The 1,153,433-nt window shown below is 42.4% G+C and overlaps 1 protein-coding gene, 1 non-coding gene and 4 pseudogenes across 4 annotated transcripts; 2 read left to right on the top strand and 4 right to left on the bottom strand.

Annotated features, from left to right (window-relative positions):
* Positions 1-257,878: 257,878 nt before the first annotated feature.
* On the top strand, positions 257,879-257,996 carry LOC126472093 (5S ribosomal RNA; annotated as a pseudogene).
* A 5,447-nt stretch (positions 257,997-263,443) lies between these two features.
* Positions 263,444-263,561, bottom strand: LOC126471805 (5S ribosomal RNA; annotated as a pseudogene).
* Positions 263,562-346,575: 83,014 nt separating this feature from the next.
* LOC126471858 (5S ribosomal RNA) lies at positions 346,576-346,693 on the bottom strand (annotated as a pseudogene).
* A 10,944-nt stretch (positions 346,694-357,637) lies between these two features.
* On the top strand, positions 357,638-974,905 carry LOC126470047 (ecdysone-induced protein 74EF-like). Of its 3 annotated transcripts, none has more exons than XM_050097548.1 (13): positions 357,638-357,756; positions 397,231-397,259; positions 485,595-485,655; positions 531,908-532,041; positions 534,840-535,010; positions 543,773-543,890; positions 582,521-582,700; positions 941,510-941,665; positions 947,609-947,716; positions 961,985-962,149; positions 970,322-970,576; positions 971,141-971,333; positions 971,576-974,905. In XM_050097548.1, exons 4-13 carry the CDS (start codon positions 531,967-531,969, stop codon positions 971,682-971,684), a joined length of 1,530 nt encoding a protein of 509 aa, XP_049953505.1. In that variant the 5' UTR covers positions 357,638-357,756; positions 397,231-397,259; positions 485,595-485,655; positions 531,908-531,966; the 3' UTR covers positions 971,685-974,905. The 3 variants fall into 3 exon arrangements, with proteins under 3 accessions (XP_049953505.1, XP_049953503.1, XP_049953504.1); XM_050097546.1 differs by having other exon boundaries at positions 582,497-582,700; XM_050097547.1 differs by lacking the exon at positions 397,231-397,259 and having other exon boundaries at positions 357,692-357,756; positions 582,497-582,700.
* LOC126471759 (5S ribosomal RNA) lies at positions 364,782-364,899 on the bottom strand (annotated as a pseudogene).
* Trnav-cac (transfer RNA valine (anticodon CAC)) lies at positions 756,535-756,612 on the bottom strand. Its single transcript has one exon. It is a non-coding gene; the product is annotated as a tRNA-Val (tRNA).
* Positions 974,906-1,153,433: the final 178,528 nt, after the last annotated feature.

Here is a 1,153,433-nt window from a genome sequence, read left to right as displayed (position 1 = left end):
TTGCGTTGTTTACCGACAAGTGCACCTTCCATCTGAATGGCCTTTACAGCACTCTAAACGTTCATTACTGGGCAAGGGGAAATCCTCACGACACGTACGTCCACGGACACCAGGAACGATTTTCGCTCAACATTCGGGCAGGCATTGTGAATGGCCATCTGACTGGGCCGGTTCGTCTACCTTTTCGACTTACCGGATCAAATTACCTTCACTTTTCGCAAGAAACACTACCTGGCCTGCTGGAAGATGCTCCGCTGGACATACGGCTATGCATGTAGTTGCAGCATGATGGGGCGCCCGCACATAACAGTCGTGCTACGCGCAGATATTTAAGTGAAGTCTTCGACTGTCGGATAAATGGCAGAGGTGCTCGTAGGACATGGCCCCCGCGATAACGAGACCGCACACCACCGAAATTTTTCCTGCGGAGATTGTTCAAGGTTCTAGTTCACACACCCGGACGCGACCCACCTATAAACGAAGAGGGATTAATGGATCGCATTCAACATGCCGCCGCTCACATCAAGGCAATGCCAGGAATCTTTGAAAGATTTCGGCAAAACACTGTTCGGCGTTGTCAAGCCTGTGTCGCGTTAGAGGGTCGTGATTTCGAGTACCTGCTTTAAGTAAACAATGTCCTAGCTACAAAAAAGGCCCTTTTCAGGGCGTACACAATTTGTAAAAGACTTTCTGTTCTCGAACTAACAGCTATTGACGGGTTTGTTCCCGGTACGTCTTAACATGAAAGTACAATTGACGTTCGGGACCCCGGCAGGTTCGCCCCCAGGCCCCTAGAGTGGAAGGCTGACGCGCTACCACCGAGCGTGCTGGCCGCCTTGGATACACCGCGATCTCCGGGCAAAGCATTCGCGGTCGTGCGTTGTCCAGAGCATCCAGCAACAGGGCAATCCCGTGGCCAATCGGAGCGCATGGCGCCATGTTACCGTAGCATAAAAATGGTCCATTGTCGACCTACACAACATTAATAGTTTTGGTTCCTACTGGCATCGGCCATGCAGGGTTAAAATTTCGTGTTAGAATTTCTCTTCACCCCGTATACGAAATAGCAGTGCATGTGTTATTAAAAAGTACGATGCAGTTATTGCTGTGCGTCTATCCTTGTGGACAATATCCACTCCTAAACACAATTTATTTTTCCTCAGGACGATGGCATCTACCAGCAAGACAATGCAACGTGTATCACAGCTCACAGTGTACGTGCTTGTTTCGAAGAGCACCAAGATGCACTGAAGAGCAGTAAGCATGGATACATGAAACGGGCTCCTGCTGTGGAACCCATACGCTGAACGGTCATTGAGGAGACACCCTTGGTAGCTACTCGGTTCATGTGAGCGTCTATGGAGCGTAGTGCAACCCCGTTGCCTCGGCGCCGGTTTTGGATAGCACCATTTTGCCATACGCAGTGTACTTTAAACATGGCAGCAAGCCAATGATCATGCCCTTTTGGACGTCAGATAAATCGCTTCGTTTCTGCTTTACCACAAAAACGCTACACTGTATTTCCGCCCCACTCCCCCCCCCCCCTTGACACGTTTTATATACCTTCCATTGCTACTGCTGCCACCTACCGCCTGTAAGTGGTTATTGCACGTTGACTCGGACATAGGCAATGGTCACATCTATACAGTGTAATAAGATAATATCTAGTGAGGTCAGTGTCGATTCCGAATGCGAAATAATTTGGGTTAAGCGTTAAATGTGGATCAGACATTATAATGGGATCCTTTCACAGACACTGCCTCAGGAGCAGTATTGGCGGAACATCTGAGGAGAAACTCGTGAAATTTCTGGTCGTGTTATAGTGGTAGAGGGAGTGAAATTTATCAACTACAGACTGGGAGACGCAGGTGACTGGGACGGATAGTAGGGACAGGGAATAGCGAGAAATTGCCTTATCTGAAAATTACTTTTAGCAGTTAATCAGAGAACTGACACCTGAAGGCAATATCTTATGTCGCGTGGTTACAAACGGGCCCGAGCTTTTCGACTCATTTAATGTAGGTCTCGGAATCAGTGATAATAATACAATAGTAATATCACTGGATACGGGTGTAAATAGGAATGTAGACAAAGGTATAAGATGTTTCTTCATAGAAGTGCGACACGTATCTCAAGTTATCTGAGCTATCAACATGAAACGTTCATCTCCGAGACTGAAAATGTTGAGTATGAACGGAGAAAGTCCAGGAGTATTGTGTACTGCCGGCCGAGGTGGCCGAGCGGTTCTCGGCGCTACAGTCTGGAACCGCGCGACCGCTACGGTCGCAGGTTCGAATCCTGCCTCGGGTATGGATGTGTGTGATGTCCTTAGGCTAGTTAGGTTTAAGTAGTTCAAAGTTCTAGGGGACTGATGACCTCAGATGTTAAGTCCCATAGTGCTCAGAGCCATTATTGTGTACTATGCCTTAGACAGGTATGTGCTGAGAAGAGATGTGAGGTACAGGTACGACCAGTCATGGTTCAACAACCATAAAAGGAAAGAGAGCTTTGCTGCAGATTTAAACGTAGACCAAATCTCACAGAAGAACAAAAACCGAACAAAACCAAAATTAGCCGGCCGCGGTGGCCGTACGGTTCTAGGCGCTACAGTCTGGAACCGCGTGGCCGCTACGGTCGCAGGTTCGAATCCTGCCTCGGGCATGGATGTGTGTGATGTCCTTAGGTTAGTTAGGTTTAAGTAGTTCTAAGTTCTAGGGGACTGATGACCTTAGAAGTTAAGTCCCATAGTGCTCAGAGCCATTTGAACCATTTGAACCAAACCAAAATTAGATTAAGAAAAGCGTTGAACGAATTCGAAAGTAAAGTTCTGGTTTCTGATCTGGCAGGAAATCCTAAAAAGTTTTGGTCCTGCGTTAAATTAGAAAATGGATCAAAGCCATCTGTCGCGACACCATGTCACCATAATGGCATAGAAGTAGAGGTTGACAGAAGGCCGAAATACTAAATTCCTTTTTCCGAAACTATTTCACCGAGGAACATCGTACTGCAGTTCTTTCTTTACATCGTCAGATGAAAGTAAAAATGGTAGATACCGAAATAAGTGACTGCAGGACAGAAAATCAACTGAAATTGTTCAACAGAGTAAAGGTGACAGACGAATGGACCTGCTGGAATACTTATATGCTTCTACATAGAATACGCAAAAATACTTGTTCCTCTTCTTGCAGCTGTGTACTGTAGATCGCTGCAGCAGGGAAGCTTTCCCACTGATTGGAAAAACGAGCAGGTCATTCCTGTATGGACTATAGGTCTATATCAGTGACGTCAGCATACTGTAGAATTTTCAATCACGTATTACGCTCACGTATTATGACGTTTCTGGAGATCGAAAATCTTTGTAGAAATCATTCCATACAGTTCCGCACTCCCGCCTAGTGAACAAAAAACGAGCGTACGGAATATCAGACCAGATTTGTGTTTTGATTGGAAACTTAATAGTAAACAGATTAAAAAATGCCATTCTTAACCAACTTCGTGATTTAATTGAAAACTACCTACCAAGCAGAATACCGACATGTTATGCTTAACGGAGAGAAATCTTCAGGCATAAAAGTAATTTCGTACATACCCTTCGTCCACAGGACCACTGCTTTTCACAATAAGTTTTAATGTATTAGTGGATAACGCCACAAGTTGCACAACATTTGTTGCTGATGATGCTGTTGTATACAGTGAAGACGAAAAGATAGAAAATTCTAGTGAAATGTAAGGAGACCTGCAGAGGATCGACGTTTGGTGCAGGAATTAGCAGTTGACCTTCAACATAAATAAATGTAACGTATTGCGAACAAATATTCTATGACTAAACTACTGCAGAAAAGTCATTGTTAGCATCCATTTAATATCGGGAGTTGCATGCGGAGGTACTTCATGTGGAACTATGCCATAAAACAAATCGCAGATGAGGCAGACGCCGAACTGAGATTCATCGCAAGACGTTTTTCAAAGTACTCGTATTGTGTTCCCTGAAAATGAACTCTTCCTAAATTTAGAGGAAACACACTGCAATCAATTCTGTACATCAAACAGAGTCTTACAAATTACTGATGTAGCACATGAACAGTGAACAAGGATGAGTGCTCCAAATTATTGGGTGTACATGTTGATAAAACCTTGATGCGGGGCCGGCCGATATGGCCGAACGGTTCTAGGCGCTTCAGTCTCGAACCACGCGACCGCTACGGTCGCTGGTTCGAATCCTGCCTCGGGCATGGGTGTGTGTGATGTCCTGAGTTTAGTTAGGTTTACGTAGTTCTAAGTTCTAGGGGACTGATGACCTCAGATGTTAAGTCCCATAGCGCTCAGATCCATTTGAACCATTTGAATCTTGAACCGGAAGAAGCGCAGTACCTAGCTGTACAAAATTTTGTAACGTATATTTCCCCTCAGTAACGTCTTATGGAATAATTTTATGGGAAACCTCATCACTTAGAAAGGCGGTATTGATTATACAAAAACGAGAGTAAGCGAATTTTTTGTATGTAGAAGCAACTAAGAAACGATGGAAAACAAAAAAAATTACTATATATATATATATATATATATATATATATATATATATATATATATATATATATATATATATACACACATCATATTCACCCTTAGTCATACCGCAGATACCTTTTCAAGCCGTTAGTCATCTTAAATGCGCCATCAACACATAAAGGGTAAACGTTAATTAAACCGACAAACTGCAGTGATGGATTCCTGACTGAAAATGGAGGAAAAAAGGTCCTATGAGCATGTATCCGGAAATACATCGTTGGCATGGTAGATGGCACTGACGAATGAAAGTACCTCTGACCTCGTGCCGTGTTTTCTTTGTGTGTTGCTGGTTGTGTGATTGACGCAGCGTGCTGCAAGCTGCAGAATGGTCCTCCATTCCTGTCGGGAACAAGTCGAGATGCTGTTTGTGTACGGCCAAGTAGATGGAAACGCTCGAGAGGCAGCACGGCTATACCAAAACAAGTATCTCCACAGACACCAACCACATCACACAACATTTCAAGCCCTTTTTTTGGCGTTTGTGTGATCATGGGTCCTTCTGTTGTGACTTGGCTAGACAGCCAAGCCACTCGGAGGTAGTCGAAAGGCACGCGTTTAAGATCACGCAGACTGGCGTGAGGTCTGGAACAATTAAAGGAGTTTATAGTAGCAAATAAAGTACGTAGTTGATGTAATACTTAACTTTAATCCATAATTGGAGAACATCGCTCTTGTTGATACATTAATAACAATCTCAATATAAACTGGTAATGGCGCCTTGCTAGGTCGTAGCAAATGACGTAGCTGAAGGCTATGCTAACTATCGTCTCGGCAAATGAGAGCGTATTTGTCAGTGTAGCATCGCTAGCAAAGTCGTCTGTACAACTGGGGAGAGTGCTAGGAAGTCTCTCTAGACCTGCCGTGTGGCGGTGCTCGGTCTGCAATAACTGACAGTGGCAACACGCGGGTCCGACGTATACTAGCGGACCGCGGCCGATTTAAAGGCTACCACCTAGCAAGTGTGGTGTCTGGCGGTGACACCACATTCCTCCCCCGCAAATCGGCGTACGGTTGTGTTATAAGGCTTCCGCCTGCCGTGGGGAGGACCCCATGTTGACGTATGAGACGAGGTGGGGAGCCTAACAACAGGCGAGTCTGTGCCACCCGCACCCGGCCATTCGGTCCGAGGGGAGCTAGGAAACGCCTGAAAACCTAGTCCACAGTGCACGCCAACATGCGGTGTATGCGCCCGTAAAGAGACAGGAGGGGCCGAAGGGTCGACCTCCATCGTGTCGGGGCACCCGACGGGCGAAGACGACATCTGGTCCGGAGCGGGCAAGAGGTCCATGTCGGAGGACAGCTGGTCACGGGAAGCGATCGGCGGCGCGTGACCCAGGGAGGCGCCCGGCGGCTGCAGCGACGCGTCCACTGCGGGCGGCGCCGGCGGTAGGACCTGCGGCGGCGGCGGCGGCGGCGCGTCACTATGGGGCAAAATGGAAGGCATCGTCGGTAACACCTGGGGATGAGGCGAGCCAGTAGATGGGTCCCCAGGGCGCTGACCTGACGGCACCGTCGCTGAAAGCAGACGGGGAGCGGCAGAACCCGTGCGACGACAGAGGCGCAGCTGATTGAGATGCCGACGCACCTCACCAGAGGCCCCCAAAACCAGATACATAGCGCGGCCGAGGCAGCGAAGAATGCGCCCTGCGAGCCAACGCCGTGAACCTCGATAGTTGCGATAGGATACAACGTCGCCTGGAGCAAAAGCAGGTGGCTGCCGCTGCACAGGAACCTGATGCGGCGGATGTAGCAAAGACATCAAGGTTCGATGAGGACGACCGTGGAGCAACTCAGTCGGCGAGCGACCATCTCGGAGCTGAGAGCAATACGAAGACAAAAAGAGCAACAACGCGTCCTCCCGAGAATGCGACTTTCAACTTCAACATCTGTGACTTGAAAGTCCGGACCAATCGTTCAGCGGCATCGTTTGACTGAGGCGAAAACGGCGCGGATGTCAGATGTTGAATACCATTGGCCGTGCAGAATGACTGAAATTCTTCGGACATGAATTGTGGGCCATTGTCGGAAACAATAGTCTGTGGAAGACCTTCAATACAAAAGATAGCGGTTAACGCTGGGAAGGTAGCAGATGACGTCGTGGAAGACATCCGGACAACAAAAGGAAAATTACTGAAAGAATCGACACAACCAACCATCGAGCATTCCAGAATGGACCAGCAAAATAGATGTCTAAGCGTTGCCAAGGGGAAGTGGCTTTCGGCCATGCAAAGAATTTCCGCGGAGGTGCGGATTGTTGTTCGGCACACGCCATGCAAGAAGAGCACATATTCGTAATCGCAGCATCGATTCCGAACCAAGTACAGTGCTGACGAGCAAGTTGTTTCGTGCGCACTATACCCCAATGTCCTTGGTGGAGAAGCCGTAAGACAGAGGACTGTAACGAACGTGGGACCACGACCCTGGACTGATCATTATCAGAACGCAACAGCAAAACACCACGTCGTACAAAAAGTCTCTCCTTGTGAGCAAAAAATCGGCGAACCAACGGGTCCTCGATCCGTGACTTTGACAAGGGCTACTGCATAGCAACAAAACGCAGAACGGTAGCAAGGACAGGGTCAGCAGCTGTGGCCGTAGCTACATGACGAAAATCAATCGGAAACGATTCGACCACGTCATCGGTTTCCGCATCAATGAACATGCAAGCAAGTTCGGAGGAATCGAATGTTCTATCCTCAGCAACAGGCAAACGGGACAACGCATCAGCGTTTCTGTGCTTAGCAGTGGACCGACACAAGATATCGTAGCGGTACTGCGAGAGGAAAATAGACCAGCGAATGAATTTCTGCGCTGTACGTGGAGGTACAGGCTTGGTCGGATGAAAAAGCGATGTCAAAGGTTTGTGGTCTGTGATGATGGTAAAATGACGACCATACAAGAAACCATGAAACTTAGTAACACCAAATACGAGAGCCAAAGCTTCTTTCTCTAGCTGTGAATAATTTCTTTGCGCAGACGAGAGCAATTTGGGCGCAAAGGCAATAGGGCGATCGTGTGAACCATCTTTGTGCGCAAGCACAGCACCGATCCCGAAATCCGATGCATCCACCATCAACAAAAGGGGTTTCTGGGGATCGAATGGCGTAAGGCAAGTATTAGAAAGCAACGCCGATTTCAACTGGCGAAAAGCGCGTTCGCATTCCGTCGTCCAGACGAACGGAACACCTTTACGGCGTAAGCGATGAAGCGGAGCTGAAATGAAAGAGGCGTGGCGCACATATTTATTATAGTAATTGATTTTTCCCAGCACACTCTGTAGCTGCTTCAAATTCTGCGGCGAAGGCAAGTCCTGTATGGCACGGAGGTGCTCGGGACTGGGATGTATGCCTTGGGCATTGATTACATGTCCCAGATAGGGTAAGTCACGAGCAAAAACCACACATTTGTCCTTCCGCAAGCGAAGACCATTTTGTCGCAAGACCTGAAATAATGTTCTGAGATTGGCTAAATGTTCTTCTTCCGTCTTTCCGGAGATCACAATATCGTCTAGATAGTTTGCTGCAGTAGGGACCGAGGTACAAACAGTTTGCAGATATTGCTGAAACAAGGCAGGGGCGGATGCACACCTGAATGGCAGTCTTTTGAATCGGTACAAACCCAGATGCGTGTTAACCACCAAAACGTGCTGGGATTCTTCGTTCACCGGTATTTGCAAGTACGCATCTGTGAGGTCCAACTTCGAAAAACATTTACCCGGGCACTGTTTGTCAAAAAGATCTTCTGGGCGGGGTAAAGGAAAAGTTGCAATCACTAGTTGTGGATTCACTGTAGCCTTGAAGTCCACACAAAGTCTCAACTTTCCGGAAGGTTTTGGCAAAATTACTAAGGGCGAAGCCCAGAGAGAAGCCTGCACACGTTCAATCACACCTTGTGATTCCGAATCGTGTAATGTTCTTGCGACCTCATCACGCAATGCGTGGGGAACATTGCACGCTCTGAGAAATTTCGGTTGCGCGTTTACTTTCAGTTCCAAATGCGCCTCATAGTTCTTAGCGCAACCAAGGCCCAGTGCAAAAATGTCTGCAAACTCTTCACATAGACGAGAAACACTGGCTGAAGGCACAGTCTGGTTCACTGATAGGACCTGATTGACTATAGACAAGTTAAACAACTGAAATAAATCTAAACCAAACAAGTTCACTGCAGAAGAAGAACGAAGAACGTAAAATGACACAAGTTTTGTTTGTCCCTTGTATGTTGCAAGAAGGCTGCACTGTCCTAACAAAGGGATATCCTGACCGGAATAGCTAGTTAACTTAACATTTGCAGCACGCAATGGAGGTGTGCCCAGCTGTTTGTACGTGTCGTGATTGATCAGAGAAACTGCAGCTCCGGTATCGAGCTGGAATGGTAGGACCTTGCCATTAATGTCCAAGTCTACAAAAAAGTTTGTCCTGCTGACGACAAGAGCGACTGTCTCGTGCAACGTGAACTGACACTGGTACAGAATCACCTGCGACTTGACGGGATTTCCTGCGACGTCCACGCACACTATTTGTGGGACAAACACAGTCACTGTTAGAGAGAGTGGCACTGGGCGGAGTGGAATTAACTACATGAATGCCCATGGGTGAAGGTTCACGAGCCTGAGTATTCTTGGTTCGATTCCGATGCCGGCACGAAGCAAAGGGCCTGGAATGGTTGTGAGTGTCCATTCTGAGCTTTTTCTGGCAAACACTTTGAACATGTCCATTTTTATTACAGAAAAAGCAAATAGCTTGGCGTGACGAGCAATTCTCACGCGAATGTCGAGTAGCACACCGCGGGCAAGATTTTAGCACTGCATGTGCTTGCTTGCGCGGCACACGGGGCGGAGAGCTTGGCGGCAGCTGCCCGGACGGGCGTGAGGGCTGTTTACTGTTCCGAGCAGCTCGCCCGGCGGGCCGGTTAATGTGACACATGGCTGGCGAAGTTTCAAATGATTCCTGAGCAAAGTCAAGTGTGTCCTGCCTATCCAATATGTCCATCACTTGTTGAAGGAAGGGATTGACTAGTTTCAAAATCTGTTCCCTTATACAAACATCAGAAACGTTCTGTGCAATTGCATCATGTACCATTGTATCTGAATAAGGGAGTCCACATTCACACTCAAAAGCACAATCCGTAGTAAGGCCTTGCAAAGTTGCAACCCACTCCCGATTAGTTTGACTGCCGAAAGAACGTATACCGTTTGGCAACGACATTGACTGATTCTTTGAAATATGCATCTAATGCAGACAAAATTTCATTGTATGACAGAGTTGCTACGTCGCGTTGGGGAAATAATTTCACTATCACACGGTACATGGACACTCCGACGCATGCCAACGAAAACGGCTGCCGCTCGTTACCTTGAATTCTGTAGGCGGCGAGATGGAATCCAAATTGGCGTGACCACTCCGTCCAGCTTTCCAGTGCCGCATTAAAAGGACGAAAAGGTGGTGCAACTGCGTGTTGTGGCTGCGGGAGCGGTGGAGCGGCGGCGGCCGCATCGTTTTGCATTGCACATTGACCCTGGACGAGCTGTCCAAGGGCATCCAATAAGGCCTGCGTCTGCTGATTCTGCAAGCGATAAAATTCGGACAGTACATCTGGAGATTGTGGCGAAGCCATGACACAAGTAATTTAAGCAAGTATAAAGAAGAAGACCGTTTTGACACTCGTCGCCATGTGTTGTGAATTGGCAGGAGCCAATTCACGGAGTTTGGAGGAAGCCGAAATGCACGCTTTTAAGATCACGCAGACTGGCGTGAGGTCTGGAACAATTAAAGGAGTTTATAGTAGCAAATAAAGTACGTAGTTGATGTAATACTTAACTTTAATCCATAATTGGAGAACATCGCTCTTGTTGATACATTTATAACAATCTCAATATAAACTGGTAATGGCGCCTTGCTAGGTCGTAGCAAATGACATAGCTGAAGGCTATGCTAACTATCGTCTCGGCAAATGAGAGCGTATTTGTCAGTGTAGCATCGCTATCAAAGTCGTCTGTACAACTGGGGAGAGTGCTAGGAAGTCTCTCTAGACCTGCCATGTGGCGGCGCTCGGTCTGCAATCACTGACAGTGGCGACACGCGGGTCCGACGTATACTAGTGGACCGCGGCCGATTTAAAGGCTACCACCTAGCAAGTGTGGTGTCTGGCGGTGACACCACACCTTCCAGAAAGACGAACGTGCAGGGAGGAGGCAGATTGTGCGTACATCAGCTTTGGAGGACCGGGGTCTACAGGATATTGAGACGAACGCTAGTACAAGCACTGGGCAAATGGCCCACCAACATGGTGTTAGCCAAAGTACGACCATGTGTATCCAGCATGACAACCGCTACTATCCCTATCACTTGCAACGAGTGCATGGATCGTCAGCAACGGATTTACCTCCAGGGGAAAGATTTCGTCGATGGTTTTTGCACCAGAACATCACAATTATGGGATTTCTGTCATCTGTCCTCTTTAGCGACGAAGCATTCTTTACCAGAACTGGTTTCATCAATCTATATAATCGTCACCTGTGGGCTGCAGAGACAGGGTGTATACAGGACGAACCAGAACTCTACAATCTTTCACAGGTGGTAGTATAGACCAGAACTAGAAAAAAAGTAAATATGGGCTCTAAGCGCATACCTTAAGAGCTACGAGTACTTGTTCATTTTAGCTACTGTGAAATACTCCTCTTTTATTGAACAAGTGATTAAAGCTCTTAAAATATACATTATAGAGTTCAAGTTTACGAGATTTTTTTCTTGCTTTGGTCCATACTACCTGCTCCAAAAATATAGAAAGTTAAGAGCTGTCACTGAAATAGATTGTGTTCCGAAGTATCGAAAATGAACATGTGCTCATAGTTCCAGAGGTATGAACTTTAGATCGTATGTTTGCTATACATTTTTTTCTTGTTTCGGTCCATACTACCACCTCTGAAAGTCTATCGGTGTTCTAGTTCACTCTCTATATTCACTAACGAAATTCATTATAAATAATCCACCACAATGTGAGAAAAACAATGACGTCCATACCTACACTAGAAGAAAAATGATTTATAGCCCATCATTAAAGTTGTCAGTAGCTCAAAAAGGAGTTCAATGTGCTTAAAAAGAAATTTTGATCATTTTCTCAGTGACATATATTGTTTGGCAGATAGCAAAGAAAGTTTAAAATTTAACATAATATCAGTTCTGATTACAAATTTATCTATTCCATATACAATTTTTATTAAAATTCGGTAGCCTGAAAAAAAAATTCATTTGCATGAGTAGGGTTGAAAAATAATATGTTCATTTACATCAGAATTAATCATGTGTACATATTCTGTAAACTGACTCAGTCCACATCATTTTGATAAATATATTGTTGAAACGATCTACGGCACATGCAAGTAACTAACTCCTAATGAAATGTGTTCCACCTACGACGGAGATAGCTTACAAAACACGCATACGATCAATATTCAAATATTGCTCATCAGTCCTGGAACCGTACCAATAGAATTAATGGATGAAATAGAGAAGATCCAAAGAAGAACAGTGCGTTTCGTTACAGGTTAATTTAGCGAGCGCAAGCGTCACGGAGATGCTCATCCAATGTATACGCATGGCTTGAATTTTCGTCGTTGAAGTCGGATCTCGATTTTTAAGTTTCAATGAATAAGCACGTCAAAGTCTATAATTACCACAGTTTAATACAACATAGCTGTATATTCTAGATACTTTCCAAAAATTACAACGTACTGTCTAATTACTAACTTCGATTTTGTGAATTTTTTCGGCAACATTAGGAAATGAAACGAACTCGTTACAAGTAAGTGTTCGTCACGTATTGCATAGCGTTCTCTGTCTGTAATGGAGTTCGTCTATCAAATGCACGTTAATTCACCATAATATTAAACTACGTTAACCATCTACGCAACTCAGTGTAAAGAGCATTATGTGTAATTGTAAGCATACGTAAGAGAAATGTTGAGATATACGTTAATTTTATACCGTACATTATTTATTCATATGTGAAACGCAAACATGAGTCAGAACATGGAGCGAAGTTTCCTAACTATGGCGTGTCTTAGAAGAGTCATGACTTCGCTTTGTGGTAGTATTCGGTTACTGCTTAAGTGGGAGCTCTTCGTGCAAACGAAACAGGCCTAACTCGCCATAGAGCAGCTGCTGGTACGATGGAAACAGGATGTACGTGTAACTGTGTGGAAAACAGGAAGGAGGTCACGTTGCCACCTCATACCTCCTTAGGGACTCCAATAAGTAAGTTACACATGCCGTCCACGTTAAGGCCATGTCGTAACAAGAGAAGTGCATTCTCAAAAGAAAACGCATTTCCCGGATTTCCCGTGGACACAGTTCTTCTGTGATGAAGGGAAAAGCTGATTCGCAGTCTGCGATTGAAATGACACGCCAGCTGCCGGCCGGAGTGGCCGTGCGGTTCTAGGCGCTACAGTCTGGAACCGAGCGACCGCTACGGTCGCAGGTTCGAATCCTGCCTCGGACATGGATGTGTGCGATGTCCTTAGGTTAGTTAGGTTTAATTAGTTCTAAGTTCTAGGCGACAGATGACCTCAGAAGTTAAGTCGCATAGTGCTCAGAGCCATTTGAACCATTCGACACGACAGCTGGAAACCCACGCGAAAGTTGAAACAGGTGGGACAGTACGATTCTTCTAGCGGTATATGGAGCAAATACAATGTCGCGTCCAACCATAGTAAAATGGTGCCGGGAATTTGACCAATGTCACACAGACGTTGGTGATGATGATGGGGGCTTCCCGCGCCCGGGTTCCCGGGTTCGATTCCAGGCGGGGTCAGGGATTTTTCTCTGCCTCGTGATGACTGGGTGTTGTGTGATGTCCTTAGGTTAGTTAGGTTTAAGTAGTTCTAAGTTCTAGGGGACTGATGACCATAGATGTTAAGTCCCATAGTGCTCAGAACCATTTTTTTGATGATGATGGGGAAGTCCAGATCTTGCACCATGGGATTTCAATCTTTGCGGAAAGCTGAAAATCTTGGAAGTAAGAGATTTTCCAACGATGAGAACGTGGCCACAGTGGTTCTCGAATGGCTCCGTTACCAAGGAGAGGTTTTTGTCGTCCAGAAATTGAACGACTGGTAGAACTTTTCGGCTGTGGTTTACAGAGACTGTTGACAATGTTGAAAAATGGTGTATGCATCTGCCTCACATTGTAATGTAGCTCAGGATTCAATAAAAATTACTTGGCCTGACATAATAATGTATAACTTACTTTTTGAAGGCCCCACGCACATCTGTATTATCTCTTGCACTTATTCATAACGTGTCTGTCCTCTCCAAGACACCGTGCGTTACAGCCAACATAATGACACTTCGTCCCGAATGGGTAATAATGACAATTTAAAACAACAATAATTATTACTATCGACCTATGTAAACTATTCGTAAATAGACGAAAGTAGCAATGTTGATACCAGGCGCGCCTCGTGGTGTCCATATTGGGTAAGGCTGTGACATTCACCGATCGAAATAACCTTAAACTCGGGCTATGTTACAGTGTCCGTATTGATAGGAATTAAAACTGGAAAAAGCAGATTTTGGGACTCCTAAGACAACTTAGTTCAACAACATTTGCACTTAGACTCATTGCAAATTTTGGGGAGAGACAAATCAGTAAGTTGACATATTTTGCATAATTTCATTTAATATTGTTATATGTAATAATATTCTGAGGTAACTCATCTTTAAGAGAGAAAATCTTCATTGCTCAAAAATGTGCCATAAGAATAATATGTGGTGCTTATCTACCATCATCTTGTAGACATCTGTTAAAGAGTTGGACATCCTGATTACTGCTTCACAGTATATTTATTCCATTATGAAGTTTGTTGTAAATAATCCAATACAGTTCGACCGGAGCGATGATGTACATAATTACAATACCAGAAGGAAAAATAACATTCATTATTCCACTTTGTCTTTAGCACAAAAAGGGGTGCGCAATGCTGTAACAAAAATTTTTGATCACTTACCTATTGACATAAAATGTGTGACAGACATCAACGTAAAATATTAAAACAAACTGAGAAAGCTTCTCCTTGAAAACTTCTTGTATTCCGTAGAGAATTTCTGTTATTGTAATGCATAAGAGGTGGAGGGTACGAATTACTAACTCACATATACACATTAAAAAAATAAAAAAATAAACTAAAAAACTTGTAGATGTTCAGCGTGTAGCCATATTTACAAACTAATTTGCGATGTGAATGTAATATGAATCGTTTCACGTATAAATATGGTTAAAATGCTGATAGGCTGCTGAAATGGAGGTCTAGATGGTAGTAAATCCTTTATTGTGCAGACGCGTTTCGGGAACTTAGAAAAGAAGTTAAAGTGGACGCATTATGACGTCCATACAAATCTGACAAACAAAATTTGTTGTCGAATACAGTAAATGGAGTAGATAAGTTGAAACCAAAACGACTGATCCACATTACTTACAGTATTCTACAATAAATGTTGTTTGTCAGATTTGTATGGATGTCATTATGCGTCCATTTTAACGTCTTTTGCTAGAAGTGGCGGTCTGATGATAGACTTTGCACGAAATGCGTCAGCTCAGTAAAGGATTTACTACCATCTAGATCTCCTTCGCTTCACCAGCCTATCAGCATTTTTTGAGCCATACTTATAGTGATTATGATTATGGCTGCATACCTCCATCAACACTTTAACTCTCATCTACGACCCGTTTCACGTCATCCATGAAACATGAAACTAGCTGACTAACTAACTAACTTTCTAACACTGCGCGCATGGATACACGCTCGCCTTCGCGATTCATAGCATATCTCCAACCATACCCGGCGCACTCGAACAAGACAGGCTGTTTCAAAGCAAACCGCAAGCATGTACTAAAAATGGTTCAAATGGCTCTGAGCACTATGGGACTTAACATCTATGGTCATCAGTCCCCTAGAACTTAGAACTACTTAAACCTAACTAACCTAAGGACAGCACACAACACCCAGCCATCACGAGGCAGAGAAAATCCCTGACCCCGCCGGGAATCGAAACCGGGAACCCGGGCGTGGGAAGCGAGAACGCTACCGCACGACCACGAGCTGCGGACCCCCGGTCTTCCCACAGTATCTTAACCACTGAGCCACTTCGCTCGATCAGTTGTGTTCGACTGTACTACCCAAAGATTTGCAAAAATATCCGTGATTTAGTCAAACATCTACTTCACTCGAATCTTATTCTGTAAAATGGGACTTCATTGTATGAAATCAAACGTTTTTCTAACACACTGACTTATATTTGTCACTCTATGCCCTTTATACTGCACGTGCATATGTTTCTATGAATTCAGTGCGCGAATAATTCTGTCCGTGGCACTTATCAATTTGCGAATGGAGGTTTTCATTGCCTTTTAAAGAGCATTTTTTTGTTTTTGTTTCCCACTTGCCGTCATCATCAGTAAAGGCCGGTTAAAGAGGCGTTTTTCAGGAAGAATTGGCGGACCAAAATGCACATGGTTAACAAAATAATGACAAGAAGGGAGCGAACATGATTTTTACGGTACTGAATAGCCTTCAGTCTGAAGTAACAACGTCGCTGCAATACAATACAATTGGTCTCATGAAAGCTCTGTACAGCCTTTCGCTGTAATTGATGTTGGAGAGTAACAATAGGACAGGCGGGGTATGTAAAACTGCAGTCCACACTGTTACAGAGCCACACCTCTTTCGTAATGTGGAATGCAGGCGTTCAAACGTTAAAGAATTTATGTGCGTCTACAGTACATAAAGGCCACCTGCTGTTGGAAATAGGGTGAGAGTCATTCATCCGAAATAGCTATTTCCTTTCGGTCTCTGCATCTTTTCGGTGCCATTTACGTGGTGATTAAAAATATGGAAATGTTTTTCCAGAGGTGGAAATCCTGTAGATGCAGTTCCCATTAGTCTTTGATTGAAGAAGCACGAGTAAAGGAGTCTATCACACATTTCACATGCAAGAAGGGATAAAAAATATAAATATAAATGTCGTTCGGAATTCTTGCCTGAGATATCCCACGGGTGTGTTCACATGTCTCTGGTAACGGACGTCCTTCCTCGGCGCATGACGTTCCCCTTCCTTGAGAATATTTGACAGTTTTGTCGTGCGTGTAGCCCGCATCTCGTGGTCGTGCGGTAGCGTTATCGCTTCCCACGCCCGGGTTCTCGGGTTCGATTCCCGGCGGGGTCAGGGATTTTCTCTGCCTCGTGATGGCTGGGTGTTGTGTGCTGTCCTTAGGTTAGTTAGGTTTAAGTAGTTATAAGTTCTAGGGGACTGATGACCATAGATATTAAGTCCCATAGTGCTCAGAGCCATTTGAACCATCGTGCGTGTATTTGTTAGTGTAGGTGTGTGTAAACGATGAGTGTAGTGTTATGTTCGTGTTGTGTGATAATGATGAGAGAAGGGGCGGTGTGAAGTCTGGTGCATAGACTACTCCTCTCGAATAGCACCAAGGGGCCGCCGAGCTCAGCATCTTGACCCGACGGTCACATCACTATCAGCAGTGTCACATGACCTCGCATCTTGAGACACGGCGAAGCGGTTTGGAATTAAATCTAGGTCATTGGTGAAATGATCGGTCATCAAGACCCTTACGCCACCACCTCTTCTTCTCTTGCCAGCCAAAAACTGGCAGTGAAAATTTTATTCACCACTACGCTTCGAATCGGCTTGCCTTCGAGTAGAGCGTCACCTCATAAGCGTGCGCTAGCGACGTCGGCTACGTAGGCAGCAATAATCAATACATTTTGATTATATGTCTGCTGGAAGTTATCATACGGATAAAAATTCGGAGTTGACAAAAGCCTTAGCATTTACTAAATTGCATACATTCCGTATACTGGAATACTGACTTGTTACAATACGTCCTTCATCACACGCTGAGCAACAGACTAATAAATTATATAGCATCGAGGTGGTCCCATAGATTCTCGATTGGGTTTAAATCTGGTGATTTTAGTAGCCAGGGGAGTACGGCAAACTCTTCCTGGTGCTCTTCGAATCGTGCAAGTGACTGCGAACTGTGTGGCAAGTCGCATTGTCCTGGTAGATTCAATCGTGCCGATGAGAAAGCCGGCCGCTGTGGCCGAGCTGTTCTAGGCGCTTCAGTCCGGAACCGTGCTGCTGCTACGGTCGCAGGCTCCAATCCTGCCTCGGGCATGGATGTGTGTGATGTCCTTAGGTTAGTTAGGTTTAAGTAGTTCTAAGTCTAGGGGACTGCTGGCCTCAGATGTTAAGTATCATAGTGCTTAGAGCCATTTGGACCGACTAGAAACAAACTGCATGTGGGGATAAACATGGTCCGCTAGAATAGATGCATACTTGTGTTGATCGCCAGCCGTGGTGGCCGAGCGGTTCTAGGCGCTTCAGTCCGGAACCGCGCTGCTGCTACCGCCGCAGGGTCGAATCCTGCCTCGGGTATGAATGTGTGTGATGACCTTAGGTTAGTTAGGTTTAAGTAGTTCTATGTCTAGGGGACTGATGACCTCAGATGTTAAGTCCCATAGTGCTTAGAGCCATTTGAACCGACTAGAAACAAACTGCATGTGGGGATAAACATGGTCCGCAAGAATAGATGCATACTTGTGTTGATCGCCGGCCGTGGTGGCCGAGCGGTTCTAGGCGCTACAGTCTGGAACCGCGCGACCGCTACGGACGCAGGTTCGAATCCTGCCTCGGGCATGGATGTGTGTGATGTCCTTAGGTTAGTTAGGTTTAAGTAGTTCTACGTTCTAGGGGACTGATGACCTCAGAAGTCCCATAGTGCTCAGAGCCATTTTTTGAACTTGTGTTGATCCACTGTGCCTTCCTGAAGGACGAGATCACACAGAGAATGCCACGAAAGCATTCCAAAGACCATAACGCTCCCTCCTCCACCCTGGACCCTCTGTTTTCAGACTTTCACGCCACACACACCAACGGCCATAAAATGTGATTCATCAAAATGGATCACTGTCGCTACTCTGTGGATGTCCAGTAGCGGTACCGACGTGCAAAGTCCAGCCTTCGTCACCGATAAATAGCAGTCAGCATGGGAGCATGAATCAGGCGCCAGCCGTGGAGGCCTATTCGCAGCAACTTTCGCTGAACGATTGTTGAGGAAGACACCCTCGGTAGCGCCTTGGCTCATCTGGGCCATCAGTTGCACAACAATTGCACGTCTATTCGCCCGTACACATCTCCGCAGCTGCCGTTCAGCCCTGTTATCTATGGCCCGTCGTGCACGAGAATTGCGTCGGCGCCGGTTTTGGATAGCGCCATTTTGCCATGCACGGCATTCTTTAACCATGGCCGTACGGTAAGAGTTTTCAGACTTAGCCGTTTCGGAAATGCTTCCACTCTTGGCCCGAAAGCAAATAATCATGCACTTTTGGAGGGCTGATAAATAGACCCTTTAATGCATTACAATAACTACTGCTCTGTTTACCGCGCCCCTCCGTCACGCTTTATACCACTAGCCGTCTGTTAGTGGTTATTGCATGTTGACGTTTAACGTAGGCGGTGGTCACATTCATGTGACGGGACCATGCATGTGGTTCAGACTATAGGCATTGTTAAAGAACGTAGCAGTGAATACAACTACTGCACTCACATTTTGCGATCTTCTAGTTGCCCAAGCACTGTATCTCTACGGGACATTTAACGGAATATGACAAAACAATAATTTTGACTACTGCAGTACTATTTCGGGAATCTATTATTAAAGATTCCATAAAGATAGGTGTTCTCAGCGTAGACAGCAGAAGACGGCGAACTCCAGGCGAGTTTCGCACTTACACTATCGATAGCGTTGCCCGTGTCAGGAGGTAGTGAGGGTGGGCTTGTCATAACGATACCGATGGTTTTGTGAAATGCAAGAGGGAGTGGGTCCACTCTTGTGAAGATAACTGATAGGTCTCCAGTTGAAATATGACAATTGCATTGAAATTAAATGACAACCAGCTGTAATTCCAAAACAATATCGTGTGTACAGGATGAACCCGAACTCACTCGACAAATTTTCAGAGGTTGTTTAGGGATATTTACTGAGTATATTGGTATAAGGAGCCCTGGGTCTCCAGTGGTTCGTCGTAGAGTGAGAATGTAATTATGATTAATTCGGTTTGTTACTCCAATTACGTTTAGTACAACAACCGTAGCACGAAACGCGTACACTTTTAATGCAGTGTTTTGAGCATAGACTCGTTGTTCGGCTCCTATATTGCATTCTGTGAACCCGTACACGATTTGCATATCGACCATCACTTCATCAGGAGACCTATCCATACTACTGCCGCTGTTAATTTTTTTTCTTTTTACTCTATTCAGCCATCTAAAACATATGAAACGTTCTGGCAGACTAAAAATGTAAGCCGGACCGAGACTCGAATTCGAGACCTTCACCTTCCGTGGGCAAGTGCTCTAGCAACTTTTTATTTTTATTTGGGAACAAGGAATAGAAAAATCTTTGTTAACAACGTATGGGTACAATAAACATACGTCCATCCGTAAATAAGGACAAATGAAAGTAAGCTAAGAGGTGTGACGCCTCAGAAAAAGAGGTGACAAGGGAAGAAGGGACGGGAACGGGGTAAGACTTGCAGGCATGTTTCTGCTCGGCTGGCGAGATGTGGGGGCAGAATGGGGACTAGGGAGGGGTCAACATGCAAGGCCTGGCCACGGTGTGCAGACACCACTACCGGGCAGCAGCTCGAAAGGAGATCGGAGTCCAAAGAGGAGGGACAGCAGAATTGGGGAAATGCCCGGTTTGGCCTGGTATAATGCATAACAGAAATCGATACGTTTCCATGCGCCTACTCTCTGTGAGGTACGATATACAGGGCGAACATAAATAAAACCGAAATTCAGGAACGAATTCCTGACTGGAAATAGAGGAAAAAACGTCCTTTGAACATGTATCGTTGCCACGGGAGATAGCGCTGACGAATGAAAGTTCCTCTGACGACCTGCCGTCTGTTCCTTGTGTGTTGCAGGCTGTGTGATTGACACTGTATACTGTAAGCAGCAGAATGGTCCGGTATTCGTGCCGAGTCAAGAAGAAATGGTGTTTGCGTACGGCCAAGCAGCTGAAAACTATCAAAAGGCAGCACGGCTGTACCAAAACGAGTACCCTCACAAACACCAATCACATCACACAACATTTCAAGCTGTTTTTGGGCGTTTGTGTCTACATCTAAATCTAAATCTACATGATTACTCTGCAATTCACATTTAAGTGCTTGGCAGAGGGTTCATCGAACCACAATCATACTATCTCTCTACCATTCCACTCCCGAACAGCGCGCGGGAAAAACGAACACCTAAAGCTTTCTGTTCGAGCTCTGATTTCTCTTATTTTATTTTGATGATCATTCCTACCTATGTAGGTTGGGCTCAACAAAATATTTTCGCATTCGGAAGAGAAAGTTGGTGACTGAAATTTCTTAAATAGATCTCGCCGCGACGAAAAACGTCTTTGCTTTAATGACTTCCATCCCAACTCGCGTATCATATCTGCCACACTCTCTCCCCTATTACGTGATAACACAAAACGAGCTGCCTTTTTTGCACCCTTTCGATGTCCTCCGTCAATCCCACCTGGTAAGGATCCCACACCGCGCAGCAGTATTCTAACAGAGGACGAACGAGTGTAGTGTAAGCTGTCTCTTTAGTGGACTTGTTGCATCTTGTAAGTGTCCTGCCAATGAAACGCAACCTTTGGCTCGCCTTCCCCACAATATTATCTATGTGGTCTTTCCAACTGAAGTTGTTCGTAATTTTAACACTCTGGTACTTAGTTGAATTGACAGCCTTGAAAATTGTACTATTTATCGAGTAATAGAATTCCAACGGATTTCTTTTGGAACTCATGTGGATCACCTCACACTTTTCGTTATTTAGCGTCAACTGTCACCTGCCACACCATACAGAAATCTTTTCTAAATCGCTTTGCAACTGATACTGGTCTTCGGATGACCTTACTTGACGGTAAATTACAACATCATCTGCGAACAACCTAAGAGAACTGCTCAGATTGTCACCCAGGTCATTTATATAGATCAGGAACATCAGAGGTCCCAGGACGCTTCCCTGGGGATCATCTGATATCACTTCAGTCTTACTCGATGATTTTCCGTCTATTACTACGAACTGCGACCTTCCTGACAGGAAGTCACGAATCCAGTTGCACAACTGAGACGATACCCCGTAGGCCCGCAGCTTGATTAGTAGTTGCTTGTGAGGAACGGTCTCAAAACCTTTCCGGAAATCTAGAAATACGGAATCAACTTGAGATCCCCTGTCGATACCGGCCATTACTTCGTGCGAATAAAGAGCTAGCTGCGTTGGACAAGAACGATGTTTTCTGAAACCATGCTGATTACGTATCAACAGATCGTTCCCTTCGAGGTGATTCATTATGTTTGAATACAGTATATGCTCCAAAACCCTACTGCAAACCGACGTCAATGATATAGGTCTGTAGTTTGATGGATTACTCCTACTACCCTTCTTAAACACTGGTGCGACCTGCGCAATTTTCCAATCTGTAGGTACAGACCTACCGGTGAGCGAGCGGTTGTATATGATTGCTAAGTAGGGAGCTATTGTATCAGCGTAATCTGAAAGCAACCTAATCGGTATACAATTTGGACCTGAAGACTTGCCCGTATCAAGCGATTTGAGTTGCTTCTAAGAAACTCATGCTAGCAGCTGTTCGTGTTTCAAATTCTGGAATATTCCATTCGTCTTCCCTGGTGAAGGAAATTCGGAAAACTGCGTTCAATAACTCCGCTTTAGCGGCACAGTCGTCGGTAACAGTACCATCGGCACTGCGCAGCGAAGGTATTGACTGCGTCTTGCCGCTTGTGTACTTTACATACGACCAGAATTTCTTCGGATTTTCTACCAAATTTCGAGACATTGTTTCGTTGTGGCATCTCGGATTGTAATCGTGGGTCCTTCCAGACAGACGAACGTCCAGGGAGACGGCGGATTGTGCGTACACCATATTTGGAGGATATTGGGACAAACTCTAGTACAAGTTACAGGCAAGTGGTCCACCAACATAGTGTCAGCCAGAGTACGATTATGTGTATCCTTCTTGGCAACCGCTACTATCCCTATCGCCTGCAACGAGTGCAAGGATTATCAGCAGGATATTTCCCTCAACAGGAAGAATTTTGTCGATGGCTTTTGAACCAGACCATCACCATTATGGTATTTCTAAGCCCTCTTCACGAAACGATCTTTACCAGAACTGGCCTCACCAATCAACATAATCGTCATCTCTGGATTGCAGACAATCCACGAGGAATGGTTGTGATGTCTCATCAACATCGGTTCAGCATCGGCGTGTGGGCAGGGAGTATTGGCGAATCTGTATTTCGACTGGTTGTTATTCCACGACGCCTCGATGGAGGACCGTACCTGGACCTCCTGCGGAACACTCTGCCAGGCCTGCTTGAGAATGTTCCTTTGGCAATACGACATGTTTCTGTATAACGGCGCACCACACCACTTCCACATTACAGTTCGCCGATTCCTCAACTTAATCTTCCCTGGAAGTTGGATAGGACGCGGAAGTCCTGTAGCATGGCCTGCTATATCACCAAACTTAAGCCCCATGGATTTTTACCTCTGTGGGCATCTGAAAAGCGCTGTGTATGCTGAACCAGACCCTTCTACAGCGTGTTCAAGACACTTGTGATGCTATTTGGACAGAGGCTGGAACCGGCACAAGAGTGTGGCAATCCATGATGTGACATGTGAACGTGTGCATTGCAACCCAAGAAGGCCACTTTGAAAATCTGGTGTGATTTGGATACGATGCAGCTCTGTAGTGTGTTCCGGGACAATTTCTCATCGTTGCACGGACACCGTTCATTTGCGGAAATATGTTCGTAGGACCTTTTTTCCTCCATTTCCAGTCGAGGATCCGTCCCTGCAGTCTGTTCGTTTTATTAATGTTCACCGACTAGAAATATAGCGTTGGGAGTTTCAGGTGTCAGCCTGAGCAACCCAAGCACTTCACACGACTCGTCATCAAGCTTCGCTACCGCCAGTAGCTCGTCTCCTACCTTCCACGCTTGACAGAAGTTCTCCAGCGGATTTTGCGGGGCTAGCATTAAAACACAAATTTACATTGTTTGTTTGACTAACCGCAGAGAATACATAAATGCGTATTTGCGGATATAATTAAACCTGTTACAATTTTACCATACTAAATTATTAACAGTTAATATGAGTACTATTAAAAGGTACAGATTTTTTCCTATACTCTCAAGGAAATCAACAGTCACTATATAAAGACAAATATATTCATAAGCAAAAGAGAAGAAGTTGACAGAGAGGTGATATTCCATACTCATCAATGTATTCAAAAATCTGTTCTAGGCGCTTCAGTCCGGAACCGCGCTGCTGCTACGGTCGCAGGTTCGAATCCTGCCTCGGGCATGGATGTGTGTGATGTCCTTAGGTTAGTTAGGTTTAAGTAGTTCTAAGTCTAGGGGACTGATGGCCTCAGATGTTAAGTCCCATAGTGCTTAGAGCCATTTGAACCATATTCAAAAATTTCAATCTTTCACAGTCACATTTCTGACACCAAAATAAAATGTGGTTTACATCAGCATCCAACACATAATCGCACTCACATGCAGGAGGATCGTTAACGTTGATTGTATGTAGATATAGAGGAACAGAGGTGTGGCTAAAGCGGAGTCGAATGATGGTGGAAATCGTTGATTTGTCCAAATGTGCCCTCGTTTCGACTAGGCTGCATAAGTTTCGTTGGGAAGCCCTTACACATCCTCCACACAGTCCATATCTTCCCCGTAAGATTTACATATTTTTGGAGCCCTGAAAAAACACATTCGCAGAAGTCGATTTGATTCAGAGGAGGAAGTGTACACCTTGCTACAATCATGGTTCCGTAGGCAACTGCAAACATTTTTCCATGAAGGCATTGTCCTTCTTGTCTCACAGTGGGATAAATGTATTAAGAGCTATGGCGATTACTTGTTAAATAATAAATAGTTTACTTGCTTACTTACTTACGTTTTCACTTGACGTCTCCTTATCTTTCGAGAGTGGCTTGCTGAATATAAATGCCTTTTCTACGTGTAGTAAATCTTACCATCAGTGCTTGTTGCAGCTACGACGTCACCGAATTTTTATATGAAAACTCTTACAGCTTTTTAAATAAAACAAACTTTATTATCATTCTAAATCTTTATTCTTCGTGCCTACTTATTTATTTCTCAACATAGTCAACCCGGCGACGAACACAGTTCTCCCAACGAGAGGCCACTTTGTTGATACTGTCACAGTAGAATGTTTGATTTTCTTGACGGAGCTAGAATCTCACCTCTGCTTACATCGCTTCATCGCTATCAAAGTGAACTCCTCGAAGGTGTTTGTTAAATTTTGGAAACAGATGAGAATCGGATGGGGCCATCTCCGGACCGTATGAGGATGATAAATGACAGCGACCCCAAGGCATCGGATTATTGCAGGTGTCACAGCGCTCGTGTGTGGTCTAGCATTGTCATGCTGAAGGAGTGAGTGTTCCATGTGTGGACGAACTCTTCTGCCGTTAAAAATTCGGTTACAGCACGCTGTTTCTCACGCATCGTTCAAATTCAAATGGCTCTAAGCACTATGGGACTTAACATCGGAGGTCATCAGTCCCCTAGACTTAAAACTACCTAAACCTAACTAACCTAAGGACAGCACACACGTCCATGCCCGAGGCAGGATTCGAGCTTGCGACCGTAGCAGTAGCGCGGTTCCGGACTGAAATGCCTAGACCCGCTCGGCCACAGCGGCCGGCCACGCACCGTCATAGTTACGTTACACATTGCCATATTACACGCTACAGTTCGGAGCCCTCTCGTGGCAGAGGGTTGCAACTTGCGTCACCGAAGCGGGTAGGCGGATAGAGTAATATACTTAGTTGATTTGTGGTGGTGGTGGGGGGTGGGGCGGGGGGGGGGGGGGACCAGACAGCGAGATCATCGGTCCCATCGGATTAGGGAAGGATGGGGAAGGAAGTCGGCCGTGTCCTTTTAAAGGACCCATCATATCATTTGAATGAATCGATTTAGGAAAATGGCGGAATACCTAAATCTGGATGGCCGGACGAGGGTTTGAACTGTCGTCCTCCCGAATGCGAGTCCAGTGTGCTAACCGCTGCTCCACCTCGCTCGGTCGAGTAATGCATAAAATGTGATACATCAACCGATAATGAGAACAGAATTAAAAATTTTGAGGCATTAATTTTCAGCACGCCCTCGTAGAAGTACAGGCAGCATCGAGATCTTTAGACCAGTTCACTTCTGGTAAGAAAGGATGGCCAGGTTCAACTTTTTTTAGAGATACTGCTCATGGCACTTGTGAAGTAATGGAGGGTGTTCAGATTTTAACCAATCAAGACAACGGTTACGTGAATCAACGACGCCGGCCGGTATGGCCGAGTGGTTCTAGACACTTCAGTCTGGAACCGCGCGACCGCTACGGTCGCAGGTTCGAATCCTGCCTCGGGCATGGATGTGTGTGGTGTCTTTGGGTTAGTTAGGTTTAAGTAGTTCTAAGTTCTAGGGGACTGATGACCTCAGATGTTAAGTCCCATAGCGCTCAGAGCGCCCGCGTCTCGTGGTCGTGCGGTAGCGTTCTCGCTTTCCACGCCCGGGTTCCCGGGTTCGATTCCCGGCCGGGTCAGGGATTTTCTCTGCCTCGTGATGGCTGGGTGTTGTGTGATGTCCTTAGGTTAGTTAGGTTTAAGTAGTTCTAAGTTCTAGGGGACTGATGACCATAGATGTTAAGTCCCATAGTGCTCAGAGCCATTTGAACCATTTTGAACGCTCAGAGCCATTTCAACCATTTTTGAATCAACGACCATCTTTGTGGTCAACAACGTAACCGGAAATCATATCATTGATACGGATGTGTGCCAAACGAAGTTTAAACGATGACTAATACTACGTTGATTCATCGCTAAGCTCTGAGTAATTATTTATTTTCCATAAACTTGCTGCTCTCTTAGTCAAAGATTCCTTCCCACCATAAAATTAGTTTTACTAAAGGTGGTGCTAAGGACATATTTAGGTCGCTTTCTATATATTTCGCTGATTTGTCCCACGAGATCCTTCATGTCGTCACATATCATAAAGTCAAAGATCAAAGTGATCCATACAGAGCAAATGAGCGCAAAGGAACAGAAGCTGGAATCCTCCATCACCGCTCTTGGCAAGTTCCTAGCGGAGGTGGTTTGCCGTTGCCTTCCTCCTACTTGTTGTGAAGAGTCAAGTGTGTACCGGTGTCGGGTGGACGACTGTGACGGGTGCCTGTTCAGTATAGCGTTGGGTGCGTGTTGTTATGGTCCGCCTACTTAGCTGAGTGGTAAAGTGTTTGCTTACCATGTAGCGGGAGCGGGTTCGATTCCCGCGCGGGTTGGAGGTTTTCTCCGCTTGTGAATTGGGTGTTGTGTTGTCCTCATCATCATGAACGACATGCATATCGTCTAATGTGGCGTCACCTGAAATAATACTTGCAACTCCGTAGTCGAACTTTTCATTTTTTGAGGTGTTAAGGGTATATGAAGTGAGACTGTGAAAAACGGTGCTGGCATATAGCCTACTTCTCTTGAATAGCACCGAAGGGGTCACTGAGCTTAACGTACCAATCCGACAGGCGGATCAGCGTTGAGTATCACATGCCTCCACTTCATGAGAAATGTTTGGAATTCAATCCCGGGCTTTGGCGCAAAGCCTGGGGATCAGAAACCACGCCAACACCTTTTCTCTCCTTTATGGTCAAATAATGGCAGTGAACAGTTTCCATCACCAGGATTCGAACCAGCTAGATTGAGTCGAGCGCCACTGCAGAGTCTTGCGTTAGCGCCCTCGGCTAAGGAGGTGGGTACTCTATGAAACAGAAGAAAGCATGTCCTCATACATTTAATTGGATGCGATTGATTAGAAAAAAATCCTTAAAACGACTTTTAGACTTTAGTCTAACACCCTGTGACTATAATTGCGAAAACGATACTCTCTGACAAATATTGTTAAATTCACTGTTACTAGACTTCTCTATACTTACACATACATTTATGTTGTTTGTCTGCAGCACAGATCTCTGTTTATTCCAGTATACTTGCATACAAGCACTATTTCAATATTTTGGTAGCCGTGCATCGTACCATATATACAACAGCACACTTGCATTCATAGACGTAGCGTGCGTGGCGGAGCTTATTTGGGGTAGAATTATTATTTCCCACTTTTTGCTATCAAATTAGTGTATGGTGCACCTGAAAAACAGCTGTCGGTAGCCCTCAGTATGAACCATAATTCTCTGATTTTTCCGTATCAGTAATTTCACGAGAAGCGTGTGGGAAAACGTAATACAAGGTGCATCTGAAAAGGTCGGTGAATGGTCTCAGAAACTAGAGGAAATAAGAGTTACGAACAAAACACCTTTACTAGCCTTCAGGGTAATCACCATTAGCTACGACACACTTCAGACATCAGTTTTTAAGCTGTTGGAAACAGTCAGGACACCATTCTTGTGGAATTGCTCGAAACATCGTTTTCAATCGTTGATGGATATCCGCAGCACTGCAGGAGATCAGACCTGGTGCTACAAAAGTATTATGTTCTTGCGTTGTTGTGTTGGCAGTACTCTTTGCACGCAATCACAACAGAGCAACGCATATAAAAGTGTCACTCCATCAAGAGCTTCACGCCGCTGTGGTTACATATGTAGTAAACAAGCACGTTCATACAATAATACTGTAAGTATATACACACATCAAAAAAAGTTTTGCATCAACTCGGTTCCGAGAGTTTGGGAACCTGTACTGAAAACTGGTATAGAGATCAACATAAACATCATCTAGGCCCTTTTTATTGCTCATGAAAACCACACATTGCATGTTGTACCACCATACAGCGAGAGCTTCAGAGGTGTCCGTTCAGATTGCTGTACACACCGGTACATCTAATATCCAGTAGCACGTCCTCTTGCATTGATGTACGCCTGTATTCGTCGTGGCATACTATCCACATGTTAATCAAGGCACTGTTGGTCCAGATTGTCCCACTCCTCAACGGCGAATTGGCGTAGATCCCTCGGAGTGGTTGGTGCGTCACGTCGTCCATAAACAGCCCTTTTCAATCTATCCCAGGCATGTTTGATAGGGTGCATGTATGGAGAATATGCTGGCCACTCTAGTCGAGCGATGTTGTTATCCTGAAGGAAGCCATTTACAATATGTACACGATGCGGGCGCTAATTGTCTTCCATGAAGACTAATGCCTCGCCAATATGCTGCCGACATATTTGTACTATCGATCGGAGGATGGCATTCACGTACTGTACAGCCGTTACGGCACCTTCCGTGATCACCAACGAACCTCCACCAAGCTTCACTCGCTGGACAGTGTGTCCAAGCCGTTCATCTTGACCGGGTTGCCTCCAAACAGGTCTCCGACGATTGTCTGGTTGAAGGCATATGCGACACTCATCGGTGAAGAGAACTTGATGCCAATCCTGAACGGTCTATTCGGCATGTTGTTGGACCAATCTGTACTGCACTGCATGGTGTCGTGCTTGCAAAGATGGATCTCGCCATGGACGTCGGGAGTGAAATTGCTCGTCATGTAGCCTATTGTGCACAGTTTGAGTCGTAACACGACGCCCTGTGGCGTTGCTGTCAGGGTTCCTCCGAGCCATAATCCGTAGGTAGCGGTCATCCACTGTAGTAGTAGCCCTTGGGCGGCCTGAGCGGGACATATCATCGACAGTTCCTGCCTCTCTGTATCTCCTCCATGTCCGAACAACATCGCTTTGGTTCACTTCGAGACGCCTGGACACTTCCCTTGTTGAGAGTCCTTCCTGTCACAAAGTAACAATGCGGACGCGATCGAAAGCGGTATTGGCCGTCTAGGCATGGTTGAACTACAGACAACACGAGCCGTGTACCTCCTTCCTGGTGGAATGACAGGAACTGATCGGCTGTGGGACACCCTTCGTTTAATAGGCGCTGCTTATGCATGGTTGTTTACATCTTTGGGAGGGCTTAGTAACAGCTCTGAACAGTCAAATGGACTATGCCTGTGATACGATATACACAGTCAACTTCTGTCTGGTTCTGGGAACCTGGGTGATGTAAAACTTTTTTTTGATGTGTGTATTACTTTAGCTCAAAAGTATTTTTTAATTTGCTTTTTTGGTGCAGTATTCATTAACTATTGTTATTCTGTTATTCAAGGATTCAGACTGTGTTTATTTGTAGAGACAACGAGAAGTATGTCAAAACACAAAGAATACTCGGTTAATGTGATTCAAGCTGTTCTGCATTCTTTGAAGAAAGGAAAGTCTCAGTCTAGCATTGCTAGAGAATATGGCACATCACAACACTTTATGCATAGAGTCGACGGCAAAAACTGGAACGTACAGAAGCCAATAAACCAATGTCAGGTATCCTCGAAAAAAAAAAGAGGGAGGACAGAATGATTTTTAAGCAGTCGACTGAATATCAAAGAAAATCGGCTCAACAGATTTGGGATGATCGAGAACAACAGCAAGGATTGAACCTACGTGTGTCTACTGTAAAACGTCGCTTGGTAGCAGCTGATTTATGAGGTAGACGAACATCACTTAAGCCACTCGTAAATTAAAAAATAGGAAAGCCAGGGCAAAGTTTGCAAAGAAACATCAAGCGTGGAATGCCATAGATTGATCTAACGTTTTATGGAGAAATGAAAGTAAATTTCATGTATTTCCTTCTGATGGTATGCAGTATATAAGTCGACCAAACAACCAAAGGCACAAGGAAAAGTATCGGGTACCGACCATTGAGAACGGTAGTGACAGCGTCATAGTGTGGGAATGATTTTCTAGACGTTGGGTTGGTCCTCTAGTCTAAATGGAGGGCAAAATAGACCGCTTCGTGTACAGCGACATTTTAGAAAAGAATACGTTTCTACATGGAAGAAAGAAAATGCCACGTAATTGGATATTTCAACAGGACAATGATTCAAAACACATCTAGGGCCATTTTAAAAAAATATTTTCAGGTAAAAATATTCAAACTTTTGGTGTGGCCAGATCCAATTGAACATCTCTGGGATGCGTTGGATCGATGCGTTCGTCGTAGAAGTTACTGAAAGAAGGATCAGTTTGCTGCTACCTTACTGAGCGAATGGCCAAAACTCCCACTTGACTTATAAGAAAAGCATGTGTTCAAAGCCCATGGTTATGCAACGAAATACTGTTTTGTTCTTCAGATTCCAAAATAGTTTTGTTTTATTCTTATATACTTAGACCTACAAATTACTTTTCAGCCATAAGAACTGTTATTTCTGTTTTGATATAATTTTGTTTAAAGTAAATCTATTTTTGTACTTATTGAATTATAATTACGTATTTCTCAATTATTCAGTGACTGTTTTTTCTGTTACACACTTATCCTCATATAATTGTAACTAACGCGTTCTACGATATACTTAAGAGCGCTGATGTACTAGTACGATCCGGAGAGCAAGTGACAGTAAATGGTATGGCGTTAATGGTCTTCCCCACCTCCCTCCTGTAGAAATTCATGAAGGCCTAAGTCCCTGCTGATTGTCTTAATCTTGGATTTTTGTCAGCCGGCTATTTTTTGAAGGAGGGAAATAACAATGAACACCATGCCACTGATTGTCGCTTGGTCTCAGGATCGCATTGGTACCATCAGGTCTCATCTCATGTAATGATGCGGATATCCAACAACGTGTGACTACGGTGTTTCGAGCGATTCCACAAGAAAGGTTTACTGACAGTTTCCGAAAGGTTTGCAACCGATGTCAGAAGTGTGTTGTAGCTAATTGTGATTAATTTGAAGGCCAGTAAATGTATTTTGTTTGTAACACTTGTCTCCTTTATTCTCTGAGACCATTTACCGAACTTTTAAGTTACACCCGTATGTTGACAGACTCTTCGTGGAATGTACGCTCTCTGGATGTTAACGGTTGGGTGGTTAGTTTTGGGGAAAGGGACGAAACAGCGGATTAGGGAAAGATGGGGAAGGAAGTCAGCTGTGCATTTTCGAAGAAAGCATCCCGGCATTTGCCTGAGGCGAATTAGGGAAATCACGGAAAACCGAAATCAGGATGGCCCTACGGGGGTTTGAACTGTCTTCCTCCCGAATGCGAGTCCTGTGTGCTAATCACTGCGCTACCTCGCTCGACGATTTTAACGGTAAACCTCTCTTGTAGCTTCTGGCACTTGAGTTTGACGAGCATGCCAGAGACGCTTTAGCGCAAGCTAATCGAACCGATGGCGAAACGCGCCGTTCTTCTATCGATTTTCTCTCTTAAGCCTAGCTGACGAGAGTCCCAGAATAACGAGCAATACTCGAGAACCGGTCGAAAGAGTGTTTCGTAAGGTACCTGTTTCGTGTGAAAATTACATCTAGTTGAATTCTTCCAATGAATCTAATTCCGCCATTGACTTTCCTACAATTAGATTCCTGTGGTCGTTCCACTTCAAGCCACGTTGGACGGTTACAACTAGACACTGGCGATCTATCAGTACATACATATGCAACCAGTCGCTTACACACCATTTTTACGACTAACCAGTTTTCGAGCCAATGTAGGCTCATCACTTGATGGAGGTGTTACAGGAACATTATATGGTGCACCAAGTGTAGCTAGACGCTGTGGTGATGTGGCTGGCGAAAATGACGGGAATTTTCTACGGAAATGTTGTTGCGTTTTCGGTACTTACAGAGCATTACATCGTGGTACCCATAGAAAATCCATTCCCATAACGTACATTATCACGTGCACATACAAATATACACAGATTTAGCTGCACTGGGTTCACACTTATCCACAGAATGTAAACGTTGGCTGTAGATACAAAGAATGTGTTTAGGCTCTACAATAGATATTATATATATATATCGGTTCATGACATCCAGTCTTACAAATTTACTGTCTGATGGACACACGTCCAGATCATCCGCTCTCAAACCTCCGCCACCTCACTCCCCACATCCACCACTGCTGGCGGCTCACCTCCAACTGTGCAACGCTACGCGCTGTTAACAGCCCAGCTGCCGCTGCCCAACACTACAATGGCAGACAACAATGCAAACTAGCCACAGACTGCACACAACACAGCCAGTGATTTTCATACAGAGGTGGCGTTACCAATAAAAAACCTAAACAGCCTACTTACATAGAGAAAACATAAACAGCCTACTTACATAGAGAAAACATAAACAGCCTACTTACATAGAGAAAACATAAACAGCCTACTTACAATATAACACTTTGCTACAATTGGTTCAATTGGCTCTGAGCACTATGGGACTCAACTGCTGTGGTCATAAGTCCCCTAGAACTTAGAACTACTTAAACCTAACTAACCTAACGACGTCACACACATCCATGCCCGAGGCAGGATTCGAACCTGCGACTGTAGCGGTCGTGCGGTTCCAGACTGTAGCGCCTTTAACCGCTAGGCCACTCTGGCCGGCCACTTTGCTACATCTTGGTCTTAGGTTTGAGATGCATTGTACTACAAAACAAATATTTACAAGTACAGATGGTACAGTAATAAACCAAAACATTATGACCACTGCTCACCGCAACGCTGGTGGGATTGTGGGCACGTGACGTAGTAACGAAAGTATGTGAGCGGAGCAGACACGGGTGGGGGATCACTCTGCCGAAGATACGGGTTGCAAATGTGGAAATCCATGGAGATAAGCTACTTTAACGAAGGGCAGATTATTGTTACGCACAGCCTGTGAACGAGTATCTTGAAAACGGCGAAGGTTTTCAAATGTTCACGTGCTACTGTCGTAAGCATCTACGGAATGAGGTAAGACAGTGAAACTACCACTATGCGCTAAATGGTTGAACGTCCACGGCTCTTCACAGAACGTGGGGTTCGGAGATTTATCTGCTCTGTAAAGTAGGACAGATCTGTGGCATCTCTGCTGAAAGAGCACAACCGTGGTGCACGCACAAGTGTTTCGGAGCACACAGTTAAATTGGTTCAAATGGCTCTGAGCACTATGGGACTTAACTTCTGTGGTCATCAGTCCCCTACAACTTAGAACTACTTAAACCTAACTAACCTAAGGACATCACACACATCCATGCCCGAGGCAGGATTCGAACCTGCGACCGTAGCTGTCACGCGGTTCCAGACTGTAACGTCTTGAACCGCTCGGCCACTTCGGCCGGCGAGCACACAGTTCGTCGTACATTGTTAAACATGGAGCTCCGCAGCAGACCACCCCTACGCGTTCACATGTTGACGCAGCGACATCGTCAATTACGATTTCAGTGGGAACGAGACCACCAGGATTCGACCGTCGATCAATGGAAACGTGTCTGTCCTTCGGGTGAATCACATTTTTGCTACACTAGGTCGATGGTCGTCTCTAGAAACGCTGTCATCGACGCGAACGGCGGTTCGAAACGTGCAGCGCACCACAGTCCACGCTGGTGGGAGCAGTAATATGCTATGGGAGACATTCTCCTGTGCCTGCGTGGGGCTTGTGGTGGTAATAGAAGACACGTTGACAGCTGCGAACCACCTGTGTCCCTTCATGTTCGATGTCTTCCCCGACGGCAACGTCACCTTTCGGCAGTATTAAATGTCCGTGTCTCGGAGCCAGAACTGTGCTGCAGTGATTTGAGCAGCATTGTAGTGAACTCATGTTGATATCTCGGGGACCAAATTCGCCTGATGTAAATCCTATAGAACCCATCTGTTTCGCTATCGGGAGCAAATCAGTGGCCTATTATTTACGCGAATTACATGACCTGTGCGTAGACATCTAATGTTACATACCTCCAAATACCTACCAACAAACTGCCGGATCCCTGATACGCAGAATCACTTATGTGTTTCGCTCCAAAGGCCGACAAACAAGCTATTATGCAGGTGGTCATAATGTTTTTACTCATCAGTGAATATTTAACTGAATCTTGCCAGCTGCAGGTGTGTTCTCAAAAAAATGGTTCAAATGGCTCTGAGCACTATGGGACTCAACTGCTGAGGTCATTAGTCCCCTAGAACTTAGAACTAGTTAAACCTAACTAACCTAAGGACATCACAAACATCCATGCCCGAGGCAGGATTCGAACCTGCGACCGTTGCGGTCTTGCGGTTCCAGACTGCAGCGCCTTTAACCGCACGGCCACTTCGGCCGGCAGGTGTGTTCTTATATTGACAGTATACAAGTAATATGGATTAGTAAGTTACAGCATATAGTAGTTGTTATATAACCAAGAGAGTGAAATATTTGGTATGTACTTCGAGAGTGAATGAGCTACAGAATGCCATAGTTGTTACAAGATTGAGAGAATATAATTTATGCAGGAGGATGAATAACTTCTTTTGTGTTCTGGTGCCAGGTTGTCTTGGAAATTATGGAAGAAAAAGTTCTGCATTTTTCAGTTTGTTCGTTAAACATTTTTTGAAACGATTTTAGCTCGTGAATGTAAATCTCTTATTGTTCAAGGAGATCCAGCTGTAACCATTTTCCAGCAACATGCAGAACAGAAATATTGTTGTTATCACCAACAGCGTGTTCATGATGAGCTATATGTGATGCAAAGCTGGACTTATTTAAGTTTTTGAGTCGAAGGGCATCCATATGTTCTTTGTAGCAGATTGCAAAATTTCTGTCTCTTCGGCATATAAAGAAGCAAGAGCGGAAAATGTGTGCCGGCCGGAGTGGCCGAGCGGTTCTTGGCGCTACAGTCTGGAACGGCAGGACCGCTACGGTCGCAGGTTCGAATCCTGCCTCGGGCATGGATGTGTGTGATGTCCATAGGTTAGTTAGGTTTACGTAGTTCTACATTCTAGGGGACTGATGACCTCAGATGTTAAGTCCCATAGTGCTCAGAACCATTTGAATCAGAAAATGTGACTTTGTATACGATAGACTTTTGATGCCATTCTTCAGTGGATTTGCTATTGTGAAAAATTTTATTTTGTTCAAAATCAAATGGCTCTGAGCACTATGCGACTTAGCTTCTGAGGTCATCAGTCGCCTAGAACTTAGAACTACGTAAACCACACATCCATGCCCGAGGCAGGATTCGAACCTGCGACCGTAGCGGTCGCTCGGTTCCAGACTGTAGCGCCTAGAACAGCACGGCCACTCCGGCCGGCTTTTACTTTGTAATTTATTGTCTGTCTATGACTTGGTGTCACTCATTCACTCGTTAATTACATAATAAATAGTTCACTCTATTTGTTTACCTTTTGTGTACCTTTTTAATCCATGTCACTTGTATATAGTCAATAGAAGAAACACCTGCAGCCAGCAAGATTCACTTAAATATATTATATGTGCTTGTAAATATTTATTTTACAATAATGCGTCTCATGACAAAGATCATGATGTAGCAGTGTTAAATCTATTGTATACATATTCTTTGTATTTACATCCAGTGTTTACATTCTGTGAATAAGTGTGAAACCGCATGCAGCTAAATAGTGTGTATATTTGTGTGTACACCTGACAATGTACATTACGAGAATGGATTTGCTATGGATACCACGATGCAGTGCACCGTAAGTAGCCAAAACGTAACAAAATTTTGGTACAAAATTTTTTTCATAGCACCATCCCCGTAACCACAGCGTCCAGCTACACTTGGTTCACGGTATGCACTGATCAGCCAGAATATTATGACCACCGAGCTATTATCGATATAAACCCGTCCAGATGATAGCAGCGTCACATGACGACTGCTAGTCAGACACACGCATAGTGTATACATCAGTGAGCGCGCTGTCCGTGTGTCGAGTGGGAAAGCGCGCGATCTATCTGAGTTTGACGGGGGAAGATTGTGATGGCCCGGAGACTCGGCACGAGCACTTCGGAAACTGCACGACTTGTCGGGAGTTCGAGGAGCGCTGTGGTGAGTGTCTTCAACACGTGGTGAAACTACGACAAGAAGTCGGGGGTTGGGCGGCTACTTCTCATTACATGTGTCGGACGTTATAGGCTGGGCAGACAGGTGAAACAGGATAGCAAGCCAACGGTGGCGGAATTAACATCAGATATTAATGCTGGACAGAGTACAAGTGTGCCTGAATACATAGAGCATCGAACACTCCTAACGACGGGCCTCCACAGCTGGCGACACATGCATGTGCCAATGTCAACATCTGTTAATCGGCAACTGCGTTTGAAATGGACAAGTATTGGCGCAATGACAGAGCGCTGCATGGTCTGATGAATCCCGATGCCTTCTTCATCATGCCGATGGGAGTCCGCGAATCCGTCGTCTTCAGGGGAACAGCTCCTTCAGACCTGTACTACGGGGTGAAGACAAGCTACGGCAAGAAAGGAAGAATGAAATGATTGTTGATGTTAATAACGATCATCCTCCTTTACCTCCTATGCATTACTGCAGATGACGTGTCACTGAGCACATTTGTTCTGTGCATACAGTACACGTGAAGCGCCTAGTTGCTTCCACTGCACTGTGTGGAATATGGAGGTTCTGTTATAGTTCACTAACGTGCTGTCTTCAAGTTGATGTCCCCAGCGCATAAAACAGCACGCAGGTCGTAGGTTCTGTATCTTGAGGCTGAAACTGGCTTTTAGTGAGGTTCTGTTCTGAAATAATGTATCACTTCTTTGGGATTCCACTCGCGTATTTTAAAACAGCCACACGAGAAGACTACATGATCTTAATACAACACCTTCTGATACAGCAAAGTACACGATAAAACACAATGTTTACGAAAATGTATTTTTACACTATTTGTGGCACGTGTCTGTACCTCATGACTACCGGAGTGAATCTTTTAATACTGAATACTGGAAAACACATCCTGCCACAGACAGCATGACTGTACATCTCGACTGCCTAATCCAGAGTGATGAACAGGAACTTAAATAAAAATTGGAAACACATCCTACGACAGAAAACATGTCTGTTCTTCACGACTGCCTAATCCAGAGTGACGAACAGCCCGAAACACTTGTGCGCCATGCCAGAAAAGGCATGACCCGAACGCTTCCGAAGTGCTTCGTCTGCAATTTCGTCAGTCTTTTGTTTTTGATTTAAATTATTTTTAATAATTCTAAAATGACTGATCGATCGTCAGCTGTTGAGAGATATTTATATTAAAAAGTGAAGTCATTCCAATGAGTAGTTTAACTAATAATAATAACTATACTTTAACGTTTTGGCGCCCTTGTTCCGAACACAGCAGCCAATCACAGAGCAGTAGCATTATGCAGGCGGTCTTTCTCACGGGAATGGTACCGAATGTAACATCTGTCACAGGTACCTCACACCACATTTCGTCATTTATATACTTCTTGCATCTGCACTGCTCTGGGAACAGCTTCTTGGAGCCTAACATGATGGCTGACTAAGCCAGAAATATTACAAAGCTGGCGGCGACTCCAGTGTGGTCTGAGAAACATTTACGCGGGCATCCATGGGTCCAGTGGATCTCGTGCAAGGCTCCATGATGACCAAGGAGTATCGTACACTGGTTGCAGACCACGTACCCCCTCCGACGGTGGCGACATTTTTCAACAAGATAGTGCGGCATGATACAACGCCAGGCGTGTGATGGAGTGGTTTGAGGAACACAGTGGCGAGTTCTAAATTATGTGCCCCCCCCCCCCCCCACCCGCAACTTGACAGATCTGAACCCAGTCGAACACATCCGGGATGTGACTGAACATAGCGTCAGAACCCATCGCCCTCTCCCCGGAATTTATGGGAAATAGGTGAGTTGTGTGTGCACGTGTGGTGCCGACTCCCTCCAGCGACATACAGAGGCCTCTTTACTTCTATGACACAATGTGTCGCCGCTGTTATCCGTGCCAAAGGTGGACATACCGGCTGCTAGGTCTGTTGTCATAACGTTCTGGTTGATCAGTGTAATGCTCCTGTTACTAGAGATGTCCACCGAGCATGTGCGTCCCGCACGGGATCGTAGCCTCGCTTCCCCGGCCTACGCCGTGCCCCGCCAAAACCCGAGTGCGCCAGGGCGCACGCGCGGCTCGGTTGCTCGTCAAATCGCGCCTGTCAGCAGCTACCCTGTTGCGGGCACGAAACGAAATCTCTGAAGCTCGTTTTCAAGCAGTTCTTTACCTCGCGCGGTATTTACCGACACAGTACTTCACCTCCGGTCTTATATTAAAATAACTGAAAGCTGTAACATCAGCAACAAGATGATTACTTAAATAGCCACCGTTGCTCGTAATTGTTAAATCAATTTATTATTACGTGCATGTAAAAATCCCCTGTATCTCAGGATGCAGTGAAAACACTTAATTTTATTAATTGTTATCCTAATAATTAGCGAATTTTTGTAATAATAACTTCAGTTTTTAAAAGTTTTTATTGACTCACAAGGATGTAAGATGGTTATATCACGGAAGAATTGTTCTCATTCTGTATGACGTTTATCTTTTTCCATCGAGGTAGGCAAAGTCTGTATTCCGACTGTAGCTTATCTGACGGAGATTTTGTTAAAAATCAACAGTTTAAGTTTATTACTTCAGGGACCAGACGCAATCCTGTGTTATGTGCAAGGCTGTATCGAATCTTTCACTGAAAGCCTTATAGTTTCGGGAATCTGTCTAAATTTCAATCAAATTCAGTACTTCGATACTCATCACGATTTCCTAGTAGCAATTCATCTTACTTGCCGGCCCCAGTGGCCGTGCGGTCCTAGGCGCTACAGTCTGGAACCGAGCGACCGCTACGGTCGCAGGTTCGAATCCTGCCTCGGGCAAGGATGTGTGTGATGTCCTTAGGTTAGTTAGGTTTAATTAGTTCTAAGTTCTAGGCGACTGATGACCTCAGAAGTTAAGTCGCATAGTGCTCAGAGCCATTTGAACCATTTGAATCATCTTATTTGGGACAAAAATGTCAAGGATAAAATTGAGCAACATTTTAAGGGATTTGGAAATAATTTCAAAAACTATTTCCTTGCTCTATCTAGTAATAACAGCTGGATTCGCAATCACTTGGAAAAGACAATAATTTTGTAATCCACATAAAATGTAAATTGAAACGAGCAGCTACTCGAAACTTCTAGTGACTAAGGTACTGAAAATAAATCTTTGTCACCAATAAGATTCTGGTTAAGCTTAGAGACGAAGTTTCCAATTCTATCAAATGAAGCGGTAACAAGTTTATTACCTGTTAGTAAAGAGCCGCTCACATGGTTGCAGATGACAAGATGTTAGCTAAGTAAAAAACGGCAACAGAAAAAAAGCGCAAAGAAAATATGTCACAGACAGCGACAATAATTGTTTAAAACATGCTGTAACATACAATAAATAAGGTAGTGTAGTATAAAAGTGTCCACAGAAAACTATATTTCAAAAAACGAATAGTTAAAATGGCTCTGAGCACTATGGGACTTAGCTTCTGAGGTCATCAGACCCCTAGAACTTAGGACTACTTAAACCTAACTAACCTAAGGACATCACACACATCCATGCCCCAGTCAAGATTCGAACCTGCGACCGTAGCGGTCGCGCGGTTCCAGACTGTAGCGTCTAGAACCGCTAAGCCACACCGGCCGGCAAAACGAATAGTAAAAATGTAATAATGTGCTACTGTGTTTGTATGTTGTTGTTGTTGTCTTCAGTCCTGAGACTGGTCTGATGCAGGTCTCCATGCTACTCTATCCTGTGCAAGCTTCTTCATCTTCCAGTACTTACTGCAACCTGCATCCTTCTGAATCTGCTTAGTGTATTCATTTCTTGGTCTCCCTCTACGATTTTTACCTTCCACGCTGCCCTCCAACGCTAAATTTGTGATCTCTTGATGTCTCAGAACATGTCCTACCAACCGGTCCCATCTTCTTGTCAAGTTGTGCCACAAACTCCTCTTCTCCCCAATTCTATTCAATACCACCTCATTAGTTATGTGATCTACCCATCTAATCTTCAGCATTCTTCTGTAGCACCACATTTCGAAAGGTTCTATTCTCTTCTTAACCATGCTATTTTCTGCATGTTTTAGATTTTAAAAAACCCACTGATGGTGATATTTGTCGCCGAAACTAGTTTGGGAAAATAAAGAAATAAACGAACAACAAGGTGTTTTGCATCAAGGCGGATTCAATTTTCTGATATTACTGTACTTCAATATCGTATACTAGACCTACCCATTGTGCAAAAGCTTCATCAACCCTTTTGATATGGTTACGAGTGAAATGTAAAGCGTTACAAAAGGATTAGGACTATTAAACCATTTCAATTGAATTCAGTTACTTCCAAGTTACAGTGAATACTTTTTGTGTTACATGCATTCTTTTACAATACGCGTTATTTTTCTTCGTAAACGATCAAGAATGCCCTGTTCCTAGCATATCAAACCTTCACGATTCTCAAAGGAATACGGACGATTCAGGAAGCAGTTCTCCACATGTGTGGCCAGTTATTACCGCCTTCCCAGCGCTACCTGTTTCCCTGTTGCATCGAGCCCTGTTGACGCCCGGGTTCGGCCGGGTACCCTAACGAGCCGCGGGTCTCGACGGCACATCGCGGCCCGCGCACTCCGTAGCCAGTACAGCTGAGTTCGGCTACCTACGGTGGGGGCAACATGACGGATCGGTCGGATGCAGCCGGGCTCGGGTTGGTATATGTGGTGCGAGGCACCGCTCTGCCTGTAACACCTCCATCTAATGATGAGCCTGCAATGGCTCGGAAACTAGTTACCGGTAAAATTAATAGTATCTAAAATCCAAAAAGCGACTGGTTGTACGTGTATACCCAACTGAATAGTCAGAATGGTTCAAATGGCTCTAAGCACTATCGGACTTAACATCTGAGGTCATCAGTCCCCTAGACTTAGAACTACGTAAACCTAACTAACCTAAGGACATCACACACATCCATGCCCGAGGCAGGATTCGAACCTGCGACCGCAGCAGCAGTGCGGTTCCGGACTGAAGCGCCTAGAACCGCTCGACCACAGCGGCCGGCAACTGAATAATCAATTTAAATCACAGTTGCAGTTTGTCATCCACAATGGATATACTGGAGATATTTTACAGTTTCTACTGCATCCAATGTTTGATCGCCACCAGAGTAAACGAATAACAACTGATCTCTTCACCTACACTATGCGATCAAAAGTATCCCAACACCTGGCTGGCCCTCCATCGGTAATGCTGGAATTCAATATGGTGTTGGCCCGCCCTTGGCCTTGATGACAGCTTCCACTCTTGCAGGCATACGTTCAGTCAGGTGCTGGAAGGTTTCTTGGGGAATGGCAGGCCATTCTTCATAGAGTGCTGCACTGAGGAAAGGTTTCGATGTCAGTCGGTGAGGCCCGGTACGAAGTCGGCGTTCCATGCATCCCAGAGGTGTTCTGTAGGTTTCAGGTCAGGACTCTGTGCAGGCCTATGCATTACAGGGATGCTATTGTCGTGTAACCACTCCGCCCGTGCGTTATGAACAAGTGTTGAAAGATGCAGTCACCATCTCTGAATTGTTCTTCAACGGTGGGAAGCAAGAAGGTGCTTAAAACATCAATGTAGGCCTGTCCTGTGATAGTGCCATGCAAAACAACAAAGGGTGGAAGCCCCCTCCATGAAAACACGACCACACTATAACACCACTGCCTCCGAATTTTATTGTTTGCACTACACACGCTGGCAGATGAAGTTCACCGAGCATTCGCCATACCCACACCCAGTCATGGGATCGCCACATTGTGTACCGTGATTCGCCATTCCACACAACGTTTTTCCACTATTCAATCGTCCAATGTTTACGCTCCTTACACCCAGCGAGGCGTCGTTTGCCATTTACCGGCTTATGAGCAGCCGCCCGACCATGAAATCCAAGTTTTCTCACCTCTCATAGTACTTGCAGTGGATCCTGATGCAGTTTGGAATTCCTGTGTGATTGTCTAGATAGCTGTCTGCCTATTACACATTACGTCCGTCTTCAACTGTCGGCGGTCTGTCAGTCAAAGACGAGGTCTGCCTGTTCGCTTTTGTGCTGTACATGTCCCTTCATGTTTCCACTTCACTGTCACATCGGAAACAGTAGACCTAGGGATGTTTAGGAGTGTGGAAATCTGAAAAACGTATGTTTTTGGTGGTGTCGGATACTTTTGATCACATTGTGTACATGGTGATTCCGTGATGATATTATAAACTTTCTAGAATGATAGAGAAGAATATGTGAATACATTTAAAGTAGAGGTCCCCGCACCAGAAACGAACGAGTCGAAACATAGCAAAAACCCTCCTGATATCTCTGACAGTGGAGCAAATGTACTGAAACTAATACTGTAGGGCAGGCGACTACATAGATGGCAGTATGGAACAAAACAAGAAAAATTGTCTAGTAAAAATGGGCTCTAAAATGCATACCTTAAGAGCTATGAGCACTTGTTCAATAGTGGATATGTGTTACACAGTAGCAAAGATGACCAACTGCTCATAGCTCCTCAAGTATACATTTTAGAGCCCATGTTTACTGGACATTTTTGTTGTTGTTTTGGTCTTTATTACCATCTCCGAAGGTTGCCTATCCTACAGTCTTAGCAACAACAGTAGCAGTACATGTATTTCACTACCAGAGGTATCAGAACGGTTTTTGCTTATAGCTTTCGACTCGTTCGTGTTTGGTACAGGGACCCTTACCTCAAATTGATATATTTATCCTTCTCCATCATCCTATAAAGCTTTTAATTTCATCACGCAATCACGGTGTATATAGATACATTTACAGGTGCCGCCGCCTTTAGCTTTGACGTTCTGTAGTATCATTGGATGACGTTTCCGGACATGGGTGCCTATTCAGAATATTATGTACTCACTCCCCTATACAAGTCCTAGATATTTGTAACGTGAATTTCCGAACGCCCTGTAGCTATGAACATATGTGTGACGACCATTCTTGGAAACAGGAATGACGTGAACCGTTTGTAAACGTCTTCAAACACTTCTTTCCGCCAATGTTGCTCTAAAGGAAACAAGTCCTTTCCCATTATCAAGAGGACCATGTGGCGAATTTAGTTTCGGACGCTAGTGATTTTTAACTTTTGTAGCTTTCGAAGTACAACACTACCTTTCTTTCTTTTTTTTTTTTAAAAAAAAAAAGGAGCTATATTCTTCTCTTTGTTGTTTTGGAAAGGCCTTCGAAGAGGACTTCAAAAACATAAGATTCGTCGAACGTGTAGTATCGTCTGTACGAAATAGTTTTATGCAATGAATGAATGCTTCAGGGCAGCTATTTAAGCACTGGATATGATACTAACAATAATAATGAACAGAAGAACTGTAACTGAGTTAACGTGTTTTTTTACATCCGGTATAGTAGAGCAGACGCTTGTGGAACCTCTCTTTCTGACGGCGTTACAATTGTTGGCGGCGCTGTTATTGTGGTGCCGTTGCAATCGATACCAGGAAGGCGGCGCCCGGTGATAGAAGGTAACACATTGCGAGAATTTCGCGGACACCGATAATGGTCGCGCAAGTCAACGCCACGGCTACAGATGTGCGCCCGCTTGGTCCGGCGTCCACCAGCTTCCGGCAAGAGCCACCTCTGCGGATTGAATAGAGGACAGCCACGTGGCAGCTAAACTTCAGCTCAGCTGGAGATCAGACTACAAGTCTGGGGAACGGACAGGCCAATCCATTCGCCGAATATCCTCTCCTTCCAAGAGCTGCTCCACCTGCGCAGTTCGATGCGGTCGCGCATTGTCATCCGTACAAATAAAGTCAGGACCGAATGTACCCCAAGGAAGACACACGTGGGGAGGGAACACAGTGTCGCAATAACGTTAACCTGTGAGTGTGTCGTGTTGAAAGATCTGAAAATCAGTACGTCCATGCAACATTAAGCCTGTCCACATGATAACACCTGTAACACAAAAACGATCATCTTCGACAATGTTCGCCGGCCAGTGTGGCCGAGCGGTTCTAGGCGCTTCAGTCTGGAACCGCGCGATCGCTACGGTCTCAGGTTCGAATCCTGCCTCGGGCATGGATGTGTGTGATGTCCTTCGGTTAGTTAGGTTTAAGTAGTTCTAAGTTCTAGGGGACTGATGACCTAAGGTGTTAAGTCCCATAGTGCTCAGAGCCATTTGAACCGTTTTTTCGACAATGTTACAAGTTGCATTACGTTTTCCCACCTCTCGCCATATGAGAGTACGTCTAACACTGTCAACCATGATCGTTTTGATGGTCCAGGTATTACGGTATGAAGAGGCATATTGATCCATGGGCGTAGTGACTTCCAAATCGCCGGCCGGAGTGGCCGAGCGGTTCTAGGCGCTACAGTCTGGAACCGAGCGACGGCTCCGGTCGCAGGTTCGAACCCTGCCTCGGGCATGGATGTGTATGATGTCCTTAGGTTAGTTAGGTTTAAGTAGTTCCAAGTTCTAGGGGACTGATGACCACAGCAGTTAAGTCCCATAGTGCTTAAAAAAAAAAAAAACCTTCCAAATCTTTGAACAGGGTACACTTGCCAGTCAACATTATTGTGAAACTGTAGTCCATCCCCGCGTGCGTCTTTTCAGGGACGCATTCCACCATGACTTCATACTGATTGATGACAATGCCCGACCATATCGAATGCGCAGGTAGAGGGCTCTTGGAACGAGAGAATATTAGACGACTGGATGGGCCTGCCCGTTTCTTACAAGGGAACCTCCTCATCGCACCCCCCTCAGATTTAGTTATAAGTTGGCACAGTCGACAGGCCTTGAAAAACTGAACCCATATCAATAGAGAAAACAGGAAGAAGTTGTGTGGAACTATGACAAAAATAAGCAAAATATACAAACTGAGTAGTCCATCCGCAAGATAGGCAACATCAAGGATTATATGAGCTCAGGAGCGCCGTGGTCCCGTGGTTAGCGTGAGCAGCTGCGGAACGAGAGGTCCTTGCTTCAAGTCCTCCCTCGAGTGAAAAGTTCGCTTTCTTTATTTTCGCAAAGTTATGATCTGTCCGTTCGTTCATTGACGTTTCTGTTCATTGCAATAAGTTTAGTGTCTGTGTTTTGCAACCGCACCGCAAAACCGTGCGATTAGTATAAAGGACGTGCCTCTCCAATGGGAACCGAAAACATTTGATCGCAAGGTCATAGGTCAACCGATTCCTCCACAGGAAAACACGTCTGATATATTCTATACGACACTGGTGACGGCATGTGCGTCACGTGGCAGGAATATGTTGTCGACCCACCTAACTTGTACACTTGGCGAATGGGTAAAAAGATTCTTCTACTTTGCCCGATTTAGGTTTTCTTGTGGATGTGATACTCACTCCCAAAAAAGTGATGAAAGCATAAGAGCTTGTCACATAAACTGAAAACAAAAAATTAAACTTTTCACTCGAGGGAAGACTTGAACCAAGGACTTTTCGTTCGGCAGCTTCTCACGCTAACCACGGTACTAAGGCGCTCCTGAGCTCACACGTACCCCTTGATGTTGCCTATCTTGCACATGGACTACTCAGTTTGTATATTTTGCTTATTTTTTCATAGTTCCACACAACTTCTTCCTGTTTTCTCGATTGATCTGTGGTCAGTTTTTCGAGTCCTATCCACTGTGCCAACTTATAACTTAATCTGAGGGGGGTGCGATGGGGAGGTTCCCTTGTTAGACTTAAATCCAATCAAGAATATATGGTATGAGTTGGGAAGGTGTATTACAGTTCGTCCATATGCACCAAAGCAATTGCCAGTCGCGCTAGTTTTGGAAGTGATCACATTCCCTATTAAGAACCATATGGCGTTGTTTGTAATGTGCAGACGGCCATCATGAATCGCGGTGACTTCAGTTTAATTACTGTCATTGAATAGAAGTGTCATTTCTGTTCGTCTGATTGCGTATTTCTTTCAGATACTTTCTGTACAATATTGTAGCTGTTCTTTCTGTGTATGGTCCAAGTTTCATTGTGCTATGTTAGTTAGCAGTGACACATCAGGCGAAAGTTACTTTTGTTCTTATGTTTTACACCCCAGTGTATATTAAAAATTGCTTGCGTACGTCAGAATATTCATAATATTGAAGACTAAAACTTGGCGAAAGCAATACCTCGATGTATTTATTTGTTCTAGATATATGTTGGGTAACTCCGCTTGGTTACCACACCCTATACAGGGTTTAACGGTAAAAAAAAAAAAAAAAAAAAAATCCGACAAACTGCAGGAACGGATTCGTTGCTGGAAATGGAGAAAAAAAAGGTTCTGTGAACATGTGACCGGAAATGCATCGTTGCCACAGTAAATGGCGCTGACGAATGAAAGTTCCTCTAACCAGGTGCCGTGTGTTCTTTGTTGCAGGCTGTGTGTTGGCGCGGTGTACAGTAAGCAGCAGAATGGTCCGGTATTCACGTCGGAAACAAGCTGAGATGGTGTTTGTGTACGGCCAAGCAGATGGAAGCGGTCGAGAGGCAGCACGGCTATACCGAAACATGTACCCTCACAGACACCAGCCACATCACATAACATTTCAAGCCCTTTTTTGTGCGTTTGTGTGATCATGGGTCCTTTCAGACAGACGAACGTGCAGCGAGGCGGCGGACAATGCGTACACCAGATTTATAGGACCAGGTTATACAAGATACTGAGACGAACAGCTCTAGGCAAGTGAACCACCAATGTGGTGTAACCTATGATCATACAAACGCCCAAAAAGAGCTTGAAATGCTGTATGATGTGAGTGGTCTCTCTGAGGGTACTTGCTTTGGTATAGCTGTGCTACTTCTCGAACATTTCCATCTACTTAGCCGTAGACAAACACCATCTTGGCTTCTCCCCGACATGAATACCGGACCGTTCTACTGCTTACAGTACGCTCCGTCAATCACAAAGCCTGCAAAACAGAAGGAACACACAGCACGCGGTCAGAGGAAATTCCATTCGTCAGCGCCACCTACTGTGGCAACGATGAATTTCCGGCTACGTGTTCAAAGGACGCTTTTTCCTCCATTTCTAGCAAGGAATCCGTCCCTGCACTTTGTCATTTCTACTATATTTGCCCTTTATATAGAACCGTACAGGTATCTCATCAGATCCATATTCCTTTACTCTACTGTGTCATTTTACTTTATTTCTTATTCTACGATTACTTATGTCAGTACCATACGTTTGGCGTTCATGCGATAAAACGAGGAACGTTTTAAAAAAAATAGTAAAGGAGACGAAAATATTTTTATAGGTATGGAACCATGAATAAAAGTAGGATGCATATAGTATTTAACCGGCGGGCAAGGAGAACGCGGGAGAAACAACAAGACACGTTGAGATATTACTGGGATCTAACGTTGTAGGCTGTGGTTGGTAGAGTAAGTACACGTCGGAACGATTTCGTGGTTGAGAAGTGGGAGTTGGTTGAAGTTCCGTCGAGAGTGGATGGCAACATACGAAGGTGCACGAGAGGTAGATTTTGGGTTTAATGGCGCAGCATGACACTTGAACTGTAGGTAACACGGTAGAAAATAAGGTGCTGTGATTAACTTTTGTGGTTTACGTATCGGGTTCTAGATACTTTAAGATCAGATAAAGGTGTGGGAACTGGATTAAAGAGTATAGGATGCCAGTGAAGGAATAGTAGATAGATACAGAAGGCGAGGCGGAGTGTATGTCACGCTATGATTCCAAGGAATTTGTAGACTTTTAGGAGGGGGACACTGTTCCCTCACGTGTTAGATATCTTTGGTAATGAAGTAAGCCTCCCATAACCTAAACGTTAAGCGGGATGAGCGTAAGCCCAGAAATTGTCCAGATAAGCTCAGATGAGCTACCATCGTGCCAATGTCATCCACAGATGATCCAAGCAATGAGTTTCAACCCGAGTAGAGTTTACAAATCGGTACGCAGTGCAATGAGCAGAAAGCACTTTTCCGTTTATTTATTTTTACATACGAGAGACAATGTTTACATGAGGTAGCATCTTCAACAGTCCGAATTTAGAAAGCCTCACTCGTGTGGGACTTAGTTCGCCTTTTACTTCCACAATATTCTGTGGTTCCCTTAAATTCCCTGTATATAGGGAAGCGGTCATTTTAGGTCGTACAAAATGATTATTCGTGTCTGTTTGTTCTCTACTTTTATTTTAACTTTTGATATATTCTGTGGAGGGTCATTACACATTTTATTTTGATGTCTATGCTAGTAGACACATTAAAATTATTTGTATTTTGATGGTTGTCTCAATTTTCTATTTTAAAGACTAAATTATTTACATCATAGGCTGGGCTGACGAGAATAATATTATTTTTTTTTATTTTTGCTTTCCAAATCAGCCATGCTAAAGTGCGAGCGCTGTCGTCTTGGTATTTGGAAATGTTTACAACGAACGCGATCTGTGCCGGTAGCTGGCCTAATCAATTGTACATATTGTCACTGAAAAGGAATTGTCCCTTTCTTCTGGCTACTCTTTCATAGATAATGAAAATCTAGTAATGCAGATCCATGTATTTGAGTATTTTGAGAATGTTTATGCTATCGGATAATACGAGTAGAACGTAGACGTGCCCACAGAGGCTTAGATTTGATTTGGATTAATTACAGACGCATAATCATACGGAATTTCAGTAAAGTTAAAGCATTTTTAAAGGATTTATTAAATGTTTTAATCAAGTAATCACACCAGTTTGAGTAAGTCAACTGCGTATTTAGATTATTTTCTCCATAAATGTCGCTTTTTGTGTAATTTCTTGGAGCTGAAATGGATGCCTTGAGAATATTCTAAGTATGAATATAATAAATGTCGTTGAGACAGAAGAGCTTCTATCCGCAAATCAACACGAATTTAGAAAGCATCACTCGTGCTGGACATAGTTCGCCTTTTTTTACTTCCACAATATTCTGTGAACTATGAAGTAAGGACAATAGACATTCCATATTCCTAGATTTCCGGAAAGCGTTTGACGCAGCGCCACACTGCAGTGTATTAACGATAGACCGAGAGCACGAAATGGATTCTAAGATATGAGAGTGGTTAGAAGACTTTTTAACTAATACAAGCCAGAACGTTCTCGTGGACGGCGAGTGTTCTTCAGAGACAAGAGTATCGTCACTAGCGCATCAGGGAAGTGTGTTACAGCCACTTTTGTTCTCTATATGCAATAAAAGATCTGATAGGGTGACGAGCAATCTGCGACTGTTTGCTGATGACGCTGTAGTGTACGGGGAAGTGTTGTAGATGAGTGATTATTGGGGTATTCAGGATGACTTACACAGAATATTTATTTGATGTATGACTAACAACTTGCTCTAAATGTAATAAAATGTAAGTTAATGTAAGTTAATGTCGATGAGTACGAAAAACAATATGTGGTTATCGAATGCAGTATTACTGGTGTACAGCTTGACAGAAGCAAAGCGGTAAGAAATGCAAAAAGCAATTTGTAGGGCAGTCCAGTGGTCGACTTCTGTTTATTAGGAGAATTCTAGGAAAGTATAGCTCGTGCACACTTGTGCGACCCATTCCTGAGTACTACTCGAGTGTTTGGGATCCTCACCAGATCGAAGCAATTTAGAGGCGCGCTGCTAGATTTGTTACTGGTAGGTTCGATCAACACGCAATTATCACGGAAATTCTCCGCAAACTCAAATGGGAATAGATGGATAGAAGCAGACGCTCTTTCGCTATCGAGAAAGTTTAGAGAACCGACAGGACGGTTTTTTTGCCACAAACGGACTCCTTGAGTAAAGACCGAGAAAACGAGATAAGTTAGGGTTCGCACTCATATGGATTGTCATTTTTCTCTCGCTTCATTTGCGAGTGGAGAGCATAGGGAACGGCCCTGAGCCGGCCGCGGTGGCCGTGCGGTTCTAGGCGCTTCAGTCCGGAACCGCGTGACTGCTACGGTCGCAGGTTCGAATCCTGCCTCGGGCATGGGTGTGTGTGATGTCCTTAGGTTAGTTAGGTTTAAGTAGTTCTAAGTTCTAGGGGACTGATGACCTCAGATGTTAAGTCCCATAGTGCTCAGAGCCATTTGAACCATTTTTGAACGACCCTGAGCCATGCACCAAATGGTGACTTCCAGAGTAAGTAAATACATTAACAGACTGACAATTATTGAACCAAAAGGAAAAGAAAACGTAAATTAGTTACAAACTACGGCGTGCACAGACGTTATTCGACATGCAAACGTCACTACAGATTTTCGGATTTAGGTTATGACATGTTCGATATGCCTGCCATCAATTGTGATGTGGAGCAGACGAATAGCGAAATTCTGCATGACCTGCTGAAGTGTCGGAACATCGATGCTATCGATTACCTCATGAATGGCTGTTTTCACCTCAGCAATAGTTTTGGGGGTATAGCAGAACATCTTGTCTTTAATATAGCCCGGTAACAAGGAGTCGCATGTGTTCAGATCCGGACGATATGGCAGCCAAACGAGGCCCATGCCAGTGGCATCTGGGTACCCCAGAGCCAGAATGCGTTCCACAAACTGCTCCTCCAGGACATCAACCACTCTTCTGCTTCGATGGGGTCGAGCTCCATCTTGCGTGAGCCACATCTTGTCGAAATAAGTGTCACTTTGGATAACGGGGATAGAATCATCTTCCAAAACCTTCACGTACCGTTCGGTAGTTACCATGCCATCAAGGAATATCGCACCGATTATTCCGTGACTGGACGTTGCACACCACCCAGTCACATACAGAGGGTTAAGAGCCTTCTCTATAGCGAAATGCGGATTCTCAGTTCCCCAAATGCGCCAATTTTGCTTATTGACGAATCCATCCAAATGAAAGTGGGCTTCGTTGCTAAACCAAACTACACGCACATACTAATTCCCAACATGTCCCGTGACCAACCGTGCAGTTCGAACGTCCTAGCCCAAACCGCTCAGAAGTTATGACGATTTTATTTCATATAGTTCAATAATTGTCACGCTGTAGATGTAGATGTAAATGTAAGTGGATGTTAATTCGACGTAACATGTTCAATAGTGTTAATCGTGTAACAGGCTCAGAAGGACTATCGTTTGAAGGAGAGGTACCAAGACTCAGCACTACGCACTCCTGACTTGAGCACTTTGTGTGAAATTGAGATTTTCTTGAGGTTGTACGTAACTAAATACACGTCTGCTCAATGAGAAAAGTCAAAGCTCTCGACCAGTTATTTCGTAACTTATTTCTTATCAAGAATACTGAAGCAAGAATACGATATTAGTGATAGGCTAGGAATTGTCGTAAAGAGGCCATGGCCGATACCGTCACCTCATATGATTCCAATGGACAAGCTCTTATGAGGGTATGGAGGAGCCAGTCTTACGAGATTATAGTCGACTCTAACATTGTTCTGGCTGCCACAATCTCTGAAGTGCCTTTCAGTCATGATCTCGAAACATGTAAATATGTGTACTGTTAATGCTCAATGGTTATTCAATAAATCATACATTTTACTAGACTGTTAAATGATAAACTTCACCCTGAAATACCGATCACATGCCGAACTGAGACAGCCTATGTAAGTATCTGAAAATAAGAACTCTCCTTGTCGAACAACGATATACTCCGGGATCTTGTCAAAAATGTTCAAATGTGTGTGAAATCTTATGGGACTTAACTGCTAAGGTCATCAGTCCCTAAGCTTACACACTACTTAACGTATACTGTCCTAAGGACAAACACACACACCCATGCCCGATGGCGGACTCGAACCTCCGCCGGGACCAGCCGCACAGTCCATGACTGCAGGGCCCTAGACCGCTCTGCTAATCCCGCGCGGCAGATCTTGTCACTCCAGTAAAAAGTTACAAGTAAACTTTGATATAGGCCAGAAGGATAAAGAATAAAAATGAGCTTTATTAATCGTCCCAAAGCTTTTGAATTATCTTAGGTGGCACCCCGCCCAACACAGTGTCAACACATGTCCAGATCCAACATAGACGTGATTCCAATGATAACGTGTTAGACGATAGGTTTATGTGCGTACAAAAAATCGTTTCTCTTATCACGTTCTTATGGCCATTCTGCGAGAGATACTACGGAATCAGTGGAATCTAGTTACTGTCTCTATTGGTCTCTTAAAATAGCCAAATTCTGTCCGTTTATTTATTTATTCATTTATTTTCCGCAAGAACCTTATTTTCTACGATAGCTAAGACGAGCGTAATACGTTAATGACGAAACATACAAAAGCGTCATATACAATCATGACATACAGGATGATTCCATGATTACAGACTTCCAGGGACAATGGAGAAAGGTAAATGTATCAATTTGAGGTAAAGGACCCTGGTCCAGAAACGACCGAGTCATAAGCGAAAGTCGTTTTGATTCCTCTGACAGTGGAATACATGTACCGGTGCTGTTGTTATTAAGATTTGAGGGAAGGCAACTTTCAGAAGAGGTAGTATGGACCAAACAAGAAAAAAAAAGTCCATTAAACATGGGCTCTAAAATGTATACCTTAAGAGCTATGAGCACTTGTTCATCTACGCTACTGTGAAAAAGGTCTTCTACTGAGCAAGTATGCATTTTTTACTGTAATTTTTTTTCTTGTACTTTCATAAAGCCTCTTACCCTAAAATCTTAGCAGCACTAATATTGATAAATGTATTCCATTCTAAGAGATATCAGGAAGGTTTTCACCTATAACGTTCAGCTCGGTCGTTTCTGGACCAGGATCTCTTACTTCAAATTGATACAGTTACCCTCCTCCACCATAAAAAAAAATGGTTCAAATGGCTCTGAGCACTATGGGACTTAACATCGGAGGTCGTCAGTCCCCTAGAACTTAGAACTACTTAAACCTAACTAACCTAAGGACATCACACACATCCATGCCCGAGGCAGGATTCGAACCTGCGACCGTAGCGGTCGCGCGGTTCCAGACTGAAGCGCCTAGAACCGCTCGGCCACTCCGGCCAGCCCTCCACCATCCCTGGGAGTTTGTAGCACATCAAGGAATCAACTGTCCAATCACAATTCATACACAACATATAGTCGTTGGGAGACTTCGAGCAGTAGTGGTTTGGAGACGTTCGTTGCCAGTTACACAGCATACTATTAATCGGTGTTGACTGCTTTGTCGCGATGGTTTCTAAAAGGAGTGACGAGGCGGTTATTTGACATGTCAATACAAGCAGCAATCTCAGTTTCGATAACACACAGTATTAAACTGATCATTACCTCCGCTGCGCACATTGTTGTTTCGTGGAAGCTCGAAAACAGATGCTTGTGTTGCCTACTGCAGGCGGAGCTTGATCATCCCCGCATCGTACACTACACCTCATCTCGCAGCAAACTCCAAACGCTCTGCCCGCTCACCGTAACCCCTGCTCACAAAGCGCCACGTTGACAGTTGGTGAGTAGTAACATCAGCACGCAGGACGTATGACTGTTGTTTGGCGTGAGCATTAAAGGCTGTGAAACGCAGATGGAGACGCAAGAGGAGCAGACAGGGTTGTCAGATTTACCGCCTACAAATACCATGCGAAACACTCATTGTCAAGAGACTGGTCGTCTACAAAAACAGTTCATTTAAACAGATTCCAGGCAAACGTTTTGAAAGATTGGCTCATGAAGCTATGGAGATCGCGATCGACGGGTTGATCACCACTGATGTATACAACGGTGTCTGGCAGGTTAATAGTTTGAAGAACAAAGGTATCAGGAAAGATACGAACCAATCGCATTTTGTGATGGTAGGTATTTTTTATGTTTCGAGTCGCATAGCGCCTAATCATCAGACTATGCAGTTTTTAATGTTTGTTTGTAGCATTGTTCAGGTCGATGTATGGGCTTGACAAGACAGATAAATTAGAAACAAGTAAGAAGTGAATGTGGGTAAGTATTCAGAATTAGCTACCTCATGATGTCTTGTCTGGAATTAGTTACATCACGATGTTGACTTGATGGTATTACTTACAGTTATCTGCATCTAAGAGATTAACGTAGGTGCACAACTCACTATGTAAAACATAGGTTATGTTGTCGAATTATAATAACTGCACAAAACAAAGACGTCGAAAGTCGCCCGTTCGAAATTGTGGAGATGCATGTCAGATAATTAAAGTTGTAAAACTACCGTAGGCTACCGCAAGCAAGCGTAGACTACGGTAGTTTTCCTAGTAGCTTTGGTCAGTTAAGATCGTAGCCGCGTTACTTGTATGTTAGGTGTGATGCATATCGGACGTTAACTTATTTTGATCGCTTTGTTTGTGCATGGCGTCACTGTCTTACTAGATTCTCCCAGAAACCGGAAGCACCTATCAGTTTTTACTTATTAAATGCAATTTACATTTTGTAAGGATATAAAATACACAATGGACTAAGACTGAACAATGTGCGGTTCTAATTATCTACAAAAGAAACGAACAATAAACAGTCTCTTTATCACACATTCATTTATGTTTCTTTCCTTACCAATGCTACCGGTAATCCTACGATTTACTGCGTCGTTTGTGTACTGTACCAAAACTACCGAACCGTAGTTTTGGCAGAGTGCAACTCTACAGATAATCATCCGAGGAAAGAGGAAGAAGTCAATGGACGCTATGTCAGAAGAATATGGGAAGGTGTGGGGAGTTGGGGGCGGGCGAGAGGCAAACTTTGATAGCCCTGGGATGCAGGCTGTGTGAATGTATCCTGTACAGATTGAGTGGAGGCGTTATCGTGGAGCAAAAACACCCCCTTGGACAAGCTGATGCGATGTTTCGTCTTGCGGCTTACCATAACCTTGTCAGAGGATTCTGGTAGTAGTATGCTCCTGTGAAGTTTGCCATTTACGGCCATAATCTGTTATTTCTACACCATGGCGTTCCCAAAAGACGCTTAGCAACACCTTGTCCAATGATGGTTGGTTTTCGCCTGCTCGCTTTGCCCCTCTGTCTCGAGGTGACACTGATACAGCCAGCACTCGTCCATGTTGATTACGTGGATGAAGAAGCCATCTGGATTGGCTAGACACAGCTACAACATTTCTGCTGCTGCCTCAGGTCGGCGGGCTTTTAAAATGCGTGTGACCAATTGCGGAACCCAGCGCATGGCGGCATTTGTCATATTCAGAGAGTGGTGCAAGATGGTGAAAACTGATCCATGACTGAATTTTATTGTTTCCACTATGGTCTCGATTGTGATACGCAAGTGTTCAAGCACCAGGGTTTCCACTGCTCTTTCCATTGTCGGAAGGATGCTCTGCCACTTCTTCGTTATTTTAGACTCGTTTGACCACAATGGAATAACCTGCACCACCATATGATGATGCATTGTTACCGTAGACTTGCAAAAACTCAGGAAGGATTTCTCCATCGTTGTTTCCCTTCAGACGCAGAGAACGAGTGCCCTAATGATGCACCACTTTTGTTTTGGTTACCCTGGCGGAGTGCTATGGTGCTGTGGTGCAAGACTTTCAGTATGTACCAATATTGGTGATATATAACTGGAAACATAGAAAAAATTTAATTATCTAACTTCATTTTTGCGAGGAGCTAATTACAACATTATGATTACCCTTAGAATGACTAAATTATGTATTGCTAAAATTATTTGTTTCTTGCAAAGATTGTTGTTTAGAATCTTTAAGCATCTAAATTACACGCTGTTACTAATTGACTGTTAGCAAGCATCTCGATTTCTTTAGTTCGAACTGGTGAGGTTCTGAGTTGAGTTTCTTATTACTTCACCACTGCCCTCTGTGACATGGAAAAGATTAGACAAGAGGGATTTCCTGTGTAGACAACACCAGTATATGGTTTAACAGTAGGACTACACGTAATTTTTTCAAGGGCACCCACAACAGAAAAGTGTTCTCCATAATGGCTCTTAGCTATACTTTTGGTTAGATATAAAATGGTTCAAATGGCTCTGAGCACTATGGGACTTAACAGCTGTGGTCATCAGTCCCCTAGAACTTAGAACTACCTAAACCTAACCAACCTAAGGACATCACACACATCCATGCCCGAGGCAGGATTCGAACCTGCGACCGTAGCAGTCACACGGTTTCGGACTGCGCGCCTAGAACCGCGAGACCACCGCGGCCGGCAGTTAGATATACCTTTTGTTCGATATACCCATAGTGAAGAGATGATTCTATGAACCGAGCTGTTGGTTGGGAAGAGTTATACCCGTTATTTGTGACAAAACCCATTGTGAAATAAATGTGTTAGGAAGCAGGTATTAATATCCCCAGTTCCTTGAAGAGGTCTTTCAGGACGTTCATTTGTACATATCACAAATAATTCATATTACGTATTTTTTACTCAGAATACTTTAGCTTTTTCTAGGGGACTGATGACCATAGACGTCCCATAGTGCTCAGAGCCAATACTTTAACTTTGCTTGACGAGTTACCCAAAGAGCAGTTAATTACGATATTACGGAATGAAAGCAAGCGATGTTTGCCATCTTTTTGATTTTTATACCACCTACGTCTGAGAACACTGGAATTGCACACAAAGATCTGTTCAGCCGTTTCAGAAGTTCTGTGGTATGTTCCTCCCAACTGAACTTATTAGCAAGTTGTAATACGAAGAATTTTATACTGCCGAGTTCTTCTATCTGCTTAATCCATATGGACACCCGTGCGTGCCGGCCGAAGTGGCCGTGCGGTTAAAGGCGCTGTAGTCTGGAACCGCAAGACCACTACGGTCGCAGGTTCGAATCCTGCCTCGGGCATGGATGTTTGTGATGTCCTTAGGTTAGTTAGGTTTAAGTAGTTCTAAGTTCTAGGGGACTAATGACCTCAGCAGTTGAGTCCCATAGTGCTCAGAGCCATTTGAACCATTTGAACACCCGTGCGTGTTAAGGCGCCTCTTTCGGGACTGGGAGATGCGCCGGGCGCGCATAAGATCCGCCTTGGCGGATTAACGACGGGGATCGGTGTGTCGGCCAGCCTGGGTGTGGTATTTAGGTGGTTTCCCCCATCCCACTAGGAGAATACCGGGCTGTTACCCAAGTCCCACCTCAATTAATGATTCGCAGGCATTTAGAAAGTTTTACTCATTTTCACATGATTGGCGCTACACGCAGACGATTGTGGTACACATATTCCGCCCCGAGGGTAACAGGTGACGACAGGAAGGGCATTTGCCCACTTCTTAATTAACCACGCCAGATCCGTTAATAACCATGCCGACCCTGCGCCGATGCGTGATAAAGGCACAAGAAAAAGAACCTCCTCTATCTGCCTGTCAGGAGACGTAACACGGCATTTGCAGAAATGGAAGCAGAACTTGGACGGTCGATATTATTATTATTATTCTCGTCTCAGAAAAATACCAGCACACAGTCAGATCAGGAAATAGCCAAATTAGACTGGGAAAATAGAACACACGTGGTGAACTTGTTTCTTCATAACACATGTGCTCATAACTTTGCAACCTCCGAGAATCTCGGGAGGATATAAATGACAGCTATCCTCCGGGGATGATGTCGGGCACAGACGTCATTGAAGCATGCGGCTTGTGGTTCGGTCATGTCTGCATTCACAATTTGTGTCATCAACATTAAAGCCACATTTCCTCATATTGTCCTTGGAACTTGCCACTCCAGATATTAGTCTCTTTAGCGACTTCCATACCAACCAGCTTTCACTGGAAAATGGCAGGAATGAAGGCTAAATCCTCCACACGCGAAACAGTATCTGGATCCTTTTCAGTACCATAGCTGACTATCTCAGTGTATATAGGAGGTATGTAAAGGTTTTTCAGAGACCACAACAGTCACAAAGTTTGTAGACATTCTTAAACCATATAACGTAGCAACAAATTTAGAGCTTCTGGCTACAGTGTTAATACGAAAACGTTTAACAAAAGTGGGCATAGATATTGAAGTCGTTTTGTACAGTCTTGGCATGTTCTGTGCTCTCTTGCGGAGAATGAGAAGGGATACGTAATACGAGGGAATATTTACTTCGTTTATTGGTCTGCTGTTCACATGAAAAATCTGAAATACTCACCCAGTGTGTTTATATGAAATGGCAGTCAGGTAGCTCCACTTTTATGGCTTCTGCATCTTGTTAACCACTGGTCGTAAACTTGCAAGGGACACTTAAAACACGACAGCACCATCAACTCTATTGTACAATAGAAACAAGATGACCGTCAAATCAAATCTTGTTTCGATTTAACTATCGATGTGTCGATCCTGGTGTTAGCATTCACTTTCACTGTCTTCTGCACTTCTTGCTGTCCCATTTCTGGTGTTGATCAACGACATGTATTACAATACCAGCTTCAGTTCCCCACGTTGCCCGGAATGTTTAATATCCGCTACACAAAGTGATCGACCCTGTGCCATGTTGATACTCACAGTGAATGCAGACCCCATGGGAAACTGTAATCGCTTTAAATCGAAGGGCATATTTCAACCACTGAGTATCCACGGGACGCGAAGAATGAATATGTCTTCACCTGCGGCATATTCCGTGAAGTTTACTTTTGGCAATAGTTTTTAACGACCAGCCTGTTCCGCTGTAAATGTAACAACGGCAACTAATCAATAAATAAGAGTTGGCAAATCGTTTTTCTGTTCACTTTTCGAGCTGTCGCTCGTCCCGCGGTTAGTGACGTCTGATGCTACGATCGTTTGTTTGGAAGTTTAATTTTTCATGAATTTTCTTCACTGCTTCATCTGAATGTAGAAATCTGAAGTAAATCGGCCAAGGCCTTTGAAGTAAATCGGTCGAATGCTTTTCGAGATGTTTGATAACAAAGTTTCTCCTTTATACATACAGGGTGGCAATTATTGAACTACACTCCTGGAAATTGAAATAAGAACACCGTGAATTCATTGTCCCAGGAAGGGGAAACTTTATTGACACATTCCTGGGGTCAGATACATCACATGATCACACTGACAGAACCACAGGCACATAGACACAGGCAACAGAGCATGCACAATGTCGGCACTAGTACAGTGTATATCCACATTTCGCAGCAATGCAGGCTGCTATTCTCCCATGGAGACGATCGTAGAGATGCTGGATATAGTCCTGTGGAACAGCTTGCCATGCCATTTCTACCTGGCGCCTCAGTTGGACCAGCGTTCGTGCTGGACGTGCAGACCGCGTGAGACGACGCTTCATCCAGTCCCAAACATGCTCAATGGGGGACAGATCCGGAGATCTTGCTGGCCAGGGTAGTTGACTTACACCTTCTAGAGCACGTTGGGTGGCACGGGATACATGCGGACGTGCATTGTCCTGTTGGAACAGCAAGTTCCCTTGCCGGTCTAGGAATGGTAGAACGATGGGTTCGATGACGGTTTGGATGTACCGTGCACTATTCAGTGTCCCCTCGACGATCACCAATGGTGTACGGCCAGTGTAGGAGATCGCTCCCCACACCATGATGCCGGGTGTTGGCCCTGTGTGCCTCGGTCGTATGCAGTCCTGATTGTGGCGCTCACCTGCACGGCGCCAAACACGCATACGACCATCATTGGCACCAAGGCAGAAGCGACTCTCATCGCTGAAGACGACACGTCTCCATTCGTCCCTCCATTCACGCCTGTCGCGACACCACTGGAGGCGGGCTGCACGATGTTGGGGCGTGAGCGGAAGACGGCCTAACGGTGTGCGGGACCGTAGCCCAGCTTCATGGAGACGGTTGCGAATGGTCCTCGCCGATACCCCAGGAGCAAGTGTCCCTAATTTGCTGGGAAGTGGCGGTGCGGTCCCCTACGGCACTGCGTAGGATCCTACGGTCTTGGCGTGCATCCGTGCGTCGCTGCGGTCCGGTCCCAGGTCGACGGGCACGTGCACCTTCCGCCGACCACTGGCGACAACATCGATGTACTGTGGAGACCTCACGCCCCACGTGTTGAGCAATTCGGCGGTACGTCCACCCGGCCTCCCGCATGCCCACTATACGCCCTCGCTCAAAGTCCGTCAACTGCACATACGGTTCACGTCCACGCTGTCGCGGCATGCTACCAGTGTTAAAGACTGCGATGGAGCTCCGTATGCCACGGCAAACTGGCTGACACTGACGGCGGCGGTGCACAAATGCTGCGCAGCTAGCGCCATTCGACGGCCAACACTGCGGTTCCTGGTGTGTCCGCTGTGCCGTGCGTGTGATAATTGCTTGTACCGCCCTCTCGCAGTGTCCGGAGCAAGTATGGTGGGTCTGATACACCGGTGTCAATGTGTTCTTTTTTCCATTTCCAGGAGTGTATATGAAATAAAATCGTCATAACTTCTGAGCGGTTTGCGTTAGGATGTTTCAAATAGCACGGTTGTTCGCAGGGCATGATGGGAATTGGTATATCTATGTATGGATTGGTTTAGCGACGAAGCCCACTTTCATTTGGATGGGTTCGTCAATAAGCAAAATTGGCGCATTTGGGGGACTGAGAATCCGGATTTCGCGGTCGAGATGTCTCTTCACTCTCAATGGTGACTGTGTGATGTGCATGTCCAGTCACGGAATAACTGATGCGATACTGCTTGATGGCAAGGTGACTACCGAACGGTACGTGAAGATTTTGAAAGATGATTTCATCCCCATTATCCAAAGTGACCCTGATTTCGACAAGATGTGGTTCATTCAACACGGCCCTCGACCCTACCGAAGCAAGAGGATGCTTGATGTCCTGGAGGTCCGTTTTGGGGACCGCATTCTGGCGCTCTAGGGTACCCAGAGGCGACTAGCATGGGCCTCGTTTGGCTGCCATATTCTCATCTGAACACATGCGACTCCTTCTTTTTTGGGCTATATTGAAGATAAGGTGTACAGCAATAGCCCCAAAACCATTGCTGAAGTGAAAACAGCCATTCAGGAGGTCATCGGCAGCATCGAAGTTCCGATACCTCAGCGGGTCACGCAGAGTTTCGCTATTCGTCTGCGCCACATCATCGCCAATGATGGCATGCATATCGCACATAAATATCTGTTGTGACGTTTACATGTCAAATAAAGTGTGTGCACGCTGTACTTTATAACTAATTTACAATTTTTCATATAGTTCAGTAACTGGCACCCCGTATATTGCGTATATTAAAAATATGTAACCTATGCTCTCCCAAATGTTCATTAGGGGATCGAGTAGAAATCTGAAGTAAATCGACCGAGAACTGTTAGAGATTTTTGGTAACAACCTTTCTCCTTTATATATTGCATACCCATTATGTTTTAGTCAGATTACGAAATATTATGTAGACGGTGATCATCTTCTTGCCTTGAAGGTCGCAAAATTTCATCAAGATCGGAATAAAACTACACATTTGTTTGAATTACAAACAAACAAGCAAACGGGCACTCTTTTTTTATATGTAGAGGAGAGGCGGTGACAATCTGATGTTAGAATGACAATATAAAAATTATTTTAAAGTATTACAAAGATATTGGTATTGGAGCCCAAATTTAAATGGTTCAGATGGCTCTAAGCACTATGGGTCTCAACGTCTGAGGTCATCAGTCGCCTAGACTTACAACTACTTAACCCAACTAACCTAAGGACATCACACACATCCATGCCTGCGGCAGGATTCGAACCTGGGACCGTAGCAGCAGAGCGGTTCCAAACTGAAGCGCCTAGAACCGCCCGGCCATACGGCCGGCCTCAAATTTATATATATGCTGTTAATTTCTCCGTATTTTCTGTTTCAACAGTTCAGTTTGGTGAAGAAATGTGAGTTCTTAAAATCTATGATTTCACTGAGGCTGTCGTTTTTCCAGTTTTGGCTCTAGATTGAAAAATTCCATTTCCTTCAAGATGTAAATTTTCCAGCTTTCTTCTAAAGTATGCAGTACTTTGACGTCGTTGTCTACTTCAACACTGTGTCATGTCCCGTCTATATTCTTCGCTATAGCCACAGGAGCTTGAAGAATGAAAATTATATTTTGAAAATTTGATTCATTAAACACTTTCAGTAAGTCAACATATTTTCCATGGTTTTGAAACAGTCACTGTCCATTGACAGCCAATATGGCTTTAAATTGTAATACAAAAGGAATTTCACCGTCAAAAGACGTGCGGAGGCAGAGTAAACGCTGTAGTCGACGAGCCTGATATTGAGATGCAATATAGTGAATAGCGCACGGCCCCACATATACTCAGTGCACGCACGAAACAGCGCAAACCTGTAAAGGTGAGGGTCAGACCAAGACCGACACCCACAGCGCGCGAGATGCGACGCACCCTGAGCAGAGGCCAGTGCGCGCGCCGGCCGAGGAAACCAGAAGGACACTGCGTGACGACACGGCCGCCGGCGCATTATTAATAGAGCGGGAATCAGTCATTGCTCTCGAATCGATGCGTGCGCGTTCTAAAACAGCTGAGTGTCGGTGGCGGCGGCAGCGGCGGCGGGCGGAGCGGCCCCTCCCCTTCGCCCCCCTCCCCCCTTCACCAGCCGCGCGGCCCCCCTCCCCCGCCACCACCTCCGCCGAGGTGAATGACTGAAATGTCAAAGTTTGGTGACGTCACGGCGAGCCGGGCAGCTGTAGAGGGAGCGCGGGCGCAGTCTGTTGGCAGAGTGTGTACGGTGTGTATGTGCGGCGCGGCGCGCTCCACGCTCCACGCTCCGGTAAGTTCGCGGCACGCAATTTTTCTGTTTTCCGCCGGCCGCGGCCGATGACCCGCGCTCCTTCCCGAGCGCTTTTTCTTATCGGCCGCCGCCAGATAACGCCCGAATATATGTATTCGCGTCGCCGGCTCGACACGCAGCGCGTCCCGACCTCGGCCGTTTATTTATTTTGTGTGCTACTGCGCGACAGTGTTTTGCCGCCGCTGAAATAACGTGCGCGTCCGCCGGTGTGAAAGTCGCGGTGCGCGCACGTGACTCGGCGTGCGTCCTCGGTGCACGCATAAAGCACGCACTATTACCGACTGCGTTACGCTGCGCTTGCAGTGAACGCGTCTAGAACTTACGTCTGTGCCTCGATTGCGCGATTGACAATTGCGCGGCACCGCGACCACTAATCCCTAAACGTATTGTCACGCGGTGTCAATGACCCGGACGGCCGTTTAAAGCGGGACAGTCCGCGCCGATTAATGTTTGGGATACACTGAGCATCATTCTGCCTTCCCAACCAGTGCCCAAGAAGTGGGGAATCGTTCGCACACAAGTTAAAGCAAACTGAGCTTTCACTGTGGGCGATAGACAAAAGACGCTTCCACGTAGAATCCTGTGCGGGTCACGTGGTCGTCGTACGTTACTTTTTGAAGCTCGGGCGTCTGTACGCCTTAGCCCTGGCTGCAAGCTACAGTTTTAGTCGGCACGTGGAATGTTCTACGAACGCTGTTGCCATGCCGGTCCTCTAATGTAAAAGCAGAGGTTCTATTTACAGCCATTGTTTATAATAACAATGTTTACTCTTCCCTCTCGATTCGCACAACCGCATGGCGACTGTGAGCAACAGCAGCCGGGAAATCTTCTCAACGCATCGCTTTAAATCAACTGACTTAACGTACGTGAAAGAAAAACGAAAAATTATTTGCACCGAGTGTTTTTCTTGCAAGTCTTCCGCCTCGCATTCTCGTCTTTACTTGGCAGCGCCTGGCAAATTTTCTCTGCCTCGTAATGACTGGGTGTTGTGTGCTGTCCTTAGGTTAGTTAGGTTTAAGTAGTTCTAAGTTCTAGGGGACTGATGACCATAGATGTTAAGTCCCATAGTAGTCAGAGCCATTTTTGAACCTGGAAAATTAACGAATCTCTACAAACGCTGCACGTCCCTGTCTATCGCTGTGCACAAACGAGAGAGCTTTCGATAATATCCGAGCAGAGAAAGCTGCCTTTCGCACAGCGAGGTAGCACGCGGGGTATTTGTTATCTCGTAGCGCGCGCGTCTGACCTCCGAAGGAATGACCTCGGCGGCTGCGTCGTTGCTGGCTTGTAATTTTTCCGTGGAATTCCGGCAACTCGCCGTTGCGTCAGAGAAGTCTGCTAAGTGATGCGCCTGTAACGACTAGCCGCAATGAATGCAGCCAGAAGCCCCTCGCCGGCTTAACCCAAATCACCTTGCAAATCGGATTATTTCGTCCTTATCTCAAGGTCACGGTGAGATTCCATGCTCCTGGGTTGTCTCTCTGAGATTCCCTGCTCCTGGGTTGCCTTGCGAGTGAGTCGTGATACATTCATAAATTTCTTTTTTGTCTCGGTTACTTCTACTTAGACATCGCATTTGTGCTTAGTGCAATAAATAAGTTCAGTTCCATACAATTTGCGCATCTATTAGCAATTTTTCTCTGCTACATTATTTCAGTTACTCTCGTCAACAACATTCAAATGTCATTCGAAAGACTGTCCGTGGACGACGAACGGAGTTGTACACTAAGCAACCTTCACAGTGCCATCGAAAGGCAAAGATAACTGCGAAGTAAACTCCTGAAAAAGAACTCCGCATTCGTCTCAGGCTAGTGCGCCTTTGCTTCGAAACCTCACCACTTTCGTATATAACGCTTTCAGTGTGTGTACAGTTGTTGCAACGTAAGAAATGAAACAGCAGCCGTAGGCATGCGAGCGAGAGCATAGGCGGCTGGCTATACCTGTGTTGTAGCGCTGGCGCGCTGCCGGGTCAACGCCCTAGCTAGCGCTCATGTCAGCTTCTACAGTCTATCTCTTTAAAGCGGCCTTACGTTGCATCGAACGCTATTTATAAGGCACGACTTTTCTCTCCCGCGCCAACAATTCCTGATCCTGCGACCTGCCGACAATACTAAACGCGCCCGAAGTTTACCGTGCGACGCTGTTCGTTTTGTATACGACGCTGCGCAGATCGCGTCGCTGTCGCCGCGGAAACGCATTACGCAATTGGCGGGCAAGCTGTGCTGCAAAATCACCTAGCATGCCTGTTGCTGACGTCAGTATTTTCGTTTCGTTGCCTCAGGAGATATTTCAGGCAGGTGCGATCTTTTGCTAATGCAATTAACGCTGGTACGCAACGCAACAGTTCATGAACCCGAAGTACATTCTGTATCCCCATGCGTTAATGCGTTTCACTCACCGCCTTCTAAAATTCGTGTCTAGTCATCACAACAGACGAACTGCTCTGGTTCGCCTGTGATAGTTGTATTCGAGACAAATGCTTCGAAAATAACCACTCGGTTTACATGTCAGTAGAAAGAGCATCACATCGAAGCGGAAGCTACCAAGCTGCAGAGAAAGAAACAACATAACATAATCGTACTGTTTATTAACATTTCCTATAGCTCTTTTCTGTTTCTAATACAGTCTTGACTAAATTTCCCCAATAGAAGTTCTCGCTGTGTTCAGTTTGTACAGGAAACTGAATTAGTAATTGTAATTAAGAAATTTATCACTATCATTGACGTAATATGGTTAAAGAAAGCTATGTACAAATCAGATTCCGCTTAAAGTTTGATTTTACCAAACTCTTTCGTGTACGAGAGAAGAATTAGAGTCTGGTGTATAATGAGGAATTACACCAAATGAAATTTGAAATCTAGTTGTTAGATACCGGCAATCGCATTTCCAACATATGATGGAAACTGTACTACAGATGCTTCCCAGAAGAGACGCTGAAACAAAAAACTGCAACGTACCTTCAGTGTTACGCACGGCAACAATAACTGTTTGACGAATCCAATAACAGGAGTGTGGAAGAGACCAACACGGTCTAGTAAGCACGATACGTGAAGAGCAAAACCACAATGCAGATTTCGACGCGATACGCGTATAGCACCCGCGAAGTGGTGCTGGTCGCAATAACAATAAAGCTGCTAGCTTTATTTGAGTCTGCAGCTCCCGGAAGACTAGCTTCCGGGTAGCAATCGAGCACCGAACGAGAATAGTTTTGTAGCACTCTGATCAGGTTATCGGCGTGGGGCGAAGCTCTTGACAGTGGCTGCGCGGTTCGGGCGATTAGCTTTAAAGTGTCATTCACCTAGCGCTGTTTCAGTTGCCAGCTCGCTTCCGCCTCGGCTGTGTTTCTCCCTCGCGCCGCTGCTCCCACCTCCAGCTCTGTATTAATGCATCACAACGATGAAACACTGCTATGGTCCAGCTAACGCTTACCTTAGGAACATCGCAGCTAGTAAATAATTAAAGCTCTCTGCTTTTCTCTTAAAGTGGCTGTCGAATCTTATGACAGATTCGTTGTTCTATTATATACGTGTGAGAGAGTCTTTCACTGCTGGATAAATGGTTAACGTGTACATTCGCACTGTTTGCCTTGGTTTAATTACCACGTCTATAATATAGTAATCCGTCTCACGTCATTTGTGAACCTGAATCAAAGTTTTGTTCCAAGATTTTTGATACTATAGTCTTCAGACGAACACTGACCCCGAGCCCTCTCGAAAGTTAGTAACCGTATCGTCGAGGAAAAAAATTGTGCAATCATTACTTTTGCTCCAAAGTGATGACGGTGCATTTGATTCATTCTGTACATTCGTGTTCCGTTATCAGTATGATACAACGTTTTCATTAATTAAGAAATGAATACCAGTATACATTCTTGCAAAATTTAATAATGAGTCTGATTAGATTTACTGAAATATTAAATTTTAAATGCTGAGGTCACTGCACGTCATCACATTTCCTTTTGTTCCGAATACTTCAACCACTTTGATAGCCTATGCATAGGCGGTGCGCAGCTGTTTTTGATTTCCGAAATCTGAGACAAAAACAGCGCGTACACTGCCTAGCTGAAAACTTGATATACATTCTCATCGGTATTTGATGCAATGTTAACTATCACATATAATTTTAGAAATATGTAATTATGTGCCACAGGTACAATTCTTTTCTTCAAAATAGTCGAACAATAGCACAATGATCCAAATTTTTCAATTTTTTTTTGCTGTCGGCATTAATCTAAAAGTGTATCTTCAGCTCTCAGTATTCACTTGTGAGATAGTGGACAACGTCGTCCGCAAGCTAAATAGTCGTTCTCGATCCATCTAACAGAATTAATTTTTTCTCTGATGCGAAGTGTGCGCTGATGAGCAGTTTAAAATTGTGTACCGAACCATGAATGGAATCTGGGACTTTTGCTTTTCATGAACAACTGCTCTAGCGACTGAGCTACAACGGAGGTAAAGCTGTGAGACCTGGTCCTGAGTCGTGTTTGGCTAGCTCTGTCGGTAGAGCACTTGCCCGCGGAAGGCAAGGGTTCCGCGTTCGCGGCCCGGACCGGCACGCAGTTATAATTTGCCAGGAAGTCTCAATACAGTTTGTTATCCATACATTTGGAAGGTGCATCTCACGTCAGAGAGCGACGCTTCTAGGGTGAAAAGAAAAGGAAGGATTTATGCAATAGAAAGAGCGTCACAAATTGAACAAGTCAATAACGCGTTGGTCCAAATGGTTCAAATGGCTCTGAGCATTGTGGGACTTAACTTCTGAGGTCATCAGTCCCCTAGAACTTAGAACTAGTTAAACCTAACTAACCTAAGGACATGACACACATCCAAGCCCGAGGCAGGATTCGAACCTGCGACCGTAGCGGTCGCGCGGGCGTTGGTCCACCTCTTGCCCCTGTGCAGGCAGTTTATCGATTTGGGATTGATAGACAGAGTTGTTGGATGTCTTCCTGGCGGCTATTGTGCCAAATTATGTCCAATTGGCGGGTTAGATCACCAAGACACCTAGCTGATTGGAGGGCCCTGCCCATAATGATCCAAATGTTCTCAAATGGGGATAGATCCAGCAACCTTACTGGCCAAGGTAGGGTTTGGCAAGCACGGATACAAACAGCAGAAGCTCTCGCCTTGTGTGGGCAGGAATTATCTTGCTGGAACATAAGCCCAGGATGGCTTACCATGAGGGGCAACATAAAGTACCGGAACTTCAAGCACTGATAGAAAGCACCGAAGCTGAAATCGTTATAGGTACAGAAAGCTGGCTGAAGCCAGAGATAAATTCTGCCGAAATTTTTACAAAGGTACAGACGGTGTTTAGAAAGGACAGATTGCATGCAACCGGTGGTGGAGTGTTCGTCGCTGTTAGTAGTAGTTTATCCTGTAGTGAAGTAGAAGTGGATAGTTCCTGTGAATTATTATGGGTGGAGGTTACACTCAACAACCGAGCTAGGTTAATAATTGGCTCCTTTTACCGACCTCCCGACTCAGCAGCATTAGTGGCAGAACAACTGAGAGAAAATTTGGAATACATTTCACATAAATTTTCTCAGCATGTTATAGTCTTAGGTGGAGATTTCAATTTACCAGATATAGACTGGGACACTCAGATGTTTAGGACGGGTGGTAGGGACAGAGCATCGAGTGACATTATACTGAGTGCACTACCCGAAAATTACCTCGAGCAATTAAACAGAAAACCGACTCGTGGAGATAACATCTTGGACCTACTGATAACAAACAGACCCGAACTTTTCGACTCTGTATGTGCAGAATAGAGAATCAGTGATAATAAGGCCGTTGCAGCATCCCTGAATATGGAAGTTAATAGGAATATAAAAAAAGGGAGGAAGGTTTATCTGTTTAGCAAGAGTAATAGAAGGCAGATTTCAGACTACCTAACAGATCAAAACGAAAATTTCTGTTCCGACACTGACAATGTTGAGTGTTTATGGAAAAAGTTCAAGGCAATCGTAAAATGCGTTTTAGACAGGTACGTGCCGAGTAAAACTGTGAGGGACGGGAAAAACCCACCGTGGTACAACAACAAAGTTAGGAAACTACTGCGAAAGCAAAGAGAGCTCCACTCCAAGTTTAAACGAAGCCAAAACCTCTCAGACAAACAGAAGCTAAACGATGTCAAAGTTAGCGTAAGGAGGGCTATGCGTGAAGCGTTCAGTGAATTCGAAAGTAAAATTCTATGTACCGACTTGACAGAAAATCCTAGGAAGTTCTGGTCTTACGTTAAATCAGTAAGTGGCTCGAAACAGCATATCCAGACACTCCGGGATGATGATGGCATTGAAACAGAGGATGACACGCGTAAAGCTGAAATACTAAACACCTTTTTCCAAAGCTGTTTCATAGAGGAAGACCGCACTGCAGTTCCTTCTCTAAATCCTCGCACAAACGAAAAAATGGCTGACATCGAAATAAGTGTCCAAGGAATAGAAAAGCAACTGGAATCACTCAACAGAGGAAAGTCCACTGGACCTGACGGGATACCAATTCGATTCTACACAGAGTATGCGAAAGAACTTGTCCCCCTTCTAACAGCCGTGTACCGCAAGTCTCTAGAGGAACGGAGGGTTCCAAATGATTGGAAAAGAGCACAGGTAGTCCCAGTCTTCAAGAAGGGTCGTCGAGCAGATGCGCAAAACTATAGACCTATATCTCTTACGTCGATCTCTTGTAGAATTTTAGAACATGTTTTTTGCTCGAGTATCATGTCGTTTCTGGAAACCCAGAATCCACTCTGTAGGAATCAACATTGATTCCGGAAACAGCGATCGTGTGAGACCCAACTCGCTTTATTTGTTCGTGAGACCCAGAAAATATTAGATACAGGCTCCCAGGTAGATGCTATTTTTCTTGACTTCCGGAAGGCGTTTGATACAGTTCCGCACTGTCGCCTGATAAACAAAGTAAGAGCCTACGGAATATCAGAACAGCTGTGTGGCTGGATTGAAGAGTTTTTAGCAAACAGAACACAGCATGTTGTTATCAATGGAGAGACGTCTACAGACGTTAAAGTAACCTCTGGCGTGCCACAGGGGAGTGTTATGGGACCATTGCTTTTCACAATATATATAAATGACCTAGTAGATAGTGTCGGAAGTTCCATGCGGCTTTTCGCGGATGATGCTGTAGTAAACAGAGAAGTTGCAGCATTAGAAAATTGCAGCGAAATGCAGGAAGATCTGCAGCGGATAGGCACTTGGTGCAGGGAGTGGCAACTGACCCTTAACATAGACAAATGTAATTTATTGCGAATACATAGAAAGAAGGATCCTTTATTGTATGATTATAAGATAGCGGAACAAACACTGGTAGCAGTTACTTCTGTAAAATATCTTGGAGTATGCGTGCGGAACAATTTGAAGTGGAATGATCATATAAAATTAATTGTTGGTAAGGCGGGTACCAGGTTGAGATTCATTGGGAGAGTCCTTAGAAAATGTAGTCCATCAACAAAGGAGGTAGCTTACAAAACACTCGTTCGACCTATACTTGAGTATTGCTCATCAGTGTGGGATCCGTACCAGATGGGGTTGACGGAGGAGATAGAGAAGATCCAAAGAAGAGCGGCGCGTTTCGTCACAGGGTTATTTGGTAACCGTGATAGCGTTACGGAGATGTTTAACAAACTCAAGTGGCAGACTCTGCAAGAGAGACGCTCTGCATCGCGGTGTAGCTTGCTCGCCAGGTTTCGAGAGGGTGCGTTTTTGGATGAGGTATCGAATATATTGCTTCCCCCCACTTATACCTCCCGAGGAGATCACGAATGTAAAATTAGAGAGATTAGAGCGTGCACGGAGGCTTTCAGACAGTCGTTCTTCCCGCGAACCATACGCGACTGGAACAGGAAAGGGAGGTAATGACAGTGGCACGTAAAGTGCCCCCCGCCACACACCGTTGGGTGGCTTGCGGAGTATAAATGTAGATGTAGATGTAGAACGGGGATTAGAATATCGTCGACGTGCCGCTGTGCTGTAAGGGTGCTGCGAATGACAACCAAAGAGGTCCTGCTATCAAAAGAAGTGATACCGCAAACCATCACTCCTGGTTGTTGTCCGTATGGCGGGCGACAGTAAGGTTAATATCCCACCGCTATCTAGGGCTTCACGAGACATATCTTCGCAGCTCATTGGGCTCAGTTAGAAGCGGGACTAATCACTGAAGAAAATTCTACTCCAGTCAATGAGATTCCAGGCCGAAGACGTGTCTTTGCGTCAGGTAGACAGAATTTGGCACGATACCCCTCAGTAGGATCTCTAACAACTCTATCAATCAATGTTTGCATAAGGGCCAGAGGTAGATTAACACGTTATTGACTTGCTCAATTTGTGAAGCTCCTATTTTTTCTGAAATATTAATCATTTGTTTGACTCTACATGTACATCACATCTATTGATTTTCCTCCCATTCGGATAATTTCTTCGAGGTGCGTCTTTCTTTTCTTTTTCTTTTTTGTCTTAGCGTGCAGAGAATACAAATGTTATTGAATTGCTACAAGATGTAATGTCTGTTAAATTAAGCTGTCGAATGTGAAATCAAGGCAAACAGTGCGTATGTTGCGCAATAGACATTATATACTGTGAATAGATAGGCTGCATTATTTCGCAATAAATTAAGGTTCAGCCAGACTGGGACGTAGTTTGTACGTTTTAAACAATATTTTGTAGACAGCAGGGTTTCAGTCCGTGTGAACGCTACCTTTGGTTTTTTCGAATGCCATAGAGAGTCCAGTATTATGAGTGATTCCTCCTCACTTACTGCACAAGTTCGTTATCCGAGTACTCACAGGTCATCATGCACTCTGAGTCCTATGGCTCACAGTCAGAAGAGCAGCAAACCGGAAACAAACAGCGTGCGTGTTTGCTGCAGATGTGAATCTTGAAAGAATGACGTAGAGTTATGAACTGTCGTCGAACTTCTAGAGGCGCTATCAACGACTCTAACTCTTCTCTATACGAGCTGTTCCTTTCTATTCTGTCTTGCAGTTTTGGTGAAACATTGCTATAACTAGTATATGGAGCATTACCAAAATAACACCTCAACTAACATGATTCAAACGACAGTGAACCACTTTCAGTGGGACGTACATTTGCGATTCATCAGCCGTTGGATACATATAACTCGCGAGTTTTTCTCAGGGCAATAGTGTCCCGTTCGTCTGCAGTGTAACATATACTTCCATCAACAATGACAGGGGATAACATCCTCACCGATATCTATGGTCTAAGTTGGAACTCAGACGGATATGAGTGTTCATGTCGGGCGATTAGGTTGGCAAGGGGATATATAAAAGCCCATCCGTGTGGTCGACAAATTACTCCTCAGCAGAGGTAGTAAAATGGATTGAGACACCGCTATCACTGTTCTTGTCAGGGGATCTCTCCAACCTGTCTACAGAAACAGTGGTCGTAATTTATCTGTGGACAGAAGCCATGAGACACATGATGTACCAAGAAACAGCTGCGCACACCATCGCAGAGCTTCCCTTGTGCTTAACAACACGAAGTAGACTGTCAACACATAATGGTATTTGGGCGTCCGGCACATATATACAAGACCAGTTGCCTTCTATTTGTTATTAGTTCAAGTGATATGGTCTCGGCACCACGTGTGATACGCTCTAGATGGCGGCCATAAACTTTGAGAACGGTACATGGCTGTAGATATGAAGCTACGCAGTTTACGTAGGAATATCATTGCGGAGATGTGTTTCCTGTAATGTTCAGTAAGTTATGAGGACTCTTGTTACGCTTTCGCTCTTCAGTTACTTGTGATTATCCTCTTCATTGTTTGGCAGTATCGGTTGCTGGTGACTAGATTTCGACAACTATTAGATTCCGCCGATAATATCTTTTTTCAGCTGTAGCGAACATCACTGTCATCACCTTGGACATTGATGACTTCTATATAACCAACACACAGTGAGTCCACGAAGAAATTGACAAAGAGGTTCCCATATTGTATCCGTAGTTCGGGCCGATTCCATAGTCGAATATTCAGGGTGTCCCAGGAGGAATAGTCAATATTCAGGGAAGTGACAGGAACGATCATTAGAATCACAAAAGTCTAGTAAATATAGGCTCTAAAATGGTACCTTAAGATCTATGAGCATTTCTTCAACTTCGATACTGTGAAACAAATCTCTTCTACTAAAAGCTTTTTACTTTCCATATTTCTGGAGGAGGTATTATGGACCAAAACAAGAAGAAATTGTCTTGTGCAGATGGTCTCCATACTACTACCTCTCAAAATATGGAAAGCAAAGAGCTTGCAGAAGAAGCCATTTGTTTCAAAGTGTCGAAGCTGAAGAAATGCTCATAGATCTTAAAGGTATGCATTTTAGACCATATGTGTATTAACCTTTTTGGCTTCCTGTGATCGTTCCTGTCATTTCCACTAATATTGACAATTCCTCTTGGGACACTCTGTATAATATACCCCCTGAACGTGTCAACTCATATTATTTCAACAGCCGTTTGTAAGAGAATTTTATTCAGGTTCAGTGCAACTTATTTACATCATAATCAAGAATAAACGTTAAGGCTCATGTCTTACGACAAATAGCTATTAATTTATAAGCTCGATATTTGAACCAAAAGAAAATGGATAAAACCGAAATAGGGAGAGACAGTGAAGTTTCCTGTTATCGTAATAGAACTAACGGAAACTATGTAATCGGAAAGACCAGCTAACCAAATAGTGTTCATAACAATATCTTCGGTTTTTGTGACCCACGAAGGCGCGTGGCTAATGTTACAAATAATTTACGTTTTCGACATAGGGTATCAACTGTAGCACTGTTGACCTGGAAACATTACTAGCTCATGCAATTCCAACTAGTACTACAACACGAGCGGCATGTCCATATAGTTGGCGAACGAATGAGAACAACTAACGTATTGTTTAGTTAATTTACCACAGATTGTAGGTGCTGATACCAAGTCTTATTTCCGCATCTGCAGCAAAATTTCAGATTTGCTGATTGTTCCGGTATTCTCGTCATTAGGTCATGGTCTCAATGTCTCAATTGCTAAAATATGGAGACTGAAATGGAGTACTACCAGCAGAGAAGTAGATCCATAGAATTTCTTCTATTATACCGCTGCTTTCATAACCCATCTACCCAACGAATTTTCCTATAGCCCAATGTTAATGGCGTTTCCATATTTTTATCCTCAGTTGAATAAGTCAAAAACAAAAAAACAGAAAATTCTCTAAGGGGACCAAACACCGAGCGAGTTGGCGCATTGATAACGCACTGGACTCACATTCGCTGTTTTAAATTCTCGTCTGCCCATCCAGATTTAGTTTTCCATAGTTTCCCTACATCATTTAAGAGAAATAAGACTTTCAGAACTGCTGTCCTCACTGAAATACTATCAAATGAAGTTTTCAGCATAACATCTGCCTTAAACGTTAGGTGAATACACAACTTTGTGAAAAAAAAATTCTTGTGTTATTTACGTAAAATTGTTTCCTCTGTGTTGCAACCTTCTTTACGAGGAATAACTATCATGATTCAGATTTTTTTCACAGCTGTTTCGACAGAATATTCTCGATTCCACAGAATGTGCTGGATTGTGTCTTAATTGTCTTAACTACGTGTAGGAATATGGGATAAGTATTTCTTCAACGCTCGGAGCATAGCCCCCATGGCAAGTTTTTGATCCTTTCATTTCTGTAATCTGCCCATCTCTCATACTCCGTGGATATGAAAAAGCACATTCCACATTTTTTGTGTTCCGGACTCCAATCTCGCAGCCACAGGACAGACTGTACCGATCTTTCCCTGTTGTAATATGCCCTTCCTTCTCGTCTTAGGTTTTCCATGATTCTCTTCCACACAGGTTGGCGCCGCAATTTGAGAATTTTATTGCTCAGTCATTAATGATTGTATTACACACGAATGACATCATTCTACTTCTTTACCACTTTACATAGAACAATTAGTCGTTCTTATTAGGACATATACTTATCACTGTTCTCTGTTGTTATACACAACTGATTAGATCAAACAATACGTGAAGATGCACCACAAATCGCCCACTTGCTGTTTCTCGCGTCTGCATCAGATGCAAATATAAAATACAATATTGCAAAATAATTATAATACTCAAGATCGCAAGACACATTTGTTGAAAGGCGACCAATTTCGATCATAACATGATCATCTTCAGCCTCCAACTTTAGTATAAAACATGATATAAATTAGAGAGATATATTAAAAGCACTTAAAATTAGCTATAAAATCAAAAAGAAAACGTGGATATACTCATTTTGATGGACAATGGCTGTGAATGGAGCGGGAGCTGCTGAATAACGATAGTCAGCTGCTGGAGAGAACAGTACAACTATTTCTTAAATACTGGTAGTTCCGCCTACAGCTGACAGCGTGATGTCAGCGTTAGCCAATCAGGTTTAAGTCGAGAGAATTATGAACAAAAAGATGTACTTATTAGTAGATAAAACGCCAGAAATACGTAAAATAATCTCTGTATATAAAAGGCAATTTCCTGACTGACTGACTTATCATCGCCCAGCCCAAATCCCTAAGGACAGAAACTTGAAGGGAGAAGGCGTGAATGTAGGGCCTAATACTGGTGGCGCCGTTTAAGAAGGGATTTTACGAAATTCCAATCCTAAGGGAGTGAAATGGGGGATGACGGGTTGTTTTGAAAAATGTCGCTATTAAGGCAATTTCGAAGCTAGACCCCTGTGGGGGTGAAATAGTAGTTGAAAGCATTTTTTGAAAATATATCATTATTAAAGAACTACTAAAGTACATTTAAAGCTACATCTATGTAGACTAATATTTGACTTCTCGGTTACGAATAAAAAAGACGTGTTTCACTGTTTTAGGAATGGAACCTCCAATGCTATGAAACAGGGGATTTGAATACTTTATTATGAAAAAAAAATTAAGAATAATTCTATGAAAATTTAAATTTGGCTTCTGAGTTACAAATAAAAACATACGTGTTTCACTGTTTTTGGAAATTCATCCCAATGGGGGTGAAACGAGGGATGTAAGCTTTTATGGAAATATTTCATTGTACAATGTTTTTGAAACCAAATCTATGAAAATTTGTATTTGGCTTCTCTGTTAGAAATAAAACATTCGCATGTCACTGTTTTAGGGAATTCAGTACCTAAGGGGGTGAAGTAGGGAGTGAAACGTTTTATGAAAATATTTAATTGCAAATGCATTTTTAAAGCTAAATCCTTGAAAATTGGTGTTTGGCTTCTCGATAAAATAAAAAATACGCATTTCAGCATTTTTGGAAATGTAACCACTAAGGAGGTAAAATAGTGGGCGAAAAATTTTTTGAAAATAAATAATTACTGAAGAACTAGTAAAGGAGTTTTATGGTTACATCTATGACAATTGGTATTTGACTTCTCGGTTAGAAATAAAAAAAAAAAAAAATATGTGTTCCGATGTTCCTGGAAATTCAACCCCGAAGGAAGTATAATACAGGATGAAAATTTTAAAGAAAATATTTCGTTGCATACAAAATTTTTAAGGCAAAATTTATGAAAATTGGTTTTACGTTTCTCGGTTACATATAAAGAAATATCTGTTAGGGGATGAAAGTTTCTGTGGAAATATCTCCACAAGAACGCAAAAGGCATGATTAACGGAAACTTTGGACTGCAGCTACTAAAATCGCTTTTTGGTCAGAAGCACATTCGAAAAACGCCATGTTTATATGGCCTTAATTAGTATGAAAAACTTAGAAGGTATTTCAATTTGTGAACAATATAAAAATTCGATTAAATAAAAAGAATTCTGCTGGTCATACAGTCTACGCGAGCGAAGCGGCGAACGCTAAAGTAGCTTTACAATAAAGAAAAAAAAGGCTTCTTAAGACATATGTTGTTAAATAAATAGAAAAAAGCTTTAAAAAGGAAGCAAATAAACATCACATTAGTTGTGTATAGATTGCCCTCTAGGGAAATAATTAAGATATTGTTGGTTTCTATGGAGATGGTGTACTCTGTACCAAAGTTGTAGCATCAGGGCGATTTACAAAGAGATGGCTGTGAATATCGATAGGTGATGTCCAACAGCCGACCTTCTGTGTACGTAATTCTCTCGACTTAAACCTCATTGGCTAACGCTGACATCATGCTGTCAGCTGCAGGCGGAACTTCCAGTATTTAAGAAATAGCTGTACTTCTCTCTCCAGCAGTTGACTATTGTCATTCAGCAGTTCCTGGTCCATAGCCACTGTCCATCAAAATAGGTATATCTACGTTTTGTAATTTTATAACTAATTTTAAGCTCTTTTAATGTACCCCTATAATTTATATCCAGTGGTAGTGACATAAGTTGTAGGTCTGAAGATGATCATGTGATGAACGAAACCGGTCTCCTTTCAATAAATGTGCCTTGCGATCTAGACTGTTGTAATTATTTCCAAATATTATATTTGGATCGCTGATATCTCCAGTAATGTTTTCAAAAATAATATAAATTTGAGATTATTTTTATCTATATTGGTCCACACTGCCATATACATCTCGAGAATGGCTGAAAATGGCTCTGAGCACTATGCGACTTAACATCTGAGGTCATCAGTCGCCTAGAACTTAGAACTAATTAAACCTAACTAACCTAAGGACATCACACACATCCATGCCCCAGGCAGGATTCGAACCTGCGACCGTTGCGGTCACGCGGTTCCAGACTGAAGCGCCTTTAACCGCACGGCCACACCGGCCGGCATCCCGAGAATATATGGTTGTAAAAATGGCACATGATTTACATTGAGCTCGATGGCAATTACTTACTGTTTTCACAAAGTCGACGAAAAATTTATTTATTATTATGTAAATGATGAGACAAAATACTGTCCACAGTGAGACTGAATGCTGACTGGTGGCGTTACGGGCACGTGACGTGGTAAAGAAAGTATAACAGTATATAAGAGGATCAGAGACGAATGGTAAATCATTTTAGAGATCAAAAATAAGGATTTCCACTGACATAAAAAAGAATGGTTCAAATGGCTCTAAGCACTAGGAGACTTAACATCTGATGTCATCAGTCCCCAAGACTTAGTATTACTTAAATCTGACTAACCTCAGGACAACACACACAACCATGCCCGAGGCAGGATTCGAACCTGCGACCGTAGCAGCAGTGCGGTTCCGGGCTTGAAGGGCCTAGAACCGTTCGGTCACAGCGGCCGGTTCAGTGACATAAGCGACTCCTACAAGATACAGATTATTTTCTCCCGGCACATGGGAACAAGTATATCGGAAACGGCGAGGCTAGTCGGCTGTTCGTGTTCTGCTGTCGACAGCATCCATGGAAAGTGGTTCAAAGACTATGAAACCACGACAAGTTCTCAAGGTGTTGAATTTCCACGTCTCAACACAGAACGTGGAGGTCTGAGGCAATCCAGCTCTGTGAAGAGGACAGGAAGATCTGACGACAGAATACATAGCTAGTACAACCAAAAATGTCTCAGAGCACACCGCTCAGAACAAGCTGTTGAACGTATAGCTCTGCAGCAGACGACCCCTACTGGTTCCCACGATGACCCATGTACATAATTAATTACTACTGCAGTGGGCACGGGATCATCGAGACTGGATGTCACTTGGTCGGATGAAACACATTTTTTCTTACGCTAGGTCGATGGTCGCATTCAGATAGGTCGTCGTCCAGGCGAAGGTTTGCTCGAAACATGCACCACGCCACGGGTGCAGGTTGATGGGAGCAGTATTATGTGATTGGGAGACTTCAACCTGATCTTCCCTGGGATATGTGGTAGCAATCGAAGGTACCCTGACAGGTATGGACTACATCAACATTATCACGGACCACCTGCACCCCTTCATGCGACGGCATGGTATCTTCCAGCAGGTTAACTGCCCATCTCACAAGGCCCTGCCGGCCGAGCGGTTCTAGGCGCTACAGTCTGGAACCGCGCGACAGCTTCGATCGCAGGTTCGAATCCTGCCTCGGGCATGGGTGTGTGTGATGTCCTTAGGTTAGTTAGGTTTACGTAGTTCTAAGTTCTTGGAGACTGATGACCTCAGAAGTTGAGTCCCATAGTGCTCAGAGCCATTTGAGCCATTTCACAAGACCGTAATTGTGCTACAAAGGTTTGAGGAGCATGATAGTGAAAGCACGTTGATATCTTGGCACCATATTTACTTGATCAGAACCCGCTGGAATACTTCTGGGTCGTCATTGGGCGGCAGCTCCCCACCCTCAGACCACCGACCTCTAATTTACGAAAATGTTCAAGTGTGTGTGAATTCCCAAGGGACCAAACCGCTTAGGTCATCGGTCCCTAGACTTACACACTACTTAAAGTAACTTAAACTAACTTATGCGAAGAATAACACACACACCCATGCCCGAGGGAGGACTCGAACCTGCGGCGGGAGGGGCCGCGCAGTCTGTGACACGACGCCTCACACTGCGCGGCCACTCCACGTGGCTCGTAATTTACGAGTATTGAGTGACCTGTGCGTAAGCATCTGGCGTCGCATACTTCCGGAAACCTTGTGGCGTCCATGCCTCGAAGAGTCGCTCCGTCTCAACAGCATATGTGAATGTGGTTAGACGTGAGGACAAATGGTTCAAAAAATGGTTCAAATGGCTCTGAGCACTATGGGACTTAACTTCTGAGGTCATCAGCCCATAGAACGTAGAACTACTGAAACCTAACTAACCTAAGGACGTCACACACATCCATGTTCGAGGCACGACTCGAACCTGCGACCGTAGCGGTTTCTCGGTTCCAGACTGTAGCGCCTAGAACCGCTCGGCCATCCCGGCCAGCAGACGTGAGGACAATGTTCTGTTAACAGTAAATGGTACGCTTTGACGCACTACATATTGCATTATTACTTGCAAATGACACACACGCTAAAATCACGATTGTGAGATAAAATAAATCCAGTAACAGGTAGGCGGCACATGTCATTTCTGAAACATTTATTTTCGATTTTCACACGTTTTACAGAAAAAGACTCAAGTGAAGAAATTCGCAGTGCTCCAAACGTGCTGCGACTACTGCTTCTCGAACGTAAGCTCCAGCGGGTCTGTGCGAGACTTTCACTCCTTTCTATTTCTGTTGCTCGACGCAGCAAAGTCAACACTAAGCGCTCAGCTAAGCTCCTTCTCTCATTTATACAACTCCAATAATTTTGGCATTCAGATTTGTAGTAGATAATAAATATCTCGGTCGGTGGTAATACATGCAATTGAAGAAGTTAGGGTAATTTTCAGTCGACCGTTTTAATTTACGTTTCCTTCTAGTTTTCGTAATTGTTCATCTTCATAGTCAGTTCATTTCCAACAAATTATCAAATAGACCCACAGTTCATGATTATTCCGTCTGACAGATCATAACAATTAATAAAACAAATTTTGTACTACCAATTTGTGATTTTCATTCTAAGTCGATGAAGCAAAAACTTCTGCCCACCTAGAACTTCACAAGAAGTTCATCAAAGTTCTTGACACAAAACAAACAAAATGTTAGTGGGCTGCACAGTATATACGTATATGTAAAACGAAACACATAAATATCGCTGTTTTATTTAGCTGAGAAGAACTGTACAGAATACTTGAGAAATCTTACTCCGCTGGCTATGTATTTCAGTCACTAATAACCATCCATCCCAATGACAGGTTACATATCTTTATATATTCACTTGTGCAGCGTTGGGGGTAATTAATAACGCAACTTCATGACTGCATGGCATAATCTGAAGAATTTGTGACTTAGGTGTTTTCGGTTTCTTATGTAAATAGTAAAGATAGTTGAACGTATCATGTGCTAAAGAGGATTACACACGACAGGAAACACTTATCTAACAGTATAAAATGGCTGGAAATCAGCCAATCAACTTTAGAAATACATCATATAAATGGTTAAAATGATAAAGACCTAAAGCTTTAGTAGTACTTTCTCGGAAGACTTCGAATTTAATTTGTCGTTCTATCAGTGCTGATCCTTTAAAACTGGCTAACTGTATTTCAGAACGCGCCACACATAATGTTATATCTGTAGTAATACTGTTTGTACCACAATCCTCAAATGATCCATTTACGCTTGTATGACAGGTGGGTGTCTGCCTAGTGCAGTTAGTTCGCTTGCTCGTTCATTACCCAGTATGGTCAAGTCGAGATAGCAACAATAAGCGTTCTGAGTCCTCCGTTTCAACAGGTGCAGTTCAGTGTGACGTGATAATCATTGAAAGTACGGCACTGCACCTTCTCCAGTTCAAAGCAGTCGACGATGGCATATTCTGCGGGCCTTATAGTACAGCATTGGCTTCCACGGTCACCTGATTCCACTGTCTCTGATATATTCGTCGGTCATTGTGAAGGACTCCGTCTATGTACCTCCCCTTCCAAAAATTTTGGTTGAACTGCGACCCTGCTGGAGTTTCTTTATGGTCTGGATGTTTGTCGTGCGCCCGATGGAGTGAACTTGAATAAACTAAATGCAAAGATTGATCCTAAAAATAATTGCGAAAAGTACGCCAAGACTACGTGCTTGCATGTGCAAGAAATTCCCTTGTTAAGTCTGATGGCTCTTATGAAAATAACGATTTTGTAGTCCTATGCGTAAGTTAAAATATATCCTAAGTTTCTATGTTCAGTGCCGGCCGGAGTGGCCGTGCGGTTCTAGGCGCTGCAGTCTGGAGCCGAGCGACCGCTACGGTCGCAGGTTCGAATCCTGCCTCGGGCATGGATGTGTGTGATGTCTTTAGGTTAGTTAGGTTTAATTAGTCCTAAGTTCTAGGCGAGTGATGACCTCAGAAGTTAAGTCGCATAGTGCTCAGAGCCATTTGAAGCATTCTATGTTCAGTCATGTATACGACATAGTCTTGCTAATTCGGATGAATTTTTGTACGGGTAAAATTACAAGTTATTTTAATCCTACAGTGTCATAGTGTGGAAGAATAGACTGTCGCGTCCGACAACAACTGACAATCCTAAAAATCAGTAAATCTCAAAGCTGTGTGTTTATTTACTTATTTACTTATTAATCTACCCATTCATCCAGGGATCACCATACAGTGTCATGTCATCATGATACAATGAAAATAAATAGTTCAAAAATATATACAGGGTATTTGTTTTAACTGGAAACAACTAAATATCTCGAAAAATATGCGTGGTACAAAAAAAGTTCCTGATGAAAAGTTAATATTTTCAAAGGGAACATCTGGCCACCCTCTTGCACCATTTCTGTTTTAAAATGGGGAATCCCCCATTTTTATTACAGATTTGCATTCGAGGCTAAAAAGAAATAACTTATTTTTTCCATTCGTGATAGATGTCCTGTGATCGACAGTTGGTAACAGTATTGCAAATTTGACTGTACAGTAAAACTTGAACGGTCTATTGTTTTTGGTGAAGAATCCGAATCTGCAGTAAAATGGGAGTGGGAGGATAGGGGATCTCCCATTTGTGAATAAAATGTTGAGGCCCCATGTTGGGGGCAGGGAGGGGGGTAGGTTAGAGCGTGGCAAGTTTTAACACAGACACATGTCCCCTTTGAAAATATTAACTTTTTATCCGGAACACTTTTTTCTTACTTTGCATATTTCTCAAGATATTTACGAGTAGTTATTCGAAGTTAAAACAAACTCAAAAATGGTTCAAATGGCTCTGAGCACTATGGGACTTAACATCTCAGGTCATCAGTCCCCTAGAACTTAGAACTACTTAAACCTAACTAACCTAAGGACATCACACACATCCATGCCCGAGGCAGGATTCGAACCTGCGACCGTAGCGGTCGCGCGGTTCCAGACTGAAGCGCCTAGAACCGCTCGGTCACCAGCGGCCGGCAAAACAAACTCCCTGTATACACACAGAATATTTAAGTACGCTTGTTGAAAAAAATGGTTCAAATGGCTCTGAGCACTATGGGACTCAACTGCTGTGGTCATAAGTCCCCTAGAACTTAGAACTACTTAAACCTAACCAACCTAAGGACATCACACACATCCATGCCCGAGGCAGGATTCGAACCTGCGACCGTAACAGTCGTGCGGTTCAAGACTGTAGCGCCTTTAACCGCTCGGTCACTCCGGCCGGCTACGCTTGTTGAAGGTAGAACATGTGGTCAGCCGTGGCGTTGATGAAAGAACCATTTCAGTATTTACCTGAAATAATTTAGGAAAACCACGGAAAACCTAAATAAAGTTGGCCGTATAGAGCAAACTCCACCGTCCCGAATATTGGGTCAGCGTCTTAACAACTACACTGCCTTATTCGGTTAGTTGCTATTCTACAATGTTGTTTGACTTAAAAAATGGTTTACTCATCGTCACTGCACACGTCAATGACACTCAGTGGTGACTGCGGAACCACGAACTTGCTGCTATTCCCCTTACACGCTGCAGTCCAATCGATAAACTGATTCCAGACCAGTAAACATTCAACTATTCTTCGTGTACGTTTTGCATGTCTCCATCCAGCGCACCTGAAAAAGTGAGTCAGTATATGTTTCAGACAAATTGTTAAGACAGTTTGTCCGAGGAGCAAATGAACCTCCATTCGGACAGTACGTTGTGTTGTCAAGCAACGTACGCGTAATTTGCTTACTGAGCTGAGTAGTACGCGGGGAATGTGTCAAGGTTGTTGCAGGTGCGACGTAAGGGAATCCTCAATCGTGATTAACCACCGAAGACGGTAAAGGCAAACGTGAAAAGCCTGGGGTTTTATCGACGCTGAAAGCGAGAAGAGTGGAGAGGAGGCTGTTTTGTTTTGACGAGTGCGTCACGTGGTGCGGCTTTCTCGCTGCGCGGCGCGGCGCGGCGCTGGCGTGGGCTGCGGCCGGGTCACTGCACGGAGAAAGTCCGGCCCGCCTCTGCCACGTCGGCGCGCGCGCTCCGCTCGTGCGCTACTGCAACGGTCGAGCCTCTCCTCCTCCTTACCAGCTACACTCTCACACCTTACGAGTCCACCGCAAATGCACCACACTCGCCCCATAAGAGCTGGGACGTCGCGGAAGAAGGGGGCGCAGAACACAGCATGCCTTTCAACGGAAAGAAACCTCCAGACGCGGAAGTAACACTGGCCGTACCCCGAGGGAGTTTTATACGACTATTACTTTTCGCAATATATACAACGTGTTCTAGAAGGAATGGTCAGTATTCAGTGGTATGACAGGAATGATCATTAGAAGCAAAAAACTTCCAGTGGACATATACTCTATTCCGAAGGGTTTCCGCAGTAGAGCGCTTTGATTCACATTGTTATTTGTTTTCTGTATTAATCAATACATTATCATGTTTACACATGTACACTTATACAACATGGATTTTACAAAGTTTCAATCGAAAAAAACGTAGTTTTAGCACATTCACCTCTAAGCATTAAGGAAATCGATGGGTCGGAAAGCGCCGCCGGCACTCTCCGACAGCAGCAGAAGCACTATCATCGTAAAAGCTGCAAACATAAACCATATCTGCATATTCGTCACTAGTGCAGATGTGTGGCATTTTAGCCAGCGTGTGTACGAACACAGTTCATCGATGTATCTCTCTGGTACACTGTCAGTCCCCCGCACTCCTTCACACAACTGCGCGTTTAACGAGCTAGCTTAATGACAGAAAGACATCCCGAGCAAAGAGGTTGAAAGCAACGAAATAGATTAGGCTATAGGGAAACGTCAAAGAGGCCGGTTGGGTATGACAAATACGTACGGGCCAATAGGCTAAAAGCAAATGTCTTCTACCTCGGAAGCCATTTGGAATGGAGCATACGTCCATACGAAGTTTTTTGTTTCAAATGAGCCGTCTTGCCATGTTCCTGTATACTGACCATTCTGTGATACACCCTGCATAAATGACCTGCAAGTAGGCAGAGATAAATATGCTCGACAGCACTTCACAGCTGACGTAGGTAAGCTCAATACTGTTGACCAGTTCAAGTACAAGAGATTGTGCGACAATTTTTTCCATAATAGATACCCATTGCTGCAGGTGAAAAAATTTCTGCTGGCTTAGTAACTCTGTGTACCCTCAGAGACACGTTCAAATCCTGATCCATATCATCATCATCATCACCATCAGTTTTCTGCTATACTGGCAGGTACCTCTGCGTCTCCGTTTCCTTCGATCCATTGCTTCCATCTTAAGAATGTTGCGTGTACTACCGTCCATCACATCATCCAGTATCTGAAATGTATTCCTTCCTCGCCTCCTCTTCCTTTTCACGTACCCCTCCTTCTTTAATATATGTCCAGTCCAGTTTCTTTTCCATCTTTTTATTACATTTAGTAATTGTCTTTGCACTCACACTCTTCTTAATATCTCTTCATTTTTCGCTCTATTCAGCAAACATATTCTTTCCATCCTCTGGCATGCCCACATCTCAAAAGCCTTCAGCCTTGCTCTATCTGGTCCCTTCAACCCCCCACAAACCAACCAACCAACCAACCTTACTCTATCTATCTTTCCGTTTCAGCACCATACACCAGGACACACCATACGAAATATGTCATTAATCTTTCCCTCAAATCTTTGTCCATACTGCTGCAGAAAATTCTCATTTTCTTATAAAATGCGTCTTTCGCCATTGTTATCCTGGTTTTAATTTCTGTGCTGCTGCTCCACTAGACTTATATCCTGCTTCCGAGTTATTTGAAGCTTTCCACATGTTCTAATACTTCTGCATTCGACATTATCTTTACCCTTTTATATCCACCTAGTGCTATTGCTTTTGTTTTCTTTGTATGATATTCATTCTATAAATATCTGCCTTACCTTCAATGGTATCCACCATATCCTGTAATTGTTTTCATCTGTTTCTAGAAGGATCATGTTGTCTGCAAATCTCAAACACCATATTTCCTTCCTCCAATTTTTTCCCCATTGCCATCTAGTGAGCGGTGGTCAATCGTATTTTCTAAGTAAAGTCTTAAAAGGGTATGAGACAGGCAACAATCTTGTCTTACTCCTTTTCCTATTTCTGTTCACTACGTACTCTCACCTCTCACTTTATATCACATTCTGCAAAAACGAATATCTATAATTCCGCTTTACGAATAATTGTCTTCAGTGGCTCAGAAAGCAGAACACTAATTAAAGGCGAGATGGAAAAGCTTCTAACATTTGAAAGAAAGGCGATGAGAAGAATCTGGGGCCCGGTGAGTGACGAAGGTACTTGGAAAACAAGAAAGAATAATCAAATTTATGAAATCGTGAACCACCCAACATTTTACAATATCAAAAGAGCAGACGACTCTTGTGGACGAGTCACGTAATCCGTATCCCAGAGACCCCATTTCCTAAGCAAGGTTCCATTGTCCACATTACAACAAAAAGACTCTCTGAGGTCATCCACAAGTGTGAGATCATCCACACGAACACTAAAATGAATCTGTTAAATTTTGGTTACACACTAAATCACATAAATAGAGCCAAACCGAAGAATGCATTTTATTGGCAGAACAGTTAGAACATGCAACAAATCCACTAAAACGATTGCCTACAATACGTTTGTCCATTCTTTCTTGGTGGATTGCTACTCAGTATGGGATCCTTACCAGATGCGACTGACAGAGGACGTATTATCGCGAAACATGGGAGAGTGTGTCACGTATGCTATGCGACCTGGGAAGGCAAACGTTAAAACAAAGACGTTTTTCGTTGTGGCGAGATTTTTTCACGAAATTTGAGTCTACAACTTTATCCTCTGAATGGGAAAATATTTTGTTGGCGCCACCTGCAAAGGCAGAAACGATCGTCGCAATAAAACAAGAGATACAAGAGCTCGTACGGAAAGATTAAGTGTTCGCTCTTCCAGCAGGCTGTTAGAGAGTGGATCGCCGGCCGGTGTGGCCGTGCGGTTCTAGGCGCTTCAGTATGGAACCGCGTGACTGCTACGGTCGCAGGTTCGAATCCTACCTCGGGCATGGATGTGTGTGATGTCCTTAGGTTAGTTAGGTTTAAGTAGTTCTAAGTTCTGGGGGACTAATGACCATAGATGTTAAGTCCCATAGTGCTCAGAGCCATTTGAGAGTGGATCGGTAGAGAAACAGTATGAAAGTAGTTAAAGTGATTCGAAGAATACTCTGCCAGGTACTTAAGTGTGAATTGCTGAGTAGTCATGTAGATGTAGATGGGAACAAGACGTAAAGAATGATGCGGCAGTATTGAATTTAGCCAGTTGGGAGGAAACTGCAACGGACAGAATGGAGTTGAGGTTGAGTGTTGGTGCGGAGCATGGTCTACAGCGCCGTTGAAAGCTGGATAAACAAGTAAGTGGTTAACGTCGAAAACCCCTCGAAACTTTTCGCAGATGATTCTGTTACAGAGGGTGGTCAGAAACAATGTGAAAAGATACGTTACGCCATTTCAGGTTCAATTAGCACTAAAGTTAGTCAACCAGGCTGTTGCAAGCGCAAATTCAACTGGCACGCTACAGACGGTGTCGCCAATCGTGTTCTCTAAAACCAAAGAAGAGAAAGATACAAAAATCGGACATGAGTCGGTAGTAAGGATCTAGCCAGAGCCATAGGCTGAGCAGTCTCATGAGCTATCATCTACGTTATGAGAACAACTGACACTAATTGTATGTGGCGGGCCCCTTGAATTTGCGCTCAAAACGGCCTGATTGGTTAACTTCAATGCTAATTAACTTGGAAACCGTGCAACATATCGAATTTTTTGATAACAATTATTTCTCAGCACAACCTACCCTGCAACACCCTTACAAGCTTTTCAGACTGTTTCTGACCACCCTCTGCGCCGGGTGTCCTTCCTAAGAGTCGGCAGGCGCATTTTCTCTGGTATCTGCAATTTCGTTTTTGCAACGTGCAGCTATAGTGTCGACAAAACCATTGGTTTGTTTCTCGTTACAGGCAGGTTTATTTTTAAAGCAGCATTTTACATACCCATTCGATAGACAGATCCAAAATTAGTCTAGTGTGCTATTCGTTTTATCGATATATATAAAGAGGAACAGTAAAACAGCAGAGACAGCACCGTCCTGTCCCTGCTGACTGATAGCGCCATGGAGCAGAGCTGTTCGTCGTGTTTTACTGTCCCTATTTATAGATATCGATAAAACAGACATCGCATTATACTCATATGGGACCGTTTTATTGAATGAACAAAAAAAATTCCGCTTTCAAAATCATTTTGTTTATAATAGGAAACACACTGGCGCTTTCCGTCAACACTGGGTGTCACATGAAAGACGTGATGGGCAATATATGTTTTGGCTGACTCCAGCTACACATCGCAGAAACAAAATTGCAAGTATCTGCCGAAACACCAGAGAATATACTCCTGTCGTTTATTTGGAGGGACACACTGTATACAACTCTCTCTCTCTCTCTCTCTCTCTCTCTCTCTCTCTCTCTCTCTCTCTCTCTCTCTCCCTCTCTCTCTCACCCTCTCTCTCTCTCTCTCTCTCTCTCTCTCTCTCTCTCATACGTGTATGTGTGTGTGTGTGTGTGTGTGTGTGTGTGTGTGTGTGTGTGTGTGTGTGTGTGTGTGTGTGTGTGTGTGTGTGTTTTCAAAAATGGTTCAAATGGCTCTGAGCACTATGGGACTTAAAATTTGAGGTCATCAGTCCCCTAGAACTTAGAACTACTTAAACCTAACTAACCTAAGGACATCACACAGGCATGATTCGAACCTGCGATCGTAGCAGTCGCGCAGTTCCGGACTGAAGCGCCTATAACCGCTCTGCCACCGCGGCCGGCTGTGTGTACGCGTGCGCATGGGCAGTTGATCTACATAGGAGATACGGATGTAGATAGGTGTTTCAGTAGTATGAAGTGTGTTTTGAGTAGGAACGTTATGTACTTTCTGCTGGCGAATGTATTGAGAATATGTTTGATCTGTTGTCAGATATGCTTCTCCGTAACGTAAACAAGTCATAGACGCGGCGTTACGCTGGGCGAGCGAATGTCCTCCCCTGAGCCGGCCGGTGTGGCCGTGCGGTTCTAGGAGCTTCAGTCTGGAACCGCGTGACCGCTACGGTCGCAGATTCGAATCCTGCCTCGGGCATGGATTGTGTGATATCCTTAGGTTAGTTAGGTTTAAGTAGTTCTAAGTTCTAGGGTACTGATGATCTCAGATGTTAAGTCCCATAGTACTCAGAGCCATTTGAACCATTTTATGATGTCATCAGTCCCCTAGAACTTAGAACTACTTAAACCTAACTAACCTAAGGACATCACACACATCCATGCCCGAGGCAGGATTCGAACCTGCCACCGTAGCGGTCGCGCGGTTCCAGACTGTAGCGCATAGAACCGCTCGGCCACCCCGGCCGGCACATCTTAGCAAGTACGATATATTTTCATTGATGGAATAAAAGTATCTGTGGCATATTTAATTTCCTTTCGATGTATCATTAGTTCAAATATTGTTTAGCGCCTCATATGTGTTTGATCCTTTACGGCATTTCTATCTTACGTTGCTACGTTTTCTAGTTAGTGGTTTTCCTGCAGTGATGGAGCGTGTTATTCGTTTATTGTTATGACTTCAGCAATTTTTTGCAGTGATAGGATGTGCTGTTTGTTTACTGTTATATCTACCTTCGTCTCAGTTTCTTTTATGGTTGGGTAGTGATTCTGTTTCTGGAGATGCTCCGCAGATATTCGAGTGGCGAGAGAGCCGGCCGCGGTGGCCGAGCGGTTCTAGGCACTCAGTCCGGAACTGCGCGACTGCTACGGTCGCAGTTTCGAATCCTGCCTCGGGCATGGATGTGTGTGATGTCCTTAGGTTAGTTAGGTTTAAGTAGTTCTAAGTTCTAGGGGACTGATGACCACAGCTGTTAAGTCCCATAGTGCTCAGAGCCAGAGTGGCGAGAGAGACTTGCCACGAACCTTGACATTTGTTATCGAACGAGGTGGCACGGTGGTAAGACAGTGGACTCGAATATGGGAGGACAGTGATTCAAATCGCCGTTTGACAATCCAGATGTAGGTTTCCCATAATTTCTCTACATAGCTTAAGGCGAAAGCCGGTATGGTTCATTTGGAAGGGCACGGCCTATTCCCTTCCGAATATGAGACTCTTCTCCGTCGTTGGCGGGACGTTAAATCTAAGTTTTCATCATTTTTTTATGTTTCCTGCACCTGGTGTCAGATGTTCTGCTTGCTGGCTCTAAACACAGTTGCAGCGTATTACTGGATAAATCAAATTGTACTCCAGAATGTTGCACGACCTAGGTTTGGTCATGTGAGCAGTTATATCTGCGTTCCAGCCTCAGGCGGTACGCGCTGTTACTTTGTGGTACCGTATATGCACAGAACGCAGTAATAGAAAATGCCTTCACGGACAGGTGCACTGTTTACTGTTAATTTTACTAAGTTAGTACCAGCAGAAGGGAAAAGGGAGGAAGGATGAAAAAGGCGATGGAATATACTTCCAAAAATATGGAATAGAGTACACCACGCGATGGTAAGTGCAATTTCAGTATCGTCTCCAAAACGGAAAACAAAGAAGTTTGTTTTATGAACATCTCTATAACACGGTAGACTCTCAGGGCTTTGAACGCTGGAAGCTTTACAACATTTGACTCACAGAGCTAGACTTTACGGATAGAAAGGACAGAAACAGAGAGTTCATTTTGCCAGAGCTATATCATGTTAAAAGTTTGCAGAACTGGCCAAGTGAGAACACAGGAAATAATTTAATGGTGAACATAAGATTCCAAATCGTTATTTTTATTTTCGCAGAGTGCCCCAAAACTTTAGGGACAAAATTGTATGAAACCACGCATTCATATAACTGACTCCCCTAGATGAGCAACAGCTCCACCCTCTCAGTGTGGATGCAAAACTACGTCCGGCCTCCTTCCGGAATCCCAGAGTAGCGAACATGGAAGACATGGACAGGGACTGCGGATAAGTGGGAGTGTGGGTCGACCGAGAGGCGTAAAGAGATAGTCCGCGCAGTGGCGATAAAAACACCGTGTTCCGGGTGGCGCATAAGTTAACGCAAGTGCCTAGTGAGCAGGAGATCCCGGGTTCGAATACCGGTCTGGCACACATTTTCACTCCTCGTCGCTGATTCCGCATTAACTCTCGACGCAGCTGACATCACTAGTTCCTTTCCTTTCCTTTCGTTATTCACCAATCCACATTCAGTTTACATATCGAAATTATACTGTCAGCAGAGGATTCTAAACTGAGTATCCTGTGACAAGTAACCACTGGCCATTTATTAATATTTCAGACGATAGAAGGTCCTGAGAGAGACAAGAGTTTGTAAAATGCCTACGTCTCATAATAAACAGCTGCCTACAGCATCGACGTTGGTGCTGTTCCTCGCAAACCAGCGCGCAATTGTCTGTGAAATTTTCACTGTTCGCAGTTTCCAACCAGCGTTACTTATTACAGGAACTTACATATTGCATTAACGCGTAGTGCAGCAGAACGCAGAATCAAATTGGTAAGTTTTACAATAAGCGCCATCCAAATAAGAAGAAACTCATCAGCATTTAGAAACATAGGAGAAACTGAATCGAGCAAGTCAGAGTGCTAGTCAACCAAGATGAGGACAAAGAATAGATTTTGCTCAGTGTAATTTGAGTAGGTGATACTGGATAACGCGGGAGGAGATTCATCGCCGGCCTGTGTGGCCGTGCGGTTCTAGGCGCGTCAGTCTGGAGCCGCGTGAGCGCTACGGTCGCAGGTTCGAAGCCTGCCTCGGGCATGGATGTGTGTGATGTCCTTAGGTTAGTTAGGTTTAAGTAGTTCTAAGTTCTAGGGGACTGATGACCACAGATGTTGAGTCCCATAGTGCTCAGAGCCATTTGAACAATTTTTGGAGATTCATCAACAAGCGTCTGTCAACTTGCCCGTGAAATATTCATTTCGAAGAATACACTGTCGATAGTATTGGTGCAGCACCAATTACACCCAATCATAAACAACGTGTGCAAGCAATGGAGCGAAAAGATTTCGAAGAAACAGTTCAGTTCTGTCAATGGATTCCGTTGTCATGGCTGCAAAGAGCTTGTTAAAATAAAGTGTAAGATGTTTATGCCAATAAAAGGTATACATTTCCGACCATTAGTTTCTTATTTCAAAGTACTCAGTTTAAGTCTCTGTGGCGTTCGTACAACTTTGACCCTGAATGTTGTGTAATCGTCACTCTCTTCTTCGAATATTAAAACGTCGGTAGTGCCACTCTGGCGTGGAATGAATTTTGTCTTGTCGGATATAAGATAGCAGATATAATACTTGCTGTATCGGCGACGCGTTGCACGACCTCTACGGAACTATTTGGTTAGTTCCGCGTTTGTGATAAAAAAAAAAAAAATGACGGCGGTGTCTGGGTCAAACATTTTAGTAATGCACAGAGACATCCCTTCGTACTACAAATAAAAATTAAACGTATGATAAGTTTCAGTTCTCATTTGAACAAACAGTGAGTTAAACCAAAAGCGTCATAGCGATCACTGATAATGCATAGTGCCTGAAGATTATGAAAATATATCTAACATCTATGTATCAGCAGCTCTTGACAGTTTTAGTACACTAATTTTTTCCTAGATATTACCGATGATATGGTGATTCTGTCAAGACAGCAATGGACATACACTATGTGATCAAAAGTATCCGGACACCTGGCTGAAAATGACTTACAAGTACATGGCGCATTTCATCGGTAATGCTGGAATTCAGTATGGTGTTCGCCCACCCTTAGCCTTGATGACAGCTTCCACTCTCGCAGGCATACGTTCAATCATGTGCTGGAAGGTTTCTTTGGGAATGGCAGCCCATTCTTCACGGAGTGCTGCACTGAGGAGAGGTATCGATGTCGGTCGGTGAGGATTGGCACGAATTCGGCGTTCCTAAACATCCCAAAGGTGTCTATAGGATTCAGGTCAGGGCTCTGTGCAGGCCAGTCCATTACAGATATGTTATTGTCATGTAACTACTCCGCCACAGACCGTACATTATGAACAGGTGCTCGATCGTGTTGAAAGATGCAGTCGCCATCCCCGAATTGCTCTTCTACAGTGGGATGTAAGAACGTGCTTAAAACATCAATGTAGGCCTGTGCTGTGATAGCGCCACGCAAAACAACAAAGGGTTCAAGCCCCCTTCATGAAAAACACGACCACACCATAACACCACAGGCTCCGAATTTTACTGTTGACACTACACACGCTGGTAGATGACGCTCACCGTGGATTCGCCATACCCACACCCTGCCACATCGTGTACCGTGATTCGTCACTCCACACAACGTTTTTCCACTGTTCAATCGTCCAATGTTTACGCTCCTTACACCAAGCGAGGCGTCGTTTGCCACTTATCGGCGTGATGTGTGGCTTATGAGCAGCCGCTCGACCATGAAATCCAAGTTTTCTCACCTCCCGCCTAACTGTCATAGCACTTGCAGTGGATCCTGATGCAGTTTGGAATTCCTGTGTGATGGTCTGGATACATGTCTGCCTATTAGACTGTACCACCATCTTTGACTATCGGCGGTCTCTGTCAGTCAACAGACGAGGTCGGCCTGTAGGCTTTTGTGCTGTACGTGCCCCTTCACGTTTCCACTCAACTATCACATCGGAAACAGTGGACGTAGGGATGTTTAGGAGTGTGGAAATCTCGCGTACAGACGTATGACACAAGTGACACACAATCACCTGACCACTTTCGAAGTCCGTGATTTCCGCGGAGGGCCCCATTCTGTTCTCTCACGATATCTCACGACTACTGAGGTCGCTGACATGGAGTACCTCGCAGTAGGTAGCAGCACAATCCACCTAATATGAAAAACGTATCTTTTGTGGGTGTCCGGATACTTTTGATCACATAGCTTAGCTCGCGTCTTGAGAAGATGTTAGATGAACACCAACAAATGTAAAAACGAGTAATGGAACGTAATCGACTTAAATTAGACGGTTGTGACAGATTTAATTTATGAAATTAGACACTTAAAATAGTAGCTATCTGGGTAGAAAAATAACTAGTGATGATCGAAATAGAGAGGATATAAAATGGAGATGGGCTATAGCACCAAGATCAGTTCTGAAAAAGTGAAATTCGTTAATATTGAATACAGATTTCATTGTTAGGAAGCATTTTCTGTAGGTATTTGTATGGAGTGCATCACTGTATGCATGTGAAACGCGAACGATAAGCAGAGAACGGAACAGAAGCTTTTGAAATGCGGTACCGCAGAAGTATGCTGAAGATTAGAAGGGTAGATCGAGTAACTAATGAGAGGTAGTCAATCGAATTGGAGGTAAGAATAAATGTATGGGCTAATTTGAGTAAATGAAAAAATCAGTTGATAGGACATAACATGAGGCATGAAGGAATAATCAATTTGGTAACGCAAAGAATTAAGGAGATAAAAAGTGTAGAGGAAGACCAGAGATAAATATAGTACACAGGTTAAAATGGATGTAGGTTGCAATAGTTATTCGGTGATGAAAAGTCTAGCAACAGGATAAAGAAGCGTGGAGAACTGCACCAGACTAGTTTTTGGACTGAAGACTACTGTGGTGTCACCGCCAGACACCACACTTGCTAGGTGGTAGCCAAATCGGCCGCGGTCCGGTAGTATACGTCGGACCTGCGTGTCGCTACTGTCAGTGATTGCAGACCGAGCGCCACCACACGGCAGATCTGGAGAGACTTCCTAGCACTCTCCCCAGTTGTACAGCCGACTTTGCTAGCCATGCTACACTGACCAATACGCTCTCATTTGCCGAGACGATAGTTAGCATAGCCTTCAGCTACGTCATTTGCTACGACCTAGCAAGGCGCCATAGCATTTGATATTTATCTTAAGAAGCATGTACAAATCAAGAGCGATGTTCTACAATTGTGGATTAAAGTTAAGTATGGCATCAGCTACGTACTTTATTTGCTACTATTAATTCCTTTAACTGTTCCAGACCTCACGCCAATCTGCGTGAGCTTAACGCGTGCCTTTCGGCTTCCTCTCATTGTGACTTGGCTGTCTTGCCAAGTCACAACAACTACAGTAACAAAAACAACAACATATTCCATTTTAACTGCAAATATTGACTTATATCGCAAAAAAATGAATAAATAACAATAATGATACCACGTATTTCGTATAGTCTGATCCGTATTGAATGTCATGGGCTTCATTCTTATTGGTGGCGTGTTTACGAGGTGGTGTCTGTTTGATGATTGGACATCTGTGGCGCAGCAGCGGTTCGCAGCGACCTGCAGCGTCGGCCGTCACATTAAGCGAAGGCCGTAGCGAGGACGCGCCGCGCTAGCGGCCGGCTTCTCTCTCCTCGCTCCTTGTCCGGTCTCCCAGGGCAACACTTACCAACAATCTGTTTCCTTCTGCTCACGGCCGTGCACAGATTCCACTGTTACGTAGCTCGTTTATTGCTAAGTCTTCTTCTCTCGTGCTGCAAGGACTGCAATCGCTGTGGTCGTTAGATATTTAGCCAAGCATTTAAACAGAATAAATAAATACATTTTTAATTGATTTCAGTTACAGCTTTTGGAACCATAATCTGTCTGTTTATAGATTACATTATAATTAGGTGCTTTACTTGTTGTCGTTTTTGTGGTCTTCTTACTCTACTCTATCCTGTTGAAGGCTCTTCATTTCCGAATAACTACTGCGATCTTCATACTTCTGAATCTGCTTACTGTATTCACTCTTGGTCTCCCTCTGCGATTTTTTTACCTCACCCTCCACACACACACTTCCCTCCAATACTAAACTTCTGATCCTTTGATGGCCGGCCGGAGTGGGCGAGCAGTTCTAGGCGCTTCAGTCTGGAACCGCGCTACCGCTACGGTCGCAGGTTCGAATCCTGCCTCGGGCATGGATGTGTGTGATGTCCTTAGGTTGGTTAGGTTTAAGTAGTTTTAAGTTCTAGGGGACTGATGACCTCAGCAGTTAGGTCGCATAGTGCTCAGAGCCATTTGAACCATCTTTTTTTTTTTTTTTTTTTTTTTTGATCCTTTGATATTTCAGGACGAGTCCTGTCAAAAGATCCCTTCCTTTCGTCAAATTCTACCACAAATTTCTTTTCTCTCCAATTCTATCTAGTACCTCCTCATGAGTTACGCGATCTACCCATCTAATCTTTAGGATTCTTCTGTAGCATTACATTTCAAAAACTTCTATTCGCTTCTTGTCTAAACTGTTTATCATCAACGTTTCGCTTCCATACATGGCTACACTCCGTACAAATACCTTCAGAAAAGACTTTCCAACATTTAAATCTATATTCGATGTCAACAAACTTCTCTTCTTCAGAAACGCTTTTCTTGTCGTTGCCAGCCTACATTTGTATACTCTCTACTTCGAGTATTATGAGTTATTTTGCTGCCTGAATAGCAAAACTCATCTACAACTTTAAGATTCTCGTTTCCTAATCTCATACCCTTAGCATCACCTGATTTAATTCGACTACATTCCATTATCCTTGTTTTGCTTTTGTTAATATTCATCTTATATCCTCCTTTCAAGACACTGTCCGTTCCATTTTTACTTAATTTTTTATGTTATCACAATGTGGTGCTTTTCATTATTCGAAGGAGGAAATTGGTGACTTGTTTGTTTTCTGAGAAAGACCTGCACTGGAGGTGTAGATAATTGGGAAGAAGGAGAAAATGACGCAATGGTAAAGTAATGTGTAGGATAGGATGTAAACCCTAGAGGAATGGATGGCTTTGAATGGAGCTGTCAGCAACATGAAGGTTGGTTTGGATACCACTTTTCTTTACTAGGCATAATTCCATTGGAGGTGGCGTATGCCTGCCTCCCTCCGACGTTTTGATTGACTTGTCCAGCTACTTACAGAGGAAGCTAGTGTCTAACGTGGACTTCGAGGGTTGGTACATCTTGGCATTTTTCAGTGAACCAATAATTATCAAACGCGAAAGAAGAGGTGGAAACTTTCAGGAATGACTGAATATTGAACACCAGGCGTTTCGTTTTCGGAACTGACATTTACTCCCTTATCCAAAGAGCTATGGACGTTATTTAGGATTTCGGAGCGAAGGGCTTAGAATAGATTAGACACGGATCAAGAAACAAGGTTTGGAACAGATAAGGAGGAGACTCTTCACACAGAAAAAATGGTTAAAATGGCTCTAAGTACTATGGGACTTAACATCTGAGGTCATCAATCCCCTAGACTTAGAACTAATTATACCTAACTAACCCAAGGCCATCACACACAGCCATGCCCGAGGCAGGATTCGAACCTGCGACCGTAGCAACAGCGCGGTTCCGGACTGAAGCGCCTAGAACCGCTCGGCGTCAGCGGCCGGCTCTTCATACAGAAGGAAGGCTGAAGTTTAGCATCTTGTCTACATCAGAATGATTAGACATTTAGAAGCCAATCAGTTGGATTGGAGAAGGGTGGGTTGAGGAAACGATCGTGACCTCTTGAGGGAACAGACTAAAGTGATTTAGGGAAAAAACCTAGGACCTAAATCAGATAGGCTAGAGTGGACTTTGACTGGGGCTCGTACTGAATCTGAGTATAGTTTCTTAACCAGCGCACTATCTTGCTTGTTCCCTGGTATAGAAGACAAGTTCATTAGATATGTTTAGCTGGTCTGATGTCAGAATGAACTTCGTGGAGAGCAGAGTTTGAATTTTGGTTGGGAAGGGATGTGGAGAGTGCCTAGTCGTGGCATTCGGAGTTGCGGGTGGGGAGGTGGATATGTCCCTTTATTAGGGGAATAAGACTACACTATTACTATGTTGTCTGTCTCCGGTTGTGTGACTGATATGATAGATCACCGCATGTACATCCAGTTAATGTAATCCAGCATATGCAATACATTGGAGTTTAACGTCTCGCCAACAATGTCGTCTTTTAGACATTCTATCTTTGGCTTTTGAATGTTCAACTTGCTGCTTTAGATAAACTTGTCAGTCTTTTAGTAACCACGCCACACCACATTAACCAAATACACCTACTGTAGAATGTCACATCAATCACAAAGCGCCTGCAGATGAAGCTGTAGTGCTTAGAAATCTATAACAAAGGAACAAAAAACAATAAATACAGCTAAGTTGAAAAAATTGTAAGAGAATAGTCTTTACTTCCCACAATAAAATATTGAATAGCTAATGACATAATTTCCTGCACTATGGAAGTAACGAGGGACATTCGCCGCATAGCCGCGGGAAGGTACCTTTATTGACATCAGAAGCGACACGGTGGGGCTGTTTACAGCACCCATAGGATAAGGGTAAACTTGTGGGAAATAGCAAACGGCTGATAGTTGCGGCGACTGGTATGTGCCAACAGCAATAGTACTTTGGTGGAGTTGACAGTACAGTACAGGACAGTACAGTATAATACATTACAATACAACAATGATCGAATCGACAATCTATTGGCCATGTGGCAGCGACTGGTATGTGCCAAAGTCATAGCTCTTCGGTGGAGCTGACAATCAAAAACTACACAATACAACACAACAGTGATCAAATCAACAATCTATTGACCATTCACCACAAACGTGCTTGATAAGTGGTTATCTTGTGATTAGAAAAGGGTGTGTATTTGAAAAGTCGGATTTTTCTACACTCCACGGGCTGGCGTCGAAAGCTTTACACTATGACGACATTATACATTATGTACACGTCAACGGCGGGTGGAGGACGGTTGTGTGGTGTGCTTATTCCCTATTTGACAGAAATTAGGATTTCTCGTTCTTACAAGCGAACTCACGACTGGTTTCCGACATCGCAGTTTCCTTACTAATCGGTATTCTAAAAAATAAATTTTTTTTTTTTTTTACTTTTCAAACGGCAACAGCATCTTCAAGGATAACAACATATCTAGTCATCATGTACGCTCTAGAAACGAGTGATTGAATGGACCCAGCACAGGTTGTTGGTATTATCTTGAGGAGTCTAGACATTCACCATTTTTCAATCTTATCGGACATCTTTGGATTCCATGCAGTGGTCAGTTGGTCATTCAACGTGGTCACAACCTCTAAGTTGACATTTAAGACGTTACAGTGTGTCAGACAAACAATGACACAAACTGGGATCAAGAAGAGAAGTCTAAATAACGGTCTGGCCAAGTCCTGAACTATTTCGAAATAACAGCACTTGGAATAATGTGTTGAGGCGTGGATACGCATGGCAAAATCTTGAGGTGAAACGTGTATGCATGTATCAAGTCATGAAATGTGGTTTAGTTCGAAAAGTGACGTCGAAGTGCGCAGTTTGAGTACTACCTGTGTGTTAGCCGGAGAGAGAATAAGCCACAATCAATGGAAACATAAGGAATGTGATGACAACATGGTTCGAGTGAACAACAACACGGTAAACTATTATGATTTGTAGGATGTGATGCAATATGATTCGTGTACTATGGAACATCAGGCTGTTTCCTTCGTAAAATGTTACGATATGGACTAATTTTTACTACCACTGTTTTTTAGATCGCGATAAGCCTGTAACTCACTCACCGGAATTCAGTATCATGGATCTTTTCTTGTGAGGACCACAGTGTGGTCGATATCTGAACTGGGCTAGCCACGCATTATCGGGACCCGTAATAAGCCTAGAAACCTGGCAAGAATAAGGCAGCCAATGTAACGACGTTGAAAACTTTGTACTGAAATGTTTCATCTATCTTTTGAATGAGTGTATCTAAGATATGAAATTGAAAGAAGTATGGATTTTTCACAATTATATCAAGAAGATTTTCTCAAAATGGAGGCAGTTTTGAGCCATATGTTTGCATAGACTATTCGTCGCCTTTAGATCCCAGTTTTATACCATAATTTATCTGATAACCTGTGCAAGGACGAACTGAATGTTTCTTAGCTTGACAGTGAAATAATAAACTTTTAAGCCAAAAATGCAGATATTTTTCTGTATTGTCACCTTTTAGGTCAATGAACAATGTCCGATGTTTTTACAGTGAATACATTGCATCAGTGATGAGCTACTCTGGAATATCTGCAAACCAACCATGCACAGCAGACACATTTTCTTCACTGGACTCAAAACGTCTTCCATACACACATTTCACTATGTGTGTGAATAGGTCAAAGTGTGAGAATTCCAACTGTGGCGAATAAGATAGATGTTTCAACAATTCGTATATAAAATCCCTCTAATTTTCTGTTACTAAAACCATTTTTTATCTGCTACGTCATCCTGAAAAAAGTGATTCTTTTCTGTTGCAGCCTAGTCACTTTTCACATATTTTCACACCTACTTTATCTAGAAAACTTATACCTCATACACTAGTTATTATACAGCACTTTTCAAAGTATTAAATAAGGACAATAATTGCGGCAGCGCTGAAGACATTTGTCATAATTTACACGGCTAACTTCTTGCTTGGTGCAGTTTCACGGTTTTCAGCCACTATTCATCCCTGGCGTGAAATGGTGTGGTGTGCGTACTGTAAGACCTTCGGTACACACACCATCAGATTGTTTGACTTGTCGCTTTAACGAAGTAGGCGAGTGTCAGCAATATGTCTCGTGGTCTTATCGTGGCGTGTTTATCTTCTGCCGTTAGGTCAGACGATAGAAATGCCACTGGCACGCTTAGAGTAGCAGATTGACGGTGACCAACTTTAAACAGAACATGATTAATTTTCACACACATTTATTAAAATAATAATAAGCATAAGAATAACTTGACAATTGACAATCTGAAGTTCCTTTGGTCTTGGTACGTTAATCTTATTCTCACATATCTCTGATACTTGACAAAGTGTCTATACATTTATCTTCATGGCTATGTACAGGAATAGGATAACCTTATTAGGCACAGACTGAAACATGACTATAGACTGGTACAGACTAATGCAGACTAATGAAGACTGATGCAGACTGACTAATCGGAGATCTATACACTCGTTATAATACCTCGAGCGTTCAGGTATCACTGTGCGAGTGTGATCCGCGAGGAGAAAAGGTTCTACGTTAGCAGAAATCTCATTGGCTGCGTTACATATTAATACGCGGATCGGCGGAAGCAGAATTTGGTCCGTCTTTATGGCAGCGCCATCTCGTAGTGCGGAGACGGACGAGCGCTGCGCCTGCGCTGTTGTGCTTAGCGGGGCGCGCTGTATTGGGAAAGTTGTGAACGCGCTGACTACGCGGAACTATGTACACAACAAATGGTGAACCCATACCTTATCCACAGTAGCAAATGAGAGCACAACGTTCGTTGAAATGCGTTTAAAACGGCCCAAATGATGGTGACAAAGTTGTTTTCGTATTTGATTTTGGTCAGCATTCAAGAAATACTATACGCATCTGACACAAAGCTTCCTCATAGTTAAGTCTGATGCAGACTGACTAATCGGAGATCTATACACTCGTTATAATACCTCGAGCGTTCAGGTATCACTGTGCGAGTGTGATCCGCGAGGAGAAAAGGTTCTACGTTAGCAGAAATCTCATTGGCTGCGTTACATATTAATACGCGGATCGGCGGAAGCAGAATTTGGTCCGTCTTTATGGCAGCGCCATCTCGTAGTGCGGAGACGGACGAGCGCTGCGCCTGCGCTGTTGTGCTTAGCGGGGCGCGCTGTATTGGGAAAGTTGTGAACGCGCTGACTACGCGGAACTATGTACACAACAAATGGTGAACCCATACCTTATCCACAGTAGCAAATGAGAGCACAACGTTCGTTGAAATGCGTTTAAAACGGCCCAAACGATGGTGACAAAGTTGTTTTCGTATTTGATTTTGGTCAGCATTCAAGAAATACTATACGCATCTGACACAAAGCTTCCTCATAGTTAAGTCTTCATATAAAATGAACCGCTGTCTTTCTTCTGACTTGCTATTTCTTCAGCTGTTCGATACACTTTCAATCGAAGAGCTTCTAGCACCATATTATATAATTTCTCGAAGTTATGAACGCTTCGTCTGTGGTTGCATTCTTGGCATGTCCTTTATGTGAATCATAGTCAAGAGAAGAACGTTTGAATTCAGTCCCCTCTTTCTTAACTGCTTAAAACTGACGGATCACACTGTTGCGAAACATATGTCCCAGTACTCCGCTTTATCCCTTGGATCTATACATACACTATTTTAAATAACTGTAAAAGTAGAACTGTTACGCTGTTCAAATTCACACGTAACTTATTGTTATTGCGCAAGATGTACAAACACAATAGAAACTAAATCTAATTTAACTGCACGACTCCTCCGATCAGGCCGATAATATTTCAATTTGCTCTCCCATAAGAGCGAGTTATAATCAACTTCCTAGTGATCATGCGTGGAGAAAGTATAGGTGGCCAGAGCTTGATAAATGAGAGGCTTGTATGTATACTGACGAAAACAATCACAACACCAAGATGGAGTTGTGCGACATAAACGGTAGTTGGTAAGCGTGTTTCTACATCTGAAAGATAATGTCTATTCATACACTCCTGGAAATTGAAATAAGAACACCGTGAATTCATTGTCCCAGGAAGGGGAATCTTTATTGACACATTCCTTGGGTCAGATACATCACATGATCACACTGACAGAACCACAGGCACATAGACACAGGCAACAGAGCATGCACAATGTCGGCACTAGTACAGTGTATATCCACCTTTCGCAGCAATGCAGGCTGCTATTCTCCCATGGAGACGATCGTAGAGATGCTGGATGTAGTCCTGTGGAACGGCTTGCCATGCCATTTCCACCTGGCGCCTCAGTTGGACCAGCGTTCGTGCTGGACGTGCAGACCGCGTGAGACGACGCTTCATCCAGTCTCAAACATGCTCAATGGAGGACAGATCCGGAGATCTTGCTGGCCAGGGTAGTTGACTTACACCTTCTAGAGCACGTTGGGTGGCACGGGATACGTGCGGACGTGCATTGTCCTGTTGGAACAGCAAGTTCCCTTGCCGGTCTAGGAATGGTAGAACGATGGGTTCGATGACGGTTTGGATGTACCGTGCACTATTCAGTGTCCCCTCGACGATCACCAGTGGTGTACGGCCAGTGTAGGAGATCGCTCCCCACACCATGATGGCGGGTGTTGGCCCTGTGTGCCTCGGTCGTATGCAGTCCTGATTGTGGCGCTCACCTGCACGGGGCCAAACACGCATATGACCATCATTGGCACCAAGGCAGAAGTGACTCTCATCGCTGAAGACGACACGTCTCCATTCGTCCCTCCATTCACGCCTGTCGCGACACCACTGGAGGCGGGCTGCACGATGTTGGGGCGTGAGCGGAAGACGGCCTAACGGTGTGCGGGACCGTAGCCCAGCTTCATGGAGACGGTTGCGAATGGTCCTCGCCGATACCCCAGGAGCAACAGTGTCCCTAATTTTCTGGGAAGTGGCGGTGCGGTCCCCTACGGCACTGCGTAAGATCCTACGGTCTTGGCGTGCATCCGTGCGTCGCTGCGGTCCGGTCCCAGGTCGACGGGCACGTGCACCTTCCGCCGACCACTGGCGACAACATCGATATACTGTGGAGACCTCACGCCCCACGTGTTGAGCAATTCGGCGGTACGTCCACCCGGCCTCCCGCATGCCCACTATACGCCCTCGCTCAAAGTCCGTCAACTGCACATACGGTTCACGTCCACGCTGTCGCGGCATGCTACCAGTGTTAAAGACTGCGATGGAGCTCCGTATGCCACGGCAAACTGGCTGACACTGACGGCGGCGGTGCACAAATGCTGCGCAGCTAGCGCCATTCGACGGCCAACACCGCGGTTCCTGGTGTGTCCGCTGTGCCGTGCGTGTGATCATTGCTTGTACAGCCCTCTCGCAGTGTCCGGAGCAAGTATGGTAGGTCTGACACACCGGTGTCAATGTGTTCTTTTTTCCATTTCCAGGAGTGTATTTCGCTAGTAGCGCCACTATGAGGATGAAAATCAGGTTTGTTTTAAATAGACGCCCTAACGGTCGTGAGCGTTGGTCTTGTTTGAGATTGAACATGATACATGGAAATGGCGTGTGGCTAGGGCCTCCCTTTGGGTAGACTATTCGCCTGGTGCAAGGCTTTCGAGTTGACGCCACTTCGGCGACTTGCGTGTCGATGGGGATGAAACTATGATGATGATAAGGACAACACAACACCCAGTCCCTGAGAGGAGAAAATCTCCGACCCAGCCGGGAATCGAACCTGGGCCGTTAGGCATGACATTCCGTCGCGCTGACCACTCAGCTACCAGGGGCGGACATTGAACATGATGAATTGATGTTTGTGAAGAATGCCTTTAACGTAGCAAAGACGCCATTATCAGCACCTCACTGAGTTTGAAAGAGATCGTGTAATAAGGCTATGAGAAGCTGGATGTTACTTGTGAGATACTACAGAAAGACTTGGCAGCAATATAGCCATTGTACATGTTTGCTGTAGCGGTGGTCACGAGAATGTACGATCGCAAGAAGACCGGGCTCTGGACAGCCACGTGGCACCACCAAGAGGGAAGACCATCGTGTTCGGCGTATCATGCTGCATCTGTTGCAGCAATCTGAACAGCAGTTGGCACCACACTGATACAACGAACTGTCACAAATCGGTTACTTCAAGGACAGCTCCGAGCCAGACACCCTGTAGCGTGCATTCCACTTACCTCCAACCACCGCCATTTGCAATTTCAATGATGTCAAGAGAGGGCTCATAGGAAGGCGGGGTGGAGGTCCGTTGTGTTTTGCGATGAAAGCTGGTTATGCCTCGGTGCCAGTGATGGTACTGTGTTGGTTAGAAGTAGGCCAGTTGAGGGCCCGCAACCAACCTGTCTGAGTCCTAGACACACTGGACCTACAGCCGGAGTTATGGTCTGCCGTGCGATTTCGTATGACAGCAGGAGCACTCTCTCGTGTTTATCCCATGCACCCTGACTGCTAATTTGTACGTCAGTCTGGTGATTCGACTTGTTGTGCAACCGTTCATGAATAGCAATCCAGGGGGTGTTTTCCAGCAGGATAACACTAGCCCTCATACCGCTGTTGTAATTCACCATGCTCTACAGACTGTCGAGATGTTGCCTTGGCCTGCTTTATCACCAGATCTGTCTCCAGTCGAGCAAATATGGGGACATCATCGGACGACAGCTCCAGCGTCATCCTCAAACGGTATTGACCGTTCCCGCATTAATCGACAAAATGCAACAGGCATGGAACTCCATCCCACAAACTGATATCCGGCACCAATACAACACAATTCACGCACCTAAATTCAACACTCTGGCTGTTACACCGGTTATTAATGTACCAGCATTTCACATTTACGATGACTTTCCTCTCGCTTACATTAATCTGTGACCTTGCAATGTGAACTACTTAAATATGTTACCCAAACAAATATATCTCCGAAATTTCATTACATCTACACCTACATCTACAGTTATACTCCGCAAGCCACTCAACGGTGTGTGGTGGAGGGCACTTTACGTGCCACTGTCATTACCTCCCTTTTCTGTTCCAGTCGCGTATGGTTCGCGGGAAGAACGACTGTCTGAAAGCCTCCGTGCGCGCTCGAATCTCTCTAATTCTACATTCGTGATCTCCTCGGGAGGTATAAGTAGGGGGAAGCAATTTATTCGATACCTCATCCAGAAACGCACCCTTTCGAAACCTGGCGGGCAAGCTACACCGCGATGCAGAGCGCCTCTCTTGCAGAGTCTGCCACTTGAGTTTGCTAAACATCTCCATAACGCTATCACGGTTACCAAATAACCCTGTGACGAAACGCGCCGCTCTTCTTTGGATCTTCTCTATCTCCTCCGTCAACCCGATCTGGTACGGATCCCACACCGATGAGCAATAGTCAAGTATAGGTCGAACGATTGTTTTGTAAGCCACCTCCTTTGTTGATGGACTACATTTCCTATGGACTCTCTCAATGAATCTCAACCTGGTACCCGCCTTACCAACAATTAATTTTATATGATCATTCCACTTCAAATCGTTCCGCACGCATAATCCAAGATATTTTACAGAAGTAACTGCTACCAGTATTTGTTCCGCTATCATGTAATCATACAATAAAGGATCCTTCTTTCTATGTATTCGCAATACATTACATTTGTCTATGTTAAGGGTCAGTTGCCACTCCCTGCACCAAGTGCCTATCCGCTGTAGATCTTCCTGCATTTCGCTACAATTTTCTAATGCTGCAACTCCTCTGTATACTACAGCATCATCCGCGAAAAGCCGCATGGAACTTCCGACACTATCTACTAGGTCATTTATATATATTGTGAAAAGCAATGGTCCCATAACACTCCCCTGTGGCACGCCAGAGGTTACTTTAACGTCTGTAGACGTCTCTCCATTGATAACAACATGCTGTGTCCTGTTTGCAAAAAATTCTTCAATCCAGCCACACAGCTGGTCTGATATTCCGTAGGCTCTTACTTTGTTTATCAGGCGACAGTGCGGAACTGGATCGAACGCCTTCCGGAAGTCAAGAAAAATAGCATCTACCTGGGAGCCTGTATCTAATATTTTCTGGGTCTCACGAACAAATAAAGCGAGTTGGGTGTCACACGATCGCTGTTTCCGGAATCCATGTTGATCCCTATAGAGTAGGTTCCGGGTTTCCAAAAACGACATGATACTCGAGCAAAAAACATGTTCTAAAATTCTACAACAGATCGACGTCAGAGATATAGGTCTATAGTTTTGCGCATCTGCTCGACGACCCTTCTTGAAGACTGGGACTACCTGTGCTCTTTTCCAATCATCTGGAACCTTCCGTTCCTCTAGAGACTTGCGGTACACGGCTGTTAGAATGGGGGAAAGTTCTTTCGCGTACTCTGTGTAGAATCGAATTGGTATCCCGTCAGGTCCAGTGGACTTTCCTCTGTTGAGTCATTCCAGTTGCTTTTCTATTCCTTGGACACTTATTTCGATGTCAGCCATTTTTTCGTTTGTGCGAGGATTTAGAGAAGGAACTGCAGTGCGATCTTCCTCTGTGAAACAGCTTTGGAAAAAGGTGTTTAGTATTTCAGCTTTACGCGTGTCATCCTCTGTTTCAATGCCATCATCATCCCGGAGTGTCTGGATATGCTGTTTCGAGCGAGTTACTGATTTAACGTAAGACCAGAACTTCCTAGGATTTTCTGTCAAGTCGGTACATAGAATTTTACTTTCGAATTCACTGAACGCCTCACGCATAGCCCTCCTTACGCTAACTTTGACATACTCTACATTAATTATTTTTTGGCATTGCGATTTTTTCCCACCAGTATATCATAACCTTATACAATATCGCCGTTCCTATTTTCGTCGAACTACTGCATTAAAAATTCAGTACAGTGACTCGTATTTTGAAATGTAAAGTTTCCAGTTTTGGGTACAGTGGTTAGTATCAGGCGATAAACAAGGGGAGCGCAACAACTCCATACCCTTGAGAATACGTTTGGAGACCAAGCGCGGCTGCATGCATGTGGGCGTATAGAGGCCCAGCCGGGCCTGCTAACAATTATGCAGGATGGGAGAAGCCAGGTGGTTCATTCGCTGTGGCAACTTGCGTGTGTAGAGCCGAACAAAACATGATACAGGCTTACATACGAATATTCTAAACAGATCGCCAGAGAAACTCGGAGACGGAAGTTGCACGTTGGCGTTACTTAATAAGGCGTTAGAAACAGTTTTTTTCCCTAGACAGGACGAAAATAAAAAGTATTTTATACGCAGCTGTATATTGCCAGCTACCAAAATTTATTACTTAATTACTACGGGTTATGTCCATAGTACCGATAATTTTCGTCAGTGTGGTTCGGCAGATGTAGAAATAAATCTGTGACTTACGAAACATTTTAAAAATAATGTCATTTCTCACTAATTATTGAGCTGTTTGCGAGGCGATATGGAACTCCTTTTCAAGTGGACTTGATGAATTGCAGCAGACACTAATAGAGCCATGGCGTAATTTTATGCGACAGGAATGTTTTATTTGAGATTTCTTAACAACTACACTGTATTTGTTCTACTGATTTCTTTATTTTAAACTAGTTTTCGGCTTATTGGACCACCTTCAGGAAACAACTGACTAGCTTCTGGAAGGGACACTAGTTCTTCGTTAACCAAACATTATAAGCAAAGACACAATCCAATTGCTTCAAACTTGTTCCTTAATCTTTAAATCACTCTTTACCCAATGAACAATATTAAGCATAATAAATAATTAAAGTACCCAATATTACAGGTAAAATGGTTGCAACGCTGAAGTTTGTGAGGTCTTCAAATTGGCTGAGAAACTATTAAACTTAGCATTCTTTATTTATGTTGTGCAACAAATATGATTTACAGTGTGAATTGCATTTTATACACCAGGCAATATTAAAGACAGTACATGTTTAAATTAAACAATATTACAGTTTTACAGATTGTGCTATAGAAGCTTGTGGGGCGCATAAGGTAAATAATAAGAAATTTTAATATTGTGATGCAGTATATGTCATTGTGGTGGTTTGTGGGTATGTGTCTGGTTGACTGCATCAAGTGAAGCTAAAAAATAAGGACGTGCACAGTTATAATTGATCATTTATAACTAGCTGGAGATTTTGAGCTAAATATTTCTTTACTTCAATTTCTCCTAACAGGGTTTGTTTTCTTCCTTTGTTGGCTATAGGTAGTACTTCTGAATGGATATGGTATCTATGTCCTTCCTTCAGCACATGTTCAGCAAAGTTGGCATCTGATATACTTAATCTCTTGCTGCGTTCATATTCAATCATCTAGGAAGAAACCTAAGTATGTTACAAGCATCTGAGGTAAACAAATACTAGTATTTAGCTTAAAATCCCCGGCTGGTTCTAAATGATCAATTGCATCTGAGCACATGCCCACCTTTAAGCTTCGCTTGATGCAATCAATCAGCCACATACCAACAAACCAGCACAATGACACGTACTGCTACACAAAATTCACAAAATTAAAACACAATGAAATTTCCGATTCTTTACCTTGTGAACCCCACAAAGCAAATATAAATTGTGATACTGTAACACTGTGCTTTTTAACCAAATACTGTGTTTAATATTGCCCAGTGTATAAAACGTAATTTTCAATGTAAAATATGTTTGTTGCATAACATAAGTGACCAGTCCTCAGTTAGACAATTCTCAGCGAATGTCATAACCTCACAAATTATGGCGTCATAACCATATAACCTGTAATACCGTAAGAGTGTTCATTTTAATTATTGTATATAAAATTGTTGATTACCTAAAGTTTAATTTACAATGTTAAAAAACAAGTTGATGTCAGTGGATTGTGTATTTGTTGAAATGTTTGGTTACCTAAGAACTAGTGTCTTCTCAAGACGCTAGTCAGTTGTTTCCCGAAGATGACCCAGTAAGCCGAAAACTAGTTTAAAAGAAACAAAAATCAGTAGAGCAAAAAAAGGGTATTTATTATTTAACCTTAAATATGGAATTGTTTTACTAAGAAGTAACGGAAGAATCCATAAATAAGAGATACTTTAATAAAGGTCGTCACCATAGCTGTGAATTTATTAAATGTTAAAGTCATTGTTGCCGCCTTGGCTGTTTATTGGTTTATCTGCGCATTTTTAAAATGCTTAATATACACGCATGGCCAATTTAGACGTAATGTGTGATTTTCAAAATCGACAGTTTGTTGATTGAAGCGTAAGTAAAGACGTCGAAAACAAGGCAAAAGTTTTAATAATACAAGTAACGGTAGTTACCATATATCGTGGCTTTTGTGCATCAACCTGCCATGGTGGATACTGAGAGCCATTATTTCTAATGTCCTTAGATGCTCTCCTGGATTCTTTATACCTATTGTACTTGAAAATGGTCTCTTAGTCAGAAACCAGACAGTCGTGTGTAAATACTGAACAAAATTCGACAAATAAAGCAACGAACGACTGAGACAGAAACGATGACTTTAAAATTTAAGGGATAATTTTGTTCGAACATTTCTAAAGACTGGCTTGTATTCCTAGGAAGGCCAACTGTTCAGCTACAAAAGTTAATGCAACCATTTTGTAACAAAGGATTGCAAATGAAAATCCTTGAAGCCAACGAGTTGGTCTTCAAGCACTTACTAGTTTTGTTGTTTGAAGTGGTGATACCTAAATAAAAGTAGAAGCATCTGATACCTATTGTAACCAGGTTGGCAAATAATGAAAATCTTGAAGTTTTCAGCCGGCCGCGGTGGTCTAGCGGTTCTAGGCGCTCAGTCCGGAACCGCGCGACTGCTACGGTCGCAGGTTCGAATCCTGCCTCGGGCATGGATGTGTGTGATGTCCTTAGGTTAGTTAGGTTTAAGTAGTTCTGAGTTCTAGGGGACTGATGACCACAGATGTTAAGTCCCATAGTGCCCAGAGCCATTTGAACCTTTTTTTTTTTTAAGTTTTCATTTATTTCTTACTGTGGGACACATAATACAAACACAGACAGAATTTATTTCGTTGTTGTAAGATATTTAGAGATTTACTATGAATTTTTACGAAGACTGATCGTTGAGTAAGGGAACAAAAGGAGGAAGCGTTGTAAATATTGACACTTGATAAAAAGTTCGTTACAAGTAATTGCATGGTGTAATATTTTTTTCTCGATTATTCTTGTTATTTTGCAAACTAGTTGTCTAGCTTTGGTGTATCTATTTACAGCACCTCAGATGTTGGATGGATTCACAACAGCGGCACATAAATAGATCATGCTAGTCTTTAACGAAGTCTTGTGCTCTTACGCTTGGAACGTGTACCCCCAGGATTCGTTCACCTGACTTCTTTCATAACAGCCTACACTAAGTGTGTCAGTTCGTCCTTATTAATGATGAAAATGTTCCTTTAGTTCGACTTTATAAAACGTGACATTTAACACCCAACTTACATATCCTCTAAATACTTCATACAAGCCAAGAATATGATTAATTAATTGGTTTATTGTATCTACAATGTTGGCAATTGGCTCAAAATGGTTCAAATGGCTCTGAGCACTATGGGACTCAACATCTGAGGTCATCAGTCCCCTAGAACTTAGAACTACTTAAACCTAACTAACCTAAGGACATCACACACATCCATGTCCGAGGCAGGATTCGAACCTGCGACCGTAGCGGTCAGGCGGTTCCACACTGAAGCGCTTAGAACCGCACGGCCACACCGGCCGGCTGTTGGCAATTAAGTTATGGAAACATGTAGAGTTCAGTTATCTATATCTCAATTTTTTTTTTTTCAGATTACTAACTTCCATCACAACAGCACCTACTCTTCAAATTTTCTAACTTGGCAACTCTAGCGGAGGATGCAAATTATAATAAAGATATTTTCGCGGCTATTGATCTACACTATTGTGCGGAATGGTATGTAAGATGACATTTGTTGCAGACGTACTCACAGGGCAATGCAGGTAAATACACTCATCCCCTGCCGATGACCGATAGTATTTTCTTCTGCACAGAACAGTTTAATCGTGAGGCCGACTGTGGTGACATTGTGGTCAAGACAATGTACGCCGGAGGCATAAGGTGTAAATCCCCGTCCAGCCATCTATAAGAGGCAGTCAAATGAAAACCGAACACCTGCCACAACAGGACCATGGAATGGATTCTTTTAAAAGTAATCACCACATGTGCTAAGACATTTGTCCCACTTGGAGGTGGGACAATCAATTCCTGTTTCGTAGGACGCGGTTAGCCGCTGACGGGTCCCGTTTCGACTGCCCGAGGGTAAACGGCAAAGCCAACAGTGGAAATGCCCCACACCATCCCCCGCCAAAGAAATCCAAAGCTGTTCACACAAGTTCCAGTAAGGTCTTGACGACCTCCTTCTTCGATTGCAGGAGCCCTCTGGTCGTCGAGTTGCACCGTGTGGTTTTCACATTTTTGGCGACCTTAAGAAAGATATGCGTGGACGTCGGTTTCATTCGGAAGATGAAACGCAAGATTGAGAGCAGTTGTGGATCCGAGAGCAGCTGACAGCGTTCTGACGTTGATTGTCTCTTCACCCAGTGGGATAAATGTCTTAACAAGTGTGGTGTCCCGTCTGGCTAGGGCCTCCCGTCTGGCTAGGGCCTCCCGTCGGGTAGACTGTTCGCCTGGTGCAAGACTTTCAAGTTGACGCCACTTCGGCGACTTGCGTGTCGCTGAGGATGAAAGGTTGATGATAAGGACAACACAACTACCAGTCCCTGAGCGGAGAAAATCTCCGACCCAGCCGGGAATCGAACCCGGGCCGTTAGGTATGACATTCTGTCGCGCTTACCACTCAGCTACCAGGGGCGGACAACAAGTGTGGTGAATACTTTTGAATGGAGCTATTCCACGGTCCCGCTGTGATGGGTGTTCGGTTTTCATTTTGAAACGTCCCCTTTGGAAAATTATGGTTCAAAAATGGCTCTGAGCACTATGGGACTCAACTGCTGTGGTCATAAGTCCCCTAGAACTTAGAACTACTTAAACCTAACTAACCTAAGGACAGCACACAACACCCAGCCATCACGAGGCAGAGAAAATCCCTGACCCCGCCGGGAATCGAACCCGGGAACCCGGGCGTGGGAAGCGAGAACGCTACCGCACGACCACGAGATGCGGGCAGGAAAATTATGAATTACTGTGCTGGTAAACTTCTTACGTTGTTTGATTTTCAAACAACTGAACAAAACTGAACGTACTCAGACATTTCACTCTTTACTTATTCTGATCATCACTAAACTGACACAATATTTTTAGCGCAACGCAATCTGACTTTCAATAATCCCCACAAAAGAATGGCCATGACTAACAATAACCTATATCTTTCATGATTCACTTACCTCACAAAAACCATCGTTACTCGAACTACTGCAATACAGCGAGCGCCAATACTGCCAGCCAAATAAAAGATTCTAACTACTGAAGGCACTAACTACTGATAGGCATAGTTAGCAAATGAAAGATTTTGGTAGAGAACAGCCAATGTATTTTCCTTAATAGTGTTCAAAAGGCATAATATGTATAGCAGTTCATGACATCCAGTCTTAAAAATTTCCTTTTTCTGACGGACACATGTCCAGATCGCCCGCTCTCAAAATTCTGCCATCTCTCTCCCCACATCCACCACTGCTGGCGGCTCAGCTCCAACTGCACAATGCTACGCGCTGTTCACATCCAACTGCCCAACACTACAATTGCAAATATTCCAACAATGCAAATCAGCTAGAGACTGCACACAGCACAGTCAGTGATTTTCATACAGAGCGTTACGTGGCGTTACCAACATAAAAACATAAACAGCCTACTTACGTAGAAAACCTAAACAGCCTACTTACAATTTGACTAACCCTCATAGCCATAGGCTGTCCATGCTTTGCCTAAATCAGTTCGTTATGGCTGATGGCGGCAAATCACTTCAGATGAAAGCAAGTATGATTCCTTCGAACACGCACTACCGGTTTCCGTCTACATCCTTGGTCAACTGAGCAGCTGTTCAGTCTTGAACCAGCAGTTCGCCACTAGAACTTTTAAACTCTTGCCTCCCTCCTTCTCTATCTTTCTCCCAATAGTGACAACTATGCTTGCCACCTTGCCGGCTACACAAATACTAATACCATTAATTTTACTGAATCAAAATACATATCTAAACACTAACAGAAAATAGGCAAGGAAAAGTATGGAACTACAGATGCCAGTGTAATGGTACAAGTCACACCAGAATGAACAAGAGTTTTGACAATGGCGTAAAACTCTCAGAAAAAATCATTTTTCTAGCAATTATTTATAAAGAAATTTGTGCTAAATATATCACTTTCCACTGGCGACTGTGTTTTAAAAGTTTCATATGCTGAGAACATTTACAGGGTTAAGCAGAAAACTGCAAAAATATCAGTCATTGTCAATACGAATAGTGGTTGGAATGCCACAGTATTTTACTAATAGAGGTGGTGCGTCTCGCCTTCCACCGTCCTTTGAAGTGACTTATCCAAAAATCGTTGCCAGAGGCGAATGAACCGATTAGTGACAAAATAACACTAAGAACGACTGAAGTTCTACTGTTCTATTCACATGCAAATCATGTTTATAATACAGTGGTTGAACCAGATTGACATGTGTGGGCAAGGGTAAAATATGTACTAAACGAAAATCACTACAAAAATGTCAAAAACAAAATTTAACGTTTGGTGCATATGTATATCTAGAGATTATATTTTAATTATAGGTTACAAATCTGGACTTGGATTTTCCAAATAAAAAGTATTTCCACAAAGAGGTTTTTTATGGGGCAGCTGCAGATTTACATTTTGAAAAATGGAGAAACCGCAGGACAGTTGCTCAGGATTGTGGATTGAGCAACTTTCCTGCGTTTCTCCATTTTTCAAAAAGTTTGTGGAAAGTTACCGATTCATCTGTACAGATATTTCGATTAATTTGTATTTTGGACGAAACTAATTCCCTGTATCGCGGTATTTCGATCTTGTACATCGACTGTGATTCTTCCAATGCTTCAAAAGGCTTTTCAAAGAAAAGTTGAAAAGTAAGTTAAGCAGTGCACTCCTAACAGGCTTTTCTGGATTACTTTAGAAATTAATTCACTGACTGCGAATTCCATCACATCAGCTGTATTAGGTATAGATCTACGACCCAATAGTGACATAAGAAAATTTATACTGGACCAGGCCCGGCAAAATTTTCATATGTCACTATTGGGTAGCACATCTACACCTAATACAGCTGATGTCAAGGAATTCGCAAGACTCGCATGTATGTTTTCTGGATTGGTTCATGGAAGTTATCCCAAACAAAACTCTTTATCTCATTGCGAATAAAATGCAGTTCTGAATTCCAATAAAAGTTAGTATTCATTTTGTTTTAATCATTAGTCTTCCGACTGGTTTGACGCGGCCCGCCACGAATTCCTCTACTGTGCCAAACTCTTCATCTCAGAGTAACACTTGCAACGACACCCTCAGTTATCTGCTGGAAGTATTCCAATCTCTTTCATTATCTACAGTTTTTGCCCTCTACAGCTCCCTCTAGTGCCATGGAAGTTATTCCATGATGTCTTAACAGATGTTCTATCATCGCCGGCCGGTGTGGCCGAGCTGTTCTAGGCGCTTCAGTCTGGAACCGCGCGACCGCTACGATTGCAAGTTCGAATCCTGCCTCGGGCATGGATGTGTGTGATGTCCGTAGTTTAGTTAGTTTTAAGTAGTTCTAAGTTCTAGGGGACTGATGACCTCAGAAGTTAAGTCCCATAGTGCTCAGAGCCATTTGTCCTTTCATTCTGTCCCTCTTCTTGTCAGTGTTCTCCACATATTCCTGTCGTCTCCGATTCTACGCAGAACCTCTTATTCTTTACCTTACAGTCCACCTAATTTTCAACATTTGTCCTTAACACCACATCTTAAATGCTTAGATTCTCTTCTGTTCCGGTTTTCCCACAATCCATGTTTCACTACCATACAGTGCTGTGCTCCAAACGTATATTCTCAGAAATCTCTTTCTCAAATTAAGGCCTATGTTTGATACTAGTATACTTCTCTTGGACAGGAATGGCCCTTTTGACAATGCTTTTGATGTCCTCTTTGCTCCGTCCATGACGGGCTATGTTGCAGACTAGGTAGCAGAATTCCTTAACTTCATCTATTTCGTGATCACCAATTCCGATGTTAAGTTTGCCGGCTGCTGTGACCGAGCAGTTCTAGGCGCTTCAGTCTGGAACCGCGCTGCTGCTACGGTCGCAAGTTCGATTCCTGCCTCGGGCAGGATGTGTGTGATGTTCTTAGGTTTAAGTAGTTCTAAGTCTAAGGGACCGCTGACCTCAGATGTTAAATCCCATAGTGCTCAGAGCCATTTGATGTTAAGTTTCTCACTGTTCTTATTTCTGCTGCTCTTCATTACTTTCGCCTTTCTTCGATTTACTCTCAATCCATATTTTGTACTCATTATACTGTTCATTCCATTCAGTAGATCCTGTAATTGTTCTTCACTTTCACTGAGGTTCGCAATGCCATCAACGAATCTTATCATTGACATCCTTCCACCTTGAATTTTGGCAAATGGTTCAAATGGCTCTGAGCACTATGGGACTTAACTGCTGTGGTCATCAGTCCCCTAGAACTTAGAACTACTTAAACCTAACCAACCTAAGGACATCACACACGTCCATGCCCGAAGCGGGATTCGAACCTGCGACCGTAGTGGTCGCGCGGCTCCAGACTGTAGCGCCTAGAACCGCTCGGTCACTCCGGCCGGCCTTGAATTTTAATTCCACTCTTGAACCTTTCTTTTATTTCCCTCACTGTTTCTTCGATATATAGATTGAACAGTAGGGGCGAAAGACTACATCCCAGTCTTATTCCCTTTTGAATCCGAGCCCTTCGTTCTTGGTATTGCGCTCTTACTATTTCCTCTTGGCTCTTGTACATGTTGTGTATTACCCGTCTCTTCATATAGCTTACCCCTATTTTCCTCAGAATTTCGAACATCTTGCATCATTTTACAGTGTCGAGCGCTTTTTCGAGGTAGACAAACCCCATGAACGTCTCTCCATTTTTCTTTAGTCTTGCTTCCATTATCAACTGCAACGTCAGAACTGCCTCTCCGATGCCTTTGCCTTTCCTAAAGCCAAACTGATCGTCAGTTAGTATTGCTGAGGATAATTTCTAAAAGGGAAATCGAAAGCAGAAACATAAATCACAAGAAGTCCGATAAAGTAAATACAACTTGAGAGACGAGTAAGAAAGAGACGGATAAATTCAAGCAGCTTATGTAGTAGCCGAAAGTATCTGTCATGTTACATCGGAATCCATTTTTATTATACGAAAATTTAAGTTATGACAAACAAAGCGCCATCTTCTGATGCGATTGATTAGGTACGGATCTTGCTCTCTCAATCTAATTTTTATTTACCAAAACAGCCGAGCATTCGATAGAGCTTATCAAAATGTTACGCAACGAAAAAGTTAGATTTTACGGGGTAAGGCGACAGTGGAACGTGTCGTGATGTGGCAGCTCGGCTCCAGGCAAAGGAGCGGGAGGGCTGCAAGCGGGGTCAGCCACGCAGCGCTTCCATTCATACACAGCGGCCACCATAATAGCTCTTTTAATGTCCACAACGAGCGTAGCACGACAGCTGTGCTGCGCCGCGCCGGCTGGTATGCCACGGTCTCCAGTGCCAACTACTGGGCCTGCATTTCAAGTCAGACACTTGTACACGCGCGGGAAGTCTTCGGCAACTGCTAGTTGAGATCTATTTTGCCGCAGTCTGTTACGTGCAGAGTTTCGCAGGAGAGCTACGTAATACAAGGTATTTGAGAAACAGTCACCCGATTTCACAAGACTGTTCGCTATCTGATCGAAAGTACGTGACCATCCCTACGTAATGCGCAATTTACCGCTAGATGTCAGGAGAGACGGACTTGCCAGTGTAAAAGGCGGCGGGGCATATGCGGTATCTAACTGTTTTCTAGAAATCGTCTTAAATATTTAATAATGCCATTTTGTGCTTCTAACATGCTTTTTCTCCCATTGAATTTCAGTATTCGTTTATAAAAATGGGAATGAAATAAAATAATTTAAAATCCCGCTAAAACGGTCCATTCTAGTCATGTGATGCCTATGACGTCACTGGCTAGCACGCTGCTCCTGTGTCATAATGCTAATTCATAGTGACGCATTGTTTTGGAATTTCCGTTCCGGAAAATGGATTACTAATGGTTTGTAGTACCATACTGTATAAAAACATCTACAGGGTGTTACAAAAAGGTACGGCCAAACTTTCAGGAAACATTCCTCACACACAAAGAAAGAAAATATGTTATGTGGACATGTGTCCGGAAACGCTTACTTTCCATGTTATAGCTTATTTTATTACTTCTCTTCAAACCACATTAATCATGGAATGGAAACACACAGCAACAGAACGTACGAGCCTGACTTCAAACACTTTGTTACAGGAAATGTTCAAAATGTCCTCCGTTAGCGAGGATACATGCATCCACCCTCCGTCGCATGGGATCCCTGATGCGCTAATGCAGCCCTGGAGAATGGCGTATTGTATCACAGCCGTCCACAATACGAGCACGAAGGGTCTCTACATTTGGTACCGGGGTTGCGTAGACAAGAGCTTTCAAATGCCCCCATAAATGAAAAAGTCAAGAGGGTTGAGGTCAGGGGAGCGTGGAGGCCATGTAATTCGTCCGCCTCTACCAATCCATCGGTCACCGAATCTGTTGTAGAGAAGCGTACGAACACTTCGACTGAAATGTGCAGGAGCTCCATCGTGCATGAACCACACGTTGTGTAGTACTTGTAAAGGCACATGTTCTAGCATCACAGGTAGAGTATCCCGTATGAAATCATGATAACGTGCTCCATTGAGCGTAGGTGGAAGAACGAAACTAAAATGAGCTCTAACATGGAAATTAAGCGTTTCCGGACACATGTCCACATAACATCTTTTCTTTATTTGTGTGTGAGGAATGTTTCCTGAAAGTTTGGCCGTACCTTTTTGTAACACCCTGTATAAAATCTCATGAAAAGTAGCTTTTGAGTGTTCCAGACAATGAGACGTTGCGTAAAATGTTGCTCCACTGCACTGGAAAATTGCCACCACATCGGCACGCAAGTTCACTATCTTAATTAAAAATGCGTTGCACTATGAAGTTAACATTCATTTACCTCCGAGATATGATTTCCCATTGTTACATGGAAGGATAGCGTCATTCAACGAAATTAACCTCTTACTGAAAACTTCGTTATACCTACCTTTAGAAAAATTATTCAGTAGCTCAGTTGTTAAAGCAGTTGACAGTCGAATTTTAGATGATTATATCCATAAATCGTTGGTTCGAATCCCACGCGAAACAATATCTGAACTCAACTATAAAACGACACGACATTTCTCCTATGAAAACCAAATCACAGGTACAAAACTTCACAGCACTGATCAGAAAAAGGATATTATTGCGTTTTTCATGCTGCTTACATACGCTTACATCTGCAATGGCTGTTCACACATGCCACGTTGAAAAAGATATTTTCTACTTAATGCGACCACGCACTTTTTACTTTATTAGAAACAATGCTTTTATCATCGTACTGTTCAGCTAGGATCCTTATTGTTTAAGCTTTTGAAGTTTCATCATCTTACATAAAGAAGATGTAAATCTGCTTCAGACACTGACGTTAGTGAACACACACACAAACTTCACAGCTGCTACGTTTGTTTTACTTGCATGTTGTACATGCTTTATATCTCTCCGTATAGGAGAGTACACCTCGTTGTACTGTGGGAATATGGTGGTATCTTCACTACTAGCAAAGCCCTCCAAAAGAAGAGAACTGTTTGGCAGGCCGTTGTGGCCGAGCGTTTCTACTTTCTAGGCGCTTCAGTCTGTAACCGCGCGACCGCTACGGTCACAGGTTCGAATCCTGCCTCTGGCATGGATGAGTGTGATGTCCTTGCGTTAGTTAGGTTTAAGTAGTTCTAAGTTCTAGGTGACTGATGACCTCAGATGTTAAGTCACATCGTGCTCAGAGCCATTTGAAGAACTATTTGTTTGCAAAGTAAATGCATTTATGCTCTGTTGTCCATTTCTCAGACTAAGGTCAATGTGAAGCTATATATAATAGATCCCTCTACGAAACGACAGCTGCTATCAGTTATTGCTAACGCTATTTTCGTTTTCGTGTAAAATTTTTAAAAACGTGTGACACTTGCAGGATTCGCACTTACAACCTCTTTTTCTGTAGTTATTTGCCCTATTCGTAGCGCCACCGCGCGCCTGCTCAAGGATGTCCCTCTGCTGAGCGTCTTCTTGTTATATAGAGGAAATCAGTACTAAGATTTGCCAACAATAATTTTTTGTGCTTTGGACCGTAGCTCATGACTAACAGTCGACAATCTAGTTATAATATACCAATGTATTTCCAAAAGGTCTACAGTTCCTTAGTTTAGAGCGAGTTTAATTATGTTGCAGGGAGCAGGGAAAAGAATGTCCGTCGTTGCATATATCGCCGATCTAAATGGGTGGACCATTAACGCAACAACTTTCGCAAAGTTAATACTATCAGCGTACGCAAAATTCCTTTCTATTATTAATTAAAAATTGCAATTGCGTTTTCCAGCACTAAATAGCTAAACTGAATGCAGAAAAACTATGTAAAAACCTACTATATTAGGCTAAAACTCCTACAACACACAAATAGCTTCGACTTACTCCTAGTCTGTGACGTCACCAGAGCTTCAGCCAATAACAGAGCGTTTTAGATCATGTGACCAAGCCTTGAGATTTAATGATTTCTAAGCTTTAATTACACAAAAATAACATATTTTGTGAGAATATTGACCGTAAATGCTATTTAAATGTTTTAATCAGAATAACAGCAATCCGAACCGCATTTTTAACATAGGAAAACAGGCTATGAGTGGTCGGCAGAGAAGCAGTAATAGCAGAATGGATCTGTCAGGGGATCTCAGTTACTTCGAACGAAGACTAGTCACCGGATATCATCTGAGTAACAAATCCATCAGGTAAGTTTCAACTCTTCTAATGCCGCTCATGTCAACTGATGGTGATGTGGTAATGAAGTGGAAACACGAAGGAAGAACCACTGCTAAACTGAGACCAAACAGACTTAATGCAAAGGCGGACTGGGACGTTCGATCACTGGGAGGGCAGTAATAAACTCAGCGGAAGCAATCACTTGCGAGTTCCAAAGCGCTGCCATCAGTAAGTGTAGACCAGATGTGGCTTGAATTCAAAGAAATAGTATCGACAGCAATCGAGAGATTTATAACAAATAAATTAACAAACGACAGAACTGATCCCCTTTGGTACACGAAATGGGTCAGAACACTGTTGCAGAAACAACGAAAAAAAATATACAAAATTTAAACTAACCAAAATTCCCAAGAATATTGATCTTTTACAGAAGCTCGTAATTTAGCGCGGTCATCAATGCGAGATGCTGATAGCAGTTTCCACAACGAAACTTTATCTGAAAACCCGTCAGAAAATCCAAAGTGTTTCTGGTCGTACGTAAAGTATGCTAGCAGCAAGATCAGTCAGTGCCTTCTTGCGCGATAGCAATTGAAATACTATCGACGACAGTTCTACGAAAGCAGAGTTACTTAACACAGCCTTTCGAAATTCCTCCATCACAGAAGACGAAGTAAATATTCCAGAATTCGAATCAAAAACAGCTGCCAACGTGAGTAACTTAGAAGTAGATATCATCATGGTAGTGAAGCAACTTAAATCACTTGATAAAAGCAAGTCTTCTGGTCCAGATTGTATACCAATAAGGTTCCTTTCGGTTCGGAGTATGCTGATGCAGTAGCTACATACTTAACGATTATATAAAACTGCTCGCTCGACTAAAGATCCGTACTCAAAGACTGGAAAACTAGACAGGTCACACCAATATTCAAGAAAGGTAGTAGGAGTGATCCACTAAATTACAGGCTCTTATCATTAACGTTGATATGCAGCAGGATTCTGGAGCATATATTATGTTGGAACATCGTGAATTACCTCGAAGGGAATGGTCTGTTGACAAACAGTCAACAGAGATTTAGAAAACATCGTTCTTGTGATACACAACAAGCTCTTTACACACACGAAGAGTTGAATGCTATTGAAAAGTAATTTCAAATTGATTCCGTATTTCTAGATTTCCAAGAGGCGTTTGACACTGTACCACATCCTGGCGCTCTGGCCGAAGCGGTCCTAGGCGCTTCAGTCCGGAACCGTGCTGCTGCTACGGTCGCAGGTTCGAATCCTGCATCGGGCATGGATGTGTGTGATGTCCTTACGTTAGTTAGGTTTCAGTAGTTCTAAGTCTAGAGGACTGATGACCTCAGATGTTAAGTCCCATAGTGCTCAGAGCCACTTGAACTGTACCACACAAGCGGCTTGTAATGGAATTGCGTGCTTATGGAATACCGTCTCAGTTATGGGACTGGATTCGTGACTTCCTGTCAGTGAGGTTACAGTTCTAGTAGCTGCTGGAAAGTCGTCGACTAAAACAGAAGTTATTTCTGGCTTTCCCCAAGGTAGTGTTATAGGCCCTCTTCTGTTCCTTATCTATATAAATGATTCAGGAGACAATCTGAGCAGCCGTCTTAGGTTGTTTGCAGATGATGTTGTCATTTATCGTCTAGTAAACTCATCAGAAGATCAGAACAAATTGCAAAACGATTTATAAAAGATATCTGAATGGTGCGAAAATTGGCAATTGGTCCTCATAACGAAAAGTGTGAGGTCATCCACATGAGTGCTATAGGGAATTCGTTAAACTTCGGTGACATTATAAATCAGTCTGAACTAAAGGCTGTAAATTCAAGTAAATGCCTAGGAATTACAATTACGAACAATTTAAATTGGAAAGAACACGTAGAAAATGTTGTGGGGAAAGCTAAACAAAGGCTGCGTTTTATTGGCAGAACACTTAGAAAATGTAACAGGTCTACTAAAGAGACTGCCTACACTATGCTTCTCCGTCCTCTTTTGGACTACTGCTGCGCGGTCTGGTATCCTTACCAGATAAGATTGACGGAGTACATCGAGAAAGTTCAACGAAGAGCAGTACGTTTTGTATTATAGCGAAATAGGGGAGAGAATGTCACGGACATTATACTGGGTTTGGGAGGGACACCATTGAAACAAAGGCGTTTTTCTTTGCGGCGGACCTTCTCGTGTAATTCCAATCACTAACTTTCTCCTCCGAAAGCATAAATATTTATTTGATGCCGACCTACATAGGGAGAAACGATGTAGGTGTTCCTTTTTTCCGTGCGCTGTCCGAAAGTGAATAATAGAGTATTACTGTGATAGCGGTGAGATGAACCCTCTGCCAGACACTTAAATGTAGTTTGCAGACTATCAGCGTGGATGTAGATCAGTCCAGCTAGCACAGTGACTGTTTGTAGGGAGTCAGAATGAGTGTGGTATAATGATCGAGCAGTTGTTTAGAAGCCGCACATTTCTGTGGTCAGTCCTAAGTTACATTTGACGTGGAGTAAAGGACGACGTCACTGGACGGTAGATAACTGCAAACAAGCTATTTGGAGTGATGAATAATGCTATACCCCGTGGCAATCCGAGGGAAAGCTTTGGATTTGGTGAATGTCTGGAGAACGTTACCTGCCACCACTTGTAGCACCAACAGTGAATTATGGAGGAAATTCTGTTATGGTATGGAGGAGATTTTTGTGGTTTGGGTTTAGTCCCCCTAGCAAACTTCCGAAAACGCTAAAAGCGGGTTTACAGCATTGTGTGGTGTGTACAGTAGAGGAACGGTTCGAAGACGATGGCAGTACATCCTGTCATAAATAATCATCTGTTGTGGACAATTACATTTCTAAAACGGACAGACCTCTCCCGAGTCCTGACCTGACGCCAATGGAACACCTTTGGGATGAGTTAGAACGTCGACTTCGCTACAGACCCCTTCGTCCAATATCGCTACCGTTTCTTGTTTCGGCAGCTGAAGGAGAGTGGGCTGCCATTCCTACACAGATATTCAGACACCTCACTGAAAGTCTCATCGAAGAGTTCAAGCCTTCATAACAGCGTAGGGTGGACACATCCCATATTGATATGCTTCAATAGATCTCACGATACTTTTGATCAGATAGTGTACAACTCTCGCCTGTGGGCTGTCGGATTAGTTGTTCAATGTATTTGTCTAATAATACCATCAGAAATACTTCCCAAGAATGTTATTCTTCACTTTCGGTACCGTATGCATAATTTTTCCAGTAAATCTTAGACAAATTATTGACATAGCGCCACGCAAATAACACAGCAACTGAAACAACATGTTCTTAACAAAAATGTTCAGTTGATTCTTAGACTTCAGTATTTGTAGTATTATTTTACAAAAACGAAATTATTAGATGAACTCTTCTGCCAGACGATTAACGTGTAGCAGAATCGAATCGTTGCCTTTTAAGGTACAACTTCCATTATACATTGAAGAGCCAAAGAAACTGGTTCACCTGCCTAATATCGTGTAGGGCCCTCGCGAGCACGCAGAAGTGCCACAACTTGACGTACCATGGATTTGACTAAAAGTAGTGCTAGAGGAAACTGACACCATGAATCCTGCAGGACTGTCCATAAATCTGTAAGAGTACGATGGTGTGGAGATCTCTTCGGAACAGCACATTCCAAAGCATCCCAGATATGCTCAATAATGATCATGTATGGGGAGTTTGTGGCCAGCGGAAGTGTTTAAACTCAGAAGTGTGTTCCTCGAGCCACCCTGTACCAATTTTGGACGTGTGCGGTGTCGCATTGTCCTGCTGGGATTACCCAAGTCCGTCGAAATAAACAATAGACAAGACTTGATGCAGGTGATCGGACAGGTTGCTTACGTATGTGTCACCTGTCAGAGTCGTATCTAGACGTATCATTGTAGCAGCAGCAACCGATCTAACAACTGCGATAGACACTTGTTGTCTTATATACGAGGGCAGTTCAATAAGTAATGCAACACATTTTTTTTCTCGGCCAATTTTGGTTGAAAATACCGGAAATTTCTTGTGGAATATTTTCAAACATTCCCGCTTCGTCTCGTTTAGTTTCATTGACTTCCGACAGGTGGCAGCGCTGTACGGAGCTGTTAAAATGGCGTCTGTAATGGATGTGCGTTGCAAACAACGGGCAGTGATCGAGTTTCTTTTGGCGGAAAACCAGGGCATCTCAGATATTCATAGGCGCTTGCAGACTGTCTACGGTGATCTGGCAGTGGACAAAAGCACGGTAAGTCGTTGGGCAAAGCGTGTGTCATCATCGCCGCAAGGTCAAGCAAGACTGTCTGACCTCCCGCATGCGGGCCGGCCATGCACAGCTGTGACTCCTGCAATGGCGGAGCGTGCGAACACACTCGTCCGAGATGATCGACGGATCACCATCAAACAACTCAGTGCTCAACTTGACATCTCTGTTGGTAGTGCTGTCACAATTGTTCACCAGTTGGGATATTCAAAGGTTTGTTCCCGCTGGGTCCTCGTTGTCTAACCGAACACCATAAAGAGCAAAGGAGAACCATCTGTGCGGAATTGCTTGCTCGTCATGTGGCTGAGGGTGGCAATTTCTTGTCAAAGATTGTTACAGGCGATGAAACATGGGTTCATCACTTCGAACCTGAAACAAAACGGCAATCAATGGAGTGGCGCCACACCCACTCCCCTACCAAGAAAAAGTTTAAAGCCATACCCTCAGCCGGTAAAGTCATGGTTACAGTCTTCTGGACGCTGAAGGGGTTATTCTGTTCGATGTCCTTCCCCATGGTCAAACGATCAACTCTGAAGTGTATTGTGCTACTCTTCAGAAATTGAAGAAACGACTTCAGCGTGTTCGTAGGCACAAAAATCTGAACGAACTTCTCCTTCTTCATGACAACGCAAGACCTCACACAAGTCTTCGCACCCGAGAGGAGCTCACAAAACTTCAGTGGACTGTTCTTCCTCATGCACCCTACAGCCCCGATCTCGCACCGTCGGATTTCCATATGTTTGGCGCAATGAAGGACGCAATCCGTGGGAGGCACTACGCGGATGATGAAGAAGTTATTGATGCAGTACGACGTTGGCTCCGACATCGACCAGTGGAATGGTACCGTGCAGGCATACAGGCCCTCATTTCAAGGTGGCGTAAGGCCGTAGCATTGAATGGAGATTACGTTGAAAAATAGTGTTGTGTAGCTAAAAGATTGGGGAATAACCTGGTGTATTTCAATGCTGAATAAAACAACCCCTGTTTCAGAAAAAAAATGTGTTGCATTACTTATTGAACTGCCCTCGTACACTGTGTAATCAAAAGTATCCGGACACCCCCAAAAACATACGTTTTTCATATTAGGTGCATTGTGCTGCCATCTACTGCCAGGTACTCCATATCAGCGACGTCAGTAGCCATTGGACATCGTGAGAGAGCAGAATGGGGCACTCCACGGAACCCACGGACTTGGAACGTGGTCAGGTGATTGGGTGTAACTTGTGCCATACGCCTGGGATTTCCACCCTCCTAAACATCCCTAGGTCCACTGTTTCCGATGTGATAGTGAACTGGAAACGTGAAGGGACACGTACAGCACAAAAGCGTGCAGGCCGACCTCATCTGTTGACTGAAATAGACCGCCGACAGTTGAAGAGGGTCGTAATGTGTAATAGGAAGACATCTATCCAGACCATCACACAGGAATTCCAAACTGCATCAGGATCCATTGCAAGTACTACGACAGTTAGACGGAAGGTGAGAAAAGTTGGATTTCATTGTCAAGCGACTGCTCCTAAGCCACACATCACGCCGATAAGTGGCAAACGACGCCTCTCTTGGTGTAAGGAGCGTAAACATTGGACGATTGAACAGTGGAAAAATGTTGTGTGGAATGACGAATCAAGGTACACAATGTGGCGATCCGATGGCAGGATATGGGTATGGCGAATGGCCGGTGATCGTCACCTGCCAGCGTGTGTAGTGCCAACAGTAAAATTCGAAGGCGGTAGTGTTATGGTGTGGTCGTGTTTTTCATGGAGGGGGCTTGCACCCCTTGTTGTTTTGCGTGACACTATCACAGCACAGGCCTACATTGATGTTTTAAGCACCTTCTTGCTTCCCACTGTTGAAGATCCATTCGGGGATGGTGATTGCATCTTTCAACACGATCGAGCAACTCTGCATAATGCACAGCCTGTGACGGAGTGGTTACACGACAATAACATCCCTGTAATGAACTGGCCTGCACAGAGTCCTGACCTGAATCCTACAGAACACCTTTGCGATGTTTTGGAACCCCGACTTCGTGCCAGGCCTCACCGACCGACATGGGTACCTCTCCTCAGTGCACCACTCCATGAAAAATGGGCTGCCATTCCCCAAGGAACCTTTGCAGCACCTAATTGAACGTATGCTTGCGAGAGTGGAAGCTGTCATCAGGGCTAAGGGTGGGCCAACACCATAATGAATTCCAGCATTACCGAAGGAAGGCGCCACGAACTTGTAAGTCATTTTCAGCCAGGTGTCCGGGCACTTTTGATCACATAGTGTAGGCGTTTCTGACCGCAGCACAGTATTCTGCCTGTTCATATATCTCTGTATTTGAATACGCATGCCAACACCAGCTTCTTTCGCGCTTCATTTTATAAGAGATCTGAGTGTACTTCACAGGCTGCAGTATAAAGAGTGTGGAACTTAGAATGGTACTGGCGTCTTCTAATCGGCGACACGTGGCTACATACCTCACATGATAAGACTATTAACAGTGGAGTAGAAGTATTTGTCCTATATACAGGCTTAGTGGGACAGCAAGTTTCATTGGTGCACAAACATAGCAGAAGAGTGGGAGCTTTATTTTTGTAGCCATAAGTGAAGAGCGTGATCACTAGATTAATGTTTTTGAGTCTTCAGATGGTTCAAATGGCTCTGAGCACTATGCGACTTAACTTCTGAGGTCATCAGTCGCCTAGAACTTGGAACTAATTAAACCTAACTAACCTAAGGACATCACACACATCCATGCCCGAGGCAGGATTCGAACCTGCGACCGTAGCGGTCGCTCGGTTCCAGACTGTAGCGCCTAGAACCGCACGGCTACTCCGGCCGGGTTTTGAGTCTTCGACCATGTGCAGACTTTTAAGTCATGATAGACAAAGAAACTAGTAGTTATAGGAGACGAAGGATCTTAAGGATTAATTTTGTTGACGTAGAGACGCATGACAAATGTTTTATTCCATTGACAATGCAACTCTCATTAGGTATTACGGATTACCGACTTAAAATTTGTTGCGTGTTCATCGTGCTTTACGAGCCAAAACGCTTTTACAAGTATTAAGTTGTACGAACATCTGTTATACAGTTACAAAGCGTTGTTCGTTAAATACGTAGATTCTTCTTTTACGACCTCAAGTCGACAAATAGTAAGTGCAGTCACTACCGCTTCCCTCTTTTCTTTGTGTACAGTTGTAGATAAAATAATACCTGCTTATTGCAGTTATCAAGCAAAAGAATTCAAAGCCTGTGCTCGTTACAGGATTCACTATCTGCAATTTCTCAGTGGTGAAACAATCGCCGGGTAATAGTCAACAGCGGCAGTCGTTGCCGTCTTTGCGAATCCCGGAATAGTTCCCTCAACAAGTGACGTCCGACTGCTTTTTCCATCCTCATCGAATCCGAGCTAATTCTCCTCATCCAGCAACTGCATTGTTGTCAGAGCGTTAAACCCTACAGGAGGATTTAGATTAGAAACCCTAGATGAGCAATCACATTAGCTGCACAGCAGCAGGAGGCTATGTATCGTCACAGATCTTAACCCTGCAGCAAGTAATTATTCTCATCGTGCGTTTTTCGGTGAACGTATTATATTCATAGAAAAGAGTTGGGTTACTCCACTGTACCCGTTCTATCTAACAGCTCGCAGTACAAACCATGTTTAATTTTCTTATAAAACGTTGTAAAAATTCGTGTAGGGCTATTTTGTCAGGTTATGTGTTTCACGGGACATCTGGAGATGATTTTTTCATTTATTTATTAGTTGCAGTTTTTATGTATTATGTGCATCGTAGAAGCAACTGCACACCGTGTTTCGCAGTTAATACCATAATAGTTGAAATCCATAGTACACTGATAACATTATTTCCTCCTTCTCTACAGATCCCTGAAACTCAATACCACATTACACGACTGAACTATATAAAAGGAGAAAAAGAATTTAAGGAAAGTGATATACAGTAGAGACCGAGGAAAGATGGAAGGGAAGCAGAGAATGAAATTGATAAAATCTCAGTGCTATGTAACTACAGAAAAGTTAGAAATAATGAAAATAAGTTGCCAGCTATGATAAAACTACTTCTAGAGACGAGTTCTATAGACGATAACTACGACTACCTAAACGCCGGCCGCGGTGGCCGTGCGGTTCTGGCGCTGCAGTCCGGAACCGCGGGACTGCTACGGTCGCAGGTTCGAATCCTGCCTCGGGCATGGGTGTATGTGATGTCCTTAGGTTAGTTAGGTTTAAGTAGTTCTAAGTTCTAGGGGACTTATGACCTAAGAAGTTGAGTCCCATAGTGCTCAGAGCCATTTTTGAACTACCTAAACAACTGACAAGACAAATTTTGTAAGCAGTGTGAAAACCACATAATTATTCTTTTTTCCTGGAGACCATACAGCCAAAACCCACATTTATACTACCACACCCCCTACGAACTGAATCTGCAATTACCAGTGGCGCCAATGTAGTATCTAATCTATCATTCAATCAAATTCAGATGGTGAATTCCTGATAAAAATAAAGTGCTGACATGGTCTGCATCCGTTCTTGTTTATCTCTTTCCTCCTTCTCCCCTCCCCCTCCCCCCCCCCCCTCCTTCCACGCTCCTGCCCATTTTTCCTTCTGTCTAAACGTAAATTGTGTTTCTGCGAAAGATTTAGCTATCTCGAGAAAGTAATGCGCTGGCTTCTCCTTGCATTCCACACCCCAATACTACGGCAATTTAGGCTGTTATTAGCAAGTCGTGCCAGCGCACTTCACCTCCGAGTGGTTCCGACTCCTGTGATTTAGAGTTTTCTGCTCCGTTTTCTCTCTCGCGTTAATTGCATGAAGCAGCACGTGGCGGCCTCTCCTGCTGTTTCCGCCTCGAACCCACGGGGTTCGTTTTTCCAAAGCGAGACTCCTTTCCCTTAATTGGCTGTGTGTTCACGATTCATCTCTCAGCTTTACGCTAGGTCGAAATACTGTGTGAAGGTGAGTGATATACTTCCTGTGAGACTCGGTGAGAATAGTCCTCAGTTTATTTAAAAAGGCAGTTAAAACGTACCTATTAAACAATACATTCGATACATCGAAGAATTACGTTGGGAACACAGTAGGGGTTTGGTAAAGAACTTAACACAAATAGATAATAATAACGTTTATAAAACATCTATCATCCCGTATGACTCTTTCACACTATATTTTTCATTCTTTTTTTTCTGGTAAAACTATGTAATGTATAATACTAACATCTTATCCTCTTCCTGAACTCTACATCTCACTCGTTGTAAAAGGATGCTGACTCAGTTTTTCAGGCTGGCAAATGGGGAGCTGCGGTACACAAACTGGTCCTAACATCAGCGGACCGCGTGTATTGTGTGTGCAGTGTTACGAAACAATGGTGTATAGTGTGCTCAGTGACTGCGATTGAGCAATTAATGGACAGTGTAGCATTAACCTTTTACATTATAATTTGATAACTTATTTGCAAAACAGTGCTGTACATTACGGATAAACCGAATGAGGTAGCACTGTTTTAAACAGAGTGACCGTATATTCGGGAGGGTAGGGGCACCAATCTTCATACAACCATCCTGATTTAGTTTTTCCATGGTTCCCCTAAATTACTTCAGGCAAATGCCGCAATGGTTCCCACTATAAGGCCACGGCCAACTACCTGTTTCATCCTTGTCATACTAGATCTGTAAGTATGTGAATGTCTGTATATGTGAATTACTTTATTTTTGTTGTTCTTCGATTGTAATACAAGTCATGTCCAGTGTCCTGGTAAAAGACATATACGGATGCATAAAATTTCTACTACTACTACTACTTCACGATACTTTTGCCTGTCTTGTCACAGTTGAAAGGTGTTTCTTCTTTGTGTGATTCTTTCCTCAATATACAGTGGCGGAAATGGAAAGCGTTGCGCCATGAATCACTACTCCGACATTTGTCAGTCTTTGTGAAGATGTTCATCAGATGATTAGTATTAAGTGATTAAAGTTTCATTCCATTCGGAATTTATGTCCATCATCAACCTCAGTATGAAGCGTTACCCGCAGGAGCACGACTAAACTTTCCTATTCGCTGTGGCGTGGAAACAGACAGCCGGCAAGTGTGGCCACGCGGTTAAAGGCGCTTCAGTCTGGAACCGCGCGACTGCTACGGTCGCAGGTTCGAATCCTGCCTCGGGCATGGATGTGTGTGATGTCCTTAGGTTAGTTAGGTTTAAGTAGTTCTAAGTTCTAGGGGACTGATGACCTCAGATGTTTGTCCCATAGTGCTCAGAGCCATTTGAACCATTTTTTTTGGAAACAGACAGCTTCGGAATACTATCTTGAGGAATTTCTTGTCATGCCTGAACCACATTCTGTGTCAGTTTGTGCCATTTTCTGGGCAGCGGCTGTGCTGAAAGTATATATTTCCCCATCTCATCCCACACACCCTCTATAAGTGACAAATCGTGGCCTGGGAGGCCAGTCAATGATCCCTATATTCGTCAAGGAGTTTGTGGCGTGAACTGCGATGTGGGGTCTTGCAGTATCTTGCTTGAATATGCCATTTAGAACCTTCGTCATGAAAGGTATGGCAACAGAGTTTACCATTTCCCTCAGATATTGGCGAGTGCACAGCCTCCCCTTAACAATGGCAAATGAGTCGTGTTGCCGTATACAATAGCTCCCAACACCATGAATCATAGGAGTTGGAGAGGTATAGGTCACGAGAACTGCTGCTTCCTGTGACCTTTCATCGGGTCGTCTACGCCACACGTTGGTATCGATCTGACCTCCACAAACAGAAGCGAGGCTCTTCGCCGAACACCACTGAACGGCACTCGTCGACATCACGCAAGTCTCTCTTGTCTGCGGTATTGTGTCAGCGGTAAACGACGCATGGTAGCTTGAAATCTCAACCCTGCTTCCTGCAACAATTCTCCTCGGTTAGTGGTGGTGCTGCCTGTAACTTCCGCCCAGATTTCACCTGCTGACATCCAGCTGTCCGTCACAGCCAGTCGACCAATCCTACGAGCTTCTCGTGGTGTAGAGCTTGAGGAAGGACCCGTTCCCCTCTGTTGGCCTGAGTCACCTCGTTACCACTCGATCTGCAGTCAATTCAATACAGTCAGATGCCTGTGGGATAACTCGTACTACGCTACTATGTCCCACGTATCAATCAGTCAATCTTTCTAAGAGTCCAAAAGATTGCGATAAGCTGCTCGTATAAGTCCTGTGGGCATGTTGTGATGTGATTTCCAACTGATACGTTCCAGTAACGTTACACACACTTAACAGCCATCCAGTGCTTACACTACACCGAGGTGGAAAAAAGTCGTGGGATTCTTCCCAACAGCGTGTCACCCGGCATAGTGTAGTATTTTGACGTGACATAGCCTCAACAAGTCTCAGAAGAAATAGTGAGTCATATTGCCTCTATAGCTGTCCATAAGTGCGAAAGTGTTGCCTGTACTGGATATTGTGCGCGGACTGGCCTCTCGATTATGTCCAATAAATGTTGGATGGTATTCATATCCGGGGATCTGGGTGATCAAATCAATCGCTCCAACTGTCCAGAATGTTCTTCAAACAAATCGCGAACTAACGTGGCACAGTGACATGACACATTGGCATCTATAAAAATTCCACAGTTTTTTGGGAACATGAAGTCCATGAATTGCTGCATATGGTCTCAAAGTAGCCGAACATAACCCTTTTCAGTCAATTATCGGTTCATCTGGATCAGAGGACCAAGTCAATTCCATGTAAACACAGTCCACACCATTATGGAGCCACCGCACAATGTATTGTTGACAACTTGGGTACATGGCTCCGTGAGGTCTACGCCACTATCGAACCCTACCATCAGGTCTTACCAACTGAAAAAGGGGCTCATCTGACCAGCCACAATTTTCCATTTGTCAAGCCTCCAACCGTCATGCTGCCGAGCCCAGAAAAAGCACTGCAGGCAATGTCGTGCTGTTAGCAAAGGCACTCTTGTCGGTCGTCTGCTGCAATAATTAGCACCAAACTTAGCAGCACTGTCCGACCGGATACGTTCGTCGTACGTCCCTCATTGATTTCTGTCGTAATTTCACTCAGTGTTGCTTGTCTGTTAGCATTGACAACTCTACGCAGACGCCGCTGCTGTCGGTCGTTAAGTGAAGTCCGTCGTCCACCGCGTTGCCGTGGTGAGAGGTAATGCCTGAAATTTGGTATTTTCGGTACACTCTTGACACAATGGATCTTGGAATATTGAATTCCCTAACGATTTCCGAAACGTAATATCCCATGCTTCCAGCTCCCAAGTACCATTCAACGTTCAATGCCTGTTACTTCCCATCGTGTGGCCATAATAACTTCAGAAAACTTTTCATGTGGATCACCTGAGTACAATGAACTGCACTTCTATACCTTGTGTATGCGATACTACCGCCATCTGTATATGTGCATATCGCTATCCCATGGGTTTTGCCATGTCATTTTATAGTTCATCTGTAGAATTGGATTTTTTTGTTCTATACTGAAAATGATGAGAATAACTTCGCATGAGGGTGAAATTTTAATCAACAAACCTCACGGGTATTAAATACTGGAGTACCAATTCGTTAACGTTGATGAAGATGTTCATAGTATAAGATAACACTTCCCATTTTCGCCTGTGTAATTTGAAATCTGTTTTCATGTCGATGAAGTAGTAGTCGATGAGTATTCTAATGACCCGTTTGCAGTCTAGATAGCTTTCTGGCAAAGTATCAGATCTCTGTTAACTCGGTTTACAGGTCGGAACGACAGATACTAGTCGTAAGTGCTGTATCATTGCTCTGCTGCTTCATGAGTGAGCAAGGTGGTGCAGTGGTTAGCATACAGGACTCGCAGGGGAGGACGACGGTTCAATTCCGCGTCCGGCAAGCTAGATTTAGGTTTCCTGTGATTCCCCTAAATCGGTCCAGGCAAACGCTGGGTTGGCGTTGAAAAGGGCACGGCCAACTTCATTCTCTGTCCATTCGTAATTAGAGCTTGTGCAACTATACTGAAATTTTGTGCTTGTATCCCTAAGGGTTCACATCGGCCCTCCGTAGTAGTGTCGCGAAAGATAGTTACTAAATTGTCTGGACATTGTTAGTCCCGAATGGACACGATCGACAATCTCCGTAACCAGTCCCAAATTAGCTTTTTATTACTGTACGATGCGTTTCTGCTTCTAATATCTCATTTTCATGTACGCTTGGACAAAAAGTCATATTTTGTGCATGGAATGTACACGAAGATGAGATACAGGATCTGGACTGGTTTGGTGTTTGTGACTGGTTACGGATTTTTACTTGTTGTTCTTTTAGACTGTTGTGGTAGATTTAACTTCAAAACACCTGCTTTCGAGCCAAACGTTTTGCCATATCTACCGCTTCAATTCACACAATGATATTATAATCCCTTTCTTCACTGTAAAGCTGAATAATAGATCATTCTTTTGTTCTTGTCTTTAATTTTGCCGAGAAGCTTCTATATTTCCTAAGGGTTGCCCCAGTATTGTAATCACATGGTCATCTGTGGCAACTCCAAAGAAGTCAGAGCTGAAAAACAGATGTATTTTCGCGTTTGGGTGATGACAGTTAAAAGGCTTGGGAAACCTCCGGTTAGATGTGTGTTAATTTGTAGGTAACACGTTTAAAGAAGTCAGGTAGACTCAGATTATGATCATTATTGTTACATATTAAACACACCATGCGTGTCCTAACGTATTCCAAAAACAATGGCTCTGAGCACTATGGGACTTAACTGCTGTGGTCATCAGTCCCCTAGAACTTACAACTACTTAAACCTAACTAACGTAAGGACATCACACACATCCATTCCCGAGGCAGGATTCGAACCTGTGACCGTAGCGGTCGCGCGGTTCCAGACTGTAGCGCCTAGAACCGCTCGGCCACTCCGGCCGGCCTAACGTATTCCACTTACCACCAATGTCCACTGATAACTTGCACGAACTGTCACTGGTTCCCTGACCTTCGGATTTTCGGGATTCCACAATCGCACGTCCTTCATGCGCCATAATCTAATCTGTGAGCTACAAACGGGAATTTTAGTGTGTCATACAAACCATGCACAAAGGCCGCTTTCGTTGCGTTGGAATTGGAGGACATTTAAGCGGCTCTGCTTTCCTCATGACACTACAATTTTTAAAAGACTGTTGAAAAAAAATCTGGAACCAACCACAATTTGTTTGCCTCACTGCAATTCATTTTCGAACCAAAACCCATCCTCACATGGTTATATGTGTATTTCTATCTCTCTTCTGCGACCTTATGGGTATTGCTAACAATTACAGCTGAGGTCAGATATATCTTCGACTGCACGTTTCCTCTATAACATAGATTGCGAAGCAAGTGTTGAGCTCACTGCCTGCCAGTGACGTATTTTAGAAGTATATGGAATGGAAACACTGTGAAATCAGTGCGAATTCAGTATGACGGGAGGTAACTAAATAGCATGATGCAATGATCGAACATGAGGCACTGAAAAGAATAGTTGTTTGTTATACAGCGCACTTTCATAATACTTGTCGCGTGCCTCAATTGCTGGTCACTTAAGATATCGCGAAAAAATTGTGTAAGTCCCACGTAACCATCTGTTAATGGTCTTCAGCCGGAACTTAATTATGGCGACTCAATAAAAGATTTTCCGGTTTCGTGTTTCCAACAATTTTTAACTGGTAAATAATCTCAGAGATCGGAGGATCCACCATGGATAAAATAAAATCTTCTATATTTTATTTTTCTGTGCGTAACTGAGTCAAATTTCCAACAAAAGTAATTACTGGTCATTGTTGTTGTACGTACACAGTGAGGCCAGCAGTGAGCTAGAGTAATACAAAGGCATCAAGATATATCTACTTCTAGATTTCTTCTACGTTATCTGTCTGAAGTGTAGGTGGCAGTTACGGATGTAATTTCCGCCGCAGTGAAAGTCTCTGTCTTGATCCTCGTTCTAACCACAACACATCTGATTAGCCATTCATTTACAAGTGTACCCCGAAAACGTGTTATACGTTGTGTGGTGAAAGCAACCTAGTGTGTTCGTATCCGTTATCCCCATCCTGTTCCATTTGCAAATTACTTAGTGAGAAGAACGACTGCCGAAACGAGTCTGTGAAATTCCTTTTCTTCTTCTGTCAATTCTAGCATCATAATCATTATACTCTGAAAGGCCAATGAAACTGGTATAGGCATGCGTATTCAAATACAGAAATATGTAAACAGGCAGAATACGGCGCCGCAGTTGGCAACGCCTATAAAAGCCAACAAGTGTCTGGCGCAGTTGTTAGATCGGTTACTGCTGCAACAATGGAAGGTTATCAAGATTCAAGTGAGTTTGAACCTTGTGTTACTATCGGCGCACGAGTGATGGGACACAGCATCTCCGAGGTAGCAACGAAGTAGGGATTTTCCCGCACGATCAGTTCACGAGTGTACCGTGAATATCAAGAAACCGGTAAAGCATCAAATCTCCGACAGCGCTGCGGTCGGAAAAAGATCCTGCAAGAACGGGAGCAACGACGACTGAAGAAAATCGTTCAATGTTACGGAAGTGCAACCCTTCTGCAAATTGCTGCAGATTTCAATGCTGGGCCATCAACAAGTGTCAGCGTGCGAACCATTCAACGGAACTTCATCGAAACGGGCTTTCGGAGCCGAAGGCCCACTCGTGTACCATTGATGACTGCACGACACAAGGCTTTATGCCTAATCTGGATCCATCAACATCGACATTGGACTTTTGACGACTGGAAACATGTTGCCTCGTCGGACGATTCTCGTTCCAAATTTTATCGGGCGGATGGACGTGTAAGGGTATGGAGACAAAATGTTTCAAATGGATCTAAGCACCATGGGACTTAACATCTGAGGTCATCAGTCCCCTAGACTTAGAACTACTTAAACCTAAGGACATCACACTCATCCATGCCCGAGGCAGGATTCGAACCTGCTACCGTAGCAGCAGCCCGGTTCCGGACTGAAGCGTCTAGAACCGCTCGGCCACAGCGGCCGGCGGTATGGAGACAACCTCATGAATCAATGGACCCTGCATGTCAGCAGAGGACTGTTCAAGTTGGTAGAGGCTCTGTAAAGGTGTGGGGCGTTCGCAATAGGAGTGATACGTTACCCTTGATACGTCTGGGTACGACTCTGACAGGTGACACGTACGTAAGCATCCTGTCTGATCACCTGCATCAATTCATGTCTATTGTGCATTCCGACAGACTTGGGCAATTCCAGCAGGACAATGCGACACCCCACACGTCCAGAATTGCTACAGAATGGCTCCAGGACCACTCTTCTGTGTTTAAACACTTCCGCTGGCCACCAAACTCCCCAGACATGAATATTATTGAGCATATCTGGGATGCATTGCAATGTGCTCTCACAGATTTACGGATAGCCCTGCATAATACATGGTGTCAGTTCCCTTCAGCACTACTTCAGACTTTAGTCGAGTCCATGCCACGCGTGCTCGCGGGGCCCTACACGATATGAGGCAGGTGTACCAGTTTCTTTAGCTCTTCAGTGTAATAGACGTCTATGGGAGAAAACATTACATTTCTCATCTCTTCTGGGAACTCGTGCTATCTGAATCTTGAGAATAAGCTCTTTCGCGACGGGCAACATCTTTCTAGCACCGTCTCATACTAGAGATTTTTAGCATACCTGTGTCGCTCTAGCTATTATTAAACAAATCCGTGCTTATACATACACTGCTTCGCCCGAGTGCAACCAGCCGTTCGAGATGGCGTGATGCTAAGGCAATGAACTCGTAACCGGGAGAAAGGCCACCCAGAATCAGATTTTTCTTTGTTTCCACTAAACCGCTGAAGGCAAGTACCAGGATGGTTGGTTTGAAAAGCACTCGGCCGACTTTCGTCTAAGTCCCTCGTCGTCAACGAGATATCTACATCTACATATACATCAACATCTACATAGATACTCCGCAAGCCACCGTACGGTCAGTTCAAGCACACACAGCACACTAAATGTGCACATGTAAAAAAAAAAAAAAAAAAAATCCGAATTTTGAATCGTGTGCAATTTTACTCCTATTCATTTCCTTTTTCATATGATCAGTTTGAATATAACAGTTTTAAAATTGGCATTTATTTGCTGAATATTCTTCTGTTATTTGTACGTCAAATACTAAAACTTTCGAAATGAATTAAAATCATTACAGATTGAAATAGTGAAGTTTTAACTAACGAATTTGTGAACTGATTTGTAAAAGAACATTTAGTGAAGTACACATATTTGCTTAATTTCAATAGCTGCACTCACAGTCGTGGTCATTCTAAGTTAGTTGTGCTTGCCGTCGTGCACCACCTTTGAATAACACAAATGTATCATAACTTTAAAAGGTTTATCTCCGATTTACTGGAATGACTCTTTCCAATAATAACAATAATAACGGTAATAATAATATTGTTGTTGTTGTAACTCTTAGTTGCAATAATTAGAAGTAAACAGGCATTGAGGGCCATTTTTGTATCAAGTATGAGAAGTGTTGAGGAAGGAAACCAAAGCGGGGGGGAGGATGGGTTAAAATAAATTTTGTTTCAGAAGAGCAGTGCGACGGAATAAGTTTGAGAACCCCTGCTCTAATGCACTGGAGAAAGCGCGACACCAATTCGGATATGAGATCAAGTCACTAGAAGCTCAGGGTGGAAACACAGCAGTCCGGCGTGTTGATTAGCGAGTGAATGACAGTACTCGTCGCCGCGGCCGTGCGCCTTGCAGCCTTTAATTACCCGCGTCGCTGAGCTTCTGACGACTCCGCTGGTGAAAGTCCCCGGGGCGTCTAGCGAAGATTCGCAACTAATTCGTCTCGAAATTCGAGAGACTTTCCCCCATTCGTGTTGCTAGCGATGTCTGAGAGCCCAAGTCATTTCAACTTTCACTGTGTCATTTGGTAGCTCGTGGCATTGGCACGGTCTAGGCGCACCCGTTTCTACGGCTGCACTGCACCAGCTTGGGACACTCAGAAGCCGTTGAACTTCGCCCATGACAGAGACCGCCCCGGCGCCTGGCGGTAGCGCAACCGCATCCATTACTAAAGTCCAACTCACATATTAGGTTTAGGATTTTAGCTGCGATCTGCATAACAGGGAATGATTCACAACACTGTTTGCCAATACATTCCGAACAACAAGGGAGAATAAAGATCCATATAAAAGCAAAGGTGTGTTCCTCATTTTTCATATACAGGGCGTTTCAAAAAGATTCATCCGATATCACAAGATTATAATTCTATTCGACTGAATATATAAACCTTGGGTCAGTTATAACTTACGCATAGGACTACGAAGCTTTTACTTGTTTCGCTTACATGTAAATGACATTCCATCTAATATACAAGCAGAATTACTTCTTTGCAGACGATACAGGTATTGCAATCAATCCAAACATACTTGTACGTACAGTAACAGAATTAGTGGTAAACGATGTTCCGCGAATGGTCTTACTATCAGTTTCAGTAACTCATGACATATTCAGTTCTGCACATCTAGATATATTACATCAATGATAAGTGTAACACATGGTGAGGAAATAACTAGCGTGAAACATCAAATCTTTGGGTGTCCGTATTAATGGTAATTTAAGCTGTAAAAAAACACATATTGGACACCCTAAAAGAACTTAGTTCAGCCAGATTTGCACTATGAGTAATTGCAGATCTTGGAGAGAGACAAATCAGTAAGGTGGCATATTAGGCTATTTTTATTCAACAGTGTAATATGGAATAATGTTTTGCCGTAACTCTTCTTTAGGAAAGAAAGTCTTCATTGCTCAATAACGTGCTGTAAGAATGTGGTACTCACTCACGATAGTGTTGTAGACATCTGTTTGAGGAGTTGGGCATTCTGACTACCGTCTCACAGTATATTTATTGTCTGATTAATTTTGCTGCTAAATGAAATGAAATGTCGTGTGACGAGGGCCTCCCGTTGGGTAGACCGTTCGCCTGGTGCAAGTCTTTCGATTTGACGCCACTTCGGCAACTTTCGTGTCGATGGGGATGAAATGATAATGATTAGGACAACACAACACCCAGTCCCTGAGCGGAGAAAATCTCCGACCCAGCCGGGAATCGAACCCGGGCCCTTTGGATTGACAGTCTGTCGCGCTGACCATTCAGCTACCAGGGGCGGACTTTGCTGCTAAAAATTCAATGCAGTTCAAAAGGGATAATGGTGGACATAACTGCAATATCAGAAGAAAAAATTACATTCACTAATCCACATCAAGGTTGTCTTGCAGCAAAATGGAATGCACAATGCTGTCCCCAAACATTTCAATCACTTACCAAACGAACTGAAAATTTATCCTTGACAAGTCATTATACTGCGCAGAAAAATTTCTATTTTTGTAATGTGTAAGGTGGTGAGTAGGAATTACTAACTTATTAACCATTTCCATATTAAAAAATAAAAGAACCAACACTTGTAGCCGGCCGGGGTGGCCGAGAGGTTCTAGGCGCTACAGTCTGGAATCGCACGACGGCTACGGTCGCAGGTTCGAATCCTGCCTCGGGCATGGGTGTGTGTGATGTCCTTAGGTTAGTTAGGTTTAAGTAGTTCTAAGTCTAGGGGACTGATGACCTCAGATGTTAAGCACCATAGTGCTTAGAGCCATTTGAACCTTTTTTGATATTTACGGGATATCTAAACAAAAGAATGTATTGTAAAATGTAAGCTTTCACGGTTGAAAAGTCACCCTTCATTAAATTAAAATATTCTGAGCTATTATGCCGTGGTCGAATGAATTTCTCGTTCCAATCCAACGTTTCGTTCCCGTCTTTAGAGGACATCTTCAAGGGATGTTGCAGCTTTTTCGAAGGTTCAGTGCACACCCTGTTGATGGTGACCCCGAAACATCGGGTAGTTCAACACGGCTCTTCCTTGGTGTTATACGAGAGCAGTAGGCGTGCCTGAACGTGCACTGAATCTTTGAAAACGTTACAGGTCTCCCCCCCCCCCCCCCCCCCACATACCCTTCCTTGAAGATGTTCTCCGCAGATGGGGAGGAAACGTTGGCCTTCAACAAGAAACTCCTCCGGCTACAGCATATTAGCACGAAATAATTTAATGTGTCTGAATGTGTTCCAACACTAAAAATTTATGAGAATATTGATGAAATTTTCATCGAATTTTGTGTTTTTTCAAGTCAGTTCGTTGAAAATAATATCAGCATGTTCGTTAAATATATGAGAATTTATATTCCTTCTAAAATATGTAACACGCTTCGTTTTCCGGTGACGAGTAAGACCAACAGGCGTTGTGTTATGTTGCTGGCTGTGTGTTTCTGTTCTTCTAGGTGTGAGATAAATGAAGATAAGTTCATGCCTTCGTTGCTGTTGCTCTGCATTACCGCAGTTCAGCCAAAATCATTGGAAGGACACGTAGACGGAGAGTTTCACAAACCACCACAAAAGCATCACATAAAGTGAGATCAGGAGATCTTCGGGGGCCTATGGTGCAATGCGAAATCTGAACACATCTTACGGTAAAATACACTACTGGCCATTAAAATTGCTACACCACGAAGATGACGTGCTACAGACGCGAAATTTAACCGACAGGAAGAAGATGCTATGATATACAAATGATTAGCTTTTCTGAGCATTCACACAATGTTGGCGCCGGTGGCGACACCTACAACGTGCTCACATGAGGAAAGTTTCCAGTCGATTTCTCATACACAAACAGCAGTTGACCGGTGTTGCCTGGTGAAACGTTGTTGTGATGCCTCGTGTAAGGAGGAGAAATGCGTACCATCACGTTTCCGACTTTGATAAAGGTCGGATTGTAGCCTATCGCGATTGCGGTTCATCGTATCGCGACATTGCTGCTCGCGTTGGTTGAGATCCAATGACTGTTAACAGAATATGGAATCAGTGGGTTCATGAGGGTAATACGGAACGCCGTGCTGGATCTCAACGACATCGTATCACTAGCAGTCGAGATGACAGGCATCTTATCCTCATGGCTGTAACGGATCGTGCAGCCACGTCTCGATCCCTGAGTCAACAAATGGGGACATTTGCAAGACAACAACCACCTGCACGAACAGCTCGAAGACGTTTGCAGCAGCGTGGACTATCAGCTCGGAGACCATGGCTGTGGTTACCCTTGACGCTGCATCACAGACAAGAGCGCCTGCGATGGTGTACTCAACGACGAAAGGCAAAACGTCATTTTTTCGGATGAATCCAGGTTCTGTTTACAGCATCATGATAGTTACATCCATGTTTGGCGACATCGTGGTGAACACACACTGGAAGCGTGTATTCGTCATCGCCATACTGCCGTATCACCCGGCGTGATGGTATGGGGTGCCATTTGATGCACGTCTCGGTCACCCCTTGTTCGCATTGACGGCAGTCTGAACAGTGGACGTTAAATTTCAGATGTATTTACCCGTGGCTCTACCCTTCATTCGATCCCTGCGAAACCCTACATTTCAGCAGGATAATGCACGACCGCATGTTGCAGGTCCTGTACGGGCCTTTCTGGATACATAAAATGTTGGACTGCTGCTCTGGACAGCACATTCCCCAGATCTCTCAGTAATTGAAGAGGTCTGGTCAATGGTGGCCGAGCAACTGGCTCGTCACAATACGACAGTCACAACTCTTGATGAACTGCGGTATCGTGTTGAAGCTGCATGGGCAGCTGTACCTGTTCACGCCATCCAAGCTCTGTTTGACTCAATGCTCAGGCGTATCGAGGCCGTTATTACAGTCAGAGGTGGCTCTTCTGTGTACTGATTTCTCAGGATCTATGCACCCAAATTGCGTGAAAATGTAATCACATGTCACTTCAAGTAAAATATATTTGTTCAATGAATACCCGTTCATCATCTGCATATCTCATTGGTGTAGCAATTTTAATGGCCAGTAGTGGATTTGTTATTTTTCATTGAGACACGTTCTGTCTGCTCAAAAGTACATTCAAGTTTGCCGTATCAAAGTTCACTGCTTGCATCAGTTGACGATGAACAGAAAACGGTATTCAGACCCAACATTTTCAAACCACAAGATTTGGTTGAGAAGACATCCACAACTGAGCTTCATGGTAGAATCAGACAATCAACCGCTTCAGTTGTAAATAGTTTCATTGGTTCAATCACGACCTGTTTCGGGAGATTACAATACGATCTTCAGGTGTACATGAACCGTGAGGTCCGTGGTCACCATGCACTGAACGCTGGGCTACGGGCGGCTAACAGCCGCACGTGACGCCGATCTACGAAATTCCATAGCTCGGCTTCAGGTGCGCCTGTCACCTGACCGCAGCCCGAAGTTCAGTGTGCACCGACCACACGTCTCACGGTTGCAATGTGTCACACAGCTCGCAGTGTAGTTGTGTGGTTCGAAGAGCACCAGGAAACGGCGGAGGTTCGAGTCCTCCCTCGGACATGGGTGTGTTTGTTTGTCCTTAGGATAATTTAGGTTAAGTAATGAGTAAGCTTAGGGACTGATGACCTTAGCAGTTAAGTCCCATAAGATTTCACACACATCTGAACATTTTGAGCACCAGGAAGAATTTACCTTACTCCCTTGGCCACCATACTCGCCAGATTTAAACCCAGTCGAGATCTATGGGATCACCTCTATCGGGCTGATCCTCAACTGAGAAACCTAGTGCAGCTGGCTGGCCACGGCGTTGGAGTCGGCATAGTTCCACATCCCTGTCGATACCTTGGAGAATCTCTGACTCATTCTGCACGTCTCGCAGCTGCCCGGATTGTAAAAGGCGGTTATTCAGGCTTCTGACAGGTGGCCACGTTAACGGGACTGGACAATGTATTATCTATAGTTCCGACTAAACATCACGAGTATGGCGAATAATGAAGAATTAGGATCTCACATCGATACTAGCCGACATATTCCCTTCCGGCCGTATGAAGAGAGCAAACCGTAATACAACTTCCAACTCCCAGCCAATGGCGTAAGCAACATGCCGTGCCCGATAAATGAGCCCGTTGTTCTTGCAGGGGTTTTCCCTCGCAACTGCGATAACCACTTCCGATAACACAACACTGTCTAATTAAGACGAACGATAGTCTCTTTGCTCTGTAAGGTAGTAGTGTTTTCCAGGCATACTGCGCGTCCAAGTCAAGGTCTTTGTACGAGATGTTATCTAACACTGTGTCCCTGAATACCGATTTCTTAAATCAAGAAAAAAGCTTACAGTTTTGTGTGACACCAAGGAAAATAGCCATTTTGAAAGGATCGTGTATACGTTCCTCTGAAGTGACTTATCAAATCCGAGTGAACCTCCAGTTAGGCGAGTGGAGAGGAATTTGAATATCCCTCTTTCACAGTAGTCGTCCAATGCCATTATCATTGTGGCACTTCGTCTAGATGTTTGGATCGTCTTTTCTTTTAATGAGAAATGGTGGAGGAACAATATCTCTGCTACTAAAACTTGTGAAGCTGTGTTGCGCACTTACATAATCTGCTGGTGTAGAGCAACGAGTAAAGCAGTGATTAGTAGGACAAGGAGATGTATTGAAAATGCTCGCCGCATTAACGGCCGTTAGCCTAGCACACCCGCCAGCATAGGTGGGCTTTCTATGTGGTTCCGATACACACACACACACACACACACACACACACACACACACACACACACACACACACACACACACCTAGACAAATGCGGGCTGGTTTTCATCTCTGGGACAAAACTCACAAAGAGTTACAGACAAAAACATACAGAACAAAGTTGACCTAATTATGTGGTGTAATGGTGTTTCTACGGTCACAATGAGGTGGCTACCGCGTAGTTTTAGTCTCACATAGACACAAGTCTGTCCATAGACACAAGTGACAGACAGGGATGGTCAAAGAGCATCAGATGGCCTTTTAAATGGGGAAAGATGTAACATATCAAAAGACATAATGAAGTAATTCACTTCGAATGTATTGTACATCGATACCTACTGTGCCTGAAAAGGCATGTAAGGCCGAAAACGACCAATCGTGCAAGATGTAATAAAGTGAATACTTGTTAAATCAGCCATGGTGGAGTACTTCAATATGTCTTTCAACAAACATATGGCTGCGGTAGCCCACATGACGAAAATCTTGTAAGAATTCATTCTTGGCCGCGTATGTAAGCTACCGAGGACTCCAGTGGCAATTTCTGGAATCCTGTGGAAGGGGACCTTCCTTCAGTGTGGAGATGAGGGGCTAGTTTTCCATAATCATTCTAAGGAGGCCATGGTCGAGGCATGTTATCCAAGCTTAGTGGCCAGTTCCTTTTTCCATTATGATAGATGATTTTCCCGCATCGTTTGGAAATAAATTTTTAAATAGTCGCAGTAAGAACCAACATATTCCAGAGGAATTTTTGTGGGGGCAGGAATTAACCAATCACATGGTTGAATTGTGCTACTGAGATTGATTGGCTGAAAGGTGTGGAATTAAGATAACACTGCGAAGCGCCTTGGTGCTCACTAAATTGGGAAGAAGTTACAGACTTGGTGAGGTGTAATTGAAGGCAATAAACGACATTCGAAGAGCGGAAATGTCAAACGTTCTAAGTGCCCTTTTTTACAAAACGCGTTTTCAATGGTACTTTTTTCTCGGTACTCTGTTGCATGTCCACAGACTTGTTCCGAGTGCCAAATCATGGAGGAAATATTTCAAACATTTATTATTATATGATGCATGGACTTTGTGGCAAGCACTACTTCTTCCTGAAGTTTCAAATGCTGTGGTTCAGAGTCTTTGTCCTGCAAGATTTACACAGAATTGTTGAGTCAGTCAACGCTATGAACCCATTTCAGTGTTACAACTGAGTTCCTTCGTTTTAAAGATGCGGCTGGAAATGTAGTGTCAATGCAGATGCTTAATGTCTCCAAATACAGTATGATCAAAGTGTCTCATATTCATCCATCTCAAGTAGCTGTCAAAAACTCTTACTCTGAAAAAGAAGAATCGGAAAATGTCAATATATTCAAAAAAGAAAGACTATTGTTGTACTTCATCTGAAAGACAACCCATGTTTACCCGTTACGAAATAGAAAGAAATATTGACGATGTTGACACTTCTGTTTTAACAGCACAGTGAGTTCTATAGTGAACTTTGCAACACCTGACCCCAAGGATGGAGATGTGCAAGAAACAAAAGTCAATACTGAAAGATTTTTTCTTTAAATTAATTTTGTTTTTCTCCTGTAAAAAATTTAAAATAATTGAGAAATGGTTTATGATGACTTCAGTCATCCTAATTAAAATATGACTGCTGTATTTTTGTACGTGTATTATCACAAATAAAACTTAGTGCCTCAGTATTAATGGCACTTTAAACGAAAATTTTCCTATTCACTTAGAACAAGTCATTTGCTTGTCTTTGCACCTGGAACGTTCTTAATAATTTATTTATTTTCTAATTTGTTTATTTGGATTGCTACGGGATATTTAATAGTGACATCGGAGTAGTAGAATTTTAAATCTGCCCCACGGGCCAGAGAGAGGCTGGTGACCTCTGTTTTAAGAGGTTTTAATACCGTAGCAGTGCTGAAGATTAATCCGGGTCCGCCAGTAATCATTTCCTATTATATTTGCGGAGTAATATGTAGCGTAATTTGTCTGCTGCGCCGTACACCGTCAAGAGAGGGAGGATTTTGCCCACGGTCGTGGATGGGACGCCGCGGTAACTCCGAGCGTAAAACGGACGGAATGTTTCAAGGGAATTCACGCAGCAGTGTCGAAACTACGATTTAATTCCTTCATCCGCTTACAATGTGAGGAGACGTCATTGATTCCTCCAGAACTTTTGGTTGAAATTACGTCTCAAAATATTAGTCATTGCTTCACCGAGAACACCGACTATTAATTTTATCGCTTCTACTTTGTACTTCCTTTCTTTGTAAATGTCAGAAAATGGTTACAGTGCACTATTTACTTTTTGTGTAGATAACTTGAAATGGCTTAAAACATCATTGACAGTATTCTTGCTCCTACTCCTCACACCGGATATCCCTTTTGATACAAACAATTACGATGCAGTAGTAAGTTATGCCCAGAGTGTGGGCAATGTGCAGCCATTAACTTTGAGTGTAGCTATCATCAGTAGTGGGTGGCTGTGCATCTTCGTTCTATAGCCCAGTTACTCAACACAATAATGTTTATGCCAGAACCTTATACTAGCAGTCTGACACATTAACGAATAATTTCATAAAAAATGAACAAGGTTGAACCTGTTGGTTGAAAGCCCGAATAATAATATTACTCAAGACAGATTGATTTTAGCTTTGATACAAAGCCCTTTATTTTTCAGAAATTCTCAATTTACGCGAATGTAACTCATTGAATAATTCCATCTTCCGTCGGCAGAGTACAATTCTGGAATTACTTTGTGCAGACATAGCACTTACACCCAGCAGCGTGCGCTAAATAATAAAGTACGACAGTGCAGGAAACTCTCGAAAACATGATCTAGCTCTAAACGAGCTAAAGTCGCTCATGCGAGATCTTGTCACTAACTAATCTGCCTCTAAATATTGAAATCGGAATCGTGAGATTTGCGAATTGTCACACATGATAGTAACATTCGTGGAATAGACACCGCCCATAGCATTACTGACTCCAGATGAAACCAGGGTGAAATTCCTCACAAAAATATCTCCAGACGCAAGACGATGGATCAAAAAAGACCTCGAGCTCTAACCTGTACGCTTATTTAAAGATTCCGTCACATTACCACTCTTTGATTTAGTGCAGGTAATTTCATCCTGACCACCATTTATAATTTTTACAAAAATTAATGTAAATACTTGTGATAAGACATGTAGAAAACCTCTGTGGTCAGTTTGCCACCTCATACTGAAATTATTTTTAAGCATATTAGACAAATCTCAAACATATAAATCGCCGCATACGGCTCTCGAGTTAAACACTGACTTGAATAACTTCATAAATCAAAACTAAAATTAAATATTCATTGAAAGTTATTGGAATATTAAAAAAGGAATCTCAAGCTGATAAGATCAGTTGTGTCTATATAGAGGATTCCATAGTTATGGCATTATTTACGTAAATAAACTAAATTGTTTAAAATTTTTCTTATATTTGTTCAATTACAAAAATATTCTGTTCATTATATTGCTGGCATTATCTTCTTCTTTTGGTATACCGTGTGACTTTCTTGATGAGCTCTGTTGTTACAACTTATTATAAACAATAATGCTAATAATGTCAATAATTATTTAACTATTTTAACTATTAAAGCTTCAGGCATGGATTTATGTTCAATGAGCTCGCGCTATTGTCGTCGCTCCAAAGCTGTCGTTTGTTTCTTTCTAGCATGCTTGTAAGGAATTTTACGTATTTTCATTAAAATAATATTAGTGACCATATTCCAAGTCACATGCCCGTCCATCTTAGCTCATCCTGCGACCAGGCTGTAGGAACACTCCTGTTTCCGCACGTGTAAACCACGACGACCGCCGCGCCTCGCAACTTGCTAGCCCCCTTCTCCTGCGCTCAGCTCGCTGTCCGTCTGACAGCTGGCCGCCCCAAAAAATATTCACGCCGGCCCACAGCCGACCTGTCAGATTCAGAACTCCCCGCAGCAATCGAACCAGCTGCTTGCAACGTTGAAGATTGATCCTGAGTTACGAAACGTAAATAAATGACGTGCAGTCTAGAGGTAAATGTGAGCAAATATGCTCGGAAGAAATGACGGTGATATAACTGCAAATGATAACCAGCTGTCTACCAAAGTGGATTCATATTTCACTTTGATTTGGAGAAAGGTCGCTTCAGTAAGTACTATTACAGTGCAGTGAAACGGAAACAGGAAAAAGGCAATGGCTGCCGACTGTTTAGCGAGTCGCGAAAAGAGCTATACTATATATAAACATAATCGGAAACGCATAAAAACGGTTAGTATGCCTCATATGTTGCGGGAATCTTGGCAGCCACGCTGTTGCCAGCGCACTCAATGCAAATTGTCTGCACCTGAAGCGTGAACAATATTGCAAAACTGTGTCTTCTACGGAGAATCGAATAACAAGGAAATTAAGATCGTTATCTCCATTATTATCATGTTACAAAACAGTCATCGATGTCAACGACATAGACGAAAGTGTAGTAGTTCTGGAAATAAGTTGAAGGCGTGACTGATGGCAGCTGGTCGCGGCGGAGGTTCGAGTCCTCTCTCGGGCATGGGTGTGCGTGTTTGACCTTAGGATAATTTAGGTTAAGTAGTGTGTTAGCTTAGGGACTGATGACCTTAGCAGTTAAGTCCCATAAGATTTCACACACATTTAAACATTTTTTTAGTGACTGATGGGTAGCACACAGATTACGATAACTGACAGTTACTGGTATGTCTAACTTCAGGGAGCCAACTTCACAACGTACACTTACTAGCAAAAAAAGATACTGTGCAGTACAACACTGGATTATTAATAACATAGGTAAGAATAATCCTAGATAAACATTCGATTTGTTCGTTTTCTTCCCTATTGAAATCCAATAAGGAACGCCTGCTAACCAACAGACATCAAGAAACACTATGTAGGGCTGTGTGTAGAGGGCTATACGCGGTGCAAGCACATTAATGTGACCACTGCTTATGTTCGACGTCAATGTACAAAAACAACTCACAGGCGGCTAGTGGTAGCACTGGCAGTTGAGGGTAAAATAAAGCGCATTGGGGGACCTGGAAAAGGATGCAGTCTTTTTCGCAATGAGGCAACGGGGTGATTTATTTGACGACCAAAAGGGCATGATCATTGGCTTTCGGGACAAGAGTGGAAGCATTTCCGAAACAGCTAAGTTTGTAAACTGTTTACGTGCCGCTGTACACGGTAAAATGGCGCTACCCAAAACAGAGGCTGAAGCAACTATGGCGCATCAAATGGTTCAAATGGCTCTGCGCACTATGAGACTTAACTTCTGAGGTCATCAGTCCCCTAGAACGTAGAACTACTTAAACCTAACAAACCTAAGGACATCACACGCATCCATGCCCGAGGCAGGATTCGAACCTGCGACCGTAGCGGTCGCGCGGTTCCAGACTGAAGCGCCTAGAACCGCTCGGCCACACCGGCCGCTTATGGCGCATCACGGGCCATATGTGACAAGAGTTAACGACGACTGGGGAGATGTGTACGGTGGAATAGACGTGCAGCTGTTGAGCAACTGATAGCCCAGATGAACCAAGGGGCTACCAGCAGTGTCTCCTCAATGACTGTACAGAGAACATTGCTGCGTATGGGCCTCCGCTGGTTAATGCACCCATACTGACTGCTATTCGTCGGCGACGAAGGCTGGAATGTCTACGTCAGTAACGGAACTGGACGCCCACCGAGTGGCGCCAGGTGGGCTTTTAAGATGAATCACGTCTTATGCTGCATCGGATGGATGTCAGTTGGCCTTTACGGAGCTACAATTGTCGGGAGGGTCCAGGCCAGAGGAGGGAGCATTTGGGGAATGTTTTCGTGGCATTCCCTGGGTAATCTCGTCGTTCTAGAAGACACATTGGATCAACACAAGTATCCATCTATCGTTGGTGGCCACGTCCAACCCCACAGGCAATTTACTTTTTCCTCGGCACGAGGGCACCTACCAGCTGGGCAATGCAACATGTAACACAGGTCACAATGTACGACGTACGTGCGTGGTTCGAAGAGCGCTAGGATGAGTTTACCGTCCACCCCTAGCCACAAAATTCGCCAGATTTTTAAACTCATTCGAGAATCTGTGCGACCACCTCGATCGGGCTGTACGCACCATGGGTTCTCAGTCGAGAAACCTAGCGCACCTGGCCACGCCACTGCACTCCATAGCCTCAATGACCCTCTTCTTGCACGTTCGCGCTGTGAAAGGTAGTTATTCCGGCTTTTGACAGGTGTTCGCATTAATGTGACTGGATCGTGTAAAAATAGCTTTCTTTTGTTCCCAGACTCCACAATTTTTAACATAACATAATTGAACTGACGTCGGTACGTTCTAATGGCTTTCTTCTATAAATGTTACTGTAAATTTTCCCCTCCCCCCGTGTTTCTGTCTTTATGTGAAGGGTAATATCAGGAACTACTGTAGGGATTTTGATATGGTTTTTCTAATAGATAGACTGATTTATTACCATTGTGCCAAACAACGCATGCGGTAGTAGATAGGCCATCTTGGTGCTACCTGTGCGAAGCTAGAGCGGACCGATAGTTGTTGTGTAATTCAGTTTGAACAGAACTGGTTACGGAAGAAAATGGACAGAATAAATAAGTATTTCATCGTACAATGTATTTTAAGTATAACGACCTACCCTCCTTCCTTGTTAGAGAGAGATGTGGGGAGAAACAGGAAACATAAGAATATATATTATCATTCCGTTCTTGGAATTTCTACCTTTATTATCCGGGTAGCTACTCTTCCACTCCGTTCTCTCTACTTCGTTCCGTTTGTTCTCCATGCAGTCATTCCTGGTTAACATTGCACTGTTGTACTGGTGTTGCAGTATTCTTCTCCCTAATTTCTGCTCAACTTATAATTATGACTAATTATAGAGCAATCAATACCCAGCAGTAATTCTCCTCGAAGACTGTAGATCCAGTTGGAGACTACGTCTAGGTACAGAACAGTGCTCCAGTCATTCATAGCACTCAAAGCAATTTGTTAAAAATTTATGTCAGAGTGACTGTACAGTGAAATGAAATGAAGTACTTATTCATAGAGACTTCAGAAACAGTCATGCTCTCCGTCCGAACAGGCCTTGGATGGCCCAACGGGTACCGACCGGTCGCCGTGTCATCCTCAGCCCGCAGGCGTCACCGGATGTGGATATGGAGGGGCATGTGGTCAGCATACCGCTCTCCCAGCCGTATGTCAGTTTACGAGACCGGGGCCGCTACTTCTCAATCAAGCAGCTCCTCAGTTTCCCTCACAAGGGCTGAGTGCACCCCTCTTGCCACCAGCGCTCGGCAGACCGGATGGTCACCCATCCAAGTGCATAGTCATGCTCATTATTGCAGTAATGCTTGTGAAAATTAAAGAAGCCAAATCAATAACCTGGAAAAATATAAATTCTGAGAATATGTGAAACAGTTTATTAGTAATAATTGATAAACTTGAGAGAGATGGCAACCATATATACCGAGCGAAGTAGCGCAGTGCTAAGCACACTGAACTCACGTTCGGGAGGACAACGGTTCAACCTGTGTTTGGCCACACAGATTTTGGTTTTCCTTGATTTTCCTAAATCGCTCCAGGCAAATGCCGGGATGACTCCTCTGTATGGCCAAGGCCGATTTCCTTCCCCATTCTTGACACAATCCGACCTTGTACTCCGTCTCTAATGACCTCCAATCTTCCTACCTTCCTGGCAGCCACATAAGCCCAGTACCAGCCTCTTTGACGCAAAGGTCAGTGTTACATCAATCTAGGACAGCGAAGGGCAGATATGTGAAAGCAAGTTTCAATTACAGATCAGAAATGAGCTTCGCATACTCACTTTAAATTCGCCAGAGAGTCCTGTGACGTCATCTTCGAACTCGCCCTCTCCATGGGCCGTAGACACGACTCGTGAGTCTCTGCCACAGCTCACTCGTCATCTGAGTCTGTTGTCGGTTACAAGTGGATGCGACTCGTTCAGAAAAGAGAGCAAGTACACGAGCTGGCAAGTATAACAGCGGACTCGCGCCATTTGCGCTACTTACGCAACCGTTTTGAAAGACCTTCCCGGGACTGTAAACTGTAACTCATTATTTCACACAATTATGATTTACATCTCAAGTGCAAGTTGAAATGTCACAAAATGTCCGACCTGACTAAGTGACAGAAGCAAGCTATATACCAATACAACGACTCATCGGTTAGCAGTCAATATTTATCCGTTTATACATACATTTATACAGATAAAAACTTTTGCGTATTCTGCTGTAAATTTATTTTAATATTTAATATCTATTCAGAAAAGTCTAATAATACGTTGACACATACACCTTCGAGACGTTACCATGTCTGTAACGACAATGCCAGAAAACATGAGATGAAGATGACGTGCAATCTCTAAATGATGATTAATTATTAAAATAAAGTACGTTAAGCTATACGACTTGCTGTTAGCCCACATGCACAAGTTGTCATGACCAAATGCATGCAGAAATAGCGCGCTTTTTTGTCACAGGTACTCGTAGATAACAGTGACACTGCTCCGTAACAAGTTTACGTTTGACGCAGCACATATGTAGGTGGAATAAACAAGAATACAACCATTTTGTTTGGTTCAAATGGTTCAAATGGCTCTCAGCACTATGGGACTTAAAAATGGTTCAAATGGCTCTGAGCAATATGGGACTTAACATCTATGGTCATCAGTCCCCTAGAACTTAGAACTACTTAAACCTAACTAACCTAAGGACATCACACACATCCATGCCCCAGGCAGGATTCGAACCTGCGACCGTAGCGGTCACGCGGTTCCAGACTGAAGCGCCTAGAACCGCACGGCCACACCGGCCGGCCAACCATTTTGTTTCCGTTGGACGAAATTTGTATGGTTTTCGTCTGAAGCGTGGAATATAGCGTATCACTCGTCCTCTAATGGGTCAAATTTACAATTGTATACTTTGCGTCAGTTAATTTTCATCTTGCACCCTCTACAGTCTTACAACACACAGTTCAGTTAAAAGCCATCTGATTCTGACGGTCGGTCATTTCGTCTTGTCGTTGCTACTTTACAGCAGAAAAACCGTGTACTAATCTTGTGTACTAACTTTAAGTCATGACTAGCCTTACACTTCTGCATGCCTCAGTAAGAGAGAAGTAGTCGTCGTGTATGAAGCGACCGCAGCGTCTCTGTTATCAGACTCGTCATACTCGAGGAACGACGGCGAGAACGAAGGAAGCCCGTTACTACTGATGTAACAGCGGCGCCTTGATTTGTGAAGTATGCAACCCGAACATTAAACCCGCACTCCCCAGTTTCTGATCTCTAGGGTCAATATGTCACGCCCACGTCCCAGAGGCCAATACTGGCATGCAAGTGAGTGCGAGTAGAGCAACATGGAAAGTCTCCAAGAAATGACTTCTGCTCGTTCTGGGAACACTGAATAGGTATTGATGAATCTGGGGAACATATACACAGGAGGTGGCCGTACGAAGCAATGGATGGATACCAGACTGCGCTATGTTATCACAGCATGGGTTGTCCAATAGAGCACTGAAGCCACACGAGTGGCTCTCGCTTCCCACCACTCACTTTTCAAGCAGCTAGGCTTCGCTCGAGCGGCAGTTCCCCCATTCGCCTGCACGCGAACGTACACTCGCCCAGTGCGACGTAACAGGCGCGTGGCCCAACCACGTAGCAAACGAAACAACGTCGTGCAACGTGTACTGATGAGCAAAGTAAGCACTTAGTACAAGCACACTTAGAGGCTTCGTAACCTACACTCCTGGAAATTGAAATAAGAACACCGTGAATTCATTGTCCCAGGAAGGGGAAACTTTATTGACACATTCCTGGGGTCAGATACATCACATGATCACACTGACAGAACCACAGGCACATAGACACAGGCAACAGAGCATGCACAATGTCGGCACTAGTACAGTGTATATCCACCTTTCGCAGCAATGCAGGCTGCTATTCTCCCATGGAGACGATCGTAGAGATGCTGGATGTAGTCCTGTGGAACGGCTTGCCATGCCATTTCCACCTGGCGCCTCAGTTGGACCAGCGTTCGTGCTGGACGTGCAGACCGCGTGAGACGACGCTTCATCCAGTCCCAAACATGCTCAATGGGGGACAGATCCGGAGATCTTGCTGGCCAGGGTAGTTGACTTACACCTTCTAGAGCACGTTGGGTGGCACGGGATACATGCGGACGTGCATTGTCCTGTTGGAACAGCAAGTTCCCTTGCCGGTCTAGGAATGGTAGAACGATGGGTTCGATGACGGTTTGGATGTACCGTGCACTATTCAGTGTCCCCTCGACGATCACCAGTGGTGTACGGCCAGTGTAGGAGATCGCTCCCCACACCATGATGCCGGGTGTTGGCCCTGTGTGCCCCGGTCGTATGCAGTCCTGATTGTGGCGCTCACCTGCACGGCGCCAAACACGCATACGACCATCATTGGCACCAAGGCAGAAGCGACTCTCATCGCTGAAGACGACACGTCTCCATTCGTCCCTCCATTCACGCCTGTCGCGACACCACTGGAGGCGGGCTGCACGATGTTGGGGCGTGAGCGGAAGACGGCCTAACGGTGTGCGGGACCGTAGCCCAGCTTCATGGAGACGGTTGCGAATGGTCCTCGCCGATACCCCAGGAGCAACAGTGTCCCTAATTTGCTGGGAAGTGGCGGTACGGTCCCCTACGGCACTGCGTAGGATCCTACGGTCTTGGCGTGCATCCGTGCGTCGCTGCGGTCCGGTCCCAGGTCGACGGGCACGTGCACCTTCCGCCGACCACTGGCGACAACATCGATGTACAGTGGAGACCTCACGCCCCACGTGTTGAGCAATTCGGCGGTACGTCCACCCGGCCTCCCGCATGCCCACTATACGCCCTCGCTCAAAGTCCGTCAACTGCACATACGGTTCACGTCCACGCTGTCGCGGCATGCTACCAGTGTTAAAGACTGCGATGGAGCTCCGTATGCCACGGCAAACTGGCTGACACTGACGGCGGCGGTGCACAAATGCTGCGCAGCTAGCGCCATTCGACGGCCAACACCGCGGTTCCTGGTGTGTCCGCTGTGCCGTGCGTGTGATCATTGCTTGTACAGCCCTCTCACAGTGTCCGGAGCAAGTATAGTGGGTCTGACACACCGGTGTCAATGTGTTCTTTTTTCCATTTCCAGGAGTGTATGTGCAAGCGGGCACAACCCCGTGAAACACACGCCGAGCAGGAAGGTGTGTTATTAGGCGAGGTAGTATTGGTCATCTTCGACAACTTCCGTCAGCTACGCGACATTTGTTCGCCCTCTCTCTCGCTTGCACCACTGTGAAGAGTGAAGTCCACTCGAACGGCCACTTGCCTGTAGTGCTCTAATGTCCCAGTATTGTCTGCATAGCCGTAAGAAACGTACATCTTCGCGCACAGCCTCGGTTGGACGTTGGAGCGCTGCAGCACCTGTGGAAGCTGCCTGTTATGCGGTAGGACGACGTCCGCTGCGGACTAGAGTTGCGCTCTACCAAAACACCTGTTAGGTAGGTTTGGTAGCGTACGTAGTAAATGGTGGAATTACCGGTAGCATTGATAGTGTGTGAGAGAGAAACTGGGAGCCGACTACTCTCTTTTTGTTTGTTTGTTTTGCAAATAATTAGAACAGCACGTTGTTCAGTGTTAATTCATTGGGTATTTTATATCCTTACAAAACATGAACTGCATTTTAAAAGCAATAAAAAGTAGTCGATCGTGTAGCTTCCGCGCTTTGATGTAACCAAAGCAGTTAGCTTTGATGCAAGTACTGTTTACATACACAAACATAAAAAATCTATATAATTATTGTTTTGATTTTGTCCTTAATAGAACATTCTTCATCATGGTGTAAGTCAAGAGTTTGCTGTTATAACTGATAACTAAGAGAGCTGTTTAGCGTTAAGAGAAACATGTTTCATACACTCTTTACGAAGTATTCAAACGATTTTTGATATGTTTGTGTATTCTTCTATCAACTTTTTTCAGTTTATTAGTTGTTGCTGGAGTGTTTAAATAGCGTTCCACTTGCATATGTTGCCTCTGGTTTAACAACGGAGGAATAATGCCGAAGTTTAGAGTTTATTGAAAGAGATCGTTTTTTGTAAGTTGGTCACGTAGTTCTCCGTGCTCGATGTAGTTTTAATCTTCTACTATCTATAGAAGCTCGTTCATTGACATTCCAAGTAATAATCTCTACAATATATTCAAACTTTTTTTACCACCTTAATTTTGGAGCACTGCTGAGTTTAATATGGACTGTGTCGACGGGAAGGTGGGCATCATTTCTGTTTTCTCAAAAGAAATTTGCAGCTAATCGTTCTAGTTCTTATATCTGAAACTATGCTTCAGCGATACTTTTTGATTATAAGGCCAAATCATCTGCAAATGCAAGACAGTTAAGTCGAATCTTTCTTCCAGTCTTATCAGATGATGTACATATCTCATTCGCGCGTGATTTTCTCCAGCACATAATTGAACAACAATGGAGACGATTTATCAACTTGTTCAAGACCAGGTCGAATCTCAAAAGGTTCAGAAAATACGTTTCTATAGATTTAGTATCTCGAAGAATGACTGCACTGAGACTGACAAGTTTCTGATGTAAACCAAATTCTGCAAGGATAGACAGGAGAGGTTCACGATGGATACTATCATATACTTTTTTTTTAAATCGACGAAGATGATCCCTAGTTTCTTGTTCCTGACTCTTTGGTATTTCATTATCCATGTAAGATTAATAATTTTGTCAGGACAGCTTCATCCTGGTCTAAAACGTCCTAGGTCATATAATATATTTTCCTTCACTATTTACAACGGTCTGGCAACGCTGGGGTAACTTCTCTATTCCGCGACTGTAGAAGTCACGCGGTTTTGAGGAGAACAACTCGTCGATCCATGTTCGGAGCGCATTTTCATCAATAAAGGAAGTGCCTTGAAGATTGTTCAGTAGAGAACGGGAGAGGTGAAAATCTGAGGGTGGAAGGTCAGGTGAATAAGATGGATGCGGACGGACTTCTCAACCCAGCTCCAGAATAGTGTTATCTGTTTGTCTATCAGAATGCGGGAATCACTTCACGCAGTCTTCCTGGCCCTTGTTCTTAGATTGCGTTGCAGGTCTGCAAGACGTCTCAGTTGTTGACAATAAATGTCAGCAGTGATGGTTACACCTTGGGGAAGCAATTCGTAGAACACATCACACCGTCACTGTTCCAAGAGATGCATAACATTACCTTTTGTGGATGCGCGGAGTGTGGTGTCACCGCCAGACACCACACTTGCTAGGTGGTAGCTTAAATCGGCCGCGGTCCATGTAGTACATGTCGGACCCGCGTGTCGCCACTGTGATCGCAGACCTAGCGCCACCACCAAGGCAGGTCTCGTGATACGAGAGAGCACTCGCCCCAGTTGTACGAGAACCAAGCTACCGCCCAGTTGTACGAGAACCAAGCTACCGCCCAGTTGTACGAGAACCAAGCTACCGACCAGATGTACGAAGCCTTTCTCTCTCATTAGCCGAGAGACAGAATAGCCATCAGCTAAGTTAATGGCTACGAACTAGCAAGGCGCCATTTGTATCAGTGCCTATAGCTTACGAGTATTCAAGAGAGATGTATTCCAAGGACTAATAAAAAGATAAGTAATAAGCATCTACATACTTTTCTTCTTATTCAATTATAAGTTCTCATGTTCCAGACTTCACGCCCGTCGGCGTAGCCTTGCGTGCCCTATCGGCTACCGCGTTAGTCTAGAGTTCATTTTCAGCCATCTCAACTTCACGGTGTCGGCCCAGCTACCGACACAACACGGAGGTCTTTGCTCAGGGATTTGCTACTTTTTTTTGGACTCAGCCACCCCTTCCTTTTCCCTACGTTAGTATCAAGATATAATTTCTCTTCACCAGTAACGATACAGGATAGCAATGGTGGTTGTTGTTCACGAGACAATTGATGACGAACAAGCAAATGAAATGTTTCAAATAGCTCTGAGCACTATGCGACTTAACTTCTGAAGTCATCAGTCGCCTAGAATTTGGAACTAATTAAACCTAACTAACCTAAGGACATCACTCACATCCATGCCCGAGGCAGTATTCGAACCTGCGACCGTAGCGGTAGCCCGGTTCCAGACTGTAGCGCCTAGAACCGCATGGCCACTCCGGCCGGCACGAACAAGCAGAGATGCACATGTGGCCACCTGCTCATTCGTTTTTATTTTGGTTTAGAGCATGTGGTACCTATGCTCCCGATTTTTGAACCTTCCCCATTACGTGCAAATGTCGCACGGTTGTGAAATGATCACAGTTCATCACATATGCCCGAAGATCGTCCTGAACGTGGGAATCACTTACGCCAAAACGACTCTCCTTAAAACAAGAAATCCATTTTCTTGCCATGCTCTGTCCAAGGGCATTATCCGCATACATGGTGCAAATATTTGTAGCTGACTGAGTTGCTGTCACCCCTTTGTTGAACTCGGAAGACTATGTCGGAAATGTTCCGATATCTCCACTTGGCACTCTACTTTCTACAAAATGAGAATATGTAAAGTCAAATAGCACCAATGAGCTACAAATAAAAAATAACATCCGATAAATAAACCCATAGCAATCAGAATATCAACATGCTAAACAAAAACGTTACGAACTTATGTACCAACGTTATACACGGTAATGAGAGTACCGTCTCCCATATACTCTATAGTAATTTCTAGAGGGCAGATGCGAATGTGAGTGTAGATGCAGCTGTGACGCAGTAGAGGATATGCCAATTTTCTTACAACGCCAGAGCTATTAACGTAGCGAACGTAAATTTTTGTGTTACTAGAATCTACTGTTTTAAATATTTAAGTAGCTGATAATATGGAACTACACGTCGTTAATAACGAGCACGTGATCAGTGTCGGCAAATCCATGGCGGCCACCAGATGACTGACACCAGTTTCCTGTGTGTATTTTACCGTAACTTGGGAAAGGATTACTTCGAAAGCTAGCAAGTTTTTTTTTTCTTTTGTGTGTGCCTATAGGCGACTTAGTGCGTCTGCTTATCGGAGAGTGGTCTCCTTTGAGCCAAAAGTATTTACATTCTACCAAAACTATCCACACCAGTTAGTGTATGCTACTAATATTTGTTTGTCTGGTTCCTTGAGTTCTTGCCCGCAGCAGATGTGATATTAGTGTATGTAAAACTTCATTTTTCTGCATTGATACACACCTCGTGCAATTTGAAGACGCGTCGTTATCAACTTCCGGTAGTTTGACCGCAAGAGCAATTCCCGTTCTCTCGGGTCTCTTCCCGTCTACAACTAAACACCATTCCCGAAGAAAGGATCATAAAATTTTTATGTCCTGCTACATCTGCATATTTATGGTGAAATTTGTCAACAACACTTGCTGGCGAAATACTGTTATACAATGAAAACTTGTTGCTCTTGAGAATAAAGCACATCTGCCATGCCACCCGAAACGCAGCTCGCTGTTAGTATGACTACAGCGTAATACAGGGACATAAGATGCAGTCATTGCCACTGTAATTCAATCTAAATAACACGTTAGACCGACGTGATGACTTTTTGATCGCCCTGTGATGTATCCCGAGGTAAGATCTTGACATTATTGGATGCTGATTCTTTAGCGTCACCTTTTTATCGTGAAATTCTTCTGGCGGCACTTCTTCTTTGTTTGTGCTTGTCGCTGTTACATTTCTCGACTTCCTATAACCTGGAGAGTTGACACAGTTTTCAGAACCAATCAGCCGTCCTATACATAAAAGTCGATATCAGACGCTCCTCATTTTTTAATGTGGGGAGTAATTTGTTAAGGCAATCAATTCCTCGTGCCGAGGAAACCGATGTGTACTTCGGCTGTTATGAAGTTGTTACAAAGCTATGCCCCGAAACGTAGCGCATACGTATTAACCAGTAGGGTTCGTGTCAGCGCCGCTCTCTTGAGTTAACACAAAACCTCCAAAAAATGTACGCCATTCCACAGGGGCTCGTCATACGTGTCAAGAAAAACAGAAAGATCTCGTCGAATGAAAGCTCGTGTTAGTGCATGCGGAAATATTCCCAGAGCGAAGTCAATGACTCCTACTGCCTGAGGTCCTCCTCCTTACTTTCTTCTCATCAGAGAGAAAGGCTTCTGGTTTTACGCAGCTTTGTGGGAAAATAAGTGTTTAAGTGAATCATAACTGTGGAAAATTAATCCAAGGCCGATGAGTTACGCTGCCGACACATTGCCTTGAACTGCGCTAGACGATCAAGTTCGATGCTTGTTTTCGACGAAGATGCGGAATTAAAAAAAAAAATTGAACACTTCAATATGCGTATTAGGTATACAAAACAAAAACTTTCACTCGTACATGCAGATTTTCACGACTAGTATTTACATTATTGTTGATTTTTATTTTATGGACAATAGGCAAATTTCTCTGCCTAACGTTCGTTTCCTAATGTTGGAAACATCGTCATGGGCTTTAAATATGTATTTAGGTGATTGTGAAACTTTAAAAAGCTCATCAAGCCGAACTGTTTATACGTAACCACACAAAGGTCGGATCGTGAAGTCATCCGATCGCTACCAAACATCACGGAGATGAGACGACATGGAGCTTGTACCGCAGAAAAGTTTTAAATGCTGTCACTATCTAATCATTAAGTGGTATAATGTTATATTGAAGGTTTAACATAATAAGTCAAATATTTCAGTTAGAAACTGTGTATATGTTTTGAGGTAACGTAACTTACGGCATGTAAATTACCCAAACTATATTCATCCAGTATTTGAGAACGGGAGCACTCTGCTGTTCCTAACAAACTTTACACACAATTTCAACGTTTTCTAAACTTTTTATCGCTAATATGGATGACGTCAAATATTTAACGCATCAGCTCATTTGTAAAGTACTCAGACACCTTAAGCTTTTCTATAGATCGGAGTTCGATCCCTTAAAGAATGTGGTTTAATGGTTTAACACTGAGGTCCACATCTTGTCTACCTTCGGCCTTCTTCATTTCTGGTGGAATCGGTTTTGTGTTCTTAAATTTCTAGGGCCGCTCTGTAAATCCTAACGTAGTAATGACTGGACCTTGATTAGGCTATAGGAGAACTGATTTTTTTTTCTGTTAGTAGTTTCTCTTCCTGACTGGACAGGTCTTCTGCATTCCTTGCTGGAGTGGCCACTCCTGGAAGAATGGATGCAGCGGAGCATGATTTAGCCACCCAGGAATGAAAGACGAATGCACGCTGAAATGTTAATCCCTTGCACATTGAAATTAAATGTTAGATCGGGACTACTAGCCGGAATAGAACTTTTACCTTTCATGGGTACACGATAAGCTCCACTCCAACACGCAATTTGTATTGTCTGATGGTTGTTGGCACACTAAGTGCTCTCGTACCGGCGTATCATGTACGTTACTAGTTTCTGTGTTTCCTCACCGCAATTCAGTCTGAGTAGTGTCGCCAAGACACAGTGCTTTTTCATGGCTCTCTGAAATCCTTTTACCTAAAGACATGAGTGTACAAAGACAGATGTTGCCAAATTGGCATTACCAAAAATAATTTCTACTTATTCTGTTTCCTTGCGATAAGCACTCTACAGAACTAACCTTTAATATACTTAACAGCCATTTGTTGTACCTGCCTCGAATATATTCTGAGCTAAATGTAATGTGGTTTCTGCAACAGAATGACCTTCTCCATGCCAATCAGCAAGGGTTCTGAAGACATCGACCAAATCTTCTCGCATGACATCCTGAAACCTGTGGATCAAGGCAGCGTTTCTTGACTCTTAACTTCCGAAAAGCACTTGACTCAGTACCACATCTACGGATATTGTCAAAAGTTCGATCGTACGGGGTGACAAGCTAAATTTGTGTCTGTGTCTGGAGTGAGGTTTTCTTTGCATCGAGAGCACGGAGCATGTTGTTATGGATGGAAGGCCACTGGCAAATCTGGAAGTAACTTTAGGTGTGCCCCAGAAAAGTGTGATACGATCCTTGATGTTCATGATTTATATTGATCACCTTGCTGGTAATATGAACAGTAACTTCAGACTTCTTGCAAATGATGCAGTTATCTGTAATGAAGTACTGTCTGAAAAAAAGCTATTCAAATATTCAGTCAGATCTGGATGAAATTTAAGACCGACGTAAGTATTGGCAGTCAGTTTTATATATTCAGAAACGTCAAATTTTACACTTCAAAAACGAAAAACGTAGTATCCTATGGCTGTGACAATTAGTCACAGCTAGAAGCGGTCAATTCACATAAATAACTGGATGTAACAATTTGCAGCGATATGAAATGCGACAGTCACATAGGTTCAGTTTTAGGTAAGGCAGGTGGCAGACTTGAGTTCATTCGTAGACTACTAGGTTCAGTCTACAAAAGAGACTGCCTACAAAACACTCGTGCTACCCATCATAGACTGCTGCTCAAGCGTGTGTGCCCCTTACTAAACAGGAGTAACAAGGGATTTGGAACGTATAGAAAAAAAGGGAACACGATGGTCACATGTTTGTTTGGCCAATGTTAGAGCTCCATGGAGATACTGAAAAAACTGAACTGACAGACGCTTGAAGATAGACACAAACTAACCCGTGAAAGTTTACCAAGTAAATTTCAACCAGTTGTAAGTGCTGAATCTAAGACTGTATAACAACCCCCTGCGTATCGCTCCGTAGAGATCGAGAAGACTAGATTAGACTAATTAAAGCGCGCGTAGAGCTGTTTAAGCAATCATTCTTCCAGCGCTCCATACATGAGCGGAACGGAAAGAAGCCTTAATAACTGGTAGAATGTAAGTGCCCACTCCACAGTGGTTTGCAAATGATGGATGCAACTGTAGATATAGATGTAGATGCATGTCAGAGATAAATCTGAAACCACTTATTTTCCGCTTCCCTAACGAGTTCGTCCAGTACTGCAGAGTCACGTACGGCACCATTTGCAAGATGTATGTTTTGATATGGTGAGAAATTCATTGTAAGTTTGTTTTTGTTATTATCTAATTTAGAGTTGTCCGTTGTCACTGTGGTCGGTGGCATCTGTGGATGATTATTGTGAATGGCATCAGAAATGAGGGCTCATGGGCCGGGTAACACATCACAGTAACTGGAAGTAGTCGCCTGTAGTAGTTATTATGCAGAGAATACACGTGTTTTCACATCTCTGCCAAATCCCTGTGAATAATTGTTTATTCCCGTATACACTCTGACCTAATCGCGACTTTTCGATTTTTGAGTAAACAGGCTCCTCGTCCAGTGTTTCGCGACTCTACGACTGCGTCAGCCTCACTGCTTGTGAAACTGTGGTCTCTTCATCTTAATCCATCATATCTGGGAGCCACTGCCAATTACGCTATCTGATCAAAAGTATCCAGACACCTATTAGTTCATATTAATATGTCGTGTGTCCACCCTTCGCAGCCGGCCTCTGTGGCCAAGTGGTTCTAGGCGCTTCAGTCCGGAACCGCGCTGCTGCTGCGGTCGCAGGTTCGAATCCTGCCTCGGGCATGGATGTGTGTGATGTCCTTAGGTTAAGTTAAGTTTAAGTAGTTCTAAGTTCTAGGGGACTGATGATCTCAGATGTTAAGTCCCATAGTGTTCAGAGTCATTTGAAAAACTGAATCAGTATGATCCATTTTACTTTTAAGTCTGTCAGGCTCTAGATACTGGCTCCCAGGTTGATGCCATATTCCTCGACATTCGAAGGGCGTTCGACTCAGTTTCGCACTGTCACTTGCTCCAAAAACTGAACCCTTATGGTCTATCCAATGACATATGCTGTTGGATAGAAAGTTCTCTAACAGACAGAGAGCAGTATGACGTCCTGAATGGAGTGACTTCAACAGAAACAAGCCTAACTTCAGGTGTGTCCTGGTCAGCGTAATAGGTCCGCTGCTTTTTACGATTTACATAAACGATCTGGTTGATGGTACTGACAGCGGCATTAGACTGTTTGCCGATGGTGCTGTAGTCTACAGGAACGTAGTATCACACGAAAGTTGTGAACAAATCAATAAGGATTTGCAGATAATAAATGCGTGATGTAATGACTGGTAGTTATCTCTCAATATTAGCAAGTGTAACCTACTGCGTATAACAAGGCGAAAATCCCCATTAATGTGCGAGTACAAAATAAATGCTCAGTCTTTGGAAGCGGTAACATCCGGTATCTGGGTGTGACTATCCGAAATTATCTCAAATGGACTGATCAGCGCCGAGTGGTTCTAGGCGCTTCAGTCTGGAACCGCACGACTTCTACGGTCGCAGGTTCGAATCCTGCCCCGGGCATGGATGTGTGTGATGTCCTTGGGTTAGTTAGGTTTAAGTAGTTCTAATTTATAGGGGACTGATGACCTCAGATGTAAAGTCCCATAGTGCTGAGAGCCATTTGAACCATTTTATAGACAGGCCGTTCCATTTCAGGAATATTGTTGTCCACAAATCATTGCCTCATAGATGCTGCTTTACGACAGGGAGCACTGTCATACTGACACAAGAAATCATCGACTCCAAACTGTTCCTCAACTGCGTGCAGTTCACAACGCTATATAATATGTTCACATCTATCCAAATTTAACGTTTTCTTAAGTACAACGTAGGGTCAACGCCCTAAAAAACGGTAACACCACCTCTTTCGTACCTCACTGTTGCCCCTACCATCGAGAACAAGCAATGATGGCCGGTAATGTACACCGGGCATTCGGCAAACTCTAACCCTTTCATCGGACTGACACAACGTACAGTGAGATTTCTCAACCCAAATGACGCATTTAGAGTCACGCACTGTCCAGTAGCGTCACTCTTTACAGCACCTCAAGCGTCGCTTAACACCGACGTCAGGAATACGTGGTTTATGAGGAGCTGCTCGACTGTTGTACCCCATTCATTTTAATTCCCCAGGCACTGTCATTCTACTAGATGACTTGCCGGTAGCGCTTTCGAAATCACAACTGATTGCTTCCGCTGATTTCAAGCGATTTTTTAGAACCAGTCTTCGCAAACTTCAATTGTCCCTGTCCGTCAGAACTTGAGGTCTCCCTTTGTTTTGGTTAAGCTGTGGATATTCTTTCGCGTTTCTGCTTCTCAATCACATCACCAACAGTCTACCTGAGTAAGCTGTAGAAGGAGTGAAATATCCGTGGCGAATTTCTTACTCAGGTGATATCCAGTGATTCGTTCACATTCAAAGTCACTGAGCTCTCCTGATCGACCCAGTCTGCTGTTATAGCTTCTCTACCGACAACGCAATACTTCACGCCTCCTTCTATACTCATGCTCGTAAATTAAGGATAATGCTGATATATGATAAAGCAGCGCTCAGGCGGGCGGTTTGCGGGTTTAAATCACCTCGGAGTATGACCATGCGGTGCATCTGGCTTGCGGTCGTCGCACGGTGGCGCTGGCAGCAGTCCACATACGCAGAGGTGTGTTGGTGCATGTCAGAGTACGATGCAGCGAGTTAGTATGCAGACGTTTTCAGACGTGCTGATGGTGACTGTGTGGTGAAAATGGCTCAAAGAACACCTATTGATGACGTTATGAGGGGTAGAATACTAGGGCCACTGGAGGCTGGTCAAACACAACAGGTCGTAGCACGGGCCCTCCGTGTGCCAAAAAAGTGTGATCTCAAGATTGTGGCACCGATTCCAGCAGACAGGAAATGTGTCCAGGTGCTACAGTACGGGACGTCCACAGTTTACAACACTACAAGAAGACCGATATCTCACCATTAGTGCCCGCAGACGGCCACGGGGTACTGCAGGTAGCCTTGCTCGGGACCTTACCGCAGCCACTGGAACAGTTGTCTCAAGACACAATCTACAGATGACTGAACAGACATGGTTTATTCACCTGGAGACTTGCAAGGTGCATTCCACTGACCCGTGGTCACAGAAGAGCCCGTAAAGTCTGGTGTCAAGAACACAGTACATGGTCATTGGAACAGTGGTACCAGGTTATGTTCACGGACGAGTCCAGGTATAGTCTGAACAGTGATTCTCTCCGGGTTTTCATCTGGCGTGAACCAGGAACCAGATACCAACCCCTTAATGTTCTTGAAAGGGGCCTGTATGGAGGTCGTGGTTTGATGGTGTGGGGTGGGATTACGATTGGTGCAAGTACATCCCTGCATGTCTTTGACAGAGGAACTGTAACATGTCAGGTATACCGGGACGTTATTTTGCAGCAGTATGTCCGCCTTTTCAGGGATGCAGTGGGTCCCACCTTGATGCTGATGGATGACAACGCACGTCCCCACCGAGTTGCCATCATGGAGGAGTACCTTTAAACGTAAGATATCAGGCGAATGGAGTGGCCTGCTTGTTCTCCAGATCTAAACCCCATCGAGCAGGTCTGGAATGCTCTCGGTTGACGTATCGCTACACGTCTTCAAACCACTTGGACACTTCGGGAGCTCTGACAGGCACTGGTGCAAGAATGAGAGGCTATACCCCAGCACCTGATCCAGAATATGCCAACCCGTAGTGAGCATGTTGATCATATCCGATATTGATGTCAGGGTACATGCGCAGGAAACAGTGGTGTTTTGTAGCACATGTGTTTCGGGACGGTTTTCTCAACTTATCGAGATTACAGATTACAGATCTGTGTCGAGTGTGTTCCCTATGTGCCTATGCTATTAGCGCCAGTTTTATGTAGTGCCACGTTGTGTGGCACCACATTCTGCAATTATCCTTAATTTATGAGCATGAGTGTATATGGCGCGTCCACCTGTCGTAACATCTAGTGGTCAACTCCACATTACGCAGGGATGTCTGGATACTTCTGATCAGACAGCGTATAAACGTACGCTATGTCAACCAGGCTATCGGTCAAATAACGCTTTCTCGGCTTCTCAAAGCCTGTGACTCCAAAAGTGCTGAAGGACACGTCGCAGCTGGGTTAGAGACCCTGCTAGCAGAGTTTCACGAAGAAAGACACATTCAGACCTGTACGTGAGAAACTCCCATCAACCCGTAAGTTGGCCCCACAGCAGGGTACCAGGCATATACCAGATGGCATAGTCTTTGCCTTCCTTCGATCTCTAAGCTGCTTTACCCACTCAGTTATACGCAAACCTACAGTTCAATGTGTAAATACCAGATAAAATCGTCTTCACCATTACCTTATTAGCAAGACTCTACGTAGATAACGACAACTCAAGTTATGACTTAATACTGAAGCCTGCTACGTAATAAATTCGCCATGCATGTTGATATGAAGTGAAATAATCAGCTGGTCGTTTTGTTGGTATTCTGCCAGACAAAAAAGTGAAGCAGAAAGGAAGGAGGAAATAAAATGAAATTTGACGACTTGACAGAAAATTGGAAAATTTGGAAATTTGTGGTAAGGACTTATGGGACCAAACTTCTGAGGTCATCGGTCCCTAAGCTTACGCACTACTTAATCTAACTTAAACTAACTTAGGCTAAGGACGACACATTCACCCATGCCAGAGGGTGGACTCGAACCTCCGACGGGTGAAGCCTCGCGGACCGTGAGAAGACGCCCTAGACCGCGCGGCTATCCCACGCGGCAGTTGAGAGAGTATGTTATGTTACTGCAGTGATTACGATATGGACCCAAATTTACAGAGAACCTGGCCGTATGAGCCCGCTTATCAGTATGATGTTGCACCCCTTTGGGGTTGGATACATCCGCTGATTCGACTGCCAACCCTGAGGCAAGCTGACCCGTAACTGTTGTAACTAGTTCTTCATATCCTGAATACTGGCAATGGGAGGGGGTTGACTTCCGAGCTGGTCGCCCTTATGTTCTACCTTGCACGGATCTGGGGACCTTGCTGCCCACTGGACTACCTCAACATCATGCAGACACACATGTGCCACGTGTGGAAGGGCACTGTACTATTAAAAAATATCACTACCGCACCGTCGCATGACAACAAACACCATTGACCAGACGTTTTCAATTGGTGAGAGATCTGGAGAATGTGCTGGCCAGGGCAGCAGTCGAACATTTTCTGTATCCAGAAAGGCCGTACAGGACCTGCAACATGCGGTCGTGCATTATCCTGCTGAAATGTAGGGTTTCGCAGGGATCGAATGAAGGGTAGAGCCACGGGTAAATACATCTGAAATTTAACGTCCACTGTTCAGACTGCCGTCAATGCGAACAAGGGGTGACCGAGACGTGCATCAAATGGCACCCCATACCATCACGCCGGGTGATACGCCAGGATGGCGATGACGAATACACGCTTCCAATGTGCGTTCACCGCGATGTCTCCAAACACGGATGCTACCATCATGATGCTGTAAACAGTACCTGGATTCATCCGAAAAAATGACGTTTTGCCATTCGTGCACCCAGGTTTGTCGTTGAGTACACCATCGCAGGCGCTCCTGTCTGTGATGCAGCGTCAAGGGTAACAGAAGCCATGATCTCCGGGCTGATAGTCCATGCTGCTGCAAACGTCGTCGAACTGTTCGTGCAGATGGATGTTGTCTTGCAAACGTCCCTATTTGTTGACTCAGGGATCGAGACGTGGCTGCACGATCCGTTACAGCCATGCGGATAAGATACCTGTCATCTCGACTGCTAGTGATACGACGCCGTTGGGATCCAGCACGGCGTTCCGTATTACTCTCCTGAACTCACCGATTCCATATTGTGCTAAGTCATAGGATCTCGACCAACGCGAGCAGCAATGTCGTGATACGATAAACCGCAAAAGTCGGAAACGTGATGGTACGCATTTCTCCTCCTTACACGAGGCATCACAACAACGTTTCACCAGGCAACGCTGGTCAACTGCTGTTTGTGTATGAGAAATCGGTTGGAAACTTTCCTCATGTCAGCACGTTTTAGGTGTCGCCACCGGCGCCAACCTTGTGTGAATGCTCTGAAAAGCTAATCATTTGCATATCACAGCATCTTCTTCCTGTCGGTTAAATATCGCATCTGCAGCACGTCATCTTCATGGTATAGCAATTTTAATGGTCAGTAGTGTATTTCTTCCTTCTACTGTGTGTCCGTATATATCACCATGAATGTACGTTTCGAGCCGCCGTTCACCTCGATGACGGCGATTGTGGAGGCGACCATACACCTAGTGGAGCAAAAAAGTGAATCACCGGAAGAGCCTACACGTTTCCATTGATAGATGGTCGAATCCCTATGGTCCCGTGCCAACTGCAATCGTAACTGACGATGTCGTTGTGTCAACATGTGATCACGTATGGGTGGTCTGCTGCGGAGCTCCATGTTCAACAATGCGCGATAAACGGTGTGCTCCGAAACACTTCGTGCGTGCACCAGGATTGGGCTCTTTCAGCAGAGATACCACAGATCACCATCTATCCTACTTTACAGATCAGACAAGCCTCCGAATCCCACGTTCTGTGAAGTGTCGTGGACGTCCAACTATTTAGCCCCTAGTGGTAGTTTCACTGTCCTACCTATTTCCGAAGGTGCTCACGACAGTAGCTAGTAAACATTCGACCAGTTTCGCCGTTTTAGAGATATTCGTTCACTAGCTCTTTATACTCATGAAGTAATAAGTGCTGTCGACAGGGGACGTCAAATTGATGCGATATTTTTAGATTTTCAGAAGGTTTTCGACACCCTTCCTCACAAGCGTCTTCTAACCAAACTGCATGTCTACGGAGTATCGCCTCCGTTGTGCGGCTGGATTCGTGATTTCCTGTCAGAAAGGTCACAGTTCGTAGTAATAGACGGAAAGTCATCGAGTAAAACAGAAGTAATATCCGGCGTTCCCCAAGCAAGTGTTATAGGCCCTCTATTGTTCCTGATCTATAATAACGACATAGCAGACAATCTGAGTAACCGTCTTAGATTGTTTGCAGATGATGCTGTCATTTACCGTCTTGTAAAGTCATCAGATGATCAAAACGACTTGCAAAATGATTTAGATAAGACATCTGTATGGTGCGAAAAGTGGCAATTGACCCTGAATGAGGAAAAGTGTGAAGTTATTCACATGAGTACTAAAAGAAATCAGCTAAATTTCGATTACACGATAAGTCACACAAATCTGTAGTCTTTAAATTCAACTAAATACTTAGAGATTACAATTACAAATAACCTAAATTGGAACGATCACATAGATAATATTGTGGGTAGAGCAAACCAAAGACTGCAATTCATTGGCAAAACACTTAAAAGGTGCTACAGGTCTACTAAAGAGACTGCTTATACCACGCTTGTACTCCCTGTCCTGGAGTATTGCTGTGCGGTGTGGGATCCGCATCAGGTGGGACTGACGGATTACATCGAAATACGTAGAACAAAGAAGGCCAGCTCGTTTTGTATTATCGCGAAATAGGGGAGATAGTGTCACAGACATGATACATGAATTGGAGTGGCAATCATTTTTCGTTGCGACGGGATCTTCTCATGAATTTTCAATCACCAGTTTTCACCTCCGATTGCGTAAACATTCTGTTGGCACCCACCTACATAGGGAGAAATAATCATCACGACAAAATGAGAGAAATCAGGGCTCGCACAGAAAAATTTAAGTGGTCGTTTTTCCCGCGTGCCGTTCGAGAGTGGAACGGTAGAGAGACAGCTTGAAGGTGGTTCATTGAATCCTTTGCCAGGCACTTTACTGTGAATGGTAGAGTAATCACGTAGATGTAGATAATAATCTGCCCTTTATCAAAGTCACTTATCTCAATATATTTCCCCTTTTGCAAGCCATATCTTTGCTAGGGTGATGCCCCGCGCACGTCTGCTCCGTTTGCGTACATTTCTCACCGCATCACGTGCCCGCAAAGCCACCAGGAGGCATCCAACCTCTTGGTGGGCAGTGGTCATAATGTTTTGGCTTATCAGTGTATTGACGTATGATTAATACAACAATATTTTCTTAAATGTAACTACGTGGATTTGTATCGACACGTAAGAGCTCATGAGAAAAAAAAAAAACGTCAATGTGATTCTCATTCATTTTTGTAATAAAATATATAGCAAAAAGTAGCCGGGGCCTAAGCAAAACGAAACGCCGAAGTCGGATGACATGGTCATATTTCAGTTTCGTTACACGATGTTTTGCGTGACAGTGCACCTGAAATTCTAAATTTACAGCCAGCCATGGCTATCATCGATAGAATACATCTCACCCATTTCTGAAGAACTTTCAATTTAAATGTTGGTTGGGGTGGGTTGTTTGGGGGAAGAGACCAAACTGCGAGGTCATCGGTCTCATCGGATTAAGGAAGGACGGGGAAGGAAGCCGGCCGTGCCCTTTCAAAGGAACCATCCTGGCATTTGCCTGGAGTCATTTAGGGAAATCACGGAAAATCTAAATCAGGATGGCAGGACGCGGGATTGAACCGTCGTCCTCCCGAATGCGAGTCTAGTGTATTTAAATGTTGAGTAGTATATCTCTACACCGCTTTTCAGTGGTATGCCCTTAAAACGTGTGAGGTTCCCTTAGAAAATTGTAGCGTCAGGTTTGATTTGTCAGGTAGAAAAGGTGCTGTCTTAACCACACGGAAAACTACCCGCAAGTTGTGTACTAGCACTTACCAATATCCTTGCGCGGTTTATAGAGGGATTTGAACGTTACGTGGGGTATCGTATCTATATATAACGGGAAAATGACAGTAACAAAATCAGAGCTACATTGCAGACAGAAAGTTGTTATTTATGTGTTCCGTCCCTGAGGTACAGCCATAACCTGGCCGAGCGCTGAGCGACGGAGGGTGGTCCGGCCGCAGCGTACAGATGCAACAGGTGTTCCTCTCCCTGTCACCAGGGGGACACTCCTGTTTGCAAACGCGTCACAGCTGCTAGCTCCCACAGCGCTGCGCTGAAAGCTTACACATTTACTTTGTGCAAATAGTCTTAACTGCGTTACTCTTCTAAAATATCTTCATTAACCCTTTAAAAGTATATTCACTAACTAGATGCAATATGCGTTGTGGTCACGATGCTAACACGCCAGTCGAATTTATCAGGGCAACATATCACGAGACGTTTCATATACAGAGTGTTTCAATAAGATTCATTTGGTTTCACAAGACTATCTTTTACATGAATCGAGATAGAAACTACGGAGGAATTTTTAACTTAGGACTACAATTTTTTTTCTCAAAAGGATCATCCGATTTGCAAGGGCACATCTTTTACACGCACGTACACATAATCTTTTTGGACCTTTACAATTAAATTTAGGACATAAATTTTGATTTACTTTTCACAAGTGTTTAGTCTGTTTTTCACTAGACGCACGACATACATCCAGACGATAGTAAAACTCATTCTATACTTTTGCGAGCACGCCAGGAGCTACTGCTCTCTATGTGCCGTCGCAGTTCACCGATATCGTTGGATGGGGAAGCACGTAGGTGGACTTTTTCACATTCCGTGAATCAGGCGACGATAGAGGTCTGTGGCGCAATGCGATATTCGTACTACCTTGCGAGGTGCCGGGGCTAGCAGTGCATTTAACACTAAATTCTTCTATAATCTACATATGGAAATGATGCTCTAAGCCCCCCCCCCCCCCTTTTCTAACTCCGACTTTTGCTGTTGCACATGGATTAAGAAGAAACGCGAACTGACTGTAATCGACCCTGCAAGTGGAGTAGAAAAGAGTTGAGCACCTGCAATAATTTTAATTTGATAGAAATTAATTTGATAAAGTAAAGTTTCATGAACGTAGTGAGAAATGAAAGGGTTGCTTTACCGATCCACGGAATGAAAGTTCTGTCCAAAATAACAAAAAAATGGTTCAAATGGCTCTGAGCACTATGGGACTCAACTGCTGTTGTTATCAGTCCCCTAGAACTTAGAATTACTTAAACCTAACTAACCTAAGAACATCACACACATCCATGCCCGAGGTAGGATTCGAACCTGCGGCCGTAGCAGTCGCACGGTTCCGGACTGCGCGCCTAGAACCGCGCCAAAATAACAATTTGATTTATTATGACTAAACTCAAAATAATAAACAAAACACATGAAACATTTACAATACGTCAAATTGGATATTCAAATAAATGCTGTGAAGGTGAAGTTGTCCATAAACTAGCTTGTGACGTTTATGACCAAATGGTATGTGGAGCCAATTCCTTGCAGCTCATATCTTAAGAGAAACACCCAGCCAACCCAACATTAATTGCTGCTACAGTAGTGAGAACTCAGACAATGTACATCCAAGACAGAACCACGTAAGAAAAGACGGAAAACGGCGCGCTCTGCTGAGCTCTGATTATCACAGAGCAAAATTCCCTAGTCTGCCGGTGCTGTGGACATACATTACCAATCTGTCTTCTTAACTGCAAGGACACGATCTGGCGTACCGGAGGCGATGGCTGGTTGCTTCGACGTCCCGTTGTGGTGATGATAATGTCGCGAGTATAGCTCGAACCAAATTATCCTGGTCTGGTTGTTCGAGACTAAAGACTTGCTATCAATACAAATGCGCCTCTGAGGGAGACGAAGAAGGCTCGCCTCACAATCACTGATGGTACAGTGATTGATTTTAACAAGCGAAGTCACACAGTAACTCCGATACAGTCAACTTTAGCCAAAACTGCTCAAGACGGACAACATAGGCCGCTTGTACGCAGAACGCTCAATTGCCAACTGTACTCGGAAAGTTACGTTGAAGTCGAAACTTCAGCAACTTCGTCAAACAGTTACAATTAAATGAAAGTATATTAGACAGCCAACGGAAGGCAGGCTGTCCAAAGCAGCGAGAGCTCAGTCTTGTAACCTACTCCGACCGAAAGGCGAGAGCCGACCCCTCAAGAGCACCCGTACAAGCTGAACACAGAACATTCCCGCCCCCACGACAGTGGCCGTGGTTAAACGTTCCAATCAGCAACTCGAAAACCGGCGGAAAATTCCACTCTATTGCCGACGCACTACTATTCCACCAATGGAGATACTTGGCGCCAATTTCTGCGCCGATTTTGCTACGTCACGGAGCTATCCCCTGTGCAAGCCAATCACAGTTATGATTTTGCAGCTCACTGTTAAACGCTCCTACGTGCAGAAGTCTGTGCGGTGGTACTCCGTCCTGCTGAAAAACTAAATTTCCGGGATGTTCTCGTAGTTATCGTCATTCATATAACTGTCTTTTCAGCAAAAAGATATTATCCGTAAATCTTTCGTCGTGTAACAAGAACACATGAACCTTTCGATATTCACTCTCGTGCAAGACTATGGTATTTAGCTGTTGTGTGCCCATATTCTTACCTCGTGTTGGTTCACTTTTCCACTGAAAAGGAATTTAGCGAATTTGTTGAATACCAAACATGAAATGCTATTGTTATCTTCCATCTCATCGTCAAGAATGCATTCACAAAACTTTACCGTGGGTCTGTAGTTATCATATGGCAGTGAAACTTTGTATATACGCTAATGCGTTAATGCGGAGCCGATTTACTCTGGACAAATTAGTTCCAATTTTGGCCGACACGTGCAAATCTGGCGCTGTGAATATAAGAAAGACGTACAGAAATGTTTCCATGTGTAATGGATTACGAACGGGGCATGGTCAGAAAAGGTCAAACAAGAAAGAAAGGCATGTGGTGTCACCGCCAGACACCACACTTGCTAGGTGGTAGCTTTTAAATCGGCCGCGGTCCGGTAGTATACGACGGACCCGCATGTCGCCACTGTCAGTAATTGCAGACCGAGCGCCGCCACACGGCAGGTCTAGAGAGACGTACTAGCACTCGCCCCAGTTGTACAGCCGACGTTGCTAGGAAAGGTTCAGAGAATTACGCTCTCATTTGCCGAGACGATAGTTAGCATAGCCTTCAGCTAAGTCAAAAGCTACCACCTAGCAAGTGTGGTGTCTGGCGGTGACACCACAAGGCATAATGTTGATTTTATTACTAACCACCAACAGCCGCTTACACAATTTATTTAATATGAGAACTGGAGACGCCAACGAGATGCTGCATCCGCAAAACGACGTGATCACTAATTGCTCACAGCTGTTTCGGTGGAATCCGAGCAACGTATTTCTATATACTGACCTTCAGATCAGGTATAGACCCAACGTGTCCCTAGTGAAACGCGTTCTTTTAGGTATCCCCAGAGCCAAAAGTCACAGGGATTCAGATCAGGTGATTTTGCAGGACATGCACCTCGAAAACCTCTGGAGATAACACGTTTGTGAAAGGTTGCATTAAGCAGATCTTTCACTGGGCATGCGACATGAGGTGTTACCCCATCTTGCATGAAGACAGTGGTTTCCACACAGTTGCGCTTTTCCCTAGCAGGAATCACATTCTGCAAAAGGACGCCTCGATAACGTGCAGACTTCACGCTTCGCGTGACAGGCTCTCTATGTGTATTCTCTTCAAAGAAGAACGGACCGAGAATAAAGGTGCTTGTGAATCCACACCTCATGGTCACATGCAGCGATTGTAATGGCTTTTCGTGCGTTAATGCCCGGCCACGTATCATCAACTTCGATCCGTGCCAGAAACCGAAGAGCAAATTCAGAACGTTGCTCAGATGATAAAGTTTCAGTTGCTGCACGGTCTGGATCTTGCACGGGTATCAGTGTAAAATAGACTGCAAAACGTTCCGTACTGTTGACCATAGCATAGACAATTCTCATTAATCTTCACGAGAACTAGTACTACTCGATGCACGTGCTGACTAATCAGTTACAGCAACAGCAACCTCGTCAGTGACTTCCACGGGGATAGGTCGCATTCCTCTACCAGATACCACACCAAGCTTACCCGAGTTTTATAATTTCATTATCATCCTCCTTAAACCATTTAATGACATCAGACCTCTCCCAGGCCTTTCAGTTGGCGATACTCTCTCAATTCAGCACTTTAACTGATGCGCTTCACATAAAATAGTTTCAGTAACAGCGCACGGTCTCTCTTCTCGATAGCCATGCTGTTCACTCACGTTATGGCTTGTCAAATGACAGTGCGGATGTCATACCGTCATATAAACAGTGTACAGCGCCAGATTTGCAACTAGTGGCCAAAACTGGAACTAATTTTTTTCCAGCTTAAATCGATTCCTCATTAACGCATTAGCATATTTGCTACGTTTCGCTGCTGAAAGATAATTACAGCCACACTAGACGGCAGCGAGTACCTGCACTTTAATTATAATCACCCAGTATGTCAATTTCAAGCTTTTGATGACTGCCTCCGTCTTCGTAGTTACAAGAGTAGATTTTAGTAGGCCTCTAGGTACTTCGTCCACTGCTGCAGCTGAGTGGTCAGCATACATGACAGCCATGTGGAGGACCCAAAAATGGTTCAAATGGCTCTGAGCACTATGGAACTCAACTGCTGTGGTCATTAGTCCCCTAGAACTTAGAACTACTTAAACCTAACTAACCTAAGGACATCACACACACCCATGCCCGAGGCAGGATTCGAACCTGCGACCGTAGCAGCAGCGCGGCTCCGGACTGGAGCGCCTAGAACTGCACGGCCACCTCGGCGGCTGTGGAGGACCCGGCTTCGATCCCCGATATTGCCAAGGATTTTTCCTTGGGGGGGGGGGGGGGGGGGAGGGGAGGAGAGGGGGATGGGGCAGGTACAGGGTGCACTCAGCCTCGTGATGCCAACTGAAGAGCTACCTGAATGAGAAGTAGCGGTTGCACAATACGGAAATTCGTCAAAACGGCTGGGAGAGCGGTGTGCTGACCATATGTCCCTCCATACTGCATCCGCATGACGCCGAAAGGCAGAGGATGACACGGTCGACATTTTTTGGGCCTTCAAGGCCTGGACGAGAAGTTCATTAGGTACTTACGTTGGTCGAACTACGTGATGAAGTCACGGAACTTACATACGCTACGAGAAATTATCTCCATGTCTGTGACTGAAGAACACTGGTAGCTTTGCTGATTTCGTTAGCTGGTGAGAGACTTAACATATTTCTCTGTTGCCGTTCAGCATCAAGCGCTCGTTTCCATGCATCAATAAGGGTGTACCAACTGTCAAGGCTACAGTTGCCGCTCATTTTGATTTCAGCGCCTTCGTTGATGACAAAATACCAATAGGTAGACGCATGGGATAATACTTCAGTTTTATCAAATAATCGTATGTTTGTTCATGAGGATGTGTTTGATAATAGCAGATATATCGAAATCGCGACATTTAATATGCCGTTGGTGTTCTGTGCAGCTTTCTGAAATTGCTCTTGTCTGACAAATGTAACTACTACCACAGTCACAGGGTACTTAATAAATTCCATGAATACCAAGACCAAGGCTATCTTTTACTATGCGCAGCAGCTCTTTAAATTTCTTGGATGGTCGCGAAAAGGACTGAATATCGTGTCCGCCCAGGAATCTGCCTCTCTTATTTGTTGTAGTTCCAAAGCAAGGAAGGACTCCTGTGGGCTGATCATCTTTTGGTGACTGAGTACGTCTATGTTTTTGTTTCTTATAGATGGCTAACTTCATATCTCGATCGCAATAGCCGTTCTTTCTGAATACGGTTCTTAGTTAGCCATCTGCAAAATACTGAAACATAGAAATAATCGTCAGAACAACTTCGTCACACGTTGTTGTTTATCTCAGTCAAGAATGGCTTGTAACAACTGAATCCTGCATGTTTTGAAACATAAACGTGGTCGCAAAACACGCCAGACAGACACAATCGTAATGGCTAACTCGCGGCTGGTGCGTCTTGTAGACTTGTGTGGACTACGTGCAAAATTCAGTCGGACGCGCTCTACGTCTTGAACGAGAACACGTGAGCAACCTGTGGATTTCGTCTCACACGAACAACCAGTGCTATCAACTGTTGGTACCCTCGTCGAAAGTTCTGAGATATAATAGGTGCAGTGCTCTGCTCTCAACGAATATCATGCCGCAGAGTTTCAACTGAATTGCACCTGTTGAAACGGAGCATGTAAAACACCGTTGTTGCTACGCTGTCACCAGCTTACCTCGACGTACATTGGATAATTAACATGCTAGTCAGCGAGCTGGTTGCATCAGGCAGATCCTTACCAGCGATGACGTGAACCGGAAACTTACCGAACTTTTAATTTTGATGGATAAGTTAAAATTTACTCCAAGTTTCTATCTTTATTGATTCAAATGGCTCTGAGCACTATGCGACTTAACTTCTGAGGAGGTCATCAGTCGCCTAGAACTTAGAACTAATTAAACCTAACTAACCTAAGGACATCACACACATCCATGCCCGAGGCAGGATTCGAAACTGCGACCGTAGCGGTCGCTCGGTTCCAGACTGTAGTGCCTAGAACCGCACGGCCACTACGGCCGGCGTCTATCTTCATTCGTATGGACGATACAGTCTAGTGAAATCGGATAAATCTTTTTGAAATACCTCGTATACTGAGAACGTTTCAAATCAGCAGCTTCTGTAAGAGTAAACCTACCAACGTAATAAAAATTGTAGAAAGTATAATTACTTTTCATGTCATCGAACTGGTCAAACACGTTGATTAATGCTTCACAATTAACAACTCACTTGTTTCATAACACAAAATTTATTTAAAATACATTATATATTTAATATAGTACAAATACGGTCCTTATTAACCTGTTAACTACGGTACCCAGTGTCATTGCTCGTAGGAAAAGCGACAAAAAATGGTTCAAATGGCTCTGCGCACTATGGGACTTAACTTCTGAGGTCATCAGTCCCATAGAACTTAGAACTACTTAAACCTAATTAACCTAAGGACATAACACACATCCATGCCCGAGGCAGGATTCGAACCTGCGACCGTAGCGGTCGCGCGGTTCCAGACTGTAGCGCCTAAAACCGCTCGGCCACACCGGCCGGCGGGAAAGCGACAGGATGAGTCAATATACACTGCTGACAAAAATTGAAGTACGTAGAAGATTAGCCCGCCCGGTTGGCCGTGCGGTCTAACGCACTGCTTTCCGGTCGGGAAGGAGCCCGGCGGATTTGTGTCGCGGTCCGGTGATCCGGCCAATCTGTGGTTGGTTTTTAGGCGGTTTTCCATCTGCCTCGGCAAATGCGGGCTGGTTCCCCTTATTCCGCCTCAGCTACACTATGTCGGCGATTGCTGCGCAACCAAGTTCTCCACGTACGCGTACACCACCATTACTCTACCACGCAAACATAGGGGTTACACTCGTCTGGTGTGAGACGTTCCCTGGGGGGGTCCACCGGGGACCGAACCGCACAATAACCCTGGGTTCGGTGTGGGGCGGCGGAGGGGTGAAGTGGACTGCGGTAGTCGTCGTGTAGTTGCGGACCACCGCGGCTGCGGCGGGGACGGAGCCTCTCCGTCGTTTCTAGGTCCCCGGTTAACATAACATAACCTAGAAGACTTGGTCGGATGGTACTGTAACTCTGCACACATACACAACATCGGTGGGTACGCGAATGATTAGAGTTGCACTTCCCTGTGAAAGATAGAAGGGCTACCCGAATGTGTAACTGTTATTCGTGTTTAGTGTTATCAGGCTTGTTAGGGTATGTAAGGGACGTGAAAGGCGTTAAATGTTGAGTGCTCACTGTGAAGGACACTGAGATGCTGCTTACTCAAAAGAGACAGAGTTATCAGCACTTCATAAAATTTGAAACAGGCCCCATTGATGTTCGCCATTTGGTCGGCTGGTCGAATCGTGCAATATCCAGACTTGTGGGCCTTTCGGATGCGACAGTGGCTTCATGTTTGCCTGCATGGAAACGTGAGGGCAGACATACTAGTGAAAACGCTCCTGTCGACCACATCTGACCACCACAAGGTAAAATCGTCTTACTGGTCACCCAATATATCTCAACCCTTTCCATCTGCGCCTGCCATCCGGGAACAAGTTATGGAATCCCTGCAACATTCTGCGTCATCCTGTAACATTGGTCGAAGACTAGCCACACCCGAACTAAGGAATAGCCGTCCATGGGTAGGTTGCTGTTAACACACAAGACAAGCGGCTGCGTTTAGAGTGGTGCAGCGACCAGGAAGTATGCACTGCTGGTGAAAGGCGTCGCACTGCATTCAGCGGTGAATCGCAATTCTGCACTACCTCGGATGACTACTGTCAGCGAGTATGTAGGTGACTGAGGGAAAAGTCTCTCTTCTCAACTCTTTACATAGGCACAGTGGTGTCAGTCGTGAAGTCTTACTGTGGAAAGCCATTTGGTATGATGACTTTAGGCCATGGCTAGTAGTGATTTAGGAAACTCTTACGGCACAACGGCACGTAATGGACATCCTGCATTCCCATGTACGCCTCTCATGCGACAGTATCCTGGTGCCATTTTTCAACAGGACAATGCTCGTCCTTACATGGCACATTTATTATGAACTATCAGGGTGATGCTGAACGTACCACCGTGGTTAGCAAGAACCCCAGGTCAGTCGCCGATAGAACACGTTTGGGACCAGCTCAGACATCAAATCCACCCCAGTGCCACTATCTACGTTATCAAACACCATTTACATCAGTTGTGATACAGACTGCCTCAGGAGAGGAGGCAACGGCTTCATGGCATCCATCCCAACCGAATCACTGCATGCATCCAGGCCAGAGGGGATGAAACGTGATACTCATAAGCGGGCTCATACTGCCAAGTTCTTCATAAATTTAGGTCGGTATTGTAATCGCTGAAATAACATCAAACACCTCAGTCCATCAAGTTTGATTTCGTTTCCTTCTCTCATCTGGTTGTTTCACTTCTTTTGTCGAGCAGTGTTTAAAATGTCAACTGCCATATCTAAATGCTCACTCTCGAGTTATGTACATTATCGGTTTAAGCGCCTACTAATCGACGTAAAAGTGCAAGACTTGCAAGACAATGTACATTTGCACAGGATTATTTGAAGGAGAATGGGAAAGGATGTCTCAGTTGCCTGCTTGAAATCTTTCTGGCATTCACCTGCCCTGTTTTCAGGGATAGTGTGGAAAAAGCTAATCAGAAAAACTGAATCCCATTTCTCCCGAACACGAGTCGAATCTAGTGCGTACATCGGTAGATGCGCTTTATAAACAATGCACTAAGACGGTGCTAGGATTATGGAGGTATACAGAGAAGAGTAGAAAAAGTTCTCCACACATTACATAGGATGAACATCGACCAGTTCACGAGCAGGGTAAATGCAAATATGTAGAGACAGCAAACTATATTAGCGTGTTCAGAACCAAGTGGCCTTCACGTTGTTTATCGGTATCAGCTGTCACGTCTCTGTTGCGTTCGCAGACGACAATATGTTATCGTTCTAAGCGTTATCGAAAAAAAAGAAGGCTGTGGTCGTCGTCCAACTTGCAAACTTGCGATACTTCCCACGTGGCGTTGAAGCGGCTGCTACTAATCCAATCGTTGAGCTAGATCTGGCTCCCAGATACTGTCCGACAAGCCATATGCTCACGGACTATCAAAGAAACATGCAGCACTGCGTGCAGGCCCTTTTTGTAGAAAAAAATGAGTGTGAATTTCTAAGGGACCAAACTGCTCAGGTCATCGGTCCCTAGATTTACACACTACTTACACTAATTTATGCTAAGAACAACACACACACCCATCCGCGAGGGAGGACTCGAACCTCCGGCGGGAAGGGCCGTGCAGTCCGCGACATGGCGCTTCCATCCGCGCAGCCACTCCTCTTGGTTCCTTTCTGTAGAACCTAGTAGGAAATTTCTAGTCGTGATAGGAATATCGCGTCGTCGTAAGACAATTTAGGTAGTGGAATCAGTGGGTCTCGGAAACTGTTTTAGGAAAACTGACACGCAGCTAAAATCTTGAGACATTTATTCACCGATCTGAAGGTCCGCCGGCCGCTGTGGCCGAGCGGTTCTAGACGCTTCAGTCAGGAACAGCGCTGCTGCTACGGTCGCAGGTTCGAATCCAGCCTAGGGCATGGATGTGTGTGGTGTCCTTAGGTTACTTAGGTTTAAGTAGTTCTAACTCTAGGGGACTGATGACCTCAGATGTTAAGTCCCATAGTGCTTAGAGCCATTCGAATTATTCTGAAGTTCCAAGAAACAAGTAAGATAATTTTAAAAGCATATTAAAATCAAATCTGCCCAACATCTATTTCGACTCCTCAGAATAAAATTTTAAGGATGATAGTATAATGATTCCTCAGAACAAAATTTTAAGAATGATAGTAAAATGATCAAGCTTTGTTTGGTTTTTTGCCCTGCAATGGTAGTCATAATACCGGGGAAAGTATGCTGCAGTACAACCACGATGTAAAGGCCACCATTATCTCATAAATGTATTCGAATTAGGTTGCTAATATATTAACTTTGTAACATATTAACAAGTTACACGGCACAAGAAAGTGTAGTGCATATGATCCATTCGAATGGACTAAACAACACTAATCCGCTTTGGTATCCACCTACCTACTATTCAGCTTTTCATATGAGGATTGTAGTTAAAAAAAAACCTCCCTCCATCTCCCCCCCCCCCCCCCCTCTCTCTCTCTCTCTCTCTCTCTCTCTCTCTCTCTCTCTCTCTCTCTCTCTCTCTCTGTGTGTGTGTGTGTGTGTGTGTGTGTGTGTGTGTGTGTGTGTGTGTGTGTGTGTGTGTGTATCAATCAGGCTCACTCAGGACTGTCTCTGTCCCTATCCGTAGGAAAGGCTAGTGAAAGTCTGTGAATTAGTGGAAGAAAGATTACAGTTAAACGTCTCTCCGACACCGATGTTATTAGAGATGGGGAAATGGGGCGCCTACCCCGACTAGGCAAGTCTTTTCAAGAAATCGGCCGTGATCTTGTTGAAGGAGTGAAGGGAAAGGAGAGGGTGAAGCCTCGTCCCTACACTATCTGATCAATGTCAACAGATGCAGATTCGCTAGTATACAAGGAGACGGGGAGTATTGTGTTCTCAGTGGAGGAACAGTAACAGCGGAATGGGTTCAATGATTTCGAACGTGAACTAGTCATCGGCTGTCACCTAAGTAAGTCAGGGATATTAACCATTCTAACGTTGTCCAAGTCGAGGGCTGGTGATGTGATTGTAAAGTGGAAACCGAAGGGACAAACACAGCTAGACCAAGCCCAGGGAGATCTGTGAGGGACCGTCGAACATTGCGGAGGGTGGTTATTAAATTCGCATGACAACAGCGGAGGAAAATACTCGTGAGTTTCCAAATGATGCCAGCAGTGCATCTAGCGCAATGACCGTGCGTAGGGAGTTAAATATATTGGGGTACAACGGTCGAGCACCTCTTCATATGCCACACATTTCTCTAGTAAATGCTAAGTAACGTTCGAGGTGGTATAAAGAGAGTAGCTAATGGACAGTGAATGAGTGGAAATTAATGACTTGGAGTGATGAATCACGCCATACTTTGTGGCAATACGATGGAAGTTTATGGGTTTGGCAAATGGCAGTAGAACGTTACTTGCCATCATGTGTAGTGCCAATAGTGAAGTACAGAGGAGGTAGTGTTACAGTTTTTCGTGGTTAAGGTGTGGTCTCCTCACTCTACTTGAGAAAACGCCGAATACTGAGACATGTGAACACATTTTATAGCACTGTGTACAGTAGAGGAACAGTCCGAAGACGATGACAATGCAATGCATCCAGTCACAAAGCAGCAGCTATGAGGCAATGGTTTGTGGACAACGACGTTCCTGAAACGGACAGGCCTGTCCATAGGCCTCACCTGAACTCAGTGGAACACCTTTTGGATGAGTTAGAATGTCGAATTCGCTCCAGACCCCAGCGTCTAATATTACTATCTTCTCCGGTTTCGGATTTTGAGGAAGAACGGGATGTCATTCCTCTACAGACATTGCGACGCCTCATGAAAGTCTTTCCAGCAGATTTCAAGCCGTTATGAAGGCGAATGGTGGACATATCACATATTAATGTCCACTAATACTTTTAATCAGATAGTCTACTCCTATCGAATACCACCAAGAACAGAACGAACAGACGAACCATTGACAACTTTCTAATTGCCCTCTCCATACTAGACACTACGAGGAGTTTAACAATGCAAGCTAAGGCGCAGGTAACCAGTGTCTTTGTCAGAAACTTAATGATAATAGCTCTTCTCAAAATGATGCTAAAATATTGCAGACTGGATTATGGCTGCTAAATCTTGATACGCGATGCTACCACGATTCGAAATGAGGATTTCAGTACATCATGATACACGAGCGTAGAGGCATTTAATGTGTTTCTGCTGTAGTGCATGTTATGCTGTTTGATGCAAATCCATGGCTGGTTGGTTCTCTCCACCGACGGCTAATTACGCAGTTCCCATGAGCCATAAATGAGACATAACTGACAAATGAAAAGTAACAGGAATTAATGATTTTCTCTTTTTCACTTTCAGTAGAATTCGCCACGATAAGAAAAATGTGTAAGGATGGCAAGCATACTACAGATACACGTCCCGTCAAGGTCATCCTCGAAAGGAGACGGGCTGTTTCCCACTTGGAACAGGATGTGGTAGGAAGTCTGCTGTCGCATTTTCCGGGAATCCTTCTAAAGTGATTTAAAAAAAAAATAACTGAATGAGAATGATCAGATGAAGATTTGAACCTCACTCCTTCTGAATGCTGGGCCAATTTGTTAGCCTATACGCTATCTCAACGATGTGTATTTAGACGTTTGTAACTTTTCTCCATAACACAATTTATATAGTTTTGATGTCAGATACTATTTTCGAAATTAGCTGCACTTCCAGTGGTGTCAAGTATGCGGGAATGTACTCGGGTTTTGGTAACATTCGCTATTGTGGCACGGAGCAACACAGTTTGTTAAATTATAGTACGTAGTACACATTCCCCCCTTGGACAGTACAATTTTCTAAAAGAGCGATTTTTGTCAAGCATACGTTTCCAAATCTCTGACAGCGGTGAGAGAACCACTTAGTGGCGGGTTAATTGGAGCTTGGAAACAGATGCTTGGCATCAGAAACGGTCCGTTTAATAAATTTTACCGTGCAAGGAAGCTGTGTACTACGAGGGCATGTTGGAAAGTGATACCTCCGAATATTTTACGTGAAAACCCTTAAAGCTTTTTAAACAAAACAAACGTTATTAACATCCTACATCTTTGTTTTTCATGTCTACATAATTATTCCTCAACATAGTCGTCCTGGCGACGAACACATTTCTCCCAAAGAGAGACCACTTTGTTGATACTATCACTGTAGAATGTTTGAGTTTGTTAACGAGCCACAACCTCACCTCTGTTTGTACGGCTTCATCGCTATCAAAGTGAGGTCCTCGAAGGCCTTCTTTAAGTTTTGGAAATAGATGAAAATCGGATAGGGTCAAGTCGGTATTGTATGGAGGATGATCAATAACAATGAAACCAAGGCATCGGATTGTTGCAGATATTGTACTCTTCGTGTGAGGTCTGGCATTGCCGTCTTAAAGGAGAAGGTGCTCCATATGTGGACGAACTCTACGAATTCGTTGTTTCAGTTTTCTGAGGCTTTGCAGCACACCTATATAGTTAAGTTACACATCGCCATGTTACACGCTACAATTCGGAGCCCTCTAGCGGTAGAGGGTTGCAACTTGCGGCAGCGAAGCGGGAAAGTCGACCGAGTAATATGCGTGACACTTAATACCACAGCCGATCTTGAAAGCAGAATAAAAAGTACGGAGGCATTACTTTTCAGCGCGCCTCGTACATATTGTGCTCGTGCTGGGTTTCCGCGTTACTGCGCCTTGCAAGAGTAAATATCGACTATCGTTTATCGATAGTGTGTCTAGGCGCTGCAAGATCACAGGCTAGTTACAAGTTCTAATTAATGTGCAGAACATTTGTACTGTCGATAATTATCAGTGCGTAAAATCTTCCCAGTATGTCGTCAATGTAGCCTCTAAATGGTTTACGCAGTCACAAGACACAGTATGAAATTCCTTAATTCGTCTTTCGTCAAAAAATAAACGCCCTGTATCACAGTACCGTATGTCAGTTAATCGTTGCTTCGCCATCTGATGTGAAACGAGAGTGAAGTAGTAGACGAAGCCTCTTTATATTGTTGTTGTTGTGGTCATCAGTCCTGAGACTGGTTTGATGCAGCTCTTCATGCTATTCTATCCTGTGCAAGCTTCTTCAACTCACAGTACTTACTGCAACCTATATCCTTCTGTATCTGCTTAGTGTATTCATCTCTTGGTCTCCCTCTACGGTTTTTACCCTTCACGCTGCCCTCCAATGCTAACTTTGTGATCACTTGATGCCTCAGAACATGTCCTACGAACCGGTCCCTTCTTCTTGTCAAGTTGTGCCACAAACTCCTCTTCTCCCCAATTCTAATCAATACCTCCTCATTAGTTATGTGATCTACCCATCTAACCTTCAGCATTCTTCTGTAGCACCACATTTCGAAAGCTTCAATTCTCTTCTTGTCCAAACTATTTATCTTCCATGTTTCACTTCCATACATGGCTACACTCCATACAAATACTATCAGAAGCGACTTCCTGACACTTAAACCTATACTCGATGTTAACAAATTTCCCTTCTTCAGAAACGCTTTCCTTGCCATTGCCAGTCTACATTTTATATCCTCTCTACTTCGACCATCATCAGTTAGTTTGCTCCAGTATTCTTTATATTACAATTGTCATTTCTTAACAATGTGCTGGGAATGGTTCCATAGAAGCGTAAGACTTCCCTTTTAAATTTGGTTCCATCTAAGCAACATCTTGCTCTATTTCCTGACAGCGCTTGGTAACACTGATTTGGCCGAGCGATTCCAGGCGCTTCAGTCCGGAATCGCGCTGGTGCTACGGTCGCACGTTCGAATCCTGCCTCGGGCATGGATGTGTGTGATGTCCTTAGGTTAGTTAAGTTTAAGTAGTTCTAAGTCTAGGGGACTGATGACCTCAGATGTTAAGTCCCATAGCGCTTAGAACCATTTGCAACACTGATTACTTTTCTTCTGGGACCATTTAGTTCTTGTCGTTGGTTGGTAGTTTATCCTCTTCACCTCTGGGTGACTACTGCTACCAACACCCTCTTGAACTTCTTAATTTTTGTCATCCTTGGTCGTCCTCCACAAATTTTAACTCCGATAGGGCTCGCCATAACCATATCAACTATTCATCGAAGACACAGTTTCAGCAAAAAAGAGGCTCAGGTTGGGAAGACACAAATTGTGCCATAAATCTCGTTTCTGTCAGGTCTGATTCAGTTCTTCTCCATTTTTAAAACTTTTGTTGGGAGACTGTCTACGGCTGTTCAGTATTTTGAAGAAAGAAAGACATATTTGCGCCATTATTTATTCCCTATGTATTTCAGTTTAACAGCCATCTTCACGGGAGAAAAACACTGTACGTCCATGTATCAAAAATATATTTTCATCAAATACGACAAAATGAAATGTGAAGCATACATAACTGTCATAAGTCTGCCTGAACATAATCCAGATAAACGTGCTGTAATGTATACGTAGAGAGGACTTCACATTTAATAACTTTAGCTAAGTTTTTAATTTGAAGTTTTCACTAAGCATGAAGTTATTAAGTGTGAATTCCCACCACGTGTATATTACTCCAATTGTGCTAATGCACAGCACGTCTATATGGATTACGTTCAGATGGACTGCTGATGGTGCAAATATTTTTTTTTTTTTTTTTAAAGTAAGCTTCATTAGTCAACCGATCTACCCATTTAATCTCCAGTATTCTTCTATAGCATCACATCTCAAAAGTTTGTATTCTCCTCTTGTCTACATTGATTATTGTCCCCGTTTAAATTCCTTATAAGATTACATGCCAGACAAATACTTGCAGAAAAGGCTAAAATGTATAATCACTATTAACATTCTTCTCTTTTTCTGATGAGCATTCCTTTCTTGCCAATCTCCATTTTATACCCTTTTTATTCCTCTTCTTTCCCGGGCCCTATCCCGTATCTTCACGAATGTCGGAGAAATGCGGACGCGGAGATAGGCGGACAGCAGGGTTTGACAGAGAAGGGCGGACACCATCTGCCCTGGGTACTTCGGGCACCCATCCCTCGGGACGAGGGGATGCGTGCGTCGAGGGTGCTGTGTCCACAAATCTCGCCTTTCAAGTCGCCGTCGTGTTCGCATCTTTCACGATACCGCCAGTACACAAGGGGCCTCCAGACGTTCACCGTTTATTGACAATACTGTATAGTCAGTCCCATGATATATTGAAGCCACCATCACGTCATCAATAATTCTGTCAGTATTTCCATTTGGAAACGCGATTTCAAGAAACCAAGATGTCGAAGAACGATTAAGAGTTTGTCACTATTTTATTAACTATGACTGTCAAAAAACAATAACAAAAAATGAATACGTGAATAGTTGCGAAAAAGAACGACATAATCCACGTTAATTTGCTCACTGTAATACGGTGTCTCCCGCTGCTTACGAAAAAGTTTTGATTATGTCACGGGAACGAAAGAAAACATAATAATTAGAGAAGAAATTGCACTTGAAAAACGGTTAGTAGTTACTGATGACAAGAAGGTCATTTGATTGAGGTTTATTATTGTAGCCTAATATGTATGATAGTCATGAGGACCTACACAGCAATTATATTCGTCCTGCAATAACGTTTTTTGTAAAATAACGAAAGGTAAAGAAACTTTTTTTGTGTTTTATGATTATTATTTTGTATGAGATGAAGATCGATTCTGCTGTGGAATAATATGCAAATATAAACAAATCCGGATGAAAAACAAATACCTGTTCCGAAGTAATCAGTATATCAGTATCCTATCTCTACCCTATCCCTCAAGAGCGGTGTGACCTTCGCGCTGGCAGAAACACAAAATCCTGTGCTTGCTTTGCATTCGAGACAAGAGAAGGATATAGTGGTGTTTAAATGAAAAAGGCAAATTGTGCAAGTAATAGTCCAGGGTTTCTAGTCTATAAACAAGCAGAAAATATTGTTTGGTCTCAAAATACGCCAGAAATAGCAACATATGTAGCCATGCATGCCCATCCTGCCTCCTGCCTTCCCCCCTGCTGCCCCCCCCCCCCCCCAAACAGAACGGAATTTGTGCACCCCTTCTGTTTTTTGAACTGTTTGCGAAACGCGTAACTGAGTTGGGACATGGGTACCACCTTTGCATTCACCTGGTCGGATGTGGGAATTCGCTTAAAAATCCCATGCCAGCTGACCGGCATACCGGAAATAGTCGTTAAGGTCGGGTGGTTTCGATCCAGGACTTTCGCTGCATCCCGAATCCGGGAAGCGGCGTGCTAACGCAAGCGGCTATCCAAGCGATTATCCTCTTTTTTTTTTTACTGTCGTCAGTTATTCAGCTGCCCAAACAGGGAAAGCTCCTGTACTATTTTTATTGTCTTTCTTCACCTGATTTAATTCGACTGCATTACCCCTATTTTACTTTTGCTGAAATTCATCTTATGACCTCTTTTCTAGACATTAACCATTCGGTCAACTGATCTGATCGAATATTTTGCCGTCTGTACAAGAATTACATTGTTGCAGACCTTACAATTTCTGTATCTTCTACCTGAAATTTTATCCCTTTTCCAGATTTCTTTTTCGTTTCCTATACTATTTGCTCGGTGTACAGTTGCAATAAACTGAGGGGTGAATTACAATAATACTTCAGTCTCGTCTCAGCTACTGCCTTCTTTTTATCTCCTTAGACTCTTAGAACTGCAGTCTGACTTCTGTAAAAGTTGTAAAAATTCCTTCGTTCCCTGTACTTCACGACTGATAATTTTAGAATTTGATAGTAATTGTTTCATTACGAGAGGAAAAGTTTATTTGTTTATAAATTTTTTACCTAACTAGATTGGGGCAATGTATGCTGATTTATAAAAAAATAATAATAATAATGCAAGGTGTTGATCAAAATGTCTGCTTGTTGCACACGCAACTCGTCCTCTGCAAACACAACCCAGCGAGATTCGTATTCATATCTGTGCTGCACACAAAAATTTTATTTCTGCGTTGTTAATTTGGTTACAGTAAAAACTTAATGAAACTACGGGTGCGTGAAACATAGCGAAGTTTTTATATAAAATGGCCACCTAGTAAATTCATTGTATGGACGCGAAGAGATCTATTTTTCGTGGAAAATGTGGATGAACACATTAAGATTCTTCGAAAAAATAAAGTCAGCTTCTTTTTACCCGTCTCTGTAAACGAGGTTCCTAATGCCCGGGAGTTTGGGGCACTCGACCCGAAGGTATTCCTTTTGAGTCTTGGTGATACAAGAAATGTTCACACCAACAATCAACTGGCGAGACAGTGCACTTATATCTCCCTGTAATCTCAGACCTTTCCTTAGCGTATTTTAGGGAAAGGGTATTTGAAACTGGAGATCCATCACTCCGTTGTGGGTGTTATGCATCTTCAATAATGCGTAGTATGGGTGTTTTCCTTGAGTTAATCTACGATGACTTGGCCATCTATGATGATTATGATAGAACTGCAGGTTCATTATTGCCTAGAATGTGCGCACAAGCCATTGTGGACAATATTCTCCGCTTTTCAAATTCCACCTCCTTGCTCTGTCCTCAGACATCCTAACATAGTTTACATTTCAACCTTTTAATTTCAGACAACTTCAAGCAACGTCTGTCTCCCCATTGCTTGAAATTATATCGATTTTTCTGTGACAGAGTCTGGAGTCTGCGTATGCAGGGTTTTGAAGGACAATGAATGATGTCTTACAGTCCCCTTCGATAGAAAATCTTACCGAAAATCTGAGAGGCAGTTCAAAATTGCGTCTTCCGTTTTCTGGGTCATAGCTTGGCCATTAGGTGAAACTTGATCATAGTGATAAATTTTATGGGCGTTCTTTAGACGTACTAAAATACTAAGGCAGACAGGAATAATTTGTTAAGCGTGTATCTGCCACATGTATGATTTAAAACTGTAGTACGCAAGCACTTGTTTACGTTTGCGCCGATGTTAAAGATTAAAAGAGTGCAAGGAAGAAGAGGGGTGAAGTCACTGCCGGTAGCTTGCTTTCCTTAAATGCCACCAAAGGGGGAACTGAGTTTAATGGCCACACCCGATGGATAGGTCATAATGAACTGCGTCGTATGGCCCCACTCTATGAAACACAGAGGGATAGCTTAGGATTTAGCATCGGAGTGTGATGTACTATCGAAAACCGGGGATGAAAGTTTCTTGCACCGCTAGGATTCGATTCTGCTGCACCGCGATGTAGCACCACCTCTATGGCGTGCGTTACCAACATTATCTATGTAAGTGGGTATCCTGGGCTATACGTAAGACAGTGGTTCTAACATCGCTAGTATGAGAGCGTGAGAGGATTACGGAGAGATACGGTGGAGAGGGGAAGGACACTGAGTAGCCGGCCGAAGTGGCCGTGCGGTTAAAGGCGCTGCAGTCTGGAACCGCAAGACCGCTGCGGTCGCAGGTTCGAATCCTGCCTCGGGCATGGATGTTTGTGATGTCCTTAGGTTAGTTAGGTTTAACTAGTTCTAAGTTCTAGGGGACTAATGACCTCAGTAGTTGAGTCCCATAGTGCTCAGAGCCATTTGAACCATTTTTGACACTGAGTAGCAGGAGAAAGTACTGAAAGCGCTCGTCTCAGGCGTAACAGAATCACGGTATATCGCGGATTGAACGTCTACCGCACTTGTTGTCATGTTTTATTCCTAGTTCAGGGAACTTTCGCTACAAATAACCCCTGCATGTTTTTGAAATCACATTATTTTCAACAGAAGCAAACTACTACGTCTGCGTGAGTATGATCTCTCCCTACATTTACGTCTACAGGGTGTAACGATAACTGTCTACAACGTACCACAGTGGTGTAGAGAAAGTCCAGACAAGCAGTTTTATATAGGACACTTGTGGTCCATTAAGTCTGAAAACTGTCTCAAATCGGTCTACAAAATCCATCTTAGCTACAGCGTACGCGGTTCGCGCAAGATTTTCAGTATTCTCTTCCTTTCTTTGCATAAATTATTAAATGGCTCTGAGCACTATGGGACTCAACTGCTGAGGTCATTAGTCCCCTAGAACTTAGAACTAGTTAAACCTAACTAACCTAAGGACATCACAAACATCCATGCCCGAGGCAGGATGCGAACCTGCGACCGTAGCGGTCTTGCGGTTCCAGACTGCAGCGCTTTTAACCGCACGGCCACTTCGGCCGACTCATAAATTATTAGTCCAATAGAAAAAATGCATAGGATAATTTTTGTAGCCCACCTCAACTCCCTATCATTCAGGAATTCTAATATGTTGTTCATGGAATTCCCTCCTACCATTGTACAAAAATTTATGACTACGCGAATTACTTTCCACATTCGACCTCTTTTTGTACTCGTTGACTGGGCTATTAGGTCACCGGCCTATTCGTGCACTTACAAACTGTAAAACTGGCTTCTCTGAAAATTTTTACCTCACAGTTTTGCGACTTTTAACAGCATAAAATTAACAATTAAATCTTTTTCTTTGTCCGGCCTTCTTACGACTGAACTACTGTGCTTGTAAGTGATAGGTTTAGATCGAATTGTAAAATTAACTACTTTTTGCATAACGTTTACAAAAGTCTTTTTTCTTTTATTCCCCTTACGGCAAAGATTAAATTAATAATGTCAACGAAATAACTGACAAAGCCGGTGGCGTAACAGCCCAACCAATGAAGAACAGAAAACGTCGAATATGGGAAATAATTCTTATAGTCGAAAATTTTCGTACAGTGGTAGAACGGAGTAGTTTGAAAGTCACTTCTGTAAGTTTTTCTTGAATGACCTGAAAATCGCGGCCTCTAGCGGAAACGTATCCCATTACAAAATCAAACTACATTAAATTTCCTACAGGAAAGATCCTATTTATTTTGTGTTCTAAGTCTTACAGTTCGTGCGAAGAGAGCAAGAGAATACTGAAGACCGACTGTCGGTATACGGCGCCTGAGTTCGAATTTTTCCGATTTCTACAGTCATGGTAATTTAGTGAGATGTATGTAAAGGACGTAAGCTGTTGTCTGACTCTTCTTGACGCTTATGTTCTCCGAATTTTAGCAGCAAATCTCTCCGTGGCCCACTAATATGGAGAGCACACGGCAATTATATTTATGGTACTTGAAGTTCAGAATTCAAATATCAGTTGCCCAGAGCAAATCGATTCAGCACTCATAAAATTCTCTAGAAAATCGACTTTGAAGTTTCCCGAGAGTGTTTAATTACTTAAATCGCCGTCAATTCCTTTTTTTAGGCTCAGCATTGCTCTTTGCTAGGATGGTTGCTTGCCAAGCGGCCTGTTCTCCATTCACCGACCTATTTTTAAACAAAAGCCCATGTTCTGGGAGCATTTTCCTGAAGCATAAAGCACATATAGGTAAAAAAAAAGGATCAGTAGTGGTCAAGACTGGTAATCGCTGGATCAGTGGTTCGAGTCTCATTTCGGTAATTTTTTTGTCGATTTCGAATATCTGTCATTTAAATATACAATTCATGAAGCATATGCTAATTAACACATATAAGTTGTCATTTTTCTGAGAATGCACATCGTGTTTATAATGACAAACCACACACCAAAATCCGTTTTTCATTCTTAATTACCGAACTTCTACAAAAGATTGTTTAAATTTTTAAAAAAGCACTAAAATTTTTTCATATTTATGTATTTTACGGTTCATGTGCTCGTAGAAGGTGCACGTTTGTTTCAAAATTTGCGTTGGCCAGGAATCGAACTTAGGCCAGACACGTGGCAGGAAACTATTCTGCCCCAGAACCACACAACATGTCGATAAGGCAGGAATTAAACACGCTCGGAAAACTTCGAAGTCGTTTTTCTCGAGAAGGTTTGAGAGTTGCATTGAACTGCTCTGCAAAATATATGTCTGAATTCTGAACTTCACGTCTCCTAAATACAAAAAAATACAGAACTCCGCCTGCCGTATGACCTCCTTGTAAGCCTGTCTTGTAACAGCTGGCACCGGAGTTTGATGAGAAATTCCGGGACGTTCCCAAGTGTCTTATTCTCAGATCTCCTCTATCTCATTCATTAGTCATACCTCTACAGGTTCCAAAATGACGTCGAATATTCAAGAATTGGTCGACCTACTGTTTCGCAAGTTACTCCTTTCGTGGATCAATTACATTTCCTTAAGATTCTTCCAATGAATCTCAGTTCGCTTTCTGGTTTTCCTACAAGTGGTTTCGTATGGTCGTTTCAATTTAGGTCGCTAAGGACACACATTCCTAGATATTTTGATTCTTGTATTATTTTCACTAACAGATCGCCAATCGTGTGAGCCAGCAATAACGGATCTTTCCAACAATTTTTTCACGATACGTTACATTTGTTTACGTTGAGAGACAACTATCAAGTTTCAGACTTCTAATGGATCTTCAGATATTATGCCACAAATTTCACGAGTTGCTACGTTCCTATAAATAACGGTCACACGCACGAAGAGCTTCACGGATCTTGTGACGCTGTCCATTAGCTCACTTAAATGCATTATCTGATCAATAGTCCCCAGCCACTACCATGTAATGCAGAACTGACCACTACATGTCACGAGAGGTGGATCCACCAGTATAATAGGAGCCGGAGAGTTTTGCGTTGTCAGTAGAGAAACAGTCAGCAGAAGTCAGTGACTTCACACGTGGACTGGTCATTGGATCTCACTTGAGTAATAAGTCCACCACAAACATTTCAACCCATCTATAGTTGTTCTAGTCGATGCTGGTGGTGCGATTGTAAAGAGGAATCGCGACGGAACAAACACAGTTGGACCAAGACCAGGCAGATCTCATGTACCGAGGGACAGAGACCGTGGAACATTGCGGAGGATGCTTGAAAAAAAAATCGCATAAAATCAGCGAAAAGAATCACTCGTGAGTTCAAGAGTCTACCAGCAGTCCACCTGGTACAATGACTGTGCTTAGGAGTGAAACAGAACGGGGTGCAACGGTACAACAGCTTCTCATAAGTCACATTTCTGTAGTCAAAACTAAGTGACGCTTCTACATCTACATACATCTACATATATACTCCGCTAGCCACCAAGCGGTGTGTGGCGGAGAGCACAATTCGCGCCAAAGTCATATTCCCCCCCACCCCTTGTTCCACTCGCGGATCGCACGAGGGGGAAACGACTGTCTGAACGCCTCAGTACGAGCTCTGATTCCCCTTATCTTTGAATGGTGATTATTGCGCGAAGATCGGATTTCGGAATTTAGTGAGCAGTCCCTTCCGTTTAGCGCGTCGTCTATCTGCAAGTCTATCCCACTTCAAACTTTCTACGAGATTTGTAACGCTCTCGCGATGGCTAAATATACCAGTCACAAATCTTGCTGCTCTTCTTTGTACCTTTTCAGTCTCTTACCCAACTGGTAAGAGTGACGAACAATACTCTAAGACTGGACGAACTAACGTATTGTAAACAATTTCCTTTGTTGAAGGACTGCATCGCTTCATGATTCTACCAATATACCGCAATCTAGAGTTCGCCTTGCCCGTTACTTGTGTAATCTGATCGTTACGTTTGAGACAATTTCGGATGGTCACAACCAGATACTTGACGGATGTTACCGCTTCCGAAGACTGGGCATTTATTTTGTACATAAATTAATGGGGATTTTCGCATGGTTATACGCAGTAGGGTACACTTGCTAATATTGAGATAACTGCCAGTCATTACACCAGCCATTTATTTTCTGCAAATCCTCTTTGGTCTGTTCACAACTTTCGTGTGATACTACTTTCCTGTAGACTACAGCATCATCGGCAAACAGTCTAATGCCGCTGTCAATACCATCAACCAGATCGTTTATGTAGATCGTAAAAAGCAGCGGACCTATTACGCTGACCAGGGCACACCTGAAGTTAGGCTTGTTTCTGTTGAAGTCACCGCATACAGGACGTCATACCGCTCTCTGTCTGTTAGAAAACTTTCTATCCAACTGCATATGTCATCGGATACACCGTAATCTCGCACTTTATGGAGCAAGTGACAGTGCGGAACTGAGTTGAACGCCTTTCGAAAGTTGAGGGTGCGGTAACGTTCTCGCTTCCCACGCCCGGGTTCTCGGGTTCGATTCACGGCGGGGTCAGGGATTTTCTTTGCCTCGTGATGACTGGGTGTTGTGTGCTGTCCTTAGGTTAGTTAGGTTTAAGTAGTTCTAAGTTCTAGGGGACTGATGACCTCAGAAGTTAAGTCCCATAGTGCTCAGAGCCATTTGAACCATTTGAAAGTTGAGGAATATGGCATCAACCTGGGAGCCAGTATCTAGAGCCTGTTGTATATCATGCACAATGACGGCCAGCTGTGTCTCGCATGACCGCTGTTTCCTAAAACCGTGCCGGTTTCTGCAGATGAGCTTCTCAGAGTCTAGAAAGGTCATTATGTCTGAACACAAAATATGTTCCATGATTCCACAACAAATCGATGTCAGTGAAATTGGCCGGTAATTATTGCATCCGGTTTTCTACCCTTTTTATAGATTTCTTGGGGTTGTATAACCAGCGACAGCAGTGGACAGCGGATGACTGGAGTCGAATGATTTGGAGTGATTAATGACGCTATACCCGGTGTACATCCGTGGAAGGATTTGGGTTTGGCGAATGCCTGGAGGACATTAGCTGCCAGCATGTGTAATGCCAAGAGTGAAGTACGGAGGAGGTGGTGTTACGGTGTGCGGGTAGTTTTCGTGGTTAGGGTGTGGTCCCCTTATTTAGCTTGAGAAACCGTTAAATGTGGAAGGATATGAGCACATTTTACAGTATTGTTTATTGCGTACGGTAGAGGAACAGCCCGGAGACGATGATTGCTTATATCAGCATAACAGTGCACTCTGTCAAAGCACCATTTGTGAGGCAATGGTTTCTGGACAGTATCATTCCTGAAATGGACTGGCCTGCCCAAAGTCCTAACCTGAAACCAATTTAATGCCTTCGGGATGAGTCAGAACGACTTCGCTCCATATCCCGGAGTGCAGCATCATTACCTACTCTGGTTTCGGCTCTTGAGGAAGAATGAGGTGCCATTTCTTCACAGATATTTAGATAGCTCATTGAAAGTGCCCCCAGCATATTTCATGCCGGTATATAGGCAAAGGGAGGACACATCCCGTAGTAATGTCTACTAATAGGTGTTAAGGTACATTTGATCAGATAGTGTATTTCGTGAACTATATCAAGCCCATAACAATCCCTTGTGATAAGCCCGTAGTTACTATTAAGTCTATCAGTTTCGCCCCGTTAAGAATGACGTGTTAAGATCTAGCCGATAAGGATTGAATGGATTCATAAAAACTGTCTGATTTCCCCCTAAGCTCGTAATCTGTTCATCAGGTGCGAAGCTGTACCGAATACCTTCCGGATGTCGGGATACCGGTATGGACTCAGACACCGTTGTATACTGGCTACAAAATCTCATGGAGGGACACGCTAGCGTAAAACGAATTTCACAGTTCTGCAACAGATTGACCTAAGTGAAACAAGCCTATACGTACTATACTAGCACCTGTCCTATAACATTTCTTGAAAATTGGAATGACATGTGCCTTTCTCCAGTCTCTTGGAACGCCTCGTTGGTCCCGCGACCTACGATAAAATTTGTTGAAGGTAAGCCAGTTCTTTCATGTAATCAGTTATAGAACATCTGGAATATTTCTCGAAGGCCAGCCGCTTTTTTTCTGTTCAGCGATTGTTATTGATTTCCCATCACGTGATCACTTGTCTCAATATCCGTTATTTCTATGTTCGTGTGATAATTGAAAGGAAGAACCGTTTTACTATCTTCTGCAGTGGAATACTATCGGAAAACTGAATTCAGCATTTAGGGGTTTTCAATGATATTCTCGATATCGTTCCCATTACGGTCACTGGAACGCCGTTTAAATGATTTTAATCCGTTGATTAATTTCAAGTAATATCAAAAGTGTCTTAGGATTTTTGTCACATACATCCAGAGAACCTTTCTTTCAGATTTACTTAACTCTTCTCGTGTTTCTGTGTTTTCTCTCACTTTGGCTTCTCTCACCATTGGTTTGTCAATATGGCTTTGGTTTAATTGAAAGCTGCGATGAAGCTTTCTTTGCTTTTATAGCAAAACTTTAAAACGGGTATTGAACTACGGCAGCTAGTTGATTAAAACTTTTGAATTTTAGTCAGTAATATCACACGTTTTCATCCCTAGAGATGAATCTTAATGTTGACTGATAATCTGCAGTCATATTTGTTAAGCAGAAATATTTTACTACCTTTCTTTTAAGTCACATTTGCTATGAAGAGATATTTCGAAACAGGTGAAGATGTCTAATCTGAAAATGTATATGATGATACTTCCTGGCAGATTAAAAGTGTGTGCAGGACTAGGAGCCTAAGCACTTGCCCGCGAAAGGCAAAGATCGCAGGTTCGAATCCCGGGGGCACACTGTTTTAGTCTGCCAGTAAGTTTCAAACCAGTGCACCTCCTGCTGCAAAGTAAAAATTCAATCTGGGTTCATGATGATGATGATAACGATGATGATGATGATGAGGAGGATGAGGATGATCTTCCAGTTTATTGTGTCGCTGTATGTAACTGAGATAGAAAAGTTTCACGTGGGATTAAGTTTCTCCACCCCCGAACGCACCGACGCCAGGATGTTGACGGCCACCAAAATGTGGGAACGGTTGCTGTCTCTACAGTAATATCATTCTGTACATGAGTCCTCTTCAAGCAAGGCCCCTCCCACCGTAGGTTCGAGTCCTCCCTCGGGCATGGATGTGTGTGTTGTTCTTAGCACAAGCTAGTTTAAGTTAGTTAAAATAGTGTGTAAATCTACGGACCGATGACCTTAGCAGTTTGGTCCCTTAGGAATTCGCAAACACTTGAACATTCCTATTCAAGCTCATACGGTACTAGAGAGAATTAAAGAGAAATACATTTTTAAAAAAACCCGCTTACCCCGAAACATCACACTATGAATCCGAAAAAACTTTGGCGTTTTTCTAATTTTTTCTTCGCTCATCTCTTTCTGTGTATAGCTAGCACTGACAGCTAGTTAATAAGCTGTCTCGCTCGTTTCAGGTAAATAAACACACATTTTTCTACTTCTTGGTTGATGACAAGCGTAAGTGTTTGCAATTCCACAGTAGCACCTCGATAAGCGTAATTTTTGTTTTTCGTACTGCTGCTCATAAAGTGACTGTGCCGGGAGAGATGCAACAGATTGCACTCTATAAAAGGTTACTTTGTTCGCTAAATTAACACATCACTATGCAGCATTATTTTTAGTTTGCCATAAAGATAGTATTTTTTTTTTTTTTTTTTTTTTTTTACAGAAACAATATCGGCTCAAAACAGAAATGGTCTGATAATAGCAAGGAAGAAAAAAACTTTTATGTCAGTTTTGGATGAAATTTAGGACTGTTAGTTGATGAAGTGCACTATTACTTATATTTGTGAATGTACTTTTTTGGGTGTGTGGTAGTACTGAAGCCTTATCGTCGTCAGCGGTTTCTGCTTCTAGGATAGATGGTAAAAGGAAATTTTCTATTTATTTGGCGCTTTCAGAGGGGGGTGGGCACTCAAGTGTGTCCTTTCCACATCTGGAATCGTAAATGTAAAACGATTGAACACTGAACTGCACTAAGAATGAACGTAGCTGAACATCTCGGTGGGCGTAGGGCAGGGCAGGGCAGATTCTTGCGTTAACAGTCCATCAGTTGTTGGGGGATATTGTATCTATACCAAGGACGTGTATCGATGGTATCTGAGTGTTCAAGTTGCCGGATAACATGACGTAAGTTGTATATTAGAGTTGCAGGTCGTCCCCCATGCGGCATTGCCGTATAGGAGGGTGGGCTGTACCACCGCGTTGCATCTCCGTTGGCGTGTTGAGATCTTTACTCAGAAAGATTGGAATCAGGGCATGTAACATATTTAGTCTCATCTTTTTCTTCTCCATAACATGTGTTTTGAAGAGAAGTCCCGTAGTTTCACTAAAACCGACATAGAATAAAAAGTGTATTTTTTCAAAAAGTCTCTGTTACTGTTCGAGAACTCAGTTCAGAGGCCTTTTGAGGAGAACTACTGGGATGTTTTTCTCTCCGTGTAATGCTGTCGTTACTAAGGAATCCCGTGTAGCAGAAGAAAATACTCTGTTACTGGCCACGTGAGGCGAGAAAATCCAGCCCGAATGGCGTACTTACATAACCGACCACAGAAATAGCACAGTTCACGTACAGTCCGTGGGAAAGAAATAGGTGTCGCCCCATTGACGTGAACTTATTAGGGGAACGTTTTCACTATGGTGTTAAACTGAAACTAACACCTATTCGTGGTTGGGCGGCGGAAGTTTGTAACAGGGCATTCGCTTGGTCGGGGGCTATTTTGTGTCTCGAAGCAAAGTGGATCTCTTATTGTGAACAAACCTTGGACAACGGCTCGCTGCGTGAGATGCAGCTAAAAATAGAGGCGTTCGCAGCGCACCTCGTGGCGACGACCGCAAGCAGTGCTTCCGCGTTGCTGGCACCCGCCTGGCTAAACATCGGCCAGGCAGCGCGAATCAAAGCTAACGGCCTCTGCCGAGCAGCACGCCGCCGTACACTAGCGCGCTCTTTGCACCACTCGCACGTTTACCATAACAGTGTCTTTGAGGGAAGCCCTTGTATTTTCTTAACTAGTATCGTTTGAGGTTCTTCGAAATCTCAAAGTAAAAACTTTGAAATTTTGTTAGATGTCAGGTATTAAACGTACGCAGTGTGTTGCACAAAGTGCGTTCGCAGCAATAAAGCCTTCGGCACACGGACCGTGCATCCGAAAGATGAGCGTTGAACGTGCCGAGTTTCTGACGTCATGGCGTGGAATAGCACGCTTGGGAGTCTTCCCGAACGTGCAGAGCAGTATCTGGCATATCAGATATTCTGAGCGTGCGTCTGAGCGTTGACCAATGAGATGGCACAACGTCACCTACGTCACAAGCACGCTGTCTCCCTTCAGTACAGAGTTGTGAGGCGCCATATTGGCATTCATTTCAAGCCTATATGTATATATGCCGTTTCTGAGCACCAGCAAATTGATAATCACTGGAAACGTATTGTTCTTGGTGCAATTTGTTATAATTAAATTTCAATTAGTAACATAACTACGATTAAGGATTTCACCAAGGGTGAATATAATATGATTATGTACATGTACCATGGTGTTGGTGTAGCGTAATGTGTAGCGTCACTGTCTTCTATGGAGTTGGTACTTATGACTAGAGTTCGCGTATTGGCAATACCAAATTTTTTTTCCTAACATTCGCGTTTTTATTAGGTTCTGATACTTTATTATTAGTTTAATATAAATATATACTATAATATTTGATGTTATGTAAATATAAGTTCACCTTTTTTTGAGGGCTGACTTTGTTCTATTGGCTTAATCTACAGGACAGCTTGCGCTACTTGTATAAAGATATTTTGCTCCTTTTTCTTTTACGCTTCGTAATTCTCATGTTGCAAAGATTCTGCTACTGGGCGGGAACAGTGATCAAACCTTGGGGTTTTACTAAAAAGGGGGAGTGATGAAATAATGTATATCTCATGCGGAGAAGTATTTCAAATTTGTAATTCACTGTTTGTAGCGGAACTTTTATAAGCCTGTGTCCTTATTGATTGGACAAGGTACTTTCCTCTTCGTGGACGATGGAGGAAATGAGCGTTTTAATACAGATAACGTGGGAAATTTACGTGCGCCCGTTGAGTGAACAGTGTGATCTACGAACTAGAAACATCCCTCAACCGCCGCTGGAGTGCGTTGCGATCGCGTATACCACGTTGGGGCCCACGTACCGTATACACAAGTCGCATCGCTCTGAGCGTTCAGGAGCACGTTGAACTTGGCACGCTCAACGTTAATGTTCGACAGCACGATCCGTGTGCCGATGGCTTAACACACTGTCAACCTTGTGAAGCGGTGTAGTTGGTAAGTATAGCGCTGTATTCGAAGGGTCAATGAACTGCCTTTTTAATATGGTTACAAATGTTGCGTGTTTGAGTGCCTACTAGACACAACCTTTTATTTTAATAACAGTGTAGTGTACAGTATCGCCGTTGCTACTGACCCTCGTATCGTACAGGCTTTTGTTTGTTTGGTTAGAACAGCTCAGTGTCGGTTAGACCGTCAGTGAGAGAGCACTTCGATTTCCTGCTACTAATAAGGCGAGTACACCGTTCGCTTGTAGGGTAAACATAGTCATGTGTAGGGACTGTGGTTGTTGTGAGCGGACGCAAGGAGAATTGGCCACTCTTCGGGGGCAGGTGGAGGCTTTGTCTGTTAGGCTCATCGAGTTCGAGGCGCAGGCGTCGGCTCGTAGTGGCGTTGGGGCAACTGTGGTGAGACCTATGCCTACTTCAGTGGCCTTGGAATCGCATGGAACCCCTGATGTCGCTGCGTCTTCCGGCAGTGAGCATCTTACCGGTCAGCCATCACTCCAGGGTGAATGGGGGACAGTGGTGGGCTCGCGCGTGCCTGGCCGAAAGGCGAAGGTGGGATCTGGCCGCGTGGCAGCTGCCTTACCCCTTTCCAACAGGTACGGGGTGCTTCCTAGTGGTGATGACATCGTTTCCGAGCCACCACAGGATGCCTCGCCTGTTGGGCCAGTGGCCGATTCTCCGGCAAGGTCCCGACAGTCACAGAGGGCGGGCCTATTAGTTATAGGGAGCTCCAACGTTAGGCGGGTTATGGAGCCCCTCAGGAAAATAGCGGGTAGGTCGGGGAAGAATGCCAGTGTGCACTCGGTGTGCTTGCCGGGGGGTCTCGTCCGTAATGTGGAGGAGGCCCTTCCGGCAGCTATTGAACGCACTGGGTGTGACCGGCTGCAGATAGTAGCACATGTCGGAACGAATGACGCCTGCCGCTTGGGTTCTGAGGCCATCCTTGGTTCCTTCCGGCGGCTGGCTGATTTGGTGAAGACAACCAGCATCGCACGCGGAGTGCAAGCTGAGCTTAATATCTGCAGCATAGTGCCCAGAGTCGATCGCGGTCCTCTGGTTTGGAGCCGTGTGGAGGGTCTAAACCAGAGGCTCAGACGACTCTGCGACTATAATGGTTGCAAATTCATCGACCTCCGTTATTGGGTGGAGAACTGTAGGGCCCCCCTAGACAGGTCAGGCGTGCACTACACACCGGAAGCAGCTACTAGGGTAGCAGAGTACGTGTGGCGTGCACACGGGGGTTTTTTAGGTTAGAGGGACCCCCCCTTGGGCGAAACGATAAAATACCTGACGGCTTACCAGAGAGGACATTATCATCGTTGATAAAGAACGTCCGTCCTCAGAGACCAAAAACAGGAAAAGTCAACGTAATATTGGTAAACTGCAGGAGTATCCAGGGCAAGGTTCCTGAATTAGTATCTCTTATTGAAGGAAATAGTGCGCATATAGTATTAGGAACGGAAAGTTGGTTAAAACCGGAAGTGAACAGTAACGAAATCCTAGACACAGAATGGAATATATACCGCAAGGATAGGATAAACGCCAATGGTGGAGGAGTATTTATAGCAGTAAAGAATTCAATAATATCCAGTGAAGTTATTAGCGAATGCGAATGTGAAATAATCTGGGTTAAGTTAAGTATCAAAGGTGGGTCAGATATGATAGTCGGATGCTTCTATAGACCACCTGCATCAGCAACCGTAGTAGTTGAGCGCCTCAGAGAGAATCTGCAGAACGTCGTGAAGAAGTTTCGTGATCATACTATTGTAATAGGGGGAGACTTCAATCTACCAGGTATAGAATGGGATAGTCACACAATCAGAACTGGAGCCAGGGACAGAGACTCTTGTGACATTATCCTGACTGCCTTGTCCGAGAATTACTTCGAGCAGATAGTTAGAGAACCAACTCGTGAAGCTAACGTTTTAGACCTCATAGCAACAAATAGACCGGAACTTTTCGACTCCGTGAATGTAGAAGAGGGTATCAGTGATCATAAGTCAGTGGTTGCATCAATGACTACAAGTGTAATAAGAAATGCCAAGAAAGGAAGGAAAATATATTTGCTTAACAAGAGTGATAGGACACAAATCGCAGAATATCTGAGTGACCACCATCAAACGTTCATTTCTGAGGAAGAGGATGTGGAACAAAAATGGAAAAAATTCAGAAACATCGTCCAGTACGCCTTAGATAAGTTCGTACCGACTAAGGTCCAAAGCGAGGGGAAAGATCCACCGTGGTATAACAATCATGTACGAAAGGTACTACGGAAACAAAGAAAGCTTCATCATAGGTTTAAGAGTAGTCGAATCATAGCTGATAAGGAAAAGCTGAACGAAGCGAAAAAGAGCGTAAAGAGAGCAATAAGAGAAGCATTCAACGAATTCGAACATAAAACATTGGCAAACAATCCAAACAAGAACCCTAAAAAGTTTTGGTCATATGTAAAATCGGTAAGCGGATCTAAATCCCCTATTCAGTCACTCGTTGACCACGATGGAACCGAAACAGAGGACGACCGAAGAAAGGCAGAAATACTGAATTCAGTGTTCCGAAACTGTTTCACTGCGGAAAATCGTAACACGGTCCCTGACTTCAGCCGTCGCACGGACGCCAAAATGGAAAATATTGAAATAAACGATATCGGAATTGAAAAACAACTGCTATCACTTAGTAGCGGAAAAGCATCCGGACCAGACGAGATACCCTTAAGATTCTACAGTGATTATGCTAAAGAACTTGCCCCCTTTCTATCAGCAATTTATCGTAGATCGCTGGAAGAACGTAAAGTACCTAGCGACTGGAAGAAAGCGCAGGTCGTTCCCATTTTCAAGAAGGGTCATAAATCAGATGCGAATAATTATAGGCCTATTTCGCTTACGTCAGTCTGTTGTAGAATAATGGAACATGTTTTGTGTTCTCGTATTATGACGTTCTTAGATAATACAAATCTCCTTCATCATAACCAACATGGATTCCGCAAACAGAGATCATGTGAAACTCAGCTCGCCCTATTTGCCCAAGAAATTCACAGTGCCGTAGACACTGGCGAGCAGATTGATGCCGTATTCCTGGACTTCAGGAAGGCATTTGATACGGTTCCGCACTTACGTTTAGTGAAAAAAATACGAGCTTACGGAATATCGGACCAGGTTTGTGATTGGATTCAGGATTTCCTAGAAGAAAGAACACAACATGTCATTCTTAACGGTTCAAAATCTGCAGATGTAGAGGTAATTTCGGGAGTACCGCAGGGAAGCGTGATAGGACCTTTATTGTTTACAATATACATAAATGACTTAGTTGACAACATCGGTAGCTCCGTGAGGCTATTTGCAGATGACACGGTTGTCTACAAGAAAGTAGCAACATCAGAAGACTCGTACGTACTCCAGGAGGACCTGCAGAGGATTAATGCATGGTGCGACAGCTGGCAGCTTTCCCTAAACGTAGATAAATGTAATATAATGCGCATACATAGGGGCAGAAATCCATTCCAGTACGATTATGCCATAGGTGGTAAATCATTGGAAGCGGTAACGACCGTAAAATACTTAGGAGTTACTATCCGGAGCGATCTGAAGTGGAATGATCACATAAAACAAATAGTGGGAAAAGCAGGCGCCAGGTTGAGATTCATAGGAAGAATTCTAAGAAAATGTGACTCATCGACGAAAGAGGTGGCTTACAAAACGCTTGTTCGTCCGATTCTTGAGTATTGCTCATCAGTATGGGAACCATACCAGGTTGGATTAATAGAGGAGATAGACATGATCCAGCGAAAAGCGGCGCGATTCGTCATGGGGACATTTAGTCAGCGCGAGAGCGTTACGGAGATGCTGAACAAGCTCCAGTGGCGGACACTTCAAGAAAGGCGTTACGCAATACGGAGAGGTTTATTATCGAAATTACGAGAGAGCACATTCCGGGAAGAGATGGGCAACATATTACTACCGCCCACATATATCTCGCGTAATGATCACAACGAAAAGATCCGAGAAATTAGAGCAAATACGGAGACTTACAAGCAGTCGTTCTTCCCACGCACAATTCGTGAATGGAACAGGGAAGGGGGGATCAGATAGTGGTACAATAAGTACCCTCCGCCACACACCGTAAGGTGGCTCGCGGAGTATAGATGTAGATGTAGATGTACTATTTCCAGGCATGTACTTTGTTCAAGTGAATCAGGAAAACTAATTGAGGCTCTTTAACACAGTTGTGTGATTAGTTTCAGTAAAGTAATTCGTGCCCGGATTTATTGCGATCTCAACAATACAGTAAATATGTATTTTATTTATCGGGATTTCGGGAGTACTTTAAACATGGAATAATGACATATAGCCTCTAGCAAATATTAGCTTTTGTTCACGAACGGTATCTACTACATAGAGATTTGATGATCGAGTCTTCGAGAGAAATAATTTACTTTACAATGATGAAATGCGAAGTGAATGACTCTATAAAACAAATATTACATCTTAAAATCTTATTCCATTATTTTAATCTAAAAACAAGGAACATCATCATTACCAAAGCACCGAAAAAGCAAGACTCAAATGACGAAGTTGCCATCTGAAAACAGCTGCCGTTCCAGCCATTCGCTCGCTTCCCGCGCCCGGGTCCCCGGGTTCGATTCCCGGCGGGGTCAGGGATTATCTCTGCCTCGTGATGACTGGGTGTTGTGTGATGTCCTTACGTTAGTTAGGTTTAAGTAGTTCTAAGTTCTAGGGGACTGATGACCTCAGAAGTTAAGTCCCATAGTGCTCAGAGCCATTTCAACCATTTTAAACGTCTCCAAATGAAATTATTTACTGAATGGAAGTATACTAATCGTAGTCACCACTATAATTTTTATTACGAAGCCGCGCGGGGTAGCAGCTTGGTCCTAGGCGCCTTGTCACGCTTCGCGCGGTTGCCCCGGAAGGAGGTTCGAGTCCTCCCGCGGGCATGAGTGTGTGTATTGTCCTTAGCGCATGTTAGTTTAAGTTGGATTAAGTAGTGTGTAAGCCTAGGGACCGATGACATCAGCAGTTTGCTCCCACAGGAACTTACCACAAATTTCCAAATTTTATTACGATCTCATCATTATGCGTTTCGCGATATCCCTATAATCAGATCTGTGGTATAAACGTACAATGTAAGGCAAGAAATAAATTTTAAAAGTACATATTTCAACAACATAGGAAAGCTGACAACTATACCCATCAAAAACCATACCTAGTCCTATGTCTCCTCCTACTATATTCCATCAGGCCATCTGTGCCCAAACTGACAGAAGCTCAAAAATGGTTCAAATGGCTCTGAGCACTATGGGACTTAACATCTGTGCTCATCAGTCCCCTAGAACTTAGAACTACTTAAACCTAACTAACCTAAGGACAGCACACAACACCCAGTCATCACGAGGCAGAGAAAATCCCTGACCCCGCCGGGAATCGAACCCGGGAACCCGGGCGTGGGAAGCGAGAACGCTACCGCACGACCGGGAGCTGCGGACCTGACAGAAGCATTTACTGTTTTCTAATGCGTATTTTTAAAATTCATTTCTTGTCTTGTATTGTATGTTTATACCTGACATCTGATGATGGAGACATCTCAAAATGCGTAATGATCAGATGTCAATAAAAATTACTTTGGTGACCAAGACCAGTGAATTTCTGTTCATTGCTTAAGATGGTCGTAGATCTCCTAAGAGACTTCTTGTCAAAAGTGATGAAATTTTTTACTGTTTATTCCCCCACTGATTTCTGTTTAACTAATAGTAAATTCTATAGGATTTTACAACAGATGCCAAAGGCATAGTTAACTTTCTTGGAAGCGTATCGTCGCCTTTTTTAGATAGTAATTACGTACTTGGTTTGCTAGTGGTTTTCAGATCTGATGTGACTGCCTGTCGTTATAATTGAGGCATTTTTCGGAAAAAAGGCTCATAAGATAAAATGGTTGTTTAAGACAGGTCAGCTTAAATACTTTCTACATATTTGAATAACAACCCAATTCTAATACACAAGTATATTTGAATAGGATGTGTACTACTATTAAGTAAATCTTCTCATAATACTAGATGTTTTAACCCATGTTTTTACTGAAAATAATGTTTCCTTTAAACATTTACAGGTCCTTTTCCCATAAATCAGCGTCATTAAGTTATAATTAGCAAAAATTTCTTTCCTCAAAATACAGTAAAACATAACAGTAATATTTTTAATAATACCTACGATCAAGAAACCCCCAGAAAGATGCAAAAATAAAATAACAGAAAGTAAATTGATGACGAAACACAACAATACAAATAAATTACTACGACTTTGTCCTGCTTTCCGTACATTATGATGGGCAGTTTCTCTACTATGGTTTCCGGTTTCTGGAGGAACTTTTGTTTCTCTTCTTGTTCTTCCTGTCCTGCACAGATGTCTATTTTGGTGACTACCTTTAAGCCTATTGTGTAACCACGAAATACTTTCATCATCCATGAACGTAAATAAATCTCTGACAACCTTTTCTTTTTCTGGCTTCACTGCATTAAAGACCACTGTTGAGTGTCAGGTTTTTCAATACTCCACTACTATACTTCTGTTTCCGAAGTCATAATGATGTATATGGACCTTTGTATGTTAGTGAGCCTAGTACTGAACCATCTACTTTGTATTTCAGGACAAAATACTTCTGGATTTTAAGCACGTAAGCACTCTCTACATTATACTGACTGAGAAGTTTTCCGGAAAATACCCCAATCCATATAACGCTTCAATTGAGGACATATAACTCACACCCGGAGCTTATGCCTTTGTTATTATCTCCGTTTGGACAGAGGGAGTCTGTACAAGCGCGTCCACAGAGTAATTTTGTTTGCCGTAGTCTTTGTCCTACGCGTCTTACCGTTCCAAGAACACGGTGCCATACGCCCCTCTTCGTGCTTTGCGATCGACTTTTCTTCGACACCGAAGACATCAGAACTGAATTATCGAACAGGCCTTTAACGGCGTAAGCTGACAGAAATATATGGTGTTATTCTTGTCTCAGCTGAACAGAATACCTTAACCCGGTTACACCTTGCATTATATGGTGAAGTTGGGCAGCAAGCAACAGCTAAAGAAGCAATGGACTGCAGCTATTGGAGGCCTTGCATGACCGGGTGCTGTGCTTTTACCGTCATATCTTAAGCTTCCACCCGCTTTATAATTCCTTCTGTTTAAAGCTTAGAAGAAAGATTTAGGGACTTGTCTTCATATTGCTCTCAGTTATCCATAACAAATCTTTCGATCTGTAGCAGTGTGTGCGCAAACTTCTTGACGGATTAAAACTGTGTTATAAAGTTCTATTTATTTTTGACAGAATCACTTTTTATGACACAGTCATAGGCGGTTTCGGCTCACAGTAGTCATCTTCAGATGCAGAACACAGCAGATAAGACTGCAGTGGAATTCAGTAGGTCACAGTCGTCCAGCGCCATGCATTTTCAAACTGCATTGACCACGCTGCTTGTTTGTGTCGGAGGAGATTCAAAATTTTGAAAAAAGTAGCGCCATGCTAGTGACTTTGTGAAACTAACATTCATCTTCATCACTTTCAAAATTTGGTCAAAAAGGATTAATTTCTTTTCGACTTGAAGATGTATGGAGCTAAACTACTGTGACCTACATAATTTCGTTGTAGGTATATCTGCTGTGTTTCACATCTGAAGGAGGTCATTGTAGGACGATACCGATTATGGTTGTGCCATATAAACTGATTGTGTCAGAAATAAAGAGAATTTTATGATGAGTGAATCGTCAATCTCCTAAAACGGAGTCCGCCGCTCGTGGTCTAGTGGCTAGCATTGCTGCCTCTGGATCAAGGTGTCCCAGGTTCGATTCTCAGCCGGGTTGGAGATTTTCCCTGCTCGGGGACTGGCTGTTTGTGTTGTCATCATCATCATCATCATCCGTGACAGTGGCTCGACTGGACTGGGAAAAAATTGGACTGTGTAAAAATTGGAACTTTGTACGGGCGCTGATGTCCGCACAGTTGAGTGCCCCACAAACCAAACATCATCATCCTGAAACGGAATGTCGTTTCCTAAAACTGTGTGACTGACCAGGACTTGAAACTTTAGGCGCTGGCCGAACCATTTATCGGTGATACTCTTCCTTCTAGGAGCAATAGTCTAACGAAGCATAGAGCAGAACTTCTTTGCAGTTTCGAAAGCAGGTTGAAGGTACTGGCAGAACTGAAGCTGCAAAGTCGGGTTGTGAGATGTACGTGTATAGCACGCTTATTAGAAATCCAAGGCACCGGCTTCGAGTCCCCGTCCGTCACATTGTTTTATCTGTGACGAAGTTTCGTCTTCGCTGATGTTTCCGGTGAGTTCCTTGTATAACTTCAGGTAGTTGCCGATACGATCCTTTTAAAAAGGCTATTGACAAGTCTTTATTGCATCCGTTTCCTTCTCCAAATAAGCTACAGCTAAATACACTTGCTAAGAAAAAGAATGGAAGTAGGAAACGAAATGAAACTTCGAGGGTTGAGAAGGTATGTGATATTATTGCAAAGATTACAACATCGGCTCAAATTTACAAAGAACATGGCAGTATGAGAGCACTTTTGTGTATGACGTTTCACACCCTCTGGCCTGTATGTATGTATGTACTATTTCGGATGAAACGGATGTATCCTCTCCTGAGGTAAGCTGCCCCATAACGGATGTAAACGGTGCTTGATAGCGTGTATACCAGCCCAGTTCGGAATTGACGTCCGAGATGGCCCTGCACACTTTCTATCGGGGCCACATCTGCTGGTATTGCTACCCACAGAAGTACTTCAACATCACGCAGACACTTCATAGAGACATGTACCTTGTGTGGACGAGCATTGTCCTATTGAAAAATGGCACCACCATACTGTCTCATGAGGGCTAACGCATGAAGAGGCAGAATGTCCGTGACTTACTGTTGTGCTATCAGAGTTCCCTCAGTCACTACCAGCTTGACCGGAAGTCATCCCGATGACACTCCACACCATGACCCTAGGAATAACACCGCTGTTCTTCTCCAAAACATTAGAAGAACAGGATCTCTCACCAAATCGCCGCCATACTGACGTTGGTCATCCGAGGTATTTCAGAACAGCGATTCATCGCTGAACACAATGCAACACCATTAATCAGCAGAACTTCTTTGCAGTTTCGAAAGCAGGTTGAAGGCATGCTTCCGATCACGGCACAACTACAAACGCAGCAATTTGTGTTAATAGCAACTTACGCATCAGACGCTAACTCAGTAGTCCAGCTGCTATTCGTCAGCGACCTATGGTTTGGGATGACACAGAATGTTGCAGCGAGTCCATTACTTACTGTTAACCGTTGCAGATGTCAAAGGATTACGATGTGCCTGGAGCATAATACTGCGATCCTTGCTTGTGGTGGTCAGATGTTGTCGATCGGAACCTTGACGATGAGCAAGCCTGCCCTGATATTCCCATGCAGTCCAATTTTGGGGCCAGTATCACATACGAACGCCCTACCAATCTGGATACTTCGCGATTCGACCAGCCAACCAATTGCAGATTCACAATGAAACCCCTTACAGACGCTGTATTCAGTCAACATCTGATGCTGTGGACGCCCCTTTTATACCCTACCAAGCCTGACAACACTACACACTAATGCACGCTGGTGGACACAGAGAATTGGAAAAAAAAGGTTCAAATGGCTCTGAGCACTATGGGACATAACAGCTGAGGTCATCAGTCCGCTAGAACTTAGAACTACTTAAACCTAACTAACGTAAGGACATCACACACATCCATGCCTGAGGCAGGATTCGAACCTGCGACCGTAGCCGTCGCGCGGTGCCAGACTGAAGCGCCTAGAACCGCTCGGCCACACACAGAGAATTGCAACTCTAAATCATTTTCATACCCACCGAAAGTGTGTTCGTGTACGAAGTTGTATTGTATTGTATTATATTGTATTGTATGTTAAGCGGGGACCTAGAAACGAGAAAGAGTCTCCGTCCCCGCCACAGCCGCAGTGGTCCACCACCCCACGACGACTACTGCAGTCCACTTCACCCTTCCGCCGCCCCACACCGAACCCAGGGTTATTGTGCGGTTCGGCCCCCGGTGGACCCCCCAGGGAACGTCTCACACCAGTCGAATGTAACCCCTATGTTTGCGTGGTAGAGTAATGGTGGTGTACGCGTACGTGGAGAACTTGGTTGCGCAGCAATCGCCGACATAGTGTAGCTGAGGCGGAATAAAGGGAACCAGCCAGCATTCGGCGACGCAGATGGAAAACCGCCTGAAAACCACCCACAGACTGGCCGGTTCACCGGACATCGACACAAATCCGCCGGACGGATTCGTGCCGGGGACCAGGCGCTCCTTCCCGCCCGGAAAACCGTGCGTTAGACCGCACGGCCAACCGGGCGGGCTCGTGTACGAAGTTACTTCGACATCCAACCATGTCTTCTATGTACTTTAATTTCTTTATCAGGCAGTGTATCTATGAATTCGGACACCAACGGAATTGTAAACAGACAGGAAAGGATACAACTGTCAAATATCTGATAACATGCACCATTAGTGACAAAGTGAAACGACCCAATAAAATAAGTTTCAGGAGAGGAATATGCCCGATAAACCTATTGCATCTTAAGGAAATACAAATCACTAACAATGCCTTCGTTCAATCAATTCTTGCGGTTTCCTCGTCAGTGTGAGACATTAACCAGTTAGGAATAGTAGAGAAACTATAGACATCCAAAGAAGTGCAGCAAGTTTCTTCTTTAAACGCGGGAGCGTCAGGGAGATTCTCGTCCAAATTAAGTGGCAGACATACGAAAGGACTTCAGAGAGTAAGTTACGTAAAATGTCGTCCCACGCTAAGATCATTGCGCAACAAGGGTAGCGCATAGTCAGATCAGAGTACATGTTCTAGATTTCCTGCAGACCCAATTATGATCTGGTACAGATAAAAGGTGAATCACTGTGTGCAAATGAAATTGTGCACCTATTGAAACCGTACTCGAAAATTGAAGTAAGCGGGACAGTACGATCCTTACAGGCAAAACATCTAAATTTCAAACAGATTCACCGTGAAATGATGGCTGTATATGGACAAAATGCAATATCGCGCAAGCCGCAGTGAAATTGGGCCAACGGTTTGACGAATGCCTCCTGGACGTGGGTGGTGCTGATCGAACAGAAAGGCCATCAACATCGATTACTTATGACTGTGTCCAGACAATCTCTTCGGCAAAGCTGAAAGAATATCAGGTGGAAGCAGCTCTTCCACAGCTTTACTCGAGTGGCTCCGCGACCAAGAAGAGGATTTATGTTGTCGAGGAACTGAAAGATTGGTGGAGCGTTCCCTCGTTTTTTACAGAGACCTGGCGACTATTGAAAACTGGTGTCATCTATCTGTGTCACTCTGAAGTGTACTGCAGCGTTCTATAATAGTTACTTGGTCTGCCATAATAATGTGTAACTTACTTTTGAAGTTCCTCGTAATAAGAGAGCGGTGGAGAGTCACTTAGAGATTTACTGCTAACAATTTCGAGAACACGTGTTCCAAGAAGAGTCAAAGGGCATGTTCTCACTCTCCACCCCACCCGCTCTCCACACCCTTCGTAAATCACAGGGAATCTCTGCGCCTGTAAAAACCGGGAAATTCGGGCTCATACGGAGTGTTTCTAACGAACGTTGTTCACTGGCATCATTAGCGGATTTAACAGGAAAAGGAGGGCTTCATTAGTGTAGATGAAGATACAGATTCCAAGAACAAAATCTCTGCACTGCGAAGCACAAGAAACTTAGCTATTACATCTACATCTACATGATGACTCTACAGTTCACAATTTAGTGCTTAGCAGAGGATTCATAGAACCACTTTCAAGCTATTTCTCTACCGTTCCACTCTCGAACAGCATACGGGGAAAACTAACACGTAAATCTTCCCTTGCGAGCTGTTATTTCTTTTAATTACAATAATTGTTTCTCCCTATGTAGGTGGGTGCAAACAAAATATTTTCGCGTTTGGAGGAGAGAGTTTGTGACTGAAATTTCATGAAAAGATCTTGCCGCAACGGGAAAAAAGCCTTTGCTTTAATGACTGCCATCCCATTTCGCGTATCATATTCGTGGCACTCTCCTCTATTTCGCGATAATACACAACGAGCTGCCCTTCTTTGAACTTTTTCTGTGTCCCACGTTGGAAAAAAGACATGCCATTGGAGAAACCGTTCCATTTAGTATAACCCAGAGACTAGTTGCCAACGTTTCTCGTATCATCAATTTCTTCTGTTCTGTAAGTGAATGAGATAGATGTATAACTGATGTGACTGCAAGAAACTACGAAAAATTATCTGAGGATGGAAATACCATAAATTATTGTTATGAAATGATTACGATCTGCCGACCAACTAATAACTTCTGTTTCGTAAATATTTTGTTTAATTAGAAGACCAAAAGGAATGTATCAACTGGAAACTGAAACAGCCTCACACATTTTATTGATAACAAGTGTAAACACTCTTCCGTCAAGTACTGCGACGTTAAGAAACCGTCTCTATATTCTTCACAAACCACAAGAGCATTATCATTCATGAACTATAACAAGGGCATTGCCCACATATACAGCATCTATAAATATGTACAGAATTGTTTGAAATACTTGTATTACACAGACAAGTGGCAATTGCAATCTCGTTTGATTCAGACATCAGAGATGCGAATGATAGTCATTTCTTTGAGTTAGATATGTATCAAAACGAACTGCGTCAACTTCAGGGTGGACTATCTCTATATCCACACTAGACACATGTTTAAACGGATTTTTTAATCTAAAGTTTCCATACCGCTGCTTCCTTGAATATTTATTATTTCTCCTGAAATATCATACGTAATTTTGTCAATACTGAACATTGTATGGAACTTCGTAATTGCAGCAAATAAGTAGTTATGTGCGATGGTTCCACAACCTTTATGTAATTATTAAACATGGTAATTTCCCCTTGCGGCTGTCAAGTTTTCAATTAATAGTAATTACGAGCATTTCTCATTTAAAGGCAAATAAAGTGATTGGCAATTATGTACAATACTAGTCACTTGAAAACAGCTTTTATTTATATGGTTACATCTTGTCGTTACTAGTTTGTAGCTTTTATGATCAGCATACTGTCTGCATAGACATAAAAATGTGATAGCAGTCCAAGTGATGAACGTAAAAGAACGAAAATCGTAAACAGTAAGATTTAACTGCGTAAATAAATGCCATTTTAAAGTGAATGTGTGCTGTGCTTATTCAGCAGTCATTCAGTTTTGCTATATTTTTGTCGGCAAGCGGTATTATTTGTTGCTCTCTCCTGCTGTAAAGAAAAGAGGTTGTTCGTTAATCTTTCTTAGAATGTTCTGACCGTTGGCTACAGTGCCTGAAGAATGTTCAGGAAGTGCTGCAGTTTTAGTACCAAGTCCCAACATTGAAGAATTCTCTGCTGCCATTACTACCAGAAGGAAAATGGCATGACCTAAGAGGTGCTAGCGTGTGTCATTCTGAAGAGAGAACATCTTATAAAAATATGCTCTCTTCTCAGTGGTTCCCGAGATACAGCAGTTTGAAGTTGCCGGGAACGGAAAACATACAATCGATAGTGATTTTACAGATTGTTACTTGCTATATGTTAAAATCAATTTACATTTACAAATCATGTTAAAGAAAAGTCAGTGCATCTTGCATCTCAAATAGACAGGTTCAGCGTTACTGATCGGAGACAGTTTCTGTCCTCCTATGACGTGTTCATGAGCATTAAAAATCCTAGAAATCAATTTCCACACTGATTGCATTTTTTCTCTGTGTACTTCTGTCCTTAATCAACCCCAGCAAACAATATTCCATTTGAGCCCATAGACATATCACGGCACTGCACTGAACAGATATTTGAATGTTCTGTAGGGGCAGTTGAATTTAATGAAACTAAACTTCTAATTTTTGTTGTTTATAGGTCCCCTAACCCTGACTTCAGAGGATTTCTGCTCAAGATAGAGAAATAGGAAGTACCAGAAACTAGTTATATGCGGCGACTTCCATATCAATTTTGTATATGGTTGTGCAAGAAAAAGGATGTTGGTAGATCTCCTAAATTCATATGATCTGATGCAGACAATGTTTTTTTCCAACTAGAGTATAGGGGAACAGTAGCACAGCCATAGACAATATTTTTATTCATTCTTTATTACTAGACGGGAATTTTGTTAGTGAAAGGGTGAATGGCCTTTGTGACCATGATGCACAAGTTTTAACACTAACAGGCTTTTGTACTCAAATAAATGTCACGTATAATTACAAACTATGTAGGAAAGTTAATCCAACGGCATTAGAGAGTTTTTTTAAAACTCGTCAAGGAACAAGAGTGGCAGGATGTTTATAGTGCCGATAACATAGATGACAAATATAGTACTTTCCTTCAAACATTTATCGTGCTCTTTGAAAGTTGCTTTCCATTAGATCGTTCTACATCTACATCTACATCCATAGTCCGCAAGTCACCTGACGGTATGTGGCGGAGGGTACCTTGAGTACCTCTATCGGTTCTCCCTTCTATTCCAGTCTCGTATAGTTCGTGGAAAAGAGGACTGTCGGTATGCCTCTGTGTGGGCTCTAATCTCTCTGATTTTATCCTCATGGTCCCTTCGCGAGATATACGTAGGTGGAAGCAATATACTGCTTGACTCCTTGGTGAAGGTATGTTCTCGAAACTTCAACAAAAGTCCGTACCGAGCTACTGAGCGTCTCTCCTGCAGAGTCTTCCACTGGAGTTTATCTATCACCTCCGTAACGCTTTCGCGATTACTAAATGATCCTGTAACGAAGCGCGCTGCTCTCCGTTGGATCTTCTCTATCTCTTCTATCAACCCTATCTGGTACGGATCCCACACTGGTGAGCAGTATTCAAGCAGTGGGCGAACAAGTGTACTGTAACCTACTTCCTTTGTTTTCGGACTGCATTTCCTTATGATTCTTCCAATGAATCTCAGTCTGGTTCTGCTTTACCGACGAACAATTTTATATGATCATTCCATTTTGAATCACTCCTAATGCGTACTCCCATATAATTTATGGAATCATCTGCTTCCAGTTGCTGACCTGCTACATCGTAGTTAAACGATAAGGGATCTTTCTTTCTATGTATTCGCAGCACATTACACTTGTCTACATTGAGATTCAATTACAATTCCCTGCACCATGCGTCAATTCGCTGCAGATCCTCCTGCATTTCAGTACAATTTTCCATTGTTATATCCTCTCGATATACCACAGCATCATCCGCAAAAAGCCTCAGTGAACTTCCGATGTTATCCACAAGGTCATTTATGTATATCGTGAATAGCAACGGTCCTACGACACTGCCCTGGGGCACACCTGAAATCACTCTTACTTCGGAAGACTTCTCTCCATTGAGAATGACATGCTGCGTTCTCTTATCTAGGAACTCTTCAATCCAATTACACAATTGGTCTGATAGTCCATATGCTCTTACTTTGTTCATTAAACGACTGTGGGGAACTGATCGAACGCCTTGCGGAAGTCAAGAACACGGCATCTACCTGTGAACCCGTGTCTATGGCCCTCTGAGTCTCGTGGACCAATAACGCGAGCTGGGTTTCACATGATCGTCTTTTTCGAAACTCATGCTGATTCCTACAGAGTAGATTTCTAGTCTCCAGAAAAGTCATTATACTCGAACATAATACGTGTTCCAAAATTCTACAACTGATAGACTTTAGTGATATAGGTCTATAGTTCTGCACATCTGTTGGACGTCCCTTCTTGAAAACTGGGATGACCTGTGCCCTTTTCCAATCCTTTGGAACGCTACGCTCTTCTAGAGACCTACGAAACACTGCTGCAAGAAGGCGGGCAAGTTCCTTCGCGTACTCTGTGTAAAATCGAACTGGTATCCCATCAGGTCCTGCGGCCTTTCCTCTTTTGAGCGATTTTAATTGTTTCTCTATCCCTCTGTCGTCTGTTTCGATATCTACCATTTTGTCATCTGTGCGACAATCTAGAGATGGAGCTACAGTGCAGTCTTCCTCTGTGAAACAGAATGGGGTTTTTTTGGTCATCAGTCTACTGACTGGTTTGATGCGGCCCGCCACGAATTCCTTCCCTATGCTAACCTCTTCATCTCAGAGTAGCACTTGCAACCTACGTCCTCAATTATTTGCTTGTCGTATTCCAATCTCTGTCTTCCTCTACAGTTTTTGCCCTCTACAGCTCTCTCTAGTACCATGGAAGTCACTCCCTCATGTCTTAGCAGATGTCCTATCATCCTGTCCCTTCTCATTATCAGTGTTTTCCACATATTCCTTTCCTCTCCGATTCTGCGTAGAACCTCCTCATTCCTTACCTTATCAGTCCACCTAATTTTCAATATTCGTCTATAGCACCACATCTCAAATGCTTCGATTCTCTTCTGTTCCGGTTTTCCCACAGTCCATGTTTCACTACCATACAATGCTGTACTCCAGACGTACATCCTCAGAAATTTCTTCCTCAAATTAAGGCCGGTATTTGATATAAGTAGACTTCTCTTGGCCAGAAATGCCTTTTTTGCCATAGCGAGTCTGCTTTTGATGTCCTCCTTGCTCCGTCCGTCATTGGTTATTTTACTGCCTAGGTAGCAGAATTCCGTAACTTCATTGACTTCGTGACCCTCAATCCTGATGTTAAGTTTCTCGCTGTTCTCATTTCTACTACTTCTCATTACCTTCGTCTTTCCCCGATTTACTTTCAAACCATACTGTGTACTCATTAGACTGTTCATTCCGTTCAGCAGATCATTTAATTCTTCTTCACTTTCACTCAGGATAGCAATGTCATCAGCGAATCGTATCATTGATATCCTTTCACCTTGTATTTTAATTCCACTCCTGAACCTTTCTTTTATTTCCATCATTGCTTCCTCGATGTACAGAATGAAGAGTAGGGGCGAAAGGCTACAGCCTTGTCTTACACCCTTCTTAATACGAGCACTTCGTTCTTGATGGTCCACTCTCATTATTCCCTCCTGGTTGTTGTACATATTGTATATGACCCGTCTCTCCCTATAGCTTACCCCTACTTTTTTCAGAATCTCGAACAGCTTGCACCATTTTATATTGTCGAACGCTTTTTCTAGATCGACAAATCCTATAAAAGTGTCTTGATTTTTCTTTAGCCTTGCTTCCATTATTAGCCGTAACGTCAGAATTGCCTCTTTCGTCCCTTTACTTTTCCTAAAGCCAAACTGATCGTCACCTAGCGCATTCTCAATTTTCTTTTCCATTCTTCTGTATATTATTCTTGTGAGCAGCTTCGATGCATGAGCTGTTAAGCTGATTGTGCGATAATTCTCGCACTTGTCAACTCTTGCCGTCTTCGGAATTGTGTGGATGATGCTTTTCCGAAAGTCAGATGGTATATCGCCAGACTCATATATTCTACACACCAACGTGAATAGTCGTTTTGTTGCCACTTCCCCCAATGATTTTAGAAATTCTGATGGAATGTTATCTATCCCTTCTGCCTTCTTTGGCCGTAAGGCCTCCAAAACTCTTTTAAATTCCGATTCTAATACTGGATCCCCTCTCTCTTCTAAATCGACTCCTGTTTCTTCTTCTATCACATCAGACAAATCTTCACCCTCATAGAGGCTTTCAATGTATTCTTTCCACCTATCTGCTCTCTCCTCTGCATTTAGCAGTGGAATTCCCGTTGCACTCTTAATGTTACCATAGTTGCTTTTAATGTCACCAAAGGTTGTTTTGACTTTCCTGTCTGCTGAGTCTGTCCTTCCGACAATCATGTCTTTTTCGATGTCTTCACATTTTTCCTCAAGCCATTTCGTCTTAGCTTCCCTGCACTTCCTATTTATTTCATTCCTCAGCGACTTGTATTTCTGTATTCCTGATTTTCCCGAAACATGTTTGTACTTCCTCCTTTCATCAATCAACTGAAGTATTTCTTCTGTTACCCATGGTTTCTTCGCAGCTACCTTCTTTGTACCTATGTTTTCCTTCCCAACTTCTGTGATGGTCCTTTTTAGAGATGTCCATTGCTCTTCAACTGTACTGCCTACTGCGCTATTCCTTATTGCTGTATCTATAGCGTTAGAGAACTTCAAACGTATCTCGTCATTCCTTAGTACTTCCGTATCCCACTTCATTGCGTATTGATTCTTCCTGACTAATGTCTTTAACTCCAGCCTACTCTTAATCACTACTAGAATGGGGTACTAGCAGTAAAAGGCAGCTTACTAGTGGGATAAGGATATGATGTAGGACGAAGTGGGAATTATATCAAAATGTTAGAAGAAGTTACAATGAAGCTACAGTTTCCCATTACAAACGGTATTGTAAGGTGCTTAAAAATGTTATTAGGAGGGGAAAGAGTATGTGATGCGCAAATAGAATACCTAATTCACAATATAAAATTAAAACCATGTGGTCATTCGTGAAGCAAGTGTCTGGTCAACAGCACAAGGTCGACGATATAAAGTCAGTTCGTAGTAAGAATATTTCTGTTACTGATAAATCAGAATATGTACAGTATTTAGCAGTCATTTTCTGAGCACTGCTGGTGAGTTAAATAAAAGCTTAGTCTCTACAGGGAATCATATAACTCTCTCAACAAATGCATTTCCGAGATTGATGTCTGAAATATTCGTCTGTGATACAGAGAAGTCAATAATTAAATCGCTGAAGACTAAGGAATCTCATGGATATGATGAAGTGCGTAGCAGAACATCAAAGTACTGTGCTGCACATGTTAGCCCAGTACTTATCCATATTTGTAATTTTCCCTTTAGGAATGGTCAGTTTCCTGAACGATTAAATTACTCAGTAGTAAAGACGCTTTAGAAAAGGGAGAAGCGATAATGTAGACCATTTTAGACCTATTTCTATGTCATCAGTGTTTGCTAAAGTTATTGAAAAGGCTGTGTATGTAAGGATAATTGATCATTTTATAGCACATAATTTGCTATCAAATGTACAGTTCGGCTTTAGAAGTCGTTTAGCAACTGGAAATGCTATATTCTCTTTTCTCTGTGAGGTACTGGAGGGGTTAAACAAAAGGTTTCGAACGCTGGGCATATTTTTTTATTCAACTAAGGGGTTTGATTGTGTTGATCACAAAATATTGCTCCAGAAGTTGGGCAATTACGGAACACAGTGAGTAGCTCACAAGTGGTTCACAACTTACTTTAACAACAGACAGCACAGTGTTGAGAATGGCTGTGATGTGGGGTCTGTGTGATGTATGGTCAAATGGGGGGATCCCCCAGCGATCAGTGTTGGGGCCACTCCTGTTCCTTATTTATATAAGTGATATGCCCTCTAGAATTATGAGTAATTCTAAAATATTTCTGTGTGCTGAAGACACTAGCTTTGTAGTAAATGTTGATGTGTGCTGCATTGACTCGGTTTCAAATAATGCAGTTCATGAGATAAGTTCATGGCTTGTAGAAAATAAACTAATGCTAAATCACAGTAAGATTCAGTTTTCACAGTTTCTAATACACAATTCAACAAAACCCGACATTTTAGTTTCACAGGTTGGGCATATGATTAGTGGAACTAAACAGTTCAAATTTCTAGGTCCTCAGATAGATAGTAAACTGTCGTGGAAAGCCCACGTTCAGGATCTTGTTCAAAGACTTAATGCTCCCATTTGTATTATTCGAACGGTATCTGACGTAAGTGATGTTTCCACACGAAAACTAGTCTACTTTGCTTATTTTCATTTCTTATGTCGTATGGTATTATATGCTGAGGTAACTCTTCCCATTCTAAAAGGATATTTTTGGCTCAAACGGGCGATTCGGGCAATAAGTGATGCAAGTTCGCGAATCTCTTGTTGATCCCTTTTCACTAGTCTGGGTACTTTGGCATTGGTCTCTCACTGTATATATTCTTTACTGTCGTTTCTTGTTAACGATATGAGCTTATTCCTAAGATTTAGTAGCTTTCACTCAGTTAATTCTCGGCAGGAATCCAGCATGAATTTGTATCGGACTTCCTTAACTCTTGTGCAGAAAGGTGTGAAGTATACTGCTGCATCCATTTTCAATAAGCTACCATAAGAATTCAAAAATCTTAGCAGTAATCGACGCGCATTCACATCGAAGTAGAAGAGTTTCCTCATGGGTCATTCCTTCTATTCTGCTGAGGAGTTCCTTGGAAAATTAAGCTGATTCTTATGTTATATTGTTGTCTGCGTTTACTTGAACTTATGGCTTGACTTTTTTGCGTCCATAAATATCTGTTATTACTTTTATGATGTAATTTCATGTGTTGACACGTGCCATGATCTTGGAGATTTGCTTCACAATTTGTCCCTACTCAATTTGACGTGCAAATAAATAAAGGTGGTGAAAGGCCGTGCAACGTTGATGGTTGAGCAACAACGCGGCCCAAGAAAGGTCTGACTGAAGTAGTGTTCTACTGACTGGACTAATGTCAAGGGGTTTCCCTTAAAGTGCTCTAGCTACATATTCTGTAGGTATTACAGACATCTTTCTCCAATTGTATGTTAATTGGAGCAATGAGTTCCTCATTAACGCTGGTGCAGCACGAGTTAAACGAGATGTGACGTTGAAAATCACTGTTTACTGTAGCGTTGTAACTTTAACCCACCTATGTCTGACAGTTGAGGGTTGCGACGATGCGGGAAACAGCTGAAAGTAGAGTGAGGTATCTGTATTCAGCAGGAAGGAAGTACAAATCCTCGATGCTTCATTCTGATTAATATTTTTTTATTTTACTTCTTTTTCCTCCCAAAAACGATTGGGGCGGGTGCCGGAATGTTTACTTGGGAAAGGACACGCCCTATTGCCTTCCGTAGCGTCACACACTTCACAGCTTCCAAAGGAACGTCTGTATATAGGGTGTTTCAAAAATGACCGGTATATTTGAAACGGCAATAAAAACTAAACGAGCAGCGATAGAAATACACCGTTTGTTGCAATATGCTTGGGACAACAGTACATTTTCAGGCAGACAAACTTTCGAAGTTACAGTAGTTACAATTTTCAACAACAGATGGCGCTGCGGTCTGGGAAACTATAGTACGATATTTTCCACATATCCACCATGCGTAGCAATAATATGGCGTAGTCTCTGAATGAAATTACCCGAAATCTTTGACAACGTGTCTGGCGGAATGGCTTCACATGCAGATGAGATGTACTGCTTCAGCTGTTCAATTGTTTCTGGATTCTGGCGGTACACCTGGTCTTTCAAGTGTCCCCACAGAAAGAAGTCACAGGGGTTCATGTCTGGCGAATAGGGAGGCCAATCCACGCCGCCTCCTGTATGTTTCGGATAGCCCAAAGCAATCACACGATCATCGAAATATTCATTCAGGAAATTAAAGACGTCGGCCGTGCGATGTGGCCGGGCACCACCTTGCATAAACCACGAGGTGTTCGCAGTGTCGTCTAAGGCAGTTTGTACCGCCACAAATTCACGAAGAATGTCCAGATAGCGTGATGCAGTAATCGTTTCGGATCTGAAAAATGGGCCAATGATTCCTTTGGAAGAAATGGCGCCTCAGACCAGTACTTTTTGAGGATACAGGGACGATGGGACTGCAACATGGGGCTTTTCGGTTCCCCATATGCGCCAGTTCTGTTTATTGACGAAGCCGTCCACGTAAAAATAAGCTTCGTCAGTAAACCAATTGCTGCCCACATGCATATCGCCGTCATCAATCCTGTGCACTATATCGTTAGCGAATGTCTCTCGTGCAGCAATGGTAGCGGCGCTGAGGGGTTGCCGCGTTTGAAATTTGTATGGATAGAGGTGTAAACTCTGGCGCATGAGACGATACGTGGACGTTGGCGTCATTTGGACCGCAGCTGCAACACGGCGAACGGAAACCCGAGGCCGCTGTTGGATCACCTGCTGCACTAGCTGCGCGTTGCCCTCTGTGGTTGCCGTACGCGGTCGCCCTACCTTTCCAGCACGATCATCCGTCACGTTCCCAGTCCGTTGAAATTTTTCAAACAGATCCTTTATTGTATCGCTTTTCGGTCCTTTGGTTACATTAAACCTTCGTTGAAAACTTCGTCTTGTTGCAACAACACTGTGTTCTAGGCGGTGGAATTCCAACACCAGAAAAATCCTCTGTTCCAAGGAATAAACCATGTTGTCTACAGCACACGCTTACAGCAGAAAGACGACGTACAGAATGGCGCACCCACAGACTGTGTTGTCTTCTATATCTTTCACATCACTTGCAGCGCCATCTGTTGTTGAAAATTGTAACTACTGTAATTTCGAAAGTTTGTCCGCCTGAAAATGTACTGTTGTCCCAAGCATATTGCAACAAACGGTGTATTTCTATCGCTGCTCGTTTAGTTTTTATTGCCGTTTCAAATATACCGGTCATTTTTTAAACACCCTGTATATGCTCTTGTTAAAAGATTATAGAATCAAGAAGTCCCTGGTATAGAGCCCTGCATGAAGGGAGGAAGCAACGTACCCCGGTAAGTTGCGGAGACAGCGATACAGTTTGCAGGAATGACTAAGCAATGTTGTTTGTCGTCATAGTATCGAAGGAATCGTAGTACGACCTTATAACCAATGTGAAATGTCACCAGGTTGGATATGATGTAATCAAAAACGGGAAGAAAGTTAGCTGTCTGTCGCAGTTCAATCTGTGCTGTACTGCAGACCTTAATTTCAGCTGCATAATAGCTATCATCAGTGGTAAAAATATAAGAAATCCAAAGGACTCAGACACTAAATGGCACAAAGCGACATCCATATCACAGCTATACGGATCTGGTGTCTCCGTAGTAACGTACTGTTCAAAGTGGGTCTGTAGACAGGTATATAACTGCACATGTTATTACAAGACCTTACCATGTACATATCTTAACTCAATCTCTTGCGTACCTATACCACGAGTCACAGTGCACGTCATAGAGGATGAACAGCGCCCTGTGTACCGTTGAAATCTATCTGTAACCAGCAGTTCAAACAAATTTTGTGTTATATATACCAAAACAGACAGATAATTATAATAAAATAACAGTTTTGCATTAAATGAATTATAATGTGACGTAAACCAGATATAATGACATCCTGAATATAATTTTAAACAAAAATTGTATACAGAGCAATGTGTTTTGTTTTCTCTCTAGCAGTCCGCTTTAACTGAATCATGTAACAAATTTTAGTCATGTTTGTCCGATGTAGAATATGTCACAGTTGCTGCAAATAATTCTGTATGTTCCTGACTGATCGTATTTTTAAGCTTTGTCTATTCTGTGTATTATCTTCATCTCTAGTTTATCCTATGTGGAGAAGCTATTTTTAACATTTGTATTAAAAATGTGTGACTTATTTTTCGAGAAATACTTCCCATGTACACGGTTCTCTGCAGTAGACATAACCATTAACCTAACCATTCTTCACACAGCCGAAAAAGAGAGCTAAATGGACAAATTAGAGGAAATAGAAATCTATATTTGGCAAGAAATCCGAATAACGTTTCTACATCTACATCTACATTTATACTCCGCAAGCCACCCAACGGTGTGTGGAGTAGGGCATTTTACGTGCCACTGTCATTACCTACCTTTCCTGTTCCAGTCGCGTATGGTTCGCGGGAAGAACGACTGACGGAAAGCCTCCGTGCGCGCTCGAATCTCTCTAATTTTACATTCGTGACTTCTTCGGGAGGTATAACTAGGGGGAAGCAATATATTCGATACCTCATCCAGAAACGCACCCTCTCGAAACCTGGACAGCAAGCTACACCGCGATGCAGAGCGCCTCTCTTGCAGAGTCTGCCACTTGAGTTTGCTAAACATCTCCGTAACGCTATCGTGCTTACCAAACGCGCCGCTCTTCTTTGGATCTTCTCTATCTCCTCTGTCAACCCGACCTGGTACGGATCCCACACTGATGAGCAATACTAAAGTTAGGTCAGAAACAGTGTGAAAAGCTTGCAAGGATGATGCAGGGTAGTCTGTGCTGAGAAATAATGGTTAAGAAAAAAATTCGATACGTTGCACCGTTTCCGAGTTAATTAGCATTAAAGTTAGCCAAATACATAGAACTTAAAAATAGAAACGTATTTAAAACTTCGAAAAAATTCTTCTCGGTCAGAGATAATTCAGAAAAAAACAATCCTAAATTTTACATACCATATAAATCGATTTTCGTCAAAGATATAAATTTCATAACAAAACTTATCTGTGATATATAAATCGATATTGTAACAACCATGACAAAGCAAACGTAGATCATATTTGATATCATTTCAGATATTACAACATAAGTAAATATTAAAACACAACCAAAAATTGTACACCCACCCACACACCCACACACACACACACACACACACACACACACACACACACACACACACACACACACACACACGAGCGCGTGCGCGATCTGTCAAAACGATATATAGACTGACTGTAAAGGTACCACTTGAGCCATCGCTCAAAACCGGTAGTGGCAAATAAAACAAAACAAAATGCTCATTTCATCGAATTATGCACCTAGAAAGTGTGTATGTGTGTCATCAAAATCAATCGGTTATGTTACAGTGGATGAACATGTGAAAACCTAGAGGAAATTGCAACTCATAGTGTTAGCGGAAGGACATGAATGTGAGACGATTTCATGTGGCGTGAAGGAGACAAATGTGGAATTGAGGGCGCGGCTAGAGACCGTTGTATCGCGGTCCGCTGTCAAAACAGAGTCCGGCTGCGCCGGCCAAGGACCACGGCTTCCGTCAGCCAAGCAGGGGACGCATCAGCGTTCTGGGAACTGTCCCGCAGAAAATAGACTGCGGCCTCCAGCTGGGTGGTCTCCTGCACCTGGGACTCTTGTTCGAATCCAGACATTTCCATGAACGACACTTTTCTCTTCAGCACCCCTGCTCCTGCTCCCCCGTTCCTTGCCGTCTTTAAATCTGCTTCACCTTCTCTATCCACTCTCTTTCTTTTCCTTCCTCTCTCTGTTTATGGAGCTGACCATTGTGATGCTTTCTATGTGGCCAAATGCTAATTCATAGTACCATAAAACCGTGCAACTTACACAGACTTACACAAATATGTGCTGCGACCTTTAATTTCCACATTCATCCAATACCTTGAATCGTAAATTTTTCTATGTTTTTCGCAATAAAGCCTCGAATTTCGAGAAAAAACAGCGGAAGCAAAGTTGTAGACCTAATAATTTCACAAAGCTGCCCCAGGCCTATGGAAACATTGTGATATGAACTCTAAGCCAAAGAAAACAGAGTTAAATTCATCTGTCATAACGGTGGGCTGACCTAGTGCTTTTTATGGCACAGTTACAACTTCGTTACAAATTTGCCCAATTTTATGAGTGTTGTGTTATTCATGCACAGAAAAAATTTGTGGCAAAGTTTGCCAATTTGGTGAGTTTTATTTTTCTAACTTTCTTAAAATCCAAATAATTATAGGCCCATCCTCACTGAAACAAAATAAGAACGAAAAAAGTATACTTCATTAAACAAGGTAAATAAAACTTTTACACACTTGTTTACGCTTCTGCTCGGTTTCAACCGTATGAGAGAAAACAGGTCCGAGCACTTGTATTTAACACAATATCCTCCAAAAAAGACAGTTAGTTGAAGCTGTTAGACACTTATAAGTTCACTGATATAACAAAAAGAAGTCACGATATCTCCAATACAATAGTCTGAGCAACTGTATGTCGTATTTAGAAACAAAGTTAAAATGCGAAATAAAAGTTTGTCGTTTCTACTAAACTGTTCACAAAGGTCCCTAATTTCATTAATGAGACTTGTTTTCTACAGTTTCAGTTGTCACTTTTGTTTCTGCAAGTACGTGTGGTGTCACGAAGTTACACCAATAATCTGCCGAAATAAATTTCTTGCTTTCGAATGGCTGAATAAAATTTTTGTAAAATTTAACTCTCATACCAAATGATCTTCACACAACTTTTTTATATCAACTTACATTCATTGTGTCAGCTCTTCAAAGTTGCCAGGAGTACCAGAAAGTTTCCACGAAAGCTACAAACGCAGTTTTCTACCAGCCAACAAAATGTCTTTGTAATCAGGTCAGTGTAATGCACGTACCTGTAGCTCCCACCATTAATGGTAGTACTGTACAAGAACACACTGGGGCAGAGCTGTATGTTCGATGTTGACTACAGTATTTAAGTGTAAAAAGCGGGAGCGCGCTGTTGTCACAAAGTAGTACCTCAGTCAGAGTTGTTTCACGGTACGTATCTGGCAAAAAGACCGGCTATTTATCCGCACTCGCCTACGCACGTGCTGTGGACATTGTTCTTGTGGTATTACCTACTACTAAACTGGTACAATTTGACTTTTCATACGCTGACGGAAATGGAAACCGTTACACTATGAACTTCTTTTCCGAACGGTTCCAAAGTGACACTTCATTTTCATGAGTGTGGGATATGATGATTACTATTTCATCATTACGCAGGCATGTTTTCGGTTCAGAAAAAAAGCGTCTCTACAGATTCGAGTTGCGTTCTACCAAAACTATGGTTCGTTAGTTCTGATCCAGTGCAGAATGACGTAGTAAATGATAGGATTACCGGTAGTATTGGTTGCATTGGTAGGGAAAGAAGCAAAAGAATGTGTGAGAGGAACTATTTTTGCTTGTTCTGTGCATAATTAAAACCACACATCGTTCAGTGTTAGTCCATTGGGTATTTTATATCCCTACAACATATAAATTGCATTTTATAAGCAATAATAATTAGCAGCTCACGTAACTTCTGCGCTTTTATGTAAACAAAACAATCACTTTTGATGGAAGTACAGTTTACAAACACAAATACAACAGAACATGTTTTATATATGATCGACGAAGCATTCAAACGATGTTTGATATGTCTTTGTTTTGCATTTTTTCTTTTAAATTTTACCTTGTTTGAGGAAATTGCGATTTTTAGCGCTAGATGATAAATGTGTATTTTTTTATTCTTACTACAACATCTCTGTGTTAATATCACAAATCTACAATTTTCGACTAAAACCTGTATTAAACAATGAAAATTTCAATTTAAAAAAAATTGTTCAAATGGCTCTGAGCACTATGCTACTTAACTTCTGAGGTCATTAGCAGCCTAGAACTTAGAACTAATTAAGCATAACTAAGCTAAGGACATCACACACATCCATGCCCGAGGCAGGAGTCGAACCTGCGACCGTAGCGGTCGCACGGTTCCAGACTGTAGCGCCTAGAACCGCACAGCCACTCCGGCCGGCAAAATTTCAATTTCGATGTACATACTGTTTTTCTTTAAGTAACAGACAGGAGGATAACTATGTAGAACAAAACTGCTCCGTAAGTTACGTTGCTCTTTATATATTCAGTCACTGTTTCTAGACGGTTCACCGATTCTGTTTCTAGGGGAATCTACTAAGACGCTGATCACATACGCGAAGTGATCGAAATGAGGTAGCGCCTGATATGTATGCAACACACCTAACTCACTGGTTACGCAGTTGCTGTCTTAACTGACCAAAGTTACTAGGAAAGTTACGGTAGTCTACGCTTGCTTACGGTAGTTTTACAACTCTGCTACAGATCGTGACTGCTGAGTGTGTCTAACTTTTGCTGGAAACTCTCGAGTGGAGCTCTCAACACAGCATGTCCCGAGGATGTGAACGAGCAGCTTGTCGCCATAATTCGCAGTTTGAGAAAGGTCTACACACTGGCACGAAGGACATGGGAGCATCATACCGACTTATTTAGCAGACTGGCTGTAGTGCAGTGCCTGGTAACCAGTGATGACGAGATTGACTAAGAACAGTAGAAAGACGACACCATGGGCAGATCGTAGGATTATTCGACTGTCTCTAATAAACAGACATACAACAGCTGAACTATGGGTATAAAGGTTATAGGCAGAGTGCCACCGCGAAAGGTCGGGGACAGGTTACAGGAAGTTAGGTTGTGATCTCTAGTCAGCATGCGTCGTGTACGACCCACACCCTACCATAGGCTACAGAGACTTGCATGGTGTAGTCGGCGTCAACTCGGACATTGGACGCTGTTCAGTGGTAATCAGCGATGAGTTTCACTTCAGTTGGTGGCGATCAGACCGACACCAATGTATCCGCAGACGACCTGGTAACAGACCACGTGTAGCAACGATTCTCTAGAGCCATATTTGTCCAACATCTGGAATCATCTTGTGGGGAGCTATTGGATACGACAATTGGAATGATTTGGTAATTGTTCAAGTGAAACTGAATACCTGCCAGTATGAGGTTAAAATTGTAATCTCTGTTGTCATACCCTTCATGATCATGATACCAACCGGCATATTCTAGCAGGATAACGCTAGGTTCACGCTGCAAATGCCTTGAGGAATGTATAGATGCTGGTCCACTCTGTCTCCTGATTTGTCACCCATAGGGCATTCCTGGGATGCCATGTTAAACACATACTTTCATCCGATCCGCCAGCCAGCAAACGTCATGAACTGGCACAGGATGTGTTTCACGCATGGCAAGAAATTCCATGCCACGATGAATAAGATAGCGTATTTGCGCCCGTGGGGATCACATCTCGTACTGGTGTTAATGATGGGCATCAATTCTGAATGAAATGAACTTTCATGATTTAATACCCGTTATGTAATCGAAGTCGCCACAAATTTTGATAAATACCGACTATAGAGTCTCACACTTCCCATTTCCGTCAGTATAGGTGGTTGCTGACAGTATCTCGAGAACTATGTACATTCTATTTATTCATCTCAAAAAATATTATCGCTTTCAACAATTTGTTGAATCTATAGAAATCATGCATTTGTCTGCCAGCCGTAACTAAATTCCATGCCAACGTCAATCCGTTGCAAGTCTCAGCAGATTACCGAAAATAGCTTCTATCAGTATCAAGAATATCTTAAGTTTAATTGCAGAAAGCTGTAGCTTATCAGATCTGGTTCCACTCTGAGCATCACTCTACCGAAAGTCAAGAGCAGCTATGTGCCCTTCCAAACAAAAAAGTTGAATGCCGAAAAGACATGGTCGGATGTTAAGGTTCGTAAATGTAGAATCCATTGGGAGGTATGTGAATGATTAGAGTTGTAATTCTCTGTGACAGGTAGAACGCCCACTAAAACGCATTACGATTGTTCGTGTTGAGTGTTGTTACCAGCCATGGTGGGATATAGAAGAGGTGCGAACAGCATTTGATGCTACGTGATCACTCTGAACGACACTGAGATACCGCGTACTCATGCGAGACAGCGTAGTTAGCATCTGAGAGAGTTTCAAAGGGGCTTAAGGTGGGTCTCCAGGCCCGCCCGACTAGCCGTGCGGTCTATCGCGCTGCTTCCCGAGCGGGAAGGCGAGCCGGTCCCCGGCACGAACCTACCTGGCGGATTAGTACCGAGGTCCGGTGTGCCGGCCAGCCGGTTTTTAAGGCTGTTTTCCATCTGCCTCGGTGAATGCGGGCTGGTTCCTCTTATTCTGCCTCAGTTACACTATGTCAGCGATTGCTGCGCAAACACTGTCCCCATGTACGCGTACACCATAACTGCTCTACCACACCAACTTTTGGGGTTACACTCGTCTAGTATGCGAAACACAAAGGTCCCGAATTCGAGTCTCGGACCGGCACACAGTTTTAATTTGCTAGGAAGTTCCTTGTTTGTAATTGTAATCCCTAAGCATTTAGTTGAATTTACGGCCTTTAGATTAGACTGATTTATCGTGTAACCGAAGTTTAGCGGACTCCTTTTAGCACTCATGTGGATGACCTCACACTTTTCATTATTTAGGGTCAAATGCCAATTTTAACGCCATTCAGATATATTTTCTAAATCGTTTTGCTATTTTTTTTTTTTGTCTTCTGACGACTTTACTCGACAATGACGACAGCATTATCAGCAAACAACCTAAGACGGCTGCTCAGATTGTTTCCTAAATAGTTTATATAGATAAAGAACAGCAGAGGGCCTGTAACACTACCTTGGGAAAAGCCAGAAATCACTTCTGCTTTACTCAACGACTTTCCGCCAATTACTACGAACTGTGACCTCTCTGATAGGAAATCACGAATCCAGACACATAACTGAGACGATATTCCATAAGCATGAAATTTGACTACAAGCCGCTTGTGTGGTACAAACGAAAATATCAGGAAATGCACAATATGTTGTTGGAAGGTCGGTGATTAAAGTTATAGGCAAGTGCTGAAGGCATAAAAATTATAGAAAAAATTAGTGCATTACATTGTACATGGAGAAATAACTTGGAACCAATGTAGCCGATGTGGCTAACCCACGCCTGTGCAGTGGCACACGGCTCGGATTGTGAATCAAATTTTCGCTGCCAGTATTTGGCCTGAAAGCGGAGGAGAGTTCCTGATCACCAGTCTTTGCGTCAATGCCCTGGATTAAATTCGAAGCCTCTCTGTAGTGTCTAATGGAGTGAGGTTGATGGTGATCCGTCCGTCGGATGGGGACATTAAGCTTGGCAGCCGCCAAGACGCTATTCGAGAGGACCAGGCTACATGCAGGCGTCGAGTTTCATTCTCTCTCTTTTCTCGTCACCATCACACAACAAAGATACAATACTACACTGTACACATATGTATTATACTCACCTACACTCCACTACTACACATACGACAAAACTCACATACCCGCAATAAAAGCGGCCAATATGCGCGGAGGAAAAACACCCTTTCCGACAGGCAGCTGAACCTACCCTGTGAGATTTCCAGTCAACAACGCCATACTACATTTACATTTTTAATTAAATAGTATTAAAAATTACTAAGTGGTGAATCTCAAGCAAAGTTTGTGGAGAAACCGGATGAAAATATATGCGAGGAAAGAAAAGTCCATCCTTATTCTCACAAACACACTTCGGTAATGAAAAGCGAGGGATGAGAAGTACGAATTGTCCGAATATCCAGCTTATTCACTATATTACACAACCTTTGACTTTTTGCTGTTGCCATATCTATAGAAAGTTGTGGTTCAAAGACATTTAGGGTTGAAGAAGATATGGCAGCCGCAGGTGGCTGTTTTACGTATCGTCCTGAATACCACTTCAAGAATGGAATCTACTCATTACAAAAACTTGGACACATTTTGCTGACCTCACTCGGGAGTACATCGAGGAGCAAGTGCGTTTACTTATCTGGAAAGCACTACTTTTATTGTCAGACCGAGAAATTACATATGACTACTGTCGCAACTGCTGACCCGGTGTAGTTCTCTCTCTCTCTCTCTCTCTCTCTCTCTCTCTCTCTCTCTCTCTCTTGTACAAAAAATGCGAGCAAAACCTCTCAAATATTGTGCACCTGTGTCACAAATAAAACATGCATCATAATTACACGGCCGTTTGTAAGGCTGAGCACTGCAGCTATCTAACGTTCGGAACAGAGAAAACTACTAATGCAAGCATGAGGCTCTCAGAGATAGAGAAGCCTCATCGAAAGATACTTGTGTTCTCTATCTGCACCCATAATCTGAAGAAGTTAGCATTTGTGAAAATGTTGTATATGTAATTAGCAGCGCCCACCAGTCAAAACAGAGGGTGTAACGGGGTAAGTACAGATATTTTTACTGGGGACTGAGGTCGGTGTACTTAACATTACACCAGTATTTACGTCATTTGCAGGCCAATAATTATTGTTATTGCAAATTTTGTGTTTTTAGGTTGGTTTGTACCTCCAAGTACAAAAGGAAGCCATTACTGTTTGTTTTCCCTGGGTAGCAGGTCAGGCACTGAAGTGTGGACGTATGGGCACGAAATGATTATTTTGTTTGATCTGCATTTTTATAGCCAGCGAATCCAATATTTGGTCTGGCTGCAGATTCTTTCTAGCTACCTGTGGTGCACATGTAGTATTCCATTACGGACGCGACCTAGTTCACGCCCCCGCGAAATGGTAAGGCTGTACTGACAGGTGTAGTCCACTTAGTTGTGCAGTAACGACCGTACAGAAGACATCAGGTAGCAAACTATATGACTTGTTTCCGGGAAGACTGTTGGACACAGAGGAAAAAACTACTAACACTGTGATGTGCGTATGTCTTAAGGTACCACATACAAAAATATTTGCTCTTATATCCGTTATACCCTGCATTGGTCACACCCTTGAAGGAGCGCCTTGGATTCAAGAATAAATTTTCACTCTGCTGCGGAATGTGTGCTGATTTGAAACTTTCTGGCAGATTAAAACTGTATGCTGACCGGGACTCGAACTTGATGGGACCTTTGCCTTTCGTGAGCAGGGGATCTATAGGCTGAGCTATCCAAGTACGACTCACGACCCTTCCTCACAGCTATACTTTCGCAAGTACCCCTTATCCTACTTTCCAAACTGTATGGCAGGCGAATATCTCACTCAATAGAGCACTTCCCATCGCAGGGCAAACGCCCCAGGTTCGAGTTTCAGTAAGGGACACAATTTTAATCTACCAGCAAGTTTAAAACCAGTGCACACGCCGCTACAGAGAGAAAGTTCATTCTGGAAAGACCCCCCCCCCCCCCCCCCCCCTTAGCTACAGCTAATCCATCTGTCCACAATGGTCCTCTTCTTTTCCGGTGCGATAGTCCCGCAGGAGAACGCGCGGAAGTTTGGAAGGTAGGAGATGAGATACTGTCAGCAGCTAAGTTTTGTGGGCAGATCGTGGGTCCTGTTTGAATAGATCAGGCACTTGCCTGAGAAAGATAACGGCGCAAGGTTCGGGTCCCGGTCAGGCACACAGTTATAATCTGCCAGGTAATTTCAGAAACCTGGTCGATTCGGAACGTTGTAGGCACAAAACTGGTACCAGGCGGTTATACGACCCTCCCCAGCCGACACTAGTCCTGGCAGTGGCATGCTGTGTATGTGCCTGTCCATGGTATGGAAATAGCGCATTAAGATCCTGCCTATTTTCAAATGATCTATGGCGTCGAGTGGACCGATGGCTCAAGGACATGTTACGCTGCAGCATGTGGACTGTTTAGTTCAGACCGAAAGTGATTCTGTGATGTTCTGGGGATGATTTTCGTACCATGACTTGGGCCCATTCATTCAGCTTGACGTAAACATGAACAAGGACGTTTATTTTACCATTCTCGATGACCAAGTGCCACAATTTTCCTACATCTTCACGACGAGTATGGTGTGGACACTCCTGTCTTCCAAGAGCACAAGAGTATTGTTCACAAGCCTGCACGCATACATTCCCGATTTGACAAAAATTAAGGTGTACTATCGCAACTCTGACCCGCTAAGCCATCTGACCTTAATCCCATGGTAATAATGTCGTGTGACGAGGGCCTCCCGACGGGTAGACCGTTCGCCTGGTGCAAGTCTTTCGATTTGACGCCACTTCAACGACTTGCGCGTCGATGGGGATGAAATGATGATGATTAGGACAACACCCAGTTCGACCCCGCTGGGAATCGAACCCGGGCCCTCTGGATTGACAGTCTGTCGCGCTGACTACTCAGCTACCGGGGGCGGACAGTCCCATGGTGAAAGTCTGGGACTGTTTATAACAGTGGGTGAAAAGTATCAGTCAACGTATCCACAATTTGGCAGCTCTACGGGATCTAATCGCCAACGAGTGGCTTCAGTTGGACATGGCATACCTGAAGAAACTGGTGACCGTTTCACATCCTCGAACTGAGGCTGTTTTGAGGACTAGAGGCGGTGTTACACAATATTAGCAGGATTTCTCTTGCGGGTAACTTTTTTTTTTAGCTGGTGTGCTCAGCATCAACCAGAAAAACCTCCAAATCCGATTCTTTATAGCACAGGTGGGCAAGCGACGGCCCGCAGGCCGGTTGCGGTCAGCGATTGCTTTTAATCCGACCCGCGGAAAAATTCGCGTAACGTAGTCAGGTGCTCGCATTTTACCTACTCCACCCGGGATGTATTAGAACACTGCAACTATTGAAACTGAATGTCATTTATAATGAATTAGCTGCAACTAATTGCTTTTATCGGAGTTAATTTTTCCTTGATGACATTTCAAGATGCCTGGCATCCGACCTTCAGATGTTTACATTCATTTACGTTGTTTCTTTACTAATGGCGTTTAGAAGACACATTTTATAAAACGTCGTAAGTAAAGAAACAACGTTCACGACGAGTAAATAAATGTAAACGTCTGAAGATGTGGTGAATATAAAATGGGAATACTGTCAAAAACGCGTATTTTTAAACATAATTTGTTGGCGTGGCTTGTCGGTTAAGGGGCGCCATTCATATCGTTGCGTTATTCTATAGACAATATCACAGACGCTAACGTTTTGACTTTATGCGCTACGAGTGCTGCTGTCCCATTACGTGACGATGTGGTTCTCTGTCTTGTGTGAATCAAGCCTGCGGGTACCCAAAGGTTACCCATGCCTGCTTTAATGAATCTAACTCCCCGTGTACAACGAAGATTTCGGTCAAGCGGTAAGTGTCTAGGCCATGAAAATATTTAACAAAACTAAACAGTCCCTTTATTGATCCCTGAGAATATTAAATACATCCAGCACAAGTGAATCAGTTAACAAAGAGGGCAACATCTCATTACCAAATTTAGCATTTCGTAACAGGAAGAACTCTTCAAATTTAATTTTACAGTGATGCAGTTCCGGTCCATAGGGAACGGATTCTGAGATTGGTCTCTTGGACTGCATCACAGAGGAGTATTTCAGACACCAGTCTCGGAAAGGTATTTTCCGAGAGAGATATATATGATTCCCTGAGGAAACAAAGTTTTTATTTTACTCAACAGCAATGCTCAGAAAATTATTTTTAAAAACATACATCTGACTTATGAGTAACAGAAGCATTTTTACTACGAACTGATTTTATATCGTTACCCTTGTGCTGCTGACCAGACACTTCCTTCACGACTGACCACAGTATTTTAATTTTATCCTGTGAATTAGCTATCTTATTTGTGTTGCACATACTCTTTGCTTTCCTAATAACATTTTAAGCACCTTAAAATACTGTCTGTAATGGGCTACTATAGCTCTGTTGTGACTTTTTCTAAAATTTTGATATAATTCCCACTTTGTTCTACATGATATCCTTATCCCACTAGTCAGCCACCCAGGCTGCCGTTTACTGCTAGTACCCTGTTTATTTCTTTGCAGAAGCACCTGCAGTCCGTCAAACGAAACTGTGTCGCATGAGGAAGGAATGAACAGGAATTAAAAGCTGGTCACTGCATTGCGATGGATGGTGAGGGGAATGGGGTGGAGGGAGGGATATGTTTATCTTAATCCTGCATCATCACTCACCTTTCAGCGGCTATGGTACAAAACGGCACACGGAAGTAAAGTTCCGAGAGAGTGTGTTGTAGGGAGTCTCATGTTCAAATGAGATACTGATCTGTAGTAATGAATTTTATCCTGATGGGCCACAAATAGCTTCATCGCTAATTGCTTTATTAGGTACTATCTGGCACACATTCACATAGAAGCTATATAAAGTACCACAATTGTTTTCGTGCAGTTTCTGGCTGCGGTAGAAAACATGGCGTCAAAGTCGCGAAGACTCCGGACGTGTACCAATATATGTTGATCACACAATGGGAGCAAAGCGACTCTGTTACATCAACAGACTTTACATGTTACAAAATCTACTACACTTCACACACGTGAGCAGTGAGTTAATAAGATAAGAAAGGGACTCAAGTAGTGTAATGAACGTAATCGGATTAAAATTATGGTTAAGGCACACGTGTAGGGTGCCACACTTCACGGCGTCCTACGCCCACAACTTGGCAGCCTGATAATATTCAACGATCGAGACTGGTTGTAACACAATAAATGTGTAATAATATAGCTGAGGTGGTTTTCATTAAGCATTATCATTAACTAATGTGTATTTCATTCAGTATACTGGCATTGATTGAATCTGTCTTCTTTATCAAGGTTTTTTTTTTTGTACAGATTGTGTGAGAAGCTTTCTTAACGTTTATAAATCCTAGGTAAATTGATAATTTTTACTCAGTACTCCGTTCTACGATTTCTAGCTTTCTACAAGTTTTTACCTTTTATGTTACAAGTTTATGATCAGAAAATTTCAGTGGCTGAACAGGTGTTTCTGGACACCCGACATCTTGGTGTTTAACATTCACTGACTCCCTAAACGGTTGAATGTTATCACCTCTTTTATAAGTTCCTTGTTATATGGGATAAAATACTGTAATTCTCATTTTATTTCTCTTTACTCCTTGCAAAGGTCATTTTCTATTTGTTTTCTTCCTTAAGAACGAGTTAAGAACAATCATGTTGTTCCTTTCACCATATTGTACTGATGCACGATGTGTCATTTCTACTATCACACAGAAAATTTCCTATTGAAGACCTTTCTTTAGTTTTAGTACTACTTCAACATCTTGTAGAGACGTATTCTACTTTGTCATCAGAATTTGAAAACGTTGCTAGTAAATAGACCAGAATGATTTACATTTTTGTTTATTTTCAAAACAAGCATCACAATTCTGTTTGAGATCCCGTCAATGCCCAAAATCTTATTTACAAAAAATCCTTCATCAGAATATCTTTCAGTCTTGTTACTCTGTAGTGAAATATATGTTGTGATTTTAAATCTCTTTGCTCTTCGGGTTTTTCGTAGACGATTGATAATCCTACTAATCAGGGTGAAAACCAAAAACTTGCACCGCAGATACTGCGGTAATAGAAAGCGCTATTGATGTCAGCACATCACAGAATCGACTGGTAGTCAGGGGCTCATATTGTTGGCCAATCAACAGAGTGTAATAATTCTTAGAAAGTGTATTTTTGTGCAAGCGTACATGTTTTTTAAATGGAACCTATTGACACTAACAAATTAAAATTAGGATAAGTTATAGCGTCAGTGGTGTTTGTTTCAGGATTCAAGTGAGAGTCGTTTACAAGACGTATTTTGGAAAGTTCCCACACCGACACTTGTACAATACCTGCGGTAGCACTCACTAAAGAACAACACGAGTGCATACGCTAATTATGTGTATTCTGACCAGTATCGAGACAACCGACCATGACAGGTTGTGTTCAAAATGACCACCGGCAGCGACAATACACTTTTCCAGTCTGATATGGAGCGACTGCTGCACACATGCTAGCATTTAAGCAAAGTTGTCGGAGCAGGCTGTAGTCATACGTCGCTGCATATCATCGTGTGCAGTTGGTATGTCCTTGTTGACAGCATCTGTCAGCTTTCCCCACAGAAAAATGTCTACAGGCGTCAAACCCGGTCAACGGGCCGACCATGATAGAGCCTACAAGTCCTCTGAATTCAATCCAACGATCTGGAAATAATTCGTGAAGACATGCTGTCGCACTTCGTGCACTATGAGCTGAACAGCCATTATGTTGTTAATACAGGTTCCTCCTAGTCTGCAGAGCAACGTCTTCTAGCAATTGTGGAAGATGGTCTATTAGGAGGCTGCGATAGTTGTGCGCGTTCAGTCTTCCGTCTATGAGAAACGGGCCTATTAGCTGACGGTTCACTATCCCACAACACACTTTTAGACTCGATGGACGCTGACGTTCCGGCTGACGAAGCCGACGGATATTGTCAACAGACCTATAGTGTATGTTTCGACAATTTATCTGGCCATGATAGGTACATGCGGCTTCATCAAAAATGGCTCTGAGCACTATGGGACTCAACTGCTGAGGTCATTAGTCCGCTAGAACTTAGAACTAGTTAAACCTAACTAACCTAAGGACATCACAAACATCCATGCCCGAGGCAGGATTCGAACCTGCGACCGTAGCGGTCTTGCGGTTCCAGACTGCAGCGCCTTTAACCGCACGGCCACTTCGGCCGGCTGGCTTCATCACTAAACAAGATACATGATACACCTGTAGTATCCTGTCTTAATGCCCATGTACAGAAGTTAACACGATTCTCATAATCGTTTCCATGCAGCTCCTGATTAGGAAAGATATGATAAAGATGGAATCTATGTCGATGTAGAATGCTTAGTACACTTGCCCCACTCACGCCACGCCCTCGTGCTATTGAGCGGGAGCTAACGTGCGGATCAACTGCAACAGCAGTGAGAACATTAAGTTCCCCCTCTTCTGTAGTCACCTATTTCCTTCTGTTACGTTTTCTGTGTGTTACACTACCATTTTCACATATCTGGTTGAAGAGGTTGATAAATAATTTCCGAGATGGTTGACGTCTATTGGGATATCTTGCCACATACACCATACAAGGACGAACTGCTTTCTTCCTACACTCTTCACACACCATGAGCATGTCGGCTTTTTCTGCATTGGGAAATCCTATCGTCCACTCACGAACTATTGCAAGGTCTATCACAACTAACTGAATAGCAAGTATCATTGCACTCAAGAAACACACATACACGCTGTAAGCAAACATAACAACATTGTACCCAGTAACTACGTAGGTTGACTGGCACGAACAAGTGTTGGAGTGTAAACTTTTCAAAATACAATATCTCGTAAACGACTCACACTAGAATCCTGGAACAAACGCCACTAACATTCTAATGTACTCTACTTTTAGTCTGCTAATGTCAACAGACATTGTTCCATTAAAAAGTGCATGATTGCACAAAAAACACATTTGCATAAGTTTTATTACGATCTTTGTATTGCCTAACAATAAGAGCCCCTGACTACCTATCCATTGCACGAAAACCGCACATCAATAGCGCTTTCCATTTCCGCAACATTTTCAGTGCAAGTCTTACATGATTCACCCTGTACATCCTTTAATCTTGTTTCAGTTCTTACAGCTCCCCTAACCTATCTTCTGATACTAAAGTGATAAATGGTAGAAGAAGCTGGGTCTCTAAGGTCCACAGTACTGTTTATTCATCCAAACTTCCTGCAGCGAGATCCCCGTAAAGAGGTAGGTGGGCGTGTCCCATAACCTAAGCCATTGCTTGAGTTCCCTTAGTCCATTACTTGCAATATTCTTTCACCCGGACCAAAATACCGACGACCGATATACTCGCACTCGGCGGAAATAACAGCCGTGGTGCACCAGCCTGCCAAGGCCGAAGAGTTTAGAGAGACACGTCAACAGGGCTAATCCCTGCATGAGCTATGCTCGCAGCGGTCTTCGCGCACTCTTGATTGCTTCTGAATCTCAAAATATGACACAGCAACACCAGTACCCATTCCAGCCGACCCCTCAAGTCTCCAGACAAAGTTGTCATTTAATTTAGGTATTTTTCATTAATGACGTTAGAGATTCATTATTGCGCTGTTAAATTTTGCCATTGAGGTATTCTCTGTAAATGGACATTATGCATTCTCAAACATCTCAGGTACAGTCTGATTATCATTAAGCTTTCGTTTCTCGAAGGGTTCCCCAGGTAACGAGCGAGGGTAGGACAATGTAACATTGCGGAACCATCTGTAAGGATATGAGAAAGGGAAATAACGAATTAATCATTGAAAGAAAAATATTTTAATTTCCACATGAGAGATTATTTGTTAATTGCGTACCGTGTTTGCGTTCCAGGTTACAAATGTTTCTCAGTGTGACGATCATCTACATCCGCAACAGCCTGGTTAACATTCCATAATTGTTAGTAGCACTTTCCGAATGGTGAACCACGGAATGTTCAGCTGTTGTGAAACAGCTCGTACACAGCTTGTAGATGGCACATTGCGTCCAGAATTCTCAGCCATGGCAACAGTAACTGTGTCAACAATTTGTGGCGCAATTTGACGTCGGCCTCTTCCAGGAGCAATTCCCAAATCGTAATCTAATTCGAACTTCCAAATCGTGATCTTCAATCCCGTACGGAAAGAAAACCTCTCCGTGTTCCTTCAATGCGTCGACGGTCGCGTGAGAGCAACAGCACTATTGCTGTTGTTTTGATAAAACAGCTTTAAAATTAAAGCCGTGCTCACCTTGTCCAGACCCATGTTGACTGTCTGAAAATGTAATGCACACTGATGCTTGTGTTTCAACCCTACGTCGCCGTATCAGCACAGCCGCCTAATGGCAAGTCATGACCCTGACACTACTAACAACGCAAATCCTGCAGCACACAGTCTGAACATCATTCCTATGGAGCTGGGTACCACACAGTAAATAGTTTTCCATTTACACCGGCTCAAGCAGCGAAAGTTTAATTATAACCAACCTGTGCATGTAGCCCCGTTTCGCATTGTTTCGATAGAAATCGTGCAAATAATTTATGGAATACATAGCTAACTAACTACGAAATCAGAAGGCCACAAAAACATACACCACGGTTGTAATGACGTAGTCTCTAAATTCATTCTACATAGTCATAACTTGTCGCAAGGCGAAAGGCAATGAATGAACAAATAAATGATTATTGTAACAGTAGTTAGTTTTTCTTAATAGCTTAAGTGTTACTGAGCAGCGAATATTATAGTAGCATTTGTTACGTTCTGTGATGTAAATTAATAGTCAGCTTTGTTTCAACAGTAAATTTAACATATAACCCGACGTACAAAAGTTTAATTTGCATCGTCAAGGAACAGAGTTAATGAAGGCCCAGTATTAGTTTCATGTCTGTCAGTCAGTTATCAATTTGGCTTTAAGTGTTTTAGGAGAATACTTATTAGGGACCCATAAAATAATGATCACCACATTTTTGTAACCTTGTTTACCACCATGACAGAAACAACTCTTTTCATTAATCTGGGGCTGTATTAGTTTCTTGGGTGGAGCAAAGCAGCTCTCGATTATATAAATTCAATGAATAAGTATTTTGCAGGTCTGATAAGAAATTCCAGATTAAAATGTATTTATAATTGAAATTTCTGATATTCTTCTGCATGTTCAATTTGGCAAAAGACAACGTCAGTATCTTTATCTGGGTAGTTAATGTAAATACAAAAGCTCAGTGATTGTTCTACGTGCCCTTTGTGTTGTTTATATTGGTGAAAATTGATTAGTAACAAATGGTTCAAATGGCTCTGAGTGCTATGGGACTTAACATCTGAGGTCATCAGTCCCCTAGAACTTAGAACTACTTAAACCTAACTAACCTAACGACTTCACACACACACCCATGCCCGAGGCCGGATTCGAACCTGCGACCGTAGCGGTCGCGCGGTTCCAGACTGTAGCGCCTAGAACCGCTCGGCCACACCGGCCGGCGATTAGTAACATATTTGATGTATTAAAAGTTATTTAAAGTTTAAACGGCAGGACCTCATTTTCCACATTCTTGACTTTGAGCTGCGAAAAACTCTTCTATGTACGCAACGTCGTTATTAGGGTCTTCGAGCACTGAAGTTAAGTAACTTACCTCCCCAGTCATTTGTCACATCATAGTGGAGTGTACCTTACCACATATCTTATCTTTGTCCGAGACCAGCAACCCCCGCGCTAAATAAAAGAGAAAAACGGTGGCGTTCACTGGATACCACATTGTAGTATTTATGGTGCACAAAACCGATAACTACAATCCGGTGCTTTTCTGCGGAAAGGGTCTTGTTACTGTTTCCAATAATAAAATCACAGAAACGGAATTTTAGCGCTATTTCGGGTTCCCCACCTAAATCGGTAACAACTGAATCCTTAATAGAATCATTTTGTTGTCCGCCTGTCTGTCCATCTGTAAAGATGCGTTTTTCTCCGGAACATGTAGAGGTATCAAGTTGAAATGCATGTCAAGTACTGAGATCAAGAGTTCCTTGGAGAGCAAAAAAAAGGTTAAGCTTCTGTATCATTGTAATCAAAACGTACGGCCATTTATATCACAAATTCTGACAGTCCCAAACACACTCATCAAAATTTATGGGGTACTTCCCGTTGACCTAGACTCATGAAATTTGCCAAAAATCAAGGTTTCACGGCACAAGTAAGGCAAAAATCTGAAAATTGTTAATTTGTAATTGTATCACAAAGAAAACGTGTTTTGCCTTTTTTTGTCCGTCTATCTACTCGACCGTCTGTTAAGAGGGGTAGGATGTCAAACGGGCCGACTTGGAGCAGGAGAGGCACCACAGGACATTTTAATTTCCACTGTCTATACTTTTACAAATAAATTCATAAAAATTTGTCAGTATGACCAGGGAGAATTCAGGATTTACACTAATAGCAGCGTAAGTTCAAAAACATACAAAATATTTTTTTTACATGTGAAATTTCATCATTTTCTCACTATTGGCTGCATTTGTTGCTATAGGTACACTTTTCTACATAAGTAAGAGAGATTCTTCGATGATTTTTGTGTAACATACAAACCATACTTACAGGTGTATGAAAGTCTAGAATTTATTTAATTTAGAAAAAATGAATGAACTGTTATATTTTAAACTTCATATTTAGAAAAAACTCAAATTTTATAGTTATTTACCTCAATTTTTACCACAGTTTTAATGGATTTGGAAAATTCTAGAGTTTTGCATTAAGGAGTTTGTGTTTAATAAGCATACCAGTTTGAACGTAAGAGGATATTTATTTTGAACGTTACATGTACCTAAGTACAGAAATCTGTGTTTTGCGGAAAATGGTCCTTAAAGTTTCTGCTTGTATTTGGCATTCTTTTAGAACTCTCCAGCACCATAAGCAGGTTATTTTTCATTTTCTAAATCAGTTTTGTTCCTTTTCACATCCCTATGATGCACTCTTCTTCATTTTATCACCTCCAAAAATGATTTGTCAGCTTTCACTACACGCTCTCTGTCTATTGCATACGAAGCTTTGATGCAGTTCACTCCGCGATTGATTCCCATTTTGTCTAAAACATATTTCCTGCTTTGCACACCATCATTAAAACATGAAACTGCATCAAAACACGAATAGCATGTGCATCTCTTCCCACAAAAATGGTTTTTGGCAATCTTTCCCATAAACATTGGTTAAAGATTTCATTTGGGTTTTGGGTAGGGCCATGAAGACATTTCTTCAATCAGTTTTCACTTGCAAGGTCCCTGAATATAGATTTGATGGCAAATATAAACATTCGAACTCTACAGAGCGAAATACACTTGCGTATGACAGAAGAATGCCCTGCAAAAGGGTGTGGCACTGCATCTTGTTACACTTAAGACCAAATAACGTGCCTCATAATGTCTCATATATATATGTTTTATACACCAAACTATTCAGGAAGATGTGCGCTACAAAACAGGCATATTTTTGAAAAATTGAATTTTTTTGAATTTTTGACGTCCTAACCCCCTTAAGACTTCTTTTTCTCGAGAAGGGATAAAGGTATCAAGTTGAAATTTATGTCAAATCCTAAAGTCTACGATCCCATGGGGGTGAAAATAATTTAAACTTAAGTTATATGTTAATGCATTTAAAAGGTACGGCCATTTATGTGACATACTTTGATACTCGGAAACTTACTCTTCAAAGCCTGTTGATGAAGTATCTGTATTGGTAATTAAGTTCACACGGTACCATTACTGCGCGAGTCCTACTTGAACTTTCCCAGTTTTTAAAAATGTCATACTCATTCGCAAAACGAAATGAATGGTTCAACAGATTAAAAATTACTGTACTTGTTGTTTTCTGAAGCAGTGTTGTGTGAATTTGTAACTTCATCGAAAAACAACCTTTTAAATTGCGAGATACGTGCAGAAGGACAAAGAATAGCCGCTTCATGTCGACTAACCAGATATAGTACCCGACGTACTGTTATTACTTGGTACCAGTGGTGAATAGCGTATAATTTCTATATTGAGTAAATTGAAATCTTACGTTGTTAAGAAGAGTAGCGGCCGACACGTGTCATCATTTTACGAGATGGAGCAGTGAAACAGACGTGGTGCAAATTCATACGTGTGCTGTGGGTGGCAGGCGGCGGATGATTGCGTGTGCAGACGCGGGCGCGGTGGGGGAAAGGAGGGGCGCCAGCCGGAGATGTGATGCGCGTGGGCTATGGCAGTGGGTCAAGTTCGCACCACAAGTGTGTCACAGTCAATACCTAAGGCCGGCCCCGCCGAGCTAACCGTGTCACGGGTACTCTTGCTGTCTGCCTTCCCGCTTTACTTTAGCTCTCACTCCAGCCACCTGCGCGCTCAAAAGCGTGGCTCCTATATCGTGAAAGGGAACTGCACCAATGCCGCACTGTAAACACGTGACCGATATAGAGAACTACACGTTGGAGGAGGTATAATGTGGACGAGCATAGAGTGAACAGCTCATTTACTTTATTCACAAACGCCTGCCGTTGCGGAGCACAGAAAAATCGATGTCTTTAGACCGCTACAATGCCTCGAGGAAAGCCGTAAACGTGGCTTTTCCAGGAAACAGGACTGAATACACCAGAGCAGGGGAAAAACCGAATAAGTGCGACTACGACTCGCACTCTCACGGTTCCATACAAACTTAATTATGGATATAGATAGTTCATATACAGGTCTTGGTGAGTGAGTTTGTCAGTGTCAAACTTTGTGACATAAATGGCCGTATCTTTTGACTGCATTGACTTAAAAGTTTAAATTTTTTACACGGTCAAGGAACCGTAGCCTTCAGTATTTGACAAAAATGTCAGCTTGATACATCCACCCATTCCTGGGAAAAAGGTGTCTAACAAACGGACAAAGACGAACAACGAAGTTATCCTATTAGATTATCAATGATAAAATCCGCTACAGTTATAAAAATTATTTATTTCTGAAAGGGAAAGCACTCTCCAGTTTCAGGTCATATGTCCCATCTTCAGGTGCATATTAAAATGTACGTGCATAAAGAATGTGTAACTAAGGTTAAAATAAAGTGTGCCTGGTACATGGCATGCAAGAGAATATCTTCTTCAATACTAGGTCTTCCAGAAAACCTCCACGCCGCGGAGAACAACGGTCCTTTTAACCTATTTTAACCTTAGTAATGCATCCTTTGTGGATTCACATTTTAATAGGAACCTGAAATGGGACATATGTCCCGAAACCAGGCAGTGATTTCCTTTTTAGAAATAAATACTTTTTATAGCTATAGCTGATTTTATCGTAACAATGAATAACCCGTCAAGAGAAACGCGTATGCTATTACAGTTTCGTTGTTACCGACTGAAGTACGGTACCCTGGTGAGGAACACTAATGGGCCTTTCGGAACAGTAGACTACTTCGTCTCGAGACGAAAACTTCATGAGTTTCACTCTACCTCCGTAGATCGCAGGCTGCAAAGGAATTACAACTGTGCGTGATCCAATATGCATTTAAAGTTAAAAGATCTCACACGCACCGTTGAAGGGAAGTTGAATTCAACAATATAAGGGTACCACTAGAATACAGGGCGTTTGAAAAAGATCCATCAGATTTCAAGTGACTGTATCCTCTACGGTGAATTATGTTAGAAACTTGAGACAAATTTCGACTACCCGTTAAATTCAAAGCAGTGCTGGCGGAATCAGAAGAGGAGCTACAGGAGATGTTGAGGAGTTTTGCAAGACGGGGCGAGGAGTATGGGATGAAGATAAAGCTAAGAAAGATAAAAGTGATGAGTATAACTAAGAAGGAAGCTCCAGTAAACATATTCTTAGATTGAAAAAGAAAGAACAAGCAAAATCCTTTCTGTACCCTGGAAGTTTAATGACATGGAACGGAAGCTATGTAGAAGAAATAAGGTGCAGGATACCTATGAAAAAATAACATTTCAAAAGGTGAAGCAGTTACTAACATTTAGAAGAATTCCAACGGAGCTGAGGATAAGATCTGCTAAATTTCATGTCTGGAGTGCAGTGTTACACAGCAGTGGATGATGGACAGTTAAAAAGAAAGAAGAAAGACATTTAAAAAGTTTTGAAATGTAGGTGTGGAGAAGAAGTCTTAACGTTAAGTGAACTGACAAGCTTAGGAATGAAGAAAATAGAGAAGAAAGAGGATTGGAAGTGATCAGAAAGAGGAAAAAGTCTTGTCTGAAACAGACTGCGCAGGAATTATCTCCTGCAAAGAATTGTAGAGGAAAAGGTAGAAGATGAGAGGAAGCTGTAGGAACAGAATCAGAATAATGGACGACGTTAGAAGAGGATAAACACATGAACACGTGATGTAAAATGCTCACAACAGGACACGATGGAGAACGTACAGTTGAAACCTGTCAGAAGATAGATACGTCAACGAAGAAGAATTAGATACAAAGCATTTATTTTCAAAAGAACCATCTGTTTTTACAAGTGTGTATATTTTATATGCATGCACATAAAACCTTGGAGTGATTTTTAAAATTGCGTTTAGGATAAAAGTTTTCATTTGCCTTTCACGAGCGTTCAATGGGCCCTCCACCGCATGCAATGCCCGTAAGATGTCACAGATTCTTTCCTGAGAGAGCTGTACGGTTGCCAGCAATTCTCTCGCCTCCACCTCTCCCTCCTAACACATCCTTCTCTCTTATCTATCCCGTCTCTTTTTTCGTTCCCAGCCGTACGGGCAATAAATGAACGACGCAGTAATTATATATATTTTCCATCAACTAGTGGTCTAAGCAGTCTATGAACATAATCGAATGTAATGCATTTCTCAGAAAAAAGTACCGTTTTCTTTCATGACCTTAATTCTTGTATGAACATTAATGTCTCCATCTATTTTCTCTTTCAGAGATAGCCATTGTTTGAAGGCTCAGAGGCATGACTTCGTTCTAGCTGTGACGCTAGGACGCTTTCAGTCTCGTTTTGTAGCTTATTTTCTCGAGCCCCTAACAGACGTGTTTTGTGATGTACAACACCACAACCATACAAAAACACCCGTGATTATTTATTAAATCAAATTTTTATTTATTTCATGACACAGTACTACTTGTATTCTCGGTCTCAACCGTATAAAGCTGTCATCTTCTGGTCGATAGGCAGTAATAATTGTTCAGTTGTTTCATCTCGTCTCGAATACACTAAGCGAAACGTCAATGGGCATTAGCGAAGTATTGTGCCAGTATCCCGACAAATAAAAAAATGTGGATACTACATAAAATCTAAAACACTAGACAGTTAGTTTAGCAGCGTTCATTGGTGCCTTGTCCACACGAAACTAGTTTCCCACTGCCGTTACTGTAAGACGGGAAAGTTTTGCAGAGTCCCAGTGAAAACAATGGATGTACGAACATCGCCGAAAACTGATGAACGCCAATCATCGTTGGCTGGTGTTATTCCGCGTCCTCAACGGTGTCATCTCGTCTGAAGATGATCTTCGATTCTTCCGCATTAAACATTAGTAATCTTTTACTCTAGCTACGAGACACAGTAAGTGTAGCGAAACTCTACAATAAAGTACGAAATGCTCTTATATGGAAGTAATAAAAACATTAACTTGAAATTTCTCTACCCATAAAATGACCAGTATCTCAATCCTCCTGACGATTGCCCATTCCAGACCACGCAGGCATTTCCCTTTCCCTAAAAAAGCCTTGTGAACTGCAGTTCTTCATAATTCCTTCCATCAGTTCATCAAGCTTGAATTAAGCACTAAATTTTGAGGTTGGTAAAGTTTTGCGAAAACTAGTCTTCAATGGGAAGCGACTGCAACTGAAATTAGATTTGCTGTTCGAACGTGATATTTTTCTTCAGTGCTTGACCAGTTACTTCTTCCGACTGGGTATCCCACTCATCAACAAAACTGTACTGCTTCCTGTCGTGTACTTGCAAATTTGGCTTGAATGGGAAAAAAATTAGGTCACTCAATCACCGCCAAGCAGAATAGTGATTAAAAAAGAATTTGCCTCGTTTCATACCTTTCGGATGATGACCATAGATGGAATTACAATTTTAAATCACCGTTAGCTACGTTTTCCTGAGCTATATCTCGGTGACCTATTTTCTGGCTCCGAAGCACATAATCATTTAGCGTGACAGGCCCATAATACTTAGCAGTTTATAGCGACAAAGCTGCCTTTTGCTACTTCCATATTATGAAACATTTTTTCGCAGTGAGCGTTGGTGTTTTATGGCTGGTAGTCGCCACGAGGTGCCAGATTTGGCGGTGGCAGAGGTGAGCGGCGCGCGCATCAAGGTCTCGTCGAGGCCCCGGCCTCTGCGGCCCAATGGAAACAACCTCCAGCACCAGCTCGAAGGATCTCTGCTTCTGGACTCCAGCACATTTGCTCCAGTCACTCTGTTAACCAACACCGTGTGCCCGCTCATATTTGATATAACCGACATGTCAGAAGCGAGAGCGCGCCTACCTAATTACTGGCGGTTTTGGAACAATTCTGTGTTTTCATGAAGAAACAAGTGGCGATCACAAGGATCCGGGGTGTCCGTTAGCGAACTTCGAGTAGATTGCTATTTAAGTGTCTCGGAAAAATGGTTCAAATGGCTCTGAGCACTATGGGACTTGAAACGACCCCTTAGAAAAATTAAGAATGACAGTGCTGGTAAACGTCTTACATTATTTGATTTTCAAACAGCTGAGCAAAACTGAACGTACTCACACATTTCTCTCTTTACTTATTTTGATCAACACTAAACTGACAAACAATATTTTTATCGCAACGCAATCTGACTTTCAAAAATCCCTACAAAAGAATGGCCCTGACTAACAATAACCTATACCTTTAATGAATCATTTACCTCAAAAAAATCTTCGTTAGTCGAACTACTGCAATACAGGGAGCGCCAATACTGCCAGCTAAATAAAAGATTCTAACTACTGAAGGCACTGACTACTGATCGGCAAACTTAGCAAATGAAGGATTTTGATAGAGAACAAACAATGTATTTACCTTAATAGTGTTCAAAAGTCATAATATACGGGGTGTTACAAAAAGGTACGGCCAAACTTTCAGGAAACATTCCTCACACACAAAGAAAGAAAATATGTTATGTGGGCATGTGTCCGGAAACGCTTACTTTCCATGTTAGAGCTCATTTTATTACTTCTCTTCAAACCATATTAATCATGGAATGGAAACACACAGCAACGGAACGTATCAGCGTGACTTCAAACACTTTGTTACAGGAAATGTTCAAAATGTCCTCCGTTAGCGAGGATACATGCATCCACCCTCCGTCGCATGGAATCCCTGATGCACTGATGCAGCCCTGGAGAATGGCGTATTGTATCACAGCCGTCCACAATACGAGCACGAAGAGTCTCTACATTTGGTACCGGGGTTGCGTAGACAAGAGCTTTCAAATGCCCCCATAAATGAAAGTCAAGAGGGCTGAGGTCAGGAGAGCGTGGAGGCCATGGAATTGGTCCGCCTCTACCAATCCATCGGTCACTGAATCTGTTGTTGAGAAGCGTACGAACACTTCGACTGAAATGTGCAGGAGCTCCATCGTGCATGAGCCACATGTTGTGTCGTAATTGTAAAGGCACATGTTCTAGCAGCACAGGTAGAGTATCCCGTATGAAATCATGATAACGTGCTCCATTGAGCGTAGGTGGAAGAACATGGGGCCCAATCAAGACATCACCTACAATGCCTGTCCAAACGTTCACAGAAAATCTGAGTTGATGACGTGATTGCACAATTGCGTGCGGATTCTCGTCAGCCCACACATGTTGATCGTGAAAATTTACAATTTGATCACGTTGGAATGAAGCCTCATCCGTAAAGAGAACATTTGCACTGAAATGAGGATTGACACATTGTTGGATGAACCATTCGCAGAAGTGTACCCGTGGAGGCCAATCAGCTGCTGATAGTGCCTGCACACGCTGTACATGGTACGGAAACAACTGGTTCTCCCGTAGCACTCTCCATACAGTGACGTGGTCAACGTTACCTTGTACAGCAGCAACTTCTCTGACGCTGACATTAGGGTTATCGTCAACTGCACAAAGAATTGCCTCGACCATTGCAGGTGTCCTCGTCGTTCTAGGTCTTCCCCAGTCGCGAGTCATAGGCTGGAATGTTCCGTGCTCCCTAAGACGCCGATCAATTGCTTCGAACGTCTTCCCGTCGGGACACCTTCGTTCTGGAAATCTGTCTCGATACAAACGTACCGCGCCACGGCTATTGGCCCGTGCTAATCCATACATCAAATGGGCATCTGCCAACTCCGCATTTGTAAACATTGCACTGACTGCAAAACCACGTTCGTGATGAACACTAACCTGTTGATGCTACGTACTGATGTGTTTGATGCTAGTACTGTAGAGCAATGAGTCGCATGTCAACACGAGCACCGAAGTCAACATTACCTTTCTTCAATTGGGCCAACTGGCGGTGAATCGAGGAAGTACAGTACATACTGACGAAACTAAAATGAGCTCTAACATGGAAATTAAGCGTTTCCGGACACATGTCCACATAACATCTTTTCTTTATTTGTGTGTGAGGAATATTTCCTGAAGGTTTGGCCGTACCTTTTTGTAACACCCTGTATATGACATCCAGTCTTACAGATTTACTGTCTCTGATGGACACACGTCCAGATCATCCGCTCTCAAAACTCCGCCATCTCTCTCCCCACATCCACCATTGCTGGCGGTTCACCTCCAACTGCCCAAAAGTACAATGGTGAATATTCCAACAATGCCAACCAGCCACAGACTGCACACAGCACAGCCAGTGATTTTCATACAGAGCGCTACCTGACGTTACCCACATAAAAACCTAAACAGCCTACTTACATACTTAACATCGGAGGTCATCAGTCCACTACTCGTAGAACTTAGAACTACTTAAATCTAACTAACCTAAGGATATCACATCCATGCCCGAGGCAGGATTCGAACCTGCGACCGTAAGTGTCTCGGACTTCTGCTTTTGTCATCCCTGTAAATATATTCCATTCCAGGTTATGTGGTTAATAAACTGAATTTATTCAGAAGAAAGTGCATATTCACTTACCGAACAAAAGGCAGAGAAACACAAGGAAAGGTGCGCACTACTCTACACTTACCATTTCCAGTATGGTTCCAGTAGAATGGTTAAATGTGAATGGTAAATCCAAGATTCAGTTGAAGTTGAAAGTCTCCCTTGTGGCACCCTCCTCTTATTCTATGTAACTGTTACTTGCATTCGTTCACTACTGCAAATTTCTTCATCTACATTTACATTTTCAATGGTGAGAAATCTTCAGACGTAAAACCCCCAAGGGACTGTTACAGGTGCATTATTTTCACAATATACAGGGTGTCCCAGGAGGAATGGTCAATATTCAGGGATATGATACAAACTATCATTAGAAGAAAAAAAGTCTAGTGAACATGGGGTCTAAAACGCATACCTTAAAAGGTGTGAACACCAATTCATCTTCGACAGTGTGAAACAAATCTCTTCTATTGCAAGCTCTTGCCTTTCCGTATTTTGAGACGTGTTAGTATGAACCAAAACAAAAACAAAAAATCCAGTAAACGTAAGTTAAGTATATAATTTAAGACATGGCCGGCCACGGTGTGCCAAATTTCACGTGTGCAGCATATGCGGTCCGTGTGCGGGCCAAGGCCCGAACTGTCACTCAGCTTTGCTCGGTCTTTCTGGGAAGTTCCCGTACTGCGCGACATTTCGTTTAGCAATGAGGTGCGGCATTTTGCGGTCGGCACATCTCTCTGAGTTCGGCAGAACGGTGGTGTCAGCGCTGTTGTTAGTGGTATGAAGGACGTTCATAAGTCCAGTGGCTGTTTGCACAAAAATAGGCAGTCTAGCGATCTGTCATCACAATCCTTTAAAGTGAATAGGAATGACAGATGAGAGGGATGATAATTCTAAATTCACATAAGCGACGGGTACTACTTATTTGCTACGAAACTGCATTACAGTACCATGCAGAAAAAATTTAAATTTTTAGATGACAACGAAAGAGCAAAAAATCACAACGATTGACAGACGGGATTCATTGTTCTGTATGTCAAGAAACACTTGGTGCTAAATTTGCAGGCATGGAGCACTTGAAGAAACTGGTGGTACAAATAGTAAAATTTCTGAAGTCGCCCCCATTATTCTATTTTCAGTTGCAACAGTTTTTAATGGAAATGAGCGAAGAGTGTAGAGACTTCTTTATTACAGCAAAGTGCGTTGGTTAAGTCAAGAGGCATGCCTGGAACAATTTGTCGATTTAAATCTCGCTATTGTTGAATTTATAAAGGAAAAATGAGTGCAGGAACGAAAATTAGAACATCCGAAATAGATTGCAGACTTCGTATTTTAAGTGGACTTTACTGTACTTTGTCCACAGTAAGACACGGCAAGTTAACTTATTTCTATTGTGATGGGGACATATTAAAAAGAAAATCTTGTTGTAGAAGGGACCTGTTCTGACAAAGGCAATCCAGTCTTCCAAGCTCACTGGCTTTAAGGAAAATACTAGGTTTGAAGAATTCATTGTGACGTTGTAAGAATTACAACGATAGTTTTATGAAGGTTTTGATCACACTGTCAGTCTTACATCTATTTTCGAGTTGTTTTAGAGACCTTTTGCCATTTCAGTGAAAGCGCCCCTGTGCATGTGCAGATGTAACTGACTGACCTGCAGGGTAATTCCAGTTTTAATTACAAATCTTTATACATTAAAACTGTCCAGAACGTCTACCTTGCTTTTCTCAGGTAGATTTCCCATGTCTGCATGATGAAGTTGCGAAAGTGCGACAATATTTCGATCCACATATTTGTGTGAAAGACCTTCATCGATTATGAAACTAAATAAGTCACGATTACGTGGCTGTTTGAGTGCAACTCTCTGTGAAATTTTCTGCGTCTGTTCGCATGCCGACGGTTTGTACCAGATAAAAATTATATTTTCAGCACGCCAAAAATAATTAATTAATACAAAAAACGTGTTTTGTTTGTGATCTGTGTTGTTGAGAAATGTGAAACAGAAAACCAAGTCACATGCTGCACGACTACACTACCGTTTAAATGAGGCGCGTTCGCTGTTTTCCCCTGTTCCCCCTCCTTGCGCTCAGACAGCGCAGCGTCGCTTGGTGGTGGGGGAAATGTGAAGCGAGGCTGAGCGATTTGGCATTCGGGTCCGGGCATCGTCCGCAAGCCGAAATCTTCGTCATCCCTGCCTTAAGAGCTACGACCCCTTTTTCATCTACGCTACTGTGACAATTTTTTTCCATTGAAGAAGTGCCCATGTCTCTTAAGACTTGAGGTATGCACTTTAGAGCCCTTGTTTACTAGAAAATTTTTGCTTTTTTGGTCCATACTTCCTCCTTTCAAAATATGGAAAGCAAAGCGCTTGCAGTAAAAAGAGGTTTGTTTCACAGTATCGAAGATGAACAACTTCGAATGATCATTCCTGCCATACCCCTGAATATTGACCATCGCTCCTCGGATGCACTGTATATAAATGACATAGACAACGCTGGAAGTTCCATGAGGCTTTTGCGGATGATTCTGATGTGCACAGAGAAGTCGCGACGCTAGAAAATTGTACGAAATGCAGGAAGGGCTTCAGAGGGCCGATGCTTGACTGGAGAGGCAACTGACCTTCAGCGTAACTTACTGCATATACGTAGACAGGAAGCCCTTTTGTTATACTATCACACAATTGCAGAACAATCACTGGAAACAGTTAATTTCATGCAGTATCTATGAGTATGTGTACGGAGTGATTTAAACTGGAACGACCACATAAAACTAATCGCAGGAAAGACATATGCCAGACAGATTCATTCGGAGAATCCTCACGAAATATGATCGGTCAACAAAAGAGGTAGTTTAAAAGACCCTCGTTCGACCAGTACTTGGATACTGCTCGGCTGTATGGGATCCGTACCAGAAAGGATTGATAGAAGAAATAGAAAAGGTCCAAAAAAGAGCAGCGCTTTTCGTTACAGGTTCATCTAGTGTGCACGAAAGCGTCACGGAGATGCCCAACCATCTACAGTGGCAGATGCTGCAAGATGGCTATCTGCATCACCATGTGGTCTACTGTTAAAGTTCCGAGAGTGTACGTTCCTAGATAAACTACAGACATATTGCTTCCTCCTACATATATGTCGCGGAAAGACCATGAGGATGAAATTAGAGAGGTTCGAGCCCACTCGGAGGGTTACCGGCAATCATTCTTCCCGCGAACCATTCGCGACTGGAACAGGAAAGTGGAAAAGTGACAGTGGTACACAAAGTACCCTCAGCCACACACCGCAGAATGGGTTGCAGAGTATAGATGCAGATGTATATGTAAATGTATATCAACACTCCAAAAGCCATGTTACTGAGTGTGGTATGGAGTACTTGTGGTATCACTGTTAGTCTCCCCTTTCCTGTTCCCTTCGCGAATGGTGTTTGGGAAGGACACCGGACGATTAAGACTCTATATGAGCTCTAATGCCTACAGTTTTTCAAGTCGTGGTCATTTCGCGAGGCATATGTGGGAGCAAGTAATATGTCGAATGACACTTCTCAGAACGCATGCTCTCAGACTCTTAGCCGTAAACTTCTACTTGAAGCTCTTGTTTTAACACGTATTTTTTACCAGTTTTGTGTGAATTGCATATACAGTGACTCGTTCTATTTCCAGGTAGCTTCGGCTCAAATGATACCGAGGAACCAGAAAAAATAAATAGACGAAATATATGTCGATGACAAAGTATGAGGCAACACTTGTGCCAACGTCACTGGCCACCCTTACAAGAGACTGGAGCGACCTCGCCGCCGAATATCACCGACGCCATCCTTCGCTGTTGTATTGTACATGTCTACACAGGCTATAACGCGTTTGGACTGTCATGAACAGTCCTCCTCGTGCCGAATGCCACCGATGTTTCACAGTGAAGTACCTCGGCGATTCGATGGAGCTATCAAGATTACTTCCGATAGTCCACTGTATGAACGCCTGTCACGTTAGATAAGTAGCTGTACATTGTATTTCTGATAGGTTTTAGACTTTCTCGGTAATGCGAGATCTCTTCAAGTAAAAACATACAAGTAAAAATATAGCTAAGCGAAAGAAAGTGTTCTTGCCAAGTCAGCTAAATTAAACTGTGTAACCCTGTAATTTCCTTTATCAATTAAGCCGTTCACCAACGAATGCCTCATAAAAGTATACGACGGGTGCCTCTCCGCATTGCCGGTGTTAGCTTATCGCATGTTGTTAATAGACTATCTGATTAAAAGTATACGGACATTAAGATGGGGTGTGTCCACGCTTTGTCTTTATGACTGCTTGAACTCTGCTGGGGACACTTTCAATAATGTGTCTGCATGTCTGTGGAAGAGCCCGTTCTTCTATGAGAGCCGAAACCAGAGAGGGAAATGAGCTTGGGCGCTGAGATACAAAGCGAAATCTTTCTAACTCATCCCAAAGATGTTCTACTGGGTTCATGTCGGGACTCTGGACAGGCTAGTCTACTTCAGGAATGTTATTGTCCACAAATCATTGCTTCACAGATCCTACTTTCTGAAAGATGCATTGTCATTCCGACACTAAGTAACCGTCTTCGAACTATTCCTCTACTATCAGCGGTACACAGTGCTGTAAAATTTGTCCATGACGGTACCACACCCCAGCCACGGAAAACAATCCCATTCCGTAATCCCACCTCCTTCGTACTCCACTGTTGGAGTTACACATGATGGCAGGTAACGTTCTCCAGGCGTTACCCAAAACTAAAGCCTTCCATAGGATTTCCACAGGGTATCGTGTGATTCTCACTCCAAATCACTTGTTTCCAGGTCACTCACTGCCCAGTGGCGTCTCTCTGCCCACTGCGTGAAGCGTCGCTTAGCATTGACTACAGGAATATGTGACTGATGAGGGGCTGCTCTACCATAGTACCCCATTTTTTTTAACTCCCTATGTACAGTCATTGTTCTAGCTGGACTGACATTCGTAACTCACAAGTGTTCCCTCCGTTAATTTCATACGATCTTTTACAACCACTGCCAACGGTCTTGCCGCAGTGGTAACACCGGTTCCCGTCAGATCACCGAAATTAAGGACTGTCGGGCTGGGCTAGCACTTGGATGGGTGACCATCCGGTCTGCCGAGCGCTGTTGGCAAGCGGGGTGCACTCAGTCCTTGTGAGGCAAACTGAGGAGCTACTTGATTGAGAAGTAGCGGCTCCGGTCTCGTAAACTGACATACGGCCGGGAGTGCGGTGTGCTGATCACATGCCCCTCCACATCCGCATCCAGTGACGCCTGTGGGCTGCGGATGACACGGCGGCTAGTCGGTACCTTTGGGCCTTCATGGCCTGTGCTGGAGGAGTTTTTACAACCACTCTCCGCAATGCTCGACGTTCCCTGTCCACCACTACAGGAGATCTACCCAGTCTTGATTTAGCTTTGATTGATCCTCAGCGTTTCCACTGCACAATAACATCGTTAACAGTCGATTTGGCTAGCTTTAGAACAATTGAAATGTGCCTGATGAATTTGTTAATCAGGTGACATCCTGATATACACTGAAAAGTCCATGCTCGAAGTCACCGAGCTCTCCTGATCTACCCATTCTGCTGTTACCGTTCCTCTGCTGACAACAAACCACTTGACTTTTGGAGATCGCTTGACCTCGTTTGTTTGTGGTATTGACACTCGCAGTGCCTTGCTTACTTAATTCCTGCTTGTTCATTTGTTTTTCTCCTCGTTTTAGTACGTCAGTTCTTGTTGTCATCCATGTTTCTGTTAACTGCGGTTACTAGGTACTTCTACTCACGTAGTAGGCCTGGCCACCGTGTGATCGGACGCCAATGTAGTTGGACACCCAGACTGCCGATGAGCAGATTCTCCGACCGCTTCGCCAATTCATAGATTTGGCGAGCGGTCTGTCTGTTGATGCATTTTCTCAGCAGGGTGACGCTTGCCTGCTATTGAAGCTCGTTTGTGGGGTAGCACTTGGGCAAGTGCACAGCAAGACGCATTTCTCTGTTCTGCGCTTTCTGCAGTCGTTCCATATAGACATGGGCAGCCTTGCACCAGAGAACTGGCCCATACTCTATCATTGGCCGAATGAGCGCCAGGTATAATGTGACTCCACAGTGTCCGGGAGCGTTGAAACTGGATTTAGAAGTGGGTGAAGCGTTTGTGGACGACCCAATGCTTTACCTCTCACCTCGCGGACGTGAGGTCCCCAGGTCATATGTCTGTCTAGGGTGACGCTGAGGTAGTTCCCGGTTCGTGACGATGGGACGTGGCCTCCCACGATACGAGGCAGGACTAAATCTTCTGGAAGACTTCTTCTAGTAATAACCAGAGCTTGACTCTTGGCCGCATTCGTATTGAGCCTCCACTTGGTAGCCCAAGATACTAAGTTGTCACATGGTTCTTGCATACGACTTCTCATAATTTGCGCGCTTAAGCTACGTGGCCAATTACGTAAGGCTGGCGTGGACACCGGTACTCCCAATGCGAAAAGTTTGAATAGGAGGCCGTCATGTCACACGCCGTCAAATGCCTTGGACACGTCTAGGATTACCGCACCAAGGTGCTCTCGATGGTCCAGCACTCCCATTGCCTGCTCAGCTAACCTAAGGAGTTACTGCTGACATCCTCCGAAATCGGAACGCTCCTCTCATCTGGTAAGAGGCGCTCCTCCCTGACATGCCTGTGCGGTCGTTAGGCTGTAACCTTTCAAATATTTTTGAGTGTGCTATTTAAGACTTTCCCAACGTAGTAACTGCATCATTGGTTCGCGGGCGTCGGATAATATCGTACAGATTCCACAACATTATCCGACGCGATGCCCGTGAACCAACGAAAAATGTTTGAAAGTGTCAGCAGAACGCTTATAGGCCGACAGTGATGTGCAAGTCTCAGATCCTTGGAAATTGCAACTACCTCCACGAGTTTCCACACGGAGAGGAATCTGCCGGTCCGTAGAATGCTGTTACATATCGCAGTCAGAATCCGGACTGCTCCTGGCGGCATTTGTTTATGATAATCTTTTCTAGTTGGTCAACACCGCCTTCCTTACGTTGATTAAGGTGGGAGAGCTGGTTTTGTACTTCCTCCTCTACGATTTCATCAATGAAGTCATCCTCATCCCGATTGCCCATAAACACAGGTAATCTCTCCTCCACTAGTGTAACGTGCTTGTCAACTACGGCGTCCATAGGCGTGAAATTCTTCGCGAACGCATCCACCAAGGAATTTGCCTTGGTATCCGGCTCGCAGACAATTTCACGCCCGACTTGCAGCGGTGGAATGCCGTGTTTCGTCAGTAGAAACTGTTCTCTCACGAACCACGCACTGTTTTCGTCCAGTCTGAGGCTGGCAATTTTTTCCCCCGAGTCCCGATTTCTGTGTTGATCGACAACGACTTTTATTTCGCGCGAAGGCGATTTAGACGTCGTTTCGTCGCAGGTTTTCGTGTCAGCTGCCATTCTCTAAATAATCGGTTTTTTTTCGTAATGATTTTGAGGATGTTTGGTGGAAATTCTCTGGAGAAATCTCTCGGTTTATGCGGATGCCCCGGAATGGCTGCGTCAACAGCTTGCAATGTGAGGTGTGTGAACACTGTCAGCTTGTCATCCACTCCGGCTTCATCGGGATTTGGGATAACAGCAAGGGTGTCTGCTACACGCCCTTGAAAGTGATCCCAGTCCACATTCCATAGTTGTTGGCGGTCGTTCGCTTTGGTATGTCGGTCCAGGTCTAGATCAAAAATTACTGGAACGTGATCAGACGAGAGTGCACATCTGGTCGATGCATGCGTCTGATGTCCCGCCCCCTTTAAGATGGCTGTGTCTAAGACATCGGGGCGACCACGGGGAGGGTAGATAGTCGGGTCGTAGGGCCCAACTGCTACCTCGTCGTGCGCTTCCGTTGCTCACATTTGGTGACGACCACTAAAGTCGAATTCCACTCAGAGGGCTTTGTGTTAAAGTCATCACCAGTAAAGATTCGACTGCGTGTAGAGAGAAGCTTGTTGATTTCTCTTGGTATTAAGTTCCCTCTTACTGGGAATAATCCCAGTCTTTTTACAGTGATGGGTCCGCATCTCGTGCCATGTAGTGGTCAATTCCGATACTTCTGACCAGAGCGTGTTTATGAGGACGAAGACAAAAAATGAAAGCGAAAAAATTAAAATTGCAAGTAAACAAATCTTTCATTAGATTCAAACTATATTGTATGTTGTTGATCGTCCTTCTACTTATCTCGTTTCCCATGAGAAGGCACACTTCTCCTATACTGCCACTCAAATGAAAGATACGTTAAGGTTTACGAGATATTAAATACGGAGCACAAAGGACCCATCCCGGCATTCGCATTAAGCAATTTAGGAAAACCGCGGAAAACCTTAAGTTATATGAATGGAGACGAATTTGAGTACCTGTCCTTCCTAAAGTGAGTCCGGTATTTACTTACTACAGCGTAACATCTTTCGGTTTCTGACACTCGGCATTCATACTCATCACAGTTTCCGGTTTCTCATGCCTTGCCTCTGTGATACTCATTTTTAGTGTTTTACTTTATGCGCACGTATACCCTACAAGATACGTTTTTTTCCAGAGCGTAGGTCCATCTCAATGTAACTCAAATTACTTTCTACATACACACCCTTTTGTTTTCGTTAATTTCAATACAACTGCAATTTTTAACATCATCCTACATAATTTTACAAGTTAAACAGAACTGTTTGCTTTGTTAATAAACATGTGATTTATTTATATCTCAAGCTGAAAAGTAGCAGTAAATAAATTCTAATGTGGATATGACACACTTGGCCCTAAACGCACCTTCATTATCCCGCGTAAAGTAGATTCCTTAGCGAATAAATTCTTTCGTTTGTAGTATATCATTGTTTTGTTATGTTGGTTCACGTGCATGAAAGCTGTGTGTTGACGTGCTAATTTACATTACATGTGTTGACAGAAAAATAATACATTTTGTTTTTCTTTTAGGACCGTTTCGGACAACAAGCACCTGCTTAGAGAGCAGAAAGCTAACATTCCGTTTGATGGAAACAGGCCTCTACGCCCAACGCAGGCGTGGCCACAGTGCTCAGGTTGGTGGACTCAATATCTCAATTATTGTTGTAGCGGATTTTTATGTCCGTGTACTTGTGTGTGTGTGTGTGTGTGTGTGTGTGTGTGTGTGTGTGTGTGTGTTTCTAAAACTCGTTACTGTCTTTAAAGGTGAGACCGTGAGACAAGGAGAGGTAGCTAGTTTCTCAGCTCTAAGTGATGGCAAAGGCCTCCAACAGGTCTGCCTTCAGCAAGCGCCTAGCGTCCTCGCGCCGGGCGTCCGGTATCCTTAGACACCGACCACGTTTGCATCTGTGCAGATCCCTCACACGCTCCGATAGAGTCGTCATATATTGTGAACTTAGCTGTGACCTATAAGTGACAGCCAGATGAAAACGAGACAAACGGAAAAAGTAAATAAATTGTTTATTATTTCAAAAGTAATCACCATAACTGTTGATATACTTATCCCACTGTGAGACAAAACGGTTAATCCCTTCATGCAAAAATGTTTGCCGTTGCCTTCCGAACCTTGATTGTACCCTGCAACACTTCGTCCGATGCAAATCGGCGGCCACGAATATCTCTATTGAGGGCTCCAAAAATATGGAAATCACAAGGGGAGACATTGAGACTATGTGGAGGATGTGTAAGGGCTTCCCACTGAAACTTCTGCAGCGTAGAGGAAACAACATTGGCGACATGTGGACAGGCATCATCCTACAACAGACTAATGCCGCAGTCAACATTTCTGGGCGTTTGGACCCCATGACGCGCTTCATATTTGCTAAGTATCACTCACTCATCGTCCACACAATCCTGATCTCTCCTCATGAAATTTTCATATCTTTGGAGCCCTGAAGAAAGACATTCGTGACCGTCGATTTGCTTCGGTTACCCTTGGATACAATCGTGGTTCCGCAGACAGTCGCAAAAATTTTTCCATCAAGGCACTGATCGTCTTCTCCCACATTGGTATAAATGTATTAACAGTTATGACAATTAATTTTGAAACAATTAACAGTTTGTATAACTGCTTATGCTTCCGCGGCCAGTCAGGTGAGATAAAAGTTTTCTAACAAGGGAAACGCCCAATCGCAACCCCTCAGATTTAAGGATAAGTTGGTCCATTGGATAGCCCGTCAAAAACTGAACACAGATATAGCACGAAAACAGGGAGAAGGTGTAGTAAACTGTGGAAAAAAGAAGAAAAATGGAAACAGTGAACGGCACAAAATTTAATATGTGCAATATCGAGCACCGTGAATGACCATCGTGTCGTGGTTGTGTGGTCATGGTGCTGGACAACGACAGAGGAAGAAACTAAACTAAACTCCTCCCGAACAGGCCATGAAGACCCAACGGTACTGACCGGCCCCCGTGTCATCCTCAGCTCATAGGCGTCACTGGATGCGGATATGGAGAGGCATGTGGTCAGCACCCCGCTCTCCCGGCTCATGTCAGTTTACGAGACCGGAGCCGCTCTACTTCTCAGTCAAGTAGCTCCTCAGTTTGCCTCAGAAGGGCTGAGTGCACCCCACTTGCCAACAGCGCTCGGCAGACCGGATGGTCACCCATCCAAGTGCTAGCCCAGCCCAACAGCGCTTAACTTCGGTGATCTGACGGGAACCGGTGTTACCACTGCGGCAAGGCCGTTGGCAACGACTCAGTTCCAATTTTCTACTGTATTTTTTTTTTAGAAAAATCACAAACTTGCCGTTCGGTCATCGACGTTTCCGCTCGCTGTCTTCAAATTTGTGTATGTGTCATGGTGTAATGTCAGTTTGCAACGTGTAGCGAAGGGACCTCCAGGCGTACGTACTTCCTATTTGTTCTACACATATACCGCATGTTATTCCTCTTGCGTTCCGTTTTGGAAGTTTTGACTCTTGAATTCCGTCGCTGTAACATAAATGACACTGGTTTATTTGTTATGTTCATTTCTGACCCAAGGTGTATGTGGCATCTCGCCTGTTCTCACTGTTCATCACAGAATATCAGTTGCAAGTAAATGTGATGAATAGTGATAGCAGTCGAGATGCCGTATAGACCCCTCACAGAAATGGACATAACAAATAAACGGGCGTGAACTGTGTTACAAGGAAGGAATTCAAGAGTCAAAACTTCCAAAACGGAAAGCAAGAGGCATAGCACGTGGTATATGTGCGTATGTGCGCACACACACACACACACACACACACACACACACACACACACACACACACACACACACACACACACACACACAAATTTGAATACAGCCAACAGGCACGTCGATGACCGAACGGAAAATTCGTAATTTTGTGAAAAAAATGGGACTGAGTGAGATTTGAACGCAGATCTCCCTTCTCACAGTCCTTCACCATGACCACACAACCACGACACGACGGTCATTCGCGTTCCTGGACATTGCATATATTAAATGTGGACCGTCCATTGTTCCTATTTTTCTTCTTTCTCCCACAATTCATTACACCTCCTTCCTGTTTTCGTGCTTAATCTGTGTGTAAGTTTTGATGGACTATCCAGTGGGCCAGCTTACAACTAAATCTGAGGGGTAGTGCGATGGCGTGTTTCCCCTGTAAATATGGTACTGTAAAAAACTATACTGGACAAACCGAAGTTTCTCACACTGTTACAGTGGCCATCTTCTGGGACTACTGCTGTGTTTTAGTTGTGAAGGGTCACTTATACATGTATTATTACTGCTCACTGAGCATGACATAACGCCACAGTTTAAAAAAAAAGCCTTGTTACGATTGGTTCTTGAGGGGGAAGGAGAGGGAATTTTATGGTAATACTACGGTGGACGGAGTGGGGATCTGCTGTTGTCCTGCTTCTTGCATTGTGTGGCATGATTGGTGGTTATCAGCAAATGAGACATGGGGTCATGTGTTGCTTCGGCAGTAACTTACCGGTAGCGCTCGCTTCTCGTGTTATTGGACCCTCTAGGATGGGGCCAGTCTGAGTCCATTCTCTCTGTTCATGTTGTTAGGGTGTTTTAGTATTTCAGTGGCTTCTCTGATCTTGCGTTTTATCACACTCGTCTGCTTTCCAAGTATCCAGGTATCGTTATACTTTATTTTCTTGCCGTTGTCTTGTTAGTATTCCACAACTGCATATTTGCTGTGTTCCCGTTTGCACTTTGCAATTACCCTCCCGGCCTCACCGATGTACACTTCTCCACACTGAGATTCCACCTGGTACACACCTGCAGTGTGTAAAGCATCTACCTTTTCCTTGGAGTAGCCTAGCGCATCATGGATCTTCAGGCTACTGAGGAAGACAGGCTGGACACCAATCCTACGAAAATGTTTACGAGTCCAGTCTGTGACATTTTTCATTTATGGTAAGCACTCTTCTGGGTGCAGTTTGTCAATTTGTTGCCTCTCTCGCTTTCTGTTGCTCTTTGCAATGGCTGTTTGGGTCGACTTATGGTTGTCACCATTAGTCATCAATGTGGCTCGCAGCCTTTTGAGCTGGCGTGTTATATTTTGAGCATCGCTAGGCGCTGCGCACGGATAGCCAAAGAACGGCTAACTGAGTTCTTATGTGCTGGGTTGTGGTTGGATTGGCCGCGCAAAGAAATGGCTTTCAGCACTATGGGACTTAACTTCTGAGGTCATCAGTCCCCTAGAACTTCGAACTACTTAAACCTAACTAACCTAAGGACATCACACACATCCGTGCCCGAGGCAGGATTCGAACCTGCGACCGTAGAGGTCGCGTGGTTCCATACTGTAGCGCCTAGAACCGCTCGGCCACCCCGGCCGGCTTAGCGGTGCAAAACCTGTCCATATGTGTAGGTTTCCACCCAGTGTCCTAGTGTGCCCTCCGTTGTCCTATATACTTGCACGTCTAGGAATGGAATTGCGCCATTCTTCTCTTCCTCGAGTGCGAACTGCACCTTCCCGTGCATTTCATTCAAATATTGGTGAAACCTGTGTAGCTCCGTTTCACCATGAGGCCGTAAAGCGAACGTATCGTCCACATACACTGAGTAGGCCGCTGTGGCGAGCAGTTCTAGGCGCTTCAGTCCGGAACCGCGCTGCTGCTACGGTCGCAGGTTCGAATCCTGCCTCGGGCATGGATGTGTGTGATGTTCTTAGGTTAGTTAGGTTTAAGGAGTTCTAAGTCTAGGGGACTGATGACTTCTGATGTTAAGTACCACAGTGCTTAGAGCCATTTGAACCATTTTGAACTGATGAGCCAAAACACTATGACCATAATATATTGTTTGTCCATCTTTCGAATGAAATACGTGACTGATTCTGCTGTGCGGCCATTAACATTGAGTGTAGCTATCATCAGTAGTGGGTGGCTGTACATCCTCGTTCTATAGCCCAGTTACTCAACACAATAATGTTCATGTCAGAAACTTATACTAGCAGTCTGACACATAAACGAATAATTTAATAAGAAATGAACGAGGCTGAACCTGTTGGTTGAAACCCCGAATAATAATAATATTACTCAAGACAGATTGATTTTAACTTTATTTTTCAGAAATTCGCAATGTAACTCATTGAATAACTTCATGATCTATCGGCAGAGCACAATTGTAGAATTACTTTGTGCAGACATAGCACTTATACCCAGCAGCGTGCGCTAAATTATAAAGTACGACAGTGCAGTAAACTGTCGAAAGCGTGATCTATCTCTCAACGAGCTAAAGTCGCTCACGCGAGATCTTGTCACAAGCGAATCTGCCTCGAAAGACTGAAATCGGATTCGTGAGCTCTGCAAATTATCACACATGAAAGTAACATTCGTGGAATACAAACCGCCCATAGCTTTACTGACTCCAGATGAAACCAGGGTGAAATTCCTCACAAAAAAAAAAATCTCCAGTCGCAAGACGACAGACCAAAAAAGGCCTCAACCTGTACGCTCATTTAAAGATTCTGTCACTTAACCAATCTTCGATTTAGTGCAGGTACTTTCATCCTGACCACCATTTATAATTTTTACAAAAAATTCATATAAATACTTGTGATAAGACATGTAGAAAATCACTGCGGTCAGTTTGCGACCTTATTATAAACAATAATGCTAATAATGTCAATTATTTAACTATTAAAGCTTCAGGCATGGATTTATGTTCAATGAGCTCACGCTATTGCCGCCGCCCAAAGCTGTCGTTGGTTTCTTTCTAGCATGCTTGTAAGGAATTTTACGTATTTTCTTTGAAATAATATTAGTGACGATATTCCAAGTCACAGGTCCCTCCATCTTAGCTCATCCTGCGACCATGCTGTCGGAACACTCCTGTTTCCGCACGTGCAAACCACGACGGGCGCTGCGCCTCGCAGCTTGCTAGCCCGCTTTTCCTGCTCTCAGCTCGCTGTCCGTCTGACAGCTGGCCGCCCCAAAAAATATTCACGCCGGCCCACAGCCGACCTGTCAGATTCAGAACTCCCCGCAGCAATCGAACCAGCTGCTTGCAACGTTGAAGGCTGATCCTGAGTTACGAAACGTAAATAAATGACGTGCAGTCTAGAGGTAAATGTGAGCAAATATACTCGGAGGAAATGACGGTTATATAACTGCAAATGATAACAAACTGTCTACCAAAACAGATTCATATTTCACTTTAATTTGGAGAAAGGTCGCTTCAGTAAGTACTATTACGGTGCAGTGGAACGAAAATAGGAAAAAGGCAATGGCTGCTGACTGGTTAGCGAAAAGAGCTACGCTATATATAAACATAATCGGAAACGCATAAAAACGGTTCGTATGCCTCATATGTTGCGGGAATCTTGGCAGCCACGCTGTTGCCAGCGTACTCAACGCAAACTGTCCACCCCTGAAGCGTGAACAATATTGCAAAAATGTGTCTTCTTCTAGGGAGAAACGAATAACAAGGAAATTAAGATCGTTATCTCCATTATTATCGCCGGCCGAAGTGGCCGTGCGGTTCTAGGCGCTACAGTCTGGAACCGCGAGACCGCTACGGTCGCAGGTTCGAATCCTGCCTCGGGCATGGATTTGTGTAATGTCCTTAGGTTAGTTAGGTTTAACTAGTTCTAAGTTCTAGGGGACTAATGACCTCAGAAGTTGAGTCCCATAGTGCTCAGAGCCATTTGAACCATTTTTTCCATTATAATCATATTACAAAACAGTCATCGATGTCAACGACATAGACGAAAGTGTAGTAGTTCTGGGAATAAGTTGAAGGCGTGCCTGATGGGCAGCACACAGCTTACGATAACTGACAGTAACTGCGTTAAATTTCTACGTACCTTGGTTTTCGCTAACAAATGCTATGTCTAACTCCCGGAAGCCGACTTCGCAACGTGCACTTACTACCAAATAAATATACTGTGCAATACAACACTGGATTATTAATAACATAGGTAAGAATAATCCTAGATAATTCGATTTGTTCGTTTTCTTCTCTAGTGAATTCCAATAAGGAACGCCTGCTAACCAATAGACATCGAGAAACACTATATAGGGCTGTGTGTAGAGGGTTATACGCTGTCCAGTCACATTAATGTGACCACTGCTTATGTTCGACGTCAACGTACAAAAACAACTCACAGGTGGCAGCACTGGCAGTTGAGGGTACAATAAAGCGTATCGGGGGACCTGGAAAACAACGCAGTCTTTGTCGTAATGCGGCAACGGAGTGATTTATTTGACGACCAAAAGGGCATGATCATTGGCTTTCGGGCCAAGAGTGGAAGCATTTCCGAAACAGCTAAGTTTGTAAACTGCGTACGTGCTGCTGTACACGGTAAAATGGCGCTATCCAAAACCGAGGCTGAGGCAACTATGGCGCACCACGGGCCATGTATGACAGGGGTGAACGACGGCTGCGGAGATGTGTACGGACGAATAGACGTGCAGCTGTTGAACAACTGACCGCCCAGATGAACCAAGGGTCTACCAACAGTGCCTCCTCAACGTTCAGCAAATGTTGCTGCGTACGGGCCTTCGCAGCAGTCGCCTGGTTCATACACATATGCTGGATGCTGTTCGTTGGCGACGAAGGCTGAATTTCACTGCAGTATGGCTAGAGGTGTCATTTTCAGACGAATAACGTTTTATACTCCATTGTACAGATGCAACTGTTGTCGGAATGGTCCAGATCCGAGAGCATTCCCTGAGTGATCTCGCCGTTCTTGAAGGCAGATTGGATCAAAACAACTATGCATCTATCCTCTGGTGCCATGTCCACCGCTACATGCAGTTTGTTTTCCCTCATCGTGATGGCACCTACCACGAGAACAATACGACGTGTCACACATCTCACAGCGTACGTCCATGGTTCGAAGAGCATCAGGATGAGTTTACCGTACTCACCTGGCCACCAAACTCTCCAAATTTAAACCTAATCGAGACTCTGTCTGTTAGCGACAGCCGGCGCGGTGGTCGAGCGGTTCTAGGCCCTTCAGTCCGGAACCGCGTGACTGCTACGGTCGCAGGTTCGAATCCTGCCTCGGGCATGGATGCGTGTGATGTCTTTAGGTTAGTTAGGTTTAAGTAGTTCTAAGTTATAGGGGACTGATGACCTCAGATGTTAAGTCCCATAGTACTCAGAGCCATTTTGTTAGAGACACGGATTGTCAACCGACAAACCTAACGCAGCTGGCCACGGCACTGAAATCGGCATGGCGGCGCATCCCTGTCTGTGCCTTCCTCAACCTCACTGTCTCCCTTCCTGCACGTCTCGCAGTAGTCCACGATGGAAAATATGATTATTCAGGCTTCTAACAAGTGGTCACATTAATGTGACGATCCTGTAGAAGCGATACCTGAAATGCAGATTGGTCTGCACAGTGTATTCTGTAATATCTAAATGGTTCGAATGGCTCTGAGCACTATGGGACTTAACAGCTGTCGTCATCAGTCCCCTAGAACTTAGAACTACTTAAACCTAACTACCCTAAGGACATCACACACATCCATGCCCGAGGCAGGATTCGAACCTGCGACCGTAGCAGTCGCGCTGTAATATCTAACAAACTGAGAATGACTAATTTAAAGGCAAGGGCTCGACGTCTTCATGGCTGCAAAATACTTGCCGTGAAGACCCAGTGCGTCCCACACTTACCTTATTTGCTTAAATTTTCGTTTACAATTAGTGAAATGTTGTCTCTGCTAAAGGCAATTTAAGTTCTCCTATGTTTAAATATACTTTCACGAACAAGGTTTAAGTCAGCACATGCAAGGAGTTCGAACAACGAACAGATGACTGAAAAATAATTCCGTAAGAGAGCCAACTTATTTGAGAACTGAATTTAAGCTGTTGTAGTGTTCGGAAAGTGGATATAAAAGCTCATAATAATACACACAATTGTCCTTCAAGCGGCCACGTGTCCTTACAAAACCATGCAGTTACGAAAGACAGAAAATACTCCAGATTCATGTTACTGCCAGTAACATTATTTAATGGGCGGGAGGATTATGAGATAAGCGACTTGTACGCTCGGATGACCGAATGGAAATTATATATCTATCTCCATGTATTCTAACAAAGATGTGAGTTGAAACGAATAGCGTTGGTCATATGAAAATACGACAGTTAAGTACCTCCGGTAAATAAACCTGAAATATCGCATATCGTATAATTATACAAAGGTTACGCAAACAAGCAACAACCTCACCAGAAATCATGGAGGATGTAGTTTCAGTGGGCCAATTTAAATATCACAAGACAAGCGTCATAATTTACTAGACTACACGTTCACGGCAGCAGGCGGAAGACGGAAGTTTCTGTATACACCAAGCCACACCGGCCTAGCTAACCGAGTTATCCACATAAAGCAATACAACTGACTACCTAGATTCAGGGTTCAAGTTACTTGCAAGAGACATGCCTAGCAGCTTCTAACCACAGATAAAGCTAATTTAGCAGAGGGGAATATTGACTATAGGTTCTTTGATACACACATGTGAGCATCGACTCACGTAAGAATTCCGAACACGAAATTGGTTAATAGCAGACGGCTTTCAACACACACAAATAACTGTAACCACTCACTTCCACTTGTCTTTCTATTCTCCGTCATCACGCACCAATAAAATCGCATGTACGATCATTTAAATAAGTCTACTAATGACGGAGGAAGAAAGAAGAAAGATTAGGCTTTAACGTCCCATCGACATCGAGATCATTAGAGATGAAAATGGAGGAGCATTCCTTCAAAATACACAGTGAAAATATAAATAAAAGTGACAGATTCGAGTTATTTATGTATTGCGACTGGTTATTGTCAATCTTTTTAGCGAAGCATTTTGAAAAAAAAAAGTAGGTTAGTACGCCTGAGGCAATAACACTGAAAATCGCTCAATTAGAAAAGAAACGGATGCACGTCACGCGCTGTAAATGACGCCGTTCGACTCAAGAAAACATTTCAGTGCCAGATATGAGACACCAAAATATCTCTCGCTGGGATGCCGACAGACGTGAAGGTATCAGGATGCAGCAAGTACAGTCGACAAGAGGCAGTAGCAATAACGAGCCTTCGCAATAGAAAACGAAACTTGAGAACCGATTATTACCACCAGTGTGCCACAATAGTTTGGAAACCACTGACAAGACTAGCAGGAAATAGCGAAACAGTAAATCTTAGCATTTGTTGATAAATATTAACCTTTTGTTTTTTTGGAAATATTGTGTACGATGAGTTCGGAAAATCAGAGCAACGAGATGAGGCAGGTTGCGTCATACAGTCACTTTCTGTTGCCTCTATAGCTGCCACGGTATAGATAGAATATAGAATAAAGACTTGAGGAGGGATAACCCTGCGAGGCCCTGTCGGTGGAGGGGTGCCTGATGTGAGCGTTAGCTGTAACACTTGAGGAGTGAACTCGCGTCAGCGCGATCGTAAAACGCTAGCCATGGCGAAAATACGACGCCGTTAAAGTGGCCAGCGACCTCGCCTAACTGGGACTAACGCCGTTCTAGCGCGGTCCTGGCCACTCTCAGCTTTCTATTCCCTCGTAATGGCCCTCATCACAATTACCAACACCATCGGGCTTTGCCTTAGAAATAGACAAGCCTGAGTTTGCTTTGGCCCCAGGCTTAGCATTCCACAGAACACTCCCACCAAAGTAACTTACGCAACACGAGCAGTATTTCACGCTGTTCACTGCATCGCGCTCAACTCACTTTACTGCCTACTGTGGCTGTTGAACTGCAGTGCCTTGGAAAAGAAGGTGAAGCTCCCGGAAAACATGGTCGGATGTCAATGTAACTCCGTTCACGTTCACACCATCGGTGAGTATGTACAGGGTCACAATTATTGAACTATATGAAAAAAACGTAAATTAGTTAGAAACTGCGGCGTGCACGTACGTTATTCAACATGTAAATGTCACTACAGATATTCACATTTAGGTTATGACATGTTCGATATGCCTGCCACCATTGACGATGATGTGGCGCAGACGAATAGCGAAATTCTGCATGACCCGCTTGAACATCGACGCTGTCGATGGCCTCCAGAATGGCTGTTTTCAGCTCAGCAATGGTTTGGGGTTATTGCTGTACACCTTGTTTTTAACATAGCTTCATAACAAGGAGCCGGAGAACATGGCGACCAATCGAAGCGATTGCCAGTGGCGTCTGTGTACCCCAGAGCCAGAATGCGGTCCCGAAAGTGCTCCTCCAGGACATCAAACACCTTCCTGCTTCGATGGGGTCGGGCTCCGTCTTGCATGAACTACATCTTGTCGAATCATGTCAACCTGTATAATGGGGATGAAATCGTCTTCCAAAATCTTCACGTACCGTTCGGTAGTCACCGCACCATCAAGGAACATCGCACCGATTATTCCGTGACTGGACATTGCACACCACACAGTCACCCGTTGAGAATGAAGGGACCTCTCGATCGCGAAATGCGGATTCTCAGTCCCCCAGATGGGTCCAACTTTGCTTATTGACGAACTCATCCAAATGAAAGTAGGCTTCGTCGCTAAACCAAACCATGAGTGCGCGTACTAATTCCCCTCATGCCCCGCCCGCCAACCGTGCAGCTTTAACATCCTAACGCGAACTGTTCAGACGTTATGATGATTTTATTTCATATAGTTCAATAACCCTCACTCTGTAAATGATTGGAGTTGCCATTCGCTGTGACAGGTACGACAACCACCAGAGTAGCTTAGTGCTGTTCGTATGTAGCTTTGTCATCAGGCCCGTCCGCAGCTCGTGGTCGTGCGGTAGCGTTCTCGCTTCCCACGCCCGGGTTCCCGGGCTCGATTCCCGGCGGGGTCAGGGATTTTCTCTGGCTCGTGATGACTGGGTGTTGTGTGATGTCCTTAGGTTAGTTAGGTTTAAGTAGTTCTAAGTTCTAGGGGACTGATGACCATAGATGTTAAGTCCCATAGTGCTCAGAGCCATTTGAACCATTTTCATCAGGCCTAATAGGGTATATAACGTGAGTGAACAAAAAAATCAAATGTGTGTAAAATCTTATGGGACGTAACTGTTAAGGTCATCAGTCCCTAAGCTTACACACTACTTAACCTAAATTATCCTAAGGACAAACACACACACCCATGCCCGAGGGAGGACTCGAACCTCCGCCGGGATCAGCCGCACGGTCCATGACTGCAGCGCCTGAGACCGCTCGGCCAGGGAGTGAACGGCGTCGGATGTTAAATGGACACATCTGAGACTGCGTCATGAGCACCTGATAAAGTTTGATAGCGCCTCATTGCGAGAGTCCATTTGGCCGGCTAGTCGAATCGTGCAGTATCTAGATTTTTGGGGCATTCAGGTGTGACAGTGGCCCGATATGGGACTGCATGTGAACGTGAAGGCAGTCACACTCATCGTCAAGGTTCTGGTCAACCACGTCTATCCACCACAAGAGAAGATCGCCGTATTGTGCACCGTGCACATCATTCATTATTCCTTCACATCTGCGCCAGTCATACGAGAACAAGTAATGTGTGTCATCCTGCGTCATACATCCGATACTACTTTGTACAAGTAGTGGAAAAGGAACTTACCCTCCACGCGCAGGCTGACAGTAACATAACAACAAAAGCGGTTCCGTTGATTTTAGTACCGCGACCGGGAAGCGCTGACTACTGACGAATTGCGTCACACTGCGTTCAGCGATGAATCGTTATTCTGCAATACCCCCGGATGACCATCGTCGGCGAGTATGGCGACGACCTAGATATGGGACCAATTCTTCCAATGTTTCGGAGAGGCACAGCGGTTTTACTCGTGGTGCCGTTGTGTGGTGAGCCATCGAGTATGACTTCAGATAACAGCTGCTAGTGTTCTCACAGCACAACCGTACGTCCCGGACATCCTGCGTCCTCATTTGTTACATTTTATGCGACAGTGCCGGCCGCGGTGGCCGTGCGGTTCTAGGCGCTTCAGTCCGGAACCGCGTGACTGATACGGTCGCAGGTTCGAATCCTGCCTCGGGCATGGATGTGTGTGATGTGCTTAGGTTAGTTAGGTTTAAGTAGTTCTAAGTTCTAGGGGACTGATGACCTAAGATGTTAAGTCCCATAGTGCTCAGAGCCATTTTTATGCGACAGTATTGTGGTCCAGAATGAGATTTTCACTCTGCAGCGGAGTGGGCGCTGATATGAAACTTCCTGGCAGATTAAAACTGTGTGCCGGACCGAGACTCGAACTCGGGACCGTTGCCTTCGCGGGCAAGTGCTCTAACCGTCTGAGCTACCCAAGCACGACTCACGACCCGTCCTCACAGCTTTAATTCCGCCAGTACCTCGTCTCCTACCTTCCAAACTTCACAGAAGCTCTCCTGCATATCTGCAGCTATGAAGACGGGTCGTGAGTCGTGCTTGGGTAGCTCAGATGGTTAGAGCAGTTGCCCGCCAAGGCAAAGGTCCCGAGTTCGAGTCTCGGTCCGGCGCACAGTTTTAACTGCCAGGAAGTTTCAGTATTGTGTTTTTTTTTTCTTCAACAGGTAATATTCGTTTACACGTGGCATGTGTCTCTATGAACTGTATGCGTGATGTTGAGGTACTCCTGTAGCCAGAAAGATCGCCAGATCTGTCGCCGATAGAACATGTATCGGATCAGCTCGGGCTTCAACTCCAAGCCAGTGCCTGTATGCAGGATATCGAGACTATTTACAACAAGTGTGAGCCATGTTGCCTCTGGAGAGGATACGACGGCTTTGTGACATCTTTCCCGACCGAATCGGTGCATGCATCCACGCGAGAAGGGGTGCAACATGATGCTGATAAGTAGGCTCATACTGCCAACCTCTTCGTCAATTTAAATCTATATTGTAATCACTGAAATAACATCACATACCCTCTCAAACTGTGAAGTTTCGTGTCGTTCTCCCCTCCTTTTGAAGGTTCTTCATTTCTTTGCCGAACAGCGTAGTTATAAGACACTCTAAGACCCACTAATTCCCTCATTCAATGATTGGAATTTTCCTCAATGCCAACATAATTCCACACTTTTTGTTTGTATGTTTCCAGTTCTTGATGTAAACGTTATACTGGGCGATCCACCTAAAACTCGCAGCACCTGTACTTCGTGGACTCAGAGATATTGAAAGGAGGTTTTCGGGAAAAAACAAAGGGACACGTAACCGTGTTATATGCTCAATCGACTTGACTCTTGAATCAACTGAGAAACTGAAGGACGTTTGTGTTTTTTAAAATGGAACTACATACTTTTTTGCGGCATTAAAAAGCTCTTGAAAAGACGATTACAGTGACATAGCTGTTGTTAATGCTGATGTTGAAACTTTGGCAAAGGCATCCAAGAAGTGAGCAAAAACTGAAATGTGAGGCCGTCCGAATTGGCTATTGTGGTGTAAACAGTGCCTAGTTGAGCCCTGTTCAAGTAATTGTGAATACGTACATATATCTGAAATCGTTTTCCTAAGCTCCTATTGTGATATTAGAAATTAGCATTATTATGAGTTACAACAACCGTAGCTGACATTCTACCTTATTCCAAGAGGAATTATGTTTAATCTTAGCAGCATAGGCCGACTTACTTGCTCCAAACAACGACGGAACCTGGCATTACAGGCTAAATTGGCTGTGTTTACATCGCCATAGGCGATATCGGTCCCTAGCGTGTCAGTTTCAGCTCATTTCACCGATACTTTTTCGAAAACTTTCAACGTCAAATTAATATCTACCATTCTGCATATTATTGTATGGTCATAACCTCGTTTCGGTATCTCGATCGGGTCACGAAATGAAGGGTGTCCGCGAAGTCTCGCTATCGTTTCAAAAAATCATAATTAGGAAACTATTAGAGACTTTTAGCAAGTCTCAATTTTTTCTCTGTTATGTCAGAATTACAGTGTGTGCCCCACTCGCCACTCGTAGAACAGCAAGACGATATTCGAGCTCTGCCCAATTACAGTCAGCATTGCAGCATCAACTATTCTATGCACGATCGGTAGTAATGTCGCTGGAGTTTTGTACACGCGATCTTTGACGTAACCCCGCAAAGAGAAGTCTAATGACGTGACACCTGGCGTGTGAAGAAGCTATGCGACGGGACCATTGCGGCCCATCCACCTCTTAAGAAATGTGTAATACGGCACACCCCCTCACGTTTAAACTCCAATTTGGAGGTACATAATCATGCTGGAATATGATGGACGACTCCAAATCTTTGATCTGCGGTAGCAAGAAATATGTTCGGGCACGTTCGGGTAAACACCTTCCAGTATGGTTTTCTCTGCGAAGAAAAATGGGCCTGTTACCATATCGTGCCTTAGGCCACACCAAACAATCTTCGGGCTATAACGGATGCGATCACGTGTGTTTTGCTGGTTTTCGGAGCCCCCAAATCCTAATGTTGCTCCGATTCACATGGCCAGAAAGGTGGAACGTTGCTTCACCTGGAAACATTCACTTTTTCAGGCAGTCATTGTCAGTATCTATGGAGGCTAAATGGAACCGAACCTGTCAAAACCTGCGTAATACTGATTTTTAAATAATTTTCTTGAAAGAAAAACATCTGACTGCACTATATGTTTTCCTTTTCCTGAAAGCTGGGCAGGTGGGGGAGGTGGGTCGGGGGTGTCACGGCGTATGATGGCCGCGCCTGGCAGAGGACGATCGTTTGCCTCAACGCTTGAATCATTTGTACTTTGCAGTCTATGATTCTATGGACCGTTACATCGTTTTCTTCAATTCGCGTGCTGCACGACGAACTGAATTCTAGGGGCTGCGTTGAAATGCATCTTGCACTCTGTCGACTCGTGCTTTTGACGAGAGGGGACATCCACTTGAGGAAGTTCTTTGACACTGTCTGTCTCTTTAAAGTTTTTAGCAAGCTCGTTATGCTTGTTTTTGTCAGTGGTGCCCCCTCATTCTGACGTCAATAATTCCGTAGTACCGTTGTCACAGATTAGGATCCTACGTACTTATTGGCACATTGCGCCTTCGGCTGGTCTGTCACTATTTAGACGCACTCCAAGTCAAAGTTGTAACAGAGGACAAAGGGAAGAAACCTTCGAGGGATACTAAACGTTTTTACAATAAGCAACGATTCTCTGTCTCTAATAGTTTCCAAGTCGATTTTTAGAAACGACAGCGGGACCTTGCGTACGTCCTGTAATGGGGCTCATCAAAACGTATGTGAATGAAAGTGTGGGTTTTGACGGAAGAATAAAAGAGTAACGCAATGGTTTCGAATGTGACCCAAGAAGTCAAAGAATAAAATTGTAATTAGTAATACTAATGCACGTGTAAATACCAAATAGCAAATATAAATATAGCAAAGTTTTCATTACTAGAAACTCCTTATTTAGAGATTCTGCCGACGTTTTTAGTTGAACTTTTATTTATTTATTAGCCGCTCAGAACCTTGATCTTTTATGTACCTAAAGTAAATTTATAATACGTACACTGCATTTAAATACCTCTACATAATGGTACGCATGACGAACCCGAATTTCACCAACAAAATTTCAGAGTTTTTCAAGGATATTACAGAGTAATTGCTTTTCGTCTGGTTTCGTAACCCATTTATCTTTGTTTGTGTATTACACTTAAAATATCGCCGGCCTGTGTGGCCGTGCGGTTCTAGGCGCTTCAGTCTGGAACCGCGTGACCGCTACGGTCGCAGGTTCGAATCCTGCCTCGGGCATGGATGTGTGTGTGATGTCCTTAGGTTAGTTAGGTTTAAGTAGTTCTCTAAGTTCTAGGGGACTGATGACCACCGATGTTAAGCCCCATAGTGCTCAGAGCCATTTGAACCATTTTTTGAACTTAAAATATCTACAGAACAGTGCAAATGTCGCTGGTATGCACTATGTTTCTTGTATGGAAATGAACTTGTACCATTCACTCACGGTATTTGCTTGACAATTATAATTCCCATTTTACTCTTCGCCCTCGAACTTACGTAGAGTGCTGTTCGGTCATGCCTTGGGTTTGTTTTTCGGCAGTGTTATAGCTTTGTGTCACTATTATTGTACCTGTGCCTGGAAACACAGGAAACCCACGCTCATGATTAATTCAAGCGTAAACCAACAGCCAGAACAAAGCAAATCCTCCTGTAGCGAAAAATAAAATCTCTTGTTAATATACCATCTTGCAGACTTTTATGAATTAATTGTGGAAAAAGGAAGTAGTTAGACTTGCCTGTGCGAGTCCCCTATCACTGTGAATGAAATAATTTAGACCGCTTAACGTAAGACTATTTGTAACGACGGTTCGGCTACTGCAATCGTCAGTTATGTCATTAAGATTGAGGAACATAAAGAACGAGAGGCATTTGTTATACATTACACCAAGCTATAAAAAATGAAAAATTAGGGAGTAAACAGAGTTTTAAAAAGTTCACACACCAAAACTTAGAGCCTCCAAAACAAGGCTCGGTGTCGATATCAATAAAACCCGTACCTAATCGGAGAGTCAACTGTCAACTTGGCTCAAAATTTTTTTACAAATATTTAAGTTCTAGCCGACAAGTAGCGCTAGTGTGTGTGATGTTGCCTTTTATTTTTTTTCGTTCATACTTATAAAATGGCAGTGAGTCTTTAAATTGTGAACATTCATAGTCAAATTATATTAAATATAATACATTTATATGAGTATAGTTGTTCATTCATAAAATTAGCTGTTCAGATGGCGGCAATTAGTCCACTTGCTGTGAATATTTTGTGAATGTGGGCCATGTTGAATGCTGACTCTCCAGTGAGACATAGGTTCTATTGATACTGATACTGAATGTAGTTTCACACGCTCTAAGTTTTGGTGAGCGAATTTCTTCAAATTTTTGGAGCTTTTTAAATTTTCATCTTCTGTAGCTTCATGTAATACATAACAAAAGCCTCTCCTCCTTCGTATTCCCTTACTCCTAATTACAAATATGTTGATGGCAGTGGCCTGAACGTAGTTATAAGTGAAGGAATATATCAAGCGATCTAAACGGTTTTAGTCACAAGAAGCTAGATTTAAGCCACGATATTTAGGACACTAGAGACAGAGCTATAGCTTAGTTGAACAAAGGTAGTCAGAGGAAACTGGCGATCGGGTTTTTGAAGGAGCCATTCCGGCATTTTTTTGAAGTGATGTAAGAAAACCATAACTACAAACTGTCGCCACTCGTGGGACAAACATAAGCTCTCAATTTGTTTCAGAAAGTTATCGAAATCATGCAACGTTATACCGTCTGGAAATAGCACAACGAACACAAGTGATATGAATCGTAACCTACAATTTTCTGTGCATTTGTGTGTGTGTGTGTGTGTGTGTGTGTGTGTGTGTGTGCGCGCGCGCGTGTTCATACACTGTTTCTGGAGGCTGCTACAGCGCATGCCCAGGGACGCAAAGGAGCGAACGTATCTCGATTAGAATTTCGGTGTCAGCGGATGGAGAATGTAAGGTTATTGTTTGCAGACTGGAGAAGAGAAAGTGGCCAAGGCCTCGCTGGAGCGGCGCGGTACTGCTCAGTTGCCTCCCGTGATGACCCTGTGCTGCTAGCTATCTGCTCTGCTGACCAGCCTAAGTCTCATCTGCTCCACAGGGCGTATGTCACTACCCTACGTGGCTGGGCACTATTTAGAAATCGTTTGCTGGACTGCAGTCGCCGCTGGTTCCTAGCTTTTCATTAAGGAACACTGCTTTTATAAAACGCCACATTCGAAGTCAAATGGGAGCTCTTTAGGCTCTCAGTTGACCTCTAGATTTGCTAGTGAACTGCGTCACACCTTCCACAATGGAAAATTTTATTAGGTGGTTGCCGCGAATCAAGGAATCTCACCTTTAGTATCCAGCTTTGCTATGAACTGGAGCACAGAGAGGTCGATGTGTTGAAATTGCCACAGCTGACAGGAACATAGCAACATCGGACCAAGACCGACTACTAAATTAATTTAACCATCACATTCCTTACCATAGGGATTACTAATGCTATTCCGCTTCTAAATTTGACGGACAACTGTTTAGCCATCTGATTACGACGTCATTTCTATGACGAAAATATCCTCCGGGAATTACAGATTTTTTATCAATAGGACGCTTAATTCCATTAATGGAACAACGTTCGTTGGCTGACTGTTTTAATACGGTTCATCCATGGCATCCCGTTCCTCGTCGCCTTTAATTTGATGTTAAAATTTTAGACAGACAGTGTATAAATGGTTTTTGATTTTAAAGGGAACGCAACTACTCATTGTATTCTGATGACTGTAATAATATGTATACAGAAACAGGTAACGAGATCACTCAAAAAAATTAAATGGTTAATCTAAGAATTAATTTTAATTTAATTTAACTTAGTTCAGTAGGTTCCGATAGACCGTGTGAGTCAAAACTACGTGATTGTGGAAAGGCACTACTTCCTTCACACAAACCTAACAAAAAAATTAAAAACCAAGAAAGGAAAACAAAAATAAAAAATACAAAAAATTTCAGATTAGTACATAGTACGTTTCAATGCAAGGCTCTCCTCAAGTCCTCGGATACAACACGAATACAATGGTTTCAGTACGGCTAACTTTTAGGCAAATGCCGCTATGGTTCCTTTGAAAGGGCACGGCCGACTTCCTTCCCCATCCTTACCTAATCCGATGAGACCGATGACATCACTGTCTGGTCTCTTCCCCCAAACAACCCAACCCAACCCCCTCACGGCTAACTTTTTTTTGCATTAGCCTATTGAATCGTTGCTTTGAAGAAGTTATATTTTTATTTTGCAAAAATCGATCTCTATGGTTCTGACAGAATCTGTAGCGACGCGCCGGCCGGAGTGGCCGAGCGGTTCTAGGCTCTACAGTCTGGGACCGCGCGGCCGCTACGGTCGCAGGTTCGAATCCTGACTCGGACATGAATGTGTGTGATATTCTTAGGTTAGTTAGGTTTAAGTAGTTCTAAGTTCTGGGGGACTGATGACCTCAGATGTTAAGTCCCATAGTGCTCAGAGCCATTTTGTAGCGACGCCTCACAGACTATCAAACTGGTTAAGCATACAAAGAATTAGCGCACAACGTAAGCAGCTGCTGCAGCCCTTGCCACTATGTCCACGTGATTGATTCGTTAACTAATTTCTTCATGTGACCTCATAAAAAGTCACACGACGTTGCTTGAGTTGACCAAACTGGTGATGAAACAAGACCACAACACAAAACAGTGCTAAGCAATACAGAGGTTACGGCTGGAAGCGAGAGAGAAACAGAGTCATTGAACTTTGTTGTCAACAACGAGTTCCACGAATAAATGGAAACGTTTTGCTCGCAAGCACGTACGTATTCATTGTAAACATATCGAAAGGTAGTTGGAATAACAATTCAAACGAAATGCAGTTACGAGCCACCTCATACCATAGGTTGCTTACTCAAACCACACAGAGGATTCTCAATAATCTCTTAAATTTAGTTAACAGTCCACACAAATAGTCTACACTATAAATATCACCATACGATACTAGTTGCGAAATGTTTGCAGAGAGTACCAAGGCATCATTCATATTTCTTTTCTACATGTCTTCATTCTTTAGATTTCCTTTTCTTTTGTTTCTCTGTAGAAATTTCTTTTCTTGACTTGCTACAATTTTCGTCCCTGTCAGTATCGTACAACTTCACAGTAAGTATTCACGTAGATTCTAGAGCGTGCCGTGAGTATTGGTTTTAAAATCCTTGGTTGCGTTATCAGAAGAACAGACTTAAAAGTAAAATGGATCATACTGATTCAGTTTTTCAATGGTTTCTCTAGACAGGTGCAGGTAAAAGTTGAGCTTGTACAAGGTGTACAACTTTGCTTCCACCGTTTTCCCCCAATATTTGAGGCTTTAATGAAACAAATTGGTTACACATGTGTCATTCAAAGTATTTTCCATCGCTGGCCATTACTTTCTCCCATATCTCGGGCAGTGTACGAATCCCGTGTCGAAAAAATTGTTCAACTTTTGAAGCTATCCACGAATCGATCCAATTTGTGACTTCTTTACGAGATCGGAAGTGTTGGTCAGTCAGGTCATGCGCCATTGATCTAAACAGGAAGAAATGTCTGGAGAATACGGCGGGTGGGGTAGGACTTCCCATTTTAACGTTTCCAAGTACGTTTTGACCTCTTTTGCAACGTGGGGTCGAGCGTTGTCGTGCTGCAAAATCACTTTATCGTGCCTCTCGCTGTATTGCGGTCGTTTGTCTTTTAATGCTCTGCTCAAACGCATTAATTGCGTTCGACAAAAAGCACCTGTGATTGTTTCACTTGTCGGTAAATATCTGTATGAGCTCTACTCCTCTGGATGCCTCGTCATAGCCATTCGGGAGGAAATAATATGTTGCCAGACTTTTCTTCGAAAACACGCTTTCGAAAATTCGCATTTAACCACTCCCACTTCGCGCTGCACGACGGCTGAACATACCCGTAACTCTCTGACGCTTACTAAACGATCTCGTGACACAATGGACATATCGTTGTTCGTTTGCATCTTCTCTGGCTCTTCTATTAATGATCAATACCCGTGAATGAGTCTTGAAAGTGTTAGATTCTTCTAATGAAACTCAGCATTGCATCCACTTTTCCTATGTCACTTCCCCACCTCTACTCTTCCATTGCCCCTTATTCGCGTTTCTTCTTCTTTCCGACGTCTACTTGTACTTTACTGGGTCGCTTGCATTCTTTTAAATTCCGCAAATCAAGTGATTTGGTCTGAGGAAATTTACTTGAATCGCAAATATTTTGTTTGCCAGTTAAGTCATACACTTTATAGGATAACTGGAAACATATCTTCGAGAAAAGCAAAATAATGAACTCAGGCAGCACACATATCGAACTACATTAGCTTTAAGTAACTCTTCTAGTATCAATAAATTTTTAATATGATATCTATCCGTAGAGAATCAGATTTGATTCGACTTAAGCTACCGACGAACCATACAGGTTCAACATAATGTTGTATTGGTCTCCCACCACATTATTGTTGAAGAGGTCTACAGAACTCTAAGTCTTAAATCACCGTACCAACGTCTAATACAAAAGGAAAAGGTTGGTGTGCGTCCAATTCTAACGAACTAATTCGTACTATTGCCGGTATTTGCTTTATCATTGACACCAGTTGAAAAGTTTACCTTTAACTGTATCCTGTAATACTGTTTTCCCTGACGTTGCAAACATTTCAAGTAATATAATTATGTGATGAAGGATTTAGAATTACGCATCCATTCACTCAGCATCTCTTGCGAAATCAATCTTTTTGTACAAAAGATAAACACAGTGTGAGCTAACTCTTTTACGCTATTCTCAGATAGCAGGAAAATATAATACGTAACTGAGAAATCATAATCGTAATCGTATTTCCTATACTCAAAATCTATTGTGAATAATTTACAGAATAACGGAGCTACATTACTGCCATACAACTATGTCGTCTTGTGACATTTTACAAAAATTTAGCTTATGCTAGTATTTTTACGATTTTCGCCGGGACACATAATACATAATTTAATAAATGAAATACATCATTTACCCTTTGTCCTGTTTGTTCGGCTCCTTGCCTCTCTCTCTCTCTCTCTCTCTCTCTCTCTCTCTCTCTCTCTCTCTCTCTCTCTCCCTCTCTCTCTCTAATTGTGTGTGTTTTTTAAGTGAATGGAATCGAGAACTCATATCGAGCCTTCACTGAATATCTTATTTACGTTTTATATAGAAGAATTGTGTAAGATTTTCAATCTTGTTATACACACATTACCTTCCATACTTAGCCATTGCTTAATTAGGCAGGAGGTAGATATATACGTGACGACACTATCAGGGGTCCGTAAAATAATTCCTAGTTTTCTTCTCGGAAGGAAAAGCTTTCATCGACACTGTGAAATACAGAACATAAGGTTCTTATGTGAATATCTTCTTTGTTCCTCCTTCGTAACTGGGCAGTCTTGTCTCATATCAGTCACGTCACATCCGGTGACCCCTGTTACCCATGTCGCTCGAAAATACTTTCCATGATTGACGTTTTAGTGAACGGAATGTACATGGGTAAGATATCAGTGTTGTGTGGACTTAGAACCGAATTCATCGCCTTGGTTTTGCAAGCGATTCAACGAGTATTGATTACACATATGTCTACGGATTAATTGCCGGCCGCGGTGGCCGTGCGGTTCTGGCGCTGCAGTCCGGAACCGCGGGACTGCTACGGTCGCAGGTTCGAATCCTGCCTCGGCCATGGGTGTGTGTGATGTCCTTAGGTTAGTTAAGTTTAAGTAGTTCTAAGTTCTAGGGGACTTATGACCTAAGATGTTGAGTCCCATAGTGCTCAGAGCCATTTCTACGGATTAATTTTCGTCGGTTTATCAGATGAAGCTGCTTCTAAGCATTATGCATTATTTACTGTTCACTTTTTTCCTGTTCCTTTAGCGCGCTAAAAGATTAAATGCACCTAGAGTGGTTCGCCAACTGTCTTAATGAGTGCCTAAGTATTTGCGAAATTTTCCATTCACACTTCTGCTCTCCACAGACCGCTGCTGTTTGCAATTGCGAAGGAAAGTAGAAGTATTACTATTGTTGATGCAGTTACCGTAGTTCTCGAAAATATCTGCACGAAATGAACGTGCTTATTCTTTACACGCGTAAAAAATGACCAGAAATGCGGTACGTGAATATTTATGAATAAAATCACATGTAACTCGTAACTTTTTCGTATAAGTCTTAGTAGTTTCTTAGAACTAACTCTGAAAATTATTCTTGTTTCCAATACCGCTTCTTTAAAAAATAACAGTTGTTTCCCTACAAGGTGGAAAATACGACCAAGCCAAGGAACGTGAGCTTGAATTTTATCTCTCTGTGAATGGGCAACACATCATTCCTTCATTACAAGGTTGACTGTTCGCTATTTACATATTCAGTGCTCAGCTACTCCATCTCCGAATGTTATCACATTTTCTGGGTGAACAATGAAGTATTCCGGCGTAAACATAAGAGAATATACACGCATCAAAAAAAGTTTTGCATCACCTCTGTTCCGAGAGTTCCGGAACCTGTACAAAAAATTGGAATAGAGATCAACATAAACCTCATTTCCGCCGTTTTTATTGCTTATGAAAACCACACATTGCATGTTGTACCACCAAACAGTGAGACCTTCAGAGGTGGTGGTCCAGATTTCTGTACACACCGGTACCTCTAATACCCAGTAGCACATCCTCTTGCATTGATGCGTGCCTGTATTCTTCGTGGCATACTATCCACAAGTTCAGCAAGGCACTGTTGGTCCAGATTGTCCCACCTCAACGGTGATTCGCCGTAGATCCTGCAGAGTGGTTGGTGGGTCACGTCGTCCATAAACAACCCTTTTCAATCTATCCCAGGCATGTTCTATACGGTTCATGTCTGGAGAACATACTGGGCACTTTAATCGAGCGATGTCGTTATCCTGAAGGATGTCATTTACAAGGTGTCCACGATGGGGGCGCGAATTGTCGTCCATGAAGACGGATGTCTCGCCAATATGCTGCTGATATGGTTGCACTATCGGTCGGAGGATGACATTCATGCATCGTACAGTCGTTACGGCGCCTTCCGTGATCACCAGCAGCGTACGACGGCGCCACATAATGCCGCCCAAAGCAGCAGGGAAACTCCACTTTGCTTCACTCGCGGGACAGTGTGTCTAAGGCGTACAACCTGACCGGGTTGCATCCAAACACGTCTCCGACGATTGTCTGGTTGAAGGCATATGCGACTCTCAAAGGTGAAGAGAACGTGATGCCAATCCTGAGCAGTCCATTCGGCATGTTTTTGGGCCCATCTGTACCGCGCTGCACGGTGTCGTGGTTGCAAAGATGGACCCCGCCATGGACGTCGGCAGTGATGTGGTGCATCATGCAGCCTATTGCGCACAGTTCCAGTCGTAACACGGCGCCCTATGGCTGCACGAAAAGCAGTATTCTACATGGTGGCGTTGCTGTCAGGGTTCCTCTGGGCCATAATCCGTAGGTAGCGGTCATACAACGCAGTAGTAGCCATTGGGCGGCCTGAGCGATGCATGTCATCGACAGTTCCTGTCACTCTGTATCTCTTCCATGTCCGAACAATATCGCTTTGGTTCACTCGGAGACGTCTGGACACTTCCCTTGTTGAGAGTCCGTCCTGGCACAAAGTAATTATGCGGACGCGGTCGAACTACGGTACTGACCATGTAGGCATGGTTGAACTACAGACAACGCGAGCCGTATACCTCCTTCCTGGTGGAATGACGAACTGATCGGCTGTCGGACCCCCTCCGTCTAATAGGCGCTACTCATGCATTGTTGTTTACATATTTGGACGGGTTTACTGACATCTATGAACAGTCAAAGGGACTGGTTGTGTGATGCAGTATCCACAGTCAACGTGCATTTTCAGGAGTTCTGGAAACCGAAGTGATGCAAAACTTCTTTTGATGTGTGTAGAAGAAATTCTGTTTTCGACTTTGCCGCTGCTTTGGGAAACCTTATATAACAGAAAAAAGCTGTTTTAAAGTGCATTATTTGCGTCTATATGCATCAATCGACGGAAGCCTAAGTGCCTTCATAGCGATAACAGCTAAAAGAGAGGAACTTTATTCACCTTGTTTTCATTCAAAAGAATCACACGGAGAATGTTTTGTTGTTGAACTGAGAGTTTTGTTGTACCCTTTGCGTACGGATTCGGTTTTCTTTCCATAAAGCTATAAGTTTTTTATATCTGGAGCTCTACGTCTATTCCCATTACGTCCAATAACTTTCCAACAGGAAATCTTCTCTTGGAACATTTCTTCTTCTTTATTGTATCTGTCTTATGACAAGTTTAAACTGGAGACTGTTCATTGTGTCCTGTTCTGAGCATCTTCCTTCATCGTTTGAATGGTCGTCCTCTTCTAATGACGTCTATCACTCCAATTCTCTCCCGTCCATTTCCTCTTATTTCTCCCACTATTCCCTCTTTAATTATTTGTTGCGTATGATTCCTATGCAATATATGTCCCAGGTCAGATTTTTCCATATTCCTGATTGCTTTCAATAATCTCCTGTTTTCTTCATTACTTTTTCATTCTTAAGTCTGCCAGTCCAATTCACTTTAGCATTCTTCTTTACAGCGTCATTTCAAAACTATCTAAATATATTTCTTCTTTCTTTTTAACTGTCCGTGATTCACAGCTGTATAACACTACATTCCAGACACTACATTTAGCAGATCTTTTTCTCAGCTCCGTTGGGATTCTTCTAGATGTCAGTAACAGCTCCACATTTTCAAAAGCTCCCTTTTGCCGTAGATACCATCCGCCTTATTTCTTCTGCACAGATTCTGTTCCATGTCATTAAAGTGCTCAGATATAGAAACTGTTTGACGTGTTCTGTGCATTCCCCGTCTAAGAATGTGTTAACCAGAGCTTACTTATATTTTATTCTCATCACTTTGTCTTTCATATATTTATCTTCATTCCATTCTCCTCGACCTTCCAGCAATACTGTTCAACGTCTGCCATAGCTGCTGTTCCGATTCCGTCAGCACTGCTTGATCATCCGTACTGTGACGCGACATGCTCCTCTAGCATTTTTTGAATTTTGGACAGGTCAGTATTATCTCAGTTGCTTTTCTGAAAGCTTTCATATAATTTTATACACAGTACGTTATATGTCAAGCTAAAATTTATGAAAATGAATTACTTTATTTTCGATGTTACAATCAAAAAGTACTAGTTCTGAATGTACAGTTAAAAAAATTTATTTTTTTTAGAAACATTAGAAATTACGAATTATTGGCACACTTAAAAGTTCTATTATTAATTACGCAATACTGTACTGGTTACTACGTTTATTTTTGGATTCATTTATGAAATAATAATCTAAAGTAATAATGTAACAAAAACTTTTAGAAATTCATTTGTTAAGAAAAATTGTAAACCCTTTGGAATGTGGTTATTGCCGCAGATTGAGAGAGTCGTAAGCATAACACTGATGTGAGCGGACGTATTTTTGTATTTTGTGCGAACAATGTAATTTCGGCTTCGTTAATGTGAAAAGTCAAAAGACTGTATGAAGTACTAAAATGTGAGACAATGCATTTACATAAAAACAAAAATTCTGCAATACAAGTCTTCATATTTATTTAGATCAATCCAACCGTGAGGACCTAAAATGTGACATTTTCAGCTTCAAGAATCAGACCTCTAGACAAGAAGAACTGAAGCCAACTCTACATGAAAAGCTTAGTAAACTAGAAAGTTTATTGTAATCTTCGCTCCTCTCAGATCATCATGAAAGACTAATGTGGACAATAGATGGGATTAGGAAGGAGAGGGGAGATTACAGCACGTCTTATAGTCTTTATCCTTTCTCCACCAAATACAATGCCTCTTGCGCCCTCTATGGCCTTACATACCAGTTTTCCACATATTTTTTATAGCTTTGGTGACAGGAAGCATCCCCGCCAAACACCCCTTCCATTGCTCATCTCTTCGTGTCCTCATTCCCTACTCTGTCACTTTTCTCTTTGTGTACATCTCGTTTATTATCTTTCTATCTTTTCAGTATATACCAACACATTTTAAATTGTTGGCGGTGCACTCGAGTTTATCTTACTGAATCCCTTCCACCAGTCGATAACACAAACGCAGTTCAGTCGTTCTAAACGTGGTTTGGCACGTGTAGGACAACATAATTCTGTTTGGTAAGCATTGCATAAAATATGAGACCAGTGGAACATTTCGTATCTGAGTTAGAAAACTACTTTTTCTTTGGTGTTATTGATTTGTAGAATTTAGGTGAAAACTTTTATATTGATCGGGTAGTACGTAACTTCATTGAAAGCTGTTCTTTTGAGACTCGCTCAAAAATATCGGAAGGTATCATGCATGCACAAAGTCATTGTTGGGCGGAATTTCGAATAGGGATAATGACTGCGAAGATGACTATGACAAACTGTAGCAGAGCTAGTTCTCATGGTTCGTTTTGAGATTTTCTAGAACGTCATCCCTGAGTTGGTTCACCGTGGTTTGGAAACTCGGGTAAGACTTCTTAATGGGATCAGTCGTGTATTTGCAACAAGGGCTTTCTCTTGTAGATTTGGTATATTAGTTCACTTTATATTGCATAGTGATCACATGGTGGATCAAAATAAAGAAACTGAATCTGAAAATTTTCTCTCATTAGTTTCAAGGAATGCGATGGGAGTGACGTTACGAAGAATTTACACTCCCTCACAGTGAGTTACACATTCTTCGAAGATGATTGGTTTGGGTTCTGGAGAAATGTTGGGACATGTGAGGCAATACTGACCCTATCTTAGAACACAGGCCAAGGAAAGAGAAACCTGCTTTTATAGCAATTGTAGATTTCGATGAAGCTCATTACAGTGCTGACTGGAATAGACTCTTGGAAGTTCTGAAGGCAGTGACGATAAAATACAGGGAGCAAAAGGTAGAGTCGAAGGGCATGAAAGGGAAGCAGTACTTGAGTAGGGGTTGAGACAAGGTTGCAGCCTATCCGCAATGTTATTCAACCTGTATACTGAGCAAGCTGTGAATGAAAGGAAGGAGAAACTTGGAAAGGAAGCTAAAATTTAAGGAAAGGAAGTAAACACTTTGCTGTTTGTCGATGACATTGTAATTCTGTCAGAAACAGCAAAGGACTTGGAGGTGCAATTGAACGATATGGCCAGTATCTTAAAAGTAGGATGTAAATTTAACATTAACAAAAGAAAAACAAGGGTAATGGAATGTAACATAATTAAATCAGGAAATACTGAGGGATTTAGGTTAAGAAGTAGGGCATTAACTGAAGTAGATCAGTTTTGCTATTTGGACAGGAAAATAACTTATGCCGACCGAAGTGTAGAGGATATAAAATGTAGGTTTCTAATTTAAAGAAAAACTTTTCTCAAGAAGAGAACATAGAATATAAATTCAAGTGGTAGGAAACATTTTCTGAAGGCATTTATCTGGAGTGTAGCCTTATACGGAAGTGAAACGTGAACTATAAGCAATTCAAGAAAGAAGAGAACAGAAATTTTGGAAATGTGGCGCTATAGAAGAATGCTGAAGATTAAATGAGTAGATCGCTTAACTGATGAAGTACCAAATACAACTGCGGAGAAAAGAAATTTGTGGCATAACGTGACTAAAGGAATGGATAGGTATACAGGAAACTTTCTGAGACGTTAAGGAATCGTCAATTTAGTAATGGAAGAAAGTGTTGTTAAAAACTGCGGAGGAAGACCAAGAGACAAGCATAGTAGGCAGGTTAAATTAATGGATGAGGGTTGCAGTAATTATTAGTAAATGAAGAGACTCGCGCAGGAAATAGTAGCATAGAGAACAGCATAAAACCAACAAAAGATGATCAAGTGTAATACAGCTCTCTGTTATCACAACTCTCATGTAGTGCTGTGGCAGAATGTAGTTCCCCCGTACTTGTTGAGCGACGTTAGTATCATTTCAGAAGACGTACAGTGGATCACAGAGTACTAACGTAACTGTAAGGGCTTGTGCAGATAACTGTACGGTGCACTGGTAGTACCATTGTTTAGCGAGGAGGCGCCAGTGTACGAAACGCCGTGGGTGGTTATCTAACAAGCGACCTGCAGCATGCAAGAATAGCTCGTCCCGTTCCCGTTTGTATAACACAGGTCGCGAGTCGCCGCATAATGATGCAGCTGAAGTATACATCAGCCCGTAGCGGAAGCGATCGCTACCGGCACGCTAGATCACGCAGACTCCTCCAGCATTCATCACATTCAGCAGCCGGTATCGCTACTCACACAGAGGCACAGGGAAAAGATGGTTTCCGAATGTCATTTGCCATGTCAGCTGACAAGGCAGTCGCTGCTGAGAAAACCGAATTGTCAGAGAGAACTATTGAAAATTAACTTCACATCGTAAAAAACAGAAAAGACGTCAAACTGTAAAATTAATCTCATTCGATGTTACAAATCTATACATCAAAGAACCAGTAGCGGAAACAGTAGATGTTATATAAAAAAAGGCAACATTCTTCAGTGTAGAAAAACATCTGTCATAGCAGCCCACGTATTCATAGACCTCCTAAAGCTTACGCTCTTTCAAAATTATTCTGAATTTAATAAGAAATTTTGTGCACACGCAGATGGGGTTCCAATGGGCACTCCATAGCCGGAACGTTTGCAGAAACTCCTAAATACACGAGAAGAAATTCTTTTTGTACCAACAGCCAATTAATTGGAAAAATTGTCTATTACTTCAGATAAATAGACGATACCATACTGCTAATATATGATAACAATGCTGACATCCAAGAAATACGTCAAAAATTTAACAACTTAAATCCAAAAATAAACTACCTTATAAACTGAAATCAACAACTCTGTAAATTTCCTTGACCTGAAAATTAAGTAAAATAAACAACAAATATGCATTCGAGATATATAGAAAATCAACCACTACAGACAACATCATTAATAAAAATTCTTGTCACCCGACTGCACATAAATACGCATTTTTTAAATCAATGATCAACAAAATTGTAAGTTTTCCCCTAGACGAACATACAATACAAAAAGAAATTACAACACTACAATACGTAGCACAGAAAAATAATTTACACCCAGATATAGTGCTCAGAACGTACAACCAACAAACAAAACCTAAAATACGAATCATACATTAGTATAAAACACTGAAAAAACAACCTGCAACTAGAACAAAAATAACATATGTGCCAACAAATTGTCTGGGCAACGTAACGAATAAAATGAACGAACTTTTACGTAAGACAAATGTAAAATTAGCATCTTGCAGGACCAGTAATCTGAAAACACGAATTCGACCAGGAAAAGCCAAAAATCTCAGAATTTTCGAACTGGGGAGTCTACAAAATTTCTTGTGCAAACTGTACGAAATTCTGTATCCTACAAAAAGGAAGGAAAATCAACTTTGGATTCAAAGAATATACGAGAGCATGTGAAAGCAATAAATCAACTGTCTACCTACATATTAAAAATGGAACCCACAGAGCAAAACACATTGAAAACCAGTGTACAAATTTTACACAAAATATCTAAAGGACGTACTATGGATATTTTGGAAGAATTAGAGATGAAACTTCCTGGCAGATTAAAACTGAGCTTGGTAGAGCACTTGCCCGCGAAAGGCAAAGGTCTCGAGTTCGAGTCTCGGTCCGGCACACAGTTTTAATCTGCCAGGAAGTTTCATATCAGCGCACACTCCGCTGCAGAGTGAAAATCTCATTCTAGAATTAGAGATACACACATACGAGAAGTTTCCCGGACTTCTTACTCAATGAACACACTGACCTGTAACTCAAGTCCTACGTAGAAAATTTCATTGAGATTTTCGATCACGAGAAAATGAACATATGAAATCATAGATAACCCATGTACAAAAAATTTTAAGCAAGTAATATCTATGCAACAAAGATGAAAATTCTGTGAACATACAGCACAAATAGTTGTCAAACAATTATCACGAAAGCCGGCCGAAGTGGCCGTGCGGTTCTAGGCGTTACCGTCTGGTGTCGGGCAACCGCCACGTATATTAATCGCAAAATCTCTTAACAGTACCTAACATCCGAATTTACAGTAGTGTATCCAGAAGAAAACAGAAAGAACAGTCAAATGGAGTAAGCATTATCATTTAGACAATTCTACATGACAGTGACTCCTAATAAGATAATTGCAAGACGATAACAGATTATCTGTCAAGTCAGTTCGCGGAGACCAGAATGGCAACAAATTAGTGTCGACGTTTGGTTGCGACCTCTGTTGTTACCAAATTAGGACGAACGTCGCGACGAATGCTGCCTGACGATGGCAACGGATTATTTTTCTTCCAGGATGTATATTTGTCGACAGTTTGCAGCTCAACGTGAAATTGTCTTCCTGTGAATTTAATTTCGATTCGAGCTTAAAAACAAATTACTAAATATTTCGATGAAACGTCATGAATTTGGGTGTCAGCTAAGCACGAACCGTAGCATCACTGGCCTTAAATGACGGAAAGAGAAGTCGTATCAGTCGTGTGGGAAGCCGCTACACCACCATTAGTTGTATTTTTCAACTATAAACTCCAACAAATATTTCTGCATTGAATATTTTATAAGTAAACGATCTATATCACTAGGTTCTATTACATGTAATCGGCTTTGATCTAAACAAACCATCATTGGACATCTGAGTAACATCATTGAATAAAAACTAGTTACAAGCAATAAAAACTACCTCTTTTGATTGACTCATAATATGATATTTCATTGTAAAAATACAGCAACCAGCCACTTTTTAATGCGTTTTATTTATGCCAATATGCATTTCGGGTTTGCACCCATCTCCAGCTGGCAAATTACATGGATCTTCAGTTACTACAGTAGTACAATCTCGACAGCAGTTTGGATGCTGCAACAGGCCTGTGCAAAAGCTTTTGCACAGGCCTGTTGCAGCATCCAAACTGCTGTCGAGATTGTACTACTGTAGTAACTGAAGATCCATGTAATTTGCCAGCTGGAGATGGGTGCAAACCCGAAATGCATATTGGCATAAATAAAACGCATTAAAAAGTGGCTGGTTCCTGTATTTTTACAATGAAATATCATTATCCACGGCCACGGAGCTCAACAGTCCAAATATAATGGACAAATTGTCATAATATGATATTTGTTTAGTATCAATCTCTGTATTTTCTGCACGACATTATGCTTAAAGCCATTCAATATTCGTATTAACTACCAACTTGCATCACATGAAACGACGGATTTGTGTCCGCTATTTTATCTTCTTCGTTAACCATGTAGCTTAACCCCCAAGCGCAAGTTTATATTGTGCCGCAAACTGCAATAATTCTTGCTCCTGTTTACAACAGAGGTGTGAGGTAAGGCGAATGGTAAGCAATGTCAGTCTTTGTTATGATGAATTAAAGAAGTATTTACTTATCAGAACTAATACATTTCTTTACTTACATCTCTGCCTCAGTGTAACGAAGACAAAATTCGTTGTAGGCAGAAATATGCCTCATTATCTATTAGGGAAGGTCTCACATTAAAAAAAGGAAAAACGTTCGGTAGTCAAGTTAGTAATTGGCAGTTATAAAATGAAAGTGTCAGTTATGGTACATATTTCTCTTTATAACTACATAAGCTTGACGGCATGGTATGTATGTACTGAGTAACCATAACGCGAGCGTAACTATGCGGATTGTCACATGCTACGAAATCCCTTAGACTTTAAAGCTGCTACATCGGGTTTGCTAATCTGTTTCGCTAAGTTTGCTAGAAATTTGTTCTCCTCTACCATGTCACTTCGATAATAGCGTGCACATCGCGTTGACGGGAGATGCTACCACACTTCACAGTCATTAATTATCATCTTCATTTGCACTTTACTCAAATGTATTCAGTCACCATATCTGTCACTTCTGCAGCTGATGTAGTTTATCGGTCAACATTGTCAAAGTAAACTAAAACAAAGTACAAAGAAGTAATAGTAAGTAATAATAAAGTAAGTATAACAAATAGTAAGTAAATAGTAAGTAATAATAAAAAGTAAAAATAGTGATTCTGTTCACGGGGAGCACAAATGAGGTTGTTTGTGGTCTTCACTTCGGTTTCTGTGAGATAAAGTATCCCTGACACATCGCTCTCTGATCCATTGTTTCAGTTCATCACTTGAGACGAAACCTGCGGCGCTTATAGTTCTTTTTAATTTATATACTGTACTAAGTTCTCATAAAGTGCGCGTGAATATTGTGATTATACTTAATGTTTATTACTTCGAGATATATATATATATATATATATATATATATAATCTTGACGTGATATATTTATCTATTGTACTTATTTTTGATTCTGATGATCGTCTGTATAGGGTGATATAATCAATGTTCAGAGTAGATGGCAATTTATTATACACTACGTGATCAGAAGTATCGGGACACGTATATGAAAATGACTTACAAATTCGTCGAGCCCTCCATCGGTAATACTGCAGTAAATGTGGTGTTGGCCCACCCTTAGCCTTGATGACAGCTTCCACTCTCGCAGGCATACGTTCAATAGGTACTGGAAGGTTTCTTCGGGAATGGCAGCCCATTCTTCACGGAGTGCTGCACTGAGGAGAGCTATCGATGTCGGTCGGTGAGGCCTGGCACGAAGCCAGTGAACTAAAACATCCCAAAGGTGTTCTATAGGATTCAAGTCAGGACTCTGTGCAGGCCAGTCCATTACAGGGATGTTATTGCCGTCTAACCACTCCGCCACGGGCCGTGCTTTCTGAACAGGTGCTCGATCATGTTGAAAGATGCAACCGCCATTCCTGAATTGCTCTTCAACAGTGGGAAGCAAGAAAGTGCTTAAAACATCAATGTAGGCCTGTGCAATGATAGCGCCACCCAAAACAACAAGGGGTGCAAGCCCCCTCCATGAAAAACACTACCACACCATAACACCACCGCCTCTGAATTTTATTGTTGGCACAACACGCTGGCAAGTTATGTTCACTGGGCATTTGCCATTCCCACACCCTGCCATCGGATCGCCGCATTGTGTACCGTGATTCGTCACTCTGCCCACCGTTTTTCCACTGTTCAATCGTTCAACATTTACGCTCCTTACAGCAAGCTAGGCGTCGTTTGGCATTTACCGGCGTGATGTGGGGCTTATGAGCAGCCGCTCGACCATGAAATCCAAGTTTTCTCACCTCCTGCCTAACTAAGTATGTGCAGTGAATCCTGATGCAGTGAATCCCTGTGTGATGGTCTGGATAGATGTCTGCCTATTACACATTACGACCCTCTTCAACAGTCGGCGGCCTCTGTCAGTCAACAGACGAGGTCGGCCTGTACGGTTTTGTGCTGTAAGTGTCCCTTCACGTTTCCACTTCAGTATCGCATCGGAAACAGTTGACCTAGATATGTTTATGAGTGTGGAAATCTCGCGTACAGACGTGTGTCACAAGTGACACCCAATCACCTGACCACGTTCGAAGTCCGTGAGTTTTGCGGAGCGCCTCATTCTGCTCTCTCACGATGTCTAATGACTACTGAGGTCGCTGATATGGAGTACCTGGCAGTAGGTGGCAGTACAATGAATCTAGTATGAAAAACGTATATTTTTGGGGGTGTCCGGATACTTTTGATCACATAGTGTAATATACATCTCTATATCTATTCTCATCATGTCACCTTACGGTGTGAGATTGAAGTCATTCTCGTACCACCAACCTGATCGCTAACCTCTATAAGGAATTTTTACCCTACTTGTGAAACCAGCGCAGCGGCCTAGACAAAGAAGAGCTTAGAGTTGAATGACACGAAATGAGCGTTATTTCTGAATTCCACTCATCTCCACGTTCGCTTGTTCTGCTCGATCTGCTCTCACTGAATGCCAGGTTTCGAATACATGGCCTCACCACCTAATAAATGCCATACAACCTGTAATTGAATTAAAAATCGGAAATTTTAGAAAATAATGTTACAAATCTGTTGCAAATCACAAATTTGCAAAAAAAAATTAATAAAAATTTCAAATTCTTAGAATAAAACTATATTGATACGTCATCCCACATTCAAAGACCTTTACCAATATTCGATATCAAATTAATAGCATAAGCTCTAGCTTTCTCGGCATGTCTCTATTTCTCATATTATCTTCTATTGGAGCACTGTAGGACGACGCGCTCCACTGTTTGCTCTATTGCTCCGGGGTCGCATTCAGGGCTGTCGATGATGCCTCATCTGCATGGGGTATCCCTGGCTATGGCGTCGTCTATTTGGATTTTTTTTTTTTTAGGCCGCACCTAATCTTCCTGGGTATTTCGGAACAGGTGCTGGTATAGTGGATCTTCGTTACGATGGAACTTTTTGTTATAATTTGTTTTATTATAATTCCCTGCTGCTTCCAGAAGGGGTTGACTCTTCAACAGGCCATCAGCTTTCCACACAGGCCTGCGGGACTTTAGGCATGGAGTGTGGAGCTTTATCCAGTACAGCGTGGATTAGAAGTATGGTTGGGAGGATGGGATCATAAAGGTTGTTCCATTCGCTAATTGTGGCCTGTTGCCGTCTCGGGTCTGGCGGAGCGATGTCTGCAAGGTGTCTATGTGGATTTCAGCGTTCTAGTTACAATGCACATTGACTTATTTACATGTACATCTAGTTCGTTGATGTATCTGTTTCTGCACCATATTGGCGCTCAATACTCTGCAGCTGAATACACTAGTGATTGTGTTACGATGTGAAGGATACTTGCCTGCGCTCCGCAGGCTGTATCTACCAATTTCTTTACTATGTTATTTCTGGTCTTTAGTTTTTGTGCAATTAGCTGTAAGTTTTTATGTGTTAGGGAACATCCAAGTTTGATACCAAGGTATTGTGGACAAAATTTTTATTTATTACGAGTAGTATGTTGAAAACTGTGACAACTTCAACGATGGTGATCCTGGGACACACACTGCAAGAGAAGAAAGGCAATGAGTACATTTATACGGCGACTGCATTAGACATACGATCCCTCATAATCATAAAGATCTACAAGAGCCTTAAAGAGGTGACGTTAGAATTGTCACTAAAGCTTAACTTCGTTATTCATTTATGTGGCGACACAGTACAGTCACCTGCTATCAGATTCATATGTCGCCAAACTCAGATGTCAATTTTTAGTAGTCATCGACACCCCGCACATTGTAACCACCAGGAATTGTATTTTTACATGAATGGTGTGGCCAGATAACGAGTAAAATGTATGGGTGATAAACGCCATGCAAAATGGAAGAAACAGCAGGAGCCCTTCTGAATGGATCACCTTGGCATTTGTCTGCTGTGATTTAAGGAAACCACAAAGAACGGACGAGTGAAAGGAATCGAAATGAAAGTGGCACTAGCCTAGTGATTACAACTGAAAATTTCCGGTTCGAGAAATCCATCATGCATATTGTAGCTATCGCCTACCTGTAATTCATTCTGCCTGTCGGTACGAGTACGTCCCATTCTAGGCATTGTGAACTGCGGAAAATACCGAGGAGGAGCGGATTTAGTTCCACATTTAACGCTCACATAATATATGCCGAAGATAGAGTTGGTGAACGTCAATAAATCTGTATGGGAATTTCTACATTAAGCTAAACAGTGCATCCTGTTACCCGACATCGAAGAATTACTCGTATATTCTCAGCGAGAAGAAGACCACCCTGCATAGCAATCTACATTTTTGCTCTATCGATTTAAATCTCGTTTTCATTTTGACTTTGTGCTCATCCCTGTTAGAAGGACAAATTAAAACACTCTTAGAGCGTTTTAACTTGGAGATGCCTCAATAGCTGCGTTCACTTTTACGAAAGAGATTACTCGTGTTACGCCTTTTGCTACACACGGCATATTTCCGTAACTAAACTTACATACAATCATTACAAACCAGCTAAACAGACAACTGTGACTGAGTGATTTAATTCAAATTTCTATACAGCGTAGAAAGTTGGATGTAAAATGGTAAGACCTTTTCTATACTCCCCACTATATTTGTGTTGTGTTCTGTTTACACAAGTTTTACTTGCTCGTTTGCTTCGATTTATGTTACTACCGCTCTTACCACTCTTCCTGTCTTCTAGAATTGCAGACTCACTTCAGTACCCATAGAAGAGATATAGTAAGCTATCTTTCATATAGATAAGATTTTACACAGAAACTGGATATTCATTCTATGTCCCAGACATTTTGGTCGCGTTATTGTATGACTATCAACAAGGAATTGTAGTAATGTTCTTTTCTGAGCATCGTAAGGAACGTGGCTTCTCAAGCTGTAGCACTCGAAGCTTCGGTACTGGATTTTTCTGAGTTTTTGTCAAAATACCTAAATATTAGTATAAAATTATTGTAATATTTTATGTAAGAAAGTCTAATCCGTATTCATTCCATTTCCTGATGTTCTGACTAACATTATGTACATACTTTATGAACTGATTATATGGAAGTAAGCAACAAATTTACATGACATCTTCATTACTAATGAAATGACTTCCTATCTCTTAACAATAAAATTCTCATGAACTGTCGACATATTTTATAATGCCAGAATTACGCTTTTGACTGTTGTGTGATTATTTCTGTTTGTTCTGAAGTCTTGGAACACATTTGCAGAAGTGATACACGAATAATGAGAAACTTCTCCGTAACTTCTGTTACACGATGTCGTTGCTGCCTCTGATTTTTGGTGACACAAAGAATCCGGGCCCGAGGATTAACCCTCGGTACACTCGTATCTTGCTTTCGATACTTTGAGTCAGATGGAAGCTGCACAGAAAGAACTCAACGCAGCCCAATACCACGGCAATTATGACTTAAAGGTGAACCTTGATATGCAACTATTCAGACCGGATGAAGTTACTGTGAAGGTCGTTGATAAATTTGTAATTGTAGGAGATAAACACGAGAAGAGGCAGGACCAGTATTGATCTGTTTCAAGGAGTTTCGCTCGTCATTACTTAATACCGAAAGACGCTAATACAGACAAAATAGCATTACATTTTCTTCACATGGTGTACTTCGCATTGTTGCGCCGAGAATAAAGCAGTGCCTATGCCGGACATAAATGAGAGGATATCGCCTATAGTAATACAATCTGCATCAGCGTAAAACAAGTTCGAGAACCTTCATAGGTTGAGCGGTGGGAACAGCTGCAGATGAAGAAACATCATACAAGTAAAGGGGGAAACAAAATTTGTGCTCCAGGACTGTAGTAGCAGTCTGTGTAAAGACAATGCATTTGTGTATAAAACTTGAGATTTTTTTCCCCCTGTAGAAGACTTTAAAATGGTTCAAATGGCTCTGAGCACTATGGGACTTAACATCCATGGTCATCAGTCCCCTAGAACTTAGAACTACTTAAACCTAACTAACCTAAGGACATCACACAACACCCAGCCATCACGAGGCAGAGAAAATCCCTGACCCCGCCGGGAATCGAACCCGGGAACCCGGGCGTGGGAAGCGAGAACGCTACCGCACGACCACGAGATGCGGGCAGAAGACTTTATTTCATCAATTTTTTATCTACATCAGTACTCCACAATCCACCTGACGCTATATGGAAGAGAGTAATTCTGGAACCACGGTGCACATAATTTGCTAAATAATCGCTATGATAGACGGTTAAGCTCACAGAGCATAATTGTTTCGCAAGAGTAGAACAGTGTCCGTAAGCAAGGCAGGACAGCTCGGTAAGAAGTAAAACTTTACCAGATAAGCAGATAGCGAACAACTTTGAAACGGAAGTCTGTTGCGAACTGGAAACGCCGGCCTTGTGTTGGAGCATATGCACGAAAGCCGCTGTTCGACTCGGTCGCTGAAACTGTGTCAATGTTGATGATAAGTGCCTCAGCCTGTGCGTTCATATCTGCACAACTTGCAGCGAACTGCAAGAGGAAGGCCATCCGGCTTCACTCGCAAAAGGCAGGGACATGTTTGTCCTGTTTTTAATTATTTTCGTTGCATTGTCACGTGGTCGGTTCTTCGCTGATCGATGCTACCTGAAACGTGTTATTGTCACCGGAACCTTTTTCTCTTCCTCTAGCCTGCCTCCTTATACGGTATCACGTAGAGTAACGAGATCAGTGAGTTGTTTACTTATCATACTTTCCTTCATAGCTTTTAGCTTTCAGTTCTCATTTAATCATTAGTTGTAAGCCACTAGCCTAGTCAGGAAACTACTGGGAAGGAATCTATTGTGTCCTTGTTAAACGAAGAATCGAGACGTAGACTAGAAATGGTATACAGAAATAACAGGAAACCTCTTTCCAGTTCGGATCCCCTCGATAACGAGTTCTGTGCTTTTTTGCTTCTGTCAGCGATTCGTCATCCCTGAATGTAAAATCAGTTTTTGCATTTGTACTCTCTAAGCTCTCTAAGCCCTAGAACGATATGTAACGGAGGACACAGATTATACTAATATCGTTTCCCATCCTTTCTGTTGCTATCGTGGTTGGAGCGTGCAAAGAAAAATGGCTCTGAGCACTATGCGACTTAACTTCTGATGTCATCAGTCGCCTAGAACTTAGAACTAATTAAACCTAACTAACCTAAGGACATCACACACATCCATGCCCGAGGCAGGATTCGATCCTGCGACCGTAGCGGTCGCTCGGTTCCAGACTGTAGCACCTAGAACCGCACGGCCACTCCGGCCTGCGTGCAAAGAAAGATTGACGCTACCCTTCTGTATTAATTCGCTGTTTCCCAACTTCACCATTGTGGTCATAACTAGAGATGTTTGTTGAAGAGGAAATGTGTTTCTTGGCTAATTTTTAAACTTGAGCTTTCGGTGTTTTGAGAAGCTATACGTCATGTACAACACCTTCTTGCAGCGTTTCCGACTAGGATTTGCCAAGTATACCTGTGAGGCTTTGGATCTGGCTAGACCGAACCGTGACGAATCACGTTGATTCAAGTTCAATTTTTGCTGTCTTCCGTTAACCATCTTGGTAATGGACCCAGACCAAAGTGGAAAATTCAAGGATTCGTCGAACGAGGGATTACAGTTACACCAAAGACCGCATTTCATTAACAGAGCACTAAGAAGATACAACAGGTCTTCTGAAGAGACTGCCTACACTCCGCTTATCCGTCCTCTGCTAAAGTACTGCTGTACAGTATGGGATCCTTACCAGATAGGATTACTGATAACATAAGATCAGCTCATTTGGTATTATCGCAAAATAGGAGAGAGAATATCAAGGATATGATAAGAAATTTGCCAGCCGAGCGGTTCTAGGTGCTACAGTCTGGAGCCGCGCGACCGCTACGGTCGCAGGTTCGAATCCTGCCTCGGGCATGGATGTTTGTGATGTCCTTAAGTTAGTTGGGTTTAATTAGTTCTAAGTTCTAGGCGACTGATGACCTCAGAAGTTAAGTCCCATAGTGCTCAGAGCCATTTGAACCATAAGAAATTTGGGATGCCTATCATTAAAACAAAGGCGTTTCTTATTGTGGCGAGGTCTTTTCACGAAATTTGAGTCGTCGATTTTCTCCCATGAATGCGAAAATATTTTATTAATTCCCACCTCCGGCCGAACAGGCCTTGGAAGGCCCAACGGTACCGACCGGCCGCCGTGTCATCCGCAGCTCACAGGCGTCACTGGATGCGTATATGGATGTGCATGTGATCAGCACACCGCTCTTCCGGCCGTGTGTCAGTTTACGAGACCGGAGCCGCTACTTCTCAATCAAGTAGCCCCTCAGTTTGCCTCACAAGGGCTGAGTGCACCCCGCTTGCCAACAGCGCTCGGCAGACGGGATTGTCACTCATCCAAGTGCTAGCCCAGCCCGACAGCTCTTAACTTCAGTGATCTGGCGGGAACCGATGTTACCAGCGCGGCAAAGCCGTTGGCATAACTCCCACCTACATAGTGAGAAATAATCATCGCAATAAAATAATAAAAATTAGAGTTTACATGGACAGATTAGTTGTCCATTTTTCGTACTATTCGAGAGCGGAACGGTCGAGAAATAGTCAAAAAGTGTTCATTGAAGCTTCTGTCAGACATTTAATTATAAATTGCAGAGTAGTCATGTAGAGCCGGCCACGGTGGCCGAGCGGTTCTAGGCGCTCAGTCCGGAACCGCGCGACTGCTGCGGTCGCAGGTTCGAATCCTGCCTCGGGCATGGATGTGTGTGATGTCCTTAGGTTAGTTAGGTTTAAGTAGTTCTAAGTTCTAGGGGACTGATGACCATAGATGTTGAGTCCCATAGTGCTCCGAGCCAAAAGTCATGTAGATGTAGAACGAAGATTTCGTTAGTGCCCTCCTACGGGCGTCGATTATATTTACTAAGGATTCTTCTGATAAATCTCTGGCTTCTTCAAGGCTAGATTTATGTGGTGGTTTCGCCTGAAGTCTCTCTCCGGAGGGATACTCTAAAATACTTGATAACTGTGGCTGATTACACTGATTAATCGTCGATTGTATGATCAAACGATATCAGATATTTTCATCTACTGACGCGCATCGCATTGGTTTGCACTTCTTTTACTTATTTTTTATGAAGATATGCCAGAGACATTTCAGTAAGTCTGGTTATACTGATGATTGGTTGATAGCAACACAGCACAAACAAATCGAGATCGCTGAAGATATATTAACAAGAGACCTAAGTACAATAGGACACTATTCTCGTACGTGGGGACTTCAACAGAACCATAACAGAACTGATCCTACATGCTTTTATCTGAATAATATAATAGATAACCATGAAACGGACATACATTTCGAGGTTGATCCTCTGACCCATAGCAAACACGCGCAGTAGCTTGGAGTTATACTTGAGGGAACGCTGTCATTTAAACAGCATCTAACGAAGACTGCAGCTGTATTGAGGTCAAGAAAAAACGTTTTGTAAAAATTATGTGCTACAACATGGGATTCTGCAGCTCCGACCTTACGATTATCTGCCCTCGGCCTTGTCTACTCACTGGCAGATTACTCCTGCTCCGTCTGGGTGAACAGTAGCCACACGGAGCTGGCAGATGCACAACGAAATCGAAGAATACGGATTGTTACTGGTAGGATTAAGTTCACCCCAGTTCTGTGGTAAACTGAGAAGAAAGAGTATAATTCTGAGGAAATTTGAGAAAATCTGCGCCGGCCGAAGTGGCCGTGCGGTTAAAGGCGCTGCAGTCTGGAACCGCAAGACCGCTACGGTCGCAGGTTCGAATCCTGCCTCGGGTATGGATGTTTGTGAAGTCCTTAGGTTAGTTAGGTTTAACTAGTCCTAAGTTCTAGGGGACTAATGACCTCAGCAGTTGAGTCCCATAGTGCTCAGAGCCATTTGAACCATTTTGAGAAAATCTGCAACAACCAGCAGCGGCCATTTCATGAGGACATACCTGCTATCTGGATCGACGGAGTGCCCTCTAGACACCCCCTACTGGAACAACTAGCAAACTGGTCAACCATAACTCCAGTCTCCACGAAGCTTGGACTCAAAAATGGTATCTTAACACTCCCACACAGCTGCACAGTTTTTACAAACTATAGGAACTTGATCTACCCTATTAGTGCACTCAACCTGATCAGGACGAACCATGGGAATTGCGTTGACCTGTTATGCAGATGGAGATAGAACACCACTGCGTAATGAGCCAAGACAGACTGTCAGACATAACGTTGAACCGCGCCCTCGAAATCCGTACCCTGGAAACCGCTCGGACTTCATGGACACAACAGCAAATGTGATCAATTAAATTTTGTAAGTTGTGTACATGTTTTATTCGTTGTTCTAAAGTGATGCCTAGTTGCCATATAATTAATAGAAATTTGTTTAGGCATTGGTTATCTGCACACCACCTTGCATTTTGCAACTATTTTCTAACGACAAGATCTCCCTATACACAACTGCCTTATCTGCAACCAGCCGCAGAACTGCTAGCGAGCGAGGTGGTGCCGTGGTTAGCACCCTGGACTCGCATGCGGGAGGACGACGATTCAAACCAGCATCCGGCCATCCTGATTTAGGTTTTCCGTGATTTCCCTGAATCACTTCAGCTCAATGCCGGGATGGTTCCTTTGAAAGGGCATGGCCAACTTGCTTCCCAATCCGTCCCTAATCCGGCGGACCGATGACGTCGCTGTTTGATCCCCTCCCGTGAACCAACCAGTCAACCAACCAACCAACCAAGAACTACTGTACAAACGTTGTCTCGCAGTCCTTTGGATACACAGGGTGTAATGGATGTGTGTTCACATATTTCTATTTGTGACCGAGGACGGTGTACTGAACAACATTACGTCAGTACTGCGTCATAATAATTATAACTATTACAAATCGTACAATTTTAGGTTGGTTATTACCTCCAAGCACATGTGGCATAAGCAAGCCATTAATGCTTATTTTCCCTTGGGCAGCAGGTCAGGTGTTGAAATGTGGAACCTTGGATGCGAAACGGCTAATCTATACTGACAGGTGTAGTCCACTTAGTGGTGCACTTACAACTGTGCGTAAAACATCACATCGTAAATTACGTAACGTGTTTGATGGGAGACTGTTCGACACAGAGAAAGAAACAAAAAACACACTGATGTGTGTACATATTATGGTACCACATATAAGAATACCAGCGCTTATACATGAACAACTGTTTGTATTGTCATCATCAAACAGAAATGTTTCGGTGTAATTCCTTTCGTTGATGTCATAAAGATAAAAACTTAATTTTCTTATCCATTGTCTCATCATATCAACAGTATCAAAAACTAAAAAGAATCGTAGAGAAACTGCACTCATGTCTTACTCACAAATTTGTCCGGGCCTTAGATTTTCCATTTTCTACAATGGAGATTTCTGATATTTGATGCTTGCTTTCTACTACCTTTATTACGTGTAGAGTTCTTCCTCTTTTGCACATAGTCTCCCAAAGCTTTTATCTAATTTACTTTATCGAAAGCTTTGACACAGTCTATGAATAATAAATGTGTCTCTATACTGAACTCAGGGTAGCCGTGCAGTCTAAGGCGCCTCGCCACGGTTCGCGCTGCTCCCCACGTCGGAGGTTCGACTCCTCCCTCGGGCGTGTGTGTGTGTGTGTGTGTGTGTGTGTGTGTGTGTGTTGTCCTTAGTGTAAGTTAGATTAAGTAGTGTGTAAGCCTAGGGACCGATAACCTCAGCAATTTGATCCCACAGAACTTACCACAAATTTCCAATTTTTGTATTGAACTCGCTGTGTTTCTCGACGATTTGTCTATTAGCAAACTTATTGTCTGTGCACTATCTACCTTTCCTAAAGTCTGTTTGCTGTTCTAGCAGTCCGCAGTTCGTGGTCTAGTGGCTAGCGTTGCTGCCTCAGGGTTCGATTCCCGACCAGGTTGGGGATTTTCTTCGCTCCGCGACTGGGTGTTTGTGTTGTCCTCATCATTTCATCATCATTCATGACTGTGGCGAGATTGGACTGAGTAACGCTTGGGAATTTGTACGGGCGCTGATAACTGCGCAGTTGAGCGCCCCACAAACCAAACATCATCATCATTATCTTCTAGCAGAATATTTTCAACACAATTACTCTTGCTCTATGGTACTATTTTACAATACATTTTATACCCTTTTTTCCGGGAGGTACCTCTCTAGTTTTCACAATTACTTCTGTCTCCTTTCTTGTAAACAGTTAATGTTGTAGCTAATATCTAGTGCTTTGCAAGTATTTTATTTATGCAGCATCTGTGAATATAGTTGAGAAATCTAGATTTCAGTGTGGGAGATTTATATTTAAATAGTTCTGTGTTAATTCCATCAGTGCCCAGTGTTTTCCTATTTTTCATTTTCCCCATTGGATCTTCTAATTCCTTCATTTCTATTTGATTAATTGTGGACATGCTGGCTACGTTTGAGAAGCGTGGCTTTGTGGAATAATTATTTATTAGTGTTTTCTGCTACCAGGCATTTATTTGTTTTACGTTTAATTTAACATAACGCAACACTTTTCTGTCTATCTTCAGGCTTTACGTGTACATAAAACTGTTATCGAAAAGTAAATAGTCTTACACTAGAATAAAATAGAAAGTTTGTTTACTGTTCGCTGCTGGAGGGGCTGTTGGAGTGTTTTGAAGGAAGGAGTGTGGGGGTGTTTTGGTTGGCCAGAAACTGATATTCAGTAATTTCTTCTGTTTGTGTGGAGCTGTCTCTCGTTGCTTATTGTGACTGTGGTCACAGCCTGTGTGGGATGCAAAGGTATCTGCGTCACACACAGACTCTGGTGTCAATCATAATAAACAATGAGACATAGCTCCACATAAGCAGAAGGAATCACTGGAAATCAATTTCTGTCCAACCACTGCTTCCCTCCCTCTCTTAAAATACACCTACCACCCTTCCAGCAGCTTATAGTAAACAAAATGTTCCATGGTAATGTAGTGTAAGACGACATTTAAAGAAAGAATGTTCTGTTTACATAAACGTCAGAAGACGGGCAGAACACGTTCAAAACGCTTTGCGTTATGTTAAATTAAACATTAAAACCAATGAAAGTGACTGGTAGTACAAAATACAGATAAATAATCCTTCATTTCTATTCTATTTAATGTCGATTCCTCCTCTACTTCGTGAGCATCGCTTTCGCCCAGATTTTTATTTACATCTTTTAATCGGAAGGACGGATCCTGAACTTGGAGAAAGTTATGATGATGCTAAGCATTCCCGACTGCAAGGTATAAGTGTGTCGAGCTCGTTTGTAAGTCGGGGCGTGACTGCGGCAGCCGGCTGCGTGGAGTGGCCTTCTCAGGAAGTTCAAACGATGTGGCGAGCGCCGGGCGGCTCCCGGGCACGTCACACTCCTCCGAAATCATGTCGAGGCTACTGCTCCCGGCCGAGGTCAATTCCATCGGATGCCGATACTAACGTCGCGAAGCGCGACGTAACGGGCCACGCACAGACTCTCGCAGGCGCCGTCTTTGAAAAAGAGGGTGGTTAGCGCTCTCTGCAAGCCAGCTCAGCCCAACAAATGCCACAATTGTTCTTTTTCAGACTAAACTGTCACCCCTGTGCCCTCAAGCAAAAGATGCGTAAGGATTCGTACACACTGCCTCACAATCTCTCAGTCTCCATGTTTACTCAGACTCATAGGTAGAGATGGAAGACATGGGAGACTACAAATTGAATGACGTAGGTGCCATTATTTTAAATATTTAGCGAACAGTTAGTGGATAACGTCGAAAGTTCTACACTACTGGCCATTAAAATTGCTACACCACGAAGATGACGTCCTACAGACGCGAAATTTAACCGACAGGAAGAAGAAGCTGTGATGTGCAAATCATTAGCTTTTCAGAGCATTCACACAAGATTGGCGCCGGCGGTGACACCTACAACGTGCTGACATGAGGAACGTTTCCAACCGATTTCTCATACACAAACAGCAGTTGAACGGCGTTGCCTGGTGAAACGTTGTTTTGATGCTTCGTGTAAGGAGGAAAAATGCGTACCATCACGTTTCCGACTTTGATATAGGTCGGATTGCGGTTTATCGTATCGCCACATTGCTGCTCGCGTTGGTCGAAATCCAATGACTGTTAGCAGACTATGGAATCGGTGGGTTCAGGAGGATAATACGGAACGCTGTGCTGGACCTCAACGTCCTCGAATCACTAGCAGTCGAGATGACAGGCATCTTATCCGCATAGCTGTAACGGATGGTGCCGCCACGTCTCGATCCCTGAGTCAACAGATGGGGATGCATGCAAGACAACAACTATCTGCACGAAGAGTTCGACGACGTTTGCAGCAGCACGGACTATCAGCTCGGAGTCCATGGCTGCCGCTACCCTTGACGCTGCATCATAGACAGGAGCGCCTGCGATGGTGTACTCAACGACGAACATGGGTGCACGAATGGCAAAACTTCAGTTTTTCGGATGAATCCAGGTTCATTTCAGATATGTTACGACCCGTGGCTCTACCCTTCATTCGATCCCTGCGAAACCCTACATTTCAGCAGGATAATGCACGGCCGGATGTTGCAGGTCCTGTACGGGCCCTTTCTGGATACAGAAAATGTTCGACTGCTGCCCTAGCCGGCACGTTCTCCAGATCTCTCACCAATTGAAAACGTCTGGTCAATGGTGGCCGAGCAACTGGCTCGTCACAATACGCCAGTCACTACTCTTGATGAACTGTGGTATCGTGTTGAAGCTGCATGGGCAGCTGCACATGTACATGCCATCCAAGCTCTGTTTGACTCAATGCCCAGGCGTGTCAAGGCCGTTATTACGGCCAGAGGTGATTGTTCTGGGTACTGATTTCTCAGGATCTATGCACCCAAATTGCGTGAAAATGTAATCACATGTCAGTTCTAGTATAATATATTTGTCCAATGAATATCCGTTTATCATCTGCATTTCTTCTGGTTGTAGCAATTTTTAATGGCCAGTAGTGTATGAGACATTTTGCGGACAATGGTGCAGCCTGTAGAACGGCTGCAACGATTGAAGACCGCAGCCGATCTACAACGGTGCAAGGGCTGGTACTTGAAACCGAACGCAAATAATTATAACGTAGTGCACCCAATATGCGAAGAGATCCACTAATTTTTGAATGAAATCATGCTGCCATTTGACTGTAAATTTTTACTATTTATTTCACCATCATGATTTCGGCTGTAGAGCCATTTTTGAGGCCAATGTTGAAAACTCCATTGTAAAACTCCATTCCACTAGTAATGGAGTTTTCGCCGTTGCCTCTGAAAATGGCCCTGCACCTGAAATCGTGATATTGACATAAATCCATATATAAAAATATTCAGCCTGGTATGTTCGTGTTCGCAAAACTTGAAAATTTGTCTGTCAATTGACTTTAAGTTTTAAACAACGTTGTATGCGAAAACGCATGAGTTTTGTTTATATATATAAACTTAATAAATATGTAATAGGGAAACACTGTTACCAAAAATTTCGGAAAGTTCTTCAGCGATTTAATTCTAGTTTTTGCATAATCCTCTAATGAACATTCGGAAGGACATAAAAACGTACTAAGCAAAAGACTCTAAATGTTCTTAACCGTTTCACTTCAAATTTTAAACAATGTTCTATAAAACATTCAGACGATTATCGATGATATATTTTGAAACAATGTACAAATTTTCTCTTAAAACCGACAGCGAGAAAGAAAATGCTCTGCTGTGAAAATGTGCGGTTTGTTTCCTTTGTAGCATACAGTTTCAACAACGATAGTGGGGATTTTAAACCGTTAGGGGAATTGTTTCTCCCATATAAATTGTTTCTCATTATATGTATTTGTAATTCTGGCTTGTGTGCCTCTGGTTAGACTGCTGCTACAGAGTCTAAATTTGCAATAACAACAAACAAAGCTTAAGGCGCTCAGTCCGGAACCGCGCGACTGCTACGGTCGCAGGTTCGAATCCTGCCTCGGGCATGGATGTGTGTGATGTCCTTAGGTTAGTTAGGTTTAAGTAGTTCTAAGTTCTAGGGGACTGATGACCACAGAAGTTAAGTCCCATAGTGCTCAGAGCCATTTGAACCATTTTGAACAAACAAAGCTCATGGTCAGAGGTGGGGGGGAGAGGAAATGAACACAGAGGTGGGAGGTGATGAACAGAGAGAGGGGGAAGGAGGAGGACATGGACAGTGGGACTTATCTTTAGCACAAAAAGGCTGCCCAAATCATCACATTTCTATCACCAAAATTTCTACTCGTTCTTACCTGCTACTCTGTTCTCAGATCATTCCAATAATACTGCCCATCTAAAAAACCTCCTCTCATCTCTGAACATCACTTTATCCCATCCTGAAGTCCATGACATGTTTTTCAGCAAACTCCAGTCTAACCTGTTTATGTTTGGGAGTTAGAGCGGGTTTCTGCAGTCGTTTCTTAATTGCAAGATGTTTGCCATGTGACAAAATGTATCGTACACGTCTCGTAGTTAGTAGGTACTGTAAATCAGCAACAAGTTGAGAAGAATAACTGTTCCCTCACTGCTGTAAAGACAAGTACCCACTCACTAACACAGTGCAGATCCGACTGCATTTATACTGAGTTCATCCATCTGCCACCTAAAGCGTTGATGCCCTGTTATGCATGTAGTGTACTACTCACATAAAAGGCGATCCCATTTGACTGCATTTGTCGGTACACTCAATTTCATACTATTGCATACACATTATGCACAACTATTCCAACCAACAATGTTAATTTTCTTCCAAATACCCATGCCTCTTTACCGATTTCCACTACTGTGGAACGGATCCACTACGAAGCCATCACAAACTCGTTAGAGGACTACAAGAAGAGGGGAAGAGCTATTAGGAGGTTCATCGAAGAATAAAGCTATGTAAAGCACGATCTATTCACGAGAACAACAAGAAAGAAGTGATGTATTATAGTTTTAGAAACTATCTGTCAGCTTTTATCATAATGTTCAATAACGCTAACCACAGTATCATACACTAATGTATTTGCGTTACTGAACTTTGTTGTTGAAACTGACAACTTTCAAACACGCTACAACCATGACCTTTCATGCAGTAAAAAGTGATACCGTTAAAAATAAATAACGGATTGAAGCAACCTTCGCCAGGCTCCATACAGTGTCTTGCGGGATATTTGCATAGATGTACTAGAGAAGTGCGCTATAAAACAGTTAGTATATGTCAAGCGTTATTAATGTTATGGCACTGAGTTAATACGTTATAAACAATAACATAATTCTTTAAAACATACTGCAGTGAGTTCCACACAGCAGGTAACTGCTAGTTATCACATCCACACATCCAGTATGTTTTAAATTCTTTATATGAAAGACATTAGTCTTGCCGGAGTGGCATAATGTATGACACTTATCAACTGTTTTATAGCAACTTGCAGTGTAGTGCGGAAAATCGGCTACAGCAGAGGAACAAATCGAGATGTACATCTCAGAGTAATGTAAAAACTCAAAACGCTCGAAATGTGGCGAATATAATAATAAAAATAACATGACCGACATAAATAATTCTTTCATTTTGTACGAATTACAGGTAATAAAAAACGGTTTTACTGATAGCCTACTGGCGCCATAACTGGTGTTCACAGAAATTCTGATGAAGATGAGGTGACAAACTGTATAGCCATGACTTACTTACTTTTTATTAATTTATTTCTCAAGTAAAGACCTGCTGCTTATTGTTATATAGCAGGTCGTACATTTTGTGATTTGACATGTTGTTGTTGCCGTTGTTGTGGTGGTCTGCAGCCCAGAGACTGGTTTGGTGCGGCTCTCCATGATACTCTATCCTGTGCCATCCTCTTAATCTCCAAATAACTACACAAACCTACCTCCTTCTGAATCACCGAGCGAGGTGGCGCAGTGGTTAGCACACTGGACTCGCATTCGGAAGGACAACAGTTCAATCCCGTCTCCGGCCATCCTGATTTAGGTTTTCCGTGATTTCCCTAAATCACTCCAGGCAAATGCCGGGATGGTTCCTCTGAAAGGGCACTGCCGACTTCCTTCCCCATCCTTCCCTAATCCGATGAGACCGATGACCCCGCTGTCTGGTCTCCTTCCCCAAACCAACCAACCAACCAACCCTCCACACTTCCCTTCATCACTAAATTGGTGATCCCTTGATGCCTCAGAACATGTCCTAGCAACCGATCCTTTATCCTAGTCAATTTGACATGTTACATCATACACATTCAGTTTTATTACTCGTAAATTTTGATATAGAAAAGTACAAGTGCATATATACAATTTTCTTTAAACTTGTTACTAACTTAGATAACGATAATAATAAATATGATACATAATAGGATGTGGATGTATTTTAAATTTAAATTAAAGGTGTATGTAATTGAAGAAATAAAAGATGGGAATTTAACTTAGATATGAGTGACAGTTCTTTCCTTTATACCTTCTGTTTGTGGCTACATCTGTTACATATGTTGCCTTGACTTTGCTAATAATTAATTAATAATGTATTGATTAATTAGGTTACAGTGTGTTTCCGAGCGTAAGGCTACGTTGGAGATTGGGAAATGGTTTAATATGTCACAGTCAGCTGCATCAGGTGCGAGGGGACTCAAATATAGCTACTTTGTTAATGTGACTACATACTTAACAGAAATACCGTCTCTAACGACAGCGCTGTAGACGGGACGTTAAACCCTAATCTTCCTTCGACAGAAATATGGACACCATAAAAAACTGAAAGTAGGAGAACCAAGGCGATGGGTATGTTACGCAAGAGATAAGTTCACAGTAATGACAAAGACAAGAAAGAAAACCCGAATAGGGCGTAGAGTGAGATAATGTTATGGTAATGAAAACAACTCTTATCTTAAAACAACATAGTCAGTTTGCACTTAGGAGAATAGAATAAAGGTACAGCAAAGTAAAATATTTCGTGACTTGATGCTGCCGGATATTATGTCGATGTTTGTGATGCTAGTGGCGTCACCATTCCAGCTGGAACTTAAAACATCTCGACAAATTTCTCTGCAGCATCTCAAAGTCGAGAGCCCGCTTCTATGCGCCACTAAAATTATAGACGCTGTCCAGGTTTTTTGTTGTTTACTGACAAATTTAAATAAACTTTTATTTTATTCAACTCAAATCTTGTCCCATGTATCAACCTATTAAGAGGCCGCAGAAATCAAAATATATTGAGCACATCTCCAAGAAGCCATCATGAACCATGACTGAGCAGCAAAAAGTTGGTGCATTCCTGTAGACCAGGGGTCTCCAAACGTTTTAGTCCGCGGGCCACATTGACTCCTCCACGAAGTCATAAGGGCCAAGATCTACCTAGTGGGGTTAAAGCACCCTAGCATTCCATGATCACCGTAATGTAAGGCTAAAGGAAAAATGAAATGACAAAAATCTAAGGTTGTGGGAATTGCTAGCACTGAAACGAAGTACGATTTTTATTTAATTACATAATTTTGATTGGTGGACGTACCTGACCGAAATTCTGGCGTATTTTATTCTGGCGAATTTCACCAACAATAAAGTATGTCACTGCACATTCTTCACGAAAGCGTCCTGCAAAGTTAACGAAATCTCAAAATGATTGTTAGCAACACTATTACTGCAAGACGTAACAGAGGTAGAGTATGTCAACGCATTGTTATTTCGAGCGGCGCAAAAATAAGTTTAGTTATGTAGTCTTGTAGCGAGTAGCAGAGCCAATGTCGCGGTGTATTGGTCGCGATAGGCCTCGAAACTCAATTGTTGGCAGTATAGGTGCCACCTCAAATATCTGGCGGGCCGGACATCGGGGATGTCCGACCAGGTAACGCGGGCCGGTTTGCCGCCATCGCGGGCCTGTTTCGGCCCGCGGGCCGTTGTTTGATTACATATTTATTCATGATATTCGGAAACTTGGCCATGCAGTCAACTCGTTATGTTTATATGGGGACCTCGACAATTTTTTTAAAGTACACGTTACATATTAACCTTTATTGTTCGACTAATCTTTATGATTAAGTTTGCAAACGTCACGGATACGTTTCAACGTTGTGCTCAGAGAGCACATAGATAATAACGGCACGTTTAGAAACCACATTGTCTGAAACTGTGACCCCAGCCTTACGAGGCAGCCAGGCTGTCCCGAGACCGCAGATATCTGCTTTTAAATGAATAGTTTTAATAAAGTGTGGCATGATCACAATGAAGGGAAGCGATCCAGCCTTTGAAATTGTAGAATTTCTGTCTTTGATCGCAATGGTTTTTTTAATATTTTTTACCAAGTAAAATATAAAACATTCTTGTGATCACAGACTGCTAACAATTCTACAATTGTTACGTTTAAAACTATTGCCAGGTCTCCATATTAATTTTGTATTCTATTCGATATAATAGAAGAAATATTGCAGAGGATCAACACAGTCGTAGAATAAGTTTACCCCTCTTCCGCTCCGTAATTATAGTGTTGTGGGCAATCGGACTATTAGGATGACAATCTTAAGTAAATAGGCCGCTTTTGCTTGGCATATTTAAAGTCTCATAAAACTTCGAGGCGTCTAATGTATTAACAGTTCCTTACTCTCATTACATGATACTTAGGTAGTAAGACTAACGTTATTAAAACACTTCACTACTATTAAATAACTCAGATATATCTACAACGGATAGTCGATATCTGCAGCTGGTTTTTATCGACATCATCGCCATATGCACCCATGCTTACTGTTACTGCACTCACAGCTCTGTATCCACAATGAAATAATGCATAATTTTTCTTGGTGTTGAATCATTAACAAATACACTTCACTGCTCTGTATGCAGTTGATCTTTTATCTTGCATTACTAATCGATAGAGAAATACTTCCCGCCACGTGCATATATCTGAAATACAGTAACTTCACCGTTATTAATCTCACTTTTTTCAGAATTACATCCATTCGGCACCATGCCCAGAATCTTCATCGTGACATTTCTATAAAGTAAAGCTTTCTTCAACAAGTAGGTTAGTTTGAATATCACAGTGCTTTACTACATATGGTCCTGTTGAGAGTGGTATGCTCTGCCATGCCTTCTTCCGACCTTTGGCCCGATGTGCCCACCAAATTATAGACGGACCTACAGTTTAACGTGGACTACGAAACACAGTCCCACTTCTCATTTTTTCACACTAAAAATCATTGCCAGAGGTGAAAGAAGCAATGGCAGAAATGTTCTAGGGTCACTGAAAAATAGTACGTTCACTCTGCAGGCATATGTCTGCTCGTTCTTCCAACCTTCCCAGAAGAGACCACGCGACACTCTTGCTGGCCGAGTAGCCTTCAATTACTGGATTGTTGTGACGAGCTTGATGACGCTTTTGCTCCGAATGGTGTTAAATTACTCGAGATGCACCCAGAAAAATTAACGCTACGTCAAGAATTTATCTTGCTGGCCGACTAGCCTTCAATTACTGGATTGTTGTGACGAGCTTGATAACGCTTTTGCTCCTAATAGTGTTAAATTACTCGAGATACACCCAGAAAAATTAACGCTACGTCAAGAATTTACTCGACGCGGGGTATAAGTCTATTATATGGCATGATCCAGCAGAATGCATTGTATATAGTTTAATACGATAGCCAGGAGTAGAAACAAATATCATATCCTACTAACGTCGAGTCATTTTTGGGATGGGGGAGGTGTGACATTGCGTGCAACGCCCCTGAGCATTGAACGCGCACGTGTTTGTTTCAAAGGAATAGAGCGAAAGGCGAAAGAGGGAGAGCTGTGCTTCACTGGGCAACAAAACGTGGTAAAAAAAAAAATGTACAATTTTTCTATTACAATTGACTGCGAGAAAGAAAATGATGTGCTGTGAAAATATGCTGTTTCGGTATCTTTCTCACTGACAGTTTCAACTGGGATAGGTGGGAATATAAACCATTAGACAGTTTGTTTCTCCCATACATATTCTTTCTGCTTATACATATTATCGCAAGTAATTATACACACAACAACGTGCCGTTTTCTTTCTATCCGTCGGTTTTAAAGAAAAATGGAAACTAGTATTTAGATTAGAATACTACTACTACTACTACTACTACTACTACTACCACCGAATCGTCTGAAACTTTGTAATCCTATCCAATCACAGATTAAAACTATACGAAATACTGTCATTGAAGTTACTATCCTCACAGATCTAGCAGCTGAAGACGCGTCTCTCATGTAGCAATGATCCCAACCGATTGAAACATTCATCTTAAGGGACTTCAGTTCCCAATGAAGGTTTATTTAGAAAGAACAACAAGGATCAATGTCAGAGAGACGGTAACGGGACAGAGGGGTGGGGGCAATGAACTGGACATAGAGAGGGGGCAGGAGGAGATGGACGAAGAGAGGTGGGAGGAGGTGATGCATAGAGAGAGGGGGGGAGGAGAAGATGGACAATGTGAAGGGGGAGGGAGAGAGAAGGAGAGAACGAGTTTATGATGTATATCTAGTTGCCGTATATATTTAGCAATTTCCGGGGTCGTTAGAAAATAATAATTCTTTATTACATCATAATTCTGAAGAGCGTTATAATACGAAGCATAGTCTAAAGTTTTAAAGAATAAAGTTACATAATCAGTTTTTTGTTGTTTGCAGGTAAATGTTCGCAGTTTTGGTGCACACTGAAATCTCCATGGCACAGTTCTGTAGCATGCCGCTAGAGGAGCCAAACCGATGTGGTACAGTCCAGAAGTGGAGATGGGCTACGCCATTTTGTTTTGGCAGTTCTAGAGGAGATCAGTGTTTAATGTCCTGTCGACAACGAGGTCACTTTAGAGGAGGAGGAGATTAGTGTTTAACGTCCCGTCGACAACGAGGTCATTAGAGACGGAGCGCAAGCTCGGATTAGGGAAGGACGGGGAAGGAAATCGGCCGTGCCCTTTCAAAGGAACCATCCCGGCATTTGCCTGAAAGGATTTAGGGAAATCACGGAAAACCTAAATCAGGATGGCCGGAGACGGGATTGAACCGTCGTCCTCCTGAATGCGAGTCCAGTGTGCTCACTGCGCCACCTCGCTCGGTGAGGTCACTTTAGATGCGGCACAAGCTCGGACTAGGGAAGGGCGGAGAAGGGAAGCGGCCATGCCCTTTCGAAGAAGCTATCCCGGCATTTGCCTTAAGCGATTCAGGGAAATCACGGAAAAGCTAAATCAGGATGGCCGAACGCGGGTTTGAATCGACGTCCTCCCGAATGCGAGTCCAGGGTGCTAACCACAACGCCACCTCGTTCAGTTTTAGATCACACCCAGCGAAGGGGAAAGCGAGAAATAGGGAGAGTGGGGAGATGCAGAATTCATTGTTGATCCGAAAAAGTCTCCACCACTAGTTTCTAGTGAATATCGGAATGTGTCAAAATACACAGTCGAGGATACTTGTCAAGTTATTTATCCTATAACAGACAGAATACCTTTCATACTTTTTTATCCAGTACGTAGAGAAGTATGCCTTTCTGTTTTCTATTTTAAATTGCTGTTGAGAATGAACTTCGGAGAGACAAAGTTATCCCTAGTTATATAAACGTGTTGTGGCTCTTCATAAGAGCAAAGCTCTTAGAGCGTCACCTGTTATGAGATGGAAGGCACAGTTTCTCGCGGTGTCTGTAAACAGAACAAGTGCGGCTGTGCTCTGGAACAAGTACAAGATTCATCTCGATGAATTTAGAAGAGAGCCAAAACGTAAAACCAGGTGAGGTCATGCAGTGGTTATCACAACGGACTCGCATTCGGGAGGACGTTGATATAAACCTCCGTCCGAACATCCAGACTTCGGTTTTCCAAGTATTCCCTAGATCGATTTAAGCAATACTGGGATGGTTCCCTTCAAAAGGACGCGACAGACTTCCTTCCCTATCCTTTCTACATCTACATCTAAATTTATACTCCGCAAGCCACCCAATGGTGTGTGGCGGAGGGCACTTTACGTGCCACTGTCATTACCTCCCTTTACTGTTCCACTCGCGTATTGTTCGCGGGAAGAACGACTGCCGGAAAGCCTCCGTGCGCGCTCGAATCTCTCTAATTTTACATTTGTGATCTCCTCGGGAGGTATAAGTAGGGGAAGCAATATATTCGATACCTCATCCAGAAACACACCTTCTCGAAACCTGGCGAGCAAGCTACACCGCGATGCAGAGCGCCTCTCTGGCAGAGTCTGCCACTTGAGTTTGCTAAACATCTCCGTAACGCTATCACGCTTACCAAATAACTCTGTGACGAAACGCGCCGCTCTTCTTTGGATCTTCTCTATCTCCTCTGTCAACCCGACCTGGTACGGATCCCACACTGATGAGCAATACTCAAGTATAGGCCGAGCGAGTGTTTTGTAAGCCACCTCCTTTGTTGAAGGACTACATTTTCTAAGGACTCTCCCAATGAATCTCAACCTGGGACCCGCCTTACCAACAATTAATTTTATACGATCATTCCACTTCAAATCGTTCCGTTCTCATACTCCCACGTATTTTACAGAAGTAACTGCTACCAGTGTTTATTCCGCTATCATATAGCCATACAATGAAGGATCCTTCTTTCTATGAATTCGCAATACATTACATTTATCTATGTTAAGGGTCAGTGTCCACTCCCTGCACCAAGTGCTATCCGCTGCAGATCTTCCCGCATTTCGCTGCAATTTTCTAATACTGTAACTTCTCTGTATACTACAGCATCATCCGCGAAAAGTCGCATGGAACTTCCGACACTATCTACTAGGTCATTTATATATATTGTGAAAATCAATGGTCCCATAACACTCCCCTGTGGTACGCCAGAGGCTACTTTAACGTCTGTAGACGTCTCTCCATTGAGAGCCTGTACTCCGAATGCAATGATGTCGTTGTCGACAGGGCGTAAAACCTAGATTTTCCTTCTCTCCTAACAGGTAAAATTCCGGTTGACCGGTCACTCTGGTACCACATAGGGTGCATCAGAACGATACAGCAAACCTGACTGCAACGACAACCGCCGGCCTAGAGGGCACCCGAGACATTCCCTGCCGGGACTATTCCGCTGGTCGCAGTGCCATATTGCACCTGAGACGCTCCGTTCCCGATATCGATGTACGATCTGTTTGAGAAGCGGTTGGGGGTGAACAACCCGGTGGCAACACAGCGAGTATAAATAACGCTATAAGAGAGCGACAGCAGCGCAGCGTGCAGCTGCAGTTATGAACGCGGCGTATATCAGAATGGAAAGAGAGAGGAGCTTTCCTCGGCCGGCGCTTTCCACGAGGAGAAAGTTGATTGCTCGCGTTATGAGTGTTTCCTTTTTTTCTGTGATGCTGCGAACCGTGCAAGCCAAGAAAGTAAAAGCGGCCGACACTTTCTCTGGTCCGCCCTCGGAGAGGCCGCTTTCATCGCGGGCCCGCAGCGTTTCCACAAACCACCAGCTCCGCCAGCAAAATGCCAAGTAGCTTCCCTTATCTCGGCTTTTACCCTCCTGCCATAGTCTTCACATGCAGCGCATATCCTACTACCCCACACACACGGCGTCCCGGGAGAAATGTACAGGGACATGACAGCAATGATCATTCGAAGCAAAAAAGTCGAGTAAATGTGGTCTCTAAAATGCACAGGCCTCTTTTAAGGGGTACTGTGAAATAAATCTCTTCTAGTGCAAACTCTTTGCTTTCTAGATTTTGGGACGAGGTGTTATTAATCAAAAAAGAAAAAAATGTTCGTAAACAGGGGCACATTTCAGTGTAAACCTTAAGAGCTATGATCAGTTGTGTGTCACATTAGCAAAAATGAACAAGCGCTCATGCGTAGCTCTTAAGGTAGGCAGTTCAGAACCCATGTTTACTGCACGTTTTTTACTTGTTTTGATCCATACTACCACCTCTCAAAATATGGAAAGCAAGGTGCTTGCAGTAGAAAAGGTTTGTTTCACAGTACCGAAAATAAAGTTGTGCTCATAGCTCTTAAGGTATACATTTTAGATCCCACGTTAACTAGACTTTTTTGCTTCAAATGATCGTTCCTGTCAAACCCCTGAATACTGACCACTCCCCCTGAGACACACAGTGCACATACTGCGCCAAGTACTGCTTAATGACGCAACAGATGCAAGGAGCGTATCTGCCTATTCAATTGAAGGATACCACCTTTAGTTGCGCGGTCAAGAAACGTCAGTGTACGAGATGTGCCGATAAGCTACGTGTGTCCAGAATTTGAGAGATTCTTCGTCGTGTAGCCTCGTAAATTGCCAACTTCTGAGAGCTTTTATGAGTTAAATTCGTTAGCTACCTGTATTCCTTTTCTTTTATTCAAAGATACATACTTTACGTCAACTACCTGCATTCCCTTTTTTTATTTTTTATTTTTACTGTATATTTTCAGAGCGAAATCTCCATCTCCAGTTGCGACGGTGCCTATCTGCATTACCCATTAAGCCCTTGAGTCTCGATGATTAATGTCTCGTAGAACAACTGTAAACTCTCTAAAGGACATCATATTCGACGTTGCCTGTATAAGTTATTTATTTCGCAATTGAAATTTCGACGTTGAGCCATTTTCAAGTGGTACTGCACTGTAGATGAAATTTCTCTCTCAAATCAAGGTGATCTTTAGACGTTGGTATCGGTAAGTGCCACATCCATAGTGGTCAAAAAGTTATAAGTTGCTTACCCTGCAACGATAGCAGGATAGTAACAGAAGAAAAAAAAGTGTTCTCATACTTCGACTGAAATTTAGGTCGCCCGAAGACGTATCATTTACATATTTAGGAAATAATGTTCCGTCAGTATTGGATGCATTAAAGGGATTGGAGACATATGGGGAAGGAAACCGAAAGTGTCCATCTTAGCACAAAAAAAAAAAAAAAAAACAGTGGCTGGACGTGGATCCGAAATATGTTGACCTCAACTTCCGCTATCCAAATTCGTAGCTTTCTTGTAGTGCTTTAGAGGACCTTTATTGTTCTTCTCCTGTCTTTGCATGTGGGTGAGTCATTTGTTGGCTAAAATGGCTCTGAGCACTATGGGACTTAACATCTAGGTCCCCTAGAACTTAGAACTACTTAAATCAAACTAACCTAAGGACATCACACACATCCATGCCCGAGGCAGTATTCGAACCTGCGACCGTAGCAGTCGCGCGGTTCCGGACTGAAGCGCCTAGAACAGCTCAGCCACCGCGGCCGGCGGAGTCATATGTTACCAACAAATGAATTTTCTAGAAGTCACCTGAAAATACGCTTGTTACAGTTAATGGCACAAATTTGGCAGACCCGACCGCTGTGTCTAAAGCAATGAGGGGATACTGGAGTTAAGTATCAACGTCGACAACTATGGCACTATAAACTGAACACAAGCTTATTTGGGCAATGTAAGAGAGGACATTGGCCGTGTCCTTCATTTGAAATGATTTATAGAAACAATGATAAGAATTTCCAGCCATGAGTTTCAACCTCTCTCCTCCAGCTTTCTAATCCACTGAGCTTCATTTTTCGACTTTTGCTGGAGGGGAAGTCGGATATACGTTTCGTGAATGGGTTGGCTTTGTGAGCATTACTGAGTACGTTTCAAGAGATGATCTCTGAGAGGATTCGCACAGGGAACTGGTGGCAATATGAAGTGGAGACTCTATACTGATGAACTACTCCATTATTTTCGGAAGAGAATTTTATGTGTGGGTCCGTAACTGATACGATATTTGTGTGGAAGTAACGAGTCCATAGCCACACTTTTATTTTTTATTTATACTTGTTTCTTCGCTAATAGTTTTGGGGCCGCAACTCCGTTCTCAAGAAACAAATATCAATTCAAAGCAAAAAACAAAGATCAATAAAAAATGAAGTGTAGGTGTGGAACAACTGTTTTCAGAAAAGTACATAAATATTCAACCTCTAATAAAGGGAAATAGCTCTGAAAACTCTGAAATATAAGAAACTGAAGAGAGAAACTGCGAGTTCCCAAGAATGTCCCTGCCCCATTGCAGACAGTAAGGCCAAAGTTAGTAAGTACCATGTACTTAATCTGCAATGGCCACGAGGTTACTACACATAAAATTCAATCTCCAACTGATGCATTCGAGCTTGGTAAGTGTGACGGAGTCGGGGCGAATATACGACCGCAGTGCGCCCTTCGCCAGTGCATTGTTGCAGGAGGCTCCTGTTGCGATGTGCGTGACGCGAGCATTACGAGCAAAGCTGCGGTAACAGAGCCCCGTGTGCAGCCGGGAAAGTGCATAGGAAGTGCAACAGTGGAAAGTAGGCGCTGCGCTTTCACTGCGGCTCAGCTCCCTCCGTTACGTGTGCCGTGCGCTTTTCCTAGCCAGCTCCTGTAACAGCCTAGCATTGTTCTAAAATTCGCGGCCTCAACTATTCCTTTTGTGCTCTGGTCTTCTAGCAAACTTCGGAAACAATTCAATCATGTGATCCTAATATCGAAGTTTCAAACGCGCACTTCTTTCCTTGTCTGCCGCACTGATCTAATGCTCAATTTTAAATCGGAAGACTTCGGACAAATTGCGTTTTTAACCACATATATAGTTAAATAAACATCATTTAAAGGTTGCTTTTCTCCAAATGGAGTATTGTCACTGGGGTGCGTGGCCTGAGCGCCGTTTCCATTGGAGCGCAGTTTTGTGACACGAAAAAAATGAAGAGCAAAAAGAGAAAACTGGGAAGAGGAAAAATAAATGAGAGAGACAAAAGAAGAAATAGAACAAGAAATGGAAGAAAGAGAAGGTGTAGCAGAAGGAAAAAGATGTGATGGTGATAAAAAAAATGTGTGACTAGGGCCTCTCGTCGGGTAGACCGTTCGCCGGATGCAGGTTTTTCGATTTGACGCCACTTCGGCGACTTGCACTTCGATGGGAATGAAATGATGATTAGGAAACACAACACCCAGTCCCTGAGCGGCGAAAATCTCCGACCCCGCCGTGAATCGAACCCGGGCCCTTAGGATTGACATTCTGTCGCGCTGACCACTCAGCTACCGGGGATGGACATGGTGGTGATGATGATGATGATGAAGAGAATGCATTTGAGCGCAGTAAAATGCAGAGGGGACTGAGCTGAATGAAATGGAATTGCGAGAAGATTTGAATTCGACTGTGCTGAGCAACAGTTTTATAAGACCGAATTTTGCGTAGTACAGAGACGCTTGTTTATTGGTTTAGACTACTACATGGAGCCCCTCTCATGCTGAGTGAGCCAACGTTATGAACGTGTAAAGAGTTGGTTCAAATGGCTCTGGGCAATATGAGACTTAATATACGAGGTCATCAGTCCTCTAGACTTAGAACTACTTAAACCTAATTAACCTAAGGACATCACACACATCCATGCCCGAGGCAGGATTCGAACCTGCGACCGTAGCGGTCGCGCGGTTCCAGACTGAAGCACCTAGAACCGCTCGGCAATATCGGCCGGCGTGTAAAGAGTGTTTCTTCGTTTTTAGTTTCGTTTGTTACTGCTTTCCATTGACCGATAATGAAAGAATGAAAAAGAACCGCTTTACTGTTATAAGCAGTGCGACTTTGGACTATGTGTTGTTCCATGTTTTGAATCGTACCTTACAAAAAAAAATTACTAAAATGTGTTTCTTTTACTTCACTGTAAAGTTATACTAATCCCAATAAAAGGATAAACAGGCTAAACAGCTTTGAAAATTGAGTGACATCACAGTGGGCGAGGAGAAAGACAATTTCAAGTTTGTCCCTGGTGCCAGTTATCCTAGTTACTCCGACGTACGTGTGATAGTTTCAGCTTCTATTAAGCACGAAACGCAGGCAGCATTCACCACGTTACCACAGTTAAGCCCTTCCCTCCCTGTTACCTTGCTATATGAAGCGTACCCTTCTTCCTTCAGTATCAAAGGACACTCCACCCCGGCAGAAATCGCTAGATATTCGCACTTCCAGCGGAGGGGCCAAGGTCAAAACTCTGTGGAAGTACTAATTTAAACAATTTGAGCAAGATAATGACAGACATCGTCTATTCGAATTTTTTATAATAACGTCACATTCCTGTCTACTCCCGAAGTCCAGCCTGGATGCACATCTTTAGTACCAAGCCTTTTACCATACGTCTGTTTCTATCACTCGGGATGCTGACCTGCGAACACCCCAAATAATCTGTGTTCCCCAATTCTTTTATTTCAAGTCTTGGCTTCACTATAATGAAATTAATATTGTCTGCAAAACTTTTTTGAAGTTAATGCTTTAATTAATCAAAGTAATCTTAGAAACGAACAGTAAACTCTTATTCCCGCTACCTGTAACAATATGAAGAAGAAAGAACGGAAAACCGAACGAGTGCGTGTAGTGTTATACAAAGTGAGGAACAAAGAATACAATTGTCTTTGAACATCATCAACTTCTTCTGAAATTTAGAAGTTTGAACTTTGTTTCTGTTTATAGTGTTCCAAAAATAGATTCTTTACTCTCACGACACGCAAGTCAATGTCACTCTTAAAACGTAATATTCGGGAAATACGCTAGATGATGTCAATTTATATTGAGCTCCAATGATCAGATGTACAATACTTAGGCACAGAATCTGATATACCAATCATAACCTTTGCGCTTCAGAAAGTAAGTTCGACGCAGCACAACTCAGTGTCGATCGTGCGAGCACCCTAATATGGCAAAACACTGCCAAAATATAACATGCCGAGCTCATTTCGGTAGTGCAAGGGTCTGAAGACACAAATGGGTCTAGCATTGTAAAAATTCCTTGTTCCTAACTATTGACCAAGAGGTATCGAAATGCGTCGAACACTACAAACAATGGACTCTGAATAATTCTGTGCCTACATAGATAACAATACCACAAGATAATCTTCATACTAATAATGGCTTGTGTTGGGAATTGACGGTACAGCTGCTTTACAGTCAGGGCCGTAATCCGTAGCTCGTTTCTTCAACAGTTTTTCATATGTGCCTTGATTTTCGTGTCTGGAAACCTTGTTTATGCGTAAAGTTTGGTAGCGTAATAAAGTACGTAGAAATCAAGTAATGCGATTAGAAGCAAATGTTAATGTAATGCCGCCCCATCCCCTCCAGATTACTAACCCTCACATCCACTAATTGTAGGTCGGAGGAAAAGAGCGCATTCCATCGGCAATACGGCAAAATCTAATAAATCTCTCTGGTCTTTAGATTAACATTCTGACAGGTGACTGTAATTTTAAAATTCATTCTGTGAAAGAAAAAGCAGTAACCTGTCGCCCTTCGGTAAAGGTAGCTGGCATAATTGAAAACTGAGATGGCGCTAAAATACGTAAAGCTTTGTAGAGCACGTAGCGAGTTAGACAGGTGAAGATGTTTCCACATCCGTAGACGCTTCGATTTGCCTAATCTCGGCTTGGTGAATAAGATCCTCTACAAAATTTGTCTCGCTTAAAATACTGAAAACAACGAGTCCGCCATTGCGTTAGTAGCAAGATCTTGTGCGTCTCCGTCGTTCAAAATGGTTCAAATGGCTCTAAGCACTATGGGACTTAACATCTGAGGTCATCAGTTCCCTAGACTTAGAATTACTTAAGCCTAACTAACCTAAAGGCATCACACACATCTTTGACCGAGGCAGGATTCGAACCTGCTACCGTAGCAGCAGTGCGGTTCCGGACTGAAGCGCCTAGAACTGCTCGGTCACAGCGGCCGGCCTCGCTGTCGTCGATGCCCACTGTCTCCGGAGACCGAAAAGGCAAAGACAGAGCGATCGGTGTTCCCATCTGCAAAGGATTCCCCATTAGATGAATCTCGAAGAATAGAGAAAAACAGCCGAATAAATAAGCCAGCGATTTACGGCGGTGCGACGAGAAAGCGTAAAATGTCTTTCGAAGAACATAAAGTCTTAAGCTGAAAACATGCTGAAGAAATTATACGCTGATAAAGGAGTAGTAGTAGCAGCGATACGTCGGGATGTGGCCTTCGTCTTGTTCCGCTTATCAGTTTATGCACTGAGATGCCCTACATCTCTTATCGTAGTCTTGCGACGCGTCTTCCGTAAACAGTTTCTTGTAAGACACTTGCAGTGAGCGCACTGGGGGATGTGCTGATGGAGGGAACATTACGAAATCAGCAGAAATGTCGTCTATTATCTTCTAGCAGGCACAGCTTTCGTATCTCCTTAACGTAGCAGTATTTCAGACAAAGTAACGTTCACGAAACGTTGCTTAACGTGAGACAAAGGAAGTGAGACTGTACTGTTCTGTCAATTCTGTCAATTCTCCACTTCACGTTAGATATGTTTTGCTGGTGTTTTCGTTGGGAAATTTTCCACTTCTGTAGAAACGACTGAATTTGTGCCTGGCCTTTGAAGGAACAAATCACGGAAAGAAGGACAGACAGGCAGTTTAACATCTCCTCGACATCGAGGTGTAGGAGACAGATCACAAGACCTGGTGGTGGAACATGAGAAAATGTTTCATTACCTATCTAAAGAAACCGATCTCAAATCTGTCTAAACATTGCTTCTTAGATGATAATCAGTTTGTTTCAGACTTCTTCTTAGAGTTTTTTGTATTGTCATCATGCAGAATCAATTGCATTTCGACAAAAAATATACACAATTGCTTCAGTGTACAATCGCACTTACTGTATATTTTGTCAAATGTCTACCGGTTTCGGCACCAAGTACTATCATCAGGCCATCCTATAATCAAAAGATCACAGTGTTCGATTAAAATACTGCTTAGGAAACATTAAAAACATTAATAAAATATTTTCTATATGATAGCTAAAGTATGGTAGAAAGAGTAATCTTAAAATACAGACGGCCTCTTGTACCTGGAGCGCAGTCGTCAACATCGCTACTCGAGTTGGTGTGTCATTATACTAATGAGTAAAGGTCAATACTATGTGTTAAACGGGCACATATTGCCGCCAGATGTGACAAAGGAGCCTGCTCTGTATTGTGTTCTTTTTTTAAGAGTCACAATGTATATACATAACAAAACATCGCATAAAATGGAATTGTTGGAGAACATATAATATTACTTCAACGCGGCTATTTAATGCCAGAAGATAAATAATATGTTTTACTTTCTATGTATTTTCTACCATGTGACTTTTTAAAATTTGTACTTACAGGGCTTTCCTTCTTGGATGGAGATTTTGACTACTCCGCTCCAGAGGTCAGGAATTGCTTATATTTTAAGACTGCACTTTCTACCATACTTAACCTATCAATAGAAACATATTTGATGAATGTTTCTGTAAAACAGAAGTAATACCTGGTGTTCACTAAGGAGGTGTTATAGGCCCTCTGCTATCCCTGATCTATATAAACGATTTGGGAGACAATATGAGCAGCCCAGTAGATGGTGCCGTATTGTAAAGTCATCAGATGATGGAAACCAAATACAAAATGATTCTTACGAGATATTTGTGTGCTACGAAAAGTGACGACTAACTCTAAATAAAGAAAACTGTGAAGTCATCCACATGAGTATTAAAGGAAATCCGCCAAATTTCGGCTACATGATAAATCTCACACATCCAAAGGCTGTGAATTCAGCTAAATATTAGAGATTACACTTACGGATAACATAAATTGGAACTACCTCATAGTTAATGTCATGGGGAAAGCAAACCAAAGATTGCGATTTATTGGCAGAACACCTAGAAAATGCAACAAGCCTACTAAAGAGACTGCTTACACTACGCTTGTCCGTCCTTTTCTGAAGTACTGCTGTGCGATGTGGGATCCGCAAGAGATGGGATTGACTGAGGACGTCGAAAAAGTTCAAAGAAGGGCAGCTCATTTTGTATTATCACGAAATGAGAGAGAGAATGCCATGAATATGATACACGAATTGGGGTGGCAATCATTAAAATAAACGGGTTTTTCGTTACGGCAGGATCTTCTTATGAAATTTCCATCACCAACTCTCTTCTCAGAGAGCCGGCCGAAGTGGCCGTGCGGTTAAAGGCGCTGCAGTCTGGAACCGCAAGACCGCTACGGTCGCAGGTTCGAATCCTGCCTCGGGCATGGATGTTTGTGATGTCCTAAGGTTAGTTAGGTTTAACTGGTTCTAAGTTCTAGGGGACTAATGACCTCAGCAGTTGAGTCCCATAGTGCTCAGAGCCATTTGAACCATTTTCTCTCCTCAGAGTGTGAAAATATTTTGTTGGCACCCATCTACATAGGGAGAAATGATCATCATAATAAAATAAGAGAAATAAGAGTTCACACGGAAAATTTTAAGTGTTCGCTTTTCCCGCACGCTTTTCGAGAGTGGAACGGTAAAGAAATGATTTGAAGGTGGTTCGATGGACCTTCTGCCACGCACTGATTTGTAGAGTTCAAATGGTTCAAAAGGCTCGAAACACTATGGGACTTAACATCTGAGGACATCAGTCCCCTAGACTTAGAACTACTTAAACTGGACTAACATAAGGACATCACACACATCTATGCCTGTGGCAGGATTCGAACCTGTGATCGTAGCAGCAGCGCGGTTCCGGACTGAAGAGCCTAGAATCGCTCGGCCACAGAGGCCGGCATTTGTAGAGTAATGATATAGATGTAGAAAGAATATTTTCAATGAACAATGTGATATTTTGATAGTGGGATGCGCTGATGCTGGTACTTGGTTCCGAAATCAATAGTAATTTGACAAAATTGAAGTGCAACTGTAAATTAAAAAAAATGATTGTGTTGGTCTCTGTAACAACCAATAGTATGTAGGGAATACGCAAATGCGTTTAAATACGAATTGACAAAGAAAATAGTTTTTCAGTATAATATTCAGCAAGTCGCTTACGTCATGTTGATTCATAGCATTTTAAAAACTGTACTCGGGTGGTACTTCTCTTTAAAATAACAGAAGCCGGATGAACTGCGTTTTCCATAAATCCTTATGTTCCTACTTGTTAGATTCGCAAATCAGTTGATATATTAATTAAGAAACTTAAAAATCTGCCGACATAATCCTGTTCTGTACTTTGAAATTACATCCTTTACACTCGGTACAGCTTTTACTTTCAACTCTTATCCTCCACGAAGAACTGATTCCTTTTGCGGGGAAGAAACTGACGCTAACCACAAAGACGTGACAGTGGCAGTGCCACTATAGGGGGAAGTGTAACAAATACAAGATAGTGGCAGTCGTCTTCCTTTCTAGGATGGACAGGACCGTCATTATCAGGTGCACGAGGCTGTGGACCTTCTTTACCTTCTTTGTTTTCAGCTTTGTGGAGAAAGCCGCTTAAGCGAAAGCTGCAAGGTGAGCCGGAGAAAGTGAAGTGCAGCGGATCCACCACTCGCAGGTCGTTGAGCCCAGCCGGTTGTTAGAGGCATAGAAACGTTCTGATGGGAACTCAGTAATGATATCTAGAGTATCCTTTGTTAAAGACGTCTGCTACCGCCCACGTCAGAGCGCCTAGGCAGCGCAACTGGCACGGAACTAAACCAAATTCGCACGCAAACTAAGGCAATATTATTACGCCATATTTCCCGACCGACAGATATGTCACTAATACACTATATACACTAATACACTATATAAATTTATGCCAGCAGACTCAGCTTCCCTTTACGGAAATAAAGGTCGCTCCCTTCTTTGACTGAGCTTTCTTTGTACGTGTCATTGACATTCTAGCGTGTGTACTGTGTATACTGTAGCGAATTGTTATTACCGGCGTGTTTCCAGACTGTAGTTCGTTCTGTGTAACACTGTAGCTAGGAAACGCGTAAAGAATCGGTAAACGCAGTGATGCAGCTGACAACTGAGACGCTTAGCTTTGTCCGTTTCATCGCGGAGCAACGGACTCACGGAAGTGGCCTTACGTAACATATGCATGAACTGAAGACCTTCCCTTGCACTTCCGCCTCAGCTTATGCATCGTATTGACCCACATCGCTTGCTCAGCACCGCGCAGATACTTCTGTCGGTCAGCCTTCTTCTGTAGGCAGTTTTTTTGTCAATCGAGCTACACTGTTCGCTGTGTTTCAGCTCCGAGGAATAGCGGACCTATCGACAGAACAGAGTTTCGCGTGTGTTATTTTTCTCGCGGCACACTCGACATCACTCCGATAGTCACCTGAAAAACTTCACGCTACACATTGTCAATAAAGGAGCATCCTTCTTATCGAACAGTAAAAATTCTCATTCTGAAAGCGAATAAACCGAACCTGCTAGCTTGTTTCTCAAGATTTCCACGCATAGCTGTCGACGTTTACAAATTTTGTGTGATATGCATTGGCGATTCATTGTAAAGTCAAACATTTTCAAACAAGACGGAATAGTGGATGAGGCCCTCTTAAAATTTGCTATCCTAATTACCTAACAGCGTCTAGCAGTCAGTTCGGCTTAGATGTTATTTTCAGATATTTTTACTTACCTATTCAAACAAATTTACAGGTTTGTTTCCCACAAAACATGAAAATGTATACTAGACCCTCTAAATACAACACACTTTATTGCAGAAGCATATTCGTCATTAGAGGTGGGTTACGTGATTATTTACATTTGAAAATGTTATGTGAATTTTCTCGAAACAGCCAAATTGAACCATTTATTTAAGCCTATCTACTTCCGAGATTTAATCTCTCATTTTAAACTATGAGCACATGCTTACGACGGTGCATTTGGACATTTAAGTGCCAACGTTACAAGTCCTGGTGTGTGTGACTAGGGCGTCCCGTCGGGTAGACCGTTCGCCGGGTGCAAGTTTTTCGATTTGACGCCACTTCGGCGACTTGCGCGATGAGGATGAAGTGATGATGAGTAGGACAACACAGCCGGCCGGAGTGGCCGTGCGGTTCTAGGCGCTGCAGTCTGGAATCGAGCGACAGCTACGGTCGCAGGTTCGAATCCTGCCTCGGGCATGGATGTGTGTGATGTCCTTAGGTTAGTTAGGTTTAATTAGTTCTAAGTTCTAGGCGACTGATGACCTCAGAAGTTAAGTCGCATAGTGCTCAGAGCCATTTGAACCATTTTTTTTAGGACAACACCACAACCCAGTCCCTGAACGGAGAAAATCTCCGACCCAGCCGGGAATCGAACCCGGGCCCTTAGGATTGACATTCTGTCGCACTGACCACTCAGCTGCCGGGAGCGAACACAAGTTCCGCTAATCAATCGCCTAATCTAGGCGTCAAGTAGTCGAACATATTAAACAAAGTGCATTCGATTGCTAGGTGCCTGATTACTATTGTTCGAAGAGTCTGCTGTTTCATATCAGCCATGATCTTCATGTAAATACTGACCATTGAAAATGAAAACTGAATTTTCGTAGCGTGTTATGTCCTATATAAATATCTCAGTGGAGGCTTTTTTGGCTGTCTGGAGAACCTTTAAATAAAATTTACACACTTCGTTCTTTTCTGCAGGCTGCAACAATGTAAGTGGCATGTTCCGCCAAGACTGCAAGATGACAGTAAACAGTATAAACCCACTGACAACAAGAGCACACACTGTAGTCAGCACAGTCGCCTCTGTAGAGGAATATTCAATTGTTCCTGTATCTGTATCACGCTACTTCTTTACAACAGTGACACATATGAAGATGAAACAGGACTAATATTAATTTCTCCAAACCGTCGAACACCGAATTATTAACTGTAAATTTCAGTGCTGATCGTAATGGCGAATGAACTCCACCTTAAAAGAACTGTCACCCATCTGCGGATAACTGCATACGCAAGCGCAGAGGGACTGTAACTACAATTAATTATTGACGCTGGAGTATAGAGCCCATCGGCTATCTCAAAGAGTCACTTCTTTAAGGAAGACCTCGTCCTGTACGCTAGTGGGTTATTGGGAGTCGTTACTGATGACAGGACGATCTGGTCGCTAAGTTCACACAATTTGTGCTGTGTGTTTACCCAGTCCACGGCTGCACTAATATCGTGCTATTCTTGGAAGATACGTCTAGAATTAGCAACTTCAGTCCAGAATCAACGAAAGTTATGATTTACCTTTCTTCGCAAATGTTAGATATTTTCAAATAATTCCATGCCTGGAGCCGAGAACTTCAAATTTCTGCAGCCTTTTAGAATGTAACATAAATTACATCTTATCAGCTATTATCATTTTAGTTCAAACAGATAAATTGTGAGTTTAATTTCTTTTCTTAAGATACAGGATTCCCATTTATGTTGACCACCCAAAATACGTATTTTAATTTTGTTTCCGGGAAAAAGTTATCAAATGAATGTTGTTTAGGTAACAGGAGAGCGTTAAACAGGATGAGTGCCTTTCTTTTAATTCTGTTCGTTGCACAGACATGAAGAGCAGTACGTCTTTTTATGCGATTGCAGTCTTTCTCGGCGTATTCCACTGATGAATTCTTCTCGGGTTGTCAGCCGAGTGGTGGCGTCGTCTTGTCGCAACGTTTCAATCAGTTTCGTACCCATCATCTCCTGGAGAAGATGATGGATACGATGATGGGTACGAAACTGATTGAAACGTTGCGACAAGACGACGCCACCACTCGGCTGACAACCCGAGAAGAATTCATCAGTACGTCTTTTATTTTAATAGCATCCTATATTCTTAATTCTGGGATTCACTTCATTTCGACAAAACTTATTCAGACATGTATGGCAATGTTCCATTCACGTAAACGTGAAATGCTTAAAAAACGTAACACAAAAACTGACTTTCTCGCACTAGCATACAGTGCAATTTGCAGGGTACTCTACCACTTGCTGGAGCGATATTAAACAAATTGAAAAGGCAAGGAAAATGCATTCCGGCCATTCAGTTGAAAGTATGTGTGAGTCCAGTGCACACTAATGAAGAGAAGGTAGAAATGGTACTCATCTAAAGAGAATGCAAGTGAACAGAACAGCAATGGCAATAATGTTTTCTTAATTACAATACGGATACATGGAGTAGAGTATTGTAGTACTTTTACACGACGCATTGACAAAAAACTACATTTTAACTGTTCTTTATTGTCGATTGAATGACCCGAATACATTTTTCTTATGTTTCACTTAGTTCATTACCAGCTGCAACAAGTGGACGAGGTACTGAACCCCGGATACACGCAATGCATGCTAGGACGGGAGAGTAAAAGTCACTTCAAAAAATGGCTCTGAGCACTGTGGGACTTAACATCTGAGGTCATCAATCCCCTAGAACTTAGAACTACTTACACCTGACTAACCTAAGGACATTACACACATACATGCCCGAGGCAGCATTCGAACCTGCGACCGTAGCGGTAGCGCGGTTCCAGGCTGAAGCCCCTAGAACCGCTCGGCCACAGCAACCGGCAAAGTCACTTCTTTGTTACGTTTTTGATAATGCTAACTTTACATGAACGGTATACTGTGATACGTTTTTGAACAGATCTTGAGGAGGGCGAGTGGATTACCGAATAAAAGATATGGGGTGCTAACTAAAAAAGACATGCTGGTCTTCACATCTTCGTAACTAACCAAGCTACAACAAAGGCATTCATGCTGTTTAATAACGCTCTGGTGACTAAACAACATGTACTTGATATATTTCTTATTTTGTTTCTGGACAAAAAGTTATTTGAGGTGAGCAAGAGAAAAGGGACACTATTTGCCATGAAGATACGGTTTAGTAGTCAGCACACACGTCTAAATCTAGTACAATAACATCACGCCTAGCGCTTTATCCAACTTGGGTGAAGCGGCGCAGTAGTTAAGACGTTGGACGTGAACTCGAGAGGCGTCGGGTTCAGCTTCTAATTTCTCTCAGCCATTCTCATTTCTCTAAGCCACTTCAGGCGAATGGTTCCTTCAAGATTGCCCAAGCTGATAACTTTCTCCATCCTTCTCTACGAATCAAAGATTTCGTCTTTGATGCTCTCGACGTCGACGGCATGTAATTCTCTATCCAACCTTTCGTTAATGTTCTAAGCTACCTAGCCACCGTTCGATACATAATAGCGTATTCCTGTAGTAGTGTACCAGTGGTCAGCAAAGTTTAACCGCTATTTCCGTTACTTGATATAGAAATACTTCCATACTATAGGCAGGTGACCATTCAGATTTGGCACAACTTTGAAATATAGAAAAGTCTTGATCGCACAGTTCTTTATTAAGCGTTACGCCTTTCAAAATTTCATCGTCAGACTGAAGCTATGGAATGAAGTGTGCAGGACATTAATGACAAACATACATAAGTGTGTATCTAATTATTCCAACATACATAAATTCCAAATAGTATCGTACCTACATAAAAATCAAATTTTAGGGCAAAGCTCACGAAAGTGAGCACATAAACTCAACACAGTACAAACCCCATGTCTGACAATGCCACCGTTTATCGAATAGAACCAGTACCAAACTGAGTGTGCCGCTTGAACTGTCAAAGAGGTAAGCGACGGCCAGTAGGTGGCGCTTGTGTTGACCATAGAAAGCAAATCAAATAGTAACTTCACAAACTTCTGTACACTACGATTAAGTACGTGTCAGCATCTCGTGAACAAATTTGACAAAACATTTTTGCTACTTTTAAAGAAGAAAAACTGCATATTGGAATACTTAGATACATGTTTATGTATATTTTCTGTCATTAATTTCTTGTACACTTCATTCCACAGCTTCAGTCTGACGATTAAATTTTGAAACGCGTTACGCTTAATAAAGAACTGTGCAATCAACACTTTTCTATATTTCAAAGTTGTGCCTTAACCACTACTAACGGCAGGAATTGCGAATAAGTGCGAGAAACAGCACCTAAGCTGCTGTACATTTGCCTACCGCGTCCCAGGTTATCGTCTAGACCTGTCGCGGTTCGGCAATATGTTGTTGTTGTTGTCTTCAGTCCTGAGACTGGTTTGATGCAGCTCTCCATGCTAATCTATCCTGTACAAGCTCCTTCATCTCCCAGTACCTACTGCAACCTACATCCTTCTGAATCTGCTTAGTGTATTCATCTCTTGGTCTCCCTCTACGATTTTTACGCTCCACGCTGCCCTCCAATGCTAAATTTGTGATCCCTTGATGCCTCAGGACATATCCTACAAACCGATCCCTTCTTCTAGTCAAGTTGTGCCACAAATTTCTCTTCTCCCCAATCCTATTCAATACCTCCTCATTAGTTACATGATCTACACACCTTATCGTCAGCATTCTTCTGTAGCACCACATTTCGAAAGCTTCTATTCTCTTCTTGTCCAAACTATTTATCGTCCATGTTTCACTTCCATACATGGCTACACTCCATACAAATACTTTCAGAAACAACTTCCTGACATTTAAATCTATGCTCGATGTTAACAAATTTTTCTTCTTCAGAAACGCTTTCCTTGCCTTTGCCAGTCTACATTTTATATCCTCTCTACTTCGACCATCATCAGTTATTTTGCTCCCCAAATAGCAAAACTCCTTTACTACTTTAAGTGCCTCATTTCCTAATCTAATTCCCTCAGCATCACCCGACTTAATTCGACTACATTCCATTATCCTTGTTTTGCTTTTATTGATGTTCATCTTATATCCTCCTTTCAAGACACTGTCCATTCCATTCAACTGCTCTTCCAAGTCCTTTGCTGTCTCTGACAGAATTACAATGTCATCGGCGAACCTCAAAGTTTTTATTTCTTCTCCCTGGATTTTAATACCTACTCCAAATTTTTCTTTTGTTTCCTTTACTGCTTGCTCAATATACAGATTGAACAACATCGGGGAGAGGCTACAACCCTGTCTCACTCCCTTCCCAACCACTGCTTCCCTTTCATGTCCCTCGACTCATATAACTGCCATCTGGTGTCTGTACAAATTGTAAATAGCCTTTCGCTCCCTGTATTTTACCCCTGCCACCTTTAGAATTTGAAAGACAGTATTTCAGTCAACATTGTCAAAAGTTTTCTCTAAGTCTACAAATGCTAGGAATGTAGGTTTGCCTTTCCTTAATTTTTCTTCTAAGATAAGTCGTAAGGTCAGTATTGCCTCACGTGTTCCAACATTTCTACGGAATCCAAACTGATCTTCCCCGAGGTCGGCTTCTACCAGTTTTTCCATTAGTCTGTAAATAATTCGTGTTAGTATTTTGCAGCTGTGACTTATTAAACTGATAGTTTGGTAATTTTCACATCTGTCAACACCTGCTTTCTTTGGGATTGGAATTATTATATTCTTCTTGAAGTCTGAAGGTATTTCGCCTGTCTCGTACATCTTGCTCACGAGATGGTAGAGTTTTGTCAGGACTGGCTCTCCCAAGGCCGTCAGTAATTCTAACGGAATGTTGTCTACTTCCGGGGCCTTGTTTCGACTCAGGTCTTTCAGTGCTCTGTCAAACTCTTCACGCAGTATCGTATCTCCCATTTCCTCTTCATCTACATCCTCTTCCATTTCCAGAATATTGTCCTCAAGTACATCGCCCTTGTATAGACCCTCTATATACCCCTTCCACCTATCTGCTTTCCCCTCTTTGCTTAGAACTGGGTTTCCATCTGAGCTCTTGATATTCATTCAAGTGGCTCTCTTTCCTCCAAAGGTCTCTTTAATTTTCCTGTAGGCAGTTTCTATCTTACCCCTAGTGAGATAAGCCTCCACATTCTTACATTTGTCCTCTAGCCATGCCTGCTTAGCCATTTTGCACTTCCTGTCGATCTCATTTTTGAGACGTTTGTATTCCTTTTTGCCTGCTTCATTTACTGCATTTTTATATTTTCTCCTTTCATCAATTAAATTCAATATTTCTTCTGTTACCCAAGGATTTCTACTAGCCCTCGTCTTTTTACCTACTTGATCCTCTGCTGCCTTCAATACTTCATCCCTCAGAGCTACCCATTCTTCTTCTGCTGTATTTCTTTCCCCCATTCCTGTCAATTGTTCCCTTATGCTCTCCCTGAAACTCTGTACAACCTCTGGTTTAGTCAGTTTATCCAGGTCCCATCTCCTTAAATTCCCACCTTTTTGCAATTTCTTCAGTTTTAATCTACAGTTCATAACCAACAGATTGTGGTCAGAGTCCAAATCTGCCCCTGAAAATGTCCTACAATTTAAAACCTGGTTCCTAAATCTCTGTCTTACCATTATATAATCTATCTGATACCTTTTAGTATCTCCAGGATTCTTCCATGTATACAACCTTCTTTTATGATTCTTGAACCAAGTGTTAGCTATGATTAAGTTATGCTCTGTGCAAAATTCTACAAGGCGGCTTCCTCTCTCATTTCTTAGCCCCAATCCATATTCACCTACTATGTTTCCTTCTCTCCCTTTCCCTACTGTCGAATTCCAGTCACTCATGAGTATTAAATTTTCGTCTTCCTTCACTACCTGAATAATTTCTTTTATCTCATCATACATTTCTTTAGTTTCTTCGTCATCTCCAGAGCTAGTTGGCATATAAACTTGAACTACTGTAGTAGGCATGGGCTTCGTGTCTATCTTGGCCACTATAATACGTTCACTAAGCTTACCCGCACTCCTACTTTTTTATTCATTATTAAACCTACTCCTGCGTTACCCCTATTTGATTTTGTATTTATAACCCTGTATTCACCTGACCAGAAGTCTTGTTCCTCCTGCCACCGAACTTCACTAATTCCCACTATATCTAACTTTAACCTATCCATTTCCCTTTTTAAATTTTCTAACCTACCTGCCCGATTAAGGGATCTGACATTCCACGCTCCGATCCGTAGAATGCCAGTTTTCTTTCTCCTGATAACGACGTCCTCCTGAGTAGTCCCCGCCCGGAGATCCGAATGGGGGACTATTTTACCTCCGGAATATTTTACCCAAGAGGACGCCATCATCATTTAACCATACAGTAAAGCTGCATGCCCTCAGGAAAAATTACGGCTGTAGTTTCACCTTGCTTTCAGCCGTTCGCAGTACCAGCACAGCAAGGCAGTTTTGGTTATTGTTACAAGGCCAGATTAGTCAATCATCCAGACTGTTGCCCATGCAACTACTGAAAAGGCTGCTGCCCCTCTTCAGGAACCACACGTTTGTCTGGCCTCTCAACAGATACCCCTCCGTTGTGGTTGCACCTACGGTACGGTTATCTGTATCGTTGAGGCACGCAAGCCTCCCCACCAACGGCAAGGTCCATGGTTCATGGGGGGTCGGCAATATAGAAGCGTAAAATTTTCCATTAAAAATGAAGTAACGCCACCCTCAGTCCTATGGTTTGTTGGAACATCACAGTGCTTTACTAGGCCTGGTTTACTGAAGGTGATACTCCATTTCTTTCTTCCGAGCTGGGAACGGACTTCGCCATCTATTTACTGGGTGACCCACAGTCTAATGCGGACACTGAATCACGCTGCACTTCAATGTTTTTCACTCACGACAAATTATTGCCTCAAATGAGAAAAGCTATAAATGAGAGGAAAAAATCTTAGGACCCACCCAGAATCGAAACCCGAGTTTCCGGATTTGTATTCTTAGGCGAAACCATTGATTCACCGAGACACTTTATTAAATGGTTCAAATGGCTCTGAGCACTATGGGACTCAACTGCTGTGGTCATAAGTCCCCCTAGAACTTAGAACTACTTAAACCTAACTAACCTAAGGACATCACACACATCCATGCCCGAGGCAGGATTCGAACCTGCGACCGTAGCGGTCGTGCGGTTCCAGACTGTAGCGCCTTTAACCGCTCGGCCACTCCGGCCGGCTTTATTAAATGTCAGTGGTTTTCATTGCTAGCGACAGGTTATTCGTTGCTTTCACATGCACTCTACGAAAAGACAGACTGAAAACATTGGCAGATTTGCTGTCCTTGTCTCGTAGTTGTCCTGAGGACGGTGTAAAAGAGCAGCCCTTGGTGTAAGGTCACCCACTGGCCGCTGCTTTCACGGCTAGGCTGACAAACACCGGTACTGGCTTAGCGAACTGCGTGGCCGCTAGACACTCAATATAACTACTCAAAAAGACTACCGCATTGATACGAGATGCCTGCAAGTTTCTTTAGCTCTGCTTGCTAGATAAAGCTACAATGCTAATGGACATGACAAGAGGAAGTATCTAAGATCTGATATGTACCTTTTGGAAAATACACTGAATACCCAAACGAACTGCTACACCTGCCTAATATCGTGTAGGACCCCCGAGAGCACACAGAAGTGCCGCAACACGACGTGGCATGGACTCGACTAATGTCTCAAGTAGTGCTGGAGGGGATTGACACCATGAATCCTGCAGGGCTGTCCATAAATCCGTAAGAGTACGTGGTGGTGGAGCTCTCTTCTGAACAGCACCTTATAAGTCATCCCAGATGTGTTCAATAATGTTCATGTCTGGGAAGTTTGGTGGCCAGAAGAATTGTTTAAACTCAAAAGAGTTATCCTGGAACCACTCTGCAGCAATTGTGGACCTTTAGGGTGTCGCATTGTCCTGCTGGAATTGCCCAAGTCCGTCGGAATGCACAATGGACATGAATGGATACAGCTGATCAGACAGGATGCTTACGTACGTGTTACCTGTCAGAGTCGTATCTAGACGTATCAGGGGTCCCATATCACTCCAACTGCACTCTGACCACACCATCACAGAGCCTCCACTAGCTTGATCAGTCCCCCGCTGACATGCGGGGTCCATGGATTCATGAGGTTGTCTCCATACCCGTACACGTCCATCAGCACGATATAATTTGAACCGAAACTCGTTCGCCCAGGCAATATCTTTCATCAACAGTGCAATGTCGGTGTTGACGGGCCCAGGCGAGGCGTAAGGCTTTGTGTCGTGCAGTCATCAAGGGTACACGAGTGGGCCTTCGGCTTCGAAAGCCCACATCGATGATGTTTCGTTGAACGGTTTGCGGGCTGACACTTGTTGGTGGCCCAGCGTTGAAATCTGCAAGCAATTTGCCGAAGGGTTGCACCTCTGTCCCATTGAACGATTCTCTTCAGTCGTCGTTGGTCCCTTTCTTTTCGGATCCTTCAACCGCCGTAGCAATATCGGAAGTTTGATGTTTTACCGGATTCCTGATATTCACGGTACAGTCGTGAAATGGTCGTACGGGAAAATTCCCACTTCATCACTATCTCGGAGACGCTGTGTGCCATCGCTCGTGCGCCGACTTTAACACCACGTTCAAACCCACTTAAATCTTGATAACCTGCCATTGCAGCAGCAGTAATTGGTCTAACAACTGCGCCAGACTCTTGTTGTCTTATGTAGGAGTTGCCGGTCGCAGCGCCATATTCTGCCTGTTTACATATCTCTGTATTTGAATACGCATAACTATACCAGTTTCTTTGGCGCTTCAGTGTAAATTCACTCATTAAATGTTACGTGCTTTCGCGAAACCTCGTTTTTTTCGAGAACGAAGCACGAGATTCGTCTTTTAACGTTTTTTAAGTTTTGAAAACCGCTGAAAATCGGATGGGACCAAAACGGGACTGTATGAAGGATGATCGATGAAAGTGGACCCAAGGCGTCGGATTGTTGCCGATGTTGGAGCGCTCGTGGATGGTCTGGCATTGTCATGATGAACGAGAGAGTGCTCCATGTGTGAACGAACTCTTTGAATTTGGAACTCTGTTACAGCACGCCATTTCTCACGCACCGACGTAGTTACACCGTTATACACTACTGTCCATTAAAATTGCTACACCAAGAAGAAATGCAGATGATAAACGGGTACTCATTGGACAAAGATATATATACTAGAACTGGCATGTAATTACATTTTCACGCAATTTGGGTGCATAGATCCTGAGGAATCAGTACCCAGAACAACCACCTATTGCCGTAATAACGGCCTTGATACGCCTGGACGTTGAGTCAAACAGAGCTTGGATGGCGTGTACAGGTACAGCTGCCCATGCAGCTTCAACACAATACCACAGTTCATCAAGAGTAGTGACTGGCGTATTGTGACGAGCCAGTTGCTCGGCCACCATTGACCAGACGTTTTCAATTGGTGAGAGATCTGGAGAATGTACTGGCCAGGGCAGCAGTCGAACATTTTCTGTATCCAGAAAGGCCCGTACAGGACCTGCAACATGCGGTCGTGTACTATCCTGTTGAAATGTAGGTTTTTGCAGGGATCGATTGAAGGATAGGGCCACGGGTCATAACACATCTGAAATGTAAGGTTCACTGTTCAAAGTGCCGTCAATGCGAACAAGAGGTGACCGAGACGTGTAACCAATGGCACGCCATACCATCACGCCGGGTGATACGCCAGGATGGCGATGACGAATACACGCTTCCAATGTGCGGTCACCGCGATGTCGCCAACCACGGATACGACCATCATGATGCTGTAAACAGAACCTGGATTCATCCGAAAAACTGAAGTTTTGCCATTCGTGCAGATGGTTGTTGTCTTGCAAACTTCCCCATCTGTTGACTCAGGGATCGAGACGTGGCTGCACGATCCGTTACAGCCATGCGGATAAGGAGCCTGTCATCTCGACTGCTAGTAATACGAGGCCGTTGGGTCCAGCACGGCGTTCCATATTACCCTCCTGAACCCACCGATTCCATATTCTGCTAACAGTCATTGGATCTCGACCAAATCCAGCAGCAATGTCGCGATACGATAAACCGCAATCGCGATAGGCTACAATCTGACCTTTATCAAAGGCTGAAACGTGATGGTACGCATTTCTCCTCCTTACACGAGGCATCACAACAACATTTCACCCGGTGAACTGCTGTTTGTGTATGAGAAATCGGTTGGAAACTTTCCTCATGTCAGCACATTGTAGGTGTCGCCTCTGGCGCCAACCTTGTGTGAATTCTCTGAAAAGCTAATCATTTGCATATCACAGCATCTTCTTCCTGTCGGTTAAATTTCACGTCTGTAGCACGTCAGCTTCGTGGTGAAGCAATTTTAATGGCCAGTAGTGTATTACACGCTCCAGTTAGAGGGTTATTAGCGGCAGATGGCTGCAAATGTGCAGACATACAGAATAAAAATGTAGAATGTTAATAACGTTTGTTTTTCTTTAAAAAAACTTAAAGAGAGCTCACCTTACAAATTCGAAGGCATTTTTTTTCAGCATTCCCTCGTACTAAAACTTTATAAAGTTTGAATCCCTGTGTTACTTGTGATACATATAGTTTCTGTCTGAGCTCAGAGTCATTATTCATGTCCTGGGCTATAGCGAAAGATATAAAATGGAAAATTGTATTATCGTGGAGAATACCTGGAAGCTATGATTTTTCTGCTCCGCTCTGTAGCTGTCAGCACGATATACACACGTATTTTTCCTGCGTCCCCGTAGCGCTATCACTCTACAAAGTTCGAAGAACATTGTTCCTTCTCTTTTAAAATTATGCTAGATACTTTTTCCTGTCAACAGATGAATGTAGATGCTTCAGTTACAAAAATTTAGAGCTCAAACTGGGTAACTTACATACTTTGCAGACAGTGTGTGGCAGCGATTATTGATGAATTATAAAGAATAATTCAAGCAATTTAAATTATGTGTGTGTGTCCGGTAGATAATGTTTCATACTGATATAGCTGAATGTTTTCACTGTATTTCATTTCAAATACACTCTTGAATATTACGATTTGAGCACCAAAATATTTCTTCGGATATAGGCGGTAATTTATTTGTAGCAAATACGCCTGGTACCTCTCCGAATTATGTCTGACGATCCCGCTGCTAAGATTTAGTCTATACGCTCAACGCTGATAAAAATAATGTTACTGCGTCAGCGCTTGTTTTCCTTTAGGGTCAGTGCTCCGTGTGGGCTGATCGATCATGTAACATCCAACTGCGTTACGTCTCGTAAGGGCTTCAGGTATGGTCTACCCGGAAGTTTTGGACCGTCAACACGAAAATATATTATTTTCCCTCACTGAAGTTCCTTAGGTCAGTTCGTGAACAGTGGGCTGGAAAGTCGGAAAGAAAAACATAACTTAGTTTCGTTTGTGCATCCTCAGCCACCAACCCACTTCCTGAATTAATTGTCGGCTGGTGTGGCCGAGCGGTTCTAGGCGCTTCAGTCTGGAACCGCGCGACCGCTATGGTCGCAGGTTCGAATCCTGCCTCGGGCATGGATGTGTGTGATGTCCTTAGGTTAGTTAGGTTTAAGTAGTTCTAAGATCTAGGGGACTGATGACCTCAGATGTTAAGTCCCATTGTGCTCCGAGCTATTTGAACCATTTGAATTAATTCGCAGCTTCGTTGCGGAAGAAAGTCGAAAACAAGCCTCATCTGTGCATAGAGGCGCTAACGTGTTGAGAAACTAGACTGTAGTAACTGCAGTCAGTGAACTAGAGCCGACAGGATACCGGTTCGATTAGATGGCGGAAATTACGTAACATACAGCGCGAAAAGTAGTAGCACGAGTGTGCATTAGACACGGGGCACGGTACAGCACTGCCCTCCCACTGAGAGTGAATCATCGCTGATGGATGGCTCGTCGCCAATCCCCACCAGTTTGTTTCTTCTCTGATTTTCCCGAGAGTTGGACAGCAAAACAATTCAACACCTATGAATTAAGAGACATACTTGAAATTTTTGACATTATTTCCAGTAAGTACTGTAGCACATCTGCAAAAGTAGCACTTTAGTATCTACTTCTCCTGTCATCTTACATCTACAATTCGTTCTTTCATCTCTTTACAATGAATCTTTTATCTTGCGGAATATATTGCTTAAAACTTAGTGATAATCTTAGACTACTTCAAAAAAAAGTGTTCAAATGTGTGTGAAATCTTATGGGACTTAACTGCTAAGGTCATCAGTCCCTAAGCTTGCACACTACTTAATCTAGATTATCCTAAGGACAAACACACACATCCATGCCCGAGGGAGGACTCGAACCTCCGATGGGACCAGGTGCACATAGACTTCTTCGTTCGCAACGGATGGGAGATCCATTTTTACCTATTTTGTTCACTTTATTCATTTAAATCAAATATTTTCCATACCTCCCTAATATCTGCATTTCCTTTGTAATCTGACTCTGTGTATGCTGCTATTTTACTGGGGAATTTCAGTTCATTGGCCAGTAATCTTATTTTATGCTGGAGAGATTACGATCAATAGCACCAGGCCCATGTTGAGAGATTTTGCAAATTTTAACATTTACAGAGTCTTGAATTCTTTCTAAAACACAAAGATATTCACAAGAGCACATTGTCCGCCATAGGATCTAGAACTATAACTGACTTTCAGTACTCTACGTCGGAAATTAATCGATCAGTTTGTTCGTCGTCCATCTGTTGTGACCATCTATGCATCCAGGATCTGCGTTCTACTGACTTGCGATGCTCCTGTCCCTTCCTAAAACGGGTACCGAGGCGTTCGGTAAGGATCCAGCAAAAATTATTGCTAAGGAAACATGATCAATCAGTTCTAGATCTTGATGTATGAAAAGTGATTTCTAAATCCTTTTTTAAGCTACATGAAGTAATCTTCTGTATTTATCTTACCACTACATCTCCAATACACGGTTCTCGTGTTTCATTATTTCAAAGTGCCGTTTTCTAGTGCTCGGCGTTGGAAAGTTTTCTGAATAATTTCTTCCCGTAAGAAAAGTCTTACATGCACACTGATAACAATTTTGTGCACATCATATACAGTGCAGCTTGCTTCTCACATTCGCCATGTACTTTTTTTTTAATCAGGTATTTTCTAGTTTAGCCGGCCGGGGTGACCGAGCGATTCTAGGCGCTGCAGTCTGGAACCGCGCGATCACTACGGTCACAGGTTCGAATCCAGCCTCGGGCATGGGTGTGTGTGATGTGCTTAGGTTAGTTAGGTTTAAGTAGTGCTAAGTTCTAGGGGACTGATGATCTTAGAAGTTACGTCCAATAGTGCTCAGATCCATTTGAACCATTTTTTCTAGTTTAGATTTTATTAATATTTATCTCTAGGCGTCTGAGAAATACCCGAACTAAATTATACCTTGCCATCTCTCAGGATTTCTTGGCGTGATTAATTAATGGTGTACTTCTGGGAGTTCAGTAGAGTTTGTATTTCCATTTTCGATGACCGACCCACTCGTCTTCTTCAGGTGCTGCGAGGTATGTTATATGTGCTCGCTGCCACAACTCGAAAGTAGAGAGTACAAGCAACACCAGAAATCGCAGCCACTGAAGAAGACGACTGTGTCCGTCGCTGAAATATAGTGCGAAAATGGAAATAAAACCTCGTCTGCACACCCAGAAGTTCACCATTAAATTATAGAAGGAATCACTGTGTCAGGAAATGAATGGGAGTCAATACTCAGGAATGTAATATGCCTCTTCAGTGCCACATATTCAGTGACTAGTCCGCAGACCTAACGTTAATCATTGTTTTGAGGTGAGCTGCATCGAAGGAGATATTCGCATACAAAGATACGAAATTTTACGTAGCTGATTGTCGTGATGTTGGCTTAGTTGTCTTGTTTAGAATCATTATAACGTCTGCAAGCTGATCTGTTATCTAGAAAATTAACTGATGAAAGGGTTACGAAAAACTGGTTCAAATGGCTCTGAGCACTATGGGACAGCTGTGGTCATCAGTCCCCTAGAACTTAGAACTACTTAAACCTAACTAACCTAAGAAAAACACACACATCCATGCCCGAGGCAGGATTCGAACCTGCGACCGTAGCGGTCGCACGGTTCCAGACTGAAGCGCCTAGAACCGCTCGGCCACCGCGGCCGGCGAAAAACTGGTAACTCTCAAATTACGAAATTAAGTCAAGTATCCGAACCTCTCAACGTTTGTATTCCGAAACTTTTGACGCGTTGTAGTGACACAATTTGAGCTAAGAATTCGAACAATACGCCTGCTTTCTGCAGCCTCACAGAAAGACTTGACTATCATTCATCACAATTTGCTGCCATGTCTGTACACGATGAAGAAGAAACAGAGTTACTATACAAATCTTTGTATCTTTGTCAGATACAAATGCTGGTATTTTTATGGGCACAGTTTTTTATATAAACTTTTTACTTTTGTAAATGAAGATATTGATACCTGTTGATATTATAGGATTCCTCATGTGTCATGGATTTTATTACATTAGAGGAGGTAGGTTCCACCCGCCGTTTCCTTTACATGGACATACGTTTACAAAAGACAAAGAAAATCAGACAATGTTGACCTACTGGACTCGCATTCGGAAAGGGACGGCTGAAACCCGCGTCCGGCCATCCTGAGTTAGGCTCTCCGTGATTTCCCTAGATCACTTGCGACAAATGTCAGGATGGTTCCTTTGAAAGGCCTCTGCCTATTTTCTACCGCAGCCTTCCCTAATTCGAGGTTCTGCTCCGTCTCTAATGACCTCGTTGTTGACGGGTCGTTAAACACTAATTACCTGCTATATTCACGTAAAAAACTGAACTAAACTCCGCCCGAACACGCCGTGAAGACCCAACGGCACCGACCGGCCGCCGTGTCATCCTCAGCCCACAGGCGTCACTGGATGAGAATATGGAGGGACACGTGGTCAGCACTCCCGGCCGTACGTCAGTTTACGAGACCGGAGCCGCTACATCTCTCTCAAGTAGCTCCTTAGTTTTGACTCACCCCGCTTGCCAACAGCGCTTGGCAGACCGGATGGTCACCCATCCAAGTGCTAGCCCAGTCCGACAGCGCTTAACTTCGGTGATCTGATGGGAACCGGTGTTACCATTGCGGCAAGGCCGCTGGTTGTATTCACATAAACAACCATAATATTGTTCTATGAAAGGAAAAACAATAAGGTAAGCAACTTGCAACTCTCGGTGACTGAAAGGAAATTGGATATTGAGTCTCGCTTGCTCTAACAAAGGTGAACTCGGACAAAGAACTGATGCTACTCTCGTTGAATACGACTGCAAAGTATTTCGCGCGAATCAGTCTGATGTTCCACAAAGTACATCGCAAGTGCAGCACAAGCAAACAATCTTCTCACCATAATCCGCAACGATGTCGCTTCAAATGCCTGTTTGTTTATTTCAAGACAAAGCTCCAATACTGAAAAGATCAGCAGCAAGCAAACGAGACCTCTTAACTTGGTCCAGGGGCCATGCGGCCCTCTCTAGCCGTTTCTGCCCGCGATGCAATTATATTGCCCTACTCACGTCAAGAATATAGGTGACTTGCTTAAGGCCTGCATTGTAGTTCGCAGCCAAAGATAACCCACTCTAGCAGACGAATAAATGACTATAAATTTTTTGAGACAGGCAAGTCCTTATCCATATACGCAGGAATATATTGCATGAAATGTGTCTAGTCGACTTTCACTTTTTACGAGCAAAAATACATCCATTGCCTTCCATAAAAGCCAGAAAATATACTTTAACTAATAAGGAGGGAAGAAAATTGTGGTATAACGGCCCATCGACAGCGATTCCATTAGTGGAGGAGCACATATGCAGACTGAACAAGGCTGAGGCAGAAATTCAGCCCTCTTCCCACATGCGAATCTAGTACCCTATATACTGCGCCAACCTGCTGGGTGCCTTTGACTAGAAGCACTCTTGAAGTTGCGGCTAACGCCAGCTTCGCCTCCGTCTTTAGTCTTACGTTGTGGTACAGCCTTTACTACCTAACGCATCTATATACTCGCAGTTTAGCTGTCTTTTGGTAGTTGAAGTATTAGGAGTGGTATCTTCGGAATGACTAGAATCTATAATTAAGTCTACGCGTATAATAGATGAGAACCATCCAGAGTGTAAAAGTGCAATTCGGGTGCAAAGGTTTGTTAGCCTAAATAAGAAGATAGCTTCGTTTTCGACAATCAGTTAAGCTTCTGCAGATCGATACAACCCTCGAAAGAGTCATACACACATCAAAAGAATATTTGATGAAATAGGAGTGATGTTCTGCATGTATACTGGAAGCTTATTGTTTTCGCTTCTAGTCAATCTTTCAGTCTCTAGTACATACTGTGAACAGAGAACACGTATATCATTCGCCGATAGATGATTAGGAAAGAACAGTGCTCTTATAGACATTGTCACAAGGAAACAATTTGTCCTTTTCTTTCTCCGATGCCGTAATGAGCACGTTAATTCAGCATGGAGATGGCTAAAATCTTATGTAAGACATGAGTCATGGAGCGACTTGTGATTCCTCATGTCAAAAACTCGTTCAAGAAGAGAACACAGTAGAGGGTAGTAACATTATTTCAATACTACTGGGATCGCAGAGGGAAGGAAAGTGCTCGGTAATAAGATTTCAGTGCTTAATTTAACATAACTCGATAGTATGGGGTAGAAAGATATAATGGTTTAAGACGGTAGCAGTATTATTTATTTATAGTTTAGGTATCAATAGATCACGCAACAAGCAAACTTCCGTCGACAATCATTCAGACACTAAACATAACAGTTTGAAATGTCTATAGTTAAGTGAACTGTCATTATATGAAGCCATTTCGACAGACGTATTCACCTTGTTGTTAAGAAAAGACATTACACAAATTACTCCTATTTACCGTCCAAGTCCCAGAGGTTGCTGTTCGGTTCGAATAGAGTAGAGTCAGTTGAAATCTTCTAATCCGAACATTGTATCATCGTTGCAAGAGACGCCCGATCTCTGTATAATATGAGAAGTTAAACTTGGACCCTGTAAAATATTCTTCAATGGAGTATGACGTATTACAAAAAGTTGAGTTAATAGAAAAAGGGCATTAGCTCTGCTGATGCGGTGAGGTAGTGAAGTGCCTATGGCTCGTATTCGCTAGAAGGGGATTCTGATTATGAACAACAGAAACATGTTTTATGTAAGTTCGACGAAGTATTGAAGCGTCGATGTAAGATTTCCGTGGTCCCAGAAATGTCGGAATGGCTTCTTCAATAAAGGTTTAGCACACTGGACTCGCATTCGGGAGGACGACGGTTCAATCCCGTCTCCGGCCATCCTGATTTAGGTTTTCCGTGATTTCCCTAAATCGCTTCAGGCAAATGCCGGGATGGTTCCTTTGAAAGGGCACGGCCGATTTTCTTCCCCATCCTTCCCTCACCCGAGCTTGCGCTCCGTCTCTAATGACCTCGTTGTCGACGGGACGTTAAACACTAATCTCCTCCTCCTCCTTCAACAAAGCTACAAGCGTTACCTTCTACCAACCTTATCTTGTTGAACAAGCATGTCGTGGCGTGGAAGGTAAACCACTGTAAAAACAGTAAAAATTACCTAGTTCGTAGTATGTAACGGCCAGTCAGTCGATGAGACATTAAAGTGAAAAAAAAAGCAGCGGTCTGTCGGCAGCAGAAGAGCCTAACGGCCCTGCTCCTACGTGCTGGCAAAGTGCTGAGGCGCCGCGGCGGGCCGTGCTGTGCTCAGCAGCACAGGCACAGCCACAGCACCACCCACGCAGCTCAATGCAAACGCCGCTAAAATCACTGCTGCTTTCGCGATCTTATGCTCGTCTTCTTGAATCACGAGTACAATATATCACCTGCAGCCTTGTTTCGTCGTAAGGACTCTGCAGGATGTTTCGTAGGGAAGTACTGCTAAAAACTAAACTCCGCGATCAGGCCCTAAGACAACGCGGTGTCGATCGATTATAGTGCGGACAAAACTCAAATGTCAGTGCATCGACAAAAATTGTGAAATATCTGTGTCTGTATTGTAAGACAGTTAAAAATCACTATTAAACTGTCCAGACACATTAATGTGACCACCTGTCAAAAGCCTGAGTATGGTCCCCAAGCATAGATCATACATACGTTGATGCATTGAGAATTACAGAATGACGAGATCACCCAGGGAATGCCACAAAAATATTTCCCGAAGCATAACGCCCCGTCTTCCAGCCTGGTTCTTCTGACGATTGTTGCAGGGCCGTAGACGCCAACGACCATCTGTCCGATGTAGCACAAAACGTCATTCATCTGAAAAGGCCACCTGTGAACGTCCAGTTGTGGTACTGGCTTGCAAATTCCATCGTACGTTGCGAATGAACGGCAGTCACCGGAAGTGCGTGAACCAGGCACCTGCTGCGGAAGCCTATATGCAGCAACGTTCGCTGAAAGGTCGTTGAAGAGACACAGTTGGTAGCCCCTTGGTTCATCTGTGGAGCGGGGAAGGGGGGGGGGGCGTTGTTCAACAGTTGCACGTCTGTTCGGCTGTACACATCTCAGCAGCCGTGGTTCACCCGTGTCATCTACGGCCCGTGGTGCACCACAGATGCCTAGGCGCCGGCTTTGGATAGTGCCATTTTCCCATGGACATCACTCTTTAACCACGGCACCACGCGAACAGTTTACAAACTTCGCCTTTTCGGAAATGCTTTCGGCCTTAGCCCGCAAGCCTTGCCCATTTGGATGTCAGATGACTAGGTGGTAACATCAATGTGACTGGGCCTTGTAAAATGCAAACTTATACCGATAGCCAAAAGTAGCTAAAGCTCTAGATGACTTACGTGGTCTTAGGACATCTGTCTGCCCAGTCCTTAGTTCCAGTTTTATGGTCGCCGTTTCCGTGGAGGCGCATTTTTGAGACAGATGAAAAAAAATCAGGAAGGGCAGAAGAAACGGGGAAAAGAGAAGGGTGAAAAAGGAAGGGCAAGAAAAAGAAGGAGGAGACTGAATGGAGAGTTTTAAATCAGGCGCGGTACCAGGATTCGGTTCTGTGTTGGGAGGTGGTCGGGGGGCACCGTTTGTTACGTTACTCTTTCTCTCACCCTCCTCCCCCCCTCCCCCCCAATCTCCCGGCTCTCCGAAATATAGGCTGCCGTCGTGTTTCGTATTAGTATAAAATAGATGCCTAAGGTTTTAGTAATAAACTCAATGAAATGCATAACGTTTTAATAGAACAATAATAATAATTTGTTTACGCAGGTGCGTAATAGATCGTTGCAGCGTTATGTCCAAGAAACTATAATTCAGAAAAATATAGCATCTGAAAGACACTCTTCCGAAAATTTGAGAAGTCTGTGTATCATATAAGCGCTTTAAGAACCCTACCAGCAACAAACTACAGCATTTACAACATCATAATAAAATGGCTCTGAGCACTATGGGACTTAACTTCTGAGGTCATCAGTCCCCTAGAACTTAGAACTACTGAAACCTAACTAACCTAAGGACATCACACACATCCATGCCCGAGGCAGGATTCGAACCTGCGACCGTAGCGGTCGCGCGGTTCCAGACTGAAGCGCCTAGAACCACTCGGCCACCCCGGCCGGCTACAACATCATAATTTATACGCGATAAAATTGAAGTGTGCACGCACTTTAGCAGTTTTTCACAACGGACTACGATTATGAACACAGGTCTGCAGGCTATGGTTATACGAGAGTGTAAATGAGCGGCTTCTGCCTAGGTTCGGAAAGTCAGTTTTTCTGTCATTTTTTGTATTAGTAGAGACTCTTTCCAATCTGTCTTTCTTTATTCAGCTTCACGTATTTCCCGGCTTTACTTGTGGACTCGCGAATTGTGTCGGATTTGTTGTTGACAGCAGATGAGGCCAGCCTGGGATTGTGTGCATTTACTTGCTTGAAGTGTTCCCGGTCAGGACGAAATACCATCTTCGTGAACAGGTCTTCACTCAAGCAACTAAATAGTGTCCCGTGTGAAACGTAGCTTGTAACTCATAAACTCCTCACCATTTTCGAGACACTTTAGTTTTCGTGCTAGCTTGTTCTCCGAAAGTTAGCGTGAAATTTGGAAATTAACGTATGTACACATACGAAGGCTTCTACTAAAATGTTGTGGCGACACCCATCACTTCCACCCCCACCTTTTTAAATCTACGCCCGCTTTATCATGGGAAGGTGATGGAGATGTATGAAAGAGAATCGTGACAGATTCAGACTAGACAGTGTTTCTGTAAGAACTACCTTTCCATGATACAGGGACGCTTCATTCTTGACTTCGCCTGCTAGATGTAATTATATTTTGCCCCTGTTGATTTTTGTTTACATCTTTGCATTAATTGATACCGAAACGGTGATAAAGGACTCGTTAGTTTTTGCACGCACCGCGGCTTTGGACTGTGTGTTGTTGGCTGTTTCAAATTGTATCATATAAGAAATAGTGACTGAAATGTGTGCTTTTTATTTCATTGTGAAGTCGTGGTGATCTCGGTAAAGGAATTAATTACGGAAAGCAGCATGAGAATAAATATTAATTGAAAGGGACGGGGGGGGGGGGGGGGGCGGGGGCAAGACGGGATATGTGGGGGCCAGTGGTGGGAAGGCAAACTCGATGTCTGCCATATGGATGCCAGTTTCTATAGTTACGTCACTAGTCATTTCGAACTCTGCTGTTCTGATCCCTTTTAACAGATGTTTTCATCGTAGCGTAATTGTACCCTGACACAGGACTCTCCTCTGTCCTCAGAGTACCGTGTGCAGTGTGTGTCCTGTAAACGGTTGTGAGCAGCCCTAATGCAAACCAATGGGTGACTACAAAAGTGGATGGAAGGATGAAGCTGGAACTCTTTATCAGTATATAGTCCCTACTTGTGAACACATCTGGACCGCTGGGCTTAACTTCTTTGTCCGACGAACAGAAGACCATCTACGCTATCAAATGCTTTCGCTCCGTAAAACAGCACTTAACAAAGGCAGGCAGTGCCTATTACGACGTGTTTACGTGCTTCTTAGTTCTGCCAGTTTGTCTCTCTTTATGTGTTACATCCTTACAAAGTAGCAGACTCTTTAAGCCACTAGAATCGCGTTCAGAATAGCGGGGCTGAAGTAACAGTGCAGCCACTAATTTAAGTTGCAGATGGCTTTGTTAAATCTCTTCAAGGGGAGAATGCGATTGTGAAATTGTATTAGCGATTCTGATGTTATTTTTGTGAACAACGGGATAAAAGCAGTTTCTGTTTTACCACATTTGTTTCGTCTATGGTAACTCCTTCAACAAGTCCACATGCCCCAATGCCGAATGTCATTAAAATGAAATAAAAATAAGAAATCATTATATTACAGATATAGAATAGATTTTTGTTCAGTATTGTTTGTCATTTTTTGTCCTTTTTGTTGTCTCTACTATGTTTCACTGAGTCACGAAAGGAGAAGCTTTTGTTACTTACTCAACTAGGTAGGAACAACGCATCGGACTGCCTCTATTGCTTGGCCTTACATGATATTGCCGGAAAGTGTCACATGTCTGCGCATCATGTCTGGAGGACCATAGCAGGATGTAGGAGTCCGTATATTCTAAGTATATACCTGCTCATCGGTACTCGCCATGGCGCGTTTCCACTCACGTATGGGTATCGGGATCGCGTTCTGAGGCGTGCATAGATGTCGATTTTAACCGGTGGACCCTTCGTCTGCCTAATGTTCTGTTCTGTATTTTGGTTGATACTGTATTGAATGCTGAGCTCGTCAGTAGGAGATACCATCGATACATAGGTGACCAGTATTGTCCGCAAGGGTTCTCAAGAACTTCGCAATGAACATGACGAACTTGCTTTTGTTCTGAGGCCTAATTCATGTACACTGAGGTGACAAGAGCCACGGCATAGCGATATGCACATGTGCAGAGGGCGGTAATATCGCGTACGCAAGGTATAAAAGGGCAAGGCATTGGCGGAGCAGTCATTTGTACTCGAGTGATTCATGTGAAAACGTTTCCGGTGTGGCTATGGCCGCCGACAGGAATTAACTAACTTTGAACGCGGAATGATAGTTGTAGTTAGACTCATGGAACATTCCAGTTTAGGAAACCTTTAGGGAATTCAACATTCCGAGACCTACAGTGTCAATAATGTGCCGACAATACCAAATTCCAGGCTTTACCTCTCACTACGAACAATTCAGTGGCCAACGGTCTTCACTTAACGACCAAGCCAATCGGCGTTTGCGTAGAGTTCTCAGTGCAAACAGACGAGCAATACTGTGTGAAACAACCGCGCAAATTGATGTGGGACGTACGACGAACGTATCCGTTAGGACATTACGGCGAAATTTGGCGTTAATGGGCTATGGCAAGCCGACCGGAGTGACCGTGCTGTTCTAGGCGCTACAGTCTGCAACCGAGCGACCGCTACGGTCGCAGGTTCGAATCCTGCCTCGGGCATGGATGTGTGCGATGTCCTTAGGTTAGTTAGGTTTAAGTAGTTCTAAGTTCTAGGCGACTGATGACCTCAGAAGATAAGTCGCATAGTGCTCAGAGCCATTTGAACCATTTGGCTATGGCAACAGATGACCGGTGCGAGTGCCTTTGCTTGCAGCATGGCATCGCCTCTCCTAGGCTCGTGACCATATCGGTTGGACCTTAGCCGACAGCAAAACTGTAGCCTGGCCAGATGAGTCCATATTTCAGTCGATAAGAGCTGTTGGTAGGTTTCAAGTGTGACGCAAACCCCACGAAGTCATGGACTCAAGTTGTCAACAAGGCACTGTGCAAGCTGGTGATAGCTCCATAATGGTATGGGCTGTGTTTACATGGAAAGGACGGGGTCCTGTGGTCCAGCTGAACAGATCAGTGACTGTAAATGTGTACGTTCGACTACTTGGAGGCCATTGGCGCCGGCCGCGGTGGCCGTGCGGTTCTGGCGCTGCAGTCCGGAACCGCGGGACTGCTACGGTCGCAGGTTCGAATCCTGCCTCGGGCATGGGTGTGTGTGATGTCCTTAGGTTAGTTAGGTTTAAGTAGTTCTAAGTTCTATGGGACTTATGACCTAAGATGTTGAGTCCCATAGTGCTCAGAGCCATTTGAACCATTTTTTTTTTTTTTTTTTTTTTTTTTTTGAGGCCATTGGCAGCCAGTCATGGACTTCACGTTCTCAAACAATGATGCGCCGTGTCATCGGGCAACAACTGTTCGCGATAGGTTTGAAGAACATTCTGGACAATTCCAGCGAATAATTTGGCCACGCAGATGGCCCAACACAAATCCCGTGGAACATTTATGGGACGTAATCGAGAGGTCAGTTTGTGCACAAAATCCTGCACCAGCAACACTTTCGCAATTATGGACGGCCATGGAGGCAGCAAGGCTCAAAATTTATGCTAGGGACTTCCAACGATTTATTGAGTCCATACCACGTCGAGTTGCTTCACCATGCCAGGCAAAAGGAGGTCCGACGTGATGTTATGAGGTATCCCAAGACTTTTGTCACTTTAGTGTATGTAAATACTGGCTTTTACCGCGGCTGCGCTCGCGTAGCATTAGTTTTGTTATGATGAGTGATGGTGAATAAATAAGCTACTGTATGTGCAATAACGTCAGCTTGCGAGCGCTGCGCGCGTGCGGAGAGACGTGGTCAGGAGCGTGCATCTATGCATCGCACTATTGAAGTAACTACACATTATGCGACGTATACATTATACAAGTAATTTAATAACTTTCATCGTGGTTTATGTTCACTGATTTTCAAAGAAGTCTGCCCCACTATCCCATTCCCTACTTCACTCTCTTGGGGGTCTTTTTCTTGACACCAACATTCATCATAATCGTTTCCATGGTTTGGTCGTCAAAAGGCAACAGACAAACACACTTTCACATTTATGATATTAATGTGGAAGTATGGATTTACTTTTTTACAACTTTGTTTGGAGTGAAAATATTGTCTTCTCAGCCGAAATTCATAGAGATAACAGTTATTAAAGAATTTCGCATTATTATGGCGTGTTCGAACGACGTTTTGGCGGGAACCAACGTTTCGTCTCCACCTGCAGAGGGTATCTTCAAGTGAAATTGTACCTTCTTCGAACTTCCCATTCACACACTGGTTGCTACGGTTACTACGAGAGGCTATACACAGAGGCGATATAGACTGTTAAGCAAGAAAATAAATATAACAAGAAGGAGGAGGTAGGGAAAATGAATGACATTTGGATTCCAGTGTTGGGAGAGATGTATACTAGTAGTCCATCGGGGAGCGATAACAATAGAGGACAACAGCTATCGACAACGGCCAATAGAAGGAGTTGGCGGAAGAAAATGCTGACCTCAATTGAGTAAGGATTAGACTGACCACTTCATTTGCTATGTTTTCGAACGTACCACATGCTCTTAGGTAGTAGTTCCCTATGTATCGCTAGAAAGAACTGTCTGTTATATTAATTATTTCGTCTAATCGTACTTATGTTCTCAGTAGGAAGAAACAGCCCAGGCTGCGAAAATAGTAAGCTTTATTGATGCGTTTCGTCTTTTTGAGGCATCTTCAGAAATCGTATAGAAACTGCAACTAACGCATTAATCATAAGAAGCCGAAATTTTCGTGTGCACCTTCGGCGAAGACATGCAGCTATGCCGAAGATGCACAGCAGAATTTCGACTGCCTATGACTAACGCGTTACCCGCAGTATCTATACGATTTCTGAAGATGCCTCAAAAAGACGAAACGCGTCAATAAAGCTTATGCTATATTTGTAACCTAGACTATTTTTTGCTACTGAAAATATGTCACAGTTGCTGCATCATGGCCACAGGGTCGGAGGATTTATGTATTTATTTTCTTGTCTTTGAATCTAATCAAACATATAACATACAAGATCTCAAAATACGCTCTTGTGGGTTAGCACTCATTTCCCTTAGATAGCGTTTGGATAATGGAAACAAATTTTACCGTGTGCACTCTCCCACAGGCTAACCCCACAAGCGCGTATCTTGAGATACTGTACATTACACGTTTGATCAGATGCAAAGACAAGAACATAAATAAAATAACGAAATATAATTTATGTAACCGAAAGTGCTATCTAACAATAATACGGAAACGAAATTTTACTTAAGTTAGTAGCAAGAATCGAAGATTCACAGAAGTTACAATCCGCTCGAAAATATTCTCCACAGATGGAGACGAAACATAGGATTCATGCGAGAAATTCATTCGCCCACAGCGTTATAGCCCAAAATATTTTAATGAGTGTGACATTTTCAGCCGTGAATGTTTAAATTTTAAATCCATATTTCTACATTACATGTTTTTCTTGCCACAATGGCTGACTGAAAATTAAGAGGCAAGTTTATAGCTCTGTTACGGTCAGTATTCGGCTGTTTCCATTTAAACACTTCATTTGCTATTTATGCTTCGTCTTAAATAATTTAGAGTCAAATACTTTCAATTTGTTAGCAAGGAGTCGTTTTGACAAACTCTGTTAACACGTGAGGAGATTTATTTCCCACAAAGACCGGGTTACAGGCATGCTGAACAATTCTGAGGCAGATAAATTTCCCAGCGTCCCTGTGGGATTTGAAGTGTTTTACTTGTCAGTGCCAGCTTGATTGACTCTTGAGGAAACAGGACTACAGTCGAGAAATGCGATATAACACCGAGTTATTAGTCAGCTATCGGTCCAGTCCTCGCTCTCCGTGTAAGCGAAGGGTTTGCAGCCGCACGTCGTCGGGACTTCGGGGCTGTGACGGGAAGCGACCGCGAACCGCGTGGCGTGGGCAGCGGCAGATCGCAGACTTCGGCGCACGCGCAGTGGCAGAGATAACAACTGACCTGCGGGAGCGCGCAGGCTCTGGCGGCCAGATCAAGCCGAAGCGGCCGAGGCGCCGCGTGATAGCGCAGATAAGCAGGCGACGTGACCCGACGCATTGGACGGCGCGGAGTGGCGGCAGGAGTTTTTTCTACTCAGTTTCTCTGCCCGCCGCCGCCGACGCTGCTGTCGCCGCCGAATGAGGGCAGCCGAGGGGAACCCCCACTCCTGCGCGCGCACCGCCGAGCGGGAAAGTGAACTCCATTTCAATGCCGACTGCGGCTGTGTGCGGAGCGTAGAGCGCTGAGCGTGTGTTGTGCCGTGTCCCTCCCGTTCTTGTTCATGGATTACGTTCATGGATTACCGTCGTCGCGTCTGCCCGCAACTGGCAGGTAAGCAGTGCAATCGTCGTGCGCACTTGCGCTCCTTTTTTGAGTGTTGTTAAACTGTTTTGCCGTGCGAGTGTTGTGTGTTGTCAAAGCAGAAGACACGTGCGCCCGCGGGTTCCAATAGTGGAAGTACTCGATACGTCACTTTCAAATGTGTGTGTTGGCTGTCATCGTTTGAGAGCTATACTTAGAGACTTTTGCATTTTCTCCCCACTCTAATAGTCTTTGAACAAAATTGATTGAGCCAAAGACGACAAAAGAGTAAATCGATTCAGTGCAACAAGAAAGAAAACGTTCCGACGACATCTCCGACAGTGAGTCTTATGATTTACATAAGTGAGAATAACATTTTATATTTTGTTGTGATTTTTAAATTAAAAGAATGTGAGCCCGTACAAGAAAATTTATAGAATGGGCGCCACACGAAGTTTTTATACATTTGAACAAAAAAAAGAAGATAGTGTCACAACAATCAAACATTCACCGATAGAATCTTGGAAACTTTCACAGCACTGTTACTTATAGGACTTGTCTGGTGTGAACAGTGGTAAGGGCGACGAAGTTAGGAACTAAACTAGCGCGATCCTTGGGAAGTGAGTGGAGTGCAGCCTGGTGCATAGACGCGCGGCTAGACAAATAGCTAGCAGACCTTGATCGCCAAGGTTCTTCCAACGTTGCAATAGCCAGCCCTTGTGCAACATTGACAAACGAGACGCGACGCGCAGATGTGGATCTTGGTTTCTATATTAGACTCTGGCTTCTGCGAAAGCTGCCCAAATTCTGCATCTCCCGCCGAATTGTTTCATCGCTGTCCGGAAGTTTCCAAATGCCTAGGAACAAAGTACAGCTCTCAACCATTTCCTACACCATCGTTTTGCTTCCGTGTGCTTGAATAATGTGCAGCAGATACTGTATGCAGCTACTCGATGATCCTTTGAAGTTCCGCCTGATCAAATGCTGCAGATAAGGCAGTAGGATTGCGTCCTTTCGTGAGTAAGCGTAATAGTGATCGGTCTGACAGAGCAGTGAACTTCCCGCAGCTAATCATATGCAAGAGTCCATCAACAAATATTTTAAATCGAGCTGTGGTAGAAAACGACGTACCTCTTAACACTAACGCGTAGGAAAGTAAGAGTTATCAGATGGTTATTTCGGAAGCAGGGCCAAGCATTGCTGCTACTACATTTTATTTATTTATTAGGGAAGTAATTTACAATCTATCGGTGAAGCTCAAATACAGTAAAACTGTTGTGGACGCGACCATTGAGATGTTTGTCCACCGTTTATCCGTTGAAAGAAAGTAGATTATATTATTCAGATCATTCATATTCCAAAGATGTTACACCCCTAATTAATGAACAGTGTGGTACTGCATGCAGTCTTCGTCCAATATGAAGAATTGGAGTAGCGCAAAACGATCTCATGTCACCAAGTCGTACAGTGTGTCAAATGTGAAGTTGTATTTAAAAACGGGTGGGAAGCATATCTTCAAGGTAACAGCACGTAAAATGTGGCACCTGCGCCGGCGATGAGTCAGCAATGTAAACTCAGTGCAGTTCTCTGACCTCGCAAGGTGTATGGCACAACGGTTTTTCACGATAAGTACTTTTGACACCTCAGTGAACATAATATGGCGGTTTAAGGCGATTGCCTCTTAGAGTAATCCTATTTAACGCATTTTTATTGTTGTGTTATTGTCGTGAACGTGTAAGCAACGTAACGTGATTGATCTGCATAATTTTAATTAAATATTAATAATTTTGTAGCAGACATTTCGCACCTGATGCCTTGAATTGGTCATCATCGCTATGAGGAAATTTATACACGTTACTGCTCGCCCAGCGACAGCTGCTAAATATTTGTAACATAGCCGTACCGTTGATATCTTCCAATTTGTTGACGATACTCACAGATGCAGAGATGAATCTAGAATGGCTGATATGAGCTTAGCATTTTCTTTTAGAAAAAAGGACTGAGAATCTGATACTATTGTGTAACACTGAGTACGAATTATTTTACAAACCTTGCTACTGAATTCGATAATACTGTATACAATAAGTTTTCCATTGGAAAAATATCATTTGACTGTGCACTATCTGCCGAAACGTCAAGGATCTTACGTTACTCTGCGGAAAGGACATAGAGGCTTACTGAGGGACTGAAAGCTGACTAAACCTTATTTTCAAAACTAAATTTGGCCTTCGTAGCTTAGTAGTACAGCCAGGTTATAAGAATTTTTGTGAATTTCTCTGTTAACAATTGTAAAGACGCAAAATACGCACAGGATACACTGCACACCAAGCTCCAACCTAGAATCCAACATTTTGAAAGCATTTCATTCTAGGAGACATATACATACACGGCACATCTAAATCCACTCCCATGTCCGAGGTTTGTGTGTGTGTGTGTGTGTGTGTGTGTGTGTGTGTGTGTGTGTGTGTGTGAGAGAGAGAGAGAGAGAGAGAGAGAGAGAGAGAAATTTATGTGTAGTTTGTATTATCGCATGTGAGATTTGGTGTACATTTCTTTTGGAAAGGAAAGCACAGTTTACTTTCTGTATTTAATGTTTTAACTTCTCTGAACTGAAAATTTCCGTAGACACATATGAATAGTTGAGTGTATCTTTGAGATTTGGAGAGGTGGAGGCAGAAAGATCGTCGTTTGTTAAGCTCCTATCTACATTTGACCAGAAGCTCAGCTTTTTCTACAACCCTGTAAAAAGACATCATCTTGGTGTGATCATCTAGTTTAGAAGTACTATGTAATCTGAATCACTCTCACCTGGTAACTACATGAGTGCGGATTCAGTGGAATGCTAGTTCCCTGTTTCATTATGCGCCACCTGTTCTCCAGAGAAGGTAAGATTGGACTTAAGATCATCTCAGACTTTGCCTACACAAGTAAGAAAAATGTTGCGGAATATACGATATCTTGGCATCTTATCTTTGCCTCCGTGCGTTTGTTTGGTTGATTATTTATTGACATTTTGTCGCTTAGCTGTACAGTCAAGTGTAACGCACATATTTGCATAATGTACTAACTGAGCATAATAAATTACTGTAGTAATCAAATTGGGTTGCTGCCGGGAGAGACGGTATAAACAGTGCACGCGAACGAATCTCAGTGTGGCCGGCGTGTGCCGCAGTTCACTTTCGGAGGTGGTCACGTTCTCTCTTCGCTCCTCACACCCGAGCGCAGCATTCACTGGACGGTTGTATTCGAAAGCGTAGGCTGTAAAGTTTTCTGTGCGTGGTTTTAACCACAGATTGTTGTCTGCCAGGAAATTATTCTTATAGAGCTGTGTGGATGGGCCAGAAATGTGGAAGGCTTCCAGCCGGAAAGGAAAAATTTTGGAAATTTGTGATAAGTTCCTATGGGACCAAACTGCTAAGATCATCGGTCCCTAGGCTCACACACTACTTAACCTAACTTAAACTAACTTGCACTAAGGTCAACACACACACCCATGCCCGAGGGAGGACTCGAACCTCCGATGGGGGGAGCCGCGCGAACCGTGGAAAGGCGCCATAGACCGCGCGGCTACCCCGCGCAGCTGGAAAAGAAAAGAATGCAAGGTTTCGAAATGTGATGCTGGAGGATAATTCTGAAAATACCGTGGTATGATATAATCTCAAACGAAAGAAGTGCTGAGAAGAGTACCAGATACAAAGAGATTACTGAAAACGGTCGCTGCTAGCAGAAATAACATGTTTAACCACCTACTCCGCCATTCGCACCAGTTAACTGTTCTGGTCCACGGAACGAGGGAGGGGACAAAGACAGAGAGGATGACAGATACAGGAGGGAAGGAAGATTGGTGTTTAAAATGTTTAAATGTGTGTGAATTCCTAATGGACCAAACTGCTGAGGTCATCGGTCCCTAGACTTAGACACAAACTATCTTATGCTAAGGACAACACACACATTCATGTCTGACGGAGGACTCTAAGTTCCGGCGGGAGGGGACGCGCAATCCGTGACATGGCGCCTCGACCCGCGCGGCCGCTCCGCGCGGCAAGATTAGGGTTTAACGCTCCGTCGACATGGAGGTCATTAGAGACAGAGCAAGAGCTTTGATGTTTCAAGGATGGGGAAGCAAAGTGGCTATGCCCTTTCAAATAAATCATCCCAGAATTTACCAGGAACGATTTAGAAAAATCACGTAATTCCTAAATCTGGATGGCCGGACGCAGCTTCGAACCGTCGTCCTCCCAAATGCAAGTCCAGTATACTAACCAATCGATGAGGGGATTCATGGATGATTTTATAGCTGGCAGACGTTAGGAGAGCATCAAGAAGGTAGGAGGTATGTGTGAGTCCACCAGCTATCGGACTGAGGAGGAAAATTGCTGGATAAGTGCGAGTAGCACTCACGCTCCAAGGGTTCCGCAGAAACTTGTGTATATATTGTTCATCTATAGGTTTTGATGAGTGTGTTTGCGGGTATTAAAATATGTGACATAAATGATTGCATTGACTTAGAAGCTTAAATTTTTACAGCGCAACCGGCCGTGGTGGTCGAGCGGTTCTAGGCGCTACAGTCTGGAACCGCGCGACCGCTACTGTCGCAGGTTCGAATCCTGCCTCCGGCATGGATGTGTGTGATGTCCTTAGGTTAGTTAGGTTTAAGTAGTTCTAAGTTCTAGGGGACTGATGACCTAAGAAGTTAAGTCCCATAGTGCTCAGAGCCATTTGAACCATTTTTTTACAGCTCAAAGTAACCGTGGAATTTAGTGTTTGACAGAAATTTCAGGATTGTACCTCAGCTTGTTCCTGAGTAAAAGGGACCTTAACAAACGGACAGCAAAGTGTTTCTACGGGATTCCGTTATTCGCCAAGAATCATTGACTGTAGACGCAGCATACCTTGAAATGAAGTCCCATGCTACTTGAAAGAGCGAAGGGGAACGATGTGGGAGACCCGCACAGCCGTACTAGGCAACGTCCTAATGCTGGTGCCTTGCCGTTGCCTTCCTCCAACCGTAATGGGGATGAATGATGATAATGAAGACGACACAACACCACCCAGTCATCTCGGGGCAGGTAAAAAATCCCTGATCCCGGCGGGAATCGAACCCGGAACCACGTGCTCGGGAAGTGAGAACGCTACCGCGAGACCACGAGCACAGACCATTATACATTACAGATTGTAATTCGATGCAAAAGTGTTTATTTACCTGCAAACAGCGGCACTATGCAACATTATTATGCTGCTCCTATGCGTTTCGACTACCCGCGAAGGGCAAATTTCTGTTCCTTTATCCTTGATTTAAGGACAGCCAAAGTCAGTCTGTGTCCCGAGTTAAATGGGTGTACGTGCACTTGGCCGATAGCAGGCGGAGCCGGCGAGCACGAATCGACGTTAGTCAGCGCGAGTGTGGCAATGAGGAGTCGGTAGCATGACATATGATGCCCTTGTGAATCATTTCTTCGCGGCTGAGCGAACTACCCGACGCGGCCAGTTTTGCCCACTAGAAATTACAATAGTTCCACTTCCGCAACTCACAATCGGCCCCTTCGTTACGGGAACACATGCGACTCCACAGTCGCATGCACTGTAGCGCACTCCCTTTCTTTCATCTATAACAGGCGCGCAGCTCTTCCTCGTATTTCTAGTCCCACGCAGACCAAATGGTTCTTTGTAACATCAGTGCTGCAGCTCTTCGAATGCATTCGCTATGCCATCTGCTATTGAGTGTCTGCATTTCTACCTTTCCCCTTGTAGTTGCGTAGTAACCTGATTCCAACAGTTTCTATTTATTTGCTCAATTGTCTGCCCTTTTGACGGAAACTGACGTAATACAGAAGGCCTTGTTTTCAGTTGCAGCGTCAATCGTGTTTTATTCATGGTTAACTGCGTTAGCACATGTCTTACATGTGCCATCCTAGCAACCCTGGTTTCGACTTTCTTCGGCGTAAGACTTCGCAGCTCAAAAAATGGTTCAAATGGCTCTGAGCACGATGGGACTTAACTGCTGAGGTCATCAGTCCCCTAGAACTTAGAATTACTTAAACCTAACTAAGCTGAGGGCATCACACACACATCCATGCCCGAAGCAGGATTCGAACCTGCGATCGTAGACGTGCAGCTCATTTTGAGTTGTTAATCAAGTGAGATTTTTGTCGCATAGTCTTGTACTTTCCTACAAAAAATTTCGGCATTGTGTAAGCAAAATCACACACTTGAAATGCAAGAGAGGGGGAGCAGTTGAACATTCTGCTCGTAGAAAGAAAATATTATGCAGGGTGTCTCGTAAGAATCGTCAAGCGAGTTTTCTCTGGTGTTTCGGCAGATATTTGCTGTTTTGTTTTTGTAACGTGTAGCTGGAGTCAGGCCAAACAAATACTGTCGATCACGTCGGTTTGTTTCTCGTTACCAACAAAATGATTTTTAAAGTGGAATTTTAGTAATTTTACGTGCCTATTCGACATGCGGTCCCAAACTAGTCCGGTGCGATATTCGTTTTACCGATATGTATTAGCAGGGACAGTGAAACACGAGGAATAACGAGTACTCCAGCATCGATAGCACCGGCCTGGCTGATGCTGACCGCTGCCGCCATGCACAAACACGCTGCTCTGTCCCTGCTAGACTACTGGTTATTCTTCGTGTTTTACTGTTCATGTTAATACATATCGGTAAAGAAAATATCGCACTAGACTAACCTGGTAGCAGTCTATCGAATGGGCACGAAAAATTCCGATTTAAAAATAATTTTGTGTAAATCGGGAAATGAACCGAAGCATTCCATTCGCGCTGGGCGTCGTGTCAACGACGTATGAGCAGAATTTGTTTGGGCTGACACCAGCTACGCGTTACAAAAAAAGCACTCCGTCTGCAGGCCACAAGTGGCCCATCGGGACCATCCGACCGCCGTGTCATCCTCAGATGAGGATGCGGATAGGAGGGGCGTGTGGTCAGCACACCGCTCTCCCGGTCGTTATGAATGTTTTCTGTGACCGGAGCCGCTATTATTCGGTCGAGTAGCTCTTCAATTGGCATCACGAGGTTGAGTGCACCCCGAAAAATGGCAACAGCGCATGGCGGCCGGTATGGTCACCCATCCAAGTGCCGGCCACGCTCCACAGCGCTTAACTTCGGTGATCTGACGGGAACCGGTGTATCCACTACGGCAAGGCCGTTGCCCGTTACAAAAACAAAACTGCAAATATTTGCCGAAACACCAGAGAAAATGCCTTGACAACCCATAGGAGAGATACTCGGTATAGTAGCCCAAACCCGAGTCAACTCTTCCAAAGTTATCTACTTGACACCGACAGCTTTCTCCTTCCATGACCTTTTCTGTTATACGAATCGATCTACGAGAGCCTCAAGTCGGCTCATAATTGTATAAATACCCTGAAATAACGCTCTCTCTTTCTGTTTGAACTAAACTGCATCTAGAACGACTAAATTGTAAGAGGAGGAGTAGCTCAGTTGGACCGAAAAAGATATATGTGACCTCGGGAAAAGGATCCTTGTGGAGTGATTTTGGGAAACATGACAGATCTGAACAGGCTGGCTGGATTGGAATTAGAGCGCACTTTCTCTATAATATGAGTCCATTATCTATCATCTTGCCCCTTTACTTGATACTAGAAGAAAGATCACTTCGCAGATGTGCCCTGCACCGACTTACGTGCCATTACTCCGCAGCCTGTGCTAAGAGATCGAATCCCACTATTGAAAATTATATGAGGAAGAAATGTTGCTCACGCACCTCTTTGCTAAGCACGGTCATCATTGCTCCTCTCTGTTCTTTGACTTGAAGTGCGCTGAGGTTGAGAAAATACGCTACAACATTCGTTTCGGAATGCTCAACCTGCTGTGAGCTCGTCTTGTAAAATAGACGTGTCAGTTGCACTGCAATTTTTTTTCCAGGCGTTATCCCGCTTTTCAGGGTCAAAGGCTAGCGAATTTTTGCGCACAGTTGACTTGACATTATTTTTTGTGGCTGGAGGACATTCCGAATGTCTTGTACAGAATTTGTATATAGTTAGGGTGAATTCTGTCCTGTTTGTTTCCGTGTTCTGTTTCGGTGTCACATTTCTAAATCGCAGCTCAGCATTCCCATAAACAGAAGTGCGAAACGCCACACACACGCTGGTCAATGTACCAGACTAACGACTCTTAATCCGACACGCTAATTCGATCCGCTTGTGGATTACCTCTCAGTCTCGCAGCGCAATGTTCTACGCTTTACGTTACTCGAGGTTATCCGCAGAGAAAGTTTATTGTTCAAAACAGGCACGTCCTCCTCCGTGGCTCACTTGTAGAGGCTTGATGATCTCAACATTGATCGAAGGTACGCATGGATTCGGGTCGTGTAGCTGAATTAGTGCACTTCAGCGTCTGTATTATAACCATTAAACTCCAGCTGAAATTTAAATTAATCCTGCCTCGCATGTAAGTAATCTATGTTAAGAATTTTTATTGCTTCCTGTTTCTCTTTTTGCTACTATACAGGCTCTTCCGAGTTGTTGAATACCAACGCAATTTAGGGACTTGCACTACTGCAGCTGAGCACTACACTGCATGACTGTTATTTCTTGCAGGGAAACGAGAGCCAGTCTGTTTCATGGGAAATAACAGCGGAGCTGTGTCTAGCGCCAGATGTAGATAGTACTTTGACGTCCGGGGAGGAATGGAAGACAGCACATCGAGGACGTAGATGGCCCACCCGCAGACAGTGCAGGATGCTTCTGTAAGGAAGACCGGGGAAAAGCAAACGCCGTGTTTATTTGCGAGTGTCAGCTGACCGAATTGTAGCGGCGCGGTGCGCAGAGCGGCTCGGTTCGGTTTGTCGTAGCGCAGGCGGACTGGTTGTGAGTCAGTGGCCTTGCGGCGTAGTAGCTTGGCATTGGCCACAGGGTCGGCCGTACCTGCACTCACTTCCGACTTGGCAGGCTGTGCACTTGCCGCTGCTCGCTGCGCCCATCCTCTTCCAGTTTCCTTAAACATCTCCTGTCAGCCTCGCCAGCCCGCTCATCGCCCGAAACCTCTCAAACTCGCCCTGAGAACAACTCTACGTGAGGAAGAAGGGGGCTCGTGCACTCGTTTTCGTTCGTCTCTGTGCGCACTTCTACGTCTACCTCAAGAGCATTGCATTGTATTAGGAAGAATACTTTCTTCATACCACTCCGTGTCACTTAACATGAAATATTATTGCATTTCTCTGCGGTTATCTTTCAGCGCGGCGGATTACTAAGGGAAGGGTCCCGGGTTCGATTCCCGCTCGGGTCAGAGGTTTTCTCCTGTCGGGGACTGTGTGTTGGGTTGTCATTACGTTCGTATCGTCATAAATGACATTCCACTGTTGAGATGGATGTATTGGCACGTCCCGAAAGCCAATTAAAAAATTTGGTTTTTTGCATATGTACAGCGGGCTTAAAAATATTCCTTTTTCTTTCCATATTATAGTAAACACTACGGGTAGCTACACCAATGATAGTGACATTTATCAGCGAAAAATCTCGTGTCACTTTCCTGGGATGGGAAATGCAGTTAAAGAACTAGTTACCCTGTTGTCGAGAAATTAAAACCCGCTTATTTCGTTATTATTAAAGAAATAAATTTTTAACGATTTAAATAATACTGCATCATTTACGTTTTCTTCGTGCGTAGAACGACGCATTTCAGGACTTTATTCTCATTTTAAGAGTAAGCATATATCCTTATTACATATTATGTCTGTGTGTGTGTTGTTCTGCTTCTCTTTCCCTGAAGTCGTCATTGTTGGCTTTATTGCGCTCGTAAAATATTTATCTTCGCATTTTTGACACACTAACGTTACAGAATACTATTTCTTGTGTATCAGTTCACAGGTAATCTGCCTTCTTCGTTACGCAGAAATTCACATACATGCAAAGAAGCATCATTCACGCTGTTTAAGTGAAATCAAAACATGGTACGACAGTTTGATGACTGCATCCAAACTCTTTGGGAAGCAATAATGTCGGAATATTTTTCTACTTCGCTGATAAAATTACTGGAGTTGTTTTCATAACAGCTAGATTTAATTTCCAGTTCTTCTAATACCGGCCAAACGTAAACAACAGCTTCCACAGAATGGTGAGCATATGCATTAGGCCTTTACCCTACATCTCAGATACTTGACGTTAGATGCCCTACCACTTCCGGACCTTTCTTCCACCATGTAATTCTGACACAGCCTTGAGATAGACCCCTGATGTATTTTAACCTACAAAAATGCGTAACCGTCTTCTTACATTACCGAAAGAATACGCAGGTAAACTAATTTATCTTACTTCGTATGAGTCCGCACATTGCATACGAATACAGACTATGAAAGGCGCAACAGCTTGTTAGATGATGATGATGATGATGATAATGAAAACATCGAAGACAGTTATAGCGCTACCAAAAAGTCGGCTCTGTTCGTACTCCACAGAAAGTCTCGTGCTTTTCTTCTGTACGTCCCTACCAAGGAGTAAATCATGGAGACGTCCTGCTGCTGTTTGCTACGAAGATGGGGAAATGTCACGAAGAAAAAATCATTCATCCTCTGTTTTTAATGCCCACGAGCAGCAGAATCCCTGGTCCCCGGAGCATTTCCCCATGGGAGATATTCAAGGTCAGATGGCAGAAAGTTAGCCGCGAGCGTGTGCGACGTGTTTTGAAAAACTGTTCTCATGGTGTTTAGACACACAGGGTGTCTGAGATTAATCCTCGTCACAAAACTTTATAAGTAGCTGAATCATTCTGGAAACAATAAGCACAAGTTAAGGCTTCTTTGACTCACGCTTGAGTTCCAAGGTTCCTTTTATGTTAATTATTAGAGGTTCCTCACGTAAGTATGATTTCGTCGATTTTTACGCGCACAAGTTGTTTACTATACATGATGTCCGGGGAGGAATGGTCAATATTCAGGGATAAGACAGAAACGATTATTCGTAGCAAAGAAGTCTATAAAACATGCGTGCCTTAAGAGCTATGAGCACTTCTTCGTCTTAGATACTAAGAAACAAATCTTTTCTTCTGCAAGCTAATTGCTTTCCAAATTCTGAGAGGTGGTGGCACGAACCAATCAAGAGAAAAATATACAGTAAATATGGGTTCTAAAGTGCATACCTTAAGAGTAATAAGCATTTACTCATAGTCACTACTTTGAAAGACATTTATTCTACTGAGCAAATGCTCATGATTCTTAATTTAATTATTTTCGAGCCCATGTTTAGCACATTTTTTTGATTCGAGTGGTAGTTCCTGTCACATCCCTGAATGTTAAGCATTCCTCCTGGAACAGCCTACATAATCTGTCTTATTAATACGTAACTTTTTTATTTAAAAGTACACAATATAAAATGTAATATGAAAGCTCGCACCACTTAAATAGTGGACTGTTTTGTGAAGGTTGCTCAACCAGAGGAATAGAAACTTTTCGTGGAGTAGGGGAGTGTGTTGTATCTCCGTACAGTTTTCAAAGTTTCGCCTCTAGTCAGCCTTGTAATTGAAGTTTAGTATATTTTCTTACTGCATTTTTAAATTATTGCATTCTTTTTTATATGCTACAATCTTTTCCTGAAATTACAAAAAGTACTCCGGAAAATTAAGCTTTACCCAAATGAGAAAACGTGGTCCTGTACCTAGGACCAAATATTCAGTTGAAATTAAAAAGCGTTGAGTCGAGAAAATTTTGTTAGTACTGTATTTAATAGTCTATCTGGTACAGCATTACTCTACTACACACCAGTAATAATATGTAAGTGAAAGCAAATTGAGCGGAAGTATTATCAAAAACCAGTTACGATTTGAAATAGGATCTATTAGAATTTAACACAAATTTCCATTTTCAAGACAGGTAAAATTGTTGAGACACAAAACAACTCACTTCAATTGCAAGTATCACATGTTCCATGGTAAAAGACCTTCTTCTGTTTCAAAGTGCAAAGTAGCACTCTACCGACGAAGTATGGTGTGACTTACAGAGCGCAGCAATCAGTCGTCCTTTTTAGATTTTTAGATTTTATTATGCAAATCCAGATTTCGGCTAGTAGCTAGCCATTCTCAATGCGCTATTTTTTATTCTCGTTGCATGTAAGTCCCTGTTGTTCGGGCGTCAGTCACAGTTCTTTGAGTAGTATTCAAAGAACTGTGACTGACGCCCGAACAACAGGGACTTACATCCATTGAGAATAAAAAATAGCGCATTGAGAATGGCTAGCTACTAGCCGAAATCTGGATTTGCATAATAAAATCTAAAAAGGATGACTGATTGCTGTATTCTATAATTTATAAGTCACATACAGTCGCTGAGGGTACCCACTTCCGAATGGAAGGTAACCTGATGTGGCGTAACTGTTCACATGTTATATAAATAGTTCTAAAAATATACAGAATTTTAGCTACGGTCGCAGGTTCGAATCCTGCCTCCGGCATGGATGTGTGTGATGTCCTTAGGTTAGTTAGGTTTAAGTAGTTCTAAGTTATAGTGGACTGATGACCTCAGAAGTTAAGTCCCATAGTGCTCAGAGCCAATTACAGAATTTTACTGACCGATTGTGTAGCTGAACAGTCAATAATATATGCCAAAAAATGGTTCAAATGGCTCTGAGCACTATGGGACTTAACATCTATGTTCATCAGTCCCCTAGAACTTAGAACTACTTAAACCTAACTAACCTAAGGACAGCACACAACACCCAGTCATCACGAGGCAGAGAAAACACAATACATAGCTTTAATATATGATACGTACTGGAATGTGTAGAACTCAGAATGCTTACAATGCTGCGCGAAACACTAACGCATGTCTAACAACAAGAACAAAACCTGCAGAAAATGATGGAAACTGCTAATGGTGGTCTCTAGTGGTCATTCCTTCATACGATTCTAAAATCAGTCACAAGAACAAAAAGCACCGCGTGTTCCTAGGTACTCTATCCTCTACATCTATGTCTACATCTGCACAGATGCAAGCCACCGTATGGTGCGTGGCGAAGGGTGCCCTGTACTACCAGTAATTTCCTTTCCTGTTCCACCCACAAAATAGATCGAGGGAAAAGCGACCATCTATATGCCTCTGTACGAGCCCTAATTTCTCGTATCATATCTTCGTGATTCTTACGCGCAATATATGTTGGCGGCAGTAGAATCGTTCGGCAGTCAGCTTCAAATGCCGGTTCTCTAATTTTTCTCGATATCGTTCCTCGAAAAGAACGTCGCCTCCTCTCCAGTGACTTCCATTTGAACTACCGAAGTATCTCCGTAACATTTACATATAGTTCGAACCTATCGGTGACAAATCTAGCACTCTCCCCCACTGACTGAATTCTTGGGTGCCTCTGTACTGATGCTTTCTAATTGATGTGCAAATGTACAATATTTGCCCCAGTAACGGAAGTATGTAATGAAAGTAATCCTTGCAGAGTGACGGAAGCCAAAGTATTATAGAAATTTAATTTATCGCATGTTAAGGCAACCGTAGTCGTGTAGTCTTTACCTCTGCGCATACAATAACGGACGCGAGAGTCGCATATAGCAGCATGAAAGATTTATACGTTGTTGATGCCACTTACCGAGAGAAGTTATTGGAAAACAGCTTATATGCTATACACGTGTCGAGAGTTAGGAGGAGGGGGCGCAGCAAAGTACCTCACAGAGCGCCACCCACACTGCGGCCCCGGCAGACGCGTGGGCGCCGGATTCGTCGGCACTCTTCTATCCCTGCGCCACTTGGCGTTGCCCTGCACTGCACCGTACCAAGATTGCTGTTAGTCATTAGAGGCCGCACAGAAAGAGCCATGCGAGAGTTCTCTTAATTTTATTTATAGAAACTACAAAAACCCTAAATGAGAGGCTTCGGGTCCCGCGCCTCCTGAATACGAAACCAGTAGTTTAACTGCATCACCACCTCGCCCTGCAATTCCCTGAAGAGCATGTAACGGTCATATAGTCGATTCCCGAATCCTTTATTCACGAGTGATTCCCATAATTCCGCCAGCTGCTATTCGCTAGATAATTTTAGCCTCACGTTATTGAGTATCTGTTGCAAACAGTTGGCTACGATGCCGCACAGCATCTCATCTGTCTTAGTCCTCTAAAACTGTATTTTTCAAACAAAAAAAAAATGGCTCTGAGCACTATGGGACTTAAGTCCTGAGGTCATCAGTCCCGTAGAACTTAGAACTACTTAAACCTAACTAACCTAAGGACATCACACACATCCATGCCCGAGTCAGGATTCGAACCTGCAAACGTAGCGGTCGCGCGGTTCCAGACTGTAGCGCCTAGAACCTCTCGGCCACTCCGGCCGGCTGTATTTTTCAGTCGGATAAAAGACACCTCACAGTATTTCCCGCTGGAACCGTCTGTCTCAAATATTTGCTTTTTATCAGTGAAATTATTCCACCTCGTATCACGCATGAGGGCGTGCTAAAATGTAATGCCTCCAAATTTCATATTTGAATAATCTTAAAGTTTTTCAAATAAAACAAATTTTATTAATATTCTACATCTGATACCATCACTATAGAATGTTTGACTTTGTTGACAGAGTCACAATATCACCTCTGCTTGCATCACTTCATCACTAGTACTGAAGTCCTCGAAGGTGTTCCTAAAGTTTTGGAAACGGATGAAAATCGGATGGGGCAAAGTCGGGACTGTATGGAGGATGATCGCTGACAGTGAACCTAACACTCGTGTGTGGTCTGGTATGGTTATCCTGAAGGAGAAGGCGCTCCATGTACGGAAGAACCCTTCGAATTCGAAACTCGAATACAGCACGCTGTTTCTGATGCATCGACAATGTTGCACTACACGCCGCCATGTTATAGTCTACAATTCGGAGTCCTCTATCGGCAAAAGGCTGCTGATATGTAGAAATGAAGAATAAAAATGTAAAATGTTAACAAAGTTTGTTTTATTTGAGTATCTTTAAGAGTTTTCACAAAAAAATTTCATAAACACTACTTTTCAGCGCGTCTTCGTAATACGGCTATGTGCTTCTAATGTCCACTTGCGAGACTCAAGCGGTCAGAACGGGTGGTTGCCGATGGATATGGTCTTGACCCACAGTACCGTCAAGAGGGATTGTAAAGGCCTCGCAATTAATATCGAAAAGTTAGTTGTACGAGACAGATGCTTTTTTTAAAAAAAAGAAACTATATTCAATTCTGTACAACGAATAAAGTCCTACCAACCATTGACGTAGCACATGAGCAGGAGTCAGTAAATAGGGTAGAATGCTCTCAGTTTTTGGGTGTAGATACTGATGAAAACTTGCACTGTGAGAATCATATTACTGACCTCTCCAGACAATGAAGTTTCTATTCGTATAATTGCTAATCTTCGAATAAATCGAAGTAACCTCCTGACATATTTCGCATATTTCCACTCAATGTCTTATGGAATAATTTTCTGGGGTAACTCATCACTTAGAAACAAATTATTGATTGCACTAAAGAGAGCAGTTTGAAAATATGTGGTATTCACCCACAGACGTCATGTAGGTACCTCGTCAAGGAGATAGGCATAAATAATCTACCACAACTTGAGAACAGTGATGTTCGTACCTACAACACTAGAAAGAAAAATACCTATATTACTCATTAATGAGGCTGTCAGTGACTTAGAAAGGAGTTCAGTATGCAACAACAAAAAGCTTTGATCATTTGTCCAATACTATTAAATGTCTGACGGGTAGCAAACCAAGTTTTTAAAACTGACTTAAAATCATTTGTCCTGGTCAACTCCTATTTCCTCCTGCTCCATTGACGAATTTCTGTTTAAGAACTGATAGCCAGTAAAAAAAGAACACTTTGCTTTAAGTGTACTGTCATGAGTAGGACTGAAAAATGTGTTCGTTAATCTTAACACTAATACCTGAAAACCTACTCATTCCACATCGGTTAGATAAAAGAAGCGTTCAAATGATCTATATAACACGTGATTAACTACCGAAAACTGACAACGGCTGGGAGAGCGGTGTGCTGATCCCATCTCCCTCCATACCGCATTCAATGACGCCATTGGCGGGGGGTGACACGGCGGTCGGTCTGTAACGATGGACCTCCTAGGGCCTGTGAATGGAGTTTACTTTTAGGAGAAGAAGTGGCTCTGCTTTCGAAGGCCACCATTAAGGGACCGGAATGACCGATTACTGACCATATAATATTGTGACATTAGTGGGTACAACAATGTACTTTGCGTGGAAGTACCACATAATTTTTTTAGTTTGCTTCATTCAAGTTTTAATCGTCTTCGCGCTTATTTACAAGCTTTGCTGGACTGGTCACATCAAATGAATACTTATAGATACCATTTTGTTAGAGAGTACTGAGTGGAATCCGTGGCTCTGCTCGTTAACACGGTGCTGTTAAAATGCTGGCTTATGCATGGGAATGAAGTTTCTCGCGACGACAACTTTATGAAATATTTTTGGCATTATTGTCGAGAATAAAGACTCTAACATCTCACAATAATCTCCATTTTCCTCGTCAGGAAGTTGTCCTGGCGAGTATGGTGGAGGTTATCGTTGGAATATAGATTTTTTTTATTAATTTGATGCTGCGAGAATGCTCGGAACAAGTGACACACCGGTTTATTCTGTTTGTCTGAGCCTGTTGCAGTGCGATACCTGAAGCAGTTACTATTGAAAGATTTCAAGTATTCTGCAGGTACTTATGGCGTGCTTGTATAGTACCATTGAGAGATTAGCAGAACTGTAACACAAGTGTACCTTCTCAGGCAGTATAAGGTATTTCGTAGCAACTTACTCGTTGTTAGAAGTACATTCCATTATACAGGAACATATTTCTCGTCAGTAGTTTACACAAGAGCAACTAGAATAACGAAATTTGTCGGCAGTGGCATATTTTAACAATATTATTACACTGTTCGTACGTATTGGTACTAATGGAAGGCTGCAAAAGCATTTTTACAGTAAAATAAGAGAATATTTGGCCGTTTTCGACAGTGCGTAGAACGATGCTTAACTGCTTGGTAAAAGGTAGGAACTAAATACTGCTATAACATTTTGCACTGTGGAATTGAGGTATTTAGCGAAAGCAGCCATGATTCGAATTGGTTCTGTACTGTTAAAAAAGTAAATTCCGTAGAATTCCAGTCCATACTATCCCACGTATTGTGTAAACAGGTCCTGCTTGGGGAATTACCGCATACCTTGTTAATACCTTTTTAGGAAGACAAACACTTCTGTTATACGCAGGAAATAGTAAATAATTACGTTTGTGTTTTGCTACAGTCTGCAGAAGAATTTCCTGGTCACTTCAGTAGAGCACATTAATGTTTATGAAAAGAGAAAAGCGTGTTGAACTTCCTTCAGATTTTTGGCATTCTTTTGGCTTTTTTTGGGGCTGATCGTACATTATGTTATTATTATTATTATTATTATTATAACGAACTTATCTAAGTACAGTATTTCAGGAGTAGTGACGGTGTTGGCTAGTGTTTTTCTTATCCCAAGTGTTTTAGCCGTGGGTTAAATTTTTTGTAGGACTTCCGAAGTCCTGCCTCCTACCCCTCGCTCGCGCTCTTGAAGGGATCGGGCTCTTAATGAGAGCGTTTCTGAGCAGTCCTTGGGCGCTACATAAGCTCTCTAATGAATCTCCGAACTCTAGTATTTTGTTTTTCTTGACTCGAGCAGTTACTAAGGGGTCTTGGCATTAAGAAGTACACACAGCCTGTCTGCTCGAAATCTGTTATCAGACATTTATTACTTTATTCTGATACAAATCGTACTGCGTCGAGGTCCATAATATGATTAGTCAGAGTTGCTACAGTTGAAATTGTCGTTAATCAAAAGAAAATCCAAGTCACGGAGCGGAGGAGAGTGTGTCTGACTATCAGCATGTGAATGGACTGCGGAATGTAACGGTGGACTACGTAATTGTGATTAGAGAAGGAGCGCTTTAACCACGTTAACATTTTGCAAACGTTCGTCAGGCTTTAACCGAGCCAACATTTTCCAGAAACGTTCCCCTTGCCGAATTCGAGCTGCAGCTAGTCACAAAGACTACAACGTCAGCCCGAGCAACTTATTAAAAGCATAAGGAAAACGAGTGTAATGTATAAAAATATAAGAAGATACGGAGCCATGTACAGTTGAAGCTTCAGCAATGCGCATCTAGTACCAACGGTTGGAGCTGTAGAGAACTACACACTTGTTATAAAACTATAGAGACGAGCCTTATAGTTTCCCGTTTTGTCAACGAAGAGGCTAAGGTGGCGGACGTGTATGCCACGCTGTGCCACTTTCCTTTACAGAAAAGTGCTTTATGAGTTCCATATATTAACAGAGCGAGATGGCGGAGTCGTTAGCCAACAGAACGTACATTCATGAATACTGGTATTCGTATCACCGGCCAGACATTCTGGTTCAGTGTTCCATAGTTTCTCCAATTTGACTAAGGCGGATGCGGATATGATTTATTCTTCTTCTTTCCTTACCGACGCTTGCTCTATCCAATCCGAGCTAGTGTTCCGTCTCTAATGACCTCGTTGTTAAATCCTAATTTCCCTCCCTTAATTCCAGTCTATAACACTTGTTCTTGTATTTGTGCGATGGAAAAGCGTAAAGGAAGAAATTATCTACATGTTTAAAATACACTGCGATCTTTCTACGTAGTTTCAGCACCTGTTAATAAATGATTTGCCGTTATTTTCATCTTCAGCTGTGCTACTTAAACAAGTTACACGTTGTTTTTATTTCACGTGTCGCGTTTTATTCTCACAGCAGAATCGTTTGTTGCTTGGAGACAGTTTCTTTCGTTTGTGAAGGGTCTTTCTTAGTTTTGTATCGGTGTAGTCCGATACTCAGGTAAATGAGTCTAGGGGAGCAGATTCAGGACTCTTGCATCGCCGTTCTAGGCAAGAAGCCAACGGAGTTGCCTTTATCCCACTCATGATGAAGTTTCAAGTGTATCATCTGTGCCGTGCGGGTAACTGTATAGTGCTGAATTTGTGTTTTTATGGATGAAGGGAACGGAGAGGGTGAAACTCGGTGCCGGTACATAGCGAATAGCACGAAGGGGATCGTTGAACTTCACGTCCTCATTCAACTGTGTCACGAGTCGCTGCGGAGTGGTATGGAATTTAACCCCCCACCACCACATCTTCTCCGCTTGCCGGCCAAATACTGGCAGTGTAAATTTTCCACCACCATGATTTGACCCGGCTAACTTCCAAGTCGAGTGCTATCGCACTGGCGTGTGTTCGCGACTTTGTCTACGGGTGAGGGTTAGTTTTGTATACATGATATCTAAAAATAGTTACCGAAAATGTAGGTGCCTAGCTTTCTCAAGAATGTAAATAGAGTATTTGATGTATATTGGTTACTAATGTATTTCGTTCATGACCAGCTGCTTCATATCACGTGGATCCTGTAAAATACTGCTGTGCTTATTAGTTTCTCCCTGTTCAGAAATGATCAGAACTTCTATTAGTGAGCCGCGCACAGCTAGGAGCACACCGCTATCATATTAAGTCACTTGCTTATGCCATTCGATTCATGATTTGACATCGTTTATAAATGGCGAAGTGTGATGTGCATCACGATATGTACTGTAACACATGGACCAGTTTTATCAAGTTAATATCTGATATCGACTTGCTGTACAGATTGATACAGAAGTTTGCTACTGATCTTTGTGGCGAGTTTTCACATGGCAGACGCAATCAACGAAGTAGAATGCTGTCTTTAAATTTCCACGTCTGACGTTCAGATATGCTCTATACTGTATAGACGTAAATATAACGAAATTCACGAAACCACAAAAGACTATTCATTAGCTAAGGGCAGGGCGTTTGCCGAATTAAAAATCGAGACGTCTTGAAAAGCTCGAAGGCAGACCCAATCTTCTTTCACTGGTGCTTTTATCCCACGGTTTCGCAGGGTCGGCATGGTTGGGAACGTATTTGGCAAGGTTAATGTTAAGGGGTGGCCAGATGCCCTTCCTGCCGCCACCCCGTACCCCCCGGGACGAAATTAGTGTACCCCAGCTGTCCGCGTCTAGTGTAATTCATGGAAAAGTGCGAAATGTTCAGATGTTTGCGAGTCTTGTAACTGAGGCGGGAAGTGGGGACCAGACCGATATTCACCTAGTGGTATGTGGAAAATCGCCTAAAAATCACATCCAGGCTGATCGACACACCGGTCCTCGTCGTTAATCCGTCGGGTGGATTCGATCCCGGGCCGGCGCACCTACCCGAGTCCAGAAAGCACATTAGCGCTCTCGGCTAACCTGGAGGGGGGGGGGGGGGGGGGTCTCTAAGACAGACCCAATCCTGTTGATAAAATACGCATTTCGTGTGTTTAGCTGAAATCTCGGCCTGCAGAGTCTCGGCTCTGCATCTGGAGCTAGCTGCGGTGCGTGAAGGCAAGGTCTCCCAGGAAGTAGGAATTATCAAGGTGCGCGCATGTGGGCCACGGTCATGAGCTGTCCACCTCGGTGAAAGTGGACGGAGGTCGGCTGCCCTCCTCTCGAAATCCGTGCGCTGCTGCCTCACACAACGATCTCGCTCTCGGTGGATGGAGAGCAACGCGATAGCTATACTCTCACCCCACATCTATATTACAAAAGCTGTTTCCCCTTTACATGTGCTACTCTTTCCTTTCAGGCACCTTTGAATACATCTAAACTGAGTTCCGATGTTAACTGCTTTTATTCAAGCGACCCCGGCATTGCTTCGGGATTGCTAAATATGTATTGGAATTTGACATACATCCTTACCTCCTCCTCGCCTCTCTCTCTGTCCATCTGCTCCTTCCCCCACTCTCTGTCCATAACCTCCTCCCACTCTCTCTGTCCATCGTATCCTCCACCTCTCTCTTTCCAGCTCCTCCCTCCCCCCCCCCCCTCTCTCTCTCTATAAAAATTTGAAGTAAATCGGCCAAGTTTTCGAGGTTTCTGCTAACCTGAGCTAGTATATATTTAAAATATATAGCCTATGACCGTCCAAACGTTTACTAGAGTATCATATAAAAATGGCTCTGAGCACTATGGGACTCAACTTCTGTGGTCATCAGTCCCCTAGAACTTAGAACTACTTAAACCTAACTAACCTAAGGACATCACACACATCCATGCCCGAGGCAGGATTCGAACCTGCGACCGTAGCAATCGCACGGTTCCGGACTGCGCGCCTAGAACCGCGAGACCACCGCGGCCGGCTATCATATAAAAAATGTAAGTAAATCGGTCAAGAACTTTTCGAGATTTTCGGTAGCAATGCTTTGTCTTTGCATAGTAGTATAGATTAGAAATCTCTTACCTCTGTTATGCTGTACCGAACGGAAATCGGTTCCCGTCCTTATATGACCACCCGTTGCATACTGGGAGACTATCCTCGCAGGTCGGTATTACAAGCAATGACGCCAGTATCAAAAGATTTCATTAAATTCATCTCTGACTGCCTCGCCAGTGACAGTAAACGTAAAACTTACAGTGTCAGGGCTACAAATGCGGAGTGAGAGACTATAAGTGGACGTGGCTAGTTTGTACTCTTTACCTTGCCGGAACATTTAACAGTGTTGAGCTTGTTATACGGACAAAGTGGCACAGCTCAGTAGGCGACCTTGCACCTCTTAGCGACTTGCCCATGAACAGCGCTGGATTCCTTTTCGGCAATGCTCGAAGTCCTCAGTAGTTTGTTATGGCGTAAATATTATATGTTACCTTGGCAGTCATTACCACCTGCTGGATAGGGGCTGTTCAGGTTGCACGGTTTGCTGAAGTGGAACCGTTTACAAATGAACTGTGGGATCAGCTTTAATAAAAATAAAGAAAAAAATTAAAACATATTTTTTCAGTGTCAAGTTACAGTCACCTATAGTTACTGATAAGAACGGGGAGAAGTTACTATCGTCCAATATTACGTAATCTGACTACAGATATCAAATCAATAGCAATGGAACTGAAATTTTCACCTTCTTGTTTGAAGCAAAATTATTTAGAGTCGTGTCTTTTGTACACGACTGAATCAAGTGAGAAACAGCGAAACAACTTCTATAAATAAATTCTAAATTACAAAAATGAAGAGCAGGCTTAGCGTAGTTTTGAGACAGACATTCTAGATTGTGAACTATCGTCGACTTCAGAATGGACACAAGTTGATTTGAGAGCCTTTTCACTCGAGAAAATCCAGTTTCTTAACTGTCGCAACACCTCACTCGGTTTATACGTGGACTAATCGTGAAATTTCCAAATTTACAAAAAATAAAAGAAAAAAAAAGAAACAGGAAGTACAGTGAAAGAAGATGGCAAATCGCCGAGAAGGATTTGCAGTCGTCGACAACGTTCTAATCAGCGTCGTCTCTCAAAGCAGTCAAAAACTTAACACTTTGGATGCTGCGTATATGAGATGAAATTTTTAGCTGTTGCCTTCTAGGCACTTTGACAACAGCACGACTTGCAGACTCAGTGCTCGTTGGAAAACGTTCTCTTGGTTCGACTCCAAAGCAGGCAGGATTGTAACTTTCGCGTCTTCCACTTTTCCTTAGCCCTCCGTTTGGCTGATCTTTCAGAGTCAATGGTGCAAATCTTTCCAAAGCACAGCTCGTTCTTCCGTACCAACAACTCTCAAACGAATGTCGGTAGCATTGAATGGAACGAGCCAGGTGCATAGGGAAAAAAGGCGAATTCGTATCAGACAGGATGTTGACTCTATTTTTGCACGGGTCATCCTCGTCATCTGTTATCGTCTTGGAGCTACGCAGCTGTTTCAAACAGCCCGCGGTGTTGTCGTGGAACTGTGTGAAGTTCGTACGCACTAGTGAGCTATTCTCACTGCACAGTCGTGCCTCCTCTCGAGGTCATAGGCAGCAAACAACCTTCAGTTCACGGGTACTGCCAACGGTGGTTATATGTAGCACCGCGCTACCCGAAATCTGATATCGTTTGTAAATTTATGTATATGGAAAAAACTATCAAAATATAATGAAATGAACTAAGTTACTTATTGTCAACAACAGCATACTTTTCAGTAGAAAAGTCTCTCTCTCTCTCTCTCTCTCTCTCTCTCTCTCTCTCTCTCTCACACACACACACACACACACACACACACACACACACACACACACACACACACACAAAATGAGCTCTAAAATGGGTACCCTAAGAGGTTACAGTGAAACACATCTCTCCTCCTGAAAGTTCTTTGCTTTCCGTGTTTTGAGAGGTGGTAATATGGACCACAACAAGAAAAAAAATTCCGAATAAACATGGACTCCAACATGCATATCTCAAGAGCTATGAGTACTTGTTCATCTTCGCTACTGTGAAACACATCTCTTCTACTGAATAAGTGCTGCAAACTCTTTGCTGTTACGAACGATCTACAGGATGGAGTAAACAAATGAGAACACGTATTCTGTTACTATAAAGCAGGAAAGCATCTGATGTAATCTGTTTCCTGTTACACATGATCTGCACTTGTAAGCCATCGCTAAAGGAGGTGCTCAATATGGTGTCCATTCGCCGTATGGAATAACAGGCTTCCATTGTGCTGGTAAGTGCAAAGATAAAACTGCAGTGGAAAAGCAGTTCACAAGCGTATCAAAACACAGACTGGTTCCATAAGGCTATTGTATGTTCTGCTCTTACTCAGAACTGCGACAGCGGTTTAATGTAAGAACATTAACAGATGTTTATAACATGCTGTATCCATGGACAGTAGAAGGAGAATGTGACCTTATTTGTTTATCGCATTATGCAGGTCGTTCGTAATAGCGAAGAGCTTGCAGTAGAGCAGATGTGTTCCACAGAAGAGAAGATGAATAAGTGCTCATAGCTGTTAAGGTGTGAATTTTAGAACGCATGAGTACTGGACGAATGTTCAAATGTGTGTGAATTCCTAAGAGACCAAACTGCTAAGGTCATCGGTCCCTAGACTTACACACTACTTAAACTAACTTATGCTAAGAACAACATACACACCCACGCCCGAGGGAGGATTCGAACCTCCGGCGAGAGCGTCTGCGCAGTCCGTGACATGGCGCCTCAAACTGCGCGGCTAGTACTGGACGTTTTTGTCTTGTTTTGATCCGTACTACCACCTTGAAAAATATGGAATACCTTTTTTAATAGGCCGGCCGTTGTGGCCGAGCGGTGCTAGGCGCTTCAGTCTGGAACCGCGCGACCGCTACGGTCGCAGGTTCGAATCCTGCCTCGGGCATGGATGTCCTTAGGTTAGTTAGGTTTAAGTAGTTCTAAGTTCTAGGGGACTGATGACCTCAGATGTTAAGTCCTATAGTGCTCAGAGCCATATGAACTTTTCTTCTTTTTTTGTTTTTTAATAGATCCTTCTGGACAATGTGAATATGTGTGTGTGTGTGTGTGTGTGTGTGTGTGTGTGTGTGTGTGTGTGTGTGTGTGGTGTGTGGGTGTGTGTGTGCGTGGGTGTGGGTGTGCGTGTGCGTGGGTGTGCGCGCGCGAGCGAGAGAGGGACAGAGAGAGGGTGAATTAGAGAGACAGTAACAGAGACACACACACACACACACACACACACACACACACACACACACACACACACACACACACACAGAGAGAGAGAGAGAGAGAGAGAGAGAGAGAGAGAGAGAGAGAGAGAGAGACGACGGGACGAGAGACCTAGCAGCTACTCTTGTGGAGCTGCAAGGCAAAGGTTGACTCCCGTCAGATCGGCCCAGGAAATACTACTTGTGCACGCACTTTTTCGTCGGCGAGGCTCGTGACAGAAAATATAAAACAGTCACTTTCTTCCATTTAACTGTGTTTCATAGATTTGCAATAACAACTAACACATTATAGCACTTCAAGCGGATCCCGGCACGGTTCCTTGCAGAAAGAGCTCAAATTTCTTCCCTCCTTTTGTCCTATCAAAGCTAGTGTTTCATGTCAAATACGCTCCAGTGGATGAGACGCTTAACTCCAATCCCCTTTAACTTGAACAAAAAATACTACTCCAAGGGCGGATGTTTTTGCGAGAGGTAACAACGCTCTCTTCCATCTCAAGCTTAAGCGCTTAGGCAAACTGTGACGACAGTACCAGAAGACGCCCCCTCCTGCATTCTACCTTAGACAATGGAGAAACTAACATGTAGAGGCCTATAAGTTGTGAACAGAAATGCGTACCATAGGGCAGGAAAAAGGGGAAAGGTAACTGTTACTGCGACTGACCATGTAATCGTTGGTCACGAGTAAAGCTCTTTCTAGCTCTTAACAATATGTAAATTCTCGCAATCTTCTTGACGTCATCATGACGTGTTTGAACCAATCATATACTTACCACAGTTCACAAAGAATATCTAAGTGTGTTTCTGACATTCACTAGCTCTTTCCTACTGATCTCCCTCTTGTGGCTAAATGTGTAACGCGATAGCTTGCTATCAAGTCACCGAGACATGAATCGGATTCGGAATAACCATCGCTGATCCTGAAAACTTGTCACAGAACTGCATTCATACGAGTCACACACAGGGGTCAAAATTACGTACTTACTTCAGCTTAGATTAAAATGCCGAGGTCACAGTGGGAACGGTGTCTGACCACATAAACGGTTTCGTACACGTTGAGGCACTGAAGTCGTATTTTTGAGGATCAGTATTCCAGCTCATGCCCGACCATCCCAATGCAGCTTACCTAAGGAACTTCAAGCGTGTGTCGTTACGGTTCCTTCGTAAATGTCGCGGCTGATTTGCTTCTACTTGCGCGTGCAACTCGAGCTTGTGTTCGGTAATTAACCCTAGCAATACCAACGTATTTTCCATAACACGTACTATCAAGGGGGGGGGGGCTACATTATGCCAACAACAAAAAGGTTCAGTAACAACAAATTTCGTTATTGTTTACTTTCAGTAACAACACACTTTTAAAATACGAACTGATGCGTAAGTAGAACGATCTTAGCAATAGAACAATCTTAGCAATACCAAACCAAGGATCGATACTTCATGACCACAAAAAAAAAAATAAAAATAAAAAAAAATAAAAAAATAAAAAGCTACAAATTCCGTTAACTGTCGCTGACTTTTATTCGCAACATATTTTATGTAGATATATTGATGGGTAAAAGATTTCTGACCGTGAAAAAATGAATATGAAATTTTCTGTGAAACGTCACATCACTAGTAAGACTTAAATTGTTTGGGACTCGGAAGTTCTTTTTTCAGGCCACAGATCTACTACGGTATTAATAAATCCACTCTGGGCAAGTTCCCATCATATGCAAGCTACAACTCTAAAAGAGAGAAAGTTGATTGCCCATGAGGAAGTTTGTTTTTTTAATTACCTGCTACTTACATTCCCAAGGTACGGGAGGAATACAGAAGCCATGTTGCTACTCTTCAGTTCTGAACAAAACAATTAAAAACACGTAGACGACTTGTAGTTTTGGATCGTGTGAGAATGATGGTTTTATCGGCTCCTGGCAACATTTTATAGGTAAGGGGTTTGGATGTAGATAGGGTAGGAGGGAGGAGTAAGTAATATGAAAAAATGATGTGGAAAGAGTATTGAGAGGGGCCGAGAAACGGGACGTAGGTGGTAGAAGGTATGAAGCGTTGCAGTAATGCAAAAAATGAGCGGAAGGAGTCTTCATTAGAAATGGAAAGGGGTAAAGTAGCTTATAGTTGATAGAATGGATAGATTTCAGCAATTACTTCCTGGTCTGGGAGCTGACGGCTGGTCCCGGCGGAGGTTCGAGTCCTCCCTTGGGCATGGATGTGTGTGTTTGTCCATAGGATAATTTAGCTTAAGTAGTGTGTAAGCTTAGGGACTGATGACCTTAACAGTTAAGTCCCATAAGATTTCACACACATTTGAACTTCCTGGTCTGGGAGCTGAAAAACGGTTGAAATTACTCTGGGAAAAGTGTGGATTTGTAAAGAAGGTGACACGTGGAGCCAGGAGCGTGGCAGCATGGTAGAAATCATCTAAGGCTCGAGAAATTATCTAAATTTGATATGGGGAGAGAAGCGAGAACGTTTTATACTAAATCCAGCCAATTCAACTACATTGACAGTGTAAGAAATTATGCCAGTCAGGCTCATTTCAACGTGATTTGACACGTGAATTGGATATCTTCGCTCAGTTGTTCCCAGTTTTAGTCACATCTCTTCTATCTCTGTTCCTCTCTGATGAACACAAAAAAAACCTTACAATCCTCAGAATTAGAGAGACAGAGAGAGAAACACAGAAAGGTAGATATAAGGGGAATGTTCGGTGTTTACCGAGGCTCTTAGGCCAAGGTCGTCGAACTCGTTATTGGGCCGGTGACCAGACACATGCCAGCGGAGGCGCCCGCTGCTGGGAGAGGAGGGGCGTATGCCGGCTGCAGCTCACTGTTTGTTGGAAGGCGCGACGCAGCCGGAGTCGTAAGAAGCGGCCTCGCAGCGTTCGATTGGCTGACCTCGCGCCGGAAGGAGAGTCCAAGCGGTCACCGCCAGCCACAGCCGTAGCCGGTATTCAAATTCATCTGGCAGCCTTCGGCCGCGATTACAAGTAATAGGCCAAGGTCGCGTTTTCTCTTCGCGATTGTCGCAGCGGCAAGGCCGCCGGCCGACTCGGCAGCTGCGCTCGCGCAGACCACCAAATGCGAGAACAGTCCTCCGGGCAAACGAGTGCCTTACAGAGAATTCTATTTTCAATGAAGCGCAAGTTGCCCAGAAGCTGCGGAGACGGTGAAATCAACAGGTCACCGCGCACCTGTTACGAGGGGCGTTCGATAAGTAATGAGACACATTTTTTTCTCGGCCGTTCTCGGTTGAAAAAATTAGGAATTTGTTGTGGGGCCTCGTGTGCCGCTTTAGACCTATGTAGTTTCGATACGTAGCGGCGACATACATATCCTTCAAAATAGCGTCTGTAACAGAGGTGCGTTCCAAGCAGACAACTGTCACTGCGTTTCTTTTGGCGGAAAACCGGAGCATCGAAGACAGTGAACAAAAGCACGGTGAGTCGTTGGACGAGGCATCTTTCATCATCGCAACAAGTTCGCGCAAACCTGTTCGATCTCCAGCGTGCGAGCCGGCACACACAGTTGTGACTCCTGCAGTGTTGGATCGTGAGGACACTCTCGTTCGAGGTAATCGACTGATCACAATCAAAAACCTCGCTGCTCCAGTGGACGTTTCTGTTGGTAGCGTTGACACACTCGTCCACTCAAAGGTGTCTGTCCACTGGGTTCCTCGCCGCCTAACAGAAGACCATAAAGAGAAGTGAAGGACCGTCTGCGCGGAATTGATTGCGCGTTACGATAGTGACAATGTTTTGTCAAACATCGTCACAGGCGACGGAAACAAAACGACAATGCACGGAGTCGCGCCACACCACATATCCTCCGTCGAAAAAGTTCAAACCCGGAGTGGCCGAGCGGTTCTAGGCGCTACAGTCTGGAACCGCGCGACCGCTACGGTCCCAGGTTCGAATCCTGCCTCGGGCATGGATGTGTGCGATGTCCTTAGGTTAGTTAGGTTTAAGTAGTTCTAAGTTCTAGGGGACTGATGACCACAGCAGTTAAGTCCCATAGTCCTCAGAGACATTTTGAACCGTACCGTCAGCCGGTAAAGTCATGGCTACGGTCTACTGGGATCCTGAAGGAGTTATTCTATTTGATGGCCTCCCTCTTGGTGCAACGATCGACTCTGAATCTCAATGTGCTGCCCTCAAAAAACTGAGGAAATGACTTCAGCGTGTTCGTCGCCACAAAAATGAAAAGGAACTTCTCCTTCTTCATGACAACGCAAGGCCTCGCACGAGTCTGCGCACCCGAGAAGAGCTCACAAAACTTCATTGTTCATTGGACTGTCTTTCCTCATCCAATATACAGCCCGGATCTAGCACCTTCCGATTTCCAACTGCTTGGTCCAATGAAGGATACACTCGGCGGGAAGCAGTACGTAGATGGTGGCGAGGTTATTGATGCATCAAGATATTCGCTCCGACGTCGACCAATAGAGCGGTAACAAGCGGGTACACAGGCCCTCCCAGTAAAGTGGCTAAAGCCGTCACATTGAACGTAGATTATGTTTAAAAACATGTTCAAATGGCTCTGAGCACTATGGGACTCCACATCGGAGGTCGTCATCAGTCCCCTAGAACTTAGAACTACTTAAACCTAACTAACCTAACGACATCACATACATCCATGCCCGAGGCAGGATTCGAACCTGCGACCGTAGCAGTCACGCGGTTCCGGACTGCAGCGCCTAGAACAGCTCGGCCACCGCGGCCGGCTTAAAAACGGGGTTTTGTAGCCAAAAGAGGAGGGAATAATATGTTGTATCGGAATCCTGAATAAAGCCAACCTGCTTTTAGAAAAAAATGTTGCATTACCTATTGAACGCCCCTCTTAGATTGATCGCACGCAACAAACGTCGCCCGGTTCTCCTACACCCTACATAATGCCAATTTTCAGAGGTTAAGCTTCAATTGCTCTTGTCGCAAATGCAGATAACAAACCCTAAGCACCACCGGAGTCTTGGCGTTGGTTTCACACTTGGTACCTGCCCAGATAGCCGAGCGCGTTAAAGCGTCGCTTCTGAGACACAGGGAGGCGAGCCTATCCCAGATCGAATTCGCCCAGGGGATTGATGACTAGGACTAGCGAGCCAGCCAGCCTGGATGTGCGATTTAGGCTGTTTCTCACATCCCGCTAGGTAAATACCGTTCTGATACCCACATTGATCCTTAGAGGCACGCTAAGCAATTATTTACAACTCATTCTCACACTTGCGTAATTTATTCTAGACAGAGACACATGGTGTCCTGAGTGGCGGGAATATGTCCTGAAGGGGGGGGGGGGGGAATGAAAGACTGTTTACCAATATACAGTATTATCTTTAGTCTCTTTAAAACCGTAATCATCATCCTCATCGCCATCGCAGTTGGCGTCACTGTTACTTATTTATCTTACAGCTCATACAGCTTATCACTTCGATCACTAGTTTAGGAAAGAGGGGAATGCGCCAGTCGCATATGGAAGGAGGGAAGATTAGATTTTAATGTCCCGTCGACAGCGCGGTCATTAGAGACGGAGCACAAATTCGGGCATTTTCCTGGGACGAAATAGGGAAATCACGGAAAACGTAAACCTGGATGGCGGGACTGGAATTTTAACCGTGGTCCTGCCGAATGCACCACCTCGCTCTGTCTGTTGCAGGTGGAAACCCGGCAGCCGACCGAGAATAGGTATCTCGTACTGCATCTCAGACCGTTTCTTACATCAGTTGGGTAAACTCTAGGGTTCTTCAACACCTCTACTTCAAAAACACAATTTAAAACGAACCTGCGAGGTGTGTTATGGCCATGGGTATAAGTTAACGGTCATTCCGTGCTCTATCCTAGTGCCCACTCGGCGCTGCGCAAGGCCCTATTCCAGCCTCATCCGCTTAGGAGCAGGACCTGTACTAGCCCATATGTTATAGTACGACAGGCACGTTTCATGGATACCGAATGTCAACTTAGTTCAGTGACGTAATAATATTCTGGCATGTGGCGTTGCACGAGTACAAACAGAAAGTGAACAGAACACTGCCAAAATATTTTTAGTGTAGGTTGTGGTGACAGGCTGATCTGTAACGCGGCTCTAAGTATAGGTTAGACTGAAAGGTGACAATCTGGTTGTGAGTTGCCGAAGTAGTGTCGAAGGCTACAGTTAACCTGATCATTCTGAATCTTTCGTACTCACTCATACTCCGGTCTGGCACCAACATGAAATCAAGGTAGCATACTGTCACTTGCTTTCGTGTCTCCTCTTCTCTTAACAGTCCTTTGTCTACTGAGGTTGACATAATACTGGCATCGCCATCTGTCTGCTTTCGTATCCACTGTCTCATGTTGGGATTTTCATTCAGTAGTGCCACTGGCAAAACCATCAGTCATTGTCCAAATGAGCCTGATATCTATCTCTAGTGACTTGAGTGTCACCTGTATGTACAATCTCAGCAACATAAAATTTTACTGTCTAGCAATTTCCTTGAGTGTTAATAGCAAAATAGGATAGCCCGTCAAAGCTGATGCTGGGAGCCCTAGTTGATTGTTACTTATACAGTATTGTTAAAGAGATTTTAAAACTCTGTGAATGATACAGATATTGTCCGATTTTTCTAGTCTCAGAAGGAAAGATGGCAGATTGGAGTTTATGTCCCATTGACGAACAGGTAATTTGAGACACAGCACACGCGGGAATGGGGGAAAGAAATCGACTATGGCAGTTGTTTTAAACGATTCAGGGAAACCACGACGAACTTAAATATGGTTTGCGGACGCCACCTCTTTTAGCTCTAGTCGTAGGTCAAGGTTTGATTGCACTTATCCACATCCCTTTATTAAAATTCTCACCAATTTACTACTTGGATTCAGTTAAATGTTTTTCTAAGAAATGAATTGAGGTAACAGTGTTTACGGGTTCCACTATCGACATGAGGGACAGATTGGATACACACGGTGATTTACACTGCAGTGTAATGGTGAGTGCGGGAAAGGGGAAAAGATTTTAATCTTGCTCCAAAGACCATGCCTAACCTGCCCCCCCCCCCACCCCCGTACCCCTCCTCACTTCCCTACACCCAGACCACTGTCTCGTTAGCCTCCCTTCAAGGTGGGAAAAGGGCTACGGATAAGAGAAAGTGCATTTTACTGCGTCTCGTACCCTGTGTCCAGTAAATTCAGTCGACGAGATGCTATTAACTTTAGAAAGGAAAGTTCTACTTTCATCGTCGGCGGTTGGAAACCGATAACATAATAACCACGTTCTCCCAACGCTCACTCTTCCTGGGAAAGGACAAATAAAGTGTGTCTCGTACGTAAACGTACATTCCGTGCACTGGCCCTGGCGGGCCGTCGGTACCGACCGACTACTTTGTTATCTTCTGCCAATGGCGTCTTTGGATGCGATCTGAAAGAGCGGGGGTCAACACACCGCTCTCTAGCAGTTATGTTTCCGTGATCTGGAGCGGCTACCACTCGTCAAGTAGTTCCCCAGTTGCCATCTCGAGGCTGAACACACTCCTTACGAGTCCTCTCACCAAGGAAGGATCCCTGGCAGTACCGGGAATCGAACGCGGGTCCTCCGCATGGCAGTCATCTGCGCTGACTACTCAGTTACAGAAGTGGACGTATCTCTGTTGACGGAGGATTTGTGTTTTCAAAACATAACGCGCCGAATGAGGATGTCTCACATCAAATGGCTGCTTTGGGTATGGATGAGGGCTTTGAATGTGGCAATACTGTGTGTGTCTTACGTAGGTAAAGATCAAATTTTACAAAAGCGAACAAATCTGTAATAGGTGCGTACCGACGGAAAACATTACGGTGTAATGTGTAGAATACTTAGCATTCAGTCGTCGCATTTCGAAACAGGCCGTTTGGATGAAAATCCAAATCACAAATTAGAAGAAAATTAAATAGAAAATTCTTCGAGAATGGAAACCTCAGAAGAAGGTTCAAATGGTTCAAATGGCTCGGAGCACTATGCGACTTAACTTCTGAGGTCATCAGTCGCCCAGAACTTAGAACTAATTAAACCTAACTAACCTAAGGACATCACACACATCCATGCCCGAGGCAGGATTCGAACCTGCGACCGTAGCGGTCGCTCGGCTCCAGATGTAGCGCCTAGAACCGCACGGCCACTCCGGCCGGTTCAGAAGAAGGAGCTGTGCTATGTTGGGTATATATTTACGTACAGTGTTATCATAAGTAGAGCTATCTTACGGTATTTCCATTTCTAACGAATGAATCTGTTGTCTTTGCTCGTAATTGCTGCATGCACTTCTATACCTCCTGACAGTGTAGATCGTTTGTAGGTGTCGCACTGAAAGAGCTAGGTCGATCCTGATTGAAGGTAACAATTGTGACGAATGATGGCACCGCAGTAGCCATGCACAGCTGTTTCACTAGGTGGACGTAGAATATCACAGTGAAGCATCATTTTTTGAACGAAAATCGTTTCAATCGTTTCTGCTCCGCGCTTCGATACCGTACATTGCTTTTTTCTTGAGCGCAGCCAAAGTCTCAATGTAACTGCTACATCATTCAGACGAAATTATTAACGGAATATTACAAACCAAATTTATTCTGAGCAGTCAGATATCGGAAATGCTCTCAACCGAAGCAAACTGGCTATTACAGACCCCAGTATTTAATTGCTAAATAGCGCTCATGTCTAAGATTCTGCACACACGGACTCCAAGCCTGCCCCGACAACAGGTCAGAGCAACAGTATTCGGTGCTAATTTATCACTACCGTAGTTTCCGTAGCGTATCTGGTAGCAACTTGCTATGAAAGACGAACGTCAGAGATCGCCTGCACTCTGGAGCCCACAACCTTGCGGTTATTTTCCGTAGCATCCTTTCAGAGATCCCCAACAAACGAGAAGATACAGCACTTAATAACTAGATTCTTATTCTGGAGGAACCGATTTCATTTCTCTATCCGGCACTCCACTGTTTCGCTGTGTCATTATTAGTTAAGGCGCCTGCTCTTCATAGCACTTTACGTCTACAGACACTACAAGAAATTATCTCAAGTTACGCCTGTGCGGTAATACTGTTGATAGGAACTGGTTTCAACTTATGCAATACCGCTTATCTTCGCTGTTGTGTTTCTAATGCCCACAAACGCGATGCTGATTCTGAGGCGTCTTGCATGCAAACTTTTTGTTGCGCTTCCTGTGTATCGGCTAAAATATCAGTTACAGACTGTACTTCCTTTTTAGTGAGTACCAGTAAACTTTAATCTCTGATTCCTTAAAAAATCGAACTCCCGTGTACAAAACAGCTTCAAACATCTGATTACTTTACAAATGACTTAATGTGTTAAACATTTCATGCTAAGCATATACACGAGAAAAAGTTTAGAAAATGTTAGAAATTACGTCTAATGTTAGTTGAAATTCGGTACGTGCTCTCATTATTAAACACTGGAAGAGTATAGTAGTTGTAATTTGCACTCCGTTTTGAGCAAAAGCTAGTTTTCCACGCATCTCAGTGTGCTATTAATAAATTCTTTGCTGTTAACTTGTAAGTATTGGGAATGACTACGAAAATAATTAAAATGGTTATACGACATCTGAGAACGCTGCGCGGACTCATTTAGTTCACATGCCATGCGGATAGCAGTAGGGTGGAACGACCACATAAAAACAGTGCCATTTAGAGCAGATAGTCCTGTAGAAGAGCAAAGTACGTTTCTGTATGCTCTCAGTTAGCAGAAAACCTATCTTATTAGTGCTCAGTTCCTCTGCTGGTAGCACGGGGTGCTTCTTCTGACCTTTTTTGTACACATCTGGAATGGTTACAAAGTTAACTAGTAATCGAACTGTCTGATTCCACGAAATGCAAATCTCGACGAGTATTTTCGATAAGAAATTTTAGAACGAATTGTAAGCAGCAGATGAAAACTTAAACAGCAAAAAGCAAGCTGAAATAGGCGGCACGGTGACAGAAGGCCATTTGCCTAATCAGTTTTCTGACTTTTGAATGTATCCCATTGCTCTTGCTCATAACGTTATAGAAACGATGAATGATGGCACATTGCCTTCAGTCTCTTTCTGATTCCCTCCGTGCAAGATTATGATGAAAAATGTGCAACGTTACTCTTCGTAAATCTCTGTGGACGACACATTTTTAATTATGCTTCACATTGATTGCACAGGGTAACAAAATTTAACCAAATGTACCTTTATCGTAAACTTTTATTGTTTATATTAGTCTTTTCCATGCTAATGAAGAATATAAAGCTATTTTTCTCTAATTGTAGGTATAATTTCAAAATATTCACTTGTAATGGCGCTAGACTAACGTAACTACTGTGTTCAACGAACAACAATAATATATTAAAAATGGTTCAAATGGCTCTGAGCACTATGGGACTTAACATCTATGGCCATCAGTCCCCTAGAACTGAGAACTACTTAAACCTAACTAACCCAAGGACATCACACAACACCCAGTCATCACGAATATATTAAAAAGCTAATAGTTATGAGCATAGCTGTTCTCATGATATACAACAAACATTCCAAAAGGGATGTTCGTGACTTTGGTGGGAATTTAAATGAAAAACGAACATCACAACGGCTTCTTAGTTTGTGCGGTGCTCTTTTAGTTTCACGTGCTGAATCCAAACATAGTCCCTATCTTAGCTGTATCCCACCATCTTTGGTATTCTTTTTTCCCCTCCACAGACCGAATGTCTGTATTTAAACTTTCACCACGTCATTCGATCACATCTCGACAATACTGTCTAAATAAATCAATAGGTGAATATAAGTAGCGCATTTGAATTGACATTTTGCATCAATCTTTAAGTCCTGCGTAATTCTCACTTTACTTCTTTTCTTGCCTATAAACCAACGCATCAGCATTCTAAATGACTCCCATGCATTACATTCTTCTGGATTCATTGCTTCCTCCTGTTCTTTTGATTGTAACATGAGCCGAATTTGGGGCGCGGTAAATATTCCACCTTTCACTTTTGTATCAGATATCTGGAGAAACACTTATCTTACAAAGTGAAGAGCTGCAGAAGCTCTGGCCAAGCCTTTAATGAGCTGTTTAATTAGTCCCACTTTAATACGCAGAGGGATAACAAAATTTTTCCCCAGCTACAAGAGGCTGTGCCTGGAATTAACTCTTCCCTCACAGGCCATTCTTTCCTAATTGGGATGTTGCGCTGCTGTCCCGAAGGCAGAGCAAGCATGAGTATTTTGTCATGTCCTAGAAGAAATCCATTTATCTTAAAATCTCCATACAATAATTTAGAAAACAGTGAAATAATTCTGCACTTGAATGTTATCTAATGCTAACATACGGTACTAACAAAAAAAAAAGGAGCTAAAATTACCAACCAACATGGAATTGGTTGATGTCTAGTGATTATTTATCGAAGTATATGGATGCATGATTTTCTACTCTAGGTTTTCTAAAAACAATGATATCTTAAGTATTTACAAAGAAAATTTTACTTGAGCAAAACTATGGTTATTTACGTGTTCAGCAGCTCAGTTTTAATCAGAAAGTGTTGTTAAGTTTACATAAACAATTTCTTGTTACATAGTGTTATAGGCTATAGCTACAGCTGTAGACACAGAAATAACACCCATCCCAGCATGAATTTTAAAATTTTCCCGTCGAATTGAATGTTCAAACAAATTTCGTGCTTGCAGCCGGTCGTTGTTTAATTCACCTCACGATATTTCGACTGGACACCTGCCAGTCATCTTCACATCGATGGATCACCTGAAGATGACTGGCACGTGCCCAGTCAAAATATTGTGGGATGAATTAAACGACGACCGGCGGCAAGCCTGAAATTTGATTAAACACCCATCCCAGCATTCGCCCCAATTGATTTAGGTAGACCGCGGGAAACTCAGATCAGGGCGTCCGAACAGGAATTCGAATGGCGCTTCTCCAGTGCTAAACCACAGCACTATCTCGCTTGGTGTTCCGACACAGAGATGCGTTTCTAACAAACGTCTCGAAATTCTATGTTTCTAATGCACACTGGAAATCGCCATTTCTTTTCAGATTGAGTTAAGATCGAAAAATAAGCACATTAGAGGAATAAATAACGGACTTCTGAAGGATCAGATCACAGATTTAGCCTTCACTGCAACTAAGGGGGAGAGCAATCCTGTAATGATACAGCTTTTCTTGGCTGTATATGTACTGGAGGACTGTTTACTCGGTGAGTTACGAGCTTCTATCCGTGATCGTGAGTAAAATATACTGTCGTTTCTTGATAAATAGAGAAATACCCAGCAGGTGCAAAAATCTGGGTTTGAGACGCAGTCTGGTACAGTTTAAATATTTTATAAAGTTTCATTTTACCACAACCTCTCCTTCAGAGTTCGAAATTTCATTCTGTAAATCATCCACATATACAAAACTATTTGTATGATTTGTCTACCATAGCTAGTGTGTAAATGGTGAATAGGCAAACCGAATCGTCGTGGTGAAACTTTGGGTCGAAGTACAGTCTTAGAAGCATAAATTTTGAAGCTTTCTGCATCATAAGGAGTCTACGATTGTTTTTTTTTTTTCCAGAAAACAGTGCCGCACAAACTATGTGCGACTGTTGCAAATTTGACCTTGCTGTTGCGTAAAGACTGTTACGTATGCAAGACGCTTGCAGATTTCTTATAAATGCGAAGTTATGTCACCAGCAAATACGATTAGTTAATACTATTTGCTTTGCGGATTACTGGGCGCGTCCACAGGTTGCCAGTGAGAAGCCAGAAGTAGCCGATGCACAGCAGCCAACCCGTGCACTACTATTTAGCTTTGTTCTGAAATGAACATAAGTTGGTGTTTTCCTTCCGCCACCACGTCAGTCAGTAAAACTTTCGTCACTTCGTGAGTAACCGGGAGGGTCGAAAGTTTCCTCTGATTAGGGAAGCTGTGGTTTTTCAGACTTTCAGAGGGAACGTGGACGTGTTAACTTCTGACTGACTTTGTACAAGCTCTGATCTTGCTGGCAATTGGGGTATTGTTTATGAAAATACGTTTCATTTGTAAATTATAAATACACAAATCGCCAATTACAAACATCTGATTTAGCACTCCCGAGGACCGCACCTAATATCATATCACAACAACTGCAGCTGTTTTAGATGTAAACATCTTGCTATGAGCTGATTCATACCATACTTGCCGTATGCCTTCAGTGACGGAACAAGCATTTTTCAAAGTTGCGCAATAAACTTGCATGAGAAAATTATTCTTGAACTACAGGATTTTTTTTACCGCGACGTTAACTTCATCGAATATAATATAAACCTACGTAGTGCTGGTACTCTCCTACAAAGTACAAGTGTAGAGAACTAAATAATGTGGATGAATACTTAATAAGGAATGATTAATGCAGGTGTTCAGAATCGGTAAATAGGGAAGCATCTTGGTACAGCTTCTCGATATATCAATATTATCATGGCAGAGCTGATAATATTATGCGCAGAGCTGACTTGATCCATCGAACTTAAATTGCATATGCAATGATATGTATAGGCTGTTTAGTGTTTCTTCTCTGAACTCTGTTGCATTTGACTATTTTTGTATTAGAGATGTGCAGAAAACATAGTAACATTTCCGGCACAACATGCCGAGAACATAAGAAGCGTTGTGTAGTCGAAGTTGGACGCTAGGACGACTAACTCACGGTTCAAATTTCCTTAAATGATTAGCTGAGACGGAAAGTAGAGCAAGGGCAATTTTTTGATGTTATGTGACGCCACATGGCTCTGGTTTTTCAGTAACATGCAATCCAAAGATCAAGATCCAATTTCCAGTAGCTTGTAATTTTCTTTCAGGCGGTCAGGGTAACCTTCAACTATGATAGAACTTGGCACGTATGGAGAACGCCTCTAGATTATATGTAAAGTGTTAGTTCGTCACGTAACTATCTCTTAGAGTCGGTTGACAGTTACACGACCTAGTCCAGTATAGTCCGTCAAATGTGATCCGCCTCTTAGCAGTTGTTTTTGTGTTTGTTCTTAGAGGGAAGTGACATAACTACATAGAAAGTAGCTGTTGTAATCTCTGTGTTTAATTTTCTTCTTTCAGCATGTGTTCATTCCATGTACTGGACAGATATCGCGCTGTGTTATGTAGCCAAGGTCGGGGATTCAAGAGGAACTTGCACATTCCGTTTCTCGATAGTACTGAAAGCGGGTCTTCTATGAAAAAACTTCTGGGAAGTTCTCGGGCCTGACAAAACACGTTGAACCACTTGCTGACTTGTCAGATGAAGATTAGAATGCTTCTGATAAATTTCATAACTGAAATACTTTCCATTACATTTGTGTTGGGATGTGGCATACGACTATATTTATGTGGGAGCCAACAAACAATTTTGAACAAGAACTTTAAAACACTCAATAATTTCTGAAATCGTGTACTAGTCACTGAGAGTATTTCATTTTAGAAACAGAGATAATGAATTAACTCTATTTTCTTAGTTCAGAATTGGTTACAGTGGCTACTATAACAATTTATAGTTGTTGCTTTTATATTTGTGAATGCCGTACCGAGAGCCACCATCTAGGACTTTCGCTCAGCTATCCTGAAAAACATTTTTCTGAACATTGACTAATGCAAATTTTGTGCAGACTCTAATCTTGCATATAGATGAGCATCATTATTCAGGATTAAATGTAATTTCGTTGATTGTGTGAGCGATTCAGCATCGTTTGCCATGCGTTTCCTCTATCGCTAGTACCTTCCTCGGAAACATAAGGATGCAAAACTCTGTGTAATGATATAATTTATGGAAATGAGACGTGAAAGTATTGTGTGCCAGTGTTATGATGGGTCTGTCCCAACACACTCCGCCTGAAGCTGGCAGCGTACACAGACAACAGTGAATACCGTGATACATCTTGATACGTCTGCTGTTCCGATTTTGTAGCACGCCCATTGGCCAAATGAGCACATGTTACATCACAAAGTGTAGTAGCGGCGTGTGTTTTGCATTCCAGAGCGTGTTGTTAACGAGAATTCTTTCTGCTTGCAGACGGGTGCCGTGCAGCTAAACTTGTGCAGGTAAGCTTCCGTCGTAGTCTGGCGTTGTCGACTGAGCCAGCTGTCTCCAGCAGGTGGGGTTACCTTTGTTTGCAGTCGTGACCCTTCTACCCGCTTTTTTATACGAAAGCTTTGCTGTAATACGTAGTTACTTTTTTCTGCTTTTCCTTGCCATTTTGTATTTCTTACCCGCGAGGCCTGCATTTTTTTCCAGTCTTTGAATAAAAAATGAGGATAATACGACCTCTACAATCTTCTGTAAAGTAGTTGGAGAACCCGTACGTTAGAAATTAAGTTTTGAAAAAGTATCTGTTCCTCAAATCGTTCGCAGTGTGGTGCATTTTGCTGGATGAACTGGTGGCAGATAATTGTAGCGTTTCTGTCGTCATATGAAAGTGGAAATCGGTTCATTCAGTTTCGCTGGAGTCTTTCGACAGGAGCGCGATACATGCTACGTGCCGGCGTCGCTGCGCAGGAAGCGTTACACAATGGGAGTCCGGAACGCGCTCGCACGTGCGTGCTACTCGCGACGGACGCGAGGAAACAGTCCAAGAACGACGCAACAGGAGATACTAACAATGATGACACTCTGGGGGAAACAAATGTGTAATAAGACTCGTGCAGTCTAAACAGCGACAAGTAACATATTTCGCCGTGCCAAAGAGCTTGACGGTTCAATTCATTCCGACACTGCAGAAATCAGCACTGCTACTGCCGCATCCGACGCAAATCGCTTTGGGATAAGACGAATGTGGATATGTGACGAAAGGCCAAATCTTGCATATTCGTAGGACAGTGCTCTGTTTAGAGTATGAAACGTTCGTTTCTTCCGTGCCTCGGAGCTTCCATGGCGTCGTGCGAAATCACACTCGCGGTCGCTGCCAGAATCGACGCCTACTGATCTGCAGATTTAATTTGAAGCGGTAACTGACGGGATCAGATTAATTCTCTGTTCTGTTAAACTATCAAATCATCCAAAATAAGGGCCGCTGGTCTTCGACCCGCAAGACAGGGTTAAACATCTCACTGCTCCAGTGTCTATAATAGAAAGCCCTTAGCTAATCTAATTACTCTCACGGAAGAAGGCTTGGGTATCGATGTTGCGTGTGGAAAGCGAGCGATATATATCGAATACCTCACTGATCAGGCGGCGAATTTGGATGTTGTTTTTTTGCGTTGCCGAGGGAATATCATACAACTCTGCAAACAGTAGTGGATGAAAGTCTTGATATCTAGCGAAAGTTTACTTTCGTGAGGGAAGTTAATTTCTCGAATATGTACAATGGAAAGGTAGTTGGAGTTTTGGTGGAAATAGAGCTTGTTGCTAAATGCGGAACAAAAAAAGAAAGTGCGTTTTATGTCACGGCCAGTCATGCGCTAAACCGTACAAGAAAACCTATTATATCGAGTTCCCCTTCGAGCTGTATTGCACAAAATATAAGAAAAAGACGTCAATAAGAAGGAATACTAGGCCTGACACGTCTAAATTGAGCACTGAAAAGAGCTGTTACCGTTTCCTGCTGAGTGAGAAGCTATACACTAGAAGGCACTTCTTCTGAAACTGTCAAGAGTGTGTGTGACTATTACGGGGTCTGTTGCGAAGCGTGATATGTCATTGTCACAAACGAAAGTGTAACCATCGATGATCAGAACTGAATCGTAGAAATTGACGAGTCGCACCTCACGACTCGTAAGCAAATGACGTCCCCTGAAAAGCGAAATCGAACATATTTGTGTCTTTGGGGGCACAGACAGAGAATTGAAGAAGCACTTCGTCGTTCGTATTTACTATCGGGGAAAGGCAAATTTCGTGCCCCCGATAAGGCATTTTATTTTACCTTATACGAGAGCCATAACAGATGATTGGGAGTCGTATCGTAATTTGCGAAAAGCAAGTATCGACCAAGATTTCGTGAACCACACTATCGAGTTCGTTCACGAGCTGTACACGAACCAGAAGTACAGAGTGAGCTGTAGCTATCAAATAGGTTTATTACATCGTACAAACACGATTTGCAAGTTCTCGTATTCCTCTGGCAATGTTGTCCCACAACAATTCCGGCTTCGTAACTTCTGATTCAGACGTTTCCGGATCAAAATGGTTCAAATGGATCTGAGCACTATGGGACTTAACATCTGTGGTCATCAGTCCCCTAGAACTTAGAACTACTTAAACCTAACTAACCTAAGGACATCACACACATCCATGCCCGAGGCAGGATTCGAACCTGCGACCGTAGCAGTCGCGCGGTTCCGGACTGAGCGCCTTAACCGCGAGACCACCGCGGCCGGCGTTTCCGGATCACGGTTCCCTAACTTAGTTTAACGAGCTAGGTGGGTCAGTGCTAAGACGCTTGAGGGCGGTTGTTCTAAACCCAGCCCGGCCATCCGCCATTAGTTTTTCCGCATTTTCTGTAAATCCTTTAAGTCTAATGACGATACTGTTTCTCTTTCCGTCCCAAATCCGACCTTATGCTTCGTCTCTCATTACCATGTCGTTTACGGGAGCTTAATCCCTAATATTCCTTTCTTAGCTCAAATTCATCATTTGTTCTTCTCTTTCATCCCTGAATTAAAAAAGGAAAATCCTGTATGGATGGTATTTTTAGTATAAAACGACAGGTAGAGAAACGGAAATAATGTACGTTAAAGAAGCACTTAGCATTTGTAGATAATGAAAAAGCTTTTCACAAAGTCAAAAGATACCTACTGGGCAGATTATGAAAAAAACACGCTTCGCAACGCATCCAATTAACTCTGTAAAAGCTCTTTACTAAGAGACGAAAATTATAATCGAAAATGCAATGATGTGGTCTGTCTCCACCTTCATTCAACGTCTCCGTAGATGACCTAGTCAGGGCTTGGAAACAAAATATCACCTATGGCGTAAATATCAATAGAGAGAAATGTTTTAGTGGTGTACTGTACGCAGATGATCAAATAGCAATCCAGGAATATTAAAACAATCATCAAGAAGCCCTTTTACATCTTAATTTGTTGGCTTCTAACTATAACAGAAACGTCTCCACTCATAAAACGAAGTTAATGGCATTTAGAGGAAAATCACCTATAAAATCTAAAATTACAATACATAATGTAATACTGGAACGGGTATCCTGCTTTTAGTATCTCGACTGTGATATAAGAAGAAATTTCGACAGTGAAGTTCATAGCAAGATCCTAAAATTTAACGCAGTATCTGGAACAGTCAGAAATACGCTAAAAAAGCCAGAGAAGAGACACAGATGAATTTTTACAAAGCCAAGGCAGTTCCTACTATGCTCTATGGACGTGGAACCTGGCTTCCCACGCAAAAGGATAGGAGCAAGATCCAGGCAGCTGAAATGAAATTTCTCTGTAGTGTTAAAGGGTGTCCTAGAGAAGATCGCTTCAGAAACGACGACATTAAAAATGAATTAGAAACTAATTCAATGCACAAGGAAATAGATGCAGATGGTGGGAACATGTAGGTAGAATGCATTCCAAAACGAATTCTTGACTACAAACCTAGAGGGACAAGACAGAGTGGAAGACCACGGACCTTGTTGACCGGAACAGATGAAAACATGTAATCCATGAAACGAGCAGAAGCACTGTGTAATATATTTCAGCAGATACTTGGATGGCGAGACAAGGAGGAGGATTTTATTAGCTTTCCTGTGTTGTGGGCTCTCCGCGAAGGTACACGTAACACGCTTCTGGCACCTTAGTTGTTTGACAGAGCTGACGACGGACCGCAAAGGAATTCGAGAAGCTGCAACACCAGCGGTGTAGCCATTAACATGACAATTCCAGCATGCACTGGTATAGCTCGTATGTCAATTGCAACCGTTTGCGTGCCATGCAGTGATGGTACACAAATACTGCGTTCACCGACAGTATATAACTCAGTGATGGGGACCCGACAGTTATCGCCTACACACAACGTCATAAGACCGTACGCCTAGCGAGATTATAATTTAATATCTATAAGATTTTTCTGCTTAAAATAAGATAATGACTGTTCTACAATAGAATATTTTGTAGAATAAAGCTTGCATATAAATCTGGAATCTTTATTAAGTGCCAAGAATTTAAAGACAACGGTTAGGAATTTTACTCGCTTCACTCCAGAAGAGCCTTATTATAAAATTTGGATATATCTGGTTGTGTCCAATACATTACTTAGAGGCTAAAGTACCTGAGATGATTACCTCTTGGTATGTTGAGTACTTTCGAACGAAATTTTTAACACCAAACTTCTGCGAACAATGTATCTGAAGATATATCCAGTATTGATCCGTGAATTTTAACGCGGATGGGGACAGTGAATGTTTGTTTGTTCTCAGTGGTTCCAATCCTTAAATTAGGAGTCTTATTGCATGGCAACAGTCTTCTCGAGGAACCAATGTGCCATGGATTGACTGTTACGGCGACCGTTAAAACAAAAATCGGCACGGCTACAAAACTGCCCCTACAGTTTATTGAGTGAATAAGTAGGAATTTAAAGCTACGAATGTTTTCCGGTGAATGGGTAAATTATAATTCCAAATTATAAATACTATGAAAATAAAAATCCGTTTGTCAAAATCAAAGAGTTAAGATCTGAATCTGTCCTAACTTTACTTGAAAACATGTCCAGCAGGAATGTCTGAAGAAGTAACTATTACCAACAGTTACAAAACTACGCTATCTGGAATTAAATGACACGAAAAATACGTCTCACATGGAAGCTTCGCCTGCGAATTGTAGAAGAAATGAGTAATCTGCGTGCCGAACGGATGGATCAGTTGAGCGACATCGCCGCTGACACCTACAGACATCGATACAGACGACATATTTGTAAGAAGTATTGCTACCGTTGTCATACATCCTTCCTGCCTTTACAGGCAGTTGTGCTGTACCACTTCACCAGACTGTAACCGAAACATATAATATTTTAAACACGAAATAAGTTAGGGGCTGAATTTTATGCGCACCTTGAAATAGTGACATATAGCCTGCTCCATAGTAACAGAACTAAATTGTCATAGCCTCACATCCCCGGTAGAGTATACGGTTCTGAGGATAAATTCGAAGCTTGAAGTCGACTGTCGACGATTCGAAGTGCAGAGAAAGTCTGTAGCTTTCTCTACAGCCCATAGGACGATCAGCAGCGCTTCAATTACGTAAAATAAGTGAAATCTCTGGAAAGCAAGTGCGGAGCTATTTACTGTCTCGTGAGAAAGTTATCTGGCTGAGCGCTCACACCGAGATGCTACCTGTTTTCCAGTCTAGGTCAACAATTACGTGAAGAGGGAAACACCCTTCGAATTCCACTGTCGAGTCATGAAATGAAACCATCATGTGTGGAACTCGGTTGCACGTGCCTCAAAAAGCTGACTCCTCACGATGCCTACAGCAACAACGCCTTATTATGTTCAATCCGTGTTTTTCTAAGTTTCAGATATACACACTACATTTTCTGCCACACACCTTTAGATCCTTAATTGACAAGGAAAAATCCTCAGCGACCAGAAATTAAAAAGAATACACACACAGCTTACAACCTCTATTTGCTTTTAATTTTAGAATGGAGTTCCTGTATGCCACAGTCACTGTACTGTAAGACATATAGAATTAATTGATGTTGTAAATAACGTTAAAGAAAGACATAGTTTCCACTAGGTTGTTGTTTTAAATTAATGCAAGAAGACTTCAAAAAATAAGTTACACATCATTGTAACATATTAACTGATTCTTCCGTCGCTTCTTGTTGAACAACATAATTATAAATGGAAAACAAAAGTATGATGATGGTCTTGTAAGCCGAAAGCCGGTTAACTCAATAAATTAATCCTGTAGAACATAAAAAAATATTGTGTTTTCCACTTATAATTATTACAAAAGCCCAAGTAACGTTTATTGAATTCTGCACTGCATTTCAAAGTGACACAGATCTGTAGCACTATGTTTGAACATAGTCACGAAGCCTCTAAACAACAATCTGAAAGTTCTACCAATCTTTCGACTATTCGACAGTAGAAATGCACTGATTGGTCACGGAGCCACTCGAAAATCGCTTTGTGACCGTCCTCATGGTCGGAAAATGTCTTTGCCCCCAGATGTTCTTCGTCGATTGCTTGGACATCGCTATCTGTTGCTGATGTCGATGGCATTCCTTCCCGGTCAGCACGACCCACGTGTGTATGGCCTCGGCCAAATTGTTGGGATCATTTCACTATAACTGGACGTGGCATTGTATTTGATCCATATAACGCCAGAAATGCACGGTGAGTGCGTGTGAAATCTAGATCTTTTGGCCTCAAGAATCGTACTGTCCCGCGTCCTTCAACTCTGGAGTACGTTTCCAGTTGCCGTGCTATTTCACTCGCACACTGTGATGCTTCTATTATCCATCCTGCAGCAGATCTGTAACCGCAGGAAACGCGGAATGTGTATTCTTGTTGCGAAATGGTGTATACGTATAACTTGCTTTTTGAAGTACCGTCGTACTTTATTTAGCACTAATTGCTGATTTAGAGGGTGAGCTCGGTCTCAGGTGCACCTCAAGCACCCAGTAGAAGTCAGATAAATCAGGCAGTTGAAAATATCACTCGTAGTGTGGGTCATACGCAGTTCAATCCGGTGCTTTACGCGGCTGCATCAGTACTCCTTGAGTTGTCCTTTGTTAGATGGCGTAGTATGCATTATGTAGTAATATCTGTCGTTTGTCTTACCGTCCTCAGTAGCATGTAATAATATGTTAATAATTGTCACAGTAGATCCCTCTATGTGCAAATGAACAGAACAGTTTTATGATGCCATATGCGTTTCGCCATTTTTTTCGAAAGGCATCATTAGTGACCAGAAATGTGTACATTTTAATGTGTGTACTATCTTTTTATATACTACACGCTGTACTTTCAGGTTAGAAACAGTTCTGACACTTTCAAGCTTACCATAATGTAATAAATCTAAAGTTTTTAATTACAAGGTATTTTGCTGCTGCTGTACATGAATGCCCACTTTGCTGGTTATAAATCAGAAAGTGGCAAAACTGTTCCTGACCTGAAAATACAGTATTAGCAGTTTGCTGCTGAACGCAAAATGGTTCAAATGGCTCTGAGCACTACGCGACTTAACTTCTGAGGTCATCAGTCGCCTAGAACTTATAACTAATTAAACCTAACTGACCTAAGGACATCACACACATCCATGCCCGAGGCAGGATTCGAACATGCGACCGCAGCGGTCACGCGGTTCCAGCCTGAAGCGCCTAGAACCGCACGGCCACAACGGCCGGCGCTGCTGAACGCAGTTACGTCGATTAAATATCTAGGCGAAATGTTGCAAAGTGACATGAAATGGAATGAGCATCAGTGGTCAGTTGTTGAGAACGTGAATGGTCGACTTTGGTTTATTGGGAGAATTGTATGAATGTGTAGCTAATCTGTAAAGGAAACAGCGTACAGAACATTCGTGCGATCCATTCTTGAGTACTGCTGGAGTGTTTGGGATCCCCACCAGGTCGTACTGAAGGAAAACATCGAAGCAAACCAGAGACGTGTTGATAGTATTTTGGTGAACTATTTAATCTCAAAAGATAACCTGTGAAGCTAGGTAGACGTTCTTTTCATGAAACGCTGTTGTGATAGTTTAAAGAACCAGCATTTGCGGCAGACTGCAGGACGATCCTACTGCCACCAAAATACACCTTGCATATGGACTGCGAGGAAAAAATAAGAGAAATCAGGGATCATATGGATGCAAATTAACAATCATTCCTCCTTTGCTCCATTTGCGAACGGCACAGGACGGGAAATGACTAACAGATGTACAGGCCATGCACCCTGTGCTGACTTGCAGAATATATACCCAGTCAGTCTTTAAAGTTTCGAGACTAGATCAATAAAAAGCAGAGAAAAGCAAGATGCTTCGGGTGTTCTACATATTCTCCCTCCACTTTAGTACAACACGCAGAGCGTTCATGCAACCATGTGTGGAATGCTGTTCAACTCGTGCGTCACATTGGCTTCGATATCGGTTATGTCGTCAAAGCGTTGAACATTCATCAGAATTTTTGCATTTCGTCGTTTTGTGGTAGGTTTATACTGATAACACAAACTCTCATCTGTACAGATTTTTTCTAGAAAACAGTTGTCCACCTTTTGCATTTAAATCAAGTAGCGATAGGCATCGTCGTTTTTGTTTGGAAGTCAGGGTGTGCGGAATAAACTTTGGACACACTTTCCTGTTCTTCAGAACATTCTGGTGAACGTCTTGAACATTTTTGTGTTATTATTTGCTTTCGGGACGTGCCCGTTCAGCCATTTCAATACTGGATTTCCAGTTATGGCGATACAAACGTAAGGACAACACAACACACAATCACCGAGCGAAGAAAAATCTTTGACGCGGCTGGGAATCGAACTCTTCGCTTAGCAATCCGCTGTGCTGATCGCGCAGCTACCGTGGCGAACAATTTGTATACCTGGTATGGACAACACTGCCTACTCAGAACTGATTGATCAAATGCGCATCTGTTGTTTACAGTTATTAATTCAAACTGAACCTTAGTTAGCGCACTGATGTCGCTTGTACACCAGCATAAAATAAACCTTGGAACTTTTTGGACGGACTGTGCATGCATAAAGATTTAGATTACGAGAGGATTTTGATGATAGGAACAACGGGCCAGGGCGTACAGTAATTGCAGCCTGGATACGTGGGTACTAGTTTCCGCGAAACGCCGCTTCAGCGCTTGCGTCGTTCGCGGAACGTCCTGTAGTGTAGACGACCTACCTTGCAGTATGACACTGGATGCCGACGAAGAAAGATTATTAGTGAAACGTCCAGGTATTTCGGTAAAGAAATAAAGGGGTTGTGACAGCTCGAAGTTGGGGGCGAGAAGGGAGCAGCAGCCGTGTCATTGTCCGCACGGCCGCCGTGGGCGGACTGATGCCGCGATACGACGCGGAAGTGACGTCAGCAGATGTTCGCGTAAATGTTTAGAGTTTGCTGGTAGGCGGCGCTTCCGGGTCGCCGGCAGATGGCCTGTGTGCGCTCAAATGGCCGCCCTGCCGTTTCGGTTCGAACAGCTCGCACCTCGCGTGCCATTGCGTGACTCCCAACTCTTTATATTCAATTAACTCTTCTGTGCGGGATGGCGCGCATAACCGAATACTGAACTTCCGACTGCTGAACTGTTTTTAGATCGGAGGCAAGGTCTGGAGTTAAAAGAGTTGTTTACCAGACATCGGTGAACTCTGTCCCCTGTTACCGAGGTACATAAGCTGTTTCTGGTATCTATCAGCGTCCGTCCAAAAAGTTCCGAGACCGATTTTATTCCTGGCGTATAAGCAACGTCAGCGCTGTAACTACGGTAGAAGACTGAACCAACAGTCGTAAACAAAAGATGGGCATTCTACCGGGCAGGCAGTGTTAAGTTGTGGACGTGCAGCTGCTGTGTGTCACCGTCGTTATGTCACAAATCGCAACGGAGCTACATCTCTAAATCAAATATTCGGGACATTCTCTAGAATGTTTTGAAGAGAAAAGTGTGTGCAAAGTATGTCCAGCAGACCCAGACTCCCAGACAAAAACAAATACGTGTGGACGCCTGCTGTGACTTGATTGAAATGACAAATGCCGTCATTTCATTTCTGGAAAAAGTCGTCATGAGAGACTTACTGATATCAATATGAACTTACCACAAAACGAACAATTGCAAAATTCGCACCAAGGTTCAATGCGTTGACGATTTAACCGATATTGAAGCCAATGTGACGCACGAGTTGAGCGCTATGTCCTGGTTGTATGAACGTTCTGTGCGTTGTACTCAAGTTGGGTGGTACTATGTAGAACACCTGAAGCATCTTGTGTTTTCTCTAATTTTTATTAATCCAGTCTCGAAATTTTTTGAACTGACGGCGTATGTTCCACGACAGTCTTATTCTTTATCTGGTGGAGTTCGCGTTACTTTCTGGATCCATTGATGGGTATCCTTCTTCTGGATTCTGCGTTATTTTATTTCTGTAACCATATGCCATTTCTGTTGCGACTTTAATCTGAAATTTAAGGGAAGGTCACTTACTACTGCATCTGTTGGCGACTCGCGTGGATTTTATCGTTTGTGTTTTAGCCGATAGGTGTTGTCCGAAAGGGAAACGCTTGGATGGACGTGGGAAATGGGCTAGAGCCCGACTTCAAGCTTGTCTGTGTGCCACGCCAAATGTTATTCTGACGCGCGGATTCAATCTGGATCTAGCTCACCGTGCTATCCGACACGCTAGCGTTACCTTGTACAATCACGTAAATGTTTTGTTCTGGTAGCGTGCTAGAGAACTACCCAGATATATCATCAGAAATTGCCTTACCTCATTATGTAACATAATACGACATCCTTACCGTCACTGAATTCTATTTTAAATGTACTGCTTTAGAGGAATATCTATTCACGTATATATTCCAATCCTGTAACATATTTTAAATTGACAACTGGCGTATAAAAGTACCGTTTTGCTACATTCATCAAACTTCATTAAAATAGATGACAGTAAAGCATGTTTTAATTGATATAAAAAATGTCAGATTTGTGAAGTCAGGACCAGTTCCCTCCTCGTCCTTATCGTAAGCACACTGTTTCTAATGACAGACGTTGATTGGTGTGAAAATCATTAAACAGACAAAATTAACTCGAGAGTTAACATTTCGACATCTCATCAGCCTCACGCCAACTTCTACCGAAAATCTCCCTCAACGTTCACCCACATGATCCAGGTAAAGCAGCTGCCTATTAATCGCGTTCGATAGCTCTGTTCGTCAACAAATTTCGGATGCCGTAAGAAATTCGTTCGGAGTTACTTCTTAGACTCGTTACGTTCGCTGTAATACAGTGCGAAATTACCGATTTCTTCCCAACTGCTTCTGAGTGATGTGCGCCAATGAACCGTCGCCCTCAGCTCAGTCACTAACATCTTAACCTCCTAGACGTGTCGTATTAGCTTCTTCTCCCTTCCATGTGTGAACATCAGAGTGCCTGCAGTCCGCTAATAACTTTCTCGAGCTTTCCTTAAGGAGCGATGTCCTTAACGGTAATCAGCCACTGTTGCCACGCCTTCTCCGTGGCAGATTTCACAGTGCCCTAATCCATCTTCTTCATCATTACAGAGCGTGGCAGTGAACTGATTAGAACAATGGACCCGTATTCGAGAGGAGCAGCGTTCAAATCTCTGTTCAGCCATTTTGAAATACGTTCTCCTTAATTTCTCCAAAATGACTTCAAGCTAATGCCAGAGTGGTCTTTACGGCCATGCCCGCTCTGCATCTGGGATAGTAATATGTCTCTGATGACGTCGACGACACGTTGAATTCCAAACCTTCTTTCCTGCTTTCGTATCCGATATAAAATCAACAGCCAGAAGAAATTAAGAACAGTCACATTGAAATTAGTATACTGCAGCTGTAAACCCGAAGGTGGACTTTGCAAACACAAAAACATCTATGTCATTTGGGAGCAGTTCGCAACACAGTTTGGTTGATGTTGCGAGAGCACGGGCTACCAATAAAATTCGAGCTGTCCCTATATTTCTGGAAAGTAATCAAATATTAATGGCAGGGTTAGGACTTCTCCCATTTCTTTATGTGAATATTATGAGGTGGACTACAAAAGCTGGCTGGAGTGGCCGACCGGTTCTAGGCGCTTCAGTCTGGAACCGCGCGACCGCTACTGTCGCAGGTTCGAATCCTGCCTCGGATATGGATGTGTGTGATGTCCTTAGGTTAGGTTAGGTTTAAGTAGTTCTAAGTTCTAGGGGAGCCATTTGAACTACAAGTCTTACCTCGTCCATTATATTTACAAATCGTATAAATCATTTGTTTGTCAAAAGCATTACTTGTATCATTAACAGGGCACAACGCTCCTTTACACGTTTGGGAAGTCTTGTTCCTAACGCTACTCCTCTGTAAGATACTTCTGCCAACGAAGAATTTAGTTAGCGCTGGAGAACTCCCAGCATGGGCACCGAATTCGGAATCTGTGTCTCGGTAACTACGATCACTAACGACTACGGCACACAGGTGGTTCTTCGCCTGCTAGCCGAGTCTTGCAGATAGTAATGTAACTGCTACGTCTTCTTCGTAATTCGTGCCACCGAACGACAGTCTGTTGCTTTTTTGGTTACATCAATTTTCCTGGAAACTCAGTGAAGCTCCGAGAGTCAGCATTACCACTTTTTTCGTGTGCTTTACTCGAAGTTTGTCAATAGTTCAGCAAATTCTCTAATAGTGTCGGCATTGCAAGGATGGTCGCACGAAATCGAACTTGCAGCGAGAGATTGGTATTTGGCACACGAAGGCTAGCAATGCCTCAGGAAGGCCTTCCAGCAGCCAAGTCGGGGACGGGCGCGCGTCTCGCGCCAGAGGACTGCCTCAAGGTTCCTCGTCTTCTCCATGGCTCCTTCCGCAGTTGTCACTGCTTAGAAAAGCGGCACACGCGTAGGAAAAATATTATCAAAATCTGATATTCTGCATCTCAAGAACATCGTGTGACTTCAGTGACGCTGCGGATATGGAGAGGAAATGTAAAAAATCACTATTCTGGTAGGTTTTGTGTATAGTGCAGTGCTTAACTGAATAATTCCTTTATCGTGTGGAGTTCCTTACTTATGGACGAGGTACTGCACTAACTATTTGGCCATAATTTCATTTACTAAATGTTGCTACGTCGCCGCATGTCAGCATTAGAAAATAGTTTTCGCTCATAGGAAAATGGCGTATTTACGTATCTATTTCGTTCTGTTGCGAAAAAATAACCTAGCGAAAGGGAATACTAAAACTAAATCAACATATTGTAGTGATGTGACATCGTCGTCTATTAGTCATTAGCGACTAATGAATTTCGCGTATCCCAGGTGTGACAGAAACAGAGTTGCACTGCTGGTCGTGGAAACTGTAACACCATGAAAACCGCGTGCGACAAACGTCAAACTGGCATGAATTGTACTACATATTTAGAGAAGCAAATTATTAGCATTCCAAGACAACCGCAATAAGTAGGTCGGACGAACCCTACTTACATTTTGTGTATAATGAAAGACTAAGCGCTGGTCCCGGTGGCCGTGCGGTTCTAGGCGCGTCAGTCCGGAGCCACGCTGCTGCTATGGCCGCAGGTTCGGATCCTGCCTCGGGCATGGGTGTGTATGATGTCCTTAGGTTAGTTAGGTTTAACTAGTTCTAGGCTCTATGGGACTGAAAGACTAAGCGCTGGCCCCGGTGACCGTGCGGTTCTAGGCGCGTCAGTCCGGAGCCGCGCTGCTGCTATGGCCGCAGGTTCGGATCCTGCCTCGGGCATGGGTGTGTATGATGTCCTTAGGTTAGTTAGATTTAAGTAGTTCTAAGTTCTAGGGGACTGATGACCACAGCAGTTGAGTCCCATAGTGCTCAGAGCCAGCCAAAGACTAAGCAGAGCTATTCTTATTAAGAAATCGCATTTAAATGTTATTTGTCTGTGGGAAGATTCTGTTACACCCGTTGCAAGAAGGAGCAACCTCTATTATCACGTGTCTGAATTCGACAGCGTCGTGATTCTGGCCTATCCAGAGTGTAATTTGTTGTTCTCCAATAATGCTGCTCGGGTTGGTCGGAGTCCCACGACCGTTTTGCGAATGTGGAATCGATAGGTTCAAGAGCGCCGTACCCAACGCCACGCAGGACATCAACGGCCGCACGCGTCTAGCGCCCGAGGGGACAGGCGTATTGCTCGCTCGGCCATGCAGAACCATACAGCCACGTCACGTACCTAGGGTCAGGAAATGGACTTCTTTGCAGAAAGACAAGTTCCAACACGGACAGTGCGACGCCTGGAGAACCAAGGACTGTCAACATTGAGGTCATTGTTACGGCTTCCCTTGACAAGGCAGAAGAGAGGGGCGTGCTGCCAGTGATGTGCAGGAGTGGCACCACGCCGCCTGTTTCTGAGTACACCACCACGATGGACGTATCTGTGAGGGGAGATTCCGGGGAGAACGAAGGTTGCCAGGTTGCATTCCACATCGTTATACAGCCGCAGCAGACGTTACAATGGTATTGGATGCCATTGGGTACACAACACGATCACCTCGGGTTCGCATAGCTTAGACAGCAGCCGTTATATTTCTAACCTGTCCTATCTTCAGGGTCTCCCCGACAATATATATGGTAAATTCACATTAATGTGACCATACTATGTTCGACGTCAACGTGCAATAACAACTCACAGACGGCAGGTGGCAGCACTAGCAGTGGAGGTTATATAAAGCGTGTCGATGGGGTTCGGAAAACAGTGCAGTCGTTGTCGTAATGCGGAAACGGAGCGATTTATCTGACGTCCAAAGGAGCATGATCGTTGTCTTTTGGGTCAAGGGTGGAAGCATTCCCGAAACAGATAGGTTTGTAAGCTATTCACGTGGCGCAGTGGTAAAGTATACCGTGCATGGCAAAATAGCACTGCCCAAAAGCAGCGCCAAAGCAACTGTGGTACACCATAGGCCATTGATGACAAGGGTGAACGATGGCTGCGGAGAATTGGACAAAAGAATAGACATGTAACTGTTGAGCAACTGGCCGCCCAGATGAAACAAGGGGCTACCAACAGCGTCTCCTCAGCGTCCGTTCAGCGAATGTTGCTGCGTATGGGCCTCTACAGCAGGCACCTGGTTCGTACACCCGTGCTGACTACTGGTTGGAGCCGGCCGAATTGACCGAGCGGTTCTAGGTCGCTTCAGTCCGGAACCGCGCTGCTGCTACGGTCGCAGGTTCGAATCCTGCCGCGGGCATGGATGTGTGTGATGTGCTTAGGTTAGTTAGGTTTAAGTAGTTTCTAAGTCTAGGGGACTGATGACCTCAGATGTTAAGTCCCATAGTGCTTAGAGCCATTTGAACCATTTGAATTTTTGACTGCTGGTCATTCGCGACGAAGGGTGTAATTTGCACACCCTTACTGCAAATGGACCTCCACTCAGTGGCAACGGGTGGTCTTTTCAGATGAATCACGCTTTATGCTCCATCGGACAGATGGCCGTTGGCGCGTACAGTGTGAAACGTCTGAAAGAATACACTTTACAAACAGGAGGGAACGTTATGGTCTGGGGAATGCGTTCGTGGCATTCACAGGGTGATCTCGTCATTCTGGAAGGAAAAATGGATCAAAAGAAATGAGCATCTATCCTTGTGGACCATGTCCTCCCCTACTGGCAGTTTGTTTTTCCACGCCATGTCGGCATCTACCAGCAGGACAATGCAACTTGTCACAAAGCTCGTGGTGTACGTGCGTGGTTCGAAGAACACCAGGATGAGTTTATCATACTCCACTGGACACCAAGTTCCCCTCGATATAAACCCAATCGAGAATCTGTGGGACCATCTCGATCGGTCTGTTCGTGCCATGGAGTCGTCATGGCTCCACATCCCCGGCGGTTCCTTCCAGAACCTCATTGACTCTGTTGCTGCACGTCCACGCTGCAGAAGGTGGCTATTGTGACCACATTAATGGGGCTGGACAGTGTATTTCAACAAGATAACGCCGGCCGCGGTGGTCTTGCGGTTCTAGGCGCTCAGTCCGGAACCGCGCGACTGCTGCGGTCGCAGGTTCGAATCCTGCCTCGGGCATGGATGTGTGTGATGTCCTTAGGTTAGTTAGGTTTAAGTAGTTCTAAGTTCTAGGGGACTGATGACCTCAGATGTTAAGTCCCATAGTGCTCAGAACCATTTGAACCATTTTTTGGGGTTGCCGAGAGACCGGCATGGTAGCGCATTTGAGCCACTAGCATTGATGAACTCTAGCATAGAGCTTAAGCAGCGTGGAATATCGTACCCGTATTTGCCATCGACACTCAGCTCCACTGGATGTCCAACCCATCTAGAGCCGTGTGTTCAAAATGTTCAAATGTGTGTGAAATCTTATGGGACTTAAGTGCTAAGGTCATGAGTCTCTAAGCTTACACACTACTTAACCTAAATTATCCAAAGGACAAACACACACACCCATGCCCGAGGGAGGACTCGAACCTCCGCCGGGACCAGCCGCACATCCCATGACTGCAGCGCCCAAGACCGCTCGGCTAATCCCTAGCGGCAGAGCCGTCGTTGCTTGCAGGTGTAGCAGCTGTGTGCTATATTCCGCACCCTGTATACCTCCAAACCACGTACAAATTTAATCATATATCCTACATAATATACTGAGTACGCATAATATAAAAGATTTCGTTATTTGCTATCCTTCCTTGTGTTGCACTTCTAACATCTAACAGTGACCCTGCAGTTAACATTAGTTGAAATTCTTGTGAAGTTGCACGTGAAAGATTTTAGCAATCGAATGGCCACGATGACAGCTGATTCCCTGTTGTCAGTCTAATGTACGGAGCTCGCAAGTGAGGAAGCGAGTAGGTGACACAAGGACGTAAGCACCGTGAGAAGGTATTGGCAGGAGGAAGTGGACTCGTACGCGAGCGAGCCCGCCACGTCAGGGGGACACGGGCTCCGCGGTGCCGCATATTTCATTCATGACTGAAGGCGGACGGCGGACAGCGCGCTGCGAATGTCGGTTCAAGGCCGTCGCTCGCAGAACCTGCGCTGCGGCCGGCGTCTATCTTGCTTTTTACGCCTGTTATGTAGGCGCTACCCCGCTACTATGAACATCTTCGCTACATCCGGCTCCCTTGCTGGTTCGAGTCTTCCGCAATTTCTTTTAAACCGATTCGGACGGATGTCTGCGTTTCAGAGACTACAATTTCTCCGCACCTGAGCGGAACTCCTCAACGTCAGACGACCTTGCTGCCCACAGTGTGTACTACTACAAAACGATGATGCCAGTTCTTTTCATTCTGCTACTATCGCAAGCATTGTGCCGGTTACGAGGGCCCGCGAATCTAAAGCAATATCAGGTTGGTAGTACGACCTTTTCGCACTAAACATTGAAAAACGTCATAGCTTCCAGAAACTGTTATGAGTGCAAACAAATCAAGACGGGCATCTAAAGATTGGTAGATTTCTATGCTAACAAACGAACAGGTAGCAGCTAGGACATAAGAATGGCCACGCGTTTATACGCAGTAACTGTTTATGTTACAAAGCTGAAACGAACCTCCTTCTGCATTGCAGTTCAGGCGCGTTAACGATTGGTGCAGTGAGCATACGACGTGTTGCAATAAGGATATTAATGTTTATCGTTTTACAAATGGTTCAAATGGCTCTGAGCACTGTGGGACTTAACTTCTGAGGTTCAAATGGTTCAAATGGCTCTGAGCACTATGGGACTCAACTGCTGTGGTCATAAGTCCCCTAGAACTTAGAACTACTTAAACCTAACTAACCTAAGGACATCACATACATCCATGCTCGAGGCAGGATTCGAACCTGTGACCGTAGCGGTCGTGCGGTTCCAGACTGTAGCGCCTGTAACCGCTCGGCCACTCCGGCCGGCCTAACTTCTGAGGTCATCAGTCCCCTAGAACTTAGAACTACTTAAAGCTAACTAACCTAAGGACATCACACACATGCATGCCCGGAGCAGGGTTCGAACCTGCGACCGTATCGATCGCGCGGTTCCGGACTGTAGCGCCTAGAACCGCTCGGCCACTCCGGCCGGCATCGTTCCACAAGAACTGTTATTTTCGTGAGTATCCTCTAAGTTACGTCCTGTGTTTCTTTAAATTGTATAAGGTGGAGATGTTCCACGTTAACGATTGTAGAATATGCGATCTACCTAAAGTTTTTTGGCAAATATTTCGGACACGAGTGAATACCCAGATCGAAAGATACTCGACTTCGGTGGGTATGTACTGGTACTAACAAGGTAAACCTGTCAGCTCGCTGTCTCTTTTCTACATCCAGGTTTTAAGGTTCTTTCTTTATCCTGTGGTTGCAAAATAAATTAAATTGTAGACTTGCGTAATACATTTGTTTGTGTATCACTTGCAAACCAAAAGCGTGCTAACACAACATCGGCTGAACATTCAATATAGCTAAAAACAATGCTGCCAACATAAAAATCTGTGTCACAGGAACACAATGACAGCTACATACGTAATGTGTTTGGCACTCATCGTCAAACTGTATTTGCCCACCGTCTCCCCCCCCCCTTTTTCCTGTGTAATGTGTTTCATAATATAAAAGGGAATTCCTCGCAATGTGCCAGCTCTATATGCATGAAAATTATATTTATAAGATGTTTATTAAACCAGATTGACGCGTGCGTAGTAGTGCTAGGAACATAAAACAATGAAATTTACCATAGACTTACCCTAATACAAAAAATAAATGGAATTCTATCGACGTCGATATCAAACGACTGCATTTGATCTAAGGAATACGAATATGGTATCAGTTTCGTCGAGAGCAGTAATCCATGTTTCTGTATTTTTTTAAATTTATTCAATTGAAGCGTGGTCCTATATGGTAAAATTGATGTTAAAATCGGGGTATTGCGACCTCCTTCTTCAACTGAGATACCTCAAGAATTCTAAAGGCTGTTTCTAAAAAATATCTAAAACCAATTTCTGCGGTGCTTACATATCAGGTTTGGTGAGAATAGCTCGTTGAAACTATTTCCCACAAAATCCATTATCTCACTGAGAATAAAAGGTTCTGACTACAAATAAATATTAGCTCCTTTTGGCATAATTTTTAAGAAGGAAGCAAAAAGCAAAAATATAACCATATGATAGCAACTGACAAAGTAAATACGTTTAAAATGACTTATATGGAAAGAAACAGGTAATTTAAATGTTGTAGTCGAAAGTTTATGTTGCTTTTCATTAGAACTCTCTTAATATATGAAAATTTAGATTAGTGAATCCAAGAGCTCTTAGTCATGGCAATCGATCAGATATAGACAGACTCCTTCATATCGATCTTTAAATGTTGAGAAACTTAGCTTCGTGTGAATCATATTACAAACACCAGATGAATATCTTTCTTACTGGATGGTGCTCCATGTCATATGCCGTTCACTCAGCAAGTAGGTTCAGTGTGCTTCACCTCCTGGTCTCTGAAGCAAGGATATGGCGCACCATATCTGATCCAACGACTGGAACTGAATTGTAAAACACATATCGAACGCTAATATATATATATATATATATATATATATATATATATATATATATATATATGTGTGTGTGTGTAAAACATGGCGCAGTTTTCCGAAGTCAAGACGGATTCCTTTTCCTTATGTGAACAATGGCCCATTCCTCCGTTAGCCTCTCTACACCTCCGATGTAACACACATTGTGTAATGCAAACATGTCAGACGTTTACCTGCGGGATAGGCAATGCGTCGTTACATGAAATTATTGATAATATTTGAATAACTCTTTTTTTTTTTTTTTAAATCACTAACTCAAAAATCGCAACAACTGGCGACCAATCGCGTAGGCATGCCAAAGGAAGGTATACGTAGGTCACAGCAGTTGCCCCTTCGATTTATTTCCGATTCTGTTTTGTGGTAGCTTTTGTTGATAAAACATTTACCGGGTGACCTCACCGCTCGTCGGATGGCCCATTACGCGTGTTGTCACGGTAAACAACGGCTAAACGTGCGACGCGTGTTGTGACGATATTTGTTTCAGAATTTACGCAACAACGATTCGCGTAATGGTGGTGCGTTGTTCTGACGAAATGAGACGCTGTGTAAACGATTGCGGCTGTAAAGCGCTGCTGCCGAAACGCGAAACCTAACACTGCCTGCCGTTCTTTTTTAACCTTACGGTAAGCACACGCTGCTTCCAAAACATGACTTTTTGTCATCGTCATTTTATTTGCTGTATTTGCTGACTCTGGTCGGGATCTGATTCACACAGCGACCACAGACAATATAATAGAACAGAAACACGATTCCGTGGACATATGCTCTTCTCTAGCTGTCTGACAATGTATCACTAGCTTCTTATTCAATGCACACGAACGAAATGTGAAAAAATTGGATAGTCTGGGTTCCCTAACCGAAAGGGCAACACGAATTATCTGAATCGTCAATATACGGTGCAACACTAATGGACTGTCGTTACATTTTGACAAGAATCAATCGATACAGTTCCGTATTACCAATACAACTCCTCAAGCTATAAAAATTGTTTACCAAAACAATAAAACCAAGAAGTAGTGTTAAATTTTAGGGGCTGAAGGTATGTCACAACTTTAATTGAAAAAAAAAAACACTCTTTGTAACTAATGAAGCGCCCCAGATCAGCTATAGTTGCAGTTCACAATAGTATTATTACAGGTGATTTAAAAATGGAGATAGTTTATTCTGCGTATTTCCTTTCTTTAACGTATTATGGATGTCCCAGGAGGACATCATAGCTCTCAGGGTATGGATTTTATTTCCCACGTTTACTAGACATTTTTGCTTCGAATGGTCGTTCCTACAATATCTTTGAATAATGACCATTCCTCATGGGACCCAAAAAACCCTCTCCACACACACATGAATACGAGTAATCTAATATAAATGTATTCCCTAAACGATGCGTATGTCGGGAGCAGTATACTGTTCGAAGTCAGTGTTGGAGAAAGGCAAACCGAACATTCGGAGATATTTTCTCAAATTGTATACCGGTGCGGCATCTTCATTGTAGAGGCAGCCATCTGCGCCATTAAGCATCTGACTAAAATTCCATACGAATCGCGCTCCGCTCCTCTGTGTAGCATCTAACTTGGCAAGTGTTGTTCAAGCAGCGAGGGGGCTGAATGGTTAAGACACTGATTGCTCGTTCGGGTGGAACGGGGTTCAAATCCCCGGTTGCCATTAAGGAGTTAGTTATGCATGGTTTGCTTAAACTAGTTAAGGCACTGCTATTAAAAAGACATGACCGTATGCGTTTTCAGTGCTTTCCAGTTCTGTACAACTACACTACCGGAGTTCAAAAAATGGTTCAAATGGCTCTGATCATTATGGGACTTAACTTCTGAGGTCATCAGTCCCCTAGAACTTAAAACTACTTAAACCTAACTAACCTAAGGACATCACACACATCCATGCCCGAGGCAGGATTCGAACCTGCGACCGGAGCGGTCGCGCGGTTCCAGACTGTAGCGCCTAGAACCGCTCGGCCACCCCGGCCGGCGCTACCGAAGTTCGTACAGTAATTACTACGATGACGACACTATTCTCGCATTCGGGCAGGGCTGTGCTCAAAACCATGTTCAAGCAAGGTTAGAGCTTAATGACTCGCCTACGTTAAGTTAATTATAGATTGAGTACTATCTCTGATTGGACGATGATGATGATAAGAAAAGAAACTGATAGTGGCCTTGGAGGTATTGGTCCAGCGTGGACCTGAAATGTTTTAGGAAAAACACTAAAAGAAAAATCTGTATGGCCAGACGTTGATTGGACCAGATTACTGTCGAGTAGGTCTACATGGTCTTAGTTATTGTTTTACTTGTCTCAGTGGCATAGTTTGTCGGCCAGAAGCCTCGCCGCATCAGAATACAGACGACAGGAGAAAGTGCGCGTGATTCATTCTGCTTCGCCATCACGAGAGTGCTACGGAAATGCTTAATGGCTCTGATGGGTGTCACTGTGACAAAGACGTAGTGGTTTATTTGAAAAAATTCCGTACAATTTCTCCAAACCCTCTACTGTTAGTGTATGCCGAGCTACTGCTTTCCCGTAGTCTCGCATCTGGGGAATGTTTTTGTGGCATTCCCAGGGTGATCTCATGGACCATTCCCACCCCTACAGGCATTTTGTTTTTCCACAGCACGGTGGCATCTACCAGCAGGATAATGCAACGTGTCACACAGCTCGCAGTGTACGTGCGTCTTTCGAAGAGCACCAGGATGAGTTTACCGTACTTCCCTGGCCACAAATCTTCTTGTATTAAAACCCAATCGAGAATCTGTGGGATCATCTCGATCTGGCTGTTCGCGCTATGGATCGTCAACTGGAGTCTGTATGGCTCCACATCCCTGCTGGTACATTTCAGAAGATCATTAACTCTCTTTCTGGTTATTCATGCTTTTGACAGGTGATCACATTAATGTGACTGGACCGTGTTTAACGAAACACACTGTATCGGCGTTAGTCCGCTGTCTTTTGGTAAACGACCGCCTCATTCGTGCCCTCGTCGCTTCCTAGGTTAGAACCATAGATAACCTGAGGGAGAGCATCTGTTGGAAACTCCGATTTACTCTACTGTCAAAGGTATCCGCTAGTTATACGCCAGTGAAATGACAGTTCCTTTGTTTGCTCTGTCCTGGCTCCGGTCTTTCTTCAGTCTCTACGGTAGTATCGTACGTTGCCACTACTCGGGTTTCCGACCCGCACTCCGGTTAGCCTGCTCTATTGTCGCAGTATTCGTCTAAATTGATTTAGATCTCTGGCCAAAAAGTCAGGCGGATGTGGTCAGCAGTGTGATATTCATGAGGGTCGTCACTCGCGTTCTGGGGTAGCTATCAGGGGCACAGAAGGCGGCGGTACAGACGCGTCACCGCTGCCAGTTTCTCCATCAGCGCCTCCACTGTGTAATTAACAGAGAGATCTCGCGCACCTGGATCCAAGGACGGCTGTAAGCGGCGAATTTTGGGTTAAGAACTCATTAAAGGAGAGGGTTAAGGTTAGTGGGACGCGCTATTCCGCAATTCCCAGGCGAGTCGCTTTATCGCGTTGTGTCAGCTCGCCTCGCCCTTTCTCGGTCGTGTTGTTTGATCAGCAGCGAGCACGAAAACAGGCGCGCACAGGCTACCAGTCCCCGAATGTGGTCCGTACCTACACAAAGCGAATGCAGAGGACCGGGGATACAAGAAAGAGAAAAGAATAAGGCAAAGAATCGTGAACCAATGCGTTGGCGCTCACTTAGTATCTGCTGGGTATTCATGTATATACATGTTGCTTTTAATTGAGAGGCAGGATATATGCTAAAAAACGAACATCAACGTCTGTGCCTAGAATTAATACCTTTTATTCAGTATCAAAATACAGAAAAATCAGAGCGAGATATTTGAGGAAAAATAAGAGCAACATAAAAAGGGGCTTCTATACAATTATCTACGGTATTTATCTTTAGGAAATCGCGCTGTTATCGATGTCATATTCACCCGAGACGCTAGTATGCATTCAATATTATTTCTTCTGAAGTTGACTGTTTGCAGGGAGGTGCGAATTCATAACGCAGTCTATCAGGTTTAGAAGAAATTGTGTGACATGGGTCATGGCGTCTGGATGTGAACAAATGAAGTTCGAAATGGCTAAATTTAAATAAAACAAATAACGCAGTAACGATGACTAACAGCTGTTTTTATTACAATAAAATATGAAACTCATTTTTGGCCGAGCGGCTCTAGGCGCTACAGTCTGGAACCGCGCGACCGCTACAGTCACAGGTTCGAATCCTGCTTCGGGTATGGATGTGTGTGATGTCCTTAGGTTAGTTAGGTTTAAGTAGTTCTAAGTTCTAGGGGACTGATGACCTTAGAAGTTAAGTCCCATAGTGCTCAGAGCCATTTGAACCATTTTTTTGAAACGCATTTACAAATAGCCACGGTATCTTATTTATCGACAAGACAGCATGAATCAGAGCAAGTTATTTCATTTCATGAAAGATGTTGTGGGGGAAAAATAAGAACCGATGTTCTTCCTGTGACAGTAAAGGATTTTTTCGTCAGTGCTTATAAACAGACCAACGAATATAACATTAATCGGATACTAGACTCCTGCATTCCACACCTTTGGCCGATTTCAAGGATATTTATAGGTGCTATGCAACTTGATGTGCGCCATTCGTACTCCAACTCGTCAGTTCCACATTCGTCCTTGGATCATTAACACATTTCTGTCCAGCAAAAGGGCCGTTTGGTTTTTATTGTTAGCGTTCATAATTTGACAGAACTGTCGCATGGTACACATTTGTGGTTTCTTCAGCGAAGAAAGGGATAATGTACTAAGATGTAATAATAAAACTCGACAAAAGCTGCATGTAGTAACTCCCCTTCCCTTTCTGTCACTTAAAAAATAAAAGTCAGTTACAATCTTCCGTTCAGGGAACAATAACTGAGTCACTGTGAACAACGAAACGCAAACCATTTCTGACTCAGGATTTTAATTTGACAATTCGTCAGTATTAAATCACAACTGGTCATCTGTAATCAGGAAAATTAAACCGTTATGTGTCAGGGTTTTTTCCTTTATTGCTGATGTTATGAATATCATAGACGTATTTATAATCTTCTCGTGAACTTGTAGTACGTATACCCTACTCATGTTCCAATTACCTGCTTAGCGATGACATTCAATGAATGCAATGTACAATCAGCTCCAGTAGCACTATGGCTAGTAAAGCAGTGTGGAGTTCAAACCAATCTACGGGTTGATGACAGTATTATTTATTTATTTATTTATTTATTACTGTACAGATCTATAAACTGAATATTTTTCTAACACATCCGCGATCAAGAGAAGTATTGTTAACTTGAAGAAAGTTGTCCAAATCAGTCAAGTTATCGGGCTCTTGCGTAGGATAAACCATTTTTACAAATGACTTCAGAGTTACAACGAAAAGTTGTGTGCTTGGAACTGCAGATACCAAGGTTTCGTGTTCGATCCCTAGTCAGGATTTTTCTGTCTGTAACCACCTCGTTAGCCTATGGATATGTTTGTTAACGTGAAAAATGACGAGCTGCATCGTGATTCAGAGTCCTCATTGAACAGTAGGTCTCTCTATAAGTTGCTGGATAAGTCAGTTCAAAAGACCGAAGGCAAGGGTATTCAAACTAACCTGCGGTCCAATAACAGCGTAACCTCGTTGTTTAATCTGAGAACAAGATTAAAAATTCTTGTAGCGTTCCCTAGTTTTACATGATCGATATGCAAGAGTCATGTCGGTTTGTTTTTGCTCCACAGGCATCAGGTGTGTCTGCGCGCGCGCGCGCGCGCGTGTATGTGTGTGTATGTGATAATAATCGTGAAATAACTCATGATTTTATGGGTATCAGGAATATGATGTTTCCATCCATTTATCAGCCAGAATATTGTATTATTTTCCTCTCGTGATATGGCAAAACCCCTCTAGTTTTTTGGTTTTGATTGTGTTCTCTAAATTCTTGTCCTTACTGATTCACGTAGAACGTCGTCGTTGGTAAATGCTTGTGTCCAAGATATTTTTAACACTCGTCGATACAGCCTCATTTCAAATGCCTCAGTCATCTTCATTTTTGCTTTGTTAAGCGTCCACGTCGTTTCGATATAAGAGTACTGGGATTAGACGATATTTAGTCATTCGGACTCTTGGTTGCAAGTTTAAATAACGATTTAAAAAAAAAAAAAGCAACACCATCAAAATAGAGCAGTTCTAACTTGTTCAATTCTGTTGTTGATTTCCAGGGTCTGAGCGACTTCATCATTAATCCAAGTGCCGAGATATTTATAATGTGAGACTCTTTCAATGGGTGCGGTATTAATAGTAATACCTGATGAGATCTTCGGGATTTTGCTAATAATCATGTGATTTTGCTAAAATTCATTTTGAGGCTAAAGTCGTTGCTGACTCTATTGATTTCTTCAGATAGAGTCTTTAGCTACAGTGCATTTTCCACCAGTAGTAGTGTGTCGTCAACATAGCTTCTATTATTAAACTATTTCCAACAACTTTTATAACTATTTCTATGTTTGATATAGCTTGCCTGAAGGTTTTCTCCAAATAACACTTAAATAGGGCCAGCCGGAGTGGCCGTGCGGTTCTAGGCGCTACAGTCTGGAGCCGAGCGACCGCTACGGTTGCAGGTTCGAATCCTCGGGCATGGGTGTGTGTGATGTCCTTAGGTTTAATTAGTTCTAAGTTCTAGGCGACTGATGACCTCAGAAGTTAAGTTGCATAGTGCTCAGAGCCATTTGAACCATTTTGAACTTAAATAGGAGTGGGAACAGAACAGAGCTTGTCTTATTCCTCGCATTGTCTTATTATTTTCTAATATTTCTCCGTCGCCACTGGTACTAGCGATTTGTTGCCAGTATAAGTTTTTAATTATTCTAATATTCTGGCACCGGAAAAGTTGTGGGAAAAACCATTACTATAGCCAACCTCTGAAGAGACACGGCAACTTAAGAAGAAGAAGAAGAAGAAGAAGAAGAAGAAGAAGGCGTAAGCTAGCCAGGAAGCATAGCAATAGACAGGCACCAGAGTGTCGCAATAGATGCAGTCAGACGCGTCGTAAGGAAGTGTTCCGGTGCGCGTGGCACATTCCCGTGCGACGCCGTTAATTAGTTAATCCGAGGAAATGGAAGGCCGAGTGGCGGCGGGCAGAGCGTGCGCCGGGCTTTCGGATGGGCCCTGCAGCCGCCGACCGCGTGAAAGTCGAGCCGAGTGAAAGTCCTGCAGAGAAAGTGGGCCGCAACTTTCACGCTCACTCCTGACGTACTGTACGTTACCCGGCCGGTCCCGCTGTACCACCGCATCCCTGCACTCACCACCTCAGTGCTCCGTTCTCAAACAATACAAATGCTGGTCTGTTGTCACAGGAACGAGCTCACATACCTGACGGTAGCTAGGTCGTTGCAGGAAAATCTCCAGTGTAGTTACTACAAAGTACGAGGTGCATTCAAGTTCTAAGGCCTCCGATTTTTTTTCTAATTAACTACTCATCCGAAATCGATGAAACTGGCATTACTTCTCGACGTAATCGCCCTGCAGACGTACACATTTTTCACAACGCTGACGCCATGATTCCATGGCAGCGGCGAAGGCTTCTTTAGGAGTCTGTTTTGACCACTGGAAAATCGCTGAGGCAATAGCAGCACGGCTGGTGAATGTGCGGCAACGGAGAGTGTCTTTCATCGTTGGAAAAAGCCAAAAGTCACTAGGAGCCAGGTCAGGTGAGTAGGGAGCATGAGGAATCACTTCAAAGTTGTTATCGCGAAGAAACTGTTGCGTAACGTTAGCTCGATGTGCAGGTGCGTTGTCTTGGTGAAACAGCACACGCGCAGCCCTTCTCGGACGTTTTTGTTGCAGTGCAGGAAGGACTTCGTTCTTCAAAACATTTTCGTAGGATGCACCTGTTACCGTAGTGCCCTTTGGAACGCAATGGGTAAGGATTACGCCCTCGCTGTCCCAGAACATGGACACCATTTTTTCAGCACTGGCGGTTACCCGAAATTTTTTTGGTGGCGGTGAATCTGTGTGCTTCCATTGAGCTGACTGGCGCTTTGTTTCTGGATTGAAAAATGACATCCACGTCTCATCCATTGTCACAACCGACGAAAAGAAAGTCCCATTCATGCTGTCGTTGCGCGTCAACATTGATTGGCAACATGCCACACGGGCAGCCATGTGGTCGTCTGTCAGCATTCGTGGCACCCACCTGGATGACACGTTTCGCATTTTCAGGTCGTCATGCAGGATTGTGTGCACAGAACCCACAGAAATGCCAACTCTGGAGGCGATCTGTTCAACAGTCATTCGGCGATCCCCCAAAACAATTCTCTCCACTTTCTCGATCATGTCGTCAAACCGGCTTGTGTGAGCCCGAGGTTGTTTCGGTTTGTTGTCACACGATGTTCTGCCTTCATTAAACTGTCGCACCCACGAACGCACTTTCGACACATCCATAACTCCATCACCACATGTCTCCTTCAATTGTCGATGAATTTCAATTGGTTTCACAACACGCAAATTCAGAAAACGAATGATTGCATGCTGTTCAAGTAAGGAAAACGCCGCCATTTTAAGTATTTAAAACAGTTCTCATTCTCGCCGCTGGCGGTAAAATTCCATCTGCCGTACGGTGCTGCCATCTCTGGGACGTATTGACAATGAACGCGGCCTCATTTTAAAACAATGCGGATGTTTCTATCTCTTTCCAGTCCGGAGAAAAAAAATCGGAGGCCTTAGAACTTGAATGCACCTCGTAAGGAGGGAAATCTTCAGACGTAAAAGTAACTTCTGCCATACCCAAGTGTCTGTTGTGGGACCATTACTTTTCACAATACAGGGTGTTAAAAGGAAGTATTCCATATTTCGAGAGATGGTAGTATCGACCAAAACAGGACAAAAATGTCCCGTAAATGTGAACTCTAAAATGCATACCTTAAGAGGTATGATCACTTGCTTATCTTCACTGCTGTCAAAAACATCAATTCTACTGCAAGCTCTTTGCTATTACGAACAACCTACAGCATGCAGTTAACAAATGAATAAACAAATAAGAACTCATTATCCGGTTACTGCGAAACATCAATGCTTGCTAATACATACGACTTGCACTTGTGAGTTAGGAGGTATTCTATGTAGAGTCCGTTCATATTAAGCCATGCATTTGTCTGACATCTTAGGGTGCAAAAATGGTTCAAATGGCTCTGAGCACTATGCGACTTAACTTCTGAGGTCATCAGTCGCCTAGAACTTAGAACTAATTAAACCTAACTAACCTAAGCACATCACACACATCCATGCCCGAGGCAGGATTCGATGCTGCGACCGTAGCGGTCGCTCGGTTCCAGACTGTAGCGCCTAGAACCGCACGGCCACTCCGGCCGGCCGACGTCTTAGGGAGTCACGCACTCTCTGGAAAACTCCAGGCTGGTCACCGCGTTCTGGATATTTGCAGCGTACCGGACACGGTCTCGACGGTAGCTTCTATTTTGCAGGCCGTGATAACAGATCACATCTGTCTCTGCCCATGTGGAATAATAGGCCTGCGTAGTGCTGGTATATGAAAAGATAAAACTACAATGTAAAGGCACTTCATAAACTTATCAAATTACAAACTGGTTCCATCAGAAACAATATTCGCTTTGCACTTACCCAGAACTGGGAATAAGGTTTGCAATAACAACTCTAAGGTGTGTTCACTGCATTCTGTGTCCGTGGACAATAACAGAGGAATGTGTCCACATTTGTATACTGCATTCTGCAGATCTTTCGCAATAGCAAAAGTGGTTCAAATGGCTCTAAGCACTGTGGGACTTAACATCTGAGGTCATCAGTCCCGTAGACTTATAACGACTTAAACCTAACCAACCTAAGGACATCACACACATCCATGCCCGAGGCAGGATTCGAACCTGCTACCGTAGCGGCCGGATCAATACGAATAAAATAAACTTCATTTACCGGTTGTAAGAACGACACTTTTTCTTTTATGTTACTATAGGAGGTATAATTCAAGGCTTCTAGTGTTCAAAAAGGCGTTGGCTCAGTTCTGTTTGTGCTAACCATTACAAACAGAGTTTATCTCCTAATCGTCTTCGAACTACAGTTCATTTCTAGCAAATTTTTTATCTGAAGCGTGAGTATGTTATGGGTGTTGAGATTAAGGCAACAACTAACGAAAACAGAAGAATTATGAGCTTGATAAAGCTTGCGCAAAACGAATTGTTCGCTGCAGGGGCAAGATTGGCGCTATAGGCATAGGAATGAGGGACCTAGTATACAGATCAAAGTGAAGATGAGTGATCAGTGCGAGAATTACGACGAACAGAAGAAAAGTATAGAATACTTTTAGGTTAGAGCAAGCAATTTCATTATGGCAAGATGTACTGCAATCTTTGGTCGCTCTAGACGGCTAACAAGACTTCGGAAGTAATGAGGATGCTAAATGCGTCTCTTTATTAACCTAAGCTAGCATATCAGAGTTCGCTTTTCGTAAGTAAGTGCTATGGCTTGGTACGAAAGCAAATGGTCAAAAACAGAAACGCTAACACAAGGATTCCTCAACCACAGTAATAGATAGAACAACTAACAAAGTAAAAAAAAAAAAAAAAGAGATAATATATGTTACTTTGCCATTCTTAGTACTTGGTTGACAGTTTTCTAGTTAATATAGGCACATCGTACAATCCGTTTTTGTAAATTATTTTCCAGTCATCTGTGCTCGCGCGCGCGCGCGCACACACACACACACACACACACACACACACACACACACATACACACACACACACACACGAGCGCTTATTGTAAGAGGCTTTTATACATCTTACAAACATCGACTGCATAACATGGTCAAATATGAAATTTGCAGTTAATTACACAGTCGACACCAAGCTGCTGGTTGGCGTAATGCCGTAAATGAACACCTTCATAAAAGAAAATTTGTTATATCAGCAACTGTTCTGAAGTCAGAGGAACAGATGCTAGAACTCGTTTCGCACGTAAACCCTGTGATGCAGACCAGCGGTTAGCACAATTGAATTCCTGATTGTTACGCGTCGACAAGTTAGCTGATTGCTTAGTCGGCTGATACAGAAGTCCAGCGTGAATTTCTGCCCGTCTGCAGCACCAGCATTCCACGCAAGCGAGTTTCGGATACTCCACAGTATTTTCAGTCCACAGCAGGCTGTCTATAAAACCGGTTTCCTTTACATCTCTGAGATCTTATGATTGTATCGTCTGTGGAAGATACCTTAGGTTGTTACACATATACGAATTTCCTTACGTTGTCTGCAGAATTCGGATAAGTGATAAATTAGAAGCATTGGTAAATTGCTTCTCTCGTTCTTTTATTTCTCATGTTGAATCCAGAAAAGTTTCCTTTTTTGTTGAATAAGCTTACCATTTTTTTCATCGTTCTCCTCTTTTAATCGCTTGAGATAGTATTTGAACCTTGCACATTTTCTCTATTTGTATTTTGTAGCCCAGCTGAGACGTATCCACGCTAGTAGTGTGGAAAGTGGATAAAGCGAGGTTATTTATTATCTCCTGGAAGGAACTTCAAATGGTTCAAATGGCTCTGGCCACTATGGGACTTAACATCTGTGGTCATCACTCCCCTAGAACTTAGAACTACTTAAACCTAACTAACCTAAGGACAGCACACACATCCATGCCCGAGGCAGGATTCGAACCTGCGACCGTAGCGGTCACGCGGTTGCAGACTGAAGCGCCAGAACCGCACGGCCACATCGGCCGGCCTGGAAGGAACTATACTGTCATAATACTATACCAATAAACTAGTCTCCGGTTCTCATATTCTGCTGTCTGTGTTATACTATCCGCTTGTTTGAAATGATGTGCGATGATGACGAGAATCTCTTTCAGATATGTAAGTATAAATAATCTCTCTCGTACAGCAAATTACTATACTTCATATCTTTAGAACTGTATTTTGAAATTGGTTAAATACTTGCGGCGTAGCCTAGTCCGTTAACTTTTCTTATAACGGAACGAAGTCAACTATCAGAATGGCAGTCAAATGAAAACGAAATAGGTAGCGAGAAAGGAAACAAACTATCTATTATTTCAAAAATAACCGCCATAACTGTTAATACATTTATCCCACAGTGAGGCAAGACGGTCAGTGCCTTCATGGAAGAACATTTCCGGTTATCTGAGGAATCGTGATTGTACCCAGGCCTGCACCTCTTCGCCCGAAGCAAACTGACAGTCAGGAATGTCTTTCATCAGGCTCCAAAAATATGGGAATCGCATGGGGAGAGATCGTGACTGTAAGGAGGAAGTGTAAGGGCTTTCCAGCGAAACTTCTGCAGCGTATTCTAAACAACCTCAACAACACGTGGACCCACTCGTACTATAATGCAGCCAAATAAAGTTAGTTCCTCACCGCTAGTAGAATGACTACCATCTTAAACTATCGCTAATGGAAAAATCACCAATTTAGTATTGGAAGGCAGCGTGGAGGGTAAAAATCGTAGGGGGAGACCAAGAGATGAATACACTAAGCAGATTCAGAAGGATGTGGGTTGCAGTAAGTACTGGGAGATGAAAAAGCTTGCACAGGATAGAGTAGCATGGAGAGCTGCATCAAACCAGTCTCAGGACTGAAGACCACAACAACAACAACAACAATGGAAAAATACAAGCATTCTTTACCTTATACCGAATTCCTGGCTCCGCATTAGGTACAACTAGCACTTCTTTAAGGTAGCACCTTGCTGAAGACTGCAGTTCTTTAATAACAGAGCCAGCGCTCAGTTTCGTCTGCTTCCCATGTCGATAATCGTATTTGAAATCGGTCTATTTCTTGCTAGGAGAGATGATGGTAGTCATTGGTCTCTCATAAATAGATATACGTGTTTTATGGCAAGCAGACACATTTTGGCTGCCACCTGTTTCAAGTGGTGTGTGAAAACAACAAAAGTAATATAGACAGACACAGAGTTGGAGTCACATTACCCGAAACATGAGCCACCATAATAATAACGTAGTAATCGGCGAGAAAAACGCAATAACTACTCCATGATTTAGCGAACAAGATGGCACAGTGGGTAATTTACGCTGGATTCGCATTTAGGAGGAGCGGGATTCAGATTCCTGCCATGCTGTTTTCCGTGGTTTCCCTAAATTGCTTTAGGCGAGTGCAGACACGATTCCTTCAAAAAAGAAACTGCCGATTTGTTTTCACATCCTTGTTCAATTTGAATATGCGTTCCGTCTATAACAACTTCGTCGATGAGTTGTTGAACCCTAATCTTCCGTCCTTCCTTGCTGGTTGATTCAGACAATCATTTTCCGCAGGTTTAAAACCACATTTCGTGTGCCAGTATGGAAGCACGAGATCATTTCTTTCTCTTCTGTGCTGTAAGGTATTTCCACAAATCTTTGATATTCCCTGGCATATCCACGACGCCTCGATACCGACGCAGATGCGGAAGCAACTAAAAACATGTCTTAGTGGCAATCGCTGATACTTGTTTTCAATGTTGTTGCTAGTACATGTTATCAATAATGGTAGCCAGCACCGCTGTTCCTCGTGAGTCGTGGGTTAACATAATCCTCAATACAGCTTCTGTAAGTCCTGCAACTACCGCAAAAAATATTACTGATTACAGCCTTTCGCACCAAGTGGCTGATTTCTCATTTTGTTCAAGATATGACATCAGTCTACTGCTGCAAGAAAACTCCAGTGATAACATGTAGTGAAAAAGACACCATATTATGCTTAAATGGATCCCCGAATTGCTCTTCAATATCGGGAAGCAAGAAGGTGGTTAAAACATCAATGTAGGCCTGTGCCGTGATAGTGCCACGCAAAACAACAAGGAGTGCAAGCCTCCCGCCCCCCCCCCCCCCCCCATCCATGAAAAACACGACCACACCATAACACCACCGCCTCCGAATGTTACTGTTGACACTGCACACCCTGGCAGATGACGCTCAATGGGCATTCGCCATACCCGCACCCTGCCATCGGATCGCCACATTGTGTACAGTGATTCGTCCGTCACTCCACACAACGTTTTTCCACTGCTCAATGTCCAACATTTACGCCCCTTATACCAAGCGAGGCATCGTTTGGCACTGACTGGCGCGATGTGTGACTTATGAGCGGCCAAGTTTTCTCACTTCCCGCCTAACTGTCATAGTACTTGCAGTGGATCCTGATGCAATTTGGAATTCCTGTGTGGTGGTCTGGATAGAAGTCTGCCTATTACACATTACGACCCTCTTCAACTGTCGGCGGTCTCTTTCAGTCAACAGACGAAGTCGGCCTTTACGCTTTTGTGCTGTACGTGTCCCTTCACGTTTCCACCACTATCACATCGTAAATAGTGGACCTAGGGATGTTTAGGAGTGTGAAAATCTCGCGTACAGACGTATGACGCAAGTGACACCCAATCACCTGATCACATCCGAAGACCGTGAGTTCCGCGGAGGGCCCCATTCTGCTCTCTCACGATGTCTAATGACTACTGAGGTCGCTTATATGGAGTACCTGGCAGTAGGTGACAGCACATGCTCCTAATATGAAAAACATATGTTTCTGGGGGTGACCGGAAACTTTTGATCACATAGTATACCTTCTTTCTGAAATTAGTACGTGTACATTTTACTAAATTAAAGTCCTCCGTCTCGTTTTTAGGTCAGTATGTGGAGGCTAATCTCAGGAGCTACTGCAGGGATTTTGATACATTTTTTACTAATACACTGAAAAGCCAAAGAAACTAGTACGTCTGCCTAATATCGTGTAGGGTCCCCGCAAGCACTTGAAGTGCCGCAACACGACGTGGCATGCACTCGACTAATATCTGAAGTAGTGCTGGAGGAAACTGACACCATGAATCCTGCAGGGCTGTCCATAAATCCGTAAGAGTACGGGAGGGTGGAGATCTCTTCTGAAGCGAACGTTGCAAGGCGTCCAGGATATGCTCAATATTGTTCATGTCTGGGGAGTTTGGCGGCCGGCGGAAGTGTTTAAACCCAGAAGAGAGTTCCTGGAGCTACTCTGTAGCAGTTCTGGACACGTGGGGTGTCACATTGTTCTGCTGAAATTCCCCAAATCCGTCGGAAAGCACAATGGATACGAATGGATGCAGGTGATCAGACAGGATGCTTACATACGTGTCACCTGTCAGAGTCGTAAACGTAACAGGGGTCCCATATCACTCCAGCTGCACACGTCCCACACCATTACAGAGTCTCCACTAGCTTGAACAGTCCCTTGCTGATACGCAGGGTCCATGGATTCATGACGTTGTCTCCATACCCATACACATCCATCCGGTGGATACAATTTCAAACGAGACTCGTCATACGAGGTAACACGTTTCCAGTCAACAGTGCAATGTAGGCGTTGATGGGCCCGGGCGAGGCGTAAGGCTTTGTGTCGTACAGTCATCAAGGGTACATGAGTGGACTTTCGGCTTCGAAAGCCCATATCGATGATGTTTCGTTGAATGTTTCGCATACTGACTCTTGTTGATGGCCCAGCATTGAGTTCTACAGCAATTTGCGGAAGGGTTGCACTTCTGTCACGTTGATTGATTCTCTTCAGTCACCGTTGGTCCCGTTCTTGCAGGATCGTTTTCCGGCCGCAACGATGTTGGAGATTTGATGTTTTACCAGATTCCTGATATTCACGGTAAACTAGTGAAATTGTCATACGGGAAAATCCCCACTTCATCCCTACCTCGGAGACGCTGTGTTCCATCGCTCGTGCGCCGACTATAACACCACGTTCAAAGTCACTTAAGTCTTGATAACCTGCCATTGTAGCGGCAGTAACCGATCTAACAACTGCGCCACACACCTGTTGTCTTATACAGGCTTTGCCGACCGCAGCGCCGTATTCATGTTGTTTACATATCCCTGTATTGAATACGCATGCCTATACCGGTTCCTTTGGCGCTTCAGTGTATTAGGGCTACGCGTGACAAGTCGTCTGGCCGTAAAAATTTAGATCTCTGCGTTGCGAATCTGGGCCAGGTCGCTAGTTGACTTCTGTTCTGACGACTTTCGTTTGAACCTTCCGAATTCCAAGTCTCTCCATCAGCTCCGAACGTCTCTCCAAGCATGATAGCACTTTCTACAGTACACTGGTTTTTTCTTCAGCTAAATTTTTGACTGTCTGTTTTCACTAAATCCTTTTCCTACTTTAGTGAGTAGCCGGAATGGCTGCACTACAGAAATCCAGCAGCGGAAATAATTCAGTTGACATGTTATTGCCTTGAACTGGAGGTAACAACATTGAGACGAAGTGGCTCAGTTTTAAGGCACTCCGCCCGCTTTCTGAAGGAGTGAGTTTAAGATCCAGTTCCACGATATCCGTCTTTCCCTAAAACATTTACAGTGGATTCCAGAACGGTTCCTTCAACCACATCACGACCTGTATCCACCACCACCTTTGCCCAAATCAGCTATATGTTCGGCTCTAATGGACTCGTTTTTGACATGATGTTAAATCCTCTTTTTTCCCTTTCCTCCAACCTTATTGCCTTACCCTTTCTCAGACTGGCGAATCGCTACGTTAATCTATCTTTTCTGATGAACTGTTATGGTTACTTCTCAAACTGATCACATGATTTCAGTGAATGATTTATTCCCGTCAGTAAAGTAAATAAGTAAAACTTTGTGGCTCATAGCTTAGAACAAGGCTTTGGACTCGGCACAGTTTTGGCAACTCGTGCGTCTATATCACTGCTTATTTAGCCAAGCATTTCCCCAGTTGCCCACTAAATGCTGATTATAAATCTTTAGAGATTTCCCCCAAGAAAACCCAATGGGACAGACATCGGAGGAAAAGTACCTCCTCATCGACACTTAGCAACAGAGATGCTTTGTGGCGACATCAGATGATTCTCATATCTCTGTAAGGCTGTCCATACTCCGGGAGGGGTCATCTCGGGTCATTCTTCCTCGTTCATTCTTTGGTCGTGGTTATCGTCTTGGATGACAGCTACAGCACAAAGGTAGCTGAAAAAAAAACCGCCCTCACGTTTCCACTTGAAATGCTTCTTCGAGTGTCATCTTTGTGTTTTCACCTAAAGCCATTGAACCAAGGACAGCATATTAAACCAAATGCAAAATAATTTGTAGAAGGTATTTGTATGGTGCGAAAAGTGGCGTAGTGTAGGCAGCTTCTTTAGTAGACTTGGTGTATCATACACGTGTTCTGCATGTAAAACGCACCCTTTTATTTCGCCTTCTGCACAGTATTTTCTATGTGGTCGTTCCAATTTAAGTTAATAGTAATTGTAATCCCTAGGTATTTAGTTCAATTGACAGCCTTTAGAAATGTGTGATTAATCGTGTAACCGGAATTTAACACTTTCCTTTTAGTACTCATGCGAATGACTTCACGCTTTCCATTATTTAGAAGTAATTGAAAGCGTTAAGTCATCGGCATGAGTACTACAAGGGATGTGTTAAATTCCGGTTACACGATTAATCACACATTTCTAAATGCTGTTAATTGAACTAAATACCTAGGGATTACATTTACTATAAACTTAAACTGGAACGATCACATAGAAAATACTGTGCGAAGGGCGAAATAAAAGGGTGCGTTTTACAGGCAGAACACGTGTAAGATGCACCAAGTCTACTAAAGAAGCTGCCTACACAACACAAGTTCGCCTTCTTCTGGAGCATTGCTGCGCAGTATGTGATCTTTTGTCAGATAGGATTGACGGAGGACATGGAAAATCTTTAAAGAATGACAGCTCGTTTTGTATTATCGCGAATTTGGGAGAGAGTGTCGCGGATATGACACGCGAATTAGGGTGGCAGTCATTAAAACAAAGGCGTTTTTCGTTGCGGTGAGATCTTTGCACGAAATTTCAATCACCAACTTTCTTTCCTGAAAGGGAAAGCCGGCCGGAGTGGCCGTGCGGTTCTAGGAGCTAAAGTCTGGAGCCGCGTGACTGCTACGGTCGCAGGTTCGAATCCTGCCTCGGGCATGGATGTGTGTGACGTCCTTAGGTTAGTTAGATTTAAGTAGTTCTAAGTTCTAGGGGACTGATGACCACAGCAGTTAAGTCCCATAGTGCTCAGAGCCATTTGAACCATTTTGAAAGGGAAAATATTTTGCTCTCGCCCACTTATACAGTGAGGTGACGAAAGTCATGGGATACCTCCTAATATCGTGTCGGACTTGGTTTTGCCCGGCGTAGTGCAGCATTCGACGTGGCATGGACTCAACAAATCGTTGGAAGTCCCCTGCAGAAGTATAAAGCAATGTTGCCTGTATAGCAAACCATAATTGCGAAAGCGTTGCCGGTGCAGGATTTTGTGCACGAATTGACCTCTGGATAATGTCCCATAAATGTCCGATGGGATTCGTGTCGGGTGATCCGGGTGGCCAAACCAACTGTCAAGAATGTTCTTCAAACCAATTGCGAAAAGAGTGGGTGCCATAGCACACTGTCATCCATAAGAATTCCATCGTTGTTTGGGAACATGACTTCCATCAATGGCTGCAAGTGGTCTCGAACCCTACCGTCAGTTCTTACCAACGGAAATCGGGACTCATATGACCAGGCCTCGGTATTCCAGTCCTACAGGCTCCAACCGACAAGGTCACGATCCCAGGAGAGGCAATGCAGGCGATGTCTTGCTGGTAGCAAAAGCACTCGCGTCGGTCTTCTGCTGCCGTAGCCCATTAACGCCACAATTCGCCGCACTGTCCTAACGGATACGTGCGTCGTGCGTCTCACATTGATTTCTGCGGTAATTTCACGCAGTGTTGCGTGTCTGTTAGCACTGACAACTGCACGCAAACGCCGCACCTCGCGGCTCATGAAGCGAAGGTCGTCGGCCACTGTCCGTGCTGAGAAGTAATATCTGAAATTTGGTATTTCGGCACAGTCTTGACACTGTTTATCTCGGAATATTGAATTTCCTATCGATGTCTGAAATGGAATGTCCCATGCGTCTAGCTCCAATTACCATTCCGCGTTCAACGTCTGTTAATTCCCGTCGTGCAGCCATAATCAAGTCGGAAACATTTATACATGAATCATGTTGTTGTTGTGTTATGGTCTTCAGTCCTGAGACTGGTTTGATACAGCTCTCCATGCTACTGTATCCTGTGCAAGCTTCATCTCCCAGTACGTACTGCAGCCTACATCCTTCTGAATCTGCTTAGTGTATTCATCTCTTGGTCTCTCTCTACGATTTTTACCCTCCACGCTGCCCTCCAGTACTAAATTGGTGATCCCTTGGTGCCTCAGAACATGTCCTACCAACCGATCCCTTCTTCTAGTCAAGTTGTGCCACAAACTCCTCTTCTCCCCAATTCTATTCAATACCTCCTCATTAGTTATGTGATCTACCCATCTAATCTTCAGCGTTTTTCTGTATCACCACATTTCGAAAGCTTCTATTCTCTTCTTGTCTTAACTATTTATCGTCCATGTTTCACTTCCATACATGGGTACACTCAATACAAATACTTTCAGAAACGACTTCCTGACACCGAAATCAATACTCGATGTTAACAAATTACTCTTCTTCAGAAACGCTTTCCTTGCCATTGCCAGTCTACATTTTATATCCTCTCTACTTCGACCATCATCAGTTATTTTGCTCCCCAAATATCAAAACTTCTTTACTACTTTACGTGTCTCATTTCCTAATCTAATTTCCTCAACATCACCCGACTTAATTCGACTACATTCCGTTATCCTCGTTTTGCTTTTGTTGATGTTCATCTTATATCCTCCTTTCAAGACGCTGTCCATTCCGTTCAACTGCTCTTCCAAGTCCTTTGCTGTCTCTGACAGAATTACAATGTCATCGGCGAAACTCAAGGTTTTTATTTCTTCTCCATGGATTTTAATACTTATTCCGAACTTTTCTTTTGTTTCCTTTACTGCTTGCTCAATATACAGATTGAATACATGAATCATCTGAGTACAAATGAGAGTTCCGCGAATTTACTGTCCTCTTATACCTTGTGTACGCGATACTACTGCCATTTGTATATGAACATATCGCTGTCGCATGACTTTTGTGACCTCAGTGTATAGGGAGAAATGATGGTCGTATAAAATGAATCCGATCTCGCATGAAAGATTTAAGTGTTCATTTTTGTTCCCGCGCGATGTTCGTGAGTGAAACATCTAACAAATCCACCACTTGCAAAGTAGATTAGAAATCAGATGAATAATGTTGCTCACGTAGCATATGTTCGCTTTATCGGGCAACAACAAATCTATTGACTGTGGATGGTATCGTCAGAATCGAAATAATGAGGTCACTGTAAAGAAGTCATTAATTTGGCACTAGTCTTGAATGGATTCCCACGTAGATTTCGTCGAAGTCGTTATGGCTCATCTTGTTGATTCTAGGGTGATTCCACTTTGGCTGCTAGAAGGTCCGGATTTGTATTTTAGCAATATTTGAAGACCTAACAAATGCGTTTTTCAGGAAATTCTTAATGATCAAACAATCCCAGATCAGAATAATGGCATGGTAGAAATAATTTTTAACTTTGTATTCACGATCCACATTTTAATAAACTTCTTGTAAATTCACATATACTTCTTCTTAGTTGTCCCATCATCAGGAAAACAGTTTTGTATCAATCTTCAAATATTTAATTTCCACTTTAACCAAACACAAGACTTGACTGTTCTTTTACAAAGCGAAATAATAACATAACTTCTGCAAAGTGAAACTAAGACTGCTCTGTGCGCATTTACGCCCAAAACGATTACACGTAAGTCAAAGATTATGACAGTCTCACGGAAATGAATACACACAAGAACCATATCACTGTAATATATCGATACATCGGAGTACCTATACATTAATAAAACCAAATGTGAATATTGTCACAAAAATATGTCTCTTACTTCGCAGAAAAGCTGTTCGATATTACTGGTATCGAGAACTGGGGTTGTAGTGCCGTAATGGTCACGTAAATAAAGAACCATTACAAACAGTAGAGAACTAGTCTGAAGGTGGATGGACGAACCCTCTGACAGGCACTTCGGTGTGAATTGCAGAGTTGTCATATAGATGTCGAAGGCGACTACTTTGTGAAAGAGGATGCGAGCGTTGGGTATCTGAGGCAAAAATGGGATTCATTTCACGTATTGTAGTAGAGTCGAACTATTCGCAGATACAGCTTAATATTGGACTGTAGCGTGCGCCGGTCGTCTTAGGTGCAGTTGCACGCGATGGCGCCGTATTGCATAAAAGCTGGAGAGAAACGCCTCGTAGGGAGCGGATTTGGCGCGGAGTCTGCGAGTGCAAAGCGAGCGGCCGTAGGCGCGCGGCTGTGCGCACGCCGGAGAAGTAACGGTAGCGGGCTCGGGCGCGGGCAGCGCAGCGCGGGCTGTGGAGATGTCCGCGGGTCAAAGACCGGGGCCGGCCCGGGGTGAACGTCCGCGCGCCGCGCCGCCAGCGAGCAGCACAGCCGAGCCGCGCCGCCAGCCTGCACCGCCTAGCGCCCAGCGCCCACCCCTCACACCTATTTGCATTTATACACTCACTAAACACTCATCTGCGTCCCGACTACAATTTTTATCATCAACCGCGGAGCGCCCCGACGCCTCGCAACAACATTGTCGGGTAGGTACGCTAGGAATTTGGATAAAACCTTACGACTAGCCGTCCTCACTCTGACCTCCACGAGTGTATTGGAACGCCTGTCACGAGCGACCACGGGAAGTTTTGGGAGTAGCTGATTTGTATCTACATCTACATATATACTCCGCTAGCCACCAAGCGCTGTGTGCTGGAGGACACTATTCGCACCAAAGTCATATCTCCCCCCCCCCCCCCCCCCCCTTCTGTTCCACTTGCGGATCGCGCGAGTGAAAAACGAGTGTCTGAACACCTCAGTACGAGCTCTAATTTCCCTTATCTTTGAATGGTGATCATTGTGCGATTTGAGAGTTCGTGCTAATAATATATGTTCTACATTGTAATGGTACTTGAATTACGTAACCATTACGGCACCTCAACTCAACCTCTCGATACAAGCAATATTCTACTGTGTTTCTGTTAAGTAGTTAACATATTTCTGAGACAACATTCAGATTTGATTTCATTTTTGATACATCGATATGTTTATATTGCGATGATATTATTCTTGTGTGTATTCTTTCTTTTGTCACTATGATCTTTGACGTACTTGTAACTCTGATTTTTGGGCGCGTAAGCGATTATTAGTTACAGTTAGAGTTAGAGAGTCGGACCTTGAGAAAGTCAAGTCTTGGACGTCATGATGAACAGACGCATATTGTAGTCAGCTTATAAAATGTGAACTTTAACAGTGAGGAAGATATTTTCAAGTATGTTTTGTATTGTGAAGTGATGTTTTGTGTGTTACGTGATACTGAAACAAAAGCAATAAAAAGGAAGTGTAACTTAAATTCGGAGTGCTGATCATTTTTTTTACATCGCCATTGTGCTAACTTTCAAAGGTTTAATCTTCAAGAATGGTTTGTGAAACACATCTATTAAACTTTTGAATATATCAGAATAAAACCTAGGCCTCTTTGCATCCGAGCTTGGAATCATCACCACCTAGATTTTCGACGATTGAGCCATGATTTTACGAGACCAGCGTGGGAAACATGAAAAGATGAGTGCCTAGTTTATTCATTATTACATGAAATGACTTTATTAGCTGTGCTCTAATGACACCTGCCACATAATAACTTTGTTGTTGCCCGAAAATGCAGTATATAGGAGCGTGAGCAACACCAGAATCATTATTAAATTTTGACCTTTTTTGTGGTAGAGTTGTTAGAACATCCTCGGCGGAGATCGGATTTTGGAATTTAGTAAGCAGCCCCTTCCGTTTAGCGCGTCGTCTACCTGCAAGTGTGTCCCACTTCAAACTTTCTGTGAGATTTGTAACGCTCTCGCGATGGCTAAATGTACCAGTCACGAATTTTGCCGCTCTTCTTTGGTCCTTCTCAATCTCTTGAATCAGACCCAACTGGTAAGTATCCCATACAGACGAACAATACTCTAAGACTGGACGAACTAAAGTATTGTAAGCAATTTCCTTTGTTGAAGGACTGCATCGCTTCAGGATTCTACCAATAAACTGAAATCAGAGTTCTCCATACCCGTTACTTGTGTAATCTGATCGTACCATTTGAGATTATTTCGAATAGTCACACTTCGATACTTGATGGATATCACCGCTTCCAAAGACTGGACATTTATTTTGTACTCGTACATTAATAGGGATTTTCGCTTTGTTATACGCAGTAGGTTACACTAACTAATTTTGAGAGATAACTGCCAGCCAGTGACGTAACGATGTTTTCGTTTCGATTGTGGGAGAGATAGCAAGTACCTAACTTAACAATCACCTTAACATACCGGATGCTAGTGTACGCTCAGTTTGAATTTTCGGAGGAAAAAACTTCGTTTTCTAGGGGAAAATACACAAAAACATGTGTTAACCAGATTGAATTTTCTCGTGTTGGGAAATCAGAATGAGCGATCTGTTTTACTTGGCAAAAACGTTCTAAAGCCAAGATCGCATAAATATTTCTTTATTTATAACAACTGGTTTCGACAGCCTTTGTTATTAGCTTCAGACCTACAAAATTTTTTGTTAGAAAACGTGTTTGAGTTGTGACCTCACACCAAGTTGTCATCTTAGTGAATAGAGTTTAGCACATTATACAACGGTTTGTCATAAATAAAACATTAAAAATCGAAAAGCGTCCAGATATGTGACGCTCACAGGTGGCTGTTATGTCATAAAAATCACAGTACACAATCAAATGCACTGCATAACATCTGTGTACGTTAGCTGGACATGTTCTAATAATTGAAGATCCACCTTAGACGGCGTATAAGGTGCAACTGTCGCACCTTATACACCATCTAAGGTGGATTTTCGTCTGTTACTGTGAAACAGCAGAGCTTCTGATGTACCAAAGTGCATGAAATACCTTGCGAACATAAACATCGGGCTACGTAACAGATTAGTCTGTTATCACAACCATTATTTCGCATTCACGTCCATTTTTTCCCTAGTTCACATTTATCGTGCCCTCATTTCCTTACAGAATTCTGTAGGTAGTTCGTAATAGCAAATAGCTTGCAGTCTATGCTTCACAGAGGCGAAAAGAACACATGTTTGTTGCTCTTAAAGTATGCATTTTGGGGCAAACGTTTACTAGACATTTTTGTCTATTTTTTGGTCCATACGACCACCTCTCAAAATACACAGTCCAGTCACGTTGATATGACCATCGCTTATGTTCGACATTAAGGTGGTCGGCAGGTGGCACCACTAGCAGTGGAGGATATATAAATACATCTCATCTGACATCCAAAAGGACATGATCATTTCCTCCTTCGGGCCAACTGTGGAAGCATTTCAGAAATAGCTGGGTTTGTAATTTATTGGCATGGCAATGTCGCGCTACCCACAACCGATGCCGAGGCAGCTGTGTGCACGTCGGGCCATAGATAATAGGGACGATTTGGATTGTTTGGGGGAGGGGACCAGACAGCGAGGTCATCGGTCTCATTGGATTAGGGAAGGACTGGGAAGGAAGTCGGCCGTGCCCTTTCAAAGAAAATTCCCGGTATTTGCCTGCAGCGATTTAGGGAAATCACGGAAAACCTAAATCAGGATCGCCGGACGCGGGATTGAACCGTCGCCCTCCCGAATGCGAGTCCAGTGTGCTAGCCACTGCGCCACCTCGCTCAGTAATAATATGGATGAACGACACCTGGTGAGATGTATATAAGCGAATAGATCTGCAACTATTGAGCAACTGACCGCCAGGGTGAACCAAGGAGCTACCAACAGTGCCTCCTCAACGACCGTTCAGCGAACGTTGCTGCGTATAGGCTTACGCTGCAGGCGTCTGATTCGTGCGCTCATACTAACTGTTGTTCATCGGCGACGAAGGCTGTAATTTGCACAGCGGTGCTGGAACTGGACGTCCAACGAGTGGCAACAGGTGGCTTTTCCAGATGAATCACGTTTCATGCTCCATTGGACAGATGGCCGTTGGCGTGCACGGCGAGAAATGACTGAAAGCAAACACAGTGCAACAGTCGTCGGATGTTATGGGGGATGTTTTTGTGGCATTCGCTGGTTCATCGCAACGTTCTGGAAAGCACAGTGGAACAACACAATTATGAATCTATCCTCGGCGACCATGTCCACCCCAACATGCAATTTGTTTCACGTCGGGGCGATGGCATCTACCATCAGGACAATGCAATTTGTCATACACGTCAAAGAGCACCAGGAAGAGTCTACCGTACTCCCAGGCCCCCAAACACTCCCCAGATTTAAACCCAATTGAGAATCTGTAGGGCCACCTCGATTGGGTTGTACGCTCCATGGGTACTCAACCGAGAAATCTAGGCATTGGAGTCGGCATGGCTCCACATCCTTGTCGGTACCTTCCACAACGTTAATGACTCTCTTACTGCACGTCCGCGCTGCAAAAAGTGGTTGGTTATTCAGGCTTTCGACAGGTGGTCACATTAATGTGACTGGACAGTGTAAGTTAGTCACTCTCGGGAGTGTGACATTGTATGTGGTGCTGATAATGGCTTCACTTCGGTGCGGAAGACTGTCCACAAGTTTTGTCACGTATGTCATATACGCTGATCAGCCATAACATTATGACCATCTACCTAATAGCCTGTATGTCCACCTTTGGCACGGATAATAGCGGCGACTCGCTGATAGGTCGTTGGAATGAGTTGGATCCACATCTAGAAATACAAGTCACCTGCTTCCCGTAAATTACTGGGAGGCTGGCGATGAGCTCTGCCACCACATTGAATCACATCCCAGATGTGTTCGGTCAGTTCAGATCTGTCGAGTAGGGGGTCAGCAGATCAACTGGAACTCGCATTATCTTTTTGAAAAATGTCACTGCCATCCGGAAACATGATCGTCATTAAGGGGTGTACGTAGTATGCAACCAGTGTACGATGCTACTTGGCCTTCAAGGTGCCTATTACAACCTCCACTGTACCCATGGGTGCCCACGTGAATGTTCGCCAGAACATAATGGATCCGCCGCCGGCTTGTCTCCGTCCTGCAGTACAGGTGTCAAGGACCTGTTCCCCTGGAAGACGACGGATTGGCGCCCTCCCGTGGGCATAACGAAAAAGATATCGAGATTCATCAGGCCATGCAACGCTCTACCACTGTGCCAACGTCCAGTGCCGATGGTGACGTTCCCATTTCAGTCGTAGTTGCCGATGTTGCATTGGCACATGCGTGGGTCATGGGTCATCAGTGCACTGTGCGTTCAGACAAGCTTGTACTCCACTGGGAGCCAAACCGCACAATAACCCTGGGTTGACCGAGCGAGGTGGCGCAGTGGTTAGACACTGGACTCTCATTCGGGAGGACGACGGTTCAATCCCGCGTCCGACCATCCTGATTTAGGTTTTCCGTGATTTCCCTAAATCACTCCAGGCAAATGCCGCGATGGTTCCTCTGAAAGGGCACGGCCGACTTCCTTCCCCATCCTTCCCTAATCCGATGAGACCGATGACCACGCTGTCTGGTCTCCTTCCCCAAAACAACCAACCAACCAACCAACCCTGGGTTGGGTGTGGGGTGGCGGTGGGGTGGGTGGCTTGTTGTGGGGCTGTGAACCACTGAGGGCTATGGCGGGACGAAGCCTATCCGTCGTTCCTTGGTTCCCGGTTCAATACACAATACATACACCAGATATCATTATTGTTGAGCCTTTGTGGTGTACTTTGGAGAGAACGGTGCGTGATCACTATCCACCCCCACCATCGTTACCTGAACATGCTACTACTTTTCAGGAACAGTGGTATAAGGCTCCCTTAAAAACCATACAGTACGAGACGACTGGAAGCTGTTTTGAATGCTAACGGTTTTCCTGCACCGCATTAGGCTTGGTAATGTGTTGTGTTTTTGGTATTGCTATATCTTTGTCCACCACTGTATGTGACTTTTGTGTTTTGCTCTCTGCGTCCCATTAAGAAAATTCTCATAGATTTAGAGAATCTGGAAACATATTTGTGTAAACGTGAATTATATGTGTGTGTTAAATCTTATGTGACTTAACTGCCAAGGTCATCAGTCCCTAAGCTTACACACTGCTTAACCTAAATTATCCAAAGGATAATCCTGCCCGAGGCAGGATTCGAACCTGCGACCGTAGCAGTCGCGCGGTTTGACTGAAGCGCCTAAAACCGCTCGGCCAACCCGGCCGGCCAAGCTTTTTCCTTACCAAACCCAGTAACATTTTCAGCAGAACGGATCGACATATATGCATATTCCCGATATTCTATAAGACGTGGTGTGTTGTTTGACGTTTTACTCTCTTTCTAGTCTTTGTAAAGAAAAAGCGGAACTATCTTTCATGAGATCATTTACAAAGAATGTGTGTGTTTTCGAAATATTGTTTACATCCTGCTACTAGACACGGTTTTGCTACTAGCACTTACAGAACTGCCAAATTTGTAATTTTTTTGGTCAAATTTCTTATCGTGACCGACAGTGAATAGTGTTTTTTCGCCAAACTGGTTTCAGTAGAATTTTTCATGTCGCTTTTCGGAACGTACACAGGAAAGGATAAACGACGCATAGCCTCTCCAAGACTTTGTATTTACCGTTAGGTTGCTACAAATTTAGTGTTGTAACGAGAGTAAATATTATTTTGCTCGTTTTCATGCACCTTTCCCTTACTCATCACACGTTCCAAAAACAAAAAAAAAAAAGTGTTAAGTATCACCATCCCTGCTGGGTACCTTCAATCCATATTTTACCCAACATAGAGGGCTTTTTACGTGACGTGCTAGTATAGTTTACACAGTCAGGACGGTGGTTCAAATCCCATTCAGTCACTCAGATTTATTATATGGCTTGTTTTCCCCAAATCGCTTAGGATAAATGCTGGGGTGGTACTTTTGAAAAGGATACGGCCAGTATTTTTCCCCGTCATTCCCAAATTCGAGCTTCTACTCCATCTCTGATGAACTCGTCATCGACGGAACGTTAAGCCGTAATCTCCCTGACTTCTTTCATATAGTTAAAAGTGCAATGCACTGGCTTGCTAAACAGCTACAATGGTTTTTAGTTTTCTCGGTCAATAATGTTCCACTATATATTGTGTCAGCTGTATTTACATCTATACTCCGCAAGCTGTTTTACGGTGTGAGGAGGAGGGTACTTTGGGTTCCACTGTCACTTCTCCCTTATCCTGTTCCAGTCGCAAGTGGTTCGCGGGAAGACACGATTGCTGGTAAACCTGTACGTGAGTTGCAATCCCGTTAATATTACCGTCATGGTCTTTCTGCGAGACATGCGTAGGAGGAAGCAGTATATTGGCCGATTCTTCTAGGGACGAATGGTCTCGGAACTTTAATATTAAACCATACCGTGACGCAGAACGGCTCTCTTGGAGTGTTTGTTACTGGAATTGGCTGAGCATCTGTGTGACGCTTTCGTGCTTACTGTATGAACCTGTAACAAAACGCGCTGCTCTTCGATTTTCTCTATTACCTGTATCAAACCTATCTGGTACAGATCCCAGATTGAATATACGAGGGCAGTTCAATAAGTAATGCAACACATTTTTTTTCTCGGCCAATTTTGGTTGAAAAAACCGGAAATTTCTTGTGGAATATTTTCAAACATTCCCGCTTCGTCTCGTATAGTTTCATTGACTTCCGACAGGTGGCAGCGCTATACGGAGCTGTTAAAATGGCGTCTGTAACGGATGTGCGTTGCAAACAACGGGCAGTGATCGAGTTTCTTTTGGCGGAAAACCAGGGCATCTCAGATATTCATAGGCGCTTGCAGAATGTCTACGGTGATCTGGCAGTGGACAAAAGCACGGTGAGTCGTTGGGCAAAGCGTGTGTCATCATCGCCGCAAGGTCAAGCAAGACTATCTGATCTCCCGCGAGCGGGCCGGCCGTGCACAGCTGTGACTCCTGCAATAGCGGAGCGTGCGAACACACTCGTTCGAGATGATCGACGGATCACCATCAAACAACTCAGTGCTCAACTTGACATCTCTGTTGGTAGTGCTGTCACAATTGTTCACCAGTTGGGATATTCAAAGGTTTGTTCCCGCTGGGTCCCTCGTTGTCTAACCGAACACCATAAAGAGCAAAGGAGAACCATCTGTGCGGAATTGCTTGCTCGTCATGTGGCTGAGGGTGACAATTTCTTGTCAAAGATTGTTACAGGCGATGAAACATGGGTTCATTACTTCGAACCTGAAACAAAACGGCAATCAATGCAGTGGCGCCACACCCACTCCCCTACCAAGAAAAAGTTTAAAGCCATACCCTCAGCCGGTAAAGTCATGGTTACAGTCTTCTGGGACGCTGAAGGGGTTATTCTGTTCGATGTCCTTCCTCATGGTCAAACGATCAACTCTGAAGTGTATTGTGCTACTCTTCAGAAATTGAAGAAACGACTTCAGCGTGTTAGTAGGCACAAAAATCTGAACGAACTTCTCCTTCTTCATGACAACGCAAGACCTCACACAAGTCTTCGCACCCGAGAGGAGCTCACAAAACTTCAGTGGACTGTTCTTCCTCATGCACCCTACAGCCCCGATCTCGCACCGTCGGATTTCCATATGTTTGGCCCAATGAAGGACGCAATCCGTGGGAGGCCCTACGCGAATGATGAAGTTATTGATGCAGTACGACGTTGGCTCCGACATCGACCAGTGGAATGGTACCGTGCAGGCATACAGGCCCTCATTTCAAGGTGGCGTAAGGCCGTAGCATTGAATGGAGATTACGTTGAAAAATAGTGTTGTGTAGCTAAAAGATTGGGGAATAACCTGGTGTATTTCAATGCTGAATAAAACAACCCCTGTTTCAGAAAAAAAATGTGTTGCATTACTTATAGAACTGCCCTCGTATTTAAGTACTGATCGAACGAAGGTTTTGTAAGTTATCTCCTTTGTGGGTGAAATAAAATGATAGTATGGCATTGATGGCCGGGAGTCCCCACCTGGGGAAGTTCGGCCACCGGATTGTAAATCTTTTCCGTTGACGCCACATTGGGTGACTTGTGTGTCGATGAAGATGAAATGACGATGAGGACAACACAACACCCAGTCCCTGAGCGGAGAAAGTCCCCGACACGGCCGGTAATCGAACCTGGGCCCGCTACACGGCAGTCAGAAGCGATGACCACTCAGCTAAGAGGGTTGACTTTGTTCTGACTTACATTTTCTAAGGATTTTTCCAATGAATCTAGGTCTGTCATCTGCCTTACCTGCGATTAGTTTCATGATGTCGTTCCACTTTAACTCGCCCCGTAAGCCTACTCCTAGATATTTCTTGAATGTTACTGCTTCCGGTGATTGTTCTCAATACTGTAATCATACAGTAATAGACCCTTCTACCTCATAGTGGACCTATTTAGTACATTCGTTTATGTTGAAGGATTAATCCTCTGCAATGTTGATCGTGTGCAGGTCTTCCTACATTTCGCTGATATTTTCTAACGTTGCAAGCTTTTCTGTATACGGTTGCATCATCCTCGAAAAGCCTCATGGAATTTCCGACTTAATCCACTATGTCATTTGTATATATCGTCAAAAGTAATGATCCTCTAACACTTCCTTTGGATGCGCCAGAAGTTACTTTCACATTTCAAGATTTATCTCCATTGAGAATGGCATGCTGCGTTCTGTTTGCTAGACACCTTTCAATCTAATCACACAGATAGTCTGTTATTCCTTAAGCTCGTTTTTTTTTTTTTTAACATTCACTTGTATAGGCAGCGGACCTTCCTTACATTAGTCGATCACAGATAAGTTTCTGGCCGGCCGCGGTGGCCGTGCGGTTCTAGGCGCTCCAGTCCGGAGCCGCGCTGCTGCTACGGTCGCAGGTTTGAATCCTGCTTCGGGCATGGGTGTGTGTGGTGTCCTTAGGTTAGTTAGGTTTAAGTAGTTCTACGTTCTAGGGGACTGATGGTCACAGCAGTTGAGTCCCATAGTGCTCAGAGCCATTTGAACCATTTTTTAAGTTTCTATCAAAAGTAGTTATTCACTTGTTTTCCACGAGAGATGCTGGAGACAACTTCGCAATATGTAAATCGACATGTGCGATGGGAGAATGAAATGTGTGTGAAATACGTAGTTGTGTTTCTTGGGGTTAGGTAGTGAAGTACGGAAAAAGTCGAAAGCGGCATCGCCATACATGTATATGTTAATCACAAGGCTCCGTAGTAGAAAGAAAAAAAGAAAAAAAAGGACAGGCATTGTGCTAAATTATCGCCAGATTATTTCCTAACATCGTGCACATACACGTTGGTAACGACGTGGAGACCAACACCTGAACACTTACCGCATGCATTCTGCGCGACTGCTGACTCACCGCAGTTGCTGCTACGCTCTCCGCCTCATTACCGTATGCCACACTGCAATCTACTAACGTCATCGCTCTTTGTCATACTGTAGTCACAGGAACAATAATTGCTATGACGTATTCGCGAGCACTCGTGTATTCGGAGGCTCTGGGACGACGACTCTGCGGTATTGTAACTGAAAAATTGAATGGTGGTGAATAATGAAACCCAATCAACTAAATTTATCGTGGCCATTGTAAACGCTATTGACCGCTGAGGAAGTGGCTTAAGTGAGGAATTCCTTAAGTCATCAGAACATTTTCCACGCTCTTCTCATTTCTACATTTCATTAGGAGTAATAGCGACTCTGCTACAAAAGTGGGGGAGTGTCACACTGAAATCCAAATGTCGAGGGCTCTTTCCTCAGTTGGCTCTGGGTTGTTTTTTTCTATCGCTTATAATGATGACGATATGTTAATGTGAAAAATACCGACTTACACTGTGGTTCGAAGATCACGTGGAGCGTAGTAGGTCTCACTAAAACTAGCTAGTTACGTCAGTTCAGTGGTTGGCGGAAGGTAACGGAATTACACCTGTAATAGGACCAATTCTCGAAGTCAAGATGATAAATAAACACTCTGTCTGTCATTCATTTCTGTTACGTAATAACTTTGACTGTAGATGTGATAAAAAGACTGCCGCGCGGGGTAGCCGCGTGGTCTTAGGCGCCTTGCCACGGTTCGTGCGGCTCCCCCGTCGGAAGTTCGACTCCTCCCTCGGGCATGGGTGTGTGTGTGTGTGTGTGTGTGTGTGTGTGTGTGTGTGTTTGTGTGTGTGTGTGTTGTCCTTAGCGTAAATTAGTTTAAGTTAGATCAAGTAGCGTGTAAGCCTAGGGACCAGTGACCTCAGCAGTTTGGTCCCATAGGAACGTACCACCAAATTTGTAATAAAAAGACTGTAAGACAGTTGCGTGATGTCTTGTTTGTTAATTCGTTATATGTGACATTTTGGCGAAACCGATGACGCGATGGAGTGGAAGTGACGTAGCAAAAGGAAAAACGACGTCCGCTTGTTCCACGTCATCGAATAGAGGTAAGAGCGGAGACAGCATATAACACTGCAGCCTGCAGACACATAACATCGGCACTGCAGTTAAGTAGTGTGCTTTATTATTTGGGGAAATGCATATTAAATAAGCTCTGCAAGTATTGTGAAGTTCGTATATTGTCAGAGCTCACACTACTGTTGCTATAGTAGTATAGTGGAAAATCAATAACAGTAGTAGCGACGGTTTAAGGTTATAAGATTTTGAACCGCAAGCAACGTCATCTATCGTTAGTTTACACTACTGCAACTTTTAACTGTTTCCACGTAATGGTAATCTCCGGCAGCGCGAACTATTGACAGTTCTTAGTACTACGTTGGTTGGTTCGTTGATTTGGGGTAAGGGACCAAACAGCGCGGTCATGGGTCCCATCGGATTAGGAGAGGACGGGAAAGGAAGTCGGCCGTGACCTTCCAAAGGAACCATCCCAGCATTTGCCTGAGACGATTTAGGTAAAACAGGGAAAACCTGAATCAGGTTGGCCGAATGCGGGTTTGAACCGTTGTGCGAATGCGAATACATTCTACTAACCACTGCGCCACCTCTCTCGGTAGCACTACGTCCTTTGATTATTAAGCGCCCCGTACACAATCAAATAATTTGTCAATATTTACTAGATTTGTCAAGTATTTGACCGTGTTCGTTGTTGTTTGACGTGTTTGTCAAACAAAGAGCGTGTTTGACTTGTTTGAAAGAAATTTTGATTTACAGTATATTGACAAGATGGGGGACATCGTTGTTTCGATGTTGCGCCGCACATGTTTAGCGAAAAAGAGTTGTATTATAGTTTATCTTACTGTATCATCAGTTTCTACGACTGTGGAAGCTGCGATCAGGGATACAAACAGAACAGCACTGACAGCTACCATAATAGTAGAGGTATTGCGTCTTTCTCAGCCAATTATTATGCAAAAAATGGTTCAAATGGCTCTGAGCACTATGGGACTTAACATCTGAGGTCATCAGTCCCCTAGAACTTAGAACTACTTAAACCTAACTAACCTAAGGACATCACGCACATCCATGCCCGAGGCAGGATTCGAACCTGCTACCGCAGCGGTCGCGCGGTTCCAGACTGTAGCGCCTAGAAACGCTCGGCCACTCCGGCCGGCAATTATTATGCAGGAAGAGGTTACGAATAAAATCAATGTTCTGCGCACAACGTACGAGCTCCAATGCAATAAAATGATAATAAAAAAATTTGTCGAAGCTTTTCTTCCATGGGCAATGTATACTGGGTGGTCAGAAACAGTCTGAAAAGCTTGTAAGAGTGTTGCGGGATTGGCTGTGCTGAGAAATAAAAATGTGAAGAAAAAAAACCGATACATTGCGGCGTTTCCGAACTAATTAGTATTGGAGTTAGCCAATCAGGCCGTTGCGCGTACAAATTCATGCGGTCCGCCAGATACAGCTAATGTCAGTTGTTCTCATAGAGTACATGATAGCACAGGAGACTGCTCTGCCTTTGGCTCGCGCTCGATCCTTACTACCAAATTCAAATGGTTCAAATGGCTCTGAGCACTATGGGACTTAACATCGGAGGTTATCAGTCCCCTATAACTTAGAACAACTTAAACCTAACTAACCTAAGGACATCAAACACATCCATGCCCGAGGCAGGATTCGAACCTGCGACCGCAGCGGTCGCGCGGTTCCAGACTGCAGCGCCTAGAAACGCTCGGCCACTCCGGCCGGCTGCAATAGAAGAGATTTGTTTCACAGTATCAAAGGTGAAGAGGAGATCGTAGCTCTGAAGGTATGTATTTTAGAGCCCATGTTCTTTGCTTCAAATGATCGTTCCCGTCATATCACTGAATATTGATGTTTCCTCCTGGGACACCCTGCGTAGGTTACAGTAAAGCTGCAGTCGCCATTTCCTGGTGGCATCTGTGTCTTCCGTATCTCGATAGGATGTAATGTTGTTGCCTTCATTTGTTATGAAAGCGGTGCTGATATTCAAGATAAAAGCGGGTTAAAAGCTGTGAGCTGTCTGGGGAAGTCAACCTTGCATTACTGAGCAACTGTTTCACGAGGTATCCAGTCTAGCTTACCAAATTCGCAACCAGAATAACATTAATTATAATCTTTTAAGGGTCATACGACAACCGGTTATATATATATATATATATATATATATATATATATATATATATATATATATAAAGATAATTTAAATAAAAAGAAATAAATCAGTTTATATTTGGAAATTTATTTTAACATTGATCATTGAAATTCAGCATATTAAACTTGATTGATAACTAAACTGGTGCCTTATTTAGTATTGTGAAAATGTGAGTTTGTAATCTTACGGAACACATCAAATATGGAGCCAAGATTGGGGGACTGCATACAACACTGCATTCATATAATAACACACGAAGAATGTTGAAACATATGCAAGAGGAAATTAACTACAACCAACCGATTCAACTTTCACCCAAAGAAGTTACGTTCGTAGCGCAATCCTGTCCGTCATGAAATTACCACACACTGATATACTAAATTCATAGTAACTCTCTGTGAAATATTCCCGAAAAGAATAGCTGAGGGCTACTTTGATGCTTACACCACATGCTTCACGTGGTCAACTTGGTTTACACAAAGAGTGTAACTCCACAATAATTTTGATAATTAAAATAAATTACCTCGAAACGCAATTTACAAAAGAAAAACCTCGAACTGGTTACTATCGTCTTACTATTAACCTGGTGGGACAAACAATTGTATAAGCACGTGGTACTGGTCTCACAAAGTACACCCCACGTGGGTTGAACATAAAGAAAGGTTGCTATATTGAAAAATATTGTCAAGACGAGACGTTATAATCTCACGCAAATTCGCATTTAAGATTGATGATCTTAGGTAGAGTTACTGATCAACACGTGGTTCCACTTTACTCACAAAGTAGTGACAAAGCAACTACTCGAAGATATTCTGAACTTCACACTCGAAATACACTGCGTTGCAATTTAAGATAACATTAGACATTTTAGAGCTAAACCTGAAATAAAGGTGATTAAATTTTCAGTTAGGCTGAACTTAAGAAATCCATTGTCCTACGGACTTAGCAGAGACGCGCTTAGCCGGAGATCTTACCACTTCAGACGCTCGCCGCGGACAGACTGCTCTGGGCTCCTACTGGGCGTGCTTCACAAATACAAACGGAAGTGACCAGAGAGGCAGCTTCCTATACCAACATGACAAGGGACGGACAGGACCATACTAAGAACAGAAACCTCTTTGCTTCTAGAAAGCGTAGCTACCTGTTCCGACGTTGGTCCTACTGTTCTCTAGCAAACAGGCTTGTCTGCTACCATCAAGCATGCAACTATAAATACATTTGCTCATTCATCCTCTCACACAGACAGGAAGGGGGATGACAGTATCTTATCATATACAGTATATAAAAGAAAGCAGATGTAGGTTCCGTGTGAGACTGTGTGACATGAATTACAGATAAACTGTATTTTAACGTGTAGTAGTGTGACAGATCGTTCTTGTTTATGTGTAAAAGTAACACGTTCCACTGCTCAGTCTCCTCCCAGATAGAAACACCACAGTAAATTTAGAAGAGGAATTTATGCCGTAAATGACAACATATTTAAGAAATTAACATGAAAGGAATCCAACAGAGACCTTTCAAGAACTCCTGTGATTTGTTCTCACATAAATTCCATTTTCACATTTTGGTCCTAAGATTTTTCTTGTTTTCCATTTATTTTTTTTTTTAATTTGGTCTCTGCCACCGATTAACATGTTTTCAGATATGTGAAGAGCTCTTGTGTCAACAGCTGTTATTTTTTATTTATTCCAGGTGATTTTGTACACTCTTTGTAGCTTTTTGTTAGCTTCCCGATTCAGCCCCGTCATTTCAATACTTACTCCTAGATACTAGAGTTTGTCTACTTGCGACATATTGCCGAATTCGTTGGTTAAAGGTAGACCGTTCGATCTTCATCTGGTCACTTATTTGTAGTGCGTCCTTTCGTGTGAAATTTGGAGCCCAGCTTTTGTCACTATTTCATGGGGTACTTCTACAGATTGGATTGTTTCTGGTCTGCTATTGGAGGAGACTGCTATGTCCTTAGGTAAAAATTAATAAATAAAGTAACGAAGTTGAAGAAAAAGAGGCGGTAGAGAGTTTGTTCCCGGGCAATAAGGACATCGTTGAAAGTCTATGTCCGTTTGTCCCCACAATGAACGGCAAGTGGAAAGAAGGTACTTTATAGTAAAATAGGACGGAATTGAAGTATTGGCAGGGCACAGCACGCAGCCACATTGCGGCAGGTAGGGACATCGACAGTGCGGTTAACAGAGAGAGTATGAATGGCACGCGCTGTAAACACGCGGCGCCTTTGTGGCTACAGCCACGGCTCTGGGGCAACGTCCGCGCGCGGCTTTTGTCCTCCGGGCCGCACACATATTCGCCGCCCACCGCCCGCCGCCTATCGACCACGGCACACGCGCCGCTTTGCCGCCTTCTCGTCTCCAGAGTCGCTCCCAATACTTCCGCACATCCCTCCCCCATTCCCCCACCCCCATTCGGCATCTTGTCCACATCTTCTCCCACCCCTGCCCCACAGTACACAACGCAGCGCGTGGCCGCTCCTCGACCGCTTTCTCCTTCCGTTTCAGCAAGGACGCTACTCTGCCAGCCCCGCAACATCTCTCGCTGGCTATTGTGGCCAATTGAGGGTTGCGTCTCGTAATATCTTGCACCGATATTTACGTAATTTTCGGCTATCTCTACCTTCAGGAGAGAGCTGTTACTGATCTTAGAGATATTTCCGTGCTTTATTTACCTTGTGCTTTCGCTACTTCGATATTCACGATCATTTGGCTGGTGATTGGCTTTATTATCTTCCAACTGAGTATTTTTGGAGAAATGTGGGTACTTTTTTCGGGTGTAGAAAGCAAACATATTTTAAGTACTAGCTATTGGAATGAAAATTAGACCTAGAAATACCGGGTGATCAAAAAGTCAGTATAAATTTGAAAACTTAATAAACCACGGAATATGTAGATAGAGAGGTAAAAATTGACACACATGCTTGGAATGACATGGGGTTGTATTAGAACAAAAAAAAAAAAAAAAACTAAGTTCACCAAATGTCCGACAGATGCCTGTCATTTTGTGATGATCGTGTGCTCAGCCGCCACTTTCGTCATGCTTGGCCTCCCAGGTCTCCAGACCTCAGTCCGTGCGATTATTGGCTTTGGGGTTACCTGAAGTCGCAAGGGTATCGTGATCGACCGACATCTCTAGGGATGCTGAAAGACAACATCCGATGCCAATGCCTCACCATAACTCCGGACATGCATTACAATGCTGTTCACAACATTATTCCTCGACTACAGCTATTGTTGAGGAATGATGGTGGACATATTGAGCATTTCCTGTAAAGAACATCATTTTTGCTTTGTCTTTCTTTGTTATAATAATTATTGCTATTCTGATCAGATGAAGCGCCATCTGTCGGACATTTTTTGAAATATTGTATTCTTTTGGTTCTAATAAAACCCCATGACATTCCAAGCATGTGCGTCAATTTGTACCTCTCAATCTACATTATTCCATAATTTATTCGTACGGTTCTAGTCGCTTCAGTCTGGAACCGCGTGACCGCTACGGTCGCGGGTTCGAATCCTGCCTCGGGCATGGATGTGTGTGATGTCCTTCGGTTAGTTAGGTTTAAGTAGTTCTAAGTTCTAGGGGACTGATGACCTCAGATGTTAAGTCCCATAGTGCTCAGAGTCATTTGAACCATTTGAACCGTAATTTATTCAGTTTTCAAATTTATACTGACTTTTTGATCACCCGGTATTATACAGGGTGAAACAGAACTCCACCGATAAACTTTCAGAGGTGGTAATATGGATCAGAACAAGAAAAAAAAAAAAGTTTAGTAAACGTTGACTTCAAGATACATACCTTAGGAGCTATAAGTACTTCTTCTCCTCTAGTGAAAGCTCTTTGCTTTCCGTATTTTGAGAGGTGGTAGTACTGACAGAAACAAGAAAAACACTTAATAAACATGGCCTGTAACATGAACATCATACTAGCAATGAGTACTCGGTCATCTTCGCTACTGTGAAATTCATCTCTTCTATTGAACGAGCCGGCCGCGGTGGCCGAGCGGTTCTAGGCGTTTCAGTCCAGAACCGCGCGACTGCTACGGTCGCAGGTTCGAATCCTGCCTCTGGCATGGATGTGTGTGATGTCCTTCGGTTAGTTAGGTTTAAGTAGGTCTAAGTTCTAGGGGACTGGTGACCTCAGATGTTGATTCCCACAGTGCTCACAGCCATTCTTCTATTGGACTCGTAAGGTATGCACTTTAGAGCCCACGTTTACTGGAAACTTTTTTCTTGTTCCGGTCCATACTGCTGGATCTGAAAGTTTGTCGGAGGAGCTTTGGTTCACCCCGTATGTTTATTCTGAATATTACCATGTTTTCTAGAACTACAGGTTGTGCAGGACCTTCTTCACATTGTTATACACCGTCCGGATGGTTGATTGGTTGATTTGGGGGAGGGGACCATACAGCGAGGTCATCGGTCCCATCGGTTTAGGGAGGGAAGGGGAAGGAACTCGGTCGTGTCCTTTCAAAGGAACCATCCCGGCATTTGCCTGAAGTGATTTACGGAAGTCACGGAAAACTCAAATCAGGATGGCTGGACGCCGGTTTGAACCGTCGTCCTGCCTCTCGGTTACAGCGCCCGTCAAAAAGTTCCGAGATTGGTTTTATTTCTGCAATATAAGTGACGTCAGCGTAGTAACTACGGTGGCAGTTTGAGCGAACAACTGTAAACAACAGGTGTCCTGTCAGTGGTGAGTAGGCAGTGTTAAGTAGTGGACGTGCGGCCGTGGTGTGTCAACGTTGTTGTGTCAGAAACTGCAACGGTGCAACACCTCTACAACAAATATCAATACATTCTCCAGAATCTTTCGAAGAAGAGAAAAATGCGTGGAAAGTTTGTCCCACATGCCTTGACTCCCGAACAGAAACAACGACCCGTAGATGGCTGCCGCGACTTGACTGAAATGCAAAATCCGGGCAGTTTTTTTCTGGAAAAAGTCATCACTGTTGACGAAACGTGGTGTTATCAGTACCCACTTACCATAAACGAGCAAGTGCAGAAATTCACCTGGGAAGTCAATGGTTTGCGACATAACGGACATTCAAGCCAATGTGACGTGCAGGTTGAATAACATCTCAATAAAGGAATTTTCTGACAGTTCACGCGGACGCTATGTGCGTTGTACTCAACTGGGGGAAGACTATGCAAAACATCTGATACATTAAAACCACTACCTTAGCTTTCCTCTATTTTTTTAATAATACAGCCTCGAAACTTTTTGGTTTGACGGGCGTATATCTTGCCACCCGCATCGAAATGATGTTACTGTGAGGTTGGTTGGCGAGGTAACAAATAATGACGTTTGCAGATGAAATGATTTGTTAACTCGACAGTTAACTTCACAATAACACTATTTCGTTGGATGTGGGAAGATATGTAATAATGTCAAGATTATCCTATAGAGCTTAAAATCTTTAAGGATAGGATAATAACCATAGTGGACATATAATCTTTCTAGGCCTAATTTTCCTTCCAGTAACTGTTACTTAAAATATCTCTGCATTTTAAGAGACCTGAATGAAATACCCAATTAATATAGCACAATTAGGGCGAAACATGACTGCAATAGTTATTTTCATAATAGGCAGACCTGACTTACAATAATAACTAAACTTGCAACCACGGCTGCTGTTAGAGCTTCAAAAACGAACTATGTACAGTACCATAAGACTGATCCGATTTCACAAAACCATGCTTCCAAATGAATGCAGACGGAAACTTGGTACACGTATAGGACTAAAAAATTATTTATTTTCTAGAGGACCATCCGATTTTACAAGGTTTTATCTTTTTCAAGCATGCACGTACAATAGTGAGACAAGTTTTACAATTACCTGTAGGATCGAAGTTTCCATTTACCTTGCACAAATGGTCGATGTCTACAACAAATGTACAAACTCGTCCCATGCTTTTGCTGGCATGTATGGAGGAATTCCATTCACTGGTTTTGCTATGCGGCATCACAGTTCACTCAGAAATATTGGAGGGGGAGACACATAGACGGACTCGTTCACGGACACCCACAAAAACATCACGTATCTGGGGATCAGGGGATCTTGGCTGCCCAATGCGGGAATGCGAGATCCGTACGTTGTGGAAGGTGCAGTGCCGTAGGTTCGACGAATGTCACGCCGCCGGCCGAAGTGGCCGTGCGGTTAAAGGCGCTGCGGTCTGGAACCGCAAGACCGCTACGGTCGCAGGTTCGAATGCTGCCTCGGGCATGGATGTTTGTGATGTCCTTAGGTTAGTAAGGTTTAACTAGTTCTAAGTTCTAGGGGACTAATGACCTCAGCAGTTGAGTCCCATAGTGCTCAGAGCCATTTGAACCAATGTCACGCCGTACAGTTGTAGCTGATTTGCAGTTCTTGAAGCACAGAACGCCCTTTTTCTTTTTTTGAACCGGCAACTTACAGCTGGCGTCTTGCTAAATTTCTAGTTTCGATAAATAAGTTGGAATTAAAAAAAATGGTTTAAATGGCTCTGAGCGCTATGGGACTCAACTTCTGAGGTCATCAGTCCCCTAGAACTTAGAACTACTTAAACCTAACTAACCAAAGGACATTACACACATCCATGCCCGAGGCAGGATTCGAACCTGCGACCGTAGCGGTCGCGCGGTTCCAGATTGTAGCGCCTAGAACCGCTCGGCCACCCCGGCCGGCAGTTGGAATTCAACGTAGCTTTCTATACTCATTCATGTTGAGCGTATGGTACTGTAAAAACGCCTGAATTTTCATGAAACGCCCTATATAACTGGAGAACGGCCGCGACCGTCAAGCTCCAACCAAGAAAGGAAGACCAAAATTATTGATTAGAACCTGTTTCTTGTTATTCGTTTGTAACAGAAATTTTATAGAATGTACAGTAAGCCATGAAAAGCATGAGCATTTACGCTCCGATATGACTTCCATTTACATATCAGTATACTGTATAGTGTGCAGCTTTCAGTATGTGTTACGTGCTAGTAACAATACCACGCAAATGGCTCAGTCACCTAGGATGAGATTATCCTATTATTTTTTTTTCAGTTATAGCTTCCTCTGTTGTAGGAATACAGTTCACTGGATAGACAAAAATGTTATGGAGAATGGCATCTCATACTTCACGAATAGCGGTAAGAAGGGAAATATCGCTGGTTGTCTTTGTGGCTGGGTGCGAAGTCAGCGCTTCAAATGGTTCAAATGGCTCTGAGCAGTATGGCACTTAACTTCTGAGGTCATCAGTCCCCTAGAACGTAGAACTACTTAAACTTAACTAACCGAAGGACATCACACACATCCATGCCCGAGGCAGGATTCGAACCTGCGACCGTAGCGGTCACGCGATTCCAGACCGAAGCGCCTAGAACCGGCGGCTAAGTCAGCGCTTCGAAACGCCTCGCATATGTAATGGCCTTATGACATTCCATATTTCTTTTCCAGGGTTAGTCCCTTAGAAAAACTGGATTCGCCGCTCCTCCATGCCTTCGTGCGCGTAAAGCATGGAGCAGAGCACCACGGAGATGCTCAGCCAACTCTAGTGGCAGACAATGCAAGAGAGGCGTTCTGCTCACGGTGTACTTTACTGCTAAAGTTCCGAGAGCGTATGTTCGTAAAGGGATTCGCACCGCCGTCCCTCCCCATTTGAGACGATTGTCTTACATTGCGCCACCTCACTCGGTCATCCAAATACCCATCAAGTTTGCAACCGACAAAAACGCTGTTGCACTAATATTCTCCGAACCAGACGTTGAAGTTCTTTCTACGTATGGAATTATGTCTTGGCAAATAAACGTCGTAACGTCTTCCTTGCTGTGCCCCTTCTTTCGCCCATGCAAGCGCCGTCAATAGCTAACAACTTCATAAGAGTTTGAAGGGTGCGTAAACGGGTACACGTTCTTTCTTCCTAGAGGTCCTTCTCTGGTTCCCAGTAAGAACTAGATGAAAACATTTCCTGGGAATTATTATTTCAATGTTACTTCCACCCGACTAGGCAGTAGCTGAAAAATAGAGCAAAGTGAATCCCAACGGGAGCTAGTAAACAGTCTTTATTGTTGTCTGCTCTTCATTTCAGCAGAAGTGGGTACAGTCTCACGTGCGTGAGTCGAGGATGTGTTTCAAACTCAGTATATGTGCCCTATGTTGTTCTTACCTAAATTCAATATTGCTGTTGAGTGAAATACTAAATCCTGACACATTAATATATCATTTCCTTACTTCCACAACAGCATAACAAAAGAATTTATAACCTAATGATAGTGAGAGACAAACATGATGTGAAAACGCGACCATTTTGAAATATTTATTTTTTAAACCTTCCCTATACGTAAAACAAGCTAAATGCTTTTGACAAGTTTCGTCTCTAATGACTCCGACGTCGACAGGATACCCTTGCTTCCTCCCTGCCTCCCTCCCTTGACATGTTAGACGAATTTTTCAGAGTTAACTGGGCATAAAAGAAAGCGTTGTTTGGTTAGAATACACTGAGCCGGTGCACGGCCTGCAACCTTGGAGTGATGGAAGTGAAGAGAGCTGTTCAGGAAGTGTCTCCCTCGTCTGACTAATTAATTTAAGACGCGACTTCCCGCCAGGTCTGTGTGCATATTTCAACACCGTCTGAATGCCCTGTAATACTACCAGGTTATTACCAAATCAGTGATAGCAACCTAACTAACCTAAGGACATCACACACATTCATGCCCGAGGCAGGATTCGAACCTGCGACCATAGCAGCAACGCGGTTCCGGACTGAAGCGCCTAGAACCGCTAGGTCACAGCGGCTGGCTGGTGTATGAGGAAAGGAGCCTGTGATCACTAGAGGCATTTTGTTTCTTTATTTTACTTTTACATTTACATTTTCGTTTGTCCTATAGTCAAAGACCTCCACTAAACTATGAGCCATGTTCTAAAATAGTGCGGCTGGTCCCGGCGGAGGTTCGAGTCCTCCCTCGGGCGTGTGTGTGTGTGTGTGTGTGTGTGTGTGTGTGTGTGTGTGTGTGTGTGTGTGTACTTAGGATAATTTAGGTTAAGTAGTGTGTAAGCTTAGGGACTTATGTCCTTAGCAGTAAAGTCCCATAAGATTTCACAGACATTTGAACATTTGAACATTTTTCTAAAATAGTGTTTTGTTTTTCTCTACTAGATAGTGCAGCAGGTTATTAGCTCAAATGGTTCAAATGGCTCTGAACACTATGGGACTTAACATCTGAGGTCATCAGTCCCCTAGAACTTAGAACTACTTAAACATAACTAACCTAAGGACAGCACACACATCCATCTCCGAGGCAGGATTCGAACCTGCGATCGTAGCGGTCGCGTGGTTCCAGACTGAAGTGCCTAGAACCGCACGGCCACACCGGCCGGCCTGCAGCTTATTCCAAGGCCGTAACACAAGACGTACATGTCGTAATAATCCATATCACTCCAATTCATGATGGAAGTTTAAACCTGCGAAACACGTTGTGGTAATAAATAAACAATACTGTTAAAACTCATCTCTGTTTCATTCGGTTTACCGATGGTATTCTAATTCCGTCAGAGATAGCAAAGGACTTGAAAGATGAGTTGAACAGTTGAACCGAAAAATAGTTCAAATGGCTCTGAGCACTATGCGACTTAACTTCTGAGGTCATCAGTCGCCTAGAACTTAGACCTAGCCGGCCGAAGTGGCCGTGCGGTTAAAGGCGCTGCAGTCTGGAACCGCAAGACCGCTACGGTCGCAGGTTCGAATCCTGCCTCGGGCATGGATGTTTGTGATGTCCTTAGGTTAGTTAGGTTTAACTAGTTCTAAGTCCTAGGGGACTAATGACCTCAGCAGTTGAGTCCCATAGTGCTCAGAGCCATTTGAGCCAACTTAGAACAAATTAAACCTAACTAACCCAAGGACATCACACACATCCATGCCCGAGGCAGGATTCGAACCTGCAATCGTAGCGGTCGCGTGGTTCCAGACTGAAGCGCCTAGAACCGCTCGGCCACACCGGCCGGCTTGAACCGAATAGATACTGCCTTGAAAACAGGTTATAAAATGAACAAAAGTAAAAGAAGGGTAATGGACAGCAGGCAAATTAAATCAAGCGATTCTGAGGGAATTAGATTAAGAAATTATACACTAAAAGTAGTGGACGTATTTTCCTATCTGGACAGCAATGCAACTGAGAGTATACAAAATGCGAACTGGCAATAGGAACAAAAATATTTATGAAAAAGTAACTTCGAATATAAATTTAAGTACAAGGAAATCGTTTCTGAAGGTATTTGTCTCGAGAGTAGCCCTGTGCGGAAGTGAAGCGCGGACGATTAGCAGTTCAGGCGAGAAGAGAACAGAAGCTTTCGTAATGTGGTGCTGCAGAAGAACACTGAGGTTTAGGTGGGCAGATCGGATAACTAAAGAACACATATTGATTTGAAATGAGAAGAAAATGAATTTATCATAGAAACTGACTAAAAGAAGGGGTCGATTGAAAGGATATATTCTTAAGCATCAACTTGTCGTCAAATCTGATAATAGGAAAGGGAGACCAAAGCTCGACTACTGTAAGCTGGTTTAAATGGATGTATATTTCAGCAGTTAGGCACAGATGTAGAGATTTCCACAGGAAGAATAGCGTGGGAAGCTGCATGAAATTAGTATTCGGATTGAAGACGACAACAACAACAACAACAACTGATAGTGAGGTTGCATTTACACCTAAAGACAGATATAGATGTTCACAGAGCGCCGGAGAGTGAGCTGAAATGCCCCACCCAAAAAAAAGTGTAATTGCTCTGTTACTAAAATGTGTGTCTAACTTTGCTTTGAGTTGCTATCGCTAGGATGTCGGCGTAGCTAAACTTTACAGAATCAGTGACGAGTTTGTCGCAAGTGTACCCGTTACAGAAAATTAGAACTGAAACCGAGTCCTGAAGGAGACCGTTCTTTATCGTGTAGGATTTACTTCTAGTTTCTCCTACGTTAACTTTAAAAGAATTGTTGTTAAATATATTTTACGTTATTGCTGCGGTCTCTGAGCTTGTAACGGTTGATTTAGCTTATATGTTAATCCATCCAGCCATACAGTGCCTTACATTGCTGTGAGGTCAGTAAATATCACTGAGGTTTTCTTAGTGTTATGGAAGCCCACGTCCAAAACAATGTTAGGGCGAGAAATCGCACGCAATAGTTTCGAACTGCACGAAATCTTTCTTGGAGTAGGGGGTTATGACATCATTACTGGATATGTAGAAGTCTTTCCAGCATCTTGTAACAGTTGCTTAGTATCGTGACTGGAAGATAGTTCGCTGGGTCGTCTTTAGATTTTCCTGGTTTGAGAAAAGAAGTACACTACTGGCCATTAAAATTGCTACACCAAGAAGAAATGCAGATGATAAACGGGTATTCATTGGACAAATATATTATACTAGAACTGACATGTGATTACATTTTCACGCAATTTGGTGCATAGATCCTGAGAAATCAGTACCCGAACAACCACCTCTGGCCGTAATAACGGCCTTGATACGCCTAAGCATTGAGGCAAACAGAGCTTGGATGGCGTGTACAGGTACAGCCGCCCATGCAGCTTCAACACGATATCACAGTTCATCAAGAGTAGTGACTGGCGTATTGTGACGAGCCAGTTAGTCGGCCACCATTGACCAGACGTTTTCAATTAGTGAGAGATCTGGAGAATGTGTTGGCCAGGGCAGCAGTCGAACATTTTCTGTATCCAGAAAGGCCCGTACAGCTCCTGCAACATTGGGTCGTGAATTATCCTGCTGAAATGTAGGGTTTCGCAGGGATCGAATGAAGGGTAGAGCCACGGGTCGTAACACATCTGAAATGTAACGTCCACTGTTCAAAGTGCCGTCAGTGCAAACAAGAGGTGACGAGACGTGTAACCAATGGCACCCCATACTATCACGCCCGGTGATACGCCAGTATGGCGATGACGAATACACGCTTCCAATGTGCGTTCACCGCGATGTCGCCAAACATGGATGCGACCATCATGATGCTGTAAACAGAACCTGGATTCATCCGAAAAAATGACGTTTTGCCATTCGTGCACCCAGGTTCGTCGCTGAGTACACCATCGCAGCCGCTCCTGTCTGTGATGCAGCGTCAAGGGTAACCGCAGCGCCGGCCGGCGTGACCGATCGGTTCTAGGCGCTACAGTCTGGAACCGCGCGACCGCTACGGTTGCAGGTTCGAATCCTGCCTCGGGCATGGATGTGTGTTAGTTAGGTTTAAGTAGTTCTAAGTTCTAGGGGACTGATGACCTCAGAAGTTAAGTCCCATAGTGCTCAGAGTCATTTGAACCATTTTTTGGTAACCGCAGCCATGGTCTCCGAGCTAATAGTCCATGCTGCTGCAAACGTCGTCGAACTGTTCGTGCAGATGGTAGTTGTCTTGCAAACGTCCCCATCTGTTGACTCGTGGGGATCGAGATGTGGCTGCACGATCCGTTACAGCCATGCGGATAAGATGCCTGCCATCTCGACTGTAGTGATACGAGGCCGTTGGGATCCAGCACGGCGTTCCGTATTACCCTCCTGAACCCACCGATTCCGTATTCTGCTAACAGTCACTGAATCTCGACCAACGCGAGCAGCAATGTCGCGATACAATAAACCGTAATCGCGATAGGCTACAATCCGACCTTTATCAAAGTCAGAAACGTGATGGTACGCATTTCTCCTCCTTACACGAGGTATCACAACAACGTTTCACCAGGCAACGCCGGTCAACTGCTGTTTGTGTATGAGAAATCGGTTGGAAACTTTCCTCATGTCAGCACGGTGTTGGTGTCGCCCCCGCCGCCAACCTTGTGTGAATGCTCTGAAAAGCTAATCATTTGCATACCACAGCATCTTCTTCCTGTCGGTTAAATTTCGCATCTGTAGCACGTCATCTTCGTGGTGTAGCAATTTTAATCGCCAGTAGTGTAGTTTTTCCAGTTCGAAATTTCTGAGGGATTTTTTGCGCTGTCCAGTATTTCATTGTAAAACTGTAATAGCGATTGTCATTCTTTCCTTCCTAGTTGTTTAATGAACTCTGGAAATATACCATCCAGTCCGGTAGCTTTCCTATTTTTGAGGGATTTAATTATTACAAGTTCGTCCTCTGTGAAGGATAGGGAGAGATTAGGGTCTTCAATTTCTTGTCTCTTGTGCGTGAGTTATTCCTGTAACTAAAGATGTGAACCATAAGTCTTAAAATAGCGAGCGATAACACCCCTGCAGCGACACTATTGTTAATGAAGAATGCAGCTGAGTATCTCCTCTGGTATTGCATTGTTTATGTTTTCATAATGTTGGGATGCCAGTATTCCTCATCAGGCTACTACTTTTTTGGGTACGCAACAAATGCTCATTTTATTTAGGGTTCGGTGTACCTTCCAGACTGCGTCGTCATTTGTGTAAGACGCTGGCGCCGAGCACGGCTGCCGCGCGGGGCCGGGCGGAGCAGAGACGGCTGTGTATCACGCGAGGTCACTGACACCCAGTGTCACGCCTGTTATCAAGCCTCATCGCGCCCGCCCCTTATCGGCCCTACGCTCCCACATCAAACCGCAGTGTCCCATCGCTGCGCTGCCTTTTAGGATTAAATTACTTTTCGGTTCCTTTCTTTGGAGTATAAGAAACGCCACATGCCGAGAGAGTGGCCGAGGGCCGTGTAGCGAGCGGAACCTGTTACGACGCCGTGAGCTCGTAAAAGCCACCAGCCACTCATCGAAACATTTTCTTTCAGCGTCACTATCGCTGCCGCCTAAGCAGTACTTTACGCCTCCTTCGAGCCACATAGTTGTGGACCGGGTCATCCGAAAGTAACAGAAAAAGTGAATAGTCACTCAATCAAGTAGGCAAGGGCTCTACCAACTGAGCTACCCAAGCACGACTCACTCTGGAAGCATCCCCAAGGCTGTGGCAAAGCCATGTCTCCGCAATATCCTTTCTTTCAGGAGTGCTAGTTCTGCAAGGTTCGCAGGAGAGCTTCTGTAAAGTTTGGAACCTAGGAGAGAGGTACTGGTAGAAGTAAAGCTGTGAGGACAGGGTGTGAGTCGTGCTTGGATAGCTCAGTTCGTAGAGCACTTGCCCGCGAAAGGCAAAGGTCCCGAGTTCGAGTCTCGGTCCGGCACACAGTTTTAATCTGCCAGGAAATTTCATATCAGCGCACACTCCGCTGCCGAGTGAAAATCTCATTCCAGTCAATCAAGTAGTATTTCTTGGGAGATACGTGCCCAAAGCTGAGACTTTCTTATATCGTAAATATCTATTGGCGGAATAGGTACTTTTTCTGAGAAAACTGATGTTTGGGGCTATAAGCTGAACACTTACAAGTAAAAAAAAGGGGGACACAGAAATAGGATTTTATAAAGAACTCACAGTGCCTTTGCTGCCACATAATTGTGAGAATTGTTTAGAAATGGAAAGGAAAAGAGAACTATTACAACAGTGGAAGTAAAATTACTAAGATCGCCTGCTGGATTTACCCTTAGACATGCAATAAGAAACGGAAACATCATACGGGAATTAAAGCTATTTAATATAAATTAAAAGATAGAAGAACGAAACAGCAGGTGGTACAAACTCCTCTTACGTATGGAAGACGATAATGATGATAATGAAATGATGACGATGATGGTGATGATTACTTCTCCACTAACAGATAGCGTTTCAGTGTCGTCATTAGCTCTTATAATACCGTATACAATGATCATTTAGACTTACGATGAGACAACAGTGCTTCTCGTCCGTTCACACAACATTCAACAGGCGCTCCACACGATTTTCCCATTTACAACCGCTAAAGAATCTGATTAAATATCGAAATCAGCTGCAGGATTCTGACACCAATATCTGCAGGGAACTTTCCTCGTCATATGTTTTTTTCATCATTAAAAACTAGGATATTACTGTGTACGCTGGATCACGCTCTGGGGAACAATTTGTCATATATGGACGTGCCATATATTTTGTTACTTTTGAGTGACCTCTACTAGGTACCTAAACGGTGTGCAGCAATTGAAAGTCTTCGCCACATATTTGATTGGAAGCCTTCTCACTTTCCGATATACTTTGCCCGCTCTCCATCGTTTATTTGATGAGGTTTCATTATAAAATGAGCATTTTGAAATGATCGGAACAAAAAGAACGCAGCTGTAAGGAGAACTATTTATACAGCGAAGCCACCAGCGGGTGAAAATCTCCTACCGCGTACGCCTTCCATAACGAAGCTTACTAAGTTGTTAAAAATCAACTAAAGCGGGACATTCATGCCGCCGTTGAAGGCATAGTGGAGAAGCCAGCACACTGTTACGATAAAATTGTGACTTTCCACAATGCGAAGGTCGTGAAAGAATTATGAGAAAGCGTCTAAGTACGGCAGGCGATAGCGGGGCATTGTTAAGCGAAGGTCGCGGAGAGAACCCCAACTGTGCCTGAAGGAAACATTAAAGCGTCAAGCAAAGACGATAGCCACAGCAATTGTAATGCAAAGTACCCCATGAAAGTAAATAATTATATAACTGTACCTTGTTATGCACTAAGCCGTGAGTGAAACGGGGAAAACGTTTGGTATTTATGCTCTAGTTCTGAACATCAGTGGAGTGTGTAACTGTATGGTCGACACGGCAACGATTTGAATCCTTTAACCACTGCATTTCGAACGCTGTCACCACAAGGTGTGATTATGATACGTACTGTACTACTACTGCGGCGGCTGCTTGTCTAAGCATGGTGCTGTGTATCTATGTATGACACGTGCCAGTATATACTGTACTCCCGACCAGGAACAAGGGGCCGCCGAGGTTATGTTCCACATCCCACTGGCGGATCGCCATCAACGTCACTCCGCGAGACATTGCACAGACCTTTGTAATTCACGCAGGATATTGGCGCGAAGTTTGGTGATCAGAAAAATGACGTCACCACCTCTCGTCCCCTCGCTGGCCAAATACTAGAGGTAAAAATTTCTTCCGCAACCAATGTTACAGTACAGTATTAGTGGTGTTCCGTCTGACGCAGTCACGTCGATTAAATATCTAGGCATAATGTTGCAGGGCTATATGAAATGGAACGAGCACGTAAAGTCGGTATCGTAGTAGGGAAGGCGAAACATCGACTTGGATTTATTTGAAAAATTCTAGGAAAGTGTAGATCATCTATAAGGCAAACCGCGTATGGAACACAAACGCGACCCATTCTTTAATGTTGCTCGAGTGCTTGGGATCGCCATCTGATCGATTAAAGGAAGACGTCGAAGCAATTCGGCGACGTGCTGCTTAGATTTGTTACCGGTAGTTTCAATCAACCCGCAAATATTACGGAGATGCTTCGAGAATTCAAATGGGAATTTCTGGCGACAAGACGATGTTCTCTTCGCGAGTGTATAAAAACATTGCTGTAAACTTTTGCGCCCCTAGTATCGGCATCGATGTTAACGTTGGCGTCAACGTATCCCGCACGATGTCTGAGAATTATGCATGATATTATCGTATCATCTAAGCACACAGGCTATACAACAAAAAGCCGTGTGCCGTGCCAGGTACGTCACTGAAGTAGTTGTTGTTGTTGTTGTCTTCAGTCCTGAGACTGGTTTGATGCAGCTCTCCATGCTACTCTATCCTGTGCAAGCTTCTTCATCTCCCAGTACCTACTGCAACCTACATCCTTCTGAATCTGCTTAGTGTATTCATCTCTTGGTCTCCCTCTACGATTTTTACCCTCCACGCTGCCCTCCAATGCTAAATTTGTGATCCCTTGATGCCTCAAAACATGTCCTACCAACCGATCCCTTCCTCTAGTCAAGTTGTGCCACAAACTTCTCTTCTCCCCAATCCTATTCAATACCTCCTCATTAGTTACGTGATCTACCCACCTTATCTTCAGCATTCTTCTGTAGCACCACATTTCGAAATCTTCTATTCTCTTCTTGTCCAAACTGGTTATCGTCCATGTTTCACTTCCATACATGGCTACACTCCATACAAATACTTTCAGAAACGATTTCCTGACACTTAAATCTATACTCGATGTTAACAAATTTCTCTTCTTCAGAAACGATTTCCTTGCCATTGCCAGTCTACATTTTATATCCTCTCTACTTCGACCATCATCAGTTATTTTACTCCCTAAATAGCAAAACTCCTTTACTACTTTAAGTGCCTCATTTCCTAATCTAATCCCCTCAGCATCACCCGATTTAATTTGACTACATTCCATTATCCTCGTTTTGCTTTTGTTGATGTTCATCTTATATCCTCCTTTCAAGACACTGTCCATTCCGTTCAACTGCTCTTCCAAGTCCTTTGCTGTCTCTTACAGAATTACAATGTCACTGAAGTATCGAAAGTTTATTAGCACGGTTTAAAATAGCATCGAGCTCACTGGAGACGGAACATAAGCACAGTCGGAATGATGTTGTCGTTGTTAGGCCTTCATTTCGAAGACTCGTTTGATATAACTTTCTACGCTAGTCTATCCCGTGTAGACTCTTCTTCTCTGCACAACTACTGCATCCTTCATCCATCTGAAGCTGCCAAATGCGCTCAAACCTCGATCTTCCTCTATAATTCTTACCCCCCACACATGCCTCCATTACGAAATTTACAGTTCTCTGATTCTTCAGAATGTGTCCTATCAACTGCCCCTTTTTTTAGTCACATTATGCTATAAATTTATTTTTCCCCCAATTCGATTCAGTACATCTTCGTTAGTTCTCCAATCTAGTCATCTAACCTTCAGCATCACATTTCAGTAGCTCGTATTCTGTTCTTGTCTGAACTGTTTCACTTCCGTAAGAGGCTACTCTCCAGACTTATACCTTCAGGAAAAAAATCCTAACATTTAAATTTATATTCAATGTTAACACATTTCTCTTTTTTCAGAAATGCTTTTCTTACTGTTGCCAGTCACCATTTCATATCCTCTCTACTTTAGATATCGTCAGTTACTTTGCTGCACAAATAGAGATACTCATTTAATGCGTCATTTACTAATCTAATTCCCTGGGCATGCTCTGATTTACTTTGAATACATTCCATAACCCCTGTTTTACTTTTGTTGATGTTCACTGGTTTTCAAGACACTATCCATTCCCTTCAATTTCTCTAGAAAACGCTTTGCCGTCTCTGACGGAATTACATTGTGATTGGCAAACCTCAAAGTTTTAATTTCTTCTCTCTTAACTTTAATTCCCTTGCCAAATTTCTCCTCGGTTTCCTTTACAGCTTGCTGAACGTAGTGATGAAATAATATGGGGGATGTTTCCAGAATGAAGTTTTCACTGTGCAGTGGAGTGTGCGTTGATATGAAGCTTTCTGGTGATTAGAACTGTGGACTGAATTTTCTCATTTTCAGAAGACAGAAGGAGCGATCTGTTTTACTTGGGAAAAATATTCTACATCCAAGATAACATATTTTTTTTCGTTTAAAACAATGAATTTCGACAGACACTGCTGTATCTTCAGGTTTTTAAAAATCTTTTTGTTATGGAATGTTTTAATTCCAATTTAAGATGAACACTTTGCATAACAAAAACACTTTTAAAACAGTGTGCCGGACCGACTCTGGAACTCGGGACCTTTGATTTGCGCGAACAAGTGAGGTACTAGCGGAAGTAAAGCTGTGATCACCGGTCGTCACTCCTGGCTGGTTAGTTTAGTTGTTAGAGCGATTGCCGCGAAATGTAAGGTCCCGAGTTCCAGTCTCTGTCCACCACACAGTTTTAATCTGCCTGAAAGTTTCAACATGGCGAATATTCTACAATGCTGTTTCGCTCCTTTATCAACTACTGCCACCCTTTCATGTCCTTCGACTTTCATAACTGCAGTCTGGTTTCTGTACGAGGTATAGAAATTTCGCTCCCTGCATTTCAAACCTGCAACCTTCAGATTTCAAACTCTTATCCAGTCAAACTTTATCTACCAGAAAATCGTTTGACATGACTGTAATCTGGTCCTTTGGCGGGATAACTCCCCTTATCTATTACAGAATTTATCAAAAGGACCCCCTGCTAACAGATTGAAATTATTTGACTCACAAGGGGAGGCCACGACGTTTGGAACGCGGATTTACTGCAAACTTCGCGCACTCGTAGTACTCAATGAGGATAACAAAATCAAAATGTGTAAGCAGTAGCGCGTACTTCTCAAGCGTTATTGAGAAAATCGCAAGATAATTTCGGTCGTCAAATATAACATGTCCGTGGCCATTTTCACCAGGAAGCGGCGGCAGCCGAGTGGTTAGCGTTCAAGCCCTGTAATCACTGGGATCGATGGATCGAGTCCCGCTCGTCAGTTTTTTTTAATTTCTAACACAGTAATTTTCTTTACTATTTACATTACAATTGATATAATGGGAAAAATACGTGTAATCGGATGAATTTTTATTCAATTTACAATTTTATTTGGCAGTATACAAATTTTTATTATCACAAATAATATAATATTTATGACTATCGACTAATTAACGACCAAACGCATAAAGTGATACTGAAAATGTATGCTTGTCCGTGATCTGAGAAATCCCTTATACCTGGAAGGAGCCCTAAATGACTTGTTACCTCCAAGTTTTGACCGACACAGACTGCTTTCGAAAGATGTACAATTAATCGTCGCTTTCGACATTACGAGTACTAGTTGCAAGATGGTATTTTTCGTGAAAACATGGAAACATAAACGGCACCAGCTGAATAAATGCTATGTTTCCGCATACGTAAGGTCTTTTGAGGTTTTCCGTGGAAAAACACGTCTTTAACATGTTCAACAACCTCTCTTTCAGACGATAATTTGGAAACAAACCGTGCATAACGCAGCATTTTCTTAAATATCGGCGCCGATAATTGATCATGCAGTTTCGACTGTATTTTAATAGTGTCTTCACGAGAAGCAATTTCTTGTTCTCTTTTGATTAAATACGAACGGTTTTGAAGACACGAACAAGCATACATTTTCAGTATCACTTTATGCGTTTGGTCGTTTACTAGTCGATAGTTATGAATATTATATTATTTATGATGACAAAAATTTGTAGGCTGCCAAATAGCACTGTAAATTTAATAAAAGTTCATCCGATTACACGTACTTTTACCATTATATCAATTGTAATATAAATTGTAAAGAAAATTATTGTGTTAGAAAAAAAAAACTGACGAACGGGACTCGATTCATCGATCCAGTGATTACGGGGCTTGAATGCTAATCACTCGGCTGCCACCGCTTCATGGTAAAAATGGCCACGCACAGGTATATATTTGACGACCGAAATTATCTTGCGATTTTCTCAATAACACTTGAGAAGTACACGCTACTGCTTACACATTTTGTGGTCCTCATGGAGTACTACGAGTGTACGAAGTTCGCAGTAAATCCGCGTTCCAAACGTCCCTTGTCAGTACTCTTAACACGAAGCGTAAACGGTAAATGAAGGTCATCAACGTAGAGATTGACTAACGTCGGGGTTAACCTACAACTCTGTCTCACTCTCTTCTCATTTAACTAAAGTAGGATGTAGAAAGAAATCGGCTTGGCCTTGTTGAAGGAACCTCAGGAATTCTTTGTAGTAATTTACGAAACCCATGAAAAACAGTAATCCGGTATGGCCGGTCGAGGATGTGATCCCTGCTCTTCCCGAATAAGAGTCCAGAGTGTTAATCAGCGCCGTAGCTTGCTCGCTCCGAACCGGTGGGAGCCGGTGGTCAGCCAAGTGGGCGCCTCTCTCAAAGCGGTTGTGAGCTGGCCGCCGCGCGGCCAAAGACGTCACCGTCTCCTCTGCGTGGCTGCCATACTTGTCTGCTCCTGCTGCTAGAGAACGTACTGCCATTTCCGATTTAGAGCGCCCAAACATTAATCAAGCCCGATCCGCACATAACAGAAAGCAAATGGCCGTTGTGGTAGACGTCATAAGTGCAAGCAACAACACTAAATGTATAATATCTTGATGTCGGAATATAAGAATAAATGTCGCGACGTCTGAAGCTTTCAGTTGAAAACCCTGCCTGCACGTTGGCAGGAAATTCAAGGTTCAACAGATCAAAGGTATTTGTGAAACGCACCTTTAAGATTTTGACTGCCCACCATCAAAAGAATCAGATCTGCCCATTAGTTAGGTTTATCTACACTGAAAAAATATCGATCTCCTACTGTTCTGGTGGATGACATCAGACCTTATTGACAGGAAAGGTGGTTTCTGTGTAGGTATTACCAAACTATGTTCATGTCAGAGCGTTAATTTTCCGTTTTTACGTCCGTTACCAACGGGGCACGTAATTCTACGCTGCTGTCCACTTCATTTTGAAACACGTAATTGTCATACACAAAATGAGGGGTGACAATTTGCTCACATTCTGAACGAGTTGGTTTTAAGTTCCTGTTCTACTCAGTGTTTTTCAGTACTACATCTGTGCTTTTGTCGACGCCACGGTAGAATCCATTTTTCATTCCTGTCAAATTTAACTCCATTTCAGTATCACATTAAATCATAAAGAATACAAATTGTAAAAAAGTCGAATGAGTCGTACAGTTTTTGTTAACATTTCCATTCAAATTTTCGTTGCCTCCATAATGCGTTAACTTGCACGCAGAGGGACAGGGATATGAGGTACACCCAAATCAAATCCACACACCACATTAACGACTGTTGATCGTACACACAGTCGTTACGCGATTACCGAACTAATTCCCATCGCCGCCTCTGATACACGATACATAAACAGTTACAATATGAAAACACACAGATCAGATTTACACCCTTCGCATCTATAAGGTGTACATCGTACGCGATCTGGAATGTCAAAGTGACATTGCAGTATTGGGAAGAGCTCACGGCTATAGAAAATACGTTTCAGATCCACTATGAGTAAATACTAATTAATACTGAACTTCGCGAATGTAATTCCACGCCAGAAGAAAAGAGAAAGAAAGAAGGGACCTCAACCTTGTGACCTAACTAAACTTTATTTACTACATATCCACTGTGTGTGGGCTCTTTTTACTTTATTTGTGTCACTATTTATTTATTTATTTACTTATCGTATGGCATTACTACAAATCTCATTAATGAACATAAACTAAGAATAACATGACATCTCATTGAATCGGGTGTACTCATTGAATCGGGTGTACTGCCGGTGGTCTGCGTTTTTCTAAAACAATATTTCGACGCCGTACCTCGGCGTCTTCATCAGGTGCTTCCTGTGACTGCATAAAATGCAAAAAAATATCTAGGCTACAAATATAGTTAACTGAACTATCAGTCGTATTCAGGAAGTCTTCAAATTGTCTCGTGCAGGCTCTAAGTGAACATGTATGCGCCAAATGCTGGATTATCTGCCCCTCTGCTCCACAGTCACACTTTGGAGTAGCGTTTAGTTCCCATTTACTCAGTGAGTGCGCACATCTACCAAGGGTGGTTCTGACTGGCTTTAGAATCATCCAGGATTTTCTTGGGAGGTCAAAGCCAGTCGGTTTTTTCAGAGAAACATCGAAATTTCATGAGATCCGCAGTCACAGTGTCTTCTCAGACTTTATTCCATTATTGCACAATATCTAAGTTGTTATTTTCTAAACGTATAGCGTCCACCAATGATGGTTTTATGGTTTTCTAGAATGGAGTTTAGTATATACACTTATAAGGAAACTACTGAGAGCGTTCTACATTTTCGTGGTTTGAGTGCTGGATTGACTTGAACAAAAAATATCCATGATAAAGTTTTGTCCAGCATTACGCGGTTTCTTCAGCAACTTGCCAGTGTCCTGATGACGTTATTTTTGCGGAGAGTGGCCTGTTAGAGCTAGACAACAGAGTGGGCACTGTTTTTCTTCCGAGTTGCTCGGCCCAGCGTAGTCGCTGACCTGGACGGATCGATAATTTATAGCTGCTGAGTACGGTCACGCAACTGTTTGCGTGATTTGTGAAAGACTTGGTACTTCTAACTGTGCTGTTGTGGGGATATGACTGCAAAGCAGCCGCACACAGGTCATCCACGCTCTTAACAAGGTGTAGAACAATAGCAAGGAAACAGAAAACGCAGTGTGGCCTGTAGGTCATTTGAGGTCGCGAAAAAATCGCAAAGCATTTTAGCGGTTGCCCGAACGAGAGGTGTGTGTGGTAACAAAGTAACAAGAAATGTTAAAAACCGTCGAAAATAATCAAATGATAGAAGCCAGAAGAGCCTTGCAAGTGCAATTAGAAGGAGAAAGTACTAATGAGAATAGAGCTTCGTTTTTAAAGCCACTAGCGTACCACTGATAGTGTATTATGGTAACAGAGATGTTGGTTATCGAACTTCCGTTGTAATCTTCGGATAACATCTAAAATAAATAGATGGATTTAGACGAGACATTAGTGAGACGAGGGTATAAACGTAATAGTATGAAGACAAATACCCTTTCAGGTGTAGTTTTGGCCACATACCACATATGTAATAGTATAAAGACAAATACCCTTTCAGGTGTAGTTTTGGCCACATACCACATATGTTTATGAAGATGACAGTGCTTTTGTCTCCGAACAACGATGCTAGCCAACCAAACATTCTAAAGATCAAAAAGGTAAACTAGGTACGAAACTGTACTGATACGGGAGAGGGGGGGGGGGCACTTAAAAATCCCTGTTAGATCATCCTAATTAAGATTTTCAGTACTTTCCCATAATCATTTTTTGTAGACGCCTGTATATTTTCTTCAACATGTCCGTGTTCGAACCATTTCCCTGATCATGTCCGGCCAATGCTTGCGATATAATATTATGTCCGAAAAAAAACTCTGTTTTTGGATGTCGTAGGCAGATGAAATGATGAACATCAAGGAGGTAAAGCCGAGATTGGGTTCTGCAGAGTGTTTAACAACGGTCAGGCTTCGTCCAATTACTGCAAAAGTTGTCTAAGTTGTCTTGAAATTCGTGTGTATTGCTCAGTATACAATGTAATTCGGTTTCTACGCAGATGTTTCTTACTTTGCCATTATTTTGAAAACTTATGCCTGGTGAACCTGAAAGCTACCGACAAAATTTCGGAGATTATTCAGGGATATTTTCTGATTATTTTGGTATAAGAGACGCGTGGGCTCCAGTGACTCATATTGTGCGATACTACGGTAGGTAACTAAATATCACGATTAACACCGCATCTATAGTGAGGTCGTGATAGACAGAACAGTAGCTCATATTACAAAGGACTCTGGGAAGAGACAGCTCTAGCCTTAGGGCAACCTGGAGTGCACGTATTTAAAGTGTTTAGCGAGACCATAGAGAAGCTGGATCACAGTGTCGGAAGGGGGATTCTAACAAGTCTCCTCCCGAATGCGTGTACGCCACAGTGCCACCTTGCTCAGTTAGAAAAACGAGTAAACTTGTTAGACCATATCAAATCAATGGGGTGCTACTACTGGAGATATTATTGACCTGTGTCTTCCGAGTACTGAATATTTCTCAGACATTTTGAGGTATTTCTTCTGATAGTAATCTCAGAGAGATGGTCATTTGCAGCATTTTGTAACCTTAAAAACCATTTAGAACCACCTAATTGTCATAAATACCTCTATCATTTGCCTTAAATGATAAACTCATCCGTATGAAAATGAGAGCAATTTTGGAGAGTTTCACTGACAGAATTCAGCTGAGTAACAACTTTCCCTTGCTCCTGTGTTTCGAATAGTTTTTTACTCTTTATCTTGTAGTGAACCGACTTTGCAAGATGATGATGTATAAGAAACTCTTCGACACGTCGGAAGGAAGACTAGGGTTTAACGTCCCGTGGAAAACGAAGTGCCGGCCGCGGTGGTCTAGCGGTTCTAGGCGCTCAGTCCGGAACCGTGCGACTGCTACGGTCGCAGGTTCGAATCCTGCCTCGGGCATGGATGTGTGTGATGTCCTTAGGTTAGTTAGGTTTAAGTAGTTCTAAGTTCTAGGGGACTTATGACCACAGATGTTGAGTCCCGTAGTGCTCAGAGCCATTTTTTTGAAAACGAAGTCATGAGGTACGTGCCACAGCTTAAGATTAGGAAAGATGGGGAAGAATATCGGCCGTACCCTTTCAAAGGAACCATTCTGGTATTCGCCTTAAGTGATTTAGGCAAAACTCGGAAAACCTACATCTGGATAGCTGGACAGGGATTTGAACCACCACCCTCCGGAATACAGGTCCATTGTCTTACCAGTGCTCCACATCTCTCGGTCGTCGTTGAAACGGGACAAAGCTGTCAGATGTCTGATAACGTGTAATAAGATTTCGTCAGCTAAGGGCTTCGTTACCCACCTCCTTAACATGGATCTTAATTTGTTTCCGCTTTTTTTTAAAGTCTCGTTCACTAAGAAAGTTATTTCGTTTACTATTCATGCATATGCAAAGGGACACCACGAATAGCCGGCCGCTGTGACCGAGCGGTTCTAGACGCTTCAGTCCGCAAACGCGCTGCTGCTCCGATCGCAGGTTCGAATCCTGCCTCGGGCATGGATGTGTGTGATGTCCTTAGGTTAAGCCGGCTGTGGTGGCCACGCGGCTCTAGGCGCTTCAGTCTGGAACCGCGCGACCGGTACGGTCACAGGTTCGAATCCTGCCTCGGGCATGGATGTGTGTGATATTCTTAGCTTAGTTAGGTTTAAGTAGTTCTAAGTTCTAGGGGACTGATGACCTCAGATGTTAAGGCCCATAGTGCTCAGAGCCATTTGAACCATTTGAAAAGATCAAGCTCCTCCCGCGAGGAACTTGCTAATGTGAAACACATTGGCCGGCCGAAGTGGCCGTGCGGTTAAAGGCGCTGCAGTCTGGAACCGCTACGGTCGCAGGTTCGAATCCTGCCTCGGGCATGGATGTTTGTGATGTCCTTAGGTTAGTTAGGTTTAACTAGTTCTAAGTTCTAGGGGACTAATGACCTCAGCAGTTGAGTCCCATAGTGCTCAGAGCCATTTGAACCATTTTTTTTGAAACACATTGTTCTCCAGAAATGTGGGTTTAGAATGCGCTTTGTTCAGTATCGATACCAGAAATAACTAACCTTCACTACGCAGTAAGAGACTGCAACACGTGATGCGAAATCGGCAGAGCATCTAACAGGATCTCCAGTAAGCTGTTGTTGGAGCACACAGAAGGGCGCCGCAGTGTACCATGAAGCTCATCGAGTCTCGATGTTAAGGAAGCAAAGAATGCAGTATGTGACGAGGAGTAGAGTGCGGAGAAAGAAGTGTGTGAAGAAAATGATAAGTAAAGTATCGTATGGTATTGTATTGTATGTTAACCAGGGACCTAGAAACGAGGGAGAGTCTCCGTCCCCGCCACAGCCGCAGTGGTCCACAACCCCACTACGACTTCTGCAGTCCACTTGACCCCTCCGCCGCCCCACACCGAACCCAGGGTTATTGTGCGGTTCGGCCCCCGGTGGACCCCCCAGGGAACGTCTCACACCAGAAGAATGTAACCCCTATGTTTGCGTGGTAGAGTAATGGTTGTGTACGTGTACGTGGAGAACTTGTTCGCGCAGCAATCGCCGACATAGTGTAGCTGAGGCGGAATAAGGGGAACCAGTCCACATTCGCCAAGGCAGATGGAAAACCGCCTAAAAACCATCCACAGACTTGCCGGTTCACGGCCAACCGCGCGCGCATCCAAATCGTATGGTATGGTTAGCTGGGAGATCACAAGGGGCAGGTTCAGCCGCCGAATTTGAAAGGAGTTTCTTCCTCCGCGCACATTGGCCACTTTCCTTGCGGATATGTGAGAGTTGCGTCTTGTTTGTTTTTACCCGACAACGATACTATTGCACATGGTCTCCAGTGGCCATTATCGGAAACATCCAGTGACGTTACAGTAAACAACTACAGTGATGATTAAGGAAAATAGTTCATATTGTGAATGATGTCAAGATAGTTGCGCGTGATTCTGCCTGTTCTGGTGAAAATGACGATAAAAATTGACGTTAAGCCGAGCAAAGCGCCTTCACGCTCAGATGCAGTAATGTTGTGGTCGACTAATAGATGAGTCTGACCGATGTGTCGGTAGTGTAGTAGTATGTTTGTGTTGTATGATGATGGTGATAAGGAAGAGGGGCGAAACCCGTGCTCTCACGTAGCGCTCTCCTCTCGATAGCACGGAGGGGGAGAGGGGGGAGGGGGCGAGATAAACGTCCCCATCCGACTGACGGATCACCATCAACAGTGTGTCACATGCCTTCACTTCATGAGATACTGCGGAGGGGTATGAAATTTAATGCAAGACATTGGCACAAAGTCTAGTGATCAGAAACTTCACGCCACCACCTCTCCTCCCCTTGCCGGCCAAATACTAGCACTGGTAATTTCATCTACCACCGGGATTCGAACTGGCTTACCTCAGAGCCGAGCGCCACAGCACAAGTGTGCATTAACAACCTCGCCTACAAAGACGGGTCAAAAAAGCAATGATTCCAGTTTACGAAACGCTGTCGCAAGAAACGGTGAGCATCAGTCAAAAATCACCCGACAGCAGACAACTTGCGAACAAACACACCGTAGTCACTTAAAACTACTTGATATTTTTTAAAGAGGCTCTAAGACTTGACATATAGGTAAAAGTAAGTCAGTTTCTCATTTAATTCTAGGTGTATTAGTCACTAACCTGGCACCATTTTACTTATTAGAACAGAGACGAACTGTTCCCATAGGGGTAGTGAAGACTCTAGTGGCTAAGAGGCTAGGTGAAACATGAGGAACAGTTTAGCGGAGCATTACCATACTGATAGATTACATCACAGGTTAGTTGTAGGCAGAGTCCTAGACGCGAAATTTATAGGGACTTCAGAAAGTAAGTTACACATGTCGTCTTACGCTATGACAATTGCATAAGAAGAGTGGCGCATTGTCAGAAGAGTGTAGTCCGCCTTCATAGCTGAGTGGTCAGCGCCGCAGAATGCCATGCGAGAAACTCGTGTTCGATTCCCCGCCGGGTCGGAGATTTTCTCCGCTTAGGGACTGGTTGTTGTGGTGTGTACATCATCATATCATCTTCACCGACACGCAAGTCACCGGCGTGGCGTCAACCTGACGGGAAGCCGTAGGCCCACGACATTTATAGAAGAGGGTACATGTTCCAGGTCTCCAGCAGGCACAATTATGTTGCGTTACGGATAACAGGGGCATCACTGTGCAGGAGTGAAATTGTGTGGCAGTGGGAAAATACTTGAGAGTCTAAGTACTCGTGACAGAACAGTTCTTGAGGGCAAAACGTCTAACGTAAGCTGCACACAGGCTCACCGTGAAATACTGCCGTTATATGGACCAAATGCAATGTCGCGTCCATCCGTAGTGAAAATGTGCCAAGAATTTCACCAAGGCCAAGAGACGCGGGTGATGTTGGTCGGGAAGGAAGGCCGCCAACATCGAACACAGACGACATTTTCCAAGCAGTCGAGGACGATCACCTGGGGGATAAGAGATTTTCCAGCGATGAAGACGTTCACACAGCGGTCCTCAAACAGCTCCGTACCAAGCAGAGGATTTCTATCGTCATACAACTGAACGATTGGTAGAAGGTTCCGACCGTAGTTTACAGACACTAGGTCAATATGTTGAAAAATATTGTCGTGTATCTGCGTCACATTGAAGTGTAGTGTAGCAGTCAGTAAAACTGCCTTATCGCGCTATAATAATGTGTAACTTACTTTTTGAAGTTCCCTTGTACATTCCAAGGCACCATCCTATCAGGGTGTCCCTGAATTCGCTCCATGTCTATTGTCATACCTACTTGGTAAGGATTCCAAAAACTGTGTACGCAGCTCGTGGTCTCGTGGAGCCGTCACAGTGGCTCAGCGTGTTCGGTCAGGGGACTGACCACCTTCTATAGAAAAAAAAAAAAAAAAAAAAAACTAAGTATGTCCTCACTGACAGAATTTGAAATATGTCGTGCGGCATCTATAAAGAACCCCTGACGACATAAAGACGAAGAAACAGATCGAAAAAAAGAAGACAAAAAAGAAGTGGTTAGCTTCGCCGCCTCTAGCTCGCGGGGCCCCGGGTTCGATTCCCGACCGGGTCGAAGATTTTTCTGCGCACGGGCACTGGGTACTTTTGTTGTTCTATTCATTTCATATCACGTCTTCTTCGTCGAGACTCGCGTCGCTGAAGTGGTGTCAAATAGAAAGACTTGCAACAGGCGTCCAACAACCCCGGCCAGTAATGCCATATGGTTGCTTCGTTTCCAAATACTGCAAAAATACTGCAGAACTGGAGGTACAAGTGCTTTGTATGCAATGTTCTTTACGGCTGCATCGCATTTTCCCTGAATTTTCCCAACAAATGTACGTCTTCCATTCCCATTTCCTAATGCTAATTTTACGCGAACGTCCCATTTCATATCGCTTCTTAGTTTTAGGCCTAAATACTTATACGTTACATTGTGCTCAAGATGTTCACCAATAATCTCGTAACCAGATACTATCGGGTTCTTTCTCTTTGTCATATACTTTATCTTACAGTTATCAACATTTCTTGCCTCTTGTAAACAAGAACGAAAAAATCTGTCATTAACACGTAGAGCAAAAAGAACAAAATTTTCATTGTAGAAGTTTTCAGCCTTCTCTGTAACCATTCCTTCTACATCTGCATCTATATCTACATCATTACTCTGCAACTCACATTTAAGTGCTTGGCAGGGGGTTCATCGAACCACAATCATACTATCTCTCTACCATTCCACTCCCGAACAGCGCGCGGGAAAAACGAACACCTAAACCTTTCTGTTCGAGCTCTGATTTCTCTTATTTTATTTTGATGATCATTCCTACCTATGTAGGTTGGGCTCAACAAAATATTTTCGTATTCGGAAGAGAAAGCTGGTGACTGAAATTTCGTAAATAGATCTCGCCGCGACGAAAAACGTCTTTGCTTTAATGACTTCCATCCCAACTCGCGTATCATATCTGCCACACTCTCTCCCCTATTACGTGATAATACAAAATCGAGCTGCCCTTTTTTTTTTTACACCCTTTCGATGTCCTCCGTCAATCCCACCTGGTAAGGATCTCACACCACGCAGCAATATTCTAAGAGAGGACGAACAAGTGTAGTGTAAGCTGTCTCTTTAGTGGACTTGTTGCATCTTCTAAGTGTCCTGCCAATTAAACGCAACCTTTGGCTCGCCTTCCCCACAATATTATCTATGTGGTCTTTCCAACTGAAGTTGTTCGTAATTTAAAAAAAAAATGGTTCAAATGGCTCTCAGCACTATGGGACTTAACATCTATGGTCATCAGTCCCCTAGAACTTTGAACTACTTAAACCTAACTAACCTAAGGACAGCACACAACACCCAGTCATCACGAGGCAAAGAAAATCCCAGACCCCGCCGGGAATCGAACCCGGGAACCCGGGCGTGGGAAGCGAGAACGCTACCGCACGACCACGAGCTGCGAACCGTAATTTTAACACCCAGGTACGTAGTTGAATTGACAGCCTTGAGAATTGTACTATTTGTCAAGTAATCGAATTCCAACGAATTTCTTTTGGAACTCATGTGGATCACCTCACACTTTTCGTTATTTAGCGTCAACTGCCACCTGCCACACCATACAGCAATCTTTTCTAAATCGCTTTGCAACTGATACTGGTCTTCGGATGACCTTACTAGACCGTAAATTGCAGCATCATCTGCGAACAACCTAAGAGAACTGCTCAGATTGTCACCCAGGTCGTTTATATAGATCAGGAACAGCAGAGGTCCCAGGACGCTTCCCTGGGGAAAACCTGATATCACTTCAGTTTTACTCGATGATTTGCCGTCTATTACTACGAACTGCGACCTTCCTGACAGGAAATCACGAATCCAGTCGCACAACTGAGACGATACCCCTTAGGCCCGCAGCTTGATTAGAAGTCGCTTGTGAGCAACGGTGTCAAAAGCTTTCCGGAAATCTAGAAATACGGAATCAACTTGAGATCCCCTGTCGATAGCGGCCATTACTTCGTGCGAATAAAGAGCTAGCTGCGTTGCACAAGAACGACACCTATCGCCATACAGCAGCAACAGAGTCTCATAATGCAACTTTTTCTCACTGAAGGTTTGACATCTGGCCTTGAGTGCAAGCACAGAAAATTGCATCTCTTGCAGCTATAGGTGCTCATTCTGTAGCATCCTAACTAATTTCAGACAAGAGCTTATTGGTGATTGTAACCACATGTTGTAAAATCGTCCTGTAAATTTTGATACAAGTGGGTGGTTCGTGAAGGAGCTGGCTTTATGGAGACGGGGAATCGGCAGAAAACAAACGACGGTGCGCAGGTTTTTCGCACGAGGTTGTGGGGCGGCACTTAACACCAAATTGCGGCAGACTGCCGTCATACGAGGCGCGCGTGCTTCACAGCCGGCAATTAGAGGCGGCAGTCGCTGCAGTGCAAGAAGCGCCCGGCCGGCCGTCGCTCAGTGGTATAGCTGTGGGCCTGGAGCAGACGTACCGGCGATGTCGCCGGGAGGAATCACATCAATTCCTTAGAGTTTTCTGCCATTAACGTGGAAGAGCTGCGTGCTTCGTCACGGAGTTGTTTAACACGTTCGGGCCGGCGTGTACGACTGGTGGCTCACGCTCGAATCTACTAATTATGCTACCAGCAATACACTATCGTATGACCTATTACACAACGGCAGGTTCGAATCCTGCCTCGGGCATGGATGTGTGTGATGTCCTTAGGTTAGCTAGGTTTAAGTAGTTCTAAGTTCTAGGGGACTGATGACCTTAGAAGTTGAGTCCCATAGTGCTCAGAGCCATTTGAACCATTTTTTGAACGCAACAGCACAGTCGTTGAGGAAACACTGTTCGTAGCACCTTGCGTAATCTGAATGGTCAGCTGCTCGATAGTTGCAAATGTGTTCGCCCATTCACGTCTCCGCACCCATTGTTTACCGGTCTCATATATGGCCCATGGTGCACCACAACTGCCTAAGTGTAGGTTTTGGATAGCGCCACTTTTCCATGCACGGTAAGACACACGAACAGTATACAAACTTAACCTTTTCGGAAATGCTTCCACCGTTGGCCCAAAAACCAATAATCATGCCATTTTGGACGTCAGATAAATCGCTCCGTTCCCTTATTACAACAGCTGTACTATATTCCGCGTCCCCCCCGACACGCGGCTGTACTATATTCCGCGTCCCCCCCGACACGCTTCACTCTTTAATACTAGTGTTGCCATTAATGTGAATGAACCGCGTATATCCAGTGTTTTTATTTACCACAGCAGTAAGAAGACTCCAGACGACAGTTGACACTGAGCACTTCTTTTACTGTGATGTAACAATGTGACAGATGACAACGGGACAGACGGCCGGAGTGGCCGTGCGGTTCTAGGCGCTACAGTCTGAAGCCGAGCGACCGCTACGGTCGCAGGTTCGAATCCTGCCTCGGGCATGGATTTGTGTCATGTCCTTAGGTTAGTTAAGTTTAATTAGTTCTAAGTTCTAGGAGACTGATGACCTCAGAAGTTAAGTCGCATAGTGCTCAGAGCCATTGTACCATTGACAATGGGACATTTCGAATGCGCTCGCCAATGCGTTCATTTTTACAATTTTTTGCGCTACAGAGAACAAGCGTCCCCAAAACCAGATGTGTATCCCCTGCAGCCTTCACTTGTAAGTTATAATCTATCTTCTCCGCGAGTAGTGATGCCCTCACTCGTAGTATCTAAAGCAGAAAAGTCGCTAAGCATCAACCGAAACAACGGGCTGTAAATATATTTTTCTGGTTGTTCGTTCTGACAAGAAAAACTGCCATCTAAATCTATAAAGAAGCGGATATCAGTTTTCCGCAGGTGCATTTCGAACCAATCTCTCACAACAATACTTTTTACATGTTTTAGAGATTAATTTAGTATACAGCTGAAGGGAAACTGCGCTTACAGAACCGTTTAAGAAGCTGAAGGTTATTGTGTGGCATAGTTTGTATTTCATTCGAGGTAGTCACGAAATGAGTGTCTATACTGCTGTAGTCCCATATGTGACCTTAGAAGCGATCGTGATAGTACAGTAGGAATACGTGCGCTTGTGATTCGTAGAGAATCCGGAGTGCGTGAGCTTCATATAAACTGCGTAGGCATGCCACTGCTGTGGCGGCCAGTGAAGCGGTTTCTGCTTTCCGAGGGAAAACTGCTGGTGTCTTTAATACGGCACTTCTTGATTATCATTGAACCATATTGTTCCTGTTATCGCCGTCGTCTAGTTATTCTCATTGTCTTAGTGTCATCACAATATACACGCTCTTGTTTTATAGTTACGAGCAAATTTCCCAGTTGAAAAGCTTTAGTCGCTCTGATAGGTGATATCTCATAAGAAAATCTTCAGTTACCGTTACTCATAAGGTTTGTTATGTATTTTCTGTCTTGGGAGCTAGTGAAGTGAGCAGAAACAGATCCCGAGATTTTCGGATAAGTATTTCCTGAGCAGGGCGAGGAAAGAAGTCAGTGTAATATCTTTACCAGATGATGGAACATATTAATAGGACATCTGCTACAGTATCCGAGAATAATTAATTCAGAATGAACAGTAGCGGGGAAACATAGTAGTCACTGACAAAGAGCGTAATATGCAAAACAAATTGTAGATAATGTTGAGTGTACGAGTTACGTAGAGATGAAAGAGATTAGGACGACCAGCGGAAAAAATTACGACGGTATCAAGCCACTAGAAAGACTTATAACTTTTTTTTTAAAAAAAAGGGCTCCTCTCGAGAACAGGGCGGAACAAGCAACGTCCATGTCGTCTACAAAATCAGTGTACGTCCACAAAGAGTCTCAGAAAGCAGTCCGGATGGTTTCAGAGTGTTGAAATTATTTTCATTTGAAATCTGAACTATAAACCTGAGAGCATGAAGAGTAATCAGCGATGTAGAATATTTGATTTGTTCATTGAATGACCCCTTTCATGTCGTAAAACCCATGTTAATCTTCCTTACGCAGAAAATCTGAAATCACGCAAAAATGTTGCAGTGAACCTCCTTAACTCATTTATCGCATTAAAAAGTCGCTAAATCAACACATCACAATATTACTGCATTAACACCATTATCGTACGAAGAGTCGTTTCAACATTACCAACCCGCTCTTACCTAGTGGTTACTCACAATGTAACCAGTTCGTAATCGCATCGCCTTAAGAGTTAACTTGCGAGACAAGGAGGCGGCCCATAGACGTACCGAAGCTGCGCATAGCTCAATTAGTTCTGGACTGGTACACTGTATACTGGCTAACCTAAGAGCGGTTTTCCGGTGTTTCACCATCTCCATTTACGTAGCAAATGTATAATCCTCAAACAGTTAAGATAAAACATAAATTTTTAGACAGCTAGAATACATGTCAGATCCCACCAGCATATACCCCGATCACCATATTGGATATAAATAGGATTTCAATATCCATTAACGGAGATTCGTTTCTGCAAAAATAGCGCAAAGCTGTGGGCAATTTCAAAAATATATGAGCCGATTGCCACATAATCCATAAAAAAGTTGCAGCACATAGATAGAAGGTAGTTACGTTTTTCACATAGTTCGCCTCAATCTCGTGTTCTCTCTCTCTCTCTCTCTCTCTCTCTCTCTCTCTCTCTCTCTCTCTCTCCCTCCCTTCCTCCCTCTTGCCTAGGATACAGTCTTACAAAGTTGTGACGACACTTAATTGCATGACATATACTTTCTTAGGTGTTTTCTGCTCTGCATGATGAAGAAAATCAACGACGGTTTTTATAGTAATACAACATGATTTTTTTCTGTTGTAGGTCACCAACCAGCGCTGTTCATGTTTTGGATCAAGTTTCAGAAGTACCGTGATATAGCCAGGTAAGAGAACCTCATCCATCAACAATTCTTATAGGTAGAATAAACGCACCTGCTTGTTACAAACTTATTAAGTGCCAGTACATGTTCTAGCTGGGTATCGTTTATCTGGGTACCCTCCGACAAGATGTTTGTTTTAGTTTCGCAGCACTAGGTTGAAAGCAAGCACTTATTTTCTCAGTTTCAAGTCTAAAGTACTGTCTCTAAGCCCTTGCCGTCGACAGGACCCTAAAGCCCAAAATTTCTTCTTTGCTGGAAGCAGACCTGTCATTACTCTATGATGTTTCGGGACTGAAGCCGGTCGTCGTTTTTTGCCATGCACCGAAACACCGTTGAGTATCCAATAGGCCGGGAAACTTTCTATATACAAGTCAGACCTATCATTTTCAAAAATGTCACTAAAATAAAAGGTCCTTTGTTTCACTTATTGAACAGGCTCTGCGTTGTCGGTTGCAGGAGAAGTACACCTGTTAAAATTAGAGGGTAGATGCAGGTGAGCCCCTTTCGGAGTTTGTAGAATTCAAAAATTTAGCATCCGTGCATGTATCACAAAATGCTGTTCTAGTTTATTACGTGGGATACTTGCTCGAATGTTTCGTTATGAGGCACAGCTACGATTTCGACTGCTTCACCTGTCGAACGCCAAGAAGATTGTATAACTGTAGGCCTACTAATTGTGCATTCATGGCTTGTGGAGCAGGCGCTTCCGGTTGAGCGCTGTCCTGAGGAATTATTCGACATCGGTTTGACATTTTTCATAAGGCAGACATCACGTATAACGACACCGAAACCAGTTGTAATATGATGATGGAAGACAGACACCATATGGATAACTTTTTCGTTTATGCAGATTACTGGTGTAGACCTCTGTTACAGGCAGTTTTCAGATCCGTATCTAATAAGAGAGAGTGGGGGACAGTAATACAAAGCTGATCGTCCTGTGACATAAAAATACATATAATGGCAGCACGCAAATAAAAAATAAAGGATCTTAGCCGTATTTGTTTTTTATTATTGCGAAACCTCGTTCATCAGCGGCAATAAACATAAAATGTTTGAAAATTTTCGGTTGCAGTAGAGGCGAAATGCATGTAGAACATACTATACACTGCTTTTTACAGGTTACATCCCGCTTCTGTGTAATAGAAGATTGCTGGCGATGAATTTCAGTGCATTGTAAATAATAAACCTGTTCATGCAGTGCGCAAAAATTATTTAGAAGTGACATATCTTTCACGTGCATGCAACAAAAATCGAAAAAACAAGTTGTCTACTGTTTCATTGAACTGTTCCAAAAATGTCTCTGTGTAGTTTTAATCATTCTTTTGCTTAGCTTTTCTGAAATTACACTATCGTTCATTCCAGGTCATTTGCGCAAAACATCTCGTTCATTTCAGCTCGCTACATATTGATAAATTAAGTTCAGCTGTCCAAAGAATGAAAATGCACATTTTAAGGAGTTCTAAAGGCTACGCAGAATAACGTCTTCTGCCGCGGTAGTACTGTCTTGCTAAAACTACAAAAGTGATAAGAATTATCTCATCAGACTTCATTCACTAATGTTTGCGTGAGTACAAGAGAGGAGTTGGGGAAACAAAGACTGCGTGGCGTCTGTTTTATCTAAGCCTGCAAGGCAGGGAGATCAGCAGTTGTATCAGGCCGCTGTTGGCCCCCGTGGTACAGTTCATTTGAACTTTGGAACTTCCCTGACTTTATACCTCCAGAAATGCATTTCATTAGAAGCGATAAAAGCATGTAATTACAAACTTTTTAACTTGGTTTTTCTCTCTAAATGGTCGTCATTCCAAATAAGTTTAAGAGTCCCACAGCCACCGCTATTCCTGACATTGAAACTGAATCAAGCCGTCCTAGTGAATGAAGCCGTGGCGCTGCTTGCCAGCACCTCGTATCAATTTTAGACTATATACCGGCACACATTAAGCGCTACCACTTTGGCATCCGGTTATCAGTTTCATGTATTACCTATACCAGGTTAGTGCAACTCTGAGTAATCACTGTGGCCTGATTTTTGTTGCTGTAACATCTCGCTTTACACTTAATATTAGAATTAAAGGATCAAGACACTTTCCCTTCAACGAGCGGATACCGTAAGCCTTGAAAAGCGTGTTATCGTCTTATTTACGATGTTGAGACTGCGCATCTCATAGGAATATGGTAAAAGACCTTTAATATGTATACCTAGGCCAATTCTGCAAATCGCTTCGAAAGCCCACTGGCCGATACAAAACCATATTTGAAGGTCTAAATACTCGGCATAAATATTTTTCTCTTTTTTTGTAGGGCATCTTCTGAGTTTATACAACAGTGTCCGAAATATCGACATGTTTTGTTTATACTATAACATATGTAAGTTTTTTTCTCTTCTAAACTTCTATGGAAGTGTAGCGCTCAACTTTTCCTTCGAAAGTCTAACAAACTGCTCCTTATCGGACGAATGTTTTGTCTGAGTGTGTGTTGAAAAGTAATGTCTCCGAATTTCTTATGTGAAAACTCTAAAAGATTTCATATAAAACATACTTTATGAATATTATATATATTTATTCTTCATGTTTACGTATTTGCATCCCCCTGCCGCTAGAGGACTCCGAATTGTAGCCTGTAACATGGGGGGGGGGGGGGGGGGAGGGGTATAACGTAACTTCGTCTGTGCGTGAGAAACAGTGTTCTGTAATCCACTTTTCGAATTCGTAGAGTTCATCCAAACATGGAGCACCCTCTCATTCAGCATACGAATGCAATACCACACACTAACGCTTCGGTATTTACAACAATCCGACGCCTAGGGTTCACCGTCATCGATGATCCTCCGTACCGTCCCGACTTGGCCCCATCCGACTTTCATTTGTTTGCAAAACTTATAGAACACTTTCTAAGTCTTCACTATGGGTGATGAAGGGGTGCAAGCAGAGGTTAGGTTGTGGCTCTGTCAACCCTGAAGGTATCAACAAACTGGTCTCTCTGTGGGAGAAATGTGTTCTTCGTCAGGATGACTATGTTGAGAAATAATTAGTAGACGTGAAGAATAATGATGTAGAATGTTTTATTTCAAACATTTAAGAGTATTTACATTTAAAATTTAGATGCACTACTTTTCAGCAAGCCCTCGTAGATACGTCTGATGCCACTGAACCGATTCCAACATTCCGTGTGCCGCTTCTGCGTGAGACGTTATAAATATCTGCTCTTGACCTCCTATCCACAACTGGCTTGGAACTTAACAATTTAGAAAAACGAAAAAAACACTCCACGACCATCCACGGAGCATTTAGACAGAGATGAACAATCCTAGATAGGATGCTACTTTTTATCGTTTACAGTTTTCAACTGGGGAACTTAGTAATCTGTTGACATCAAACTTTAAATCAGTTCCTAGGATCATCTGTCTCATTAGAAGTGTTAGATATATAATGTATATAACTTCGGAAGTATTCATATATATATATATATATATATATATTACGCAGACTTTCGACGTTGCAGATGTATTTAGCATCATGACATTGTGTACAACGTTTCGGATGCTTTGGTGAAAGCAACTAACGTTAACAGTACTTCGAAAAGAAAGGTCTATTAACTATACAGAAAATGCTCCGCACAAAATACCACTGTATCAGGTTTTCGTGGATCAGTGAAACGAGACGTAGTTCGATATTTCGGCGAGACGTTCAGTTTTGTCAAAATAATACTTTTAGTTCATTTCCCACATTCATTCCTAATAATATTTGATTGGTCACCGACTTCACCTTATTTAGTCAACTTAAAACACGCGAATAAAGCTTAGCTTGGCAAATTAAATCATAGCTTTTTTCCTTCATTGCGACAAGTTTTTGCGAGTATATCAGGTTACGTTGTTGCGATAACCTTGTTTTCGTAGACCCAAATTTGACAAACCTGCTGACGCCAGAAAGGGGCAGAGTGATGTCAGATGTGACTGGATAAACTTCTCCGTTGTACCTGCAAATGCACGGAGCATCTCGTATTTTTGTGAGTGCTTACTTTCTCGTTGGTTGGGAGATTACTAGCGACTGAGAATTTACTCAGGCAGGCAATGAATTCAGCTACCAATAGACCACTTTTTTGTGATCGTAGAATCTTTCTCCGTTTTAGAAACGAATTAAGCCTTTCATAAACATTATGCGCTTGAAAAGATTCTAATTTCTTTTAAAATTGTGTGTGGCTTTGATGTGGAACATCGTCTCACTGTTTTCGTGTAAGCCAAGATCTCCAAAGCCATTGAAAATCCTTGTAATTGTAAAAAAAAAAAAAAGTTCAAATGTGTGTGAAATCTTATGGTACTTAACTGCTAAGGTCACGAGCCCCGAAGCTTACACACTACTTAACCTAAGTTATCCTAAGGACAAACATACACACCCATGCCCGAGGGAGGACTCGAACCTCCGCCGGGACCAGCAGCAAAATCCATGACTGACTGCAGCGCCCTAGACCGCTCGGCTAACCCCTCGCGGCTTGTAATTGTACCTTCGAGGTGTACGTGGAATAGGGGGAGCTTCTGTAGCTAGTAGCCTCGTCCATTTATCTACTATCTATAAACGAGTAATGTGCAAACAAGTCCCATTTCGTGTCTGAGTGTTGAGAGTACATGGGTGCCATGCAGAGAACCCGGGTTCGATTTCCTGTACTAATACGTATTTTTCCTTGTGGAGGGAATGATACGGGGTGCACTCAGCCTCTTAACGCCAACTGAGTGAATGAGAAGCAGCGGCTCCACAGTCTGGAAAGTCGGCAAAACGGCCGGGAGGGTGGTGTGCTGTCCACATGCCTCTACATACGGCATCTGCATGACGCCGCAGGGCCATGGATGACACGGCGGCTGGTCGGCATCCCTTAGGCCATCAAGACCTGGGCGAGGAGCTATAAAACGTGCAAACAAAAAAGAAATGAATCATATTCGGCCTCTCACTGCAATCTTTTAGGAGTTGGACGGAATTTGTTCAGTCAAATATTTTTGTCTTTTTTATCAAAGAGTATAGGCAATAAAAAGTTACTGCAGCGCTTTGATCGTGCTTATATTACGTGGAGGTAGAGCAAGTCGTCTTGCGATTAGGTTGCACGATTGTACTAGTGTCTTAGCACGCGGGACAACATAGATACACAGCTAATTTTTTCATTAATGGCTACTGGGATTTGTTTCAGAGATAGTAAAATTGTAAGTAATTATGCCATCGTTAACGACGTTTCCGAAGACAGACCTTATTGACGAAATTGCTAACTCAATAACAACATGACTTCATTTCATTCGACTCCTTTCTCTTGTGCCGTTTTAACACATTGTGATCCCATGATTTGATCACTGTCAATGTATATTAATCTGCTCGTATAAGCGTAATATGCAGCGCGCTGGCTTGCGAGACAGGAAGGTAAACCTGATCAGGATGGAATCTGTACGGCGGATTAACGACCGTTGGTCTGCTATACGGTCTCCGTTCACAAGATTAAAACTAAAATAAATTTTCCACATCCTAAAAACCAGTGAGAAAACTTTTACGTTCGATGTGATCTGACTCCTATATAACGAACATGATTTCCTTATAATAAGGCTTCACACTAGTTGTGAGTAAATAAATAAATAAAGTTTAACTGTGGAAGAGTAGCTCCTGAAATATTGTGACTAAATAGAGTACAAGTATTGTACGTAGCTACGTTAGTGCGGGCGAACCCTCGGCATAGGAACGACACAACCGTTTCCACCTCCGTTAACATAAAATGCTAGCGGACACACTCGAGAAATATAGCGCAGCCCTGTAGCGTTCAGCGCCGCATCACGCCCTGGATACTTCGTTAACGTCCTTATGCCACGTCCGCCGGGTAGTACTGAAGTGAAGTGACTGCGCTTTGTAATTCCACGTACACGTTGCTCCACAATAACGAAGCGCCTGCCCAAGCGAAATGTGCGACGCTAATGTATCTGGCTTCAATCATTTGTGAGGTTTCTCTCCCAGTTACCATGATTGGCGTGTCGGTGTCAGTACATGACCTGAATTTTGGAACCTTTGAGTACCGGAGCTTCAATTTAGACCAAATATTTTCAAACCGTCGAGGAAAAGTTTAACATGAGCCGTTGAACCTCGACGATTGCAAAGTTTTATTTTGTGATCTACGGAGACGGGTTTCGCAATTGACGTCTGTATCTTCTATTAAACGTAACTTGTTACGGGCATTATCGAGTATATTTTAATCCCAAAGACCTTTTGAGTTGAATAAACGTATTCATAATGATCGAAAAGAAATAAATTTTAACTACCTCTCCAACTTATAAGTAAAGAAAATTATTTCTATACGCCCCTCATGCGTGAGAATACTGCAGTTGCATGGTTCGTTATAACTGAAATTTCGTAGCTACAATTAGAAATAATGCCACAACGAAAATAGCCCAGAGAACTCAAAGAGCAAAAGGAGATGACACTGTTGGGTAATGGCCGTGTTTTCTTGCGAAATAATTACAATCGTTTTCTCCATTATAGCTGAGATTTCATAGCTACAGCTGCAGTTAACGGCTTAACGAAAGTAGGTCAAAGAACTTACAGAGCAAAAGGAGAAGACACTACAAGGTAACAAGCGTGTTTTTTAAAAAAAGATTTTACTTTTTTCACTTGCGCTCCTCTCTTCTATGCACTCCGTGATTATCCTAGCGTATATAGTAGAAACAGCTGTCTGATTTCAGCTCCCTAGAAATAATGCAAAATATACACTCCCTGACAAAAAAAAAGATAAGCACCATGAAGGGTATGTAAAGTTATTTCATTGATTAAAAAATCGAGTCAAATTTACAAATAACTTGGCATTGTGAAGTCACTTATCACTATGACGTTGCGCCCCCTCTGTCCTGGACGCATGCACTGTTTCGGTTGGGAAAGGTGTCCTAAAGCCGTTGTATCCTATTCTGAGGCAAGCTGGCCCACGACCTATTAACTAGTCCTCAATGTCCAGGATACTGGCCATGGGAAAAAGTTGACGCCCCATACAAGTTCTATCGGGAACATATCTGACGATTTCTCTGGCCACCGAAGTACCTCAATATCACGCCGATAGTTCATAGAGCCGCATGCCATGTGTGTATGAACATTGTCCTGTTAAAAGAAATGCATCACAGTACTGTAGTATGATAGGTAACACACGAGGATGCAGGATTTCCATGACGAACCCTTGTGCCATCAAAGCTCCCTCGGTGACTATCAAGCGTGGCCTGATGTCAAACCCGATGGGTCCCCACACAATGACGCCGGGAGTGACATCACTGTGCCTCTCCAAAATATTGGAAGAATGGGACCTCTTCCTAAGTCGCCGTCATACTCGCCAACGACGGCCATCCGGCGTAGTGCAGAAGGGTGATTCATTGCTCAACAAAATTGGACACCATTCATCAGCATTCCGTGCTTCCCGGTCACGACAGCACTTCAGCAACCATTTAGGTTATGTTAAGGGCAGCCCACGCGTGGGACAGTAATTCCATAGTCCGGATGATATTCGTTTCCGATCAGTGTTGCAGGGAGTCCGTTACCTGTTCTTGGACGATAGGAGCAGACGTGAAGTATTTTAAAATTTCCTCTGCGAATTGACTGTTCAAACAAATTTCGGGCTTGCAGCCGGTAGTCGTTCAATACATCGCACAATATTTCAACTGGGCACCTGCCAGTCATCTTCAGGTGAGCCGTCGCAGACTGGCGGAAATGTCCTCCGTTCCGCAATACATAGCGTACTGTAACTATTCTGCGCATGCGTCGAAAACTTGATAGATGAACCACGCTGCCCGCCGGCAGCGCCCTCGCTGGTGGAATAGCTGAACTCAGTCGCCCTCTGCGTTGCTGTTTGCCACGGCCGTCGACGCACTCTGTCGTCTTCGATTTGAGCAAATCGTGGAGATGATGGGATTCCATGCACTGTCCAGCTGGTAGCCGCTGTCACGGTTTAACAGATTTTCCGCCAGTCGTATTTCTACGGATTCTTTAATAATGGAGTCCCAGAAGGACGTTGCTGTGGACAAAATCATTGTTTTCTCACACTCGATTGAATGTCCAGTAGAAATACAATGTTCAGCAATAGCGGACTGCTTGGCTGAAAAAGGCGGGTGTAACGTTGATGTTCAGAGCAGCCCATGGTTTGTGCCCATGGTTTGTGCGTGTACGAAATAACATTGACATCCGACCTTGTATTCTGGGTGCTTGAAATGCATGATGTATGACGAAAAAAATATATATGTCACCAACGACTCTTCTAGACCTTAACGTAACTCTTTTTTTAGTTACGCGATCGGCTGCATATAGAGCTCTTGAACCAGCACTTTGAGCACTCGACATTTCTCCCAAAGAGATATGGCAGCTAGGGGTAACTGTACCCCCATTAACTGTGATGTCGGTGTTGTTTACTTTTGTGAAAGAGATTTTAAGGTTTTGTTCTTTTTCAACAATATTTGTATTTCCGTTTCAGAACATCTACAGTTACATGTTCTGACACTGCTTTACGGCAGATAACCTGTGAGGAAGTCGTAACTTGTTCCTTCCGACATCCTGTTCAAGAAATGTACTCTCGTTTCATGATTATGCTTCGTCGTCGGTGAAATATGTGGAAAACTTCAGAGGTAGATTATTTGCTCCCTTTCGTCACATACCCCTGCGTGGATGTGAAACATTTCTCTAAGCCGATAAAATCAGATACGAGGCATTCTTGCCCATTTCCTCTCTTCTCACTTCCTCCTGCTTGCCATTTCAGATTTTTGTCACGTTTGTTACCTGTAACACAAATGCATTTCAATAATCTATGTTCCTGTGCCATTTAAACGAAGTATTTGTTATTCACAATGTCAAAGGCTAAGCTTTTTGAGACGTCGTTCGTGAATGTGGCCACATACTTATCTGCAGTTTTGCTATATCGTAAGAATTGTTCGTACAGTCACCGAGGCACAGTGCCTAGAGAGCTATAACCGTTCATCATAAGAATAAACCTGATGTAAACAAACACAAACGCGATGATTGGTCAGCAGCTGTATCACACATACACTGGTGTTGTTACGCTCTTGGAAGTAGGTCCTACTTATGTATTAGATATCTTATTACTATGCTGCGTTAAATTAAACTTTAAGATATTCAAATCTATTAACAGCCATCAACGATTTTCTTAGTAGTTTTTATTTCAAAATTCGTATACAGTCACAGCCTCTGCAGCGTTGTGCTCTGATTGTCGCGCTGTTAATGCACTGAGGCTGCTTTCTGTTTCGTAGTGAAACACGCGCGTGGGACACGGTTAAAAATTGCCGAGAAAAGAGCTGTTCTTAATGTTTTTTTTTCATAAATTTACGGATATAATCGGCTTCGAAACTTTTTTTCAGCGTTATATATAATGCTGTTGATAAACTATACCATACTGACGGTGTAGCGCAGGCAGGAGCGTAATGGTATCTGAACAAAATGGGGTTAATCGTGCATTGGTTCAAGTCTCCCTCTTTTTTTTTCCTCGTTCAATCTGAAATATCTGCATCTCGTAATTATAAAACTCATCATCATTTCCTATGAACAATGCACCTCTTCTTGTTTCTAATTACATATTGGACACGAAATTCCTGTTTCCATTTCAAATACAAATTCTTAAATATCGATGTTTTATAAAAGACTGTCCATAAAAGTTCTTTAAATTGAGAAAACAAAAATTTAATTTTTAAGGCAAAAATGAAAAACCAAATCCTCTTTCAGAATGAGATTTTCACTCTGCAGCGTAGTGTGCGCTGATATGAAACTTCCTGGCAGATTAAAACTGTGTGTCCGACCGAGACACGAACTCGGGACCTTTCCCTTTCGCGGGCAAGTGCTCTACCAAGTAAGCTACCGAAGCACGACTCACGCCCGGTACTCACAGCTTTACTTCTGCCAGTACCTCGTCTCCTACCTTCCAAACCTTACAGAAGCTCTCCTGCGAACCTTGCAGAACTAGCACTCCTGAAGGAAAGGATAAATGCTTCGGTAGCTCACTTGGTAGAGCACTTGCCCGCGAAAGGCAAAGGTCCCGAGTTCGAGTCTCGGTCGGGCACACAGTTTTAATCTGCCAGGAAGTTTCATATCAGCGCACACTCTGCTGCAGAGTGAAAATCTCATTCTGGAAACATCCACCAGGCTGTGGCTAAGCCATGTCTCCTGCTAGTTCTGCAAGATTCGCAGGACAGCTTCTGTAAGGTTTGGAAGGTAGGAGACGAGGTACTGGCAGAAGTAAAGCTGTGAGGAAGGGGCGTGAGTTGTGCTTCGGTAGCTCACTTGGTAGAGCACTTGCCCGCGAAAGGCAAAAGTCCCGAGTTCGAGTCTCGGTCGGGCACACAGTTTTAATCTGCCAGGAAGTTTCATATCAGCGCACACTCCGCTGCAGAGTGAAAATCTCATTCTGGAAACATCCCCCAGGCTGTGGCTAAGCCATGTCTCCGCAATATCCTTTCCTTCAGGAGTGCTAGTTCTGCAAGGTTCGCAGGAGAGCTTCTGTAAGGTTTGGAAGGTAGGACACGAGGTACTGGCAGAAGTAAAGCTGTGAGTACCGGGCGTGAGTCGTGCTTCGGTAGCTCACTTGGTAGAGCACTTTCCCGCGAAAGGCAAAGGTCCCGAGTTCGAGTCTCGGTCGGGCACACAGTTTTAATCTGCCAGGAAGTTTCATATCAGCGCACACTCCGCTGCAGAGTGAAAATCTCATTCTGGAAACATCCCCCAGGCTGTGGCTAAGCCATGTCTCTCGCTAGTTCTGCAAGGTTCGGAGGAGAGCTTCTGTAAGGTTTGGAAGGTAGGAGACGAGGTACTGGCAGAAGTAAAGCTGTGAGTACCGGGCGTGAGTCGTGCTTCGGTAGCTCACTTGGTAGAGCACTATCCGCGAAAGGCAAAGGTCCCGAGTTCGAGTCTCGGTCGGGCACACAGTTTTAATCTGCCAGGAAGTTTCATATCAGCGCACACTCCGCTGCAGAGTGAAAATTTCATTCTGGAAACATCCCCCAGGCTGTGGCTAAGCCATGTCTCCGCAATATCCTTTCCTTCAGGAGTGCTAGTTCTGCAAGGTTCGCAGGAGAGCTTCTGTAAGGTTTGGAAGGTAGGAGACGAGGTACTGGCAGAAGTAAAGCTGTGAGTACCGGGCGTGAGTCGTGCTTCGGTAGCTCACTTGGTAGTGCACGTGCCCGCGAGAGGCAAAGGTCACGAGTTCGAGTCTCTGTCGGGCACACAGTTTTAATCTGCCAGGAAGTTTCATATCAGCGCACACTCCGCTGCAGAGTGAAAATCTCATTCTGGAAACATCCCCCAGGCTGTGGCTAAGCCACGTCTCTTGCTAGTTCTGCAAGGTTCGCAGGAGAGCTTCTGTAAGGTTTGGAATATAGGAGACGAGGTACTGGCAGAAGTAAAGCTGTGAGTACCGGGAGTGAGTCGTGCTTCGGTAGCTCACTTGGTAGAGCACTTTCCCGCGAAAGGCAAAGGTCCCGGGGTAGAGTCTCGGTCGGGCACACAGTTTTAATCTGCCAGGAAGTTTCAAATCCTCTTTGGTTGGACTATGTCCATCGTTTTATACAACAGAAGTAGATAAATATATTAGGAACATGAAAAACAATCATTTTCACAGGATCGAGTACATCATACAAATGCTACATTTTTGCGTTTGCTATTGTACCATTTCAATATAAACCCGACAGAACTGATCTGGAGCTAAGCTGCGGGATTTGGCCCGAGAAGTAACAAAATCGTTAAGTTGCCAGACGTACTGCAACTAACGCACGCAGCTTTTTCACACGTCACTGCCGAACGCTGGCGTGACATAGAACGGCTCGTCATAAAATAAGAAGAGAAAATGCTACGCCTGGTTGGCTTCCTGGATTCTGTTGTTGACAGGCTCGTTATCAACGTAGCAGGTGATACTTCCAGAACTGAAATGTATTTCTCGGATTCGAATAAGGAAGAAGCTAAGAGATTACCAGACGACTGACTGTAAGTAATACCTTCAGTGGCTTCAAAATTTAACTATAGTGTGAAATCCTTCAATACTCTCTTACGTTACACGCAGCTTATGCAGAAAAATTACCCTGTCAAGGCAGAAATTTTCATCCTTTTTGTTTTTAATTACAATAGTAGGTTAGCTAAAAACGATAACGTGTTGCGGTTTTCGTCTAGTCGTCTAATTCGAAGTTGTATTTCTCCTCTGCTCGTCTCTTTTAAAGTGTGATCTGCAGCTGGCCATGCCACTGCAGCCTAGCTGTACCAGTTGTCCAAGTTAAATGCGCTGGTAAAACTGTTGTCCCGTATTATCGCTAAGTCGATGTGAGCGTAACGCACAGCACAAAACGTAGCCTTATTATCTTACTTGACAGTACTCGAGACAGCTTTGCTGCAGTCCGACGCGAAACGGAAATCCAATGAGGTTCCAGAAAACGCGGAAGAATACATAGTGCAATGTTTACATCAGGTATATTCTTATGATGAACGGATTATAGAGACGATGTAGGCTATGCTCCGGCGACAAGCACATACAAAGTGATCAGTAACTAATCATAGAAAATAGATTCATTATTAGCAATGCAGTTTCGTTCTAAAAAGACACAACGGAAAGCACTTTCGTTGCAACTTAATAATGCATATTTATCATTTGTTGACTTATGTAGATGACGTGGGGTGAAATTTGATAAAACTGTCGGACTAACTCGTCATTTCTTACTCGTGCGTTGCATGTAGAGCATTGGTATAGATTTTTTTATCGTTTAGCATTCTCTAGTATTGAAAAACTTCAGATAACACTGGGCTGCACTTTATAACAACTTGCAAGTGAGTATTCGACGACCAACATACTTTTGTAGCTCTTACGCCGGTATTACACTATCATATTTGTGTGTTAAAGCTGATATGTCATATATTTTTGCCAAAGATATTTGATAGTGTAATGGAGAACTTTGTCGAATTTTGCCTTTCGTGAAAGAAATATGGTCAAATCTAGGCCCTCGCCGCAGATTTGATAGTAAAAGTCGTTCTTCTTCTGTTCAGTGCTTGGAGCACTGCCATCTCTACAACTATTTAACGTCTGTACTGTGGTTGTAAACATGACTGCAAAGTTTAGTTGGTGATTTCCTTCAGTTCATTTTAATAACTTTGCTTTGACTAGTGGGGGGGAGAGGAGGGGGGAGGAGAAAGGAACACAACGTACGCTATTAATCGTATGCTGATGGGCAGGTGGGATATGCTGCAGGCGACTTCAAATCAACAATCACAGCTACAACCATCCACCTCTTCATCTGGAATCATCCAAGCAGCTTTTCAGCAAGCCAGAATAGAGGAGAGGGAAACACTCTAAAATAAAAGAAAATTATTAACTCTCCATGCCACTTTGTCTATTTTTTAACTCTGGATACTGCAAGTTAAAAATTGCCTTATTTGCTTCCTACTTTTTATTAAGTCTGTAGTTGGTGGAACACTAATTTTATTAATTAAGTTATTCAAAAATAAAAATAGTTCTTATTGCCCACATTGAGTGTACTAAACATTCATTTACCTTCAGATATTCCTCCTTCATTGGTTTATAAATCAACGTTTCTTGAATTATTTTGTTTAATGTGCTCTGTGGTATTGTATTACTGTACTGTAAGCAAGAATAGCTCTCTGCCGTAGCAATAAATCGCAGTGTTACTCCAAGCCTGTCGTGTGCAGATGTAGCATTCCTGAACTGAGTATTCTGTTCTGTAATATAAGGAGTCACTTTACTGAGCAAATACTGTAATGCACTGTCATCCATTCGTAAGTAATTTATGTAAGACTTGATGCCGTTCATTTGCAGCTCTCGTAAATATTTTGCTGAATGCTTTTACTATCTCGACATAAAAGCCACGGCTTCACCCAAGTATGATGCTTTTTTCCGCCGCTTCTACTTCGAATGCACACACAATGCAATTGTGGTACAAGCAACTGCAGTGCATGGTAACAAGTTGTTGTTGTCTGCCATATCGAACTTTGACGAAAATATGATGACATTGTAATGCCTATTTTTAGTGCCACGTCTAAGATCTTTGTCAAAGAAATTTGACGAATATTTGATCATATTTCTTTGTCAAAGAAATGTGATAGTGTAATACCGTCCTTACAAGCGTTCCCTGTCAACCAATAAATTTCCCTTACATAACGGTTGCGTGTGAGCGGTAGTAATAACCATCAATTGCATCGTGGGCATTAAGCGACAGTCGTATTCGTTTGCGTGCCTGTTTGCAGTCATCCAAACGGCGGCGCTGGAAAGTTGCCCCTGGTGGTTAGGTGAACCGCAGAGCACTCAACTTTCGCGCGTAGCATACCTGACAAGCAGCAGGCGAATTCACACCGACTTTTAGGATGTCCACCGATAAGTAAACTTCTAAGCATTCTGTAGTCGGCGACATCAAGTTTTAATAAACATGATACTACGGTATTACGGTGTTGTTAACTTTCAAATAACTCTCAAGGTGTATTTGTAAGTACTATTATGTGCAGGAATTATATCTGTACTTACACTGAAAACTAAAAGATTGAAAATCATAATTTGAATCAGTTATTTCTGCTAGACAGGCTCAAAATTTTTTATGCAGCTTATTGCACAGATCAGAAGAGATTCTAGGTCGTATTTTAATACTTTACTGTTAAGGCACTTGTAATGTGGTTATTCATAGGAACGTATTTTTATTTTAAAGCATGACAAATATAATCGTAGAAACAATTTTTGTTCGCTTTAAGGCAGAATAATGTAGAGAAAACACTGTTTTACTTTCCTAAATGTGGATTGATGGTTTTTGGTGACAGTCAGCCCCCAGCAATATTACAACAGTCAAATGTGTCTGTCATTAACAATGTAGCAGGTCCGATAAAATGAATAACAAAATGCACAGGTTTCTTTTGCCGCTGAAGTCGTACGACTTGAAAGTAGCTAAATTTGGTTTATTCGCGAAATAAATACATACTATACGTTCTCCCGTCCACGACTCACAGTTAAACATGTTTGAAGTAGGTTGCACTACGGAATCGACATCATTGTTGGGTTTTTTTGTAAAATAACTTTTTCTGCCACCAATCACGATTTTGTTCATATTTGTATTTTGTACAGTGTGTTTCAGAAATGATTCCCATTTTCAAGTGTGCTTCTCGTGTGCTATTCCATTTAGTAGTGATGTTTTCGATGTGTGAGGTGCTGCACTGTTCTGTTGTCTTTACGGCAATGTATAAAAACATGCGCAATTTTGAACTTAGATCGGTCTTTATATCACTTAGAATTAATTGATAATTTGGAAACAACTTCTTCTTACGGTTTCCTTGTGGTACATCTGTGCAGAAATTCACACAAACATCACACTCAATTTTCTGTGCACGGTACACAGTGACAAATCAATTGCACAAACAAAACGGTTACAAAGATATTTTTTCATATAGTCAACATAAATAACAATAGGTCGTCCACAGAGTATGATTCACTAGTCTTTAGTACAGATGGTATTTATCTTAATATTTTGGATTATTATTTGATTATAAATATTCACAGAGATACTTATTTCTGTGTTTCACTATTTTTATTTAAGTATGCTATCGAAGCTTCTGAAGAAATTCACTGATTCATTTTCCAGTTTTTCGTTCAATATGAAGACAAAATTTAAATAAAAAACTGGAAAGTGAATCAGTGAATTTCTTCGGGTGCTTCAGTAACATACTTAAATACAAATATGTGACAAAATCTCTGTTGAGTATATGTACAAATACCTTTGTAACTGTTTTGCTTTAATGTTTGGTTCATCGTTGTCTACTGTACACTGAAAATTGTGTATGATGTTTAATATGTGTATGTTTGTGGACAGGTAGACCACAAGAAAACCATAAGAAGTAGTTCTGTCCAAATTCTCAGTTAACTCTAAGTCAATTAACCCTGTAAAAGATAGATCGTTAATTAAAATTTAACTTCTTTTTATACATTCCGGTAAAGGTAACAGAACACTGCGGCTCTTCACACATCGAAAAAACACGAATAAATGGCATACCACATAGGAAACACACTTGAAAATCGGAATTGAATTTCCAGGAGACGTCGTGCAAAATATAAATAAAGGCTTTCAGCACCCATTTCTAAAAGGATCAAAATAAATAAAAATGTATAATTGTTAATACGCAGAATCATACTAACGTATACGTAGGAAACTGTCATCATATCAGACAGCTTTAAACTCACCGCAACCACGTTCATGAAAAATGTTCCGCCCTAAGGTTCCGGCAAAAAAATCCTCGGTGGATTTTTTTTCCTAACTTTTCGTTGTTCTTCTGTTTAAATCGCAAAATAATACAACTGCTCGCTTCTTTACAGCATAGTTCACAGGATTGAGTGGAATTAATTGAATTCCACTACCACGTTTCATTCTGTACATCGTCGTCAGTACTGCGGCTCTTTCTTTTCTGTTTATCACAGTAGATTACGTGAACGATGAGAAACATCGACGTGTAGGCGAAGTAAACACACAAATCATTTTGGTAGGTGATAGTATCAATATAATTCTGCAACAGAACGGTTCCCTTCTTAGAACAATGAAAAAGCCCAAGTTACAGAATATTTGCGTACTTCGAGTTTTCTGTGTCTTGAATCCGAACGAAGATGCGCTTTATCCTCAATGCCAGGGTGTGATCTGTTTCATACCCTAATTCTGTAGTTTAAAACTGCTTTTCAGCTTCATACACACATAAAACATGTATTAATTTTGAATAAATGCCAGCACATTTGAAAAACGTTGCTGCGACAAGGAATCGTGCAGAATACAGCCAACAAAATAGAATCATCTTTCGTAAAGAAACTGAAGAAATCCATTCCTACAGCGGCTAGAAAGTTGAATAAGCTAAAATCTCGGTACACGATGTTCAACACAATCACTTCTCTCCAATACCTTAGAACCTGTTGCGTGGTTTGTCGCACAATATATGCAACAGAATCGTGAAGTGGTAGAACTGTTAGTAAAATCGAGAGGAAAATCTCATTTCGCTCCCAACGTAATTCAAAACTGATGGCGCTACGACGAGTTTTGCATTATTTTTTGTTTGTTGTTTATTTATTCGCTTTTGGTTTCATGAGCATACAACCAATTTAAATCCATTTGTAGGAAAATATCATTGTTATAAAATTTGTATGTGTGTATATGCTACGCTTATCTAAGTACAAAAATTAAATTAGATTCAGTTATAGCTAAAGGAATATTAATTTTTAAAAAACTATTATGTATACACTACACATTATGTGTCAGAGTTGTCTTCTGATGTATTGGATAACTGGGGTCCGTCCTTCAAGCAATGTGTTTCCCTTTTTTTTCTTTCTTTCTTTCTTTTTTTTTATCTCTGCCCCGTAGGAGCTGTCTACAGCTGCTGGTCTTCTCTGGTAAAAAAAAAAAAAAAAGGTTTTGCATTAATCACCTCTTTTAAACAGCTCTTTTATTCGCCTCGGAAGACAGACAATAGAACAACAAGGGCGGGGAGTGGTATCAAATTCGAACCGGAAAGTGCTTTCTAAAGTCACTATTTCCTTGCTTGGTCCTTCAGTCCATCTACACTCTGAATCGTTATAATGTGTGGCTGACGGTAGCTCTTATTTCACACGTGTTACGGATTTTCGTGTTCTGTTCATGGGAAAACTACATACATTTTTCTCAAACTACTGTAAAATGCGTGGCGATGAGTATTCCCAAGCAAAATGGCTAACTCTAGTTGTGACTCATTAATCCTAATTAAGGTTGCAACATCTTTACGTTTCATGAAGGATACAACTAAACATTTCTCTACATTAAGAGCTAGTTGTTACAATTTTACTTTGTTACGATGCTAATTTTGATACTTAAGTTGCGTGATGAATTGTTTGATAACGTGCAGTATAGACCTATATCTCTGACGTCGACTCTTGTAGAATTTTAGAACATGTTTTTTGCTCGCGTATCATGTCATTTCTGGAAACCTAGAATCTACTATGTAGGAATCAACATGGATTCCGGAAACAGCGATCGTGTGAGACCCAACTCGCCTTATTTGTTCATGAGACCCAGAAAATATTAGATACAGGCTCCCAGGTAGATGCTATTTTTCTTAACTTCCGGAAGGCGTTCGATACAGTTCCGCACTGTCGCCTGATAAACAAAGTAAGAGCCTACGGAATATCAGACCAGCTGTGTGGCTGGATTGAAGAGTTTTTAGCAAACAGAACACAGCATGTTGTTATCAATGGAGAGACGTCTACAGACGTTAAAGTAACCTCTGGCGTGCCACAGGGGTGTGTTATGGGACCATTGCTTTTCACAATATATATAAATGACCTAGTAGATAGTGTCGGAAGTTCCATGCGCCTTTTCGCGGATGATGCTGTAGTATACAGAGAAGTTGCAGCATTAGAAAATTGTAGCGAAATGCAGGAAGATCTGCAGCAGATAGGCACTTGGTGCAGGGAGTGGCAACTGACCCTTAACATAGACAAATGTAATGTATTGCGAATACATAGAAAGAAGGATCCTTTATTGTATGATTATATGATAGCGGAACAAACACTGGTAGCAGTTCCGTACTGTCGCCTGATAAACAAAGTAAGAGCCTACGGAATATCAGACCAGCTGTGTGGCTGGATTGAAGAGTTTTTAGCAAACAGAACACAGCATGTTGTTATCAATGGAGAGACGTCTACAGACGTTAAAGTAACCTCTGGCGTGCCACAGGGGTGTGTGAGCATGCGTGCGGAACGATTTGAAGTGGAATGATCATATAAAATTAATTGTTGGTAAGGCGGGTACCAGGTTGAGATTCATTGGGAGAGTGCTTAGAAAATGTAGTCCATCAACAAAGGAGGTGGCTTACCAAACACTCGTTCGACCTATACTTGAGTATTGCTCATCAGTGTGGGATCCGTACCAGATCGGTCTGACGGAGGAGATAGAGAAGATCCAAAGAAGAGCGGCGCGTTTCGTCACAGGGTTATTTGGTAACCGTGATAGCGTTACGGAGATGTTTAATAAACTCAAGTGGCAGACTCTGCAAGAGAGGCGCTCTGCATGGCGTTGTAGCTTGGTCGCCAGGTTTCGAGAGGGTGCGTTTCTGGATGAGGTATCGAATATATTGCTTCCTCCTACTTATACCTCCCGAGGAGATCACGAATGTAAAATTAGAGAGATTAGAGCGCGCACGGAGGCTTTCAGACAGTCGTTCTTCCCGCGAACCATACGCGACTGGAACAGGAAAGGGAGGTAATGACAGTGGCACGTAAAGTGCCCTCCGCCACACACCGTTGGGTGGCTTGCGGATTATCAATGTAGATGTAGATGTAGTATTTGTTTTGGTCTGACATTTTCTTTTTGCTTCCTATGTTGGTATACTGGTTTCGTTTTTATAGCGAATAACTTATCTTTATCAGAAATTTATCTACAATGTTCACTGACCCAAGTACTTAAAAAAGTAGCTTCTAAAACGATAGAATAGACTCGTCGTCTAATTTTCTGTCAAAAAGCGAGTTGTCATTCAAACACCTGCTATCATGCCCGACTTGGCACTAAGAAAATAATCAAACTTCTTATACCGTTCTTTCCAAATGTCGAAGAACTCGGACTGTACTACATAGCCGCCAGGCTTATTTGACATTTCATGATTCTGCTTAATTAATCGTGGCAAGTTCGGACGCGGCTTCTGAATAAATGATAGGCCAACCGCAGGACTCTGCTACGCAAATCGATCAGATTGTTCCAGCAAAGTCGATTGAGCGTAAAGGACAGGCGCCACCTTTGGTACAGCTATTTTTGTTTGTATTTTTTCCGATCCACAGTATTGGTAACGACCCTGCTCGTTGAAATCGCTGGTCATCGAACAGGCCTGCCGTGAGAGAGCAACGCATTTAAACAAACTGTTTGCACTGCACAAGGAAAACCTCACTTAGATATCATAAATACTAAAGCACAATTTGCTTGGATGCACTAATTATAAATCCACGCCAGAGCTGCTATTTCGAACGAAAGAACTACAAAATCGGCAAATTATTTAATCGATCTAACCTGAGGAGAACTACCAAATTACCTGCTGTTCGTTACTTAAGTTCTTAGAGAAAGACATTAATCAACTCCATTACCCTCTGAAATTACTACTTAGTCTAAACGTGGAAAGACTGTTAGCTTCTCTCATTTCCAGTTGTGAATAAAATCAGTTGTGTGTTTTGTCGTTGAAGTTGCAATGAATAATCAGTAGAAAATGTTAAGGCAATGTGGCCGAAGTTGTATTCAGACTGCCTGTATACAAAACTCCACGACACGACTTGTGTTACAAATGTGTAGAATTTAAGATGCTATATACTTACAATTTTTCTACAGTAATGCAGGTAACAGAGATAGTTTTCAAATGCCCAAGGGACCGAAATTAGCTTATAGCTAAATTCTGACATAATGTTATTATTTCAGAATAAAAACAGCCTAGGCAGGAAAATTATTATCATTTTATTGTTTTTCTCGACTTATACCTCCCGAGGAGATCACGAATGTAAAATTAGAGAGATTAGAGCGCGCACGGAGGCTTTCAGACAGTCGTTCTTCCCGCGAACCATACGCGACTGGAACAGGAAAGGGAGGTAATGACAGTGGCACGTAAAGTGCCCTCCGCCACACACCGTTGGGTGGCTTGCGGAGTATAAATGTAGATGTAGATGTAGATGTATACGAAGGAGCTGGCCAGGAAACGGATGACATTAGAATGAGGCCCACTTGGCGAGTTCCAGCTCTGTATCGGTTAGATGGTGGCTGCCTCAGCTCACAACGTCGACGTTGTTGGGGCGGCCGGAGTTGGAGTCCTGTCCAGAATGGCATCATGTGCGTGAGACGAATAGAGATGCATTGTCACCGGAGACGTGCCTCAGGAATCACGAAGTGGTAAGCATGGATCGTGTCTATTAAGCGAATAATACGTTCCACAATGGAGGATTTTAAATTTTTAATAAGATAAGATTCACCAACAGAAAAGCTAGTTTTGTCCAACCACCTCGGTTTTGGATAGCGAGAGAAAAACTATTCAGTTACTATTGCAATATTGTTGTTGTTGCTGCTGCTAAAATTTCAGTAAATGTAAACAAATGAATATCGTTCGTGCCTTGTCATTGTTATAAACACCCTCAGGGCTCCGTCACACAACCATTATGCACATATAGTTTCGTGCGGTCAGGGCGTATAACTTCTTCATTCTACATCTACATATATACTCCGCAAGCCACTCTACAGCACATGTCGGAGGGTACATAGTGCCAACATCATCAGTTTACTTGCCAACAAAAAAAATGGCTCTGAGCACTATGGGACTTAACATCTGAGGTCATCAGTCCCCTAGAACTTGGAACTACTTAAACCTAATTAACCTAAAGACATCACACACATCCATGCCCGAGGCAGGATTCGAATCTGCGACCGTAGCAGTCGCGCGGTTCCAGACTGAAGCGCCTAAAACCGCTCAGCCACACCGGCCAGCTTTGTCAACACTGTTCGCAAATTAAGAGAGGGAAATATAACGGTCTGTTTGTCTCTGATATTATTCTCATGATCCCTACGCATTGATTTCCGTAATGTAAGCGGCACCATAGCACAGAAAATGAACAGTGTCACATTTTTACGTGTATGACTCATTTATGAGGGGCATTCAGTAAGTAATACAACACTTTTTCTCGGCCAGTTTCCCTTACAAAAATTCAGAATTTTTTGTGGGGCAGTGTGGAATAGTCTCGCTTCAGCTCTTATAGTTTCATGAATTTCCGGTAGGTGGCTGCGCTATACGCGTCTGTAACGGAGACGAGTTCCAAGCAGAGAGCTGTAATTGAGTATCTTTTGGCGGAAAACCAGACCATCGCAGATGTCTACGGAGACCTGGCAGTGAACAAAAGCACGGTAAGTCGTTGGGCGAGGCATATGTCATCATCGCAACAAATTACATCGCCGTGTCACCGAAAAAGGGCGGTAATTATTTGCAGAAATAAAATGAATCCGATCAAATGACAATGTCTGATCGCCATATCAATTTAAATTGAACAGAAGCGGTTTGAATGAACTCTTTGAATTATGGGGACTTCAGAAGTGCCGAAAAGGTTGCGCGGAATGAACATATTAATGAGACTTGCAGCAAGCACATAGCTACACTACGCGTTTACATCTGCCTAAGAAAGGCGACCATCTTACAATCAAAACTAAACTTACATTTTCATGAGGTCATGCCCCACAATTGTCATATATTTGAAAAATGTCATATTACCGGCTTCAGCTGCTGGTACGGTTCTTTATTTTCATAACTAGTTTCAGTCATCTGACTATCGTCAGGTTCCTAAAGGAATTCACAGCATCATGTTAGGCGAGATATAAAATCATCTTCAGGTGATAAAACCATAAATTATACACTGTTATCATAGCGGACTATAAATTACATCATCAAACTGTAAGAAGTGTGCTAAGCAGTGTGTTATTAATTCGTGTTAAAAATCACGCCGATTACAGTTTTAACGTGAATGAATACACTATCTAGCACAGTTTTTATGGATTGACGATGTAATTTATATTACGATGTACTGACAGTGAATAATTCATGGTTTTATCATTTGACAATAATGATTGTGTACACTATATCAAAAAAAGTTTTGCATCACGTCGGTTCCGAGAGTTCCGGAATATGTACAGAAAATTGGAATAGAGATCAATATAAACATCATTTCCGCAGTTTTTATTGCTCATGATAACCATACATTGCATGTTTTACCACCATAAAGTGAGACCTTCAGAGGTGGTGGTCCAGGTTGCTGTACACACCGGTACCTGTAATACCCATTGATGCGTGCCTGAATTCGCCGTGGTATACTATCCACAAGTTCATCAAGGCACCGTTGGTCCAGATTGTCCCTCCTCAACGGTGATTTGGCGTAGATCCCTCAGAGTGGTTGGTGGGTCACGTCGTCCATGAAGAGCCCTTTTCAATGTAGCCCAGGTATGTTCGATAGGGTTCATGTCTGGAGAACATGCCGGTCACTCTAGTCGAGCGATTCGTTATCCTGAAGGAAGTCTTTCACAAGATGTGCACGATGGAGCGCGAATTGTCGTCCATGAAGACGAATGCCTCTCCAATATACTGTCGACATGGTTGCACTATCGATCGGAGGATGGCATTCAGCCGCGCAGTATTAGCCGAGCGATCTAAGGCGCTGCAGTCATGGACTCTGCGGCTGATCCTGGCGGAGGTTCGAGTCCTCCCTCGGGCATGGGTGTGTCTGTTTGCCCTTAGGATAATTTAGATTAAGTAGTGTGTGAGCTTAGGGACTGGTGATCTTAGTAGTTAAGTCCCATAAGATTTCACTCACATTTTTTGATGGCATTCACGTATCGTGCAGCCGTTACGGCGCCTTTCATGTCCACCAGAGACGTACAGCGGCCCCACGTAATGCCGTCCCAAAACAGCAGGGAACCTCCACCTTTCTGCACTCGCTATACAGCATGCCTAAGGCGTTCAGCCTGACCAGGTCGTCTCCAAACATGTCTCCGAAGATTGTCTGGTTAAAGGCATATGCGACACTCATCGGTGAAGAGAACCTGATGCTAATCTTGAGCGGTCCATTCGGCATGTTGTTAGACCCACGCTGCATGGTGTCATGGCTGCAAAGATGGACCTCGCCATGTACGCCAGAAGTGAAGTTGCGCATCTTGCAGCCTGTTGTGCACAGCTTGAGTTGTAACACGACGTCCTGTAGCTGCACGAAAAGTATTATTCAACATGGTGGCGTTATTGTCAGAGTTCCTCCGAGCCACAATCCGTAGGTAGCGGTCATGCCTTTGGGCGGCATGAGCGAGGAATGTCATCGACAGTTCCTGTCTCTCTGTATCTCCTCCATGTCCGAACAACATCGCTTTGGTACACTCCGAGACGCCAGGACACTTCCCTTGTTGAGAGCCGTTCCTGGCACAAAGTAACAAGGCGGACGCGATCGAACCGCGGTATTGACCGTCTAGGCATGGTTGAACAGCAGACAACACGAGCCGTGTACCTCCTTCCTGGTGGAATGAGTGGAACTGAACGGCTGTCGGACTCACTTCGTCTAACAGGCGCTGCTCATGCATGATTGTATACAACTTTGAGCGGGTTTAGTGACATCTCTGAACAGGAGGAGGAGGAGATTAGTGTTTAACGTCCCGTCGACATCGAGGTCATTAGAGACGGAGCGCAAGCTCGGGTGAGGGATGGATGGGGAAGGAAATCGGCCGTGCCCTTTCAAAGGAACCATCCCGGCATTTGCCTGAAGCGATTTAGGGAAATCACGGAAAACCTAAATCAGGATGGCCGGAGACGGGATTGAACCGTCGTCCTCCCGAATGCGAGTCCAGTGTGCTAACCACTGCGCCACCTCGCTCGGTCACCTCTGAACAGCCAAAGGGATTGTGTCTGTGATACAATACCCACAGTCAACGTCTATCTTCAGGAGTTCTGGGAACCAGGGTGATGCAAAACTTGATTTAATATGTGTATTTCGTCTAACATGATGCTGCGAATTCTTTTATGAACATGATGTCGGTCAACCGACTAAAGCTGGTTGAGAAAATAAAGAGTTGTGCCAGCAGCTGAAGGCGGTGATGTGACATTTTGCAAAACTAAACTTGTAACAAGCGTGGTAATAGCCTTGTCAGTTGTCCTCTGTGCCTTACAATTTTGGTGCATGGCAAAAATGGGCACATGATAACGTTACAAAAACTTAGAAACGAACGTTTAAAATATTTTTTGAAATTATTGTAGTGTATATAAATGCCGGTAACGGTTGTTGTTGTTGTTGTTGTTGTTGTTGTTGCGGTCTTCAGTCCTGAGACGGGTTTGATGCAGCTCTCCATGCTACCCTATCCTGTGCAAGCTTCTTCATCTCCCAGTACTTACTGCAACCTACATCCTTCTGGATCTGCTTAGTGTATTCATCTCTTGGTCTCCCTCTACCATTTTTACCCTCCACGCTGCCCTCCAATGCTAAATTTGTGATCCCTTCGTGCTTCAGAACATGCCCTACTAACCGGTCCCTTCTTTTTGTCAAGTTGTGCCTTAAACTCCTCTTCTTCCCAATTCTGTTCAATACTTCATCATTAGTTATGTGATCTACCCATGTAATCTTCAGCATTCTTCTGTAGCACCACATTTCGAAACTTCTATTCTCTTCTTGTCCAAACTATTTATCGTCCATGTTTCACTTCCATACATGGCTACACTCCATACAAATACTTTCAGAAACGACTTCCTGACACTTAAATCTATACTCGGTTAACAAATTTCTCTTCTTCAGAAACGCTTTCCTTGCCATTGCCAGTCTACATTTCATATCTTCTCTACTTCGGCCATCATCAGTTATTTTGCTCCCCAAATAGCAAAACTCCTTTACTACTTTAAGTGCCTCATTTCCTAATCTAATTCCCTCAGCATCACCCGATTTAATTCGACTACATTCCATTATCCTCGTTTTGCTTTTGTAACGGTGACGGTAGCAGCATGAAAAACTTAAGACCGTAGCATTCAGTGAAAAACAAAATCACTTAAACATACATTTGCACTTCTAAACAACACCGCTGGCAAATAATGTTGCAATGTCATATCGGCGGTATGCAACAGACGTCATACTGACGTGAAGCGTATATGTAAATGATGTCCCGGCGGAGGTTTGAGTCCTCCCTCGGGCATGGGTGTGTGTGTTTGTCCTTAGGATAATTTAGGTTAAGTAGTATGTAAGCTTAGGGACTGATGACATCAGCAGTTAAGTCCCAAAAGATTTCACACACATCTGAACATTTTTAATGTAAATGATGATCATTTCGGCGCAACTGCACTTAGTATGTAGCAGTAACGCCTTGCGGATTCTGCATATGAAGAATACGCAGCGCGCTCAGAAATCTCATTTGAATTTTGTTTGTTTGTGAGATCGTGTTATGTGCCGTACAAAGAGAAGAAACGTGTAGCGACACGTGTCTGAATTCGACAGCAGCAGGGTCGTGGCCTATCGAGACAACTGTTTATCGTTCCGCGAAATTGCTGCTCGCGCTGTTCGGAATCCCCCGATTGTCATACGAATATGCAATCGATGGGATCAGGATGGCCGTTCTCAACGCCATGCAGGATCTCTAGGCCCCCACAGACGTATTGTTCACTTCAGTCTCGCAGAAATATACAGCCACCTCACGTGCCTAGAATCAGGAAATGGGCTTGTTCGCAGCAAGGCTACGTGGACGCTGCGGACACGTGTGGACTACTGCGCACAGTGAGCACTGTGGCAGTCGTTGCGGCTTCCCCTAACGCTACAGCAAAGAGAAGTGCGCCGGCAGTGGTGCTCCCAGCGACAACACTTGACAAAGGAGGCGCTTCCGCGTATAGTATTACGATGTTCGTATCCGAGTATGAAGGCTCCGAGGATGATGAAAGTTGCCACATTACGCTGAGCATCGTCATACGAGCGCAGCACTTGGGATGATGCTATGAGGTGCCACTGGGTACACAGTACTGCCATCTCCGCCTCGCATAGTCGGTACTTTGACCAGTACAACGTCGCCCTTTCCTTCTTTTACTTAAGCCTAGGACGCCTAAGGGGGGGGGGGGGGGAGGGGGAGGTGGTTCGTTGAACCCACAATTTTTTTATGTCCCCTGCTTTTGCCCAAGTAACTTTCATACTACATATTCCCTTTGAGTTATTGTTTGTTGGCTATTTTATGAAACGTTAGTGTCAATATATTTTATAGAAAATTCCTGCTTTGAAAGAAAAAATAAACAAACTTATTATGGGTCCAACAACCCCCCGCCCCCCTTAGGCTTCCATGCTATAGAAAATTTCCCTTAGTAGGATTTCGTATTTCTCATCTTTACAACAATGCAAGTTAGTTTCTTGTTGGTTGGTATTCTTGATATTCACAACAATCGGTTTACTTTCAGAGGAAGCGATTGTTGATGTCAGTCAGCTGTTATTTATCTTGTAAACTTGCAGTGAGTTAGTGCAGTTCCCAACACGTGGGCCTCCAGTAACTTTGGTGTCCTACACAGCAAAAACGAACCAAGTAAAAACTTACTGGTGTTGTCAACAATGCACCAAGATAAAGGCACTGTTGGTGGAGAGAAGAATAAAACCGAGGTAAATGCATATTATAATTCCACTAAAGGTGGAATTGATACCATTGATCAAATGGCGCGTATGTACACCTGCAAGAGGGGAACAAAGAGATGGCCTCTATCCGTAATTTACTCTCTCATCGACGTTTGTGCTATCAATGCAACCACCATATTCATCCAGCAACATCCAAGATGGAATGAAAAGAAACACAACAAACGGAAACTTTCTCTTCTGCAAGCTGGGATGGAACTAGTGAAATTGCAGGTAGAAGAAAGAAGTGCCTATGCAAGAGGGTTATCTAACCAAATTGTTCAATCGATGGAGACTATTCTACAAAAGAAAATCAAAGAAGTGACAACAGAAACACTTCAGCCTCCTGCAGGGAAAGGTCGGTGCCTTATTTGTGTAAGAAAAGGTAAAACAAATAATCAGAAGTACAACAATCTAAGTAAACCAAAACAGTATTGTGGACAGTGTCATAAACATGTGTGTACACACATTCAAAAAAAATTGCGAAGTGTGTCTCTTGCGTTGAAGTTGAGGACTCAGAGTAGTCTATTGTATATGAACACATCTGTATTTTGTATTGTAATATGTCAATTTTTTATTCACTCAATCCAATATTTATAACAATTAACAACATTTATAAACAGATGCCTTAGTTAAAATACATAAACCATTTTGAAAGTTGTAATTTTTCGTCAGTAAACTTATTTAATACCTGTGCGCTCGCCGAACCCCCCCCCCCCTCCCCCTTAGGCAACCAAGTTAGAAAAAAATGCTTGGGCGTCCTAGGGTTAACAATCACTCTTGTCGTTATGAATCTGAATTATACTGGGTGGACAGAAACAGTCTGGAAAGCTTGTAAGCGTGCTGAAGGGTAAGTTGTTCAAAAATGGCTCTGAGCACTATGGGACTTAACTTCTGAGGTCATCAGTCCCCTAGAACTTAGAACTACTTAAACCTAACTAACCTAAGGACATCACACACATCCATGCCCGAGGCAGGATTCGAACCTGCGACCGTAGTGGTCACGCGGTTCCAAACTGAAGCGCTTAGAACCGCACGGCCACACCAGCCGGCGGGTAAGTTGTGCTGAGACATAACTGTTAAGAAAAAAGTTCGATACGTTGCGCCGTTTCCGAGTTAATTAGTGTCGTAGTTAGTTAATCATGCCGTTTTGCGCGCTAATTCAAGCTGCCCGCCACTTACAATTAGTATCAGTTGTTCTCATAGCGTAGATGGGCACTATACTGCTCATTCTTTGGTTCGGGTTCGATCCTTATTACTGCCCTATGCCCAGTTTTTGTATCGTTCTCTTGTTCGATTTTAGGAAATCAAACGAAGAACACCGTCTCTGATAGGCCGCTTGAATCTGCGCACGCAATGGTTTGATTGGCCAACTTTAATGCTAAATAACTTGGTAAAGGTGCAATACATCGATTTTTTTCTTAACAGTTATTACTCAGCATAACTTACCCTGCAACACCTTTACAAACTTTTCCGACTGTTACTGACCACTCTGTGTATTACAACACGAGCTTCTAGTATGTTCTGGAAACGGTAATGGTTCAAATTAATAACTGCATAAACTTTCTGTTTTTTAGTAGCGAACAGTTTAAAGAAAATTGCGTCATTTCAAGTTCACAAAAATGTAGAAATAAAATTAGTAACATAGACTGTTTTAAATAATTATGAAATACAGCTTTTGAAACAGGTCACATGTATAAGACAATAAATATTTAGAACTTAATACAATGCGCATGTATCTAAGAAAAGTTAAGAACGTTTTTGAAACATAGCAATAATTTTCTGTTACGTGAATAAATAAATTTCGTGAACAATTACGTAAATAATAATTTGAAAAATATCAGAAATATGTGGCATTTTTTGTCACTCATGTGAAATTGAATCTATAGGGTAACTAATTTTTATAGTACAATATTATCTCACAGATATATTATTGCGTTATGGATAAATTTAGCCGCCCGGGATTAGCCGAGCGGTCTAAACGCTGCAGTCATGGACTGTGCGGCTGGTCCCTGTGGAGGTTCGAGTCCTCCTTCGGGCATGGGTGTGTGTGTTTGTCCTTAGGATAATTTAGGTTAAGTAGTGTGTACGCTTAGGGACTGATGACCTTAGCAGTTAAGTATCATAAGATTTCACACACATTTGAAGATTTTTTTGATAAATTTGGAAGACAGAAGATCACGCAAATGCACCAATGCATAACACAACATTTTGAGAAACGTGAATCTAGTAGTTTGTAGTAAAAAATCAGAATAAACGTTACTGAGCAGAAGGTGGTACTGCAGATTTCAGTTAACACTGGAAGTTGCCGTAATTCTTGGTTTATTATGCAAGTAGGTGTTACATTTCTGAGGTGTTAAGGCCGGTTGCTGTACGCTTTCTTCGAGGTTTCCATGACGTTACTTCGCAACAAGATAACGCAGGACTGCATGTTGCCCGTGTTGTCACGCCCTACTCCGATGCAGTGGTTTGCAGCTGTTTCCCCGGTCAGCACTTCCTCTAGATCCCTCACCCACTGCAGCAAACTGGTCATTGGTCTCCGAGAGACTTCCACCCCATCACTCACCAGCCACTACCATTAACGGAGGTGGGGCAGCGAGGAATGACGTACCCGTATCGGTAATCCAAGCTCAGTTCGACTTGATGCACAGCCAGGTGAGAAGTATATCCACTGACTGGTCATATCTGTAAAATTTATTAGGGTCCTTCTTCAAAACTTGTCCTTTTATGAAACCCAGTTGTTGTCCTATTGAACCTTTCTGGTTAAAGTCAATCGTTGTATTCGCTGTCTTCATTTTAGATTTAAGTGTATCGCAGTTTCTGACACGTGTAGCCATTCTGTGTACTGAATTTCTCACCCTGTATACTCAAATAACCTGCAAATGTAATTAAATATTCTTCCAATTACGCTAAATAAGAAGTGAAGTTCCACGTCCTGGCCCTAGACGAGCCAGTCGAACCCTACCGATCGCCGTGTCATACTCTGCTAGTGGCGTCATCGGGTGCTGTATGGAGGGGCGTGTGATCAGCTCGCCGCTCTCCCAGTCGATGTTGTGCTCCTTGACCATGGAACCGCTACTAATCGGTCGAGTAGCTCCTCAGTTGACCTCGCTGGGCTGAGTGCACCCCTTTCCAATCCTCCCACCAAGAAAAAATCCCTGACAGTACCGGGAATCGAACTCCGATCCCCCGAAAGGCAGTCAGTCGCGCTGGCCGCTCAGCGACGGAGGCGGATTTAAATTTACGCATAATAAGTAAAATTTCTTCATTTGCTATCCTTCTTAGTTTCGCGTTTTCAGTGGCTAGCAGTGTCCACTCATACCTAAGTAAAGACTCATTTCGGAACCCATAGTGAGTGAAAAAGACGCAGTCTTGAGAATTTCAGTGTATAGTTTCTCCAGTGCGGACCATGAAGTGAGGCTGGTTCCCTGGGTGTCGGCGTTACGCGGACGCGGCAAACGGACAGGCCAGCTAGGCGGCTTACCGCCGGCGGAACGAATCTACCAAGCACCGCCCCGGGTCATCGACTTCGGCCGCTCTGCATTCCACCGAACTCTGTATTCATCTCAATGTCACCTTTTTACGCTTTACATTTTTTATCGCCGTGATGTCGAAATTAAATCGCTGAAGTAGCCGACAAATGGACTCCAAATCAGACTCGCTTTTTCTTATTTCCAGCTCAGATGGGTAATCACTCCAGATCCAGTGTTACTAGCTTAACGACCTCTCAGAAACAGCCACCTCAGTATAGAGACAAATACAAAATAGTTTCGTCATTTTCTTCACAATTCCTTCTTTGGGACGACAACGTTCCACCCAGTTTTCGGTACGCCACCCTGCATGGAGTGTTACCACAAACCACCTGTGCCGTTCCATCTACTACATCTACACCTATATCTACATCTACATCTATAACCCGCAAGCGACCTTACAGTGTGTGGCGGAAGGCACTTCATGTACCAGTGTCATATCATATACGGTGATTAAGAAGGTTCTATCTGCTTTAAACAGTTCTAATATTCTATAAATTCGTAGCATTATACAGAATATAAAAAAATACTTCCCATTTCAGGAGAATGTGTATTCACGCTTGCATCGTCGACTAGCCGCTTTAAACGTCATAGTGTCTCGTCAGTTGCCTTTCGAAGCAAATGTCATACCAAAGCATTAATGCTTTTCTCCAATTCCTCGAATATATGTAGCTTCGCTCGGTTGACATCTTTGCAAGGCACATTTCTTGAGATCGGGACCTGCGGCGTGCATTCAAAGTCTACGTCTTATCGTCCATCCGCTCAGGAACGCCAAAGGCAAAATGAGGTGGGGCGTTGTCCTGCTGAAAATAAACTTCTATAACATTGCTCCACGCGGAGACTACTCTCCACACATCCATAAGTAGCATCTGCAGTTACCTTTCACTATCTATTGTACGTCGTTAGACAACGGGACCAGTGATATGGTTCGATGGCATGCCACACAAAACTGTCACCTTAGACAGATTTTACACTTTCAGCTGCCTGTTGTGGATCATAATCTGCCTAGTAATGGCAGTTGTTTAAGTTCACGAAACAAGCGACGTGAAAAAATGTCTCATAACTTCACGTGGCGGAACGAAACGGAGTTCTTGTGAGACACTGAGGATTGCAAGCATAATTCCTCAACTCTCCATGCGCTCATTGCAGATTTTAATAGATGAAGCGTATAATCATGTTTCCAGGATCGATGGTTGAGATCTTCGTTAATCACTGTGAGTACTTTTTGTCTGAAGAGCCCACTGTCACGAGTGATCTTACTTTTTGGTTCACCAGGTACTCAATTGTGTACTGCACTATGAAGACAAATCTACACAATTTAGAACATACAACTATATGAGCGCCCGCTGTTGCAACCTTATCTGTTTTGCCAGTTCCCATTCATGTACAGAAGAGTTTGTACTATCTAAATATATTCTCTTGTAATATGTAACATATAAACAAATATTCCTTGATAAATTGTAATAATTAACAAAACTACGTCGATTTAAAATCAGATTCTCTCTTCTCAACCACCATGTACAAACCTCTGATCAGAATAGTCCAGGTAGAACTTTGGGCACGATGAAACACTACTCCACATTAACATGAAAATCGCGTAAAATCACATCTACATGAGAAACAGAATTTCTTTTGTGAGAAACAGCAGCACTAGTGTCTACCAAAAAAAAGTCAGTAATTTAATTTTGAGGCTCTCTTGTAAATGAAAGAGAATTCCTTGCCCTTTCTTTATTTATGTCAAAATTCAATGTTAACAAACATCGCTTTAGCGTTGAGAAAGTATTTTCTGATGATGCCCAGTTGTCTAGTTAAGCTAGTACGTTCGATCGTGCATAATGGAAACAGTGAACTCAACCAAACCATTTTAACAATGCATGCGAGTTTGCTCTCATTTCAGCGTATACTGGCGTATTAAAACTTATGTTTCTCCGTGACATGAAACACAGATATACGTTCGTTGTTATGTAAGCAGTAAATCAAGGAGACATAGAGAAATATCGACCAGTCCGTGAGAAATAACATCTGCCCACAATTTTCAACGCATTACACTTACCGGGACGTACAGGTCATTGAATCTGTCTGTAAATAAGAGCACAATATTTTTTATTATTTTAATGTGAGAAATTATCTGTATCTTACTTTTTTAGTTCCTTTCCTCGGTAAAGGATCATTTAGTAATCGCGAAAGCGTTACGGAGATGATAGATAAACTCCAGTGGAAGACTCTGCAGGAGAGACGCTCAGTAGCTCGGTACGGGCTTTTGTCAAAGTTTCGAGAACATACCTTCACCGAAGAGTCAAGCAGTATATTGCTCCCTCCTACGTATATCTCGCGAAGAGACCATGAGGATAAAATCAGAGAGATTAGAGCCCACACAGAGGCATACCGACAATTCTTCTTTCCACGAACAATACGAGACTGGAATAGAAGGGAGAACCGATAGAGGTACTCATGGTACCCTCCGCCACACACCGTCAGGTGGCTTGCGGAGTATGGATGTAGATGTAGATGTAGAAAGAGTGTGTCGTGGACTGTGAAGCCTGAGGGAGTGAAATATAATGTGATCACGAAGTCACACTAAACAAATGTACATTTGTACTTGAATCTGCGTGTGAGACACCAAACGTGGAATAATTAGGCCTGTTGTATTAGTAGTTTCACCTGTTCTTCTTCTGATATCATGAATTGGGATATAAATACCGTTGTTTCCATCGCTTATAAATGTAATGTATATCGTGCAGTGGCACAAATTGATTGTGGTTGAAAATATCACAGATGCTGAAATTTAAATGGCACATAATAGAATAGAACGTGGCGTCTAAAACATAACGATACCGGCAGGCTAAATAGAAATCTTCTGTTTTGGAACTGAGTCTCCGGCTTGCACACACTGTTCCGTTTCTGGCGTGAAACAACGAATTTGTTCACAGTCTCTGTGAAGCACTTCTGAGTAATTTGTTTTAGAATTTTCTTCTAATCAGTATTCAAGAAATGGGGCATCCGTTTCGCTCAAAGCTTTTTCATTCTGAGTTCTTCATGTACTGTGTATTGTATTCCCCTCTTATGAACCACTGCCATCGGCTGTTTCATTCAGCTCTCGTTGTCAGTCTTCCAGTACCATATTCTGCTCTTTCTCATCGTATTACGTGGTATTGTAGTACTGGGACGTCCTTCAGAACACGTACAACAATGGTTAGTTCAGTTACCCATTTCTTAATTGTTTAAAACGATGGTGCAGACCATACTTCTAATTAATTTCAGAATTCAATAAACCGTTTACAACGAAAATTTTATACTGGTGTTGCGCTCCAATTTATACATTTGCAGCGAACACACCAGATTGTTTTAAATAGCTGCATAAACAAAACTATTCTATACATCAAGCTGACACTTTCGAAACAAAACAAAAAAAAATGGTACAAATGGCTCTAAGCACTATGAGACTAAACGTCAGAGGTCATCACTCCCCTAGACTTGGAACTACTTAAACCTAACTAACCTAAGGACATCACAAACATCCATGCCCAAGGCAGGATTCGAACCTGCGATCGTAGCAGCAGCGCCGTTCCGGACTGAAGCGCCTAGAACCGCTCGGCCGCAGCTGCCGGCCTTTCGAAACACGTAAAACACATAAAAAATAAGGTTTCATTCATATAACATTTTTTTATGGAGAACGGTGATGCAGATTCCCGCCCGCTCATCCAGACTTTGGTTTTCCATGGTTTTCCTAACTCGCTTGATTCGAATACCAGGATGGTTTCTTTGAAAAGGAAACGGCTCGTTTCCTTCTCCTATCCGCGCTTGTGCTCTATCCCTAATGACGTCGTCGTCGACGCCTTACCCTCGCATTCAAAAATTTCTCAGACGGTAGTTTTTCGGCGGAGGAAATATTTAAGCGACCAGTAAAATGTGTTTTCCACCAGCAATTGGCCTACAATGAACTGTGTAATATTAAGTTATGAATCAGATTACATTCTGTTCAAGCTGAACTCAGCTTTCTTTCTTACATCATGTACGAATAAGTAGAATATAGGATTCTTCTTTTAGCAACCAACATAAGAACAAGCTATTCTTTGCTATAATTTTTGAGATATTTTGAAAGTATCTCATTTCGAAATGATTTCATGTTTTTTGGTAAATACAGGGCACTGAGAGATGAGAAAGGAACACTGAATTATGCGTAAAATGGAAATGGCAACGAATATGTTCCTGTGTAGTCGCGTTGTGTAATACTACTCCAATATGTGTTGATTGCGAGAGGTGAATTACGTCGTCAGGCAAGCAACTGTCATATGCAACCACGAAAACAGGCTATTCAGCGGATCGCAAAGTTGTCTACTATTTTACCTTTTAGAATCTCAGTTAATTATGATTTACCTGACAGAGTATGCGACCGCAGATTGTAACAAAATCGTAGGACAGAAATGACAAAGATGGTTCAAATGGCTCTGAGCACTATGGGACTTAACTTCTGAGGTCATCAGTCCCCTATAACTTAGAACTACTTAAGCCTAACTAACCTAAGGACATCACACACATCCATGCCCGAGGCAGGATTCGAACCTGCGACCGTAGCGGTCGCGCGGTTCCAGACTGTAGCGCCTAGAACCGCTCGACCACTCTGGTCGGCACATAAATGACAATGTTAGGACAAGTACACAGTGACTAGTGGAACACAAGAAATGCATCTTACGAATTCGTATGGAGATCAGCGAAGCCTTCTCCCCATGCATGTTTGAAATGCCCTTGAAGATGCGAGAAGATAAACTGTTTAATGTGCTTGCAGAATCATTTAACAGTAGAGTATCTTAAGAACGATCCGAGTGCTGAACGGAAATTGCAAATTGTATGCAAACAGCAAATCATAAATGTTGAAGTGCAGGAGGGCAACAGTGGAGTTTATATGCACTATGTGACATCATTCGTGACCTTTCATGTTGATTCATCTCTCCATTTATTTCGCTAACAACGTTCTCTTCATTCTCCTCTTCCTCGACTCCACTCAGGAATTCGTTTTAGGTCTATTACTCGTATTTTCTTCCACAGTTAACTGAAATTCGTCAGAAAATGTCTCACGTATAGCATTTCTTGTTACCACTACTGTGTCCTGAAATCTGGTATTCCCATGACCACGATAATCTCAAGGTAATTACCTAAGCTGTTCTAGAACTATGCAGCGCTCCATTTGTTTCTAACCATTAAAAGTCACTTGTTTTACGGTTTCGCGAACTTCGGCCGAATTGCTCTACACAGTTTCCTTCTTTGACTATGTCATATAGTGCATATTCAGTTATTTCAGGTATTTGGCCGGCACTGTCAATAAGCAGCCACACATATTATGTGCACCGCGGTGTACGAACTTCGTACAGGTAGCAATCGCAGAAATGGCATGAGCCGAATAATTTTCATCGTTACCGACAAACAGTCGCTCGATTGAGTTATTGCGCGGGCAGTTTCTCCTAATTTGTTACCCAGTACTAAGAAGCATTTTTCATTTAGCACAATGCTGTGAGATCCTAGAAGAGTCGCTTCAGTCTGGAACCGCGCGACCGCTACGGTCGCAGGTTCGAATCCTGCCTCGGGCATGGATGTGTGTGATGTCCTTAGGTTAGTTAGGTTTAAGTAGTTCTAAGTTCTATGGGACTGATGACCTCAGCTGTTAAGTCCGCTAGAGCTCAGAGCCATTTGAACCAACCCTCTGGTATGGATAGATGGACTGATACAGTTGGGAACTGTGTCATAAACCCATGATATCCTCCCCTGGGTTTGACTGGTCCACGACTGTTGTAACTGGTTCTTGATATCCAGGATACTGTCAGTGCGACGGAGTTGGTACCCCAGCTGGTCCCACATACGTTCTTTCAGGGACAGATCTAGAGATCTTGCTGACCACCGGTGAATCTCATCGCTTCGCAGGCAGTTCACGGAGACACACTCCATATGTGGACGAACATTGTCTTATTGAAAATTGGCGCCACAAAACTGTCGCGTAAGAGATAACATATGAGGAGGCAGGATGTCTGTGACATGCTGTTGTATCGTCAGAGTCCACAGTCACTACCAACCGTGAACTGAAGTCACACGCGTGGCTCTCTACGCCCTGAGTAACACTGCCGTGCTTCTCCAGAATGAAATATGAGACCTCTCCACAAGTCGACGCCTTACTCGCGGACGATGCAATGCGGCGTAGAGCAGAAGCGCGGTAGATATGCAATGTTTAGTACTGAAGACTTCGTAAGGATGGAGAAAAATAAGCGGAATAAGACGCGTTCTTCAAACTTCTCCACAGACGAAATACAAGGCTATTACAAATGATTGAAACGATTTCATAAATTCACTGTAGCTCCAGTCATTGACATATGGTCACGACACACTACAGATACGTAGAAAAACTCATAAAGTTTTGTTCGGCTGAAGCCGCACTTCAGGTTTCTGCCGCCAGAGCGCTCGAGAGCACACTGAGGCAAAATGGCGACAGGAGCCGAGAAAGCGTATGTCGTGCTTGAAATGCACTCACATCAGTCAGTCATAACAGTGCAACGACACTTCAGGACGAAGTTCAACAAAGATCCACCAACTGCTAACTCCATTCGGCGATAGTATATGCAGTTTAAAGCTTCTGGATGCCTCTGTAAGGGGAAATCAACGGGTCGGCCTGCAGTGAGCGAAGAAACGGTTGAACGCGTGCGGGCAAGATTCACGCGTAGCCCGCGGAAGTCGACGAATAAAGCAAGCAGGGAGCTAAACGTACCACAGCCGACGGTTTGGAAAATCTTACGGAAAAGGCTAAAGCAGAAACCTTACCGTTTACAATTGCTACAAGCCCTGACACCCGATGACAAAGTCAAATGCTTTGAATTTTCGGCGCGGTTGCAACAGCTCATGAAAGAGGATGCGTTCAGTGCGAAACTTGTTTTCAGTGATGAAGCAACATTTTTTCTTAATGGTGAAGTGAACAGACACAATGTGCGAATCTGGGTGGTACAGAATCCTCACGCATTCGTGCGCATATTCGGAATTCACCAAAAGTTAACGTGTTTTGTGCAGTCTCACGGTTTAAAGTTTACGGCCCCTTTTTCTTCTGCGAAAAAAACGTTACAGGACACGTGTATCTGGACATGCTGGAAAATTGGCTCATGCCACAACTGGAGACCGACAGCGCCGACTTCATCTTTCAATAGGATGGTGCTCCACCGCAATTCCATCATGATGTTCGGCATTCCTTAAACAGGAGATTGGAAAACCGATGGATCGGTCGTCGTGGGGATCATGATCAGCAATTCATGTCATGGCCTCCACGCTCTCCCGACTTAACCCCATGCGATTTCTTTCTGTGGGTTATGTGAAAGATTCAGTGTTTAAACCTCCTCTACCAAGAAACGTGCCAGAACTGCGAGCTCGCATCAACGATGCTTTCGAACTCATTGATGGGGCCATGCTGCGCCGTGTGTGGGAGGAACTTGATTATCGGCTTGATGTCTGTCGAATCACTAAAGGGGCACATATCGAACATTTGTGAATGCCTAAAAAAACTTTTTGAGTTTTTGTATGCGTGTGGAAAGCATTGTGAAAATACCTCAAATAATAAAGTTATTGTAGAGCTGTGAAATCGCTTCAATCATTTGTAATAACCCTGTATATGCTATAAATTGTCCTGGAGCAGTATAAGGACGTACGGGGAAAAAACTTGTAAGGTAACTACGACCTACAAAGGAAAGGCACGGAAGTGAAGTTTCCGCTCATGAAACATGGGAACAATTTTGAAAATGTTTAACGATGACATTAAGAAAAAATACATTAGTTCTAATAGTTGCATACTACTTTGTCCAAAAAAACCTCAGTTTAAATTATTTATCATTCGTTTTCTGGAACTGATACGTTCGTTCACATAACAGACGGGGAGCTCGTTGGGGCTCATTTTCCTTCTCAGCAGGCATATCAGAGTAGTTAGATCTTTGTTAACGAAAAGAAACAATGTATTTCTCAGCACTTAAGGTTGCCTAGAATGCTGCCCATTACAGTGGCCAGAGCACTAGGTAAGTATCAAGTGATGTGTTGATGCGGTTGTCGTAATTACATTTATGACCAGTAACTTAAGAAATGAATCTTTTGGCAGGTGATCGATAAAGCCAATCCTTTATACTATTGGCCATAAGAGACATAACGACCGAATCTGAAATTTTTTCCTTGGTGTCCTCATTGCGACCGATGGAACCTCAGAAAAGAAGTAGAAATCGAACATATGTGCGTGCACTTTGTTCTCTGAGCAAATGACACATCATCGCTGTTAATGATCCAAATGTTCAGCTGTGTTGACAGAACATACTGTGCAATTACTCACGTCATTAGACAACTAAAGTGTGCCGGGAATAATAGGAATATCGTACGCACATTACAGAACCAGAAAAATTCATTTCGTCATACATATTAACGTTACATTTCAAGTCAGCGCCGGGCATATTTTGGAAGGGGCCTCATTGTGGTTATCCAGTTGGCGGCTAGTCTACTCGTGCAATATCCAGACATAGGTCGTGTATCTCGTGCAATATGCGATTAATCAACTGCAGTCGAAGCACGATAATTTGTTTATGTATATACTTATTTGTTCTTAATTCATTTTATATGACGTCGGATACGGAAATTTTAAAACCAGCAAGAAACAGCGAGGATTTGCATAACTGGACTGGTTAGAGTTATACAAATTTACGAGAAATGGTGCAAATGGCTCTGAGCACTATGGGACTTAACATCGGAGTTCATCAGTCCCCGAGAACGTAGAACTACTTAAACCTAACTAACCTTAGGACATCACACACATCCATGCCCGAGGCAGGATTCGAACTTGTGACGTAGCGGTCGCGCAGTTCCAGACTGAAGCGCCTAGAACCGCTCGGCCACAACAGCCGGCGCTACAGATTTACGCACATACATAGAAATATTCACACTATTTACCAACACTAAAAGTACTTACAGACATTCGCATCCACATATACAGTTAAATACACATACGAGGTAAGTCTTCACGGAGATTTATTCCTTTTGCTGTACACGTCGTCGTAATTTCTTTTACATAACGTATAGTAGTATTTCATGATTGTCTGCTAACAACAATATTAAACACACGAAAAAAGAATTAACTTGCATGACAAATATGCTAATATAACTGTGTGTGGTAAGTTTGCACTCTGTCGGGAACTCTTTGCTTTGGTCACACACATTTACCTATAAGTACATACAATATGTGTTTAGTTTCTGCGATGTTCGCGTTGGTATTCTGATATATTGTAGGGACATATTATGATCATGTAACACTTTTTGTTTAAATGCTAACAGTACTTTTATATCCTTTATATAATGTGGGAACTTATTGTCGGATTTGTTGGTTTCAGCCTTTTACTTGTCATATGGTAATCATTATTATATCTATGCAGATATTTATTAAAGATTCAGTGCATTTTTTCTTCAAGTACATAATCACGGTGCTGGAACTGTTGAGAACACTAAATTTGTCTCTTTAACATTGTCGTGACTGTAATTTGCAATACGCTTTACAGCTTTCTTGTATGTGTGTGTTGACAACACCACCCCATATCTGTAGATAATGTAACAAGTATTGGTATATGAGGCCATATCACATCTTCAATAATGCGCCTCCATTTACTATGCTGAACATTTTCCTCATTAGGAATGTGTTTGAGCTAATTCTTGGACATGTAGTATTTACGTGACCTTCCCAAGACAAGATAAGCACTTATATGAAATGAATTGGAAATTGCGAATAAGGACAACCATCAGCTGTAGAATGGAATGACGACAATGAAAATTTGTGCCGGACCAGGACTTGAACAGTCTGGTCCCTTTAATCCCACAAACCAACCAACCAGGTCTTGAACCCGAATTTCCCGCTTATCGCGAGCGGTCGTCTTACCAGTTGGCTATCCATGCACGACCCAAGGCCAGACCCAAACTTACATATGTCGCCAACCATTCGTCTACGACCTCTACACATACGCCCATATGCACATTCCGGTACAGGTCAGACTTTGTACTTGAAAGTCGCTTGCTCGGTATCGGCAGAGAAACACTATATTGCAGTGCCTGTGTTATTCTGATTACGATGTACAGTTCTTTCCATCGTAATTGTAATCGTTAAACGGGAAATCCGGGTTCGAGTCCTGGTCCGACACAAATTGTCATTGGCGTCATTCCATACGGTTATGGTTATCCTTATTCGCAATTTCGAATTCATGCATGCATGTCCAAAGGAACTTACCATCGTAATCAGAATAACAGTCACTGCAATACCTTACAGACAAGCACTTGTATTGCAATTCCTTGTTTCATGCAGGTCTGTGTTCCCAAATTTACGGATGATGTTTTCAGTTTGGTGATTCATAATGACAAGGACATATATGTACATTGTTTTTGTTCCATTTGTGAAGAATTTTTGCTAGTGAAAACTGGATTGCATTTTCAATATTCAGACCAGTTCTTTTCTCCATTTCATGAAGTGGTGTAATTTTCATTGAAAATGGAACTGGCTTCATGTGGGCCCGAAAAATCTTTCCTTGCGGTGTATTATGTTTCCATTGTTTGTACTACTTATTTCTATTATATCTGCATTTATGAAAGCACAGACAGTATTTGCTATCGTATGTGAACTTTCCGTTGCTTTCTTGAAGTACATGGGTTTGGTTTCTCTTAATGCTCTGAGGTAAACTCTCTTTCTGTTTCTGTGGACTTCATTACTGGTTTGGTTGTTGTTTTTTGTTACTATACATATAAAAGTTTTAGTTGCTCTATTGCTATTTTTATAGACACATTTTCACCATTTATGACGTCAGTATTGCAACATGAACACTTTCGTTTTTTTTTTATACATTTGTTTTCGGCACTTGCACATTCCTGAACTACGCTTGGCACCCTCTTGACATTTTGTTGAGCTATTTGTGTAGTCACATGACTTTCTTCTCTGTTGTTATGCTGCAGACTACTCCTTGCTTTTTGTAGAGGATACAGCGTTCTTTTTCTACCATTTGTACGTTCATAGTTCTAATTTTTTTCCCTTGTACAATTCCCACTCACCGTTTCCAGGATCAAGTTCGCGCAGTTCTTTCTGCAAGCCACTTATTTTGTCATAAAACGTGGCTATGATTCTTCGCAGATACCAAATTTCTTCAGCGACTTCTTCATTTTTGTTTCCCATGAACACAATACCCGATATTATCACTGACACATCGCCCGTGTAGGCACTCCAAAATTGGGAATTTTACTGTTTAAGACTTTTTTTTCATTTTATACTGTATTTTGCACTTACAAAAATCCAATACATACTTTCTGTCTTTTACACGAATATTTTTACCTATTAAGCACGTTTATACAGGTCTGTCGTGTTTTAATACGCCACCGAAATATCTGCTAAGTGCACCAGCCGCCATATTGCATTTTTGCGTATAAAGTCGTTTAGCGGTGTTGCCAAGCGCTTTTTGTTGTAATTGAAATCAAAATCGAAGCTCGTTTAATCCATTGTTAGTGTTAACAACATAGCGAATTCATATAATGGGTTCATTTTATGAAGTAAGGTCAAAATTGATGTCAAGTCAACGAAGTTTACACAATCAGCCCTTAATCTTTGTTCCCAAGTGACGCTCAACTGGAGAATCGTAAACAGCCTTCAGACTGCCGCCGTTGATAAACACCGTGAGGTCACACGCCCATGCGGAGGCAACTACTGCGGCAAGAGTTGACTTTGGTCAGAGCTACAGCAGGGAGGGACCTCGCCAACAATGAGTCTGCACGGCGGTGACCCACATTCGAGAGAGCGGAGAAGCGCTTGGGCTGGCCTTGTCTCACGCCCACATCGCTCGTTCAGAAGAGGGTCGCACTACCGAGAAACTCCGAAATACTTCCACAGTCTTCCTTAGAACTTTCGGTTTGTCACGGCCCAGATAATATTCTCTTGATGAAAGATGTACCCTAAAATTAGGATTGAAGGAGGATACGGAGTTTAACGCTCCATCAGCAACGAGATCATTTAGAGACGAAATACAAGTTTGCGGTAGGGAGGGGGAGGGAAATTGGCCATACCCAGCATTTGCCTGGAGCGATTTAGGGAAATCACGGAAAACCTAAATCTAGATAGCAGGACGGAGAAATTTCAACCCTCGTTGTCTCGGATGCGAGTTCGGCGTGTTTTACTACTGGGCTACCTCGCTTGGTGCCTAAAATTAACTTCCACGTCTAGGAAGAAAGCATTTCGCGCTTTCTTATTGCTGAAGGAGCTTGTTCCAGCTTTACAAAATCCAGCACAAGAAACTCACATGCTCTTCTCAACGCTGTTGGGTTCTTCAGTCCGAACATTGGTCTGATGCAAACTCTCCATGCTAATCTATTCTGTACAAAATACTGCCTCTCTGCATAACTGCTGCAAGCTGCATGCACTTAAACCTGCTTACTTTAGTTAATCTGTGGTCTTCCTCTATAATTTTAACGCTCCTCCCCCACTCACCTCAATTAACAAGCAGGCGATTCCTTGATGCCATATGATTTGTGCTATCAAGTGTTCCCTTCTTTCAGTCAAGTTACCCACCTCCTCCTCAGCACTCTTCTGTAGCAAAATCCTTCTTTTCTGTATTGTTCATCATCCACATTTCACTTCCGAGCAAATTTACATTCCAGACAAATACCTTCAGAAAAGATTTCCTAACACTTAAATATACAAACATCAAAAAATGTTTTGCATCACCTTGGTTCCGAGTGTTTCGGAACCTGTACAGAAAATTGGAATAGAGATCAACATAAATATCATTTCCACCATTTTTATTGCTCTCGAAAGCCACATATTACATGTTGACCCACCATACAGCGAGACCTTCAGAGATGGTGGTCCAGGTTGCTGTACACACCGCTACCTCTAATAACCAGTAGCACGTCCTGTTGCATTGATGGGTGCGTGTATTCGTCGTGGCATACTATTCACAAGTTCATCAAGGCACTGTTGGTCCAGATTGTCCGACTCCTCAATGGCGATTCGGCGTAGATCCCTCAGAGTGGTTGGTGGGTCACGTCGTCCATAAACAGCCCTTTTCAACCTATCCCAGGCATGTTCGATAGGGTTCATGTCTGGAGAACATGCTGGCCACTCTAGTCGAGCGATGCCGTTATCCTCAAGGAACTCATTCACAAGATGTGCACGATGGGGTGCGAATTTTCGTCCATGAAGACGAATGCCTCGCAAATATGCTATCAACATCATTGCACTATCAATCAGAGGATGGCATTCACGTATCGTACAGCCATTGCGACGCCTTTCATGACCGCTGGCGGCGTACGTCGGCACCACATAATGCCACCCCAAAACATCAGGGAACCTCCACCTTGCTGCACTCGCTGGATAGTGTGTTCAAGGCTTTCAGCCTGAGGGGGTTGCCTCCAAACACGTCTCCGACGATTATCTAGTTGAAGGTATATGCGGCATTCATTGGTGAACAGAACGTGATGCCAATCCTGAGCAGTGCATTTGGCATGTTGTTGGGCCCATCTGTACCACGCTGCGTAGTGTTGTGGTTGCAAAGATGAACCGAACCATTTACGCAGGGAGTGAAGTTGTGCATCTTGCAGCCAATTACGTACAGTTTGAGTCATGACGCGACGTCCTATGGCTACACGAAAAGCATTATTCAACATTATGGAGTTGCTGTCAGGGTCCCTCCGAGCCATAATCCGCAGGTAGTGGTCATACACTGGGCGGCCTGAGCCAGGCATGTCACTGACATTTCCTGTCTCTCTGTATCTCCTCCATTCCCGAACAACATCGCTTTGGTTCTCTCTGAGATACCTGGACACTTCCCTTGTTGGTAATAGGTTAGATTTACACTAATGAAAAAATTATCAGGATTACAGAACTATAAAAGCTCTCTGTCATGTATAATTCAGTATGGTATGAAGGCCCCACGTGCAATAGCCTGAGCCTCTAAATACAGTGTCATGGAATCAAAGGGGCTGTGGATATATCACTGGGGATTTCTCTTATACACAGGTGGTAAAGGAACCCACAAAGTGTCCTGGAGAAGAGAACAAATAAGTTGGTGACCTACAATATTCCTGACATATTTGATTGATGACATATCATATTTACTTGCAAGCCAGGCGAGAACTGGCAGCCTTTGTTCTTCAATGAAGGCTTGCACATTCTAGGTTAAATTTGGTCAGTACTGTCCTACTGAAATAGGGCACGTGGAATGTCTGAAAGAGAGGCACTGACTCGAGCTTTAAAACTTCACTAATGTAGCTGTAGTTGTTCAGATTATTCTCAGTATGTGGAAGCTGAGATCACAGATTGTCTTCAGTGACTCTACGAATCATCACACTTTGTACTTATGCACTGTTTTGTTCAATAGTACTGGCTGCCAAACTGCAGTCACCACAGTAGCATCTAACAAGTATGAGACCATGATTGTAGAATGTTGTGCTTAAGTGGAAACATTACATTTTGCCAGTCAATATGCCAATGATGTGTTAATGTGCACACAGTGCTTTCCAGGATGTTCATGATTTCTGGAGAATGGACAGCAGTCCAGCCTGAAGCAGCCAACGATAAACCATTCCAAACAGGTTCCCACTTGTTATAGTGCCAACCCAATGCTGCAGACAAAACTGAGTGGTCTGTTATGGCCCCACAAACAAACTGGTGTCCTTCTTGTGCTGGAGTCACATTGGATGGTGTAGTACAACCTCATTGCTGTGTTGCATCCTGTTCCATCCACTAGTCCTATGTATTTATCACTACCACAATATCATGCCCTGTACAAACTGGAATGTACACCATGACAATAGATTAATTGGGGACCGAGCATTTTACATTAATCAAAGTGACTTGCATTTTCATATTTCCTACTTTGACATTGACAAAACATAATGGCACTCACTGTTACAGTCTGGACATAGTGTACTATGGGTCCAGGAATTACTAGGGTTACATGTATATAGTCTCTAGATAATGTTAGTCATTTTGTACTGTAATACTTTTGTACACATTTTCTTAATTCAGAAACATTTCAATTATTTTTCCATTGTAAGATTCACAACTGTCAGTTTATTTTATTTTATTTGTCAGTGTTTGTTATTAAAGTTCTTCTTTGAAGAGCCAGTGTGCAAAACATGACTGTTTTTGAAAGATCAGATGTTTAATAGCTGCACACAGTTTCAGACAGCATTATGCTAGTCAGGTTGAATTTCTTTGTATAACTAGTTATAGTAGCGTAAGTAGTTGGACTATTAATATTGTTGATAAATGTGGACCATGCCCATAGGTAACTTGGCAAAACTGTTTCCTGCAGTCAGTTCTAACCTTTGAATGAAACTCTTCAATTATTCTCCCTTTGCTATTCAAATGTTTGGCTGATGTAATACATTATTCAATTTCTAATATCATGGCCCCTTCTTCTCTCAGTTCTGATTTTCAAAGGTAAGGAACTTACACAGCTAGCGTTTTACAGGCCTATGGTTGTCTTAATTGAAAATAGGTGCCTACTATAGGATCTATTGAATCTGATAAAATTTGTATTGTGTTGCAGGTCGCTCTTGGAACCTAGTGGCTGCGGCGGCGCGGCCAGTCAGCAAGTCTGCTGTAAGCATGCCTTTCATTGACGACGACCTGCTGTGGTGCCCTGACAACGACGGCAAGATGGTGGACCTGTCACAATGCTTGGCAAGTGACTTCTGCTTTCCAGTCAGCTTTTCATTTTTCATCCCTTAAAAGTACACTCTGTGCAGCATTCACAAGGCAATATTGTGCCACACAAAATTTTCCACATGAGCAAAGTAGAAGCACTGTTTAAAATGTTTTATAGCTATTTAAATATAATGATTTTCAGAATTCAAATTCTGCCCGTATAGCTGAATGACTATAAGGTTAATTAAAGTCTGATTCAAACACCAAGGAAAAATCCTAATTAGCATTCATGAGCAGTATTATGCAAGGTGTTCACTACATGGATTAAGTAACATATCATAGTTACCATTTCAAAAATCAAAACATAATAATATTATATCCTGTAAAATGGATCACTGCCAGTTTTATGACAAAATCTGTTATCAAGATGAAGGGTGGATTAAACTCTATAGTCTTTTATTAGGCCTTATTACAGGTGGTATGCTGTAGGCTTCCTCCCACCTTTTTATTGATTTACCCAGCCAGTCATTGAGGGGGGGGGACCAAAGATTGTTTGATCCCAAAAGAATGTTGTAACTTGGCATTTTTCACATTAACAAATCATTTCCAATGGTAAAAGATGTGATAAGTGACAGAAAAAAATTCTAGGACTGACATAATCTTTGACATTTAAGTTTGTAGTCTGACACTTGTCCACTAAGCTATAGAGCCACTAGAAGCACCTTAGGATGTAATAGAAATCACAGTACAACTAGATATTTTTCATATACTGAAACAGTCTCCATAAAGCGTGTTATGGTGTTTGGAAAAATCCTAACAATTTCAGATCAAATGTGTAACCTTTGCATTTGTAGTGTGATACTTAACCAGTCAGCTGGGAAACTACAAATTCTGTGTATTATTTATGTAAGTTTGGATTTAGGCCTTTCAAAACATAATTATACAAAGACATTGATTAAATACTTGTTTACGTGTTCCATAGGTCATATTATTTGCAAATATAATGATTTTTGATCTGTGGTTTACATAAAAGCTACACAGAGTTTGCAAAAAACATAATGATGACAATAGTTGAGACACATAAAAGATATTAATTCACTATTTATTTTTTAACATTTCATCTATAATATAGGAAGATTAATTAATCAGTATTTTAAAATATTATGATTGTCTGTCAGGTGTTTTGTCTCTGTGTGCACAATGGCAAAAAATTTAATTTGACTGTGTTCCATACCTTGCAATTAGTACTGCAATAAGTTATTACTGTACAATTTAATGAGTAAATGTCATTGTTGCTCTAAAAATGAATGAATTGCTGTCAATAAACTTCATTCACAAACAACTATACTGTAGGACTGTAGTTGATATTTATAGCTGTACTTCTCTAAACTCTAGTCATAATTCACATTACTTTCATTTTTTCAGTGATATTTATTTCCTAAGTTAGCTGCAACCTCAAAATGTGCTTTATAGCAGATATACCACAACTTACTTTATACTAATTTCAGTGTAGCCTCCAGAAGCTCTTTTACAATAGAACAGTATTGTGCCTTATGTGAAATGACTCAAACATGGCAATGTCTATAATTTCATAAACCTTTTGGATAGTGTCTGTCATTTCAACATCCTTCCATGATAGATATGATGTGTCATATCTCACTATTTACATACATTTTGTGATGATATGTTGCTTGTTTCAATTCTAAATGCATTGCGAAACTAGTAAAACTATATGAATAAATTTGGTTTGTTGCTGGATGTGAAATGAATTCATCATTAATATGTAGTATCTCATAAGGGTATTATAGATGTATTCCTGCTATCTTTAAAGCCTAGTATATAAGAGGAACAGTTGATAGACTGAGGCAGTTCATGAAATATTATGTCAGTTTTCCTATATCTGGACAGTACAGTCTACTGGTCCAATTTTATACAAGAAAATGCTTTTACAATAATGGGCTGAGCTCATGTCATCCAGTACCCAGTGGTATGATATAACTTTCTGAAACCATTCTTCTTCTTCTTCTTCTTCTGCACTTTAGAAATCAGATAGCTGTCTTTCCCTTTTTCAAGCTTTAGTCCAGCTTCCCTTTGGTCTTGCCAGACTTCTCCGTCTATTGATTTTATAATACCACTTATTCAGAGGTCAGTCATCTTATAGTCTTGCCAAATGTTTTTTTTATTTAAATTACTAAAAATACCTTAATAGAAAGTCTTATCAGCAACTACTACTGTAAATCATTTGTTCATCCAATTTTTGGAAAGGAAAATCTCTGAAATTATTGTAGGAAATAATATGCATATTAAAATGGGCCTACAATATATCGTAGATGAGTAATCATTATCCTCCAATATTATTAGTATATATATATGGTGGTTATAATTAAACTTTCACTACTTGAGAGATCCCCCATCAAGAATGAGTAAACGTAAGACAATGTAACTTTGTGGAAACATTTGTAAGGACATATAGAAGAGAAATAATGAATAAGCTATTGAAAGAAACACATTTTAATTTCCATGTGAGAGGGTAAGTTTTGTGTCTGCATCATTTTGTGTATTATCAAACTGGCAAAACTATATGAATAAATCTGGCTTCTTGTTGAAAATGAATTACATGTGGCACTAATGTAACATGTTGCATGAGCTCATTCCATATGCTCTCCTGCTGTACAAATAAATTGTAAATACTGTACAATTTTGAAAGTACAACACAAAGTAAAATGTAGAAATAATTAAAAAAAAAAGCCGATTTAGAATGTGTGTTGGTTTCTCCAGATAAAACTGGTTTTACTTGTATACTGCTAACAGTCAGTAATTTGTGTTTGATGTAGGATTCTGGAAATCAGCAGGAAGGAGGGGGGACTGGCCTGGGTGAGCTGTCACAGCAGGATCTCTCAGGACTGGTAGGAGAATTTGAGGAGGAGGTAGATGATGATCTGTTCAAGCAATTGGGAGACACAACATTTGAGTTGGATACATTCTTCCCTGACTTTGTTGACAAGGTAATGTAATTAGTACTGTACTTTATCTGGATGTACCATTACATGTTAACATGTGTAAAGCGTTGTTGGCATAGCAGACAAAAGCCATGAACTGTATAAACATAATAGTGTGTATTTACTTGTTTTTCTTTGATATTTCATATTTGATAAATCTTTTCCAAAGTAATTACTTTAACATGATGTGTTGGCTATGTCATTCTCAGTCTATGCCTGAAGGAACAGTGTACGCAGAAGTATGCAACAGCATTAATATAATTTACACGAGTATAAATTAGTCTCAGCTTTTGATATAAGTTAGCACTCAAATGGTATTCAGTTGCCTTTCAGCATATTTCTCGTATTCTTTGTAACAGAAATACACATGAAAGATTTTTGGAAGGTGATTGTCATCAGCTGGTAAGTAATGTATAAAATGCATATTTGAACCATCAGTTGCCCTGTATGCCTTTATTATTTGTATGTTTGCTTCTAAAGTCTTGTGTCATATATTTACATTCATGGCTTGTGCTATACATTTTAAGTAATGACTGGTGCGATATGGTGACGTAAACCATTTTAACTCTTATCTATGAAGACAGTCCAAGACTGAAACCAGTAGATATTTGGATCCAAAATAAAAGCATCTGATGGTTCAAATATGCATTTTATACACATGAAAGAATCATGCTCTATGTCTAACAAGAGGTTAATGGTGCAGGGGTTTTGCATTATTGTGAACAAAAGTTGTTAACAATGTTTGCATTATACCCTCACCATGTTGCACCTGGAGGGATGCCTGTTTAATTACTACACCAGCAATGGATACTACACTCTCATTTACATGCAGCTGCTAGTATATCAAACAAGTACAGAAAAATTTCCTGACTGATAAAAATTATGAACTGAATTGGGAATCGAACTTAGACTCTCACTGGAATGCTAGTCCAACAAAATGTGGCCAAGAGCTTGTAAGGAGTTTGGAAAGTAGGGGTAGGTACTGATAGTTTGAAGCTGTGATGTGAGCTGCCAGGCATGCCTTGCTAGCTCATTCAGTAAACAGAACTTTTTAAGCTGCTAGAAAGTTTCATAACAACAAACATTCTTGTGCAAAGAGAAAAATCTATATACAGACAATATGAGCCCAGATACAGCTCAAAGAAAAGTATCAGATATCAAGTAAATATCTCTTGCAAAATCTTGAGAAACACTTCCTTTATAATGTAAATGGAAATTCCGTGTCACTAGGGCCACCTGTCGGGTAGACCATTTGCCTGGTGCAAGTCTTTCGAGTTGACACCACTTTGGCGACTTGTGTGTCAAAGGGGATGAAAGTATGATGATAAGGACAACACAACACCCACTCCGTGAGTGGAGAAAATCTCCGACCCAGCCAGGAATCAAACCCGGGCCATTAAGCATGACATTCCGTCATGCTGACCACTCGGCTACCAGCGGCTCCTCTGTAATGAAGTTCAGAATAACCTACACACTTTTTATTTTGCTACTGTGGGAATTATTAATTACTTTTTGTATAGAGTAGCACACACTATTATTTCCTATTGCATTCTTCATAATTTAGAGTGGAAGAGTTCTCAGTGTGGGCCACAATGTGAATTACCCTCTCTCATGGTCTTTAAAGTGGTACCTAGAGGAGAGCTGGTGATGCAGGAATATGCTTAGTATGACCATATGTATAAGTGTGTACTAATAAAAATATAAAATTTATATACTTTTGTAAAAAAGGAAAATAGGCTTTAGTGTCCAGCTGATAGATGATTATTAAAGATAGACCAGAAGTTCAAACTAGGGAAGGATGGAAAAGAAAATTTGTCATGGTCTCCAAAATGACTGTTCCAGTATTTGTCTTAAACAGTTTAGGGAAATCTGAGAAAAACTAAATGTGTCTGACTCAGTGGGGATTTGAATTACTGTCAATCTGAATATAAGTCCACTGTCTTACTTCTGCACAACATTGATCTCTTAGATCTTTTATAGAAACAATATTAGGATGACATATGGTGTGAACATAGGAATTAGAAGGTATGATTTTTAATCTCAGAGAGATATAAGTTTTATAATTTGTCAAATCAAGGATAAATTTTGACTAAGATTATAAAAAAAAATGCATTGTAAAGGAAATATAGTTTGAGGTAAAAATTTAATAATATCTTTTTAGATACAAACTCTATCATTTCAAACATATACAGGCTGTATGATAATGAATGACAAAAACTGACATGGATGAAAGCATATGCAGTAGAAGCAAAACATTTCCAGTAGACATGGGACTGCAAATGAATCATTCATGACTGTAGAGGTAAAAGCTACTACTTAATTTAGTGTGAAATATTGTCCTACTTAGCACAAATGTATATTAAATGTGAACATATGAATTAAGTTTCTATCTTATGGAGCTCTAATTTTACCCACGGCCTACCTTAATAAGAAATACAATACTGCCTCAGCATATTACATGTCACAATTTGCTGTACATTCAACCCTGTTAAAGGAAATGTTCCATGTGTCATCCTCACATTTGGATGCAATACTGCATTTGTCTCTGTGGTGAGCAACAAATTCTTCAAATACCCCCAGATTGTCTTGCACGTATTTCCAAAACTGTAGAAATCACTGCTGCAGTTCTTCAACCACATCAAATGGAAGTGCTGAGATGATCTGACAAAGTAAAATCCAGAGGATTCAGGTCAAGTGATCTTGGAAGCTAATGCATAGACCCTGCTCAACCAGTCCATCTTGGACCATATTGATGCATTAGATGTTGCCTTACAAAAGGATCAAAATTGGTCGGTGCCCTGTCATGCATCTACCACATTCCCCAAACATGGGCCAAGGGTGATATTTGAGCCCAATTAGATGTACCTTAAATGAAAAGTTTACGTTTCAAATAGATTTGTACTAAATAGTTCAATATTTAATTCTGTAGTCAATAGCAGCTGGTAATCACACACTTGCAGTTATCTTGCAAACAGTTCATTTGCAGATCTATTTTACTCGGTATTTTTGATTCCATTATAATACATTTTCACCAGTCCCAGTTCCACTATTAATTATTGTTATCCTGTATCTTGAATCATAGTAGTCCTTCCTTCCTCTCCAGTGCCATTTATCCAAGCAGTGGTGTATCAGTGCTGATATGATACTTTTCCAGTTTTTGCACAGAACCAACTGTACCTATATATACGCTATTTTTATGATGGGGTCACCATTCCCAAAGGTATTTTAATGATACTACCAGCCCCCTTCCATAGTATAAAAGTTTAACTTAATCTTTTAAATTCAGAGGACATTCTATACTGCAATTCTCTTTAAATTTCACCACACACATGCTGCAATAACAAGGGTTTCTGTATGTATGTTTAACATTGATATTGATATGTGCTGTATGTATACTTCTGAACATAAAATGCTCTCCATTTCTATTTTCTGCACATTATTTCCATGGTATGAGTGTGTGTTTATAATTATAAAGAGAAAATCTGTGTTTCTTTTCATACAAATTTATGTTTAACCTTTTGTGTTTTTTTGAGAATATTTTACACTCACTTTTGTTCTGTTATCTTACAGATCTTTGAAATTTTGAACACTTTCAACCCTGACTGTATTATTATTCATATTTCCATTCTCATTAACCATGTATGAAATGGAATGGTAACTTCTCTATTTATGTTTCCATCTCTCCTTATAAACACACACTCCTTGAAAGAGTTAGGGGAACATGACTTTGAACATCTGCCATACTCCACTGAGCAATAATTGAAGACTGTTACCAAATTATACCTTTATTTTTCACAAATTAAATACACAACAAAGCATCATTACACCCCTGATTGTTTACGTAAAAAGAACTGACATGTTTATGCACAATGGGCACTTATCACTGGCCATCGCATTACTTCAATGTCTATGCTTCATAAAACATCCCTGCTGATGCCTGCCACATAGTAGTAGAAGGAATTCAGGGCCACCACAGTGTGTAGCAGCCACAACAGGGTTTAACAGTATCTGTTCAATGTACTGGCTGGCAGTAAGGTGATCATGGGCAATGACAAGAAGGTAGAAGAAGTGGACGGTGTTAAATTCTTGGGATTACAGCTTGATAATAAATTCAACTGGGAGGAGCACACCACAGAACTGCTGAAGCGTCTTAACAAATCTCTGTTTGCAATGCGAATTTTGTCAGACATAGGGGATATAAAAATGAAAAAGCTGGCATACTATGCTTACTTTCATTCCATAATGTCATATGGGATTATTTTCTGGGGTAATTCATCAAGCCAAGCTAAAGTTTTCCGGGCACAAAAACGTGCAGTAAGAATTATATGTGGTGTGAACTCAAGAACATCCTGCAGAAGCCTATTTAGGGAACTAGGGATACTAACTACAGCTTCCCAATATATTTATTCCTTAATGAAATTTGTCATTAAAAATATATCACTTTTTCAAACCAATAGCTCAATTCATGGAATCAATACTAGAAATAAGAATAATCTTCACAAGGATTTAAAGTCACTTAGTCTTGTACAAAAAGGTGTGCATTATTCAGGAACACACATTTTCAATAACTTGCCAGCAGCCATAAAAAGCTTAACAACCAATGAAATTCAGTTTAAGAGAAGCCTAAAGGATTTATTGGTGGCCAACTCCTTCTACTCCATTGATGAATTTCTGAGGAAAACCAACTGATTTGTATATAAGTACAACATATCTTCTGCACAATTTCAGTGCAGTAATGTGTTCACTGAAAATTTGTGTGTGTGTGTGTGTGTGTGTGTGTGTGTGTGTGTGTGTGTGTGTGTGTAAGTATAATCTAACTTCTGCACCATTTCAGTGCAGTAATGTGTTCATTGTAAATAAGTATTACAGTAGTTGTATTACATGTTTCTTACCTTATAAATAAATAAAAAACTTTTTTATTTTAAATTCAGTGCAATAGTATTTGTAAAATGACTCTTAGTGTTCATTAAAAAATGACGATCATTCCACTTGGGACCTGTGGAATGGTACATTAGCTTATTTGTTTTAGTTTAAATATTTGTCATGTATTGTTGTTTTTCTGACATGTTCCACATCCTGGAGGACCTCCTCACTACGGATCAATTGGAATGAAAGTAAATCTAATCTAATCTAATCTAATGACAAATTCATATGGCTGTCAACACTGAAGCCTCCCCACAACATCAAAGAACCTCAGAAATGTCTCAGTTTTCATGACAGAATTTGGCAGTCATTACTCACCACAGATCTCTGAGCACACAAACACACAAAAACACACACACACACACACACACACACACACACACACACACACACACACACACATATATTTGAGGGTATCTGGACTCGTCTGTGAGTAACTCATTTGGTCAGTGACAAAGTTGGAAATGGCAGAACTGAAGGCAAGTTGCAAGATTTTGTCATTTGAAGCAGGGTACTTGAACAGGACGTCTCAGTCATAAGGTCCTTTCTCAGAACCTGTCCATTACAATCTCATCAGACACATGGCTCGAATGGCCCTTTTGACATTGTCTTGCAGTGTTCTAGCTGTATCCATATAATTCTGAAGTGCAGAGAGGCCAGATGTGGTGCTACAATGTGTCAGTGATATTGTCAAACTTGCCTTATGTACTGACCTGTCTCCCTGTAGCATATCAACAACCTATGGAGAGGCATTGGCATCAGCAGCAGCATGACTGAAAGTCCATCCTTTGTAGACGAAACAAACTGAACTTGCAACTTGAACTGCATTAAAATGTTGCCTTGCATGTGATTGGTTGAATTCAACATTCACAAATGAAAACTGCCATCTTTGTACCTCATTAGGGAACACTTGGACACCAGTACTCACTTTCTTCAGTGGGGTCACCTGACACTGTAATGCACAACACAGTCAGAAGATGGTGAATGATTTTAATTGTTGCCTACATTGATAGCAAAGATCTCAAGCCATGCAATAAGACTACAGGTACTGCCTGTAACAAAGTAGATTTAACATACTGGATGTTCATACACTTGTTCCCCTAATTCTGTTGAACAGGGTGGTAGTGATCAGATCTTTACTCAATAATTCATAGTCCCTTTTAATGATACTCTAACCAGTAAAATAAGAGTAATTTTAATGTAATTAAAATCTCATTTGTCCAGCTGTGGACTTTTATTGATTTTGTAAATATTATGATAGTCTCTTATGTCACATTTAGACACCCCTGTACCAACTGCCTCATGGTGTGTGGTGTGTGATAGGCATTTCATAATAATGTACCTGTAACATCCTACAACGTTTGGACAGAAATATGGAGACACCACAAGAAATGCATGCTTGAACATAAATGCAGGTGTTAGCCAAGCCTGTAGATTGTGAATGTTGTATTTGTCCATGAACGGCACCTGTGCAATGTCCTCAATTCATTCCAAGTGTCAGTCAAGGTTAGAACAGTATTCTTTGTAGTTGTATTTTATGTCAGAGCTACATGAATTTGAACATGGGTAACTTGTTTGTGCTTGTACAGTGGATGCTTCTGTAACCAATGGAGCTCAAGTGTTTTGTGTTTCAAAAGGCACTTTATACCATGTATAGGGAAAGCAGAAAAATATCAGCTCCTAATTCAGGATGTGGACAAAAGTGTGTGTTGAATGATTGTGACAGATGGTCATTAAAGATGACTGTCACAAAAAAAGAACGCAACAGCTGAAAAAGTCACAGCAGAACTGAACATCATATTTTCAAACCCTGTCAGTACCATAACAACTGTAAGGGTGCTCCAGATGTTGGGAATTACAGGGCAAGCTGGAATTCTAAAATCATACATCAGTAATATAAATGCATGTAACAGGAAAACGTGATGCTGAAGCCATGAAACATGGAATATGGAACAATGGAAGAAGGCCATTTGGTCAGATGAGTCTTTTTGTAATCCTGTTTCCAACTTCTGGCCAAGTGTATGTCCCAAGAGTGAAACCAGTTGTGTGTTTGGTGGTGATTTGGGCAGCCATATCATGGTATTCCATGGGCCCCACAGTTACTCCACTATGTTGGATTACTGCCATGGATTATGTGACATTTTTGGATGATCAGATCTATCCTATGTACAGTGTTTGTTCCCCAGTGGTGATGCTGTGTTCCAAGATGACAGGACTGGCTTTGTGGGCATGAAGATGAATTGTCCCATCTCCCTTCGCCACCACAGTCACCAGATCTCAATATTATTGAAGCTTTGTGGTCTACTTTAGAGAGAAGTGTGCACAATCATTATCCACCTCCACGATTGTTACCTGAACTTGCTACTATTTTGCAGCTGGAATGGTAAAGATTCCCTTGAAAATTGATATTTACCATTCAGAGATGACTGGAAACTTACTTGAGTGCCAACAGTTTTTCTACATAGTATTAAGCATCATAACATGTTGTGGTTTTGGTGTTTATGTATTTTTGTCCACCCCGCTATCTAGTATGGGTCTCAGATTGCCAAAGAGTACTCAACAATTGTCAGGTCAGGGTTATGCAAGTAACCTGTTTCATTGGTGATTATTGCTTCATTCAAACTCAGCCAGAATTCCCTATAATTAGTTTTGTTTGCTCCATTTTATATTGTTCTAGATGCATTCTCCTTTGTTATGACTGTTCCCAGAGATTGGTTACCAATCATGTAATGAACCAAAAACTGGTCCATCTTTCTCTTTTCACATATTAAATTACTTTTTTTTTCTCCAAGTGTCAGTAATACTCGTTCCTTCCTGCAGTTTTTAATTATTTTCTGTCACTGAAGCTTTCCTACGCACAATAGCATCATCCATGAACAGCCACATGGAACTTCTGATATTGTCCACCATGGTGTTTACCAATATTTTGAAGACTAATGATACTATAATAAGCTCTTGGGGTACATCGAAATCTACTTCCATAACTGAAAATTTCTCCTCCTTAAGAATGATGTCCATATTTCTACAGGCCAGTAACTCCTCAGTTTAATCAGAAAGCTGGTTCAATATCATGTAAGGTCATTTTGTCCACCAGAGCATATAAAACTTGAAATGCATCTATGTTGTGTATGTTTGTGTTTTATGTGTGTGTGTTTTTTTTTTTATTTTCAAGGAATATTTATTCCTAACTTATAATTTTCTAAAGTCTTTGAATCTTTCATATCTGCCTTCCTTAATGCCATTAAACATACATTCCAAGTGCTGCTATCATATTTTTCAACAATTTCATCCTGGATGGAAAAAGTTATAATTAACACAGGATTCCATTATTTTTTGTACAAAGCACTGTTAATTTTGATCTATCTGCACAAGGAAAATATATTTTTGTAGTATACTTGCAGGCACTGATTACTGCATAAAATTTCTCACCGAATGCTTGATACTTCTACAATAATATTGTGACTTACATTCAGTGTTACACTTTTCTGGTATATTTAAGATATTTTATGAATTTCATCTATATTTCTGCCTTTTTTCACACATATATTATGTAGATGATGTATCTGTTCTTTGGTTCATGTTTATGTCACAGGGACTCAGAATTCTAAGATATACATTTTATACATTAGTATAGTTTATTACTTGTTATTTTGAGTCATGTGCTTAAAGCCTGTATCTGGAATTATGTGTGCGTATATGTCAAACACCTAACACATTATGTAAAGACTTTCACTACAAATTTAATTATTGTCAATATCTTACTCAATTTTAAAATCTTAGTTCACTAGTGCTCATTTTACAGCCATTCATGTCTTATTTAAATTATGCTGTTTTATGTTTTGTAGGAAGAAAACAACAACAATGTGTCCCCGGGTTCTGCAGAATCAGTCAATTCTAGTAACGCAAACAAAAGTGCAGTTGCGCGTAAGATGAACATTATTGCTGCAAACCCACTGCTTGCAGGTTTGTTTACATTCAGACCAGTTGACTGTTTGTTCTCACAACAGAAGATCATTGTACAAGCATTGATGTGAAGCATTATGTGACTTAACCTTGGACTAAAAGCTAGAGCATAAACAAATTTAATTTTGCAATGGCATGAAAGTCATTAACATTTTGTAAATATAACTATAAAAATTATTAATTCAAGACCAAATTTGCAGTTTGCTTCATACCACATTTTCATTATAAATTAGTTTACATAAACTAATAATCACTTCTGAATTAACACTTAAACTGTATCTTGCATTAAGAAATGAAATTCTATACATTATGACACCTGTGTGAGTATAGACCACTGTCTTCACTATTGATCATAGTAGAAGGTGGGAATGCAGTCACATGTATTAGTAACAATAAATAAAATAGCTGCAGGCTGCAGTTATGGTGTTAAAAGCTTTATTGCATGTTTGGTTCCGAGACTTCACTCCTCATCCTCAGATGTATCTGTGCACACAGTAAAAACCGTTTTTTAAGATTCCATGCATCAATGCATATACAACATAATATACATCTCTTGTAGAGTAACACTGTAAGCTTATCACTCTACCTGTCCTAAGGTTAAGTTAGAGGTCTTCATGACACATGCCAATACTAGTTGAATTATATTTACTGTCTTTCAATGTTTGTGTCATTAAACATTGTAAAAAAAATGGTATGACACTGACAACAGCCTTTATACTGACCATTTGTAAATATTAATTGAAGAAGTACACTGGGGTTTAACTATGTATCCACAAAGGTTATACATTCGAAAAGTGAATATATTTAATATTCTCCCGTGGGAATGTCTCAAGAATGTAGTAGTTCCTATATTCACAACCACTATCTTTTCTGACCCAAAGTGCCATTATATCCTGGAAACTGAGTGATAACATTGTGGAATTACATTAACATTTAAAGACAGAAAATACTGTTGAATTAGTGTTGGCATTTGCTATTAATAATTATATTTCCCATATATTAGGACGTAGCACAGATCTCTAACCCAACTTTAAGACAGGTAGAATGGTTAGCATACAAGAAATGTACATTATGTTGCATATCTACTGACATACATAGTGTTTAAAAAAATCTTTTTTTTTAAAAATTATGTGTTCAGGTACATATGAAAATGAGACATGAAGTTTCAAAACTGATCATGTAGTTAAGCTTGTAACACCGTAACTCAACCTGAGGCTATTTTATTTATTGCTATAGATTGCACAGAAAAGGCCTTCTTGTTAAACAAAACTACAGGATTACTACTAGCTGATCTTTTAGGCAAATTCTTTCTTCAGAGAGTTGGTTCCAGAAGGGACGTGTGATAGCGATATGGTAGAGGCTCTATTCAATGAGTAATGATTTATTATCAAATAAATATTTTCCTTCCATCTTGTATTTTCCATTCATTTAAATTACGTGATTCACAACTCTTAACATTTGAAACTTCCTGCCATACCACACTCACCCACAAGGCTTATAGATGTGTAAGCATGCATGGTAATTTTACACAAGTTACCAGTGTAAGAAAAAGAGCATTTAACTGTACTCGCTTCATCACTTTTAAATTTATGCTTTATATGAATCAACAGAAGGCACATCTGTTCATGAATATGAAGGTAGACATAACCATAGCTGTAAGCTTGTGAAGCCAAGGAAATTTAGGCTAAAGAAAATCCTAACAGGAATCTGGTAGATCTAACTGTAATTTATTTTCCACATTGTGCATGTCAACAGAAAATGGTAGTGGAAACACATTAAAAATTTCTTCTAACTTGTGGAAGTAAACTTTAATGAGTGGGAAATATTGTTTAATATTTTTGCTTGCTTTCTATATTTTGTGTTAACTACCATGTATTACAAAACTGTTGAGCAACTGAAGATTTTAACCTCTTTGATGAAAGTACCTGAAAGCAGAATTCTAATTGCTGCTTTGTCTGTACCCTCATCATCAAATGTCTTTCACTGTAAACCTGGATTGTTAATACACTCCTTCTCAAAGGCTAAAATGTCTTTTTCCTGTCTTGTATCTTTCATTGTAGCTTAAAATGGCAATAAGGCAGTATTAGAAGGGATCCTTTTTTCATCTACTAAAAAACAAAATGAAGAAAATTAGCATAAGAAACACAGCTTCCTCAGTAACATTACTAGCCATTTCTTTAATTTGATACTCACTTGACCAAATGACACACATGGCCCCTTTTCTTTCTCTGGGCACTGAGGCCTGTTTGCTGCTCAACCCTTCCTCTGTGTGATGAGCAACAATCTATCTGAATTCACATTATCAATATATATATTGAGTACTCATCCAGAAAATATAAATAAATTGTCGTAGCAAAAATATTGATGAAAGCAAAGATAAATCTTACTTTCTTTAGTCCCACCTTATGAGTACTGGTACTTAAATCCATCACCAGAGCTTTCTTTGCTTTCTATCTTTGCTTGCTAGGCATCGATCATCATTCCCCTGTGAGGTACTATAATCTCGTGGTTACAGTTGCACCAAAATGAAACTCTCAAAAGAGTAAAAGGAAAACTACTTGAAACATTTTGAACTGCTTGTGGTGTCAATGCACTGTTACTGAGGGATGTCTATGAGATAGGGCACTCTGAATTACCAGTGAGATGAACATATTGATTTTCAGGCTTTCTCAATCTGATAAAACAGATTCAGGAAATTATGCAAAAAGTAAGTTGAGAAATTATGAAGTTTACCTCAAGTCAACATGTCATTAAGAGGTAATACATGTCTATCTGAAACTTAACATGTCTTCTTTATGGTAAATAGCAATCTGTCTTTTCCTACACTTTTGTGAATACCATAGAGGAATCCACAGCTGACATAAAAATTAAGTTTCTTGTTTTCTCCTAAAATACTATGCATAAAACCAATCAATCAGGTTTTGTGCAAGAGCTGCATACCTGCATTCAAACTGCACATTACCATTTCAAGTGAAAAAAAGACAGAGTTTCTTGTGCAGTCAGTGAACACTACAACACATTCATATACAATGATACCACTGATAAGTATCACTGGATTACTTTTTCTGCAGCTTTGTCTTTGATCTGAGGAACATCAAGGCAAATTAGAGCAAAAATTTAAAAAAATGAATATTTGCTTGCAAAAACCTTGTAATCTACATAGCAAAATTTGTAGAACATGGGAAAGAGTAATTTTTGATGTCACATCTCAAACGTCTTCTTACCACTTGCACAAAATAACTCAGTGCTTTTGTTGGACTCTTGGACTGGGCATAATGACACTTCTGTCTTTAGGAGGAAGACAAAAAGACTGCTAATATAATTCAGATTCCATCTGTAACTAATTGTGTGATTCAACCTCTTGATAAAACAATTTTTCAAGTGTGTAAAGCATTTTTCAGAAAATTGTTGGACAATATAATTTCTGATAGCTCTATGTCACTTCAGGTTTATCAGTGGAAAAGTATTGTTGAACTTCAGTCATTTATGCATTGTCAGTTTGCATCAGCACATTTTACAAATTTTATCATGTCTGCCTGGTACGCAGCACAATATTCAGAACAACTTCCATGACCATCTCTTACTCCATTCCAGTTCTGTATAAATAAAACTAGTAATTTCTGTGGAGTGCCTGAATGCATTAATATTTTGTCAAGTGTGCCTGATGTAAGGAAAATGCTTATTTTCATTTTTCTGACAATTACAGGGAATAAACAAGGAATTGTTTCATTGTTAGCAAAATGTACATTATTTTTATTTATTTATTTATTTATTTATTTATTTATTCATCTGTGGAACAATAAATATTGTATGGATGCCGTCAGATTACAACATATGAGCACACATTTACATTTACAATTAAACAGGTTTCTCATATTTTGTGTAGTTTTTATAACTAGTCATACACACATTTATAATTACATAATATTTTGGTGATAATGTCATATGTTGCTAATAATCTACATCTATGTTAAATATTCTTTTACAGTATAACAACTTTTACTTACTAAAAAGGTTTTAAGCTAAACATTATCAAAGGACTGTGCTACAGGAATTGTTATAAAATACTTAATGTCAACAAATTATCTGTAATGTAACATCATACACTGCCTTGATTTTCGTTTCTCGGCTAGCCACTTGTGTAAGAAATCTGCAAGAGTTTAGCTGTTGATATTAACTGAAAGTTATTCAAAAAAATTAATGATGTGAGACATGTTCATTAGGGTTTAAGTGCTTAAAATACATGGGTGTGTACTTTCCACTTTGCACTGTGTGGCACTATGTCCTCATGTAATGACTGTGTCTGCTTATTTGCTCATTACGCACTAGGCAAGAAGGGCTGTACAAACCTCAATTACAAGTAATTCTTCATACTGCAAAAATATGAAGCTTTAACTTTTTTTAAAAACACTTGCAATCCACCTTAGCAGCTAAAATTTTGACAGTGCATTTCTTTTGGTGCATTCTTCCTGTGTGGAAAATTTCAGGGTACTCTTGATATGTCAGACTGGACCATTCTCTCCTATGTTGAATAATGTGACTAACTGTGCATCATGTTCTGACATTCTGTTTACCACCAGATAGGCTTGTGTCTCTATAACTTCTGCTTGTTCAGATTATCTGTATCTAGATTATCTATATGTGTACTATTATCTTGAGCCACTTGGGTAGAGAAATTTATGATTGATACCAAATCTAATCCAGAAATGTTACATGCTGTAGAAAAGGTTTTAATTAGTTAAGTATAATTATATACCTGATTATTTTATTACAGTACATATCACTCCAATGATAGTAATCGAAGTTCCTTTCTTAAATTCTTCATTAATTGTAACTCCTTTATTTGTTAGAACTTTTTTCTACTTTATTCTTCGATGGTATTCATTACAGTTATACACATAATACTTCAGTATCTCCATAATACCTCAGTATCTCCATAATACTTCATAATCATCATTATTATCAACATCATTATCATAACATCATTGAAATACTTCACAAAGAACTGTAACATATCACCACACACATATCACATAATAAATCCTGATTACTACAACTCAGTAGCTATCTCTCATATAACTGCCACATCATGATAATTGTACATCATAATTCATCTAATCAAGACCTCACCACAGACAGAACATTCTCAGTATTATCAGAAGTACACATGATAAGATTCCATATTTTACATGGTTTTACTTTTCACAAAATTTCCATTTTTGATCATTCTTACTAAATACCACCTCAAATTAAGGATATTAGGCAACTCTTCATCCAATCCAGATAATGATAGCCATAGGAAATCCAGAAGTATCAGTGTAAGACAAAAAGAAAAGCCCACCACAGATGAGAGTATCAGAATCCTAGCATTTAACTGCCAAAACATTCACAACAAATTGGCAGAATTTGAAATGCTCCTAAAAGCCATAAAACTCACATTATTTTAGGTACAAAAACCTAGTTAAAACTTGAAACTGACAGTAGTGAGATATTTGTGGAAAATTTAAGTATGTGCAAAAAGGACAGGCTAATGGGAAATGAAGGTGATGTATTTGTCACAGTAGACAAGAAACTCAATTCAATGAGGGAAATAGAGGTAGTGTATTTGTCACAATAGATCAGAAACTCAAATGCAATGAGACAGAAATAGAAGCTGCATGTGAAACTAGTTGGGCACGATTCAGTATCAAGGTTGGGGATACAATTATAATTGGATTCGTGTATTGACCACCAGGCTCAGCTCTTGATTTAACCAAACACTACAGAGAAAAGCTCAGTTTGCTTGTAAGTACCCCAAACATACTATAAACATTAGTGCCCTGATCTTAATGATCTAAACACAGTGAAACATGCAAGCATGTATGATCTAAAACTTGGAAAATCTGATCTTGCATAATAAAATATGTCTTTATAAATTTTATTTAGAAATATCCTTGTTAGCTTTTTTATATGCCATGTAATACAAAACTCACTTTTGAACAAAATGTGAGTATAGTACTTATTTTTTGCAGTGTTTGAAACTAAGCAACATTTATTTTTGAGATATCTGCAGGTGTCTGAGAAAAAAATGAAATACAGTGAAAACACCACCACCTATCCAAGCAATAAAACTGCTTTCCTACTGCCCACCACTTATTTAAACTATTCCAAAATAGTTATCACGTTTGTCAGTTTTCAGTTTCTGCAGAATTGCACTGGATCACAAGGTGCATTTTCCAGTTTTCCATTTTCAAAGACCTACAGTTGTTGCTGAGGATAGTTTTGAGCCCAGAAAGCTCCTTTCCACATCACAGGACATCATAGAAGCATATCTGAAGGTGGCGGGCTCACTGCAGGCCAGCTTTGGTTTATTGCCTTCAAATGCTGCGATATTCCCAGAAAAAACGACACTAATTTTGTACATTGCATAATATCCATGATTCTACTGGAGAACACTTTGCAATTTGTTGTCACTTTGTCAACCACATAACCATGAGCTCAACCCAACTCACTCCATGTTATGCAATTTCCAGAGTGTCACACACTTGAGTACCAGCAGATTCCAGTCATGTGATGACTTTTGGTATCCCTGAAAAATTGGCATTTATGTATGTGAAATTTCCGGACAAGTCATCTGTAAAGACCTCTTTCACAATTTTGATAGCAATTGATTCATGACTCTCAAGCTCACAAAAGATTGTCTTTATTTTGCCACAGTTAAATCGAAAACCCCATTGTGTAAGAACAGGCTGAGGGAGGAGGGGCAGTGAAGACACTTGTTGATTGAATTTATGCACCTCTAGCAGAGCTTTAACATAGATTTTCTTGCCACAGGAAATTAATGTGTCTAAATCGGGTTAATTTGATTGTAGCTCTTCTGCAACTCTGTGTAATGCATGTGCAAGGCAAGTGACATACATGATTTGGTAGAGAATCTGAAGCCCCATGGTGGCTTTAACCATGTATGAAGCACCATCTATTAGTGGCAGCAAAATGTTGTCTCTGTGCACATCATCTGGCCACATTGGCTTCATATAGTTGTCAAACAAAATAGCAATTGTTGAGCTGTTTACTCTCATGAGAGTTTCATATGTTAGGAGGAACATTTCTCCAGGTCTCTCAACTTTCAGAACACCACCACCAACAACATTTGTATCATAACATCCACCCAAATTGGTGATTTTATTTATAGATACCCAGACCTTTTGATCAGCAGCACTAATTCATATTTTGTTGAGCACCTCCTCATAGCACACAGATAAATAGTTATTTCTGAATTTAGATTTATCTTGAAGTGGATGTGTTGTGTATTTCTCCAAGAACTGTCTGAAGTGCTGATACTTCAGCTTCTCCAATGGAATATTGTGAGTGACCATAGTCTCAGACACGTCCCTGAAGAATGATTGCATGGTTGTCTGCTAAAAATAACAGTGTTTGTCATTTTGAGCACTTCTCTTCACACAGCTACTGTGTTTGGTGGCATTACAGTGTTTTTGCACATTAAAACACTTTTCTGTACTAACTTTAACTTCACATATCTTACAAAATTATATTTTCCTGTCAGTTTTGAAAAACTTTTCTCCAAAATCACAAACAGTGCCACACAACTTTATGCTGTTCAAACACTATACTTTCAGCATGTTGAATCAGATTGAGTTTGTATTCAAACTGAATCATGTGACCACATGTGCAATGTTCAATACATCAGAAGCTGCCTTTGTTGTCTCTGAGAGGGTTTCGTTGACCCTGTGGAACAATGTCTTGTATCAGGGAACTGACTAGTGTGTTTTGCTGCTTGTCTACCATAATCCTAATACACAAAGCTTTGTATTAGTTGGTGTGTTTATTTGTGATAGTATCACCTAGACATTGTCATGTGCACAACGTTTTCATGTTTGTATTCTTATGTCCTTATATGCATTTTTGGTAGCAGTTGACCAAAATATGGACATGCAATGGAACAATCACATAGGCCTCATTTGTGGATAAAACCAGCAGCAAACTATAGTTTATTGGTACAATAGTAGGGAAATGCAATCAATCTAGGAAGGAGATTGCATACAAATCACTTTGCAACACATCATACAATACTGCTCAAGTGTGTAGGACCCCTACCAGATAGGACTAACAGCAGATATTGAATGTGTACAGAGAAGGGCAGCATGGATGGTCACAGGTTTGTTTGACCTGTGGGAGCTTGTTACAAATTTTGAAACAACGGAACTGCCAGATACTTGAGGACAGATGTAAACTCTCCTGACTGAGCCTACTTATGAAGTTTCAAGAATTGGCTTTAAATGATGAGTCTGGGAATATACCAGAACCCTCTAAATATGGCTCCTACAGGGATCATGTGGATAAGACCATGTTAATGACAGCATATATGGAGGCATTTAAAAATTCATCCTTCCTGCACTCCATATTTGAATGGAATGAGAAAAAACCTTGTAACTGATACAATGGGAAATACCCTCTGCCATGTACTTCACAGTTGTTTTCAGAGTGTAGATGTAGATGGTTAGTAACAGCTGTTCTATCTACTTATTAATTACTTCCTTTAAGTTTGATAACACTTCTAATCTGACATAGGAAGGGATAATATAGGCTGACTTCATAACTATATCTTGACTGTAGAAACAACAAATCTGACCCCTCCCTCTTCCCATTAACATGTTTCACCATAAATACAATTTCACAAATGTAACATGATAATTAGTTAAATTTAACCAAAATAAGTAGCAAAACATACTGACAATCAATGCAAATCACAATTACAGTGCAAAAGATACCTCATTTCAACTAAAAAGATAACAACTTAAAAAATCTTCGAATAACTTCACAAACATCCGTTTGGATTTTGCTCCTGGAGTGCTGATGTTCAGTTCAGTGCCTGAATTTCTAAACCTGGTACAACTGAAGTTGCAAAATTTTGGTCAACAGTAGTGTAGCTTGGTAATTCTTTCTTTCATTTGTTTGTGACAGTATGTACCATATTTGTATTCTACCTCAAATAAATAAATAGTTTGGCTTTCATTAACTAAACATAATGTTTGCAAATTCTTTAATGATAATTTGATCATATTGTATCAACAAACTCAAATATCCTTTCAGCAAAATTTCCACAAAATTAATTATTAGTTAAACATTATGTATTTGAAAATCTTTAATAACATTTAAGATACATTGTATTGATCTGCAAAAGTAAATGGTAGCATAACTAACTTTTGACAACAAACTAATAGAAAATGGATAGCAATGACAGTATGAATTAGCTTTGATGGATAGACAGGCTGGATGAAGAGAGATGCAGCACAGAAAATGAAAACAGAAACAGCACTACAACACTCTGAGGCCTTGTGCATGCCATGAAAATAGCATACAAAGTGTGTATGTCTCTCTGAGGATTGATACAAAATAGACCCTCAGTATTATAGCAAAATTAAACATATGTGCAACTTCTTAGTAAACACAGTGTAATTCAGTTCAGAGCACCAAAATATGAATCACAACATAGTTATGAGAGCATTGAGTCATCATAATGCAACATAATTCCTTGTACTAGCCACTGAATAACACAGGTGGTCTCTAAGTCAGTCCACGTAACAATCAAACTTCCTAGTAAAAGGCATATCCTAGACTAAAGTTAAATGAAAAAGAACAACAGAAATCCTAGCACTAAGATAGACATAAATCAAATAATCACTAGAAAAATCATCAGTCAGTAGTGTTCATAGTGCAGAATAAATCTTAGCATAACATAATCATAGCAAAAGTTAAAAGTTCATTCAGTAATAAATCAACGAATAAGTCTTTTAGTCACAGACAGGCACAATAAAAAGAATGGTAAACAAGTACGCCTTCAGCCAAAAGGCCTCCTTCTCAATTAGACAACATAAACACACAGATACATACAAACACAACTCCACACACATGACCACTGTCCCTCACTGCCAAGGCCAGACTCTGGCTTCAGTAGCCACTGACACTTGCCTAATTCAGAAGAAGGCCTTCTGGCTGAAAGCTTACTTGTTTAGCAGTCTTTATGTTGTGCCTGTCTGCAACACAACATGTCCACTATATGGTGAGTAGCTATCTGTCCTTTTCATAATATTGTCATTATTCCATTATGCATGTTTCATCAGTTGAAAAAGTCTTTTAGTTCTTTCTTGGAGACAAACGTGTGTAGTTATACATCAATATTGTTTCTCTGTCACACATTAATCTATCTAGTGGGTTTCAGCTCTCTTAATTAACATAGCCTCAGTTACTTTTTCCATTACACTCTTGTGACTATACATAACCTTGCTTTTACATTTTACTGTTAGCCTTTTCCTTAAAGTAACTGTCAAAACAAAACTGTCTAACTGTTGAACAGAAGAAACAGCTCCCCTGTCATATATTTTATTTCCTTAATGTAACTGAGAGATTCAACTTACAAAATTTCCCATCAGTATCAAATATTTCACATAAATTGGCATAATTTATCACACTACCACAAAGTTATTTCAAATTATTTTTAAACTGGTTACAGAATTCTTTTTGATGTCTCTCTGATCAGTCAAATTGCAATTGCTTACAAAAGTTAGATAGTCTATCCCAAACAGATTCCTTACACACAAGATATTTTGGATGGTTTCACTCATCACCAATGCCATCTGCTACACTCAAAACATTGATTTCTACACATTCATTGCAGTAAATAATTACAACATCAACTTTTTTAACTACATCAGATACATCAAGGTTTTCTACATTAATTACAGTACATTTCTGTACTTATGAACCAACTTCCAGCTGAACATTTGACTGTTTCTGCTCTGATCTGACAGAAATGCTCAAGTCACAAATTCCTGATTTCACAATTGCAAGGCTGTTCTGAATTTTAATTTTATGAATTTTGTTACAGTTCATAATACATTTTTGATATGATGTTCCTCTTATTTAATTTACTGCAAAAATTGTCTTTTCATTCTTTGAATGATTCACACAAATTGCCTTTTAATTTTTTGAATTCTCTCAGGAGCATTTATATTTTCTTTTGCATTAATCCACTATTATCTCTCCCCATTGTTTTTAGCCCAATTTTAAAAAGTCGATTATTTTCATTGATGTATTAGTTATAAATTTATTATCACACAATTCTTACAATATTAAAACTGAGCTAGCTAGCACAATTTTAAAGAAGACACAGGACTCAAATTCATAAGTATCAGAGTTTAAATTCCCATATAGTGTTCTTCAATTAAATTTTCGATGATTTAATCACAATGTTATGGAAACATTAGACTCTACCCACCATATAGTGGAAATGAGTTGCAGACAGGCACAACAAAAAGACTGTGAAGCAAGTAAACTTTTGGTCAAACAGCTTTTTCTGAATTGAACAACACACACACACACACACACACACACACACACACACACACACACACATGTATGTATTCAAGCAAATGCAACACTCACACGCATGACTGCCATCTCTTGCTGCCGAGGCCTTGACACCTGGAGATGGTGGTCATGTGTGTGAAAGTTGTGTTTACATGAATGTATATCTGTGTGTGTGTGTGTGTGTGTGTGTGTGTGTGTGTGTGTGTGTGTGTGTGTGTCGTCTAATTCAGAACAAGGCTTTTTGGCTGAAAGTTTGCTTGTTTAGCAGTCTTTTTGTTGTGCCTGTCTGTAACTCAACATTTCCACTATATGGGCCATAGCAATCTATCCTTCTCATAATATTGTTATTATTCCATCCTGGACTTTCCATTGTTTAATTTTTGATGGTTTCTTATAAATACATTTTAAAGAGGCCTAGATGATTCCCTGAACAAGTCCTGGCTGCTTTCTTACCCGTTCGTGCTCAGTTAAAGCTAATTATATCTTTAACTGTAATAAATATTATTTATCAGGACTGTTATTTTTATTTATATGTGTAATATGTGAAGAAAGATTCCTATTTATTTGATCTTTCACATTTAAGAATCTAATAATTATCTTTTGTCAATGTGCAGTCAGTAGTTGTGATCTACAGATATTTATATGTAGAGTATCTCAGTATTTTGATATACAGTTTCCAACTGTGTATCTGAGTAATTCATACTGGTATAACATTTGTGACAGCTTCATTTGCTATTATTTTTGTTGTGGTCTCCAGTCAAAAGAGTAGTTTGATGCACCTTTCTATACTAATCTATCCCCTACATGTATCTTCATCTTTGCATAACTGCATCAAACTGTATCCAATTGAAACTGCTTACTGTATTCAAGCATTGGTCTCCCCCTATAATCCTTCAACCACACTTTTTCCTCTATTGCTAGATTAACTGTTCCTTGGTGTCTCACTGTGTGTCCCATCAAACTATTCCTTCTTTACTTGAATTTATGCCATAAAGCTCTTTTTCCCCATTTAAATAGAGTGCCTCTTCCTTAGCTACATGACCTACCCATCTAATGTTCAGCGTCCTTTAACACCATAAAAAGCTTCTATTTTACTCTACACTCCAGAAAAATACTTTCATAGAAGAATTCCCAACACTGAACTTTTTCCCCAGGAAAGTTTTTCTTGCTATTGCCAGTCTGCATGTTATACTTTCTTAAATTCAACTATTGTTAGTTATTTTGTAGCCCAAATTGGAAAACTCATCTACTACTTTTATGGTGTCATTCCCTAATCTTATTCCTCAGGACTGCATGATTTAAGGAGAATACACTTTTTTTGCCTCTTTCCAAAGCATTGTCCATTCCCTTTAACTGATTGTCCAAGTCCTGTGCCAACAGAATTACAACGTCATCAGCAAACCTACAGATTTCATTGATTCTCTGTAAACTTCAATGTCCCTTCCAAATTCCTCCTTGGTCTTCTTTACTGCTTACTCAGTGGGCACTTTGAATAACATGAGGGACAGGCTAGGCTAAACCTGTCTCACTCTGTTCTCAAATACTGCCTCGATTTTATGACCACTGATTCTTATATATAAGTCTATATTGTGTACAAGAGGGTAGAGAACCTACCACTCCTTGTATTTTACTCTTGCTACCTTCAGAATTTCAAAGAGTATATTCCAGTCAACTTTGTGAAAAAAAATTCAAAATTTGCATAAGCAGTTCATGTTCTAAGCTACATCATAGGATCAGTATTGCTTTGTGTGTTCTCACATTTGTCTGGAGCCCAAACTGATCATCCTGCAGGTCCAATTTCACAAGTTGTTTCACCCCTCTGTAGATAATTTCTGTCAGTATTTTCCAATCACTGATTAAACTGATGTTTCAGTAACACTCATATCTGTTAGCACCTGTCTTCTTTTGAAATTGTTCTTGACGTCTGAGAGTATTTTCCTTGTCTTATAAAGCCTACATACCAGGTGCAATAGTTCTGTCATGGTTGGTTCTCTCAAGGAAGTTAATAGTTCTGAGGGAATGTTTCTGCTGTAGGATCCTTGTTTTAACTTAGATCTTTCCATGTCCTGTCCAATTCTAATAGTAGTAGTAGTAGTAGTAGTAGTAGTAGTAGTAATATTTATCCATATATCTCTTTTACAAGGATATTGGATATGTCTTTGGATTGTGACTGAGAACAACAAAAATAATGTAATTCACTTATACAGACATTTAAAGTCTTACAGGCCTAGAATTACAAGGGTGAATGGATGGTTAGCACTGGCATTATAGTAGGAACCACCTAGGCATTGGCTTGAAATTATTTAGGGAAACTACAGAAAACATAAATCAGGATGGCTGTGTGAAGATTGTAGTATTTTCTTCATCCACACCTCTTTCCTTCCTTTTCCCATTCCAGAATATTGTCTTCATGTTTCTTCCCTTGTTATAATCCTTTTAAATATTCTTTCTGTTGTGGTGAACTAAGGATATATTTTGTAGCAAGAATAGAACAAAGCACTTAAGAATGGTGATGTTAATAGTGAAAAAAAATTGCTACACATAAACATCATATTGAGGCAAAGCATAAATAAAACAAAGAATATACACTTTTAAAGTTGACAGGTTTCACAGAACACAAAGCTAGGTGCTATAGTAGGAGGGAATAAAATACATAAAGTTTGCTTTATTTACTTCAGTACTTTCCTCTAAATCTGTCTGTGGTGAGCAAAATATTTTCCAGCAACAAAAACAAAATAATAAGGGAATGGAAGACATATGTTACAAATTCCTACCTTAGTACGCATTGCTCTAAATTTGTTTGAGTTTAAAGGCTTTGTAAACATTTCCCCAATCTAATTTTTAGAATGCACATATTCTACATTGATATCCCCATGTTGATAGAGATCATGCACAAAATAATAATGTACTTCAATGGTCTTAGAACATTTATGGAAGTCAGGATTTTTCACTAATTTAATGGTGTTTGTATTAGCAATGAATAATATGGACATACCCCTTTTCCCGCTAATCTCCAGCAACAGTTGATTCATCGTACCAATTCCTGGGCTCCTTCACTGGCAGTAATGAACTCTGCATCAGTGGTGCATAGTGTGACTGATTTCTGCAGTTAAGACATCCATAATATAGCCATGTTGCTGTTCACTGAGACAAAACCATTATTGATTGTCTTGTTTTAGAATAGCATGTGAAGTCAGCATCAGTATAGAGACAAAGTTTACCACCGGAAGAAGTGGTGAATAAATCCAAGCCTGAGGTACCATAAAGATACCTGAAAATGCATCTTATGGTGGTCCAGTCAGAAGAAGTGGGATTAGCCATTGATTTAGCAACTTTTGAAACAGTATAAGCAAGATCTGGATGATTAGCACATCAGATGCATTAATGATCCTCCAGCTGAACAAAATGGAACACACCTGTCATGAGTCATATATATTTCTGCATCCAAGTTTTCATACAAAAGTGCAGTTCTAACACTAAATTGACCAAGCTTCAAGTTTTCTTCAGCAGTAATTGCTGTTAAGATATGAACAGCATCATAATGACCAACTGAACTAAAAGTTTCTTCATATTCAAGTATTGTATGTTTAAACATGCTGCAAACAACCAAACAAGCATGATATTTATCAGATGATCCATCAGGTTTATATTTTATATGAAGTATCCACTGATTATTGGCCACATGTTTGCCATTAGGCAGTTCTACCAACTTGCAAATCAAAGGTCTTCATTTCTTCTGTCAATGAATTAAAACAGTTATTGTAATCATGGCTTCACTGAAGTTTGCTGGTGCAAGCTATTAACGGATTTCTTTTGTCAGACAAACTAACACATTTGTTTTCTGAGACTGATGAATCTGGTAACCTAATTCTTAATAACTAAACTCACTGGTAAAATTCTTAGTTCCTAGACTCAGTTTGATCAATAACAGATTTAATTTTTTCATCTGATCAAACATTACTGTTCAAGTCACTTCCCTCTTCTATTTTTTCAGGTATAGAATTAAATTCCAGATTTTTCAATTTCCAGTTGTACATACGTACTCTGGTTGAAGATCAACATTGTTGTTGTTGTTGTGGTCTTCAGTCCTGAGACTGGTTTGATGCAGCTCTCCATGCTACTCTATCCTGTGCAAGCTTCTTCATCTCCCAGTACCTACTGCAACCTACATCCTTCTGAATCTGCTTAGTGTATTCATCTCTTGATCTCCCTCTACGATTTTTACCCTCCACGCTGCCCTCCAATGCTAAATTTGTGATCCCTTGATGCCTCAAAACATGTCCTACCAACCGATCCCTTCTTCTTGTCAAGTTGTGCCACAAACTTCTCTTCTCCCCAATCCTATTCAATACCTCCTCATTAGTTACTTGATCTACCCACCTTATCTTCAGCATTCTTCTTTAGCACCACATTTTGAAAGCTTCTATTCTCTTCTTGTCCAAACTAGTTATCATCCATGTTTCACTTCCATACATGGCTACATTCCATACAAATACTTTCAGAAACGACTTCCTGACACTTAAATCTATACTCGACGTTAATAGATTTCTCTTCTTCAGAAACGCTTTCCTTGCCATTGCCATTCTACATTTTATATCCTCTCTACTTCGACCATCATCAGTTATTTTACTCCCTAAATAGCAAAACTCCTTTACTACTTTAAGTGTCTCATTTCCTAATCTAATTCCCTCAGCATCACCCGATTTAATTTGACTACATTCCATTATCCTCATTATGTGATTTGATTACATGATGTTTTGATGGGGTCCACACTTTGAAAGCATCTTTGTCATTCACATAACCAATAAAATGGCCAGATATAGCCTTGTCATGAAATTTCTTTGGAAAATAAATAAACATTGCAAAACAAAAATGTGTAAATAGCTAAAAGTGTTGAACATTTTGCCAGTCTACAACTCAAAAGGTGTTTTCCCATGACACTTAACTCCCCAGTATGCTGTAATAGAAAAATGGCTGTGTTACATGCAGGAGCCCAAAAAGATTTAGGTAATTTGCTAGATGATAACATGGAGTGACTAAATTTTATTATTTGATAATTTACTTGTTCAGAAAAACCATTTTGCTCAAGCACACCTTGTCAAGTAAAACAAAACTCACTACCACAGTCTCATAGTACTGCAACTACGACATTGCAATTAAACTCTCCTCCACCGTCAGAACAAATACTTTTATTCTCTGACCAGTAGCATCACACTCCTTCAAAAATGTTTTCAGATTGTCAGCTGTTTCAGATTTATTTTATATGATGTATATCCAAGCAAAACAAGAATAATTATCTTTGAAAATCTATCTTTGAAAATAATTCATAAAGCCAAGAATGCACACAACACAGAATGAGTTGATTTCAGAACATGTAGGTGATATAACAAAGAAAGAGACCACATCTCATGTGTGGCATTTGTCTTAATGACCAAATCCATCATGCTTACCATGTAATTGTTCTTCTGAAGCCACTAAGTCAATCTTTATTTGTGAATCTAGATAACAAAGACACATGTTCATAATATACATTGAATCAATAAGTTCTCCTGTGCCAGCTTTTTCACTATGTCCCCAATTGATAAAAGCTTTGTTATCCTAATTAGATTACACCCACATTGTGCAACTTCATGAACAGAGAAAATTTGGTGTCTCGTATCATGTAAATGCCAAACATTATCTTGCAAAGCAGATGTCCAATTACTGTTTACACATATTTCAGTATTAATACAACCAACCTCATGCACAAAAAAAAAAAAAACATCATGTCAATCTGTCTGTACACATTGTCGACTCAGAAACTTTTCAAACATAGTGAAATGCCATTTATTTGGTGAAATTTTGTGTGTCATGCCAGAGTCAGAATCCCAGAGTAAGTGCTATCAAAATTAGTATGAACTAACGAGTCAGTGGCAAGAGATGTACACAGATGGAAAAAAATTACAATACCAAGAAGGAGTTGTGTGACATAAACAGACATTGCTAGGTGTGTTTCTACATGTGAAAGATGATGTCTGATCAAATTTTTCACCAGTCACTTAAGAATGGTATTAGTAATGCCACTATTAGGGTGCAAATCTGGTTTGCTTTAAGTACACCCTGTAACAGTTGTGAGCAGTAGTTATCTTTGAGATTGGAGGTGGTGAGTTGATGTTACTTAAGAATGCCTTTAAGGTGACAAAGATACCATTATCAACACCTCACTGACTTTGAATGGGGTTGTGTTAAAGGACTACCAAAACCTGGAAGTTCCCTCTGCAATATTGAAGAAAGACTTAGCAGGAATGTAGCCACTGTACATGACTGCTGGCAGTGGTGTTCACACAAGAAGACTGTGCTGCGGACCACAACAGGGCACTACCAAGAGGGAAGACAATTATGTTCAGTGTATGGCTCTGGTGCATTGTACTGCATCTACAGCAGCAGTCTGACTTGCAGATGGCACCACAGTGACACAACAAACTGTTACAAATCAGTTACTTCAAGGACAGCTCCAAGCCACATGTCTCGTAGTGTGCATTCCATTGACCACAATCCACTGCCATTTGTGATTTCAGTTGTGTCAAGTGAGAGCCCATTCAAGAGTAGGTTGGAGGTTTGTTGCGTTTTCTGATTAAAGCTGGTTCTGACTCAGTGCCAGTGATGGCTGGGTGTTGGTTAGGGGAAGGCCAGTTGAGGGCCTGCAACCAACCTGTCTGCATGTTAGACACATTGGGCCTACACCTGGAGTTATGGTCTGAGGTGTGATTTTGTATTACAGCAGGAGCACTCTCGTGTTTATCCCATATATCATGACTGCAAATTTGTAGATCATTCTAGTGATTTGACCTGTTGTGCTGCAATTCATGAACAGCATCCAGGAGCTGTTTTCCAACAGGATAGCACTCACTCACATACCACTGTTGTAACCCAATGTCCTCTATAGAGTGTCAACATGTTGCCTTGGACTGGTTAATCACCAGATCTGTCTCCAATCGAGCACATACAGGATATCATCAGATGACAACTCATCCACAAATAGCATTAACAATCCCAGTATTGACCAACAAAGTGTTACAGGCATAGAACTCCATACCACAAACTGACATCTGCCACCTGTGTAACACAATGCATGTACATTTGCATGCTTTTATTCAATATTCTGTTGGTTAGACTGGTTATTAATGTACCAGCATTTCACCTTTGCAATAGCTTATTCGCACTTACACTAACTTGTGATCTTGCAATGTTAATCACTTAAATATGTTACCCAGATAAATATACTCCTGAAAGTTCATTACAGTACATTAATTATTTTTTTGGTGTTGCAGTTTTTTTACCATTGGTGTATCTGGTTTGCTGTTCACTGTTAAACTGGAACTAGAACTAGAACTATTATTGCAAGCTGTCGCCCTTCTTTCATCTGGAGCCTTGCACCTTTGGCAGTTTGCAATAGCATGTTCAATTTTCTTGCAATATAGATATGAATGATTTTCTTTCCTCTTTGGCTTATTTCACTCTGTTGTGATTTTCCTCTGCTCTGAGTGTTGCTCATTCAATTTTGATTTTGTGTAGAAAGTATCAGTTGCCTCAGTCTTTCCACATGTAGATTGCAAATTCTCAAACACAAATTTGCAGTAAGGAGCTTTGTCGTCTGCTCAGATTCAGCAACACAATATCAGGCAAACCTGTAAAACTGATATTTTGGACCTATGTTTTGAAAGTACAGTGATAAAGCAATGAAAGAGGCAAGGTTGTGGTTGGATCACTCTTTCTCAGTTCATTGTAAAGGTCATTGAAAATGTATTTTGTTACAGATGTGATGCCATCTTTTTTTCCTTTCCAAGAAATGATCAAACATCATATGTAAATGTTGCAATGAATATTGTTGAAATATTGATGAAAAGGTGTCCCATATTTCTTTTGCGTCAGTCTTCTTTGTATATGAATGTCAGGTTCCTCCTCAAGTGCCGTTATGATAACACAAACTGATCATGCATTGTCCTGTTGCCAGTACCAAAATGGATCAGATGCTTCTAATCCTTCACTAATGATTGACATTGACATTTAGTCTCCATTCAAATAAAGATAATGTTCCTTTAAATACATTTGAATCTGTCACTTTGATGTTTCTCACTCAACTTCAGTTGACTACTTGCAAAATTTTTGTACAACTACTAGTATCATGCTGCTGCTTCACGTCTGCTGTGCAGCGAGCTACCTTAATTTAAGTATTAACTGTATTTTTCTTACTTGTCACTTCTTCTTCCGTGTGTATTTGCTTTTAGGAAGCTTTAATTGTCGGTGCTATTAATAGTGTTCCATAGATTTCGTGTTTGTTTTGAATACAGTCAGAGAGAGTCCCTTTAGTCAGCCATAGTGCCAGTAGTGCTAGTGTTTGTTTTCAATACAGTCCAGAGACAGGTAGTGCTATTTTCATTGTTTTCTACAAGAAGTGCCTAGCAACCACAGTTTAGTTAATAAACAGCCGCCTTTAGTGAATTAGCAGTCTAGTTAAAGGTTGATTAACTCTCTTCAGTAAATTGATTCCTTAGGATGGATAGGATGTGTGACTGCTGTGTACGGACGCAGGAGGAGCTGGCCACTGTTCGCGAACAGCTGAGCGTGTTGATGGCCGTGGTCAGCCGTCTTCTGGCTGCTGCCTCGGAGTGTAGTGGCAGCGGCGTTTGCGGCGCACGAGGCGGAGGGTCAATGTGGAGGCTGGCCGTGTGGCATCGCCCGCTCTGCCTGTGAGTGGACATGTGGCTGCTCCTTCAGCAAGGTCCGAGCAGGCACACGGGGGGAGGGGTTTATTAGTTATTGGGAGCTCCAACGTTAGGCGGGTGATGGAGCCCCTTAGGGAAATAGCGGGAAGGTCGGGGAAGAAGGCCAGTGTTCACTCTGTCTGCTTGCCGGGGGGTCTCATCCGAGATGTGGAGGAGGCTCTGCCGGCGGCGATAGAGAGCACTGGGTGCACCCGACTGCAAATTGTTGCTCATTTCGGCACCAATGACTCCTGCCGTTTGGGTTCAGAGGTCATCCTCAGTTCGTACAGGTGGTTGGCGGAATTGGTGAAGGCGGAAAGCCTCGCTCGCGGTGTGAAATCAGAGCTAACTATTTGTAGTATCGTTCCCAGAACCGATCGCGGTCCTCTGGTTTGGAGCCAAGTGGAAGGCTTAAACCAGAGGCTCAGACGATTCTGCGGAGATCTGGGGTGCAAATTTCTTGACCTCCGCTATCGGGTGGAGAAATGTAGGGTCCCCCTGAATAGGTCAGGCATGCACTACACGCCGGAAGCGGCTACAAGGGTAGCGGAGTATGTGTGGAGTGCACATGGGGGTTTTTTAGGTTAGAGAATCCCCTCTCTAGGCCCGACAAGGTGCCTCCTGAGACGCAGCAAAATGCAACAGGGAATAACAATATTAATGTGCTAATAGTAAACTGCAGGAGCGTCTACAGAAAGGTCCCAGAACTGCTCTCATTAATAAACGGTCACAACACCCATATAGTACTAGGGAGAGAAAGTTGGCTGAAACCAGATGTAAATAGTAATGAAATCCTAAACTCAGATTGGAATGTATACCGCAGAGACAGGCTGGACAGTGAAGGGGGAGGCGTGTTTATAGCGATAAGAAGTGCAATAGTATCGAAGGAAATTGACGGAGATCCGAAATGTGAAATGATTTGGGTGAAGGTCACAGTTAAAGCAGGCTCAGACACGGTAATTGGATGTTTCTATAGGCCCCCTGGCTCAGCAGCTGTTGTGGCTGAGCACCTGAAGGATAATTTGGAAAATATTTCGAGTAGATTTCCCCACCATGTTATAGTTCTGGGTGGAGATTTTAATTTGCCGGATATAGACTGGGAGACTCAGACGTTCATAACGGGTGGCAGGGACAAAGAATCCAGTGAAATTTTTTTAAGTGCCTTATCTGAAAGCTACCTTGAGCAGTTAAACAGAGAACCAACTCGTGGCAATAACATATTAGACCCTCTGGTGACAAACAGACCCGAACTATTTGAAAAAGTTAACGCAGAACAGGGAATCAGCGATCAAAAAGCGGTTACGGCATTGATGATTTCAGCCGCAAATAGGAATATTAAAAAGGGTAGGAAGATTTTTCTGTTTAGAAAAAGTGACAAAAAGCAGATTTCAGAGTACCTGTTGGCTCAACACAAAAGTTTTGTCTCAAGTACAGATAGTGTTGAGGATCAGTGGACAAAGTTCAAAACCATCGTACATAATGCGTTAGATGAGTATGTGCCAAGCAAGATTGTAAGAGATGGAAAAGAGCCACCGTGGTACAACAACCGAGTTAGAAAACTGCTGCGGAAGCAAAGGGAACTTCACAGCAAACATAAACATAGCCAAAGCCTTGCAGACAAACAAAAATTACGCGAAGCGAAATGTAGTGTGAGGAGGGCTATGCGAGAGGCGTTCAATGAATTCGAAAGTAAAGTTCTATGTACTGACTTGGCAGAAAATCCTAAGAAATTTTGGACTTATGTCAAAGCGGTAGTTGGATCAAAACAAAATGTCCAGACACTCTGTGACCAAAATGGTACTGAAACAGAGGATGACAGACTAAATGCCGAAATACTAAATGTCTTTTTCCAAAGTTGTTTCACAGAGGAAGATTGCACTGTAGTTCCTTCTCTAGATTGTCGCACAGATGACAAAATGGTAGTTATCGAAATAGACGACAGAGGGATAGAGAAACAATTAAAATCGGTCAAAAGAGGAAAGGCCTCTGGACCTGATGGGATACCAGTTCAATTTTACACAGAGTACGCGAAGGAACTTGCCCCCCTTCTTGCAGCGGTGTACCGTAGGTCTCTAGAAGAGTGTAGCGTTCCAAAGGATTGGAAAAGGGCACAGGTCATCCCCGTTTTCAAGAAGGGACATTGAGCAGATGTGCAGAACTATAGACCTATATCTCTAACGTCGATCAGTTGTAGAATTTTGGAACACATATTGTGTTCGAGTATAATGACTTTTCTGGAGACTAGAAATCTACTCTGTAGGAATCAGCATGGGTTTCGAAAAAGACGGTCATGTGAAACCCAGCTCGCGCTATTCGTCCACGAGACTCAGAGGTCCATAGATACGGGTTCACAGGTAGATGCCGTGTTTCTTGACTTCCGCAAGGCGTTCGATACAGTTCCCCACAGTCGTTTAATGAACAAAGTAAGAGCATATGGACTATCAGACCAATTGTGTGATTGGATTGAGGAGTTCCTAGATAACAGGACGCAGCATGGCATTCTCAATGGAGAGAAGTCTTCCGAAGTAAGAGTGATTTCAGGTGTGCCGCAGGGGAGTGTCATAGGACCGTTGCTATTCACAATATACATAAATGACCTTGTGGATGACATTGGAAGTTCACTGAGGCTTTTTGCGGATGATGCTGTGGTGTATCGAGAGGTTGTAACAATGGAAAATTGTACTGAAATGCAGGAGGATCTGCAGCGAATTGACGCATGGTGCAGGGAATGGCAATTGAATTTCTATGTAGACAAGTGTAATGTGCTGCGAATACACAGAAAGATAGATCCTTTACCATTTAGCTACAAAATAGCAGGTCAGCAACTGGAAGCAGTTAATACCATAAATTATCTGGGAGTACGCATTAGGAGTGATTTAAAATGGAATGATCATATAATGTTGATCGTCGGTAAAGCAGATGCCAGACTGAGATTCATTGGAAGAATCCTAAGGAAATGCAATCTGAAAACAAAGGAAGTAGGTTACAGTACGCTTGTTCGCCCACTGCTTGAATACTGCTCAGCAGTGTGGGATCCGTACCAGATAGGGTTGATAGAAGATATAGAGAAGATCCAACGGAGAGCAGCGCACTTCGTTACAGGATCATTTAGTAATCGCGAAAGCGTTACGGAGATGATAGATAAACTCCAGTGGATGACTCTGCAGGAGAGACGCTCAGTAGCTCGGTACGGGCTTTTGTCAAAGTTTCGAGAACATACCTTCACCGAAGAGTCAAGCAGTATATTGCTCCCTCCTACGTATATCTCGCGAAGAGACCATGAGGATAAAATCAGAGAGATTAGAGCCCACACAGAGGCATACCGACAATCCTTCTTTCCACGAACAATATGAGAATGGAATAGAAGGGAGAACCGATAGAGGTACTCAAGGTACCCTCCGCCACACACCGTCAGGTGGCTTGCGGAGTATGGATGTAGATGTAGATGTAGAAGATCATATTAGCCATATTCCACAAATCTTGCAATCTCATGAATAACCTTAGTAAACCAAAAAACTGACCAGTAAACCAGTACTACAATTTTCACAACCTGTAGTGTTAAAATCTGGACCTATTACCTGCTGCAGTTAACTAAGGATATATTTAGTAACAAGAATAGAACTCAACACTTTCAAGAATAGTGACTCTAATATTGCAATAACATGGGCACACATTAACTTCACACTGAATCTAAGTATAAACAGGACAAAGAATTTACACTTTTCAAGTAGAGAGGTTTTGCAGAACACAAAACTAGGTGCCACAGTAGGAGAGAACAGAAAGCACAAAGTTCAGTTTATTTACTTCAGTACATTCCACCTTTCAGCCTTCCCTCCTTTGCATAGTAATGACTTGTCATTTACATCCTTGATATTCATGAAGCTGCTTCTCTATTCTCCACAGGTTTATTTAATTTTCTTTTTCATGTCACCTATCTTCCGTACATTCATGCAAGCTACAGCAGCTTTGTATTTTTCCCCTAGCTATACCTGCTCTGTAATTTTTCACTTTCTGTGAATCTTATGAGTTTGACATCTGTATTCCCTTTGCCTGCATCACTTGGTGCATGTTTTATATTTTCACCTGGCACCTGTTAAATTTGCCAACAGCCTTGCCTTAGTGGTAATGCCGGTCCCTGTCAGATCACCAAAGTTAAGCACTGTTGGACTTTGCTAGCACTTGAGTAGGTCACCGTCTTCTGGGTCTGCCGAGTGCTGTCAGCAGTCGGGGTACACTCAGCCCTTGTGAAGCCAATTGAGGAGCTACTGGATTGTGAAGTAGTGACACCAGTCACAGAAACTGAATGACCAGGAGAGCAGTGTGCTGATCACTTGCCCCTCATATCTGCATCCAGTGATGCCTAAGGGCTGAGGCTGACACAGCAGCTGGTCAGTACTTTTGGGCCTCCAAGGCCTAATTGTTTTAGTTAAATTTAATATCTCATGCATTATCCAAATATGGCTACCAGGTTTTATCTTTTTCTTAATTGTCTTGATTGTCGGCTGTCTTGAGTATTTCAACTCTCACTATTTCACCTTCATGTATTTCACTGTCATTGCGTAATCCTCTCTTTGAAACTTTCAACAATCTTCTGTTGTTACAACTCATCCAGGTCCTACCTCACTGCAATTTCATCAACTTTAATGTGTATTTCATACCTAATAAATTATGGTCAGAGTCCACATGTGCTCCTGGAAAACTTTCACGCTCTCTAAATCTCTGTTCTACCATTAGACTATTTATCGATGCTTCTAGAATTTCCAGGTCTCTTCCATGTATACAGCCTCCTTCTGTGATTCTTAAATGAAGTGTAAGCAGTGATTAAATTATGCTCTATGGAAATTTCCCTTTCATGCCTCTGCCCCAGTCCATGTTCTCCTCCTGTTTTTCCTTATCTTATTTTTGCTGTTATCAGATTCCAATCTCATGTCACAATTAAATTTTCACCTTCCTTAATGTACTGAATAATTTATTTTATTTCATTATGTATTTTTTCAACATCATCGTTGTATGCTTAGGTATTAGGCGCATGTACTTCTGTGATGGGTAGTGAGTTCTGGTCTCTCTCGTCTATGATGATTTGTTCACTATACTGTTCCTAGAATTTTACCTGAACCTCTGTTTTTTTGTGTATGGTGAGACTTACTTCTGCATTACACCTATTTGATTTTGTGTTGATAACTCTGTACTCATCTGGCCAGAAATTCTGCTCTTCCTGTCACCAGTTTTCTAATTCTCACTGCATTTAAGTTCAGTGTATCCAATTCTCATTTGAAAGTTCATAAACCTATGTAAGCAATTAAGGGACCTTACATTCCATGCTGTGACCCACAGAATGCCAGATTTGTTTTTCTGGTGGGAACATCCTTCTGAGTATGAAATGAATTACTGCACTGAAGCTAAATGAAGGGATCCCTTTGGAAGAAATCAGTGAAGATGCAGGGCCATTAAATGGTATCAGAGCAAATGGTTTGAATGTACTGAAACTTCAGTTTCTATAAACCTGTACTGACAATTTTAGTAGGATATACCACAGTCCACCTAAATTGTACTGTGCCCACATATTCCTTGGGAGAACCTATGATGTTAGTGTTTGGAAATCATAGGTAGGAACATCAATCATAATGAAAGTTTGAGACAGGCCTAAAATCATGCTCCAGTGGGTTATGGTTGAGATGACTGCTCACAATAAGCAGGAAATCCAAGTTTGAATCCTGGTATGGCACAAATTTTCATAGGTAGCAGCAGGCTCCCACACAGAGATCTGAAGGGTGCTCTATTTTACCTCTGTAATATTTTACCCAATATACTGCCATCATCATTAAACCAATAGCAATTGCAGCTGGAGAAAACTTGAGGCTTGGGCAATTCCACATTATGACTGCACTTTTGAATGGCGACTTGGACACACAAATATACAGGGTGTTACAAAAAGGTACGGCTAAACTTTCAGGAAACATTCCTCACACACAAAGAAAGAAAATATGTTATGTGGACACGTGTCCGGAAATGCTTACTTTCCATGTTAGAGCTCATTTTATTACTTCAAATCACATTAATCATGGAATGGAAACACACAGCAGCAGAACGTACCAGCGTGACTTCAAACACTTTGTTACAGGAAATGTTCAAAATGTCCTCCGTTAGCGAGCCGTCGCATGGAATCCCTGATGCGCTCATGCAGCCCTGGAGAATGGCGTATTGTATCGCAGCCGTCCACAATATGAGCACAAAGAGTCTCTACATTTGGTACCGGGGTTGCGTAGACAAGAGCTTTCAAATGCCCCCATAAATGAAAGTCAAGAGGGTTGAGGTCAGGAGAGCATGGAGGCCATGGAATTGGTCCGCCTCTACCAATCCATCGGTCACCGAATCTGTTGTTGAGAAGCGTACGAACACTTCGACTGAAATGGGCTGGAGCTCCATCGTGCATGAACCACATGTTGTGTTGTACTTGTAAAGGCACATGTTCTAGCAGCACAGGTAGAGCATCCCATATGAAATCATGATAACATGCTCCATTGAGCGTAGGTGGAAGAACATACTGACGAAACTAAAATGAGCTCTAACATGGAAATTAAGCGTATCGGGACACATGTCCACATAACATCTTTTCTTTATTTGTGTGTGAGGAATGTTTCCTGAAAGTTTGGCCGTACCTTTTTGTAGCACCCTGTATATGACTCAACCAGAGGGTTTCAGTGGTGGGTCAGGTCATATTTGTCACCTAAAGAAGTGATTATACGGACTTTAGCAATCATGTTGTTGCTGGAGTAATAGGTAATAGAGCTGCACATTCTCAGGAAATATAATGCAGTAGTTTTCCCTTGCTTTCAACCATCCACAATACAAACATACTAAGGCCATGTTGACTAATTTTATAAATCCAAATCAGTTATTCATCTAGATCGTTGCCCTTGTAAATATTGAAAAGTCTGCTGCCTCTCTTCAGGAACCATGTGTTACTACCTCTCCACAGATACCCCTCTGGCATAATTGCATCTGCTGCGCAGCTATATATTTCATTAAGGCAAGCAATCCACCCTACTGGAGCAAAGTCCATGGTTTGTGGGAGGGCTTGTCTGTTAACTGGCTATTATTTACTCTTATGCTCTAGATTTTTCCACATGAAGTAAGTAATAAATGTAACACCAGTGGATATTTTTCAGTTCTCATAGGAAACTTGCAATCCTAGTAACATAACAGACCCTGAAATTAAAAAGAGGATCAGCCAGATTAATTTCAAATTTTTTTAATGTTCAATGAAACATTGCAACACCTGCAGTTCAACCCTTCTGTGAATATTGTTCTAAGGCATGGGATGAATTAGCTACAATTCATAAGTAGCTAGAAATTGACCTGACTGCTATCAAGTATAAGAAGCTTTTGAAAATAAGTTTGTTGCATGGGCTACTGAGAGAAAACCTACCAGAGACACCAAAGTTACCTCAAGTGCTATCTTCTTCCATATGTAATGTCTCCCCTGCAGGTAATACAGGACTGATCACCACTCAACAGCACATCAGAAATATATCTGCAAGTTATGCACAGGGAAGGAGGGGCAATGGAGAGCCCAGGGTATGACACCTATCCTTCTAACTGACATGTTTGAACTGCTGTCTCCCAGTAAAACAAAAACTTAGCCTATGTAACACACTTTACCTTTTGAAAAGCCTGCGGTGTCCTGTGTTTGGGAGAATCGTGTGAAAAAGGGTAAGGGTCTGTTTATCATATTAGGTTTACATATACAGTAAATAATGATAACCTTTAGGGAAATGGCAGCATACAATAAGGAGTATCACCTTGTGCACTCAGTATGTGTGCCTGGCGGCATCATTGAAGATGTTGAAGATGATGTTCTAGCAGCCATTGAGTGAACTGTGTGCACCCCACTGCATATTGCAGAGCACACTGAAACAAGTTATGCTTGCCATCTTGGTTGATAGGCCATAGCTGGAACTTTCCAGCAACTGGCAGAGAAATTTAAGAAGAGAAGCCTTCCTCATGGAATTTCAATAAAGCTCACAACCTGCAGCTTTACCCCCTCAACTGACTTTGGCCCTCAGGTTCTAAATCAAGTGGAGTGCTTGAACCACGTACCTCAAAGATTCTGTTACAAGATAGGCTGCCACTAACTAGACTTGTGCCATAGTGTTGACAACTGTATGGTCTCCTTAAATGTGCCAGGGGTACACTAGATGTTGGAAGTCACTACCCAGGTAGCATGCAGTGTGCGAGGCATTCAGAAAGGTTTGCTAAACTGGGCAACTTTCCATCCAGTCCAAATAACGTTAGCTGTAGGAGACCAAGAAGCATTAGTGTAAGATCCAAAGAAATGCTCCTCACAGATGAGACTATTAAAATCCTAGTTACACGTTGCTCAGATTCTGCCAGAACTGCTGCATAAAACTGTTGTTTTTATGCATGTAGCATCTCGTTGACATCTCTGGTGTTCATATTGAAGAAATTGTGTAAGCATCAGTTAATAATAAAATGGACACTGTCTTTCTCACTTTTTTTACTGTTTGTTCCCATGTCCCTTTCCTAATTCATTATATATGTAAACATTTTTATACGTCTTCCTTGCATTCACAGCACCTGATTTGCACCTGGTGGTCACAATTGGAAGTAATTTTTTTCAGTGTAAATGGGTTTCACATTAACACAGTAGCATATCTACCAAGTTTCACTAACATACGATAGTTACAGCCCACACTGGACCTCTGTAAGTAGCTGCAATTTAATTATAACCATCCAGTTTGTTCCCCAGGAATACTGTCATCAATGATGAACACTTTAGTCATTCAGCAGTTGAATGGGAAAATTACAGTTTTGTAAGTGATGATCATGACAAGTCATCCTGCAAAAGAGTACTAAATACTTTATCTGGAAATTACTTAGAGCATATACTTTGGAACCCCACTCATGACAGAAATACATTAGATCTAAAGACAACAATTAGACCTGACCTTTTTGAGGTTGTCCACATTCAACCTGGTATAAGTGACCATGACACATTTGTAACAACAATAATTACAAAAGTATGAATGACAACTAAAACAATTAGGAAGATGAAAAGCAGTAGTGTCATATTCCAAGGAGGGACTCAAAAAATTTAACTATGTGTAGGGGTGTGTTGAAGTACTGTAGCAAAAATTTGAAAAATAATTGAGCAAGTACTGGATACATACTAGAATTGTTTATGAAGGGAGAGATCTTCAATGGTACACAGTCTTTGTAAATGTATAGCAACTATTGCACAAAATGTGTAAAACAAAGCATAGCCTTATAGATAGAGAAATGCTACATTAAATACATCAGGCTTTCAGAAATGCAATGTGTAAATCCTTCAATGAGTACTGTAGCATAGTTTGATTAAAAGACCTCTCACAAATGCCAAAAGAAATTCCAGTGATACGTAAAAGCTGTCAGTGACACAAAAGTTAGTGCCAGGACACTCACGGATGATGCAGAAACTAAAACTGGGGGTGTTATAGCAAAATCAGAATTCTGAGTTCATACATAATGAGGTATCTTGAACAGATTGACATCCTCCATGATACCCAACATGGATACCGAAAACTTTGGTCATGCAAACCCCAACTTGCACTCTTCTCACATGACATCCTGAAAGCCATGAGTCAAGGTAAACAGACAGATGTGGTGTTTATTGACTCCAGAGAAGCATTTCACTCAGTACCACATCAGTACTTACCAATGAAAGTATGATCACAAGGGCTACTAAATGATCTTTCTCACTGTGTTGAGCCGGCCAGAGTGGCCGAGCGATTCTAGGCACTACAGTCTGGAACCGCGCGACCACTACGGTCGCAGGTTCGAATCCTGCCTCGGGCATGGATGTGTGTGGTGTCCTTAGGTTAGTTAGGTTTAAGTAGTTCTAAGTTCTAGGGGACTGATGACCTCAGAAGTTTAGTCCCATAGTGCTCAGAGCCATTTGAACCATTTTGACTGTATTGAGGGTTTCTTGCTGTGGACAACAGAAATGTTATTTTGGGCAGAAAGAAACTAACAAATGCAGAAGTAGCTTCAGGATATGTCAGAAGTGTGCCAGACCCTTGCATTTCATTTTGTTTGTTAATGACTTGGCAGATGATGTTAATACTAACCTCAGACTTTTTGCACATGAGCAGTTATCTGTAATTAAGTGCTAGCTGAAAGAAGCTGCACAAATATTCAGTCATATCTTGACAACTTTTCAAAGTGGTGTAAAGCTTGGCAATTTGCTTTATATGTTTGTAAATCTAAAACTGTAAACTTCACAAAACACAGAAAAGTAGTATTTTATGTCCGCAGTATTAATGAGTCATCTGGATGTAACATTTTGTGCGGATATGAAATGATCACACACATTCATAGATAAAGCAAGCAGCAGATTATTGTTCATTTGTAGGATACTGGGAAAATGCTGTCAGTCTACAAATATTTCTTACAAAAGTCTCATGTGATCCATCCTAAAATTTTGTTGAAGTGTGTGGGAGTCATACCAAATAGGTCTTATACTGGATATTGAAGATGGGCACAGATTTGTTTAACAGAGATGAGAGTGTCACAGAAATGCTGAATAACCTAAACTACCAGACTTTTCAAGGCAGATGCCAACAATCATCCGAAAGTATACTTACAAAGTTCCAAGTATCACAATTAAGTGAGGACCCTTGGAATTTCTACAGCTCTACATATTACTCCCATAGGGACTGAAAAGAGAACATTAGACTAATTAAAGCATGCACAGGCATTTAGGCAGTCATTCTTCATGTGCTCTATATGAGAATGGAACCAGAAGAAAGCAGAATAGTGTTACAGTAGGCATGCACTTCACAGTGGGTTGCAGAGTATGGATGTAGATGTAAACATAACAATTAAATATTTGCTAAAAAGTGTAAACAGTTACTTGAGACACTATAGGCAGTTATGAGAAGAGCATTGAGGAGGAAATTGTGTGAAATATATGAAACAGAGAGAGAGAGAGAGAGAGAGAGAGAGAGAGAGAGCATTTATAAGGGGGGAGGAGAAATGGGAAAAAGAGAGAGAGACGTCTGTTTATAGAATTTCACAAAGCAAGACATTCTAAATAGGCTGGATAGTATTGAAAGTTCTCTTCAAAATTTGTAAATATGTAATATCATCTTATGACTCTCATGTTTATTTGAACTCAAATGGCAGAATTCAAAGATTAATCCAAATACTCCAATTAAATGCAAAGACATCATGGTGGGTGAGTGACTAGAGATTAATGTTAAATATCCCCACAGCTTTCTTGGAATATCCATCACACAGCTACCATTTCATTATAAAACAAGAATAATGATGCCTTTTGCTATGTATCTCCTAAGGCTATCAAACAGTCTGTCTGCCTGCTAACCTTAAATTTCTTGTTTGATTTTATGGGAGCTACTGTCTCTATGATCCTTGTAATTCTTTTTTGGACTGTAAGGAAGTCAATTTCCCTAAAGTATCGCACTCTAACCCAGCATTTTTCAATTATTTATTTTTATGCACACTGAACAAAGAATTTCTTACAGTAACATGTGGTATTTGATTGCTTGTTACCAACTCTCTGTCTCAGGTCCCATTTTGGAGTAAAGTTTATACATTCAGGTGATTTATTACATATTTTGTGGCTAGGATAAATTGCCTGTTTTGTAGGAAAAATAGAGAATAGCACAAAGGACATAATTCTCTTTCACCTGCTGGATGGCGTGAAAAGCTATGATTGACCAGTTCTTTAAGATTTAATTCCAGTCTTCAGAACTGTAAGAAACTGTTGTGTATGCAAAGCACCGATGTTTGTGGTGATAATTCAGCTGCTAAAACACTGATGTGTAATTTCCCCACTAACAAATGTTAGGTATAGTGATATCAGCATGATAAAATTTTTTCTCATTTTAAAATTGACACAGAAATCAATGAAATAGTTTTGATATAGCTGATTGACGATAAGGCCAATTAGAGATATTCTGTTGAGGCAAGATTAAATTTTATGTTTAAAATATCTGCAGTATATCAAGATGGGTCATTGACACCTGCATAAGAGTATTCCGAAGAAGTAGATATATTTTGACAATACATTGTGAATATTGCCTCCTCTTGGCATACAGCTGCAAGCACAAATACTCTTACAATAAGTCCTCCTCATTTATCCACCATGTGATACTTGATCTTTCATTCAAATTTTCTCTTTCTGTTTCCTTTCTTGCTATCACTCCTCTGCCTCCTCATACACCACAAACAGTGCTCATTTTTCATTTCTTTATTTCCATCACACAGTCTCTTCCAGCTTACATCAGTGTGTATTTTCGTTATAAAGCCACTACTGTAAATGAAAAATTAAATGAAAATATATCATCATAATAATCATTTTACAGGGGCATTTTTATCAATTTCATATTTCTTTTGTTTATCAAATACTACTAGACAAATCAGTTATAAGACACAGAACGAGACATTTAGAGAAAGAGAAAGAAAGAGAGAGAGAGAGAGAGAGAGAGAGAGAGAGAGAGAGAGAGAATTGATTATTTGTAATATCCAACATTGTCAGGTGCAGGAGATAAAATTATCTGTATTATTTGTTAAAAAATTACAACAGACTTGATTGCAATAAAAAATAAAATTATAGTTTGCTGATTACAAGTATCCATTGACTAACCATCATTTTCAGATCTACGAAAAGAAACAGAATATAGCCTGCAGTTACTATGAACTTAACAATCTTTAAAAAGCAAACATTATGTAAAATGTAATAAAACATAGAAATAATAAAATGTACCAGGCTTACTAATGGGTAGGTACTAAATAAACATCGGACACCAGCTTAACTGTATTCAAAAGTCAGCAGACATTAATACGATGCTAAACATCACATAAATCAGTTTCTGCAGAAGTTTATGAAACTGTCAGTTCCATGTGAATTTTTGCTTTATTCTCAGGCTGATGTAATCACCTTTGCTGATCATCCCCCCATATTTTGAGAGCAGAATATCAGTCTTTTGACAGATTTTTAAAATAAGCTAATTTTATCTGGTCTAATTGAGGATGAGAGAGTTTGCTGTAGGCTAAGTATTAATTTTGTTATGTTCTCTCTGGATCTCTCAATGATAACTAGAAAACTTAAAAGTGTATTACACATTTTGACTTATTCGAGCATGGAGTTTTAAAGCAAAAACCAGTCAAAATCTAAGAGTTTCTCAGCAAGCAATCGAGAGATCCAGGCTGGAAATTACTAGGAGAGTCAAGAAGACAAACAAATTGGTCAGAGAACAGACTAGAGTGAAATAAATAATTATGGCTATAATGAAAAAGAAATAGAGTTTAATGGAACATGAAACCAGGTGAATAGGTGGTAAATGGACCAAGAAAGTTCCTCACCAGATTGCAGCAGACTGTGAGTTGAATGGACCAAGAAAGTTCTTTGGCAGATTACAATAGTCTGCTACAGTTATCTAATGGAAGGCGATAGGTGATGTTAGAAAACATGGAGACATGGATGCATAAAACTTCTGACCATTATAAATGGAAGAAGCCTATATTGAGGGGTGGATGTCAAATGGCTGATGATGATAAAAATCAGTACACATATACATATTAGCTCAATATCTAAGTCAGTGAAAGTTTCAAGGGAAATTTTTAGGATGAAGAACTTAGAAACATATAACACAGTGAAGATAATAGTAAGAAATAATGAGAATTACAATAATTTGTGCTGTATTATAGAAACTAAGCCATAATCTCACCTCATTAAATACATAATCGACTGGTATATTGAAGGAAAATCGAGATAACTGGAGGATATGCAGTGCACTCTGTGCCATGTATTCATCTGACATTTCAGAAGATATAATATCTTGGAAAAAGTTTCAATTTTTACCTGTTCTATCTACCTTCCCGTAACTCACCCTTTCTCCCGCACATGAAAACACACACACACACACACACACACACACACACACACACACACACACAAAATGTTCTTTCTTGTGAGCACATCAAGTAAATGTGTATTTTCTTTTACATTCTCAGCAATGTTGGTTTCTATTTTATGGGTAATTCTGAAGCCATCCTAAATAATCACAAAAAATGGCCCAAATGAATCCAAGCTCAGAGTATGTATAGAACAGTGAACCAACAATAAATGACTTATGTTGCAGAGAGATGGCATACACTCAGACCCATCAGCAACTTCTCTTGTATAACCAGAAAAATTCATGTTATGCAGAACTCAGTCACTCAAGAGCGATCAAATGAGGTAGAAATGTGAAATATAGCACCACTACATCTCTTGAAATACAACATAAATTGTTCTGTTGGAGAATAGTGTGGCTGATTTAATAGTTTTTATCTTTCTTTTATTTAACAGGACAACAATCACAAGTTTTACTCATGTGACTACTGTTTTCAACATTTAGATCCAGCATTGCAGGACAAGAAGCCTCATAACACTGAAGCATGTTTACTGTCATGTGACAGTGCCTGTACCTCAGTGTTATGAGACTTCTCACAACAGTGGAACTGAAGAAAAACCTGTGACTATTATCCAATGAAATAAAAAAAACTAAACAGTATGTCTCATCTATGTTTTATTTTTCATCATCAACATGTGAATAAGTAGTTTGAATAGGGCAAAATTAAAGATCTCTGGGAAATGGAAATATCATAATGGATATTCTGCTAGACAACAGTACGCACGTGTGTGTGTGTGTGTGTGTGTGTGTGTGTGTGTGTGTGTGTGTGTGTGTGTGTGCGTGTGAGTGGCCACACAATGAAGACTTAACGTGGAATCACTGCTATTCTTATCTGTGTGATTGTATCAGACTATCACAATGTAGGCACAAAACTGGAGAACTACAATGGACAAACACCTGACTACCATCACAGTCTGACATCATTTACTGCAAACTGGACTCTACTAGCACACATGCCATTAATGTAATGTACATTGTTGGGAAACCAGAAATTCCTCAATTTACATTGGTTAAATGAATTCCACTTCTGGCATACTGAGTAACAAAATGTAGGGTTTTAGGACAAGTTCTGCTTAATGTGGACCAACTGTGATAGCAATAGTAATGTTAGACATCATGAGGGTGATTTCAATCTCTCATCTTGCATTTAATAGCTGAAGAACATTGTGGACATATGTCAAGTGTGATCTTTTGAGACTCCATTGCAACATGTAACATTTATGCCTGCACATTGAGATAAATCTGAACAGAAACTGATATGTCAGGGCACTTTGGAGCATTTAGAGCACGAGGTACATTGCCTCATTCAGGCAACTCCACATGCCGTAGTTCAGGAGGAAAATACCTGACCACATGTGCTGAAAAATGTACAAACCTCCTTCAAAGAACAATGAATACTAAAGCTTCTTAGACTTGCACAATTGCCTAAAACATCACACATTAAAAATGTCTGAGGCAATACAATAAATACATTTTTTTCATTCCATCATAACTACAACATTATTAAAAGTAAATAAAATTTCAGTTACAATGGAATGAAAAGATGTTCTTTTTTAAAATTTACTAAAGCTGTAGCACTCACTTTATAGAATATATTAATTTATGGGATTTTACTTATTATTCAGGATTTTCCAGTAGTATTCATTGATTTTTGTGTAAGAAAATTCTCCAAGGACATACTAGGCTGTTTAGAGGCTCCAATGGAGCACATAAAAGCTATACACAATGTTAGCTTCTCAACATCAGATATCAAGTACAGTTCTGTTAACTTAATCATGTACATTATCAGTGATATAAAGTTAATTTCTGTCAAAAATATCATTTTGATGTTCCAGTTTCCATAATTATTACTGCAGTTATTGTTAAAATTTACAAGCCTCAGTGTTTCACACCAAGCAAAACTCAGTTAAGTTTCCATGTCACATATCAGCAATCCTCTGGTATTTATCAGGGTGGGCACATGGAAGTAAGATTCTGGTGACTATTGATGCACAATTTATCTGACAACCATCCAAAGATATTTTAACATACTAATGCAGAGTCTCACCAGCTCTTAAAAGGCATGACACAGAGTCAGTCTTATATACACTTTGAAGACTGCTTTACAGTGCATGGTTGAGCTGACTTTTCACTGCTATCAATTGCTCCCTTTTCTGTTCTGTTTTTGTGCAGAGTGAGGGGAACATGACTGTCTGCATGCCTCCATACATAACATGATCTCTTTTATTTTGTCGTTGTGGTTCCTGTTTAAAATATACAATGGAAGAAGGAAAACTGTTTCATAGTCCATCTGAAATACTAGTTTCCCAAATTTTCCCAAGATTCATGTGGTTTAAATTCATGTTGCAGCTCCATCTGAATGTCCTTCAACTTCTTCTTTCAGACCAATTTAATGAGGACCCTCATCATATTTTAACAAGTCTTGAGGCTGGACAAGGATGACAGTATGATACAAAGCATCGCTGTAATGAAGATGCTACCCTGAATACTTGATTGCGGCAAAATGTAGTATAGAACCTGCGATGAAACTATGTTTGATAATATCTGTATTATCATACAATGAAATAGTTTCTTCCACAATGTTGTTAAAAAAGTAACCAAAATTTAAGTTATAAATAACACACATAGTAAGGACACAAATTAAACTAATTCAGTGGTAATGCACCACTGACACCATCATAATATTGCAGGATATGCTATGGGCATGAGATACAATACAAACCACACAACAATTATTATTTAATAATGACTGAGAGAAATTTACTCATAAAGCATCAACATTTAATCATTTGACACAGAAGAACTGCGAGAACAATCTATTGAGAACTCTTCTGCATTAATCTTTATCTTGATGTACATAATAAACAAAGACCAAGCAGTTGTATAATTTATTTCTTAAAAAATAAAGATTATGAGATTTTTCCCCAGTGTTTCCGAAAATCTCTTTGTATTATTTTATCCATGATGGCTTGATAACTCTGTATCTATTTTTGTAAATATTAGGCAGGAAGAAAACTGCAACAGACATGTTTTTAACCAGTAATTTATTTTTTTATAACTAGTATCTTGCCTAGGTCCATTATCAGATGAAAGCATAGATTTCTTGCACAAATTTCTGCATTTTTATCTCAAGAAAAAGATGCACCTTATAAATTACATGAAGAAAGCTTGCCTCTCTAATGTAATATATAAAGAACAACGTTCCCTTGAGATGAATATGTAAAAAAGTATATGAGAAATCTTTGAAACTGACTCATGAGGGACCAAAGTCCAAAACTTATTATAGAACAATAAAACATTGTTTCAAGAACAGTATGGCTGGTTGCAGCTTTCTTTCACACAAACATTTTCTTTTGCAACAGTGTAGATCTGCATAAGTAGCTTTCCTCTACATTTTCATTTTTATCTGTTTTCTGTTCTTTTGCACTGTAATATGACCAGAGCCAGTATGAATTACAATGAAAATGAAAGTATTGTCCAATTAGTCATTTGATTTTAACTTTTCTGTCTCATTTTCGAGGCCTTATTTTACACATTATGCAAACTGTAGTGTAATTTCCAGAGTCTTTTCAATTATGTACTAAAACTGAAAATTAATTTTGATTACTTTCATGACCTCACTAATTTTGTAAAACATCCCATATGGGAACTTGGCAATCTGAAATTTCACTACATTATATTTAAATCTTCATGTCTTAGAATCACACACTTCATCTGGTAGTGCCCAGCAACACATTATTCAATAATAGTTGTTTTTTGTTACTGCATATAAATCAGAATACAACTCAGGCAACTTAATTAAGGACAGTTTGCATTTGTACTGATAGAAGTAAGATTTCACTATCCATGTTACTCATTTAGTATGGTATAAGCCAAGGGGAGTCAGCCTTTTTTATCTACCATGCACTTTCATATCTCTTAGTAGTAAAATTTTCTGAGTGCCCACTGGCTCCACAGCAATGTGATTTACAAAGTAGGGAAGCAACTTTACTTTAAAAGAATTATAAAGCAGAGTCACAGCAAATTAAAGCATATAATAATAATTATTTACCAAATACCTTATGTTAAAATTTTATGAAGCCCTAATGAAAATGTTTTTAAAATCCATACTGCCTGCTGCCCACCAAAAAAGCTAAAATTACCACTAGTCAGTAGAAGTAACCAGATTGACTACCGGTGGCAGAAGCTAAAGACCTTGTTGTCAGTGGGATGTAAAATACTAATCATCCTTTTTTTCCTTTATAGTCTAATATACATGAAAGGGATAATAAATGCCATTCAAATCTTAATACATTAACATGATATAGGCATGACCATCATGTGGTCAGCATGAGCTAAATTTTTTGTTTCCCTAATCCTGCTGCATGTAAGCATTTTAATTGCAGATTCTTGAGTGCCTCTTTCAGTTTGTTCTACCTTAACATAACTGTTTAACTGAATCTGTATTGACATCATTATTATTTATGAAGCCTATGTGCCACTGTTTTTGAAACATTTTTATTGCATGATGTTACAGTAAGAGCTGGTGTGTCTTGTGCAGAGAAACTGTCAGCCCCTGCTCCTGCCCCCAACCCTGCCCCTGTGTCAGCCTCTGCTTCGGCTTCTGCCCCTGTGTCAGCGCCTAGCTCCATAGCTCCTCCAGCAGGCATACCAGCCATCCCACCGATTCCTCCAGCATGCACATATGCTCGGGTCAAGACTGAGCTCCTACCAGGTAAAGGTAAGTCTTTATTTTAGATCTCAATTGGTTTAGCACTTCAGGACATTAAATTTGTGGAATTGCCTTCCTGAGAACATAAATAAATTATTGCTCTTATGAGCTGCAAAAAGAAAGAAAAAATAAATAAATTAAAAAAAAAATATCCTCAGTAGATCATTCCCTGTGTGTATTTGCATTTATAGAAATACATATTTATTTTACATTATACATTCATCAAGCTAGAAGGATGGTAAAAATTAACATAATCTGTTTCACTTACATTATTACATAACAGCATAAACACTTTTCAGATAGTTGTTGCAATGAAATGGAGATCCTTATTTATGAGTGAAAATACATAAAATATTTGTAATATTAGCTGCCAATTGTAAATTATTGTATTACGGACCACAGACTTCAGATTTTCCTGTAGGTGAAGAATTAGGGATTTATTGTCATGCCCCATGATTTACTATCATAAGAATAATATTAAACAAAGAAAAATTAACCATATCTACTGGAATGACAGTGAAACCATTATGAAATAAGTCATTTCATGATGTTTTCAATTTCATTCCATTAATTTACACAGATTTCATCTAATGTGTATCTTTTGTTGCAATCACAAGAAGTTTGTGATATTATGAAAATAATCAGTCATTTTCACAAACCTCAAAACTATGTCCATGTTTGTCTATTTACAAATCCAAAACTATTTGCAGAGGTGCTGCTGTCAAGAAATATTATTGAATTTGAATTATTGACTCCCTTTAGTACATATCTTTTCCTAATTCCTTAAAACTGATAAATACTTTTGAATATGGTGTATAAAAAAAAATTATGACAATTTCCAGCAAAAATAGCATGAATGTTAATATCATATGTGAAATATGCATCTTGCCATTAAACATGAGGATCTCCATCAAATAAAAGAACATTTCCTTGCCAGTAGTTACTTGATTCTAAAAACTGTTTATTGCCAGAATGTAACAACAAACAGATACTACAAATAACAGCTATGAAACTATTTCAAGTTTTATATAGCTTCTTGTTGGCTATTACTCTCCAAAGATTCATTTTCATTCCAACATGTGAATTAAATATCTGCCCTTTCCAAGTGTCCACACTGATTGGAACTTCTCAATATTACAGTTCTGTATTTTTACACTTTTCCTCTCATCCTCTTTAGCTCCTGAAAAATGAGACCCTGAATCTGAAATTACAAGATTCTAAATATATGTTTTCATTTTCCTTACTGTTTTCTTCATCATATTATTACAGAAAATCTAATTGCTCTTGAAGAGCAGATCATAAATATTTTAGTCCATAAAATGTAGCTCAAATAGAATTATGAAGCCATGTGCAAGTGACATGAGTAATATATCATTTATATAAAAATGTAGTAATTATTTTCCACAGTAGTTGAAGCTGTTGAGTAGTGTTTCAGCAATCATTCATAATGTGTCAGCTGAGATATTACACTTTCTTACAAGGAGAGACTTTTTAATTATGTAATTAGAAAATGTTTCAACAGAGTGACATATGCCCTAACCTGAAAAAATCGCCAGTCTGAAAAAGTAGTCCAAATGCTCTCATATTTGACCATTTCAATTTACTTCTAAATGTTTATAGAAAAGTTATTTATTCCAAATCTCCCAAGTTTATACTAGTCAAAAATATTTTATCACCAAAGAACAAAAACAACAATTTCATAAAATTTGTATGTCTTACCTCCATTATACATCAGTGGCACCATTTAGGTAAGTGCCAAAAAGGTGATACACTCATATTACTCAGTAATCTCACACTTATTGGACACTTGCTTTAACATTCATTATTCAAATACTTGTCATTCTGTTAGTATCTACAGAGGGTGGAGTTTGTGCATGAATTTGATTTTATGCATACCGGTAATATATTGATGCTTAAATATTTATTTAAAATTGCACACATTTTTTAAATATACACACCTGAGCAGAGATATGACTGAAAGAACTATTAAATAATATGGTGTGCCAACTTTTTATAATTTTATAGTAATTTGCATTGGTGAAATTGAATGATTTTGCTGTTGTGGAGGAACTGCTGCTTTAATTTGAAATCTGACATTCTTGGAAATAGGTGAGTAAACTTATGTGAGTGTCGGACTCCCCACACAGGCTTCCTGGACTTTGAATACAGTATTTAACAGTGCATTTCTGTAGCAAGTGGATATATACATACGGCAGTTGAAATTCAGCCTCAGCCAAGTCACCAAATTTTGATAAAAATCATGTCTCATCACAGCTGCTGTAACACTATTCAAGATATTGATGGCACATTCAATGCTTCCACCCTGCTGTGAACCATGTAATAAGGGTAGTTGCAGATGATGGTAATAGATTAATAACCAACAAAATAAATAACAAAATGTTTCTGCAGTGTATGTCAGAGTGATTTGTGTAGGATATGGAGGTACGTGAACAATTTCAATAGGTTTATTGCATTCCACATAGGACAAGGGAAATTATTCATAAATTCCTCAGTGCCAACGAATAGTTTCATTATGTTTTGAGGGTCAGCGAAGTTAACATATAACTGGATATGCAATACCATTGCTTATTTTGAGATTTTTATGGTTGACAATCTCTAATACTACCTTAATCAATTGTTGAGACAATATAAGGTCTGAGAATATTTCATTCAACATGTATCTGGCATTTATTTTCAAGAATTTCATGGAGGTTTTTGGAAGATACTAATCTCTTGCCTTTCAGAAACTTCCAATTGTTGCCTTGCAGGAAATTTATGCATGCTGATGAATTAATTTGAAATATAGCTTGCTTTTTAAATTTTCTGCTATAGCTTTGTTGCACAGATACAAAAATATTGAAATAATTGTATGTACACTGGCTGCTACAAACACAATTTTGTGTTTTCAGAGATATACAAGAATATTAGCATGAAAATCTGTCAGGAACAACACTCTTAAGAGAATTATTTTGAATGGAAGGGGACCTATAAGTTCTTATAAGGAAATAATTGCTAAGGTGCTCCAGCATAGAGGGAATATTCATTATAATAATGAACTGAGGAGTCTGTTAGAAAAGTATAAGAGCAGGCATGTTCTACTTATTTTTCATGTGTCATGCTTCATTGTAATATGTAGATCAAAATAAATGTGGAGCCAACTAATCACGTAGGACATTTCAGAAATCCAGACATTGTTTTCAAATGTATTTTCCTGACACTGTCAAGCACAGAACAAGGCCATATCTGGTTACAAAGCAATCACTAACAAAGTGCTGTACAAAATTACATGTAACAACTGGCAGTCACAGAATGTAACCAATAACACCTGAGGCCTTCATAATAAGCACTAAACCATTATTATGATAGCAAACACACATTTTCTAGCTGTTAGAGTCACACATGAGTGTGAGTTATGTGTGTGACCAGAGTTATTCAATCAACTGAGTCACTTAAAAAATAAGTTAGTTACATAGGAACCCATGTTCATAATTAGTCATCATAACAGTTGAAGTTGTCAATAGCTTAGGCTCAACCATGATTGTAAAAATCAGCAGATAGTCTGCTACTTGTTTTGCAACTACATCAATTCAGTGAGCATGACTGTGTGAGTTATGATTTCTATGATATAAAAATATCTTTCATTTCCATGGGTAGATCTCTCAGCCTTGCCCCATTAGTGACATATTAATACCCCATGTTCATTGTCATACTGGTAGCTTAGCACAAGCACAAGCTAATCTGGTATCAGGAAAGCAGTAGCTTTTCTTTTTGTTACAGATTCTCTCTTTTCGTTCAGACCAAGTACATAGTTTTTATAGTTCACTGCATTTAAAGTGTAACAACAGTTATACTTCATGTGGAATATCAGTGTTTTGCTGAGAAGCAATGTAAGCTGAATCATGTTACTATATGGGCCACACTTTGAGGTAGAAAGAGGGGAAAACAAAACAATCTGAAGTGAGAAAGGTACTGGTAACCAGAGAAGTAATGTGATTATACAGAGGGGAGTCAGGAGTAAAGAGTAATAACAGGGAATAAACCAAAGATTAATCATAAAGGTTTATAAACAGTCCAAAGAATAGTTCATTACAGGAAGGAAAATGTTATCATAAAGAAGAAAAGGCTACTTAAAAATAAATGAGCATATAATCAAGATATTAGAAAGAAAAGAATATTACTGTGGAAGAAAGAGATATCAGACAAAGTAAGTAGGAACAGTGGTTATCACACTGGATTCAAATTCAGCAGGAATGGGAGTTCAAATTCTTGCTCAGCCATCAATATTTGGATTTCTGTAGGTTCCCAGAATTGCTTAAATCAATAATTAAGCTTTATCCTCTGAGAAAGGAACAACCCATTTCTTTCTCCATCCTTATCTGTGCTCTGTCTCTAATAACTTTGTCATTGATGGGACATTAAAGCCTAACCTTTTGTCTTTCCTCATGTGTTCTGAGGCTCTATGGGATGCACAGAAAAACAGAATGAGTGTGTAATGTTTACAACAAAGAACTAAACAATTAAGGTACTGTTACAGGGTACAAATGGAAGAGGGAAAACACTAAGCTGTGGTAGGAAGTAATCAAAATTAACTAGTCCAACATTTCCCTAACAACTTAGATGACAGTACTTTCACAGCAAGAATAAGTACATGGTGTGTACGTGTTGTATAAAAAAATAGTACATATTCACCAAGTTTTTTTATTTTATTCCTGTTTCTCGTTGTTCTTAATATCTCCTTATCACTACTTTCTCATTGTTCTTAGTATCTCCTTATCACTACATCTTCAGCACACACATCTGCTAATTTATGAGCTAACTCATCCCTTAATGTTAATTCATACTTCAGCCCTCATCATTTAAGTCTATATACTATCTTATCACTTACATTTTGTCCATTACAAGTATTAGGATTGTGTTTCTTGTCTCATAGAGGATATTGGTGTATTCTGTTCCCTGTTACTTTCACACACGTACCTATGCCCTCTTTTGGTTTGTCATAAATTTCTGTGAATTTTTTTGTGTAAAAGATTGCGATGAGAGTTCTCAGTTTATGTCTTAATGTGAAGAGCGTTATAATATTTATTGCTGATGGTTGTGATCCTTTCTTTGGTAACTGTTCCTGTTTGAACACTCTTTGCAGTAGCCTTGTGAACATTTTGTCAGTTTATTCAAACAAAGTAACAGTAAAGACACAAGATAGAAGTATTTTTAGTCTGTTAAATTACAGGTGCATAGACAGTTAACTAATGAGATATTTATTAATAGTCTGTGGTCCTTCCTGAATGATGAAACTGTTCTGTGTAACTGTGTATGCTAGTAAATGGAAAATCAGGGAGAAACGGAGATCATTAACACACAATAAAGGAAAGTTCGATGAAGCACGAAACAAAATAGTGCCTGTGAGACAGAAGTAATTCATTCCCTATTATTGCTTTTTTTCCTTGCCTTTTAGGATACCTTGTAAACTACAAAGAATGATTTTTTTAAGGCTCTCACTCAAGTCCTCATTGTCTGATTCTACTGAAGCCCTTGGACCTGTAGCCTGATACTTACCGGTACTCACAAAGCTACAGACTCTACTGCTACAGGAAGTGTACTGGTTCTGGAGAAAGAGAGTGAAAAGGAGACAACATGTTTTCCAAATACAATATGATTTATCATTTTCAGTCAAATATTGTCATTCAGGATCCTTCCTTGTCATAGATCTTTTTGTTAAGAGTTCAAGGATTTAAAGTCCACCTCCTTAGCTGGGTGGTAACATGCTTGCCTCGCACGCACTGGGCCCAGGTTCGATTACCGACTGTGTTGGAGATTTCCTCCGCTCGGGGACTGGGTATGGTGTGGTCATCATCATTTCATCCACATCATCGGCTGCAAGTCACCCAATGTGGTGCCGGCTGAAATAAGACTTGCACTTGGCGGCTGAACCGGAATGGGACCTCTCAGCCAACAATTCCATATGATCATTTCATTATTTCAAGGATTTAAAGTTGTGTGAAATAAGTATACCCATTAGACAAGGGTGTACCCAGTGAGGGGCAAGGGATGGCGGCTGCCTCTCTTCCTCCCTTCCCTAGAAAAAAAGTCTTCATAGACTGAGATCCTGTCCCACCACACTGACTGGTTTCTGTGAAGAAAGCCACAAAGTGTATTGTCTTGTGAAAAGTGTACCATCAACCAGTGCCATTTATAGTGAAATATCAAAAGTATTTGTATTTCCACACAAAATTACCATGTATCGTAGGTACGTCCCCCTTCCTTGCATCCACTCCCAGATACTGGAAGGAATAAAGAAGATCAGAGTTTAACGCTACATCAACAGTGTGGTCATTAGAGACAGCACAAAAGTTCAGATTATGAAAGGATGGGGAAGGAAATCAGTTGTACCCTATTCAAAGGAACCATTTTGGCATTTGCCTGAAGTGATATAGAGAAATCATCACAGATACTGGCTACCAGTACACTCTTGTTGCTGGATTTATTATTCCAACTGTAGGTCCTGCTATGTTGCATTGAGGTAAATCACTACTGAATGGTAATCATGTCATTTCTAGAAGCTCACATATTAGATATACATTATATAAAAATTTCAAGCATTGAAAGTATGCAATATATGAGTTTTGCATCCAATTTTCTGTGGCTGTCAAGATACATCTGCTCGGACTTCAACGACATTGACACATTGATGCATATATATATAAGAAGTCAAGGTTATCAATTCAGTGCATACATATCTTTGCATAACAGTTAGCAGAGTGTGTTTTACCTAGAGGATAGTGTACCTAGGAAAATATGATGTTGTACCTAGGAAAACATGATGTCTTTTGGTCAGTGCTTCAGTCTAGTGATTGATTTTAGAATCGCATGAAGGAATGTGCACTATAGATCACAATAAGCAGTTTCCATCATTTTCTACAGGTTTTGTTGTTCTTAAACATGAGGTTCTGTTTTGTGTAGCATTTGTAAATATTTTGCATTCTATACATTTAAGTGCCAAATAATAGAGTAAAGCTGTTTGGGTTAAATTTTTAATTCCTCAGCTATCATACAAACTTTTATGCTGGATAAAATGCAACATATTTGTAGATCTATGTGTATAACATGTGGACAGTTGAGCCATGCTTTGTTGGTTGTGCACCATCTTGTACCTTGAAACAGTGCAAGACCTTTTACCATTGAACATGTGATACTTGCAAATGAACTGATCTTCTTTATTGTCTTAATAATTTTACCTGTTTTGAAAATGGAGGAAATTTGTTTTATTTTCCATTGGCTTCTATTTCAAAGTGTATTAAACATGTGGATGGTTTTTGATAATACTTCTGCTTAATTTGATTTCACTTATTGATTTTTGGTGTGTAGTAGAGTAATAATGTAAGAGATAGGCGATTATGTACAATATTATGAAGCTGTTCTTGATTGTAGTGCTTTTAAATTGAGATTGAATATTTGTCTTTAGGTACTTGACCAAGTTGTGCCCTGGAACATTTTTCACATTTGGAAAAACCTTAATTTTTACGAAGTAATTTTTATAATTTCACAAAAAAAGACTGCAGCGCATAGAAAGCGAATGCCATCATTTAAAAATGGAATTAGAAAATATATTAACCATGTATTACATGGCGACTGGCTAGAGGAGAAAGTCGGAAAGTGTATCAAGCTACAACACTCTCCCCTATACTGCGTATACAGCAATTCAGGGCGTTTTCGTTTTCGGTGGAGCTCGTTTACTACGCCTATTAGGTAAACAAAGAATGTCAGTAAAACATGTACGTGTCAGTTCTAAATAGCTTACATGACTTAGCCACAGGCGACACTTTAAAAATATGAATTTCGTTACCAGTGTGTGAAAATGAAAAAAAAAAAAAAAAAAAAGCCCGCTAAATCACGAGGGCGAGACAATGCTGGGCTAGCCAACGGAACACCCCGCTTTTACCGCATATTGGGACTGGAAGGCTAGAACACGCCTGATATCAGATACAAGCTCGCGCATAAAGCTGCCCGTGACTGTGAGTTGTCTGGGTTTCGCGTTTGCCTCGCAGAACTTCCAGCACGCCTCCAGTCAGCAGCGCTTTTGCGGCAGGTGTAGTAAACTTCGGTCGGCCATCTTCTTGCGAGCAGAACTTGCGTGGGCGTCCCGCCCGCCTAGAGTGTTTTTCAAGGTACCCAAGCCCACCAGGAGATTAAACATGGATCACAATAAAAACGATAAATGCTACAAGATGCGTGGTTTTTCATACAAATAAAAACCCACAGGCACAAAAATGCGCCTTGTAGTACGGTATTCTAAAATAAAAATGGCCTTAGCAAAGTTTCACTCTCGAAGACAACGCGGAAGGTCGTACGGATCCTATCAGCTCGAAATGCAACATCTTCCTTATATGGCAGTACGGAACCTCGAAATGACGCTCAGGAAAGAGCGAGAAGTGAGAAAAGAGCAACATAAAGTTTGAAGAAAAGTTAAACCACATTCTGTGTTATTCTGCACACACATCGAAGCTGAGCAAATGAATATAGTTGTGAAGTAAAAGAGTGTAATCATCTATTACGCAAACTGATAAATGAGTTTCCACACTCGATCGTGCACTCTGTGTTGACCCAGACCTAGAGATCGGAGTGCACAAGAGACACGGTTTGCACAACATACGACGCCGCTCTTAAGAGACCCTGGGCGAGCTTCAGGCGAAAGGCGCACAGAAATATAATTCAGCCAACAGAAGGTTGGTGCTGAAAATTAAGAAGGCAGTTTTTTCTGCGTGGCAAACTGCGACTTTCTGATTCGGTTTCCGTACCATAGAGGATCGATTTTAATTTGCGGGAGCCTGAAGTATGGTGACCGAACAGGAAATGGAATTTTAACCATTTCCTACGGAGCAAAGTTGTATCATATGCGGTTATTCCACATCGCTTCAGATGAATCTGTCTGGTCTGCAGATTCTATCTTCCACTTCCCAGAAAGTTGCGTAATATATTTCTCGATTTAAGGGAGGATACTAACAGAATTATTTCTTTAGAATTAAGCGACATGTGCGCACCTTCAACCTATAAGGAAAGAAGGAGGAGATACTCTCCTAGAGTAATGATGGAGACGTTAAGGCCGGTTTAAAGGCCAAGCGGGCGCTTGGGGCGCAAAGCTCAGAGGAATCCGCGATTCTTTAAAAGAATCGAACTCACATGGGTAAAACAGCTTCAAACATCTGGCTGCAGATGAGTTAATGTGTTAAATATTTGCTTCAAGCATGCAAGCGAGTAAAAGTTTAGGAAAGGTTTGAAATTACGCTAAAGTTTGTTAGAAGTCGCTGAGTGCTCTTTTTATGAAATACTGGACGAATATAGTGTGGGTAATTTGTGTTCCATTTTAAGCAAAAGCAACTTTTTCACGCATCTCAATGTTTATGACGTCATTATCTCCTGCGTTATGTGCCGTACAATGATATGATTTTGCAGGTACATTCAGTGATATGTGTAGATACGGGATGCAAAGTGTGTTACGAATAGAGTTAGTAGCAAAGAAATAAGAAATTAAAACGTAATGCCCGATGCTGCAGTTTTACCGCATGAACATCGGAAGTGTACTGAGCGATAAACTCTTTGCCTTTCACATTTTGTGGGAGCTGGCAGCGAAATAAAGTTTCAAAAAGGTTAGAAATTATTTGTAAAGTTCGTTGGTAGTTGCTAAGTGCTCTCTTTCTCAAATGGTGGGTAAATAAAGTCCTGGCATTTGTGCGCCGTGAGTTCCATTGCCTCGAGACAGACAAATGGTTCAAATGGCTCTGAGCACTATGGGACTCAACATCTTAGGTCATAAGTCCCCTAGAACTTAGAACTACTTAAACCTAACTAACCTAAGGACATCACACACACCCATGCCCGAGGCAGGATTCGAACCTGCGACCGTAGCAGTCCCGCGGTTCCGGATTGCAGCGCCAGAACCGCACGGTCACCGCGGCCGGCTGAGACAGACACACAGTTTCTAACTGTAATACTTGTCTCATTGTGTTAAACTTCTAACACAAGATTATACAGCTTAATGAGTGGAGTATTACAGCATTTTAAAATTTTAAATTCGATCAATAGTTACACGAAATGTTGAAAATCAAATTTTTGTTGCCCCTGGAAGCCGTTTGATAGGCAACCTGCAAATGCGTGCGGTTTCCGTGTCGTTTAGCAATACAGAATGATGTACCGGGTGTATCACAGTTTTTCACTGAAACTGCCATATTCCAGTACACATAGGTTCACAAACTGGAATGTGTGGAATGCATGGTTACGAGCCGCCACCGCATTTGAAATGTAGGAATGTTTTCATGAAAGAATTAAATTTGTAGGAGTCCTAAATCGAGTGAATAAACAACAGAATAGAACTCTGCTGAATGCCTTCCGAATATCAATGAACACGCCATCAACATGGGCGCATTTGTCCAGAGCGAAATACTAAATACTGAATTCAATCTTACAAATTTTTTTCACCGCGGAAGGTCGTAATTACTTTTACATCTATCGAGTTCGTCCCTTTGAGAATAATACGGGTTAAAATTTCCATACAATGATTTTATCCAAGCGAGTAATAGTCAGAACATATTCTGAACAACTATAGAAATTATACGTATGTATGTATGTATGTATGTATTGAACTGGTGTCCTAGAAACGATGGAGAGGCTTCGTCCCCATCGTAGCCCTCAGTGGTACAGAACCTCACAACGGGTTACAGCAGTCCACTGACTCCACCGCCGCCCCACAGCGAACCGAGGGTTATTGTGCGCCCCGCCCCCCCTAGTCCCGTAGTTGTATTTAATTGTTAACATCTCTGTTGTGCGTTGACCTGGCAGGGTAGCCGAAAGCGCTGACGCGCTGCTTCCTGGACTCGGGTAGGCCCCGGATCGAATCCGCCCGGCGGATTAACGACGGGAGCCGGTGTGCCGGCCAACCTGGATGTGGTTTTTAGGCGGTTTCCCACATCCCGCTAGGTGAATACCGGTCTGGTCCCCACGTTCCGCCTCAGTTACACGCGTCGCAGACATTTGAAACACGTTCGCACTATTTCACGACTTACACTAGATGCAGACAGCTGGGGTACACTGATTCCATCCCTGGGGGTACGGGGTGGCGGCAGGAAGGACATCCGGCCACCCCTAAAACTAACCTTGCCAAATCCTTTCTAACAGCACCGACCCTGCGATCGCTGTGGGACTATGGCGTAAGCGAAAGAAAGAAAGAAAGAATCTCTGTTGTGCGTTATTTCCTTTGTATTTTAAAGCTGGCACTGTTAAACTGAAGTACATCTCTAGGAGATGCGCTGTTCTTCGTCGTGATTGGTGTGATTAAATTGTAAATGGAAAATCGTTAACTTCATTTCATAGCCATTCCTCGGTTGCCAGACTCCTCTCCCACCTTCCAAACTTCACAGAAGCTCTTCTGCGATCCTAGCACTCCTGGAAGAAAGGATACTGCGGAGACATGGCTTAGCCACAGCCTTGGGGATGTTTCCAGAATGAGATTTTCACTCTGCAGCGGAGTGTGCGCTGATATAAAACTTCCTGGTAGATAAAAACTGTGTGCCGGACCAAGACTCGTACTCGGGAAGTTTGGAAGGTAGGAGACGAGGTATTGTCGAATTGAAGCTGTGGGGACGGGTCGTGAGTCGTGCTTGGGTAGCTCAGATGGTAGAGCACTTGCCCGCGAAAGGCATAGGTCCCGAGTTCGAGTCCCGGTCCGGCACACAGTTTTAATCTGCCAGGAAGTTTCATATCAAAGCACACTCCGCTGCAGAGTGAAAATCTCATTCTGGAAACATCATAGTTATGAACCAAATTTTCGCGCGGGATCGATTGCTGAGGCTGATATATTGCAAGTGTACTGTTTTCTCCTTAAAATAGGAGGTCAAGTCGACGTTTCCTTGTTAGCTATAAACTCCACAAGCCACCTTCGGTGTGTGGCGGAAGGTGCTTATGATACCACTTTCGTTTCTCGTCTTTCCTGTTCTGTTTGCGAATAGAGTGTGGAGAGAACTACTGTAGATAAAACTCCGTTTGAGCTCTCACTTCTCTGATTTTCCCGCCATAGTCATTTTGTGGCATGAATAAGGGAGGGAGTAATGTACTGTCTGATTCTTCTCGGAACGTTCGTTCTGAGAAGAAACCTTTCTGTGGTGCACAACACCTCTCTTTTAGCGTCTGTCACTGTAATTTGAGGAAGTTCCGCCCAGATAGCCGAGCGCTTTAACCTGCTGCTTCCAGGATTCGGGGAGACGAGCCTGTCTCGGATCGAATCCACCTCGTCGATTAACGACGAGGACTGGTGAGCCAGCCAGCCTGGATGTGGTTTTCAGATGATTTCCCACATGCAACTAGATAAATACCGGCCTGGGACCCACGTCCCGCCTCAGATACACGCTACGCAAACATTTATACAACGTTCTCACACCCAACACGTGCGATTTACTCTGGAAGCAGAAATCTGTGGAACACAGATTCTGTCCCGGTGGGGAGGGGAGGGGGGGGGGGGGAGTTGGCGTCAGGATGGGCATTCGGTTACCAACTGTTACTAACTTTGCCAAAACCCATATGAAAATACGTACCCTGTAGAGAAACGGGAAAAGGCGAAGAAGGAGAAGGATGGAGTTTGATGAACATCTCAGTGACCCTGTCGCGCTCACTAAAGGTACCTGTGACGATTATCGCTCTCTGTTGAGCCTCTCAAAAATTTCTATTAATCCTACATAATAAGGCTGATGAACTTGTGAACAGTATAGTCAATGCGACTGGTTTATTTTTCAGTGCTCCATATTGCGAGTTATACTTTGTGTAAATGACACATTTCCTTGTAGCACAGTACGAATCCCATACTATTCAGTGGTAATTAAACACACTAACAGCAAACCGCTACGGTGGTTCACTTATTCCAAACAGTAAATGTGTCTTTGTCGGTTCCGTCAAGTTGGAGCAGCTGGATCGCAGATTCCTGGGATAGACTGTAGTTTGATGGGCATAACTTGTGCTGGCTCTTCGGTGTCGGCTCCCAGCTGAACTCATCATGGGATAGGTACGGGTCTCGGTAGTTGAAGCCTAGGCTGTGGCTAAGCCATGTATCCGCAATATCCTTTCTTTCAGGAGTGCTAGTTCTGCAAGGTTCGCAGGAGAGCTTCTGTGAAGTTTGGAAGGTAGAAGACGAGGTACTGGCGGAATTAAAGCTGTGAGGATGGGGCGTGAGTCGTGCTTGGGTAGCTCAGTTGGTAGAGTACTTGCCCGCGAAAGGCGAAGGTCCTGAGTTCGAGTCTCGGTCCGGCACACAGTTTTAATCTGCCAGGAAGTTTCAAAAAAAGGAATGCTTATATACCTCTTTGCCAGCTGCTGTTGGAATTTTTAAAGCCGTTTTCCTGGCATATTAGGTGTCGTAGATCGAGTTAAAATTTAACTATATTTCTGGGACACTCTTTCGGTAAATAAATACGCGTATTACCATTGGTACTGCCCTTGTTCGCATACGTTCGGCGACTTCTGTAAGTGCAATCTTATATAAATGCACACACGTGACAACAATGTGTAATGTAAAGCGTATAAGTTCGTGGGAAAGGCATCTGAGAACAGCCTTGAAGAAAAGAAATGCATTCTGCTACGCGGATATTGAAATATCCTAACGGCCATACATAATTTCAGTGTCCGAATGGATGACTGGCAAATCTCGGTACCGTATTGTCTGGGGCCAGATCGCAGATGTAAAAAACCATTCCCGTAATCTGCCTACTTTGGAACTCTGGCGGCTGTTGTGTGCACGTTCGTCTCCAGAAAGTGAAGGGTCGCCACGTGACCTAATACTGGTGCAGCAAACTTCAGAAATGCCGCTGCCCTTATTTCATTTCTCTTGAGAGTCTTAAGAAGTCGGGACTTTCTCCTCTGCTAGGCAGAAAGAATTCTACGAATAGATAAGCGGCTTTGGGGCCTTGCTTAATAAAACTGGGAAGCCTGGCCTGCGAACCGTAGAAGCGCTCCAAGTGCCTTCTCCCTGGTCGGTCACGAACTTTCCAAACGAGTCTCCCTGCGTCGTGCGTCTCAGACAACTGCATTCATCTTCTGCGACTTTCAAATGTCTGTCTGTCAGGCGACAGTTGTCTAGGTGGTAGGAGACAAGCGTCAGGGCAGCAATTTGAAGCCATAATAACCATAATTGTGTGTATGTAACGCGGTGGTGGTACAGGAGTAAGAGATTTTGCAGCCGGAAGGAGACTCATAAAGACATACTGTCCAGTCAGAAAGAAAATCTCCAAAATTTGACTAACAGGCTGGTGATAGGAAGAAACTCTGTACATGCTAATCAAGATGACGTGGCTTTTCATGAGACAGGCCGCAGAGTCACTGGGTACCTAAGACCAACTCCAGTCAGTAAGATCTTTCCGCTTGTAATACTAGCAGCTCCAACTGTCAAAAGACGGGTAGCAGCTGAAATTGGAAAGAAAAAGCGAGAAACAGATCCAAGGTATCCATCGTTTGGGACTCACTCCTATCCCCTCGATTGAAATCCAGAGTAAGGTTCCTCTTTACAACTGCACCGTTCCAACATCAGCAGAAGTCCGCAGAATTGAGCTGCCGAGCACAAATTTCGATGGAGGTTTATGGACAGCAAAAGAGAAGCTTCCATCAGACTGCCTTCTCTAACACGGTACTTAGAAAACGCTCAACAGATTGAGAACGGGGGTGGCAAGGTGCAACACTAATTTGAAGAAGTAGGGTATCAGTGACAATGAGCTTTATTAGTGACGGGTAAGACAGGAATGGCACTGAACTCTTGTTGGTTTTCAGTAATCTGAGCGAACCCTATGTCGTGGAATACTTGTCTGCAGCGAATGACCATGCTGTTCTGATTGCTGAACACTGGACTCACAAAGTGAGAAAAACTCTTAGCCATTAATAATGGACTGTGAGTTTGGGATTATATTGTGTTTTAGTGAGCTTTTAGACTCGGATAGATAAACAAATAAATAATAAATAAACAAGTCAAATGTAACGAGACTGTCTGAGCGAGAAAGACCACTGACAACCTTAGTAGGGAATAGGCACTGTGAACTGTAACCACTTCATATACTTACGAAGTCTAGGCACAAAAGATGTGTTTAGCAACATGGAAACTAGAACGAGGCTCATTTCATACATATTTATGATCAGTAGACTGTCTCTGGATTTACAGATATCTTACAATTGGAACGTTTCCCTATAAGGCTCAGCAACTTGGCCAGTGAAAAAAATAACAAGGAAATATCAAGAAATTTTTGAGACGATGTACTCGATAAAGTGGGAAAAGTAAGAAGAACGTCATGACTTACTGCCAAGATCTGCTGATAAAATTTCTTTATTGAACAACCAGTTTCGACCCATGTACGATCATCAGGTTCATAAAAACATTTATAACTTCATACTAGGCGATAAAATCAAAGGCTTCAAATAATAAAATCCATGAAGTCGTCACTGTTGTCAAATAGTAAAAAAATTTCATTGTCAGTCATAAGAATGTGCTACACAGTGCACTCATTCATGTTATATTAACTGTCAGTATTAACATTACGAACGAAGGTATTCTACATAATGGGTAAATCATGATGTTGTTCAAATATTTAGGAACTGTGGGCACCACCTACTCAAAACATATTGAAAAAAAGCAAAATGAACAGATAATATCTCAAACGCTGACGTGTCCAGAAGAATTGGAGGATGAAGATCGATGTCGGTCTTGAAGTGCAGGATGATATCCGACTGGATCGGTTGCTTATTGAGAAGAAACTGTCAGCTGTACAATCTCATTGAAGGAAAATTTGGTGTCGGAGACGGATAAGAAAAAATTCTAGTTACTTGACAACTTAAGAGGAAAAAAGCAGTACCGTATGATAAATAAGGGCATAGAAGATGCAGAAGTGGATAATAATATCAACTAATCATAAACCTGAACCTTCCGAAGTCAAAACAGTTAACAATAATCACTTATAAAGTGTGTAAAAGAAAAAGTAGTGTAGCCGATATGCTGTTCGGAAATTTTTTAGCATGTCATCATCTCTGGACCGGCTTAAATAAAAATCTGTATTAAAAAAATGAAAAATAAAAACAGACTACACTTTTGCTTAGTTCGCGTGGGGTCGCTGCTGGTAATGAGGTAAAATTTGATATATGCGATGGAGACTGACATACACGCTCTCTCAGCAGACGACAAATACAACGAGCATTTAAAAAAGAGAAGAAAATAATTTCCTGTTGGCGTTACTGCTTTGTATTGCAAGCTCAACGTGCGAAGCTTCCCATAGTTAGGATGAAGCAGTTATGACCAGGAAGACCGCCAGAGACGTCACCATATTCGCTTCCTCCGGCCCTGAATCCACGATGCGTACTTGGGACACGGAATTTTTCAGGGAAGAACGAAGCTGGTAAAAAGAAGTAAGTGACCGCCGAATTGGGGCAGTCGTCTGGCCCTAGCAGAGCCAATAGGCCGTCAATTGAAGTTAACACCGGCGGAATCGGCGCAAGGCCACGCTGCAGACGCAATGGCACCCGCGCCGCGCGATAAGATACCACGCTCGCGCCCTGGAGACGACCTAGCGAACCACCCGCGTCTTGCCACTGGGGGCCGAACCGCACAATAACCCTGGGTTCGGTGTGGGGCGGGGGAGGGGTGGGTGGACTGGTGTGGCTTGTTGTGGGGTTGTGAACCACTGAGGGCTACGGCGGACGAAGTCTCTCCGTCGTTTCTAGGTCCCCGGTTTAATAGAGAATACACGCCTGACATAATTCAGAGAAACTACGTAAAAACTAAAACTGATGACCCTATGGGGATATTAAGCGCACTTATCCCCAAAATGTGTCCAGTGCCTTAAGCAACCATTTGGTGCCTTGTTTCTTATTTACAAATTGATAACAGCATCAGTGATAATAAAGAGGATAGTATTAAGCAACCAGGATGCGATGGAGGAAGCTCATACCAGTTTCCATAAGGCCAAGACTTATGAGACGTTCGTCCTCCCATTGTGCTGTATGTTATCGAATACTGGTTGATTAAAACGGGCAATGAAAGAAACCTACATGCTGTGCAAATGCCCAAGATCCGCTGGGTAATGAACATTTCGCTACATGATCATACCGCCGACTGCATCCAACATTACTTCGTTTGTGTCCTGTTACAGAGAAAATGTATAAGCCGTAAGTCTGTCACATCGTTCACAAATCCTTGCCGAGAATAACAAGGGATCTCCACAACTGTCCTTAATCATCCGGTCGAATGTGGACCGAAGCTCTGTTAGCGAAAGGATGGATAAGAGTAAACTGTGATAGGCCTGCTCTTCTTCATGCTGGCCTCCGGAATACCATCAAACGTAGAGTTCCCGTTCAATGAGCGAATTATCACTTGCTGTAATTTATGAACTTACTCCTCCAGGCACTGCGGAGCAGTTCAAAATCAAACAAAGAACCTTAGCACACAGTGTGCCGATGAGGAATTGTTGGCATCATCTCTCTTGCCTGGCAGAACAAATAACGATGATGAAAAATCTTTCCCTCACTCGATTCGAGAGGCAGTACGTCACCCGCGCTTATTGTCCTTGACCACGGAAGAGGATGCCATTCGGCACACGCAATAGGACCTTTTCTCATTTCGCGACAAAGGATCACTAAGAGTCTCCTACGTTGTTCTCGAAGTCCATTCATTTTTGTGAAATTTTTACACGATAGCCTTTCTGAATGAGCTGGAGGGAAAAAAGAGGAGCAGCAGCAATGTAAGTTCATTTAATAACTTGCATCATATACTTCTAGTGTCGATCAGTATTTGTTGTATAACCAGTACAAAACATATCTCCTAACGACCGTTAATACTATATGTATTTTTCCTATTTCTTTTATCCGTCCAACTGTGACACATTTGCGGTCTACTTTTTTCGACGTGCAGTTGAAAGTTTATCGGTACAATTTTGTCATTGAAATCACAGTTACTCATATTTGCATTTTTTTGTAGCTCAAATGCGTGATCGGAATTTTTTATTCAAAAACAGTTTGTAAGACAAACAATAACATATTACGGCTTACGTCTAAATACAAATTTATTTTAAATAAAATTTTCATCTGTCACTGGGATGCACAACTCGTACATTTTGATGATGTTGAAAAATAAAAAAGTAATTAGTCTCAGGCCATAATATGTTTACGGATTTGTCTTATAAAACATTTTGGAAAACAGTTTCAAATCATTAACTAACAAAAGCCCACAAAAAATGATGCTATTGTTTTGGTACGTGTTTAGGCTATAAAAATTCAAATAATTTTATTTTTTGCAGTAAATTTTGTGTCATGTAAATATGGTTACGGGAAAAGGAACTGATTACCTTCATAATGATTACAGAGAAAATGCTCTTCTAACTGAAGAGACGGTTGTAGGTAAAGCAGTTGTATAATATTTGGAAGTCAAATTGCTCAGGCCAAATGTTACAAAAGAAATGATGTTTAAATAGAAAGGCTAAGAAGTTTCGAGATTTTTTATCTCCAACCCTGTACTCAGGAAGGGCAAAGATGTAACAGAGAGATTCAGCCACCTGTAGCGTCAACCTCTGTGGCTCCTGTATCTCCTCTTCTCAGAACGGGGGTTCGAAGACGTGACAGCTGTGGGTTTGTGTTCTTTTGGACGTTCTTAATAAATGTTGGGTGTTCTGAGAGAACATTCTTCACCGTCAAGTGATCTTAGTTTTACCACATGGCGTAAATTGAAAACGGCGTAACGCATTGTTCAAAAATGGTTCAAATGGCTCTGAGCACTATGGGACTCAACTGCTGTGGTCATAAGTCCCCTAGAACTTAGAATTACTTAAACCTAACTAACCTAAGGACAGCACACAACACCCAGCCATCACGAGGCAGAGAAAATCCCTGACCCCGCCGGGAATCGAACCCGGGAACCCGGGCGTGGGAAGCGAGAACGCTACCGCACGACCACGAGATGCGGGCTCGTAACGCATTGTACACTAATCAAGTTGTAATAGGGAATTGGTAATTTCTATATGCATGCGCGTATGTAGTGCGACTACCTTATGTTCTGTAACAACCTAAGCCCAAAATGTTTTTTTTCCGTACCGTACTCTCAAACATAACCACAGCGTAATGAAATGGACGTCAGTTCAATATCGTTTATTTTCACTGTTTGTGATTAAGCCACTTCCTGCTATACCCTTAAGCCTATCACAAGAACACTGCAAGCTTTACGGGAGAGTCTGTATGAAAATAGAGAAGCTAAATTAGAGGTAGAGGAAACGAGGGTGCAGCTTAACGTCACGTCAATGATCGAAATCAGTAGAAACTGAGTACAAGCTCAGATTGGAAAGTGCGAGGAAGGAGACCGGCTGTGGCACTGAAGGGGTCATTCAGACGTTCGCCCGAAACGCAGAGGCCCAGAGTCGGTTCTCGATCCAACGCGTGGGTTTTTGCTAATGGCTAGATGCTGTTGCTTCGCATCCATTCCTAGGGTGCACTTTCTGTTTTGTTTATTTTGTACCGTCCGTTAAATCTTTAACTGCACGCGCCTGTATAGGAGAACCGTTTAAAAATGCGACTCAGTTTCGTTTATCTAAACGTTCACTGTAAAATTCTCTTTAGAGAACATGACACGAGCGAGATAGCTAAACGTTACAGTCCTGTAACTAGTTTCAGTTTAGAGAGAAAAGATTATCATAATGATTTATGCATTGGGACGAAGAGTTACTTTTGCTGTATCGTAATGATTTATGCATTGGGACGAAGTGTTACTTTTGCTGTTTTAAACGATCTGTAATATTTATGAGTATTCATGTTCCAGCTTTCTAAGTCACAGGTTGGAACACAGCATTGCAAAGAAGTGTTCGCGTAACGAACTATTAGCTTCGCGTTGAGAATGCGCTGATGACGATGGGAAAACGAACCTTAACGAAAATACCTTAATAAGCCCGTGCAAATACTTTTTAAATCATTTACGTAAATTATATCAATATTAGGAATAAAGTACGTGAATCTAGGACATAGTGTACACGAGTAAGTCTTGCAACTTCCTTGTACAATCAAAACATTGTCATTCTGCAAAATCTGCCCGTATGAGAATTCCTTTGGAATCCTTATGTACCAGTCCATGGAAAAGTACGTGATGAGTCATCTATAGATTTAAACTGACGCATTTTAATCTTTCTCAGTTTCCCCTTCTTCGTGTGACTTCAGAAAGAAAAACTACAACAAAGTATTACCACCTATCGCAATCATAAATACAAGACTTCTGTTTGCCACCTTGAAGAAAAAGTTATCTGCGTACTTCATGCTATACAGAGATGTGACTTCTGTGTTCACTGTTGATGATATGATAGTCAAAAGAACAGGAAGAAGACGAAGTACTGAATGTTCATTAAGGAACTATGAAGAAATGTTCAGTATTTCGCTATGGCGCGTAAGTGTTTGGTGTAATTAGCTGCTACTGAAAATGATAACTCGTGATTTTATTATCAGCCGTGCCCTCAAAGGCAAGACATTATACGATGCCGTGACTAAATCGGAATCATTTCCGCTGCAAAAAGCAGAAGCGCAGTATTCGCAGTTACAGTATTTTCCGTTGAGAACAGGCAAAGTAAAATGTGGAATACTTTTTCTCCGTAATGTGTTGTTACTAGGCCTGAGAAAGACACATGATCTAGCAGCTACAATTTATTAAATTTGTTGTGTGTTTCGCAGTCTTGCTTGACGGAGGTCATTCTTGCTACTGGCTGCGAAATACTTCAGTAACGCCAACATAAGAAAGCGATTAAAAGTTTATAGCAACATATAACATTACTCTGACAAAAAATACACAGTTGCGTACCAGCTGAATCTGAACGTAAGTACCTGCAATAAGGACCATAAAATAACCTTTGACGCTGTTTCATGTCTCCTCCACAAGGTAGCAAAGCAGTCACTTCGTCATTACGGTGATGTGGTTGTATTTGTTTGTGCCGGTACTCTCATCCAGCACAGTCCCACTGATATGATAATACCACAGCGCTCCTGATTAAGTAATGTATACGATCTGCCTTTTGACATGACCAGTTCCTGCATAGAGGGGCTATAAGTAGATGGTTTTGGTTCCATGCTTGACAACAGCCGAGACCTATGAGACCTCTTCCATATGAACCTAGTCGCCATTCACATCATGGCAGAACCGACTTTCATTGAAATATACAGCGTGACTGTAATCGCAACGCCTTCCTGTACCGTTACTTGACGTCCAGGAGCCTCATCCATGTACCGTTACATCTTACCGCTCTGGCTGCACTGTACTTTTCCATCAGACATAACACGGAAAACAGTGCTTTGTTATCTAAACGATATCTGAGCTCGAAATCTGATATTACGTACTTCATTACAACTACACTATAACACCATCCGGGGATAATGTTTTGCAAGGAGTTGCCTAGCTCTTATACTATTAAGGTGGTATCTGAAAATGGCTTCAATATAAAACTCGAAACCGGTCGCGAAATAAAATTAAGACCTGTTTAGCAATTGGAACGGGTATCCATCAATTCAGTACACATCTGCGGAGCAGCACCGCTCTTCAAACGTGAAGGAACTAATGACACTGAAGCTTTTTGACGTCCGAACACCAAAAAAGATAAATGTTGTTGAAATGGGCTTTGTGCCACATCAGTGCGGCATTGTTCTCACTCAGACTGTTTTTTATTCAAAACGTTTCTTTCTTTTCACGACCTGTCTCGACCTTTCAAAGCATTGTCCAGCAGCTATCTGTAAAAGTATTTTCGTATTTTGTTTCCATTTGTTTTGGTTTACAAAAATGTAACTTTTTTATGTTTTCACAGGTAGTTTGAGCACAATCCAACTGTCAAAACATCAAGAACAGTTACATTTTTGTAAACCAGAATAGATGGAGGCACAAAATATGAGGACGCTGCTCTTTTAGACATATGATAACTCTTATACGTAATCATTGTACAGTGGCTTAAAGAGCCAAAACCTTTTATGAAACAAAAAAAGTTTAAATAAATTTCAGCCTGAGTGTGTAGCCACAGGATGTAGCATGATTCATCACTCCAAATCACTCGTTTTCAGTCATGCACTGGACAGTGGTGTCGGCCTTTATACTTATCACTGACTACAGAAATATGTAGCTTATTAGGTGTCGCTCGATGACTGTACCGCACTCTTTTTAACTCCATACGCACAGTGAGTGTGATAACTGGACTACTGGCAGCATTTTGGAACTCACAAGTGATTCATTCTTCTGATTTCATGCAATTTTTTGACAACCGTCATCTGCAGTGCTCAACGGTCTCCGTCCGTCGGTACAGGAGGTCTTCCTGGTCTTTGTTTAGCTGTGTTTGTTCCTTCGCGTTTCCACTTCACAATAACGTCACCAACAGTCGGTCTGGACAGCTTTCGAAGGGCTGAAAAGTCCCTGATTGACTTGTTACTGAGGTAACATCCAGTCACTAGCCCACATTCGAAGGCACTGAGCTCTCCTGATCATGCTGTTACTGCTTCCCTACTGACAACACGGTACTCCTCTTCCCCTTTTATGCTGGCAGGTACGCCTCTCGTATCACCTAGTGGTCAATTCCGCATTACATAGGGGTGTCCGGATACTTTAGGTCATATAGTATATATGTACCCTCAATCAAGGAGATTTTCTCCACGAGTTAGGTAAGTAACGACAGAAAAACGATGATCAGACCAGTGCACATTTACATGTACGTCTGTATCAATACTCCGCAAGTGACCATACTGTGCATGACGGAGGGTAGTTGCCAACTCTTAATAAGACTGCTCTTAATTTTTGCTCAACGTTACCGACTGGCCGCCGTGTCATCCTCAGCCCATAGGCCTCACTGGAGACGGATTTGGAGGAGCATTTGGTCAGCACACCGCACTCCCGGCCGTATGTCAGTTTACGAGGCCGGAGCCGCTACTTCTCTATCAAGTAGCTCCTCAGTTTGCCTCACAAGAGCTGAGTGGGCATTCGTGGCCTGTTCGGGCGGAGTTTACTTTTAGTTAATTTTTGCTGGCGATTGCTTTCCGTCGGGCACGAAAGAAGGAAAGAAGAGGGTTTGGAATTTATGATGTCATCGATGTCGGCGTCATTAGAGACGCATTACTATTCAGGTGGAAGAGGATAGGGGAAGGATGCGACTTGACCTGAAAGATCACTCCGACATTCACTTGAAATGATTTAGAGGAAATCAGGGGGAACCTGTTTCAGGATGGATGGACAGAGATTCGAACGTCGCTCCTCTCGAATCAGGAAGTGACTGATATTTCGTCCGCTGTGCATATAATTTCCAAGAAGAAATACACTGCCTGACAAGAAAAGTGAAGCACCCAGTAGGGGAGGAGGAAACGAAATCAAGCATTATTGGTTGAGATGGTTTGTGACGACATTTCAGTGATTACAATTTATCGAATCAAATTTACAAAGAACTTGGCAGTATGAGCCCAATTATCAGTATGGCGTTGCATCTCCTGTGGCCTGGATGTGTGCACTGGGTTGGGAAGTGTGTCATAAAGCCATTATATCCTCTCCTGAGGCCAGTTTGCCCACAACTGTAGTAAATGGTCCTTAATATCCTAGATACTGGCAATGGGACAGAATTGACGTCCATGGTGATCTGACACATGCTCTATTGTGGACAGATCATCCTGGCCACGGGAGTACTTCAACATAACGCAGGCAGTCCTTAGAGACATATTGCCCGCATCTCGTGGTCGTGCGGTAGCGTTCTCGCTTCCCACGCCCGGGTTCCCGGGTTCGATTCCCGGCGGGGTCAGGGATTTTTCTCTGCCTCGTGATGGCTGGGTGTTGTGTGCTGTCCTTAGGTTAGTTAGGTTTAAGTACTTCTAAGTTCTAGGGGACTTATGACCACAGCAGTTGAGTCCCATAGTGCTCAGAGCCATTTTTGAACCTTAGAGACACGGCCATGTGTGGACGAGCACTGCCCTGACGAGAAGTGGCGCGTTGATAGCGTCGCATGAGAGGTAACACATGAGAACGCAGGATGTTCGTGGTGCACCGTTGTGCCGCGACATTTCCCTCATTCACTACTACCAGCCGTGAACTGAAGTCATGCCCGATGACTCCTCACACCATAACGCCAGGAATGATACTGCTGTGCCTCTCCAAAACATAGGAGTAATGGGAGCTTCCCCCAAGTTGCCGCCATATTCGCCGACGATGGTCATCCTGAGTAGCAGAGAACGGCGATTCATCTGTGACCGCCGGCAAGAGTGGCCGAGCGGTTCTAGGCGCTACAGTCTGGAACCGCGCGACCGCTACGGTCGCAGGTTCGAATCCTGCCTCGTGCATGGATGTGTGTGATGTCCTTAGGTTAGTTAGGTTTAAGTAGTTCTAAGTTCTAGGGGACTGATGAACTCAGCAGTTAAGTCCCATAGTGCTCAGAGCCATTTGAACCATGTTTTGAACCATCTGGGACCACAATGCGATACTGTTCATCAGATTCCAGGCTTCCCAGTCACGACACCACTCCAAACGCAGCTCTTCACGGTTTTAACGGCAGCCTACACATGGGATGGTAATTCCCTAGTGCAGCTGCAGATATTCTCCGACTACTGGTGCGGGATGACGCAGAATGTTGTGAGTCCATCACTTTTCCTCGGAAGGCAGGCACGGATATGAAAGGGTTTCAGCTTGGTTGGTGCACAATGTGGCGATCCTCCTTTGTGGTGGTCAGACGACGAATACGCCTTCCCTCCGTTCCCGTACAGTCCAACATCGGCCCACTGTCACATCTGAACGCCCCAAAAATCTGGATATTCCACGATTCGACCAGCCGGCCAAATGGATACCCACAGTGAAGCCCCCTTCAACCTATTTAAGATGCTGATAATGCAGCTTACACGAGGACGCGAAGGAACTTGCACCCCTCTTGCAGCGGTGTACCGTAGGTCTCTAGAAGAGTGTAGCTTCCAAAGGATTGGAAAAGGGCACAGTTATCCCAGTTTTTTAGAAGGAACGTCGAACAGATGTGCAGAACTATAGACCTATATCTCTAACGTCGATCAGTTGTAGAATTTTGGAACACGCATTATGTTAGGGTATAATGACTTTTCTGGAGACTAGAAATATACTCTGTAGGAATCAGCATGGGTTTCGAAAAAGACGATCGTGTGAAACCCAGCTCGCGCTATTCGTCCACGAGAATCGGAGGGCCATAGAGACACGGGTTCCCAGGCAGATGCCGTGTTTCTTGACTTCCGCAAGGCGTTTGATACAGTTCCCCACAGTCGTTTAATGAACAAAGTAAGAGTATATGGACTATCAGATCAATTGTGTGATTGGATTGAAGAGTTCCTAGATAACAGAACGCAGCATGTCATTCTGAATGGAGAGAAGTCTTCCGAAGTAATAGTGATTTCAGGTGTGCCGCAGAGGAGTGTCGTAGGACCGTTGCTATTCACAATATACATAAATGACCTTCTAGATAACATCGAAAGTTCACTGAGGCTTTTTGCGGATGATGCTGTGGTACATCGAGAGGTTGTAACAATGGGAAATTGTACTGAAATGCAGGAGGATCTGCAACGAATTGACGCATGGTGCAGGGAATGGCAATTGAATCTCAATGTAGACAAGTGTAATGTGCTGCGAATACATAGAAAGAAAGATCCTTTATCATTTAGCTACAATATAGCAGGTCAGCAACTGGAAGCAGTTAATTCCATAAATTATCTGGGATTAGGCATTATATGTGATTTAAAATGGAATGACCATATAAAGTTAATCGTCGGTAAAGCAGATACCAGACTGAGATTCATTGGAAGAATCCTAAGGAAATGCAATCCGAAAACAAAGGAAGTAGGTTACAGTACACTTGTTCGCCCACTGCTTGAATACTGCTCACTGGTGTGGGATCCGTACCAGATAGGGTTGATAGAAGAGATAGAGAACATCCAACGGAGAGCAGCGCGCTTCGTTACAGGATCATTTAGTAATCGCGAAAGCTTTGCGGAGATGATAGATAAACTCCAGTGGAAGACTTTGCAGGAGAGACGCTCAGTAGCTCGGTACGGGCTTTTGTTGAAGTTTCGAGAACATACCTTCACCGAGGAGTCAAGCAGTATATTGCTCCTTCCTACGTATATCTCGCGAAGAGACCATGAGGATAAAATCAGAGAGATTGGAGTCCACATAGAGGCATACCGACAATCTTTCTTTCGACTAATAATACGAGACTGTAATAGAAGGGAGAACCGATAGAGGTACTCAAAGTACCTTCCGCCATACACCGCCAGGTGGCTTGCGGAATATGGATGTAGACGTAGATGTAGATGTACATTCCGTGTCCGTCACAGTGATCACTCAACATCTGTCGCTGTCCTCGCACCTTATACAGGGTGTTACAAAAAGGTACGGCCAAACTTTCAGGAAACATTCCTCACACACAAATAAAGAAAAGATGATATGTGGACATGTGTTCGGAAACGCTTAATTTCCATGTTAGAGCTCATTTTAGTTTCATTCCAACGGATCAAATTGTAAAGTTTCACAATCAACATGTGTGGGCTGACGAGAATCCGCACGCAATTGTACAATCACGTCATCAACACAGATTTTCTCTGAACGTTTGCGCAGGCATTGTTGGTGATGTCTTGATTGGGCCCCATGTTCTTCCACCTACGCTCAATGGAGCACGTTATCATGATTTCATACGGGATACTCTACCTGTGCTGCTAGAACATGTGCCTTTACAAGTACGACACAACATGTGGTTCATGCACGATGGAGCTCCTGCACATTTCAGTAGAAGTGTTCGTACGCTTCTCAACAACAGATTCGGTGACCGATGGATTGGTAGAAGCGGACCAATTCCATGGCCTCCACGCTCTCCTGACCTCAGCCCTCTTGACTTTCATTTATGGGGGCATTTGAAAGCTCTTGTCTACGCAACCCCGGTACCAAATGTAGACTCTTCGTGCTCGTATTGTGGACGGCTTTGATACAATACGCCATTCTCCAGGGCTGCATCAGCACATCAGGGATTCCATGCGACGGAGGGTGGATGCATGTATCCTCGCTAACGGAGGACATTTTGAACATTTCCTGTAACAAAGTGTTTGAAGTCATGCTGATACGTTCCGTTGCTGTGTGTTTCCATTCCATGATTAATGTGATTTGAAGATAAGTAATAAAATGAGCTTTAACATGGAAAGTAAGCGTTTCCGGACACATGTCCACATAACATATTTTCTTTCTTTGTGTGTGAGGAATGTTTCCTGAAAGTTTGGCCGTACCTTTTTATAACACTCTGTATACCCTACCAGGCCTGGTAACAAAACTAAACATGAACAACACTAATGTACTGTGGTGGCTGTTTTACCTGTCACAGAGAATTGCAAATCCCATCAATTACAGACACGCCAATGGTGTGTAGGGGTACGAAGTTACATTGACATCCGACCGTGTCTTCCGAGGGCTTCACTTTCTTTGTCAGGTAGTGAATGTTTCTCGACCCGTATGGGAATGTAGAGTTTTGAGAGCAAGGCGGTGACAACGCCTTTCTTGTAGTCTCCGACTGGAGATGGCTCACGATTTCTGCGACTGATGTTTTTCACGCCGAAAAAGAAGGCGAAAGGCGTTTGAGTGAGTGAGATGGTGGCGCGCTAAGCCGTCGGCTCGCGAGCCGACAAAGGAGGGTGTGGGCGGCGGGTACCGCAGAGTGGTGGCAGCAACAGCTGAGGTGCGCTGCGTGCCGCATCACGCATCCCGCCACGCACAGGCTGCGCGCCGAACCCGGGGTCAGGATCAATGTCGCCGCCGCCGCTGCCGCCGCCGCCGCCGCCGCCGCCGCTGAAGGTCGCTTCGCCTCGCCTCGGCTGCCGTCACGCCGCGTCTCGCAAACGCCTATCGATTCGCCGTCCACCACCCAGATCCTACCCACACTCACTGTCTCGACCCTAAAAGGACAACACCGGCTTCTGCTTAATTCTGAAGCCGCGCTTCGCCTTCTGCCTCTTCCTCCTTCGTCACTTCCCACTTTTACGCTCGCATTCTTTCCGACGCGATCGCCGAACGAGATGGCGAACTCGCGCTAGGCGGACAAGGAAACCAGTTTCCCCTCCGCTGCTGGGCGTACGACTGCGCGCGCTTCTCTGCTTCTGCACACACGCCTCGAGTTCCCATTTTCCACCCGTTTTTGTATTAGCGAAGCCGAACACAAATGCTCGTATTGGGCACTCTGATTACTCTGAAGGTTTCTGTCCAAACAGCGAATCCACTAAAAGACAGTATCAGACTTTAGAGCAACTGTTGTCTACGAATGCTCCAACACATTTTTCCCTTAAATACAGGTTGAAGATAATGAAACAAAATTACGAAAGGCGAATGGGACATTTAGATTTGTTGGAAGGGTCCTGGAAAAATGTAGTGCATCTGTAAAGGAAACCGTATACAAAACACTAGCACGGAAATTTTTGGAGTATTGTTCCAGAGTTTTGGTTTCGTTATCAAGTAGGCGTGACAACAGCTGTCGAACTAATTAAGATACGTGCTGTTAGGATCGTCTGACACGGTGTCCCACTATGCCCTGCAGAGTACCAGCATACGGAATAGGTTCCCACATATGTGAGTGGCTCGAAGACTTCTTAAGTAACAGAACCTTCTAAGTTGTCCTCGACGGCGAGTGTTCATCAAAGGCGAGGATATCGTCAGGAGTACCACAGTGAAGTGTGGGAGGTCCGTTCTTATTCTCTATCCAAATACATGATCTGACGAACAGACTGAATAGCGATCTGCGGCTCTTTGCTGATGACGCTGTGGGGTGCGGGAAGATGTCGGTGAGTTCTTGTTAGACGATACAAGACGACTTAGACAAAATTTCTAGTTGGTGCGATGAGTGTCAGCTTGCACTAAATGTAGGAAAATGTAAGTTAATGCAACTGAGTAGGAAAAACAATCTCGTATTTCCGCATACAGTATGAGTAGTGTGCGTCTTGGCATAGTCACGCCGATCAAATATATAGACGTAACGTTGCATAGCGACAGGAAATGGAACGAGCTCGTAAGGACGGTATTAGAGAAGGCGAATGGTCGACTTCCGTTTATTGGAAGCATTTTAGGAAGTGTGGTCGATCTGCAAACGAGACGGCGTGTAGAACACTAGCGTGACCCATTGTTGAGTACTGCTAGAGTGTTTGAGATCCCCACTAAGTCGCGTTGATGAAAGATATAGGAGCGATTCAGAGGCGGCCTGCTAGATTTATTTACGGTAGGTTCGATCATCACGCGGATATTACGGAAATGTTTCATTAACGCAAATGGGAATCTCTGGAGGGAAGACAACGCTCTTTTCGCGAAACACTGTTTATAAAATTTAGAGAGACAGCATTTGAAGCTGACTGCAGAACGATTCTTCTGCCACCAACGTACATTTCGCGTAAGGACCACAAAGATAAGAAATTAGGGTTCGTATTGAGGCATGTAGACAGTCGATTTTACAACGCTCTATTTTCGTGTAGAACAGGAAAGGAAGTAGCTAGTAGTGGTACTAGGTAAGCCATGCGCCATTGCGGAATATTTATTTAAATGTAGATGTTGATCATAACAGGTGGGTATAGCCCACACTGAAGTGTAACAGAAATACTCGGAGAACTTAAATAGGAATCGTTGGAAGGGAGACGACGTAATTCTTGCAATACCTTGTTGGGTAAATTGGGCACGCAAAATTCCACTTTAATCATTTTGTTTGTAACGGGGAACAAACCGGAACTTTCTGCCGACACTAGGAGTCGCGTGAAAGACTTGATGAGCACTATTTGTTTGGGCTGACTCCAGCTAGACAGTGCAAGAACGATATTGGAAATATCTGCTGAACCACGAGAGAAAATGCGCTTGACCACTTTTAGCAGAGAGACCATGTATAGAAAACTGTAAAACGCATTCGTATCATTACATTACTTTGTTCAAACGCTCTCGGACGACGTTAAAAGGTGCAAAGTTCCCTTAAACCCTTAGTTGTTGAAATTTCACAGTCGATAAAAGTTTTACGAACTAGATTTAGAACAGTCAGCGAAGTTGTTGTCCAGAGCGTCTCATCGCTTGTTGAAACTCTTGTTTCAGTATTCCATACTAACAGCGTAGGTGGTGCAGCTCTTGTTCGCGGCCCTTCTTCCAATCATTAGCGTTAATTCTTTGCAGGCGACACCTTTAGACGTATACTTACCATCGCGAACCCACAAAAAGAGGTTCGACTCGCAACGGACAAAAGAGATGCCATTCTCGATTTATAGTTTCCACTGCTTCTTTTAGAGTATCCGTTGCTCCTGCAAGTCTTTCCAGTAGAAGGCGTAATGCCACGTAACAGTTATCAGCAATACAAACAGCTTACTCCAACAAGCCCACTGCCAACTACTTCCCCCGGTTTGTCTGATGAGACTTTGGTGCCTAGTTGTGCAGCTGTAGAGCTAAATCCCATTCCACAGCGGCGATGCTTTTCTTGGCAAGGTCTCCCTCCCCTAACCGACTAACCGAGTCTTGGAGCCGGTGCGAGAAAAAGTTGGTGCGGTGGTGGGGCACGCGAACTGACGTGGGATGCTACTAGCCTAGCGCAGCCGAAGGGGCACAGCGCCGCTGCCGCCGTCTCAGAAGGTGAAGGTCGCTCTCGCTGGACGAACTGCGCACAATGTGGCGCGGCCGTCAGCTTGGGGTTCTGCGGGCCAGTATTTTTACTCGCCGTACCCCTCCCCTGGCGACGTTTTATTTAGCTGCTCTGCGGTCCCACGTACGCTGTGCCGCGCCTTCTCTGTTCGCCAGTACCGAGCCATTCCGCAGGCTTTTCTTGGCGCCACCTGTTCCCGCGCTCTTGTCACACTGACCAAATCTCCAGAAATTTCGTGGAACTATTGGCGCTAAGGGCAGGAAACCCTCTCCATGCAACAGGCACTTGACAATTCTCAACCGTGTAAACAGCTCCTCTGCAAATTTTAAAATAAAAGCATTTTTTTTTAACTAACGCAGTAATCATGGGGAGCTTTCCGATCTGAGCTCCCTGCTGTCACACGAACGAAGTACTCGTAACATATGTGGAAAACTATTTAAAATCCTAAATGTAACTTTTAAGAAACAGCCAGGTTTTGGGAACCTGCAGAGAAGAGAGATTGTCGCAAACAGTGGCGCCGCTGTATTTATTTATGTCTACGCTCATCTTGTTATTTTTATCCCAGAAGAATTCGATCTTCAGAAATCTTCCCTATATGCTTCTTTAAAAAAAAAAAAAAAAAAAAAAAAAAAAAAGTTCAAATGTGTGTGAAATCTTATGGGACTTAACTGCTAAGGTCATCAGTCCCTAAGCTTACACACTACTTAACCTAAATCATCCTAAGGACAAACACACACACCCATGCCCGAGGGAGGATTCGAACCTCCGCCGGGACCAGCCGCACAGTCCATGACTGCAGCGCCTGAGACCGGTCGGCTAATCCCGCGCGGCTCCCTATATGCTTCTGCGTACCGTCCAACACTAAAGAAAGATTTGAAATTTATTCTTAACTGCGGAAAGAATGTAATTTACTGTTTCTACGACTTGAGAACTCGTGCTGTCGATATCAAAAGTAGTAACTTTGTGCGATGTATTCTAAAGTGAGAAAATGAAAGAAGCCGACGTCACTAAATGCGGACCACAAAAAGCCGGAGCAACTCTCTTTTTTCGTGTGTGTGTTTGCATTGTTATCGCACGATTTGGAACGAGATTTTCTTACGATCGAGCAATATTTTTCCGCCCATTGGCGAAAACACTCTCTCGAAATTTCCTTACTCCACATTTTCTCCATCACTAGGCACGTACCCTTTAACCGCGCCAATTTCTTTTGGCATTTATGCGGCTGAATCCGGCGGGGGTTCGAGTCCTACCTCGGGCATGGGTGTGTGTGTGTGTGTGTGTGTGTGTGTGTGTGTGTGTGTGTGTGTGTGTGTGTGTGTTGTCCTTAGGATAATTTAGGTTACGTAGTGTGTAAGCTTAGGGACTAATGACCTTAGCAGATTTCACACACATTTGAACTTTTTTTTTTTTTTTTTTTTTTGGCATTTCATACGATATTTCGGTAGTGCAATCTGTCCCCGCGCAGTGGGTCATGAAGATAAATTTAATATTCCGGAGAAACGGCCATCAGATTTCCGTCCGACCGAGCGGATTTTGTGGGTCTCCCGACATCGTTTCAGACGAATGTCAGTTTCGTTTCTCAGACAGCTCGGGCTGCTTCCATTGCGCTGCCTCCCGCAACGCCAGACTCCACTGTTCCATTCGCGAATAGCGCGTGGGAAGAATAAATGTTGGTAAACCTCCGTATGCGCGTCTCTTATTTTCTCGTTGTGGTTATTTCGCGAGACGTGTGCAGGAGGAAGCAATATGCTGCCCGACTCTTCTTGGAGAAGCTGCTCTCGAAATTTCGGTAGTACATCCGTCCGTGATGCACAACGCCCCTCTTGTAGTGTCTGCCTCTGGAGTTTGCTGAGCATCTTCGTGACGCTTTCGCACCGACGAAACGATCTCGCGAAGCAACGTGCCGTTCTTTGTTGGATCTTCGCAATCTCTTCTACTAAATGTGACGCGGTGAGGGTCCGATAGTGACGAGATTTACTCAAACATCGGCAGAAGAAGTGTTTCGAAAGACACTTTTTACGTGGATGAGTTACGTTTCCGTAAGATTCCCCTAATTAATCTCAGCGTGGCATATCTTTTTCCTACAATTTGTTTTATGTGGTCATTTCACTTTAGCTCAGTTACTCCTAGATATTTAACTGTATTTGTAACCAATAGCGTAATAGAAGTATAGTGGATTTCTTCCCCTGTTTATGCGCAATGCGTTACCTTTATTTACGGTAGACAACTGCGTTGTCTGCCAACAGCCACTAGATCATGTATATGTATTGTAAACATTAACGAACGTATCACACCACTCCTGAAGCTAGCTTTACATAGTCGGAGGCTTGCTGCACTTGGCTTGTTTTCTCGGGCGTTTTCTTCCTTTACAAATCCTTTCTTTTCACAAGCAGGCCCGTGAAGTAGGTAAGTTTCTTTTCTTTCTGCAGAATCGTAGACTAAAGATATCTACTGAACACTTGCAGAAATCGCGGATAAAAAGACCGGGGAAGGAACGGTAAATTGAGACTACAGATGACGCGTTGTTTTAGCTCGCTCTCGATTAGATTCACTAGACGGGGAGGCGGCCCCGCTGTAGAATACGGGAGGGTGGCCAGGAGGAAAGCGGCGGTGTGCGTTTTCTTCCGTGTGCGCAGGCCTGCGCTTCGCGGAGCGGCGCAACAGTTGGCTCGCTATATTTACCGCGCTGCGCGAGGCTCGGTGGCGGCGGCGGCGGCAGCGGCGGCGGCGGCGGCGGCCTTGGGCCGGTTGCCAGGCACCGGGTTCGACGCCCGAGGCAAGGTCGCGCGCACGCGCCGACGCCGCCGCCGCCGCACTGCACTGCAGCGCCCACCGGCCGCCATTGTCGCTGCCCGCTACCCCGCCACCGTTATTTCGCCATCCCTGGTGCCGCCCCCCGCCTTAGCGGCCCCCGGCGCTCCGCATACGCACCAACTGCCGATGCAGCTTCTCGAAAATTAAAAAAAAAAAAAATAATAATTACCGTACTGTCGAAGTGGGCGGCGGGGAACGTGTGGCGACTTTTGCAATATTCCGTCTCTTTCAGTGCGCTCCACGAAAGTACGAGTGAAAAATGGAGAACCAAAAGCCTCCCTTTGGGCTCGAATTTCGCCCATTCGATCTTCATTTTATAACAACTGAGAAGTGTAGGTAGCGAATAAGACGTCCTATCAAAGATGTTGCCTTGTTACCTACAGTTAGGGATGGCTGCCAGCCATCTTGTACAGTGAGGGATTTACCGTGTTTGAGAGTTAAAAAAATACCGGGTGATCAAAAAGTCAGTATAAATTTGAAAACTTAATAAACCACGGAATAACGTGGATAGAGAGGTAAAAATTGACACGCATGCTTGGAATGACATGGGGTTTTATTAGAACAAAAAAAAAAAATTGCTAGAGGCGTGAAAGATCTCTTGCGCGCGTCGTTTGGTGGTGATCGTGTGCTCAGCCGCCACTTTCTTCATGCTTGGCCTCCCAGGTCCCCAGACATCAGTCCGTGCGATTATTGGCTTTGGGGTTACCTGAAGTCGCAAGTGTATCGTGATCGACCCACATCTCTAGGGATGCTGAAAGACAACATCTGACGCCAATGCCTCACCATAACTCCGGACATGCTTTACAGTGCTGTTCATAACATTATTCCTCGACTACAGCTATTGTTGAGGAATGATGGTGGACATATTGAGCATTTCCTGTAAAGAACATCATTTCTGCTTTGTCTTACTTTGTTATGCTAATTATTGCTATTCTGATCATCTGTCGGACATTTTTTGAACGTTTGTATTGTTTTTGGTTCTAATAAAACCCCATGTCATTCCAAGCATGTGTGTCAATTTGTACCTCTCTATCTACATTATTTCGTGATTTATTCAGTTTTCAAATTTATACTGACTTTTTGATCACCCTGTATTATCCGCTACGGACTCTTCATGGGGCTCTAAAATACTGTATTTAATATTTTCGCTAATTTATCTTATTTGAGTAATCATTCGTCAAAACAAAATAGCATTAGGCCAATTATATTGAAGCAAAAATTTTATTACACGTTTTTCGCAATCGTAGCACTGTATATTACATAACTTCTGTATTAGACAATGCATGTAAGTTTGAGACACGCCTGCATGGCCGAGCACATTAACGCGACGCTTCCGGGAGTCGTGGAGGAGAGCCATTCCCCGCTCGAATCACCTCTCGGGTTAACGACGATGGCTGGTGAGCCAGCCAACCTGGTTTTTAGGCAGTTCTCCACATCCACCTACGTAAATACTGGGCTGGTTCCACTTTCCACTTCAGATACACACTACGCAAACATTTAGAAAACGTTTTTACACTTGAATATGAGATTTACTCTAGATGCAATCAGATAAGAGTACACAAACTCTGTCCCGTAGGGTTGTGGTGGTAATGGAAGGGTGTGGGGGGGGTGGGGGGGGGGGGGGAGATGCCGTCGGAAAGTGCGAAAACGTATACAACAAAACCGATCCCTTTATAAACGGCAAGAAACGAAGTAGAACTTTCCTTAGTTACACTGTAGCCTAAGCCAACTCTCAAAGTAATCTAAATAATAGTCTGTGTAGTACTAAATAATACTACTATACAATTCGGGTTTCTGCAACGCAGTCTAATCATCAAGGGATAATAATAATAATAATAATAACTGCTCATGGTTTGTGCGGCTGGTCCTGGCGGAGGTTCGAGTCCTCCCTCGGGCAAGGGTGTGTTTGTTTGTCCTTAGGATGGACAAACTTAATCGAATTTCGCGTATTCAGTCTTCAGTTTGCAGTAAATGGAAAGTGTAGTCAGCGAATGAGACGCTGAACCAGAGAGAGTGGCTTGCTACCTAAAGTAAACACAGAGAAACTATTATTTTCTAGCATATTGTTACCATTGCTGATATATACTGAGATTAGAGTTGTAAAACTGCCATTGGCTCTCGTAGACTCCCATAAGTAAACGTAGGCGACGATAGTTTTCCTAGTTGCTTTTGTCAGTTAAAGTTGTACCTGTGTTACCTGTACGTTAAGTGTGTTGCATACCCGTCGGGCGTTGACTCAGAACAATAGCGTTCTTTAGGTATGCGATCGATGTCTAACTGGATTCCCTTAAAAATCGGAAGTGGTGAACCGTCTAGAAACTGAGTGAGGATACATAATGAGTCAGGTAGCATGTGTAAAATTTTTGTTACGCATAATTATCTTTCTGTCTATTACTTCAGCATAAACAGTACTTGCAGCAAAACTGAATATGTCAATGTTCAATTCAGGTTTTATTCGAAAGTTGTTGATTTGTTACTTGAAACAGAGGGATGTTGTAGTAAAAATAAAGAAAACGATACAAATTTATCATATAGCGATAGAAAACGCAATTTAGTCAACAAAAAGGTAAAATAAAAGTGCAAAACAAAAATATACCAAATATTGCTTCCATGCTTTGTGGAACTTACATAAAACATGAACAACTTTCGCATTTCTCCGTAATGAGAGGAACCTTTGATCATGATGGAGAACATATATATATATATATATATATATATATATATATATATATATATATATATGTGTGTGTGTGTGTGTGTGTGTGTGTGTGTGTGTGTGTGTGTGTGTGTAAATTGTACTTACATCAAAAGAAATTGATTTGATTGCACAAAAGCGCAAGAATTATGCGATCAACTAATTTTTTCTACTTAGAATTGGACTAATACTGAATGACGTGTGGTTCTAATTACGTGCAAAACAAACAACCAAACAAACAAAACAAAAAAAAGAGAAGTAGTCGTCTCTCATTTTTTCTATTACACTTTCATTTATGTTTCTTTCCCTACCAATTCTGCCGGTGATCTTACAATTTGCTACCTACCAAAACTGCCGAACCGTTGTTTAGGTATAGCGCATCTCTAACTATGATGTCTGCCTTAGTGACAGCACTTTACTTTGTGATGCTCCACGTCCGGGTAGCTGGTTCAATTCGATAACCATATTAAACAACAAAGCAGTATCTCATCGAGTAGGGGCATGTGTGGAGGATCCACTCTCCAGACGAGGACGTTTGACTTTGGCAGGCCCTTCGGTGCTATTCGAGAGGACTGAGCGATTTCCCAGCACCGTGTTTCACCCTCTTTCTCCCCACTTATTGTCACCAAAAGTGCAGACATTACTATACACCCGACACGCACTTGTCACAGTCACCTTCACCGTTACACATACCACACAACACCCATACTTCGCAAAGAAAAGATCGAGAGTAAACAACACTTCTCAGAATTATGTAGCCGAACCTCTGTTAGAGATCACATGTAACGATGCCATGCAACTTTACGAAGCTGGGACTCCTCAGCCTCATGCAGACTCATGAGAGTAATTCAGCTCTTATTTTATTTATTTGTGGATTACTTTACTTGGTAATGTTAGGACAATGAGACCCTCGCTTAACATCCAAGCTTGCATTCTTCAAAAAGCAGCTAACGTGAAATATCACTCTAGGTTTTGGCAACACAAATGATGAAAGTGGCAATGAGATAAAATCGGATGATAAAATTATTAGTACGAGTTATAAAAGATGTATAATACTAGTAATAATAGTACTGCGGTAAGGAATATAGATCTGGGTTCTGATCTGTGGTAACGGTGGGCACAAAGAAGGCATCAGAAAGAAGCGAAACAAAAATCTACATATATTCTCTGCAAATCCCTGTGAAGTGCATGGCAAGGTTTCTTTCTAAATGTGATTTGAGACTTTCTCGGCGTATTCCATTCGTGAAATCTTCTCGGGTGATCAGCCGAGTAAAGGCGTCGTCTTCTCGCAACGTTTCGAAGGGTTTCGTACCCATCACTTCGCTTGAAGATGATGGGTACGAAACCCTTCGAAACGTTGCGAGAAGACGACGCCTTTACTCGGCTGATCACCCGAGAAGATTTCACGAAGGTTTCTTTCTGTTTCATTCGCGAATGGAGCGCGGGAGGAGTCACTGCTTAAATGCCACTGTGCGTATTGTAATTAGTCTAACCTTGTCTTTAGGATTCCTATTGGAGCGGTAAGAGGGGGCTGAGAAATATCTCTACATTCTTCAACTAACAGAGTAACTCAGTAGGTAACAGAGTAACTCAGTAGGCTGCGGAAGTGAGGTAATCGATAATATGGGATGGAATGAGAGTGATAATAAAGTTTACCAGGGGAAGAAATGAGATCGCCAATATTGGAGTCAAAGAAAAGATATTTTACCCTTATGTTTAATGCACTGAACTAAGTTTTCTAATACACTGTAATTTCCTCCGTAAAACAATCTCTCAATTGAGCACGTTATTTAATTTTAAAGTAACCTAATGATTTTGTATACAAATGACCGCTGTTTTGAAAACATCCGAGTACTCGTGACTGATGATTTAAGGACGGAAAGCCAGAAGATGAGAGCATAGTTGCTTGTTAATACCGCGTTACTGTGTGTTTTAACCTAGATAAATATTACAGGTGTGCTCTGTGTATTTTGAGGGCAAATTCGTTTAATTCCGCGTTCTCTTTTGCTGACCTAAATTACGTCGCGTCGGCTGCTGTTGTTGACTGAAAATCTAAACAGGATGAATCTCCCAGAGCGACCGAGAAATTACAGCACTGAATTTTTGTGTTTGTGTTTTTTCTGATCGTATCGTGTAGTGTTCGTTCTAGCGCACCACACACTTATCAAAATTCGCAAATCTTTACCTGGGTGTTATCGTCTCTTATTAAGTGAGGAAACTGTGTCAAGATAAGAGAAGTGGGACAGTTTATCATATATTTTGTTACTGATTTCTATTTTTATTCAGTTTGAGTGTTTACTTACAACAGTCACTGTTTTTATTTTCAAAGACAGCTTTTATTATTAAATTCTAAAGCGACATCTTTATACAATTCGGATTCTTGCATCGCAGTCTGATCACCATAAACAAAAAGGATTTTACTAGTTATCTGATGTAGGTCACGGCTGATTAAGTCTTTTCATATTCTAAGCAGGTATTTTTTGTCGATGGTAAGGAAAAGTTTGACGTAATTATTTCTCTTTATAGATAATACCTTATACGATTCTGTCGTCTGCGAAAAATACATTGTTCAACTTGTTGAGGACAACATAAGAGTTACACCTTGTTTTTATGTTGAAAAGAAAAGTCCTCAAGCAAGTCATAGATTTTTGTTCTTCGAAAGGTGCTATATTTCTTCTTAGGCCTTAGTTTGATATCGATATGTGACGGAACAGCCCATGCTGTGGATAGTGTACCAACATACTTACCCAATAATTAAAATCAGGACTTCCACGCAAAAACCGGCTCTGGATATCAATCAAACATGTCATTGCTTTGCTGTATATGTACATCTGGAGTGTTGCGGAATCTGTTCAGCGTCCCCGTTGATGAATGAGTAAGTGGCGAAAAGCCACAACCAGACTAGCCACTGCGTCCGAAGCTACTCGTTTTTTGACACATAATTCGGTTCGGTTCTGACCCGCCATGGTTGTTTGGGAACTTAGTGTTGATTCCCTTGCCGGCCGAAGTGGCCGAGCGGTTCTAGGCGCTTCAGTCCGGAACCGCGCAACCGCTACGGTCGCAGTTTCGAATCCTGCCTCGGGCATGGATGTGTTAGTTAGGTTTAATTAGTTCTAAGTTCTAGGGGACTGATAACCTCAGATGTTAAGTCCCATAGTGCTCAGAGCCATTTTTTACTTCCCTTAAGCATAGTAGCAGTTGAGGCCGGGAGTTCTCGGAGGGAAATATTGCCACAAACAACAGATTACATACCCGGAAAACATAGTTCGTCTTCTGTCTGACCTACACAAGAAGCTATTGACCCGGCCGAGGTTAGATGAGTTTCGGTCATAACTATTTACAGATATAATGTGACCAGTGACGAAGCGTATAAAATTATTCTGAACTGTACATTCTGTCCATGTTAAGAACACATCATGCACAAAAATGTGGTATGAGCGTAGAAATTTATAAAATTACGGCCAAGTACCCGGGCGATTAACCTCCCCCTGCCACGAATGGACACCTCGCAGTGACATACAAATCCCCATTTTGTACTGAGAAAGGAAGGCCTTGACTAACATGAGAAGTCATGCTGTTTCTATCTGCCAAACTCTTATAATCTTGCTATGTAGCTATTTTTCATGTATAGCACCAGGATTATCATTCCTTCAAATAACTGAATTTTCATAATAATGTATCTGTGCAAGTTTACCAAATACACCCCAAAAAGCTCGAATTTTCTGGTAAAGCACCTAACGCCTTCGGAAGGACGCACCTCTTTTAACTTGGTAGGGATATTTTCAACGCTAGACCACTCAGGTAGTAATTTTTTCTTATCTCTGTGATAAATGCTCCTGGGTACCTCGGAGTCCAATAAAAATCGACATCCTGAAAGAGAATTTGCATTTGACATGTTCATGGCGCAAATGGCTCTGAGCACTATGGGACTTCACATCTGTGGTCATCAGTCCCCTAGAACTTGGAACTACTTAAACCTAACTAACCTAAGGACATCACACACATCCATGCCCAAGGCAGGATTCGAACCTGCGACCGTAGCGGTCACGCGGTTCCAGACTGAAGACATGATTATGACTCTGAAGTGAGAAAAAGGAAAAATTCCTGTACCTCGAGATGCCAATATATTTTCCAGCTATATGCATACACAAACTTCGTTACGAACACTTGTATTCACAAATAATAAACGAATTTTTAGATATTTTTGTCAAGCAATACAAAAAAGGGGACACCAGAAACTAATCAGATAAGATAGATATCTAAACCTTCTAGTTCTGTAATTGGCGCCTACATCAAGGCTCAGCTGCTAGGTGCAGTTCTTGCGTAAGATTCTTGTCTTTTTTCTAACATTATTACAATATCGTCAGTAGTGTTAATTACGAATAAGACTCCGTGTTTGGTACGACAGGGAAACTACACACAAAAGGACTTCAGCGATAGGCAGAGAACAGGAAATGGGGCCGGTTATTTAGAATATTAGATAACTTTGTGACTGCTCGGTTAGCTTGAACAACGCGCCCGACTGCGCTTTCACATCGCGTCATTCGTTTGGGAGTAGTGAGGAAGCCGCCAGTTAGCCGCAATCTGGGCCGGTGGAGCACAAACTGTGTACGTGTACTAAAATACACATCTCGTCCTTCGCTTCAGCATAAACCAAGAGCCCTCTCTAACGGGGAAGTAAGACAATGGACGAGGACACAGGAAGGCGTGCACTTCAGATCGGAAACTGTTCCATTTTCAGCAAGGCATCCAGCGAGGTTGTGTGCGTTGCCAGAACACGCGGGCTCTGTATTCTGGTAATTTTACGCTCACAAGTGGACGATAGCAATTTTTGATACCTCATTTAAGAAAACCACGTTTTTCGATCAGCGAATCGGCTGCTCTGTTACAGATTTCATAGCAGAGATCAGGGAACATCAACATAGCAGGAAGATTACTAACCGAACAAGACGACTGGTTAGTTAAGACACTGCATTAGTATTTAGAAGGAGCGGGCTCGAATCTTCCCCGTGCCATCCAGTTTTAGGTTTTCCACGGTTTCCCAAAATCACTGCAGACGAATGAAAAGGCATTTCTTTCAACAATATTACCGTTGATTTCCACCCGTCACTGTCCTCCATCTGGGGGAGTGCTCCGTCTCTAATGTTCTTGGTGTCGATGGTAGACATAATTCTTTCAGAATCTTTTGCGTAAGATTGTGGAAATGATTTGGGACAAAATTTATTTGCTGAACATATTTTCTTATGCTTCCATGAGAAAGAACTCCCACGTCCGAAACTATCAAAGCGGAGAGCAGCTGTCGTTTCGAATTGCTTGTTGGCGCTTCAAGCACGGCGGTTACAAATTATTCGTCGATTTCATAAGACTGTACTTTTACCAGCTTCTAATATAAATACATCATTTTACTACCATACCCTAAAAAAAGGATTTTGGATTTTGTTCGTGACAGTCTAATAGTTATTGTGTTTTCTTCCGACATGTGAGTCACCCATATTTCTTTGGTTCAAATGGCTCTGAGCACTATGGGACTTAACTTCTGAGGTCATCAGTCCCCTAGAACTTAGAACTACTTAAACCTAAGGACATCACACACATCCATGCCCGAGGCAGGATTCGAACCTACGACCGTAGCGATCGCGCGGTTCCAGACTGTAGCGCCTAGAACTGCTCGGTCACTGCGGCCGGCCCATATTTCTTTACATTGAGAACTGTTATGGACGCGCGTATTCGGACATGTTGGAACACTCACCGCAACTTACGGCGAAGGAACAGAAAAAGACGTCTGTTTTACAACAAGAAGGTGTCCGCCATTTTAACATACGGAATCCTCGTTTTATCGGAATCTGCTTTGTCGATAGCTTGCTCGCACATCAACCGCAGATGTCCCCTTTTATCCATGAACACCCTACTCGACAGACCTGTGTGTATGTACGTGTGCGTGCGAGCGTGCGTAAGAATGTGGAAATGTTATGGGGTAAAATTTATTTACTGAACACATTTTCTTACGCTTCCGTGAGAAAGAGCTCCCCTGTCCGACACTTTCAAAGCAGGCAGAAACTGTCGTTTCGAATTGTGTTCGAGCGCGCGTCTGCGCGTTTTATTCTTGCCAGATTTTGTCGCTTTCATTGGCAATATCAACAATGAGAACATTCAACATCCGCGAAGAACGTCACACTATATGTGGCTGAGGAAACTCGGTGATAAGGCGGTGTCGCCTGGACGCATGGAGCTAAACATCAAGCGTGTCTCAGCCTAAGTAACAACACCAAATCTCTATTTTAGAGATGGTGGTAAGGTTATTTATGTGGGTTCAGTTTTCGAGAAATTATAGCCTTATGAAATTATCCAATTGTTCGTAACTACTCTGTTGCTGTCATTATCTTCCGCAGCATGAAACTACTCACTGTAAAATTGTGGGTAATTACTTTCCTCTCTCCCTTTTCCGTGTCAAGTTAAGATGCTGATCCGTGAGGCGGAAGCGTGTCTTCTCCATCAGGGATCCGGCTGCTCCCCTATGCGGCCGCAGAGTCAACAGGCGAGCTGCCCGGCGGGAGGATTCTGTTTCTCGTTTGCAGAGCAGGCGCACGGTTGATCATGAAATAGAGAAGCACGGCCGTCGGACCACGTCCTGCGTCAGTCGCCCGTAATCAGCTTACAGTAGGCTAAAAACGTGCTGAGCCCCGATGTGCCATTGCGTCACTTACAGTGTGGTAGCTTCAACCTCAACTTATCTGAGGCCATGCTGGTATGCAAGAGTAGAGTTGTTACGGAACCTAAAACCAGTCACTTACGTTGTCAATATTTTTGTTTATCTGGTATGTGCCACATTTCACACGTTGGAACTACCCTTTTTCGATGAAGTTTTCGTTTACTAATCCATTAGGATTTCGGACACTGGATGTGTTTCGAAACTAACGTAGATTGTCAACAGACATTCATGCTACGAGGAGGATAAACTGATGTATTAAAAGATCTCTGTCGTGAAGAAATATGAGAGTGTCAGTAATAGTGTTAACCCTCATTAGAAATGTACGCCGTATTTTTTAATTCGAATGAGACGCAAAGAATGAGTTATTCTAGTACGATGAGCGGCTACTGGCACACTCACAATGGTACGCGAGAAATTACATTCATTCAGTCGACGACATGACACTACTGCTGAATTGTAAGCACTTTTATTCTTATGTATTAAAAATTTTAGAACGTTGACCACGCCATGTGTGTTTTCACTTTAATGCGAAGGCGTGCTGAAAAGTAATCCCACCGAATACTTTTATCTGAAAACCCTTAAATCTTTTTAAATAAAACAAACGTTATTAACTTTCTACATTTTTATTCTTCATGTCTACATATTGATTTCTCAATATAGTCACCCTGGCGACGAACACATTTCTCCAAAGAGAGAACAGTTCGTTGATATCGTCACTGTAGAACGTTTGAATTTGTTGACGCAAACACATCACCACCTCTGCTTGCACTGCTTCATCACTATCAAAAGTGAAGTCCTCGAAGTTGTTCTTTAACTTTTGGAAACGGATGTAAATCGGATGGGACCAAGTCGAGACTGTATCGGGGATTATCGATGACAGTTAGCCCATGGCAAGGCGCCGAATTGTTGCATATGTCGCAGAGCTCATGCGTGGATTGACATTGCCATATAAAGAGAGGTGTTGACACTATCGTTCGGTGCCGGTATTTCAAACTTCTGTTTCGAAGCTGAAAATTGATGTCTTTCTTTTTCGTAGTTAATTACTTTCCCCTTGGGTACAATACATTCAGCGAAAAAAATATGGTTGTGTAGTTCAAGTAATGATGATTTTTCTAGCAAACCAACGATTTCTCCCGACTTTTTTCCATCTTCGGTTCCTTCATTTCGTAAAACAAGAAAATGTCTCTCTGTTACCGTTGCAAACGTATACTAGAAGTGATCATGCACTGGACGTGAAACATGCGCTCCAAATTCAAAATTACTCGTTCATTATTTGTTTGCCTTTATTAAAGCCTGCTTATTTTATAGTTTTCATTCTAATGGCATCTAAAACAGTTTTTCTCGTATTTAAATGAGAAGACGTATAAAGATTTCTGAACAAAAAGTGTCTGTAAAGAGGGCTTATCGAAGCACAGCCTGTATCCTGCGTGTGTTGCAGTCTCATTATAACGATGTTGTTAGTAGTAGTGTACAAGAAGACAAAATTCCGCATTCGGAGACATGAAAAGAGAGTAGTGTCATGATAAGATATAAATCCATTAAATGTAAATCGACATGAAGTTTATATCGAATTAAATGACGTCGAAAAGTAACAGAACAAATTTGTTTAAACCAGATATCTCTGGCGACCAGGACAGTTTCTATAAGGAATATTATACTCTGTAGGAGGTGAGAGGTTATCTCACGATTATTTGCGTTATGAAACATAACTCGGGTCTCTTATGCATCTTGGTCTGTGCCGCCAGGAAAAGATGCGCCTAACAGACAAGCAACCAAACAAGCTTCTTCTATCTGTTCTAAACAACAATCTATTTCTACTCAATGGATTTTTTTTTGTCTCGAGAGTGATTGTTGCTAAATACTCATAGTTTACGCAGCTATGAGTTTATCAAACTGTGTTCCCTAAACAAATCGTTTCGATTAATTCCAAATAGTATTTACTGTATCTGCCGTGATGCGTTGTTCCTCCACAAAAATCAAATTTTTATTGATTTCTGTGCTACCAAACGAGAATGCAATCAGCGACAGTTCTAACTGGCAGAAGGTGTGATGATTAGACTTTAACGTCCTCTCCATATCGAAGGTACTAACGACGGAGAAGGAGGGCGAAAGGATTCATCTTGAACTTACAGGTGGCACATCGTGCAACTCGACTTCACCATTCAAGAAATCTACAGAAAACCAAAATCAAAATGGTCGGGAAGGATGACAGTTTGAGAGGACACGATGGTAATTCTATTGAAATCTAGTTCATCGTTCATGTAAAGGGAAAAAAATATGCATTGTAGTTAACAACACCAGTGTGGCCGTGTTTTGCTGTATATTAAAAGAGGTGACTGAATATATTGCTACGAGGAAAATATTTTGTGGTGGATCGAATATACGCTGTGGTGTGTTAGAGAAAACGTTGCTATTGACGATTGCGCGAAGGAGATGACCACGGTCTCCATAAAACTTTTATCCATGATATACGGCTGCAAATCCGAGTCAGGTGGAATGGGAAGGTTGTTGTGGTTTTCAGTTCGAAGGCTGCTTTGACGCAGCTTTTTACACTATGTTGGGCAAGGCTCTTCAACTACGGAAGCGTACAGCCATTTGAACCTGCTTACTGTAGTAGAACTTGCATCTCCCTCTAAAAGTTATACTCCCCCACATCCATCCATTAGCAAACTGACGATTCCTTGATGCCTTAATATGTGTCTTAGCAGTCAATCTCTTCTTCTACTCAAATTGTATCGTAAGTTATTTTGCTCCTCTATTCGATTCAGTACTTCTCATTATTTATTCAATCTACGCAACTAATCTTCAACTTTCTTCTGTATCACATTTCAAAAGTTTCAATTCCCTTCTCGTTTCAATTGTTTATCGTCCAGTTTTCATTTCCGTACACGGCTACATTCCAGACATATACCATCAGAAAGTATTTCTAGTCAGCACAAGGGTGTCACAGACGGCTCAAAAAACGAACTCATTTGTCGGTATTTTTCTATTGTTTCATTGAGTCTATGTTACGTTTCTGCGAGTATTACATATAGGGTACTCTAAAATTCCCCTTACAGACTTCTAGAAATTATAGAGAGACTAAGTAGATAATATTCTGAATTGGAACCCATGTCCGGAAACATACCGTTTCTGTGCTACAGCCGTTTGAAAATATGTTTGCTGGATAGGTATGCAACAGAGTAGTCATGGTGTGTGGTGCTTACGTCGAATCAGCTGTTGTCATTTGACGTCTATCCTTCCTCTCTGACCTGGTTCGAACCTACTTCACATGTCTGTAAGTGTTAGAGCAACGTGGTTGAGTACACTTTTGCAGAATACACCAACATATCTTTCTGTATAGAGAAGCTCACGGTAATGGAAGAGCTGTTCGTGGCCTTTAGCAACATCGCTGTCCACAACACCCGACTATATCGCATACCGTTTCCGTCACAGCAACGTCTTCGAGAAAGTGGTACCTTCACCGTCAGCAAGCGTGACTGTGGTACTCCAACACACCCGAATTGGAAGAAGCCATACTGCATCACGTTAAAGAAAACCATCAACGAGTACACGAGCAGTTGGGCGTGTTTCTTTGGTTATTGGTGAGTGGAATCTTAAAACTTGTGATGTACTTGGTCACGAGTAATAAATTACTTGTAAAAGTGGTCGCGTTACCAACATGTTTTCAAACGGCTTTAGTACGGAAACGGTACGTTTCCGGACATGGGTTCCAATTCAGAATATCTACGCAGTCCAGTCTACAAGTAATAGTAATTTTTGAGCATCCTGTGTACATAGGAATAACGGCCAGGGGACACTGCTCTGTAGTGTGCGGCATACAGGGTTTTGGGTCGGACGGGAGAAGTGCTCGGGCAGCCAAAGCGGTTAACCCTTTCGTGAGACGTGGGAAACATGCTTCCCACTACAATGAACTCGCTCATAGTCCCGTGGGATTCACAGTTCCCACCTCTGTACGGTGCTACCACCTAGTGAACAGTATAGGGTAGTACTTCCAGTCGGAAGTTCCCGCCGTTTTTGCTGTACCTTCGCGCAGAGGCATTGTATAGCTGAGTGTTGCTCTGTAGAGGAGCCTTTCAGTACTGTTTGCGTGACATTTTGTGATTTTTCCCTCAGAGGTATAGTATAAGGTAAATACTTTTGATTTACCCAAATTTATGAAGGAAAACGTAAAATTGGAACGAGGAGAATTCCAGTTTGAAACAAGAGGAGCCATTTCTGCAGTAAAATGGATGGATAACCGTCCAGTCACTTTCCTGTCCTCAATTCATGACCCATGAGAAACAGCCACAGTGAAAAGGAAAAACAAGGATGGTACTAGTACTGAGATTTTTTGTCCTGAAGTTGTGGCAGAATACAACAAAATAATGGGTGGTGTCGATAAGTTTGATCAATTACGAGAAAGGTATGCTATTGGCAGACGTTCTGTAAAATGCTGGCACAGAATATTTTATTTGCTGGTGGACGTTGCTGCAGTGAACAGTTTTATCCTGTGGAAAATAAGTAAAGGAGAAAGTGGACAGAATGATCAGCTCACATACAGGATCCATCTAGCCAGACAATTGATAGCTGACTTCTCATCCCAAAAAAGGCGTGGACAAAAATCTGTGTTTCTGGCAAAACGGGGTTAAGTACCTGAAGATTTTCGTCATGTGGCTGTAGGGGAGCATCAACCCATTTTAGGAGAAACCTACTGGACGTGCCGTCATTGTAGTACCAAAACTGCGGAAAAGAGCACTCGCTGTGTTTGTACATATTGTCAAATACCACTTGGCATAGACCCAAGTTTCAGAAAATTTCATGGCAAATAATTGTGAACAATCATTGTAACAAGAGAAGTAAATTTATCAAATAAATATGACATATATTGAAAAAGTTGTTTTTGTCATTTAACTCCAAGGAAGGGCAGTGGGAAGAATACTTCCTACCTTGTTGCGTGACCTCACATTCACAGTTGGAGCAAATTTGATATTCTGTATGATAAATATACCTATCTGTTAACTACTATCTGCTGTCCATTCATTAAAAAAAACTGCTCAATAATTTTGCCCACGAAAGGATTAAGGCGACTGATCGCGTAAAGTAGGAAATCTGGGTTCGAATACCGGTGCGGCATAAATTTTCAGCTGTCGTCGTCGAGTTATTTCAGTCCCCAGTGCAGCAAAAGTCGCAAATTTCTTTCGTCAAGTTGTATAATAGAATAATAATTTCTTAGGATTCTTTGTACTCAGATTCTGTATGGTGACAGCTGTTTGATCATTACAGTCCCGAGTGAACTGGTTTTGCATTCGATCTACGGCTAACTCGGAATGAGGAAATCGCAGTGACTGCCGTAGAGTGCTTCTCACCAGAAGGCTGAAGGGCTAGTCCTCAGTGTGCGGCAAGCCTCTGGCGTTTTCTCTGGCAGAAGTGACGTCAACGGTTTGGCTCTAAGGAGAATTTGTGCGCGGGCGCGCGCCGCCGTTACAGCATTCGCGTTCGCCTTCCACTTGTTTGTCGTGCGGGCAGGTTTTCCTGGCGCGGCGGGCGGAGCCAAGGAAGCGGCGCTATTTTTAAGGCGTTCGGTAAGGGCAGTGGAGCACGGGGGCTCGGCTTGCCCCCGCACAGCTGACCAGCGCACGCCGCTGCCCAACACACAGCTGGCACACGGCTGCAACACCGCGGGGCGATTCCTCACATACCCGAGGGGCAGCATCCTCACCGAAATGGAAAGTGTTGCACCATGGAGCACCATTCCGATATATGTCAAACTGCGTGGGTATATTCATCACGAAACGAGTATGAAATGAGTAAATTTTCGTTCTATTCAGAAGCTTTGACCATCATCAATATCTGTACGAAGTGTGATCACACAGGTACGGAAATTCTCTTCTGTTCGTTGTGGCACGGAAGCAAAGAGCCTCCGAATGCCACCTTCTACGTCTACATCCATACTCCGCAAACCGCCTTGCGATTTGTAGTGGAGGGTGCTTTGTGCACCACTGGCACCCCCCCCCCCCCCCCCCTTCCACCTTTTCCTGTTCCAGTCCACAAAGTTTCGCGGGAAGAACGATTGCAGACAAACCTCCTTGTGGCCTGGAATCTCTTTAATTTTACCTTCATGGTATTTTCGCAGCATATACGAGGGTGAGTGTTGTGTACATAGTTCCGCGTATTCAGCGCGTACGCAACTTTCCCACTAGAGCGCGCCCCGCTAAGCACAACAGCGCAGGCGCAGCGTTCGTCCGTCTCCGCACTACGAGATGGCGCTGCCTTAGAGACGGACCAAATTCTGCTTCCGCCGATCCACGTATTAATATGTAACGCAGCCAATGAGATTGCTGCCAACGTAGAACCTTTTCTCCTCGCAGATCACACTCGGGCAGTGATAGCTGAACACATGAGGTATTATAACGAGTGTACAGACCTCCGATTAGTCAGTCTGCATTTGTCTGCACCAGTCTGTACCAGTCTGCATTAGTCTGTACCAGTCTATAGTCAAGTTTCAGTCTGCACCTAATAAGATTACCATATTCCTGTACATAGCCATGAAGAGAAATGTATGGACACTTTGTCAAGTATCAGAGACATGTGAGAATAAGATTAACGTACCAAGACCAAAGGAACTTCAGATTGTCAGTTGTAAACACCATCCAGAATCAAGTTACGTAATGTCTACGATTTTTATTATTTTAATAAATGTGTGTGAAAATTAATAAAGTTCTGTTTAAAGTTGATCACCGTCAATCTGCTACTCTAAGCGTGCAAGTGGCATTTCTATCGTCTGACCTAACGGCAGAAGATAAACACGCCACGATAAGACCATGAGACATATTGCTGACACTCGCCTACTTCGTTAGAGCGACAAGTCAAATAATCTGATGGTGTGTGTACCGAAGGTCTTACGGTATGCACACCACAGTGAGTCAAATGAAAACCTTAAATTTGTAATAACAAATCGAAATTTCGCGCCGTTATCCTGTAAGTTGGTAAGCATGCTACAAACAGAGTGCAGAATGGCTTGTAGGTGGCAGCATAGTGCAGATGCACACATACCGTCGCAGTATCAGTATAAAGATGGCCGCCCCACTTGCGACTTGCACCATGGAAGAACAGCTTTCTGTTATTCGGTTTTTGCGTAGTGAAGGTGTGAAACCTATTGAAATTCATCGACGAATAAAGGTTCAGTACGGTGATGCATGTTTGTCACTGCAGAAAGTCTGCGAATGGTGTAGGAAGTTCGCAAATGGTGTGACTTCAGTGGAAGATGCTCCTCGTCCAAGTCAGGCACAACGAGTTGTGACTGCACAGAACATTGCAATAGTTGAAGCCATAGTGAAGGAAAACCTCCGAGTAACACTGAATCGCATTGCAGCATGTTTACAGATTAGTCATCGGTCAGCACACCACATTGTGCAAGATGTGCTCCAGTTTCACAAAGTGTCTGCAAGATGGGTGCCGCCGCAGCTCACTCCTGAAATTGGAGAACGACATGTTGATGCATGTGAAGAACTTCTTCGGTGCTTTGAACGAGAAGCTGATGGCTTCCTTGCAAGAATCGTTACTGGGGACGAAACATGGGTTGACTTCCACCAACCGAAAACGAAGAGAGCTAGCAAGGAATGGAGCCATTCCTCATCACCAAAACCAAAGAAGTTTCGAACAGAACCGTCAGCAGGGAAGGTTATGCTGACTCTGTTTTGGCACGAAAAAGGCGTCATTTTGGAGCATTACATGCCTAGAAGGACCACTGTCACCAGTGTATCATACACAGATTTCCTAAAAAATCATCTGCGGCCTGCAATCAGATCAAAGCTCCCTGCCGCCGTTGGATAAGCAGCTGCAGCAGCAAGTCGTATATTCCTAGCTCACTCATTTGTTACATAGTTTAATTCTTAATTTCTTTGCGTGTTTTTGGTACTTGCATTGTTTAATTCGTAAATTTCGGGCGTATTATAGTATTTGAGAGTTGTAGCATCGCGTTTTAGTACCTGAATAGTGTAAATTCGCGTAGTCGCTTGTCTTCTGTTTTTGTTTTCAACGGCCAGTGTCGGTTGGCCACAGTCAGTGTGCTCCCTGCCGCCGTTGGATAAGCAGCTGCAGCAGCAAGTCGTATACTCCTAGCTCACTCATTTGTTACATAGTTTAATTCTTAATTTCTTTGCGTGTTTTTGGTACTTGCATTGTTTAATTCGTAACTTTCAGGCGTGTTATAGTATTTGAGAGTTTTAGCATCGCGTTTTAGTACCTGAATAGTGTAAATTCGCGTAGTCTCCTTCCGCCGCCGAGCAGTGTCAGCAGTGCGCAAGTAGCAGCATTACTGCATTTACTAGGCAATCTTGTATTTTAATAACCGTTTAAATTTTGTCGATTTGTTTGCGCTCTCTGTAGATTAGTTCAGACGTTCTTTGCAAAACAGTTTTTAGCATGGATAGGGACTGCAACTGCTGTGTTCGGATGCAGGCTGAGTTGGCATCCCTTCGCTCCCAGCTTCAGGCAGTGTTGGCTTCGGTCACACAGCTTGAGGCTGTTGCCAATGGGCATCACTGTGGGGGTCCGGATGGGGGTTTTTCGGGGACGGCCAGCTCGTCCCACGCATCCCCCGATCGGACTACCACTGTGGTTGCCCGGGATACTGCCCGCATTGAGGCTGATCCTTCACCTGTGGTAGAGTGGGAGGTCGTCTCAAGGTGTGGCAGGGGGCGAAAGACATTCCGGAGGGCTGAACGGAAAACCTCTCCAGTTTGTCTGACGAACCGGTTTCAGGCTCTGTCTCAAGCTGATACTGATCTTCGGCCTGACATGGCTGCTTGTCCTGTTCCAGAGGTTGCCCCTCAGTCTGCAAGATCCGGGCGGTCGCAGAGGGCGGGCTTACTGGTAGTTGGGAGCTCCAACGTCAGGCGCGTAATGGGGCCCCTTAGGGAAATGGCAGCAAGAGAGGGGAAGAAAACCAATGTGCACTCCGTGTGCATACCGGGAGGAGTCATTCCAGATGTGGAAAGGGTCCTTCCGGATGCCATGAAGGGTACAGGGTGCACCCATCTGCAGGTGGTCGCTCATGTCGGCACCAATGATGTGTGTCGCTATGGATCGGAGGAAATCCTCTCTGGCTTCCGGCGGCTATCTGATTTGGTGAAGACTGCCAGTCTCGCTAGCGGGATGAAAGCAGAGCTCACCATCTGCAGCATCGTCGACAGGACTGACTGCGGACCTTTGGTACAGAGCCGAGTGGAGGGTCTGAATCAGAGGCTGAGACGGGTCTGCGACCGTGTGGGCTGCAGATTCCTCGACTTGCGCCATAGGGTGGTGGGGTTTCGGGTTCCGCTGGATAGGTCAGGAGTCCACTACACGCAACAAGCGGCTACACGGGTAGCAGGGGTTGTGTGGCGTGGGCTGGGCGGTTTTTTAGGTTAGATGGCCTTGGGCAAGTTCAGAAAGGGCAACAGCCTCAACGGGTTCGGGGCAAAGTCAGGACATGCGGGGACCAAGCAGCAATCGGAATTGTAATTGTCAACTGTCGAAGCTGCGTTGGTAAAGTACCAGAACATCAAGCGCTGATAGAAAGCACCGAAGCTGAAATCGTTATACACTCCTGGAAATTGAAATAAGAGCACCGTGAATTCATTGTCCCAGGAAGAGGAAACTTTATTGACACATTCCTGGGGTCAGATACATCACATGATCACACTGACAGAACCACAGGCACATAGACACAGGCAACAGAGCATGCACAATGTCGGCACTAGTACCGTGTATATCCACCTTTCGCAGCAATGCAGGCTGCTATTCTCCTATGGAAACGATCGTAGAGATGCTGGATGTAGTCCTGTGGAACGGCTTGCCATGCCATTTCCACCTGGCGCCTCAGTTGGACCAGCGTTCGTGCTGGACGTGCAGACCGCGTGAGACGACGCTTCATCCAGTCCCAAACATGCTCAATGGGAGACAGATCCGGAGATCTTGCTGGCCAGGGTAGTTGACTTACACCTTCTAGAGCACGTTGGGTGGCACGGGATACATGCGGACGTGCATTGTCCTGTTGGAACAGCAAGTTCCCTTGCCGGTCTAGGAATGGTAGAACGATGGGTTCGATGACGGTTTGGATGCACCGTGCACTATTCAGTGTCCCCTCGACGATGACCAGTGGTGTACGGCCAGTGTAGGAGATCGCTCCCCACACGATGATGCCGGGTGTTGGCCCTGTGTGCCTCGGTCGTATGCAGTCCTGATTGTGGCGCTCACCTGCACGGCGCCAAACACGCATACGACCATCATTGGCACCAAGGCAGAAGCGACTCTCATCGCTGAAGACGACACGTCTCCATTCGTCCCTCCATTCACGCCTGTCGCGACACCACTGGAGGCGGGCTGCACGATGTTGGGGCGTGAGCGGAAGACGGCCTAACGGTGTGCGGGACCGTAGCCCAGCTTCATGGAGACGGTTGCGAATGGTCCTCGCCGATACCCCAGGAGCAACAGTGTCCCTAATTTGCTGGGAAGTGGCGGTGCGGTCCCCTACGGCACTGCGTAGGATCCTACGGTCTTGGCGTGCATCCGTGCGTCGCTGCGGTCCGGTCCCAGGTCGACGGGCACGTGCACCTTCCGCCGACCACTGGCGACAACATCGATGTACTGTGGAGACCTCACGCCCCACGTGTCGAGTAATTCGGCGGTACGTCCACCCGGCCTCCCGCATGCCCACTATACGCCCTCGCTCAAAGTCCGTCAACTGCACATACGGTTCACGTCCACGCTGTCGCGGCATGCTACCAGTGTTAAAGACTGCGATGGAGCTCCGTATGCCACGGCAAACTGGCTGACACTGACGGCGGCGGTGCACAAATGCTGCGCAGCTAGCGCCATTCGACGGCCAGCACCGCGGTTCCTGGTGTGTCCGCTGTGCCGTGCGTGTGATCATTGCTTGTACAGCCCTCTCGCAGTGTCCGGAGAAAGTATGGTGGGTCTGACACACCGGTGTCAATGTGTTCTTTTTTCCATTTCCAGGAGTGTAGGTACAGAAAGCTGGCTTAAGCCAGAGATAAATTCTGCCGAAATTTTTACAAAGGTACAGACGGTGTTTAGAAAGGATAGATTGCATGCAACAGGTGGTGGAGTGTTCGTCGCTGTTAGTAGTAGTTTATGCTGTAGTGAAGTAGAAGTGGATAGTTCCTGTGAATTATTATGGGTGGAGGCTGCACTCAGCAACCGAGCTAGGTTAATAATTGGCTCCTTTTACCGACCTCCCGACTCAGCAGCATTAGTGGCAGAACAACTGAGAGAAAATTTGGAATACATTTCACATAAATTTTCTCAGCATGTTATAGTCTTAGGTGGAGATTTCAATTTACCACATATAGACTGGGACACTCAGATGTTTAGGACGGGTGGTAGGGACAGAGCATCGAGTGACATTATACTGAGTGCACTATCCGAAAATTACCTCGAGCAATTAAACAGAGAACCGAATCATGGAGATAACGTCTTGGACCTACTGATAACAAACAGACCCGAACTTTTCGACTCTGTATGTACAGAACAGGGAATCAGTGATCATAAGGCCGTTGCAGCATCCCTGAATATGGAAGTTAATAGGAATATAAAAAAAGGGAGGAAGGTTTATCTGTTTAGCAAGAGTAATAGAAGGCAGATTTCAGACTACCTAACAGATCAAAACGAAAATTTCTGTTCCGACACTGACAGTGTTGAGTGTTTATGGAAAAAGTTCAAGGCAATCGTAAAATGCGTTTTAGACAGGTACGTGCCGAGTAAAACTGTGAGGGACGGGAAAAACCCACCGTGGTACAACAACAAAGTTAGGAAACTACTGCGAAAGCAAAGAGAGCTTCACTCCAAGTTTAAACGCAGCCAAAACCTCTCAGACAAACAGAAGCTAAACGATGTCAAAGTTAGCGTAAGGAGGGCTATGCGTGAAGCGTTCAGTGAATTCGAAAGTAAAATTCTATGTACCGACTTGACCGAAAATCCTAGGAAGTTCTGGTCTTACGTTAAATCAGTAAGTGGCTCGAAACAGCATATCCAGACACTCCGGGATGATGATGGCATTGAAACAGAGGATGACACGCGTAAAGCTGAAATACTAAACACCTTTTTCCAAAGCTGTTTCACAGAGGAAGACCGAACTGCAATTCCTTCTCTAAATCGTCGCACAAACGAAAAAATGATTGACATCGAAATAAGTGTCCAAGGAATAGAAAAGCAACTGGAATCACTCAATAGGGGAAAGTCCACTGGACCTGACGGGATACCAATTCGATTCTACACAGAGTACGCGAAAGAACTTGCCCCCCTTCTAACAGCCGTGTACCGCAAGTCTCTAGAGGAACGGAGGGTTCCAAATGATTGGAAAAGAGCACAGGTAGTCCCAGTCTTCAAGAAGGGTCGTCGAGCAGTTGCGCAAAACTATAGACCTCTATCCCTGACGTCGATCTGTTGTAGAATTTTAGAACATGTTTTTTGCTCGAGTATCATGTCGTTTCTGGAAACCCAGAATCTACTATGTAGGAATCAACATGGATTCCGGAAACAGCGATCGTGTGAGACCCAACTCGCTTTATTTGTTCATGAGACCCAGAAAATATTAGATACAGGCTCCCAGGTAGATGCTATTTTTCTTGACTTCCGGAAGGCGTTCGATACAGTTCCGCACTGTCGCCTGATAAACAAAGTAAGAGCCTACGGAATATCAGACCAGCTGCGTGGCTGGATTGAAGAGTTTTTAGCAAACAGAACACAGCATGTTGTTATCAATGGAGAGACGTCTACAGACGTTAAAGTAACCTCTGGCGTGCCACAGGGGAGTGTTATGGGACCATTGTTTTTCACAATATATATAAATGACCTAGTAGATAGTGTCGGAAGTTCCATGCGGCTTTTCGCGGATGATGCTGTAGTATACAGAGAAGTTGCAGCATTAGAAAATTGTAGCGAAATGCAGGAAGATCTGCAGCGGATAGGCGCTTGGTGCAGGGAGTGGCAACTGTCCCTTAACATAGACAAATGTAATGTATTGCGAATACATAGAAAGAAGGATCCTTTATTGTATGATTATATGATAGCGGAACAAACACTGGTAGCAGTTACTTCTGTAAAATATCTGGGAGTATGCGTGCGGAACGATTTGAAGTGGAATGATCATATAAAATTAATTGTTGGTAAGGCGGGTACCAGGTTGAGATTCATTGGGAGAGTGCTTAGAAAATGTAGTCCATCAACAAAGGAGGTGGCTTACAAAACTCTCGTTCGACCTATACTTGAGTATTGCTCATCATTGTGTGATCCGTACCAGATCGGTTTGACGAAGGAGATAGAGAAGATCCAAAGAAGAGCGGTGCGTTTCGTCACAGGGTTATTTGGTAACCGTGATAGCGTTACGGAGATGTTTAATAAACTCAAGTGGCAGACTCTGCAAGAGAGGCGCTCTGCATCGCGGTGTAGATTGCTCGCCAGGTTTCGAGAGGGTGCGTTTCTGCATGAGGTATCGAATATATTGCTTCCCCCTACTTATACCTCCCGAGGAGATCACGAATGTAAAATTAGAGAGATTAGAGCGCGCACGGAGCCTTTCAGACAGGCGTTCTTCCCGCGAACCATACGCGACTGGAACAGGAAAGGGAGGTAATGACAGTGGCACGTAAAATGCCCTCCGCCACATACCTTTGGGTGGCTTGCGGAGTATAAATGTAGATGTAGATTGCTGTCAGTGAGTGTTCTTTTGCAACATGACAATGCAAGGCCCCACACTGCCCGTACAACAGTTGCAACAATCACAGACCTGCATTTTGAGTGTCTTCCTCATCCACCATACTCACCAGACCTTGCCCAAGTAATTTCCGTATGTCTGGACCACTCAAAGACGCAATGGGAGGAAAGAAGTTCCGTTCTGATGAAGAGGTACGCCACGCGGTGCATGAAAGGTTGTGTGCACTATCAAAAGAATTTTTTTCTAAAGAATTTGTGCACTTTTTAAGCGTTGGAGGACTTGCATTGAGCATAGGGGAGATTATGTTGAAAAGTGATTCAGCTTTTTACCACTTCTGCACAATAAACAATACTTTAAAAAATATTTAAGGTTTTCATGTGACTCACCCTTGTACATTTGAGGATGAAATATATTGGTCGACTCATCTAGGCCCGTACGCCCAAGGAACTTTAACAGTTAACCACAGAGTGATGCAGATTCCCTCCCTTGCAGCGTCTGCCACTTGAGTTGGTTGATCATGTCCCTGAGTCTTTCGTGATTACTAAATGAACCTGTAACGAAACGCGCTGCTCTTCTTTGGATCGTCTGTACTTCCTCTTTCCGTCCTATCTTTTACTAATCCCATAATGACGAGCAATAGTCAAGTATTGGTCGAACGAGAGTTTTTTAAGCTACCTCCTCTGTAAACCGACTGCATTTTCTGAGGATTCTTCTAATGAATCTGACTCCGGAATTTTCGTTACCTGCGATTAATTTTATGAGGTCACTCCACTTCAAATCGCTGCGTAAGCATACTTCTAGATATTTTATGGACGCAATTGCAACCAGCGATTATTCTGCAACCATGTGATCAAAGAATAATGGGTATTTCTGTCTTTGTATTCACAGTACGTTACATATGAGTATGTTGATGGTCAGTTGACATTCCCTGCATCAAGCGACGAACCTGAGTTTCTGTACTGCGCCACAATTTTCTAGCGTTGCGCCTTCCCGAATACAACAGCATCATTCGCGAAAATCCTCATGGAACTTCCGGTGTTGTCTGCTATGTAGTTTGTATACAGGGTGAAACGCTCTGAAAAGCTTGTAAGCGTGTTGCAGGGTGCGTTCTGCTGAGAAATAATTGTTAAGGAAAAAATTCGTTTCTTTGCACCGTTTCCGAGATAGTTAGCACTGAAGTTAGCCAAACCATGCCGTTGCGAGTACAAATTCAAGCGGCCAACCAGAGACGGTGTCGCCTAACGTGTTCTTTGTTTTATTGCCTATAACCGAACAGGAGAGCGATAGAAAAATTGTACAGGGGACGGTCCTCAACAGCGAGGTCATCAGTGCTGTCCTCAACAGCGAGGTCATCAATGCTCACACTCAGCTCACATCGTCCAAGACTGGTTCTGTGAGCTCGAGAATGTACTTTCGTATCGCCCCTGGCCATTACAGTCATCGTATCTCAGTATTACTGAGCCTTTATTGTTTACTTTGGGGAGGAGGGTACGTGACCAGTATCTATTTCCATCATCATTACCTAGACTTCCCTCTATTTTTCTGGAATCATGGGATAAGATGCCTTGAAAACTATACGGGACACGTATTTATCCATTTCGAGGTGACTGAAAGCTGTTTTGAATACCACGGGTTTCTTACACGGTATTAGCCAAGGTAATGTGTTGTGTTTTTGGTGTTTCCGTATTGTTGTCCAACCTCTGTACGTACTTACGTCTCTGGATACGAATTGCTCTGCGTACCAAAGACACTGTTACTATGTCTGGTGTTCGGAGAACCTGTACGATCTGGTGTCCTGCGGGTTTAATTTACTTCCCCTTCCCTGAAGTGCGATGAACAGTGGTTGGAATTTTGGACTTGTTGATTTGCCACGCAACTGGTGCTCTAGGTCATCCGGAAGGTTATTTCATGAAATTTCGGGCGAACTGCCGGAGATCGGTAACTTCATGTCACGGTGTTTCGACACAGAGTCTTCTGGCCATCTCCAGGGATATAATGGCGAAAATACTGGCTTCCGGCAATTTCTCCGAAATTTCACGGGAAAATCCATACGCCGGGAAAGTTTTAAATCTCACATCCCAAAGGCTTTAGATGGATGTCCAGGTTGCATAATGGACAGGTCGCTCCAGGAAATCCTCTTGATTACTACGGAACTACTGCACAATGTGCGTCCTTTATAGGCAGGAGCCTTATCATGGTCATGCTTTCAGACTGTTCTCGCAGGGCGGGAAGCACGCTGTTGTCTAAAATTTTAACATAAACACGTATTTCATCTTGTCATTCAAACTAATGGTCCGAATCTGAAACAGGAGAAACAACCCCGGATTGTCAAATTATCTCTGCACAAGGTCCACACTTACCCACTTGAATGCTACATCACGTACTCCAAAAAATCTTATTCCACTGTTCCGCAGACCACTTCTGGCGTTGATTACACCGCTCTAAGTGACGTCACGCGTTCGTTCTTGTGATTAGTGGCTTCTGGGCAGTAGCACGGCCATGAAAACCGAGTCGTATGGCTTCGCAACAGATGCTCCTGCCACTGACCTCTGAGTCAGAGATGCAACCGAAATTTCCTGCAGTAGATGACGCGGAAGTGTGACGATTTGTCCGCACAATAAACTTCACAGTTCCACGTGGGAGATTTTCTCCTCTCGGGGACCGAGTGTTGTGTCGTCGTTACGTTCGTATCGTCATAATTGACATTCCGCCATTGAAGATGGCTGAATGGGCACGGCCCGAAAGCCAGTGAATTCAAATAAAAACAAAACTTTACAGTTCAGTGGTTTCAGCCTTTCAGTTTCTTAGGCCTATTGGTGTGGTGGCATCGATAACACCAGACCTCGGCTCATGGAGCAACTGGGAAACCGTGGTAGGCTGCTTAAACTTGTTGGAGCCCAGCAGTCGTTTCCCGTAAGAACTCGCACATTCCTTTTTGCTTACTATTTCTGACAGTAAACAAATCTATCTATAGTGCTGACGCATTGTGCCTACAAGTATGTAGCCTCCGATGCATATGCATGCAGAATGAGTCCAGTAGGTGTGCTCGAAACTTTTAAGAAAAAAAAATGAACGCAGAATGCGGTTTAAAGCCGCAGTCTCTTCAAACGAACCTTACCGATATTTACCTTAGGCGACTTTTAGTACAGCTAAATTAGAATGACCGAACAGGGACTTGAGCCTCATTCGGCAATGAGTCCAGGACCTCCACGTCTACAGATCGATTGGTCGCGGTCTTCTATTGATGTAGTGTATGTTTGCTAAGAGCCGTTCCAAGCCTTCCCACGTAAACGTATACTGACTATACAGGCTTTTCCAGGAGGAATGGTTAATACTCAGGGATATGTCAAGAATGAAAATTTGAAGTAAAAGTCTTCATATGGACATATACCCTCTTCCGAGTGGTTTCCGACACAGAACACATGTATTGTACATTTGTTTTTGGGCTAGCGGCATACAAGTATGTGTCTTACCCACCCAACCTCTTTGACATTTTATTCTAGCCCAACCTACCTCGTTATTTTCAACCCGTTTGCCGGGGAATGTCTTTCTGTCATAGGAATAGTAGTGGATTTCCTTTGGATTTCTCCAGTCAAAATTGTCGTGACAATATTTTTTGAATTATTCAGCATTCTGTAAAGCCATCTGCTCCATAACTACAAGGCTTGTCCAGGAAGTAAGTTCCGATCAGTCGCGAGATGGAAACTACATTTAAAATCAGAAATGTTTTATTTGCGACAGTTGGCTCTACCTTCCAGCTACTTCTCCACATAGTCGCCGCTCCAGCTAGGACATCTGTCGCACCGTTGTATCAACTTTCCAATACCCTCGTCATAGAAGGCAGCTGCCTGTGCTTCCCGCCAGTTCTCTACGCTCGTCTATAGCTCGTTGTCTGTGCGAAAATGTTGTCTTCATAGCCAGTAGTTAATGTGAGCAGAGATGAAACACAGACGGAGCCAATTACCGGCTGTGATCAAACACTTCACATCGAAAACGCTGCAGGAGCATTTCAATTGCCCCTGAGATTGCGACCGAAAATTGTCCCGAAGTAGGAACCGTATGACAGTTCTGTAATGTGGGCTGCATAACATCAGGTGAAATCTCTCACCAGGACCTTATACTTGGCGGGAGACATTATTTTCTACGCATCTTTATGTGCTCACCATGCGCTCAGAATTGAAAAGAGTGAAGTGATGCAACCGACGGGGATACTAGAGACACTGTCGAACACATATGTGCAAAGATTTGTTAGATTTTCACAGTGGTTTCCATTTCTTGACCGATCGGAACTTACTTTCCGAATATCCCTCGTAATAATGTACATTAAATGTTTTTTATCTTGGAAAACATTCGGAATAGCGCCGATGTCCATAAAAAGTATTTTGCTTCAAATGAAAGTTCCTGTCATATGCCTGAATACTGACCATTTCTACTGGGACACCATTTATGTTTCCTGAGTGACACTGCAGTTCACTGACCAATACGACCACGACTGATTTTCGGACCATTGTCCAACAAGCAACAATCTCGCATCTTAAAATTCAAGAAGGAACAAGTAGAAACTACAGATGCGCAATTAGGCAGTCCAAAAATCGAAGATGATCTTACGTGTCTTTACAAATGACAGGAGTTGTGAATGAGAATGGGTGTACAAGGTGGAGAAATCAGATAGTAAGGCCAGAGCAGGATAGATAACGTCGAATTAAGCAAAATTTTTCAGATAAACATAAGTCGGAAGTCCAGCTACGGTCATAAAACGACAGCCAATCAGCGACGAGCACGTGTAAGTTTGTCCGGTAAGCGAGCGTGTTTGGGTGTGTTTAGCAGTACGCTTCTTCATACATCTACATCTATACTCGGCATGCCACCCTACGGTCTGTGATTCGCTGGAACAACGATTGCTGACAATCCTCCATGTGGGCTCGAATCCCAGATTTTATCTTCTTGGTCTTTTCGCGAAATATAAGAAGGAGGAAGCATTATATTGGTTGACCCGTCCAGAAACGTACGCTCTCGGAATTTTAACAGCAAACCACACCGTGATGAAGAGGCCTCTCTTGCGGTGTTTGGTAATGGAGTTGGCTGAGCATATCTGTGACGCCTCCGCGCTTACTAAATGAAACTTTGGCTGTTGTCTATTTCCTCTCTGTCCTACCTGGTACGGATCCCAGACTGATGAGCAGTATTCAAATATTTGCCGAAGGATGGTTTTGTAATCTATCTAATTTGTTGATGGACTGCATTTTCTGAGAATTCTTCCAGTGGATCTCAGTCTGGCATCTGCCTTACCCACGTTTAATTTTATGTGATCGTTTCACTTCAAATCGCTTCGTACGCATAGTCCTAGATATTTGATGGAAGTAACTGCTTCTAGTTATTGTTCTCCAGTCGTGTAATCATAACGTAACAGGTCTTTCAGTGTATGTATACGCAATACGCTACATTTGCTTATGCTGAGGGTCAGTAAGCACTCCCTGCACCAAGCGTCGATTCTCAGCAGATCTTCCTGCATTTCGTTACATTCCTCCTGCTCTGCGACGTCTCTGTATACAATAGCACTATTCGCGAAAAGCCTCATGGAAGTTCCGACGTTATCGAATACGTCATTTATATGTAATGTAAAAATTCATGCTTCTACAAAACCCCCTTGCGACACAACCGAAGTTACTTTTACGTCTGAATACCTCTGTCCGTCCAGAATGATATGCTGTGTTCTGTTCGCTAGAAACTCTTCAGTGCAGTCACACAGCTGGTCTATGTGATATATGACATGTTTACTAAAGCAACAATAATGATTACGACTGTCCATGTACACACTGGTTAACCTTGTACATCCTTCTTTCCAAGCAAATCTTCCTCATTTCCCAGTATTCTTAGTCGGTGCAGTCTACTTAAATTTCCTTTCCCCACAAGTCACTACATCATAAGACATGTGTTTTGTACACCTATTACCGGCCGGAGTGGCCGAGCGGTTCTAGGCGCTACAACCTGGAACCGCACGACCGCTACGGTCGCAGGTTCGAATCATGCCTCGGGCATGGATGTGTGTGATGTCCTTAGGTTGGTTAGGTTTAAGTAGTTCTAAGTTCTAGGGGACTGATGACCTCAGATGGTAAGTCCCATAGTGCTCAGAGCCATTTGAACCATTTTTTGTACACCTATAAATCCTTTTTATATATGCCACAGTAGTAGAACTACTACCAGTATTAACTTTACTAGCTCATAGTATCATTTTCTCACATTGACACTACATAATTCAAATAATTTTAATGTTATTTGTCACATTAAAATTTTAATTTCTTAGGTAAATAAAAAGTAAATGTTCCGGAAGCTCGTATTTTGTTCATTAGGCGGCAGTGTAAATCGGTGTTGAACGTCTTCCGGAAGTCAAGGCACACAGCATTTGTCTGTGCTCTTGTATCCACTGCTGTCTGGGTCTCGAGGACGAACAGAGCGAGCAGGGTTTCACATTATCTTTAAGGAGTTAATGACATCACGGTACTTTCAGCGTAGATGATCGTAACATGCGGTGGTTTAGCCGGTAAGCGTATGCATTTGTGTAAGTCTAGCTATGCGATTTCTCTAAGATATTATTATCGTTACGATATCTTTAGCGTAGATGATTTAAACGTCAAACTTTACCCAGTAAACGTCACAGGAAAGTCGCGCCTAACGTAACAAGGCACTGATAGGAATTTATAGGTTGCGTAGCTTTGACTACTCAGCTAAAATCATTATCTTGAGCTAATTTAATGAGTAACTGCTGTGTTTAGCATAAGAGATGCAAGTTAGTTTAAGTGTAAGCACTTCAAGGCGCTCCTCACTGATTGGCTGCCGTTTTCTGGCTATAGCTGCACAACGGTGCGTCTTCGACCTACGGTTATCTGGAAAATATTGCTCGATCGACGTCCCCTACACTGCTTTGACCTTATTATCAGGTTGTTTTTCTCAATCCTGTGTATCTAACATGGAAGGTCAGTCGTTAAGTTCGTTGCAGAATGGCAGTTTAGAGTAAAAGCGAGTTCCGCCTATAGCATCGAGTCCGTCTGGAAAGAATTTACCTGGAACTACAGACGAGCGGAGTACGTGGCGGGAAGCAGCCGTCCCCACCACGACTGCGGAACGCGCAAGCCAGAAAGTCCGCTCGTCTGTGTGAACGTCCTTATGCAAGGCCACCACCGAACCCCGTCACGTCTTAGTAAAGCTTTTGCCTACAGTGATTTCACTGTCGAAGGGGCTGCCATCGCCGACAGAATGAATCCGGCCTGGCTCGTGCCGGATATTCGTATTTATACCTCTTTCAAAGGAAACGAGTGCCGGAGGAGGGAAGGTGACGCGGTTGCGGGGGCCCGTGCTGCGAGAGGGGGACCGTGAAACTGACGGGTTGTGTAACGGTCTACAAGAGGGAAACGCGAGTTTAGCGCGCTTACGCAAGGACGTGAGCGTGACGCAGGCACGCCTCCCAGCGGCGCGACACCCCAATCCCAGATCGATCCCCAGCGCGCCGCCTGCCCCCTCTTCCGTAAGACTGCTCATCCTCCGTAATCGCTTTCTTTTTTAATCTCTCTGTATAACACTGGAATGCGTCGCCCTTTGTTACCTCTAAGTGTATCGAGAAGTAAATGGAGTGACCGTGATGAGTAAACCGTGTCCACGAACAAAAAAAGGATTGCATGCGGCACTCGCAGACTGGTTTCCCTTTCGAGCACTCCCTGTTTGATTGGCGCTCACCAGATCCAGTTTCGGACGCAGCTATTCCGTGGTCTAGGCCAACGTTAGTACAGCTTCTGAGACCCATTTATCGTTCCCTGTTGCTTGAACGACGTCTTCTATGCGTAATTAACCCGTGCCATTTATTATAGTGTTCCGAATGCCTCTCCACGAAGGAAGCGTGCAAATAATATGTTGTTATTGTTGTTGTTGTTGTCATCTTCAGATCGAAGACTGACTTGAGGCAGCTCTCCATGCTACATTACCCTGTGCAAGCCTCTCCAACTTCGAATAACTACTGCAACCTACATTCACATTTCATTTCAGAAAAAGGCTACACTCGAGATATATACCTTCAGAAAACATTTAAATTTATATTCGATAAATTGTTTCTTCTTCAGAAAAAGTTTTCTTGCCATTGCTAGTCTACATTTCGTATTCTCTGTACTTCTGCCCTCATTAGCTATAGTATTGCCCAAATAGCAAAACTCATCTACTATCTTTAATGTCTCATTTCCTAAACTAATTCTGTCGCCGACTTATTGTATTCGTCTCCTAGTCTCCCTCTACAATTTTTACCGACAGAACTTCCTTCTAGTACTATACTGATGATTCCTTGATGCCCCAGAATGTGACCTATCAACCGTTTCGTTCTTTTAGTCAAGTTATGCCACAGACGTTCCTCTCCAGTTCTATTCAGTACCCCCTCATTACTTACATGCCTACCCATCTAATCTTCAGCATTCTCCTGTAGCACCACATTTCCAAAGTTTCTATTCTCTTCTTGTCTGAACTTTTTATCGTCCACATTTCATTTCAGAAAAAGACTACACTCGAGATAAATACCTTCAGAAAACATTTAAATTTATATTCGATGTTAACAATTTTTTCTTCCTCAGAAACACTTTTCTTGCCATTGCTAGTCTACATTTCGTATTCTCTGTATTTCTGCCCTCATTAGTTATTTTATTGCCCAAAGAGCAGAACTCATCTACTATCTTAAATGTCTCATTTCCTAACCTAATTCCCTCGGAATCGCCTGATTTTGTTAGACAACATTCCACTATCCTTGTTTTGCTTTTGTTTACGTTCGCCTCTTATTCTTTTTTCAAAACACTGTCCATTACGTTCAACTCCTCTCCCAAGTCCTTTGCTGTCTTTGACAGAGTTACAATGTCATCGACAAACCTCGTAGTATTTATTTCTTCTTCCTCAACTTTAATTCCTTCTCCAAATTTTTCTTTGATTCATCCCGTTGTACTTCGGCATGGAATTTATGACATTGTCATTTACTTTACAAAACGATTTACTTATATCCCTATCATTGATATTTTTTGACGTTATACTCTCCTTAAATGAGAATATTGTTAAAAAATTATAGTATCCTTTAAAAATAAGGCCATAGTTGCTACATTATTTCGGCAGTTCAAAAAATCAGGAATATTAATCATACAGTAATGTATTCACCCCTTTGCGCGCCCTCACTCGCTGTAAATTTTTTTTTTTGTTCCGAGACCTTGAACTATTTATGAAATATTAGGGGTGTCTTCAGTATGTTGAATACTTCGCGTAAAGCCTTATAGGAGGTCACCGAATCTCAAGTATGGCTGATCACTGGTAGTAAATGCGTGAGATACCACTGTGGCTCGGCGATCCAGACAGCTGCTTAACCAGGACACGAACGGAAAGGACAGCAGGTATTCTTAAATGTAGATGGTTGAGTCTTGAAGCTGTAGCCCGTAAAGTTTCTGGAGCTGTCCCCGTGTGGAAGATGTCGCTGAGTGAAACCGGACAATCCAAAAACGCGTCAATGTATCTCGAAACGTGACGTCGAATACGGAGTAGGCACGGCATTCGCGACCCACTGACGGGTGTCAGCACAGCATCCAGGCTCTTCTGTTGGTGTGCCACTCTCCTGTCGCCCTGCTGCAGGTAGTGGCTCATGGATTGCGTACACGGACATGTTCCCTTCCAAAGGTATTTTTAACTCTACCTATCGACGTTCTCAGTCAGACAGTGATGTCCGATAAGCCAAAAATCGTCATTTGTCTCAAGTCTTGTTTCAGTCTGGACTACATTGACGGCTATTGTATGTGAGATTTTATAGAGTTAAATACCGTCTCGTATAGTGTGCAGTGCAGCCTCATGACGGACGAAGTAGGAGCGTGATGGTTTAAGAGACCACGAAGTCTCATGGATTATACCGACTGTTTCTAATTACTGGCACTCAATACAGAGAAGCATTCAATAGCATCCTTCTTTCAACGTATTTCCGGCACTTTTTCCAAATGGTGTAGTGCTCATGTACATGTTGGAGGGCATTTTCTAGACCCCTCTGCACGACCGCTACCTTTCTTGCCCTGGTCTGTCCGCTCACCTGAAATATCGCCCGTCGAACATGTATAGCATTTCAGCGAATGGCACGTGGCCCGCCCGCCCAGCAGCCAATACAACTGAACTTTGGACTCGGATAGAAGCTATCTGCAATGCCATTCCTCAGGGACACATTCAGAACCTGTTTGACACGACGCCACCTCGCGTTTCACGTTTCCTCTTTCGTCACATTGAAACGCATGTATACGTGTGCGTCTGTCTTGAAATTACACGCCTTTAGTGTCCCATCTTCTTTCTTTCGCTTCTCTTTCCTTTGCGAAAAAAAGAGAAAAGGACGCACGGCAAGTATCCTCGATATTTTGGAACAAATAAGCCCTTGATCACAAATATTAAGTTAAAATTAACCGCTGCTATGACCGTCGTCTTCAGAATTAAATTAACTATTCGAAAACATATTAGGTATATAATACATTAATAAAATTAAAGTTCATACTGACTGGAGAGAGATGCAGTACTTACAAGTCACATTTAAAAAAATCTAAGCCGGAAAGGCTACGTCATGAATAGTTGCAAATAAGATGGCGAGCCGCTAAGGGCTGCTCGTATTTAAGTGAACAAGAGTTGCAAAAAATCCTCGATATTATATTCATGGTCCTCTTGGCCGGTGTTTCGAATGAGAGTTTCACGTGTCACATAAACTGAAGGCGCTATGGTAGGATGCACAGCACTAGTTAACTGTAGTAAGCTGAGGATCCGCGTTTCAGAGGACAGTATTTCAAAGTTAGGTCAAGGAATAGTGAGAGATCTGTTCCTTTCTTTACGTGCTCATTTCGGACTGCTACCACTTGATTCCATAAATCCATCCACGTAAGATCAGTTTCTCTATTCTCGTAATACAGGTCTTCTCTAATGACCCCGACATTCACGAGATGTAAAATCCAAACTTTTCTCTTTGACAGATTTCAGCAGGAGCTCTGTGCTGTAACTAGTGGCTTTAGCGTAGACGGGGTATTTACCGTCTTACACAAGAGAGAAATTTCCAGGGCTGCATTTACACCGATAATTTCCAACATTACTGTGTTCTGTGGGTGCCGAAACATCAACATGTACCTTTGGTCTGGTCAAAAATGAAATCAGCGCCTTCACTTGAATAAAAACTGTTGAAACTTTCATTTGTGAGTCGCAGTAATAGAGTAACAAATTCGGCTGGAGAGGAGGCGCGATATTTACGGAATGTACTGAACGGAAACGGAATGAGATCCATATAAGAATAGTCACTCTGCAGCCCATGAAACGGGTTTCTTCTTATTTATCTGTATGTTTCTCCACTGTTCCGAGGTGAGGTAGACAGGCCCGCTGTACTCTCTAGATGGGAGCCACGGACAAAGAAACAATGTTTTGACCCTCGACAGGGCCGCTTGTCAGGTAGTTTAAGTTGTGACGAACATGACCTCTTCCCGTGTAGTTCGCGTGCCAGGTCCATTAGTATTTTGGTCACCGGCTGATAGTCGTCTATCCTTGTTAAATTTAGCGCGCGCCTGTCTTTTTCGTTTCTCTCTTTTTATTCGGTGCGTACCAGCCAAAGTGTCTGTTTACCAGCCCGGAAATTGTAGCCAACACATCCTCTCCAGCTGCGTGCAGCATAAGAATAAAGAGTTTGTGTGTTACTACCGACTTCAGTAAGATTTCTTTGTAGCAGAATTACCTAAAAGACGAGTGATTTACGACGTGTTTACATTCGTGAATCTGGTACGTTTTGTTCCTCTAGTGTTTCGACTATTGCGTCACTCATAAAATTCTCTACAGATGCACCATTACTTCTGTCATAACGCAGGCGGTGTAGCGAGAGGAAATAGGAAAAATAGAAATGGAAAAGAACAGTCACAAAAGTATAATTGCCTGGATAGTGCGTAAAGCAATCATGAACCACAAAATTTTCAAATGTGCGTGAAATCGTATGGGACTTAACTGCTAAGGTCATCAGTCCCTAAGCTTACACACTACTTAACCTAAATTGTCCTAAGGACAAACACACACACACACACCCATGCCCGAGGGAGGACTCGAACCTCCGCTGGGACCAGCCGCACAGTCCATGACTGCAGCTCCTGAGACCGTTAGGCTAATCCCGCGCGGCAGACATCAACCCGAAAGTTGTACTTCACCAGGCACCGTCCTACTGAAATGGTATTTCTCCTGTGTATCAGTTCACCCAACCAGTTACTGTGGGTCCTACGGTGTAACAATGAACCCAACTCACGTTCTGTAACTTCCCACATCCAGCCGTTGAGACTGCCAAAATTAATCTTTCTATTAACAAACCCTGCCATAGTTCGTTTGGTTTTGAGGCGTACTCACTCTTTGACCAAATATCTGAATGTCTTATACTTACTCTAAGAATACTCTTACTAGTATAAAATTTTGTAGAGTTTGTGGTTATACTGGTTTGCGTTTTCCGCGTCTTTTCTCTGTCGCGGACTCAGTTCCTGTATTGTCTCAATGTCCAAATTATACACTCGAGCATTTTCTTCGTGTTTTAGCTAAATGATGTGCTGACAGCGAGGCTGTTGTTGACGGAACAGTCTCGAGGAAGAATCTCCTCAGTCTATCTCTGTCATCTCAGACTGACAATTCTGGTAAAAAATCTACAGTTCTTGCATAAACCTCTACTTTTAAATCTCACATTGAAATTTACAGTACCTCAAGGTGTCTTAGTACTTTGTGACCAAGAAGCCTTCCTGGCTAAATAGAAATGCTTCGTCGATCGAGCATATCTAGTAGTACATCAACTACACACTTCGCTAAGAACGAAGGCAACACGGAGCAAAGCTTACGTAATGCACAGAGAAACGGGACATACAGCTAACTTACAAGTAATAAGGGCTAATCGTTGCTATGGAGATAGGACGCTTTAGTTTCCACACATATCTTCCTCTTCTCAAATGACACCAGCAGGCGAGACACTGGATCCGTATTGGGAAGAACGGTGGTTGAAATCCCCATCCGACCATCCAGAGCTAGGTTTTCCATCTTCTTACTTTGTAGTTTTTCTTGAGCCTTTGTCTCGCTTATGCGCAGGGTCGGTGTGATTGTGAACGGATTTTGCATGGTTAATTTAAGGGGTGGCCTTCCTGTGGCCACCTCGTTACCCCCTGGGACGGATTGGGTGTACCCCAACTGTGCGTGAAAGTGTGCGAAAGTTTGCTAAATGTTTTCGAATCGTGTATCTGAGGCGGGATTGGGGTACTAGCCCGGTATGCATATGATGGAATGCGTGAAGCCGCCTAAAATCACATCCAGGATGTTTTAGAAAAAATAAAAACTGTTAGTGACGCAGCGTTTGAAAGACGATAAGAAACAAGCGTCCTTGAACTCTCAATTTACAAAGAAAAACGGACTTAATGCGATGACAGCAATTCTAATTCTGCCAGCTAAGGTTTCGTGGAACAGTTTCGTATGATTCTCGGTCTGTTCCTCGAGTCGTTCATGTAAATCTTGAGCTGGCCTCCAGGTTCCGATTCATTTTTTCTGCACTGAAACATGCGACAAGGTTGTCATTTCAAAGAAAATTATTTTCACAGACAGGCGGAGCACTACGTCTACCTTCTGCTAAGAAAACAGTCAGTCGGGTCAGGCATACATCCACGTAAGCAGTATGTAATTTCCGATGAAACTTCAGATCTGAATTTAATGAAACTGAAATTGACACCTCCGTGGTCCTGCGAGTCAGACCCCCAACACATGCATATACACTCCTGGAAATTGAAATAAGAACACCGTGAATTCATTGTCCCAGGAAGGGGAAACTTTATTGACACATTCCTGGGGTCAGATACATCACATGATCACACTGACAGAACCACAGGCACATAGACACAGGCAACAGAGCATGCACAATGTCGGCACTAGTACAGTGTATATCCACCTTTCGCAGCAATGCAGGCTGCTATTCTCCCATGGAGACGATCGTAGAGATGCTGGATGTAGTCCTGTGGAACGGCTTGCCATGCCATTTCCACCTGGCGCCTCAGTTGGACCAGCGTTCGTGCTGGACGTGCAGACCGCGTGAGACGACGCTTCATCCAGTCCCAAACATGCTCAATGGGGGACAGATCCGGAGATCTTGCTGGCCAGGGTAGTTGACTTACACCTTCTAGAGCACGTTGGGTGGCACGGGATACATGCGGACGTGCATTGTCCTGTTGGAACAGCAAGTTCCCTTGCCGGTCTAGGAATGGTAGAACGATGGGTTCGATGACGGTTTGGATGTACCGTGCACTATTCAGTGTCCCCTCGACGATCACCAGTGGTGTACGGCCAGTGTAGGAGATCGCTCCCCACACCATGATGCCGGGTGTTGGCCCTGTGTGCCTCGGTCGTATGTAGTCCTGATTGTGGCGCTCACCTGCACGGCGCCAAACATGCATACGACCATCATTGGCACCAAGGCAGAAGCGACTCTCATCGCTGAAGACGACACGTCTCCATTCGTCCCTCCATTCACGCCTGTCGAGACACCACTGGAGGCGGGCTGCACGATGTTGGGGCGTGAGCGGAAGACGGCCTAACGGTGTGCGGGACCGTAGCCCAGCTTCATGGAGACGGTTGCGAATGGTCCTCGCCGATACCCCAGGAGCAACAGTGTCCCTAATTTGCTGGGAAGTGGCGGTGCGGTCCCCTACGGCACTGCGTAGGATCCTACAGTCTTGGCGTGCATCCGTGCGTCGCTGCGGTCCGGTCCCAGGTCGACGGGCACGTGCACCTTCCGCCGACCACTGGCGACAACATCGATGTACTGTGGAGACCTCACGCCCCACGTGTTGAGCAATTCGGCGGTACGTCCACCCGGCCTCCCGCATGCCCACTATACGCCCTCGCTCAAAGTCCGTCAACTGCACATACGGTTCACGTCCACGCTGTCGCGGCATGCTACCAGTGTTAAAGACTGCGATGGAGCTCCGTATGCCACGGCAAACTGGCTGACACTGACGGCGGCGGTGCACAAATGCTGCGCAGCTAGCGCCATTCGACGGCCAACACCGCGGTTCCTGGTGTGTCCGCTGTGCCGTGCGTGTGATCATTGCTTGTACAGCCCTCTCGCAGTGTCCGGAGCAAGTATGGTGGGTCTGACACACCGGTGTCAATGTGTTCTTTTTTCCATTTCCAGGAGTGTATGTAGATTTTAGGTGCGCCGTTACTGTGATCCCGACTCTACATCTACACCCCGCAAGCCACCTCACGTTGTATGGCGGAGGGTACTTTGTGTACCACAGCCATTTCCCCTTTTCTTGTTCCACTCGCGAATGCTTTGCGGGAAGAGCGATCGCTTGTAAGCCTCCGCATGGGCTCGAATCTGTATAATTGTACCTTCTAGAGCTTTTTGCGAGATGTACATTGGAGGAAGCATTATATCGATTAATTTTTCTAGAACGTACGCTCTCGTAACTTTAACAGTAGATGACATTGTGGTGCGGAACGCCTCTCCTACAGCGCCTGCCACTGAAGCTGGTTGAGCATCTTCGTGATGCTTTCTTTCTTACTAAATGAACCTGCTCTTCTTGGGATCTTCTCTGTTTCCTCTGTCAATCCTATCTGCTACTGATCCCAGACTGATGAGCAATATTCAAGTAATGGTCGAACGAGAATTTTGTAAGCTACTTCCTTCGTGGCTCGACTACGTTTCCTGAGGATCCTTCCAATGAATCTGTGTGGCATATGCTTTACTGCGAGTAGTTTAAAGTGGCTGTTCCACTTTAAATCGTCCCGTACTGCTATTCCAAGATATTTTATGGATGTAACTGCTTTCAGAAATTGTTCTGCAATCCTGTAATCACACGATAATAACACAGCACCGTCTGCGAAAAGCCTCATGGAATTTCTGACATTATGCACTACGTTATTTGTACATATTTTGAAAAGTAATGGTCTTTCAAAGTTACTTTTACATCTGAAGATTTCACTTTGTTGAGAATGAAAAGACGTGTTCTATCTAAATCAATAATGACAGAAATATATATACGAAAAATATCACAGCTCACGCAGTCAGAAATCTTAGGTAAGTCACAAAGTATACGCAGTGGTAGCAATTTCCTATTTCTTGATTCCAGTACACAATCAATGAAGGTGAAAATATTCGGTTCAGTTGACTAATACCGGACAGAAGTACCGTTGTTTTAAACTCCGAACGAGCAAGGTGGCGCAGTGGTTAGCACACTGGAGTCGCATTCGGGAGGATGACGGTTCAAACCCGCGCTTGGCCATCCTGATTTAGATTTTCTGTGATTTCCCTAAATCGCTTCAGGCAAATTCCGGGATGGTTCCTTTCAAAGGGAATGGTCGATTTCCTTCCCCATCCCCCCCCCCCCCCATCCTTCGTTAATCCGATAGGCCCGATGGCCTAGCTGCTTGGTCCCCTCCCCCAAATCCACCAACCAACCAATGTAACTCCGACATGGTGTATCTTCGTTTCATTTTACCCCTGTTTTCTCTTTTCGCTTAGAATATGAACAAACTGATGTTCATGTAATACATCAAAGAAACTGAAATGGCATAAAACTAGGGCGCAGAAAAACGTAAAAGAACTATGCAACCAAATTGCAAGGAGTACTGCTTAAATATTCAGAGAAATAGTCACAATTACGCTCGTATATTTTTTTATTTACTTCAAACAATTTGATGCAAATTTCTCCAACGTCCTTCTATAACAAATAAACTGAACTTTCAAGGAATTCGTCATCTTACAATAGGCGTAGTGCGTGTAAACATTTGCCGTCAATTTATGTCGGAAATCACCTTGGCCTTTACGATACGTTACATACGTTGGTAATAAAAACAAATAGCTGACATATAGATTTTCTAGAACATGGTGGGGGGGGGACTCTCGTGACGGCAGCGCACACGAGACAGGATTGTGTAAAAGTAAACACAGGCGCGCTGCCGTTATCTCACGGTCGGTTTCAGAAAGTGTAAACCGAGTCGGAAAGTAGTTCGGCTGCAACAAGGAGTCGGTAGTTAGGCGAGAAGGGACAACGACCGACGCATCGAGTAGGTGTGCGCGGAACATATCTGGGGACAGAGATGCAACAGCGGTTAAGGCGACGGAACATAATGAGCCACTTTCGAAGCATACTTATTTGAGATATGCGTCGTGGTGCCCACCTGTTGGGAAAGCGCCAGAAGAAGCTGAGTGGAGCATTCCATGTCTGTTTCTCGCCGTAACGTGCCGCATCAGTAGCTATTATTTCTTGCCGTACGACACTGGCGGACAAAGGGCATAGTAGCTTCCCGTAAGGAAAGCTATTTGCGTTTTCATTACTCTGTTTGCGTCACTCGCCACTGCATTGACTTCAGTAGTTGCTACACGGCACAACTCGGCAATGCATACGACTTGGACAGCGAAGAAGCTGTGTCTCCTGACTTCCTCGAGCCATAAAATTATTCTACTTGGCATGTACGGTAGTCACTCACATATTTGTTTTGAGTAACTTGTCTTAACAAAGTTGTTGGCGAACGGTTAACTTCAGTGGGTAAGCCACTGAAGTTTTATTTATACGCGATAATTTACACTGAAGAGCCAAAGAAACTGGTACACTTGCCTAATATCGTGTAGGGCCCCAGCGAGCATGGACTCGACTAATGCCTGAAGTAGTTCTGGAGGGAACTGGCACCATGAAACCTGCAGGGCTGTTCATAAATCCGTAGAGTACGAGGGGGTGGAGGTCTCTTCTGAACAGCTCGTTGCAAGGCATCCCAGATATGCTCAATAATGTTCACGTCTGGGAGATTTGGTGGCCAGCGGAAGTGTTTAAATTGAGAAGTGTATTCCTGGAGCCGCTATGTAACAATTCTGGATGTGTGGGGTGTCCTGATGGAATTGGCCAAGTCTGTCGGAATGTACAATAGACATGAATGGATGCAGGTGATCAGATAGGATGCTTACGTACGTGACATTTGTCAGAGTCGTATCTAGACGTATCAGGGGTCCCATATCACTCCAGCTGCACACGTCCCACAGCATTACAGAGCATGCACCAGCTTGAACAGTCCCCTGCTGACATGCAGGGTCCCATGAGGTTGTCTCCATACGCATACAGGTCCATCCGCTCGATATAATTTCAGACGAGACTCGTCCGACCAGGCAACGTGTGTCCAGTCATCAACAATCCAATGTCGGAGTTGACGGGCACCGGCAGTCATCAAGGGTACAGGAGTGGGCCATCGGCTAAGAAAGCCTATATCGATGATGTTTCGTTGAATGGTTCGTACGCTGACACTTGTTGATGGCCCAGCATTTAAATCTGCAGGGTTGCACTTCTGTCGCGTTGAACGATTCTCTTCAGTCGTCGTTGGTCCCGTTCTTGCAGGATCTTTTTCGGGCCACGGCGATTTCGGAGAGTTGATGTTTTACCGGATTCCTGATATTCACTGTACACTCGTGAAATGGTCGTATGGCAAAAACTCCACTTCATCGCTACCTTGGGGATGCTGTGTCCCATCACTCGTGCGCCGACTATAACACCACGTTCAAACTCACTTAAATCTTAATAAACTGCTATTGTAGCAGCAGTAGCCGGTTATCTTATACAGGCGTTGACTGCCGCAGCGCCATATTCTGCCTGTTTACATTTCTCTGTATTTGTATACGCACGCCTGTACCAGTTTCTTTGGCGCTTCAGTGTATTACCTATTTAATATTCGTTACTTGGTAAAGGCTTCCTCCAGATATCTACATCTATGCACATACTCCGCAAGCCATCATACCGTTCTTGCGGAGGATACCATGTTCTGGCCCACTTTCAAATGTAGAATGGGAAAATCGACTGTCCGTTCTGTCTGATCAAATGTATCAGGACATCACTATGTATTTTCTGAAATGACTACTTAGGAGAGGCGGACCCGCTAGTAGAAAAGGAGGCGGGGAGAATTGTGTTGTCAGTAGAGAAGCAGTAACAGCAGTGGCTAGATCAGGAGACCTCAGTGACTTAAAAACGTGGACAACGTTTTGGATGTTACCTGAGTAACAGATCTATGAGGGACACTTAAATCCTTCTAAAGTTGCCTAGGGCGACTGTTGGTGACGTGATTGTGAAGTGGAAACACGGAGAAACAACCACAACTAAACAAAGGGTCAAGCAAACCTCATGTACCGGCAGATAGAGCCCGACGAGCAGTGTGGAGGGTGGTTGTAAAAAATTTCATAAAATTAGGAGAAGGAATCACTCGTGAGTTGCAGAATGCTACCAGTAGTCCAGATGTTGCAGAGAGCTACAAAGAGTGGGATGCAGTCGTCGAACGACACCTGATCTGCCACACATTTCTGTAGTGAATGCCAAGCGACGCCCTTGGTACCTCTCAGCACTTGCTTTACGTGTATGGAAGACAGAAGACTTGTTGGTTAAATTTCATACTTCTTTCCACAGCTGTATTCGTACTTATTTTGTCCACATTTATCTCAAATGACACATGTTATTTTGAGAAATATTACTCGCAGAGTGCTGACTGCAGATTATTGAAAGAAAGTGAACATCGTTTCTCCGCTCCTTGCCCTCTCTTATTAGATTCGGTAGCGTCTCTTACCCTCCTGCCGCCAAAACAGTTGGTAAATTACAGTTGGGCAAAGTGACTTAACTGCGCATCCATTAAGACAAAACATACCGATGCAGCTACTGGCAGCGCTGAAACAGCTGTTAACAATTTGTGACACCGACCTCTTCTTTAAATGTTAAGCAACTTCTTTTCTGCTATGAAGATACTGTAGGCGTTGAACGTGGAAGTACAAAAACAGTTATTGCGCTGGCATCTGCGTCTTGGCTAGTTCAGAGTAAGTGGTTATGACGGCAAATAACGTCTGCTGTCACTTTGCGGCAAACTAAGATTACGTATCATGAGTAACGCTTGCGTTGCGACCTTGTACTAAGTCCAAACGTGTCTGACACTCGTCAAGCAACGGATATGATTAGCTTTCATTGAACACATAGAGTTAATATTGTAAAATGAGACGTCATCAGTTCATTACATCAAGAGTTGAACTTATCTCTGATTGAAAAAACACCGTCTGGACAGGCATTGAAGGCCCAACGGTACCGACCGGCCGCCGTGTCATCCTCAGACCTTAAGCGTCACCAGATGCGGATACGGAGGGGCATGCGGTCAGCACACTGCTCTCCCGGCCGTTGTCAGTTTTTGTGACCAGCGTCGCTACTTCTCAGTCAAGTAACTCTTCAATTGGCCTCACAAGCGCTGAGTGCACCCCGCTTGCCAACAGCACTCGGCAGACCTTAATGGTGACCCATCCAAGTGCTAGCTACTCCCGACAGCGCTTAACTTGGGTGATCTGACGGGAACCAGTGTTACCACTGCGGCAAGGCCGTTGGCATTCTGGTTAACTGTAGCGAAAATTATTGTTCGACAGCATCTACTCTTGTCTGTGAATCTCCTAACTTAACAGCCGTACATCTACTCTGGCCTGTGCATCTACTAACTTACACCGTTGAAGATACAAATGTTTTTGCTCCTCTCTTGTGTCTGAGACCTCATTTAGCGTTGACTTATGTTTACCCCTCTCCCCTCTCTCCCCTACTGTGTTAGCGCTCATTGTGTGTGTGTGTGTGTGTGTGTGTGTGTGTGTGTGTGTGTGTGTGTGTGTGTGTTGTGCCTGTTCTTTCTGACATGTCCGAAAGAAACCATGAGATAATTGTTTTATTTCGCTTGCAACAGTTGTTGCAGTAGAAAAGTACATATAAAACAGTACATGTACAAGATAAATTACATAGTTCACTTATTTAATTAGTAATTAGTTGTTTATTTACTTATCATATGGCGTACATCGTGATACATATATATTCATATGACAGTACAGTAAACATAGGTCGTAGGCACATGTACATACTATGTACCAAATACCTACAAATTAACACTCAAGCGCTGGATCGCCTAACCGCATCATCTGCTGCTGCAAGGAAACCAGTGAAGGTCCTTTATAGGCTCGATTCGAGCGTTCTTCCACTATATATCGGGTTGTATCCTTTTCGGCTTCTCAGTCACATTCTAGTGATGGTATCGTAAGCCTTTTTTCCAGGGCGTCGGCACTTCTGCCATGGCCAGTGCGTATTCGGTGTAATGTCGTCCTCGCTTTACGTGATTTGTTGAAACCAGGAGGCATCAATGTGACCGCGAAACTTTGACACGGTGGAGGGCAATGCTCTTGCCAGTGTTGTTGGTGTTGTATACGAATCTATGCTACCGTGAATGAATCCCTGGTCCATTGAAATGTTCACTGGAAACTTTTCACACTTGTTTCGCCCGTCCTGCATAATTTCTGCTTGCGTTTTGCAAGGCAAGCAACCCATTCGCAATACAAGCGAGTTCCACATTGTCAAGCGCCGATGTGTTCGCTATTGAGGCAGAGATTTAACAGACGTTTCCCGAATTTAAGTTGTTGTTGTTGTTGTTGTTGTTGTTGTGGTCTTCAGTCCTGAGACTGGTTTGATGCAGCTCTCCATGCTACTCTATCCTGTGCAAGCTTCTTTATCTCGCAGTACCTACTGCAACCTACATCCTTCTGAATCTGCTTAGTGTATTCATCTCTTGGTCTCCCTCTACGATTTTTGCCCTCCACGCTGCCCTCCAATACTAAATTGGTGATCCCTTGATGCCTCACATGTCCTACCAACCGATCCCTTCTTCTGGTCAAGTTGTGCCACAAACTTCTCTTCTCCCCAATCCTATTCAATACTTGCTCGGCGCCGGCCGAAGTGGCTGTGCGGTTAAAGGCGCTGCAGTCTGGAACCGCAAGACCGCTACGGTCGCAGGTTCGAATCCTGCCTCGGGCATGGATGTTTGTGATGTCCTTAGGTTAGTTAGGTTTAACTAGTTCTAAGTTCTAGGGGACTAATGACCTCAGCAGTTGAGTCCCATAGTGCTCAGAGCCATTTGAACCAATACTTGCTCATTAGTTATGTGATCTACCCATCTAATCTTCAGCATTCTTCTGTAGCACCACATTTCGAAAGCCTCTATTCTCTTCTTGTCCAAACTATTTATCGTCCATGTTTCACTTCCATACATGGCTACACTCCACACAAATACTTTCAGAAATGACTTCCTGACACTTAAATCTATACTCGATGTTAACAAATTTCTCTTCTTCAGAAACGCTTTCCTTGCCATTGCCAGTCTACATCTTATATCCTCTCTACTTCGACCATCATCAGTTATTTTGCTCCCCAAATTGCAAAACTCCTTCACCACTCCAAGTGTCTCATCTCCTAATCTAATTCCCTCAGCATCACCGGACTTAACTCGACCACATTCCATTATCCTCGTTTTGCTTTTGTTGATGTTCATCTTAAGTATTGCGCGGTATTATTGTACCGTTCTTGGCCTCGCATTTCAGCACAATGTATTGATAAAATATTATTAGATCAACAATAATGAGCGTGTGAGGGCTGCTTAAGACTATGTTTTACCCTTCACTGGACAGTTGTAGCGATCTATCGGCGTTCTTACTGTTGACGGGCACCAACTAACTATTCTGTTCGAATTAGGAGGTGAGGCAGGTGTTTTGGCAGCATGGTAAGTCTTTGGACAGATAGCGGTTGCATATTTATCGAGCAGACTGTGCGAAGACTGAAGGTCAATCGTTAATTTATACCTCGGACTTACTGTTCCCGGGCATTTTCTGAGTATACTCAGCTAGCTGGGTACTCATTCTCTGTCTGTCCATCTCTTCCTCCTCCCCCCTTTTCCCTCCACGTTATCACCCCCACCCCAGTAGGAGGTTGCTGGTTCTTACCTCCACAGTATTTCTTTCCATGTAGTAAGAAATATGTGTATACCAAGCATGGCTGAAATCGACCGAGGGTTTAGTAAAAGCTCTTTACCCGTGCCCTTTGCCCGCTTATGCTCTTGTCACATATATTTCACATATATTTAACATATCTGACACATTTCACCTTTGTATCTAGCAAATTTCGACCTACTCTTTCATTTTCACGCAGCTCAATGTTTATGACGGCGTATATCCTGAACTGTCATACAGTGACATAATTTTGCAGGTACTTCCAGTGGTGTATATGTATACTGTCTGCGGCTAGCGTTAATAGTAAAGATATAATAAATTTGAACGTCACGAATGTTTCGGCAGTTTTTCACACATTTCAGTTTTCGTGGTGTCATATCTCCTGAATTGTGTGTCGTACAATTATATATTTTTGCAAGTACATTCAGTGGTATTTGTGAATACTGTCTACAAAGTGTGTTGAAAATATAGTTGGTAGTAAAGACGTAATAAATTAAAAGGTCTTTCTTGATACAGCAGTTTTACTGTATTAGCAGCGGAAATGTAGTAAGCGATAAACTTTTTTCCTTTCGGCATTTTGTGGGGGTGTCGGCAAAAAAACTCTGGTAAAGGTTTGATATCACGTATACAGATGTTTGCCAGTCACTAAGCGCTCTCATTCTCAAATACAGGATAAATATAGACTGGCTATTTGCACGTCGTTAGCTACACATCTTTTTCAGCCTCACCCCCACTCCTTTGAAAAACAGGTGGTTTCGAATCCCACAGTGGTTCTTTACAGACAGTATGTGATACGTGTACTAAGTTTGGTTGATATTGATATAGTGATTTAGGAGGAGATGTGGAACATACACACATTCATCCACTTTTACAATATGTATGGATATATGCTGCATGGACGCCCGTGTGTTTCGAAGTGAGTTTGTGCGTGCCCGCTGTGTTATGGCGGCCGCGGTACGAAGCAGTGCGTGGCGGCTTGAAAGTGAGGCGGAAACCCAGCCTCTGCCAGTGCGGGGAAAGGATTTGCCACACCGTGACCGAGTTCCCAATACGGCGTCGTCGACGTTTCAGCGAAATGTCGTCATCAGGAAACGACCTGGCGCGCTGCAGCCCGCTGCAGACTCTCCCGTTCTAAACCGGCCGCTCAGATGTAATGATTAACACACGTCATCTTCCGCTCTTACGTTTCTTTGCACTCTTGTCATTAGTTAGGCGCTGAAACATTTGGAGCAACACTACACTTGGTACATTAAACACTGGAGCTAAATCGTCGAAATAGTTATAAAGAGCTCGCAAATTGTAATATAAATCCAAGGAAACTCGCGGAAGCCGCAACTCCTCGGACGGTTTCTATAGACTCCTTCGCAAAATTCATGTACGATGTAATGTGCAAATGATGGCACTGTGAAAAATACATTGAAAGTAGAAGCTGAATTGTGTTACGGTAGCCCAGTCTCCTGTAACGTTGATTTTCTTACATGGTTGAATATTTGTTATACGGGGAGAGTCTATACTCTCATTTAAAAGTTCTAGAACTTCGTACCCATGCGCTGTTCATGTGTCACAATACTCACTTGACACTACTTCTTCTAATACTCAGCATCCCATTCCAGAACTATAACAGCGGTTAGCATTGGGCAGTGTTACCACATTAGGTATCATTCTTCCAGGAAGCGAGTTAAACTCATTACTTCAAATGTTTGTACCTGTAACATAGGAATCGTGTTTCCAGGCGCGAATTCGTATGCCTGGCACCTTCTAGGAGTTTTTAAAGGAAATTAGAAAAATACAGTATTTTCACAGTCCTAGTCATACTTTTCTTATACGCATAGTATGAAACTGGAAGGGAGATGATATAAAATGTTGATGATCATCAGTAATCGCAGCCATCTGTGTCGCCAGCTTTATTGGTCATGCCACATACCGTTCTCTCCCCACCCCAACAATCCTCGTCTCCAATGACCCCGATGTCGACGGGACGTTAAACCCTAATTTTCCTTCCTTCTTTCCCAACAATCCATCACTTCTTCAGCCATCTAAACCGTCTTAACACTATTAGTCTAATCTTATTACTACGGCCTCCACAGGAAAAGTACTTATAAAGCAGCAGGATACTGTCTGTATAACTTTTCGCGAGATGGTAGGCGTCTTTATTCGAGCGCGTGCTGGTTCTTATTTTTCAGCATTTTTACCCGCAATCAAATAAAATTTTGGCCATACACGCCGTATTTCCAATGTCTTCTGTTGATTCAACTTTGGCCCCACACAATCGAGCAGCAACCAGTATTTGATGCAGTTCTCCACGCAAGTGTATCGTATGTAGGTCTCTATCTCTGGATAACTATTGCAGCCTATACCTACTTGACCCAACTTAGTGCTATCAAGCCTTGGTCTCCCTCTACAATCGCCATCGCCCCTACCTCTATACAGTCCAGATAAGTACCTTTAAAAAAGACTTCGTAACACTTAAATTTATATTCGAAGTTAATAAATTTATCTTTTCTGAAATTTGTTGCTTGATATTTTCAGGTATCATTTTTTTTATTCTATCTACTTCGCCACCATAGACTGATTTGCTGTCCAAATAAACGAAAGGAATCTAATACATTTACTGTCTCATTTTCTAATCTAATCACGTCAACATAGCCATAGATAACTTACTTTAGTTTATGTTCAACTTATAACGTCTTTTCACGACCCTATCCATTCCATTCAACTGCTCTCCCAAGTCCTTTGCTGTCTCTGACTTAAATAGAAATGTTATCTAATCCCCCTCGCCCCATATGGGCTCTGGATGGGCTGCCAGCGGTACAATATCCCGCTCTTCAGCCTAGAACATTTACAAAAATAGATGAAGAAATGACAAAACATTTTTATGGATACAGAATTTTAGACGGATGTAAAATACAGTGTAGAGATGATTAGAAATATAGAGTGGTTTTCTTCGTTTCAAGTTTAAAAAGAAAATAATAAGTCTGGCAGGGTATTTAAAGATAAATAATGGACATTTAAAACTTTAACATGAAAATGAAATGGCAACGTTCATCAAAATGAAGCATTGCACTTTCACTTAAGAAGACTACTTCTTCGAGTGAATGTCGTCCAGTACATTGTCCACTGTATTCAAGATTTGACATATCTATTGTATTCAATTTTTCCGTCCGCTGTGGCCGAGCGGTTCTAGGCGCTTCAGTCCGAAACCGCGCAACTGCTACGGTCGCAGGCTCGAATCCTGCCTCGAGCATGGATGTGTGTGAGTCCTTCGGTTAGTTAGGTTCAAGTAGTTCTAAGTTCTAGGGGACTGATGACCTCAGATGTTTAGTTCTCAGAGCCATTTGAACCATTTTATTCAACTTTGCGACCTGATGACTTTCCTATCTCTGCATTCGTCAGTTACCTAAGGGAGGGAATCCGTGTGTGCCACCTGTGCATGAACTCTGTAAACTTTGTTCTGCGTGTGGTCGTGTCTTAACTTGTGAGGCTGAAATTGGGGAGCAGACCAGTATTTGCCTAAACGAACGTGGAAAACCACCTAAAAACCACACTTAGGCTGGCCGGTGAGTCAGCCACGGTCGTTAGTCCGCCGCTCACTTTCCTGTCTGAAAAGCTAGAGGGCTGCGTGCTACGCTATACAAGCAGGTCTGTTTGAAGAAGACTGTGCCTCCAATCTGCTGACACCATCGTGTATCCTGTGTAAGGATCACTTCTACAAGATAAAGAGATATTAGAGCATAAACAGAAATGAATTTTTCCCTCGCTCAAACCGCAAATGGAATAGGGAAAGAAAATCAATAACAATGCTACGACGTATCCTCCGTCATGGTAGGACTTGTCCGAAAGAACAGACACCACGCATTCATATACTTGATTCTTCTGGTGCCTCACGAGGTGTTGGGGTCGCTGATGTCAATAATTCCTCCCCGTTCTGTTCGTTTCCCCCTCTCCTCCTTCAACTAAATCAGAGTATATATGTAGATACAGATGTAAGTTACATTGTCATCTGCAGACACCACAGTTTTGAATGCAAAAAATTGGTAGTATCATGTGCGGATCCTGTCTTCATCCGATACGTCCCGCCCTCTTCCATCGTCTTCCATTGCCGCACTTTTTCTCCTGAAGCCACGTGTTGCCTGGAATGTCAGTGTCAGGTTATGTTTGCTTGGTCACGTGGGCGACACGCAGATTGAAGTGGCGTACAAAGAGGAGCTTAAGTTCCGTGGCCGGGCGTGGCGCTGCCCGGCGGCGCGGGTGGCACACGTGCGGAGCACATGGCTGCGTTTACATGCGCGGCCCTCCGCGTCGGCAGCGCACAATTTTCGGTTAACGTTCCTCGGCACACTGTTCCCGTGCTCCAGAGTGTCCGCGCACTACTGACTGCTTCGTCCTGATCCCAAAGCTTGACAGCGAGCCAAAGTGCTTAGGAAACGTGTCGCGTTGCTAATATGCAAACGACGAACGTGCACCAGAAATGTAAGTCATTCAAAAAGAAGCGATCCAGAGGCTGTAACGCTGACGCGGCCTAATGCCATTGCCTACGGATGAAGGTGTGGTCCCTCTAACAGCACTGAGGCCCGAATCTCGCCGCTAGGAGGAGAGCCGCATAGCCACACTGTCGCTCTGAAAACAGAGAAATGGAAGCTTCAAAAGAAGAGCAAAGTGGTGTAGGGCGCTTCCTGACAGCGCAAGGAGAGCGGTGTGTGGAAATGTATGAAAGAATGGCAAAAGTGTATCAAGAGGACCGCAAGTCCGTGGCAAGGGTCAAGGCGTGGCACAAATGACTCAAGGAAGGACAGATATCATTGACCGATGACATAAGATATGGAAAGCCACACCGCATTATCGATACCATTGCAGGTGGATGCTCTCATTGCTTAAGACCAGCGAATTACAAGGTAGCCATTGGCCCAGAATTCGGATTCAGCGTCGGAACTGCAAAGGACATGCAGTGCTCTCCGAACACTTATTGGATTCTTCGTTGAATATACGTTCCGCTGTAAGGAAGCGAACGTCACATCTTTGCTCTTGTTTGGAAGCCTCCATTTATGTTTTCATCGTCAATGAGCGCAGTGGACAGTCGACGCACGGGTATGCACCCGTGTCCTTCTAGCGGCCAGTATGGGGCATTAGCGCACTTTTACGACCCATACCTTCTTCCACTAGCATTAAGATCCCGTCAGCAGTTTCCAGTTTACGGACTCCGGCTCGTTTCTTTTTGAATGCAGCTTGTTATGAGCCAAGTTGACAATCTCTCCCATCTTTCTTTCTTGCCACCAGCTGTTGCAACGAATTCACTGTACAAGAATTCTGGAGAACATGCAGACTATAGTAAGCTGCCAAAGACTGATTCGCGAGCTGAAGGCGAAAAACTGTTAGGCTGTTAGAAGCGAAAGAGTGAAACAAGAAATAGAATTGTGTCCATCATCACTTGTAGTGGCACTGCTGATCTAGTTCCACATTGAAGTTGAGGTAATTACAATTATTAAGAATAAATGCTGTTAAGTACTTTGCTAGGCGGAATCCACCCACCTTCCTCCGAGGTGGGGCATCGCACCCAACCAGCTGTAAAAAAAAAAAAAAAAAAAAAGAAAAAAAAAACAGCGGATACGACCTGACATACCTCACATGAAGAAAGCACTGGTATAGGGAAATTTCACGTTAAACGCCTGAAATGTTAGGATTGACTTTGGCTCCAACCTTGAACTCTTTTAATTAATAATGTCACGCTTAACTATGGACTCAATAAGGCCAAACTAGAAAGAAAAAAAGGAGCTTTGAAGTAATCATTTGGTGGACACCAATATTCTTAAAGGCGAAGTGCCGGTCCCACGTGAGGAGGACAGATAAGGGGAGTATTCGTCTGGAGAGTTTTAGAGACGTCTGAGAAAATTATGCCGACCAGACGGTGATTTGGATCCTCTCCTGCTAATGGAAAGTTAAAGCGACAGGAGAGCGTTCGTAAAATAGTTTCACTCTCCGGAAATGATTTGCAAACCGAAGTTTCAAGTAACAGCTCATCTCTTAGAAACTGGTAAAACTTGTTAGGATAAGTTTACGAAAAGTTAATTGTAACGAAACGTTCATCTTTAAAATATTCCTATAGATAAATTACGAAAAATGAAAGCGCGTAATTTGGTCCGAAGAGAACAAGTGAAAATTGTATCCCAGCTCTCAACAGCCATTGATTAACGTACTGTTCACAGCGGTGCCACTGATTGTGCGCCAGCATCGCCCGACTCTTTTGCAATTTCAAATGCACGGTTCGGCAGTAATTGACCTATGCGCACGCCGGTTGGCTAATCAGGAAACGAACACGTGAGCGAACGCAGAAGCATAGAACCTTTTCTCCTCGCTCCTACATTTTTCTTTAAATTTTGGATTTTCGTCAGGGTGGGGTATCTGCAATGGTAGTTAGTGTAAAATATGTCCTCTGTACTATATCCTAATTCGCTGAGGTATCGTATTCGCTGTTTCCTCAGACATGATTGCTTTTCATTTAGACAAGCATCTGAGGACGATTTTTCTGCTACAAGTAGCGCTGGAGACTCTTGTGTGCAGTCCGATCTCGAAGGGACCACAACAGGCGATATACCTTGTCATAAATGTTACTGGTGCAAATCTTTGTAGAAACCGCTTTCCAGTCCTGATGCGTTACATTGTACAGACGTGGGCTGTTGCATTCTGAATCAGAAGACGATTCTTAGCCCCGTCTTGCCATCCAGATTTAGGTTTTCATTGGTTTCGATAAATCGCTTAATACGAAAGCCGGGATGGTTCCCTTGAAAGGACACGACCCATTTCCTAACCCATCCTTCCCCAAACCGAGCCTCTGCTCAATCTCTAATGAACTCGTCATCGTTGGGATATTGAACCCTAAATTTCCTTCCTTCCCTCCTTCGAAATCAGAAACACACGAATTTACCTCTTCGTTTCGTCATCCCGATCAGGTTCTTCGTCATCATCATCGTTAGCGGTACAATCATAATCAGCACTACCACCATTATTATCATAGACATCGGTTCGTCGCTCCATCAAGTCGGATACTCCTGTAAATGATTTTCCTTCAGTTAGACTTGCCCGACTAAAGTCTGCTTATTCACTCTGGTGCATGTGTTCCTAGTGTGTGCGAGAATTTATTTACCCAAAATATCGTGAGGTCTTTCTCAAGATACCTTACTCATTAAAGTTCCGTCAAAATATTCTCTTAGTGCCCTGTAGATACCTGAAGTCTCACATACGCACATATCATCCCAGTCACCTGAGTACTATCGTATCAGTCACCTTTCTCGTCCAAATGGCTATGAAGTACCTTCATTTTTTAACCTTTTTGTCTAAATTAAAAATTGTGTTCCGTTAGTAGACCCCATGCGCGGTGCACTATGCTCTAATTATTATGTCTGATCTTCGACAGATGATAGCTATTAGATACCTTAGTCTAGTCATGCGTCCGGTTAACGCCCTCCATTGTGCAAAGACCAGCCATATCCCATTCACTGTAAACCGACAGCGGTTTTCAGCATCGAGATGATCATCTGTAGATGAAAAATCCATAAAAAATCAAAACCGCGTTTTTGTAGCTTAGTATTAGGTCTACAACTTTTCCTCCAGCGGTTTTGTTTTCACGAAGTTCAGGCTTTGTTGTGAAAAACTTACAAAAAATTTACGATTCAAAGTATTGGTCATCGCTGGCTACTACTTTCTCCTATCTTTTGGGCAGCGCAGGAATTCCGTAGCGGAAGAACTGAGCGTCGTTCGAGGAGATCCATTAATCGATCCAATTTCGCACTTGCTCGTGAGACCGGTGGTACTGGTCAGCCAGGCCTGTGCCATTGGTTAAGAAAAAGGTGGTAGTCAGTGAGAGCAATGTCTGGAGAATACGGCGGGTGTGGTAGGACTTCCCGTTTCAGTGTTTCCAAGTATGTTTTGACGGGTTTGACATAGGATCGAGCATTGTCATTCTGCAAAATCACCTTTTCATGTCTATCGCTGTACTATGGCCATTTGTCTTTCAGTTCTCGCCTCAGACGCATCAATTGCTTTCGATAACGGTCCCCTGTGATTGTTTCCGTTGGTTTCAGTATCTGCGAAAACCTTCTCTCTTCATCGCCATGCCGGTCTTGGACATCAAAATCATCATTCTTGAAGCGCTGAAACCATTCTCTGCACGTACTTTGAGTCATAGGTACCTTACCATGGATGTTACACAGCGTTTTATGAGCCTCAGTGGCAGATTTCTTCATCTTAAAGTAGAAAATTAAAACTTCCTGCAAACGAAGAGAACTGGGATCGCAAGTTGACGTATTCAGCAATATGATGCAATCACAAATCGACTAATATGTTGATGGCGTTATATTTACAATTGCCTAAGCTTATTGTATGATATATACGACCTACCACCTGCACCACCACTAACCACTACTGCCATCTATTGCAAAACGGCGGAAGCAAAGTTATAGACCTAAAAGGAGTGCCGCAGTGATCGTAACAATGCTGCGACAAACTTCGCATTAAAATGCTACTCTGGCCGTGAAGGGTGGTTTATAAGAATGGGTCCCATCCGGTTGGCTAATAAGGCGACCTCGTTCCTGCATTATTGGCTCCACGCTCACGCCTTCATTCAGCTCATTTCGCTTTCGTTGGCGTCCGTTTGCTGCGACGGACGTCCGTGAAGAGATAGACCGTACCGTCTCAGCTCTTTGGACGCCTAACGAGACTGCTCGATCTCTGCTTCTACATCTCCGAGCTGAAAACAGATGTTACTGGTAGCATCAGTGTGCCACCTTTGCTTAAAAAAAAAAGTACACAGTTTCTATAGGGTGAACCCGAATCCCACCACAAAAATTTCAGGTTATTCAGGGACATTTTTTGAGTACTTTGGAGTAAGGGGCCCGCGGTCTCATTTGGCTCGTTCCAGAGTAATAACCGAATTGCAGTTTATTGGGTTTGTCACGCTAATTACCTTTGTTTCTGTGAAAATACCTTTACAAAAGCGGAGAGGCCTACAAAATGCGATCACCAAATCGTACAACGCAAAATTCTGAGTAATGCAGGAATCCTTAAAACATTCTTGGATTGTGTTCAGAGCTCGTACAAGCCGCCTACTGCTGTTGGCACGATTATCACTAATCGTGTGTAACGCATTCTCTTCCAGATCGGGTGTGCTGACATACCGCTTACGGCCTGCGTCTTCGATTTCAACACAGAAGAATTCGGTTTCTCGTATACCCCTGCTCATACAGGGTGTTTCACAATTCATGTTACAACCTTCTGGAGGTTGTAGAGAGGACTTAATCTACTAAGTTTTACGTAGGAACCCATGTCCGGAAACGTCTGCCAACGACGCTAAGGGCGCCAAAATGATAGGCGCCGGCGGCTGTAAATGTATGTATATATAGAGTGATTCCGTGGAGGTGTTACAAACTTACAAGGATGATGGAGACAGATAAATGTCCCTCGTTCGGAAATGAACGAGTCGAAGGCTGCAAGCGAAAATCATTCCATACTTCTGACGGTAGAATATATTCACCGGTGCTGTTGTTGCTAATAATGTAGGGTCTACAACCTTCATAGGTGGTAGTATGAACCAAGACAAGAAAAGAGGTAAACATCGGCTCTAAAATGCATACCTGAGGGTATATGAACACTTGTTAATCTTCGCTAGTGTGAAACACATCTCCTCTAGTCAAAAAGTGTTCATAGCTTCTAAAGTATGCAGTTTAGATTCCATGTTTACCAGACAGTTTTTCTTGTTTTATACCATATTACCACCTCTGAAAGTTGCCTGCCCTACATTCTTAGCAACAACAGTACCTGTACATGTGTTCCACTATCAGAAGTAACAAAATGATTTTCGCTTATAAGTTTCAACTCGCTCGTTTCCAGTACAGGGACTCTTACCTCAAATTGATACATTTATCCTTCTCCATCATCTCCGAACGTTTGTAAGATCATCAGGGAATCACCCTGTGTACACATACATTTACAGGCGCCGGCGCCTATGACGTTTCCGGACATGGGATCCTATGTAAAACCTGATCTACTCACTCCCCTCTACAACCTCTAGAAGTGTGTAATATTAATTGTGAAACATCCTGTAGATACAGAAATACTGTCATGTGGTTACCGTCGCTGCGGAAACACCAAGGTGTAGAGTTTTCGTGCCACTTTCCCACTGCAGTCTGTGAACTCATACACGCAGGGAATATCGGCCAACTCAAGCCTATCCATGCTTCAGAACCGAGCAGTACTGACTGAAACCTTGAGGGCGAAGAGTAAAGTGCGCATTACTGTTACCTACAGAAGATACATTGAGTGAACGGAACAAGTTTGTTCCCAAACAAGTCACACGGCCTATACCTTCTACATTTCCACTATTGTGTAGATATTTTCATTCCAACAGGGATACGAGGATAAATGGTGGTAAGAAATCAATCGAAATGCAATTATTCTGTAACGACACACCGAAGACGACGACTCCGTTGTATCAAAATAATCAGAAAATACATTAGAACAGTCTTCTAAAATTTGTCATCAGAGTGCTAAATCACACTATAAGTCACATCAACTCCTACTGCTTCTCCAGTGGCGTCGCCAGGTCACTAAACCCAACTTTTTGAAACATTGGTCCACTAATAGTAACCCGCTTTTAGTACCAGCGGGCGGCACAGACGTCTTGTCGACCCACTTCAGTCCAAGAGACTTACAGATCAAGTGATACTGCCGTTCGAGTGCTTAGCAAGTTAAATTCTTATCTGTGCTGTATAATCGCCTCTTGTGACACAGGTCAGCAGATTAATTTATTTTACAAGGTCAGAGACCGCACCAGGCGTCGAGCTGGCTACAATCTCTGCACTGCAGTGTTCTAGGTATAGCTCCTGTTCTGTATGTTCGAAATGTTACGAGAGAAATGAGGTTGAGATCCTCGCTGTTTTCGTAAACAGTTTGCTCTGGGTATATGGTTATGGTAATATACAGGATTTATATATGCAGTACCCTAATGTACATTATTGTGTTGGTTGTTTATTCTCTGCGTCAGTCTTCACACAAACTCATCACAAACTATACGACCTCCTGTTTTCTGTGTGGCTGTAACTACTCCGCTAAATGGACTACACCTGTCAGTGTAGACTAACCGTTTTGCGTCCATGTGTCCACACTTCAACAGCTGACCTGCTGCCCAGGGTAAAATAAGCATTAACGACTTCCTCTTGCCACATGTACACTACTGGCCATTAAAATTGCTACACCACGAAGATGACGTGCTACAGACGCGAAATTCAACCGACAGGGAGAAGATGCTGTGATATGCAAATGATTAGCTTTTCAGAGCATTCACACAAGGTTGGCGCCGGTGGCGACACCTACAACGTGCTGACATGAGGAAAGTTTCCAACCGATTTCTCATACACAAACAGCAATTGACCGGCGTTGCCTGGTGAAACGTTGTTGTGATGCCTCGTGTAAGGAGGAGAAATGCGTACCATCACGTTTCCGACTTTGATAAAGGTCGGATTGTAGCCTATCGTATCGCGACATTGCTGCTCGCGTTGGTCGAGATCCAATGACTGTTAGCAGAATATGGAATTAGTGGCTTCAGGAGAGAAATACGGAACGCCGTGCTGGATCCTAACGACCTTGTATCACTAGCAGTCGAGATGACAGGCATCTTATTCGTATGGCTGTAACGGATCGTGCAGCCACGTCTCGATCCCTGAATCAACAGCTAGGGACGTTTGCAAGACAACAACGATCTGCACGAACAGTTCGACGACGTTTGCAGCAGCATGGACTATCAGCTCGGAGACCATGGCTGCGGTTACCCTTGACGCTGCACCACAGACAGGAGCGCCTGTGATGGTGTACTCAACGATGAACTTGGGTGCACAAATGGTAAAACATCATTTGTTTAGTATGAATCCAGGTTTGGCGACACTGCGGTGAACGCACATTGGAAGCGTGTATTCGTCATCGCCTTACTGGCGTATCACCCGGCATGATGGTATGGGGTGCCATTGGTTACACGTCTCGGTCACCTCTTGTTCGCATTGACGGCACTTTGAACAGTGGACGTTACATTTGAGATGTATTACGACCCGTGGCTCTACCCTTCATTCGATCCCTCCGAAACCCTACATTTCCCCAGGATAATGCACGACCGCATGTTGCAGGTCCTCTACGGGCCTTTCTGGATACAGAAAATGTTCGACTGCTGCCCTGGCCAGCACATTCTCCAGATCGATCGCCAATTGAAAACGTCTGGTCAATGGTGGCCTAGCAATTGGCTCGTCACAATACGCCAGTCACTACTCTTGAACTGTGGTATCGTGTTGAAGCTGCATGGGCAGCTGTATCTGTACACGCCATCCAAGCGCTGTTTGATTCAATGCCCACGCATATCAAGGCCGTTATTACGGCCAGAGGTGGTTGTTCTGGGTAGTGATTTCTCAGGACCTATGCACCCAAATTGCGTGAAAATGTCATCACATGTCATTTCTAGTATAATATATTTGTCCAATGAATACCCGTTTATCATCTGCATTTCTTCTTGGTGTAGCAATTTTAATGGCCAGTAGTGTACTTGGAGGTACCAATCAATCTAAAACATACTAACCGTAATAGCTATAATTATTAGTCTTGAAATTAAGTAAATGCTGATGTAACGTTGTTCAGCACACTGTCTTCAGTCACCAGTAGAAATATCTGCACTTATACCCGTTGCACCCTGTATAAGGGATGATTAAAAAATTTCTCTTCGAAGGCCGTACAGTCCAGTTACCAGTGAGCATTGAGAAAATTATCTCAACGAAGCACCAGTTTGATGAGACCCATTTGGTGAAACACTGTGTCCTGCTGCGTGAAGAGATCCGTAACTGCCTGCTGTACATCCTCGTCCGACAGGAACCGTCGACTTTTCAAGTTCTTTTATAAGGGATCGAAGACGTGATAAAGGCAAGGGGAGAGATTAGAACTCTAGGGCGAGTGCTCGACTCTCTCCAACTCGAGTCTGCGTACATCTGCGTTACGACATTCGCGATATGGGGACGTACGTTATCATGAAGCAGCAGCACGTATTGGAACTTGGCGCACCGTCCCAAAACGGTGTTTTCCGGCACACATGCTGTCCCATACACATTCTTCAGTCTCCAATGGATGTTTACCGATGTTTGTCCTTCGGCAGTCAAGAAAAGGATGACACCACATTAGTCTGTTTTATTTGGTAATAATGTCACCATAGTTCATGTTTCCGCGTTACCCACAGGCACGTCGGAAAGACGCGAATGGCACTTTAATCCCTTGCCCACATGTTGGTGCTTATATACCCGAATCAGAATTGAGCTACGTTGCGTATATCCTGCAGCAACGCCCTCAGACGTAACCTTATTGATCGCCCCTTATACATTAAGACTTGGACGTCAACGGGATCAAATCAGCCAGTGATGCCTATCTATTATTCTAGGGAGCGTGACCTTTCTGCGAGGGTCGATGATAATAATCTAGACTCTCCAACTGAGCAGCATTTATGTCGAATCCACTGTTCTAAGGGTGTCATAAACGACTCCCATGTAAACTGTTTTAAAGTTTTATTCGATTTTCAAATAAAATCTAACTTCATAATGAACCATCGCTCTGTCTATGGCAGATGTAACTGCTCATTTGTTTCCCCTCAAGGAAGTTAGTTTCCATCATAACTCGCTTTTCCACACTGGATCATTTCCTGCAGCACGTATTTGTGTCTCTCAAGAAGTGCTTGATTAGGCCGGACTTAATATCTGTCAATATTTTTGTGAATTAATTTTTTTTCAAATCACAGCAGTAAGCTAACTGTATTTCTCTCTTTTCTCACTGCTGTAGATCTTAATGGCGTCCTATTCGGTAGAGAAATTTACTGAATTACGGGCATGGCTTTGACAAGAGCTACGTATTGCATAAGCAATGTATGTATAAAATATGAAGGTGTCAATTGGTTACCGAAGTTGCGCAGCGGTAAGACACTGCATTCTCGTATTCGAGAGGGCAGAGGTTTGAACCCCCGTTTGGTCATCTGTTTTAGGTTTTACCTAAATCGCTTAAGGTTAATGCCGAGACGATTCATTTGGAAAGTTCACAGTCATTTTCCTTTCCCATCTTCTTCCAAGTCGTGTTATGCTCTGTCTTAAATGGTGTCGGCTTCGACGCAACGTAAAACTCTTAACTTCATTCCTCCTTTTCCGAGCATATTCTCATACAGATTCTAGATGAAAGGTGGCATGATTCACCTGAAAAACTACTGATTAAAAGACACTGAATGACAACTCAGTCAAATGTAATAACGCATTGCATTCCCTAATATGAATACCCTGCATAGATACGAGGGTTGGCTGAAAAGTAGTAGTAGTAGCAGTAGTAGCTTTATTCATCCGTAGATCTCTTTTTACAAGGATATAGGACATGTCAAAGTATTTACAAAATAAGATAATTTTACAATAAGCTAATTCGTTTACACGTATATTTACAGACTTATAGTTAGAGACAAACATAAGATTTACTCCTGGTATACAGTACCTTTTTTACAAATAATGCAATGCCACACTGTTCACTCATATCTCACTATCAGTCACTGCACACACTATACACACATTGTTTCATAACACTTCACTTACTACACACACACACACACACACACACACACACACACACACACACACAGTAATGCCTCCACCCTCATAACTCTTCAACAGTTGGTAGCATTGGTATACGGCAGGTATAGTCTTGTTCCGTAGCCTCTTCTCTGCAGCTCCAGTTGGCGGGAAGCCTTAGCATTGAACGGTTGTGTTGTTACAGTGTAAAGTATGGAACCCTGCGCAGACGGTCGCTCAATCCGATTTAAGCAACGTGCAGTCATTGAATTCTTGACAGCAGAAGGTGTCACCCCAAAGGATATTCATCAGAGAATGAAAGCAGTTTATGGTCATTGTGTTGACGTGAGTACTGTGTGTCGTTGGGCAAGTAAGTTTAAAGATGTTGAGGCGGGAACATCTGGCCTGCGTGACAAACAAAGAGTTGGACGTCCTGTGACAGCAACCACCGAGTTTCAGAAGCAAAATATTGTCAGAACGATTCAGGACCTATCACTCAGAGAGCAATTGCAAGCACAAACACATGTCACAAGAACGTGTGGGTCACATTATAGCTTCGCTTGGCTATCGGAAGATCTGTGCACGATAGGTACCCTGGATGCTGACTCCTGAAATGAAAGCGCACAGACTTGAAATTTGCCAGGAACTCCTCTCGCGTTACGAGAATGAAGACGCACAGCACTCACATCAACACAATCACCATAAAATGCTTTCATTCTCTGATGAATATCCTTTGGGGTGACACCTTCTGCTGTCAAGAATTCAGTGACTGCATGTTGCTTAAATCGCATTGAGCGACCGTCTGCGCAGGGTTCCATACTTTACACTGTAACAACACAACCGTTCAATTCTACAGCTTCCGCGAACTGGAGATGTATACAAGAGGCTACGGAACAAGCCAGTACCTGCCGCATACCAATGCTGCCAACTGTTGAAGAGCTAAGAAGATAGAGGCTCTTCTTTTCAGTCAGCCTTCGTATTTAAGAAGTCTTCGAGCCATTCAAATACAAGGGAACCTATTCCGTATGCTCGGACCTTCGTTAACAGTCTACGATACTGCACTGTGTCAAACGCTTTCCGGAAATCTGGGAATATGGAGACTGGAATATGCTGACGAACACACTCCATGCACGCATGTAAGGGTGTAAAGACGCAAGAAGATCCGAAAAAAGGTAGACACATTCTCCGCTGCTCTCCACTCCGTTGTATTTCATATGTTTACGTTATTCGCGGCCGAAAACACTTTGGATTCTGGCAGCTATAATCTGTGGCGACACACTTGTGTAAAAGGCGGCCGCCTGCGCTGGCGCCAGTCGCACGCACAGGAAGCCACTCTCTCCTGCCAACTGGGATGTGAAAGCCGCGCCGACAACAGTTTCATTTCCGTTTCTTGACGGCCCTGTGATACCAGCCTCAGCCGCACACCCGCAACACCTGTCACACCTACCGCGCCGCACGCTTTGCCGCTGCGTTTATAATGTAGATGCAACCTGGGGCTCTTCTTAGCGAGTCCACAGCTTTCTTTTGTATTCTGACAGGTGGATAGCAAGAAAAAACATTCCATACATCGTTCCGTTGCTCCTCCTGACTGCTGCTATGACATGTGCCTCGCTATCCACCGACTGGTCCTCGGAAATGTTGCATTATTTGTGTGAGAAAGAGTTGCCACATCTTCTTTAGAGGCGTCTGTGACACATTTCGAGAGTTGTAAAAGTGGTCGTCTGCTACACAAAGTCGAGATCGCTAACGCTCGCTGTTGTTAGCCAGTTTTAATCTTGGTGGGAGATGAAATTTTAATCACAAACATTAGACTGACAAATAAAGGCGGTGTGGTCTACCCGTACGTTGTCCTCGATGGCGAGAGTTCATCAGACACAAGGGTATCGTCAGGAGTGCTCCAGGAATGTATGATAGAACCGCTGTTATTTTCTAGATACGTAAATTATCTGTCGGAGATGGTGGGCAGCAGTTTATGGTTGTTTGCTGATGATTCTGTGGTGTACGGGAAGGTGTCGTAGTTCAGCGATTGTAGGAATATGCAAGATGACTTAGACAAAATTTCTGGTTGAAGTGATGAATGGCAGCTACCTCTAAGTGTAGAAGAATTTAAGTTAATGAGGATGAGTAGGAAAAACAAACCCGTAATGTGGTGTCACCGCCAGACACCACACTTGCTAGGTGGTAGCTTTTAAATCGGCCGCGGTCCATTAGTATACGTCGGACCCGCGTGTCGCCACTGTCAGTGATTGCAGACCGAGCGCCGCCACACGGTAGGTCTAGAGAGACGTCCTAGCACTCGCCCCAGTTGTACAGCCGACGTTGCTAGGAATGGTTCACTGACAAATTACGCTCTCATTTGCCGAGACGATAGTTAGCATAGCCTTCAGCTACGTCATTTGCTACGACCTAGCAAGGCGCCATTACCAGTTTATATTGAGATTGTTATTAATGTATCAACAAGAGCGATGTTCTCCAATTATGGATTAAAGTTAAGTATTACATCAACTACGTACCTTATTGGCTATATTAATTACATTGTCCTGTTCCAGACCTCACGCCAGTTTGCGTGAGCTTAAACGCGTGCATTTCGGCCTCCTCTAGCAACACGGTGTTGGCTCTTCTGCCAACACATCACGTAATGTTCGAATACAGCATTAGTAGTGTACTGCTTGACACAACCCCGTCGTTTAAATATCTGGGCGTAACGTTGCAAAACGATATGAAATAAAACGAGCATATGAGGATTGTCGTAGGGAAGGCGAATTGTTGACTTCCATTTATTGAGAAATTTTTTGGAGAGTGTGGTTCATCTGTAAAGGAGACAGCATATGGAACGCTAGTGCGACCTGTTCTTGAGTACTGCTCGAGTGTTTGGGATCCGCACCAGGTCGGATTAAAGTAAGACATCGAAGCAGTTCAGAGTCGGACTGCTAGATTTGGCTTGATCAACAGGCAAGTATTACGGAGATGCTCCGGGAACTCAAGTGGGAATCCCTGGAGTGAAGGTGACGTTCTTTCCGAGCAAGACAATAGAGATAATGTAGATAACAGGCATTTTAAGCTGGCTGCTGAACGGCTCTACTGCCGACAATGTACATTTCGCGTAAGGACTATGAAGGTAAGATACGAGAAATTAGGGCTAATATGGAGGCATATAGACAGTCAATTTTTCCTCGCTCTATTTGCGAGTGGAACAGGAAAGGAACTGCCTAGTAGTGGTACAGAGTACCCTCCACCACACACTGTACAGTGGCTTGCAAAGTATAGATACAGATGTAGATGTAGATCTGCGTCTACATACATGACCTCCTGTTTGCCTTAATCACCGCAAATAATCTTTTGTATGGAGCAAAATTGAAAAGCTGTGTGAAGTAAATAATATTTAGTTACCAGGGTGACATTAAGACATTAAATAGCAAGATTACTTTCTTGTATCCGTATTTGTTATGAAGATATGAACACAGTACTTTTATAAAAAATGATACCGTGTATTTTTTTATTCGGTAGTCCACTTTCTCTCGTCAAGACCTGTTCAAAAACGTATCGGATTGCACCATTCATGCAATCATGACGTTATTAAAAATTATCACGAAACTGACTTTGGCTCTTCTTTACTAGTACACAGTGCAACAGCCTGTGGTAAGGTAACTCTTTCACTTGTTGTAATTGACAGTAAACAAATGTAAGCACAAGTAAAATGCACACCGTCTTCAGCTGAAGGTTTATTTGAGTTCAATGAACCCCAATGAAGAGAAGGAATTTAATAAGAAACAAAAACGGTATCTTTAATACAGTGTAATACTCTGCAGTCTATATGTACCTATAATGTTAACTAGAAAACATTATTACATTTATACCTTTTCCTCGCTGGTATACATTGTATTCACATCCCGTCAACGGCCTTACCTCATTGAATACACTAGTTCCCGTCAGATCATCGAAATTACGCAATGCCGGGCGTGGCCAGTACTTGGGTGGGTAACCGCTTGGGTAGGTGACGTGCTGATGGCAATTTTCCGTTTGCTTTCCCGGCAAGGGGCGAGGGATGGTAGTGTAAAGTTCCTGGTCACCAGACTTTGCGGCAGTTGCTTGGATTAAATTCCAAACCTCTCCGCAGTGTCTCATGGAGTAAGACCATGTGACACTAATGATGGTGATCCGTCTGTCGGATGGGAACGTTAAGCTCGGTGGCCGCATTGGTGCTGTTGGTGCTATTCGAGAGGAGTGGGCGATGTGCCAGCACCGGGTTACACCCTCTCCCTTCTCTCATCACTATTTAAGTAAAACATGACACCACACACACACACACACACACACACACACACACACACACAATTACAGTCACGTACACTTATCAGATACACTTAACGCACGAATCCCACACTTCGCGAAGGAAAGGCGACAATGTGCGTGAAGGATAGGGAAACCTTTCCAACTAGGCATCTGAATCTACCCCTGTGGCTCTACTAGCCAATCATGCCGTAAGACTTCACTTTTTTATTATTGTATTCACATTAACTTTCAACTGAAGACTGAATTTCCAGTCAGCATTTGCCTTATGTTTCCATTTGTCTGCTGTCCGTTTCAACAAGTGAAACAGTGCTAGTACAGAAGAGCCAATGTCAGTTTTGTGTCAAGTTTTTTAATAACGTTATGTTTACGTGAATGGTACACTGTGGTACGTTTTCGAACAGGTGTTGAGGAGAGGAAGTGTATCACCGAATCAAAATTTATAGAGTGCTGTTTGAAAAAAAGACATATTACTGTTCGTATCCTTGGAACGAACAAAGTTTCAAGCAAGGCAAACTGTAGCTTAATGTCTTAACGTCCCACTGGTAGCTACGCAAAATTGGGTTGATTCATTTTTTTATTTTGCTTTCCAACAAAAAGTTATTTGAGGTGGTCAAGATAAATCGGGTACCCTGTACATAAACCGCAAGCCACTACACAGTGCATGGCGGAGGGCACATCGCACCATTATTATAGATTTTGTCTCCTGTTCTTTTAGCGTATTGAATGAAGAAAAATGACTTTCTTTATGCCAGAAATTCTTATCTTATTCTCACTATCCCTACATGACGTATACAATGGTAACTGCGTAATGGTCGTACAGCTTCTTTGAACACAGGTCCGAAATTTACCCAACAGTGATTCCCGAGAACCACGTATTTGTTCTAAGGATTCCATTTTAAGTACATAAGTTCTCCATGAATTTCTGTTACGCTCTCGTGTGGGCGATACTGACCTCTAGTCCGATTCACGAACTACGGCGGTCGAGGCTCTGATGGGGATTGCATTGTTGCCAATTCCAAGCGACGGTTGCGGTATACGCATTACACGTGCTTTGCGCTCGAAGAAAGCGTATATCCTGCAGATTGTGTCTCTCGCTTGCTTATTTTGAATTTGTCGTTTACCACCACCATCGACGATAACAACTCGCAACAAATGGAATACAAATTCACTAAATAACTCGCTACGATCACGTTTAAACCTCGTAGTACCAGGAGTGGGGTGTGGGGTGAGGATCTTTGTGCCCACCTTTTGAAAATATTGTAACTAGTCGGGTACGTTATATTTTAAAATACGTCACATTAAATAATTTCAGGTTCAGGACCCTACTTACACATGAATATTTGTTTAAAAAGTACGTTGTGAGTAAAAGTCAACAATAATTCACGAAATTTGTATTTTTTTAAATTTTATAGTGGTCACAAAGACAGCCGTCTCCCCCTTACCCTTGGTAGTACGTATTATTGAAAGTGTGTTGGTATCGCTAAGAGTGCACCAAAGGATACTTTCAAATTATGGACTCTACTTGCACATCAATACCTTTTTAAAAAGTATGTTGTTAATATGTCAACAACAGTTAACAAATTTTACTTTTTAAATTTTTTAGAGTGGGCATAAGGTACCCCACCTCCTCTTTCGGTAATGGACGTTACTAAAAATACTCTAGTATTGCGAGGGTTATTGCTCGCATTGGCTGCGTCATTCACAGTAGAGCGTTCGGAACACTGCTGAATTCTCAATGGCTATCGGAGAATGTGTGACGTAGATGCGCAGAACAAGCTTAAACTCTATCGCTATCGTTCGCGACTCCAGCTATAGCAGCGCGCCTCGGAATTCGTTCGATGCCTGTGGTCATGCCTATTTGATAAGGATTCGTACAGCTCCTAATTACCAGGCTGTGCGTCAGTGCCCCGGAATAAACCCCCGATTCACCACAGTGTTCCACGGAGTCAGAGCGAGCGATGCTACTGTATAAAGGAAAGAATCTAGAAATACGTACTGCTCCCATAGGGTATTCGCAGACAAGATTCGACCGATTATAGCACGCACAGCGGAATTTAAGGTATTAGAATGGCACGAAACGTGTGCTACAATGATATTACCCTCTGTTATGCGCTTCACAGTGGGCTGCTGAGTATGCATTAAAAGGGTAGAAATGCCATTCGAGAAGAGTGGGCTCTCGGAGCATCGGATTTCACTTCCTCCGTTGATTTCTTTTGTTTCCATAATCAGCAGTAACAACACGATCAGAACACTACACTGCACAATCATTCATTGTAAATATCCACACGTTATAGACATACGCTTGACAATCTACGCTGAGGAAAGAAGAGGGGAACTCGCCTCTGCTTTTCAGTATATCCGACAAGTAACACTGAAAATGGCCCGCAGTCTTCATGTCTGAATTAATGATTAGGCAGAAATATAGCTCTAGCGGTGACATCTCTGCAGAGACACTGCTATTTCAGGGAAGCGTCAACGCAACCGGCAGTTCTCCATTGCACAATTAATTATGTAAATATATACTCGCTACGGTTCGTACTATTTTGTGCACTTACTAGAACTCATATCGTTACTTTTGTGATCTGTACAGAGCACCTTCCGAGTAATCGGCAGAACGTTACACTACGCAATCACCATTCCTGTTGACTGCGTGCTGGTTGTTTGCACCAGACTGTTGGATTCACTTTATGGGACGTAGTGAGTAACTCGTTGAATTGCACGCTTCATCTCCGAATAACATCACCGTTCTTAAAATTGGAAGTTTGCTCTTATTCACAATGTAATTTACGGGAGAGCCGAAAATAATATAAGATTTTGTTTACCCCTGGAGTACTAAGCTGTACCAGAAATCGACATCTTTAATTCCAACTCTCAACGCGCGCGCGCACACAAACACACACACACACATTGTGCACACAAATTTTTTCCTTGTTTTGAATATAAGTACAGAGTGACATCGTTAACTCTGAACGTACCGTAAATACTTCATTCGCCTTAGACATACGCTTCCCGTTGTCCCCTGGCAAGGTCAAATATTTCTCCCATTTAAAGCAATAATCTCCATAAACTAGTGTAGTCGAAGCTTCAAAGAAAACGTCCCGTTAGGCAAAAAGAGATTACAAGAAACATTTTCCTCCGTCTGTATTAGACAGCTCACAATCTGACGGACAGACACCTGCTTCAGAACCATCCGTACATTCACGTACGTGCAGAATACAAGGCTACAGTTGAATATGATACTTTGAGTTTCTACAATTAGAAGCGTCTATTCTGTACCACAGACACATTTTTCCCTAATATATTGTGCCGAGAATAGTTTTGTTTTATCAAATAAAAACAATAACGAACAGTGTTGAAATGAGCGATGGATTTCCGCTTCCCGTAAACTCCGAAATACGCCAACCTGCATCAGTAAAGGTGAAAGCATTCCCAATGATTGTGGACTGAACACTAATGCGACGTGCTGGTTACGGCACCCGCGTTAGTAGAGCAGTCGATTGTGCTGGGATGGTTAGCGGCGCGGCGGTTTTGCTATCAGCGAGGCCTCTTCCTTCCATATCCAGTCGCTGCGACAGGTGTGCCCAAGGTCGTTTGGAATTGGGGTCGTTGCTTGCGCAAAGTGCCGTTTTGAATTGAGGTTAGCCGCACTTCTGAAGTTACGCCTACTCTCAGCTCGTGCGGTATCGAAGCCGCCCAACTGATAGCGTCTAGTGCAGTTTCGTGTTGTGAACAGAGGAACTGGACACACTGAGTCATGTTACCAGGGATGACGTGCCGGTCTGATAAAAGAATTTAAAAAACTGGAACAGACGCTTTTTCGCTGTTAACACAGTTCTGCCGCGTTTTGACCTGCATTAAACGTGCGGGAGTAAATTTTTTATCGAAGAAGGAAGTGCGGTTGAGTTTACGAAGAGACAAAATGCAACCTGCGGTGGAAATTAATCGTCTCTCGAGAAACATAGTGAGCATAAATGAGAAACTTACTGCAAAACCTTGTATAATACATATTTCGTCTTCTCTAATTATATCAATCAGCTGTCGATTACTACAAGGTGTGTAGTTGAAGAAGCAGCCAGTCGTTACATGTCACCTCAGTTTCGGTAGCTGGTTGCACAACAAGGAGGGAAAAAACCCTGCTAAACACATTACTATAAGAATTCATTTATCTCGTTTTGACTACTTTTTTGCTAATAGTAGATAGTCCAAATGCTACCTAAATATTTAGCGAACTATCTTGATCGCAGTGTTTTCAATAACTGAGAGATTTTACTGTTTATGGCTTGAATTTTTATATGACCCGTATTAAACTGTAAGTTCTTTCTAACTGGGCTATATAGCTTCATCTGCAACATTACGCAGTTCCACCAGCTGTTATCCAGATCAACAACACGTGAAATGACGCTCATTCGGACAGGACAGAATGTGCGGAACGAAAAAAAATTTGCAATGGAACGGTCACCAGAACTTTACTCTCACAGGTGGTCAGAGATGCTAGACGCTGTTGTAGTAGTCAACACCAGACATCGACACAATGACAGATTCATACGGTTATTTTGTTCGTTCCTATTGATCTCGACGTCAGTGGAACGTTAAACTGCTTTTTCTTTATGAACTGACGTGGTCAACACTGCACATAGCCGCCAGCAGACAACACGACACAAATTAAAATCTCACTGATGCTGATGGCGAGACTAAAAGGCGACGCATTTGAGCTACCTTAGTGATTACGACCGACCTGTCGGCTCTCGGTTGTTAGAACTTAGTTTTTATATACAGAAGTCTCTCTCTCTCTCTCTCTCTCTCTTTCTCTCTCTCTCTGTACATTAAGTCGATAGGATGATTGAGAAGCGAATTGTTCTGACAGAACGAGAAGAAGTTTGTTCCAATAAGAAATCGCGTCCTTGTACCCTGTAACATGTTGCCGGCATGGATCAATTTGCGCAGCAGGGCAAGTAGATCATTCGAGACCTGAGGCACAGACATCGACTCTCTAGTCTGCCGCAGCGTAAATACCTGAATTCCAAAGCAAGAGTGAGAGGAAAAAATGTAAGTATTAACGTAATTTGTTTATCAGCGACAAGATTTCGCAGCTTGAGGTCGCCATGATGTGCTGACTTTATTTAAAGAGCCTTCTTAGTCCTCTCATGCACCTGTTAAGACAAAAAGAAAGAAAAATGACTGAGACCTAGAGAGACTTTACTGCAACGCAATATTCAACTTGTTCTACGGAGAGAATATCATCGAAATTTCCGTAGATCTAAGAACGTAACCGTAAAATATTTTTGGACAGTAAACCAACTGCACCTACCAATTGACCATACATCTACAGGTACATGGTATATGCAACTCGTTTGTTGAAATGATCATTTGATGCGCTAGCAACCGCGCCACTGCTACGCTCGCAGGTTCGAATCCTGCCTCGGGCATGGATGTGCGTGATGTCCTTAGGTTAGTTAGGTTTAAGTAGTTCTAAGTTCTAGGGGACTGATGACCATAGATGTTAAGTCCCATAGTGCTCACAAGGGAACCTCCCCATCGCACTCCCCTCAGATTTAGTTATAAGTTGGCGCAGTGGATAGGCCTTGAAAAACTGAACACAGATCAATCGAGAAAACAGGAAGAAGTTGTGTGGAACTATAAAAAAAAAACAAGCAAAATATACAAACTGAGTAGTCCATGTGAAGATACCCAACATCAAGGATAGTGTGAGCTCTGGAGCGCCGTAGTCTCGTGGTTAGCGTGCGCAGCTGCAGAACGAGAGGTTCTTGGTTCAAGTCTCCCCTCAAGTGAAAAGTTTTTCTTTATTTTCATAAAGTTACGATCTGTCCACTCGTTCATTGACGTCTCTGTTCACTGTAATAAGTTTAGTGTCTGTGTTTTGCGACAGCTCCGGAAAACCGTACGATTAGTAGACGAAAGCACGTGCCTCTCCAATGGGAACCGAAAACATTTGATCGCAGGGTCATAGGTCAAACGATTCCTCCACAGGAAAACACGTCTGATATATTCTATACGACACTGGTGAGGGCATGTGCGTCATATGACAGGAATATGTTGTCGACCCACCTAACTTGTACACTTGGCGAATGGGTAAAAAGATTCCTCTACGTTGCCCGATTTAGGTTTTCTTGTGGATGTGAGAATTACTCCCAAAAAAGTGATGAAAACATAAGAGTTTGTCACATAAACTGCCACAAATGAATCGAACAGTTTCACAGTCGCTCTGTCAAGACATATGTTTTTAACGTTTTCAAATTTTTCCGTGTGTAGACCGTCAAATACTGCATACGTCAAAGCAAATCTGAACATGTCCTGGAATTTTGGAGAGCGAAGTTGATTATGTGTGAGTGCCTGAACTTTGATAATTGTCTGAAAATAAAAAATAAAATTTTACGCCCTAAGGAAGACTTGAACCTAGGACCTCAGGATCCGCAGCTGCTCACCCTAGCCACAGGACCACGGCGCCACTGAGCCCAGAGCATCCTTGATGTTGCCTATCTTCAATGGACTACTCAGTTTGTATATTTTGCTTATTTTTTTCATAGTTCCACACAACTTCTTCCTGTTTTCTCGATTGATCTGTGTTCAGTTTTTCAAGGCCTATCCACTGTGCCAACTTATAACTAAACCTGAGGGGGGGGGGCCGATGGGGAGGTTCCCTTGTCAGAGCCATTTGAACCATTTGATGCGCTAGCAAGTGGGAACTTCTCGTTTATGCAATGTTGTGAATCATTAGGAACGTTGCCAAACTATAGGCAGGACATGCAGGATGCTGTTCGGTACTATTCCGGTAGAGACAACTTCTGGAGATCCTTCTGTCACCAGATGTTCGAAGTTAAATGGAAGATTCTGCAAATTTTACGTAAGAACTGCGACATTCATTCGGCATTGACATCTTTGACGACTCGCGAATGAACTGCCCGTACCTCTTGGTACGCCCCCCCCCCTCCCCCCAGTTAGGACTGACGTGCTGGGACTACAAAAATAGTTGTGTGAAAAGACTTTCCTCGGCTCGTATCGGATCGGGGAGTGGGCCGCAGGACTAGGAAAAGTGGAGCGCAGTCCGCTGCCAAGGACGGCGGCTTGTGGCGCGGTCCCATTCTGGATTCTGGTACAGGCCGCCACACGCACACCACGAAACGGCCAGGGGCCGCCGAGACACAACATGGGAACCGTGCAATAAACCCCCACGTCCATAAAAATATCGTCTGCAGACGAGCAGACGCACAATCCTACCCATTCTCGCAGGTATCTCAGTAGCGGCGTACGACGCTTAGTTACGAGGCTACAAAGACTTGCTTAATCTACTCGTATATCAGACTATTAGAAAATCGTTCCCATCAACGGAGTGTAACAGTCCTTGCTGACTGCTTTTGGCACAACAGTGTACTTACAGCATCAGCAAAAAAATGATTTGAATTCGGCTGGATTCGTGTAATGTGGCAGGTGAAACTGTCCTGTACATGATCCATTGCTTTTGTTGACACAAGTGTCACAGAGAAAAAGTAAAATATAATGTATGTGATCCAGCTAATAAGGTAGTCGGTAACATCAGCACTTTCAGAAACCATCCAAAAAAGTTTCAAGCCTGGATTCATAAAAATCGAAGAAAAGTTATTATGGTGGTTTTAATGCTTCAGGTGTTCTATATGATGTCGTCCCCCCCTCCCCCCCCCCTCCACCTCTAGAGGTCAAAGCACGAATCGTTCGCCGGCCGGGGTGGCCGAGCGGTTCTAGGCGCTACAGTCTGGAACTGCGCCACCGCTACGGTCGCAAGTTCGAATCCTGCCTTGGGCATGGATGTGTGTGATGTCCTTAGGTTAGGTAGGTTTAAGTAGTTCTAAGTTCTAGGGGACTGATGACCTCAGATGTTAAGTCCCATAGTGCTCAGAGCCATTTGAACCATTTTTGAACAAATCGTTCATATAAATATGTGAAACTGTTGGAAAAATCCTTATTCCGGATTTTGTTCAATTCGCGCGTCACTTTGGTCTGAATGTCGGCTATATCGTCAAAGCGTTGATCCTTCATATCAATTTCTGCGCTTTGTCATCTTGTGGTAGGTTCGTATTGATAACACCAGGTCTCGTCACCTATGATGATTTTTCCAGAAAAGAATTGCCCGCGTTTTGTATTCCAATCAAGTCGCCGCAGGCATCCGGGCGTCGCTTTTGCGCGGGAGTCACTGTGTGCGGGTCAGACTTCGAACACACTTGCATCTTGTTCGAAAATTCTGGAGAATGTCTTAAACATTTGATTTAGAGATGTTGCTCCACTGCGATTTGTGATACAACAGCACTGACACACTTCGGCCTCACGTCTATTACTAAACGCTGCATGCTCACAACTGACTGGTCGAATGCACACTTGATGTTTATTAGTTGTTAGTTCGAGCTACCACCGTAGCTACTGCGCTGACGTCACTTATACGCCAGGAATAAAATCAGCCTCGGAACTTTTTGAACGGACGGTGTAGTAAAGCTGAACTGCAACAAAACCTACTTTCTGACACGGATCTCTTGTAAAAGCTAAATTTTGCTGCCCCAAGATGGTCAGAGTCCTTGAACACGACAGCTTTACATTCATTGGACTGAGGGTAGATGAAAAACAATCTTAGACCTACCACATTCAAGATATTGTTCAGAAACTGAACGATCCTATCGTCACTGCGAGAATAATATCTGCTGTCTCGGACACCGAAATGTGACGGCATGTTCACTTGGTTTATTTCACTGTATTATCTCCTATGGAATTGTATTTTAGAACTACTGCCTATACCCGTCAAGGAAGTTCGCAGGCCGCAGAAAGGCGGCCACGCAGATCTGAGGTGTCAGTGCGCAAACTTCATATGCGCCGTTGTTCACTTAGGGTGCATCTCGGAATTCTCTCTCTGTTAACCCCACGAAGTCCTCCATCATGGGATTTGTTGTTGACAGAATTGATTCATTCAGAAGAAACTCAAATATTCATTTATCAACGCTACACAGAAAAACGATTTACGCTTAGATGCTACTCCCGTAAGCATTGTACGTAAATGTACTCACTATTCACAATATTTCGAATTTTCAACAGCTGGTTCGTCGCACGGACTACTTCAGTGCCGGGGTTTATGCCATCCATCCTATTTGCGGATTAGGCTGCTTTTACGTGGGTCATTATGGTCATTCTTAACAACATATATAGCAGTTGGCTACGGAGAATCCTCATGGTGCTGTCGCAGCGAACCGTCAGCACCGGTTCGGCCTCAGTGTGTGGGCGGAGAATATTGGCGACCGTTTCTTGAATGTGGAGTTAAACGCTTGTACAGACAGAACATTTCCAGCTGTCTAGTGTGTTCTCATGTGTGCTTTCAATCATTGACAAAGAGTTTTTTCTCCACCTACAAGTGCGTCTGCTTCCCTTTGAACACATTTCCGGACATATGTCCAACTGACAATTTTTGCTTCTTATCCAATGAGGTACCGTTTTTAGCAATTTGTCCCCATTTAGCAAACCTACCCTGTGTACTGACTCGTCCTTTGACCAAGTAACTTTACGTCGCAGTCTCAAGGACTGTGATAAATAAATAAAATAAAGCGTCTTCGGACTCAGTCGACATAAGTCGTTGAAAATCCTCTGAAGACGCATTTGCTCTCCGGTCTCTGGAGCCGAGGTGACTAATACGCGGTAATGAGGGTGTGTTCCACTTGGACGTAGGCGGTTCGAGTCCTCAGTGTGGAAGACACTTTCATCTCTAGTACTTACCCGGCGGGATGGGATACAATTCCTGATAACCAGATTAAGTACAAGTCTCCGGGGATGACCTCCAAACCTCTGTTCTATTCGAGAGCTGCAGGCTATGTGACGCCGTAGTGTTTCATCTCCCTCCCTTTCATCTTCGTAATTACCTGTAACAACATCAACATAACACACCGCTACACTGTGGAAGCTTTCAACACAGACGCCCTCACAACACACGCACGCTCAATGCTCTACGCCGAGGAAACATTGGGGACACTACTTCGGTATTGTAATATCGCCCGTGATCACCCATGAAAATGGAGTGCAATATTCTATGAGATGACAAGCCATCTCATAGAATATTGGATCGTGGCTAGTATCTATTCCTTTTACTTTTTTACCTCGTGCTCTTTGATCACAGAAAGCGAACCTTGATATACTACTGTCCAAAACTTAAGCACAGTGTTGGTAAAGAGGAAACTACGAAGACAGACAGTATGAAATCACTGTGAATGTCCATCAGAGCTTTCCAAAAACTATAATTGTGCTAGCGGTATAGGAAAGTAGTACTCATTGCTTCGAATATGTATGTTTCGCAGAATAATGAAAAGCAGCGCTTTACGCCCGTAATAAATCAGTCCTGCACTTTCGTTGTCACCAATGTCTTTATAAAGGTATAGCTGTATTATTCTCTCTTTATTATTTTGCTTTATTCATTATATTTAGTAGTAAATGTCAATACATTCAAATAATAGATCCTTACATATATTTTAATACACAAATTTGTTGATGTGGCCGTTATCCATAGCAAGTATATAAATATTCTTCCTTGAATTAAAACGCCTTTTTCTTGCTGCAGTATCCACCGAAAAAGTTTCAGAGGAGCCAGTATGGACAAAAACAACGAAAAAAATCTAGAAAATATGGGCTCTAAATTGCATACCTTAAGAACCATGAGCACTTGTTCATTGTCCCTGCTGTAAAACATCTCTTGTACTGAACAAGTGTTCACAGGTCTTAAGGTACGCATTTTAAAGCGCACGTTTACGCGATTTCTTTTTCCTTCCTTTGGTCTATACTACCACCTATGAAAGTTCATTGCTTGAGATTGGTTCACCTTGCATATAACGAGAGGAAACGGAGATTTAGTTCGGAAAAACTAATGACTGAAAACAGTAATTTATTAATGTAAAAATTATGACGTGAACTGTTTTCAGTTCTGTAAGCATGACATATAAAACAAATATGTATTATTCCAGATTAAATCCATTGAATATTCCTTAATGTAAAAGGCGAAACGCTTCGAGAACATAAATAAATTTAGATTGCAGCACGAAAAAGTGTTTCAGTTTTATAAAATCTGTTACAAGGTATTTTTATATTCTTTGCTATAAGAAAGTAAGCTTTCGACTATCGAAACTGAACGGTCGTGTGGAAGGGCAGTGACGAGTGGATCGCTGATTGTTAAGGTGACGGCGTGGCTGGTGTCTGAGGACACGAATAAATCATTTAAAATTATAAGCGCACAGTATCGGTGCGAACTACAGAAGACAGTGATTCGTATTGAGTAAAGAGTGTGAAATGAACGCAAATCTATGGGTCGCTGGTGAAACAATGTGTGAGTGATACCAGCTCTGAACATTTAGAGGACCATACTTTGATGTGAATAAGCCTTGAACTGTGTCATATCAGTCACTGAGCTGAAATTGTTTCGCACGTGCCACGGAGTAGGACGCTGTATAGACGAATGTTCTCTGAAAATACGTCAGTGTCGCATATTTCAACTTGCGCACACTCTGGTAGTGCAATCTCATGACATCAAACGCACGATGCTGCAACAACATAGGAGTCTTATCAGGGCTTGTAACAGACGTATAACGGATCTGGAGACGTAGAATTAACAACTGTTAACTAAATAACGAGATGGAATCACCAGTTGATTACACATTCACTTATGCTATTTAATTGTAGAACGACCATTCCCGTTGTGTTATATCTTGATGACGTCGCAACGTATCTACATAACTACTCTGCACTTCATACTTAACTGTTTGGCAGAGATTCGTAAAACCACTTTCGTACTATTGGACGACAGTTCCACCCTCGAACAGTTCGTGGGAAAAATGATTACGACGGTCATTTGCTATTATGTAGGAGGAAGGCAAAATATTTTCGCATTCGGAGGAGAAAGTTGGGTGACTGAAATTTCGTGACTAGTTCTCGCCGCTAGGAAAAAGGCCTTTGTTTCAGTGATATTAACCCAAACTCGCTTACCACATCCGTGATCTTTCTTCCCTTTTGTGTGATGCTACAAAACTAGCTCCCCTTCTTTGCTCTTTTTCATTGCCCTCCGTCAGTCGTAATTGGTAGATGCCCATACTACGCAGCAATGCTCCCGAAAACGAGGGACAAGCGGAGAACAGGCACCCTCCTCACTAGATTTTTTATCTCTTTTGCATCTTCTAAGTGTTCTGTCAGCAAAACACAGTCTTTTGTTCGGCTTCATGTGAACATTCTATATGTGATGGTTGCAATGTAATTTGTCCGTAATTGTAATCCCTAGATATTTAGTAATTCCACAAAGACATCGTTTCGAAAATATTTTGCATGGTAGAATGCTTGGACACATTAACGCAAGTCAGACATAGACAGCAGTGTCAACAGCTTTCAGCGTCGCTTAAAGACTTTGGGTGCAAATGTCTCTAAGAACTATGGGACTTGACATCTGATGTCATCAGTCCCCTAGATTTAGAACTACTTAAACCTAAATAACCTAAGGACATAACACACATCTATGCACGAGGCAGGATTCGAACCTACGACCGTAGCAGCAGCGCGGTTCTGGCTGGCTCTGAGCACTATGGGACTTAACTTCTGAGGTCATCAGTCCCCTAGAACTTAGAACTAATTAAACCTAACTAACGTAAGGACATCACATACTTCCATGCCCGAGGCAGGATTCGAACCTGAGACCGTAGCGGTCGCGTGGTCCCAGACTGTAGCGCCTAGAACCGCTCGGCCACTCCGACCGGCGGCGGTTCTGGACTGAAGCTCCCAGAACCTCTCGGCCACAGCGGCCGGCTAAAGACTTTGGGGATGGTTGCGAGACTCTGGAACTGTTCGTCATAGGCCATTAATGGGTCGACCAAGAGTAACCAGTTCTCAGTAGCTTCCATATCTGTCCTAACCGCACGACGAATCGAACGATGTCTGTAAGACAATTTTCTGCAACGCTTGCAGCTTCCGCGTCCGGTTGTGCGCATTTCACTCACGGTAATCAAGAGACTATTCCGTTTCTTTTGGCCGATCAGCAGTGGAGTGCGATTCTTTGACTATACGTCAGAAAAACCACTGAACGTCCTTCGACCGAAGATCCTGAGACGAGCACCGACAGCCAGCACAATTGTAGCTTAATGTTTTTCTTCAAATGGCTCTGAAAAAAAATTCTTTTACTTTCGAAACACAAATACTAAAGTAGGAGCTTGTATCAAACTGATTTATATTCGTTTCCGTACCGCAATGTTGTATGTAATGGTACTTTCTTGCAACACTCATAAGGACCTCGTGATAGTCATGTAACCTTCTTAATACACCTATATCACTATTGTGTGTGCGCAAGTTGAGTGTTGCTCGTTTAGCAAGGCCAGGGCCAGTACTCTCTCTGAACGTTGCCAAACGTGAACGGAAGTACTCCTTTCGCGTGACCTCACCCGGCAGGAATAGCCGCGCGATTTTTCCTGGACGCGTCTGGGCGCGTCTCACACGGCTTAGAACGCTAACTCAGATAAGACGACTAGCTCCATTCCAGTCAGCCTTGCTGTGATTCGTAAGCGATTCTCACGTCTTCCACGATTACATGCGGCAGACATGTACTAGAGCAGTGACGATCATGTCCCTGTGCAACTATCAAGTTTTAAGTTTTACTTCCGTGGTCTTTCCCAGATCACTATATCTGCATGCTGCAATAGATTGTCTAACGGAGCATCTGCCAATTTATCCTTGCCCGCGAAAGGCAAAGGTCCCGAGTTCGAGTCTCGGTCGGGCACACAGTTTTAATCTGCCAGGGAAGTTTCAATTCTCACATCTTCCACAATTACATACGGCAGACATGTACTAGAGCAGTGACGATCATATCCCTGTGCAACTATCAAGTTTTAAGGTTCCGTGGTCTTCCCAGATCACTATATCTGCATGCTGCAATAGATTGTCTAACGGAGCATCTGCCAATTTATTCTCGTATTTATGCCAATCTGAACCAGTGGCCTGCCCCTGGCCAAATTACGCAAAATTTTAAGGAAAAAGAAAGAGAATGGAACTGTTTCATGAAATACTCAAAATGTTTTCCGGTCAGAACGGAGACACTGTAGCCTCAACTCCCATTAAAACAAACGTAACGTATAGAATAAAAGATTATGTTACAATCTTGCACAACAATTTCGGCGAAACTCCAGACACTTCTCTTTGTAAACAAATTATAGGTCACTGTGAAAATCAGGAGATAGTCCATATCTAGATGCGTACGTCCTACAGTTACAGAACTGTAATTCCAACGCTCTATGAGCATTAACAGTTAAACGAGCGGGAATTCCGCAGGTGTGAAAAGTACTTTTTGTTTGAATGTTAATGTGAACTTCACTACGAAAAACGCAATAAAAAAAACAACCAACTTGGACACTGTTCTTCAGTAGAACACATATGCTCTACGTCTGATGCTTCTCATAATAGAGACGGAAAGATGAAGTAAGTCATCCGACCCAACTACGGCTCAAATGCTGTTACCGAACGAGATGGCGCACTCGTTATGACATTTTCCGTGCTTTTCCATTCTTCTGTGTAAAACACTGCAGCCTATTTCTTCCCCCAATCCGAGCAGCTTCTCCGTCTCCAGTGATCTAGTACTGCTGAAGCACCGTCGGATAGGAAGCCTTCTTCTTTGGAACCTCTAATCAGATTGATTTCCATATTCGTAGCTGTAACTTACTCGCAGTTGAACACTGATCTTACATGTAGTGTGGAGAAGTCAACGAGTAATATTCATGCTCACAGATTTGCCCACGATAGCATCCTGTTACATTTTATATCTCGTACACAATAAACAAGGACCAAAAGTTAAGGCCCGTACCGCTCTACCGCTATACTGCAACTCACACTATACGGCCGTTCATATGAGGACAGCTCTTTGAAATCTGTAATTCTGCTAATAAAGACTGGGTGGGCAAGCTTTGCATACAGAAATTCCTGATAAAATTTCTGAGTAAATCAGTTTATCATTATCACGGAGATAGATTAGTTGATAAAAAATCACAACAGATTACATCGGTTTTATTTACAATTGAAAATAAATTACACTTTGACATTTTGGTTGATCCTGTGATGAATTAATAAGTGACTACACCGCAGCTGTCTCCATACTCTAAACGTGCTGATTGTGAGTGTGTCAACTAAATATACTGATTCCACTGGAAACATTTTGCAAAATAAAAATATCAACAAAGGGATAGTGATTTTCTCTGAACCTGGGTGTACACTTGCTAAGAATGTAAACGATCCCATGCTACCTGCAAATGTTAATTTTTAGTTTATTTTCGTTCTTTTTTAATAGCGTGCATATCGGACTGTGTCTAGTGGAGTTACTATTCCAATTCATAATATACCAGTTTCAATAAAATAATGAAATATGTAATAATGTTTTTCATATGCTTATTAAAACTTCTTAACATTAGGGGATCTTCATAATGGTCTATATTTCGTCTACGTTGGTTGTGTGTCACAGTCACAACGCCTACGACCTTTAAGGTTCCAAAGTATTTCGTCGTATAATTGGTACAAAATTGTCGAGGAATTTCTTAATTTTTAACTCTTTTTGTTCATTAAAGACCCTATGGGAATGGTGTCTAAGATGGCTATAAATTTCTGCTTTTTCCAATACATTTATTAATTGACCTTTATGTATTTTTTGTAGAATCTGTATCAAGTGATTAATGCTGGGTGCTTTGTGTTTTGACTGCATCAAACCCCTTTGTTTACTACCAAGACGGAGGAGTTTCTATCACACATCGTTGTATGTTCTTTAAAACTAGTGCTAAACGTCCTTCCAGTTTGGCGAATGTAAAAGTTTTGATAGTTTTCGCAGCTAATTTAGTAAATGTGTGGTTTTTGACATGCCTCAGCTTTGACGACTGTAAGTTATCATTAGCACTGAAACTTGTCCTCCCATTTGCGTTCTTGAAGTTGCGTGCTGTCTAGTGTATCTAAATATGGAAGTACTCTGCTCTTCCTCTGTTCTCTTGTATCCCTGGAAAATAAACTAAAAATAAACAGTTGCACAAAATTAGTTGCATGTCCCATAGGTTTTTGAACAATTTTTTATCGAAATGTGAAACGAATCAGTTAACAAGATATGTATAGATGATTATCTCTAACATTAATCAACCTATTATCAGTTTTGCTCATGCGATCACAGTTAAAAGCTAGTTTTCTTTTACTACAAGTTTTTAAATATAAATGCGTCTTTGGAATAGAAGAGTTGACCAAAAGAAATGTTTTTAGGTTAAATTTAAAACTTGCTTAGATACCTGTCAGACATTTTATGTTATTAGACAAAGATATTTGTTGACGTGTATTAAACTCCTTTTCGAGCCACTGACAGCCTTATAATGCGTAATGAATGGTCAAAATGATTCAAATGACTCTGAACACTATGGGACTTAACATCTGAGGTCATCAGTCCCCTAGAACTACTTAAACCTAACTTACCTAAGGACATCACACACATCCATGCCCGAGGCAGGATTCGAACCTGCGACCGTAGCGGTCGCACGGTTCCAGACTGAAGCGCCTAGAACCGCTCGGCCACATCGGCCGGCAATAAATGGTCATTTTGTCTTCGAATGTTGTAGATGTAGAATCACTATTTTTCTCAAATTATGATGATTTATTTACAATGAATTTCATTTGCGAAGGAGCAGTTAAAATGAGTAACTCCTCGCACAGTTACACATAGGTTGCCTGCGGATGAACACTACATATTACTCTGACTGCTCGCTTTACCCCAAAAAACTCTTCCATAAGATGTTATTACGTGGAAATATGTAAAATATGTTAGGAGGTTGATTCGTTTGTTTCCGAGCCTGATATTTATTTGAAAAGCAAAAATAGCCGACCTTAATTGTTTGAGCATTAAAAAATGAGACAGTGTGTTTCGAACTTGAGTTATTATATTCAGTTACGCCTCTCCACGTTTGCACGAAGGTATTGCCTCAACACGTAGCGATTCCTGTTTTCGGCGTGGTGGAAATCTCCCAGAGCAGCTCGGTACGGAGGAGCGTGTTGACACTGAGCCCGGCAAGCTCGCGGCCCCAGTGCCGTCTTCAGTGTCACAGTTAGCGCTGATTAGCAGTGCATAACGCCGCGCGTCACATCTTGGCGCGCGTCCCGGATACAGACCCAGCTGCAGTACTTCCTTTTCCTACGTTCTCCTCTCTGCCTACGTGATGCCGCTACCACGCGTTGCCGTGCAATCCTCCACCTTTCCTCCTCTGTGTGAAACCTCTGAAGTGAAGTATCCGGTGTAGTCCCTTCCGTTACGGTACGAGGAGTAGTCACACAAGTTTTAATTATCTCCGCAAAAAAATCGAGCTTTGATCACGAAACTTGATGATGGTGTTAGTCCTACTCTGCATATTCACTCTTCAGTGCGACATTTTTCCCAGCGATGGATGACTTGGCGCAGAGCTTGGTTTTAGAAGTCTGCAATTTGACAGTTCACGAAAAGTTTCGCCTCGAAAATGACGTCGTCGACGTTACGGAAATGCATCACCCGCAGTCGTTTCACAACCAGCGCCATGGTAGCGAACGGAACAGTGATCCAAAAAGTGTAGAATCAGTTTCTTTTAATTCCGTCTATGATCACAGTATTGTTAGGTCCTTAGACGACCGGTTTCGGTCAGCGGGGATGACAATCTCCAGATCTGCAGCAAAACATGAAAAAAAATTCAACAAATGGTCAGTCTACATCTTAAAACAATAAAATGGGCCAGAATGAAAATCATTAGTGACATACATGTGGAAAACATGTGCTTAAAATGTAACGAGGCATACCTGTTTTAAATGATGTCCTAATACAATGCAGCCATAGTGACATCGTGAAAAGATACAGAATCAGCATAGCATCGTCGCACATACTCAAAATACACTCCTGGAAATTGAAATAAGAACACCGTGAATTCATTGTCCCAGGAAGGGGAAACTTTATTGACACATTCCTGGGGTCAGATACATCACATGATCACACTGACAGAACCACAGGCACATAGACACAGGCAACAGAGCATGCACAATGTCGGCACTAGTACAGTGTATATCCACCTTTCGCAGCAATGCAGGCTGCTATTCTCCCATGGAGACGATCGTAGAGATGCTGGATGTAGTCCTGTGGAACGGCTTGTCATGCCATTTCCACCTGGCGCCTCAGTTGGACCAGCGTTCGTGCTGGACGTGCAGACCGCGTGAGACGACGCTTCATCCAGTCCCAAACATGCTCAATGGGGGACAGATCCGGAGATCTTGCTGGCCAGGGTAGTTGACTTACACCTTCTAGAGCACGTTGGGTGGCACGAGATACATGCGGACGTGCATTGTCCTGTTGGAACAGCAAGTTCCCTTGCCGGTCTAGGAATGGTAGAACGATGGGTTCGATGACGGTTTGGATGTACCGTGCACTATTCAGTGTCCCCTCGACGATCACCAGTGGTGTACGGCCAGTGTAGGAGATCGCTCCCCACACCATGATGCCGGGTGTTGGCCCTGTGTGCCTCGGTCGTATGCAGTCCTGATTGTGGCGCTCACCTGCACGGTGCCAAACACGCATACGACCATCATTGGCACCAAGGCAGAAGCGACTCTCATCGCTGAAGACGACACGTCTCCATTCGTCCCTCCATTCACGCCTGTCGCGACACCACTGGAGGCGGGCTGCACGATGTTGGGGCCTGAGCGGAAGACGGCCTAACGGTGTGCGGGACCGTAGCCCAGCTTCATGGAGACGGTTGCGAATGGTCCTCGCCGATACCCCAGGAGCAACAGTGTCCCTAATTTGCTGGGAAGTGGCGGTGCGGTCCCCTACGGCACTGCGTAGGATCCTACGGTCTTGGCGTGCATCCGTGCGTCGCTGCAGTCCGGTCCCAGGTCGACGGGCACGTGCACCTTCCGCCGACCACTGGCGACAACATCGATGTACTGTGGAGACCTCACGCCCCACGTGTTGAGCAATTCGACGGTACGTCCATCCGGCCTCCCGCATGCCCACTATACGCCCTCGCTCAAAGTCCGTCAACTGCACATACGGTTCACGTCCACGCTGTCGCGGCATGCTACCAGTGTTAAAGACTGCGATGGAGCTCCGTATGCCACGGCAAACTGGCTGACACTGACGGCGGCGGTGCACAAATGCTGCGCAGCTAGCGCCATTCGACGGCCAACACCGCGGTTCCTGGTGTGTCCGCTGTGCCGTGCGTGTGATCATTGCTTGTACAGCCCTCTCGCAGTGTCCGGAGCAAGTATGGTGGGTCTGACACACCGGTGTCAATGTGTTCTTTTTTCCATTTCCAGGAGTGTATGTTATATACTAGGCCACAGTGTCGGCGGAATCATCTTGTTGACAGCGCTACTGTTCAAGGCAAAATGCAGTGCAATAGGCGCGAAATGTTTTTGTCGTTAGCTCGTTAGATGTCGCTACTGTAAACCTCCACATATTCGTCAATTATATAACTGGGGGGGGGGGGTTGTTTGGGGGAGGAGACCAAATAGCGAGGTCATTGATCTCATTGGGTCCGCAGCTCGTGATCGTGCGGTAGCGTTCTCGCTTCCCACGCCCGGGTTCCCTGGTTCGATTCCCGGCGGGGTCAGGGTATTTTCTCTGCCTCGTGACGACTGGGTGTTGTGTGATGTCCTTAGGTTAGATAGGTTTAAGTAGTTCTAAGTTCTAGGGGACTGATGACCATAGATGTTAAGTCCCATAGTGCTCAGAGCCATTTGAACCATTTTTTTGATCTCATTGGATTAGGGAAGGAAGTCGGACGTACCCTTTTAAAGGAACCGTCCCGGCATGTACCTGGAGCGATTTAGGGAAATTACGGAAAACCTAAATCAAGATGGCAAGACGCGGGATTGAACCGTCGTCCTCCCGAATGCGAGTCCAGTGTGCTAGCCACTGCGCCACCACGCTCGGTATATATAACTGTACAAAACGTAATGGTTCAAATGGCTCTGAGCACTATGGGACTCAACTGCTGTGGTCATAAGTCCCCTAGAACTTAGAACTACTTAAACCTAACTAACCTAAGGACATCACACACATCCATGCCCGAGGCAGGATTCGAACCTGCGACCGTAGCGGTCGTGCGGTTCCAGACTGTAGCGCCTTTAACCGCTCGGCCACTCCGGCCGGCAAAACGTAATAAAAAGAAGAATACAATAGATAAAGTCTATGACGCGCTTACCAGGTGGATAAGCTATTACAATGATAAAACGCAATAAATTAAAAACACAACTTGAAAAGTTAAATTTAAATTGTTAAAAAGAAATGGTTAAATGACGATATGTAATTCAGAGACGCTCTTGTGACAATTTAGATAAAAATATACTGACAAACATAATAATAAGTTTACGGAGCTAACAGAATAATACAACATGAAAACATAAGTAGGGAAAGAAACTAAATGGATAAAACAACAGACTGTAGTAAATAAACAACGCCAACTCTTTGCTTGGCCGCCAGAATGTCGCATAGGCCAGAAGTACTCAGAGGTACTTAACAGCCAGAGGGCCTTTAGTGCCCAGCACACGCCGTTCCAAGAAAAGAATTAATAAGATTACCTAGTTTAAGAAATGTATTATTAAACTGAGAAGGGACAAGTCAACAGAGGTATAATACGCCCACCGTAAGAGAGTAAAAGCAAATATGAAGTCCACTCTATAATAGGTAAAGACAAAGACAAAATATACATGACAGGCGTAAGATGATTAAAGCAGAAGGTTGTCAAATGAAACAAAGTAGGCACTGAGTACAAGCGCCAAGTACCTCCGACCACTTCTCGCCTTTTGGCGGCCACGCTAACAGAGGGCCCTACTGCTTACTAAAATCTATTGTTTCATCCATTTGGTTTTTCTCTCTACTTATTTCATCATGTTTCTATTATTCTGTTAGCTCTGTAAGCTTCTGCTTATGATTGTCATTATATTTTTATCTAAATTGTCACAAGAGTGTCTCTGAATTACACACTGCAATTTAACCATTTCTTATTAACATTCAAATTTAACTTTTCTAGTTGCGTTTCTGTTTATTGGATTTTATCACTGTAACAACACATACACCTGGTAAGCCCACCATATACTTTAACTACTGTATTCTTCTTTTAATTGCATTTTGTACAGTTGTATAAGTGACGAATATGTGGAGGCTTACAGTAGCGACACCTAACGAGGTTACGACACAAACTACTGTAGTGAATTTTGTGATGAACAGTAGCTCTATGAACAAGATGATTCCGCCGTCACTTTCACGTGGTATATACCGTATTTTAAATATTTGCGACGATGCTATGCTAATTTTGTGTGTCTCTCTTGACGATGCCACTATGACTGCAACATATTAGCACATACTGTAAAACAAGTATGCCTCGTCATATTTTAAGCGCATGTTTTCCACATGTATGTCAGTAACACTTTTCCTTCTGGCCTATTTTATTGTTTCAAGATGTAGACATTCCACTTGTTGTATTTGGTTTTTTCCATGTTTTGCTGCAGGTCTGAAGATGATCTTCGCTGACCGAAACCGGTAGGCTAATGACCTAACAATATTGTTATTACGGACAGAAATAAAAGTAATTTATTCTACGCAATGGTTTATTCATCCTAGGTACCCTGTCCGGAGAATAGGGGGCTGAGACAAAATTTGATAGTCCAATGAAGCAGCATGTGTGAATGTATCAGAAGGAACTGGGGCGTTGTCGTGACGCAGAAAGAAACCCTTCTACAGCCTCATGTAAATCCGTCGGGAGATTTCGGTAGTATCCTCTTGTAGCGGTTTGCCCATTAGGAGCATAATCTACGAGGTCCGATCGGTCGTGAAGTTTAAACTACAGCGAGAATCCAGTCAGGCTTTGCGCAGTGTCTCCAGTACGCCCGGCGATCGCCTCACGTTACACTTGGCAGTTCTGGGTGCGCGTGAGCACGTAAAAGATGCCTAGAACAATAGTCTCCCGCCAAGTGTGAAGTGCGTGCTGTCATTTGATTTCTTCATGCTCAGATGTGTAATGCAGCCTAAATTCATCGACGAATGACTAATGTGTGCGGGAAACATTCATGAGTGACAGCAAAATGCTGCAATGGTGCAGAATCACTGAGGCAGAACGTACAGACTTTCATAGTGCAGGCGCTCAGAGAAGGAAGCGAGTGGCAACCGCTGATCTTGTTAAGCGAGTCGATCAGACGATTCGAGAAATTCGCCGGTTCACAATTTCTATGTGGAGTTATTCATTTCTCGAACTTTCAAGGTCAGCTCTCTATACCATCGCTGAGTGAACGAACTTCAGTACCGCACATTCTGTGCGAGTTGGGTCCCCAAGATGCTGCCAACTATGACAGAACACAGCGAATTGGCGCCGTCTTAACGTTTCCTCAGGGATAGCGTGATGAAGAAGAAGATTTTTATGAACAAAATTGTCACAGGGGACGAGACATGGCCCATTTCGCAAATGAGGAAGCAAAAGGGCCATCCTAACAGAGGATGCATTCTCAGTCCCCGAGTGAGGTAAAGAAGTGCAAGCGAACGTTCTCCATTATGAAATGTATGGCTACTGTGTTCTGGGACCGAAAAGGAGTTTTGCTGGTGGAACTCTTGGAGCGTGGCACGACCATCGATGCAGCCTCACACAGCGTGGCTCGTCAATGTCTACGTAGGGCAGTTCAGATCAAGTGAACAGAAATGTTATCATCTTCATGACAATGCTCGGCCACACACTGAAACTGCAACAAAGACGTTCCTGCAGCTTGTTCGATGGGAAGTGTTTCATTACCCACCATACAACCGGAATTTGGCTCCATCTGAATTTCGTCTCTTTGCGCACACGACACGCTGGCTAAGAGGACAGCATTTTGGCACAGGCAACGAGCTGCAGACCAGCGCAGAGAATCGGCTGAAAGCAGCACAGTCGGCTGCCCTCAATGACGAGGGTATTGGAAAGTCGATACCACACTTCCACAAGTGTCTTACGTCGGAGCGGTGACTATGTGGCGAAGTAGCTGGAAGGTGTAGCTAAATATTGTAAATAAAACATTTTTTATTTTTACTGTGATTTCCATTTCGCGACCGATCGGACCTAAAAAAAACTTCTTATTAGCGCAACACCGTATCAGTTTTTTAAAAAAAAGTGTATTCGCCTTAACCACTGTGTGCATTGTCGCGAACACCTCCACCAACTCAGCACGGATTTCTGCAGCGTTGTTCCGCTTCAAACGCAGGACGCGAACCACAGCACGATTACTTTGCCGGCTGGAGTGGCCGTGCGGTTCTAGGCGCTACAGTCTGGAGCCGAGCGACCACTACGGTCGCAGGTTCGAATCCTGCCTCGGGCATGGATGTGTGTGATATCCTTAGGTTAGTTAGGTTTAAGTAGTTCTAAGTTCTAGGGGACTGATGACCTCAGAAGTTAAGTCCCATAGTGCTCAGAGCCATTTGAACCATTTGATATTTTACTTTATTAACCGAGTGCGCTATTTTCTTGTGCCTCCTCTAGCGATGTGCTACGGTATTCTGTACCAGGGTCTCTGATATACAGTGTGTCTCTCGTCAGAGTCGTTAGGTGCATTTTCTCTGGAGTTTCGGCAGATATATGCAGTTTCGTTTTTGCAATGTGTAGATCGAATCGGCCCAAGCAAATACTGTTCATAAGATGTTTCATGCGCCTACCAGTTTCAAGTTTCAACTGAAAACGTCGGTTTGTTTCCAGGTTAAATTCAAATTATTCTTAAAGAGGAATTTTAGGAGTACATTCGATAGAACGTTCCAATTAGTGTAGTAGGGTATTCGGTTTAGCGACATGTCTTAACAGAGACAGTAGAACAAGAAGCATAACCAGTACTCCAGCAGCTACTGTGTAGCGTTGCTGCATGGCGGTGGTAGACAACACGGTGCAGGGTAGCACACGAGACAAGTTACGCAAGGACTGCTGTTGGAGTACCGGTTATTCTTCGTGTTTTGCAATCATGGTTAATAAATATTGCCAAATTTGGGAGCTCTCTATCGAATGGGCACAGAAAATTTCGCTTTGAAAATAATTTTTTTTTGTAATGGGAAACAAACCTCCGATTACCGTTGACGCTGGGACTCGCATGGGAGACGTGATGAGCATTATTTGTTTGGGATGACTGGGCTACACGTTGTAAAATCAAGACTCCAAATATCTGCCGAAACACCAGAAAAAGTTTGCCTGTTGTCTCTTAGGAGGGACATCTTGCATACTCCACAAGCCATTGTACAGTGCATAGTGGAGGGAATATCGTACCAATATTATTGATTTTCTTTCCTATTCCGTTCCTGTACTCAACTAGGGAAAAAGAAAGACTGTCATTATGCTTCTGTCCACGCCCTGATCTCTTTTATCGCATTCTCACTATCCTGGTATATCTACAAAGAAACAAAAAGTTAATTTCGTAACATTATTTTTTAAATGATAATTAGAACTTTGTGATTACTCTCAGAATATCCTGCCACACCTTCTGAAATTTCTTTCATCCGCATCACTTTCAAAAATTCGAAGGCGTTGCTGCTACGGTCTGAGGGTGATTTTAGCGATTTTGTGCTTAAGAAAACGCCAAATGTGGAAGTATTAAAACACATTTGACAGCACTGCGTACTGTGTACAGTAGAGGTACAGTTCACAGACAGTGATTATTTGTATCAGCCTGACAATGCATCTCTTCATAAAGCAGTATGTATGAGTGAATGGTTTGTGGACAATAACATTTCTGAAATGGACTGGCCTACCCAGAGTCCAAACCTGAACCTAATGAATGAGAGAACGTCGACTTCATTCCAGACGCCAGCGTCAGACATCACTGCCCTCTCTGGTTTTGGATCTTGAGGAATAATGGGCTGCCATTCCTCCACAGACTTTCAGACACATTATTGAAAGTGTCCCCAGCAAAGCTCTACGCTTTATAAAGGCGAAGGGTGGACACACACAAATTAATGTCCACTAATAGGTGTCCGGATACTTTTGATCTGATAGTGTATGTGACACGCCATTAGAAAAGACATCCGGTGGCAAGAAACTTCCTGTGATATATGGTAAGCGAAGACCTCATAACTTACGCGCTATGCACACTCGTAAAACGTGAAAAAAGAGAGAGAACGTTGTAGTTAGATTGCAGTGGAATGCGTCTGTCGGTGTAGTTGTCTTGTCAGTTCACAATGCGGGACGTGCTGTCACAAGGCTGGATAGTCGTTGGTATACATAGACCAGAAAATTTGCTGCAAAATGTGCTATAAATGGGAACATTGTTGCAAAAAGACAAGGCATGTAAGAATATTTCGAGAATCAATTTAGGCATTAGCTAAATGTTTCAATATTTTTGCCTAAGGTCTGGTGTGTTTCAGAACGTCGAAAACAGGAAAACACCTACCATTTCTCAGCGACTGCAATTTCGACCTGACAGCAAATATACGAGCCGTAGTCATTTACCTACCAGGGCTCAGTTAAGAGTGCTATCGAGGCTTGGTGGAACTGTTTGTTTGCGTGTTCGCAGTGCAGAAATTTAAAGAACACTGATAGCCACGATCTAGCTCGTAAATTCTTCATTTTTTTCCCAAGAGAGATAAGTTTGAGAGATTAACTAGGAACAGGAAAAGACGTCGTATTACGAGACACATTGCGTCCGTGATAACGACATCCCTGAAAGCAAATCAGCGTTCGTAGTTTGCAACTGTGCCAAGTATAAACATAACAGTCCATTAAAAAAATGATGTTCCAAAATTTTATAACGAACAAATTTCAGAGTGGAGTGAAGCAATATTTACACAAGAACCAGTGTACATGACTGTGAGGGACGGCGGTACCGACTTTGCAAATTATTGTTGAGAAATGAAAAAGGTAGAACATCTCCTTGCATCATTTAATTTGTTCTCAGTTCTCACTTTCTTAGCCGCGCGGGTTTAGCCGAGCGGTCTAAGCGCTGCAGTCATGGACTGTGCGGCTGGTCCCGGCGGAGGTTCGAGTCCTCCCTCGGGCATGGGTGTGTGTGTTTGTCCTTAGGATGATTTAGGTTAAGTAGTGTGTAAGCTTAGGGACTGATGACCTTAGCAGTTAAGTCCCATAAGATTTCACACACATTTGAACATTTCACTTTCTTAAAAACGTTACATGGGGACAGCAGCATAGCAGCTGATGATAGTTTCATTGAAGTGTGGTTAGTGAATAGTACTGTATGGAAGCAGACTAATCGCTTATCCGACCATGAGTCGCTAGTTTGAATGTTGATAAGAAAAAAGAATCCGCCTCTGTAGTTGAGTGGTCAGCGTGTCTCGCTGCCGTGCGGAGGACACAGGTTCCATTCCCGGTGCTGCAGGGAAAAGTCCCACCAGGGCCTAGCAGTACTTGAGTACCATTTCTTGAGTCCCAGCATTCCGTCGAATACAATTTCATATTATAATTGCTATTGTTATTAATAACTCTTTTTGACGGATCTGGTGGCAGTAGGGTAGGAGAATTCTAACGTGATGGGAAAGGAAGGAGCATTGCGATTTGAGTTACAGACCAATTGACAACTGATTACTAACTTTGCGGAAGTGTTCTCTGCTACACATCGAATAGAAGACCGTTGTTTGGTGCCGGCCGGGGTGGCCGAACGGTTCTAGGCGCTACAGTCTGGAACCGCGCGACCGCTACGGTCGCAGGCTCGAATCCTGCCTCGGGCATGGATGTGTGTGATGTCCTTAGGCTAGTTAGGTTTAAGTATTTCTAAGTTCTAGGGGACTGATGACCTCAGAAGTTAAGTCCCATAGTGCTCAGAGACATTTGAACCATTTTGAACCGTTGTTTGATATCGTCTGAGAACACGAAATATTGGACTGACGACAATTCTTGAAATAATCAGCTGTCGGTTAAATGGTTTCTCTACATCACTTCAGACGAATCCTGCGAGGTCTCCTTTAACAAATACACAGTCGATTTAGGGCAAATGTACCGGTATCTTAGGCAACTGGTTTTTATGAGGCTGCATCAATTATTTGATTCCGGGATGACACACAATACTTGAATCAGCCGAGATGTCAAAGCTAAGGTGCCGCACGAATGGAGAAGCTCACAGTATATGATGATAAGATGGAAATCTTGGAGTTGGGGTAGTGTAACTTGAAAACGTAAAGTGGAATAAACGGCAGCTTACAGTAAGCCTTCCATTCCTACCGTATTCGTACCGAGTTTTCAGACTGCCCAACAGTTACAAATTCACACTCGTAAGGCCAGTGGCAGTATATCATCTGATACCATAGACGTAGACAACAAGTAGAAGCCGACAACAGCTGTTTGCCAGATTTGACACCAACAGTAAGTACATATCCTTTTGATCACTGATAGTCACTGTGGTACTCCGAAGCAGAGAAAAAAGTTCACCAAATTCATAGTGCACTGACAACTTTACGTGGAGAGCCCAGCTGTGTGAGCATTTGATGGTGCCCTGTGATTCATTCATATCTCGCAAATTTAAAATGATCAGTTAGCGACATTACGTTTCACTGACGTCTAATTATTCCACTGACAGGTTACATCAAACGACTGCCCTGCATAAGGGGAAGGGTCACGCAGGAAAGCACTGCAGGTTGTGGAGTGACCGCCGCCGCTTTCCTGGGTGTTATGCAACCCGCTACGATGGACGCAGCGCGCTGTCAGTGGCTGGCTGCCACACAATGCACGCAGCAGCAGATACCACTTCGCAGACCGCAGTGCTTTCCCAACCCTCTCGCGTGCGACATTCCGCTTCAGAACAGCACGAGCACCAACACTCGTCCGACAGTAGCGGAGCTGTGCGGAAAACTTATTTGTTTTGCGTTTTGCACGTCTTCACGGGATGTATAATGACCAGGAAAATAAGGGGCAGGTGACTAACTAGACGTTCCAGCAATGCGTCATTGAGTCAGAGTGAATCGCACTGTCACCGAAAAACAGTGACAGAGGTTCTTGTTTCAAAGTGATTCGTTCGCCAGTATAAGGTGAATTATTTGAGATCATAAATTTTTTGCTTTACAAAAAGAAACCAAGTTTTGAGCTTTAGTAAATACCTTAAATGTTTCGTTTCCGTGACTGGTGCTAGGAAAGTCGCCGGTAGGAGTATCTGTGTCTTCGAACGATTTTGAAGGGAAACATGATCGCTAATGCGATATCGGCGAATGGATAGAAACAGCATTAAGTGGTGCCGTGGGTCGGGTAAAATGTCATTCAGTTGGTCCCTATCAATTTATTGAGAAAGCTCTCGACTAAGGTAAAAGTATGAAGTGGTAAAACGTGTTTACAAACATTTTACTTGATACAACAATGTAAGATCGACATACTGCTTAGTATCCCAGTGACGTGGTCACCATTGCTATACAGCATGTATAAAATAGCATTCGCAGCGCCTAGTGTGTTTAGTGAAACGGTGAACCGCTCATTTTTTCAAGAGGGAACCCCTATCTGGAAATTAACAGTTCGGCGCTGTAGAGTGTTCAAGTTTGAGAACTGTGTCGTCAGTGTACACTATATGAGCACACCTCTCCAGATGCCCCCACATAATGTTGAATTGATCACTAGATACCATTAAAGGCGGACCGGCTAGAATAAAAGGAGGTGGGCAGTATCATGTAGTGACGGCATGAGCCGTCGAGCATTGCGAAGAGTTGTAAATAATCACATGAAGCCCCCGGAAGGAATAACTCCTGAGTTTCAAAGTGCTGCCAACAGTACAGCTAGCACTGTGACTGTGCGTAGGGAGTTAAAAGAAATAGAGTGCAGTTGTCGAGCAGTTCCTCATAAGACACAGATTTCTGTAGTCAGTGATAAGCGACACCGCTGGACAGTGGATAACTTGAAACAAGAGATTTTGAGTGATAAATCACGCTATACCCTGTAGCAATCCGGTGAAAGGATTTAGGTTTGGTGAATGTTCGAGAATGGTACCTGTCATTACGTGCAGTTCCAACAGTGAATTACGGTATAGGGGTATTTTTCGTGGTTAGCATGTGGTCCCAATACTGTGCTTAAGAAAAGGATAAATAATGAATTATATGAACACATTCTAGACTATTGTGTACTGTGTACGGTAGAGGAACAGCTCGGAGGCGATGATTATTTGTATCTTCATGCTAATGCACCCTGTCATAAAACAGACAGCGGTTTGTGGACAACAACATTCCTTAAATGGACTGGCCTGCCAAGAGTCGCGACCTGTACCCAATAAAACAACTTTGGTATGAGTCAGAACGTCGACTTTGCTCCAGACACCAGCGTCCAACATCGCTGCCTTCTCTCCGCTCTGGAGGAAGAACGCGCTACTATTCACCCACATACATTATGAAACCTCACTGAAAGTGTGTACAGCAGAGCTAAAGTTGTTATAAAGGCGAAGGGTGGACACAGGCCATATTTAAGTCCATTAGTAGGTGTCCGGATCCTTTTGATCATATCGTGTGTCTTCAGATTGTGTTCGGTATCTTAATTATTTACGCAACCCATTAGCAGTAAGTAAGTTGGATACACAGATTCCGACGCCCCTGCAGGCCTAAACTATAAATTTTCAGACAGAGAATCCCCTTGAAAAATGACCGGTTTGGCGTCTGGTACAACTAATGAGTTCTGATGGCATCTTGAACATGAATTATGCTTCACGCAGTTTGTTGATCAGTATGAAGAGCTGTCTCTCCCCACTAATTTCGAAGAATTAGTTTAGTTATATGTTTGGCACATAAGTACTCGTATTATACTTATTGAATTAATGTGGCCTAGATGAAATACGATCGTATCTGAAACATAAATCATTCAGATGTGATATTGCCGAACATTGCTTTCACCCCATAATGTGTCATACATACGTCTACTGAAAAAAAAACATTATTTAGTTAGTAGCGTTACACCTTCTGCCTAATGTGTCCTGTAACGTTCAGGCGCCTGTAGTCCGATCTATAACGACGCGACAAACACACGGTGATGTAGGCACTGCGGTTCTTTGGAGACGCACGCGGAGTTCTCGCCCGCGCCTCTATCGCGGGGAACCTTGACCAGAGTGGCAATCGAGTTCTTCAGTTATCGACCCAGCAGCAGGATCCGCCAGTGACGCATCTCGGCCTTTTGAACCATAATTCAAGTCACATTCAATGAGCACACATACTGCTTGTGTAGTATTCTTAATAATACGGTACACGTATTTTAGATTCCTGTAAAGCATATCCCGATTATGCAGAGAATTTGTTGACAGTATTCTGCTTGATATGTTATTTTTGTATACAAGCTTATTTCGGCTTTATTGCCTTAATCAGTATATCTGCAAACAGTCGCATTTATCTATATTTTACATGGTATTTAATTTATAAAGGTTTCTTACGGTGGATATTGTACTGCGTCCTGACGTTGTGGATGGCCGTATGTCAACTTTGAGTAAACTGTTACTGCTGTCCGTAGTTCTAGGATGATATATTTTTTCAGTAACCTTTTAAAGTGGTTCGATGATTTGATGCTGCACGTATATATAATACGTTTGTTATTATTTCGATAGTTGTAGAAATTCAAGTTTGGCAGCCAGCTGTTTACTCAAAAATGAGAAATACAGAAATGACAACACTGAAAACGCACTACAAATGCTTCACAAAAGCTCAAAAGGCCCAGCCATTTTGGAGGAATTTGGTATGTACATACATCCTAAGAGTAATCCCCACGATATAGTAAATGAACAAACCGATTTCAAGCACACATAGTTCAAAAAAATTATTGAAATTTTGTATAGAGATAAAGGGTAACCAAAACACCAGAGATTACAAACTCATCAATAACAATTCCACAGGTACACGACCAGCAACAACATAAATACCTTTGATTAAACAACTAGTTGTCAAACTTGAATTTCTACGACTATCAAAATAATAAAAAACGTATTGTAATACACGTGCAATATCAAATCATCGAAGAACTTTAAAACGATACTGAAAAAGTGTTTCATCCAACAACTACTGACAGCAGTAACAGTTTTCTCAAAGTTGATATATGTCCGTCTACATTAGGACAGGAGTACAACATCCAATGTAAAAGAACCATTATAAATTATACATTACGTAAAATATAAATAAATGCAATTGTTTGTGGATGTGCTGATGAAGGCAATAAAGCTGAAATAAGCTCATGTTCAAATGGTTCAAATGGCTCTGAGCACTATGGGACTTAACTTCTGAGGTCATCAGTCCCCTAGAACTTAGAACTACTTGAACCTAACTAACCGAAGGACATCACACACATCCATGCCCGAGGCAGGATTCGAACCTGCGACCGTAGCGGTCACGCGGTTCCAGACTGAAGCGCCTTTAACCGCACGGCCATAAGCTCATGTATAAAAATAAAATATGAAGCAGCAAACTGTCTACCAATTTTCTGCATAATACCCTACTGTGACATAATATATGCTGCGGATGCCAAATAAAGAAACATGTCGCGATTGTCCCTTTGGTTGTTGATTTAAAGTATTTATGATTACAGAAAAAATTAGTTTACCCAAATTTGAAATACTGGATTTGAAAACTTTGTTCAGTAATTTCTTCTCGCCCTCGTCATTCTCCTACCTTTCCGTTCCTTCCGCATGAAATCTGTTAAGAAGAAAGTACTATGCTCATAACACGCTTTATTTTTTGTCATGAGGGATCGTCTCCTTCGTGTGGTTTACTGTTTCGTTTCATAATCATTTCCGTGCAACAGGCAACAGGTGAGGGTGAAAAAGCGTCTTTTGAATCATTCACTCCTTTCTTCGATTTTTCGATTTGTCCTGTTATTCAAACCTCTCTCTAAGACTCTCACAACAGTACTACACTGAAAGCCACCTCTACCACTAAACTGTCGTAAAATTCTCACATTGAGGCACGTCCTGCATCTTGGTTTCCGCACATTTGTCTTGCGTATTCATTCAGTTTTGTCAAATAGTCATTAAATGCTTATTGACCAACGTGCCTGATACAGTTGATGCCTTGTGATGTTACTAGCAAAGATAACAGGAGTCCCTCTCTGTCACTAAACTTAGCCTGTAGAATGTGATAACAGTTACTGTATCATAAACGAACACCACCTGGGTCACTTACAATATTTATTTAAACTTTAATTGCCCGTTTCACTCTGGTACTGCGAGCAGCTTCACATCTCAACTATTTATGTTTATTTCAGTAAAAGTTTCCTGGTTGCGTGACCACATCATATGTAATAAAATTACCAGTGTTTCGGCTCCTTAACTCAGCCTTCATCAGGATGACTACACTGCCACGTGTAGCGTCAGTCACTTCCACGTCTCCGTGGAGACATTAGATGATCAATATTAATAAAGGAAATAAATTTCCTGGGTGACTCAGCGATCGTTGTGGATTTTTTGGAATAAAGCAGTTTTGATCGCTTAATAGAGGGTATTTTAATATATAGGTACAAACAAATGTGGCGAGTATAGGACAATAAAACAAGCAAATGTTCCTAAGAAACATAGGTCTGGAAGCCAATGATTTCCCCAGTATGACGTATGCAGAAGTGCAGCCATGCCAGTGGTACAACACTGTTAATGCTTATCTTTATTTCGAAACTCCGAGAGTGATACGTAAATTACAAAGTGATGAACTGTCCTCGTTTGATTTTGTCACCATTCCGGATACACAAGTACTAGTAAATAGCGTTTCAACAACAAATGTATCAGTCGTGGCTCACCAGTACCTTGGCCTCCCAGGTCCTGTCAACTTAAACCCGTTGGATTTTTTTGTGTGAGGGTATTTATCCATGTTAATAGTGCCGGTGAACTCCGGATAACGAAGTGTGGTTAGTTATCAATGCATTTTGAACATGAATGGTGATTTTGGAACGTGTAGGGGCATCTACCAGGAGGCATTCTGAACCCTGCCTTCACTTGAGCAGTGGCCATGTAGAACACGTGTAATATCAATTGCATATCTGTAGTTTGGGTCCGCGGGGACTCTGTTATAAGATGTTCATGCACACAGAAGTAATACGTCATATCGAGGAATCCTCTGATTTCCGGATCTATGTTTGTTAGGATTATTTGCTTGTTTCATTGCCCTCTACTCGCCCTATCGTTTGCATATATGGTAGTCAAACACTTTGTATATTTATTTATAACGACGTTTCGGATGCTAACATTTCAATAAAAACTGAAACTGGCCGTTGCTCTAACTTTTTATCTGATGTAGCAGTGGCCTAAACGTCGTCATAAATAATGAAACACAGGAGGTGCATAAAAATATCTCACCAAAAACACAACACATTACTATGTCTTATACGGTGTAGAAAACCTGTTAGCATTAAAAATAATTTCCATTCGTCTCGGAATGGATAAATACAGGTACTTCATGGGTTTTAAGGGGATATTATACCATTCTTCCTGCAAGATACTGCCAAGTTTAGTTAACGGTGATGGGGATGAACAGCGTTAGCGCACTCTTCTCTGAAAAGAACACCACAAAGGCCCAATACTATTGATATCTGCTGACTGCTGCGTGAGCAGGGGCTTGTCGTCTTGGAACACAGCATCATCATTGGGGGACGAACACTGTACCATTGAATGGTCCTGATCAGCCCAACTGATCACATAAACCTTGGCAGTAATGCGACGTTGCAGAGTAACAAGGCGGCCCATGGAATACAACGACATGGCTGGCCAAATCATTACCGAACGCCCCCATGTTGCATGCTTGAGACGTAAACTCGGACAGAAGTTGGAAGTTGCGTGAAAACAGACTCATCCAATAAATGACTTTCTTCCACTGCTCCACATCCCAGGTTTTATTGTATCGGCGCCATATTTTCCAGTTATGGACATTTGCATCACTGATTAGCGGTTTTGGAATTCCACCTCGTCTGGCAATTCCCTGCTTATAGACCTCCTTTCGTGTTGTTTTGGTGTTGCCAGGGTTCGCTAGTGCGATTTTCAGTTCCGTTGTGACTTTTCTATCCGCCGTACCCTTATTTTTCGTTACAATCTTCTTCATTGACCGTCTCTCACGATAACTCTACACGTTCTTTCGTCCGCGTTGTGACTTAGCGGATGATGTTTTCCCACTTTCCCTGTATGCGGTATAAATCTTAGATGCGGTGCCTCTTGAAACACCAAACACTTCGACTACCTTGGTTACTGAAGCACCCAGAATACGAGCACCAAAGATATGCCCACGTTCGAATGCACTGAGCTCCGACGTAACGCAGGCGCAACTACATATTGTGGTATCGATGGATACGATTCCACAGCGTAGGTGTGCTCTGCTAGGTTGGCACTACGACACCGACACCGACGACAGCGCCCTCTAGCCGGCGCTGTGCAGCTATACGAGCGCCACTCCAGATTCAGCCCAGTTGATTCCGAGGAGACGACCAAGCAACATTGTTCTATTTCATAGTGGGCGAGCCACTACAGATTTTGCCTTTGTAACCTCTATCCGCTGTTAGATTTGATGGATTAACGGCTTCGCACCTACGTGCTCATCTGTACGCAAAGTTAAGTAAAAGAGTTATAACCTAACTGCAGTACCAAGTGTTCTACCTCACCTGCTCCTCCTAGCTTCCTACATTCGGCCTACCCTTCAGTTTTCAGGAGCAGACCCACGCGCCGCCCTTTAAGGCTGGATACAAAAGATATAACACTGTCCTGACGACGACTAACGCTTGCAACGTATTGAAGACATTGCACAGGCACCGTTCCTGCTCAAATACAACAGCGCAATCTGCAGGATTGGCTAGTATCTGAAAACATGTATTTCTCGCAATGTTTCCATATTTTTGTCCAGCCTCTGCATATTCAGCGGTCTGGACCGCTTTAGTCACAAAAAAGTAGACAGTCACGCGACGCCTTTATGGTGATATGGACGACTCTACGCACAGCTTTTGCCGCAATACAGCACAAGACGCTACAGTGACAAAGGACATGCAGGCAAGTCTCATTTGCGTCGTCTGTTAAACAGACAAAAATGGCTCTGAGCACTGTGGTACTTAACATCTGAGGTCATCAGTCCCCTAGACTTAGAAATACTTAAACCTAACTAAGGACATCACACACATCCATGCCCGAGGCAGCTTTCGAACCTGGGACTGTAGAACCGCTCGGCCACTCTGGCCGGCGTTAAACAGACAGGCTTTTGCTGTAGTGACGAGTGAAATCAGTGGCTTCGATGGGATCTGCAGAATATTAAATATCGGTTCGGTAGAAAGAAACCGATTGTTCTCAACGGAAGCGTAGATCCCCTAATGAAAAGCGACGGTGCTGAGAAGATTGCGCTCGACGTGAGCCGGCCTCTTCCCCGTGTGGAGGAAGTGCGCACGAGCCGGGTAGACAGCAGACCGCCTTGACACGCTGACCAGCTCTCGCTTTCCCCGCAATATGTGTCGCGTCACGCCCCAGTAACGCACGCTCGCCACCGCGCCGGCGTCTCCCTTCATTAAGAAACGTTGTCGCTGCTCCGCCCCAAGTGTACATCCACGTGAACGCTCACAGAAAGAGCTGACAGAACTCACAGTGTAACGTATCATTTCCTAGCCGCCCACGTGTGCTAGCCCTGTTCGCTTTCGTAGTCGCATCAGCCAGTTTTCGGCTACAGTGGGGAGGGGTTTTTCCTCAATCCTCATAAATGGATAGTAGACGGGGAAAACTAGGCTTGCCTCAATGGCGAGTAATTCCTGTGACGGCCTCGGTTTTCCAACACAAGCAGGGAAAAGTTCTAATAGTCCTAGTAGGAGGCAGCAGCTTACAGAAGCGCTATTAGCTCGAATAGGGAATGACCAATAAAAATTCTCCCATTGGACCACTGAGCCGAAACGCCTCAGTGGTTCAAATGGTTCTCAGCACTATGAGACTTAACGTCTGAGGTCATCAGTTCCCTAGACTCAGAACTACTTAAACCTAACTAACCTAAGGACATCACACACATCCATGCTCGAGGCAGGATTCGAAGCTGCCACCGTAGCAGCAGCGCGGTTCCGGACTGAAGCGCCTAGAACCGCTCGGTCGCAGCGGCCGGCTACGACTGAGTGTTAAATACTTTCGTGAAGCGGTTTAGCGTACGCGAAGTCGAGGCGGCAACCGGCAGCTCTCGTGGGGTTGAAGTGGCTAGTCGTTGGCCCTTTGGCGCAGAGTTTGTGTTTTAACGTAGTTATCTCACGGAATTCTACAGTTAGTGATATAGGCGTCACCAACGAGGTCACCTTTCCCGTATGGAAAACCTGCAGGGAGTGCACAAAAATACCGCGAGAAAAGCATACTTGAACATACATAAGTTAGCCAAGGTGGCACGTTGCATGGTTGCATTGTTGTATTTGACCACGAACGGCACTTGTGCAATGTTCTCAGGGTGTCGAAAGTATCAGTCGTGGTCAGAACAGTGTTCTGTGTAATTATGAATGCGTTATGTGGGAGCTAATTACACTACTGGCCATTAAAATTGCTAGACCAAGAAGAAATGCAGATGATAAACGGGTATGCATTGGACAAATATATTATACTAGAACTGACAGGTGATTACATTTTCACGCAGTTTGGGTGCATAGATCCTGAGAAATCAGTACCCAGAACAACCACCTCTGGCCGTAATAACGGCCTTGATACGCCTGGGCATTGAGTCAAACAGAACTTGGATGGCGTGTACAGGTACAGCTGCCCATGCAGCTTCAACACGATACCACAGTTCATCAAGAGTAGTGATTGGGTATTGTGACGAGCCAGTTGCTCGGCCACCATTGACCAGACGTTTTCAGTTGGTGAGAGATCCGGAGAACGTGCTGGCCAGGGCAGCAGTCGAACATTTTCTGTATCCAAAAAGGCCCGTACAGGACCTTCAACATGCGGTCGTGCATTATCCTGCTGAAATGTAGGGTTTCGCAGGGATCGAATGAAGGGTAGAGCCACAGGTCGTAACATATCTGAAATGTAACGTCCACTGTTCAAAGTGCCGTCAGTGCGAACAAGAGGTGACCGAGACGTGTAACCATTGGCACCCCATATCATCACGCCAGGTGATACGCCAGTATGGCGATGATGAATACATGATTCCAATGTGCGTTCACCGAAAGCGCCTAACACGGATGCGACCATCAAATGGTTCAAATGGCTCTGAGCACTATGGGATTCAACTGCTGAGGTCATTAGTCCCCTAGAACTTAGAACTAGTTAAACCTAACTAACCTAAGGACATCACAAACATCCATGCCCGAGGCAGGATTCGAACCTGCGACCGTAGCGGTCTTGCGGTTCCAGACTGCAGCGCCTTTAACCGCACGGCCACTTCGGCCGGCACGACCATCATTATGCTGTAAACAGAACCTGGATTCATCCGAAAAAAATGACGTGTTGCCATTTGTGCACCAAGGTTCGTCATTGAGTACATCATCGCAGGCGCTCCTGTCTGTGACGCAGCGTCAAGGGTAACCGCAGCCATGGTCTCCGAGCTGATAATCCATGCTGCTGCAAACGTCGTCGAACTGTTCGTGCAGATGGTGGTTGTCTTGCAAACGTCCCCATCTGTCGACTCAGGGATCGAGACGTGACAGCATGATCCGTTACAACCATGCGGATAAGATGCCTGTCATCTCGACTGCTAGTGGTAGGAGGCCGTTGGGATCCAGCACGGCGTTCCGTATTACCCTCCTGAACCCACAGATTCCATATTCTGCTAACAGTCATTGGATCTCGACCAACGCGAGCAGCAATGTCGCGATGCGATAAACTGCAATCGCGATAGGCTACAAGCCGACCTTTATCAAAGTCGGAAACGTGATGGTACGCATTTCTCCTCCTTACACGAGGTATCATAACAACGTTTCACCAAGCAACGCCGGTCAACTGCTGTTTATGTGTGAGAAATCGGTTGGAAACTTTCCTCATGTCAGCACGTTGTAGGTGTCGCCACTGGCGCCAACCTTGTGTGAATGCTCTGAAAAGGTAATCATTTGGATATCACAGCATCTTCTTCTTGTCCGTTAAATTTCGTGTCTGTAGCACGTCATCTTCGTGGTGTAGCAATTTTAATGGCCAATAGTGTATATTGATTCGGTTATGTAGCCGTGCTGACAGTTAATCTGGAACAGCCAGTTAACGTTTCCAATTAAATCCGAGGAGCAGTACTTCGCGTAATTCGTCTCGCCAACCGCACGTCGCCAAGTGTGAGTGGAAGCTGGCCGCCAACGTGAGTGTGATTTCATGCAACTTACGGAAACTCCGAGGCACAGACGAAAGGAACGTTTCAACAGCTTTCTCGTAAATAGAAATGTGCTTATTATACTCGTCTAGGAGGAGCTCCCTTTTATTCCTCAGTCTCTAATTACAGTGCCAACCTATGTTCACGTCGAATCAATGAAGAGTCATAGCGCTTAAGATGTTACATTCATTTCTTGAGAAAGTTTTTCTGCAGTTTCATAAAATCGCTTCTCGAAAATACTGAGACCGCTGCTTAAGCGTATAATGACCGCCTCCTTCTCTCATTTTTCTTCAGATGAGCTAAGGCTCTAACGACATCGTCGTCAAAAGGGTTGTTAAACTGTAACCCTCCTTCGTCTGGGATCTGCAGCTCGAATGTGACAATGAACTGCCTTGTCGGACAGTCGTTGTGAATTTTAGTGCACTGGGAAATCATACCTCCTCGACGTCCACGAGGTTCTTTTTTTATTGTATTTCTCTGGGTAGAGATCGCTGTACGCTACGGTCGCAGGTTCGAATCCTGCTTTGGGCATGGATGTGTGTGATGTCCTTAGGTTAGTTAGGTTTAAGTAGTTCTAAGTTCTAGGGGACTGATGACCTCAGAAGTTAAGTCCCATAGTGCTCAGAGCCATTTGAACCATTTTTGATATCCCTCCTAAGAGTGATTTAAAGCCAGATAGAGGATGCAAGATCATCTTTCTCGTTATTAGCCTAACCCAGATTACTAAACGGGTAATCCGGGGTTGACTATATCACGGCTTTCAGTGGCAACAAAAATTTTCAATATTTCATATAATTATTGATTCAATTGATAATTTAAAATGTTGTCAGTCTCCTCATTAATAGGTATAATCTTATGTTAAAGGTTTAACATAGTAAGGCAAGTATTTCAGTTAAACACTGTGCATGTCTCTTGAGGCAGTGTAACTCACAGCGCGCAGATTACCCAAACTATAGTCATCCAGTGTTTGATAATGAAAGCAATTAGCGACTTACAACAAACTTTCAATATAATGTCAAACTTTTTCTAAACGTTTTCTAGCTTACACACGCTTAACATCAAATAGTTAAGACATTAGCTCATTTGTAAAGTAATCACACATTTGAAGCTATTCTATACACGGTAGTTCGATTTTTTAAAGAATCGGGATTGGGGGGATTACTGGTAACAATACTACCATGCACGGTTAGTTTGCGTTGTTTTACACTGTTAGCATTGCTCATTCGAAGCAAAGATAAATAAAAGTAACATTAAGGTACTGCTAACAATATAAGTTAAATGTTCGTTCAGATTTAACAATGATGTGGAAGAGGAGCAGTCTGGATTGATTTAAAGAAATTTAATGAAGGCAGATCGGGGCTGAAAGATCATCTTTCTTGTTATTAGACTAATGTTTTAGTATGGTACGAACTCAGTATCTCCTTTATTACACTTCCAGTCGGTTGAATGATCTCTACGAGCCGGCTGCACTCCACAGGTGAAGGCGAAACGCATGGCGTAAGACACTTGTAGCGTCTCTGTTTTTAGCGGTCCTTGCCGCTTCGTTTGCGGATGAAGCGTGCCGAAAACGTTTGTTTATATTCTTTGGTACGTGTTGGAATGCAGCCAACCTGCTCTCCGTGACGCCAGCAAGGGTGAGATGTAGACGACTGCAATTGCTGCTGGAATTAAACGTCACACGCAGAAACCTTGTCGGAGGAATGGCGTAGCTTGTTTACCTGCATGTCAAAGCATGCGGGGAATAGTTCGCCGACCGCAGCGCCGTTTGCTGCCTGGTTTTGCTTTGAAACGGAATGTCCACCACATCTGAAACGTCACGTCTCTTGTCAGAACCAACGTTATTACAGAAAGTCCAATAGCCTTTATTACATCGCAGTCAGCCTGTTTGGGCCTCTTATTTGGATTCAGTTAACTGGTGGAAGTCTTCTTAGCTTATGCAAAGTAGTTTACTAAGAACGTTCACAGATGTAAAGGTCATTATTAGAAATTAAAATTGTGCAAAAGGTCAGATATGATAAAACCGATCATTCAGATGCGAGGTGCTTCGTCAGATAGATCATATATCTTGTAGACACACGAATTTCAATACTATGGTTACATGCACGAACGAAATAGTATTTTCGAAATCTTAGTATTCAAAAATTGTTCAAATGGCTCTGAACACTATGCGACTTAACTTCTGAGGTCATCAGTTGCCTAGAACTTAGAACTAATTAAACCCAACTAACCTAAGGACATCACACACATCCATGCCCCAGGCAGGATTCGAACCTGCGACCGACACGGTCGCTCGGCTCCAGTTTGTAGCGCCTAGAACCGCACGGCCACTCCGGCCGCCTCTTAGTATTCATTTAGGACACATGGTAACTACATCCCGTTTGGTATCTGGATGTAAATCAGTTGATTTGTTATAAGCTGGTGGGTAGACAGTACGAGTTTGTAAAACAAACTCAGGGCAAGGGCTAATACGCATCTGATGGTAAAACGCTATGAAAATTTTACCCCTGATTTCATAAATTGTTTTCTATGTTTTGATTATTACATATTACTTTTTCACTAATGCACGCCTGTGGGATGGCACTCGACTCGGAGGTGGGCCGGTTCGAATGCTGCTGGTGGATGAAATTCTCTCTGTCAGTGTTTGGCCTCTTAATCACCAGTCTTTGCGCCAATGTCCTGGATTAAAGTCCGAACCTCTCTGCAGTGTCTCAAGAAGAGAGGTTGTGTGGTACTGTTAATAATAATTCGTCCGTCGGATGGAAACGTTAAGCACGGCAGTCCCGTTGGCGCTATCCGAGAGGCGTTGGCTATGTACCGGCAGCGAGTTTCACATTCTTCCTTCCCACATCACATCATCATCATCATACAACACAAACATAAAACCATACCATACACACATTCATTACACTCACCTAAACTCTACGAATATGCATATGACACAACTCTCACACATACGCAAGGAAAGAGGCTCACGTGCGCAGTTGAACAACCTTTCCAATAGACGCCGAACCCACCCCATGCTGTATGGATGGATGGACGATTTGGGGGAGAGGACCAAACAGCGAGGTCACCGGTCCCATCGGATTTGGGAAGGATGGGAAAGGAAGTTGGCCGTGCCCTTTCGAAGGAACCATCCGGGCATTTGCCTGAAGCGATTTAGGTAAATCAGGGAAAACCTAAATCAGGATGGCCAGACGCGGGTTTGAACCGTCGACCTCCCGAATCCGAGTCCAGTGTGCTAACCACTGCGCCATCCCGCTCGGTCCGTGGTGTATCACAGCCAACAATTCCATACGGCATTTCCATTTTTACTGTTCTGAAAGGAATTTCATAGAAATTACGCTGTAACGAGCCACCGGAAACCACGGGTCCCTTATATCAAAATACTCCGAAAATAACCCTGAAAAACTTCTGAAATTTTCTCGATGGAATTTGTGTTCACAACGTAGAGCCATCTCGTGTGTCGTTTCGCAGTGGTACTCAGTTTTCAGTTTCAAGTTTTTTTTAAATGGTTCAAATGGCTCTGAGCACTATGGGACTCAACTGCTGTGGTCATCAGTCCCCTAGAACTTAGAACTACTTAAACCTAACTAACCTAAGGACATCACACACATCCATGCCCGAGGCAGGATTCGAACCTACGACCGTAGCAGTCGCACGGTTCCGGACTGCGCCCCTAGAACCGCGAGACCACCGCGGCCGGCAGTTTTTTTAGATCATCTATCAGCAAACTGTCACGAAGGTGTAGGTATCAGCCTGGCAGACAGTTAAAGAGCGTCAGCGGGCAAAGAACTGCCGCCAAAGCACGATAGTTGCGAGTCGCAGCTACAGACGACGATACTGTAGTTGTCATTAAGTTTTTAGGCGCCAGTGACCGCATTACAGTGACCGCGTATATTTCCTGTTGTGGTTTCAGGCACTATCTCATTACACTCTCAGAAGCTATTTAAATTCAGAATGTTGAAGTAAACTGACGGAAATTGAAAGTGTTACGCGATTAATACTTCGACACCGTTGAATTTGTTGATTAAAATTTTATCCTTTTACGAGCTTATCTTAAGTACAGAAAAAAAACCGTTCCTACAGACGAAGAATGGTGAGAGTACGTAATGTATACTTGGTGTGTGTGTGTGTGTGTGTGTGTGTGTGTGTGTGTGTGTGTGTGTGTGTGTGTGTGTGTCTGTCTAAATTTAATGGAACTTTTAAGCATTTTTCCAGAACACGTGCACCTCCACCTGTCGCCATCTTTAGGACTTTGAGAAAAGTCGATTGGCGTAAGGGAAATGTTGCTAATGGACATCAGTTCCGAAAGGAATGGAAGTTTAATCATTTAGTGCTCGTTATGTGTTGAACACCTCTACAGATGGTGCTTCATGGTGTTACACTATCCATTTTGGCTGTGTAAGTGGAACGCACATGCTTGACAGCTATCAAAATGGAACCCTGGGAGCAGCTTACTTCTTGCAAATCACAAGTCGGTTGTGTCCTTGGCTGGCGCCCACAGTTCCTCCGCGGAGCTACCAAACCCGTGGGACTGCACACCTCTTGCCTTCCCAAGCACTGCGTTCACACACTCTACGTCACACTTTAAACCCTGCGTAACATCTATTTGAATGAACTTCCAATGCGAAAAGATTTACGTGGCAATGACTTGTTTTTATGTTGTTCCTAACGGATTCTACAAGGTGTGTCTGAAAAGTTCGATGAATGGTCTCAGAAAATAAAGGAAACATGAGTTAAGAGCAAAATACCTTAACTGGCCTCCAAAGTAATTATCTTTAGCCACAATACACTTCTGATGTTGTAAATTGTCAGCAAACGCTTCTTGTGAAATCACTCGAAGTACCGTGCTCAAGCGCAACGTCTGCGAAGCGAAAGCGTTTTAAGAAAAGGCGGAAAAACAAAAATAAGTCTGATGGTGCTAAATATGGAGAATTATGAGGGTGCTCAGAAACAGTTACGTTGCGTTCAGAGAAGAATTTAAGCATGCAGACGTTGTGGTTATACAACAACGCGTGACCATGGTGCTTCGAGTGATTCCAGAAGTGTTTGCTGATTGTTTCCAACAGCTTTACTACCGATATCAGAAGTGCGTTGTAGCTAATGGTGATTACTCTGAAGGCCAGTAAAGTTGTTTTGTTTGTAACGCTTGTTTTCTCTGTTTTCTAAGACCTTTCGCCAAACTTTCCACACGCGCCTTGTATTGCAGGTGTTCTGACGAAGGCGAAATTTTGGCACAATTATTTTCGGAACTGAAAGCAAAGTGCTCTATATCCGTTTTAGGAAAATTTACTGTGCTTCAGTATGCGGCAGTGTCACAAAGAGGAAACAATGTTATTTTCCCCCGGTGGGAGACCAGAGGATGTGCTAGGTCATGAAATTACACTGTGCACTCACTGAATTGAAAGCAAGTAGGGCAACGTACCGAAACTTTCTTACAGTATAATTAAAGCTGTGGTATAATTTTTCACAAGTGATTGCCGGCCGCTGTGGCCGAGCGGTTCTAGGCGCTTCTGTCCGGAACCGCGCGACCGGTACGGTCGCAGATTCGAATCCTGCCTCGGGAATGGATGTGTGTGGTGTCCTTGGGTTAGTTAAGTTTAAGTAGTTCTAAGTTCTAGGGGACTGATGACATCAGATGTTAAGTCCCATAGTGCTCAGAGCCATTTGAACCATTTGAGCCACAAGTGCTTCAAAAAAATTTTCTCTCTATAAAAGTTCTCTCGTCGTCGTCGTCTTCAACCCGAAGACTGATTTGTCCACGCTAGTCTGTCTTCCGCAAACCTTTTCATCTGCACGTAACTATTACAACCTACATCCGTTCGAAACTGCTTTCTGTAGTCAAGCCTTGGTCTGCCTCTAAAATTTTTATCCCCGCATTTCCCTCATTACCAAATTACGATTCGTTGATGCGACAGTGCGTGCCCTATCAACCGATCCCTTCTTTTAGTCAAGTTTTGCAATAAGTTTCTATCTTCGCCTATTTCATTCAGAACCTCTCCATCAGTTATCCGATTTACGCATCTAATCTTCAGCATTATTCTGTAGCACCACATCCAAAAAGCTTTTATTTTCTTCTTGCATACACTGTTTATCGTCTACTTTTCACTTCCGTACGAGGCTACACAAATATTTACAGAAAAGACTTCCTAAAACTTAAAATTTTATTCGATGTTAGCAAGGTTTTTAGTTTGAGACCAGTTTGTCTTGCTATTGCTATTTAATCATTAAAAGCAAGGGAGGAGAGAAGTAAGGAAGATCAAGGTTTAGCATTCCGTTGAAGATTGATTTACTGAAGGGAGACTGTAACCTCGAACTGAACAACGCCGAAAAGGAAAATCTACATCTGGATAGTTTGACGGGGATCTGAACTCTTCTTTCGGATGTGGGTCCAGTATCTTAGGCGCTGCGGCACCCCACCTCAGTGGGTATGTAAGAGAGAGTATAGTTAAATTAAAATATAACAGAGCATTCAGTTTCACGCTATCAAATTGATGTGCTATAGTCTATCCCTCACTTACCTTCTGTTGAAACTTTAAACTCTCAACTCCTGGAGCTTACCTCCTTTCTATTTTTCTTTCCTTCCAGTGTTCACCTCAACGTTCTCAGAATTCTCCCGAGTTGACGAAACTGTCCATTTGCCCTCCCTGTAATAACCTTCCATCGTATTTTATATCACTTTGTGACACATCGAAGTGTCTAGTGACATACAACCAAACCTGTAATCGAACGATGCCGTAATTTTAATCCTACTCATGCATATTGTCTGTCTGTATGTCTATCTATCTATCTATTTGTCCAACTCCTTCTCCCTCCTTTCTCAGTCCATCTCACCTTCCGTTTCTCGGTCCTCCATCTCCTCCTCTCCATCACCTCCTCTTCCTTTGTCTGTCCATTTCGCCGGTCCCTGTGGCCGAGCGGTTCTAGGCGCTTGAGTCTGGAACCGCGCGACCGCTACGGTCGCAGGTTCGAATACTGCTTCGGGCATGGATGTGTGTGATGTCCTTAGGTTAGTTAGGTTTAAGTAGTTCTACGTCTAGGAACTGATGACCTCAGATGTTAAGTCCCATAGTGCTCAGAGCCATTTGAACCATTATTTTTTTGTCTGTCCATTTTCTCCTTCCTCTACTCTCCAAACGTTATCACCCCCACCCCAGTAGGCGGTTGCAGTTTCTTACTCCCATAGTACTTCTTTCCGGAGAGTAAACAGTATTTCTATCAAGTTAAAATCGATCCAGGGGTTTAGGAAGAGTTTTTACCGTGGCTGTGTCCGCTTACGCACAAGTCACGCATATGGTGCTACTGTGAAGGTGCTACTGTGCCTTTGCACCGGAGAAGTAGTGATCAGGAAGAAGATTGCATGCTGCATGCCCGCATTTATACGCCTATGCTCCTCAGTACTGAAAAACTGAGTCAGCATGCCTCCATGATGAGTGACGTGCTGAACTCAGGAGAATGACAATCTTCCACATCCTTACCTCTAGTTTCTTAACTCGCCCGTGAATAGATTATACTATAAATATATGATTCCGCCTTTTAGTTACAATCTGAAATGACGGTGGGACACGAATCTTCCAGAGATGTTCGTACTTTATACATTCCTTCGGAGATTTATTGGCATATTATCGTCTTCAGCTTGCGTATCTAATTTGCAATACTTGTTTCCTGACCATTGTCTACTCATTTATCATCGGGCGTTTTACTGGGCGCCCATGTTACCGTTAGTTCAAGAAAACACTCGCTTGGAATACGTAGCCATGTCTTAAAGCAGGACGCTAATAGCCACGTGACAGCTGCTGTGTGGCTGTACTCTGCCAACCATGAAAAGAAATTATTCCCAGCGCTACGTTTTCAGCTTAGAAAATACCTTTATATCCGACGATCGATGCTCCACGTGTTCCGAAACGTGCGGCCATCGTTAGAGATGTTTGCTTCTATAAGCAGCAGGAGATTTTCGTCTGCCTTTGAGGTTTTAAGGTGGCGCCGTGTGTTGGATTGGTTGCCGACATCTTACAAGGGTACGGGGGAATTGCCTGGGGTCTCCAGTGCCTGCAAGGCAGTGCGCAAAAGTCGACTGGTAACGGAGGGCGCCAACGTATACTCCGTTTCCAAGGAAACCAACTATCCTTCCGATAACTGTGGCGCGTCTCGTTAGAGATTTCGCTACACTGAGCCAGCTCTCTGTGCCCAGTAAATCACCGACACCGCCTGCCAAGAGGTCATACTTCGTTGAGAGTGCCTCAGGTGGTTGACTACGTATATCTTGACGTTCAAAATGTCAGAGTTTAATTAGTTTTACAACCATCTATGTGCCGAACGAATTAGCCTTCTTACGTGTAAAGTATGTTAAGCTAACGAGTGGGTAAATACATTAGTGGACACAGGCTATTCGTACGGTAGATCTGAAGATACGACTTAGGATCATTATTGTTTATTGTCTGTGATGATGACTTCACAGATGCAAATTTGGACGCTGATTGTGTGGTTATCTGAAACACGGTATTGATTCGAGAGAATACCAAGGTTATTTAGTCTGGTCTCGATGGGAGTACAACATGTAAAAATTTACTTCTAGCTTCACATTTAATTTTTTTTTTTTTTTAAAAGAAAGGCTGAAGCGCCGCTGTCGCCGACTATAAAAAGTTGACAAGTCTCGATTGCAGAGACATTAATATTAGTTGTTTAAAAGAGAGTATTCTATATCTGTGATCAGTCTGCTTCTGCTGTGTGAGTTGCGTAATTTATTATTCTAATCAGAAGCAAAACAAAACAGCATGACTTCATTTCGAAGACATTTAATGATTTCTTTATGTTAGCGAAGGTTTTGGTAAACAGTAGTAAAGTATATTTCTCAGACGATCAACTCGTCGGAGACATCATTCACTTGACGTCACCGGGCGATGCACATGCATAGGCCATATTATTACAAGATTGCTTTTTCTCTAATGATTAAACCTGTCGACTGATTCTTCATAATTCTGTTATTGACATTGCTTTTCTTCTAGTATGATAACCCTCTTGTAATTATTGAAACTGGAAAGAGAGCTATTTCTTGTGGTATCAGAAATGCTTGATGTTAATGAAGCGAATAGGACCATATCCATTCATAGACACACGGGTCCATGTAACGTGGTTTCCCGAAATAACTTCAGGCGAATCGCTGTATAAACAGTTTAAAATGGGCCAGCGTCGAGTTGCTGCTCCATTCCTTGGCCATTTGAGGTAGCATTCAGTCACTCATAGCTTCAACTTAGATGAAACGTTAAATTCTGATTTTTCATTCTACCTCTAAACAAGCTTTCTATAGAAGACATAAGATAAATGCAATAAGTCAGAAAGAGGAATTTTTAACCATGGAAGTAAAAAAGCAGGAAAAGGTACGGAGTTATTTTGTTATGTTCAAAAATATAGCTAAAATTATCAGAACTACGCTTGTCCTTGGTTGCAAAATATCATCATTATTGCAATTTTCTGTGTGGGTTGAATCTACCGATACCGGACATCGGCTTTCATCTACATCTACGCACATACTGCGCAAGTCGCCGTATAGTGTATGATGCAGGTTGCCTTGTATCACTACTACTAATTTCCTTTCCTATTCCATTGTCAATTGGAGCGAAGGAAAAACGACTGCCTAAATGTCTCCGAACGAGCCTAATTTCTCTCATTTATCTTCGTGGTCCTTACACGAAATGTACGATGGCGGCAGTAGAATCGTTCTGCAGTCAGCTGCAACTGCCTGTTCTCTAGCCTTTCTCAAAAGCGTTTCGCGAAGAGAACGTCGTCTTCCCTCCAGGGATTGCCGGCCGGTGTGTCCGAGCGGTTCTAGGCGCTTCAGTCTGGAGCCGCGCGACTGCTACGGTCGCAGGTTCGAATCCTGCCTCGGGCATGGATGTGTGTAATGTCCTTAGGTTAGTTAGGTTTAAGTGGTTCTAAGTTCTAGATGACTGACGACCTCAGATGTTAATTCCCATAGTGCTGAGAGCCATTTGAACCATTTGAACCCTCCAGGGATTCCAATTTCAGTTCACGAAGCATTCCCGTAAAACCCGTGTTGATCCATCCTACCGGTAACCAGCCAAGCAGCACGCTTCTGAATTGCTTCGACATATTCCTTTAATCCGACAGGGTGGCGATCCCAAACACTCGAGCAGTCCCCACTACTCTCCTTACGTGCTTCCATTTCACATCACGCTGCGACGATACGTCTATATATTTAATCGATATGACTGTGTCAGGCAGCACATGACCCGTGATGCAGTGATGTGCCGTGTAATGCCATAGGTGCGCAGACAGATATGGAACAGAATAATGAGAATAGTTATTTAGCTTCAATATTGTTTTTTGGTTTGCAGGTCGTGGTGACGGACATCTGTAACGCAGCGCAAGATCTAGGTTAGGTTGATAGGTAACAGTTTGTTTATGAAATGGCGAGGCCAATGAATGTGGCGCAATAAGAATAACTGTAATTTTTATTATGGTTCGTATATCACACATATCACATGTCGATGAGTGACTTTTGTTTGCGATTTTTATGACGTCATGGGTCAAAGCAGGCGGATGGTTTCGGAAAGTTCGATATCTCATTTTTTACGGCGGAAATAGGGAGTATCTCATTAACTGAGAAGTTTCCACTAATATTTTATTCTACATAGTCACATTTTTCCGAGTCCATAATCCATTTCTGACTCAATGTAGCTTGTTCGGTTCGAGTTGGTGCAGTGGTGAGAAGCCCCAAATCGCTTACGGCAACTGACGGGATGGTTCCTTCGAGAGGACACTGCCGATTTCCTTCCCCATCCGAGCTTGTTCGCCGTCTCTAATGGCCTTGTCGTCGACAGGTCGTTAAACCCTAATCTTCCTTCCTTTTCATTAACATACTGACGCATTTCGTTTTCCGAAGGGTGTGTATGGACCGCCTCTTGCAGGATCACCCAACGACTGAGAGTGTTACGTCGACAATCCTTTCGTAGAGATGAGCTCAACGCGCCGGAGGACAGTTACAGAGAAGCGATTATTTAACAAATTTTAATAATTCTTACCTTTGTTCGGTATGACAGTCATAATGTACTTTTTGAATTAAACTGTCGCCATTGGACTGTAAAGTTTTTATAATGAATTTATTTCACACTATCGCTATTTCGGCTTCTAAGCCGTTATCAAGTTCAAAGGTGAAAAAAAGTCATTATATACCCGACATGTCTGAATGACATGTTTTCATTCAAATAAAACAATTCGTATGTGGTCACACATACCAGTCGCCGCATTATGAGATCTGAATGTAAATTCAAAAAAAAAAAATATGGGGAGGTGTTGTATCTGGAGACTAGTGCACCTAGGAACACACGGTGTTTCCTAGTTCGTGTTTCAGTCTAGTGATCGATTTCATAATCACACGAAGGAACGGGCACTAGAGAGCGTCATTTTCTGCCTTTTTTGGTATTTTGAGACATGATGTTGTGTTTTGAGCAGCAACTATAATTATTAAGAGTTCTACGTTTTACAGTCGTGTGTGATATATTAAAGCTACTTCGAGAACGTTCTTAATTTTTCAGTTACCGAGTTTTCTGGTGAGCAAAATCCTGTACATTTTTTAAAACTAGTTACGTAATGTGTGAACAGTTAAGGAATAATTCGTCACTCGTGCGCCATCTTGTACCTTCAAGCGGGAGGTTTTCATACCGTGGAACACGTAATATTGACAAATGAACTAAGTTTTTTATGTCTCAACAGTTTTCCCTGTCTCTAAAACGAAAATTTGGTTAGTTTCCAATAGCTCCTATTTCAAAATGTTTTTAACTTATAATTAGTATTTGATAATACGACGACGTGCTGAAAAGTAATGCCTCCAAATTTCTTATGTGAAAATTGTTAAAGATTTTTAAATAAAACAAACGTCTATAACATTCTGTATCTTTATTCTTCATGTCTACACATTTATTTTTCAACCTAGTCACCCTGTCGATGAACACATTTCTCCGAACGAGAGACCAGTTTGTTGATACCCTCACTGAAGGATGTTTGACATCGCTGACGGAGCCAAAACCTCACCTCTGCTTGCACGTCCTCATCATTATCAAAGCGAAGTCCTCGAAGGTGATCTTTATGTTTTGGAAACAGATGAAAACCGGATGGGGCCAAGCCGGGACTATATCGAAGAAGATCGATGACAGTGAACCCAAGGCACTGAATTGTTGCAGATGTCGCAGCGCTCGTGTGTGATTGGTCTGCCGTTGTCATTCTGAACGAGAGGATGTTCCATGTGTGGACGAACTCTGTAAATCCATGCTTTCAGTTTTCTGACATAGTTAACTTTACACATCCCCACATTATACGTTGCAGTTCGGAGCCCTCTGGCGTCGGAGGGTTGCAACTTGCTTCAGCGAAGCAGAAAAGTCGACCGAGTAATACGCATGACATGTAATAGCTCAACCGATATTGAGAACAGAATAAAAAAATTCAGAGGTCTTACTTTTCAGTACGTTCTCGTACTTCTTCTTAATCTGATTTCACTTACTGATTGTTTGTGTGTATCAGAGTAATTATGTAACGCGTAGATTGTTAAATACGGTATTGACTAGAGTTTCTCTATTTAAACCCTTCTAAATTTGAATAGAATTTTTTTTCCTAGGTATATGACCATATTTTACCTTGGAACAGTTTTTCACATTTGGAAAAACCTCAGTTTTCCAGAGTAATTTTTGTAATTTCACAAAAAATACTGCAGCACCCAGAAAGCGAATGCTATCGTTCCAAAATTGAATAAGAAAATGAATTAACTTTCTATTACAGGGCTGGGTAGAGGCGAAAGCTACAACACTCTCTCCTATTACAGCTGACATTACGCAGAGCACACTCTAACGCACTGTGTTGTGCTAATTATGGCCAATACAGTGCTGTGATAGGCATTAATCATGTACGAAGATAAACTGAATATGTTTTGACACGGTTCATACCTACCAAAACACCGTATTGGCCATCATTAGGACAGCATAGTGCGTTAAGACGTGTCTGTTGTGCGTAATGCCTCCTGTAATAATGGTTCAAATGGCTCTGAGCACTATGGGACTTAACATCTGTGGTCATCAGTCCCCTAGAACTTAGAACTACTTAAACCTAACTAACCTAAGGACGTCACACATATCCATGCCCGAGGCAGGATTCGAACCTGCGACCGCAGCAGTCGCGCGGTTCCGGACTGCGCGCCTAGAACCGCTAGACCACCGCGGCCGGCCCTCCTGTAATACCTGCCTTTAACTCACAATCAGGTCTTATAATGCGACAACTGATATATGTGACGACATATGTTAACCCTACGACCTTGATAATAACCCAACAACGCCCATGTTGAACTGTTGTACGGAACTGCTACTGCTTGCGACAATAAAAATTCAAATCAAACAATTATCCGTGGTAGAACACATTAATGCATTTACATACAACATACCCAATAAATATGCCGTACTTACAAACATTCAGGACACAGGATATTCCTTTTATAACAGAGAGGACAATTTAATAATACTTCACGAAATGAACAACGGCCACAAAATCAATCTTCATGAAGAACTGGAAATTTTCATTCGCAATAGAAAACATGGACAGAACACACTAAATGAAAAAGCTGAGACCATAGCAATGAGTTTCTTACAAAACTTAGCAGATATACCACATGGTGCACTATAACTATTTCAGATTTTTACTTCTTGAGTAACCTTAGGAGAAGATAGCTCTCAAAGCACTGCACAGAAAGAGCACGAATTAATTACGTTGTTACTAAGTCTGCAAGTTTTATATTTTTCATGATTTTATTTTATTTTTATTTGTGTCTTCACTGTCTTGTATTTGCAACAGTAGTACTTTTAACAAGTCGTTGCAAAGAATGAAATAATTGTTATATGCACGTATGGCCCACAGTGTAAGTTGGTAATAAATGATCTCTCATGCAAGGCACTGTATCTTTACATCACTGTAATCTTTGGCTTTTTTGTGTTAGTGGTTCGTGTTCTGTAAGCAAATAAAGTTAAAAATGTATATTTATGACGAACCACAGGGCTCTGTGCACTGAAACAGATTGTTAAGTAACTCTATCACCCTTTAGTACTTATAAGTGCCATATTATGCTAACGAGTGCCTGCTATACGTTTTTGTAGCAAAATGAAACCACAACAAACAACTAGCTACATCCAACTAACAAAAACGTAACATAATATAATTATTCCAGCTGAAGATGAGTGTGTAAACTCTCGAAACGCATCGTGGGATGAAATAAAAAGAGTGACTGACGCAGATAATTGTTTCATTTGAACTTTTATTATGACCACATGTTGTTGTTGTGGTCTTCAGTCCTGAGACTGGTTTGATGCAGCTCTCCATGCTACTCTATCCTGTGCAAGCCTCTTCATCTCCTAGTACCTACTGCAGCCTACATCCTTCTGAATCTGCTTAGTGTATTCATCTCTTGGTCTCCCTCTACTATTTTTACCCTCCACGCTGCCCTCCAGTACTAAATTGGTGATCCCTTGATGCCTCAGAACATGTCCTACCAAGCGATTCCTTCATCTAGTCAAGTTGTACCACAAACTCCTCTACTCCCCAAATCTATTTAATACCTCCTCATTAGTTATGTGATCTACCCATTTAATCTTCAGCATTCTTCTGTAGCACCACATTTGGAAATCTTCTATTCTTTTCTTGTCTAAACTATTTATTGTCCACGTTTCACTTCCATATATGGCTACACTCCATACAAATACTTTCAGAAACGACTTCCTAACGCTTAAATCAATACTCGATGTTAACAAATTTCTCTTCTTCAGAAACGCTTTCCTTGCCATTGCCTGTCTACATTTTATATCCTCTCTACTTCGACCATAGCAAAAGTCCTTTACTACTTTAAATGTCTCATTTCCTAATCTAATTCCCTCAGCATCACCCGACTTAATTCGACTACATTCCATCCTCGTGTTGCTATTGTTGATGTTCATCTTATACCCTCCTTTCAAGACACTGTCCATTCCGTTCAACTGCTCTTCCAAGTTCTTTGCTGTTTCTGACAGAATTACAATGTCATCGGTGAACCTCAAAGTAGGTGTGAAGCCGTTGATCCATATTTCGACGACGATGTGTCATTCAGACATGTCGAATATTTAGTTACTTTTTTTTCGCCTTTTGCTATAAATCTGAAATCGCGATAGTGTGAAATAAATGAATAATTAAAGACTTCGTCGAATGGCGGTAATTTCATTCTGAAGTACATTTAATAAAATTGTTTCTCTCGAAAAACTAAGAACTGCTAATTTATTTGTGCTTCCGAGGTACGCACAGTATGCAGGGGCGTTGGCGATAGGTTGCAGGGGTGTCCAGTGGGTGGGAGGAGAAAAAAAGTCGGCGACGCCGTTTGAATGGACGCCATGGCGGAAACGCGCGCAGGGCGCATGCGCATGCGCACGGGAGGGATGGGCGTGGCGGGGAAGCGGGGAAAGGGCGCGGGCAGACGGGATCACTGGCAGACCTTGGCATTTGACGTCGCGACGCCAGACACCGACCGTCGCCATGGAAACGAGACGAGAGCCGGCGGCGGCGGCAGCGGCGGCGGCGGCGGCGGCCGCACTTTCACCCTCGCCAAACAGCAGCGCGCCACACACACCCCCAAAACGCATCGCCCTGCGCGCGCTGCGCCGTATCAGCAACGTTTACTTCTACGTCCTTCCTCTCCATTCTCTCCGCACTGCACATCCCGTATCTGTTTCATTTATCTTTTTTCTACCTTATTTAGGTGTCCTGTTCGTTTACAGATAAACAGGTTGCACATTGTCCCCAAATTTCACTCTTGCTCGTTTTTTCTAGCTTTTCAACTTCACTTTATCAGCGAGTTGATCATGAAAACGACGTTGAATGTGTATATGGGGATGAAACAGGCTGAATTCCCTCTTTCATATTATCGCTTTCTCTACGATATGATGTTCTCGTGACCCCTGAATAGAAGCTACGGCTCTTTTTCATAAGCGTCGTTGAAAATTTACTCAGGCGTCTCATCTGTTATCATTTTTAGTAGCAGTAAGACGTTAAAAAAATATGTAACAACATTTTTCGTTCTTATTTTCCCTAAATATGCCTATGTTTCTCAGTTTAAAACTTTGTTTGAGAGCAGTACATTCGTCTCTCTCTCTCTCTCTCTCTCTCTCTCTCTTTCTCTTTCTCTCTCTGCTCTTTTTCGCAATCTGTCCATTTACCCTTTCGTGTTTCAAACAGATTTTTCCGTTTGATAATAACGCTAGCTTGATAGCGAAGGGCAGATTTTGAGTGCAACATGAGCAGTATATCAAACAGTGCAGCTGAAGACATAAGTTCATGGCTTTTAGATAAAAAATTATGTTAAATCACAGTAAAACTCAGTTTGGCAGTTTCTAACACACAATTCAACCAAAACTGCCATTTTGTTTACACTGAATGGACATATTATTAGTGAGTCTCCACAGTTAAAATATCTAGAGTGTCAGATAGATGGTAAGCTGTCATCGAGAGGCCATGGTGATGATTTTGTTCAAAAACTGAATTCTGCTATATTTACCATTAGAGACATTTCTGCAGTAAGTGATAGTCCAACAAGAAAATTAATCTACTTTGACTGTTTTTGTTCGCTTATGACACACGGCATTATATCCTGGGGTAATTCTTACCATTCACAAAGGGTATAATTGGCACAGAACTCAGCAGTTCGATCAATATGTGGTGTAAGTTCTCGAACCTCTTGTCAGTCACTGTTCAGAATGCTGGGAATTCTATCACTGACTTCTCAGTATATGTTTTCTCTAATGTCGTTTGTTGTTAATAATATGAACTCATTCCCAAAAATTATCAGCTATTAGCCAGTTAATAGGAGGCAGAAACTGGGTGGTGTCAGCAGTGTGAAAGGTTGACAAGAATGACGTCCAGGTGCTTATTACGGTGAGAACTGTCGCTTTCGTCTGAGAAATGCAAGGGAATTAACGCCCCAAGGAAAGGGGGTTATCATTGACACCCTTTATGCCACCCTCTGAGATCTTTTCTGTCGATTCTGAGGGGCGGTGCGTCTGAAATGTTTTTCTCTGCCACCCGTAACAAAACTGCCTGATTCCAACGCTGGACGTAGCGGTTCTGATCTCCACCGCAGAGGCGTCAAAAGAAGGGATGAAATGTAACAGGGAGTGTGACGATCGTCCTATCGTGTGACAGGGCTGCGGTGGTGCAGCGCAGAATTGTGATGAAACGTAGTGCCAACGTGTTATCATTAATCCACATGACAAGTCTCATGAACTTCGGAGCCCAGTGCTTTTTTTCGCACGTGTCGATGCCTTGCTGTTTGAAGCGTTGTCGACCTCGATTGTGAAATCGCAGAGCGCCACGCTTTCGCGGCATTACAGAGGAAGATAGTAGGTACCTTTGAGCTAAAGTTCAAACTTCTGCGTCGCAATGCGAGACAATTATGGAGTTTGGAAAAAGTGATCCTTTAATTGTGTCGCGCGGTGTCGGAAGGACAGGGTAAGAATACACCTATTAAGACTTCAGGTGGCGCAGTGGATACACTGGTTCCCGTCAGATCACCGAAGTTAAGCGCCGTCGGGCGTGGCCGGCACTTAGATGGGTGACCATCCAGGCCGCCAAGCACAGTTGCCATTTTTCGGGTGCACTCAGCCTCGTGATGCCAATTGAGGAGCTACTCGACCGAATAGTAGCGGCTCCGGTCAAAGAACCATCAAAACGACTGGGAGAGCGGTGTACTGACCACACGCCCCTCCTATCTGCATCCTCGCCTGAGGATGACACGGCGGTCGGATGGTCCCGATGGGCCACTTGTGGCCTGAAGACGGAGTGCATTAAGACTTCAGGGAGCCATATAAGGCAAAAATTGTAGGGGAATACAGAGGTCGAAATAAATTCAAATGGCTCTAAGCACAATGGGACTTAACATCTGAGGTCATCAGTCCCCTAGACTTAGAACTACTTAAACCTAACCAAGCTAAGGACATCACACAGGATTCGAACCTGCGACCGTTGCAGTAGCGCGGTTCCAGCCTGAAGCGCCTAGAACCACTCGGCCACAGCGGCCGCCAGGTCGAAATACATGCAACAAATGATTGAGGACGTGCTACTCAAAAAATGGTTCAAATGGCTCTGAGCACTATGCGACTTAACTTCTGAGGTCATCAGTCGCCTAGAACTTGGAACTACTTAAACCTAACTAACCTAAGGACATCACACACATCCATGCCCGAGGCAGGATTCGAACCTGCGACCGTAGCGGTCGCTCGGTTCCAGACTGTAGCGCCTATAACCGCACGGCCACTCCGGCCGGCACGTGCTACTCTGAGATCAAGAAAGTTTTAGAGGAAATAGTGACGGGACACAACAAAGCAATCAGAAGACTGAAAAGACTAATGTCAGCACTACTCTACACACTTTGGCACAATCACAGTGTCTTCTAGCTTCCTCTAAACTTGTTCAGTCGCATTAAAAACGTCACTAAATTCCTGCCGTAATTCAGGATAAATCTTGTGATCTTAAGAGTACGGATCATACAACAACTTTCACTACATTTGCTTAGCTTATACCTGTACTGTAATAGTAGGCCCCTCAGTCGGAAATCTAGTCGTAATTATCTGATGGAAGTAAGCTTGCTGTTATTTCTGTATTCTAAAATTCGCGCCCAATCTGTGGTTTTAAGTTAGGCTGTGAAGACATGTACTATGCACTGTTTGGTCAAACGTATCCGGAAACCCCTGTGTAAACCGGTATTGACCACTAAATATGACGATCGGCGGAGCTGAGGCAAGGTGTATTGTGTTGTCAGTAGAGAAGCAGTGACAGCAGAGTGCGTGGTCAGGAGAGCTCAGTAACTTCATCTACATCTACATCGTTACTCTGCAATTCACAGTTAAGTGCCTGGCAGAGGGTTAATCGAACTATTTTCATACTACTTCTCTACCATTCCATTCTCGAATGGCGCGTGGGAAAAAGGAACACCTAAATCTTTCCGTTCGAGCTCTGATTTCTCTTATTTTATTATGATGATCATTTCTCCCTACGTAGGTGGGTGTCAACAAAATATTTTCGCATTCGGAGTAGAAAGTTGGCGATTGAAGTTTCGTAAATAGAGCTCGCCACAAAGAAAACCGCCTTTGTTTCAGTGACTGCCATCCCAACTCGCATATCATATCAGTGACACACTCACCCGTATTGCGCGATAACACGAAACGATTTTCCCTTCTTTGCACTTTTTCGATGTCCTCCGTCAATACTACCTAGTAAGGATCCCATACCGCGCAGTAATATTCCAGCAGAGGACGGACAAATGTAATGTAGGCTGTCTCTTTAGTGGGTTTGTCGCATCTTCTAAATGTTTTGCCAACAAAGCGCAGTCTTTGTTTCGCCTGCTCCACAATATTATCTATGTGGTCTTTCCAATTTAAGTTGCTCGTAATTGGAATTCCTAGGTATTTAGTCGAATTGTCAGCCCTTAGATTTGTGCGATTTATCGTATACCCTAAATTTATCGGATTTCTTTTATTACCCATATGGATGACCTCGCACTTTTCTTTGTTTAGTGCCAATTGCCACTTTTCGCACCATACAGAAATTCTTTCTAGATCATTTTGTAATTGGAATTGATCGTCTGATGATTTAAATAGACGGTAAATTACAGCGTCATCTGCAAACAATCTAAGGGTGTTGCTCAGATTATCACCTAGATCATTTATCTAAATCAGGCACAGCAGAGGGCCTATGACACTACCTTGCGGAACGCCAGATATCACTTCTGTTCTACTCGATGATTTACCGTCTATCACTACGAACTGTGGCATCTCTGAGAGGAAATCACGAATAAAGTCACACAACTGAGACGATACTCCATATGCACGCAATTTGATTAATAGTCGCTTGTGAGGAACGGTATCAAAAGCCTTCTGGAAATCTAGGAATATGGAATCGATCTGAGATCCCTTGTCGACAGCACTTCGAACTTGCACCAATCATTAGACGTCACTTGAGTAACAAATCCGTCAGGGACATTTCAACCCTTCTAAAGCTGCTCAAGTCGACTGTTGGTGATATGATTGCGAAGTCGAAACGCGAAGGAACAACCACAACTTAACCAAAACCAGGCAGACTTCAATCATGTACTGACGGAAAAGGACCGTCGAGCATTGCGAAGGATGATTGTAAAAGAATCGCACAAAATCAGCGCCGTGCGGGGTAGCCGCGCGCTCTAGGGCACCTTGCCACGGTTCGCGCGGCTTCCCCCCGCCACGGTTCGCGCGGCTTCCCCCCCCGTTGGAGCCCGTTGGAGGTTCGAGTCCGCCCTCGGGCATGGGTGTGTGGGTTACCCTTAGCATAAGTTAGGTTAAGTTAGATTAAGTAGTATGTAAGCCTAGGGACAGATGACCTCAGCAGTTTGGTCCCATAGGAACCACACACAAAAATAAAATCAGCGGAAGAAAAAAAAATGGTTCAAATGGCTCTGAGCACTATGGGACTTAACATCTCAGTCCCTTAGAACTTAGAACTACTTAAACCTAACTAACCTAAGGACATCGCACAACACCCAGTCATCACGAGGCAGAGAAAATCCCTGACCCCGCCGGGAATCGAACCCGGGAACCCGGGCGTGGGAAGAGAGAACGCTACCGCACGACCGCGAGCTGCGGACATCAGCGGAAGAAATTCTTCGTGAGTTCCAAAGTGCTGCCAGCAGTTCAGGTAGTACAATGACTGTACGTAAGGATGGTTGAGCAGCTCCTCATATGCTACACAAGCAAGCAACGCTTAAGGTGCTGTAAAGAGCGACGGCACTAGACAGTGGACAATCGGAAACGAATGGTTTGGAATGGTGAATCTCACTATACCGTCTGGCAATCCGATGGAAGGGTTTGGGTTTGGCGAATGCCTGGGGAACGTTGCCTGCCATCATATGTAGTGCAAGCAACGAAGTATGAAGATATACTTATATGGATATGGTGTCTGTTCTTTCGGACATGTCCGAAAGAACAGACACCGTATCCATATAAGTATATAGTTCTGGTACCACCGGCCAAGGCCTACTTCTTCTGTGCGGATGCACACATATTCCCCGAACTCTTACGGGACATTGGTAAGAATGTCTTCCTCGAGTAATGAGTGTGTTGTGGTGGGACACTACGAATGTGGTGTGTGGACATACAAGGTGAGAATGTGGGTCTCGCCGGAGACGTGTGCGAGATAGTCCCTGCAGTCGCATTAGCCTCTGTGCCCTCGGTGGCTCAGATGAATAGAGCGTCTCCCATGTAAGCAGGAGATCCTGGGTTCGAGTCCCGGTCGGGGCACACATTTTCACCTGTCCTCGTTGATATATGTCAGCGCCCGTCAGCAGCTGAAGGTATTAATATAATTCTAAAAGTATAAAGGAGGTGACGTTACGGTGTGGGGATGTTTCCCATGCTGAAGGATTTGAAGACATTTTACAGCGTTGTGTACTGGGTATAATGGAGGAACAATTCGGAGACGATTATTTCTGTCAGCATGACAAAGGAATGCATTCTGTAATAAAGCAGCATCTGTGATGCAACGGTTTGTAGAGAATAACATTCCTGAAATGGATAGGTCTCCCTAGAGTTCCTATCTGAACACACTGGAACATCTTTGGGATGAGACAGAACGACGACTTCGTCCCAGACCCGAGCGTCAAACATGACTACTTTCTGTGGTTTCAGCTCTTGAGGAAGAATGGGCATCCATTCCTCTACAGACATTAAGACAGCTCATTGAAAGCCTTCCCAGATGTTCAAGACGCCGTAGCAGTGAAAGGTAGTCACTCTCCGTATTAATGATGATGATGATGATGTTTGGTTTGTGGGCGCTCAACTGCGCGGTTATCAGCGCCCTTACAAATTCCCAACCTTTGCTCAGTCCTATCTGGCACTTTCATGAATGATGATGAAATGATGAGGAAAACACGAACTCCCGGTCATCTCGTCCCCATATTAATGTCCTCTAATAGGGGTCCGGAGACTTTTGGTCAGATAGAGTATGCAGACAGTTGTTTCACATGTGAATAGAAAGGATTGTGACTTCGCGCCAGTCAACGGTTAGGTCGTATGAAACGGAGCACAAGCAAGGGTAGAACTGGGATGTTGTGTGAGACAAGGCGTACCATATCACTTCATTCACTGGCCAGAATAGTGTCGAAGTACCCACCTCCGCGTTCCCAACAGTGGTAAACAGAAGTAAAACATTACAGTACTCTCATATATTTCCTAGTAGTAACAGAGGAGTGGTCAGAGAATGTCGAAGTTTGACCACATACAGAGTATAATTTTTCTTCCCTCCCACAAAGCTGCCAGCCAGTAGCCAGTAGCGGAGCACAGGGCGAATGAATATTTTATAAATGCCCCTGAATGCGCTGCTCTCACTTTACTCGCTTTAAATACCGGGCTCGCTTGCGCCGGCACGAGCTAGCTGCTGTCACACTCCCAGTCCTCTTCACTCCTCCGCTAGCCGGCTGTTATAACCACCGTCACATTCAGCTGCTACACGTTATTTGATTTCAGTAAAAACGTTCCCTGTGCTAAGATCACAGTACGAGAACGGCAGACCAATGCTTCAGAGGATACGGGAAGATTCTTCGTCGCTTCGTATTAATTGCGTCCTATGAAGATCTTGCATAATCCACTTTACATTTTTATACTAGGACAAATAAAAAACATTGTAACGAGACTGTAGTGTGCTAACATAGGTGTTGGCCTATACGTCTTCGGTTGTTTAGGATCTGTATATCAGTTTCTATTGGCTCATTTCATACCTACGTACGTGGTGTGTGTGAAGTCAAATGGAGCCAGGGGAAAAATAGGTGCATTCAACGAAAGTAAAATTAAGTGCTCCAAAACGAATAACACAAAAATGAATAACATCTGGCATGAGCTCACCCGCATATCAGATTTTGTTCCGTTCAGTCCGATCCATCAGCTCAACTTACGGGGAACTTCCAGTGTTTCTTAACTATTTCCCAAGTCCTCGTTGTTCACATCTTCACTGCTCTTCCTTCAATCTGGTGAATGAGTCAAGGACATCGAGCAGAGCTGAACCTTCCAACAATATCCTCATTGCTATCGTTCTATTTAAATATCGTTCTGTTACACACTATGAACGACGTGTAGACGATATTTTTTCAGCCTACGGACCGATTCAACTGCTCATACTTTCTGTTGTAAGAAAATCACCCGTCCTATTGGCTGCTCCTCGAAAACTGAGAATCTGGAAGTGGGCGTGGCCTCATATTCTTTCTTAAATCCGGAACTTTGTTGCAAGAGTCGCCAACAGGCGATAGGCAATACTAGAAATTTTCTCCTTCCAGTTTTCGCTGGTTAAAGGATAATTAACGACTCACTAAATTTAAGAGCCCAATGTACGTGGCATCTTGGGCTCACATTTTCCTTGAAAGGCTTCAGGAAGATGTGGAGGTAAGATGGTTGGCAGTCTTGTTTTTATTAAATTACTTTGATCTGCAATAATCTTCCTTTCGCTGAAGAGCTCACCTTTGTCTACTCATAGAGGAGTCTACTAATGTCACATAACCTGGTATGTTAGGGTTGTAGAGCGTGTTGTAATGTGGTACAAACCTGATTATTAGCCAAGAGTTGACACAAAAATTTACGGCAGACAAAGAACCGAAAAGCAAAGAGTATGGTAATTCTCAAAATGCTAAATTTTTAAAATTTTTGTATGTAAGGAAAATTTTAACCAGCAACTCTCGGTATATCTGCTTGCATTGTACTTATTCTTTCCGCATTAGCACGGAAATCTTTGCGGTGAGAACATTCTTCCAGTTTGATTAGCGGTGTCGACAGGAAATGGCCCCGTTCCCATGATCCTGGCTTACTCGAAGGTTACAGCACAATAGTTTTTTCTTTGTTTGTAGACCATATGGAAACTGTAGATGCATTGTTGCCTTTTTCTGTTTCTGTTGCTGCTAGAGGCTCTCCACAGTGACCCTTCACGGATTAAAAGCAAACAGGGACTGCATAATTAAGCCACAGTATTCAAATGTATCATTTTGATCTAAAACGTTCTCTTTGTTTTGATGTTCATAACTGGCAGATGGGTTTAGCTGTGGGTGGAGCATCGGGATAAGAATGAATTTCGCAACTTTGTCACGGCTTACAGTACGTGGCGATTCGAACCTCGTGTACCAATCTCATTTCTACGTTTACCTGTACCACTTGCATATGGTGCGCGGTTACGGAATCCACGAAGTATCATGCTATAGTTTTGAGTTACATATGACTTGCTTCTATTTCTACACATAAACAAACGTTAATGATACCACATACTTTTTATTTCCTAATTTGCAATGTGCCTGTTTCGCTGTATATCGTAAAAAATGTATTAACTTAATTTTATTATGTTGGTATCAAATGTCTGCGGTACGCATTTTGGTGTTCCACGTGAGTAATAATTAGACAGACATCTGAAGCAACAGTAGAGATTCTCTAACTCAATCTTGTTGCCCAGTAACAATGTTTCCGAGAAAGTATGTCCTTGACAGTCCTCATAACTTCTATATGTGTATTTACTATCCACTCTCTTAAATATTTATCGCTGTTTCATTAAATGAATCAAAAAAGTTCATATATCATTTAGAAAGTGAAGGCGGAAGGCGTCGCCGTTGTTGTCGTCTGTTGGCTAATTATTAAGAGATTAAGTGAACTTTCTGCGTCTGACGTTTCTTATACTCAATTGTACAGAAACTGAACTTTAGGAGAAGCATTACTTATCACGATGCACAGTGGTTTAGAAGTGTTGGGACTCGTAGTTTTCTTGCAGAATGAATTTCGACACCTAACTGTTCCCGAATTGCCGGAACTGGAAATTAATTATCAGCTGACAATCAAACTAAAGTCAAGTGCCATCGATAATATTTAAGGTATCTTAAATATATACTACTATTTTGGTGCCGGCCGCGGTGGTCGAGCGGTTCAGTCGGGAACCACGCGGCTGCCGCTGTCGCAGGTTAGTAACGTTTACTTAGTCTTAAGTCTAAGGGACTGATGACCTCAGATGTTAAGTCCCATAGTGCTTAGAGCCACTTGAACCATTTATTATTTTCGTAACCCCTGTCAATCAACAAGTCTTAGAATGTATTTTTTGGGGAAACAAGATTAAGGCCTGTGATGCAAAATTTGAAATGCGTGCTGAAGAGTTCCAGTGTCTGTAAAACATAATTGCTGCATGTGAAGGAAGTGAGCGATCGATGTGATACAGTGGTAAGACACTGGACTTTGATTCAGATCAATGTCCGCTTTTGCGCGGTTTCCATAAATCGCTTGAGGGTGATACCGGGACGATTTATTTGAAAAGGACATGGTCAGTTTGTTTCCCATTCTTCCCAAATCCGAGATTGTGCTCCGTCGACGGGACATTAAACTCTTAGCTTCCTTGTTTCTTCTTTTTGTGTGTAAAGAAATTGCAGATGACATCTGAGGTAGCATCAACAGGGAAAGAGAGCTATTTCCAAAGTTGCGGACATTATGATGACAGCATACTCCCCATGTTGACAAATATATCTGTTCTTAATTCTAATTTGAAGTTATTCTTAGGAATGTGGGAGAGATACTAGCAAATTGAAGTTCTGCGTCTGGTCGTGATGGGTAGACCGATATCTGTACCCATACTCTGCAAGCCACTGTACGATATGTAACAATGTATTTGGGGTGTCACAACTGGAAGCGCGTTTCCTGCGAAATGAAAAGTCCTGTCTTCGAATTCTTGACGAGCACAGTGTTTGCATCTGTCCGAAGGTCAGTCTTCTTCTTTGGTAGTGGAATAGTGATGCGCACTGGATACGCCATTATCCGTATTGAAAATAGCATTACTATACAAGCTCTAAAATGAGATACGCACTGTAACAAACAGTGTATCAGGCCTAAGAACATTTGTAAGACATGAAACATAAGGTATCATGTAGAGTGAGAAACCTAGCAACAGAGCAAGGACAGTTTAGGAAAGAGAAGTGACTGACATCTGTTGATGCTCTACATTCCTCCAAGGAACTTGTTTATCATTATTACGGGCCGCTACATTCCGACTGGTCCCTCACGATCAAGTGACTGTGAATGTGCACGATCTAATCAAAAGTATCCGAACACATATTAGTGGAAATTAATATGGGGTGCGTCCACCCTTCGCCTATACGACGGCTTGAACACCGCTAGGGACACTTTCAGTGAGGTGTCCAACTGGCTGTGGAGATCTTGGCGCTGGGACCTGGATCGAAGTCGACGTTCTAAATCGTCCCAAAGGTTTTCCATTTGGTTCAAGTCGGGTCTGTGGGCAGGCCAGTCTCTTTCAGGGATGTTATTGTCCACAAACCATTGCCTCACAGATACAGCTCAATGACATGGGGCGTTGTCATATTGACACAAACAGTCATCGTCTCCGAACTGTTCCTCTATTGTACTTAGTATACACTACTGGCCATTAAAGTTGCTACACCAAGAAGAAATTCTGATGATAAACTGGTATTCATCGGACAAATGTATTATACTAGAACTGACATGTGATTACATTTTCACGCAATTTAGGTGCATAGATCCTGAGAAATCAGTACCCAGAACAACCACCTCTGGCCGTAATAACGGCCTTGCTACGCCTGGGCATTGAGTCAAATAGAGCTTGGATGGCGTATACAGGTACAGCTGCCCATGCAGCTTCAACACGATACCACAGTTCATCAAGAGTAGTGACTAGCGTATTGTGACGAGCCAGTTGCTCGGCCACCATTGACCAGACGTTTTCAGTTGGTGAGAGATCTGGAGAATGTGCTGGCCAGGGCAGCAGTCGAACATTTTCTGTACCCAGAAAGGCCCGTACAGGACCTGCAACATGCAGTCGTCCATTATCCTGCTGAAATGTAGGGTTTCGCAGGCATCGAATGAAGGGTAGAGCCACAGGTCGTAACACATCTGAAATGTAACGTCCACTGTTCAAAGTGCCGTCAATTCGAATAAGAGGTGGCCGAGACGCGTAACCAATGGCACCCCATACCATCACGCCGAGTGATACGCCAGTACGGCGATGACGAATACACGCTTCCAATGTGCGTTCACCGCGATATCGCCAAACACGGATGCGACCATCATGATGCTGTAAACAGAACCTGGATTCATCCGAAAAAATGACGTTTTGCCATTCGTGCACCCAGGCTCGCCGTTGAGTACACCATCGCAGGCGCTCCTGTCTGTGATGCAGCTTCAAGGGTATCCGCAGCCGTGATCTCCGAGCTGATAGTCCATTCTGCTGCAAACATCGTCGAACTGTTCGTGCAGATGGTTGTTGTCTTGCAAACGTCCCTAGCTGTTGATTCATGGATCGAGACGTGGCTGCACGATCCTTTACAGCTATGCGGATAAGATGCCTGTCATCTCGACTGCTAGTGATACGAGGCCGTTGGGATCCAGCACGGCGTTCCGTATTACCCTCCTGAACCCACCGATTCCATATTCTGCTAACAGTCATTGGATCTCGACCAACGAGAGCAGCAATGTCGCGATACGGTAAACCGCAATCGCGATAGGATACAATCCGAGCTTTAACAAAGTCGGAAACGTGATGGTACACATTTCTCCTCCTTACACGAGGCATCACAATAACGTTTCACCAGGCAACGCCGGTCAACTGCTGTTTGTGTATGAGAAATCGGTTGGAAACTTTCCTCATGTCAGCACGTTGTAGGTGTCGCCACCGGCGCCAACCTTGTGTGAATGCTCTGAAAAGCTAATAATTTGCATATCACAGCATCTTCTTCCTGTCGGTTAAATTTCGCGTCTGTAGCACGTCATCTTCGTGGTGTAACAATTTTAATGGCCAGTAGTGTAGAAGTATCTGGCTACTGTTGATCAGATAGTGTATATCTAGTCCCCTTGCCTGTGTTATTCATCTCTCTCAAGAAATAAGACACTTCATTGTGGTGTACTCATTACGTTCCTGATGTTTGTAAACCTGATAAGCTACCTACAGAATTGCCATCTCGAGTTGACGTCGCTGACAACGCTCGTCCTGTAAACTATCATTTATGAATTCGTTTTGACACTGCATTCACAGCGCGGCTACCTATACGCGGCCGCTATTTTTAAAAATCTCTCTCGTAAGTGGAACGGTTATTGCGCAAAATCGTCCCGGTTCTCTCGGATGCCGAAGAGATCCCGTCTGGCAGCCGCTGCTGGCTCGTGGAGTCAGCAACATAGCACTGTTATTGTTGTCATTATTACTGGCAGCGTCACAGACTTAGCTGATGGCACACCAACACGTATGGTATTGCCTACAAATAGCTGTCCGCAAAGGACGAAAGTGTCACTATACCTACATGTAATAAACATATAGGGGACACAACTATAGAAACGCCCTTTTTAATTGTATTGTTCTCAAAGGGTGTAGGTAAAACATCGACCTAATATTACGACTTTTGGGATCTTAGAACGAAGTATTTTACGCTACTTCCGTAGAAAGAAGGATAGAGACTGGATAGACGGCTACATAAAGCAATTCTTCGTTAGCTGCACGTTGAAACAACCATTGATTCTGAGGCATTCTGAACAAGAACAAAACTTTCACTCTGGTTTGGCGTGCACTAAGATGAACTTAATTGGTAGATTGAATCTGTAATCCGCTCCGGGCTTCGAACGTGAATCTTATCTTCTGTGGACCATACTGTACCATGTAAACAAAATCAGTAATCCTGCCTCACAGGCGTCATCTCCTAAATAAGCTTTCCTATGAATTCTTTGGATAAACACCCAAAAGGAGAAAAGGATGTGAGGGAAATTGGGCCTCAACATAAAGAACACTTCCAAAATGAAACTCTAATTCTCCAGCACATTTTTCCCTGTAACTGATCTTTTTGATATATCCAGTTGTCCACCCGTCTGAAACTTGAATCTGGCATTTGCCTTTCGATAAATGTTCTTCCAGAGGTAGAGCGCACGATGGAACATTTTCCGCAAAAGCCAAATCCTGGATTCGAGTCTCGATTGGTACAGTCCTTGTCTTCTCGTGAACTCTACTTCAGTAGGTTTATAGAAACAATGAAAATGTAATTTTATAATATAAACTTGCTAAACAATAATTAGTAGAAGTAGTTGCATTCTTTATGTTCGTACGTAGTTGTCAACACGGCAAAAGTATTCTTCCATCCTCTGGACTTGGAGGATTGTACCTGCATCTTCAGGTAGATTTATTTAAAAACAAGATGTAGACTATTTTGTTAGAATGCCTGTGGAACTGTATTTCCAGAGCCATAAGCTGCTAAGAAAATATTTAGAAATCGTACGTACAGACCGTTCATCTTGTCAATAACATTTTCTTTTAGACCTAACATAAAATGTTCGAATTTAAAACAAACAGTTTCTGCAATGATCTTGTGGTAGTTATACTGAATAGTTTACGAATCAAGAACATACAGTCTGCTTCACCGATCCAACATCGTAGGGAATCGACCTGTCCGGACATTAGGAGTACTCAGTAATGGAGCACGTACGTTACGCGCACAGTAGCTTTCAGTAGTAGGCTGTTATGTCCAGAATTGATCGAAGGAATTGTACTACAATTTGTGAAACACGGCAAAACTATTTCACGTGGAAGTCCTATAATATTTCATGGATTTCACTGGTCCCAATGGGTATTAAATGTTATAGTCACATCGACATTTAAAGGAAGGGCTCTCGTTATGTTTCTCGCAGTTTATTTGTGTTTGAAATTGTTCAACTACTGTGTTTTTCTGTAATAGCGTTTTCTGCGAAAGTTATAAGAGCGATTTTCAACATTTCCTGTTGACTATAGAGAAAAACTAACCACAACCGTTCACTCCCAAGTTTTTATAATACGCACAACTTTCCCGATCAGTCAAAGTACAAAATTTGTGTGACAGATATTGACTGTAAGGTGTTAAATCCTTATTTATTGTAGTTTTTAAACAATATATAACAAACATTTAGCTGAATGTTAAGCCTGTTCTCCATGTCTAAAATAATCAGTCTAAGCTAAGTAGTCACATGCAATCTTCACCCCACATGACATTTGTTGAAAATAAAAGTGACATTAAGTGACTGCATATATCGTATTAACTTACCACAGTTCTTATACTTCCCGCTGCTCGTCTCTCTTCCATCAATTGTTTCCTCACATCAAAAAAGAATAAGGGAAAAGAAGATATGAACAACGAGGTCGTTAGAAACAAGAACCCAAACTTGGATAAGAGAAGAACAGGAAAAGAAGTATGTTGTGTTCATTTAAAAGGAACCATCCCTTTATTCTCCTAAAACGTTATAGAGAATTTATTGGAAACCTAAAACTGGACATCTGGGCATGGTTTTGAACCCCGACAGTCCCAAATGAGAGTCCAGCCCCTCCAGCACTGCCTCGCCTCTCACGGCCATACCACAAACATTCAAATGCCATGATGATCACAGTTACTACGCCTGTGTCCTCACTGTGTGTACCAGTATCATTAAATACTGCGTGTCATAGGCCTTTTGGGGTAACGGTTTCATACAACTTTAACTGTTGTCGTTGGTTGGGAAGTGCTGCCCACCTGGGTACACCATACGGGTGTACAGCCAAGTAGTTAACTTCTGTTCGCAGAGCATGTTCCACGAGGGAAAGGATTCAAAGAACCGTGCTACCAAAGCAATTTTTTTTTCCTCGCGTGCTTCTGCATTATGCATAACACCGAGTAGTTTCCAGAATTTCTAAATTAGCTTTATAATGAACAATCGAACTGGGTTTTGATCAAAAATATGTCTCTTTGTTTCAGGTGAGTGGTGACGGTTCATAAACTACGACGGGGTAAGTTGCAGCGTAGCTAGTAATAGCCATGGCAGTGTTTCGCAGCTCGTAGAGAGAAGCAGTAACATAACATTCTACTATGGCTACAGGTTAGTTTCATTTGTCTTTCGCCAAAAGGGCCAAAACGCTCCTTCGAGTCGTGGCCACTTTTTCGTAACATTGACGTGACAACCATTTTTAACGGACCAGTTTCTGTATCACCACCCAGTAAATAAAAGATAAAGTTTGGAGTTCACTTTGCCGTCCATGGTTTGACAGGTGTTTGTGGCATGTTACGCAGCTAAAAGTATGGTTTAGTCTCTTCGTTTATTCGAACCATTCACAAGTATACTCCGAGGGTAGGACTCATTTTAAGTCCTACCCTCGGACACTCGAGTCATTCTAAGACTTTCCTCTTGTAGTCAAAACTGTTGAAACAAAAATCTAAAGACCAGTATTGGCGCAGAGTAATTCTAACGAATATCTTACGTTATGGGTTAGTAGTTTCGTTAGCCATTAGTCTCCTATTGCATTGTGTGTTTATACGGCCCTCAAGCTCTCGTAATTATCCCAAGCACACACTTCATTTCTGCCTAGGATCGAAAGTTAAGTGACTGTGTAAGCGACAGCTAGTTAATAAAGCAGCTTATTAATGGATATACAAGGGACGGAAAAAAATTTGGAGCCGGCCGGAGTGGCCGAGCGGTTCTTGGCGCTACAGTCTGGAACCGCAGGTTAGAATCCTGCCTCGGGTATGGATGTGTGTGATGTCCTTAGGTTAGCTAGGTTTAGGTAGTTCTAAGTTCTAGGGGACTGATGACCTCAGAAGTTAAGTCCCATAATGAAAAAAAAATAAAAATAAAAATAAAAAAAATAAAAAATTTGGAAAGACCACAAACACGATACATTACCATACCTAATACGGTCTAGGAAAACCACTGGCGTTCAAAACAGCTTCCTTCCGTCTCGGAATCGATAAATATAAGTCCTGTGTGGTTTTCAAGGGAATCTTATACCACAGTTCCTGCAAAATTGTAGCATGGCAGGTAACGATGGAGGTAGATAGCGGAGCGGACACGCACCCTTCTCTCAAAAGTAGATTACAAAGGTTCAATAATATTGAGGTGTGGTGAGTGTGGTGATCAGGGGAGATGTGACAATTCACCCTCATGCTCACCAAACCAGTCCTGGACGATGCGAGCTGTATGAACAGGGTCCCTATCGTCTATTGAAACACAGGATCACCATTAGGAAATAAACATTGTACCATGGGATGGACCTGATCAGCCAGAATGGTCACAATCCTTGGTAGTTACGTGATCTTGCAGAGTATCCATGGAGCCCATGGCATACCACGATATTTCTGCCCAAATCATCACCGAACCCCAGCCATGTTTCACTCTTGAGATGTAAATTCCGCCAGAAGTTGGAAGCAGGGTGAAACAAGACTGATTCGACCAAATAACTTACTTCCATTATACCATAGCCCAGGTTTTATGGCACCGCATTTAACTGTTACGGACATTTGCATCGAGATGTGTGATTTTGGAATCCAGATAGCCCTGCAATTCGCAACTTCTGGAGCTTCCTTCGTGTTGTTTTGGTGACGACAGGGTTCAAAAAAATGGTTCAAATGGCTCTAAGCACTATGGGACTTAACATCTGAGGTTATCAGTGCTCTAGAACTTAGAACTACTTAAACCTATCTAACCTAAGGACACCACACATCCATGCCCGAGGCAGGATTCGAACCTGCGACTGCAGCAGCAGCGCGGTTCCGGACTGAAGCGCGTAGAACCGTTCGGCCACAGCGGTCGGCTGACAGGGTTCGCGAGTGCGACATTCAATTCTGCAGTGAATTATGCAGCTTACTTTTCGCCATAATCCTCTTCAATCACTGTCACGATCATTTAACACACACGTTGTGACTTAGTGGATGAGCTTCTGCGCTTTCCCTGTACGCCGTATAAACCTTCGATGCGGTGCCTCTTGAAACACCAAACACTTCACATACCTAGGTTACGGAAGCCCCACCATACGGACACTTACAATTCGCGCAGGTTCGAATGTAATGAGGTCCGACTTAATGCACTCACCATTACACAAACACTGTTCTGAACACGACTGACACTTACGACGAATTGAGGACACTGCTTAGGTGCCGTTCGTGGTCAAATACAACAGCGCCACCCAGCACCTTGGCTAGCATCTACATTTATGTTCAAGCACGCATTTCTCGCAATGTTCCCATACTTCTGCCCAACCCCTGCATGTTCTCCACAGACTTTCCTCAAGTTGTGCAAAAATCGGAATTTTTCAGAGCGAATTCATTTCTAATTCAACTTACTTTGTAAAAAAAAATAACAGTTAGATAGATGATTTGTAACTCCATGGCTAGTAACGGAGTGTAGCGTGCGAACAACCGTATAAATTATTTCTGTGCTAGTGAGGAGCATCTCATAAAGGTCTGAAATCAGATAGCACCTCCTCCAATCAGGTTACCCGAATTTTATGCATTTCTCTTGATTGTGTGTGCGAAATTTCCACTGGATTCCTATATCCACCTGATATAACAATTTCGCACATTATATAAGTTAAAGAAGAACATAGATTAGTCATGGGGTGCTGATAGTAAGTCATGCAAATTTTAAGCCAAGTCCCGAATTCTAGACATTTATTGATAAAGTATGCTCACAAATTCTTGGATATGATCAGCCTCCTACTACAACTCCTAGTCACATGATTTACACATTAAGTATTGATAATTTCATTTCCGTCGTATAATCTTTATTGGGGTCGTACAATGTCAGTCCCCTATAGACATCTGATCTCTAATATTCAGTCTACTTTTACTGAATCTTCCTCCTGAATTTTTCCCCTCCAATCATCTGTCGAAATATTCCATTGCTGATCTGGCGTAATAGAATCTCGGCAAATAGCGTTGTATATCAGTCTGAGTTATCGTGCAAAATCATTGCCAGCCCTGTAGATAAAAGATTCTTCTTATCCCCCATCTTCGTATTCCGAGATGTTCGTCTAAACAACTTTATATCTGTGGGTGAATTTTAGACTTACTTCCATTTAAATAGACACACAGCATCAATAAATAAGCAAGAACAGCTAAGAGCTGTATGTGGATTGCTATTACATTTATTTCCCAAGAGACTTCGTAATTACACCAATGAAACGTCAATTCCCGCGAAAATATGGGGCTTTCTGCTTTCTGTTGGAAGTTTTCTGCTTTACACAGCTATCCTTTCAGAGAACACTCCCGCGTATTTGTAGCTCTTAATTTGTGCTAACTGGATACCTTCCAGAAAGGGGTTGAATTCGCTGGTCTTCATCTTTATTAGTTTTGGCTGAGTGGCAATTACCTGACATTTTTTAAAGGTTGCCTTTGGTAAGCGTCAGGCTATTTCAAGCACACCCAGACATGCTTTCTTTTTTTTGCGAAATGTATGAAGGAGAATTAAAGAGCGATAATGAAGATAATCACCGTGGGCTCGTTCAAGGAGCCGACCCTGTTTATTATTGACAGTATTCTTACTATTAAGACTAGAATTGGGACTGTTGTGCCGCTTCGTATAATTCTCCGTTTACTTGATGCTGCAGACAACACCGCATTCCTTTCTGACTTTTCCTAATACTTTCGCGCTATTTATTCGCACGACAAGTTATAGATGATTTGAACATTCACAGGCGTATTTCCTGTGATTACTTTCATAGATTTTCAGTACTACTATGACGAACCGCTCCTTACATGGTCAATATGTTTCTCGTTGGGTGTTATAATTTATCAGTGAATAGGGCACTGTATCAACATGCAGGGTGAGAGGGGGGGACATGATTCAAATTCAAATAGCTGTCCAGTCATCCAGATTTAGGTTTCTCGGACATTCCCGAAAACACTTCAGATTAATCCCGCGTTGATGCCTTTGAAAAGCAACGGTCGGTTCTCCTCCCCACGCTTGCCCTGTCTAAACTTATGTTTCGTCTATACAGACAGATGTGTTTAACCCTAACCTCCCTTCAGAAACGAGATCCTTGTTATTCGATACTTAATAAATAGTTATGAAAGTAATTGTAATACGTTCGTCATCATCTTATTACGTTCTACAGGAATTTGAGGAGGTGTCATGGAAAGGTGGTGCCGGTTTATCATTATTTTCCTTCTTCCTTTGATCACTGAACAGTTGTTTCTGTTTGTGAGACTCTCTTTTCCTTCTGGATGGCTGATGGCGCTTTAAAGAATCAGTTTCAGTCCTGTATCCTGGTGCCTTTCATCAGTCCTGCATTTAGTTTGCAATGTCGTTATACCTTCCCATTTCTTATATTTCTGAGCGCTCACCATTTTCAGTCTAATGTTTGGATATATAATCTCACTCCATGCCTCCGACCTACAGTAATTATCACTACGTTCGATGTTTAGTGTCTTGAAAATACACTGCCTGAGAAAACAATTGAAGCACCCGGGCCGGCCGCTGTGGCCGAGCGGTTCTAGGCGCTTCAGTTTGGAACCGTGCTGCTGCTACGGTCGCAGGTTCGAATCCTGCCTCGGGCATGGATGTGTGTGATGTCGTTAGGTTAGTTAGGTTTAAGTGGTTCTAAGTTCAGGGGACTGATGACCTCAAATGTTAAGTCCCATAGTGCTTAGAGCCATTTGAACCATTTGAAGCACCCGGCAGGGTAGGAGAAAACCAAACTAAACTTCAAGGTTTGAAAGAGTATGTGATGTAATTGCAGTGGTTACAAAATCCAGTCAAATTGACAGAAACTTGGCGGTACGAACCCACTTATCAGTATGATGTTACATCTTTTCTGGCCTGGATGCATTTCTGATTCGGTTTGGAAGGCGATTATAAAGCAGTAGTATCTTCTCGTTAGGAAAGCTGCTCACAACTTGTAACTGGTCCTTGATATCCTGGATACTGATACTAGGACGGAGTTGACATTCTAGCTACATGTTGTATCTGGGGATTTTGCTGGCTACGGGAGTACCACAAGACCACACTTATAGTTAAGAAAGAGAAGTGCTGTGAGTGGACGAGTACAGTCCTCTTGAAAGATACTGTCATATGATAGGTAACACTTGAGGACGCAGTATTTGGCTAAAATGGCTCTGAGCACTATGGGACTTAACTACTGTGGTCATCAGTCCCCTAGAACTTAGAACTACTTAAACCTAACTAACCTAAGGACATCACACACATCCATGCCCGAGGCAGGATTCGAACCTGCGACCGTAGTGGTCACGCGGTTCCAGACTCGCAGTATTTTCGTGACGCATCATCGTGCCGTCATAGTTCCCTCAGTCACTACCAGGCGTGACCTGAAGTCAAACCAGATGGCTCTCCATACCATGACGTCAGGATTAACACCACTGTGCCTCTCCTAAACATTGGCAGAATCGGACCGCTTTCCAGGCTGCCGCCATACTCGTCGACGATCTCTATCCTGGGTAGTGCAGAACCGTGATTCCTCGCTGAACGCAATGTGTCGCCATTCGTTAACAGTCCATGCTTCTCGGGCACAACACAACAACAAACGCAGCCGATTGCGTTGTGGTGTTAACGGCAGCCTACGCATGGGACGGTAATTCCCTATTCTGCCTGCTGCTAGTCTCTCACCAGTGGTGCGGGATGACACAGAACGTCGCAGGGAGTCGATTACTTGTTCTCGGATGGTTGGCGCAGACGTGAAGGTGTTACGATGTGCTTGGTGCATAATACGCCGATCCACCGTCGTGATGGTCAGATGTGGTCGACCGGAACCGTGACGTCGAGGATGCCTGCTGTCACGCTCCCATGCAGTCCAACATAGGGCCACTGTCATACCCAAATGCCCCACAGATCTGGATATTGCACGATTCGATCAGATGGCGAAATGGAGACCCTCAATGAGGCCGTTTTCCAACTCTGTCGGGTGCGTATATCGTAGTCTCCGTGTCCTGCACAGTGATCACTCAACATCTGATGCTGTTCACATCCTTTATATACCCTATAAGGCCTGGTAACGCCATTAGATACCTGCAATACTAACGCACTCTGGTTGGCATGCTACCTGTCACAAAGAAGTGCAACTTCAGTCCTTTACATACATGCCTATCATGTGTTCGACTGCGAAGTTACATTGTCATTCGACCAAGGCCTTTGGTTGGTTCATATGATTCTGAGCACTATGGGACTTAACATCTTAGGTCATCAGTCCCCTAGACTTAGAAATACTTAAACCTAAGGACACCACATACATCCATGGCCGAGGCAGGATTCGAACCTGCGACAGTAACAGTCGCGCGGTTCCGGACTGAAGCACCCAGAACCGCTCGGCAACAGCGGCCGGCTACGTCTTTTGGAGGAGGAGGAGGAGGAGGAGGATATTAGTGTTTAACGTCCCGTCGACAACGAGGTCATTAGAGACGGAGCGCAAGCTCGGGTGAGGGAAGGATGGGGAAGGAAATCGGCCGTGTCCTTTCAAAGGAACCATCCCGGCATTTGCCTGAAGCGATTTAGGGAAATCACGGAAAACCTAAATCAGGATGGCCGGAGACGGGATTGAACCGTCGTCCTCCCGAATGTGAGTCCAGTGTGCTAACCACTGCGCCACCTCGCTCGGCCTACGTCTTTTGGGTGCTTCATTTTTGTTTACAGGCAGTGTATCATTGAATACTTTTCTGTTTCTACATTTATTTTCACGAAACACCCAACGCCTGTCTACAGCAGCCTAGAGTTTCCATGTACACGTCTTGTTCTCTATTCTTGTGTATATCAAATTCGTGTGCCGAAACTCTTTGTCTTCTTTTGTTTTGTGCTGGAAATAACCTCATACTAGCAGATATCTTCTTCGCTCTGAGTGAGCGATCATACTGGCAGCTTCGTCGCCTTCTGTGGAACATTCAATACGCCCTTGATTTTGTCCGTCACCTATTCTGCCCTCATGTTGAGTCATTTAATTTATGAGTGGTTCCACCGGAAGTTTGCTCTACATGCAGCGCACAGCAGGCACAAGGATACGGGTGTGAACCGTCACTAACACGTGTGGGAACCCTGAAAAGTGACGGCTAAAGGCGTAGCACTGAAGCCATATTTGGCTTAGCTGCCAAGTGGTGGGCAGAAACGTGATAATAGCACTCAGTATCAACACGGAAATAAAATAACGTTCAGTAGTTCATAAACCCAGCGACGACTGTTTTATAATCCCAAGACAGAAACAGCGGTCGTGATATCAGAGTGAAGATGAACTTTATTAGTTAACCTAGGGAAACAGACACATACGTTAAAGTTACCACTCTGCAGATCATTCTTATCCGCGCGTGCTTAGTTGCAGGAGCTGCCTACTTTCGTCTTCCTGGAATTATCATTCAGGTTCCTGAAAGCTGCATATGTGTAACTAAGATCCGGAGCGCTATCCTTACTCAACATTGAATTCAGTAGGAATAATATGGTCCTCTATTCGGATAGTCTAAAGCCGCAAATAATTTAATGACATTTTTGCGCAGGTACGGTCAAATAACTATTGCACATAAATGCGTAGGGTACTGTCACGCATATTTCGCAGCAGTTCGCATCATAAAGAATTGCATTTTAAGGAATTTTACTGAACGCCATTTGAGTGAACACCGAACAAGTGTATTTACCAGAGGCGAGAATAAGGTGACGCTAATACTTAATAGCTATCGTTAGTACAATAGATTCATTATTCACGTAGCCAGGACGGTGATACAGTGGTTGAGCGATGTGGTAGCTTGGATTAGGTCATTTGGATTCATTAACTTAATATATCAACGAAAAACAAGTGACTTTGCTGCGGCGCAGAGATAACCTAACCTAAGATTTGCCAGAAGAGGATTTATCTTATAGTGCGAATTTAAGCTGTGAAATTTGCGAGTGCAGCTCGTGGCCGCTATATTCCGCAGTCCTGTTTACCGCCAGATGTCTTCGGAGTGCCGAGTATATTCGCCGGAGAACGCTCCAAAACGGCCGCGTCGCGAACAGGAAAGTGCTGTTCCGAGATCCGGAAACTGTTAAGTTGGACAGAAGGCGCGCGTGTGGGCGAGCGGGCGAGAAAAAGGCGTTGCAGCAGCAACTGGCGCTCCCAACTCTAGCCCCATCGTCTTCCGGTCAACCAAGGCTACATTCCTCGCCAGAGTCAATGTCTGCCGCCAGGGTCGGCCCGGCTGCGGCTGCACTTGCAGCGCAGAGACGCTCTGCCGCCCCGGAAACCTCGCTGCACCAACCGCTTACTGTCTCACACCCCACGCTCGTCCCTTTCCCTCTTTACTTTACGAGAAATGCCCTCAAACAGAAAGTTATACTCAATACGCACGACTAAGTTTTCGGTCTCTGGCTGCCTAGCTCACGGAGACAGATTTTGCAAACAAAAAGAAAATCATTTTTAGCTTCAAGTTGACACTTAAAAAAAAAACGGGTGGTTAAGTTAGGAAAATTGCAATTGTTATAAGAGTTATCCTTAAATAACATAGAGTGCAGGCTTTCAGGGCCCATGTTTGTGTACTTCGCATTTTTTTTTTTTTTTTTATGGGTATTAGGCCGTGATCCAAAGCATGATCCTCTACCTGACGTTTCGTCTTACAACGTTGGAGTTAAAATCAGAGTCTATAAAGATTCAGGTAGCTGTTTCAAAGTTAAACATGATTAGCAAGACAAAATGTGATACGTTTCCAAGCAACGATCGTTTCATGACGCCATCATACCACAGTCTTAGGCTGAGTTCACAGTGACAACGACAAGGATCGTCAGACGCCGTCGCCAGAGGTCGCCCGATAACATCAGCCGACAGCTTGGTCACAAAGCGTCCAATCTCCTTCGATAGTTTTTGGCACGGTCAAGACGGTCGGGTTAGTTTAGATTAGGATCTATTTTACGTATGAAGTCGTTTTGGTTTCAACCTCCAAGTGTAAGGTGGATACGGCAGCGCTTCTGAGCTTGGAGACAAGTGCTACATCTACATCTACTACATCTACATTTATACTCCGCAAGCCACCCAACGGTGTGTGGCGGAGGGCACTTTACGTGCCACTGTCATTACCTCCCTTTCCTGTTCCAGTCGCGTATGGTTCGCGGGAAGAACGACTGTCTTAAAGCCTCCGTGCGCGCTCTAATCTCTCTAATTTTACATTCGTGATCTCCTCGGGAGGTATAAGTAGGGGGAAGCAATATATTCGATACCTCATCCAGAAACGCACCCTCTCGAAACCTGGCGAGCAAGCTACACCGCGATGCAGAGCGCCTCTCTTGCAGAGTCTGCCACTTGAGTTTATTAAACATCTCCGTAACGCTATCACGGTTACCAAATAACCCTGTGACGAAACGCGCCGCTCTTCTTTGGATCTTCTCTATCTCCTCCGTCAGACCGATCTGGTACGGATCCCACACTGATGAGCAATACTCAAGTATAGGTCGAACGAGTGTTTTGTAAGCCACCTCCTTTGTTGATGGACTACATTTTCTAAGCGGCTTTTGCTATTGAAATGATGCCGAATGCATGTGGATGAGCTTAGTGACAAGTTTTACGAATATATGAGATGAAGGGAGAAACATTCCATTACATACTCGAGACGATTCGTTGTGACCTTGAAAAGCAAGATTACAAACACTGTTTTGCTGAATTTGTTTGAAAATTGTGCAGACATGCGTCACTTAGCCTTCAATGATTGTCATTTAGTAATCATGTAAAAACCAGACATAAAGTTTAGAATAAGATGCTCTGAATACCTAAAGCACTGAAAAGGGGAAAACATACACCACATGTCCAAACCACTTCCTGTAACGAAATGACCATCTTACTTACATAAAAACGTCAGTAAGCAGTAATAATAATTCATAGACAGCTAATGTCCACCTACATTGTCCCTAAAGAGATACACTACAGAAGCTTTAAGCGTAAGATACACCATCCTTCTGACCAGACCAAATTTTTTGAAGTTATAATTTACGTCTAAAATTTCCGATACAGATTTTGCCTACTTGCCACAAACCCCATCTCTGAATAAAAATATCAGTTTCCCGCAGTCCATGTTTCTTGTTGTGTTGGCCAATGTGACCGATGAAAACAAACTGATTTGAATGTCACCGATTGTCGTCCGACGTCTGTGCGTTCGGGCGATGAGATCGACAACATTGTGACGAACTGATCTGAAAAGATGGGACTTTTCCAGTGGACGTCGTTAGACTGCGGAATCCACCGATATCTGCGCCACTGTGACCGCAGCCTTTGATCGCAGAGTCACTTCGACGTCTACTGTGGAGCTTGTTCTGGGGACGTGTTGGCGCAGTATGCTTTATTTAGCGCTAAGGCCCTCAACTTTTCTTTTTTCAGTCTTTCTTCTTTTTTGTTGAAATTGTTTTTGTTCGATCACAGTCTTCGGTTTGAACGTCACGAACCGACCGCTGCATAGATGCGTACGAACATTTTGGTTTACTGAGCTTCTTTAACTATGAAACTGCCATCTTGAATTTTATAGTCTCTGATGCTGTCTGTTGCATTAACAGATAAAACGACAGGGAGAGAAATATACCTTGGACAACGGCCTAATGCCCATAAAACAAATATCACCAAGGATTGCTTTTAGCAGCCGGAAGTTCACCCTAAACTGCAGGCCATTACAGCCTCCCTATTGTTACAGTGGAATATTTATGTATTGAAGAACGCCATACTGGTAGCAGGCGACTTCTGGGAGGCCGTGGTACTTCATCTGTTAGCATGGAACTGACATACACCTACAGATCATCATCATCAGTCTTCTGCTGTATTAGCAGGTTCCCTGCTTCTACATCTCCTGCGATCCATTACTTGCTTCCTAATGTTGCTGTATGTGCCCCCTCCCATCACATCATTCAGGATCTGGAATCTCTTCCTCCCTCGCTTCTTCTTTTTTTCTTCAGACCCCTCTAAGATTGCCTCTCCTTATTTCTTGTACGTTCAGTTCACTTTCGTTTCCTTCTTTTTATTGGGTCCAGTAATTTTCTTTGGTCTCCAATCTTCCCAGTACCTCTTCATTTTCCACTCTATCCGTATGACTTATTCTTTCCATCCTCCGCCATGTCCAAATCTGAAAAGCCTCCAGCCGTGTTCTACCTTTCGTCCTCAATGTTCACGTTTCAGTACCCTACCGGAGGCCACTCCATACAAAAGATTTTAGTGGTCTTTTCTTCAAATATTGGTCCATGTTGTTGCAGAAAACTCACCTTTTCTTACAAACTACTTTTTTCGCCATCGGTAGTCTGGTTTTAAGTTATGTGCTGCTCTTCCAGTTGGTTTCTATCCTGCTTCCGAGATATTTAATCTTCTCCATTCAGCATTACCTTTACCCGTTTCTTTTCTCCTAGTGCCATAACTTTTATTTTCTTTGTATTGATTTTCATTCCATAAATATCTCCCTTCACTTCAGTAGTTCCACGGTATACTGTAATTCCCTTTCATTTGTTGCTAGAAGGACCATGTCATCTGCAAACCTCAAATGCTATATCCTTCTTCCTCTAATTTTTATCCTTTGTCATCTAGTGGACAGTGGTCGATCATATTTTGTATGTATAGATTCAAAGGCCTAGGAGACAGACAGCAACCTTATCTTACTCCTTTTCCTAGTTCTGTCCCGTTGGGACTTTCTTCTCTCACGATCACTGAAGCTTTTCGACTTAAATATAATTATATAATTAATTTATAAGTCAGCTGGTTTTCCAGTCCAGTCTCTTTTCCCTCTTTACGGTTGCAAGCTCATCCCAAGCCACATTATCAAATGTCTTTTCCAGCTCTATTAAACACAAATATAGATCGCTTCCCTTTTCAGTAAACCTCTATTTCAAATTCACAAAAATCCTATTGCATCTCTTGTGCCTGTATTTCGTCTGAAACCAAATTCCTCTTCATCCGGATTCTCCTCCATTACCTTTTCCGATCTTTCATTAACGATTAAAACAATTTTGGCTGCATGTGAAATGAGGCTAATTGTCCTGTGATCACTGCATTGCTTGGTCCCTTTGATACTTGAATCATTAGTGTTGTCAGAAAGTCCTCTAGCCATTCACCGCTGTCTTATATTTTGTTACATAACCTCAGTATTTCTCGTAGTCCTTCTTGGTTCAAACATTTTATTACTTCTCCTGGGATCGTATCTTTCCCAATTTTCGTTGCAGCTTCGTTTCAGGTTGGCAGTTATTACATGTAAGACTTTTTTTTCTTAATGTTTCGACAGAATGCCAGTGGTGAAATGTTGATTTGTGTTGAGAGATTTTTGCCAAATCTACGTCTTCCTGATGCCCGCATGTTTCCTTACGTAAGGGCAAGGCCGGTTTGTTCCCGGTTCTTGCTCAGTCAGAACCAGAACCGCGCTTCCACCGGCATCGCCAACAGTCTGAAATTTAGCCCTAATACGAAATCAACTTTCAGCTAAACTTCTTAATGTTTATAATAAGGAGCTGCATGCAAAGTTCATCGTGACGTAAGATGCAGTTAACGGAAACTGAGACAGGTGGAAAAAATAAGAAAAACTGTTTATTATATCAAAAGTAGTCGCCATAACTGTTAATAAATTTATCCCACTGTGGGACAAGACGTTCAATGCCTTCATGAAGAAATGTCTGCGGTTGCCTTCGCTCGAAGCAGGTCGGTGGCCAAAAAGTCTTTCTTTAGAGGTCCAAAAATATGGAAATCGTATGGGGAGAGATCGAGGATGGAGGATGTGCAAAAACTTCCCAGCGAAATTTGTGCAGCGTTGTCAAAACAGCCTTGCAACATGTGGATCGTGTATGGTAGTGATGTTTCGACTACGCTACAGAAGTCTCGCTGGGAATCCCTTACACATCCGCCATACAGTCCCGATTTTTCCCCTGCGATTGCCATATATTGGGAGGTCTGACGAAAGACATTCGTGGCCGTCGATTTGCTTCGATCGAAGAAGTGCATGCCTGAGTACAATCATGGTTCCGTAGGCTACCGCAGATATTTTCCATGAAGACATTGAAAATCTTGTTTATCAGTGAGATAAATACATTGATAGTTATAGTGATTACTTTTGAAATAATAAACAGTTTACGTTTTCCGTCTCTCGTTTTCATTTGACTGATCCTTATACACACGCGTATTTCAAGTTTTACACAGTTTAATAATGCATGTTTCTTACTCGTAGAATGTTCTTCACCTTTGGGGAAAATGAGAAACTGTAATTACAATTAGCGTGTGTTATGTGTACCTGTGTGTTGTGTGTAAATGTTGGAACACGTGAGGCAATACTGACCCTACGACTTATCTTAGAAAATATTTTAAGGAAAGGCAAACCTACATTTCTAGCATTTGTAGACTTAGAGAAAACTTTTGACAATGTTGACTGGAATACTCTCTTTCAAATTCTAAAGGTGGCAGGGGTAAAATACAGGGAGCGAAAGGCTATTTACAATTTGAACAGAAACCAGATGGCATTTATAATAGTCGAGGGGTCATGAAAGGGAAGCAGCGGTTGGGAAGGGAGTGAGACAGGGTTGTAGCCTCTCCCCCATGTTATTCAGTCCGTATATTGAGCAAGCAGTAAAGGAAACAAAAGAAAAATTCGGAGTAGGTATTAAAATTCATGGAGAAGAAATAAAGACTTTGAGGTTCGCCGATGACATTGTAATTCCGTCAGAGACAGCAAAGGACTTGGAAGAGCAGTTGAACGGAATGGACAGTGTCTTGAAAGAAGGATATAAGATGAACACCAACAAAATCAAAACGAGGATAATGGAATGTAGTCGAATTAAATCGGGTGATGCTGCCGGAATTAGATTAGGAAATGAGACACTTAAAGTAGTAAAGGAGTTTTGCTATTTGGGGAGCAAAATAAATGATGATGGTCGAAGTAGAGAGGATATAAGATGTAGAATGGCAATGGCAAGGAAAGCGTTTCTAAAGAAGAGAAATTTGTTAACATTGAGTATAGATTTAGGTGTCAGGAAGTCGTTTTTGAAAGTATTTGTATGCAGTGCAGCCATGTATGGAAGTGAAACGTGGACGATTAATAGTTTAGAGAAGAAGAGAATAGAAGCTTTCGAAATGTGGTGCTACAGAAGAATGCTGAAGATTAGATGGGTAGATCACATAACAAATGAGGAGGTATTGAATAGAATTGGAGAGACGGGAAATTTGTGGTACAACTTGACTAGATGAAGGGATCGGCTGATAGGGCATATTCTGAGACATCGAGGGATCACCAATTTTGTATTGGAGGGCAGCGTCGACGGTAAAAATCGTAGAGGGAGACCAAGAGATGAATACACTAAACAGGTTCAGAAGGATGTAGGTTGCAGTAGATACTGGTTGATGAAGAAGCTTGCACAGGATAGAGTAGCATGGAGAGCTGCATGAAACCAGTCTCTGGACTGAAGACCACAACAACAACAGTGATTACTTTTGAAATAATAAACAGTTTACGTTTTTCGTCTCTCGTTTTCATTTGACTGATCCTTATACACGTGCGTAGTTCAAGTTTGACACAGTTTAATAATGCATGTTTCTTATTCGTAGAATCTTCTTCACCTTTGGGGAAATTAATACGTTGTAATTACAATTAGCGTGTGTTATGTGTACCTCGCAGGAAACAGACCAATTTCTGATTATCAGATAACATTAATCAATTTCTGTTAGTGTATGCTCGCCTTCTTGTGATATTAGACTCAAATTATGACCAAAGCATATTAAAAGTCCTGCTGAAAATGCAGAAAATTGCTATGTATTTAAATTCTATCTTTCGGAAGTATCTGATTATGTATGTAAACTAATTTGGTTTTTTTTACTCTGCTATATTCGAGAGTAGTTCTCACGGTACAACGGTATTCCACAAGCAGTTATACTGTTTTACTGCAGTATGGCACTGTTTCTTTAAAGGCGATTCCTTTCAGCTTTCAACACGCCATCATAACATATGCGTGACGTAGATTTATTTTATGCAGTCATCGATGCGTTGGTGTATCGAGGAACAAATACATGGACAGACGTGGAGGTTATATTGAAAATAATGAGTAATAGTTCATCCCTGTAATAGCATCTGGAATACAGTTTGAACATGGGGTCTTGTGCTACGTTACTTTGTTAATAAGTTAATAAACCTTTATAGTCCTACTTCCCACCACGCGCTGAACAATTTTGATATGAACGCTTTTGTTTTGTAGGAAAGAGTCCCTCGGTGAATATCAATATTTATGACTTTATATCGTATCTGAATAATTCAATCATGAGCTTGAGAGGACGCACATTCTGTACCAAATAATGGGCTAAAAGGTGGTCTGACACGTGTTGCATAACCCAAGCAGACTCACTCAGATGTATCGTTTATGAATATTATAAAACAGCCATTGCAGACTTATTAATAGCCGTGGCTTCAATAAAGTAGCTATTTTAAACAATTGTTGTGAGATACTACGTGGAGATTAAAACATTCGTTATGTAGATACAGAAGGTATATTTAATGTGTGTCCACGCAACCGTATCTCAGTCCGAAAGTAAAGAAAAAAGTATCTTGCATGAAGCTTTCTGTATGGACGCAAGAGGCTTAACAGAGAAACACGTCTCCCTTATTGCCCAGCTACAAGCTTAGCGACACCAAAATTGTAGGCATAATTAATATTTTAGTACAATATCTGGGTTTCTGGTGTAAGTCACTTTTCCTTTGCAAATGGACAAACAATGACAAAAATGTGTGTAGGGGAGAGTGTTATACCCAGAGGATAGTGTACCTAGGAACACGTGATGGTTTTTGGTCGGTATTTCAATTTATTGACTTATTTTAGAATCGCATAAAGGAATGCGCACAAGAGAACACCATTAGCAGTTTTTGTTGCTGCACAAGAGGTTGTGTTTTGTGCAGCATTTGTTAATATTTCGAGTTCTACACATGTAAGTGCGGTATAATATATTAAAGCTAATTGGAAAATATTGATAATTTTTCAGTTACAGGATTTTACAGCAAGTAAAATTCTATATATTTTTTGAACTAGTTATATAACGTGCTGTCAGTAAAGCCATACTTAGACGGTCGTGCACCATCTTGTAGCTTGAAGCAGAAGAATAACTTCTACCATGGAATATAGTATTTTTGCAAATTAAATGAGTTTCGTTGATGTCTTAACATTTTTTACCTGCTTCAAAATGGAAATATGTGTTAGTTTCCAATATTTCAGTTTCAAAGTTTATTTAACGTGTAACTGGTTTTTTGATAGTACATCTGCTTAGTAGAGAAATAATGTAACAGATAAAAGACTAAATACAGTACTGACAAGATTTTCTCGATTGCAACACTTTTAAGATTCAGTAGCATGTTTATTCCTAGGTACATGACAATGTTATGCCTTGGAACATGTTTTTACATTTGGAAAAACTTTTGTTTTCCAGAGCAATTTTGTAATTTCAGAAAAAAGTGTCGCAACATAAAAAAATGAATTCCATCATTTAAAAATGAAAATTAGAAAATATATTACTCCTCTGTTATCGAGCTGGGTAGAGACGAAAGTCTGAAAAGTGCCCCCAGTTACAGTAATCACTCGTATATCATGTTTTGTTAGTTCAAACTTTTTTAATTCGAAACACCTTAGTTTTGGACCCAAAACTTTCCTATTGCACATTGTGTCTCTAACTTCCAAGGTCAAAACAAAGCGAGACATGTAATCGTGTAGTCTAATCTAAGCACTCTCACACAGGAAACCAAATGCTTCACGAAAATCCCTTTTCAAGACCGTATGATATTTTTCACTCTCTCTCTCTCTCTCTCTCTCTCTCTCTCTCTCTCTCTCTCTTTCTCTCGTCGAATAACTGTCAAATATTTATTCCACTAAAACGCCTTCATGAAAACAACATGTTTTGGCAGAAGGCGTCTTGCAGCAGACGTATTAAAAACTCAGTCTTTCTTTTCCTCCGCTTGTTAGTCACCTTGGGATAGCCCCTTCCACCAGTATACTCTATTGCACTTGAAGCTTTGTAACGGCGTGCTTTGGGGTTTGATATGTGCCATTTTCGCGTGCTCCTCAGCGCATGTTTTTCCTGTAGACACTGAAATGTATTCAGTAACGATCAGCAATACAACTACAAACTTGGCTAAGTAAATTCTACATTAACACAAAACAGAACACTGCGATGTTCTCTATAGATAACTTTAACTTACAGAACATTGCTGCGATGTTGAATGATTGCATTGCAGCTGAATACATTGTAAGCGGTATTCAGACCTGCATACACGAGGACCTCACAAATGATGTGCAGTGTTGCGTCTCTGGGTTAGCGGTGCCTTGGGGGTACAGCGCAGCGCTGCAGATTCTCTTGGTACGCAAACATTTGATGAAAGGAGCCAACTGGCTAATTCCCTCGGATGTTTCCATTATTCTGCGGGAACTGTACCACAGCAAATTGACAGAAACAAATGCCACATGTTTCTCAGTGCATTTAAATAAAATAACAATCCTTACCTGCAACGGTGTCTGTTACGCCGAAGAGGAAAAAATAATTGGTAATAAAAATCACTGGTCGTGAGGCATAATTTGAAATTATGACAAAATCATTGTAGTATCTGACACAGACAAAATCGAGAATACGTAATAGGACATCAACTGCGTCTTTTTTCTCCTTTGTGTAGATGTAGGTGGAGGGACAGGGAAAATTAACCCTAATTTAGCGACGAAAATAACGTTATCGACCGTGGTCTTGTTAAAGCCATTTCATAGCGGTAATCTCTCTCATCCACTGTATATTCATCATTTTATTCTTCTTTTTGTGGCCTAATATAGATCTAGATGAGGCAAGTAATGATTACCAATAGAAAATAATTCCAGAAAATTGGAGGATGGGTTTCGTACAAGAATTCGGTAACAAACTACGTAGTATTTTGTACGACCCCGTTTTCTCGTATATAGTCTCACCCCAAACATTACAAACTGATCTCACTTGCAAAGAGCTACGATAACACACAACTGTAGAGCACTGTTTTGCTTCGCTTGTACGCTGACGGTTGTTTTCAATACAGGTAGTAGGAAATCGAGGCTAGTGAATGTGTTAACACGTATTATGCTCTCTTAATACTTACCGAATCTTCACATTAGAGCCATTTCAATTTCAGAATATAAATGTTAGATAACGGCAAAAGTAAATCTCGTTAAAAAACGGAACACATGTTACAGACGATATGCTGTATGAGAAACGCACAGCAGGTTGGCAGAGTTGTGACATGTAAGAGCTACAAAAAGTAGGGGAAGTGCAATATGGTCATGTACCTAGGAACAAATAGTCTGTTGAAATTTAAAAGCGTTGCAATCGAAGGGACCTGGTCCGCACTGTGTTTATTCGTCTGTCTGTTACATTATTACTCTACTGTAGACCAATAGTAAGCCAGTGAAATCAAATTAAGAAGAATTATTATCAAAAACCAGCTACAATTTATAGTTTGATGTTAGGCTATTGGAAACCGACACAAGTTCCTCTTTCAAGACAGGTAAAATTGTTAAGATGTTAGTGAGATTCATATCCTGTGTTCCATGGTAAAAGACCTTTTGTTTCAAGTTACAAGATGGTGCATGCCCGAGGAATAATTAATAATATATTCCATTTAGCTTTAATATATTATACAGAATTTAAATATATGGAAGTCGAAAATTTTACAAATGCTGCACAAAACACAACCTCTTCTGCAGCAGCAACAAAAACTGCAGGAAGTGGCTGAAACTGTTAATGGTGGTCTGTAGTGCGCGTTTATTCATATGATTCTGAAATCAGTCACTACACTCACGTCCGACCAAAAGTCACAATGTGTTCCTAGGCACACTACCCTCTAGTTACAACACTCTCCCCTAAATGATACTGCATTGAACAAAAGAAAAAAGACAATCAAACAACATTTCAAAATTAAAAATTTCAGTATGTAACCACCTATATTTCATTTTTTTGCAAACACGGATTAATCAGAAGAATAGCTGAAGTGGGTAATTATTATTTTCAAGTGAACACAACATCCGTTGAGGATCACAGTAAATACACATGGCGCTGACATCGATGACTCAATTATTAACGATCTCTGTCATGTCAAGGGATACTCAAAACTGGATATAATCCAACTTGTGGCTTCTTTCCCTACGGAATCTAGCTTTCGTTAGAGCACTGACAAAAGTTTACGGACATCCAAGGAATCTACTTTGGTGATAAAGTCATTCATCGTTTCAGTTCACATACGTGTGTCATGGTTTTCAATGGAAACAGGTTAATAATTTTAAAATTAAAGAAAGTTTGGCATTTTCAAAGGTTAATACTTTCACTTCGTTTACTAAATAAAAGTTTGACAACTATTACGGATTTCCGAAACTTGAATTTCTTTTTTTTTTCTAATTGAAATCAATTTAGTCACGTTAAATAATGTTTTCCCAACAATTTTGTACAAAACGTCATTTTCCACTTATAAAATTTCTTATTTCTCCTTATTTCTAAAACAGATAACGGCATGATCCAATACAATTTATTTTTATTACGTTCTAGTATATTGTTAATTTGTCTTCCTAAAGTATTCTCAGGGTGGAATAACAACTTTCGTAGAAACTGACTTGATGATACACAGAGTGCACGTATGTAACCTCACAGCTTTGAATGTTCATATGTGACTTCTTTGCTGCTCAGCTATCTGAAAACCGTACCCGAGCAACAGTTGCTGTGCACTGCTTCTTTGTATCAGCGCAATACCTGTCCCTCCAGCTCTGATAGTTGCCATTTAGAGCAGCAAAGGTACAAATTTCAAGTATACGAGCTTTTACATTGGCACAACAGCTCGTAATAGAAGTTTACCGTAGAGGGAGATCAATGTATGAATACAGTGAGCGGTTTCAAATTGGTGTACGTTATAGTGGTTATTCGGAAGTGAAGTTACTGAATATCCAATATTTAAATGATCTTAATGTTTCGAGAAGGGATGACATTCACGATCTCGACACAATAGAACCTATGCAAATTACATAAATTCCGCTTCCAGAGTTCAGAGCGACGCACAAACTGCGCGAGTTGAATGAAAAAGAAATAATTGTACGCCAAAAAGAGTTCAGCATTATCTAAATTTATAAGAAGGATGAAACACAGTTAACAAATCTGAGAAACCAACCCACCTTTACCGGAATTATACACCTCGAATTCTGGCGGAAAACTCGAACTTGTAAACATTGACCAACTTTTCCTACTGTTTTACCTAGTAACCGATCCTGAGTAATGAGGATTTGGGGAGCCGTGTTCTGTTCGTATACTGAAGCGACCTATTAATTTATTTTTAGCTTCATAGAAGGCATGAAACAGCTTTGTGCCGCGGTCTGCGAGCGCTCGTCGATGTGCCAAATGTAACCAGTGGCGTGTTCGCCGGGCTGCGGAAATCTGGCGCAGCCAGCGCTCGTGCCGGATATGAAATCTTTGCATCAGTACGTATCCTGCCACGTCGCATTGCTTCGTCGTGTTCAGAGCTTTAAAATGCGAATAATACCGTACACGAGTGCGTTCCTCATCCAGCAGCTGTATTCAGCGGCGATGAAATCTACTGTAAAACATCCGACGAATAGAAATCATCTTCGGAATGTCATAAGCTCGGAGGCTCATGTTTCCAGTCTGACGTTCTGAATATCTGGCTTTCAATGTCCTCCATTTAATGAAGTACCGAGTCAGGGAAAATGTTCCAGAGCGGCTCCTGAAACTTTTTGTACCAGAGGGGGACAGGATGTAGCTTAGTTTGAATCTCAGCCCGAACATTCTGATTTAAGATATCCGTTTAAGCCTCGGTGTTATAGATAGTGTAGAACACCGTGACTGTATAAACTGAATATACGGATAACAGCGACCAGTCACTTATGAAACATTTATTTTAATTTCCATTAACTAGTTTACAATATTTTTCATGCTCATCTTCGGATGAGGTAAGCAGAAATTTACGCATTCATGTCTGTAGCGTGACGCTGGGAATTGGAGGTTGTTTCTTGCGGCTGTATGGGTGGTATTGTGCTTAATATCCACCTGGCAGCTCCCATTTTCATTGCCTATCGGCCAGAGAACTAAGCACTGTTCCCACTATTCCCTATAAAGAATAACTCGGTGTTTATAGTGAACAGTGTTTAATTCTGTGGCCGACAGGCAGTGATAACACAGACTGTCAACACCCACAATACTACAATAAGCAACCTACATTTCCCAAAATACATATGTAACTTATGAATGCCTCATCTGAACCTGAGCCTGAAATTGCTCGAAAACCAGTTAATAGAAATAAACAAATATTTCGTAAGTGACTGATCGTAATTATCTATATTTATATTCAGAGGATATCCGTTATTGTCGTTAAGTTACTCCGAGCCAATGCAAGAATGGTTCCTTGAACTGGCTGAGACCGACCCCTTTCCTGGTCCTTATGGTATCCGAAGTGATGTTACGCCTATTATGGAACCATGATCGCTGACAATCAATGGTACAACCAGAACATCAGTCTTGTGAATGATGACACATTTACCTCTGTATAAAAATCAAAGTTATCTGCGAAAAGATTCCCGGCGGGGTTAGGGATTTTCTCTGCCTCGTGATGGCTGGGTGTTATGTGATGTCCTTAGGTTAGTTAGGTTTAAGTAGTTCTAAGTTCTAGGGGACTGATGACCATCGATGTTAAGTCCCATAGTGCTCAGAGCCATTTGAACCATTTATCTGCGAAAAGACTGCACTCCGTGTAGGAGAAATGTGTGTCTCATTTAAATAGCATTATAGTGCCTCTTGAATTGGTGTTAAGCGAAAAAGCAGCAATTATGATGGTATATATTTGTGGTTTCAGATACAGAAAATAGTTCTTTGTACTCAAAACGGCCGCATGTAGAAGCCGACAAGTAATCCAGACAGCCCTCTTATTCTATAACAAACGGACAAACGAAAGAGCAAAGACTCTCTTCTAAACACGTCAAGGAAAAACAGACACACTTTTGTTTGTATCAAAGCGGAACAGATAATCCTCCATTCAAGTTACTGTACGCCATTCGCTGTTGCCTTTTCCACCTTGCAGTAAGTAAGCATTAAGTGATGGTGATCGAATGTGGAGCGCTCAACACGTTGATCTTTACCGCCTGGCGGAGTAAGATATCATCATGCGTATTTGTAGTTCATATGGATTTCGTAGTTAACGCATGCTTTCATACGTTCCCTGGCACGTTTCTGTTCCTTTTTTTCTCCGTTTTACGGTCATCTGATGTCTCTATTCCTTTAGTGCCTTTCACAAAAATCCAACTGTAGGAGGATGAATTAACGTAAAATCTTCTGCTATTCTTTGTGAAGCTTCTTTTCTGTTGCTGTTCCCTTGGTTTTATCCATCATCATTTTATTGTGCCTCTAAGATACCTGATTTTCTCCTCTTTTTCCAGTATCCACAATCAACTGTCAAACTACAGTTGCACAAACATATCTGGGAATTATACCTTCTCCATCAATTTTCGAGCAAGATTTGTTTTATCGGAACAAAGTAATAGTGTGCTTTGTGCGTGTGTGTTCTAGTCTGTTCATTTGTTTGCACATGTTTTTTCCCCTTGATTTTGTCACCAACCTTGCGTCGTGTTTGTTGTTGACCTCTAGTTATTCTTGATCCACTGCAGGCTCTTCCACCTTTTGTGTATTTACTACAGCCAATGTCAACACCTATCTCTGTAGTTATTTCATCGTTTGTCGTGCTGTACAGTTGTTGGCGTTCATAGGTCTCACTACTGCCAATTAATCCGTTCTGGATGCTTTAGAACATGTCATTCCAGCCTGTTTTTCTTCGGAGTAAGATACCATTCCTCATTTGTTGTACTTAGTGTTCTTTCGTTTTGTATTTTACCTGTCAACGTGATTTTCAAAACCATTCTGTTTTAAATGTTACCGATCTTACTTTTCAGATTTCCTTTGCAACTGTCCAACTTTCACGTTGAGAAATAAGGAATTGACGGGTGCACTGATCTTGTAGTTTTCTTGTCAGTTATTGGTATATTTTGTAGTTCACTGATTTTATATTTGTAGCTTAGGATGGATATATTCAATTTCGGTTACAGTTAACCTGTCTGTACGCAGCATGAAACTTCAGAGCACGGTCCACTAAAATTTTCGGTTGTTCTGTGACATCTGCTTTGCAGTACATCGTCAATTAATAAATTTATTTTCAAGTGTTGTTTATAGACGGCAGGTGGTTTATAAAGCCAGATCTCAGTTTTAAGCACAATATAATATTGAAGAATATCCTTTCGTACATGTCCGAAAAAAAAAACAGACTCTTTCCGTGATTCTGCAGCCGTATATGGACGACGAAAGAAAAATTCCGAGATCAGCTGAATTTGGGCATTGAAATAAGTCCAGTGGCGACAAGTGGAAAATTTGTGCCGGACTGGGACTCGAAGCCGGGCTTCCGCTGATCACGAGCGGTCACCTTAACTACTTTAGCTATTCGAGCACGCTTCCCTCCCAATCCAAATTCCCATATGCCACACACGAAACACATAGTGTCTCCTGACACTTCATTGCTAGTAGTCTCGCTTTATTCCCGCAAGAGGTCGAACGAAGAGTGCATCGAAGGTATTAAAAATGGTTCAAATGGCTCTGAGCACTATGCGACTTCTGAGGCCATCAGTCCCCTAGAACTCAGAACTACGTAAACCTAACTAACCTAAGGACACCACACACATCCATGCCCGAGGCAGGATTCGAACCTGCGACCTTAGTAGTCGCGCGGTTCCAGACTGTAACGCCTAGAACCGCTCGGCCACCCCGGCCAGCTCGAAGGTATTATTATTTGCCGTCAAGGAGCATGTATTTATATTTTTGGACATGACCGAAAGAAGAGAGACTACATATATAAATATATCAGTGGTATGGTAGACGATGAAAACCTCATAACTCCATTTTGTTAATGTGGTGTCACCGCCAGACACCACACTTGCTAGGTGGTAGCCTTTAAATCGGCCACGGTCCGTTAGTATACGTCGGACCCGCGTGTCGCCACTATCAGTGATTGCAGACCGTGCGCCGCCACACGGCAGATCTAGAGAGACTTCCTAGCACTCGCCCCAGTTGTACAACCGACTTTGCTAGCGATGGTTCACTGACGAAATACGCTCTCATTTGCCGAGACGATAGTTAGCATAGCCTTCAGCTACGTCATTTGCTACGACCTAGCAAGGCGCCATTACCAGTTACTATTGATACTGAATTATGTACAGTCAAGAGCGACGCTCATCATTAATGGATTAAAGTTAAGTATTCCACCAGCTACGTCCGTTTTTCTAAAGTCTAATTTCCTTGTCCTGTTCCAGACCTCACGCCAGCCTGCGTGAGCTAAAACGCGTGCCTTTCGGCTTCCTCTAATTATACGGTGTTGGCTCTCCTGCCAATCCACAACAGTTCAGATTTGCAGGTTAAGCAAAAACGGTTTCTTAAAGAATAATATAAAGTGATACAGACAGTTGCTACATGTGTAAATGTATAGTAGAAGCCTAGTTATTGAGAGAGAAATCAATGCGCTTTCAAATCTTTGTTTGATTATGGAGTTACTGGAAATTAGGTGAGGCTGCGAGCTGGGAGGATCATGGACGGGAGACACTAGGTATATGGGAATTTGGGTTGGTCGGGAAACTTGCTTCGGTAGCCGAAGCATTTAAGGCGACCGCTCGCGGAAAGCGGAAAATTCGGGTTCGAGTCTCGCTCCGGCGCAAATTTTCACTTGTCGCCATAAGATTTATTTTAAGTGCCCTATTACAACTGATGTCGGAATTTCTCTTACGTCCTAATTTGTGTGTTTGTTTGTATTTTTAGCGTACTGAAGAAATGAGGAAAACTGAGAAAATTGCCTCACATCGACTGAAGGGTAACTGCATAACATCGACTGAAGAGTAATTAACTGTTCGTATGAGTTACTGCTTTCGAACGCCTTCGGTTACTCTAAATGAACTACAGCGATAGAGGCATTTTGCTTCTCAGTGGAACGTACCGTTTGTACCCGAATTAGCGACAGAGGCTCGACATTTTAAGGCAGGCGTAGACAGTGGTAAGTGCAACAATACGCCCGGATTGGACGCCATAGATGGCGCATACGGCAAGCAGATGCTTTTACTGGGTCCTGCGATTTGCATGTGTCATTAGGAAATCAGCGTCGGAAGCGCGTACGTGCACGTGCGAAGCGAGGCAGGTGGCGACGGTGGGAGGATAGCGGCGACAAGAGCGAACGAGGGGGGAGGCGGCGTGACGCTAGGAGTGGTGAGGTGGGAAGGTGGGAGAGGAGAGAAGGGAGGAGAAGAGAAGAGAAGAGGAGGGCTGGCGCGCCACGCCGCGCCGGCGCAGACAATGCGTTCTCCCGGAAGCCTGTCAAGGGCATTGGAGCGGTGACCTACCAAGGTGAACAACAAGTACCGCGCCGCGCCGCGCAGCGCCGGAAATATTCCTTATCTGGACCTGCGTGCACGAGCCGGCCGCCGCCGCGCCAAACCCCAGTGGCCGCACTGCCTCATTCATTTGCAATTATTGTTTCCCGTCACTGTTTTCTGGCTCTAGAAACTCCTCGAGTAGGTAGCGCCGAGAAGACTGAGCCAGAGTCGCCCTTTCGAATCGTCAGATACGGCCCTTTTACTTGTGACGGTCAGCCGAGCGGCATTGTTCGGCCTGTCCGCTGTCTGTGCTCCACAGAAGTTTGATTTCATTAGAACCACTCGCTTTTCTGTTTTGTTATGGAGATCAGTTTTGATTCCGTAGAAATGTTGGAACACGTGAGGCAATACTGACCCTACGACTTAACTTAGAAAATAGATTAAGGAAAGGCAAACCTACGTTTATAGCATTTGTAGACTTAGAGTAAGCTTTTAACTGGACTGGAATACTCTCTTACAGAGTCTGAAGATGGCAGGGGTAAAATACAGGGAGCGAAAGGCTATTTACAATTTGTACAGAAACCAGATGGCAGTTATAAGAGTCGAGGGACATGAAAGGGAAGCAGTGGTTGGGAAGGGTGTGAGACAGGGTTGTAGCCTCTCCCCGATGTTATTCAATCTGTATATTGAGCAAGCAGTAAAGGAAACAAAAGAAAAATTCGGAGTAGGTATTAAAATCCATGGAGAAGAAATAAAGACTTTGAGGTTCGCCGATGACATTGTAATTCTGTCAGAGACAGCAAAGGACTTGGAAGAGCAGTTGAACGGAATGGACAGTGTCTTGAAAGAAGGATATAAGATGAACATCAACAAAAACAAAACGAGGATAATGGAATGTAGTCGAATTAAGTCGGGTGATGTTGAGAGAATTAGATTAGGAAATGAGACACTTAAAGTAGTAAAGGAGTTTTGCTATTTGGGGAGCAAAACAACTGATAATGGTCGAAGTAGAGAGGATATAAAATGTAGACTGGCAATGGCAAGGAAAGCGTTTCTGAAGAAGAGAAATTTGTTAATATCGAGTTTATATTTAAGTGTCAGGAAGTCATTTCTGAAAGTATTTGCATGGAGTGTAGCCAAGTATGGCAGTGAAACGTGCCGATAAATAGATTAGACAAGAAGAGAATAGAAGCTTTCGAAGTGCGGTGCTACAGAAGAATGCTGAAGACTAGATGGGTAGATCACATAACTAATGAGGAGGTATTGCTCCCATAGATACCAGAAACGTCAGGCGTGATTTAGACGCTTTGTCTTTACCTGATGTTTAGCCTGATATAAAATTAATTCTGCAACGAAAATTACCGTCACTAACAGCAAGCAGTTAAAGAGCTGCAGAATAATACATCTTTGTCACCAGTTCTATTTAGAATAGTGACAAAAAATCTATATTGTTTTTTGTGAGAAGTAAATCCCCCTTCACCCCTCTTCCCATAGGTCGGAATATTCATATCGTTGTAAAAACGAAACATGAACCTACACAGCTTCTAGAAATGAGGTCACTTACGCAAACGTAATTATAAAATTTAATAAACAGTTTTTCATCTCAGTTCACTCCAGATCGTCGCAAGATGTTGTTCTATCACAAAGAAAAGTGGCCAACTGCGAGTAGTACTCGCGTGCTGAGGGATCCGTACAAACTTAATTACGTAGACAGTTCGTCTGTAGTTTGTGATGGGTTAGTTTGCGAGCATCAAGGTATGTGGCGTAAATGGCCGTATCTCTTGATTGCACTGACCTAGAGGTTTAAGTTTTTACACCACCAAGGGACGTAAATTGCAACTTGATACCTCTACCCCTTCCTGAGAAAAAGGGGACTAACAGACGGGCAGACAGACAGAAATGATCCCATAAAAGTTCCGTTTTCAACTAATGAGGCGCGGAATCCTAAAAAAATAAAAAAACCGACGCTTTGCTGTATATCAACAGAAAATAGCCTGTGTATACACGCGTTCTTCCATACATGCCAATATACCCGCTTGAGATGGGCAGGCACATATTTGATCCTAGTCCCACATAATTATCAACTCAGCATCTCCTTTTTTGTTTTTGTCGTCTGACGATTCCGACATTGCCTTGGGGTTAGACACTGAAACAAGCGTTGTGTAGTAGTACAGGTTAGTCTCGCTCACTATGGAAAGATAGATCCTTTTCATTGACAGACGTGATATCTTCTCGCAAACTGAAGAGTAAACGTTGAGCCCATTAGATTTGTTCCCTTTTCTTGTTCAGGATTTTGCTGGATAATGAATTATGTTAGTAAATAGTACGTCTGTTAAGTTACAAAGCACACGCGAGATACAAGCTTCTCCCTATTAAATACAAGGCACACTTCTACGGGTCAGCATTAACCCTAACAGTACCAACGCATTTTCGAAAACGCGCATTATCAAGGAAGGGGGTTCTTTATCTCCATTATTAAATAATTTAAAACAAACTGAATACATGTTAACAGAATCTTTCGTCGGTCCTTGGTAGAACAAGATTATAATAAATGAAAAGCAAACTGGTGCTTTTCATTTATTAAACAAAATTCGTTAATTGTAGTTCACTTATATCAACAACTCACTTTTTAAAGAGGCGGTGATGTGTTAGTAGGATCCAGAACATAAAAATATCTTTTAGCACACTTTCAATTACATGTACTACCAAGGGGGGGGGGAGTACTTTATGCCCACCCTAAAACATTTATAAAATGCAAATATCATTAACTGTTATTGACTTTTACTTACAACATAGTTTTTAAAGAGCTATTGATGTGTAAATAAGATCCTGATCATGAAAATATTGAATATGAAATTTATCGGGGTAAGTGACACCTGCTACTAAGACTTAAATTTTTGGGTTAAACTTATATGAAAGTTTTAAATATTTATGGAATCTGCTAAAAGACTTCAGTAATAACAATAAAAATATTTTCAAAATTAAAGTATAAAATAACTGTTTAATAAATGTAAAAATGGTCCGTAGTAGGCTGTAATGCGATTTTTATTTAATCGTGCGCTTAACTAATTTCTACTACGTGTCATTGTCAAGCACATTTGTAACAGCTGTGCTTCATGTCATTTTCAAGACATTCGTAATTACAAGTAAAAAGTAGCAATATTCCGTCATTTTACGAAAGGATACACACTTAAAGGTGTCACTGTGGTTTGTATCCTTTCGTAAAATGAGGGCTCTGAGCACTATGTGACTTAACAGCTATGGTCATCAGTCCCCTAGAACTTAGAACTACTTAAACCTAACTAACCTAAGGACATCACACACAACACCCAGTCATCACGAGGCAGAGAAAATCCCTGACCCCGCCGGGAATCGAACCCGGGAACCCGGGCGCGGGAAGCGAGAACGCTACCCTACGACCACGAGTTGCGGACTCGTAAAATGAGGGAATATGGCTTTTTTTTACTTGTGATTAAGAACGACTTGAAAATGATTTGAAGTACAGATGTTGCAAATATGGTTGACAATGACGCTTAGTCGAAATTAGCTAATCGCACGATTAAATAAAAATCGCATCACGGCCTACAGCGGACCATACTTGCTTTTATTAAACATCTGGAGGCTGTGGATCCCCACAAATACAAAAATAAAATAACTGACTAGATTAAAATATTTTCAGAAGGTGGGTATATGCTATCTCTCGCCTCCCTCCCCTTTGTATTGCGGGGTTAAGTGTATAGCAACAACGGCGAAACTTTACTGCAGAATAAATGAATGGTTTTGGACACACACACACACTCTTAAAAATAGAAAATAAGAGAAAACGCTGATACAGGTGATCTTTTTTATTGTTGTTATCACTATTATTATTTTGTTTGACTTCTCTCCGAAGACAGACCGCCAAAACTCGGCATCATTTTTGCCGTGGTGAACTACTGTTACCAAGGAGCCTGTTCACTCCATCTTTCTAAATGCAATGAATAGCGTACAAGTGGTACCATACTTCATCTGCTCGTTTTAACTAATCATTAGTCAGATGCGGTATACGTTTTTCCCCGTATTATTTATGCAGCACAGAAATTGCGTCACATAACCAACGTTTCTCATTAACGCCGTTTGCGAGGAAGCTTGACCAATCGTTTAATTTCTCATTCTCACTGCTACTACTCTGTTTTGTCGTACGGCATCACAGTAATCTCTCACGGATGTCGGACTCACATTCACCTTAAGCTAAATGGGAGCGATGCAAACTGAGTAGGTTATGCCATAAAGAATGAACTCTCCTTGAAGGAAACGTTGCAGTAAGAGTCGGGAAGATCGGTAACTATCTGATTTTTAAAAGTCATTCTTTTCTACAGAATTCAAAAAGACGAACGGCCAGCCAGTAATTTCAACATGTTAGCCCCTTTTATTTTTGTTCGCGCTCAGACTATACGAATTTTGCAATGCAGTATGTCTTGAATAAGTCAGCAACCAGTCCGTTTTGTGTTTAGTTTTTGCTTACGTTTGCTTTTGCTGTTACAGACGTGAGGTTGCTAATCTTGATGTGTAGGTGCTTAATAGAAATTTGCAAATGCCTTTCGAACAAAGAACGAACGATTTTATAATCCAAACCGGCTTCATACTTTAGTGCACCGTAAAATGCGTATCCATGTCGGTTTTCCTCACAGATGCGGCACACACACAATTTTAAATTCGTGCAGAGAGTGGTAGTTACCGTCGTATATGCGAGAGTCAAATTAGATGTAAGTTACTGTAGCATATCAGAAGATAAGAATAAACTCTACAATTGCGTAATGCATAAAGACAGACAATTCCGCCGCCATCTGATGCGTGATACGTACGAAAAACATCCGTGATATTCCTAGTAAAAGTAGCTACCCGAAAATGAGCCCGATCGACTCGTAGCCGACGATGGAGCATTAAACAGAAACGGAAAACAAAAAAATGACTTGCTGGCAGCAAAGATGCTGCTGACTCTTTATCTCCCAACCTGCTGAAAACGTGTGCATGCTGGTCTTACATTCGAGGGCCGCACTCATCTCCCTGGGCCAGAGCCATTGTCTGTTGGCAGCCCTGATGCGGAAATCGTGGATGACGGTGTGGTTCCAGCGGAGGACATTTTCTCTTTCGTTTCAGTTCCCAAGGCTGTCGGTGAAGGCTTCATTCGTCGCGCGCCTGTAGGCTGGGCCCGTCTGCTTTGTGCCTGCTAGAGCGAGCCCGCCGCAGCAAATTAGGGAAGCCGTGGGAAACGCCTCGCCTTGCGACTTCAGTCTGACTCCACCTCCAGGCACGGGCGCACTTTTGCGTTAACAGGCGCCACGTGCCCTATACGCGTCATCATAAACAACCACAATAACGACTTAAAACTGAGGCGGGATGAGAGTCTAACCATATTGACACGAAAACACCAGTGGCTCGTTACACAATAACTGCATTTCATTTGCTGCCTTACCCTTGTCTGTGTTTGTATCCGGTTTAGAGTTGCGCTCTTTCAGAACTCCGGTTCTGTAGTTTTGGTGCAGTACATAAATTACATAGTAAATGGTAGAATTACCGGTTGTACTGGTAGCATTGGTTGCATGTGTGCAAGAGGAGCAGGGATCCGACGACTTTGTTTGTTTTGCATATAATTATAACTACACATTGTGCAGTGTTAGTCCGTTGCGTATTTAATATTCTCACAAAATATAAATTTCATATTATAAGTAAAACAGATCAGCTGATAGCATAACTTCTGCATTTTTGTGTAACCAAAACAATTACTTCTGGTACAAGTATAGTTTACATACATAAATACAAAAAAATCTAAATATTTATAGTTTTTACACTCCTGGAAATTGAAATAAGAACACCGTGAATTCATTGTCCCAGGAAGGGAAAACTTTATTGACACATTCCTGGGGTCAGATACATCACATGATCACACTGACAGAACCACAGACACATAGACACAGGCAACAGAGCATGCACAATGTCGGCACTAGCACAGTGTATATCCACCTTTCGCAGCAATGCAGGCTGCTATTCTCCCATGGAGACGATCGTAGAGATGCTGGATGTAGTCCTGTGGAACGGCTTGCCATGCCATTTCCACCTGGCGCCTCAGTTGGACCAGCGTTCGTGCTGGACGTGCAGACCGCGTGAGACGACGCTTCATCCAGTCCCAAACATGCTCAATGGGGGACAGATCCGGAGATCTTGCTGGCCAGGGTAGATGACTTACACCTTCTAGAGCACGTTGGGTGGCACGGGATACATGCGGACGTGCATTGTCCTGTTGGAACAGCAAGTTCCCTTGCCGGTCTAGGAATGGTAGAACGATGGGTTCGATGACGGTTTGGATGTACCGTGCACTATTCAGTGTCCCCTCGACGATGACCAGTGGTGTACGGCCAGTGTAGGAGATCGCTCCCCACACCATGATGCCGGGTGTTGGCCCTGTGTGCCTCGGTCGTATGCAGTCCTGATTGTGGCGCTCACCTGCACGGCGCCAAACACGCATACGACCATCATTGGCACCAAGGCAGAAGCGACTCTCATCGCTGAAGACGACACATCTCCATTCGTCCCTCCATTCACGCCTGTCGCGACACCTCTGGAGGCGGGCTGCACGATGTTGGGGCGTGAGCGGAAGACGGCCTAACGGTGTGCGAGACCGTAGCCCAGCTTCATGGAGACGGTTGCGAATGGTCCTCGCCAATACCCCAGGAGCAACAGTGTCCCTAATTTGCTGGGAAGTGACGGTGCGGTCCCCTAGGGCACTGCGTAGGATCCTACGGTCTTGGCGTGCATCCGTGCGTCGCTGCGGTCTGGTCCCAGGTCGACAGGCACGTGCACCTTCCGCCGACCACTGGCGACAACATCGATGTACTGTGGAGACCTCACGCCCCACGTGTTGAGCAATTCGGCGGTACGTCCACCCGGCCTCCCGCATGCCCACTATACGCCCTCGCTCAAAGTCCGTCAACTGCACATACGGTTCACGTCCACGCTGTCGCGGCATGCTACCAGTGTTGAAGACTGCGATGGAGCTCCGTATGCCACGGCAAACTGGCTGACACTGACGGCGGCGGTGCACAAATGCTGCGCAGCTAGCGCCATTCGACGGCCAACACCGCGGTTCCTGGTGTGTCCGCTGTGCCGTGCGTGTGATCATTGCTTTTACAGCCCTCTCGCAGTGTCCGGAGCAAGTATGGTGGGTCTGACACACCGGTGTCAATGTGTTCTTTTTTCCATTTCCAGGAGTGTATTTTGCATGATCAAAGAAAATAGTTTCATGTTATAAATGAAAAGTACGGAAGTTGTTCAGCAGTAAGAGAAATATGTTTTATATAAGCTCGACGAAGTACTGAAGCGATGTTTGATATGATTTTGTTCTGCATTTCTTTTATTTAATTTTACCTTTTTTGAGGAAACTGCGTATTTTAGCGCTACATGATAAATCTGTGTGTTTTTTTTTATTTTTGCTACAACATCCCTCTGCTTCACGTTACGAATCAACTATTTTCGAACAAAACCTGAATTAAAGAGCGACCATTTCAATTTTGCCATAAATGCTGTTCATTTTTAAGCAACAGACAGTAGGGAAGCTATTAGAACAGAAATGCTCTGTCGGTTATGTGACACTTTTTATATCCTCACTCAGTTTCTATGTGGTGCACCATTTCTGGTTTCTAGAGGAATCTAGTAAGACACAGATCGCAAATGCAAACAAAGCGATCGAAATGTGGTAACACCCGATAGGTATGCAACACACCTAACGTACAGGTACCACAGTTACGATCTTAACTGACTAAAGCTACTAGGAAATCTACCGTAATCTACGCTTACTTACAATTGTCTACGGTAGCCTACGGTAGTTTTATGTCTCTTATCCATTGCTGCTCGGTTCTGTCTCAGGTTTGGTTTGACATGAAAATCAGCTATTCGCTCCTCGGTCGAACTTTCTGGTCTTACAAAATACCGTCAGATTTGAATCGCTAAGAACTAACAGGCTACTAATCAGTAAGCAATGGTTGAGCTCGCAGCGGATAGACCATGTTTGCATGTTTATCGCGGAGTATTTGTTTTGCCAGTGACATCATCGTACCAGTGTAGGGACGTGCGCGTAATTGTTACGAATAAGCTTTGTGAAAATTTGTAAACTGGTTTATCGTTCAAACGTGTTTAGCTAGGATGTTGATCCGAGTGTTAGTGTGAAGAGCTTACGGACTGTTAGGACCGAAAGTGAGACAACAGATGTATTCGCCGGAAAATAAATGAAGATCGATATACACTAAAAATTACTAAACAATGAAAGATGTCCTCTCGTATGACTTCTAATATGCACGGAAATACAGAAACCATAAGCCAAGGAAAGCTCGCGTCGAAAGGAATCCAAAAAGCCTCGAAAGTCCAATCCCGAGCCAATGCGACTGCTATGGCAGCTTCGAAAATGAAATGTAAAAACGGCGCAAAGCCATTAACGTAGCGGCCCATAAGGCAAGCAGCGGCCAGTAACAGTTCAGACTTTTGCTTAATCTATTCTGTAACCATTATACTACACTGTGTAACCACTGTATTAAACAGATTGGTAATTAAATTACACATTAATACGAAACACTTGTTATAATTTTATCCCGATGTTCTCACGAAACGTCTACGGCAAGGACCCGAAAATAAACCCATTTTTTCCGGCAGAAGCAGTCCTACGTTAACAGTAATACACAGCAACATGGACTGGTTTACTGGCGAACAATTCCTGTAAGGGAACAGTTCTGCATTTTTTACTTACTGAACTGTACACGTGCGGAACAGACCGAAAAAGTTGTGATAAAGAGTACATCTTTTGTCTGAGGGTTGTTTCATTAATCTGTGTTTTATGTTGTACCTTTTCCGCTGTCGTGAAGGCATTTTCATGGAAACATCGGTAACTCGGGTTACAAAGTGAATAAATCATAATTAAATTCTTACTCGCCACGAGCCGCCGGAGGCCAGCGATCCTGTGTAACAAAATATCTCTGAGCATCCTCCGAAATTTTGTCATTGGCTTTCGTGTTCGCACGGACAGCTGTGCCAGACTATTGTGATGCATGCCACATCCAAGGAATGAAAAATAGCAACAACAGTGAAAATGGGAAATCGAATTATAGCCAAAATTTTCTCGCAAATGGCGTTATGAGAAACACACGTTTCTCGGAGTAATTTGTAAGCTGTATAGGTGTTATGAGAAACTTATACTGCGTCAAACTGACGATCAGTTAAAACGAACACAGGGAGAACAATACCGTTTGTATGTAATTCATTCTTATTAAGGACACTAACGTACTACCGGCGCATGAAAGGACGCAGCTATGAAAATGGCAAAGAAAGGAGACTTTCATAAAACAGAGTAGTTTTGTGGTAACAAATACTCATTTTAAAATGAAACCTTTTGAAAGCGTATGTTTATAATACGAGGAAAAACTTACTGGGCAACAAATAAAGAAAAGAAGCAAATCTGCACGAAAATGGCACACAATCACAGATAATGATGCAAATTTGTGATGCAGGGAAATAAAAATGGAATAAGAAAAGGCAAGTAGAACACAAGGTGAAGATCTGTCGGGGTACTGTCTAATCCACAGAAGACAGCACAGCATGAAACGTAAACACATATCAGTTTAACATGGCATTACATTTCAGAGACATCGCAAGGAGATGAAATTCAGAAGGATAATGCTGAAAATGAAAGGGATGGATGTGGAACGAAATTAATTGTCAGCGCTGAAGAGGACAATTTTAAAGTTACGGAGAATTAATGATCTAGCATCTGAAAACTGGAAGAAAAAAAATTGTGACTAACAGAGCTCGAAACATTGAAGTAAGTAATGGAGTTTAAAATATTTAGAAAACATTAACAAAGGAATAAGAGAACCGAAATATGATGCCGAAAATGTAGAAGCGGCAGTAATACACAAGAAATTGGATTCTCGTACGTAAACTAACTCTTTTGCCGTTGCAAATGTCTCTCAACATCTCGTGATACACTGCATTCATTTTGTACCTTCGTTGTTTCTTTCCTGCACGACGATGCAACGTCAGGTCAAAACTACACCATATTGAGGCACTCTCTTATATCTACGTAGGCGTTTCTGATAATGGCCCTCTTCTGCCGTGTAATGGCTGGAGTGAAGTGCACAGATCCATGCAGCCCATTATGCGGGCGAAAGGTCGCGATGCATATTTCATCTTGCTTCGAATAAAGAACATTACTGTACACTGGTGCAGCACGTTCACCTGTGTTGATGTCATACTAAGCCAGTTTCTAAACGCTGCCACGTTCGATTTCGGAGACGAGGAAGGTGTGCCGGAAGTAATGAAAATGGTTATCTGTAACCCGTTGCTGCAATAAGGATCTGGATGGGACCTCGTGCTTGGTTTTAACGTAGCTCCTACGAAGGCTGTATACTTAATTGTTGGAAATATCTACAGCTATGCATTGCAGCTAATGCCTGCAACTGTGTATTCAGACCTGTCACGAACCACACACATTCTGAGTCTGGCACCCATCAAGGGCTCTGTGAATAATGACGAAGATAATTAGAGAAGAATTAATCCGCCTTACGGTAGAATTAGTCCGCCTCAGTCGTTGAGTAGTCAGCGCAGATGGCTGGCATATGGAGGACCCGGGTTCGATTCCGCGTACGGCCAAGGATTTTTCTTCTTTGGTGAGAGGACTGGTACGGGGTGCAGTCAACCGCGTGATGCCAATTGAGGAGCCACTTAACTGAGTAGCAGCGGCTCCACGTTCTGGAAAGTCTGCAAAAGGCCGGGAGAGCGGAGAGCTGACCACATGACCCTCCATGCCGTATCCGTATGACGCCACAAGACAAAGGACGACACGGCGGCCAGTAGACATCCCTTGGGCCTTCACGGCCTGACGAGCGGCTCTTTAACTACGATAGAATTCCGTGTTATAAAGAAATACCGAAATCCACATCATTGTCGACGGAACTCAAGGTTGGGAATACCATAAACGAGGGTAGGGATGGTTGGATAACGAGTTTCTTGAGGTAAAAAGTTTTTAAATTTTATTGGCTCGTAGTGTGACTGTTTATGTGTGAAAAATGTGTCAAATGATGGTCTTAATTCACGTTAACCTGCATATCCCCCTCCCTCCTAGCTGGGTGAGTCGGCTGTTCAATCTTGTAGGGGAAGATATTGAAGGGGAAAAAACAAAGTGAACAACAGTTATAAATAAAATTTATCGAACAAATAATGAGCCGAGACGGATAGCTGTACCATTATCACTGAAGACTGTTACTCGGAGTGTCAATTCCGCCTTGACTCGCTGTAGTCCTGCGACTTCTTGAAGATAATTAACTGATAACCAAGCGTGAATCATCCACAGTGCGCATTTAACCTGAACTGGAAATGTCGACGGGTTTTTAGAAATTCTAACGATTGTCTTTACGTGCACACATCAAAAAAAGTTCAGCATCACCTCGGTTCCGAGAGTTCCAGAACCTGTACAAAAAATTGGAATAGATATCAACATAAACATCATTTCCGCCCTTTTATTACTCATGAAAACCACACATTGCATGTTGTACCACTATACAGCGAGACCTTCAGAGGTGGTGATCCAGATTGCTGTACACACCAGTACATCTAATACCCGAAAGCACGTCCTCTTGTATTGATGCGTGCCTGTATTCGCCGTGGCATGCCACCACAAGTTCATCAAGGCACTGTTGGTCCAGATTGTCCCACTCTTCAACGGCGATTCGGCGTAGATCCCTCAGAGTAGGTGGTGGGTCACGTCGTCCATAAACAGCCCTTTTCAACCTATCCCAGGCATGTTCGATAGGGTTCATGTCTGGAGAACATGCTGGCCACTCTAGTCGAGCGATGTCGTTATCCTGAAGGAAGTCATTCACAAGCTGTGCACGATGGGGGCGCGAATTGTCGTCCATGAAGACGAATACCTCGCCAATATGCTGCCGATATGGTTGCACTATCGGTCGGAGAATGGCATTCACGTACCGTACTGCCGTTACGGCACCTCCATGACCACCAACGGCGTACGTCGGCCCCACGTGATGCCACCCCAAAACATCAGGGAACCTCCACCTTGCTGCACTCGCTGGACAGTGTGTCTAAGGCGTTCAGCCTGACCGAGTTGCCTCCAAACACGACTCCGACGATTGTCTGGTTTAAGGCATATGCGGCACTCATCGGTGAGGAGAACGTGATGCCAATCCTGAGCGCTTCATTCGGCATGTTGTTTGGCCCATCTGTACCGCGCTGCATGGTGTCATGGTTGCAAAGATGGACCTCGCCATGTACGTCGAGAGTGAAGTTGCACATCATGCAGCCCATTGCGCACAGTTTGAGTCGTAACACGACGTCTTGTGGCTGCACGAAAAGCATTGTTCAACATGTTGGCGTTGCTGACAGGTTCCTCCGGGCCATAATCCGTAGGTAGCGGTCATCTACTGCAGTAGTAGCCCCTGGACGGCCTGAACGAGGCGTGTCATCGACAGTTCCAGTCTCTCTGTATCTCTTCCATGTCCGAACAACATTGCTTTGGTGCACTCTGAGACGCCTGGACACTTCCCTTGTTGAGAGCCGTTCCTGGCACAAAGTAACAATGCGGACGCGATCGAACCGCGATATTGACCGTCTAGGAGTGGTAGGGCTGTTGAGAAGAGACTGCGGCTAAGCATTGTACACACATGACAGGGCTGCCACTATCAGCGTAAACTTAAATCACATCTTTGTGAACGAAGTCTGTGCCGCTTCCTGAGAGCTTCATTTCGTCAGCAGAGAACACCTCGCCTCCAGTGTGTGCGTGCATCTTGCAGCTGTATTGTGAAGACTGCACCGTAATCAGCGTTAAATCACCGCCAGCTGTGTTATCGCTGGGCCTCATAATTCCTAGTTTCGTAACAACCGTCTGAGCAGCCGCTTGCTGCTCGACGCGGCCACCGTGTAGAATTTGTAAATGAGGGAACAGTAAACACTGTTGCAGGACTGCGGCACGAGTAAAGACGAGCTGCTTCTTTGAAACAGTGCCACCGTGCAGTCTTATCTGTCCTTCAGCCTCCTCTCCTGATCGTGCGCCAGCGACCATAAATCAAACTTAATGCGAATCGTACACTCAACTTGTCTTGTGAAACACTTGCACGCAGAAGCGGCGTAGTCTTTTGTGTCATCTCATAACATGCCAAGGCGTACTGCGCCAGTGAGACGACGTCTTCCCACATGACGCCGATTCTTCCTTATTCGTGAAGGAGACCAATTCTCCGCCGCACTGCGACAGGGCTGAATAAAGATGATCCGTGTTTAACTACGTCTTCTTCCGAAGAAAATCAAGATATGTTCGAATTGAACGCCACGTCTAACGAGGAGACCGTATGGCACTCGGATTCTTGTATTTTTTTTATATTTGTGGTACGTGAAGTTCAGAACTAAAATATCAATCTCCAAAAGCCATTCGATGCAACCCCCACAAACTCACGAGAAAATCAACTTTGAAATTTTCCGAGCCTCTTTAATAACCTAAAACAAGTTCGCTTATTCTAGGGACGGCTCTATGGAAGACTGCTCAGCTGCTATATGGATGGACTGGCTTCGAGCTTTGGCTGTCGTAAATTAAAACAAAAAACGGAGTGCATGTTCCTTGAGTGTTTCCATGAAGAATAAAATAGATAAGGATGAAAAAATTTTTGATTTGTAATTTTTTAAATTCGAACGACCTTTATTTACAATCTCTTACAAATTTATATTTGGAATGAAAACTGGGGGTTCGAGTCCTCCCTCGGGCATGAGTTTGTGTGTTTGTCCTTAGGATAATTTAGGTTAACTAATGTGTAAGCTTAGGGACTGATAACCTTAGCAGTTAAGTCCCATAAGATTTCACACACATCTGAACATTTTGAAACCTGGATTTTTCTGAGCGGTATGTAATTAGGAACAAGGAACCACGCATTTTTCATAAATATGACAATTAGGTATGTGTCAGCATATATTTGATGAATTTTATATTTAAATGACATAGGTATTCGAAATGAACGGAAGAAGTAAGGAAAAAATAAAGACCGAGAAGAGATTCGAACCAGCGATTACCAATCTCGACTACTGCTAATTTTTTTTCTCCGTCTTTATGTATTTTACACTTCACGGAAATTCTCTTAGGACATGCACCTTTGTTCAAAAATTAGAGTCGGCCGAGAATCGATCACATGACCCATATGTCGCAGACATCACACTACTTGTCGAAAAAAAATTCATCTTGCTTTATGGCAGGTGTGGGCAAACAGTGACCAGATAATGGTTTTTGTGCAGTCCTCCAAGACAGTCAGAATTTTTATAAAACAGTTTATACCTTTTCTGGAATGCAAACGTAACTAATGTGTGTAATCATTTTAAAAGGTGCGTTCCTCCACTGACCTGTGCTTCCACAAAGTGGCTCCCAAGCCAAAACTATCGCCCACTCCTGCTTTAGGGTATTAACGACGCTCGAAAAACTTCAAAGTCGATTTTATCAAACATTTTTGAGCATTGCATTCTCATGGGCGACTAATATTTGAGTTCTGAACTTTACTTGCCATAAATATAAAAAATTACAAAAATACAGTGGCTGTGTAGTCTCCTTGAAAGACTGAGGTAATAGAGACGGAGCGCAGGTGAAGCCTGGATTGAAATGGAGAAAGAAGTCAGCCATTTTGTTATTTATGAGCCATCTCGCCATTTGCTACAACTGATTTGAGGAAACATCTCAGTCAGTACTGTAATTATCCCCTCTCTTACGAAGTTTAGTTTCCTCACCACTGCGGCACGTGTGTCTGTGTTGTTGTTGCGGTAGTTAGACAGTTTTTATCCTTGATGCCTCAAATCACGTTCTATCAGTCTTGTCCTCTTTTTATCTCCGAATAGGTTCAGTATCTTTTCATTAGTTATTCCAATTACCCATCAGCATTCCTTTGTACAACCAGATTTCCAAAACTACAAATGTCTTCTTGTGTGAATTGTTCACTGTCAACGTTTCACTTTTATGTATGTACACTCCACACGTATACTTTCAGAAAAGACAAACTAACACTTAAATCTATATATTATATACTAGCGAATCCGGGATTTCTTCACAGTAGCTAAATATTCATGCGAATTGGACACACATCCTAAACTACTCCTCCCCCTCTCTTTGTCCATGTCCTCCTCCTTCCTCCTTCTCTCTCTGCATCATCTGCTCTCCCTCTCTCTGTCTATCTTCTCCTCGCCCCTCTCTGTCCAATTCCTCCTTCCCCACCAGTTGTCTTACCCCTCTCTCCTACTTCGATCCTTGTTTATTGGTGTTGCAAATGAAACCTTGTTTGTAAATTGAAATCGCATAAAATAAATGGGTAAATCTGTTGGGACCATTGGTAAACAGGGTGTGAGAGCGACCTTTCTAGCTTCTGGATCTGTGAAGATAGTAGCTTCAGTGACTGCATTTTGCACAGTTTTGGTCTGCGAATAGGTAAGATTACAACGTTTCGGACAATTCGGATTCAGTAGTAGTTACTGAGCCTATAGTCCATAAATATCACTTTCCCGTTTTCTGTAAAACGGACGACGAAGAACAAAACAAAAAAAAAATGGTTCAAATGGCTCTGAGCACTATGGGACTTAACATCTATGGTCATCAGTCCCCTAGAACTTAGAACTACTTAAACCTAACTAACCTAAGGACATCACACAACACCCAGTCATCACAAGGCAGAGAAAATCCCTGACCCCGCCGGGAATCGAACCCGGGAACCCGGGCGTGGCAAGCGAGAACGCTACCGCACGACCACGAGCTGCGGACAAGAACAAAACAGAACAGCACGTTGTTGTGTATACAATTTTTATTGGAAATTATTTATAAGGAGAAAGAAGATACATATGGGAGAAATATTGTCTAATGGTTTACATGCCGTGCTATCGTAGTTGAAACTGACTGTGGGAAAGAAACCGAAACACATTTCCATAGCACAGCACAGAATTTTCTTTCTCGTAGCCTATGTCCGCCTGGAAGTTAATTAGTTTATCGTGAGAAATTGTTGAAGTAAGTCTGTCTAGTACTTTCTGAGATTTGTGGTAACAATGTTAAACAGTGACTTATATAGTATTATAGTTTAACAAATTTTTCATGTGCAGGAAAACTATTCCTGCCACTGCCAGTCTAAATTTTATATCCTTTATACGAGGCATATTCGGAAAGTAGGGTCCGATTTGGTACGAAATGGAAACCGCTGTGAAAATCCGATGGAACTTTGCACAGATGTGTTGGGCAGTGTCTTTAGTGTGCCTGTCGACCGCTTCATGTCGCTCGTTTCAGTTCAGAGCGCAAAGTGATCACGTAGAAATTCCTAAGGCAACAGTGTCTCCTGCCAGGTATGTGGATCTGGTGAGAGCTTTCGCCTGAAGCTATGCAGCCCACACAACATAAATGTCATGCGTTTCTTTCTTCAAGACAATTCTCAGCCGCATTCTGCAGGGGCAATGAAGACGTTCCTGCAAGTCTTTCGCTGGGAAGTGTTTGATCACCCACAATACAGCCCTTAATTGGCTCCCGCCGATGTTCATCTCTGCTCACATGAACCGCTGGCTGCGAAGACAACATTTTGGCACAAACAACTAATGGCAGACCAGCGTAGCGAATTGGCGGAAAGCACAGGCGGCTGCTTTCTGTGACGAGGGTAATGGAAAGTTTGTACAACGATACGACGAATGTGTAATTCGGAGCAGCGACTATTCAGAGAAGTAGTTGGAAGGTGTGGCTATCTGTTGCGAATAAAAAATTTTTGGTTCTCACTGTGGTTTCCATTTCGCGACCGATCGATCGGACCTTACTTTCCGAACAGTCCTCGTACTTTTGCTATCATCAATTATGTTGCTCGCCAAATATCAAAACATGGTTGCTATTTTCATCGTGCCACTTCCTAATATAATGCCCTCAGCACCACACGATTTCATTCACAACACTATATTACCCTTGTTTCACTTATTTGCATTTATATTATAACTTCTTTTCAAAAGACTCTCCATCCCGTTCAAGTAATCTTCTATGTCCGCATCGTCTGTGATATTATTGCTTTGTCATTGGCGAACCTTAAAGTTGTTATTTCTTGTCCCTTAACTTAAATTTCGTCTCCAAACTTCTCTTTGGTTTCCTTTACTTTTCGCTCCACGTACAGATTGAGTAACATGGGGAATAGGTTAAGAACCTGTGACACTTCCGTCTCTTCTACCAATGTCCGCAGCTCGTGGTCGTGCGGTAGCATTCTCGCTTCCCACGCCCGGGTTCCCGGGTTCGATTCCCGGCGGGGTCAGGGATTTTCTCTGCCTCGTGATGACTGGGTGTTGTGTGCTGTCCTTCGGTTAGTTAGGTTTAAGTAGTTCTACGTTCTAGGGGACTGATGACCATAGATGTTAAGTCCCATAGTGCTCAGAGCCATTTGAACCATCTCTTCTACCAAATCTCTTTCATGCCCCTTTATTCTCATAACTGCTGTATGATTTCTTTTGAAGTTGTAGATAACCTGCAGCTCCTTGTATTTTACTGCTCATAACTTCAGAATGTCAGATAGTGTTTTGCAGTCAACAGTGTGAAAAGCTACAATTGAAAGAAAATAGCCCTCGGTCACTATTTTTAATGAATTAACCTGGTTTCAACACTGCTAGGAGTGTCTTCCGCAGAATTGAAATCAAAGAATGGTCTATAACATGGTCACAGAATTATGACTAAAAACGTATGATACAGAGTATAAGTACAGAATCATCGTGAAAGACTGGCAATACTTATATGTTATTTATAAAATAATAAATATGTCAAAAGGGCATTAGTCACAAAGATATTTAAGATAAAAATTGTGATGGCGAGCCACTAAGGGCTGCTCGTTACTTACGCGGTTACAGGTTGCGATTCTGAGGAAGACATTCCTAGCAGTGTTGAAACTCGGTTAATTCGCTAAAAATAGTGACCGAGGGCTGTTTTCTTCCAATTGTAACTATTCACGGTCTCTGAACGTGCAGCCATGAACAAAATTTTGAGTGTGAAAAGCATTTACTAAATATACGAATCCTGTAAGTGCCTACAGGAAAGTGGAATAGCTCTGAATCATTTCGCTACTTGCAAAGTATTGAGCAAATATTGCTGCACACTAAACACAGTCCCAGAATACACTAGATTTTGTTCGACGTTCTTGAACAGGTCCAAGTCAAGCCCCTTGGAGAAACAAACTTCCTCCAATGGTAGCCAGCGGTTCTTCACTAGACTAAAACAACGTAGAGCAGTCTTTTGAACAACACCAGCGCGCTCAGCACCTTTGCATTTCTCCTTGATATTGGATTACAAACAGTTTTTGTAAGAAATCTCTTTTTCGTTCTACGTATTACGCGCGATATTCTGCGGTTTGCGGAGACCGTTGCACATTTACAATGCATTATACCGCATTTTTATTCCACGCCTGAGCCCAAACAATGATCACAAAAATCTGTTTGTGACTGGTTACCTGTCGTTACCTGCCCCCTCATAAAAAGCACTGAACCTCAGTGGAAGCGCCCTCATCCTGAAAGTTAGTTGCCGGTCATTAGTTCGAATATTGTCACCCATTTCCATGTCTCATTCAATGTGAACCTTGTCCATTTTCTTCCCCTCCGTGTCCGGTCCACCTCATCTTGCATTGCTAACGACTTCGACGTCGGCAGTGCGGCAAACTCTGATCCATCTGTCTCCTTCCTTCATTCCCTAAGCCAGTAATGAGAATACCATTGCTACAAGAAGATAATGTAAAAAATATTTTGCGAATCGTCCGCGGGTTGTTCATCGCAGTTGTCGGGCTACGGCAGTGAGCTCTCATATTGAGCTGTGAATATTGGAAGCAGCGCGCCGTGAGCACAAAGGGACGGCGGCAAGATGCGCAAAAGGCGACACTCGACGCCGTGCTGAAGTTAAATTCTCGTCCAACGCCCCTCTGGCGGCATCGCGTAGCTCAGGAGACATGCAATACCGGAATCCAGCGGCGCCCTCGATGTGCTGAGGCCGGTAGCGACTGAGAAGAGGCGAGATGCTGCATAGACATGACCGGTACGTTGACACTGCGGCCTCCGTCGAGTGACTCTCGGATTACCAGAGCACCTACATCCTGGTACTACGGCGTGTTTGCTGAGAAACGCAGCAGCTGCGGTCGTGCGCGTATCCCTGTGTTTCGTTGCACGTTCTCGTACACTTCTCGGTATATACGTCTTCACCTGTTCAACATTTTCACCAATCAGTGCTCCTTGTGTAAAAACTCGAAGTGCCACTGCATAAGATGGTGACGCTCAACTCGCATTTGTGGGGAAGGGGATCGAAGTTTCTTAAAATCGCGTAAGGTAAATGCCAGGTGATTCCTTTGAAGAGACCACGACAGATGCCTTGTTCCATCCTTGTCTAATCCGAATTTGGTTCAAATGGCTCTGAGCACTACGGGATTTAACATCTATGGTCATCAGTCCCCTAGAACTTAGAACTACTTAAACCTAACTAACCTAAGGACAGCACACAACACCCACTCATCACGAGGCAGAGAAAATCCCTGACCCCGAATCCGAATTTGTGTTTTATCTCTGACCATAACATTCTATATCTTCCTTTTACTCATGATAACCATGGAAACTGGAGTGTAGCGTTGTACGGAAGTGAAATAAAAATGATTCAAATGGCTCTAAGCACTATGGGACTTAACATCTGAGGTCATCAGTCCCCTAGATTTAGAACTACTTAAAACTAAGTAACCTAAGGACATTACACACATCCATGCCCGAGGCAGGATTCGAACCTGCGACCGTAGCAGCAGCGCGGTTCCGGACTGTAGCGCCTAGAACTGCTCGGCCACAGCGAAGTGAAATAGATCAACAGTTAAATAAGAAGAGAATAGAAGGTTTTGAAATGAGGTGCTACAGAAGAGTGCTGAAGTTTAGATGGTTAGATCGGATAACTAATGAAGAGGTACTGAATCGAATCGGGGAGAAATAAGTTTATGGCACTACTTTACTAAAATAATGGATTGCAAATTGGCTTAGACACGATATCTATGTGGTGCGAAACGTGGCAACTGACTCTAAATAATGAGAAGTGCGAAGTTATCCTCATGAGTACTGTAAACAATCCACCAAATTTCGGTTACATGCTAAATAACACAGATCTAAAGGCTGTGTATTCAGCTGAATACTTAGGGATCACAATTACGAATAACTTAAACTGGAACGACAACATAGATAATGTTGGGGGGAAGGCAAACCAAAGACTGCGTTTTACTGACATAACACTTAGAAAATGCAACAGGTCTACTAGGTAGACTGCCTACTCTACGTCGTCTTTTGTAGTATTGCTGCGCAGTGTGGGATCCGCATCGGATAGGGTTGACTGAGGACTTCGAAAAAATTCGAAGAAAGGCAGCTCGTTTTGTACTGTTGCGAATTAGGAGAGAGAGAGAGAGAGAGAGAGAGAGAGAGAGAGAGAGAGAGAGAGAGAGAGAGAGCGATCGATCGCGCCACTGGTGTGATACGCGAATTGAGGTATCAATCATTAAAACTAAGTCTTTGTCGTTGCGCCAGTCTCTTCTCATGAAATTTAAATCACCAACTTTCTTCTTCTAATGCGAAAATACTTTGTTGGCGCCCACCTACATAGGGAGAAATGATCATTGTAATAAAATAAGAGAAGTCAGAGCTCGTTTTTCCCTCATGCTGTTTAAGAGTGGAATGGTAGAGAAGTAGCCTGAAGGTGGTTCGATGAACCATGTGCCAGGTACTTAATTGTGAATTGCAGAGTAGTCATGTAGATGTAGGTGTAGATGTAGATTAGTTGAGAAGACACACCCTGAGGCATAAGGTAAACGTCAGTATGGTAATGGACGGATGTGCTGAAATTAAAAATTGCAGAAAGGTGCCAAGAATTGACTGCAGTGAGCATGTTCAAGTTGATGTAGGTTACAGTGGACATACAGAGATGAAGAGACTTGCACAGGATAAACTAGAATAGGGAGCTGCATCAAAGCAGTCTTCTGACTGACGACGACGACAACGACAACTATAGCAACCCAAGAAAAATTATTACGCCTCTAATATGATCGTTCTTGGAACACTAGATATTTTCTAACTGTCCACGTAATACCATGTTTCGAATTGTTTTCAGAAGCAGTTCTCATTATAAATATGGTTGTGTAATAGCCTCGGAATAATGTCTTTTGTTCTCCGGTATTCATTATTATTCTGTCCATATTCTCTTTCAAGATAGGCACTGGAGACTATTGTAACGTAGTAGGCGAGAACTGCATGCATGAAAGAGATTCACATTTACATCGTAGTTTATCTGTTAATTTCAATATACCTGCCACTTCATGCGTATTCCTTCTACATCTAGATCTTGACTGCTGTTCCATTGGTGGGAATGTTGATTAGTAATCCTGATGATTCAGCACTGAATTAAAATCAGTTGATTTCTGAAGAGTCAGTAACATGTATCTTGCATTTTCTGTAAACATACGGCATTCTGTCTTGGTTATTGAGGTCCATTTGATGTCTGCATGTGTGATGAGGTTATTTATTCATGCTGGCGTGTGATGGAAAGATGTCAACACGGGGTAACTTAAGGAAAATATTTACTTACAGGACAGTATCTACAGATAGCGGTTGTTTCTGATTATGCTCTTTTCAGACGTTTGTAACTTTACAGATGGTTATTTACGGTACCTTCGCACGCTAGTTATAGAAATCGGTAATCGTGATATTATAGTTTGTATGATGTGAAAATTCTTTTCAATTCACGTAGCTATGCAACGCCCGGGCTGACTACTATACATGCAATATATCATTACGGATGTGACTGAATTGGAGATATTTGGACAGATAAGAGTTAGTGTGTCATTCCATGACTATTGTCATCAGAAACGATTATAAAATCAGAATTCACGAGAGAAGTGTGCTTTTAAAACAGCTACTTGCGTTGAATATCGATGATATGGGGGCCAGAGAATCGAAACGTTAAGAACATATTCCGTATGCTGTTCTTATTCATAGAAAACGACGTTCTACAATAATTGTTCCGCACGTTAAGTGACCAAAATATAAGCGCATATACTGATGATGCCAGCTAAACATCACATTAGTAGTTTTTGAGAACGGAATTATTACTCCTAAATATATAATAGGCCGCGGATTCAGTGTTTTGTCTTCAACTTCTTGACCTAAAAGTGACGCCCACGGTATTCCCACAAAGACAAAAATGGAAAACAGATATCCTGTAGCGAATTACTAGACGAAATCTCCGAGGGTATAGTTTATTTATGACAGAGGTTGTTTACAATACACTCGTACAAAGAATTTTTAGGATAATTCGTATCCCTGTAAGATTGTTACCAGCTCAGAAACGAACGTTTTAAACAAGAATAGTTCAGGCACCCCCTACACGGTTCGTGAAGGTTAATTATTTCTTACCTGGCAGCGTGAGATCTATGTAGAAGTGCTCCACGGGCGCCACTGTGGATAGCACACTTAAGGTTTCAGTCTTACCTCAACTTCTGCTCTTTACATGCTGAGAACTTGTCTTCGCAGATAACTCTAAAAATAACAGTACTACCTCATACGTACACACTGCGCGAAAATCACACCGATGAAAATACGGCAGATACGCAGGTGTCCTGGCAGTATTTCTTTTCTCTTACATTATGCCTGAATTTTGAATTGGACTGATAGTTCCGTGTACCCATCGCGATAGGCACGTGTATGGTTAGCAGTGCAGAGAACAGATTCAGACGATGGTGCAGAGTATTACAAATATTTTCCGTGAAACTTAACCAAAACATTGTTCCTGATTCTGAGCGTGTTTTCAAGTGCTGCTTTTCTTCTGAAACAGAAAGGTTGTTTATATTGAGTTTAAGAAAATGTTGTACGTCGAAAGAGTTTTCTCAAATAAACTGATGGTGTGTAAAAACAGGAATATGTTGGTATACATGTTTCGTAAACAATGAGTCCTGGCTTGTTCTGCCAGGCACAGCGCCACCGCGCGTGTCAAAATTGAAAGCATTTAAAACTTCCGACAGAAAAATTTAAAAGCTTTCTGCTTGTTTTCTGTAAAAGCAGACAATTAATTCAAACATTACTTGACGGAATAAATGTGCAGTAACAGAGGAGAACATGAATTCTATTTTGCTTCCGCGAGCGCAAGCAATCAGTCCACTACCTTGCGATTTTTTAAAAAATTTTTATGTGGCGGTGACGAATGACGGCATTGTGGGGGAGGGGGGGGAGGAGGCACTGTTTCTGCAGACGGCCTACTACGACCAGTTTCACAGGTACGTTGTCAAAAATCGGTTGTGCTCCTGGGTGAAAATCATCGACGCTTTGGAATGCAGCGATTCTAAGGAGCAACCGGAAACAAACGAGCGTAGCTAGACTGCGAACTTCCTTATATGCTAGTAAGACACAGAACGTCTGCAGTCTACAGTATGACAACCAACATCTTACGGTTTCTTAAAATAAGCGACACCGAATGAAAATTCAAGAACTAAAGCTAAGTTATTTTTTAGGTACACTTCATTCCACAATCTTGTCCTGCTCCATGGATTCAGGCTTCTGAACAACTGTTAGCATTAAACTAACGGCACAGGGAACTATATCTTGATTTTTTTTCGGGGGGGGGGGGGGGCGCAAAACTGCTATGGTCATTAGCGCCCTATATCTTGATGTTGACACTGTTGATGAACTCGTACAGTGGCTTATACGTTACCATATCGTTGGATGCTAACAAGGCTTGGAGGCTCCCTGGGAGCTGAAGACCAAGTGCCCAAAGATTACTTTATGTGATACGTGTTCGAAGACGTTGTAGGAATACATGGTTTGGATCGCCTTCCTCCCCGCAATCACTTACAGAGGTGGCACTGAGGCTGGGCTGATAGAGGTGTTTGTTGAACTTTCAATGATTAAAATTCTGCTGTGCTATAACTGTCGTAAAGCGCCTTGATGTTTGTACCTAATTATACCATTGTACTCTTGGAATCCTGGGATGGATTAGTACATAGTGACTGCTTTTGATTTTAGACGTCCTCGACTATTCCGCTTGTCAGTCCGAGGTAAATCGCTTTCTCAGCATGGGCATCACCTCTGTGAAAGAGTTTATCATATTTAACAGCTTCAAGTAGAACGCAATCTGCTTGTTCATTTACAGGTTTCCCAGAGTGGCCTTTCATCCATACCACCACGATGTTGCGACGGTTCCTCTGCATCCGAAACACAATGTCGATAATTGCTGCAACTGTGGGCTTGGTACAACTACTATGATGGTTTCTAATCAGTTGTAGGGCTAACATACTGTCAGAGATGATGACTTGTGTCTGCCGTGGTCGCCTGCGTGGACATCAGAGCTTCCAAAATGGCAATCAGCTTGGCTGTAGTGATAGTGGAGTGTGGATCCAGCTTGCATAGGCCTGGTCGTTAACTTCAGGGTCAACGTAAAAGTGGGCATCTTGTTTTATGAACAACGCTGCACTGCCGAAGCCATTATCTATATCTTCTCGAACGACAGAGTAACCCAGGAGTGCGAATGCTTCATTCAGTTTTAACCATATTTCTGCGTTGGCACAAATGTCTACAAGAGCTTCGAGCAGAAAATGTCGCAGTTTGTCTTCATTTGCCTTGAGCGATCTTGAGTTCAATTGAATGGTTTTATGAGCCATTTTGGGGTGTAAGGAGTTGAGTCAACATACTTTGGATTGGAATCCCGATCAAATCTGTTTGTAGTACTGGAGTTGGTACCGTTAGTAGCCTATTGGTGCGATACCTCATTCACCATAGCCACAATAATACTTTAAATGTTGTTAACGAGGTAGTTCAGACCATCGCTCTGTTGGTTGCGCCTGTAGAAACTATGGTGAGTAGGGGCTGGGACCCAGTGGCGTAAGAGGAAGGCAGAGTTCCAGCTGATAAAATCGGTCCCACTAGACCACGCTTTGGTGGGGTCCTGTCTGTTCTACAGAATTTACGATTTGCTGGTCGGATAGTTGAGCATACTGTATTAGAGGAGGGGGCGGTGGTATCGGCGGTGAATCCACTGGAGCCACCGTTCCTTACATCTGCGGCACTATCGTCATGACATGGGTTACTTGGTCCGGACTGTAGATGGCGGTGCTAACAGGATGAACGAAATTAAGGCGGTGCTGATAATTCCATTGAGTTGGAAGCGCGAATTCTGTACGCTGTCTCGTAATGTTTGGGGAAAAGTAACTGCATTCGCATATGGCATCTTTTCAAACAAAGCAGCTGCTTCTCGGAAGATAATATTATTGAGAGACATAATTTTATTAATTTCCTTGTATTTTACATACATCGGGCAGGTTCGTTGATTGGCCCTCCCAGAGACATCACTTCTGTGTGATCTTGAGCAGTACACGTCCACTGGACAGCAAACTCAATGAATATAAATAAACTGTGAGATCCGCTGTGATCTAAATGTCACAACACAAACTGGAGATGGCTTTGTTACCGTTTGCCGATTCAGAATTATAGTTTTATTAAATCTCCTTATGGCATTAACTTCGCAGCAACACGTCATTTGAATTAGGAAATGGTCCTCCGTAAGGGAGCATCATTGATGATGTCACCGAGCGAGGTGGCGCAGTGGTTAGACACTGGACTCGCATTCGGGAGGACGACGGTTCAATCCCGCGTCCGGCCATCCTGATTTAGGTTTTCCGTGATTTCCCTAAATCGCTCCAGGCAAATGCCGGGATGGTTCCTTTCAAAGGGCACGGCCGACTTCCTTCCCCGTCCTTCCCTAATCCGATGAGACCGATGACCTCGCTGTCTGGTCTCCTTCCCCCAAAAACCAACCACCATTGATGATGTCTTGTTTAGAAGTGACGAACTTCGGAATGAAGGCCTCCAAATTTGCTTTTTCTAAGAAAGAGCGTTGAACTAAGGCATTGGCAGTTAGTCCTGTCTCAATTTTAATACGGATTTTCCCTGCCGCCGTAATACTGCTTATTCGAGGATGCTTGAATAATGACTCGCAGTCCAACCTAATGGGTTTTCCTAGTGCCATAAGATAGAGCCTACCAATGTTTCTATCTCTACTTTCAACAAATAAGATGAAAGCACCTTTGTCGGTAGTTGCGTAGAAGTTAGCAGTGCAACTTACATGTTGGTGGGTGTTGTTTCCATCTTGGGTATCGTAGACAAGTGGCACCTTCTCCATTTTGTCCCGTTGGTCGTCTTGTTCTTCTGCACTGTGCGGTGCCGTTGGCCTTTCTGCTGCAAATCTGGTATGTGTCTGCGTTGTGAGACGCGATGATTGCGTCGCTAATGACTTGACTGACGGGTACATGAAGTGCTTCAACATCCATTGTGACTCTGTGAGGCTGGGTACATGAAGTGCTTCAACATCCATTGTGACTCTGTGAGGCTGGTTTTGTGAAGTTTGTGAAGCAGGAGGCTGCAATCGCTACCGTCCATGGTGGTGATTGCAGCGGAGGCTGTGGAAGTAAAACAAATACCGGAACGAACTATCACTGTGTACACTCCACGAGCACTAACCGGTTAGGAAGTGTGTACACCGTAGCGCGCTGATGTTGTCTCTTCCGCTTCCCCGAGCGAACTGGTGCTACAACTATTTGTCTTTCCATATTAGATTCTGTAAATTTTGCAGTTTCAGCAGACAGAAATCCGCTTCTGTGTACGATGTAGCTAACGCACGATAGTGGAATGGCGCTCGATCCGGAGGTAGCCAGATGGAATCCTGACTGGGAAAAGTTTTATACCGCCAGAATTTATCCGGCAGGTAATGGCAAGTAAACGGGTGCACTTCCCTGTCACCAAACTATGCACAACCCTCTCGGTCGCCGGACCTCAACCCTTTAGATCTCTATCTGTGAGAACACCTTTAACAAGTTGTGTATGCGGAGCCCATCCTGAACATGCAGACACTGGAACAAGCACTCAGGCTGCCTGTGACGCCATTACTTGTTTTTCACAATATATATAAATGACCTAGTAGATAGTGCCGGAAGTTCCATGCGGCTTTTCGCGGATGATGCTGTAGTTGGTTCAAATGGCTCTGAGCACTATGGGACTTAACATCTGTGGTCATCAGTCCCCTAGAACTTAGAACTACTTAAACCTAACTAACCTAAGGACATCACACACATCCATGCCCGAGGCAGGATTCGAACCTGCGACCGTAGCGGTCGCACGGTTCCGATGCTGTAGTATACAGAGAAGTTGCAGCATTAGAAAATTGCAGCGAAATGCAGGAAGATCTGCAGCGGATAGGCACTTGGTGCAGGGAGTGGCAACTGACCCTTAATATAGACAAATGTAATGTATTGCGAATGCATAGAAAGAAAGAACCTTTATTGTATGATTATATGAAAGCGGAACAAACACTGGTAGCAGTTACTTCTGTAAAATATCTGGGAGTATGCGTACAGAACGATTTGCAGTGGAACGATGATATAAAATTAATTGTTGGTAGGGCGGGTGCCAGGTTGAGATTCATTGGGAGAGTCCTTAGAAAATGTAGTCCATCAACAAAGGAAGTGGCCTACAAAACACTCGTTCGACCTATACTTGAGTACTGCTCATCAGTGCGGGATCCGAACCAGGTCGGATTGACAGAGGAGATAGAGACGATCCAAAGAAGAGCGGCGCGTTTCATCACAGGGTTATTTGGTAAGCGTGATAGCGTTACGGAGATGTTTAGCAAATTCAAGTGGCAGACTCTGCAAGAGAGGCGCTCTGCATCGCGGTGTAGCTTGATGTCCAGGTTTCGAGAGGGTGCGTTTCTGGATGAGGTATCGAATATATTGCTTCCCCCTACTTATACCTCCCGAGGAGATCACGAATGTAAAATTAGAGAGATTCGAGCGCGCACGGAGGCTTTCCGGCAGTCGTTCTTCCCGCGAACCATACGCGATTGGAACAGGAAAGGGAGGTAATGACAGTAGCACGTAAAGTGCCCTCCGCCACACACCGTTGGGTGGCTTGCGGAGTATAAATGTAGATGTAGATGTACTTGCGGCATGCCACATTTGAAAGTGTACATCAGTCGATGCTGCGTATTCACACATGGTTAGACTCCCGTGAGGCCACTTCGAATACCTTGTCTAAAGGTGGTATCTTGACGGTATGTCGTCAATTGCATTGTGCTATTCAGGCACGATTAATTAATAAATGCCCTGTAGCACAGACATCACACATTTCCAGCCGTATATCAATATGACCTTTTTGCTCCTTATCACCGTAAGATGGCTTGCGGAGTATGGATGTAGATACAGAAATAAACTTCTCACGTCTCCGGAAATTTATGCACTAAGCTTTGTACTCTTATTTCGCTTCCAGATTAGTAGGAGTATGAACACAAATGTCTGTTTGATTCGAGCATGACGTTGTTATTACGGCAGCCAGCGAGAATCGCGTTCCCCGTGCCACTTCTCTTTCTTGTAAGCGGGTGTTATTTTCTCGTCTCTTATCGAACCGCGGTGAACGGGTACAGCTCTGTAACTTTGTTGCCGCTGCTAACTTGTGGCGAAGCCCTTGCGGTGTCCCTTCTGCGCCGGCTACACCAACGAAGTCTGCGCGGAGTTGGAAAAGTCGAGTTTCGGCGGCGAGGAAAGTGCACGAGGCACGGATCCCCGGCGCAATGGAGTTGTGGCTTTGGCGAGATAATCGTTTATCTGGCGTGGCAGGGGGCCGGCATGTGCCCCATTCATAAGCTCGGCAGTATTTGCCCCCGGCTCGGCGCGCGGGCGTTTTTAGGCGCGTGATGTCACGGCGGCAGGGAAGCACTTTTTGTCGCAGACTCCGAGCCGCTCCCAGTTAATTGCTCGCAGATTGCAAAAAGGCACGCGTTCTCGTCTCGTCTCTTATCCTCCATCTACACCTACAACAGTATCAACGCCAGCACTCACTCGAGGCTAAATCACCGCATTGTATCTCCCATCCTCTCTATTCAGTTGTATGACTAGAGATAAGATAATATCTCAAACGTATCTTTGAGGCTCGTGTCTCACTTAACTCTTATTATGTGTTGTGCAGATTAAACTGTGTAGTAGAGAAGAAACGGTAACAGGTCGTTAGAATACCTTATCGATTCGATAGTCTTGAGCAAAGTTTGTTGACCCTCCTCTCTGGTTGTTCTATTACGCGGAAAGACCGGCCATGGTGACAACGCACTTGAAGTCTGCCGCAATATCTCTGGATTTAATAAGGATTTACACTGATCAGCCAAAACATTATAACCACTGTCCACCGCGACGTTGGATGCCGCCTGGTAGCTTTGCGGGCACGTGACGCGGTAACCAAAGTATGTAAACGGAGAAGACACGGACGGGGAATCACACTTGCGACGATGTGGGCCGCAAATATGGAAATCCACTGAAATAAGCGACTTTGACAAAGGTCAGATTATTATTACGAGAGCCTGTGAATGAGTATCTCGAAAACGGCGAAGTTGGTCGAGTGTTCACGTGCTACTGGCCTGAGCGTCTACGGAAAGTGGTTGAAGGACAGTGAAACTACCAGTAGGTGCTAAGTGGTTGGACGTCCACGATTCATCACGGAATGTGGGTTTAGGAGGCTTGTCTGCTCTGTAAAGTAGGATAGCTGGTGATCTGTTGCATATCTGCCGAAAGAGCACAATACTAGTGCACGCACAAGTGTTTTAGAGCACACCGTTCATTGTACATTGTGAACCTAGATCTCCGCAGCAGTCCATCCCTACGTGTTCAGATGTTGACCCAAGAACATCTTCAGTTACGATTACAGTAGGCGTGAGACCATTGGGATTCGACCGCTGATCAACGGAAACGTGTCGCTCTTCGGGTGAACCACGTTTTTGATACACGAGGTCGATAGTCGTCTCCACATACGCCGTCATCGACGTGAACGACGTCTCGAAACGTCCAGCGCGCCACAGACACAGGCTGGCGGGAACAATACTATGTTAGGGGAGATGTTCTAAAAAATGGCTCTGAGCACTATGGGACTCAACTGCTGAGGTCATTAGTCCCCTAGAACTTAGAACTAGTTAAACCTAACTAACCTAAGGACATCACAAACATCCATGACCGAGGCAGGATTCGAACCTGCGACCGTAGCGGTCTTGCGGTTCCAGACTGCAGCGCCTTTAACCGCACGGCCACTTCGGCCGGCCGGGAGATATTCTCCTGCGTGTGCATGAGACTTGTGTATTAATAGAAAACACGCTGACATCTACGAACCACCTGCATCCATCATGCTTGATGTCTTCCCCGACGACGATGTCATATTTCAGCAGTATAACTGTCTGTTTCTCGGAGCCAGAACAGTGCTACAGTAGTTTGAGGAGCATTATAGTGAACACACGTTGATATCTCGGCGACCAGAATCGCCTTATGTAAATCCTATGGAACCCATCTGGGTCGCTATCGGGCGCCATCACTGCGTTCGCAAATCAGGGGCCCGTTTCTTACGCGAATTAAATGACCTGCGCGTAGACATCTAATGCCACATACCACCACATACCTACCAACAGACTGTCGGATCCCTGATACGCAAAATCAGTTATGTATTTCGCTCCAAAGACGTACAAGCAAGCTATTAAGTAGTTGGTCATTATGTTTTGGCTCATCAGCGTATTTACTGAATACTGGCTGCCGTTCATAAATAATTCCAGATGTCGTATGCTCGCCAGCTGGAATGTGTCTTTTAGGCTGTTTTCTCCGATCACTCGCTCGGATAGCCGCACGCATTACCTTGGCACTTCTGAGATGCGAGGAGCGCACCGGCGTCGGATCGAATCCGCCCTGTGGATTAACGACGAGGGCCGGTGTACCGGCCAGCCTAGATGTTGTTTGTAGGTGGTTTTCCACATCCCACTATATGAATACTGATCTGGTATCCACGTCCCGCCTCAGATACACGCTACGCAAACATTTCAAAAACTGTCTCAAACTTGCACATAGAATTTACTCTGGATGCAGACAGATGGAGCACTCTGATTCTGTCCTGGGGTGGTGAAGAGGAGGCTGATGTCCTTAGACGTTTAGTCTCCTTAAACAATAACCAGCAGTTTATGAGATGAAACAAGACGCAGACTATTGGGATACACAAATTTCGTCCCTGGGGGAATGGCGTGGCGGCAGGAAAGATATCCAGCCCCTTCTGCCACTAACAATTGCCAAATTAAGAAATTAACATGCTAACCCCTTGAAAATATGGGATATAGGCCCACTTATCTCCGCAAATACTGTTCTCATTCATCGATTCAGCTACCGAGAACCCTCTCTCGGGGGTTATTAAAGTAAAATAGTCATCAGCGCGAAGATTGTTTTCAACACCACAGTGCTCTACTAGACACGGTCAGTTATTAACACTGGTAAAAACGCGTTTGTGCGTTTATAAGGTGGTAATGATCATTTTTGAGGAAGACGAAATAGTTTCAAGGGGCAGGCATAAACACACATCCTTCGTCCTCGGCTGCAGTCGGTATCGTGAGCGTTTTCGTACGTAATATTTCTTACGTCTAGATCCGCAGCCGCTGTAAATTTCTAAAAGAAATCATTTTTGTCCCTAGTCTGTTCTCTTATTTTGAAATAAACACATGCATGAAAACAACTTCTTTTAAGAAATTTTCTTGCTGCTTCCTCTCGAAATGTGGAAGAATGGATGGCGAAAATTTAACAACCTGTCACCATCGATGCCACTGGCCAGTGATGGGAACGGATCAGCCGTGACAGCCATCTCGACATTTCCCATAAATGATTTCGATAAACCATGGAAAATCTAGAGAATTGAATGGGGATCTGAATTCCCACTCTAGTCGAATAAGAATTCAGTATCTTAACCGCTGCACCATCTTTAGCGATTATCCTCCCCGGGTTAGCGCTGAGATCTGCAAATGTTTCGAAGGATTTCGTTGTTTTTCTTGCTAATTGGTGCCAGTCGGTTCTTGATGTCAGACTGCTGCATTAACCAGTATTTCAATAGTTATTATTACTATTATTATTATTATTATTATTATTATTATTATTAAATTTGAGTCAAGATTCCTCCTTCTTGCGCTTTCGTATTAAACTTATTATGATGACTCCCAATAGGTTCAGTATGGAGAGGGATCATTACTGCCAGGTAAAATATGAGCGTCAGTAATGAAAAGCAACCATACAAAGTAGTCCAATATCAACAATCAACTAAAGGCAAACAGAAGTAGAATAATAAAAGTAAACAATATTCCTTTATCCATTATGGATGTGGAAAACTGCGACTGTAATGAATAAAGCCTTTCAGAAATAAATGCAGCCAGTCACCTTGTAATAATGAGTGTAATATAATATATATTTACTGTCATCAGTGTGCAGTTGTCGATAATGCGATTGTTGACTAAAGAAAATCTCTGCTCCAACACAAATTCTTTGAACATTAACTTTAGTCACGCTCTTTAGTACGTTTACAGTCTGTGAAGGATGTGAGAAATCCTGCCTGTAGAAAAGGTTGTGTAGTGCTAAAGATTTAACGTAACTAGAAAACATAAATTATGTTTTCCAGAATAATATATGCACCAGGAATAAACCCATGGATGCTCATAACTGTAAGTAATGCCTTTAAGTCGAACTGATGTAAATAACTTAACATTCAGTGCTTACTTTTTCGTTTTTCTATTTCTCCACAGTTACACGAACCCGACAATGCTCCAATATTCGTTAAAAGTGTGTACCATATTACGATGAGTCGCTAGACAATTCGAGACAAGTCATGGTAAATAAAAACTACAGCATGACAAAAGGCGACTGGTTGCAGTTATTTATGGAAATCTTTAAAAAAATATTCCAATGTATATGCGAAGGTGAATGGGATGCTGGCTGCTGGAAAACGTTCAATTGTTATAAAATATTACCGTATTCCTGCCGCACAAAATTAGAGTAAAAACTCTAGCTTTCGATGCGAACCACCGTCTTCTTCGTCAGGAGCAATTGACTGTCGTAACTATCCCTACCATAACGACGTATCGATGATGTAAGCCGATTATTCGTTATATTAGGTCATCATGGTAGCAATTAAGAGTCAGGTAGCACCGACGGAGGTTGTCGTCAGTAGCTCCAGAGTGTGTTCTAATTTTCCACTGCAAGAAGACAGTTAAAATTTTGTAAAATGATGTCGTCACGATAAACTACGTTCCCAACGTTCCGTTCGGAAACGGCATATTCTTTCGACTATGGTCTTTGAACTCGGTAATATTTCAACTTCTTCAAAACTGAGCATTACCGACCACGAAAGCCTGAATTCTCTTATCAGATGACTGCACTATCTCCCTCTCATAAATCTGAAGCTGCATGCTAGGCATAACATGCTAGCACCACATGCGGACATTCGCGCTCTTTTCTGTAGTCCTTACACATTTCTTAGCATATGAGAATAGCTTTCTCAGTCAATTTCATTGATAAAATCTTCGCTAGTTATCGGTCGAGTGACATCAAAGTTTCGATTATTTCTCTAAGCGTAAGTTTCAGGCGAAGTCGTAACTTGAGGATACGTTGCTTCGGGAGGACGGCTGATAACCAGAAAAGAATTCATGAGTCAGATTTCCTAAGGAATTGAAAAATTATATTAACCATGGCTGCAGAACTTATTAACTGTTTAAACTATGTAATCATGACAAAAAAGACAACCACATATTGTTGCTTATATGTCTTTATGTAATTTCGATAACAGGGCCTACCTGTACAGAAATTTCCCCATAGGTTACTATGGGGTAATCCAATTTGGAGAAGTCCTGAAAACTGAAACAAAAAATGTTACCGGTCTTTACGTTTTGTTCGCTTTCCTAGAAAGCCATTGCTGACACGGACACCATACATCTTAGCGGTAATGTGGGTTAGAATATACTTCCAATGAAGAAGAAATTTCACACGAAGCGGTCTTTGAACATCCCTAAGAATGGGCACAGAATTCCGCTATGACAGCCGCAGAGCTTCAGCAACTAGTTCTGTAAGCTTAATATCTAAAATAAATCAAAGGAGACACACGTAGAATGCCGAAGTTCTTGATTTATCTGTTAAAGATTACGTATGCTTCCATTAATACGGTAGTACGTTGTTTTGTGTGTATTATGTAGAACGTAAGTGGGTCATATGTGTATAGGTCACCATGCAACCATGATTTATAACAGCAGTTGTAGAATTCGCAATGATAGAATTATGCCTACGGAAGTGAGTGGCCATTTATGGAGCGTTATTTGCGCGCTAAGTTCCATGTTTTAAATTTTTTTCCTGAGTATAATATGTACTCCGCTCTGATATTTGCAGTTTACACAGTCATCTGTTTTATACTATATCAGTTTAAGTCTCCATCAAAGGAGCAACACAAGAGTGATATTGAAGGGCTATTATTTGCTCTGCGTGCAGATTAGATATCGAATAAATGTTTCAGTTTATTCACCTACTCCTCGACCGGAACTCGAAACCTAATTCCGTCAATTTTTCAGCTTTCGAGTTTCATACATTTTCATAACTGTCCCACGTCATAGAGACGATTGTCGAAGTCATTCACAATATTTTGTACATCGGAACAGCAAAGGAGGCGGATTTTAGGTTGCAGAGCCACTACTGTCCCTCAGATATCAGTTTGATGTTACACACTGGGGCATTAAAAATGTCGGGACCGTGGAAGCAGTTTCCAGAAATAACTTAACGGCGAACAATTTTTTAGGAGCTACAAGACTTTGAGTTGGGTGCTGTCCAAGAGTAAACTTTTTTTTCAGTTCCGGAAGTCATCCTCGTCGTAATGCCTTTGGAACTCAACTGTATACTCGATATAAACGGTTTGCTATCTTGTTTCGGCTTCCGCAATTAATTTAATTCGCCTTTGCTATGTTTCTTTTTTTGTGGATGCATGGTTTTCGAGGTGACAAGTTGTAGATCTTCCAGTAATTGCTCGGCCTCTTTAGGTGAATATAGCAACTAATCATGGGCTCTTTCTCTTATTTACGACTCGAACAGAAATCTTGTGCTTAAACTTGTGTACGTGCCTGAATTTGGACATAAAATTACGTTGTGCTTACACTAAGACCAAAATATTAAGAATTTCTCGGGATCGCTGAATTAGTAACGCAGAGGACCACAATGAAAAATATATACAGTTGTGAGACCTAAAATTTATGCAACCTATCCAGACAAATCTGTGTTCTTTCGTATGATCCAGCTTGGTATAGGAGCGTTTATGACGTCTATCTTCTGAAGGATGTCACGATATACTTTTGTAGGTGCGTTTAGCGGCATACGTGGATATTGCCTGAAAAATTTCTTACAAATACATTTAGTAGTACAAAAGTAGTAAATTTAAACGTAATGCGTGGTGCGGCAGTTTTTCTCGCAATTCACTGTTTGTGACGTCATAGACCTTGAACTATGATAGGTAAGTGGTACTTACCATCGCAACGGTTGTTGCCTTACAGTTTGGTGGGAATCGGTGCAGTAGTTTGGTTTAGGAAGAGATGTGCTACACACACACACACACACACACACACACACACACACACACACACACAAATATATACACTTACGAGCCAAAGAAACTGCTACACCTGCCTAATACCATGTAGGGCTCCCGCCAGCACGCAGATGTGGCGCAACACGACGTGGCATGGACTCGACTAATGTCTGAAGTAGAGCTGCAGGGAACTTACACCATGAATCCTGCAGGGCTGTCCATAAATCCGTAAGAGTACGACGGGGTGGAGATCTCTTCTGAACAGTACGCTGCAAGACATCCCAGAAATGCTCAATAATGTTCATGTCTGGGGAATTTGGTAAACAGTGGAACTGTTTAACCTCGGAAGAGTGTTCCTGGAGCCACTCTGTAGAATTTCTGGACTTGTGGGGTGTCGCATTGTCCTGCTGGAATTGCCCAAGTCCATCGGAATGCACAATGGACATGAATGGATTCAAGTGATCAGACAGGATACTTACGTACATGTCACCTGTCAGAGTTGTATCTAGACGTATCAGGGGTCCAATATCACTCCAACAGCACACGCCCCACAACATTACAGAGCCTCCACCAGCTCCAACAGCCCCTGTTGACACGCAGGGTCCATGGATTCATGAGGCTGTCTCCGTGCCCGTACACGTCCATCCGCTCGATACAATTTGAAACGAGACTCGTCCGACCAGGCAACATATTTCCAGTCACCAATAGTCCAATGTCGTTGCTGACGAGACCAGACGAGAAGTAAAGCTTTGTGGCGTGCAGTCATCAAGAATACACGAGTGGGCCTTCGGCTCAGAAAGCTCATATCGATGGTATTTCATTGAAGCACGTTGACGTTTGTTGATGGCATAGCATTGAAATCTGCAACAATTTGTGAAAGGGCTGCACTTCTATCACGTCTAACGATTCTCTTCAGTTGTCGTTGGTCCCGTTCTTGTAGAATCTTTTTCCAGCCGCAGCGATATCGGAGACCTGATGTTTTACCGGATTCCTTATATTCAGAGTACACTCGTAATATGGTATAACGGGAAAATCCCCGCTTCATCGCTACCTCGGAGATGCTGTGTCGCATCGCCCGTGCGCCGACTGTAACACCACGTTCAAACCCAGTTAAATCTTGATAACCTGGCATTGTAGGAGCAGTAACCGATCTAACAACTGCTCCAGACACTTGTTGCCTTATGTAGGCGTTGCCAACCGCAGCGGCGTATTCTGCCTGTTTACATATGTCAATATTTCAATACGCATTCCTATACTAGTTTCTTTGGCGCTTCATCGTCTTACACCCTATACGTGGATTACTTTTCACTATACACTTGACTTAATAAAAATGGTTCAAATGGCTCTGAGCACTATGGGACTCAACTGCTGAGGTCATTAGTCCCCTAGAACTTAGAACTAGTTAAACCTAACTAACCTAAGGACATCACAAACATCCACGCCCGAGGCAGGATTCGAACCTGCGACCGTAGCGGTCTCGCGGTTCCAGACTGCAGCGCCTTTAACCGCACGGCCACTTTGGCCGGCTTTGACTTAATACAAAATGTCATAAGTTCCATGAGGATTTTCAGAAGATGCTGTTGTATACAGAGAAGTCCCAACGCTAGAAAATTGTAGCGAAATGTAGGAATGTATGTAGAGGACCGATGCTTCCATTTGACCTTCGACGTATACAAATGTAAAGTATTACGAATAAATTGGCGGAAGGACCCGTTAAGGTATGATTACATGATTAAAGAATAATCACTGGAAGCAGTCAAATCCGTTAAATATCTGCGAGAATGCGTACGGCGTAATTCATAGTGCTACGATCTCATGAAACTATTTGTAGGGAAGGCGAATGCTAGAGCGAGATTCATTGGTAAAATTGTCACGCGGAAAATCCACACACGAAGTAGGTAGCTTATAAAACTCCATTAGACAGAAGCTGGGGTATTGCTCGAAAGACTGGGACTTATAGGAAAAGGGTTGACAGAAGAAATAGAAGATATCAAAATGGTTCCAATGGCTCTGAGAACTATGGGACTTAACTTCGGAGGTCATCAGTCCCCTAGAAGTTAGAACTACTTAAACCTGACTAACTTAAGGACATCACTCACATCCATGCCCGAGGCAGGATTCGAATCTGCGACCGTAGCGGTCGCTCGGTTCCAGACTGTATCGCCTTAAACCGCTCGGCCACTCCGACCGGCTAGAAGATATCCAAAGACGAACAGCACTTTTCCTTACTGGTTTGTTTAGTAAGAGTGATAGTGTCGAAGAGATGCTTATACAATGCCAGTGCAGACCCTAGAAATCAGGCGTTGTGACAGACGGTGAAGTTACTGTTAAAATTCCGAGAGCATATGTGCGCTCCTAGGAATGTCAGCTCTTGCGTGTATCTTACGACGAAGGTAATATTAGAAAGCTCAGATGCAGGCTTACCAACAATCGCTCTTCCCAACACCATACGCAACTGGAACAGGAAAGGGAGAAGAGAGAGCTGTAACGAACTACCCCCCCCCCTCCCCCCCCCCCCCGGCACACACCGTAAGATGGCTTCCGGAGTATAGATGTAGATACATCTCTGGTGTTCGTAGTATTGTTGTTTTATTTTTTTTCCCAGTCGTCTTAGAGATGGACTCTGCGTTTGCTTGGTGTAGCTGCCTGTGCTCGGTGAGTGGTGCGCGGCGGTTGGCAGCACAACGGATGTCGCAGCGGTGGGCCGCAGAATACGGCGGCGACACGCGCCCCGCTTCCTGCTTCTAACCGCAGTCTGCGATCCCACGTATCGTGATCCGACCTTACCGATAACAGCAGCACACAACGGATTAAGGCACTGGATTCATATTCTGGAGGAGCGGAACTCAATTCTTCTTTTCAGTACTGTTTTCCTAAAACGTTTAAAAAAAAAAACGCCAGATAGATCCTTCCAGAAGGGGACAGTTGATTTGCTTCCCATCCTTCACCAGTTGTGCTCGTACCAATTCTCTAATGACATCCGTGCTGACAGGATATTAAATTCTTTCTCATAACGTCAGGAATTTAATAGAAAACAGAAGCTTAACTTTGCGGTGCTAAAGAAGCGATTCCCGTATCAGAACGTGCTGGTCTCTTTGGTTTTCGCTACAGTTATGTATAAATGATGAACAGTCACGAGAAGACAGAAGCTATCAGGTTCTTTGCCTTCTACTTCTTTTTTCTCCTCCTCCTTTTTCTAATTAGCTGAAGCTGAAGGATTTTTTGACAAGCGCCTTTCTCTTCGGCGCGTGTAACGGTAACTCGAGCGTGTCGTTTGTTTGCGCGAGTAATTAATCAGAGGATGGGTGGTTGGGAAACAACTCGATACTCGTCATTTTAATAGCAGTTTATTATATTTTCCTTGATCATTACGTGCTAAATTAATTTATTAACGAAGATCTCAGGTTCTCTTGATCATCTAAGACTCGCCGACATGCTCTTCGATGTCAAATGGTGACTTCTCACTTCCCAGAAGTACATCGTCCTTCGAATATAAATATAAGTCTATACTCCTCAAGCCGTATCACGTGTGTGACGGAGGGTAACATTGTCATCTTTCCCCACTCCTGGTCTCGTCGCGAGCTGTGCGCGGGGAAAACGATTGTTGGTGAGCCTGCGTGTGAGCTCGAATATCACTAATTTTAGCTTCATGATCGTTTTGTGAGATATGCGTAGGAGGAATCAATATATTGGTTTACTCCTCTAGGAACGTACGCTCTGGGAATTGTAACAGTTAAACACTCCGTGATGCATAACGCCTGGGGCGGAGCATCATGCAAATGTGGGGAGGAACAACCTTGTAGTCATCTCATGAAGTGCCGCTTTTGTCCGGGTTCGCGTACAAGATTGAAACAGGCACTGACTAAAAGCATTGCCATCAATGCAGCTAAATACTGCTCATAACATTTTATAAATATTGTATATGGTGTAAATTTGATTATATCTGTTTATGTTCTGTGAGGTGCTTAAACCCTCGTAACATCAAATAGTGGGGGGGGGGGTTACTTTGAGTCCACATTTCAAAAATATTGTAACCTAGTTTTTTTAATTTTGAAAAAAGTGTGTATTGTTTTTACCCATTTCTTCTACCAGATTCCATAAATGCTTTAAAATTTTCACTTAAACTTAACTAAAAAACTGAAGCCTTAGTAGTAGGTGCCACTTTTCCCAAAGAATGCCATATTCAGTATTTTCAAGTCCAGGACGTTACCTACACACCATATCTCTGTAAAAAGTATTTTGTGAGTGAAACTCAACAACAGTTAACGAGTTTTGCATTTTAACGTTTTTATTTTTTACTGTGGGCATAAAGTTGATAGTACACGTTACTGAAAGTGCAATAATATTCCTAAGAGCGTGCTAAAAGATATTTACAGGTTCTGAAATCTACTTACACATTAGAATTTCACATGAAGTGCTTTATGGAAAAGACATTGGTACTGCTAGGGTTAATAGCCTTCGGTTTTTATTTATTTGTTTATAAATTGGGGTTTATTAATATGTATATGTATATTTCATATTCTTTATATTTAATATCTGTTTTGTTTGGTACTTCTGACGCGAATAAAGGAGAAAAACGCCTCTGGAGTTGGATGAGCATCTCGGAAACACTTTCGTGATTACTGAACGAACTTTGTACGAAACGCGCTGCTGTTTTGGATATGCTCTATTTCCTCTATCAGTGCTGTCTGGGAGGAGTCGCAGATTGACGAACAATATTCGAGTATCGGTCGAAGGAGGATTTTGTAGGCTACATCCTTCGTAGATGGACTGCGCTTCCTGAGCATTCTTCCAGTAAATCTCTCTTGCCTCTGCCTTTCCTACAGTTAGTTCTAGATGGCCGTTCGATGTGCTTATTGGGCGTGGCGGAGTATCTAATCGATTTTCAGTAGTAATATAAATGCGCAACGGTCTTATTCCATATGCTGCGTGACACTACTTGCTCATAAACTGAAAAAGAACGTCTTATCTTTACATACTACCGAAGTCTGATAAACTATTGTGCTTAATGTCATATGCCTGAAAGTCGGATGACCATCTCATACTATGTCTTTCATTTTTAATGTAAGGGATTCAACATCACATGCATGAGTGTTTTTATTTTCCTGCTAAGGAAACTTTACTATTCTCATTTCAGCAAAGTTGAAAAGATCGCATTCTGCTAAGAGCCGTCGATGTGAACCATCACGTCACGGGGAGCTTGCGGGAGAGATAAACTTGCCATCTGCTCTTTCTCAGACTCTACGGCAACGAAGTAAGTCGCAATATCCGGTAGCGGTTACGGGGAAGTCGACCAGAATGCAGTCATTCCCGCCCTACTATCATCCAGGACACATGGTTGTAATAGAGTTTCTGGAGTGGTGACATCGGCTGAATCCACCAGTACGACAACTGTTGACAATACACAGAAAACACAGAAGACAGAGCACAGGGAAACGCAGTCTACAAGAGACATCAAAAGAAGTAGTGAACCTCCAAGAAAGATATGATGGGGGGACTATATTGTGTCATTGTAGAAAATGTGAAGAAAGGCACGGAAACATTGCATGTTAACTACAAAAGCGGTATTTCAGTTGGAAAACGGAAGTATGATAAATGTTATAGCTCCAGCTGGGCGTAACGAGATTAAAGCTGAACGACGTCGTGAATGCAGCCATATAGCCTAGTTCATAATCCAATGTTTCAAAATGTAATTTAGAAGTATGCATAGTCACTCATGATGCTTAAACAGTAACGTTACTCCTTTACTCCTCCAACTCATACTTACGTCACGAACACACCCATAATAATTTTGAACATGTATCGCTTCGTATTATGACTTATTTTATATTCCTGACATTCACATGATGGGGGTGATCTATAGTATAAGGACTCCGGGAAACTCCAAACAACCAAGGTCGCTAGTAAAATATTTATCTAGATGACGGGTTTCTGTAAGAGTATATGTTATCGTCTACGGATCTTCAACTTTAGAATTCATACAATCTCCACCATCTGCGATCTGTATAGTGTCATATCACAAATGTATGTATAAGAATCACAGTGGATTTCGGCATGCAAAATTAAAATAACTGCATATACAGAACATAAAAGTCTCTATTCGGCTGTCGTATGAACGTGAACATTGGCTGTCGGCGCATTAATTTTATATTTTGTGTATACAGTTATTTTAATTATGACGTGTCGACATCCATTGTTTTCCAGAATTCTTACACATTCATTTGTGATATGACGCGAAACAAGGTGCAGATGGCACAGATTGGATGAACTGTGAAGTTGAAGATCCAGAGATAGAAACAGTCTTACCGAAACCGGTCATCCAAATAAATACTTTACTAGTGACCTTGGCTGTTAGGATTTTTTCCGGAGTTCATTATGACGTATTTGTTTGTAGTGTCTCATTGCATATTGTGGTGACTGTATGGTGTGTAAGCACGAAAAGGAAATTAAATGCGTAGGTTACGCTTAACGTTACTTAATATGTAATGTGACAAGCGACCTTTCCGAACAAAAGATCTTTAGTATATTCAGGAAGACTTAGGTTCAAATCCGCGTCCATCATCCATGTTTCCCTTTTATGCGGTTTTCTCAAAGCATACGGATATCGAAATCCTTCCTTTGAAAGGTATGATCGATTTCCTTCAGTATTTTTGGGCCTTAGACTTCCGTGATCCAATTGCCCAAACGTGAAACCCTGTCCTTCGTTCTGTCTGGCGTAAGTTCTCTCGGTAAAGAGCTACAATGAAATGAAAGAAAATTACATTAGGTAAAATACGTAGCTCTCTGTGAGTGCTGTGCGCTCAAGTCGCAAGTTACGTGTGCATTTACTGACTCAGCGGACCTGTGGAATCGTACATTAGGTAAGTATTGTAGTGCTACAGCCAGACAGCAGCAAACAATGCTGCAGTCAGCAGCGGTGTACTCACTACGTCAGGCTGAACGACGTCACAGTGCGTGGCAAATCGACCTCTTCCATTTGTGTCCACTGTCCCGTTGTACACACGTCTAACGATGCAACAAGCCTTGAGTACGTTCGACAGGCACAAAAGAATAAAATCAACAACCTAATTAGGTGTTGTGGGAAAATCAAACCAAATTAAGTGTAGAAATTAACATAAAGTTGATCATTGTTTTCCAGTGCAACGCTTGTTTGAACTTACAACTGAAACAAAGTAATGGAAGATACCCCAGAATATTTAATAGCTCAGCGTTATCTGATTCTCCTTCTGTGACTTCTACGACGTATCTATAAACGACACGATTACTGCATGGCTGCACTGATGTAATAATGAGTGTACAAGCCTTGTTGAAGTCAAATAATACTACATGGTATAGATAGTTTTATGACTTCGAAAAAAGAAAATCAGTATAGCTATGATGGTAGAGCACTTGCCCGCGAAAGACGAAGGACCCGAGTTCGAGTGTCGGTCCGGCATACAGTTTAATCTGCCAGGAAGTTTCAAAATCAGTATAAGTAAAATGCAGACATTTATTGATGCTACGAGAGGAATATCCCATTGTCATTTGTACATGGCATTAGCGTTAATCACGATTAAAACTGTATGAACAGGCAATTTTTCTGACGTTGGCCTATGAAACTAATCATTTTCTGTCAAACACACCGAAAGCCAGAAAATGTTGAAAAGTTCCATCGACAGACACGGATTTCCATTGTTAAGGACAAGATTAGAAAATTAAATATAATTTTAGTAAAGGCAACGGAAAGTTATACAACAGAAAATAATTAACTAGCTGGAGTATACATCTTAGTATTGGTGATCTACACACGATTTGTACACGCGGTTGTATGTACATGATCGATAGTTTTATCACGCACAAAATTTTTGCGAGTGTATTTGAGCTTTACATGCCATCTTCAAAATATTCAAAGTGAATACCGCAATAATTCCTTGTAATAGGCCATGCTAGACGCCTGCCCCTCTCCTTCCAATGGCTGAAACTCGTGAAATGAAGTAAATTCTTATACTATATGATTATTTCACTGTTCGTGTCTATCCGGGCGTACAAATAATAGCCTTTTCATTTTTGCCTCTCAAACTTGAAATCCACATGAAGGAATTAACATAAACTCTTCACTAATTGTCTTAACTGTCATTTGGGCACTCAAGGGGTGGGAGCAACAAGTAAAGGTAGCTAATGACAGAGCGTTAGAGCATTGACACAAACAACACGTTTTATTCTATTTGATTTTCGGAGCTATAGTTCACACTTTGTTCTCTTTGAGCAGACCTGGCATCGATTCCCGATTTTCTGATTACAACTGCTTAAGCTACAGCACTCGGAGGGCGAGATAAGTCGCAGATTAACTTCTCCGAATTGTTAACCATGTCTACAAAAGATTCTATACCGGCGAAACGTACACATGGATGACAAGTCAACCTATAAAGTCATGCCCTTACATTCCTTGTGGACATTCCGTGAGTTAAACTTAGAAGACGAAACAGCTGCGTTTGTTGTAGCACCACGAGAGCGTTTCAGCTATTTCGATCGCGGTGTCCACGCATTTAACAGTTTTGCCTTCCCTGCGAATGCACACTTCTGCGGTACTGTTAGGTCAGTACTTCCGGGCATTGTTCTCGTCTTGACTGTGTCCTCTTATTTGTGTACCCATCACTAAATCTGGTACCTTCGCTGCCGCAGATCCCATACAACAGTCGCCTTTGCAGCTTATAGCCTAATGAATTGGAAAAACTCCAAGTTTCAAACGCGACCCTTGTGGTTAGCTATTTAATTACTGTAGCTTAATACAGCTTTTTATTTCATTTACGTAGCTGACAATAAAGCGGGTTATCACTGCAACAAGTAGTCTACTTTTCAGAATCGTGGGGGTCCTGAAATACCTGGAATTTGTCATTAACGTGAGGATTATTTTGTAATAATTTTGCCTCACTTTTAATTTTTATTTTCATCATATTCTCCAGGATTTCAACTTTTATTAAACTCTCGCGTGTCTGAATCTCTTTCTAACCAGGATTCTACAAAATTACAGAACTCGGTACAAAAAAAGTCATTCTGTTCGTTAGTGAGCTTTACGAATAGTACATTCGTCAGCAGGTGAATTACTCTTCGGCAGGATGCGCGTGTCTCACATAAGCGTGTTGAATATCTGAGCATCGACATTTCAGTGGAAGCCACTTGCCTGTGGTGCGAGTGTGATTAAAACCCTGCACCTCTCCCCTGAATGCAGTCAAGACGTAATCGCCATTGTGCCATTTCGATTGCTGAGACGTTTGCATTGAAACACTATTTTGTAAACAGTTTCTCGTTACATCATCAGTGTGAAGTCGCCGTTGGGATTACAGACTAAACCTGTCGCTTGCCACATATACGACCGACATATGAACACAAGAGAACATCGACCTGGATATAATCCACTTAATTCCTTTAAATCTCTGTATCTTCTTATTAGAAGCAGAAGCAATGAAGATAGAGAAGCATGTGCAGTAACACGCAGATTCTGGAATTCATTACATTATTCTTTTTTTTTCGCCTGGTAAGGCTAGTTTTGTTGTTTTGCACAGGCGTTTTATATAACCACAGCAGCGGGTAGCAGTGCAAGTACTGTCGGAGAACTTCCAATTCTGTTTTTTAGCGTATGCCATTGAGTCGCATTCGTAAGAGCCTCGGTATAACAAGAGATGTACAAAAATATGGAAACACCATAAGCACAACACATAACCATGCCTGGTACACTGTAGGAAAATCATTAGCATTTAAAACAGCTTCCAGTCGTCACGGATGGATAAATAAAGGTCCTGTATGGTTTTCAAGGGAACCGTGTACCATTCTTCCTGGAAAATAGTGGCAAGTACAGCTAACGATAATGGAGGTGAACAGCGGTCACGCGCCCTTTTTTCCAAAGCAGACCACAAAGGCTCAGTAATACTGAGATCTGGTGACTGGTGGCATCATCGTGCTCACAAAACCAGCCTGAACGATACGTGCTGTGTGAACAGGGGCACTGTCATCCTGAGGTACAGCATCACCGTTGGGGAACAAACATTGTACCATGATATGCACCTTATGAGCCAAAATGGTCGCATAATCTTTCGTAGTAGTGCGACCTTCCAGAGTAATCATGGTGCCCATGGAATACCACGGCATGGCTGCCCAAATCATCACCGAACCCCTGCCATGTTTAACTCTTGGGACGTAAACTCGGCCAGAAGTTGGAAACAGTATGAAACAAATGACAGTCTTCCATTGCTCCATAGTTCTGGTTTTATGGATTCGGAACCATGTTTCCCTGTTTCGGGCATTTGCATCACTATGAGTGGCTTTGTAATTCCGCATACCCATCAATTGGCTTAAATGACTCTGAGCACTATGGGACTTAACATCTATGGTCATCAGTCCCCTAGAACTTAGAACTACTTAAACCTAACTAACCTAAGGACAGCACACAACACAACACCCATCAATTCCATGTTTCTGAAGCTCCCTTCGTATTGTTTTGGTGCTGACAGGGTTCGCAAATAAATGATTCAGCTAAGCAGTGACTTTTGTAACTATCGTCCTCTTATTTTCCCCATAGTTATCTTCAGTGACTGTCCGTCACGACAACTCAACGCACACTTACGTGCGCGTTGTGACGTGATGCGTTCATAATTACACAGAACACTGCTCCGACCCCGACTGACACCTGCAACGTACTGATTATATTGCGCAGGCGCCGTTCGTGGTCAAATACAACAGCGCAAATGGTTCAAATGGCTCTGAACACTATGGGACTTAACATCTGAGGTCATCAGTCCCCTAGACTCAGAACTACCTAAACCTAAGGACATCACACACATCCGTGCCCGAGGCAGGATTCGAACCTGCGACCGTAGCAGCAGCGCGGTTTCGGACTGAAGCGCCTAGAACCGCTCGGCTACAAAGGCCGGCACAACAGCGCAACTTGCAGGCTTGGCTAGCACCTTCATTTATGTTCAAGCATGCTTTTATCGCTGAGTGTACATATTTTTGTCCAACACGTGTAGGTCTTAACACGCATCACTGTTCCCATTAATTTTTGATTCTTAAGTACACAACCAACGGTCCTAGTCCCTTGCTCCGACTATGTGATCTGTGACAAAATGATTTCTTTGCGCTTTTAGTTTCCTTCGTTCTCCTTGAAATAGTAAATGAGAAATTTCACACGTTTTCTTCGGAGAACTTATACTAATCTTACTTCATGAAAATCTCCATAAAGCGTCCATTGAACGCTTCTTGCGGCACTTACCAATATGCGATTGTCCAACACACGCTGTCATTACTTGCTTTCCAGCCCCACCTGCGTCTCCAGCTAGTGTGTCTGGATTTTCACATATCTATATAGAGCTGACATGGACATTGTCAACGATGATGTGTGTGTGTGTGTGTGTGTGTGTGTGTGTGTGTGTGTGTGTGTGTGTTTTACCATATGCCACAAATTATACTTAGTTATTCTTTCAACGTTTCACGTACCATCTACAGCAAAATATATATGGACGAAGCTAATTCTGCAGAGTGCTATAGTTATCTAACAATCAATCGCAGCCTCCCTTAAATACTTGTTGCGGCGCCAACCATCAGGGATGCGATACCTGAATTGTGGGATATATATTAAATCTCTTACCTTAGCACGAATATCAGAGTCACAATAGATATGTTGATTGTCCAGTGTCCTCCGGTATTCGTGCAGCAAGAAAGAACATCTGAAGGAACACGGATAAAGAGCATTATAGCGCTCGTCCAGTCAATCCTTTGTTGCTGTCTGGTAAATATGGGTCTAATTCAACTTCAGCTGTCATTTTAGCTCCTGAACTCGGGACACTTCATTCCTCTCACGACATCACTCTCTGCAATTCTGAGTATAACAGTTGCTGAAAGTTAAAGAGTTGAAGGCAGTTAAAACTGTGTCGGCACATTGCTCGATATAAAGCTTCTCTTGACCAACGCAGATTCTTTTTTGTTTAGTCTATGCTGTGTTTTTGCTTCACGATGTTTCAGGCTATAAACAGAAGGCGGAAACAGCTGTTGAAGCTTTTCTCCACCAGTGAATGCGGAACTGGTATTTCTGAAGCTGACGTGGACGAAACCACAACCTTCCCGTTCACCATTATTGCCTGGCCCCGAACCGGCAACTCTAACGTTTAAACTTAGGTATTTTGTTGACTTTAACAGCTGTGATTGATTCCCTCGCCTCTATCCCAGACTCGCCCCGTTTGCCTCTCTAGTATCTGCTCCTCCCATCTACTGATGTTTTTCGTACGCACCCAAGAAACGTCTACAAAAGCGATAGGACTTTGCAGCAATATGTATCTGAACTCCTCTCCCTGTATAATGTGCTCCATGAATTACACTTAACGCAGAATTTGTAACGGCAAAACACACAGTAACATCGAACATCATGAGCGCAATAGAATCGTATACAGGAGGAAATGGACTTACCTAACGGTCCAACTTGCCTACGAAGCTGATACAGATAATTACCAAGAACTCTAGTTTGTAATTTGAGGCTAAAAAAAAAGCCAAGAACTTTTATTCAGGGATGTCGTCGCGAGGAACGTGTTTCTGATATTGTAAAGTAGTTTTGGGTAGACTCTGTAAAAATATTCCATGCAGATGACAATACGAACTCTTCAATAAAGCAATGGCCCATTTCTTGCTCCATACATATCAGAGTTGAGTAAATGCCAAACTTCTAATCATCTCACTGTTCAAGGAGCGTCAAAATATTAAAACGTTAAAACAGTACACACTAGCACATGTTGTGTACTGACTGTATGAACATACAGGGTGTTTCAAAAATGACCGGTATATTTGAAACGGCAATAAAAACTAAACGAGCAGCGATAGAAATACACCGTTTGTTGCAATATGCTTGGGACAACAGTACATTTTCAGGCGGACAAACTTTCGAAATTGCAGTAGTTACAATTTTCAACAACAGATGGCGCTGCAAGTGATGTGAAAGATATAGAAGACAACGCAGTCTGTGGGTGCGCCATTCTGTACGTCGTCTTTCTGCTGTAAGCGTGTGCTGTTCACAATGTGCAAGTGTGCTGTAGACAACATGGTTTATTCCTTAGAACAGAGTATTTTTCTGGTGTTGGAATTCCACCGCCTAGAACACAGTGTTGTTGCAACAAGACGAAGTTTTCAACAGAGGTTTAATGTAACCAAAGGACCGAAAAGCGATACAATAAAGGATCTGTTTCAAAAATTTCAACGGACTGGGAACGTGACGGATGAACGTGCTGGAAAGGTAGGGCGACCGCGTACGGCAACCACAGAGGGCAACGCGCAGCTAGTACAGCAGGTGATCCAACAGCGGCCTCGGGTTTCCGTTCGCCGTGTTGCAGCTGCGGTCCAAATGACGCCAACGTCCACGTATCGTCTCATGCGCCAGAGTTTACACCTCTATCCATACAAAATTCAAACGCGGCAACCCCTCAGCGCCGCTACCATTGCTGCACGAGAGACATTCGCTAACGATATAGTGCACAGGTTTGATGACGGCGATATGCATGTGGGCAGCATTTGGTTTGAAGCTTATTTTTACCTGGACGGCTTCGTCAATAAACAGAACTGGCGCATATGGGGAACCGAAAAGCCCCATGTTGCAGTCCCATCGTCCCTGCATCCTCAAAAAGTACTGGTCCGGGCCGCCATTTCTTCCAAAGGAATCATTGGCCCATTTTTCAGATCCGAAACGATTACTGCATCACGCTATCTGGACATTCTTCGTGAATTTGTGGCGGTACAAACTGCCTTAGACGACACTGCGATCACCTCGTGGTTTATGCAAGATGGTGCCCGGCCACATCGCACGGCCGACGTCTTTAATTTCCTGAATGAATATTTCGATGATCGTGTGATTGCTTTGGGCTATCCGAAACATACAGGAGGCGGCGTGGATTGGCCTCCCTATTCGCCAGACATGAACCCCTGTGACTTCTTTCTGTGGGGACACTTGAAAGACCAGGTGTACCGCCAGAATCCAGAAACAATTGAACAGCTGAAGCAGTACATCTCATCTGCATGTGAAGCCATTCCGCCAGACACGTTGTCAAAGGTTTCGGGTAATTTCATTCAGAGACTACGCCATATTATTGCTACGCATGGTGGATATGTGGAAAATATCGTACTATAGAGTTTCCCAGACCGCAGCGCCATCTGTTGTTGAAAATTGTAACTACTGTAATTTCGAAAGTTTGTCTGCTTGAAAATGTACTGTTGTCCCAAGCATATTGCAACAAACGGTGTATTTCTATCGCTGCTCGTTTAGTTTTTATTGCCGTTTCAAATATACCGGTCATTTTTGAAACACCCTGTATATGAAGTGTATGAATTTTTTTATTTGCGGGGCAATTCGTAAGATGCTGGTTGGAGATTATACACCTGCCACATTTCCAACGCCTCTTTTCCTGCAGAAATGTCGCAGGGAAATTATTTCTCAGGACATAATTTTCTTAGATAATCACCGGTATTCTTCCGCCGATATATATGTCTGACTTCAGACATGAATGAAGTATGCGAAGCAGTCATCAAACGGAATGGTAACTGAACATGAGCGTAAACTAGTAGCCATACTGCTGTAGCAGGTGATCTGCCTGTGTCCCTTCCTGTCCTGAGAACCAGCACGCACTTTCAGTGTGGAGATATACTATGTGATCAAAAGTATCCGGGCACCACCACAAACATACGTTTTTCGTATTAGATGCATTGTGCTGCCACCTACTGACAGGTACTCCATATCACCGTCCTCAGTAGTCATTAGACGTCGGTGGTATGATTGCCTCATTGTTCACGGCGATTTTGCCTGATCGGCATACCGACTCTGGATTGTACGGCCTTCTAACGGAAACGTTTTGATTGCCCTCATAATCACCACATCTTAAGGATAGCCGACCCCGTGCTAGGCAGGGTCAACGTTAAGGAGGAGAATATTAAAATACTGTATATGTTTTGTTATTATTAAAATCCTAGGTATTCATGTAGCGTTCAAAGTGAAGGTACTGGCAAGTTACATTTGGAGGGAATGGGGAGGGGTGAGACGGCAACTAGCTGTGAACCCCCCCTCAGAATTTAACCCTAGATTCCCCCAAGATAGATAAATCTCACAGATAAACCTTTCTTGGGAGCCCTAGTGCAGCAGACACCTTTATCCATGTATAAACAATAAGGCTAATAGAACAATAATAAAAAGCTTTGGACGATTTTAAACATGTCATCGAAATGAGCACTCTGAAATCGGCAACGATGTCCGTGACATCTTGGTTTGATTGCGAACTTCTAAGTTCACATTTGTAAGAGATATTCTAACTAGCTGAAACTAATAATTTACACCAGAAGAGTGTCTGATTGCGAAGTGTGGTTATCTTTCGGTCGTGGGTACAACTTTATAAAAGCGGTTGTGTGTGAAAAATCACTATATATATTTTTTCACATTAGTAACTTGGGATCGAAATAGCGCTAGACATATGGACTGCTAGGCCGCATAGTGGAGCACGCATATGGCCGCATTAAGGTGATATGCTGGAGCGATATATCTATGAGGTGTCACACCCGGCGAGATCGGAGCCGCGGGACGCTGTCCAAAGTGGGCCGCTACTCTACGCTGCGTATCGCGTGGCGGATGTACACTCCTGGAAATGGAAAAAAGAACACATTGACACCGGTGTGTCAGACCCACCATACTTGCTCCGGACACTGCGAGAGGGCTGTACAAGCAATGATCACACGCACGGCACAGCGGACACACCAGGAACCGCGGTGTTGGCCGTCGAATGGCGCTAGCTGCGCAGCATTTGTGCACCGCCGCCGTCAGTGTCAGCCAGTTTTCCGTGGCATACGGAGCTCCATCGCAGTCTTTAACACTGGTAGCATGCCGCGACAGCGTGGACGTGAACCGTAAGTGCAGTTGACGGACTTTGAGCGAGGGCGTATAGTGGGCATGCGGGAGGCCGGGTGGACGTACCGCCGAATTGCTCAACACGTGGGGCGTGAGGTCTCCACAGTACATCGATGTTGTCGCCAGTGGTCGGCGGAAGGTGCACGTGCCCATCGACCTGGGACCGGACCGCAGCGACGCACGGATGCACGCCAAGACCGTAGGATCCTACGCAGTGCCGTAGGGGACCGCACCGCCATTTCCCAGCAAATTAGGGACACTGTTGCTCCTGGGGTATCGGCGAGGACCATTCGCAACCGTCTCCATGAAGCTGGGCTACGGTCCCGCACACCGTTAGGAGGTCTTCCGCTCACGCCCCAACATCGTGCAGCCCGCCTCCAGTGGTGTCGCGACAGGCGTGAATGGAGGGACGAATGGAAACGTGTCGTCTTCAGCGATGAGAGTCGCTTCTGCCTTGGTGCCAATGATGGTCGTATGCGTGTTTGGCGCCGTGCAGGTGAGCGCCACAATCAGGACTGCATACGACCGAGGCACACAGGGCCAACACCCGGCATCATGGTGTGGGGAGCGATCTCCTACACTGGCCGTACACCACTGGTGATCGTCGAGGGGACACTGAATAGTGCACGGTACATCCAAACCGTCATCGAACCCATCGTTCTACCATTCCTAGACCGGCAAGGGAACTTGATGTTCCAACAGGACAATGCACGTTCGCATGTATCCCGTGCCACCCAACGTGCTCTAGAAGGTGTAAGTCAACTACCCTGGCCAGCAAGATCTCCGGATCTGTCCCCCATTGAGCATGTTTGGGACTGGATGAAGCGTCGTCTCACGCGGTCTGCACGTCCAGCACGAACGCTGGTCCAACTGAGGCGCCAGGTGGAAATGGCATGGCAAGCCGTTCCACAGGACTACATCCAGCATCTCTACGATCGTCTCCATGGGAGAATAGCAGCCTGCATTGCTGCGAAAGGTGGATATACACTGTACTAGTGCCGACATTGTGCATGCTCTGTTGCCTGTGTCTATGTGCCTGTGGTTCTGTCAGTGTGATCATGTGATGTATCTGACCCCAGGAATGTGTCAATAAAGTTTCCCCTTCCTGGGACAATGAATTCACGGTGTTCTTATTTCAATTTCCAGGAGTGTATATGACATTGCCTGCAAAGATAACGCGCCGCCCGGAACGCACGCAAGCGGTACTCGTTTTCTCACATTTCAGATTTCTCATTCCGCTTCAGTACCGTGGGAGCTGTTAGAAATACGTTGTTCATTCCTTCATAACCACAGAGAAGTCAGAGATTTTTGGTCTGTTCACAAAAGAAATACCTTATGATCTCTGACTCACGGATACAGTTTCATCCCGATTCGCTGTATCTTTTTTCTCTGACATACTTTCAGAAGCGTGTAGACGCGCGTGCACACACACACACACACACACACACACACACACACACACACACACACACACAAAGAGGGGGGGGGGGTGATTTTTCAAATATGTTTCATTTTCGCTGTCTCTATTGGGAGGGAGATAGATGAAAGGACGCCTACAAAACCTCCAGAGTTTTGTTGCTACTGTATATATAAGCTACTTTCGAGTAGATTTTTTGACCATAATGACAGGTAAAACGATAGAATAACTGCAGAACTACTGTTTAAGGTGACGCATTCAATCTTCGCTATCAAATCCCATGGATCTATTACGTTTCCAAAGAGCATGCTATTTCAGATACATTTTAGAGGGTTTCCATCTGGCGTAAGAACCGTAAGAAAAACTGGAGAGTAGGTCTCGTACAGACGCATACAGGCAATCATTGGAGACACAGGTATCGCCAGGAATGCCCCAGGAAGTGCGTCAGATCCGTTCTTGTTTTCCATATAATAAACGACCTGACAAATAGGATGAGCAGCAATCTGCGACTGTTTGCTGATGACACTGTAGTCTACGGGAAAATTTCGCCGTTGGTTGGCTGTAGGTGTACAGAAGATGACTTTGACAAAATTTCTATTTGCTGTAATGAAAGGAAGCTTACTGTAAACGTGGAAAATTGTAGGTTAATGCAGATAGCACATACAATTCGGTAATGTCCAAATACAGTAATAGTAGCGTGCTTCTTGACACAGACACGTTGATTAAATATCTAGGCGTGACGTTGCAAAGAGGCATGAAATGGATAGAGCATGTAAATCGGTTGGAAGGAAGGCGAATGGTAGACTTCGGTTTACTGGGAGAGTTTTAGGAAAATGAAGCTCATTCGTAAAGAAGGATCCATAAGAGACACTTAGGTGAGGCCATTATTTAGTACTGCTTCAGTGTTTGGGATCCTCACCAGGAATACACGGAAGCAATTGAGAAGCATGCTGATGGATTCTTTCTGGTATGTTCGATCAGCACGAGAGTATTACGAAAATGCCCCATGATGTCTTATGGGAATTCCAGGAGGGAAGGAGACTTCCTTTTGGCGAAACACTATTGAGAAAATTCAGAGAACCAGCATTTGCGACAGACTGCAGAACGATCCTACTGCCACCAACATACATCTCGCGTAAGGACCGCAAAGACAAGAGAAATCACGGCCCGCACGGAATCACAAGGACAGTGGCTTTTCCCTCGCTTCATTTCCGAGTGGGACAGGAATGGAATGACTAGTAATAGTACTAGTTACCATCAGCCATGTACCGTATTATGATATACGGAGAATATATGTACATATAGATGTACATTGTTGTTCCCTTGCCGTATTTGGGAGTAGAACAGGAAGGAAATGACTAGCTATGGTAGAAAGTAACCTCCGACGTGCACTGTATATGTTCACTACGTGGCCTGCAGAAGGTAAGGAGGAAACAAAATTAAACTTCACGGGTCCAGAGAGTGTATGCGATGTTATTGCAGTGATTACAAAATAGAAGCAAAGTCAAAGAACTGGGCAGTATAAGTCCATTTATCAGTATGATGTAGCACTCCTTCTGGCCTTGATGCATGCATTGATTCGGTGTCATAAGGCCGTTGTATCCTGTCCAAAGGCAAACTGACCCACAACTGTAGTACCTGTTCCTCGATTCCCGAGTACTGGCATTGGGAAGCAGTTGTCGTCCGAGCTGGTCCCACAAATTTTCTAATCGAGGACTGACTTGCACATCCTGCTGGATATGGGGATATCTAAACATCAGGCAGAGTGTTCGTGAAGACACGTGCCATGTATGGACGAGAATTGCCCTGTTGAAAAATGGCGCCACTATGAGGACGCAGGACGTCCATGACATATGATTGTGCATTTAGAGTTCGCTCAGTCACTTCAAGCTGAAATGGTACCTGATGGTCCCCACACCAGGACTAACACAACTATGCCTCCCGAAAATTAGACCTCTCACAGTCACAGTCATACTAGCCGACGATGGTCATTCGGGGTAGTGCAGAACAGCGATTCATCGCTGAACATGGTGTAACGCCATTCATCAGCAGTCCATGCTTCCCGGCCGCGGCAGCACTCTAAACGCAGCCGTCTGTGTTGTGATGTTAACGACAGCTTACGCATGGGTCGGCAATACCCTAGACCGACCGCTGCTAGCCTCCGTCCAATGGGACGGGATGACGCAGAATGTTTTAGGACACCCATTACGTGTACTCGGATGGCTCGCCCAGAACGATTAGCTTGGTACACAATACGGCTGTCCTCCCTTGTGGTGCGCAGACATGGTCGACAGGAATTTCTTGACGACGGGTATCCTGCTCTCACGTCCCCATCCAGTCCAACGTCGAGCCCCTGTATGAAGTTACATTGACATCCGACCATGTCTTGGTGCTTCACTTTTTTTGTCAGCCAGTGTGTTATGTGGTGCGGGGATTGTACGTTTTCCGAATACAATGACCTGTACGTGAACGGGTCGTTTGACTCTAACCTTCCTTCCGTAAACTGTCACGGAGTCACGAGCGATGCGCATTGAACCGAGCTCCATCACTGAAGCTGTCAGCGGTCGTGGCATCGACTGGATTGCATCGTGCACCGGACAGCGACGTCCAGTCAGCAGACGATGGCGGCCGGTGCCGTGCTGAGATGAAATGAGACGAGGAGGAGGAAGGGAGAGAGCGGCCGCTCAGGGCCAGGATTTGGGAGCGAGCGCGCCGCGGCGATGCATTCCGACCTCGTTGCCGCTTACGTAACCGCTGACAGCCCGCCTGCCTTGAGCAAGCTACCGAGGAGCATGTAGGTTGCAATTGGCAAATCGTTTGTTTTGATTAGGTCTTGCGACGATGGCAACCTCCTTCTGCAGAATCTGCGATGTGGGTCAACCGTGGCGACCACTTTCTCAGGCCTTGGTGCGCGCTGCTGAATCACGCGCCGCCCGCTCCTGCTGCCTCTTCCTCGTTCTTCTTTTTGTTCCGGACCGAACCGTGCCACGTGGACTGCCACCGGCTGGCCTAGCTCCTCCTCTGTTGCTTCATATCAACATCACGAACACCAACACTTCCAGGTCCCTTCTCCCTCCTCCCCTTAATATCTAAATTCTGTAGGAGGTGGGTATAAAGCCCCGCAATTTTCAGTTTTACTGACATTGAGCTCAATTGGGGGTAAATGTTCCCGCAATTTCAAACTCAAGTTTGGTTGTTACCGATAACCGATCCAAATTCCAGCTATGTTTGATTACACCAGACAACAAATTCAAACTTTTAGACTGCATCGGGACTGTAAATCGATGGATTTACCTAATTCTGGGATGCTGAATTCACTGGTAACATCTGTTTTTCTCTATTACATCACATTTAATAGGTACACAGCAGAATCAAAAACGGTACTAATCGGCATTGATAGCCGCTACGGTCGCAGGTTCGAATCCTGCCTCGGGCATGGATGTGTGTGATGTCCTTAGGTTAGTTAGGTTTAAGTAGCTCTAAGTTCTAGGGGACTGATGACCTTAGAAGTTAAATCCAATAGTGCTCAGAGCCATTTTTGAACCATTGATAGATTTAAAACAAACAAGAAATACATAACCAGAACTTTAGAATTCAATACTATGTAATACGAATAAAGGCCATGACGCCAATAGAAGGTCTAAATTAGTTCACAGCGTATTTTCAACGTTAATTTTCTTTGGTATTAGAAAAATGTGAGAACAATACTCTATTTTTGTTTGCTGTTTCTTTGTCACACCTGTCGTCTAATGACGATTTGTAGACGTTTTAGCACTCTTGCGCAAAAAAGTTAACATCAAACTACGGAAAAAATGGAATGATAGCCCTTAAAAAACTTAAAAATCATACATCCTTAAGCATTTTGAAATGTTGATTCTGATTCTACTCACCAACATATATGCTTGTTGATACATTACATCCCAGGGAGATGGTGTGGTTTAGCGTTCCAACGTCAGTGCGATTAGGAAAACTGTCGTTCAGTCCTCGAAGGGGCCGTTGTAGAATCTGCTTTGGATGATTTTCGGGAACGACAGCAAATCAAAATTTCGCTGTCCACCCTGAAATTTCAAAGCGAATGTTCGGAACGCAGATCCAGCATTCCCTCTCCTGTTCCCATACGCTCACTTTTCTTCTGTCACGGTTCTTAGAGAATCAATACGACGCTGAATGTGCGGACGTGGAACATAGATAGTGAACAGTTCAGACCAGAAAAATACAAGCAGAATCTAGCAGCTTTTTTTTTTTTTTTTTTTTTTTTTTTTTTTTTTTTTTTTTTTTTTAGAAATGCTGAAGGTTAGATATACAGATCTTGTATCTAAAGAAGTACTGCTGAATCGAAGTGAGGCAAAAAGAAATTTATGTCACAACTTGACTAAAACAAGGGCTCATTGATGGGGTGCAGCCTGAGCCATCAATGCAACGACAGTTTGGTTCAAATGGCTCTGAGCACTATGGGACTTAACATCTGAGGTCATCAGTCCCCTAGAACTACTTAAACCTAACTAACCTAATGACATCACACACATCCATGCCCGAGGCAGGATTCGAACCTGCGACCGTAGCAGTCGCGTGGTTCCAGACTGTAGCGCCTAGAACCGCTCGGCCACTCCGACCGGCACAGTTTGGTAATTTAGGGATGTATGTGCGTGTGTCGGACGGGGGGGGGGGGGGAGGGGCGGGGGGTTGAGTAGACGAAGAGGCGTGCCGCGCGGGCTGGAAGCACGGTTAGAGACGCCATGTCACGGATTGCGGGGCCCCTCCCGCCGGAGATTCGAATCCTACCTCAGGCATGGTTGTGTGTGTTGTTCTTAGCATAAGTTAGTTTAGGAATTCATACACATTTGATTTTGAACGAAGGGGCTTGCACAGCGTGGAAAGTGTCGTATCAGACACCGTCCTTTTAAGTTTGTTGTGAAGCTAAACATTGTTTCGCTTGCATAACAAACAAATGAAAGTACTTAACGTAAACATACGCGGTATTTCAGAAGTAATGAAGACTAATTTGAAACCGAAAGGTGAAACTGAAAGCATCAGTAATGTTTGCAAGTAAACTTCTCTAACCACGACGCCGAGCTCAGTTTAAGACTCGCAGGTGGCAGCAGACAGAGAAGATCACTAACCTGCAAGGTCTGTCCCATCCACCTCCCCATTCCCCATTCCTCTCATACCTCACCCCATTCTTTGTGCTCTGCGACATGGAACGAGCAGTGTGCTGACCTGCACTTCAGTTTGGAAAAGCAAACGACACTGCAATCGAGGCGTCCCCACATGACTACATTTATGCCGTCTCCACTATTTCAACTCCGTACTCTTCACGAGCGAAGCTGGGTTCACTCGTAACATGGGCTTTCATTACCACAACCGTCAGATATTAATCCTGAAGCAATGCATGTACTGCACCAGCAGCGCATCTCGTCTAGTGTCTAGTTAGGACTATCCGGTGACAGGGTAATTGCTCCATTTCAAAAATTTTCCGCTGCAATTACACACAAAAATGGTTCAAGTGGCTCTGAGCACTATGGGACTTAAAATCTATGGTCATCAGTCCGCTAGAACTTAGAACTACTTAACCCTAACTAACCTAAGTACATAACACAACACCCAGTTATCACGAGGCAGAGAAAATCCCTGACCCCGCCGCGAATCGAACCCGGGAACCCGGGCGTGGGAAGCGAGAACGCTACCGCACGACCACGAGCTGCGGACAATTACACACAGACTGGTGGTTTATACATAACCAGTAGCTCCCCGCCACCACCGATTCTTTAAAGAATCGAACTCCCAGGTGAAAAACAGCTTCAGCCGTCTGATAACCCTAAAAATGAGTTAACGTGTTAAATATTTCACTTAAATCACGTAAAACCTTCGTGTCCAGAGATGGTTGGTTCAAATGGCTCTGAGCACTATGGGACTTAACATCTGTGGTCATCAGTCCCCTAGAACTTAGAACTACTTAAACCTAACTAACCTAAGGACATCACACACATCCATACCCGAGGCAGGATTCGAACCTGCGACCGTAGCAGTCCGTCCAGAGATGCAAAACTCTAACTGTGTTAATGTTATTAGTTCCGAATTATTCACCCATAGGCAAATGAAAGTTTAGAAAAATTAGAAATTATTTTTAAAGTTTGTTGGAAGTTGCAAAGTGCTCTCATTCCGTAATACTAGATGAATATAAACTCGGTAATTTGCTCGCCGTAAGTTACGTTCCCTCAGGACACATACACAGTTTCGAACTGCCTATACGGCAGATACAAAGTATAAAGCAATGGAACTACCAAAGTTCTTACATGTAAACGAAATACTCGAATAAGATAAATTTGTACATTGTTGCCTGCTGTCAACATTAAAACGACTATTATATCACAGAAACTGAGAGAATACTCAGAAAAATGGAAATAAGTAATGTGAATATATTGCATTGTGTTATGGAAGTTATGGTACGCATCGTGGTAGTTACATAATCAAATGTTTCTCACGTGTTTTTTTCCGTTGCTGTATATAGTGCTTGATGACGGTAAAGGTTTTTGTTTCATCAACATCTTTCGGTGATTCTGACATTAGAGTATTTTTTAGAATTAAATTGATTGTGACTGCTACAGCGTTTATTTTCTTAGCGTCATAATTGAAAACAGCCGTCGAGTTCTCAGTCGATTTACGGCGCTCGTTGATATTGCGTTGATTGGTCGGAGTGTGCAGAACTGCGGCGACGCGGGAAACCAAACTCAGCGCTCAATCGTCGTCTGTTTCACCGCCGCTTCATCATACGGCTTCCTCGCTGAGGCCACGTTTGCCCTCGCAGACGGGGAAAGTTTATCCCGCCAGTTACCACTCCTTAAGTTAGCGCCCATTGTGCGCGCGCGTTTTGCGTGGCTCTATATTTGCCCGGCGCCCAGGAAGTGCTGTGACTGAAGGGTTTCCGCTTAAAGCGGTATGTAAGCTGAATGAAACCTATAGTGGCAGCTTTAGACACGAACAGGAATATTGCGGTAGACTGCGCGCCTTTGCCGTCGACGTTCCCTGAAAGCGCATTACGACATACTGTTCCCTAAACCAGCCCGGGCCAATTTTGAAACAATGCGCTCGTAATCTCAGAGAAAACTGGTCCATATCCCCGCCAGAGTACGCTATTTTGGATTTCCTGCTGTTTATTTACGAGTATATCACGTCTACCACACGACTCGTAATAGACGCTTTGACGGTTCCTCAGTCGATCGTTTGGCTTTTGTAATGGCTGCTTTACCTCTGATTATATCTAGTTCTTGAGGATTCTGTTGCTGTTTAAACGTCTGCACCACCGCGGGTGCACATATCCGCTTCATCGGACGACGAGTCACTAAATCCTAATCTTTGTTCCTTTTCCTTTCATAGTGACATCATAACGGACATGCGCCGCAGGGAATCCCGCTTGCCTCTCACACCGGACGCACGCGGCCGTCGAAAAAAATCCTCCTGTCGTTTTTGTTGACTGTTTCCTATTTCCCAATGGAGCTAGGATAATTCTTTAATGGTTTCTCCTGCGGGTTTAAACTCCAGATGAAAGAAGGTGTTATCACAAGAATTTTAACACCAATGCCATAGCGCTGACCGAATTCACAGTTTCACAGTCAGTGTAAATTGATCAAGACTGAATACGTAGCTGGAGCGTATGTCAATAGACTCTGCTAATAATAATAATAATAATTTCGTGTGGTTCAATGGCCGGATGCAAGTCTTTCAGTTGGACGCCACTTCGGCGACTTGAGTGTCCCTAATCTACCCTAGTTATCCAATTGAGGTAAAGGGGACCAACAGTTTAACGTGGAATCCGAACCATGTGTCGTTCTCGGTGACTCCTCACATCGTTGAGAGGTGAAGTCAAACTGAAAATTTCCTTGGTCCGACCGGGATTCCATTTCGCGAACTCTCGGTTTCCGAGCACGCATTTTACCTGTATATCGCCAGGCCCGACTCTGCTAATGTAATTTACCGATAATTTCTCCGAGCTCTCTTGTATATGATGGGGGCGAGGCTATCTACCGATAGTTGTCTCCGACATAGTTGTCGAATTCAGTGATAAATATATGACGGTAGTGGGTACCCGGTGTTGCCTGGGTATGTATTTATTCCAGTCTTCTATTAGTCCATCTCCTCCTCTTCCCTTTCTCTGTCCGTTTCCTCCTCTCACTCTCTGCCTGTCCATGATCACCTCGCACCTGTTTGTCTCTATTTCCTTCCTCCCCATCTCTCCATCTTCTCCTTCCTCTCACCACGTTATCACCTCCACCACAATAAAAGGTTGCTGGGTCTTACCGGCACAACATTTCTCTCCGGATAGTAAGTAATATGTGTACGAAATTTCGCTGAAATAGATCCAGAGGGTTAGAATGAGCTATTTACTCGTGGCTTCGCCCACGTACGCACATGTCAAATATATTTCGCAGATATTTAACACATTTCACGTATTTGTACACGTATTTCACCTGTATCTCTAGCGAATTTCCCCCTGCAGTTTCATGTTCACGCAGTTCAATATTTATGACGGCATACGTCCTGAAATATGTGTCGTACAATGACAATTTTGCAAATACATCCAGTGGTATATGTGGATGCTGTCTGCTAAATGTGTTGTGAAAAGAGTTAGTAGAAAAGAAGTAATAAGTTAGAACGTCACGCATGATGCGGCTGTTTTTCACTCATTTCATTGTCTTTGACCTTATATCTCCTGAACTACCTGTCGTAGAATGATATAATTTTGCTGGTACATTCAGTGGTAATGCGAATACTGTCTGCAAAATTTGTCGTGAATAAAGTCAGTAGTAAAGAATTAATAAACTAAATCATCATGCTTCATGCGGCAGTTTTACTGCATGAAGAGCGAAAATGTAGTACGCGATAAACTTTTTTTCCTTTCATAATTTTGTGAGGGTTGACAGCAAGAAAACGTTTCGTAAAGGTTTGAAATTGTGTGTAAAAATTCTTGCAAGTCACTGAGTGCTCTCACTTTCAAATACTGGATGAATAAAATATCGTTATTCGAGCGTCGTTGGCTACACCTGTTTTTCACCTCCGCCTCGATTCTTTTGATCGGTAGACGTTTCTTATGCCAACAGCGATATTTTCCAGACAGTAAGCGATATGTGTACCAAGTTTGGTTGAAATCCGTCCAGTGGTTTAGGAGGAAATGTGGAACATATAGCCGGCCAGAGTGGCCGAGCGGTTCTAAGCGCTACAGTCTGGAACCGCGCGACCGCTACGATCGCAGGTTCGAATCCTGCCTCGGGCATGGATATGTGTGATGCCCTAGGTTAGTTAGATTTAATTAGTTCTAAGTTCTAGGGGACTGATGACCTCAGAAGTTAAGTCCCATAGTGCTCAGAGCCATTTGAACCATTTTTTTTAACTCGTAAACACATCAACCTGAGAACCTCCATACCCCCCAAAAATCTATTTCCTTTTTTGTCAGCCCCTCTGAGGAGCAGCTCTGCTCCATCTGTTAGTTCTGACAATATAACTGAACAGTACATTGCATGGCTAGTTATTTGGGCGGAAAACAAAATTATTTTCCGTTTCTGATGCGTGTCCATGAAACGTCAGGATGCTTGCCTTGAGTCCAGTGAAGGCACGTTAAAACTTTATGAAAGATAAATGAAAACTTTGAGCCTAAACATAACTGTAAAAGGTTTTAATGTGCATGCATGTAAGCGATATACCCTTGTAAAATCGTATTTATTTTTTCAGATAAAAGCTTTGTATTCCAGTGCGAAGTTAAAATTCACTCCATGTTTCTATCTTCCGCATAGTAGATATAGTGTTGTGAAATCGTAAGAATCTTCCTGAAACACGCAGTATATACGAGTAGCTACGCTATGAACTTTGAACAGTGTAGCAGTAAGACCATTTTTTAAACAACTGGCATAATTTTTTATTTATGTATTTTTCTGTAATGTAATGAGTTTCATTCGATCTACCCAGATAGCCGCGCGAGTCAGCATGCCGCTACCGCGATAAAGGAGAGGTGGGGAGGGGGGGGGGGCAGGGGGCGCCGGTCCCAGATCGAATCTAGCCGGCGGATTAACGAGGATGGCTGGTGTTCTGGCGAGCCTGGATGTGGTTTTTAGGCGGTTTCCCACATCCGACTAGGTGAATATCCGCCAGGTACCAACGTTCTGCCTTAGTTAGACGAATCCCGAACACTTCGAAAATGTTTTCTCACTTCCACTTGGATAATACCATACGCAGACATATGTGGTACACAAATTCTGTGCTAATGAGGAAGTGGTGGCGACGAGAAAGGGAGCCGCGGGGTCTGTGTCGCCTTGCCACGGCTCGCGTGACTTCCCCCGAGACCTCCATCGGGCATGGGGGTGTGTGTGCTGTCCTTAGCATAAGTTAGTTTAAGTTAGATTAAGTAGTGTGTAAGACTAGGGACCGATGACCTCAGCAGTTTCAAAAAATGGCTCTGAGCACTATGGGACTCAACTGCTGAGGTCATTAGTCCCCTAGAACTTAGAACTAGTTAAACCTAACTAACCTAAGGACATCACAAATATCCATGCCCGAGGCAGGATTCGAACCTGCGACCTTAGCGGTCTTGCGGTTCCAGACTGCAGCGCCTTTAACCGCACGGCCACTTCGGCCGGCCGTCAGCAGTTTGGTCCCATAGCAACTTACCACAAATTTCCAGTTTCCATGAAAAGGTATTCGGGCAACCTCTACCGCCAACGTTGCCAAATCCAGGTTAACAAGCCGACTGCGTGACGATACGCGATAAGGCTAGAAAAAGAGGAAGGTTAATGTCGTAGTCACACAGAGTTTGTTAGTGTTTTATAGATTTGTCAGAATAAATCTCTAGTTGAGGAGCTAAATCAGAACCCGATGCTAATACTGTTTTCTGTGTTAAATATTACTTTTGATTCGATTATCGTCATGCCGCGACGAAGCGTTGACTTTTCCCGCTTTCTCTAGACTTGGCTCGTCACAATGAATTGGAAGCGACAAGAGTGGCTAGTGGCAGGGAAACAAGTTGAGGAAACTCTGTGTGGTCTCCAGCGATAAGCTTCACAGCGGCTGCGCGTCACATTCTGATTAAATCCCACGTGTAGCAGCGGACAGCGTAAACAAAGGACGGCCTTCATCGAAACCACCAGCGGGCCCCGTAAACGCTGGAATGCATTATCAGCTCTTGCTTAACTGCGGGCGATTAATTTAAATACCGGCCAGGCAGCCTGATTTAGACATTATGTCATTCCCCTAATAAGTCCACGCATTTTCTACGGAAGTCTCCGCCGAGACTACCTCTCCTTCACTAATGACCTCGAAATAGACGAGCCGTTAACCAATAATAATAATAATAATAATAATAATAACAACACAGCAAATTCTGGAAATGGTAGTTGGAAAAAATTACTACGCTGTAAACAGAGCTGCGAAATGCGAAAGCATACGAGAGTGATAAGAACAGCAGTTGAAATAGTAAAGAGATAATTTTATGAAGTACTACGAGAGAAAAGATTATTTCCCTCCAGCTGCGTTCAAAGACTTTCAAAGCATTACGGTAATTCAAATCCGTCTACTATGCCAACTACTATTCTTTTTAATTTCCAAACATGTTTCGGCACCTTTTTGCCATCATCGGTTGATACTTTCATTCATATGTATAAAATATAAGCGTGTTTTAAGTTGTAAAGATTGGAACGAAAACTAGGCCGTAATACAGTTTACGTGTTATGTGATTGTTACCTTATTCTGTAGAATGTTAAATTATGTAGGCAATTCTTTACAGAATTACACGATCCAGTCACATTAAAGTGACCACCGGCTCGGTTCGGCGTCAACCTGCAATAACCACTCACAACGGCAAATGGCAGCACTAGCAATGGAGGGTATACACAGCGTGTCCGGAGGACGTGGATAACAGTGCAGTCTTTGTCGTAGGAAAAGGAGCGATTTATCTGACGTCCAGGGTATGATCACTGGCTTTCGGGCCAAGGATGAAATTGACGGTCGACAATATTCGCCATTCAGACTTTGACAGAGCTTCATGAACCAGTCGCACGGCCTTATTGTTCATTGTTTATGGTTTCAGTTTGTCTTTGAGCATAATATACCTCAGATTTACTACTTTAGGGTGATCATGGGGCATTGCGTCCTTTATTTATTTGAAAGCATGGTAGCCCTCGCCATAAATATGCGATGTCTGGGAAATACATGTCATCGTTATCATATTATCACAAAACGTAATATATATATTTCACGTTAATTACCTGAATATATCGTTTCTGGATAGATATAATTAATTCACAGGTTTTAATAACAGTTCTTCTCATTGTTTTTGTTAATAACTGCAGCACTGAACTTCAGTTGTTTAATGACGTGCCTGTCGCCGAAAATCTCAAAGCTTCACCCAATCTCTCGTCGACTGCGACTGGCTCTCCCATTAGCGAATTTTGCTTCTCTATTTTATGTCTCATCAACATCATTCCTGCCTTCCGCGGTGGTCTAGTGGTTCTAGGCGCTCAGTCCGGAACCACGGGACTGCTACGGTCGCAGGTTCGAATCCTGCCTCGGGCATGGATGTGTGTGATGTCCTTAGGTTAGTTAGGTTTAAGTAGTTCTAAGTTCTAGGGGACTGATGACCACAGATGTTAAGTCGCATAGTGCTCAGAGCCATTTGAACCAACATCATTCCTTTGATGTAAGATGCAGGACTCATGCGAAAATAGTTCATGAAATCTTTCCTTTCCGTGGTTATTAATTCAGCTAGTAAATTAACATACGACAAGTTGCTTTTTCTATTCAGCCTTTCTCGGTCCCATTTCCTCGCTTTCCTTGTTTTCCGTTGTTTACCAACTGTTGCTAAAATAACTGCGGCACGCTCTTTCTTTTCGGTGCTCGAAATCTTAACCTTGTAAAATCGCACTGCCAACTGACAATACTGACTACGGTATGAGGGTCGCTTCCATATATTGAAGTTCTAACAGACTAGTTTTGTCTATAAACACTGAATGTGTGCAGGCCCCTTAAGTTATGCATTTTACAACCCATTTGTACTGAACAGGTTTTTCAACTTTTAGCCTAGACGAACTCCTCGCAAAATACAGTGTGTAACGGGTAGGAGAGCAGATATTTTTAAGTATGGTATCTTAATATGTACACACATCAGTGGGTTGGTTGTTTTTCCTCTACCTCTAAACTTTTCCAGCAGGTATGTCAGAACTTTAGGACCCGATGTTTCTGCATGGTCGTGACTATACAACTAAGTGGACTACACTTGTCAGTATAGACTAACCATGTTGCAAATGGTTCAAATGGCTCTGAGCACTATGGGACTTAACTTCTGAGGTCATCAGTCCCCTAGAACTTAGAACTACTTCAACCTAACTAACCTAAGGACATCACACACATCCATGTCGTAGGCAGGATTCGAACCTGCGACCGTAGCAGTCGCGCGGTTCCAGACTGTAGCGCCTAGAACCGCTCGGCCTAACTATGTTGCATCCAGGCATCCACATTTGCACGTCTTCCCTGCTGGCCAGGGAAAATATGCGTTCTTGCCACTCATACTAGGAAGTACTAACCAACCTAAAAATATACTACTCCTAATAGCTACAATTATTAGTCTGAAAATAGGATTGCCAGGCGTCCGGTTTTAGTCGGGCATGTCCTGCTTTTTACGGTCGTGTCCAGCGAAATAGATAAAAGTCCAGCCCGTCAGGCTTCTGTTAGGCTTTTTAGTAATGGAGTAGCGAACGCACATCTAAAATCCATTCCAAGCAAATGATGTAAGCACGAGGGCTAAGCATAAGAATGAATCAGGAGATACATCATAAAGATATATAGGTATACCAATGATGATTGACGAAGCTTCGCTACATTCATGAAAAAAGTCAACTTTAAAAAGACTTTGGTTCATGAAAAGTGGATAGCTTATTTCAAATCACATCATTACGAAGAATTTTCTTCGGAAATTTTGAAACTGGCAGAATATTACTTTGCTAATCCAGGCCATAATGTCAACGTCGTAAGGGTGTTCTCTTTTATAAACTCCCAACGGACAAAAGAACGCAATAAACTACAAACCGACACAGTCACAAAGATAATCTTGTGTAATTTAAAACTATCTTGTCGAGAGTTTCTCTAAATTACCCTAAGAAAAATAACGTTCTTGATGAAGCGGTTTCAGAGTATGCATATTAATATTTAACTAAGTATTATTGTTATTCATTTATAAATGTACCTGTAATGACCAAAGTTATTCAGTACCTTTTCGTTTCCTGTCCCAGAAGAGTAGAAAATAGTTTATTTTGGATAACGAAGAAATTTTTATTGTGACATAATATCTTGTCAGGAAGAAGACTGAGCAAGTAAGATAATTGAGCCTTTAGTTACTACCATAATTGCCAAATTGTAAGACTATTTAATGATTTTTTTTTAGTCCGAACACGTTTAAGTTTGATCTCGCTAAAAACTGGCTGTACCTGAATATTAATATACGACTGAGAATGCCCAAATTACTCAATTCCCATTTAGAACAGATAGTCCGACTTTAGGCAAAATGTCCAGCTAAATATTACTCCGAGTCCGGCTTTTCTATTTTCAGACCTAGCAACCCTATCTGCAAATGGCTTTAATACCGATGTATCGTTGTTCAGTCACCAATCTGCACTTATACCCGTTACATCCCGTATAAAATATGGAATGCTTTTTTAACAAATCCTGTATTTACTGTTCACCTTCTTCCCGTGATTGAACGGGACAGAATGCCGTGAAGAACTGTATCAATCCAGGATTTGGACTGGTGGGAACTACAACGAGAGCGAACTGTTTTGCAGACGGAAGTTAGGATATGGGCTGTACATTGTTGTTCTTTTGTGTGTCGCTGTAGAGATTCGGAGCGAGGGTGAGCTGTGAGTCGGGGGCTGGGAGCGCGCCTTACGGCCGTGACCCAAATACTCGCACTGCCGTCAGCCGCAGCCGCGCGCTTCTACGCTTCCGCAAAAATGAGAAGCGCGTTCGCACGGACACCACTTTCATCCTCCCAGTCTGCGTATTCCTGGCACACAAACGAGTTTGATAAAGCGCGTCGGCTTACTGGCTCTGCACGCTTCCTCTTCGTCGTGGAACGAGAGCCTAAGAGCACTCACGTATTCAGGTTGCTCTGGCTTCATCCCTCGTGCGCTCTATATGCAACCAGCGACGAGCGGGCAAGCGAATATTCTGCAGAGTCAAAGGCGTAACTGCTTCAGGGTCTGCACCCCGTTATTAAGTATCATTTCCCCAACACATGTGTCTCCGCTAACTGATTACTCATTAAAATATTCCGTACTATTATGTCTTGGTCGAGTGCAAAGGCATCCGCAAGGTTGGGAGGGGGATGGTTCCATGGGACAGGGTATACGATTTTTATTCGTCACAGACGTCTCGGATTTATAGCAGTCTGCGACTCTACTAAACTACTGGTTTGACATTGCCAACGGCAACTAGAAATACTGCAGCTTTAGTAGAGTTGTAAAACTACCGCAGGCTACCGTAAGTAACCATAGACTGTGGTTGTTATCCTTGTAGCTTTGGTCAGTTAAGATCATACCTGCGTTACCTGTACTTTCGGTGTGTTGCACACCTACTGGGCATTACCTCATAATGATCACTTTCTTTACGTATGCGATCAATGTCTCACTAGGTTCCCTTAAAAACCGGAAGCGGTGAACAGTCTAGAAACTGAGTGAGGATATAAAAATTGGCCGACCAACCTAAGGAACTACGTAGTCATGCTCCTGTCTGTTACTTGAAGCAGTCCGGAGCGGCCGAGCGGTTCTTGGCGCTTCAGTCTGGAGCCGCGCGACCGCTACGGTCGCAGGTTCGAATCCTGTCTCGGGCATGGATGTGTGTGACGTCCTTAGGTTCGTTAGGTTTAAGTAGTTCTAAGTTATAGAGGACTGATGACCTCAGAAGTTAAGTCCCATAGTGCTCAGAGCCATTTGAACCATTTTTGGTACTTGAAAGTAAACAGTAGTAACAGCAAAATTGAAACTGTCACTATTTAATTCAAGGTTGATTTGCAACGTGAAACAGAGGGATGTTATAGTAAAAATAAAGAAAACTATACAGATTTATCATATAGCGCTAGAAACGCTATTTCATCAACAAAATGGTAAAATAAAAAAAAACATACCAAACTTATATAAAAGTAATGAACGTTCTGTTGAATACAAAATAATATTTGTAAACTACACTTACATCAAAAGTAATTACTTTTGTTGCATGAAAGCACAGACTACAACTAATTTGTATTACGTATAAAATGGAGTTTATATTCTGTAAGAATGTAACATACACAATGTACTAACGCCGAACGATGTGCGGTTTTAATTATGTGCAAAACAAACAAACAAAGAGAAGTCGTCGGCTCCCAGTGACGCTTTTACACATTCATTTACGTTTCTTTCCCTAGCTTTACTACCAGTACTACCGGTAATCTTACCATTTACTACGTCATTCAAGCAGTGTACCAAAATTACCGGACGGCAGTTTTGATAGAGCGCAACTCTTAGCTTTAGCAGTCATCATACAAGTGGGTTTTCTTAGTCGTCGCTCTGTTCACGGGAAATCAGGCTGATTCCTTGGTGCGCCTGCGCTTTCGACGCTGATCTGCAGTCACGATATATAAAGTCTTACAGAACTGTGCCGAAATAATCTCTTCGGTCTTTTTCTTTTTGCCGGCCAGAGTGGCCGAGCGGTTCTAGGCGCTACAGTCTGGAACCGCGCGACCACTACGGTCGTAGGTTAGAATCCTGCCTCGGGCATGGATGTGTGTGATGTACTTAGGTTAGTTAGGTTTAAGTAGTTCTAAGTTCTAGGGGAATGATGACCTAGAAGTTAAGTCCCATAGTGCTCAGAGCCAATTGAACCATTTTTTTCTCTCTCTTCCTCCTCCAGCACTTACCAAGTTGCAGAACAGAGACTATCTAACACCCTGGAGCACGGACTCCATTGCCGATACCTGACACTTTAACGTAGCAGCGCCCGTGATAAATTCGCATAAGCACGGCCCCTCCAGTTAATGTACAACGGGAACACAATAGTATGTTATGACTTGTTCTTAGAAAAAAAAAAAAAACACAAGGCCTTGCTGATTTTGAATCAAGTTTCACGCCACAGACCTATTAAGCCACAGGCGAAAGAACAGAACCATGCTATACCGTATGTGTATACCTCTGTACTTAATCCAAAACACACCAGTCGAAAAGAGAAAGTACGATTTTCTGCGCTATAAGCGATGGGAAACAGTGTGAAATTTCAAGGTCAAAAAAACGTGATCGCCAGGACTTTCGGTGCGACGCAACACCACATGCAATGACAGAGCTTCGAATTCCGCATTCCAATTAGCATGCTATGTAATAATGTGACAAACTGGAGAAACGAAGAGTACCTCGTATATTCGCCTTGAGCTGAACTTTACCTAACAACCAGAAAAACTGTGTCTTTCAAAACGCATTTTGTACATCTTCAGTTATGCCGGTCGAAAAAAGTAGAAATCATGAATTCAATGCGATAAATCCATTAACTTGAACAAATCTGAAGTTTTATAAGCAAAAAAAGTGTTACAGATGCCACAAAAATTGAATAAACTTTTTAAAAAGATTTCCAGTTTTCTCCACTTTGAGGGATTTTAATGTGGAAGTTTTGTTGATAACCAGCAACATTTTCTCAATCATTCTGACTCTTTTCATTTATCAGATTTTTAGTTTTCCGTTTCAACGTAACGTTAAGGGAGTTTTAATAAATTATTTTTGCGAATATTTTATAGCTTCATTTCATTACTCGTTGGATATCCTGAATATAATCATTTGAGGAAGTAATTTCAGATCCCGAATGAGATTTTCACTCTGCAGCAGATTGTGTGCTGATACGAAACTTCCTGGCAGATTAAAACTGTGTTCTAGGAGCTACAGTCTGGAACCGCGGGACCGCCACGGTCGCAGGTTCGAATCCTGCCTCGGGCATGGGTGTGTGTGATGTCCTTAGGTTAGTTAGGTTTAAGTAGTTCTAAGTTCTAGGGGACTGATGACCTCAGAAGTTAAGTCCCATAGTGCTCAGAGCCATTTGAACCAAAGCAATCTACTTTAAAAATAATGAGTAGATAACCGTCAGTCTTTTGACATACGATACGTTTTATGTACTCTTGTCAAATTTAGTTCCTTACGCTCGACACGTTTTCATACTAATCGGATCAGTTGTATCAAAGTTAGCAAATTTTGAATGTTGCCCCCCCCCTCCCCCTCTCCTGGAAAATAATTCTCCGGATGCCCACGGTCGAGTTTATTGATTGAAGAAACTTTTCGTTTCGTCCTGATATGCAAAGGACATCTTCAAGGCTGGTTGTAGCTTCTATGAATGTCGGATTCACCCCCTAGTTGTCTGCTGACTGCGGGGAAATTTCGTTTCCGCCCGCTCCCCAGTGGTGGCGTAACGCAATTGTCCGCCGTCGATGGCTGGCGTCCGCTGTTGGTTCCACTGCGCGGTGGGTCACGGGTACGTATCTTCTTCAGCACCAGATTCCAGATACCATTCAGTTTCACACCATTTTTTTCCGATTATAGTAACTCATCTTTATCGCCTCCCTGTATAGCCTGTCGTAATATCCGCTCGTGGCAACCAGGACTTGAATCTTATAAAATCGAAACTAATGTTCCGCTGCGTGTTCCGCAGCAGCTGATGTATCTTTTCCCCTCTTCTCTAGTTGCCCTTACAGGGGTAAAGCTACTGTTCTGTCTTTTAGTACCCACATACACGTCTTCACATCTACATGGTATTCTGTAAATTCCTACTTTTTTCAGCGCCTTGCTAACATCTTTGGCTGACCTTAGGTGTTCATGTATTTTTTTGGGTGTGTTTATAGACAGGGTGATATTACCTTTCTTCAAAATCTTTCCTATTCGGTCAGTAACGTCTTTAATGAGCGACAGGAAATCTTTGGATTTCACATCCTACTACCCATTTTTATCCCTCAATGAATCTAGCCAGTTAAGATTTTCACAAGGTAGCGTTATACACTATAAAGCACCGCGTACGTATTAAATTTGAGAGTCAACAAAAAAAAATGGTAAGTATTATTTCTGTTCCCATGTCTGTTTCTTAATAAATCTTCGAGTCTGTATTTATGAATATGTATGATGTGCACGTTTTACAAAAATGGAAGGAGTGTATTATATGTTCTGCTATCGTAATTTATACCTCTTGTACAACTTGCAATGAAAATGGGAAACGGCTAGAAGATAATCAGACTGTGACAGGTACTGAAATACAAGTAGTGTCTTCCTTGTAGCCATGACAACGGATCTCGACAGGAGGTTCAGCATGCGCAATACTTACACTAAATTTTCATTCACTGTACTTCATATTTTCGGTTCTGAATGCTTCATCTGCTTGTGACTGATTTTAGAGCAGTTTGTATAACTTTCAAAACACGTAGTTCTACTATAAAGCATCTGCAGGTTCTCGATCACTACTGCCCGCGAGAATGAAACTTGAATAAACGACAAAGCATATTTTTCGTTTCCTCCTTGTTACGAATGTAGTATAATTGTGTGTATGTTACCTAAGAGCAGTGGATCGTTAAACAGAATACGGTAATCCAGAGCCGGCCGGCGTGGCCGTGCGGTTCTAGGCGCTACAGTCTGGAACCGAGCGACCGCTACGGTCGCAGGTTCGAATCCTGTCTCGGGCTTGGATGTGTGTGATGTCCTTAGGTTAGTTACGTTTAATTAGTTCTAAGTTTTAGGCGACTGATGACCTCAGAAGTTTAGTCGCATAGTGCTCAGAGCCATTTGAGCCGGTAATCCAGATGTTTGCTTCGAAAAAAGAAGCGGATTTAATTCTAGTTTCAAAATGGTGGTTATGTGACGTAAGACTGTAGGCTTATGTTACGTTTCTTCTAAGTTTAAAAGTTCTGCTTTGTGCGCAGTACTGGATCAGCAAAATGATTGGAAGTCATTGGTCTTTTCGAAACGGCATAATTTATTGAAGCCACAGAAAATCCCTCTCAAAGGTTTATTACGCGGTACCATATTCAAGCAGGTTTACATATTCCCGGATTCTATTGTCGCTTTCGTGCTATTAAGTTTGGCTTTCAGCAGTCATTCTGTTTCGCCAGATACAAACAAGGCGCAGTAAACGTAATGTACCCGGTGCCGAATAAATCCTCCATATTCTATCGGTGGGTGCGAAGGAATGATTATCTCATTTCTCTGTCTGCTCCCTTCCACAATCTGACAGGTAATTCGCCCAAACTCACGTTTCCTCTTCGTATCAGTGGGCACATTTTCAGGTAGCTTTCACTACAGATGTCATGTACACTGTACCAAATGTGCTGTCATTGGTCACTGATATCAGCCTTTCAACCATAACGCCTAATTTGTACTCCATTTTGCCAAGCGCGGAATGACAAACTATTATGAAGAGGTTTAAATATCAACTAATCCTGGCTGCTTGATTACCTCCACACCCAGTTCCACTGTTCGTTTCCTCCCATTACAAATTAGTATCTCACTAAGTTGGAATCAGGGTTCAAAATGGTTCAAATGGCTATAAGCACTATGGGGCTTAACATCTGAGGTCATCAGTCCCCTAGACTTTTAACTACTTAAACCTAACCAACCTAAGGACATCACATACCCGTGGCCGAGGCAGGATTCGAACCTGCGACCGTGACAGCTACGTGGTTCCGGACTGAGGCACCTAGAACCGCTCGGCCACAGCGGTCGGCTGGAATCAGGGAAATTGTGAATGACTAGTGAGCGATTTTCGTATTGTGCAGGACCTGGTACAAGACAGTACTTAATGAAATTGGGAATAATCTGACGAGCAAGTTATGTTGTTCCCTAACTTCCTTATTAGCTAACTCAATTGTCACCGGAATGTCTTCCGATGGTTTTTTGACCTGCCAATATCAAACAAACGAATGCCGCTTTTACAAATAATGCAAGACACAATCCCTTAAACGGGGTGTTGTTTCTGTGTAATTGAGAGCTGAAGTGAAGGATATTTATTTCATAAAAAGACCATTTTTCTATATACGATTTTTTTGGAAAAACTTAATTTTTTTATTATAGCAATCACGCCAGCTAGGTTGCTGCATGAAATTTAGATAAAAACTCAAGTTCTCTTCTTGAGAAGGAGCATGCCACTGCACGTCGTTAACACTTCCGGAGTCTGGTTTTATGCCCAGTAATTAATAAATGATTGACAGAATACTTCGTCGTGGAGTATTTCAGCCAATAATGGCGTTTCCCTACACGATCACACATAGCAAGAAAAAGATAAACATATTTCACAAGCAGTTATCATAGTCAACTATACGGCATAGTTACAAACGAGACGTAATACGTTCAAGGAAGGAGGGGAACACGCGCTCTGTATTTCAGTACAGTATATGATTCTAACTTGTGACTAGATAGTCATATTGACGAACACAGTTGTCGCAAGAGGAGCCTTTGTAGAAACAAAAGTTTTTAGCCAGAGTCGGTTGTTTTTATTCGTGGTGTACGGTGCACCATTTCATATCACACATGTCCTGATTATTGTCCAATCTGAAGAGACGGTGAAACGTAGCAAAGAACTGCTTTGCTTATTTCTGGAGATGCCGACATGAAAATATGACGGCTTCCGGAGTAGTTGAGCGCAAGGCCGACAGGACGATGGTATTGTCTCATAAACCGACTGGATTCCACAGAGCAAGCCCGGGCTGCGGAGGAATGGACGGCAGCCCGACAGAAGGCCCGCAGTGGGGCCATGGGCCGTGCTGGCTTTTATAGGAAAGTCGGGGGGCGCGCGGGTGTCTCATCTTCTTCATTGACTCTGTCTCGCAACTGTGACATGCGATTCCTTGCAAAAACCGCTTAATTTTCGCCGCAATTGATAGAATTAAAATGATTAAGAAGCCAGTGCTATCGTGCAAAGGAACTTACGAATTGTGTTATCTTGACAGATCTGGAATTTCTATCGTCTCGATCACATTCTCACGTTTGCGATGACCAGTGATAATCCTGGCTGTCAAAAGTGTGTCATCAGTAACAGACCCATGCTATCAGTGGACAACAGTCGCATTTCTGTGACTGGAACAAAACAGTTCAAAATTCATTTTAGGTATTTTGATACAACAAACTGGGGCAACGTTTGTTGGACGACGACAATATATATATATATATATATATATATATATATATATATACCTCTAGCGATCCTTAATTGTCAGAATGGCTCGTTTCTATTGTAATTTTAAGATGTCTATAGACTTACGAATAAATAATTCGGGCACTTGACAACCATACTTCAGCACAATATGCAGTGTGATTGTAGTTTTAGCATGTTATATCTTAGCATACTACATGTTTATAGCACTTTAATTTCGTATAATAGTAAAGGCGCAGCATCTAGCATGAAAAATCAGACGTATCTCTTAACATTTCTGGCAGTATGGACATTAGCAAAACAAGATTGACTTAATAAATGAAAAAGTACCATTTGCCGCTTCTATTTTCGATTTTCTTGTGATGCCGTTGAGAGGGTCGGTATTTAATAAACATTTAGAATTGATAAAACACTTAATTCAAAGCTGGGTTACATGCCATATCGAATAACTGTTATCCAAAATAATTCACTATCTTGGCAAGTCTTTCCTGAGAAACAAAACTATCCTTCCTTCCATCAGGAACAATGTCCTCTCTTCAAAATACTTTCGTATATTTTCGGTTCGTTCACGTCTGCCTTCTACTAGACTATCCGTCCTTAAAGCGAGTTTTAAGTTTTTTCTAGTATTGTCGTAATCTCCAGATTTCAGATTTACGTCATGTATAATTAGAAAATCTAGTTTGCGACTTACAAGCATTCCTTGGGGCACTTGGTGTTTCTGATCCGAAGAAAGCAAAAAGAAGATAATAATGCCGGTGACCGAGGACTGCTTTCGTATCACCATATTATAGACTGAAAAAAAGAAGACAGCTATCGAAGTTCGTAGAGGTAGTCATGTTTCACGCAGATACCTGGTGGCTTACTTTATATGTTTAGGAGAGTTCAGGTATTTCTTCATAGATAGAAATAATAAAACGAGTAGATGCCGAAAATTATGCAGGGAGTACTACTTTGCTATTTAAAACAGTGAAATGAAGATATTAAGATAAAACGTTCCGTGTACGAGTTTATCTTAGACGAATGAGACAGAGTTACGTTGGAAGCCTTTATTAAATAGTTTGTTTCCTCATTATATCAACGAATCGAGACAAAGAAGAAAAGAAAAAGAAAAAAAAACAAGAATGTGAGCTATTACCGCTCTAGTTAAGAATCCGAACAGTCATAATAAGAAAGTCACGCGGACCAGAGAAACACAATAACTGTGTATTTGTGCTCCGCAATCCCACTACACATAGGTCACAGAGATACTTCTATTCTAAAGTTGTTAACAGCTGTGGAAGTATAGTTCTAAATCTGGTGCATAGTTTCGTTGCACAGGTTTCGTTTTTAAAATTCTCTAAAGTGAATGGGCTCACCCATCATTAAGCAAACATGGGCAATCAAGGTAATGACGCACATTGCCCTTTGTGTGTGGGAAAAGCGATGCTTGAATAACCACTTTGGCAATGAAATGGGCAATCAGTGTGATTACGCGACAATTGCAAAACGCCATTTAGTAGCTTAGTTCAAAAGTTTGGAGACTGACATACACACACACATACACATACACTGATTCTTTTGCTTGCAAATTGTTAATTTTGTCGTGCTTAGAAATGTAATATACCCAAAGAAAGAATTTCGCTTTGAAATGTATACGACATTCGGTTAGTCACGAGTTCGTAGCTGAATAAGGGGAAACTTCCGAAGCACACTTCAAAGGTTTTTACATACTGCGGTCTTTATGTTTTCTAGACCAGACGTACGGTTAGTGTTGGCGCAAGTCTGCGTTACTGCTTGTATTAACTTGCCTCATCTGTTGTAAGTAAATATCATATGCGTAAACGAGGTCGTTAAACCCACTCTTCGAGCAAGAATCATACCATCACATGACAGACAAGGAAGCATAACCGGGCATTTCCAAACGTTCATCGATGGCTATCTTTTGTACATACCCGTGAAAGAAGCCCAACGTACATTACTGATCAGAAATCATTCGTGGTTACGTGAGACTACCTGTTTAGTTCAAAAAAATGGTTCAAATGGCTCTAAGCACCATTGGACTTAACATCTGAGATCATAAGTCCCCTGCACTTAGAACTACTTAAACCTAACTTACCTAAAGACATCACACACATCCATGCCCGAGGCAGGGTTCGAACCTGCGACCGTAGCGGCCTTGCGGTTCCGGACTGGAGCGCCTATAACCGCTCGGCCATAGCGGCCGGCTGTTTAGCTCAGCTACGGAGACATTTAAGATCATTTCTACTCATACAAACTTTCGCACTAGTAACTGCGAGAACGGTTGAATCTCCTCTAAGCGATACTACCATTACTGCAATGCCACTACTGGTTAACCAAAGCAACTAATTCTGCTGTGTGCAGTGCTGTATACAGATGTCAAATGCACTTCTGTTTCTTTGCTACATAAAACTTAATTGTAGTTTGCATAGAACATTTAGATTTTTTTTCGGACTATTTCTTACGTTCCTTTTCACATGAAATATGCCCAGTGTCACACATTCATACCTCTAACGAACGTATTCAGCAGAAAGACTGGAAATACGTTTTCTATTAGTTGCTGGGATTACTTCTTTTTCCCAATTTTTTATTCACTCCAAACGTATTCCGCTTTTACTCTTCAAAAGAATCATTAATATGTTTTAGCTGTAGCCGGCTCTCTGTAGTTTTCTTAGTCTGTTTTTATAGCTGTGAACTTTATGATATGCAAGACAGCAGAAATTTTTATTACGTCCGACAGTGTTAGCGCAATACTATGTTACAGGTTCTGTTGACTTGTCTCATCTCTTGTAAGTAAAATCATTTGCGTAAACGAGGTCGTTAAACCCACTCTTCGAGCAAGAATCATTACCATCACATGACTGACAAATAAGAACAACCGGGGATTTCCAAACGCTCATCGTTGGCTATTTTTTGTAAATAATCATAAAAGAATCCCAACATAATTCCCTTAGTCTTAAGGTGGTGGTGGTGGTGGTTGTTAGTGTTTAACGTCCCGTCGACAACGGGGTCATTAGAGACGGACCGCAAGCTCGGGTTAGGGAAGGATTGGGAAGGAAATCGGCCGTGCCCTTTCAAAGGAACCATCCCGGCATTTGCCTGAAACGATTTAGGGAAATCACGGAAAACCTAAATCAGGATGGCCGGAGACGGGATTGAACCGTCGTCCTCCTGAATGCGAGTCCACTGTGCTAACCACTGCGCCACCTCGCTCGGTCCTTAGTCTTAAGGAGAATAGTTCGGATGTAGGATTTTCCTCTGCTTCCATTCGAGTTTTTCTTAGTAATTGTGCGCAACAAATTTCTGTTTCGACACATAAAATACCGATTTCGTTTTCGGGAATATACATGGTGATTCAGTTGGCCCTGCCGATGTCGTTTTATGCTGCCCTCTATGGCATATCTGGTCTTCAAAAACCACGAGCGAAATTTTTTTGCTACGGGCAAACTATTAGTGCTACAGAAAAATGAACAAGACCCATTTGTAGGAAATTTAATTTAGCCTAGTTAAATTTTGTACTCCGATAAGTTTTCGCTAGAGGCTATGGTTTTCGAGTTACTCAAGAAAAACTTACAAAAGTGACCTTCAAACGTACCCCCACTCCCACACACAGCCCTAACCGGTCAGGATTTCTAATATGTTGTTCATGGCATTCCCTCCTACGCCTACAGAAAAGTTTGCTACTACACCAATTATTTCCCACATTCGACCTTTTTTGGTCTTCATTGAGTGGCCTTATTACGCCACCGACTTAGTCGAGCACTTACTAATGGTAAAACAGACGTTTGTGTAAACTTTACCTAGCAATTTTGTTAATTTTAACGACGTATAATAAACAATTAAGTCGTTGTATTAATTAAGCCTTGTGGCTACGAAACTACTGTACTTTTGAGGGTAAAGTTTGGATCGAATTATCAGAGTACGTAGTTTTAGAGTAAAGTTTACAAAAGCCATTTTTCTTTCACTATCCTAGCCGATGCGTTTAAATTAATATTGTTAACGAAATAGCCGACTACGCCGGTGGCGCAATAGTCCAGTCATCAGAATCAAGTAAGTTGAATGTCGGAAACAGTTCATGTAGTCTTTTTGTACCGTGCTAGGAGGGAGTACCTCGAGCAACATACTAGAAATCCTGACGGGTGAGTGATGAGAGTGCGCTGCAGTTGCGTTTGAAGATAATTTTTGTACATTTTTCTCGAATAACTTGAAAAATACAGTCCATAGTGAAAGCATACCCAGTACAAAATTTAACTATGTTACACTTCCCACGCAACGGCTCTGTTCATTTTTTTCCGTAGGAGCAATAGTTTGCGTGTATCGAGCGAGAGAATATGAAAATCTAGCTCATCGTTTTTGAACGCCCGATATAACATTGTGGGTTGGACAAAATGACATCGGTAGGGTCAGTTGAAGCAACCTGTATGTACTGCCTCACTCAGAACGGCCACGAGAAAAAAAAAGACCGAATGAGGATCACAAACTGATAGGCACGGATAGGGTGATGTAGACGGAGGCAAAATATGCGGGAGTATCTGTACTAACGGGACAAACCATATGGCGAGTCCCAGCAATACCCGGAAGCGGGAGAGCCGCGCCGAGGCGCAGGCAGCCGCTTTGAGTGTCACGTGCCATTCAAGGGTGACGGAAGTGCGGGAAGGCCCAACTGACGAAGCTAGCAGTCACATCCACGTAATTATGGAGTCCAGCACTACACTTGCTTTCGAAGGAGAATACGCATACCAGCATTCTCAAAATCCTGTCTCTGATTTGCTTAGGGAAGGAATCCAGCTTTGCCATACCAGAACAGAATGTCCTCCTCCGTGACAACCACCATGAATTCCGATAGCACTGATCATGCGAAATCAACTCGCAGTTGTCTTACATGACATACTGAAAGGCATCGATCCAGGCAGTCGAGTACGTGCAGTATTTCCCAGTTCCCGAAAAGCATTTCACTCAGTAGCACATTAACTCTTGTTATAAAAAGTAGTATCGTATGGAGTATCATGCGAAATGTGACTACATACATATCTAGCTATCACAGGCCCTGCAGACGACGTGTTGGACATTCCAAGACCCAAATTTATATTTCCAAATCGTCGCCCGATTTTCCTTCGCGCTTTTCGTCTTCCATTGTATCCATCTGTGTCCGAGGCAAGTTTTTGTTTCGTAACACAGACTGTTTTACGAGATTGGGTTGTTAGCCCAATGCCCAACCCTTCTCCTTCGTCCGAGCTTGGGACTGGCAGTGGCTGTTGCAAGACGACTGACCCCAGTTTCAAATGGTTCAAATGGCTCTGAGCACTATGGGACTTAACTTCTGAGGTCATCAGTCCTCTAGAACTTAGAACTACTTAAGCCTAACTAACCTAAGGGCATCACACACATCCATGCCCAAGGCAGGATTCGAACCTGCGACCGTAGCGGTCGCCCGGTTCCAGACTGTAGCGCCTAGAACCGCTCGGCCACTCCGGCCGGCTGACCCCAGGCGGAGTCAGTTAAAAGGGTTGAGGGTTTTTTGGTGGGGAGGACGCAGCACGTTATCTTGAATGGACAGTCGTCGACACATTATAAGGAGAGTTCAAATGAAAAGGAAAAACGTAGTAACAACCAAACGGGTTGAAATTTGCATATGCTGCTATAGGGTAACGTAGTGAGACTTAAAGGCAATGGAACCATGCGTCGTCACCACTACCTAAAAAAATCAAAGCTGCCCCCTCGGCAGGCGAGGTCATACTCACCGACTTTTTCGACGTCGGAGGTCTGATACTCATCGAATTCCTCGAGCTCGGAAAAACCATTAACATTGGTGTATACTGTGAGACACTCCGTAGCCTACGCAAGTCCATCAGCGCAAACGGCCTTGGCTGCTCACGGAGGAAGGGATTCTGTTCCACTGTAACGCGCGTCCACACATCTCGAAGGTCACACGAAGTATAACGGCCAAGTTTAAGTGGGAGCAGCTTGAACATCCATGTGACAGCTCGAACATGTCGCGCTGCGACTTAAATGTGTTTGATCTGCTAAAAAGCATCTCAAGGAGAAACGCTTCAACTCTGACGACGAACCGAAGGACGCACTGGAGATCTGGCTCCTGTCACAGCCATAGGAATTCTGGGAACAGGGAATCCTTAGTCGTGCTCAGATCTCTGGCGATTAGTTTTGAATAAAGACTTCAATTATACACACAGTGTTCTTTCGTATCTCTTCTTTTCAACGCCCCTCATAAAAGTAACTGCGGGCGTGTCCTAGGGAAGCGTGTTTGGAACCTTGCTCTTCATGTTTATATTAACGACCTTGCAGACAATATTAAAAGTAACCATAGACTGTTTGCAGATTATGCAGCTATCTATAATGAAGTACTGTCTGCAAAAAAAGCTGCACAAATATTCAACCAGATCTTGGTAAGATTTCAAAGTGGCTCAAAGATTAAGAACTTGCTTTAAATGTTGTAAAATATAAAACTGTGTACTTCGCAAAACTAAAAAAAACGTATTACCCTATGACTACAGTACAAACCAGTGTCACACATGAAATCGGTTAACTCATACAAACTCCAGAATGTAACACTTTGTAGGTATGTGGTAACAATCACACATGCCCAGCCACAGGTACAGGTACAGCAAATGGCAGACTTCTATTTATTCTTAGATTACAAGGAAACTACAGTCAGCTAACGAAGGTAATTGCTTATATATAACTCGTGCGACCAATCCTAGAATAGGCTGAGCGGTTCTAGGTGCTACAGTCTGGAACCGCGCGACCGCTCCGGTCGCAGGTTCGAATCCTACCTCGGGCATGGATGTGTGTGATGTCCTTAGGTTAGTTAGGTTTAAGTAGTTCTAAGTTCTAGGGGACTGAAGACCTCAGAAGTTAAGTCCCATAGTGCTCAGAGCCATTTGACCAATTTTTGAATCCTAGAATATTGCTCAAGTGTGCTGAACCAGTACCAGAGAGGACTTAAGGTGATATTCAACGTATACAGTGAAGGGCAGTACGAATTGTCATAGGTTTATTTGACACGGGGGAGAGTATCAAAGAGATGCTGAAGAAAATGAACTGGCGCACACCTGAAGATAGACGCAAACTATTACAAGAAAGACTAAGCACAAAGATTCAAGAACCGGCTTTAAATAATGACTCTAGGAAAATACTACAACCCCCTACGTATCGCTCGTAGGAGTCTAGCGGTCAAGATTAATTACAGCGTGCAAGGCGGCATTTAAACAGTCATTATTCCCGTGATCCATGAATGAACGGAACGGAAAGAAGCCCTTATAACTGGTAAATGGGAACTACCCTCTACTATGCACTTCACAGTGGTTTGCAGGGTACGATTGTAGATGTAGAGCCACCGTTATGCATGTAACCAAAGAATGTTTGTCGCGTATAGTTCCGCATCTCACATCCAGCCCTCTAGATTATAGCGTACGATTCTAGGTTTATACGACAAGGTACCTTACACGATTCTGGTCTAGTGAAAAAATGGTGTACCTTACTCACTCTTAAGATTGACATTTGAGAAGCTGAGTATTGTATCTCTCATTACTTAACTTTACCATAGGCGAGAGAAAGAAATTTCTTTTATCTTTGGGGTGATATAACATGAAGATGGAATCCTATGCGGGAGTTCCGTCTAGTTTTATTTGGAAGAAAATAAATAGTGAATAGACCTAAGATAGAACATTTCTATTTTACTCAAATATTAGGAGGGGCCCATCAAAGAAATTTCGCCCAATACTACTATTAGAGACAACTATCTCACAGCTACGAGTTCGTCATTGAGTTATGGAATGTCAGATATCTTTCGCCTTTGCAGATTATATAAGCTGTACCCCGTCAGTTCAAAAAGTTTCGAAACTGGATTAGTAAAAAATAGAGAAAAGTTAATATGGCGGTTTTAATGCTTCAGGTTCTCTACATAGTCTTCCCCCACTTGAGTAAGTGTCAGGGAAATCCTTCTTTGTGATGTTGTTCGACTCGCGCGTGATATTCGCACCTTCGTTGGTCTTGGTGAACCATCAGAGACTGACTCTGCACTTTGTCATTTTGCGGTAGGTTCGAACTCATAACAAGAAGACCGAATCACCATGGTGATTTTTCCAGATAAGAACTGTCCGCGTTTATCGTTTCAATCAAGTCGCGGCAGCCGTCCATGCGTCGTTGATTTTGTTCGGGGGCCGACGTGTGGTGACAGACTTTGCACACCCTTGTATCTTCTTCAAAACATTGTGGAGAATGTCTTGAACGTTTGATTTAGAGATTTTCAGTTCGTTGCTACATTGCGTTTTATGACACAATAAAGATGACACACTACAGCCTCACGTCCATCACTTAACACTGCCTGCTCGCAGCTTACTGCTCAAATGCATATCCGTTATTTACTGTTGTTAGTTAAAAGGTGCCACAGTAGTAACTCGATGACGTCGCTTATACGCCAGTAATGAAATCATTTCGAAAGTTTTGGATAGGCTGCGTAGATACTGACTGTCTAGCCCCGTAGAACAGTATTTCTACTAGCTAAGGTAAGAGCTTGCCTTAAGCCTCTCTGTAATACTCGGTCGGTTCGCCTTCCAATACCTGCAATTCTCTTCTGCTTGTTCCAGGAACTCGCCACCCTAATCCCCTTTGTCGTGGTTATTCCTTAATGCAGCCGTCTTTCGCCTTCAGTGGGCTTTTGCGGTTGATACTACTTGTGTCTAGAAGTTTCTGCTCGGACTCGCAGAATAGTCGAAGTCGTGACCCATGACCCATAGCTGTCGTGAGAGATATTGCGTACCTGAGCTCACACGACGGAACGTAAGTTCCCGTTTGCGTAGCGACAACCGATCTTCCTGTTTGCTCGGCGCGAACCGTGTTTGCTGTTTTGAATACACATCGGTTGCCACGACTTGTCAACCGAGGAGCTTCGATGGCGTACAAGAAACGAAATATATACAACGTTGCGGAGGATTCAATAAAAACACGCACTAAAATGCACCAACGAGTGCAACCTACGACAAGCAGATCGATTATTAACGTATCACAATGCCACCCAAAGGTGCATAAAAGAAAGAAAGAACTAGCGAGCGTGGTAAGTCGCTAGATTCGCATTCCGGAGGATCTCGGTTCAAATCTCACATTGGGCGTCCAGCTATGGGTTTTCCACTCTTTATCTAATTGCTTAAGGCAAAAGCTGAGATGGTTCCTCTCCAAAAGACGCAGCCTATTTACTTCCACATCCCTTCGGCAGTTAGTGCTTCTGCTACGTCTCCAGTGACATTCTCGGCGACAAGACGCTAAATCTTTACTTCTTATCCAAAGAATGGGTTTCGATTACTCATTATCCTTAGGCTGGCTTTTTTCGCAATTTACGACACTCTTAATCCTGGTCATACTTTACGTGTGTGAAAAATAACAAATTCCAGTAGGCAACAGACCGCGTAAGTTTTCTAACGTAAAGGGAGCAGCACGTCCAGTGATATGAATCAAGCCCACTGTGGTGTTAACAACAATCTCTGGCTTAATGACTGTTTTATCTTTTTTTTTTTAGAGTAAAGAGAGTTCTTTACGAGGATAAAACCACCGATGCCTGGTTTGGAAACCTAGAGAAATGCTTCATTCCAATAGTCTGCCTGTATTTTCAACCAAAAACTATGTAGATCTGACGGATTCATGTGCCAGTTCACAACTGTTTTGCGCCTCCGTCGTTGGGCCTACATTTTATAGTGACATCGTCGGGTCTACATTTTATAGTGACTGGATTTTAGCTGTTTGTTCTCTGCAGGCTCGTGGAATACATCAACGTAATTTCTGTCGATTGTGAATATTGAATTGACACCATATCGCACAGGCAATGAAAATCACATTAAAAATTATATATATATATATAGAGGTTGTCGTCCGTTTTAGACCTTAAAGTCAACTTTGCAAGTTTATTTTGGGTTGCTTCCCCAACTCCTAAATCTCCATACTGCCGGAGAGACGACTGAAATTGATAAAACCGTTCACCGTCTACATTCATATCAGTAGTTTTGTGTGTATTGTGATCAATCTATGCAAGAAAGTGTTAACTGTGCTAATGACTGCTATACCGTGTTGAACATTGTTTCATAAGTTACAAGGCATGAATGTTCGGCCAGTTTCTTTTTTCTGTTCTTTAGTTTTTCCGCGAACATAACAACAAAAACTGGCTACAAACGCAGTTGTAGTGCTTCTTAAACATTTTCTTACCATAGAACTAATTCACATTATCTAATAGTGTTAATACAATATGCTTCGAATTTTGTTGTTGTGGCTTTGATGTCTCTAGCAGGTAATTCTGTGAGAGAAGTCAATAGCAACGAACACTAGCTTAGCTGAACAACGACGTAGCAAGGAATGGGCCGTGCTCTTGTTCAGGTAACCACCCTAGAATTCAACTATAGTGATTAACGGACAGCACGAAAACCTGAAACAGTGTGGAGGGAGAATGGAGGCTGCAATCCATTTAATAAAAAAAAAAAGGGTAGTGATTCAATCTCCCCCCCCTCCCCTGGCTTCACTGCTCCACCTGCTATTACATAAGAAGATGCGAAGGCACTATACGTCCCTAAATATAACCTCTGGGAGCATTCTTCGATATTTGTTGTAATGTGAAAAGGAAGTTGGAGCCTACATTCATGAAGCACTATGTAACTGTTTATAAATGCAATTTGTAGTTGCAGTGAAAGGCAAATAGCGTCAATGAAGCCTCAAAAACTAACAAAAGCAGAATATCTCCAGAAAATTCGAGGTGCTAAGTGTAGTGGTACGTGCTGCAAATTCATCATCCATTCATTCTCTTAACTCTTCTTCGTCATAATGTTTGCCTCATCTTCTGAGTAAACCCGACTCAAATACATTTTCTACACTGACTTCGAACTGTGCCTGTCGAAAGAATGATCTTCTGCAAACTCCTGGTAAGCCTGAAGGGCTTGTAACCGTTTATAACGTCGATCACAAATTTGAGATGTAATATCAAGAGCTCAGCAAGATGGCGCATTCGCACTAGATTCGCATTCGTGGGGGTTGGTTTCAAAATTTCGTCCTCCGAGCTGGGTTTGCGTAGCCCCAGGTTTCACCAAATCGCTTAAAGCGAATGTTGCGGTGATTTCTTTGAAAAGGCGACGGCCAACTTAGACCCTGATTCTTGTCCAGTCCTTGTTTTTGTTCCACCTCCAACGACCCCGTTGTCAACGGGGCGCTATGCTTTAATATTCCTTTTTTTTTTCTTGGTAACAGGCTATGCACCTAACCCTTTCATTCACGAACTGTTGTGAAATACGAGTTTTTCTTCGTAAATTACGCTTCATCCAGATAGATGCGAATTATACGAGTGAATATAAAACGACGTCGATGAGGAAGCGAGCGGTGTGGCCAGGGGTGTTTCGTTTCGTCGCGAGCGGAAAGGAATGGAATCTAGGCCAGTGCGGCCATCAGCGACTTCCTTTGCTACAAATACCGCGAGCATGCAATTTTGGCAACTGCCTAACCGATGTAAGAGTACTATATTACCAGCCTCATTCAGTGATGTGTAAACAATCGTCGCGGTTTAATAATTTTTCTTTGTTTTGAGAATAATATACAAATGTACAGTTGTCGCAGTAACACGGGAAATCTTGTCCGCACGTATAACAGTATCGCGATAAATAAAGTGAAGGGCGGGGTTGTCATACTGAGTCACGTAACTGTACGGGTATAAAATTATTAAACAGACTAAACGAAAATGTAATATTTCATTAGGCACTGGCGTAGGGAAAATGCCATTAGTAGTGCTGTAGAATAATTTGTCGAAACTACTAGCACGAAACTGAATAGAAATTGGTTACGCCTGTAAAACGTGGAGAAAACTTTGTCGAGGAAGACGGGGAAGGTATTACAGTATTATTAGGAAAATGTATAGAGTTGCATGATTCCTTTGTTTAACTGTGTGTAAGTATTTTACTTAAGTGTCCTTCTGTTCCAGGAGGGAGAATGCAGATTTCTCTCTCGAGATATTGGCTACTTTAATAAGCGACCTCCTTCCCACAGTGATTGTCTAACTATTCGTCTCTTTTGTATGTAGGATAAAATTTATTACACATGTTGCTTGCATTGGCAGTTTGTACCACAACAGATGAATAATTACAGATGACTTCATTATAATTGGACTCTTAGATCTACCTAAGAGCATTTCACGCTATAATGTAGAATGGCGTATATTTGGCAGAGATACCGAAGCGGTTGCCTATCGCTGATCCAGGGATACGTGCACACGTGAAGGTAAATGGCGCAGCTGCTACATAAATAAAATAACCCATCATCTGCATGTTTTACATTCTGTCTAATTAGAGCGCATTATTCTCCACTGTAAACAGTGTGGGAAATTTATTCGTGAAACTTAATGAAGTATCAGGCCAGAGGGGGCTGTGGTAACTTGCTCAGTCTAGAACCGTATCGACTGCTCTTCGATTCCAGTTCTGTCCATCCCGTGTCGTGGCAGGTGATAGCAGTGATCCGTAACGTGACGTTACTATAGTTGCTTTCTTCTTCGCTCCTTACCAACATGAAAAAATGCTCGCTTATCTATGTGGCCCAGCGAACTCGTAACCCAAAAGGCCGACAGCAAATCCCGATCCAGTATGAACATAGTTTCCGAAAACCACGTCAGTCAAGTGCGAGACTGACGCCTATTCCCGCGTTGGTCCATCTGAATCGTCCCTCGATTTCTAATAAGTCGCTGTTTTTGGCGTATTATTTTCACATAATAAACCGACGTGCCCCCTCTTCTTTAACCTCGTTGTTGAATGAGGACTTGATGACTGTAGAGCAGATGAAATCATGGCACTTGTACAGTTTGAGTGGTGTTTACACGGAAGGAAATCTTAATGTACTACAGTCATGGTCATACCCACTCCGCAGTGATGCCGAATCGTCTGCTGTCTGACGCTAATAGTACCCTAGCAGTCTCTCAGAATTCTTGGAATTCCCCCCTACTGTCCACATTCCACGTCAGTGTTCGTGCTGCCGTAACTGCCGCTGCAATCTGTTGTGGTGACTAATACTGTTGCCGGACCAGTGCAGCGGGCTGAAGCTAGACATGTTCGTCATTTACTCACCACACCACCGAAGGCGAACTGCGTAATAAAGCCAACGCCTCCTGCTACATCATTTGAAGAAAGAACTTCCGTTTGGTCTTTGATCTTTGACGGAATCTAATGAATCACAGTTAAAAAGTTACCTCAGTCACCCTGGCTGCTTCATTTCATTTTAGCTTAAGTGAATAATCGCTCCATAAAAGTAAACTTATCTGCTGTGGAGAAAGGCTGATAAAAACTTTTATGTGCCAAACGCCGTAGGGCGCCCAATGATAAACACTTAACTGATAACCAAACGAGCTCTGCACATTAGTGTGTGCGTCATAACATTTCTCTTATTCCTTTAGAAATAGTAACACTTTTTCCTCACCTTGATGCAGCGATGCTTATTTCTTCGTAGCAAATTCTCTTATGAAGAAATTAGAAATATTAATTTCAGATACCTTGATCGCCAACAAAACTAACATATTGATGGGGCTCCCTAATTCTGTGCAGATATAATTAAATTATTTTTATCTAATTCCTATTGTTTTCAGGACGTTAAACACATTGGCAGCACATAAGTACCGAAACAATTTATACTTTTTTGCTTAACTGTTAACACTGAGGTTATTGTTTTATCTCCTCTATCCGGGCTAACTTTATTCTTGTGTTTGTGTCATTATAAAAAAGTCTATATTTTACAGTAGTTACTTTTTGTTACAAAAACATGTTATTCGTTTTGAAAAGGTGCGTCATTTTTCTAAATATCTCTCTTACCAAAATCAAGAAGAGCTTGGAAACACTGATAAACGCAGAATTCTCTTGCATACTGAATAATCATAATTGCTATGAGATCGAATCCTTTGTATTGCACATGATGCGCGTGGAGTATGAATGGTCATTTTGTGTTAGGCGACGTATCCGTATGCAGGAGTGAACTTGTGTAGGATAATAGGCATTCAAACCTATGCGTGCCTAATGTCGGCTTAAAAGCCAGGCATACTATAATACTCACGTTAGGTCTTCACATCCGTTCAATTTTTCACGCGCCGTCCAACACGAGGTTACAGACGAATTTCTAAGAAACAAGTATGACTTTCTAGTTGTTCTGTCTTTCTGGCGACATTTGTGTGTTGAGAAACGAAGAAAACTTTTTAGGCGAGTTGCTGAAGGAAACAGTCCCAGAGAAATCATGAGTCGTAAAGTGAACAGCAGCTTGTCCATGTCAAGTTTCTGTGAGCAAATCAAATGAAATTCAATCTAATATTAAAAGACAGATACAGGTTTTTTTTAAAAAAAAAAGTACAACTAGAAGGCATGACGAAAGAACACATGCTTCGAGACCAGGTCTCTCGCTCTAAAAACAGTGTTACATCTTTCAGAAATGTGAACAACTCTTCGTCAGAAGAGAAGCTGGACTCTTATTCTAGAGAAGCGGAATTCAGACCTCTATCCGATCAGTCACCGTTAAGGATTCTATGTTTTCCCTAAACCACTTCGGCCGGCCGCAGTGGCCGTGCGGTTCTAGGCGCTGCAGTCTGGAACCGCGAGACCGCTACGGTCGCAGGTTCGAATCCTGCCTCGGGCATGGTTGTGTGTGATGTCCTTAGGTTAGTTAGGTTTAACTAGTTCTAAGTTCTAGAGGACTAATGACCTCAGAAGTTGAGTCCCATAGTGCTCAGAGCCATTTGAACCATTTGAACCTAAACCACTTCAGAATGCCGGGATGGTTCCTTCAAAAAGATTACAGCAACTTCCTTTCACGTTCTTTCTACGTACGTCCATTTCCCGATAAATCATGGGACGGCAGCTGTTAATTTATATCTACGTAGTACGGATGACAGTTTCAGATAATTTCATACTGCATTTTTTCCAGTTATGATAAATTATTTACGGTTTTCAGGGACCTCAAGATGGTGCGATGTAACACCAAAACCGATTGCAAATAAAATAAGACCCATAAATACAGCTTAACGTCTCATCCCTACTACATAAAGATTTCCCATCTCTTTCTTAGCAAGCTTATGCTCCAGCTGTAATAGCCTCGACGTCGACAGATCGTTAAATCTAACTTCTCTTCATTCTTTCCATCTAAGTAACAAAACCCACCTACAGTTGTTTGTAATACTTTATTTAACTGCAGCTAAGAGTTTTGCATGTTGTACTGAATGAGAAGTGAGTTACCTACAGATTCGTTACGTTGCGCCTATCTTTTGAAAATTTGGTACTTCCTAGTTACCCCTTGTAATGCGTCGGGATATTTCATGTCCTGTTTTAAGCTTATACTCTTATTTCTGGGAGCGAAGTATTGGTAAAATTCTGTTGTCGATTCCGGCTTGCCTATCCCTATTTCGAGTCTCTCGATATTGAATTTATAATAAACGATGAGAAGAAATAAAAATGTTGCAATGCATTGTTTTTCAGATCTTTCTTGGAGATAGGTTGTGTGGTGTGTCTCAAAAGTCAAGGAATATTGTACACTGCTGGAAATGGATAGATAATGTCAATCACTTGATACTGACATGAAACAATGAGCTTTTCATCTCTGTAAAGATATAACTTTCTACAAAAACACGGTGGGCGTAATTAATTAAACCTGGTGGATATCTTACGGAAAACCAGCCCACACACAAAATCGAAAATCGAAAGCTGAGAGACCGTAGTTGTCTCTAAAGGCTTTTTATTTATAATTTCCTTAGTACTGTCTTCCCTCGTTCTGTGTGTAACGGGCTCAGGTGTTTCTGAAATGGAGTACTTCTGAATATTCTACAAGACCTAATCACACAGTCCTGGAAATAGCGTATTTTGATCCAAGAGATGCCTAATCATGAAAAACAATTCATATCCCACATCTATCTGACGCGCGTCCGTTGGCTGTGTTTGGGTAGTCGACGCGCTGCTGCTGGTTGAATGTGGTTTCCAGAACGTGCATGCGATTTGAGTTTGTATCTCCAGATTCATGTAAGTGGAATGTTGTTCTACCACCCAGCTCCTTTGTCACTCATTGTCGGGACATTAACTCATTTACACAAATTTATGAATTGTATCTAGGTTGATAGCATCGTTTTGTATAGACTACCCAAACAAGCTGAAGGAGTAGTCTGACATTCGGCGGGAATTTACTTTAAATCGCGATCTGTGTCTCGATGTTGTTTTTTTTTGTAATTTCTCTTAATTAATCGAAGCGAATAATTGTACGATACTCCGCTTAAGGCCACTGTCGATGCCCTCGATTCCGTTCTCGAAGCTGTACTCAAAACTGAGCGTGGTGTTCCGTGCTCCATATTCCATCTGGAATGACTTCCCTGTGTAAAGCAACTAAGACCGCAAAATAAGTTATTATTATTATTTCTTTCTTGTCTCAGACGTTATGTCTGGTTAAAAATGGAAGGTGACGCGGACCTTGATCAAGCGTGACTTCCTTTTAACTGTATGGTATATGTTACATTGCATTTAGGAATTTTTGGGTAATTGAACAAGTGTCAATAATTACAGATTTCTGTAGCTGTATATATAAGTTTGGATGTAGCTGTATTGCATTGATGTACTGGTGGATATTGTGTGGTATGACTCCTGTAGTTGATAGTATAATTGGTATAATGTCAACTTTACCCTGATGCCACATGTCCCTGACTTCCTCAGCCAGTTGTATGTATTTTTCAATTTCTTCTCCTGTTTTCTTTTGTATATTTGTTGTATTGGGTATGGATATTTCGATTAGTTGTGTTAATTTCTTCTTTTTATTGGTGAGTATGATGTCAGGTTTGTTATGTGGTGTTGTTTTATATGCTATAATGGTTCTGTTCCAGTATAATTTGTATTCATCGTTCTCCAGTACATTTTGTGGTGCATACTTGTATGTGGGAACATGTTGTTTTATAAGTTTATGTTGTAAGGCAAACTGTTGATGTATTATTTTTGCTACATTGTCATGTCTTCTGGGGTATTCTGTATTTGCTAGTATTGTACATCCGCTTGTGATGTGATCTACTGTTTTTATTTGTTGTTTGCAAAGTCTGCATTTATCTGTTGTGGTATTGGGATCTTTAATAAATGCTTGCTGTAATATCTGGTGTTTATTGTTTGATCCTGTATTGCAATCATGAATCCTTCCGTCTCACTGTATATATTGCCTTTTCTTAGCCATGTGTTGGATGCGTTTTGATCGATGTGTGGCTGTGTTAGATGATACGGGTGCTTGCCATGTAGTGTTTTCTTTTTCCAATTTACTTTCTTCGTATCTGTTGATATGTGATCTAAAGGGTTTTAGAAGTGGTTATGAAATTGCAGTGGTGTAGCCGATGTATTTATATGAGTGATTGCTTTGTGTATTTTGCTAGTTTCTGCTCGTTCTATAAAGAATTTTCTTAAATTGTCTACCTGTCCATAATGTAGGTTTTTTATGTCGATAAATCCCCTTCCTCCTTCCTTTCTGCTTAATGTGAATCTTTCAGTTGCTGAATGTATGTGATGTATTCTATATTTGTGGCATTGTGATCGTGTAAGTGTATTGAGTGCTTCTAGGTCTGTGTTACTCCATTTCACTACTCCAAATGAGTAGGTCAATATTGGTATAGCATAAGTACTTATAGCTTTTGTCTTGTTTCTTGCTGTCAATTCTGTTTTCAGTATTTTTGTTAGTCTTTGTCTATATTTTTCTTTTAGTTCTTCTTTAATATTTGTATTATCTATTCCTATTTTTTTGTCTGTATCCTAGATATTTATAGGCATCTGTTTTTCCATCGCTTCTATGCAGTCGCTGTGGTTATCCAATATGTAATCTTCTTGTTTAGTGTGTTTTCCCTTGACTATGCTATTTTTCTTACATTTGTCTGTTCCAAAAGCCATATTTATTATTATTATTATTATTATTATTATTATTATTATAACTACATCCTGAATAGTCTCCAACTACGTAGTGATGTTTAAAATACTAGGTACGGTCCTTTAGGATGTATTGTTGTGGTCTAAGAGCAATAGTGCGTTGACAACATTTCAGATTGTACAGAAATCGACGTTAGTAGTTCACGTGCAGTGATTTATAAAAACCAAAATTGGTCGTGTCAGACAAGTATTCGATCCCAGGTCGTATAGAAGATAGCACTTACTTTCGCGATTGCGAGACATGGCCAAGATTTCTATCCATTGGAAGGCTACGTATAAGACTAAATGTTGGCCGTGCGGGATTAGCCGAGCGGTCTCTGGCGCTGCAGTCATGGATTGTGCGGCTGGTCCCTGCGGAGGTTCGAGTCCTCCCTCGGGCATAGGCGTGTGTGTGTGTGTGTGTGTGTGTGTGTGTGTGTGTGTGTGTGTGTGTCCTTAGGATAATTTACTTTAAGTAGTGTGTAAGCTGAGGGACTGATGACCGTAGCAGTTAAGTCCCATAAGATTTCACACACATTTGAAGATTTTGAAGACTAAATGGTACATTACGTCTTCATACGTGAAACCTACGCATACCATTTAAATTTAGCCACGGTATAAAGTCTCAATGCTATAATTTGTTTAATAACTCTGACATGAGCATACAAACCTCGTAAAAGCAATGGTGTGTTTGTAAAGACTCTCTCCTCCTCAAATTTCCAGGTTCATACCTGGCCTCAGCTTTTATTTATTCTGATGCCAGCTCCGGCTCGACAGTGCATCAGCACACGCGGGCTCATGTTTCGACCGTCTCGAAACCATAAATATTCCATGGAGCCCTTGTCAGGCGTTAGTGGAAACTAGCAGCTTGCTCTGCTTCCTCGTGCAGCAGTCCCAGGTCACGTTAAAAAAGAAAGAGATCGATGTGTTCATCTAGCAGCTTCATTCGGATAGAATCAGCTTTGCTACTGTTGCGTGTGTAATTAATTTACATAAAATCTCAGTTACATGTAATTTTTCGAGCAATTTGAGATTTTAAAACTCTTTCCTCTGCAAACCTGAATGTGTGTTTCTTTTTTTATTCTGTACTCAAAAACATATTCCAACACCTTTGTGAGTTTCGTTTTATTTCTCTAAAATACTATACAGAACGTTTGTTTAGTTTTGTTTTAGGCGAAAAAATTATAACATGTTTGTTTTACTTTGTTCTGATTCTTCATCTAAAACTGCAGTGACTATGTTGATAGAACTGTACAGATTGCCCTGCTTTTAGGCGCTTTATGGTTCGACAGCATATCATTACAAAGTATTTGGAAGAACCTGTTTATGTGCTAAAAGAGTAATTATTTTTGTACACTATAAGAGTAGTAGCTGTTCAGTGCTTTCATTTTCCGTCGTCTTGTACATCCTTGGCATGCTTCTTTGTAGGTTGTAGTTGTATACACAGTTTTTCAGCAACTTTTTCACTTTATTCTTACGTGCTATCGGAGGAATTCTTATGCCAAAGCTAGACTTAAGAAAAATTTTGTCGCCACACTCATCATCGCTAGTCAGATTTATTTCGCGAATATTTCCAACCCCCAGCAAGATGAATCTTCTTCTTCTTCTTCTTCTTCTTCTTCCTCTTCCTCCTCCTCCTCCTCCTCCTCCTTGCCCGTTACCGTTGCTTTACGGGGTCGGCTTTGTTATTTGGGGACAAAATCTGTGTATCCCATCCGGCTGCGTCTTTAGTGTTAATGTCTGAGAACGGTTCCTAAATGTTTCCTGAGGCGGAACGGGACTCCTAGCACGGTATTCACGTAGTTTCATGTGGTCAATCACCTTAAAACCCAATGCCACCCGGCCAGCTCACCATCTCCTGTCTTTCATCAGAGAGACGGATTCGATCTTGGGCGGGCTTGCCTGCCCCTCCCGAATCGCGGAAGCGGCGCGTTAACGCGCTCGGCTGTCCAGCCCCGCAAGATGATTATCATTGTTCTGTTGCCAAAGAACAAGTCACATCATTCTGCCACTGTTCTCATGGAGTTCCCATGCAATGTTACTCCTTTTGTCTTGTTGACAGACTGTAGCAAACAAACTACGACTCTCCAATATTCTACCTGCAGTCACTGGAAGAAGGCTACGTCCTGAAATTAAGTACTCCGGTTTATTCGTGAAGTTTGACATATAGCTCACGTTAATATTTCAGTTTTTTGTTCGCATGGGCTCGGGTGACTGTTCGTGTTTCCGAAATCCTAGTAACGGTCGTGTGCCGAGAGCCTACCGACTCCAGCTGATCACAAAAGCCAGCAACTGCCTGAAATGCCTCTGGGAAGGTCACGCGTAATGGAATTTCGAACTAGGAGTGCCGCTACAGCCCAGCTTTATCGACACACCTGAGAATGGGAGACTGTCGTAATGACTTGGTGATCGAGTCGGACCGCGCTGGAGTGGAGGACATTAGGGGATCCCGCTGTGATGTGAACCGACTAACGGTGCAGCCGGAGAGCCTGGGGATGCTGCGTTGAGTAATTGTGGAAGGCCATGCAGAGGAATTTCCCGCTTTTCACGTTATCGTCGATATTAGCTCCCACTAAACCCCATAGGATAGTTTTTCCTCCAGCAGTTCCCCTATATGAACTCCACATCCATTAGTTTTTATTTAATTGCCAAAGTCGCAGCTGCACATGAGTTTGGCAGAAAAGCAATGAGGCGTCACTCTTTGGCAAACGCTTGTTACAAAAACGTTGCCTGATAAAAATGTAGCACCCAGCAGGGGAGAAGGAAACAAAATCAAACTTCACGGATTCAGAGGGTATGTGGCACTTCTTCAGTGTTTACAAACTCGATCAAACTTGCCAGGATTAGTCTACATATCAGTATCTGGTTTGGATACTGGCCCTTTATTTCCTAGATACTGACACTTGTCCAGAGTTGTCGCCCGAGCTGGTTCCACACATTTTGTATCGGAGACAGATCTGGGTATATGATGGTCTCGGAAGAAGCACCTCAACACTAAGCAACAGTTCATACAGAGACGTAGCATATGATGACGAACATTATCCTGTTGAAAATTGCACCACGACACGTTCGTACAAGAGGTATCGCATGTGGACGCAGAAGTACCTTTGTGCAATCAGAGTTCCCTTAATCACTACCAGCCTTGACGTGAATCATACCCGATGGGTCCCCATACCGTGACGTCAGGAGTAACACCGCTGTCCCTCTCCAAACCACTGGAAGCATGGGATCTCCGCTCAAGACGCCGTCATAGTCGCCGACTACCACGTAGTCGGGACAGCAGCTTATCGCTGAATACAATGGACACCATTCATCAGCAGTCCGTCCATCCTGGTCACGGCACTACTCCAAACGCAGTCGTTTGTATTGTGGTGTTAACGGGAGCCTACGCATGGGTCGGTACCACCCTAGTCGATCTACTGCCCATCTATGACCATGGTAGAGGATGATACAGAATGTTGCAGGGAGTCCATTACTTCTTCCCGGATGGCATGCGTAAATATAAAGGGGTTATGACGTACTTACTGTACAAGACGGCGATCCTCTCTTGTGGTGGGCAGACGTGCTCGATCAGAACCTTGACAATGAAGACGCCTGCCCTCACGTTCCCAAGCAGTCAAACCTCGGACTGCTGTCACACCAGAATGCCCCAAAAATCTTGAGATTGCAGGATTCTACATCTACATTTATACTCCGCAAGCCACCCAACGGTGTGTGGCGGAGGGCACTTTACGTGCCACTGTCATTACCTCCCTTTCCTGTTCCAGTCGCGTATGGTTCGCGGGAAGAACGACTGTCTGAAAGCCTCCGTGCGCGCTCTAATCTCTCTAATTTTACATTCGTGATCTCCTCGGGAGGTATAAGTAGGGGGAAGCAATATATTCGATACCTCATCCAGAAACGCACCCTCTCGAAACCTGGCGAGCAAGCTACACCGCGATGCAGAGCGCCTCTCTTGCAGAGAGTGCCACTTGAGTTTATTAAACATCTCCGTAACGCTATCACGGTTACCAAATAACCCTGTGACGAAACGCGCCGCTCTTCTTTGGATCTTCTCTATCTCCTCCGTCAGACCGATCTGGTACGGATCCCACACTGATGAGCAATACTGAAGTATAGGTCGAACGAGTGTTTTGTAAGCCACCTCCTTTGTTGATGGACTACATTTTCTAAGCACTCTCCCAATGAATCTCAACCTGGTACCCGCCTTACCAACAATTAATTTTATATGATCATTCCACTTCAAATCGTTCCGCACGCATACTCCCAGATACTTTACAGAAGTAACTGCTACCAGTGTTTGTTCCGCTATCATATAATCATACAATAAAGGATCCTTCTTTCTATGTATACGCAATACATTACAGTCGACAAATGGAAATCCACCTTGAGGCCCATTTGAAAATCTGACATGCTGACAATGCTGTTTTACACGAGTACGCAGCATCTTCGTGTCCTTCACAGTGATCATTGAGCTCCCGACCCTGTTCACGCTCCTTTTATTCTAACAGGCCTAGCAACAACATTAAAGATCAACAACACTACTGCACTCTGATGGCCGTTCGACCTGTCACAGAGATTTGCAACTCCAATCATTGTCTTACCCGCAGATGGGTGTACCTGTATGACGTTACATTGAAATTCGACCATGTTTTCTGAGTGTTTAACTTTTTTGTCAAACAGTGCGTTTGACGTATGCGTTTCATGACATTTGATTTCACTACTACACACCTGCCTACAGTCTTGACGTATACTACGCTTGATGATCTTACGAACCCGAGTTCAGTGAAAGTAGCACAGGTCTTTGCTTTCGATACAGTAGCACGTGCCTCACTGAAGGTGTCGGATGCGGGACAAACACACGAATTTTAACCAAACTAAAGCTGATCAATCATTTCCCGTAATCTCTATCGACACGTCTGGGCAGTCACAAACTTAATCGCATATGCATCAAACAGTCCCCTTTTATTACAGCAGAAGTAGAAACATTGGCCAACTGCCTGTGTGGTCATCTTTCCTTCAGACTTTGTTTTACTTATTAACTGTCAGCGCAGATGTGACAAGTGTCCTGAGACACAACGGGAGAATTCTCTTAAATGGTTAGATTACACGTAAGCACTGCTTCTTAGGATACCGATACGGTTCTGGTTACAGTAGCACACCACCGAGCGAGGTGGCGCAGTGGTTAGCACACTGGACTCGCATTCGGGAGGACGACGGTTCAATCCCGTCTCCGGCCATCCTGATTTAGGTTTTCCGTGATTTCCCTAAATCGTTTCAGGCAAATGCCGGGATGGTTCCTTTGAAAGGGCACGGCCGATTTCCTTCCCAATCCTTCCCTAACCCGAGCTTGCGCTCCGTCTCTAATGACCTCGTTGTCGACGGGACGTTAAACACTAACCACCACCACCACAGTAGCACTATTTTTGTGCCGATGATCGATTTGAAGATAGAAAACAGCGTACTGAGCAAAAATATTAATTTAATTGCCCTTGAAGAGGGATTTTCACACGTGTTTAAGGCTTTTATTCTACTCCGATCGCATAAAAAAAAACAGGAAAGTCAGTCCATTATCTTTCTACTCTCTACTTCGCATTCATACAGACATGAAGTTTGTTTCTTTTAACATCACCAGAAGCAGCTATAGTAAATTCTTACCTGTAACCAACGAAAATACAGTATAGGTCAGTAACAGTATAGAAGCCTCTTTACGACAAGTAAAAGAGCACGCTCAGAAGTCGAGAAATTCACAGAACAAGACTTGCGAGAAACCAACTTCATTGAAAACAGAGCGAAGAGCGCTGAGGACCCAATGCTTATTCAAGTAATTACCATTCTCTGTCCGGAATAAGTCACGTCGAGATGATAGAGAACACACTAGCAACGAAGTGAAAGTTGTTTTGTCCTTCCTTGCGCTGTACCTTTTAAGCCTACACTTCCATGAATGACTGTTGAATACTGAAGAAATTTTGAGCTTCGTGTAAGTGCAAAAAAATGTAAATCTCTACATAAAAACTTCAGCAACTTGGTCCTCAACTTTGCACTCACGTGAATGTACTCACAAACTTGATAATGTTGGAAAGGTTACACAGTTATGTCTAAGAGGCACTATTTTACTACTTGCGCAATTCAAATGTGAGGAAGTGTGTAAAACGTCGCCAATACTATCGCCGCATCAGTGACAATAAACTATTAATAACAAGATAGCAACCAAGGCAAAGAATGACTTATCACTGCGAGTCGAAAGTATGAAACAAATATTCACACATTGTTGGCCGATTTTAATATATGCATTATGCCTTCTTTGTTTTGCACTCACTCACTAGCAGCGACCACGAAATAGTGGCCAGAGTGAATGGTGTTGCTGGAGCATCGCGAATAGGGCACGAGGAAATGATGAACGCTGAGAGCGAGAAAATTTCCTTCCTCATCCTCAGCAGGTCCAAAGCGGTGCTGGTTGCGCTAGCGTCCCCAGATTTAGATGTAACAGTCAGCGCCTGACCTATTGACCTCGATATCGCAAGATGCGTACGGCACCGCACAGCGGGAAATAGACCTGTTTTTTAACCACGTGCAAATACATGTGACATATTTCAGCTGTTCAAGCTTCCTTAATACACTCAGTCTGAAACCACATTTAGTCACTTTTGTTTATATTAGAGTTCTGACTGCGAAATCGAATGTTGGTTACAATTTTACGTACACCTCGCAAAACACCCTATAAAGGATGTACGTTGCGCTCGCCTTTAAGTAAAAGTTTTGAAATTGTCGTCCAATAGACGTACGTTGTCACTATTGCAATTTTTGACGAAAGAGAACCATGAAAGTAATAATAGTGAGATTTATATAAAACTACGCGAAGTTCGCCCAGAAAAATCATAGGATTTTTTTAGTGAAGCCTTTTGCAATAGCGGTTCGCTGTACGTGACATACGAGGAAATCCCTCGCAGCAATGCAGGAAGTAGAGACGCGCGTAGCTTGTGTTGCCAGCATTAACCAAGGCTATACACTGCTGCGTTCCAAGGAAGACGTAGATTCGTTTGAACTTGACTGCACATTATATTCTATGTAAATCGTATCACTGTATCTGTCTGACAAATTCTAAGCGTGAACTTCGATATGTACCAGATCAGGACAAAGACGGTTCGACACCACACGAAAAACTTGTGGGAAACAAACTAAAAAACGTAAAAACGATTCGACGGACTTCGTTTAGTTTTATGTGCGTTTACTCCATCAGCTCACATTTGGTCATATAAAATACCAAAGACATAGAGCACGACAGATAAATTTCGCAGTTTTACGCAAGACGCCCAATACCCTGAAGCGGCTGTGCGGTTTGTCCCCTCTTGTACGGTGGAGACAGTAGAACTACAGCGCAGCTCCTGCTATTAAACTGACAATTCTGTTCTGCTAATTCCTAGGAAAAGCTACTGAATAAGTTAAGAACTCGTCATACAGCGATATGCATCTGCCACTGATCGCGAGTTGTTAGTTAGAAGTTAAGTTTTTAAGAAATGAATCAAGATAAGTTTGTAATTTGCATACCATGCTCCCAAAATGTGAAGCAAAATAATTTTTGATATACCCGTTTACTGGTAAACAAAACGTGTTTATAGACAGACGAAACTGTTTCCTATGCACAATCCCTAGTTCGGATGTGTTTATGTCCACACAAGTGTAAACTAAAACATTCATTTGCAACCAGTGACAATGACAATTAATGGCAACAGAAAATCTTACCGATCGGTGAAACCCATTGTACGTGCGTTCACCATCAACTGCGGAAAAAATTAAAAGTCTCACATTGCAGGTGTCTGACGTCCTATATTATCTACATATCATATTTTGGTGACAATTTGTGCCATCTCGTGGTCGTGCGGTAGCGTTCTCGCTTCCCACGCCCGGGTTCCCGGGTTCGATTCCCGGCGGGGTCAGGGATTTTCTCTGCCTCGTGATGGCTGGGTGTTGTGTGATGTCCTTAGGTTAGTTAGGTTTAAGTAGTTCTAAGTTCTAGGGGACTGATGACCTAAGATGTTAAGTCCCATAGTGCTCAGAGCCATTTCGAGCCACAATTTGTGTCCGTGTGTATATCAACGTTTACATTTCTACCCCGGTAGAAACTAGTCTGTGTGTGATGGTTTATGCGGTTTTGATCCGTCCTCGGATGATGTGCGAAAAAAGTGTTGCCAGTGCATATTTTCCACAATTTGTTTATGCTATCTATTTTCATTTTATTTGTTTACTTATTTGTGTTTTGCTTTGATCTCAAAAAGTACTATGCTCACAATTTCGGGCAGTTATTCTTCGTGCAAATGATTACGATACTCGACTTTTCTCCGTTAAAAAAGTAAAGTCGTATGGCATGAGTAGCTGGGAGAGCCCTAAAGGCAGGCTCAGCCGCCCAATTAGAAACGCTTTTTTCCCTGACCTTCGCACCCTTGTGGACCTTTCCTTCGCGAAGTATGAGCTGTGTATGTAAGTGTATGTGTAAGTGTAAGTATAGGTGACTGGAATAGTTGTCTGCTCCGGAATATAGTGCTTGTTCTACGTGACATTAGCGGAAGGCAGACGCCGTTACCTTTATACAGTATAATTTTTACACATTAGTGGATTCAGCTGAAACTTCTTAATAGAACAACTTCATATTTAAAGAACCTGATGATGGTCTACTTAGCTGAAAATCGATTGGTGGTGATGAAATATCAGTGGAACAAACGGCAGTGTATTTGCTTTTAAACCTCAATATTTTTCATTAGGTACAAAAGACCATTCGCTGTCACATTCACACACTATGTCCACCACCTTCTTTAAAAACTTAACTGATTATACTCACCAGAACATAAATTACCGAATGACAGACAATGTATTTACTGAATAAGGGTTACAGTTTCATCCGAATGATTGCGTGTAGCCAGCGAAGCATCACAATTGTGTGTATTCACGAGAAATCGAATTCTGTTTCTCATGCAGCTGTCTCCACCTGAACTTTGTCGTCTGTCTCAGTTGTTGCAAAAAGGTGCTAGACTTTCGTCATCACGCAATAAATAGATCTTAAACTGTTATTTATTATATCATCTCAGACATCGGCTGTTGGAACCCTGCCTCGGGCATGGATGTGTGTGATGTCCTTAGGTTAGTTAGGTTTAATTAGTTCTAAGTTCTAGGGTGACCTCAGATGTTAAGTCCCATAGTGCCCAGAGCCATTTGAACCAACCATCGGCTGTATAAAATATTTTAATATTGTATGGTGTGGTTTTCTAGGGGATCAATATTACGAATTACTACAATTGCGGCATGGGGTAGATGAGCTAGAATACTTAAGGCAAACGAATTTTTCCACACACTGTCGTCGTGGTCCAGGCCACAACAGCGCGCTCACTTTAGTGCCGCTTACCTGGAAGGTCCGGTTCGGACTCTTTTTGGCGGAAGGAATTTTCACCCATTCATTTCGGCCAGCATACGAAGTCTTCGCAGTCCCTGCAAAACGTGCGTCATTGCCCTGACGTTTGAGGGTTTTGCGAGAGGGTTGTGCTGGTAACATGATTCATCCGCTCCCATCTTCAGATGCTGTAATCGTCTGTAACACAAACAACACTAAACAGAAGGAGAAGTAGCTATTATTACCTAAACGGTAAAGTTACACATGTGACATACCATCTGAAATTTGGAGAAAAGCTACTATGCTGTACCCACGTATATCCGCGCCCATTTCTTACTAATAGCGGACACATACATATAATAATATGTTACTTCCTAACATCGTTAACAGCAATAGGAAATCTGCAGTTGCACATTACGACGTTAGGACATATTACAAATGTTTTTCTACTTAAAACTGTGATAAAGACGTAAAATAACGGACAAGTGCGAGGAGGCCTCGCGCTCTGAGGATTCCGTACCAACTTAATTTTCTACAGGGGTTTCATACACCAACAGCTTGCCGTAACCCAGAGGAAAAAGTCCAGAGGTGTGAAATCGCGCGATCGCGCTGGTCATGTGGCAGGACCCCCCCCCCCCCCCTTTCCAATCCAACGATGAAGATACGTGTTGTTCAGTACATTATGTCTGTTTAGGGGTCAGGGGTGTACGCTGTTTATCACCCGCTGCCTGTTCCAGTGTACAACAGACACCCGGGATCTTTGTGAGAGTGCGGCAGAAGTGCACGCGGCGTTGCAATACACGCGCTGAGACTGGAGATCGTCGCTTTGAACAGTTACTATGAGCTACGTTGTTGTTATGCGGTGCACACTGTGTATAACACAATAAATGTACGTTTCCCACCATTGGTTTCCAGACTCAGTATAATTGGGTGTGGACCCACTATCACCTGTTTCAGCTTCACCCGAAAGGTTTGAGACACCATTTATAGGTAGTTAATCTCTAGGTTTTGATGAATGCCGGTCGGGGAGGCCGAGCGATTCTAGGCGCTACAGTCTGGAACCGCACGACCGCTACGGTCGCAGGTTCGAATCCTGCCTCGGCCATGGATGTGTGTGTGGTCCTTAGGTTACTTAGGTTTAAGTAGTTCTAAGTTCTAGGGAACTGATGACCTCAGATGTTAAGTCCCATGGTGCTCAGAGCCATTTGAACCATTTGATGAGTGAGTTTGCGAGTATAAAAGCACGGTCTTGTCTTTTGATTGCATAGACTTAAAAGCATGAAATTTTTACATCGCCAAGGGACCGTAGACCTTACTATTTGACATAAATTTCAACTAAATGGCTCCACTCTTTCCGGAGAAAAAGGGGTCTTAACAGACGGACAACGAAGTTGTCGTATAACGGTCGCGTTTTTACCAACTGAGGAACTGAACCTTAAAAAGGCATGTTTTACAGCACAGAGGAGCTAATTACGGCATTAAAAGTAAACTCGTTCTTGTGTCTGGTAGTTTAAATTTTGATGGAGATAACACTTACAAAGAATGGTCGAACACACAGTAAAATCATTTTATACGAAGGTCGTTTTCAGATCGTTACTGAAAACAACAGTGACATGATCTCTCTTATTTGGGTTCGTAAGCTACTGCAGATTTCTCGAGCACCGTTAGGTACTATACAGACACACCTAGCAGAAGGAAAAAAGCGAGCTACGAGCGAGATAGAACAGTCGACCGCAGAAGCGAATATGTCGCGTCGTACGTCGCTCAGAAGTGAGGTATCTGCGAAGCAGGCGGCGGCAGAGTCGTTAAGACGCGGCGGGCTGCGTGTGTTTCCTAACCTACGCTACGGGCGCTGCGCCGTGTGACGTAATAGAGAGGGTCCAGGTTGGGAGTAACAATGCTGGCGGCGGGTTGCGGCGGCTGCCGCCAGGGGCGCGGTGGGCGCGGGCGCGCAGCGCTGGTGGGCGCGAGCCAGCAGTGTGCGCTGTGCCGTCGCGGGCTATGGCTGTGTAGACATGGAAGCGCCGCTAGATCTCAGCGTGCGGCCCGCTCTCGACTTCTGCGTGGACAGCGATGACTGCGAGCTGCGATGCAGCGCCTACAAGAAGTCCCTCATGCGCAGATACCGTGAGTACCGGCACCTTTTGCTGTCATTTTGCTCTCAGTTTGTGTGCTTTGCGCCGTCAGGTCTTCGTTCTTCCGCATGACGTTTCTGTCACGGCGCCCACTTTACGGAACCCCAGGCTGCAGTACCACATTATTCCACTCCACTAAGCTCGTACATAAGACTTGCGTCTCCTTAGCAGACAATATATTGTGTGCGTCAGAAGTACAATACAGATGAATTAATTGTATTAGCTGTGTCCAATTAGCACAGTCGCGGGACTGCTCTCTTTTTAAAGTGCCATTATTGCCTAACAGTTCGCTGATTTCACCAGTAATCATCTAAATATCTTTGAAGTGTTTTGCTTCCAAATCCGGTTGAACATCCGCCAACACACAACTCCACTGTCATGGTGCTGCAGGCTGTCCATAAAGGTAACGCGTGAAAATTGTCGAATCCGTTGTAAAGAATGCTCGGTACAACTACCTGGCTTTTATTCGTTGTTCTAATTAAGAAAAGGAAGCATTCTTTGAACGGTTCCGCAAGCACAAACTGTTTTGCTTTTTTGCAGTGTTCCGCGCCAGTGTTTACTCGAACATTACTGGCTACTAGCAAAGTGATTTAGAATCCCCTTCAGCAGACGGAAGCACAAGACAGAGTTGCGGTTACAGTGTATGCTCTGTCAGCCGTTTCACTGGCAGCGGCTGAACGTAGTAAACTAGCGTTCTCTCTCGAGTGCGTGGTTGCCTGACTACTTACGAGTGCCGGTCCCGGAAACGTTTCGTGGAAGACGAGTGCTGTGGCTTTTGGAAGAGAGCTTCCGCCACCTTCTGTAGAATAACGTACGTGGGCTTTGCAGAAGCAGGCACACGCCGCGGCCGAACAAAAACTTTCTCTGGGCGATCGTGCTGCGGGAGGAAACGCGACGTCGACGGCTGAGTGGGTGTGTCTCCCGGCGGGCGGCGCGACAATTGGCTCGCAGAAGTTCGCAGCGTTGTTCTGTGCTGTCGTTGCCGGCTCTGTCGTTCCAGTTTGGGGCCCTTACCGAAGGAGCTTTACCGTGTCGGCTGAGTGCGCTTGTGGGAGAAGGGACGGGCGGGGCTCCGAGGGCGAAGCTGGGAGCTGCGGTTCCGGGGAACGAAGCCGGACCCTCGGCGACGTTCGGGCGGGCGCAGCTTCCGGCGCGCCGGTGCAGGCGGTTTTCCGGTCCAGCAGCGACCGGTCCGCTGGGGATGAGCCGCGCGCGCTCGCTTCCTGCCTCCCTTGCTCATCAACAGGTTACCGCTTCCAGTAACGACGCCCGCTTTGCATACAGATGCGGCTGCCGTCTGCAACTCGTTTCTGCTCTTGCAACCGCTGTACAGTCCACGCCGCCCGTGCTCCCTCCCAACCTGGACCACTTTGTCGTATTTTCTTGACCCTGTGGTTTGCACTCTCTCACTGTCTTCACAGGTCTGTTTGAATTTTCAGCTCATTTTTCCTCTCTTTAGTGCTGAATGCAAGCGCCTGAACTTTTATACAGTCCAGCAACGACGAAACTGATGCTAATAGCTCTGTCAACTTGAATCTGACGAACGAAGACAAAATTATCAATGAAATCGGCCGTGACCTATTCAGCGAAGTCAGCAATCGCCTGAAGTAATGTAGGAAAACTTCAGCCTGAGTGGCCGCGCCGGGAGTACAACTGTGTGCTCCCCGAATGGGAGACGCCATTGTTTTTAACCACGGCGCCAACTCCCTCGCTGTGATACGATGAGTGGTCGCAGGAGCGGAACTCTGGAGGACCTGCTCCAGTTAGTCTGAGACGTGCTCCTCAGCTACCATCGTCCGAACCAACTGACACAGCGCATTCCTGTAATACGAAAAAAGACGACATTAATTGTAGCGCATTGATACAGAATGACGCCCAGCTGCTTTGGATACGGGCTCCAGAAAACATTTTTAAGGATGCGCCTACGGAGCATACTGCAGAAAATATTATGCGAACTGAATATATTGCGTTGAACTGTGTTCCACTGGAGCGTCTTCAGCGCCCGTAGTTCCAATATGGGCGACCACGCAGCTAACTAAGGTCACGGACGAATCTTCCCTCCCATCTTTTCTTCCACCGCCATCGAAAAGAATGAGGAGCTGTATTCTACGTACGCGACTGACTTATGCAAAAATTTCTGTTTTTTTTTTGTCACCGGAGCTACGTTAAACGCTAAATTTTGTTAATTATATATATATATATATATATATATATATATATATATATATATATATATATAGCCGCTCCACGCCAATAGTATATTCATTTCAGTACACGCTGAGGAGCACCTTACACGTAAACTGGCCACCACTTCATATGATGTGCTGTCCGAAGTGTCTTCGATGGCAGTGATTGCTGCTCACGTCTTCCTGCAGCCACAAAATTTCTATATTCCTTGAAACTTTGGGACCTTCTGAGGAACTGAGGGCCTTTACGTAATCTCGTCTGATCAAAGGAGCGAAGCGACACATTTCTTGCAACCTATACACTCACAGAGGGCGAAATTCCCGCGCAGTCTTCCTGATTTAGACTGCCTGCGGTTCCCCAAACGTGGATGCCGGGTATGTTTCCTTCAACAAGGCCACACCCAGCTGCTTCCATCCCGTCCTTTCTCCAGTTGAGCGAGTGTCCAGTCTTTGATAACTTCGACGTCGAAGGGGTGTAAGAACGATCTTCCTCTTTCTCATCTGCTTTACCTTTTACGTACGGCGAAAATCATGATATTCGCTTATGAAATAGAAGTTTCGTTATAACTAACGTGACAAAATGGCCCTCAACTCCAAAACGCGGCTGATCGCTATTTGATTAACGCTATAAAATCGTCCCCAATTGTTGAAAGCTATTTGAACGCAGGAAGTAGGCCACATGTGCAGTCGCCATCTTTACGCCTTGTGAGTGTCAGCTATTTCGATGTCACGTATCATTATGGGATACTTCAAAGCGATAGTCTTCTTTTTCAATGGGAATGTCACCTGAAGTAGAATTTCCCTTCCACGAAGCCATAGCCAGAAATGTTATCGTACATTCTTGTACGAATTAGCGAAATAGTAATTTGACAGCTAGATGGACGCGGCAGTAGCTTCATGCCAGTTCAGTTCATATATATATATATATATATATATATATATATATATATATACTCTTTTTATACGAGGTGAGAAATCGCGAAGATACTCAAATTTCGGTTTCCGTGTCGGCATATCCGTCGGGATTGCGTGGCTCGGAGTGGCCTCTGCGGCGAAAGCGGAACTAATCGCGTTTCCACATCTTGTTAGCCAATCTATGAGGCTTCGCCAGAGACTGACCTTGGCTGTTACGTGAACGAGCAAAATCGAAAGCTGGCTCGTACGGGGGAAGACGGTGGTGCGTGCGGCTGTCCGGTGCGTCCCATTGTCGCACACGCGGACGGCGAGCCCTCCCGCGAGTTGCGTAAGTTGGCCGGAAGACCGTTGTAAGGTTGCCTAAGCCGATAACTCCTTGAAACCCTAGCTGCCGTGTCTTTGCTCCTGGATTAACTGCAGCATCTGACCGCGCTGGCGACTGCCACGTCGCGCATATTTTTAATTCTAATGGCGCCCTGTATCAGTTCTGGACGCGTGCCACTGCTACCTCCGCTCTCACCTTACACCCCGTCGCCTGCGATTCCGGGCTCTAGGTTCCGCCACGCGTGCAGACTTCTGTGCTCGTGGAATCGATACACAGGGAGACTACGCGGTTCACCTCCACCTGCTGCGACTTACCGTCTCCTCGGTTCATCTTCCTTTCTGGGTCTTCAGGGCCGAATAATTGGCGAGAATAATAGAAGCAGTTCATCACAAAGACTTCGTAAACTGAACACATTGCACTGCTGGATCGAAAAACCGCTAGGAAAGCCGCCACATTCGGTAGGGGTGATGCACCGAGAATTTCACTGGAATCGGCTACAAGCTGCTGCTACTTTGCGCTCTCGTCCCACTTTCGATTTTTCGCGCGTTGAGCCGTCACACGTAAGACGCAGCTGTGAGCGTATAAATGTCATGGCACGCTACAGCGCTTCTTGGCACGTGTAACTCCCTCGTGCTCTTGCGCCGCCACACACCACAGGTAGCTTGACACTTCACTGATAACCAGGTCGGTATTCCTCTTTGATATTGCCTCGTCTTCCGCATAGCTCTCGCATCTAGTTCTTTCTGTCTAGAAATCAAATTTGGACGTCTCACCGCGTGCAAATTCTTCTAAAAGTTTCAGTCGTGCACCAACATCTTCGTTCTGAACAGTTTGCATAAAATGGGCGCAAGTGAAATTAACCAAAAAGCGCGCTATCGCAAGACATGTAGGTAATATACGCGTCTTTTCTGATCTCCAGACAAACAGACCACCATTTGCACGTAGTGGTGTTTGTTTTGTGCGCCTGGACAATACGCTGTACAAGGATCTTCTCACCTTCCGAAAACACCTGGGAATTTTCTTTCTAATTCTAGTTACAGAGGATAGGTACGTACCTCATCAATACACCACTGGCAGGAGTCCATCGGCCGAACTGCTGACAACTTCTGCGTTTTTGGAGAACGCCCAGGGTGATCCAGACCCTTGCAAGAGCTTTGTTGTTTTTATGAGGTAAAGGGATGTTGTGGCGATGACAAATATAAGAGATGATACATTTTTCCACTAGAGTTTTCACACGTTTGTTTTCTACCTTGTTAATCTCTTTGCGACAAATCTAAGTGAATAGTCTAACAATTTTCTTTAGAATGCGTCAAATCGCCGGCTGCCGTGGTGTCGACGTAGAGTTATTTGTAATTCAGAGGTCGCACCTCTGACATGGGCATATATCGTAATTGTGCCATTACTGTGGGTATGTCTTCTCGCTAGTTGCTGAGACAATACCAGAAATCAGCAATATGTGAGCATGAAGGTGGATGCATCTACAGAAATGAAAGTTTAATCGGTCGAATGATAGGTTAGCTGAAAGAAAGCCAGTTAATTGAAATCTAAAGCATCGTTGAACGCTACGATTTCACAAGGAAAAGGTGATCTGCGTGCATTCATCTGGCTCAGTCTCTTGTCCTCGAAGTCGATGGCACGATGAAACTTAACCTTCCTACCTTTTCCTTCCGAACGTAGAATACAGCACTTACTTCGGAATATGATACCACAGTTATCCTTTTTTTGATTTTAGTGGTCTGCCAAGATCCTACCGGTAAGTATTTTTCTCAATTTTAATAAAACACGACAAAACATAACCAAGCCCTAAATAGACTAGGTCTACGGGGTCACGCAGACTGGATCTAAGATGAATTCGAGGCCAAATGCCCAGGTCCTAGGGGTGTCGATGCGGGCGGAGTGTTGCTACGTAAACATTGCCGCTAGCTGCAGGAAGTGAATTCACCCAGAGAACGTTGAAAGCCGTACACATCCTGCGAGATTATGGAACATTGCATAAATCAGGGACCAGCTTGAATTTCCCAGGCATTTAGAAATGGAAGTTGGAAAGGAGACACCGAAAGGAGACCAATCCCTACCCGAGAGGTAAAATAATCGTACTCACTACATCCTCCGTGTATGACTCAGCTGGATGTAGTCGATGCCTTGATTCCTGGCGCCGTATTCGACTTTTATCTACTCATGACAGTACTTTCATATAAATTTCACTCTGTCCATTACATTATTTTTATTCTGTATGGATAAACCAAGAAACTGCCTGTCGCATGACAACCAGAAACTGTTAATACAACAACAAACTCTTACAAATCAATGTAATCGATAACAAGTGGTCTCTTTCTCTCCCTCCCTCGTTTACTGTAGCTCTAGACATCAGATCGACGCGTGTTGCCGAATCCTGGGAGTGAGCAAGACGCTCGAGATGTGTGGCATTAGATCCAGTGCGGAGAAATAACCTATGACAAAGTCTCTTTGTAATGTATTTATTTATTTCACTCTTCAACCTGTTTTGATTCTGCACGTCTCGATTTCCTTTCCTATGCAAATCTTTTCATTTCAGAGAAACTCTTTACATCCAACATCCTCTATTATTTGCGGTACACATTTCAATCTTTGTCTACCGCATCAAATTTTGCTCTCTATTGATCCCTCAAGGGTCGTGGAAGCTATTCCCAGATGTCTTAACGTAAGTCCTATCATCCAGTCCCTTCTTCTACTTCATATATTCCTCATATTCCCTTCCTCCCACGTTCGACGGAGAAGCACCGCGTTTCTTATCTCATCAGTCCCCTTAATTTTAAGCGTGTTTCTGCAACACCATATCTCAAGCGCTTATATTCTCACCGTTTCCGGTTTTCCCACAGTCTTTGGTATAGCAATATTATATCGGGTCGGGCCGGCCGGAGTGGCCGTGCGGTTCAAGGCGCTAGTGTCTGGAACCGAGCGACCGCTACACACACACACACACACACACACACACACACACACACACACACACACACACACACACACACGACACCCGTGTCAACGTTGGAAAGATCAGTGAGGAAAGAAATTCCTTGCTTGCTACAATGTAAACAGAAATGAAGTGGAAGTAACAACACGTGTGCTCTTGCAAGTTTGTTGATAACGGTTTATGGCAGTAAAACCGGGGCGTTTGCGCTTTACACCAAAATTGAAAGCATTGGCCACAGTAGTCGCAGCCTGAATAGAACGTTGATTTGACATACATAATGCATTTCGGTCCTCGGTGGACATCGGCGTTGAACTGCGGTGGCTGCAGCCTGCAGATAAGCACACGCTAATAAGTGCCACCATTATGCTCTGCGCCGTGACTGACGCCCGGTTTGCTTCAATGTCGGTTCTCACTAGCATTGACTGCTGCACGCTGCGTGTGCTGCACTGTCAGTAATGGAGAAAACACCCAAATAAGACACAATTTCGCGATAAACACATAGACGTGCCCCGGGCCGCACATTCGGTATAATGAACCCTTTCTCCACCGTGTCTTGAAATGTAGTGATTTAAAATGTCTGTTACGCAAGTACAATGGCTGCCAAAAATCATGGAGAAATCACAAGCATTTCGTCAATCCAAACGTAAATGCCTAATGTAAAAAATATAACCAAATATTCCAAGTTTCGTGATTGCTGCAGGAAAAAACGATATAACAAAGGGTTAGAAAATATTACACTGTGTAGTTACAGATTGGGGTCCTATTTCTTGGATTGCATAACAGAAAATATCTTTCATCGGCCCGCTTTGTAGCCGCTTTGCTCGTCCTCTGCTGCACCAAATGTGGATCGAAATATTGGTTGCAAATTGTTACCACAGTGTACGAACAACGGAACTGACGTTTAATCATCTGGTGACGTCCGAGTACCAAGTTTACCAACATTCGTCCGTCACAGTTCGTCCAGAAACTGCTGCCTGGGCGCCTGTCAATCAGCACCACCGAACGCGGTGGCGCAGTTATCACATTGGATTCGCATTTGGGAGGACGGTGGTTCAAATCCCCTTCAGGCCATCGTGAATCAGGTTTTCTCAGATTTCCCTAAATCGCTCCAGGCAAATTCCGGGATGGTTTCTTTGACAGAGCGCGGGCGATTTCCTTCCCCCAACCTTGAAGCAATCTGACTTAGTGCTTCGTCTCTAAGATCCTTGATGTCGACGGGAAATTAAACCCTAAACTGGTAGTTCAATAAAATAATTAATAAAATTACGGCCGTCGGAATTTATTTACTTCAAGTCTTTCTCTACGCGCAGTCCCATTCCATGTATACAAGAAGGATCTGCAGAAACTTAAACCCTAATCTTCTTTCTCTCACCACCTGCTGGGTATAAATGACGCAAGAGGGCCGCATCACCGTTTGTTTACATTGGTTAGTTTTGGTTACTCTACAGTGCTAACAACACGCCCAACTTTGGTGTCATTGCTTTACTGTTTCGCCGACGTACTGATATTTTGTGCTTTTCCGCTTCTTGTGAAAAGAAGTGTATAATGACTTTGAAACATGAAAGTTGTCTGCTGAGGGGTTACAGAGGAAAATTGATACCACACTCACTGCCCTATTACACTTTGGTTACTCTACAGTGCTAACAACACGCCCAACTTTGGTGTCATTGCTTTACTGTTTCGCCGACGTACTGATATTTTGTGCTTTTCCGCTTCTTGTGAAAAGAAGTGTATAATGACTTTGAAACATGAAAGTTGTCTGCTGAGGGGTTACAGAGGAAAACTGATACCACACTCACTGCCCTATTACACTTACGCTGTAATATGAAGCATGACAGAACAATGCATCGGTCCGCAGCTCGTGGTCGTGCGGTAGCGTTCTCGCTTCCCACACCCGGGTTCCCGGGTTCGATTCCCGGCGGGGTCAGGGATTTTCTCTGCCTCGTGATGACTGGGTGTTGTGTGATGTCCTTAGGTTAGTTAGGTTTAAGTAGTTCTAAGTTCTAGGGGACTGATGACCACAGCTGTTAAGTCCCATAGTGCTCAGAGCCATTTTTTGAACAATGCATGGTGACAGCTAGCTAGACGACAGCGTCACTGCTGTTACTAGAGTCAGCCGGAGCGTCGTCAGTTATCCCGTCAATCAGTCTCTACGTATGTCCCAAACAGGGGACACTATGGAACAGTGCTTTGATAATCCTATACACCAACACATTTATAGGATCTTCATGAGACTGGTAATAATTATTTGGCTTCAGCCAACCAACCATTAATAAACAAACTGTATGTACATGTAGTGGCTGCGGGATATAACGCAATTTTTAACAAATAACAAATTTAAACTATAAAGTACCTTAGAATATAAAATACGTCCATTTACACACATTTGCATGATATAGTATCGATTAAGTGTTCGCAGTAAAAATATGTCACAAAAAACACAGAACCGACTGAAATTATATGCAGCAGTGGTAGTGAATCATGACAAATAATGAAATCTTTTGTGTTAGCAGAAGAGCCAACACCGTGCTACGACTGGAGGCCGAAATGCACGCGTCTTAGCTCAAGCAGGCTAGCGTGAGGAGGAAAGAACTATACTTACGTGAGGTCTGGAACATGACAAGGAATGAGAATTCAAAGAGCGGACATAATTAGTTTGATACTTAACTTTAATCCATTAATGATGAACGTCGCTCTTGACGGTACATGAGTCACAATATTATCTGTTCAGAAGACATAGTAACTGAATATGGCGCCTTGCTAGGTCGTAGCAATGACGTAGCTGAAGGCTATGCTAAACTGTCGTCTCTGCAAATGAGAGCGTATGTAGACAGTGAACCATCGCTAGCAAAGTCGGCTGTACAACTGGGGCGAGTGCTAGGGAGTCTCTCTAGACTAGACCTGCCGTGTGGCGGCGCTTGGTCTGCAATCACTGATAGTGGCGACACGCGGGTCCGACGTATACTAACGGACCGCGGCCGATTTAAAGGCTACCACCTAGCAGGTGTGGGGTCTGGCGGTGACACCACAAAATCATTGCATCGAAATACATACTAAATTTCTGAATGAATTCTGAAGGTTCGTACATGAAGTTCTATACTTCACTTAGAAAACGTCATAAAATTGTTTGGCGTCCCAATGTCTTTGAAAATTGATTTCTGTCTCAGGTGTTAAATTTTATTCAGCTGCCGAAGTTGGAAGGTAATATTCCTGTAATTTGGAAATTCAACGTCTTGTCCCTTTTTAATATCTGGTATCAATAGTCCCTAAGCCGACATCGCCTCGGCAACAATTTTGAACCTCATTTCCTCGTATTATTACCATCCACATAGTGAGTTTTTCCAGGAGATAACTTTGTATGCCTTCACCTAGCCGACCTACAAGATGAAAGCACATGCTTAAAACATGTTGTCTTAGAACCCTGTAGTAGCTGTGTGTTGGAACTGCGTTGTTAATGACGTTGCCTACGCCATGCTGCGAGGTCATTTGGAGCAGCTTGGCGTTGGTGTACCGAACGTCTCACTTTCGTATTAATTTCTAACAGCGAATCATTATTGTGTTTTGGAGACTTCTTCCGCGGGTCAAAGTTCTCCTCCAGTAAAGTAATCGTGTAAAGATACAACTATAGTCAATCGTTACAACACAGAGTACCAACAAATTTCCTGGTGTGGCATCGCAGTCTCCATTCCTGAGAAATCCATTCAGGGGTCAAGGACAGATGAAGATGCTGGAGGGAGTATATGGACGTCACTTCCAATCGACCGTTACAGTAAGACACAGCTATCGTTCCTATTTACTCGTTACAACGGTTTCAGAATGTAAGCCGGCCGTGTCATTTCCAGAGATAAATCGAATTGCTCAAATGTCGCCGCCGTTCGTTAACCTCCTGTCCTTGAATCTCATTCAGATATTTTCTTTCAACTGCGCGTTTCGCTTCCTTCTTGTTTTTGTTCTTTTAGTGCGATAAGGGCCGTAGTTTTGGACGCTGACGGCCGTGTGTTTTTACTGGATTTTGCAAACAGCCTCTTCGCGTGTTCTGTGAAACGCAACGTGGAAACAAAAACTCTTTCCTTTTCTTCCATTCCTGAAGACACGATACAGTAGATTCCATAGAGTGTATCTGTTGAGACTACTGAAAAGTATCACTCTTGGAAGTAACACTGGGGACAAAAATATGTTAACAATATTCTCTCATAATGTAGAATTCTCCATCACCACACTGCTGACATAACTGAAGTCGTATATTTTGCCAACCACGTGTCTGGAGACCAGTATCGGGCCAGGGTGTTTTCTAAATGTGCCGTTACTGTGTGTCCACGAAACATTAGAATCTAATAAAAAACATGAGCATAAATGTCTGTACGACTATATACAAATTAAGCACTAGTCTGACCATTGTCGCCAATTTATCAATAAAACAAGGTGAGTTGTTCGAATGTTTGCGTACCCGAAGAACAAATAAAAAATGAGATGTGTCTTTGTTGCAAATAAGTATAATTCTGTTCTTGCTATCAACAGGGGATGTCAAATTGATCCCTTATTTTTAGATTACCAGAAGGCTTTTGATACCGATCCTCAAAAGCGACTTCTAATCAAATTGTGTGCCTATGCACTATCGTCTCAGTAGTGTGATTGGATTCGTGATTTGCTGTCAGAAATATCACAGTTCGTAATAACTGAAGGGAAGTCATCGAGTAGAACGGAAGTAATATCAGGCATTACCCGAGGAAGTGTTGCAATCCTCTACTGTTCCTGGTCTACATGAACGATTTAGGAGACAATCTGAGCAGCCCACCTAGATTATTTGCAAATGATGCTGTCATTTACCTTCTTTTAAAGTCATCAGATGATCAAAAATAATTGCAAAATGATACAGATAAGACACCTGTATGGTGCAAAAAGTGGCAATTGACTCTAAATAATGAAAAGTGTTAAGTCATCAGCATGCGTACTAATTGGTCTGATAGTCCATATGCTCTTACTTTGTTCATTAAACGACTGTGGGGAACTGCATCGAACAACTAAACGTCTGTTGGCCTTGTAGTTATCCGTGTTCCGCGACGGTACGACCTGATGGTTTCGACTGTGAACTAGTAGAGGGCAAGTTTGCTGCTTCGGTTATTTTTCTGTATAATGGAAATGTGTGTCAGTAGCATAACTTTCATTTTCCGAAATAACATTTGTCGCCTTTTTGTCTTTGCTTTAAACTTTCCTCAGGCATGCATTGTACGTCCTTCAAATAAAGCCAAAGGCAGTGGGGAGTTGATAGGGAATCGTGATGTGGAGAGACGTCGGAGGGAAATGGGGGAGGGGCTGCGGGAGTGCCGCAGGCAACCACTTGTTCGACTCCGGCGAGATAAGGAAGGAAGTGGCCTAGGCGACGGCACCGTTAATTGTGCGGGTAGGGATATTTCGCGTTTTCACAGAGCGGCGGGGGGAGGGGATCGATGTGGCTGGCCAGGAATAGTCGTATCGACCGGCCGACCTGACGTAGGCAGTGAGAGTGACCTAGCCGGACAGACCCACCCCCACCCCTCTCCGTGCCCCTCCCCTCCGCGCGCCGCACACCTCCCTCTTACCCCTACCCCTCTCTCGCTCTTGGCTACATCGCTGCGTCCTCCGTTATCAGAAGCAGGGGACAACCCGGAACGGCAAACAAGCGGACCAGACGTGGTACACCCTACCGGCGCACGGCCGCTGTCCTCCCGAACAGCTTCCAGCTATTCGTATCGACGTAATGACACGTCTTAAATAAACGACGAAATCACCGCCTTCACTCAGCGGTACCTTGTAGCAGTTTCGGTACACCATCAGATTTCGAACTGGCAGCCAACTCACAGTTTCAATACATTCACTATTGAATTGCGTCAGCTAACCGGTAGGATAGACTGAATAAGCTTTTTATATTTTCCGTGTGAAAGCAATAGAGATATACAAAATAGATATGAGCTTTATAAACGTAGATTAAACAGGAAATAGCGCAATTTAAAATTAATATAATAGCCTTAGAGCATATGATGGAACTTTGAACATATTCAAAACGGTTCGCTCATTAATGGAATACTATAATTTCATCGTTTTGCATCATTTACGAAAAACAGACGTTTCATGTCACAAAATCCGGACAGAAAAAGCACAGGACACGTAAAAGGACTCGTGATAGATAATTTGTTGTTCACCTTCTTTGGAATATATACAATTTCATTATCGATATAGCACTTTGTATTTAACAAAACACGAATATCTTCGCCTCTAGTTATTAACGTTTCCACAAGTTATTAACAGATTCACAGATTTCACGCATAAGAACTAATTTTCGACTCAAAATGCGATCACTATTTTTCGTCACCCATTGCCCCTTCGTGTTCTCTCTTACAACGGGTCCCGGGTTCGATTCCCGGCGGGGTCAGGGATTTTCTCTGCCTCGTGATGACTGGGTGTCCTGTGATGTACTTAGGTTAGTTAGGTTTAAGTAGTTCTAAGTTCTAGGGGACTGATGACCATAGATGTTAAGTCCCATAGTGCTAAGAGCCATTTGAACCATCTTACAACGGTAGAGACCGTATGAAGAGAGAATTCTCCTCGACCGTAGATCACATTTAATATTCCACACGATGCCAATGGCATCAATCACGAGAAGTCTAATTTGTGCCTATCCACGTTAGCTGAAAAAGACGTAATGCTGGGGTCAGGCGACGTATTCTTCTCTTCTCTTTATTGCTAGCAGCAGCACGGCGCAATGACAAAGTTCACTGTCTCTTTCTTTGGCAGCCCAGTTTATTTTTCTCAGAGTCAGATTGTATTTCGAAATTTAGGAGAAAACGAATCAGAAGCGTTCGCGATGTTATATGGAAAACCTAGCTGTCTCCATGCCACTGAAAATACAAGCTGAAATGATCCCAATACAGTTTCAGATGACGCACCGAGGTTCACCAGACTCAAGGCCAGAACTGCCACCAATCTCGTAGAGTGGATTTGCGTCGTCACTGCGTGCGTACGCTTCTGGCTTGGGGAGACGCATACTCCCGTCTTTGCGAGCTAAAGCCGCCATATACGTTCTGCGGGCAGTGCTAAGTATAACTAGTAGAAGTCAGACTTATCTTTAATCACGCTAGTACCCGACGTAGGCGTAAGATGTGTGAAGAAAGCCACCCGTCTGCAATACTCTAGGAACTATCTTGCAGTAGTTTGTTATCTGTGCTCACTTCGTATCTATTGAATGGGACGTGATGGAGCAATTCAATTCTAGAAATTATGTTCAGCTGTTGCCAGAAGATTTCTCCTATCACTGCCAGCATTGACATATCGTTTCTCTCATGTACCTACCTGTTAACGAGACCTTAAACATGAAAATAACGAATCAGGGTCTGATAACATAACAAGTTTGAAAAAGTGTGTCTCCATATGCAAGACCGATGTGCAAAACTACGAACCTACGAACAGCACCCCCCCCCCCCCCCCCCCCGCCCATGCGCGCACATAACCATAACGTTAACCTTATCATCTTAGCTTGCGCGAGCTACTTACTTCCAGCAACCGATTCCATGTGCCCCAATTCGGCAGAGAAACATTGTTAGGGTAGAAATTTTGTTTACAAAATAGACAGTAATAGTACCGTTACTAGCGCTCGAGTACGTCTCCGTAAAACATCTGGACTAGGCCACCACAAACAGTATAGTTTTGTTTCAAATGCCTTGGTCGTTCGCTGTGGCATGCAGTATGCAAGACCTTTTGTGTGGGAATTCTCAACGTATGCACAAGTGACAAAAAAACGTAAACGCTAGTCATGGCGCTGTCATTTAGCGGGTAAATTCGTCCATTGCACGGTGACACAGGCGTTGGAAAACACCCAGAAGCACACGATATTTGTACGTAGAAATCTCGTGTCTTCAAAATCATCAAAGAACAGTGGCGCTGTCTGAAACACAGCGCAGTTCACTTGATATGTGACGAGTCAAAACCTTATTCTTTTTACAGGAAACTCTCTCTTAAAAAATACAGAATGTAGGTTCTAGTTCATGTAAATACATTGACTTGCGCTACGAATTCCGAAACGAAGAGTCTCAACCAACCGTCTGATTATCCCACTTTCGCCATCTATAAGACCATCCAGCTGTGAAGTCACTAACGAAAGCCTGCTACATTAAATTCTCCCAGAAGCAGCTACAAGACCTTTCTCAGGAAAGCTCAGGGCACCTGGAACAGGTTATTAATATCTGTGGTCGTCATATCTGTGACATTCGACTCTTTGAACATATTTCACCATCTTATGCACAGGTACCCTGAATGCATGCAGACAAGCACAAAGATTTCCATACCCTCTGTAATCTCTACTGTCTTATCAACATACACTGTCCCCCGCATCTCTCCTCGGCCTTAACGCTCTCGTCTGAACAATACGGCAGAAATACCCGTTCCCATCACAGCAAAATACTTTCTGTCCCACTCCATCGTTCAGCCACTTGCTCGAAGTCCTTCTCAGTAGCAGGAAAATGTTCAAATGTGTGTGAAATCTTATGGGGCTTAACTGATAAGGTCATCAGTCCCTAAGCTTACACACTACTTAACCTAAATTATCCTAAGGTCAAACACACACACCCATGCCCGAGGGAGGACTCGAACCTCCGCCGGGACCAGCCGCACAGTCCATGACTGCAGCGCCTAAGACCGCTCGGCTAATCCCGCGCGGCAGTAGCGGGAACTTGACCCTGGAATAACCTTCCTCATTATATTAGAGAACTGAATAACACATCCAGCTTCATAAGACAATTAATGACATATCTGCTAAAGCAACAATAATGATTACCATTATCCCTGTAGACACTCGTTGCCCTTCTACAGCCTTCTTTCCAACCAGATCTTCCTCATCTCCCAGTATTCTCAGCTGGTGCAGTCACCTTAAATTTCCTTTCCCCAGAACTCGCCATATCAGAAAACATTTATTTTGTACACCTATAAATTCTTTTTGAGTGTGTCATTATCGTTATTCAAATGGTTCAAATGGCTCTGAGCACTATGGGAGGCTAGCACATTGGACTCGCAATCGGGAGGACGACGGTTCAATCCCGTGTCCGGCCATCCTGATTTAGGTTTTCCGTGATTTCCCTAAATCGCTGCAGGCAAATGCTGGGATGGTTCCTTTCAAAGGGCACGGCCGACTTCCTTCCCCGTCCTTCCCTAAACCGATGAGACCGATGACCTCGCTGTCTGGTCTCCTTCCCCAAAACCACCACCACTATGGGACTTAACATCTGAGGTCATCAGCCAGCTAGAACTTAGAACTACTTAAACCTAACTAACCTAAGGAAATCACACACATCTATGCCCGAGGCAGGATTCGAACCTGCGACCGTAGCAGTCGCGCGGTTCCGGACTGAAGCGCCTAGAACCGCTCGTCCACAGCGGCCGGCTGTTATTTCTTAGGAAACTATGATGTGAAAAGGTATTGTATGTGTGAAACTCTCTGATCCCGGTGGAGGTTCGAGTCCTCCCTCGGGCATGGGTGCGTGTGTTTGTCCTTAGGATAATTTAGGTGAAGTAGTATGTAAGCTTAGGGACTGATGACCTTAGCAGTTAAGTCCCATAAGATTTCACACACACATTTGTGAAACTCTGGTCCGATGTAAGAGGGGGTCTGATGGCCCTAAGCAGATCAGGTTGAATAAATAAATAAAATGAAATAACTATTCTATTACCATTTTTTCAATCCCACTGTGGTACATGTGATACAGTTAGCTGTCCCCAGAATCCTGGCTAGGAGGCCGCTTCAGCTGTTGCACGAAGCTACGTCACTCTCGACGGGACACTGAAACATGGAAATAATGTTGCGTGGAAACGGCGCATACCAGCTGTCTACGGCGCGCACGACCTCGTGGCAGCGCCGGCGCACCGTATGACGGAAGTGAACTTGGCTTGACGCGGTAGTCTGCCATCACGCAACTCGTTGCACATCTGTGCACGACACCGTTCTAGCATGAAGCCGCACGGCAAAGTCACAATAATAAAAAAAGAAATCTGACCTACTGCCGCGCTGTATGTCAACCGAACACTATGCAAACACTGGAAGCCGATAACGATTTTGTGACCCACTTCTACAAAAGTGAATGAATGAGATGCAGATCCTTTAGGTCTTTAAAAATTCCCTACGAAATGTTGCGAGAAATCATCCTAACTAATGCGCAGTGCTTGTGCAGAATGTATAATTACAGGTATTCTGTACATTGTTTAAAACCTAATGTAACTGTTTTCGCAGCAACAGCACTTCATGATCCGGGATACAAATAGTACCTCCATCACGGAATTTGTTCATCATCTAATGTTTAATTCCACCCACTCAGACCTTGCATTGTTTATTTTACACAGATTGAGCCCCATCAGTGTGTGCTGGAAAAGTTGTACTAGGTTTTCATTTCAAAAAAATGGTTCAAATGGCTCTGAGCACTATGGGACTTAACATCTGTGGTCATCAGTCCCCTAGAACTTAGAACTACTTAAACCTAACTAACCTAAGGACAACACACACATCCATGCCCGAGGCAGGATTCGAACCTGCGACCGCAGCGGTCACGAGGTTCCAGGCTGAAGCGCCTAGAACCGCACGGCCACACCGGCCGGCTTTTCATTTCAGTTTTATGTCCTAGAATAGGTTTTTCAGAGGCTATATGGAAAGCATACACATACGTTCCAGTAACGAGTAACATCCCGACAACCACCGATATTTGCGCAGTTAAACATCCTGTTTCTTTCCATTTGTACCTTGAAAACGATGGTGTGTTCACCTATCGAGCCACCGGTGATTGTCGAGGACGTAAACTGGCTGCAATGCCGTAAGTTGTTTGAACATTCTATACGTCGGGAAAAGCTCAAGTTCCACGTGCGCAAATGTATTTCGTGATTCCCGTTAATTTTTCCGATTTCTGATCTATTATTAACGTTTTCGTTGCGAGTTTAACTGAATCTGTGATATGAACGAAATCTTAAGAGCAAACCGTATTTTCATCGGCTTCAAACCGGATTTCCGTCAGGGATCTTTAATACGACATTTGCGTTGATTGTGACGCATAATGCATCGCTTACGCGCGAAAGAGCTAAGAGGAATTGCATTAGGTTTCATTATGAGAAACAGTTAACATCGTAATTAACCATTTACTGCATTTTGTAATTACCATATTTGTTCCTAGCGCAGTAAATATGAAGTTCAAGATCTGTGCATCAAAGTGAGAAAACTACCCCTGTTGAGTGAGAGAAAGATATCAACACAACGGACATTACTTCAATATTATAGAAACTTCTCTGCCATCAGTGTGTGAGATTTATATTTTGCAGTAAAGCTTGAGCCAAATCTCAAGGCTCGTATTTAATTGAACTTCATTCATACCCCACTGCTATTAATTACATTCTTAGTCAAACGTCCAAACCTACGAAGACGTAATTTTTATATGCATCAAATATGTAACTGAGGACTCCCGTGTATGATTTCTCTGTCGACAATGAAAATAAAAAGCATTAACATAAGTCTCGTCACTGATACGCGCTACAAGACCTACTGCCATTTTTTAATAAAATAACAATCTCTTCTGTTGATTTTTCCAAATACTTCCCTTCTGACTCCCTTTCATGTTTCGATGCGTGTAACTAATGGCTTTCTTTCAGACTTCAAAGCTGAATTTCCTAATACATTCATCAGTGACGGAAAGTATTAATGTTTAAATATTTCCGTAAGTAATCTTTAATTTAGTTTCAGGTCATCTCTGTTTGAAATGCCAATGATGGGTTGGTAACATAATGTCGTATGTTTTCCCCTGATCATCGATTTCGTATCTACGGACCGTCATTTGTGAAGAGTGATTAGTTTCATTAACTCTGCTTTTAAAACAGTCCTTAATTACTTCCGCACAGTGACGTTGAACCCACTTGCCACCTCGTTTCTCTTAGTCATGGTATGTCTCTCAGTATGCGATCCATTTATGAATTTTATTCATTTTCTCGTATTAATCTCCTCTTTTCTTTTATTTAAAAGTTGAGGCATATTTTTGTAGAATATTTTACGGAGTGCCTGCATACAAAAGAATAACTCCACCTCGCTTTACTGATGGTGTTGCCACTTTTACTTTAATCGTGTCTTTTGTCTGGCTTACTTGTGACTGTGAGCAGACAGACCCACATTTCATCAAGCCACACTACTTAATCGATGTGACTGACGGGTGTGCCTTGAAGAACGGTACAACCATGCAACTATATCTTTTCCCTCCACTTACTGCTTACAACCACAGAAATTTCCGTAGTGAAAAATTAATTTGTAGAGAACTACAAATAACAACACGTTATAGAAATCCTTTTTCCTTTAAGACGACTGATAATTTATCGAACGTCAGATGCTTTATTCTGCAGTAATTACCACAAACACGAGGGCATATTGCTTCCATATCAAATGATTCTGTAGTCGGCAATCCGCTTTTCCATACGATGCTTTTTTTTTCTCCAAGAGATTCCAACTGCTCTCTGCTGATTTTCCTTTTTCAAACGTTTCCTTGCCAATCTTGCAATAATACTTTCATTTACATGTAAAGCTACAGCATTTTTTTTAGATCACGCTGTTAATAGAACCGGGCCACCATTAACGTTTCGTTCCTCGAAGTAAATGCTCAACGCTCAAATACGAATAGTTTCTCTCGGCTGACCTCGGGAAGCGATTCGATAGCCAAGAGAGTGATGTCGAACGTGAATTTTCTCGACGATGCACTTGTTTAGAACACTGTTCGTTATCAAACAATATATCGACAAATAATTGTAGCGATAAATAAAATAATAGACTCCCATAGCCGTAAGACTTGAAACAACACACTACAGCACTGCTTATAACAAAGGCACCAAAGGATAGCAAGCTGCTTGAAATCGAAATGTAGCACAAGCGGGGAATATTGTAATTCTGGGGCCGAAGATTTGGCAACGATAGGTGATTGCGATTGCTGCCGGCTTCTGTGAAATTGTAGCTCCCCCATGAGTCTCACTCCACTACCTTCTTGGTAGCTGTCGTCTTAAAGTAACTCTTAAGAGGGTACAATGTCCTGTGAGCAACAAGAGAAGCTGTTTATCCAGATAAGTTCGCATTGGAGGTTCCTTCTCCCCTCTGACACTTTTTTTTCTTATTCATAAGAGCCCACGGATGCTTGTGGATTCTGAAGATACTTACTGAAGTATTTTTGATCACTCGTTTCTACACACCTTGTTTCCTAGTGATATATTGCCGCCGGCCGGAGTGGCCGAGCGGTTCTAGGCGCTACAGTCTAGAAACGCGCGACCGCTACGGTCGCAGGTTCGAATCCTGCCTCGGGCATGGATGTGTGTGATGTTCTTAGGTTAGTTAGGTTTAAGTAGTTCTAAGTTCTAGGGGACTGATGACCTCAGAAGTTAAGTACCATAGTGCTCAGAGCCATTGGAACCATTTTTTTATATATTGCCAGAATTATGGTAAACTTCCGTGTTACAATCATTACCATCCACGGAAATATGTTGTTGTAAACAATGAAGCATTTAAATAATACGCTCTTCTGGTTTTATCTGGGTTGGATGGAGACTCTGTGAATGTTTGTAATTGTATAGACTAACCGACGTGGCGTAGAGGTTAGCACACTGGACTGTTATTTGAGAGGACTGTTCAAATCCGAGCCCGGCCATCCAACTCAGGTTTTCAGTGATTTCCTTAAACAGCTTAAGACAAATGCCGGGATGGTCCCTACGAAAGGGCACGGCCGATTTCCTTCCCCCTCCTTATCCAATCCGAGCTTGTGTTCCATCTGTAATGACCTCGTTGATGATGGGACTTTAATCGCTGATCTTCCTTTTTTTATAATTATAACGATGAGGAAACTACTCTACAAACCGTAATATCTTTGAATGGACGATTTATACCTAGTTTTGAGCCCACGTCCAACTTCGGACAACGGTAAATTACATATTGAGATCTTAACTTTTCCCGGCGAATTGAATGTTCAAATAACTTACGGGTTTGCTGCCGGGTAACATCGTCGAACACCGCCGATATTTCGACGATTTTACCCGGCAGCAAACCCGGAAGTTATTTGAACAAATTACATATTGTTTATTATACGTGTTGTACTTTGTCTGTCCCTCTAGTCAACCTACTATGTAGGAGCCATTGTGTACATTTTATTATTTTTAAAAACGAATGGTTTCTCTACATGAGAAACAAGAATTGTACGCCGTAGTTTGAAGAATGATCCGAAATTAGGTACCGATGGAATATCGTTCGTCCGTAGCTCGTGGTCGTGCGGTAGCGTTCTCGCTTCCCTCGCCCGGGTTCCCGGGTTCGATTCCCGGCGGGGTCAGGGATTTTCTCTGCCTCGTGATGACTGGGTGTTCTGTGATGTCCTTAGGTTAGTTAGGTTTAAGTAGTTCAAGTTCTAGGGGACTGATGACCATAGATGTTAAGTCCCATAGTGCTCAGAGCCATTTGAACCATTTTTGAAGATCGTTCATTTAACGAAATTATGATAGGTTCTCAGGCTCCTCTCATTGTTAAAACAAGAAATCCGCTGGCACATAAGTTGGCTAACTAAATTCTCATCTCTGTGCAGTGAAAAGGGGCCAGGGGACTGTTGTGGGTTTTGCAGCTCAGCGTCTTAGTGAAACGGGGGCCATTAGGAGCGGAGAACAGCTGTTCGAATTAGTTTACGTCTGGGGAAAGAATTAGCCAGTGCATCTTAAGTCTTCATGCCCACGACCGCTGAAAGAAAAGGTAAGAGATTGGTGACAGGTCTGTATGGTTCCCAGTACATAGGAGACTCACACTTTGACAGTGTGTAGCTTCGGCTGCGAGATATCTGGGAAGAAGGGCCGGCCAAAATAGCAGCACAGCTGTCCATCGGCTTTGGCGCGGAGCTTTGACGCGGTCGCACTGTCTCGGATGCATCCACCCTTCTCCGCCTCGAGGAGGCTCCTCCGTAGCCAAGAGGATCCACGGAGGAAAAAAGAAAAAGGATGTCGTTGGCGGTGAATTGGGGAAAGGATGAAGGCGTGTGACGCAAGCAGCGTGTCGGTGTGGCAACAAGGCTGAAGAAGAGCGCCAGCAGCGGTGGCGGCACACTGACCCACTTCGCCCTCCCCCCCGCAAGCCCACTGCTTATGCTAAGAGGCGCGCGCGCCCAACCGCTCTCGCCCGTCGTTCGTAGGAAACTTTCCTTATCACCGTCGGAATCGCGGTCTGTTCCTTGTTTACATCGCCGGATTCTTCCATTGGTTTGCCTCTTCCGACACACTCAGGATGAGATCATTGCGAGTGTCATGTCGGTGGCACGCCGAGTCTGCTAGCGGGCGCTTTCACCGTTTCACGGCAATTACCCGGGCCAGAACGCTTCAGCTGCGCGGGACTGCAGGGGCAGTATTATGGTGCACCGTAAAGCGTTGTACTGTATTCTCCCGCCGCAGATGGCTCTTTATTTTGGTCTGCGGCGAAACTGCCAGCCATTACACGAGAAATTACCAGGTGGTTATAATTAAAATGCAGCCACTCACAGAGGTTCAGTGTGAGCTGCAATTGTCGTACAGCAGCGAAACTTACCAAATACTATAATGCGTTAATGCAGGAACCGATTTACGCTGGAAAAGAATTGTTCCAATTTTTGCCACGAGCTGCAAATCTTGCGCTGTGAATGCAAGAAAGACGCATAGAAATGTTTCTGTATGTTATGGATTAGGAACGTCACGTGAGTACAAACGGTCGAACTAGTGAGAAAGACATAATGTTGATTTTATTATTAACTGCCGCTTACACTATGAGCACAGGAGACGTCGACGAGATGGTGTATAGCGCCAGATTTGCATATCGTGGCCAAAACTGGAACGATTTTTTTTTTCATTAAATCGGTTCCGCATTGCCAAATTGGCGTGTCTAACTAGTTTTGCTGCCGTGCGATGATTACAGCCCACGCTTGACCTACATGAGTAGCTGCGCTTTAATTATTACGACCCAGCACTTCCCACAGCGACCAAATATTGCCACTCGTCCCTCCTCACTGATGATGTTGGTACAGTAGACTTCAAAACGCGAATTACGAAGAGCTGAGATTACTTTCTGCTGCCGAGAATAAATAAATACATCGGGTCCACGTGAAATGCATAGATACTCAATGACTGTTGACCAGCGGACGGGCTCAAGAACTTTCACAAAGGAAGGTCGATACTCAAATCTCCTGCTATTGTGCAGAGAGTGGTTTTATCTCGATCATGGTCTAGTACCAAACAAAGTAACAGAGAGTAAATTGATCGCCACCGAACGAGGCGGATTGTCTAACTACTAGAGTTGAAATCATCTGACCGGTTTCCCGAAACGATAAATATCAGCAAAAAGAGCCAAAACAGTATTAAACAGAAAAGGAACACACGTTATATCAGCAAAACTGGCGAATCTACCACATACTGAGAAATAAAAAAGAAAGACTTCCAGCTCTCCTGAATAGATTTATTTGGCTTTGGGCTATTGAACAATACTGCTAACAGCTAGGAACAATATAAAATATATGTACAGAGCAATAACAATCTAAAACGTTGGAACAGCAATTTAAAATTATTTTACACTGTTCATACTGCTACAATACATATAGCTAAGGAAACTTCAATTATTGATTAGAGACAAAATTGAAAACAGAAAGAACTAGACAGAGATCTGAAAGGATACACCTGCGTATTATGGTTTCTATGCAACAACAGATAGAACAAAGAAAAATCAAATATATACGCTACAATCTCGCAGGAAACAAAACAAGGTTTTGCGTACTTGAAGATGGTCATGACATAACAAAATTCGTGCACTTGTTCGATTCGAAGGGACACCTATAGTTTCACAAGGTTTTGCTGCAAGCTGTTCTGCATTCCTTTCAAGAAGCTGCAGGAAAATATCAAGTGGTTGACATCTCCTTTTTCTTACTACTGACAGTCGCTGACCCGACGTATACGTCCACTTATCCGTAAACTACTTGTCATTTCTATCAACTTAGTGAACCGTGCAGTACTGAGTGGAATACGTGCATATGTTGCACGAGATGCTTTGACAATGCTGCACTTCACTCATAGCAAAAGGTGTACTGGATCGGATAAGTCATGTGTCACACCTGCTACATTCACGAAAAAAAGTACTGCTTCTTTCTTACACACCGACGCAGTATATCATTCATACTTTATGGAGCAAAGTGCGCGTTTTTACAAGTATTTCTGAGTTTGATTACATCTATGGCAACATTTGAATGAGGTATTTATGTTACGTACGCCTTCACACATTTGGAATCTCCTCTTTTTATACGAGATGTTTCTTGAAGTCTACAAGAGATCTTGAATACTCATGCACTGCAATCGAATAAGTATTTTATTTTTCACGTAATTCTGTTTCCTAGTTCACAATGTTTGTGCTTTGTCGCAAGCAGGAGAGTACCGTTCGACGGTTAAAAGTCAGCGATCGCTGTCACTTTCCGGTTGTCCATTACCGACTTCACACAAGTCCACTGGCGCCTGTATTCAACCTAAGGAATAATGTAAACGTTACTTATCTCCTTGCTTTACGAAACTGTTGTGAACGGAAAGGGAAGTGGTTGCTGCACGCCGGCTCTCTGCCTCTCCGGGAATTTGTAGAGGACCTGCTGAATACTGTGAACCGATATAATGTATACTACACATAAACTGCTGACAAAATACGATAATCTCAATTATATTTCGCCGTAAGAACTGAAACCCTTTTCTTAACAGCTTCTCAGTATTGTTTTCACTATGGTTCATGTTCATTGTCGAGAGGCTTTGGAGACTTAGATGTTTTCCGGCTAGTAAAAATAGTTTTCTTTTAATCTGATTCTTCCCCCTTGTAGTCTACTTTCCCTAATGCCGTCAGCGCCATATGTTAAGCTCTTTCTTCCCAGGTCAGACATAAATGCGCATTATGAATAGAAACAAGCACTGAATCGGCAGATGGGGTTATCTTCTACTACTGGAAACATTTTCAACCAAGCTTATGCTCAGTAACGTCGTTTAGTTATCTGATTTTATCAGATAACATGCGAGTGTGTTTACAACACACACACACACATATATATATATATATATATATATATATATATATATATATATATATATATATATATATATATATAGAGAGAGAGAGAGAGAGAGAGAGAGAGAGAGAGAGAGAGAGAGAATTCCAGTGCGAGCTGGAATTCCAAAACCACTTATCAGTGATACAAATGCCAGCAACAGAAAAACGTGTTGCTGAAGGCATAAAATCTGAACTGTGGAGCAACGGAAGAAAGTCATTTGGTCGGATGAGTCTTGTTTCACACTCTTTCCAACTTCTGGCCGAGTTTACGTTCCAAGAGTAAAACGTGGTGAGGTTCGGTGATGATTTTGGCAGCCATGTCGCCGTATTCCATAGGCCCCAGGGGAACTCTACGAGGTCGCGCTATTGCCAGCGAATATATGACAATTTTGGTTGATCAGGTCCATCCCATGGTACAGTGTTTGTTCCTAAATCGTGATGCTGTGTTCCAAGACAACAGGGGCCCTGTACACACATTTCGCATGGTCCAGGACTGGTTTTGTGAGCCCGAAGACGAATTGTCTCACCTTCCTTGGCTACCGCAGTTTTCGTATCTCGACATTAGTGAGCTTATGTGATCAGCTTTGGAGATAATGGTGCATGACCGTTACCCATCTCTATCATTATTACCTGACGTTGCCATTATTTTGCAGGAAGAATGGTACAGTTTACCTCGAAAAGAATACAGTACTTGTACGTGTCCATTTCGACAGGACTGGAAGATGTTTCGAGTATCCACGGGTTTCCTACGCCGTACTGGTAACGAGATGTGTTTTCGGTGTTTCCGTAATTTTGTCCACCACTGTAAGCTTTAAAAATCCTATTATTCTTCTTTGAGGCACAACCGATGTTACTTTGTTACTGTGAAGTATTCACTGTCCAGTTCTATTAGTCAAATATACCTGGAGCCCACCACATATTTGCGAGGATACTCCGTATGATGGTATCTCCGCTAGCGCCTCATGCACTTGTAATGCGCGGTCGACTGAAATAGGCACGATATTTGCATTTCGGTGTAACGTTGAGTTTGACGGTGGTGCGGTCATTGGGAGGAGGAGCACGGCCCGAGCGCGCGCGCGGTTTGCTAAAGGAGAGGCTCGGCGCGCGGCTGCCGCCGTTGCGTCACTCCAAATAGGCCACTTGCAAAATACCCACTACCTCGCCAGCAGCCGCCGCAGCACATCCGGCACGCAGCGCCCCCGCCAGCTAGGCAACACACGCCGCTGCCTTGTCCACCTGGACACCTCACCCGGCGCTACATCTTACCACTGTTTACATCTTCACTATCTCGTCCGTCACCGTGTAAATAAGCTCTCGGTATCAACAACACCTCTTACGCGTAAGAACCATCCCGTTATGATTAGCTGTAGTTATTGATCTCCCTAAATTATTTAGAACCATACAAACTGTTATTCGACCGTGATTGTTAAAATTTGTAAACCGGTTTCATCTTATTTTATAAATAAAAGTTCGTCAATTGTCTGTATTTCGATGTTTATTTCTGATACTTAATTTCGTAGCGAAAGCTCAATGGTCAAAGTTTCCAAGATGTACTTGAGGTTTTCCGTTATCTGATGGAAATAGTCGCATCTCAGAGGAGTTATGATGTATTTTAAAAAAGCGGCACTATAAAATACCTTCAGATTATGAGAATCTGCTTCAGTGCTGGTGCATGACGAAATTCCTTGAAGTTTTTGCCTTTGGTTGTACATGCAGAGTGTCCGAAAAAAAAACCGACAGACCTTTTTTTTTTTGGGACATCCAGTATAGCGCCAAGAAAATTGAGTTATAAACATAGAAAATAAGACATCCTCTACATTCATAGACATTTGCTTTAAGTTGTCCTACCTTGTAGATACGATACATTGGAGAAGTATTTGCTCCGAAATACGGGTTGGAGATAAAAACTGAAAAACACAGAGACCACGCACAAATCTTTCATTGTGTCTGCATGCCTCGTGAAAATATCTTGGATTCGCTTAAAAAAGGTTTTATCTTGTTTAAATTATTTTGTTGCTGCAAAGTGTTTCGAGGTGAGAACTGTTCAACAGTCAGAAATGACAATACCAAAAAAATTATCGTAGTACATACAACTCTTAATACAGTAGTTTGTAGTCTCTGGTTGTGTTGTGGACCGCCTGCGTAGAAAGAGAAGTATAAGACGTTTGATATAGTGTTCACTTCGTCTGCTGGTCCGTTGCTAACACGATAATGTATATAATCACTCACCCTGTTCATAAAAAAAATAGCTGCTGTCTTGTGACGTGTTCTCCTTTATTGCCGCTATCTGGTGTTTTCTTGTCCATGGTTTGTAGTATCATAAAGTGCACTAACGATGCGTCGATAACTGCGTACAACACCACTGTATACCAGAATCTAGGTGGCAATCAAAACAAAGCTTTGTTAGACTTCACTTGATTCTAGTGCGTTCTCTCTAATCTATTTATTTTCGGTACAAACGTCGAGAGATATGGACGCTTTGTGAGATAAATTAAACTTTTTATATTACTGTAATCGCTGTTACATCATCTCGGAGTAGCTGATGTTATGAAACTGAACCTTAATTCCTTTGCAATAAACTGACAGTGTTCTTTCCGCTTTAGTTGTAATGCTGAAGTGTAACCCGACTCTTGCTTTTACAAAAACAGCATTTATAGATTTAAAACGGGTTTTGTCTTGGCTTTTATGTAAATTAGATAGGTACTTACAGCCAGTGTTTCTTTTCGATATCGTATCTATATCGCTTCTCGGAAATTCACACTGAAGTGCCTGGCAGGGGGTTCATCGAACCACCTTCAGACTATTTCCCTACCGGTGTACTTCTGAACACCTCGTGGGAAATATGAACACTTAAATCTTTCCGTACGAGCTCAGAAATTCGAAATTTGTGATAAGGTCTTACGGAACCAAACTGCTGAGGTTCAAATGGTTCAAATAGCTCTGAGCACTATGGGACTTAACATCTATGGTCATCAGTCCCCTAGAACTTAGAACTACTTAAACCTAACTAACCTAAGGACATCACACAACACCCAGTCATCACGAGGCAGAGAAAATCCCTGACCCCGCCGGGAATCGAACCCGGGAACCCGGGCGCGGCAAGCGAGAACGCTACCGCACGACCACGAGCTGCGGACAACTGCTGAGGTCATCGGTCCCTAAGCTTACACACTACTTAATCTAACTTCAACTAACTTACGCTAAGGACGACACATACACCCATGCCCGAGGGAGGACTTGAACCTCCGACGGGGGGAGCCGTGCGGACCGTGACAAGACGTCTGAGACCGCGCAGCTGCCCTGCGCGGCACGAGCTCTGATTTATTTTATTACGATGATCATTTCTCCCTGTGTAGGTTGTCGCCAATAAAATGTTTTCGCATCCAGAAAAGAAAGATGGTGATTGAAGTTTCGTGAAAAGAAACGGGACGAAAGACGCCTTTTGTTTTAATGACTGCCACTCCAACTCGTTTATCATCACCTTGGCGATAATACGAAACGAGCTGTCCTTGTTTGGACTTTTTCGATGACTTCCGTAAATGCTATCTGGTAAGGATCCCATCTCCCACAACAATCCCCTAGCAACGGACAAACGTAGTGTAGGCAGTCTCTTTAGTAGACCTGCTGCATCTTCTAAGTCTTCTCCCAGTAAAACGCAGTCTTCGGTTTGCCTTTCCTACAACATTATAAGTGTGATCATTCCAATTTAAGTTATTTGTAATTGTAATTCATAGGTATTTAGTTGAATTGGCAGCCTTTAGGTTTGTGTGATTTATCGTGTAACTGAGATTTAACGGATTTCTTTTAGTGCTCATGTGGATGACTTCACACTTTTTCTTATTTAGAGGCAACTGCCACTTTTCGGACACCATTTCCTCCTCCTCCTCTTCCTCCTCCTTCTCCTCCTCTTTCGAATAGCTGTCTTCCATGAATGAAACTCTGTATAGCTTAAGGAATGGATTTAAATGTTTTTCCCAGCACAAACTTAGATTCAGCTCGCTTTTATTTCACCAGCGACTGTTTCTTGTGGATATTTCTATGAGAGTTCAACAGAACTTGGTGAAATTTTATATAAACATTAGACATAGCTGGATTAGGGTCACCGGCGGAATCATTTTCATTTTTCGACAGAATCGCAATAGTATCACGAAATTTATTCCACATTCATTAGAGACTTTCTTCGGCGAAGACTGCACAGTCACGTTTTCGCTACTTTGGAACATGTTCCTTTTAGTGTTATCTTTGTCTCCCTTTTGTAATTTCTCACATTGCCATCACAATGAAAATGGTATTAGCCCTTTTTGCTTTATGTTCAGCGAGCGAAATTTTCATAGAGTGCCGTCATCAAGTGATAAGTGGAAGTCACCAGGACATGGGAAAAACAACTGAAGGAGGAGGTCAGAGTTTAACATCTCGTCGACAGCGAGATCATTAGAGACAGATCAGAACCTCGGAATACTGAAGGATGGGGAAGGAAATCGGCCACGCCCTTTTCAAAGGAACCACCCCGGCATTTGCCTTTGCGATTTAGGGAAATCACGGAAAATCTTATCTGGATGGCCGGACTTGAATTTGAACCGCCGGCCGCGGTGGCCGAGCGGTTCTAGGAGCTACATTCTGGAACCGCGCGACCGCTACGGTCGCAGGTTCGAATCCTGCCTCGGGCATGGATCTGTGTGATGTCCTTAGGTTAGTTAGGTTTAAGTAGTTCTAAGTTCTAGGGGACTGATGACCTCAGAAGTTAAGTCCCATAGTGCTCAGAGCCATTTCATTTTCAACTGCGCCACCCCATTCGGCGAAAAGACATTGTAAGCTGTTATTTAGTTCAATTAGAAAAAAGACAAACCGTTTACCTACATAAACGCTGATTCTCTACAGCAAAAATATTTGTAACGTGTCAGCACATCTAATCGTCCTTCCCGAAACTGCTTTAGTGAACATCGAAAGGCGGCGTAAATGGAGGATTAATTCGCCCAAAACCGTTGACTTAATTGTCCACGATGTGTCCGTGCAGGTCGGGTGAGCCAACTTTTCGAAGTTTGCCAGAGCTGTGCTGGGAGGTATTGTAACCGGTTTCGTCACGGAAAGTGGTCCTCAAACAAGAAATTACAGCACTTCCTCCAAAATCCTGGCTCTTCGCGGAGAAAGGGGAACGGAATACTGTAGTACGTGGTAGATATGGACACTCGGGAATTACTTTTTTGTGCCGGTACGAAAAGTACGCTGGCGGCGGCTGTCTGCGGCATGGCTCGCAGCGTTTTTTCCAGTTGTGTCAGCGCGGCGCGCAGTGTGGCAAGTGTGTTGCTGCGACCCGCTTAGGAAGCAGTTCAAGGCGACGCGGTTTCTTCGTTACTCTCGACGTCAACTTTCTCTATCCTGATTCTGTCTTGCGGGCCGCCGCAAGAGGAAACGAAACAAGGAAGACGAGTCACCGCGAGTGCAGCGCCTGCTATGATTACACTGTTGTTTGTTCTGACTCTGCTACCATCTCGATTTTGTTAGCCCGTTCTGTGCATTTGTGAAGCTGCCTTCCAGTCCCACTCAGCTTGAAAAAAATTGCAACTGTTATTTTTCCTCGAATCTCGTGAAGTCAGAGTCGAACTGTCACACTAAAATATTGCGCTGTGTCATCCCTAAGGGAGTTTCAGATGTTACAATACTCCTTTATTGTATTCATTAACGAAAGGGACGTGAAAAGAAAAACTGCTTATGCCTCCCTGACATCTGTTGTTATTACTCAAATTCGCGATCCCAGTGAGAGTGATACAGGCTACAGAGGACGAAGGAATATTTGCACTAAAACCGGTTTTTTAATTTTCTATGTATTATTAAGTGTCCTTCTTAAACAATGTGCCAGCTGAGACTTTTCGTCATACAATCGTGCTATCAATCAACTTGCGTAAGCACGATGTACCCTGTTATTGAAAACTCGTGCGAATCCCACAGTACTAACAAAATCTAAGAGAATTCAAAAAATCCACAGGTTCGCTCTATGTAAGTTTCAGGTGCCTCTGCGTGACATGTTTCAAATTAAACATTTATGGTTGCTTCTCCCCTCACCCCTTTGTTTTATAAGCATTTAACTGTCACTTTGTGATTAGACGCGAAGTATCATTGGTGGCCTTCTGTAATTTCATGTTTCGTTTTATAAAAACCACAGTTTTGAAAGGTCTGTATACCAGTTTCACAATAACTGTTTTTTCTCAATAGTAACATATTTATGAAAGAATTCTGACAGTTATTAATCTCTACTGAGATCATCTCTTCTGTTCTCAACCTGTCAGTGCGGGTTTAAAACTAGTTACCCACACAGCACAGAATTCTTTATCAAAATTGCGTTTCCACTATGGTTACTGTTTTCCATTGCCCAAGCTTGTTGAGGGTGAACCAGAACTCTCCCGAAAACCTTTCAGAGGCTGTTCAGAGATATATTCTGAGTATTTTGGAAGACGGCAGATGTTTCCAAACTTTTCCTCTGACGGAACACTTTAAGAATCCTGCTACTTCGACTGAACGCAGTTTTAATTTTGAAGGTCAATAAAATCTTTAAAAAGGGAGAAAACTTGTTTTTTTCGGTGATTACTTCAATTTTCAGTCATAAATAATAACACAAAAATCACAACAGAATTTTGAGAAATAATTAATGTCGTCAAAATTTCGAGAAACAAAACCGGTATCTTATTAACAATTTTTCACCAGCACATTTTGGGAAACCCTGGTATAAGGGAATTCAGGGTTCCAGCGGCTCTTTACAGAGTATTAATGTAATTATAATTTATTTGCTAGGCTGCCGCAGTCAACCTTGTTTCTGTGAAAATATCTTCACAACAGTGACAAATCCTGTAATACGTAATCACCGAAAAGTAGAAAACAAAACACAGTTAAATACAACAGTACAGATGCAAAAATGCTGTGACGTCGTTGTTGTCGGTGCGGGAACAAAAATGGCTCTGAGCACTATGGGACTTAACAGCTGTGGTCATTAGTCCCCTAGAACTTAGAACTACTTAAACCTAACTAACCTAAGGACATCACACACATCCATGCCCGAGGCAGGATTCGAACCTGCGACCGTAGCAGTCGCGCGGTCCCGGACTGCGTGCCTAGAACCGCGATACCACCGCGGCCGGCAACAACACTGATACAGTCAACCGCTCTTTTGTTTCCCATACTTTTCCCACATTCTTTTCCGAACTGCATGTGTACCGCTCTCAAATAAAACTGTTAGCATAAATTCATTTGTGTATGTTGCACATACATGCGTGCCAGTAAGTTTAAAATGATACTAGAGAAAATCGCCAGACTGTTTCACGGTCGCCAGTGAATAATGAATTTAGCATTTCTCGTTTTTTCTTGCCCTCCACCCCTCCCCCTCGAGGCTTAAGTCCAAAAGAGGGATATGCAGTGGTTGTTTTTCATCGTTTTGTTTTAGCGCCCGGGTTTGAACTCGCGTCGATAACGGGGTCATCAGGGGCGGCTTAACCTAGCCTTATGCATAGGAGGCAAACAGCGCCACTATCTGTTTACGAAACGTGTCAGATGGTTGGAATATGAATTGTATTATATACGGCTGTGAGCAGAATAGGTGAAGCGGTGAAACATTGAAGGTTGCTGTACGTATACAGAAAAATGCAGCACGGATGGTCGTTGCTTTATTCAGTTCGTGTGGAATTCCGATGTTTTAGTTGTGAAATAATAAGAAGTTGGACTCACTTATTTTGCAGTAAGCTACTGACAGAATTTCAGACACAAGAATATAATTCATACTGCTGATGCCTGCATATTGCCACGCTTCATCACTGTAATGAGAATAACTTCTCACTTCACCTCGACTGAAGCAAATTACTTCAGCGCACGCTTCATAGTGATTTGCAGAGAACAGAATCAGAGTAGACACAGTTACATGTCCGTGAAAAACGTCTTTAATATCTTACATTGGTCACCGTGTCTGTACCAGGATTCTTTCGATATGCTGAATGAGCGAAATACTTTTGCGCGGCCCCAGTGCCAAGAAAAAGGCAACACTTGTCTTCAGTTGGGAAGTATCAGTAACTAAACGAGTGCAGAGGTTCACAGAAACAAAACACGACCTTCTGTCCGCCAAGTGCACGTAGCTACTGCACACTCATGAACTTTTATGAGAACCATTCGTCTTACGGAGCGAGCGCACGCGTAATTTATATTTTGATGATCGCGCCGTAACGTCCCCTTCAGTGATGGGGTGTAGGAAAGTGACTGTCTGTGATAATCCCAATCCCTCATGTTATAATTCTCACTACTGAGACCCATAGTTCTATAACAAAATTGACTCTGGCACGTCCTCACCTATGTTAGAATCAGACGATTTGAAAAGATACAGAGACTTAAATTAGAATTCAGCGCATGCCTATCTGACCGGAGTAGTGTGACTAGTTTTTTGCCCTTTTCTCTCAATAAGGCAAGCTATTAGTGTGATCGTTTCAATACCACGCCTTAGCAGCTCACTCTGTGTAAGACGTATTTCGTTATAACATAATCTGAACATTTGTAGTTGAGTCATTATATTCATATGTTCTGTAGACGTGGACGTAGAGGAAACTTGAACAACAACAAGAACAACAAAAATTTTTTGCTGCCCGACAAGTAAGAGATGAGGCAGCGGCATGGTTTCCATCTTGTGTGTTTGCGGGTCATCGCATGGGCGTGGATATGTGCCCTCGCTTCGCGCGACAGCGATTAGCGACTAATGACGCGGGGGCGCTGCGCGATCGCGTTTTACAATTACCGAACTTCTTCTTCTGTAGTTTTCCAGTAAGAGTCGTGTAAAGGACTCGCTTAAATTTCCTTTACCACTTCAATTGAAAATATTCTACGAAAAAATGCTAACGAACAATATACATGAGCTACTGGTTATGTAAGCAGTATGTTACGGTACAGCCCCATTTCATACCCCAGGCTCTAAATATACAAACATACCGTAGCAAGCAAATGTTTATGCAGTAGCCTATTAAACGCAAGGGTCTGGCATCGTAGTACACCGTATCCAGTAACCTGCATGAGTATCAATATGATATATAGCTGCTTTTTCACTCTCGTTCATGTTATCTTTTGTCTGATTAATAATTTTGATATAATTGGTGATCAATGAACACTGTAAAATACTGTTAGAAGTGCTTCAAACTTCTGATACCTAACCATCAGAGAATCTGTGTAAATCAGAATGTGTGTCAACAGTGGTAATGGAGATACGAAGTACGCACGCACCATCACCTCGAAGCGGGCACTTGATACCGAGAAACTGCATAAGAGTATGGGAATATGTCCCGTCGTGATTTAAACAAAAACTTCGCGGATGAGGTATCATTCCCAACGAAAACTGCAGTGGATATTGCGAATGCTCGTAGTTGTTTTAATTTATAGAAAAGTAACGCGACAGGTACATCGGGACGAGTCACTAGAAAAAACTGTAATTCTAGTTGCTTCGTAAGGAAAAAAGCATAGTGTCATCAAAACGAGGATGCTGAAACCGAGTGCTGGACGCAGGAACACGACTGGTTTCGTATGTGCCCGCGGCCAGGCTAGCTTTCACTACACCAGGACGAGTTTCTCGCGCCGTACAGACGTCAGCGTCGGTTTCCACGTTCGTGGGATCTTTAGAAAAGGACCGGCCTCGTGAAATATTCGTGCCAAGCTCTGGGAGCTAAAACTGGCTCCCGTGTTGCGTCGTGGAAGGGACGTAACAAATCGTTTGTGGCACTCTTGTTCAGTTTATTATTTCTAAATTAGGGACTTAACGTTTCAGAAGAGGAAATAAGGGAATACCCGATACATTGGTCAGCATGGTAGTAAGGATTCTACAGGAAATGCCAGTGCGGAATGTGTGTCAACAGTGGGATGTAATCCAGTAAGAACAACAACTCCAACACAATTGATGGCGACTATAGTGGCAATAGAGTGCAGCGTCCCTGTCCACCTGTCATTATCAAAGATTTTACTATGGGTCAAAGTGGTTGCTGGGATTGTTTCGTCGCTGGCGCATCTTTCCCATACTCATATTCTTGATAAAATACAAAGACAGCGCTGATGACATTGTTACTTCATCAGCACTAGAACCAAAAATTTATTTCTTTGTTCGAATAGTTTTACGAAGTTTCACAGCTAAGTTCACCGTATAACACTTAATCTTAACCGTAGTACACTCTTTTTGCATCAAAATTAATGTTACTAGAAGGTAAGTATCAGAACGTACAGACGTTCTAGTCTTGCTATTGCTGCCAAGTCAGACTCGGACACTGTTCTTTATTAAATTTTTACCAGTCGGGGATAGAAAGGTCGTCACACCAATTAGTTAAAATAAAATAAATTTACCAAATTGTGAAAACACCTGGCCCCATACAACGACACGAAGGTTAAGGCAGAGATAGGTATCGTTATCGTTTTCCGCCTCTAAAGCTACACCAATACGAGCCAGAAGGTATAAGTTTAATACACGTTTTTATTTTCAAGATCCAATCCATGACACGGTCATCTGTCATATTGTTTTTCAATTAAAGCCGGACAGTGCACCGGTTTTTTTTTTTCACGTTTCGCAAGTAACTGGACGAAAAATAGTCTTTGACGGGACTGAAAAGATCTTTATTCCAGAGAAGAATGGAACTAAACTTAATGGCAGATTAAAACTTTGTGCCGGACCTGGGCTCGACCCGGGACTTTTACCTTACGTGGGCTAGTTCTCTACCGAGCAAGCTACCCAGCTCGGTAGACCACTTGCCCACGTAAGGCAAACGTTCCGGGTTCAGATCCCAGCCCGACACACAGTTTTAAGCAGCCATTGAGTTTAAGATCAGCGGACACTCAGCTGCAGAGCGAAAAATTCATTCTAAGTGTTGAACCGCAGAAAAAGCTTCTGAAATATTCCTCGAAAATTTCAGACAGTTCTGAGGAAAGATTGTGCCAAAAGCACATGATAATCATATTGGCAACAGCAAACTGGCTGCAGGGAAATACATTGCTTTCTTTTTTACATTATTACATGTCTATTTAGGAAGGAGTTTGAAGCTCAGATGTAAACACTTCGTTTTACAGATAGTGGCGCTCTTGTATACGTAAATTATACAGTTCTTGGTACAAAGATATATCCTTAGAACAGATGTGAGTCCGGATAACGATATTTTAAAAACGCGTGTTTCTTTCCGAATGTTCGCCAGCTGTACGAAGTGTGATTTACAAATCGCTTTATAACGTTTTTGTGAATCCGTGGATACAGTATAAGAATAGGGCTCAGTTAAAAGCTGGAATGATAGTGAGGCAGATACTGATGAATTAAATGTGAAAAAAGTTTATGTTAGTAGTTGGTGATCTGTAATATTGCGAAATTAAAAATTGTGAATAACGAAAACTAGAGGGATCTTAAATAATAATAAAGTGGGCCTATTTCATATCTCTTTTCTGCAAAAGAAAAAAACCTGTTGCTTTATATGCCGACAACAGTTCTGCCCTGCCTTGCTTCCATTCCCACAGTCATCTACAACGAGATAATCACAACGCTATCCTGTACATTCATTATCATAGTTTTAAAGACGCCACAGTTTCACGCTTTACACAGTACGCTTTGGAAAGGAGAGTGACACGAATAAAGTACTGTAATGTAGCCTACGAAATCTCATAAAAATGGCCTAAACTTTATGATTATGACGGTATATGGAAGAACTATCGTGAAATGCTCAATGTGTATAACGCCTCAATGCGAATGTAGGAGGAGGATCTCTGTATGTGTGCTGTTAATGATTATGGATATGTCCCTGCAGGGCGTAAAGTAATTAGTAGCGACAGCTCGTACGAGCGAAATTACACGATAACAGAAGCAAAAAGTTCCAGTAAACATGAGTCCGCAATGTGTAGCTATGACCCATCACTGAGTTCAGTTATTGTCCTAGTTACTATAAGGGGCGATCAGAAAGTTTCGTTTCGAAGTCCATCGGAAAGCCTACATCTCAAAATGCATTTTTACTAACTAGGACAATATTTCGTGTTGAAGTTAGTGACGTCTTGTAACCACTGTAATATCCCTCCTTCGCTTGAGTTTATTTTGATCAGGTTTATTATATTCATTTTTTTTGTTTCAGTTTGACTATATTTTGCTTTAGTCTCATTTAAAATTACGTAATTATTAACCGTGTCGCCAGGTTTATGGGACAAGAATTATTTCAAAAATATATTATTTGTATTTCGGTTCTTCTGTGTATGGGATTCTGAGAACATAAGAACTATGTCGATTAATAAAGTATAGAAGGCATAAGGGTTATGTTTAAATTAGTGTACCTTCCTTTTGGTGCTTCATTCCAAACTGAGTATCATGTAAATAACCACTCTTTTACATCTGTTCATATATAGTACGCCACATTATTTTCATACTAAGTGCGCCATATGTAACGGCAGAATCAGTTAACGGCGGAACTGATTCCAAGAAGCATCTTGCTGCTTCTAATGTTGAACTAGAACTGAACTCCTCTGGTGTCGCTCACGGCTTCTATAAAATGGAGACAATAGAACACGCAGAGAGTAATGTAAATCTTTGCCCCACTTCTCATAGGTGATAAAATCTGTTTAATATTACGTTTCGATAGGAATTTTACTGCGTTGAAGGCATAAGATAAATACTGAAATACTGCACTGCACATCGGTATTAGTAAACCGCTTTCCCGGAAGCCTTTACCAGTTGCATGTTGCCTATCTGACGGGTTTCAGTGGCAAAAAAAGTTTGATTTTTCATAATTTTGTCGTAATTATTGACCGAATTCAAAAGCTGCAATCTTATGTTAAAAATTAGAAACTATGTATATGCGTGTCTTGCAGTGTAACTAACGGAGCGCAATTAACTCACACTACGTATATCCAATATTTGAGAATGAGATCTCTTAGTGACCTCCAACAGACTTTACACACAATTTAAAACCTGTACGAAACTTTTTCTCGCAGATACCCCTCACAAAATGATGAACGGAAAAACGTTTATCGCTTATTATACTTTCGCTATTCATGCAGTGAAACTACTGCATCAGTATTTCGTTTTAATTTATTGTTTCTTTGATATTAATTCAATTCGCAACACAGTCTTTGCCGGCGGTATCCATATATACCACTAAATGTACCTGCAAAATTATATCGTTACACTACACAGAGTTCGGAAGATATGAGGTCATAAACATGGAGATGCGCGAAGAACTGGGTTTTGCTTAAAACGGAGCGCAAATTACACAGATTATACCCATCCAGGGTTTCAAAATGGTTCAAATGGCTCTGAGCACTATGGGACTCAACTTCTGAGGTCATTAGTCCCCTAGAACTTAGAACTAGTTAAATCTAACTAACCTAAGGACAACACAAACATCCATGCCCGAGGCAGGATTCGAACCTGCGACCGTAGCGGTCTTGCGGTTCCAGACTGCAGCGCCTTTAACCGCACGGCCACTTCGGCCGGCATCCAGGGTTTCATAATGTGAGAGTGCTTAGTGAGTTCCAACCAATTTCAAGCATAATTTCGGACGCTTCCTAAACTTTTTCTCGCTGACATGCCTAAAGTCAAATATTTAACACATTAATGCATTTGTAAAGTAATCAGACTTTTGATCCTGTTTTATACAAGGGAGTTTACTTGCCCACGACTGTCGCACTAAAGTGCCATACTTACTGGAACGTTTTTGCTTGTATTGTCGCATTCTGCCACCCTGTATATAGCCGTACACGCAGAGCCTCCGGGAAGAGGTGGAGGTGGACAGAATACGGAAGCAGCTGGCGCCGGCTGTCTGGCCGGATCGCCGTTGCGGCGGCGGCTCGGCGGCCCGGGAGACGCCTCTGAAAGAGCAGCGCCGGCGGGCGCGGGGGCGGCGGCGGCGGCGGTGCAGTGCGTACCGACGGTGCAGCGTATCGGTTGAGCATATGGGGCGCGGTGCAGGGTGGGGGGTGCTTCCGGCGGTGGCGGAAAGCGAGAGTCGTCCAACTGGGTCAGTGGGGCGCGCGCCGCCGCAGCCGCCAGCCGGGTCAAGGAGAAGCTGCGCCAGCCGGCTCGCACTTTCTCTTCCGCTCACTCGCGCGCCCCGAGAAACCACCACTTCCTCGCCGACAGCCCCCATTCCTCTCGGGCCCGCTGATCCTCTCTGCGGAAAGAAATACCCTCCGAACTTGCTAAGAAGGGCTTCGCTGAGACTGTAATGGACGCTCTCCCGTCGAGATAACCAGCCTTCAGTCCGCTACGAAACACCGACCAGGTTGCATTTTAGTCTGTTTTCCTATTAGTCAGTTCGTACCCGACATGATGTTCACACTAACGATGCATTACTGTTCGTTCGCTCGTCTTCCCCTGTGTGATCCTCTCTGCAGAATGAATACACCTCCGTACAAACTTAAAAAGTCTACTCTTTCTCGCCACCGCTTGGCTGAGACTTTAAAGCTTTTTTTACTCGAGAGATTTTCTTGTCTCAGTGAGCTACTCGTGGCAAGTGAGTTCCTGTCCTCACACTCACGTGTAACGAATGGTCGCTTTTTTTATATGTCGCCACCAAATCTGTGCGTATTCTGAATGTTGTGTGCTCTGCCGTGTGCAGTTCGGCGCCTTACAAGTGAAAAGGAGGTTATGACGGACCGTCCTTTTTACAAAAAGTCCGGATATACTATGAAAATTAAGGCACTAGCGACGACTTTTATAAATGACCTGCGCAAAATGCATAATGGATGGTCTTGACAAAGATCGGTGTAAATTCTCCAGTTCGGAACCACGCGGCTTCTATGGTCGCAGGTTCGAATCCTGCCTCGGACATGGATGTGTGTATGTCCTTAGGTTAGTTTGGTTTAAGTTGTTCTAAGTCTAGGGGATTGATGACTTCGGAAGTTCCATAGTGCTTAGAGCCATTTGAACCATTTTTGAACAAAACGGATAAAATGGAGTCTGTTGTTTCTCGCCACCGCTTTGCTGAGACTTTAAAGCTGCTTTTACTCGAGCGATTTTCTTGCCTCAGTCGGCTACTCGCGGCTAGTGAGTTTACTGCAAGGAAACAGGCGTGTTATCCCTGTCCTCGCACTTAATTTTAACGAATGGTCGCTTTTTTTCATATGTCACCACTAAAACTGTGCGTATTCTGAGTGTTGTGTGCTCTGCCGTGTGCAGTTCGGCGCCTTACAAGTGAAAAGGTGGTTATGACGGACCGTACTTTTTACAAAAAGTCCGGATATAGTATCAGAATTAAGGAACTAGCGATGACTTTTATAAATGATCTGCGCAAAATGCATAATGGATGTTCTTGACAAAGATCGGTGGTAAATTCTCCATTCCGGAACCACGCGGCTGCTACGGTCGCAGGTTCGAATCCTGCCTCGCGCATGGATGTGTAATGTCCTTAGGTTATTTAGGCTTAACTAGTTCTAAGTCTAGGGGACTGATAACCTCAGATGTTAAGTCCCGTAGTGCTTAGAGCCATTTCAAACATTTTGTAAATTCTCCCTACAGTTGAAAACTGAAAAGTGCGAAAAGTGACGACCATACATTACAAAATATCAGAAATTATTCGCTCGAGAAAATATATGCTCACAAACACTCCAAAAATATTTAGAAGACAATAGTTACCACCTTGTCGTTTGTATCTTGTTTTATGTCTAAGATATAAATAACACACAACACGATTTTTCGTCTCTTTTAAAGCTGAGTTTTCCATTGTTGAAACAGTTTTAATTAAAAAATATTTTTCATCGGCGTTCTCATGTATGCACTGTAGGCTTTTTGTATGCCCTGGTACACTAAAACCTAAATAACGTTTTATCTTCAGATATTTGGTCACTTTTGTGGGAGAACACTAGGAGGAAACATATCAAGTCCTCGTATAACCTTTCAAAGCTGTCACGAAAACAAGACAGATAATACAACAACGATTAAAAAGACACATAGGCACAAATTCCATTTAACACGAGCGAATTTTGTGAGGATTGGTAAAATTTCGATGTTAACAGACGACGTCACCGTCCCCTTCTTATGGGCAAACGCAGAGTTCGGAGTACTCAGGATTTAGACGAGAAAGTCACTCGTGTAAAACAGGCTTATTGAACGCTGTCTCGTCAAACTAGTCAGTAAAAAAAAAAAAAAAAAAAATGGTTAAAATGGCTCTGAGCACTATGGGACTTAACTGCTGTGGTCATCAGTCCCCTAGAACTTAGAACTACTTAAACCTAACTAACCTAAGGACATCACACACATCCATGCCCGAGGCAGGATTCGAACCTGCGACCGTAGCGGTCACACGGTTCCAGACTGAAGCGCCTTTAACCGCACGGACACACCGGCCGGCACTAGTCAGTCCTCGAGCCATAAATACACTACTAAATAGCGACCAGAATCCATTTTATCCGTTTTGTTCAAAAATAGTTCAAATGGCTCTAAGCACTATGGGACTTAAAATTTGAGGTCATCGGTCCCCCAGCCTTAGAACTACTTAAACCAAACTAACCTAAGGACATTACACACATCCATGCCCGAGGCAGGATTCTAATCTTTCCTTGTACGATCCTCTCTGCGGAGAGAAAACACCTTGAGAAGTTGGTGGTGACGCCACAGATTTCTTTTGTTCCTCCCCATAGCCTCGTTGAGACTGTAATGTGCGCTTTCCCGTCAATCCAATCAGCCTTCAAGCTGTAAATACACTACGAATTGGTGACCAGACTCCATTTGTCTGCAATCTCATTAGTCTGTTTATATCTCAGGTGAAATTCGCTGTTACCATGCCTGATTTTTCGTTCACTTGTGTTTCGTTGGTTTTCAGCATTCAGAAGAAAGAGAAATAGTATGAAACAAAATGAGCGTACATGTTTCAATATACACATGCTGACAAACGGTACGCCGGTAAAAAGAAATACACACATCGTCACGATGAGAGACGTAAACGACAATGATATTCATACCAAATATCATAATGTGCTGTTGCCACAAATGGAGAGCTTTTTTTAAGTGGCCTTTTTCAGTCGATGCGTGATTTTAGCTGTTTGTCTTCCGAATTATGGGATCAACAGTGTGAAAGATATTGATAAATTTCAGAGAGGAATCTCATAGTATTTCAGAAGATGCGCTGCTTCTGCTATCGCGTTTGAGGTGTACAAGCTGCGGTGAGCTGCAGAAATGGCTAGTACTGAGGTGTAATATCATCTAGTGACTGTAGACACGGCAGTGGTAGCGTTCGCTCAAAGCAGATGCAGCGTTGGCATGTTGCAATCTTTTCTTCTTTCCCTGGAGACCTTGCTTCCTCCCTTCGTGGAAGGCGGAGGTCCCCTGTCATACCCTGTTCGTCAACCCATATATAGCTCGTGTATTTTTACTGTCAGATGCGGCATACTTCTTTCTCCCCGTATAAAGATAGGGCGGAGAAGACCATTTCCATTAAAAACTGACGCCGCCCCCCCCCCCCCCCATATTCCGCCAGCAGTTTTCCAATCTCGCCGACTATATCTTCTTCCGAAACTAGAGAAGTTTGTCTGGCACTTTAGGATGTGAGTCTGTCGCCTCAGACGGTTAAAAATAGTTTCTTCGTGCACGACATTTGCGCCAATCGCCTGTGATAACCGATGATGATTTGTTTAGTTCTTTGCTTAGACTATTAATAAGAAAGTGTGTTTACAGTGAACAGCTGCAGCCAACGTCAAGGATTTCTGTTGCCTCGTTTCCTCACTGCTCCTTTGTGGCAAGGTATCACGCTCGCTATACTCCGCCATGGAAGTTTCCTGCTTATAACGATGCCTCGGCACGTTAATTTTCGACGTTCGGGCGAAGCAACGCAAGGCGGCTGGTCCGCAGGCGGAAATGACGGTGGGATTCGGCACATCCTGGACCGGCGCGCCTCTCTGACTCACAGAAGGCCGCGGGGGCCTGTGCGGAAATTTAATTCGCGTCTGTGCCACATACGCTCTTCAAATCCAGCCCACCGCACAGCGATCCCTACAGATATGTCGTATCGGGCAAAGCAACGTCGTAAATACCGTTTGTTGTTTACGCGCGTAGACAAAAACTGTCGTTTGGACTCGAGATCTGAAACAGGGCGAGTCCGAGTTTAATGTTGAGGGTTGCATACACTAGAAACCAAAGCGCCGCTGTTACTTCAGTGCTTTACTAGCCTCTTTCCTTCCTTTCCGTTGCAGTTCGACGAGTATCGCGGGGCAGAACGGTGACGCTACGGTTGCTTCTCACTCGTCGACTCATTTCCTCTTCCCGAAGCGTGGAGAACTAGACGAGCTCCCGGCATTGGATCAGACTAGTACGCGTCTTATTGACATAAGGGGTTGCGATCTCCTATGATTTGTGAATATTTCAGTGTTCTGTTGTCGACAGCTGTAGGCATTTGTATATTCTCACTGTTACGCTTGCTTACCAGCTCACACTCCAGGGGGAATACTTCTTAAGTATTCGACTCACAATAGATCCTCTGCCACGTTCTGCCACGTAACAATGTTTCTACAGCTCGAGATCCGACAGCGTGATAACCCATCTTCGTCAGCCTCTGAAGGTAATAGTAACTGATGTCTGTAGCTCTCTGCATTTCGTGAATCATTCTGACGGCACCCACAACAGTGGTTGCATAAGACTGATTTTCATAAGTAGATACTATGACTGGTTCCATTCCTGTAATGGTTGTACTGGGTGCTTGGTATCTGACGGAAATACACCTCTCGCCAGTGGCACTATTTACAAATTAAGCACAATAACAGTGGATTAAATTTCAAACATCTCTTAGCTATTGCGATGATTGCCAATGCTTCTTCCTACCTTACTTACAGCAGTAAATAGCGAACAACATAATCATACATTTTTAGACAAATACGGAAACAGCTTCTTAGGTATGTTTCAGTAGCGCATTATGGCGGAGACTAGGTACAGGTCCTCAGATTTCGATTGGACGACAAAATGAGTAACAGCGAATTAGGCGGTATGAAAACTTGTTTGTTTCTATAGTTATGCAGCAGACAGTTGCCCCAGGAGCAGCACAGCCTCCCCCAGATATTAGTACAGTAAAGTAAACTACTGCTGATGAATATGAGAAGAGTATAAGGATGGAACGTCTGCTGCAGCACTAATATTGTCGTTTCCTTTTGTATGAAAAAGGTGTGGAAGTTACATATTCGCTGTCAATACTGTCCATATCAAGAGTTCTTTATGATCTCTTCCGTATGTTTGTAGAACGCTACATGACACACAGTTCATCTTTTATGCCCTACGGTAAGCTGCCTCACCATTTTCTCTCCTGAACAGTGAAAAATGTACTGAAAAAATTATAGTGTAAAATGGTTCAAATGGCTCTGAGCACTATGGGACTTAACATCTATGGTCATCACCCTAGAACTTAGAACTACTTAAACCTAACTAACCTAAGGACATCACACAACACCCAGTCATCACGAATTATAGTATATACTGATACTCATTCAGTACATTCTCTAACGACTCACGAGGAAAGTTTGTATAGCTGATCTAGTGAAACAGCTGATGGAGGAATCGGTTCTTCTCTGAATCACTTAACCATCTCTTATCGTTATGTTGAATAGGCCAGCGCTAGACAGCGTTCGTAAAGCAACCGAACTACAAATTCAAGGATTGGTCAGCAAATGCGCTGTGAATCGCAATTTAGAAGACACTAAGGCACCCTCCTATGTAACAATGCCATTTATCCTAGCAGATTTTTAACATTTAGTCGTTAAGCAGATCGTTGAACATATTCGAGGACTTCGAGTCCAACTAATTCAGCATGAGCTATCTGTTCATTTTCCAACGCGCAGAAATTGAGCGTTGGCCATAAACCATTGATTCTTAAATTATACGAATTGAAACCCTGTCTTCTCTCTTCTGATGACTTTTGCCGCTCTCTTCAAAGCCTTCTAATCGGGAACACTCTTGCTCGATAAACATAAACGTTCTTAATCCCACCAGAGCGAGCGGTGGGTAATAAACTGCACCCGTAATGGCTAAGAGGGGCTCATATTCCCGTCCAGGCAACCTGATTTACGTGTTTCCTGGCTTTCCGAAATAACTTCAGGAGAATGATGGGTTGCGGCCACGGTCAATTTCTTGTCGTTCCTTATCTACGATGACTTCGTTGTCGACGGCACTTTAAAATCTAACATTTCCTCTCTTTAAGTCCATCAATTAATCAGATGCTTAGCCCCTTACTCTTAAAAATTCCTCTCTGTAAAGCAGAAACAGAAAAACACGCAAACCATTTACAAATCGTCAAGTCGTCGGTCAGATTAATTGCAGACGCCATTTATTTAGCGAAACGCTACTTTTAGATTGTCTCTCTCATCCCAATGGATAACTATTGTAAAAGTACAGAAATAGTGATAGTTAGGGAAGAATTGGTTAGCCAGTTTTCCACCATTCGGAATCGTTTGATGTAATTCATAATTTCGAATTATTTCGCTGTTTTATTACGGCAACTTCCTGCAGAAGCTTCTTAACCGTGTTTCCAAGTAATTCACATGTTGATCCCTGTTATTTCCTTTAAGGGCAGGCCATTATGACTGTTCATGTTTGCCATAGAACAACAGCGAGTCATCGATTTTGACTTGTCATTCTCATTATACCAAGACACATTAATTCAAAGCTCAAATCATGGGCGAACAACAATAATATTCAAACACGGTATACCGACAGAAACACTGTACGCGATTTTTGGCTGAAATATACCATATTATATACCATATTTACTGTCTCTAGGTGAACCAACGACCCCATATCCTTGAAAATGTGTATCATATTTGTTTCCCACACCGTTCTTGCTGTTTTCTGCTGTACTCGAATGTAATTTAGATCGAGCTTAGCTCACATGGTGCCATGATGTGCGGAACTTAATTTTTGTGTTACGTGACAGTAGAATAGGTATGTCTCCAGACATTATTGCATTTTGGCGCGTTGTTGCTTTGATACCATGGCTTAATTCTAGGCCTACTGCCAATGCAGCGTGCAGGGGAGTCGAGGGGCGTACTGTCTTCACTTGAGTAGGTCCTAAACCAGCAATACAGTGTCCAAAACAAACTTCGAGTTGACTACTACGTTAGTTAAGCACACAATTTTCACCCTGTTTCTGCACTGTAAACGTGATAATGTAGAATTGACCTACGTTAGACCTTTACAGATCTTACTCGAATTTCGAACTATATTCGTAACTCAGGTGATAACAATGTTTAAAGGCAGTATTGACACTACGAAAACCAACTACAAAACGTGTTGTTTAAAAGAATGTACCTTTTATTATGTCAGTGGCAAGATATTTGTTGTTTTAACAGTATCACTTATACTCTCTGCTATTGTTTTTGGCGAAATACTTACAGACTTTGTTTTTCCATTTTCGTTTTTACTTTGTATTGCGCTGTCTGCGACTGAATAGTCGCTAATTTGTAGCGTAAGTCAAGTATTTTTGTTTTTAAGAGTGAACAATGTCTCTAAGTCAATAAAAATATCACTCGTACAAACGCACGAGCGCAAAATCGGCTCTTTTTAAACACCCAAAGATATTTCACAAGTAAGATACGCAAATAAAGGATTGCTTAATACAAGTGACAGGCATCAGAAACCCACGTAGCAAGATCTGTGTTACTCGAGCCTGTAAATTTCACAAAGACGGGTCTACATTTCTTAGTCCATTAGTTAAGATTAGATTATACCGTCATTAACGACGTGTGCACATGACCAGAGCATAAAAGAAACTGTAAGTCAAATCCCTTGACGCGAAATAATGTCTGAGAAAATATTTTTGGAGATGCTTTCTAAATTAGAGCTGCGTGTGGTTTGGTGACATTGTATCGAATCCAAGTTAAATGAGAATAAAGGTGCCAAGAACGTGTGTTTGGCAACAGTGTGCATACTTGCTAGTTTGCGAGCTTATAGCTCTGTGGCTTTTGTGCGTTTTACGGTTGGGATACAGCAACGCGGAGAAGATAAGGATCTATAGCAGGGACTGCGGAACCCGTAAAGCCATTAACGAAGGACTCTGCGACGCCCTTAAGCAGCGGCTTGGAAATCAGTCGCTCTCATTCGGCGAGAGACTGGATTCCCGCCTGGGGACTCACCAGTTCGATCCTCCGCGTGGTCATCGCGGTGGCCGCCTGTGCGCCTCGAAGCAATCACAGAGAGTGCACCTCACCCAAAGCGAGCCACAGGGTTACGGGCCGCGAAAGCAGCTTGGCACCATTCCCGCCCTACGCTCTCTCCTCGCAGGCTGGCCTCAGTTCCTTTACTCGTGTAGTTTTCATCCTCCTAAAGCGAGTGAGCTGCAACGTGGCTCTGCATCTGCCCTTGAATTCACAAGTGTTTAGAGCGGAGAGCTCACCCCTCCTCTCCAATTCCATCAGGGCATTGGAAGAATGATTGAGTGCAAATTATTGTGTAAAATGAGGCGGCGTATTGCTCTAAGACGCTGGGCTGACATTCAGAAGTGGCGGGGTTCACATCCCCGTCCAGCCATTCAGATTTGGGTTTTTCTGTGATTCTCCTAAATCACTTAAGGCGAATTGATAGATGGGCACAGTCAGTGTCCTTTCCCAATCTTGCCCATTCCGCGTTCCAACTCCGTCACTGATGACCTCGTCATCGACGGCGTGTCAACACTTGATCTACCTCTTCCTTTCGTATGAGCGCTGACATTACCATCGCCGAATATACGAGACTGAGATATGATCAGGACGGATATCGACCGAGGTGGCCCAGTGGTTAGCACACTAGACTGTCATTCGGAAGGACGACGATTCAAACCCGCGTCGAGCCATCCTGGTTTAGGTTCTCCGTGATTTCCCTGAATCACTCCAGGCAAATGCCGCGATGGTTCCTTTGAAAGGGCACGATCGATTGCCTTCCCCATCCTTGACACAGAGTTTGTGCACCGTCTCTAATGACCTCGATGTCGACGGGACGTTAAACCCAATCTTCCTTCTTTTCTTTTCAGGAAGGATAGTTAGCGACGGGCAACAGATGTGAGTCTGGCACAGCACGTCGCGTGCTGGTATAGGGTGTCATTGCATAGACAACTTCACCACCGCTGATTCGCATAGCCTGTAATTTTGATAACATACGTTACATTTATAGCGTGTCAAGTTGTGGCTACACCCTGACATGGAGGTCTCCGTCACGTTAACTTTCAACAAGATAACGCAAGACCGAGACCGCATGTTACCCGTGCTTTCCTGATGTACCTCGATACAGAGGGGTTTCGACTGTTTCCATGGCCAACCCGTTCTACAGATCTCTCACGTCACAGGTCACGTGTTGATGAGTGCGCCACAACTCGCCAGCCAATAAGGTTGACGGTCTGTAGCACGGAAAGAGGCACCTGTATCTGTTGTCGAACCTCAGTTCGACTCGATGCGCAGCCGTGTTGAAGCTATTGTTGCTGACAGAGAGGGCAGCTCAGTGTACTAAATTTCGACCACCTATCCACCGCCCCCCCCCCCCCCCAAAAAAAGAAACGCTTACATATTTAATCGTGTATTGCTGTTGATCGTGTGACAGAAAGTATCTAGTTTGGTACTTGATATTTTCTGCGACTGTTTACAAGTTTTAAATGACCAGCCGTGCCTATTTTTCCATTTATAGTCAATCTCTGCAATCCTTCCGCTAGATTAGTTAATTGTTGCTGCAGCTTCTTTCGTCCTTGCCACCTTTTTGTGCGTAATCTGATTACACGTTCTCTTTCACTTCGGATGAGCAACATTTAGGTAATGTAAAGCGTGTTCTCTTACAAACGATTTCAATATGAATGCTCGGACAGACCTATTCCCGGAGATGCGGTTCGACATCGTGTATATGAATCACGTGCCGCGTCGTGACGTACGTCGCCTGCACTCTTTAACGCGTTTTTGGATCTTTCGCGACGCAAAGGCAGTCTGCCTGAAAAGCGATGAAAATGCTTTTCTGCTAGGCCTGTCGTCTGGGTAAGAATACGCGCAAAGCCGCTTGCGTGATGCTGCGAGCGACTTCTCTCTAAGGGCATCCGCACTTTACAATGTTACGGTGGGTGGGGAGGGGGGTGGGGGGCAGTGAGCGCCGAGCGGAGATCAGTATTTGAAGAGAGCAGACCCCCTCCCTGCACGTGTGCTTGACGTCACGTGTTATATAGAGAGCCAAGGCCGCGGGCAGCGTTTTCCGCGTGTGATTCAGCAGATCGTCCAAACGTTCTAATAACGAGAAAACAGCTGCGCCTCTCGCCCTTGCGTAACGCGATGTGCCCGTGCGCGATAACTAGATTATATCAGCGGCTGCACCTCCCGCTTCCTCCGGCGGCAGATTAGATTTTACAATCTGCGTGGTTGTGTGTGAGCCGCGACTTGCTGTTAGTGAGACGGGATGTAGGCTCTATCGAGCTTGAGAAGCTCGCTAGCAGACGGCAGCACTGTCCCTGGTGTAGTGCCTGGACATGCAGATATACTGTACTCGTGTTTGGGGTCACGAATCAGTCAGTAGTGCCTTCTCAGCACTGCAAATTAGCTGTAGTCCAACCACGACAGTGTTTCCCATCTCTGATACTAAACGACTAACCCAGGGCACGGTAGCATTTGCAGGTTGCCTATATGACTGCTTTCAGGGGCAACAAAAATTTGATTCCACTACTTCGTACAGTGATTGATTAAATTTAAAAACTTAGAGTGCTTTCATAATTTACTCAATAAGAGTTATCTTAAAGGTTTAATACAAGTATTACTGTTAGAAATTGTGTATATTCTTGTGGCAGCGTAGCTCATGGCGTCCAATTTACCCACACTATATTCATCCAGTACTTGAGAATGAGATCAATTGGTGACCTCCATGAAACTTCACATTAAGTTTCAAACCTTTAGCCAGCCTGAGTGACCGAGCGGTTCTAGGCGCTACAGTCTGGAACCGCGCGACCGCTACGGTCGCAGGTTCGAATCCTGCCTCGGGCATGGAAGTGTGTGATGTCCTTAGGTTGGTTAGGTTTAAGTAGTTCTAAGTTCTAGGGGACTGATGACCTCAGAAGTTAAGTCCCATAGTGCTCAGAGCCATTTGAACCAAACCAATCAAACCGTTACGAAACTACTACGCTGACGTACCCCACAAAATGATGAAAGGAAAGAAGGCTTTTTAATTTATTCAAATGTTCAAATGTGTGTGAAATATTATGGGACTTTACTGCTGAGGTCATCAGTCCATAAACTTACACACTACTTAACCTAAATTATCCTAAGGACAAACACACACACCCATGCCCGAGGGAGGACTCGAACCTCCGCCGGTACCAGCCGCACAGTCCATGACTGCAGCGCCTTAGACCGCTCGGCTAATCCGGCGCGGCTTTTAATTTATTACTTCATTAATATTAAATTTATTCGCAACACATTTTGCAGACACTATCCACATATACCACTGAATGTACCTGCAAAATTATGTCATTGTACGATACATAATTCAGGAGATGTAACGTCATAAACATTGAGATGCGTACAAAATTACATTTTGCTTAAAACGGAGACTCTACTCATCCTTGTGTGATAATGAGAGAACTTAGCGACTTCCAACAAACCTTAAACATAATTCCAATTTTTTTAAATTTTTCTCGCTTGCATGCTTAAGGTCAGATATGTAACATACTAACTCATCTCTAAAGTAATCAGACATTTGAAGCGGTTTCGCTTCGCTTCGCACGTCGAAAGAAGTCTGACAGAAATATCACCCAGCCGGTCCTATTCAGAGAGAATATGTGCGAATGTGACGGGAAGATTACGGTTCCGAAATCATCTCTATTCCTGTGCTTTACCTGATCTAGAGTCACAGGAAAAATTGCTGCACAGAAGAAGAATGCCCAAGTGGGGTATACGGCCCGGGCAATAGTCCTCTGAGACAACTGCAGATAGGTCCCAGGCAGTCAGAGCCGCGTTACTTCGAAACGCGAACGTCGCACAGCATAGGGCGACACAGCTGCTGCCGCTTGCGTCCTGCTGCCGACGAGAGTACCAAGAAGCACACGACAGCTCTACACGGAAAAGAAGGTGGCGGAGGAACAATGCCTTTATAAAGGTGTTGCAACGAAATGTCGGATTAGACGTCGAAGCACCAGGCGACAGTGAACGACAGCGAAAAGAGCTGTTATTAATCCAGATAATCATCTCGCCAACCTACACCTTTCTTCCAAAGGGAAACTTACTAACGAGGTTGTGCACCGGCTAAAATAATAGGTACGTTACCTGGGAAAATGGGGCTTAAATCCGTGATCAGCCAACCTCATTTACGTTTTTCATAGTTCCAACAATCAACGCGGGCGAATGCTGGGACATTTCCTTCTCGTGTCTTTCAGCAGTTTGGGCCACTGCCCTCCCCCCCCCCCCCCCCCCCCACCCGCTCCCTCGAATGACCAGAACGGTGAAAACTGAGGCCTAGCCAGTCTTCTCTCCAAAGACGTTAATGTCACTTTCGTTTACGTTTGACCTTCTGGAGGAATTTCCAAAAAGCATTTTTTACCATGTCTATATTGGCGAGTTTTTCTGAAACCCGTAAAGAATCCATCCACTCTAAAAAGAGGCTAGATGTCAATTAAATTTTGTGGGTTAGGTATTTTTATGCCTCTTATTGCTAAGGCAAAAATTCAATCCTTAATTCTGTCGACCAGCGTAAGGTGCTTAATTTGTAAATTCGGAAATATTTTATTGGCAGAAAACGGCACGTCTACGTATTAGGTCAAATTTAATGACTTAACCATTTCCTGCCCGACAGGGCGTGACAGTCCCTTTCGCTTCCTAGTGACAGAAAACAGCATGCAGTCGGATTCATGCATTTACTTCCTGTCTGATGTAGCACAGGAACCACAGGTGACAGTAAATGACATACTTTTCGTTGGTTCAAATGGCTCTGAGCACTATGCGACTTAACTTCTGAGGTCATCAGTCGCCTAGAACTTAGAACTAATTAAACCTAACTAACCTAAGGACATCACACACATCCATGCCCGAGGCAGGATTCGAACCTGCGACCGTAGCGGTCACGCGGTTCCAGACTGAAGCGCCTTTAACCGCACGGCCACACCGGCCGGCATACTTTTCGTTGTTGTTAATTACCTTATAAGAGATTAGGAGCCCTGCTGACGTGACAGAACATTATTGTGAGGGATTTATTGGTTATAATGTGCTCTGTATAAGTTTTTCATATCTATTTCCATAATTGCTACTAATGCATTTGATCAGATACAATAATTATATCCTGACGGAACATAAAGGCGCCACTTGTGTTTTGTACAAGGGCGATTAAAAAGTTTCCATTTGGGAGCTTTGCTGCAGGGCATATGCAACGTAGCACGCCTCCGATGCGAATGTATAAGCACCGACAGGCAGGCAAGGAATTAGTGCGGCATTCGTGTCTTTCCGACGTGCTTGCGGTGAATGCGCAAATCTGAATTATGGTGACGTAATTACCAAATGCGTTCAAACAAAAACAATGTGCTGTTATCCTTTTCTTGGCTTCCAAAGGACTAACACCGGTAGACATCCGTCGGAGAATGAAGACTGCGCATAGGTGAACATGTTTGTCGAAAACCACCGTTGTGGGACGGTGCACTAAGTTCCGTGCTGGTCGCACGTCCCCACATCGGAAATGTCGTAACGCAGGAGCTACGCCAACTGAAGCGGAGACTCTCGAGCACCCTCCCTGTAGTCCTGATCTCCACCCATGTGATTATCACCCCTGCGGTCCCTTAAAAAAGGCCTTTAAGGGTCGACGATTCCTGTCGAAGGAGGATGTGCAGCGGACAGTTAGGACTACTTCGCGCCAAGGATATGGTGTTTTACCGAACGGTCATCTTCAGAATGGTGCGTCGGTGGGATGACTGCCTTAGTGACTCATGGCAGTTGTGTCTAATTGGCATACCGATTCTGTTCTGTACAGCCTCCGAACAGAAGCTATTTCATCGCCACTTGTACGTAAATTTAAGAAACATTTGTACGACAATACACTATCTGTTTATAGTTGCTTTGGTAACATTCGCCCTGAATTTTAAAAAAAATGTTCAAATGTGTGTGAAGTCTTATGGGACTTAACTGCCAAGGTCATCAGTCCCTAAGCTTACACACTACTTAACCTAAATTACCCTAAGGACAAACACACACATCCATGCCCGAGGGAGGACTCGAACCTCCGCCGGTACCAGCCGCACAGTCCATGACTGCAGCGCCTTAGACTGCCTTTTTTTTTTATTCATTTTATTCGATACGCTGAGCTATCGTGCCGGCTGTTCGGCTAATCCCGCGCGGCCCTAAATTTTAAATTTGATTTGTTTCATCCGGTAAAGGTTAAAGGAACGGTATGTGTTTGGCGTACGTTTATGTATCTGTAAGACCACCGTGCACGCTAGCAAACGAAATTAACTCCTGCTCACACACATGAGTATGCGCCCGTAAGGTCCCGACACCCCAGCATCATCTGGCGGCGTTCGGGCGTACCAAACTCGTGACATACTGAACGTGAGCGAGAAACCTTGCGGTTTTATACGGCCGGAGAAACGTAATAACGTCTCACACTGCTTAAAACGGCGCGTCTCCTCCACGGGGGCTTTTGTGTTACATCACAGCTGGAGCGAGTGAAAGTTATCTCACTCTAACGCATACCGGTATCTCAGCCCTTTACTTGTCATACGCCGACATTTGAATAGGGTGGCGAGGCGGCTGTTCGCAATGCGTGCGATGTTTTCCCCGGGTGACACAGTTGCCTAGAAACGCGGTGCCGGGCGGCTGGCTACCTGCGAGCAGATGGAGCGTGGCAGCCTTTGTCCGGCGAGGCCTCGGCGCCGGCCATAGACCCGCCAGCGCCTAACCTTGGCGGCCATATTGCCACTTGCGTCAGCAGGAGTTATACGGAAGTGAGCGATCATTAAGCCGGGCGGCGGGGCGCGCGGCAGCCACGCCACGTCCAGCCCGGAGCCGCCGCCGCCGCCGCTTCTGCTGCTGCTCCTGCTGCTGCCGCTTCCGCCGACGGCGTGCACATCCGCCCTAAAAATACGCGCTTTGGCACCCGACCGCCGCAAACACACGACACCCTTTTTTCTTGTTTTGATCGTTTTGGCGCGCGTACCGACGCAATCTTCTGGCGGCCGCGCTTCGCCACACTTTCACTTGCGGGACACTCGTCCAGACAACAACTAGAGCCCATTTTACACTAACGAATTTCTTGTCTCAATCGACTACTCGTGGCGAGTGAGTCTACTGCGGCGCCCGTAGCGTTTTATTCCTGTACTGAGTCTCGTCTGTTTCGCGTGGTGGTTTTCGTTTGTACGCCAGCGCCAAAATTGGGAGAGCTGTCTGCTAGGCAGTATGGCGCCTGAACGGTGAAAGTGAGGTTATGAGGGACTATCATTTTACGAAAAAATCTAAACATAGAAACAAGATGTAGCAATATGCAGTGATAATAGAGTTTGCAGACTTTATAGTGGAATACATGAAATTTGAAACTTCCTGGCAGATTAAAACTGTGTGCCGGATCGAGACTCGAACTCGGGACCTTTGCCTTTCGCGGGCAAGTGCTCTACCAACCGAGCTACCCAAGCACGACTCACGCCCCATCATCGCAGCTTCACTTCTGCCAGTACCTCGTCTCTTACCTTCCAAACTTTACAGAAGCTATCCTGCGAACCTGCAGAACTAGCACTCCTGAAAGAAAGGATAATGCGGAGACATGGATTTGCCACAGCCTCATTCTGGATACATGAAATTTATTCGCAGTTGCGACAACCATCATCTGTATAATGGAACGACGACAATGAAAATTTGTGTCGGACCAGGACTCGAACCCTGATTTCCCGCTTATCGCGAACGGCCACCTTACCACTAGGCTACCCAAGCACGCTTCAGGAGCAGACTCAAACTTCCATATGTCGTCAACCATATATCTACAACCACATCCATTACGTCTGGCAATGAAGCGTGCTCGGATAGTCTAATGGTAAAGAGATCGCGAGCGACAAGCGGGAAATCCAGGTTCGAGTCCCAGTCTCGCAAAAATTTTCACTGTTGTCACTCCATTATACAACTGATAGCTGTCCATACCCGCAACTGCAAATACATTTCATGTAATCCACAACGTCCATAGTCGCCGCAATGCTTGTTCCTTCCGACATGCATGTCTGTCAGAAGGATCATTCCGTTGTGCTTCTGAACACCACAGGAACCACAATATCATATTCATAGTGCAAGTTCTTGTCAAAGGTCTTGCGATAAATTCCGTACACTCCTGAGAACTTAAGTAAACCACCATTTTTGCTCAAAAATGGTTCAAATGGCTCTGACCACTATGGAACTTAACATCTGGGGTCAGCAGTCCCCTATAACTTAGAACTACTTAAATCCAACTAACCTAAGGACATCACACACATCCATGCCCGAGGCAGGATTCGAACCTGCGACCGTAGCAATCGCGCGGTTCCAGACAGAAGCGCCTAGAACCGCTCGGCCACAGCGGCCGGCGACTTTTTGCTTTATCCTTTGCATCTTGTTTCGTTACTAAGTGCCAAGTAACATGGAAAATTGTTTTTCTCATGAAACAATTCTGACATTTTCAGTATTATAATAATTTTCATCAGAACACGTTCATCTATTTGCGTTCTTACTTATGTGTAGCGTATGCTTTTTCTCTATAAAACGTAAATACGTTTTTGCTTTCAGATATTTTGTCTCACTTGTATGAGAACACTAGTAGGAAAAAATACCAAGGCACTGTGTATCTTTTTAGTGTGTCACGAAACAAAGCAAACAACACGATAAAGATTAAGAAGACACGAAAGAAAAGAATCCATTTCTGTAATAGACATGAGCTCGGCCAGAATATGTTAACTTCTGATAGTAGCAGACGCTGTCATTATAAAAAATAATTCAAATGGCTCTAAGCACTGTGGGACTTAACAGCTGAGGTCATCAGTTCCCTAGACTTAGAACTATTTAAACCTAACTAACCTAAGGACATTACACACATCCATGCCCGCGGCAGGATTCGAAGCTGCGACCGTAGCAGCTGCGCGGTTGCGGACTGAAGCGCCTAGAAACCGCTCGGTCACAGCGGCCGGCGCTGACATAATCGTCTGTTTCTACGAATGCGCTGTGGGCAGCATTCTGGGGAATTTGGAGCTCCACAGTTGGCACATTCTGTAGATCATAGAAACATACTCGCGATGTGGTTGGTTGCTGATTTACACGAGTGACTTTCTTGTCTCAATCGACTACTCGTGGCAGGTGAGTCTACTACAGTGCCCCTGGCGTACTATTCCTGTACTGAAACGCCCTTGTCACGAGTGGTTCTTTTTGCTTAGACGTCGGCGCTAAAACTGCGTGTGTTCTGAGTCCTGTCTACTGTGAAAGTATCAGCAATAAGGAACTGGCAATGATAGTAGAGTTTATTGATAACCAAAGCCAAATTCATAGTGAATGTTCTTGACAAAGATACATCCTTCATACTGCTGGAAACTGAATGAATAGGAAAATGTTTTTCAGTAAAATCATTGCCGCCATTTCAATATAAGTTTTTATTATTTATTACATTGTCACTATTTCGGCTGTAGAGTCATTTTCAAGTACAAGGTGAAAGCTCCGTTGCTCGTTTCGCTGCTCTTGACACCGACTTGGTATTCGCACAAATATATTTAGGAATAACATCATTAGCCCTACACTTTTTGTTGAGTCTAATACATTCAGTCGATTTAACTAATTTTATCTTCGTCCGTTGGTATCGGAGAATGTATGACTCCTCAAACAGTTGATGATTTTTCCTTGATTGGGCAGTACAGAAATAAATAAGTGATAAAAACTTGCCTTTTCTTTTTACAAGTATTTCTAAACCTTTTTTCAGATATTTGGTCCCACTTGTGAGAGAACACTTGTAAGAAAAATTTTTGTTTAGAGATTCCGCAATCCTGCAACGCATTATTGGAATATAATCGCCAAACAGACAAGCGTATGGCATTTCTTGGTCATTGTTTTGGATTTAGCAAAGCATAAAATTATTTCTGAAACACATAAAAGTAGCAACTTGAATGTATATAATTTGATACAAAATCACAACTACCCAGTAAGTAGATGGAATTCAGATGTTTTCACTGACGATAAAGGTACTAAACGGACATTATAATAGTGTTGGACCCTGATGATATTTTCCCCACTTGCCACGGTATTTGCTGCGACTTTAATCTTCTCGTTTTCCTTAGCATCTTCAAATATCCGTTAGTTATTTTTCATACTAGTTTCTCTATACAGAGAGTAAACAGGAAATTGTGTTTCTCCTCTACGAAGTTTACACGGCCACTGTGACTTGAGCGTAATCTTCTTTGGCAAGCGTTCTTAGAATTCTTGGCACGAACCATATGTCGAATTCTCCGTCGTGGATTACTGTTCAGCACTTACTCAGGTTAAGGACACTGCCCTCGGCACGTAGCCCTGTAACTTCAGTAGTTCCCTGTTATGCTTTGCGAGGGTTAGTCTCCCGAATCTCCAGTTTACTCCAGTTCCATCCCGAACGTTAGGGGAGGAGTTTTGACAACTTTAGCTACCAACAGAATGCCGTCAAATCAGAGATCATCAAATAACTTCGCTAGCACCCTTATATGAATCTCTGTCTGTTTAATCAGTTTAACTGTAGTAAACGCAACAAGAACGCAGTAGATTGTTCATTGCGTCTCTAGGAATGAACGTCGCCTCATTATTTCACGTTATTTCGCACAGCTGTTCGAAATATTTGGTTTTCATAATTCTAACGGTCCGCTATTCACGTCATATACACGGATTCAAGGTTACCTATATGGAAACCAAAGTGGTCTCTACAAAATCTTTTATAACTCATTTAACTATATCAGAGCAAATGTTCAAGAGGTCGACCAAAGTCGGCAATACAGCCACCGGACTGTCCACAACTTAGAATACCGAAAGACGATGGAACTGAAGAGACTCTGGAAAACAGCTGTGCAAAGTCAACAAATCGGCCATTGCGTACCTCGTTTCAGCCACACAGACAGAATGAAGTCGTCTTCTTCGCATAGGGCACAGCCCTATGACTCTAGCTTCTTGCTCCGGCAGGAGAACCCCCCTGTGCGTGGGGCTTGTGGCGTACGGATCAGAGTGCGCGTCGCTTTAGTAGACTGCTTTTACAGTCAGACAAGGGGGCAGCAGCTGGTTTCCCATCAGATTTGCGCTCTACTTTAACTGACAATAAAACCAATGTGGTACGACTTTTGTTTTGCCAAATATCGGACCTATTCCCTAAAATTTTAGTGAGAAGTTTTGAATATCAGGATGGCTGGCTTATCCTCTTTTTTGTGAGTTATCAGCTAGTCACATTTTCCTGTGCAATTTTTTTATATTCACTCTTGTATTGCGTTTAACTGAGGAGCAACTTGATTGAGAAGTAGTGGCTCCGGTCTCGTAAACTGACATACGGCCGGGAGAGCGGTGTGCTGACCGCATGCCCCTCCATATCCGCATCCAGTGACGTCTGTGGGCTGAGGATGACATGGCGGCAGGACGGTACCTTTTGGGCCTTTATGGGCTGTTCGGGCGGAGTATAGTTTTTTTTTTTTTGTTTTTTAGTTTTCTTGTATTGCGTTTTAATTACCAGTTTTAGAACATAGAGCCACTGACCAATTTTACTCTCTCTTAAAGGATGTGAGACAGTGTAATTAGCCGGCCGTGGTGATCTAGCGGTTCTAGGCGCTCAGTCCGGAAACGCGCGACTGCTACGGTCGCAGGTTCGAATCCTGCCTCGGGCATGGATGTGTGTGATGTCCTTAAATTTGTTAGGTTTAAGTAGTTCTAAGTTCTAGGGGACTGATGACCACAGATGTTAAGTCTCATAGTGCTCAGAGCCATTTGAACAGTGTAATTGTGCAAGAGACCATAGGTGAGGTAGGGAAAGAGCGAATGTAATTGTCTTACTTGTTTTATGACGTTTTAGACATTTTAATCACATTCGTTCCTACTAATCTTCGTAAGCGCTCTGATAATCTCGCCGTTCGGCACCCATCAACCGCAAACACACACACACACACACACACACACACACACACACACACACACACACAAACGCACGCTCCCACGCGGTACGCGAACACTTACCGCATTTGCACACAGTGATACTCAATTGACATACTAGGCTGAGAATAGAAGAGGGTTTCCCCTCCCCCCCCCCTCTCAGTATTTCAGTATATATCACGAACGCTCATGAAAACGCGCTACTACGTTCGAGTTCGAACAAATAATCAGTCACTCAGGCATCTTGATCATTACAGTCGTAGGACGCGTCGATGGCGTGGCCGTTGGTTGGTATCATTGGCTTTGAGCGAGCCACCCCTTGTCCTGGACGATGAGAGACAGTTAAGGTGTGTGGTGGCAGGAAGCAGACAGTGATTTGTGTTATCGCGGCGGGCGCTAGATTTGTGGCGTGCTCAGGCTGTTAGCATAGTGCGGCTGGGGGTCGAGGTCCCGCGAGACTGTTCAGCCGGCGCCGCAGATAACGAGAGCTCGTTCACCTTCCCCAGATAAAGCCGACTGGCCTTCTGCCGTCATCACCGATACACCTTCTCATTTGAAAAAACCGCCCACTATCGACGAAACGCGAGAGTTCTCGCCGCGTCTTTCCTCTGTCCACTGTGACTTTCTAGAACACGACGTCATTGCGGTATTTACGATCTTGCTATCGTACGCGAATGAGGAGAGGAGAGGGTGGCTGTGAGCAAGAAGAGGCAGAGAAAGCAAAGAATATAGCTGGTTGATGGAAAGGAGAACACCTGTTTCGGCGTAATACTGCTGTCTTCTACGAACTGCTAATGGAATGGCTTGACCTGTTTGCCGTTAAATTAAACTAAAGTAAACTCCACAGCGGTGGGAAGGAAGCTAAGTGTACCCTGCATCTTCGTTTCAGGAATAAGTTTGTTTCTATCTGAAAGATTGTTCCAATTTTGTGCTCTTATATTTGCCATCTCCGCTCCTACACACCAAATGCGTAGATATCACAGAGACAGCGCTCAATACTTTCGGTTCACCTGGACTTTGTCGTGATATATCCTTTGTTATTACGTCCGTGTGGTTTTGGCTCCCTCTTTATGTGGGTCATATAATCTGAGCGGTGTAATCAGCTGCATCGTGAGTGGATGATTTCTTGTTTACTCGGACTGAAAAATTGTGTAGCGTACTAAGACATTTTTCACATTGGTTTAGCATTGTAAGTCCTATTTCGCGGCGCGATTGTTCTTTATATCAGCGAAAAATATTCAGTTTCTCCTACACGTATTCCGTGCCAAGAAATGAAAATCCTGCTTCTACTAAAACATCTGTAGAAGACCCACACCTCTCGCAAGCAAATTCATATTCTCTTCCCCATCGTCAGAAAGCGTGGACTGTTACTGCCACGCATTTCGCATCCTATGCCAAAGGTATATCAATAGGCTCTCTCTCTCTCTCAAAGAAAACTCCTGCCACATATACACTGTCTGATCAATAGTATGTGGACACTGCTGTGAAGTGCGGAATTGGCCACAAGATCTCACGAGAGGCGGACCCGTCAGTATAAAAGGAGACGGCGTATTGTGTTGTCAGTAGAGTAGCAGTAACAGCGCAATGCGTGGGTCGGGAGAGCTCAGTGACTTCGACCGTGAACTGGTCATTCGGTGTCACCTGAGTAACAAAACCATCAGAGACATTTCAACCCTTCTAAAACTGCCCACGTCGACTGTTTATGATTTCATGTAACGGCGGACAGCGACCGTCGAGCACTGTGGAGGTGGTAGGAAAAAAAAAAAAAAAAAAAAAAACGGATGAGAGCAACGGAAGGAATCGTTCTTGAGTTTCAAAATGGTACCAGCAGTCCAGCTAGCACAATGACTGTGCGTAGGTTAGTTAAGTTTAAGTAGTTCTAAGTGTAGGGGACTGATGACCTTAGCTGTTAAGTCCCATAGTGCTTAGAGCCATTTGAATGACTGTGCGTGCGGAGTTAAAGGGGATGGGGTACAATGGTCGAACTGCTGCGCATAAGCCACACATTTCTATAGTTAGTGCTAAACGACGCTTGAGGTGGTATAAACAGCGACACCACTCGACAGTGGATCATTGATTTTGAGCGGTGAATCGCGCTGTGCCAATGTGACGGAAAGGTTTGGTTTTGGCAGATGCCTGCAGAACATTACCTCCTGTCATGTGTAGTATCAATAGCGAAGTACGGAGGAGGTAGGTATGGGGGTGTATTTCGTGGGTAGAACGTGGATGCCTCATTGCACTAAAAAAAAAGTGCGGAAGGATATGAAAACATTTTTTTATACAGTGGTTAGCACACAGGACTCGCATTCGGAAGGACGACGGTTCAATCCCACATCTGGCCATCCTGATTTAGGTTTTCCGTGATTTCCCTAAATCGCTCCAGGCAAATGCCGGGATGGTTCCTTTGAAAGGGCACGGCCAAATTCCTTCCCCGTCCTTCCCTAATCCGATGAGACCGATGACCTCGCTGTTTGGTCTCTTCCCCTAAACGATCCAATATCTGCATCATCAAGCCGCATCTGCGAGGCAATGGTTTGTGGACGATAACACTCCTGAAATGGTCTGGCCTGCCCAGAGTTCCGACCTGATCACAATGGAATACATTCGGGATGAGTCAGAATGTCGACATCGCTCCCCCACCGTCCAACGATTCTGCCTTCTGCGGGTAAGCCTCATGAGGAAGAACTGTCTCCCTTTCCTCCACAGACATTCAGACGCCTCATTGAAAATGGCCCCGGCAGAGTTCAGGCCACCCTAAAAGCGAAGGGTGGACACGGTCAACCCGCTAATAGGTGTCCGGATACTTTTGATCAGATAGTGTACTCCTGTTCGAGGCATCCTTCCCTGCAGGGGTTAGGCTGCCAGCTCCACACACTTACCCACCAACGCGTGCTGTCGCTTTCTATGCGCGACACTTATACGCCCCAGCTGCTAACGTCCTACTCTCCAGTCCTACATATGCCTTTCGCTCCTAGCCCTCGACCACTCTCGCCGGTACCAGCAGCAGAGCAATCCACTTCCAGCAGCTGCGCCATTCCAGGATACGAGGCCACACTTCTAACGTCAACCAGAAATATTCACAGCCTCGTGACCTCTTAATTTAAGTTTTACTCTGTATTTCAATTTCCTTATATGTAATGTACTTAATGTGGAATGCTTTATGAAACAAAAACCGAGGAGCAGCCGACTGCCTGCTGGCAGTGTTCCCCACCTCGCTAAGAGTAAAGACGACTGTGTCTGAGTGATTTTTGTTGTTGTGCTGTTGCAGTGGACACGGCGGAGCTGTGCCCCACGCAGTCGCCTCCGCCGGTGGTGGTGAAGCGCGAGCCGATCACGGAGCACAAGCCGGCGTTGTTGCACGGGCTGCTCAGCCAGCATCCGCACGCGCTTCTCACCCACAGGTCCACCTACACTGCATCCACAGGTACGCCCACACGTTTGTCTGAGAAAACCAGTTGCTTTTATTTTCACTTCATTCACTAACAGTGTTAGTGTTTATAATTGGAAGTGCGGCTACTCACAGACGTCAAGTGTAGGCTGTAATTATGGTATGGCAGCGAAACTTGGTAAATGCTCTAACGCTGGAACAAAATAGTTCCAATTTTGGCCACCAGGTGCAAATCTGGCTCTTTATATGCAAGAAAGACGTATAGAAATGTTTGCATATTTAATGGTTTAGAAACGGGACGTGGGCAGAAAAGACCGAACAAGTGATAAAGGCACGTACAAGTACAGGTTGTGACACGTGGACGATAATTACGGAAATTTGGGTCTGGCCGAAGCGGTTAAGGTACCGCTCAAGTAAAATGGGAAATCCGGGTTCGAATCCCAGTCCGGCAAAAATTTTCACTGTCGTCATTCCAATGTACAGCCGAAGGTGGTTCATATTCGCAACTGCGAATACATTTTCTGAGTTCTTTACCGCTGGTCACACATTTGTAATCTGTCAGGAAGTTTCACATGTTCAAATGTGTGTGAAGTCGTATGGGACCAAACTACTAGTCTTACACACTACTTAAACTAAGTTAAACTAACTTATGCTAAGAACAACACATACACCCATGCCCGAGGGAGGACACGAACCTCGGGCAGGAGGCGCCGCGCAGTCCGTGACATGGCGCCTCAAACCGCTCGGCCACTCCGCGCGGCTCAGGAAGTTTCAAAAGAGCGCACACTCCACTGCAAAGTGAAAGATTCATTGCAGCACAGATACACAGTCGACACACGACACCGAATAAAACAGAAGGATCAGCTCTCGTTACCTCAGTCTATGTTACAAACACACATGACAATCGCTCATAATGTCCGTAGAAAAAATAATGCGTATCCGAGATCGCACATAACTACATTACAGAATATGCAAAAAGACATTTATAGATAGAAATCGACGGTATCGCCAAGCAGTGGCAATGTACCATTTTGCATCTCATAGCAGCTACTTGAAGTAGTGATCACCTGTGTCACGTCACGCAGAACTACAGAAATGTTGCCACCCTTTCAAATCCACCGGTCTGTTCTAATCTCGTCCCTAAATGGCCACAATCCTCGCAAGTAATTCCGTGTCCGTACCCACTACGCTGTCGTAGAACATGTGTCCTTGTATATCCCCAAGAGGGGGAAAAATGGGAAGTTGCGAACGGAGGCATCTGGCAGACTAGAGAATAAGGCGTCTTCTTCCAGTCCTATGTCCAGCAAACAAAGCACCGGTAAGTTTCCGGATCTCCGCACCGAAATGAGGTGAGGTGCAGGTTTTCAGTAACGGCGTCTTCTCACTGCCAAGTGAACAAGGAAGACAGAAGACTTTACTCGATAATTAATGCACTTAATTGCCACTTGTAAATGAATGAAATGAAAATAAATGCAAGAGTACGGCGAACAGCCGACAATGTAGTTGGTTGGTTGGTTTGGGGGATTAAAGCGACCAGACTGCTATGGTCATCGGTCCCTTTTTCCAAAGACAAAGAACACCCACAGAGAATAAAAACGAGGAACAGAAGAGATCACAGACGATACAGAGACAATGTAGTCATTATTACCTTAATTTAATTTCTTAATGCTCTTTTCTTGTTTCTAAATATATAATAGGGAATTTTTCCGTACTTATATATAATACTTCTATGTAATATTGTTAATTTAAGTACATTGTAGTTGGTATAGCTTTACCTAAGAATATCGTTAGCACCTGTTCTGAAAAAATTACATTGAAAGTTTACTGTGCGTGACAGTAAAAGAAAATGACGAAAGAAACTAGAGTTTCTGCTATTTCCATTTACTTGGTTGTTTGGTGTAAATTTGAGTTCCTCTTTAGTACCAACACTGCCAACACTGGAAGATCGTTCCACGCATACTTAAAAATAATGGGGGGGGGGGGGGGTAACCTTTCGAAAAAAATACGAATTTGGCGAGGCTGTGGGATGTTACTCTGAGCTTAAATAATCACGGCGGGAACAAGAGTTCAAGGAAATTAAAATACTTGACTGCTGTGCATCTATCTGCCAATGTATTTGTGAAGCGCGAGCCTCAATGAGACATCAGTTTCTTTATTTTTGTGTTCACATCGATTTCACAGTGTCTGATTCTCATTAACTTCCATACTGTTGCTCATAGTGAACCACAGTTTCAGCTCTACAGAATATATAACATGTATGTGTATTAATAAATACATTACCGTTATGCCTTCCATCGGCACTGTTGTAGTTCAGGGCGCTTGTCGAGAAACATATTTCTACAATGATATTTCTACAAGGAACTTATTCATACACCAGGCATGCTCGCCTCACACATTTTTCGCCTCATAAATGCGGCTGTCACAGTTGCGGCACATTACATAATGGCGAGCAACTGAATTACTCTTGCCACTGAAAACAGAGAGCAGGATTTCGAAACGAGCGAGGACGCGACATCTCGTGTTGCCTCATTCCATTCAGGGGTTGTGAGAATTGACGGGGGTTCCCCCACTGTTCGCTACGCAGGAGTGCGCGGAAACTACAAACAGAAAGCGTTAGGTTTCCTTACTTTCTGCTCCTAGACACTGCCGAGTCAGTATGATCCTTGCATTTGGAAGAATTCTGGTTTTTCTCTTAATCGGTAAAAAAAAAAAACTGAACCTACAGAATGAGACGTGTCCTTTCATGTCATTTCACCTACATCTTCTGCAATTATTTCCCTGGGCGCATGAATCATACAGATCTCTTCATCTAACATGGATGTTACTTTTCATAGTTGCCTGACTGCCCGTGAAAGTCAAGGGAAAGGCTATTTTGGGTTATTGTGGTAAGAGAGGCTATCCATTTGGCGGCTTCCTTGCATGGCACGCTTGGTGTAACAAGAGAGATAATTACTGTGACGTATTCGATACTCGGTGGTGCTGACTGGAAGTACTCGTAGACGGGGTGAAGTTTCCGGAATTGCGCCATCGGTTACCGATTAGTCTCGGTGTGTGACGAGGGACACGTCAGCGTCTTGCTGATGAGAGGCATTAAGCGCGCACAACACGCTCAGACGCGTTTCACGCTCCACTGCCGTTCATCCCAGGGTTCACCGTCGGAACACGGCGATAAATATTTCTGTTTATGGTTGCTCGTTAATCAGCAGATATGCTCTTCACATCCCCGAGGAGTTTTAGCCTCTTCTTTGAAATGTGACGAACATGGGAGCTCGGTTCGACGCGCTAATGCGTCCGATTTGTTCGTACTGCGATGATAACAAGGAGAAAGTCAAGTTTAGAGGACGTCCTACAGAATGCCGATCAAACACGTTGGAGCTGTAATTATGAACATACACAGGTATTCGAAAGGAATGAGGATGACACTCTCTTCAGATTTTCAGTGATTTCGGCAAATCACTCCATGTGAATGTCGGCACTGTTGCTTCAAGAAGCCCAAGGTTGGCTCCATCCTTCCTCGTTCTACAACGGAATCTGTGTTCTGTTTGTAACGTCCTTAATATCAGCAGTACTCAACCTTAATACAGAAATTTCCTAGTACAGTATAAACGAATATCTTTCGAACATCCAGGAATGGAATGAAGGAATAAAAAACAACTTGACGCTAACATTCCCAAAATTCCTTAGTATAAACAGTAAGACAGTATCTATAATAACGCCGATGTTGACGACATGTCAGATATTACCAGCCTCTGGTTTTGTCATGTAAATTGGTGTTCCTCAGTAGTAACAACAGTGAACGATTGTTACTTATCTGCCTTTTTAAAAAAAAAAAAAAAAAAGAATGGTTGAAAAGGGTAACTTTATGGACAAAATCCTTGATTGTAGCGAGGCCATAGAATAGTGCTTCATGTTCGACCTCGAATAGTCTCCCGTGGGGTCAGCTACGATTTATAATTTCAATATGAAACTACTGCGCTAAACCTGACTTCACTATCACAGCATAGAGCTGTTAGCCGCAATTTAAAGAGCGCGCCTGCGGACATGGACATCGGGGGGTGACAGCGATCTACACAATATGACTGGAACCTGCGACTTCCTGTTTGTGCTCGAGCCTCAGCCAGGTGTGCCATATATTTGCAGTGCAGCCTAACGCAACCCCTACGCAAGGTCCAGAGCAGCTGCAGTTTCCGGACAACATCTGCCCATGTGGCTGAACCCTTTACGTGCGCTGAGGAAAAATACCCCCACCACTGCTTTCTGTCAGGGGTTAACGCCCTTTCGCGAACATGTCCCTGTTCAAATGCGTCCTAATTCAAATAGAATACGCGAAATATCTGCCGAGCTAAGCGCTTCAAACAGGTTCCTTCTTTCCCGTAATTTAGGAGCATGAGGAGATCTGTGATAAAAGAAATGGTGCTACCAGTCACAATAGAAACATGTTTCTAGGTTAGAACTCATCATAAGGCTCCAACGACAGTACAACAAACATTTCACACAAGAGCACATAGATGTTAAAATATTTTTTGTAGAGTCTTGGATAATCTAGCAAGTTACGAAATGTATTGTATGTTGGTCTGCTGTTCACATGAAAAATTTTAAATAATCACTCACTTTGTTCTTGTGACGCGGCTGTCTTCTAATGATGTGATCAGGTACCTCTATTTCTGTGGCTCTTTTGAACTTGTTAGCCATTGCTCTCAAACTTCTAGAGGTAACTTGAAACACGATATCATAGACAACTTAACAGTGCAGAAAAACAAGATGGTGGTCAAAACAAAGCTTCTTTCGGTGACTGGTGTTGTTCGGTGAAATACAGGGTGATCAGAAACAGTCTCAGCAGCTTGTAAAGGTGTTGCAGGGAAGGTTATGCCGAGAACTAATTGTTTAAAAGATCGATTGGATGCGCCGTTTGCGAGTTACTTGGCATTGAACTGAGCCAATCAGGCCGTTGCGCACCCAAATTCAAGTGGCCCACCAGATACAATTAGTGTTAGTTGTTCTCACAGCGTAGACGATAGCGCACGAGACTGCTCCGCCTTGCGATCGGGTTCGATCCTTACTAGCGTACCATGTCCAATTTTTGTATCGCTCTCTTGTTCGATTTTACGGTACCAAATGAAGAACATGTTTGGTGACACCGTCTCCGGCAGGCCGCTTGAATTTGCGTGCGCAACTGCCTGATTGGCAAACTGCAATGGCAATTAAATCGAAAGGTGCACAACGTATTGAGATACTTCTTAACAATTATTTCTCCGCACAGCCTATCCTGTAACCCCCTTATATCCAGACTGTTTCTGACCACCGTGTATAATACAAACTCAGTGATGTGACAATTTTACATTAAAACGACTGTATTCAATTTTATTTTAAACAATTACAAAGATGTTGTGGGAACCTACATTCATATACAACCTTAATTTTTATGTATTTTGTATTTTAATAATATTGAATTGAAGTTGGTGAAGAAATCTGAATTCCTAAACTTTGTCATTTCATTTAGGATTTCGTTTCTTCACATTTGGCCATGGATGAAAATTTCGAAACATGTTGCTAATTAAATAATTTAGTCAATAAATTTTTTGACTGGTAGCGGTATTTGTAAAACCTTTTCAAATTTTTGGAACAGTCACGGTCGATTAACAATCCGGTTGTTTCACACCTATCACAAGCCTTAACCACTAATCCATTTTAGTATGACCGAGAAAAATATTCTGGAAACAGGAAGCGGGTCTGGTGTCTGATTCCGTTGTAGAATGCCAAGCTTCCCATAAAATGTAATATAGTCTTTTATTTACACCATAGACAGTGGTATCAAGTAAAACAAAAGGGAACTCTCGGCAAAACTTTCAACATACAGTAAAAACATTGTGGACTCATATCGAAACGGAGCACCCGATTGCGACACGAAGTGTTTACGTACAGCTTGTTTCTTCTTGTGTTTTCTTAGCGCTACAGTGTACGGCGTTTTTTTGTTGACAGGATCACTGCCACCGAGTCCAGCGGACTCCGGCGTCTCCGACGTTGACAGCAGCAGCAGCGGACACGCGTCCAATGACGAGCTCAAGGCGCGGCTGCAACCCACCCCAGGTAACGCCAATCCATTATTCTTCTCTAACAATAACCCGCGCTGAAGATGTGTAAGCTAACCCTACATTTAGATCAGAAAGTTTGTAATTAGTCTACTTTAACGCCACAGCAGAATAATAGCTCGTGAAGATGGAAATTGACGTTTAAATTTCTGCAGAGGACGATTAACCATAGGCTAAAGAGAGTTTTTTACCTTGAGTCGTTCCGAATTGTCCGTTTTGCCCGTGTAAATTTCTACGAGATCGTAGTTTCTCACGACATTCTTGTATAAAACATCCTTTGTTTACTCGTCGCGTCGAATCTGTGTAAAATCTCGAGAATTCGACGAAATCCTCCATCGTCTTCGCCAGAAACAGCTGACTGTCGTTGGTGTTGTTGTGGTGACGTTTATAGCACACAGGTGACTTCTCATTGGTCGGCGTACGTCATCATTACGTTCATGTTGCCATTGACCGAGGCCTACGAGAAAGACTGGCCGCGGCGAGTACGTCACGAAGTTAAGCCTGCGCTCGCTCGCTCAATTCAGCAAACTACGGTTCTACACCTGTAAACTCGTTACTAGGTGTGTACGTACAAACGAGAATTAGATCTTCTAACGGAACCCGCTATTATAGAGTCTTACTGTTATTAGTCCTACAATGATCGTAAGTCCATAGGCCTACTTATAACTTTTTACGGCTGTACTGGGGTACAATAAAATTAATATTATGCCAAAATGATTATCAGTTGCATAAGGCACCACTTCCTGTACGAAATGAGGACTGTTAAGCAGAAGAGACTAAATGCTATAAACAAGCCGTTATACCATTTATACGAGGGTAATCCCAAAAGTAAGGTCTCCTATTTTTTTGTAAGTACATAGACCTGTTTATTTCTACAATGGTTTACATCAGTTTACAGTTTGAACATTTAGCTATTTTTCGACATAATCACCATTTCTGTCTATGCATTTTTGTAGACGCTGTGGCAGTTTTAGTATGCCTATGTCATACCAGCTCACCGCCATGCTCCTCGTCGGAGCTGAATCGCTTTCCTGCCAAATGTTCTTTCAACATCGCGAACATGTGATAGTCACTGGGCTATAGAGTGGGTAGATGATTATGTCCCACTGAAACTGTTGCAGGAGAGCAAAGGTTTGCCGAGCGATGTGTGGGCGAGCGTTTTCATGGAGAATGTGTACGCCCTTGCTCAACATTCCCCTTCTCCGGTTCTGAATTGCCCGTTTGAGTTTATTCAGAGTCTGACAGTACCTGTCAGCGTTAATTGTGGTCCCAGCGATTCAGCTCCGACGACGAGGTAAAAGAAGAGGTTCATAACTTTCTGAACAGCATGGCGGCGAGCTGGTATGACATGGACATACAAAAACTGCCACAGCGTCTACAAAAATGCATCGATAGAAATGGTGATTATGTCGAAAAATAGCTAAACGTTCAAGGTGTAAACTGATGTAAACCATTGTAGAAATAAGCAGATCTATGTACTTATAAAGAAATAGGAGACCTTACTTTTGGGATTACCCTCGTATCGAGTACTGATCTTAAATTACATTTTGTTGTAGTACTGTTATTCAGTAATAGTTCATAATAGCAGATTTCAATAGAAGATGCAATTCTCGTTTGAAGATAAACGCCCAATTGCGAGTTAACATGTTTAGAAACGCATTTTGTCTGCTGAGCTGAGCGAGCGAGCTCAGGCCTACCTACGTGACGTACCGCCGCGGCCTGTTTCTCGTGGGTCTCGGCCGTAAGATTGTGTCCGTGTCTGCACTGGCGGTGCCAGTGCCTTCGTAGGAACGTAAACAATTCGGAAAATTTCCCTGTCTCTTTTTCAGCGTCTAGAGCTCGCTTCCATGCATTCGAAGATCATAGCCGCTCTCCTGGTTGGAATTGTTCTCGCACTTCGTAATTTCTACTTGCTTCTTTAGTAACAGCGCTCCAGTACGAAGAAGCGTAGAACAAGGTTTCAGTTTCTGCTGCATATTCCACCGTCAGTGATCGTCAGAGTAAGCAGCTTATCAGGCAGATGACACCATCGCATTTATTTGTCTCTTGTATGATATCTGATAGAACGTATTTCTGCGTATATTCGCATGCATTAATTTTGCTTCCGAGGTATGGTTTAAAGCGACAGTAGCTCAAAATGACGAAAATTCTATCGGTGAATCTCGAAAGATGTCAGAGACTCGTCTTTCTTCACTGTTATGCGTTAAAAGAGAGGATACGTCTGCATCTACCTATACCCATATTCCACAATCTACTTTACGGTGTGTGGCGGAGGGTTCTTTGTGCACCACTTTCACTTGCCCCTTTCCCAGTTTTAGTCACGGATGGTTCGCAGGTAAGCCTCCTTGTGGGATCGAATCTCTCTAATTTTATCTTCATGGTCTTTCCTCACACATACGCAGGGGGAATCGATATACTGGTTGTCTGTTCTAGGAACGTACACTCTCGGAATTTTAGACTATATCGTGATGCAGAACGCCTCTCTTTCAGCGCCTGCCACTTTCGCGTGTATTAAATAAACCTGTAACGACACGTGCTGTACTTCTTCGGATGTTCTCTGTTTCCTCTATCAATATTATCTGGTGCGGTTCCCAGACTGTCGAGCAACAATCAAGTAATGATCAGATTTGCAGTGATCAACCCGGGATTTGATTTTACTAGCTCTCCTTTTCGAAGTGGTATACCCCTGCCTTTTTAGTCCTGAGAACCGGCCACGCATGCGAGATACAGTGGAACATACAGTATTATACAGTTCGGCAGCTAATCACAGAGAAATGGAAACCAATGACAGTGTGATTCGTTTCATCTTAAAGACAGCTACTTTTCGTATACGTTGCGAAAAACCCTTCGGCAGTAATTATGGTGTAGGCTTTTTAATGACAAACGAAAGTGAAAAAGACGCAGTACCGAGGGAGCCGCATTTCCTCACAGCTGGCAGTACACAACGCCTTCTGCCAAGGATTGCGCGAGAATTTCTAAAAACATAAACGCGTGGCTCCGTCAGTGCTAGCTAGCATTGCGCCCGCCGCGGTCGATGCTCCTCTACAATTTTACTGCAGTTCCTCGCCAAAGTTAAGCTCGCGCGGCAGCGATGGCCGAGCAGTCACAAAGGGCTGTTCAACGGCCCAACTGGAATGCATCCCGCACTTTGTGCGCCTCTGACTGCTCACCGAGGAATTACGTCTCATGTGGTATGCCAGGTGTAGCATCTTTGAGTAAATTTTTGTGGGGACTGGATGTGCAACGTAGGTGCCAATGAAACACACGTATTAGTCTGCAAAAAGCATCCATGTTTACACTTGAGAAGACTGCATATGAGATACAGGTCATCTTCCACTGTACCATAGGTTCATCACTCAATAAGACAGAATAGAAACCACAATCTGAAGGTCGGGAATCTGGGTAGGTATGAAAATGATGACGATTCTCTCCGTAATCCAGATGTAACTAACTGCATTCCGGCCAAGGGTAACCGCCTTTGAGCTATTTAGCACTTCGATCCCATTTTTGAGGTTCTGTTTCTCTCACTACCACAGAATCTAAATAATAGTCACAAATTGCTGCTTACAATGTCTGTATCTTTACACTACAATGTCGTTTATGCATGCATGCATGTCTGTAGGAATAGACACTGTTCTCGACGATTACAGCTGCTGTAAATGGATTCGTAATTTGCAAATACGTATTGACATCACCTGTTTGCGACGCATGAAAATTTCTGGCGGTTCGGGACAAATGGTTCAAATGGCTCTGAGCACTATGGGACTTAACTGCTGTGGTCATCAGTTCCCTAGAACTACTTAAACCCAACTAACCTAAGGACATCAAACACATCCATGCCCGAGGCAGGATTCGAACCTGCGACCGTAGCGGTCGCGCGGTTCCGGACTGTAGCGCCTAGAACCGCTCGGCCACTGCGGCCGGCCGTTCGCGACACGAACCCGGGTTTCCCGCTTATAGCGAGCGGCGGTCGCCTTAACCACTTCTGCTATCCGGCCAGGCCTCCACGGCCGTCGCAAATCGCCATATGTCACGTTGCCCACGATCCTTATGCTTGCACATTTCGTGATTCCCGTCCTTCATCTTCTAAACATAGCTCTGAAGTATTATGTCAGTAAAAGACGATGACAATACGTGTCCAATTTTTTGTCTATTTACACATTCATTCATTGCTGACAAGGGAACCTCCCCATCGCAACCCCCTCAGATTTAGTTATAAGTTGGCACAGTGGATAGGCCTTGAAAAACTGAACACAGATCAATCGAGAAAACAGGAAGAAGTTGTGTGGAACTATGAAAAAATAAGCAAAATATACAAACCAAGTAGTCGATGTGCAAGATATGCAACGTCAACGATAAATTGAACTCAGGAGCGCCGTGGTCCCGTGGTTGGCGTGAGCAGCTGCAGAACGAGAGGTCCTAGATTCACGTCTCCCTTCGAGCGAAAAGTTTAATTTTTTATTTTCAGACAATTATCAACGTTCAGGCACTCACACATAATCAACTTCGCTCTCCAAAATTCCAGGACATGTTCAGATTTGCTTGGACATAGGCAGGATTTGACGGTCTACACACGGAAAAATTTGAAACATATGTTTTGACAGAGCACAGGGAAAAGTGAGCGACTGCGAAACTGTTGGATTCATTTGTTGCAGTTTATGTGACAAACTCTTATGTTTTCATCACTTTTTTGCGAGTAATTATCACATCCACAAGAAAACCTAAATCGGGCAACGTAGAAGAATGTTTTTACCCATTCGCCAAGTGTACAAGTTAGGTGGGTCGACAACATATTCCTGTCATGTGACGCACATGCCGTCACCAGTGTCGTATAGAATATATCAGACGTGTTTTCCTGTGGAGGAATCGGTTGACCTATGACCTTGCGAGCAAATGTTTTCGGTTTCCATTGGAGAGGCACGTGCTTTCGTCTACTAATCGCACGGTTTTGCGGTGCGGTCGCAAAACACAGACACTAAACTTATTACAGTGAACAGAGGCGTCAATGAACGAATGGACAGATCATAACTTTGCCAAAATAAATAAAAACTTTTCGCTGGAGGGGAGACTTGAACGAAGGACCTCTCGTTCCGCAGTTGCTCACGCTAACCTCGGGACCACGGCGCTCCTGAGCTGAGATTATCCTTGATGTTCCCTATCTTCGCATGAATTACTCAGGTTGTATATTTTGCTTATTTTTCATAGTTCCACACAACTTCTTCCTGTTTTCTCGATTGATCTGTGTTCAGTTTTTCAAGGCCTATCCACTGTGCCAACTTATAACTAAATCTGAGGGGGGTGCGATGGGGAGGTTCCCTAGTGAGAGCCCGCAACTATCAGTACAATGGTTTAATTTTTAACAAGAAAATTTTTCCATTTTCGGAGTTACGAGCTCTTTTTTTTCAGTAGAAGTGATGTGTTACACAATGGCGAAGATGAACTTGTGCTCAAAGCTCTTAAGGTATGCATTTCAGAGCCCATGTTTACTAAACCTTTTTTCTTGTTTTTGTCCATACTACCACCTCTGAAAGTTGCCAGGTCTACAGTCTTAACAATGACAGCACCAGTACATGTAGTCCACTGCCAGAGGTATCAGAACGACTTTCGATTTTAAGTGTTGATGGGTCGTTTACGGATCAGGGTCCCTTACCTCAGATTGATAAATTTATCCTTCTCTACCATCCCTGAAAGTTTGTAACATCATCACGGAATCACCCTGTGTGTCTCGCGAAATGACCATAACGAGAAATTATAACTTATCCATAGCTGACAGTCGGTCTTCCCATTCTTCATTCGCTTGTGTAAGAAGGACGAGAGGAAATTGTAGTAGTTCGAGAACTACCCACCAACACACACCTGAAGGTGGCTTGCGATCTACACTTGTAGGTACAGCCAAAATAAAATCTCGAGAAAACGGGTCGCAACTTAAGCGTAGATGAAAGCAGAGACCAGGTCGCGATATCCTTGCCGGTAATATCCTGTTTCCAGTATGCCACAAAAAACAACGCGACTTAATCCTGCAAGTAGAGTCGAAGAGTCATAATGTCAAACGCTCTAAGTGTCAACTCTCACATTTGCCAGGACAATAAAAAATGTATCTCTTTTAGTACATGTGTTGTTGTTGTGGTCTTCAGTCCTGAGACTGGTTTGATGCAGCTCTCCATGCTACTCTATCCTGTGCAAGCTTCTTCATCTCCCAGTACCTACTGCAGCCTACATCCTTCTGAATCTGCTTAGTGTATTCATCTTTTGGTCTCCCTCTACAATTTTTACCCTCCACACTGCCCTCCAATACTAAATTGGTGATCCCTTGATGCCTCAGAACATGTCCTACCAACCGATCACTTTTTCTAGTCAAGTTGTGCCACAAGTTCCTCTTCTCCCCAATTCTATTCAATACCTCCTCATTAGTTATGTGATCTGCCCATCTAATCTTGAGCATTCTTCTGTAGCACCACATTTCGAAAGCTTCTATTCTCTTCTTGTCTAAACTATTTATCGTCCACGTTTCACTTCCATACATGGCTACACTCCATACAAATACTTTCAGAAACCAGTTCCTGACATTTAAATCTATACTCGATGTTAACAAATTTTTCTTCTTCAGAAACACTTTCCTTGCCATTGCCAGTCTACATTTTATATCCTCTCTACTTCGACCATCATCAGTTATTTTGCTCCCCAAATAGCAAAACTCCTTCACTGCTTTAAGTGTCTCATTTCCTAATCTAATTCCCTCAGCATCATCCGACTTAATTCGACTACATTCCATTATCCTCGTTTTGCTTTTGTTGATGTTCATCTTATACCCTCCTTTCAAGACACTGTCCATTCCGTTCAACTGCTCTTCAAGGTCATTTGCTGTCTCTGACAGAAATACAATGTCATCGGCAAAGCTCAAAGTTTTTATTTCTTCTCCATGGACTTTAATACCTACTCCGAACTTTTCTTTTGTGTCCTTTACTGCTTGCTCAATATACAGATTGAATAACATCGGGGATAGGCTACAACCCTGTCGCACTCCCTTCCCAGCCACTGCTTCCCTTTCATACCCCTCGACTCTTATAATTGCCATCTGGTTTCTGTACATAACTTATTTGTATCCAAAAAATTGAGCAGATGTATCACAGAGTTATGGTGCTCACCTCATCACTGAAAAAAATGAGAGACATGAGAAAATAGGTAGTTTATTAAGAACGTTCTAGGTGCCGTTTCAAGACCCGATCGGTAGCGGAGTAAGACGGGGAGAAGTGCGTGAGGAGCCGTCGTCGCCAGCGGCCGGTGTCACCTGTTGAGCGCGCCGTGTTTGTTCTTGGTGGCGGCGGCGAGCAGCGGCTGCGGCAGCCGACAGCCCCTGCCCCACATAGCTCTCTCGCCACTCGCGCTTCCGGAAACAAGCCGACCCCTCTTCCTTCATCTCTCCCGTACTCCTTGCGCGCGTGAAACGTACCTGGCGAAACACAGACAAACTGTCATTACTCCTGCGTAAGAGCGCCGAAACCAGAAATGCGTTTGAGGCCCCTGTAAACGATCAAACTTGTTTGTCAAATTCGCTGTTTCCTATCCACGAGTTTGTCAAACAAGCACGCAGACGAACCGGCAAAGTTTGTCAAATTTAATCTCAGTTTTGAAGCCGCTACCGCGAAGTGTTTTGACGCTAGTGGAAAAGGCTACCAAGGCATACAAAATATTTCTTGCATTGACATTAGCGCTGCGTATACAGAAGAAAGAGGAAACAAGATACTTGTCCTGGGAGTGGTAGAAATTGAGGGATAAATATACCATTGCAAATCTGATGGAAGTTCACTAAAATACCACAACGTGGGAACATATACATTGATCGTGGAAGAACCGGAAAGCTTCGATTTTGTTATTTTAATGCGTTCACGTTTGTATGTTGTGTATAGAACGTTTTTTTTTTTCTTCTTAACGTCTCCCTGCGTAATATATGGCTCGGAAAGATGCAACACTTTTACCATTTTGCTAATTACCAGGGCTCCTTTGTTTTTACTATATACTCTTTCGATCGCAGTTTCCACAATCGTGGTGTCGCGCGATATTGTGAGAAAAACTCTTTCTCGCTAAACATGCGGGGGTGAAACATCAACAAAAACAACGCCCTTTAGCTTGTCAAATCGGCCATCAGTCAAAATTTCTCTTAAATACGTTAAATACAGTCTGTGTTTGACAGACATGACTGACAAAGCCGAAAGGCCGCCAAATAATTTGACAGGCTAGTGAAGTTTGACACATTGTTTGATCGTTTGCAGGGGCCTCTACAGTAATATGCTCTGTTAAGCAAGATATGTAGGTTAATGCGTCCGAAGTAAAGGCATGTTTCTTACTCATTGGCAAGTAGTCACTCTGTCGTGTTTACCTAGTCAAATCTCCCTGCCTTCTGCAATAACAAAAGAAAAACAATTTTTTGAGCTCTCGGGCAATGCAGTACCGCAGAAGCCACGAGGAGGCGGTATGGGAGGAGGTTCATGAGGAGGAGGAGGAGGAGGAAGCGTGCCATACGTGTCGGCTGTGGACGTGACTCACAATGCTGCCGCAACCGAACTGGGAACGCTTTGGCCATGCCTCACTTCCTCTATCGCTCCTGTACCACAGCGAATGATAATACCCGGCGCGTGTTTGGAATGACTTGCTTCCCTTCGCGTTGTGGTGGTAAGTTCTGTAGAGTCACCACAGGGGAAGATTGACGCGATTCACCGGGGTATATTTTTCGGTCAAGTTGTTAGGTACGGGCTGTAAGGAAGTAATACGTAATTAATATTTAGTAGGAAACGCTCTCCTTGTATTCCACAATACGTTGTTTATTTGCTAAACGAGCCGGCTTTCGGCTTCTCAGGCCATTGTCAAGTGACAACTGAATGTCGCAACCAAGGATAAAATGACGTACGAATTACGTAGACGTTTCTGACGGCTCTGAGCACTGTGGGACTCAACTGCTGTGGTCATCAGTCCCCTAGAACTTAGAACTACTTAAACCTAACTAACCTAAGGACATCACACACATCCATGCCCGAGGCAGGATTCGAACCTGCGACCGTAGCAGTCGCACGGTTCCGGACTGCGCGTCTAGAACCGCGAGACCACCGCGGCCGGCAGACGCTTCTGATACAGAAGAGATAGACGCAGAGTGTTTACAAATGAAAGTATTACTTACATTTGCGCAGGAATTGTAACGTTTAATAAAAATGAAAATTTGAGTTTCTTAACTTTATATGGAAAACATTTTATTTAAAAAAGATGGAAAATAAAGTTGAATTCACTATTGTAATCTAGAGTCAGTGTAACTGAAATTTAATTTAACAGATGAGAAAAAGGAAGTTGTGTTCGTAAATACTCTGTATCTTATCGTTGTAGTACGTATTTTCTGCATCTGTATCAGTACTATCTGAGAAAGTTGCACGCCATTTATTTTTGGGTGCGACATTCACTTCTCACCTGACGATGCCGAAAGCCTGTTCATGATGAAATAAACAGCATATTGTGGAACTTCAGGGAAATGTTTATTATTTTATATTCTTGTGTTCTAACGAACAGAGACGGAGAATTCATTTGATTTGTATCTCTCTTCCAGTAAACTGGATTTTACAAAAAAGCGTCAAAAATGTAAATGAGGTTACGAGGTGGTGATGGGGAAAGAAATGCTCTTTATGTCCTTCACAGAGTGAGGTGCGGTATCAGGAAACTGGGGGGCGTTTATGGGGAAATGCATGGCTTACGCAGCTGGGCGCTAGCTACGGCGACTGCCGGCTCACTTTCCCGTGCTACTTAGGGCCGCGCACGAAAGCTGACATCGTTCCGTCGCTTCCTGTCCATCGGAATCTCCCTCCGCTCACCGTTTCACTGCGACGGCGACCTCTGCGTCACCGCCGACTGTTTCCTCTACGCTGTGCATCGAGCGTGGCCGCGGAGCTACCAAGTGCTTTCCGGGCGCGCATCTAATCCAGGTTCCGGGACGCCTTCTACTGTGACCGACCGTGGCTTTTAGCCTGTTACCGCAGTAAATGAATAACTCTCTAGGGTCTGCTGTTTCCCTCCCAAATCCTTCGAATTTCTCACATCTGTAGCCGTTTAGACTGGCCTGACGCGGCTATAATATTTCCGCTGCTGATGAAAACGAACTACCGCACGATACTCAACTCCGTCACTGAACTGCGGCATCGGGAACTCTAGCTGCGAGATACGGTACTGTGGCACGGGGATTTCAGTGTGTACCAACACTGTAGATACGTACCCGCCAACAACAAAGAATGAACTACATAACTTTATTTTTTCGCTTTGATAATTAAAACTTTGTGACTACCCCTCACATAATTCAGTGTTTTTGTTTTCACTACCGCACGTGAAACCGAAACACTTTTATGTGAATGTTGATCATAGTGTGTGGCAGGCGCAGAGTCATGACACTACCCCTCCCGCCACCCCTCTCCCCATCCTCCAAAAAGCAGGCCCTCTATTTTCGCCACTGATCTCCACAAATTATTATGATTATATTAAAACGTTGCATATAACCCTCTTCCGTAGCCGAGGTCGATGCCGGCACGTTAATTCAGCGTGTTCGGTCAGAGGGTTAGCTGCCCTCCGTAATAAAAAAAAAAACACTGAGTTAATGGATCAACGACGAACTGAAACCGATGTCTTGCGACAACCGCCCCGAGCAGATGTAACGAACAGAATGAGATTACAGAAAAAAAGGTCGCTAACGCACGTCAGTGTGATGTCTCTTTACTCGGAGGTAAGCCAGTTCGAATCCTGGTGGTGGAAAATTTTCACTGTCCGTGTTTGTCCGGCAAGGGAAGCATAGGTGGCGGCGTGACGTTCCTAATCAGTCTCTGCGCCAGTATTCCAGATTAAATTCCAAACCTCTTAGCAGTGTCTCATGCATGTTTTGAAAAGTTTGGACGATACTTATCCTATTCTTGCAGTTCTCAGGAATGATGAGAATTTACCACGCGATCTTTCACACGAATATCCTCTATGAATTTTGCTTTGGTCGTTAATAAACTCTATTATCATTGATTGTTCCGGCATTTTATTACAATGTCCCGATTTTTTTCGCAAAAAGGATAGTCTCACATAATCTCGCTTTGATCATTCTGGAGCTGAACTGCACAGCAGGCGGCTGTCACACAACACAAGCAGTTTTGGCGCGTATGTGTAAACGAAAACGACCACTTGAGAGAGACTCAGTCCAGGAATAAAACGCCAGGCGCGCTGCAGTAGACTCATTTGTTCGAGTAGCGAGTAGTCAGTATTGCGACAAGAAAGTCGATCGTGTAAATGCGGCCTAAGATACTACGGTCTAACGTGGGACGCATTTTTGCTTAATAGGTACGATCAGTAATAGTATTATTTTTATTTATTTAATTTTATTGGCTTTTTCACGAAACAGTACATCCATTGCAGTTGCTTAGGTTAGCGACTACAGTTAAATTTTATGTACACAGCTATTTTATACATATATAAAATTATAATTTCATTACTTGATATGTCAGAGCTTTGTATCCGCTTCTTGTAGGTAAAACCATAATTAAACTGTTAATTTTGAAGTTATTCTGCCTCATTAGAATTTTAATAATTGTTGACGAAGGAATCGTCATTTTTGCGAGGTTTTCCCACAGTTTATTTTGATGTGGAGCGTATTTAGTACACCCAAAAGTGATATGATTGAGATCTCCATCGTCCCTTCGCTGTATGTGGGAGAGTCTGTTATTCCAAGCCCATAGACGTGTGCAGGGAAACCATGCGTGTCCCAACTTAATTCTAAGAACTGCTGCCACATATCTCCTCAGGAGATTTTTCTGACTATACCACGGTTTTATCGGTATAGTACGTTGGACTGAAGCGAACAAAAAGCCCTTTTTCTTCTGCGATAGTTCCCATTGATCGTAGGCCTCTTTTCTGGACACGTGGAGAAACTCAGAATATGGATGCTGTGCAAACAGCGCGTCCACTTCTTTGACGCTATCTTTTGCAGGACCATCTACAACTTCATTATGTAGAATACCTGAATGCCCCTTTATCCACATTATGTGAACGGGATTATTTCATTTGTTAGCTTTGATTATTAATTCCACCACATCACAAACGCAGTTGTCAGCTTTCCACTGTTGATGCTCTAACAGCTCCGAAACATCATACACAAGCGGTTTCGCGACGATTTAATCCCATCCTCGAGTGTATAAATACAACTACACTACTGACCATTAAAACTGCTACACCAAAAAGAAATACAGATGGTAAACGGGTATTCATTGGATACATATATTATACTAGAACTGATATGTGATTACATTTTAACACGATTTGGGTGCATAGATCCTGAGAAATCAGTACCCAGAACAACCACCTCTGGCCGTAATAACGGCCTTGATACGCCTGGGCATTGAGTCAAACAGAGCTTGGATGGCGTGTACAGGTACAGCTGCCCATGCAGCTTCAACACGATACCACAGTTCATCAAGAGTAGTGACTGGCGTATTGTGACGAGCCAGTCGCTCGGCCACCATTGACCAGACGTTTTCAATTGGATATAGATCTGGAGAATGTGTTGGCCAGGGCAGCAGTCGAACATTTTCTGTATCCAGAAAGGCCCGTACAGGACCTGCAACATGTGGCCGTGCATTATCCTGCTGAAATGTAGGGTTTCGCAGGGATCGAATGAAGGGTAGAGCCACGTGTCGTAACGCATCTGAAATGTAACGTCCACTGTTCAAAGTGCCGTCAATGCGAACAAGAGGTGACCGAGACGTGTAACCAATGGCACCCCATACCATCACGCCGGGTGATACGCCAGTATGGCGATGACGAATACACGCTTCCAATGTGCGTTCACCGCGATGTCGCGAAACACGGATGCGACCATCATGATGCTGTAAACAGAACCTGGATTCATCCAAAAATGACGTTTTGCCATCGTGCACCCAGGTTCGTCGTTGAGTACACCATCGCAGGCGCTCCTGCCTGTGATGCAGCGTCAAGGGTAACTGCAGCCATGGTCTCGGAGCTGATAGTCCATGCTGCTGCAAACGTCGTCGAACTGTTTGTGAAGATGATTGTTGTCTTGCAAACGTCCCCATCTGTTGACTCAGGGATCGAGACGTGGCTGCACGATCCGTTACAGCCATGCAGATAAGATGCCTGTCATCTCGACTGCTAGTGATACGAGGCCGTTGGGATCCAGCACGGCGTTCGGTATTACCCTCCTGAACCCACCGATTCCATATTCTGCTAACAGTCATTGGATCTCGACCAACGCGAGCAGCAATGTCGCGATACGATAGGCTACATTTCGACCTTTATCAAAGTCGGAAACGTGATGGTACGCATTTCTCCTCCTTACACGAGGCATCACAACAACGTTTCACCAGGCAACGCCGGTCAGCTGCTGGTTGTGTATGAGAAATCGGTTGGAAAGTTTCCTCATGTCAGCACGTTGGGGGTGTCGCCACCGGCGCCAACCTTGTGTGAATGCTCTGAAAAGCTAATCATTTGCATATCACAGCATCTTCTTCCTGTCGGTTAAATTTCGCGTCTGTAGCACGTCATCTTCGTGGTGTAGCAATTTTAATGGCCAGTAGTGTAACTTAATATTGGTTCGTTAAAATACTACGGATGGTATTCCAATTGCCAGATCCACCTAAATTGGACAGTTACGAGATGAAACATCAAAAATTCCAATGGGTACCATATGCAGGCGGTGTCCATGAGCACTGTGAGTTGGGGATGCGGAGCAGCCCAGTTGACGTCAATTTGGCTGCTAGGTGGCCTGGCCTTCCTGCTTCGGGCATAGTTACATACCCACCATATGGCTTTTGCGAGCATGTGTTGGTTTTTCATGACTGGTCCACACCACGGCTCACAGTCCTCCTGTACACTGCCTATGCCTGCTACCCATAGGAATTTTTGATGTTTCATCTTGTAACCGTCCAATGTAGCTCATTCTGGCAATTCGAACCCCATCTGCTAGTTGGGAAACCGAGTATTTTAAGGAACCAGTATTAAAGTAGTTATATGTATACAGCTGAGGATGTGATTAAATAACACGAAACCGGCTGTGTTTGATTCTGTAATAAAGGAATTGCTAACAGCTAATTCTGCTATCAAAAAGTTTTTTTAGGAGTTTTTAATAGGTTTAAAAAAAAAATTTAACATGTATCTAAGCTGTGGATTCCCAAACCGTAAAGTCATGTTATTTGAAAAGATGTGATAAATATTGGCCCTCCGTACAGTGTTGTTTGTGGTGTCGCAGGTCCGGCGAGGACGCCGGAGAGCCCGGGCCCTGCCTATGCGCATGCGCACGCCCACGCGCACGCGCACGCACACCCGCACGGCTTCCTGGCGCCGTACTACCAGCCGGCGCACAGGCCACCGCCTCCGCCGCCACCGCACCACCACTACCCCGCAAGGAGTCCTGGTGAGTAGTTGCCTCTCGTCTCCCTTCCTCCCCCCGCAAACACACACACCCTTCCTATCAACGCTAGCATGTATTACGACAGTGTCTCAAAAATTCCGCTTCGCAAAAGAACCTATTTCAGATACGTTTTTATTCGGTCACTTTCTTGTCTGTCAATTCGTTACAAATTTTGCAATCGATTTTAAACTGACCTTCCGATAAGGTAAAGAATTGAAATCAGTAGGGGTGGATTTGGTGGCGAGAAAGGCTAGTAATGCATGACAACTCGGCTCCACTGCACGACCGGCGTGTTGTGCGGGTAGTATCGTAATGCGTTCGTGGCGGTATGCGAGCGGACGGGCACTGGGTAGAGAGAGGGGAGAGGAGATGTGTGCAATACATGTGACATATGTGTGCACAGCTGAAGCCATGGGTAAAAAGCTAGTGTAGGATGAAGTATTATTTATATAAAAAATATAATCGCATCACAATGTTTAAAATCCATTGAGAAATTCACACACACAAGACTGAAAAGCAGAAAATAATTACTTAAATAAAACGAAATTTGTAATATAACACGTTTTTAAATCAGACTAAAAAGTATAAAATAACTTCTCCTAGTCCTGTACAGATTCTTAACGCCATAGAGGTAGTCCTGAAAACTGCCGGCCGCGGTGGCCGTGCGGTTCTAGGCGCTGCAGTCCGGAACCGCGGGACTGCAACGGTCGCAGGTTCGAATCCTGCCTCGGGCATGGATGTGTGTGATGTCCGTAGGTTAGTTAGGTTTAAGTAGTTCTAAGTTCTAGGGGACTGATGACCTAAGATGTTAAGTCCCATAGTGCTCAGAGCCATTTGAACCGGTTCAAAATGGCTCTGAGCACTATGGGACTCAACTGCTGTGGTCATAAGTCCCCTAGAACGTAGAACTACTTAAACCTAACTAACCTAAGGACATCACACACATCCATGCCCGAGGCAGGATTCGAACCTGCGACAGTAGCGGTCTTGCGGTTCCAGACTGTAGCGCCTTTAACCGCTCGGCCACTTCGGCCGGCTATTTGAACCGGTCCTGAAAACTTGCGCTTGTGAATTGTTAATAGGTATAACGAGAAACGTGGGCACATGCAATAGGTAATATTTAGGAAATGAACTATTTGTGCATAAATTATCTACTGCAAGTGCCGCATGTCTTAGTTATAAATCTTACAAGTATTGCCATAGCCATTAAAATCCTCACAAGAATAAATTTTCATAACTATCTGTATGGGTTTAGGAATCATTATGGGGCTAGGAGAAATTATTTTATACTCTTAAGTCCGATTAATTAAAAATGTAGTTCATTAAAAATTTATTTTTATTTTAATTATTTTTCTGTAATAGCATTATTTGTCATATCCCTCGGGTTTGCCATAAAGAGGTAACTGGAACAGTTTTCATTGTCTTAAGAACATAGACTGCTGTCACCACCAATTGTTTTGCGCCTGCATCTATGTATAAAATATTTTCCTTATTAACGATGCGTGAGATTGGAATATTTAAATCGAACGTTTCTGAGGTGCGGAGGCTATAAATCAAACGTTCAGTTTACATTCAGATTTTTAGAGGATAGCGATGCCGAGATCCTGTTATGCAACTTGGGGTGCTCTTTGAAGATACATTAGCATTTTCGTCGGGAAGAACTGGGTAAATGGTTGGTATAAAAGACTGCGGATCTTGATCTAACTGTCCGTTTCGACATCTTGAGAATGCCTGAATTATTCCGTAACACGTCAAACGTAAGTTATTCTCCCTTCTCAGCGACCTCACTGTCGATAAATTTTACAGTACAGTGATAAAACGACAATGAAGGGCAACGAGACTCAAAATATCTTACTGTCAGGAAGTTAAGCCAAGAGAACATACAGCATTTTAAAAATGTCGATTATGTTTAGACAACTGAATTGTTGTCAGCATTTCTCATTAAGGACCGATGACATTTTTTACTGTTACGGCCGTAAAGTTTTCGATGTAATTCACACCGTAGTGTTGTTAGCACAAGAGTGATTCCTGTGTCACCGGACACTGTAATTCTCAAAGTAACTATTCCGAATACCTCGTAACTGGTGGTGTAGTTTAGGGACTCTCCACAGGGTTGTAGATACCTTGCTGTAAATTCGCCATTAAATTTGTCCATAGTATCACTATTCTAGTACAATTCAGTCTCCATCTTTTGCAGGCACGTCTCCCTAACGTAGAGAGTGCTTTCTCGTACCTGTAGCGCAAAGGGGCCGTATTAACATTCTGTATCCGAACGCAGATTGGTCCCCTCGTTGCAGGTTTCCCGCGCCAGAGAAATGTCCCACTACGAGAAATAGCGACCTGTTTTATAGTTCCTTTCCAGTATATGCGCTTCCCCGTAACCATAAAATTTCCGCATGTGTGTTTTGAGAAGCACAACCACGACAGTGCGTTTCTTCTATATGCGCTCAAGAACTGTAAACATAAATGAGTCGGATAATATATGGCGCACTTTGGCGATAAGATTCTACGTCTACCTCTGATGACTGTAGTTAAAAAAACAATTTCGAAGTGAGCACCTTAAAATCTTTAATCTCCCATTCGAACAACACAATAGTCGATATTGAGCAGTCTCATTCCGAAATTACCTTGTAATTTTCATCCCAACGACATGTGGCCGCTTTCGGATCCATGTTTCGTAGTTTTTTTAGTGTGAGAAAATTGATTTTAGTGTGAGAAAATTGATTTTTAGCGTCGTGAAGATGTTCAAAGCGAATCTGAACCACCCTTACGTCAGTTATTCTAATCCAGTTCAGTATTCAAAATTCGATTGTGTCATCTTTCGTCGTCGTTGCAACAATTTTATACAAGATGTAATCACATACCATTTTTCTTCTAAAAAATTGAGAACTGAATATTATAGCTGTGCAACAGGTTGGATATTTGCGCAACTACCTACGACTGCACTTCACATGTCAGCATATGTTACCAAAGAGAACAACATCGACTTGTAACGCCTTCCTTGCATTCGGTTCCCTGTATATGAAAATGGAAGCTGATTACTCCCTGGAAACAAGGCTCAAAATTTTTAGTGCCACAACGTTAATTCAAGAAACAACGCAGCATTTTAAAACTGCGGATTATGTTTAGATAGCTGAATTTTGGTAGTAATTTAGTTTCTGATTTCTGTTGCGGAGCGACAGAAGTAATGGCATCATGGTTAGTTATTGGTTTCCACATACGTGCGTAAACTCCAGTTTTCGAAATTTGGATTAATTTGTCCTGGATAAAGTGACTCTTTCAATTTCCGGCCACCTACCGATACTGCAAATATCATAAAGGAAGGGAGGCTGCTACTTTTATAATACGTGAAGTTGCCGCTAAGTGACTTGGGAATATTCAGATATTCACAAATTTGCCTCTATAATCACATTCTAAACTTCCCCGTCGTCCGAATGGGTTTGAAGAAACAAATATTTGTAGGAGAAGTCGATTTATGTTCTAGCAAATTTAGTCTTTTTCTCTGAAAAAGAGCTCGTAACTTCTTTTTTGCACGAGCACTTTGCCTGTTTGAAAGTAAAAATGGACTCACAGGCCAGAAAAAAACGGTAGTAATGAACAGGACACATAATAATAAGATAATTGTCGTTGGGCCGTAGGCTCTACTTACACGCTTCTCTTCGAACAACTCTTTATCGCATTCAAGATATTAGTAATTTGGTCTATTTCAGATTTTTCTCTCTCAACGAAGTAGTTTCCTATTATAGTTTGGGAGATCTCAACTGTTTGTAACGATTGCAGTTTTATTTTAATTAAATTTATGAATAACCGCGATATTAACTCTTTTTCCCCTGTTGACTTACCAGTCATCAGATAGTTAATTTTTAATGTGACAGTCACACTGCGAAATAATTTGACCAGTCACGTATCATGTCTTCGTTTACCTCTGCGTCTGATACAATACATGTCCTCAGTACGTTTCTGTTTGTCTTGTACTTACTGCTCAACCTCGAATATCGTCTCTGTGATGATTATTTTTAAGCTAGAAGTTGAATGGAATATGGTCCACTTTTTTAAAAAATATTCCGTACTTAACCGATTTACAGTCCAGAATTATCTCTCTGATGGTTACAAGATGCATCCGCAACTCACAATTCATTATTGTGTTAATCTCAGTACTAGTATCTCAAAGTGGCGTTATTTATTAATCAGTAATTATGGTTCAAATGGCTCTGAGCACTATGGGACTTAACTTCTGTGGTCGTCAGTCTCCTAGAACTTAGAACTACTTAAACCTAACTAACCTAAGGACATCACACACATCCATGCCCGAGGCAGGATTCGAACCTGCTACCGTAGCGGTCGCACGGTTCCGGACTGCGCGCCTAGAACCGCGAGACCACCGCGGCCGCAGGATTCGAACCTGCGACCGTAGCGGTCACGCGGTTCCAAACTGAAGCGCTTAGAACCGCACGGCCACACCGGCCGGCCAGTAATTATGGTGACTTTCGTCTGTTGTAGCTGAAAGTATACCTTTTATTGAGCCTTTGGAGAGACAAGATTAAGTTCGAAAATGAGATAGCTTAGCGAACATACCAGGACCGGATTAAATCAAACGTATACTGCGTGAGTAGACAATTTTGGGAAATCAGTACATTACCGATTTCTGGGTATATGAGGCTGATGACTATATTCTGGTGTTCTAAAGCTTTCCTTGGAAGATGACGAACTCACACTGAGTGCCTTGTTAGTCACTTTTAGTATTTGTCAACCATGAAAATGAAATTTGTATCTGGTAGATAAATCTGCCTGGTATATTTTTTCTGTAAATTCAAATTTTTACGTGCGGTACATGGTACCTCGATTCGCAAAAATCATGCGTGGCTTGGTCTATACAACTGTGTTTATGAACACACCGGTATGCCGGAATCTTTTAAGATTTTTCTTCGCTTAGTGCAACTTTTATTTATTTGCACTAAAGACAGTGTTACGTAAGGCCAGAGCCTTGGCCTTGGCTCCGTATTTATAACCGTGACCTTCAGCTGGCTCAGAAAGTCAGTGTGTCGTTGAACCGGCTACCATCACTTTCGCTCTGCTTCCCCCTTCGAAGTATGTGTGCCATCCAGCGAATTTCAAGGCGACTGATGAAACGATGTTTATGAAGCTATAAAAAAAGGTTTTGTCAGAAATGTGATAGATATTGCTAGAATTGCGAATAACACAGAGAGTATACCGTCGAAATTACTCTACAAAAGAGCTGCTCGCCAATGATTTGACGTAGGTCTGTAGAGCAGGATCCTGTTCGACCTCTCCGCTCATTGGCTCTAGCCGGCAGCCAATAGCGGCGCACTTCCGCCAGTACGAAGCACACTTCAAAAAGATGATCTCAGCCCACTGCCCTGAAAGGTGTTCCCTAAGGATTTCAGTGCATCAGTAAGCAAATTTTACTCAGTACTGCTTTGTGAAAACGTTTGCTTCGCATTAAAGTTTAGCTTTCACTGTGAAGAATTAACCACCTGCGTTTTGTTTGATTACAGTGCTTTCTAAGTAATCGGTGCTTGAGCAGGAAGTTACACCTGTGCCTTTTTAAGAACTCTTCGACGTGTCGTTTGACCAAGACTTGGAAGATTTCCTTTTTTTATCGTATTAAGATTTAAATAAAATTCAGTATATTCCAAGCCTCAGAGCATTTGCAAAAATGGATGAAATCACCGAATGAATTACCGGTAGCTGTACTGTCGATGTAGAGACGATTCACCCACACTTACAACGATCTAATTCTCCTGTACCTTTAAGGTAGCCTAATTTACTCGTGTTCAGTAGTTTAAAAGACCATGCAAATACACTATATCGGACAACTGCACATCTCAGTCAGGTAAGCGTGCGAAGGAAACTGTTAGAAAGTTAGAGAACGCGGAGCTGGCTGGTAACCTACTTGGGGCCCAGTGAAACTCTAATACGCGTTGCCTTGAGCTCGATCTTCTTCGCTGCCGTGCTGACCAGGAAGTCACACTTTCTTCACCTTCTCCTGGCCACGGCACTCTCTTTGGGACTTTAACCGACGCATAATTGGATGGCTTTGACAAATAATTAAATGGAAAAGTAAAGGGATATATAATTAGAGTATTTGCATACCTGTGGAGCATCATATAGCGAAACTTTTTTTTTATACTGCAACTTTCAAGCAGATGAAGCTGTAGGCGGCCCTGAAAGAAAAAGAAAAAACATCTTTAACAATGGAAATCGCACGGGATGAATATATATTTGTGGTGATATAGATTAATACTTTTCTTCTACTGTAACATTCCATTCACGGTAAAGTTTCGGAAACAATTTTTATTGTTGCAGTGAGTCTTTTGGTGAGTGACACATTGCATGCACTTAACTGCAAGATTTTTGTTTTACGCCGACTCAGCGAGGAGGTTAGTCGGAAGAATATAGTAATTATCTGATAACAGAGATACATGTAAGTGACTAGAAAAAGTGTCACTATTTTTCTTTCAATTTTTTCGTAGGAACTGCGTAGCATATGCAAGCTAATTTGCTGAAATTAAAGAGCAATAATTATATAATTTTAATTTCATTTTCACATTTTCCCTGTACTCGATATAAATACCGTAGGAGTACTTTCAGCTGAGTGGAGCGCTGTGGGAAGTTTTATTGCCGTCTCTTTTAACTGCATGTGAAGCGTATTTGAGAGGGTCGAGGATCAAACTGAAGCAGGATGTACACCAGGCGGGACCTCTAGTGGCGGCCCACTGCACTAGACGGAGCTACTGACCGTATTCAAGGTCGAATCTTATCGACCGTCTGTAGTGTGGTCAGGATTGCTCGTCTGCGCGCCGTGTGCAAGAGTCGCCTACTTGCGGCATTCGCCTGCTGTGTTTCAGACGTTGCGGGAGCTACTAAGGATGTAATTAAAGCAAACGTCGAAAGCAACAGTTACCCAGAAAAGAGCTGTTTGCGCCTTTTACATTGTTAGCCCACAACTGACGAGAAACAATAGGGGTGTAAAAATATCGCCTATAAAAAAAGTATGAAAACAAACTCAATTTTTTCTCTTTTTACGGCAAAAGCTGATAGCTAAACTATTTGTTGATTTGAGCTATGCGTTCTTATTACTTTTTTTTCTTTTGAGACTTAGTAATTTTTTTGTCCAAAAGGAGGAAATACATACGGAAATGTTTCATTGAGACTTGAAGATTTTTAAGATTCTAGGATCAAGAGTTAAATGTGATGTACAAAGATTAACGCAAGTTCCAATATGTTCGGAACGATGAGTAAAAACAAAATCATTTGTCTTTGCCAACATTTCTCAGTAAAATATTGGCGTTTTCGATTAAGCAGATGAATACGGTGCTTTAACAAGTGTGCCAGTTCCGATCACACAATACAAAAACAGAAATTAGAAAATAAGACATAACCAGCTCATAAGAAATGTGACTACAATGCGTAATTATGACTTAACGACGATTCTGATTAGTGTTCAAATGCCAACTAATTGAATACCTAGCTATTTTTTCTTAATTGCCAGTGTAGTAGGAAACAGGTCCAACACACACACACACACACACACACACATTTTCGAATACAAGGCCCAAGGTATATATACATAAAAATAGAATTTTTGATTTCACTTGGAACACACTGCTGGGAATAATTGAATTTCCGAAGAAGGAGTTCCCAGACATCAAATGAGCATTTACATCCTTCAGTTCTGTGCAAAATATCACCCTGCTACCACCGTACAGCACACCCACATCCCATGGCAGGTTGATAATACCCTACCCATTGTTAGTCTCCAGCTTGCAGAAAATAATAATAAACATGGTTTCCCATTTTGTAAGTGCAGAATTTTATACTTGTTTGTACAAAACAGAAAATAACAGCAACCCTAAATTTCTGTTTCTGCAAAAAGAGAAAACCAGTTTGTTAATCATAGCTCCATGTAACATTTGTTCTAGTGGCATGTTAAAGTGAATCATATGAAAATTGTGTAACTATGTCTGCTGAAACATTGAATTTACGAGAAATACTTTTTAAATACATCTGAAAAACTGTGATGATAATTTCTGAGGCATAATTTGTAAACCTTTTAGTTGTCATCAGCTCTAGTCACTTTACACTTACAAGTGATACATATAATACAATGTACTAATACCAAATTAATAACGACATGGTCTTTCTTCTCCACAGCGGATGGATATGCTGGCTATTTACCTGGCCCTTCGCCAGCCTACCACTCGCACCCACAGTTCGCCACCCCACCTCTGCCATCAGCATCGACTGTGGGAGTGACATCAGCTATTCCTACTTCAGTCATACAGGCTGCGTCCTCATCAGTGAGTGATGATGTCTATATGTTGGAGCTCAGTTTTCAAGGTCGAGGGAAGAAACGGCCCAAGAAACTTCGCACTGAGCCAGGAAGTGTCAAAAGGAAGAGCCGTGAAGGTGAGAACAATTTCTAAATGAGAGAGAGAGAGTGTTTGAGTAAGCATTAGGTATAAACATTTGGTGACTCTCATCATAGAGGTTAAGATATACCAGTAGGTGTAGTGAATACATTTCTGAAATGAAATCAGAATATGTAAAGAATCATCACCAAAATTTATCATTCTGCACAAACTCATGATTTAAGTGGCTATAGCAGTAAAAGGAAACACAGAAATCATCCCTGATTTTCTTGTTTGACTAATTTTGTTGTTTCTCTTGATTCATTTACATGATGTTTCAATTTTTGTTTCATTCATTGTCCACTGATTTGTAAATCTCACTTTATTAATGTTTCAGTATATGTATTAATGTATTTTACATTTAACAGAAAAGCTGTGTACTGACAAATGGTTTTATTTAGATATAATGGAGAAGAAAGTCATTTATGTCCTATCACCTACAAAGAAATATATGCAGATATATTTATGCTGAAGCACTTCTCACATTCAAGTCTTGATAAACCAACTAAACAAAAAATGCATTTACTGAAAGTAACATTTTCTGTATTTGTTTTTCTTGCAGGCTCCACTACGTACCTGTGGGAGTTCTTGCTCAAGTTGCTCCAAGATCGAGATTACTGCCCGCGCTACATTAAGTGGACGAACAGGGAAAAGGGTGTGTTTAAGTTAGTTGACTCCAAGGCTGTATCTCGCCTGTGGGGGCTGCACAAGAACAAGCCTGATATGAACTACGAAACAATGGGGCGAGCCTTGAGGTTAGTTATTCAGAAAATTGAAATATTTATAATAAAACTTCAGCTTCCACAAAGTAATGTAACTTAAATTACTGTAGAAGAATGCCTGTACTAATTATAAGCAAAATAAATTAAGTAGAGGAAAATGTGTTACATACATTACCAAAAGCCAACATTTAAAGGTTTGTAAATTAGTTTTATATATGTTATCCAGTATAATACAGAAATATTAACTGTCACCAATGCATATTTTTATCTTACAGGTATTATTACCAGAGGGGCATCCTGGCAAAAGTTGATGGCCAGCGACTCGTGTACCAGTTTGTTGATGTTCCCAAGGACATAGTGGAGATTGACTGTACGGGAGCGTGACCAGTTGGACTGTATATACAGAGTAACTTAATGTGATTCGGAATTATTTTTCTGCTGGACATCTTCTGTGATGATATGCAGGATAGCTACAAATATTTTCAGTGAATGAAAAGTGAGGAATTGTTTGTAATTATTTTTGAAAAGATCTCAGGAACAGTGCTGGTGGTGTAAAGTACCCTATTTTTATAAGTGTTTGGTGCAGGGAGTCACCTTTGGTTAGGACAGTAATGCTGTCACCCAAGAAGAGGTCCAATTGTACTCCAAGATTAATTTATGAAGCTCTTTGTTCAGCATCTCTGAGAGATATGTTACCTTCACTCCATACTCTGCAGTGAAGTGAAATATGGCATGCAATGGCATACTCATGAAACTCTTTAAGAACTGTAAAATATAAAGATACGTTAAACAACATCTTATTATGTTCATAATCACACAAATAACAATTCACATGAACCTTCATTTGTGATTTTTAAATAAATGTTAATGACAGACTGAAGCATAACTATGTGCATGTATTTTGAATAGATTTTAAAAAATCTAAAAAGAAAGTCTGCTGTCTGTGTGTGTGCAACCTCTGCTTATTGTGTGCAACAGACTAAGTACTGCTGTGTAAAATATTTATTTGTATAGTCTCAGCAGCTGTGGGGCTTATGTGTAAACTGTCATGATTTTGAAACTCATCTGTGTGCTGTACATATAAATGTATATCTTCACGATTCAATTGCACAGTGGTTCTGCAGGCAACCAGTATACAATGACAAGTATTATTGTGTAATATGCAGCCTTTCAGGACATGACTATAATATTAGAGCTTTTGTACTTAAATTTCTTCTTCATTTTTTGAGAGCACTCGTTCCATGCTGCATAATATCAGTTTCCTCAGACTAGATGACTTTCACATATTTGAAATAATATTTAAAAATTGATGTCATAATCATTTCTAATTTATTCCTTCATACTGAAAATAAATGTGGAACAATATTAAATGTGTCTGTGTTTCATCTGTGTTAAATGCATAGTATAATGAATGGTAATAAATACATCTTTTTAATTCATGTGCTGTCTGAAATATTTAAAAACTCTGTCTTTATAGTAATTTGATGTCTTTTTCTGAAACTACATGTTCGGTGTTGTATCAAAAGATTGTGTGATGTGAAGAATGTATCAATTAGATGTGTATTTAACAGTTTACAGTAGTACTGTTATACAAATATTTTAAAACTTGTTCAACACATGTTTTGGCTGTTTAAGGTTTTTGGACAGTACGTTTCAGTGTTACATCAGTTTGAAATTGCTTAAAGGGTCTGAGGGGAAATGGCAGAGCTGATTGCTATTGCTGTACAGTTTGATACTCATAAGTGCAGCTGTCTCCTGGTGTGGAGAAAGTCTTCTGAGAGAAATGAGTTAACTCAGTGTTTGATTCTCCACTGATTAATACAGTCTAATAGAACATATTTAATTTCAGCTAGATTTGGTATGTGTCATAAGCTTTATTGCCAAGACATGGAATGTCAGTACGTGCCCCGTAACTTTTTGTTCCTTTAACATTTTCCATAATTTGCAATATGATCTATTTAAGAAAACTGACGTATTTTCTTTGTTGTTGTTCTTTGTTTTCCTTTTTTAACATATATGCCAATATGATGGTTCAAACACATCATAAATCATAATTAATACCCGGTGTTTTGTAGAATTAAGTCTCACTGTGTATGTTTCTTACTGAAATTTTAAAAGATGCAAGGAGTGGATAAAAGTCTTCACAGGAAAAATTATTTTGCATAGTTCCTTTTAGCAAGCACATGTATACTGTTACATGTGAAAATATTCAGGACATTTCTAGTTTTGAATACAAATATCACTAATATTCTAAATGAAAAAGATCAAAATGGAAACTACAAACCAGAATAAAGATGGATAAAAAGAGTGTCAGTAATCATTATTGTATTAACGGAAATCTTACACAGTCTACAAGGTAACCAAAGCTGAGTTGAGAAAGCAATGAGAGTCATCTTAAGTTACACACAATCTTGTTTAAGGGGAAGCAAAATACAGAATGTGAAAACAAAATTACATGTCTCTTCTTTAAATTACTTGTGTTGTATAAGGCTAGGGGTTCTGAACCACTAGTTTTGGCTCTCTCTTGCCAACCAAACTACTTTTCACATCTTAGCTTCAAAAGAGTTTTTTTGCTTTGCCAAGTTCAGAAATATGTGGTAACAGTCCTCCCCTCTCTGTTTCTCCCATCTGATAGAAAATTTCCCCACTAAACTATATCTTCTTTTATCCATTTTTGTAAATGGTTTGTAGTTCTGGTAAATACTCTGCTGTGTCAGAGGGTGTGCAATGAAACTGATCATTGTTAGATTGTGAATACAGCAGTGATAAAATATTTGCTCAGTATCCTGTACGTCCACTCCTTTATTGCCAGTGGCAAGTGACTGACTGCGATACTAGTGTAATGTTAATAGGCCAGAGCAGTTTCTTTTCTAAATTGCACTGTTGCAGTTTTTTGATTTTATATTTTTCATGGAATTCAGAATCTCTGTGGGATCTAAATTTGCGTCCATTGAAATTGTGATGTTTTGGAAATGAAACTTCATTCTAACTTCCAACATTATCTCTCTCATATATTGATAATGAATTAAAATGCATATTTTATTTGGACTGTCCAAGAGCTAATAATTTCACACACTACCCAGCGCACTTGGGAATATATAAAAAGTCAGTGTTACAAAATAGCAAATTGTTTCTCAGCTCTTCTTGTCATACACTGTATATGATATCCTTACAATGTTCCTGTATTCTTAATTCTTATTTTGTAAGGATTTGAAGACAGAGACATTGTAGCAAATTTTCTAAAGATCTGAAAATTCCCATAAGTGAAGCTGTTGTGGTATGGGCATTTTTTTTCTCTCCAGCACATAAAGAAAAGATTAGATATCCTGAAAGAATATCTGATATACTACTGCATGATGAGAGACGTAATATGTACAAAGGATTATCATAATTAATAAATGTTTGGTGATATTTTCTTATACATTTGTGCATTGTAAATAAAGTTACAGATTTGCAACAAATGCATCTTTATGTGAAATGTAGAATGTATTCTATAATATATAAATATATATATATATAAATATATATATGTATGTTGTACTCAAGTTACGGAGTTTAAATGGAGACTTTTACATAAAGTGAAATAAATGTTTTACCAGACAATGTTTCAATGTTTCAAATGCGTGCAAAAACATAAGTTCACTTGTATAAACATAATGTTCAAGGATGTTACAGTACAAACATCAACAGTGTAAAGAAGAAATTCATGTTGGGCATTGTCTGAACTATACTGCAAATGAGTATTAAATGAGAAAATACATATTTCACAATCCCAATTTAAATGTGGGCACACAAACTCTCAATTCATTTTTCTATCCAATGGCACTATATTACTTTCATTTCATCAGATGCCAGATATATTTCCTACATATTTTAGGTCAGCTAAAAAATGGCTTCAAAAGCCCATTGTCTACCAGATGCAGTGCTTTGTGTAGCTTGAGCATTATTTTCCGTATGGGATTTCTTTTTCTTGTAGATCATTCTCTCTAAATGTTACCAGAATGTCGCATATGTTGCTATGACTGCACACAAAAACACACACACTTTTTTCTTGCTGCAATGATCATCATTGGAGATGACATCACATTAGTACTGGACTTCAAATTTCAGCTGTGAAGATAACTGAAATACTCATATTCCAATTTAGAGAACTTTCACAATGACATGAGGCACTTGTCAAGTTACTGTAGATACTATGAGGTGCCAAGATGCTGTAGCTGCTGGAGAAAGACCTTTAGCTGTGATATAAACCTTTACTGAGATTTAAAAGACCACATTAAAGAAATAGAATTCAGACATATATCACAAAGATAACTTATTTTTACACATGACAAACACTAAACAAAATTATTATTCTGTTTATGCAGTTACATATACGACACAACAAATAATGATTGAATGCAGACTGACATACCACAGCTGTTATGGTTCTGGCAGGACATCAGCTTAAGTTTTTAATATGATCACCCTGACAGTGTGGAACATAAATGTATTTACCTGATGACATAATTAGCTATATATGCTGTGACTCGAAGTGACTGGGGTTGGTCCTTAACCATTATCCAAGGTATATTCAAATACACATTGATGTCTTTCTTCAATTCCAGTGTGAATTCACGTGGGAAAATTGCTATCCATAGGTATACCTTTTCTTAATTGAACATCCACATCCTCCAGCTAGATCTGCAACAGTCTAGAGTTATGGGATGACATCATAATACAATTATTTTTTATTTGATAAAAATTAACAACCCATAGTGAGTTTGGTTTAGGAAAAAGACTGTTTTCATTCTTGGAAACATTTACAATAAGTGCATAATGTTGAGTAATTCCACTTAATATGTATCAAAAATTAAACAAATATAGTATGGAAGGTTCTGGTTGAGCTTAAAAATTTAGTGGTAACAGTAACATCTCAATGAAAAGTAGAGGTGATGAGTTGTTGATAGACACATAAACAAGATTTCAAAATTATTCCTAGACAGGTGTGCTGCATTAAAGAAAGGTGTTGACTTATTGGTATCTGTGTAGTCATCCAGAAGAAATCAGTTGTGAATTGTTTTGCTATCAAGAAATTAATAGCTTCTCTGTGCATAGTTTTCTTGTATAGTGATTTACATATATGTGATATGGATAAGAATTCACTTACAAAAGAATGTTTTCACTAGGACATCAACTAGGCTTTCCTTACATGAACACTGTACTTACAGAGAAAGTAAGAGTTACACTTGTGAGTTCTTGGAATTAAGGAGGGTGAGGCAATAGTTGGAATACAAATTAAACTATTTTGAAAACTGGTGAATTGCTACATAGACATGGTACATTGTCTATCAATAGGAACTCAACTTTGAAAGCAATTTTTAAGGTTTATACCATCCATTTCTCACATGAACATAGAAAGAGATTAAAATAGAGCGTCATATATACTGCTCAAAAAAATTAGGGGAACATGATCTTTCAAAAATTACATGCACAACAAAATGTCATTACTTCCTTGATTGTTTACATAAAAGAACTGAGATATCCAAAAGGTGTCAAAAACAAAGTGGACTTAAAGAGCTTCAATGACGTGTGCCCCCTGTGAGCAATTATCACTGCCTGACATCTACATGGCATGCTCTGTATGAGACAACGGAGGTCACCCTGTGGTATCCGTTCCCATTATTCAGTGAGAGCCTATGAGAGTTCTTGGACAATGTGTGGTGGAACAGGACCACCACAAATATATTTGACAAGCATGCCCCACATGTGCTCAATTGGGTTTAGGTTGGGACTCTGCACCAGCCATTCGAGTACTTCAGTGTTCATGCTTCATAAGAGATCTCTGCTGATGCCCATCACATGGGCCCTGGCATTAGAAGGAATATAGTACCACCATTGTATGCAGCAGCCACCACATGGTCTAACAAGATCTGTTTGATGCAGTGTTTGGTGGTAAGGTGACAAGAACCATATGGCTGTCAACACTGAAGCCTCCCCACAACATCACAGAACCTTGGATTACTGTAGATTTCGTGGACAACATTCTTGCAATACCACTCACCAGGGGTATCCACATATTAACAGGACATCTGGATCATAAGGTCATTTACTGTAACCTGTTTATTACAGTCTCCTCAGACACAGCTGCTCCAGTGGCCCTTTGGAGATCGTCTTGCAGCGCTCTGGCAGTAGCTTTATGCTGCCACAATGCAGAGTTAGCCAGATATTGTTCTTCACCTTGAGATGAATGTGTCAGCAACCCTGTATAACTCACCTTGTGTATTTACCTGTTTTCCTGAAATGTGTGCACAACCTATGGATGACACTTGGAGAGGCAACATGAGTGAAAGTCCATCCTTTTTGGATTAAACAGACCGCCCGTATAACTTGCATTGCATTAAGATGTCACGTTGCGTGTACCTGGTTGAATACAAGATCCGCAAATGACAAGTGCCATCTGTGTACAGCACTAGATAACACTGGGACACTGGTACTCATTTCCTTCTGAGAGGTCACCTAACATTGTAATACATGACATAGCCAATAGAGGGTGAATGATTTCAATTGTTACCTACACTTAAAAGAAAGATCTCAAGCCATGCAATAAGACCACAGGTACCACCTGCTTCAAAATAGGTTTAACGTACTGGATGTTGATACATGTGTTGCTCTAATTCTTCTGAAAAGAGTACTTGTAATATGTTCTGTTTCTCACAACTGCCTGTTTATAATTGTAGAAGACATATAGCATCACTTCACTGCTAAAGCGATGGACTTACCAAATTTTAGAAGTTAGAGAGAGAGGGAGAGAGAGAGTCTGTCAACTTTATATCCTTTTATTATTCTCAGTTGAATCCTGCTTTGGAAAGTAGTGTGGAGTCACAACATAGTGATTGGACCCACTAATGGTACAGGCAGTAATAGACCGTATGCCAAATAGTTCTCTGTCGGGCAATGCCATTTCATGTTTTCTATGGTTTCATCTATATCTGTACTCTGGAAGCCTCTCCACATTCTGTGGGAGGAGTTATATTTTGTACAATAATCATTTCCCCAACTTGCAGATGGTGTGCGTGAAGAGAGATTGTAAATCAAAAAAAGTAATATGTTTCTAATCTTGAATTACTATAATTTTTGGAGTAAAGCACTTTGTAGTGTACAACATCATACTTGTGGCATTTCCCATTGGAAGTTTCACAAAATACTTTAGTTAAATATCAAGATGGTTGATTCTGAAGCCACAGCTGATTGCCTACAATATCGTTACGCAGTCAGATTTGCTTACAGCCTTTAATCAATATGATATGACAGGGTATGAAACCCAGAACTTCCTTCTTATCAAATGGACCCAGCCCTGGTGTAGAGAAGAAACTGAAAAAGTTGAAAACAAATAAATTGCCAGGTCCAGATGGAATACCAACTGGTTTACAGAGAGCTGTGGTATTGATCCCTTACTTAGCTTGCATTTATTATGAATCTCTCACCCAGCACAAAGTCCCAAACAACAGGAAATAAAGTACAAGTGACTCCTGTATGTAAGAAAGGTAAAAGAATGGACATACACAGTTACATGCTGATATCCTTAATATCAGTGTGCTGCAGAATTCTTGAACACATTCTGATTTTGAATGCAATAAATTTACTTGAGACAGAAAAGCATCTGTACATAAATCAGCAAGCATTTAGAAAGCATTACTCTTGCAAAACTCAGCTTCTCACGTGGTATCCTGCAGACCATGGATGAAGAGCAACAGGCAGATTCCATATTCCTAGATTTACAGAAAGCATTTGATGCAGTGCCCCACTGCAGACTACTGATGAAGGTCTGAGCATACAGATTAGGTTCCCAGACATGTGTGTGCCTTGAAGACTTCTTAAGTAATAGAACCCAGTATGTTGTCTTCAACAATGAATGTTCTTCAGAAACAAGGGGATTGTTAGTGGTGCCCCAGGGAAATATGATTTGACCCCTATTCTCTATACACATAAATGATCTGACAGACAAGGTGATCAGCAATTTATCGCTGTTTGCTGATGATGCTGTGAGTGTAGGGAAAGGTACCATCATTGAGTGATTGTAAGAGGATACAGACTAACTTAGACAGAATTTCTAGCTGGTGAGGTGAATGGTAGCTTGCTCTAAATGTAGAAAAAGGTAAGTTAGTGCAGATGAGTAGGCAAATCAATCACATAATGTTTGAATACAGCATTATTAGTGTGCTGTTTAATGTAGTCATGCCAGTTAAATATCTAAGTGTAATGTTACAAAGTGATATGAAATGGAATGCACACATTATGACTGTAGTAGGGAAGACAAGCAGTTGATTTCATTTTATTGGGAGAATTTTGGGAAATTGTAGCTCATCTGTGAAGGAGACAGCATATAGAACACTAGAACAATCAATTCTTCAGTACCGTTTGAGTGTTTGGCATCCCTACCAGGTCGGATTAAGGGAAGACATCAAAGCAATTCAGAGGTGTGCTGTTAGATTTGTGACTAATAGTTTCAGTCAGCTGACAAGTGTTACAGAGGTACTTAATGAACTCAAATGGGAATTCCTGGAGGGAAGGCAGCCTTCTTTTTGTGGACACTATACAAGAAATTTAGAGAACTGGCATTTGAGGCCAACTGCAGAATGATTCTACTGCCAACAATGTACATTTCACATAAGGACCACAAAGATAGGATGAGAAGAATTAGGATCTACACAGTCTTATTGAAAGTCATTTTCCCTCATTCTGTTAGTGTGGAACTGGAAAGGCAAGAGCTAGTAGTTCTATGTAGTACTCTCCACCATACATCATACAGTGGCTTGTGGAGTGTGTATGTAAATATATGTAGCAGATGTAGATAACAAGTTACAGTTGTAACATTTTCAGCACATTAGAATCTGTTAACAGATTTGTTGACTATACAGTTCTTGGGATTGTAGCCACATCACATTGTGTAAATCCCACAATATTTCATCAAGGTAATTTCATGACATCTTCAAGTTGTTAATATTGGTGACTGCTGGTAAGTAGCTGTTTCTACTCCAAAAGCCTCCATACACTATGTAGCAGAGGGTACATGGTGCACAATAATCATTTTTCCCACTGTCTGTTCCATCTGCAGATGGTACAAGGCAAGAAAGATATGTCAGAATTTCTGTATTTTTTTTTCATTGTTGCTATTATGTAAGAAAAAGTCAGAGGAAGTAACACTGCAGGGTTTACGTAACAGGGTTGGTATTAGATCTGAGAACGATGCTGCTTGCCAGTTTTATCTTGCCTTGGTTTTGAAGTCTTATGGGTTAAAGACTTCCAAATTAAACACTTTTCTCAAAGTACAACAAAACTGTTTTTTCCTTGTGCTTATGAGTATTTGGTAATGAATTGTTTTTCATTTTTTCATATGTAAAAAATGTGAATGTTACCACAAGCCAGAATTGCTAGTATGTGACCTATAAGATACAGGGTAAAATCAGGTACTGAAGTGACTGTTTATTTATCTTCTTTAGAACAACTGTAGATCCATTCATTATCCAGTTTAGTATATCAGAATCTTAGACAGAGACCAATAAGCATCAGTTGTAAATCCCATAAGTTTAAACTCTTCAAGACTCAACTTTCCTCTAGAGGTGTATTTTGGTTTAGTTCTATGAAGTACACCATAATATAAATGGTTGTAAAGACTTATCTGTTATAGGTCCCTTGCATCACCTCGCTTAATGAGAATTAAAATCAGAAGGCACAAATATCAAAATGCTCTGTGAGGAAACTGACAGAACAGTGAGCTGCCAAGAGATGGGAAATTAAGATTTGGGTGCTATTTTCATGATTTTATGTGTTTACATTGTAATAAAAATTGTCTCAGTGCCTATTATTTTTAGGAGCATCTTGTAGCTCAACCCAGTCTAGACAATGTGATTACAAGCACATTTCAGAAACAATCAAAGAAAACAACAAAGTTGATTAATGACAGAATAGAACACTCAAAAAAAATGTTTAAGAGCTGTTGACTGGGGGTGAAGTTTACAATTAAAGTAATGTTGGTATGAAATTTAAAGTATAACTGTATTAGGTAGTGCTCAATTCTGAAAACAATTTACCCCAGAAAATAATTGAAGCTGTATAAGGAAATCACCGAAGAAAACTTGATTCATTACAGGCAACAGAATGTTTTCTGAAAGAGGAAGTTTAAGGAAGATGGAATGAGAATTTATACTGTCCTATTGTAAACAGTATTGCAATATATCAATAGAAGTTACAAGAAAAAATCAGTGTTGTGCTCAGCACATTTAAAGCTGACCACCTAGAAGAGGCTGTTCCAACATTGCACGGGTGCTGGGGAGTGCGCATCAGCTCGTTTGTGTGCAGGTGCAGATAACATAGGCTATCCCACCAGGTAGCTCTACTGTACACAATCTGTACATGTGCATACCACTTGGCCACAGCTACCTGCAAGTGTGAGACCAGGGCAGTATGGTCCCATATTTGACATCCCAGCAGCACCAACTTTTTACCCACCACTGCCTAAGGGTGTCCAAATGGCACTCAAATTGGAACAGATTAATGTTGACTATTACATAGAATTGATGCACAATGTTGTGGAAAGAGGGACTCTGAAGTAACCATACTAGATTACACTATTTAACCCACTATACTGTGTTACACACACACCCAGATAGCTGTTTGTGTTAAGGCATCACTGCCAGGACAGGGAGGTGCAGCAACTCTGGATCAAATCCACCCAGCACACTGAGAATGAGAGTTGGTGTGTTGGCCAGCCTGGATATGATTTTTAGGTGGTTTCCCACATCCTCTAGGTGAATACCAGGCTGGTACTCAAGTCCCACCTCAGTTACACCAACATTTAGAAAACTTTTTCCCACTTTCACATGAACAACACTACACGCTCACAGTTGGGGTACACATTTTCTGCCGTGAAGGTAACAGGGTGGCAGCAGGAAGGGCATCTGTCCACCCCTTAAAAACTAAATATGCCAAATCCATTCATAACCATGTTGGCCCTGCACCCATATGGGACAAAGACACAAAAAAAGAAGACACTACACTGTTAATCAGCACTAATTAATCAGAATGGAACCATTATAAATAATGGTAATTGTACGGTAGATGTTTTTAATCTTTAAATGTGGGAGAGAATACTGTTCAATGTACTTCAGAAGAAACAGTAAAACAGAGCACTCTACAACCAATGCATAGAACAGTCAATGAAATTAAAATTTCTGCATCTCCAACAGAATTGAGGAAGGACATAGAGCATGTCAAAAGTAAAATGAGTTAGTTAGGTAGTTAGTGTCATGTTCCATTGATCATTTGTACAATAAATTATAATGATGTGGAATAAGTCATTTTATATTCAAATCACAAATTATTTTGCAAATATGCTGATCATTTACAAGCATTTGTTTTATTTAAAAAAAGACACACAGATGTGAGTGAGTAAATCCTATCACCACATTTTATACATTGCAGTAATAGAAATTCTTCTACTTAATAGAAGGAGTTGTAAAGAAGAGGCTGAGTGAAGTGACACAGTGGTTCACACACTGGACTCGCATTTGGGAGGATGATGGTTAAAACCTGTGTCTGGCCATCCATATTTATGTTTTCTGTGATTTTCCCAAATCACTCCAGGCAAATGCCAGGATGGTTCCCTTGAAAGGGTAAGGCCAGTTTCCTTCCCCATCCTTGATGAAATACAATCTTGTACTTCATCTCTAACGACATCAATGTTGACAGGACATTAAATACAATATTACTTCCTTCCTTCACTTGTCAGTTCAATTTCAAATTTTACTTCACTGTCTGCCAGACATTTTACATCACTAGGTAAATGATCAAAAATTTTAGTTGCAGTATTGTCAGCATTGTGCACCTCTTTTGTACTAACGTAGACTAATGAATATAATTTTTTCTTCTGATATTATAATTACATACATCATTGTTTCTTTTAACTGCAGTGTATTATTTATAACAAACTTCATCAGGGAACAAATATACTGTGAACCAGTGGTCAAAATGCCCAATTCCTTGTACATATGTTTACAAGATGATCATAGGTGGGCACCACATATTATTCTCGCAGCTTGTTTTCAAGCAACAAAGACTTTCTTCCTCAAATATTAGTTAGCCCAGAACATTGTGCTATGTTCCATTACTGAATGAAAATATGATGTAACTTTACTGGTTTTTCTGTCCCCAAGATTTTTAATTATCCTAAGTGCAATTGTGGCTGAAGTGAGTTGATGTGGGAGTTACAAAATGTGCTTTTTCCAGTTTCAATTCTCATCAATATGTACACTTAAGAATTTTGAAGTTTTGACCCTAATTATTATTTCCTCACCATATGTTACACATATCACTGATCTAGACCAGTTTCGTATGAGACTATTTGCAAAATCATCAGTGATACATTTATGAACATTGTTTGCAGTTTCTTCTGTTGCGGTCTGTATGCTTGGAATGATCACAATACTAGTGTCATCCACAAAAAGAATAATTTTGCTTGTTGTATATTAGATGGAAGATCATTTAGATGTATAATGAACAACAGTGATCTTAGGGTTGAGCCTTTGGGATCTCCTTATGTGATTTCTACCCAGGCAGAATAATCTCCCCTACTACATTTTTTGAATTGCTAAATACAACTTTCTGCATTCTTTTGGTCAGATATGATACTACCCATTGGTTGCCTATATCACCAGTCCCATAAAACCTCAGATATCTAGGCAAATCTTGTGATTGGTACAGTCAAATGCTTTACTTAGGCCACACAAAATACCGGGCAGCACTGAGTTGGTATTTAATGCTTTTAACAATTGGTGAGTGAATCCATAAATCACACTCCCAAAAGGGAATGGTTCAGTCCAACATGTTAAAACCTACCCTGAAATTTTTCACACAGGAAGATCACACACAAAAGAAATCCACTGTCAAAATTTTAGTTGCAAAGGTGCACTGAAGTATCAAAAAAATTAAATTTACTCAGTTTTGTCACACAAAGAACCACTGATAACAGTAGTTTGTACAGCTCTTTCTGCCTAGCAAGCAATCTGACAAATAAGCAGACACAACCATGCCAGGACAACAAATCAGCACATAACATTAAGTCCCAAGTGCACATACCTGAATTTTTAGCACTTAAACCATATAAAAATGTCTCCGATTGGTAATTTCTTGAATAACCTGCAGGGCATAATGTCAGCTATTCTGTTGCAGATGTAATTACCATACAAGTGATTGGCAGAGAAAAAGAAGTCAAGGCAGTTTATTATGTTACATTACAGATGACTTCCATCAGTCGAGACTTTATTTTATTGACGTGAAATATTTTATAAACATTACTGTAGCAGAGCTCTTGTGATAATGTTTCAATAATTTGTGTTTTACTATCAATAAAGCAGTCCCTTCTTTATTAACTGTAGTCATCTAAAAATGCAAAGTGTTTACTGGATTATGAAAACAAACATTTTCCTTACACAGGGTGTGCCAGATAAAACAAAAATTAATGAATTCAGGTGCTTCACAATAATTACCACTTTTATTTAGACAGAAGAGTGATGGAGTAAGACATGGTCATGGCCATTGTTCTGCATATTGTGCTGTGTACCAGGCACACCAAATTCATGAACCTGATGATGCAAACTGACAATTCACAAAAACTGACGTTTAATAGTGCTGTTACACTGATAAACCTGAAACGACAAAGAGCTATCAGAAAATATATTGTCCAACAGTTCTCTGAAAACTGCTTTACACTGTCGAAAAATGTCTTTATTTAGGGCCTGAATCACACTATTAGTTCTAGGTGGAATCAAAATTATAAATGTGTTTTCATACTCCTCCTAAAGAAATAGGTAATGTTTTGTCCAAGCCAGGAACAATGAATTATTTTCTGCAGCTGGTAAGAAGAGGTTAATGACGCAGTACTGAAAATTATTCTCTCTCATTATTCAAAATTCTGTTACGTTGATTACAACGTCTCTTTAACTAAACAGTAATCTGTTACATTCTTGGACCTGATTTGCAATGAGGTTCCTGAAGACAGATCTATAGCTGCAGAAACAGTAATCCACTGATACTTATCGGTGTTGTATATGAATGCGTCATACAATTCATCAACTGCACATGTGACTCTGTCTTTTTTTGCTCAAAATGATAAAGTGCAGTTTGCATGCAGTTCTTGCATGAAACATGACAGACTGGTTTTATGCACAGCATTTTAGAGGATAGCAAGAAGCTACAAATTTGTCTATAGTACAACCTATTAGCAATGTCTCCTTTCCATGTTTACTTGAAATAAACTTCATAATTGTACAACTTCCTTTTCCATATAATTAACAGAATTTGTTTATCTGTGTTGATCGAAGAATCCAGGAAATCAATAGTGTTCATCTCAATCGCAGCTCAGAGGGCATAGTCTCGTAGATTGATAACCAAGCATTGACTCTCACAAACAGTTCTAAATCTTTTGAATAGTTATTATTTCACACCTCTGACACATATTTCATGCTGCGTGTAAATATTTTTTCCATTTATGCAATTTATACTCAGATTTTACAAAATATAATTGGTTTGGTACATGGATAACTATAAGTGTTTTCTCCCTTCTTTGTTTAACCAAAAGCTTTCCAGCCTTTTCCTCATCATTGAAAACTATTATCCTCCATGTTTTCTTTGAGCTAGGAAGGATTTTTATTTTTGTTGTTGTTGTTGTTGTTGTTGTTGTTGTTGTAGTCTTCAGTGCAGAGACTGGTTTGATGCAGCTCTCCATGCTACTCTATCCTGTGCAAGCTTCACCATCTCCCAGTACCTACTGCAACCTACATCCTTCTGAATCTGCTTAGTCTATTCATCTCTTGGTCTCCCTCTACAATTTTTACTCTCCACACTGCCCTCCAATACTAAATTGGTGATCCCTTGATGCCTCAGAACATGTCCTAACAACCGATCCCTTCTTCTAGTCAAATTGTGCCACAAATTTCTCTTCTCCCCAATTCTATTCAATACCTCCTCATTAGTTATGTGATCTACCCATCTAATCTTCAGCATTCTTCTGTAGCACCACATTTCGAAAGCTTCTATTCTCTTCTTGTCCAAACTATTTATCGTCCATGTTTCAATTCCATACGTGGCTACACTCCATACAAATACTTTCAGAAATGACTTGCTGACACTTAAATCTATACTCGATGTTAACAAATTTCTCTTCTTCAGAAACACTTTCCTTGCCATTGCCAGTCTACATTTTATATCCTCTCTACTTTGACCATCGTCAGTTATTTTGCTCCCCAAATAGCAAAACTCATTTACTACTTTAAGTGTCTCATTTCCTAATCTAATACCCTCAGCATCACGTGAGTTAACTCGACTATATTCCATTATCCTCATTTTGCTTTTGTTGATGTTCATCTTATATCCTCCTTTCAAGACACTGTCCATCCCATTCAACTGCTCTTCCAGGTCCTTTGCTGTCTCTGACAGAATTACAATGTCATCGGCAAACTTCAAAGTTTTTATTTCTCCTCCATGGATTTTAATTCCTACTCCAAATTTTTCTTTTGTTTCCTTTACTGCTTGCTCAATATACAGATTGAATAACATCAGTGATAGGCTACAACCCTGTCTCACTCCCTTCCCAACCACTGCATCCCTTTCATGCCCCTCGACTCTTATAACTGCCATCTGGTTTCTGTACAAATCGTAAATAGCCTTTCACTCCCTGTATTTTACCCCTGCCACCTTCAGAATTTGAAAGAGAGTAATCCAGTAAACATCGTCAAAAGCTTTCTCTAAGTCTACAAATGCTAGAAACATAGGTTTGCCTTTCCTTAATCTATCTTGTAAGATAAGTCATAGGGTCAGTATTGCCTCATGTATTCCAACATTTCTACAGAATCCAACTTGATCTTCCCCAAGGTCAGTTTCTACCAGTTTTTCCATTCGCCTGTAAAGAATTCATGTTTGTATTTTGCAGCCGTGACTTATTAAACTGATAGTTCGGTAATTTTCACATCTGTCAACACCTGCTTTCTTTGGGATTGGAATTATTATATTCTTCCTGATGTCTGAGAGTATTTTGCCTGTCTCATACATCTTTCTCACCAGATGGTAGAGTTTTGTCAGGTCTGGCTCTCCCAAGGCTATCAGCAGTTATAATGGAATGTTGTCTACTCCTGGGGCCTTGTTTCGACTTAGGTCTTTCAGTGCTCTGTCAAACCCTTCACATACTAATGTATCTCCCATTTCATGTTCATCTACATTCTCTTCCATTTCCATAATATTGTCCTCAGGTACATCGCCCTTGTATAGACCCTCTACATACTCCTTCCACCTTTCTGCTTTCCCTTCTTTGCTTAGAACTGGGTTTCCATCTGAGCTCTTGATATTCATACAAGTGGTTGTCCTTTCTCCAAAGGTCTCTTTAATTCTCCTGTAGGCAGTATCTATCTTACCCCTAGTGATATATGCCTTTACATTTGTCCTCTAGCCATCCCTGCATAGCCCTTTTGCACTCCCTGTCAATCTCATTTTTGAGACGTTTGTATTCCTTTTTGTCTGCTTCATTTACTGCATTTTTATATTTCCTCCTTTCATCAATTAAATTCAATATATCTTCTGTTACCCAAGGATTTCTACTAGTCCTCATCTTTTTACCTACTTGATCCTCTGCTGCCTTCACTATTTCATCTCTCAAAGCTACCCATTCTTCCTCTGCTGTATTTCTTGCCCCCATTCTTGTCAGTCATTCCCTAATGCTCTCTCTGAAACTCTCTACAACCTCTGGTTCTGTCAGTTTATCCAGGTCCCATATCCTTAAATTCCCACTATTTTGCAGTTTCTTCAGTTTTAATCTGCAGTTCATGACCAATAGATTGTGGCCAGAGTCCACATCTGCCCCTGGAAATGTCTTACAATTAAAAACCTGGTTTCTAAATCTCTGTCTTACTATTATATAATCTATCTGAAACCTTCTAGAATCTCCAGGCCTCTTCCATGATTCTTTCATGATTCTTGAACCAAGTGTTAGCTAAGATTAAGTTATGCACTGCATAAAATTCTACCAGGCGAGTTCCTCTTTTATTCCGTACCCCCATTCCTTATTCACCTACTATGTTTCCTTCTCTTCCTTTTCCTTCTACCAAATTCCAGTCACCAATGACTATTAAATTTTCATCTCCCTTCACTATCTAAATAATTTCTTTGATCTCATCATACATTTAATCAATCTCTTCGTCATCTGGAGAGCTATTAGGCATATAAACTTATACTACTGTGGTAGGCGTGGGCTTCGTATCTATCTTGGCTACAATAATGTGTTCACTATGCTGTTTGTAGTAGCTTACCTGCATTCCTATTTTTTTATTCATTATTAAGCCTACTCCTGCATTACCCCTATTTGATTTTGTATTTATAACCTTGTATTCACCTGACCAAGAGTCTTGTTCCTCTTGCCACCAAACTTCACTAATTCCCACTATATCCAAATTTAACCCATCCATTTCCCTTTTTAAATTTTCTAACCTACCTGCCCGATTAAGAAATCTGACATTCCACACTCCGATCCGTAGAATGCCAGTTTTCTTTCTCCTGATAACAACGTCCTCCTAGGTAGTCCCCCCCCCCCCCCCCTCCCTGGAGATCCCAATGGGGTGCTTTAGGAGCTAAAAACACGTCAATTCTTCCTGTCTCTAGTTTGTGTGTTTATTTTTGTATTTTTTTGTATAGAAACCATTTATTTTGTTATACTTCCCTTAAAACAACTTCCTGCTATCATTTGTTTGTTTAGGTTTACTTATCGTACTAATTATAAATTTTTGTCTCACTTCCATTTTATTTCTCAATTTATTATCACATCACTGCTTTTACTCATTATTAGAACCATTATTAGTACACTTCATTTTTATTCCAATTTTTCTTGCTTTAAGTCTTGTTGCACACAGATTACTCTAGCTCTGTTTAGCATGTTTCTTTTCCTGCCACCAGTTGGTTGCTTAAACCATTGCAGTATCTGCTGGCCTTGGTCACAAAACCCCCCTTCTTCCTGTAGATGCCTCCCTCTTTCACTTCCATGAACCCACATTCCCCTGACTCAGAGCACTTCTCTATGCATTGTTCTCCTGCCTTCACTGGCGCTACAGTCTGGAACTGCGCGACCGCTATGGTCGCAGGTTCGAATCCTGCCTCGGGCATGGATGTGTGTGATGTCCTTAGGTTAGTTAGGTTTAAGTAGTTCTAAGTTCTAGGGGACTGATGACCTCAGATGTTAAGTCCCATAGTGCTCAGAGCCTTCACTGGCACAGAGGTGCTAAAGTCCTGCAGCTGCTTCCTTGCAAGCTTTGCACATGAACAAACTAAGCTCCATATTGCATACACAAATGTCCCATCTCTGCCAGCTCATCTCAAAGAGTTCTGCCATGTATTTCAAAACACAGACATCCATATAATAATTATGCTTGAGACCTGGCTCAAACCAACTATTCCTGTAAGTTTGGTAAATCTAAATGGCTAGATCTTTCTACGACACAACAGATGTAATTGATGAGAGGGTTGAGTGGGGGCATACATACAGTGTAATTTATCACCTACTGTGCTACATGCATCCAAGATAATGAAGATAAACAAGTGAAATGTATGTTCATAGAGATAAAATCCCTTAGCAGAAAGTGTCTGATTTGTGTCATCTACAAACCTCCTGAAGTAGCTAGGTTTCCCTGCTTTGAAACTGCTCTGTTAGGTCTCTAATTTATATACTATTATATAGTTACAGCTAGTGACACAACATAAATTTTCTACACAATAGTCTTTCTAGTGTGCAATTTAAGTACACTTATTTCTTCAAATGTGTCACTACTTCAGCTTTCTCCCATCCATCATATGAATTGTACTCATGCTCTTGTAAATATAGTTACAACAAAATCCTCAGAGTAGTTTGTATCTCTCAAATACCTGCACCTGGCATTTCTGCCCATGACAAAACTTTTATGAAGTACTCACTAGAATTTCCCAGAAAGAGACTGTAACTGATTATATACTGAGATTTCAGATGCATTAATTTATCTGAATTCGCAACTGAGGTGCAAGAAATAGTTTAGAGGATGTCTTCTATTCCCTTCTCAGACATAAAAAAATAACTTCATGGATCTACTAACAAACTTACTCAACTGTATGACAAATATGCTCCCCTAAAAATCGGAAAATAAGAAGGAAATCTCAGAGATGTTGTACATCAGGCATACAAACTGTGACTCACACCTGAAAATTATACACTATGTGATCAAAAGTATCCAGACACCTGGCTGAAAATGACTTAAAAGTTGGTGGTACCTTCCATTGGTAATGCTGGAACTCAGTATGGTGTTGGCCCACCCTTAGCCTTGATGGCAGCTTCCACTCTCGCAGGCATACTTTCAGTCAGATGCTGGAAGGTTTCTTGGGGAATGGCAGTCCATTCTTCATGGAGTGCTGCACTGTGGAGAGGTATTAATGTTAGTCAGTGAGGTCTTGCACAAAGTTGGCATTCCAAATCATCCCGAGGGTGTTCTGTGGGATTCAGGTCAGGATTCTGTGCAGGTCAGTCCATTACAGGGATGTTGTTGTCATGTAACCACTCTGCCACAGGCCGTGCGTTATGAACAAATGCTCGATTGTGTTGAAAGATGCAATTGCTATCCCCGAATTGCTCTTTAACAGTGGGAAGCAAGAAGGTGCTTAAAAATCAACATAGGTCTGTGTTGTGATAGTGCCATGCAAAACAACAAGTGGTGCAAGCCCCCTCCATGAAAAACACGACCACAACATAAAACCACCGCCTCCAAATTTTACTGTTGGTACTACACACGCTGGCAGATGGCGTTCAATGGGCATTCGCCATACCCACACCCTACCAACAGATCGCTACATTGTGTACCATGATTCGTCACTCCACACAACGTTTTTCCACTGTTCAATCATCCAATATTTATGCTCCTTACACCAAACAAGGCGTTGTTTGGCATTTCCCAGTGTGATGTGTGGCTTATGAGCAGCCGCTCGACCATGAAATCCAAGTTTTCTCACCTCCCACCTAACTATCTTAGTACTTGCAGTGGATCCAGATGCAGTTTTGAATTCCTGTGTGATGGTCTGGATAGATGTCTGCCTCTTGCACATTACGATCCTCATCAACTGTTGCCGGTCTCTGTCAGTCAACAGATGAGGTCGGCCTGTACGCTTTTGTGCTGTATACACGTCCCTTCACATTTCCACTTCACTATCACATTGGAACCAGTGGACCTAGGGATGTTTAGGAGTGTGGAAAGCTCACACACAGATCTATGACACAACTGAGACCCAATCACCTGACCACGATCGAAGTCCATGAGTTCCACTAAGTGACCCATTCTGCTCTCTCCTGATGTCTAATGACTACTAAGGTTGCCGATAAGGAGTACCTGGCAGTAGGAGGTAGCACAATGCACCTAATATGAAAAACATATGTTTTTAGGGGTGTCTGGATACTTTTGATCACATAGTGTATCAACATTAGCAGGGAAGACTGCAGTGAGGACAATATATCATCATATCATGATGCTACTAAACACTACTGATATTCAGAGACCTGTGTAAGTATATTAGCATTCAAGACAATTTGTTACTCTCAAGAACTCTACTTTCTCTTTATATGATGCAGCATCACAGAAAAATCTGCAGGACTTCAAAGTTATGTATACGATATCAATTATTAAGTGTAGATAGGGTAAATAAACTTATTAATGTGTTACCTGTCATAGATTGTGTTTATAGCCCACCTCCAATACTGACACAGTAGATTTATGTATATGAGCCAGTGTTCTAACAAGGACCCCTTTGACTGCAAGGTCCGAAAAGGCCAATGATGTTTACGGTATTCCACACCCCACATACTGTCTACCGTGCAACCACAATATCGGCTGCTAATGGCAACAGGGGGTGGGACTGTAGGTATCCAGTGGTGATAACAGCAAGAGACAATGGAGGATAGCTGAACTGCTTAGTCTATGAATAACTCACAACTGTGCAACAGTGCTAGTGATGTTGATACAAAGCAGAGCAATGGTCACCATAAACAAAGCAAACAACGCATTGTATCTACAACAACAGTCACCAAAGTTGACATTTCATCAGAAAGAAACCAAAGGAATTTTGCAGAGAGATAAAAAAAGTGACAGGTGAAATACACTCCTGGAAATTGAAATAAGAACACCGTGAATTCATGGTCCCAGGAAGGGGAAACTTTATTGACACATTCCTGGGGTCAGATACATCACATGATCACACTGACAGAACCACAGGCACATAGACACAGGCAACAGAGCATGCACAATGTCGGCACTAGTACAGTGTATATCCACCTTTCGCAGCAATGCAGGCTGCTATTCTCCCATGGAGACGATTGTAGAGATGCTGGATGTAGTCCTGTGGAACGGCTTGCCATGCCATTTCCACCTGGCGCCTCAGTTGGACCAGCGTTCGTGCTGGACGTGCAGACCGCGTGAGACGACGCTTCATCCAGTCCCAAACATGCTCAATGGGGGACAGATCCGGAGATCTTGCTGGCTGGGGTAGTTGACTTACACCTTCTAGAGCACGTTGGGTGGCACGGGATACATGTGGACGTGTATTGTCCTGTTGGAACAGCAAGTTCCCTTGCCGGTCTAGGAATGGTAGAACGATGGGTTCGATGACGGTTTGGATGTACCGTGCACTATTCAGTGTCCCCTCGACGATCACCAGTGGTGTACAGCCAGTGTAGGAGATCGCTCCCCACACCATGATGCCGGGTGTTGGCCCTGTGTGCCTCGGTCATATGCAGTCCTGATTGTGGCGCTCACCTCCACGGCGCCAAACACGCATACGACCATCATTGGCACCAAGGCAGAAGCGACTCTCATCGCTGAAGACGACACGTCTCCATTCGTCCCTCCATTCACGCCTGTCGCGACACCACTGGAGGCAGGCTGCACGATGTTGGGGCGTGAGCGGAAGACGGCCTAACGGTGTGCGGGACCGTAGCCCAGCTTCATGGAGACGGTTGCGAATGGTCCTCGACGATATCCCAGGAGCAACAGTGTCCCTAATTTGCTGGGAAGTGGCGGTGCGGTCCCCTACGGCACTGCGTAGGATCCTACGGTCTTGGCGTGCATCCGTGCGTCGCTGCGGTCCGGTCCCAGGTCGACGGGCACGTGCACCTTCCGCCGACCACTGGCGACAACATCGATGTACTGTGGAGACCTCACGCCCCACGTGTTGAGCAATTCGGCGGTACGTCCACCCGGCCTCCAGCATGCCCACTATACGCCCTCGCTCAAAGTCCGTCAACTGCACATACGGTTCACGTCCAAGCTGTCGCGGCATGCTACCAGTGTTAAAGACTGCGATGGAGCTCCGTATGCCACGGCAAACTGGCTGACACTGACGGCGGCGGTGCACAAATGCTGCGCAGCTAGCGCCATTCGACGGCCAACGCCGGGGTTCCTGGTGTGTCCGCTGTGCCGTGCGTGTGATCATTGCTTGTACAGCCCTCTCGCAGTGCCCGGAGCAAGTATGGTGGGTCTGACACACCGGTGTCAATGTGTTCTTTTTTCCATTTCCAGGAGTGTAGTAGCATTTCTGCAAGATGAGTCAGTGGAATGTGTGGTGACATATATGCTCAACTGTGTGGACAATGGACATGAGGAGTAAGATGATGATAAAAAGTGGTTAACAAGTGAATGTGATACTGAAACAGGTGTTGAGCCATGCAACTCATCATCGTTGTCAGACAGGGACCCACAAAATCCATCTCCAGTGAAATGTAGGAAAGGACAATTGGTGTCGAAAGAGCAGGTACTAAACATAATTACGTACGTGGAAGATTATCTGCAGCATAGAAAAAAAAGTAATGAACAGATTTTGAATAAGTCCATGGCAATATGACCATGTAGTGCACATGTAAAACTATGAATACTGAAGGGAGGACAATCAACACTTGTAACAAAAACTGGTGTTGCATGTCTCAAGGATGTTTGATACAATTTACAAGATGCACATGATAGTGAACTACTACATTATGCATGTCAAATTGCACATGACATAAATTATAGTGATTTGAAGGGAAGCAGTGAATGGTTAAATAACTTCTAACAGTGCTACAGAATTGGAAGATGTAAGACAATGAACTTTCGAACAAAGTGTCAACTTGATGATACACAAAAAACTGTGGAACGGCCAAAAAATTTGTAGATGAGGTAACAAACTTATCCCATTGTTCACTAAGGAACTTGTTTTCAACTCTGACAACTGAGATATGAAAAGGAAATGCATATGAAATGAATCTTGGAAATTAGAGGTACCAAGAGAGTTGTATGAAGACCAACTAACATTAATGCCTTAATGCAATCATATACAATTACACTGACTGTTAATCTGGATGGTAAATTGACTAGAAAGTTATTATTGTTCTGCAAGAAGTTGGAGGTGCTCTGTCTCCTATGACCTTTCAAGGACAGTAGGGAAAATTTATGTCACAGCAAGAAAGAAGGAAAATGGGATATAAACTTGAATAGCATGTGTAAGTTCACTTGTATATTTTATTACATCTATCTTCTCAAGTGCATTTTCAGAAAATTAACTTCCGAACATTGTGACAGATCTCTGCCAAATCTAAGCTGATGAACAACTGTAGTGGACACAGCTATTGAAGTATATACACTGGTCACATCCCCCTAATGCATCACACATGTCTTCAATGGGATTTAAGTCAGGAGAATTGGTAGGCCAGTCCACTCACAAAATATACTCTTGTCCCAAGAGCTCCTCCACTTCTGCTGTTCAATGCAGTCACATGTTGACATGCAAGAAAATTAGCTCAGGAGCAAATGCACCCCTGGAAAAATGTGGAAGGAGTACAGTGTCACAATAATTTTTACTGATGAGTGTACCATGTTCAAAGATTTGGATTTCAGTATACCCATACAAGATTATGCCTCACAACATGATAACACCTGGATCACCAAAATTATCATGTTCAGAAATATTCCTGGATGCATTACATGTTCCATAATTTCACTGTATGAGGATATGTGCAGAATAAAGGGTGCATTACATGTTCCAGACTCTCACCATATGAGGGTATGTGCAGAATAGCTACACAGACTGATTCTGCTCTCATGTGAGAATAGCATGTCACTACTCTCCTCATTCATCCAGTCTCAATGCTCTGGCACCAGTGCAAACAGTGCCACCAATGTGCAGATGTCAACAGAACATGATGTACTGGTCATTGGGCAAAGAGATCACCCTCAGCAGTCACTGTGCCACTGTGTAGCATGAGATTGCATGCCTAGGAATCATGTCAAATATGGTTACAAATGCATCCATATTTGACATGCATCCTTCATTGCATGTTGCATAACGTAATGGTCATCTGCCAGGGTAGTTGACCATGATCAACCACCTCCTTTCCTGTGGTTCAGAGCACTCTCCGCACACGTGAAAAATTGCTGTGAAAAATTCTTAACTCCTGGGCAAAACTAGTCGCACTTTATACTTCTTCCAGTTTCCCAATGAATCTTCCCCATGTGAAGTCATCCAGATGTTGTCTCCAGGATATGTTATAATGAAAAACACCACCACAGTCCACCATAACTACTCACTGATTGATATATGTCTTTTACTGTTCCTTCAACTGCCTTGTGTTATGGGACCATCCCCATTTGGTGCTGTAGTCATGCTGACCTCACGCCATGTGATGTCCAGCTTTCTATGTATGACTGGTAGAGCACTGGTGACATCATCCTGCACTTTCATTCATATCCACCAAGTGGGTAATATGTTATGTTACTCTACCAATTCATTGTTAAGTTTTTCAGAGCAGTGTACATTGTCAACAAGTACATATATTATTAAATGTAACATCTTAATTGGTTTAACAATTACAAATGGTATTTATGAAATTGTGTAAGCATACCATGAAGCACATCAAAAAATACAATTACACTCCCCATGGTAAGATTTAATAAATTCAGTATTTTCCAGGCCAAACCTCACATGATGAGTATTTTTAACAATTAAAATTACAAAATATTAATTTTAGACATAACTAGATTGGCCCTTCTCTAGCACTCATTTGCATCAGCTCCTTTTAATATTTTAAAATTACTTTATATATATTATTTTATTTCAGTTTGTAGCAAAGATTAATACTACATTATGTATTTACATGACACACAATTATGAACTTGAGTTTAGAGACTTTGGGTAAAGATATTGTTTGTGATATTTCCGTATAATATCCTGAATAGTAATTAGTTTAAGTAGAAAACAAAATTCGTTCATAGACATTTATGTATGTAATGAAATTTGAAGTGTTGAAGTGTCTATTGCATTACACTGGACACTGACTTTGGTGCCACTTATAATGGGCCACCCTCCTCTAACATTACCTTTTTTTTAACCAGTACCACGTATATTATCAATTCTTGTATAGGTGAATGTTATATCAGCTGTCTAACTGAATGAACTTCATATGATTTTGTAAATGATGTGTTATGTTCCAGGCTAAAGTATGTAAAAGGACATCAATTTGTTAGTACTCTGTACGTGCAGTTAAAATTACTCATCTTTTAAAAATATTTTGAAATTATAAAATTTCTAGTATACTTAAAATTCATATTATGAATTGCATAATTTAACACTAAATATGAAATTTAATTTTGGACTCATTTATAAAATAATTATATAAGTTAGTAAAGATTCTTTTTGTGTCAAGAAAGTTTGTAAACTCTTTGGAAATTGTGAGTACAACAGGATGTAAGTAGTTGTGGGCATGCCTCTGATGGAATCAGATGTGTTTTTGATTGTGTCACCAATAATGTAATTTGTGGTGGGATAGAAGTGAAAATTGTGAAGTCAGAGTGATTTATAAGACTGGGATACAGTAAAAAGATATTCATAGCATCAAGCAAAGCTTCATCAGTTATTTCGTCTTCAGGAACCCAGAATGTTCAATCAAAATTTCAGCTGCAAGAATGTACCCCTAGACACAACAAGACTTTGAGCCCACAACAACAACAAAAACAACAATGAAACAATGAAGACAAGTAAAAAGTTTTTCTTTTGTATATCTTATGCCTCTTGAAGCTTTCAAAATTTGTGCAAAGACATAGAACTTTAACGGTGATGTGGGGGAGGGTAAGATTACACACTGACAACCTTTAGACAGAGTTTTTCAAAATTACACTGACAAACTTTGAGGTGAAGAAGGTGAAGTCTTGAGGAACAAAATGATGAAAGAAACCCATTTCTGGAAATGCCATTCAATGAAGATACAGAGTGTTGAAGTTGTAGGCACCAGCACCTGCACCTGCATATGTATGTATATACAGGATGATTCCATGATGATGCTACAAACTTTCAGGGATAAAGGAAGAAGGATAAATGTATCAATTTGAGATAAGGGATCCTGGTCTAGAAACAATAAAGATAAAAGTTATAAGTGAAAATTGTTGTGATACTTCTGACAGTGGAATACATGTACCAGTATTGTTGTTGTGTGGTAGGCAACTTTCAGAGGATGTACACTCATGTTCATAAGGATAATGCTGATACATGGTGAAACAACACTCTGGTGGGTGGTTTGTGGGTTTAAATCACCTTGGGGTATGACCATGCGGCGCATTTGACCTGCGGTCATCGCACGGTGATGCTGGCAGCAGTCCACATACACAGAGGTGTGTTGGTGCAGCAAGTAAGTGTGCAGACGTTTTCAGATATGCTAATGGTGACTGTGTGTTGAAAATGGCTAAAAAAACACATATTGATGATGTTATGAGGGGCAGAATACTAGGGTGACTGGTGGCTGGTCAAACACAGCAGATCATAGCATGGGCCCTCCAAGTGCCACAAAGTGTGATCTCACGATTATGGCAACAATTCCAGCAGACAGGAAATGTGTCCAGGCGCTACAGTATGGGACATCCACAGTGTACAACACCACAAGAAGACCGATATCTCACCATCAACGCCCGCAGATGACCACAGAGTAGTGCAGGCAGCCTTGCTTGGGACCGTACCGCAGCCACTGGAACAGTTGTCTCCAGACACACTGTCTACAGACGACTGAACAGATATGGTTTATTTGCCCGTAGACCTGCAAGGTGCATTCCACTGACCCCTGGATACAGGAGAGCCCGTAAAGCCTGGTGTCAAGAACACAGTACATGGTCATTGGACCAGTGGTCCAAGGTTATGTTCATGGACAAGGACAGGTATAGTCTGAATAGTGATTCTCACCGGGTTTTCATCTAGTGTGAACCAGGAACCAGATACAAACTCCTTAATGTCCTTGAAAGGGACCTGTATGGAGGTCGTGGTTTGATGGTCTGGGGTGGGATTATGATTGGTGTGCGTACACCCCTGCATGTATTTGACAAAGGAACTATAACAGGTCAGGTGTATTGGGACATCATTTTGCACCAGTATGTCCACATTTTCAGGGCTGCAGTTGGTCCCACCTTCCCCCTGATGGATGATAACACATGCCCCCACCAAGCTGCCATCGTGGAGGAGTTCCTTGAAACAGAAGATATCAGGCGAATGGAATGGCCTGCCTGTTCTCCAAATCTAAACCCCATTGAGCACGTCTGGGATGCTCTCGGTCGACGTATTGCTGCACGTCTTCAAACCCCTATGACACTTCAGGAACTCTGACAGGCACTGGTGCAAGAATGGGAGGCTATACCCCAGCAGTGCTTGACCACCTGATCCAGAATATGCCAAACCGTTGTGCGGCCTGTGTATGTGTGCATGGTGATCGTATCCCATATTGATGTCGGGGTACTTGCACAGGAAACAGTGGCATTGTGTAGCACATGTGTTTTGAGATGGTTTTCTCAACTTATCACCAACACTGTGGACTTACAGGTCTGTGTCATGTGTGTTCCCTATGTGCCTATGCTATTAGCACCAGTTTTGTGTAGTGCCACGTTGTGTGGCACCACTTTCTGCAATTATCCTTAATTTATGAGCATGAGTGTAGTAAGAACCAGAACAAGAAAGAAATGTCCAAAAAGTACGGGCTGTGAAATGCGTACCTTAATCCCTTAATGCCAAATGTCATGAATCCACTTCGTACCAATGCTGTGTTAATAACTGGAATGTTGACTCTTTTTGAGCACCAGTACCAGTAGTCTCTGATCTTGCATGTAGCTACCATTGCTTCTGATAAGTGTTGCATTCTCCTGAGTTTTTAGAGTACCTCTAAAGCACAATTATTTTTAAATTTTTATCTTTCATCTAGAGATTTATTCAGGTATTAAGGGATTAAGAGCTATGGGCACTTGTTCAATAGAGCATCTGTGTTCCACAATAGTGAAAATGATCAAGTGCTCATCATTGCTCAGGTAGGCATGTTAGAGCCCATGTGTTCCTTGTTTTGGTCCATATTACCACCTCTGGACGTTGCCTACCTTACAGTCTTAGCAGCACCAGTAAAGGGACATTTATTCCATTGTCAGAGATATCAGAATGATTTTTGTTTACAACTTCTGAGTGGTTCATTTAGGGACCAGTACCCCTTACCTCAAATTGATACATTTGTCCTTCTCTATCATCCCTGAAAGTTCGCAACACCATCATGGCATCACACTGTATATAAAGACATATGTAACACTCTGTAGCATTGGTGGGTGACTTTCTGGACATGGTTTCCTAATCCCATTTTGTTCCTCAAAGCTTTCTCTACATCTCCTCAAAGTTTGTCAGTGTAATTTTGAAACAACCTGCATATGACCAAAATATCTTTGGATTTTGGGGGCAGATCTTTCAGTGAACTTCTACAACAGTAGTCACTGGTGGCTTCGCCTGTTGCCCTTTTGACAGACATATATATTTCATTCAGTATCTCTCTGTTTATGGACCTATGCTTTGCATTACATCTGTTATGATGTTTCTTTAGACATTTCTTTACAGTCACTGTATAGCATAGATTGCTGCTTCTGCCTTGCCCTGTTGTACTAGGTACCATACTACTCATTGTATGGTCAAGTATTCATTTAAACTTGAGCCATCATTCTTGTACATGTTCCTATGCAGAGGAAAAAAGTTGCCTCATGGTCACTGACACTTATTTAAGTGTGGATAAGTCACATGTGTTTCTTGCTATTTCCATCCTGAGTGGGTACCAGGTCTATTTGTTCTACATAGTGTTAAGAGAAGGCATTTTGTAATGTTTCACAAGATGTATTGTTATGTCCATAACTTACAAAACTGTAACTTACTCAATTAATTATTAGATGCTTAAAGTCTTCTGCAGAATTGATTGTAGGATTGGTGAACATTTTTACTAGTGAACAGAGTTTTTCTCTGAAATTTTGCTTACATCTGGGGTTGAGACTGGTGGTCAATAGAAAGGTCCAATTACATGTTTATGGTCACTCTTTATAATGGGTCTTGCTCAAACAATTTCACATGCAGCTTCAATTTTTGTCTTAGCTGATTATACTTTGTTGTCTGCTGTGACAACACACCATCTGCTTTTCCCTTTAGCCTATCCTGTTGCCATGCCCTCAGATTCACCCCGAAAACCTCACTGATGTCAATTTCAGATTTTAACCAATCTTCCATAGTATTACACGAACTCCAGTGAGGCTAGTCTTCTCAACTGTCTCTGCCAGTCTTTGAAATGACCAAGTGCAACATGAGAGCTGAACTTGTGATTGTGTACCATGCTTCCCATACAAAAAATATTTCCATTACTGGTGCTGAAAGTCATATTAATCATCAGTAAAAATCTCCAACGACGAACAGAGATAGAATTTAATAACTTAAGAACACCAATACTTAGTCAATTGACTTATTAAGCCACTATTAAGAATGTACTGATAATTAAACTGGTTAAAAGCAAGTGGTCATGCTCATTATTCAGGGAATCACAGAAATACTTATATGCTTCTTCATTAAAGAGATTGACACATTGGTTTTTCATCTCGCTTTCACAAAATATACTGGGAACTTTTATCTCCTAAATGTTCCACAACTATGCCACAGTTCCAAAGACATTTTCATTTCTGTCCTGGGTGTTGTCTTTTGTAGTGTTTCCCACATATGGTAAAGGCAGAAGCACTGTTAAATGGTTTTGAGACATTTTATGTGAAATAGATGTATGGCATAGCAAAGAATAAAGATGTCCATCTCTATGTGAAATTTCAAAAAATGAGGAAGGAATGAAGATAACAGTTTAACATCCCAACATAGATGATGTCATCAGAAATCATAGTGCAAGCATGGATTGGATAAAGATGTTTTCTTTCATAGGAATAATTTTGGTATTTGCCTTTCCAAACAGCCTGTATATGTATAAGGGGCATTCAAATGAGATCTGGTCACTAGTGTAAAATAACAGTGGCGATTTTATTAACTCAAAAATGTAGTTATACACAGTACACTTGCTCAAAAATAGTAACCAAAACTGTTGGCACATTTGTCTCATTGCGACACTAGTTGGTCGATTCCATCCTTGAAGAAGCTAGTAAGCTGCTGTTGGATCCAGCCCTGGAGCCAGTCACATACTTCATGATTTGTTGTGAATCAATGTCTGCAAATATCTTGTTTTAGAAGTCCAAACACATGAAAGTCACACAGTGAAAGGTCGAGACTGTACAGTGGATGTTCCAGCATTTCCCACTGAAACTACTGCATCTTCACAGCATTGGCCATGTGTGGGCGGGCATTATCATGCAGGAGGATAATGCAATTGGACAACATGCCTCGGTGTTTTGACTTGATGGCTCACCTAACGTTCTGTAAAGTGGCTTGATAATGTTGAGCATTGATGGTGGTTCTCCGTTCCAGGAACTCGACAAGCAGTGGACCCTTGTGGTAAAAAAAGAAGGACATCATGACCTTACCAGAACTGGTGTGCATGGCCTTTGATTTCTTTGGAGGTGGTAAAGTTGCATGTTTCCACTGCTTGCTCTGACGCTTGCTTTCCGGTTAAAAATGGTGACACCATGTTCCATCACCTGTGACAATACGTGACAGAAAGCCATATTCTTCCTCATGATAATGTTGCAGATGACTCAAAGACAGTGCCATTCGAGTATTGCGCTGTTCAGCGGTCAGTTGGTGGGGAACCCACTGTGCACAGACTTTTCGAATGTTCAAGTGTGGATGCATTATGGTGTGGACAGTGCCCATGCAAATATCCAGTAACCAATGGATATTGTCCACATTGATTGTGCAGTTTTCCAAGACTAAAGCATTCACTTCCACAACCATTTCTGATATGATGACACAATGAACCTGTCCAGGATGAGCATCGTCTTCTAGTGACTCGCGCCCCTCAAGGAATCATTTACACCATTCCACAGCACTTGAATGACTCAGACTGTACTCACCATACACAGCCTTCATCGTCAATACATTTCACGACCTCCAACTCCCTCTGCCATGAAAAATTGAATCACTCCTCGTTGTTCCTGCTTACTTGCCTGCATCTTCAGTAGTGGACGAGAACTCGTGTGACCACCTTCTCTTTGGCATGAAACCACATTGGCACTATGCAACATCAAATGGTGTGCATGCATCAGTCTCTCTACCAATATATGGCGCCACCATACCCACAGTTACGTGGTGCCACTTTACGTGTAAGCAAAGGTAGACACACTGTCCAGGTTTCATTTGAAACTTATATGACATTATAAAAAAAAATATTGTTGTGTTTCTTCATTTTTATCATTGTTCATGCAGGTAGTGCACACTTACATTAATCTGAGATAATACAAATAAGATATAGAAAATTACAAAAACTGATATGAATTCTTTTCCCAAAAACTTCTCATCACCATTTGACCACAACTCCACAATGAGTCCAGTATCAATGGTTTCACAAATATTTCTTCAACTAAAATAATTTTATTTAATTACTAACCTGCTTCAGTCCACTTTTAACCAAAGTAATGATGTTCTTTTGCTTATCCTCCTTTAGCTCCTTCTTTGTGCTCAACACTAGTACCAACGTTCAAATTGTCCTTACCATGTTCCGTCCACTTGTTTCATCTTTTCAGTGATATCAGATACAATGATGATGATGTCTGGTTTGTGGGGCACTCAACTGCATGGTCATCAGTGCCCGTACAAAGCCCCAATTTTTACACAGTCCATTTTCTTTTCACAATACAATATCAGATACAAGTTTCTGAAAATATGTCCATTAGTATAGTAGACTCTTATGACTTAATAATAGGTAAAAATTGTCCATGACAGCAAAGGCATTTCAATTAGATGTGAATTCCAGTAGTCACTATAATTAGTTACACATAAATGATAAAATTTTCAAGTTTCTTTACATAACATTAGCATAAATTTGACATACAGTGACATTTCTATTAACTATAAGATATTTATCATTTTTAATGGATTCAATTTGCTTCATCTTAACTGACCTGGCCAATAATCATCATTTTATTATTTTTGCAACTGGATAATTTATATGTTTTAAATTCATGATGAGGTATTTTCTAAGCAAAGTGCAATATTTACAAACAAATTCTACTTCCCTCGCCAAGACTAATGTCTATTGTACACCAGTTTACAGATTTCTCATGACCCAATAAGCATGTTTCAAGTTTATTTATTTTTTTCAGTGGATCACATAATACATAGAAATAATGAAAAAAAAAGGATACCAAGAAATACTAATTATGAAACATATATCATGACCACCCTCATTGGGCTTGCAGAGTAGTGTATATTACAAATGAAAGGATTACACCTGAAAGACATAAGAAAAATCAGTAGGATACATGACATCCTGTTCCTCATTCCATTACCATCATCTATATCATTACCTTCACCAATGTTCGTATTCCTGACTTCTTGCAACTGAGTCAGGAAGTTCTTTGAAAATACAGCAAAAAATATGACATGAGGTTTAATCCTTTTTCTCCTTTCATTTCATCTGATACCATGATGTGTTTCACATTTCTTTCCCAAGAGTGCTAACAAAACTTGGGGTTTTTATGCGGCATTAATTAAAATATTTATGATTTTGAAGGACAGGAATAGTTTCATATAGTTAAATGCTCACAGAAATCTCAATTTCAAAGTAACTAGCTTCATCCCCTAACTATATAAAACAGACATTCTGTACAAAGCATAAAATATTCTTACACTAAACTGGAATCTTGAATAATCCCACAGATAATATATAACAAATCAGTTTTGGAAGCATATTGCACTGACCTATGCCATGGCTATTAATTCATTAAGGGCAAATAATCACCTAGATTTCAATTAATAGAAACATTATAATGTCAAAACAATGTTAGAACTATTAATCTCCACACTTTGGACAATATAAACTATAAATAACTATGAAACAATAACACATCTAATTTATTGAATTTTATCAATTGGTAAGAATGTCAGAAATTACCGTATTCTGATATAATTAAAACCTAATGAAATAATGTAATACAGTAATACTCATTTTTGTCTGTTAGTCAAAAATACCAGAAAAACAGTTTGGAACAAATTGTAAACTGCTATTATCCACCTGTATAATAAGTGTATGTAACAAAAGTCACTAATTTTCAAAGGAGCAAAGACAGTTTGCAGTATATGCAACCCAAAACACGATAAAAGATCATCAAAAGATACTTTCTCCATAAAATACAGCATCCTTGTTAATATTATTAAAAAGCTCTATCCAAATATATATTGGAAAAATAGTAGGAGTGTTATGCTTAGTTTTTCCTTCATGTACTTAAGAAAACTAATAAATTCATGGTTTGTTTTACATACATTATTTGATGTAAATATCTGCAATAACATTTTAATTTGGCTGAGTTGTATGTCTAAAACTGGTAAGTATATTTGAACCATTTTTACATATGTCTGATCAGTTTGATGTGATAATTTTTAATTGTAATATCAGAGAAGAGTAACTTTAAAAATGTACAAATTATTTAAAAGGATATAAGAATGAATGCCAGCTTGCTTGGAATCATTGTTGATCACGGGTTCTGTGATGCACTACCTATGTCACTTTGAGCAATGAAAAGTGTAGAGGCCTATCTGTTCTTTAATCCACATAGCACACTAAAAATAGACCTAAAATCTGAATCTTGTTATTGGAAAGAACTCCAAGACAATGAGCGAGTATCAATTTAAATATCCCGAGGTGCAGCACCCATACAGACTGTTCACATTTTGTCAAATTTTAACTTTCACCAGTTTATGGAAATATATTTTCATTTAAAAAAGAAGGCATTATATTGCAAAGTAGTTGGAATATTAGTGGAACCCAAACAAATAGAAGCAAATATTTTTTTTTTTTTTTTTTTTTTTTACACGTCGTGTTCCGTAGGACCAAATTGAGGTGCATATCTCCAAGATAATGGAACATGTCAGTACATGAAATTACAACATAAAAGTAATATCAGATAAAAATAAAATGTTATGAACCTGAAAAGAGTCAGTTCATAAGTTTAAGTAAACACAATCAACAATACAACAAGGAACAGCTTAATTTTTCAAAGAACTTCTCGACAGAATAGAAGGAGTGACCCATGAGGAAACTCTTCAGTTTCAAATTTGAAAGCGTGTGGATTACTGCTAAGATTTTTGAATCTGAGTGGTAGCTTATTGAAACTGGATGCAGCAGTATACTGCACACCTTTCTGCACAAGAGTTAAGGAAGTCTGATCCAAATGCAGGCTTGATTTCTGCCAAGTATTAACTGGGTGAAAGCTGCTTATTCTTGGGAATAATCTAATATTGTTAACATGAAATGACAGTAAGGACTATATATATCGAGAGGCCAACATCAAAATACCCAGACTTGTGAACAGAGGTCGACAAGAGGCTCAGGAACTTACACCACTTATTGCCTGAAATGCCTGTTTCTGAGCCAAAAATATCTTTTTAGAATGGAAAGAGTTACCCAAAAATATAATATCATATGACATAAGTGAACGGAAATGAGCAAAGTAGACTAATTCTTGTGTCAAATGATCACTTACTTCAGATACCGTTCAAATAGTAAAAATTGCATAATTATGTCCTTGAACATGATTCCTGAATGTGGGCTTTCCGTGACAGTTTATTATCTATCTGAACACCTAGAAATTTGAACTGTTAAGTTTCACTAATCATATGCCCATTCTGTGAAATTAAAACGTCAGGTTTTGTTGAATTGTGTGTTAGAAACTGTAAAAACTGAGTCTTACTGTGATTTAGCATTAGTTTATTTTCTACAAGCCATGAACTTAGGTCATGAACTGCACTATTTGAAACTGAGCCATGTTGCACACAACATCCTTTACTACCAAGCTAGTGTCATCAGCAAACAGAAATATTTTAGAGTTACCTGTAATACTAGAGGGCATATCATTTATATAAGTAAGGAAAAGGAGTGGCCCCAACACTGATTCCTGGGGCACCCTTCACTTGACTGTACTCTACTCAGACCCCACATCATAGCCAGTCTCAACATTGTGAATGATGACCTTTTGCCATCTGTTGCTAAAGTAAGAGGTGAACCAATTGTGAGCTACTCTCCGTATTCCATAGTGGTCCAACTTCTGGAGCAATATTTTGTGATCAACACAATCAAACGCCTTAGTTAAATTAAAAAATATGCCTAATGTCTGAAAACATTTGTTTAACCCATGCAGTACCTCACAGAGAAAAGAGAATATAGCATTTTAAGTTGTTAAATGACTTCTAAAGCCGAACTGTACATTTGATAGCAAATTATGTGCTATAAAATGATCAATTATCCTTACATACACAGCCTTCTCAATAACTTTAGCAAACACTGATGGCATAGAAATAGATCTAAAATTGTCTACATTATCCCTTTCTCCCTTTTTATAAAGTGGCTTTGCTAATGCATACTTTAATCATTTAGGAAACTGACCATTCCTAAAGGAAAAATTACAAATATGTCTAAATACAGAGCTAACATGTACAGCACAATACTTTAATATTCTGCTAGGCACTTCATCATAACCATGAGAGTACTTAGTCTTCAGTGATTTAATTATTGACTCAATCTTCCCCTTGTCAGTATCACAGAGGAGTATTTCAGACATCAATCTCTAAAAGGCATCCCCTGCAGAAACTAAAGTTTTATTTAATTCACCAGAAATGCCCAGAAAATGATTGTTAAATACTGTACATATATCTGATTTATCAGTAAAAGAAATATTTTTAATACAAACTGACTTTATATCATCGCCCTTGTGCTGCTGACCAGACACCTCCTTCACACCTGACTGTATGGTTTTAATTGTATCCTGTGAATTAGCTATTCTATTTGCATACCACATACTCTTTGCCTTCCTAATAACATTTTTAAGCACCTTACAATACTCTTTGTAATGGGCTGCTGTAGCTTGATTGTGACTACTCTACCAACATCCTTTTTCTTGCACCATCATATACAAAATTTATATTGAAGTCACCACATGTAACTAATTTTGGTACGTCATACAAAGTGAATCAAGAACCCTCTCTAGCTTGAGTAGAAATGATCTGAAATCAGAGTTAGGGGCCTATAAACAACAACAGTTAGAAGTTTATTTTCACTAAATTCAACTGCCCCTGCACAACAATCAAATATCTGTTCAATGCAGTGCCATGATACATCTGTGGACTGTTTTTTATGTACATAGCCACTCCCCCACCCCGCAAGCAACTCCTTGGAAAACAGCCAGCTAATCTGTATCCTGGTAAAGGAAGCCTCTGAGTTCTCATATTATTTAAGTGCTGCTCTGATATACCAATAATTTCAGAGTCAACAACTATAAGCAGTTCACTAACTTTATCTCTAATACCTCTTATATTTTGGTGAAATATGCTAAATCCTTCTCTACTAGGAAACATGACTTTCTCTGAAGATGAGCCCTTAGTTAGAGGGACTTCCTGTAAACAGGTATACCTATCAGCCAACTTCAACCTAAAAAAGGTGCAGCTCTAAGACCAACTACTATAGGAATTTTTCCATGGGTGATCCCACTACCACCACCACCACCACCCACTACACTGTCACCTATAAGCTTAGCCAGCCTCCCCTTCCAATACCTATTGAGGTGCAGACCATGCCTAGTGAAATCCAATCTACTGATAGACCCAACTGGCACCACTGAAATGTGACCCATGCCTTCTGCCACCAGCGCCCTCTCCAGTCCTATGTTAATGTGCCTAACAGCCACATTAAGATGAGGCAAATCATGACGCTGAAACAGTTGCACCAAATGAACAGTAGTGCCACCAGTTTGAGTAGATATCTTTACCAGGTCACCACCTACATCTTATTCTCTGTCAATATCAAGACTGTTCCCTGCTCCACCCACTATCACTACCTGATCCTCTGTAAAATTCCTACATAACTCCCCTATGCCGTCAGTCACCTGAGCCAACCCTGCACTAGGCTTCACAATGCTGGTGACCTGGTACTCACTCCCCAACTGCCGGCCTACACCTCTACCATGTGAACTACCTAGCAGCAGAACCTTCTTTCTGCTAGACTTTGCAACTGACCTAGGCTTCCTAACTGCTCAGGACTGCTACACATTCCCTACATCTACAGCTATGAGAGGCTCCTCTCCACTCAACTCTGACAGTTGGTCAAATCTATTGCATATACACAAAGTATAAATGTCTGAATACCTTCTCCTCCTAGCTGCCTTCTTGCCAACTGCCAGTTCCCATTCCTCACCACCCTTCATCCTCCTCAACCTATCTAGTTCCTTGCACATTGTAAATGCACCTGAAAGGCACAGATCTTATGCTCCTGCTCCTCTATCAACTTATTTCTACTACAGATTCTGCATTGCCAGGAGAGGATCTCGCTAGAATGCCCACAGGCTTCCCCACTGATTTACCCCCAATGAAAATACTTTGAATAAATCTCACACCATAACCCACTACTCACAAACCTACGACACAGTTTTATACAAAGTGAACATTAATAAAACCAACAAACTGCAGGGATGGACTCCTGACTGCAAATGGACGAAAAATGGTCCTATGAACATGTATCCAGAAATTCACCTTTCCCACAGTAGATGGCATTGATGAATGACAGTTCCTCTGACTATGTGCCGTGTGTTCCTTGTGTGTTGCAGTCTGCATGATTGATGCAGTATACTGTAAGCAGCAGGATGGTCTGGTAATCATGGCAGGAACAATCTGAGATTGTGTCTGTGTACAGCTAAGCAGATGAAAATCATCGAGAAGCACCAAGGCTATACCAATGCAAGTACACTCACAGTCACCAACCACATCACACAACATATAAAGCCCTTTCTGGGCATTTGTGTGATCATTAGTCCTTTCAGACACACAAACAACCAGGGTGGCAGCAGTCTGTGTGTATACCAGTTTTGGAGGACCAGGTTCTCAAGGATATTGTGATAAACTCTAGTACGAGTTCCATATCTGATGTGCACCTCCCTGCATTCTGATCTGTCTGAAAGTACCCATGATCACACTAAGGCCTGAAAAGAGCTTGATATGTGATATGATATGGTTGGTGTCTATGAGGGTACTTGTTTTGGTATAGCCATGCTGCCTCTTGGCCATTTCCTTCCATTTGGCCATATGCAAACACCATTTTGGCTTGTTCCCAACGTGAATAACACACCAATCTACTACTTACAGTATGCTGCATGAATCACAAAGCCTGCAACACACAAGTAACACATAACTCATAGTCAGAGGAACTGTTATTCCTCAGTGCCATTTGCCATGGAAATGGTGCTTTTCCAGACACATGTTCACAGGACCTTTTTTCCTTGATTTCCAGTCAGGAATCTGTCTCTACAGTTTGTCAGTTTTATTAATGTTCAGTCTGTATATGTGTAAGAACCAGGTTCATAGTGTTCATATTAACTGTTTTGTAACAATGAATTATTCTTCATATTTTTCTACAATAACACTCAGTTTTATTTATTTTCATTTGTGCAAATACTACATCAGACAGTTTCTAAATTTTATCCTTTGCTGTTAATTATTTATAGTTGGCTACAAGATTATATTCAGCACTACACATGAATCATCCTAGTGATGGCCTTTCTTTCTTTTTTTCAGAAATAGGTCATCACAATAAGCTTACCACCCAAAATTTACATATAACAAATATGTCATACCCACTGCAAGCACTTCAATAATTAATCAATATAATCATAGATCAAAAGTTTGCTTCAACAAACGGCATAAACTCACCTTTGTGTGTCCATTTTCCAGAGATGCTTGCAAGACTCATCTGCTCAGTACAGGCTGTCAAATCAGACACCTTTCAGCCATCAAATTTCCAATGTGTTATTTTATTTCGCTACCAGTTTTGGCGATTTACTATGCCATCTTCAGGCCCCCTGACTGATGTGTCAGAAAATACCAACCTTGGTTGTGGTCAATATAGGGGTCAGCATTCAAATACTGAAGTCTGTAGATTTTTGCTTGATACAGTGATCACTTCATCTGCCGACTACTGAAGTGATTGCAGTATCAAGTGGCAATCTACAGATACCAGTATTTGAATGCTGAACCATATTTTGACAGGGACTGAGGTTGGAATCTTCCTGCACATTGGTCAGGGAGCCTGAGTATGGAGTAGTAAATCTCTGAAACTGGTAGCCAAATAAAATAACAGACTGGAAATTAGATGGCTGAAAGGTGTTTGATCTGACATCCTAAACTCACCTTAGTCACTCTCCAGAACCATAAACAGCATACTATCACAAACACGAATAACGTAAATTACAAAAAAGAGCATCAGTAAGTCCCTAATACATTGCCGACTTAACTTCATCATAATTACTATTATCACTGTAGAATACTTCACAAAATTCATCTCAGTATCTCCAGCGACCATCATAACATCAAAATATCTCCATAGTACCCTAAACATCATTATATTACTCCTAGCAGAATAATTCTCTGCATATAATTCATATGCTTCACTCACGACAACACAGCATATACTCTGAACCAAGAAATACATTATATTCCAACCGATTTTTCAAGTACTTAACTGTAGCCTTTCAATCTGACAATAATTCTTCCCTAGGAAGCTTTTTATCTCTCAGTAACAAGTATAGACACCCAGTTGACATAGTTTGCAATAACAGATCTAATATTTCACTTGACATCATCATTTTCCACTCACTAGAAGTTCGGATATTTTAATATTATTAGAAACAGCTACTGACTATAATTAAAATATGGCAGTAAAAGTTATGTTCAACCTGACTTCCCATTCTCAAAATATCAGTATTTCATAGCTATTTACCTTCTACTATTTCAAGATGGTAAACATACAGCATAGGACAACTTTGTGTCAATAAACTAGATTAAAATATATTATCTTTGAGGAAAACATAAATATTCTTCCACTTTTATCTGCATATATTCCACAAACTTTGTACATATCAAAACTCCTCAAAATACATTAAATGTGAGTTCATATTCCAAAAGTTTCCAATATAAATGAGCCATGGTAAAATTTGCTGTTTTGAAGAGCACGCCGCAGCGCGTAGTGTAAAGCACTCGCCTTCCGTTTCTGGTGGTGGCGCCGCTGTGGCAGTTGCAGCTTCGGTGTCTCCCTCTGGTGGGAAAGGGGAAAAGTTACCTGTTCATGTGCACTTAAGGGGTGCTATGAGCTCAGCAGTCGGTCAGTCTGTCAGTCTGTGCGAGTCTGGTCAGTCGGTCAGCCGGCTCAGTGTGGGGCAGTCAGCGCCAGTCTGTCATCTGGAGTGCTAGTATGTGTTAGGTCGCCAGTCTGCTCGAGTTAGTTTGGGCAGTGGTCATTGGCGGTTGCATCAATCGGTTGGTCGGTCGCACGCTGAGACGCAGGATGACTTGTCCGTCTTGGGTGTCGACGTGTGTGAGGTCACCACGTCGATCCAGTGGGCCGTGCCGTGTAGTGGAAGCAGTGGCTTCACGGCCAACGTGGCAGCGACAGGGGTCGGCCCACGATGTCGGACTGTCCCCTGCGAGCTGCGATGCCATGAGACGGGAGATCAGCGCGCCTTCCTGCGTCCGGTGAAGCGGCTGGCAGCGGACAGTTCAGGAGAGCATTTTGGGGGCGCTGTGCCAGGTCTTCACCAGAAATCGCAGTTATTAGAAGTTAAGTGATTCGTGATATATTGTTGCAGTTATTTGTTAAATTCTACTTGTTCTCTTGGTCAGTCTCTTGTCCCCAGTTTGTTCGTTTGTCTCTCATCCGCATTTGTTAGGCAGTTAGTGTCTGTCTGTCAGTCTGCAGTACGTTAATAGCTGCCTCTGTCATGTTTGTCGGATTCGGTGTTAACGAATTTATTGCTTAAGGTGTAAAGGCCGAATTCCTGAAATATGTTTTTATCTTACCTATCAGCTTGCGAGTGTATGTGTAATTGAGAGTATGTTGGTACATTTTATGTAAAACTGCATTTCATGGATTTTATTTAAATGGTCATTTTAGTATATTAAGTTGCCACCCTTCCACCATAAGAGTTCTTTTAAAAACAAGTTGCAGTTTCTGGTGTGTTGCAGATTTGCATCAGTGTAGTCTTTCAGAGGTTGTTGTGAGCAGTCGTGACTACGGCCATGTTAAAAGTAAGCGGCATGGTTCTCAGCCTGAAAGCTCGTACTATCAAAAAAAAAATATTGTTATTTCTGCCCCTAAATAAATTGTAACTTGATATTTACAGGGTGCTTTCTGATTATAATGTCAAATGTTAAATCTATAAAAATAAATAAATAAATAAATAAAAATTAAAAAAATAAAAAAGCTTTTAGGAATAAAATTTCCATTTATTAAAAGAAAAATTTAATTTGTTTCTTCAGTTGCCATTGGCAACTACTTCCACGCTCACATAGTGTGATTAAATGTGTTAATGTTCTTGATGAATCGCTAGTAAATAAAGTAAATTCTTAAGAAAAGGTTTTGAAAGTAAATTCACAGTTCAATAAACAGTAAAAAATATTATCTCCTTCAGCATCTCACACAATTTTCAGTTTTAGAATTTGTACTTCAAAATAATTTTCATTGGCACTGTCAGATTATCAGTCAACGTAAGACATCAATATATCCACTACACAATTTTTTAACAAGAATAGACGAAGATAGATTGACAGCAGAAGGCAATTATAAAAAGATAAACAGCTGAGTCAGAGGAAAACATGCAGTACAGAAGTTCAAATCTCTGAAATAATACTGCACGGGCATCAAGATCTTGAGTTTGTTGTGTCCATATTACACAAAGGGTTTGTGATCCTGTGGGGGGCTCCTTTACAACAGTGTCTCTACAAAACTTTCCTGGTCTTCATTTATTTCAAATTTTGGCACTGATTCAGTAGCAAGCCCTAGTTGCATCACTTCACACTTCAGTACTTTTGTTACATGTTGCCCACAACAACACCTAACCTTTTTATCTTTGTATTCATTGTAACTATGTACCAAAACACATTGCTAGCACCCCTGGCATTGCACACATCTTACATTCCAGTTTCAAGTTTATCAAATATTAGTCAATCCAAATTTTTTGCAGCGACCTGCTGTAGATGAAGTCTTATTACTATGGTTGTTTGTCATCATAAAGTTAAAACTCCTGATTTTCCTGCAAACATTTTCTACATACAGGGTGGAGAAAAATTGTGTCACAAAATTTTAACCCTGGATAGCTGATGCCAGTAGGAACCAAAATTACTAATGTTGTGTAGGTCAATAACACACAATTTTTAAACCATGGAAACTTGGCGCCATGTGCTCCAATTGGCTGCAGGATTGCCCTGTTGCTGGATGCTCTGGGCAATGCATGACTGTGAATGCTTTGCCTGCCGGAGATCGCGATGTATCCAATGTGGCCCGCACTCTGGGTGGTAGCGTGCCAGCCTTCCACTCTGGGGGCAAATCCACAGGGGTCCCAACACATCCATTGTAATTTCATGATAAGACATACCGGGAACAAACCTGTCAACAGCTGTTAGTTTGCATACAGAAAGTCTTTTACAAATTGTGTTGGGCCTGAAAAGGGCCTTTTTTGTAGCTATGACATTGTTTACTTAAAGTACGTGCTCGAAATGGTGACCCTCTGATGCGACACAAGCTTTGTAATGTCGAACAGTGTTTTGCTGAACTCTTTCAAAAATTCCTGGCATTGCCCTGATGTGATTCCCAGCATGTTGAATGTGATTCATTAATTCCTCTTCGTTTCTAGGTGGTTTGTGTCCAGGTGGGTGAAGTAGAACCTTGAAGAATCCCCACAGGAAAAATTCCAGTGGTGTGAGGTTCAAATGGCTCTGAGCACTATGGGACTCAACTGCTGAGGTCATTAGTCCCCTAGAACTTAGAACTAGTTAAACCTAACTAACCTAAGGACAGCACAAACATCCATGCCCGAGGCAGGATTCGAACCTGCGACCGTAGCGGTCTTGCGGTTCCAGACTGCAGCGCCTTTAACCACACGGCCACTTCGGCCGGCTAGTGGTGTGAGGTCTGGTGATCGAGGGGGCCATTTCCTATGACCCCTCTGCTGATTACCTGGTCATCGAAGAGTTCATTTAAATATCCACGCACAGCATGACTGTTATGTGCGGGCACCCCATCATGCTGCAATCACATGCATAGCAGTATGTCCAGAGGAACATCTTCCAACAGGGCAGGTAGGAGAGTGAAGGTAATTTGTGCCAGTAAGTCAGGGAGGTAAATGGACTGGCCCAACAAGATGGTCACCCAAAATGCCTGTCCAAATGTTGGGTGAAAATCGTTGCTGGTGTCCATCGACATATGTAATGTGAGGATTTTCCTTTGCCCAGTAATGAATATTTTGAGTGTTGTAAAGGTCATCTCGATGGAAGACGCACTCATCGGTAAACAACACAATGGTGGGGAAGTCAGGATCTCATGCAACACATCGCAGAAACCACCGGCAAAACCCTAGCCTGTGTTCATAGTCCACCACAGGATTTAGGTCTTGAACAGGGTGTAAACTAAATGGATTCTGGCCATTATCCCTCAAAACCTCCCAGACTAACTAATGAGTGACCCCCCCATGTTGTATCCATCCACTCGAGTACTTGTCGTAGGGGCTTCCTCGAAGTGCTCAAGAACAGTTTCTTCAACTGCAGCATCCTGTCATGTTGGAGGTCTTCCAGAATCACCATGATATTCCGATAACCAGCCTGTTTTTCCAAGTCACTGGTGAATTGCTGTAAATATTTATGGGTGTGGGTGGCATCTTGCTGGGTACTGTTTCTCATACAACTGTCGAGCTTCATGACATTACTGTCAGCTAATCCATAAACAGAAACCATATCTCGTTGTTCTTCAAACAAATACTGGGCTGCCATGCTTTCTGTATGACTAAATTGCAGATGATGTGTGTGTGTTCTGAAGCAAAGCTTACATGTGAATGCCTCTGACATGATGTGATGACAAACAGCAAGATCTATTCGACACATGTGCATATCACATTGGGGCAGTGATGGGGAGAGGGATGTTTGTATGTGTGAACCGACAACCATACCGCTGCCCATCAATTGACGAACAGCAACAGGGCAATCCCACAGCCAATTGTAGTTTAAAAATGGTGCATTGTCGACCTACACAACATTAGTAATTTTGGTTCCTACTGGCATCAGCTATCCAGGGTTAAAATTTCATGACACAATTTGTCTCCACCCTGTATAGTTCTGCCTTTAAATTCAGTTCTGCTACTGGTCACTCTTTTCTTGAAACATCTTTAAATATTATATGAAATATATGAAATGTATTTGCAGTTGCAAATATGGACAACCACTAGTTGCATAATGGAATGACAATGAAAACTTGTGCTGGACCCAGACTTGAACCTGGATTTCCAGCATTACATGAGCAGTCACCTTAACCACTTTGACTATGCTTACATGTTCCCTGGCCAGACCCAAACTTCCATTTGTCATTGTTCATGTGTCACAACGTGCATTCATACACATTATGTAGTTCCCATACAGGGGAAGACATTTTAATTGAAAGTTTCTGTCTGGTATTGCTGGATAAATACTACATTACAGTGCCTGTTTTGTTAAGTGTTACTAAGCCATATTCTTTCAAACATGCATGCGTCATGTCTGAAGGAACTGGCACTGCAGTGACTAAAGCCATCAAGAGATACATCAAATGTATTCACAGTTGTGAATTCAGACAACCATCAGCTGTATAATGGAAGGACAACAATGAAAATTTGCACTAGACTGGGACTCAAACCCCAATTTTTTGCTTTATGTGAGTGGTCATCTTAACCATTCTGGCTATTGGTCCATGACCCATGGCCAGACCCAAACTTCCATATGTCATCATTCATGTGGCACAACCTGCACTTGTATACATTAGGTAATTCCTGTACTGAGGGAGGACATTTCAGTTGAAAATTGTTGCGTGGTATTGGCAGACAAATACAATATTACAGTGACTGTGTTGTTAAGAAGTACTATGAAATGCTATTTTGGACATATATGCATCATGTCGAAAGGAACAGGCACTGCAGCAAGTACAGCCCTCATGGAAGACATGAAATGTATTCATAGCACCTGTTTGTTGGACATGATGCATGCATGTCTAAAGGAACATTGCATACTACTTCTTAACATCACAGGCACTGTAATATCATATTTATCTGCCAATGACAGACAGTGACTTTGTATTAAAATGTCATCCCTCTCTATGGGAGTCACATAATGTGTATAAGTGCATGCTGTGAAGTATGAATGATGACATATGGAAGTTTGGCTCTCACTGTGGGTCATGCATGGAGAGCCAAAGTGGTTTAGGTGACCACTCACATAATGCAGGACATCTAGGTTTGAATCCTGGGCTAGTACAAATTTTCATTATCATGATTTCATTATACAGCTGATAGTTGTCCATATTCACAACTGTGAATAGATTTCATGCATTTCATTGATGTTTTTAGTTGCCGCAATGCCTGTTCCTTCAAACATGATGTATGCATGACTGAGGGAACATTGCACAGTACTTCTTAACAACACAGACACCGTACTATTACAATCTGAAGTTTCACTAAATACTTCCACATGTGTTCATGGATGATAAAATTAGGCTTATACAAGTTTCCTGTACAACAAAAGTACTACTGTCTGTCTCAATTACCTGTTCCTTTTCTGCTACATGACTGATTTTAGAATTAGTTTCTTTCATTAACCATCCAAAGAAGTACTTATTTCTTTTAGTTAATGGCTTATTTCTTCATTACACTTTTACATTTAATTTTTTATAGTTGACTCTAAATGGTCATTGTTGGCTTTTATAATTAACTTCATGGTGCCCAGTAGTTACAACTTCATAGCTTCACTCCTGAATTTCATTTTTCCTAGTTGACTTAAGATTGTTCTTAACAAGTCACCCTGTCTCATTTTTTATCAAGTTGTGGATTTAATAAAATCTCGGCTCTTATCTGATCCCTCCCCCTCCCCCCCCCCCCCCCCCCCCAACCTGGTTCTCATTTTACTCACTAATAGTCATGTTTGTTAAATGAATCACTAAATACTTGAATAAAAAAATGCGGATATAAAACAATTTACTTAACTTGATTCTTACTGTGACATGTTGTTTGGAAGATATCACTCCTTTTTAATTTGATGTCTTGATCATTCTTGAAGTTAGCACTATCCACAGTGTCCACATCATTCATCATTGATGAATCTCTTTTTCGTACATTTAACTTAAGGGTAAAATTATGTTTCCTTATAATCTGGAAGTAAAACAACTTTAGTGGCTTCGCAATGACAAAGAGATCCTGACACAAGACCCTACATCTAAACAGTCCATCTCCTTCATCCAGATAACATTCAGATAATAAAATTCATAAAGTTCTCAAACATTTTTCTGTCAGTACAATCTGATGTATACATGGATGATAGCATTTGATGGGAAACAGTACCATAGATTCACTTTGAAATGACCATTACATAAAGCTTCAAAGAATGTAAATACTCATCTTGATTGTCTTGTGGAATTAGTGCCTCAGCTGATTGTCCAATAATCTGCTAGGGAATGAATCATAAGAGGCCCAGGTCTGATTAGTTTCCATGAAGACACTTAGTAGTTAAGAAAGAATTAATATTCAAAACATAAACAAATTTTATAATCATAATCCAACTAAATAATTTTGGGTATAATTTTATAATGTAGTTTTGGTACCTAAATAATGTTAAATGCTGAAATATTTGCCAGTTACTAATGACAGAAGGAGACACAATGTCTCTGGATAACTAACATTTTCACATGCAACATGAAAAAGAAAGAAATGGATTTTCAAAATACAATGTAAAAAATATAATATGACAAATGACATTCCATATAATAGTCACCAAACATCATAATGATCCTGAAAAAAACCACAATGAAAACTAGTTTTGCAATTACAAAGGAACATCATCAGAATTTGAACAGTTCATTTGACATATGAATCATAATCCACTACTGAATATGGATTACAAAGGTACAGATTTGTTTCACCTTACATTATTTAGGGAAATGCGGGCAAACCCTCAACTGGATGGCCAAATGCAATTTCAAACAGCTGTCATTGGGAATGTGAATCCAGTCTCTTGCCACAAAGCCACCTCACTCACTTGTGAAATATGAAAGGCATGTGTTGAAATTTCATAGAATATCGGTATAATCTCCATGGAAACTGAGCAGTGAGAAAAGTGTTCCTACCTGCTGTATCACTGTGTAATCATCTTGTGTATAAATAAGGTAAAATAACAACTGGACTGATGTAGCCAGCAACACCAGTATCCATTGCCCTACTGTTAGTGGTGGTCATGGCCACATGGATAAAAAAAAGATACATCTCATTTGTCCTGACAGACTGTAGTGAGAGAGGCAAGAACATACATATAAATCCCAAACGCACATTCAGATCTTGGTTTCAAAGTCATAGGCATCTCTTTAAGGGAGGGAAGGAGCACTACAAAGAATGAAGAGGGAAATGTTCACAAGAATCTTGAGCTTTCAGTGAAGCTTTCTTTATCCAGCCTTCCTTGTGCTATTTCACAATGCAAAATAAATTCCATCTTCTCTTCCCACTGCATCTCTTTACATTTTCATAGGAGTCATCTCGAAAGAAAATATATATCTAATTAGGCTATTTTATTGTACAATGCGCATGCATTCATTAATATGTTAAAGCCAGTCTTTACCTTTGCTATGAGGGGTGCAAGCTGGACACTGTCTACTGTTAATAATATATTTGTAAATAAGTAAACAACAAAGCTCAGTGCTCTAGGCCGGATGGGCCAATCAGTACTGGCCAACTGCCATGTCATCCTCTGCCAGTGGGATCATGTGGAGCTGTATGGAGGGGCATGGTGTCAGCGCATTGCCCTCCTGGTTGTTGTTGACTTTTTTGACCTTGGAACCACTACTTCTCACACAAGCAGCTTCTCAATTGGCATAATGAAGCCGAGTGTTCCCCATTCCAGTCCTCCCACCAACAAAAAATCCTTGACAATACCAGGAATTGAATATGAGTCCTCCACAGAGCAACCTCACATGCTGAGCACTGAGCTACAGAGGCAAACTCTGCAAATAAAGGAAAAAAATAAGATTGTTAACTATGGTAAAAACCATCAACTTGCTTCAGTATATCTTTAAAGTATACAACACAACAGATGTAGATTTGGAAATGAAGAGTAATAACAGTGAGGATATCTTCACAAGTGTCTCAGTATTGACTGAGGTAGCTAGCAGTACCAGTCTTTATTGCCCTACTGCTGGTGGTGGTCATGGCCACATGGACCAGTCAAAACACAGCCACAAAGAATAAATCAGCTGGCCTCTCTGAGGTCTGATACACATCTATGTGAACCTGAATGTGCTAAGCACCCAGCAGCTCTACCTGCCACATCTTTGAGTACTTTTGTGGCTATGCACTTGGCCTTGGTTTCATGTTGCAATCCAGCAAATATTAAATACATGGGGCAATGATGACTTTGCAGACTTGAACTGTGTGAACTGCTTTACATTTTTGTAATTGTCCTATCAGTAATAAGTGAGTTAATCATTACTAATTACCTTTTCTTCCAGGGAGAAGCAGTTCATAACAACCTGTAGCTGCTGTTTCTTTGCCACTTAACACTTCATATTTGTATAATAATAATTACTGATGCTAATTATGTGTTGTAATGGGAGGCCTGGTTTACTATATTTGTACCACAGTCCAGCATTTCAAATATTTAGGCAATATAAACAAAAATATGGAAAGATATCAATTCACATGAAACTGATTGATGGGTGGCACACAAATACACATAACACCATGCCTCCATGCTGTTATGTGTGTTTATGCACTACCCATATATCAGGTTCTGGTGACCAGTTGCCTTTTTTCACTTTTTTTTATTGTTTCCATTCTGAAATGAACATTATTGTAATAAATGTTAAGACAGCTCATGAATTATGCTGATAAAGATCCATAATTTCATTTCTATTACTGTGAACATTTTTGAAGATTTCACACCAAAATAAATAGATATATTGTAAATCTTAGGCAAATATGTGATCTTTATGAGAAAATAATTTTTATATCTTGCATTGTCATTGTTGTATATATTACATTTCATTTGAAGCTCTCTCTGTATGAGTTAGCTATAAATACGGTAGCGCCAAAAAACATGCAGAGTAGGAAGTAGATTACAGCAGAGCCAGCTGCAGGTGAGTGCAGACATTATGCCTTGCAAAACACTACACAGCCATCACATATTGTGGGAAGAGCTGGCCAGGCAAGTTGCAGAAATACTTGAACACAGTAGCACCTAAGCTGAAGGAGGCAGAAGCCTTTCCATACCAGCAACCACGGAAGTGTTTAGTATATGTGCTGACAGAAGAAGTGGTGTTGTGCCACCGCTTGATCAAGTTGAGCTCTGTCAGCATTGCTGGATGTCACACACACACATATGGGAGGCAGAAGGATGCCTCATTCACACTGCTGTTGCTTGTAATGAATCATGGTGAAGAGCCATTATAAAGGAATTTGCAAAGCACAAAACAACCTCTCTGAATCAGGCCCTCTTCACTGATGTCATGATACTGGCATCATCTTTTTAGAGCAATATCTGAACCTGCAGCCTATGATATGGCAAGTGAAGAAAATTTGATTGATATAGAGTGTTTTACAGTAGATTTGTTGCATTTCAAAGGTAAATGGAGTCACAATTAGCTATTACCTGTTAGAACTACACAGTGTAATGTGTTTTACAGTAGATTTGTTGCACTTCAAAGGTAATGGGAGGCACAGTTGGCTAGTACCTGTTAGATGTTCACAGTGTAATTTGGAAGGTCATTCAGCACAATGCACAGAATCAGTATCGGTGGTATGTGTAGTATTTAAATGCTATGGGCATATGACTAGGCAGTACTGAGAATCGAAATGGTTTACTGTTAGGTTTAAGAACTAGGTTCATATATTTTATTTTGTGTGTTTTGTGATTACTGGTGTTTTAAAACGACTGTCAAGAAGGACAAGGCTTCTGCAGAGTCAAAGATGCAATGTGTGCCAGAAGTGGAGGAAGTTTGCATGTTACCAGAAATATAAGCACAGTTCACAACTGTTAATAAGAAATTACATGGTCTAGTGGAGTTGCAGTCACCACAGTGAGATGCAGCTTTCTCAGCTGCAAGTTTAGTTGCTCCTTTCTCTGTTAAATCAACTAAGGATTAACAAGCATTTGTTGAAGATCCTAAAAATTTGGGAGAGATGCATGGGTGGTATGATGTGGAAATTTTAAGGTAGCAAAGTTGAGATGGATAAGAGAAGAAAAAAAATTATGTGGGGTATACAGAGCCCCAAGGGAGCAAGAACACTTGACAAATGTAAGAAGGAGGTAGTCCAGAGATATACAAAGCAGAATAATGAAAGACATTTTAAGAAATAGTTAGGCATACGTGTGGAGTCAGTGAAAGAATTTTTCAGACAGAATAAGGAAGATCAATGGGTGTACTTATGAGTTGGGACAGGATACTGTGGTGAATGAGGTGATTACACACGAGGCTGATCAGAGGGCACATGATGCATTTTTAAGAGGATTACCTTCAGAGATGTCAGGAAGAGTACCAAAATAGGGTCTGTCTGACTGATTTGTTTGCAGCTGTTAGATTAGCAGTAGAATGTGAAGAAACTGGAGTGCAGGTTAGGCAGATGGTGTTTTCAAACAATATAAGGGATTATGTGGCATGTGAGGAGACAATCTTGACAGCATTGGGACAATAGGAGCAGAGGCAGAAGTCACATTAGTTTCAGAGGTAGGGAACTGGAAAAGAGCCAGATGTTAAACACCAAAGGGAACATGAGGTCCATACATGGTCATTTCCAGCAAGACTGAATGCTAAGAAGTCATATGCAGAGGTGGACTGTGCAGTCAGAGGAATTGTAAAAAATGGGGATTGGAGGATACTGTTGTACACAGGGGAGCATGTATCACTTGACAGTGGGGATCTGGTGGAACATAAACAATGAAACTCACCATGGTATAGATCACATAGAATGTGGGATAAGATGTCATCCCATTGGGATTGATGGATATAGAATTTTGCCTGGGTATGGTTTAGTTCAAACAATGTGTTGAGATTGTGCCACAAATAGGGGAGGCTGTGACAAGATTACAGGTTTGGATTTCTTGTGTCAGCATTGTGCCAAAATTGATCTTCAGCAGCATATGGTGGAATTTGACAGGAAGACGTTTCAGCTGGATCAAACTGCTGCTACTGTAGCAATGTTACGGGGTGAGTCTATCACAAATGACAAACCACTTAAACCACAGACAATCACACCAAGACTTGAATCAAACAATGGAAAATCCAGGATGGAATGTCTCTGGTATTGTTACACCAAGACTTGATTCACACTACAGTGTACCTAAGGGTACTGGGAAACTGCTTTGGGATAATACTGAGTCTAGTTTCCTGGAAGGAATTTTGTGTGTGGTAGAACAATTGGAAGGAAATTAACTATAGGATAAACAGGTTAATGAATAGAAGTGTTGTATACATGCAACAGATAAATGATAAGAAAATGGTACCTGCATTTGTTGATAATTTCACTGCTGAGGATTTACAGTTAATGATGTGGTTGTTGATTGCTAATGTGGGTATTCTGGAGGAGGAAGAATGGGGCACAATGGGTGTTAGCCACCAAGACCTGCCAAAGACCATTGAAACTGAATTAAGAGGAAAGGTAAAGCACCTAATGATAAGTGATGTGGAACAAATGGAAGAGTTACTTTTGAAATTTAGAGATTTGTTTCTTTTTCCCAAAAGGGCCATTGCCAGCTACACATATTACACAGCACCAGATACCAACAGGAATTGAATCATCAGTTTACTGCAAATCATATAGAACACCATGATTTCTGCAGCCTATTCTGGAAGAATTTATTGATCAGCAGCTAAAGGATGGGATTATTGAGTAGAGTACTAGTCCTCAGAGTGCTGGAATTTTCATGGTGCCCTAGAAGTCAGCAGATGGATCATGGAAGTATAGGTTTTGTTGTGATTATCAACATGTGAATGCTAAGACTATAATGGATGTCTTCCCTTTTGCCCAACATTATGGAAATCTTAGATTATTTGGGCTAGTGCAAGAATTTTTCAGTTATGGGCTTAATGAGTGGCTACAATCAGTTAGAAGTCACTCTGGAAGATTGAGCAAAAACAGCATTTTCTTCACCATGGACAGGTCATTATCAGTCTAGAAGGATCCTTTCGTATTAAGGAATGCACCTGTGACATTTCAAAGATTGTTAAAAAGAGCTCACAGAAGACTGAAATCATGTCAATGCTTGGTCTATCTTGATGACTTAATTGTCTATCCCAGTGATATGGAAAAGTACATACAGTGCTTGAGGGAAGCATTCCTGAGGTGCATTGCAGCACAGAATAGTGTACTTTGAATTGGAAAAGGTTGCGTATCTTGGTCACAGTAAATAAGGATTGGTGAGGTTAAGTCAGACTGCCCCCCCCCCCTCCCCCTTCACCATGAGACTGATAATTAATTAATTAATTAATTAATTAATTAAAGCTGTATGAGAATTTTCTGTGTCTGAGTCAACTAAGGAGATACAGTCATTCCTTGGAGTCACAAATTGTTACTGAACATTCGTAAACAGATTTGAAGATATTTGCCAAAGCATTGACATAATTACTCAAGAATGGTTCATAATCTTTTTGGTCAGAGGGCTGTCAGTGTGCTTTTGAGAAAGTGAAAGAAGCTTTGATATCAAGTCCAATTTTAGTGCTTTCAGATTTTAGCAAGGAATTCATTCCTTCATGTGATGCACTCAGCTATGCACTTGCTGGGTATCAGCTCAAGAAATAGACAGCTTAAAGTGCCTAGTAGCCTATGCATCAAGGCAAATGACTTCAACAGAGAGGAATTACTCCATGACGGAAAAAGACGTGCTGAGCCTTATCAGTGGAATCACCTACTTCAAGTGTTACCTCTATAGGTAAAAGTATCGAGTGATAACAGATTGCACAGCACTGAAATGATATCTGGAGCTGAAGGACCTGTGTAGTAGCTTGACACCATAGGTGGTGTGACTGAATGAGTTTTATTTTGGGGTCGTACCTAAACCTGCAGAGAAACATGGGGATGCAGATGGCTTAAGTAGGAAAATAACAGTGTTGCAAATAGGTGGTAATGAGCTTAAGGAGTGGTAGAAAGTGCACAAGATGGATGACAAGTATGAGCAGTGTAGTAAACAACCACAGTTTTGTATGTAGGATTGTTTGCTGTGCAGAGAAACCAACTTGGACTACAAGTAATAGTACCAGCAAAACTGAGGCACGGAGTGCTACAGGAGACACATAATCACATGTTAATAGGTCTTGGAGAATATAGGACTACCAACAGGAGAGTTGTGGAGTGGCACTGGTGGAAGAATAGGAAGACAGATGTAAACCGGTATGTGCAGAATTGCATACAGCGTGTACAGAGAGTGCAGAAAGAGGGTACAATTGCAGAAATTATCTAAATCATTAGCACCATTTGAATTTCTCTGAACTGATGTTTTAGGTCCTTCCAACAAAACACCCACAGGGAAGATAATATGTACTCACAATTATACACTGATGGGAAAAAAATCACAAAAAAGAGTAATGAAATTTCAGGAATACACTTGTCTAGGTAACATATTTAAATGATGAACATTGCAAGATCATAGGTTAATGTAAGCACAAGATTAGCCATTGAAAATGTGAAATACTGCTACATTAATAACCAGAATAACCACCAAAATGTTGAATGCAAGTATGCTAAAATGCCTGCATTGTGTTGCATAGATACTAGATGTCAGTTTGTGGGGTGGAGTTCTGTGCCTGTTGCACTTGATCAGTCAATACAGGGATGGTTAATGATGGTTGTGGATGACACTGGAGTTGTCATCCAATGATGTCCAATATGTGCTCAGTTGGAGACAGATTTGCTGACTGAGCAGACCAAGGCAATATGTTGACACACTGTAGAGCATGTTGGGTTACAATAGCAGTATTTGGGTGAGTGTTGTCATGTTTGAAGACGCCCCCTGGGAAGCTGCTCATGAATGGGAGCACAACAGCTTGAATCACCAGATGGATGTACAAATCTGCAGCCAAGGTGTGGGATAACCACAAAGTGCTCCTGCTGTCATACAAAATCACACTCCAGACCGTAACTCAATGTGTATGACCAGTGTGTCCATTATGCAGGCAGGTTTGTTGTAGGTCCTCAACTGACCTCCTTCTAACCAACACACACCCATCACTGGCTTCTCATCAGAAAACACAACAGGCCTCCACCCTGCTCTGCCTGACACCACTGAATTTGCAAATGGCATGGTTTGGGGTCAGTGAAATGCATGCTACAGGGCATCTGGCTTGGAGCTGCCCTGCTTGAACTAACTAATTTGTCACAGTTTTCTGTGTCAAAGTGGTGCCAATTGCTGCTCAAATTGCCACTATAGATGCAGTATGATACATCAGAGCCATACACTGAACACAGTCGTCTTCCCTCTTGATAGTGCCATGTGGGCATCGAGAACCCGGTCTTCTTGCGAGTGTACATTCTTGTAACCACCGCTGCCAACAATCATGTACAGTTGCTAGACTCCAACCAAGTCTTTCTACAATATCACAGAAGGAACATCCAGCCTCTTGTAGCCCTATTACACGACCTCATTCAAACTCTGTGAGTAATGGCACCTTTCTCATCTTAAAGTTATTTTACTCATCTTATTATTCTCATCTTAAAGTTATTTTTGGCTCTCATTAACTCACCATGTCAAAGCTCAAAAGTAAATAACACTCATGATAATTACAGTGTTTATTTAATGCAAACCTGCATCTGCATCCTCATAGTGGCACTACTAGTGGTCTCTTATGCAATTGGCATGAAATCTGAATAGACATCATCCTTCATATACAGAAACATGGCTACCAACTTTCATTTATGTCTTACAACTCCTTCTTGATGTTGTAATTTTGTTTCAGTCAGTGTATATCATTTCCCAAGATATGTGAAAGTGATTCCAATGCCAACAGGCAGCAAAAGTGTCTCAAGTGCTAGTAAACGACTGGTTACTGAAGTTTGGGCTACATGAAATGATAATAACAGATGAGGGAACCAACTTTATGTAAGCTGTTATATGTGAAGAAATTGAGGACAAGTTCTCAACATCCTCAAGCTAATGTTAGAATGGAAAGTGTGCATAGAACTGTATGGAAGATGCTAGGACACCATGCAGATACACACCATACCAATTGGGATATTTATTAAAGGCATTTAGTCTCAGGATACAACTCAAAACACTGCATGAGTACAGAAATATCTTCATATGAAGTAGTATATGGTTTTAAAATGCCGTCATCATTGAACATGTTGAAAACCAAGAAGGGACAGACAGGAGAATCAGTTGATGAGTTTGCAAGGGTGATAAGAGAAATATGGGCAGGCTGCACAGGTGGGCACTGGAAAAGCAAAAGGAAGCAGTGAGCCATACAGGAAGAATGCCACAATACAAAGTTAGCCAATGACTTCCCAAAGGTGAAGACAAAGAAATTTTTTGTAAGGTATCAGCGGTCATATCCAGTGATGGAAACTATGTCACCAGTGAACATTGAGAGTCAGTTATCAACAAGAGTGACAATTGTGCATGTAATATGTTAGAAACCTTTCTGATGGAGTCCAGATCTTATCCCAAGACTCAAAGGGCTAGTCAAAATGGAAAAGAAGATGTGGAGGAGTGAACAAGAGGTTGTAGGCAAAGCAGCCATAGGAAGTCAGTATGGGTTAACACCTTGGAGATAAGACTTCATTTATGTTTCATGTATGTTAGGGGCTGGAAAGGTTAATAGGTGATACAGGAGGTATTTAACACATGGGAGGTACATAATGAGGTGAGGTGATTAGCGGAAGCCTTTGATAATTTTGAACAGAGGGCAGAGAATCATGGAGGGCTTAAAGGAGTTACTGGAGAATGTAAGGGACTTAGAAGTTGACGGTTGGATGATGCAGGTTCTGGGGTTTACACCACATACAAGAATAAGGAGAAGTTAGATCAATGCAGGAGACCAAATTCTGAAAACTATGTTAGGAACAGTGGATGAGGTCAACATCAGGAGGATGAATGAGGCAGTGAGTATAATGAAACAATGGGTGTAGGAAAAGGAGGCAGCAAGTGAGCGGCACACGATGCAGATTGTGAGTCTAGAGAAAGATGTGTTGAACAATATTCAGTTACTATGTCAGCTGACTGGGGAAGTGATGAGCAATGCAAAAACTGTAGAAGAATTAGTGAACCAGAAAATTAAGTGATTGCAAACTAAAGTAGAAATATTAGTCAAAGAAGTAGTGGTAACAAAGAGGTTACATTCCTTGGAGAACAGTGTGTAGGAAACATGAAGAGAGGTATCAGAGTTATGGAAAGCTTTGCAGCAAACTGTGTGAGGCCAGTTAGGATGAACTTGTTGTCACTGGAACAGTACCTGCAGGGGCTACAGAAAGTGCAAAAAGAGCTATCACCTTTGTTAAGGTTGGTCTTGGAACCCAACCATAAAAGTTTACACTTTAATTTTAACCTAGCCACAGTAGAAGTAATGACTGATGGCACTGTAGTGCACTGACCATATCCAGTCAGAAACAAGTAAAGCAGGGAGTGGATCACAGCAGAACCAGCCACAGATGAGCACAGATGTTATGCCTTACAAAACACAACATAGACATCACACACTGCGAGATAAGCCAGCCAGGTGAAATGTGGAAGTAGTTGACACAGCAGCACCTAAGCAGAAGGTAGAAGCCTTTCCACACCAGCAACTGTGGAAGTGTTTAGTATATATGCTGCAAGGCACAGCAGAGCCCAAGCAAGCACCACTCATGAGTATATAAATACCTAACCAGTTTTGTACTGATATCATCCTGTGCTAGTATTGCAGCACTGCCACCATGGTGCTGTGATACTTGGGACATAATCCAGAATGCTTAGGGGGTCTGCAGTTTGACCTGACATCATGGCAGCTTGCTCTGTGACACTAGTCACTGAGCTGCTGTGGGGCCATCCGAGCCCTGGGGCATAGCACGCTGGCCACATCACTTCTGCAGTGGGTCACGGATGCTACATCACCCATTGCCACCAGCTGGGCACTGTTGGATACATAGCCATGCCTTGGCCACCACCATCTTAGCTGCCAAGTCCGAGGACAATGCTGATGAGAACAGTGGAATTACACCACTGCTCGGCCACACTTGGCTCTGTCAGCATTGTTGGACGTCACACACACATATGCAGGAGCCAACTGGATGCCTCACCACACTGCCGCTGCTTGTAATGAATTACGGCAGAAAAATGTAATTCAGGAATTTGAAAAACACAAAAAGAACTCACTGACTATGGCCTTCTTCAGTACCAATGACATGAGCATTAAAAACACAATTTATGAAATGGATTTTTACTTAATATTTTCAGTGGTCATTCTTACACAATAAAAAGCCCATAACACAACATGTAGTTTACAGTACAGTGGAATAAAAGTATGTTGGAAAGAAGAAACTGAAAAAGAAAATGCCCTTAAATGGAAAATAGTCAGATGAGGGAATGAGTTAATTGAAGAAGAGCTATATGATATGGGTATTTAAGATTTCTTTCTGAATTAATTCAGTAAACTCATCATGTACCTCCAGGGGGCATCTTCACCCTGAGTAATGCAAAGCTCTAAAGACTTGTCAGTAATAAAAAGCCAGACAGCATCTCCAACTCCATTGCTTTTCTTAGAATGTGACTTCAGTATCACCTGATTGCTTTAGTCAGTATTACATTGGTTGTGGACTCAGTTAATGTGGATTTGGAGTTATTTTGGTCTTGACTGATGTGGGCACCAGTCTAGCTCCTGGAAAACTTACTACACATGGTTTTTTCAGTATCATTGTGTAAGAAATCAAGTAACCACTCCTGGTGTCGACGGATTGTGCCATGAACTAATTTAGCTCTTATGACACAAATATGGTGAAGAGGTTACCTACACATTTATTTTGACTGTTTTGATAATGTTAAAAGCAAGATCAGACAGTCACCCAAACAGCAACAAATGTAGCAGTAGTGACAACAGCAACAACAGTAACAGTAGCACCAGAAACGAGTAATGCACAACAAAAATGACACCAACAGTAAATGATTGTTCAACAACAAGAGGACTAACAACAGCAGAGCCACACGGGGTAGCCGAGTGGTCTGAGACATCTTGTCACAGTCCGCACTGCTTCACCTGTTGGAGGTTCAAGTCCTCGAGCATGGGTGTGTGTCTTGTCCTTAGTGTAAGTTAGTTTAAGTTAGATTAAGTAGTGTGTAAGCTTAGGGACTGATGACCTCCGCAGTTTTGTCCCATAAGACCTTACCACAAATTTCCAAACAACAGCAGTTGATATTAATGCAGCCACAACAGCAGAAACAACAACAAATACACCATATATGTCTACATCTTCATCACCCCTTTCTTGTTTCAATTTCAAATAGCGCGTAGCAAGAAAGACTGTATGTAACTCTCCATGTCAATTTGAGCCTCTCTAATTTCATCTTCATGACCTTTTCACAAGATATAAAGTACATAGGGACTCTTTTAGGAATGCAACATCTCAGAGTTTTAACAGTAAACTACACATTAATGCATAGCGAATGTGTAATAGTATCTGATGCTGGCATTGTAGGGGCAGTTCAATAATAGTTTAGTGCTTACTTAATAAACCCATTACAAAACACACTGTCATGGTTTAGATCTTCTCTATTTTCCTGCCTAATATGGGTCCCAGAGCAAGGAACAACACTAAAGCAACAGTTGAACGAAGTAAGCAACCACCATCCTCCAGTTAACACAGTCTCGCATTTGCCTATAGCACAATTAGCTTTATATGATACACATACTTCTGGAAATGTAATGGATGTGACTGCTTACAATGATTGTTCAGCTATCATGTAATCAGAAAATGATGAATTTTTCCACCTGTTTGTGTCATTTATATATACTGTAAACAGTAATGGTCTTACAAAACATCATTGAGGAACAGCTCGAATTAATTCATGTCTTGGGTTCCTCTATATTAAGAATGCAAGTTGTGTAATATTAGCTAAGAACTCCTCAGTCCAATCACAAAATCAATGTTGTGTGTGTGTGTGTGTGTGTGTGTGTGTGTGTGTGTGTGTGTGTGTGTGTGTCTATCATTGACAAAGACTTTAATGGCCAAAAGCTTTAATTGTGACAGTCTTTTTGCTGTGCCTGTCTGTAACTCAGCATCTCTGCTATATGGTGAGTAGCAACTTTCCACCACACGGAGTGGCCCCGCTCCTTGAGGCACCGTGTCCCAGATTGTGCAACCCCTCCCGCCAGAGGTTCGAGTCCTCCCTCAGGCATGGATGTGTGTGCTGTTTTTAGCATAAGTTAGTTTAAGTAGTGTGTCAGACTAGGGACTGATGATCTCAGCAGTTTGGTTCCTTAGGAATTCACACACATTTGATTTTTTTTTTTTTTTTTTTTTGAGCAACTTTCTTTCTCATAATATTGTTACAATCACAAAACTAGTTTGATATTCTGTATGCTTGTATTCTTTCTATTGGGCAACAATGTGGACTGCTGAATGAATGTCTGAGAACATGGCATCAACCTGAACATCAGAACCTATTATCATCTCAGGTCTCCCATGATTGTTATTTTTGGAACCCATATTGATTCCTATTGGAGAAAGTTTGGTCTCCAGAAAAATCAAAATACGCAAACATAAAATGAGTTTCATAATTCTACAGCAGACTAATGTCAGTGATATAGGTATGTAGTTGTGTCCATCTGTTCACTGATTCTTCTTGAAAGTAGGAATGACCTGTGCACATTTCCATTCACCTGGAATTTTTTATTCCTCCAACAATGTATGATATACTGCTGCTAGAAGAGGGGCAGGATCTTATGCACCATCTATTTAGAATCAATTTCTGTGCCATCAGGTCTCACTCACAATAAGTGATTTTAGTTCATTTTCTATTCTGGGATAACTTATGTTCATATCTGTCATTTTGGTACTCATACAATTGTTGAAAGACAGGATTGCAGTATAGCTTCCTCAGCGAAAAAATATTAAAGTGGATTCTAATATTTTGGTATTATGTTTATTACCATCTATTTCAAGCTGGCTGCTCTGGCCAGAGCTATTTATAGATCCGTTCTTACATCAATTACAAAATAGTAAAATAAATGATAACTATGTTTTGAATATTAACATAAAAGACAGAAAATAATGATAGATACAAAGATATAACTGACTTGAATATTAACATAAAAGACAGAAAATAATGATAGATACAAAGATATAACTGACAAGGAAGTAAAAATGTTTAATTAAAATTAAAATTAAGAAAATGATAGGACAACAGATATTACTTTATGAGACATAATTTTTAATGTGCATGGCAATTCCCAAAGTTCATCAAGAATTTTTGAGGAAGTGAAATTTTCTAATTTGAATAATCAACCAACTAACAGGCCATTTAAGTAACAGTATACATTTCTGAAAACAGGAAAATCTGTGCTAAAAATCTGTGGTAATGAATTTTGGGAAGAATATCATTTATAGAGTGGAACATTCTAGAGCATAAAAATTTTGAATTCAAATAGCTTTTAATATATTATGGTTTTAGGGAAAGTAAAACATTTGCTTGAAAGAGGAGAAGAAGGACTTCCAAAGAAGCTATGTCAATGTAGAAATTAACAATTTTTAGTGAGGTGGAATTTTGGTGAACATATTGTTTACAGATGTGACTCTTCAAGCTTTCCAAATGGATGTGTTGTAAATAGTCTTCACAGGTATGCTGCAGGATCACGTTGTGCAAATTCCACAATATTTCCTTGGAGCAACTGTCCGACATCTTCAGGTGGTTCAACATAGCTGGTGGCTAGGTATTGGCTACACGGTATTGGCACATCAATGCCCCATTTCTTAGAACATGTGCCCAAAGAATGTGCAGGTGCAGAAATTGTGCATGCGCAATGATTAGCAGTTAGATAGTGCCATACTCAAAGTCCCTCTGCCAAAAATCACAGAGGTGTTCTCCTGCAAGTGCGCTGTATGCTACGTTTGTCAACAGTGTGGCCAGACATTACTCACCAATGGCCGTACTAGACCCATGTTATGATGGGCCTATTATCGACAAATCTTGATTTTCGCATTGTGATATAATAGCAGCCAATGCAGGGTTTCAGGCTGCGTTCAGTTGAAATCCCGTATCCTTGTTGATGAGATTATTGGCTGTATGGATATGTATTGCTACCTTAATCACACAATGCCAGAAGCATGATGCTGAGGATAAGACTTCCATCTGTTCATAAGTCATCCAATGTCCTGTATTCAGACAGTGTTTCGCAATTACTGACTTTTCCAGTTGACGAAGGCGTGTATGATGCTGATGTTCATTGCAGTATTCTTGTACTGTGAAGCATGTCTGGCCCATATACACTGCCCCATATTGACAAGGAATCTTGTACACACCACATTTCCTGAGGCCAAGGTCATCCTTAACTGAACTAAACAGGTTTCTCAGTTTTACAGGTTGAAAAACACACTTAATTCCATATCATCCTAGCACTCTTCTGATTCTTGACAACATGGCACCAAAATACAGCAAAAAGGCCAATGTGGTGGGTGTCTTCATATCTTCACTCTGCTCCATAGATTGAACTCACCTGGGCCTGAATGCTTTATGTATCTGTCTCTCAGAATAATCGCTTTGTCAGATCACTGTCTTCAAATGTTGTATTTCACTCGACAGGCTTTCAGGGTCTATGAACTAACGTATGTAATGCACTACTGTATTGTGTAGGATGATGGTAGCATGTGGCCTGCAGATATAGATCTGTATGCATTGGCTTGCAGTAGACGCTGCATCCCAAGGTTGCATCTGCTTTCCTTTGTACCAAAACATCAACAAAAGGTAAAGTACCATCTTTTTCCACTTCCATTGTGAAGTTTATATTTGGATGGAGCGAATTCAAATGATGAAGAATGTAGGTAAAGTATCAAGTCCATGTGGCCACAACACAAATGTATCATCCACATACTGCAGGAAACAAGAGGGTTTGAGAATGGCTGACTGTAGTGTTTTTTCTTCAAAGTCCTCCATAAAATAATTAGCCACCACAGGAGACAGAAGGCTTCCCATGGTGACACTGACCACTTCTTCAAAATATTGGTCATAAAATAGGAAGTATGTTGAAATAAGCACGTGTTTAAGTAATGCTACTATAACATCCTCAAACTTGTTGCTAAAGAGCTCCAAAGAGTCCTGCAAGGGCACCTTTGTAAATAAAGACACAACATCGAAACTTACTAAGAGATCTGATGATTGCAATCTATGGGTTTTCAGGCAACCTATGAAATCTTCAGAGTTTTGAATGTGATGGTCACACTTGCCTACGAGAGGTCCCAATACTGACGTCAGGTATTTGGCAACAAAATAAGCAAGTGCTCCTATGTTACTTAGAATGGGGCGGAGAGGTACCCCATTCTTATGGATCTTGGGTAGGCCGTAGAGTCTAAGAGGAACTGCAGCTTGTTGATGTATATTATTTACAGGTTTAGTAAATTATGAATATTTCTTTAAACAAACTCTCTCTCAAGTCTGTTGACACTGTCAGCCAGGAGATATGCACTCTGTTGTATTTCTTTTATTTATGTTAGCCGTTGAAATTCGTGAAGTCAAGACTGCACATGATATCTTCTTTATATGGATTGCTTACTACCTTCAGCTAACCATCTAGTCATCTTCAGATATAAGATATGAAACACATTTTTCCTCATGTAAACAACATACAACAGCTTACAGAACAGCACATAATTTTGTAGCAGGGTTCAAGGGTATATACATGAAATAATTACAGGATACATACCATAAAACATTCTTGATTAGTGCTGGTGCCATTTCAGCTTCACACATCATTAAAATCTTTCTTAAAATGACTGCGTCCACACAGGACATAATTAAAAACAGCTTTTCATCAATTGTAGCCAGTGTAATTAAACAATGGCCATGAAACTGAAATTATGCATCTATACAGAAAGAGGTAGTGAAAATAAAACAGTATTTGAATGAGGAACTATCCACTAAAGTGACTAAATGTAAAAAATATTGACTTTCTAAAGGCATTACCATTTACAACTTAATAATTGACACAATCAGTATTTACATCGTTTCATCACAGACATCATCATATACATGTTGCTGTGATGTGATACATGTGAATGGTAAGGCAACTAATGTCCATTACTACATTCAAGAAATGCAACATTTGGCATATACAGATGCATTAACTCATCAAATCGTTTTGTGGTATCAACACTATCTTTATCGACTGCACCTGCCACGCTGCTCACAGCTACATGGGAAATGGCACTTTTGAACCTCCCACTACCACACCACGGATGATGGCTCTGAGCACTATGGGACTTAACTTCTGAGGTCATCAGTCCCCTAGAACTTAGAACTACTTAAACCTAACTAACCTAAGGAGATCACACACATCCATGCCCGAGGCAGGATTCGAACCTGTGACCATAGCGGTAGCACGGTTCCAGACTGTAGCACCTAGAACTGCTCAGCCACCCCTGCCGGCACACCATGGGTGAGCTCACTCGTCCTTCATGCATCATTCACCATGCTGGCACCAAGCATACATGCTGCAAAAGGATGCTAGATTCACATGTCTTCACTGCATGGGGATCTGGAATGGCTATAGCGTCTTTCTAAGCAATCACATTCAGAGTTTTGCACTCAAGATACCAAACATCTGTATACTTGTCAACATTAATAAAGAAGACTGGTGTGGGGAAAATAAGTTGTAGCATGACTGGCAATGAATCTGATTTTTGCTACCTATTAGGGATGTGTCTGATGGCTGAGTTGGCAGTATTTGGTGAATAATAACATTTTTCCCTCACTCTTTGTGTGTGGAGCGGATATCTATTTCAAGTGTATTTAATTTCTGAATGCAGGGGTAACATCTCAATAGCAATCCCTCACTGCACTTACTCAGTTTCAGAGTCACCAAGCTGAATCATTACTAGCAGCTATTGGCAGACTGATGGAAGCCAAAAAGCTCCAGTAAATTATGACTGAAACACAGAGAGCCTGTGGCTAGGTACTACCTCCTCCATCATTCACTCTTTTGATGAATAACAAGAGGAATAGATGGGATACTGTTTGCAACTAGAGCAACACTTCACAGCATACAACATATAAAGTGAATCACAACAGACTTTCTTTTTTACATGGGTAGGAGTGCATATATTCCAATTGTGTTGCAAGTTGTTCCTCAGTTAGAGCTCCACACTCTACTACATGAAGACATTATTTGAGCATCAGATGACTTCTTGAAGGTCAGTTTCATATACATTGTCATAATGACCAGTCTTACAAGGAATGGATTACTAAACTCAAGGGCGCATTCAGGAATTGGTCTTGAGGTGCATAGCAAGATGAGATGCATCATGATGTGTTATTCAAAACCTTGCTGATAACAGAATATGAGCAGAAATTCAAAAGCATCACAATCCTGATCTCAATGATGTAATTAAATTAATCAAAGCTCAGGAAGTTCAAGACTTCACCAAGAAGATGATAATGTGCCTGTTGTTTCAAAACTGACCATGCAGAGCTCTAAGCAACCCCAGTTTCATAGGGCACATGACAACTGCCTCTCTAAGCCACAGCATAAATATAGTAAGACATGCATAACTGCTTCCTTGGTTTGTTCAAACCTTCCAATGCCTTGTGTAAAATGCTGTGTAACACACGACTGTAAAAACTGCTTTCTCCACAACATGTAACTCTGACACTGCCCTAAATGAGCACATGCACGGTACGTGTGCATGCAAAAAGTGATACAAAGTAAATTCTGTTCTGTACAAACATTGACTTCAGGAAATGGAAATAAATATGATCTCTCATCTTGACTCAGTACTCACTACTTCTTGCAATGCATGCAGGAATGTATGACACACTTCCCTGGTTACAGTTGAGTAAACCACACAATGGAGTAATATCATGTATTCATACAATCAGAAGTGAAAGTGCAGTAATACTGTTAAACTCCAGCTATGACATTATTTATCTAGGCTGATGCCCACATGAAGAATGCACTTCCCTCTTTGCATATCCACTAAAATTTAATTTGCTGAATATTGATTCTGAACTAAAACTGTTTTACAGTAATATTTTTCTAAGTTCAAGTGATACTGTGTCATACACACACACATGTGTATGTTTGTACGAAAATTTACTCAGCTTCGATGTGGCCTCAGTATCCAGAGTGGACATCACAAAAATATACACCTCCAGCTCACACCCATACCCCACAGTCCACCAGCACTAAGCACTGTGATTTGCTCACCTCAAAACTTTGTCTTCCATTAACAGAGCAGTAGGACAGTGGCAGCTGAATGGTTCAAAATGGTTCAAATGGCTCTGAGCACTATGGGACTCAACATCTTAGGTCATAAGTCCCCTAGAACTTCGAACTACTTAAACCTAACAAACCTAAGGATATCACACACACCCATGCCCGAGGCAGGATTCGAACCTGCGACCGTAGCAGTCCCGTGGTTCCAGACTGCAGCGCCAGAACCGCACGGCCACAGTGGCCGGCAGCTGAATGGTGCATGCTTCTGTGCAATCTGGTATGTTCACAAGTGGTTTCTGTTTTCCATGGAACAGAGTATTGATGTGTGTTTGGGAGTGAGTGAAATGCAGGAGGAAGGGCCTACATATAATGTTACTCCAGTTGGTTTGTGTAAAAAGGACGAAAAGACATTCAAAAACAATCTAAAATTGTTACATCAAACACACTGAAAAATTTTTACTCATATGCCCAACAGTGAAGAAGCCAGAAATAATATAAATTTTGTACAACTTCATCAAATGACAACAAAACCTTATGGTATTTATGAATCAACTGTATTCTGTATTAACACTGCAGTAACATCAGCAAAATCTCTAGATGTGAGCATGAGTTTTGATTCTCCAAGAAAGGGATATAATGAAAATGGAAATTATGGAATCTGACAATTTTGAAAAAAAGTTAGTGCATAGAACTGTACTTTGGTACTATGACAGATGGGAGTATCTGATGGCTAGAAAAATGTAGAGTGATCTCCATGAAAAAATTAATTATTCTAGCCTGAGCTGGTTGGAGGGCTACAGCCACAATGCTCCAGACATTCTGAATTGGAGAGAGACCTGTGACCTTTCTGGCTGAGGTAGGGTTTGGCAAGAATGAAACAACCAGCGGAAACTGTTGCTGAGCATGGGCAGGCATTATCTTGATAAAATGGAAGCCCAGGATAGTACCCGAGAACATCAATCCTGGTTGTCAGGTTGCATGACAGGTAACAGATGGGTGTCACACAGCTGTTTGGGTGTCTCTGTACATGCCTTCAACCTAGAATCTTAATGTCTGGGGTACAGTTGTTTTCTATGAGGAGCCCTGCTTGGGAATGAGCCCTGACGACCAGTGAAGACCTGTCTGGACAGTAGTGGAATACCAACCTGACTGTCGCAAGCCATACAGTCTGATAAACAGGAGTGATGGTCTGGAGTGCCATTTCATTTCATTGCAGGACCACCTTGGTTGTCATCCACAACACCATTACAGCACACTGGTATATTAATGATATTCTACAGCCTGTTTTGTTGTCTTTCATGGCAAGCCATCATGGGCTTACATTTCAGCAAGACAAGATGGTGAGGGTTTCTACTGCTTGTCTTCATGCTTTCCAAACCCTTCCTTGGTCAGCAAAGTTGCTGGATCTCTCACCAATTGAGAATGTATGGAGCATTATGGGCAGAGCCCTCACACCAGCTTTGAAATTTGACATTCTAATTCACCAATTGGACTGAATTTGGCATGATATCCCTCAGGAGGACATCCAACAACTCTATGAATCAATTCCAAGCTAAATAACTGCTTGCACAAGGGCCAGAAGTGGATCAATGCATTAATGACTTGCTCTTTCTTTTAAAGAAATCATCCAATTTTTCTGAGATTGTAATCATTTGTTTGCCTGTTCATGCACATCAAATCTAATGTTTTTTATGTTAAGAGTGTACATCAATTGATGAATGGAAAATTGTATTTATGGAAAATTATGCAAACAGTCAGAAAAATTAATAAACTTTCAGAACTATAGATTACATAATTTACAGATGAAAACTAATTTACATCAAGCCTGAATTTAGGTGGTTTGTTAACAGAGCAGAAGTTTCAATAGGACTAGATTTACTATAAACCATGCATGAAAGGATAAAATCACACAGTGAAACAAAAAATTCAAACTTTTCCTCATTCTAAGCAGCTCTCCTCTAATAGACATACAGCTAAATGCTCTGTCAGTCACAGTTCCAACAAAAGCAGTATCCCACAAGCTGGGACTGAGAGTCATATGCAGAAGACAGATCAGACACTATTCATCTCTCTGCAGACTTGCAATCAATCTGTAGCTTTTCAGTTAAATACTGGTGCTTCACTCACACTGATTAATCAAAATACTCAGAGCATTTGGGACAATGTCAACTGCAAGAATCACCTCTCTACCTCATGGTCCCCAATGGCAAAAGCATCTCTGTTCTTCCACGGTGCACCTTGCAAGCAAAATATAGAGATATGATTACATCAGTGCCTTTCACAATCATCCAGTCATGTTCTAGTACCAACATTTTTGGCATGGATACTTTTGATTTATTTGGCTTTAAAAGGACAATGTGTATGCTTTTGATATCCATCTTCCCTTGCCAGTTGTAAGAAAAATATGGGGCATTTGTTCAATGGCATTCCAAGACATGTGAAGAATTTTCATGCACAAAAAAAAAAGAAGCAGAAGAAGAAGAAGAAGAAGAAGAAGAAGAACTGAAATGATCAGATGGCATTGTTGGCTGTGAGACCCCTTTCAGGGGAGTTTGGCTGCAGTATTGCAAGTTCTTTTCATTGACGCCACTTTGGCAACTTGTGAGTCAATGATGATGAAGGACACACAACACCCAGTCCCCCACTGGGAATCAAATCCGGGCCTCCTGCGTGGTAGGTGGTAACGCTATGGAGGTGGACTCCACGCTCATATTGCACTCAAGGATAATGTGAAAACTAAGTTTTGCCACACTCATCTGGTAACACCACATCCCCCGCGATGAAGTTTCTTATGAACTCAACAAATTAGAGCAAATTGGTGTTTTTAAACCCATTTCTATAAGTCTATGAACATCTCTACTTGTGATCATAAGCAAAATGAACTGGAGGATCAGACTTTGTGCTGGCTTTAAAGATACAGTTAATGCTCAAAGAGTGAGTGATTGCTAATCCATGTCCATGCATTGATGAGCTTGTGGATCACCTAACAGATGGACAATTCTTTTCAAAAAATAGACTTAGCCTAAGCTTATCTTCATATTCACCTGGATGAAGAAAAAAAATTATGGTGGTTAATATGCATGTCATCTTGTACCAATACCAGTCTCTTTCCTTTGGAAGCGCCTCTGCTCCTGCACTATTTCAATGCTTTCTTGAACAAGTGACGTCTAAAGTTCTGTCCTGTTCAAATTATTTGGATGACCTCATTGTCTCTGGACAAACACTGGAACAGCATCTCAAAATTTGGAGTCACTTTTTCAAGTTTTGACTAATGTAGAACTCAAGTGTAATTTACAAAAATGGTTCAAATGGCTCTAAGCACTATGGGACTTAACATCTGAGGTCATCAGTCTCCTAGACTTAGAACTACTTAAACCTAACTAACCTAAGGACATCACACACATCCATGCTCGAGGCAGGATTTGAACCTGCGACCGTAGCAACAGAGCAGTACTGTACTGAAGTGCTTACAACCACTTGGGCACAGCAGTTGGCTCTAATTTACAGAAATGTTGATTTTTCAATAGTGAAATTGAATCTTAGGGACATGTTATTGGTGCCCACATTGCTCATCCCTTGACTACGCCTTTAGGGGCCATATGGAGATTACCTTCTCTTACAAAAGTATGAGAACTTTAAGCTGTTCTTGGCAACCTGACATACTACATTAAATTAATTATGAATGCAGTGTAAATACCCACAGCTTTGCATCACCTCTGGTGTAAAACTGTTCCTTTTAGCTTAACTGAAGAATGTGAACAATCTTTTCAGAATCTGAAACACACATTGCTTAGCTGCCCATTTCTTATGCAATACAATCTGCAAAACCAGTAGTGTTTGCAGTTGACACACCACCATACGGAATAGTGACAGTTTTATTTCACAAGGTTTTCAACACAGAACGCCCCATAAAATTCCTATCTAAGACATTGAAAAAGGCACAAGTCACTTACAGTCAGCAGGAAAATGAAGCTGTAGCCATAATCTATGATGTCACAAAATTTCTTTAATATCTGTAAAGCTGAAAACTTTTTCTTGTAAGTGAACATAAGCTGCTCACAGCCCTTTTTTATCTGGCAAAAGAAGTACCTGATCGTGCAGCACAAATGCTGCAACATTGGTCACTATTTCTTTCCAATGATCATTATGACATTCATTCTTGGCCTATGGCACAGCATGCAAATGCTGACATTCTGTCTCACTTACCTATGGGAAATGATTCAGATTTCAACAGATCAGAAGTTTTTTATTTTAAAATTGAGCATTCTGATTCACAAGCACTGCAAGATTTCCCCGTTACTTCTCGGTGGGTCATACAGGCTACTGAACAAATCAGTCATTACAGTTTATGTCATACTAAATTTGGATTGGTTGGCCTCATAATCTGGAATAAATCTCTGCTGTAGTAGTTCACAAATACTGTGTATGACACAACAGCTTTTCTTTCCAGGATGTTGCAATTTTATTCCATTCTCCCAATGAATGAATGCAAGTCATGATTCCCACATCTTTGCAATAACATATATTGAAAATTTCCATAGAGGGCATTGAGGAATTGTTAGAAAAAAGCAACTATCATGCCAGCAATGTACATGACTCAAGCTGGATAAAATAATCAGCCCAGTTAACAGAGGCCAACAAAGATCAAAGAGGGAAAAAAATTCATGTGGTTGTGAATGTTTGCACATTGGTAGGAGGGAGTGTTGTGAACAATATACTTAAAAATCCCCACTGGCAGGGTATGAAAGGGGGGGGAGGGGGTGTTGGGATGGGGAATGGGACATTTAAAGTTTTTTTTCTGTTTTTCTTGAACAACTCATTAAACCACAGCTTCTAGTGAAAACGTTTTCAGGTACAAAATTAAAGTACATAATATTTCCTAAAAAATGATGTTCTTTTTTCTCTGGGACTAACAATTTCCCTGTTGCATGGGATGGGATTATCTCAAATTATCAAAATAATTTTTAATAGTATAAAATTAATGTTTACTGTTAAATGATGTGGTTTAAGGAAACTAGGACTAACAATTTCCCTGTTGCATGGGATGGGATTATCTCAAATTATCAAAATATTTTTTAATGGTATAAAATTAATGTTTACTGTTAAATGATGTGGTTTAAGGAAAACTATTATGCATGTGTACCAAATCTATGTGCAGTGGTGCCATATTAAGGGATAAATAGTGTTCTGGGAGTATAACAAGGAGGAGTGGGGTGGGGGTGGACAGTAGAAGCATTAGTTAATGTAGGTCACAGGACTGTGGACATGCACTTGCCTCCTTCTTAGATCTGCAAACTGAAGAGTGAGCAAATGATTGCCTGCTCTATCTATCCCATTACATCCCTGTAATGAACTACAACATGTTTCACAAAGATATACCGATCCTTCACATGTGAATCACTGGTGGCATAGCACACAGACATGCCCAGGGATTGTTTATTTTCCAAAAAGTGCATTAACACTGCTTGGAAAACAGAGATAAGGTACTAATAATACTAGTGCAAGAAATGCATGTAAACAGATAATCTAAATCTCAGGGCACTATTCTACAAAGCCAGAGGGGATCTTTGATTCCTATTCATCCTGTATGGCAACTATAGCATTCTTTCAGAAAAGATGTAATCTCCCCCCTCTATTGTCCACAATAAGCAAAGTCTTTTATGAAAAATTTGAGAGAAGTGAAGAATACAATTAACTTTCTAGTTTATTTAGCTTTTGGTGTACAATTGGCTCCAGTTCTTCTTGTCTAGGGGTCTGATTCTTGAAGGCGAAATTCTCACATTTTAGATCCTCATGGTTGAATTGATCCTAATAAATTTGAAGATTGGTGTTGCAGAATTTTTGTTGTTACATTAATATATTTTGTCACATTTTAGAATGTCATACAGTCTTTTGAATTTTCACATTAACAAAGCCGAAATTATATTGTTCACCCAAAATACAAAAATATGTCCGATCACATCAGAGGCATGCTTACAACTTTCTCACTCTGCGGTAATAACCATAACCCAAAGCGTTTACAATTTTTCTTGACAAATGAATTTCTATCAATTTTGATTATTATTTCATAAATGAATGCAGAGATAAACATAGTAAACAGTACTAGATTGAGTAATTAATAATAGAAATTTTAAGTGTGTCAGTAGTTTGTAATTTCAAATGTTTCTAAAAATATAATTTTAACTGTACATTCAGAGCTAGTACTTACTGATTTTAACGTTGAGAATAAAGTAATTCCTTTTGAGAAATTTTAGCTTGAAATATAACATATTGTGTATAAGATTATATGAAAGTTTTCAGAAAAGCAGCTGAGATATTATTGACCTGTCTAAAATTCGAAAAATAATACTGGTATTGACAACTACCATTGAGGAAAAGTAATGCTAGTGGAGGATGTCCCATTACAAACACCACTACCATGAGAGCTGCTCACTTTTTGTTTTGCAGACAGACTATACCTCTCCAGCATTCGATGTACAGTTCTCCTATGTGAGTGGACAAAATAACTTCACTGAGATTGTATTGATATAGTGGAGTTATTTTCAGTTTACCAAATGAATACCTGATTGCAGTTGTTAATTGAACTATATGCAGAAAAAGGTTGACTGCTGGAACTCTCAACTATGTACCACACTGAAGAAACTATCCTAAGCATAACATGCTGTCACTCTGAATTTGATAATGTTAACAGAAATCTTTTTTTCATACAAGTTCACTCAACAGCTGCAAATAAGGACTCATTTCATAAACTGAAAATAATTCCATTATATGAACATTATCTCAGTGGAGTTACTTTGCTCGTTCAATTATAGAACTTGACAGCAAATTCTGGAAAAGTGTAGTGTGTCTCTAACCTGAAAAGTGAGGAGCACTCCTAATGGATGAAGTTGCCTTTCTTAGAAGATTTCTACTGCTGTTGTACAGGACAACTCAGAATCACTTTTCTCTCTAGTAGTGAGGAATACGTTGCAGAAATTTATGTAAAAATGATTGTGTGGCATTGTTGACCAGGAGGCCCCATTTGGGGAGGTCAGACGCAGTGTGCAAGTCTAATTTCAGGCGATGCCACATTGACTACTAGCACATTGGTGATGATGAATGATGATGAGGACAACACAACACCCAGTCCATGAGCAAAGAATATCTCCAACCTGACTGGGAATTGATGCATGGTAGGCAAACATGTTACCACACAGCTAAGCAGGCAGACAGATAATTATGCAGATTCTGTGCACATGCATTTCTTGCATTAGTCATATTAGTAACTCATATCTATATTCCATATAGTGTTAACATACTTTGTGGAAAATAAGCAACCCCAGGCATGTCTGCATACTGTGTTGCCAGTGATTCATAAGGCACACTACGGACTGTTGGTAAAACTTTGTGAAACATGCTGAAGCTGCCTCTTGTCATGCAGTAATGGAAATGAGCAATTGGTGTCATTGGCTGGGAGGCCCCTTGTAGGGCAGGTCCGCCCACCGTGGTGAAGTGGTCTTATTACATTCGATACCACATTGGGTGACCTGTGTGCTGAATGGGGATGAAATGATGATGAAGACAGCACAACACCCAGTCCCTGAGTGGAGAAAATTCCCTGACCCAGCTGGGAATCGAACCCAGGCCCATAGGACGGCAATCAATCACACTGACCACTCAGCTATCAGCGTGGACTTGTCATGCGCAGTGGGAAACCATCTGCTCGCTCTTCAGTTTTCTGACATACGAAGGAAGGAATTGCCTGACCATAATCTGGTGCACTATGTTCCCTGATGATTCTACCCTCCACCTGCTTCCCTCCACCATCTTACATGCCCAGAACACCCTTAATACAGCTCTGCCACATTTAGATGTGGTACAAAAATTTAATATTTTTTCTTAACCCACTTCATTTGACAGTAAACAATAATTTATAACATTAACAAACTATTTTATAATAATTTGTAATTTTTCCATTCCCTGCAATGGGGAAACTATTAGTTCCAGAGAAAAAAGAATAGAACCTTTTTTTAAAAAAATTAATCTAGTTTAATTTTATACTGGGTGACATTTTAAGTAGAAGCATCAGTTTTTGAATATTCAAGAAAAGCATAAAAAAGTGACCTTTATATGCCACCCCCTCCCCCTGCCTCCCCCCCAATCCGATCCCCATGCTCACACCCCACCGGTGGGGATTTTCAGGATGCTGTTTATGACACTCCCTCCCATGACAACACAAAATTTTTTATCCTAATTTTCCTTCTTTGACTGGACTAAAAACTCAGGCTCATTTTAGGGCCCATCACTGATGCAGTCACAACAGCAGTGACAGCCAAAATACAGGAAATTCTGGAGACACATGTGAGTGAGGTCTGTGCTCTGAACCCATTTTTAAAAGAAACTGAAGATACGAAATGACTACTTGAATAGAAGGTGACTGAGAAATTTGAAAAACTTGACCAATACCAGATATATTTACCTCAGACTGTTTGGGATTTGAGAGAACAACAGAGAGAATAGAAATTTATCAGTGATCAATCTTGCCCAGGAAAAGCTAGGCCTACAAGTGACACTGAATAACATAGATAGAAAGTCATATTGTGGAGTGTAAGATGTCAGGATCTTCAAAACCTAGACCCAAAATAGAGGACTTTGTGTCATACAGAAAAAGATGTGAAATCCTCAGAGCAAAGAAGAAACTTGTGAAGTTAGGTGCAACAATATGTGAGGATTTCATCTGTGAAAGACTAAATGATTTTGAATAGTGCAATCTTGAGATTTTGGTGACAAAACATGTCAGTAAATGATGGCAGGGTAATGGTGTGGACAAAATATGGGAAAAGATCAGTCTGCAATGCAGATTAATTTGAGTGCCTGTGCTTTAGGAGCTTAAAACATGTCAGTTCTTGTTGCCTCTAGATTATGTGTTTATTTTTGTGTTTTTACTTTGTAGAGAAACCATTTATTTTTAAACACTTTCCTTAAAACAGTTTCCTATTGTCATTTGTTAGTTTGGGTTTACTTTTAGTAAAAATTATAAATTTTCTGTTCAGTATTCATTCTTCCAATACCAATATAGTTCATAATTTCACTGTGACTTCATTATTCTCACAGCGATCTGATTCAGAAGATTAATTTACTATTTACTTCCATTTTTATCTAGCAGTTAATTATTGTATCACTGCTGTTACTCATCATTATGACCATTAATATACACCCTGTTTTTATTCTATTCAACTTGCTTTCAGTACTGTTCCACACAGACATGGCAGATGTAATTGATGAGGGGGTGGAGTGGGGGCCTGCATACAGTGTAATTTATCACCTACTGTGCTACATAATCCAACATAATGGATATAAATAAGTGGAATGTACGTACATAGAGATCAAATCCCTTAGCAGAAAGTGTCTGATTTGTGTCTTCTTCAAACCTCCTAAGGTAGGCAGGTTAGCATGCTTTGAAACTGCTCTTTCAAGTCTCTAATTGACATACAAGCATATAATTATAGCTGGTGACACTAACGTAAATTTTCTATGTAGTAGTCCTTCCAGTGTACAATTTAAATGGATTCATACTTATTCAAATGTGTTGCTGCTTCAGCTTGCTTTTACCCTTCATACAAATAGTAGTCACACTCTCGTAGATATGTTTGCAATGAAATCCCCAAACAGAGTAATCTGTAAATCTCAAATATCTGCAACTGGCATGTCTGCCCATGACATAATTTTCATGATGTACACACTAGACGGTCCCAGTAAGAAACCACAACTAACTACATATCGAAATTTCAAATGCATTAATTTATCTGAACTTGCAACTGAGGCACAGGAAATAGTTTGGAGACGTACTCTATTCCCTTCTCAGACATAAATGACAAACTTCATGGATTTACTTAGATTGGATTAGAGATCTTCATGGATTTACTAACAAACTTACTCAACTACATGACAAACATGCTCTCCTAAGAATGGGAAAATAAGAAACAAATCTTAGAGATGTTGCACATCAGGCATAAAAACTGTGTCTCATACCTGAAAATCTTATTGGTACAAGCATAACTGAAACAGAATTAGTCAAGCTATGCAAAAGGCAAAACTCAGCATGCCCATACATCAACCAACAACAGAAATAGACCAGCTGTGCTATGGAAAAACCTGCATTTTTTGATACAGGTGAACTAAAAGCTACAGCTTATTCCATTGTCCCAGCCAAAGAACTGAAAGGGTACTTCACATTACCTACAATCACAATTGAACCACAAATCAAACAGAGACTCATTGATTACTTCATGCAGGTAAACAACTGTAGGCATGAAAAATTCTGTCTAAAGCATGTTACTTGCAATATCACAAAAAATCCATCAGATCAGCATGTACTGGACATGACTTTATTAGTTCATAATCAGTATTATTTACTCACATCTCCATTTCAGTCACTCATGTTATTTTAATACTATTTGTTATATTAAAATTGTTATTTCTTAAGTAACTACAATGAGAAAAAGGCACTGTTTGTGTAAAAACCTGGCATGATGTAAGACAGGGCCCAATGACCCTAATCAGAGCAGGGTAAGTAAATAAATATATAAGTTACATTGAAGGTATGAACACCTACTACCCCTCAAGCACACATAACAAGACAGCGCAGCACCAAGAATTAATCAGTTGACCTCAACCTAACAATCTTTGGCAGTAAATCCATATCGATTTTGATGGTCCTTCCTAGAATACAAGATGGCTCATTATCATTGATTCATACTGCAAATATCCCTTTGTCATTCCAGTGCATTCGATTACTAGTGCTAGTACTACCAAAGCACCTGGTTCCATCTTTTACCTAGAAGATTTGCCACAGACAGATGTTTTCACAATTTTATTTGCCAGAATTTCAACAGTTTGGCCTTACAAAATGGAATTCAACATAACCAAATGGCACCATTCTCTTCTCAGTTGCGTAGTGAAGCTGAGTATCTCTTCCACATTTTCAAGGCTCAGATGTCCAAACTTCATGCTTCACATATGAGAGAAAATGCTTTGATGTTACTTCTGGACTATGTCTGCTGACAAAATTTCATCAGCAGAGTAAGAGTAGCTGTGCAGGGTAGCTGCACGCTCTAGGGCGCCTTGCCACAGTTTGTGCGGCTCCCCCCATCGGAGGTTCGAGTCCCCCCTCAGGTATGGGTGCGTGTGTTGTCCTTAGGATAAGTTAGTTTAAGTTAGATTAAGTAGTGTGTAAGCCTAGGGACCGATGACCTCAGCAATTTGGTTTCATAGGAGCTTACTACCAGCAGCAGAGCTCTTGTATGGTCATCAGCACTACACTCTGCTGCATCTCTCACACCCTCACCACTCTGTTTCCACTCCTAACTCCACAAGTAAGATCCTCACAAAGAACAAAGTTTTATATCAGTTTGTTAGACAACATGCCTCACAATTGGGATTATGGCACTGTCACTCAGACATCTGGGTGTGCTCATTATGCATTTCACAGCATATAGGAAACCTATCAATGGCACCAAATCCAGCTTGTTTTCATTGATTATAGTGATTCTGCCATAGATTTTCAATTTTCAGACTCGCTGCCTGCAACCCTGTCTCCTGCCCCTGAGTAGCACTTTCCAGTGTCTGAAGTATGGGCACCTGGTTTTTCTGACAACTCTGCCATGGAGACAGACTCCTGCCTGCCTGTGCAGCCATCTCTGTAGATGCTGTCACTCCACCCATTGCCATTTGCTGCAATTCCAGTTGTGGAAATCATATCTGCATCAGCTGTACAGCTTTTTGCACCCTCAGCAGTGCCAATGCTTCACCCACCTGTGTCATTGGATGTACATCGTACCGGCAGTTTATCAGCAGATGCTCTCGGTTGTTCACAAGATGAATGTCAGGAGATAGGTTGGTTGATGTCATATGACATCACACCACAGCCAACCCCATCAGCAGCAGCACAGTGCAGACATTCCATTCGTTGTCACACACAACTCACTCTATGTGACGATGGTGTGGAATTTTGCATGGAGGAATGCTGTACCGACGGGTATGCCATTCACCACTCACAGCTAAATGGGAGACAGCACTTTTGAACAGCACACCAGGGGACCGCCAACACAACAGATTTATCTAAAGGGTCCAGGGTTCTAAGTTTTTCACAGAACTCTTCCACGCTAACACACCCTTCCCTATAATCTAGCCCCCTTAAAATCTTACATATTATTCTTGCTTGTTCTGATTCAGACCAAAGTCTCTTCTCAAATTTACCATTGGACAATCCTGAAATTGTGTTTTGATTTGCCCAAGATAGCGTTAGCCCATCACAAAATACTTTCACAGATTAAATGACAAGCAAATCAGTAACTTCAGGGACAAATTCATCATAACAATGTAGTAAAAAATCTGCTGGATACAATTTACCTTGCTGTGGAACACTTGTTATAGGAATATTTGTCCACATGCCACCACACTTGTTAATAAAACTTTTTGTTGCAAAAATTTTTACAAGTTTCTTGTGCATTTTAGCTACATTTTCTTCCCATGTAGATACATTACTTGTACAATAACCTACATTGCATGCAACGTTTTTCTCTACTTCACCAACCTCCATATTATATACAGAAATTTTATGATGAGTATTAATTTAAACAATTCCACATTCTTTTCTAAACTTTCTTCAACAGATACAATTTCTAATCATAATTTATTATTTTTATATGTTGTTGTGTCATCAACAATCTCAAAATTCTTAGATTTTTTTCTATTTCTCTTGATAAGTTTAACCCTACATTTTCAGTTTTAGTTAGAACTACATCTACAGGAATGTTTAACTCTTTTTGCCACACTTCAACTTCTTCTTCTTCTACATGATCAGGCCCAGTGGACCGCATGCTGCTAAAAGTTTCCTCCTGCATTGTATTCTGTCCATTGCTGCTATCCGCCATCCGTCCACATCTATTGATGCTTGGTTTAAATCTTCATGGAGACCATCCCTTCAACACTTCTTGGGTCTCCCTGTGGGTCTCTTTCCTGTAGGTGAAATCCAGGAGCTTCCAAGGCCATATGTGATCTTCCATCCAGGCCACATGGCCAGCCCACTGCATTCGTTTGGCTTTGACAGTTTCTGCTATGTTGGGCTGCTGGTATAGTATCTCAAGGTTTTGGTTGTGTTTGATCCTTGTTCCCCTGTGTCCGCATCAAGAACTGAACCAAATATCTTCTGAAGTCTCAAAAACAAAGAGCTTAGGGCTATCCTGTTTCTGGATACTCCATGTCTCACAGCCATATAGAACAACAGGCTGCATCAGGGTTTTGTATAGTCGATTCTTGAGCTGTCTGGAGAGATATCTGGACTGAAGCAGTTGTGCTAGACTATGGTAAGATCCGTTTCCTGTGTGTTCAACAGTGAGTTTTAATTGATGAATTTTGTCTCTGACCTCCACAACTTGAACACCAATATCTGTAACTCATTTTTTAATCCACTTGTCACTTGTGAAATTCTGTCATCAATTTTGTAGTTTGTTTCTGTTACATTAAGTCAGCTAACTTTTCGTTTCTTCTACAAGATAACCAAGCTCACATTTGGTTTCTGATATTTTATTATGTTGTTAACTTTTCAGATTTTCATTTGATATGCCAGTTACATTTTTCATTTCTCTTTGCAAAAGTTCAAACAAAACAAACTTCCAAACTTTCATCAAAAACATAATCATTCCCTCCTATGGGTTTTCCATCTTGCTCACTTTTGAACATGTTGTTACATCTTTCATTTCTAAAAATAAATACATTTCACACACAGCATCTCTTACGTGCATTGTTTCACACAGTACACAATAAAATAAAGTGAGTTATTATGTTTATCTTTTCAGGTTCATGTAAGAAAAGTCTAGTCTGCAATTTTAAATATACCTGGTAAATGATTAATTTTTATTTTTACTAATATCTGGAAACTAAAAAAACTTGCATTATAATACCAGTTGCAGTCTAAAATCTAGCTCACCACCACCATTTGTAACAGCCCCCCCCCCCTCTCAGAATATTTGTGTGACAAATAAATTATAATAAAGTTCAGTTTTCCACATTATCAATTTGAAGCCCTCTGGGTTTATATTTAAAATATTTAAAAATTTAAGTTCCTTTTTGCAACATTATAATCAACAGTATTTATGTTTGTATGTTCAGTAACTGTGAATTGCTGTTGTTCACATCTACTTGCTACAAAAAGTCCACAGTTCTTCCTATCTGAGTATGACTGCACCGAGTTTTCAATATGTAATGGAAAGTCTTTAAATAAAAACTCAATCATGTATAAGTTCACTTGCACATTTCATTAAATAGATCTTCTTAAGTGCATTTTCACAAACTTAACTTCCAAACATTGAGACAGATCTCTGCGAAAACCAAGCCAATGAACAACTCTAGAGGATACAGCTATTAAAGCACATACACTGGGGTGCAAAATTTGGAAACAAAAGCAATTTTCACATGATGTGTCACAGGCAAGTAACATAACTCTATGAAACTCAGACCACACATCAAATGAACTAGTACAGTGTAGTACAGAAGGTAAATGAAAGAAATAAGAAACGAGAGGAAGAAAATAATTACAATGAAGTTACATGATTTACGATGGTGCCATGATTATTAAAAAAGATAGGACATGGTTCTGGACTGGGTATGTGACCATGTCAATGCATGCTCTGCAACATCCTCCCATGCTGGCGACAATGTTGGTATGGAGTTCTTGTGGGAGGGCATTGCATTCATTCACCTGTGTGGTTCACAACTGTTGGATGGTCGTTGGTGCATGTAGACTTGCTGTCACACATTTCCCCAATGCATCACACATGTGATATATGGGATTTAACCCTTTCATGGTTGATGGGATACATTAAGTCCCACTAAAGTAATATGCAGTTTTGAGAAATGGAAATCTTTATGTGTTAGTGCTAGCATGCACTGATATGCTTTTGGAACAAGAAAAAAAAATTTTAAATTATGACTTTTCCTAGCTTGTACATCTATTAATGTGTCTGCTTTCTGAAAACTCACCAGGAATTTTCAACATTAAATAATCAGGTTCATAACCATGAAACAAGGAACAGAGAGGATTTTCACAGACACCCACAAAGGAGCGCTCAAAAAAAAAAAAAAAAAAAAAAAAAAAAAAAAAAAAAAAAAAAAAAAAAAAAAAAAAATTTGAAGGTAGATCTTAAACTATTTTCACTAGCACATAGTTGTTATAACATTGAAGAATATCTGAATGTGGAAAATTGATATTATTTATATATATTGATATGAAATATTTATATTTATTATCCAAGTTTTTGTAACAAATTAGGTATAAGAAATTATATTGTAATAGATTACATCTATTCAAAGTATATTGTTAATGGATGAATAAAGAGATTGAATTGAATTGAATTGACTACAGGTCACAGGGTTGACATAAAGAAGGCTGTGAGTGATCAAATGGTATGGCATGTATTTATAGGTGGCCCAGTGCACCTGTCTCACAAAAATCAGGTCACATTACCATCTTCTCCAGTCCAAGAATGTCTGAAGTAAATAATTGTGTTTTCTTATACATCATAGGCATTGTTTTGAAATGTTACTACACACCACAGTAGTCCTGCTGGTTTGTGCATAATTTCTATGTATTGGAAAGTATATGCTTCAGAAAACTTTGTAGAATGTAGAAAAGAATGATGAGTGGTATGTCAAAACAATCTTCACAGATTATGTTGAAATCTCGTATTTCATATTACATGTTTCTCATTGGCAGGAGAATAAGTGTGTTTTGACACTGATTTGTTACACTTTTTCCCACAATTTCTACCCTGATGAAATCATTCCAAAATTAACAATTTATCTCTGAAAATTCCTAGGTTCACACGAAAACTTAGATCAAACACGTGTTCCACCTCATCGATTTTCAAACGTGGTCAGCTCAAAATTTTTTCAATAGTCAAAGTGTGCTATTTATCACAAAGGAAGAAAATTTTTGATCTATTTTTCAAACATATGCAAAATAAATTGTAACCATGAAACAGTTAAGGGAGGAGAACTGGTAGACAACTTCATTCACAGAATGTACTCTCATTTCAAGAGCTCCACAACCTGTGCTGTTTGATGCAGTCCTGTATTGTCATTCATAAAAATGAAGTCAGGGTTGAATGCATCCCTGAAAGAATGGGAAGGAGTACAGCCTCACAATAACATTGACAGATGAGTGTAACGTGTTCAAAGATTTGGAGGCAAGTGCATCCAAGCAAAATTATGCCTCCCCAGACCATAACACCTGGATCACAAAAATGATCATGTTCAACAATATCCCTGGATTCATTACATGTTCCAGACTCTCACTGTATGAGGGTATGTGCAGAATAATGACACAGACTGAATCTGCTCTCATGTCAGAAGAGACCACACTCCTTGTTGGTGCAGTCCCTATGCTCTTGGCTCCATCGCAATCATTGCTGCCGATGTGCAAGTATCAACAGAACACAATGTACTAGTCATTGGGCAAAGAGACCACTCTTGTGCAGTCACCATGCCACTGTGGAGCATAGATTGCTTGCCTTGGAGTCATATTACGTATTATCACAATTGCACCCATATCTGACATGCATCCTTTCTTGCCTGTTACATAATGTAATGGTCATCTGCTGCTGTAGATGAACATGACTGACCACCTCCTTTCCTTCAGGCAGCAGTGCTTGTGACTCAGACTGCTTCCCATGCAACTGAAACAGTGCTGTGAGCAATACTAACTCCTGCGCTAAACTAGTCACACTTGATCCTTCTTCCAGTTTCCCGATGATTCTTCCCCATGTGAAGTAATAAAAATGTTGTCTGCAGGCCATGTTGTAATGAAGAACACCACCACAATGCACCATAACAGCTCACTGATTAATATACGCTGTCTTTTCCCATTCTTTCAACTGCCTCGTGTTGCAGGACCAGCCCCACTTGGCTGTATAGTCATGCTGTCTTCATGACATGTGACATCCAGCTATCTGAGCATGACTCATGACATGTGACATCCCGCTTTCTGAGTCTAACTGGGAGACCTCTGACAATATCCTCCTACATTTCCGTTCATTTCCTCCCAGTAGTTAATAAGTTATGTTGCTTTACCTATTTTGTCAGTAAATTTTTTAGAGGAGTTTACGAGGTTTGTCCGGAAAATATGTATAAAAGTTGAATAATAACTTTATTTTAGAATTATTCAGGTATTACAATATGGTCTCCTTCAAAGTACTCGCCCTGAGATGTGATACACTTCTGCCAACGCCGTTTCCACTGTTGATAACATTGCTGAAAGTCTTCAGTTGTGATGTTGTTCAGTCGTCGTGACGTTTCCGCCTTGATGGCTTCCACATCCTCCCAAGTGCCGCCCCCGAAGCACCATTTTGCATTTTGGGAACATGAAGAAGTCACACAGGGCTAAATCGGGTGAATAAGGTGGGTGGTCTGTCACGGTGATTGAGCTTCGGTCCAAAAACTCACGCACAATGAGCAATGTGTGAGCGGGAGCATTGTCATGATGAAGGATCCAACTCCGGTCGAACTCGGGCCACATGAGCTCTGAGACGTGTCAGAACTTCAACGTAAAATTTTCCGTTCACTCTCTGGCCGGGAGGGATGAATTCCTTGTGAACAATGCCCCTAGAATCAAAGAAAACAGTCAACATTGTCTTCACATTGGACCTTGATTTTCGCGACTTTTTTGTTCTCGATTCTCCTGCTAGTTTCCATTTCTTGCTTTGAGATTTGAGCTCCACATCGAATTCGTAAAACCAGGACTCGTCTCCAGTGATGACTCGGTTGAGAAAGTCCCCTCATTCCTCTGCTTCCAACCAATCCTCACAGCACTCAACCCTCTTTGCTTTCTGTTCTGGCATCAAGAGCTTCGGTACGATTTTCGCACACAATTTCTTCATTTCAAGTTTTTGTGTCAGAATTTCATGAACGATTGTTTTGGGGATTGACAGCTTGTCAGCAATCATTCTGACTGTCAATCTACGGTCTTTAAGAACACAAGCCCAAATTCGTTCAACATTTGCATTGGAACTCGATGTCGATGGGCGTCCTGGGTGAGGGTCATCGTTCACTTCTTCTCGGCCATCCCGGAACCTTTTTAACCACTTGTTCACAGTTGGTTCCTTCAGAGAATTGTCTCCGTAAACCTGTTTCAAACACTCAAAAATCTCACAGCCATCCTTGCCTAGCTTTGTAAGAAACTTGATGTTGACGCGCTGTTCCTCAATCAGAGAGAGCTCCATGCCAACAGCAGGTGAAAAAGGGTAACTGTCAACAAGCTGCCACACACTCCCACCTTCACGCAGAGTGCTCTGACTCGAATTGAGTGTTGATGGAATTGATTACAGCAGTAGTCCCACCTGGCAGTGACTGCAACTTGTAACATAAAGACATTATTTAACTTTTATACGTATTTTCCGGACCAACCTCGTATATTGTTAACAAGTGCATGTGTTATTCAATATAACATTTTAACTGACTGAACGATTACAAATAGTATTTACAAAAGTGTGCAAGCACATCAAGAAGTATATCAGAAAATACAGCTGCACTCCTCACAGTAAGATTTAATAAATTCAGTGTTTTCCAGACCCAACTTTAAATTATGAGTATTTTTAACAATTAATATTACAAAATGTTGATTTTAGACATAACTAAATTGGCCTCTCTCTTGCTCTCATTTGCATCAGCTCCTTTTAACATTTTAAATTATTTTATGTGTATTATTTTATTTCAGTTTCTATAAAAGATTAAGATTACAGCATACTTTCATATGACAAACAACTATATATGGTACTTGATTTTACAAAAATTGAGTACACAGGCGATGACTCCATGGGGATTGAGAGGGATCAAGCCCCCTCAAAAATTCTGTTTGGGGGACAGAGCCCCCCAGCAATTTAAGAAAATTATTAGTTGTTTTATGCTTTGTAAAATAATAGAATTATGTTGGAAATTTTTATTTTCCTTGATTGACGATAGTTACCTTTTAAAATACATTCAGTAATGAGTTAAAACAAGTAAAATTATGGTACTAAGCAGGTTAGCTAAAAATGATTGGTGTGAATCATGACATTGTTACGGTACTGTGGGCACACTTAGAATTTGTCCCAGTGCGCGAACCTTCGGGTAAAGTCTGGCATCGGTGGGCCGGAGCTGAGGCCATGACGACATCAAAATGACTGGAACAGAAGCACCTGGAACCCTCTGCTTGTCATCTTGTGCTTCGAGACATTATGATGCCAGGGCTATATAAAACACACCCTGCTGTCACAGTCATTCAGTGTGGATAGTTTCGTTCAGTGCATGCTGCAGACATGTTCAGTGTTCCGACTTTAGTGTCTAGTGGACTATTTTATATGACTATATTTTATTCATCTACTTTAGTCTCTTAGTGAATTGTGAATTAAGTTTGCAATGGACAAATTTGTTATCAAAAAGGTGTGCTTGGAAGTTGATGATACTGCAAGTCAACCTCCAACAATTATTGTGTCATCAATTGCTTCATTGTCTTCAGGCGAGAACCATTCACAGCTGAAACCTGGACAATCTTATAAGGGAAGATCATTTCAGAAATCTTGGTTGATTAAATATACATGGCTAGAATATGAAGCATCTACCAAGAAAGTTTTTCGCAAAACCTGCAAAGAGGCAGATGCTAAAAATCTATTACAATTTTCTTCACAAAAAAAAAGATGCATTTACTTCTGTAGGGTTTTCTAACTGGAAAAAGTCTGTGGAAAAATTTTGTCTTCATGAAAATACATTTACGCATAAAGAAGTTGTTTTGAAACTAAATTCTATCACTAACCAAAGTGTGGCCTCCCAATTGAATGAACAGTTAGATAGTGATATGAAGAAAGGCCGTTTAGCTCTTGAGACAATTTTTAGTACCGTGCAATTTCTGTGCCGACAAGGACTAGCAATTAGAGAGCACGAAGATGTAAACTCAGATTTTTTTTCAATTCTTGGAACTCCGAAAGAATGACATACCTCAGTTTAAAGATTGGTTAGGATGTTCGGGGTATAAGTGGACATCCCACGATATTCAAAATGAGATCATTGATCTACTAGGAAAGTCTGTGCTGAGAAAGGTATTGGCTTCAATCAAGAAGACTGAACATTTTTCTATTATGGTTGATGAAACAAGTGATTCTTTGATTCTCGAACAAGTGTCATTTTGTATTTGTACTGTCGATGATTCTTTAATCATCAATGAAGACTTTATTGGCTTATACAAGACCTCCAACACTGAATCACAAACTCTGTTTAGTATTTAAAAGACGTTTTTGCTCATCTTGATTTGTCAGTGGAGGACAGTGCTATGATGGTGCCTCGAATATGAGAGGTAAGTTTAAAGGACTAAAAAAAGCTAGTTTTGGATATACAACCAAAAGCACGTTATGTGCACTGCACTGCTCACAGTTCATAGTTGGCAGTTGTAAACAGTCTCCGCCATCTTACATCTATGAGGGATATTATGGCTTTAGCCAAGGACGTAATCAACACCGTAAGGGAATCCAACAAAAGGATGGGACTTTTCAGAAGCCTATGCTGTGAGAGCACCAGCGACCAAGCTGGTCTACGACGCTTTTGCCCGACTCGATGGACTATGCAAGCTTCTAGTATCTTGAGAATACTGAAAACCTTTGAAGAACTTCTAGAGTTTTTTGAAGCATTTTCTGCAGAGGACAAAACAGAGGCAGACTACAAATGTGCAGGCTACCTTGAGTCAATGTTACAATTCAAGACTTATTTCTTTTTATGTCTTTATTGCCAATCAATGAAGCCAGTAAAAGATGTCAATGAAAAAATTCAATACCCTCATCTAAGTGTTGCTAATCTGGAAAAAATATATGGGGGCTTGATTTGTATATTGAATGGAAGGCATGATGGTTTTGAACACTTTTGGGAATTGTGTTTAAAAGAAAAACCTTCACAGGTTGATGATCCTTCACTTCCTCAGAATCGAAGTATACCAAAGAAGTATGAGAACAATGAAGTCAGCTCACTGCACACTTTCAAAACCCCAAAGGAATTATACTAAGCTATTAACATTGAACTTTGTGAAGCAGTGCAATCATGGAGTACTGAGCGGTTTGCTTCAACTGGACTCACACAGGTCAATACAGTTGAATAAGAGTGATTGCTTTTAGTAAACAGAAGTGAAACAAATTTGGAAAAATCAACTGAGTTTTTCAAAAATGACCTAGACATTGAGAGACTGTGCTTACACTTGAATATATTAGCCAATATCACTAATAAAAAACAACTGGTCTTAAAAAACATGCGTGCTGTAGGAAAGTGCATTACACAAGACCTTGCAGTTGGAGAAATGTTATGTGAAGTAGTGAAGTGCATTAAGCTTCTCCAAGTAGTTCCAATCATGACAGCAGCAGCAGAATGGTCATTTAGCACCCTTAGATGTCTGAAGTGATATCTTCGATCAACAATGCGACAGAAGCAATTGAAGAGCCTGGTTGTTCTGCATGCCCACCGAGATGTTTTGGATGAATTGGATATCCGACTAGTCATCAACAACTTCATATTCAGTAATCCAGTCAGACGGTTGACATTTGCAGCTTTCTAAAGACACTCTAGCCCTAATAATGGCATTTACAGCAATATTAAAAATCTTTATAAAATAGAGAATTAAATACATACATAATGTTAAATTTTCAGTACTGAAATATTAGTACTAGTTTACTACTGTATTACTATAGTACTGTATTAGTTATTTTCAAATACTTAAATATTTTTAGGGTGTAAGACCCAATTAAAACCCAATATTGACATACTTTTTGACTGAAAGTATTAGGCATACTGTATTAACTTTATTAACTGTATTAAAGCATTAACTTTGAGATACTGTTTTTATTTAACGAACCTTGAGCCTTATTCAAAGTAAGCTTAAATTAGCTATTTCACTTATTAATCAAAGTGCTATTACTGTGTGACAGTGATATTTTATGTTTTATTCTTTTAATGATAGTTTAGGACTTATTTAAATATAATTTCAGTCTTTTCAGAGCTATATATTCACTGCTCTGTAATAGTCTATAAGCATGGTTATTACTGTAAATGAAATTAGCTTTTTACAAAAATACCATGCATGTTTATGTTTTGTCTCTTTTTTCAAAGCCAAAATTGTGTCAAGCTTGTCGAGTTTTGCGGAGTCTCAAGTTATCGAGAGTCCAGTTTCTGGGGTTCTAATGTTCATCATATGACTCTAAAATCCTTAAAAAACTTTAAAACTCACTATTTTTCATCTAAAATTTAGAAAATTTCCTGGGGCAAGACCTCCAGTATGCCCCCCCCCTCCCCAACATTTTTTATAAGTCAGTGCCCTGATTCAGTAAGGATACTATTTACAAAATTTCCATATAATGTCCTGAATAATACAAGAAGTGTTTTTTAAGTAAATACCGTTTTGAAATTTAAAAAAGACATGCTAAGGTATCTCAATAATTTTATTTTTACATTAAGGCCTGTACCTTAATCTACTTTTCTACATAATTTCCATCAATATTGAGGCACTTGTCATAACATTGTACCAGTTTTTGAATACCCCTCTCATAGAAGTCTGCCGCCTGACTTGTTAACCACCGCATCACCACTGTTTTGACTTCGTCATTGTCTTGATGATGCTGACCGCCCAGGTGTTTCTTCAAGTGCAGGAACAGATGGTAGTCACTGGGTGCAAGATCGGGGCTGTAAGGAAGATTATCTAGAGTTTCCCATCGAAAAGATGTGACAAGATCTTTGGTACTAAAATGTAAACTTTCACGGCCAGAAATATCATGTCCATTATAATTATCCGGGCTGTTATGCCGTGGTCGGTTGATGAATTCTGATGTGATTCCCAACGTTTCGTCTCTGACTGCGGGAGACATCTTCAAGGGGGTCAGTAGCTTGATGGAAGGTCCAACACACACACTGGCTCTCTACTGACTGCCGCTAAATTTAGCGGCAGTCAGTAGCGAGCCAGTGTGTGTGTTGGACCTTCCATCAAGCTACTGACCCCCTTGAAGATGTCTCCCGCAGTCAGAGACGAAACGTTGGGAATCACCTCAGAATTCATCAACCGACCACGGCATAACAGCCCGGATAATTATAATGGACAAGATCTTTGGTCTGATTCGCCACATGCAGACGGACATTGTCTTGCAGCAAAACGATGCCCTTGCTCAACTTCCATGGACTGTTGCTTTGATTCTGGTGTGACGTAGGCTACCCATGTTTCATTGCCCATAACAATTTGGTTTAAGACATCATCACCGTCGTTGTGGTACCGCTCAAGGAAAGTCAATGCACTGGCTAAACATTTGGTTTTGTGCACATCCGTCAACATTTTCGGTACCCAACGTGCACACAATTTTTGGTAATTCAAGTGCTTGGTCACAATGCCATACAAAACACTACAAAAAACATTAGGAAAGTTATCCCGCAAGGAGGAAATCATAAAGCATCTGTTTTCACTCACTTCATTAACAACTGAAGGACGCCCACTCAGTTGTTCATCGTGCACATATGTGCGGCCATCTTTAAATGCTCTCACCCACTTTCTTACCATTCCATCACTTATAATGTTTTCTCTGTAAACTGTACAGATCTCACGATGACTATCAATCGCTTTTAGGCCTTTAGCACTAATAAATCTTATAACAGCCCGTACTTCACAGTCAGCTGGACTCATGATTATCAGAGGCACCTTAAACACTCAGTACCCAACATAAACAAGGAAGAATCAGACTGTAATGGCGTCAGTGCATAGATTAAGGTACAGGCTTTCATGTAAAAATAAAATTATTGAGATGTCTTAGCACGTATTTTTTTAATTTCAAAATGGAACTTACTTAAAAAACACACCTCATAATTAGTTTAAATAGAAAATGAAATTTGTTCACATACATTTATGTGTGCAATGGAATTTGAAGTGTAAGGGTTTCTTAGTAGACTGATTTTAGTGTTTTGCAATGCACATATGTTGATCAGTTGCATTCCACTGGACACTAACTTTGGTGCTAGTGTGAGAAGGATAAATGTATCAATTTGAGGTATGGAACCCTGGTCCACAAACAGCTGAATTGAAAGTTAGAAGCAAAAAGTGTTCTGATACTTGTGACAGTACAATACATGTACTGGTACTGCTGTTACTAAGACTGTAGGGTGGGCAACTTTCAGATGTGGTAGTAGCATGGGCCAAAACAAGAGAAAAAGTCCAATAAATATGCACTCTAAAATGCATACCCTAAGAGCTATGTGCACTTCTTCAATAGAGGAAGTATGTTCCATAGTAGGAAAAACAAACAAATACTCATGATTTCTCAGGTACTCATTTTAGAGCCCTTGTTTATATATTATTAAAAGAATAAAACATAAAATATCACTGTCACACAGTAATAGCACTTTGATTAATAAGTGAAATAGCTAATTTAAGCTTACTTTGAATAAGGCTCAAGGTTCGTTAAATAAAAACAGTATCTGAAAGTTAATGCTTTAATACAGTTAATAAAGTTAATACAGTATGCCTAATACTTTCAGTCAAAAAGTATGTCGAGTTTTGCGGAGTCTCAAGTTATCGAGAGTCCAGTTTCTGGGGTTCTAATGTTCATCATATGACTCTAAAATCCTTAAAAAACTTTAAAACTCACTATTTTTCATCTAAAACTTAGAAAATTTCCTGGGGCAAGACCTCCAGTATGCCCCCCCCCTCCCCAACATTTTTTATAAGTCAGTGCCCTGATTCAGTAAGGATACTATTTACAAAATTTCCATATAATGTCCTGAATAATACAAGAAGTGTTTTTTAAGTAAATACCGTTTTGAAATTTAAAAAAGACATGCAATGCACATATGTTGATCAGTTGCATTCCACTGGGCACTAACTTTGGTGCTAGTGTGAGAAGGATAAATGTATCAATTTGAGGTATGGAACCCTGGTCCACAAACAGCTGAATTGAAAGTTAGAAGCAAATGTCATAATGGAGGTACTGTTGCTTGTTGGTGGGTTTGATGTGGACGGACGTGTGAAGTTGGCCATTGGACAGGTGGAGGTCAACGTCAAGGAAAGTGGCATGGGATTTGGAGTAGGACCAGGTGAAACTGATGGAACCAAAGGAGTTGAGGTTGGAGAGGAAATTCTGGAGTTCTTCTTCACTGTGAGTCCAGATCATGGGGCAGGTCGATAGACACACACACAAACACAAACACACACACAAAATTCAAGCTTTCGCAACAAACTGTTGCCTCATCAGGAAAGAGGGAAGGAGAGGGGAAGACGAAAGGAAGTGGGTTTTAAGGGAGAGGGTAAGGAGTCATTCCAATCCCGGGAGCAGAAAGACTTACCTTAGGGGGAAAAAAGGACAGGTATACACTCGCACACACGCACATATCCATCCACACATACAGACACAAGCAGACATATTTAAAGACAAAGAGTTTGGGCAGAGATGTCAGTCGAGGCAGAAGTAAAGTGGCAAAGATGTTGTTGAAAGACAGGTGAGGTATGAGTGGCGGCAACTTGAAATTAGCGGAGATTGAGGCCTGGCGGATGACGAGAAGAGAGGATATACTGAAGGGCAAGTTCCCATCTCCGGAGTTCGGATAGGTTGGTGTTGGTGGGAAGTATCCAGATAACCCGGACGGTGTAACCCTGTGCCAAGATGTGCTGGCTGTGCACCAAGGCATGTTTAGCCACAGGGTGATCCTCATTACCAACAAACACTGTCTGCCTGTGTCCATTCATGCGAATGGACAGTTTGTTGCTGGTCATTCCCACATAGAATGCATCACAGTGTAGGCAGGTCAGTTGGTAAATCCCGTGGGTGCTTTCACACGTGGCTCTGCCTCTGATCGTGTACACCTTCCGGGTTACGGGACTGGAGTAGGTGGTGGTGGGAGGGTGCATGGGACAGGTTTTGCATCGGGGGCGGTTACAAGGATAGGAGCCAGAGGGTAGGGAAGGTGGTTTGGGGATTTCATAGGGATGAACTAACAGGTTACGAAGGTTAGGTGGACGGCGGAAAGACACTCTTGGCGGAGTGGGGAGGATTTCATGAAGGATGGATCTCATTTCAGGGCAGGATTTGAGGAAGTCGTATCCCTGCTGGAGAGCCACATTCAGAGTCTGGTCCAGTCCCGGAAAGTATCCTGTCACAAGTGGGGCACTTTTGTGGTTCTTCTGTGGGGGATTCTGGGTTAGAGGGGACGAGGAAGTGGCTCTGGTTATTTGCTTCTGTACCAGGTCGGGAGGGTAGTTGCGGGATGCGAAAGCTGTTTTCAGGTTGTTGGTGTAATGATTCAGGGATTCCGGACTGGAGCAGATTCGTTTGCCACGAAGACCTAGGCTGTAGGGAAGGGACCGTTTGATGTGGAATGGGTGGCAGCTGTCATAATGGAGGTACTGTTGCTTGTTGGTGGGTTTGATGTGGATGGACGTGTGAAGTTGGCCATTGGACAGGTGGAGGTCAACGTCAAGGAAAGTGGCATGGGATTTGGAGTAGGACCAGGTGAAACTGATGGAACCAAAGGAGTTGAGGTTGGAGAGGAAATTCTGGAGTTCTTCTTCACTGTGAGTCCAGATCATGAAGATGTCATGACATATTAATTGTCAGTATAAAATCTCAAAGGACTAACAGTAGATAGAATTTAAAAACCTAAGTACAATAACACTTAGTCAACTGATTTATTAAGCCAGCATTAAGCAAATATTGATTACAAAACTGGTTAAAAACAAGTGCTCACAATGTGTTCAAGGAATCACAAACATACTCATATGCTTTATCATTAAAGAAACTGACTCATTGTTTTTTTTATCCCACTTTTAGAAAACACAATGAGAAGGTTTATGTCCTAAATGTTCCACAATGCTCAGTATCAACTATGCCACAGTTTGAAAGACATTTTCATTTCACTCTTGGGGTATTGCAGTTTGTAGCATTTCCCATATGTGATAAAGGAAGAAGCATTGTAAAATGGTTTAAACATATTTTATGTGAAACAGATGCATCACATCACAAAGAATAATGATGTCCATGCCCATGTCAACTCTCAAAAAAATGAAGGCGCAATGAAGGTTACAGTTTAACACCTCAGCCATGATTATGTCATCTGAGATTAGAGAGCTTGGATTGGGGAAGAAACCATTTTCACATTTGTCTTTCTAAATAGCCTGTCCCCTCCATATAATTAACATTCAGATCTTAAATTCATGAAGTTCAAGTTCTTGAACATTTCTGTTAGTACAACATGATGTATAAATGTATGATAGCTTTTGATGGGAAATGGCACCATAGATTCACTTTAAAATGGTTGTTACATAAAATTTCAAACAATGTAAATACTCATCCTGATTTTCTTGCAGAACTGGTGGCTCAACTCATCATCCAATAATCTTCTATGGGATGAATCATGAGGTAAGGGTTTGATGAGTTTCCATGAAGAACATAGTTGTTAAGAAAGAAATTGTTGCAGTGAGTCTCATTAACACCATAATGGAGTTTTGAGCACATTTCTCATGTTTGCAGAAAATAATAATGAACTAAGGATGAGTCTACATTTTGCAAGTACATAAATCAAATAAAGCAAAACAATAACATATGTAATTGAAAAAAGGCAGACACAATCTTCAGCCAATATTACTCATTATTATTATATAACAGTCTGAGTGAAATTTGTCACTTTTGAACTAAACACTGGCTTTCAGTTTGAAATATTTGTATTTTTTCTCAGATTCATAAGTTTACAAAAATTAACATTTTTATTTCACTTATATTCAACAAAATTCAGTTTTCGAGACAATACCATGCATAATGATGTACAGAATATACGTATATAATAACATTAACCACCCCATTTTTTCAGTTTCAGTTCTGACACAAATTCTCTGAATTTTAATCAAGTTCTGGTTTGTACTGAAAATTTCTTATAACATCCTGTGACCATAACAAAACCAAGCTATCATACAACTTATGCAAATTGGTGATTTTTGACCACATAATTCTTTACATATTTTTCTCTCTACCTCAGAAGTAGCCTAATGATTTATTTAAATAACTATCACAGTGAAATTTTACACACATTACTGATCTTTGTGTTTTAACAGAGCATACTTGTGTGAAATTTAAAGATGACTCTTTTTAGCTTATACAATAAAAATAATGTATATCAAAAATATCTGACATTACAAAAAAATATTATTGTGTTCCTTCATTGTTCATGCAGATAGTGTACACTTAAATTCACCTAAGACAATACAAATAACATACAGAAAATTACAAAAATTGAGATGAGTTCCTTTCTCCAAAACTTCTCATTACTATTTGACCACAATGCCACAATGAATGAGGAATTAATTGTTTCACAAATATCTGCACAAACCAAAATAATTTTCTTTAATTTCTCGTCCTCTTAAGTCCATTTTTACTGATGCCAATGATGTCCTCTTACTTATCCCCTTTTAGATCCTGCTTTGTATTCAACACTAGTACCAATGTTCAAACTGTTCTTGCCATGTTCCATCCTCTTCTTTCACTTTTTCAGTGATACCAGTAAAGAGCATCTGAAAATATGTTCATGTCAGAATTAGTACAGTAGACTGTTAGGACTTAATAAATGGGGACACTGTTCATGACAGTAAAGGAGTTTAATTAGGTGTGAATTGCAGTGGTCACAATAACTAGGTACATAAAGATGGTAAAATTCTCAAGTTTCTTTATATATCATAAGTGTAAATTTGACACACTGCATAGGAGCATATATGCATTTCAAAAAGATAAAAGAGTTTCTATTAACTATAAGACATATATCATTTCTAATGGTTTCAATCTGTATCATCTTAATTGACCTAACCAATAATCATCATTTTCTCATTTTGAAACGGATAATATTGAAGTTACTGAGATATGTTGTAAACAAAGTGCAATATTTCCAGAACATCTCTTTGCTCCAGCACCAACTACAGATGTTCCAGATTGTAATCCTCCAAAAACATCTGAAGTGTCTGCTGAGTAAAGCACCTCTCTTTGTGAAACTAAAGACAAAGAACCAAATAAAGTTGTTGAATCTCTGAAAGTGAATGTGACTCCCACTCAAGTGGCAGTGGCAGGCATCAGCCCCATTCCTTCCATCTAATTTAGATATGGATTCCAAAGAAAACAGCAAAAAGCAAGACACCTACTGTGATTGTAAACAGTCCCTATGTAAAACAACATCAACAGAGGCGCGAAAAGAAATGAAATAAAGGAGAACACACCACAAAGCAAAAAGCAGAGAGGGAAGTTAATTCTGGAAAAGAAATAACGTATAAAAAAAGTTCTTTCTGGTGGTAACAGTGATGCTTCTTAAGACTGTCACTGTTTTTACTGCTCTAAAATATACTCACATTCAAAACCTGGATAACACTGTTTAAGGTGTTAGCAGTGTAATTTGTGGGCAGACACTGGATGTGCTGGAGTAAGCCACAGAACAATAAACTTTATTTGTGATGTCTGCAAATATATAGGATTGGTGACAATCATTTTTTTCAAAAACTGAACTAATTTTGTTGTTTTATGGGTGAACATTTGTAATTCTACTTTCAGTCTTCACTTTTTGTATGACTGAACTAAGAAACCTTCATTGATACTGTTGAAGGATTCTTTCAGGAATAGTCTTTTACTTGTTATTAAGTACAAATCTATTAAGGATATCGAACAGGTAACTTTAACATGAACTTCTTACTTTTCCTTACTCCTATGTCATTTTATCCTGACATCAGTCTAAAATGGCATATTAAGCTCCTTTTACAAGAATGTCAAAAATGTATGATTTATATTAATTTAAAAATATGGCAGCAGGATAGCAAAACCCACAAGTGAATGAGACATGGTCCTGATACAAATTTTATTTAACATCATGGTTTCCGAAGCAATAGGGACCTAAAAACAAAATGATATGACATTTTAGCTGGACATTCCTTACATAACCTTTTTTTTCTCATCTCATTAGCATCAGGTGCATCATCAAATTCACCAACCTTCCACTTCCTCACTTCTGACAACTGAGTTCAAGCATAACTTTGACATAGCTTTTCCAGAAAGGAAAGCTATTTCCAAGAGCACAGATAGATTCAGAAACTGGATTACATCAGGTATCAGAGTATCTTGTAAAAGGAAGCGGGAACTTTTTCTGCAGTCAAAAACTAACAGCAGTCCAGAATTTATTAATTATTTCAAAAAATACAAGCTAGTTTTGAAACGCATCATAAAGGAGGCAAAAATTAAGGAAAATGACAAATATATTATGAAGTCATCCAATAAAACTAAGTCCATGTGGAAAGCTGTGCAGGATCTTACTGGGAAGAAGACAACTCACAAAAATATTGTGATATCACATGATGGCAAGAATGTCACTGACCCTAGGGAAGTTGCAAATAGTTTCAATTCTTACTATGTAACTGTTGCTGGGAAATTAGTGAAGGAAGAATTTGGAAATCCACCTAATACAACATGGAAAGAAATTTCATCTATTGAAATAAATAATATATCCATGTTCCTCAGTCCAGTAAGCCCAACAGAGCTCCATTAATTCACTGAAGAGTAAGTACTCAACTGGTATTGATGATATTCCAGATTATATTATAAAAATAACAGCAAGACAAATACTTTCACCTTTATTGGACATATGCAATTCATCCTTATCATGTGGTGTCTTCCCTCAGCAACTGAAAATGGCAAAAGTAATACCCCTATATAAAAAAGGTGATCATCAATGTGTGGGTAACTATAGGCCTGTGTCTCTATTGTCAGGGTTTTCGAAAATTATTGAAAAAGTGTTCCTTTCAAAACTAATTACATTCTTCGACAAGAATAATATTATTTCTGGATGTCAACATGGCTTCAGACCACAGAGATCAATTGAAACTGCCACTTTCAATCTGATAAACCATGTCGTAAATGCAGTGGACAACCACAGAAATATCTCGAGTTTATTCTTGGACCTAACAAAAGCTTTTGATGTGATTGATCATTCTATACTCCTGAGGAAGCTCGAATGGTATGGTGTAAGAGGTGTGCCAAATCAGTGGATCAAATCATATTTGGAATATTGTTCTCAGGTAACTGAAATTAAGTACACCGAAGGAAATGAACTCCAGGTACACGTTTCAGAACCATGTGGACTAACTCTTGGTGTTCCACAGGGCTCTCACAGAGAACTAGACATCACACGATGTAAACTACATTGCCCACAGGATGACTGGAATAAAGGACAGTCACAACATATGGAAACTGGAAAAGTTTTGCGGCGTTGTGGAGCGTTTCCAAATAGCTATCCAAAGGTGATTGACAGCCTCTACATTTAAACTCATCTTTCACCATGATGGGACAGCTGGTGGCTCGGTGTTCCATTTCGATTGATTCCTCGTATGGCAGTCATGCACACGATCATTATTTCAGTGCTAGCTGTCCCCAGAAGGTATTGTCTATCCACCAAGACTCTTTATCCATCTCAAATGAATGATGTCTGTCAGTCATTGCATGGTAATCAACAAGGTGCCAAAGGATGGATGGGATGGAAAAGACACCATCAATGTACTGTAATAATAAGCATCACAGTTCATAATGTGATCAATGTTGGCAATTTTACCATAATTTCAACAGCGGCCAATGATGCAACAGCATGCTTTCCAATTTCTGTATCATTGCTAAACTGCCCCTCCACTTCTTTGCACGAACCATATATTTGATTGCAAATGTAGATAGATGACTGCGCAGTATGTCCAGGCATTGTTAATTTTTGAACATATATATATTTAAAAGTATACCAGACGGCGATCTACATGTTTCTAGCACTTCGATCATAGTGAGTAATTTACAACGTTTTCCTATGCAGGTGGAGGTCACAGAGCATTCTCACAGTCTTAGGATAAAGTTAGAGATTGAAAGACCTCCTCAAATTGTGTTTGAGCAGTCCTCCCTGCAACACTGTCACTGATTTAATATGCTGCTGGTCAGTAGTAGACCACGTCTCATGAAGGAATAGAGCGAGCTGAATCCGTAACTGATGTTCTGCACCAATCTTACTCATGGTACCCATCCAAATGCAAAAAATCTTCTAAGGTGTGTGCATGTCGTGGAGATTAGTACCCATTGTCAGTGTATAGTAGTAGATATGAAAGTGTTGTGATGATATAACAGATGGTTAAGAAGAAGAAACGTATGGTTTTCATCCATGATGGAGCTCCAGGTGGATGGAGTTTGAAGCATTTTATGTCACCCAATTGTGCTATCAATTATAAAGCACTGTTCTAGTGTCTGGGGTCAGTACCAAGAAGGTATTGGTAAAAGAGAGAACACAAACACATGCATTCCTAAGGCTACACAGTCTGCATTTAAAATACGCTACAATGTTAAAGTGGTGTGGTTTCCGATATATTAGTCATGTGAAATGCGGCGCTGTTATTATTCCAATGTAAGAAATATATTTCCAGCACATGACATACATCCTGTTGCAGGTCTCTCTACGATAAACTATGATGACAAACTGTAAAATAAAAAAAAATACTTCTCTAAAACATCAATTGTTCGTAATACGTGCACAAGAGTATTGGGGCAATGAGAGTACCACGCCAAAGTACCTTTATCCAAGATGGCGGCAATGACGTCATCCAAGATAGCAACAATGACTTCATCCAAGATGGCGGCTTTAGGTGGGAAGTTTGAATTTTGGCGGGAAGATAGGTCAATTGGGCTACGTCCACTAACCTAACGCCCCTCCTCTCCCCTCCCCTCCCCCCAGAAAATGGTGGGAAGTTCAAATTCCATCAGGGTAATGCATCACACCTTGGTTATCTCTACCAACCTAAGAAAACGGCGGGAAAATAGGTCAATTGGCCTACCTCCATTAACCACCCAACCGCCACCTCCTACTAGGAATTCATGGGAAAAGGACTCGACTTGTGCTGTACATAAGTCTTTATTTTCACTCTTTATTTAAACAATTTGATCCACTACTACCATCCAGTGTCTTCACCACAATGTCCGGACTCCAACTGACGTAGTTCACAGTATTGCCACCAGAGAGCACTCTTATCTGTGACATAACCCAAGATGACTCTCTGGAGGGGAAAATGACTCGGCCTGCGCTGGACTGCTGGAGGGAGTAAGGAAGGAATGTACTTTATTTATTTTGGAACAATTTATTTAGGAACAGATTTTGAGAGATAGTATATTTATTACACTCACACAAAACACTCGCCCTGATGTGCTTGGGGTCACAATACACTGTCTGCAGACTGGCAAACTACTCGTAAATAATGCAACAGACACACTTGCTAATTGTAAACTGTCGAAATAATGCATTCCACAGCCTTCACACATGCAAACTACTACACCGAACTAATTTCAGTACACAGCACACAGACCTGCACACTGCTCCTAAATAATGCAGCACACTGATATGTAGACATGCTCAGTACTCGTAAATGTCCAAATAACGCATAGCACAGCTTACAGACCCACTAGCAAAATTATACAACAGTCATGCAATCAACGTGCGCCAACACCACCCGCCGCCCCCTGTCCATCGGACGACACAGGAGGCTACAGGCAGCCCCCACGAAGTGACGTGGCCGTCAGCTGTCAAACCACACACAGGTCCCGCAAGCATAAGGTGGCAACATGCCTTTCATACTCGACACCTGAGAAATTCCTCTCGAAATACGTATTCACCTAGGCACCATTGCTGACACGACCAGATGAGAGCAAAGACCTATTTGCAGAGCGTGTCGACACGGGATGCAAGCTAGTGCGAGCCATCACTCTCACTCCAATGCTGATGGCATGTGAAAGTTTACCATTGCTGGCAGTGCGGGTCCAGTGGGAGCACCGTTCAACAATGTTTTCTGCAGATGAGACTTCCAGAAATTATTTTGCACACAACGCTAAATTGCACTGACAGTTAAACCCACAAAAGTTGCCTACAGATCATCAAATACATACAAGACTCACAAGAATATTGGAATCCAGGAACATATTTACCAGTGTGACTACAATTAAATATTACGATTGCTGCTATGGTCTGACACCGATCGATGTACAGATAATGTCTACTCTTGACGGCTGCGGTTCTCTCTATACCCTCACGGTTATTGATGTGCTGAATCTATACTTCCCTCATGATAGGACACACACTCATCTTCTCTGGTCATGCCATAACATAAGCCACCGTAACTTTACAATGCAATATATTCACACTTTACACATACAAACAGTGAGTTATCTTTTATATCTGTACGGCACCCAAAAAAATTATCATATGCCTACACTCACCCCGGCTATATGTCTCGATTCTCCTCAGTTCTAGGAACTAATCAGACAAAGTCTTACAATCAGCGCTTCTGGACTGTGCTGTATCCTGCCAAGATTCTCTCAAACGAGTATTCTGAAGGACAGACGTCAAGCACTATGTGTGATAATGAATACCACACCCATGGACGTAATGCTCGGAAAGACATCACCGACGTTGGTTGGCTTACAGTACTCATCATCACTATCAATAGAGCAACAAGGAAAATGCGAATTCGTTCTTCCTCGCAGTCCTAACATGGCACCCTGTCCATCATGTGTTACCCTTCCTACTTTCAACACACAAAAATATTCTCACTGCTAAGTAGAGACTCCTATATCCCAGCACAAAGGATGTCCTGTGAGTGAGTGGGGGATTATGATTGGCTCTTACCGAATTTACACACTGGATTATTGATGCTGTCAGTGTGGAAGCACTGCCCACGTTTTCTGTTTCATTCTGCAGATGAGACTTTCAACAGCAAAAAACTATTTGACACTGATCACCATATTGCACTGACAACTAAACCTCTCAATGTGTCCTACATATCGTCAAATACAGAAAGACTCTTACTCAATTATACTGCTCTCCCACTGAGGACAGGAGCTTGAATATTAGAGCATGAAACCGATCTCCAACCCAGCAATATATCAGCGCGTAGCGTGTCGACATAGTAAACATACAATTTGTATCCTACGCCACACAATAATCGCCCCTTTTACATGTACCGTGAAGACAAACAGCACTGTAGATACACTCTCAGCACTAGATATTTCCCTGCAAGGTCAACGATCATCCACTCCCAACGGGTGACCAGAGCATCCTCAGTGGGCTGAAGTCACTCTCAGAACTGTTCTAAAAATTCGGGCTCATTCCCCCTTGACACAAATGCGTTACTGTTTCTGGTTCGGACCTGCATCCCTGCTTGCTTTTTTCTAAACCCATCACCAGACTCTGGGATTACAAGAAAAAATATATTTTCACATAGTTTGCACACAGCAGTACCCGACCGATCACTCACGCAACATAATTCCGAAGATGCAGACTGGAAATTATTTCTCAACAAGCCCAAAACTTTAACTAGGTGGAGCATGCTCTACACCACTGAGTAACTAGAAACTTATCCTGTCTGCATAGACCTTTACTTGAGAACTCGAAACAAATAGACGAAATAGATATTGCCACTCGCAAACACCAATGTTGGCGATGTTACAGATTCCAAATCATCCCCATAATTTACAAAGCCAAGTAAGGTGTTTCTCATATCTAGAGAACTGGAAAATGTGTCCTCCACCTGCTAGATGCACACACAACAATCGGTATTCTCTCAACTAAATAAAGATGGGAAATGTGTAGAAAGAGTCAACTGAGCAATTTACATGGGAGGGAATAATAGCCCAGAGAAAACACATGTCCATATTGAATCTTGTCAAATTTCCATTTGACCACATAAGCTATCCAACACATGCTAAGTATTAGTTCGCTATTCGGCTGTCTCCATTCAGACGGCCTCTGCCATTAGCTGGAAACATGAATCAGGCCCACCACACGCCATGCATAGACAGAATCATCCTACAAAATTGGTCACATGTATACATTTCATTGCTATACTTACAATTAAATGTTACGATTGTGGTCTCAGGTGAACAACATTCGACAATGAGCAAAGTATCGGAAATACATCCTGCTGATGGCTGTGGCTCTGGAAATAGAAATATCTTTACCGTCGTTATCACTTTAGACACTCTTCCCCCTGCTATCACAGTATTCCACAGTCATCTCCTTTGCACATGTCGGAACACAAACACATTCTTTATAAGCCCGATGCTCAAGGTGAACCTATCATATATCCCCTACTACTACTATGTATAAAACTTAGCCAGTAAATAATTGCCTACAATACAAAATAATACTGAGACCAAATCAGCAATGGGTGGACATGCCTCATAAGTTTTTCTTGTGAGTGGTACCACTCTGTCTTAGAAAGACAGGCGTAATCGACCAGATGTTAAAGAACCCAATTGCAACAACTACTGTATGTTACTGTCACAAGCGGTCTTGGTTCTTACAGGTGCACACTAGTATCCATGTTAAAAGCTACACTGGCTTTATAAATCTAGATACGACATTACCTCTGAATGAGGTGGTTTTTCCGGGCAAATACCAAGACAGTGATCGCTGGAGTGTGCATTATCACACCAGCAGTCCAGTTACACGTAGCCCATGATGCAACCTCGTGATAAAACTGCTGAATTTTGAAAGTGATTCAGCTAAGGAACGTGGTATGTAACCGGTATTTGAAATTCCCTCACGCCGCTAGATATTTCTCCAGATGTGTAATGTATTCTGTCTCGATACCATGTCAGAGGTTCCGCGATATATCCACTGAGTTATAGGCAATGACTCATTGAGAAGTTCACAAACAGTAGTAGATGGAGTGCTGACTGAGGTCGTAAGAAATGTACACTAGCTTTTCAGATGTCTAGTGTTACGCTATCTGCTACAAATGATGTCTGTGGTTTGGAATCAAGTGTTCCCATTCAACCACATACCTGTGCTGGATCACAGCCACAAGTGAATCATATTTCTGGCATTCTCATATCCTGAAACGAGTCACCTTTCTCGAACCTATCTGCTAGAGTAAAAACCCAGTGTGGTTTTAGTCAGTCCCTATGCAGTTTTCAACAGCACCCATTTCTGCAGCTTTGCGCATGTGATCATTCCAATTTAAGTTGGAACTGAGCAGAAGTTCAAATCAAAAGGCTCTGAGCACTATGGGACATAACATCTGAGGTCATCAGTCCCCTAGAACTTAGAACTGTTGTTGTTGTTGTGGTCTTCAGTCCTGAGACTGGTTTGATGCAGCTCTCCATGCTACTCTATCCTGTGCAAGCTTTTTCATCTCCCAGTACCTACTGCAACCTACATCCTTCTGAATCTGCTTAGTGTATTCATCTCTTGGTCTCCCTCTACGATTTTTACCCTCCACGCTGCCCTCCAATACTAAATTGGTGATCCCTTGATGCCTCAGAACATGTCCTACCAACCGATCCCTTCTTCTGGTCAAGTTGTGCCACAAACTTCTCTTCTCCCCAATCCTATTCAATACTTCCTCATTAGTTATGTGATCTACCCATCTAATCTTCAGCATTCTTCTGTAGCACCACATTTCGAAAGCTTCTACTCTCTTCATGTCCAAACTATTTATCGTCCATGTTTCACTTCCATACATGGCTACACTCCATACGAATACTTTCAGAAATGACTTCCTGACACTTAAATCAATACTGGATGTTAACAAATTTCTCTTCATCAGAAACGCTTTCCTTGCCATTGCCAGCCTACATTTTATATCCTCTCTACTTCGACCATCATCAGTTATTTTGCTCCCCAAATAACAAAACTCCTTTACTACTTTAAGTGCCTCATTTCCTAATCTAATTCCCTCAGCATCACCCGACTTAATTAGACTACATTCCATTATCCTTGTTTTGCTTTTGTTGATGTTCATCTTATATCCTCCTTTCAAGACACTGTCCATTCCATTCAACTGCTCTTCCAAGTCCTTTGCTGTCTCTGACAGAATTACAATGTCATCGGCGAACCTCAAGGTTTTTATTTCTTCTCCATGAATTTTAATACCTACTCCGAATTTTTCTTTTGTTTCCTTTACTGCTTGCTCAATATACAGATTGAACAACATCGGGGAGAGGCTACAACCCTGTCTTACTCCCTTCCCAACCACTGCTTCCCTTTCATGTCCCTCGACTCTTAGAACTGCCATCTGGTTTCTGTACAAATTGTAAATAGCCTTTCGCTCCCTGTATTTTACCCCTGCCACCTTTAGAATTTGAAAGAGAGTATTCCAGTCAACATTGTCAAAAGCTTTCTCTAAGTCTACAAATGCTAGAAACGTAGGTTTGCCTTTCCTTAATCTTTCTTCTAAGATAAGTCGTAAGGTCAGTATTGCCTCACGTGTTCCAGTGTTTCTACGGAATCCAAACTGATCTTCCCCGAGGTTGGCTTCTACTAGTTTTTCCATTCGTCTGTAAAGAATTCGTGTTAGTATTTTGCAGCTGTGACTTATTAAGCTGATAGTTCGGTAATTTTCACATCTGTCAACACCTGCTTTCTTTGGGATTGGAATTATTATATTCTTCTTGAAGTCTGAGGGTATTTCGCCTGTTTCATACATCTTGCTCACCAGATGGTAGAGTTTTGTCAGGACTGGCTCTCCCAAGGCCGTCAGTAGTTCCAATGGAATATTGTCTACTCCGGGGGCCTTGTTTCGACTCAGGTCTTTCAGTGCTCTGTCAAACTCTTCACGCAGTATCATATCTCCCATTTCATCTTCATCTACATCCTCTTCCATTTCCATAATATTGTCCTCAACTACATCGCCCTTGTATAGACCCTCTATATACTCTTTCCACCTTTCTGCTTTCCCTTCTTTGCTTAGAACTGGGTTTCCATCTGAGCTCTTGATATTCATACAAGTGGCTCTCTTATCTCCAAAGGTCTCTTTAATTTTCCTGTAGGCGGTATCTATCTTACCCCCAGTGAGATAGGCCTCTACATCCTTACATTTGTCCTCTAGCCATCCCTGCTTAGCCATTTTGCACTTCCTGTCGATCTCATTTTTGAGACGTTTGTATTCCTTTTTGCCTGTTTCACTTACTGCATTTTTATATTTTCTCCTTTCATCAATTAAATTCAATATTTCTTCCGTTACCCAAGGATTTCTACTAGCCCTCGTCTTTTTACCTACTTGATCCTCTGCTGCCTTCACTACTTCATCCCTTAAAGCTACCCATTCTTCTTCTACTGTATTTATTTCCCCCATTCCTGTCAATTGCTCCCTTATGCTCTCCCTGAACCTCCGTACAACCTCTGGTTCTTTTAGTTTATCCAGGTCCCATCTCCTTAAATTCCCACCTTTTTGCAGTTTCTTCAGTTTTAATCTACAGGTCATAACCAATAGATTGTGGTCAGAGTCCACATCTGACCCTGGAAATGTCTTACAATTTAAAACCTGGTTCCTAAATCTCTGTCTTACCATTATATAATCTATCTGATACCTTTTAGTATCTCCAGGGTTCTTCCATGTATACAACCTTCTTTCATGATTCTTAAACCAAGTGTTAGCTATGATTATGCTGTGCTCTGTGCAAAATTCTACCAGGCGGCTTCCTCTTTCATTTCTGTCCCCCAATCCATATTCACCTACTATGTTTCCTTCTCTCCCTTTTCCTACACTCGAATTCCAGTCACCCATGACTATTAAATTTTCGTCTCCCTTCACAATCTGAATAATTTCTTTTATTTCATCATACATTTCTTCAATTTCTTCGTCATCTGCAGAGCTAGTTGGCATATAAACTTGTACTACTGTAGTAGGTGTGGGCTTCGTATCTATCTTGGCCACAATAATGCGTTCACTATGCTGTTTGTAGTAGCTTACCCGCATTCCTATTTTCCTATTCATTATTAAACCTACTCCTGCATTACCCCTATTTGATTTTGTGTTTATAACCCTGTAGTCATCTGACCAGAAGTCTTGTTCCTCCTGCCACCGAACTTCACTAATTCCCACTATATCTAACTTCAACCTATCCATTTCCCTTTTTAAATTTTCTAACCTACCTGCCCGATTAAGGGATCTTACATTCCACGCTCCGATCCGTAGAACGCCAGTTTTCTTTCTCCTGATAACGACATCCTCTTCAGTAGTCCCCGCCCGGAGATCCGAATGGGGGACTATTTTACCTCCGGAATATTTTACCCAAGAGGACGCCATCATCATGTAATCATACAGTAAAGCTGCATGCCCTCGGGAAAAATTACGGCTGTAGTTTCCCCTTGCTTTCAGCCGTTCGCAGTACCAGCACAGCAAGGCCGTTTTGGTTATTGTTACAAGGCCAGATCAGTCAATCATCCAGACTGTTGCCCTTGCAACTACTGAAAAGGCTGCTGCCCCTCTTCAGGAACCACACGTTTGTCTGGCCTCTCAACAGATACCCCTCCGTTGTGGTTGCACCTACGGTACGGCTATCTGTATCGCTGAGGCACGCAAGCCTCCCCACCAACGGCAAGGTCCATGGTTCATGGGGGGAACTTAGAACTACTTCAACCTAACTAACTTAAGGACATCACACACATCCTTGCATGAGGCAGGATTCGAACCTGTGACCGTAGCGGTCACACAGTTCCAGATTGTAGCGCCCAGAACCGCTCAGCCACTGCAGCCAGCTTGAGCAGAAGTCGAACAAAGCCATATCCACCACCTTCTGCAACCCATGTAGAAACAGGACGACCTGAGTTAGTGCAACAGGACCATGTTTTGACCATTTGGTGGAAATGGTCGCATTGTGGTGCGTCTCCAAACCAGATACAGGCATTGCAGTCAGAAACAGATCTGCATCCATTCACATCTAGCAGCCCAACATGTTATCATCGTTATTCTGTACCATCCAACAGAGAAAAATTACAAACTATAAAAGCTCAACTAACTTCTTCCAACATAGAACTCACCTAGGCATCGATGCTGGCATGCTGACGCATAGCTACAGTGGGGGTCCAGCGAGGATAGAGAGATGTCGCAATGCTTCCCAGAATAGCATTCCTCGTGGCATTCATAACAGAACAGCCCAACCATCACTAAATTTACCCGTCAAACTGCTGCTGCTGTCGGTGTGGGATGATCCTATTAAATATACAGCTTTGGATACACTGCAGAGTCCAGTTTAAGGTTTCACCACATGTACTGTAGGAGGATGATCGTATCCCGTGGACTATACTGTAAATCACAAAAGACGCTCCCAGTGTCCCTGTCTCGTTGTCTGAAGCATTATTTGTTTCTGCTGTAGCACCCTTTGTACATCGCCATACATTTTGTTTTTCTGCCATGGCTTTGAGGTTTGTGTCAGGTTCTAAACTGACATTAAGATGTTCTGATCCACGGCCTCTCGCAGAAAACTGGACCTCATACCGTGTAAATCATGTTATTACTGAGGATGCCATAACACGCCACAGACAATGGATGATTTTAAATAAAAGAGAGTTACAACATAAGCAAATTGGGGGAGTTTTGGCAATGTTGTGGATGGTTTCCAGACTACACTCCGAAAGTGATTCACGAGCTCTACATTTAAACTCATCTGTCATTGTCACAGAATATCTGCTGACTCTATGTTCCATTTCCACTGATTCATCATACTGGAGTCATGTACGCGAACACTGTTTCGGTGCTATCCAACCCAGAACGTGCTGTCCATCCACCAAAACTCTTTCTCCAACTCAAACAAGCGATATCAGTCAATCATTATGTTGTAACCAACAGCATGCCAGTTCGCAGATGGGATGGAAAAGACACCATCAAAGTACTCTAATAATAAGCATCACAGTTGATAGTGCGAACAATTTTACAGTAATTTCAACACTGACCAATTATGTAACGGCATGTTTCTCAATTTCAGTATCATAGCTAAACCACCCTTTCTCCACGTTATGAGTATCATTGTGAATGTGGGGCTGGTCCCGGCAGAGGTTCGAGTCCTCCCTCGGGCATGGGTGTGTGTGGTTGTCTTTAGGATAATTTAGGTTAAGTAGTGGGTAAGCTTAGGGACTGGTGACCTTAGCAGTTAAGTCCCATAAGATTTCACACACATTTGTGAACGTGGATAGATGACTGTGCAAGGGTAAACTTTCACATGCCGTTGGCAGCAGAGTGAGAGTGATGGCTTGTGCTGGCTTGTGTCCAGCGTCAACGCACTCTGCAACTAGGTCTTTGCTCCCGTCCGGTCAGGTTAACAGCAGTGCCTAGGAGAACACGTATTTCGAGAGGAATATCTCAAGTGCCAAGTATGAAAGGGACGTCGCCGCTTCATGCTTGCAGGACCTGTGCATGGTTTGAAAGCTAACGGCGGTGTCATTTCGTGGGGGGTGCCTGTAGCATCCTGTGCGGTGCAATGCACAGGGGGCAGCAGGTGGTGTCATCGTACATTGATTGTGTGACTATTGCATTATTTTGCTGGGGGGTCTGTCGGCTGTACTGCATTATTTAAGAAGAGTTTGGCTGTCTGTACTGAAATTATTTGGGTAATTTAGGAGTTGTTTGCGTGTCTGCAGAGCGTTATTTAGGAGTAGTTTACAGGCCTGTAGGATGTGCTATGAGTTATTTGGACAGTTTACGAGTACTGAGCGTGTCTCCATATCAGTGTGCTGCATTATTTAGGAGCAGTTTGCAGGTGTGTGTGCTGTGTAGTGAAATTATTTCAGTGTAGTAGTTTGCATGTGTGAAGGCTGTGGAATGCATTATTTCGACAGTTCACAATTAGCAAGCATGTCTGTTGCATTATTTACGAGTAGTTTGCAGGTCTGCAGACTGTGTACTGTGACCCCAAGCACATCAGAGCAAGTGTTTTGTGTGAGTGTGATAGATATACTGTCTCTCAAAATCTGTTCCTGAAGAAATTGTTCCAAAATAAATAAAGTACATTTCTTTCTTACTCCCTCCAGCAGTCCAGCGCAGGCTGAGTCATTTTCCCCTCCAGACAGTCATCTTGGGTTATGTCACAGATAAGAGTGCTCTCTGGTGGCAGTAGTGTGTACTAGGTCAGTTGGTGTCCAGACCTTGTGGTGGACACACTGCAAGGTGGTAGTGCATCAAATTGTTTAAATAAAGAGTGAAAATAAAGACTTACGTCCAGCACAAGTCGAGTCCTTTTCCCACAAATCCCTAGGAGGAGGTGGCAGTTGGGTGACAGGTTAGTGGAGGTGGCCTAACTGCCCTTTCTTTCCCACCCTTTTCTTAGGTTAGTAGAGATAGCCCAATTGACCTATACTTGGCATCAGTTCCTAGGATGAGGTGGCAGTCGGGTGACTTAGGTTAGTGGATGTAGTCCAATTGATCTATTTTCCCGCCATTTTTAGGTTGGTCGAGGTAACCGTGGTGTGGTGCATTATCCTGATGGAATTTGAACTTCCCGCCATTTACTGGGGGAGGGTAGGGGAGGGGCAGTTAGGCTAGTGGACGTAGCTCAATTGACCTATCTTCCTGCCAAAATTCAAACTTCCCACCAAAAGCCGCCATCTTGGATGACGTCATCGCTGACATCTTGGATAACGATACTTTGGCTTGGTACTCACATTGCCCCAATACTCACAATATAGCCTTCTAGAGGTGTATTTTGCCCACTGTTCGCATCAGATCAAGGTTCAGCAATTATACTGTGCTAGCATCAGCCCTATAAAAAAAAATGATCGTTAGTATTGGAGAATGCCTCTTACAAAGAAAGAGACAAACATGGGAAGTTATACGTCATGCTGCCACTAAGTCCATAAACCAGACATCTGTCAAGTAGATGTATACATAGGGACTGCATTACCTCATGGACACCTGTCACTAACTTAGAATCACTGTAGTTATGAAACTGAAGACTCGATATTGGGCCCAAGATGCAGCAGGGGAATGGTGCACGTAGTATAAATGTTCGTTTGTCTAGAGGAAAGTTCTGAAACAGAATGGACATATTATATCATCACCATCGCACATGAGGTTGAAGTCCTCTGATGACTGAGAGGTTTGCTGTTAACGATCGCAAGCAGATAGGGCTCCAAGTCACACACGGAACATGCAGTTGTATACAAATCAAATGCGGGTTATGCCACACAGCTAATGCACTCTGACAGAACAATGGAAAAAAATGATTCAATGGCCTGCAGCAACATCCTTCTCTCTCTCTAGAATACATCACTCTACCATTAAATCATACCTGGTTAAAACTCCATCTCAACCGATCACTCCATCCACTTTCTGTCATCATTCAACCTAGATGCAAATAAGTTTATAGGCACATGGTTCTCCTTTATCTAGGAAAGCATCAATGACAGCAGTCAACTCGCCTGTATCAGTATTACCTTAATAGAAATACAGCAGAATGCTGACATGCAGCAACTGTTTGTTAGCTGACACCACAAGGTTGTGATTGGCGGAGAGTACAGAGTACCACATTTTAAATAGTGTTTGTTAGGATTTAAAACACCTAATAAGTCCTGCACAGGGTCAAAAACGCGATGCATTCTGTAGTTGTACATAGCAGTCACCCTAGGTCATAATACAACGCTCCTTAGCTAAGGACATATAGCGTCCCATCGTCTGCCCACCTATTACATTTTATCGGGCCACACGATACCGGTCAGTGCATACACACGGAGAGATGCTCTTCCTAGGCACATTAACTGTCTCTCGGGAAATACCTCAGCCTTCCTTCTTTGCGACTACATGACTCCAGCAGCACACCTGAAGCCACTCTGCCTTCCCCCCTAACTATCCATTATACACAGACATACAGAAAACAGAGCAAAGGCACTGCAACTGCTTTCAAGTACAGTGCTACACTACGCCATCCGACCAGAAAATAGTGCATTTGTGCTAGATCTTGAGGCCTGTACTATCACATTTACAAGCAATTTTAGAATACCTCGCGCGAAGTGATGTCATGTTGGTGTTGGCATACGTGACATAAAATTACGAAAAAATTGACGGAAAATACGCATAAACTGAGGGAGAAATATGGAGAAACGTGGGAGTACACTCATGTCTTCTGCTTGGTGTAGGACAATTCTTGTATGTGGCAGCAAGATATCTGAAGCAGTCACCTACACAGGAAGAGACGACCATGGTAATAAAATCAGATGTATTACCGAATTTATGAAGTGATACGCCCTATAAATCTTATATTTACAACTTCTGTGTGGTGTTACCTTAAGGGAGAGTCTAAAAGTATGGTGGTGTCCTGTGACAGTGGTAGATCTTAGCACTCCATCATGGGCCAAAAATGAGTTTGACATTCCATTCCTGTGATGCAGGACATGACAGACGAGGAAAGATATTTTTCTACCTGATGAAAGAATACTTAGAGGGAATATAGCCTATGCCATAGTCCTGTACAGGATTTTGACAAGTAACGATATTTTAGCGATGTGAAAACGTGTGTATTGTCCGATTCCTTCTATCACCAAAAATAAGTCGTATAAATGGGAGGAATCTGGATTTCATGTGCGAAATTCGAGGTGTATGGTCAACAACATCACTGCCTCCGATTGGGTGAAGTAGGTTTTTTACACTGGGTGGTCTATGTCAGGCTGGAATTGTTTAGAACTAATGGATACATCTAAGCTGCAACTGCTTGTTTCGCAGTGCACTGCTGCTGGGTTTGCCAACCGGAAATGATGGATTAGCTCAGCCTGTGACACGTACAAAGAATGTGCCGACCTGTTTGAACTTGCACACGGTAGCGAGGGCTGGCGAAGTGGCCAGTGTGGTGGTGCTGGGTGAGTGCAACAGAAGCGGACATGTGTGTGTTGTGTGAGAGAAGTTTCAAAATGATACTTGTTTGTGCTGGACGTATTGATGACATCTGAATTCCACCCACACCAATCATCCCCAGATGCCCTCCATCACCGGGCTGGTGCACTTGGCGTAAATGCAAATCCAAGACTGCGGCTGAGGCCGCGGCTGTAGTTTCCTCCGGTCCCTGAACGTCGATGCCAATGGCGTTTGAGGAGTTTGGCGAGCTGTGTGTGGACATCTGGGAGTGAGCGCGCGGGATGTGCGAGTCTTTCAGCGATCTCCAACGTCTGCCCGTGACCACTACTGCTACGGCCTGAATCGTGGTTGAAGTGTGTCGTGTTTAGCATTTCTCAATACATTGCAGCGTACTCTGTCTTGCAGTGGTAATTGCTGTTGTACCTATCCTATCATACAGTAGGGTTTTCTCCTTCCAAATGTAGCGGAAAGGACAAACTTAGGAATTCTATAATACTTTAATAACCCATTCGCGACGTCAAAGTCCCGACTGATAGCGATCTCCGACATCTAGCCATGAACAGCTTATTAAAAACCGACTGGATCACGGTTTAAGTGTGCGGTATTTAGAGCTTCTCAATACATCGCTCTGGACTCTGTCTTACAGTGGATTTGCTGTTGTCTCTATCCTATCACGCAGTAGAACCTTCCTTTCTCCTTCTGAATATGGCGGAGAGAACCAATTTAGGAATTCTATAGCTCTTTTAAGAACCCAGTCGTTTTTCCGATAGTAGTATTGTGTGCACGCTTGTGGTCGACACTATCAGGCAGCATGGGTGTGGGTCTCTGTCACCCCAAGGGCTACCAGGCAAAACACAGCCACAAAGAATAAATCAGCTGGCCTCTCTGAGGTCTGATACACATCTATGTGAACCTGAATGTGCTAAGCACCCAGCAGCTCTACCTGCCACATCTTTGAGTACTTTTGTGGCTATGCACTTGGCCTTGGTTTCATGTTGCAATCCAGCAAATATTAAATACATGGGGCAATGATGACTTTGCAGACTTGAACTGTGTGAACTGCTTTACATTTTTGTAATTGTCCTATCAGTAATAAGTGAGTTAATCATTACTAATTACCTTTTCTTCCAGGGAGAAGCAGTTCATAACAACCTGTAGCTGCTGTTTCTTTGCCACTTAACACTTCATATTTGTATTATAATAATTACTGATGCTAATTATGTGTTGTAATGGGAGACCTGGTTTACAATATTTGTACCACAGTCCAGCATTTCAAATATTTAGGCAATATAAACAAAAATATGAAAAGATATCAATTCACATGAAACTGATTGATGGGTGGCACACAAATACACATAACACCATGCCTCCATGCTGTTATGTGTGTTTATGCACTACCCATATATCAGGTTCTGGTGACCAGTTGCCTTTTTTCACTTTTTTTTATTGTTTCCATTCTGAAATGAACATTATTGTAATAAATGTTAAGACAGCTCATGAATTATGCTGATAAAGATCCATAATTTCATTTCTATTACTGTGAACATTTTTGAAGATTTCACACCAAAATAAATAGATATATTGTAAATCTTAGGCAAATATGTGATCTTTATGAGAAAATAATTTTTATATCTTGCATTGTCATTGTTGTATATATTACATTTCATTTGAAGCTCTCTCTGTATGAGTTAGCTATAAATACAGTAGCCCCAAAAAACATGCAGAGTAGGAAGTAGATTACAGCAGAGCCAGCTGCAGGTGAGTGCAGACATTATGCCTTGCAAAACACTACACAGCCATCACATATTGTGGGAAGAGCTGGCCAGGCAAGTTGCAGAAATACTTGAACACAGTAGCACCTAAGCTGAAGGAGGCAGAAGCCTTTCCATACCAGCAACCACGTAAGTGTTTAGTATATGTGCTGACAGAAGAAGTGGTGTTGTGCCACTGCTTGACCAAGTTGAGCTCTGTCAGCATTGCTGGATGTCACACACACACATATGGGAGGCAGAAGGATGCCTCATTCACACTGCTGTTGCTTGTAATGAAGCATGGTGAAGAGCCATTGTAAAGGAATTTGCAAAGCACAAAACAACCTCTCTGAATCAGGCCCTCTTCACTGATGTCATGATACTGGCATCATCTTTTTAGAGCAATATCTGAACCTGCAGCCTATGATATGGCAAGTGAAGAAAATTTGATTGATATAGAGTGTTTTACAGTAGATTTGTTGCATTTCAAAGGTAAATGGAGTCACAATTAGCTATTACCTGTTAGAACTACACAGTGTAATGTGTTTTACAGTAGATTTGTTGCACTTCAAAGGTAATGGGAGGCACAGTTGGCTAGTACCTGTTAGATGTTCACAGTGTAATTTGGAAGGTCATTCAGCACAATGCACAGAATCAGTATCGGTGGTATGTGTAGTATTTAAATGCTATGGGCATATGACTAGGCAGTACTGAGAATCGAAATGGTTTACTGTTAGGTTTAAGAACTAGGTTCATATATTTTATTTTGTGTGTTTTGTGATTACTGGTGTTTTAAAACGACTGTCAAGAAGGACAAGGCTTCTGCAGAGTCAAAGATGCAATGTGTGCCAGAAGTGGAGGAAGTTTGCATGTTACCAGAAATATAAGCACAGTTCACAACTGTTAATAAGAAATTACATGGTCTAGTGGAGTTGCAGTCACCACAGTGAGATGCAGCTTTCTCAGCTGCAAGTTTAGTTGCTCCTTTCTCTGTTAAATCAACTAAGGATTAACAAGCATTTGTTGAAGATCCTAAAAATTTGGGAGAGATGCATGGGTGGTATGATGTGGAAATTTTAAGGTAGCAAAGTTGAGATGGATAAGAGAAGAAAAAAAATTATGTGGGGTATACAGAGCCCCAAGGGAGCAAGAACACTTGACAAATGTAAGAAGGAGGTAGTCCAGAGATATACAAAGCAGAATAATGAAAGACATTTTAAGAAATAGTTAGGCATACGTGTGGAGTCAGTGAAAGAATTTTTCAGACAGAATAAGGAAGATCAATGGGTGTACTTATGAGTTGGGACAGGATACTGTGGTGAATGAGGTGATTACACACGAGGCTGATCAGAGGGCACATGATGCATTTTTAAGAGGATTACCTTCAGAGATGTCAGGAAGAGTACCAAAATAGGGTCTGTCTGACTGATTTGTTTGCAGCTGTTAGATTAGCAGTAGAATGTGAAGAAACTGGAGTGCAGGTTAGGCAGATGGTGTTTTCAAACAATATAAGGGATTATGTGGCATGTGAGGAGACAATCTTGACAGCATTGGGACAATAGGAGCAGAGGCAGAAGTCACATTAGTTTCAGAGGTAGGGAACTGGAAAAGAGCCAGATGTTAAACACCAAAGGGAACATGAGGTCCATACATGGTCATTTCCAGCAAGACTGAATGCTAAGAAGTCATATGCAGAGGTGGACTGTGCAGTCAGAGGAATTGTAAAAAATGGGGATTGGAGGATACTGTTGTACACAGGGGAGCATGTATCACTTGACAGTGGGGATCTGGTGGAACATAAACAATGAAACTCACCATGGTATAGATCACATAGAATGTGGGATAAGATGTCATCCCATTGGGATTGATGGATATAGAATTTTGCCTGGGTATGGTTTAGTTCAAACAATGTGTTGAGATTGTGCCACAAATAGGGGAGGCTGTGACAAGATTACAGGTTTGGATTTCTTGTGTCAGCATTGTGCCAAAATTGATCTTCAGCAGCATATGGTGGAATTTGACAGGAAGACGTTTCAGCTGGATCAAACTGCTGCTACTGTAGCAATGTTACGGGGTGAGTCTATCACAAATGACAAACCACTTAAACCACAGACAATCACACCAAGACTTGAATCAAACAATGGAAAATCCAGGATGGAATGTCTCTGGTATTGTTACACCAAGACTTGATTCACACTACAGTGTACCTAAGGGTACTGGGAAACTGCTTTGGGATAATACTGAGTCTAGTTTCCTGGAAGGAATTTTGTGTGTGGTAGAACAATTGGAAGGAAATTAACTATAGGATAAACAGGTTAATGAATAGAAGTGTTGTATACATGCAACAGATAAATGATAAGAAAATGGTACCTGCATTTGTTGATAATTTCACTGCTGAGGATTTACAGTTAATGATGTGGTTGTTGATTGCTAATGTGGGTATTCTGGAGGAGGAAGAATGGGGCACAATGGGTGTTAGCCACCAAGACCTGCCAAAGACCATTGAAACTGAATTAAGAGGAAAGGTAAAGCACCTAATGATAAGTGATGTGGAACAAATGGAAGAGTTACTTTTGAAATTTAGAGATTTGTTTCTTTTTCCCAAAAGGGCCATTGCCAGCTACACATATTACACAGCACCAGATACCAACAGGAATTGAATCATCAGTTTACTGCAAATCATATAGAACACCATGATTTCTGCAGCCTATTCTGGAAGAATTTATTGATCAGCAGCTAAAGGATGGGATTATTGAGTAGAGTACTAGTCCTCAGAGTGCTGGAATTTTCATGGTGCCCTAGAAGTCAGCAGATGGATCATGGAAGTATAGGTTTTGTTGTGATTATCAACATGTGAATGCTAAGACTATAATGGATGTCTTCCCTTTTGCCCAACATTATGGAAATCTTAGATTATTTGGGCTAGTGCAAGAATTTTTCAGTTATGGGCTTAATGAGTGGCTACAATCAGTTAGAAGTCACTCTGGAAGATTGAGCAAAAACAGCATTTTCTTCACCATGGACAGGTCATTATCAGTCTAGAAGGGTCCTTTCGTATTAAGGAATGCACCTGTGACATTTCAAAGATTGTTAAAAAGAGCTCACAGAAGACTGAAATCATGTCAATGCTTGGTCTATCTTGATGACTTAATTGTCTATCCCAGTGATATGGAAAAGTACATACAGTGCTTGAGGGAAGCATTCCTGAGATGCATTGCAGCACAGAATAGTGTACTTTGAATTGGAAAAGGTTGCGTATCTTGGTCACAGTAAATAAGGATTGGTGAGGTTAAGTCAGACTGCCCCCCCCCTCCCCCTTCACCATGAGACTGATAATTAATTAATTAATTAATTAATTAATTAAAGCTGTATGAGAATTTTCTGTGTCTGAGTCAACTAAGGAGATACAGTCATTCCTTGGAGTCACAAATTGTTACTGAACATTCGTAAACAGATTTGAAGATATTTGCCAAAGCATTGACATAATTACTCAAGAATGGTTCATAATCTTTTTGGTCAGAGGGCTGTCAGTGTGCTTTTGAGAAAGTGAAAGAAGCTTTGATATCAAGTCCAATTTTAGTGCTTTCAGATTTTAGCAAGGAATTCATTCCTTCATGTGATGCACTCAGCTATGCACTTGCTGGGTATCAGCTCAAGAAATAGACAGCTTAAAGTGCCTAGTAGCCTATGCATCAAGGCAAATGACTTCAACAGAGAGGAATTACTCCATGACGGAAAAAGACGTGCTGAGCCTTATCAGTGGAATCACCTACTTCAAGTGTTACCTCTATAGGTAAAAGTATCGAGTGATAACAGATTGCACAGCACTGAAATGATATCTGGAGCTGAAGGACCTGTGTAGTAGCTTGACACCATAGGTGGTGTGACTGAATGAGTTTTATTTTGGGGTCGTACCTAAACCTGCAGAGAAACATGGGGATGCAGATGGCTTAAGTAGGAAAATAACAGTGTTGCAAATAGGTGGTAATGAGCTTAAGGAGTGGTAGAAAGTGCACAAGATGGATGACAAGTATGAGCAGTGTAGTAAACAACCACAGTTTTGTATGTAGGATTGTTTGCTGTGCAGAGAAACCAACTTGGACTACAAGTAATAGTACCAGCAAAACTGAGGCACGGAGTGCTACAGGAGACACATAATCACATGTTAATAGGTCTTGGAGAATATAGGACTACCAACAGGAGAGTTGTGGAGTGGCACTGGTGGAAGAATAGGAAGACAGATGTAAACCGGTATGTGCAGAATTGCATACAGCGTGTACAGAGAGTGCAGAAAGAGGGTACAATTGCAGAAATTATCTAAATCATTAGCACCATTTGAATTTCTCTGAACTGATGTTTTAGGTCCTTCCAACAAAACACCCACAGGGAAGATAATATGTACTCACAATTATACACTGATGGGAAAAAAATCACAAAAAAGAGTAATGAAATTTCAGGAATACACTTGTCTAGGTAACATATTTAAATGATGAACATTGCAAGATCATAGGTTAATGTAAGCACAAGATTAGCCATTGAAAATGTGAAATACTGCTACATTAATAACCAGAATAACCACCAAAATGTTGAATGCAAGTATGCTAAAATGCCTGCATTGTGTTGCATAGATACTAGATGTCAGTTTGTGGGGTGGAGTTCTGTGCCTGTTGCACTTGATCAGTCAATACAGGGATGGTTAATGATGGTTGTGGATGACACTGGAGTTGTCATCCAATGATGTCCAATATGTGCTCAGTTGGAGACAGATTTGCTGACTGAGCAGACCAAGGCAATATGTTGACACCCTGTAGAGCATGTTGGGTTACAATAGCAGTATTTGGGTGAGTGTTGTCATGTTTGAAGACGCCCCCTGGGAAGCTGCTCATGAATGGGAGCACAACAGCTTGAATCACCAGATGGATGTACAAATCTGCAGCCAAGGTGTGGGATAACCACAAAGTGCTCCTGCTGTCATACAAAATCACACTCCAGACCGTAACTCAATGTGTATGACCAGTGTGTCCATTATGCAGGCAGGTTTGTTGTAGGTCCTCAACTGACCTCCTTCTAACCAACACACACCCATCACTGGCTTCTCATCAGAAAACACAACAGGCCTCCACCCTGCTCTGCCTGACACCACTGAATTTGCAAATGGCATGGTTTGGGGTCAGTGAAATGCATGCTACAGGGCATCTGGCTTGGAGCTGCCCTGCTTGAACTAACTAATTTGTCACAGTTTTCTGTGTCAAAGTGGTGCCAATTGCTGCTCAAATTGCCACTATAGATGCAGTATGATACATCAGAGCCATACACTGAACACAGTCGTCTTCCCTCTTGATAGTGCCATGTGGGCATCGAGAACCCAGTCTTCTTGCGAGTGTACATTCTTGTAACCACCGCTGCCAACAATCATGTACAGTTGCTAGACTCCAACCAAGTCTTTCTACAATATCACAGAAGGAACATCCAGCCTCTTGTAGCCCTATTACACGACCTCATTCAAACTCTGTGAGTAATGGCACCTTTCTCATCTTAAAGTTATTTTACTCATCTTATTATTCTCATCTTAAAGTTATTTTTGGCTCTCATTAACTCACCATGTCAAAGCTCAAAAGTAAATAACACTCATGATAATTACAGTGTTTATTTAATGCAAACCTGCATCTGCATCCTCATAGTGGCACTACTAGTGGTCTCTTATGCAATTGGCATGAAATCTGAATAGACATCATCCTTCATATACAGAAACATGGCTACCAACTTTCATTTATGTCATACAACTCCTTCTTGATGTTGTAATTTTGTTTCAGTCAGTGTATATCATTTCCCAAGATATGTGAAAGTGATTCCAATGCCAACAGGCAGCAAAAGTGTCTCAAGTGCTCGTAAACGACTGGTTACTGAAGTTTGGGCTACATGAAATGATAATAACAGATGAGGGAACCAACTTTATGTAAGCTGTTATATGTGAAGAAATTGAGGACAAGTTCTCAACATCCTCAAGCTAATGTTAGAATGGAAAGTGTGCATAGAACTGTATGGAAGATGCTAGGACACCATGCAGATACACACCATACCAATTGGGATATTTATTAAAGGCATTTAGTCTCAGGATACAACTCAAAACACTGCATGAGTACAGAAATATCTTCATATGAAGTAGTATATGGTTTTAAAATGCCGTCATCATTGAACATGTTGAAAACCAAGAAGGGACAGACAGGAGAATCAGTTGATGAGTTTGCAAGGGTGATAAGAGAAATATGGGCAGGCTGCACAGGTGGGCACTGGAAAAGCAAAAGGAAGCAGTGAGCCATACAGGAAGAATGCCACAATACAAAGTTAGCCAATGACTTCCCAAAGGTGAAGACAAAGAAATTTTTTGTAAGGTATCAGCGGTCATATCCAGTGATGGAAACTATGTCACCAGTGAACATTGAGAGTCAGTTATCAACAAGAGTGACAATTGTGCATGTAATATGTTAGAAACCTTTCTGAGGGAGTCCAGATCTTATCCCAAGACTCAAAGGGCTAGTCAAAATGGAAAAGAAGATGTGGAGGAGTGAACAAGAGGTTGTAGGCAAAGCAGCCATAGGAAGTCAGTATGGGTTAACACCTTGGAGATAAGACTTCATTTATGTTTCATGTATGTTAGGGGCTGGAAAGGTTAATAGGTGATACAGGAGGTATTTAACACATGGGAGGTACATAATGAGGTGAGGTGATTAGCGGAAGCCTTTGATAATTTTGAACAGAGGGCAGAGAATCATGGAGGGCTTAAAGGAGTTACTGGAGAATGTAAGGGACTTAGAAGTTGACGGTTGGATGATGCAGGTTCTGGGGTTTACACCACATACAAGAATAAGGAGAAGTTAGATCAATGCAGGAGACCAAATTCTGAAAACTATGTTAGGAACAGTGGATGAGGTCAACATCAGGAGGATGAATGAGGCAGTGAGTATAATGAAACAATGGGTGTAGGAAAAGGAGGCAGCAAGTGAGCGGCACACGATGCAGATTGTGAGTCTAGAGAAAGATGTGTTGAACAATATTCAGTTACTATGTCAGCTGACTGGGGAAGTGATGAGCAATGCAAAAACTGTAGAAGAATTAGTGAACCAGAAAATTAAGTGATTGCAAACTAAAGTAGAAATATTAGTCAAAGAAGTAGTGGTAACAAAGAGGTTACATTCCTTGGAGAACAGTGTGTAGGAAACATGAAGAGAGGTATCAGAGTTATGGAAAGCTTTGCAGCAAACTGTGTGAGGCCAGTTAGGATGAACTTGTTGTCACTGGAACAGTACCTGCAGGGGCTACAGAAAGTGCAAAAAGAGCTATCACCTTTGTTAAGGTTGGTCTTGGAACCCAACCATAAAAGTTTACACTTTAATTTTAACCTAGCCACAGTAGAAGTAATGACTGATGGCACTGTAGTGCACTGACCATATCCAGTCAGAAACAAGTAAAGCAGGGAGTGGATCACAGCAGAACCAGCCACAGATGAGCACAGATGTTATGCCTTACAAAACACAACATAGACATCACACACTGCGAGATAAGCCAGCCAGGTGAAATGTGGAAGTAGTTGACACAGCAGCACCTAAGCAGAAGGTAGAAGCCTTTCCACACCAGCAACTGTGGAAGTGTTTAGTATATATGCCGCAAGGCACAGCAGAGCCCAAGCAAGCACCACTCATGAGTATATAAATACCTAACCAGTTTTGTACTGATATCATCCTGTGCTAGTATTGCAGCACTGCCACCATGGTGCTGTGATACTTGGGACATAATCCAGAATGCTTAGGGGGTCTGCAGTTTGACCTGACATCATGGCAGCTTGCTCTGTGACACTAGTCACTGAGCTGCTGTGGGGCCATCCGAGCCCTGGGGCATAGCACGCTGGCCACATCACTTCTGCAGTGGGTCACGGATGCTACATCACCCATTGCCACCAGCTGGGCACTGTTGGATACATAGCCATGCCTTGGCCACCACCATCTTAGCTGCCAAGTCCGAGGACAATGCTGATGAGAACAGTGGAATTACACCACTGCTCGGCCACACTTGGCTCTGTCAGCATTGTTGGACGTCACACACACATATGCAGGAGCCAACTGGATGCCTCACCACACTGCCGCTGCTTGTAATGAATTACGGCAGAAAAATGTAATTCAGGAATTTGAAAAACACAAAAAGAACTCACTGACTATGGCCTTCTTCAGTACCAATGACATGAGCATTAAAAACACAATTTATGAAATGGATTTTTGCTTAATATTTTCAGTGGTCATTCTTACACAATAAAAAGCCCATAACACAACATGTAGTTTACAGTACAGTGGAATAAAAGTATGTTGGAAAGAAGAAACTGAAAAAGAAAATGCCCTTAAATGGAAAATAGTCAGATGAGGGAATGAGTTAATTGAAGAAGAGCTATATGATATGGGTATTTAAGATTTCTTTCTGAATTCATTCAGTAAACTCATCATGTACCTCCAGGGGGCATCTTCACCCTGAGTAATGCAAAGCTCTAAAGACTTGTCAGTAATAAAAAGCCAGACAGCATCTCCAACTCCATTGCTTTTCTTAGAATGTGACTTCAGTATCACCTGATTGCTTTAGTCAGTATTACATTGGTTGTGGACTCAGTTAATGTGGATTTGGAGTTATTTTGGTCTTGACTGATGTGGGCACCAGTCTAGCTCCTGGAAAACTTACTACACATGGTTTTTTCAGTATCATTGTGTAAGAAATCAAGTAACCACTCCTGGTGTCGACGGATTGTGCCATGAACTAATTTAGCTCTTATGACACAAATATGGTGAAGAGGTTACCTACACATTTATTTTGACTGTTTTGATAATGTTAAAAGCAAGATCAGACAGTCACCCAAACAGCAACAAATGTAGCAGTAGTGACAACAGCAACAACAGTAACAGTAGCACCAGAAACGAGTAATGCACAACAAAAATGACACCAACAGTAAATGATTGTTCAACAACAAGAGGACTAACAACAGCAGAGCCACACGGGGTAGCCGAGTGGTCTGAGACATCTTGTCACAGTCCGCACTGCTTCACCTGTTGGAGGTTCAAGTCCTCGAGCATGGGTGTGTGTCTTGTCCTTAGTGTAAGTTAGTTTAAGTTAGATTAAGTAGTGTGTAAGCTTAGGGACTGATGACCTCCGCAGTTTTGTCCCATAAGACCTTACCACAAATTTCCAAACAACAGCAGTTGATATTAATGCAGCCACAACAGCAGAAACAACAACAAATACACCATATATGTCTACATCTTCATCACCCCTTTCTTGTTTCAATTTCAAATAGCGCGTAGCAAGAAAGACTGTATGTAACTCTCCATGTCAATTTGAGCCTCTCTAATTTCATCTTCATGACCTTTTCACAAGATATAAAGTACATAGGGACTCTTTTAGGAATGCAACATCTCAGAGTTTTAACAGTAAACTACACATTAATGCATAGCGAATGTGTAATAGTATCTGATGCTGGCATTGTAGGGGCAGTTCAATAATAGTTTAGTGCTTACTTAATAAACCCATTACAAAACACACTGTCATGGTTTAGATCTTCTCTATTTTCCTGCCTAATATGGGTCCCAGAGCAAGGAACAACACTAAAGCAACAGTTGAACGAAGTAAGCAACCACCATCCTCCAGTTAACACAGTCTCGCATTTGCCTATAGCACAATTAGCTTTATATGATACACATACTTCTGGAAATGTAATGGATGTGACTGCTTACAATGATTGTTCAGCTATCATGTAATCAGAAAATGATGAATTTTTCCACCTGTTTGTGTCATTTATATATACTGTAAACAGTAATGGTCTTACAAAACATCATTGAGGAACAGCTCGAATTAATTCATGTCTTGGGTTCCTCTATATTAAGAATGCAAGTTGTGTAATATTAGCTAAGAACTCCTCAGTCCAATCACAAAATCAATGTTGTGTGTGTGTGTGTGTGTGTGTGTGTGTGTGTGTGTGTGTGTGTGTGTGTGTGTGTGTGTCTATCATTGACAAAGACTTTAATGGCCAAAAGCTTTAATTGTGACAGTCTTTTTGCTGTGCCTGTCTGTAACTCAGCATCTCTGCTATATGGTGAGTAGCAACTTTCCACCACACGGAGTGGCCCCGCTCCTTGAGGCACCGTGTCCCAGATTGTGCAACCCCTCCCGCCAGAGGTTCGAGTCCTCCCTCAGGCATGGATGTGTGTGCTGTTTTTAGCATAAGTTAGTTTAAGTAGTGTGTCAGACTAGGGACTGATGATCTCAGCAGTTTGGTTCCTTAGGAATTCACACACATTTGATTTTTTTTTTTTTTTGAGCAACTTTCTTTCTCATAATATTGTTACAATCACAAAACTAGTTTGATATTCTGTATGCTTGTATTCTTTCTATTGGGCAACAATGTGGACTGCTGAATGAATGTCTGAGAACATGGCATCAACCTGAACATCAGGACCTATTATCATCTCAGGTCTCCCATGATTGTTATTTTTGGAACCCATATTGATTCCTATTGGAGAAAGTTTGGTCTCCAGAAAAATCAAAATACGCAAACATAAAATGAGTTTCATAATTCTACAGCAGACTAATGTCAGTGATATAGGTATGTAGTTGTGTCCATCTGTTCACTGATTCTTCTTGAAAGTAGGAATGACCTGTGCACATTTCCATTCACCTGGAATTTTTTATTCCTCCAACAATGTATGATATACTGCTGCTAGAAGAGGGGCAGGATCTTATGCACCATCTATTTAGAATCAATTTCTGTGCCATCAGGTCTCACTCACAATAAGTGATTTTAGTTCATTTTCTATTCTGGGGTAACTTATGTTCATATCTGTCATTTTGGTACTCATACAATTGTTGAAAGACAGGATTGCAGTATAGCTTCCTCAGCGAAAAAATATTAAAGTGGATTCTAATATTTTGGTATTATGTTTATTACCATCTATTTCAAGCTGGCTGCTCTGGCCAGAGCTATTTATAGATCCGTTCTTACATCAATTACAAAATAGTAAAATAAATGATAACTATGTTTTGAATATTAACATAAAAGACAGAAAATAATGATAGATACAAAGATATAACTGACTTGAATATTAACATAAAAGACAGAAAATAATGATAGATACAAAGATATAACTGACAAGGAAGTAAAAATGTTTAATTAAAATTAAAATTAAGAAAATGATAGGACAACAGATATTACTTTATGAGACATAATTTTTAATGTGCATGGCAATTCCCAAAGTTCATCAAGAATTTTTGAGGAAGTGAAATTTTCTAATTTGAATAATCAACCAACTAACAGGCCATTTAAGTAACAGTATACATTTCTGAAAACAGGAAAATCTGTGCTAAAAATCTGTGGTAATGAATTTTGGGAAGAATATCATTTATAGAGTGGAACATTCTAGAGCATAAAAATTTTGAATTCAAATAGCTTTTAATATATTATGGTTTTAGGGAAAGTAAAACATTTGCTTGAAAGAGGAGAAGAAGGACTTCCAAAGAAGCTATGTCAATGTAGAAATTAACAATTTTTAGTGAGGTGGAATTTTGGTGAACATATTGTTTACAGATGTGACTCTTCAAGCTTTCCAAATGGATGTGTTGTAAATAGTCTTCACAGGTATGCTGCAGGATCACGTTGTGCAAATTCCACAATATTTCCTTGGAGCAACTGTCCGACATCTTCAGGTGGTTCAACATAGCTGGTGGCTAGGTATTGGCTACACGGTATTGGCACATCAATGCCCCATTTCTAGAACATGTGCCCAAAGAATGTGCAGGTGCAGAAATTGTGCATGCGCAATGATTAGCAGTTAGATAGTGCCATACTCAAAGTCCCTCTGCCAAAAATCACAGAGCTGTTCTCCTGCAAGTGCGCTGTATGCTACGTTTGTCAACAGTGTGGCCAGACATTACTCACCAATGGCCGTACTAGACCCATGTTATGATGGGCCTATTATCGACAAATCTTGATTTTCGCATTGTGATATAATAGCAGCCAATGCAGGGTTTCAGGCTGCGTTCAGTTGAAATCCCGTATCCTTGTTGATGAGATTATTGGCTGTATGGATATGTATTGCTACCTTAATCACACAATGCCAGAAGCATGATGCTGAGGATAAGACTTCCATCTGTTCATAAGTCATCCAATGTCCTGTATTCAGACAGTGTTTCGCAATTACTGACTTTTCCAGTTGACGAAGGCGTGTATGATGCTGATGTTCATTGCAGTATTCTTGTACTGTGAAGCATGTCTGGCCCATATACACTGCCCCATATTGACAAGGAATCTTGTACACACCACATTTCCTGAGGCCAAGGTCATCCTTAACTGAACTAAACAGGTTTCTCAGTTTTACAGGTTGAAAAACACACTTAATTCCATATCATCCTAGCACTCTTCTGATTCTTGACAACATGGCACCAAAATACAGCAAAAAGGCCAATGTGGTGGGTGTCTTCATATCTTCACTCTGCTCCATAGATTGAACTCACCTGGGCCTGAATGCTTTATGTATCTGTCTCTCAGAATAATCGCTTTGTCAGATCACTGTCTTCAAATGTTGTATTTCACTCGACAGGCTTTCAGGGTCTATGAACTAACGTATGTAATGCACTACTGTATTGTGTAGGATGATGGTAGCATGTGGCCTGCAGATATAGATCTGTATGCATTGGCTTGCAGTAGACGCTGCATCCCAAGGTTGCATCTGCTTTCCTTTGTACCAAAACATCAACAAAAGGTAAAGTACCATCTTTTTCCACTTCCATTGTGAAGTTTATATTTGGATGGAGCGAATTCAAATGATGAAGAATGTAGGTAAAGTATCAAGTCCATGTGGCCACAACACAAATGTATCATCCACATACTGCAGGAAACAAGAGGGTTTGAGAATGGCTGACTGTAGTGTTTTTTCTTCAAAGTCCTCCATAAAATAATTAGCCACCACAGGAGACAGAAGGCTTCCCATGGTGACACTGACCACTTCTTCAAAATATTGGTCATAAAATAGGAAGTATGTTGAAATAAGCACGTGTTTAAGTAATGCTACTATAACATCCTCAAACTTGTTGCTAAAGAGCTCCAAAGAGTCCTGCAAGGGCACCTTTGTAAATAAAGACACAACATCGAAACTTACTAAGAGATCTGATGATTGCAATCTATGGGTTTTCAGGCAACCTATGAAATCTTCAGAGTTTTGAATGTGATGGTCACACTTGCCTACGAGAGGTCCCAATACTGACGTCAGGTATTTGGCAACAAAATAAGCAAGTGCTCCTATGTTACTTAGAATGGGGCGGAGAGGTACCCCATTCTTATGGATCTTGGGTAGGCCGTAGAGTCTAAGAGGAACTGCAGCTTGTTGATGTATATTATTTACAGGTTTAGTAAATTATGAATATTTCTTTAAACAAACTCTCTCTCAAGTCTGTTGACACTGTCAGCCAGGAGATATGCACTCTGTTGTATTTCTTTTATTTATGTTAGCCGTTGAAATTCGTGAAGTCAAGACTGCACATGATATCTTCTTTATATGGATTGCTTACTACCTTCAGCTAACCATCTAGTCATCTTCAGATATAAGATATGAAACACATTTTTCCTCATGTAAACAACATACAACAGCTTACAGAACAGCACATAATTTTGTAGCAGGGTTCAAGGGTATATACATGAAATAATTACAGGATACATACCATAAAACATTCTTGATTAGTGCTGGTGCCATTTCAGCTTCACACATCACTAAAATCTTTCTTAAAATGACTGCGTCCACACAGGACATAATTAAAAACAGCTTTTCATCAATTGTAGCCAGTGTAATTAAACAATGGCCATGAAACTGAAATTATACATCTATACAGAAAGAGGTAGTGAAAATAAAACAGTATTTGAATGAGGAACTATCCACTAAAGTGACTAAATGTAAAAAATATTGACTTTCTAAAGGCATTACCATTTACAACTTAATAATTGACACAATCAGTATTTACATCGTTTCATCACAGACATCATCATATACATGTTGCTGTGATGTGATACATGTGAATGGTAAGGCAACTAATGTCCATTACTACATTCAAGAAATGCAACATTTGGCATATACAGATGCATTAACTCATCAAATCGTTTTGTGGTATCAACACTATCTTTATCGACTGCACCTGCCACGCTGCTCACAGCTACATGGGAAATGGCACTTTTGAACCTCCCACTACCACACCACGGATGATGGCTCTGAGCACTATGGGACTTAACTTCTGAGGTCATCAGTCCCCTAGAACTTAGAACTACTTAAACCTAACTAACCTAAGGAGATCACACACATCCATGCCCGAGGCAGGATTCGAACCTGTGACCATAGCGGTAGCACGGTTCCAGACTGTAGCACCTAGAACTGCTCAGCCACCCCTGCCGGCACACCATGGGTGAGCTCACTCGTCCTTCATGCATCATTCACCATGCTGGCACCAAGCATACATGCTGCAAAAGGATGCTAGATTCACATGTCTTCACTGCATGGGGATCTGGAATGGCTATAGCGTCTTTCTAAGCAATCACATTCAGAGTTTTGCACTCAAGATACCAAACATCTGTATACTTGTCAACATTAATAAAGAAGACTGGTGTGGGGAAAATAAGTTGTAGCATGACTGGCAATGAATCTGATTTTTGCTACCTATTAGGGATGTGTCTGATGGCTGAGTTGGCAGTATTTGGTGAATAATAACATTTTTCCCTCACTCTTTGTGTGTGGAGCGGATATCTATTTCAAGTGTATTTAATTTCTGAATGCAGGGGTAACATCTCAATAGCAATCCCTCACTGCACTTACTCAGTTTCAGAGTCACCAAGCTGAATCATTACTAGCAGCTATTGGCAGACTGATGGAAGCCAAAAAGCTCCAGTAAATTATGACTGAAACACAGAGAGCCTGTGGCTAGGTACTACCTCCTCCATCATTCACTCTTTTGATGAATAACAAGAGGAATAGATGGGATACTGTTTGCAACTAGAGCAACACTTCACAGCATACAACATATAAAGTGAATCACAACAGACTTTCTTTTTTACATGGGTAGGAGTGCATATATTCCAATTGTGTTGCAAGTTGTTCCTCAGTTAGAGCTCCACACTCTACTACATGAAGACATTATTTGAGCATCAGATGACTTCTTGAAGGTCAGTTTCATATACATTGTCATAATGACCAGTCTTACAAGGAATGGATTACTAAACTCAAGGGCGCATTCAGGAATTGGTCTTGAGGTGCATAGCAAGATGAGATGCATCATGATGTGTTATTCAAAACCTTGCTGATAACAGAATATGAGCAGAAATTCAAAAGCATCACAATCCTGATCTCAATGATGTAATTAAATTAATCAAAGCTCAGGAAGTTCAAGACTTCACCAAGAAGATGATAATGTGCCTGTTGTTTCAAAACTGACCATGCAGAGCTCTAAGCAACCCCAGTTTCATAGGGCACATGACAACTGCCTCTCTAAGCCACAGCATAAATATAGTAAGACATGCATAACTGCTTCCTTGGTTTGTTCAAACCTTCCAATGCCTTGTGTAAAATGCTGTGTAACACACGACTGTAAAAACTGCTTTCTCCACAACATGTAACTCTGACACTGCCCTAAATGAGCACATGCACGGTACGTGTGCATGCAAAAAGTGATACAAAGTAAATTCTGTTCTGTACAAACATTGACTTCAGGAAATGGAAATAAATATGATCTCTCATCTTGACTCAGTACTCACTACTTCTTGCAATGCATGCAGGAATGTATGACACACTTCCCTGGTTACAGTTGAGTAAACCACACAATGGAGTAATATCATGTATTCATACAATCAGAAGTGAAAGTGCAGTAATACTGTTAAACTCCAGCTATGACATTATTTATCTAGGCTGATGCCCACATGAAGAATGCACTTCCCTCTTTGCATATCCACTAAAATTTAATTTGCTGAATATTGATTCTGAACTAAAACTGTTTTACAGTAATATTTTTCTAAGTTCAAGTGATACTGTGTCATACACACACACATGTGTATGTTTGTACGAAAATTTACTCAGCTTCGATGTGGCCTCAGTATCCAGAGTGGACATCACAAAAATATACACCTCCAGCTCACACCCATACCCCACAGTCCACCAGCACTAAGCACTGTGATTTGCTCACCTCAAAACTTTGTCTTCCATTAACAGAGCAGTAGGACAGTGGCAGCTGAATGGTTCAAAATGGTTCAAATGGCTCTGAGCACTATGGGACTCAACATCTTAGGTCATAAGTCCCCTAGAACTTCGAACTACTTAAACCTAACAAACCTAAGGATATCACACACACCCATGCCCGAGGCAGGATTCGAACCTGCGACCGTAGCAGTCCCGTGGTTCCAGACTGCAGCGCCAGAACCGCACGGCCACAGTGGCCGGCAGCTGAATGGTGCATGCTTCTGTGCAATCTGGTATGTTCACAAGTGGTTTCCGTTTTCCATGGAACAGAGTATTGATGTGTGTTTGGGAGTGAGTGAAATGCAGGAGGAAGGGCCTACATATAATGTTACTCCAGTTGGTTTGTGTAAAAAGGACGAAAAGACATTCAAAAACAATCTAAAATTGTTACATCAAACACACTGAAAAATTTTTACTCATATGCCCAACAGTGAAGAAGCCAGAAATAATATAAATTTTGTACAACTTCATCAAATGACAACAAAACCTTATGGTATTTATGAATCAACTGTATTCTGTATTAACACTGCAGTAACATCAGCAAAATCTCTAGATGTGAGCATGAGTTTTGATTCTCCAAGAAAGGGATATAATGAAAATGGAAATTATGGAATCTGACAATTTTGAAAAAAAGTTAGTGCATAGAACTGTACTTTGGTACTATGACAGATGGGAGTATCTGATGGCTAGAAAAATGTAGAGTGATCTCCATGAAAAAATTAATTATTCTAGCCTGAGCTGGTTGGAGGGCTACAGCCACAATGCTCCAGACATTCTGAATTGGAGAGAGACCTGTGACCTTTCTGGCTGAGGTAGGGTTTGGCAAGAATGAAACAACCAGCGGAAACTGTTGCTGAGCATGGGCAGGCATTATCTTGATAAAATGGAAGCCCAGGATAGTACCCGAGAACATCAATCCTGGTTGTCAGGTTGCATGACAGGTAACAGATGGGTGTCACACAGCTGTTTGGGTGTCTCTGTACATGCCTTCAACCTAGAATCTTAATGTCTGGGGTACAGTTGTTTTCTATGAGGAGCCCTGCTTGGGAATGAGCCCTGACGACCAGTGAAGACCTGTCTGGACAGTAGTGGAATACCAACCTGACTGTCGCAAGCCATACAGTCTGATAAACAGGAGTGATGGTCTGGAGTGCCATTTCATTTCATTGCAGGACCACCTTGGTTGTCATCCACAACACCATTACAGCACACTGGTATATTAATGATATTCTACAGCCTGTTTTGTTGTCTTTCATGGCAAGCCATCATGGGCTTACATTTCAGCAAGACAAGATGGTGAGGGTTTCTACTGCTTGTCTTCATGCTTTCCAAACCCTTCCTTGGTCAGCAAAGTTGCTGGATCTCTCACCAATTGAGAATGTATGGAGCATTATGGGCAGAGCCCTCACACCAGCTTTGAAATTTGACATTCTAATTCACCAATTGGACTGAATTTGGCATGATATCCCTCAGGAGGACATCCAACAACTCTATGAATCAATTCCAAGCTAAATAACTGCTTGCACAAGGGCCAGAAGTGGATCAATGCATTAATGACTTGCTCTTTCTTTTAAAGAAATCATCCAATTTTTCTGAGATTGTAATCATTTGTTTGCCTGTTCATGCACATCAAATCTAATGTTTTTTATGTTAAGAGTGTACATCAATTGATGAATGGAAAATTGTATTTATGGAAAATTATGCAAACAGTCAGAAAAATTAATAAACTTTCAGAACTATAGATTACATAATTTACAGATGAAAACTAATTTACATCAAGCCTGAATTATGTGGTTTGTTAACAGAGCAGAAGTTTCAATAGGACTAGATTTACTATAAACCATGCATGAAAGGATAAAATCACACAGTGAAACAAAAAATTCAAACTTTTCCTCATTCTAAGCAGCTCTCCTCTAATAGACATACAGCTAAATGCTCTGTCAGTCACAGTTCCAACAAAAGCAGTATCCCACAAGCTGGGACTGAGAGTCATATGCAGAAGACAGATCAGACACTATTCATCTCTCTGCAGACTTGCAATCAATCTGTAGCTTTTCAGTTAAATACTGGTGCTTCACTCACACTGATTAATCAAAATACTCAGAGCATTTGGGACAATGTCAACTGCAAGAATCACCTCTCTACCTCATGGTCCCCAATGGCAAAAGCATCTCTGTTCTTCCACGGTGCACCTTGCAAGCAAAATATAGAGATATGATTACATCAGTGCCTTTCACAATCATCCAGTCATGTTCTAGTACCAACATTTTTGGCATGGATACTTTTGATTTATTTGGCTTTAAAAGGACAATGTGTATGCTTTTGATATCCATCTTCCCTTGCCAGTTGTAAGAAAAATATGGGGCATTTGTTCAATGGCATTCCAAGACATGTGAAGAATTTTCATGCACAAAAAAAAAAGAAGCAGAAGAAGAAGAAGAAGAAGAAGAAGAAGAAGAAGAACTGAAATGATCGGATGGCATTGTTGGCTGTGAGACCCCTTTCAGGGGAGTTTGGCTGCAGTATTGCAAGTTCTTTTCATTGACGCCACTTTGGCAACTTGTGAGTCAGTGATGATGAAGGACACACAACACCCAGTCCCCCACTGGGAATCAAATCCGGGCCTCCTGCGTGGTAGGTGGTAACGCTATGGAGGTGGACTCCACGCTCATATTGCACTCAAGGATAATGTGAAAACTAAGTTTTGCCACACTCATCTGGTAACACCACATCCCCCGCGATGAAGTTTCTTATGAACTCAACAAATTAGAGCAAATTGGTGTTTTTAAACCCATTTCTATAAGTCTATGAACATCTCTACTTGTGATCATAAGCAAAATGAACTGGAGGATCAGACTTTGTGCTGGCTTTAAAGATACAGTTAATGCTCAAAGAGTGAGTGATTGCTAATCCATGTCCATGCATTGATGAGCTTGTGGATCACCTAACAGATGGACAATTCTTTTCAAAAAATAGACTTAGCCTAAGCTTATCTTCATATTCACCTGGATGAAGAAAAAAAATTATGGTGGTTAATATGCATGTCATCTTGTACCAATACCAGTCTCTTTCCTTTGGAAGCGCCTCTGCTCCTGCACTATTTCAATGCTTTCTTGAACAAGTGACGTCTAAAGTTCTGTCCTGTTCAAATTATTTGGATGACCTCATTGTCTCTGGACAAACACTGGAACAGCATCTCAAAATTTGGAGTCACTTTTTCAAGTTTTGACTAATGTAGAACTCAAGTGTAATTTACAAAAATGGTTCAAATGGCTCTAAGCACTATGGGACTTAACATCTGAGGTCATCAGTCTCCTAAACTTAGAACTACTTAAACCTAACTAACCTAAGGACATCACACACATCCATGCTCGAGGCAGGATTTGAACCTGCGACCGTAGCAACAGAGCAGTACTGTACTGAAGTGCTTACAACCACTTGGGCACAGCAGTTGGCTCTAATTTACAGAAATGTTGATTTTTCAATAGTGAAATTGAATCTTAGGGACATGTTATTGGTGCCCACATTGCTCATCCCTTGACTACGCCTTTAGGGGCCATATGGAGATTACCTTCTCTTACAAAAGTATGAGAACTTTAAGCTGTTCTTGGCAACCTGACATACTACATTAAATTAATTATGAATGCAGTGTAAATACCCACAGCTTTGCATCACCTCTGGTGTAAAACTGTTCCTTTTAGCTTAACTGAAGAATGTGAACAATCTTTTCAGAATCTGAAACACACATTGCTTAGCTGCCCATTTCTTATGCAATACAATCTGCAAAACCAGTAGTGTTTGCAGTTGACACACCACCATACGGAATAGTGACAGTTTTATTTCACAAGGTTTTCAACACAGAACGCCCCATAAAATTCCTATCTAAGACATTGAAAAAGGCACAAGTCACTTACAGTCAGCAGGAAAATGAAGCTGTAGCCATAATCTATGATGTCACAAAATTTCTTTAATATCTGTAAAGCTGAAAACTTTTTCTTGTAAGTGAACATAAGCTGCTCACAGCCCTTTTTTATCTGGCAAAAGAAGTACCTGATCGTGCAGCACAAATGCTGCAACATTGGTCACTATTTCTTTCCAATGATCATTATGACATTCATTCTTGGCCTATGGCACAGCATGCAAATGCTGACATTCTGTCTCACTTACCTATGGGAAATGATTCAGATTTCAACAGATCAGAAGTTTTTTATTTTAAAATTGAGCATTCTGATTCACAAGCACTGCAAGATTTCCCCGTTACTTCTCGGTGGGTCATACAGGCTACTGAACAAATCAGTCATTACAGTTTATGTCATACTAAATTTGGATTGGTTGGCCTCATAATCTGGAATAAATCTCTGCTGTAGTAGTTCACAAATACTGTGTATGACACAACAGCTTTTCTTTCCAGGATGTTGCAATTTTATTCCATTCTCCCAATGAATGAATGCAAGTCATGATTCCCACATCTTTGCAATAACATATATTGAAAATTTCCATAGAGGGCATTGAGGAATTGTTAGAAAAAAGCAACTATCATGCCAGCAATGTACATGACTCAAGCTGGATAAAATAATCAGCCCAGTTAACAGAGGCCAACAAAGATCAAAGAGGGAAAAAAATTCATGTGGTTGTGAATGTTTGCACATTGGTAGGAGGGAGTGTTGTGAACAATATACTTAAAAATCCCCACTGGCAGGGTATGAAAGGGGGGGAGGGGGTGTTGGGATGGGGAATGGGACATTTAAAGTTTTTTTTCTGTTTTTCTTGAACAACTCATTAAACCACAGCTTCTAGTGAAAACGTTTTCAGGTACAAAATTAAAGTACATAATATTTCCTAAAAAATGATGTTCTTTTTTCTCTGGGACTAACAATTTCCCTGGTGTCATTGGCTGGGAGGCCCCTTGTAGGGCAGGTCCGCCCACCGTGGTGAAGTGGTCTTATTACATTCGATACCACATTGGGTGACCTGTGTGCTGAATGGGGATGAAATGATGATGAAGACAGCACAACACCCAGTCCCTGAGTGGAGAAAATTCCCTGACCCAGCTGGGAATCGAACCCAGGCCCATAGGACGGCAATCAATCACACTGACCACTCAGCTATCAGCGTGGACTTGTCATGCGCAGTGGGAAACCATCTGCTCGCTCTTCAGTTTTCTGACATACGAAGGAAGGAATTGCCTGACCATAATCTGGTGCACTATGTTCCCTGATGATTCTACCCTCCACCTGCTTCCCTCCACCATCTTACATGCCCAGAACACCCTTAATACAGCTCTGCCACATTTAGATGTGGTACAAAAATTTAATATTTTTTCTTAACCCACTTCATTTGACAGTAAACAATAATTTATAACATTAACAAACTATTTTATAATAATTTGTAATTTTTCCATTCCCTGCAATGGGGAAACTATTAGTTCCAGAGAAAAAAGAATAGAACCTTTTTTTAAAAAAATTAATCTAGTTTAATTTTATACTGGGTGACATTTTAAGTAGAAGCATCAGTTTTTGAATATTCAAGAAAAGCATAAAAAAGTGACCTTTATATGCCACCCCCTCCCCCTGCCTCCCCCCCCAATCCGATCCCCATGCTCACACCCCACCGGTGGGGATTTTCAGGATGCTGTTTATGACACTCCCTCCCATGACAACACAAAATTTTTTATCCTAATTTTCCTTCTTTGACTGGACTAAAAACTCAGGCTCATTTTAGGGCCCATCACTGATGCAGTCACAACAGCAGTGACAGCCAAAATACAGGAAATTCTGGAGACACATGTGAGTGAGGTCTGTGCTCTGAACCCATTTTTAAAAGAAACTGAAGATACGAAATGACTACTTGAATAGAAGGTGACTGAGAAATTTGAAAAACTTGACCAATACCAGATATATTTACCTCAGACTGTTTGGGATTTGAGAGAACAACAGAGAGAATAGAAATTTATCAGTGATCAATCTTGCCCAGGAAAAGCTAGGCCTGCAAGTGACACTGAATAACATAGATAGAAAGTCATATTGTGGAGTGTAAGATGTCAGGATCTTCAAAACCTAGACCCAAAATAGAGGACTTTGTGTCATACAGAAAAAGATGTGAAATCCTCAGAGCAAAGAAGAAACTTGTGAAGTTAGGTGCAACAATATGTGAGGATTTCATCTGTGAAAGACTAAATGATTTTGAATAGTGCAATCTTGAGATTTTGGTGACAAAACATGTCAGTAAATGATGGCAGGGTAATGGTGTGGACAAAATATGGGAAAAGATCAGTCTGCAATGCAGATTAATTTGAGTGCCTGTGCTTTAGGAGCTTAAAACATGTCTGTTCTTGTTGCCTCTAGATTATGTGTTTATTTTTGTGTCTTTACTTTGTAGAGAAACCATTTATTTTTAAACACTTTCCTTAAAACAGTTTCCTATTGTCATTTGTTAGTTTGGGTTTACTTTTAGTAAAAATTATAAATTTTCTGTTCAGTATTCATTCTTCCAATACCAATATAGTTCATAATTTCACTGTGACTTCATTATTCTCACAGCGATCTGATTCAGAAGATTAATTTACTATTTACTTCCATTTTTATCTAGCAGTTAATTATTGTATCACTGCTGTTACTCATCATTAGGACCATTAATATACACCCTGTTTTTATTCTATTCAACTTGCTTTCAGTACTGTTCCACACAGACATGGCAGATGTAATTGATGAGGGGGTGGAGTGGGGGCCTGCATACAGTGTAATTTATCACCTACTGTGCTACATAATCCAACATAATGGATATAAATAAGTGGAATGTACGTACATAGAGATCAAATCCCTTAGCAGAAAGTGTCTGATTTGTGTCTTCTTCAAACCTCCTAAGGTAGGCAGGTTAGCATGCTTTGAAACTGCTCTTTCAAGTCTCTAATTGACATACAAGCATATAATTATAGCTGGTGACACTAACGTAAATTTTCTATGTAGTAGTCCTTCCAGTGTACAATTTAAATGGATTCATACTTATTCAAATGTGTTGCTGCTTCAGCTTGCTTTTACCCTTCATACAAATAGTAGTCACACTCTCGTAGATATGTTTGCAATGAAATCCCCAAACAGAGTAATCTGTAAATCTCAAATATCTGCAACTGGCATGTCTGCCCATGACATAATTTTCATGATGTACACACTAGACGGTCCCAGTAAGAAACCACAACTAACTACATATCGAAATTTCAAATGCATTAATTTATCTGAACTTGCAACTGAGGCACAGGAAATAGTTTGGAGACGTACTCTATTCCCTTCTCAGACATAAATGACAAACTTCATGGATTTACTTAGATTGGATTAGAGATCTTCATGGATTTACTAACAAACTTACTCAACTACATGACAAACATGCTCTCCTAAGAATGGGAAAATAAGAAACAAATCTTAGAGATGTTGCACATCAGGCATAAAAACTGTGTCTCATACCTGAAAATCTTATTGGTACAAGCATAAATGAAACAGAATTAGTCAAGCTATGCAAAAGGCAAAACTCAGCATGCCCATACATCAACCAACAACAGAAATAGACCAGCTGTGCTATGGAAAAACCTGCATTTTTTGATACAGGTGAACTAAAAGCTACAGCTTATTCCATTGTCCCAGCCAAAGAACTGAAAGGGTACTTCACATTACCTACAATCACAATTGAACCACAAATCAAACAGAGACTCATTGATTACTTCATGCAGGTAAACAACTGTAGGCATGAAAAATTCTGTCTAAAGCATGTTACTTGCAATATCACAAAAAATCCATCAGATCAGCATGTACTGGACATGACTTTATTAGTTCATAATCAGTATTATTTACTCACATCTCCATTTCAGTCACTCATGTTATTTTAATACTATTTGTTATATTAAAATTGTTATTTCTTAAGTAACTACAATGAGAAAAAGGCACTGTTTGTGTAAAAACCTGGCATGATGTAAGACAGGGCCCAATGACCCTAATCAGAGCAGGGTAAGTAAATAAATATATAAGTAACATTGAAGGTATGAACACCTACTACCCCTCAAGCACACATAACAAGACAGCGCAGCACCAAGAATTAATCAGTTGACCTCAACCTAACAATCTTTGGCAGTAAATCCATATCGATTTTGATGGTCCTTCCTAGAATACAAGATGGCTCATTATCATTGATTCATACTGCAAATATCCCTTTGTCATTCCAGTGCATTCGATTACTAGTGCTAGTACTACCAAAGCACCTGGTTCCATCTTTTACCTAGAAGATTTGCCACAGACAGATGTTTTCACAATTTTATTTGCCAGAATTTCAACAGTTTGGCCTTACAAAATGGAATTCAACATAACCAAATGGCACCATTCTCTTCTCAGTTGCGTAGTGAAGCTGAGTATCTCTTCCACATTTTCAAGGCTCAGATGTCCAAACTTCATGCTTCACATATGAGAGAAAATGCTTTGATGTTACTTCTGGACTATGTCTGCTGACAAAATTTCATCAGCAGAGTAAGAGTAGCTGTGCAGGGTAGCTGCGCGCTCTAGGGCGCCTTGCCACAGTTTGTGCGGCTCCCCCCATCGGAGGTTCGAGTCCCCCCTCAGGTATGGATGCGTGTGTTGTCCTTAGGATAAGTTAGTTTAAGTTAGATTAAGTAGTGTGTAAGCCTAGGGACCGATGACCTCAGCAATTTGGTTTCATAGGAGCTTACTACCAGCAGCAGAGCTCTTGTATGGTCATCAGCACTACACTCTGCTGCATCTCTCACACCCTCACCACTCTGTTTCCACTCCTAACTCCACAAGTAAGATCCTCACAAAGAACAAAGTTTTATATCAGTTTGTTAGACAACATGCCTCACAATTGGGATTATGGCACTGTCACTCAGACATCTGGGTGTGCTCATTATGCATTTCACAGCATATAGGAAACCTATCAATGGCACCAAATCCAGCTTGTTTTCATTGATTATAGTGATTCTGCCATAGATTTTCAATTTTCAGACTCGCTGCCTGCAACCCTGTCTCCTGCCCCTGAGTAGCACTTTCCAGTGTCTGAAGTATGGGCACCTGGTTTTTCTGACAACTCTGCCATGGAGACAGACTCCTGCCTGCCTGTGCAGCCATCTCTGTAGATGCTGTCACTCCACCCATTGCCATTTGCTGCAATTCCAGTTGTGGAAATCATATCTGCATCAGCTGTACAGCTTTTTGCACCCTCAGCAGTGCCAATGCTTCACCCACCTGTGTCATTGGATGTACATCGTACCGGCAGTTTATCAGCAGATGCTCTCGGTTGTTCACAAGATGAATGTCAGGAGATAGGTTGGTTGATGTCATATGACATCACACCACAGCCAACCCCATCAGCAGCAGCACAGTGCAGACATTCCATTCGTTGTCACACACAACTCACTCTATGTGACGATGGTGTGGAATTTTGCATGGAGGAATGCTGTACCGACGGGTATGCCATTCACCACTCACAGCTAAATGGGAGACAGCACTTTTGAACAGCACACCAGGGGACCGCCAACACAACAGATTTATCTAAAGGGTCCAGGGTTCTAAGTTTTTCACAGAACTCTTCCACGCTAACACACCCTTCCCTATAATCTAGCCCCCTTAAAATCTTACATATTATTCTTGCTTGTTCTGATTCAGACCAAAGTCTCTTCTCAAATTTACCATTGGACAATCCTGAAATTGTGTTTTGATTTGCCCAAGATAGCGTTAGCCCATCACAAAATACTTTCACAGATTAAATGACAAGCAAATCAGTAACTTCAGGGACAAATTCATCATAACAATGTAGTAAAAAATCTGCTGGATACAATTTACCTTGCTGTGGAACACTTGTTATAGGAATATTTGTCCACATGCCACCACACTTGTTAATAAAACTTTTTGTTGCAAAAATTTTTACAAGTTTCTTGTGCATTTTAGCTACATTTTCTTCCCATGTAGATACATTACTTGTACAATAACCTACATTGCATGCAACGTTTTTCTCTACTTCACCAACCTCCATATTATATACAGAAATTTTATGATGAGTATTAATTTAAACAATTCCACATTCTTTTCTAAACTTTCTTCAACAGATACAATTTCTAATCATAATTTATTATTTTTATATGTTGTTGTGTCATCAACAATCTCAAAATTCTTAGATTTTTTTCTATTTCTCTTGATAAGTTTAACCCTACATTTTCAGTTTTAGTTAGAACTACATCTACAGGAATGTTTAACTCTTTTTGCCACACTTCAACTTCTTCTTCTTCTACATGATCAGGCCCAGTGGACCGCATGCTGCTAAAAGTTTCCTCCTGCATTGTATTCTGTCCATTGCTGCTATCCGCCATCCGTCCACATCTATTGATGCTTGGTTTAAATCTTCATGGAGACCATCCCTTCAACACTTCTTGGGTCTCCCTGTGGGTCTCTTTCCTGTAGGTGAAATCCAGGAGCTTCCAAGGCCATATGTGATCTTCCATCCAGGCCACATGGCCAGCCCACTGCATTCGTTTGGCTTTGACAGTTTCTGCTATGTTGGGCTGCTGGTATAGTATCTCAAGGTTTTGGTTGTGTTTGATCCTTGTTCCCCTGTGTCCGCATCAAGAACTGAACCAAATATCTTCTGAAGTCTCAAAAACAAAGAGCTTAGGGCTATCCTGTTTCTGGATACTCCATGTCTCACAGCCATATAGAACAACAGGCTGCATCAGGGTTTTGTATAGTCGATTCTTGAGCTGTCTGGAGAGATATCTGGACTGAAGCAGTTGTGCTAGACTATGGTAAGATCCGTTTCCTGTGTGTTCAACAGTGAGTTTTAATTGATGAATTTTGTCTCTGACCTCCACAACTTGAACACCAATATCTGTAACTCATTTTTTAATCCACTTGTCACTTGTGAAATTCTGTCATCAATTTTGTAGTTTGTTTCTGTTACATTAAGTCAGCTAACTTTTCGTTTCTTCTACAAGATAACCAAGCTCACATTTGGTTTCTGATATTTTATTATGTTGTTAACTTTTCAGATTTTCATTTGATATGCCAGTTACATTTTTCATTTCTCTTTGCAAAAGTTCAAACAAAACAAACTTCCAAACTTTCATCAAAAACATAATCATTCCCTCCTATGGGTTTTCCATCTTGCTCACTTTTGAACATGTTGTTACATCTTTCATTTCTAAAAATAAATACATTTCACACTTAGCATCTCTTACGTGCATTGTTTCACACAGTACACAATAAAATAAAGTGAGTTATTATGTTTATCTTTTCAGGTTCATGTAAGAAAAGTCTAGTCTGCAATTTTAAATATACCTGGTAAATGATTAATTTTTATTTTTACTAATATCTGGAAACTAAAAAAACTTGCATTATAATACCAGTTGCAGTCTAAAATCTAGCTCACCACCACCATTTGTAACAGCCCCCCCCCCCCCTCTCAGAATATTTGTGTGACAAATAAATTATAATAAAGTTCAGTTTTCCACATTATCAATTTGAAGCCCTCTGGGTTTATATTTAAAATATTTAAAAATTTAATTTCCTTTTTGCAACATTATAATCAACAGTATTTATGTTTGTATGTTCAGTAACTGTGAATTGCTGTTGTTCACATCTACTTGCTACAAAAAGTCCACAGTTCTTCCTATCTGAGTATGACTGCACCGAGTTTTCAATATGTAATGGAAAGTCTTTAAATAAAAACTCAATCATGTATAAGTTCACTTGCACATTTCATTAAATAGATCTTCTTAAGTGCATTTTCACAAACTTAACTTCCAAACATTGAGACAGATCTCTGCGAAAACCAAGCCAATGAACAACTCTAGAGGATACAGCTATTAAAGCACATACACTGGGGTGCAAAATTTGGAAACAAAAGCAATTTTCACATGATGTGTCACAGGCAAGTAACATAACTCTATGAAACTCAGACCACACATCAAATGAACTAGTACAGTGTAGTACAGAAGGTAAATGAAAGAAATAAGAAACGAGAGGAAGAAAATAATTACAATGAAGTTACATGATTTACGATGGTGCCATGATTATTAAAAAAGATAGGACATGGTTCTGGACTGGGTATGTGACCATGTCAATGCATGCTCTGCAACATCCTCCCATGCTGGCGACAATGTTGGTATGGAGTTCTTGTGGGAGGGCATTGCATTCATTCACCTGTGTGGTTCACAACTGTTGGATGGTCGTTGGTGCATGTAGACTTGCTGTCACACATTTCCCCAATGCATCACACATGTGATATATGGGATTTAACCCTTTCATGGTTGATGGGATACATTAAGTCCCACTAAAGTAATATGCAGTTTTGAGAAATGGAAATCTTTATGTGTTAGTGCTAGCATGCACTGATATGCTTTTGGAACAAGAAAAAAAAATTTTAAATTATGACTTTTCCTAGCTTGTACATCTATTAATGTGTCTGCTTTCTGAAAACTCACCAGGAATTTTCAACATTAAATAATCAGGTTCATAACCATGAAACAAGGAACAGAGAGGATTTTCACAGACACCCACAAAGGAGCGCTCAAAAAAAAAAAAAAAAAAAAAAAAAAAAAAAAAAAAAAAAAAAAAAAAAAAAAAAATTTGAAGGTAGATCTTAAACTATTTTCACTAGCACATAGTTGTTATAACATTGAAGAATATCTGAATGTGGAAAATTGATATTATTTATATATATTGATATGAAATATTTATATTTATTATCCAAGTTTTTGTAACAAATTAGGTATAAGAAATTATATTGTAATAGATTACATCTATTCAAAGTATATTGTTAATGGATGAATAAAGAGATTGAATTGAATTGAATTGACTACAGGTCACAGGGTTGACATAAAGAAGGCTGTGAGTGATCAAATGGTATGGCATGTATTTATAGGTGGCCCAGTGCACCTGTCTCACAAAAATCAGGTCACATTACCATCTTCTCCAGTCCAAGAATGTCTGAAGTAAATAATTGTGTTTTCTTATACATCATAGGCATTGTTTTGAAATGTTACTACACACCACAGTAGTCCTGCTGGTTTGTGCATAATTTCTATGTATTGGAAAGTATATGCTTCAGAAAACTTTGTAGAATGTAGAAAAGAATGATGAGTGGTATGTCAAAACAATCTTCACAGATTATGTTGAAATCTCGTATTTCATATTACATGTTTCTCATTGGCAGGAGAATAAGTGTGTTTTGACACTGATTTGTTACACTTTTTCCCACAATTTCTACCCTGATGAAATCATTCCAAAATTAACAATTTATCTCTGAAAATTCCTAGGTTCACACGAAAACTTAGATCAAACACGTGTTCCACCTCATCGATTTTCAAACGTGGTCAGCTCAAAATTTTTTCAATAGTCAAAGTGTGCTATTTATCACAAAGGAAGAAAATTTTTGATCTATTTTTCAAACATATGCAAAATAAATTGTAACCATGAAACAGTTAAGGGAGGAGAACTGGTAGACAACTTCATTCACAGAATGTACTCTCATTTCAAGAGCTCCACAACCTGTGCTGTTTGATGCAGTCCTGTATTGTCATTCATAAAAATGAAGTCAGGGTTGAATGCATCCCTGAAAGAATGGGAAGGAGTACAGCCTCACAATAACATTGACAGATGAGTGTAACGTGTTCAAAGATTTGGAGGCAAGTGCATCCAAGCAAAATTATGCCTCCCCAGACCATAACACCTGGATCACAAAAATGATCATGTTCAACAATATCCCTGGATTCATTACATGTTCCAGACTCTCACTGTATGAGGGTATGTGCAGAATAATGACACAGACTGAATCTGCTCTCATGTCAGAAGAGACCACACTCCTTGTTGGTGCAGTCCCTATGCTCTTGGCTCCATCGCAATCATTGCTGCCGATGTGCAAGTATCAACAGAACACAATGTACTAGTCATTGGGCAAAGAGACCACTCTTGTGCAGTCACCATGCCACTGTGGAGCATAGATTGCTTGCCTTGGAGTCATATTACGTATTATCACAATTGCACCCATATCTGACATGCATCCTTTCTTGCCTGTTACATAATGTAATGGTCATCTGCTGCTGTAGATGAACATGACTGACCACCTCCTTTCCTTCAGGCAGCAGTGCTTGTGACTCAGACTGCTTCCCATGCAACTGAAACAGTGCTGTGAGCAATACTAACTCCTGCGCTAAACTAGTCACACTTGATCCTTCTTCCAGTTTCCCGATGATTCTTCCCCATGTGAAGTAATAAAAATGTTGTCTGCAGGCCATGTTGTAATGAAGAACACCACCACAATGCACCATAACAGCTCACTGATTAATATACGCTGTCTTTTCCCATTCTTTCAACTGCCTCGTGTTGCAGGACCAGCCCCACTTGGCTGTATAGTCATGCTGTCTTCATGACATGTGACATCCAGCTATCTGAGCATGACTCATGACATGTGACATCCCGCTTTCTGAGTCTAACTGGGAGACCTCTGACAATATCCTCCTACATTTCCGTTCATTTCCTCCCAGTAGTTAATAAGTTATGTTGCTTTACCTATTTTGTCAGTAAATTTTTTAGAGGAGTTTACGAGGTTTGTCCGGAAAATATGTATAAAAGTTGAATAATAACTTTATTTTAGAATTATTCAGGTATTACAATATGGTCTCCTTCAAAGTACTCGCCCTGAGATGTGATACACTTCTGCCAACGCCGTTTCCACTGTTGATAACATTGCTGAAAGTCTTCAGTTGTGATGTTGTTCAGTCATCGTGACGTTTCCGCCATGATGGCTTCCACATCCTCCCAAGTGCCGCCCCCGAAGCACCATTTTGCATTTTGGGAACATGAAGAAGTCACACAGGGCTAAATCGGGTGAATAAGGTGGGTGGTCTGTCACGGTGATTGAGCTTCGGTCCAAAAACTCACGCACAATGAGCAATGTGTGAGCGGGAGCATTGTCATGATGAAGGATCCAACTCCGGTCGAACTCGGGCCACATGAGCTCTGAGACGTGTCAGAACTTCAACGTAAAATTTTCCGTTCACTCTCTGGCCGGGAGGGATGAATTCCTTGTGAACAATGCCCCTAGAATCAAAGAAAACAGTCAACATTGTCTTCACATTGGACCTTGATTTTCGCGACTTTTTTGTTCTCGATTCTCCTGCTAGTTTCCATTTCTTGCTTTGAGATTTGAGCTCCACATCGAATTCGTAAAACCAGGACTCGTCTCCAGTGATGACTCGGTTGAGAAAGTCCCCTCATTCCTCTGCTTCCAACCAATCCTCACAGCACTCAACCCTCTTTGCTTTCTGTTCTGGCATCAAGAGCTTCGGTACGATTTTCGCACACAATTTCTTCATTTCAAGTTTTTGTGTCAGAATTTCATGAACGATTGTTTTGGGGATTGACAGCTTGTCAGCAATCATTCTGACTGTCAATCTACGGTCTTTAAGAACACAAGCCCAAATTCGTTCAACATTTGCATTGGAACTCGATGTCGATGGGCGTCCTGGGTGAGGGTCATCGTTCACTTCTTCTCGGCCATCCCGGAACCTTTTTAACCACTTGTTCACAGTTGGTTCCTTCAGAGAATTGTCTCCGTAAACCTGTTTCAAACACTCAAAAATCTCACAGCCATCCTTGCCTAGCTTTGTAAGAAACTTGATGTTGACGCGCTGTTCCTCAATCAGAGAGAGCTCCATGCCAACAGCAGGTGAAAAAGGGTAACTGTCAACAAGCTGCCACACACTCCCACCTTCACGCAGAGTGCTCTGACTCGAATTGAGTGTTGATGGAATTGATTACAGCAGTAGTCCCACCTGGCAGTGACTGCAACTTGTAACATAAAGACATTATTTAACTTTTATACGTATTTTCCGGACCAACCTCGTATATTGTTAACAAGTGCATGTGTTATTCAATATAACATTTTAACTGACTTAACGATTACAAATAGTATTTACAAAAGTGTGCAAGCACATCAAGAAGTATATCAGAAAATACAGCTGCACTCCTCACAGTAAGATTTAATAAATTCAGTGTTTTCCAGACCCAACTTTAAATTATGAGTATTTTTAACAATTAATATTACAAAATGTTGATTTTAGACATAACTAAATTGGCCTCTCTCTTGCTCTCATTTGCATCAGCTCCTTTTAACATTTTAAATTATTTTATGTGTATTATTTTATTTCAGTTTCTATAAAAGATTAAGATTACAGCATACTTTCATATGACAAACAACTATATATGGTACTTGATTTTACAAAAATTGAGTACACAGGCGATGACTCCATGGGGATTGAGAGGGATCAAGCCCCCTCAAAAATTCTGTTTGGGGGACAGAGCCCCCCAGCAATTTAAGAAAATTATTAGTTGTTTTATGCTTTGTAAAATAATAGAATTATGTTGGAAATTTTTATTTTCCTTGATTGACGATAGTTACCTTTTAAAATACATTCAGTAATGAGTTAAAACAAGTAAAATTATGGTACTAAGCAGGTTAGCTAAAAATGATTGGTGTGAATCATGACATTGTTACGGTACTGTGGGCACACTTAGAATTTGTCCCAGTGCGCGAACCTTCGGGTAAAGTCTGGCATCGGTGGGCCGGAGCTGAGGCCATGACGACATCAAAATGACTGGAACAGAAGCACCTGGAACCCTCTGCTTGTCATCTTGTGCTTCGAGACATTATGATGCCAGGGCTATATAAAACACACCCTGCTGTCACAGTCATTCAGTGTGGATAGTTTCGTTCAGTGCATGCTGCAGACATGTTCAGTGTTCCGACTTTAGTGTCTAGTGGACTATTTTATATGACTATATTTTATTCATCTACTTTAGTCTCTTAGTGAATTGTGAATTAAGTTTGCAATGGACAAATTTGTTATCAAAAAGGTGTGCTTGGAAGTTGATGATACTGCAAGTCAACCTCCAACAATTATTGTGTCATCAATTGCTTCATTGTCTTCAGGCGAGAACCATTCACAGCTGAAACCTGGACAATCTTATAAGGGAAGATCATTTCAGAAATCTTGGTTGATTAAATATACATGGCTAGAATATGAAGCATCTACCAAGAAAGTTTTTCGCAAAACCTGCAAAGAGGCAGATGCTAAAAATCTATTACAATTTTCTTCACAAAAAAAAAAGATGCATTTACTTCTGTAGGGTTTTCTAACTGGAAAAAGTCTGTGGAAAAATTTTGTCTTCATGAAAATACATTTACGCATAAAGAAGTTGTTTTGAAACTAAATTCTATCACTAACCAAAGTGTGGCCTCCCAATTGAATGAACAGTTAGATAGTGATATGAAGAAAGGCCGTTTAGCTCTTGAGACAATTTTTAGTACCGTGCAATTTCTGTGCCGACAAGGACTAGCAATTAGAGAGCACGAAGATGTAAACTCAGATTTTTTTTCAATTCTTGGAACTCCGAAAGAATGACATACCTCAGTTTAAAGATTGGTTAGGATGTTCGGGGTATAAGTGGACATCCCACGATATTCAAAATGAGATCATTGATCTACTAGGAAAGTCTGTGCTGAGAAAGGTATTGGCTTCAATCAAGAAGACTGAACATTTTTCTATTATGGTTGATGAAACAAGTGATTCTTTGATTCTCGAACAAGTGTCATTTTGTATTTGTACTGTCGATGATTCTTTAATCATCAATGAAGACTTTATTGGCTTATACAAGACCTCCAACACTGAATCACAAACTCTGTTTAGTATTTAAAAGACGTTTTTGCTCATCTTGATTTGTCAGTGGAGGACAGTGCTATGATGGTGCCTCGAATATGAGAGGTAAGTTTAAAGGACTAAAAAAAGCTAGTTTTGGATATACAACCAAAAGCACGTTATGTGCACCGCACTGCTCACAGTTCATAGTTGGCAGTTGTAAACAGTCTCCGCCATCTTACATCTATGAGGGATATTATGGCTTTAGCCAAGGACGTAATCAACACCGTAAGGGAATCCAACAAAAGGATGGGACTTTTCAGAAGCCTATGCTGTGAGAGCACCAGCGACCAAGCTGGTCTACGACGCTTTTGCCCGACTCGATGGACTATGCAAGCTTCTAGTATCTTGAGAATACTGAAAACCTTTGAAGAACTTCTAGAGTTTTTTGAAGCATTTTCTGCAGAGGACAAAACAGAGGCAGACTACAAATGTGCAGGCTACCTTGAGTCAATGTTACAATTCAAGACTTATTTCTTTTTATGTCTTTATTGCCAATCAATGAAGCCAGTAAAAGATGTCAATGAAAAAATTCAATACCCTCATCTAAGTGTTGCTAATCTGGAAAAAATATATGGGGGCTTGATTTGTATATTGAATGGAAGGCATGATGGTTTTGAACACTTTTGGGAATTGTGTTTAAAAGAAAAACCTTCACAGGTTGATGATCCTTCACTTCCTCAGAATCGAAGTATACCAAAGAAGTATGAGAACAATGAAGTCAGCTCACTGCACACTTTCAAAACCCCAAAGGAATTATACTAAGCTATTAACATTGAACTTTGTGAAGCAGTGCAATCATGGAGTACTGAGCGGTTTGCTTCAACTGGACTCACACAGGTCAATACAGTTGAATAAGAGTGATTGCTTTTAGTAAACAGAAGTGAAACAAATTTGGAAAAATCAACTGAGTTTTTCAAAAATGACCTAGACATTGAGAGACTGTGCTTACACTTGAATATATTAGCCGATATCACTAATAAAAAACAACTGGTCTTAAAAAACATGCGTGCTGTAGGAAAGTGCATTACACAAGACCTTGCAGTTGGAGAAATGTTATGTGAAGTAGTGAAGTGCATTAAGCTTCTCCAAGTAGTTCCAATCATGACAGCAGCAGCAGAATGGTCATTTAGCACCCTTAGATGTCTGAAGTGATATCTTCGATCAACAATGCGACAGAAGCAATTGAAGAGCCTGGTTGTTCTGCATGCCCACCGAGATGTTTTGGATGAATTGGATATCCGACTAGTCATCAACAACTTCATATTCAGTAATCCAGTCAGACGGTTGACATTTGCAGCTTTCTAAAGACACTCTAGCCCTAATAATGGCATTTACAGCAATATTAAAAATCTTTATAAAATAGAGAATTAAATACATACATAATGTTAAATTTTCAGTACTGAAATATTAGTACTAGTTTACTACTGTATTACTATAGTACTGTATTAGTTATTTTCAAATACTTAAATATTTTTAGGGTGTAAGACCCAATTAAAACCCAATATTGACATACTTTTTGACTGAAAGTATTAGGCATACTGTATTAACTTTATTAACTGTATTAAAGCATTAACTTTGAGATACTGTTTTTATTTAACGAACCTTGAGCCTTATTCAAAGTAAGCTTAAATTAGCTATTTCACTTATTAATCAAAGTGCTATTACTGTGTGACAGTGATATTTTATGTTTTATTCTTTTAATGATAGTTTAGGACTTATTTAAATATAATTTCAGTCTTTTCAGAGCTATATATTCACTGCTCTGTAATAGTCTATAAGCATGGTTATTACTGTAAATGAAATTAGCTTTTTACAAAAATACCATGCATGTTTATGTTTTGTCTCTTTTTTCAAAGCCAAAATTGTGTCAAGCTTGTCGAGTTTTGCGGAGTCTCAAGTTATCGAGAGTCCAGTTTCTGGGGTTCTAATGTTCATCATATGACTCTAAAATCCTTAAAAAACTTTAAAACTCACTATTTTTCATCTAAAATTTAGAAAATTTCCTGGGGCAAGACCTCCAGTATGCCCCCCCCCTCCCCAACATTTTTTATAAGTCAGTGCCCTGATTCAGTAAGGATACTATTTACAAAATTTCCATATAATGTCCTGAATAATACAAGAAGTGTTTTTTAAGTAAATACCGTTTTGAAATTTAAAAAAGACATGCTAAGGTATCTCAATAATTTTATTTTTACATTAAGGCCTGTACCTTAATCTACTTTTCTACATAATTTCCATCAATATTGAGGCACTTGTCATAACATTGTACCAGTTTTTGAATACCCCTCTCATAGAAGTCTGCCGCCTGACTTGTTAACCACCGCATCACCACTGTTTTGACTTCGTCATTGTCTTGATGATGCTGACCGCCCAGGTGTTTCTTCAAGTGCAGGAACAGATGGTAGTCACTGGGTGCAAGATCGGGGCTGTAAGGAGGATTATCTAGAGTTTCCCATCGAAAAGATGTGACAAGATCTTTGGTACTAAAATGTAAACTTTCACGGCCGGAAATATCATGTCCATTATAATTATCCGGGCTGTTATGCCGTGGTCGGTTGATGAATTCTGATGTGATTCCCAACGTTTCGTCTCTGACTGCGGGAGACATCTTCAAGGGGGTCAGTAGCTTGATGGAAGGTCCAACACACACACTGGCTCTCTACTGACTGCCGCTAAATTTAGCAGCAGTCAGTAGCGAGCCAGTGTGTGTGTTGGACCTTCCATCAAGCTACTGACCCCCTTGAAGATGTCTCCCGCAGTCAGAGACGAAACGTTGGGAATCACCTCAGAATTCATCAACCGACCACGGCATAACAGCCCGGATAATTATAATGGACAAGATCTTTGGTCTGATTCGCCACATGCAGACGGACATTGTCTTGCAGCAAAACGATGCCCTTGCTCAACTTCCATGGACTGTTGCTTTGATTCTGGTGTGACGTAGGCTACCCATGTTTCATTGCCCATAACAATTTGGTTTAAGACATCATCACCGTCGTTGTGGTACCGCTCAAGGAAAGTCAATGCACTGGCTAAACATTTGGTTTTGTGCACATCCGTCAACATTTTCGGTACCCAACGTGCACACAATTTTTGGTAATTCAAGTGCTTGGTCACAATGCCATACAAAACACTACAAAAAACATTAGGAAAGTTATCCCGCAAGGAGGAAATCATAAAGCATCTGTTTTCACTCACTTCATTAACAACTGAAGGACGCCCACTCAGTTGTTCATCGTGCACATATGTGCGGCCATCTTTAAATGCTCTCACCCACTTTCTTACCATTCCATCACTTATAATGTTTTCTCTGTAAACTGTACAGATCTCACGATGACTATCAATCGCTTTTAGGCCTTTAGCACTAATAAATCTTATAACAGCCCGTACTTCACAGTCAGCTGGACTCATGATTATCAGAGGCACCTTAAACACTCAGTACCCAACATAAACAAGGAAGAATCAGACTGTAATGGCGTCAGTGCATAGATTAAGGTACAGGCTTTCATGTAAAAATAAAATTATTGAGATGTCTTAGCACGTATTTTTTTAATTTCAAAATGGAACTTACTTAAAAAACACACCTCATAATTAGTTTAAATAGAAAATGAAATTTGTTCACATACATTTATGTGTGCAATGGAATTTGAAGTGTAAGGGTTTCTTAGTAGACTGATTTTAGTGTTTTGCAATGCACATATGTTGATCAGTTGCATTCCACTGGGCACTAACTTTGGTGCTAGTGTGAGAAGGATAAATGTATCAATTTGAGGTATGGAACCCTGGTCCACAAACAGCTGAATTGAAAGTTAGAAGCAAAAAGTGTTCTGATACTTGTGACAGTACAATACATGTACTGGTACTGCTGTTACTAAGACTGTAGGGTGGGCAACTTTCAGATGTGGTAGTAGCATGGGCCAAAACAAGAGAAAAAGTCCAATAAATATGCACTCTAAAATGCATACCCTAAGAGCTATGTGCACTTCTTCAATAGAGGAAGTATGTTCCATAGTAGGAAAAACAAACAAATACTCATGATTTCTCAGGTACTCATTTTAGAGCCCTTGTTTATATATTATTAAAAGAATAAAACATAAAATATCACTGTCACACAGTAATAGCACTTTGATTAATAAGTGAAATAGCTAATTTAAGCTTACTTTGAATAAGGCTCAAGGTTCGTTAAATAAAAACAGTATCTGAAAGTTAATGCTTTAATACAGTTAATAAAGTTAATACAGTATGCCTAATACTTTCAGTCAAAAAGTATGTCGAGTTTTGCGGAGTCTCAAGTTATCGAGAGTCCAGTTTCTGGGGTTCTAATGTTCATCATATGACTCTAAAATCCTTAAAAAACTTTAAAACTCACTATTTTTCATCTAAAATTTAGAAAATTTCCTGGGGCAAGACCTCCAGTATGCCCCCCCCCCCCCTCCCCAACATTTTTTATAAGTCAGTGCCCTGATTCAGTAAGGATACTATTTACAAAATTTCCATATAATGTCCTGAATAATACAAGAAGTGTTTTTTAAGTAAATACCGTTTTGAAATTTAAAAAAGACATGCAATGCACATATGTTGATCAGTTGCATTCCACTGGGCACTAACTTTGGTGCTAGTGTGAGAAGGATAAATGTATCAATTTGAGGTATGGAACCCTGGTCCACAAACAGCTGAATTGAAAGTTAGAAGCAAATGTCATAATGGAGGTACTGTTGCTTGTTGGTGGGTTTGATGTGGACGGACGTGTGAAGTTGGCCATTGGACAGGTGGAGGTCAACGTCAAGGAAAGTGGCATGGGATTTGGAGTAGGACCAGGTGAAACTGATGGAACCAAAGGAGTTGAGGTTGGAGAGGAAATTCTGGAGTTCTTCTTCACTGTGAGTCCAGATCATGGGGCAGGTCGATAGACACACACACAAACACAAACACACACACAAAATTCAAGCTTTCGCAACAAACTGTTGCCTCATCAGGAAAGAGGGAAGGAGAGGGGAAGACGAAAGGAAGTGGGTTTTAAGGGAGAGGGTAAGGAGTCATTCCAATCCCGGGAGCAGAAAGACTTACCTTAGGGGGAAAAAAGGACAGGTATACACTCGCACACACGCACATATCCATCCACACATACAGACACAAGCAGACATATTTAAAGACAAAGAGTTTGGGCAGAGATGTCAGTCGAGGCAGAAGTAAAGTGGCAAAGATGTTGTTGAAAGACAGGTGAGGTATGAGTGGCGGCAACTTGAAATTAGCGGAGATTGAGGCCTGGCGGATGACGAGAAGAGAGGATATACTGAAGGGCAAGTTCCCATCTCCGGAGTTCGGATAGGTTGGTGTTGGTGGGAAGTATCCAGATAACCCGGACGGTGTAACCCTGTGCCAAGATGTGCTGGCTGTGCACCAAGGCATGTTTAGCCACAGGGTGATCCTCATTACCAACAAACACTGTCTGCCTGTGTCCATTCATGCGAATGGACAGTTTGTTGCTGGTCATTCCCACATAGAATGCATCACAGTGTAGGCAGGTCAGTTGGTAAATCCCGTGGGTGCTTTCACACGTGGCTCTGCCTCTGATCGTGTACACCTTCCGGGTTACGGGACTGGAGTAGGTGGTGGTGGGAGGGTGCATGGGACAGGTTTTGCATCGGGGGCGGTTACAAGGATAGGAGCCAGAGGGTAGGGAAGGTGGTTTGGGGATTTCATAGGGATGAACTAACAGGTTACGAAGGTTAGGTGGACGGCGGAAAGACACTCTTGGCGGAGTGGGGAGGATTTCATGAAGGATGGATCTCATTTCAGGGCAGGATTTGAGGAAGTCGTATCCCTGCTGGAGAGCCACATTCAGAGTCTGGTCCAGTCCCGGAAAGTATCCTGTCACAAGTGGGGCACTTTTGTGGTTCTTCTGTGGGGGATTCTGGGTTAGAGGGGACGAGGAAGTGGCTCTGGTTATTTGCTTCTGTACCAGGTCGGGAGGGTAGTTGCGGGATGCGAAAGCTGTTTTCAGGTTGTTGGTGTAATGATTCAGGGATTCCGGACTGGAGCAGATTCGTTTGCCACGAAGACCTAGGCTGTAGGGAAGGGACCGTTTGATGTGGAATGGGTGGCAGCTGTCATAATGGAGGTACTGTTGCTTGTTGGTGGGTTTGATGTGGACGGACGTGTGAAGTTGGCCATTGGACAGGTGGAGGTCAACGTCAAGGAAAGTGGCATGGGATTTGGAGTAGGACCAGGTGAAACTGATGGAACCAAAGGAGTTGAGGTTGGAGAGGAAATTCTGGAGTTCTTCTTCACTGTGAGTCCAGATCATGAAGATGTCATGACATATTAATTGTCAGTATAAAATCTCAAAGGACTAACAGTAGATAGAATTTAAAAACCTAAGTACAATAACACTTAGTCAACTGATTTATTAAGCCAGCATTAAGCAAATATTGATTACAAAACAGGTTAAAAACAAGTGCTCACAATGTGTTCAAGGAATCACAAACATACTCATATGCTTTATCATTAAAGAAACTGACTCATTGTTTTTTTTATCCCACTTTTAGAAAACACAATGAGAAGGTTTATGTCCTAAATGTTCCACAATGCTCAGTATCAACTATGCCACAGTTTGAAAGACATTTTCATTTCACTCTTGGGGTATTGCAGTTTGTAGCATTTCCCATATGTGATAAAGGAAGAAGCATTGTAAAATGGTTTAAACATATTTTATGTGAAACAGATGCATCACATCACAAAGAATAATGATGTCCATGCCCATGTCAACTCTCAAAAAAATGAAGGCGCAATGAAGGTTACAGTTTAACACCTCAGCCATGATTATGTCATCTGAGATTAGAGAGCTTGGATTGGGGAAGAAACCATTTTCACATTTGTCTTTCTAAATAGCCTGTCCCCTCCATATAATTAACATTCAGATCTTAAATTCATGAAGTTCAAGTTCTTGAACATTTCTGTTAGTACAACATGATGTATAAATGTATGATAGCTTTTGATGGGAAATGGCACCATAGATTCACTTTAAAATGGTTGTTACATAAAATTTCAAACAATGTAAATACTCATCCTGATTTTCTTGCAGAACTGGTGGCTCAACTCATCATCCAATAATCTTCTATGGGATGAATCATGAGGTAAGGGTTTGATGAGTTTCCATGAAGAACATAGTTGTTAAGAAAGAAATTGTTGCAGTGAGTCTCATTAACACCATAATGGAGTTTTGAGCACATTTCTCATGTTTGCAGAAAATAATAATGAACTAAGGATGAGTCTACATTTTGCAAGTACATAAATCAAATAAAGCAAAACAATAACATATGTAATTGAAAAAAGGCAGACACAATCTTCAGCCAATATTACTCATTATTATTATATAACAGTCTGAGTGAAATTTGTCACTTTTGAACTAAACACTGGCTTTCAGTTTGAAATATTTGTATTTTTTCTCAGATTCATAAGTTTACAAAAATTAACATTTTTATTTCACTTATATTCAACAAAATTCAGTTTTCGAGACAATACCATGCATAATGATGTACAGAATATACGTATATAATAACATTAACCACCCCATTTTTTCAGTTTCAGTTCTGACACAAATTCTCTGAATTTTAATCAAGTTCTGGTTTGTACTGAAAATTTCTTATAACATCCTGTGACCATAACAAAACCAAGCTATCATACAACTTATGCAAATTGGTGATTTTTGACCACATAATTCTTTACATATTTTTCTCTCTACCTCAGAAGTAGCCTAATGATTTATTTAAATAACTATCACAGTGAAATTTTACACACATTACTGATCTTTGTGTTTTAACAGAGCATACTTGTGTGAAATTTAAAGATGACTCTTTTTAGCTTATACAATAAAAATAATGTATATCAAAAATATCTGACATTACAAAAAAATATTATTGTGTTCCTTCATTGTTCATGCAGATAGTGTACACTTAAATTCACCTAAGACAATACAAATAACATACAGAAAATTACAAAAATTGAGATGAGTTCCTTTCTCCAAAACTTCTCATTACTATTTGACCACAATGCCACAATGAATGAGGAATTAATTGTTTCACAAATATCTGCACAAACCAAAATAATTTTCTTTAATTTCTCGTCCTCTTAAGTCCATTTTTACTGATGCCAATGATGTCCTCTTACTTATCCCCTTTTAGATCCTGCTTTGTATTCAACACTAGTACCAATGTTCAAACTGTTCTTGCCATGTTCCATCCTCTTCTTTCACTTTTTCAGTGATACCAGTAAAGAGCATCTGAAAATATGTTCATGTCAGAATTAGTGCAGTAGACTGTTAGGACTTAATAAATGGGGACACTGTTCATGACAGTAAAGGAGTTTAATTAGGTGTGAATTGCAGTGGTCACAATAACTAGGTACATAAAGATGGTAAAATTCTCAAGTTTCTTTATATATCATAAGTGTAAATTTGACACACTGCATAGGAGCATATATGCATTTCAAAAAGATAAAAGAGTTTCTATTAACTATAAGACATATATCATTTCTAATGGTTTCAATCTGTATCATCTTAATTGACCTAACCAATAATCATCATTTTCTCATTTTGAAACGGATAATATTGAAGTTACTGAGATATGTTGTAAACAAAGTGCAATATTTCCAGAACATCTCTTTGCTCCAGCACCAACTACAGATGTTCCAGATTGTAATCCTCCAAAAACATCTGAAGTGTCTGCTGAGTAAAGCACCTCTCTTTGTGAAACTAAAGACAAAGAACCAAATAAAGTTGTTGAATCTCTGAAAGTGAATGTGACTCCCACTCAAGTGGCAGTGGCAGGCATCAGCCCCATTCCTTCCATCTAATTTAGATATGGATTCCAAAGAAAACAGCAAAAAGCAAGACACCTACTGTGATTGTAAACAGTCCCTATGTAAAACAACATCAACAGAGGCGCGAAAAGAAATGAAATAAAGGAGAACACACCACAAAGCAAAAAGCAGAGAGGGAAGTTAATTCTGGAAAAGAAATAACGTATAAAAAAAGTTCTTTCTGGTGGTAACAGTGATGCTTCTTAAGACTGTCACTGTTTTTACTGCTCTAAAATATACTCACATTCAAAACCTGGATAACACTGTTTAAGGTGTTAGCAGTGTAATTTGTGGGCAGACACTGGATGTGCTGGAGTAAGCCACAGAACAATAAACTTTATTTGTGATGTCTGCAAATATATAGGATTGGTGACAATCATTTTTTTCAAAAACTGAACTAATTTTGTTGTTTTATGGGTGAACATTTGTAATTCTACTTTCAGTCTTCACTTTTTGTATGACTGAACTAAGAAACCTTCATTGATACTGTTGAAGGATTCTTTCAGGAATAGTCTTTTACTTGTTATTAAGTACAAATCTATTAAGGATATCGAACAGGTAACTTTAACATGAACTTCTTACTTTTCCTTACTCCTATGTCATTTTATCCTGACATCAGTCTAAAATGGCATATTAAGCTCCTTTTACAAGAATGTCAAAAATGTATGATTTATATTAATTTAAAAATATGGCAGCAGGATAGCAAAACCCACAAGTGAATGAGACATGGTCCTGATACAAATTTTATTTAACATCATGGTTTCCGAAGCAATAGGGACCTAAAAACAAAATGATATGACATTTTAGCTGGGCATTCCTTACATAACCTTTTTTTTCTCATCTCATTAGCATCAGGTGCATCATCAAATTCACCAACCTTCCACTTCCTCACTTCTGACAACTGAGTTCAAGCATAACTTTGACATAGCTTTTCCAGAAAGGAAAGCTATTTCCAAGAGCACAGATAGATTCAGAAACTGGATTACATCAGGTATCAGAGTATCTTGTAAAAGGAAGCGGGAACTTTTTCTGCAGTCAAAAACTAACAGCAGTCCAGAATTTATTAATTATTTCAAAAAATACAAGCTAGTTTTGAAACACATCATAAAGGAGGCAAAAATTAAGGAAAATGACAAATATATTATGAAGTCATCCAATAAAACTAAGTCCATGTGGAAAGCTGTGCAGGATCTTACTGGGAAGAAGACAACTCACAAAAATATTGTGATATCACATGATGGCAAGAATGTCACTGACCCTAGGGAAGTTGCAAATAGTTTCAATTCTTACTATGTAACTGTTGCTGGGAAATTAGTGAAGGAAGAATTTGGAAATCCACCTAATACAACATGGAAAGAAATTTCATCTATTGAAATAAATAATATATCCATGTTCCTCAGTCCAGTAAGCCCAACAGAGCTCCATTAATTCACTGAAGAGTAAGTACTCAACTGGTATTGATGATATTCCAGATTATATTATAAAAATAACAGCAAGACAAATACTTTCACCTTTATTGGACATATGCAATTCATCCTTATCATGTGGTGTCTTCCCTCAGCAACTGAAAATGGCAAAAGTAATACCCCTATATAAAAAAGGTGATCATCAATGTGTGGGTAACTATAGGCCTGTGTCTCTATTGTCAGGGTTTTCGAAAATTATTGAAAAAGTGTTCCTTTCAAAACTAATTACATTCTTCGACAAGAATAATATTATTTCTGGATGTCAACATGGCTTCAGACCACAGAGATCAATTGAAACTGCCACTTTCAATCTGATAAACCATGTCGTAAATGCAGTGGACAACCACAGAAATATCTCGGGTTTATTCTTGGACCTAACAAAAGCTTTTGATGTGATTGATCATTCTATACTCCTGAGGAAGCTCGAATGGTATGGTGTAAGAGGTGTGCCAAATCAGTGGATCAAATCATATTTGGAATATTGTTCTCAGGTAACTGAAATTAAGTACACCGAAGGAAATGAACTCCAGGTACACGTTTCAGAACCATGTGGACTAACTCTTGGTGTTCCACAGGGCTCTCACAGAGAACTAGACATCACACGATGTAAACTACATTGCCCACAGGATGACTGGAATAAAGGACAGTCACAACATATGGAAACTGGAAAAGTTTTGCGGCGTTGTGGAGCGTTTCCAAATAGCTATCCAAAGGTGATTGACAGCCTCTACATTTAAACTCATCTTTCACCATGATGGGACAGCTGGTGGCTCGGTGTTCCATTTCGATTGATTCCTCGTATGGCAGTCATGCACACGATCATTATTTCAGTGCTAGCTGTCCCCAGAAGGTATTGTCTATCCACCAAGACTCTTTATCCATCTCAAATGAATGATGTCTGTCAGTCATTGCATGGTAATCAACAAGGTGCCAAAGGATGGATGGGATGGAAAAGACACCATCAATGTACTGTAATAATAAGCATCACAGTTCATAATGTGATCAATGTTGGCAATTTTACCATAATTTCAACAGCGGCCAATGATGCAACAGCATGCTTTCCAATTTCTGTATCATTGCTAAACTGCCCCTCCACTTCTTTGCACGAACCATATATTTGATTGCAAATGTAGATAGATGACTGCGCAGTATGTCCAGGCATTGTTAATTTTTGAACATATATATATTTAAAAGTATACCAGACGGCGATCTACATGTTTCTAGCACTTCGATCATAGTGAGTAATTTACAACGTTTTCCTATGCAGGTGGAGGTCACAGAGCATTCTCACAGTCTTAGGATAAAGTTAGAGATTGAAAGACCTCCTCAAATTGTGTTTGAGCAGTCCTCCCTGCAACACTGTCACTGATTTAATATGCTGCTGGTCAGTAGTAGACCACGTCTCATGAAGGAATAGAGCGAGCTGAATCCGTAACTGATGTTCTGCACCAATCTTACTCATGGTACCCATCCAAATGCAAAAAATCTTCTAAGGTGTGTGCATGTCGTGGAGATTAGTACCCATTGTCAGTGTATAGTAGTAGATATGAAAGTGTTGTGATGATATAACAGATGGTTAAGAAGAAGAAACGTATGGTTTTCATCCATGATGGAGCTCCAGGTGGATGGAGTTTGAAGCATTTTATGTCACCCAATTGTGCTATCAATTATAAAGCACTGTTCTAGTGTCTGGGGTCAGTACCAAGAAGGTATTGGTAAAAGAGAGAACACAAACACATGCATTCCTAAGGCTACACAGTCTGCATTTAAAATACGCTACAATGTTAAAGTGGTGTGGTTTCCGATATATTAGTCATGTGAAATGCGGCGCTGTTATTATTCCAATGTAAGAAATATATTTCCAGCACATGACATACATCCTGTTGCAGGTCTCTCTACGATAAACTATGATGACAAACTGTAAAATAAAAAAAAATACTTCTCTAAAACATCAATTGTTCGTAATACGTGCACAAGAGTATTGGGGCAATGAGAGTACCACGCCAAAGTACCTTTATCCAAGATGGCGGCAATGACGTCATCCAAGATAGCAACAATGACTTCATCCAAGATGGCGGCTTTAGGTGGGAAGTTTGAATTTTGGCGGGAAGATAGGTCAATTGGGCTACGTCCACTAACCTAACGCCCCTCCTCTCCCCTCCCCTCCCCCCAGAAAATGGTGGGAAGTTCAAATTCCATCAGGGTAATGCATCACACCATGGTTATCTCTACCAACCTAAGAAAACGGCGGGAAAATAGGTCAATTGGCCTACCTCCATTAACCACCCAACCGCCACCTCCTACTAGGAATTCATGGGAAAAGGACTCGACTTGTGCTGTACATAAGTCTTTATTTTCACTCTTTATTTAAACAATTTGATGCACTACTACCATCCAGTGTCTTCACCACAATGTCCGGACTCCAACTGACGTAGTTCACAGTATTGCCACCAGAGAGCACTCTTATCTGTGACATAACCCAAGATGACTCTCTGGAGGGGAAAATGACTCGGCCTGCGCTGGACTGCTGGAGGGAGTAAGGAAGGAATGTACTTTATTTATTTTGGAACAATTTATTTAGGAACAGATTTTGAGAGATAGTATATTTATTACACTCACACAAAACACTCGCCCTGATGTGCTTGGGGTCACAATACACTGTCTGCAGACTGGCAAACTACTCGTAAATAATGCAACAGACACACTTGCTAATTGTAAACTGTCGAAATAATGCATTCCACAGCCTTCACACATGCAAACTACTACACCGAACTAATTTCAGTACACAGCACACAGACCTGCACACTGCTCCTAAATAATGCAGCACACTGATATGTAGACATGCTCAGTACTCGTAAATGTCCAAATAACGCATAGCACAGCTTACAGACCCACTAGCAAAATTATACAACAGTCATGCAATCAACGTGCGCCAACACCACCCGCCGCCCCCTGTCCATCGGACGACACAGGAGGCTACAGGCAGCCCCCACGAAGTGACGTGGCCGTCAGCTGTCAAACCACACACAGGTCCCGCAAGCATAAGGTGGCAACATGCCTTTCATACTCGACACCTGAGAAATTCCTCTCGAAATACGTGTTCACCTAGGCACCATTGCTGACACGACCAGATGAGAGCAAAGACCTATTTGCAGACCGTGTCGACACGGGATGCAAGCTAGTGCGAGCCATCACTCTCACTCCAATGCTGATGGCATGTGAAAGTTTACCATTGCTGGCAGTGCGGGTCCAGTGGGAGCACCGTTCAACAATGTTTTCTGCAGATGAGACTTCCAGAAATTATTTTGCACACAACGCTAAATTGCACTGACAGTTAAACCCACAAAAGTTGCCTACAGATCATCAAATACATACAAGACTCACAAGAATATTGGAATCCAGGAACATATTTACCAGTATGACTACAATTAAATATTACGATTGCTGCTATGGTCTGACACCGATCGATGTACAGATAATGTCTACTCTTGACGGCTGCGGTTCTCTCTATACCCTCACGGTTATTGATGTGCTGAATCTATACTTCCCTCATGATAGGACACACACTCATCTTCTCTGGTCATGCCATAACATAAGCCACCGTAACTTTACAATGCAATATATTCACACTTTACACATACAAACAGTGAGTTATCTTTTATATCTGTACGGCACCCAAAAAAATTATCATATGCCTACACTCACCCCGGCTATATGTCTCGATTCTCCTCAGTTCTAGGAACTAATCAGACAAAGTCTTACAATCAGCGCTTCTGGACTGTGCTGTATCCTGCCAAGATTCTCTCAAACGAGTGTTCTGAAGGACAGACGTCAAGCACTATGTGTGATAATGAATACCACACCCATGGACGTAATGCTCGGAAAGACATCACCGACGTTGGTTGGCTTACAGTACTCATCATCACTATCAATAGAGCAACAAGGAAAATGCGAATTCGTTCTTCCTCGCAGTCCTAACATGGCACCCTGTCCATCATGTGTTACCCTTCCTACTTTCAACACACAAAAATATTCTCACTGCTAAGTAGAGACTCCTATATCCCAGCACAAAGGATGTCCTGTGAGTGAGTGGGGGATTATGATTGGCTCTTACCGAATTTACACACTGGATTATTGATGCTGTCAGTGTGGAAGCACTGCCCACGTTTTCTGTTTCATTCTGCAGATGAGACTTTCAACAGCAAAAAACTATTTGACACTGATCACCATATTGCACTGACAACTAAACCTCTCAATGTGTCCTACATATCGTCAAATACAGAAAGACTCTTACTCAATTATACTGCTCTCCCACTGAGGACAGGAGCTTGAATATTAGAGCATGAAACCGATCTCCAACCCAGCAATATATCAGCGCGTAGCGTGTCGACATAGTAAACATACAATTTGTATCCTACGCCACACAATAATCGCCCCTTTTACATGTACCGTGAAGACAAACAGCACTGTAGATACACTCTCAGCACTAGATATTTCCCTGCAAGGTCAGCGATCATCCACTCCCAACGGGTGACCAGAGCATCCTCAGTGGGCTGAAGTCACTCTCAGAACTGTTCTAAAAATTCGGGCTCATTCCCCCTTGACACAAATGCGTTACTGTTTCTGGTTCGGACCTGCATCCCTGCTTGCTTTTTTCTAAACCCATCACCAGACTCTGGGATTACAAGAAAAAATATATTTTCACATAGTTTGCACACAGCAGTACCCGACCGATCACTCACGCAACATAATTCCGAAGATGCAGACTGGAAATTATTTCTCAACAAGCCCAAAACTTTAACTAGGTGGAGCATGCTCTACACCACTGAGTAACTAGAAACTTATCCTGTCTGCATAGACCTTTACTTGAGAACTCGAAACAAATAGACGAAATAGATATTGCCACTCGCAAACACCAATGTTGGCGATGTTACAGATTCCAAATCATCCCCATAATTTACAAAGCCAAGTAAGGTGTTTCTCATATCTAGAGAACTGGAAAATGTGTCCTCCACCTGCTAGATGCACACACAACAATCGGTATTCTCTCAACTAAATAAAGATGGGAAATGTGTAGAAAGAGTCAACTGAGCAATTTACATGGGAGGGAATAATAGCCCAGAGAAAACACATGTCCATATTGAATCTTGTCAAATTTCCATTTGACCACATAAGCTATCCAACACATACTAAGTATTAGTTCGCTATTCGGCTGTCTCCATTCAGACGGCCTCTGCCATTAGCTGGAAACATGAATCAGGCCCACCACACGCCATGCATAGACAGAATCATCCTACAAAATTGGTCACATGTATACATTTCATTGCTATACTTACAATTAAATGTTACGATTGTGGTCTCAGGTGAACAACATTCGACAATGAGCAAAGTATCGGAAATACATCCTGCTGATGGCTGTGGCTCTGGAAATAGAAATATCTTTACCGTCGTTATCACTTTAGACACTCTTCCCCCTGCTATCACAGTATTCCACAGTCATCTCCTTTGCACATGTCGGAACACAAACACATTCTTTATAAGCCCGATGCTCAAGGTGAACCTATCATATATCCCCTACTACTACTATGTATAAAACTTAGCCAGTAAATAATTGCCTACAATACAAAATAATACTGAGACCAAATCAGCAATGGGTGGACATGCCTCATAAGTTTTTCTTGTGAGTGGTACCACTCTGTCTTAGAAAGACAGGCGTAATCGACCAGATGTTAAAGAACCCAATTGCAACAACTACTGTATGTTACTGTCACAAGCGGTCTTGGTTCTTACAGGTGCACACTAGTATCCATGTTAAAAGCTACACTGGCTTTATAAATCTAGATACGACATTACCTCTGAATGAGGTGGTTTTTCCGGGCAAATACCAAGACAGTGATCGCTGGAGTGTGCATTATCACACCAGCAGTCCAGTTACACGTAGCCCATGATGCAACCTCGTGATAAAACTGCTGAATTTTGAAAGTGATTCAGCTAAGGAACGTGGTATGTAACCGGTATTTGAAATTCCCTCACGCCGCTAGATATTTCTCCAGATGTGTAATGTATTCTGTCTCGATACCATGTCAGAGGTTCCGCGATATATCCACTGAGTTATAGGCAATGACTCATTGAGAAGTTCACAAACAGTAGTAGATGGAGTGCTGACTGAGGTCGTAAGAAATGTACACTAGCTTTTCAGATGTCTAGTGTTACGCTATCTGCTACAAATGATGTCTGTGGTTTGGAATCAAGTGTTCCCATTCAACCACATACCTGTGCTGGATCACAGCCACAAGTGAATCATATTTCTGGCATTCTCATATCCTGAAACGAGTCACCTTTCTCGAACCTATCTGCTAGAGTAAAAACCCAGTGTGGTTTTAGTCAGTCCCTATGCAGTTTTCAACAGCACCCATTTCTGCAGCTTTGCGCATGTGATCATTCCAATTTAAGTTGGAACTGAGCAGAAGTTCAAATCAAAAGGCTCTGAGCACTATGGGACATAACATCTGAGGTCATCAGTCCCCTAGAACTTAGAACTACTTCAACCTAACTAACTTAAGGACATCACACACATCCTTGCATGAGGCAGGATTCGAACCTGTGACCGTAGCGGTCACACAGTTCCAGATTGTAGCGCCCAGAACCGCTCAGCCACTGCAGCCAGCTTGAGCAGAAGTCGAACAAAGCCATATCCACCACCTTCTGCAACCCATGTAGAAACAGGACGACCTGAGTTAGTGCAACAGGACCATGTTTTGACCATTTGGTGGAAATGGTCGCATTGTGGTGCGTCTCCAAACCAGATACAGGCATTGCAGTCAGAAACAGATCTGCATCCATTCACATCTAGCAGCCCAACATGTTATCATCGTTATTCTGTACCATCCAACAGAGAAAAATTACAAACTATAAAAGCTCAACTAACTTCTTCCAACATAGAACTCACCTAGGCATCGATGCTGGCATGCTGACGCATAGCTACAGTGGGGGTCCAGCGAGGATAGAGAGATGTCGCAATGCTTCCCAGAATAGCATTCCTCGTGGCATTCATAACAGAACAGCCCAACCATCACTAAATTTACCCGTCAAACTGCTGCTGCTGTCGGTGTGGGATGATCCTATTAAATATACAGCTTTGGATACACTGCAGAGTCCAGTTTAAGGTTTCACCACATGTACTGTAGGAGGATGATCGTATCCCGTGGACTATACTGTAAATCACAAAAGACGCTCCCAGTGTCCCTGTCTCGTTGTCTGAAGCATTATTTGTTTCTGCTGTAGCACCCTTTGTACATCGCCATACATTTTGTTTTTCTGCCATGGCTTTGAGGTTTGTGTCAGGTTCTAAACTGACATTAAGATGTTCTGATCCACGGCCTCTCGCAGAAAACTGGACCTCATACCGTGTAAATCATGTTATTACTGAGGATGCCATAACACGCCACAGACAATGGATGATTTTAAATAAAAGAGAGTTACAACATAAGCAAATTGGGGGAGTTTTGGCAATGTTGTGGATGGTTTCCAGACTACACTCCGAAAGTGATTCACGAGCTCTACATTTAAACTCATCTGTCATTGTCACAGAATATCTGCTGACTCTATGTTCCATTTCCACTGATTCATCATACTGGAGTCATGTACGCGAACACTGTTTCGGTGCTATCCAACCCAGAACGTGCTGTCCATCCACCAAAACTCTTTCTCCAACTCAAACAAGCGATATCAGTCAATCATTATGTTGTAACCAACAGCATGCCAGTTCGCAGATGGGATGGAAAAGACACCATCAAAGTACTCTAATAATAAGCATCACAGTTGATAGTGCGAACAATTTTACAGTAATTTCAACACTGACCAATTATGTAACGGCATGTTTCTCAATTTCAGTATCATAGCTAAACCACCCTTTCTCCACGTTATGAGTATCATTGTGAATGTGGGGCTGGTCCCGGCAGAGGTTCGAGTCCTCCCTCGGGCATGGGTGTGTGTGGTTGTCTTTAGGATAATTTAGGTTAAGTAGTGGGTAAGCTTAGGGACTGGTGACCTTAGCAGTTAAGTCCCATAAGATTTCACACACATTTGTGAACGTGGATAGATGACTGTGCAAGGGTAAACTTTCACATGCCGTTGGCAGCAGAGTGAGAGTGATGGCTTGTGCTGGCTTGTGTCCAGCGTCAACGCACTCTGCAACTAGGTCTTTGCTCCCGTCCGGTCAGGTTAACAGCAGTGCCTAGGAGAACACGTATTTCGAGAGGAATATCTCAAGTGCCAAGTATGAAAGGGACGTCGCCGCTTCATGCTTGCAGGACCTGTGCATGGTTTGAAAGCTAACGGCGGTGTCATTTCGTGGGGGGTGCCTGTAGCATCCTGTGCGGTGCAATGCACAGGGGGCAGCAGGTGGTGTCATCGTACATTGATTGTGTGACTATTGCATTATTTTGCTGGGGGGTCTGTCGGCTGTACTGCATTATTTAAGAAGAGTTTGGCTGTCTGTACTGAAATTATTTGGGTAATTTAGGAGTTGTTTGCGTGTCTGCAGAGCGTTATTTAGGAGTAGTTTACAGGCCTGTAGGATGTGCTATGAGTTATTTGGACAGTTTACGAGTACTGAGCGTGTCTCCATATCAGTGTGCTGCATTATTTAGGAGCAGTTTGCAGGTGTGTGTGCTGTGTAGTGAAATTATTTCAGTGTAGTAGTTTGCATGTGTGAAGGCTGTGGAATGCATTATTTCGACAGTTCACAATTAGCAAGCATGTCTGTTGCATTATTTACGAGTAGTTTGCAGGTCTGCAGACTGTGTACTGTGACCCCAAGCACATCAGAGCAAGTGTTTTGTGTGAGTGTGATAGATATACTGTCTCTCAAAATCTGTTCCTGAAGAAATTGTTCCAAAATAAATAAAGTACATTTCTTTCTTACTCCCTCCAGCAGTCCAGCGCAGGCTGAGTCATTTTCCCCTCCAGACAGTCATCTTGGGTTATGTCACAGATAAGAGTGCTCTCTGGTGGCAGTAGTGTGTACTAGGTCAGTTGGTGTCCAGACCTTGTGGTGGACACACTGCAAGGTGGTAGTGCATCAAATTGTTTAAATAAAGAGTGAAAATAAAGACTTACGTCCAGCACAAGTCGAGTCCTTTTCCCACAAATCCCTAGGAGGAGGTGGCAGTTGGGTGACAGGTTAGTGGAGGTGGCCTAACTGCCCTTTCTTTCCCACCCTTTTCTTAGGTTAGTAGAGATAGCCCAATTGACCTATACTTGGCATCAGTTCCTAGGATGAGGTGGCAGTCGGGTGACTTAGGTTAGTGGATGTAGTCCAATTGATCTATTTTCCCGCCATTTTTAGGTTGGTCGAGGTAACCGTGGTGTGGTGCATTATCCTGATGGAATTTGAACTTCCCGCCATTTACTGGGGGAGGGTAGGGGAGGGGCAGTTAGGCTAGTGGACGTAGCTCAATTGACCTATCTTCCTGCCAAAATTCAAACTTCCCACCAAAAGCCGCCATCTTGGATGACGTCATCGCTGACATCTTGGATAACGATACTTTGGCTTGGTACTCACATTGCCCCAATACTCACAATATAGCCTTCTAGAGGTGTATTTTGCCCACTGTTCGCATCAGATCAAGGTTCAGCAATTATACTGTGCTAGCATCAGCCCTATAAAAAAAAATGATCGTTAGTATTGGAGAATGCCTCTTACAAAGAAAGAGACAAACATGGGAAGTTATACGTCATGCTGCCACTAAGTCCATAAACCAGACATCTGTCAAGTAGATGTATACATAGGGACTGCATTACCTCATGGACACCTGTCACTAACTTAGAATCACTGTAGTTATGAAACTGAAGACTCGATATTGGGCCCAAGATGCAGCAGGGGAATGGTGCACGTAGTATAAATGTTCGTTTGTCTAGAGGAAAGTTCTGAAACAGAATGGACATATTATATCATCACCATCGCACATGAGGTTGAAGTCCTCTGATGACTGAGAGGTTTGCTGTTAACGATCGCAAGCAGATAGGGCTCCAAGTCACACACAGAACATGCAGTTGTATACAAATCAAATGCGGGTTATGCCACACAGCTAATGCACTCTGACAGAACAATGGAAAAAAATGATTCAATGGCCTGCAGCAACATCCTTCTCTCTCTCTAGAATACATCAGTCTACCATTAAATCATACCTGGTTAAAACTCCATCTCAACCGATCACTCCATCCACTTTCTGTCATCATTCAACCTAGATGCAAATAAGTTTATAGGCACATGGTTCTCCTTTATCTAGGAAAGCATCAATGACAGCAGTCAACTCGCCTGTATCAGTATTACCTTAATAGAAATACAGCAGAATGCTGACATGCAGCAACTGTTTGTTAGCTGACACCACAAGGTTGTGATTGGCGGAGAGTACAGAGTACCACATTTTAAATAGTGTTTGTTAGGATTTAAAACACCTAATAAGTCCTGCACAGGGTCAAAAACGCGATGCATTCTGTAGTTGTACATAGCAGTCACCCTAGGTCATAATACAACGCTCCTTAGCTAAGGACATATAGCGTCCCATCGTCTGCCCACCTATTACATTTTATCGGGCCACACGATACCGGTCAGTGCATACACACGGAGAGATGCTCTTCCTAGGCACATTAACTGTCTCTCGGGAAATACCTCAGCCTTCCTTCTTTGCGACTACATGACTCCAGCAGCACACCTGAAGCCACTCTGCCTTCCCCCCTAACTATCCATTATACACAGACATACAGAAAACAGAGCAAAGGCACTGCAACTGCTTTCAAGTACAGTGCTACACTACGCCATCCGACCAGAAAATAGTGCATTTGTGCTAGATCTTGAGGCCTGTACTATCACATTTACAAGCAATTTTAGAATACCTCGCGCGAAGTGATGTCATGTTGGTGTTGGCATACGTGACATAAAATTACGAAAAAATTGACGGAAAATACGCATAAACTGAGGGAGAAATATGGAGAAACGTGGGAGTACACTCATGTCTTCTGCTTGGTGTAGGACAATTCTTGTATGTGGCAGCAAGATATCTGAAGCAGTCACCTACACAGGAAGAGACGACCATGGTAATAAAATCAGATGTATTACCGAATTTATGAAGTGATACGCCCTATAAATCTTATATTTACAACTTCTGTGTGGTGTTACCTTAAGGGAGAGTCTAAAAGTATGGTGGTGTCCTGTGACAGTGGTAGATCTTAGCACTCCATCATGGGCCAAAAATGAGTTTGACATTCCATTCCTGTGATGCAGGACATGACAGACGAGGAAAGATATTTTTCTACCTGATGAAAGAATACTTAGAGGGAATATAGCCTATGCCATAGTCCTGTACAGGATTTTGACAAGTAACGATATTTTAGCGATGTGAAAACGTGTGTATTGTCCGATTCCTTCTATCACCAAAAATAAGTCGTATAAATGGGAGGAATCTGGATTTCATGTGCGAAATTCGAGGTGTATGGTCAACAACATCACTGCCTCCGATTGGGTGAAGTAGGTTTTTTACACTGGGTGGTCTATGTCAGGCTGGAATTGTTTAGAACTAATGGATACATCTAAGCTGCAACTGCTTGTTTCGCAGTGCACTGCTGCTGGGTTTGCCAACCGGAAATGATGGATTAGCTCAGCCTGTGACACGTACAAAGAATGTGCCGACCTGTTTGAACTTGCACACGGTAGCGAGGGCTGGCGAAGTGGCCAGTGTGGTGGTGCTGGGTGAGTGCAACAGAAGCGGACATGTGTGTGTTGTGTGAGAGAAGTTTCAAAATGATACATGTTTGTGCTGGACGTATTGATGACATCTGAATTCCACCCACACCAATCATCCCCAGATGCCCTCCATCACCGGGCTGGTGCACTTGGCGTAAATGCAAATCCAAGACTGCGGCTGAGGCCGCGGCTGTAGTTTCCTCCGGTCCCTGAACGTCGATGCCAATGGCGTTTGAGGAGTTTGGCGAGCTGTGTGTGGACATCTGGGAGTGAGCGCGCGGGATGTGCGAGTCTTTCAGCGATCTCCAACGTCTGCCCGTGACCACTACTGCTACGGCCTGAATCGTGGTTGAAGTGTGTCGTGTTTAGCATTTCTCAATACATTGCAGCGTACTCTGTCTTGCAGTGGTAATTGCTGTTGTACCTATCCTATCATACAGTAGGGTTTTCTCCTTCCAAATGTAGCGGAAAGGACAAACTTAGGAATTCTATAATACTTTAATAACCCATTCGCGACGTCAAAGTCCCGACTGATAGCGATCTCCGACATCTAGCCATGAACAGCTTATTAAAAACCGACTGGATCACGGTTTAAGTGTGCGGTATTTAGAGCTTCTCAATACATCGCTCTGGACTCTGTCTTACAGTGGATTTGCTGTTGTCTCTATCCTATCACGCAGTAGAACCTTCCTTTCTCCTTCTGAATATGGCGGAGAGAACCAATTTAGGAATTCTATAGCTCTTTTAAGAACCCAGTCGTTTTTCCGATAGTAGTATTGTGTGCACGCTTGTGGTCGACACTATCAGGCAGCATGGGTGTGGGTCTCTGTCACCCCAAGGGCTACCAGGCAGTTGGCGGACGGGGCGGCTACCGTACAGCAAGCGGATGGTGCCCCCCGTGACCGTGAGTTTGTGTGATCGTAAGGATTTTTTTTTTAGCAGAAATGTTTAGTGGAAACGTTATGGTGGAGGAGGGTGTTTGTGTTCTCAAACATTGGCCCGTACAAGACCTCGAGTATATTTAGCACATCTGTCTGCAACGGAAATTTCATTCCTTCATTTGCATAGTGTTTGCATGTGATACTCAAATGTTGAAAATATGTTTTATTATGAAGAAGGATCATCTTAAGGTTGAGGTGAGTGTTTTAAGCGCTCTATTTGACTCTTGTAAATCGTTAAACAATAATTTAAGAGGGTAGTGCAAATGGATTATTTCACTTTATTTTAGATATCGAAATTGCGTCAGCTTTCCCTTTGTCTCCAACATCAGGCAACAGGAATACAGTATTCTGAGGAGAGATGAAAACCTCCATCTTCATGTTCGGAGACGTTGGTTGGTACAGACAAACAAGGAGTGGCCTCTTGAGAGAGATAGAGACATGAAGCGAGTCTGGAATTTGCTATTCAACATAATGCCATCACTTGATGCTTTGTTTGGGATCCTGTGATCAAGGGAGGCCGATATCTGGTCTGTAGTCGGTGGTACTTAGTAATGTGATCTGTAATTAGGACATTGGACTGTTTTGACCATCGTGGCAGCACCCTGACGGTAGACACACACATGGGAGACCGCAAATCGGTAGCTACTATACTGCATTATGTTCCTTTCATGATCTGAAGACCCCTTTTTCAGGGTCTAACTGTAATGCAGTATGTATGTATGTATGCTTCTTGAATTGTACAAAATAGTTTGCAGCTGAAATTATCGTAATTTGACCGTCTAAAGAAAGCAGCAGTGGTTTCGAAATATGTTATGAACTTTTAGATATGCAAATGTTCTGATGTTCTCATCAGTGCTTAGACACCAGTGTGCTTTGAAAAGTGAGGAAAAATAAAAACTAAGAGCCTTAACACCCCTGACTCTGGCAGCAAATATAAACTGAGCCCACTCACCGTTTCCATGCGCGATCAGAATTAAAAAGCACCACAATTGTTTAATATTCCATACTGCCTTGTTACCCACTAACTCTTTAAATAAACAGTATCCCTGACAAACCCTTTAATTAAATAAATAAACTATAATGCAAACTTGGACTTGAAGCCTATAAATTTTTTAAATAAACAATATTCGACACATTGCCTAAATTGTGCAAACATTAATCCATACACTGCAATCGATTTCCCACAAAATTCTTTAAATAAATAAAAAAACTATAGTCCATGCACACCCATAAATACACTCCTGGAAATTGAAATAAGAACACCGTGAATTCATTGTCCCAGGAAGGGGAAACTTTATTGACACATTCCTGGGGTCAGATACATCACATGATCACACTGACAGAACCATAGGCACATAGACACAGGCAACAGAGCATGCACAATGTCGGCACTAGTACAGTGTATATCCACCTTTCGCAGCAATGCAGGCTGCTATTCTCCCATGGAGACGATCGTAGAGATGCTGGATGTAGTCCTGTGGAATGGCTTGCCATGCCATTTCCACCTGGCGCTTCAGTTGGACCAGCGTTTGTGCAGGACGTGCAGACCGCGTGAGACGACGCTTCATCCAGTCCCAAACATGCTCAATGGGGGATAGATCCGGAGATCTTGCTGGCCAGGGTAGTTGACTTACACCTTCTAGAGCACGTTGGGTGGCACGGGATACATGCGGACGTGCATTGTCCTGTTGGAACAGCAAGTTCCCTTGCTGGTCTAGGAATGGTAGAACGATGGGTTCGATGACGGTTTGGATGTACCGTGCACTATTCAGTGTCCCCTCGACGATCACCAGTGGTGTACGGCCAGTGTAGGAGATCGCTCCCCACACCATGATGCCGGGTGTTGGCCCTGTGTGCCTCGGTCGTATGCAGTCCTGATTGTGGCGCTCACCTGCATGGCGCCAAACACGCATACGACCATCATTGGCACCAAGGCAGAAGCGACTCTCATCGCTGAAGACGACACGTCTCCATTCGCCCTCCATTCACGCCTGTCGTGACACCACTGGAGGCGGGCTGCACGATGTTGGGGCGTGAGCGGAAGACGGCCTAACGGTGTGTGGGACCGTAGACCAGCTTCATGGAGACGGTTGCGAATGGTCCTCGCCAATACCCCAGGAGCAACAGTGTCCCTAATTTGCTGGGAAGTGGCGGTGCAGTCCCCTACGGCACTGCGTAGGATCCTACGGTCTTGGCGTGCATCCGTGCGTCGCTGCGGTCCGGTCCCAGGTCGACGGGCACGTGCACCTTCCGCCGACCACTGGCGACAACATCGATGTACTGTGGAGACCTCACGCCCCACGTGTTGAGCAATTCGGCGGTACGTCCACCCGGCCTCCCGCATGCCCACTATACACCCTCGCTCAAAGTCCGTCAACTGCACATACGGTTCACGTCCACGCTGTCGCGGCATGCTACCAGTGTTAAAGACTGCGATGGAGCTCCGTATGCCACGGCAAACTGGCTGACACTGACGGCGGCGGTGCACAAATGCTGCGCAGCTAGCGCCATTCGACGGCCAACACCGTGGTTCCTGGTGTGTCCACTGTGCCGTGCACGTGATCATTGCTTGTACAGCCCTCTCGCAGTGTCCGGAGCAAGTATGGTGGGTCCGACACACCGGTGTCAATGTGTTCTTTTTTCCATTTCCAGGAGTGTATATAAACAATATTCTTCACATTGTCTAAATTGTTTAAATAATATTCCACACATTGTCTAAATTCTTTAAGCAATATTCCATACACTTCAATTGATTTCCCGCCAAATTCTTTAAAATAAATATCTAAATTATATTGTATAATTTGTTTTAAACAATATTCTATAGACAGCAATCTGTTTCCCTCCAAATGGCCACTCAACTGCGTCTTTTTCCCACCAATTTCCGGGAGGGGGGTGGAATGGGGAGGGCTGGGCTGTTTCCCAGAGAGTGGATTTAATCAGTTGATCGATTTAAATAATTAGTCAATCAAATCGATACCAAAAGTTTGCTTGTATCGGCGACAAGAGTTTCCAGAGGGATAGGGGAGGCGGAGGTGGAGACGGAGGAGGTTAAGGACCTGTCAATCAAAAGAGAACAAAAGGTTTGCCCCAGAATGTATACTTGCCCCTCAGTGTAGGCAACCCACACTATTGGAACGCCCTGTTGCCCCACTACTTACAGAACATCCAGGTTCCTTATACTTTAATTATAAAGATTTTTTTCTTTAGTGCTCATAGGTCTATGTGATTCAATCGTTTTATATCGGTAGACATGAGCACTTAAGTGAAAGAGAGCGACTAAGGCTTTCCAGGGATTCTATGCCATATCAAAAGCACACAGAAAGATCTTTGGATTTACTGAAACCAAGAGCTTTATCAGAAAAACAGAACATGAGACTTCCTTACATGATCCAGACTGCAGCGCCTTTAACCACACGGCCACTTCGGCCGGCTAGTGGTGTGAGGTCTGGTGATCGAGGTGGCCATTTCCTATGACCCCTCTGCTGATTACCTGGCCATCGAAGAGTTCATTTAAATATCCACGCACAGCATGACTGTTATGTGCAGGCACCCCATCATGCTGCAATCACATGCATAGCAGTATGTCCAGAGGAACATCTTCCAACAGGGCAAGTAGGAGAGTGAAGGTAATTTGTGCCAGTAAGTCAGGGAGGTAAATGGACTGGCCCAACAAGATGGTCACCCACAATGCCTGTCCAAATGTTGGGTGAAAATCGTTGCTGGTGTCCATCGACATATGTAATGTGAGGATTTTCCTTTGCCCAGTAATGAATATTTTGAGTGTTGTAAAGGTCATCTCGATGGAAGACACACTCATCGGTAAACAACACAATGGTGGGGAAGTCAGGATCTCATGCAACACATCGCAGAAACCACCGGCAAAACCCTTGCCTGTGTTCATAGTCCACCACAGGATTTAGGTCTTGAACAGGGTGTAAACTAAATGGATTCTGGCCGTTATCCCTCAAAACCTCCCAGACTAACTGATGAGTGACCCCCCCATGTTGTATCCATCCACTCGAGTCCTTGTCGTAGGGGCTTCCTCGAAGTGCTCAAGAACAGTTTCTTCAACTGCAGCATCCTGTCATGTTGGAGGTCTTCCAGAATCACCATGATATTCCGATAACCAGCCTGTTTTTCCAAGTCACTGGTGAATTGCTGTAAATATTTATGGGTGTGGGTGGCATCTTGCTGGGTACTGTTTCTCATACAACTGTCGAGCTTCATGACATTACTGTCAGATAATCCATAAACAGAAACCATATCTCGTTGTTCTTCAAACAAATACTGGGCTGCCATGCTTTCTGTATGACTAAATTGCAGATGATGTGTGTGTGCTCTGAAGCAAAGCTTACATGTGAATGCCTCTGACATGATGTGATGACAAACAGCAAGATCTATTCGACACATGTGCATATCACATTGGGGCAGTGATGGGGAGAGGGATGTTTGTATGTGTGAACCGACAACCATACCGCTGCCCATCAATTGACGAACAGCAACAGGGCAATCCCACAGCCAATTGTAGTTTAAAAATGGTGCATTGTCGACCTACACAACATTAGTAATTTTGGTTCCTACTGGCATCAGCTATCCAGGGTTAAAATTTCATGACACAATTTGTCTCCACCCTGTATAGTTCTGCCTTTAAATTCAGTTCTGCTACTGGTCACTCTTTTCTTGAAACATCTTTAAATATTATATGAAATATATGAAATGTATTTGCAGTTGCAAATATGGACAACCACTAGTTGCATAATGGAATGACGATGAAAACTTGTGCTGGACTCAGACTTGAACCTGGATTTCCAGCTTTACATGAGCAGTCACCTTAACCACTTTGACCATGCTTACATGATCCCTGGCCAGACCCAAACTTCCATATGTCATTGTTCATGTGTCACAACGTGCATTCATACACATTATGTAGTTCCCATACAGGGGAAGACATTTTAATTGAAAGTTTCTGTCTGGTATTGCTGGATAAATACTACATTACAGTGCCTGTTTTGTTAAGTGTTACTAAGCCATATTCTTTCAAACATGCATGCATCATGTCTGAAGGAACTGGCACTGTATTGACTACAGCCATCAAGAGATACATCAAATGTATTCACAGTTGTGAATTCACACAACCATCAGCTGTGTAATGGAAGGACAACAATGAAAATTTGCACTAGACTGGGACTCAAACCCCAATTTTTTGCTTTATGTGAGTGGTCATCTTAACCATTCTGGCTATTGGTCCATGACCCATGGCCAGACCCAAACTTCCATATGTCATCATTCATATGGCACAACCTGCACTTGTATACATTAGGTAATTCCTGTACTGAGGGAGGACATTTCAGTTGAAAATTGTTGCATGGTATTGGCAGACAAATACAATATTACAGTGACTGTGCTGTTAAGAAGTACTATGAAATGCTATTTTGGACATATATGCATCATGTCGAAAGGAACAGGCACTGCAGCAAGTACAGCCCTCATGGAAGACATGAAATGTATTCATAGCACCTGTTTGTTGGACATGATGCATGCATATCTAAAGGAACATTGCACACTACTTCTTAACATCACAGGCACAGTAATATCATATTTAACTGCCAATGACAGACAGTGACTTTGTATTAAAATGTCATCCCTCTCTATGGGAGTCACATAATGTGTATAAGTGCATGCTGTGAAGTATGAATGATGACATATGGAAGTTTGGCTCTCACTGTGGGTCATGCATGGAGAGCCAAAGTGGTTTAGGTGACCACTCACATAATGCAGGACATCTAGGTTTGAATCCTGGGCTGGTACAAATTTTCATTATTATGATTTCATTATACAGCTGATAGTTGTCCATATTCACAACTGTGAATAGATTTCATGCATTTCATTGATGGTTTTGGTTGCCGCAATGCCTGTCCCTTCAAACATGATGTATGCATGACTGAGGGAACATTGCACAGTACTTCTTAACAACACAGACACCGTACTATCACAATCTGAAGTTTCACTAAATACTTCCACATGTGTTCATGGATGATAAAATTAGGCTTATACAAGTTTCCTGTACAACAAAAGTACTACTGTCTGTCTCAATTACCTGTTCCTTTTCTGCTACATGACTGATTTTAGAATTAGTTTCTTTCATTAACCATCCAAAGAAGTACTTATTTCTTTTAGTTAATGGCTTATTTCCTCATTACACTTTTACATTTAATTTTTTATAGTTGACTCTAAATGGTCATTGTTGGCTTTTATAATTAACTTCATGGTGCCCAGTAGTTACAACTTCATAGCTTCACTCCTGAATTTCATTTTTCCTAGTTGACTTAAGATTGTTCTTAACTAGTCACCCTGTCTCATTTTTTATCAAGTTGTGGATTTAATAAAATCTCGGCTCTTATCTGATCCCTCCCCCTCCCCCCCCCCCCCCCAACCTGGTTCTCATTTTACTCACTAATAGTCGTGTTTGTTAAATGAATCACTAAATACTTGAATAAAAAAATGTGGATATAAAACAATTTACTTAACTTGATTCTTACTGTGACATGTTGTTTGGAAGATCTCACTCCTTTTTAATTTGATGTCTTGATCATTCTTGAAGTTAGCACTATCCACAGTGTCCACATCATTCATCATTGATGAATCTCTTTTTTGTACATTTAACTTAAGGGTAAAATTATGTTTCCTTATAATCTGGAAGTAAAACAACTTTAGTGGCTTCGTAATGACAAAGAGATCCTGACACAAGACCCTACATCTAAACAGTCCATCTCCTTCATCCAGATAACATTCAGATAACAAAATTCATAAAGTTCTCAAACATTTTTCTGTCAGTACAATCTGATGTATACATGGATGATAGCATTTGATGGGAAACAGTACCATAGATTCACTTTGAAATGACCATTACATAAAGCTTCAAAGAATGTAAATACTCATCTTGATTGTCTTGTGGAATTAGTGCCTCAGCTGATTGTCCAATAATCTGCTAGGGAATGAATCATAAGAGGCCCAGGTCTGATTAGTTTCCATGAAGACACTTAGTAGTTAAGAAAGAATTAATATTCAAAACATAAACAAATTTTATAGTCATAATCCAATTAAATAATTTTGGGTATAATTTTATAATGTAGTTTTGGTACCTAAATAATGTTAAATGCTGAAATATTTGCCAGTTACTAATGACAGAAGGAGACACAATGTCTCTGGATAACTAACATTTTCACATGCAACATGAAAAAGAAAGAAATGGATTTTCAAAATACAATGTAAAAAATATAATATGACAAATGAAATTCCATATAATAGTCACCAAACATCATAATGATCCTGAAAAAAACCACAATGAAAACTAGTTTTGCAATTACAAAGGAACATCATCAGAATTTGAACAGTTCATTTGACATATGAATCATAATCCACTACTGAATATGGATTACAAAGGTACAGATTTGTTTCACCTTACATTATTTAGGGAAATGAGGGCAAACCCTCATCTGGATGGCCAAATGCAATTTCAAACAGCTGTCATTGGGAATGTGAATCCAGTCTCTTGCCACAAAGCCACCTCACTCACTTGTAAAATATGAAAGGCATGTGTTGAAATTTCATAGAATATCGGTATAATCTCCATGGAAACTGAGCAGTGAGAAAAGCGTTCCTACCTGCTGTATCACTGTGTAATCATCTTGTGTATAAATAAGGTAAAATAACAACTGGACTGATGTAGCCAGCAACACCAGTATCCATTGCCTTACTGTTAGTGGTGGTCATGGCCACATGGATAAAAAAAAAGATACATCTCACTTGTCCTGACAGACTATAGTGAGAGAGGCAAGAACATACATATAAATCCCAAATGCACATTCAGATCTTGGTTTCAAAGTCATAGGCATCACTTTAAGGGAGGGAAGGAGCACTACAAAGAATGAAGAGGGAAATGTTCACAAGAATCTTGAGCTTTCAGTGAAGCTTTCTTTATCCAGCCTTCCTTGTGCTATTTCACAATGCAAAATAAATTCCATCTTCTCTTCCCACTGCATCTCTTTACATTTTCATAGGAGTCATCTCGAAAGAAAATATATATCTAATTAGGCTATTTTATTGTACAATGTGCATGCATTCATTAATATGTTAAAGCCAGTCTTTACCTTTGCTATGAGGGGTGCAAGCTGGACACTGTCTACTGTTAATAATATATTTGTAAATAAGTAAACAACAAAGCTCAGTGCTCTAGGCCGGATGGGCCAATCAGTACTGGCCAACTGCCATGTCATCCTCTGCCAGTGGGATCATGTGGAGCTGTATGGAGGGGCATGGTGTCAGCGCATTGCCCTCCTGGTTGTTGTTGACTTTTTTGACCTTGGAACCACTACTTCTCACACAAGCAGCTTCTCAATTGGCATAATGAAGCCGAGTGTACCCCATTCCAGTCCTCCCACCAACAAAAAATCCTTGACAATACCAGGAATTGAATATGAGTCCTCCACAGAGCAACCTCACATGCTGAGCACTGAGCTACAGAGGCAAACTCTGCAAATAAAGGAAAAAAAATAAGATTGTTAACTACGGTAAAAACCATCAACTTGCTTCAGTATATCTTTGTAGTATACAACACAACAGATGTAGATGTGGAAATGAAGAGTAATAACAGTGAGGATATCTTCACAAGTGTCTCAGTATTGACTGAGGTAGCTAGCAGTACCAGTCTTTATTGCCCTACTGCTGGTGGTGGTCATGGCCACATGGACCAGTCAAAACACAGCCACAAAGAATAAATCAGCTGGCCTCTCTGAGGTCTGATACACATCTATGTGAACCTGAATGTGCTAAGCACCCAGCAGCTCTACCTGCCACATCTTTGAGTACTTTTGTGGCTATGCACTTGGCCTTGGTTTCATGTTGCAATCCAGCAAATATTAAATACATGGGGCAATGATGACTTTGCAGACTTGAACTGTGTGAACTGCTTTACATTTTTGTAATTGTCCTATCAGTAATAAGTGAGTTAATCATTACTAATTACCTTTTCTTCCAGGGAGAAGCAGTTCATAACAACCTGTAGCTGCTGTTTCTTTGCCACTTAACACTTCATATTTGTATTATAATAATTACTGATGCTAATTATGTGTTGTAATGGGAGGCCTGGTTTACAATATTTGTACCACAGTCCAGCATTTCAAATATTTAGGCAATATAAACAAAAATATGGAAAGATATCAATTCACATGAAACTGATTGATGGGTGGCACACAAATACACATAACACCATGCCTCCATGCTGTTATGTGTGTTTATGCACTACCCATATATCAGGTTCTGGTGACCAGTTGCCTTTTTTCACTTTTTTTTATTGTTTCCATTCTGAAATGAACATTATTGTAATAAATGTTAAGACAGCTCATGAATTATGCTGATAAAGATCCATAATTTCATTTCTATTACTGTGAACATTTTTGAAGATTTCACACCAAAATAAATAGATATATTGTAAATCTTAGGCAAATATGTGATCTTTATGAGAAAATAATTTTTATATCTTGCATTGTCATTGTTGTATATATTACATTTCATTTGAAGCTCTCTCTGTATGAGTTAGCTATAAATACAGTAGCCCCAAAAAACATGCAGAGTAGGAAGTAGATTACAGCAGAGCCAGCTGCAGGTGAGTGCAGACATTATGCCTTGCAAAACACTACACAGCCATCACATATTGTGGGAAGAGCTGGCCAGGCAAGTTGCAGAAATACTTGAACACAGTAGCACCTAAGCTGAAGGAGGCAGAAGCCTTTCCATACCAGCAACCACGTAAGTGTTTAGTATATGTGCTGACAGAAGAAGTGGTGTTGTGCCACTGCTTGACCAAGTTGAGCTCTGTCAGCATTGCTGGATGTCACACACACACATATGGGAGGCAGAAGGATGCCTCATTCACACTGCTGTTGCTTGTAATGAAGCATGGTGAAGAGCCATTGTAAAGGAATTTGCAAAGCACAAAACAACCTCTCTGAATCAGGCCCTCTTCACTGATGTCATGATACTGGCATCATCTTTTTAGAGCAATATCTGAACCTGCAGCCTATGATATGGCAAGTGAAGAAAATTTGATTGATATAGAGTGTTTTACAGTAGATTTGTTGCATTTCAAAGGTAAATGGAGTCACAATTAGCTATTACCTGTTAGAACTACACAGTGTAATGTGTTTTACAGTAGATTTGTTGCACTTCAAAGGTAATGGGAGGCACAGTTGGCTAGTACCTGTTAGATGTTCACAGTGTAATTTGGAAGGTCATTCAGCACAATGCACAGAATCAGTATCGGTGGTATGTGTAGTATTTAAATGCTATGGGCATATGACTAGGCAGTACTGAGAATCGAAATGGTTTACTGTTAGGTTTAAGAACTAGGTTCATATATTTTATTTTGTGTGTTTTGTGATTACTGGTGTTTTAAAACGACTGTCAAGAAGGACAAGGCTTCTGCAGAGTCAAAGATGCAATGTGTGCCAGAAGTGGAGGAAGTTTGCATGTTACCAGAAATATAAGCACAGTTCACAACTGTTAATAAGAAATTACATGGTCTAGTGGAGTTGCAGTCACCACAGTGAGATGCAGCTTTCTCAGCTGCAAGTTTAGTTGCTCCTTTCTCTGTTAAATCAACTAAGGATGAACAAGCATTTGTTGAAGATCCTAAAAATTTGGGAGAGATGCATGGGTGGTATGATGTGGAAATTTTAAGGTAGCAAAGTTGAGATGGATAAGAGAAGAAAAAAAATTATGTGGGGTATACAGAGCCCCAAGGGAGCAAGAACACTTGACAAATGTAAAAAGGAGGTAGTCCAGAGATATACAAAGCAGAATAATGAAAGACATTTTAAGAAATAGTTAGGCATACATGTGGAGTCAGTGAAAGAATTTTTCAGACAGAATAAGGAAGATCAATGGGTGTACTTATGAGTTGGGACAGGATACTGTGGTGAATGAGGTGATTACACACGAGGCTGATCAGAGGGCACATGATGCATTTTTAAGAGGATTACCTTCAGAGATGTCAGGAAGAGTACCAAAATAGGGTCTGTCTGACTGATTTGTTTGCAGCTGTCAGATTAGCAGTAGAATGTGAAGAAACTGGAGTGCAGGTTAGGCAGATGGTGTTTTCAAACAATATAAGGGATTATGTGGCATGTGAGGAGACAATCTTGGCAGCATTGGGACAATAGGAGCAGAGGCAGAAGTCACATTAGTTTCAGAGGTAGGGAACTGGAAAAGAGCCAGATGTTAAACACCAAAGGGAACATGAGGTCCATACATGGTCATTTCCAGCAAGACTGAATGCTAAGAAGTCATATGCAGAGGTGGACTGTGCAGTCAGAGGAATTGTAAAAAATGGGGATTGGAGGATACTGTTGTACACAGGAGAGCATGTATCACTTGACAGTGGGGATCTGGTGGAACATAAACAATGAAACTCACCATGGTATAGATCACATAGAATGTGGGATAAGATGTCATCCCATTGGGATTGATGGATATAGAATTTTGCCTGGGTATGGTTTAGTTCAAACAATGTGTTGAGATTGTGCCACAAATAGGGGAGGCTGTGACAAGATTACAGGTTTGGATTTCTTGTGTCAGCATTGTGCCAAAATTGATCTTCAGCAGCATATGGTGGAATTTGACAGGAAGACGTTTCAGTTGGATCAAACTGCTGCTACTGTA

This window comes from Schistocerca serialis, chromosome 3, assembly GCF_023864345.2.
Source record: "Schistocerca serialis cubense isolate TAMUIC-IGC-003099 chromosome 3, iqSchSeri2.2, whole genome shotgun sequence".
Lineage (NCBI taxonomy): Eukaryota > Metazoa > Arthropoda > Insecta > Orthoptera > Acrididae > Schistocerca > Schistocerca serialis.
Note: the sequence above shows the minus strand (reverse complement) of the source record. Positions and strands in the feature narration are given on the sequence as shown.

Excerpts from the sequence above, each read along its gene's own strand:
- LOC126470047 (XM_050097546.1), top strand. The coding sequence starts at position 531,967 with ATGCCTTTCATTGACGACGACCTGCTGTGGTGCCCTGACAACGACGGC. Across the intron at positions 535,011-543,772 it reads TCCCTGACTTTGTTGACAAG|GAAGAAAACAACAACAATGT; the intron begins GTAATGTAATTA and ends TATGTTTTGTAG. Across the intron at positions 962,150-970,321 it reads CTACCCCGCAAGGAGTCCTG|CGGATGGATATGCTGGCTAT; the intron begins GTGAGTAGTTGC and ends TCTTCTCCACAG.